The sequence below is a fragment of the Strigops habroptila genome, chromosome Z (assembly GCF_004027225.2).
Source record: "Strigops habroptila isolate Jane chromosome Z, bStrHab1.2.pri, whole genome shotgun sequence".
Lineage (NCBI taxonomy): Eukaryota > Metazoa > Chordata > Aves > Psittaciformes > Psittacidae > Strigops > Strigops habroptila.
In genome coordinates, this window is record NC_044302.2 from 93157841 (window position 1) to 94311273 (window position 1153433).

Genomic DNA, 1153433 nt, shown 5'->3' on the forward strand with positions numbered 1-1153433 from the left:
TTAATTTCCCTCAACAGAGATACTGGGCAGCAAACACCATGAGATCTGGTACAGGAAGAAAACACAGAATCTTCTCCTTAAAGCCACTGAAATAGTGTGGATTTAGGCACAGGGTGGGAGGTGGGCAGGCATTGGACAGGCGGAAAAAGAAATAGACAGGAAAAGTCAGGTTTTTGTTGATCAAAAAGGTTTGTCAATGCAGATCTGTTGGTACGTGCCACATCTCACTTGTCTGCCTACTCTGTGCATGTGGTGCTGCCCAGTTTCCAACGTGCAGTGGTTTTGGCAGCCCCCATTGGAGCTGGTGGTGGCACTGGTGGAAATAAGGGGTGGTGCAGGCAGCGTGTCTGGGCTGGCAGTGCATCCCTCTGCCCTGGAAATCCTCCTTGGCCACCACTGGTGACCAAACATAAGCAAAGCTGGTGTTCGCTTCCATCAGGCATACAAATAACACTTTCTCCATCAAAGTTAGAGGTGAGTCAATATATTATGGTACAGACCCACTAGTGGATGTCATGTATCATGAATCTGGGTGAGAGAACAGTTTTTGCTGTTCGACTGATTCTTATGGAAAGCAGATGATGTGAAATGCAGCCAAAGCTGACTGTCTCATTGGACTTTCTCATACCGTGGCCTCACTTTGTGCTGGACCAAGTTAGCTTCATTCAGCTGAGCAGATTCAGGAGTGACAGAGCTTGTGAGTTCTCCAAGTGCTCAGCTCCAAGTTTTTCAGTCTTGTTACACAGTTATGAAGTTCGGAGCAACGTCCAGGCTCCTGAAGTCTGGATTTGCCGCTTTGCTACATTTTGGCTCAGGCCCATCTCTACTGTACCCACCACGGAGAATTTTTCATTGAATGCAGTTTTAGTTCTGGATTTCTAATTAAATTTAAGGGCTGGTAAGTTTTGCTAAGAACATTTTTCTGGCTCCATTCCTAAGCATTTGGTCTATTCAACTAGTATGTGGTGTTTTGCAGATGCTATTGTATGTTATATTGCCACCCACAAGTATGAAAAAAAATGTGTGATTTAGAAAAATACTAATACATTTGAGGTCTTGTTTTTGCTTTTATGATCACACTTCAGAGCTTTTTTCAATGTTAGAGCTGTAAACTTGTGAGGCAGGTGGGAATCTCATCCTACCACTTGACTGCAAGAGCTGTGACCTTTCCAATTCATCATCAGCCTTATGACCAAACCATGGTCATGACAGTGCTGCCTGAAGTTGCTTTCTGAATTAAAACATTTCTTCCAACATCCATCAATAAGGAAAACAATTCTTTTCAGGTAGGGTTTAGTAGCTCACCTTGAAAGAACTTCACCTCATGCTAAACATTAAGCCACGTAGTGACGTGGGGCGCTTGTCTACTTTGAGACCCATGGGAGAATTAACTCAAGTTCAATTTTAAAGAGGATTAATTAAACTGCATCAGGACTCTGTTTCAACACTCGGAATTAGGATAAGTTGAAGTAAGACCCCTTTAATTAACTGAAAGAGATGAGAGACCTCTTTGACATCAAATAAAAGTGTCTGAGGAGCCGCTGGTGCGGTTTGACTAATCTGTTTTACATTATACCTTATTTAATTCAGGCTGAATGACCTGGTGTAGACAAGCCCTGAGATGTTGAGACGGGGTATGGTCTTACTGGGAATATCTGCCTTCCCAGATATTTTGTGAGAGGATAGATGTTGTGTAAGAAGCAGGCTGCTCTATAAAATGAGACAATCAATCTTGGTCTGTATGGAGCCACAGTGATGCTGTGGAGCTTTCACAGGTTGAGCAAATGCCCAGACATACTCTTAGAAAAGTCAAAATTGCAGGTCTTTCATCAAGGATGGGAAATCTCTATAGAGGAGGTAAACTGGAGATAACAGCCCCAGAATGTTTCCTCTTCTGACCAAGTTATGTCCCATATCACTTTGATTGGGTTCTCTTTATTTTTTTTTTTATATAACTTGTTTAATTTTTATTTATTTTTCAGTTTAATTGCCTGTTTTGAACATTGGGAAAAGTTTACTTTTGAGTGAAGACTCCGACTCATTTAGCTAATTAGGTACTAAGGTGATGTGTGCACTATATACACTTCTGACAGTTTCTTATGCTTATCTCTGCCATCAGATACTTGGCTGTGAAGTCTGATGTCTGCAACCTTGACAAGATTTCTGAATGGAGTTGCTGGTGTGGGATTTCTTCACCTTTTAGTTCCCATTCCAAAACACAAGAAGTTTCCTGTTTACTTTTATTTTCTCTTTCCCCCTTTCTGTTTTCTTCAAATTTGGGATCTGAGATTGGCTTTCAGCATCTTGAAGATGACGTGTGAAGCATCCATGGACATTTCTTTCTCAGAGGAGAACCAGCCAACTCACTTTTCTGGGACAGTGGGGTTCAGAGTGTGGTGAGAGTAAGGGAAGCTCATGAGATTGTTCCTTCTAGTATTGTGCCAATGCATATTTGTGTAGGATTTTCCTAATATCCAAAGTTGTTAAGTTAATGGGTTCAAGCACATGCGAGGCGTCTGAGGAGAATCCTGTGGCTTATGGAGGAGCTAGGACAAATCTTTTTTCCCTGTTGCCAGATCACGAGAGACTTCATCAGGGACTGTAGCAACAGGACAAGGGGTGATGGGTTTAAACTTAAACAGGGGAAGTTCAGGTTAGATATAAGGCAGAAGTTCTTCACTGTGAGGGTGGTGAGGCACTGGAACAGGCTGCCCAAAGATGTGGTAAATGCTCCATCCCCGGCAGTGTTCAAGGCCAGGTTGGATAGAGCCTTGGGCGACATGGTCTAGTGAGAGGTGTCCCTGCCCACTCGGGTGCACCTGAGTGTAGTGGGGTTGGAACTAGATGTCCTTTCCAACCCAAACCATTGTATGATGCTATGATTCTATGATTCCTATTGCTACTGGTACAGTGTTCTCCTGGCACAAGACTGAGCCTGGGATTGAAGGGCACATGGAAATATTCAATTTCCTCAGCTGCTGAGGAAACTTAGAGGGAACAAAGAAGCTCATAGAAGGTGGAAGCGGGGACAGGAGGCCTGGGAAGAATATAGGAACATTGTCTGGGAAGCTAGGGATGAGGTTAGGAAAGCTAAGGCCCAGTTAGAATTAAATCTGGCAAGAGATATGAAAGATAACAGGAAAGGATTCTATAGATACGTAGCAAAAAAAAGACAGACTAGGGACAATGTGGGCCCTCTCCGGAAGCTGTCGGGAGAACTGGCTACCATGGATTTGGAGAAAGCTGAGGTTCTTAATGACTTCTTTGCCTCAGTCTTCGCTGACAAATGCTCTGACCACACCACCCAAGTCTCGGAAAGCAGATGCAGGGACTGTGAGAATGAAGCCCTTAGGCCCACTGTAGGAGAGGAGCAGGTTCAAGACCATCTTAAGAACCTGAACGTGCACAAGTCCATGGACCTGATGAAATCCATCCGCGGGTCCTGAAGGAGCTGGCGAATGAAGTTGCTAAAACACTATCCATCATATTTGAAAAATCCTGGCATGCAGGTGAAGTTCCTGATGACTGGAAGAAGGGTAATGTAACCCCCATTTTCAAGAAGGGGAAGGTGGAAGACCAGGGGAACTACAGACCAGTCAGTCTCACCTCTGTGCCTGGCAAAATCTTGGAGCAGATTCTCCTGGAAAGCATGCTAAGGCACATGAAAAACAGCGAGGTGGTTGGTGACAGCCACATGGCTTCACTAAGGGGAAATCCTGCCTGACCAGTTTGGTGGCCTTCTATGATGGAGCCACGGAACTGATGGACAGGGGCAGAGCAGTTGGAGTCATCTACCTGGACTTGTGCAAAGCATTCGACACTGTCCCGCATGACATCCTTGTCTTTAAATTGGAGAGACACCAATTTGATAGATGGACCACTCGGTGGATAAAGAACTGACTCAATGGCTGCCCGCAAAGAGTTGTGGTTAACAGCTCGATGTCCAGTTGGAAAACAGTAATGAGCGGTGTTGCTCAGGGATCGGTTTTGGGACCTGTCTTGTTCAACATCTTTGTCGGCAACATGGACAGTGGGATTGATGCTCTCTCAGCAAGTTTGCCGACGACACCAAGCTGTGTGGTTCGGTTGATACGCTGGAGGGAAGGGATGCCATCCAGAGGGACCTTGACACGCTTGTGAGGTGGGCCGATGCCAACCTTATGAAGTTCAACCAAGCCAAGTGTAAGGTCCTACACCTGGGTCGGGGCAATCCCAGGCACTGCTACAGGTTGGGTGGAGAAGAGATTCAGAGCAGCCCTGCAGAGAAGGACTTGGGGGTGTTGGTTGACGAGAAGCTTAACATGAGCCGGCTTCAGTGTGCGCTTGCAGCCCAGAAAGCCAACCGTGTCCTGGGCTGCACCAAAAGAAGCGTGACCAGCAGGTCAAAGGAGCTGATCCTGCCCCTCTACTCTGCTCTTGTGAGACCTCGCTTGGAGTACTGCGTACAGTTCTGGTGTCCTCAACATAAAAAGGACATGGAGCTGTTGGAGCAAGTCCAGAGGAGGACCACGAGGATGATGAGGGGGCTGGAGCACCTCCCGTATGAAGACAGGCTGAGAGAGCTGGGGCTGTTCAGCCTGGAGAAGAGAAGGCTGCATGGAGACCACATAGCAGCCTTCCAGTATCTGACGGGGGTCTATAAGGATGCTGGGGAGGGACTCTTCGTTTGGGGCTGTAGTGGTAGGACAAGGGGTAATGGCTTGAAACTTAAACAGGGGAAGTTCAGATTGGATATAAGGCAGAAGTTCTTTACAGTGAGGGTGGTGAAGCACTGGAATAGGTTGCCCAGGGAGGTTGTGGATGCTCCATCCCTGGCGGTGTTCAAGGCCAGGTTGGACAGAGCCTTGGGCTGCATGGTTTAGTGCGAGGTGTCCCTGCCCATGGCAGGGGGGTTGGAACTAGATGGTCTTAAGGTCCTTTCCAACCCTTCCTATTCTATGATTCTATGAATGGGGCAGGTTAGCTGCAGGGGAAAACCTCCCAAGAACAGCCTGGGAATAGGTGGTTTTGCTGGTCCTGGGCAGGGAGGCTGTGGACCTTTCCTATCCCTTCACTAAAGGAACACAGCACAGAGTTTTCTGAGCTGGAAAATTAAACTATTTACATCAGGCAAAGCCAAAGCCAGAAATTCATCTGGAAGAAGGGTTCCCCATTTTACAGACTCCAACTGCATCCAAACAGGTTCACTGTGGCTTTGCTAAATGCTTTTCTGAGCCCTGACAATCTTTGGAAGAGAACCCAGTCCTCCCCGCCAGGTCCCTGAGAAGGTGAGCATCAGAGTGGGATGCAATTTCTACAACCTCTGTACAAGGCAGCTTAGCAATGGGCTCACTGGATGGTGCAAAAAGCTCCTGGTGCTCCAGTTCATGGCTCTTTCCTGAATGCCAGTCGCCCCTTTGCAGGGAATACTTTGCAAAAAGTCAAATGGGTCCAAAGAGAACATAGTAAATGCAGCTTTGCATTATCGTGGGGGTTTTTAGGGTGAATGTACTTCCCTCTCCCTGATATTAGCACTGCCTTGTGCAGAGTGTGCTCTGGGCCATACGCTTTAGGAGCAGCCTTAAAATTTTCTCTCTTCCCATCACCAGGCACATCTACCCCTGGATGAAATACCGCTGCTTGGTACATGGGGCTGTACCAAGCTAAAGCAGACATTCCATACCTCAGTGCCAGAGACATGTTCTCACAAATTAAATGGAAGCCAAAACTGTTGTTTCTGCTTTCAAATGCTAATGGTATTTTCTTTTCCTCACAGAAGCAGTTGATTGTCCAAAGCCTTCTCACATGTAGTTTGTTTTGAGGGAAGAATGAAAAGAGAGAAGGCTGGACAGGGTAAAGAGTTGAGAAGCAAGAAGAAATTTTTTGAGCTTTTGCAACTTAGTACATGGATTAATAAAGATTTAAGGTGACTATGCAAATGATGGGCTAATCTGAAGGGGTTTTATCTTGGCATGGAGCAGGAAGAACATACGGGCTAGTTATGGTCTGTATTATTCCCAATTTTGGTTGTCACAGAAGTCCTCATTAGGAAAGAGCCATTCCCAGGAGCATCAGGATGTTGGAGAGGACAGAGATGGGCTTGCTGCGTGACCTGAGAGGAGAAGCATTAGCATCTGATACGGATCACAAGATAATTCAGGCTGGGAGAGACTTCACTAACAATATGAGATTGGACCAGTTTTGTCAGGGATTTGTGCAGTTGAGTCTTGTCAGCCTCCAGGGATGGAGATGACATAGGCTCTGGGATGGATAAGGTTGTCTAGGCAGCCTTCTCCGATGATTGACAGACTTCATGGGGAAGAAGTTTTTCCTTAGATCCAGCCTGAACATCTGTTATCTCATTTTAGCTCAGACTGCCCCTAATCTGGCATCATGTGTAAAGTCTGTTGCCTCCTCTGAGTCGTTGCAGAACAAGTCAGACCAGAACAGACCACTGCAGTACTCCACTTGTCACTGGCTTCCATGTAGAGCATGACCCATTCACTGTCACACTCTAAGCCCAGCTGTTCAACCATCTTTTTACCCCTCTGGTTATTTACCATCCAGAATCTATGTCCTCGCTCGGATCCAAGAATATTGACATAAAAGGCATCTGCTGCATTCTGGCTGCTGGAGCTCAGAGTTGATAAGGGGAGATACTCAATCCAGGTGGGTAGATCTGAGCTAGCGCAGGACCACATACAAGTCCCCCAAAGCAATCCTAGATATCTGCTGGAGAAACTAGTTTTTCCGATCCCTCTGTATCCCAGGACATGGGCTGTGGGGACAACTCAGATGTTTATCACATCATCCAGCCAAAAGCTAGAAGATCCTCCTTTCTTTTAGTTAATTAGCTTCCCTAAGAGCCAGCTAAACATAATGGCTATTTTCACCACGGTTCCTTCTCCTTCCTCACACTTATTCCGTCTGTTCTCCCATGAGCAAATAAAAGGAGAAGAAATGCTCATAGGAGTCCAGATGGGGAAAGCTGGGCTGAGCCATATCTGGGTGAAGCAGTATTTATTAGGATCAGAGGGTTATGGAAAATGGAGTGCCAAAATGCTAAGAGGAAATTACAGTTGTTCCCCTCCCACCACCCCTCTTTTCTTCTTTTCTCTTCCTCTCCTGTCACTGGTTTTCCTCCTAGGCGTTGGGGTATTTTCAGAGGCAATCGTTACTGTTAATGATTTTAGCTTGTTGGCTATTATCACATTTGTGCCTGGGGACTGCAGGCAGCTATCTGGGCTCTGGCAGGCCTTGACAGCAATCAGCTCCTTCCTGCTTCGCACTAATTTTCTCTGGAGAACTCAGAAGAAAACACTTTTTTGTTCATTTTCCCCTTCTTTCCCTGTGTCCCTCCCTTCCGTCTTCTCTGCATCTGGCCTCATGTCTCCAGGAGCTCTGCCATAGGAAGAGTCCACACTGGGGAGGCTGGTGGAGAAACCTAGAGTGAGGTGTGGGGCGTTTGGATGCAACCAGGAGAGGAAGTATCTCCTGGGAAGAAGCACCCTGGCTTTTGTTATTCATGCCGTGTTTGGACCATCTCTGCATTGCTGCTGATACCCCAGCTGTTACAGAGAAAAGAAGGGATCATTGTGGTTATTTTATGAAAAGTACGTGGATCTTTTTCAGTGGCTGAAGCTTAGCGCAGAGCTTTTACAGCCTTGAGTTTAATATTCTCTTTTTTCCCTCCATCATCATTTTATATTATTCAAAGCAAATCAGACAGCCTTTGAAGAAGAGCTCAAAGCCTTTTTTCTTTCTTTTTTTTTTTCCTTTTTTTCTCTTTTTTAAAGGTGGGAAAGAGTGGGAGCCACCTGGTACATTTCCTTTCTCAATTCAGTGATTTTATTCATTGGGGAAGAGATCGCTTTGCATCTTGTTCTTTAAAAGAGTGTAAAAGGCAGGTAAGATCTGTATTTCTAAAAGTCTCCAAAGAGAGCATTTTCCTGGAAGGGTGACCAGTATATTCCTTGCACTGAATCAGCCTGGACGGTAGAATTGTGACTCCCTATGTGTGTAAAAGCTCTGGCCTGGAACCACTGTTGTACTCAGAGCTTGTGATCAAAATCATTGCTCTGAGACCCTCCAGTGGCAATCCAGACTAATCCTGCAGTCTAAGGGGCTCCAAAGACCACTGGATCATGTGAGGTTGCTGTCAGGAAACAGGTTTCCTGCTGCAAGTTGCCTTCTGGAGGGGTTTTTTGCACCAGGCAGTTGTTTGGTGAGCTCTTCCAGGGGAAGGTGTCTTTCTCTCTGAAGGAGAAGTGGCCTGGAAGCAGAGATCTCAGGTTGTAGCTTGGAAGGGGTCAAGGTAAATGGTAAATGCTCCGTCCCTGACAGTGTTCAAGGCCAGAATGGACAGAGCCTTGGGCAACATGGTCTAGGGTGAGGCGTCCCTGCCCATGGCAGGGGATTGGAATTAGATGATGTTAAGGTCCTTTCCAACCCAAACCATTCTATGGTCCTATGATTCTAAGGTGTCAAGTCCCACGTTTGTCCTAGGACCCATCAGGGTGGAGGAGGAAGTGTGGAGTTTTACTGGTTTTACAAATGTCATCCTGTTGCATAGCTCCCCACCTTTTACAGGTGATAAGAGCCCCATCACCAGAGCATGTCCTATGTGCTTTTTTAGTTGCCACTCTCCTTTTGCTCCAATTATGGGGAGTAGAGAAATCCCTGACGAAGAGTAGTGCTCCCTCCCTATCTTTTCTGTCTCTGTTTACCCCCACTCAAGGAGCTGCTGCTTGGGGCTTTCCCAGGCCTCACTGTGGTTCTGCAATGTGCTGGGGTGAAAGAACTGATGCCGCAGTGCACTGAAAATATGAACATGTAGAGATATGGAGCTTCCTCTGGCCCTTCTCTCCATGACTCAGGACCTTCCAGACCTGCCCATCTCTGCTGCTCTGACCACTCTGAAAGAAGCATAAAACAAGCCATCAACCCCAAAGGTAATGGCTTCTCTGGGCAGGTTGCCAGTCATTTAATATCTTCGCTAATCATCTAGAAGTGGAAATAAACAGCATGTTAATCAAATTTCTGGGTGAAGCTAAACAGGGAGGAGCTAGAGGGGATATTTTGGACAGAGGAAATAAAACAAAAGGATTTGGGGAGGTTGGAAAGAGAAGCAGGGAATTACAGCTTGATGTTTAGCTTGGGAGTAATTTGCCTGGAGGTGGATGTGGAGAACAAATTCAACTTCTATCTGTTATATAGCTCAGCTGTAAACTGCTGAATGTGTCCATAGGGTGACGGACAAAGGAGCACACATCTGGAATAGTGCCTTTGGCCAGGAAGGTGTTGGGAAGGCTGGCAGCAAGGTGGAGAAGAAGAAAATTTGTAAGTAATGTCATAAACCACTGCAATAAGAGGTCCGTGTCCCATATGAGTGGCCTTTGATGGAAGGCCTTTGAGTGAAAAACACTGCCAAGCCTGCTTGAAATTGCAGCACACTGGGGGTGAGTAACTTGAACAGAACAGGAACATTTAGAAGCAGCTGTACAAAACTGGGAATGCGACAGGTCAGTTCCTAATGGCAGGACCTGCTGAACTGTGGGCTGTTAGGAGAGTCGCAGTACTTCAGGCAGGAGGGTAAAGAATTTGGCTTGCTTACCTTACCTAACTGGGGGACAAGAGGGGATCCAGTGGTTCTCCATGAGTACCCTTGTGGGCAGAGGGGAGTAGAAAATTTTGTGGCAATGCTAGAGCAGAAACAAGCTGTTGTAAACAGGTCATGAGTTGAGTGAGGGACCTAGATGTAGTTTTCTAACCCTTTTGCGGTGATGGTTGGCAGCAGCCTCGTCTGGAAAAGAGAAGAAGTGAAGAAAGAGTGTGTTCTTAAAATGGCTCAGAATTAGCACTAGAAATAGTAGAGGCTGAATGGGTTCAGCAGGAGGTCCCTTGCAAGACCTATTCGGGTAGAACTTTCAGACTAGGTGTGCAAAGAGAAGATAGCCAGCAGCCCAAGGGGCAGTGTGGCAGCAGTGGAAGTACAACTACAGATGGTAAAAATCCTCAGAATTAGAATTTTCCAGTTACTTTTCTGTTGGCATTTTTGCTAGATATTGGAAGATTTTTAATATGTCAATTTCCCTTCGCATCTCTTTCCTCCTGCTTCTCCTGGCCAAAATCACCCAAAAAATCCAACCCCATATTAGTGTGAAAAGTGTAAATATTAATTTAAAATCTGTAGCCAATTCTCTGCTCTGTTCACATGAGAAGAGCCGTTGCAGGGCACCAAGACCCCTTGCCCTTGTCTAAGCTTCATCCTCACTCCACAGATTGTCTTGGGTTCATTTCATATATGGTCTGGATTACTAAAAGGATTTTCTGAGTTCCTGAATTGAACCTAAACTTTTCCTGCATCTCTGAAAAGATCCTTGGAGGAATTTGCCTGAGGGAAGGATATGAAAGCCTCAAGAGTTTGAGTCGTGGAGGTCAGTTTTCCTGCAAGGAGTTAAATCCTTGAACCAAAGCAGGTTAGATGATGGGCTGAAATTATGCAGTGAGTTTGTTGGCTTTCAGCTGGAAAGCAGCACGGATTTGTGATACAAGGAGCCTGGAAGAAGGTTGCCCTAAAATTCAGTCCTACGTATGGACTCATTGACTCCAAACTGAGGGATTTTAAGGGGCTGAAGGGCTGGCAGGGGCTTATTTTAAGAGAAAGGTTCACATAAAGTTATCAGAAGCATGTCCATGGTAGGAGGACCTGAGTGAGGCGTTTCAAGACAAAGCAGAGAGAATGATTTAGTAGTAAAGGCAGGCACGCCGCCTCTCTCATCTCTGCTCATGGCTCAGTCCTTTCCGCGTCCACCCATTTCTGCTGCTTTTGCTGCTCTCTCAAGGAGGGAAAATAAAACAAGTCATCAACCCCAGAGATAGCAGCCTCCTGGGCAAATTGCCAGTTGTTTAATATTGTTGCTAATGATCTACAAGCAGAAGTAAACAGCATGTTAATGAAATGAGTGGAGGAGGCTAAACTGGGGAGAGCTGCAAAGAGCTGGTTTAGAGAGAAAAGTAAACACAAAGGTTTGGGGAAGGCAGAAACACACTGGGAAGAACCATGACAGGATTGTTTTGGGGATGGTAAAAGGGGATATGATGATCGGGTTGCTGAAGATAAGGAGGGTAATGCAGTGCCAGGTGTTTGGGCTGCAGCAAGTGGCAGGTGAAGGCCTGTCAGTAGGAATGGAGACAGCTTTTGGTAGAGAAAGATCAGGTGTGGAGGTGGCTCATGATAAGTGTAGCCCAGCCTGTTGCCTCCTTTCCACTGTGGTGACTGCTCTTAAATTTTCCTCTGGCTCACAGGAAAGAGCCTGAATCTGAGCAGTGCATAGCAGTGCTCTAGCCTACTGAGGAGTGCCTCTCATTACAGCCTCTGCAGCAGCATAAATCACTGCTTAGAGCTCTTTTCAGTAATAACTAACCAAAAGGAAATGAACTTGCCCAATATCGTCACCTGGGATTGAATCAGGGACTCTTGAGTCTAGCCTAGTGAAGCTAGTTATGAAGATGGCAAGCTTTCTATCAGCAGATACGGGACTAACTGGTTTTATGAGACCTGCTTGTCTGGAGTGTGCATAGTGGGAGACGGAAGCTTTCTCTGGTGCCACTACCCTGAGCCAGCGGTGGGGCTGGTTTGTTACCATCTCCTTGTGTGGCCTGCAGGGATGGAGAGGTCATTTTGGATAAATTTTCCCCAAAAAACATTTCATTTCTCTTTTTTTTTTTACCCCTCCCTCCCCCTTATTTGAAATTCATTGGCTCTAATTGCAGAGGCAGTCAAACTTTGGCTGCATCTGAACTGCAGGTCTTCAAGGGGACTCACGTACTAGACAGCAAGATGAATGATTTATTATTATATTATTATTTATTCATTTAAATTCATGAATGCTTATCCAAATCTAAAATTGCCCAATTTCTTTCAGATCTGAATTTATAGATTTTCAGGCCAGATGGGACCGTTCTGATCAGCATCCTGACCTCCGGCATTGTGCAGGCCGTAGGATGCCACTTGACAATTCCCACGGCGGAGGGAAGCTTTACCACTATGTAAATCAACATTATCAAGCCCAGTGGCTTGTCTGGAATGGTCTCTAGTGAAATCTGTGAAATTGCCTGGTGGTTTGCAGCTCTGCTTCCCAGTATGCATCCCTATTCGCAGCTCTGCTTTCCTGTGTGTGTTACAGAAAATGCAGCTTCAGCAATTCTCCCCTGTCTGGAAGACTAATGTGGAGAGGGCAACCACCAGCAGGAATGGGCCAGGGGATCAGCCACCCTTCCCTACAGCCGTGGGATCCAGACTTGTTCTCATATAAATACTTCAGCAGGAAAATAGACTGGTATAAGCTCCTATAGTGCTAACATGAAAAACGTTGCTTTAGCTGTAGAAACTGTTCCAGGAGACCATGGCAGTTGAACCCACCATGCCAAGGTGAGTGCCTCTAAGCCAGGCTTGGTGGCTGATTGCTCAGGGGAAGTTTACATGACATCTGATTTGAGGACAGATAGCTGTGGGCTTTACTGTTCCAATTTCCTCCATCTCTTCAGGAAAATCCATTTCATTTTCCTGACTTTTTTCCCTGCCTGTATTGAAGTCACTGAACAGTGACACACCACTGAAACCTCAAATGGCAGTTAGCAATTTCTGTGGGTTGCCAGACTTTTGAAGGAGTTTAGGGTTTGGGGAAGAAATTGGGAAGTCACATACATGCAACCAGTGAGTAATTAAAGGCAGACTAACTTAATAAGAAACAGGCACAGAATGGGATCGAGCCTGCCCTAAAGAGTGGGATAAGCACTCTGTCTCCCAGAAGCTCATTAAAATGTGCCTGTGCATATCTCAAGGAGGGGTTAGAAATCAGGCAATTACCTCTGGCAGCAAAGAGAAGATAAAGGAAACCCCAGAGAGATTATCTCATTCTGTTTCCACAGACTTTGTGCCATTGCTGTAAACCAGCTACTTGGAAGAATTTCACTCCCCTTTCCAGTCACTGAAACATTGATTCCCTTCTGCTCTTTGCAGAAGAGCCTGGGATGAGTTTCTGTCTTCTCACCTTTACTGCCACAGGTCCTGCAGTCCTGCATAGCAGGTGGAGGCTGTGAAGTGAGTAGGAGGGTTGTGCAGGGAGACCCATTCTCCATTCAGGTAACAGTCCCATGCAGCCAGCACAATGGTTTATTAGGCTTTCGGTGAGAGGAAGCCCAAAGCTGGAGACCTGGGTTTGTACACTAAAGGCAGCACTTATAGGTAGACCATATTTATCCTCACAAGTCCATTAGTTTTTTTTTCCCATCCATCCAACTTGTATTCTTATAAATGGAAAGACACCTGTGCTACCGTGACGCAGGTTTGTAGGTTGTTCTTATATCTCCAGCTTGGGTAGGATTTGTTATCTGCCAAATTACAATAATAAGTTTAATTGTTGGTTCTTTGTGGTCTTCAGGTGACTAGAGCTGCCTTTGTGGGCTCAACAAGAAAGACGTGCCAGTCTTGCAAAATGAAGTATTGTTTTGCATATTTTAACACAGATAAAACAAAAACAAGATAGAAAATAAAGGGACTGAAGTGGTTTGCGCTGCAATCATATCTCCTGTGGCCCTTCAAAAGAACCCCAAACACTTCATTCATTCCTTAACTTGCAGAAATTCAAATATCACCTTATCCAGGATCAAAAACCAGAAACATTTCAATGGTACACAGCAGCAATTACAGATCAGAAGCATTGTGGCTTTGTTTTGCATTTCAGGTCGGTGGAATTGAAAGGAGGATGCAATCATCGGCTGGATGCTGTCCAGGATTCTGAGGCTGCATCTATACCTGTAAATTAACTGTAGCTAGGTCTGCTCTCTTCCGCAGAGGCCAGCTGGCACAGGATATCCTGCATCTGTACTATTAAATTCTCTCACTCTCCAAAAAAGGGGGGGGGAGGTTTGCATCCAAATTGCCTACTGAGAATGTGCACTAGTCTGTGCTAATTCCCAGGCTGTGTCTAGGCATCATTTGGGAAAATGCTACTTAGATTGTGCCAAGAGCATGCCAGGTAGTGTTCTAACAACTTACAATACAGAAGATCAAGTTCTAATGTCCAGGGACACTTTTGCAACTGTTCATTCTGGTGGTAAAGATGTAGTCTGGGACCCTATGTTATAGCTCTAGCAAGAATACCTCTGGGCTCTTTGTGAGTACTGATGATCAGTTTCTTGTCCTCAGGCCCCCTGTGAAGGTCGGTGCACTGCCAGGATTCTTCCCATTACCCATTGCCAACAAGTTTTTCTAATCTCCTGTTGGCAGTCACACGTATGGTTTTGCCATGGTGTGGGCAACGCAGAGGCACAGGGGACTCAGGAGAGAATCTGGTGTTGCAGAGTACTTCACAATAGCATTGGGGCCATGAGAGTTGTTGGAATTTGGTTGTTCATGTCTGCAATGTCTGTCCAGGCTGATTTACAGAGACACCAGGGCAGTGCTGAGAGTAATCCTGGGGCAAAGGGGCTGCATTGTGGCTAGGTACACCAAGCATATGGAACAGAAACTTGCACAGGCGACGGACAAAGTTCATACCATAAAGCTATCCCTTTTACAGGTTTGTGTTTGCACTTTTATGTGCTATCTCAGAAGTCTCCCATCCAAGACTGTTTCTCGTGTTACAGGAAAAGATGGCAACACGGTGCAGGGTCTGGACTGCAGTGTGCTGTGAGCTGATGACGTCTCCCAGCTCCAAAGCTGGGGTGAAATGAGGGAAGGGTCACAGGCTTGACTGTGAAAGCTGTGACAGTAGCTGTTAAAGGCTTTTTGGGAAGGAGCAGAGGGTGAACCAACCCCTAGCACCCTCCCTGACATTCCTGCACCCTGCTAATGGCAGCCGAGACGACTTTCTGCTAATGCAAATGTTCACAGCTGTACGCTGGATGTTGCTGAGTGGATAATGGCTGATGAGGTTGCCTGTAGACAGTCACTCCACTACCAGTGTGTAATTAATTGCTATGTAAAGTGCTCTGAGATGTGGTGCTGCTGAAACATTGGGTGTATAAATGCCATCCCCACACAAAAGGGAGCAACATGCAAATTCCCTCAATATATTTTTAAATACGAGCATTTTTCAGCTGTTTGCTCTTTTGTAAAATTTATTAGGCCCCCTCCTGGGAAGTGGAAGGCAGCAAGGGCAGTGTGCATGGATGACCTGGCTTCCAGGGACTCCAACTGCTCATGCTGCTTGGCCCCAGACTCTGGGGGGGTCATTTGTTTTTTCTTTTCCTATTCCTTTAACCTCCGTTTAACTTTTGTTTCCCCTTTCGCTCACATGCTTATATGGTGAGATGCTGCCTGCCTGCCTGGGGAGGGCAGCAGGGAAGGAGAATGCTTCTTTGCAAAGGGCCGAAGCTTGCAAGGGCTCCAGCCTATGTTTCCTTGTGAAACAGAGAGGTTTCTTGTCCTGCTTCCAACGGAAATGTGTTGTCCCAACTGGATACAACCCAGATAGAAGCAGTTGCAGGCCAGCTGGAGCTGGAAAGGCAGTGGGGCAGGACGGCAGCCCTGGCTGCAAAGGGCAAAGCCCTGCTTGTCTACCTGCAGGGGTATATCACCAGCTCTGAGGAAGCAGTGGGAAGGACAAACTGTCTTACGTGAGAACAAGTCTATCATGAGGTGATTGACAAGTCTCAGCAAGGTGGCCTGAAGGGAAGACAATGAAATCTTGAGTGCTAGATGTTACATGAAGAAGGCAAGATGACCCACCGCTTCCATACTGCAGAGAGGAGAGGACATCCAGAGAAAACATCATACCAGATATGAGAAGAGATATAAAGAAAAGATGAGAAGTAGTTTTCCTCAAAGCATACAATCCTGTTAGAGGATTCACCATGACAGTGAACAAGTAAAGTGTAAACAGGTTAAAAAGAAGTAGATTAATTCAGGTCCACTGCTGGCCATAGGACACAATGGTTTTGTGGCTACCACTGCTACAAGAGCTCCTAAACCTCCAGCTGTCAGAAGCTGGAATAATATGTGGGGGAGGGGGTGGATGTTCTTGCAGTTATTTCCTAGGCGTCTGTTGCTGTTAATGGATAGAAACAGGACATAGAGATTATATGGACTGGAAATCTATGGGGTTTTAATGTGCTAATATTCAATAAATTAAGCAATGGGTAGTTGACAGATCTTGGGCAGAAATTTTGAGCAGGAAATCTGTTTAATGAGCACTTTTCTGTGGTGTTCCAGAGAAGGCATAAGTCATAGCTTAGATGCAATTTAATGTTTCCATCAACGGTCTGGAAATAAATAAAAACAGTGCTGCTGGCTAAAATAGATAGATAACCTAAAGTTTGAATGAGTGCTTAATATGATTTGAGAATGTGTAGAGAGGACTCTGGGTCCACCAGTAGTCCAGGCACGTAGAGTATACTTTTTCACAGCATCAAGTTGGGAGACAGAATAGGAACCATGAGAGCAGGTTGCAGCTACAGAGTGGTGAACAGCAGAATCACAGAGCAGCTGAAGCTGGATGATAGGTGGCCCTGCCTTGGCATGGGGGTGGGACTAGATGGCCTCCAGAGGTCCCTTCCAGCCCTAATGATTCTGTGATTGATATCTCTAGAGATCCTTTACTCCAACCCCTTCTGCTCGGAATAGGGTCAACCAGAACAGGTTGCTCAGGATAATGTCCTGCTGTGCTTTGAATATTTCCAAGAATGGAGACGCCATAATCTCTCTGGACAAATCATTTCAGTGTTTTAGCACCCTTACAGTAAAAAACAAAACAAAACAAAACTTTTTCTTACTTTTAAACGGCATTTCCTGTATTTCAGTTTGTGCCTCCTGTGCTTTCACTGGCACCTCTAAGAAGAATCTGGATCTGCCTTCTTTACTTGCCCCCACCGGAGCCTTCCCTTCAACACACTGGCCAGTCTCAGCTCTTGGTCTTTCCTCACGTGTCAGATACTCCAGTTCATTCACTGTCTTTGTGGTCCTTTGCTGGACTTGCTCCAACATATCTTGTACTGTCTTATACTGGGGACCCCAGAACTGGACACAGCACTCCAGATGTGTCTCACCAGTGCAGAGCAGAGGAGAAGGATCACCTCCCTCTGCCTGCTGGCAGTGATCTACCTGAGGCAGCTCAGGAGGCTGTTGGCCTTGTTTGTGACAAGTGCACATTGCTGGCTCATGGTAGACTTGGGGTCCACCACAATCCTCAGGTCCTTCTCTGCAAAGCTGCTTTCCAGCTGGCCAGCCCCCAGTGTGCAGTGGTGTGTGTGTGAGTCCCTCTGGAAGACAATGGCTCCAAAGAAGGTTGAGAGGTCCAGAAGGAAGGTCCTTCATCTGACCTGTATTTTCAGTAAGGTGGTGGGACTAGCTAATGCCGCCTTGAAAGAGACTGATAAAACGACAGGACTAATTTTAGCTCAGTATAAAAGTCATAAGGGGACAGATAACAGAAAGCCACCTCCAGTTCTGGGACATGTGCTTCGTGCACATGAGAAATTGGAGAGGATCAGAAACCCACACAAATATGGGCTTGAGAAAGTGCTTCCAAGAGAGCAATTTGTTCAGCTCATCAACAAGCTCAAGTGGCAACTTGCTGTGTGCATGCACCTGCTACAAAAGGACTCTTAAATCTAAAAGAGAAAGAAAGGCACAAGTCAGACCAGTGCCTGCAAACTGAACACAACTAGAATAGCAGGAATCCAGGCACTTGCTTTGTTGGTCATTATCTCTGGGAACAAATTGCCAACGACCTTGGTAGAGATTTCATCTCCTGATGTCCTTGAGTCAAGACTGCGTGACTATAGGTGAACCCAACTTGCCCCATGGTTCACTGTGGTGTTGTGACCTGTGATGTCCGAGGTTGCAGGCTGGGCTTTTCTTGCTGTAGTCTTTAGCTCTGGCTAAAGTGGTCCCTGAAGTGGTAATGAGCTCAGCACATGACATATAACACTTGTCTGCTCTCCACGTAGCTGACAGGCTGTGGGTACTCTCTCACTGCATTTTAGCTTGTATAGGCCAGGATTTCAGGTAGGGTAGAGGGTGGAATTACAGGGGAGATTGGCACACAGGGTGGATGTTGGAGGCATTACTTGAAGATTGAAGAGGTGCCTTCATTGACAGGAAGGCAAGAACCCTACTGAAGGCTTCTAGAGCGCCCAAGGGGACAGATGGCTGGCTGTAGCCCTTCTGTCCCTGGGGACAGGAGAGACCAGTAGCAAGAGTCCATCATCATATTTAGGCTTTGATTGGGCTGCTGAACTTAAAAAGAAGAATCTCTGGAGTCTTTGCATAGCATAAGGGTCACTATATGGTCACTGATGGATCTCTTAACTCATGCCTCTATTGCTTAATTTTTTCTTGGGATCTCAGCTTTCGCTCACAATACCAGTATGCTCATCTAATAGCAATTGTCCTCTGTAAGGAAGACCATACACTGAATGATGACCAGACTCCAGATTTTTAGCCAAGAGTGTCTTTAAGCCAGCAAGGGCCACTACCCATTGGTACTGCTGTGGCTTCCTGCAAATGGAGCAGAAATAGAGCTGCAGAAGTATGATGTGGAGAAATCTATAGGCACAAGTGTCTTTTCCTTTTCCTGTGCTTTTACTCATCACCCACAACAGCATCTAATTCCAACCCAGTGTTAAAAAAAAAACCAACACAAAACAAACCCCTGAAAGTCAATATTTATTTTTCAGGCTCCCTCTCCCCTGCTGTTCGTCTCTGAATTTAATGCTTTTGAAAGGTGAATGATTGACGATTTACTGAAAATGAAGTTAAAATATAAATAATTCCATGATTCAGCTGCCGTATTAAGCAGGCATATAAAAAAAGCCCAGAAGACCAAGGTTGGCTTTTATTATTAACAAGGAAAAAAAATTAAATTTAAATAAATGTAATATTTATTAAAATTTCCTTTCACGCTGTTACCTGAGGTTCATAAAACTTTTGAGCTGTGTCAGCTTTGTGCTCCCCAGTACATTGAACTCCAGGGAAAACTATAAGCAAATTCTTAAGATCAATGCAAACTACTTCTCCATTACTCAAAAAAGGGAATTTTAACTATTTTTGAAGGCCCCATGACTCCACTAATCCAGATATAAAGACTTTTTTCACCTTCAAACTTCACAGTTCCAATTCCCCTTTCACCTTCTCTCCTCCCATTGCCACCCCAACACACGCAGCCCTTTACAAACTGAGGAAAGCGAATACACATATTTTAGCTCATTTTCCATCTTCCCCATGGCCAATTGGTAATTGGCATTTGCCAAAACATGGACAGAGTCGCGTCGAGCCTGCTCCTGTGCCCAGCCTGTCCCCACAGCAGTGCCAGTGCCAAGGAAAGGAGATATAAGGCTCTGCTAGGTGACGATAGCAAGAAGAGAGACCTGTTTTCCTGGGATGAAGACACTGGAGTGACAAAGCCATGTGCTGTGAGCATGACAGAGGAGAAGGGTTTGGGGATGAAGGCTCTCTTACCATTCAACTGGGATCCAGGTTTTGATTTTAAAGACAATGAAAAAATCCTGTAGGTCTTGCCTTGATATTTAGTGATAACACACTAGGAAAGAAGATACATATGAAGCAGTTTTGTCTTGAACTCAGTTGCAGATCAGCCCTGGGCTTCAAAAATCTTCCTACCTATGCCATGCAAACACATTCATGCTTCTTGAGCTTGATGGAGCATGACTGAGGTCTTCCTTAAAATGGAAAAATACAGGGAGGCTAAGAGTAGTTTTAACTGCAGATACTCAGCTTCGAGGGTATGGGACTAGAGGCTTAGACCTGTCCTTTGTCCAAATTTATCTTCAGATGTGTAGATACATAATCCTAGACTAACTGCCGTCTGAGGAAGCTTGATGACCCACATAAGAAGGAAACACACGGTTGTAACACCTTCAGCATGCACTAGCCATGCCCTGGTATGTGGTTAGGCTTGGGTGTGCTGTTCTTGGTCATGAAAGGGGTCTGGAAGGACTTGACTGTCTCTTGCCATTGTGGGAGATGAGACCTGCAGGTTACCCAAGCTCAGGCTGCATACAGGGCAGTGTGGTGGCTGTAGGACCAAACGTTAGTCATCTCTCTGGTGATAATAACAGAGCTAGAGAACTGTCCGGGCTGAGCATCCTGAATGCAGCCTACAATATAACCTGGTGCACCCTCTGGTTTGACTGGGGAGGCAGGAAAAATGCGTGGATGGAAAGGCCATCAAACTACATCCCAGGCACAGCAGAGTCTGCAGGGGTATCTAAAACAAATGTTCTGTCTCTGAGGAATTCACCTAGAATCTTGGTCCCTGCATCAAGATGTCAATACTGCCCAGAATTTGAAGGAGATTTCATGCATGGAGGCAAGTTTTGCTCCTGCTGAAGTTTCTGGGTGTGGAGAGAACTAATAGTTTGGACATTGCAAGAGTGGATTCAGAGTTAAAAACTGAGCTGTATGAGAATGTGCTTTGATGTTGATAAACGTGCCTTATGGAGGAGTTAGAAAAAAAGAAAAAGCGAGAGAAAGAAGGATGTTGAAAAGGATGATAAAGGAAGAAAAAGATGCATGGGATTTGGAAGCATTTGAAGAAACCTTTCTATAAAGCTGTGCTAGGCGCATCCCATCAAATCTCTCCTGCTGTGAGGAATTTTCATGTTACTTTGCAGATAAACTTGTTGAGAGCGCACTGTCTGCCTCCATGGTGACAGAACAGCGCCTCGCAGGAAACGGCTCTGCATCATCATTTCTCCTTCAGTTCCAGGCAGCACCTGTCACTGCAGAGCTGGGCTGTGAGCTGCAAATTAGACCCGTGTCCTCCCTGGCCTTGGGAAGCTAAGTGAAGCTGCATTTTGTTCATTTTAGGCTGACTTTGTTGGGGTTTCCTTTGGCCTTGGTTGCGCAGAGTATCTCTTGTTCATGGGGGACTTGTTGCTTTGGTCTCTGTTCCAGAAATGGTGTCCTGATAATCTTTTCAACTGCTGTTTTATGTCTCTGGTGGCTTTTAAAGGGGTAAAAGGGTAGGGAGGAAGAGGTGAGGTTGATATAAGATCGCCCAGGTCTGGAGGCAGCAAGGCAGGATGCATAAACTGATTGTCGGGCAGACGGAAGAGGCTTCCTAAGGATGGAAAGGTTAGTGCAGTTGTACTGTGTATGGTGGTCTGCTCCTTGGGGCCCCACTCCTGTTAACTTTTAACCCCCTTGAAGAAGTTTTAGGTAGAGGAGAAGGAAATCTCAAAGTTATTAAGCTCCTGGAAGTTTTGTGAAGATAAGCATATATATTCATAGAGCAAGGATGTCCCCATAACTACTACTGATGTTCACAAGTACTATCCCCGCTGTTTCCTCCTGCTAATGGATAGGGCATGGCAAGCACAGAATTCCTATAGGACAATGCGTGAAAGACACACACAAATATACACACACACACAAAAGGTCTTTGCCTTAAGTCATGGGAAATTAGTATTAGTGTTGGTTCTTCAATTCGCAGAAAATCTTGTTTTGGGTGGTTCGGCTGAGGAGGAGACACAGGAAGAGGGAAAAACGAAAGAGGGAAGGCAGGAATGTGTAACTGAAACTGATACAAGTGAGGAGAATATCTTGGACATTGGAGTAGAGAATAAGTTTTTCCTTGGAAGGGACTGACAGCTCAGGGCTTTTCCTGCTTGTTCTCAGCCCACACAGAGATACCTAATGGGTCCAGCAATCATGACAGTTCTCCATGGCCCTGCTTTACAGGGAATAAGGATGCTTGGCTTTATCTAGGAGCAGTGCAAGTCAGCTGGATGTATAACTTGGAGGAGAAGGCAGCTCACATGTCCCCAGCTGCCTATTTCCTGTTACATCCATGTCTATGTATGTCCTGACACTGCACTGCCTTGAAAGTCACAGACCCCTTCTCAATTCCATCTTTTCTTATGATCTCACTGAAGACTGTGTCAGACACCTTTGAGTTATCTGCATGGGGTCAGCCAAAGCACAGCTGGCTGGGAGACAGCTATTTGTTTTCAAACGGTGCTGCACCCTTGGATTGTTCTCCTATGCTGGCTGCTCTGTCTGTGGGATATTGCACCTTCACCCCATTACTTGTTACATTTAGCTCTTCCCAAAATGAGACCCTAGATCTGTGAGACAAAGATTGCTTATTGCACCTTTGCACAGAATCTAGCATGGGGGATGTGAGCTACAGAATTAGTTGATGATTGAAAGACAAGAAACAGCTGACAGTCCCTACTGAAATGTATTCCCTGAAAATATTTCTCATCAAAAAATGGACTTTTTCATTAAATGAGATCTTTCTATAAAACATCAGTTCTGTAGAAACTTTCCATTTTTTATTTAATAAAAGGTTGTTTACCTTTCTGGTTTTCTGTTGGCATTTTGAAAATTGTTTATGTTGTTCAGTTTAAAACAGGAAAAATCACACAAAAATGTCTAGCTGACAGAAGATTTTAACATTTTTCTTACTTTGAGTTGGAAAATAGTGAATAGGTCTCCAGTATAACACTGGGGAGGCAAAGATGAACTCACCTTCACCTAGTGAATGTCATGTGCTCAACATAAATGGATGAAACTATCAGTTCAGTAGAGTTCTGTGTGATTTTTGAGGGGATTGGTTTTGAATTTGTAGGCTCAAATACTCCTTTGGACTGCAAGACAGTTGAACTTTGCATTTCTTCTGAGTTTAAATGAGTACTCTGAAAGGAGGAAGGGGAAGGGGAAAGGGAACGGAAAAGAGGAAGGGGAAAGAGAAAGAGGAAGGGAAAGAAGAAAGTGTGTGGGGAGAAATCTATTGCTGGTTTCGTGATTGCTGTAGCTTCTTGACTTTTAAGGGATCAAGTCTTCCAGTTCTTGCAGGATAGTCCCTGAGGCCATGTTAAGTCACCCTTGCAATTACTGTCTTTAAAAAGAAAATTTGGAGTGCTTTAGAAGCAGATTCCCTTCTATTAGGGGACTGTACAGGTATGAAGCAGTGTGCTCCAGTGAGCTGGAGTTAACTCCCCATTTTTCCACCTCTGTGACTCTGCTACCAATCTCGGGTAATTTTGCTTTAGCGGCTTGGTTGCGGAGTGTTAACTTCTGCTCTGTGTGGTGAGAATACAGGGGATAGCACTGCGGACCATTGTGCTGCGCTGTCTCGCAGATATGCTTGGCTGGGAGGGACTGCAACTCTCCCCACACGTCACAAAGAAGTATTTCAGGCAAAGTCTTTATGATAAATTAGGGAATGTGGTCAGCCAGAAACAGCGGGAGCACTGTTTTATTAATCTGCGGGTGGATAACAATAAAAATGATGAAAGATCTAATCAGCTACATTATTAGCTTAGAGATTGGTGGGGCCCGGAAAGGAAAGGGATGTGTGGGTGATGTGGGTGCTGGGAACGGTTCAAACACAGCGAGAGGCAAGAGCTTTGTCTGCAAGCACTGTCAGCCAGTAAAACTGAGAGGTGAAAACATTGCTGGAGACGATACCTCCAAAAATTCAGTCTTCAGTACCCCTTTCTCATTTACGGTTTCCTTTGACAGCTTGTCACATCTGGGAGCACCCACATTTTCAGCAGCCAAGTTGCCCATCAGAGCCTGATGCTTCCTGTCTCAGATGCACCTTCCTCCAGCCCTCAGCATCTCCTGGGGCAAGGCCATGACAGGACACCAATGAGATGTTCCCTTCCTGTCTTGCAGAAGGTGGGAAGATGTTTCCTTTGTGGGCTGCATTGAGGGGTGAGCTGCTTGTTATTGGTGTGTCTTTATCTTTTCTAGCAATACCTAGGAGACTTTGCTGATAGAAATGGGGACGGAGGGCAACTCAAACCCCTTTGGCATTCAGTCTTTGCTAGTTGTACATGGTGAGTGTGATGCCTGTGGTGGTAGATAAAGGCTTCTCTGTATTCTCTGTGCCCTCTTTCAATCTAGATCCCGTTCTCTTTCTTTTGGCATAGTAAGGTAAGTAAATAAGACATAGGAAAGCTCTAAGTATGTGGATATGGAAGAACTGGAAGGCTCCAAGTCTCCATCAAAGGTTTGATTTGGCAACATCACAAAGTCCTGCAGTAAACACACCTGTATGCAAATGAATTATGGGCAGTTAAAGAGCCTCTGTTCTTCCCTTCCTCTGACATATTTTGCAATACATATTATTTGCTTACAATTCAGGCCTGTCTCATAGTCTCTGTGGTAAGAGCATCTTGAGGAAAGTCATCTCCTTTCCCAGCAATTTTCTCAGTTTCTCTTGATCATTAACATGCTGGAAACCACTTGAAAGAAACACTGCAATTTTTTAAGGGATTTTATTCATTTATTCATCAAGGTTAAGGACCCTGAAAAACTGCTGTCTACATCTTTTAGCACTTACTTCTTTCAAATCGCATATACATTATAGTCCTCAATCTGGAGTTCTCTTTTACTATGAGGTTTTCTCTGCCTGCATCTTTTGTTGCAGTCTAAATGTACAATAAACCCCTTTAAAATTAGTTATACTGCTACAGTTGTCAGGAGAACTCAAGTGATCTGATGAATTTAGTAAGAATTCCAGGCTGTGAAACAGACACAATGAAATTTTCTCCTTCAGCCTACTTGCCTCATTATTAAACCTCCAGTTTATAGTGTGCAGACAGTCGCGCACGATAATTGAGGTTGAATTGCCATTCTCATTATAAATCCCCCTTCCTCGCATGCTCATAACTTCAGCCAACACGTGGGCTGAAACTGTTCATGCTCACTTTTAGCCCACAGTAGGATATTTAACTCCATGATCTATGGGCTTTAGCTCTGCTGCCATGCTCTGCTGCCCCATATATTTCACCATAACATGAGCTTCTGGTAAGGTTAAAATACAAAAGCTGAGCATTAACAGGTCTGTCTGGCTCAGGCACTGGGCTGACATCTGTATTTTAGGTGACTAGTGAAGCCACTGCCCTTGTGGAGGCATTGGCATTTGTTAGCCAGCCATCTGCGAGAGTGTTTTTCCAAGATCCAGCCTGCCAGCTCAAGCAACAGAAGTCTTTCTGAGGCCTTGAAAAGCACCTATCCCTCCTCATTGGTTAGACAGGAAATTTAGTAATTTCCTTCATTCACTGCTCAGAATTCGGATACAGGTGAGTCCCATCAAAACCCTTTCTCTGCTTCCTGCTTCTGCACCAATGAGGTCTGCAAGTTCAGTCTGAATTTCAGAAGGGGATATAATGTTGTTGACTGAATCCACTTGGACCCCAAGAAACTCTGTTAGGCCCTTGATGCCAGGGGTGAGGACCTGTTTTTCTCTCTCTCTATGCTGTACTTGTTCTGCCTCCCCTCTACTACCAACTCTAGCACATAGAGGGAAGCACTTGGGTGCAGACTTACACTGCATGGACCAACTTGGTGTTAAATCCTCCAAGAAAGGGTCAGTTCAGATGGACAGTTCAATGCAACATCTCAGCCTGCAGCCAAGAAGAATGGCTGCATCACTCAAGGAAGATGCAAATGTCTGCAGTTTGGAGCTCAGTTCTGCTCTTTGCTACAGGTTTTGTGCATGCCACTGGATGAGGCAGCTAGAGCTATGCTGACCCAAATAGTGGTGTAGAGCTCAGGTTCAAGTGTAGGCATTGGAAGCTACATGGGGCCATTTTCACCATAACTACACTTGGAGGAATGCATACAATAGAGGAAACCATAATGTCTATAGAGAGAGATGGTGCTCCCTGTCTGATGTATTCTCCACAGGCAGAAGAAGTGTTCCCCTGCCCTAGCTTCAGCACAGTAAGTTCTCCTGAGGTGCTTCATGAAGAGGACTTGAGAGCTGAGAGTCTGCAGAAAGTCTTGCTGAGAGTTTGTGGAGAGGAGAGAGGTGTGAGTGATAAAAGAAAAACTGGTGCATATTTGTCAAGAAACCCGAGCCAAAAGGATTTATGTCAAGAGATTTTTTTTTTTTGGCAGTTATGAGAGATCACATAAAAAACAAGAAACACACATACTCTTATATTTATAATGGGCAGAAGGAGGTGGAGGGAAGAGGTTTGTGCTAAAAAGAAATTGTTGAGTTGGGAAGTATGAGGTAGAGAAATGAATGACACCCTACAGCAGACAAACTACGGGCCAAGACCGGTACTGTCTGGAGACAGCTGGCGTAGGGAGTGTTTTTGATGCATGCTGTCAGAGAGGCCATAACTGTTCACTAAATCCCTCTCTCTGCCCTCGCTGTCACGGTCCAACAGCTGCTCATGGAGTAGACAACAGCAGTGATGGAAGGTGCTGCCATTTATCCCCAGCAGTTTATTACTAGCCCTTCATTCCTGCAGCAGACAGGGAAACCTCTGCCTCCTTCTGGCAGTCTTGCATCTTGTCGATTTGCCTTGATCAGCACTACAGAACATGCCTCCACCAACCTTGATGTGTGAGGGAGCCCATGGCAGGGGCTGAGGATGCAGGAGCACGTGGCAGGACCTGTGGACACCATGGCAATGTCTGCAGAGCTCATCTGCCGGTGCCCCAAATCCCTGTTCTCCTCCAGGCATATGGCTCATCTTTCTCACACCTCTCCCCCACTTTCTTTGCATTCCAAGTGCCACTTGTAGGAGTCGAAAGTGAAGTGATGGAGCCTGAGGGAAAGGGGAAAATGCAGTCTGTGTCTCTGAAAATGTAAAAGGGACCCTCCTGCATACTTCGTTCCTCTCCTGATTCTCATCTCTGTTCCCAACTGAACTGCCGTGACCAATTGCACTGAGAATTTTGCTCCACAAGTGCAGTGGAGATGAGGAAAAAACTAAAAAGAGGAAAGGAAAGTGACTCCTATGTTACTAGCATGGGGGATTTTGTTTGACATAACCTTCATTTTGGGTGACAAGGCTTAACATGTTTATTAATGCCGTTTCCTGCATTTCAGGTCCACCCGTCAGAGCCTGTGCGATCTGGAAGCTGGGGGTGTTTCCCACATGCATATTCTGTGAGTGTGCCAGGTATCCTGGCACTGAGGCAAAGTACTTTTGGGTGCTATTTTCCTCCACTGTAATGGCAGAAGGGGCTGGGCATGAGCTCTTCAGGCTGCTCTGTATCAGTAACCTTAATAACTCCATTCAAATCCTTTTCCTAAGAAGTGCTTCTGGCAATCATGGTTCACATGTGACTAGGCAGAGTTTTAAGAAGTAGGTTGCCTGGAAAAAGGTAGCTCTGAGCTTTGCTGACAGAGTTATCCCTAGGAACTGTGCGAAGAGTTTATTCAGCCTCCAGAGCTGTTCTGAATTTGTAATGAATTTGAAAATCATGCCTCGTACCTGGTCTTCTCTAGAGAGAGTGTTTAACAACGAGTGAACTCCAGCTAACACCAGGCCCAGAAAATGAAATAGGGCATTTTGGATAAGTCCAAGTTCTCCCCTGTTCAAAACATTGTCACTAAGAAAATTCTGCTGCTCCCAAGTTTTGACCACCTGTGGGAAGTCTACACCCAAGACAACTAAGGACACACATTTTAAGCTGAGTGGTTGTTCTATTTCCAGAAAGTGGCTGGATGCTGGATTTGTGTATAAATTTATAGATGCACAGATATAAGAAACACATGAAGATAACATATGGATCTAGTAAGACAAGTCTCATGGAACTTGGTTTATCCATCTCCACCTCATCATTCTGTTCCTTGGATTCATCCTTCCTTCAGCAAACTAACCATCCTCTGTAGAAATGTGGTAGCAAACAGGCGAGCAGTGTGTTTATCTGTCTTTTGTCAGGCATAGTCACATGGTTTGCTCTGTTGACCTGAATAGTTGGTATCAATTTTTTTATTCTTGTTACTGTTCCTTCATCAGATTTTAAGCTTTGTGGTCTTTGTTCCTGCAATGAAGGGTTTTAGGCGCTCATACAGTGTGATGAGTGAGATTATGGCCATTGGAGAAGGACAAACCCTTCCTGCTGAAATACTTTTCACAAAGGAAGGTCAATCTTGATTCATCCTCCATCCCTCACATCTTTGGTAATTATTAATAAGAAAAAAAACCCCAAACTTGAGCCTGCTGGACTTAAAGGACAGTGTTCTTTGTTCCATGTGTCAGGGTCCATGTGAACTGCTGCAATACCTGACAGGAGACTCAGTTTGTGCAAACCATCCTTCCATGCTCTGACATTGGTCTTTCTCCTTCAGTGAATGCTCTTTCCCATGAAATACTGAGATATCTTGCTAGTTGGCAACTTTTCTGGAAAGTTTTACTGCTAGTGAATCAACAGTTTACTTCATTAAAAGCTTCTATATTTTGAATGTTTTTGCTCCATATGGGCTGAAAAATGTACGTTTTGCAGGCTGGAATTCAATCTTTCTTCCAGTGAGGTCTGCTAGGGAGACATGTGGGAGAGTCAGCTCCCTCCTTCCTTCCCCGCAAAGTTCAAGTAGGTCAAATGCTACCATTGATGATCTAACTTTAGCTTTACTCCTTCAAATCCCCACCAGTCTCCTGGACTCGACTTTACGAGTCCTTTCATGTCACTTCACACTGTAGTGGGAGGAAGTGAAAATTACAGGCCACAGGCAGGGTTCCAAAAAGTGCTCTCTCTCAGAAACGGGCTGGCATCTTTCCACGGGCCTTCATTGTATTTTATAGCCATACTACAGTATTTAACAGCATAATTTAGTAAGTGTCGATACTCCGTTGCAGAGTGTGGAGAAACCATATTATTCAACCTCTGGAGACGTGCACTGATTCAAATAACGCACTGTGAGGTAACATTAATGTTTTCTGGAAATGAAATTGGAGTCAGAAATGCCCTTGTTGGCCATCAGCATAAATACTGATGTCATCCTGAACAGCACGCAGAATTCAAGACCTTTTGCCCTTAAAAGGTGACTCTCTTTTATGCTTTAATTCATCTCCCAACAAATTAACAACCCCAAGTACAGACACACATTCCACTGGTTTATACCTGATATAAAGACAATTGGGTTTACCTTTACCAGCTTTTGATCAGCACTAGAACATTCATTCACTATTACTGTATATGGTTGTATCTGAATTAGTTCTTCCCATTTACAACATATATGAAATGATTAATGAAAATCAAAGTCCTTGTCATGGATTAAAAATGTATATCTTAAAGATGTCTGCAGAAGAGACAAAATCTGAGTGAAACTCTTTCTCACCCTGCCAGCTATGGTGCCTCTTCGTTCCTTGCATGCTTTAAATGCTTGGGGCAAGATAGGTCTGGCTGGGATCCTAGACTGACATCTGATTTAGAGAGTTCCAAGCATACAGAGATGGGAAAATAGTGACTCTTCCAGGCTGTCATAGAGACCATTTCATGTTTACCTCAGCTGTGCAGCCACCATCTGTATATTACCATATTATCAGGGAGGTCAGCTGTCAAATGAAGTATAAAGAGGCAACAGTTGCATCAGAAGCTGGTCAGATATCACCTCATGAAGAGATTTTTTTGTATTCTCTAGTCCAGAAAGCTGTAATAGTCCATCATAATTTCTAGCAGCTGTACCAGATTTTGTACTCAGCATAAAAAACCCCATTGAATCCATGTAATATCATTCTTCATGCTTGCAGTCACAATGTCAGGCCCTTCCTGAAGGGCTGGTGCAGTTTGATTTATGCTGTATTGATTTTTGACTTGTAGCCCGGTCTAAGCTGAAGCTTCCTCCGTGCATCAGCCAAAGGGTAGTGACAGTTCCTCAAGTCACCCTTCTCTTAGCTTAGAGATGAGTTCTTTTACCTGGACTGTGCATGCAACATGTCCTGGCTTAAATTCACAGGTAGTAAAGCTGGAGCTGGCCTGATGAGGGCAGCCAGTGATAAGCTATCCAGTGAGCATGTGGGAAATCGCCTATTCTGAAGTGGGTGGAACTGGAACTAGTATGTGGGACAGAGTAGTTCCCCAGTCTCCACTGAAATCCTTGTTCCTCTGTACACCCCAACATTCCTTTGGGTAAATCCTTTGTTCTCACCACCCTCTCTACGCACATTGGTTATCCTTGAAAAGAAACATGGTCCAGAAAGGAGCTGTAGAAAACCCTGGTAGATCTACCAGGTTCGACAATTGTGAGGACAGGGCTACATTGAGTGCCTGTCCCTCAGTGTAGGAATAATTGCAGTTGAGCAAATCCACCTGTATAGGCTTTGAAAGTTTTATTTCATGAGAATAATAAGGGACATGTCCAGAAGGCTGACCTGCTGTGGGTAGAAGGCTCGATGAGAAAACCACAGAGGTCCCTTTCCATCAGCATTGCTGTGATTTGGGCTCTATACTTGCCCTGTTGGGTAGTACAGTGGGGTGGTGTCTATATTAGGAACATACCCATAGATTTACACATATCTGCAGCAACTATAGAGCCATAGAACCATGGAACATCCCACATCGGATGGAACCTTGAAAGATCGCCTGGTTCAGCCTTTTGTGGGAAAGAGAGTCTACATGAGATTATCTAGCATCCTGTCCAATTGCATTTTGAAAATCTCCAGTGATGGTGGCTCTACCACATCCCTGGGAAGGTTGTTCCAGTAATTGATTGTACTTACAGTAAAAAATGTTTTTCTTATATCAAAAATGAAACCTTTCCTGGCATAACCTGTGCTTGTTTTCCCTCACCTTCTCCCTGTGGTTCCTTATGAAGTGAGTATGTCCACCCTTTTTGTAGCCACACTTTAAATTGGTAACATATTTCTCTATAACCTTCACCTGAAGTTGTCAAAGCAGGCAAGGTTGCGTTTTAACAAGAATAAGCTGACTGGGCAATGGACTCTCTTTTGTATTTTTAAAAATCTCCTTTATAAACCTCAGAACTAATATGAGCCAAAGGTATACGTCATTTAGCAAATGAGTAAAGTGAAGTGATGCAACCCAGAAATGGTGATGTATAACACTGCCATAAGCTAAGTACCAGTCCATATACACCTTTCAAGATGGCATGTGGTTTGGTAACTGTCCAGCCCCACCATCTGCAGAGACTGAAACTCAATTGCTGTTAACGAGAATGAAATTATGGTGATATTAGCATAATTAAAATGAGAAGAATCCTAGTTCAAGGATGATTGATGCCCATAGAAAGCTTTGGATGGAGGCAGAAAAGGTAGGTCCAAGACTGTTGGCTCAGACTTTATTTACCTGCACAATTTCTCCAGGTACAAGAGGATTGTCCTCAAAAAGAAAAAAAATGTTGAATGTGGCTCTACTGACTGGTATTACATAAATTATGCATGTTGGCAGAGCAATAGATAAGAATAGCGGAAAACACATTGTGAAAGGAACCAGAAGAATTGCTGTCATAAATCTCCCCAAACTATTCTAGTCAGAGAGAGGCTAAAAACTAAGCGGGTTAATGGGAGCATTAGGAAGAGGACTTTAGAAGAAACCCATAGTTCTGTAGGTTTGCTGACACAAGTTTTGCCCATGTGTCCACCCTCTAAGAAGAGGAGCAATGGACCGGCAGGGAAAGGAAAGGGTTGTGAAGATGTGACATTGCAGCTTAGGTTGTTCAGCTTTTGGGTTTTATTTATTATTTGAGGGAGGTTAAAAGAACTCCAGGTGTTCTCTCTAGGAAAAAAGAGATTAGAAGGCAACATTAATCAAGTTTACAACATATTCAAACAAGTAGATAAAGAAGAAAGAAAAAAGTGCTCTCAAATGTTTTTCTAATGAATGCATATTTTAGCTGAAGAATTCACAGGGGTCCACATGGCAAAAGACATGTATATATGCAAAACTAAGGTTAGAAGGCAAAGTGGGATTATTTTCAAAGCTTATAAATAATTTAACTGTTGGAAGAAAAATGCAAAGGTTTCTGTTGATCTCATTGCCAAAGGAATGACTTTAGGCCTGATAAAGTAAGGGGCTAAAGGGGTTTTCACATAGAAAAATGGCAGAGCATAGCTGTTTGTCTGCTACAACTTGTCACACCAATCATGGTTTTTATTGGGTAAAAGATGGGCATGTTGGGACAGGATATTTTGGCTCCTTTGACACACTAAAATGCCTGTATCCAATGCTAAATGACCTTTACATTGGAAAGCAATTGCAGTTTCTTGTTGACTTTTGTAAGGTGTTCACTGAGAACAGTTATAAGTGCTCCTGTTAACTTGTTTTCTGCAGAAAGAGGCCATTGCTGAATGCTTTCGAAAACCCCACTTGCAAAAACCTGGAAGGACCTTTACAAAGGACCAGTCACTGGAAAAAATTGAGAGGCAGAGTGCCTTCTTCATTTGCATTTCTAGTTACCATGAAAACTGTGCAACTTCACAGTGATGAGGACAGGTCACATAAGAGCTTCATATCTATTCTACACTCGCGATGATCCATGGCACCATCACACCTTCTCAGTCTCCACATCAGTCACTTTGTACAGTTTAGTCATTCAGCCAAATGGCTGAAGTCGTCCTGTTCCATATAATTTCTGTTCCATGTAATTTCTGTTCCTGCCAGATGACGATGACCAATAACTGCCCCTGTGGCTCATATTCCAGTTTTGTTTAAATTAACTGATTTGTATTTGTCTTTGTCTTTGAATGTACATTTCCAGACAATGAGAGAAGCTGGACTGACTGCCCTTAAATCTGCTTTCTTTGAAGCTATGGTCTCATTGCCTTAACAGTCCTCAGGACTGTTGACTGGAAGTCACTACTGTTCAGCTCAGAGAAGAGACACACAGAAACTCCATCAGTTCTCTTCAGCACACAGAACATGACCATGTGTGCACCCTCTGAGGCTGTTTCAAACAGTAGGTACAAACCATGGCTAATCTGTTTTAGTTTCCACTGCACTTGGTTTCTCTCAGTTACTGCCTTCCACATGACATTTAGTGGTTTCCATCTGTACCAAAAGTGTTTCCTAATTCAGCCAGGTGTAATGCTTGGCCATGGACCCTCATCCGTCACCTTGGGACAGGCAAGAGAAGTCTGCTTGCTTAAGCCCTGTAGGGCTAACCCCTGAGAAGTAAGATCTCACTTACTGGCCTTTTTCAGCCTGGAGAAGAGAAGGCTGTAGGGAGACCTTAGAGCAGCTCCCAGTGCCTAAAGGGGCTACAACAAACCTGGAGAGAGGATTTTGACAAGGGCCAGTAGGGACAGGACAAGGGGAATGGCTTTAACCTGACAGAGGGGAGATTTAGATCAGATATTAGGCAGAAATTCTTCCCTGTGAGGGAGGTGAGGTGCTGGCACAGGTTGCCCAGAGAAGCTATGGCTGCCCCATCCCTGGCAGTGTTCAAGGCCAGGTTGGATGAAGCTTGGAGCAACGTGCTCTAGTGGAAGGTGTCACTGCCTGTTGCAGGGATGTTGGAACTATTTGATCTTTAAGGTCCGTTCCAACCCAAACTGTTCTATGATTCTATGATTCATTTCTTGGCTCCTCTGCTAGAAGTGCAATGAAATCACCAGGCAGGCTCATGAGCAATGATACAGACCCATCTGATCTAGGATCACCAATGATTTCACATAGGAAGTCTTACTAACCTGCTGGATGGCAAGCAGCTGTCACTAGTGACCTGGTATAGAAGTAAAGCAAGGTGCAGTCAGGCCAAGTTTGTTCTTTCATCCCAGCTGCACAGACCTCTGCCCACTTTTCTTTACCACCTACAGTCACCTTTAAATCTGATGGATGAAAACCCTCCCTACAGTTTGGCATTTGGTGACATCAGCCACTTCATGGATGGAAAACTTCCCCAGTCTTCGATTCAACTAGATCTGGACTGTAAGTCTTTCAAACAAGTGTGGTGCTTTGTGTGGATTCCCTACTTCTGAGAAAATAAAACACCTCAAGTGCCCAGTATTTCACCCAAACTCAGCTCTCTTCCACCACTGCAAAAGCATGGTAGTCAAGGAAAGAAAATATTTACTTGGCAAAGCTTTAAGATCAGGCTTTAGGACTGGAAACTGAAAGGTATAAATAAGCCAGATATAGAGCAACTCCTCCTTAAACTTCAGAGCTTAATTTGCAGAGCCAGGTTGTTCTCTAGCTCTTTATCCTGTTTTGGCCTGGATGCATTGTGCAGAGCAGTCATCAGGACAGGAGTTTTGACATTCACCCACCATCCTGAGTGGGGTGCTCAGGCTGAGCAGGGAGGGCTAATGACTGGTCCCACACATAGGGCCAGCCTGCTCTTCTCTGGATGCAATGTGTCTCAGGCTAATCATGCGTTTCTTCTCATATCCAAAACTTGGCTGCTTGCTGCTTATCAGCTAGCAGAAGTGTTCACAGAGGCTCATACCAGCTTTGTCTTTGGCACTTGGGCTGTGGAAAGCAGCCCAATGCTGCACACATTTTGGATACCTGTCCCTCAGGGTTGGGAGAATATCTCTTTGTCATCAGTCCAATGGTTACCTGCCCTCAAAACAAACCAGGCAGCTCCCCAGAGCCAACTCTAGTGCACTTGTATGAGATGTGATACAAAGGGTTAGTTTGATGATTATTGTGCTAAATTAGAGGGAGAAATACTCTTCAGAGCGTGCTCTGGTTGCTACAGAAAGCAGCAATAACAGAACAGACCAAGGAGGAGTTAAAACAAGGAAACATTGGGCTGACAATTTTCATCTGTGCTTATATGCCATTGTAACAGTGGCTGGGGCTTCTATTGGCTTGGCTTAAAAAAGATATTGCTGATATCTAACACTTGATGACAGATGGTTCACCAATACTGCTAGGCCCATTGTCTCACTTAATAGCTCTTTGTTCTAGCTGAAAGAATTTAATATTTCCTTGTAGGAGTTGGTAGGAGGATCTGTGTACAATGCGCCTTTTGACAACCGTTCCAGTTTTGGAGTCTGTTCTGTAGCTCACTGAACTGGAATCGTCTCCCTTACCCTCTGGAGGAGGGACTCACAAAGGAGGCATCACAGTCATCATGCCTAATTTGTGGGTGCTTTGCTATCTGGTAGGACTCACAACACTGAATTAGGTAATTGCATTCTCTGTGCTAAGTATGGAAAAAGTGAAACACATGATCTGATGTGCCTCAAAGGGTGAGGAGAAGTTTAGGGCCTCTGTCTTTCCCAGGAGGAGAGGTGCCCATTTTTGTGATGCCATGCTGTGGCTCTCCACTGGGGAGAGTTAGCTCACCCACTCACCAGCTGCCTGCAAACTTGTGTGTTGTATCTCTTCTTTTTAACAGCTAAAAGCAATAGCTGGCACCCAGCAATTCATACACCCCAGGAGAATGTCATGAGCAGCAGACTAAGGTGTACCAAGGGGGGACTCAGTGCCCTTTTCTGCCAGCAAGGTGGCCTGTGGGCTCTATAGTGTACACCACATTCACAGAAGCATTGTTAGAAGCCTGGGTCTCCTAGGGGAGGTTACGGAGTCATTCACTCCCCATTTCCGTTTCTGTTTCCACCCTTTAAACCAAATGAGGCAGTTTGATGAGAGGAGTTGTGAATACCTCCCTGAGCTGCTCTAAGATTGTCGAATCAGGGCCACCTTCTGTGTCATGGGAGTCTCAGGGGACAAATCCTTTCTTCCAGCTGGACAAAGGAGAACCTGAACCTGTGCTCATCATATTTCATGTGAATTCATTGCACACCATGAGGCGGTAGCTTCCAGGAAAAGGGAATGCTTACCTGTACGTGTACAAAGAACCTCCTTCCCCAGCCTGTGCTTTCTTTAGGTGATCCATGCCAAGTTCAGAACTTATCAGGTAGATTGAGAATTCAGAATGATTTATGAATGCCATGGTGAGAGGATGTTTGCTCCCAATGTGTTTCTTGACACCAGAATCCGTTACATGTTTACCGGTAATAGTGCTGTACAGGGATTTTTTAAGGTTGGGTGGACAGTAATAAAAACATGTACAATACCAGTGGTGAATGCAAGTGTGCAAAGGGATAGGGCTTTGTGCAACCTGGTCTAGTAGAAAGTATCCCTGCCCATGGCAGGAGGCTTGGACTAGATGACCTTTAAAGGTGCCTTCCAACCCAAACCTTTGATGATTCTGTGTTTCTATGAGACACTTCTGTCCTTAATAAATGGAGAACAAGGGCTCTGATTTGTCGCCTTCTGAATGCTTTCTGGGTGTGTGTTTTCTCTATTGTGAATGCTTACTGTCATGAAAAGGAAGCAGTGGGATTGAAATCTGTTTTCTCAACATATTTCAATCAACAAGCAGGACAGCAGTGCTATTCCAAAAGGCATTTTCAGACTCCACAGCAGGCTGACTTGAGACTGTGGCCTATGCCTGTTTCATTGGCTCTGAAGTGGTAGGACAAGCCAGGTGGTTTCAAAAGAAGTTTGCTAAGAGACCTTCCTAGGCCACAGCATCAGCAGCTTCCTTCTCCCAGTGATGCTGTGCACAAGCTTGCACCAGCTGCTTGGGCAGTGGTTGCACCGAAGCACACAGTGATGTGTGTTTCCCCATCTACCAAGCCCCTGTGATGTTTGAGTTCTTCTTGGGAACACAAACGTGAGCACCTTGCATGCTTCTAGACCCATGCGGTGGTTGCTGCCCCAGTGTATTTGGGATCGGAGCAAATATTCTGCTGGAAACTGGAATATTCAAGGTGGAAAAGCCCTCACCTTGCTTCACAAAGACATTTCTGAATGGTATCACAATGTTAATTACATAAGGGAAAATAGGCAGAGCTCTGTGGCCTCATTCAAAGGCCAGATCACCTTTTAATAAAAGAAAGCTGTCTCATGGATGCCTGCCTGGAGTGGGGATGGGGTGGAAGTGGGAAGAGGAATTTTTTCCTCCTGTGTTTGTGCAAAGGAAGAGTGGCTCCATGGCTATGTCAGTAAACAGTGATATGAAGAAGTGACTTCAGGAAGGCATTTACAGCTTTCTTAGAGACACAAAAATGTGATTAGTGGCTGAGGTGTCTCCATGGGACTCCAGAAAGAATGACTGTAAACCATGTCATGTACTTGTACCAAAGGTTGCCCCTGGCTATTCATGGGGATGGGATTGCAGTTTACTGTAATCATACTGGTGCCAAGGAGCACTGTGGCGAAGGATGGATGTTTGACCTTTAATAAACCTTTAGTTTCATGTAATGTGATTTACCAACCTCAAATGAAAGCGAGAAGCCAACATCAGCCAGCCACTGGTTTTAGAATCTCTGTTACAGAGTGTGGTGCCTGATCTGCTGTATCCTGGTGCACATGGACAGTCAGCTGCAGGCTTTCAAGTTGGCTTGGCCTCTCTCTTCATTTTCATTACTTCAGACTGAAGCTTGCTCTTGGCTGCTTGCTTGGCCCTGCAGTACAGTCCCATGCTTTTGCTTTGCTTTACAGCACCTACAGTGTAAAGGGGTGAACTTTCTTCGGAAAGAAGCATGGAGTCTCTGTATGACAAGCAGTTAAATCTTAGAACAGGGATGGTGTGTTCATACAGCCCAGAGAAGAGTGCTTACATCAACCATGAGACCATATCTGTATTTGTGCTTCAGCTTCAACCCTATGTTGGTCCATGTCTCTACCATGAGTTTTGAGTCAAAACCAGAGTTTTGGGTATGGCAAGTAGACATCACTTATTTCAGGCAGCAGTGTGGTCACACCAGTGCTTTATTCCCCAGCACACCAGTGTAAATGAACCTCCAGTGGGCTTACAGCAGTCCCCGTCCTTTTCTGGGGACTGGACTTTGAGACATGCCCTCCCTTTGAGCCTGCAGTGTAATACATGAGGAAGTGCTGAGACAAAGGTGAGCACCTTGCATGGTCCCTCCTGTGTCACTGGTTGTCCCCACTGGTCCCCATAGCCAGGTTCCCCAACTCAGGAACCCCAGTGGTGTTTCGGCAAAGTCAAATATTTTTAGGGGTACACACCTGTGCCATAGAGGCAGCTTTAATAGTGTTTTCTGACCTCCCCTTAGAGAGCTGGTTTCTCCCCTGCACCGTATATTTTATCTTCTGTGTATTGCAGGGTACCTGAAACAAGACTCTGAAATCTTGTCTCACAGTCATCAGCCCACAGCCTCCAGCTGTGTCCCAGTGGCCAGATGGATGCCCCAGGGATGCAGCCCATCCTACTCAGACCATATGGCCGTGTCCTTGTAGATGCATCAGGATGTACCTCATAGTCCCAAATCCACAATAGACACATAGCATCTACCCCAAATGGGCTAAGGAAGGGCTCTGGGGAGCTTGAGAGTCACAAGGGAGAGTGGGGAAGGCAGCCCAAGAAATGAGGATGGAATCATGCAACGCCTTCTAATGGTACGTATGCTGTGCCACTATGGGAAATTGAGCCTTCACTATTTGTTGTGGGGTTTTCCATCTTCAGAGGGTGGTCTCCAGCTTCCCCTTTATTCTCAACCTGGCCCAGTTAGAGAATGTGTCTCTGTTCTCTTCATCCCTACAGCTCAGGGCAGAACGCTGAATGTCCTTGGGAGCAGAAAACTCTTCTTACTAGAGACCTAATCCTGATTTTCTAGCTCAGTTACATTTGAGGCTAATTCCCACATCTTTAGCCTACTCGGTACTCTCCAGAGCATCTTCTCTGCCGAAAAGCAGAGATGCTGAGAGGCAGAGACAGGATTGGTGTATGCACTTTTCTGTGTTTGCCTTTACCTTCAGATGAAAAGAAAATACTGACCATATTCCCTCCTTGTATTCATCACCTGATTCACATTTCATTTATTTCTATAGCCCTGAATAGACATTAGTAACTCATAATAGTAATAATAGGAGTTTCTACTAATAGAACTCCTTCCATCTGTGGAGTTCAAATTATGGACAAGCACCATTAGCCCCATTTAGAGATGGATTTAGCTGGTGCAACTTGTCCAAATGCAGATGTGGCTGCTAGAATCAGGAAGAAAATGCAAAGGCTTCAGTTTTCAGCCTCAGTTCAGCTCATCTGGTACAGCCATTTGGGGAGGCGGGGGGGAGAAATATAATCATTCAAAAGACAAGATGTGAGGGATGCTAAGGAAGAAATTGAACCTCATCTCTGGAGACTGCTGAATTTCACAAAGTATTCCCAAAGCAGCAAAAGGAGCAATGTCCCGAGCTTTGGCCTCTATACTTATCAGCATGAAAAAACCATGAGTGTGAAATCAAACAACAGGCTTCAAATGGGAGCTACAATGACTCTAATTTCTATGTACCATTATTTGATCTTCTAACCTACTAGGTTTAAGGTAAACCACAGTGGAATATCAAGCAGATGTTAAATGAAACAGTGTCATTAATTCAATCCAATGAGATACGTTTCATATAACAAAGGGATTTGTTCTGATACTCAAACAATGTATATTAATGAAAGAGTCGAAATAGATTCATTTTGTTCTCAAAGCAAACACATTAAGGAAAGCCATCAAGAAGTAAAGAACATGCTTTTTTTTTTTTTTTTTTTTAAACTGTGCTTTATTTAGGGCTAAGCTGGAAAGCGTCATTCAATAATTACAGAAGATTACAAGGAGTTTTAGGGAATTGAGAGTGAAAGAGCAGTTGTATGGAACTGCAGCTGCGTTACACATCTGTACTTCCTAGCTGTGGGCTCAGTCTGACCGAGTTCTTACTCATGTAGAAAACCCGCTAAATCCCCATGGGAGTTCTGACAGGAGAAGGACTCGTAAGATGAGGCCCATTAGGGAATTAAACTTAAAATTAAATTAAAATTAAATTAAAAAAAAAAAAAAGAAAGAGAAAGGAAGAAAGTCTGAGATTGAGATAAAAAATACTAAGGAAACCAATCAAGAACATTAAAATAGTAAAACCATATAAAGGATCAGAAACAATTATCACACTGCTCAATCAATGCAACAAGTGTGAGAATGATGTAAATCAAGCTTTAAGACTGTGAAAATAAATTATAATAAATATGATATACTTTAAAATATATGTGTTCTTAAATAATTCATTGTTTTTCTGAGTCAGATTTTTTAAAGCAATGTCTTATTTTTTAACTGCTCTAAAGTCATTTACCAAAGATAAATATCGTGCTTTCATTAAATAGTTTTCCTTGTTTTTTCTCTATCATTACAATTAAAAGTCCTACAAAATATGCAAATTTATTTACAGAGAAACAGAGCCAGCATCTTTATTTTTTTTAAACATCCCCCTGTTTTTTCAAAATTCCTTGTAAACAGTTTCAGAAGTTCTTCAAAGAGATTGTTTCCTTATGGTTTTTTTTTTTATTTTTTCTTTTTTATGTTTTTTTTATTATTTTTTTTTTTATTTTTATTTTTTAAGATTAAGGTTCTAGGCTAACACCTTGCCCTGAAGGTTTCTAGAGCAAATATGGAAGCTACTAAAGCATAGGATGATGGGAATTTTGCGGACAGCAGATCATGAAGACATGAAGCGTTTAGCTGTGTTTCATTGTTCAAGTTAGAACTAACGTCTGATAAAAAGACAGCTGTTTTTTTTCTTTTTTTTTTTTTTTTCCCATTTGCATTGTCTACAGAATTGAGTTTCGTTTCGTTTATTTTTTTAATAGCTGGAATGCTTGCAGTTAAAAAAGCTGCCAAAATAGCCATTTCTCTCCTCTTTCTCCTCGATAAATAACAGCATCCAACAGCAATTGGCAGAGAGTAGGAATTTATGCTCAATCTAAACTCTACAAAAATTACAGTTCTACAACATCTTTGTTTTTAGCAGTAACGCTAACTTCTATGTAGTTTTTTTTTTTGCTTTTTTTATTTTTTTTTCTTTTTATGTTGTCTAATTTTTTCTATTATATAGGTATTTTAAACTTTCTTTTTTTAAATTCTGTACAACTATTAGGATTTTAAATGGGGAGAGTTAGAAGCATTTACAAACCTTTTTTTGTTTTCCATTTAATATCAACCATCTTTCCTTTCTCTTCTCTATGCCTTTTAATGTATTTATTTATGTATTTATTTATTTACTTTTTTGCTTTTCATAGATATCCATCTTACCTGCCTTTAACAGCGCAATCCTTACGTATTATACAGAAAACCATGTGAAAGCTTCATAGACTCTAATTAATGTATAACCAAAGAACCTCCCAAAGTATCAAAGAACTATTATCTTGCCATTTTAAAAGCATTTAAGCATTATTATTATTATTTTTTTTTTTTAAATTTTTACATATTTCTTATAATCGCTCTCAAAAACTGTTTTAGGAACAGCTCAGAGAAAAGGAAAGAACTTCCATATTTTACATACAGCTACAAGTCTGCGGTAAAAAGTTTTGTCCTTTGGTCCCCATATAGCTAAGGAATGACAGATAAAGATGCTCAGTGACTGTTACCATGGGTCACACATGATAACCGCATCCTTGGTGGCAAACAGGCACTCCTTTGCCAGTATCCAGGTTTGCATCTCCTGTTTGAAGAAAGCCGCTGTGGTGATATCAGTGTCTCTTCAGAAATCCTGGTTGATCTTGTTCCTGTTCTGATTTTACTTATGTGTTTGTTTGTTTGTTTGTTTTCAAGCGCATGTCCTTCGAAGTCAGCAGATGTGATACTTTCCTTGAAGAAATGTTACAGTCTAAACAATCAAAGAGAGAATAATTCTGAAGTCTTCAGCTTGATTGATATTTGCTGATATGTCAAAGGTGTAATCCAACAGTTCCTGTTTTTTTTAACATATATATACTTTTTTTTTTTTGCTAAATGTAGCCCATTCAGCTGCTGCCCTAAAAAATGAAGAAGATCATTGCAAATTAAATCAAAAAGGGGAGGAGGAAGTAGGGAAGATGGGGGGATATTTGGGACTGGGGGAAAAAAGACCTAAAAAATGAAAACAAAATTTTAAACAAGCCTGTTCTTTTGGGCCCAATCCTGCTCCTGTTGAAAGTAATGGGTGTTTTCTTCTCCCTTCAATTGGGACAGGATGGGGCATCTGGTTCAGTGTTTTGCTTTTGGAGGCATTGGCTCTGATTCTGCTCCCACTCAAGGTCAACAGAAAGATTCCCCTTGACTTCAGTGAGAACTGGATCAAACCCAAAGTGAGCAAGGTAGTCACGATCATGATAGAGAAAAATACAATTGTTCCTGATAATAATAATGGCAATAATAAATCAAAGTAATAGTAGGGTATGTCTACTTAAATCTGTATCACTATGTACGTGCAGATAGCTGCATTTTAATTATTTTTAAGTGACACTTTACAATGCCAGATCACAATCTCGCTTGGTGAGCTTTTGTAGTGTGAAAGGCATTGACAAAGAATTGTTCTACATTTTAATGGGTGCCATCTATGACAGTGTATGAGCTTTCTGTGGAGACATAACTGCCAATAACATCTACTCCTTTGTGCATGTCAGAAAGTAGGACTTTGAACAGGCAATTTACAGGAGGTTAAATAAAAAGAAGACTGTTGGAATAAACTTTTTTTTTGCAAAAAAAAAAAAAAGTAAAGCTAACATTTCTTAAATAAAAAAGTTATTTTAAAAAAATGTAATCATGATCCGACTAGGCTTGACATTTAAGTAGGATGCTTAATCATTAAGGATTAGCTCTTATCTCTTTCTAGCAAGCAGGTTCTTCTTATACACTTGGTGATTTATTACATCAAGAAACTTAGAAACTGCAAAAGGTCCACTCTGGTGGAAAAGTGTCATGCGGAATATCAATCCATGCTGGCAGGTTTTCACACTGTTGGTTCAACAAACAGCAAACCGTACACAGCAGTCTAAACAATTACAACACCAAAAATAATAATAGAATAAAAAAATAAAAAACACTCGTCAAGGACCCTTTTTCAGTTGTAAACAAAAAGATGCATTTTGCTTTTTGATCTGTATGGGGTTTTTTCCCACTCAAAACCATCCCTCCCTCCCCCTGAACGATTAATTTTGGCTGGAGTTGCTGTAATATGGAACCTTAGAATTAGGTATTCTTGAAAAGACATACAATGAGGCTTTTCTTGGGGTTGCTTTTTTTGCATTGCTATAGTTTTCAAACTACTGTTACTATCATTACTTATCATTACTCTTTTTTTTTTTTTTTTTTTTTTTTAATTTTTAGAGAGTGATTTGAAATATCCTAAGGGGAAAAAAAATGGTGTCAATTGAAAAAGGCCCCCAATTCTCCGGAAAAAAAAAATAATCACAAGATTTTCAGTGCAAAAAAATTAACCACGCATTTTTTTCTCTCTCTTTTTTTCCAAATTATCTGTAGTTACAACAATCCCATTTTTTTCTAAATAATTAGGAATCCATCTTTTTTTTTTTCCTTCTATGTGACATCTAAAGAAGCATAAAACGCTGACGAGAAATCAAACGACAAATAAAGAAACCACTGCAAGCACCAAAAACAAAACGAAAATGAGCACAGCAAAAAATTGTGGCAGCACAAAGTCAAAAAAGGCACATGTGATCATGACTGGCCAATCATCAACTGATACAACATCCAAGAAAAATGCTTCAATCACGGCACCTGCACGAAACTTGACGGCATGTCATGCAACCAATTCTTAGCTTGTTACATGACGCCATCATGTCACACTTTCAACTTCGAGTTGATTTGAACTTACGGCCTGGGGGACTGTATTCTCCACTTTCATGTCATTACGTGAACTTTTTTCCTAGCTCAGCGCGAGACTGTGGTGGATTTGACTGGCTCTTGGTTGGTTTTGTTGGAATTTGATTGAATGACAAAAGAAGAAAAGATTTTTTATATATATATATTTATATATAGTGTGGAACAGGGGAAAGGTGGGGAAAGAAGATATATATAAAAATAATAATTAAAAAAAAAGTTACAAACACAGCATCAGTCAAAAAGATCTAATGGAAATACTTGCCATTAAACTATAGAAAATGAAAAAAGAAAAGAGCAAACCAAGCTAACTGAACAGAAAGAAACAAAAAAAAAAAAAAAAAAGGAAGAAGAAAAGAAAGAAAAGAAAAAAAAAAAAGGATGGAGGAGGCCTAGCCAGAGACACACACATAAAACACACGCTTAAATGTAGACACACGGTCAACAGTGAACAGTTATGCAGCGGCTGTTGAGGAGAGCATGCACTGAATGAATAAGCGCAGACACAGATCGTTTTGCAAAGTCTGGAAAATAAATACATTTGCTGGCAACCAGAATGCTTTTGTTAGCACCAGCCTTTCCCACACCACCCCCAGCATCCTGGGCTTTGCTGGACAGCTAGCCAAAGTCCTCCAGGAGCCTTTCCATTTCCTCGGATGGACTCCGGAGCAGGTACCGCTCTAATTCAATTACATCCCAAGTTTTAAATGGGGGAGTAATAGACCAAGAGCTGCTTTGGCTACTGACAATAGTAATAATAATAAATAAACATACAAAACAAAATAAAAAGAAAAGAAAAAAGCAACTGCTGCTTTTTGCTGCATGTCCTTTTAGCAGTTCACAGGACGACGCGCTTTGGAACACAGCAATGCTGGTATGGTGTGGGAAGCAGACTTGTAGGAGGACTTGGATGGTACGATGGTCCCTAAATCAGCGTCATTAAAAGAAGGACATTTACTCCTTTGGTGTTTGGCTCTGGCCTAATTTAAAAAATAATGGAAAAAAAAGAGAGAAAGGAAGAGGAAGAGGAAGAGGAAGAGGAAGAGGAAGAGGAAGAGGAAGAGGAAGAGGAAGAGGAAGAGGGAGGAAGAGGGAGGAAGAGGGGAAGGGAGGAGGAGGAGGAGAGGGAGGGAAAGGGGAGGTGGAAGAGAAGAGAAAGAAGAAGAGAAGATAAGAAAGGAGAGGAGAGGAGAAGATATCCAATCAAAAGTAAAAAGAAAGTGCCATGGGCTGGTTGCTGCAATCTCCAGAAACACCCTGTGCCTTTCCGACAAAGGAAAATATCCCTTTATTGGCCCAGTGAGTTTTGCCTCAGTAAATACCAAAAATCACTGCACTCAATGATACACTTAGTCAGCAGCTCTGCACCCTGTTCTTCAGGTATTGCCTTCCTTTCCCCTTGGCAGGGCTCATATCTCTCCTCCCAGCCTATTTCTGAAAAGTCACTGCACACGACTGAGATTTCGCCTTGCACTGGGGTGTTACAAGAATCCTGTTGGTAGTTCTCCTCCTGAAGTCATGCACGCTGGCTAGAGAAGATTCTTTCTCTGGCTGTCTATTGTTTTTCTATACTTTTCTTGAGGTGAAACATGCTTTCTGGCTACAGTAGTTGTGCTCAGCTGACAAAAGACAATCTATCTTCAAATAAGCCCCTGCTCTGAGCACTGGCTTCAGCTCTACACTTTTCCCACTGTTGGCTGTTGTCTTCATTGGAGCTGACTCCTTCTTGATGGCCTAGGCCCAGTGACCTGCCCTTTGATGAGTTCTAAGTGTCAACCTGAGCTTCCAGGAGTTTGAGTGAAGGCAATAGACTGGAAACCCCAAGGCAGATGTAAGGACTGGGTCTACAGTTATTTCACAAGACAAGAGGGAGAAAACTGCCTATTTGAAGATGGCCTAGGGTAGAACTTTTGTCACTTGTGTTTTTGCATACCCAAGGACAAGTAACATCAGCTGTACAAGTCCAGGCTGTGCATGAGGAAAAGGCCTGTAGCATCGCTCTTATCCCTCAGAGCTTTCTGGCTATGTCATACTATAAGAAAAAGAGCAGGTGGGGGAGGAAGGAAAGCTGGCAGCACCATCATAACAAGACTTGTCTCTTTCCTTACCTTGGCCATGCCAGGAACACGGGTTAGGCTTTAGGAGGAAAAGTGTTAACAGGCTTTGCTAAGCTGAACAGAGCAAGGAGGCAGCAGGAATGGGAGAAATCTGGCGGAATAAATAATTTCCTACTCTATCCCTAGGAAGTGGCAGCAGCACACATCTCTGGTCTGGGACTGGAATATGTCATGGTACCGGCTGCAGTGTCAGGGATGGCAGCACCATGGGCAATGGTGTATGCAAGCCCCAGGCAACTATCAACATGAGAAGTGGTTCTTTGACATAATCTTGACTGGGGAAAATATTTTCCCTTATGGGTGGAGCAGGAAGGACCAGGCTGGTCAGCCAGTCACTGCTGGCTTTGGAGAGGTTACTACCATCCCTCTGCCTGTCCTCCACACACACTCTCAGACACTGTAGATGTGACACACATACATAAATACAAACATATATGTAGAGGTGAAGGATTGGGACTTGCTGAAGCTAAAAGAACAACAACAACTAAAAAATAGAAAATGTGCTTTCACATGAAATCCACATGTGATCATCTTGTTTGCCTCACTTGGGTCTGTATTTCAAGCGTCAAAATGCAGCAGTCCTTCTAAAGCATGGGTCTACAGCACCTGCCTAGTCAGTAGAGAGGAGAAGACTCTGTGATGGCCTATAGGGACACGTCCTGCCCACACAGCTGAGTTACCTGAGTTTAGGCAAGGTTTGTAATAAACAGCAATATATATAGGTCAATTAAGCGAGTTAGATGAAACAGGATTTCAAGTACACAATCACTTATTCAGGCCTTAAACTTGGGCAGGCTTTCCTTCTGGAAGGCTACAGAGGTAAATGCATTTCTCTGTTGACTAGGCAGAGGAATTAAGATACCTATTTTATGAGGACTGCTTCATCAGTGGCCTGAAATTGAGCAGCAAGTTAGGCATCTGTGTTAGATAGGCTGAACACCAGCCAAACTCATCTGTTAAAGGAAAGCAATTCACTTTTCTGGGAATGGATATAACCTTTGGGTACTGCTGAAGTAAATTTGTGAGTAAAATTGTTAATGTTATGAAGACAAGTATATACACCCTAGTTCATGAGTGGTGTCTCAGAGATAAAGCAGGAGCATACTTCCCAAGCAGTTAGGGTTTGTGCACAAAGACAGATTAAGCAAAGCATTTTTGCTGCAGGTAATACTAAGAACTTGGTCCACTGAGTAAACCATAGCCAAATACATCTGGTAAATGCCAACACTCTTCCAAGCCAGCTTCTTCTTTGAAGCATCTAAGTGAAGCCTGAAACTACTCTCCTTGAACCTTAGATTGAGATCATGGCTTGAAGTCCTAATGATGGAATTCAAGATGCAGTCATCTCCATGTGAGCAAATTACTCTAGGCTGATTTAGGCGGAGACAGATAGAGCTTATAGGTCCCAATTCACTTGTCCTAAGAGACTGTTCTAAATGACACTGTGAACTGTGGCCAAAAGGAGCCTATGTCTCTCTTGGAGTTATAATGAGGACCTTGAGCTCTGAAGGGGATAGTTACAGTGTAGGTCTGTAACATCAGGGGAAATAAACCTCAGTCAAAACCTCAGTCAAAACCTTAGTTAGAGCAAACATGACTAGCAATGTCTTTGTAATGTGTGTTGTCAGCACAGTAGTCCTAATGCTACAAATACTTCTGCCACAAGAAAGCTTTTAACAGCAGCTTATGACCCGACTGTAAGAATCAGCTCTACAATGTGGGAGATAGTCATTGCCCATGTTTAAGCCATAGCAAGACTTACTTCCCCCAGCAGTTTTTGGCTTGGACCTGTCCTATCCAGATATAAGTGTTACCGTAAAATTTGGTAGGACTTTAACTGTGTTAAAGCCACACACATTATTGTTAGTTTAAAATTTAAGCCTACACAAGCATTCCACTTAGGAGACCATGTGCCCTAAACACTGCAAAGTTCATGGAGTGGTCAAGGGGAACAATGACTCTGCCTAGCTAAAATATGAACGGGGCTTGAATTTGTCTCTTTTACTCTCCAGAGACTAGAAAGGAAATCTAAAGGCAGTTAGTTACTTAAGCCAAGTGAGCGACCCATGGAGAGCGTCTCTACAAATGCTTTCTTTTACTGTTTCCTCATGAGTAACTGCATGCAGGATTACCTAAGAAAAGATGTTTAGTGTCAATCTCTTCATACTTTCCATCCCTACTTTCTACACACATGGTGCTGCTAAAAAGCAATAATGTCCCTTGCCACTGATTATAAGTTTTCTATATTTCTTTTCCTCCACATAAGGCTGAGTCATTGCTGAGACCTGACAGCCATAAATGTGGGGCTCTGGGGCTAGACTAGGCTGTATCACCAAGGCCGCCAGATCATTACCCAGGGATGGATTTACGAGTGGATAGAGAGGAGAATGATAGGGCAGCTTTGGTCCATTTACACCACCTGGTCTCAATCCAGACCTGTGCACGGCAAGACGGATTCTGCCCTGTCTCTTGCTGGTGCTAATGACAAACTTCCCCAGCTTCAGTGGGAGAAGGATGTCTATTCTTGTTAGCATGACAAAACCAAGCTGTTACATGGACCAAGTTTCATGTCCATCTATACAACAAACTTTTGAAAGCAAGAGGACAGGTTTTTCTGAAAACTTTATGAGCTAAGAAAGTGCAGATAATCTCCTTTGGAAGTACACAGCTCCTGTGCTCTGTGACCTTCACTATATAGTCTAGGGACTGTTAGGCTTGTGCAGCATCTTGCACACACCTCTCAGGTCATCTACCTGCTGTTAGGATATGAATGCATCTGCTAAGCTTGCAAATGCAACCAGCTACCGCTGCAGGATTGCCATGTATTTGCAAGACCACAGAATTGGCTCAACACTGCCTTCATCATGGTTGGCTACCATGTTGAACTTCTTCTTCCGCTGCACAAATCTACCACCTCCTATTTCTCAATATTTCTACTGTGTCTTTCCCCCTAGTCCTTCCTAACCAAGTCTCCACGGATCATCTTCTCTATCTCTTTTCATGTGCTGTCTTGCAGGCAAGGAACCTCCTCCTGAAAAAACTCGAAGGCCATCACTTCTTCCAGTACTAAATCAGCAACCTCTTGTGCTCTTTTCCTGTGCTGAACATTGCTCATGTGCTCACCACATATGTAGACTTTTTTACCTTTATGCAATATACTGTAGTCTCTGCTAACACACACACACGCGTGTGTGTTTGCAAGCCCATCCAAAACTGCAGTCAGGAGCCTGTCCTTCCATCTGCTGGAGTCTGTGTCCAAGCACACCTGTATCAAGGCTGTGGAGGTATTTTTCCTATGGGTGACAGATCTTTACAGCTATTGCATCTGAGGCTGATCAATATTATTAAAATTCCAACCAATGTTTTTCTCCCTTGCTTTTTTCTTGTTTCTATAGCAATTTCTCTCTCTGTTTTTTGCCTCTGCACCAACTTTCTTCCAATGCTGCATGGTTCTGCTTTCCCTCTGACTCAGCCCTCCTCTTCACCATACCCTGATACCAACCTGCCCCCATCTCCTCTTCCCTGGCTCCTGCCCGACTGCTGGGCAGGGGCGGAGGAAAGAGGCAGCCGTCTCCAGAACAGGCTCTATATCTGTGACAAACACTGCTAAGATTGTCATGGGGAGTCCAAGACCAGGAGCCCACATGTCTTAGGGTGGGAAGGACAGTGTGGTGAAGGGGGCTTTGCATTCATGCTGGGTTTAAATGAAGCCTGATCATTTACACTAGGAATCAGTACATTTACCTGGACTCTTGGGATGCTATTTTTAGGGGGGGAAAAATTAAATGAAAAAAAAAAGAATGTTTTTGTCAGATAATTTAGTTCTAACATCTGAAGGTTAAAAAGGAGACAGATTGTATATATGAATCTTTATATACATGAATATGCACACATACATATCATACATATGTATACATACAGAGGTACTATACATACATATTAACAGAGACAGTTACACATGTATAGACAGAGAAGCTACTGTGATTTAACAGGGAGATCAGAGTCCAGCATTTGGAATGCTAATGTTTTCTGGGATGTTTTTTTTAGGATGCTTGGTGACCCTGCCTCATTTTTCCTGTTTATATATTAAAGGTGATGATAAAAATTAGCTCTTAAATTGCAATGCCCTTTCTTCAAATAATCATATGACTTACTTGCTGTGCAGTGTTGTTACTAGGATTGTTCTCATTTAACTATGTTACATTAAGAGCTAGTTGAAAAATGATGATTATTTTCCTGGGGAATATTGTCATTATTTTGGCTTTCTTTCCTGTGAATATTTTAGTTAAAACCCAAAACAAATCTGGGGTGGGGGAGACGACCAGAGGAATGGATTAATTTTTGTCTTTTTTTAATCAATCTGAAACCCAGTCAATTTTTAACAGGAATTTAGTGTTTTCGAAGGCCAACATTTTTAATCAAGGCAGTTTTGTTTTTTGTGCTGTTGGCAATTTTTTTTTTTTTTTTTTTTTAATCTACTAGAATGTAAATTTGCTACAGAAACATCCAGTTTGGTCAAAATGTCATTTTTTGGTCACCCTCTCCTCCCCGAGCCATTTTGATGAAAAAATGTCTAGCATCAATAGCTGTGCCACCTCTGATTTATCTATTTTTCTAGAGCTATTAGTCTCAAGCAGCAGATGAAAAAGCACCACAGTGGAGCAGCCATTCGTGGAGAAGCCAGCCCGGACAGTCAGATTATGTCTCTGGTTCCCCTCGAGGTGTTGCTTTTACTCACCCCATCCCTGATGGTGGCAGGAGCGTGATGGGGACCACAAGGTGGTGGAGATACCCCAAAAGAGATGTGGAGGTGTGTGGTGGGAGGAAAAGCTGGGCTGGGGTGGGACAGATCCAGGATACAGAGTGGGCTGATGCAGGAGGGAGCTCTGGTCTGCCCAGCACTGGGGTTGCTGTAGGGAGTAGTGGATAAGACCTGAGGAGTCAGAGCCCTCTTCGGTGACATCCAGGATTTACTTGCTCATGCAAATATAGCTATGGCTCCCTATTGCTCTCTCAGCTGTGTTTTACCAACCAGTGCCTTTGCCGGCAAAGGAGAGTGCAATAAACTCAGGTCATTTGGTAACTAGTGTGATAGTGATGGTAAAGGTCAAACATGTGTTATGTGGCTACTTTTCTGGCAAAGGCTGTAGCCTGTTTCATTCCTGATGACCAGCTCAGTGGGTCCTATGCCCCAAGGAGCATTTGTCCTGCCTCATACAGAGTGCTCGCTCCTGCTTTTGCTGCTGGTGAACATTAGGTGGGAGAGGAAATTAAGCTTGGTGGTAGCTACCTTTCTGCACGTAATGAAAGGTTCTTTATTACAAGGGGGCCTCAAGGCGTTTTCTATCTCCTGAGCATTGTACAAACAGTTTAATTAAAAAAATATACATGGTTGAGAACCAAAACTAATTGGGAAGCTGTAAGTGAGCTTCTGTGCCCAGGATCCTCTGGTTGTGCTTTTTTCCCCTTGTAGATTGACTTGAGCTTATCAAAATGCTGATGAACCTGATGCTTCACTCTCCTGTTCTTATTGCTGAGAGTTAGATAGAGATGCCATACCCATTCCTCCCTTCCTTTTCCCCACCAGACAACAGCACCTCCCAGGATCATCTCAAGACTGCTAATGAAGCCCAGCTCATGGAATTTATCAGGTAGGGTTATGCTGCCAGTGACCTCCAAGTAAGTTGTCTGATACATCCTGCCTGGGTCTCAAGTGCCTGTCTTGAGACACTATAGCCCACAGCTGTCTGCCAGGCTGGGGATGAGGAATTTGGCTTGTAGTTGCTCACCAGGAGCAGGAAGGAGTTGTTAGGGTGATTCTGTGGGATTGCATCCAGGAAAAAGAACCAGCTCTGCTTCCAGCTGAAATCCCTGGCAGGGGTCCTCAGTGACTCCCAGTGCCAGTGGCAGGAGGCAGGGCTGGACTCTGGAGCTACCTGGCCTGCCCATAGCTGGGGTGGCGGGGTCACCTTATGCCCCATGATCATGCAAGACTTCCCAAGTGCAGCAAATACTCATTCACAGACATTACAGCCCTACATGTCAGGATGGGTACCTTGAAACATCTCCCATGAGAAGCCTTGCACTTCTGGGTCTGCTTCTATAATGGGACCATTCCCCAGGGGTGAGATTTCAACCTTCTGTGCCAAGCCTGTTCAGCACTTCCCCTACTCTCTGCACCCCTCTAAATCAGAATGCAGCCAGGAACACATACTCTCAGCTTGCAACACTCAATTACTCCTTCTGATATTTTATTTTTTTTGCCTGCAGCTTCAAATTACCTTCAAGGTGCACAGTGCAATTAGCTAAAAATATTTCCTGCTTCATTTTAATTGCACTAAAACTCTAATGTACCTCCAGTGAGGAGCAGTAAGGTGGAAATCGATGCCCCAAGTATTTCAAATTGCTTAAAGCCCAGGATGACTTAATAAGCTTACATAGTTCTATTAATTATTAAATGTTATTAATTTTTTGTTAAAAAAAAAGCCCAACACCTTCCTGAAGCCGCATTCTGTATGATGTTTCTGAAAGAAGATTCTTTTGCTAAGGAGGTGATAACTCTTTTTGAGTTTTAGAGAAGACAAGAATTCGTCCATGTAGTTGGAGCAGTTTCCATCTCTGAAGAATTCACAGCTCATGGCAAATTTTAGTATCTCAGAATTTGATTCTGAAAACACTTATGTGTGTGACTTATGTATGTGACTCATTTCACTGCTATAGCTGAGGTATTTATATGGTTCTAATTTAGAGCTAGATCACATTTTTGTTCAAAGCCTTTCTTGGTGGAAAATGCAGGTGATCAGTCAAACATTATGATTGCTTTAAAAATAATCAAAACTTTTTGTCTGAGAATTTAAAAAGAAAACCAAAACAAAATGAATTTTTTTGTTGTTGTTTTTAAAGCACTGAAAACCAGTGTGCTGATTCCTTCATTCCCATGATGGCTGGTTCATAAGATTACTTCAATATACTTCGAAAAAAGTATTGAAAATAAACCCCAAATTCCATTTGCATCCAGTGAAGTCTGATCAGTCTCTGTCCTCTGGGTTTCTGGTTCACTGTCAGCCTGTGCTTATGAAGCCTGTCCCCTTGTGCCTGCAGCTCTGCTGGCTGGATGTGCCATCATCCCCTGATCACACAGGGATGAACCCCAAAGCTGGACCCCTTCAGCTCTGCCCCTGTGCTTTGCTTTGTAACCCGTTTTAATTCCAATCAACCAGTTCACCTTAAACAACTGAGACAGTGGGTCATGCTGGTCTAGCTGACTTTAAACTCATCAGGAGGCTATCACACAAGCCGTTCAGCTGGCAGAAGTGAGGTCGTGGGGGAGACACTGACCATCTGGAAGTGGTCACTGCAGCTGATCTCTCTGCAGCTAAAAGCTGAAGTGTGGTTATGACCTTAAGCTCTAGAGGGGTGTGTGATGTCCCAGTCTCATGTTCTAGCCCCATAATTTCCTCCCGTAATGCTAATATTAATGGTCTCATTGGTTTGAGATTTAGGAAAATACTGTAGTCACCTGAGGTATTGAAATATTTTCAAACGACTGCAATAGAACTGCAGAAAGGATTAATACCTATACTCATAATTTCTAAGACTATAATATATATGATTGGGATTATATAAGTTTGGATTGTTTTATTTTGCTTTGTTTTACATTTTTAGTACCAACATGACAAAGACATTGTGAGAGGTGACCATGGATAGACTTTGGCAGTGAGAGCTTTCACTGCCCAATGTGCCTGGAGAGGCTATTCCCAGAGGTACAGCAGGTTCTCACCTCTCTTGCCTATTCTAGTCCTCAGGTCTCAAATGCCCTTGCCAACTTGGGTTGGGCTTACATGTTATAGAGATATGTTTAGGAGGAACCGAGGTGGGACTCCAGAGTTCATTTCACCCAGGCCATTGGTGAGATGTCGGATGATGCTTTCTGTGCTGCAATGAATTCAGCAAGTTTCTCACTAGTCTCATACAAAGGACAGGGTCATGTTAGCCTGAGCTTTTATACTCCTTCCTGTGCCTAAGGGCTAGAGATTTACCTCAGTGAGGAATGGTGGTGAGGGTAGAGGTGGGATTGAGTGCAGGTCTCACCCTCTTCCATAGCTGTGAATGAAGCCTGCTACGGCTTCATTCATGGAATGGTGGGGTCCACAGCAAATGTCAGAAAGATGCTGCCCATCTCTGCAACTCTCTCCCCCTCTGCTGCAGTCTCCAGATCAAGAAAAACCTTTGACTGTCTCCAGAGCAGCTCATGTCTGCAACTGGTTCTTAGACAGTTTCAAGGGAAATTGAAGGTGTTCAGCCTCTTGCCAAAGGGCACATTGAGAAGATGAGTCTCTGAAATAAACCAAACCAGCCTCTTGCTGCTGGTGTGCAAGTCCATTCACTTGCTTCCTCTGAAGCAGAACTCCAGGAAGACAGGTACTGGCTCCTCCTTCCCCATCGGAATAGAGGAGGCAGATTAGAGAGAAAGAGGGAAAAGAAATAATTTCACATCTACTCTGCCCTGAACAAGAAAAGGTTCCTGACATCAACAAACTAATCAACGCTGAAAGCTTATGAGGTCAAGGTTTCCCTTTTCCTCCATTATTCTTTTGATTTTTTTTGACTGTCTGGGACTTGAGCGCTGCCCTGGCAAGTCTATAAATATAAAAACCTTTCTTGCCTTCCTCTGGGGTACTCCAAAGACCATTTGGATACCTATGGGGAGAAGTTAAAACTAAACAAAACCAAAGCAACTCACAAAACCCAGGTTGTCCAGCTAATCTTCAAGTGCTGACCATAAATTTCTGTAAGTCAAGCCCAAGAAGCTTGTCTCTGCTCAATGGGAAATGCGGAAGGCAGCTCTCCCGCCTAAGAGCAAGCCCTCTAGATTCAGTGTTTCATGTGTAGACTTATGGCGAGGAATACTAATGCCAAGCAACGGGGTGTGATTTGTGCCTGAGGGAAGTGGCTGGGACCATCAAGGTTGAACTCTGAATGTGTGGGCTGCCTGGAACATCTCAGTGCCTATGTCTCCTGCCCTGTGCTCCACAAGATGATGCTGAGCCATTTTGGTCAGCCACCAGTCTTTTCCACTGGCACTTATAGAGTGTAAAATGCTCTTGAAGGCAAATAAGGAGTGTTTATAAATCCCCTTGGTATGGAGGGAAAATGGCAGAGGATCTGAGAATATTGACAATTGGTGCTGCATGGGTAATATCAAGTGTCCTTATCCTAAGGTGCTGCCCATGCCCTCTGCACTGCAGCACAGGGAACTTTACTCAGTGGTCTTTCCATGGCAAAGACAAGGGTGCTCCCTCCGTCTTTTATGCCCTTGGGCTCTCTGCTGGGCTCTGTGCTCCATCAATGTTCAGTTTGATTGAAAAGGGGAAAAGAAAAACGCCCCATTCCCTACCAATGTCTGACAAACAGAAATCATAACGGCAGTATAAGTTTCTCTGATGGATTCTACTTCAGCAAAATGAAATTAAGATTTCAGCAAACAAGCCCCAATTCCGTGGTAACAGTAGAACAAATGACATCTGATAATTGCTAACTTCTTTTGCTTATTCTTTGCTCTGTTCACCCCATCAGTCTCTCCAGATTATATTTTCAGCAGAGTTTAATGAACACCATTTATTAAACTAACACCAGGGTTCTGCTCTGGCCTCAGACAGATGTGCCTGCTAATATGAATCATTTTGTTAATTGGATTATTCTGATGGAGAGTGGATCCCTGCCACTCCGAGGAGCACAAACAAATGGGGAACAGCTCGCCTCCAGTTGTGACCAGCCGCTCGCTTTCATTAGGAGGCAGCTCCAGGCTCTGCAGGCAGCCTGGCAGGGTGCTGTCCCTACCGCTCCCATCAGCTGGCACTTCTGCTCCATTCGCTTTCCCCATCACGTACAGAGAGAGCCCAGATCTCAGTGTGGCCCTCAGCCTGGCTTGTGGGTGGGAAATGAGCATCACTGCTGCCCTTCCTGTGTTTGCCACATGCACAGGATTCACCTTCTCTTTTTTCATGGTGAACAGTCCTTATGCGAATGCAAATCAGAACCCCCTAACAGTGTATTCTTCCCAGCGTGCCATGTCTGACCTCCTTTTACATTGACACCTGAGAAGATGAAGACTACTTATCTGCTCATGATCCTTCTTTACTCTGATCTTCTGCAATTATTTGGGCAAAGGGACATGGATGATACACTTCTAAAGGCTTGTATTAATCAGAGAAAAGAGATAAAATCCATCTGAAATCTCCTAGACAGATATACCCTCAGTCTATCATTTGGGATTTTAGTGTTGAAAATTTTGGGTCAATCTCTGTAATACATTGTGTTCAGGCACCAGACATCCATCTATCTGTCTATCTCAATACAAATCCTACCTTCTGTGAACCATAAAACCCCTAGCAGAGTGACATTGCCACTTCTCACATCGACAGAACACACTGAGCACACATAACTTGGGGAAAAATTACAGAGGCAATTTGAAAGATCAGAAGAGAAAAAGCAGGAGATTTCTGCTCCCTGAATGTAAGTGGCCAAATCCCACAACAAGTCTTTAGCTGGCACAAATCACCATCACTCTGTTAAAGTCTGGGTTTTTTTCCCAGGTGAAATACAGACCCGGCACTTCTCCAGCTACAAGTGATCCTCAGGAAAACTTGTTTCAGAGCATTTCTGAAGGAAGAAATGATTTGCATTTTAGTCATAAGCAGCATCCTGGAGTTACTTCCAAGAGTCACTGGTGAGTGCCAGAAACCAGTCAGGATGTCTGGCTGTGCTGAAACAGAAAAGACCCCAAAGCCAACCATGGTGCCAGTCCAACGCCTTTACTAACAGCCCTTTAATATGCTCTCAACAAAACCATCTGCTGAGAAGTTAAATTCCCCATTCAGGTTTAAGTTTAAGAATGCTTCTCCAGGAATGAGGTATTCCTTTACTCTTGATTAGGGTCTGTACACCTTTGTTTGAATTGCATTACACTGGTCCTCATGGTGAACAGGAAAAAGACCTTTAAGAATTCCTGATGGGATTTTCTCTAACAAGGTCTGTACAGTTTGTACTAAATAATGCCCTTGTAAGCTAAGAGCAGAAGACAGAAAACACTCCAATAAACCCCCTACAGAAAGCACCAAATCTCTTAAGAAATGACATGTTAAAGCCCAATTTCCTAAATCAGGCATTGAGCTGCCTGCTTGCCTCCCTCTCTGAGTGCCCCGTCTGTCATATGGAGCAATGTGTGCCATGCAAGCAGAATGCACAGAGCGTAATAGAGAGCATAAGCATGGAAAACATTCACCTATCATATGTCACAGGAGACAGGATGCAACCTCTACTGATGGGTGGAGATGTTTCAAGAGAGGAGAAAAAACCCAGGATCTTATCCACAAAGACAAATTTGTAGCTGACTGCACAGCCCATGAGTTTCATTGCCTGATCATTTCTAAATCTGAGAAATGAAGGTAATGAAAACCTATTTCTTTTACAACAACCTGCTTTTTAAGACTCTGCCTTGACAACCAGGGCCCTGGTCCACAGCACATCCAAATCAACCACAAGATGTCTGTGGGCTTCAAGGGCTGGCCTCATATAGCTAGAAATCTTACAAGTAGACATCTTGTTGCTGTGAGGATGTTAGTTATGCTGCTCTGCATAGAATGAGTGCTTCAGACAAACCAGCTGCTGGATCTGTCCTAAGAGGTAAAAGGGGACATCTGAAGAGGCGTGGAGGGAGAATCTCTCTCCCAGTAATGGGAGAAATCTTCTTCTAAAGAGGATCACTTGAGTGTGCAACTGCAGCTTTCCAGGGACACAAGAGAATTTCTTCTCTTTGAAAGTCAATGTTGTATAAAAAGATTTTTAAAATAAGCCAGAATGGTGTGTTTGGAGACAGGCATGTTCATTCCCTAGTATCTCTGCTCCTAAAAGACCATCCAGAGCATTCAGAATGGTACCATTGTGTCTCCCTCTGGAATTGCAAATAATTGAAACATCTCTGCTAGGAGAATGTTTAGAGTTAAAGAAGTAGTAGTGGGCCTGAGTCTTTGGCTGTCATAAACCAATGTCACTTCACTGACTTCAGAGGAGCTGGTGATTGACACTGCCTGAGAACTTCGGCTGATCATGGTTGTGGTTAGTACCTTTCCAGGCAGAGCACTGAGTTCTCATTTAGTGTGCTTCCTGGCTGAGAAATGACTTGACTGCTGTTCTCTTTTCTCCTCTAGCTCAGCCTTCTACCCAATATTTCAAAAATGTTGGATGAACCTCAGCTAAGTGGAAAAACGAACCATTTGAAATAAAAACTGTCTTTTCTCTAGCTGCAGTCACAGGGCAGGATGAAAGGCACACGAGAAACAGCGTTTGCACCGTAAACTTTCAATTCTCTGCTACAGCTGAATCAAACACTTCAGAGACCAGAGTTTTGATATTCACTTGTATCTGGCCAAAGTTACCATACCCATGAATTATTCAAATATGCAATTATTGCATTTGATATATTACTGGGTATAACGGTGGGAATGAGAAACAGTGTTCTAGTGCAGCTGATTGTATATGCCTGCCAAACTATAAGGACATCACTTTAAGGTGATCACATTGATGGAGCACTCTGCAACCCCTTATTAAGATTCTTGCCAACTCCTGTAGCAGTTTTCCCCTGCAGAGTAAATTTCATGGAGTTTTTTAGCCTCCCTTTTCTTTATACCTACAGTGTAAGTGCCAAACGCTACCCATACAGCCTCAATTCATGGTTCTGCAGCAGATCTCAAAGGTCAGTGGCAAAAAGTTCAGATCATTTTCAGCCTACTGATCAATGATGCACAAGTGACCTGTGTCCTGTGAACCATGTGTTGGAGCTGACTTATAATGTTAACTTTATTGAGACTTTCCAGTTTCCTGCATTAACCTTCTCTGCTAATTCACTTTTCCTTAGGGCCAGAGGGCTGTGCCCTGCCTTTGGCCTATACTGTCCGTATCATCTTTATCTGGACAAAAAAGCATGCTCATGACACTGATGTTTGCTTTTGACTAACCACACCAGAGACAGATTTACCAGCTTTCAAGCATATGAAGTGGAGGGCTTTCTTAAGAAGAACATCTCTTGCCTGCAGTCCTAAGTCCTAGACCTTTATGGTCTAATACCCTGAGCTTCAAACAACTTGCCCTTTGCTCTCACCCCAAGTACTTGCATTTGCAAACTTATGACTTGCTGCTTTCCTGTCTGCTCTTTATGTGTACTGCTCTCCCCAGTGCCCCAGTATCAAAAGATTTTGCTGACTCTGCTCTTACTCTAAGGTCCTGTAGGAAAATGACCACGCTTGTTTTTAAACCTCACCCAGGATTTTCACTAGTCTCTTATGTTGTGGGTCTTTTCCCTCCCTCATTCTCTTTTTATCTATTTTATTTAGCAGAGGATTTGTTTGGTCAATGTTTGCTGCTGCTGGAACAAATGTTTTAGCTGTGAATGTCTCCTGTGTTTTTCCATCTCTTGGCTCTCATTTCAAATCATGGCTGCTTAAAAAATGTACCCTTTTTTCTTTTATTTCCTAGCTTTTCTACAAGTTGCAGTCCCTTGTGCAGTGCCCCAGCAAATCTCTGTGCTGGACGAACCTAATAAAAAAGTTCCTTCAAAGGTTTTCAGGTTACTGCAGCTGCCCATTAGTTGACACAACCAAAGTTCACAATGTTTAACTCAGAAAGGCTTTAAGTCTGACCTACTCTGGTAATTTATGTTACATGGCCCATACGAGATCCCATAGTAATCTTGTTGGTCAATTGGCTAAATATAACACTGCCACCCTCCAGTCAACCCTGGGGCTTTGGGGGTTTTGCTGTTGGAAGCCTTCAAACGTGGCACAACCATACCAAGCTCGTGGTCTCTTCACAGTAGGAACAACTCAGCAGGCTCTTTGCTGGTTGAGTCATTGCAAAAAGTTCTTGCAAGACTCTGAAAATTTACTTTAGAGCATTAGGACCAACAGCATCACAGTGGGATGAGAAATGAGAGGCTGCTTTCTTATCTATTATTTAACTCTGAAATAATTGCATTATCTAACATTTTTAAAAAATGGGGCATGGGTTTTAATGAAGAATTCATGCTCTGAAGTGAAGGAAAGTGCTATGGCATTGCATTGTGGTGCTCTATCACTCTCATGACAAATAGTGCGGATCTGTTAGTGACCTACATGGACTCATTTAGATGCAAACACAGCAATACTCCTGAAAAGCTGCCCTGCTTTGAGGAAGAACAAGTTCCAAATATTGCTGAATGGAATTCAGTCTCAGAGCAGTAATTACTGATTGTAATTTTGGAGTAAATGCAGTAATTAATTATTGTCGTTTTCCATCAGTGCATTATATTGTGTGCCAATCTTAGAATAACTACAATAATTAGCAAATGGGATTTTGCATGCTCTGGTATGGAAACTGTGTTTTATAGAACAGACATAAGAATTTTACTATAATAAAGTTATTAGTAATTTAAATGGGCAGACAGGTTAAAAATGATCAGCCATAGAAGAGGAGGGTTTCCTTGTCAGTTTTGCGAACACCTTCAGTAGTTCTGTTTCAGCCTTTCCCAGTAACATTCACTTCCATTCTTTCATGTATGAGCACAACAGCACAAAGTTTAGGCTACAAACACAGTGAAGGATGTTAAATTTAATCACAATTGTCAATGGAAATTAAAAGCAAAAGTAATCCAAAGAAAAAAAAAGTATTGGCTGAGTTGATGTTTTTCCAGTACCTAAGCAGACTTTCCCAAATGAAGCTGTGCTGATTTTGTTCTCACTTTATTCACTCATATTAAAGATTGTGCTGAAGAACTGTTTTGATGTAATTATACTAGTGCAGATTTCCATAATGTAAGCAAGTCCTAAATGATCTAAGTGATGACTAAAGCAGGGAAACGACAATAGTCTGTACAGGGGGAAGAAAAATTGGTTAGCATGTCTGTAGGAGGTATAACTACAAGAAATGGGATTAGATCCTGATAAAGGATATTTAGTGTGAATCTTAAGGCAAACAGCCTAAGAGAAAACAGTGAGATCAATGAAGCTGCAAAATAGTCTCTCACTGGAGGTAATACAAGCCTATCTGTGAGGCACAAGCAACCAAAAATTCAGTAAAAAATACTCTTTCACTAGGCTTTGCATTGAACTGATCTAAAATGACAAAAAACAACCTGAAATTTTCAGTTCACAACCTTGTTGTTTATGGGCATTTGGATTTTTGCTTGTTTGTTTTAATTTTGGCTGATCATATCTGCTTACTTTAAAATAAGGTGGTTTGGTTCTTTTCTCTTATCAGAGCACAGAAAAAGGAAAATGGAAAGTTTTTCAGTTTGGTAAACTATACATTCCAATGAAAAGAAAAGAAACCAAACATTTCCTCTGGGAAGAAAATATCACCTATTCCAGCTAGCTGCAAAGACGAGCATCTCACACCGTCTACAATAAACCACACATCAGCTCATGTTCAGGAAGCTGTGAAGGAGGAACTGAATATTGGAGTTTTGTTTTTGAGCTTTGACCTGTTATTTCCCCTGGCATTTTGGAGAAGCAGGTTGCCTGGACAATGCATTCTTTTGATGTTTTGACACTGCTCTTAGGAGCGCAGCCGAAAAAAATATATTAATGTTGACCATTTTTTGCACTCTTCTGCTTCACTTTTGCCTCACTCAGTTTTCTTCACTCACACTCACTTTGTCTCACTTAGTTTCATGCTCCCGGTTAATCCCCCACAAATTTCTCTCCATCTTCAGCTTCAAATGAAACCTCAACAGCCAAGTATCTGTCAGAGGTGGTAAATAACACTTTGCTAATGATCAATCACTACAATGAAGCCACAGAAGGAGAATGGTCAGGACTTTTTCTGCTTCTCTGTGCAATGTATTTTATCGATCTCTCAGCTGGATGCTTCTGTGCTGCTCTGTGAAGTCCTTAATACTGGAAGAGCTATGAATTACCGGGGTTACAAGGCAATATTGTCCTATCATAGCTACTACTGACTTAGCATGGATGTGGCACTGGGGAACTAACTTCAAGACTCAGTGTGCTAGAATCACGTGGATCATTGCTGCTTCCAGGAGGACAATCAGATGAGCTCATCTTTCTGCCTGTTCTGGTAGTTCTCCATGGTGCTGGCCATGCAGAGGGCTCACATGTGGCTCTTGGCAAATCTCAGAGACCCTTTCAATGTTTGACAGCAACTTTAGAGCACTTGCAATGAAAACAAAGGATTTCAAATCACTGGGGCCAAGACCGCTTGTGTCTCAAAAGGGAGATTTAGAAGTTAAAAAAAGTGCATCCAGAAAAAAAATTGAGTGAAGATCTTTCTTGGTTAGGAAATAACACTCTGGTGGATTACATCAAACTGGGTGGTGCTTGTTTTTTTTTATTAGCAGCTTCTTATTTTTGGAAAGGAATTCAATAAAACAAAGCTCTTCCTTACAAAAATCTCAATTAAGAAGTTTCTTGAGCATCCTCTTGAAGCACATGAGTAATTGCCCTTGTGTCAATATGGTTATGTACATGCTTCAAATTGGAATTAAGGACCCTGAAGAGCTGCGACCAAAGTAAAACTAGAGAAAAAACATACAGGAGTTATTGTATTTCTGCCAGTTAAGGAAGCTGCCTGCTCTCAAGCTTTGCAACAGCTATCTGTGCAGAACCCTAGCTGCCTTCTGTCCTAGTGTTTTTAGGAAAATTCTTGTTTCATTAATGACACTGTCTATCAAGTGGGCAAGTCAGAGACTTCCAGTGGTATTTTGGAGTCTGACTGGAAGTTGCACATCAGACCAGTCATGGGTGTACAATAACACCATGCTGAGTCAAGAACAACTGATCTACTTCTAAGTAAGGGTTATTACTGAGGGCTTAGATCTGTGCTGATTGCTATTGCACAGCCCTGGTGGGAAGATGACTTGTGGCAGTCATGACTAAAAATCCTCTGTCTTCTTCGAGGGTGCTTGTAGGGATGTTTCTGCACACTGGAAAGAAGATAAGCTGAAGAAAGAGATGTATCTAAGCCCTTCTGAACTTCTGGGTATGCTTCTGTCACCAAGTGTTCTCTCTGGTGTAAAGCGGTACGGTACTCCCTGTGCTAAGTCAGATCTTTCCCTGGGATAAACTCCTTCAGTGTCCTCCTGGGGTCACATGCATTTGGCCAATTCCTTTTATTATGTGCAAAAAAGCATACACAAAAAATTTTTTCTCCTGCAGAACTCTCTCCTGCTAAAAGACAGGTACAGCTTTATCTCCTGCAATGGGCTGACCAAGGTGGGAGTCCACAAGAAAAGAAGGACCTGTGATCTGCGTTTATGCCATTTCGATAGAGGCTGTACCTCTAATAAAGGCTCCTATAAGCAGAAGATGGGAGTGATCTGGTGGTAACAACTTAACTGATTTTGCTGGACAGCAAATTACTAAAATCCAAGTAAAAGCCAGAAAGACAAAAGGACTTCCTATTTAAGAGGCAACAACTGAAGACTGTTCTCCTGCTTTGCAGAAGCAAAGAAAACAAATGCCAGAAGAGAGATATGGAATTTTACTGCCTCTTTTTATAATTTACTGGTGAAAAAAAAAATCCCGAACCCCAAACAACAAATCTTATTTCTGCTACTGAGTCATCTTTTCTTATACGAAACAACCTGAGACCTCAGTATCAGCCTGATCATGAAAAGGTAGAGACAGAGCACTTCATAATGATCCATGATAATGAAAACACTGTAGACTCATACCAGTGAATCTCTAATAACACACGTGTCTACAGCTCTGCAGTTTCTTACATGACCATAAGAAGCAAGCATATCTTCAGTGATTACAGCTATGCTACGCTGTAATGTTATTGCTTGGTGCCAAACTAGGGAGACACTTCTGTTCCTTGACCTCTTTGCTTGTGTGATTGAAAATGCCCCTGATAAAGACAGTCCCTGCTGTAACAAAATTGCATACATGCATCTCCTGCTCGCCCACAGCAAAACCTGCAATAAAAAGCCAGTGTGATGAAGCAAAAAGCATTTGGATATGGAAACATATTTTGGTTTCAAGCTTCCAAAAGGCCTTGTCATGAGCAAGGAAAAGAAAAGAGGTATTTGAAGAGGGAAAATGCGTTGATAGTTTTCTTCATATAGTCACATATAAAGGAGAGTCTGAACTGTGGAAGCTGTATGTTGCACATGCACCTAATATGTTTATTGAAAGGTTTCTTAATCTGCTTCATGTTGCTTTCAGGGCAGCACTTATTCAAAGATATTTTGATCCCATTCTTTAATTCTCCATGGACAGGGTACTGCACTGAAGACTGAAACAGTACATTTCAGAAAGATACTAGAGATAACAGTGAAAAATTAGAACACTTCATAGTTCTTTCGGAAGTTTGAAGATAGGGATTTCCTGCCTGCAGCTTAGATGGGTCTAAAAGATTCTGAATCAAAATCATTGAGTCTTAGACATTACAGCTTTAACGGCCTAGGAAGGTCACCTAACCCATCTCCCTGTCACTAATTTGGGAGTGCAAACTGCTTGTTGGAATTTAGAGTCACCCTGGGTGCTGGGTTTATTGGGAAATCTTTAGTATAGAACACTTTTAACAACAGGGAGGCTTTCTGTCTCTGTAACAAAAACATGCAGTTCTGTATTTCTGTTTCTCAAATAATTTTCTAATGGAAAATCCAGCCAGTAATGGAGAATACTTCCACTTTTGGAAACATCTCCATTTTTATTATTGGGATTTCAACATAACAAGCTGCTGCTTCTAATGTTTTTGACACAGTTAAATGTATTAGAAGTTCCCTTGGAGCATCAAGCTGGCTCTTTTCCAACAACACAAAGTACATGAGTCTAACAATAAGACCCTTGTTCAGATTTGTCTATGTCATCACTCAAGCAAAGCTTCCTTGGCTTTGCTTGGGTTTTATCTACACACAGAAGTTAACACTAACTGAGGAAGAAGTGAGCATGGATCCTTCTATTAATTTCTTGGTCTTGGGAAGAAAGAAATTAGGGGTTATTTAGTTGTTGGGGAGACATATTTACACAAAGTTATTATGCTGGGATGAAACTGGATACAGACTATACTGCATGAAGAATGAGGAATGCTTTGGAACATTTGCAACACAGAGCTTTGAGACAGACACTGTCCCAGACCAGTCACCTGGGATTAAACTGCAGCTCAGTCCCATCTCTTAATTGCAGATTTTCTTCAGCCACCAGAAATGCTGTCTTTGGCTGAGTGAGGGGAATCAAGACAGCTGCTGGCTCTCCTCTAGTGACCAGGAAGACTTCCTAGAGATGCAGGATGCCCCTGGGGTGGGGAACTTGGCTCATGCCTTGTCAAGCATCCTTCCATCTCTTTTTCTAAAGAGACGCACGCACAAATGGTTCCTGGTTTATGTGTGCATGCATATTTGTGGAGCGTGGCTCTAGCCAGAGGCCTAAGTGGAAAAGGCAGAAGCTAGAGAGTCACAGAATTGAATCTTTTTTGAGGGTCTACAACACAAAGAGAGGCTACAACCATAGCTGACACCTCTTCCCCACGGAGTTACCTGTGCTAGTGCTTTGTATCCAGTGGTTCCTGCAACTCTTCAGTAGGGACGGTTAGCATCCTTTGGCCTCTTCAGCTGCACCTTCAGCCTCTTCATGCCAATTTGGAAGCCATTCATAGCCTGGATAGCAGCTTGGGCACTGGCAGGATTGTCAAAACTCACAAAACCTGTTAAAACATGAGGCAAGGCAGGGGGCTTAATGATCTGAAGGGAGCCAAGGCAAGTACATGCAACGACCACTGAGAATGAACATGGGGAAGGGGTGAGGGCAGTGGGAGGGAGGGAGTAAGCAGGGAGGAGGGTGGGCAGGAGAGTGAGGAGAGGATGGTTGCCAATGGGGGACAAAGGATAGGAGGGGTTGTTACAGATCAGTGTCCCAGGATGTAGTGCTGGTCTGAGTGCCAGTTTGGACACAAGATTATGTGAAACACAAGGATCCAAATGTTGGTGCCACAGTACCAGAACACACAAGATTTGGGTCACCTTTGAGCTGGGGTGTCAGCAAATATGATGCATGGTCTCAAGGAGCTCTGTCTTGCTCTTTTTCCCTCCATCATGACTGTGGTAAAACTCTCTACCCTCCTTCACTCACCAGCATAACCTTTCCCTTGCCTTGCAATACTTACGATGGAGGGAATCTGATACACCTACTGCTATGTCTTTATTATGGCAATATAAGTAAAATGTGAATTTAATAAGTTCTCCATTATGGTGTTCATTGGCATGAATAGTTTGATTGTTGGCCATTTAAGCACTATGAGGAGCTTTATTAACTGGCAATTTCTTCAGACTTTATGTTGACTCTGCAGCTGAGAAAGATGAACACTGCTGCTTTCCTAACATGGTTTCCATAAGTAGTTTCATAGCCTGACAGCAAATCATCCAATCAGCCATGGAGTGTACCCAGCAGTAGAAACACATATAGTGACTGAATATTGTACCTATAGGCCACCTGAAATGACATTCTTTGTCTCAATGGAAGACTTGCTTTCTGGGGATCAGAAAAGCCAAGATAGGTCAGAACGATGCAGGATGCAATGCATCCAACACATGCAGTTTTGGGAAGGGTGTTTAGTTTACTCCTTTTATGTTTGTTTTGTTTTGGTTTTTTTTCCCCCCTATGTTAGGTCCAGAAAAAGGCCTCATTTGGCCAGACTGTATATAACTTTAGCTGGAGTGGCCATGGGTCTGAGATATTAGTGAGGCAGGGGGGCATCACATTGTATAAGAATTGTCTCTTCTACCTTTGCCAGAAATGTCCCTGTATGCCAACAGTATTTCTGAGCACAAACCCTGGTAAGACTAGCCTAGACTAGCCTGCGCTCCAGACAAAGCCATCTGTTTTCCCACCCCTGCAAAGCTCTGGCAGCACAAATCAACCCTAGGAACCCAGTGTGTCTCAACAGATAGGCTGAAATGAAGAGACAGTTTGAGAGCCCTTCAAAAAGCTAATGCTGAGCATTTGCTGCCAGGTATACACCTGCTACAGACAACAGCACCGGGCATGGCTTAGAGCCTTGGGTTGTACTGTGAATGCATTCAGCAGCACCTCCTCCAGCACCTCCTCCATGATCTACTTCCTCCTAGTCTCACAGATGACACAGAGTAGCTTCCATTTGCAAAAGACGCGCATACACACCTCTCACTACTGCGTTAAAGCTGTGCTCCCTGCCTCTGGCTAATAGCATAAGTTTATGAGAAATCATAAAACTTATGGTCCTAGCCTCAAAGTGAGACAAACAGGTATACTGAGTATGTGGCTTTAAAAAGGAGGCCCATGGAATAAACAGGCCTTCCTCTTTGTCCTCTATTCTTGAAGCCAAGGCTCCAAGTAATTGGCTGTCCATGCAGCTTTCCTGCCAACAACCTGGATGAGGAAGTACCAACACTGCAGCTTGAAGACCTGAGCAAAAGTGTTGCTCGAGCCTCACAGCAGTCATCAATCTCCAGACAGAAAACTGGAGAGTTGTTGTGAGTAATGAGCTGTAGTATTATTCAATGGCAATGGATCTGCTTTTGCAATCACTTATTAGCCAGTAAGCACCTGGTAATGTTCTCAGTGTACAATTGACTAGCAGAATAATCTATTCGTCAAGAAGGTCCTACGACTTGATCTCAGCAAAGGAATAAACTAAACACCTCCGGATTTCACTTGAGTTAATTCAGTCTTTAAATACTGCTCAAAGCTTCCTTGTAAATGTTTTACTTCAGCTTCAACTTGAAATTTGCTGTCTAGCTATACCACGTCTTTCAATATAGGATGTAGTGAAAACCAGTTCTTTTTAAAATCACCTTTGGATTACAAATACTCCTTTCCAAGACCTATCAGCCACATCTATAACAGTAAACTAAAGCTGTGCCAAGGAAGTTCAGAGAAACTGGAACCTAATCATCTGTACCACTGAATTTTTAGAAAGGTCCTTGCCATAGTTTTGGCTTGTGCCTAACTCCATACAATTCCTGGACTAAGTCTAACTATTAACACAGAACAGAGGCTGCTTTCAGTAGTTGGCTTGGATGTGGACATGATATTCTGGAAAGTAAGAGAATTTAATAGTTTGGGTGTGGGCCATTCCGTGCCAGCTGGCCCCAAAGCTAGGGGAAAGTGCCAGGTATGTTTACTTTACTAATATATACATGGCTATCAAATACCAAAGCCGAGTTGGCTGCAGCTGCATAATTGCTTTTATCATGTCTATAGGGAACCTAGCTTGCCTGGGAACTTTGATTTCTATGCTTCCATTTCTACAGGTCCTGTTGCAAGGTACCTTCTACTGACTAAATGTGCACATCTAGAGTGTGTCTACATGTGCTTCTATTTGAAAGCAAGTCACCTTGGGATCCTAAAATAATGAGTGTAGGTCTAGCCAATACAGTCAGCGGAGTATGGAATACGAAGTAGCTGAGCAGCTGCTCGAGGTTTCATGCCATGCCCTCTGTGAAATATTCTAATAAATGTTGTATACACATTTTAAAAGACAAAGTGAATCCAGACTTTTCATACCAGCTCACCTTTTGGACATGTACAAGGAAGAAGTCAGTGGCAGTGCTGGGGTAATGGTTGGATGAGATGATCTTAAAGGTCTTTTCCAACCTACTTGATTCTATGGTTCTATGATTTCTTTCTTTTTTTCAGAACACTCCTAGATGTGCCTAAATGAATTAAGTTCCATTGGCTGTGTAGCAAGGACCAGTGCTGACTGCAACGGAGGCTGGCACCTAGCTTAAATCTATTGTGGGATTTAGTTGGTTCCGTAGTTGGGACTGATGTCTCAAGGCAGTAATATGTTGTTAACTGACTAATGCCTAGATAAGTCACTCCTCAAAATTATGTTAATTGCTGAATAAAACTCCTAATGAAAACCTTACCAGAAATGCTGCCAAGTATGATGGAAATCCACTTTTGCCAAGACTGGACATTTAGTCGGGTGATGAGCCCTAGTGCTGGGATGCTGCTACAATTGTACCTTTGCAAGAACCTTGCCTTTATATAAGCTCACAAAGCTAAACTCGTTTTTATCATCACTTTGCTTTCGAGATGGAATTCCAAGGCCATTTCCTCACACTGTGCAAAGCTGTAAATAATACAGCATTTTAACAAATGGGACTAATAAGAGAGATCAGAAGTGCATTTGCTTGCTATATTTCATTTGGACCAGACAACGAAGCTGGGAGTTGTACTCTGATGCTATTGGTATTAGTACCTATGGATTAGGACCAGATTTTGATTGTTTAATTTTTTTTCTCCTTAGTTGTCCTGATATCCACTGCTATACTATAAAAATCTCCACTGGCTAGATGCTGAAGTTTGGGGGGCTGGAGTGCGAGGGCTAATGTCAGTAATTGTGCATCTTTCTTGTGAGCACATCCTAGGGACAGAGCAGCTAATTCCTGTAGCTTCATTTTACCATTTAAGTTTCAGGGAGCTTGACATGCTCAGATGTTGTTGGTGCATTTGGCTCTCCACCTTCCTGCCATTTATGTGGAGCTGTATTTCATATTGTTATAGGTATTTGGATGGACTCCAAGAAGAAGAAAAGCTATTCCTTGTTCTGAGAGTTGGGATGTCACAGTGATAAGGGATAGGCAGATGGACAGACATACAAGCTGTGCTGACAATTTCATATTCCTTTCTCTTTTCAGGTCAAATACCTACTGGTATATTACATGTCTTTGTTGTCATGATATACATTATTGGCAGTTAACCATCTTTCTCCATGTCAAAGTCAGCCCTGTTAATGGTGCTATGCCGGTTTAAACATGCATGGCAAGGAACAGAATGTATGTAGTGGGAAAATAGCTTAAATACTTGCTTTCTGAATGGCTTTAATGTTTGAGTCCATGAGGATAGGGCTCAAAGCATGTTGATACTACTACAGTTACTCAAGAAGTTGTGTTTTGAACACTGCCCCTGCATTGTCATCTACGTCTTGAAGGACAAAAGAGAAAGGGAGAGGTTAAAAAGCTTGAAGCTGTTCTCGTGCATCAGTTAATTAATAATCAGAGAAATATATGTTCTGGTCTGAAGATGGTTGGTAGGAGGACAGGATATTGTGATAAATCTATTTTATGGGGGGGATGTTGGGTTTTTTTTTCTCTCCACCCCGGGATTATGTAAAAAGGCTGTTCTAATAAATGATTTATCAGAGCAGCAAAGAATGAAGAAATCTGCTAGGACTGCAGCTCTGGGTATCTAATCTTCCTGATTCTGCACAGCGTCTTCCTGAAGGGTACTGACGTTGGAGTCCATGACTTTTCCTGGCCTGTTCTTTTCCTACATGACTGTGTAAATGATTAGTGAGCAGAAACTGGGATAGCATCTTGGAGGGTGTTTTCTCCCCATTTCTTCCACAGGATGTCTTAGGCACGGGGCATGCTGAGGGAGCTGCAGGCCCTTCTCATGACACCAGCATGATCAACAATGGCTTTATATAATCAAAGTAAACTGTAACTAAGTAACTGATATTACTCCAGGGCTGTTTTTCTGTTTTCAGTCAGCTGAGATGATAAAGGAGGGAATTAGCAATCTACCTTGGAGTGAATCTGAAGACTGTTTTGCAACTGTAAACTTTCCATTCACAGTAAGTAGTGTCTCTGCGTGACCATGAATTAGTTTGTGCACTAAGTGCAGTCCTGAATGAGCACATCGTTAAGATCCCATGGATCCCTAATTGGTCTTTCTGAGTTTGCTGTTTCTCTTTGTGTGCATCAAGGAGAATTAGTGGTTAATGTGCAAAACAGCCTTTTGATGATCTGCTACCAGGTTGCAATAACATGTTGTCTCTCTTCAGCAGAAGCTTTCCTCTGGATGAAGCCCAATGCTTGATAACTACATTGAGCATTCCCCAAATCAGAAGTCAAGACCACAGTGGATGACAGGTCCAGATGCAAGCTTTTGATCCGGAGTCCTGAACTAGGGAGCAGATGGTCCTACAGCAGGTCCACTCATGTAGCTAGGCTGGACTCATGCAATGGAAAAGAAAAGAGCAACCTCAAAGAAACATTTAACTTGTCTTAAAACTAAGAAGAGTTACTTGATTCATGTTCCAGATACTTGCTGCATAAAACTACCACCTTGGAGAAGCACTTTGCAAGAGATTGCAACAGAAACAAATAGACATCAGTGCCTACTAGCTTTTTTTAGGCCAGAGATATATTTTTCTCATTCTGTCAATGTATTTGCCTGACTGCCATGAGGGATCTTTCTTGGCACTTCTTGTTCCTCCAGTTATCAAAGTCACTAGCTAAGGAGAAGGTCTCATTCTTCTGAATTTTTCCCTCTTGTCACTCAACCCATGTTCATTTCACTAGAGGGAAATGAGAATAACAGAAAAGCAAGGATCTTCCTGTCAGCCTGTGGAAGGCAAATTCCCATGTGGTGAAAGAGAACAAATGTCAGGCACAGGGGCTGGGTACTAGCACAGGAGAATTTCATGCCTCTTGCTTCCCTTGCATTTGAAATGCTGCTACCCAGGACATAAGAGGGGACCTTGGCCAGAGTACTAAGATGGAGAAAGCTGCAGAAAGCACTGGAAATTGGTTATACCAGAGGCCCTGCTCCTTTCCTTCCCCAAAATATTTGAGTTTTATTTGAGGAATTTGTTATTAATATAATTAGTTACTAATATGACTGTCCCCTTAGTGCATGGTTTCCTTGCTTTTGTTGCTAACTAGTGAAGGGTGAGATCTAGGAACATAAGGGAGGTATATTTTCCGCTGAGAGGACAATGATAAGGTGTTCAAATCACATGAGTCTTCTTTGCTCCCACCCTCATCCCCCCATCGGGACCTGGCCACCTACTCCTCAGCACTGCCCTGCTACTTCAGACCATTTCATTCCTAAGACTCCATTTACTCCATGGTTTGGGTGTTTTGTAGCCTTATCAAAGAATGGAAGTTTTCCTTTAATTGCATTGCAAGGTCTTTACCTTGCTGTGTTCTTTACATGATGTACTAGCTGCTGTCTTGCAATTTTTTAGTGCTGTAAAGAATTTCAGGATACAATCTGTATGTAAGTAGCTCTATAATGTATGCGTGCATTGGAAGGTATTGCATTGTAAGGTGATTTATGAGTACTGGAATACTCAATAAAGTAGTGTATCTGCAGATCTAGGGCATAGCAGTTCAGCTGTTTTCCAGTGTCTAATAGTGTTGTATGACTTTTTGGACTATTTAACTTCCCACCGATGTTTAATCATGTCCAGGCAAGATCCATCTATACAGTTATCCATCCATTCATCCATCTACCCATCTATCCGTCTGTCCATCCAACAATCCATCCATCTATATACCCATCCATCCCTCCATCCATCCATTTTTTTTAATGTATGAACAGTCAGTAACTGGTAACTATGCTAAACAACTATTATTAAATATTTTACATCTGTGGGATGAGATAATTAGAACCTTAGACTATTCAAAGAAATGGCTTAAAAATTTGCTGAACCATTAATGTTCATTTTAGAAATTTATGGAATATTAGAAAACCTTCGAAGTGTTCCAGAAAAAAAAAAATCTATTATTAATTTTTAAGGATGTAAACTAGATGACCTGGTAAACTGCTTTAATCTTTCACAAGCCTAAATAAAACTATGAAAATTTTGATATGAGATGATATGGCAAAGAATTAAAAGGTGTACAATTAATCCAATCACTGTGGTTTCATGGAAAATAACATCTATAAAATGAAACTGATAGCATGAAATTGCAAGTTTGGTTGATAAAGTAGGTTTTCTTAGAGTATACTTAAAATTTTCTGGAGTATTTGAACCATTCTTTATAGAAAATGAAAGCAGCCCACATCAAACTTCTTAAAAATTGGATAACAGATCACAAAAAATTTGAAAACTGTGACTAACAATTTTGAGGAATTTCTAGTGTGCTCCTCCAGGAGCATGCTGAAAGCTCTGTGCTATTCAGTTCCTCTAATATTACTCAGAATACATCAAAAGTAATTATAGGTAAAAATTGCCAATCATAGAAAAATGATGAAGAAGTAAATTATGACAGTAATGAGTCATGTAGACGCTGGTCACTGTGGAGGGTGGACTCAGTGTTCATTTTAATTCCACCAAATGCAAAACAAATTATGCACAGAAGAAATGAAGTGGGTCACTTGTAAGAAGGGGAAATCTTTGCTAGAAAACAGTGCTTCTAAGAAGAACATGGGTGTCATAATAACAGCCAAATATGAGCTCTCAGGATTATGTCAAAATAGCACAGCCTTGGGATGAAGGCAGTCTGTGGGGAATATTCTCTGTAAGTAGGAAGGTGATGTTACCTCTGAGTATGGCTGAGGAAAAATCCTTAGTGGAATTCTGCATTTAGTTCTGGTGGTTTTAAGAATTATTCAGAGCTATAAGGATAATTCTAGATCTGAAAAAGTAACGAGTTTATTGACAAGAAGGTTAAACAATCTTCTGACCATAGTCCATAGACTATAAATAATTTCTAATAGAACATATTACTTTTTTTTTTAAAATAGAAAAAGAAAAGGGCTTGATAATTTCTTCTATATGGAAGCAGACGTTTGATGAATTTAAAATGGAAATAAGACACTGAGTCTGCATTTCTTAAATAGTGAAGGTAATTAACTATTTTGGAACATCTTGTTTAGCAGTAGGGGTGGAGCACCTATCAGGTGAAATCTTGATTAAGAGATTTCCTAAAAGGGATGCTATGATTCAAGCAGAAGGTTTGAACCTGTCACATGAGCTGAGCTATCTGGCATATGTTATTTTAGAGTTCAGTCCAAAGGATCAGAACGGTCCCTTCTGATCCTGCAAATCTGTCTGTCTATTGTTCATTTCACATTTCAGATATTCGGAAAATCAATTCTTGCCTACTAATCTGGCATGGACTCCAGTAACAGTCATGATAGAAGTGACAATTGATGTTAATGCCTTATAATAAATGGCCCCAAAGTGTGGGCTGCGGACCACTGAGACAGCTGACTGCTACTCGTTCTTCATCTTGCTTCCAGCTGAGACAAACTGAACAGATGGGAAGGGGAGATTAAATGAAGAGTGAAAGTAGATGGCATGATTAACTTTCTCTAAAGGTCAGAACACCCAGTGCAGAAGGTAGCTTGATATACACAAGCATCTTCCTTATGTCACCTTCCCATCTTCCCATGCATCAAACTACTTCTATAGGTTAAGGCAGGGTGAGCTAGAGTGTGCAGAGAAGTGGTCCCTGTTATTGTGTACTGACAGTTGGAAGTTTTCCAGGTAGAGCCTCAAAGAAGCAGTATCTTCTCTGAAGAAGGTCAAAGGCTCTAGATGCTGACCCTGAATATGGTGATTCAAGCCAAGAAAGACTTTTCTTCGTATGAGTGTTATCAATCAACCAAACAATCTGTTTGGTTATAGATTTTTTTTTTGTTTTGGTTTTGGTGGGTTTTTTTGTTTGTTTGTTTGCTTGTTTGTTTGTTTTCATACAGAAATTACTGTCATGACTCACATTGAAAGTACAAGACTGAGAGTAAAGATTAGACTAGAATTTTGACAGTTTAAATTACTGTTAGGCCAGATTTAAGGTTTTGATTCATATGTACATCTGGAACCAGGGCACCTGATCAATAACAGCTTTTTCTCAAAAGATATAAAACCAGTTAACAGTCTGATATAGAAAACCACAACAGATTTCTCATCCTAAGAATGGACCTAACACTAAAAACTCATCTTTTTCCTTTAAACAGGGCTTGTTTAAAGGATGAGCAACTATTTGTCTGATTCTGTGGACCATGGCTCTGCCTGTTCTGCTAAATAAGAGTTGAAGTCATCCAATAAATAAATCTAATAAATGAAGGATCTCAGGCTTCAGCCATTCTTTGGAGACTCCATGAACCAAATATTTCACCAACATGCATACATGTGTGCTGTGGACAAGAAGCATTGTGGTTCTTCTAAAGAAAGCATAATGTTCCAACATAGATGATGGTGATGGTCTTCCTTACAAAGAACAAACTAGCCAGTGAGGAATTACTCATAGGTAAATGAATGGTATTTGGTCTTCCTTGAATGATGATTAGAACTGACGCAATTTCCTACCTGCTTTCAGAAATGAAGGGAACCCTTCTTAACTTGCTTTCTGAACCTTCCTTGTAAATATTTGATATCATCATGGGTCAATATAAGGTTTACGGGGAAAGTACATGGTTGGAAAAAGCAGATGAACTTTTGGGGATACAAGTCCATCTCTTTGCCAGTGTTAAACCAGAAGAAAAGAATGAGCTTAGTGTGTTTTTTACACAAGTTAGGAGTGGGATTGAAGTAAGTGCTCTGTTAAGGATGCACTGAGAATGCTGCTAAATCAAGATAAAGACAATTTATACATTGTTTTTGTTGAGCTGTGTAATATAAATAAGGTGAAAATAACTACTGAAGTTCCCACCAGCCATGTCGCAACCCATTTCTTATCTTAATATCTTTGCTACCAGGTTCCCTCTTGGATAACATTCAATTTGTGCTTCTTGAAAGAAGCCATGTATGAACACTTCAGCTATAGAAATGGCTGGTTGTCCTTCTTGGTCTATAAGAGACAACCATCATAAAAGATGACCTTCTTTTTGATAATACTTTATAGGGGGGGAAGTAAATTCTTTCCTGGGCTAACAAAGGAATAAACAAACAAAAAATCCACAAAACACCCCAAGGGAACTAATCATGAAGATGCACTCTGGATTGTACTGGTGACTAGTGACTATTTTTGTCAGTTCTTTCATTTCTTGCAAAGTCTCTGAAATAGATCTGCTCTTGGTGTGGCAAAGTACAGAATCTCCCCACCTTGCTCCTGATGATCATTGCGTAGATGGATGACTAACCACTTCTCCCCTTTATGTTGTGGCACAACTGATACCTCATTATGGGTAGGTTGGGGCAATCGAATAGGTATTGAAAGACTTGAAGCTTCTTCTGTGGGAAAGTCTGGAGTTCCTGTTCAGAGGACCCAGAAATAGCGATGAATAGTTTTTGGCCATGTTTTTCAAACCAATACCTAACTTTCTATAAAGGCCACTGTATGCAAACCAGCTAACAAAGCTAAATGTGAAAAGAACTTCTCATACGTGGTGAGTCATTGGGAAAGAAAAAGAAAGAGAAAATCTCCTATCTATTCCAGGAGGTTGTGAACTGACACTGAACTATGCTGGGTACCAAAAAGGAGAAAGGAAAGAGTTAGACAAATACATTTTAAGCTGGAAGGTAGCATACTGTTCCAGATCTAACCAGCTGTTACATCTGTGGTCCTTTCCGCACGAATGTTTTCAACTACCCACAATAGACAGGGAAATGAGTAGCTGACTTCTTCTGTTATCAACATCAATGGGAATGAAACACCTTCATATTACAGTGTGGGTGTTGATAAATTCCTGTGGGTCTGCCAACGGAGCAGTCAAAAGCATATCCTGAATCCTTCAGAAGAGTATTTTGAATCCTGGAGATCTCCATGAACTTCTGCAGTCCCTCAGAAGAGTCACATTTAGTTTATGTGACTTGAATCATAACACAGATTGACTAAATCTTGATCAATTTCTGGTTTCTGGACCCCCTGCCCAACGACCCATCTGAACTCTTGATCCACCCTTGGGTGCGAGGTAGGAAGATTAACTTCTGGTTTAGTTACTGAAATAGAAAGGAGTAGAAATATTGCCAGAAAAAACATTTATGAAAATGCTTTTGATTAGAAAAACTGAAGACCTGAGAAAGGCAAGGACAGGATTCTTAATTTAAAGGGATGGGGTGAAAATATGACTTGCCCCCCCAAATGTGGCTCTTGCACTGATTCTTAAAATCAAGTAGCAAAAATTCTTTTCTTATAAGCATTTTTAAAAGCCCAATAACATAATAATCCTCCTGGAGCCTGTTCAGCCATGCCAGGAGATCCACAATGACCAAGGTAAATACTTTAGAATTTCTGGAAATCCTTCTAGACAAGGATTTTAAAGGGTCATTAGAGATATATCTTTAGAAGAATCACATAATTTCACCTTTAAATGGTCAGAACACAATCAGATTTGTAGGTCATGTTGCCAAAAAGGGAGGAAACCTGTTGCCTGTGAAGTAGCCAAAGACAGTAGCAACTCTTGTATGTTAGATGCACCTCCTGCTTTTTATAACAATAAACATGCTGGGCTAAATATTCGGGCACTGGAGGTCAGCTGGTGAAAAGGTCGTAGTCCCACTAGCTCTAGGTTTTCCATGGGTTACGTCACTGAAGACATCATTAGAGATGTACTCTGGCCTGCAAGGAAGACTGACAGCACCCTGAGCTCTACCAACAAGAGCACAGCCAGTCAATTAGTGAAGTGACTACTGTTCTCTACTCAGCACTCATTAGATCACACCTGGACATCTAGTCTGGGATATCCTTTCTCCCCAGTATAGGAAACACAGTGGCAAAGTGGAGTGAGTTCATCACAGGGCCATCAGGATGGACAAGGTATGGAGCACTGTGGGAGCAAGGAGACTGAGATAGTCTCTTCACATCAGGGGAAGTTCGGGTTGGACACTAGGAAAAGGTTCTTCACTTCACTGAGAGGGTGATCAGTCCATGGAACAAACTCTCTAGGGAAATGGTCATGGCACCAAGCCTGTTAGAGTCCAAGTAGCATCTGGATTAGCATCATATGGATTAATTTCAGGTAGTACTGTGAGGAGCAGGGAGTTGGACTTGATGATTCCAACTCTAGATATTCTATGATTCACAAATTGAAATAAGATAGGTCCAGGCTGGACATAAGGAAAAATTTTTCCACCTTGAAGGCTAGCAAGCATTGAAGCAGGTTGCCCAAATTCAAACCACTTGCTCAGTCACTTTCATTGTTTTTAATAACTTGCAGACATATTTGTACTACAGAAGTATATATAGTACGTGCATAATGTACACACCTATACATATATGATATATTACAGATCAAGACTGAGGAGAGTGAAGATGATCTGAATTTAGTTGGGGATTTGAGATAGATGAAAACATATGGTTAAGCAAGGTATACCTATTTTTATGGGGATCTGCAAGTTACCATCCTGATTACGACCTTTGAAGATGCCAATATATTCTATCTGAAGATGTTAATCTCATCTGGGGATTGTTTTTTATGCTGGTGTGCTTACTTGAAAAGGAAAGATATCACATGCACCAGTACATTAAAACAATGCTAAGGTTGCAAATTGAAGCACTAGAGTTAGAAATGCAAGAAATTATGCTACCTATAAAATTTTAATTCTGTATTGTTTTGTGTATGCATTAAGGCACTGCTTCTAACTACACATTTCTGTATTTTTCTTCTTCATGGCATCCTTGTTTTAATTACTGTAGAGAATGAATAACATAACAGGGTGAGGAAAATAGCAATGTATCAGACTCATTATTCCATGTGTTGGAATGTAGACAGTAAATAAGACAAGGAAAGGATGGTTTGTAGTTGTACAACCAAATGCTGCCTTGGAGAACTGAAATTGATCCCTATTTCTACCATGACAATCACAGTTTTGCTGGGTATATCATATATCACAAAATTCCTTTAATAAGATCTTCTAGGCTTCTTTTGTACTACTAAATAAAATAGTGCAGGCTCTGAGTGCAAACTGTACGTCATGGATTGAATCTACATGACTAAACCCTCTTATCCCTCAAAAGAGACCTTATCTATACTGCTGTCTAAGGACAGTCCCTGGCTCTTGCCACTGCTGAGCCATGCCCAAGAAATGTCCACCCCTGAGTTAATTGCCATGACCCAAATAGAGCCAATGGCACACAAATGCTAAGAAGATATGGGTAGTTATGGCACAGTGTGTGAGCAGATGTGTAAGGCCTCTTTAGTTTGCCAGAGAAGATGAAGCTTTACTGTGTGTTCCTTTTTTCTTGGTGCTCAGAGCATGACCTCAGATTTCACTGGGAGAAAAGTTGCTGCCTGAACCTGCATCTGGAGCAAACATAAACATTGCATGCCCTGTGTTGTGCTGAATACTTTGAGAAAACAAGCAAACAGACTGATCAGGCTCATGGCATCTCAGATTAGTCATTCAAGATTACTAAATAGTTCTGAATATCTTTCTATGCCTCATCACCCCCTTGGTGAAATGAAGACACCATGACCACTGTGAAAATGCTGTTACTTAACTCTGTGAACCTCTCAAATGCTCTGCTGGGAAGGACGTTAGGAAAACAGATAAGGGAATAATAATAAATTTGTATTCATAGTAGGGTTTGAATATTGTGCAGGAAGGAGGGCCTGAGGCCAAGCACAGAGCTGTGAGGATCTATTGAACAGCTTCTCAGTTACTAGTTAGCTGACAGACTTCAAAATGCTGAAGAGCAGTCCTGTGCAGTGAATGAGACAGGATAGATAGATAGATAGATAGATAGATAGATAGATAGATATAAAGAAATTGAAGATGGATATATGGGAGGAGAGAGGGATGGTTGGATGGACTGATAGAGGCTCATCCATTCTACAACTTGAATTCACCTTTCTTCAGAGAGATCTTGGGGGGAAGAAAATAATACCAGAGGTAATGGGTAACTAAAACGCTGTAGTGCGTCTGCAGTCTTACAAGGACAGGATGTGGTGAGTCTGCTCTCTGCAGCTCAATCACTTTGAGTTCAGAAATGGGCCTGCCCATTGGAGGGGACATGATTTCTGACTTCTGAACAGAAACTTCTGGCCTGAATGAAAGTAGCACTAGAGACCCTCCTCTGTCACTTTTACACACCTATGTTTTTGCGTTTGAAACAATCATAGCCTTGGAACACATATAGGACCAGCTGTATATGACTCGGGTTCATCTACTCTACCTAATGTCAAACGGTTTTTAGCGGATAGCAGCAGATAGCACACTGTGCAGACACACGAGGGACCAGTCAAGTTCTTTTCCCAGGTCCCAGTGCTAATGGACTGATTTGAAGCCCAGACCATGAAGCTTTTAATCTCCTTAAAAAGTCTTTTAATTTTATTTTATTTTTCCCCCCTCTCTTTCTTCTGGCATTAACTCTGAACATCAGTCATTTCTATTAGTTACATAAATGGCCATTCCTCTTTTGAAGGTTCTTAAATGAGTGGCCACAAAGACCCCACAGTAATGAGTTTCTCTATCTAATTACCCCATAAGTAAAAACATTTAAAATGATTGCATGAGCATGCACGTGAGTAGGTATGTACAAATATACCCATGACCTGAAAATATTCTGGATGGACTCCGTCTATCACTTGTGTGGAGAGATGGATAGAACCATGATAGACACGTGGGCAGACAGATAAATAGAAGACAGATTCTGATAACATATTCTTGTCTAATAAATTGTTAAGCTACAAAAGAAAGCAGAAGTCCCTGTGTACAATGTATAGATTTTCTTTACTGCGAGCTATTGGGAAAAGACAGAGCTGTCCCTTTAATGGGAGAGCTGCAAACAGCTGTTCCTTATGCATACATGCTTGCTTGGTCTGAAAGTTTTGGTAAGTCAGTGCATAACTGACAGATTTATCTCCTCAATAAGCAGTCAACATTATAATAAAGGAAAAATGCTTTCAGTGCACCTTTGAGAGTGCATCAGAAATTAATCTAAACATCAAATTAATTATAGTTTGTAAATGAATAGTGGCTCACAGTCCTAATACTTCTCCCTCTCCTGCTCCTTCCTCTAAAGCCTCCCCCAACCAACTGCAGTGGCTGGCTGTGCTGTGCAGTGAGTTTGATGAACAACTCCTTCTCCTTTCTCACACAACTCTTTCCTTATCAGCTGGAAAGGAGTCCTATCCTTACTCTGCAGAGCTGAAGTCTCAGAGTCTGGCTGCTTTGGAGTGTGGCAGAGGGTAGCTAGCAAATAATAAACTATTGTGCCTCCTTTCCCTTTCCTATGGGAGCATTAAGCACCCCTCTAATGGTGTCCTTTTTCCCTTGCCTTACTTTGCAGCTAAACTGGACACCTCATTAATCTCGCCTTGGCTGTCTGTCTATGTCAGGTCCTTCTGAGCAGAGAGGACCACAACAAACTGGTGCTGATCTGAACTGAAACATACCAGGGGGGCAGGCATGCTTAATGCGCCTGGAAAACTGTTCCCATGTTGTCTCATCTCAGACACTCAAATTAGTGGCTTCTTCCATTACATCCTGAGTTTAGGTCCATAGCCTGTAGCTATAAGGGGATGACAATCTGACATTGTTCAGGCACCTGGAACAAAATGCATTGCCACCAGATCAAGCAAAGTAAAAAATATAGACTAATTCGATGGGCTACAGGGAGAAATGCCTAGGTAGCGACTTTTCTTAGGAAATCTGAAATCAGGTTGAGAGGAAGAAGAAGAAAAAAATCCAATTTAATCATAGTACTGGTAACAGCCACCATCCAACTCTCTCGCAAGTGCTTTCTTATAATTCCTCTATCTGGTGTCAATCTTCCTGTTTCACAAAAGAAGAATCAGAAAAGACACCCACAAAACCTTTGAGCTGATAAATAACTCTCCTTATCCATGGATCCTAAAGCCCTGTTCAATGGAGTCAGCATCCTCCTACAAGAAGGGGAACCCAACAGCTAGGCTGATCCATGATCACTCACATGAGGCTGGTGTTTCTTACCCTTTTACCACCTCAGTCCTGGACCTGCTCATTTCCCTGGATGAACTAAAGGAGAGTTTGTGGTTTTATTATTAAATGAGAAACTGCGAGCTTTGGCAGGGCATGTTGGAGGCACATTGTGAGCAGGTGCTGAACAATATTTTTCTGATGTACCTCAGGGTCTGTTGTTCCACTCCTGTGTTTTATGGAGTGCTGCCAATGCACTTTAGACCTCATCTGCAATGCCCCTGTTCCCACATCCTTCCTAGCTTTGCCGGTGTCCTAGTCCCTTGACGTTTCTTTCTTCTTTCTGTTTCAGCTTCCAGGCTGAAACTCTGTAGTTCATCATGACCTGCCTGCTGCCTTGCATCTCCCACTCCACCTTGCAGGCACCACACTGCAGTCTTGAACTGTCAGTATGTTTTTAACATGATACAAGCTCTACCCATGCCTCAGCCATTCTCCTGAGCTTCACGTCCTCCTGTGTCCAGTCCTCATTCCTCACTGCATTTCTCACCTTTAATCTCTCTCCTTGGGCTCTCCTGTTTCTTTTCATAAGCTAGGAGCCAGAAGAATTTTGGTGGGGAATAGAAATATTTAACAACTAATGTTAATTAACTACTATGTTAAAGTAATTAATTACTATGACTCTCATCAATTGTTGTTATTTTCTCTCTTTTGGCATCTTCAGTGAAAACTGGATGTTTTTCCAAATTGGGTGTCCCACCAGTAACTTTCAAGTGGACTCCATACAGGCATCTGGAATGAAACTCAATGTCCATGTTGGACCAAAAGCCAAACAATATATTTCCTTTAGGCCATATAAATATATTGTCTTAAGAAACCCTCACAGTTTGTAGTCAAAGCTAGAATACTCTGTGCTACTTTTAATGTGGGACATTTCAAAAAGGGGTGGTGTCCTGGGTTCAGCTATAGCAGTCATTTTTCTCCTGCTTAGTAGCTGGTGCAGTGCTGTGTTTTTTTAACTTTCAGCCTGGGAACAACGCTGATAACACCGATGTTTTTAGTTGTTGCTAAGTAATGTTTATTCCAACCAAGGACTTTCTCAGTCTCATGCTTTGCCAGGGAGGAGGGGAAGCCGGGAGGAAGCAGAGACAGGACACCTGACCCAAAGTAGCCAAAGAGGTATTCCATACCACAGCACGTCATGCCCAGTATATAAACCGGGGGGAGTTACCCGGAAGGCCCAGATCACTGCTCGGGTCGGGCTGGGTATCGGTCGGCGGGTGGTGAGCAATTGTATCCTCTCCCCTTGTTATTTCACTAATCGTTATTATCATTGGTAGTAGCAGTAGTGGTTCTGTGTTATACCTTAGTTGCGGGACTGCTCTTATCTCAACCCGTGGGAGTTACATTCTTCCCATTCTCCTCCCCATCCCTCCGGGAGCGGGGGGAGGAAGAAGGGGAGGGGGGAAGTGAGCGAGCGGCTGTGTGGTTCTGAGTTACCGGCTGGGCTCAAACCACGACAGTTCTTTTTGGCGCCCAACGTGGGGCTCGAAAGGTTGAGATAACGACAGATCTGACCAGAGTGTGTTTAATCATATTTGTGATAAGCATTCATTGTTACTACTCGTCACAATGGTGATTATTTGGCTCTCAGACGTGTTGCGCTTGATCTCAGAGTTTCAGCATGTTGTACCTTACTTACAGCCACTATTTGCTGTTTTAGCGTTTATCGGCTGGGGGGCCTGGGCTAAGGTTCTTGTTTCACTGTACTTCATGGTAATGACTTGTAATACAATAGACTCATTGATCATGAAACTGGTCTGGTTTGTGCTTCCAGCGTGGCCATCACCACTATACATTGGGAGGTATATAATGAAATATTTTAGCAATTGCATATCTTTTTTTTTCTCCTCGGGGGGTAAACTTACGAAGGAAGCATTCTCTTTCACCCCCCGTTCCCCCACCAGCCTATTTGCAACAGCAATTGAGAGTTCTGAAGGTTTTAGATGGCCTTTGAGTACCCTTGAAACCTGCCTGCTGATTGTGCTGGGGATCAGCATGTTGGCAAACATACGGAGTGTGTTTTACCCACGGCCATCCCGTCGTAGGAACATCCTATTTCGTTTAATGTCAAAAATTCAGCAGTATCAGGTTCGAATCTGGTCTAGGGTTAGACGACGATATAGGAGGACCACCAGGAGATTTTCCCTGAGGCTGGACAGTTATGAGTGGCAGGGTGTGTGGGATAGTATGGGCAAGTACCTAGGCCAGTGGGCCCCTCCAGTGCTTTGGAACTTCACCACTGAACAAGTGCAACATCCGGAAAAACTAGTAAAATACTTAAACGAGGTGTGCTGTCGTCCTGGTTATACCAGAGAGGGACAAATTTTGGCAACGTGCTGGGGCTTGGCCTATGCCTACAGAGCCCTGCTCAACACTATCCAGCACCTTCAAAGGGAAAAAAATGTCTCTGGATCTGATGGCAAAGCAACAGACAACGCAGCTATGCCAACTACAAGCACAGCAGCTACTCAGACCCTGACCACAACAGTCAACACAGCTACTCCAAGTACAGCAGCTACATCAACCCCAGTGACAAGCACAACAGCTACTCAAACCCTGACCACAACAGACAACGCAACTACTCCAACTTCAAATACAGCAGTTACACCAACCCCAGTGACAAGCACAACAGCTACTCAAACCCCGACAGCAACAGACAATGTGGCTACTCCAAGCACCGCAGCCACACCAACCCCAGTGACATGCACAGTAGCTATTCAAACCCCGACAGCAACAGACAATATGGCTACTCCAAGCACTGCAGCTACACCAACCCCAGTGACAAGCACAGTAGCTACTCAAACCCCGACAGCAACAGATAATGCAGCTGTTGTTGTTACTCAACTCCCAAGCACAACAGCTGCACCAACCCCAGCAATAGACATTGCAACCACTCCAATCCTAGTGGCAGACACTGCAGCCACTCCAACCACAGTGACAAACACTGCAGCTAAACCAAATGGCCAGTTTGTGACAATGTCTGTTGCCCCTGTAAGCAAAAGCAAACGAAAGGCACAAAGAGCAACCCGCGAAGCGAAGAAAGATGAAGACCCAGTGCCATTACTATATGCAACAGCACCTGAACAAGAGTTACTACTACGTGGGTCAGAGGAAGAGGAAGAAGAAGAAGAGGTCACTTCTCGACCCCGGACCTCAACTGAACTACGGAATATGCGAAAAGATTTCACCCGTCTTCCAGGGGAGCACATTGTCACCTGGTTGCTCCTGAGCTGGGACAATGGGGCCGACGGTCATGAACTAGAAGGTAGGGAAGCCAACTGGGATCACTTGCTAAGGAAGGAGGAATTGACAAAGCGATTGCAAGAGAGAAGCGAGCCCTCAGTCTTTGGAGGCGGCTCCTGGCAGCTGTGAAGGAAAGGTTTCCCTACAAAGACGATATTACGAATCGCTCAGCCAACTGGACCACGATAGAGAAAGGCATCCAGTCCCTGAGGGAATCAGCCATTATAGAGATGATCTATCGTAGGCCGGATTCCAGGAACACATCCGTAGACCCAGATGAAGTCGAATGTACACGACCCATGTGGCGGAAACTTACACGGAGTGCGCCATCATCATATGCCCACACATTGGCATCAATGACCTGGAATGACGGAGTATCACCAACAGTGGATTTCCTGATTCGTCAACTCCGAGAGTTCGAAGACAATCTCACCCCTTCCATCATTTCAGCTGTGGAAAAACTGTCCCAGGAGTTCAAACAATTGAGAGACGATTTATCCGATCTATCCAGCTCTCCACGCGTACCAACCCATGTCTCAGCTATCAACAGAAGGCACCCTACTGCTCGAGAAAGAAAATATACGAGGTACACGCCACGGGCCACCCTATGGTTTTACCTGCGGGATCATGGAGAAGACATGAGAAAGTGGGATGGAAAACCTACTTCAGCTCTGGAGCAACGGGTGCGTGAACTGAAGAGGAGAACAATGGTCAAGGATGATCCTCCCAGGAAAGCTGCTGCTCCAGTCTCTGGCGAGCAGTTTCCCAGATGGAGCGAAAGAGCTGATTTTACTCCAGCTCCTGTGATAAGGAATACTAATCCCTTTCTACAAGACAGAAGTGGAGAATTTTGTGATCACTATTAGAGGGGCCCTGCCTCCAGCCAGGTGGAGGAGAGGGATAATCGGGTTTACTGGACTGTGTGGATCAGATGGCCTGGCACATCAGTCCCACAGAAGTATAAGGCTCTAGTAGATACCGGTGCACAGTGTACTCTGATGCCATCAAGGTATCAAGGGGTGAAACCCATTTCTATTTCTGGAGTGACAGGAGGATCCCAAGCGTTAACTATGCTGGAAGCTGAAATCAGCCTGACTGGGAGGAAGCGGCAAAAGCACCCCATTGTAACTGGTCCAGGGGCTCCATGCATCCTTGGCATAGACTATCTCAGGAGAGGGTATTTCAAAGACCCAAAAGGGTATAGATGGGCTTTTGGTATCGCTGCCTTGGAGACAGAGGAAATTAAGCAGCTGTCCACCTTACCCGGTCTCTCAGAGGATCCTTCGGTTGTGGGGTTGCTGAAGGTCGAAGAACAACAAGTGCCAATTGCGACCACAACAGTGCACCGGCGGCAATATCGCACCAACCGAGCCTCCTTGATTCCCATCCATAAGCTGATCCGCAGACTGGAGAGCCAAGGAGTGATCAGCAGGACCCGCTCACCCTTTAATAGCCCCATATGGCCAGTGCAAAAGTCTAATGGAGAGTGGAGATTAACAGTAGACTATCGTGGCCTGAACGAAGTCACATCACCATTGAGTGCTGCCGTACCGGACATGTTAGAACTTCAGTATGAACTGGAGTCAAAGGCAGCCAAGTGGTATGCCACAATTGACATTGCCAATGCATTTTTCTCAATCCCTTTGGCAGCAGAATGCAGGCCACAGTTTGCTTTCACTTGGAGGGGCGTCCAGTACACTTGGAACCGACTGCCCCAGGGGTGGAAACACAGCCCTACCATCTGCCATGGATTGATCCAGACTGCACTGGAACAGGGGCAAGCTCCAGAACACCTGCAATACATTGATGACATCATCGTGTGGGGTGATACAGCGGAAGAAGTTTTTGAGAAAGGGAGGAAAATAATCCAAATCCTGCTGAAGGCCGGTTTTGCCATAAAACGGAATAAGGTCAAGGGACCTGCACAGGAGATTCAATTTTTGGGAATAAAATGGCAAGATGGACGCCGCCAGATCCCCACAGACGTGATCAACAAGATAACAGCAATGTCTCCACCAACTAACAAGAAAGAAACACAAGCTTTCTTAGGTGTTGTGGGGTTCTGGAGAATGCACATCCCAAATTACAGTCTGATTGTAAGCCCTCTCTACCACGTGACCCGGAAGAAGAATGATTTCAAATGGGGCCCTGAGCAACAACAAGCCTTTGAACAAATTAAACGAGAAATAGTTCATGCAGTAGCCCTTGGACCAGTCCGGGCCGGGCCAGATGTGAAAAATGTGCTCTATACCGCAGCTGGGGAGAATGGTCCTACCTGGAGCCTCTGGCAGAAAGCTCTAGGGGAGACTCGAGGTCGACCCCTTGGCTTTTGGAGTCGGGGATATAAAGGATCCGAGGCCAGCTACACTCCCACTGAAAAAGAGATACTGGCAGCCTATGAAGGGGTTCGAGCTGCCTCAGAAGTGATTGGAACTGAAGCGCAGCTCCTCCTGGCACCCCGGTTGCCTGTGCTGGGCTGGATGTTCAAAGGCAGGGTCTCCTCTACACATCATGCAACTGATGCTACATGGAGTAAGTGGGCCGCACTAATTACACAACGAGCTCGAATAGGAAATCCCAGTCGTCCAGGAATTCTAGAAGTCATCATGGACTGGCCAGAGGGCAAAGATTTTGGGATGTCACCAGAAGAGGAGGTGACGCGTGCTGAAGAGGCCCCACCATATAATGAACTGTCAGAGAGTGAAAAGCAATATGCCTTGTTTACTGATGGGTCCTGCCGTATTGTGGGAAAGCATCGGAGATGGAAGGCAGCTGTGTGGAGTCCCCTGCAACAAGTTGCAGAAACTGCTGAGGGAGAGGGTGAATCGAGTCAATTTGCAGAGGTGAAAGCCATCCAGCTGGCCTTGGACATTGCTGAACGAGAAAAATGGCCAGTACTTTATCTCTATACTGACTCATGGATGGTGGCAAATGCCCTGTGGGGGTGGTTGCAGCAATGGAAGCAGAGCAACTGGCAACGCAGAAGTAAACCCATCTGGGCTGCTGCATTGTGGCAAGATATCGCTGCTCGGGTGCAGAACCTGGTGGTGAAGGTACGCCACGTAGATGCTCATGTACCCAAGAGTCGGGCCACTGAGGAACACCAGAACAACCAGCAAGTGGATAAAGCTGCTAAGATTAAAGTGGCTCAGATGGACTTGGATTGGCAACATAAGGGTGAATTATTTTTAGCCCGGTGGGCCCATGACACCTCAGGCCATCAAGGCAGAGATGCAACATATAGATGGGCTCGTGATCGAGGGGTGGACTTAACGATGGACACTATTGCCCAGGTTATTCACGAATGTGAAACATGTGCTGCAATTAAGCAAGCCAAGCGGTTAAAGCCTCTCTGGTATGGAGGACGATGGCTGAAGTACAAGTATGGGGAGGCCTGGCAGATTGACTATATCACACTCCCACCAACCCGCCAGGGCAAGTGCTATGTGCTTACCATGGTGGAAGCAACCACCGGCTGGCTGGAAACATACGCTGTGTCCCATGCCACTGCCCGGAACACTATCCTGGGCCTTGAGAAACAAGTCTTGTGGCGACACGGCACCCCAGAGAGAATTGAGTCAGACAATGGGACTCATTTCCGGAACAACCTCATAGACACTTGGGCCAAAGAGCATGGCATTGAGTGGGTATACCACATCCCCTACCATGCACCAGCCTCTGGGAAAATCGAACGGTACAATGGGCTGTTAAAAACTACGCTGAGAGCAATGGGTGGTGGGACTTTCAAACACTGGGATACACATTTACCAAAAGCCACCTGATTGGTCAACAGTAGGGGATCTGCCAACAGGGCTGGCCCAGCCCAATCAGAACTTTTACGTACTGTAGAGGGGGATAAAGTTCCTGTGGTGCACATAAAGAATTTGTTGGGGAAGACAGTCTGGGTTATTCCTGCTTCAGGTAAAGGCAAACCCACTCGTGGGGTTGCTTTTGCTCAGGGACCTGGATATACTTGGTGGGTAATGCGGGAAGATGGGGAAGTCCGATGTGTACCTCAAGGGGATTTGATTTTGGGGGAAAACAGCCAATGAACTCAATTGTACGCTGTTGCCTGCTCTATAACACTTTTATAGCCCACCAGCTAGATATCTTCAGGTCACCAGCCATTGACCCTGACTTCCCTCCGATCATCACCTCAACAAAGAATGAATTTTGAGGAAACCAGACGAGCTCAGCAGTGACCAGATGAGTTTGGCGGTATCATCAGCAGGCAACAACCCAACACTATGTACCGTCCCTCCTGCCCTGAAAGACTATTACAAGAGATGGAGCCTGACATCATGGACTGGATGAGTTCAGCAATTTTACAGGGATTGGTCCATGGACTAGGGAACGATATCTTTCTCTGTGTGTGGGTGTGGGTGTATATATATGTGTATATATGGGACAGGGGTGATGGTGTGCTGAGAGATGTGGGATCTGAGCATGACGTGAATGGTATGGAATAAGGGGTGGATACTGTCCTGGGTTCAGCTATAGCAGTCATTTTTCTCCTGCTTAGTAGCTGGTGCAGTGCTGTGTTTTTTTAACTTTCAGCCTGGGAACAACGCTGATAACACCGATGTTTTTAGTTGTTGCTAAGTAATGTTTATTCCAACCAAGGACTTTCTCAGTCTCATGCTTTGCCAGGGAGGAGGGGAAGCCGGGAGGAAGCAGAGACAGGACACCTGACCCAAACTAGCCAAAGGGGTATTCCATACCACAGCACGTCATGCCCAGTATATAAACCGGGGGGAGTTACCCGGAAGGCCCAGATCACTGCTCGGGTCGGGCTGGGTATCGGTCGGCGGGTGGTGAGCAATTGTATCCTCTCCCCTTGTTATTTCACTAATCGTTATTATCATTGGTAGTAGCAGTAGTGGTTCTGTGTTATACCTTAGTTGCGGGACTGCTCTTATCTCAACCCGTGGGAGTTACATTCTTCCCATTCTCCTCCCCATCCCTCCGGGAGTGGGAGGAGGAAGAAGGGGGGAAGTGAGCGAGCGGCTGTGTGGTTCTGAGTTACCGGCTGGGCTCAAACCACGACAGGTGGTCATCCCTCTGCAGTGTGAAAGTCCATCTGGAATTCATAGAAAAGGAGAACATACAGCAGTTGTGGTTGCCCACACCTGGGCTGTCAGGCCATGTTGAGCTGAGTAGAGGGAAACCAGCTCTGTAGTAGTGTCTCTGTGGGCATAAGAGAGGTTCTTCACAGCCTCCCCATGGGGACAAGCTGAAGCTGCCACACCAATTGGTATTAGGAACAGGCATGCGCCAAGGAGACACATGTGGGGACAAAGTAGGGGCATGGAGCAGAACTGTCCTGACAGTGTCTGCTGCTCGATGGTGTGCAAGGAGCCAGCAGGTCCAGGTGCTCACTGCTCTCAGAAAGGGGTGACTGGAGGAATGAATTTCCAAGTGCACCAGTAAAGCAATTCCACCAGCTTTAATTTATCTACATCCTATTTGACACCTTGGGGTAACCATTTGGCCTCTGCTGCTCCATCCACATCCTCATTTTTCTAATTTCTGTCATGTCTTCTTAATTAATATTGCCCAAACCTACGCTTTTCTTTCTCTTCTCTGTTAAAACGTTTTCCTAGAACACATCTGTCTCTGTATTTCAATAGCTTAATGTCTTCAAATGCCTTCTTAAAATGTATCTTGTGTGATAACAGGGAGTGCTCCTGAAATTAGGACTGTATTGTAGCATCACCCTAACACAGGTAAAGTTAGCCATGGTTGAGCAGCGTGAAGAACATTCCTTTCACATTGACTACTTGCTTTAGCAGCCTTAACAGTGTCATTTTACTGGAATTTTGTGTTCTTTTTTGTTTGGGTTTTTTTGCCTTGTACACAAATGGGTCATGTTTAAATTATTTGCGTAGCTGGGAAGGGAATTATCACCAGAACTATTGAGACCAGCACATACATATATTTCACGTCCTCTGATATTTAGCATACCTACACACAGAAGAACTTACACACATGCAGTGGGAAAGTGAGGGACCCAGTGCAGGCTCTGCCTTGCACAGAGACAAGCTCCAGGGTCCTGCAGAAGTTGGTGTTCAGGCTGTGGCACACTAAGCCTGTGTGTAAGACTTCCTAAACCAGCCTCCTGTGAGAATGGGAGTCACTATCTTCAAGGAGTGTTTATGTGTAATTTTAACCCGAGTGAGACAGTGATTCCTTGCTGTGGACCTGCCATTTCACTGGGAATGGACAGCATCTTCCAGTGGGAGAAACATGCTGGCTTGCCCTGGTTTCAGCTGGGATAGAAGTTACAGGTATCAGCTGGTCATTGAGTAAAGGACTTGTGAGAAAGGAGAGAGAAAGGCAGAACAGTGAATAGCTGTGAAGATGAAATTGTTGAGTCTGAATGTGAGAGGGTGGACAAGGCAGTGCCTGAAGAGAAAGGCAAGGAGATGCTGAGATGGTTGGTGTGATGGAAGCACAGGCCATGGAGATAGACAAGGTGCTGGTGAGTGGGAAGAAGTGGGGTCTGCACTTGGCCGTGTTACAGCTGTGTCAGGATAGGGAGGGAAATAAAAGCCAGAGGTTTAAATATTGTAAAAGAAAATTCAGGATTTAGGTCTAGCCTGAATGTGCGCAGCAGAAGAAAAGTTGAAGGCAAAGAAGCCTCCCAAATTAAATGACTTTTTTCTGTGAGAAGTCAGTGTTGTTTCTCAGCCAGTCTTACTGCAGCAAGCTGTCTTGCTGTGGAAAAAAATAGACATATTTTTGAGCACTTTGACATTTTATACACGAGACTAGTGTTTGCTGTAGCTTGCATTCCTCACTGCTCCTTATCAACCAGGAGGCAGCAGCCTCTGAACTGGAAAAGTCAAAGGCTTCATGACCACAGCCTGGTTTCTTCAGCACATACAGGTGCTAGTTGTTCTCTGCGGAGCATGGACTTCAGAAACCAGGACAAAGACTTGTGGCAGATCTTACTTTCTTCCTAACACTCTGGTGGCTGCTCCTACACTATCCTGACAGTACTGGTCAAAGAAGGTAATTCTGAGCTGGAAATGCAGGGGAGAATTCAAAACCAAAGTCCTTTTTTGAGATGCTGCTGTACTGACTCACTCCATTTGGACCAGCTGCTTACAGCAGTTCAACAGTGAGACAAGATTAGCAAATGAAATACTTTCTCTTCCCGTGGAAAAAAACACGGTGACATTTTTCTCTGTAGAATTTTTGAAGTTTGTCTAAAGCAGGACTTCTTGAACAATTTCTCAACAACCTGGGGCTAGATTCTGTTATGGCAATTTACTTGGGATCTGCATAGCAGATACATTTTAAAAGGTCATATAATGGTGGAATATCTTTCTGGGGCCAGACAGAATTCTCCCCCCAGGCTACCAGTTGGAGAGCTCTAGCTGGGTTAAAAAAAAAAGTGAAACAGAATGCAAATGCTATGTTTTTACATGTTGAGATTTGGGAAATGTTTAGGCAGAAAAGGAAAGAGTTTTCTTACTTTCAAAGTTAATAAAATCCCCTATTTCCTTTAGGAAAAGGTAATTTTATTTTTTTTAAATCCACTTTCTGCACAAAAAAATTAGAATCATTGGCATTTTCAGTGGACTTTGCAAAACAAATTAAAGGCCTGATTTTCTGTAATATACTCTACATTTTTACATTGCTTTAAAGTTGAGGGTGAGCTGGGTGCAAGGGTTTGAAGAGCAGCATGACATGCTACCTGTACTTCTGCTATTTCTATCCTTCTGGAGGTGGTGCACATGGCAGCATTGTCAACATGTTTGTTGCCTACCCACAGCAGGCACTATGGGAAAGTAAGCTAAAGCCAGAGAAAACTGGGGCTTCATCCCTGGGACCCAAAACTGTCTGGACTTGGATATTTGTGTCTCTAAAGCTAACACAGGGTGACTAAGATCCGCTAGCAATCTCTAATTCCTGCTTTTGCTTGCTTGTACAGTTAAATCAACACATCCAAAGAGCACTTCTGCTTTTGGGCTGGAATATCTCACCATTAATTTTGGAGTTTACTTCTTCAAGCAAGCTGATTCGTTTCTCTCAGTAAGACTCACTGTTAAGAGAAATTTTAGCTAAGACCCCTCAGTGCTATCCTTGTGAATCCTTGTAGCCTGAAAGCCTTTGAGCTAAGAGGAGATAAGGTGAATACCTGTCCAGAAGATACTATCCTTTACTAGACTTGACTCTTAGCTCATTTCTCTATTTACCTTTGGTCTTCCCACTTGTCAATATGTGGAGAACCAGGCTTAGTAGTGCCCTAAACATTTGCGATAGGAATGGCAATTTCATTGCCAAAGGTCCAACTAGTGGTTATCCTAGAAGCATTAGCTTTCAGTCACCTAGAGCTGTGCTTCTCTGCTCATCTTATTATGAGCTTTTATGTGGTTACAGCTCTAAAAAGCAGGTGGGCTCTGGAGAGAATGAGGCTAATTCATAATGTCTCACCTGAATTTCCCATCTGCATCTTCACACCAAACTCTTTGTCCTTCATTCATCTAGTACATGAGACAGCAGCAACCCAGTGTCTACTGGCTAAGGAGAATGCTGTGTCCCCTCACACCAGGGGACAGAGTTCTTTCAATCAAAGGGGAAAATAGCCTGGCCAGACACTCTGTGGATGGGCAGGAGGAACTGTGGATGGCGAAGGGGCATGAAACACTTGGAAGTACTGTCTGACATGCACCATAGCTATCAAGGGATGAGGTACGAGTTTTGAGGGGTGAGCTGTCCAGGAGGGGAAAAGGGAAGGCAGCATGGAAGGGAAGCATAGTGTAGAGACTGAGAGTGGCTTTAAAATCAAATGAAACTCCAATGGGTCTGAACTCTGGAAGTTTGCCTGAGAGACAGAGTCCAGATTAGCTGCAAGTAACAGGAAAAGAAAAGCAATAGTTTGTCTGCTTGCACTTTTCAGGGAAGGTCTGCAAAGAGATGGTGGAGAACCAGGAATTGAACATCCCAGTGGAGGGCACATGGATGGGGGCGATCCCCTGCCCCTCAGGTGGGATGGGATCCAGTGCAGCAGGGTCCTCATGCTGCTGCACTGCCAGAGGGGACCCTTCGCAGGAACACCTTCGTAGATAGCAGGATCCTACTGAGACACCATGGACACACCACATGGCTGCTGGCTAGCTGAGCCCTCGCATTGTGGGGGTATCTCAGAGTGTCCCTAGCTGGTGGCTTACAGGCAGCTGAGGCTATGCTCTTTCCATGCTCCAGCTGGTAGAGTTGAGCCAGTACCAGAGCCAGAGTTGTGTGAGCATGGTGCAGCTTTCACGCCCAAGCCTTGTAATGTGGTCTATCAGCTGAGGCACAGGGTTAGCTCAGTCTATCTGTATCTGCTGTGGTGCTGGCTGGGGTCCAGTGGGCTACCGGCAGTCCACCAAGCAGCCATCCCCCCAGAATACTAGGTTTTCAGCTGATGTTCAGCCCTTGTCCCCTTGCAGTCTAATGCATCACAGCTGCTGGAAAGCTGCCCTCACATCTCTGTCTTCTCTTAAATCCCATGGCTTGTTTTTCATTTTGTTTAGGTACAGAAATTCCTCTTCTGCCACACGCTCCCACTGCTGACCTTGTCAGCATTTCATCCTCCAGTCCCCTCCATTTTGCTCCAGACACTTTAGTCTTTTCTGTACCCTCCCCATCTCCCCTTCCAAGAGGGGTACATTTTCCACCCCACCACTAGCAGCCTCAGCAGCTCGCTGCTGGTGACATGCCAGTCCTTCACGTCTAAGCAGTGTGTACAACTCTGAGCATGAGACACTTAGGAGAGAAAGAGGGAAGGGGGAAAGTATTGACAGGAGTAATTTGAGAGAAATCATAAAGCTTAAGCAGAAAGAAAGCAGTTTGAAAGGTAAAGTATTCAGAGAAAGCCCCTTCCTGGATGAATCTAATTGTTTTGTTATCTTTACCCACCAAAGCATTTACTTTGGTTTGTCGCCCGATCCACAAACACTTTCGAGGAGATGACATTACCGAAAGGCAGGAACATCTGCATCAGCTCAGCATCCCCAAACTCCTGGGGCAGATGGTAGATAAACAGGTTACAGCCCTCTGGTCCTATCAAGAGAAAAAGAAGACCCATGAATGGAGAGAAATAGAATATGAGAAAGTATATGGTGATTTATGTTGTCATCCCCTCTCTCTGACAGATGAGGGGTCACCTCTAGGAAGCACTGTGTAGACTCCCAGAGGAATGGACAAAACAGAAGACCAACAGCTCAGAAAGTCACCCAGAGGCTATGCTAACTTCATTAACCTTCCCAGGACAGATATCAGCATAAAACCCAGAGACAGAGGAATGCAGCTGCACATGTGGCCATGGAAAGACAGAATGAAGGAGTAAGAACTAAAAGAATGAAAGAATGCCATTCATAGTTTTTTTTTGCTCCTCACAATCTCATTTAATCTGTAGAGTTTTGGATGACACACAATAACCTTTGCTGCTTCTCAGTGTTTGCATGCAGAAGTTTCATTATCCGTCTTGTACCTGTGTAAGGACTGTGTTAACAAGTAGAAAGATACGCACAAACCCACAGGCTTCTTTTGTTCTGTAGAATTTTACATTCAACCCCCTAGCTCGACCCAGCCTGAAGACTTCCCAAATCCACACAGTTTGAGCATGTCCCCCATTCTAGAGGGTCTCAAAGAGACATTACAAATTTGAATTACTGGACAAGAGGAGTTGCCTTTTTTGCCTCAATGCTGTAACACATATTCTTACAGACTTCAGAGGGCGTGTGGAAAAATATCCTGAGACGACTCTTTAGCTGGAATATGTGGTTATGTTAAAGTACAGATTTTCAGAAAATATTTGGTGGAAATTGTATTTTGGGGCAGAAAAGGGAAAATCTGCCTCTGATCAAATAACCGAGAATGAAGCTTTTCACAGGGACTTTGATTTTTAAGCATGTTGTACTTGAGGAAAAGTCAAAAGAGAATGGGAATGTACAAGTGGTTTTGTTGACAAAAATAAACATTTAAAGCCTTTGCAGTGTCCATCAGCAGAAAACTGTTTAGTTTGAGGAGTCAAAGATTGTTTTTTTCATGGTCTTACTTTCAATGGTACTTCTGCTGCCACTCACCTCTGCACTGACCTCAACAGGTAACTCCAGCTCTGCTTTGCTCAGGGGAGTGAAGACGAAGGGGATACAATTTGTGATCCTTGATGCAAGGGTAAGAGGGCAGAAGGAAGGAGGGTTTCCTTCTTCCCCCAGCCCATGTGCCTATAACCCTGTGACCTGACTCAGCCAACTTTCCCCCATTTACATTTGGGACACAGTGTGGGGAAAGAAAGGGTGTTTTAATACTGTCATTTTCTCCATCAGGGCACAATTACGGTGTCATAACACACCAAATTACAACTTTGCCTTTCCTGTTAGGGAGAGGAGTTTGCATAGATGCTCCCACCTTTTATTAGCCATTACTCATCCCCCCGGCTGGCAGGAGAAGTACAGCGAAGTCAGGATTCTGGCAGATGCCCATTTAAACCTCATTAAAATTCCTGGGCCTCAGCGTGATTGAAGTCACAGGCTCTCCACATTTCCTTTTGGATTAATGGAAAATGAAGTCCTAATGAATATTTGCTAAGCACAATTTTCCCCACTAATTTGCTAAAAGGACTGTCACGAAGGAACAGCTGATCCTTTGCATCTTGTGCATTTCCTAGAGGTCATGAGGATGGTAACAGGGTTTCTTCCAAATGGGGGGGATAGTGGAATAATTAACTAATTAGGCACCCCGTCATCTGCTTAGCTAAATTACTTTTGAACCTCAGTGGCCCACAGTCAGGCTCCTCTATTTCATGCCAAGCTTTTCCATCCTCCTCCTCATTGTCTGCCTCTTCTTTAGCCTCCTCACAGAGTGACTACCCCTTCTCCAGTCCTTCCTGCAGTTTCTTTCTGCAAAATGTGGAGTTATTGGCATGGTAAACTAGATCTGAAACAGTCTGAAAGTGTTAAACAAACACCAACCCCCTTAGGTGTCTGTTAGAATTGAGAAAACTCTGCCCAAGAGAAGACCACAGGCCAGAATAGCAGGGGAAAATTCATTCCTTCATCTGAACATGCCCCAGAGCACTTCTCCTGTGGGATTTGAGATGCACATTATAATAGAATGGGTAAAATCTTGGCTTTGTTGCAATTAGTGGCAAAATTCCCACCGACATCACCAGAGCCAGCAGTTTGCTCTGTAAAACTGGCAAATTCTTTCAAAAATACCACCTGCATTTCCTGGGGTCTTGGATGTGTTGTGCATGAGTAGGGATTCTGCCTGCGTGTGTTGAGAACCACCTACTAAGGCATAAGGCAGACCAGGAGGCACACAACTTCATCTACACCAGGTTTAAAGGTTGGGCTCAAGGAGAGAACAACCCTTAGTTCACCTTGAGATCAGCCTTGCCTCACACTCCTCAGGGACAAAGAGAAAGAGACCAGGGAAGACGTGGAAAAGCAGAGACCATCCTCAAAGCCCAGTTCAGCTCTGAAATGTGGCTGCGAAACCCATACTGTGGCTTCCCACACCAACTCAGACGTTTAAGGCCAAACTCGCTCTGTTCCCAGTTACAGAGGGTTTTTACTAATTTCCAATGCTGAAAACTCCACCTGCTACTGAGAAACAACATGGGGTAGTTTGATTTGTTTTACCATACTCACATATGAAAATTCTGCCATTAGAATTTAACAGGCAATTTCTTGTTAAATCTATTCATCCATAACTTACCTATCACAGTTAAACTCCTTGATAAAGAGTGCACAAAACAAGATCTGTCTGCCTCAGCTCTTCTACCTTGTGGGTTGTTTTTTTTTTCCTGAGTCAAGTTAATCTGGGCATTCTGTGGAAGACTGTATGTTTATGTGTATGACAAACTCCTCATATATTCATGTATATTTTTAAGAAATTAAAGACATGAGTTGTTCATCTCAGAATGTTATGAAGAACTAACTTAGTTCTCAGTGTACATATGCAGTGAGTTTTAAAGTACTCTGTTAGGACCACTGAGGCAAGAAGAAGATAACAGCTGGTGTGGCAAAATCTTCATGAAAGACTTCTACTATCTTGCTAGAGAAAAAGGTCTTGTTTTGGACCGAGTTCAAGGCCAGGTTGGACAGCGCTTTGAGCAACCTGGTCTAGCAGAAGATGTCCCTACCTGTGGCAGGGGAGTGGAACTGGATGAGCTTTAAGGTCCCTTGCAACTGAGACCATTCTATGATCCTGTGCTTCCATGCTTATCAGAGATTGAGATACTTGGCAATTCAGGGCTGAATACAGTACTAAGATTATCTACCACATACTTTACTTTGGTTTCCAAAAGGGCTGTAAGTCAGCTCTAAATCTAACCCTCATGACACATCATGAGAAGAGTATCAAAGTTCATTTCTATGTTGACACCTACCATAGTTCTTGGTTTTATGGCTTTAAGTTATAGATATTGTTGTTCATTAATACACAAGAAGCACAAATAGCCTTGATTCAGACAAAAAAGAAACAAAAGCTTCAAAGTTTATGCCAAGTCTGTAAATTACAGGCAGACCACACTGGGTAATGGCAGAATCTGTGACTGAAGGAACAGAAGCACATAGTAGAGAACTCTGTGGTAAGACCATGTTGATTTGGCTTGCTTGGAGCTCAGCTGCTAAGTCGTTGCTCTGCCCATGCTTCTCACCTTCCAGCTCATTGTTAGTTTGAGGGAGGTTTATGTGGGATAGCTGTAAATCTATCCCTGCATGTCCTGTGTCAACATGTAAACTCCATATAACTGTGCTGACACCAGCTATCTATCATTGCATCCTCAACACCAAGAACCAGTGTCATAAGGAAAGGTTATGACCAGACTGGTCTTCCAACTGTAGTTAAAAATGTGATGCCCCATAAGGTTGCATGAAGTTAGGCTGTAGCCCTTTGGTCAGTTGCACACCTCACCTCTACACCAAATACTCAGAGGCTGGAATTTTACTGCCTCTTCTGCATCTGCTTGCTATTCAGTCCCAGCATGTTTGAGCACAGGGCAGATGGGAGACACAAGCCTGCAACACTTTATTTTAATATCTAAGTGTACTTACAGTTTCAGAAGCTATGTCAAGATGAATAATACCATTCATATTTAAAAATAGCCCTAAGTTTTGCCTGGTTGACATGGCCTGAATCAAGACTTCATCTCTATAGCTTTGATCATTTTGAATCTGTTCCACCGTATGCGCCCCGTCAGCTGCTGGCAGCTTCAGTGCTTATATGGAAGTAATGACTAATCTCTATAGGAATGTTGCAGCAGCCAAGTGGCTCTGGGCATGTTATCCAACCGGGATCTGGGAGCGGAGAATTAGCATTGTTATTAACAATGTGATCATCGATGTTATTGTTGTGGTAGGGTTGGTTCATTAACGAATCAATGTTTGTTCACATCCTTGCAAACATAAAGTACTCTTCTCAGAACTGAGCGTTATTATTATTAGAGTTCCCTCTTGCTGTGTTTTCCTGTTAAAGGTTAGAGATGCTTAAAAATCTTGGCCCTCTGTTATTAGGAATTGTAGTGCCTTAGCGATTCTCCCTTGAGCAACCAGCAGAGAAAGTCACAGCATCTAAACACTGCAGGAAAATGAAGGACACTGCGAATGGCAGCCTGCATTGGACTGGTGGTTCATCTCGTATGTCTGGTCCTCAACTATCCTTGATACCAGCTGCTTACAGGAAGAAGTGAGGAGTTATGAGACAGCTTGTCCACTGGGTGACACTCATCGTCAACCCACAGCAACACATCATGCATTGGAACACAGGGGGCTTTGGGAAATGGGTCTTCAAAGTGTTCACAGCACTCCCTTGCTTCTGATGGTTCCTGGTGCAATGCTATGCTGAGCAATGTTCTGCTCGCCATTTTGTCCTGTGCTTAATCTAACCCCAGTAAGTAATAAAAAGCAAAGTCCTTCAGCATGGGGGAAACATCTCTGTAATGATACGTTAGGTCTGTGCATCTGTTCTCACAGCAGGGACATGTACTAGAGCTAATCAGGAGCTGGAAGTTGTGTTCCCCAGGAAATTCTGACATTGGAAAAAAAATAATTCCAAATTAGATCGAAATGCTGACATTTCTAATTTTCTTACAAAATGGGATTTCTCCCCCAAAGTAGTTCTAGCCCACTAGAATATTTTAGTTTGATAGTGTAATCCTGATTCATTTCATTCTGTTACACTACATTAAAATATTAGATGTCATTATATATATAAATAACACAATATCATAGAGTATATCTGAATTAGTGGAGGATAAAAGTTGAAATGTCATTATTTAAAATGTGAGTCTCTAAGCTGAAGCACCTGACTTAAATACCTCACTTAGGCAAGCAGGGTCCTCTTGTCCAAAGGGAGCAGTGATTCTCTCAAGGATGTTTGGGACCACCTGAGTGGGTTACCTCTGAGGATCCCACTGCTCCCCACTGACTGTAAAGGGAACATCACATGGCATGGTTGCCCCCCAGAGTATTTACGTGCAGTGGGAGATTCACCTCTCCTTACATTTCATGTCTTCAGTGAAGCTATCAAGTCCTCCAGCCTAGATAACCCAGCTCCTTTTATAGTCAATGTAAAGGAATAGGTACTTTCACTACATGATTCATCTCCTCCTGATACAGAGATTTTGTTCTAAAAGGGCTGATTGGTGTTTCCAGATTATCAAAGGATGCTGAAAAGACCAGATCAGCTCCTCTAAATAGCAGGCCCTTATTCTCTAAATAGCAGGTGTCTGAAATCACGTTACTGGCTTCTAATAAAAGGCCACCAGTGCTTTGTTCCTTATTAAATTCTTTATTCCAATGAAATTACTTTTTTGTTCACATTCTTGTTGCTTCTCTTGAACACAGACCCCCACTGGACATTACTGCTGCTAGCAGGTCTTTCCATGGCCCATGCACATCAGCATGCTCCCCTCCTGGGGGACTGAGGAGATGTCTGCAGCAATTGCCCATGAGGATGTTCCTGCATACTACTGTTAGTGCCAGTGATGCTCTGTCACATATGGAAATGGGGAAAAGAGTCAGTGGACCAGGGATTCAAAGAAATTGGGTGTTTAATGGATACTTCTCTAGGTGTATGAGAAGCAGAAACAATGCGGTGGGGATGGTGTGTTGGGGCCAGAAACGAGGACAGCCCATTTACTCACCTTCTCTCTGTTGCTGTGGGATCATGGGAGGTGGCTGTGGGAAGGCTTGGCTAATCTGGCCATAAGCAGCAGGATAAGCAGCTACAGGGGAGAGAAAGGGAAAGAAGAAAGGGGAACAGGTTTCAGTGCTGGAAAGCAAGAAGCTTTCATTTTTCCTTTCAAGGAGTGTATGATGGCTTTGAAACCATCATACCAAGCTAGAGGTGGGCTTTCTCCTGCATTTTTTTTCTGTGAAGGGCAGCCTGAGATGTGGCAGAAGCACTATGGTTGTGCTCCAGGAGGTGCCACATGGCCCTGAGCGCCCACCCTCCCTTCAGTTTCACCAGCAATAACACTGGGGACAACCATACCATGTAAATGGGGGTCTCTGCTGAGATCTTTCCCAGTAGAGCTGTGTAAGCATCCCAGATGGTACCACAAACACATTCATTCATGAGCTCAGTGTGTCGATGCCCATGCTGACAGCCACGCAGAATGCATGCACACTTTTCCCTATGTAATCTCTCTTGTGCCCTGGTTAGTTCACATGCTCATAAAAACAGTTCACGCATGTGTTTTCTCCCTTACTTTAACCTTCGTATACCCACACACCATATAGGCACAGTTGCGCATACACTCTCAGACATACATTTTCTTCCATGCCCATAGAAACTTCCTCTTTCCAACACAAACACAGTGGAAACAGTGTGCAGCAATTAAACAATTTTCCCCATCTCAGCTCCCCCACCAAGCAGACAAGGGGAGCCATTCACTACCACAGATGGTAGATGATGTGCCTTGCTGCTAAAAATACAGAGTACGGGTCGCCTGTGAGCCCAGAGAGAGGGGGATAGGGGCCATGTGTGTGCAGAGGGGTTAATTAACAGCTCAAAGGGTTGAGCTGCTTCCCATCTATCAAATCTCACAAGCAATAAATGACAATAACTAAAACACTGGCAAATGAAGCCCTACATGCAGAATTAAATTAAGTTTCCAGATACAGTGCTGACATGAGATAATAGCCACTCCTCAGCGGGAGACCACGATTGCTCCAGTTACCACAGGAAATAATGACTTTGGGGTGGCAGCTTCCTTGCAACGCTGGCCATGGACACCTCAGAGGGGAGGCTGAACACAGTGGGGTCATGATCTGCACCAGGTCACTTTGGCTGGTGTCAGTCCATCAACCGCAAAGGAGCTGCTCAGCAGACAGGGTGGTGCGAGTGGAGGCTGACCTGGGAGCTGTGGAGAAAGCTGCTGAGAAGCCAGAACTATGTCTGCATAGCTCTTAACCAAGCCTCAAACTACATAGCTGGGATATGGCCAGTGCAGACGTACCCTGAAACATGGTTATATGCAGAGACACCAAACCCTGCCAGGCATAGCAGCAGTGGCTCTGCGGGGTCTGGCTGCCCACCTCACCTCCTCGTTGCAGTACTCAGGAGACCTGTTACAGAAAGTGGCCTCCAAACCAGTGGCCTGACTTGGCACTTGTGCACTGTGCTAAGCAGACCGGACCTGGTCCTGACAATGAAGCTGCACCAAGATACAGGTCAGTGGAAGCCATTCCCTGAGTGAAGAGGGGAGGTTGACTCCTTCGGGAGAGAAGGCAATGGGCTTTATGTTTGTTTCCACAAGAAGTGTGAATTTAACCTGAGTCTGAGGCCCCCAGCTTGCCCTTGTATCACCAAACACCTCCCTTCACCCCGTCCCCTCAGGTGTGTTCAGAGATTAAAGGCTTTACAGAAGAGAAAGGTTTATTGAGAGAAAGTGTTAATACTAACGACCTGCGTACTGCTGCACTCCAGCGTAGGCTTGCTGCAAGGGGTCTGCTGCAGTGGGGCTTTGTGCTGTGGAGACACAAGACAGAGAAGGAATCAAGGGGTTAAAACATGACAGGTACTCTCCTTGTCCCCTCCCTCATCAGTATGTAGTGTCAGACAGACAGGTTCAGGGGCTGAAGGTCCCAGAAGGGGAGCAGGTCGCTCACGCTACAGACAGGAGAACACAGAACCTCCCCATGATGTCCAACAGGGCTCTGGCCCCCAGCCACCAACCACCCTGTGAGACTTGGAGCAGAGGACACACAAACCCCTCCCCTCCTTTCCCAAGCTTGAATTATGGAGGCCACCTCCAATCAGGTGGATTTTTGGCATGGCAGTTAACAAACCCCAAAGAGCCCTCATCTTAAGCCAGGACTGATGCTGTGCTAGGTGCTGTGCAAACTCAGATCTCAGTGACAGCTATAGTCACATGGAACTTTCAATCAGAGCAGAAAACAAGAGGGGCATAGCAGGAGGAAGGAGAAGAGAACAAAGCAGTGGCTCCTGCCATCCCAACATCCCTTCGAAGGACTATGTTGCTGCCAGGCAGCCCCCCATGAAAAAGGAAATGCTGCTTGGAGGGGAGGAGGATGCCACTTGTCTGCTCCAGGGAGGGTGCTGTGAATCTCTGCATAAGGCATGCAGTCCCTTGCTGGCTTCAAAGCGCATTTTCTCTCTTTACAAGTGTGGCATTCCTCCCCCTTAAAAACTGTTTATTTTTGAGAAACCTTGAAGTCTAGCTTGAATACAACCAAAGCTAGTTAAGATTTTTGTTTTCCTTTTCCCCTTTGGTTGATAGGGAGAGAAAGAGAGAAACGTGTTGTATAAGCTCTCTCTTTATCGGCAGCAATAAAAAATTTAAAGCAAAGCTTGGCTGAAACTCCAGTCCAAATGTCACCTTGGCCCTAATATTTCACTTCTTGTTATAAGTTTAATTTGTATTTATTGGTGCTGCACAGTTCTACATTTATGTGTTCCCTCCGGCTTCTCACTTGTAAGATGATCCCTCAGGAGTTGCTACTTTCCCCCTTCCATCCCACCTTTTTCCTTCCTACAGGCACAGACGTGTGGCTGGAGCAAGGGCTTGGAGGATGTAAAGGTGCGGGCCTCTTGGAAGAGAATGTGATGCATTGATCTATCCAAGGAGAGACACTGGCTGTATGCAGAAATGTGGGGGAGGTTGACACATGAGTGTTACAGGACCCAAGGAACATGGACAAAGTGTTTTCTTACAGATGTAAATGCCAGCTTGAAGCTTAAGTTCGAAGACCACCATTGATCATGATGGAAGCTTGCAAGATCCTGCACTTTCCTCCCAAAATATGAGGAATGTTGGGAAGACCAAACTTTGAGGGGGAAACCCAGTTAGCTGGCTAAGGCTCAGATGCTCCTGTTCGTTAAAGCATAACTGACTCATAAGGACTTTGAGGATGGGGAAGTCACAGGAAGAAATAGGTGGGATTGCAATCTTAGGAAGCCCATGGAAGATCAGTGGAAGGTGTAGTAGAGATGCAAAGCTGTATCTTTAAAGAGTAGATACTCTAGGAAACTGGAGGAAATGCTTAGAAAATGTAAAAACCGTTTCCACTTATTCCTGCCACCTTGAAGCATCTAAGTCCTGTTCTCTTTAATCTCTTCTCAAAACTGTTTTCCCCTAAAAACAAAATGTTGAGCATATTTATTCAGAAGAAAACTGAATGGCTATGAAAATGTTAAGTGATACACCAGTTCTTGCACCCTTTTGGTAGAATGGATCATAATATCTTGAACCCTGCAAAATGACCAAGTCCTGTCAGGTAGAAGATATCTCCTGAGGAAGGTGAGGGGACATGAAGTAAAGGGAGCAAATCTTTTGAAGACAACTGTGGTTTTTCAGTCTGCAGTAAAGGAGATGATCTACTGTGTATGCCCTGAAGACAACTGCCCTTCCTTGGTTGCACTCAATAGTTTATAGAGCTAGAAGAAGAAGCTGTCTCTGCTGCTTGGGAGATACACTCACAGCATTTCTCTCCACTCCAGCTGTGGCTGGATCAGGCATACTCTTTCTCTGTCTGATATGCTGACAATTAGCAATGGCTGCCTCTTTGTTGGCACGGGAGACGTCACTGAGCAGTACCTGTCAGACTGTGGTCCTCTCCCTTATTCCCTGCCTTAGTGGGGCACACATGAGAACTGTCCTTTCTCTCAGCCATAGCTGAGTCTATGTCCTTAACAGGGCTGCTGGGCTCACTGCAGAGCTCTTCTCCTTACCCCATCTATGCATGTCTCAGCTGCCTTTGGAGCCACAGTCTGTCCATCATAACTAAGCCATTCTGCTTAGGAAATACACACTGAAAATCACCTTTAAGATTAAATATTAAAACTGGACAAGTGCTTTATTTAAAGGGTCTGGGACAACAAGCCTTTAAATGCAATCTTTTTCCTCTCCCACACAAAGCTTTTAGATTTCATTATTTTCCTGCATTTTAACAAATTGCCAGCAAGGGTAATATCTAACTGGATGTTTCTTTCTCAGGAAGCTGCCTTGTACCCTAGATTATGCTGGAAATTTCCTCCTGTCTCACAGCACATGCATGCTACTGGGAAGACTCTTCCCTGGCTTTAGACAGCTTCGCTTCAAGCTGAGAATCACTTGCTCATAGGCAAAGAACGTCAAGGTGGCTGGTCTAGCACACAAGACCCTAGCACTGACCCAACCATTCCTGCATGCTTTTGAAAAGGAGCAAGTAGAAAGCATCTCTGGGCTGTACGAATAGACAGTACAGGGAGGCAGCAACTCTGGCCTGGGGCTCCGTGTTTTACTTGTAGTCTCACACCCTACCTTGGCTGTTTGGGAAAAGCGGTTGTGGTGAGTCACCACCTGCAAGAATTGGCAGCTCTTATAAACAAAAGTGATGACCATTGCTCATGGAAGAACTCGCCTTCTGTAGCTCGAAGAGTGTGTCTCCTCAGCCAGTGAAGATGTGGTTTCAGTACAGTGGATGTGTCCATGCTGACCAACACGGCTTGTGAAGGTGCAGGGGCACAGACTTCAAGGCCAGCTGGGTACCCTGGCACTAAGCCAAGGTAGCTTGGGCAGCCATGAGCATATCTTCATGCTGCTGCTCACTCTGCTAGAATTAAACCTAGTGCAGGGCATAACCGCCTGCACTCCCAGCTGTAGTGTGGATGAAGCCAATGGCTGGTATTGATCCAGAAATCTCAAGACACAGATTAGAGGTTTGAGGAAGTTGTGGCCATGTGTTCAGCAAAGTGACAGCCCTCCTACATACTAATGACCCATGAGAAGTTCAGCAAGGGCTCAGATGTACAAGGGACTCACAATCCAGAGCCAACCTGCCCCAGGGGTTATGTGCGGCTGTAGGATGGAGCAGACTGTGTGCTAAAATTCAGTACAATGGGGAGACATGAATCATTTCTGTGTCTCCGCACAAGGACATGATGAGGGAAGGTGGCTTTATTCCTCCATATGATATACATAATCTAATAGGGTGTGCACCCCTGTGGCCTTCACGCAGATCATGCTTTGTTAAGGTAGGAGCTACCCTGTGTCAGCTACCCTTCCTCCTCATTCAGCTGGCCAGTCTTTTCTGTATTGCAAGTATTAGTTGAACATGGGCATGTGGGGCTGGGAACAGACCCCAGCTCCTCTGCATGCTGTCTGTGCCAGGGTGTAAGCCCACTGTGGCCCAGAAGTAAATAGCTGAGTACCGGCTGGTAACATCTATAGAGATACAGGAGACACTAGATGAGGGACATGAATATCATAAAGCACCTTAAAGGGGTTTTTGGACCAGAACTAGCATGTCTCTAGTTTTAACATCATGAAAAAACCATGGATGTACTGGTAACTATCTGTGAAATGTGCCTATAGGTAACATTTGAAATAACTTTCCTTGTGGTCAGACTAATGGTGATCTTATGTCCAACATACAGACATTTAAGAGATTAAACATGATGTAACGTGCACATTGAGGATCAGCTGGTGAAGTGAAAGAAGTAGAAAGGCTTCTGAGAGGCCAGAGGACAACTATCAATCACATCAGCCCTGCTGAAGTTAATGTAGCTTTGCTGCTCCACAGAAGCTGAGGATCTGGCCTTGCCAGGGCAAATAAAGGTGTACTGTGAAAACAGATGCTAATAGTAACTTCATTTGGCAGCTCAGGGCAAGAGCTTTATCCCTGGACATCACCTCTATATTAAGTCAATCATTTCCATATCTCCACGGGAAAAATCTTGCTCAGATACAATTGTCTCTTTGCAAGACAGTTCTGGCCAAGATGCCACAAGGTGACCATGGCAAGATAACCTTCCATAAACCTGGAGACATAAAACAAGCCAATGACCTACTATATGGCCATAAATATAAATCTAACGAAGGCAGCACTTATTCATTAGGCAGAAGTCAAGAAATGACTCCCTAGTCCTTCAAAGAAAGTTGATCAGTTAATGTCACTTTCCAAATTCTCTGCCTGATGCCAAAACCCAAGGATGATTTCCCAAGTCAGCATGAAATACCAGTGCTTTAAAATTAACACCAAGAAGCTTTCTTACTACTGGTATATCTCAAGATTGAAATCAAACTTTTTAAAGGGGCATTCAGCTAGTGTTAGACCTGACATTTAACTTTTGTCAGAGAATGAAAGAATGGAGGTGGCAGAATGAAGCACATTGTTAAAAAAAAATAAATTCGGTTTAAGCTGTGTTCTATAAAGAATCCCTCCTGAGACGCCTGTAACCCAGTTGCAGTCCCTGGCCAGGACAAGCTGTTATATGGGTGCTCAGGTGATAGTGGTAGTAGGGGACAGAGGGCTGTGATGGGTGGGGGTGTGAATCAGGAAGAGCTGCACTGAAGCCAATGGGGGTGGTGAGGAAAAAGGATGATGGTTACTGTCCAAGCCATTAAAAGGGGGTCTTGCAACCCTCTCAGTGGGGTATGGGACAGTGTTGGGACATGAGAAAGCCAAGGAAATCTGCTCTCTGGAATCCAAGAGGCCCAGTGCTTCTGAGAGACAAAAGCAGGGTCTGGCACATTTTCAGCCCCTAAGATCCCTGTGATTTCACTCTGGTGGAAGGAAGCAGCAAACCTTACACCTACATGATACCCTCTTTACTCCTGGCTTCTGATTGCCTATGCGTTTCCCAACAGATACGTTTTATTCTATCTATTTCATTCTATTTTGTAGCACTGCTCCCTGCAGGGGTCTACAAACACGTTATCACCCGGATCCACAGCTTTGCGCTCTGCCCCATCTATTCTTTCCTCTCACTGTCCTGGAGGTATTTTACACCTCTCCCAGGAGCTGCAGATTGGCCACTGTCACCTCTGGGAGGGTGAATGTGGTGGAGGGCAATCAGAGGCTGCGCTATTCAGTCAGCGGGGTGGGGTGGGAGGAGGATAAAATAATGATAGCAAAGAAAATCTATGTGGATGCCAGGGTTAAAATAAATAAATAACTAACTGAGTGGGAGGGCTCTATTCACCTTCTCCTTAAATCCAATTTAAATCACTTTCTACAGCCCTAATCTATATCCATAATTACATCATTTCGTACAACAAGCTTGCAAGAGGTCTTAAGAAATTTATGTAGATTAAAATTCATGGGTGCCATAGTACAGATTCCATATTATTAAGATTGATTAGGACAGCTGACGCTGTGATTAAAGAAGCCAGCGTTTACTGTTGTAATTAATTAGGTATTCAGACACAACAATAACTGCAATAACAGAAAGAATGTGCTGATCCAGCAGAAAACAGAGACTGATCCTGTGTTTTATAGTCCTGTTTCGCCATTTAGGGGCTGGACACCACTCAGTCAAAGACATGTTGTCCCACACTTTCTTTTCCCTCACATCTCAAAGGAACAAGAAATCCAGGGCATTTGTGCCCTCTACTCCATCCTGTTAGTTGGAGAAACCCTTTTGGTAGCTTTCAAGGTATTGTAGATGTTTGTGTGGGACAACTATATGGGCCTGCTATAAAATTCAGTTCATCCCTGGAAATCAGGATTATCTGTACTGTTTTCTTAATAGTCCCACCTCCAAACCCCACCCCTAATAAAGCCCCTGCTGAGATGGGTGCTGTGCAAAAACGTAACAGGAGTTGTGTCTGGGAGTGAAGGGATTCCAGTGGACAAACCAATAAAGACACAGAATACACAGAGATGCAGACTGGCAGAGGTGGCTGGCCAAGGTGACAAACTAATTCAGCAGCAGAGTCAGGACCAAACTTCTCTCCCTTTGCCTACGGCCATAAGGACATAAGTCAGGGTCAGGTTTCAAAAGCTATTAAGGCACTCTAACTCCATATTGTTGGGGAGCTTAGTTTAAGTCACCTTTAAAAATAAAGCTCAAGGTCTTAACTCACTTAGATGCTTCCGAAAACATCAGCACAGAGCCTTATTTGTGTTTACACTTTCTTCCAGATCAGAGGAGAAGATACTTTGGCTCTGGAAAGGCTCTCACAACTGCCTTAAACAACCTCATTCATTATGGCTGCAGCATGATTGTTGGAAGTACATGGCATCATTAAAGTAGCTTAGACTACAATTGAAGATGGCAACTTGCTATTATATTTTTAATGAGTGCATTCCTTCACTTATTTATTTTACCAATACAGTGTGGTTCATGGCATGTGGCAGATTGTTACAAATGGGTCAAATAAATGCTTCCTAGTCATAATGATGTTTCAGGTGCTCACTGTGAACTGCTGATACAAACTATGAATGGGAAAGCTCCTACACGGAGATTTAGGGTGGACAAACACAACATAGCCAAAGATTTCCAGTAGTAACTTAGCCTCAGGGCCACTGTAGGACCTTCTACAGAGCAGGCAGGTCACTCTTTCTGAACTCCTAATTCACCTTCTTTCTAAACTCTTCTTGTCTAAAATAGAATCATAGAATCACATAACAGTTTAGGTTGGAAGGACCTTAAGATTACTTAATTCCAACCCCCTGCTATGGGCAGGGACACCTCACACTAGATCATGTTGCCAAAGGCTCTGTCCAGCCTGGCCTTGAACACTGCCAGGGATGGGGCAGCCACAGCTTCTCTGGGCAACCTTTGCCAGTGCCTCAGCACCCTCACAGGGAAGAACACCAGGAAGCTTTGGAAGATCCTGGGGCAGACTGGTCTAGAGCAGCACCCTGCCCATCAGCAGCACTGCTAGCCAATTGAGAAGCTAATATATAAGCCTGTCATATTAGCCTACCGGCAACTCCTCCCCTACAAAATTAGCTTGTGTAATGATAATAATTACAGATGGAGTTTGAATCCTGTCTCTGCTGGCAATGAGTGAAGTTGGTTGCTGCCTGATAGCAATTTGTTGAGCCAAGGAAAATGAATTGATGGTCTCGGTTCAGTTCCTAAGACATGAGTTTCTACAGCACAGGAATTCACCCGTGGGGGACACCTTTACTGCCAATCTCAGCAGTGGCTTGAAAATATGTGGGCATAAAAGCTTGGCTGCCCATTCGTACTGACAGCTAGTCCTCACCTGAGAGGGCTGAACCCCAAGTAGGGCATGGAGTAGAGCTGGCTGTCTTGCTAGCCCAGATGTACCCACAGTGTAACCAAAGAGGAGTGGGGGAACCTCTGCTGTCTCTGTAGAGAGGACAGACAGAGCTAGTCCTGGCAGTGGTGGGCAACCACTGTGTGCCTGTGAACAGTAAAAGAGATGACATGTTTTTAATGTATTATGAGCAACTGAGGGAACTTTGCTTTTGTTTTCCTATGCAAATGCACTGAAGCACTTAGCATCCTCGAAAGCATTCCCTGTCTGAGCTTCCACGAAGCTGCCATACCACTGTTTCTGGCTCTGGTCAAACTGGACATCCCTCGGCCCAGGAGGAATGATTTTGTCTGGCAGCTGTTGGATGCTATGGGGTGTATTACTGCTCTTTTCTGCACACATTGGTGGGCAGAAGGTCACAAAGCAGCGCTCACTCTTTTCTGAGGGGTCTGCTCTGTGCCTCCTTCCAGTTCCCTCATTTCACTACTCCTTCGACAGCCAATCCCTCCTCTCTCTTGCTTGCTGCCCTTTGGTCTCTCCATTTTCTCATCTCTCCCTCCCCTTCCCTTCCCAAGGAGGCTTTATTTTTGCAGCGAGCATTTAATCCAGTCTCTCACAATGCAATCCAGTAGGGCAGAACCTGTTACTGGAGAGCAGAGTGCTGATGGTGTGAGACACAGCACAAACCAGTGCAGATGGTCTCCACTGTTATTGTGCATCACACACTGTTACGAGAGAGGTGCTGGGCAATGGGTGGGTAAGGAGCTTTGGAAGAAAAACACAATCCCTGTTACTATGGTTAGTGTGGAAATGGCAAGCACTTTTGTGCTGCTGCAAAGTGACTCACAATATCATGGCACAACAGATTATGCTTTTTGTCCCAACTATATGTTGTGACACATTGCCATGTTCAGTAGCTCTGCAAGCTGACAGACTAAAGGGCAGGCATTAATACATAAAAAGGTCAGATCTCCAAAGAGGCTTAGACTAGTGGAAGGGGAAATATTTACTCCCCTCTGCCCATGCCAAAAGGTGCACTATGAGGCATTATGTACTGGCTGAGATTGTAGAAGGTGAGAGCATGGCTTGGAAAGAGTATGCCTACAAGGAATGATTTTCTAGTGCTACTGCATGGACCCATAACCTGGCCAGAGCCACAGAAAAATCTGATTCCTTCATGGACTGAGGCTGTGATCAGAGACCTGGTGAGTGGGGACTTTCAGCCTACTCTTGCCTTTGCCTCAAAGCCGTGGATGGTTCAGCAATCAAATGTTACCATGTGTGTCCCTGCTCCAGACAATGGGAATCTTAAAAAAACAGCTCAGGGAAAGACAGAAAAAAAAGGGAACGATACTACAGAGTAAATACAATTACATGATATGGACCTTTTTTTATAGTGCAAAGACTGTGCAGTTCTGGAGTCCTTTAGATGCAGCACCAAAAATATTACAGCTAGACACAAAGGTGGACGTGTAGACAAACTGCACAATTAATGGGATTTATTTGGGTCTGAATTATGTGTATGTCATGCCTCTATAGATTTTGATAGTTCTGTTTTTGCTATTTTCAGGCAGCAAAGAACATTCTGTTACAGCATAGAATGGTGTGAGCCCACATTTGAGATTTTTGTGGAGTATGAAAGAGTATCTGAGAGCAAAATTCAGGCTTTAAACAATATATGGCAAGCCACAATCATAGCAAGACTATGGTTATGTACATAATACTGCAACACTCTTAGCCACTTTCAGAATGAGAGATATACCATAAAGTTGTTTGGAAGATGCTGACTTTGGATGGGGACTGGCACATTCTTTTCTTCTCTATAATGTTAGTACAGTTGCATGCTGAGCTTTAATATTTCATTTCTACGCTTGCATTTGGAAACACAGACATGCAGAATCACAGGGCAGTGCCAGTAACAAATGCTACAGAGGAAAGTGTGAAAAATCCCATAATGAGCAATGATGGAATAAGCTGCCCAGTGATGAAAATTTCTTTCTAACCCCAAGCAATTAGTGGCTGTCTTATATCATAAAACATAAAAGTTTGTGTCCTTCCTATGTTTTTATCCAGTCTAATATGGCTGTGGATGTTCTCATTACCCATACAAATATCTAATTTATTTTTTTTTAAATGCTGCTAAGCTCCGGGCCTCAATAAAGCTTGTAGCAAGAAGTAACGTTTGGGAGAGTGCATAAACGCTCATGAGAAGGAAGAGAATAAGACAGAGCAAACACATGATGCTCATGAGCCATACCCAAAACTGCTACAAAGGAGCTTGCTTTCAGGGTTTCATTGCTGGTGTGGACTGGCAAAAGTAAACTAAGAGGTGAGGGTATGGCTTACCACTGTTCCCTATACACCTCTGTTGCAACTTCAGATGTCATTAAGTTACAGGGAAGCTGAGCACCAAGACAGACCAATATATTTCTGAAGACACACCGAGATAAATCGAAACTTTACACAAAGCAGACTATTTGGATGTCAGCTTTACTGGCAGAAAGGGGCCTCTGCCTGCAGCAAAGTGGAGCAAGGCTGACTGTCACCTTTCAGTGTGTTGAGCTGCTGGTATTTGTGCAGGGACTTAATGTGAATTGCTGGCTGAGCAAGTCTCTCCTCAACTCAGAAAGAATCAGACTAAGGCCATTGACTTTTATATAATCATGGATGAAATACCTAACTGAAGCTTGCTTTAATTTTAGGGGGTAGTTTGAGACAGTCACAAAAGCTCAAGTTGCTAAAATTCATCTAGAATGATCATCTTTTCTCTGACATCTGCAGTAATGGATCATGGAAGATTACCTAAAAGGAGCTAGATAAACCAGGAAAAAGATAGAAATGGATGAATAAACAGGGAGATGATAGACTGGCAAACAGATAGATGGATAGTCGAACAGATTGTTATATTTATAGAACTTTAGAGACAGGGTGCTATGGTTGAGCTCCCTGAGCATAAGGGCTCTAATGTGTTCTAATGCCTCCATAAGCCTCCAAGAACTCCCCATCCCTCTAAGCTGCTACAAACATGTATATACATGCCTAACTTTTAACACAGTAGGGCACTTGATTTCAATTCTGCTTAAAGCTGAACTCATGGCTGAATGTTTACAAAGTGTATGTGGGGAGGATGATAATTATTTTTCAGTACTCTTGGTATATCTGGGCTTTGCTGCATCCACAGGGTGGCTTTTTTCAGTGACGTTGTCTGAACTGTAACCAGGCAAGACTTTTCTATCTCTATGTTGCGTGGTAATTTTCCTTGCAGCTCACAAAGTCCCCTGTGATGTTGAATCTACTGAGTTTTTAGGACTGGTGAGATTGAAAGAATTTGTTTTCTTAGGAGGTTTGTGGGCTTTTTGGCTGGGGCATCTGAGTCAATATTTGATTTCCTAACAAACTAGATCAATCTATGAGTGCCCCAGAATAAAATACTCTTTTGTCAGCTGGTGGCTAGGATCAATTAGTTACATTTACTTAAATTTTTTACTGTTATAATTGTTATTATTAGTATGAGTATGGTGATAGTAAGGAATGTCTTCCTAGCAGAAGTACAGCTTGGAGTAGAGAGCTACCTCAAATATTGAAGATGATGAAAAAATGTAGGTGTTCATTAAGGTCTTGTAGACTCCTGAGTCCTTGGTGATTACAGCAAGAGAGTGTCCATATATTTAAGTAAAGGTATAAAGGCGTCTATGTATCCTTTAACCTGCCTCATTCATTTCTGACTGCCAGGGATTGCAAAATCACTCCTTCAGTGCTGGCATCTTTTGAGCTAGTCACAGTCTATATCCCAGGATCAGTTCTCTGGTGGTGTGTCACAAAGAGGTGAAGACGAGCCCATTCTGTGGCTGTCTTAAAAGAGCTTCAGTCTCCAGACCTGGTGAGGCAACAGGGTTTGGATGCAGTGAGCATATCAGAGACCAACACGTGCTACCTGCACACTTAGTCTGAGGCATGGAGCAGTTTTGGTCAGCAGCCATGTGGATCCCCTGGACTCAACCTCTCAGAGCCATCCAGCTGCAAGGGAATCCCAGTAGGAGGTACTAATGGTGGGTGCTAGGAGATGCAAACAGGCTTAGCACAGCTTCTTCAAGGTAAGCCAAGAGCAAGAGCCTTGGGAGTGCTGCTGGGAAATATGCCAGTATGAACTAGTCAGGCCTCAGACTGAATTTTAGCTAAAGCAGAACATGCTGGGTGTCCTGGTTGTATTCACCAGACAAGTCATCCAGCAGATGAGCACTCAATTGCTTTGCATAAAAATTTTCCACCTCCAACATGCCCTTCATGCATCTCATCCAGATTTAAGTGTGTAACAACTGTTGCTGGGCAAGATATAACTACACCAATGCTAAAGAAAGTCCCAGTGGTGTGGGGTGTAATCCTTCTGAGGTGGATTATGCTAGACGAAGCCTGTAGATGTGTACAATCTCCCTGAGGCTGGTGGAGCAAGTTTTGGGCACAACACTGGTCTGACTTACCTGGGTAAGGGTGAATGCCATTAGCAAACACGGCTTCGGCGGCGGGCTGCCCATTAGCCTGCGGCGGGAGGCCAGTGAAACCATTCACCCCAATTGGAGATGGGATGCTAGGCACAGCTGGTGCAGTTATGCCAGGAGGCGTGCTTCCACCTGCAAGTGGGGAGGACACAAAACCAGAGCTTGTGAGTACTGGAAGCAAGAACTACATAGTGAAAATACACAGAAACTTCTGATAACAAATGAAAGATCTCCCAAGCTGTTGTGCAAAGAAAGGGACTTCTTGCCAATTGTTTCTCTGTTTGGAAAGCACTTAAGAAAGGCTTGCAAAACTTTCTTCAACAGAATGAAGGTTTTGCTTGGTGATCGGTCTCTCTAGGCTAGATTCACAGCTAACATCAAGCAATAAAAAGTAGAGAAATACGACCCTTCCTCCTCAACTTTCTCCCTCGAGTATTACCTGTTTAAATTGCTAAATAAGCAGAGGTTTCTTTCCTAAATATCATTTAACACCAGAAGCAAATTCTCAGTCCCATCTTTCTATAGCAATCCCTCTCAGCCTCTCTTTGGAGATGTCAGCTTTGTGGGTGTACTGATTTCCAGGACTACTCTGCATTCACTCATGAATGCACATTTCATGTATACACTCATTCTGAACTTTCTCAGCACCAGGGATTTAAAAGGTTTGGCAAGTTGATTTGTAGCCTAAAGGCAGCCAGTGGTACTTTTTTATGGTTTTGTCAATGTTTGGCCATAATTTGACTTTGTAGAGTTTTGCAGAGATCTCCCACTCAACAGGGGCAAAATTTGGGCTAGATTTCTTTCTTTAATGGAATAATACTCCTCTCCCTCTTCCCAGGCACATCCTGTGGGGGACTGCAATGCTGCTATTCAGAAGAAAAATGTAGTCTTTATGTTTTGGGTGGGATCCTGTCACCCACTAGTAGAGAATTTTTGAATTTGTAAGGGGATAATTAAATCCCTCTGCTACCTCACTGCCTGCTCCTGTGCATGTTTAAAATGACTGGACAGTCTGTGCTTCTTGCAATGTATTCAGGATGTTTTTGGGGACCAAAAATGAGTTTTGAATGAGTGTGAAATTGTTTTTCTCTTGCTAGCTGTGAGTGGGAAGTTAAACTATCTTATCTCCAGCAATGTCTCTGTGTTGGGGTATACTACTGATTGAAAGCACCATTTTTGCAGTAACCTCTTTTTTAAACCAATTGCAGAGATTTTCTTCGCCATAGCAGCATTCCATGATGGGTTAGTCCAATAACACACTTTAACGACTGCTTAAATCTGTGTTGGTGCTTTAAGAAAGCCAATACAGATGGATGAGATGTTTTAATATGTTCTGATTTGAGTAGCCCCAAAAGCAGGCAATATTTCAGCTCTTTTCCTATACCCTGAGCAGACAAGCTGCTGCTTCCCTTTTGCTTATTTAAATGGTGTTGGCCTTTAAAAATGTCCTCTGTGGAGGGAGCCAGCGATGGCAACTGGAGTCCAAAGGCAATGCTCTTAGCATATGCCATCAGCTTGCAAATCACAAAGGCTAGTTAAAATTTCAGTTGCTTTTCTAGATCCCTCCTTTATTTGCATAGACAACGTAAGTATTTTTTTTCTAAAATCACAGCAAGGGATTTGTGCTTGCTATTTTGTACATGTCTAAGGAAGTTTAGGCGTATTCATTGGAATTGTTTAATTTTCTTCTTATAAAGATCCCCCCTCGAGAGGTCAGATCTGTAGTTGGAGTAAAATTGGCATAATGCCAGTGCAGAGAACAAATGGTGGTGGTGCATGCCAGTTGTGGATTTCATCTCTGGTTTGAGGTCTCTTGCTGCAGCTACACCAGATGCAGATTTACAATATGGAGGGAGAGAGAAGATAAGGATAGAGAGACACCTAAATGAAATACATTTCTAGTCCCTCTGCTCAGTTAACAGAGTAGCAGCCCCACTTTTCACCTAGATTACACCAATGATGGGAGAAATGCAAAACTTCAACCAAACTTTCAGAGTCGTCAATTTAATTGCCTCACAATCATGGACTGTTGTGTGAGATAAACTTGACTTTTGATGGGAAACCTGACTCTTGCTCTCTAGATGCCAGCAAACAGCATACAACTTTTATGGTCTGAATTACCCACTGGGACTGCCTACTGCACTCCACTGACTGCAAGCAAACCCAGTGACTAGTTTAAACTAAATGTCTAACTTTGTGTGGTTAAACCAGGTGAGATGGATCCTGTCTCTAGTCTGTTAGGTTTGCCTGGAACCAAAACTCTTTCTTACGTACCATGGGAACTCGTGAGCCTGAATGAACTCATGGCCATGTCCCAAGGAACCCACTCTCCTAGAGGCAGGACACACAGAAAAACAGCTGGATTAGGAGGCCTGAAGATAGAAGCACAGAGGCACTGTGCTCAGCTCCAAAGCTTCTAGGACTTCTGGGTTACCAGTGTCCTTTTTCTAGCACAATTTTTCTTTTGCTTAGGAAAGATCAAAACACTTCAATTTTTTTCAATGTTCCAAACGCTTTTTCTAATGCCTGTTTTTCAGAAAACTTTGAAATGTTTCATTTTCATTCCAAGTCAGAACAAAGATATACTTCAATGACTGGAAATCCTGCTATGAAGCAGAATGATCATTTTCCATTTGGCTTTCTGAATGCTAACAAAAGCCAGCAGGAGAATTCATGTTAGGCTTCAGATATCTCCTGGCTACTCAGAAATCACTGCTAGTGTTGTAGGCTTGCTTGCTCAGACGTCATGTGAAGCATTTTCTATGCATCTTATTACAAGATTTGTGAGTGTTGTACTAATACAAGGAGTCATTTCAAAGTATAAACATTTCACCCAAGGAATAATTGTCAATGGACATTTCCACAACCCGTTACATAGGTTTTTCATGAAGGAAGGTACCCATTCAACATAAATCTGCAATAATGCCAAAGTGTGTAGACTCCATGATTGAAATCATGTCATAAGGAGACTGCAAAATCTACCACCATGAACAAGATCAAGGGATCTTATTTTCAGTAATGACCAGTCATGTATGCTTTGTAAAGCATGTAAAAACCATGAGCTGTCCTCTCCTGTATTCTGACATTCAGAGTTTAACAGTCCCCAAAAGGCACTAGGCACACCAGAAGGGGAGAAGGGTTTACACCAAAGAAGGGCTGGGATATTTTTCATGTCCTGGATATCATGGTAGGCACAGGATTTGGCTGTTGTACTAGTATTTTCACACCTATTTCATAGAACTTGCTCATTCTTAAGACATTTATATGCACAAAAGCTTGTGCTCTTTTGTGGTGGGGACATCATAAACCATCAACTGGATTCAGTTCTCCAGGCCCTGAGAACATTTGAATTCCAGGCAGTCTTTGTTTGACGTTCTCTCTGCTCTCACCAACACAAAACAAATCTAGCTAATGCAAATATGATAATCTTTCCGGCAGCGGGTTTAAAGGGTGCACATATAATTAAGCCACTTTTCTATTTGGATTTGCAGTAGCTCCACCGACTTGTTGTTTATACATTTATCGTTGTGTAAACATATATTTTGAAATGTGTGGTATGAGATTTTTGAGTCAAGTGCTTTTCCTTGGGCCTTCATAAGTTTGTGTGGAATTAAATCTGTCTTTCTTTCTCTCCCCTTTCCCCCCCTTCATATTCTAATACAAGCAAAGGAAAAGATAGATATCTGATCCAGTAGCTCCTGACATTGTTCCCAGCCACCCGTTGCAGAGATGCTAAGGGAGATTTTCTTTGGCAGATAGGTTAGCAGGACGCAGTTGGTTAGGAACAGCACCCCAGCCTGCATTGCTGTGGTGCCCTATTGCCCTGCCATGCAGTGCATCCTTACTGGCTTCTTTGAAATAGCCTTTTCCTGTTCCAGGGCTGCTGCAGAACTCTTTATGTCTGGCAGTGAAGCTGCCCCATCGTCTCTTACTGCTCTGCTCTGGAGTCCCAGATCCTGCTCTGCCAGCGCTGCCTGCACCACAGCTGGCTCAGCCAGAGCTCACTCCTCCCATGTCTTATCCCAAACCTTCGTCAAGCTCATCCGCTCCAGGCCAGATTGATGCTTTAAGGTTCACACAAAGGCATTGCTATGCCACATCTGTCTCAACACAGTCCCATCCCCAGTGCCCCTCGTAGGAACAACCTCTATCACTCCAGGGACCCTCTTATCCCAAACTGTCTCTGCTGGTTTCTTGACCTGTTCCTGCCCATATGATTTCTTTGCTCTTTAAGCCCCAGGAAAGTCAGTCCTCTTTCCATTTCAGCTTTATTCTCCGTCCACTGAATCATATACTCTGGTTCCTAGCATGGGCTTCTGTGACGCCTTGCAGCCTAGCCAGATCCTGGCCGTGCTCCACTGAATACCTGTCTCTGTTCCAGCAGCCAGAAATCCTCTCACCAAACACTTGCATTCCAGAGATCTTCCCTGAGAACCTCCTGTCCTATTTCACAGTAGGGGAAAGTCTTATGTGTCTCAATGACATAGCTCATCTTGTTATTGGTATTGCATCTCACAACAAACCTTATTTTCTTTTTGTACCAGCCTGGCTGTGACAGCACCAGAACTGACCCCTTGGATATCTTTATCACTGGGGATGTTTTGTGACTTTTGAAGGGTACTCAGAGCGAAAGGAAAGTTGTGTAAGGGGTAAGACTGAAGGGAAGGTTTATGTCTGAGAGCCTTTTCTAGTGCCTTCCCTGTCGACACCCTTTATCTTTCCCAAAAAGCCCATTGCATCTTGGTTCTGACGGGTTTCAACCCTCTTCTTCTCCTCATCCACCAGTAAGTGCCTCTCAGCACAGGGCACAGCTAGCCCAACAGCTCACTACTGGCGAGCCCTTTGTCTTTACCCTTACAACTACTTCACGATGCAGAAGCTGACCTGCAGCTGGCCCAGCCCTGGAAGAGGCAGTGACAGCCTTCCTCTGCCACTTTCCCCTTTTCCCAGATCACAAAAGGATCTGATCAGCTCCACTCCTCACTTCTGGTGGCCTTCACCAACAAGACCAACATTTCAATAGACACCTTCTGAGGGAGGACCTATCAGTTAACAGGTCTCTTCTGGGAATTTCCCACCCTTTCCCCTCTCCATCCCACTGCCCCCTTACCTGAGGTTGGTGTCATGGGAGCAGCAGCCAGCCCGTTCATGTTCAGGGCTGCCATTTGCTGCATCTGGGCTGCAGCAAAGGCTGCCATGGGGTTCAGGTAGCCGCCCTGCGCCACTGACGCCATGATCGCGGCTTGCTGCTGCATCAGCTGGAACAAAGAGAGAGAGCAGGGAAAAAACATCACGCGGTCACCGGTAAGATGGACCATGGCACCGGCACCAGCATGGGGACCAGGGCAGGGTGTGAGCCAGAATCTGTTATGAGATGTCAGCTCAGCATGCCTGCGGTACACCCCAGCCTTGGCCTTCCTTCCCGATACAGTGACTGGAGGCAAAGTGCATCTTTGCATCTTGGCATCTTTATACTCCCCATCCCCATGATGTGTTCCCCAGTGTGGAGGTCTCCCATGGGTTGGACTCAACCTCTGACTTCCTGGCACTCCCCTGAGAAAAGCACAGAAAAGACTTTATATGATCTTGAGCAGAGAGGTTTCATGGCTTCCACTGCTTGTATTAAAGCTCTGAGAAAGCACTGGGGCTGAAGATGGGATACCAGTCTATGCGGAGCGGTGGGGATAAGGAATGCCTTCTCCAGAGCAGCAAGCTTAGCTATATCTGTTGGGGAAGCCTGATTTGTTTCCATCTGTCAGTGACAAAAATAATTTTCTTGCATGTTGCTGGGAGGCCTCTAGTGGGCACTGGACAACAGCATAACCAAACCTTCTAACCAGGTTATATCACCTATTTCTAATACAACCAAGCAGAGACTCTTGGAAGAGCTGCTCAAGAGAGGGGAGCTCCCCTACTTTAGCAAGATTAATACTGCGTAGTGGGAAAATCCTTTCCCTGTGGTTTTGACATGGGATGACTTCCCGAAATATTTTTTTTTCCCCAGAAAGTGATCAAAATGCTGCCTCTTCTAGGGCAGAAAGACAGAAATAAGGAACCCAGGCTGTATTTTTTTTTTTTTGGAGCAGAAGGGTGATGAATGGTTATGTATGCTGGAAATGCTTCTTACATTAAAACCAGACTTTGTTATCATTATTTTACTCTCTGAACCTAGAACCCAAGTCAGTGCAGTTCATGTGTATAGAATGGCTGAAGCGGGCTTCTAAAATGCTGTGGTGTGAGAAGATGGTTTAGATGAAGCTGCCTCTTGTCTGTCTCCCTGGTGCTGTATGAAGACCCAAACGAAGTAAGTCTGAGTCCATATACAACCCCCACTAGTGACCAGTGGTGATCCTTAAGAGAAAGTGTGGGGGAAAGAGGAACAGCAGAGAGGGAAATCTCACTCTGTTCATTCCCCAGCCTCTGGTAATGCATGACCCAATGATAATAGTGGAGAAAGAAATTTTCTGTAGTGATTTTAGAAGCGACTTATGGTAGCGTTGGTTTAACGGTTGGACTTGATTATATCAGAGGTCTTTTCCAACCTAAATGATTCTGTGATTCTATGATTCTATGTCTTTGCTGTCTCCATAATTGTAGTACCTCTGTTTTTGTGTTTTCTGTGATTTCATTCTCTCCCATCACGAAATCATCCTCTGATGCTGTTGTTTAAGCACACAGGACACGCTTCTCAGCTTTAAACAGCCCTCAAAAGTCGTGGGAAGGAACAGACTGTTCCCTACTGTTCACTTTAATATTGAAACATTATCCAAATTAGCTGTTCGTATACATACACACTAAAACAAATCCTTGAAATCACTGTGCTTATTCTAATGCTGAAACTTTCCTTGTCAACGCTGGTGAGAAGACGAAAGTAAAGGATCCTCTGACACTGATCTGCAGTGTAACTGTGCACAAGTTGTGTAAACCTGGCTTGGTTTCTCCTGTGATCAAATAGGACACAGGATACCTGCCTCCCCACTGAGGAGTGCCTTCAGATCTACACATGGAAAGTACTGTACTAGAGCTGAGTACTATTATTTTTTGAAGCCTAATAAAGATTGGTGGCAAGGTGGTGGCTTTCCGTTTGATTGTTAATTACCCTTTTTTATTATACCCTGCATAAGACACTTTCACATTTTAATTAGTGATATCCTGTTCTTTGTAATTACTGATGGAGTGATTAGACAATCTTTTCTATTATAGCACAATGCTGATTCCCATTTAAAGAGTATATTTGTTTCTAGGCGTCATTTGAGTTTATTCTCCAGAGGAGGCACTGAGCAGGTGATTTTAGTAAGTACGCCAATGAAGTGAATGAGGAAGGGAGAATGCATCCATCTTTAACACTGGATTGACTCCAGTGTTGGGGTTTGGACTCATACCTCATTTTCTGTGCTGGGTATCTTCACCTGGGGACAGCCGAAGAAGTAACTGGCTGGTTGCATAAATGATAGCCTCTAGAAACTGTTCAGAGCTGCTGACCAAAGAAGCATCTCTCTGAGATGGACACACTTGCAAGGGCTGGGGACAGTCCAGTCTGACCTTTGCTGACTTTTCTTTGTGTTACTCCAAAGCTGACTAGAGCTGCATGAACAAACCCACTGCAAACCATGGAGTGACATACGGCTGGTCGTGTGTGTGCTGTGGTCAGTATCACTATCAGATAAGAGCCTGGAATTTGTACCACAAACCTTCTAGAGCAGGCAGGGTAATTTCTCATTTTCGTTTTGTCATTTCCCATTGCAAGATTTAGTAAACTAAATACACATGGGGTTTTACTCTGAGCTGGTCACCTATTATGGTTGGTATGACAATGGGCAAAGGATTCTAGGCCAAAACTCATCTCTCCTTTTTGTACCCTAAAGCCTGTGGGCGGGTGAATTGCAGCTTTGTTTCTTTCTATTGAGAGTATGTGGTGCTCTAAGTGATCAGTTCAGCTGCACATAGCAACACAGCCAGGTAAAATCACTCCCACCCCTACCCTCAGCAGATACTTTTGGACCTTGGTTTCCAATTGTTTAAAATAAAAGTGTTAATCTTTTTTTTTGTTTGTGTTTCACCTGTGCTGCAAAAGAAACAGGGCTCTATCTAAACAATACTGCATTGCCAGTGGTAGTACAAATGATTGTGGTGCTCCAAAGACAATCTCCATTTTGCACTAGGCAATCACTTGCAACATTATTTGTGGCTTATGCAACTTCTTCTCCTGCCTATGGATGTCTCTAAATGGTTCAGAGTTAACCCCACAACAGAAGGTGCTCCTCCTGGTTTGCAAACCAGGTAACCTGAGTGTGTGACTTCTTGTGTGTTCAGAGGGCTTATAAATTTGCGCTGGAAGATGCATGTCTGTAGAGTATATCTTGGCTACGTGTATTCTCCTTTTTGTAGTGTAATGTCATTCATGCACTTCTGCCACAGACCTTCAGAAAGAAGAACATATTTTCTCTGTCCTTATGAGAAGAACTAGATAATCCTAATCTCATGATTAGTGCTGAAGGTGCGGGGTCTGCAGCCTAAAGCCTGGTGAGTTTCAGTGAAATAGTCACTTAAAACTGCCCAAACTCCCACAGAGTCTGAATTAGGAACTTAGAAAAAAGAGGTTAAATTTAGATTCGTGTTAAAAAGCTACTGCAGTTAAAATAAGAACCTAACCTGTGATTTGGGAAATAAGGTTCAGTTGCTTCTGCTATAGCAGGCCACCCCACTTCTGTCATGCTCAGTGCTCTGAGGATATGCATTCCAAGATGACCTAGAGACCTGGAAAACCCTTTGGCATGTTGAAATGAGCTGAAGCCCTGCACCTTATGACTCAGAGAATGTACACCTCCCCACAGCCTTCAGAACCAGCCCATGGCGTAAGCCAGGGTCTTCTACTGAGCTGGAAGGAGTATAGCATCCCGTACCTGAACATAGCCTGGTACCTCAGCTAACTGGCTTTGCTTCTGTGGCTCAGAGGGGGCTCAAACCGTGCACCAAACATGTCGGGACACCTCAACTTTTGACAATACTCCTGCCACCCTTTTGCAGTCACATTTCCCATTCATGCCCTTCCTAATGGGGAAGAGAAGGGATGTCCTTCCCAGCCCAGCAGCTGATGGTCACAGCTTGGCCAAGTGCAGCAGCATCACAGGGATGAGAAGACAGGGACTTGGTCACCTTGAAAGAAGCTGACAGGACAGATCTACCTCCTTCCCCCCAGGGTGGCTCTGAGCAAATTTCCAAAAGGAAGGCAAGTCCTGCGATGGTCACCAGCCTCCCTTATAAAACCTCCAGGCATTCCCAATAAAAGTCACCCCACTCCTTCCCCAGCTCCCCCTGAAGACAAATGTCCCATCCACTCTCCTTTTACTTTGAAAGAGGCCCAGTGTATGGTCCCAGTTAATAAAGCTGTAGAAAGTGAGGCAGTGACCCCACCGGAGGCAAATCAATAGCAGCAGAGCCCCTGGGTATTGTGTTCTTTAAAATATGCCATTTGAAATGCAGATTTTCCCTGCCTGGGCTGGGGCCACAGAGCACTAATCAGAAAGGCAGCAGCCTTATTATCTCAGGCTGATCCAAGGGGATAGATAGGAGCTTTTCAGCTTCCTCAGCTGAAAGGACGTATTTCCTTTTGCGTCTCTTACTTCCTTGGCATGATATATACCTCAGTGTTTAGAGCTTTTTCCCATCCAATTTTAAAGATTCATTCCCTTTTTTCTCCAACCTGGACTTTACTATTGCTCAAATATTTAACTTCTTAGGAGACCAAGAGATGTTAACAAACTGGTTCATGCCGATGGGCAGCACCTCAAGAGCTAAAAACCTGCAGTCCCCATCCTAATGCTGGAGGACTGATGGGGCAGCTGGCGAGGTACTGGTAAGGCCATCCAAAGCATGGAAAGGGGTGGTAGTGATGGCTGGTCAGCAGAGAGAGATGGGAGGATTTATCTCACACACTTTTTTGCTACCTCAGCTTGAGGTGGCTAAACTTCAGGCAGCTCTCCCATCTGTGGATAGATAGGTACCTCCAACAGGCTGATCCACTCTATCATGGCATGGGAGATTAAGATAAAAACCAGCAAAGGGTGAAGTTTTGCAGCACAGCTGTGCCAAAGAAAGAGCTTGCTGTTACACAGCTCCCTCTCCACATCTTGCATTGTGACACTGATGAACATCAGCTCAGGAACAACAAACACCACTGTTGCATTAACCATACAGCACAAATGTGCCAGTTGTCCCCCCAGAAGTGGTCCCTATGTGGGCACTGGGAGTCTAGTGGTGTGGGGTGAGGGAATGTGAAGGTCTCGCAGAGGTGGGGCTGGTAATGGGGCAGTCGCCTCTGGCATTAGGTGGCTGTTAGATGGAGAGTCACACAATGAATGTCCTTTTCTTTCAGGAGAAATAGTTTTAAATAGAGAGACGAAGAAACTTTCTCAAAGCAAAAGCTCCTGCTAGGAATAGGACAAGGATGCTACTGCTTGTTTTCGCCAGCCCCAAAAAGAACTACATGTGAAACTGAAGAATGGGACGAAGAGAAAGGAGGATTATTTCTGATGGGGGCATTTTGAAATAGCACGATCATCACCCTTGCAGAAAGCTTACTCTGAATGAGCTGATGTCCTTCTCATTTTTTTTGTGATATTGTTGAATTACATAATGTTTTTCTTTGACTTTTCATATTCTTCATTCAGTAATAATAATAAAAGTAGTAACGATAAGAGTAATAACAGCGTCCCACACTTCCCACCTCTAATGATCACTTAGCTAACTAATCCTCATGGTATCCCAGCTATAGAAAGAGGCAAGTAAGTGACCAACCAAGCAGTAAGAGGACTCATATTTGATAAAATCACCAAATTGATGAATTTACATGTTTTGCTTAACTGGCCACTGGGAAATATAACCAAAAATACCTCCCAAGCTTTCAAAAAAACAGAAGATATTCTGTAAAAAAATCATAATGGTTCTTCAGATATTTTTTAATGTCTTCTGAGAAACAGAAATTTCTGCTTTGAAAATAATATTTAAAGTTAATATTTTTTTTAAAACTAAACAAAAGCGGGAGACGTGGATTCAGGTGTCTTAATGTTTTTCTGAAGCCTCATACACAATAGTTTGTATTTCTAAGTTCCTGAGAACTCTGGAAAAATACCAAAAGCTATGAAAAAAATAAAAGGTATAAAAAGCCCAAACCTGAGTGTTCATTATTTCTGAATTACCAGAGAGCTGACAATCAGAAATATGGTATCAGCCCTGCTGCAAAGTATTATGGCTTCAAAATAACTTTCTCTTCTGGAACGGATCAGAACAAGTGATTTGCATAACAGGCAGTATTTACCAAGTATACTGTCCCATTTTGGTCATTTAAATATAACAGCTATTATATGCAGAAGATATATTCAGTAAATTTTCCCTGATTTCATAGGGCTAGCTGAATTTTTTTAAGTATCTTTCCAAAATAATTTCACAGTACGAATTGAAAAAATATTGGAAGAAGTGGTTCTTCCCTTCAGCACTACCCCAGATTTAGCAGAAATATCCTTTCATCTCCACAGGAGCCAGGATAGGGATGCAGAGGGGGGCACCAGGGCTTTTATGGTCAGCATGGTAGTTGCTTCTGCCCGAGCTTCCCAAGGTGACCACTTAGGATGATGACTGAGAGTTTTCCTGTGCTGGATGTTCGCAGATTTGCTCCAGTTATTGTCTGCAGTTCACAAGCTGCAGCCATTTGCACTTTTTCAGTGAGGGGATTTCCTGATGGGAAAGGACTTGCTCTAGGCCAGAGAGCAAATGTTACCACTGCCTGTGTTGCCTCTGTTCTCATATATCTGTTTTCACTCACTACCTCTATGCCTGTCCCCTGCTGCAGGATGCAATCAGTCCCATGGCTGGAATGTGGCCAGGAGACCATGGCTAACACTCTCACCCCATTTTTTATGCAAACTTGATTTATGACTTTGATCTTATTTTAAATAATTTAAAAATTAAATAATTTATACAGTATCTGTCACTTTCCAAGGCTCCTTCCTTTGTTCTTGCTTTGCTCTTCTGCATTTTCCCATCTTCCCAACCCTTTTTGATCTGCGCACATTTCCTTTTCTGCATGGTGGGGCAGCAGTACTAACTACTTGCCACTTTCTTCACAGAAAGAAGACCTGCAAGAAGTTTTGCCACTGTTGCTTATTTGGGCCAGGACTATACTATCACCATTCATAATCTGGTTTGATTTTTACTGCTTGTGATTTCAGCCTTGGCCACCCCACTTCTTACCAGGATCTAAGAAAGCGTACTGCTCTGAGCTGGATGTGTGCCTCCAGGTTCGTTCTCGACTGGCAGCAAATCAAGGGTGTTGCCACTTCACATCAGTCTCCTTCTCTCCAGGCTGAGTTCAGATCTATACCTCAAGCTGGCCTTAACTGAGACTGCAGAAACAGCTATCAATAGCCAGCTGATGTACATCCACAGTAACCTGGCAACAAAAAGGTTTGGTGACCTATATATGTGTGAACCAAAATAAATAATTGCCCCATAAAAGGGGAAGTTAAATGAGTATGGGAAAATAGTGCTGAAAACTAAAAAAAACCACCCTAAACCAATCCAAAAACCCTGAAATAAATTAGTATAGGGGCTCTGGGAGCTTTAGGGAGCCATGAAACCTGACTTGCCTTGAGCTGCATACAAAAGAGCTGAGGTGGGTCTGATGTGACTTTCTGTGTCACTGAAACAGCGCACAGAGTTGGTGCCAAGCTCTGTCTGGTGTGCTTGCAGGTGGCGCATGACAAGGGGAGGCAAAACCACACACCGAGGAGAACTCCCTTTGCTTCCTGATTTCCTTTTTACCTCTGGATCTGAGGCCATATGGCTGCTGAACCCAAGGACTTGTTGCTTAGCTGATGTGATGCCATTGCTGCTCTCAAGGTTAAAGTTGCTCAAGCTGAGGTTGAGTGGCTTGGCAGCAAGCAACAGCAGGGAGTGAACTGTGACATGGCCATTTGCTGAGCTGCAAAGGAGGTAACTCAGAGAGGAGCTGGGGCCCAAAGCAGGCCTGGTGGCAACACTAACAACTATCAGTCAAACACTGATGGATGGAGACCCTTGCCACCTCTCCTCAGTGGTGCTGCTGGGTTTGCAAATCCATGGCAGCCCACCAATCTCTCAATCAGCTGCACTTTGTGGATTCCTGCTGCCACTAGTTGATGCATGGAGACCTTTTTCCAGGAGCTAATCCAGTGCTGGTGATGTGCATTATGCCTCTCTGAGGGAGAGTCAACAAGAAAATGCTGCCTATGGGACTTGGCAACCTTCTCCATGGGGGCAGACCATTAGAAACTCTCATGGGATTGCTTGGGAAATCTTATATGGAGACATTAGTAAAGCTTGGGCTGCAGTGGGATAGCTGGAAGGACAGGTTATGACTTCAAATGAGAGAACCTTGTGCCTCATGCTAATTTTGGCCTTACTACCAAGCGCTGAGGCAGTTCTTAAACTGGTGTCACAGTCATACCCCATGGAGAGACAGCACGAGAGAGAGCTGTGTCCCTGAGGGAGAGGGGAAAATAAATAAATCTGATCACCAGCTTGATTTGGACATGGAGAAATGAAACCAGGGGCTTAAACAATTCACCCAAGGTCACACAAGTTGCTGGTGGCAATGGCATCAGCTGTCATCACTGCCCTGTTCTTGATGTTTCACCTTCCCTCCTCTTGACTTGCCTTAGCTCTTCAACTTCAGTTCAGGCTGAATAAAACTGCCCCCCCTTTCTTCTCCCCCTATTGATCCCTCCATCTCCTGCTGGCATTTGCGAGGTGCCAATCACCCTGATATCTCAGAGTCAGTAGTCCGGGGTGGATTAATCGGGACCGAGAGGACGTCACAGAGCCTCGGCGCTCCCTTCCTTCTCTTTTGTGTGAGACTGTGAGATGAAGCAGATAGGGATGCTGATTGAGAGACAGCATCCGAGCATGCTCTGGGTGTACAGGCACCACACGGAAATGTGATCCCATCATTTAGACAGCTCTGAAGTCCCCAGGGTAATTGGTGTCACCAGCTTGTCATATCCAATGGGTCAAGATCTAAAACTTATTCTTTCCCCCTTATTAGCATATTTACCAAAAAAAAAAAAAAAAAAAAAAGAGGATGGGTCCAATTCTGCTTTCACAGAAATCAGTAGGAAAAATATTCATTAGTTTTCACTGTAGTGGAAGCAGACTCAGGAATTGCTTTCATTCTTCCTTCAGCACCACTCAAGCACCTACCCTCATAATGTCCTGTGTTACCCTGTGAGAAACAGGTTGAGGGAACTTTTGTGGTGTAAAGGTGCGGATTGCATCCTCTTTTATATCAGTATTAGACTAGGCTGGTAATTAGAAGAACTACTCTTGATTAAAAATGGTGCAAGAAGTTTTTGGACCAGAGCATCAGGACAGTGGTGCTTTTACCACCCCTCCAGCTGCCTGATCGCTGCCCGTCGTGTAACTCTGGAGCCACATCTCCTGCCTGACAACCTGTGTAGATATTTGTCCCAAGCTGCCTGTGGGTTGCGTCCTGCTAATTCCTTTGGTACATGGGGGCACAGATGCTGCATCCTTCTGCCAGGCTGCTGGCCACTGACCTGGGCTCAGCTGTGGTTTACCCTCTCTTATCCTCTTCCTGCAGCTTTCCCTGGCCAGGAGCACACAGCCAGGCTGGGAAGGGGACAGCTCTTCTATTATGTGAGGAGCGGAGCAGGGGACAAAGTCTTTGACTGTGAACAAAAATGAAGAGGGTAAAATGGAAGGAAATCCCAGGATTTACCTAGTAGTGAGAGAATAAAAAATGTGCAGAATAGCACCAGGAGGTGCAGCTGGGAGAAAAGTGGAAACTTCTGTGGAGGTCTATAGCATGTCTTCATGACTCTACACAGCACATGCAAGGTCGGGTTGTACCAAGCATTCAGTGAGGCACAGGACACTCAACCATGGACCTCAAGTTAAAACAGAACATATGGACATGATGGGAAATCTATGGTGCCAACACATGAGAAGAAAGAAATACGTAGGCAAGAAGGCAGAGCCCTGCAGTCAGTGCGCTGGAGGGAGTACAGCACACTGGAGTGATTCCTGGGCTGGCCCTAAGGCAAGGCATGTGGTCTCTATCATTGAGGAAGGTGTCACTCTGGAAAATGGGATTAATGGCACTTCTCTCCTGTGCACAAATCTAGCAGAGTGCAAGAGGGACACATGATGCACTGTAACTGCCTGCAAGTCTGCTCCAGAGAAGGCAGCCAAAGTCACCCAGCAGTGTTGTGTCTGCCTGCTTGCAGGGATCACCTCTAGTTTCCTCTGAAATATCTGGCAGAGAGACCAAGTTACCTGAACCTGATCTTTTCTTGCAGGTCCCTGTTAACTGTAGCCTAAGGAAAGGTAATTATGCCAGAGACATCCATTTCAGAGCTTCATCAAGAGCCCAGCTCCCTGGACAGTCACATTTTCTCAGGGGCTCAGGGTGCAGGTTTGGTATGCAAGTAGGATACCTGAAGCTAGACAGTGCTGATGTGTTTTCCAAGTGTGCTTAAAGCATACTGTTCTGGGGAGCCAGGACTGTATATGTGCATGTCTGCTTGTCTGTTTTAGTATTATCTAGCACACTTTCATGAATCTAAAGCACTTCTGCCAAGTGCTGTCATTTTATCCTGTGGCCACTCCAAAGGTAACTACAATGATGTATGGTGCAGCAGAGGCCTGGCCAAATGGAGAGCAGCCATCTCACCCATGCAGCTCAGTCTGTGTGGCCTGGTAGCAGAGGAGGACCAGAAATGTATCTGTGTCTTCACAAGCCTTCTTTGGCACCAGATGGTGCTGGCATGGAGCAGAGAACTAAGATTAGCTGAATCCAGGCCCATTTTATCCAAATCCTCAAAGGCTAACCATGTTTGGATTTGACAGCAATGGCTTATACCCCATAAGAAGCACCTTGCACAAGGATACACACGATCACAGGGTGGTTACTGCTAGAAATAGCTATTGCACCTCCGAGACTTGCCTGCAAGATGCCCTTCTTTACCCTTGATGGCGTGGCTTAGTTTGCTCCCATCATGTAACCAGTTTAAAGGAGAAATCTCTGTCTCCTCTGCTCAGTTGTTCCTCTGCTCCTGTGCTTTTGTGCAGTTCTAGGTGCTATTCATAGAATCATAGAATCATAGAATCATAGAATGGTTTGGGTTGGAAAGGACCTTAAGATCATCCATGGGCAGGGACACCTTCCACTAGACCAGGTTGCTCCAAGCCCCGTCCAACCTGGCCTTGAGCACTGCCAGGATCGAACATTCATGACTTCCTTGGACAACCTGTGCCAGTGCTTCACCATTCCTGTTCCCGTGAACATGCATAGAGCCAGTGTCTATACTTACTGCCTGTGCATAGGCACCATATGCTCCAAACTGGATCGCCATGGGGTTGAACATGCCCATTTGTCCTGCCATTTGCTGCATGCGTCTCATTGTACGCTCCTTGTCCGTATCTGCAAACTTCACCACCAGGCTGGAAGAGGCTCCCTGCAGGACAGGAAACAAAAAGAGACACACAAGGGAATTAGCTTGGTACCCACTGGCTCATGCAATCCATATGTCTAACACAGATTTAGTAGCATGGGATCCAGCTAGGGCTCAGTTTTTCCATGCGACTTCCCAGGCCTTTGCAAGAAGCTGAAAGCATCAGGAAGGAAGTAAAAGACCCTGGAGGGTGAATAACTGAGGCCAGCAGCCTGGTTCCTAGCTTCCTCCAAAATTTGAACTTCCAGGTTGTCATTAATGTTCTCTCTCTGCAAAAGTTGTTTCTTTATTCATTCAACATACAGACAACCTTCTGGACCAGCAGGTTGTCCTCATTAGAGAATCTGGACTCAGTGCAGCAAAATGTAGGAGCTATTGCTGAATAAATGTGTTAGGATTTGAGAACTGATGCAATATGTTAGCTCTGCTCATGCCAGAACCCCCTGAGCTGGATCACCCCTTCACATTGCTATGTCTTGAAACCCCGATGCCCAATGAGAAATCTGTGCCCAGCCTCAGAGACAGGATTCAGTACACTGAACAGAGTGTACATCTCATAATGAAGCAACATCTCTTCAGCACTGTTAAACTAGAGGAGGAAAAATACTACCTGATGGACCTGAGCTTCTTTTCCATAAACAGTAAGAAATAGAGGCTACCACAAAAAAGACCACACTTAATCCTAAACATTTCCAAGAAAGCTTTACAATGTTTGGGTTATGTCTGCAGCCAACACAGGTGTAGAACTACAGATGATTGTCAGACTTCAGAAGTCTGTGGAAAATATAGAGCTTTTGGGAATAAAAGAAATCTCTCTTCTCCCCCAAATGAGATGAAAGGTCAGTAACTGCAACTCTAGAATTTCTGATAGGAGGCTGAGATGGGAAGAAACAGATCTGCTTAGGAAGGAAGGCACTAGCTCCATGGGTTGGCTGATTCCCCACAGTGTGATCTCCCCAGGGAAGTGGGGTGCAAGGGAGGGGGGATCCAGCAGCAGCCCCGACAGCAGGCAGACAGTTGCCTCTGGAGCTGGGCTGCCACTGACCTGGGGAGACAGGCAGGTGAGCTGTCAGGAGACTGACAAAGAGCAGCCGAAATTACTGCGCTCCCATGGTGCGCATCCCTTTTGACACGCTGATGGAAATACAGTCAGTGGGGAAATTGCAGGCTCAGCCTCTGGCTGCGGCGGTGGAGGAGGACCAGGTCCATGCCAGAGGAGCTGGGCTGTTGTGGGGCCCTTGTTTTCCTAGCAGAGGTGAGACTGACTGAGATTGCACAAGGGGAGTGTTATTAACTGGCTTACACACACCCGTATGTATCTGTAACCAGAAAATGTCTCAGTGAAGGCAGAGTTGCTCTGCTATAAATTGGGAATAGCATAATAAACCACTGCTATGGATGTACATATATATAAGTCCAAGCTATGCATATTCGATAGCCTCTCCAGATTCTCAGTTATGAATAAAGACTTAAGGAATTAACTTGCTTAAAAAACCCACCCCAAAACAATCTAAGGCTACACAATGAACAATGTTCTGTTGGATTAGCAGGATGTTCTGTCAGGAAGTGATTTTCTTTGGCAAAGAATCTTTTTGACCCGTTTGTCTCTCTCTAATAAATCTATAACCCACTCAAACAATGTGGTGAAGAGCAAGGGGCTGATAGAAGTGCTTCAGGAAGACAAAGGGATGGAGAGATGAATGCTTTATTCAGTGGTGGAAAGCAGTCTTCAGAAGTTATTATAGGAGAAAAACAGAAAGACGGTGAGGGAAAGAAAAAAAACCTCAAACACCTAGCTAAAATTTTCCTACATTTCTGCTCAAAGCTCAGCAACTTTTCATTTTTTTTTTTTAATCACATGATGTAGTTATTGATCCTTCCCCACATCACACTCTTAATTGCAGCTCATCGACAAATGAATATTTTAATGCATACATTTCCTGCTAATTATCACCTGGACCAGTCTTTAATTAGATTTCAACACTCATTTAATTAACCCTGATCCAAGAGACTGTTTGGTAACCTGAATCTAATGATTTAAACCTATTTGCAGCTGTAGTGGAGGAAGGCACTGGTCCCCAGCAGCTTTGGCTGTTCAGAGCTGCTGTTGTGATTTGCAGAGCACAGGCTGCAGTATGGTGGGCCCAATGCGGCATGGAGGATTTTGAAACTGAATAAAGTGAGTGGGTATTCATCTCTGTAAATGGGTCTTGAGGATGTGACCTGCTCTAGTTAGTAGGATTGAAAAGTGTATATAAGTTAGTGTTTTCTTCCCTTCCTTTTTCTTTCTCTCTCTATTTGCCCTGAAAATCTTAATGACAGAGAACTGCTCCAGGAAATGGCTGTTTTCTCACACTGTTGAAAACCAAGATATTACTGTAGATGGCATCATGAAAACATGGGGGACCGCCACATGAAGCTCTTGCCCCTGGAGTGTTCTTCCCTCCTGATGTGAGTCACAGTGACTGCACAGCAGCCATTTGACCTGATGGGATCTAGGACTGCTTCTCATGAGATGTTTCTGCTGGGTTGCCTGTCACAGCAGGAGTTCAGACTTCTCTGAACACCACTGTCATATACAGAGGGCAAAAAGGCCATTAGCAAACAGAAGCAAGTTAGTGCCCACACTACAGAGAAAGAAGAGAAAAAGGATGTGTTTTCAAGAGTACTCTACAAAGAGGTGTGTATGTAAGCAGTTAAAGGTATGTATCCAGTAGAGATGTTGCATTGCACTTGCATATGAAGATTGACCTTGGAATTGATGCTTTCTGTATGTGGTTCCTCATGTGCATCCTTCTCATGTGGCCCGAAGGAAATCAGGCAGTAAACTCTATCAGATCACCTAGTGCAGGATTTTTAGCAGAGGAGCCAAAGAGTGCTGTTCATCTACAGCAGAACAAGACTGCTTTGTACTCCAGTGACTCCTACTAATCCACTGGACAGCTTTAGAAATGGCCCAGACTGGGCCAGATTTTCTATGGGGTGAAAACTGCAGGGGCCTTCATCTGGACTATTTATTGTTTCCGTAAGCAGTTAAACCATGGTGTAAATCAGCCATTGTCTGCTGACAAAGGCAATAGGTCCTGTCTGCTCAGTCATTTATTAGTAATACATAATCTCGCTCTTGCTCTCTCCGGTTGTTAGACTGGACCTTGTATTTTGCCTACCCCCAGGAGAGCTACAGTGGGTAAGTCAATAATGTTTTAAACGTACTTGGAGATTTGTGTGTTAATTCTGCGTTTTATTGAGGGAAGGACTTGTTTATTTCTCTACCCTGCAGATCCACAGTCAAAAGAGAGTATCATGAAAGTGAGCATTCCTGCTGGTGCCTCTGCAACAGGCTATTTGGAATTGGCATTTATCTCCTTTCCCAACAAATCACCTCCTTTTTCAAGTGCTTTGATATCTACTGATGAAAAGAATAATATAAGGGTTAAGTATTATTATGTTTTCCCTATTCTCTCTTGGGCCAGCAAGTCTACTTATTACAACTATCTCGCTTCCCGCCCAACTCCCATGTGCAGTAATGAATTGCTCCCCTTAGTCAGCAGAGTCACATGCTCTCTAGGCTGGCAGGGCGAGGGAAAAGATGGAGGAAAAATCACTCTGCACCACACTCACTTTGTAATCCCTAATCAGAGTCCTCTGTGGGAAAAACTAATTTCCCAGCTTGTCTTGATGTGTGAAATAAAGTCATTCTTGAAAACGGGAGCTTGACAGGTCGCTTGTGAAATTTCATATTCAACTAAAAATAAAATATCCATCCATTGATATTTCATTTAATCTTTCGCCTGGTTGTTGGGACTGTTTCCCATTAGTTATGGCCTTCCAAATGGAGTGTATACACAAATTAAGCAAAAGCTTTTCAGGAGACCAAGTAATACTGCTGGCCCCAGGGAAAGTTTTTTTCTCTAGAACAATATTCAGAGGAAAAGTTTTGTGAAGATGTTTCCTTGCTAAATATATGTCTGAATTTTCTTTTCCTGTCATCCCTGTAACTCTCCTCTGACTCTGTAGGCTACTGATCTCTACAAATTTGTAGACATCTTTTTCTTCCAAAATGGCTGAGTCTGGGCATAATTCGACAAAGCCATTGAACCATGTTTCACTTTAAGATTAGTGAATGTCCTATTGGAGGTAAGCATACAGTTAAGCACTTTACTGCAAGGGTGTCTCTGTCATACAGGTGGACTTTTATAACTTGGTTAGCTCAAATGGAGCCAGTTAAAGGTTTCGGGCCAAAAATATTTTTTAAAGAGGCTTATTATGTTAAAGGTGCAATGAATAAAGCTCTTGAGTATAGGAGATCTGAAGGTGTAAATTCTGTTAAGTACCTTCCAGAATGTCAGCCATACACGCCAGCTAAAATGCTTAAGTGGATAGGTGATGCTGGATACTTCTCATTGAGGCAATCAGACTACCTTCCTGGGTGTCACCACCTGAATGGGATTGCTTGTGTTGGAAATTTTGCCTTAGCACTCCCTTTGCAACTGTAAAGCAGAGCTAGGAGGATCCTGACCTTCGGCAAGCCATTCAGGGTAGCGTTTCCACACAGGCGTCTTTGATGTTAGGGCCTGAAAGCTAGAGGAGAATTTCTTTGCTTTGGGCTCTCTCAGATCAGGCCATTTGTTGTGATGCCTCCTAGGTCTGAAAACAAAACCAGGTATTTTTTTATGAAATGCCTGTGTAGCTCTACTGAAAATAGGGCTGCTGAATTAACCAGTGGGGGGTTGACCCCAGTCTGGGATTTCAGACGAGCAAAAAACAAACTACCGTCCAATTAAAACTGTAGAGCAGAGGGAATTTTAGCTAGGTAGAAATGTAATTATCCATATTGGAAGATGGCCAGAAGAACAGTACTAACATCCTTCTCCTTTTGTGAAATATGTTATGTTTTTCTGTACTTATGACTTCAATTTCGTGTCTCATCTGAAAGATGAGTAGAATGGCAGTCACTAGGAGCTATTTCCCCTGTACAGTCCGGAGAACTGGTTTAGACACACTTGAGATGAGAGTGGCAGAGACAGAACAGGAAAAGGAAGTATTCATCCAGGGCTGGAGTGACAGACCCTTTGATAATGCTGATCCCTTAGTAGAGGGTATTCTTCATGCAATGTCTAAGCAGAGAGAGTTGCAGTGGGTACTTCCCTTCACAAGTCTCTGGAGCTGTAATTTATTTGGAGTGGCAGTGTGATTTAGTTTTTACTTGCCCATACACTACTTAGCAGATGTCTTTCCTCTCTGAGCTAAAGTTATTGCTTTCCACAGGGCAACAGAATCATTGACTCTGGATGGCATCATGTCTAATTCTAATTAGAAAGAACTCAATATATAACCCGGGTATTAGTATGCCCCTCAAATCAAAGCTAGGTATTCAAACAACCTAAACTTCAAAGCAGAGTTCTTCAAGCAGCTCAGCATTTTCCAGCTTAGTCTATGGATGATAACAGTCCTCACAGAATCATTCGCCCTCCTTAATGTATTATGAAATTGAAAGTGGTGTTATACCAATAGACTGGAAATTCTTACCTGCTATTTAGGAATATGAAAGCAATAAATGATTCTTTTGTGTCTGTTTGGAGAAAAACTTAAAATCCGTACTTAAAAAAAAGTTATAGGTTTCCCTTATGCAGTAAGAGTAACATAGTGGAAGATAAGGTGTGTTTAGTTCTGTATTTACTAAAAATATACTTCCCCTCAAAATATTCTTACAGCAGTGAATGATGACCAATGTAATTTTACTTCTATAAATTACTATTACTCTTGAGAAAATATTTGGTAGCTGCAGCATAGAGCCCCATGAAAGCTAGTATCTGCTTGATCTCTCCTTCTAAATAGGCAAGGATGAAAATAAAAGAATTGGAACCATTTCAGAGCCATAAAGTGAATTGTCTATTGTCACAACAAGGAAACATCACAATCAGGTATGGAGCCCCTGATACTTTGGGACGCTGCTCACATGAGCTTCACTTTTCCTCAGCAGTTCATGATAAGGAGATGAACAACCTAAGATGACTTGGGAAGAAACAGATGTTGAGGAAGGGCTGGCAAGCTGGGCAGATACATTTCAACTGTGCATGTGACATAAAGGAACATTTCAGCAGCACTGCGTTCCAAACACGCTGCACATCTTGTCATCCCAGACCGCTGTCATGCTCTATGACATGGTGTAAAGTATGCTGCTTGACTGGCATAGTAAGGAGTATTTGAATTTTTGCAGCATATTTAGACTGAAGATCTCTGAGAGCTGTACAACATATTAAAGGGTCACTAACGGATAAACGATTCTGCCTGGTTTTGGTGGAGTAAGAAGCTGGTTTATGCTGAAAGATCTACCCTTACTGTAGTGACTCCAAGAAGACTGAAATGTGTCTCCTTGCTGCTAGGCGAGGCTTTCCTGTGAGTACCACACAGACCTTGGGGATGGGAAGTCAAGCACATTCATCTACCTGATTTCATTTGCCAGGGGATATCTGAGGCAAAGACATTGGTGTCTGGTAGGTTGCTTTGAATTTGTGCACTATGGGCTTTAACTGAGGGTATTCTCTGAAAGTTACTGTTTTGATCTTAATATTTGCCATTTCAAAGTTCGTTTTGACTTTTGCAAAACCCATTTGGGCAACAGCTACTGAATCACTTAATGCTGTCTGTGTTCTAGATAGGCATAGCAATCTACCAATTACTGAGGTCTTCCTGTTTTCCTTACAACATGTGTTAACAATCCAGACCACACACCTAAGGAGGGCTGGGAAGGAGAGGATTAAAGGGAAACAAGCAGAAGCATCCAGAGTGATTTAATGCTGGTCCAGAGACCACTTAAAACGAAGGGAAGATCTCACTTTGGAGCAAAATACAGATGAAATGAATAGGGGGGAAGAAAGAAACCCCTCTAAAGCAAGCAGAGCAGTAAAGACCTAATGCTGACATCTTCATTCCTCTCTGTGGTGGGAAAAGCATGTCCATGTTAGAGTGCGAGTGAGTAGTGATGCCCAGTGGAGGGTGATGCCCGCCAGTAGAGTGGAAACACTCCTGCTATGCAGGGACTGTTTTATGCCTCCCAGGCTGGAGGCTTATCAATGTCTCTAGTATCACTGAAAGGTCACTGATTGTGAATTATTTTAGTCCCTACAAGTCCTAATCTCATCCAGACGAGATGAGTGTTGAGTGCTGTGAGCCTTGCAGGGGCTGCTGCTGGCACCAGGAGTTGGGCAATGCTTGGCAATGGCACTGTCCTGCTCCCACTTTCTCCTGTCCACCTCCATGACTATTGATTTAGTTCCCAAATTCCCTTGGACCTGTAAGGAGACATTACAGTGCCAATTAAATCCTTTTGTCTAGACTGAAGCGGTGTGTCTCATAAGCAGTTATCCCTCTTATCCCATTTGGAGGTAATGAATGCTGCAGTTCAGGGGGAGCAAGGAAACCCTGGGAAGACAGCGAGTAAAGTCTGTCACATCCCAGTGGTCTCTTTGCTGTCCTGCTGGGTGCCTGTGTGGCGATGGTAATGCGGCTTGAGAAGTAAAGGGCATCTTTGGCGCCAGTATGATTCATACCCCCTGTCAGACAGCCAGGCTGCCTGGATTTCTGTTCTGGGACCCTGAGACATGTGATTTATTAGTTCATTTATACAACATGGGAAGAGGCAGGGAACATGGTCTTATGATTCTTTTAATGGAAAGAATTAAGGGAAATTGGGTAACACTGGGGAACTGCTAGCCCAAATGTTCTAGAACCTGCTGTCTTGGTGGTAGCAGTTGGGTGGGATGCCTTATGAACCTTAGTCCTCCTCCATCCAGAACCCACTGCCCAAAGGAAAACAAGTCCGGGCTATCAAGAGCCATTGGATTTTGGTGAAAGAAATGATTGCAAATTAACATCTAGGTATTGCACATCCATTGTTTCTTTCATCCCACAGAATAACACATGATCTTATAAATGGTGTTTAGGTAGCATATTCAGAAAAATCATTCATTGCTAGAAGGAGAGCTGGTTCTGCTACTGCTGAGTTATGAATGGGTTCCTAATGTATTATTTTTTAATAGAAGGATTGTATGTCCTGTGCCTTGGTCTGAGGCACAAGACACTCTGTGTGTTACACAAAGGCACTGCATGCAGTGCATGTTCTTTAGAAAGCAGAATATCAACAGTGAAGACAAAAAAAAAAAAAATGGTCTGAACTGGCATCTCTGTTCTCTTCTGTTAGTTTCTCTAACATCAACAGTGTGAAAAAAGGCCTCAGCCTTCTGCATTAACTTGAGCAGATAGACATGCCTTGACGATATTCCACTGCGCCCTAGACTTTGTGACTTCGGGCAAGTAACTTTAGGGTAAATTCAGCTGTAAGGCATGAAGGGCAATTAGATGCTGGGCTCTAATCACCTTTCACCAGGAATTACCTTTGAAAATCCTACCTTTATGTTTCTGTGATCGTGTAAAACTAAAGTCTAATGACTTTCCCACTTCCTATTTACCCTGACAGCCTGAGGGGGTCAACGACTCTCTATCTTTCTACTGACTGTCACAAGGAGGTTTTTATTAACAGAGAACTTAAACCCATGCTGGAATCTCAATGAGGGTAAATTTTGTTGGTTAATTGACAGTCTGAATTGTTGTCTGTTTAATGGTTATCTATTTGTATTACTGATTTGTCTAAGGTTCTGTTGATGTTACCTGGATATTTTGAAGACACCCATGGGAAGTGAGGTGATGGACTGATGGCTTCAAGTTTGACCTTCTCAATTCTATGTTTTCCAGATTTAATACCAACATTTAGATGCTCAAATATTCACTGATTGTTACTTCTCTAGTGGGACCAGGAACAAGAATTGCTGTGACTTTGGCTACCAACTGGATAAATATACTGACTAATTGTGTATAAGACCAGTTCATTCCCAGACATTGTATTGTTGCTTCTTTTGCTTATCTCTTGTGTCTTGTCCCTTAGACAGACACTTGGATGACCTAATTGCCACCATTTGGGGCATCTGTTCTAAACCATCAACTAGTTAAGACAGACATGTGTCTCTCTGAGCTGCTAGTCTCTCTCCATTCAATGTAAGAGAAGTATAGATGGTAAGTCTATGGGTGACCCTGAAGTTTTATACTTTGACCAACAATTTGATGTAATACAGCCAGGTCAATCCTGGCTCAATAAGCCAGTTGATTGCTTCTTCAGTTTATAAGGTGCTGAGTGTCAGAACTTTCCTATAAGAGGTTTGCAAGGTGCTTAGCACACAGCACTTCCATGTAAGATCAATAATAACCACTGAATACCACTGTTTCCAACAGTAGTAGGTTGAGAGGAAATCCCTTTCTAAGAGGGTGAAGAGCATGTTTGTGTTGAGATGAGACCTGCAAACATGAAGCTGCTGCTCCACACATCCAGCTCACAGGTTTAGTCGACTTCCTGAAGATGCGTCTTGCTGCAAGTGGAATATGCTGCAAGTTTTGAACTGGAGTCGAACTCCCCCAACTTTGTGGAAATGACAAACCCTCCTTCTGAGCACTAAAGGCTGCCATGAGCCTGAAGGGAGAAAGGGAATGTGCAGCTGGATGTGCGTGCATATTTGTGAAGAACGGAGGAGAGACAAGGAAAGTTTCTCCTATGAAAGAAATGATCTAATTTGAAGCAAGTCCCTCATGGGAAGAGCTGTGACAGAGGCTGCTCTGTTCCTGTTAATTTTCACAGTGCAGCTGTCAGCGGGTCTGTAAATAGTACTCTGCGAAGCCAACACTTCCTATCCACACATCAACCATTCAATTAACAGAAGAACAGAAGAAGGAAATAAAGTGCACCACAGCCTTCTATCACGGCTTTGATGTTTCCCAGCAATTTATGAAAGTGTACACAAATCTAATTACAAGCCCCACTGCTTCCCATTTACATGGAGCTCCTCAAGTTCAGAGCTGTTTATATCAAAATAATTGTTAAAAATACCTCAACTGATCCACGGCATTGTGGCCCCCCACTCACCGGAGCCGCAACGCTGCTCCTCCCAAGGAGTTTCTGCCGACTCAGCGCTTTGGTGCCAGCCTGCACGCGTCATAACAGCCGTTTCCCGCCGCGCCGAGAGTGAGGCGCCCAGGATACAACTTCATTATGCCCACAAAGGCCTATTTTCCTTCTTTCCTCCACCTGCTCGGAGCTCCTTCTGCAGGCTCTCACTGCTTTCCCTCCCATCCTTAATTCACCTAGATATTCCTTTGCTGTGTTGACAGGGGGTGAGAGCAGCTGCTCCACCAGCTTCTATGGTGGGACTGTGTCTGAAGGCAGCTTCGTGGTGCTTTGCAAAGTTGTAACTGCACCATAGCAATGCACAGCAATAATAACAACAGTCACAAACGGGAGCTGGGGTTGCTCCCTTTGCCAGGGTGACTGAGTATTCAAAACCAGAAACATGAGAACTGGGGTTCTGTTTGCCATTAGTTTGAAAAAGGGCCACTGCATGTGGTGTTCTGACAATGACACTTGTTTCCTGGAGCAATTTTCGATAATCTCATATTTAAGTCACTCCCATCTAGTAAAATAAACAGGTGAAAAAATTCCTCCACCTTAATTAATAGCAAAACTCTCTAATTGTATGAGAGGGTAGATATTGCATTGTATAAGGCAAGAAAAGAATCCTTTCATCTGACTATAAGCATGTTTCTCTGGGTATTTTGGTGCTATAGTTGGACTTCCAAAGAACGTGGTGGTTGGAGGCTGAAAGTCAACCTTGTTCAAACTGTTGTGTCATTCATATTCTCTTAATTAATAAAAAAAATATTAGGTACAACAATTAGAGATCTAATCAGTCTGTTGCCTAAGAACACTGAACAGTAATTGCATAATTTGATAGAGGTGGTCCCTGAACAGAGGCTTGAAGTTGATTTTGTCAATTGTGTTGATAAGAGCTGCACAGAAAAATGTTGAGATGAAAACCCCCGAGTGAACAAAGTTTTGGGTTGCAGTATTTTTTTTTCAAGTTCAGCTAAGTTGAATCTTTCTCTGAAAAGCAGACATCTGTTCAGTGCTTGTATCCAAATCTTACATTTCCCTTTCTTTTCACAAAACCAAGGATTCCATCCGAAAAGTAATTTTCATGGAAGATATTCAGCCAGGCATAGATAGACTTGGGATGTTATTGCCTAGATGCAGAAGAAATGCTGTGGTTTGACAAAGATGCTGCAGACTTCTACATAAAACAAAAGAGGACTTGGCCTGTGTGGTGCTGGAAGCCACTTTATAGAGTTCTGGAGGTCTTAATGGCCTTAAATGTCATGAATTGAAGAAAGATACAGAAAGAACATAGTGCTGACAATTAGTGTGTTAGACAAGTCAACAGTGCACCTAACAGACCAGGAGTCAGAGGACTCAGATGCGGGATGCCTGTTTTCTGAATTCCAAATTGTTTTGCTTGGGCAGCAAGCACCCAAAGTAGGATACAGCTCCCCTCACATTGGACATGAAGTTAGGTTTCCACTCTCAGCTGCACAACCAGTTCAGGTCCTTCCATACTCAGAGGGGAAGCAGATGCTTCCATGGCTCAGTCAGGCAATCTTAAACTACATGTTTGAGCTACATGTGAGGAATCACCATCAGACAAGAGGCCAAGTCAACAGCTTTAATATCTGACGTGTAGGTGGCTAATATCTGCTGGTATAGAGTCACCCTAGGTCTAGAGCTTCAGCTCGAGCTGTGGCAGCGACAAGTGCAGCAGAATTATTTCAGGGTGGCAAAGGCAATTGTAGGCTCTGAGACAGCTGCAGGAAACCAGTATTTTTAGCTTTGAAGAAGGATGGGTCCTTTTTCATTCTAAGTTGCACTTTGGATGAAGAACATTATTTTGGAACTGGCAGACCACAGGAATCTGACACCTCAAGTTAGCTAAAAAGCACACTTCTATTTGGGTTTTGGTATGACAGGTTTCAAAATATATTTCTGTAAAATAGAATTCCTCCAGAGGTATCTATTTCTCCCTATTGATTATAGCAGAAACTTAGATGACAAACACTTAGATGACAACCTCAGACACAGTTCCTTAGCTTCTGGATGTCTCAAGTCAGGTGATATGAGTCCCACCTCAGGTATTCAGTCTAATGCTGTTATGGAGATCTCCATTATAATTAATGACAGGGACAAGCATGCCCAGAAGATGATTTAGCCCATCCTAGCACAGATGGGTAAAGGGAAGAATGCACAAATATATAGAAATGTCTCTCTCTCTCCTTTTGTAGGAATGCTAGATGATGTTTAGAATAGATTACAAACTTTCAGACTGTTAAAACTAAATCAGATGAATCACACTCTTCACTTCTCACCTCTGTGCAGAAAAAGTAGATAAACAGTACCGTTCTACCCCTTCCAGGAGTCAATTCGTAACAAAAGAAATTTCGAAGTGCCACAGTGGGTGAGATAGCGAGAAAGATGCAACGGTAGTATAGTTTTTAACCCTGTGTACTTCCTGGGTACAGGATAAAGGCTACTGTGGTTTAGGAATGCATGACGATGCGTGGAGCAGAGTTTATTCTGTGTGGCTAGATGGACAAGGCCATATCTTAGATGTTTTAGATGTATTGTACAGAACAACTCTTCAACATCTGGCTGTTGCTCATCTATGAAGACATGGAGAAAAAGAGAAAACCAAGATGAAGATGATACCTACGTAGGAGCATGACTGACAGGTGGGATGATAATGTTGTCCACATTGTTTGAGAATGGAGGCAGAGGAGAGAGGAGAGGAGCTTGATCTGACAGCTAGACACCCATTAGGAGATGCTGGAAAGACAGGCCAAGGTTTTAGTTTGGGCAGGAGTCAGTCCTGCAGTAGAGAAGTTGGATCTGCAAGCTGTCACTACAGAAATTGTAGCTAAATTTGTGTTGGTGGAGAAGGCTGCTAGGGGTAAGACTTGGATGAGGAAGGGAAGAGAATGGCATGAAGAGACATGTTTATGCCCCCATGTTGATGAGGAAGAGAGGCAGGAGGTGACAGAGTAGCCAAGCTAAAAGTAAAGGCCATATAATTGTTATAAATAGATGCGAAAGTACATTATGATCTGTCATGAAGGAGGACATGGAGATCAAGTAAAACACTATCATAAAGCTGATGAGTTGATAAGCAATATGATTTAAAAGACCCCCAAAATCTCTTTGGCAGGTAGATACCGAAGGAACTTCGGGCCTGCTCAAAATAAGGGGTTTGGAGAAAGTTATATTCAAAATTAACTGATTGTGTGAAAATTGTAAGCCTGTAGAGCTGTTTGGTCAGCCCTTAGAAGGAACAAGTGCCTTACATAAAGAAGTGGTCTTGTGATGGAGGGTGGTCAGGCACCTGTCCAAGGAAAGGTTAATTAAAAAAAGAAAAACAACCCCAAAAAAACTTTCATGAAAGAAAGTTGCCTTTTGAAACTATTAGCAACATATGTTGTGTGAACAGGAAGTCACAGTAGAGCAATAATCCTGACAGCTGTGGAGAAACAGGAGTCTGCTGCAGGAACGAACGGCTCGAGACCTGACAAGAATGATGATGGATGCCCCGTTGGTAGTACACAAGGACACAGCAAGAGACGTTTAAATTGGCTGAACCACAGGAACAACTTTGAGTTGGCATCACAGCCGGACAAATGAAGCCAGTCCTAATGGTGAGAGAAATGGGAGGGGGGTCTGAAAGAAGATGGCAGCAATGCACCCCTCCTTTCCAAGGACGAGGGCTACGTCGCCATCTCACCACGAGGTGGCTGCATTTCCCTGTGAACATCCAAGCCCTGAAAGAAGCTGCACACCCTGAAGCACCATGAAAACGAGAATGGGAACGGCGATCACTTGCAGGATCTGGCCCATCTCCTGCAAAACGCCTGAGAAATTTTGAGGTCCTGTGGAGAAAAACGTGTGTTCTAAGCCTTGATCAAGTGGTGGTCATTCAACAGGTCCTCAATAGTCTGCTGAACCATGGTAACTGCCCATGTGCCGGCATGTAGCTCAGGAGAGATACATGGCAACACCAAATAACTGAGCTTATAATGAAGAGGATGAAATTAATAATTTTCTACTTGCTTCTCCTGTGAACTAAGAGTAGGCTTGTGGACTGCTGCTGAGGTTCAGCCCATTCATGGAAACTTGTCAAGCCATGGAAACTTGATTGTGAGCCTGGGATGTGTGTCTGGTAAAGAGTCAAATTGTGATATTTTTCAGATGCTCATATCTGGTTATTCATGAACATTTCTATATCAGGTATTTCAGTCAAATAAGTCAACAGTAAAAATGGTCCCATAAAAACCTGACCCATGAAATGGCCAAATTCTTCATTGTTTTGCATATTCTAAGCCCAGTCGATATCAGCAGGATGGAACAGAATCTTGCTCCCAAGATGTTGAGAGAAGAGTATTTTTTTTACTTATATAAAATGTGCTGAAAGTAGGGTGGATAAGGGCTGGGGAAGGATAAGGATATTTTGGGTACCCTATATCTAGATAAAATCTTCAACTCTCTTTGGGTTTTGTCTGTTTTACCCTGTCTTCCTGTCACCTCTGTCACAGGAATTTGCAAGATTTTTGGGACAGGGACTGGGTTTTTCTTACTCCTTTTTGTGGTATCACACCTATGGAACTCCAATTTCTGATCTGCCTTTATAGACACCATCACTTTGTGTCAAAGTCTGAAAGAAAGTCATTAAAAGTACCTCTTCGAACAGTCTCAGGAAAGATGTCCAATATATTTCACTATGGGATGTCAATGTCAAGCACAACATCTGGTTTTGTTAGAAAGAATCTTTTAGGAAGAGAATCCTAAAGGTATCGCAATGCTTCAAAAAATTGAGACCCCCATCATTAAGGAGATTTTTTCAGTACTATCACTGGTAAATATGTACCATTTTTAAACTGATTTGTCTGAGATGGGGTTCCAAAAAATGGGATCTTGATGATTTGCTACTTTTAGAAACCTTTTCCCCTGTAAAGAATTTTCCATTTTTGTCCCTGCAAAGATCTGGAGACAATCTGCCAGGCCCACTTCAATCTTATTTGGATAAATTCATGAATTTACATTAGAGTCTCTTACTGAAAGGGAGATTTTACTCTCTTAAATATTTTTTATTGAGCTTTCCTGTGTCTTTTCCAAGTTGTCAACATGCTTCTTAGTCTTTCATGATTTACACTGTGAATAATTAGTAATAAAAATAATATACTAATATAATAAACCAAACCATGTTGCACCAGATTGTCCTTCTCACTGACAGTGGCTTGTCTTACATTCCTCTGGGTCTGTGTGATGGTGTTCAAATAACTTTTTGCATAGAAAATACATCTTCATTTCTACTTTCCTGAACTATCAGGCTTGAACCGCATATTACTAGATATTTGCCATACGATCCTTCAAATGTTCCCCGGATGATGCATTAGTTAGCCTGACTGTCCTTCAAAAGTTGAATGTAGGGACCGCATTTATGTTACGCTTTTGTAGTAGCAGTAAGAGGCACCCATCACTGTGTGATTTGTTGCTAGCTGCTCTTTGCTGAACAAGCTGCTCTTTGCTGAATATATTGGCTGCCTAAGCTTCATGTAGAGGCAGGGACTCTTTGGGGAGGGAAAATATGAAGAAGATCTTAGACAAAGGTTTCTACTTCATTCATCCCTCTAAAACTTGAAAGGTTACACTTACAGCGAGTTTGACTGAATGTTTTTGGCATCTGTGAACCATATGTCATTTTTTCAAAACTGCAGGTAACAGAACACAGCACCCGTTGGTGTTCTGGACCTATGTGAAACAGTGGCGTCCTGGCCTTTCCACCGATGAGTTAAGAACACCTAAAGCCCTACATCCCTGAGCTGTTACCCATCCTTTCTGCAAGATGAATTGCAGAACACAGATAAATCAGCCCTCCTTCTCCATCAGGACACAGGGCAGCAAAGGCTGGACCAATCCTCATTGCCCGTGTCACAGAGCTACTCACCGGCATTGTCTGGCTGCCATGCAAGGCATTGATGGCTGCTTGGGCCTCTGCATGTGAAGAGTATTTCACAAATGCACACCCTGGAAGAAGAAAAAGAAAAACGTAAGAAAAGTTGCATGGGTACCATGAAAGTCCACTTACCTGAATAACCTGACCTCAGAACCGGACGATAAGGATAGTTGTGGAGAAAGTAAATGTGGTTTTGGTTATTCTTTTCTAAAGCCCAGCCATCAGCAGCCTGAGAACCTGTTAAGGCAAAGCTGCATCCAGCATTTCCACACTTTGTGTAATGGGCATTGATGGACACAAACTTAGCAAGCACATTTTGAATCCACTTATGTTTTGACCTCCACAGCTTCCCATAGCAGGTTGCTGCACAATTTTACAATTTATTGCATGAAAATGAATTTTCTTTTATTTGTACTGGACTTAATGCTGAATGCTTCTCCCTCTGGGGTTATGTGAAACAGTAAGGAAGTGTATAAAAGTTATCAGAAAGTGAAATACACTTGTTACAAACAAACACAGGCCAAATGTACAGAAGGCATTCAGGTTACTCCAGACCCGCAAGGTACCTCATCATACCACTGTCCGGTAAAGCTTCATGAGAGACTGCTCAGAGTTTATCTTGCCCCCAAACAGCTTTGGTCTGACAACGCCCGAGACAGCGTCTGATGGAGAAGCAGGGATGGGAGAGATCTGCAAGCGATGATTATCAGCTCACCACAACCAAAATTTGGATCTTAGTCTTTCATAGCTGCAGAGCCAGTGCCTATACAGGTGCTCTCCTCTGGACATTAGAGAAATATAGGCAGTGCCTCCCCAGCCTGCATTACTCCCCATGTGAGTAATCTCATACTGAACTCTTACATAAGGTTTTAGGGGAGAAAGGTGCTTTTATGAATACGTGCTAGTGTGCAGAAATGATCAACACTTCAAAGGGTCACATGCACCACTGGAGTGGGGGAAAGTATTGCTAACACTCTTAGCTACAAGCAAACTGACTCAGAGAGAGGAAGAGTAATTTCCATATGCTAAGGCGGTTTTTGGAACAGATTGGGAGAGATCTGAGAAGTTCTGGCTTCCATCCCCTTCTATTACTACTAAAGACGTTTGAGCTTTTAATCAATTTGCAAAGCCCTAGCTGTTTCCCTGAAGGGGTGCAGATCACTGCACAGGGAATGCCAGTCCTAACAATGGGACAGCTCTCCTTTATTCCCTTTGCAGACTCTTTAGAAGGTCCATACCTCCTCATGGAACCATACAGTGCGGGGTAAAAGCTGAAGCATTAGAACACCTCACTAGCAAACATGAAGAATGAGCCCCAAAGGTCCCCAGTATCATCACTGCGGGCTGATAAGTAAGACTGAAAAAAGCAGTGATAGCCCCTTCTAAAAATAAGCAGACATAGGAAATTAGCTTACAGTTAGGAGCCCTTTGCATTGCATTACACTCTCAGCACTGTGCTCAGATTGTATTTCAGGAAAAGCACAATGATTGTTGCTAATAGTTGGATCTAATTTATAAGGAGCTGAGAGGAGACAATCATGAGAAAATGAGATAGATAAACTTCAGCTGGAAACAATAGGGATCAATTATGACATAATCGCAGCCCAGCATTCCCAGGCTCCTGAGATACTGCGCCTTCCTCTTCATTAATCAGAGATAATCCAGAATTAGGGTGTTTAATTATTTGCAGATATTCTTTTGTACTTTCTGCCTCTAAAAAGAAGATGCTGATTAGCAAATATACAAAAGCTTTTCAGCTCCAGTCACCCATTGCATTTAGAGCAGGATTTTTGGCTGCAGTGTTGCTGTCATATTGAAGGCTTCACTCTCTTCAGGGGAAATTCATCCCTGTGCTGAGGAACCTGATGGATCAGTGGAGCTGGATAAAGGTGGGAATAAAAGGAGTAGAAGGCATTTATCTTTTTTAATGCCCACGATGCTAATGATATCCCTCCTACTGCTTCCTCTTACTGCTTACTGCTTCCTCTTACTGCTTCCAGTAGGTTTTGAGGTAGCAGAACGAAGGAAAATTCAGCTTTTTCTGGTGTACAGTGGCAAGTTAATAAAAGAGATCCCAACTTTTTTGGTCCTTTTGTTTGTGTGTTCAATGTGATGGCTTCTGTACACAACACCAAACGTACACAGAATCTCCTTCCTTCCCATTGTCACCAGAACTAGCTACAGGAATCATGAGCCATGGAGGGACATAAGGCATGCCACCCTCCTCAGAAAAATGATGTCTCTTTTTCAGGAGCAGATCTGACCTTTGAAGGGATTTTGACACACAGATATATAACCTGTGCTGAACAGGGAGATAGATGTGCTTAAGTTTTTTGTTTCCTTACTTCCAGAAGTAAGGAAAGGGCTGTTCTTACTGTCTTGTCAGCTTGGATGAGACTGCAGGGTCAGGGCCTAAGGTTATAATTGCAGAGGGTGCTAAGACTCCTCTTGTGGAACTTCTGGGAAAATCTTTGCTTTTTGAGTTACTGAACTAGACAACTGCTGAATAGAGGAAAAAAAAGGGGAGTTGAGGGAAGAGGCTATCCAGAGAGCAGCAATGCAGACCCTGCAGGTCCTGCTGGCCTTCTGAACTGGATTCCTTTCAGCTTCCTCACCTGAGGATTCCTTCACATAATGGTTGTGTGGGATTGAGGTCTATGGGATCTGATTTCTCTCTGGCACTTAGACAGTCTGCTTAGATATTAATTTAGGTAGAATTTCAGCCTTATGGGCTTTACCCAAAATAAGTAGCTCACAAGCCATGTGTGTCACATATTGGTTTCTAGCAGATGGAAAACATTACAGACTGGGAATAACTTTGTGGGAGTTGTGGCTTGCCTGACTGTCTTCTAAGATAAGGGCACTAGCCTTAAGTTTTCTGTTGGATTGACTGCTCCGTGTGTGTGTGTGCGTGTATGTAACTGTGTGTGTGTAAATTAGGAGCCTTACATTCTCAGTAAATAGCACCAGCAAATGGAAGCTGGTAATATTAACTCTGTCAAGGCTCACTATTGATCCAGAACAGCTCGGTGAAACGCAAGCCTGAGACTGCAGCCCGCTAGCACTAATAATTAAACTGGTTAGCAATATGGAGCTGCCACTCAGATTCAGACTTGTAATGAAATTGTTTAAGAATAAGATGAAAAAAGATAGAGCAAGTATGAATAAAACTCTGTGGGTTGGATCTACTTTGAAATCTGTTTCATACAGATCTTAGACTTTATTGCCTTTATTATTACTCTGTTTAACTCCTTTGTCATTAGATTTTGTTCCATACAATTCCAGGCGGAGGCAGACAGATATACTTTTTTGCTCTTCTCCAATTTACTGATTTGTTCAGTGAATGAAGTGTTTAACTGCCTGCCATTATGATGGTTGGAGGTCTTCTCGTCCAACCTGGCTTACCGCTTTCCAGTGAGGCAGCCCCTGTCTTTGGGTCTCATGGAATCAAAGTAGCTATACAATTGAAGGAAGGTGCTCATGTTTTATTTTCAACCATTTATATGAGGAAGGCCGAGCTTTACTGATGTATATCAAACAACTGCCCTGTAATGCTGGTGTGAAGCCTTTTTTGTCCGCCAATGATTTTATGGAACTGCAATACCTTTCTCCAGTGTATCACTGTGATTTGGATTTTTTGCCTTCCCGTTGGAAAAATATACTGGCTGATGTTGTCACATGTCAAAATATCCAGTGAGATATGAACTGCACCCGCAGAACTGGTCTCTTCTCTGGTGCTGCACATTCCAGCACAGCTTATGATATATTATACGCAAATCAATATTTAATGGACACATTATACTGTCAAGAGAGGAGGGTTTCCTATTCAAATTGAAGTTACTTTGTCTAGAGACTGACGGGAAAAAAAATGACTCTCCTATTCAAGTGAGAAGCCTCATTCTTACGCTTTGGCTTTAGCAGAGGATCCTTTGTGCTCTCCAGATAGCAACTGATGCCAAAAAGTGGAAGGAAGTAAGGCACCTAGTTTTGCCATGAAGAATTTGCATATTTCACATGGTAAATGTCTGCTGGGTGTAATATTTAAACAGACACCTATACCTTTGCAGTTGTGATTACTGGCTAGCATATGTCTATGCAAAGACCAAGTGAAGAAGGGGGAACACCTGGGGCCGGTGGGTGAGAAAGAAGCAGAGATAATGGTGGAGCCATTGAGTCAATATTTAAAATAGCAACCTTGGCTGTGTTTAAAGAAAGAGCTGCCCTGTTCAAGGGGTGGGGGAGAGCACATCTTCAGTGAAGGTAATGGCCCTGTGATCAGAGGATAGGCTCTGTCCTGTGAGCAAATAATAGCCATCAGTTTGCACATGGCAAGACATAGCTCATCAGGAGCACGTGTTTTTAAGTGCAATCAGTTTTTTCCTCTCACACAAAAGCAGACAGCAACCAGCAAAGTAATGGCCTCCCTGGGCAAATGTGACCACTCCTAATGTAAGAGATGCTTCCTGGCAGCTACACAGTGACTTTGTCACACCAGAAAATTATACCTACCCTGAGACTGGGTCTAGCTTGACAAAGCCATCACCTTACCTTTGCTGTTGCCATCGGGTCCCCGAAGGATTGTGCACTCCTCGATGTTGCCAAATGCCTCAAATAGCCTGCGCACATCATCTTCTGACTGCTGCTTATTGAGCATGCCCACAAAGAGTTTTCTATCTTCTGGAACAAAATAAAGAGATGCTTACCATATTTCAGGAGGGATATGAAAGCCAAGATGGCTCAGTATCACATGCAAAACAAACGGTGATTTCATTGAGGTGACATATTTAAGAAGCTGCTAGTCTTTTCAGGTGGCTGGCTCAAAAACCTTAATAGCATCTGACTTTCAATGAATACTTGAAAATAATTTGGCAATTTAAAAAAAGCAACCAAATAAAACCCTGAAAGATTTACTTATATATAAAATCTCTAACTGCTTCTCAAAATCTAGGCACCGAAGTCTTCCAAATCAGCTTTTTCTGATCAATTTTTGCAGTCAGCTTGCAGTGACTGAAATGACAACATTGCTCAGACTGCGATCCAAGAGAAATGTGGATAAAGATAGCATACAGAAATAAAGTCCAAATGAAAAATAACATAAGTTAGTAGCCCTCGCAATACTAAATAAGTTGAAGAAAAAAAAAAAGTGGATTTAACATAAGCTGTTTATAATCAGGATATAAATCAGGAAGCCACTGCCTGTAAATGGAGATTTGTCATTTGTACCCACTCACAGACACATACATACAAGTTTGGATGAGGGTTTTAATACACTTTTTAAGTTATTTGGAAAAAGCCAAAAGTTTTTGAAACATAAAGTAAACTTATATGATGGTTAATATCTGAGATAGCTCAAGCAGGTGGTATTTCATGTCAAAGCAAGACATGGTCTGCTAGTAGGCAATTGTATTTTGAATGAGGAAGCTCAACGTGACCCAGCGTTGTGTGCTTGCATTTCCAGAAAGCCAGCTGTATGCTGGCCTGCATTAAAAGGAGTGTGGCCAGCACGTTGAAGGAAGTGATTCTACCCTTTTGCTCTGTTCTCATGAGACATCACTTGGAGCACAGAGTGCAGTTCTGGGACCACCAACATGAGAGGGACATGGAGCTGTTGGAATGAGCCCGGAGGAGGCCAGGGAGATGAAGCAGCTCTGTTCTGGAGACAGGCTGAGAGAGATGGGCTGGTTCAGCCTGGAGAAGAGAAGGCTCCTTAAGGGGAGACCTTAGAGCAGCTCCAGCGCCTAAAGGGGCTACAAGAAACCTGGAGAGGGGCATTGGACAAGGCCCTGTAGGGACAGGACAAGGAGAATGGCTTTAACCTGGCAGAGGGGAGATGAAGATGAGCTCTTAGGCAGAAGCTCTTCCCTGTGAGGGTGCTGAGGCGCTGGCACAGGGTGCCCAGAGAAGCTGTGGCTGCCCCATCCCTGGCAGTGTTCAAGGCCAGGTTGGACGGGGCTTGGAGCAACCTGCTCTAGTGGAAGGTGTCCCTGCCCGTGGCAGGGGGTTGGAACTGGATGATCTATGATTTATATTTCAACTTACACCAATATGGGGATCTTCAGCCCAGAATGAAACGCATTCAGAAAATGTTGGTGAAAATAGACTAAACTAATGACTGATGAGCTGGTAGAAAGATCTCAGAGGGCACTGAGTGATGCTTTTAGATCAGGTTTATGTTCAGAGACTAGTACCATTACAGCAAGAAAAAAAGAAATTTATGTAGGTTACATCGTGTATGTAAACAGGACATTTGCACATGATTCATAAATGTCTTATTTATCATTCATTAAACACTATGTAAATGTGTGAACCAAGATTTTTTTTTTTAGCTTACAGAGCAGATGTAACCAATTTGAATAAATACATGTAAATAAATAAATAGTTTGATTTTTTTAAAATTTATTTATTTTTAATACACATGTCAAACTAAAGCTGAACGAAACATTGGTTTGCAACAACCTTTTTCTGGCTGACTAATTGGGTGATTTATGTCACTTTTGTTCACTGAGAAATCATTCGTGTAGGCAATCTGTCCTGCTTCAACTAGTGTTTGATCAAAATTCCCCTCTCCATGAAGCACCTGCAAATTGGAAATTACTTTATAGCCTTGGATGAGGACAATTTTTCATGTAGTGGATATTGAGTGAGGATATTAGGAGCTTTCAATCCTGCAGTCAAGTTATCCATGTGAACTTAAAGTTTACTGCCCACAGAAAACAAAGTTATGTTATGTTGCCTTCAGTTTGGCTGCTGAAATGGTAGGAAAAATAGGTTGAGGAGGATACATGTGCGTTTTGACAGGGAAAAAAAACAAGAACAGCCTTGTGATAGACACGTTAAAGCAAGAAATATGCCTACTTTATGTTGGAATTGATTAAGCAAAGTGACTTTCTGAGGTTGATGTTCCTAACACAAAGTTCAGGATTTACCGATGCGCAAAGCTCTAACTGACACTGTATACGTTATCCCCACCACAAGAGAAGGTGCTCTGGATATCTAAAAGGTTTGTTTCCTTGATGGCCAAATAGACCTTCAAAAGAGACTCTCAGAGGTGAGGTATAAGCCGTAGAGAGGCAGCCACTGAAACTGAGGGTGAGGACACAGCATCTTTCAGCCTAGGCCTAGACAAAGCCTTGGAGAAAGAGTTCAGTCCAAGCTCCAATGGTTGTCCACATATTGGAGGAAAACCCATCCAGCAAATGAGACCAGCTCTCCCGAAGAATGAGAGATATTTTAGGAATGGGGCAGAGCAGTGCGAACAAACTGGGAACACCAGCAGCAAAAGATTTTGCCTAGAAAGATTGTGTCTAGTAAATACTTCCAGGACAGAGGAAGCTGTTATATTGTACTCTATACAGTTTCCCCTGTTTCAAATAAGCTGCATGAGCAACAGCAGTCCTATAGTTGTGTAACTGTATTTTCACCAGGTTTTTTTGCTAATATAAAAGTATCATTAAAAAAAAAATCACATCCCTCCTCTGTCAGCAAAACTATCTAGTGTGGAACTGGCCTGAAACTGCCTCATCTGGTTTAGTTCATGCAAAGCTACAGCCAGGTGTTTTAGAACCTCTGCATTTTACATTCTATTTTACTTATTTTATTTTATTTTGGTTTTTTATTCCCTTTTATTGATCTCAGCAGCACACTGGGAGTAGTGATGCCTGTCTCCAGCATTGGCTGGCAGTAGATGTGGTTCTTTGTTGAGCTGCCTACAAGGTGGCAATCAGACCACCACCAGGAACAGGCTCTGCTCAGAGTGAGGACCACCTTCCCCAGGGGCTCTGATCCACCTTTTCCAAGGGAGGTGGCATGAAAGGCAGCCCCATGGCTAGACAGAGGTCAGCACTGCCTGGACATCACCTCCAGCCCTGTCTCCAAATCAGCACCCTGTCTGCCTCCTGTGCCTTGGGTTGTCAGGGGAATCGTTTGTCACATCTGCCATCTTAGAAATCTGCACAATCACACGCTCAGCTGATAATAAATGAGTCAGTTTAACAAGCTTTTTTTATTCTGAGAGGTTCTTCTAACAAAGTGCTGCAGTTACTTTCCACGTCCCAGCCCTGCCAGGGAGCTCAGCAGTGTATTTTAACAATGTTTCTCACACATTTCGGATGGGAAGAGAAAGGGAAGCATCCAGCAGCTTGGACCTTTCAGCACATTCCAGATCTTGGCTAATGAGTTTATCATCTTCTAATGGGCTTATATAAGCCTTTTACATCCTGAGTGCTCCCATACACTGCTCTTCCAGGTCCCACATTAAAAGGTGACATACCATGCACCAGGGCAAGTACTCCTGCTTTGTAAATATGTCTGAACAAGGCCATGAGATGACAGAATAAAATGAAGAGATGATGTGTTGGTGTCAGCAGCAGCCTGAGCAGTGACACTGTCCCTCAGCGTGGGGGCTGAGTGTGGTGTCCATGTAAGCCTCTTCTCCATTTTTGTTTTGCCCACACCATTATAACTTTTTCCCCACAACCTGAGTCCATCATACCTGTTTGGCCCATGGAAAAAAGCATGGGTGGATATTTCTCTGTGCTGTGGCACTCAGGAGAGGGGAGGAGGTTTTTACTGGTTCATGACAAAGCCCTCACCATGAGCTACTCACAATGAGTCTACCCCATTTTGCCATAAACAAACTATAGCAACGACAGGAGCCAGCACCTCCCCATTCCTCCTGGGAGGATAGGTAAGTAGAGAAAGACCACCACAATGGCAAAGATTTTCCTAGATGTCACCCCTTGGCAACATTTCCAATATCCCCATGAAACCAAGCTTCCCTCTTCCTGACCAGCAATGGGGGTTCGTGCCCAGCAGGAAAAGCTGTCTGCAAGGCACAGTGGTGAAGAAATGTAACTTGTCAGATAAACATACAGCATCTATAAATCTCCTTGGCTCTGTTTATACGAAGCCTCGGCACCTTCCCCAGTGCAAATAGGGGTTAAATTATTCCCTGTTCTATTTGTATTTAAATGTTATGTTTCTATGATAAGTGTAAGGCAGAGGTGTCAGATGGGCCTGGGCGAAGGAGATGGCACGCATGAAAGGTGAAATAATAGAGCATTGCAAACCAAGTGCTGAGAGGAGATGGGAAGGGGGGACATGGGAGCGAGGGGGAGAAGGGGGAGGACGAGCACTAATTAAAGGGACAGAAAGGACAATGAGATGCAGGATGTTTGACCCTCCACGGAGCAAGAGGACAAGAACAAGAATCACAGCAATTGTGAAGGGACTGGGGGAAAATTAGGGTCACTCACAGAGAGACATGACACAGGTTTGTGTTTATCCAGATAGCTCTCGTTAATGTATGTGTGTGCACGGGGATACATTTAGATAAGAGTATATAAATACACTTGTGTTCTCGTATTCGTCATGCAAAACAAAGAGGTTGAATCCTTGTACCAGGAAAGCGTAAGCCAGCTTTATCATCTAGAACATTGCATCCAAGGTCTTGGAAATAAAGAGGGACAAATCTACCACCTTTGTGGCCCAGGCTAATCAGGAGGGCAAACCAGAAGATCACTACGGTCTCTTCTAGCCACGAAACCCCTTATTCTAAAACCCATGAGCTTCTCTGTTTCATCCTGAGTTCGTCGCCAGGGCACCACACATGGATAGTGTGTGTGCTCATTCGTGCAAGAACAAAACTAGCATTTGCATATTTCTGTATGGGAACAACCATTCTTCATGGTATTCACCAGAGCAGCTCTCTGATGTTATTCGATGCCTTTGGCTTTCTAAGCATCAGGACCAGGTTGCTCTATGGCTCCGTTTCAGAAACCAGATGATAATTAATTCCATTATTTATATAGCTAATAATTATTTGTCCCTGCTGCTACTCTCCTCTTTCCCAAACATTGCTTGCACACAGAGTGAGGGACCAGCTGCAGTGCCTTGGTCCAGGCATTGGGAAAGACTTTAAGCTTATCTCCTTGGCACAGCAATAGAACAAACAAGCAGTGTAGAGATGTTTTCTGTGCAAATGTGGGTAAGAAGAAAATGCTGGCACATAAGACCAAGTAGCACGTCTACCATAGAGTGTGCAAGAGGCAGAAAGAATCTTCCTTACCCATTCTCCTAACTGGTCTTTGGCAGAGAGGGAAGAGGAGGCAGCACTGAGGGTGTCCATCGTAGAATTGTACAGAATCATGGAATGGTTTGAGTTGGGAAGGATCTTTAAAGGTCATCTAGTCCAACCCATGCTGCGATAAGCAGATCCATCTTCAATTACATCAGGCTGCTCCAAGTCCCATGCAGCCTGACCTGGAATGTTTCCAGGGACGGGGCATCTCCCAGCTCTCTGTGCAAGCCATTGGAGTGTTCATCACTGTCATGGTAAACAGTGTCCTCCTTGTATCTAGCCTGAATACAGCTTCTTTCAGTTTAACACCCTTATCCCTTGCCCTGTCATGATAGGCCCTATTAAAAGTCTATGCCCATCGTTCTTAGAAGCCCCCTCTAAGGACTGAAATGCTGCATCAAGGTCTCCTTGGAGACTTCTCCTTCTCAGGCTGAACAATCCAAACTCTCTCAGTCTTTCTTCATGCAAAGTGTTCCATTCCTCTTATTATTTTCGTGGCTCTCTTCTGGACCCTCTCCAATAGGTTAATGTCCCACAGTGTGATCAGGAATCTGCCAGAGTCACAGTGGTGGAAAAGAGCTATAAACCTGGGGTTTTTTTGGACATCATGGGCAACATATCCTTCTCAGGCCAAAGAAGATAGGAACAGCTATAGAGCAGAGGAGTGATCTGCAGATGTCCCAAACATTGTGAACATTTGTGTTAAATTCTGAATTCTAATCTGCAAGCTCTAGCTGGATCCCGTCTTGATCCAGAGTGCCCCACCACCCCCCTCGACCTATGCTAATCAGGTGGATCAATAGGCTAAAAGCAGGGCATTTCCTGGGACTTGGGCTGCATACTCCTATTGCCATTTTCACAGCAGTCCTACAGCTCCATGATGATGATTACAGCCCTTTCCACAGGGGAAGCGATTACGAATTCTGTTGTAGCTAATTGTAAATTAGCTAATTATCTTCTCCGTGGTACCTTGCTAGAAAATACATGAACCTTGTAAAATGGAGGTGTTTCAAAAATTAGGATGGGAATAAAAAACCAACAACAACCAAAAAATGCCCAGCCCACTCTGGAAACAACAGAAACCTACTGCTACCTAACTCTAAACAATGGCAACGGGGCCCTCCTTCCACCTGCACAGGCTTCTGTTTCCCCCCTTTTTCACTCCTCCTCCCCATATCAAACAATACCCACAAGGGGCTAATTCTGCTGCAGGCTTTAAAATGTTTGCTGAGTTCACCTGTTCTTTGCAGCTGGGTGTTGTGGGGCATCCCTAATCACATCTTAGCAGGAGTGATTTCTTTGTGCTGATCTCTTCCCCTCCTCCCACTTCGGTTTGGTTTTACTTAACAGATTCTTTATATCCCCTACGTTAGCAGATATGATTGCACAGCTGCTGGTCTCCAACTGCTGGAGACAGAGGCTTTGAGACACCCGGACTAGGGAGAATAGCAGCTAATCTGAACATCTGTGTGATGGGGACAAGCACAAATGAATGTAAGCCCAGGTGTGGGAGCATAATTCTCCTGCACAAAGAAGGAAGCTTCATCCCACAGGTGCGCTACTTTCCACTGTTGCATTTGAAAAACTTAGTTTGAAGGATTTCACTTACTTAATCACTTGGCTTTACTGTAAGCCTCAACTTGGACATGGATCCTGTATACAGAGTGAAAGAACACCTGTATGAGAGACAGCGGCTCTGTCTGGCTCAGTGTGCTGCCTCTGGCAATAGCCACTTGTGGATGTCTTGTGGAAAGTCTACAACAGGGGAAGTAATTTTGTTAATCCCCCCAGATATTCTCCTAGACCCCAGTGATCTGCAGTTCAGGGACTTATGGAGACTGCAGTATTGGTTTTTCTTCATATGTAATAGTTTTTAAAGTGTCTTTGGTGTAATTGTTCAGTGGTCTTTGAACCACTGAACTCACTCACTGCAGTGAGTATTTACTACATCCTGAAGCAAGACATTCTATGCATTGAGTTAGGAACCTCTGCCTTTTGTTTAATTTGAACATGCCGCAAACCATTTTCAATAGATAGGCCCTAGACCTCCTTTTAGAGAAGAGAGGAAATCACTCCTGATCCAGTTATGGAGGCGTGGACTCATGACGATAGGCAAGAGCTTGGCCAAAGTCTGTGCATTTCAGACTGGTGTTTGGGACTCCTGGGTCCCATTTCAAGCAGTGCTCTCAATATTGTGGAAGGCAAAATCACTTTTCCCTTCGAGTGGTTTGTTATTCCTTGTACCAGAGAGATGGATGACCATATAGTTACTGTTATTAAATACTTACAGTACATCTCTGCCAAAGAAAGTGGCCTCAATGGAAACATGGGCTACATAAATTAACTAGTGCAAAAGACTCAGTTTCCCCATCTGCAAAAAAGAATTATTGGTGCTTACACCAGGCAAAATTGGGCATTGCTGAGGTTCCTTGGTGTTTGCCACAAGCCAGGAATACAAAGAAAGAGCTCTGGCAGTAATCACGAAAAGAACCCAGTAGGCTGGTGGTCAAGTCTATGGCTGAACATTCTCATAATTTCTATCAGATCTGAGTGGCTGAAGCTTACCCAACTCCTTTTTTATGCAGGCGGAGTCTGTGGTGGGGTAGTAAAGGCCATGGTTTATTCTGAATGGAAAACTCTGCTTTTGCAAATGACAATGACTATAGATCTTGGAGTCATCTTCCAGGAATAAATTTTCATGTCCTGCAGTGGTGTGATCCCTAAAGACAGTGCAGTGCATATTCTCTACTTTTGGGGTCCTCATCCATACTACAGTCCTACCCTCCTGAGCAGAGACCTGCTTGACAGGGAACTGGAAGAGGTTCTTGGTCTGCATGAACTGCTAAGCCATGTCTAAAAATTGTTTGGGAGAGCAAACATGAGTAAGATGGACAATGTGCGGAACTAGGACAAAAAATGGAAGGAGATGTGGAAGGTGGTTCAAACCAGGAGGATGAATGCTGTTCAGGCTTGGCTGGCCTGGGCTCCTGTGGCAAGATCTGCTGTCTACCTGCTCTGAGGTTGAAAACCAACCTTAAACCTACAGCCTCATCTGGCCAGTTCAGATGAAAGAACACTTAGGCTTCTTCTGTGCAGACGGGTTATGGACAAAACTTGGGCAACAGGCCAAGCAAACCCTGCCATGAAAACATAGCCTAAACACTTCTTTTAACAGAAGATTCTTCTTGTACAGCTGAGAATATTATAACCCCAAGACAAATATCAGTAGTTCTGACTTGCTGAACTGTGCCGTCACAACTGTCCATTGCCAAGAGATGTTATTCCCTGTGCAGATCATAAATGACAGGTTTTATGGTGTTTGATAGCGAGCTGGGAAAACAGCACGCAACAACCCGTTTTATTAGTAGCCCTTGCTTAGGTGGTGAGAGCCATCTAAAACTTGGTGTCATGCAAAGCACAAAGACTCTGCCTGATTTGTGCCTGGCAGATCATAATTCTTCCACACTTATTCATTATCTGAAACACCCAACTGGAATATTTCTGAGAGCTATTCATGAGGCGATGCTTTTTAGGAAAAGACTCAAGAGTCAAAATCTAATCTTTCTAAATTCAGCGTATAGTCCAATCATCCACTTTCTCTTCACCATCCCTACACAATAGGAAGAATATCTGAATTCAAATCAGCCTTCCAATCATGAAAAAAACCCAACCAAAACCCAAAACCCTCTTTCCCTGGATATGAGTAGCCTGTGCTTACAGTTCCTGTTTCCCAGGAACACCCTTGGAAAGGTTCACAGGAGAAAAGCACCTAAGGAGACCCAACATCGAAGTGCAGACGTGTGAAACTGTGCTGTAACTAAACTTTGCAGGATTTTCCATGAATGCTTGGGCTTCTTCCTCCTGCAGATCTATAGATGTTTCCCTGGCCCTACTTTATGTATTTCCCAAAGAAGAAGGAGGTGAAGGAGAAGACTGTCTTGTACTATCAAATGACACCTCAAATGAACACTGAATCATACTTTTACACTTGTTTTTTTTTGGAGGCAGCTCAGATTTGAATACAACTCCTACCACCTTTGGTTCTGGGGAATTTAACACATCTTAATTCCTATGTGTAACATCCCCTTTTCACTCTGTGACCACACAAGGCTGAGGCTGAGCCTGAAGGGCCATTTGGTTTTCACGCTCATTCAGAGCAAAGCTTAGAAGCTTCTTGACAAACTCTGCAGGGTCAGTGGTGTCAAGGCTGGTATGTCAGGAAAACAAGTTTCAGTTCCTAAACTCATCTCACTGGTGACCTGTCGGGGCTTTGAAACCCTTTCCAGAAGCCTAGAAGGCCAGGACATTAATCCATGGTAGCACTCCAGCCTTGAGCACCGAGGACTATTGAAACAGCACAGGCACAGGCAGGAGGGGGGTGGGAAGGACATATTTTTTCTTGCAGGAGCTGGGACGACATTTCAGATCAAATTAAACTTCAGTTTTTAAAGACTTCAGTGGAGGTAATTGAAACACTTCCTCACAATTGCCTGAACCTAAGTGTTATCTCTCTTTTCCTCTGTATATCATCCCTTTTCCCCCAAGCCTGAGACAGCCCCGCATGGCCACAGCCTCCTTAATATTAAACACGGTGATTAAATGGGATTCGCCAAAAGACAAAGGGCTGAAAACCTGCCAATTGTTAATCCCTCTTTCACTGTGCTTAAAAATTCCATTTCCTTCATTTGAAGAAAGGGGGGTGGGGGGAAAGAGAATTATACGCCTATGTCTAATTTAAATTCTGGTGTCGCGGGTCCTGTTCCCTTCTCCCTCTCTTGACGTCTGAATATATTCCTTTATTACCATTATTACAGCTTTCTGATTGCATTAAAATTCATCCACACGCTTCTCTCCACATTCCACTTTTCTTTTGCCAGTTTTTTTGCTAATTCTCTTTTTCTCTCCCCCTTCCCTCCCCACTTTCAAATTATACAGAATGTCATTAAAGATCTCCATAAAATGCCTCAACTCCTTTCTCTCTTGCTTTTATAAACTTGCTGGTTTTCTTCCTCTCCACCCCTTGTCTACAAACAAAGAAAGTGAAGGAGAGGCAAAAGAATACAATAATAATAAACAAATCCAAGCAGCATGTCTTGTAGGTCTCAATAACACCTTTCCTACATCATGCAGCTCCGGGCCCAATGCTCACTTCAGTTATGAAGCCATATTTCACGCAGAAGTTTTGTGTATTATTTGTTTGACGCTTTTACCTGGAATGCTCAGCTAAAATCAAAAGTGGAGTGTCCCAGGCTGTATATGTAAGTGTGGAAAGAGGCAGTCCTGCCGGTAACTGTAAGCAGAAAAATAGGAAGGTTGGAATAAAAAGATGATTTCACCCTGCTTTACAGAGGAAGAGCTGAAATCTTGTGAGGATTTGTCTATGCATATGAGCAGTGGAGCTAGGCATGCAGTGGATATGCCCAGTTGCAGGTTCAAGATGTGAACTTAAATGCAATCTACAAATTTAATCCTTCAGACATCCCACTGACTGCAAGGAGACCTAAAAAGTTACATTTTTTTCACCACAGGGCAGGCCACTTAAAAAGGAGGTCTATCTTTGCTTAAAGCAGTCCCACTTTATCTAGGTGTAACTCCCAGTCTGGCAATTTTATAGATAAAAATGAAGGTAAGAATTGGACTCCTTTCCTACATGTAATACCATGTGCCTTGTTTAATCTATAAGGTGAGGGCAAGACATAGTGCCAGTGTGATGAGGCTGGGGTGACTGATCCCCCTAAACTGTCCTTTTGACTTTCCTACCCCAGCATTAGGAAAAAGTTGTTGTTGAGAAACTTCCATTAATTCTTGCCAGTTCCTCCCAGTGTCCCTAAGTAGGTTTGTTGTTGTTTCTTTTATTATTACTATTTTTGTTGCTGTCACTCTTAATTACACTGATAAAATGAAATTGCTGAAACTGGTATGAAAACATAATTTTCTTTCTATGGGAAACACTGATGTCTCAGAAAATGTGCTTCCACTTTTAATTGGAGAGGCCAAAGTTCTTGTGAAATGGAAATTCTTCAGTTGTGAAATGTTACAGGGTATTGTCTCAGAGGAATAAGAAAATGTTTGTCTTAATAACCTCAAAACATAAAATATATAAAGCAGAATGGCCGTAGTTGTCAGCCAGACCAAAGAGAGTACATTTTCGCACACTTTATGGATAACTGAAAGATGTTTCTGCTATGGGATGTTGCTGAATGTAAAAGTAATAAATTAGCTTCAAGGAGAATGAGACAGATTACTGGTGGTTCTGTCCACTTGCTGCTATTAAACATGAATATCTAGATGCAAAATATATCTAAGTCACTAAAGCTCTGTCTGCTGGAAGCCAGAGGATATTAAGGGTATTAAGGGAAGGGTCATTTTTATGAAAGCCCTGTTCTTACTCTTTCTAATGGGCACTGCTGGAGCAGAAGATGCAGGACTAGACAAACCTTTGGTCTTACCCAAAACGGAAGCTCTTATGTTCTTAGTGGTTTAATACAACACAGACTTGAAACAAAATTAATCAAAAAGATCCTGTTAAAATGACAGGTTTGTACCTCCTGAAATGAGAACTCAATGCATTAATTTTAAAAAATGTCCCCTGGCAAAAATCTCATTGAAATAGACCTGCTCCAGGGGAGCGCTTTGCCTTTTACAAAACCACACATTCAGCTAGATAACTGTTCCTTTGAAATGCTTTGGCCAGCTCAACAAATGACCCAGGAAATGAATGGGTCTGCTTCAGGATGCCACCTGGCAGGATCTGGCTTGACTTATGCACATACTCATTTAGACTGTTACCCTAAGGTAGATGGAACATTATATTCCGGTGATGCTACACCAGTGCTTGAAATAAACATCAGGGATTCATGGTTAAAGCTGAAGCTTATTGAAGTTAATGAAAAAGAATGCCATGGAGCCGTGGCAGGTTTTGGATTCGACACTGGATTTGCTGAACTACTGCTCAGTATGTCCCTACTGCTGCTGGGAATTGCGGGCTCTCCCTGATGCAGAACAACATATTACACCTGTGCCAGGGGAGGTCTGGTGAGGACAGAGCAGGACAGCAAGAGCCTGAATGGTGTCGATCACACCTATGGTGCGCTAAGGTTTGGGGGTCTGTATGCATTTCTGAGATTTGGCCTGTTTTCTTAGCCTACTTTCACCAGTCTACTGCAATAAGGAAAATCAAAATAAACCCCTATAAAATCTCCAACAAAGGCAAAACTCATCCTTGCTCTGAGTGGAAGACTTTCCTGCAAGCCTGATCCCAGGTTTTAAAACAGATGTGCAGAGCAGTGAGGGAATGCAGGAAAACTGTGACCAGACAGTGTGGCCTGAAATACCAGGAAGCAACAGCACCATTGAGGTTGGATGGGTTGCAATGAAATTTATAACCAAATAAGCACTCACAGAAGAACTTTCCTTTAGTGAAAGCAATATTCAACACCCACTTGGCTGGAAGCAAGGTGTGCTGGGCCCAGCAAGAAATTACCCATAGATGTGGTTATGTCCTGTGCCGTGGTCTGGAGCCCCTCAGGCACTTTGTCTCCCTGGATTTGGGCTAGTTTCAAACTCAGGGGAGGCCTGTTTACTCAGCACACTGAGACAAAGATCTCTCCTCTTGCTGGGGGAAGTGAAACTCCTTTGATGTCACTTAACATCCCCCTGAAACGTTTTATTGAAGATTATTTCTTCCACCCACCCACCTCCCCAACCCTCAACTCCGGCTGGCTTTAAATGCCACTGTCATTTCCATCCGCTGACAGAGCTCTTTAACTGCTGCGCCAAATGGCATTCGCTAAAACCAACTAATAGAGGGAAATGAGGTTAACCTTTAAGAAAGGTGAAAACGAGCTGGATGCTATGCCAGCAGTAAAGAATAGTTCATAAACAGCCTCCTGCTTCAGAGGCAGTTTACCCCAGGCACTGGTATTGCTGGTAGCTCTGTTTGCAGGTGGTCTCGGGGGTGAGCTTGGCCAGGAGAAGGCACAGGACCTCTCTGCTTGTACAGTTTAGTCAGCCCTTGCCTGACAGGTCTGTAGTGACAGTCCCACAACTCTGATCTTGGCTGCTGTTGTCTGAACTCACAGTAAAAATGCATTGGCTGTAGTGGATGAGTATGACATAACAGTGACTTGTACCAGCAGAGGTTTTTGCCATCATTTTCTTCCCTAGCATGCAGGAGATAGAAGTGCTCAGGGCCAAATCCTGCCTTGTCTATCTCTTTGATGAGTTCCTTCTTTCCACTGGTCTTTTTAAGTCCTTCACAGTTCAGCCCAACACTGGTATTGCTGGGTGGTCCTTCTGTTTTCCTTCAGGCTTAATGAACTTGTCACCTTGCTCATCCAAGAGTTAGATAAAATGTTGGCTTTAAACCATAACTTGGTCCTACATGTGCCATTCCCAGGCTCATACCTGAGACCCTATGCTATTTAACTCATAAAGGAGAGAGCAAAGAGGGAGAGCTCAGGAGAGAGCATGTACTTCCATAGAACAACCGCAAAAGGAGGGATATCACTTAGTTTATACAGAAGATTAACAGCAGGTGTGCCTTACAGGAAGGAACTCAACACCTTACCAGTTTGGGTACCAGAAGAAGGAGATGCAGCAGAATGCCATGATAGGAACAAGACAAATACCTCTGAAGTAAATTTCTATTGTCAGCGCTCTGCTGCATCTAATTTTAATTAGACCAGAGAGACTGAAGGATGCATATACTACCAACTATACTAACGACTGGTCAGTATAGGACTGAGCCAGTATGAAGTGGGGATGTTAGTGTCCTGTTTGGAGTCAATTTTCTCCACTCTTTTTTCTGTTTTTACAGAAGTGGACTGAAGTTGGTCCTTTGTCTTACCCTTGCACAGTGCTGACCATGCTGTTGTCTTTCTCCATGCCAAAAGTACTTGAAACAGAAAGTTGTACACCCGGACCAAATGATCAGTAAGCATAAATCTACAAAGCTTCCTGAAACAAGGTCTTTAGTAGGTATAAACGAACAACAGAGGCACACACCGCCAATGATAGAATTATTTCTCCTACCGACACAGCTACTGCCAGTTCTGTAAATATAAAAAGCAGTTACCCGTTCCTACCTGAAGTTAGTACCTGGAGAAATTCATCCCCTCATTCAAGGTAAAATCTGAGTGTCAGAAAGGCAAATTTCCAGCTGCTAAAGTTTCACTGTCCATGTGGGAAAACATAGCCCTCAGTAGGCTCTTTCCACCTCAGATTTCATCACTGCTAATAATGCTTTTTGGCTAACAATGCTTTTTGGGATCTATGGAGAAAGCAGGGCTATGCAAGCCAGATCAGAACCTGGCTCCAGTCCCTATTACTGCAACAGTACTGTAACTGTGCTAAGGGGAGTCATCTCTTCCCTTCATCAGTAGCCAGGACTCAGAGACACAGAGAGAGAGAAGAGAGCGAAGGTGCCGTTTTATAGCAAGCCTTTTCTGAGCTTGAGAGCTCACTGTGCTATTATTTCCACATTTTTTCCCTCATTTCAAGCCTTTTTTGTGTTTCATGTTTGGCCCTCGGCAGGCTGAGAGACGTGCTGACAAGTTGTAACTCTCACTCGGCTTTGCAAGGGCTTTGTTCTCTGCATGCGTGGCACAGACTCGCTTCCTCTTCTAAATGTGACAGTGAGCGATAACATTGACACAGAGAGCCAGCGCGTGGTCTCGGCATGCTCCCCATGCTAAAGACCCTCTCTAGTGATCTGTGGCATCAGTCAGGAAGCAAAGATGGGCATCACAGAGGGAAAAATAGAGTAGTGAAAACCCCTTCTTTCTCCCCAAACACCCTTAACTCTGAGCTGGTCAGAGGCACGCACGGCTTGTCATCAAAAAGGGGTTTTCAGTGATCTGGTCTCTCTCCTCTGTACTGGAGATGCCCACAGAGCTGACCCCAGGAGCTTCCCACCCCATGGCTGAACCACCGTGCCTCAGCCATTCTGCTGCTGCCCCGCAGTTATCCTGTAGATTGTGTTTTGGATGTGTGTCCTGGTGAGGGGCCAAGCCTTACTACAAGGACAACAGGCAGAGCAACTGTAGGCATCATAGTTTGCTTTGATGCACATCCTCTTGTGAGAAGGGCCTGTCTCTGACTTCTCACTTTAATGTGTTTGACACCATGTTCAAATTAGAAAAGTTTTGGAGAAAAGTTCAGCCTCTCTCCAGCTGATTAAAGTGCTCGTTAGTATATAGGCTTTTTTCCTAGAAAAGATACTTCCATAAAGACCCAAGTCTCTTGGAGGTCTCTCAGGCAAGGAAGAGCACAACTTTTTAAGCCTGACACTTGGAGCTATCTGTTTCATTTATACAGGTCTTTTCAAAATCTTTTACAGATTTTAAAAGGTGTACACCAGGAGGGAATGAGTCTACCAGAATACTCCCCCCACCAACACTACCTACTAAAAAACCATCTTTGTCCTCCAGTTTCCTTGTTTATACAGTAAGAAGTCCCATTAGATAGTTTTGCCCAACACCATGCTGGGAGCTAATGTTGACTTCCTCAGCTGTGCTAACCACTTTCTAGGTCATTGCTTAGGTACTTTTCTAGGTCGCTGCCTTATGAAATATAACTCCTCATTCTTTAGGCCTGTATTTTAACCTTATTCCTCCATGAGAGAGCTTGGATTTGGTCCTGCAGAAACATGCAGATAATGCCTCAGCCAGCCAGAGCTTGTTCAGAGTGACCTAAGTGACTCAGATGACTCTGTATCAGAGACCTGTCCTTACAATTTTCCATTTTGTGTTATCCACAGATTTTATCAGCCAGGATATTTAACTCCACATCACTCACGACAATGCTGACTAGCATCAGAGTTGGTACTGATCCATGCAGAACCCTGCTACAAATACCCTCACTCTATCACGCTTTCTCTTTGACAACTGCATTTTGAGATTTGTCCATTACCCACTCCTTAATCCATTTAATGTCTGCGCTCTTGAACGCTGTACTCAGCAGAAACTACAGGGAAGTTTCAATTCTAGAGATCCAACCTTTGCAGCTCACGATAGCTTCTACTGATAAGGAAAACACAATCAGTCAGTTTTGCCAAAGGGAAGATAGGATCTCAAAAACACATAGCCCCTCTTCTTCCTTCCCTTGCCTCCTTACCAGCTTGCACAGCAGGCCTTCACCTCTGTTGCAGCTTAGTTCTCTAACACTAACATTTAAGGAATGTTGAATTTTCCGATACAGGGGCTATGTTCTCCAAATATTTCCACAAAAGTTGGGCATCGACCTTAGTTATTTCTGTTCTTTGCTGTCAGTTATTACAGCTTATTGTTAATGCCTGGTTCATTAACAGGTTCTGTTTGCCATGCAGATGTAGACATTATCTTTGCAAATACAGTGACACAACCACTATAAGAACGACCCTGTTCTTTATCATGCCCTTGCCACTATTACGCCTGCAGGACCCTCGGATGAAATAGCCTCTATAAATTAGTCCCACAGAAGGTGAGAGATCTGGAGAGACCAGCAACTAAAGGAAAACAAAGTCACAAATCTGGAAAATGTTTCATGCAAGAGGAAACACAGGGAAGTTTTTCCTTTCCCTATCTATCTCAACATCTTTTTCCTGGAGCAAAAGTAATTGTATTGAATGCACTCAGAGATTTCCCTGCACAGTGAAGCAATGTAAAGGCAATGGGATTCTTATCATTCAGCTTCCCTGAACATTTCTCTGAGCTAGAAACAAAGCCCAGGTCCCAGTTGGGATGACATTTATTTAGCATATGTAATGTTAACCAAAAGAAAGTCAGGGAACATACACTGAACCCTCCTTTGACTCTTCCACTTTTTAACTATTGGCTTGCCCTGAATCATTTTTGGCCTGTTCCAGCCACTTTGTCCCAGAGTGAGGAAGGTCTAGCCCTAGTCTTACAGGCGTCTACTGGCCCTGTATTTTTTCAGGTAGCAGCATGCACCTTGTCTGAGTGGAAATTAGAACCCAGAGCACAGAGGCTTGAAAGATTTCGAGCAGGCTTTCCCGAATTTTAACAAAAACAATGGAAGTTTGCCCATCAATAACCCACTCATGAGTAACATACAAGTTTGTCCCTAGCTCCCCAGGTAGTGGTCTTGCACCTAAGAGAAGCCCTTTATCTCCCTATTCTGCTGTCAAATGTGAGACTAGTTCTGGGTAAATCTCTGTTTTCCTATTTTCACCTCTCCATCTGCAATCCAGGGGAATTTTGACGTTTATTGTTTTTATATCCAATTCAGAAAGTACATGCTATCAGAGAAATGATAGCAAAGCCACAATGTTGCTCTAATATATTCATTCAAATGTTGCCCAAGTAATAGTAAGTGGTGGTGTTGGCCTCAATTCAGGTTCAGTGAAACTGAGACATAGTGAAGTTAAAGAGGAACACAGCCTGGAATAGACTCTAGGAGCTGTGACTATTTGCCTTGCAGCACAACCTGGCAGAAAGCACAATCCTTTTCTTTGGATCTGGACTTTTCTACAGTGCTTTCAGAGCACTAGTCCATTATCCTGACTCCAGAGAACTCTGCAAAGGCTTCTTAAATTATATTAAAGCACAAGATTCAGAGTTCAGTTCACTCAGAAAATGCGTGTGTATGTCTGTGTGTTTGCATATGGATGCGTGCAGTGTGTGGGTGTCATTCCCTAAATATGAGGCGAAGTGACTATCACAGAGAATAGACCTTAAAAGGGATTTCTGAGATGTAAGTGAGAAACCAAAGCTGGGAAGAAAATATAAAGCAAAAATCTAATCTTCCCACCACCACTGTCAACTCAAATTAAAAATCAATTGTGTGTGTTAGAAAAACAAATCTTTAGAAATACGGGGATAAAGGACATTTGTTGTGAAAAGCTTCCCCCACTCCTGTCCCTGAGTGATAAGGAAATGAGCTGGATGCCAGGGCAACTTCAGGTTGGATTCAGGCAACAGAAACATTTTCAGGTCAAGCTTCATTTGATGTTAACTGGAGTTCCCTCGTTAACTGTCATTGGACGGTGGTGGCACTGCCATTGCTTTCCAACCCTGTGTGTCCCCACAACTTGATAGAGATGCAGACAAGTGCCCATGGGCAGGCAGCCCTTTCATGCCTTCCTCTCCAGCAAACACTGCCACCAAAATGCCACCCCAACCTTTGCTTTACGTGAGGTCCAGGTGTGTGATGGCATATCCATCCCAAGAGCCTGGCACTACTTTTCAGGGAGCAAAGTTGCAGGAGGGCTTGGGAAAGAGGAGAAACCGCTCCTTCCCCAGGAGAGCAGATGTGACCCAGGACCCTGCCAGGACTCTCCATTGCTCTTTATGGAGGAGCAGGGACCCAGGCTGGTAGTGCTGCCAACTTCTGGGGATCCGAGGTAACTGATGGTTCTAATCAGTGCTAATACAAATGAGAGACACCCAACCTAAAGGCACACTGGAAGCGTGGTGGCTGCCTAGCATATACAGAGGAAAACCAAGTGATGTATTTAAAATGCCAGAGAGAGCGTGAGAGAATATTTTTTACTTGCCTTTGGTGGAGTTGGGGTCACTGCCTCGTCTCCACTCACATCACCCAGTGAGTGCTCAGAAATCTCTGCACTGTGCCAGATCCAGCCCAGCACTGAGCACTGCCTTGGAGGTGATGAAGGTCTGGCAGGATGGAGACTACTGCTGATTTACTTCTTCGCTACTGTTTGCGCGAGCAGCAAGGTAGGAAAGGGCGGATGATTGAAAGGAGTGGGGAGAGAAGAAGAAAAAGGGAAGAAAAGATAATAAGAAAGCCCCCACTGCCCTCTGCCATTGTGCTGTTCACTAGAAGGCTCCCTACAGAATTACACTGTCATCTTGCAGGAAAGCATGTAATAACTGAAAATACAGTGTCAAAAGGAATTTTTCAGGCTTTGACAGCTCATAAATTACAGTTCGTTGACTTCTTCCTGGGTCTAGATTTAAATTAATAGGCAGGCAGATATATATTTCTTTTGCTCCTTTCTCCTGAGCAGTAGCAGTTGTGGAAGTGACGCAGTTTCTCTTGTCTCTGTCTCCCCCTTCTCTCCCTCATTCCTGCCCACCCTTACAAGCAGTCTCACCCCAGTGCAGATCAGCTTAAGCCTCCCAAAATGCAGGGTCTGGCAGAGCAGTCCTCCTGACACCTTCTCTCTCCAGCACACAAGCAGGGAAAGCAAACACAAAGAAATTCACTGTTTCTTATTCAAATGGTGTGTTTGCAAAATCAAGCCCTTTCAGATGAGATATTTGGCAAAAAATGGTCATAGGCAGTAAAGGTCAGAGATGCTCAGGTAAGTCACTGGTGGCTGCAGCATCCAAAGTGAATGCAAGCAAAACCAGGCCTGCCTTCTATATAAATCAAGATGAGATGAGGTGGCAACCGATGAATAAATGTGCACTGCCCTTTTCATGAAACTGTAGGTGCTCACCTATAGTAGAGAGTAAAGCTGGCTATGTGCATGGATGGATGGATGGATGGATGGATGGATGGATGGATGGATGGATGGATGGAGGGATGGATGGAGGGATGGATGGATGGATGGATGGATGGATGGAGGGATGGATGGATGGATGGATGGATGGATGGATGGATGGATGGATGGACAGACAGTTGAATACAACGACACACAGACTAGACAAGAGATCATAGCTCCAAAAGGTAGTCATGTTCTTAAACATGATTAGACTCTGCCTGACTGAAATCTCTCACAGATATTTCCATTTAGATGTTAGCCTGGTAAGTCTGAGAGTCTCAATGGAACAGCTACCAGCATTTTGCTGCTAGGGGAAATGATCCAGGAAGATGGAAGTTTGCACACCACCTGCAATGCTCTGGTGATCAAGAATGCTCAGCTTGGCCTTGTCTGCCCGGGTCTGGAGTTGTTTGGTGGTGCATCAAAGCACGGTAAGTAGCTGCGGTGCTGGAGAAGACCTGTTTTTCTTTTGTACAGTGATGCATTTATGAGTTTGGGGCAGGACAACCTGAGGTCTCTCTGTGCTGTTGCTCTGCAGTTACAAGGAGCTCAGCCTGCATCAGTGACGGCTGTGAAATTTCTAGGAGGATGTGTATTTGCAACACGTAGGTTGCAATGCGTCAAGTGCTTTTGGGTCCTGCAATTTGAAAAGGTCTCATGTAAAAAGAGGTTATTAATAGTATTAATGGTTCCTGCTACAAATTGTAGTCTGTAGCTGCCTAAGAAGCTAAGGTGGATACTGAGCTGCATGCTTGTCAGTTACTGTGAAAGAGCAGCCCAGGACACGTTTGTTTTTGAGAAGGCAGCAATGACTCAGAGCTGGGAGCTGAACATCTCCCCTGTTTGCCATAGTAACACAGCAAAAGGGAGCGGAATGCGCAGAGCCAGAAGGAACACGGGTCCTGGCTGCCCTTATGGAGGTGTGTGAAAGGATGAGTGCGATAATCACATATTTAAGTCATCAGAAAGGTCTTTGCACTCTCACTACCGGCTGCGTGAGCGCAGGCGCTGTAGGGCGGTCATGTCCCTCTGAGAGGGCAGCTCCTCATGAAGCACCGCAGGCTGTGCATTGAGTCACCTCCCGGACCAGCAGTCCCTGTGAGATGCTCTTTGCAGTGGGGCTGGGTGAGCATAGGAGGTGGAAAGGGGAGCGAGGAGCTCTGGGAGTCTTGCTCAAGCAGCACACAGGAAGGGCAGGAGAGCCAGCAGTGCCAGGGGTTTGCCTGTTGGGGAGGTCTCCTGTGCGGTGACGCAGGGATGTTCCTCATTGTGGGCTCTGGTGCCACGACTGCAATGATGCAGGAGGGACATAACCTATTCAGCTCAGCCAGGAGGGAAATAACCTATTTAGTGCTAAGGGCTCCTCATACTGCAGTTACCTTAAGCCCGAGCTTGACTGTTTAGAGGGAGGTGTTGTTTGGGTGTGCTGGTATATTGAATGGGGAAAGTATCATGACTAGCTGCTTAAATCTATTAGCTTTATTTCAAACTTATTTCAAGAAAATCTGTTCTGAGGAAGACACTTATTTTCAGTGCATCATTCAAAGGAGTACTGACCACTCCAGAAATGTTGATCGTATCTTATGGAGGTAGGAGGGTGGGTGATGAGTGTACATTTCAGATGACAATTTGTGCAGCAATGGATATCTGTCAGTTCCTCTCACAGCCTCACATATACCTGTATCAGCACTCTTTCAATTGAAGTTACTAGAAAAAAGTGTAAATCGGTTCCAAATAAGTAAACAAATTCTTCAGCAGAATTTCACAAACCCACTGAAGGCCCTTTTCTGTGGCTTCTAGACCACCACAGACCACAACAGTGGAAAACCACTTTCAGATAATGGATAAGACTGCCAAAAAGACTGCGCTAATGTCCAGCCTATGTCCTTTTGCCTAAATTTCAACTCACAGCTATTTCCCATCAGCTCTTGCTCCGCCCTTCACTGCGACTATCTAATCTGTTATGCCCCTACAGCCTTCTGTGCCTTACTCTGATGAATACTCACTGCAGTCCCCAGCTTTATGATTTGCAAAACAGCATTTTGCAGAGGACACAAAGGCAGAAATGGCAGAGAAATAAGGCAACCTTTCAATCCATTTATCAAAGTCCTTGAAGTTCGCATTTCAAGGAAACAATCAGAAACAGGGAGCATAAAAATTGAATGTGAAATCCAGGGCATTTTAAATAAATGGAAAGGTTAACAACAAAGCAGACTCCCCTTGATGATAATAAGAGAAAATCAGTCTTGAGACTGTTGATCCTGAATGGATCTTGTTTATTAGGAAGAGCCAATTGAATGAACTGATATAAGAAAGACACAGAAGTATAATGTTTATTCATTTCTTGTTTCTGTTTTCTTAATTGGATGTTTTGCCTTGCAAAATGCAAAAAAATAGGGCTAATATGCTGTAGCCAAGCGAGATCCATTTAATCACACTTGATGGGTCAGAGTCTACATTAAACCATGTGCTGTTGAGCTGCACATGTATTCCCTTGGCAAAGGCATCATTAGCTGGCAATGCTCATCCCGACATTGCTGAAGACCGAGCAGCATTATGAACCACCCCACCCTCGCTTGGAAATGGCATCAGTTAAAGCAACAACTAAGCAGGAACCTCACAACTGAACTTGAGAGCTCAGAAGTCATGGCCATTAATTTACTGCTGCCCATAAGACTGTCTCCTGGCTAAGGAGAAGTTGTTTTCATGATAGTTGTCTGCTATAATTATTGTCAGGCATAGAAACATTTAAATGATGAAACTCGGAAGGCGTGATTTTTGAGATGAGATCTCATCTATTTAAGGTGTTTACAGCACACGCGTCATGATTATATCTCAGCTTCAGGCTTAATGAACCAGTGAGACCTTTAAGAGGTCATATTCTCCCTTGTTTACGAAATCTGTGAGGTTTCCTTCATCTTCTTCTAGAAAGTTTGATGCAGTCTGTCCTAAGGAAAGTGGTGCTGGACAATAGGACAGCAGGACAACAGGTCCACCTTCTGCTCATTAGATGTTACAGATCCATGCTAAAATGAGGCATGGATGGAGGAAGCCCACACACATCTTCTGGACAGGGAACTTGTTAAATATGAGACAAACAACTAATTTACCCATAGGGGATTTGCAAAGGAGCCTGTAGGGAATGTGGGCTACTTCAGGAACAGCTGAGTACCAAACTCTCTCAGGCTGCGTGGGAAATCTCTGATGCTTTTCATTATTGTTCTCATGTAATACTGATCACAGTCTCAGATCTGAGTGCCACCACTTTTTTCACTGGCTCCAACGACGATCTTCAAGAGCGCCACAGCCACTTAGAATCAAGTTTCTCTTTCTCTTCATTTGGATATCCTTCTCTTAGTTTCCCCTGGTAACCTGCACCATTAGCATATTTCCCCTCCTTGCTGTCGATGTTTGAGGTTGTGTTGGCTGTGCTCAGTCCTTGCACATGTGTACTTGCAATGGCCTCAGCCAAGCATCTGAGAAATGAAAGACTGAAGGAGCCCGAGCTCCTTTTTACCCTTTGGTTTTAGGTCCTCTGGGTCAGGCCCACAGGAGACTTGGGGGTAAATTACTCTGCCTGTCTTGTGGCTAAGCAGAGGACTGCTGTGCCCAGGGCACTCAGTCTGACATTTCTCAACATCGTGAAACGTACTAATTGGGTTTTTGTGTATGTATTTTTTTATTTAATGGTCCTCTAGGACACTGAACCTGCATTATGATCAGAGGCTGATGAGACAGGGATATGGGGAATTAGGCTCAGCTGGGCATCTCTGCCAAGGGCTACAATAGCTTATTACACTCTGTACAGTATTTCCAGCAAAATGCTTTGAAATCCTAGAGCACCTTCCGTGTGAGGGACAGGGAACTCTTTACCATCAAGGAGGCAATGTGGAAAAGAAAGTGGGAAGCTTTTAACCCCTGTCAGTCAACTGTCTGCTTCTCAAATCAAGGCCAAGCAAATCTCCCCCTCTAGCTGATGGGATGCCTTTGCCATGACGTAGTCCTGACAGCTCTGCACTCACCCGGCATTGAAGTACCCTGACTGCATGTGTCTCTGTGTGTGTATGTGTGTGCATTTAAACCCAAGCTGTTCAAGCAAAATCTGGCATCACCTACTGAGCATCCTTTTGGTAACCAAATAAAAAAACCCAACACCCCCTCACCCTCAACTTGTATTAATGTCCTACTAACCCCCTACTTCCCCACCCTGCATGGCAGAACAAGTTATTTGCCTTGGCATGTAATGCAAAGGAGTTTTCTATGCTAGATTTTGTTCCACAAGGACTAGCTGTTTCTGAGACTTGGGAAGAGACAAATATCTATCGCACAGGATGAAAGCCAACTTCTAATTCAGGAAAACTGACAAGGAACTGGTTTGGTGTAAGGATATCTTAAAACTGCCTTCTGCTTCTTCTAGAGCAGTGGCACTTCAGAAAGCTAGATCAAAACCAAGCTACCAGATTCAACTTCTGTTTTCTTTATCCAGTGTTGCTTTAACTATTTCACACGATGTGTTCACCTTCACTTCTCTTCCAGAACCTAACGAAGCATCTATGATCTGATAAGGGGTTTGATTCTGTTGGAGGTGATGGCTGAGGTTGTGGCCCAGCGCAGGACTAGGCAGCAACATCAGGCTAACGTAAAACCACAAACCTGTGCACGCCATCTGGCATAAGATGCACAAACCCATAGAATTTAGTGAGGCATGAGTAAAGCAGGAAAAGGAACACTGGAAAGGAAGCAAGCAAGAGACACTGAATGTGATTGCAGTGCTCAGTCCTGCATCTCTCTTTTAGTACAGTGACAAGCGTTGTGAAGATGTCTGTGTCTGATAAAGTGCGCATACAGAGTCAGGTCAGGGAACAGCTGTTCTTTAATCCCCTTGCTTGTCTGCTGGTCCACTGATTCAGGGTCAGGCTCAGCAGAGACTGAGGGCAAGTCTTGGGCAAGAGCAGGAACTCCTGTGTCTCCCTACATTTAGTATTCTGTTGGCTGTAGAATAGGTGATACCCTCTAGCAAACTAGAAAAAACTCCTTTCTTCCAAGAAAGTAAAGAATAGGCAGTATATTTTGAAACATACTGATTTTCTGTGCTTTTTCCTCAGTTTCATAGCGAGCCCCTTTGAGTCCTGGGGTCCTTGGGGAGTAGGAGTCTACAGAGAAGCCAGGTCTTTTGAGGGAATGTGGAAGAGTGCAGAGACAACAGCTATGCAGCAGGGTGCAAGCACAGCCCAACAGTCAGGCTGAGAAATGCTCCAGTGCTGTGAGTGCAAAGATGCTCTCATATTTATTGGGAATTAATCCAGGTGAGTTGCTCATGTAACTCTTATACCATATCATCTCACCATGCACATACAAGCACAGACTTCTGCCATCTTGTAAAGGCACTGGAAAGGTTTCTGAGCATTGCAGCACCCTGGTTTTTATTGAACAGATAAGGCATGTTGCACTGGATGAAGGCAGTTTACCCCCTCTATCTTGGAGGGTCAGAACCAATTAGCATAGTCCTTCCTAGCTCCCCTGAAGGCAGGATAGGGTGTAATGTAGCTAAGGACTGATCTTGCCATGCAATATCATTGGGGGTGACACAGCTGAGCCCCTGATGAGATGTTTGCTGACATGTGTCAGGAAGGATCATGACATGCTTCCCTACGTGCCCAACTGGATTGTGGGTATGCCAAAGTAGGAAGGGGGCTTGTAACATTTTCAAATATGGCATTTAAGACAAAAAAGAGTGAGCTGAGGCAGAACTAGACAAGTTAATGTAGGATGACAACTGCCTTAAGGAAGATCAGATGACCAGAGAAAAGCAAAAGAATTCTTCTCCCAAAGACTCCAACGTAAATGTATATATGCATCCTTATATGTAAACATACATATGTACATCTGTGTGTGCATGTGCGTATAAAGGCAGATTGTCAACTGGTAGTCAATGGTAAAGGTCCATTGAAGTAGGGAAGGTATATGAAGATGTTTAAACATTTGTTACCTATTTGCTGCCTGTATGTAGGAGTTGAACACATTGACTACAAGTCATTTGTGTATATAGGTGTGTGCATGTGTAAATATTCTTTTCACTCTGTCATAGATCTTGGATAAAGAAATTTCTCAAAGGTGACTAGAGTTGGCAAAGATTAGGAAGAAAGCCTGCAAAAGTATGGATGTGGCAGCTATCTGGAGACATATTTACAAGCATCAAGAGGTGGAAGAATTGAACGATGTGACTCATAGAGCGTTGACTGCATGTAAGAGAGAGAAATTAAGAAAGAAAACTTCCACTGAATGCCTTCTTTGCATTGAATTCCTGAAACTGAAGAACTGTCTTTACAAAAAGGAGGTGAGAATACCACAGGCTGAGAACTTTAGACACAATACCACTAACATGCACAATTCTGGAAGAGCTGAAACAGGCAGAGATGAGAACTGGTTCTTTGAGTTTGATTTACAAACACTGAGATGCTTACAGACTACTCAGGATTGCAGAAGCCATCATTGTTTAGCTGTAAGAAGTGCGCACATCTGCCTGTGTCAAATAACTCAGTATTCATCCTCTTAATGAAGCCGTACTTCGGGAGTAAGATTTAAATTGCAGGTTAAAATACCCACATTTTGTATCTATAGATTGAATGTCCATTTAGGTTGCCATAGACAGTGGAGAGCGAGTTGTACAGTTAGGAGAGATCTGCATGCTATTCCATTTTCTCTGTGGTAGACATGTATTTTTGGTCAGCTGCATCAGTCTCTAGACCCAGTGCTGCACTGTCAAGGTCTGCATTGACTGCAGTGGGAACATTGGCTCCTTACCCAATAAGCCAACCTTTACTTCAGTGTAATGCTGCTTCTCCTGCCAGTGCAAGGAGTGTCTTTAAGGTCTGCAGAACAGGATTTAGCCTTTTAATATCTAAATCTGTGGAGTCCACCACTCCCACATTCCTTCACATTCAACAGAGGTATTTGTTCCTCCAAACCCTGATTCATCCTATCAACACTCTTATCTAAGAAAGGTCAGGCAAACTGCTCTGGGCAAGTGCCCATCTCTTTCAACTCAGTATGAAGTAAGTTCACATAACAACTTTAGACTTAACGGTTAATATTCAGATGGCTAAATTTAGGTGAAATCAATCCTGTCCATAGCACATAAATTAAACACATGTAACCTTCAGTCCCTAACTGTGCCTCCAGGTATGTTCTTGCTAGAAGTTGTATAGATATATATATATCACAGTTTATCTGATTGATCTGACAAACAACCAACACAGCTGGAACAGCCAATATCAAGTAAACACAGGGATTTTCTTTGTGATAAAATCTACAGAGGTATAAAAATTTCTCAAAATATGCGTCTTTCTAATGACCTGAAAGTACTGCTTGATGAAGCCGTAATCTGCTTGCACATGGAACATGAAGAGAAAAACAAGTCAAAAGGAATTGCAAAAAAACTTTTATTCGCAAAGTATTCCACTATTATCACACTATATAATTGCTATCTGCAAAACAACTTCCTTAGACAAAGGACAAAAGCATTCACAAATGTGGTGATAGCCAGCAAGACTCTCAGCTTCTGAGGTTTCTGAGACATTTTAGAGAAATACTTTGCACATATGCAGCAGGTTTCACCTGAAGTTCTCAAAGCACTTTGTAAATATATATGCGTTAATTAATCTTCACAGCAGCTCTGTGAGGTAAGCACTGTAAATATAATTATCTTGATTTTACAGATGGTGAACTTGAGACTCAGAGCACTGAAATAACTCCTGCAAGTTCGCACTGTGAATCAGCAGCACCATAGTGACTGGAATCCAGTGGTTCCACTGCCACTTCTCTTTGCTAACCCAGATGATGAAAGTCCCTTTGTTTATGGTAACAATAGACTCCACATGGAGAAGAGAACTGCTCTGGGACTTTACATTTTCCTGCTGGTAAAGCATTTTCTACCCTTTGAATGGGGGACATGATAAATGCACACAATATGTATTATTAATAAGCTCATTAGCATTTGCATCATTACCACTGGAGGAATGTTATCATAGACTTTCCCGGTTAGCAGGTGAGATCCTATCCCCAGTATTGAACATGGCCAGTTCTGGTGGCTTTTTGCTGCTTAAAAGGATGATTTCTCTAATAAGTGGTTCTTAAGAAGGCTCAGACAGCAATCACGCTTCCTGCACATCTCTCGTCTTCATTTAGTGTGACATTCTTGGTGTATCCTGTAAATAATCTGTGGTTGTCCCCACTGGGGAGAAACACAGTTTGATATAATGTCAGCCTGATCTGAAACTGGGAAAGTTGAGTTTGCCGTGAAGGGGAGGGTCTCTCAAGCACCTACATCTGAAACCTTCAACCTACTCTTACATTAATAAAAAGTCAACCTACCAGCATGTTAGTGACAGTGAACAAAAAGGGATGGGATATGGCAAACACAGGCAGTAGCCAGTGCTACCGCTTGCATATGGTGGCGGCACTTGGGCTATCAGAGCCAAGGGGCTTCTGCAGGGGCACCTGGTAGTCTCCTTTCTCCTTAAAGTAATAAAGGGACTTGTTGGGTGGGTGATGCATTTTGAAAGCATTTAAAGAGGAACAGTTTTACTGTTTTCATCTAAACTAAATTCCTTCAGATCACATGATTCTGTTCTGCTCCTTACATGGAGCCTGTCTCCATGGACTACCTCTGTTTATGGCAATCTGCACTTCAACAGTATGTCTTAATTTTCTGGCGAAGATTATCTATATTTTTATATCATAATATTATGCTCTACTGCCCTGTGATTTGAAAAGTTATTTTCATCCAGTAAGATGTCAGCAGTGTCCCTGCAGAGCTGTGCTGGATCTGAGTATCTGTCTGGGAAATCTGAAGGTTCATACTCTTTCAGACTATTCCCAGTATATTCTTGTCAAATGGTACTATACTTCACCCATTTCCCTCATTATATGGAAGCTAAACCTCCATCAAAGTGTTACTATATTCTCCTTTCTGATGTGGCAGAGAACAAAGAAAAACCATGTACCCCAAACCACCAAGAAGGTAATTGGACTTTGCAAGGGTCACCACATAGGGGCATTTTGAGCTGACACTGAAGTTCACAGCTAGTAGCCACTTAACTCCAGGAAGGCATCTCCCCTGCAGCTCATAGGCAGCTGGATGTTCCCTAAGGTCACTTCGCAGGAGACTGCAATGACCCACACACTCCCATGCAGACACTTGGCCCTTACTGAGGAAGTCAGTGGGGCAGAACCTGTGTTCCTATGTTCCCTCCTGGACATCTAACTGAGGAGACAGCAGTTTTGATATGGAGGTTAGGGTATATCCACCTTCCTTGTAAATTCTGAGGAAATTGGGTTTGTGTGTGACAAGCCCAGAGGACAGAGGGTTGTGAAAGTCATTCAAAGCCAAATCTTGCCTTGGGCTGTGGTCAGCTCCATCCTTTTGAATGTGTGCTCTCTATTCTTCCAAAGATGAAAATTCTTCTGGATTTGAATTAGTTTTGTTTCAAATCCACTTCTCAGGTATGCCTGCTGGGAGTTCCCAGCTAAGGCCAGTAGTGGATGTGTAGGCATATATGAAAGCAGGACATGTCCCTAAGCTCCTCCAGTACATCGTCCCTCTGGGGATGGCCCTTGACTGCTGGGCATCACACAGGCTTCCTGAAGACATCACATGCCATTTTTACTCATCTTTCTGGAAGAATATGCAGAGGAGGGGGTAAGAGAAAAGAGAGAGAGAAAAAGCAAAAGAAGCCTCCGAAGTCAAGTGAGAGATATCTGAAAGCTCTGTCTGAAGCACCATGTGATTCCTTCCTTTCTTTTCCTTCCCTTCTTCTCCTTGTGATTTCTTCCCTTTTCTTTTCCAGGTTTCAAAGATGCCCTGAGGTAGGTTGCCATATTTGCATAGATTTACTTGTAAAGGGAAAATTCTGCTACTGCGCGTAACCCTGTCGATTGCAACATTGCTGTGGGAACCTGGGGAGTCCACAATGAAATCAAAGAATAAAATAATAATAAAAAAAAGTGTAAAAATAGCAGACAACAAAAGCCATATTGCATTTCCCAGGAAGCCCTGAGACAAGGATGTCTCAGAGAGGAGGCGCAGGAGTAAAGCTGACACACAAACACAGCTCTTGACACGGCAGACAACCCCAGATTTGCATCCTATTCTAATCACTATCTTTGTTTGCAAATGTTATCTGCTCGTTCAGATCCTTCCAACTATCTTTCATTTTAGTGCAAATGCTGATCGTAAAAAGCAGTTTGAAGACTGAACAAGGGAAGAGGAATAGGGAAAAGAGCCACCTCATCTCCCAGCAGAAAGTGGTAACTATTCATCCCTTCTTAAAAGAAGAACAATATCCTGCCTGTGAGCTGGCATACCGTTCAGGAGGAATGGGTGCAGCCTGCGATTTGTATAACCAGCATTGCCCACCAGCTGTTAGAATCCTGACACTGCACCTGGATCACTTGCACATGACAAAGGTGCCACAGGAAAGACCTGAAAAGACCTCTTTGTCTTGTGGCAAGTGAGTCGTGAGTGAGACACCTGTGGCTGCAGGTGGCTTTAACTCTGAAGGGTGAAATTGGTTCACCTGTACACCCACCCAACCATGCCTTGAAGCCTCCCCCTGCTGCAGGGCTATTACAGTTGTTCATGCAACAAATGCTGAATTCTTGCAGTTTACAGCTCTCCCACAAAGTTTAAACCACCACTGATTTGGGATTCCACTTTGGGCAATGACATCTGGTAAACATCAGCACCCTCTGTAACTAGGACCCACGTCTCTTCTCTCTGAAGCTGCCATAATATACATCTACTCTTTAGCTGTCAGCCGTTTGGAAACTGAAAAGAGACTTCAGTGCATTATTTTGTGATTGTACAAGTCGCCAGTCTTGAGGTTCTTTGATTAACTTCTGCCTTCTCCAGGGACAAATTGTCCTGCTGAAACAATGAGAAATGCCAGTGAGGCAAAACCAGCATCTAAAACATCCCCATGAACTCAAAAACAACAGGACAACTCATGGAAGAAAAATCTATTGAAAACTACTGATACAAAGAAAGTACCTCTGGCTCAGGAAATCCCTGAGCTGCCAATTGCAGGAAGCTAGGAAAGTATTGCTCTTGTAATTTTTTCTCCTCTCTATGATTGACTACTGTAGAAGATGGGGTATGTGTGAGAATGACTGTTGATCTGACTGACTATAATTGTTCTTATGTTCTTATATTCCTATGTTCCCTTGGAAGAGTGCTTCAGTGCTGTTAGGAAGGGGGAATTACTGCAGCACCCCATGGAGAACTGTCCCCAGGAGAGGGTTTCACTATAGCACATTTGTAGCTGCCTCCTATGACTGTCCTTTCTCACATTGCCAGGAACAGGGAATGGGAGTGAGGCATCCACTTACAGGACTAAGTCAGGTGCAAGACACAGATGGTCCCCAGGATGGCACTAGTATCTGATGGGGAGGAGGAGTTGTGGAGAAGTGGAAGAAAAGAGGGTTTTCTTTCTGACCTTCTCCTCTCAACAGTTGCTCAAAAAGTTTCCATGAAGAATATTTGCAGAGAAAGCACCAGGCATTTGGACTAACACACAATATGTCACAGAAGTGCCTCCTTCCCAGAAAAAATCTGGAGGTTTATTTGTTTTTTAAAAATTAAAACTCAAAACCCAAAGGTCTTTCCAGCTGGAAGTGGAAAACAAATAACTAGTTTTATAGGAATTCTTTGGGTGCACAGGAAAAAATATCCCATTTCACAAGCAAGTCTATTTGCAGCATGTGTCAGTGAACAGGAAAGGTTGCTGCAAGATTGGAAAAGCACTTTGTTGAATCGTTAGACCACCAGCATGTTAATCTGGATTTGTACCAGAATGTGCTCAAAGGCCATCAGACAGACAGAAATTTCTCTATGCGATCACTAGTTTTTACAGTTCCTTGGTAAACAGAAATGCTATTAGAGCTAGTTAACACCACCCTCCAAATCCTACAAAAACCCTTCTTGCTTTAAAAGCCCTCAAATTGTTCAGAAGTTCTTGAGCACAGGTCACAATTAGTTTTTTCAGACACACTGGGTACAAGGATGCTACTAGAAACAAGGAACTGGCCTCTACACCCAAATCCCAGTCTTGATTGATTACAAAAACCTGAAACCTAGCATTTTAAAGAGGAGAGTGGTTTAACTAAGGAAGGTGAGCCAAAAGGTGAACAGACAGAGCTGGAGATTGTTGGGCTGATGTTGGATCAGGGAACTGCATAGATGAAACCTGACTTTTGAAGTCAATAACTAGGTACAGACTTAGCACGGTAGACAATTACGAAGATAAGACGCAGTTTTACCAATTTTACATCTATATGTCAAGCAGAACAAATGAAATCCTTGACGGTCTCTTATAGGATACCAATCCAATTTAAAGTCCATGGTACAGGGATGAGAACAGTAGACATAGGTTAAGATAAATCTTGCCATTTTGCTGTACTTTCCTAGATAATTTATTCAGTCTTTTTATTTATTTTTTCAAACTACGGAAATTTCTGTGCATGCTCCTTCAATAATAAATTTGGGCAAGCTGTCGACACAAAAATGGGGATTGACAGATTGACTCTGCCTTTTGTGATGAGCTTTTTTTACTCTGAGGAACAACATGCAATTTGCTGGTAGCCCAAAGCATTGCTAATTTGGTATTAATTTATACTAATTTGATATTAATTTACACTGAAGATGTACTCCCTTGAAAGATGCAACTGTTAGGGCAAAAGGTTAACCTTGCTGCACAGCTCAAGAAACCAAAACAGAGGCTCACAGCACAGATGAGGTCCATAGCCGAAATGCATAGGGGTATTAGAGAGAATGGGTTTGTTTCAAACTTTGCTTTGGTGTTGACTTCAAGTGGAGAGAGTTGGGAAAGAACTGCTAAGATTAGTATCACCAAAATCACTCCAGATTCAGTGCAGGAGAAAGTTATTTCCTGCCTCCGAGTTTGCTGTAACACAAGATGTAGTATAAAAGCAATACCCTAACTGCTAGCCGTCACTCTAAGGTCTTCATTAAACACAACCTTGGCCAGGCCTGTCAAAATTTTAAATTAATCAGCCAAGCTCATGTCTCCACTGGTGTAAAGTAGTATTTTGTAATATTTTTTGTTAAAATCAGGAGCTCTGCACACTAGTGTGGAGCTAGTGTGTAGAGTACTACACACTAGTAGATGCCATACTACCACTACGAAATGGCTGCTGCATTACTAGTGTGTAGCAGTTGCTGTGCTCTGCCCCAAAGGGACGGTATTTAAAGAGCAACTAGGTGTTATTTTGCAGTATACCTCCTGTGAACATTCTGTATGTCTGAGAACTTGCTGTTTCACAGTAACATTTTCTGTTCCTGTTTCAATGGTGCTTTGGAAAACCCTTTTCAACTTTTTTTTCTCCCTGTTCTTTTTGGGAAGAAGTTAGAGTCTTATTTCAATAAGAACATATAACTGCCTTCCACTTGGATGAAAAACAACTCCCATTTAGGTTATTCCAGATGAAAGTACTTTCCTTTGGGTTTCCACTTTCCCCTCAACAGCCGTTAACTCTCATTGTTATGGAAAGACGAACGGATGGAAGGGAAGGTAGGAACTATCAACTCCATATCAGCTACACTACACCAGCTGTGGTCATTTGTATGACACCAAAGCCTCCTTTTAGCATCCACCTCAAGCTGTATACTAAGTGAAGGTAAGAGGGTAGACCCTGCTGATTACAGCTATCAGCTGTAGTTTGGAAACAGTGTCCCAAGTGCCAAACGCTGGAATCTCACTTTAATGTTTAATTTCGTGTTTAATTTTTAAAATTTGATTTGATCATTACCATAAACATTAAACAATATTTCCCGTTTAAATATGAAAAGGCTGCATTATTTGATTGAAATGAGTGTTCAGATGGCTAATGTGTTTTATTATGGCCATAGAATTTTACTGTTATTTCCCCTCCAGCTGCTGCTGTTCCAGGGAACTTGAAAGGATTCAGTTTTCAATAGGACAGGCTCTATTCGATGGCACGGTGTGGTACACAAGCTTGCCAAGAAGAGTCTTCCCCAGCCTGGGGATACTTCTCCTGGTAGTTTTATAACACTGATGAGTGGCTGTTACAGTTCAATGTCCATACAGGGACCTCTGAAATGCTCTTCACAGCCTATCTTGCCCCCACCTAACATCTCTCATTTGCTATTGAAATGCCAGCTCCCATTTTTGGTTATCCTGTGATAACATCGTCTATCATTCAGTAATTGAATTTTTCAGACAAGTATCTCATTGTTTTCTCCCATGCTGCCCCTTCACGCATGGTAGGAGTTCCTCAAAGAGAGCTGCAATCCCATCTTAGGATGCGCCCTGAAATTTCTGCAAAACCTGTCCCCCTTGCTATGATGCTCACGTATGACTTTGACAATGCTGAGACCAGGACTGTGTTGAAACCACTTCCAATCTTGCTATGAAATTTGTCCCATTTTTTTTTCTCCACTCTATTTTCTGGTTTTGTCTCAATGTTCTCTTTTACTATCCTTGTGCTATAGAAAGTTTGGAGCTGGGAGTGCTTTTTGCTGGTCTCCGTAAAGGCAGTAGGAAGGCAGTCTTTCCCCATGACAAGCATTTCTCAGCACTATCTTAATTAGGGTGAGGTGGAAAACAATAATTCCATTTAGCAGAAAATGTCAAGTTTTCATACATAATTTTTGTTCTGGACCATGACCTTTAAAAAATGCTTGGGCTGACATCGTCACTCTTCCCCCCCAAACACACATGAGCACAGACATTAGGATAACACGGCAGCACAAGTGTCTCCTATGCCATTAGAGTATGGCTGATACGTTGGAGCACTTGCTGCTGCAAAAAGTCCATCCTGGACCTCAGAAACCTGCCCAGTAAAAGCTTTATCGAATCCACTATTTTTTGTCCCCAAAGTCTGAATCATGAAAAATAAACATTTTTGCCTCAAGAATTATCTCCCTCAGCACTAATTATCATGTGGATAATAAGTATTTAAGAAAGTAGCTTTCTAGCATGATGTTTCAATACATCCAGAACAAATTTTGCTGGCAGAGAATAGTGGTTAGTGGAGCTGGAAACCAGTAACCGCTCATTCTGATTAAGAAAAACGCATGTCCAACTTTGCTAGATGAAGGTATGCTCTGGTTCTTCTCAAGGATTATAATAAGGCAACAAATCCTTACTGTAAGGTCATTATGAAACTCCATCAGAACAGACGAACCCACTTCTTTTGTCAGGAAGCATAATTCTATTCTATTTCTCATCATTTACAGATGAGAAAAAGCTAGTCACATTTCTTAAAATCCAACATCTTTGTTAAAGGGAATTTTTCCATTGCTTTGACATGGAGTGAAAATAGATATTAAGGGAGGTATTCTTCTCCTCTAACTTTTGACATCTAGGAATTTACTTAAAACGAGCTAGCCAGACTCTACAGGAAATGTGGAGAGACACAGGTCAACTTCCATAAAGGAATTCATCCTCAGCTATCTTAGGAGTGAATGAATGACCCTGTGGGAGTACCCTTTTCCCCCTATTTTCTGAGATTAGTTACAGACCTCTGTCTTCTTGCAGAAGTTTGAGCTCACATGCACGTCTCATCCAATCTTGTGTTGGCTAGCCATGAAAACCACATATGTCCTTATGCAATAGGAGATGCTTGCATCAAAAAAGGACATACCTTCCTGAGCCTCTGTAGGTACTATATACTATTAATAAATAGATATGATCTATCACACAAAAGCCAACACAAGAAAACGGAAAGCTGAGACTCTAAAGATTTAAAGCAGATATCTACCTGTGGACATGCGTACTTCTAGAACAAGATGTGGTCTCTGTAATGGTTGTTACAGCACTGAGATGGTTGCCTTGCTGTGGAAGGCTGAACCAGAGAAAATCACTGCAAGTCTTTTCCAGCAGCAGGACAGAGTATATAGCCCACATGATTGTGCTGTTGCTGTCTCCTAGACAGATATTTACAATATACAGTTACATGGTGCTCCACATCGACAAAACCAGGCCTTAATTGTATTTGATAATCAAATCTGTTGCTCCACTCAGGTATTGTACAGCTGGTAATTCAGAATGAATATAACAAATGGGTTCAATTTTTTTTTAGCGCACTCCTTGTTTTTCCCCTAAACTCAATGTGAAATACCATTGGTATATATGATCCAGGAGGCATTCCCAGAACCAAGATGTTTATATTCATAAAATAATACTAGAAATGGAATTATGTTAATGGAAATCATTCCCACTTGCATTCTGAGAATATCTTCTCTTCCATCTAATGAGTAATATTTTAAAAAGGACTGATTTTACTCTTTCTTTCACCCCTCCTATCTGCTTTCTCCCTGTGACTATTACAAGGATTTTAATAGAAAGACATGCACATTGTAACACTCAGCAGCCCATGAGAATCAGTTATTATTTTTTTCAGTTGCTGGTTACCATATTATTTGGTATAATTGTTGATATCTGTCGACTAAATTATCTCACCCCAAAAGCGATCACACATGTCGAAAAATAAGAATAACAATAATAGTAAAAAAACGTCTAACAACCCTTCACAACCCAGACTCAACCTTGAGTGAAGGAAAACACAAAACAAAAGAGAAAATAATAATAATAATAATAATAAAAGGAGAACAGCCCATCTAGCTAATTCATCTGCCCAGTAAGTGAATGTGTGTGGTGGATCAGATAGGCTTGATGGCAGGTGATGGGGGTCGGGGCATTGCACACACTCTGAAAGGGTTTTGATGATTGCAATTATTCGCCCACGCTTTGACATAGCACACAATGAAAGACTACAATTAGACAACTATTATTCCTAACTGCTGATACCAACGATGTCCATACAAATGCCGCTCACTTTGTCATTGCATTATTCACACTTGAGGTGCATTTGTGTAGAAGAGTTTGTGAAGGGAGAGGAGTGGCAGTTGTTTGTATTTGTGGCATTGTATAAATTATCCAGATCTATGCACACTGTAAATCTCTGTTCAAGCACACAGTTATGTACATTGTTTCTCTGCCTCTATCTTAAGACTCGCACACATGGAGATGAAGCAGGATCCTTGAGATGGCTCTCGTCTGCTCTCAGAGCCCACAAAAGGACTTACACTGACATTTCTGGGTTTTGGATGAAGCCCTTGGTAGGTACGTGGGAGATAGGGATGCAGTTTTCAGTCCTTAGCTTGTGTCTTTTCAGGCTCTCTAATTCTCTGCACCACATTTCCCCTGCATCGCTGCGTGCTGAGCAGTGGCTTCTGGATATGGTCTTGTTACAAAGAGTTTTATTTTCTCTGCAGAAGGCTTTTAAACTGACAGAAGATTAAGACAGAAGATTTTAAAATTGATTTTAAAACTGGAATTACGATCTCTGCTCAGCAGACACAACCTAGTGCTGTTGGCAAACTCTTTAAATTGGGAGCGTGGAGACTTTCACTGATGTCAGAGCACGCTGGCCATTGTATGCCACTGGAGACTCTGGGATATAACTAAATGTGCTGAGTTATTCTGGAATCATTAATTTCTAGTAACTAATATTAATAATGCTTAATAATAAGATAAAGTAATAGCTAGCAAAAATATCCGAAGTCTACTAATCTAATTTAGGCTACAGTAGTCTGACTAAAAAAAAAGCACTCAGACAGGGGAATTAATTAAGAAAAGCTATTCCATGTTAAATGTACACTATACCTTAACCTGAATCAACATATCCGTGTAGGGAGCACTTCTGATTTATTTTACCTTCCGGTAAAGGGGATCCTAGTCAAATGTTGCCAAAAGGAGTTAAATCAGCAGTGAGACAAGGGCTCTGTGCTCTGCGTAGGAGCAGAGATGCAGGGTATGCTGGGGTTAGGTTTAGTCCTTGCTCTTGCCTTAGCTGTGTGCATAGCAGTTCTCACTGTGGATACCAGCAAGACAATCACTGCATGAGTAAAACACTTATATTTATACAGCCTAACTTAGGTAATGTGAAATCCAGAGGTAAAAGCCAGTTTGCCCCAATTTTACAATCAATCGTGTATTTAATTGATTTACTGCTGCATCATCAGGATGAAGACATCCATGCAGCCCTGCAACACACTCACACCTCCTGCCAGTAAACATTTATTCATGAACATTCTTGGACTGCATCGAGAATTCCTCCCAGGAAAGTCAGTCACAATAAAATGAAATGCAAGTGTACCCATTAATGACCAAATCATAAGGCACAAAATAATATAAAACAAGAGTAATAACCCTCTCCAGGGAATTGCATCATTGTTAACGAAGCAAGTAATCAATAGACCATTGTTTGAAAGCGTTGCTTATTGCATGACTGCTTAGATGGAGACTTGAGTGACAGCAGCAGCCTGAAAAATTGTGTCCTGAAAGTAGCTGCTCTGTGAGGGTTGTTTGAGAGTCATGAAATTTAGGAGATTTAGGTGGTCTTTTGCTGATGTTGAAAATTTGCATATCTACAGGTTTGCTTTCCTAGAAAAGGCAACACTCAGCCTTCCTTCTCTAACCCCTAAATTCCAGATAGTGATTTATCAGCAGGAAATAGCAATTTGGCTACCAAGAGCAATAAGGAACCAGTCGGCTGGGACCCTCTTGTGTTGGCACCTGCTTCCACGGGTCCTCATTGTGGTTAGAGGACACAGGCCAGGGGAAAGCAGGAAAAGCAGCAAACAGGGAGCCACGGACAGGGGTGATGGAAAGAATTGCAGCGGCTCATGCTGCTCCCAGAGTTGAGGGTGTCTCAGCCAGGGATTTCTACTGTCTCGGGAGGAGAAGGGAACAGAAGGAGAGTTGGGATAACTACACCAGCACCGTCTGTCTTTCTCTTTGTCTGCCTGCTTGCCTTTCCGCTTTTTTTTCATCAGGCTGTTTCACCCAGGGAGCCAGCTGCCAAGGTTTCCTAACACAAATGCATTTGGCCTGAGTCAAGGCAGTTCCTTGTAAACCTCCGAGGCTTTCCCTTGGGAAGCTGGAGTTGTTAATAGCACGTGTGGCTTTCCCAGCTTTCAGGGTGGTCACATCAGGTGGCAGGTGACAGGGCTTGTCACTGGTTGTAAGCAGGGAGGCCACGCATCAGAGTTCAGGGCCAGGTAGAGGTACTTTGCCTCCTGCCATCTCGTAAACTGTCCAGGCTTCCTTCAACTCCCCAGCGGGGATTCCAGCCGCAGATGTCCCCAGGACCTGACAAAGCAGTGGCAGCCCTGCTGCAGGGCAGGTGGATACACAGTGCAGTGGAGAGGGGACCTGCAGGGATGTTTTTGCATCAGGACAGGGTGGAAATAGGGAACTGGGGGTGCTCGCGTGGGCTTGCTCTGGCAACAGAGGTGGCACTCTGTATAGTAGCATCCCGTGCCACTGGTCCTGCTTCCTACTCTGGGTGTTTTCCAAAAGCCCTTTGCTTCTGCAGTTGCCAGGAGCAGAGCTCTGTGAAATACCTGTCCATCCATCTAAAAAGTAATGCACCACATTTTCAGTGCCTGCTCCCCAAGAAGGAAACTTTCAGGCTAAAATCTCCAGCACTCTAGAAACGGGTGAAATTTCATCAGCAAAAGGCTCATCCCAAGCACCCAGATCCTGCCTTGGATCCCCATCTGGAAGCCACATGTCAACACGGGCACTCATTCCCCAAACTGACCGTGTGAGACATGCTTTCCTCTCTAAGGGAACACTTTTGGCTTTCCAAGACCTGAGCACGGGAGCTCTGCACAAAGAAACTGCCTTAGCAGACCTGTACCTTGGAGCTGGAGCAGCTTATGGGCATCACAGTTTGTGCCCCAGCGTTATAGATCTTCTTTCAGAGATTAAGGTCACAGCACTAAAGCCGGGTGTGTTAGTCTTAAATACAAGAGCAGTTCCATTGGCTTTGGGGAGATGGCACAGGATTTAAACTATGCATGTGTTTAAGCACCTGGCATGTGAGCCTTTCTCTCCAGCGCACTTCTCCCTCCCCTGGGCTTAATTTCAACTCCTTCCACTTTATAGCCTGTGGTCTTTGCTGTAAATTCAAGACCCAGGGAACTGAAAAACTTGAAGTTTTTTAAAAAATACTTTCTGCTTGAAATATTGCAAGTAAAGAGCAGATGAGAATATATATCAGTTAAATGCTTTTTTAAAGGTGTATATGACATGACACGACACACTGGATTCTAAAATTAAGTACAGTAGCAAGGAACTCCCAGCTGGAATTTCCTAAAATATGGCTTTCCTCCTCTGAAACCACTTTTAATTTTAAGTGCTGACTTTTCTGACCCAGAATAAAGTTACAGGCCATGTTTACTAGCCAGCATAGAAGTAAATTGCTCCCTTATTGCATTCCAAGCATGCAAGCCACTGAAAATCAATATAATGAAGTAGGAAAGAAAGCATAAGAGCATACCCACTCATCTCTCCCCCCCCGCCTCCACATGCAGAGACAGACACATCCATAGCCCTGTCTTTCTCCTCCCCACCATGACAGGTAATGGCCCTCTCTAACCTTAGAGGCTGGCAGTGAAGAAAGATGAAGTTTGTCACATTGTTCCTGAGCAGTAAGTTGTACAGCTAGGTCACCTCCGATTCTTAGCTAGTCAGTCAAGGCTACCTTTCCAGGAGTAGCGCACAGCTGCCATTCCCCAACAAATAGTGAAATGATGAGTCCATGTCACCGCGGAAGACACCACCTAAACTGCTGGTATCCCCTTCAGTTCAGTAACACGATGGGAGATGACACGGACATGAGATGGGGCTGATGAGAGGCAGGAATCTCCATAACAGGTCTCCTTGTGGAGGCACTGAGGGACTGACCTCTGGACATTTCGGAGACACAGGGAGCCATGAAGAGGTAGAAGGTCGTGTCTAAAAACTGCTACTCCAGGGCAGGGGGCTAGAGGAAGGAGGCTGATCACTACTTGATGCCAGACCCTGAAGGCAGACAAGATGCTACAGGAGCAGCAGTGATCCAGGAGATGTCTTCCAGATGTCTGTCTTTGTTAACGCACTTCAGTGCTGAAGCAGGAGGTAGAAGAGAGGAATGAGGAAAGGAGGAATGGCTCACCTGTCAATTCTGCATCAGTTGCTAAACTTTCTGTGAAAAGTCAACACTGCTCTTAAAAGAGGTCGGATCTTGTCTTTGGTAACAAGGCTCCTTTTGATTTCTGTATGCCTTGCGGACTTGTTTGCAGGAGAAACACATGGTCTTATCTGCTGCTTTGAGGCCTGTTTAAGTGCTGCTCTTTAAACACCAAAGCAGGTGCCCAGTGCAAAAGTGATACTCCCCTCTGTCTTCCAATATCATGCTCTAACTGGGGGGTGTACTCTTCAGAACAGATTTTGTTCGCTGGAGGGGGCCTGAAAATGTTTTTGAACCATGGTGTCCTGCAGTGCAGATGTCTCAAGAACCAGACATCAGCTATGGCATTAGCAGCAATCACGAGTGCTGAAGTTAACATAAGTGGCTCTGCCATCTCAAAAGTCTAATGCAGACGAAGAAGAAGAGAAATGCAGAGCCCTGATTATTGGGCATTATGAACTGAAGACTGACCCAGGATGAAGTTTCAGCAAGATCAGCAATCCCACCCTACCCTTAGCTTCTTAGATCTGCCTTTATCTGCCCTTAAAATACATCCCAGGATGTATCTCTCAATGACGCAATCCCTGCAAGTCCTCAGCGGCCGTAGCCTTGCCTACAGCCTGACAACTTTATCACCTCCTTCCCTCCCTCCTGCTCCCTCTTACTTGTCCTTTGGTGCATGGGGTATTCAGGGTGATGGCTAGTGCCAGTGTTAATGGGAATAATACTTGGAGGCTGCTGGAGGGAATCAAGGCCTCTGTCTTCCCTGGCCATCACCGCTTTGCAAGCTCTGGCTCTCACCTTTAATGTGGAGTCAGCTTTCTTGGCACATGGAGGATTCACCCTGTGGGATACTTTGCTGACTTTTCTCTTCACCTTGACTCAGACATGCACAATAGAAATAGCAGCTGTGGACTCCTATGGTTTCAGACCCTGCCCTGTTTCAATTAGAGAACACAAGGGTTTGCAGAGGAGGCTTTCAAGGAGGATGTGTGGGTTTCCTTTTGAGTCTTAACACATAGGAAAAAAAGAGTTGCACTGAGCTGCTTTTTTCTCCTGAGCACCTCCAAGCACCTGGCAAGCAGTCAGTGGTTCTGCTACCCTCCCTTGTCTGATGGAGGGGCATAAAGTAAGCTCAAAGTGCATCATTACCTCTTCATATGGTCACAAAATGGTTGCATACCGGGAAAACCCATCCCCACATCTTTGCAGTGAGTTCTCCCAGCAAAAGGACTTGGGGACAACAGCAAGGAGTGAAGGGCACACAGAGAGGAAACGGTGTCTGAAAGGCAGTGTTTTTCACCTCAACCGTGGTAACTCCATGCAGTCTGCATCACCATTGTTGCAATGAGGAGGTCACTTCTGCGAGCAGATCAGCCCTGGGACTGGCGAGGAGGTGACCTTATGGCAGTGAAGAGGGTCACTCTGCCCTCTGGCAGATCATAGGGTCATTCTGCCAAGGTGTGCAGGAAAGCAGCATCTCTCAGTTATCCTGCTGCATACTCTAGGCAATACTTTCCTAGCCCTGGTACTTCAGGCTCCTGGAGTAGAGGTAGGGAGAAACTAATTCAGCTGTTGCAGAGGAGATGGGAAATAGCTGGAAGGGCAGCAGGTGGTGCTGACAGCTGAACACCCATTCATGGGCAAGCTCACACCACAGCATACTCAGCCGTAGGATATCCTTGTGTCCTGGAAGCTCTCTCAGAAGCACCCAGTATAACCCGAGAAGCACACCATCACCTCATCACCGCAAAAATGAAACCACTTCCATGGTTTTTCAGAGGTGCTCCTGTTCCTGAAGCAAGAGTCTCTCCATGCCCTACTCTTCCACCTCTTTCACTAGTCTGGAGGGAAATACAGCAGGTCACTTTCCACAATAAGCACATCCTTACCCAGGAGAGGGAAGAAGAGGAGAAGATGCTAAATGCAAAGATGGGGAGCTAGGGTAAACTCAGAAATTGTTTGAACAGCAGAGAGAATTAGTTTTGTATTTATTTGGTCTTCCTTCTTTCTTTTTGTCTTTAAAGAATTTATATGAAATTGCTCTTAAAAAACTCAAGCTAACATCTTCTCTGAGAAAATCACCACTCGGCCCTGGGGAAAGGATGCCTGCTCTGCAGTCTCCCAGAAGGAAAGTAACCGGCTATGAGGGGTAGTGCCTGCTAGAGGGTTGTGGCAATGATAGGGCTTAGAAACCAATCAGGATTTTCACAGCAATCTCAAGCTGTTTGAGGCCTTGCCCTCTGCTGTCATGTTCACGCTTGAGGTTTTTTTCTTTCTTGTTCAATAAATCCCCGGTTTTCTAGACCTCAGGAGCGTACCAAAGTTTGAAAGTGACCCAAGTTCAAGCTAAAGGCTCAGCAGGAGACAAATAAAGGAACCTCAAATCTATTATTAAATAAGTAAAACCTCAAGACATCCTTAGGTCTGACTTACATTTTCTGAGTCCTTGAAGTTACTAATAAACACCAAGAAAATGGCTGGATCTTTGATACTTAGCTCTGATAATACTTGGGAAAATAATCAGAAATAGACTCTTCAACATTTGGAGACTTTAGAAAATTCTCCAGCTTTCAAGTCTGGGCAAGCTTGTGTACAGGAAGGGTTCTACAAAGTCAGAATGTAATTGGGTTTGCATGACAAGGGTTTTGTAGTGGGGGGGGTTCAGGGGTGGCTTCTGTGAGAAGATGCCAGAAGCTTCCCCCATGTCAGATGGAACCAATGCCAGCCAGCTCCAAGTTGGCCAAGGCCGAGCCCGTCAGTGGTGATGGTAGCACCTCTGAGATGATAACATATTTAAGAAGGGAAAAAAGCTGCTGTGCAACTACAGCCAGAGAGAGGAGTGAGGATAGGTGAGAGCACCAGCCCTGAAGACACCAAGGTCAACGAAGAAGGAACGGAGGAGATGCTCGAGGCACTGGATCAGAGGTTCCCCTGCAGACCATGGCGCAGACAATGGTGAGGCAGGCTGTGCCCTTGCAGCCCATGGAGGTCCATGGTGGAGATAGATATCCACCTGCAGCGCATGGAGGACCCCATGCTGGAGCAGTCTGTTCCTGAAGGACTGCACCCACGGAAAGGACCCACCCTGGAGCACTCTGTTCCTGAAGGGCTGCACCCCATGAAGGGACCCAAGGCGGAGCAATTTGTTCCTGAAGGGCTGCACCCCATGGAAGAGAGCCACGCTGGAGCAGCTCATGAAGACTGCAGTCTGTGGGCAGGACTCACATTGGAGAAGTTCATGCAGGACTGTCTCCTGTGGGAGGGACCACACAGTGGAGCAGGGAAAGAGTGTGAGGACGAAGAAGAAGTAGATACAATGTGTGATGAACTGATCACAACCCCCATTCTCTGTCCCCCTGCACTGCTCAGGGGGAGATGGTAGAGAAATCAAAAGTGAAGCTGATCCTGGGAAGAAAGGAGGGGTGGAAGGGAAGTGTTTTTAAGATTTGGGTTTAATTTTCATTATCCTGCTATGATTTCCTTAGTAATAGCAATTATGAGTGATCTCTCCCTGTCCTTATCTCTACCCACGAGCCTTTCATTGCATTTTTCTACCCTCCTATCCAGTTGAGAAGGGGGAGTGATTGAGGGGCTTTAGAGGGCACCTGCTGTCCAGCCAGGGTCAACCCACCACGTAGGCCTTGATGCACGTGTTCTTTTTCATACGCTGGAGGGAAGGGATGCCATCCAGAGGGACCTTGACACACTTGTGAGGTGGGCCAATGCCAACCTCATGAAGTTTAACCAAGCCAAGTGTAAGGTGCTACACCTGGGCCGGGGCAATCCCAGGCACTGCTACAGGTTGGGTGGAGAAGAGATTCAGAGCAGCCCTGCAGAGAAGGACCTGGGGGTGTTGGTTGACGAGAAGCTTAACATGAGCTGGTTTCAGTGTGTGCTCGCGGCCCAGAAAGCCAGCCGTATCCCAGTTTGCATCAAAAGAAGTGTGACCTGCAGGTCAAAGGAGGTGATCCTGCCCCTCTACTCTGCTCTCGTGAGACCTAACTTGGAGTACTGCGTACAGTTCTGGTGTCCTCAACATAAAAAGGACATGGAGCTGTTGGAGCGAGTCCAGAGGAGGGCCACGAGGATGATAAGAGGGCTGGAGCACCTCCCGTATGAAGACAGGCTGAGAGAGTTGGGGCTGTTCAGCCTGGAGAAGAGAAGGCTGCGTGGAGACCTCATAGCAGCCTTCCAGTATCTGAAGGGGGCCTACAAGGATGCTGGGGAGGGACTCTTCCTTAGGGACTGTAGTGGTAGGACAAGGAGTAATGGCTTCAAATTTAAACAGGGGAAGTTTAGATTAGATATAAGGCAGAAGTTCTTTACAGTGAGGGTGGTGAGGCACTGGAATGGGTTGCCCAGGGAGGTTGTGGATGCTCCATCCCTGGCGGAGTTCAAGGCCAGGTTGGACAGAGCCTCAGGCCACATGGTTTAGGGCGAGGTGTCCGTGCTCATGGCAGGGGTGTTGGAACTAGATGATCTTAAGGTCCTTCCCAACCCTTACTATTCTATGATTCTATGATTCTATGATTCATATCTCAAACATGCAGTCAGTTAAAAAGAGAAACAAAGGAGTCTTAGGTAAAAAGATTGCAGCAAGGTAAGAGAGTAGCTTTTCCCCAAAACACAGCTCTATTTATTGTTATTATTTCATCTGTTGACCAGTGATTAAAACAAAAAGTTCTTCCTCATAGTCTTCAACACAGCTTTATCTTGCAATCCACTTTCTGAAATGGCCTCAATAAAATACATAGTCATGGCCATATATAACCTTGACCTACAGCTATTCAAAAACCAGCTCCTAGTCAGAATTTACTCCCTAAAAGGTAGGATAAATTTAACCAAGCAGTCATCCTGATTGAGTCTCAACACAGAACACCCATTTCACTAAAGATATCATAATGACCATGTTGTAGAGTAATCATGGCCAAATGCAAACTCTGAAAGTCCATGAAATGACTTTCAGCCTGTTGAAGTATTTTTCACATATTAATTAAGCTTTAGATCACCTGGCTTAAATCAGAATAACAGAACTACTTCAAAACTAACTTTGAAGTGTGCCTGCTGTGAGCAGGAGGCTGGACCACTCTGCCTCTAGAGGTCTATTCCAATCAAAGCAACATGATTTCATGCAAACAACACAAGACTATTGTAACTTGGAAACTCAATCGCTGAGACAAGAGTCACCGGGAGTTTCTAAGCACAGGCCACGCTATTCCTCAAGAGACTGAGTGCCAGAGTCCTGCCTTACTGTTGGCCATCCCCATCATTCAAACGCCAGACTGTGCCCCCAGCACAAGCCTGGGGACTCGAGCTGTCTCTCTGATGAACAATTGCATTACTTTCAGAGGAAGTAAAAGCATGAAGTGTTTGAAGGTCTCTCTGTCTGAGCAGATTTGCCTGACCAGCTCTGTTAGCAATTGCGCATCTCTGGCATGCCTGGGTAGTTAGATGCTCTTTAAAGATTTGCAGTGGGCAGTTTTAGCCATGCATCTTTTCATCTTTTATAGCTACGCTCCTCATGTTGGAGCCATTAGCAATATCTCCAAACTCCCTTTCAATTGTGTTTTACGGTGACTGTTCAGTGCATTGAGGTACCTTTTATGGTCGAGATGACACTTTCATTATAAGCTGCTGTTTTCAGTGGTTTGTAACTTTCCTCCCAAATTATCTTTGGGGGTTGAAATTTTCTCACACTTTCTTATTCAGAGACAAGCAGTGAATTTGTTTAGAAGTTGGAAGATAATCTCTGCGGTCATTTTTGAGTTATCAAAACTTAGGGGAAAAAAAACCAAAACCCACCAAAAAAAAAAAGATTTAATATTTTTGATCATTAAAAAGAAAAAGTCGACATGTACTTTCAGCATCCTGTAACACGAAATCATAAAGTGAATGCAGGTTCCATGAGACTCCTGTTTATTGTGATTAAATTTGGGCAGATTAAAAAATGAAACTCAATGAGGAATTGTAAACCACTCAGATACACGGCAATCCTAATAGTAAGAGATGGAAAATTTATTTATGCCTATTGGAGGTTGAAGAACCTTTTTTGCTGGCTTCAGCATTTTGAGTTTCCTGAGCTTTGTGCAGTCGGCCCTTACAACAGCATCAATAAATGTCTTTTGAATTCACAAGCCAAACAGTCATAGCCACTCAACAAATATATAGGCAAATACAGCTAAGGTATTTACCCACTGTTCTGAAGGTATTTACTCACTTCTCAGTACATGTGTGTTACAGCACACTTGATAGTTCTTGTTGATTCCCATGATAATACTTGTTGATGCCAAATATTTTCAGACTTTATTTTGGCTAAAGAATAGTAGTTACAGTCTGGGCATATGCTGCTTCCAATTGTGTTTATTTTTCTTTTCAGGGAAATAAAATGTACATTGTCTTGTTTCCTTCTCAGTGCTTAAACCTGTTCTTTGGACATATTTTTTTGTGTGGCAGTAGCTTTCATCTGAAGACCTAAACATCATCAGAGTGCGGCTGCAGGGTAAGATGGACACCTGCTTTGACGTAAAGTGAAATAATCTTCACAACAAACAGGTAGACATTATGGCTGTTGCAAATCTACCTGGGCTTCTTTTAGGTATATATCAAGAGGAACAAATATGGAGACAGATTCAGTTCAGATTATTCTCTGTGGATCTGCTCCAATGTTGGCTCCAGCAAGTGGGTCCCTTTTCATTGGCTTTAATGGCTTTCCAATCAGGCTCTAGGGTCTGATTTTATGTTCAATGATCCGGTTGTTCATGATGAGGTTTCAGCAATTTCAAAGTAACTGGAGTTGCCAAACAGTTTCAGATGTGAATGGTTCACTTCCCTCATAAATTTTGCAAAAGCAGCTCCACCTACAGGATCCCCAAAATTAGCAAGAGTTAAACAACTCCTGCAAAAGGAGCTATGAAGCCTTGCCTGAGCTTTTGAAATTTGCATTAGCCTTCTGTTAGGATTCCCCTGTGCATTTTAACTTGTGCAGGATTGTCTTAAACAGCATCTCCTCTAGACTCGCAATAGTACCTCTCTAATACAACTAAACCCAGAAATCGCCACTTTGAGTCTAACATTCTAATTCAGGAAACTCTTAGCTATAACCTGTTTGAGCAAAGAGCTTAACTACTTCACTTTAATTTTCAATATAAAGAAACCTGAGCAAACACACTCGCTTAAATATTAGGTAGAGCTGAATAGTTTCAACAGCCTGATCCAAACAGAATGCAGCAAAAATCTTTCCCCACATCAGAGGTCACAACCAAGATGACGTTTTCTCTTTAAAAGGTGAGTTACTTCATCCTGCAGTATGATATGCTGTATTTAACGCTTCATTTTAAGCTGCTTTGGCTCAAATGAATATAAATACCCAATGGTCATTCTCTTTATTAAACTGGAGCTACACAAAGGACTAATAATGTGGTTGTCTTGTTGTTCAGTCTAATTATAGCAGGGAGTGTGAGGAATCCCATGTGTCTCCTAACTTTGGATGAGAACAATTAGTCTGCAGATTTCCTCTTTTTTGGCTTTTATTATTATCATTATTGCAATTAATAAAATTCATCTTCACTGCCACAGTCTACCGAAGTGCAGACTGCAAACCAGGAGAGAAAAGGGAAATGAGCTATTCTGTCTTTTTCATGTGATTTCTGTCTTGCTTTTTTGGGTAAGATTCACTTTGTATATCATGGCAGTGATCTCAAAGGCTGTATCCTGGAGAAGCATGTTAGAACAAAATGCTCAAAAATGTTTTTGGTAACGGAGGCTGCTGTCAACATTTCTCAAGAATATGCCAAGCACAAACCTTGAAGAGAGGCCCTAGGGGATGATTTATACTATAGACTGATACAGTAAATGCAATTTGTTTTAATTAAGGTGATGGCTTATTGCATAATTTACATTGCGCTGGCTGAAATGACCACACCAGGTAGTTCTGGAGAATCACAAGCCGTTCCCATAAATTCCATTAACTGTAATACAGCAAATGTTGCAGGAAACAGTTTCATCAAGTAAATGCAACATTTCTCCTTCTCACAACTTTACACCAAAACTAATTCTGCAGTATGCCTTCAGCTTTTAGCTCCTATATATTATGAAGTATAGTGTTACACTCTCTTACCCTGATAAACTTAACAAACCTGCAAATATGATCAGCATTCAAAACACCCTGCCAAAGCAGCAACAAAAAACCTGCTGCAAAGGAGGCAAACCTATCTCTAAGCCCATCTAACTGATCATGGCCCCTAAAACTGCAGGGGATATTATGTTGATGTACTGCAGCCTACAAGCCACCAGTAATAGCATTATTTTAAAAAGTGATTGCTGTTTTTATTTGGGAGAGGGTGTCCAGCACAACCTGAGATGTCTGTGTTATTCAGAATGAGCACACCAAGCTGACAAGGTCAGCCTAATACTGACATAGTCAAACGTCTTCAGAGACAATTTTATAATATTTACTTTCTTTTCATGCTACTTTATACTTCTAAGACAAATAAAAATAGATATACTGTCCAGCATATGTATGGTACAGTATATACATAGAGACACTACAGTATTATGTATAGTATGAATAGAGCTAGAAAAAACTTAGGGATCTGGCAAAAAAGGGTGCCATTTTGTTGTTAAATATTTACCATATCAAATGAGCCACTCATTGCACTTCACTTACTCCAATACCAGAAAACTGTAAAACTCATACATTTGAAAGAAAATAACAACAAACATCTTACTACGTTAGTGAGGGAATTAAAGAAAGAAGGGAAGGAAGGAAAGAAGAAAGATCTCAGATCGGCACTGGAATTGGTGATTAAACAAAAAGATTGTATATATTTTCTCAGTAAAACAATGATAACCTAGATAGATGTGAGAATCTGATTCCTAATACCTTGTCATGGATTTAGCTCACTTAACACTAGTTCTCTAAAACTTACATGCCTATTCTGTCTATAGGCAATAGCGGTAGGTTTCCAGAACTCTATTTATGATTGGAGGATAGAGTTTTAAATTAAACAGGGTTTAATTTAACACCCATGCTGGCCAACAAAAAAATGACTTTAGATGTGACCTACTCCCAGTCTAATGCATGGGGTTTGTGGCAGAAAAAATCAGTGGGGTACATGTTGGACTGAATCACTCTTTATGAAACAAAGCCACAGAGGTTGCCACCTTGTCCAGGCACCCAGTGGCATTGCCAGCCCAACACCATCTGGCAGTGCTGCTCTATGGGCACACCTAGCAATTGCCTTCTGCCAGGCGTAACTGAACCACCCCAGAGCCAGGCCCAGGACTGTCCAGAAGACTGACAGCACTGGCAAATAGAGAGCTTGACTTCAACATACCTCTGAGTCCACATCTTTCTAAACAGAAATGTTTCAAACAAAAATCATAGGTTTGCAACACTCGTGTTCAACTTCAGTTTCCTCTTGCAACTGCCGAATGAAACAACCCTCCTTATTGTGTTGCTTTTTCCTTCAGTGCTTGCTGTATCTATTTATTTTGTTCTCTGCTGGAGGACACAGATCTTCTCTTTGTATTTGGGCAATGCCGTGATCTCAATTTGAGGAGGGAGAAGAGGCAGATCTAGGTGCTACCCAGCTACAGAGGAATGTCAACTTATAATATGTTGGTATATATGATGTGCTGTTTCCTCCCCCTCCCACTCTGCTGCCTGTGATGTGATGTTATCAGTTTGCCTCCTGTTTTTCCTTTTGGAGCACCGTAAATATAACAGCAAGCCAGAGCTGGTTTTGAGCAAAGTTCCTCACTGCATTATACATGAGTTTGGAAACAAGAGGAGTTTGTTCTGAATCCCACTTAGCCTCGTGAACTTTCACAGGTGAATTTCAGGCCTATTTGGCTGGCTAAAGCTGAAGTTTGAATTATGAAATAACAGGGGGGTGCTTTGGATCTCTTCTGCCAGGAAGACTGAGGGAGACAGCGTTTTATTTTCAGCCTTATTAAAACTTCTCTATAGAGAGGAAGTCGATCTTTTCAATTGCTCTTAATCTCCAGAGAAATCTCCCACTGATCCCTAAAATGCCGAACTTGCAATCCTGGAGCAGTTTTTAACCTGCAGTGCTGGAATGTTTCTAATGTTTCCAATACTGCTTAAATGCATCTCCCTTTGCCAATTACCCTGCTGTGGCTGGATGCTTCCAAAGCCTACTATGGTGCTCATTTGCATAAAGACAATACTTGTTGTCTACAGACTTCTGGGACCACCTGTGCCAACCTATGCAAAGTGCTGGACTCTGTGATACCAGGTATTTGATAGGGATGCTGAAGAATGAGCCTGCAACTCAATTTCAGTCTTATTTCCCAGAAATTAGACTGGGAATGTAATTTGGCTCTAGCACATCTACTTTAGACAAATGGTTTTTTTTCATGCTGCTGTCTCCAGTTTTTGAGAGACAGATTAGCCACATGTCCTACAGCAAGGTGTCATGTTTGTCTGCAAACTGTTGTCTGGACAGGAACCCTGCCCAGGCAGATGGAGGGGCATAAAGATAAAGAAGCAGCACTCCTGGGAGAGGCCGAGACCTGTGAGAAGATTTCCTGTGATGTGGATAGGATTCCTCTCCTGACTGTGAGCGGGAGAGTGGGGCTGAGGCAGCAACTCCACTGGGATGAGATGTCCCACCTGAGGGGATGGAAGTGGGAGAGGAAAGGGAGGGAGCGAGTTGTCAGTATCTGGATCAAAATTACTTTCTCGAAGACAAAAGACGACATCCAGTCCAGTAATCTGAAAGCATCAGCTGAGTTTTACCTGCAATTTTACCCTGCGCTGCTTAAAGATGATGAGCATGAGATTAACAGCCTTTGTTTTCAGATCTCAGCTGCCTCTCTTCCCTGGCCTAGAGTGATTCTTTATCTCAATTGCCAGCTTTGCATGTCATTCAGTTCAACTTAATCACAAGGATCCACAAATCAAGCGATTTCAGGCTGGGGGCTTGCCTTACAAAGCCTTTGCACATCAGCAAATAGGATTTTCTTGCATTTCCTCATGGATTTAACAAAGACATTTGCTCTCAGTTTGCAGAATTTACATAGTAAAATTTGGGCATCTCACACTGCTGTTTGCATGGGGATCCTTTTGAAGTCAGAGAGCTTGGATGGCCTGTATGAGTGAGCAAGGATTAATACTGCATATACAAGTTGCTTCCAGGCTGGAAAGCTCCTAATTTAATGACCAAGCAGTTAAACCAGATTCAGAGTCAAGATCTTCAGCTGATTCAAATTGGCGAAAATCTTGCACGCTTAAAGTTTATGTGAAGAATTATACCAACAGATAATTACATCCTAATATTAGATTATTCAATTGAGTTACTGTGAAGCATTTACCATGATTGTTTCATATATGCTCAAATCTTCATGTAAATAGCTAGCGCACCTCAGTGCACATGGTTTACCAGAACATTCAGATGTGGGAGAAAACCTGGATCTAAGAACGCTGTGAAGTTGGACTTGATTGCCTCTCAGTAGCCGTCATACAGTAAGAACACTTCAGTAAGATATGAAAACCCAAGGATACATTGATACATAGCTGGCTGAGAATTTGTGGTGTTTTTTTGTGAGTTACCACATTCAATGGAAAGGAGAACTTTCTATGAAAATTTAAATTATGTGTGATTTTGGATCAAGGAACATTGACCAATCTTAGCTTTTCAATATTGCCCTTTTTGGATCAAATGTCTGATTCTGAGTCAAAGCATAATTATAAGTGAATTCTTATTTCAAAGAAAAAAATTTTAATTTTTATCTAAAGCTTGACCTGAATTCTAAAAAGATACAAACAGGTTAAATAACTCCCAATTAAACACAAATGAATATTTAATGTAAAAGGTACATTTTGGGTTGACCCAAAATTGAATTAAAAAAAACCAAAAAAAAAAACCCAAAAAAGACAGATTCGCTCTAGAGAGCACTCTCTAATGTTCAGGGGATTCATATAATTTTAGCAGAAATAAGCAGAGAGATGTAAACCACAAAGACTTTCAGGCCTTCTGATCCAACATTATTATGTATCCAGCAGAGATCAATGCCTCAAAGAAAAGTGTAAAATCTCCTGAAATGCCCCATTAAAGGCTATACATTTGATAGCGATTAGTATATGTATGACTCGAGGTTCCACCTCTTCTCCTTGTTATTAGCTCCATCTAATGTGATGTTCCCTATAACGGCTGCTGTGATCACATGAATTTGTGCAGAATTGCACCGGAGGAAAGCAGAGAAGAGTATATATCACAAAAAGCTGTAGGTCACTTTGCTATCAATCCGGTGGATGCCCTATTCTTCTTTCAGGATTAATCACTCTTTCCTAAAAACTCAGTTCCTTCTGGGGGAGTTGTGGTAACGCTTTGCACCAGCATAACCAAGTGTTTAGAGTGGGATGCGAAGCATGATATTGCAGCCAGTTGCTGTGGTTGTGTGGTGCCGAATGGGTATGTAGGTAGGCATAACGGAGCCTTCAAATTGGAATTTGGCTCTGGAAAAGGCGTTAACTATTGCAGCCTTCCCCAAAGTGCCATGTTATCTGTAATGGCCACAGGCTTATGGTTATAGGCTGCAGGCTGTGCCAAGGAATTAGGCACTTAGCTGTTTCACTGGAGCTATGAAAACTGATTTCTACAAAGTTGGAAGCTTCATTGTTTGTAATCATCTGAGATCAAAGATAGAGAAGATGGGTTTGTTGTTGCTTCTCGGTGTCTTCAAGAGTCCTGGCATTTTATTCAGATAGGCTGATTTGTCTGCTTTTGCTGATGTGTAAATAGCTCATCAAAACTGGTACTACACTGTATAAATGAATGAAGAGGTGATACATGAATCTTCTGTCAGGATGGGAAAGCCCAGCATGTCTGAATATCACTATTCCAGCCCCAGCTCCTCTATCACAGATAGTTGATTGGGGATGGAAGAGGAGGTACAACACTTGTTTACATGGACCTATGGCAATCAAAACCTCCCTGCTCCATCCAGAGCTTTAGAAAAACAGTTGCTCACAGATCACTGGGGAAGAACTTGTTTGTTGGGAGAAGCTGTGAGAATCCCCGGACTCAGCTACCCAGGATCCATAAAAACACGAGGAAGACAATCTCAGCCCAAGCTGACTAACCCTTCAAAACAGAATCAGGCATGGGGAAAGGTGGGAACAGAGATACTTTGCAATGACTTCATTTCTGAACACACATCCCATGTTCCCTGGAGAAGGATGTCAATCTTTTTCTTCACCTTTTCCCTTGCCAAGTGCTTATTTCCCTCCTAGTGCAATAAATGTGGATGCAAAAACCTTTCATAACCGATCAAGTCTACAGACTCCATTTCATGGCTGCTGAAGTAAAAACAGTGGCATTTCTCTGCCCCAATCCCCCCGCAGAGACAGCTGAAGCCTCAGTGGTCCCATCGCACCATCAAGCTTGTCAGCATAAAACCACATCCCTCAGCGGTTTCCACTTACTCCATAACTGGAGCGAGCTGAGAAAAACTCATGTTTCCTGGTTGAGAGTGGTTTTGCCAGGCAATCTCAGCATATCTGGGATGAGCTGTCCTGAAACCAGTGCTTCCTGTTCTAAGAACACAGGTGAATTCATGGACACTACAGGAGAAGCTGCTGGCAACTACACTGAAGCTGTTACCGTAAAAGAGACATCGCACTCTGAGCCGCAGAGCAGCCTGTCATGCAGCTTTACTGCATGTTTGCTTTTCCACATCAGCTTTAAGGAAAGGCAAAATTAAACATCACACAAGATGCAAACATGGTGGCATGCTCAAACATATAGACACTGCATGCAAAAATAGCTGCATGCGCACACATACACACACATACATACATGCACATGGTCCACCTTGCCGAAGATGGTAGCAAAGACCATTTTCCTAGGCGTTTGAATACCTCCTAGTGAGAAGCCTGTTTTGTCTTTGGGAAAAGTTGCTTTTCTTTTACAAACACAGGCTATCCGTTTAAGCTGTTTTTTGAGGTGTCAAACATAAAGATGAGATGAGACGTCAATCAGGGCCCAGGGGGATGGAGAGGGGGAAACAGAGAGCCTGAAAAATGCTTCTGACGCAGGCAGCTTGTTTAAGAACAGAGCATGTTGCAGCCAGCTGAATCTTTGGAGGAAAAGATGAATTTCTACCCATTTAAACATGAATAAGGTGAGATGAAGGGAAGGGGCAAATCCATGAAGGTGAAGAGCCTCTTTTTTTTTTTTCCCTTTTCCCCAGTTGTTATGGATGATTTCAGCCTAAAGTACTGAGACTCCCAGCGAAGAAAATATCTACAGTGATTTTGATAAATAAATGAGTAGACCTTGCAGTTGCCACCTTGCAGTTGGTGAGAAAGAAGTTTACACTTCATAGTGGGGTTTTTTGTGCAGGGGGCTCAGAAGGAGCAAGGCTGGGACAGTTGTTCTACTGCTCCTGCACTATGAAGAGGGACTCAGGCATCATTTCCCACAGTTTATAAAATTGCAGTAGCCACAGAGGCTGGTCTTTCAGATAACAACTTATGGCAAATTTAGGATGGTGTATGAGGCTGCCAAGTGCTTGGAAAAGGGAAGGAAGTGGGCCATTTTGTCTTGCTGACCTCCAGTGCGGATTTCTCTCTTTCCCTGCGTTTGTGATACGATGCTATGCCCTTGGTGGTGTGCAGGCTCCCTGCATGGAGCTGTGAGCAAGCATCTTTGCAGCAGAGATACACTCCCAAACCTCAAAATATTTGTTAGTGGAGACATGTGCACACATTGCTTGCATGGATCAGGCTTGCAGGTTTTCTGGAGTGCAAGAGTTCCCTGTGGCTGCATTCACATGTTATATGAGTCAAGGCAGTTCTTGAACTTTTTCTTCCCTTCAGAATGTAGCCCCTTACTCAGAGGAACTGTTTTACCACCTACAGAATGTGGCTGCTTCTAATGGTATCAGGGAATGCACTAAAAACTTGTATTTCTGTATGGTTTTGAAGGAAAGTAAAGAAAGATATTCAATCCCATTGCACTTATGATTGGCAAAACACAATAACCCTAACTGAAGTACTGCTCGGATCACAAAGAATAGTTTGTACATGTGAAAAGAGAAGCCTTTGGAGCACTATTATTTTACTCCCCAACACTGTTTTCAGTGTTGCTCTGCAGAATTGTGCCAGGGAAGTGGTGTACAGTCATTCACCAACTCTGATTTCTACAACAGCAGTGTTTCTCCCCTGAAGCACTCCCAGTCCTGCCTTGGCCAGATTTAACACTGCTTTGCTGATGAGATGTGAACAGATCAGAATTGTCAAACTTGTCTTGGAGAAACTAAACTTTGGTGCTTCTGTCAGTCCCTGAATTAGAAACGAGCATTGCTGGATTCCCAACCCAACCTTCGTTTAAGAAATGATAAGAAGAATAGTAATGAAAAAACACCCATTCCTTAGTTTTCAGCATACTGGGCCTCTGCTCTCATCGCTTGTCCCCTGACTCCAGTTTCCAAAGCCCATTGAGATAGTACCACATCAGCACATGGGAAAGGGCGAATGAGGACAAAGACATATTCAAGTGGAGCATATATCCAGTCCTTTCATTCACTTCCACAGCATGGGGATTCCTGATGAGGACAGCTACGATCCTACAAAAGGCAGTTGTAATTCCTCTCTCCCATTCCTGCCCAACAATGAAGGGTTTGAGCCTGCTCAGCGTGAATGTGGAGCTACAGAGAACCAGACAAAAAAGACTGAGCTAAATGGAGAACACAAACACATCTCCAAGCTACACTAATGAGAACATAACTAATATGTTACATATTCCCAGCAGCACAAAGGAAACCTAAGGGAAGCACAGGCAGTCAGAGGTATTATTTCACTAGCTGTAAGCTAGTTTTATTCACACAAAGATCTATCTATCTGTGTATTTAAGTTCCTCCACTGGTTTCTTATACCCTCAGAAATGCCTTAAACTTTGAATCTGAGACTAAATTGCTTGGCTGTCTGTGCAAAGCTACATCAAAACCCAGGATCCACGGTATAGTGGGAGGGGTGAGCTTTGATTCAGTAAGGGTGTGGAGAAATTCCTGAAATCCTGCATGACCCCTTTTATTCCCTCTGAAGTTTGCTCAGTTCAGTTAGTAACTAGAGAGCTTCTGAGATGCTCCAGATTCACCAATGCTGCAAGATGAAAGGAGGGTTAGAAGGAAGGCTATCAACAAGATATACATCTAATTTTTTCCCCTTTGCAGCAAACTGTGGCAGAGGCAGCAGCAGATAAGAATGCAGATGTCCATGTCATTTGCTCCCCAGAATATCAGGGAAATGACAGGTCAACACTTGGGTTTGCAGTGATTTGCATTTCTGGGATGAGCAGGGTGACAATTTGAGGTGACATGACAGCAGGAAATGTTTGTAGCCGTATTGGCCCTTAAGAAGCTGGGGAGGGAAAAAACAATGTGACATGTCGCATTGGTCCGATGGACAGGCCCGTTCAGGGGGATATTTCCAGAAGAGGATGCTCACCCTAACATGAAAAAGATGAAGGGAAGCTTTGCTATTGGACCTGTTACAGGATTTTCTTGTTGTCTTGTTTCCTTGTTGTCTGCCCTCCTTTCCACATTAGTGCAGGCCCTTGGTGCAACAGAGTTGTACCAAAAAGCCGCTGTCACAGGACTTGCTGGCAGACACTGTGTGAGATCATTGTTCTGAGGCATGTATTTTTTTATACCCTTTCCATCCCAGAGAAGCTGATTTGCACACTGGGGTCAACTGTCTCCACCAGTGCTTTCTGCAGTAGCAATTACCTTGTGTTAAATAAAAGGTTTTAATGAGGGATGGAGGGGTGAAAGCAGCAGGGAGAGGAGTAGGACATGAGAAAGAGACAGAGAGCAGGCTTCTTTCAGCACCACTCTCACCTGTTCTCCCTTGCAGATCCTGTTGATGCTTGCTGCTGCTCTACAAACAGCCAAGTCCAGCCCATCAGGCTTTTGCATGCTCTTTTTAGAGAACGCTTGCCCTTAAACAAAGGGTCTTAAGCTGGCTGAGGGAGATGGAAAGGCTGAGTGGCATTGTCTCTCGGGCTGTGAGCAGGGAGATCAGAAAAAGAGCCAAGTTTATGCTTGTGAGAACTCCTGTCAGAATATTTCTCTAATTTCTAATTGGAACACAAGCTTTTGAGAGGGAAAAGATTAATCAAAATTGTGAAAGTTTTCCTACCAACTCTGGCCAAGGTGGAAGATACTGTCCAAATTGAATCATAAATCCCCTCAGGCCTTTTGGCTGGTTTGCTAGGCAGGTGGCTTGCTGTCCAGGAAAAAAAAAAAAGTAACACAAAAATGCCCTTACTATATAGGCTGCAAAGGCTTCCCTGCTATGTTCTTCACGTCGCGTTTAAGGGATCCCTCCTCTGCCTGGTGGAGCGTCTCCATTGACTTACAGCAGCTGGAGAGCAGATATGTGGCTTTCCCTTGCTGAAACAACCGATGTATTTCATCCCAGAGAAAATTGCCTCTGAGTACCTCATAAAGCAAAACCAGAGTGTACATAGCAGCATATTTTGAAGTCCTAACTCAAGCAAAAGCCCATGGCAGGGAAGAAAGATTTAGCTGAATGGGAATAAAGAATCTGTGTTTTGGAGGTTGGCAAGACATTTGGAATGTGCTACACAGAATGCCAGAGTGGAAAGGACTAGCAAACGTAGGGTGTTGTAACTATTATTTGAAAAAACCTGTATCTAGAAACCCCAGCTTAGCTAACAAAAACATGAGCCAAGAGTTTCACAGAGCTTAGCACTGTCAAAGTTTGGCAACTCACGGTCTAGTTCTTTCTTAAGCAGTGTTAAGCACATTTATTTAGTGATTTTAAATGGCACAGGAGATGAAGCTAATTTACCAAGTTCCCAAATCATTTAAAACATCTATTACAGAAAACAACATTAAAGACAGGAGGAAAGGAAACCAAAGCAAAAAGCCCAACTTTTTAGATTTAAGTGACTAAGAAGTCTCTCTTTGTGCTGAAAAGAGAGACTTTAAGGTGAACTACTCACTGCATAGCAAAGCGCTGAGCAATTTTGCATCTTTCTCTGTGGTTTCTCATAGGTTTTTCACTATGTCATTTTGGGACAAAGGAAAAAAGAAGTGTCTTGCCAGAGCTGACCTCCTGTGGATTAGAGTATGACTGCAGCAGAGGTCCTGCCTTGCAAACTGGGACTTCTTGAACCAGAAGAGTGGTTTGCAGGAGCAAACCATGCAGTGGTCTCACCATGTAAGGCTGTATCGGACCTCTGCTCCTAAATTTTATTGTGCCCCAAAATGACCTGTTTCCACCACTTTTATTCATAGAAACACAGAACTGTTCAGTGTCTGTCAGGGAACTGTAGAAAATGTGATAATAAAATTAATCCCACAGCTTTGCTCTGAGCTGTATTTGGTATTAGAGGTAAGAAGCAGGCACAGACAAACTTGTCAGCCTGACCAAACCCATTCTTTCTAAGCCTTCCTAGGCTACCATACACCATTCAAATACCATCCTGAATTTCATTTCCCATGACACAACCAAGTGCTGCTGGTTGTAAATTTGAAACACCATCACTGATTTCATGACAGCTGGGTTGGATTTATACGAGCCTAAACAAACTGTTCAAGGAAGAATGTATCCTTCAGAGGTAATTTTATGCTATATAAAAGCATATTTTCCATCACGTTGCCTAGTTAATTAGATAAGCGTGATAACTCTTCATGGTAGAGGGATCTGCCAGGTTCTCAGGCTGCCTCAGTGCGAGGAAGCTCAGGGACCAAGACTGTACGACTCTGCTCTCTGGAAGAGCACCTACTGCTTGGACTAGGTGGCAAAAAGCACTGGTCTAATGAAGAATTTGTGTTAACCTGAAAATGGCACGAGACTTGCATACCTAGAACTCCATTTAACTTTCAGAGGAATAGTATTCCCGAAACTTCCCCAGATATCTTTCTGGTCAGTCCCAGAAAAGGGGACAAGAGCTAAGATTTGGCTTCATCCATGTCTCTTCTTACTGTTCTGCACCACCAAGTAGTGCAGGTAAATTCGTGGGAAATATTGCAGAGGAGCCACTCTGTTACTGATCAGTCAATGTATTGATGGAGGACAGCAGTCTGCTGGGGCTGGGTGTTCACGGCATGGCTATTCCCACAGCAAGGAAGGGGAATTTGAAGCCTGTTTATTTCTGCTTTGGAAAATAAGTGGCATCTGTGCACACATGCACATGTGTATGCATGTTCTATATGCAAATGCATGCAGAAACAGCCCCGGTGTTTAGTTTGGCAGAGCCCAAAGGTGTGACTCTATTTCTGTATGTTTTTTTTTCCTCCACAATGGTGGCTTTTTCTGTGCATACTCAACAGTTATATTTTGGTCCTTTCCAGCTGGAATGAAACTTACGGTCCAAAAGCAATAAAAAAGAGAAGAGAGAGATGGGAAGAGTAAACGAGGGAAATACGAAGAGCTGGATGCCAGAGGCTGCCATCCAGAGATTTCATTTGGCTCTCTCTTTCCAAGAAAACAAGAGTGAAGCAGTGTGCCAGTGCTGGGCGTCAGATTCCTCTGGCACAGAAGAACTGGCTGCTTGGGAGAGATGTCTAGGAATGCCATGAACATCTACATAGTCCATCTCGTTTTTAGGGAAAAGTGTTGATTTAGAGTAAGAAGAACATAACTTTCTTCCTACACGTTCCCCCTGTCCTATCGCAGACTGGGACATTTAGACATGCTCAGTGGTGGTCACAGTCAGACAGCATAGACCTTTTCTGTTGCAAAATCTGTGCTTTCCATCAGTTATGGCAATACTTTGGGATTTGGCAGGTCTGGATTTAGTCTCTGGCTCTCCCAGAGATTTCTGTGGCGTGGAGCAAGCCACATTTTTTTTCAGCAATAGAGTTTTTGTGACCAGCTTTGCTTACTCTTCCTTGGATATCACCAGGATTTACTCTAGCCCTGTAGTGAAGCACGTGCATACATGCTTTCTGGGCTAGGGAAGATTTGTTCAACATCCTGTAGCCTTGAAGCTGAACTAGAAGCAGATGATTTTGGAGTAGGTTCTATTTTGGCATAACTGTTTCAGGTGGACGTTATGGTGAAGTGGACACGTAAAAGCATCTCCTTCACACCTTGAGACACCTTTCTTCCCCATCTTGGTATCACTAAATGCCAAAATTAACAAAATTCTTTCCAAAAGACCACAGTGAAACTTGGACCCAAAGGGTGGTGGTCTTCACAGATATATAAAACCTATGAAAGTTCCTTTTACTGTGAAGTCAAGCAGCTTGGTGTGCTTCATCACACTTCTCAAGCTCGTCATCCAATATGAGCTTCTGATTGCAGATAAGAAAAAATCTCTGTCTATACTTGTCTCTATCATAGAGAGAGGAAAGAGGGCAGAGAAGAGACAGATCCCAGTTCTTGAAGAGGGCAAACACAGACTGGATCTGGAGTAGGAAGTCAGGTAACAGAGGGCTATATTAAAGATTGTAATCAAGCAGGACATAGAGCATCAATGTGGTCCACTTCTGAAGGTGAAGCTGAGGGATTTCTAACATAGTCGCTTGGTAGATATGGACTATGAGTAGCCTTACAGACAACATTATCCGCTGAAGAAGTAATTGTCTGGGAATCAAGAGGTACAGATGCTGCTTCACTTTACGTCGTTTGAACTCCCTACATTTTGTTTTTCATTGGGTATAAACAGCTCCGGAACAGTCAGATGGGTGGACAAATAAAAACTTCTACTTTACTTGACTTGCTAGGTTGCATTTTATGAATATTTAGTGGCCCAACTCACCTCTGGGATGCCTATGTATATAAATGCATTTTTACCTCCGTAAAAATACACACAGAGCCTATTCTATGTGCACATCTGTATGTAAATACATATACAAAGTACAGAATGATGTTTATGCATGTTACGTACATATATATACACACACAAAAGTCCATCTGTCTATCTCCTTGAAACACTTGTATTACAAGCATAATTTTCTTCCTTACCCCTGATACAAGTCCTTTTTTTAACCTCTTCTCAAAACACCTCAAGTGCCTCATTCTAGTGCCTAATTGGCCTTATCATTAAGATTTTTTTTTAACTAATGTCTAAGCTAAATGTTTCCTTTTTAGGATTCAAGCCATTGCTTCTTGTTATGTCTCTCTCAGTGATGTCTACATAATATGGATTGATACGCTAGTCAGGGATGGTTTCAAAAGAAGCAAATAACATCCATTAAGAAACGGCAATATAGGAATGACTCATATAAAAATAACCATCTATCTGTATATATATTTATTTCTCTGTGTGTGCAGGACACACAAACCATTTCAAGTACAGAAACACACACAAATCAGACTGCTGCATTTCAAGGATTTACAATATTTAAAATCCACAGACCTGCAAGAGTATATTATCTCACTCCCTGGATATCCCAAACTACTACATGCGCATGTCCTTGCAGAAGCCCAGTAAGTTGTGGCTGACTGAAGCACAGCTTGTCTGTTGTTAACTATGCCAGTCATGTAAATTTTACAACCTTGCGATCCCTGCTTTTAGATAGCGAAATGTTAGGTGAGATAAATCCCACCCAAAACCTGTAAAGCTCTAGGTCTGAAACTCCTAATTGTTTTAATTATACAGGTTTGTGGGATCCAGTGAAAGAGGCATGGGCCCTGTTTAAGATCTCTATTTGCTGCCCTAATGCAAACCAGTATTATTAATAGTGTTAGTAATAAGCAGTACAGAATGCAAATCCCGGGAACACATGTTATCAAAGCCTGTGCAGACTTTCATAGTTGAATGTTTGTAAAGTACTTTTTGATCTTAAAAAAAAAAGTGCAAGCGAACTGACATTATTATTATGGCTTCAACTTCACTAACCATGTGTTTTTCCCTCACTTTTCTAATTATTTACACAGTAAATGATGTGCTGGTGATGGCACCAGACTTTCCTCAGGCAGGATATGATTGTGTAAATACTGAGAGTGAGCAGTAAAGGGCTAATTTTAAGATGGATAATGTGGCTATTAAGATCAGAGTTTACTTTCCATTGTAGGTGATTGGGGTGTAAAATGCAAAGAACAGAGGCAGGCTAATGTTGCTAACAGAACTTTTTCTTATTGGTGCTCAGAATGTTTAAGTACAATGATTAAACTGAAGTTATTACTATTTTTAATGAACAATTTGTTGCACAGTGATGCCCAAACCAAAAGTCTTTGATCATTACAGTAGACTCTTGCCTCTTTCTGTTCCCAAAGCCCATTAGAATAATTTAACTCGTCTCAAGTTTCAGCACAGCTTGTTGTTGCTGGAAATTAGCTACTTTGTCCAATCCAATTTCAAATTAGACAACATAATCAGAAGAGCCTCTGCCACTTCATTGGAAGGACCATACTTTCACCATCAAAACCATCTCATCATTCTTATATTCTCTGATGTTTTCTTCATTTTCAGCTTTCTCTTAATTGCCATTTGTTTGGACCTCACAGGAACACCACAGTTTGTATTTGCCCCTTCACGTTCATACAGAGTTATCATGTCTTCACTGCTTAAAGTGTTGAGTACCTCTCCTTGAATATTTTTGCTGTGCCTTTCTCTGACTTGTCTGTTCAGTTATACTTCTTTCTTTTTTTGGCCCCCAGAAGAGAAAAATCTTTTACGTACTGAGTAATATCACAGCTACACATAGCTGGACCTTTATTCTGCGTCTGCCACATGTTTACAAGAGAGCTCTTAAAATCTGGGGGAAGCTTTTTCAAAACCATTACGTTGCTTTGTGGTTCATAGCTGATGTGTTTCTGGAATGACAGAAGACAAATGGACCTCAAAGGGTGGGCCACATGAAAATGAAATAATGAGCAGTATCTTTTCCTTCTGATCTTAGACTCCTTACAGAAGTGGAAACAAGGTGCTTCTTGCATCTGACATAAGAGGGATACAAAACGAACATTCAACAAATTTCATTTCTGAAGATTACCTTGCACAATTCAGAATATGAGATCTTAACTCTGCTGCTGTAAATTGATAAAAAAGCCCTGTAAGAGCAAGCCGTACCTGCTATAATCCTCCAGTAAACACAGTTCTACTGTGCAAAAAATCCCACAAGTGAAAAGTGTGACAAAGGAACAGAACACCAGGATAAACCTACCTTTGGGCCACAGCGATACAAATGTTGCCAGGACAATAATCTTGTAGGGGAGGGGGGAAACCCTCAAACCCATGGCAGAAACAAAGGAATTTATGGGTGTCAGAAAGAACATGCAGAGCTGAGGTGCTGCAAGTCAGCATTGCTTTCATCAAGAAATTCTCATCCCCTTGATTAGGCTACTATTAAATGTTGCATTTGAGTGCTATTGAGTATATTGTGTGGTTTCTTTTGTTTCTTTATTTCTGGATGGAGACTTCGTTAGGTAATATTGGAAAAAGGGGAAAGAAAAAAAACCAAACCTGTTTCTACATCGTATTGACATATTGGGATTTCATATTGCATAGCTGAGTCATTTGTATCTGACAGGTACAACTACATGGAAGATGTTGGACTTCACAGATACATTAATTGTAAGAAATGTTTATAAATCTAGAGAGCTGCACCCGTTGACTTCTGCTCCAAGCTGAGGCAGAGTAACCACATTTTCAGAAAATGGCTTTCCTGTTTCTGTGACAAAAGAGTTTTTGGTGGAAGTCATTCACTTTTTATTGCTTGAAGAAGACAGTGCCAGGGTGAAAAATTTCAGTGTAATGGTCATGATGTTAATGAACATAAATCAAAGGGTGATTTGGCCAACTGTAGCATCTCTGGGAAGGATTTCGTTAGCTAAAGGGATGTGTTGTGCTTTCGATATCGTTTGATTCACAGGAAAAGGAAACAGGAATCAAGCTTCTTCCTTCACGGTGTGCTGAAGAGCAGGTGGTTCTGCCCTTGGCTAATAGGGATGAGTGAAGGAAGAATGATGGAGGTAACAGTGATGCCGAAAGGCGAGCTGTAACAAGAGTTGGAAACTGCCTTTGATTTTGGAAGCTTTGAATGCATGGATTTCAGTCTGTTTTGACCAGAATCAGCTGAACTGCCTCTAGTCATGGTCATCTGCCTACAAAGTGCCTAACAGAACTATTTGATGATTGGTGGGATGAAGACTTCCCTGGGCTATAATTCTATGGTTTACATTAAGTAACAATGGAAATGTAATCACTGAACTCATGTCTTTGTTCATCAGTCTGTGGAGCTTGAAGAAAAAATGGTTCAAAGCTAAACCACTTCTTAAAAGGAATAATAGGTATGAGAAAAGGGAAGGAAGGGGAATTAGTGCTATTAAACCATGCTATATATAATTTGTGTGTTTTCTCAATGACATATAATTACACACTTTCCTGGTAGGTTGGAGCTGCAGCAGGATATTTCTGATGCTTTTATTTCTATTTGAGTTATGTCAACTACATTAGTGCATATGTGCATGCACACATATACTTTCTTTTTTGTACAACCATCCATTCCTTCATCGAGTCCATAATAATTTCTGTTCCACTTCTACAAAATTTTCATGACCTGAAAACAGTCAAAACAAAGATTTTGTGAAATTAAAACCTGTGGCTGCGAGAATCAAGCTGAGTATGAAGAAAGAGAATGAAAGAATTTTAAAGTACCTTTTAAGGTCTACTAGCTAAACTACATTGTCCCTCCAGCATTCTGGCAAAATCAATGCACAAATCAGCTCTTTTCTTATTTAACTTACTGGTATATGTGGAGGTGCTTCTGTGGTCACTGGCAGCTTTCCCAGAACTAAGTTATCTGAATAAGTCCTATAGAGGCAGAGAACTGCCTCAGTATGCCACAGTGTCAGGCATGAACATAAACTAGAGGCAGGTAACAAGGACAGAAGACAGAGAGAGACAAAGAAATTGATGTTTCTCTTCTTGGTATGTAAGAATACGAATGTGAAGAAATCTCATCTTTCTCCATGACCTGATGCTAATCTCTTTTCTGAGACAGGAACAATCATTGGTGCGTAATGCTTTCAAAGTTGTGGACCTCACCTCACCTTCCCTTACCTGAACCTCATTAAACTCATTTCACAAGTAGATCTGTTCTGCATGTTGCAGTGTTCTAAAGAGGACAATTTCAGAGAGCTTTCATTAACAACGTAGTCCAGGCTGTGGGTTAAGAAGGTGGGTTAAGATTTTATGGAAGTGAGTTCTGACCTATGTCTAGGATGGGTTTGTGGGATGATGCCCATTAGTGTCAATGGACTTTGCATTATAAACGGATGAAAACCAGAAGACATTTATCCAGTGTAGGAGATACCCTGGCAAGTTGTCTTGATGGTAGCTGTCCCAAACAAGTTGAGCAGAAAAGGCAAGTCAAATGGCATGACTGAATTTACAGAGGCCAACACAGTGTGAAGTATCACAGACCATCAACAGACTGAAAGTCAAGATACCCAAGGTAGTCAAAGATCTCTTCCGGGCTCCAATATAGAACTGCTGGTATTTCTGAATGCAGTCACAAGTCCTTGCAGAGGTGATGGTTACTCCTACTTGGCAGACAAACACTTGAGAAGTTTCCCTTGTTCCTGTGGTAACTCTTTATACAACTGGACAGAGAAGAAGAAGGATTTCCCAGAGAGGGAAACAGAACATTTATAATATGTTCCTCTCCCTATTCCCATGCTCTCCAGTCAGCCCGTATGATCTCACTATCAGTGGATACCTGCAGAGATACCTGCTCGGAGGTTTCCTTGAGGTGAAGAGCAGGGGGAGGACAGATAAAAGGCAAAGAATAGATAAGAAAAACTATATCTTACAAAGTGTAGAGCTACCTTCTCAGAAAATAGAGCAGTGAGTAATATTCTGGAAACATGACTGCAAGTGCCTCAGGTGCCTCCTGAGTTGGTGGGTTTTACTGAGTGCCAAATTCCCTCTCTGGCTAGACAGTCACCTACAGGAAGCTCTTGGCTAAGACAGTGTTTCTACTGGGCAGACAGAATCAGCAATGATGAGAGGATGGTCCCACAGACTGGTAATGAAATGTCTTGCTAATGAGAGATGAGTTGGGCTGGGTACAAAGATCATTGCAAGGTGCTGCTGTATATGAGGACATCTGTCAAGTGTAGTTTACCTGCCAGAAACAAGCTATTTTAATTGGATGTGACTCAAACTTCCTCTGTCTCTACATGATATTTGTATGCTTTATGGAATAAATGCTTCTTGTTACCTTCGTTAGCATGTGTCATTGAATATATAATGTCCTGTCACTTTCACTAGTATGTTCTATTGACTATATTGCTGCTTGCAAAGCTCATGTTGAGTTAATGTACCCGATTTATTTATACAATTCATTTTGCTTTATTTCCAGAGACATGCTGTGACCATACTGTGATGCAGATCCTGTGAGAGTGACTGTAATAAATAAACCCAGTGAACAATTATCTCCCAAATACAGCTTCACTGACACAAATCAGTGGAGTATAGTTCTTCACTTACATTTAAGAGCTGGTGGTCGCATACCAAATGTGGAGTTTAACCAACAGGGAGTACAAGCAATGCATTTGTGATCAGAATTGGAGGGGCAGAAGGAAAAAACAATGAAACAGCTCCACTAGTAATAATTTGGAGGGGAAAATCTGTTTTGTGGTGTGGGTGTACTAATAAAAGCAATCTTTCTGAATGTCTATATTTTTCCCAAACTTTCTGGTGCATTAATAGATACACAGATAAATAGATAGGTGAATAAATAGAAGGATAGATAGATTATTTTTTTATATGGGATTTTTGTTTTATGGCACTTGCATTTGGAATTAAAAACACCTTGTCCTTTGGCAAGAAAAGTACACTGTTTTTTCCTTCTGTCTGCAAATCTTCTTTTTGACTATGTAACATTTCATTCTCTGTACTTTTTTTTGTTTGACTAATCTTGCAGTGAAACTGCTCTATATACCAACTGAACCAGTATCATTCAGTTAAATGAACCACAGCCCTTATTTTGAAGTAAATAAAATTGGAGAAGTTGAAGCCTTACTATGCAGTCCTCCTCCTCATTATTATTATTATTATTATCATCATTATTATTATTATTATTGTCGTTGTTGTTGTTATTAAATAATCAGCATAGTGGGGAGTCTTCCTTAATCCATGACTTAGCAGTTACTTTACATTACCCACATTAGTGTTTGTAGTTCCTCTAGGCCTCATGGTGACAACACAGCATCAGCGAGAAGACAGCAGCTTTGATTGCAAGATTGCTCCAAAGCCCTGAAAAGCTAACAAACGTCTTATCCGCTGTCATTCTTGTCACTTTGAGCTTTGAGCTCTGAGATATTTAACTCCCACTATGCTGTTCTGCCTTTGCAGAAGATCTGTTAGGAGAATGACAATATCTTCACATAGGCAACAGCTGCCACCTATGTGAGACCTACGTCACTGTTTCAAAATGGGCGAATTTCCTTTCCCCAGGTGTGGCTCCATTCATTAAGTCATGTCATGGTAAAGGAAAAGAAGAAAAGTAGGAGTAAGTCATATGAGAGGTGGGGAACCACCATACCAGGAGGAGTTTTATTCTGTTGGGGCTTATTTGGGTGATAAACTAGGCCATTGAGAGCTGAGGCTTTTTCTCACACACACTCTGAACCCACATACCCAGCGAGTGGGTCATAGCACAATGTGTCCATCTGCATCAGAGTATTCAGGGTCATGGTGCTAAAGGCAATGGTACACCCTCACAGAAATGTGAGGTAGGTCCTGGCCCTGATCGGGCTGGGAAGAGTGGACATTGAACATCAGTCAAAGCAAACCCAAGCTCTGGCCCTCAAGCTCGTGTTATCAGCCATACCATGGTTTGCTGATACTTGAGCTGCTGGCAGGAACAAAAACCCTGCTTTGCCATTGCAGTCATGCGCGGCATGTCTCCTGAAAAGCCAGTGCGTGGCCAGGCAGAGGGAGGGTAGGATTTCAACCTTCGCTCCAAGTTGCCTCGCTTTCCTGGGTTTATGTCAGGCCCTTAGCGTTATTTGAACATAGTTTTTGTGGTTTAATTTGCATAATTGATGAGATGGAAAATTATCTCGATGATTGATGGATGTTCTGCATGCACCAGAGTTTGTCACAAAATATAATGCGTCTGTAGGATGAGCCTGCTGCTCCTGACATGTTATTTCCCAACAGGGCTATAAAATTCTAACTTAACCCTGCAGGTTTTTAGGTTTCTTTTGGTTTTAATCTTTTACAATATAATGTCCAACATGGTAAACTAACACAAACACACAGCATCAACTAAAGTTGCCATCTTTCTTCATTGTACTCCAAGGACATGCAGTAGTAAAAAGAAAAAAATAGTACCACACTTGTGGAATTGATCCAAGACTTTTCTACACTTACTTTCAGTAGACTTGCACTATAGCTGTACCTATACATTTCTACCTGTTTTGTGTATGGCATATCTCTTTCAGATATCTGCATTATTAAGATTATTCTTTCGTTTTCAGTTCATTAACAATGTTTATATCACAATTCATGAGATAAGTGGACTTTACTTTAGTAATTGCTTGTTATAGGTATTTTTATGATCAAAAGAAGATGCTAAGTGCAAAAATAGTCTTTAGTAATGAACAGTGTTTCTTTCCATGGAAAACATGACCTGGTCCATGTCTGTTCAGCAAAGCACTGAGGCACGTGAGTGACTTGAAGCCTGTCTTCAAGTTGAGTGTGAAGTAACATATACTTCATGTCTTGCATGTGTTAAAGTAGGTAAGTTCTCTGTGGAGTAGAGATGGCCTTGGGACACATCCAGCTTCTTTCCTGAACAGTGAATTTGGAACGATGAAGTCTCCCCTGTCCTGTCTGGAAGTTAGTGGTCTGGCAGAGCAGGGAGTTATACAGTTTTCATACATAAGAATTATATGGTGGATGGGAGTGCTTTGTGGTGTGTGCCCTGCATAATTGTACCAGCTATCAGAACACGGTAGCAATGAGCTCCTACCTACACTAAATGGTGGACCAGTCCTTCTGGGCAGTCTAAGATGGCAGTTTGGGACTAGCCCTGACACCCCAAAACACCGTCCTTTAGGGAACACAGAAAGCGAGGCACCTTTTAGCCCTACATGTGCTGTATTCAGAGAGGATTTATGAGGAAAGAAGGGAGAGAAGGACGTGAGAAAAGATTTTTCTTGATCCTCAAATTGATCATACCCAAAGATCACGAACAACATTCCTAGGGCACTTTCAAATTATTTCAGCAGACTAAAAGCATAGGCTAAACCTAAGATTATCACAGCACAAAAGGACAGTTTTGCTGTGTCAGGTGAGTTTTCTAAACAGCTCTAGTTTTGGTATAAAAAGTACATAACTGCACTGATGTCAGAGAGGCTGTGGAAGATGATCAACACTGGCAGTCCTCCAGCCACCTAAGAAAAGGTACCAGAATAAGGGATTTACCCCAGGAACTCTTTACTGTGTCAGCTTGTTGAGCTGAACAAAAATTTGCTTCAATGGGAATTTGTTCTCTAAGCTACATATAGATGCCTCCAAACTGTGAATAGGCCTAATCTGCTTTTCTCAGTGGTTCAATTTAATACACTTTAATGCATGTTTACAAGAGGATAAAAACATGTGTGCAGTATTAAGCCTGTATGTGGTACTATGCACTTTTCCTATTGTCTAGCACACATCATTAACATTCCCTGAAGGAAAAGGATAAATCAGACCAAGAAAGAAAAAAAAAACAAACCGCATAAGAGCTGGGCAGGGCATTGACAACAATGTGTCTGTGCCCCTAGAAAAAGACTCTAAAACTGAAACTATTCAGCTTCTGAGCACTGAGGTAGAAAAATCATACAGCTACGGCCACGGTTTTTTCCAACAAGGAACTTTTCTACCTAGGAAAATAAAAGACATTCTTTCCATCCCTGGTCCATGCACGATGCTGCTCCAGTTTGAAGTGACAAAGGGTAGATTAGTTATGATCAGCTGCTACAGCTAAGGCGATAAAGAACTCCAATCAATTCCCCAGCAATCAATTTGTTACACCAAACTCTCTTTCCCTCCATCTGCAGCTGCCTGACATCCATCAGGGCCTCTTTCTCTTGCCTGCAAGTCCTGGTGAGCATCTGAAGATAGCTCAGTGGGCTGAAATGGAGATCACTTGCTTGGCGTGCTGTTGGGCAGATAGGCTGGCGGCGTTAACCCTCTGGAGCTGAGCAGCTCAGCTGCGCACTTCAAGTTTCCACGGTGATATTATATTTGACATTCAATTTGAAACCCTAAACTCCTTTAATGCAATATCTCAGCACAATGATAGTAATAAGGCAGTACCACTTGCTTTCGATTTAACTACCAAAGGCAAAGTGGAGAGGGGGAGAAAACAGCCCCAATTATGTTAACCCCTCCACTACCAGCTCAGTAGATGACTTGCTTTATAGGTACAGACTTCCTTGTTAAAATAAACAGAGAAGAAAGGCAGAGGAGTGAATTTTCAGCTAGCAGCTAAAATACTTTGTTTTGTTGTATTTTGCTCTCTGAAAGTGCCAGCGGCTGCCATTTTGCTCTGAAAATTTCAGTAAAACAGTCTGGAGGTGACACTGGTTCCCAGTAGAACCATCACCTTGTATATTTGGCAGGAAATTAAGAGTTAAAATCCTACTTTTCTTAATTCAGTGCTATAGTGGGCCCTGATGGGGTCCCTACCAAGGTCCCTCTGATGCTTCAGAAATCTGCCTCTATGGTTTTGTCATCATCCCACATCAAACTAGATTATATCAGTGCTTTAAAGGTCTCTGAGAACTTCTCCATCCAGAGAAATGGGTGGAAATCAGTTCACCAGCTCTCAATATTCCTATTTTACAAATGGGGAAACCTGTCAAAACTGAGGTCTGTTTTTGATGGAAGATGGAAAATTTTTTCACTGTTCAAGTTGAAATACTGAGTATTCACCTCTAGGGTTTCTCAAGGCTCAGATTTGGAGCTGTCAGTTCTGGAGAACTTTGAAAGACCATTTGTAGCCCAAATTTACCTCTAATCCTAAGGCACAGTAGCACTGTCACCCAGATTTTTGTCAGCTTTCCAGGCTGAGAAAATACAAAGTCTGGCTGTGTTACACCAAGTTTTGCTCAGCTCCTTCTACTGGCATTCAGCACCCATTAGACTCAGCAGATCTAAGACAGTGTGAGTCAAAACAGGGATGAGAGGGTAGGGAAGGGGTCATAAACCTAACGAATCAAGTCTGAAGGCAGTTAATATTCCTACTATACCTAGGCTTGTAAAGGTAATCTTTTTTCCTTCTGGTAACTTCATTTCTTTCTCTTCTAGTCTTTTCTCATCTCTTTTTCCCCATGTATAACGCAGTGCTTTATAAACTATCTCTTTGACCATGTTTCTAGAAGTATGATCTGCACTGTAGTGAATGGCATTAAAACTTGTCCTCTCTGCCTCTTCCCATTTTGTCCTTAGACACCAAGTGAATGTCAGAGATCTCGATTCAAAACTATTTAAAAACATTTATCCAGCTTTACACAGCAACTCTTCGGTCAAACTTTCTCTGCTTCAGGAAAGGACATGTCGCCCCTCTTGGCAAATCAATTATTCAGACGCTGTGATAGTCCGAGGCATCGTATCAGTAATAAAGTAGTGAATTATTAATCACGGCTTGTGCCATTTCGATTAGATTTGGGAAATTCAGGATTAAATTTCTGGCACCCTGTGTCTCGGATTGAGCTCAGCCCAGCTGGCCTGACAGGCATGAGCTGGCTTTGTACTTCAGAGGAGGCTCATGGATAAAAATTACTTGAAAAGCCTCAGAACTTCAATTATTATTATTAGTATTTTGGAAGGAACTGGAATGACTGAAAATAGATTTCCAATCTGCAGGGCAGTTTTCGTTTCACACAAAACTTGTGCTCAGTAATTTTTTTTCCCCTCAGTTCCTCTGAGCTCATCTGCTCGCTGCAAGAAAGACTAACTTGGCTTGAAAGACGAGGCAGTCTGGTGAGTCTGTGTGTCTGTGTACAGTATTTACAATTTCCACATTTTATCTGGGCTCTGAGGACACTCTGGGAGACTGAAATCATTAATTAGAAGCACAGGACCAGCACTCCTACTGCTCTGGCACTATCTGTTGAGGAAGGGAGAGTCTTAATGTAGGAAGTGTGAGCCTTGGCATCCAGGAGACTTTGGTTGCACCGTGCTTAGGGCCAGTATAAAAGAGTTTTGGCTTTATCCGCCCTGTCCCCAGCAGAGGGCCATCCCCTGCAGTGTCCTGCAGCATAAATTCAACCTGGCTTCATTTAACTGGTATTGTTTAGCTCTTGCCTGTGCTCGGTACATGCTACAGAGAGCCTGCTCTGAAGTGCTGATGAGCACTCCCTTCACTGGAGACAGGCTTTTTGCAAGTGTGCCAGCTACAGCAAGGGGAGCAAAAAGCAGGAATGGGAAAGGCAGCAGGAAGAGGGGAGGTTGTTCGAAGCATGTGGGGAGTGCCAGCTCCCCAACATGTGACTGGCGAAGTGTAGAGAAATTCTGGGAGGCCAGGCGAGGGCATCAGTGTTGAAGCAGTACATCTGAGCATGGTATGGGGCAATGCTGTGTGTGATAGCTTGGTACTGCAGGGTGTCACGAGGATGTGAGCTAAGAGGGACCCCAGACCTCAAACCACCTGAGAGAACTAGGGGAGGGAGCTCTGGGATGCCCCCAGCCGGAGTAGAAAATGGGCCACATAGCTGTGAAGAAAGAGCATTTCCTCTCCAGTGACTTTCATCCATGGATGTAATTTAGTTTTTCCTTGTTGCCTATAGGCATAGCAGATTTGCAGAAGTTAGTAACTTCTCCAGCAGTTAGGCTGGAAAGTTAAGTAACTTTGTCCAGGCCTTAAGGAAATCAAAGGAAAAAACCCAGGTGACCTGACCCTATGCTCACATCTTTGTCAATGTGAACTGACAGAACAGGTCTGAAATCAAGCCTGCTGGGTTTCTCTCTGTGAAGTTGGCCTTTTGCTAGATATACAACTGAGGGAAGAGCTTTTGCCAAAAACATAGTCCAATTCAAACCCTGAACAGGACTCAGAAGTGACCGAGTTGAAAACCCTTGACATGAAGGAAATAACATTTCACTTGGTACAGTTTTAATTTCATCCCTTTGCCCTAGAGCCAGAGGTTTCCGAGCAGAACAGGGACTGTGGCATGCATGTGCATTGTGGGGAGGAAAGTGTGTGGGGAGATGCTGCATGTAGTTAGTTTCTTACTCTTAGAAGCCTTCATGACTTTGGGGGAAAGGAAAAGCAAAAAAAAAAAAAAAAAAAAAGGCAAAGTTTTTAAAAGAATTTTTTTGAAAGAGGAGCTGAAAAAGACATCAAAACAGATCAAAGAAACTCATGGAAGTGGGAAAAAAAACAGAGAGAGGGGGGAAAAAAAAGATGGAAAAGCTCCTGCAGTAACATTGGATGAAAATTAAGCTTCTCAGATCTGTTTAAAAGATATTCTGTTTGATCTTTTATATCTTCTGCTCTGATTATCCAGGTTACTTTTGATGTTGCTGAGCCCTATAGAACTGATATGTAAAAATACACATACATATGTATTAATAGTGGGTACACATGCACATGCAGGCACCCTCTCATGCTGTCTTTGCTGCCTATGAATGGGAGAGATGTGGAGCCAATGAAGATGAGGCCACGTAGGAGCAAGCTTCGGTGCCCTGACCCTGTGTTGCATGTCCCATGCCATGGTATCCTGGGGAGAAAGAAAAGCTTCCTTGCTCTTTTCCCTGGCAGGACCTACTAGGAGAACCTGTCCTCTGACATGCACAGATTAAGGGTGGTGGTGGTTGGCATTTTGAGTCAGGAAGTTGTAATTTTTTGGTGGCACACCGTATCCTACTCTGTCCACCTCCCAAGCCCTTGGAAAGTCATGGACTGACAGTTGTGGTGATGTACATTCATGAAAAAAGCCTCTCAGAGACTGTCCAGAAAGACTCCCACAATCAAAAAAGTCATCTTGGATCAGTTTATGCCATTCCACAGTCCCCAGCAGAGATGTCCCACTTTGGCCTCTCCTGCTTCCCTACTGCTGCCTGTGCATGCCCACTGAGGTTAACTCCAGACTCCTCAGCACTGTAGGACAAAGTGGTATTTTTCCTGCCCTCCTCTTAAGGTATTGGGACACAGCCAGTCCTAGGATGGGTCACTGGTGCTATCATGAGGATGAGGAAGGATTTTGCACACAGCAGCAGAGACAGCCCCAGCCTGTCAAGCCAGCTGCTTTTGCTGAGGTCGGAGGAGGGAGATGTATGGAAGCTTCATTAAAATCCCCTTCTTGGCCAGGCAACGAGCCAGCTTTGCCTCAGTGCCACCACCTGCAATGTGCTTCTCATGCTGCATGGGAAACATGGCCAGTTTGGAGGCAGCAGGACCCAACACGGTGGGGATGCAATAAGACTCACATCCCCCCTTCCCAAGCCCAGGAAGTGCTGCTCCGGCCTCTGGTCCCCACCGCTGAGGCGCCCACTTGCTTCCAAACCTTTAATCTGCTTACTCTCAGGAGGCCCTGGGAGACAGGCAAAGTGGTATTAAGCTCATTTTACAGCAGGAAACACAAGTGATTTCCATACAAATAGCAAGCTGGCAGTAGAGGTGGGACCCGCACTGCGCCTACCTAGGCTCTTGCTCTGGGCAGGAGGACAGCTATCCCCTCCCACCTCCGTCTCTGTGTGCTTGCCATATCTTGCAAGGAGAGCTCTGTCCTCCCCATTCTCCCTCCTCAAGGACTAACTATTTCCACACTGCTCACGCTCCCATGAGGGCGAGCACGATGAAGCACTCCAGCATGAATTTGGGCTCCAAAACGTGCTTTCCTGCAATTTCAATACACCAACATGCTTCTAATTATTACAAATGTTTGGAGAGGAGTGTAGGCAGCTGGTATCAGTAGGCACAGTATTTTGGGTTTTCTTAGCTGGGGCTGGTACACTTGGTTGTTTCAGCCCCTGGGCGCTGACAGTCTGATCCCACCTCGCTAGCTACGGTACTCACTAGCTATGGTGTTTAGTCTCATTTCTCCTCTTCCCTACCCTCATTTGGATGTTTCCCAAGTAGATCTGTCTATTGCCACTCCCCTTCTAACATTCTCAATTTAAAGGGAAAAAAAAAAAAAGAAAAAAAGAAAAAACACAGCAAAATTATTTTAGTTTTACAGACAGCAATAAAATGATCAAAGGCTTATTTGTAGCTAACAGCGGACATACACCATTCATTGAACTAAGATGGGGAGGAGTGAAACATTTTCTTCATCTCCCTACAAATGTGTTCCTTTTAAAAAAAAATCAATGGAGGCAGATTTTTTTAATTAAAGCAGATGCTGATCCTTCCTGCCCCTGACGCTGCTACATGTTTTGTTGTTGTTGTGGCTGTTATTATCTAATCTGGGCCTTTACTTATTTATTTATTAGCCCCTGACAATAAGAGATTGGAGCTCTGATTTCCCTGCTAGACCTGGGGGAAAAGAAGGGAGATGGGGCTGTTGGAGGAGAGTGTTTTTGCTTTGTCTCCAATCTTTTTGCTACCCAGGTGAGGGTCAAACACCCCCTTCCTGGGACTTTACCCTCCTCCAGCTCTCATGATGGATACAAAGGCTAAGCCTTTCTGTCCCCTTCTCTCCGTCCTTTTTACAGATGCAAATCCCCTCTGCTCAAGCTCAAGACTGTCTCTGGGAATAAAATGTGCTCTGTGGAAATGCCTTCATTTGAAAATGTTATGGAAATCTGGAGCTGATCTGCTGAATGAATGTGTTTTCTTTCTTCTTTTGCTTTTAATATCTCTCTTTTTTTTTAATTTTTTTTAATAAAACCCACCAATTTAGGCTCTGATGAAATGACCAAGAAAACCACCTCCTAAAACTTTCGCTCTGCTTCCACACCTAGTAGATCTGAATCTCCAGTTTCCTTCCTCTCTCCTTCAAACTTTTTCAATGGCTCCAATTACATACGAGGTCAGAAGGTTCCCTATGAGGCTTTCATAATGAATGTCCTGACAAACATGTTTGCTCCAAGTGTGCTGCAGTTGGACCTAGCACTGGACTTTGTGGGACTGGACAGGACTTAGCATATGGTCCATCTCCTCTCCCTTACTGTTTCTTTCCCTGATGTCTACAATGGTCTAGTCTTTTGGTCTTCAAATCCACACAAGTGCCTAGAGGTGGGAGTTCACTAGCTGTAAATGGCTGGCAGTACCCAGCTAGTTCAGTCATCCTAAAATCTAAAGCAGAGAGCTGAAACCTCAGACAATCTAAATCAAGGATAGATTCATCCTCCATTTCAAGAGCTCTTGCTGTGAGCTCTGATCACACCATGATGGAGGGAGATGTCCTGAGCCTGCGCTCTCCTCCACTGCAGACCCTTCCTGAAGGCCATATTTAAGCCCATACAGATATCTTTTTCCTGTCTGCACTCATGGGTTATGCCTAGACTCTAGACTAAGGGCTTTTTAGACTAAAGGGTTGTATTGTCTCTCTTGACTCCTTGCCTCTTGACTTTGCAGGTGCAAAGATGACCTGCATCAGTCAAAGATACAGCCAGAGCATCTGTCTTTATTTTGTGTGTCAGTAGTACATAGGATCAGTGCTGCAGGGCCTCAGGACAAGTTTGTCCTTTCTGTCCCCCACCATGCCATTGACCAGGTGCTGCCTCACACACACCAAGCACAGCCCACTGCTGGAGGCATGGTACCTGGCTAGGTGGATCACTGGTCCCATCTGCTATGGCAAACTATACCTTTGTATGTGGAAGGAAATGGATAGTTAAAAATACCCAGGGAGTGCTTCTTCTTTTCATCTTATATGTATCCACATAGCATATATCTGTTTAAGACTTCCCAGGCTCTCCACACCCCTGACCTTCACTGATCTTAAAGGCTGAGATGGGCCAACAGGTCTTCCCCGGGTCTGTGGGTAGGTGCTGGCAGCTGTACACATGGATTGAGACATGTGTCTGAACACCTAACTGTTTACTTCACCCGCCAAATTGCACATCAACAAAATAACTTTTAAAAGTTGTTTACCAGTCTGCAAGAGTGGCTCTCCTTACCCAAAATGGAACTTTTTTCATTTTGTTATGTTTTGTTCCCTTTTCATTAAAACCAAGTAGATTAATAAAGGAAATTGAGAAAAGGGAAAAGAACAAGCTTTGTTTAAAAAATACCATGTCAGCAAAATAGTAGTTTCACATTTTCACTCAAATGAATAGATTGTTGTATCTTATTATTTGATAGGAGCATGCATGTATTTCCATTGAATGCTTAACTACATTTTTTTTCACAGTGAATAAAATATTTGACCAAAATCCTTTCTCACTTGTACTCCATAATAGCATCTTCTGTTATGTCTACAAAGAAAACTAAATATTGACTTTCAGAACCTGCACATTTAGAGACTTGCTTTTGAAAGGGTGGGATCCACTTGGAGAAACTTACATGTTTAGAACAAGGTATGCCTCCATCTAAGATAATCACCCTCAACTTTTCAGACCAGATGTAGCCAACATCTGTTGAATGTAGATAGACATCTACTTCCAGCCGAGTCACACTTCACCTAAAAAGAACTTTTTCCTCTGTGTTCTATGTTGCAAATCTTGACCAACTGGCTCATATGGAAGGACCTACATTTTAACTGGATGTCTTGGATGGGGCTAAATTTAGGGAACATTAAACCGGCCCAACTGGTTTAGAAGGGAGTTCTTTTTTTAAAGCTGCTCAGGACACTAACAGGATTACGCAGAACCTGATAGGGCTATGGTTTCCCTAAAGCTGGCTCTGCACCAGCACATAGAAATAAATGTTTCTAATTTCAGATTGAGTGCGTATGAGTAGAGGCACCAAATGTTCACAACAGTGCACGATTTGCTATTTGCAAGTGCAAATATTCACTCTGTAATGGAAACACTATTAGCTGTATCCCTTTTCTACTGAACCTTTCTTCTTTTTCTGAATATTATCAAGACCTTAAAACACACGGAAAAATTAGAAGTAGTGAGATATAAACAGCTCCCCTTCCCCCACCACCCACACTTACATAAGCACGCACATTCAAAAGAGGTAAACTATATATATGTATCTGCAAAAGATAAAATCCACTCAAAAATGCAATCTGTATCTCCGTTCCAGCTTTTGCCTTTATCAGGTGGCAAGTAAAGACTTTCACACCAGTGGAGTGTAAATTCTGTTAATAAATTCTGCTACAATATCCTTGAAAGTGTGAACCAATAAAGTGTTATACCTGGAGTTAAATTATACCCAACCTCAGTAGAACAGCAGTCACATCTTTTTGGTGGACCTGGGTTAGGGTAAGGTGTTTATAAGCATCTCGCTGTACCTTTCAAAGTGAGCTGAAGAAACATGCTGTAGTCATAGTACCTTGGGATAGATATATCTTTCACTACAGCCCCTTAAAACTATCCATGTTTGGGTGTTATCATGGGAGTAGCTGCCGTGCTATATGCATCTTTTCTCAACTGCACGGTATCGATTGACAGTGTAACAAAGTTTTTGAGTGATAGCTCTACAATGGAGAAGTTCCAGACTCCCTCTCTCTCTTCCTCTGTCAGTGGAGGGGAAAATGTCTTATCCTCAGCATTAATTGAACTCTGTGAAACCTGATTCTGCTATGGGAGACCTGTGTGTAGATTCAGACTGTCTGACAACATCTTAAATTCACTGATTGGCATTTAGTAGGTAAAATAAATAAGAGGATCAACCTGGCACTACTGTGGAGAAGTCAACAAAATCTTTGGTCTATTTGTGAAATACATGGACCAAGTCACCTGCTCTTGAGAGCCACTAAAGTTGTAGCTAACTGATTTATGCCACGAAAGGGTGAGCTTCTGTAAAGGATTAGCAGCTGAGAGAAGTCTGAACCAGAGAGTGTCTAAGAGTGGGATAACCGGAGGGACCAGAAGGCTCTGGTTTATGTCTTGCTTTGGAAAACATGTACTGACCTTATGAGTCCTAGAACCATTTTCTTCTGCATGCCTTTTTCTTCATGTGTTCTGCCTTCCTGTGGCAGTGTTTACCATGCAGCAGATGGTGTACAATGCTACATGTCTAAATCTACTTTCAAGTCAGACTTTCAGAGACTTCACCCTCAAATTGCTGGTTCTTGGCCCACAACCATGATTCTGCCTAAAGGTCTGCTTTTGCCTGTGTGAATTCCACAGGGATGGAGGTCTCAGGGCAGCTAAAAGGAGAACTACCTATATGATTATTTAGGTTAATTGGTTACACTGGGCCAGAAAATGGGCTGAGGCAATGTCCCGTGATTGTCAAAAATCTGGTTTTGCTAGCGGAGTGGACAACACTCTTCTGAACCTCATCCAGGTAGGGTTCGGGAGAAAGTACAGGCCAGAAACTGTTCCAAATCCACAGTATGGATGTGGGCACCCTTTTCTGTGATGAAGAAGAACTGAGCACTGTAAGTGTGACCATAAAACAATTTGTCCTTATGTGCAGGGAATGCACCTACAGTGATACGGGTGTAGTTCTTGCCTACATTGATATATATTTCCTGGGCACCCAACCTTTCTCTGTTTTATGGATGCAGTAGCCATATTATAAACCCCCTAAACAAAGAAGACATACCTCAGAATACTTATTATATTTTCCCTGATTTTTATATAGTTTTGCTAAACGTCTACTGCTGGCCACACCTTGAGAAAGGGTACTGGATTACATTTTTCTTTAATCAGAGGCATTGTAACAACATTTATATCCTAAAATGTCTTTGTTGTCTTTAAGGACAAAGTACTCTTGAGTTATTTTTTCAAACCTGCCCATCTCCATATATACATTCCCACTTTATCAGCCCATTCTAACCACTGCATTTCTCCCCCCTTGAAAATCAAGGGTGACTTTCAGCTCTCAGCATGATTGGAAAAAAAGTCTGGCAGAGAATAAAGCAAAGAGTTGCTTTTTCCTTTCAGAATCTGTGTGGGAGGATGAGATTGGCACAAGTTATTGGCCAAAATATCACTTATGAGCGGCAAAGCTCTTCCTAGGACAGTCTCTTTCACATCCCACTTACAATAACAGTAGCCTTGGTATTATTTTAAAAAAGAGAGCAGAGAAGGTGTGGGGGTGGGAAGGGCAGGAATTACAGCCCTTATATTAATCAGATAGAAAAGCTCTGTCTCCCACAATTCTTTCATTAGCTGGCGAGACAGGTGCCCTCTGACCTCCAGCATCACTTACTTACTTCCTTCTTAACAACTACTGCTGGCAGATGATCCCTCTTGTAGACTTCATCCATATTCAAAGAGTTGTCACATCCAACTGATGCTAAGAAGCTAATCAAGTGGAATTTTCTTTTCCTTTTCTTTCCCTTTGTGTTCCCCATTTTACTCCTCTCATGATAGAAAGATAGCTCCCCACCATGCAGTCAAATTCTTTCAAACCCTGGGAAAGGGCCAGATCCATGGAGACCATCCATTTTCTATTCTCACGTGACGATTCTGATGATTTTCCCCTTTTTATATGTCAAGCATATGACTGTTTTGTATTCCCATTAACAGCATTTAAGAATGATCAAGCACAACATGGAGCTTGACTAAGGCAGCACCACACTTGCTGTTTCAGGGAAGGCTGAAAAGTTCCCATCAAAACTTTTTTGAGATAGAAAAGTGAGTTTCCAGTGCTGTCTAGTTTTTTGGAAGAACATGGTCTTATTAAAGCAGTTGATTTTGCAGCAGATAGAAGATGAAGGGACTTGAGCTAAAATTACATTTTCCACAAAGAAGGGTAATATTTTCACTGATGTTTTAATTTTGTTTGCTTTTTTCCCCCACAGTAAGCCCACCAGCTATGCTGTGCTTCCTTCCTGCGTTCAGAGCCAGACTTGTCAATAGGGTTCTGAAGTATCCAGCAATAACTTATATGAGAATGTTTAGAATAGAATGACTTCTATAGGAATATTTTATATGCATTTGATGCATTATGTACAAAAAAGTATTTTCTGAGAGAGATCTCATGGTCATCTCTTCTAACCACATGCAAAGACTGAAGTGAGGTAATTTCGAACATTGAGGGTGAGAATGTTGAGTCTAAAACAGCGACAACGTAGGAAAACCTGACACTTACATCCTTGATGAGGAAAAAACAAACAGAAGAATAGTGAAGATACCATTTTTGCACTTTTCCATTCTGAGATTTATGGATTTCTGATCATCTGAATATTCATTTAGTGGAAAATCTGAGGCCATTGAGTTTATATACACAGTGAATCTTCATTCACAACTTCGTATCAATGGGTGTCAGTCAAACATGAGGGAACCAGAATCAAAGTCAGGAATTTCTGCTCCCGAAAACACAGCTCTCTATTTCAGTGAGAAACTCCTGAACACCTGAAATACCTTCTTTCCAACTTTTGAATGTATCATTAGTTAGAGAGAATTACTAAAATGGTCTCAGAATTTTCTGCAAAATTTTTGTAAGTTACTGACCTGAAGAATCTCTAATAAAAACCCATCATCTATAAACAATAGCCCTGTTACAATACCACTGATTTGTACAATTCAGAGGAAATGCTGACATCCTCCATTCAAGCACTATTTTCAAGCTACTGAAAATGTTGTTTTAAATCCTGATGGCATCTGTTCCTCTTCCATGAGTTAATTCAAGGGGAATAAATGTGCAAAACAAAGGAAAGAAGGAAGGCAAAGGCACACTGGTACCAGACAAACACTGCTCCCACAAATCTCCCTTATTTCCACCATCAGCTGCCAGGTTTTTTGTTGGAATGTGCAATGCATAATTTACTCCTCAAGTCTTTCCTTTCATCATCCTGTGAGTACAGATTCTTCCAAAGGCATCCTTGGTGTTACTGCCATTCCTGTCACTGGCGCAAACTGAAGCTGGCTGGTGGGTTTACTTACATGAGTGTGCACTCTGCAGGATTGCTGCTGCAACTTCTTAGCAGCCTCTGTCTTCATGACACCTCCCTCTCACTCTCTCTTGTCTAGCAATGTCTCGTCTCATGGAGACTGGAGAGCTAAGTTCATTAAAATGGAATTTGGTGGGTTATTGCACAAAATTACCTCTATTTACATCTGCTGCCTGTCACTTTCAATGCTCTATGCCTTTTATCACTTAATACTTCCACTACCTGTCCATGCCAACTTCCAGTGGGCAGCAGTTGTAAACTCAAGTTAGCATTGCTTGCTGCGTGCACTTCTTCCTACAGAAGCTGCCTTTAATGGGTTGTGTGAGCTGGTGTCTTGGCCAAGAATATTTGTTCATGGGTAAGACAGAGCTACAGCTGTGCTGATATCCAGAAATGCCAAGAATATCCGTAATTTTTTTTTCTAAGCTGAATTATATTTCCTACACTGTTATTAACTCTTTGGCTACTGCAAAATATCTTTTTTGGGGATCAGCTGGGAAGAAATAATAAAACTGAAAGTAAGCTTTTGGCTGGAATGAGCACTGAACCTGAATCTTTCACATCTCAAACTGAGCTGGGATGCAATATTTCAGCTAAAGGAGAAGTTATGAATTTTTGCTCATGGAAGACAACTTAGCAGTAAGTCAATGAGTGAGGGCTGAACAAAACTCATACCTATGAGACATTCAAGCAGTGGAGACCCAGTGCCTTCAGTTAAAAGCCATACCTGGTTCCTGGTTAGGCACTTGGCAGACTGAGTAGTCTAGCGGCCAAGTCACAGCGTACAGTGATACTGGAGTCTAGTACACACTGCTGGCTGTGCAGCATCCCCCTGGGCAAAATCTTGAAAACCAACCCATTTTCCTGTCTAACATGCCACATCCATCACTCTCATCTCTGTTTACTAGTGTGAGCAGTTCAGCAAAGATGCTGAAAGGGTGAGGAGCAGCAGAGTGCATTATTTCCACAGACCTCAGTAGGCAGCATCTAATGTCCCACATCTGCAGCAGCTCAGGCAATTACATTTTTCTTCTTGCTTGCTGTTAGCATGACACCCAAACACCTAACTAACTACCACACCAAAGCCAGGAAATCTGCCCCGCCGTGAAAATTAGGCACATACCAACATGGGACAGCTCAGATCTGGATCAGAAACAATGGCTTTAAAGGCTTCCTTACCCCAGCTTTCTTCCTGCCTTTTTGTCAGTGAATTAGCACGGCATCAAAGTGTCTGCCATCCTGATCTTTGACCATGAGCCTATTAAAATTGCATTGGAAGTTAACAATGAGGACGGAAAACAAAGATCAAATGAACAATGCATAAACAAGGCCCTTCAATTAGATATTGAAGAAAATAATATAAATATATTAGATAGCAAAATATCCTGAATTATAAAGTAGATGGGAAACTTCTTTTTTTTTCCCCACTGGGAGAAAAAAAAAAATGAAAGGAAATAAAGAGATACATAGTGTTTGATTGGCTGATGAGAATAAACTGTGGGGGTATTTATACTTCCATGCTGTTCAGGCTTAGTAATTTCATGTGTTTTTGCAAGATAACACTTAGGTCATGTGATTTCATCAACCAATCAAGCTGCCAGGCTCTTCGCTGACACTCTGTAATGAAGTGATATGGTAGGGTAGGACACAGCCACCTTATCTTTTTATAAATGCATTGAGTGGCATTTGGGATGCCTTCCTACCTTTACGGTTCATTTGCATTACACAAGGACCCTCTAAATGTTAAAGCTTTCACTTGCAGTGAAAGTTTGACGCTTCCAACGGCATTCAAAGATATCTGTCTTGGAGTGGCATAAAAATAATGATGTGCAGTTGTGTGTGCGGGGATGGGGCTGCGTACGCGTGTGCGCAACAGCCAGCTGAGAGGCTCCAGAGCTGTCTCCGGCACCAAAGCAACGTGTGGCGTCCATCCAAGTTGACAGGCCTACCCAACCTGAAATCATCTGAGTGCAGTTTCTGAAATCGTTTGAAAGTGGAGTGTCAGGAAGATGTTTGCATGGTGGCTGACATCTCCTCCCGGCGTGGTTTAATGACATCCCTCCCTTGTCATAACTCTCCTCACGCTTCACAAATAATAACAGCCATGGAAGGACTTGGCAAGACAGAGTTGGGAGCAGGAATGGGAACTGTAGGGAAGGGCTGGGAGGCAGGAAAGTGCAAATCACTGTAGACAAAACTACTTGAAAGGGCTTGAATCAGCCTAAGCATTGATACCTGGGAGGGCTGTGAGCGTTTCTTGCTTTCCACATCACTCTCCCATCTTGTTAAACAAAGGATATGGATTTACCTGCATTTGCCAATCAGCCCAAGCTAGAGTGGCAGGCAAGGATTAAATCTCTCTTGGTATGGAGGGCTGTCTATAAAGGTGCTAATTGTCTCTATGTATTTATTACCATGTGTTTCTGTGGGGTGCAAGGAGGGAAGGGGAAGCGAACATACTGCTACCTGCAAAAGTTTTCTCCTACTCCTACTGTGCTTCTGGCTTTGGTGGGGCTGTCAGGCTGGAGAGAAATTAAAATAAGCACCACAAAGCAAGAGCTAGGGAGAGTAAAGTGCTTGACTTTTAAAACAAGCCCTGCCACCTTCCTGCTCCCCCATGCTTCTGCACCTCAGTCTCCTCATTTGTAAGACTGGAAGGAGAAAGCAGTGCAAATACTGAGGGGTAAAGGTTAATCCCAGAACAGACCAAACACATCAAGATGACATGAAACATGTTACAACATTGTCACATAGCGGATGAACATGGTTCTTTTAAAATGCTTCATCAGCACTACATATTCTCAATTAAATGCAATTACAGCCAGGAAAATGATAAAGAACTAACTGACAGAGTCTATACTGATTTAATATTTCCCCCACTTCCAAAGAAAGAGACAAATCTTCCAAGTGTTTGCTAATTAGTATTGCACACTTGTCAGTGTAAGACCGGGAAACCAGCCTTCTGGCCCCATTTTGGTCAGTTCAGTGCGTGCAGGAAAGATGCTGCCTCTGGATCTCTGGCAGTGGATGCACCCAGCAGAACAAACCACATCACCCACAAAGTCTGTGTGCTGCCAGGCAGAGGAAAGACTTGTTTCTGTCAGGCGTGAAGACAGTAAGAGAGCTGAGGAGCTGGAGAACCAGGTACGCTCCTTCCCCTGTCTCCAGATGGCTGTCTCAGCTGTCTCTGCAGCCGTAAGAGGCAGTTCAGGAACTGAAAGCCTGCACCTGCTGCTGAAAGAAACATGATTTTGTAGGTGCTCGGTGTCTGAGGATTTCAATGTGCAATAAAAAGATAATTTATAGTAATCATAACAATCATGGGTGAAACCTTGAGGCCTTTAACAGTCTTTTGTGGGGCAGAACGACCATATAAGCTGATGACAAGTTTGCTGTCTCAAGGACTAAGTAAATGACTGAACTGCAGCCCAAGGACTATCTCAGTAATAATGTGGCAAAGGGAATGCAAAGACTTCTCTTGCTTTAGCTAATTCACCTGAGGAAGGGCTTTTGTATGCCCAGATTTTGTCTTCTCCCCTCCCTCCAAATGAAGCAGTCTTTAGCATGCAGTCTAATAAGAATACATGGATGAGTTTTTTGCTTATTAACTTTGTTTAAAACACAGATATGATGTTACTTTAGAGAAAACACAAAAGCTTTTTGGGCCAAATATGTCTTTGATGTAATGCATCTGAGCACAGAAGAGATCCATACTAACCACCATGTCCAGCTATGCAAGGAGTATCTGAGGCATGCATACAGCTCTCCACTACCCCTTGGCACCAGGTAAATGCAGAAATCTCCCAAGCCCCTTTTTAAAGGTCTTTCTGGAAGATGTACAGCGGGCCGGCTCCTGTGATGATGGCAGGAATCTTCTGGAGGACAGGAGCCTGCATTCCTGCTTTTGGAGTGGTGACTGACAGAGTGGTAGCCTCTCAGGCTTGCGTGTGCCCTGTCAGCCCTTCAGGAGTGTATTTACAAATTAAATGAAAGGAACAGGAGGTTTGTTCAGCTAGCATCCTTTGTTTTGCTTCTCTTGGTTTTCTAACAGATGATAAAGGATCCCAGTACATTTTCCTTGTCCAAAGGACTTAGTCCTACCACTGTGCCACCATTCCCTAGCTCTGCAGAGCAGACTCCCCTCTCCAAGGCTGTGTGTAGGCAGCTATATGGTGCATAGAGATTAGCATTTGTCCCAGTCTGCACACTGCTCTTCCAGGTTTCAGAGTTTGCAAGGAACACGTGGTCATGCCAGTGAGCAGATCTGCAAACCAAGGCAACCTCTCTTGAAGTAGGTGTCTGTGCTGGTGCAAATGCGTCCCCTGAAAACACTGGGGGTGGACATGGCACTTGGTTGCTTTACTGTGCCATGAACATGGTCCAGGTTTGAGGAGGTGTTTGTGAGAGTAATGGACAACTTGGAGACAAAAATGAAGCTTGAGGTTGCTGAGGGCTTAGATTAAAGTCTGTTTTAGTTAATAGAGCCCTTCCCTTATCCTCGTTGGAAAGAAATCTCCAAACTCTTTGCTGAGAATCTCTGGTATTCGTTTCACCAGAAATACCTGAAAACTTGGAGTAAAGGCAAGCTGAACTATGCAAGCTCTCTCTATTATCAATCGAAAGATCTAGACTCCTCACTCTGGAGGGTGACTCCTGCCCCAGACATGGAGATATAACACAAACTTCATGCCAGAAATTTATTCAGCTTTCTAGAGGAAAAATGCATAAACCAAAACATCAGTGAGAGTCTACCAGAAGCAGCACTAGTAGATACCAAAATATTCAAGTTAACTCTTGAGGTGAGATAAATAGACATAATGCAGAAAACTAGCTAAATTGTAAGTATTACTGTTAAGTGCAGAATGAAATCTAAAAGTAAGGCTTAAGTGGAGACACCTGTGAATTTCTTACATTTTATATGGCTTGGTTCCCTCAAATGTCTCCATGACCTCAGCTAAAGTTTCCTATTCACCACACAACTGCAATGGGAAGAGTAAAGTTTAACTGTATTGCCAGGGGGCATTTAAGGTAAATACTATGCAATTCTCCATATTTAACTAAGTGGGTGAGAAGGGATAACACATCCATCTTTACCAGTATTTTTAACAGAGAGGATACATAATTCCATTAGAGATATTTAGGATAAAGTACTTAGTGATTTAAGGTGAATTTTGGTAGGATGTGTGCTTTCTGTTTCTGTTTTTGGTTTCTTCTTAGTATAATATTCAAATACCCAAGCAGGGATTGCAAACAAGAAGATAGAGAAGCTCTGCATCAGAGGCATTGCACAGAAACTAGGAGCACAGTTCACGTGGTGATGTTCTCTTCCCCTCATTCCTCACACCCAGAGGGCACTGCAGTCAGTGCTCTGCATGAGCACACAGAGACTCAGCTTTACGTACACAGTCATTTCCATCAAACCTATCTTTGCTTGGTTTTGAAACAACTCTGCAGGAGGACTTTGGGAAGTACTGACCAAGGTGTCTTCCTTCCTCAGCCAGATCTGCCCAGGCACGTTGAGCCTTGTTGTGGGTTCAGTGAATCTGCTCCACACACCAGGCAAGGGAGCAATCCTTCCCACTATTGCACCATAACGTGTGTATTATTGGGTATTTCTTTTCTCCTCCCCACCCCATGCCCTGCCACCTGTGAAATTTCTAAAACTTTTTTCATTTATGAGGAAAATTAAATAAACAAATAAATAAACCCCCAGAACCCAAAGATTTCTTATTAAAGTTCTGAACATATGCTACTTAGTTAAAAAAAAGTCCAAGTGAAATTGGCTGATAAAGTAAGAATCCCACAAAGGGCTGTTCTTCCAATCATTCGGTATTTCTCCTGTAATTTCCTCAGAGATTGTGGAATGATTTTCCAGATGTCTCTGTTCCTTCCAGGTGGCGTGTTCAACATGACTTGGATCAAGGCCAATCTTATGCTTCTTCTTATACAGGGAAGATGATACTGCACAAGGTACATATCTGTACATACTTCCACATTTTTGGAAATGTAAACAGCATGTTTTCTTAAGCGTGCAAGTAGAGCACAACTCTGAGGAAGAGTTGTGTTCCTTTGTGGCTGACAAAAATGCCCTGTATGAGAAAGGTACCACCTTTTCTGATCAATAAGAAGAAAACCAAGTACAGTTCTTGGTATCGGAGCATATGTAAGGGGTCAGGAACTTGCAGTTTCCTATTGCTCTTTAATTTGACTCACATAAATCCTGCGTAGCCTCAAACTTATTTTGGTTCCTTACCAAATGCTTGCTTGCCTGTTGAACATAGGCTGGCAGCAGAAATATGCAACCACAGAGCTATGGATGTAGGGACTGATGTTTCTCCCATGGCAAGAAAACTTATGGCAAATGAAAATACCAACAGTAAGTCTGGGTCAGTATAGATCAGTCCAAAAAACATTGCATAATATGCCTGTATTCAGGATCCTGACAGTTAGGGTAAGGAGATCTGTTGGTATCTTTCCTAGAGGGCCTAATCCTGTGGTGGTTTTCTGCAGGGTGCACTGATGTTTACAGGAGCTGCAGGTGCGCAGCTGCTAGTGGGAATCTGCATCCTTCTCAGCACCTCTAACCTGTGAAAGAGAAGACGTAGCTGCAACAAACTGGACAATTCCTCAGCGGGGAAGTCAGCTCCACTTTTCACCAAATACACTTTTCACCTGGCAAATTTAACAGCTTCTCTGTAAATGAGAACTTTATTTTCTGGTACCAGCTCACAGCTCTGCATCATCAGAAAGATTAAGCCGATCAGTTCTATCAATGGTCCCTGACTGCCTGTAATGGACGGATACGGCAGTAATGTAAATGCCATGGGTGCATTTTAATACTTGTGATTTTTAAGTGATGAGGAGGATCCTCACTGGGAGGACAGACAGAGCTGGACTTAGTGTCAGAGAGAGCTGAGCAGGGCCCTTGAGCAGGGCTTTTGTTCTGCCTCCTCCCAGCACTGTTGTTAGTAGGAGCAATAATGACCTGTTGGGTTTTAAGATGGAAGAAGAAGGGAAAGCACTCTCCCACTCCTTATTGGCTCTTGTGATTTAAATGCCTCCAGCATGCCAGCATTGCAAGCCAAGTGTAAGTGATGGGCTTTGGTTCTATATTGCTTCAGTTCTACTGTTCACTATTGTGTTCCCTCAGCTTGGACTCCATGTACATGTTTTTGCCATTTTCACTCATGTTTTTTCAATTGAAGCCCAAACTTCTAACAGGCAAGTTTTTCCAGCAAAGTGCCCAGATGTTGTTGAAGAGACATTTCTCTTTCTCCAGAAAATAAGTGTGATTTTCAGAAAAACACATTAATCTTGTGCTGTCAAAAAGACCTTGATTTATTTGAAAACTTGTATCACCAACGGGAAGCCTAATACTCGTCATCCATTTGTAATGCCTAGCTATCTATCTATCCAGGAATGTTCTATAAGACAGTGAGTCTGCTACTCAGTGGGGATATTATTATCTTTCAAAGAAAATCAGGAAAATTAGGAGTGGGGTAAATTCTAGAAATTTCAAAATTTCTTTGTGCATTGGGGTCAAAGGTACAGTATTTTTTCTAAACTTCTCTAAGAACAAAACCAAGGAACAAGAAAGAACTCTTTCTTAGCTTAGGCTCACCGAGACATTTCCATCTCCACAACTATGTGAATACTAGAAGACTGTGCTATGATTTTAAGCTTTTACATATTTTACATCATCCCTATGTCAGATCCCCTGGTATCTGCTGACTCCTGGACATTGTTAATGGGCAAATGAGACCATGTCTTTATACCTGAGAGCAATGGGGAGAACACCATAGCATGTCACCTGCAACGTATAACTTCCTTAGAAGTGCTGCTGAGGGGCCAGAAAGTTTGGAGGCTGCTTTGTACCAAGTCATCAAAGAGAACACTGGAAACAGACTATATTTGTCTCTAAAAACCTGTTTTTCATTTGCACCTCAGGTTTATTTCCCCAGAGTTTGCAACAGCCGGGTTCTAATTTTGTATACATGACGATCTTTTACTGAGACAGTCACCAAGAACATGAGATTGACAATAAGTTTTTGGATGTGGGAATCAGCCACAAATTACTTTTTGAAAGTAATTTGAGCAACTCTGAGTAGCTGATAGATTCAGACCACAAACTTGAATCAAGACAACCTCCAAAACAAATACACCAGCCTGGAAGAAAAGAACCTTCTTGTACTGGAGGGATGATTGGGTCACTGAGCATAGTGGTACTCATTATAGATAGAAAAACATATCAGGAAGGATAACAAGGGAGATCTGTGGTCTAAGGAGAAGAAGGGTGTAGAGGGAAGTGCTGAGGATGCTTGAGTTATTCTAGCCTGTTGAGATCTTAAACAAAAACCAAAAGGAACTCCAGAAAGATGAGGGAAGAGAGCAGATAATGCAATGAGTTTGGCATCTCTGATCTCAGCTCAACCTGCAGTGAGTCTGAAAATTACCTCAGGGTGGAGAGCTCCAGCTGTGCTTCTGGTGCTGATGGTCAGCCTTGCCATCAGTGGAGAGAGGACAGAAAGGGCAATGGCTAGCGTTTCCATAGGTGCATTTACTTCTTAATAAAAAAGCCCCTAACCCTTCTGCCCTAAGGCAACAGTAAAAATTGCTATTTCCCTCCTGCTTCTGCAGAAAGGAAGGAGCGACCTTGTGAAAACAGACCCTTGAAGGAAATGATCTCATGCTTTGAGACCTATGGGGCCATTTGCTTTCCCAAAAGCACCCTGTGCTGACCCGATCCTGCTCGCAGCGAGAAGGATGATAACAATCTCTCCTGACTGGAGTGACGATAGACTGGCCAGCTTTGGAAAGCACTGCTGATCTTATGTACAGCTGCCCAGCAGGAGAGGGTTGTCTCTCGGCAGGACCTCAGCGGCTACATCTACATTACTCTGAAAGGGCACCATCTGGAGCAGCAGGAAACATGGCATACTCCACCTCCTGCAGACTGCCTGCCTGTGGAGAGTTTGTTTGGGCCTGCCTGGTAGCACACTAACCCTTCAGGTATCCCTGGGCATGTGAGGTCTTGTGCAGTGCAAGCGAAGTATACTTGACACACCTTAGGCCATTCTTGCAGGCTCATTATCTGCACAGAGGGTGATTTCCTGGTCTTGAGCACTCAGGGCTACCCTTAACAGCCAGTGTAGACATCTAACATCAAGTGTTTTTCAATTCCACCTGTTCACAAGCAGCTCTTCCCCTTCTTTGGACAAGAAAGTATTTTACATCTCTGTCTACCTGGGTCATTTCTCTCTCCTTCTCTCCACCCAACTATGCAAAACTGCACACAATATCAGAGAAGGAAAAGCTGATTTACCATAACAGATCAGAATGTGGGTACATTGCATAAAATATGCTGTTTGTGACAGAGAGAGCCATCCAGCCAATTTGATAACTCCACTCCCAGGAGACTAAAATACCTCCTTCATCTCAGCAGAGAGCCTGTGTATGGAAAGAACCTGAATTAAAATCTACCTTTTGCTTCAGTGCCTTCAAAACACTGCTGCCTCTCATGGGCAAAACCAGATATAATTCTAGTTTCAGTGTTCCCTCTCAGTATTGTTCAGTTTGTTATCTTGCTTTGCTGTTCCATTTACTTGTTGTGTACTCCCAACATGAAGATAATCAAAAGCTCTGGAAGAAGGGATCATCCTCCCTGCTGAGGAGTGGACCTCTGCCTGCACCCTGATGCTCCTAGGCAGCCATGTGTTTCATGTGGCTAATGGGTTCCTGGTGGTCCCCTAACCACAGCATCTGATCATTTTCCCATCTTTATCTAGCCAGCTAGCTCACACTGAGCTCTGTCTTTAAAATAGCTAATGTTAGGTAAGGTAAATAAATGTCACCCTAACTGACTGGATCAAGGAAACCCAGGTAGTCTGTGATAAAATAAACCATAGAATTTATACCAGAGGCCAATGTCCTCACCAGCCTCTGTTCATGCCCCTGAAGTGAAATAAAAATACATCAATACATTGTCCATGTCCATGGCAAAGGGTGGAATTGAATGATCTTTAAGGTCCCTTCCAACCCAAACCATCCTATAATTCTGTGATCAAAGGCTACCAAATACAAAGACACCACCTTCGACTCAGAGATCTTTGAAATACAAACCATGGGAGATGGAATGAATATTTTAGGGTAAAATCACTGCCTGATTTTATATTTTTTCTTAGGCATATACTCTTGTCCGTACTCAAAGACAGGGTGCCAGGCAAGACAGGTATTTGGGCTGCTAGCCTTGCCTTTGCTGTGTTCCTCCCTTTGTCAGACCTTGGGTTAGTTACTTAGGGACAGCTTTTTAGTGGTGACATTGTTGCCAACTTCCTTGACCAAAGTCACTTTGGAAGTCTGTAAAGTGTCTGAGAATTAATTCCAAATTGCTCAAGTGAAATTACTACACATTGGACTGTCCACCCCCTGATTCATGGCTGCTACAACTAATTCCAACTGCAGACTATCAGACTTTTTCAGGAGCTGTCTCTCATCAGTTGGTAGTGTCAAAAAAAAAAAAGAGAAAAAATAAGAAGGGGGAACACGTCAAATAAATTCAAACAATAAATAAGCCAGCTGAAATCGAGGTCTGCTCATGGATATTCAGTAAGCTGCAAAAGAATCAAAATCTGTTGGATAAATTATTCATTGCAAATTATTTGTTCATCTTGACAGTCATAAAATTATACAATACATTAAAAAAAAAAAAAGTCCAGTCACAGTATTTGGCTCCAGCCCTGTGCTACAGAGAAAACTCCACTAGGTCAGTATTTGGGATGAATGACACACTTGTACCCCCACTGATGGGATCTGAGGGTGTTTAGAACCTCCTAATGCAGCCCGGGAGATGGACTGCCACATAAGTAGACACTCATCCCCTTTGGGAGGGATGGTTTCCTTTGCTCTTAGGGGATCTAAGGATATTCCTTCACATTCCTCCCCCTACTCCAGCAGAAAAGAGAGGGTGTGGAGACCACCACTCTCACATGTCTCAGATTCACTCAAATCCAAAAGTCATACAAATCTATTTCAGCTTTGTGTCGATGGGTTCTGTTCAAAGAAGGCTTTGTTGCAACACCTCCTGCATGGACACATCTGTAGCCCTTCATGCCACCTTAATGCAGGCACTAGAGGAAGACTGTTGTGCATTGCTGTCACCCCACAGTGTTCCTATTTTGTAGGTGGATCCTTAGGTTTGTTCCAGCAGACAAAATGGAGAGCTGGAGTATGCTGCTCTACTCCTTTCTGTCTCTGTCCTCCTCTCTCAAATACACACCTGGGACCTTTTCCCTGCACAACACAATAAATCTGCCTCTACACAAGGGAGGGGCATTGAGCTATGCTGATAACTCACGGCCGGGCACACTCTTTGTGTTCACTTTGCATTGCCAAGTGTAGAGGGGTTGGACTCAGGTTGATAAGCACAGAGGCCATGTCAGCTGTCACTTTGCTGTGATTCATTCTACTTCTTATGGCCCAAACCACTGAAAACACCCTTTATTTTCAAAACAAGAAATACAGCAGAGCCCTTATCAACATCCAGCAAAGTGTACCAGAGGAGCACACACTTCAGTGCAGTGAGTCCCATACCAGGCTCTTATATCCCACATATGGGCTGAAGTGACTGGAGATGCCTTTGATTACTCTTACACACAAACATAAGTTCAAAAGCTCATACACATATATATATATGATTATGTAAATAAATATATATATCTCTGTGTGTGTGTTTACAAAGACCAGTGTGATCAGATTAGTATTAAAAAAAGCAGAAAGAAAATAGGTGCTATTACTCCATTCTATCCAGCACCTTACATACTACATTCATCACCGTGGCATTTATTTCTGTCTCAAATTTTTTCTTCTTTTTAAGGTTTGATCTGAGGCCAGGTTTTCTAATGAGTTTAGTGAAAGGATCAAAGGGTGAGAATAACCATCTGCCTTAAGAAAACAATAGTATTTCCAATAGCATGATGGTATCTGGCAGGAAAGGCAGATTGTTGGGCTTCTTAGCTACATCATAGAAGAGAAATGGGAAGAACATTAGAGAGAAGGAAACCTTATCTAACCAGGTGCCAGCAAAATTTCAAGTCTTCCCAAACACCTGCCAATTGTTTTATTTTGGCAGCAATAAAGAGAAAAAGTACATTGGAGGATAGAAGACAGGAGAGGAGAAAAGAAAAGAAAAGAAAAAAGGGAAGGGAAAGGAAAGGAAGGGAAAGGAAAGGAAGAGAAAGGAAAGGAAAAGGAAAAGGAAAAGGAAAAGGAAAAGGAAAAGGAAAAGGAAAAGGAAAAGGAAAGGAAAGGAAAAGAGAAGAGAAGAGAAGAGAAAAGAAGAAAAGAAAAGAAAAGAAAAGAAAAGAAAAGAAAAGAAAAGAAAAGAAAAAGAAAAGAAAAGAAAAGAAAAGAAAAGAAAAGGAAAGGAAAGGAAAGGAAAGGAAAAGAAAAGAAAAGAAAAGAAAAGAAAAGAAAAGAAAAGAAAGAAAAGAAAAGAAAAGAAAAGAAAAGAAAAGAAAAGAAAAGAAAAGAAAAGAAAAGAAAAGAAAAGAAAAGAAAAGAAAAGAAAAGAAAAGAAAAGAAAAGAAAAGAAAAGGAGATCCATACAGGGGCTATTGATGTGACCATAAAACTTCACATGTCCATACTATCAAGCACCCAGAAATCTCAGATGAATGTCCAGCAGCCTCAAATTCTTTTTCCAGACAGAAATGAAGGAGATTTCTAAGGGAAAATGTGTATGTGTCATCCTATCTAAAAAGGGATGACGGGGTTTCTGCTTTCTCCTTTTTGGCTGCTTTTGAAAAGACCACCAGACATCTATGCTCCTCATTAGGAGCCTCAGTCCCTTCGGAAACCTGGACCTATGTGGCCTGTGCATGAGGTGGCATCTGAGCCCATTCTCCATAATTCACAGAGTAACAGTGGAGGTTATGTCCCCAACCCTAGGCATAGGAGATGTTTTCTTTTCAACCATCTCTCTTTAAGACAATAACACTCCATGCTAGCAGACTATTTGTATTTTTTAATGTTTGTGTTGGCCTCTTCCTCCTAGGCAAGTTACAGATACAGAAGGGTAAATGAGCTAAGAAGTGATGGAGCGAAGGGGGAAACATCAAATCCACAGCCGTAGAGAACAAGCTAAGCAAAGAAGGACCTGCTCAGGCCTTTAGAGCAGCATCCTCTCCCTGGCCAGCTACTTGGCATTCCAGCAGGGTGGGTTAATCCTTTGCCTTTGATGAATCTTTAATCTTGGCACCTTGTGGCTGAAGCCGGCACTAACTAGCAGATCCTAGCGATCAAAGTGATGCACTTAAATATTTCATTTATAAATAAAAAATAATAAAATAAAAAATAAAGACTTGGCTTCATAATAGCAATAACGCAACTCCAGGGGGGTTGTTAGGGCCAATTAATCACACTCTTGGGACTGAAGAGGAGCTCCACTGCTCCTTGTAACTCTAATTGCCCTATGGGTGCAATTATCCATACCCCCCTCTTCCTTTGCCTGTCCAGCCAGATCTTATGGCTTAATTCCAGTGTAGGCTTTCTAGTTTTTAACCTCTGTTGCTCTAGGCCACCAACCTCATGATCCAGGCTGGGGATGGACAATGATAAGACTAATTCTTCTCTTGTGCATATCCACTCTGGCCAGCTGTAATGCAGGGTACTCACACCTATTTCCATGCTCACAGATTCAGGTGGCCAGAGCGGACACTCAGGGGAAACCCCATGCTGCAGAAGACAATCCACAAGCACTATCTTTTCAAATAGCCTTTGCAGCTCACTTCCACGAAAGCACATAATTCTCACCTCCTACTCAGGACCAAAAACTTCCCACAGAATCTGTAGCCTCTACTCACATCTCAGGGGCTGGATGTAAGCCATGAAATTTTGAGCATGGAAAAGAGCCTCCTCATTCCTATTTGTGATACTTCGAATGCTTGGCAAATACTAGAACTAATCCTGTTAAAGACACATACCCTTTTCTTCATTGTCTATTATTGAAGCATTTCCCAAATTGAAGCTTAGAGCTGACCCATAAAACATCTAAACCTACACATAAATGGAGGCACATGCAAAACTGCCATGGGACTGGCAGGAATAGATACTTGGGGAAAAGGAAGAAAACAGGGCAAGGATAGCATATCTAATTACTTTTTGGGGCCTATTTATATATTCTGCAGAAAGGAATTTCACCACCTGACTGAGTCCCATTAAAAATTAACTTCCCTGGATCCATTTTAAGTGTGCTGTCCAAAAATTTCTGATGGCCTCTGGTTGTTACACCAGGAGAAGCAGGGGATGACTATTCTCTGTTCATCTTCCCTGAGACTCAGTTGTACATACATCTGTCATATGCCTGTTTTATGAAAGACTAAATGTACCAGTTAGCTCCTCAAAGAGAAAATTAAGAGCTGAGTTAATCACTTTCTGTGGAACAGAAATGTGAGAATACAGGGTTCTTTTTGTTAGCAGATAGGGATGTAGAAAGAACCAAATCCTAGAAGATGAAGCCTGACATGCAAAGAGGAAATAAGGTGCCCCTATATAAGACTAATGAACTACTGGAAGTCTTTACCAAAGACTATAGAAGATAACCTGTCATGGGGTCACTAGCTACTTTAAAACAGGATTGGATGTTTTTCTAAAACATGTATTTTACTTTGACAATAGCTGTTGGACTTGAAATGGGAAATAATTCAGAGAAGTTTGAAGGCCTGTTTTATGTGTCAGGCTAGCTTAGATTGTCACATCAGTCTCTTCTGGGCTTAAAATGCATGAATTATTGAGGTCTGATACCGTGTCTCCATGTCACAGGTTGCTTTCTCTAAAAGGCTCATGTCTTTAAAGGTTCACTTGTAGCTACTTGTAATGTTCATCACCTGCTGTAGTGAAAGCCTAAGGCTTTGAATTCAGGTCTTAAAGAAAAAAAATCGAGGTCTGGATTCAGACTGTACGTGTTCTGTGGCTGATCTGAAGTTGGTCACCCTGCTATGCCTAACCAGGTGAATCGAGGGCTGCAAAAGAGAGCTGTCATACTGCAAGTTCAGAACTCTCTATTTCCTTAAAGAAACCTGGTCTGTAACAATAAAGTTTTCCTCATATTTTTATTCTTTAATATATCCTCAGCTGGTATAAAGGAACAGAGATTTCTTCAATTCAGCCAAGCTGTAGTAATATTTGAAAATATGTATCATTTCACCTCTCCATTGGTGAAACTTCTTGAGAGAAGAAAAACGAAAATTTAATTCCCATCACAAGTTCATTCCTTGCTTTCACTGCTAAGGCAACAAACGATTATTGCTGATCACACGCACATACACATAGAGCTTTGCAGAGTACCACTGCTGTTCTCCTGTAAAGACAAAGCCTTAGCTTTCATAAAAATCAGAGATCGAACTGCTTCTATGCTTTTTCCTTTCCTCCATCATTTAAGGCCTGGAAAGCTTGCTGCTTGTGTTGTAATCTTACCCAGCTACAGAATATGTGACTATGTTGCTTATTCCTCCCTTGTGTAATGTAGAACTCTATGCCTCGCGTGAGCCAGAGCCTTGTGTGAGTTATACGGCTATTATAAGTAGGACTGATGTATTACAGAATGCTGCCATAGATCCTACTGATGGCACTTGGGCTCCATTTTTTTCTCCCTGTAGTAAATTCTGCACTTTTTTGGAAGTGGACAGCTTCACAAAGATGCAAAGATCCACCACCTGGATGGGTTTGGACAAAGTTAGGGGCTTGCAGGGTTAGGTGTTAGCAGAGCACCTCACTCCTCTGCAGTGGCACTATTTACATTGACATGACCAGCCTCTGCTGATAAACTAGTGTCTTGTCCAGCCTTGAGCAGCACTGCTGCAGAGAGGTTCCCCCACATTCCCACACACTTCACACCATTGTCTGAATCGCTTTTACCATGATAATGTTTTCCCTTGTTCTGAATTTACAGTTACCTCAGCCCTTCACTACCATTCATTCTTTTCTGCTGATTGACAGATTTGCAGGTATCTGCCCTTTTTCTAGCACTCTTCTGCTCAGGAGTGAGATGTAGCATGATATTCACATAGAGTGTTTTTTTTATATAGGGTGATCTTGATAAGAGAGCCATTTTTCAGGCTGAAACATCTCTGGTCTTCACTAGATATGCATATTTCTGGGCTGTGGTGCCATTCTGCTCTCAGTTCTTTATAACAGGAAAAATTATAAAGCCCAGAATACCCATATGTAGGGGCTTCAAATCTCTATCTAAGTGTAAGTTAGGCTCTGTTCTGCTTTTCCTCTTGAAACTGTCCTCTTACAAGGGTTGGGTTTTTCTTGAATTTACAGATAGGTACTGTTGGAGGGGTGTTTGCAGATATGAAAGGTAGTTGAGTGGGCTTTTCATCCTTCCCCAGGTTTTGAAATTGTGGACAAAAGCTTAACACTGTGGCTTTGTTTATATCTATCAGTTAAACCGAGCCAAGGCATGGACCCAGTCGCTGGGCCATGGTCATACAGCTTGTTATGGACCAGACATTCTTTCCAGGAAGAAATTTAGATCCATTCAACCTGTTCTGGATGGGAGAGAATTTTAGGTAGGTGGATAAAAGCTTTAATGTGTTGCTTGCTCCTTGGGCCAGAAAATGGGCCTTGGCTGTCTTAATTTACTAGAGTAGATATATGTTTTAAGATTGCACCATGTGGTAATGATAACAGGACAGCAAAACATGAAAGTTTAAAGATAACAGTATCTTCCTCAGTCCTGCTAACAGCTCACTGTGGCTCTCCTGTATGTTACAGTTCATTTTCTTATTTCTTCCCCTATCTTCTCTCCTTCCCGAAACCCAGCTAACATGCACTATATAATTTCTTACTGGAAGCCTGGAAATGGGTTTGAAAAGAGCCCGGTTCTTTGCTTAGAGGAACTGTGGGGCTTAAATGTATTCAGCACTGCTGCTGCTCCAGCCTAACTAAATGTTCAACCGCACAGCAAGTGAGTGAAAGAGCAGTTGTAAAACCATGATGCAATCCCCGCCTGCCACATCTGATTTAGCAAAGTGGAATGGTGTATAAACAAAAAAAAAGAAAGAAAAATAAGCATAACCAGGTGCTTCTGTGTTGGATCTGAAACATTCACAATCAGAGACAGCATTGAAGCAGGGCAGCCAGCATATCCATCTTAAGCACATCAGACCAAATGGAAATCCATGGCAAACAGACACAAAAAGCCTAAATACCTCAGTATCAGTAAGAGAAACTCAGCCTGATTATGGGGAAGCCGGTAAGATACAGAACCGGGGTTGTAAATCTGATGTGTAGAGTGTGAAGAAGGCAGCTCTGACCAGTGGCTGGGATTCAGGACTGGTTTAGCTAAGTGAAACACAAGGGATTAGGAAATCCAGGTCTTCTTGAACACTGAATTTACCACTAAATGAATCAAAATATTTTTTTCCAGAGCTCCAATGTACCTGTTACTGCTAATGAAATAAATTAGAAGATGTGGGGAGGGCTCGTTGAAGGGAGAGAAATGAGAGGGAAATGAGACTGAAAAGTATTTGCATTGATGTATCTCGAAGTGATTCACCTTGGTGGTTGGGATGAAGAAACCCTCCAAGTCCAAGTGAGTGTGTAAAACACAGGGCCTCAATTAGAAATGTGCAAAGGAGCACTGGTCCAATGATTTGTACCCACTTGCACCGTATCAGGTAAAAATCTCACAAAAAATGCTAACCTCATCTGATTGCCATCATGATGTTGGGAAGCTTCTGTCACTTTGGAAGACGATTTATAGGAGGTTGGCAATGTGTCCTTCTTAGGAGTATGTTTGCTATGTTCAGGCTCAGCTTTTATCGTGACTCCTTTTGAATCTGGATATGGTTTAATTCTTAGCTGGTGTCTATTTTACATACTTTTTACCCTGAACACAACAACCTCTTTTTAATGAAGGGAGGAAAAGACAGATGTAACAGGGTAATTGATACTTCTGTGTTTGTCTTTTTGGATCCAGAAGGGAAAAGATGAGTGGTGGAGCAGAGGGAGGGTAAAAAAGAAAGAAAAGAAATCACAGCCAGTGTGTCAAACTAGCCTTTTTCTCCATCATTCTCAGACCTATCTTTTTCTCTCTTTTTCTTTATTACTAGGGACATTAAGATGAAGGCAGTGTTCTGCGTGTCACTCCTATGGCTCCTGCTTGCAGAGCATCTCTGAATGCCTCGCTGACATGACCGCGCGAAGCTTCACAGCACCCTTGTGAGACAAGTCAATATCACTAAGGATGATTGTACGTTATGATACATTTTCTAACGCTCCATCTATGTTACAATTAATCTCCAATTCCAATCCAGTATTTGGCCTTCCAAGGTACACATTTACTTTCCATCGCATGCAGTAACGATTTTCTGTCCCTGGTCCCAAATTTCCACTGGTGTAAATCTATACAGAGACTGCTCCAGCTCATTTTACACTGGCCCATCATCTCAGACTCTCTCTGATATTTGTTGTCTTGTGGTGTCTTGTTGCAGGTCATTAAGATAGATGCTTGTGGCTACCTCGGGACGGGCAGATGTCAGTGTTGGGAAGATGTGCTTCCTTATATATGGTTTGTTGCACACAGTGGGATCTTTCAAGGTGGGAAAAACTCTCTGAATGCAAAGTGCAATTGAGTGCACAGACTGTCACAACTGTTGGGTTAGAAGGCACCTAGACAGAACTCGCTTTTCTAGTGAGAAGACAGGATCACCTATATCTGTGTTGTTCTGGAGAAAAGTTTGTCTATCCTGCTCTTGCACGTCTGTGGTCCTGGAGAGGTTGTGTGAGGATTTCAGCTTTTCATTGACTTTGCTATTGTATAGTGTGTTGTTCGAAGTAGTAGATTTTACCTCGTCATAAATTTTACAAATTTTAGCAAGATTTTTTTTAAAGTAGAACCTACAATCCTGTAATGAAGTGAGCATTATACACTTATTTTTACAGCAAGTTTCAAAACATCATAATAGCTGAACCTCCATCTACCCCCATTCCTCAGCTGTTGGAGGAATAAAAAAATGGACAGATAAGGCAAGACATGATGCAAACTTGAAGAATGCCATACTTGTCTTTAAAAAACATCTCAAGATTTTGAGCAGCTTCTGTGTTTCTGTAAAACTTGACTAAATGTTGGGGATCTGGAATACTACAAGGGGAACCAGCAAAGAAATGCATGGGCAAATTTACCTGCTCGATGCACATGAGAACAGAATGTTCCAAACTGGAACAAGACAAGCTGCACAAAGTATTGTATCACAGGAGATGAATGCAGCTGTCACTTGGCTAAGAGGGCATGGACAGGGAAGAGGACACAAGTGTTCTTCTCCAGCTTTTGGCTAAATGAGTGATTTGCCCATCTAGGGTCATATCTTCAGTCTCTGGAGGAACATCGTGGCTTATACCGAGGTGCTGGGGAGCGCCTCACCTGTGTTTGAGGGGAGAACTGGGCTCTTAATTGCCTAGCACGGCTGCACGAGAAAGGTGTATGGTAATAATAATGATGCAGTAAATGAGAAAGCTGGCTATTTGAATATGACGTCCTTTGTCAGCTTTATTCCTCTTACTAATGTGACATGGCTTGGGGAGGGAAAAAATGATTAACCTTGCCATTTTTAAGCCTGAATTGCTGGGAGTTTTTCCACTGAAATTCACGTCCTTAACTACCTTTGATATTTAACAAATTCCTAGTTTTATCACCATGGAAGCCTGTTCCAGGAGGGATAAGACCTAGATGTTTGTGGGGTGAAGTAAGGAGGGAAAAGTGTAGAGCAAGCCACCATTTGGGAATTGGGTGCAAAGTAGCCTGGCACTGATTAACATCGTTAAAAGAAAGTGGGAGTGGAAGTGTACTGAAAATGAGTGAAAGAGTGGTATTGTAATCTGCTTTATTGCGTTCCCGAGAAGCTTGACTTAGCCTCATTGTCATAGCAGGATGATGTGTACCCTGTGAGTGTATAAAAATATATGAACTCCTGGGACAATATAGTTCAATCTGCTCTGCTATTACCCATCATGCTCATCTGAGCACACTACAGCTATTAGATCTGCTTGTGAAACAGCTGAGCCCATGGATGGATCTCCTGCAAACGGAGCCTGAACATACAGTTGAGACAGGGTCTGAATGTACAATATATGGCAGGAGAAAGAATGGAAATGAATGTACGATGGGGATGGCTTCACAATGGGAGGTGCAAGAGGAATGAATCTGCTCCAAATGTGGATATGTAATGGTAAAATAAATTGCCATCTATAATTCATGGTGTTTGCTTCCCCCTTCCCCTTGTCAGATAGAGCCCTCAATCAGTTTGACTTGCACAATATATTCTTCACTACGGAAAGTTGTTGATAAGCTGTCGTGTTTAACCCCAGAAGTAGCTGCATTTAAAACACAGAAACTGAGCTATGTATGTACAGAAAACCATGTCTTGTGCGCTTTCCTTTTCCAGAGGGACCAAAGTAAGGCTACCTCTGGGTGAAGAACAGCAACATCAGAGCAGCAACATCAGAGCGCCCACTGTAACATGCATACTAAGGCAAAACGGAGCAACACGCAGGAAACCAAGCTCCCTATCAAAGTGATGTTAAAGGTTAAGAATATATACTAGAAACTTACTGTTAGTATTCTTAAAGGGGTTTAATCATCCTAATAGCAATTCAATTTTAAATCAATTGGTGACTACTATTGTGTCATACCCCTACTAACGCCACTAACACTGATGCTTGGTCATCAGTGACATCATGAAGCGACTGAGTCATGTTCCTCTAATCCCATATTAAGACAGTTTTAAGAGATATGTGGGTTTTTTTCTAATGATGGCATTGCTGAGCAGTCTGAAAAATACTAAGATGTCTCATATCTGTATCTTTGTAATTCTGTCTGTAAAAAAATGTCCTGCATTCTTACTACTTCAGTTTGGAAGAGTTGTAAAATACTCCAAATGCTTTTTCTTGTCTATTCCTCGTATACTACTCTCCAGCAGAAGAGAAAAGGGGGAAAAAAAAAAGGCAAATAAAAAATCTTGTCTTGTTATTTCCTTCTCTGGGTAATTGCATTTTCCATACCTCTCCCTTCAGAGGCATTTACAGTGAGTTCTGCCTTCCAATGCTTCTATCGATTTGTAGCTCTGCAGGGTGAAAACCAGACCCTGGCAAAGCCAAAGGGAGTTTTGACTTCATTCTTTAAGAACAAATCCACTGGTGTGCTGGATCAATGCAAAGAGTCAGAGCACTGGCCTGTTAAACTGGATTTGTAACTGCTGCTCAGAGCTACAGCCATGCGGGCAGCCAACCTGTACTGCTGAATTTAGACTTTACTTTTTGACTGCCTTTTTAACAAGTGGGTAATGTGGGTAAGTAAGTGGCAGGTGAATGTCTGAGACATCCCTTTCCACTCATTCAGTTAGTTTGTGCATTGAGATTTGCCTACTTTGTTTAGCCTTACACATAGAAACCTGGTTCAGAGCCACCCAAAGATGTTGTAGGATGCCCTGCTTTGGGTCAAGTTGAGAAACTGCTGCAGTGCTGCCTAGTGGTGTGAGTGCAAGGCCATACAAAGTCTCTTAAGGACAGATGCCCACACTGCAGCAGTGCTGGACTTTGTATGGTAGAAGGTAGATTTGGCCCGAAGTGACACAACTCCCAGTATAGCCAGCAGAACTCCAGCAAGAAAATTCACAACAGAGGAGATGACAGAGCCTATTGCGTCATCTCTGAGATCACACCAAGCTTAAGAGCTGAATAAGTTGTTGACCTTGGCCTGTTTGTTGTCTATACCATCAGATCAATTAGATACAACTGTTAATAGCACAGCCTAATTACTTCCTAATTTCTTCAAGAATACCCCAAGCATAAGAATTCAATTAACTGCAACTATACAGGAAGTTTGAAGTCTGAGCTATTTGTTTATTGACATCATTTGGAATAGAATGTGAGCCCAGATGTTACATTTCTTAAAGAATCAAATTTTTAATTAATTTTAACTTATAAGCTAATGAGTAGGTTTCTCTCATAAATTCTCTGAAAATTACTTCCATTCTCCAAAAGTAAGAACACTAACTTTGATAAGGATAAGCTGCTGTTTGCTTTCTAAATGGTGAGATGGAATCCCAGCCTTCACTGCAAAGCAGAAAATTTAAAATTACCAAATAAGGCTTTATTCCTGCTTTTATTAGACTTCCTTATGCTGTATGCTCTCATCTCAAATGAAAAATATAAGGCTGTCAGCAGCTTCTAGAAAATGTATGTTATTAGGCAGTATTTTGCCAGATTTTCCTTTATCTTGTTCTTGCTCCACTTCCTGGTGGCTTGTTACTGCAGTTTAGCATTCATGACCTCTGAAGCACTTTGAGGACTGCTGAAATACAGGGCACTATCTAAAGATACCAGGGAAAGGATCTCATCCAATGTGTGTGGTGGGCTTTATTTCTAATGATCAAGACTTTTGGTTTTGGCATGAAATTTGTGGAGGTGAAGCAATAGGAGTATGAAGTAGGCAAGAGTTAGAAAGCAAATGGGTTAGTCACAGAAGCCCAGATAGTGGTAATACAAGCCCTTGCACAGGTAACATCATTGAGTGGTATCATTTCATGATGATATCACTTATTGAAGTTCCTGACAGGCAAATAAGAAAATGGGCAAATTCACCCCTCATATGATCACTGGGGAAAATCTCATTCAAGTCCAGCTGCTCTGAACACCACACTAGTTTATTCACATACACAGATATACACAGTGCAGACAGGTTATAGATACTGGTTACTTCAGTTAAGACTCAGTCAGAGTTACTATTTAGATCCCAGTCTGGGTAAATGCACCAGCACATAGAGACTGTAGCTACTGAAATGAGGATCAAAGGTTTGTGGTTACCTCCCTTTAAGCCTGGGGATGTTAAGAAGCATCTATGTGTTCCCCTTTTTGTAGTTTCACACATGGGTAGGTATTTGGGGAGGATTCTGATATTGTTAGCACTGCAGTAATAGCAGTGTAATGCAGAGGTACTAGCTTGAAAGCCTTTGATACTCTTGCCCCAGCAGAAGGTTGTGCTAGTTGAACATGCTGGAAAGTGAAGACAAAACAACTCTAATGTGAAGAGAAGGCGCTGGGATCATAGGATACGTTACCATACATCATAAATAAGAATTAAACTCCAAGACATGAGTCTACATAGCAGAGCTATCTCTAAGCATCCCTGGCTGAGTGTTGCTATTGCAGCGGCATGGATGGACGCCACTGAACTGCAGAAGGTATTACCAGCCTTTAGTCCATCCTGAGCTCAGTGTTTCTGCAGAGTTCAGCTTCCAGCAGTACCTGTGTGATGTGGTGGAGGGTGAGCTCACGTGTGCCACATAGGCTGCACCCCTGCACTGCAGGCAACAACTCAGCTTAAGCCTGACCCGTGTGGTGCTTTCAGCATATCTTCACTGTGTGACCCCAAAGTTCAAAGTTCCATGAGCCCTGTGAACAGATGTTCACATATCCAGCTTGCCAGAGGAGGCAAGAGAAAGAGGACTTGGGTACCTGACCTTACTGAATTTCTGTAACACACTTGTGAGCTCTGTAAATTCCATCCACGTACTCTTGAGACACAGTTAGAGCAAGGCACTGCTAACCTGACCACACATGGGTGACAACCCTGCTTTGAAGGCACCAGAGACCTTTGGAGGACCATTCTTACCAACCCTTCACTGATTTCCCTGCAATATTTTAGCTGATATCTCCTTGTCCTGCAAGGCAGAGGCCAGATCTGCTCTGGTTTGTGTCCATGAGCTAGCCAGTAATCCTGATGCACTGACATCCTTCAGAGAGAAGCTTGGTCCTGCACTGAGCACCTCTCGATTTCTCAGCACTGTTCAGTGCCTGGCACAACTGAGGTTCATATTTGAAGGTTAACAACCCTGTTTATCTATTTTTCTCTATTTTGCGAAATTTTGAGCATAATACCTTTGGCCATTTTTTACTCTAGTGAGGAGTGAGGAAAAAAAAAAAATCTGTTTTTTCTATTTGGAAAACTGTGAATTATGTTTGCTTGTAAGCTTTGCTACAGAAAGGGAAAGCCACCTGGCCTTTGAACCCTGACATACAGGCAATTCTCACTGAAGATGGGTTGGTATTTTCACCAGATTGCAGAAAAAGGAGGCAGGGGGAGGGGCAAAGACAAGCATTCCAAAACGTGGTCATGAAAATGCTCACAGGAAATGAATTACATCAGTAAATACACTCTAACGGCATTTGCACTTATTTAACATCCCTTTTACACATCCAGTATGGCTTAAAGGAGCCTTCATATAAACATGAATTGGGGTCGTATAGAGAGAAACAGATGAAGGAAACGGGCACAAACTCAGAGCGATGCTCTCAATTGGGATGCATTGGCGCAACTCCTAATGTATGTTAGGTAAAGATTCGGCCATAGTGAATATTCCAAAAACACAGATGCAGTCACACAGATGCACGCACTTTTCCTTAAAAATAGCAAGCTTTCGCTTGGCCCCACTTCCCATTAAAGAGGACTTGCATCCTATGAAAATTCATAAACTCTGCAGGCGTTTCCACGGCGATTTGACGGAGTAATCTCCCGTCATCTCAGCTTCTTGGTGACAATGACAAGAGGAAGATGGATTTATCAAATACACAGTGACATGTTTATGACCCTGTTTTGCATAAGCAGGAACCTGAGCCAAAGGCTGTGCAGCTTGAGATAGCAAGAGGGTTTTTATAAATATTGTGACAAGCAGAAGTGATATTTGGAAGAACATGAAAAAAAAAATTTTTCAGTTTTTTAGAGGCAGACCGCATTGTGGTAGGGTGGGGGAAGAAAGCCTTTTTCCCCACTTCTCCACAGTTCAATTTCCCTGAAAGAATGAAGGCTTAACTCTCCTGCTCACCTTGAAAAGTTTTTCTGTTAACCCTTGTCCTGCTGTGCAGGATGCCCTTTTAATAAACATGTTGTTAGAAAAGGGGACAGAGGGAAATGCTCTCCATCTTTCAGTGATACAAAAATATCACGGAAAAGCTATAGGAACACAGATGGCACCAATACTTCCATTTATAACATGCATGCAAACATGCCAGGCCCAGCTCCAGACACTCTGTTGCTTTCACCTGCATGGCTATCAGATGGGGAGCATCACCCGAGGGCCCACACACCATTTAAAGTGGTTTTACCCTATTCTTGCACTCAAAACCTTACTATTGAGATTATTACGGTCACTCCTAAACAGTGTTCAAGGCCAGGTTGGACAGGGCTTAGAGCAACATGGTCTAGTGGAAGGTGCCCCTGCCTGTGGTAGGCGTTTGGAACTAGCTGAGCTTGAAGGTCCCTTCCAACCCAAACCATTCTATGATTCTAATAGCTCACAGGGTACTACATAGGGTATCCTCTCAGTTTTCTGTGGCTGCAGAAAGTTTTTGTCCCTTTGAGGCAGAACTAGATCAGTGGTGAGGTAAAAAGGTTTTAGTGCCCAGGTTAAGCAGGGTCTTGCAGAGGCACCAGGTCTTTACCACCAAACTCTCCCATTCAATGTCCCAGGCTGGGAATTAAGAGATGGGCATAGTCTCCCTTGCTCAAACTTAGGGGCAAATGAACTGTTTTGCTGCGTGTCCCCTTAGCAGCCCTGTCTGCATGAGAAATAGAGCTGTCAAGAGATGGAGAGACAGCTTCAGCCCGAGGTCTCTGCACTGGAGGCTGTGGAGATGCTCCAGACTCAGGAGTCTGTGTTGCGCTGAGGTTTGCACAGCTGTGCCATGCCCAGGGGGAGATGCGCAGCAAAAGCAGCAGCAGGGATGAGTGATGCCGCAGAGCTGAGGGCCGAGCCATGCAGTTTTACATCCACAAGTCCCACAGCAGGGGGTATCCTGAGCATTGCCAGATACTCTTCTGGAGGCTGGCAGCGAGATAATAGAACGTTTGCGCTGTCTTTCAACTTCTCATAAAACCAGTAGGACTGGTTGAAAATGCAGTAAATGAATCACAAAGAGCTAAAGAAGGAAAACATGAGTAAGAAATGTGCTTGGATGTGTTTTTCCTCTCTGGATTCCATCGTTTTGTGATAATTTATACACCAAATTAAAAGATGAAACTTAGAGAACAACTGTGTAGAAGGAATGGTTGTGGGTACCCAGAGAGCTCATGTGCTAGACAGACTCAACCAAGACCTGCAATGCTCAATGTGAAATACAATCTTTGTTTTAAGCTTGTTTTCCTCTGATTTTTTTCTTCCTCCAGATAAATATATTAATTAAATGACCCTTCTTTAGAATTACACAGAAAAAAGAGTTCAGGAACCTTTATTGAACTGACCTGTAAAACTAGAGCAAAATCAGCTTCTCTGTTGTTCTCTCTAAATGATTTTTCCATTGCATTTCACATCTTATCAGGGACTTGTTTGGGCTTGAAGCTCTGAAGCTTTTTCTGTAGGTCAGTTCAATAAGGCACTCAAAGCTGCTTTTCTTTCAATTGATTGGGTTGCTGGGGTATGGTTTTGGGTTTTCTAGGGTTTTTTGAAAGTAAAATAATAATCCACATTCTGTCTTTTATTTCTTGTATCTTTAAAGGAAAATAAACATAATCTCATTCTTTGTCCACCACAAAAATATTCCCTTTCTTACAATGAACTCATCCCATCTCATTACTTGGTATCAAAAAAGGATTCTACAGTCTCCATTAAGACTGCAGAGTTATAAATATTGGCTCACAGTTTTGGATTCAAACAGTTATTTCACCAGATGAGAGGAATGAAACAGCACCTTCACCAGCAGTTCCACTCCTGGGTAAACTGATCCTCTCTGTATTAACAATTTATAGCCTGTTCCCCGAAAAAATTCATTTGTCTCAACTTCTCTTTTTGGTGTCATCACATCTAAGGAAGAGACGGACACATAGGTTGAGATTGGGTGGAAGGGTCAGCATGTGAAGATTTTCAGGCAGCCTAAGTTAAATAATAACCAGGGGATGGACAACACAGTGGTGGATGAGGATGACTGCACAGGTCTAACTCATGGCCCATGAGCCCTTGGGATCTTCTCTGGTTCTGGGTAGGAGTGAGTGTTCAGAGAAGTGTGGGCAGCAAGACGTTCCTCCTGTACCTCCAGCTACAGACAGTTAGTCTCCATTTGACTTCACAAACAACAGCCCACACCACAAGCTCAGAAGTGGGCTCCAGACTCTCATCTGATCCTTGATGCTATTTCCCTCTGAAAGCCTTTCTTCATTTCCACCCCTAATTAGCCCTGATCTTAAAGGAAGAACCACCAGAGCATGACATGGCTTCAGGCAGCCCTTGGCATCACCTCTGGCAGCCCCCTGGCTTTAAAGCAATGAACAGGGCTACCTGAAACCCCAAGGAACCTCTGTGACACCCACAGGGGCTTCTATGGGAGAATAAAAATCCAAGAACCCCTCAAAAACCAGCATTACACTCACACACCACAGCTCCTTCCCACAGCCCCTGTTCCAGCTTGAGGCAGCATTATGATATCCCAGGTGGCCAAATTCGAAATTGCTATAGCTCTATACAAAAGTCACCTTTCTTGCTAGGCATTAGTAAGAATTTCCTATCTCCAGTTGACTGATTACACATTTTATCTGTTACATTATATTTCTTCTTCTTCCCCCCTCCACTATCTCCCCCCTCACAGCAAACAGTTTCATGCAAACCTTCTAAGATTTCTGTGGGGAATGGTAGGCAATAGAACTCTGTTGTCTAATGGGACTTCCACCGGCATTTGGCATCCTTCCTGGCATTTCACCCTTCATATTATAATTTATAGTGTAATGTAATTTTTTTTCATATCACGCTATAACATAAATTATTGCCAGTTTGTCCTTAACACTCAAGGAGACAGTCTAGGGCTTTTCGAACCAGGAAAAAGAATGAGAGGAGGAAAGAAAGAGAGAGAAGGAGAAAAAGAGATGGAAGAAGGGATGGAGAGGAGGGAAAGAAGTGAAAGAAGGGTGGGAGGGAGGGTGGCAGGGAGCGAAGGAGAGAAGGAAGGAGGGAGGGAGAAAGGAATGAAGAAAGGAAGGAAGGAGGGAAGGAGGAAAGAAATCTATTTACAGAAGCAAAACCCTCAAAACCAAACCGTTTTTTCCAAAGGCAAGCTTACTAAATACGATAAAATAAAAAGGACAACTTTTTGTCCCAATAACTTATTAAAATGCTCTACTTCAGCCTGGAATATATCAATGAGTCCTCAGTGGATCAGACAGGAGACAGTCTGAGGAAGAGATCATCAGGCTGAAAAATAATATATCTTAAAGTTTCCTTATCTTTCTCACTAGTATGTCCCTTAAATTATTAAAAGTGAAAGACATTTTAATATCACTTGGAGGCTGTTTGTTCATTTTTGGCATCTCATTTAGCCTGGAGAATAACATTATAAAAGACAGTTTTACTGTCTATTTACTTTATTACTATATGTTATTTCTATTATGGTTGCAGTTAGAAGCCCCATTGGGTTAGGTGCTGCACAGATGCATCCCAAGGCATGAGCAGCCTTTTTAGCTAAGGAGACTGCAGGGATGTGTTCATGTACCCTCCTCTCCAAGCTGGCACTGCTCCATGGGCAAAACCATGCCCTGCAAGCAGCAATGCTGGCAGAAGTCTCCCACATTTGCATCACACTCCACTGGCTAAAGTCATAAAATCACAGAATGGTTTGGATTGGAAGGGATCTTAAAGCTCATCCAGTTCCATCCCCTGCCATGGGCAGGGGCACCTTCCACTAGAGCAGTCTGCTCAAAGCCCCATCCAACCTGGCCTTGAAACGCCCTCCTTCTGCTCACATATCCCAAGCCTTCTTTTGGAAGCTTCACTGAAGCCCCCAGAGAGAGCAGCAGAAGTGCCCTATAGTGGTCAAGCATTTGAAGACACTCTTTGGGCAAGTCTCAGACTCCAAAATAAAAGGCAGAGAGCTGCTCTCTTCCATCATTAATTGTGGGAGCACACATAAAGTGTGCTGCTATGTGCCAAGTGGACCTGCTTGTGTGCTAGCACAGATGGAGTGAAAAACTCTAGCAAGCTCCTGCTCACAGCAACCTGGGACATTCAGCACACCCAGTATAGGGAGACATCATGAGAGGAAAGGAGTTTTGGAGGAAGCCAGTGCTTGCTTCCCTGTTCTTTTAGACAGTACGTATGAAACACAAAATTCTGGGAAAATCTTTAGGCTTTTGGATCAGGATTTTTACCAGAGGACAGTTCTCCCCCTTCCCTTCCTTTATCTTCCTTTTCTTCCCTTCCCTCCCAGATTTCAGAAACTGAAGCAGAGCTGAGAGGTTACAAAACCACACAGTGCACTCCAGCTGCAATAATCGCTAGGGCTTGCACAGGATTTACACTCTGCAGTTGTAGGATTACACCTATAAACAGCTGTAAGAAGAGAAAATTAAAAGAAAATATACTTCCCCATCTCCTCATCCATCTCCTTTCTCCATGCTCCGAGATCCACACTTCCCTGGCCCAGGATCTACAACCACTCATCGCTGCCAGACTCCCAGTGATTTTCCTTCCTCTCTCCACCCTGACCTTCTACCACACCCTTGCGCAGCTACTTGAGCACAGTCTTTTCGGGCAGCACCTCACACAGGATTGCTGTTGGGCTATGATGTATGTTTGCCATTTCCCTGCATGGGTGCAGCTTGTGCAGGATGCCTGTGGTTTAGTAAAGCCAAACACTTCACTATGTGGCAATCAGCCAGATACTGAGTTTGCCAGCTTTGTGATGGGCTGCTCCAAGGTTTATACACCTTTTGCAGGATTCATTTTGTAAATATCTTTTCAAAATTGCAAGGTCCTAGGAGCTGTGCTAGAAAGCGGCATATTCATTGCTTTTTAGGGGAGAGAATATGGATACCTCCATTAGAAATAAGAACCAGAAGGGTACTCTCGTATCAACCTGAAGTTGCCTGGTGGAAGAAGCCAAAATAGTGACCCCACTGCTGGAAGCCTCTCTGCTTCCTGGAAATTCCTCATAAACTTTATCCTCTTGCTTTTTGAGAAGCGATTTAGAAATTTCATCCTTCTTTCCAATTTAACAAAGAATGCATAAAATCTGTCCCCCACTTTTACCAAATATCATATTCCTGGCCAAAACTGGTCTTCAGGCTTTGCTTGTAGCAGACCAGAGCCCATCCTCTGTTTCACAAGGAGGGAATACAGGTAGGATCCTGTTCTCATTCTACTGTTTAATCTAAGGATTTTTCTGGGTTTCACTTTCTGCCTGATTGTAGATGATGTTTGTCCATCCTAATCTTCTCTGGGGGCAGCTCATGAGAACCACAGATGTTTTCTGAGCCTGTAGGGATTCTCAGTGGAAGGACTGTGAAGTGGAGTTGCACTCCTGAGACAGAATCTATAGAAATAGACACACTTGTATTAATTACTTTACAGAAACAACACACATGCCTCAACGGATGCTCACTGCGTGGGCCCAAACAGTGCTGTTTTTCCTTCTTCCATCTCCTTACTAATATTTTTTCACTCTGTAAATCCATGTCCACATTTATTTCCTTTGCTCTGTCTTCAGACCCTGAGCAAAATTTAACTCAGTGTGTTTGCTGAGACATTTTTTGCCAGCCAGCTGAGCAGAACCACTACATTATAGAGACTCATGCCAGCCCCTCTTGGACTTAGACCACTCCCTGTGTTTTTGACGTGATGGTTTTGAGTTCAATCGATTGGTAAATTGCTAAATAGTGAGAGAAATTGCTTTCTCTCATTACTCTGCATGGCTGTGTCATTACCCTTTAATATTGCATTGTTATTGACTGATGCAGCCTGTCAAGACATGGCCAGCGGGATGTAATGCAGTGGGAGAGATGTGCAAAATATTTCATTCAAAGTTTACTCCTTTAATGGGAGGCATGTGTATGGCTGAAAGAGGGAGAGGAGGAGAAGGTGTGAAAATCCTAGCCACCAAAATGGGCAAGCCTGCTGTTCAGCTTGGCCTGGAGTTCAATCTGTGATGAATGCTGTGGTGGAGAGATGCCCCTGTTCTTTACCATAAGGACTAGATCGTATCTAAACCATTCCATTAAGATTGGCTATCCCCCAGGTTCACCCTGCCCCTGACATGCCTGTTCCTTGACATAAGACCTCTGCGACTTTTCCCTTTAAATACTATTATGGCTTGATGTAACCAGTTTGATGTTGCTCTGCCTCAAGCCAGAAAAACAAGACAGCTTCCTATTCTTGTTGAGCTTCGCAGCTCCTAGAAATTAAAATATAAAAGAAAAAAAGGATTCCTGTCTTTTCCTCCCAACCTTTTTACTGCACAAGCACTTTGAAGTTGCTTGCTACCTGCATTTGACTGCCAAGCTCTGGGTTTCCTGCTTCCATCACAAACAGAATATGACGTTGGTACTTAGAAACTTCTGCTGATAGTCCCTTCCCATTCAAGACTCTAGTTTTCTGCCTCCATGTCTGAGCAATGCACAGAAAGGAAAGACATCAAACACAATTGGGGAGATAGATAGGGGAAAAGTAAAAAACCAGCCCAAAACAACTCTACAATGGAAAGATTAAATAACAGAAAGTGACAACATGACATAAAAATAGTTATTAGTTCACCTGTCCATGCTCAAAACATATCTATGGTTGTTTATTGCCTACTAACTGTAGCCATCTCTAAATTAACCCCCAAAGGCTGGTGCCATGTGAGCATACTAGTGAACACCAGGAAAACACTGTTCACTGATCCATGGAACCTCTTGCTGCAGGGAATCACAAATACCAACAGCTCACATGGGTGCAAAAAAATTACTAGAGAAATTCTTGGGTGAAAAATCCACCCTGGAAACTAACTGCAAGGAAATGCTGAGCCTGTATCACAGGGAAAGTAGTGCAATATGCCCTCATTCTTATACTCCTAGCTGCAGATGGGTCCTGTGGATAGATGGTGCAGGGTTAGACAGCCTGGCTTGATGTGGCAGTTCTTATTTCCCTGTCTTCATGTAGAACACACATTTTGAAACAAAATATAATATTAATAAAAAGAGAAGTGTGAGAAAGAGATTTGAGCAATCACTTAAGAGAGAAAGAAACAAAGGAAAAAATGTATATTGCCAGTGGAATGGCTGTCTGCCCTACTGCTCTGTTTCCCCTCCCCCTTGCCATCTTAGCCCTCATATGGGAAAGAAGGCCCGTCAAATTAAAGATGGATAAAAACTCATTAAGAAACAACAGGCCTAGATGAAGTTGCCACTGGGATTACACTGATGGGGTGGTCTCCCTCCACCCCTTCCTTCGTTCAAAGATTACAAAACCTTTTCTCCTCCAGGGCTCTTGCCTCCATCCTGGTCCTGGCTAAATCCACTCCTGCAGGAACCCCTGGGTTTGAAGGGTCCATGTGGGTAGAGAGGAGCAGAGAGTGCGGGTTGTTTGTTATGCTTCCTTTTGTTTTTAATTAACCTCCGGTGTTTTCTTTGCCTAGAGAGTAAATCCTCTCACCCTGTTTTTTTACACATGCCTGCATTCAGACTGAAGAAAAGTTTGATATGTAAAGAGAAAACTGGAGAAAGTTAGAGGGGAAAAAATGCTTCTCCATCAAGAGGAAGAGCATTGTATGGAAAGGGAATTGCAATCTGTGTAGGCTTTACAGGCCAATCTTTGCTTATCAGTCCTGGTGTGAAGCAGGCCCAAGAGGACACCATCACTCACAGGTTGATAGTGAGCTACCAGGCTTCTGCAGCACAGGATTCCTGTAGCAAACCCTCATTTCAGGGGGTTGCACAGGAATATCTGGGATTTAAGACAGAGGTGTGAAACATAACGTGTCCCCCCCCCAAGACTTTCTTGCTTTTTATCCCACACAATCCTTAAGGATGGTGATGTTTCAACAAAACATAGGATCACAGAATCACAGAATTTGTTGAGGTTTTGGGATTGGAAGCGACCTCTGGAGATCATCCTGTCCAACCCCTTGCCAAGGCAGAGTAACCTATAGCAGGTTGCACAGGAACATGTCCAGGTTTTGAGTATCTCCAGAGATGGAGGCTCCACAGCATCTCTGGACAGCCTGTTCCAGGGCTCTGCCTCCCTCAAAGTAGGTAAGATTTTCCTCTTATTCCGATGAAACATCCTGTGTTTCAGTTTGTACCTGTTGCCCCTTGTTGCTGGCCATCACTGAAAAATCTGTCCTCATCCTTTTGACACCTGTCCTTAAGATATTTGTATGCATTGGCAAGATCCTATCTCAGTCATCTCTTCTCCAAGCTAAACAGGCCCAACTCTCTCAGCCTTTCCTCATAAGAGAGGAAAGGTGCTCCAGTCCCCTATCCATCTTTCTAGCCCTCCACTGGACTCTCTCCATGAACACCTTGTCTTTCTTGAACTCAGGAGCCCAGAACTGGACATGGCTCTCCAGACGTGGCCTCACCAGGGCTGAGCAGGGAAGGAGAACCATCTCTCTCGACTGCGGGCAACACTTTTCCAAATGCAGCCCAGTATACCATTGGTCTTCTTGGCCAGAAGGGCACATGGTTGGCTTATGGTTAACTTCTTGTCCAAGATCCTTCTCTGTAGAGCTGCTTTCCAGCAGGTCAGCCCCCAGCCTGCAGTGGTGTAATAACTGAAGCAAAGACATTCAGTAACTTTGCCTTCCCTGTATCCTTTGTCACCAGAGCACCCACCTCACTCTGCAGCAGGCTCTCATTTTCCCTTATCTTCCTTTTGCTATGGATATAATTGCAGAAGCCCTTCTTGTTGTCCTTGACACCCCCTGCCAGATTTAATTGCAAATAGCCTTCCCCCTTGCATCCCTACATACTCTGACAACATTCCTATATTTCTCCCAAATGGCCTGTCCCTTCCACATTTCATAAACTTCCTTCTTTTGTTTGAGTTTTGGCAGAAGATCCTTTTTCATCCATGCAGGTCTCCTGCCCCCTTTGTGGAGTTACCTTCTGAAATACAGGAAAAATCCAAATGCAAGTTTGTGGATGGACTAACTAGAGGTCAAGGAAAGGTAGAAGAACAGGAATAGGAAGATAACTTGATTAACTCCTAGTCTGACTGGGATTAGAGAAGAAAAAGAAATATTTCAGATACGTATTGAAGTAGAAATGTGGATGAACGGCAGGACAGGGAGAATTTTGCTAAACAGATTAATACAGGCATAGTCAAAGCCTGGAGTCGTAATTTACATTTAAACTTTTATTCTCTGCAAATTTAGATTGAAGTTATTTGAAGAAACTGATGAACAGGTTTCCCTAAAAACCTAGTATTTGTGTGGACTTGTTCAACAACAGCACAACATCACACTGCTGAGAGGTTGCTTGCTTCAGCACTCTGAACCTTTCCGTGGGTATTAATGTCCTCATCTTTTTTGGTCTCTACTTTGCTAACACTGCTGTTACATAAGGGAACATACCAAATAACAGCTTTCCTGTGAAAAGCGTTATCTTTCCAAGGGAGGGGCAACCCAGCAAAAAGCTTTCTGTCACTTTCTATAGGGACTTTGGGCTAAATTCTCAGCTCATGTAAATCATTGTAGCTCCACTGAACTTCAAGTTGATGAAGCAGCTTGAAAACACCTGGTGTTCATCTCGGAAAATCCACAGGAGATGTCGGCACACAAGCTATGTATTAAAATAATAATGGTAATAATGACAATGACATAAATGGAATTTGCTATGGGGCTGCTGGAACAGCAAGTTGAAAACACGGACAGCATAAACATTTGAATATGAGCTTCCTGTTCTGTAAACCAGACTTGGGAATTCAATGCTTTCGGTATCTTCACTGAGTAAATAACCATTCCACTGTTGTTTTAGAAACAGTGAAATTTGGAAGTAAGATGAGTTATATGATACAATAAAAATGAAACTATTTAAAATCTCCTGTAATTGAATCCCAAACTCATTCACCATGTCTGCTATGACAAATTCAATGTAAATATACGTGTAAAGTTATCACTCATGCATCTACATCATACTGAATACCTATAGAAAACAATGATGAAATGGTTGAATTTTCACTTCCCCAGACCTGGATTTCTTCCCCTTGCCCTAAATTGGGAAATCCAATCACTGTTGATGATAGCAGGATCTTTGCTACAGCTACTACAGTACAAGGTTACTCACACACCAAGCAATGCAATGAATTACCTGAAGCATGTAGATGGTTATGGTAGCCTTAAATCTTGTGAAATTGAGTACACTTCCCAGTCTTATGAAGCACTTGTAAACTATTCCTCCTATTTTTCACTTCCTTAAGGACAATTTCATGGCATCCCAAGCTCTCTGCTCTTTAGATACCAAACAGACCCTGAGGGCTATGAGATTAATAAGCTCTTCACAAAGCTTTGGGTCTGTTGCCTTTGGAAGGAGAGTGAGAGCCATAGCAAAGGGTTGGCAGGATCCTGGAGAAGCTGTCTAACTCAACTAGCGCAATGGAGGACCAGCTTCAACTGTGGTATTATTGACAGTTGCATTTCTCTCATTTTAAATCTAGCTATAGTGATGGAGACCCTCAGCCTCCCTAGACAACCCGTTCTACATCTTTTCTTTCCTCATCATTAGAAAGGATTTCTTTACAATCTTTCTCCATTCAATTTCCTGCCTCTTTCCAGTGGCAATAAGGAAGCAAACAGATCTTCAGACAAACAACAGAAACCCCGTTCTCTCACTAAAGATGTCCAATGTAACATCTGTTAAATGACTAGAGCCATGAGATGCAGACATTGATACAGGGCAGCAAGTTATCTTGAAAGGGACAAGTGGAAGGACATGTCCTTCCACTTTCTTTTCCTAAACTTTATCAGAGCCAGTCTTCGAAAATTCAATATTCATTCTGAGCTCCCTCATAATAAACTTGGTAAACCTGACATTTTTAAAACAAAACAAAACCATGCTGTTCACTTTCCCTTTTCATTCTTAATTGGCCCATCTAAAAGCAATCAAGTGTACATTTAGCTGTGGTAGAAAGAACTGCAGGAGACCTCTCCTCCAAGTGCCATTATTCAGGACTGTGCAGGAGTGTGGATATGTTTATGGAGAGTGGGAGGCACTCTGCAAATTCTCTCTCAACAGTGACAGCGGAGCAGGAGGATACCCAAGGCTGGGACCATGGGGCATGTAGGCATCACAGTGTTGGGGACTAACTGTACAGGGGAAGTCACAGACAGCTATGCCTGTGGCTTAGGCTTCCTCAATGGTGTCAGGGGAATTGAGGCATTAAAGTATAAACAGCACACTGAATAGGTAGCTGCTAAACTTGCCAAAATGAAACGCTACAGAGAAAGGGATCTCTTAAGCCCTGCGTTTCAGATACTACCCTTTGCTATTGGGTCGACATGCTGGGTTTTATTTAGGTAATGAGACACTTCTCACACAACATGCCCACCCAGACGGGGGCCCCATCTCAACCAGCTGCTCGATGGAAGGAAAGGTAAATACCAGGTTCTAAAGCAAGAGAGAAAGAGATGTGCATAATGGCTATAAGCCCCTGTCTTCCACAGTTAAAATGCAGGCCTGCTAAAGCACTTAATGTGTCTCACATTGTAATGGTGTTGGAGGCATGGCAGTCCTGGCTAGGCTGCCTGGGGCATGTGATGAAATACATCAGGTGTAGATCAAGTTAACTTTTCACAGCAGGTAATACAATTTCTAGAAATATACACACAAGTGTGTCTAGGGCAGGAATCAGATTTCAACTGTGGAGCCATACAGAACGTATAATTACATTTTGCATTTTTAATAGGCTTATTAGCATAATAATGCATTAGTCTAATAGAATATTAATGTGATGCAGAAATATTAGCATATTACAGACCCTTATTCATTAATATATTAGACCCTTATTGTATTAGTGGCACAATCTACTAGAGAAAATGTTGCTTTGTGTCTGATATTGCAATCCAAGAAAAAATTGAGATGGCAAATAGAGAGTCTCTCTGTGTCACAGCCGTGCCTGAGTCTAGGTGTTAACGCAAGAGCTGAAAAGAAAATGCTTTTGCAGACAGAAAGCAGTTGATATTTGAGCAGTTTTTCCACTTTCTCTGAAATCAACCTAAAAACTTTTCAAGCTGTTTCCACCAAAATAGGAAAAAATGCAGTGCTCTTCATCCTAAACCCTCAAGAATCTTGGAGCAGGAAGAAGCAGAGGCAGGGTGGCCTCCCTTGTGACCAGAGCTCCCCTGTGTTGACAGTACCAAAAGGTTCATCTCAGCACCTCACAATGTGGATAAGAGGCATGACTACTTGTTTATCTGATTTTCTGGCATTGGTCCACTTTCTATACTTCCCACTAGAATTGAGAAGGCTGTCCAGATAAAAGCTTGATTGAAAATGGTAGTGTCCCATGAAAGGACCTGGGAAATCCTAATTAATTAAGGCCTCCAAAACTCCTCTGTATCTTTGCTAAAACATTGTCAGATTGACATAGCCCGAGAGTCCTATCATGGATCTGTTCTTCCATCCACCCCTTAACAGGGAATGAGACCTCTGTGCTTGTGTGTTACCAATGCTTTTGTACTGGTGAAACAGAGGGCATTTTTAAGGCAGGCTCCTAGGACAACCAGAATGTCAAAACAGGATCCTTGTGATAGGGACTCAATGTCCCCATGAATGGGACTGTATAATGCAGTTGTCTGCCTAAGCTGCATACTGGGCTGCATGACCCCCATGTCCTTATGGCAAGTGAATAAACATTCTTTATAAGCTAAGGATAACAAATATCATCTAGCGACTTAATCCCATGTCTCTCATTCACAGACAGACTGACAAACAGCACTAATTCCTCTTATTAATACTCTGAGTATAGGCAGCAGCACTGATCAAGATGACTCACAGGTTGGATTATGTGCTTTTAGCAGAGTGGGAAAATGTGCTAAAACAGAAAAATGAAGAATGTCAGTAAGGCTGCACAGTTTTGAAGCCTGTTTCTATTTGACGAAATTCAGTAGAGTCCTTTCTAGAAGCAGACATTCTCCAAACTCCAGGTAGCCCACCAAGTAAGGACACAAAGAGAAGGTGAATATCATGCTTACTCTCTAGAAATCTTTTATATCCACCTGGCATCTCTGTGGCTTCAGGATTGTCTGACATTCCTTCTAAGGTGCTCAGCAAAGTAGGTATTTTAGTTTAAAAATAGTATATTAGATCCCCAATAAACGAAGCTGTAGAACTGCACTGATCGTAAGTGCAATTTTTTCTTACTTTAAAGCCAATGGGCTGTTTTCCTGAGCTTTTTAAAAATATTTTTCTTTTTTTCTTGATGCATTTAAACAGCAGCTTTTCTCTTCTTCTTGTGATCATGTTAAACGTTTAATTGCTCTTTGCATTTGCTGATGGCACAACAGAAGCCCTTGCAGTAAAAAAGATTTGTGCTAAAACTCAACTGAGTAAGAAATAAGGAAAGGGGTTATATTTTGGGTCAGTTCAAATATCTCTATTTTTTTTGAATTACATATTAATTTTCATATAAGCTGCAGAGCAGAAGTGCAATTAGTATTCAGACAATGTGAGAAAATCTTGCCTGAAGTTAACTAATGTGTACAATCCATGCAAGGGATTCAGGGAGGTTAGAGAGTGCAGATCACAGCCATAACACACCTAAGTCAGGTCCTCAGATGGTGTAAATCGGCGTCATCAATGGAACCACTCTGATTTACACCAGGTAATTATGTGCTCCACTGCTGTTTGAGATGGGCTCAAGATGACAGCATTGGGGTCATCACTAGAATACAGACTTTTTCCAAGTTCCAAACTACATTAAAGCCATCCAGTTAGACTGAGAGCTAGGAACCCAAGCAAGCCTTTTATTAGCAGGTATCAAGCTATTCAAAACCAACGTCAGCCAGTCCTAATAAGCGCTATATAAGTAATGAGAAAGCTTTGCCTCCCACTTTCCCAACAGTCCAAGGCAGATGCTTTGATCCCATTTTGAGTTAAACTGCGGCATTCAGTTAAAATAGGAAAAAATGCAGTGCCCTTAATCCTAAACCCTCAAGAATCTTGGTGCATTATGCATATGTCCAGCATAAAAGGGGTGTTGAGCACAGGAAAAACAAACTACTCTCTGGTGTGACCCATTTCATCCCAAATTAATGCTTCAAGTAGCAATTGGTACATATTTACCCTCTTACCAAGTCTGGCTCCTCATATCTGAATCTACTGCAACCGCTTAGCAGTGCTGACCTGAGTGTTTTGCTGAGTTAAGACCCTTGTCTACTGAAAAACCGAGCAAACAAATCCCCTTTGTTCCAATTCTCAAAACTCCCAAGCAATTCGAGTTGGGAGGTTTGGTCAGCAGTTTTGTGAAAGAGTCTTGACTGACAAAACCTCTCTAAACTCAGAGAATTAATGAGCTTATATTCTGTGATGGGCTGGGAAAGGAAACTAGCCAGAGAGACCCTCGATACAACTGTTAACGCTGCTTTGTTACTGTTCTTTGTTCAGTGTTTGTATAGAGCCCAGCAGACAGGGGCTCCACCGCCTTGTGGAGAGGGGCCCAGGTGATCCTGAAATACAATTAATGTATAACAGCTTCAACCAATCCATCTAATTTACTGCCTGAATTTCTCCTGGGCTTGCTTTCCCCTTTATTTTTGCCTCTTACCATGCAGAATAGCCACTCATCTTAAAAAGAAAAAAAAAAAAAAAAATAGAATGGGGGAAAAATAAAACCAAAGAATACACAAGAAATAACTTCTTTTCTGGATTCGGCCTGCTTTTTCCCTTACTGAACACTGTTTGGGGACTCTTTTATTTAACAAAATAAGATCAGCTCATCAGCACAAAAGCTGAAGTTTTCTCAGGGTCCAAGACTGCTTCCATCTACGGAATTACTTTTTAACATATTCCGAGTTAAATTATCCCCTCTGAGCCAAATGCAGATTGACAGCCAAACACCAAACAATCACATTTTGTTAATCCATTTACAGAGGTGCAAATGCCTAATCCAACACTGGTTTTCTCTGACACCACAGCAGGGTTGTGGGTTTGTTTGTTTATTTTAAACAAACGAACATATATTTTGGGAGGGAAACTCTTGTTACTTTTTAGGGGAGAAAAGAGAGATCCTAGGAACCCCACCTAGAGACTGTGTGATTTCTTGCCACCATCTCAAGACTGTTTTGCCTGTTTGTAGTTCAGAATGCAGCTTCTGTGTCAAAAACTGAAGCCTTTAGCATTTTCAAAGCCTGTCTTCCTCTCAGCCATGGTGTACATGCTGATGGAGCAAAACAAGGGCACCCAGAGTTCAGTTGCTCTTATAATTGGACCTAAACTGATTTCAGTCTAAGGTCAATTTGAAAAGGAGGCTTCAGATGCCATTCAGAAATGACAGAAGAGCCCGATGTAAGCCCTAGTATTGCAGGAATAATACAGCACTGATCTGTTAGAAATCATTGCTGGAAAGTTGCTGTCGGGATTGTCTTGCTTGCACATAGGCTATGGGTCTAGATAATTTAGGCAGACTGATAGACAGACAGATATAGGTAAGGAGGCAAAATTCCATCCTTGTCACTCAGCGATCCAATTTAACCTGATTTTCTTCTATTTAATTTTGTATGCCTTACTACAGAGGTGTCTATAACCTCATTATCTAAGCATGGGAAATATGAAATTGGACTAATCGGTAATAGAGATAAATAGTTATTCCATTCAACAGATGTGCACTTATTACTGCCTACATAACTCCCCTTGCCTATTCTTCTACTTATGCATGCATCTTTCAGTTTTTAGTGCTGTTGGAAAGGGAAAAATTCAAGGCTTAATATTTATCTGCATTTTTTTTAGGCACTTGATACACACACAGACACATACACTCAGCTCTGCAGCAAACTCAGCCTTCTTGAAAATGGTTCACTGAGCACCTCTAAAACATCAGTGTGAAGGCATTAGATCACACATGGGATACTAAAAAACTGTGCCCAATGCTGAAAATTCACCTACACTATTTACTCTGCCTTGTCCTGCACATAGAAAAGCCATTAGCCCATTGCCTGACCTTTAGAAAACAACTGGTTCCCACTGCAGTTTGAAAACACATGTACTCATGTGGGGGCTATTGCTTTTGAGGATAAATCGCAGGGCTGGGAAAAAAGAGGGAAGGTGTATGATGTGGCCCTTTTACAAATTAGCGGGTGACTTGGGTGACATAAGGCAGTGTTAGAGTGGTGGAACTGAAAATGGTGCCTTGTCCTAAGCAGAACCAATTCCCACCTTCCACTTCATCTATCTTTACAGAAAGGAAGGCTCAAAGGGATCTGCTGCCCACCCACTGTCCCAAGGACTCAGGGGCTGAGTTAATCCCATCACACTAACAGCACATAACAATATGTTGAGAGTACTTACCACATTCCTTGAAATTGAAGAAAGTTGCCATGGTTATTAGAAGCTTCTAATGATATTTGCATAGATTAACAGACTTTAATGTAATCATGGATGCTACAATCCCGGAGAAAATAATGAAGAAATCCATTACGAGGTAATAGAGTAACTAAGTCAATACAGTAATAATTTGATCCCATATTAGTAATAATTTCATCTCCTGCTGCAAGGCAATTTTAATGCACATACCATTTCTGGACAGTTTTATAAATATCACCTTTGTTTGAGATAATTAATTAGGAAAATCAAAAAATATATTGCTGGTATTTTATACAATAAATTAGTCATTAGGTTTAAACTGGCAGGCTGTAATAAAACTTATTAAGATAAATGTGCTGGGATTCTTAACACTTCAGAAAAGCTGTTCTCTATCTTAAGGCTCTTCTGGTGCAAAACTATTATCGCTGCTGGGTGGTTTCTACGTATGTTAAAACCCAATTATGAAAATCATGTTTATAACCCTGACTTGCTTAGCAATAGGAGCCGAATGCATTAGCCCATATGTGCCCCGTGGACGAGGCTATGGTGAGGGTGGGCTGCTGAGGGGTCTATTATCTCACTTCCCATCATCAATCAGAGCCCAGAATCTCCTGCAAGACTGAACCAAACTAACTTCACTTCAGAGGAACTCAGGTCCCGGTCATCCTGCTGATATTGCATTCAGAAACAGGAGAGAGGGAAACATTAATCATTAGGGGGGTAGTTACCAATTCTAGTTTTCTACTTCTGCTCTTATTTCGTGATTACTGAATAATTCTGTGTTTTCCAGAAGTGCCTGGAAACCACAACGAACTGTAGCAACATCTGTGACAAAGTGGCCACTCTAGCTCAAAGCTATTACACTTCACAGTGACCACCATTTCTAGCTTCTGAAATATTTTCTCCATGTGACTGGGGCTCTGAGAAAGGCTTCGCTATGAGTCTGGGGAGCTGTCCTAGCCAGATGGCAGAGGCTGGCTGAGACTGTCAGAACTGGATGGAGACCAGCTTCTTGCAAGGAGTGCAAATCTTGTCATCTAATGAGATGGTCTTGGCTCCCTGGAAGACTGTGCTGTGTGGCCAAAGCAAAGATTGCCATTGTGGGCTTTATAACACCACTATCCACGTATACGAGTATTAAATAATTGGATCATCTTTTCAAAGGGCATAGTTTGGGTCTTGCTTAGGCATCCCCTGAGCCAGTTTGCTGTCATCTTCCCAAGGCATTACTTGTCACTCTGGCCAAACTCGGCCCTGTCCCCACAGTTCCCCATCTAGCTGAGGTTTCCAAATCCATGTCAATTTGCATTTGGAATGGTAGTAAATGACACAAATTGATGATCCATCAAATTCTAGTCTTCTATATGGGCCAATTCTCAATGCAAAATAGGAATGTCCCCAAAACCTCATTCTCATTTATAAAAAACTCAGCAGAGAGTTCAACATTTAGCTGGGAGCAGGCCATGAGTGCTGCTCGAATCTACTATTAAGCCAATGTTGTAGCCAAGTAAACAGTCAAAAGAGAGAGAGCAAATCCCATCATTCCACCATTCAGAAAACCACTTCTGGTGTAATATCATTAGGGCAGAACAATACATTACAGAGGTAAGAAACTCGCTCTACTGTAGAAATACTCCCTTTCCTAATACACCATGGGCATCATTCTTGAAATGAAATGATAGAATCAATACTTTGTCATACTTGCTTAGCTTCTTTGGGGAGAACAAATGTTTTTCCCCACCAAGTAGCAATGCCTTTACTTTATAGATACTTTCTTATTGGCGTACAAAGCACTTTACGTATAAGTTTGGTTTAGGAATCCCATAAACTCTGGAGTGCTGGAGGCTGGAACATCAAATGGGGCAAAAAACATTGCACAAACATTTTGTTCTGGCAGTTTTTCCTAAGCATGCTGTACTGTCTAATGGCAGGGAAGGCTGTTGGACTACATGGACCTTCGGTATGACACAGGATGGCAGCAATTATATAATCATGTCACATCCTGGTGCCAATTGTCATGGTCCATTGCACTCAGTCAGGAGGCTGTATGATTTGGTTTTCAATGAGACCTTATTAGACTTGAATTTCCAGTCCCGATATTGGGATGTTAATTGGAAAGCTGTTTAAAAGTGTTGTGACATGAAGAAGGCTGCAAGGCTGCAGAGATTATTCCACTTGCTGTTACTTGCGGACACATGTCAGCCCCACTGTACTTTCTGTTCTGTCATCCCATATAAAGACAGGCTGAGAAAATTGGGGCTGTTCAGCCTGGGGAAGAGAGGGTGCATGCATACCTCATAGCATCCTTCCAGTGTCTGAAGAGTGCCTACAGGAATGCTGGAGAGGGACTCTTCATCACAGACTGCAGCGATAGGACAAGGAGTAATGGGTTTTAACATAAACAGGGAAAGTTCAGGTTAGATATAAGGAAGAAGTTCTTTACTGCAAGCATGGTGAGGCACTGGAACGGGTTGCCCAAAGAAGTAGTAAATGCTCCATCCCTGGGAGTGTTCAAGGCCAGGCTGGACACAGCCTTGAGTGACATGGTCTAGTGGGAGGTGTCCCTGCCCATGGCAGGGGGTTAGAACTAGATGATCTTAAGGTCCTTTCCAACCCAAACCATTCTGGGATTTTATGATTCTATCTCTGATTCGGTGCTTTTGAATACGCAACTTCTGCTCTCACTCATCAAAGAGGAAGGTGTGTTTTTCCAGACCAGCTTTTTGGGTCTGAGCACTTTTGGGTAAGCACTCTGAGCCTCCTAGCTATCCCTTGGAGCTATTTGGCTGATCTCTGTTGTGCCTGCTGTATGATGGATGTACCTGACGGAAGTTTTTCTCAATGTTTGTGACCAGCAAGTGATCTGGCACATCCAATATGATGTTTCAGTGATGTCTATTAGGTGTACAGTGACATCGATAGGGCTGGTACACTTCTATTCTGCTTTAATTGAGATATGGGACCATTTTTGAATTGCCACATGAACCCACTGATCTACTGAGGAGAACTGTGGCCTATTATCCCATGCCTCTTAGTAAGGCCTCCTGGCTACACAGGATGAGGTGACAAAACATTTAAGGACTGTTGGGGTGTCTACTCAATTTGGACAAGTTGGAAAAGCTCCTATGCAGTTGGCCATTTTGGGCTTATTTGGTTCATGTGAGTTTTTGCAAGCCTTGATGCTCAGACATGCTTTGCATCAGAGATCCTCAGCTCTGTGGTTGTGCTCAGCACCATTAACTCAGACAACCTCAGAGGTGAGGAGAGGAAGGAAAGGGCCTATGCATAATACCTTCAGCATCTCTTGTGGAAAACCAGCTTTACTGACAAGTGCCTCACAACTGCCATTCCCACAACTGTTCCCCTTGTCGATACGATGACCTTTCAGAGGCAGAAGCTCCTTTTTATTACTCTGTACACTGGGGTAAACCAGGCCATGCTGTGTTATCTACCCAATTTATCAACGCTATTTACTGCAGGTCCATTCCAGTGTCTGGCTTAACTCAGTGCCCAGAGACCCAGCATTGAGAGAGGAGGCGGCTGCTGAAGAGAAAGAAATGTCAATTCCAGCCTAGTCCCCTAAAGTGAAATAAAAGAAACAAAGTAAATAAGGAAGGAGAAGTAAATACAGTATCTCCAGGGTGATTACATCTATCTAGTCCAATACAGGCAAGCATGAAACCAATAGAAACACTGTCTTATCCTCTTAGTTATCTCCACACACTGAATGTCATCTCTTGGTGGCCTAAAAAGAAAGAAGCATGCCACATACATCTTTAATGAATATGACATATCTCTCACCTGCTTGTATTTCAGCAACCCCAAACTGCTGAAAAATGAGATAGGAGAGTCTGTTCTCCCTGTTTGCCCTGAGTCAGGAGGATGGCTTAAAATGTGTTTTGTCCTGATTTGTTTTTTAAGGAGTACATTGGGTAATTTTGTTTTGTTTCTGCTCTTTTATGATTTAAGCATTCAGGTTTTCCAGGAGCTCTCCACAACTTTGTGATCAAGATGTAATCTTTTATTCTTTTCAAATGAAAGTAAAACAGGTTGTCATATGCACAAATACTTGTAAAGGCTGAGGTTAATTGGAAAACACCAACTATCACGAGACACACTGTGAAATCACAATGGTGGCAATCTGCTCCCTCCGCCACGCTCAAATCATCACAGCCTTGGGCCTCCCTTTCTAACGGGTTCAAATTTGCTGAGTTGGCAAAACAGGCCATACCCCTTCCCCTGTGGTACTACCACCTGGTCTGTAGGATGTTTTGAGCCATGCGATGAAGAGAATGCTGCTCTGATACTTCTCAACATGTTTCAGCAGGTCTCTTTAACACCATGCCCTCTCTCCCTTCAACAAGGATCATGCCATGGCCATCCATATATTCTTCAAATAAGTTAATATATTTATTATATATTTCTCTGTCTTACTCGCCTGCACCCTGGATTGATATCAGTCCTTGATAGCTACAATAACTCAAGACTAAACAGGTAGCCATCAATATCTTGGATTTTGTCTTGTATTTTTAGACCAGTGGATGGTTTAGACATGGATGGTCCGTGGAGACTGTGTCAGAAAAAAAAAAAGAATTAATTTGTTTCCCTACAGTTGAAATATGGCCTTCACAAACCCCACAGCTGTGATGTATCACAATGTCTGGGCATAGTCAGAAAGCTAACTCAACTGTGTCCTCACAGATTTACAAATCAGTCAGAGCAAAATTAGGAGACCTGGCAGAGGCTGTTTTCTCAAATTATATTTGAAATGTGAAGTGAAGAGAATAGCAAGAATAAAGCATGAAAAGAAAGATGTGTATAAAGAAAAATTCAGACAGGTTCCATTGAAACTGAGGGCTCTGTTCAGGTTTCCTATTATAATTACACTTTATTGTTGCCTCTCTCTGGTGACTACATAGGAACCAGCCTTTGACAGTCCCCCTTCTAAAGCAGGCTCTCTAGTTTATTGCTCTCTTGGAGTTCAGAGCAATACTTGCCTGCTCCCGGTACCTGAACCAGACGTCTGACTGAGGCCCTAAAGAAGCAGTCTGCTTGCACATGCCTTCAAGTCAGAGCTTCATTCTAGCCGCTATGGAATACAGCAGATGACAGGAAAGGAGAAGACAGTAGAGACCAAGACCACACTCCTGTTCATCCTTGTAAATACTTCACCAGAGGAGAAAGGATTCAGGTCAAGATAACGTCTCGTGAGGGAAAGGTCCCTGTTGATCACCCCAGGTTCCTCATAACAGGAGCAACAAGCCCGGGTGCATCCAAAGACAAAATAGAAAGCATTTAAGAGGATTAGTTTGCATCAGTTTCAGAACACCCCTTACTCCTGTAATTCCTTTTGTAACTCCCTCGTTCTTTACCCTGGGGAACAGAATGCAGACCATCACTAGTGATGAGCTGTTCCAGTGTCACTGTCATTCAGCTTTTCCTAGCTCTCTCCTAAGAGTATTTTGGTCATATGGGCACTGCCAGTGTTGTGAGCTACCTTTAACACTCCTATCTGATTGGCAGTGAAGTGTGACACCACTAGCACTGAACTTTCTGCAGTGTCTGTTGAAGATAAGGGGAGGGAAAAACTTGAATAATTTATGTAGTTAGTTTAAATTAAATAATTTATATGCTAAGCATTGCAAACAGAGCTGGAGTTGATAATGAGTCCGAGAAGCACATTTTGAACTTAGTTGCAGATTCTACTGCATTGTAATTCTTGCAGGATACAGGATTTCCTAACAGCATAAAGGCCAGGGAGTGTAAACAAAGTAGTTGCTTGAAGAACAGTCTCTACAGACTCCTTCTTTACCAGTTACCACCAGATCATCTTACATTCTCTACAGCTTGTACAGTTTGAACCTCCTGAATTTGTCAAGAACTGCATGTGTTTCCACAAGCAGCAGAGAGAAGCCTGGCTCCATTGTTTGACAAATAATGGTTTGTAACTGGTGTAATCTGTAATCGGAAATCAATTAAAGAGATATCAACAGGAAAGGAAAGATAAGGGAAAACCAGGAGAAAATCAATGAACAACATAAGAGAATTGATCATTGAAAGGGTCTTTCTTAAGCCACTGAGTCCTCTCAGAGAACTCTTAGCTGCATGTCGCGTAGGCTTTGTCTTTTCTTCTTCAGGATTTTCTTGGTCTTCCTACATGAGGAAACCTTTCTCTTTAGCGGGGGGGGGGGGGGGGGTGGAATATATCTAAGCCCTCCTGCCCTCCAGGTTCGTTGAGTGGCCACTGCCTTTTACATTTATAATGCAAGTGAAATATGTTTGAGAGGTTACTCAGAGCTAAAGGAAATTGGTGCTAAACTTTGTGAATTCTTGCATGAATTCACAGCGAATATCTTCAGGAAAACTTTACAGGATGTGCCTATCCTCCTCTGGGATAGAAGCATCAAAGAGATCACTAGCACATACCTCATGAAAAATAATTTCCCACAAATCCTTACACAGTTTAAGAACCATCTTTGTCATAGTAGAATGGTTATTTGCTACTGGCTTTGTTTAACAAGACTTTTCAGGTTTTTTTCTGTTTGAATTTCTAACATCCTTAAAAACATGCTTACTGGTTTCAAAGAAACCACTAGAACAGCAGTAATGAAACCATATTACCAACTCCAGAAATTGTCTTGAGTGTCAAGATGTTTTAGGTTGATCCATGACTCCTCCCAGAGTTCTGCTGTTATGTGGGCAAATCACAGCTTTCAGTTAAAAAATACTGTTCATCATAGTATTTTGTTGTACTGTGAATAAGAAAAGCTTGAAAATGCAAACCAAATCCTGAGTCCTGAAGACTTGAATACCTCAATAGAAAGGAAATGAAGCCAGAAATCACAAATGTAACCACACAAAATGAAAAAAAAAAAAAAAATAGAAAAGAAAAAAGTAGTGTATTTTAAGCTGATCAGTGTTATGATTTTTAGGAGGTCTTACTCATCACTTTTGAACATCTATCTGCAGGTTGGCACAGTTGCAAAACTGTGAAAGGCTTTGGAGCTTTTTCTTGTAAAATGCCAAGATTTGTATCATTTTCTCTTGTCAGCTGTACAATAGTTGGGAATTCACATGCCCAGTGAAAGCAATACTGATGGTGGAACACAGAACTTGTTTCAAGGGTTTTCCAGGATCCCAAGAGAATCAAAGACAGAAGCTTAATGTGAGCAAGTCCAGAGGTCACCTTTCTCCTCAGGCTGCCAAGGAAGACAAAGGGAGCTCATGTGGAGTTTGGAAGGATCATACAAGTACAGAAGACATGGCTGTGGGAATAGCTACCTCAGACAAAGGACCTAAAAGTCCTAAAAGTTCCTAAAAGTAAGAAAGGTTTTGGGAAACTGAGGTCACCGTCTCTGGCACCAGGTTTTGCTAGCTCCCAAGATGTGCATCTTCTCATAGCTCAGTCAATACTTGTCTTCAGCAAAGCCAAAATGAGGACTGTGCATTCAGAGACGATCTCCTGCAGACCACACAAGATCTTTTCTACTGAGCTCTCTACCCTTTGCTTCAAAAACTATGTACTTCAGTACCTGAAGCAATCAATCTTCTGTTGTCTGCCACTGAGTTTTAGGATCCCACATTTGACAGGAATAGGAAGGTATTTTTTATTTTGGTAAACCCAGCATTTTTCTTTTCTGAGCAAAGTGTGGGATATGTGACAAAGAAACTTTTTACTAACCACAGACAAAAGCAGCAAAGTGAGGCTGTCTCACATCTCCTTAGTTCTGGTAACTTATACTACAAAAATAGCTCCAACTCCTCCTGGTGCTGAACTAGATGATCTCCAGAGATCACTTCCAACCCTGACCATTCTGTCATAAACTGAACCTAGCTGACCTATCTTTAGAAATTGAGGGGGAGAAGGGAGGACAGGAACTAGGTATGTTTCGCAGCATTTCCACATGTAAAGTTAGCTAGAAATAAAATTTATTATTTGAGTTAATTTCTTCTCCAATTTGCCAGCAAACATTCTCAAGAATCGGATTTACACTACTGATTAGATTTCAGCCTAGCCAAGGATGAGACAAAGCCTGGCAAAGAACAGTAGAATTACCTACATTATCATTAAGTATTTTAGGGTTTGGTTGATGTCTCTGCAGATGAAATATTGTGGTTATTAAAAGAGATAACGGAATTTGCTGTGCTGAGCTGAAAAGTGTTGGTCCCTCAATTCTGCCCAGATGATGCTTGCTGCCTTGGAAGATGGTGATCTCCTCAATTCACGCCATAATTTGCAGGGTCAATTATGCAAAGCCAGGCAGAGAGAGCAGAAGAATTATTTCCTGACCCCATGCACCACTAGTTGAGAGATTCCATTACCTTTAGCTGGTGATGCCTTTGTACCAGCTGGTGATGCTGGTAAATAAGGGCTTTTAAACTTCATTTCTAACCCACCCAGCCGATTCCTTTCTTGCCTTTCCTAATTCTTTAAAATCTCTTCACACAGTCCTTACTTTCCTCACTTGTTCTGAGGAACTAGAGGAATGAGGTTGAGTTCACCAAGTTGTATGTTTAATTCTTTTTCTTCCTTCTTACTGTATTTCTCACCACTACTAGCACCACCATCACTACCAATGCCGGTGCGTGATGTTAAAATCCTGGCTAAGCCAGCATGAAGAAGGTAGAAGAGGACAATGTGCAGCTCAGAGTCACCATGGCAGTTTTTCTTTATCAATTCCTCTCAATATTGGAAATAGTAAATGAAAAGAAATAGACAAGGAATTTAAAGGAAGCATAGAGAAGGTTCCTCTATAAAGAAGACACCTGTTTACCTAGGCAGATGGCACAATTAGCTTGCAATTACTGATCTTTTGCTAGATTCAAGAACTGCACAGGTGTGAAATATAGCTCCTTCCCTTCTCTTGAATGCATTCAGGACATGTGATTTTGTATGCTGTACAATTACAACTCTGAAGCCCCTCACTTTATAAAGAATACCCATTACTTCCCTTTCCTGGACTGCTCTTGCCCACCTTACCGGTGAGATGTAACTCAAAATGCTTTGGAAAAGAAATCTGAGAGACTTCAGGGTATTTTTTTTTCTTTAAAACAAAGACTTACATGGGAAGTCTAAACAAAGCAACCTGAATTACTCAGGTCACTGAGTTTGTTCAAGCCTCAGAACTGCATTCATTATTATAATTGCATTTAATTAGCAATAACACATCATCATAAATTATGCAACTGAAAATAAGTTGTGTTCCCTGACATTAATGTCTCAAAACCTAGTAGACAAAATGCTTTATGGAAGAGCACTGGTCAAACAAATTGAAAACACAAACACCACACCAAATACAGCAGTGTTGGTTTTTTTCTTTTATTTTTTCCCCCTCTTTCTTCAAAATTATGCACAAAACACTTAATTCTACCTTTCAAGAATGTGTTTTAGGTCAAATGTCTCCTTTTCTCTGCTAAACCCACAGATCATTTTCTCCTTTAAATGGGGGTAATTTTCTGTTGTTTGAAAAAAGATAATTGAAGGACTTCTGATGAAAGAAGAATCTTCCCACAATTCAAATAATAGTGCTGAGAGCCATTTCTTGTGAGAGCAATAGTTTAGCTGTCTCACATCCCCATCCTTCACAGGGCTGGGCTCCCCTGCTAGGCTACAAATCCCTTGGTGCCCCCCATCCACGGCATTTGCCTGAGGCACTGCGACAGCTCAGGTCTGGCTGCCTGGAAATTGAATTTCATTTTGAGAAAAGTCTAAATGTTCTTCTTCAATCAAAGATGTCAGACTAAAAAGTTTCAGCATCTCTGAAACTGATTGTGCCAAGATGGGTTTTGATATTCTGCCTTTTCATTCCAGTGCAGGATAAAACCAAATGTTGACAAAATTGTAATTGCTTAAGTCAGCTTTCCTATTTAGGTTCGTTTTGCTAAAGCAAGGCAGAAGACTGTGAGGACATTTCTACTACTACTTCATTCTTTTAAAAATTTTTAAAATAAGGTGGAATCAGTTGCCCTCTTAAAGGAATAATAGTGTTTGATTTAACTATTTTAAGTAAGACCCTGGTTAAATGGTACAGTTATCCAGGTATATGGCACCAGCTAAAAGATTAGAAAAGTGTCGGGCACATAAAATAAAGTGCTGATCTTATATACTGCTGGTTCAAATGTCTTTGATGTTTTTGATGTTTTAACTGTGTTTCAAAAAGTTTCAGATTGAACCTAAGGTTCAGATAGAATCTGAGATTAATGCCCAGTTGTAGAAAATGTATTTTCTATTCTTCTATGTAAAACCAATGTTAAAACTTGAAGTTTGCAGCAGTGTTAAAGCTCACTGATGTAAATGTATTGTGTGCTCACACCTGATCTAGATAAATTAACACTGCAGTGCTTTCTGCATAGTTCCTGTATTAAAGATTTTGGTGTCATACATATTCAATTGCCCTCTGTCAGCTGGCCTGATATAACTCATCAAATAAGTGTCCTTAGCTCTGCCACCCCTGCATGCAAAAACACCCTATGAGAAGCCCAAAAGGTGGATGGCAACTCATAAGCATTGGTAGCTGGTTAACTTTAGACTGTGTGACCACACTTCAATCCAGTGTGGTTACACTAGTACGAGTTGCACATGAAAATTAAGGTTCATTCCTGATTTTAGAGCCATGGATAAAAATACAATACTACATAACTGTGGAATGGCACCAGTTATGTTTAGTCATCTCCAAGTTAAATATAGATTTTCTCAACTGCTAATGCTGCCCAATCAAATTTTGATATCAACACTAAAGCACCTGGCTCAGTATTTGACATAACTGTAAAGAAATAATGATGCTATGCTTCACAACCTGCAAATGGCTGTTCACGGAGAGACCTCAGATACAGGCTAGCATATCCCATCTCTGACAAAGGCCAGTGGTGGATATGTATTACTAATACTGCCTGAGGATGTCTTGAAACTTAATTGATAAATTTATTGACAAGGTGCATGATGCAGAATACCATCATCATGCACCTTCTTACAGGGAAGTTGCTGAAGTGAAGCTGTCACCCTTCTACTAGCGATGGACTTGGCAACACTTATTCAGCGACTGACAGTCAGTTGCTGGGCTTTCATATTGCAGCAAGGGAAAGAAAGGCATTTTAAAACATGTTTGTGAAACAACAAAAATCAGCAAAGGATACTCAAGGGCAAACATAGCACCTGAAACTACTTGTAATTCACATTTTGTTCCTGAGGAGGTAGTGCATGTTGGCAGTGTCCCTATAACTACATTGACACCACAGAGCAAGCAGCAGCAACAGATTTTCCCTGCCAGTAAGCAAGTCAGTGACTATCCAAAGACACACCGGACTATGGCAAATGCAAACATGTTGCTTTCAGCGCCTTTTCTCAAATAGCTCACCCTTTAATAGTATTCCTTTTCAGTCCTGTGTTTCTCAGGGCACTTTGTAACTGAGCTTTTTCTGGTCTCACAACAGTCCTCACAATGACTAACCCATTTCCATGTGGAGGAATGAAAGCAGGAGGAGATCAAATGCTTGTCCTCGATGCACCTGAGACCCAGCAGCAGCAGGTGTACATCTCCAGGAGAACATTGGCTTGAATGACGGACACCTCCTTTTTTTTTAACTGCTGAAGAATAACCCCGCGTATAGCTTAAATAATGCTCCCATGCATTATCATAGGTTAGTTGATCCTGACATGTGACAGCTGCTAACTAAACAAGTAACATGGGCAATAACACAAATGAAGTCTTTTAAGACCAATCTAGGAACTGAACAATTGAAGCAAGGCCTTGTTGTATGGATGATTACATTGAGGCAGAGTGAATCAGGGGGGAGCTGCCTAAACTGGCCGAAAGCTCAGCTGACCTGTGGTGTCAACCAAAACTGTCCAGCGGTTCTTTTGAACACTTAAAGTTGATGAGGTTAATGTGCACTTAGAGTTATACTTCTGACTCACTTGCAGAAACTCATGTTTCCAAGTTACAACAAAAAACAGAGCAGCCAAAATATATCTTTCCATTTACTCCAGTGTTTTTGGAAGATGCTCAGCAAGAACAGAAGTGACCTTTTCAGAACTGCACAAAGTGACCGCCTAACAGTTCTCCTCTCACAACTCACTGAAGGTAAGTCTTGATTTTGCTTGGCAGGTATCCTCTGTTCTCTGCAGACCATATCTGAAATCACCTGAATCCATGCACAGAGGATGCAAACAGTCTGCTGCCCAATGTGGGGAGTGACAAAGCAAGGTACTCTCCTGCCCTCAACCCAAGGATAGCTATACACTGAACCCTAGTGAAGAGATGCCTTCCCATCCAGGATGAGCATTAACATGGAGAGGTTGGCTATGTGGTAACACCAAGGAGATTTTAGAACAATTTACCTATCTGTGGAGACTTTGGGCAATTCTTTCTTAGAAATGCCAAGGACTGCTTAGCTTCACCACCTCTCAAAATACCTATTAAAGAAAACAGAGACTGTAATGGAGAAGTGAGAAATGGCCATGACCCATGTACTGACTATATACTGGCAATAAGCACCAGTCTAAAGGAAGTCATGCTGTTTTGGGCAGACCTTTAGCTTCTTTTCTGCAGTAACTAGAACCCAAAATGCACCACAGACTGACTAATTTGACTCTACTTACACGTAGCAGTGGCTGTTGACCTGAATCTGCTTTCCTGGGGCCACAGCCATGGGCACTCTGGGTGCTGAGCAGCCAACATGTGCTTGAAGGAAGAGTTGCCCACCCTTCTGAGACCAAAACAGCTGTCCTGATAAAGGCAAGCATGGTATTTAGGAGCTTCTTCACCAGAGCACACCTATCAGGAATACCGAACAGGTGGCATGGTGCTCAGTGGAGAAGGGGGCTTTCACAGCCCAGTAGGAATAACTATGGTGACAGAAAAAGATATTAACCCCAAATTATACGGTTGCAGTCACAAGGGCCAAACTTCCTGTCAAAGTGCAGAACGGATGCAGAATGAGCAGCGTGCTGCTTTCATTACGAAAAGAATGTTAGTTTTCTGACTGCATATGAGGAAAAAACAGTCAAACCAAAAAAACAAACGAACAAACAAATCAAAAAATACCAGGGAAAGAAAGAGGAGAACTGGTCCAAGTGTGATGGTAAAGTGTCTCTGTCCCTAGACACATAAGCACCCAAACCTATCTTCTGAACCAAAATCCTGATGTTGGAAGCCACGCAGGCTCAGAGGAAAATAACTGTAATTTGTGTGAAGAAAGCATTTGCAGCAATTCATTATAATTCTTTGCCTGTTGTCACCCGTCTCTAAAGTCACTGGCAATGCAGTACTTGTGTGAAGTTGTTAAGGCCAAACTCTCTTTAGATTCATGGCAAGTGCCGAATGACAAGGCGAGAGCCCAGGCAGTGATAAAGTGAAGTGACATGCCATACCCCCTTCCTCTCCTGCACCCCATCACCACCATGCCACTATGGATTTTGCAAATGAGAGCCACCTCTGCTCTCCTTGCCCTGTGCTGGGCTCTGCCTGCCACACACACATCTCCTTGAAGCATACACCCAGAGGAGGGGGCAGGAGGGAGTGGAGGAAATCAAAAGAAAATGTGCTTTTCCTCACTTTCCTTCTGCAAAGATCACACAGGTTTCTCTCAGAGTTTCCAGACAGACGGCAGGCACATGAAAGACAGGTATAGGCAGGCTGGGCAGAGAGATACAGGTGGGAACATTTCAGCTATCTGAGATAAAGACACCTCTTACAAAAAATTATATATCTATACATACAAATCGATTGTTAACTTATCTATATCTAGGCTTATCCCTCAATCTATTTTAGCTGTTCATTTCAGAACCCACGAACGCTAAGAGAGACAAATCTCTCACAGCTGTACAGGCTTACAGCAAATAAAATTTGTAAGTAAAAGGTGATCACTTTAGAGATCAGGGCTCTTTTCAAAGTGCATTTCTCTGTCCCCTCCATTTTTTCTTGCATCCTCGGCCTCTACGGTTTTTCCCTTCCTCTGCCTGTCCGTTCTTTTCCTAAGCTGAGCAGAAAAATCAGCTTAAAGGATAATACTGCTCAGCTTTCAGTAGGATAACATAGCCAGCCCACAGCGAAGAGAAAACCTCAAACCCAACCAGAATGATGAAAACAAGAGGGTTATTAAAGGTCCTCCTAAAGCAACAGTTAAACTTGTGTTTGCAGATACTCACAGGCTGTTGCTCAGCAGTGAGGATCTCTGGTTCAAATCCAAAGGCTTGCCAACAGCAGGATTGTAGTGGGAAAAAAATCCTCTCCTCTCTCCTAGCCCCTTACACTGGAAAAACCATACGCTATTTTAGCAGCGTAGGGATGCTCATAGGCTCTGAGCATAACCTGTCAGAAGCCAAAGAGGAATAACCTTGCCCAAAGGATTTCCACAAGTTAAATTAACCCGCAGTCAGCTTCTGCCTACGTAAGGTTTAAAACTGCAGTAAAACATATATTGCCAAAACTTCAAAGAGATGAGCAAGGCTGTTATTTGATGGGACTAGATATTTAACCGCAGTTCACTGTGTTCTCACACACTGGGTCATGTTCATCCCTTAAGTTATCTTTCACACTACAGCAACAATGACCCATCTCACCTTCCTTTAGGCCTGGAAGAACATACAGACCTTTAGCAATATGTCTGAAAATCAGACACATTCAAAATTTTGGAAAAGCAAGGTTGCAGAAGTTTTTGCAATCATCGCCTGGGAAAGGTCTATCAGTAGCCGCCCCTCACTGTTCTCCTCGAAGGAAACACCAGTGCTATTGACTTTTCTGATCTTAGCATGGGGAGAGAGGTTTTGTCCCTCAACCAACCTGAGGCTTTCAGATGAAGCCACCCTCTTGACTGAACCAGATATGCCTGTGGGGTGTGGATGCTTCATGACAGGAATGGAGAGGGGCCCCAGGTCCCTGAGGGAGTAGGGCGCTCTTACTCCTGAAGGCAACAGGAAGTGGGTCCCTAGTTTCTGGAGAACTCAGGAGTGAGGGAACTCTGAGCAAAGCTAGGGCACCACATAAATGCACTCACTTGTTTAAATTATAATTGCCCATAACTCTTTTATTTCCTTGCATCTGATTTTTCCCTGACAAGAAATTGCTGGTCGTTTGCAGTTTTTCTTCCAGTGAAAAGCCACAATCAATCACGCTTTCTTCTGACCCTGCAGTTACAGGGAAACAGAATGACTCTGGGCTGTATGTTCAGACTCCACAGGTTGATCTGACTCTGTATTTGGTGCTCCCTCCTCCATCTCTGCCTCTGTGTTACAAAAGATCAGGACTCTCTTTTATAAAATAGTTCTGGCATTTCTATTATCACACATGCCTGAGAACAGGGATGCGATTGCACTGAATGGTGTGAAAAAAAGAAAGGAATGGGGGAAAAAAAAGAAGAAAAATCAAAGCACAGCCGAGTTGATTATTTAAAGAGCTGGGTGAAATTTGCCATCCTTTTAAGGCATCCTGGGCTCTGGAATATCACTGTGTCACTTAATGTTTGCAGTTAAGTATTTACAGATCTGTTTCCATGGCAACCGATTCTTCAAAGTTACTTTTACAATTCTGTTTTCTAAAATGTGTTTCTTTGGTTGATTGCACAGGGATATTTGGAAAGCAGCCAGGTCTAAATCATGATTTTTTTCCCATTAAGGAGAGGTCCTTTCTAATCATGTTTAGTTAGCTCTTTGATGGCTTTATCTTGATTCAAAAATGTATTTTGTTTTTTGTTAGCAGGTGGGAGAGGGAAGGGAGGAGTACACAAACAAGCATCGTGGGGTTTCAGAGAAAAGAAAAAAGTGTTGGAAATTAGGAATGTGAAATAACCTTGTCTGAGTTGATTTTATTTATCCTTCCATTGTTTAAAAGAGTGGGCCTTTAACAACAACAAAATAAATAAATAAATGCCCCAATGACAGTTTGAATGCATTTTGAGGCCACAAGAGAAGATGACTCACTTATTAATTAGTCAGGGAGACAGCAGCATGGGGAGGGATGATGAATATCAGAAGCACTGCAGAAACTTAGACAACCGAATCCAGTATGTGTGAGGGTTGGTTGTCCCCAGCTGTGTCAAGGTACCTGCATGGGGCTGGTGAAGGTTGACCCAACCAGCAAGGAGACAGCTCATGAAGCATTAGCAGGGAAACAGCCATGAGCTCTGCCACAGCTTCCTTTGAACTGTGGACAAAGTAACTTGAAATGTGTCTTTGTGAAGGCATAAAGAACCTGTGCAAGTGTTCTGAGCCTACTGACCTGTGCTCTTCTCATCACTACAGCACCATCTCCTTGTCTGTCCATCTGGGACCCAGTCCGTCCCAAGCACACAAAAGGAAGTACAAGAGCTTAATCTAGAAAGTAACACATCAGGAGCCATCTGAGCGCTTGGGATAGAAAGAGAAGGGATGTACATGTTCCCTATCATAAGGAATTGTTCCTGCCTGAAGTCAGAGATACATTTAAGCTTGTAGGATATCTGGGATATCAGGATATCTGGGAGAGAAATTAGCTTAGTAGTGATTTAGGAATGGTATAAACTTTGGACACATTTTGGAGGGAAAATCAGCTCAGATGTGCTTGTAAACCACACCATAAGTAAGGAGTCCTGCAATGCTCAGTAAGCCACTTCCCAGGCAAAGATGTCCCTGCTGATGAATAACTTTAAATAGGGAAAAGTAAAAGTATGGAGTTATTTGGCTGGACCCACTAGTTGGGGTAGCTGAAGGCAAGCCTTTAATAATCATTAATAACCCACTCTTGTTTTCCACCATGTTATAGCAGGCAGGGGCATATATCTCAAGGGAAAGGATAGGATCAGAAGACAGAGTATTAGAGAGTAATCAGAGTATTGCAGGGCATTAATCAGAAAAGACTGGTGGGGAATCTGGCATTGTTAAAGTAGATTAAATATGGATAGATAATTACAATAAGATGAGGAGGGATGGAGAGAGGGATAGCCTGATCCATATTTTCCTGTGCTCTGTGTGAGACAACATCAGACAGCCAAATCAAGGGATGAGGAGTCAAGACACCTGGTCTCTCTTTCTAGCTCTGCCACTAATTAAATATGTGACCATTCAGGCACTCTATGCCTCCACTAACCTAAACTTCCAAGATTGTTGTCAGGTTCAGTTAATTACTGTCTGCAAAGAGCTTAGAAACCTACTCGGGAAAGACGCTAGACAGGTAGTATGGTTTTAATATTATAGTTCAAAATATTATAATTGGAGAGCTGAAAAGGGGTGTGGATCTGCAAGTGAAGCAATGGAATTACAGGATAGCTTATAACATGAAGGAAAACTAAGGTAAAAAGTAATTAGAAGAATAAAGAAAGGAAAATTAAGACTCCTAGACAGGTGAGAGGCAAGGAGAATTTTGGCTGAGAAAATAAGCCATTCTTGAAACTTTTTTCCTCTTTCCTCTTGCTGCAGAAATGCTCCATTAACTCTCAGGAAGATGATTTACCATTTGCCCTTTATAGACAAAGCTGAAATAGCAGGAACTTCATAGCAAAACATATGACCCAGCTTTTGGCACACCCTGTGGCTCCAAAACTTTAATGCACATCACAGAGCCTTGGCATCTGAAAGGACATGATAAAGAGACATTGCCTCCTATGATGTTTATTAAATGGACAACAGCTATTAAGAGGAAAAGGAGAAGTTGCAGGTAGCAGATTCCTTACTTGCAGGGAATGAAGGGATTTGATTTCTCCTGATTTATTTACCCTTCAGCCTATTGGGTGAAAAAAAATCTTTGTGATGAATGACCTTGAGGACAAAGAAGCAATGAAGGATGGGCAGAGTCACCTCAAAGAAAACTCAGAAAGGAGAGTAAAAGAAGAAGAAAAGAAAAGAAAAATTAGGCATAATAACAATGGAGTTTGGCAGTGACCTATTTTATTAATTTTAGCTGGCTGGTGGGTGTTCATAGCTTCATGAAATGACATCCAGATCACAAAACCAACAGGTAATTATAGCTGCTCTTCCCAGCTCCTCTTTTTTTCCCTTGTTATTTGTTGGTTGGTCCAGCTGAGTGGCCTGTAAGTAAATGGTTGCTGTATGCAAGAGGATGATCTAACCAGCTCTGGGTAACCAGCTTTTGAGCCTTGAGGCTTAAGATCACAGTTGGAGAAGGAACAAAAAAGCTTCTTCATGCTCACAGATACAGATTTTCAGCTGCTGGAAACTAGCCCTTCCCTCCTAAAGGCAGCTGAGGCACTGGGTATGTCTGCATGGCTAAATAAAACAGGGTTAGGGAGAGTTCTCGAACACCAAGACCACTGACATAGTCTGACCACACTCACAGTAAATAGGTGTGTTATTCTGTGTGGGCTCTGCTCAGAGTAATGGGAGAGAAACCCCATATAACAGACCAAGGTTTTCAAAGCCTGAAAATGAGGGAACGTTCTAATGCCATGAGGTGTGACATAAGGATGTGTCAGCACCCATGAGCGTGGAAGCCTCCTGGAAAACAGAGCAGAGGACAGAATAGAGTAGAAGGATACAGACCTAGTAGAAATTCATTCACACTACTTTTGGGAATGGTCCTTGTCATGGCTTATGCTCTCATGTAGGAAGGCCCAAACTGCCAAAGTATGTACGAATGATTCAGCAGTGTGGAAAACTGTAGGGCAGGGCCCATGCCAACATCCTGACTGGTGTATTTATAGGTAGAGATGTAGGCATTGTTGCCTATAAAGACAGCAACCTGTTAGCCTTCAGTCGTGCAGCTGCTCTTTGCCTTACAGTCTGCTGAGAAATGTAATCCCAAAACATACTAAGATGTAGATTTTCTGGAGCTCTCTTTAACATTGTATGCTATGATTTAATGATGATACAAATAAAATTTTCTTCTTGTTTATATGGGAAATAAGTCAAAGATGAGTCAAGACAAGCTAGGTTTTCCCTCATAAACTGTAAGCTATATAACACATTCATTAGTGTTATGTAGACATCTTGGAAATAAACTTTTCTAAGCTTGCAACTCCTTAAGATTTTCTTATACAGTGTAATAAGTCTTTGTCCAGTTCTTCTGGAATGAAATGAGCCAACTTCACTAACAGTCTATTGAGTTCTCACATCTCTATTGTAAATAATTTTAGTTGCAGACATTTAATTAATGTTATAAATATATTATTTATGATGTGCTTTTGCAAACGACTAGTTGTCTCAATATACATCATGTTTTGGTTTATTGTTTTACTTTGACTTGCTGCAGTGGCCAGGTGCATTGTGGGTTCCCAAGCAATCACAGCCTATGCAATGGGGCTCTGCCTTCATATTCACTCCTTCACTGGAGAGATGGGACCTTACCATCTTCTTAGAGTTTTTAGGCATCTAACTTAAATGTAAATGGGAGCATCTGGGGTGAGTAGCATACAGATAAGATTTATCTAAGGATTAAGTGCCTAAGAGTTAGATGCCTACCCTAAGCTTGTCACTTATCCTCCCTATGTAGCCAGAAGCGAGCAGCAACATCCTAGATATCTGCCTAGGACCAGCTGGGTGACCCACACTCTTTGGCGGACCGTTTTTCTCTACTGGTGCTAAAAGAAAAGTAGCTCAGAGTTCTTCCACTGACTTGTAAATGCTAAAAATAAAGGAGATGAATCCCACCCCTGTATAATGAATAGAGACACACAGAGGACTCCAGGTTTTGCAGGATTTGCTTCAGATAGCTACAGCTAGACAGTATTAACACTCCCCTCTGTGCTCAGGCTCTGATCCATCCCTGTGGCTGTTTCCATCTTAGAAATGTGCTGTCAAGCTTGGATTTCCAAAAAGGAGCCAGACAACTGAGAAACTTTGATGGGATGAAAGTGCCCATCTGTAACAGGCTCCAGTGAAAAGTCTAGACTGAGTTTTCAGAGTAATGCCATTCCTGGAGGGGTAGGATTGCATCCAGCAGTGCAGTTTCTGTAAGGAAAAAGTTTGTTGGCTACTTTGAGTAAGTTCTCACCATGCTTTATGCATTGATTTCCATCAGAGGATCTGAAACATCTTACACAACTCACTCCAGGAGAGCTCAAAACTCGTATGATATTTAACATTGTTATGACTTGAGGCTTTCTTTTCAGATTGAGTAAACTGAGGCACATTAAATTATCAAGCAACAAGGAATGCACAGTGACCCAATAATTCATCTGACAAAATATAAAGTTACATAGATGATCCTGTGGTTAAAGTATCCATTCAAGAATTAAAAAAATAATTAAATAGATTTGTATTTTACATAGACACCCATTATAAAACAGAATACTTCATTTGATCTAATTGCATCTCTAGTTCCCCTCAAAATGCATAGAAAGTCTCACTTTGTCTTGACTAAGTAAATGTGTGTGAGTTTTTATTACAGGTTTTATTCTCTGGCTGTACAGCACCTTGCACACTGTTCCAGTTCCAGCTGATGTTATTGTTGTTGCCATTAACTGGAACAGTACATTTGCAATAAGAAATCCTTTTCCAAGACGAAAAGTATGAACCTGTGTTCAGTGCAAGTGTCCTTGATATCAAGTTTTATACATGTACAAAATGCATTGGTGTTCCTTGCATTTGTGAAAGCTGGTCTGATGTATTGCTGGAGCCTGTAAGCTCCAACACATGCAATATGTGTGTGCATTCACGTACACACTCACTCACACGCACACACAAGATAGAGTCTTCTGCCACTTTCTATCTGGCAACATATTAATCTTGTGTTTCGCATTCTCTAAAAGCTTCACCATTATAACATAATTACTGCTGAAATTGACCTTTAAAATATATTCCAAATTTCAAATGTCTTTAAACCCCTCAGTGAGCACCATTTTTCAATTTCACGTATTGTTTTGTTTTTTAGGAGAGGCGGGACAAAAGATAGGAAAGACCATTAGTAAATGAATGTCAGCATGTAACATAAGCATATATTGATGCAACAAAACCTTGCAAAAATTTACCTGGGCGTTCTTAATACCCAGTCTTCAAGCAGTTATGATTTCCCTTAAGGTAAATGAAAATGTAATAAGACTAACTAAAATGTTGCATTTGTGACTCACCCTTCCCTAAAGTAATTCAATCAATCAGTTTAGCTTCACTAATATTCAAATGTATATCTGATACTGGCAATATAAAAGCTCAAGTACTCCTCAGCCTCTAAATACATTTAAACTACCTTTATTAGAACACGCACTTTCCTAAATTTGTATTAGTACCTAAAATTGGTTGTGTTTCTAACTATCCTTAAAGGAAAACATAACCTTGCCTGCAAATGAGATACCGAACTGTGTGTGGAGGCAGATTTCTGTAACACAGCATCTAAAGCTGAAAAAGTGCATATTGCGATGCACACAGATGAACTTGTATATGCTCACATTACTTTGCAAATGAGAAAGTATAAAAGCATGTGGTACAACTTCCATGCATCAGCATTTGCATCCAGCTTCATTCCTTCCATCTCCCTAGCCCCAAGAAACAGAAGGCGTAGGGGTGGAGAAGAGGGAAGGAAACTCCTGTCTCCAGCAGGAGCTCCTCTGCTGTGGGATGCCCTGGATTTGGGTATGAAGGAAGACTGCTGCCCCTTTGGCCAGTGAAAAGCTGACATAGGTTTATTCACATGGTTCCAGCTGTGGGCTATCCTAGGAAAATCCCAGGTGGAAAAGACAGTTCATGGACCTCTCACTCTGTCTTCTCCCACACAGGGAAGCGTATGGTCTACACACAGAGACCACTTATGCGCATATGACTCTGCTCACCCTTGGAAGTACACACTCAAAGGATGCTTTGCAATCTCACGTTAAGAAAGCCCATTTGGGCTGAGATGGGAGGGAGAGGGATAAAAAGCGAAAGGGACTTGTACTCACAGAGGCCCCCAGTCTGTGAAAAACATGCTGCGCTTCAGAGGTTGCTTTGAGTGCACCACTAGTGCCAAGTGTCTGAAGCCAAGCGTAGCTCTGGCTTTACGCTCAACTTCTCAGGCCCCTTGCGGCGTCTCAGGTCCTTCCTGTTGGCAGAGCTGCCTGCATCCTCCAGCAAACTGATGGGCCTGAAGAGCAGATGAGCCGAGCTATTGCCTGCACGCTTTACAAACCTTCCCTCATGTTTTGTCCATACCCTTTCCTAACTGGCCAAGAGCAACACCCCAAAGCAATGGAAGTTCAGAGGACCAGCTCCAGCCCTCAGAGAGATGCAGGCAATGACAGGCAGGCATTACACCACTAAAGCGTGGGCTGGTGTAATAGAGCTCCCCAATAGAGGTAAAAGTGGATGGCCTCATTGAAAACACAGCATTTGTGTTCATTTACCCCAGCTGAGGATCCAGTCCATTATTTCCAATTAGGTTTGATGGAGAATTAATCCAATCTCGAGTGTCAGTTTTCTGCCCCCTGACAGATGCTTACGGCATGACGTGCGCTGTAACCTGCTGTCCCACCTTACCTTTCACTTTATGAAAAAATGCCATGCAGAGTCAAGCTCGCTAGAAATTAAGACAAATGAAAATCATCAGAAATCTCATTAGTGACCATCCAACAGCTTTGCTGAAAGGTAGAAGGTTTTTGCTTTTCCCTTGTGCACACCTGTTTTAGGTTGTGAGGTTTTTGTTATGCGTGTCATGCCCCCCCTCTTCTCCTTAGTCCCATCTATGGGGTCATGAGATAATGCAAATAAATTGCTCTGCCTTCTTTGCACAAAGGTTTGCATATTGTTCTGTTGGTAACATTTCTTGTATGCCTAATAGATGTAAAAGGGAAATATCTGTTTCTATCACAAAGTTTGTGTACTATCTAACTAGCTCACACTGCTTTAGAGTTTTTAAGCCTTCCATAAGAAGTCCTTTTGCCTGTGGATCTTTTATGTTACACTTAGGTGTCCTCATTATAAGGGCTCTACTACTTGACAAGCAATGCTTGTCTCTACAGTCGGTGATGAACACAGCATGACAGGCAATGTGTGCCTCTGTCCAAGGCACTGAATCACAATAAAATGGTAAATTACTGTCTGTCATAGCTAGAAACTGCAGTGACTAATACCCAATTCCCTATTCTACATAAGATGAGGTATGTGGAGGGGGAGGGTGCACTTGTTTGGTCATGGTGAGAAAAGCAAGTGTTACATTCCTTTTTACTGAGTCTCTGCAAATGAAAATGTACCTGGACACTGAAAATGCAAGTAAAAGAGGGATTTTAGCAGGAGGAAAAGACTGAATTGCTAGCAAATGGCATTATCGCTAGAATATTTTTGGACAGCTCAGAATTTGTTCTTGTTTGGGGATCATCAGGATACAGATATTTGCAAATGGGATTCACTCTTCTCACTCTCTGGCAAAAATACGGAATTCAGTTTTGATTAAAATGCAGTAATAATTGTGAGTTGGACTGTGTGTCAGTACTGCTCAGAAAGGCCCCCATTAGAGAAGCCTCTATTTTAAAACAAGCCATTCATCATTGGAGTATAATTTCCAGTAAATATATTGTTTGTTCAACTGTAATGCTAGAGATAATGTTTAAAATTCTTCCCTCATATCTCATTATGAAATAATTGATAGCAACATGGCCATTTCTTTTCATTTGTGAGGCTTTTTTGTTGTTGTTTTTTCTTCCCTTCTTCCTTTAAGGCAACCTCTTGAAACAATCAATATCAGCAGTTTCAAAAGTGTGGTACAATAAATAAATCTCTCAGACAATGACAGAGAACATACTTCTTGTAATATATTTACCATAAATAAAATGAGTGTGATATTCCTAAGAGCCATTTTACATGAATGCCTTCAAATTTTGTGCAAGGAGAGAAAGAAAAAGGGGGATTAGGGAAGAGAAGAGGACAAAGGAGTGTATTCAAAAAATTGCTTCATTCTCAAAATACATTAAATTTGGCTTGCTGTATGGTGCATACAGAGTAAAGTCCTCCCCCAGCAGCAGAAATACACTGTATGGTTTGGTGTTGTTTAGCTAATATTTGCCTTGATTGTCATATATGTCTGGATTCTCTGCAGCGTTTTTTAATAAGCTACATGGCTACAGCAGAGTTTGTAACTTATCTAGTGTCTCACTAAACACTTTTGTAGTCTTTTTATTGAAATATTATAATGGACCAAAATCAATAAGACCAGCTGCTTTTTACCACTGAGGTCTAGCTTTGAAGTGACTCAGCAAGAACGTACCAAATGGGTTTAAACACCAACACAGGTATGAAATGTAGTTTATATCTTGCTTGGTACAGTACAAAAATTCCTATTTTGTAATCTTTTCATCTAATTTCACACACTGAAATCTGGCACTCCATGTGATCTTGAACTTTTGGAAGAAATATCTCCTCTCCCACTCTTTCCCATTCCTCCTGGCTTTCAGTAAAACTGAAGCTCCATTGAGAATCTGGCACCCAGCTTTCTCAAGTCTAAAGCATGCACTTTGAGTATGTGCATAAGTGATTTGCTGAAGAGGAATCAGGCAGATTGTTAACCTTGCAGAGATGCCTTCTTTGACTTTGAACACAAATGCTTCAGGTGTTTACACAAAAGACCAGAAGAAGGAAGGGCAGAATTTTATGCAAGACTTGCAGTCTGCTAGGATTTGATACTGCTACTGGGACACTGTGGTATAAAGGTGGTAAAATACAGGCAGACAAGGAGAAAGTGGGCTCCTCTGAAATTTTGGATTGCTTAGATCAAAACACATCTTTGCTGGAAGTCTTGTGTTTTCCTAGTGACTTGTGCTGGTGTTATCTGAACTTCAGAACTATATTATTTAGGGAAAAAGAAGAAATAATACCTGGTAGGTGGTATATGTTTTGTTATTAATAGTAATACTTGGCACTCAGATGTCACTTTTCATCTCCAAAGCACTTTACATAATTAACTAATTCATCTTTACCATCCCTGCATGAGATGGAGCTTGTCACTGAGGCAGCACAGGAGCTCATGCATTCAGGACTGATGCTGTTCAAGAGCAATCAGGCTACCCAGATGGGACCACTTTTGGGTGAAAAATAGCTGACCTGTCCTAAGGACAAAGCTGCATTAGGACATTGTGCATGGATATGTGCTAAATGAGTATCTACTTTGAAAATATTGGCATGAGCTTTCCCAATACTTGCTCCAAAGCTTTGCATACCCATGAGGAGAGAGATGCTGTGCAGAGCCTGTCCTGGTGACTCTCCTTTCCAGGGCTGTCTCTGCATCTTGTTAACTCTCCTCTGGGTACTTGGAGGCCAGTCTCATCAATGTCTCCACATCTATAAGACCTATGTATCTATTCAGATCCATCCTCTCCCTTCAGTGGTAGATGGTAGACAGAGGGTGCTGCTTGATCTAGGCCTGTTGGCATAACCCTCATGTGAGGAAACATCATATGAAATCTGCCTTCCCTCATGTTTTGACTGGCACCAGCATTTCTAAGCAAATCACAGCAATGGCAAAGGGCACACTGGGGACTTGACTGGAGGCTCCTTGCTCAGCAACTGTATTTGCTACTGTGATTATGTTACTTCTTTCTAAATTTTTTTCCCTACGGGATGACATGGGACTCTTCATCAGAGACTGTAGTGATAGGACAATGGGCTTAAACTTAAACAGGGGAAATTCAGGTTATGTATAAGGAAGAAGTTTTTTACTGTGAGAGTGGGGAAGCACTGGAATGGGTTGCCGAAAGAAGTGGTAAATGTTCCATTCCTGGCAGTGTTCAAGGCCAAGTTGGACAGAGCCTTGGGCGACATGGTCTAGTGTGAGGTGTCCCTGGCCATGACAAGGGGTTGAAGCTAGATGATCTTAAGGTCTTTTCCAACCCAAACCATTCTACAATTCTATGATAGAACTTCAGCATAAAGACCCAATCCAAAGCACCTCGAAGTCTGCTTTTCTACCCTTTGTTCAATGGTCATATCTATGGGCCAAATACAGATACCTCCACTCTCTCTGCAAACTGCTTGGGACAACTGTTTTAATCCTGCCAAAAGTCCAGGCATGCAATGATGTCCTCAGACACAGGTCCTGACCCTGTACTAGAGATCATAACAGGCATCTCTCAGTGCCAAGCTCAGGGGAATAAACTGAGCAAATCAGTACAAGCTGGTTTGAGGGGACAACACAGGACAAAAACCCCATGCAGACACCCTGCTGTTTTCTCCTTCTTCCCAATTAATGTAGAAGGCTCTGAAAGAAATGACTTTTGCCACAGGCTCCCTGGTGTGGCAAAAAAATTAAGTTGCACGATCTTCTCGTGTGGTTAGGCATGTGTTCTGCTGAATGTGGGAAGTGATTAGCTTTTTCTTTGGTGCATAGCCATTCACACGTGCATGGGAGGTGCTCTCTGCAGACGGTGATTTGTCAGAACTTGCAATGAAAGTCAAACCCTGCAATTAGAAGGAGCGGCTGTACTTAAAAGAGAGATGTAGAACATCCCAGTGTGCGCTTGGATTTATCATATTGAAAGAACATAGTCCTCTTTCTACGCAGTTGCAGTTTTTGATAAACGGCCTATATTAGGACACCTCAAAGGTGCACTGCATCATTAATTACCAGGGTACATGCTGAAGAGGAAGTTAATAAAACTTGTCTCTTGTATGGAAGTGAGAAATCTTACTACCTGATGATTCCTGATGAAAGATGTTTCTGAAGCCACAAGTGCAACCTTGTACAGGTAATAATAGCAAAACACTCAGGGGAGTCTTTTATGTTTGAGGATGTCATCTTTCTTTTTGATATATAGGATACTAATGGCTTTTCTCTTTTTTTTTTTTTTTTTTGAGCCAAGAGCCATGGTAAAAATCAACTGACGATGTTCAGATTCAGAGAGAAAAACAGAAAAGAAAGAAAACAGAACAAAATAAAATGGGACAAATACAAGACTCTCTGGGAGGAATGCCAGCCTCTAGCTTCACTATTATTATACTGGAGAATCTTATAAAACTCTAGCCATTAATAACGGGCTGCTGCCAGATATTGATAATTTATTCAAATTGTAGGTCTGGATTTGAGGGAGCAGATGTTCCTCATGCAGACACTTTCAGAAAATGAATTCCAAAGAAACAAAATAACATTCAGTGCTATCAGTAGAGAGGAAAGGCAGTATTTTAGTGTGCAGTAAACATCTGGACTGCCTTCTATTTTTACTGCCTCTCACCCCTGGTTCTCTCCTACCTATCCACCTTACCACTGGATGATTCTGTCGCTCCTTTTCTTCACTGTCAAATAAATAAATAAATACTCTGTTTAGTCTCCTGCTTGTATGCGAATATGTCATGACCAACTTCAAATCACTTTGAACAGGAACAAAGCCTCTAAACAACCACAATAGGAAGAATAGAAATTAATTTTGATCCAGCACAAATACCTCTAGTCATTTCAATGTTTTGAGGCTGCTCTACCCAATATGGGGCTTAGTTTTACCCTCTAGCAAATTCACAGACGTTCTTCCTTTCTTCCTCTCTCTGCCTTGATAAGCTGGAGGTAGACTGAGTATTCATAACCCCAAAATCTCACTGGCACAGATGCTCCAAATTGAAGCAAGCTGTTCTATCATCTTCTCCAGTTGTTGGCTGCTCCATTTGAAACCATCCTAGACATGGTGCAACAGAATGTGCTGTGTGTCCAAAAACTGTTAAACATATTTCCTTGGGCACAGTGACAACTGTTGATGAGCACTAAACTGCAATGCTTGCTACCAGTGGTCCTGTTCTCTCCAAAAGAGAAGCCAACATCTAGGACAAAATCCAGAGGTTGTAGTGAGACCATATTGGCCAGATCTTCTCCCTAGGAGGTCACTTTGCTTTCTACAGATCTGTGTAGTTCTGCACTGCTTGGAAAGGTAAGTAGGTCCAAGACAGCCAAGGAAGCTAGGATGGTGGTCTAATTTCCAGCACTTTACAAATGACTGTACAGACTCACATTTCCAACCAGTCCCATTTTACGATTCCCTTCCATTTCCAGCTAATCTCATGCAATAATTTGTCTTCCAACCAGTCACATGTTGCCATCTGTCTCTGCTCCTGACTGATCCCAAGTTGCCATCTGCCCTTGGCCAGCCTTTTTTAGCTATACGCCGTTTGGAAAGGTACATTAACAATGATGTTCATGGGCGTCAGTCCTTCAGGCTGTGTAAACTAAGCCTCTGACTGACACCTGACTTTCACAGCATACAGGGACTGAAGGACACCCTCTTGACCCCTCCACCAGCACTCACACACACAGCTTCCCCCTTTGCATTGTTACATAAGGCTGTTTGCAAACAAAGGGAACCAAAAATGGATTAGTCCATGGAACTACAAAACAGGATGTGGGATATACCAAGGAAGGGAAAGAATAGTCACAAGCAGTTTATTTGCAAAGGGTTTGCAGATGCAGCTATGGGTCAATGCACATGCCGAATAACCCTAAGACTAATTAAGAGTCCCTGTCTTTCTTCCTTACTGCCCATTGTCTGTAATGACCGGCATCCAGGGAAGACTCCTGCATAGTAGGAGGCTAAAAGTAGTTGTGTCTTATTTCTCCCCAGTGCTTGAAGTATGAGACCTCTTCATGAAGAATTTCCACTACTTCTGAGGTTTTCTCGCTTGGAGGTCTGTTCCCTTTGTGGGAGAAACAGAGTGTAGCTGTCACTACAAAATGGGGCAAATTGTCTCCATTTTGTCTTCCATGTGTTTAGGTGAGAGCAAAACCCTCCAAGCTTCACTCTGACAATGACAGCACTTCACAGTTGCATAGTAGAAGGGGAATGGAGTTGTTAGCTCGTTTCCTATCCTTTGCAATGCTGCCTTGGCCTCCTATGCTGCATTTCCCATGCATGACATGTGGAAAAGAGTGAAAGGATCAGGGCCTAAAAAGTACCTCTTAATTTTCCTGTGCCCAGTTACCAGCTGCCACTGACTTTGCAAACTTTATCGACTACTGCTATGTCTGGTGCTAAGTACCTTCAGTCTTCATTCCAAGTAATGGGGAAAAAAACTAAGGGGCAATCAGCTAGTTCCATGATGAATGAAGCCCATGTCACTCAGAGAAAATGAATATTTCTTTGCAATAATGACCAGATGGTAGTGAGACTCAGATCCAAATTAAAACATGCATGATAAATGCCAAGAAAACACAGAAAGACAAAAACCCAACCTGGAGTGAAATCTCTCTATAAATCTTTCCCCCCCTACAACACAGGCACTTCTAATGGGAATTAAATTATTAAGAGATGTTGCAAGGAGAATACAAATGTGAGAGTCTTCCTTCTTCTTGGAACTTTTTGAAAGAGTATTTCAGCATAGCCAGCTGGCTTTTCTTCTCCATATGAGACAGCACTGGGCTGAATGTGATCTTTTCATGTAAAAGCACAGGCAAAATAATAATCCAGAGAATAAATTATACATTGGAGTTTGCATATATCAGAACACATTTTGCCTCCTGCAGAGCTGACCTATGGAACTCCTTGCTGCAAGAAATTGTTGCAGCTAAAGGTCTTCAAGGACTTAGAAATTGGGTAGTATTTACAGATAGTAATACCATTCAAAATTATACTAAACTGAACAGATGTCATTAGTGGCTTTACAATATCTTAGTTCCAGGTGGATGCTAAATATAAATTAATGGTATTAGAAAGAAACGCTCTTATGAAAAATCTAGATTTCTTCTGATGCTTTTTCACGAACTATGTGATATTTAAAATTGTTATGGTCGCGGCAAAGGACAAGAAGGACTTCTGTAGATGATCGAACATGGAATTTGCATGGGTATTTGAAGGAAGTCTGTGTTTTGGCATCTTCCTGGACGACTGCTGGGTGAACTAAACCTAGCCTTTCATTGTCCAACCAACCCTCAGAAATCTTATTTTTATCTGTTTGTTTCAGATCCTGCATGATCCCCTATGTCCCTTTCCTTCTATTTGCAAATCTCATGGTGATACAAAATGGATGGTGTCTCAGAGGGCTGGCTGGCCTCTCCCTGTTGACACTGACACCTTTCCCCAGCACTAAGTTAATGAGAAATATTAAATTACAGAGGCACATGCGCACCTTGGAAAGAAACATTGTGTTTGATCTCCCCCCACCCCAAACTGCCAAGCTCTACTTAAAACCGATAACAAATGTTCTTCCCCAGCAAGATGTGATTAGCTTTTATACCTGTGCAGATTGTACAAACACACAGGAGGCAGCTTTTAAATATCATTGATTTGCCTATTTGAAATTATTAATTTCAAATTCGGCTGGAACAACCTTTGCTAAATTACACTGTGCCAGTGGGAGTTAGAGGACCCACAAGTCTAAACTTAACTTAAGAATGGGAGGAGGGAGGGCTAAAGAAGAACTAAAAACACCCTGAACCAACTAAAAGTCCATTTAAACTCAGTAGGTTTCCAGTTAATTACATTTTCACACCTATCCTAGTAGTTACAGATGTATTTATAATGTATGCCTGCCTCAGTGGTTACTGAATACTGCATTCTCCACGGACTCTATGAGGCAGGATTTAGTTCCTATATCTAAAAGACCTTCCATTTTAATTGCAGTCACAGCCAAATACTGCCTGGGTTCAATTGTAATACTCAAACTAATTTCCTTCTCTCCCCTTTTCTCCCCCTTTTTCCTGCACTCTTCTTCCCTGTATAAAGAGAACAACCGAATGCGATATGTGGAGACATCACTGATACTGAGGATGCACCCAGAGATCCATAGGCTGTACAGTGGAACAGATCCACATGACTACTCATCAAGGCATTCCCACCACATGCTCACAACATGCCTCATCTCTCTTGTGTACTGATACACTAATTCATCCCCTCTACAGCTTCTTCCCAGAATGGAAATGCACTCTTCTCCCTCTGAAGCATTTCTTCTCCTTAACCCTGTGTGATCTGCTCTCCATGTTGTAGGTCTGACAAGAGGGGCCCTTCATCACCAAGTCACAGCTGGTGTCCTGTGGCTCTGTGGAATGAAAGTCAATTGCCCTATTTTGTGTTCTAGGAGGAAATGCATTGCCATTTGGAATGATCTTTTCCTCTCTGCTGGCTCTGAAGGGAGCCATAGGTGACTAGCTCTGTCCCAAATAAAGTTTCACAATGCTTAACCAAACCAGATGAAGCCCACCTTAAGAGGTTTGCCAGGATCATTTGAGGAGGCTGTTGCAGAGAGAAGGACTGAATGTCAGTACACCACAGGAGTAACACCAATGTTACTGAGTCCACTCTGTATCTGTGAAGAGTTCCTGCACCTTTAGGATTGAGGAACAGGAAGTGGAGACAGTTAGTTCTGCAAATCCCCTTCACTCCACCGTCTCTTTCTGTGGAATGACGTACTTTTTCTGAGCTTGTCCCCTCAGAAGGCCCAACTTTCCTGAGGAGCACTGGAGAAAAGCCTCGTTATTACACTTCTTAGCCTGTATGCATTTGGCCTCCCTCAATATCCTACATATTTATCTAGAGCCATAGGAACAACAGCTTCCCACTGGGGTAAGACTGGGACAATGTCAGCTCTGAAACACAAAGTCTTGCAGCACTGTCAAAAGTTTCTCAAGGTGTCTGTAGAAGCAGCTCCCACAAAAACTATGGCCACCACAGACTGCAGCCATCTTTCAGTTGTAGAACTAGGGATGCTTCCTCAGCTTGCTTTCCTTACTGCATGCCTCAAGGGTAGACATTGAGACAGACTTCAGAAACAAAACCAACAAAAACAAAGTGATCATGTACCTAAATTTGCCCCCCTGAGAAGAAAATGACAGAAGAGGCTGCACTGGAGACAAACTAGTCATATCACTTAATGCATGACTAGAAGGCACTCTACTATGCTGGTGTTGAGGATGGGATGAAAACCTATTTGGAACGGAACAGCACTCAAGAGATTATTCACAGCCACAGCATAAACAGTGAAAATTTACTGGACTATACAGACCACCCAAGTGTGCAGCTAAATGAGCTTCATAGTAATGGAATTGCCATAGCCCCCTGAATTGTACCTCAGTAAGGCTACCCTGCTGTTTCAAAAGCAAATTCAGACTAGATGGTAGGAGACCAGGTGATTAGAATACAAACCATAGGGAGAAGATAAACCATCTAAGTTGATAAGGATAGCGTGGACTGCTGTGACTGAGCAGAAACAGTGTGAGCATTCAAGGAGACAAACAGGTTGTGGAAATATGGCAATGTTATAGCTAAGGCTGCAGAAACACTCACCTGAAGTGATATCATACTATCTGAAAAACCAACCTGTGATTGCTGTAAAAGGCAGCTATTCATCTGGTGTCAATCAGCATAGCTCCATTGATGTCAGCCTCTTTTCTAGGTAGTGTAATGTGCTGTTTCTTTGCTAATATAATGCAATATAATTTCACACTTTTTTAAACTTCAATGGAGTTACACAGGCTTCCATCAAGTGAGGGTTTGGTTGACAACCTTGTGATGCACATTCAGAAGAAGGCAGAGTTATGATTACAGAAGCAACCTTAATCTCCTTCTCCCATGCCTGAGTGTTTGACTGCAGAGTCACAGTGTAACTGTGGTGTGGTTTGCTCCTAAAACACATCAGCCTCTTCTAACCACTTCCATTTACAGTCCTCTCCCTGCATGCTCAAAGAACCTTATGAATGCAGCCAAATGCAGCCTCTCTACCCAACTGTCACAGCTGATGTGCAGGTGGCAAAACTGATGCAGTAACGTGTTGGCTGGTCCACAGAGGTCACACAGGTTGCCTCTTTTTCTTACTGTTTTTTCACTTTCTCTCTGATTACACTTTTATCGGCAGCAGTCAGCATGAAGCCATAGCCAGCGGGTTATTGTTCCTAGAGGTAGCTCTAGAAGTTGGATAAGGACAAAACGCCATGCTTGTCTCAGTGTCCAAGGAGAGAGCTTGGGTAAGGTGTTATGCTCTGGTTGTCCCTATTGTTTTGCTACTAGTGCTCAGACTGGCACAGTGCTAGCCCTGGCCGGCTAGCACTATCACAGGCAATACCTGGGCACAATATCAGGGATACCACAAGCCAGGAACCTTTCCCAGTAGGAAGGATGGATGAAGCCATCTGGTTTTAGGGAGAAGAGTATTTCTAGACGCGTGGGCATGAGTTATGCTAGTTCACTTGTCTGCAGAGCAAGAGGGTTCTGCGGCTAGAGCAGTGGTAGCTGTTCAGATATCCCTCTCCTGGCACTAACATTAGCACAGTGATTTCACCTTTTTCTACCCAGAGCTGTTTAAGTGAGGCACCTCTACTACAACGCAAGGACAAATTCCTACAGAGTGCTTTGCAAGGGGGAAATGCCTCTTGATGCCGAGAACATCCTGCTTCTGAGTTGCTGGTCAACCAAAGGTTGAGTTTGTCCTCCCCAGTGTCAGCTCATAGCTCCTGGGTGCTGAGGCCAAGAGCAGCTGAGCAGGAAGGGCTCTCCCTCAAGGGACAAGGCTCAGCCACTCTCCCTGGCTGAGTGCTTACTCAGCAAAGGGGAGAATGGGAGGACGGAAAGGCAAAATAAACCCTACTGAGCCAAACAAAAATGTTTTCAGTTCCTGTCAGGAAAAGAAAGATTGGAAAAGACATCAAGTCAACACTCATTGATTCTCTTTTGTTATAACCATTATATAGAGCCTTCCAATTCCTTATGTTTTCCTGACTGGCAAATGCTGCCTGAGCACCTTAACCCAAAGTCTCTGGGCCACCCTCTGCCATCTTCTCTTTTAAGATTATTATTATTGTTATTTTTCTCCTCATTGTTTTTAAATCACTGTCTATATAACAGTTGTTTTTCACATTAAATAACACCAGATGAGAGCTCACCATAGTCAGAAGAATGAAACTGTCATCTCTAATTTGCCTGGCAGAAGCCGTGTTGACAGGAAGTTGTCTGTTGTTTAGAAATAAAATAATGCTCTGAGGAGAAGTGCAGAAACTTAATAGGACTTTAAAAACAACAGGAGCCATGGGGACTGCAGATGGTTCCTAGGCCTAAGGACTAAATAAACAATGATTTTATAGGCAAGAATGTAGCCTAGGGGAGATGGCCTCTAAAGAGATGTTTACACATATTGTGTCCAACATCATTAGACTACCCGGTGGGAGCACACGTTCGGCAGTTAAAGACATTTTGAAAAGGAAAAATCAGCCTCAAAAGATGCTTTAAACGAACAGGAGGTTGAAGAGCAAACTGTCTGAAGAACTTCGTGCAGCTAAATGACTCACCAAACATCTGTCTTGGGGACCAATAATTTGAAACTGATTGACTTACTGGGTGTAAAATATATAGATAAATGTAAAGGAAAAAAATAAATAAAAAACATCCAAAAGAGAAAGTAGGATTTGTTGTGGGAAAATAAGAGATGGGCTTGGTGAGGAAGGGGGGTGAGGAGGGGGCAGATTCATAAATAAGTAGTGATAAAGGCAGCAGGAATGCACTTTTCCAAAGGTCCAGAGCACACATCTCCCATTCTCTCTCTGAGGTTTCATTTGAGCCTGGCACATCCGAGTGCAGAGATTAAAAAAAAAAAAAAAAGGGCAAAAAAAGAAAGAGAAAGAGACAACCTGATATTCACTGATTGAAAAAGCAAACACGGGGACAGGCTTCGAAAGAGCTCCAACGCTGCGAGTTTGAAAATAAGGGCCTTGGAACATCAAGTGCAATCTTCTACCCAGGGCTGCTAAACCTTTTCTGCCAAACCATTTACATTTATAAGGCCTTCAATCATGTGTGGGGCTTTTTCTTTCCTTGTTTCTCTCTTTCCCGCCCCCCACCCCACCTCCTCTCTCCGTTTCTTTTCTGCAGAACACTCATTTCAGACTCTTTTGTTACACCTGTTTGCAAGTGGGTATTTTTGCAGTTAACTTCAGCTGGCCTCTTCGTATTTATGGCTTTCAAGACAGGCAGAAGGTGGGGTGTAGGGGGAGAGCCCAGCCAGGCTTTTCATAAAGAGGTATGGTAAATTCTATGCCTAGCATTTTCTGGCTGGAGGGTTTGCTGCAAAGAAAGGAATATCGACGTTGCAGCTGCTGCTGCAGAGACCTTTTTCTGCTACCGATCGAGAAGAACGGTGAAACCCTCATTGTGTTAAAGCCAGACCCTTATTTTTTAAACTTGATAGCTGTATATATAGATCTATTAGATTCCAAACATTTTCTTACACTAATTACCTGGGAACAAGCTTGCATTTCTAAAGTAACAAGTTATTTTATAACTGGAAAGATCAGAATTTTTCTTTTAGCAGCAATGTCAAAATATAACATTTTTACAATTTTCTGAGATTTCTCTCTGGATTTCTCCCCTCCCTCAGCCCTAGGTGAGAGGCACTTTTTTCAATGATCTTTCCTTTTCCTAACAATCTTAGCAACAAAAAGAACCATCCAAGCCCAGCAAAATATAATTTAGTGGAAAATTTGTGACCCTCTCACTGGACAAGGTCTGCTTTTGTTATCCAATCTTACTTTTTAGCCTTCCCCTGGAGTTGGCAGTTTAATTGATATGAACCAGGTTGACCTGGTTTTTTGCTCATTTGAAGGTACTTGGGTCATATTCTGTGTCCCTTGAAGCAGTAGAAAAATAGAAGCAGTGCTCTTGAAACTAACAGGATGCTCATCACCTTGGATTTGTAAGAGGAACACCAGATAAAGTGAATCAATAATCTATCTCAGAACAGCAAAAACATCAGAGCAAGCCCTTCCACACAACCCTCAAAGGCTCATAGTGAGTCACCATCAGCAAATGTGGATCTTGTTTATGCCTCTCACGCTATCAGGATAACACACTAGAAATAACAGTGCTATTTAGATCTCGTGTAGTGTTTGTAGGAGGGAAACAAGCTTCTCAAAGCTCTCAACAAAGGCAGTTGAAGCATCACTCTCCCCACTTTGCAGTCTGGGCAAAAGCAGGACCCTCAAGAAGAGGATGGGAGTCAAGCTGGAGACTCCTAACGAACAACTTAGTGCCCCACCACCAGCCCATAGGCCCCTCTCCTGCCCACATCACCAAAAGCATTGGTGGGACACCAAGGCACCGATGAGGAAACCAGCTTTGGCTGCAGGCACTTAGGTTGTACAGCCATTTCCAACGCTCACTTTTGAAAGCACCTGACCTGTTTCCACAAATATGCTGTTCCCAGGAGCTATCCTTAGCCACGCCAAGACAGAAAGGGTGATTCCTAACGCTGAAGGTCTAAAACATCTCTAGAGAGGGAACAAGTGGGTACTCCTGGTTCAAATGGGCATTGAGGAGCAGGCTTGGCTCTGTTCCTACCACTAGCTACCATCTCTGCATATGATCATTATTTTCCTCTCCTACACCAGTGTTTTCAAATGTGGGTCCCTGAAGTTAAACGCCCAAATCTTTATTCAGACATCAAAATAGTTGTCCTTCATCTTAAAGTTGCTAAGCAACCATTGCTCATGCAGGAGCCAATGGGATCTGCAAATGCCCAGTGGTATGTACCACCTCCAACAAGCAGGTCTCTCCTTCAGTCCCTAAGTATTGAATGGAGGATGAACTTTCTGATTTTAGTTTCTTTGTGCCTCAGTGTTCCCTTCTATGAAATGGTTATTGCACCCCATTGAGTGTGGGGATCATTCCTGCAGCACGTTTGCAAACACCTCAGGCTGCTGGGGTAAGAGAAATTGCAAGGACCAATGTGGATATTAACACCGTGTTTTAGAAGCTAGGAGACTTTGACAACACAAAGTCTCCATGTTGGTTGGCATTAGTGACTGGCAGAGGTCCCAACACAGTTTACTTTAGCAGTCATGAAAAAATTGAGATTCTGGACATCTTTCATCTCCTGAATACCCCAAACTGAAATATTTCACCCATCAGCTTCTGTGTCTAATTTGAACCAGAGCCTCCCTTTAGAAGAACATTTAACAGCAAATTTTGTCCATGGTTTCTTTTGTCCCCACACTGCTTTCAGAGATATTTGTTGAGTCTCACAACACCACCATTGAAGTAATTTCCTGCCTTTACACGTATTTCATAGGGGTAGGGGGGGGAAAATGTCTCATGGTTCAGATCAAGTGGAGCCTCAGCAGAACCAGGAGCAATGATGGAATGTAGGGATTCATAGTCTGCTCCACAGCACATCTCTGGTGGGTGGAACTCAGTCCTAAGTGGGTGAGGAGGGTGCTGTCTGGTACAAAGCAGTAGGGTGGGAAATGGTAGATAGTGTCGTCCACCATGGTCAGTGATGGGTATGAAGAAAAAGCTTTGTAGCAAGAAAGGAAAGGGGATGAGGGACATTATTAGGGATATTATTATGGCTAGGCCCAAAGAGAAATCTCAGCACTTGACCTATCTCAGATATTCCTGACCATTTCAGTGGAATTCTTATTTCCTTGTTTATTCAGGACTGTTCCCAGACTCAGAAATTTGTTGTTATTTTCTGTCTGCCTTTGCCACCTCTACCTTAGACTGGGTTTAAGTAGTGGAGGAATGTCAGATAAATGAATACACCACTATTTCAAACGCACCAGATGTAAAGGAAAAACTGGGTTTGGTGAAAGAATTGGAGGCAAATTCTTACTGTTTGCAGCCTCTGAGACAGGAGCGTTTAAGTTGCTCCAGCTTTCTGGCCTGACCCCACTCCTCCCTCCCCTCTCTTACAGAAAATAAATAAAGAGACATTCTGATGAGCAAGGACAGGAGGAAGCTGTGACATATAAAGTGGCAGTTTCTGCTAGGCTGTGCTTGCACAAACAACCCCCTGGTGCTCGTGAGGGGGGAAAAAATGCGGGATGAGAGAAAGCAGAAGCTATAAGCAGCCTGGCTATTTTCAGGTCCCGTTCCAGGCAAAACCGGTACTAAATTATTTACCAACCAATTGTGTGAAGGAATCAAATCCAGTGGCATCCACATGCGGCTCTCATAACCTACTAACTGCATTAACGCAGCTGAGGATTAAGAGAGATTTGAACCGAAGTAATGGGAAAGAAATCATGTGCTGAAGTATTTAGATGTAGTCACTTTTCATGCTGCCTTGATGCTTAGGGACTCATCTTCCCCCTTCCCTGGCAAGTGGCTGCAGCTAGTTGCTAACCATTGGTGCTGATAGCTTCCAGCTCAGCCAAGCTTCCATTTTGGAGATCGAATTTGCAGAGATGCAGCTGGGTCCAGGAGAAAAAAAAAATTAAAAAAAAAAAGAGAGAAAAACCAAAAAACCAAACCACAAGAAAATAGACAAAGAGAAAGGAAAATAAACCAGCAGTGCTTTGGGGACTATCTGAATTAGTAGCAGGGTGCTGGCAATGGGAAGAGGAAGTCTGTTAAGGGTGTCCCAAGTTTTTCCAGATGATTCCGCTAACCAGCCAACATCTTCTGCTGGATTAGTGTCTGATGGGATGAGGAAAAAAATCTTAATAGCAATAAGGCAGGGAGCTGGAGCAGTTAGTCTGTAAATGAACAGCCAGGTACTGCAGTTGTGGACAGAAAAAGTCTTCTCCTTGATTGAGGGAGGAGGTGGAGGGAAAGCATCTCATGATTTGAGGAAGAAAAAGGGGAATTGGTGACTGTCCCTAAGGTGCCCTGTGGCCTTTCACCAGTACTGAGGAGCTGCTATATCAAAGCAGGCCTATAGAGATGCAAACTTAATAGCCTATCTCCAGTACTGATAGACTATACCAGTGTTGCATGGTGAATGAGAGACCTGAGCATGGCATCTTCCACATCTTTGCTTTCTGCTCCAAAGCTCACCCATGCTGATGAAGAGCTGGGTGAGTGAGGATTCATCATAGGATGAATCAAATACAGCACAACAGCAGCCACAGAGGTGAGAATTTTTACGATGACTTATAGTGATAGAACAAGAGGGAATGGCTTTAAACTGAAAGAGGGTAGATTTAAATCAGATATAAGGAAAAAGTTCTTCCCTGTGAGGATGGTGTGGCGCTGGCACAGGTTGCCCAGAGAAGCTGTGGCTGCCCCATCCTTGGCAGTGTTCAAGGCCAGGTTGGATGGGGCTTGGAGCAACCTGGTCTAGTGGAAGGTGTCCCTGTCCACGGCAAGAACTAGATGATCTTTAAGGTGCCTTCCAACCCAAACCATTCTGTGATTCTATGATTTAGACGAATGCAGTGTTACCTTGTATCTATCCCAGCATCCCATTTATCTGTTGTTGTTGTTTTCCTTTTTTTTGGTGGGCAGGAAGAAGTCTAGACTTTGCGACCTTGGGCAACGCCTTAATGCACACTCAATGCAGAGGATTTGCAGATGGGTGGGGTGCCAGAGAAGTCTGGCTTTGAGAGTGGGCTTCACCCCATGGATCACCACTCAGACACTGCATGGAGTGGTGTTTGATAACAGTGTCACTGATGAGGGCTCTGCAGAGCCTGTAAACCAAGGACACAATCTACCTCTGCGTAGTTAAACCCTGGAAGTCATCATGCACTCAGCTCACACACGGGCCTTGTGTTACAGGGAGAGTGAAACATTAGCAAAGACATTGAGGTGACATCTTTTCTGGGAAGGTTACACTGGGATCTTTTTAAGCTCTTTTTGGACAGCCGCCACTAGAGATGGGCAGGACAAGGGAGCTCTGGTGAACTGGTTGTCTGAAGGACACCAGTTCTGAGCATGTAGACCTGCACTCTGGGGCACCTCTCATTGGGCCATGTTAACTGCAGCTTTGTAAATCTGAGCCTGAAATCTTTACTCGCTCCCAATACCCTATGTAATGTGAGATTTTTACATGGCAATCAATGGCACAGTTTCCACGGGTTGCTTTTACTTTTGCCAGTAAAAGGTGTCAGGATCAGACCTTAATGGTGGGAGAGGAAGGAGCCAAGAAATGCGTGCCAGAGTTGAAAGCTATAAAAATAGAAACTAATCTGGACTTACCCCAAATCCCATAGTAAATGAAATCCAATGGGACTTTTCACTCATTTCATCTTGCAAATGTTTCTTTTCCTCTAGCTTGTGAAAACTCTGCAAGTCAGAGCTATACATCTCCTTTGTACTTTGCGTAGAACATGAAACTGAGGCATGGGCAAAGAAGGAGAGGGACATAACTTGTTCTGGATAGCTTGTATTCAGACAGGCATCTTAACTGCAAACTTGTCTCAGGAAAATGCCAGACGAACTGGCTGAAGTCTCTAGAGCTGGTCAGTGTCAGCTGAAAACAGTACTGCCTATGGGTTGAGATAGATGCATTGTAGTAACTGGCTTTAGGGAGAGCTGTTAGAGCTGAATGCATGTACTTTTACCTAACTATTTGCAACACCAGCTATAACCACAGATTTTCCAAACACCCCAACGCCCCTCAGCAAATCCTGTTTGAAAACTATAGTCCATTTCTGTCTGTGTGAATGATTCATGCTATGGCCTTGCACATACAGACAGGGGCTCATCAATTTCTTTAAATGGTGATGGCTCTCGAATGCTTCACCTAATTTCAATGAATTTGCAAACCCCATTTTGTTTTACTTGAGCCTGTCCCCTGAGGGCTTACGTTGTGCAGTTTCTCTGAAAATGTGTATTGCCTTAGATCTGTGCTTCGTAATCAGTTAACCACATACTTAGCAGTGCTTGTCATTTGGGATTTTGGTTTGGGTTTTTTTTTTTTTTAATAGTCTTAAATCTTATCAAAACGTGAGTCCTAAATAAAAATCCTCCTGCTAACTGCCAGTCATGGAGTCATCACCGGAAAGGGCAGCTGGCGTAGGATAGTAAAGCTGAGGTCAATGCTGCTATTTGGAATGGACAGCTTTGTACTTAATAATAAAAGAACTTTAAACTCTGTTTTTTTACATCTCTTAGCATGCAGCCTGGTTCTTCTCTAGAGCTGATTCAAAACCAAACTGACCTTCTCTGGTTAATAGTAATAACATGAAATTCATGGGCCTCTCCTTAATAAAAGGAAGCATGTACTTTCAAGCAGGAGCTATTACATTCCTTTAGGCCCACACCTTCTAAAACAGGCTATAAACAAAAAACCCCAAAATATTAAAGCAGAAAATACTTGTCATATATTTAAACTGTTAATCATCTTATCAAGCTGATTAAATGAATAAAGAAAGTGGAGATTTGACCGAGCGAAAAAGGTAATAGGGATATTTTGAATTCATTCAAGAATTGGATGTGGTGCCAAACCAGAAGTCAGGTAGAGAAGGAGGTACAACTTAGTCTTTGCTTTGTATTACTTGGATCCCAGCTCACCTGTAGCTCATTGTGAACAGACATCAAATTCACAAATGACACAAGGTTTAACTCACAGTGTAAATTAACCATCTGCCTCTTATCACTGTTTGAGATGCTGCAGAATGTCCAAAGAATGGCAACAAAGCTCGAGAAGAGTCTGGAGCACAAGTCTTATGAGGAGAGGCTGAGGGACCTGGGGGTGTTTCACTTGGAGAAAAAGAGGGTGGGGGAGGACTTATGGCTCTCTGCAACTACCTGAAAAGAGGTTGTAGTGGGGAGGGATCAGTCTCTTCTCCAAAGTCACAAGCGATAGGACAAGAGGAAACGGCCTCAGGCTGCACCAGGGGAGGTTTAGGTTGGATATTAGGAACAATTTCCTCACCAAAAGGGTAGTCAAACGCTGGAACAGGCTGCCCAGGGAAGTGGTACCTTCCTGGAGGTATTTAGAAGATGTGTAGATGTGGTGCTTAGAGACATCGTTAAGTGGTGGACTTGACAATCCTAGGTTAGCAGTAGATGATCTTGATGATCTTAAAGGTCTTTTCGAATCTAAACCATTCTATGCTTCTATGATTCTATCCTAGCACGATACCACTGCAACAAAGACTGACCCTGGAAAGAAAGTCTGGATTAAACCCAGCAAGAAAGGTTCAGATATGAGTTCCCATTTCAATATTTTTGCTATTTTTGGCTCATGTCTAACCATCCTAAACACTGGCACAACTTGGAACAAGAGCCTGGAACAACCTTTACTCTTCATATTATTAAATTTCCATCTGCTGTCAGATATCACCTTTAATTTTGTTTTTACCCCTTGCACTTGAGAGTTACAGTTTGAGTAACAAAGGCTGTACAAAACAGAGATGAATCATAGAGGCAGGTTAGGGTGAACAGCTCCTGTATTACTCACAAAATCCTGAAGAACGAGATGAATTATGTGCATGCCAGTCATTGGGAGAAGATTCATTAGACCACTAGGCCTTGGTTAAAGTCACACCCTTTTAAATCACCCTGGAGAGGTTTCCTGGTGCAGAGGATAACTCACTAGAGAGAGACTGAGAAACCTGGGGTCTAGGCAGGCTCTGACATGGTCAGTAATACGACCTTGGAAAAGTCATTTTCACCTATGTGCCTTTTTCTCTGTGCTTCCCCTCTTAGCTTCTCTGTATGGCCTGGCAAAATCTGCAGATCAATAACTACTGTATCTTATTAGGTATAAATATGTCACTTGTGACCCTCAAACCACTCACAGAGAGAACCTGGAGTTGCTACCAGAAGGCAAAACCAGTGATACTGAGCCCACACATGCACAAATTGGCAGAGAAACCACACTACTAAAACATGCTTCCCATCGCAAAAACATTTCAGAATGACAATGCAGTGAGGGAATTGCACTCGTCTTATTCATGAACACCAGGATTTACTTAGTCAAGCCAAAACTAAGTGGAAAGAGGGAGGTAGGGGAATTTAGAAGAGCTGAGCCCTTACCTGCCATATGAAAGTCAAAGCTGGCCAGGTAGCTGCAGAAATTTTACAGAACTTTCAAGAAGCAACAAATACACAGGCCAGAGGCTGCATGTAAACAGCAAGCAAGATGCAAGGAGCTTATTAAGCGCTAGGTATAAACAAATACAAAATGAAATTAAAAAGAAAAAAGATCTGAGATCAATACTCTCTCAAATACCTGTCTTATCAAGCCTGGCATGTTGATTGCAGCCCAACCAAAATGACCTGCTCTAAATGATTCCCAATCCTTTTCTCCTTCATTTTTATTTTTTCATTCTTGCACTTGGATAATCTTTTATTGATATGATACACGCTTGTAAGAACAATGCTTCAGAGATAGTGGGCTTGCATCATTTCACAGACAATGTCATCTTCAGGACTTTTGCATCCTGTCTACCAAAAGTATAGAGGGACACAGGCAGGGTTTTCAAAGGAGCCTAACATGAAACCAAATTTAAGTAGGAGTTGGAAAGGCCAGGAAGGCAATTAAATTTGCTGCGCAAAGGCTGTTCGGAAGCAGGCAAGAAAGGTGGTTTTGTGCTCAGTAATGTTAATTTACATCAAGGAATGATCTGGCTTTTTGTTTATTACTTCCATTTTAACAAATGTAAAACTGAAGCTCAGAGAAATTAAATTCAGGAGGGAAAACAAAACCCTAACCCATAGCTATCTTGGAACTGAAGGGTATTAGTGAACATAATTAACCAGTGAGGGTAATTAACTATTAAGACTAAGAATGTGGCAACTTCTCCATTGCTTTGAGACTCTTCAAGGCAATTAGATATCTCTGGCTGAGCCAGAGGCTGTGGGACAGATGCGGGAGTCACTAACTGAAATTCTGCACTGTGTGAAAGGCCAGGCAGAAGTGTCAAGGGCTACTCCTGGCCTTCAAACCTCCACTGAGGAAGAGCAAAAGTTGGAAGAGCTGTCATTATTTATACCGGTCCTTTGCTTTATACTCCCAATACAAATGTTCAGACAATTATCCATACAATTGCAGCTCTATCTCTTCTCTGACTAAGGAATTACAGCTTCTGCATAGATCTGGAATTTCTGACTTTTCCATCCAAAGTTTCTCCATTAAAATAATAATAACAATAACTCCTCTCTGCTCGCCTCACGTTTGACTCTTCATCTCAAAGGAATTCACAAAGGAACGCCAAATGTATTTAATGGTATTATTTGGACAAAGTAACCAAACTGATTAAAATTAAACGTTTGCATGAACGCTTTTCATGTATCCAACAACTCATGAGCCATTACACCCTCTAATTGTACGAGTTTGGTGTGCTGGATCTTATGAGGCAACATCATTGAAAACTCATGGAGCTGAACAAGCAGAACCTGAGGTCTGAAATACTTCAAATCTATAGGATGTTCTGATTTGAGTCAAAATCACGTACACTAGCCATGTTTAGAGAAAGCCTTGTTCATCCCTTGGACACATGGATGAAAGGATGTTCAGGCAGAGATGGTTTTTATGCCCTTGAAGCAGCAATCTAAAGTCATTAATGCTATTTGATTCCAGTTAATGCCTTCCACATCTGCTGCTTGTAAGGGGTCAGAACAAATCTCTCCACTGACTTTCTCCCCTGTCACATCTTTGGACCCCATGCCCCAAATTCTCGTAATCTTGTCAGTCCCTCATGCAATTTCTTTTCCTCTTCAGCTCTCATCCCTTCTTCCTCTTTAACTTCACTATCAACATGCTCTCTCTAACTTTCCTTTAGCTCCTCATTGCTGTCCATTTCTTTCTGAGTCCTCAAAGCCTCCCTTAGTCTTTCATGCGAGGCATTTTTTGTCTTATCTGCAGCTGCTCAAGGTTTACTCCAGAGTCCACACATGTTTTTGGGATTTTTAAAAGAGGTTCTGAACCAGCACATGCATTTGAAAGCACCCACTCTATAAGCACCTCAGCCCGTTTAGCAGCCCATTACTTGCCAAATGGGATTGGTGGGCTCCCACATGTTATTTGTTGTCCTTAAGGGAAGCATTTGGGTCTGCAGCATGCAGGCAAAGGACAAACTGGTTGTCCCTTCTGAGAGGGCTGCTGGTCCAAGGGGAACAGATTTCCCTTTCTAGTCCTTTCCCATCTCTTTCAATACTTCTATCCTTGTCCTCTTTAGATGACAAAAGGAAGTGAAAAAGTCCACAAAAATATCAGAGAAACTCGGAAAGTGTCCAGGGAAAGCAGATCAAGGAAGAACCTGACAAAGGCGATGGGGTCAGTCCAGGAAACCACCCACAGTAAGAACTGAATTTGCCCAAGACACAGAGGGACAAGTCACAGAAAATATACCAAGTAATTTCTGTAGCATCAGCACATCGGTTTTTTTGCAAGAAAGGCAAATGCAGAGAGGTTGGGATCACACCTGGATCTATTGCTGGGAGTTATATATGTCCCTGTCACTGAACAGAGCTAAAATGGAATTACCAGTTTACATTACCATCCTTGCACAGTGGACTGGATAAGCTACCCAGGAGCAGGTCAAACAGGGCCCAGAAACACTGCCCAGCTCTCAAGTGTGTGCACAAAGGATAGGGCAAGAATACCAGCCTTTAAATCACTGCAGACCAAGATCATATCATCCTGCAACCATCATCCTTCCAAATATAGAAGGGGATTCACTGACAACCTCAATTTCTTATCTTTGCTGCTGACTTTACTGAGTTACACAATTGGTTTCCTGCACTGAAGAGGACTCAGATTCACAGTTTACTATGCACTGGCTGTCTCCACTTTTATGGTTTGCACTTTTACTTTATTATCTTTAATTTTCTTCTTCCAACTCTTGAGTGGGTATTAGAAAGTCAATACAAAACCTATTCCGGCCTTTTATTCTAAAATAACAGCACTAAGCTTGTTTATTTACACTGAGACAAGATGATATTTGTGACAGCCTTGTCAATAGTTCAATGACATGATGCTAACTTTTTTTCTTCAAACTCAAATGCGTTTTATTTATGTGTGTTTGTCTGTCTCTCCAGATTAACTCTTGTTTTCCAGAATCAATATCAATATTCTCCAAAGTGTTGAAAAACTGCTCAGACAACAGCTGCTGAGCAAGGCACATGGCTTTTGAATGCCTCACCCTAGGGTAGAGGTGTGCTGATACCCACGAATGAAAGGTCAGCTACCCATGCACTGAATTTACAGTTCTCAGCTTGCTTGGTGGAACAGGACCACTTGGCAGAACTTGCTTTTACCATATAACGGGCAGTAACAGGGAAATGATAGAGTACTCATGTGAAGGATCCCCAGTGTGCCCTTCTCTTTGCAAACTCAGATTGGTTTGGTCTCCTACCACAACTTTCTAGTCACCCCATTGTTCAGTGGTCCCTTTGGGAAGAGGTAAATAATTCATCCCCTCCTTGATAGAACTTGGTGCTCTGCAGCAACTTGAGAAGAAAAGCTTTGTCAATTGTGATAGCATTGTTTTTCAGTCCTACTATGGCTGGACATCTTAGGCCAAGTCCTATGCCCTTGTGTGCCTCAGTTTCCCACTTGCAAAATAGGATGGATGTGAACATTTCTTTGGTTAGTTATAGATGTTAGTTGATAAAACTGTATATATTTTCAAATTTTAAGTCTCGGAATGAAAGGTTTGATTTTTAGATGAAATGCACATCTACTTTTCCCACAAAATCAAAAAGTGAAATGTTTTATAGCAATGACAAAAACCCAAACCATTAATACTGTGTGTAATATTTTCCCTACAGAACTTGATGTTGGAGCCATCAGGACCAGAGCACTCCTTCAGCCAAGGGCCTTACCCACTGCATTGCAGCAGTAGATGTTTCTCAGGTGTAGAACTGTCACCACTGGAGTTTTTTGTTGCTCTCTTTTGGGGTTGGTGTAAGGTGCTCAGCTTGTCTAGGAATCATTGAAGAGAGAGGCAATTCCCCATGGTAAGACTGTATTTCTCCTGAGAGGCTTAATGTGGCTGAGATGCAAAGGCACCTCTTTATCTGCAAACACCAGTAAAGCACGTCCTCCAGACTGATTAGGTTAAAGGGGGCTATCTGCTTCTCCACTGCTGGCAGTGGAAGCTGGAAGAGACCTACAAGCCCACTCAGCCTGGGGCTGTTTCTAACAACTCTGGGAAGGAAAAGCTGACAGGACAGCCTGGCCAGAGGGGAATTCATTCAGATCAAAAGGTTTGACTCAGATCAAAAGCCAGAAGTGAGGCTGCTCGTCTGAACTGTGTGAAAACCTCAAGCCTGAGAAATGGATGTCTGAATTGAGAATGCCCTGTCAACTCCTATTTCTTGCCTGATATCAAGAAAGTCCCCAGCAAGTTTAGTCTCTGAGTCCCAGGCAGCTGTGAAGAGTAATAGGACATTTTCTTATGCTCTCTTTATCCTTTCTTAGATGCAGGTTATCTATGCCTTGCAAATCCAAAACAAGTGGGCTCTTTGCTTTTGATTCAGACCTGGTTACTCTCTGAGTCACCAGCTATGGCTCTGCATTTTGTTGCCACTTTGTGTGGAAAGACCATCATCTGACTATACATTCACGTAACTACACGTCTGAAAGACACAAGTGCTGACTTCCTCAAACACACAAAACCTGCTGAAGGGCTCTGCCTGCAAGGTTTTGCCAAATGTGGCCCCTATTACCTGGTCTTTCAGAACCTTTCACCAACTTTGAGATAAAATACAAAAGGGAGCTTTTGTCACCTTATAGTGCAGATCTTTGCCACTGGAAATACATTAGCTGCAATTCTACAACCACATTCTTCTTGTAGGGCCTGAGGTGGACATGTGCATTGAAGATAAGGTGGGTATTAAATAATCCAGCCATTTCTTGTAGTAAGATCTGCAATGCAAGACTCATCAGAAAGTTCTAGTGAGGTAGGCAAGGTTATAGGTCTCCCAGTAAGTCTGCTGCACCCGAAGTAGTTTGTGTTTGTGCTTCACTGACTTAGCTTCCCTGTCCCCAGTGAAGTCTTTGCCATTATAAGGTGCTGTCTATGCTTGCATGTTTGTAGAACCTGGAGCCTTGTCATCCTTTAAAGCGTGACTGTGAGAAAAGTCTGACTGCCTTTCAAAAGGCCCAAATCTGATAATTTTCATTCTTTTGTCTTATCTGCTAGTCCAAGGCATCATTTTGCCTGAAGCTTGCTCAGACCATGGACCTGCTCTCAGAACTACTGGGTTTTCTGTCCTGCGGCAAATGTTTCATATCATTGCTGTGACCTACTCCAGAAGTAGCTGCCTTTTGGTGCTGGCTACAAAACAGCAGTCTGCCAGCTTCTGTAAGGACACTGTGGAGAGAAGTCATGCAACAAGGGCAGAGGTGGGTCATGAATTATTTTTGAACTCTGATTAGGAGTAAAGTGGTGCCTGGGAATAAAAGTTAAACTGTGGAATTCAGATGTGGATGGCTGATTATTTCCCATCTTCTGCTGACCTTAAAAGTCAATAAAGCTCCCATAATGCCCTGCTTTGAGATCCCCCCTTCCTCCCTATAACAGTGTGATTAAAATACCATAGTTCAGGTCCAGTCTATTTGGATGGTGCCATGTGCCTCTTCCCCATGGATTTCTTCACTCTGGCTGTCAGCCAATCAAGGCTTCAGCAATCTGATCAGCTTCATGATTTAATGAGCCCTCATTTCGTGGGGAAGGGCACATTCCTTTATAAAAACTGGTGAGATATCACATTTCACAGGATGACCTCTACTTTCATAAGATGATGGGAGAAAATTGGTTTTGGAAATCTAGGAAGATTGCATCTTGTGAAAAAGAATCCAGAGACGAACACAGAGACCACCTTTCCATTCCAGTCCATTTAATTTTCAGGTTTTGGTTCTGATGGGGAGCTAAATATAGTTTGGATCACTAGACCAGAAGCACAAATAATTAACAATGGAAGAAACCCCTCTCCCGCTCCACTTTACTCCAGGAAACTCTCACAGCAAATGTACTATGCTCAAAGCTGAATAAAGAAATAGAGCTTGTCCTCCATGCCACTGCAGCAATCTTTGGGGTAGAGGTATACTTTTATTAACAATATCCTGCAATATTGTTCTGCTACCACTGCTCTGCCCGAAAGGCATATTTGAAGAGGCAAAATGCGATGGTCTAGACACTAAGACCTTGACCCAGAGGTGTTTTCTGGAGTCTGAAGTGCTATGTAAACCTAGAGATTTTGACATCTATGTAATTTCCAGGATCACATCCTGAATTCTTGAGGAAAATAGCAAAAAATAGTTAATGTTTATAACAAGTAGCGATTAACTTTGAGAGTTGTTTGGAGAACTTAAGGAAGATTCTCTTTCATGAGGTCATAAACTTGATGCTCTAGGCTAAATAGAGTCTGACAGGCATGTTTGTTCAGGATACATTTATTACTGAACTACCCAGGGACATCCACAGTTACTGTCATGAGTCGTCTGATGATTAAAGAGCAGAATGAGCAAAACGGAAGATTAAAGACATAGAACAAGGAGAAGCAATGTCTGTCTTCACTGAGAGTACCCAACTGACAGAAAATTTTGAGCCATTCAGGAATTTGCTTGTGTGTGTATGCTGAAACTTGCTGTACGTTTTTTAGACAGCTACTGCCCTGCTTCCACAACCTTTTATATGTATAACATACCATCAAAGGGCACAGATCTTATGCTCTACTCCCTTAGATCTTCAGAGAGCTCACTGTGCAGAATTTGGACGCTAACAGAGATGTATCAGTGCTGCTCAATCTGTGGCCCTTCGGTGATGCCTTGTAATCCCTAGTACCTACAAAATGCCTTGCATACTCCTTCCACTTTTAGTGTTCCTGGCAGAAGAAGTGGCAGAAGTACCATTAGTTTCTACAACCTGGTGTCTTTCCCCAGTATTGTCTGGATTCCAGTTTACCCTGTATGAGGTTAACCTTGTCACTGCATCACTGGGTGAAACCTCTGCAGGTATATGGTGATAATACCCGCTTTACAGTGGAAGTGCAGTGACTGACCCCAGGAGTAGATAGAGAGGGGAGAACATATCAGATTCTTTCTGAAATTGAGGACAAAAGATTTTCCGTGTGTGCCCCTGTGCCATGTGTTGGTCCACTCTCCCTGTTGCATCAGACCTGCCTAGACTTTCTTCTCCTGGGGAGCTCCCTGGAGGTGACTAACAGTGATAAAAGCTCGTTGTCATTTAAGATGTGATTTGATCTGAATGTGTATAAGGACCAGTAAGTATACCAAGCCCTATACAATCACTGCGATCTTTTCTGAATGACCAAAGAGAGAGAGAAAAATAAGAAGAAATAATATTTAGTCAGTAAAGCGTGGGGAGCATCCTGGAAAGCATGCTAAGGCACATGAAAAACAACGAGGTGGTTGGTGACAGCCAACATGACTTCACTAAGGGGAAATCCTGCCTGACCAATTTGGTGGCCGCCTATGGTGGAACCATGGAACTGATGGACAGGGGCAGAGCAGTTGACGTCATCTGCCTGGACTTGTGCAAAGCATTCAACACTGTCCCGCACAACATCCTTGTCTCTAAATTGGAGAGACATCAATTTGATAGATGGACCACTCGGTGGACAAAGACCTGGCTTGATGGCTGCACACAAAGAGTTGTGGTAAATGGCTCGATGTCCAGTTGGAAACCTGTACAAATGGTGTCCCTCAGAGGTCGGTGTTGGGACTGGTCCTGTTCAACATCTTTGTCAGCGACATGGACAGTGGGATGGAGTGCGCCCTCAGCAAGTTTGCTGATGACACCAACCTGTGTGGTTCACTTGATATGCTGGAGGGAAGGGATGCCATCCAGAGGGACCTTGACATGCTTGTGAGGTGGGCCGATGCCAACCTCATGAAGTTTATCCAAGCCAAGTGTAAGGTCCTACACCTGGGTCGGGGCAATCCCAGGCATTGCTACAGGTTAGGCGGAGAAGAGATTCAGAGCAGCCCTGTGGAGAAGGACCTGGGGGTGTTGGTTAACAAGAAGCTTAACATGAGCCGGCAGTGTGCGCTTGCAGCCCAGAAAGCCAACCGTATCCTGGGCTGCATCAAAAGAAGCGTGACCAGCAGGTCAAAGGAGGTGATCCTGCCCCTCTACTCTGCTCTTGTGAGACCTCACTTGGAGTACTGCGTACAGTTCTGGTGTCCTCAACATAAAAAGGACATGGAGCTGTTGGAGCGAGTCCAGAGGAGGGCCACGAGGATGATAAGAGGGCTGGAGCACCTCCCGTATGCAGGCAGGCTGAGAGAGTTGGGGCTGTTCAGTCTGGAGAAGAGAAGGCTGCGTGGAGACCTCATAGCAACCTTCCAGTATCTGAAGGGGGTCTATAAGGATGCTGGGGAGGGGCTCTTCCTTAGGGACTGTAGTGGTAGGACAAGGGGTAATGGTTTCAAACTTCAACAGGGGAAGTTTAGATTAGATATAAGGAAGAAGTTCTTTACAGTGAGGGTGGTGAAGCACTGGAATGGGTTGCCCAGGGAGGTTGTGGATGCTCCATTTCTGGCAGTGTTCAAGGCCAGGCTGGACAGAGCCTCGGGCCGCATGGTTTAGTGTGAGGTGTCCCTGCCCAGGGCAGGGGTGTTGGAACTAGATGATCTTAAGGTCCTTTCCAACCCTTACTATTCTATGATTCTATGATTCTATGAGAAATTAGGGGTCCCAGAAGTTTTACCTCTTGAAATGATAAGTTGACAATAGAAGAGAGACATTCTATAGGACAGCCTGCAGCTGGGACAATTCAGCACAGCTTCACCTCTTCTTCAGAAATCCTTCTCTATGTGACTAGAGAGTTCCATGTAAATACAGCCTAGAAAAAGTGTGGGGACACCCATGAAAAGGCCCATGCAGGACATAGTATACGAAGGGCCTGATAGTATAATTTTCTGCTAATATCTACCTTTTCATTTCTTCATTTCCCAAAGAATATTTTCCCCTTGTCCTCACCTAGAATGGGCCTGGAGAGCACCCTGCCTGCAAATGGGAGTGAAAGAAACAGAAGAATAAAGAAAAAATAAAATCGTTGTCCCCGAAGTGTCTTCACCTACAAACACTTTTCTTTCTGTGCATGCACAGCTACATGTACTGCAACTTTATGACTGTGCTGGGGTCCCTTGGGGAGCTTCAAACTCTCTTAATGCTTATGATCCCCAGTCAATTTCCGTCCAGAAATATCCTCCATAGAAAAGATGCGAAATAGGCAAGGAGAAAACTAATATTCATTACTCCAGGAGTTAAAGTAACATCCATTTGGATTGCACATCTGTAAAAGGCCAATAAATTGAAGGCAGTGCTCATAATTACATTGCAGGCCAGGCTGAAAAAATGATGCATTCCCCCAGAGTAATTTGCTATTGTTGTGGATTAGGAAACTTCTCCCTCCCTGCTGTTGCCAAAAGGGAAAAAAAAAATGAAAGAAGAGAAAAAAAAGATACTTCTTTTTTTGGATGTTGATGATTAAATAAAAGAACACTGAATGGCAATAGTCATTAGACCAGCAGGAGGAATAAGTAAGGAACATCATTGGTAGTTGTAAATAATGGATGCCGTTTTGAGCACAAAGCAACACATCTGGTAATTATTCTCAATTCCACTCCAATTGCTTTGATTTGGTAGTGTAAGGTGCCACAATGAATTCTGCCTTCATTTATTTATTTATTTATTTATTTATTTATTTATTTGCAATTCAGTGTTTAATTGTAAATTGTCTTGGAGGAATCAATGGGATTTATTGCTTCTGCCTTGTGAGGTGTGAAATGTTTGCCATTATTGAACAATGGATTATTTTTTAATAATCTCTGCCTAACGTCCTTTTTGCTTGTAGTAGGGTCGTTTGGCATGGGCAGAAGTTGCTCAGATACTTACACTTTTTGTCTCTCTGCTTATACTTTTTTATGGCTGCTCATTTGATATCTTATTAACATTACCTCTTTTATCAAACAGAGCATAAACAAGACTGCTCTGCTAAGGTCTCTTTATGTGACCTTCTGCCAATTACTTTTAGGCAAAAGTTTTGGAGGGATACATTTGGACCTAACCGACACGACTCCTTATCTATGGCACAGTAATAATGGGCCGTTTTTTTTCTGAATCATCTGCTGAGATTATAAACATGCCATGACTTCTCTTTTATTACAGTGCTTACAGTACTTAGCAGAACAGGGACACAGTCACAGTTGCTTTCTCCAGATGATACTGTAATTACCACATTAATTTGTATAACAACCTTCTATCCTCTGGCTGGGACACTCCTTCCCTTAAGCCACACTTATTCCTGCACTAGACTAACAGATTCTCTCTCCTTAGGACAGGACTGAGTTTGGTTGGCTTTTTATTGGAAAAGCAGAGGGGGAGAGAAAGATATATATAATATATATATTATTTTAATGAAAAAACACCGATCTTAATGAAATCACCTTTACTTTAATCAAAGAAACAATCTCCAAGCCCCAGGCCTACAGCACATTAGTTTGAACCTGATGGTAGTATCTGCGGAGAACCAGAGTCCAGGTGGTTGCAGGGACAAGTTTCCAGACTGGACTGCAGCCCCCCAGCCTTCAGTGGAGCCCAGCAAGCCACAAGAAGAGTGCCAGAAAACCAAGGGGAAAGGGAGGACCCTCCTGTTTTCTAGCGGTGAAGACGGCTTCCCTGGGGATGACTAGAAAGCTGCCTCCCTTTGAAAGCCACTCTTCTGAAGAACAGCAAAGTCACTGGAGCTGAGCACAAAGTCCCTTCTCTTCCTCTGGTGACAATCACTGTGAATTTAGCGCTGCTGTGGAATGGAGGAGGCAAGTTAATTAATACAATAAGTCGTAAAGATACAGTGCCAATGGGGAAAATATTGCTGTGTGAGCTGTCTGTGTTCATACCCTGTGCACTCCTCTTGTCACGAGACCCTAACTGTATGATTAAGAATGACAAGTGTTAACCCCCCACAGTCTGGGGGTCTCCTGGCTCTCCTGCTGCAATGGTCTCATTCCATTTTCTTTCTCAGAATTACAGCAATTAGCAACAGAAAAGACTGATTAGTTCATCTGTCCCACACTCTCACTCTTCTCCTTGGATGGAGTGAAATGAATCCCTTATATTCATGCAGTTCATTGTCCAGCCAATTTTTAAATGACTTGAACAATGAAGATGCCTTCAGAAAGCTGCTTAATTGACTAATGTCTTTCTCTCAGATTGATGAGCTCCCATACTTGAAAGAATAAAAGTTATTCGGGGAAGAGGTGAAACTGAAATGTTCCCCTTGTGAAGCATTCACCAGATGGTTTCATCAGGCATGGGTTCTCCCTCTAACCAGCAATCATATATTGTCCAGCAGTCTTTACTTTGCCTGTGGGTTATGTTTTGTATCTAGTCAACGCTTTCAGAACTGGCATGCAACACGGAAACAAATCTGGAAGTCACATTGCAGAGAATGTAAATACACAGTCCTGATGATGTTTCCTCAGCATGATTAAGGGAATTTCAGGGCTGAGTGTGGCTCAAACCCCAGACAGAGTCACACTTTCAATGTTTGTATTTTTTTTTATGAATTGCTGTACTTGAGCCTGTGGGAAGGGAAGAAGGAAAAGGAGGAGAGGCGAATGGAAGAAGAAAGGATTCAATATGTTGATACAGATCATCCAAAATCAGAGGCTCTCAGGCCCTTATTTCCTCCTTGCAGGGAAAGAATGAAGATATCTCCTATGAACAGCTGAATCAGAGGATCATCATTGTTATTTTTTTTCTTGAAGTGAATGTGCCTGTTTAAAATCTATGAAATGATAATAACTGAAGACACATAGAAAAGCTAGGTAAACTCCAAGAACCACAACCCTTTGGGAATGAATGCCGTTTTCAAGTTATATTTGTTTTTGCATTTGTTTTCCTTCTTTTTAGTTAACAGTGCTTCATACTTAAATATCCCTTGAAGGGAAAAAATATTAAAACCTACAGAACAGATGACATAAAGAAAACGACTGAAAAGAGCACCTGACTAAAATGGTTATTATTATTCACCTTGATACACACTCTCACACACACACAGACATTAATCCTTAGCAACCTCTTTACTAACAACTTCTCTTACAGTTGAGAGGGTTCCACTTCAGTTGTAAATATTTATTGCAATTTACCAATAACAGTATCAAAATTGCCCAGGAGAATCCCTTCAACTCTAACAGGCACGTGTGCACCCAGACATTCTGTAAAACTTTTGGGGTTTGAAACAAAGCTTACTGATATCCACAGTGGTGTCAACATGAGCTGTGCTGGGTGTTAGATGAGATCTTCAGGTTTGTTTTACATCCTAACTCATGAAAAAAAATAAAAAAGAATATTAAACATTGAAGCCTGATTCTGGAAAGTGGGAAAAATCCTCAGCCCCTGGTTGGAATTTTTTTATTTAGTGAATTATAGAAATGGGACAATTTGGGGAAAGAAGGGAACGAACTGTGTTTTTTACATTAAAAAAAAAGAAAAAAATGAATTAAAGATGATTACTACGATAGTTCACGCCAGAAATTCCTGTATCTAACTCATGGCTTACACCCCCAGAAGATAAGCAAGTGAGCCATCCACATCAAGAAATGTCCCTCCCAGATTCAAAGTGCTCACTGGTTCCAGAGCTTACTTGCGAGTCTGAGCAGACCCATCAAAAGCCAAGTGAGAGGAAGAATTGTTTCCAAGTGTCAGCTGATTTCATCCTTAATGAAGGAAGAGACCTGGAGATGGGCATAATCTTCAAGCGCAAAGATGCCGTTAGAGGTCATCGCATAGGAATACGAAGGCTTTGGGTCTGCAAGACAGGACCTCCACCACTTGAGTGAGAGAACAACTTCAGCAGAGCTCTTTCCAGGAGTGACAGAGTGTTCAAGCAATCTCAATAGTATTTCTTGAACATGGACTTAATGTCTAATCTGTAAAAATCTACTCTCAATTACTGTAAGGGTTAATTAATCTTGGGAAATATGTATTCCCACTAAAAACATGTGCTTGATCTGTCAGAACAGGTGTAATAAACATGGCCTGAGGGAAGCTGGTCACTGGAGTATTGCCCCTGGTTTCCTAGCTCAGCAGTGTGTTCAAAGGCTCACTGTAGGATTGGGAACAGGGAAAATGGACTTGCATGAAAGTGGAAAGAATCTCTACAAAACTCTTCCAAGCCCCCAGCCATTTTTTGCCCTGTTATTTCAGAAAGCTGTGCCAGGTACTAGACGACATAGGGATTTTGTCTGCTGTATGGGCACTGGTACCCTTATAGTTCTGTTCTTTTTCCACAGAAAGTCTCACAGGGGTTGGTGGACATTATCTTTGCAGCATATCAAAGAACAAGACAAGTAATATTACTGTTTTAACATCAGCTGAGTGCAAAGGTGGTTTTCCCTTGTGTTGGCTGCACTGCTAAATGGTAAAGGCTATAATCCGGTGGTGCTTGGCTTGGATATTGCTCTGAGGTCGTTCTCCCTCCAGTGGGGCTAAGCTAAAAGGGATAATCATAAAGTTTAGGCAACTAGAAACAGCTCCACAAACCTCTGCCCTCCTTCTCACTTGTTTCTTCAGACAGTCAGGAAGCACTAGAGATACCTGAGACAGACATTCCCCATCTAATTCCTAGCTTGATGTTTCAAGTGATTAATATGAAAGTATTAGACTTCTAGATAATTAGATATAATCAGAATAATCTAATTGAGAGGGTGGGGGTTAGTGATGGCCACAGAAAGTGGCTTACTTTCAGCAAATAAATCTTGGCTACTGCAAAAGGCCACATTGGTGGCAGCACCTGCTGCCAAGCTGCCTGCTTATGCCTGGTTCATCATTTTGCACACATCCATCTATAAAGAGGGTGGTCCATGGTGTGCAAGAGCACCATGCAGAATCCTTGCCACCAGAAATGCCCTCCTTAACACCTGGTGGAATTACTTCCCCCTCCCTTCCCTTGTCTCATCTTTTCTCCCATTTTCTGATTCCATTGATTGAGAAGGGATAGAAACCAGCTCTTTTTTTGCAGTTTCATCCTGTTGGTCTTCCATACATATAAACAACTTCTCTGGCAGGATAATGTATACTGATGCCTGCTCTAATGTACCCCACAGTAAATCAAACTGACTTTTAAGAACTTTTGTGGAGTTACTGCTTAGTCACTGCCATTTAAAAAGAAGAAAACCTGGTCCTATTCTTTTGCCTGCTTGTTACAGCTTCTAGAAATTATGGTGATATTACCTAAGAGAGAGGCAGGCAGGGAGGAAAAGAAAGAAAAGAAGGAAAAGAAGGACACGAAGGAAGGAAGGAAGGAAGGAAGGACGGAAGGAAGGAAGGAAGGAAGGAAGGAAGGAAGGAAGGAAGGAAGGAAGGAAGGAAGGAAGGAAGGAAGGAAAGGAAGGAAGGAAAGGAAGGAAAGGAAGGAAGGAAGGAAGGAAGGAAGGAAGGAAGGAAGGAAGGAAGGAAGGAAGAGGAAGAAGGAAAAGGAAAGGAAGGAAGGAAGGAAGGAAGGAAGGAAGGAAGGAAGGAAGGAAGGAGAAGGAAGGAAAGAAGAAGGAAGGAAGGAAGGAAGGAAGGAAGGAAGGAAGGAAGGAAGGAAAGGAAGGAAGGAAGGAAGGAAGGAAGGAAGGAAGGAAGGAAGGAAGGAAGGAAGGAAGGAAGGAAGGAGGAGAAGGAAGGAAGAAAAGAAAAGAAAAAAAAAGAAATAAAGAAGGTAAGAAAGAAAAGAAGTCATTCCTATTTCCCGGGGGGGGCGGGGGGGGGGGAGAATTCTAAAAAAAAAATACTTTAGCAAATTGAAAATGAACCCAATAATTTTTCTGTAAAATTGTTACTTTTAAAAAATCTAAAAAGACATAGGACCTGAACAATGCATGTGAACACACAGCCCACATAGGACCTAGTTATGTGCAAATCCACATATCCAAATTAGTGTGATTTTCTTTGAAAGGAAGAATTAAGCTGACTTTTCTTTTACGCAGAAAGCTACAAAGAGAACAAATAATATACGTATGCACTTAAAACCCCCTTGATCTAAAGAAATGAAGGGAGGAAGCGTTTTCTGATGTTCACAGAGAGAAGTAACTCTATAGCATAACATATATATTTATGGTTTCTAATTCCACTGATTCCTTGTACTTTGTAGGTAAGGTATACCAACTCTACATCAAAAATCTTTGCTAGAGAGCTTCACCTATAGATTGCCTGTAGTACATTACACCGTGTACTGTGAACACCTCCATTTGCATACCTGTGTCCAGAGGTATGCTTGGGTAATGCCCAGAGATTTGACTTTCATCCAGGAAAGCACGGGGATTTCAGAACTGCAGCTGAAACACCATCTCTCCTGAGGCTAGGTATATTGCCACACATCTGAGGCTTTGGAGGTCTGCTTTAGGATATACTTTCCTTCACTTTGTGGCAAACAGAGATGCTTTGATTAACTCAGATTTGTTTATTCCATGTGACAAACAGACAAAATTCAACACTACTAATGCAAAAGGGTTTGGAAGAAGAACTGATACAGGCTGGACCTGTAAGAAAAGAAAGAAAGATTTGTTCATACACCTTTCTTAATCCTGAAGTCTAGACAACATGAAGATGTGGTTGAATAACAGATGCCAGTTTGTGTTTGAACAGTACTTTTTATGCTGATATACCAGAACAATTTCATAAGACGGTGCTGTTTTTCTTGTTACCTTGAGGTACTCCTCACTGAAAAGCAGCCACGCCTGACATTGTGCTAGTTGTTTAACAATGCACAGGAACCTTCCCTGGTGGCTTTGGCTGGGGAGGGAAGGGAAATGCAACAAGCAGTCTTGACTTTTCTGCTGTGTGAAGCACTGTTGAAATCAGCAGAAAGAAGCTAAGAAATCTGTCTGACATCCTGTTAAAACCAAGAAGCTGTTACTACAGGAGGCCTCTTGACAGGGTATCAGAGTGCATACACTGAAACAAGTTGCTTATGGGCAGCCAAATGTGTAAACCCTCTTCCAGTGCCCCTACCCCCATGAGTTCATTGTTGTCTAATAAAAGATGGGCTTATGAGCACTAATGAGAACTCTCTGCTCTGCCTAGCTGCCGATTTTCATGAAATTTATAGGAACACAATAGCTTTGGGACCTCTTCCACCCTATCAACAATAGGTTGAATTACCCAGTAGGTTCAAAGCTCAAAGGAGGAAGCCTTGACAGATTGACTGATAGATAGGCTCAGGCACACACTTACAAACAGCTTGATTGTACAAGTCTGATTTCCTTTGGAAAGAAGGAGCAGGGGTTTTATTGGTCCCAGCCAATAGATGGTATAACTTATAGCAAATTGCCTCCTATTTCTTTCTTAAGATGTTGCTTTAATGACAACTCAATGGCAAAGTATCTTCTGGATTTTGAAGATGTCACTTTAATGCCTTCCTGGGCCAAGTGTCCTTGCTGAGCTTGAGAAGCTGTGATACCATCACTGTGAAGGTGGTACAGCTGCAAGTGTGGCGAAAGCAAAGGTCTGAAAGAGAAGGAGAGCTTTTCAGAAGCATGCCCTTCATTTTAAAGGGCAAGGCCGTGGCTTGGAGATGCTGAACAATTTCTCTGAAGCACGATTTTGTTTGTGCTGCAGGGGTATTTACTGTTCTAAGACTTCCTGGCATTTGGATGGTGTAGGTAGAACAGATTTACATAAAAAGGGAGGAGGAGAGGATCAAACCTTCAAAGGAGCTTTAAAAGGACAATATCCTAACCCACTGTCTGTTTGGGGGATTTTATTTGGACAGAGCTGTTGCTGAGCCTTTTGTGACCAGACATTTGTATGTGTTTTACTCCATGTTTGAACGGCTGCAGGCAGGAGATAATAGAACTGACAGGCTAGTGATGACAGATTCCTACAACACAGAGGATGCAGGGAGGTTTGGAATGGGGCTACATCCTCTCCAGTATGATAGCACCATCTTTCCCTTCTTTTCCTGCAATGCCAGCAGGAAGTTATTCTCCATCCACAGGGAAGATGCACATGGGTGGGAGCTAAAGTCCTGACAGGCTGGGCCCAGGGAACTCCCTTCCAAACTCCCCTCAGACTCATTCCTATGCCCTCTGATTCACTTTCTAAAACAGTTACAAAAGCCGGGAGGATCTTGCAAAGATGAGACTGGGAAAGAGGACAAAATGAATAAAGAAGGCCAGATTTAAGTAAGGCACAGAATAAGATTTAGAAGACATGACTTCTGCTCCAAGCTGTGCAATGAGGTGCTTTTCCCAAACCACAATGACTCACTGTTCCTTAGTTTCCTTGTCCATAACTGATCAAGGCAAAGAGGCTGATTTCATCAGAAAGAGGCTTTGAGAGCCACAGATGGAGCTGCAGAAGGGCTAAATATTATGTACATCACCTAGCAAAGCGGCATCCATTTTAAAGCCATCTTTCTGCCTTCTTCACTTGTTAGGTAAGGCTGAGGAGCTTTACATTGCTGGTAAAGCAACAGGGACAGGAAGGAGCTGCAGTTTCGCTTTGCACTCCATACCGTTCTTTTCTATGGTCAGGAATGGTTGTGTTACAATGGGCTTAGAATTTGAGGCATGTCCATAAGAAACAATGCCTAAGTGTGGGAAGCTACAAGAAATGGATGACAGAAAAAAGAAAAAGAAAGAAAATCCCCCAAACAGTTGGAAGCATACACACACACAGGGAGAAGCCCTTCTGCAAAATTTCTGTGCCAGTTTCTGCAGCCCTCAACCTATTCTTTTTAACACCAAGTTGCCAAAATAAACAATAGTTAGCATTTTCCGTGGTTGCTTTTTTGGCTGTAACTTTTCCTATGCTCACATCTCAGCTCTAAATACATTTTCAGGAGGAGAAACGAATGTGTGCCCTTCCTGGTAGCAGATCCACTAACTGTCTCTGCACTTCATCAGGCTGTGAAAGGCAGACTTCACACCGTGAGAAATAGTGCAGGATAAATCAGCCCATTCACTCTTTTCATTCATCTTTTGAATGTCTTTTGCATGTGTTCAGATTGTATCATGGTGTAGAAAATGCTGAAAGACTCTTCAATATTCGTTTTAATTGTTTGTTGTTACAAAGTTCTGCTTTCAGGAAGGGAACGTGATTGCTAAAGAAAATTCAAAGCAGCCAACACCAAACTGATGGCAAGAGGACATATAAGGCTCAGGTACTTGTAGGTCTTGGTCCAAAGGCCTCTGGAGTCTGAGTAGGCTTTGGAACAAATCCTAAATAGTCTCATTAAGTACGTTCTGGTTTCAGGCCTAATCTTTGCATCTCTGAAGTCTTGTGAATTTACAGAGAGTAGAGAGAAAACCTTACCCCTATTCAGGATCAGACTGCTTCTCCTGGCTGCAGAAAGTCCTGGTGACAGTGAAAGCAGTTGCTTACGTGGACTGTTAAGAGACTAGTTTATGCATTTTACCTGTCCTTTAATGAATGGAAAAAGAGATAGGAACGATCACAGAAGACAGTGCACACTACACCCTGTCGAGAAACGCTACCAAATCTGAGCATTTATGACATGCTTCTGCAGAGGTAATTGAGCATTTGGCTTGTGGACACCCAAACTGCAATTTTTCAAGGACATCAGCTGCTGAACATGACAATTTCCCTGGATTTCCATCTTTACTCTAAAAGCAAAATGTATGTGGTCTGTGTGCTCTGATGCCTCATGTGATTGCAGTGGGTTCAACCAAGGGCCATGTATTTGTTTGTGATCTGCCTGGAGCTGGTAAAGAACTATCTTCTGATATAACACCAGCAGAACTACATCCTGTACCAACATGTCTTTTCCTTTTTCTAGGGTTCAGGAGAGGACAGTCTTACTGTCCTCTTCATGTCCTCTTACTGTCCAAACTTCATGTCCTTTAGAGCAGCCCATGGGTTTCTCTGAGGCACAGTGAGGTGAGGTCAGGGTCCTGCAACCTATTTGCTGGTTTTCCTGAATTTAATGGCAGGGTCTTGAAGACAACTACTAGAAATAATGAAAACCTCAGGGTGGGATTGGCTTCAGGACTCTCCTTTCAACACTTTGCAGGCAGGAGTACCAGCTTATATAAACAAGAGTCAAGTAGGATATTTTACTCTGGCACTGCTAAATGACACCTCCTGTGAGAACTCTTTCCCATTCTGCTAATTGAAATAGCAGCAGCAGGTACATATATGCTCACTAGTGTAAACCTTTCTGCTCTACGCAGTGGGAAAGGTCTCATACAGCATACTGCCTTGCATACTTGATCTTCACTGCACCCTGAGGTATGGGGCAGTATAGATGTCCCTTGCTCCAAAGAAGCCAACAGATATGGCCAAGGTGACACAGGCTGACAGAGACAGAGCAGGCACTTTAACAGAAAGTTCAGGTTGGTCCTTTAACTTCTGGGCTGTCTTTTTCTGCTCAAAACAGAAGCAAGTGACAGAAGGAGCCCAGCAACATCCACCAGCTTAATAATAATCATTATTATGCTAGAAGACCGGATGGATAATGCAGTCCCAAAGCATGGACATGAACTAATGTCATCAGCATTGGTATAAATAGGGTGTCTGCATTTAATTAATAAATAATAGGCTGCAATGCTAATCTCCTTCTGCTAACTCTTTTCTAAAGGTACAATCTATTAATCACATGTCACTGCCAGCCTGGTCACTTCTTTTTTTAGATTCAAGACAGAAAAAAAATAGCTAGAAATAAATGGATCCTAAATACAGCAGGGCAATTGAATAGCACAGCCAGCATTATGATCCACTGCTGATTTCAATCCTTAGCTACAAGCTTTTCCCCTAAGGACGGATATAATACTTTAAAGAGAAAGTGAAGGTTTGCGATGTTGTTAAAGGTCAGCATGTTACTAATGTCTGCAAAAATGGAAGGTTTTTTTCCCCTGATTATTTGCCCATGGAAATTCTGTCACTACAATGTCTGTCGACGTGCAATAAGACCCATTTCTGTGGGCACTGGCTAAGTCAGGTGACAATTCCTTTTGAGATGGGGACAGCATAACTTTTAGAAAAGCACTGGAAATGCCTCACCTTTTTGGAAAAAGGTAAGATTAGGAATCTAGAAACTCAAGGAGAAGAAACATTTGTATTGGTATGGAAATGTGGTAAAAGGGAAACTACAGCATTGCTCATCTGGGACCATATAGAAGGAGCTGTGCAAATTGATTCTTCATGTGACTACCCGCTTTCCAGGAAGCTTCCTTCTCAGTGCTCTGAATGAGCTCCATTATGTCCATAGACACAATGAAGATTTTCACCTGTTCGGCTTTGGGATTATCACCTTGCTGTGCCTTTTCTAGGGTTTCTTTAGAAAAACCTGGAAAACTTTGCCCCAGGAAAACATTGCCCATCGTGGTTTTGTGTGCGGGAGGTGGGGGAGGCTTTTGTATTTAGGTCAAAAGCAAGTTTCCATCCAAATTATCTTGATTGGAAAATATATCCTACTATCTTCACTTGTTACACATAATTGAACCTTACTAATTGAACTGATTTTCAAAATGATTAAAAGCTTTTCAGAAAGTTCATCTCCACATTTCCAACCTGTTTGATATCAAAGTTGTGCTGAAGCCTCAAAAAAGTCGTTCTCTGGCTAAATTTTTCTATTCTTCAGTCAAATGTAAGTCAGAAGTCTCAGCACAGAACATCTAGGTGAAATTTTTCAGTCGGTTTATGCAAGAGGTTAAATGAGATCTAACAGTTCCTTCTAGATCTAAAACCTATTCATTTCCCTTTAATCTAGCCAGAAACACCAGAAGAATGGCTAGTGCTCCAGTGTTTTGGCCTTTCCTCTCAAAGTCCAAACTTCAATAAGGGAACATTACAGGCTCTGCTAAAAACCACATTGCCTGTAATACCAGGGAAGAGTGCTGGATCACGGAGAGACAGGGATAAATTCAGCTTATTGCAAACACTGGATAATATACTTGCATCGGGTTTTGAATTTCTGTTGTGCCATATGGTGTCTGACCCCTGTTTTTCTCTAGGTGCCTCTGGTCCTTTTGAAAAGTTCCCTGTAAAGACACAGTGGATATTCAGGGTCCGTTACATCCCAGTTTTCTCCAGCACCCTTGTTTCTCCCACAGTACCCACTGACCTGCCCCCCCTATAGCAAGTGGCACTGTGGCATAACAGGCTATGTCAGTGCAGTGTGTCTCTCAGGCATCAGCTGAACTTCAGGTTCCTTTCCACTAGCAAACTTGTACATCAAAAACAGCTGCTTGGCCTAAGCTGTGACCAAATTCTCCAACCAGGACCATGCGATGTGAGTGTGCAGAAAGGGAGGGTCCTTGTCAAGAAGGAGGCCATGCTATTCGCTTAAGGTCTTGCATATGCTATTCAGGATGTCACTTGCTTTGTCTCAGAGGATGTGTCCCCAAAAGGAGCTTTACTTGTAAGCCATCCTTACTGTTTTCTTGCCCCAAGTAGACTGTAACTCCACAGCCCCTGGCCTGTGGAATTTCACTCCCAGTTGTCCAACCCAGCATCTGGGAAGATGCTATACAACAGGTCTGCATACAGACACTGTATCTGGTCTCATCTTTAGAGAGTAAGTTCTTAAGAAAAAGAGGGCCACTGTCTGTTCTGTATTGTACAATGAACTTGGTGTGATGATTCATAACTGCTCTCCTAAGCACTGCCACAAGATAGATAGTAAATGATTAGATTTCTTTTCTAGGGATTGGAGAGACTGCTTTGGCTTAGTCCGATCTCTGAAGTCATTAAACTCAAACTATCTTCATTCCCCCTTGCCTGAGGTTCTGGCCTGTTTTCCCACATCTCTTCTTCACGAGCTTTTCACAGTAATATTAGTCATAGTCATTTTGGAAAAAAAAAATCCAAGAAAGCAAGTCATCCAATGCACTTTACATTGTGGCAACATAATTTCATGTTAATTGGATGGCTGCTTGGAAGTGTTGGTATTCTGTGGTTTATAATCAATGAATCTAGCCATTCATCAGTGACTCAAGAGATGGATAAAATAGAGATCTGGGGGGATTAATTACCATTCATATGGCAGTTCATGGGCAGGAAGTATTTTCCTCGCTATGAATTCCTGCATACTAGGTTTGATGCTATAAGAAAAAATCCCTCCACTAAGGCCAGTCCTAATATATTTGAGTTATTTATGGCATATTTATAACACACTTCTAATCCTGGTCACTGGGCAGTCTTGACTTGTGTTATGAAACCAACCTGTCCTGGCATGGGACATGTAACATGCTGCAATTCCCACAATCATGAACAGGCAGCATCTCCTATAGGAATGAGTCTGATTTCACTCCTGTAAAAGTGCAAGGAATCAGCCCCACAAAGGTAGCTCCAACTATTTGGAAGAACACCATTATGTGGGGAGATTTTCAAAGGGAAAATTTAGACACCCAAGGCCCATTGACTTTATGTGAGATCTGAGCAGTGAAACATATTTAACACTTTTGAACATCTCTATTTATCTAATCAAGTTACTTCTGTGGAACAAATTAGAGAACCTGAGCACTTAATAATCTTTAATGCATGTATTCTTGAAACATCAATGCTATTTTATAGAAGGAAACTGGAACATGATGTTTGGCCAATTTTATGTCTATATTCAGACAGTGAAAGGTAGTTATTAGTCACCAGATGGAAAAAAGATGAGAATAATAACCTGACCCTAAATAACCTTTTCAAGGTCAAGGAGAATATCTGTGGCAAGTAAAGAAGTTAAACCTCAGTCTTCTAAGCTGCAGTCTATTGCCTTATGTAGAACTTGCTTTACTCTGTTCAGGATCAGGCTGGAAGACTGCCCTTAAAACTGAAAAGAAAGAAACCAGTTCCTCACTAATTGAACTTAACTGTTTATCCTCCCTGGGGGAAAATGTGCAGTGCTGCCTTGAAAATTACCTCTCTACAAATGTCCTTACAAGGGCCATATCAATTTTCCATCACAGATTCCAAAGCGAGCAGGTTTTAAAGATAAAAATATATTCCTGAATTATGAAAACACATTTTAAAAATACTGGTTACACACTGTTTTTAATTTGAAGCCTTTTTGTTTGTTTGCTTTTTTTTTTTAGTACACTTACTGCCCTGAGAATGGGAGTGGTAGCAAATCCAAATACAAAAATGAAAATGGAAATTGACTTTAAAAAGGAATTAAAATTGATCAGATTATCTGTATTGCTTAGGCTGATCAGGATGCAACCCCTCCTATTCTTTCCCTGACATCATGAAGCAAACATATTAATGGAGAAAGATGCCTTCTGTTTTTAGGACAAAACTCCAGCATCTCCTACAATCCATAGGGTTTATATAGCAATTTTTATTCATAGATCTTAACTAGGGCTTCAGAAAAGTCAAGTACCATCATTCATATGATACAGATGGAAAACTGTGGCATGAAAAGGTGAAAGTTGCGATTCATCTTACCTCTCTTCAGGTGTCTAAAAGTGAGACATCTAAATCTGAGTTAATTGCCATAGGTTCATTCCAGATTCAGTGGAGAGAGAGAGAAGGGAAACTTTTGACTACCATCTATCCCACCTGTCTTAGGATGGGATTAATCACAGCTTTGAAGCAGCTATCTCCCTCCATTGTCCATAGGAAGACCCTAGGTGACTAACTTAGATTACGTGCCGAATAGTTAGGTGTTAAAGCTAGGCAAAGTGAATCCTGCCTGAAATAACATTTTAAGGGCAGTGGCATAGAAACCCTATTTAAAATTTCTTCTGTCCCTAAGTCCAACGCTCCTAAAAAGCCCAGTTTCTGGGTAAAAGTACTTGGTACAGTATACTGAGAGAGCTTAATTATTTACATGGGGATTTTCTGCCTCCCAAAGTGATTTCATATACACACCACAAAGAGTATCTAGCAAATTGGAAAATGCTGTGTATGCCATGGAGAAAAGTTTTTTTGACCTCCAGTATCTCCTGAGTCTTGAAACTTCTTGCAAGCTGTGATACTATAATCTGGGATCTCAGCAGGCAAGGGGCAAAACCCTTCTTGCTGAAATTCCCACTCAGAGAAGAGAGAGTTCAGTCTGCATCGAAACTGCAGGGCTGAGCCAGTCTTATTTTAATTTGCTCAATTGTAACCTCTGCATGCCAATGGCTGAGGTTACTGACTATAGTCCAGACATTTTGTAGCTCCTACATCACACTAAAACTCACTTTCTGGAAAGACCCTGGATTACTCCAGATTCAAAGGTCTTTGCAAACATGCAATAAACAAGAGACGGTCATGAAGAAATAGGCTGCTGAATGCTGGGCTCACTTTATACTCTGGCAATGCTTCAGGCAACAGTATAACTGTGTGAACTGTACCAGATCTGGGAACAACACTTATTTATCTGGAACCAGGGTTTAAAAGTGTTTAGGTATATGAATGACACTGATGACAGTTGGACTTAGATGAATAAAAATGCACACATCAATTACATGTGTATGTCAGATGCATGCAACTATATGTTGCCAGAAAGAACCAAAACTAAGACCTAGAGAAATGATGGCAGGCAAGGGAATAACTTTGGATACCTTATAGCACTTTTTGTTGTTAAGTATAAAACATGTTTCTTTTTATCCCAATTTTAAGTGACCTGTAACTAGTGAGTTGTCTGCCAGATGCCTCAGTTTTCTTTCATAAAATCATAGAATCAGCTAAATTGGAAAAGAACTTTTAAGATCATCAAGTCCAACTGTTCCTCCAGGACTGCCAAGTCCACCACTAAACCATGTCACTAAGGGCCTCATCTACACAGGTTTTGAACACTTTCAGGGATGGTGACTCCACCACTGCCCTGGCAGCCTGTTCCAATGCCTGATCACTCTCTCTGTGAAGAATTTTTTCCTAATATCCAATCTAAACCTCCCCTGGCACAGCTTGAGGCCATTTTCTCTTGTCTTATCACTTGTACTTGGGAGAAGAAACAGACCCCCATCTCACTACAACCTCCTCTCAGGTAGTTGTAGAGCGTAATAAGGTCTCCCCTGAGCCTTCTCTTCTCCAGACTAAACACCCCCAGTTCCCTCAGCTGTTCCTCATCAGACTTGTGCTCTAGGCCTTTCACCAGCTTTGTTGCTGTAGATTTGTGTACGTACTAATTCTTCTGTTTGTCATTCCTTCATACATCTCATTTTGCACCAGACCTCTCCTAAGACCTCTGCCTTCCTGGCACAGCAATAAGCAACAGTTTTGGCATGGGGAGAGAGTCTGGGCATCGTGCATTACAGGTCTTGCCCAGGGATTGCTTGTGCATTTTCATTAAAGCATTGGTTGGTGAGATACAGAAAAGGAATCCACACAGCAGGAGTAAGAACAACACCAAACTTCTTATACCTATCTCACTGCTGACCATATAGGGGATGCTGCTGAACCACCACTCCAAGAGCTGGGCTTGGACTGAGTCTGAGAACATTTTGATCCTTTGTGAACGTGAGACCAAACGCACAAGGAAGAATCTTGGAAAACCTCAACAAGCAAATGAAATCTGTAAGGCATGAGCCTCAGTCATCATTTATTCATCAGGCAGAAAAATGGTCTATATGTTCCCTGTCCCCCAAATGTTTCTCCGAAAGAACAGCAAAACACGCCTTCCATTTATTAAAGAAATGCCCATGTAACCATAACTACAAGTTCGTCAATAGAAAAATACATAATAAATGGCTTGCTATTTCGACTCTTTTGTGAGACAGTTCATTAGAAACTTCATTTGTCTACATGGATTGCACTTATTCAGCTATATTCTAATAAAATGCACATTGCTTCCAATAAAGGGAGTGCATTTGCTATTGATGTGCTATAAACTACTATACAGAGGGTGTTATTATATCCCTGTGTAATAACAAGCCAATTATAATGATCAGCAAAACCTTTACAATAAAGTCAATGCATGAGGAGTGATTATCATAATGCATTCTAACTGTTCAGTGCCATAAATGCTTTGCAATTAATTGTGGAGAGTATCTATAAATGTATTATTAATGCTGTATAAAAACCCATTGACAAGCAACCTTTACATTAAAAAAAATACTAGGAATGTAATGTGTCCCTGAGTTCACCTAGGAGGTTGAGCTGTATTTACAATGGCAGAATTTTTTATAGGATTGAATTTTTTGTTTCCTTTACTCTCCTTCCCCCCCTTACTTTTCCCATTTTTGCCCTGTTATTGAAAAAACTTCCAAATATTGCTCTGCAGTGTGACTTCCAGTGAAGTGGAAAAAACTTCCAAATATTGCTTTCGATCATCCACCTTGATTTTTGGTCCTGTACACATCATTTTGGGCACAGCTACAGGCTTTCACTAATGTCTTAACCCCATGACACTGATAGCCTTAGCCCTTATGACACTGACAGCCTGACATGCATGAATGCCAAAAGCATTAGTTGCAAGAAATAAGCAAATAAAAGCATATCACAACACAGGCAGGCAAGGTAGGAAGGGTGAGAAGCAGAAGGGGATTGAAGTTACATAGCTGATCAAAAGTTGCATGGTAGCAGAGAATAGAACCTCTACTGAAACCTCAAGGCGATGAGCTCCCCAGCCTCTCCCCCCGCTTTGCTCTCTACGCCACTCCTTCTTGTCAGTAAACTGATAAGTTACACATGCTTTGTGAAAAATGTTTGTGGTTTGGTTTTTTTTTCCCCCTTACTACTTGATTTTAAAAGGTTGTCCTTAGGACATATGCTAGAACACAATGTCCTGTGGATCTTTTCCAGTTCCTATTGATGGGCACACTTCCATCAATTTCAACCACAATGGAAAGGGCAGATGTGAACAAAAATTTGATGTCACTTATATTCTTTCAGCAGGGGAGGAATGGAGCACATCAGCCTTCAACAGAGTCATCCAGTATAAAACACTACACATGAGGATCTGTCGGAGACTTTTTTCTCCCTCAGAATTAAGTTTTACCAGACAGTGGAGAGCACAAATGGAGCCATCCAGGGCCACTTTGAATTATCTGATCCATTTTCATGCTGGTACAGTCTGTCTGCTTGAAAATACAGCCTTGTGAGGACTACAGGATGTCAGCTGTCAGTAGGGGTATGCAATCCTGAATTTCCACAATAAACCATGAGATTTTAGTTTCCTAATGCCTGTAATCAGGACCACAACAAGCCGCAGCTAGAAGGAGATTTCTGTGAGTACTAAATTGCTCTTTCTATATCAGGTTTGTCTTAGGGCTGAAGTAAAAACATTACTGATTTTAACAGATTTTCAGACCTGGAATAAAATCCAATGGACTGCTTCACTTTAGACCCAGTGGCTTTGAGCATTGCTGTAGAAGGGTCTGTCACAAACGATGGGGTCTAAAGCTCGGCCCTGCCTTTCAAAGACCTGAACTGAACTGAGAAAAAGGAAGAATGTCCAAATCTGTCTAAGTTTCTTGATTCTGCCCTGGACTTGCTGTGTCTCTGTTTACATGGGAAGAAGAGCAGGACATTTACGTCAGAAGGGGCCAGAACAATGCTTATGACTGGGATATCTAAGGTGGCCTTTATGGTCTTAGGCACAGCTCGTGACTAGATAGGCAGAGAGGCGAATACCCTGCAAGGCATTGACATCTCTCCCTTCCAATACTGCAGCACCTCCAACTGCCATTCCTCAGTAACCCACTCTGTCAACAACACCAAGGTTTTTTGTTGGTCCTGGCAGTTCTCCAGCCTCCAAGGCAAGAAAGTTGCCTTCCAGTTTAATATCAAGAGCTTTTTGTTAGGTTCTTTATTTTCATTTTTTCCTTTCTCTCATGAGCTCCTCTCCTCTACTAGTTGGCATTTTAAATGAATATTAAAGATATTATTTTTAAACAGTCATTCCTTCTCTTTACCCTCATACTGAGATACTGCAACTCAGCGTCAGTGTGTTTTTTAACATTGGATATGTAAATAATAAAGGAAAGATATTTAGATTTGGGTTTGGAGGTAGTTTCAATTATTTTTTAATTTCTTTTTAATTCTTCCTGCAAGAATTGTAAAAATAAGCTGATTAATCATGTTTGGGGCAAATATCAGGAAGAGGAGATGTATGAGATTTACGGAGGAGGATCTGGCATGGAGCTAGAAATCTCCTTTCAAACTACAAACGAAGATAAAGGGGGAGAGAGATGTGAGCACAGATGGAAAAAAAGAAGAATATAAGGCCCTGAGTGTGGCCTAGGGCCTCATTTGCCCAGAGTTCTTGAGTCCAGACCTCATAAGATATGAAGACAGGAGCTGATATTGTCCATCTAGTAGCCTTGCAGCTGCAGTGGTTACAACAAAGGCTGGGACATGTGAGTTGCATGACATTTGCAAGTCCTTGTCTGTGCCTTGCTGTACTCAAGTTATAAAAGATTATGGGGAGTTATATTGGGCTCATGGTGGTGCTGAAAGAGTTAATGGGGATCTGTTGATGGAAAAGCAAGCTTGGATATTTTCCCCCATCTCTGAGAAAGGACAACATTATCTGTATCCCTGGGGTGTTTGCCAGTGCCACCTGCCTTCTCCTGCTGGATGAGTGTGAGGACTGTAAATAAAAAAGAGAGGAGCAGTTGAAGACAAAGCTGTGGCAGGCTACACAAAGGTAGGTTTTATGGATTACCATATGGAAATGGGACATTCCCTCAGCCTGTTCTTTAGCTTCTGGGGTAGGAAGTCTTATAAGAAGCCCAGCAAAGGTACAAGATAGGGAACTGCTGGTAAAGTGACTTCCATGGAGCTAGATGTTGCAGGCATGCAGGCATGGCCTAACCTCCAGCAGTGCAGGAAAGGAGATGCTGAGCTCTGTCAGGATCTTCTTGCATATCCTTAACTCTCTTCTTCCTACCTTTTCATTCTGAAGGTCTGACCAACTCTACTCTTTGCATGGCACTTCCAAGGAAGAAGGAAATCATTCCATCTGGCATTGTTATGCCGGTGTGAAGCCAAACTAAGCTGAAGGCAACTAGTCTTGCTTAATTGTGGCACCTAAAGAGGCCTGGATCTGGCTAGTTCCTGGACAGGAAGCTTCCTGGGAGGTTTTGGGCATCTGCACAAGCCGCAGAGTTCTGATCAGTTAAATGGAAAGCAGCTAAATGCCAAATAGTTACTGGGATCATGGGCTGTGTTTGTCACAGTAAACCCTGCCAGCTGTAGCAGAGAGCTAGTGAGAGTTAGAAATGGCCTGGATGAAATAAGACTTTTGTCCCAAAGGAAAATATGGCTTAGAAACTGCGGAGAGGCCATTCCAGCCCTATCATCATTGCTGAACTGATGGAAGGGAATAAAAAGGAAAAGGTCATAGTGCATGAGCAAGACACCACTTTTTTTGCTGTTTACTGTAAATGAGTGCTTGGGCATTTTGCTCTGAAGCTGGAATAAACCATAACCAAGCAGATAATTTCAGAGCCTGCACATTGAGGAACGGGTAGAGAAACAATTCAACTCAGTTGAAATATGAAGTCCAAACTTTCCAGCTGCTGCTATCATGCCCCCCAAACAGCAGACAAGAAAAACCACACTGCCCATGCCTTCCCCCAAACATATGCAACAAAATTTGCTTGAAAGCACAAACACAGGCAGAAGCATTGGTAGATTTGTGAAGTCTGGCATGCAGAAAACACTGCAATGTGGTGAACTGCAGACCCTCCTGGAAAACTCTCAACACCATCTCTGCACCCTTTCAACTCTAAACCACTTTGGACTTTGCCTTGTTATTTCCTTTAGTTCAGGAACCTTCTGTATCTCTTCCATAAAATGCAGGAGGACCCCAAAACCACTATGAAATATTTCTAGGTAGAGATATTAACACTGGGCCGAGGCAACGGCCCGTGCATCTTTGCATGCTGTCCTTTATAGACCTTGTTCTGTCCTTTGAGAGGAATGTGGGAGCAATGGAGCATCTAAGCATTACTAACAGAGTGCAAGTAGATCAGCAGGAGAGTCCTTTCTTTTAAAAAATGTTACTCCCTGTACAACCTGTTTGGACCTCAGGGCTGTGTTTATCATAGGTTAACCCTGACAGCTGCAGTGAGAGTTGTCTAGTGAGAGCTAGAGATATTGTGGATAAAATAAGAAATGACTCCAAACTTTTGCCCCAAACCACAAAACAGACTTGCAATCTCTCCCTAAGTTTGCAAAACTTCAGGTCACTGATATCAGTAGACTATTTTGAGAGCTGAATATAAGACCAGGAACCAAGAAAAATCATCAACAGGATGAAAATAATACAGTTCTCAGTTTAATTGAGATTGGGCATGTTCAGAATTTAATGTGGAGCTATAGCTTACAGCCCTAAAAATATATTGGACTACCTCATCCACAGCAAAGTGGCTTCTGTGTAGTCAAGCTAAAATTTGGACAAAACAAAGGCCAATGAGAGTTTTTAAGATACCCTTAACAGAGCTAGAGTTACACTCTGACTTTTCAGAACGAAATACAGATTTGTTGCCTTTTTATCACATTCTATCAATTCCATCACTGCTAAAGTCTCTATAAAATGTCAAAGGACTCTGACCTTCTGATCAGGTATTTGAAGATTCATGAAGCAGTTTGTAGAAGGAATACCCCTATATAAGGTTTTGTAGCTTGACTATACACACACATGCACAAACAGAAACACAAAATGCAAAATTTTCCCATTAATTTAGACTGTTTCCCTAGAGAAATGTAGTGAGGATACATTCATTTCTAGTTCCTGTGAGATTAGGCAAATGTAAATAATGCCAGTTTTTATTGAAAAGGATTGCACACTTTGTCTTGCACCTAGTCCAATATTGGGATTAACAAACAAAATAATAAAACCAGCAAAAGTAATAAGTGGCACTCAGCATTTCCATTTTGTTGGGTTGAGTGTGATTTGTGTCAAGCAACATTTTGAATTCTTCCCCAAACCTGATAGTCTAAATTCTCGCTCACACACACTAAATGCTAATACACCTGTTTTCGGTGTGTAGCTGAGAATAAAGACACAGGAAAGGTTAAAGACCAGCAAAATCCAGACTCCAGACCAACAGGAAAAAATGCTGAGTGGAATCTGGTTGGGGGAGAGAGTGAAAAAATAAAAAAGGAGAACTTGCTGGAAAATTTGAAGATTTGTGTTTTAGTAAAATGCAGGTATTTGGTCCTATATAAAACACAATCTTGTTTCCTCAAGAATATTGCTCACCATTTCCAGTAAAAGCCTCCTTGTAAACTTCAGTTTGAAAAACGACTGCATTCACTGCATTATTTCTTTCATACCTTGACTCACACCAAAATTCCCCATAAGCCAGAAGATAGTATTCTAGGTGTATTCAGGGTGTATTCAGGTATTCTTATGCTGTGCAGAAGAGCTGCTTCATCTTCCAAGCCCCCCTGTTCCCTCATGTCCCATCCCAATATACAGATGGGGTATAATAAGCTACAACTTAAGTTTCTTTGTTGTTGAAGCTGACCTTTATCTTGCAGCTCTAATGAAGTCTTTTGATGTGTTCCTAAGATACACAGCCTCCTTTTTAGCATTCTGTTTGCCATTCCTGCTATAACCGGTGGGCTCACGAAGAACCTAAGTTTTCATACAATACCTCCCTTGGGTGCCAATTGTTCTTTTCTCCCATAGTTGCCCTTGAGTCATGCCATCCCAAAACATCACCAGCCTAGAAGCAGACTGTCATTGGGGAATTAGGACAATGTGTCTTTCACACCAATGAGTGCACCCGTTTGATTACTCCATTGTGATTACCACCGGTAGGAGAAATAGGGGAGTGGAGCGGATGAGGAAAGATGATGGCTCTTTGTGTTGGGGAGATAATTAGCTAAAATACAATGGCAAAGGAACCTCTGGATGTGTGTGTGATGGATACTGTGGAGTGAAACCACCATCAGAGCTCTTTGGAGTTCAAACCACCCCTCCCGAAAGCAGCTGCTCTTAGCAAAAGAGGTTGAAAACCCTTCCCAGAAAGCCAGGCATGTGTTCTCTATTAGCAATTTGCATTTTTTTTTTTAAAAAGAGTGATTGGGAGCTACATACCCTGTAGGCGCACTGAGCAAATTGGCCAGCCTAATTATTATTTTTTGGTATGTCTAATTAAATAGACAAAAGGCCCTCCCTTCACTCTCCCTGTCGGCACGAGCTTCACTGGAATGTGCATAATGTCCCTTCATTTATCCAGGCAGCTGAGCTTTTCCCTTTTCCCCTAGGAGACTGGCATTGACAACTGCTCATGGCTTACCCAATCCTACTCAGACACAGTGCCAGATCATCACACAGGGAGGGAAAGGGGGTAAATTGACCTGGTTCTGTTAAAACCCACCGACGATGCTGTATGATGTGACACGCCTTTGCTGCAACTTAGACGTGTGCCATGGCCCTTGATAGCAGAACATGCCATTGCAGAGCCCATCAAATACTTTCTGCCCAGTGTTGGCCAAATTCCCTCAAATTTACTTTACAGGAACACTGAAAGTGCAATATTTATCCTTGAGTTTTCTGGCATTTTTCCAGAACTCAGCTATTCTCCTGCTCTGCAGTTACGCAGCGCCACAGCCCTTCCTCATAGAGTCTCTGCCAATCTGCTGGTTTCACCACTCCGTAACACCAGCCTTTTAACTACAAGCTATGTACAAAGTCTTCCAATGACTTGAGTCACTGGAGAGTTTCAGCCTCACACTAACGCAGTCAGAGCCTCTGGAATCCAAAGCTTTCAACTGAAAAAAGAACACAGTTTCAGTGCCTTGCGTGTGTGAGGCATTTTACTCCTTTTAAGTAGTTGTTGCTGGAGATTTCCACTAATGCCAGTAGGAAGACAGTTTTCCTATAAATGAGGAAGAGTTTACTTCTGTGGTGGAAATTAAAGAGTTTTCACACATCTAAAAGCCACCTCATTACTAGATGACAAAATCTACGCCCACGTTTACAAGATACATAAATACTCACGTTTTTAGTGCATATATGGGCAAAGTCCTCTCTATTTTTTCCCAAAGACATAGGGATAGAGAGGAAAGAAGCACCACATCATTATATATGTGCATTTGTGTGTATATATATGTGTAAGTGTACAGATACAAGAAGAAAAGACCAGAATGGTAAAGAATGGTAATTTATCCAGGATAATGGGCCATCTCACACTTTTTCATACGAGCTCTGTGTTTGATCTAACAGGCCCCTATTAGAAAAGTACGGTGCAGTATCACCACATCAGTTCTGGTAGAAAACCTTTTACAGGAAACACCTTATCACTGGTGATCTATTGAACAGTCACTTAGCAAAGCCTTCCAAATCCACTGTGCAGGATGGAAAAGCGGAAGACCAGCTCCTGATTTTAGCTACATCTCTGCAAATCCTGAATAACTCCCTGGGAATGAGAGAAGTCTTCAGTTTCCACAACAGGTTTATCCAGATAAACTGATACAGGTGCAGAAAACTGTTACCTCAGAATTTACTTTTTCCAAAAGCAGAGCTGCTTCAGCCCAACCAGAAACAACATGATCAAAGAAAACATATCTGCTTTATCCTAACAAAATTAAACACCTCTGCAACTCAGTCCAACATAGATCAGAAAAACCCACATTGCCGTCACCATTGTTAAACTTTGTTAAGTCAGGACCTGATGCTTCACTTCTTAACGAGGCAGTTATTTGTTTCCCAGGCAATCGCTGGCACCTGCCTGCCTTTTAAAATCAAATAATAATTGAATATGAGGAAAGTGAGACGAAGTAAAGGAGATTTAATAAAGAGAATCTTTGCTGCAGAGGGAATTTCTTTGGCAGTGATTACGTTACTAATTGATCAGCACATTGCCTGAGAGAAGCCAGAGACAACAATTATACTTAGCACTGTGGCTGAAAGCAATGCAGTCAACTACCTCCTCGGCTTTCGCTGTCCGCTGGTTTCACCTGGATCGGTCTGTTCATCTGTAAGAAAGAGCAAAGAGAGACACACAATTAATGGTGGAATCAAACATTCATATACAGAGGCTTGCTTTGTTTATCTTTTTTTTAACCATGCATCATAGTTGATAACAGAATTTACACCATGACAGGGGAAAAAAACAATTAGTAAACAAGGGAGTAACCACAGAGTGCAGGCTGCTTCTTGCTCTGAAGTAAATCAGTGTCACCCCATTTACCTGACAGGTGCTTTGTTGAATCATGTTGGGAGAGAAATCTGAGTCATTTCACACAAGTCCTGAAATTTTAAACATAACTTTTTAAATTTCTAACAATTTCCTCTGGAAACACTATTGTGTCAGAGCAGAAATGCTTTATCAGGACATTGGGACCAGTGAAACATTAATTGCAAAGATATCTTGAGATTGGCATGATGAAAAGAAAATGGAAAAGTGAATTTCACCTCCACTGTTAGTTCATTAAGATAGTAACCTGTAACACAGCAGACTTCGTTTCATACTTGGGAAATGGCATTTGGGTCTGGCTTGTCCACATACTGCAGAAGTGCTGGCAATTGAGATTTTTTTTAGGGGGAGAGAGTAGGATATGAGTCAAAACTTCTCCTTCTGATGCTTTTTCAAACATCTTTCTCCTTTCTTACATCAGGACATAAGCAAGTACAAAAGCCTTGCCATTGTGATGTGAATGGGATTTCTGTTCTTTAACTTCTCTCTCTCTCACTCAACAAAAACATTGGGGACCATAATTTTCCCCAGAACTGCTCACTTCCAGGAGAGAGGACAACAGATGTTCATAATCTTCTTCACTGGTAGTGCCTAACATGGTGTGGGTATCTGATGAACAGAGGTCAGGATATACCCCCTCCTGTTAATAGCTGGAGATGCAGACTGAATCAGAACAAGCTGAGATTTTCATCTGAAAGCCTTCCCTCTCTCTTCCTACATGTCACTTAAAGCAATCCATACGCTACGCAGGCAGACTATTCAAAATACCTTTCTGTGTGTGACCACCAATGAGTGGAATAAAGTTATCTCTTAGATTTAGAAACCAACAAAAGTGCAAACAAGTATTACAAGGAGCAGGAAGTCAGAAGATGTCAGACCACAGATTGGCTGATGAATGTCACAGAGTGCCTTCAGGTGATACTTTCCCTTCCTTATTTGTGGCTAGCCCCAGTTGGGTAACAAGGCTGTTAGTTAGTTAGTTTTTCTCCCCCCCCCCCCCCCATTTATTTTTTCTTTTTTTTTTTTCTTTTTAAAAGTAATTAATAGTAGTTTAGATTTATTTTAATTGCTCTGCACACATATTTAACAATAAAAGTTGTCAGGCTGGCTGACAAGTAGTTTAAGATGATGGAGAACCTAGCAGATCTTGCTGCATTCCTATCTCAAGAGGAAAATGTACTTAGCCGTAAACTGACTACAGTTAGACTCATGCTTGGCAAAGAAGGATCAATGGTTCCAGACACTACTGAGCAATTTCTGCTCCCCTGTATGCCTGTATCATCCAACAAACTCCAGACAGCTGAAGTGCTAAAACCAACAAAGAATCTGGTACTGGGTGAACGTTGTATTAGCCACTGCTTCTGCAACTATAAAGACCTGTCACTCACACACTTATCACAAGATATTAACAGGACCAGAAGTGATATACTTAAAGGCAGCAGCATAGACATCCTGCCACAGGGCTCCTGTAACCACATGCGAGCAGCTAGCTCTTACAGGCATTTAAAGATCTGACATCACGCAGGTGAAGAGGGTAATTTATGTCATGTCCAAATGTCTAAAAAGCGTAATTTTAAGATGCTTTTAAACTTGATGTCTGAGATGACGAGGATGAGTGGTCTTCTGTAATGGTTGTTTTTCTCTGCCAGTCATAAATGTAGTCTATGCAGTTAGAGTTAGGTGACATAAACCCCATCTTGGTTCTCATATGCAGGATAAAGAAGCCAAACTACTCAGTTACTGTGCTTTAACTTTTACCAGCTACTCAATCACTGCAGTTGATTAGAGTTTACAGGAGGTTGGTGTTAATACCATTCATTTACCAAGGTCTGACTTGAGATCTGTTCACTTTTGACAGCTGCACTTACACTGCATATCATGGGTTCCTATGGTGGACACAGTGGCTAATTTAACTCCAGTGGCCAGAGGGTGGTGGTCAGAGATCCCTGGTACCCACTCCAAGACAGCTCAAACCCCAATCCTGAGCAATCACTAAGAGAAATACTCACAGTAGCCAGGAATTTATAGGAGGTATGCTGCACAGAGCCCTGACAGGCAATGTCTGGAAACCAAAATGGGTACAGCTTTGCAATGCAGAACACTCCATAAATCTACCAATGTAGGTACTGGTCGGAAGCTTGCTGAAGGCCATGAAAATCCTCACTGAACTTGAGTAAGCTTTAGATCCAGTCTTTATTAAAACTAGACAGAGTTCTTCCTACATGTAGAGTTGAATCTGGTCAGTTTACAAAAATCAGAGAAGATCATCGGGCCCATTAGTAAAACATTTGTTTGGGTGTCTTTTGGGGTTTCTTCGGTCTTTTTTTTTGGTATTGAGAAATGAGAAAAAGAAGATGATCCCCAAGAAAAGGGAAAAAATTGGGAGAGAATGAGGAATAATAGAGGAATAAGAATAATTCCTTCTAATAGAGGAAGAAAAACCTGGGGAAATTAATAAGTGAAAGGCTAGTGTAATTTAATGTACACTATGATTTATACACTTGACAATTTCTTTACAGACCAAATAGAAAGTGCTGCCTGCACAGAGCCCATAATACAAATTGAGATCATCTTGACATGAAAGACACCAATTATAGGGAGAAACACTGAGAGGAAAATAATTAAGTTTCCTCTCTCCATCTATGGAACAATTTTTTTTTTTTTTTTCTTTTAAACACAGACATTCAGGGAGCAACGAGGTGTCATGGGGAGTAGAAAAAGTCTAAGTGGGAAAATAAAATGGCAGAATGACATACGTTCCCCAGTCTGGGGAAATGCCTTCTAAGGGAGAAGGGAATTCAGGGGTTCAGGCTCACTGCTAGGAATTGTCATAGCTTTGGTATCTGTCCTGTCTTGGTGGACTCTCAGATTGTGACAGTTGGAATAAGATTTGACAGTCAGCAAATAGGATTAATACCATGGGTATCCACATGAGATCATAGGAACTACAGACTCAGCTGTGAGGTTTTATTCCTCCCTATGACTAGAAGTCTTCAGAAGAGATTTGGCTACATGAGAAAAGACTTAGATAGGCTGATCCAGCATTTGAACTGATAGATGTACTCTTTTAGGCTCTCCTCTAGGATGCGCTACACTTCTGACTACAGCAATGGTCTTCCTTTCCTCTGCCCATGGGTGGTCTTTGTGCTCTCCTTTGAAATATGATCATGGTTCCTTATTCTATATTATACCTGTTGGCTGCCACAGTGAAAAAAGTATACCGATTTACCATTAGTTAAACCAGAAAGAGTTTATCTTCCCCCTCCTATCCTTTAGGACCTGACTAAAAATTTTTATTCTCTATATATACTGTGAAGACTCCTGATATCTTGGTACCAGAGTGCTTAATAGTCATAAACCCATTGTAAATCAGGACAATATATTTATCCTCATTCATGACTCAGAATCCAGTTTGGCCACAAATTTACTCTGAAGTGCCTCACTCAACAGTGATACCATAAGAGAGGTGTGCTGAGGACCATGGAAGCACAGAGGGATTTAGGCAAGAGCCAAAAAAAAAAGTTAAATTGGGTTTCTGGTTGCTTGTGAAAGACCTAGTTTTCAAAGCAATGGCAAGCAAATGGCAAACCTGAGTTTTACTCACAGATGTGTTCCCAGTGTGGCCTCAGGTGAAGCTAGTGTCTCAGATTCCCTGTCTGTATTGGGATCTAGGGGCACTGTGTACCACTACAGCTGTGAATTGGCCCCATAACAGGAAAAGAGGTTGCATGTCCGTTTTCCACAAATGCCATAAGCACTTAGGTTCTTGGAGGAGTTAAAATGTCAGGTTCTCATTTTTCTTTGATCCTTTGTACATTCATCCCTGCTGAAAACCACCTTTACTATCACCTTTGCACACCTTGGACAACATGATCATACTTGTTACACTTCATACCCTTCATTTTGGCTTTTCCTTCCTTTTGCCTAAACCCAACCCATTCAAATAACACCAGATGTCATCCTCTCACACCAACTTGCCACTTGCCCCACCTGCCCCCACCCCAATCCTCCCTGCAAGTAGAAACACGACATCATTTTTCATGTCAAATTACAGCCACCGTGGTGCCACTGTTAAAAGACAGCGCAGGTACTCCTGTCAAAAAGGGTTTGAGTTACAAGAAGCAATGAATTACAGCAAGCCCTTTTTCAATTCTCCACAGAAATGAAATGTCAGAGCTTGCCACTGTATTTTTCTCAGCACCATCAGCTACAGGCCACTGCAGGAATTAGACAGGGGACAGACGCTTTTCTGCATTGTGATTTTTCTTTTCCTAAGGTTGTTGTTTTCTCCCCCACCAACCTTTTTCTGCTCCCTCTGGCTTTGATATTAATTTAGAGTAGGTAGAAGGATCACCTGGGAAAGAAGAGTAGGAAGCAGAGACAGCTGATTCCTCATCGTCTCCATTTTTCTTCCTCTCACTGTTCGTACTACACTTTTTTTTCTTGTCTCACTCACTTCTACATTAGTCATTAATATACCTGGTGTTTCTAGCCAGGACTAAAGCCCTACCAGGCTTGAGAATGGACAAATGCTGAAATAAATAGAAGAAGAAAGGAAAAAACAAAACAATAAAACAAAATGAAAAAGGATGGAGATGTCCTGAATAGCTTCAAGTGTGATCTGAGAAAAGAAGAATAAGTGACGATGAGACTGATGAAGATCAATGAAATGCCATTAATGGTTAGGAAGATCATGTCCGAGGCAGAAGAGAAAGGTATTGAAGATAATCTGCTGGTTGCTCTTAAGGAAGCTTAAAGAAGAAGTCACTTCAGGAGAAAAAAAATTATGCTAGAGCTTGTATGATCTTAAGACCATGGAAGATGACCACAGTGATCATCTATCTAATAATAGCCTTTCCACCCCTCCTTAGAGGGCTTAAGAAGTTTGAATACTCCCCAAGAACAGATTAGGAGGGGTGATTAAGGCTTTGTATTAAAAACTGGGAAGAAAGGTATTCTGTTGACCATGTTTCCTGACATTCCTAAAGAGTCATTTTGGCATAGTGTCAAAAGTAGGTGTTAACTTCTGGGAAGGCCTGTTTCGAGCTCCACACTGGCCTTCTGGATGAGTCTGGATATATCACTACAACTACATCTATCTCTTTCTCAGCCTTCTCATCTGCCTTTTTCTCAGCTTTCTTTTCTGTGCAATGAAGATAAAGGTACTCTGAAGGTGATTGATGAAAAAAATGTATCTAAATGCTGGTGTTAAGCAAGCAAGTAAAACAAACAAACAAACAAATATTCAAACAAACATCCAGTCATTTATATGTCTGGATTATGTAGACAGATATAATGTCAAATAACAAACTCTTCTTGCTTATAGATGTTCTGTCTCTAAATCGATGAAACACTGCTGTGACCTCACCACAAAGGATAGGATGCTGATGTGGGCTAGCGGGTCTTAGCAAGTGCTTATTGGGCACTACTGCATCTTTGTAGAAGCTGTCTAGCCGAATGGAAGAAAATCCCATCCCAGAACAACTTGCTTCCTAATGATGCCATGCAGTTCTTGGTGATCTCATGATGTAGCTCGGATGTTAGTTGGAGGTATGAATAGTTTAACAACTGCCCTGAAATTTCCAGAAAATACAGTTGCTTATTTTTCAGTGGGAGAATTTTTTCTGTTCAAAATCTCCCCTCCAAAACACTAAAGAGAAATTACATTTTAACACTTCTGACGACTTTTGGGGGATTTGCCATGCACACAATAGTAATTTCTCTGAAGTCAACACAGCTATTTTGTGAGTGCTGGCATGAATGTGTTTGTAGGATCAGGTCATAACTTTTAAAGCATTGAGCAAAACCTGCTGTGATTGAAGGCCCTAAGGAAATGCAAAGTATATTAGTGTCAAAGTTGGAAAGGCCAAGAAAATCACCTACAATTGAATTGTGTGTGTAATTGCAAAGTTCAGGTAAATCACTCTGTACCTGATTCTGAGTGACATAATTGAATTACAGTGATCTAAACTAGATAACCATAAGAGTGAATCCAAAGCAATCTCCTCTCTGAAAAAGAAAAAAAAAAAACAATCCAAAAAGCAAAGTCAGGGCCTCGGCTCAGGGAGATTTCCATGAATGTTGCAGAACCAAGAAAGCTGCTTCAAATAACTTTGCTACACAGCCAGCCTTCAGCATGTTGCCACTGTAAGGCATAGAGCAAAAACCTGTCCCCATGGAAATAGAGGTAAGTGCTGTGGTTATATGAATTGCCATGTGCTTACACATTAAACGTACTTTTGTGTGGGCAGTACAAACTGGTACAGTGTTGGATTAATGAAGGAGCAGATAGAGGAAATATTCTAGAACATTTGGTGAAAATCACATTGGCTTGCCTTGTGGGAAGCACTCACTAGTAACACATTGCATTTGAAATGACCCTATCCCAAACCTTTTCTGGGTAGCGGACTCTTAATGCTTCCCTACCACCCTCTTTCTTACCTGATGAGATGTGTGTCATAGACATGTATACAAATAGATGAGAAGACCTAAAATGGGAATGTATGAGATATGAAAAAAATCTTGAGGGGTCTGACCTTTACAAATCAGTCAATGCTCTGGTGCCTACCCCAGAGAATGATTGCTGCTGGCCATCCCTGCACTCTGAGAGTGTTTTCTATATATCATATAAAAGACATTTTAATCCATTCATCTAACTATCGATTCATCTCTCCACTTGTCTTATGCATATAGATGAACCTTAAGCTCAGTTCAGGTTCGTGTGCAGAAGCCTATGATTTCAAATCCAAAACTTTCTCCCCACAAAACAGTTTGGGCTCGAGTTGGAAGAAACAGCTGGTCTTTTTAATAGCAAAATAGAACCTTTCCAACACAACAAATCCTTTCTTTTGTGTGTGGGGAACCTGGGCTTGTAGTGGTCAACATCATGGTGCCTTTGGTTTTAAATGAAGTTAGGAAGGGTAAAGGGAGAACTCAGCCCTTGACAGGTTTGGGGTCAATAAGAGGAACAAAACACAGGATACTTGGAACAACAAAGCCTTATTTTCCAAAACAAGAGAGACAGCACTGCTTATAAATACCATTTTCAAATGCAGATCTGCATGTGAAAGAGAAAGCAGGAGATCCTCTTTAAGCTTTGGGCAGACACACAGTAAAAGTGATGTTTCACCTGCTAGACTATGCCACCACACACATTGTATGCCCTAAGGTACTGATGCCCTGACCATCCAGATGGGTATTTGTTTGCACTCATGGATCTTGCCTGGCTTGTGCACTTGAACTTTCTTTCCTGGGAAAGAAGTGTCTTGGTAGATGCTGACTTTAGCTTGGGAAATGTGTCTGAATTCCCAGACCCCCTACATATGTGAAGAGTTCCTGGACACTGACTATGCTCAAGCATGTAAAGAGTCCCAGGACTGGCCCACTGGTGATGGTAAGCAATATAAAGGGTCTATTTGTCTGTGTATCCTGATGGCAGAGGTGTAAGTTCTCAAGGGACACTCTGCTCATTAAATCTAGTTCCTTGCTGTTTCCATGAACAATCACAATGTGAAATTCTGTTCATAAACACATGATATTCTAACATAAAATTAAGTAAGTCTTTTGCTGTCCTTTCCTCCTTTCTTCAGTAATATCAGCAGGGATAAGCTTTTCTACAGTCTCACCTCTCTTCTAATTTCTCACTTGAGTTTATTTCAAGATAATTTACATCCAATTTTAAAATGTGCCCAAACCAGCTTTATCTAAAATAGTTCTTCTCTATCCTTGGCATTTTCTATTAGCCAGCTCTAAATGCATTTAGTAGAAAGAAACCACATTCTCTTTTAGCTTAGATATCATGATCCCAAACTCTTTTAGGGCAGTGCAACAGCGTAATCCACACATATGAAGATAGCCACAACCAAGATAGCCTTAAGCTACCCAGCATGGCTAATGAATAAGTGTATCCAGGTGGCAACATAGAACTTAAATGAGTGATGTGAGTATGTGCCAAGGTCCCAGATCGGTTTTGCAATGTGTGCTCAGCTTGGATGTTTGTGTTTGTAGGTTTACCTATGCCTAGATGAAATCTTGCTCGCAGACCTTGTGCCTGAATTGTCTCGCAATTGCTGTCTGCATTGGTCTGATTTGAGGTTGCCTATCCTTGCCTTCAGTAAGGCGTATGCTCAGGAGCTGCCTTGGTGAGGAAGTGTGGATAAGGGGAAAGGTGGGATGTCCTTTGTGTGTGGAGCAACTCAATGTTCTATACATGTTGGGCACACTGCACAGAGGCCAGAGGCCTCTCTAGCATGCACATAAGCGGGGCAGGCAAGCAGGCCAGAGAGGCAGATGTATTGCTCAAAGCATTATAGACATAACCCCTGCTCCCGCACTTAGAGATGAACAAATGTTCTCGTCTTTTTCTTATCCTGAGCCCATGACCTCTGGCTGTTGGCTCTTCCCTGCTGTGCTCTTCATTCTCTAGGCTTTATCTTTTCTTCTGGAGCAAGACCCAAATGCTGCCTTTGCCACTAATGGTTGCTTGGCTTGATTCTGCAGACTTTAGGCAAGGCCAAGCTCCATTGACTTCAGTGCTTTGAGAGTAAAAGGAGCTTGGCCACCATCCATCCAAGAAGATTAGACCTTCTGTGCTTGTGGATTTGTATGCCTGGCCACAAAGATAAGAACAACAGCCAGCCCTTTTACCCATGGAGAAATGCTTTCCACAGCACTGCCATTTAACAAACAACTGAGTAAGCAGTGTAAATTAACTAGCTGCTTTCACCCACTGCCAGAACCACGAAATAAAGGCTCTCTCTTTGACACAAATGTGCAGATAGCCTCAGGGCCGGAATTAAATCATAACCTCCCCAGGAACTGGGATTGGCTATCACAGGGTTAAGGTTGCAAGTGGGTTTTTCCTTGGTACTGGACTAGACCCACTCTGAGCCAGAAAGTGATTTTCCCCCAACACTGGTCCTGATTTCAAGGATGAAGTGTTCACTCGCTTCCTCCCACCCTAATTTCCTTTTTCCCAAGGGTTAAAGTCATCTGTGGGGTAAGCTTGCTGCAGTATGACAGGTTGCCTCAGTCCACTATTGAGGTTCATTACTCAGTCCTCACCCCAGGAGGACCAGACCTAAACCTGTTCCAAGCAGGACATTGTGGCATTTCTGAAGCATAGGGGCTTCCTTCTCAAAGCATCTCCCTATCAGTATACATGTGGTATGGTTGTGCTCTCCTTTCATTTCTATTAAAGAACAAACATAGTCTAATTATTTTAAGATAACCTGAAATAAGTCCCATTTGAGCAGAAAAAAGCCCAGCAGCCATGCCACCTTCTACACTGATTTCTCTAAACTCTTTTGAAATCACACCTCAAATTAGATGTGTGAAAACCTTGCTTAACGAAAAACCCGTTAGCTGTGTACCGGAAGAGGGCTGCAGTTCCTGAAGGAGCTGGCAAAATGAAAATAATGAAAAATAATTAAAAAACACCCAAACAAACCAAAACCAAAAAAACCGAGGAAAGACTCAGCGAAAGAATAAGATTGTCTTAATCTTGACAGTGCCCCTTTAAAGAAAATTTTTTGTGAAAGGACTTAGAGCATTAACTTTTTCTTCAGTCCTCTTTCAGATGTAGGAAATGCATACTGGGGGGATTTTAAGACCAGCCAGCAGCCCAAATTAGTCCTCTGTTCCTTACAGCAAAATAATAAGCACAAGCAGGAACCTTGCAAGTATTATTCTAGCTTTCAGAAAGAGATGAAAACAAAGATCTTTAGCTTCCCAAACATTTTCTGAGTTGGGAAAAACATGGAAGGCTTAGAAAAGCAAAAAACTCACCCACCTCCCCAGTCTTTCCAGATTTGAGATCCTCAGAGTCAATTCAATCCCCTATGCTATACCCTATACAGGTTTCAGCCTGTAAAGAATCAGGCCCTCTAGCACAAAAGGAGCTGTCCCTCACCCCCATCAATGTGTAACTGGTATCATCTGGTCCTATGTTTTGACAATTATCTATAAAGTAATTACCAGACTGATGAATATTGCTGATTAATTATACCATCCTTCTAAGTTGATCTGGGTACTTAAAATAAACAAACACCCTGGTTGGGTAACAAAGGTGATTTTCTGTGTTTGTTCCACACAGCAAAGGCTAGCAGTCTCATGCCGCCATGTAGGGATGTGGTTGGAGACTCCCAGGGATTCGTTTCTGATCTGTCATTCATGTGAAGCTGTTTCTTTTCTGGTCCCTGACTGCACCCTCGTTTCACCCATCCTGAATGATACATATTTCCCCTCTGCTGAGAGGTATCCAACAAGACTGGTGTCTGATACTAGTGAATCACTGATGTTTTCCTCCTCTAATTATGCCCAAACATTGTCTTTCTTTCTTTTCTGCCCTGAACAACCACTTTATTTCTTTTTTTTCTTCTTTCTTTCCTTTTTCTCTTTTTTTTTTTTTTTTGCATCAACATGTACCAAAGCATTAAACAAGACATTCCATTAATTTCTTCATCATCATAACTTAAGCCTGGGACATACCCTTTAAATATTCATTCAGCTATGAAAACTGGGCATTAAAATTTTAATAATGTCAAGCTCATTTGAACTGAGCTCCTGGGGGACTATTACGATACAATTAGAATAAATATGATGATTGATTTGGTGTAAAGGTTCACCTGTCCACATCTGTTAGTGGCCAGAAGCAGCATGCTACCTCTGGCATCACAGCCGATAGCTCCAAGTTATTTACTCCCTTCTTCCTCACCCCCATTTTTTTTTCACTTTCCTGCAGGTTTGACCCCCTGCTTACTTGTGTGTTCAGTTTGGTTAAAATTGGAAGAGGCAAACCAGAGAGGCCTCATTGAGAAGAGACAACTCATCCAACTGCATTTTCCTTCCTCCTTCCCCTTCTTGTGCTGTGGCACTTGATTAAAGGCAGAGCGTTGATCAGAGACACTAGAAGTTCAGCTATAAAGTTTCTGGTGGTATTAGCAATTAACCTTTTTACAGTGTGTGTCTGAACACCCAGGGACTGATTCTTCTGCGTGGATCAGTATGGAGCCTAAGCAGCACTGGCGCGTTTGAACCAGCATGGAGGAAAACAAGGCATGCTGCTCTCTAGCAGCGTCCTTCCAAAATCACAGTGGAGAAATATTCTCAAGATGTGACAGAGTAAAAAAAATTCAGAGAGGGAAACCAAGCAAGAAATCACACTACTTAAGAAACCTTCTGTTTCAAACACAGGATGTTCTCAAATACACAGACGGATAATTAAAAGATTTTGGTCCACTGGGTGATAAGCATATTTGAAAATTTGGGCCAGATTGTACTTTCTCTCTCTGCAGTGTGAATTGGGTGCTACATGGTGTAAATATGAAATGAGATAAATTGGAGCCGTGACCACTGAGAACAATCATGGTCTTTTTACATCATCTACTTTAAATAAATTACTTATTAATCTTTGAATTAGAGTATAATGCAAACTTCTCTGTATTTAAAGTTAGCCCTGATCTAGCCTTTCTTACTAGTACTGCCAGTATTCTAGCTTTTGAGATTTTACCCCACATATCTCTGCTTTCCTTAAATCCTCAAATTCTGGACCCAAGCAAGTTTTTAACAGGAATTTTAATTCCAAAATAAAAGAAATTCTTAGTGCTCAAGATACAGCTTAAAGAAACTGAATATGTGAAAGTAAAATCTCTGTTGTTTATATTATCATACATGATTGCCCAAGATAATGTAGGATTGATGAATCTTTACAGTAATTGGTAATTGTTAGATATATAATTTGCTTTTCATTGTTTTAAGCTGTTTCTTTCCTCTCTGTAGTTTGCTTAAAGCAAATACTAATCCTAAATCTGTTGTTTTGTTTCTCAAATTCAAATCAAGTCCAGTTCCTGTTCCTATTCATAATCTCTGCAATGTTTACTGTTAAAAACCTAGTAAAAATATACAAAGTTGTCCCAAAAAACTTTTTCTGCTAAAAACTAAAGAAAACAAAAATTCTTTTGCTAAATTTTATAGAACAAAAGCACACATACATAAATCTTTAGACAAAATCCTTACATCTAGGATCTGCTCTTAATGTCAGCAGGTGATTTTTCTGGTTCCAAATCAAGGAGGTTTAGTTTGTGTTTTTAAGGGAATTAAGGCCAGGTTGGATGGGGGTCTGAACAACCTGGTCTAGTGGAAGGTGTCCCTGCCAATGACATGGGGTGGAACCCAAAGATCACTAAGGTCCCTTCCAACCCAAACCATTCTAGTCTAATTAGATGAGCTCCTGTGATCATCCTCTTTATTTGCCATCAGACCACATAACTGAGGTGACACAGGTGAACGTGTGGGTGTATCTACCCTGAGAAGTGAAACGTAAGATTTCTTGGGTTAACACAGCTGTGAGAAATGATGGTCTTGAATTGGCACTGACTTTTGAAACTATGTCTGATTCTCAAAAGCACCCAGAAGACCAAGACAACCACAGCACGTACTAACACAGTTACCAAAAGTGCTTATGTGTAATGGGTGTAACCTACACCCATAAGATTTCTATATCACTTTGGGGTCTCCCTCCCTAGCACCTCCACCCCCCAAAAAGGAATAGAGGTTTTAAAACAAACTCAGCCTATTACACATTACAATACGGAGACAGGAAAGGGAAGTAACGGCCACTTGATGTTGATTTTCTCAGAAAGAAAGAAGCAGTTTGGAAGTCTGAAGTCTACTTACTGTAAATGCGAAGTGTGTAAAGATATGGCCTTGAACTGTTTTTCAAAGTCTATAACCTATCATGTTCTTCCCCACTTAGTTTCCTCCATGGAAAAAGGGGTTAGACAGTAATCTTTACCTTAAGGGCCCATTGTAAGGATTAATTAGATATTATGCATACAAAATTGTAAAGTTCTAAAATGCTATATAAGCTCTCAGTGTTATTATAACGTGCCCTACTCTGCATAACATATACCGCTGCGATATTACCCCTTGGTTGTTCGAGACTACAGAACTGCTGCTTCTAATTGAGTTAATGGCTTCATAGGTTGATAATTTAATAAAACAGACTGCTTAAACCAGCAAGGTTTTGATTAAATGGGGTGTGTGCAAAGGGGAATTTACATTTGTTAGAAGCTCCATAAATCCAAGGTATCAAGGCACAGATAATGCAGGTATAATAGTCAATTATAGAAGGAGGAAGGAAGGACAGAGATGGAAGCCATAGAATCATAGAATCATAGAATATCTTTAGTTGGAAGAGACCTATAAAGATCATCAAGTCCAACTCCCAACTCATCGCAAGACTTCCTAACACTAATTATTTGACTAAAAGGGTCCTCCAGACACTCCTTGAACTCCGACAGGGTTGGTGATGTGCGGAGCCTGTTACAGTGACTGATCACTTTCTCAGTGAAGAACCTTTTCTTAATGTCCAATATGAGCTTCCCTTGGCCCAGCTTCATTCCATCTCCTCATGTCCGGTTGCTGGTCACCAGAGAGGGGATCAGCTCCTCCTGCTCTGCTGAGCCCCTTGAGAAAGTTGTACACCCACGTTGTGTACTGCTGTAGTTAGATATTTTGGGTTATTCTAAGGACTGTGCACAAGTGAGCAACAACGTGCACATACAGATGGGACACTGCGCTGCTCCCACTGCTCTCACTGATTTTTTTTAGAGACAGGGAAGCTATATCATACTCCTCACCTGACTTTTGAGAAAAACTCAATTGTTTCTTTACAGCTGGTCTTACCCCTTAGTTTAGCGCTCATACTGGATGAAAATTGGAAATTTTGGGAGACATCTTATTTGCTTAATGAAAAGACTTAACTTGTACTTAAATCACAGATCTCTCATGAAATTGGCTTTCAGAACTAAGCACCTGGCCTTGCCCATGCAGAGAAACGGGCTGCTTGGAGACCTCCAGAGGGAGCTCTTGTCTGCCTAAATTTAGCCAACTAAATTATGCAGACCCAATTTCCTAGACGGAGAAATTAAGGATTTACTCCGGGAAGCCTGCTTCATTAGGTACTTAAAATGTACTCAACAGTTAGTTACTTCAGTACACAGACCTTCAGTACACCTTTGACTCCAGCAATTGCCTGTCTGTAGTGATTTTGGTCTGTGGAAGTGGCTCCAGGCACCTCTACTGCCTGCTGGAGTCAGTAAGAAAAATATGCCGTGAACTTATAAACGCAAGAGAATGAACCCTTGCATCTTGTCACTTTTCTGTGCTATAAATGCCAACTCACAGCTGCTTCATACCATGGGTCGTCATCACGGAAAGTTAAAATTGTGTTCTTGTATCATCTCTCAAGAGCTCCAATTTACCTTCGTAAATCTGAGACCAAAGCAATCCTTTCTTTTGCCCATGTGAACCTGAAAAACAAAGTAAGCCAGGCACAGCAAGTCTGGCTATTTTGTGTATAAAGAACAGCACCCACAAAGCTAATGAGAAGCTTTTATGGCTGTCTGTTGAGCACTGATATATAATCAGGAACAGGTCCAAGCTGCAAAGTTTCATCTGTCAAAAGCTGGGCAGAAACTTTCCACAATAGGGGCCAGCCACAAAATTCAGATCCTGACACAAGCACAGCCAGCTTAGGAGGGCATATGGCAGTTGTGCTAGCGGATGGGATTATATCTCATTCAGAAATCTGGCTCAATTAAACAGTTACTCACTCACATCTTTATTTGACCCAGCCAAGCTCTCCAGCCCAGACATCTGCACTTCTACAGGGCTCCATTCAGGCACAGGAAGCTGTGGGGGTTTCAGGGATGCCTGACCCTACAGATGCAACCAGACAATGGGGACCTGAGGGCAGGTGTGAGCCCTGAGCAGGGTTTCTGGAGGGACAATTAACATTCTGTGGCTCCAAAGGAGCTGATGCCAGTGCTTCCACTTCGGAGCAGAAGAGCTGGCTCAGCAGAAGTAGAAAATAGTAGAGTGGGAAGTCTGGCATAAAATCTGGATGCTTTTCCTTCTCCCTGAATATTGTGCTCCTGTTCAACGACAGGTTATTGGCCCTGGTATTTGTTAATCTCTAGCATACCTTATGGCAGGTGTCAGACTGATTGATGAAAATTGTCCTCCTCAGCCCTAAAATCTGTGAACTTTGCTGAAGTTCATGAAAGGTTTGTGCCTTCACAGAACTTTGAGTAAAGACTCAGGACAATTTGCTTGTGGCTCCAGGTGTTTTGCTTATGCCTCGCAAGAATCTTATTAGACCATCATTAGAAATGTTATTCTGATTAACACTAATTTCATACCAGGTCAAAATGCCCCTCTCCCCTGCCCTGTGATAAGCTCCACTGAGCCAGTGCTGGACAAAAGGAGTTCAAAATTCAGCTCCTCCACATGAGATGGTGTGTCTGTGTGTGTGTGTGCGTGCTTCAACTAAATCACTTATGGTCAATAATGCCAGGTTATTATAGGTCAATAACTTTCCATTATTCACTAGCCTTGCTGTGCTCCCACTGTCAGGCAGCACACCGGCAAGTCGGCTCTTGAGAAGCAAAAAGCTCATGATGGGAGCTTTGGAAAAGCAAGCACGAACACAGCTTGAGTATAGAAAAAAGAAAACAGAGTCGGGAGAGAATGTGAAAAGTTTTAGTCGCTCTCAAGAGTACCTTGGGGAACATGTGTGTGACATCCTTTCTCTTTCTCACACATGTATGCACACTCAGCCCCAAAATTCATTATTCCTGTGCTCCCAGCTGGTCAGATCTGAGGCAGTGCAGATCCCAGGGCTGCGTGACCACAGAGCTGGTCCTGGGCGAACATTATCTCTCATTAAGGTCTACAAGCTTGGGCTCAATGCCACAGTAGCCTGCAGGTTGCCTAAACTTTGTGTGTGTACAATTAATGCTCGCAGCTGCCTGCTCTGTACTGGGTATCCAAGAGAGGAGGGTATCAGGTTTTTTTCCAAGTCAGGGTGCAAATATCAATAAAGAAACAAAAATGAAGAAATCAAAAATTGCAGGACAACATGAAAATTATATTTGCCCCTGTCTCTAGTGCATTGGTACTAATGCTCTGCCCTGTGTCCCATGAGAAATGCGGTCAGGAGCCTTGGATGGCAGGCATGTATAAATAATAGTCTGTCCCCGTGGAGACTGCTGGAGGCAAAAGCCAGCCCTGTTATTTGGCAGGGACTCGTTTTTGCCCTGCAGAGGGTCTGAGCATGCTGCTCCCAACGAAAAGCTTTAACATGATGAGACAGGTTGCGGGAGTTGTGGGATGGACTCATCTCTTGCAAAGGGCAATGAGTGGAAAATGAGCTTCTGTGTGGAAAGTGGAAGCAGAGAGTAAGTCAAAGCCTGGGACAGGAGGCAAGGAAGAATAATTCTGTTTTTTCCTTGAAAGCAGGGTATCTAAGCTATCTGCCTAGAAGCCTTTTGGCTTTTGCTGAGAGGTGTGTTGACCCTATTTCCATCTGGTACTGAGGAGGTGCGTCCTCCATGAAACAGCTGGCATTGATCACACTCTGTACATGGAAAAGGACTTGGCTTTGTGGAAAAGTGTTAGGTTTTCCTGACATCTCAGGTAGTGGCCATTGCTGAGATAACAACCCAGGCAGCCTTGGCTCCCATGTCTGCACAGCTCCCATGGGCAAGGAGGAGTTAATAGGAGCTCTGAAGATCTGGTCCGTTTTGAATGTGAATAATGGAAATACTCTCCTTCAATCGTGTATTCAGTGCAGGGATGTACAGAGCTATAAAGTTAATCACTATCTGGGCCACCCCTATTTCCAGAAAAAGAACTTTAATACCTCCTTTATCCAATGAAGTACCATTGTTATACCTGCATATTATGAAGGGTTTATTAAACCGGTGATAATCTATTCAAGATAAAGTGATCTGTATGGCCAACTGAGCACAGATCAGACAGAATGATGGGAGGTTATTGTTAAAATATGCAAATTCACATCCTATTGAAATGCAAACCCTCCAGATAAGATTTTTTAATAAATCTGGTCTTTTTTCACTGCATGAAGGTAACCTAATGTTTATTGACTTCAAGACCATATAATGGAACGTAATATCTATTAGTCAGATCCTTGCCTCTCTTTTGATTACTGGAGGTACATGTTCTGGCTCCCGAAGAATTTTTGTTTTATGGTTTGGTACAAAAGAAAAGATTAAAACCCCTGAAATTAATTAACTTCTTTCTACCCAACACCCCCCTTTCTCCTCAGCTGCTGTCATTAGTTACTCAAGTAAAAGGAAGCAGTACCCGTCAGCTGAGAAACTGTCCACTATTTTCAGTGTTAGGAAAAACAGCCAGAAGGAGAAATGCTGTTAATGCAGAACAGCTCTGTACAGTGTAAGACAGAAATTAAGACTTCTGGATGCCTTCCTTGGGTTTGCTTATTACCATGCCAAGGAGAGCTGAGTAAAGTTTTACTTCACCCTTCTGTAAAGTAGGTCTATGAAATAGCTTGACCTGACTTCTGTGTGTTTCTGGGTCTAAGACTTGTTTAATGCATACATTCATTGTGATTTTATGAACTGCAGGGAACAGGTGGCTGCAGAACCAGATACAGCTTCAGATACCAAAGAAGCAGTTGAAATAAAGGTTTTTGTTTTAATGAAATTCCAATGCTGTGATAGCAAAAGTTGAGAACCCATTTCTGCTTAAAGGTCCCTTCTCCTCAAACCCTGTAAAATCTACATGCTGATGTGGATTGTTATGAAATTTGGCCTATCTGATGGAGGTGGAAGGTTTGTTTCTCATTAGAAAGCAAAGGTCGGTCAGTGCTGTGGAAGTATCCTGAAATACAGCTTCCTAGCTCCTTGGAAAAGCCCTGCCCATCTCAAATAGGCTTTTTCATATTGCTGATAGGCTCTCCCAGCTGTTTTGTGGTCAAATCAGGATAGCGATCATGTCTAAAGTGGTCTCATCCACTCAACGTTTACCCCAGCTGGATCTAGTAATCACAGAGCAGAAGCAGCGAGATAGAGCAAGGGGCTGGGCAGGGGCTGGTGTCATGGCAGGGGGTGGGGATGGCAGCTCAGCTCTCAGCATGTACAGGAAGCATTCCATAGGCAACCAAAGATGTGCAACCTGGGACATGTAAATGACTGCCTGCACTTAGTTATCTGAAGCAGCTATGCCTTTTCTGACCCATGCTGTTCTGCACAGACAGGGCTATACAACAGCCCAGGGGCACATTATTTAAGTACGGTCAAAAACCTTTATAAGACTGGTCATCTCCCTCACAGCAGGCCTTTGCTTCTGTTGCAGCTGAAGAATAGCTGAAGAAACTAAACCTTTCTGGGCAGTTCGCCTATTAGGCTGACGGGGATGTGCATAAAATATGTTGCCTGCCTGCGTGTCTGCGGTGGAAACAGCACTTCAGCACTTCCCATTCCCAGTCAGGGGATGGGAAAACCTCTGCAAAAACAGACTCTCTGCCCAGGTACCCTTTTCATCAGTCACTTCACTGGATATACCACCAGTTACAAATTAGCACGTAATCAAGATAAATCCCATAAGAAGTATATGGATAATATGCAATGCATTAAGCCTGCAAATTAAGATGGTCTGATTTAGCCCTGGCTTTAAAACTCCCAAGCTTGCATTAGGACTAATGATGAATGGATGTTAGTCCCTGGATGGACAGGAGCTCTGTCAGGACGATGTTGCCCAGCAGTGACAACACCAGTGTAGAGCAAGTGCTTTGCTTAATGTTCATTAGGCCTTCCGCACACTCCCTGTTTGGGAATGTGCTTTCCCTTGCTGTGGATGGTCACAACAGTAGCATTTCTCTGGCACCTATTGACTTAATGGTCCTGGAGTTCATTAATAAAACCTTAGGGCAGCGGCTGCTGGCATCATCTACCCACTGATCAGAGTGGGGAAACAAAGGCACATGGGGCCATATTCGGAAAAGCTGAGCTGCCCTTTGCCCAGTGCTTTACATTCACTGGCTTTAAACAGGAACCTGTACATCTCGTTGTTTAGGCATTCTCAATCACACTTGGGAGCCTCTTGTTCTTTCACTAACTAGCTGCGGGGATGTAGGTGACATTTCAGCTCTCTAAGTGTGGCCCAATGTAGCTAAAGCTCAGTGGCCTGAATTCTCCCAGCACATTAGTGGAGGAGGACAGAAAGGAAACTCCTGCTCCTCCATCTCCTGGGCTGCAGTATAGATGGTGGAGCAGATCCTTGGTGCTTTTTGCTCCAGGTACAAATACAGCTGTTGCTAATGAGTGCCCTGTTCCGTGGTGCACCCACACTTAGCTAATAATGTACCTGGAGATTCTGTTCCTGTGTGACTGAGCAGCCACAGAGCTCTAGTTAACTCTTCCTGCCTAAGTTAACTCTAGCTCTCTTCCTGCCCCAACTCCTGCAAGACCTGAAAAAAGTTTGTTATCAGGACTCCCATCTACCAGATATAGTCCAGAAATTAATCTCTATTTGAGACTGGGGAGGAAGAAAACCCCTAGCAGCTTGTTCACCCGTCAAGGGTCCTCAAGGGTTGGAGTACACCAAAGTGTGAATTCTGCAAAATGGAGGGGAGCTGCTATTTTTGGGGAGGATAGCTGTGATGGAGACTTTGAAAGAAATCAGTTTAGGTTTCACACCTGGGGGAGAATCAGGAACCTGCTACAGCCTATGAAGGGTTGAGGGGCTTTGTTCTGGCTGCAGAAGTAATTCAGGGAACAAAAATCCTTTAAAATAACAAACATGGCAACATCTGTGGTTTTAAATGTACTTTTCTTGAGATTTGCACTAGTGTGCAAGCTTGTCACAATAGGGTACTTTCCTGGATGTCATACTGCACTTATTACTGGGAACGACTATTTTCTACAGTGCGTCTCTACTTTACGGCTTTTTAAGATATGGATTCTGTCATCATATTCCCCAGAGAAGTGTTCTGGTTCATGGAGAGGCTGTTTTATATAATCTCCTGTGAAAGATTAAAGGAACGGCAGCAGGAACAACAATAATGCAACAAACTACCTCCTGAGAAAAACAACGAAGTAGTGGTACAGGCAACAAAACCTTCTCTCCCACTGCAAAGTGGCAGGCGTAACTCAGCTCACGTGGCCACACTTGTCTTTCCGTCGGAATGTTGGGCCACATTCATCCCCAAGAGCCCTGTCACCCTGTCCTGGGAGGAGCTAATATATATTACTATATCAAACGACATCAGAGTTTTTCACAAGATCCAGGTGACTTGGGATTGAACACAGAGGTTGTGACTGTACTTCTGTGTGATAAAAACAAGGCTTCAGCAAGGTTTGATGCCTGTTGAGTGTTGTGGTCCACCATCCATCTATCCTGGTGCTCTGGGCTACTGCTCAGTTCTCCTCACCTCTTCCCAGTCCACCTCACAGGAATGAAGGTTTGGGTTTGCTCAAAGACACTAAACAAGTTGAGGATACAGTAACAAGCACACTACTGATGTACAGTAAAGCCTGAATGCTATTGAGCCTGTGAGTGTATGCAGACAACAGAAATCCTGCCTGCACCAAAGTATGCCATCTCTCCCCTGCTCTTGTCCCCTCCAGTATCACTGGTCTGTTCTGCACTGCCATCCTCCCTGATGTGCCTCCATCCAGCAGCTCAGATCAGGTACCAGTGACTGGAGCTCTCTGCCAGCCAGTGCAGCTCCTGATGATACCCTTTCTTTCCTGGTCAGAAAATGTCAAATGCCACAGTTTATGACTATGATTCCTTATGCCTCCCTCTGCAACTTGCAGAGCAAACCCCAATCAAAGCAGAGATGATGGCAGGAGAGAAACTGAGGGAGAAGACCCAGTATTAATTCATAAAGCCCTACTAATGAGGGCAACAGGTTACCCTGGGGTACCTCACCCTGTAATCCAGGGTGTCAGCATGCCCCAGTCTATGTAGAAAGAGAGAGAAGCTCTGTCCAGCCAGAGATGCACAGTAATTTGGCAGGAATTGCCAAAGCCAGAGTTCTTATCATTGTGACTTTTCCCATTGCCAGACAGCTCTTTCAGCCACATATCAATAACAAGAAGGTTGGTGTGCAGCTTATGCAAGAGAGGAAAGGTGTCTTCTTTCCCTTTTCGTTTCTTTTATTTACTTCCTGTCTAAGATAAGAGACCAGTAGCTGTTAATCCGCAGGAAAGAAGAGGGCTTTGCAATGGTGGATCAGGATTAAGGTGGCTTCTTGTTAAGTTTGATAGTGACATTTTGAGCTGAAGGAACAGGGTATGGCTCTGCCATTGGGGTATGTATTTGTATTTTTGTGTGTATGTTTCTCCAGCTCAGAAGCTAGAGAAAAAGAGGCCAAGCAGGAGAGATCTGAGTGTAGTTGTACTTGACTGTAACATGGTTTTGGTTTCACTTCAAATCCAGATTAACACCATGGATTTGAAAGTTTGACCATGGACATATGAGTTAAATACTTAAGGAAAACTGTCCCAGGCAGATCAACAAGTTGAAATGCAAAATTGATGATGAAGGATGAGGAAGTGATGTAAAAACTGGAAGTGATGAAGAGCAAAACCCGAAGACCTGTGGTATAATGGAGCTGAAAGCAGGAGGTTGAAAAAAATCTCATAAAAAAAGAAATATGACAAGTGCTGTCATCGATGATTATAAGGGTTTGAACCTGTTACCTACAGCAACAAGAGCACTGGCCTTTCTCACTTGACCTGAGGAGATAATGCTGTTAGCTGAGGTTAGAGAGGGCAGGTGATGAGTTGCTGTTCAAATACCAAATAAAGATGTCCTTTTACTCCAGATAATTAAACTAAAAACATAAGCAAACAAGGCCTGAAGTTCTGGAATTGCCTGGCAAAGTCCCTGAAATCTCTAAAGTAATGCTGCTAGACCTTCTCATCTCAACAGCATCCACCCATCCTTATGAAATACCAACATCTTGGGGATATTCCATTCCCTGGTATCCATTTTAAAAAATACCAGTCTAGACACAACCAAACTACACCCACAGCTACATTCCAAAATGTCCTGTGGTACTTTATAGTACACTGAATTCCTGCATGACATTGTTGAAATGCAGCCATTTCTAGGAGGTAACGCAGATGTCATTTAACCACACACCATTCAAATGTGCAAGACAGTAAAAGCGATGGGAGAAGGTAAATTCCCTCTTTAAAGGTCAGGAGCAAATTGCTTTTAATTTCTTCTTTACCTATTTTGTTCACTTCCAATGAACATTCGAACAGTTGTGTTGTGTAACAATGAATATTCAACACTCCCCCAAATTTCCAAGACATATATATACAAATATTAAGAAAGCTGAGTGCTCCATTTTCACAGATATGTCTGCTTATTGAATCAGGAATACGAAACAACATCATATAATTTTACTGATCAGTCACAACTCACTGACACAGCCTGAAGAGTGAATATTTGTAGATCGCAATCCAAATATGTAAAAAGGGGGAGAAAATGCAACTTATAGTTAAGAATAATTACAACGGATGAATTAAAAAAAAATAAAAAATAGAGCCAGGCGTTAATTTAAAGTCTTTGGGATGAGGAAATACACGGACCAGCTATGAATAATTTTGTCCTAGAAATTAGGAACAGGATTATCTCCCATCAATAGTATGAAGTCCTAGACCAGTAGCCCCACAGGAAAGTGGCGAGCAAGGTTTAAGAACAAGTTCAAGATGGACCTCAACTAGTTCATGCAGTGGCAATGGATCAAACTTGCTGATCCAGGAACATTTTTCCCTCTTTTCATTTTACTTTTGATTTTATGCCAGTGCTACCAAATGAAGGGCACCTCCTGCAATACTGTTACTGGCTCTGAGGTTTGGCTATGAAAATGTTCACATTTGGAATTTTTCTTGATTTGAAAGTAAATGTTGAGCTTTTCTACAAATACTGGTAGATAGAAACTTCAGTTACATGTAATTATTATTAAGGTGAATCCGCACCAATGCACATGCCGCCAAAAACAAGCGATTTAGGAAAGACATTAGCAAATGTTGTTGTTGTTGTTGTTTTTTAATGACAAAAATATTGTGAGAACTGGCAGAATGGCTCAGGAGTTTCAGTTTTCAAAACCAGTTTCCAAAAACCTGGACAAAGATGTTTTGATTATCTCTTCATCTGTTCATGATACTTAGTTTTCTCATTTGAAAGTCAAATAAACCAATGTCATTTGAAATGAGAGACACTGCCTGACGCATATGAATGGGAGTCAAGGATTTCTGCGCACAGTAGTTCAGAAAACTGCCAATTTGTGTGTGTGCAAGAGTAGTCACCACCCTCTTGACAAAGCCACTGAGTCTGAATCAGGGACCTCTGGAGAGGTGGGCTCCAGCTCCACAGCTTGTCTTTAAAAGCTGGCAGATGCCAGCTGGAGGCTTTAAAAACTCATATCGTCTCAGAGCCAGAAAGGATGGGGCTCATAGCACAGAAGTTTCTGAGGCTTTCAATTTTTCACACATATTTTGGGAAGGGGCAGAGAGGAGGCTGAAGAGGAGAAGGATTCAGTAAAAAACTAGAACATGCAAATGATTTTTTTCCAGTTTCTGGCAAACATTTAGATTATTATTACAATCCACAAAGAATGATAACATTTGAAAATGCAAAACCATTATTTTTTTAGTTGAAAGATGATTTTCTTTCCTGAACTCCCCTCCCCTGGTATTTCATCAACACCCAGCCAACTTCAACTTAAATAAAACAGCAACAACAAAGGCATGCATTTCATAGTGTTTATTTTGGCTGAAAAGACGGTTTTCAAACCCATACCCACACAATTTCAATGAACTCGTTTGCCATTACTGCTCCTGTGTTTATATCTCAACCCCGGTATTGTCTTTTATACCTCAGTTTCCCTACACTGAACATCTTAATTACCTTTCCTCTTTACACGTATTAAATTAATCATTTTAAATTGCTTTAAAGATGAAGAACAGAGAGGTAATCTTGAACCCTGAATATTTACATCTATTAACTTTAGGGGTCGGGATCTCAATTTTGAAGTGTGGGAATTACACTGGATGTTGTAACTAACATTTAAAGTCCACGGATAGAGATTTGCAGTGGAGAAATAATCTAATGATCAATACAGTGCAAAACAAAAATATAAACAGATTGAGAGATAATGCCTGGTCTAAGGATTCATAAAACCTTTTTTTTAAAAAAAGAGGAGACATTAAAAAGTCAAAAAAGAAATACCACTGAGATGTTCAACAGAACTGACTGCAAGCAGAAGGCTTCTCTAAGATGTCTGGTTAGGCATGATTATTTCTGGCTGGGAGAAAAGCCCCATTAATAAGCATTTCTGCTTCCTCCCCTGGTTATGGGACACCATCGTGAAGAGAAATCATTGACAAGCCTGCCTTTTTCTAAAAGGCTTAGACAAATACATTGTCTTTCTCACCAGAGCTCCTTTCCTCACTTCTGCCTTTTTGTCTTTCTCTATTCTTGTTCCAGTTAGAAGTGAACATTTTGGCACATTAATTAAAAACAGTAATAGTTGCAACAGAAGAAAGGAGGGGTAAGGTGGGAAAGCTGAAGAGGGACGGTAACTGCGGTCCTAATTAATAGAATTGCTCTCTGTTGAAAGCTAGTCTGATGAGGACTCTTGTCCTTGAATAAATAATCTGTGTGTCTGCATATGTATATATATGTGCATATATATAGACAAATGTACGTGTAAACACAGCTACTCTGTTGCTTAGCAGCCAGTAGTGTCCTTTCATGAGAAAACAAAATATATTGTGACAAACTGCCTCAAAACCATGAAGTTCTACGAAAATAATTCTTTTCTCATAGCTATTCAGACAAGGTAGAGAGTGGCCCTGAATTAATGTCTCATCCAACGGACAAAGGCAGAACTAAGTTAATTGGATTCCCATCTGTTCCAAACATAGTCTCAGCATCACACAATAATAATAAATAATGTAGTAATCATGGCTAACAATTAATCTTTCAGTTTAGATTTTTTATAGGGTACTGAATGGATCCTAATTTCATACAAGTACAGCTTACTGTCTGGACATATCCTCTGGACAAAAAAGAAAAAAAATAATGATAGTCTGACCACACACAGTCATGTCAGATCTTAGGGAGAGCAGAGGCTGTCTACTCTAAAAGCCTTTTACGACGAACAACGAACTGGTTAGCCCAGCTACCATCTCCTGATTATATACCAATGTAATGGTAGCTTCAGTGCAGGACTTTACAGCTGTAGATGTAGTAAAGAGGGATTAAAACCTGGGCAAATTAGCCTTGTAATAAACCAGTGAGAGTTTAGAGAACTGTTATCTCATGATGCCTACTTGCAAGTCACTGCCCAATTAAGAAAACCTTTTGCTGTGTCCTGTGTGGACCTTACAATACGAAAACTTCCAAGAGCACCCAAAATCCAGCTGTGATGTAAGGGAGACCTTGTCTGCTGAAAGTAATGTCCCCAGAGCCATTGCAAATCTCCGTGACAGAGTTGGGTGTAGAACCAAGATATATCATGAACTTGTGAACTTCCCCACATATCTACTCAAATTTCTAACATCTGCAGCAGCTGGTGGCAATGAGTTGGACAACTCTGCTTTGCTATATGGAAAAGCACCTCCTTGCCTTTTTTCACTTGGTTCCTTAGCTTCGTTTGGTGCTCTCTTGTTTTAATTCACAACAAAGTCAACAGAGATATGGAAGAAAAACAAGGCTTAGCCATGAAGTTGTTACTCCACATTGATGTGAGCTCTTAAACATCTGTTACATCCCAAATCCAAAATAGCCACCCTTTAGCGGTGAGAGAAATGCTCTCTATATGTCTATAGCTGTAAACAGATGGATAGATACAAGGTGATATGTGGAGCTGGAACAACCAGTTAGTAAAGTTTATAAAGTACTTTGGGGGTCCATCTGGATGGATGGTACTTCATAAATGTAAGGCTGTTATCAGTGCCTCCTAACAGCACCCGACTATCACTCAGCGCTTTCTGGATGGACAGTTAAAGAAAACACGTAAAATATACTCCTTGGTAGATATTTCACCCAGACTCTTTTACTTGCAATAGCAGAGATCTGGGCTTTCATTTGTACAGACCATTCCCATTTGCAGTCACGGGGAAAAATCCACAATAGCTCAACTCATGAAGTTGCTGGATTTATTATGTTTGAAGAATGAGGCTTCACAGCACAGCCCTGGAAATAAATGAGTGGTTGGGGAATTTGCTAGTGGCAGGTCTCTTGCTGCAGTAGGGGACTCGATAACTAAAGGGATAGTGATGGGAGAGATATAGGTGTTTTTGCTGTGGTTTTTGTTCTGTTTTGTTTTGGTTTTTTCTCCCCTCAGGAACACTGCCCAGAATTAGATTTAAGTTGGTAATGAATGAAAAAATAAATCACCTTTTTGGTGACAAGGGAAATGCCAAATGTGAATGTTGGACATCAGCAGAAGTTGTACAAAGTGCTCATTTCCCTTGTGATCTCCCTGAAGGTCCTTGGGAGTATGGCTGGGGAAGAAACTAGAAGATATTGCTTCTGGACATGACTTGAAGATGTATGTAAAGATCCCAAGGATCTCACTGGGACTTTTCAACAAGGTTGGGACACTTTTAGCCCTCATAGCACTTCTTTGTCTAAAGGAATCTGTGCGAAGGGTGGGTGGCTGCACTCTGGAGGAAGCCTCTCCTCTGGGATCTTAATCGCCATTTAGCTGGAAACCAGGCTGCATTTTTCAGAGAAATTTAGGGTTTGAGCTCTATGGCTTTTTCTATGAAACAAACCTGGTGTCTGTGGAGAATCTTTTTCCCTCTTCAGATCCTGAACACCACAAAGATTTCAGTCTGGTGATGATGTCAGAGGAAGTGTCATTTCATTTCTCATGCTGCCATCATCCTCTTCTTTGAGATGGCTTCCCCATACATATCAAACCTCTCAGGATACTTTGTAGCCAAAATTTCCCATTATGAACTATCTTTTCCATTAAGACTAGAGACTATTGTACATCACATACTCAGTCTAATTTAGTATTACAGTTTATGGAAGAAGATATAAGCATGAGTTACCCAAATTGCTATTCACAGCGTGGTGGCCTTTTCAAAGATAAATATTTGTTTATGCATTTGCCTATTATTTGTCCATGGAATCCAAATATTCCATGGATAATTTTAAGGACCTTATATAATTGGTTTTGTCAACTTTTTTTTTTTTTTTTTTTATGAAGAAAGGGAGCATAAATTGAGCTGTTTACATTTTTACTACAGACCTAATTTCTATTTGTGTTGTTACTGATGTGGTATTTAAACCCTTGAATAACCAAGGTGAAGATAGTAACTTCTCAGGGAGGTCTGCCATAAGAGACCAGCATGAACTTGTCACTGGATTTCTAAAAACCTGTCCATGTGGCTTTCATTAGTCCTAAATTAGGGATGGAAAGGAGAAAAGCAGACCTATTCTGATAATGGGAGAGCTACAGAGTCCTGTTGGACTACTCCTGACATTTCTGAAGGTCTTTGCATTTGACAACTAGGAGACTGGATTTCAAGCAAGTAGATAGATGAACAGACAGATAATAAGTGTTACTCGTTGCATGCTGCCAAAGATAGACATAGTCAAAGTAATAAAACACAAAGGAGGTAACACAGATGTAGAACCACAGTAGCAACCACAGTCATGTAAACATTTGCAAACCACACACATAACAATAGCAGTATTTAGGTGTTGAGTAGTGTTACCAGTCAGTGCAGCACGGAGTTTGCACACCCAGGAAAGTTACACTGATTCCACAAGAACTGCAGGAGGAAGAGTGGCAGACTATATACTGGACATTTGCTGTATGAATAATTGCCTCCAAAGAGGACTGGACAAAGAGATGTGAGAGGATGTCAGGGTCAAATTATTTTTTTTTTTTTTTACTACAACAGCCAGACGGCTCTCAAATGGTTGATTTGAACAGCTCTAATTGAACAACATCATTAAAACCCAACAGCCAGTGCCCAGGGAATACTGCTGAGTTGTTACCGATGTCTTGCCAGGTGAATATGAAGGTTCATGCCATTAATGACTAGCATTTGTACTGACTGTTTTATTTCATTTCAGCACATACTCCATTTTCAAAGGACCCCCGGTATAACGATGGGGAATTGAATCAACATGCATTTTGGGCTCGTACAAGCCAGCAGCCTTTAGCTTGGTCACAGGAAGATAGAGCAGAAACCCATTCCTACATTGTCATCAGCCAGCTCTCAACATTGTTATTTCAATGACTTTCACATCGGCGTCTTTTCATCTTAATAATACTCAGCATTTGCATTGTGAAATGGATTCTGGTCTCCACTTTTAAAGGGGCAATTGCCTGCATACCATCAGTGTCACAACCTAAGTCCCACATTCAGCAGAGAGCTTCAACGCATGCTTAGTTTCAAACGTACAACCTATTCAACTCAGCCAGGCAGGAGTGTGTATTCAACCTGTAGAAGGGAGCAAGGAGGCAGCAAATGGGAAATTGGCACAACAGGGCCTGACACATCATGGTTAGCTACGTGAGGTTTGGGTTATATACACTTGGGGTGAGTGTGGAGGGATGGAGGGAGAAAGGAGGAAGCAGGCATGGCAGCAACAGGAGCAGGAAGGGAATGAAAATACATTACATGTTAAGGCAGAAAGACTGAGAAAAGTTCTCTAAAAAGACAGATTTCCCATTCAGGTTTGGGTCTTCATGATTTTTATTTTTCCTTAGGGGGTGTCATTCAAGTAGCACAGTTGGATGCTAAGGCTGTTAGCTAATAGGCGTATAGAAGTTTGGTCACTGGAGTAAGACACCAAAGAATAGGAAGGATGGAGTAAATGTCTATGTGCATGACAGTGTTCTAGCAAAGCTAACTAAAATGTGTGAAATAAGCCCTGTTTCCCAACAAGCACGTCCTAGCAACAAGTGAGATAGATACTCAAACTGGTTTGTGAATGTATCCCAGAGAGCTGAGTGCATCCTATTATACATGGAACAGCTAGTGCCACACTCACCACTGCCACTGGTGCAACCTGATTAAACTGTGTCTGTTAGCAACAAACAACAGGAGCTGTAATTGCTTCATGATTCCATTCCGACCCCTGCTGTGCACAACTTTTGTAAGTCTGGGGGACAAACAAAGCCTTCAGTGTCCTGTCTTTCCAAAAGTAACTGCTCACTTCAAGACACTTGGGAATGGATACTGACCTTGTGCCACGCAAAGGCATGGTCCCTAGTCAAGCCAGTGTAGGCTGAATGGTGATATCATCATTGATAGTTCATATGGTTTCAGAATCAAAAGTACTTCTCACTTTTCCCATGGAAAGCAAGATTAGTACTGCAGAATTAACTAGGACAGATAGGGAGGACTTCCCCCTCAGGGTTAAGAGGCAAGAAATGCCCTGCTGTGCTAGCCTGTAGCCCTTTTTCTCTTGTCAGATGCAGAGCACTGTCTTCTGAAGGGCATTTCTGGTGGGGTTGACCCATGCAGGAGGTCTGCCTCTGAGTTATGATTGTGCCCTACAGACAAACTCCCACCAAGTCAGTGCATGATAAGGCCTATGTTTGAAATACAGGAGTCAAACATGGATGCAAAGAGTCTGTAACCTACGTATGCAATAGATGGGAAAAGAGAAATGTGAGTAACACAACAGACCTCTTCAAAGTCTATCACTCATTGGGGTGAAGAAAGGAACTGAACCAAGGACAATGATCCACAGTTTAACACCCTCCCTGCTAGCTGAGGATGTGCATTTTTGAGATACCCATGCCAGGAGCTTGTTTGCAAGGTACTTCACCACTGACACCAAAAGCCCTTGGGAGTATGCTGGGTACACTTCGGAGAGCCCTGATGGTGCCTAATCTCTGCATGAATCCAGCTCTGATAAAGAGCGTTCTGGTGGCCAAAAATGCTGCACCAATTTTCAAGCAGACTACGAGCTAATCCCTAGGATCATGATTAACATGTTTGTTTTGCTCAGTTAAACAGATTCTAATGTCCAGGGCTGGGTGTAAGCATTGCTAAGAACACCGTCAGCTGTCAGCTTTGGGTTGCCTTTGGTGATCTAGATGGCCACCCGTGACTCTATAATAACCCTGAGCTACAGTGTGGAGAGGTGAGTTTCTTTCCTTTTGTTTAATTTCATTTATTTATTTATTTGTTTATTTATTCATCTGATTTTCCAGACCTAAAAGATCTCTGGTTTGCCATTGAACAGTCTTCCTAAATATAAGACCATTATTCTTTTTAATTAGTCTTCTCTTGTCCTCGGTTTAGGCAATATATTTTTCTTTTCATTGCTCATCTAAACAAATCTCCATAGCTTGGAAAAACCTTTCTTCTCAGAAAGCAATAGAAGAAAGGGAATTTGAAGAGTTGGAGAAAATAGCTCTCCTCTACTTGTCCAGATGCTGCCAGGTTCTCTAGTCAAGGTTTCCCATAAGATGAGAAGTGAAAGGAGCTTGGTTTCTTTGACATGTTTGCTTTTTGCTCTCAGAAAAACAATAAAGTCACATGAGTAGGAAATAATAAATGGTTCACTTAATAGCTTTCATGATGGGGGGGTGAGGGGTGGGAGGAGAGATGTCCTTTACACTCCCCTTTCTTCCCCAAGCAAGTAGTAGAAGAAGAAGGGATAAAGCATGAATCAGCTGTCAGGGAAAGGGCACAGCAGAGTGATATCAAGAAAACCAGACCTCAGCTAGAGATCATGAAGTGCAGAACAGGAAATTTTCTCTGGTGCTTTCTGCAGAACACCATCCTGCTACTGACATAGTCCAGATACCTCAGAAACTCTCTGTGCCCTTTGGATACCTTCCCACAACCAACCATTGGTCTGTGCTGTGCATGAGCAGTCACTAATTGCATCAGAGGAAACCTGAGCTGAGTTCAAATTGGACTTCAATGCCAGGTCCTTTCTTGTCATCTTCAGAGATCTAGGCAAGCCACCATCTCTGTCTTCTCATGGCATCTGGTAGTCACTGACATCCTTTGTGGTATTTCATTTCCTCTGTTTTTCCAGACCATCATCTCTCTTTAGGTGACAGGGTTTCTGGAGTGGGGAGCGCAATGTGTGTTCGCACCATCCTCAGCATTTTAGAACCTGAGTCACAGAAATGTCTATTTAGGGATAAGACCCCACGTTGGTGTAAACACAGAAATTATGCAAGAAGGCCAATGAAATGCACAGCTTCAGTCCTTGCTCTACACAGACTTTTTATGTGATCACGAACAAAACCTGGGCTTTAGTCTACAAGCACATAGTCACATGGCTTTTCAGCACAGCAGGGATGTCCATGTTATCTTCCTGGTAGCCTGTATATTGGCTACGATATGGGGTAAGCCAAGTGTCTTTTCAGGCAAAGAAACTCCTGCGTGGACCAGAAGACTAGTCCATAGCAGCGGTCTGCTCACCTGGATACCAGTGGCTGACACCTGTACACTGAAATTTTGAGCATAAACTCAAATAGTTCAAGCCTCCCTCTTGAGAAAGGGCAACAGTCCTATAGCAGGCAACGTCACAGAGGGGCTGCATACACTCAAATTGCAGTGTGTTGACCCCATGGTAATAAGTCAGTTAAATGAATATCTGGGTAGATAGTTTTCATTAATCAAGCATATGACTTGGAGAACAGTCATTGAAAACATCTAGACAACCCTTGAAGTGTACAGCTATTTGCACTGCATACTGCATTATCACCACATATTCAGATTGTTCTTAAGTGAACTTTAAATAAGGCATTCTCCATTTCTCATTTTCCCCCTGGTGAATTCAGCTACCAACATTGATTTCTTTTTTTTTTCTTTTTAATCTGAAAATTTGGCTATTAACTTTTCAAAATTTATGAATCTGTTTTCACTCCATTGGTAGCAGCTTCCCCCCACCTTCAACTTAGCTTGTTAAAACTCAGAGTTGATTAAATATGACACAACAGTAAAATATTACATAAGCACACAAGAAAATTTTTATTTCATTACTGGCACAAAGTGAGTCATCTTGAACATGACACTGGCTTTGGCTCCGTTTTCTCTCACTTTCTTGCTCTGGTTTTATATTTAATCACAGCTTTTTTCTCCCTCTCTCTGCGCATATGATTTTGTTTTTCAAATCCACAGCAGAATGATCCAACTTTGTTCTTATGCTATTAATTAACACCACGCTCTGGTTTCCAACATACTTAAATGATGAATAAGGTTAAATTCTAGACAACATTCTGTACATTGCCATCAATTAACAATTTTCAAGGCAGCGCTTCATTAATAAACACTGATCAGCAGAGCCCTTGTGTGGAGTGCATCGGAGCTGAGCATTTGTACAAGAGCATCTTTAATATGTGTGCTGGAGTGTGTGGTGTGGGTGAGCGTGTGCACGAGCATCTATGTATGAGTGTGTGAGAAAAGAATCAATGCAATATCTTAGGAAACTCATCAGCACATCATCTCTTTAAAGGTTAATTAAGAATTTGAGGAAGAACAGAGGGGCTGAAGCAGGGGTGATGGACATCCGTGCCTCTCCAGATCATTAAGTACTAACTAGGTTTGGAAAGTCTATTGAGCTTCCTTGGTCTCATCAAGCCATGTGATGGTCCCTGGATACCTCAGTGTGAAATGCCATCAGCACTATATCTTCCTTTATGAACAGGATGCACTTCAGTCTCAGGTGTGCCTGCTGTCTCTCACTCTGTGTGTGTATGCCTCTTTCTGTATGTGTTTGATTAAGTTATTTTATATGCTGCATAAAACCTGCGTGGAGAATACAGACTGTTTCAGAATCATGTCTAATGCATCATTTTTGCTGGAAGGCTTTCAAGTTTAAAAAAAAAAAGGTAAAAAACCCCCCCAAGAAAAGTTCCTGTAAGGAAAAAATTCAGAATGAGCAGGGCAAAAACTTGAAAACCCATATGAACCTTCTTGCTGTGCTAGAAATCCACTTAGGGAGAACTTCCAGACTGGCTTCTCATTACTTATGTTTCTTAAGCTTAAGATGGAAGTGGAAGAAGACAGGAGCTCCACAGCGAAAGTTATCATAGCAAGACCTCACCATGCAGCTTCAAAGAGACCATAATATATATTTTGTTAATTACCTCTTTCAAAACTCTTAGCAAGAATTGCTGCACAGCTAAATCCCAAAAGAAGTGATGACAGTTTTTAAGAAATGGCTTCCACAGAAGGTGATATTCTGCTTTTAACTGAATTTTCTGGCTTTTCAGTATTTCCCAGTCTACAGGGACGGGGACAGGCTTTTCTCAGAATGTTTCCTTTAAATTGAATTGGAAATACAAGTTCAGATGCTCAGCTATGGACAAGGATCCAACAAGCAATCCAATCTGCGCCTGTAAAAACCTTTGATGTGCCCAGGGACTGAGTCAGCTGTCATGCTAACATGCAAAGTAATTCAAACCAGATGCCAGTGACCAGATAGGTTTTTCTGGCAACCAGCCTTGATGGTGCTATTAGGAAAAAAGCACAGCTGTCTCTCTTATGAGGGTTCCCTGAACTCGGTAACTCAATAATATTTGTTTATTCTAGCTTTCAGGCAGTCTTAAGCTAGTGGGATGGCATAAAGCTGCTGGAAGGTAAAGGAAGAAGGGGCCTGGTAACACTTTGGCATTGTCAGTCCAAAAAAATCCATATTTGGGAATAAGTGAGAGGTATTTTCTTTATATATAAAGAGCTAACCCACACCAAGTAACACACCTATTCCCTTTTTCAGGATGGAGAAAAGAATAATATACCTTAAGATGTTAGCAGTCATTTAATAAAATGATACTGGCAAAGGTTTTCCTCTAAGCTGGGACTTTCAAAGAACACCCAGTATAAAGGAGGATGTTGACACTGGGAATAGTTGCCATTGCCTTTTGAGCCCTGCTGAACTTTGACTTGATTGCACCCGATGGAATGGAAGTTGATGGTTTGCTGGCTTAAACTGTTGCCCTGTCAATACTCTGCTATTAACATTCTGATATTAAAAGCAAGTACAGTTGCATTAGCAATGTTCCAGGGGTGAAGGAAGCAGTCTGGGAACCATCAGGATGTGGGTTCCTTAGGAAGCTTCTGGAACTGAAATCGACTGCCTCCCACTCCCACCACTACTGCCACCCAATTTATAGCAGGAGATGGCTGAATTGAGAAGCCACTGACAATGTTGCAGCCTGCACGTCTGCTCCAGAATATCAAGGACCCCTTGATAAACCCACTGCAATGCCTGGAGCACTTCATCTGTAGGCAACTTGCTCTCTTCAATATGGAGAGGATTGCCACTAATCCTGGCGCATTACTGTTCACTTGACAGAAGTCGCCTGAAACAACTTGCGTCTGTTCTTGTCCTGATTTGCTGTCGGTATTTATTAAGAGCACTGTGTTTTAAATGGCACACAATGTAGCCTGCAGATAACATCTTAAGCTTCCTGCCTATACCAACAAAAAAATAAACACCCCCTCCCGAGAAAATCTTCTCCAAACATTGTCACTCCCCGCTTTGCTCAGCCTTGTCGCTCTGCTGCCTCCTCCCCAAGAGCGCTCTGAGAGAGCAGTGATGGTAGCAAGAGGCACCTTATCTCTGGTTTTACTGATAACCATTCCTGAGCTGCTGTAAAATATAATTTTAAAACCTGGAGTGATATAAAATGAAATATTAACCACTCAAATCAGTTCTATTTTCATTACTTCAGTAGAGAAACGTATTAGACCGACAGCACCTGTGATCTTCTATTGGCTAATGAGACCTTCATGTTCCTTCCCTTTCTTGCATAACTGAACATTAACCTCCAAGGGTGTAACAGCTTCTCTGAACATTCAATCTTAACCATTTTGCTTAGAAGTAAACAAGAGTTACTGTGGAAGGTTAAATACAGTGATGGTTATATGATGTGGGCATTTATTTACCAAGAACGTGTTTGGGCTCAATAGCACTGCTTTGTCAAAATGACTGGATCTATGTAGCTTAACTTTTTAGATGATAAAGACCATAAAACATCCCCACTAATTCCTGTTTGGATTCTGATTTGTCTGGACAAGTTTGTAGAAGTACAGTAAGTCCTCTGAATTAAAAACAATGACTACTAGTATATGGCTCAGCAACATATATTTTCCAGTTTCCAGCAAGGCCCCTACAGTATTTCCAGCTGGGTTGCTTACAACCATTTTTCCTAGCTTTTGATATCTCTTGGTTTCAATATCGTCATAGACCAAGAAACGTTAACAGTTTGAGTAGCAGAAGATGGTTCTCAAGCGCACTGGCAAAGAGGATCTGCTTTTCTGTGTCTTCTACACAAGAACTGTGGTTCTTCTGCTAATTCAACTGTTACACAGAAAAATAAGTCTGGGAGGAGATGGATAATTGGTTGGGTTTTCTTAAGTAAACAGTACATTTGAGAACTTAAACGATATGCCTGTGTGCTTCTTTCACTGGTCCTGGAATATTTTCTCTTGCTAAACTGATACTGCTTTGTTAGTGGACGAAATTTCCAGACCTAGTAGGTCCTTAAAGACCTATTTGTTTTACTCTTGGATGGATAGTATGCTTAAGAATTTAGCATCAAACAAGATTTTTCTTGTTCTTTTTTGCTCCCACCACATTGATCTCAAGAAAAATTTCATCACTTATGCATGAGAAAGATGTGTGTGCATGTGTGAGGGTATGCATATGTATCAGTCTAGCATATTTTAAGTAATTTTATATACATATGTATATATATACGTATTTGTGGAGAGGACATGTATGTGTGAAGAGGGAATACTGTCATATTTGTTTCTGTTCTTTAGGCAGTGTGCAGATACAGAGCAGCGTGAGTTAAAGGTTTATATTGTGGTTAGAGTCCTAGACAGAAAAGGAGTTACTATAAAGTGTAACTCTTTCGATCTCAGTAATGTACTGGAAGACAACCAGTGGGATATCTTTCCCTCCACTTCTAAAATAAAGGGGAGGTTTGCAAAACAAGGCCCTGTACCCCCACCTAGTCCATACAGTATCTTAACTTTTGTCTGGGACAAGCAACATTATGTATGACAGACAGTAACAGTGCTTTCAAATGAAGGACATATGGCTGTCCAACACTGACACCGCAGGTGTCTGAGACTTTTAATTCAGTTTCCTTCCATAGACCTATTGCTCTCCAGTCCCTTGCAACTGCTGTCAAACTTTTCCAGAAGCAAGAAAGAGTGTAAGGACAATGTGATAGAATTACGTAAGGTAGTAGAGCCATTTATTAATCCATCAGCGAAATTAGTCCATCAGACAACAGCCGGCTTCGCAAACTAGATGTCTGGGAAACAAGCATATCTACTGTGTGTGTATACATGCGGAGTAGTGGTGGAAAGCTGTGGATGCAGGAGAGGGGACATAGAAGAGGACCAGCTATTGAGCTTTAGGGTGGAAGGTGAAGAAAATGACAGCCAGACCATGACAGGAAATAACAGGATGTCCAAAAGAGTAAAATACAATGTATGCCTCAATCCAGCCTCCTATTGGTTTTGTTTGAAAGCCTCAGTTCAAAATGGGACACAAGTTCTCTGGCATCAAAGAGCCTCATTTATCAATGTCCTTGTAGGCGTCAGTGTGATGAGATGCAGAAGAATAAAGACTCCCTTGTCCTTTATTTCTTTATCCATTTCTGCAACGAGTGCAGTACTTGGAAGATTTAAGCACTTAAAGTTACAGATAGGGATGTCCCTACCAGCACAAGGCAAAATCCTTGGTAAGAATAGCTCTGGCCCTGTGAGTGGAAGATGCCTTGTGTTACTTCTGTGCGCTGCTCACCTTTCATTGGGATGGTCCTTCTGAGAATGTGAACCTGCCTGCAGCTGAGTGTTTTGGGAGCCCTCTGTGACAATAGGAACTCTTCAGCTAGCCTGATGAATGTTCAGGGATGGAGTCATCCTAAGCAACATTTCCTCTTGGCTAGTTCTAGGTAGACAACATATAACCCTTGTGGAGTTATTTAAGGATGAAAAGGGACAGGAAGACTCTGCTTTGTCTGGCCAGCCACAGCATTTACAGAAAAAACTTTCTGTGAGCTCTGAAGACAATGACGGCTGGCTTCCTAATGGATTGTACCATGAGCCCTGACCCCATTTGGATTTTCTGGTGTCTAGTGAAGGGTGCTCTCCAGGGTATTCCCTTTTTCTGTACAAGCATGGTGCTCAGAACTGCACGTTAGAGCTTATTCCTCTGTGTCAGCCCTCAACAGCATCTTCTTTGGGAAACAGGGTAGCTGGTCTGAGAGGAAGAAGGACCTCACTTTATGTGTCTGCTCACTTCTTAAGGGATATCAGCATTGTGAGATACAGTTCTCAGACCAGGACCACCAGGGTCAAAATTTGCCATGTTACAGGTTCATAACCTGCATGGGCTATAGATCTAAATCACTGTATGCATCCACTATCTCTGAGAAGAAGGAGAGGAAGAGGAGAGGAATCATAATTGATACCTGGAAATTTAGATTATTTTTAAGGAGGAATCCACAAAAAGATTTTTCCAGTTTTTAGACAAACAGCTTTCTCCAGAAATCAGGAAATATTGAAACAATTTTAAAAACATCCTGCTAAAGATAAGTTTGTTTTGAAAGATACTTTCTATTAAGAAACGATTTTGCAAATGGTCACTTTTGACCATAGTTTTGACAGAGCTTACATAGAATTGCAAGTCCTGGATGTCAAGTGCTTCACCTTTGATGGAATGATATGAACTAAAAAGAAGTTTTCTTTGCATTTTCTAAGAATAACTGTATTTCCTTATCCTGGCTACTGGGGATGTTAAGCTGTCCTGCTTCTCCAGAGACAGGCAATGCTGCAGGGGTATATTCCCACCCATGCAACCAAAGTGCAAAACATCCTTCAAGCATTATTCAGGGAAATTGCATGTAGCATTTTGACAAGGCATGTTCTTAACGCTACAGATGAACTAACTCAACTTTACATCAGCAGTTTGTTCATCATCTCTGCAATTTTATATATATATATATTTATTGGATGAAAGGAGTCAAGATTTGGTCAGATTTGAAAATTCAGATGCTTTTTTAGTTTCCTGCATCAGAAACAAAACCCCCTCACCCGTTTTGCCTGTCTTTAGCTGAGGTGAATAGCCTGATTCAAATTTTTGTAAATACACTTCAGCTGGTCTCTGAGAGGTTCTCCGCACTGCAGAGGTATGAGTCACGTTGTTGCTTTCACTTTTACACTGGGGATACTGCTCCTGCCAGGATCTTGCCATTTACTTGGAGAACTAGTCAGCGCTCCTTTTGCATTCCAGATTGTCATCCTTCCCTTTCCTTTTCCACCCTCCCTCCACCCTCTGGAAGCTGCATCTTTTTATTGTCCTATGGAGATAGACCTTGGGTAAGTGATGTTGCCTGATGTCTGAAGGAAGGAAAACAAAACCCCAGCAAAACAAAACCTGTTCCCATTCACACCCCAAACTGTGAATATGGTCCCTTTGTGCCAGGTGCACCATCTTACTGCTGTGTTCTATCTTGCCATGATTTTTTTTGGTGAAAGCTGCCTATGCAATCTGTGAGCACTGTTGGAACAGCCCAATTTTACAAGCATAAAGTATTATGATTGCATTGATTTCCATCATAAATCATATTTTCCATCCTCTGTCTCTCTTTCCTTGCACTGACTGAATTAAGCCTTGGTGTTTTCTTTAGCTGCTGCCAGAGCCGAGGCTTGAGATGATATTAGGGTAATGATGATAAATTTTAGCCTCAAGCCAAACCATTTCCACATTACAGATAATGTTTTTTTCCAAATAAGTTCTGTTATTGGAATCCAGGATCCACCACATCTGCAGGCTCAGAGGCTGCTTCAACACAGTCTCTTTGCTGTAATGGGTTTATAGATTTGAAAATTTGCTCTAAATAAATAAATAAGAAGAGAGGAAAGAATGAATGAAGGAATGGAGAGGGCAATCAAACAGAAACAGGAGAAAACGAGAGGGAGAAAGGAGAAAGAAAGAAGATAAAAATAAGGGAAAGGAGAAATAGAACAATAGGGGGAAAGCAAATAAGGAGAAAAATGAGACAATGCACACAGCAAAGTACTAGTAATCCAGCTGCTACATGTGTGTGTGTCTCTGGGAAGGAGCAAAACTGGACCTACACACAAGCACAAGTGCCGCACAAGCATGCAGATCCACGGCTATGTGTTTCAGATTTCAGCCCTGCCATCTCATTTCATTCCCTAACATCCCATCTCAGAATAGAGATGTACAACAAACTAATGTAATATTCCTGCAAAATCTCAGCTGTGTCCACGATGGACTGGGATGAAACTGAGCTATGCCTGGCCAAATATGAATATCCGCAATATGGCCTCAGACTCAGGTAGTGTCTTACTGGTCTAAGGTTATTCTCATTTTTCTGAAACTACTGCAAAGCATCTCATCTTCCAGCTTTTGTTTGAGGGCAATTCAGTCTGTGTAATCAGGCCTGAAGGACAGTGTCCCATGCTCAGCAGAATATAGATTGTGGGCATGGTGACCTTCAGTAGAGCAGCTGAGGTAGGCCAAATCCATTACTTAGTTTTCTTCAGCCACTATAAACGGAGGCAGTTCACCATGGCATCTTGCAGAAGTAATCCTGTAGTCCTCACTGGTGTTCCATCCCTGATTGGGAGCATGGCTCAATACATCCTATGCTCCGTTTACGGCTTTTTAGCACTTATGTGCCTCTCTGCTCTGCTCTTCACATTCACCAGAACATACCTGCTTGAGTGAGTGTTACTCTACTGAATGAGTGAGGTTGCCCATGGGGGAGCACAGGCAGAAATGTCTGCTTCAGCAGCAGGCAGTCCTTGGAAATCAGGCTCGCTCAGAGCTACACCGGAGTTCTGAGGAGCTCTGATTGGGGGAATCACCTGCACACAGAGACACTCCTGTGGGAAGAAGCACACCTTGATTCCTACTCTATTTTTCTCATGGTTTGTCCTGCCAGGTGATACTTTCAAGGGAAGCTGCTTAGCATTTACCACCCTTTCTGCATGCAGAGGAAGAACAGTTTCAGATCCTTGGTTCATCTTGAGCTGTAAAATTGCATCTCATTAGCTTACACTGTGACAGTGGGCTTCATCTGAATGAAAGCAAGTATCTATCTGTGACACAGGTGTCTCCATCAGAAACAGCCATCCCAGACTCCTTTTAGAGTCAATGGATGCAAACATGCAGTCCAAGATTGCAATTGGTCTCGTCGTATCATAGACATCTAAGCAAGTCAGATGAATCCCCCACTAGCTCAAAAGGGAATCTGGGATAACTTGCTTAGATATAGCAACCTACATCTGAGACCAGATGAGCTGCAGGCAGCTGTATCTTACTTCTTTCTGGTCCAGCTGCTTACAAAGAGACTTGTGCTGTATTTGTGTGGCTTACATAAGCATCCCCAGTGTGATTCAACCTGGCAAATAATACTATTGCACAATGAAATAGGTATACTGTGCAGAAGAAATGAAGAGGTGTCTATCACAGGAAAATTAATTTAATCACAGAGCTGGAATATGAAATGAATGTGGAGAAAAACTGAGTCCCACATGGTTTGCTAAAGATATTCCTTGTTGTGCTCTAAAGGAGGCATGGTCTCACAGACAAAGGCTGACTTGGCATGACAAGCCTCTGGGCTAAATTCTCCTGGAAAAGACAGTGCAGAGCCAGTGGTTTTAAGCTCCAGAGAGATGTGGAGCCACAGCTCCCTGCACTTTGCTTCTCAGTCCTAGGCAAGTTGATGGGTCTTCAAACTTTACCCCAATAGCTCTTTGCTCTGAACCCACACAAGTATTTCAACACAGTCTAATGAGCTAAGGGGAAACATTGGACTCACAAGATTTTTATCTGATCATTCTAGCACTGCAGAGACTTTGGAGTAGTCTGGACTTTACTCTCAGTAGAACAGAAGCAAAGCTGGTGATGTTGGCTCTAAGACAAACCCTCTCCCGAGGTGTCTGGTATTTCATGCCACAGCTCCAGCAGTAGACTAAATAGGTCTGGGCACGGGTTTAGACACTGCACTGAGAGCACCCAACCAGTTTTATTGTTAGCATGATCCTTGGCATGATATTAGTTGATGCCAGCTAGTGCTCTCCCACACAATGCTTTGATAAGGGGGATAGCTCAGACTGGGAATGATTCCAGATGCAGTCTGGATGAGGCCACTTCATTTTGGGAGGAAGAGAGTTTAGCCACATGGATGAGCTTTGTTTTGTGCTGCTTGCCCTTGAGTCCAGAGAACAGGTTCTGGCCTGTTTGATTTAGCTGTCTAGCTGTTGCTTTACTAATCCTGTCTAGTTAAACCAGCTATCTATCTCCTGCAAAGTTTTTTCTTCCAGCCCCAGGTTCCAGAAAGAAACAGAGGAATATCTAATATCCTGATTCATGTTCCTTCCTCTGGAGCTCAGAGTTATTTTTCTGCTCAGCCCTAAGCCAGAAGCCCTCACTGCAACAAGCCTGGGCAATGCTGAAATACAACCTGATGCAGATGGTAGAGGCCAGCTCTGATTCTGGCCAACATATTCACAGCAGGGAGAACGGGAAAAAAAATGGACCTGCAGATAGGTAGGCAGGTGGCAGGCAGTTTATTTCACTGGCAGTGCTGGAGTGCCTACTTCACGGGATGCTAAATGCAGTAAGTGGGGAGGAGAACAAATTTAAGAGGGAAGAAGGAGGGGATGAAGCAGCCAGTGCTCTTCAAGGTACAAAGGGAACATCCTGTACTTCCAGAGCAGTCTCAGAAAAGGAAATTGCCCTGCTGCCTTTGCAGGGTCCATGTCTTTATTATTCATATCAGCCCCTAGAGAGGGGCTCTTTTGGAGGACATGAGTCATCTGGGAAAAAACAACAGCCCTACCATGTCCCTGCTGCAAGTCAGGGTTGGCACAGACAGCAGGTCTAGCCTATGAGTGCCAGATGATATGTCCTTAAAATTGGGCTAAACCATTTTACTTGCTCACTTGGAGGAACCAAATTATGATCAGTTTGACTTAATCAGACTGTCTGGCAACCCTACCAGCACCCTACGACAAAAACTACCTGATCCTGCTGCTTGAGCCAGACCCATCAGAAATCTATGCTGTCCTCTATCATTCCTCAAGGCTAACTGCTTCCTGGTAGTGCTGACTAGCCAAATTAGACCTCCACTTTGAATCTATATTCCTAGTACCAAGTCCAAAACTCTCTGAGAATGCTGCAGGATGCCAACACACAGTGCAGGGCTCAGTGATACATTTTCCTGTATCCCTTTCTATTCCACAGTTTAAAAAAACAGCAAAGGCTTTATGCATGTGCTTTCACCTGTGGAGTGCCTGCTTTTTCACGACACTCATTGCAGCAAAGGAGGGATCACAGCTGAAATGTGGAATTTAAGTGCAGTAATGCACAGCTTACAAGGCAGGACTCCTTTCAGTGAATGGATTGACCACATGGGAGATCAGCAAGATGGACAGTGCAGACAGGGAACTGTATGACAGCCGATGCTGTAGCTGTGCAAACTGAAGCAGCCAGAAAGGCAAGCAGCACTTAGGGTTTAAAGCACAAAACTATGCACCTTCAGATACCCAGAATGACCACCTGAAGGGAGTTGAGTTTGAAGCCAAGTGTCCAGAAGCTTCACATCCAAAGAAGGGCTTCTACACATTTCTCCCTCCTCTACCTCCACAAACTGACCAGAAATAAAGGCACTGCATTTCCAAATAACTGTGCAGCAACAAAGGCAGGAGTTTGATCGCCTTTCCTAGGACTTCACAGATGAGGTATCTAAGAGGACCAAGTCACTCTCACATTTACTAATAACCAGTATTGCTGCTGGCAGGGACACCACAGGGAGAAGGATTAGATAAAGCACAGAGAACAACCCCATTTTCCACCTTATAAAGGAGCATTTATAACCAAGTGCAAAAGAGACATACAGTTACTGTGGCTATACCAGACATCTTCAGTCTGCTGGGCGGTGATGGTAGGCCTGGTTTTGAATGAAAAGTAATACTAAACTAGATTCAGACTATTTAATGGATGGTATTTTATTTTATTCCCTTTGAACAGCGTTTTGGTTTATCTTGCATTTAATTTGGAGGATTGAGCAGTTTCCCAATAATCCCACAGTAGGATCTACATGAGAAATACACTTAAAAAAAACCCCAACCCAACAACAACGAAACCGTTTCTTCTGCTGCTGCTGATAACAAGGCCTATTACTTCCCAGCCTGTGTTTGGTTTCAACACTGTATAATCTCTCAGCTGCAAACAAGAGACCAAGACAGCTCTGACTAGAGCTACCCTATAAATGATTTTGTCCTTGATGTTTGTTCTCACTGGAGAGGTGCCAAACTCCCTCTCACGTGTTTAGGTACAGGTGGTAAATAGGCTTTTTGTCTGGTTCATAGGTAATTCACAGGTAGCTTGCTAGATAAAGCCATGTTTGCACCCAATGAGAAAACAGAACTGTTAAAAACCCCCTGTGTCCTGAGGTTAATGCATTGGTGTGAAGCTCATCACTTTTTTCCCCCATTTAGACACAGTGGATGACGTCACCACCTCAGGGTCTGTTCTACAGCAAAGCACCTAAAACATTGCCCAGGCAATGTTGCTTGCATAGCACACAAGGAAACACATGTATCCTTTACGGTTGCCTCGCCCAAGCACTTGCTAACATTTCCCTCTTGACCTGCCCCAAAGCTGACAAAGGCTGACAGCAGCTGGGAGCTGTTTGACTGCCCAAAATCATAGAGTCATTTGGGTTGGAAAAGACCTTCAAGATCACGAAGTCCAACTGTTAACCGAACACGGCCAAGTACAACACTAAACCATATCCCTGAGGACCACATCTACAGATCTTTTAAATATCTCCAGGAATGGTGACTCCACAACTGTCCTGAGCAGCCGGTTCCTGTGCTTCCCTGTCAGAGACGAAGTTTTTCCTAATATCCAAACTAAACCTCCCCTGGTGCAGCTTGAGGCCATTTTGTCTTGTCCTATCACTTGTTACTTGGGAGAAGAGACTGACCCCCACCTCGCTACAACCTCCTTTCAGTTAGCTGTAGATAGCGATAAGGTCTCCCCTGAGCCTCCTTTTCGAAATGAGTGAGAGTGTTTCTCTTTAAACTAATGGATATGGACTGACCATGATTAAATTTAGGTTAGAAATCAAAAGGAGATAGAGATGTGGAAAAGCCTTCCAAAACAGAACAAAGAATGGGAGTGATCTGAACAAATGCAGATGCCTATAACTAAGCCAGGCCCCTTCTACTCAATAGAGAGAATTAAGCATTGCTTACGAATCATCTCACCCTAATGAGGCATCCACTGCAGGTCAGATTGGAAAATTCTTGCAACAATCAGTTAATAAAAAATTACCTTGATGGAAACTGCGTACACTACTGCTATAAAAATTCAGATATTTTCCTTTGAAACTAATTCAGCACTTGGTTTATGTTTGGATAGTGAAGAACTGTGTCTTCCGTGTTAATTTGAATTTAAGACCTAAAGACTACAGTGTTTCTCTTCTCTTCTCTCTTTAATGAATCTATTTTCATCCAATATTCCTGTAATGAACAGAGATGAATCAAGGCGTTGGTTTAAATAAGGAAGCAGAGACTTATTCAGTATTGAGGGTTCTCTTTGTTCTCTTTTCCTCAAATTTGCCTCAAATGCCACCTTTCAAGACTCCTTTCCCCTTCAATAAAACCAACTTTCCACATGGTTATTTCTGCTAGGATTGCTGCCTCAAATCTCATAAAAAAACCATTGTTTATGTGAGGTTTCACATGCCAAAACTAATGGGAAATGGTGGGAGCTGATGGAGAGGAAAGATGGAAATTTTGTGTTCTGGGTACCTCTCTTTAACAAAAGCACAGCAACTGTTTTTCAAAAAGCCCCGGTGTGCCTTTGGCACAGGGTGGATGTATGGTACACACAGAGGTGGATCCCAGCAGTGCAACCCAGCACACACACAAGTTAACTGAGACATAAAGGGAGCCAGCACATATGTTCTTAAAGGTATTGGTACCTTTTCCAACCCAAGATGTAGTTCCGCCTTCCTGCTTTTGCTACCAGTTAAGAGGATTAAACACATTTCTGACACTACTGGGGTTTTTTTAGGGTAAGGAAGAATCTCAGATCTGGCAAGCGTACTCCCCTTTTGGTGTCCTTGTGTTGAATATAACAACAATGGACTCCAGTTCTTGCTTTTAGTTTAGAAGTGAGGGGTGAGTTTTTGAAACAGCATGAGAACTGTAATTCTGGGGTTCCTTCACCTTGATTCACAAACCACACCACAACCACATGTAGACGACCCCCAGCACAAGCCTCCTTAGGACACTAGGTTTGAACCTATAGCTGTATACTCCTGTTCAGAATTTGGCCTCATCACTCAGGTGAACAGATCCTGAAGCCAGCGTGACTTCAGATACTGAGGGATGTGATTTCTTGCCAGGTTTGTTCCCTTACATTTTTTCCCTCACTTTGTTCTGTATCTTGTGTTAACAAAGAAACCTGTGCGTGCTCTCTGGCTTGTCCAGCATTTCAGGTCTCCTACAGGTTCCCTCACAACTCTTTCATCTCTCACAACAGTGGCCAGCACGTTCTGAGTGTGGTTCCTCTTTGACTGCCGCCTGTTTTAAAACCCCCACAATAGTACTGCTCCTGCCTCATATGAGATAAAACTGAATGCCACCTTTTCCATTTTGTCTTTGGAAACAAGATCTCTCTACGCTCTGTCTCACTAAAGAGCTAAATTATCTGAACTTCTTTTAAATAGTAATAATAATCTATTTGTTATTATATCAGCTGGTACTCTAATTGACATGAAAAATGTTTCAGAGAAGTCTGCTGAGGTTAGCTGGATGCAGGTGATTTCAGAGCATTATTTGGGTCCCATCACAGTTTAAATTATTGTATGGGGAGAAAACCACCACCTACAGCCATTCTTGCCCCTGACACAGGGGGAGGTGCTCGTAACTTGCTCGTTTTCCCTTTTCCTTTTTCCCTGTCCATCTCCGTCTTCACAGGGTAATTGCCTCATTTGGGAATGAACAGACCAACCAACCGACTTCATGAGTCAAAAAGCCACAAGATGGCATTACAGAGCAGTTAAACGGGAAATTGTGCGAGAATCTGTTTTTTCCCCTTGCCGGTGGAGGAGGAATTACGAGCAGCCGAACAAACGGTGCTCGCTTTAAGAGAGGACAGGTGTTTCAGAGCAGCTTCCAACACAGTCACTGTCCCTTCTGTTGACGGTCTCACCTGGTTAACTCTTATTAACATTTCCAAGATTTCAGATGAAAGCCCCTCAGGAGGCAGAGAAGAGCATTGCCTCGTCACCTAGCCTTTGTTAGTGTTATTTTCCTCTTAATGCATTGGGTTTTTTTCCTTTTCTCCCTCATCCATAGGTGTATGTGCTTGTGTTGGTTTTGAGGGGGTGTGTGGTACATCAGTCTGTGTCCCTGGAGGTTGCAGGTATGATATAAACTACCTGTCCCACCACAGCATGTGCTGCAGATATAAGTATGTGCAGGCATGTTGTGGATTGCTGTGGGGCCTGATGGACTGAAGGAAAAGGTAAGCAAGAAAGTGTGTGGGATGGACACGCATGTATGAATAGCGTGCACGCACATAGATTACATGAACTTCTAGAGGTTTACACTGCTGAAGTACATGCGTGTGTGGTGGTATGTCTGCAGAGTGTCTGCCTGCCTGTGAAACAGCAAACACTTCTGGTGGAAAGTTGTCTTGGGAAACAGTTGTAGGTGCAGTGTGTATTGTTTCTGTTGTGCTGTGGCAAGCAACGTAGCTATCAAAGCGCATTGTGAGTGCGCGGGCATCTCTTGTGGCTTGTGGGCTCCGTGACGCAGAGTAGGATTGTGCCTGTGTGATGGTGGGGTGTGAATTATTCAGGCAAATGGTGCCTGTGTGGCCATCCTGGACATAGCCATGCTGGCTTGGCTCTGCAGTGCAGCACGCAGCATGTGTGCATCAGCATGCCTGTGGTTCATGTGTCTGTGGAGCGTGTGATTTACACATGCATGAATGCTGCGGGGGGCACATACAGCTGGTATTGGACGGTCACAGCCCACTGCAGGAGTGATACTGGGGAGGAGGAACTGTTAACATTCGGTTTGATCCTGTAGCGCTTGGCAGCATTGAGCAGGGGGGGAAATAAGGGTGAAAAAAATATCCAACCCTGTTGCTGACTTTCCCTGCAATTTGGCAGAAAATGCAGCACCCGCAGAGCTGATCACCAATACCTGACACCAAATAGCTTATTTTTGTAAACAATAGAAAGTCCCCTTTATTTCACATCTTGCACTGTTATGGGCCAGGCCAGGAAATGCATTAGGGCTGATTCCTCAGAGCATCCTGCAAATGAGACAGAGCTCAGGGTGAACACGCTTCAGAAATCAGCAATTTGAAATAAAAGCTGGGATCACCAGACCTCTCCAGTGTCTCCTTTCTCTCCCTTATAGTCAGTGAGGGCAGGTACTTTACTTGGTGGCTGCTAGTGAACAAAGGTACAAATATTGCTGGTTTATGTGCAATGCTGTTCAAGGGAACGTGTGAAGAAACTATTTCCCTTTTTATTAGACGTCATCTTAGTATTGTAATTTTTATTACTCCTACCACCGTTTTTATAATTGTTACTATTATTAAATTATTTCAATTGTTTCATAGTCAAATTGGCTAAGGGAACCTTTGATTTTTTTTTCCTTTTCCTTTTTTCTTTTTTTGCCAGCTATAAAAGATCTAATAAGTTGCCGCATTGGGGCTGCAAGGAATTGATGCCAGATTATTCCCTCTTGGATGACTTTTTCTGTGCTTTGTCCAGCTTCATTTTAATATTAGTCATCATTGTTTCATATTTAAATTGTGCTCCAATCAGGGATCATTTCAGCACTGCATTCCCTTAAACATGAATCTCCCAAAAGCTTAAAGGCAGAAAAGAGCACAGGGGTGAGGCTGCATGTGTACTGAGGTGATATCTTTCATGGCAGTCTGTGACACAGTGTTGTTCCTTTGATTTCCTCTTCATACCTCAACCTCTCTGTTTTAGAGGGCAGCTGGGCACTGGGGCTCAGCCCATGTTGACAGCTCCCTGTCCCCCACCAATCTTCCTGTGGCCCTGTGGTCTTGCCACCTTCACCTAATCCGGTTTTGGTCTTTTTAAGACATAGAAATGTTCAACCTGTAAGTCTCGTAAGTAGCTATTATTCCCTCTTTTTTTTTTTTTGTCATTTTCTTTCTTTTTCCCAATTGTCCTGTTATTTGCTGTCAATTCAAAGAGCTGATTTTGCCCAGATGAGCAGCAAAGAGATAATGCCATAAAAGGGACATAGCTTGTGTCCCCATAGAGGACCCAGCCTCTGCCACCTTTCAGTAGGACTAAGCTGTTGCGTTTAAGTAGTAACACAGACTTTTGCCCATACAGGAAACTGTAAACAATTTGGGGTGAATTTATCTTTAGTCCATACAGAAAAACAGCATGATCTGCCCGTTTGCTGTATGTCCACGTGTGCCCTGCTCTCTCGTCTTCCCACAAGCCTGCCTTGAACATCCTGTCCAATCCCAACCAGACATGATGAAGTGCCACCAGCTTCCAAAAGATTGGTTTCTGAAATGAGTCATGAGCATAGGCAGCTGAGGTTGAACAGAATAATTGTAACAATGCCCCTTTTAAGGGATGTTCACTAAGCTCTCGTGTCATAGGCATGAGGGCACTAAAGATGGGCAGGATGGGCAATGCAAAAAGCCATAGTGCACTACTGCAGATGGAGTGAATTGTTTAGTCTTTGACTCCCCAGCCCTCCCAAATGCAGAAGTATCCAGGTCCTTACACCAAATCCCAGCCTCTGCGTTTCTACTGCTATTGCTACAGTATTGCTGCTGCAGAACACAGACGTGAAGCAGAGAAACAGAGCAAAAGGGAGATGTCTGGGGAGCTGAGATCCCAGTAAAATGATTCCTTGGCATAACTAAAAGAGGAAGGCATCTCTAACACTAAGAGCCCAATGTCACGGTTATTCATGTGATATGAAGAGACAGCTCTGCACAACGCCTTAGAGAAGAAATCCCCTCTCAGGAACACTCTGAGGTCCTGATTTAGCACAGACTTAAAAATGCATTTGAGTCTTACTATCTCGAGTGACGCTTACTTCCGTGTGTACACCACAGCTTTCAAAAACTGCACCGGGCACATAACAGCTTACACCGAAAGAGAAAGCAGACGTAGGCACAACACAATTACTGAGGCTGCAGATTTAGGCTGCCTGAGAGCCTTCTCTTTAGTGGCTATCCCTTTGCTACACATGACGCGGGGAGACCTTTCTGGTAGGGTATCATCTGCTTCAGACTGAAACAGCTTAGCCATTGCGAGGATGAGACGATCATCCTTGTATGGGTGATTTTTGCTGAGTTTCTTTCTTGTCTCTAAGGTACTCAATCTTTACTCTTGGGAAAAGTTCCTTTCCACCAGACTATAAGCTACATCATAAGAGAGGGGAGACAGTTGCACCCTCTACCTCCTAATACTGTGAAATCTGTGAAAAAAAAAGATGGAAAAAAATATATGAAGCAGATGAAAGAGGAGTGAAAGGAAAGGGGTATATCTCCACAGCTCAGAGATTAGAGATCCCACCTTTGAGTGGGAAACTTAATGCATTTGCCTTTTATCCAGTGCTAATTTCATGCAAAATATATTTAGAGATCTATTAAAAAAAATAAAGTGAAATAGAAGCTGAGCTATTCTTCAAGAACATACCCTGTGTAGATGGTTGCAAAATAAGAAAGAAGTATTTTATACAACTATTATAGAAGACAGTATGATTACACAGGCAGGGAAAGATAGAAAGAGGCAGACGGGCAGAACTATAAAAGAAAAAAAACAGAGAGCTAGCTAGCTGTTAGGAAAGCTGAGTATTATGAGAAATTATTGTGTAAAGTAGTAGTCGTGTAGAACAATAGATTAAGGAGAAAGAACCCTTAGCCTGTCATTGGGAAGGAAAAGTAGCGCAAGTTCGGGATGCAGTGAAGCATCCAAAGGATGGTTGAGTGGGTTAATAATGTCACAGAGACATAATCAAATTAGTAATGCTATCTTGGTGATGTGGTCTAGTCTATCAAAGCATTTACCTGGTTACATTGTTCAAAACAATACCACTTAAGAGGCAGTGGAGTCCAAACTGTCCTTCCTATTGTGCGCTCTATGTGGGCACACGCCATCCCCTCTTACGTAAACCTCATTGAGAGGAGAGGGAGTTAATGGGGCAGAAATCGCTCCCCCTCCTCCCTGCCTCCGAGCCCAGTGCCCTGGATGCCAGCTCCCAGCAGCCTCACTGGGGCAGAGGTTTGGGGTGAGCAGCCTCGCTGGCACAGAAGTATGATGCCCTCCCCGAGACAGCTCTGTGGAACAGTGCTCACTGCAGGGAATGGCATCAGCCTCCAGGCATGGGTAAAGCCAAGGCGAGAGGAATGAGCGTCCTTGAAGTCCTTCCTAAAGGAAAAAGATCTAGCTGGGGAAAGATTAGAAGTTTTATTATGTATTCCTGCTCCCCCTGCCCCAATTCATACAAAGCAGCACAATGTCACTAAGGCTGCAACCTCCCTTTTTCTTTCCCCATTATCCTCTGTGATTCTCTGGCTCTCCACTACTGTAGGGTTTCCAGTATGAATGCAAGGTAGCCTGATGGGAAGAGACCTGAGTTAAGATAAATCTACCTAACCAGGGGAATGAGATAGGAATAATGGGATAAGGACTAGTCTTAAATGGTGTGCCAGACCAGAGACGCTGAAAGGATGAAGCAGAAGAAAATGCATAGGGAATGGATGGGAGGGATTAACACATTTCACAACATTGTATATGTCCAGTCCAGAAATTTTCATAGGAAAGGGAGAAGGGAAGACAGATCTTACAAGAACAGTGATATGTGAGAGGAGCATAGTAATATTTTTACTGTTTCAAAGAACTCATTTGAGCTGCTGCTTTGTAAGAACAAATTCTCACGTCTCACTTTATCAAAGATTAAAATGTGTTTATATAGTTATCTTCCACAGAGGTGCTGCATTTAAATACATGTATGTAGTGTATATGTGTATGTATGTGTATACAGGAAAGAAGGAATCAATAGGTATAAAGGTCTTTTCTTCAAATCCCCACAACCTAGAGAGGATTGTAAAGGCCACTGATATCTGTGTGAGAAAAGACCTGTCCCCAGCCCACTCCATCTGCTCTTTTCTTCCAGGACAGCAGGAGGAAATGCAAAGAAATGCAATTCTCCCTGTTCCACCTCAGTGAGGAAGAAGCAGCACAAAGAGTCCCTGTGTCTGTCAGCAGGACTTGGAGATGGGCATGGGGCTCTCAGGGAAGGAAATAGAAAATAAAATCAAATGAGGCTTAATCCGAAAAGCAAACGTTTGCAGGGACAAAGCCACCACAGGGATTGTCATTTCACAAATTGTATTAATCTGGGCAAATAGTGCTTCAGAAACAGTAACCATGGTGTTTATGCTCAGTTCCTCCTCCTGACTTTATCTTGCCTCCCTTGCTCCCCTTAATATGTGGCAAACCCTTATCGCTTTGCCACAAACACTTCTTCCCCAACAATGTAATCATGCAAACCTGGAATGCGTGCACAGATCTGATAGGGAAAAGAGATGACTGAAATGTGACTTTTTTCCTTTAGTTTAACAGGTAGTGGGAGAGATTAGTGGTTCAAGATCACAAAACAACTGAGCACCCAGGCCCCCATTGAGCAATTCTTGCACTTTCTAGGGGCCTTGTGCTCGTAAGTAGGTTTGCTTTTATCACGCTCTGCATCTTAGGTCCAAACGGATGTGCAAGACTGAGCAGGTAGAGGAAGGATTGGAAAACTAAACCATGTGTAAGTGAAACAGGGTAAGCAGGAAAGAGCAAGGAAATCATTATAACCAGGCTTGCAACACTTCCTATGCTCCTTTTTGGTCCAGCCAACACATTGGCCACCTGTTTGCCTTGCAAGATGCTTTGCTATAGCTGTAGTCCTTCTTTTCAAAAAGGAGATGAGAGGACAGGTTGTTTTTCTTCTGGAAGCTGATGGAATCTCTCTCCACTTGCCTATCTTAGTATTTCCCCTCATCACTTGCCATCTGGACACCTACAGATCCAAGAGTTTTTTATGTACAACTTTTGCTGTAAGGAAAAGGAGAGGATGGTGGAACTTCAGTTCTATGGATGAAGCCAGCATGGAAACAATAAAAGAAAAGCAACCTTTCTTCCTAATAAATACCGACTCAAAACAATGCTGGGAAAAGAGCTTTTTGGCTTGTTATGTTACAAAATCTACCAGATCTGCTCATGAGCTGGGGAGGTGGAAGCAATTTGGTTTTGCTTAATTTCAAAGCCACTAAAACATCATGGGTTTGAACATTTCTTTTCAATCTCTAAAGCTATTGAGTTCATGTTCTGATTAAGAGAGGCAGTGAACAAAGGAGCAGAGAGTGTGTGGGGGAAGGAGGTAAGAGTAAAAACTAACATGATGAAAAATGAGGCAGAGTGAAAAATATATTGAAACTGTGAAAAAAAAAAAAAAGAAGAAAGTGTTAGAAATGTGGAAAGAGAAAAAAGTTATAGAAGAAAAGAAAGCTATCCACTGTATCTACCTAACAGTTCCCCCTAATCTTATCTGTCATGCTAATTACCAGATTTAGGTGTTTGTACATTATGCAAAGACGAGGGTGTGTGTGAGCTCATGTGCATGACTTCTGACAATTCACACATACAACCCGCTGATTTCCCCCTTTAGCTGGAGGAAAGATTTTTTTTATTATTATTTCAACTGAATCACCGTCAGAATGAGCTGAATTACAGGAAAGACGAGGGTAGGCAGCTTTTGAGAAATCCAATAAAAAAATCCAAAGGATTCCCCAAACCCCTGAACTCCAGGAAATGTGCTAGTTCCTGTGTATTACATTGTTTCCTTCCTAACATATTAATGTCCAATATGCGGCAATATGTCATGGCATGCTCTGGTTTACCTTTGCTTGCTAAGGCTTTCATTCAGCCTGCAGTTCTGTGCAGTTTCCCACATTCCTCTAAAGTTGCACTGAGTTTGCCACCCACGTTTATCCCCCCTACACCCCAAAAATCACTAGAATTGGCTAAACTGTGCTTTAGGATGTAAATGGAGCTTAAGGAGGGGAAGGTGTGCAGAGGGCAGTTGATGCTGGCTTAGTAATGTAGTGAAGTATGCTCAAGTGACAACTACTCATCAGCAGCTAATCCAATCGCTCCTGCTAATCCAATCAGCCTGAGTAGCTAGAGTCCTTGGTCTGCAAAGGTGGACATTTTGCTCTCTGAAATATTCCTGGAAGTTAAGTGAGGAGTAAAGGCAAGAGAAGTTGGCCCAGTGCACCCAGCAGGTTCAACTCAGATGCTGGGCACATCACCTGCAAACTGGTCTTGGAGCCACATGGCAAAAGAGCGACATGACAAAAGTCAAGGCACCCCTTACAGTTTCTTGGCAATATCATAAACAAGCTTCTCAGTAGCTCACTATGAGTGCTGGGGACTGGAGGCTGGCTAGGGTAAGGAGGAGAAGAAGGAAAGGGTTAACCTACTGTTATCCCTTCCCCAGACCCCCGCAAAGCAAATTGCAATCCTGTACTGAATTCTTTCAGCAGCTGCACTGATATCATTCCACTGCACCTTCATTACCTCCTGATCTCTAAATAAGGGCCAGTTGGGCTCAGAAAACATTATGTGGTGCTGTTACAACTGATATAAACCTCCAAAGTGGCATTTTGCAGATGAAAAGAATGAGCAAAGAACGAGCAAAAACCCCGCAAAATCCTCTGCAGTTGGGTTTAAACGAGGGCTGTAACTTCTCACACATACCCAGCTCCCAGTCTACAGGAAGAGGCTGATTAATCCTGCGTTATGCTGGAATATTGCATTACTGGAAGCAAAGTAACCCCTTAATCATATTGCTGGTTATGCCAGAGGTCTGTTTTCTCTCAAGTGCATCACATTAACAACCATCCCTGGGCTACAGCACCATCCCAGGCTATTTTTCAGGTTGCAGCACTACACACAGGCTTTTTTGTTCTGGTTTTATTTTAATGACTGACTGGCTGGACTGTGGTTAACCTTTAGGTAACCACAAGCAGCAAGGAAGTTTTTCAGGGGAGAAGAAGATGGGATTTTATTACCTCCCATCCCCAAAAGAGATATCAATTTGCCAAGAAGAGCCTTGCTCCTAACCTCCCTTTGTTGTTTGCTCCAAAACTAGGGGATTGGAAGAGCTAATGCCACATGCAGGATGGGAAGTGGTGCTCTGTCTCTCTTCTACCCTGACCCGAAGAAACATAGGAATTTCGCAGGGAGGACTGCTATCTGCGCCTTCATCCCTTTTTGAAGGCACAGTTCAATCCTGATTAGGTATGTGCTAGCTGACAGGGCATCCTCCCAAACTCACACCCTCTCAGTGTAGCAAGGCTGGTCTTTAGCAAAGGGAAAACAGACTCACTGAGACCATACTCGCTTGGGAGATATGGAGCTTAGGGAGTCTGTAATTCCCCCCTAGGGCCATTACAGGAGTGTATAGGGAAAGAAAAAACAGTGTCTTGTTGACACAGTCCCTCTCTAGGAAGCCCAGGGGAGCTCATGAGAAATGCAGACATCTTCTGGGATGACACACTATGCACCTGATCTCAGTTCCCTTGCCTATAATATCCATGGAGAGACACTTCCATGTGCCAAGGAATACAAGATTTTCTTCTGATGCCACTGAAAAGTTCTTGTTCTAGGTTCAGCCCATAGCTGAGGTTCAAATTTGCACCCATGACTGATGTCCTGTGAAAGCAGGACACCCCCCTCCTTAAAAAATCCTGCCCTTCTCCTACTAGGTCCTTTTCAGAGATCCAGCAACTAATATATACTAATATATAAACACAACCAGTGTGTGGCAGCATCTTCAACCATTACAAACACATAGACAAGACCAGCAACAATAAACAATGTCCCACAAAGCATGTGACTAAGTGGAAATATCTCTGGGGATGTCTGATTACTACGCACAACCCCAGAGAGGAGGAGGTGACAGAAGGAAAAGAGCCTCTGTTTGTACAAGCCACTTTGGACTTCTCCTTTGAACAGGGCACAGGGGCACTGAGTCTTATGGCTTTTTTAATAGCAGCATCTGCTCTTGTTCCCATCCCAGCTGGATGGCATCTCTGAGTGTTTGCTGTTAGCGAGATGTGCCATGTGTCATGAGGAAGAGCATATCCTGGGCAGGGAGCACATGCACACGGCTTAGAGGCCTTTACACCACAGCAGCAGGTCCATTTGTTTGGCCTGGGCGCCTGCTTGGGGGCAGCAGCTGCATTCTCCATCTACTGTGGAATTACCAAGTGGTAAAGCCCCCAAGGGTGGATGTCATTATCAGAGTAATGTGTGTGCAAGCAAGAGTGTGGAGGGAGCGGGCTTCATGGGCAACTTTCACTTTATCTTATTTTATTTTACTTTATTTTATGTTATTTCTTCCACTGACATCTGGAAATGAGAGTCTTCTCACCCTACAGACCCTCTGAACTCAAGCCATCTGTGGGAACCATCTTTTCCTCCCCCTTTAGTGATGACCTGCCCTGCAGGAGATTGATGGTGATGGAGAGGAGGTGTAGGAAATGTCACGAGGATGTCCACATGGTCAATAGCAAATTTGCCAAAATGGGAAATTCTGCCTAGTTCAGAGGCTTATTACACAGCTCTTAATACTTTGGGAGGTGTTCACAGAGATGGAAATGCCAAAGCCACCCTTTTTATTTGCCCTGTGTTCTCCTTTTTCCATCTATGCCCTTTCACTGTGGGAACATCCAGCTGCCATTTTTAAAAGGCTTATCTTTATAGGGTAAGCAGAGGCAGATTAAGAAGTTCATCCAATCCTACCCCTTGTAATGGACTTCAGGGATAACATGGAAACCTGCAGCAGCCTCTCTCCTCTGCCCATCAGCAGCAAATTTAACTGCCCCATCTGCCACCCCAGCCCTCCAACAGAACATAGAATGGGCCAACCCTTGCAGCTAAAGGACATATCATACACAAGCTACCATATGCAGTGGCTTTTACAGGGTTTAGTGCAAAGGACTTGCATGCATGAGCAGTCCTAGTCAATCCCCAAATTTGAAGTAAAAGCTGCCAAAGAACAGGGAAGAGTTTCTGCTTTGTAAAGAAATCTTTCCCCGAGAAAGCTTACTATGAGGTTTGTAAGAGGAGCCTGCATCAATTCGAGCTGGGTGTTAATAATAAACCCAAAAAGCTACAGCATTGGCTCCCTGCCACCCACCTCGGCGAACCTGGCTGAACCCAGCAGACGCAAATACAAGTCGAACTCTGTAGGCTGGATACACAACGAGATACTGTTGTCCCATCTGTAGCAGTGTACATGCCAGTGGATATCAGCCTAACACAAGGCAAGGAGATACATGGGGAAGCGGTTGCTTTTCTCCTTCCTTCCTACTTTTTTTCTGCTCTGAGCTGGGAAGGGAGCCTGGAAGTCAGTGCCATGTCCATGGTGCTCCCAATAGACTGGCTTTGATACGGCAAACAGAAGAGGATGCTCAACATATGCTCTGCTTGTGCTACGATATAGGGACAGACGTTATGGGACTGATGTAAGCGCTACCTGCGATGGTGACACCCCAAATTGTTCACGGTGCCTTAAGACATTGATTAACAGGGCTCTCGCTGTTGAAACAGCAGGGGTGCATTTTCCACAGGAGCCCCGAGCACCCACACCAGGACCAACACTGCTGCAACAGCCAGTGGGGAATTCGTTGGACATGACCTGGTTAGTGTCTCCGAGGCCTAATTGGCATCCTCTGCAATTGGTCTTCCTTCAGCTGCCAGAAGAGAGTAAATCGTCTCCTCCTTTCACAGATGGGATGGGGGAAGGGGTGACCACCGCCTGTCTGTGTGTCGGTGTCAGGGGATGGCAACAAAGGATGTCAAGAACATGGTGCTGCCAAGGCGCTTGCATATTTGGCTTATAACCTGATGAGTACAAGGCAGGTGGCAGAGTCTATGTCATGCCCTGTGGGGAGTGGGGAGGGAAGGGAGAGAAAGGAGGAAAAAATAAGACTGGTGCAGATGGGAAGTGCCAGCTCTTCTCACTGGAACCGAGCTGTTCAATTGGGAAACCCAGCCAGAGAAACTTCAAAGGACCAGGAGGGAAAGAGCAGAGCTGGTCAGCATCAGCAAGCATCTTCTGATCCTTTTCTACAGCCTTCTTTGTTGTTGCTTTAAAGATATAATTTTTAAAGGAAAGTAAATAAACCCCCACCAAAACACAATTTAAAAAAAAATGGAAAATGAAGAAAATTTTAGAGATTTCAAATATATGTGTGACATGGCTGTGTGAGAGAGGAAGAAAGAGAGGAAGAGAGAGATGGAGATTTGGGAAAGGAAAAAAAGAAAACCACAAAAAACTTCTTGGAACAAAACACACATGAGGCAATGCCAAAAACTTGAGAAGGAGAGTGGTTACACACTAATTTAATTCTCTAAACCCCCTACTCCTGTCACTGTTTACTCACTGATAAATGTGCAGTAGCTTCAGCAAGACAGCCACATTTGCAGAAACTGACAGCTTGACTCAGAGACTATTTACCTAAAGACCATGAATATTAAAACAGGTTTCCAAAAGGGCCCTGTCTTGAAGGAGAAGATTAGCATGGGGCCTCTTGCTGACAGACTCTTCCCTCTTCACCCCTCCTTCCCCCACTCCGTGATGCATCTCTTGTGCAAACACTTGAGAAGTATCACCTAGCTGAAGAACTGAAATATTGGAGAGATGCCCTGGAGCTGTGCATTCAGCTTTAGCCTGACAGTGAGAACACCCATCCATCCAAGACAGAAGTTTGGGTTAATTTTTGGGGGCGGTTTTGTTTTTGTTTTTCCCCTTATTTTAAAAGAATTAATAATTTTTTAAAAACCCTCCACCATATATTTTGTTATTTTTTCCCTCTCCTTCTTGAAGGTGAACTGTGAACGCAGAGTCCTTTAATAGAATTGAAAAGGCAACAAAATCATGTTCCAAAATCCTGATCCTTAAATGAGTTTGGCTCTGTCCTAGGATGTTGCATGGAATTCACCAGAAATCTGGAAAAAGAATAAAGTAGAACTAAAAAGGGTGGAGCAAAGTGTGGCTGTAAAGATCAGAGGGAAGGAATATTTTCTGTAGGACGGGGAAGATGAAATGGTCTAGATACCCCAGCTGGAAAGAGACAACAGAGTGGAAATCCAATTGAGGTATGTAGAAATCATGAATGCAATGTCACAGGGATTTTTAAATGGATGGTTAACAGTCATATATTTGGTTAAAAATAAAAAAAATACTATCTGAGGATAAGTTTGAAATCAAAGTAAGAATTTTTCTTTGCTTATATATGCAACATATATTTTGCTGGAGGAACTCTTAGCCACAGAATCTTGTGGGGACCAAAATTATAAATAGATTCAAGAAAACTTCAAGAAATTAACAAAAACAGTGTAAAAAGTGCTTTTAAAGGCAATTATGCAGAAACAAAAAAAAAAGTCACAGATTGCTGGAACAGGCAAATCAGGCTTGTCCTATAGCTGTTTGGTGATGGAGTTAGAAGCAGAATTTACTTACATGTACTTTTGTTTCTCCCTATCCTTATTACCCCTTCTCTCTTCTGTGTATTAGGAGCCCTCCCTTTCTGGAGAGAAAGCCTCCACACACATAGAAACAGTTGCGCGCACATAAGGGCCGTGTGGGCATTGAGTTTAACTGCCATCATACAGCCTGGGATAGTAACACATAGCCTACCGTCTAACCCACTCTGGTCAAAGCAATAAGACCCACGTTTCTTACAATGGATGACAATGCTACAGTGTGATGCATTTGTCCTAATACAGACAGTATTGCTTATTCTTGGAAATGGGTAAATATCCTGACTCTAAAGACAATGATATCCAGCCTCTCTCTTAGGTCTGTGAACTATTCAGACAGAAGTAGGAGTTCATGAGCTTTCAGCATCTCAAGCTAGCCTAAGATGCTTTGATGTAGATGCTTAATTGGCACAAAAAGGCATAGCTCTGTTGAAGTCAGTGGAGTTATTCTGCTGTTTGTTTTTGTCCCCAGCTGAGGATCAGGTGTTTTGAATGTAAGCCTTTGGGAATGTTACTGCCAACTGCATGATGGACAAAGCTAACACAAGGACGAGCATATTTGGCTTCCAGGGAAAAAGGCTAATAGTTATCCTATTTGCACTCCCTGAGCATATCTGGACACCTTCCCCACTGCAATCAGGCAGTGCATGCCTAGAAAACCACTGTCAGTAAGGCTGCCTCTCAGCTTTGTCTTTAGCACGAAAATGGATTTCAGTAGATCAGTGCCAGAGGTTGCTTGGTCTGAAAGGCTTTGAAACCACTTCATGACCGAGCATGTGAAAGGGTTAAACCAAGATACCACCAGGCACATAGCTCTTGTTTGGCCAATATCAGTCTTCTACCACAACACCAGTCCCAGAAACAACCCTCAACTCCTTCAATATTCATGGTTCCTAGCTGCCATGAGGCTAAAGGTATACCTAGCCACAGGAAGATGAAGTCCTCTGGAGGCTACTGAAAGACACCTCTTGTCCCATGAGAATGGGATGAGGCAGGAGTCAGAGTGAATGGAATGTCCCCCACTACAGATGGAAATCCTTGATGAACACTTGTTGCAAACTGAATTTAGTATATTATTAAAGGAAGAGTTTAATTATAACCAGAGCTACCACAATGAACAGGCAAAGACGGAATACTAGGGAAGTCTCTTGGAAGCAGAAATGCACCATCAGAGTGCAGATGAAGCAAGTCACTCCAGCCTCAGAATTTGGCCCTAGGACAGAGTGGCTTCTTCTGGTTACTCTTTAGAGCCTCTCCCTCTGCAAAACCTTTTCCCACTACATGAATGTGCATCACTTTCTTTGCCCACCACAGGCATTTAGAAGATGCTGAGAGCTATGTCCTTACTGAGGATATTTTTGCATGGACAAATCAAGCCTGCTTCAGGGACAATTTTAAATAAAAACTTTAGTCCACTCTCAAAGTTTAAAGAACAAATGCTATGAAGCTTAAAAGGTGTAAGCAGTGTTTCCTGATCTCAGGATGTGTTTTCTTCTCTGGGATACCTTAGGCAGAAAAGTTTTGGATGCTTTTTGGTTTAGTGATTGTCAGAACCTTAGAGTGGGTTAATGCAGGCAAGCATCACTCCATGCCACATTTGTTTCTTAAATGCTTCTTCTAAGCGTTCCCTTTTAGATCATTGAACAGATGGGTCTTGGGTATGTCTCTCCAAAGGAGGCTGAACAGGTATGTTTTTCTGTATTGACTGATAGCTCATTGTGGACTTAATTATTTGGGGAGCTTTTATCTGTATGCTGTTTTCTCTCCATTAGATATACATATCTACACATGCAGAATTCCAGCATCTCAGTTGTATAGGCAATGTCCCCATGATTTAGGAGGGTCGTGCAGTCTTTATGAAGAAGAGCTATGCCCAGACTCCCAAAGGATAGACAAATCTCTGCCCAGGTGACTCAACCATCTCACTTGCAATGGGTGCTCCCCTATTGCATACAACATTATGCCTGTACACTGAAGTGCCACAAACTCTTTTCTGCTCACTATGCCCATGTGTTCTGTGGTAGACTGACCTACTGTGGGCCTGGGAGTGTGTGTAATCTGTGTGATGTGCAACAGAACCACTGCATGGTGGTGTCTCTCCTAGCCTGGCTCCTTGCTTGGAGGAGATCCTGTGATAGGCATTTTGCCAAGTAATAGCACAGTCTATTCCTGTTCTAGTGTGCCTTAGAAGAACAATCACACATCCTTCTGTACATTTGTGTGTTCCTCAGGCAGTTCTGCACCCCTGACACATGGCAAGACCCCATGTAGAAAACTTAATGCACTGGGAATGGAGAAACCTGAGTGATCTGCAAAGACATCAATGTACCTATCTTCTATTTAGACATTTTATGTCCAATGCAAGGAAGGAAGATTAGGGTCCTAAAGAAGAATTTAAACACATAAACATTTTCATGGGTGTAGGAGTCTGTCAAAGAACATACCTCCAAGACTCCAAGGAAATGGTTTCTGCTTTAACACCCCCAACCACGCATTCATCACCCAGTAGACATGTAGACAGTCCTCCTCTTCCCTCTCCTTTCCTTCATCTACAGCAAAACCACACTATTCAAACTTTTCCACTATCAGCAAGAGAAGCTGCCATTTACACATTTACAGAGCAGTAGACACAACACCAGTTTAATGATATAAGGAGGGAAGGAAATAAGGAGTGATCTGTATATAATGTATACACATATATTTTGAAGACTCAGCAGGAGAGACTCTGCTGTCATTTTAGTTTATTGAGAAATAGCTAAATATTAAAGAGGGCCAGGGCTGATGGAACCAGACGGAATGTTGTATCTCTGAATTTATTTGTAATCACCTGTGTCTCTGCTTCTTTTCTCATAACACCTGCAGAGACATGACATACTGCTAGCTGCCCCTGGAGTATCTTATAAAGAATGCAAGGGTTTTCCAGCGTCTAGTATTCAGGTGGTGTTGGACTGGAGCTCACGTCAATCCCCATAAGGCAGGAGAGAAGAGATCAGTTCAGACCAGGCGCTTGCAGCAGTTGCCCGGAGAAGGAACGTGTGATGGCTACTCTGCAGGAGGGATCACAGTGTCAGCTGCCGTGGTCTGACTGAGCTGTGTGACTGTAAGAGACCTCTAAATCTCCAGCTCTTGTGCCATGATCCACATTTGGTCTTTGCAGCTCATGCACTGAGACAAACCTCAGTCTCATGCCCCTTCCAAGCTCTCCACGTGCATGCACCATGTGCATTTCTTTACCTCTGTCTGCCTGCCCTTTCTTTATTCTTTCATAACAGCTCCAGATGGGTGTGATTAGCAACACATAGGTCTTACACACCTTCTGTGGGAAGGGGTTTTCAGCAAATTTCCCAAAATTGCCTTAATTTTACAGGTAGGCAGAGGGAAAATGAATAACTGAAGTCATGCAACACGCCCAATGGAAAACACAATAGGAACAGAATCCAGATTTCTTTTTTCTTAGATTTTCCCTCTACTACTAGGTAACAGTGTCCTATAATACATGCATCATTATAAAAATCAGTCACAACTGTGGGGTTGAGAAAAAGACTGAGATATTTTTTGAGATTTTTTTTTTTCCCTGGTACACATGATCTTACCAAATTATGTTTCAGTAGCTACTGACTCTGTCTTTTTATAAAAGCTATCCATGAAGGTGCATGGGAAAGACATTTCTTGCACTACAGCTGGATTGCAGACATTAGTTAGCAAAGCAAGATACTGAGTACCCCGTTGTAGTAGATGATTTTGATAAGACAAAGACTGCAGCTGGAAGAAAGGATACTCAACTTTAGACCTTAGGTTCAATTCCCAGCTCAGCCAGGTGGCTTGTCCTTGTCTCTAATTCCCCACATCTGGCCACTGAATTACTAGTTTCCTGCTTTGTCAAAGTTTTGAGGGCAGTAAGTCAGGTAATGATTGAGAGGCACTCCACAGTCTGACACGGGAAGTACAAGCACTTAGGGCAGGTAGATAAATTGTTTCTGTTCTCTGCCTGGGCGAGCATACTTTTGCAGTTGTGTGTTTCCAGTAGGAGCATTCATAATTATGAATTCAGCAAGTCACTGCACTGTGCATATTCCACAGCTGCTCATGGAGAAATCATTGTCTGTGAGAAATGCTTCTGGTTAACGTGTGTGCTGCAACAGGCATAAAAATTGAGTGCAAACTGGCCATGAACAGGCAGAACAAATTCAATTCGGGAGTCACAGGGCTGTTTTGTCCTGCACAATGGCCTGTTGTCACAGAGCTCTACGCAGGATCCAGGGACAGACATAGGAAACTTTGACTCAATTTTCAAATTATTTTTGTTTTGGTTTCCTAAAGAAGTGAGGGATTTGGGGATTATTCTGTAACATAATGTCTATTTACATTTCTCTCTCTCTTTTCTTTTCCTCTCAATAACTTTGAACCAATTGGCACAGGAGGTTTCATTTGCGGCTTGATAGATATGAAAGAAAGTAATCACAAGATGAAATGTAGGAAAATAGGCTCTGGTTTTTTTTTGCACTCTCCAAGGAAGGCATGTTTTTTAAAAACTTTCCTGGGGAAGTGATGTTTTGGAATATTGTCCTCTCTCACCATTAAAAATGTAATGAATAAATGAGGTCCTTGTTTGAAGTAATTTCTAACCTGAGACAGGTGCTATTTACCATGCTTACATAGGACAGAACTGAAATCATCCAGCCCTGCCTGTGCTGACAGTAATACCAAAATATCAAGCAAGTAGTGTCTCCAGTACTTGGCCTTAACAGATTACTCCTTTAAACTCCCATTGCTCAGACTGATGTTGAGGGGTCTTAAAAGCAACAGACTCTGAGCTCAATCTTAGGAACCACTGGCCTAAACTCATCTGGAAATCACCAGTCAGCCAGTCATATCTGCTGCTCTATTGCCTGTCAGTGAAAAGATCTGTCTGGCTACAGATACTAACTCCATGATTTAGTACCAATTTTTCAGCCATCCTCATAACTTTCTCAGGCTTTCCTGTGTTTTGTCAATCTTTAAGGCTAATATAAATAACAGTAGCCTTCATGCTGTTCTGACTTTTATAGAGGAACAGATTCAGCCATAGCCCAGTGTAAAGGATGAACACGGCCCATCTTCACCCTGTCTCTGTAAACTTTTCGCGGACAGATCGAGCCTGACCTTGCAGCAGAAACACCCAAAGGATAAATAGCCAGCATGGGACTGAGCTGTGGGCAAGACATTAGCCATTTTCAGCTTCAAGCTCATTAATTTCCATAGGTGCCTAAAAACTTTCCAACATATGGATTTTTGCACAGGTGCGCCTTGGTTTGCCACCTACCAGATAGGAGCAAACCCCACTGGTCTACTTCACAGGAGGACAGATTTCAATAATGAATTCCCATCCTGTAGTGCCTAGATACTACAGAAATGGCAGTGCTTCTTAGCACTTCTGCAGTGGTGCACTTGCATGCTTACAGACCCTCTCTTTGCTCCATAGGACAAAATTCAGCAATGACATAGCATGCTAAGCTCAGTCCTAAGCTAGAGTCAATTGATCTAATGAACTACCATTTTGCACCAGCCAGAATGCCACCTGCCTGGCTCTAGAGTAAGATGATGAGCTGTTTAAGCTGGGTGCTTCTCCACACTCCTAGGAAAACCAGTCAAGCAAGAATTCAGATTAAGAGGAGTGTGCACAAATGTTTTCTTAATAATAATTAATACATGATTAATAGGAACAAATTCTGAAAATAAATGATTATAAGATGTCTCTATAGCATGCCACCAGGATGATGGGGATAAATGATGCCGAGGCACCTGAAAGTTGAGAGCCCATTACTAAGCATTTATAAATGGGAATGCATAAAAATATTTATCCACGTCTTTCTGAAACATACTCTAATGTGTCTTCAAGCAATTTATCAGCTAAAAAGCTAATTTTCATTAATCACTTATTAATAATTAATAAAGTGTTTGTAAGTGTCACCTTAATTTAAAGTGCTTCTGACTCAAGGTGCACTTCCAGACTTTCTTTCTTGAAGGAGATCTTGACTCCCAGACCTGAGTCCTTCAGACTCAAGTGACCTTGGTACATCCTTCTTCGCCCAACACACTCTAGGCCTCCACAACTGTTAGGTTTGGAAGTGGGACTAACTCATGTTTCTGGAAATCACAGTTTGTCATTTCAGAAGGAAACTTGATCAGATCCTCTCTCCCCACTCACAAAGTTGGATGCCCAGATCTGGGAATGCAGCATTCAAATGTTTCAATTTATCATTACAGTGGAACCCTGAAGAGATCACATCTGCTAAGGCCATAAATTGGACAGGATCCCACTTCAGAAGGAGCAGGCTCAGCTCCATATTCCCATTCTTGAACAAGGGACCAATTAGGCAGGCTTATTTTCCTGCCATAAAATGAGATGTTAGCCAGTGGGAGAAGTCGCTTAAGGACAACAACAACAAAAAGTCTTTCTGATCTCTCTGTTAGAAATGGCCAGCTTAAGAAACAGCAGCTTTTCACATTCTCACTTCAGACTGTATGTCTTCTGTTCCTCCTGTTTCTTCATTCCTCCTTTCAAGTCAGTCCTTGCCCCTCTCTGCCTTTTCCCCTTCATCTTACGCATTTTATCTTTGTCTCTGTCCATTCTCTCTCTTTTATTCTCTTTACTCTTCTTTTAAATAATTTTTCCTCTTCCTCTTCTGCTCTCATTTTTTACACATGCACACATCCAGATAAGATTTAATTTTGAGCTTTACTACTGAACAAGCAATCAAAAAGGTCTTACATCTCAGAACAGAACCTGGGCAACAAAATGAACAAATTGCTCACACTGCCTTCCCTTCATAAGATTTTACAGTGAGGATCGGATCTTTCGCTTGCCAAAAACTAGATTTAGACCCCAAGAGACAGCAAGGGGTAAATCTTCAGGCTTAAAAAGTTATATTTTCTGCTTCTCCTCATAACCTTAATTTGGCTTCTTCACTAGATGGATAATGGTGTGAGATCATCCAGAGTGGAAGCAGAGAGAGGCAGACACACATCTGTCAGGGATGGTCTGTGTACATTTATCCTGCCTCCCTGCTGGGAGATGGACGAGATGACCTCTTGAGGTCCCTTCCAGATGTACTCTTCCATGAGTCCATGATTAATTGCCTTCATGATCTGCAGTTTATCTATCCAAAGAAATAAACCTTAAAATCTCCTGCAAATACATATCCCCTGGGCTATGTACATTGCTATACATTGACTGAGGATATTGCCCCTCCATTCCTGGAGTGCTGCGCCCTAATTTAGACTCCACAGAGTCTCCCTGCTGATCCCTGCAGAATTATAGCCCCTTTCACATCCTCTAATAGCAAAGGAATTAAAGAATAAAGCTGATTTATCTCAGAAGAGAAAAGAAAGGAAATTCAGACACTAAATGGGAAAAAAATTTCTACAGTCAGCTTCCACTGAAGATAGAGAACTGAACCTTGGGGGAGTATGTTGATGGCATATCCTTGTTTCCCAGTACTGCATCACCTCCACCATAAGCAAGATTAATGTATGGCTGCCTTCCTGGCACAATGAGATGTGGTGTGGCACAGAGCACTACCAACCCTGCCAGAGGGGAACCACAGGAGAGAAGCCTGTGACCCCTCCTCTTTGCAGCCAGGGAGTGTCCTTTGCTCATGCTGAAGCAACATTCATCCATGTAAGGATGAACATGGAAAAGGGCAGATGGATTTTGCCAAAGTGGGCCACAGGGAAGAGAAGTGAAAACAGTGAAAAGGAAAGGAACGATGATAATGAAGAACAGAAATCTAACATGAATGTCTTATGAAAAACAGATATGAAGGATGGGAACCTCTTACCTGTCTGAAGAGATACAATTGTGAACATCTCCATCTGAACTACTGGACATCTCCAGCTGATTTATTCCAGTTATTTATTTAACAGGTACATTTAACCCTCAAGTCATCTTTTTCTCTTCACAGGCTGTTTTGGACCAGCTCAAATGGAGATTGCTGCAGTATTGCCATTTGGCAATGTTATAACCTACCTAAAGAGAATTTAAACTGTCTTTGCTACGGCAAGGAAGGCTTGTAAGTAGCAGAGTGGGACTTTTCTGGTTTCTGGTTATACAACACCAATTTACTGAAAAGGTGCCTGGTTAATGAACACAATGCATAATAAAGATATTAAAGGCTTAATCTTCCATTTTTAGGCTGGCCAAATCTTGGCTACGAGGAGTTTATATTAGCCTACCCTTTCAGTAGTCATAACAACAATAATAAAGGAAATTAGTTTAGTATCACGTTTTCTGTCTCTTCTGAATAATCAGAATCCAAACTGAGCTAAAAATTAATAGGGGTGAGATCCAACTCACTAAACATAGATACCTACAGTAGTTGTGTATATCTGACCTAGTCACCTTCAGCCCCTTCTTAATAAGAAAAAAGATTTAGACACTTCCATGCACTTCAGCAATTAATTTCCTCCTACAGTACATATCTGAACCAGAGATCAGAGGATTGTATAAAAAAAAAAAAATCTTATTTCCACCCAGATTTATAAAGGTAGATGGAACGTCTAATTCTTAAATACCAAATTAAAAAAAAAAAAAAAAAATAAAAATTAAGACAGTATTCTCCGTTTCTACAAAGTCAAGCAGGAAAATGGCATCATCTCTACGGAATCATCTCTTAAAGGACTATAGAGACAAGATACGATTTTAAACTGAATATTTCCTGGTAATAAGAAAAACCTCAAAGTTTTAACTTTATGTTTTTAATTCAACTTCCCTGACCAATTTTTAATTACTTTTCTGTATTCCTTTGGTTTTTCCTGTCTCCTTACAACAATCTCACTGCTTGTTTCTCTACTTCCTTTTCATCTTGAATACAAAGAGCAGGTTGATCCCAGCTCTGGCCCTGAAAATGTCAGGCCGAAAATGTTACTCTTGGAGTGATCTGCATGCATTACAAAGTGACAGGTGACAGGAGCACACAACCTCGGCTAATAGATGATTAATGATGTGATGTTGGCCAGCACTGTTGACTCGTTTTCCTGCTCTTCGGGAAACTTCAAAGGCAGCTGGCATTTCTGTTGCCTTATGACAGGCTCATAGGTGAGTATAATTGTTTAGTCCATATGTGCATAGCACAGAAATAGCCATGAGCATGTTTAGGGAGCACATTTGTCTCTCTGTGTGTGTATGAGGAAATGGGAAGAATCATATGCATGAGCTCCTGTGTGTTTCTGTGTGCATATGAGCTCCTCATATACAAACTGCCTGATTTCTATGGGTTGCTGAGAGCATCATTATCCAGCTACTATATTCTGGATAAAATTCCATGGCCCATTTGGTGTTACAGTCTAAAGGAATGAAAGAAACTCACTGGAATTTTAATCTGAATGGAGAAAAATCAGTCCTAAAGTAAACAGTATGTTTGGAAGGGAGCCCAGTAACTAACAATCAGAACAGGATTAGAAATAGGTCAAAGCTGTAAAGTTGGATCTTTTCTTCACACCCCTTTATTTGTCAGCAAAATTTGGGAGGGTTTAGGTCATTATAGAGACTACGGATAGTGGCAAAATATGAGTTTAGTTTTCAATCCCACTCAGAATTCAAAGCATAGGCTCACTTTTGATGCATGCATTATCAGTCTGGAGCCCAGTTAAAGAAACATTCTAGGAGAATATCTGTAGGCAGGATCCTCCCAACACATACAGATGTCAACCTCTGGAGTTAAAATCTTTGTACTTGGTAAAGGTGAAGGAAATATCACTTCCTATTCCACATATGAAAACCTCTGACTTCTGACCTGCATTTCCAATCCCCCAGCATGCCCTATTCAGGAATCTCTTTCAAAGTTGCCTAGCACTAATGGAAAAGCAAGACAACAGAAGTTGTAGACAAGAGTTAGGGTTTGCAGTTCTGAATACGGATCAGCCAAATCATAGAATCATAAAATCATTAGAATAATTAGGGTTGGAAAGGATCTTAAGATCATCTAGTTCCAATCCCCCTGCCATAGGCAGGGGCATCTCGCACTAAAACATGTCACCCAAGACTCCATCCAACCTGGCCTTGAACACTACCAAGGATGGAGCATTCACAGCTTCCTTGGGCAGCCTGTTCCAGTGCCTCACCACCCTCACAGTAAAGAACTTCTTCCTTATATCCAGCCTAAACTTCCCTTGTTTAAGTCTGAACCCATTACCCCTTGTCCTATCACTACAGTCCCTAATGAAGAGTCCCTCCCCAGTCCCTCCTTATCCTTGTAGGCCCAAATCAGCCTTTTTTTAAACAGAAATTTGTAGATTTCTGGATAAAAATTCTGCACCTAAAGTGTGTGTGTTTTGTTTTTTATTTTCTTTATATGGAAAATAAAAAATGTGAAATTTGATCTCTCTTAAAAAATGCAAATTGCTCAAGTGGCAATATAGCATAAAGTTGCTGTAGCATAAAAGAAAGAGAGCTTAAAAAAAGACATATTTTATCTTTGTCCTTTCAATAGCTATCATTCGAAAAAACAAAATACAGACGCCAGAAGTTGAAAATATGTTCCTAAAATCAGAAACAAATGGCCAGAGGAGGCTTCGGAACAATCGTATCTTCAGTTGATTGCAAGGGGAACATACAAGAGTCACTGACCACTGATTGAGATAAATCTTCCTGCACAGAATCACATAAAATTGAATTTGAAAGGTCCTTGAGAAATCAACTGGGTTCTGGGCAAGAAACCTGTCTTAAGCGATCAATGCCCACATCTGAGCTCTGAGTGAACCCCAGCATAGGACACACTTGACAAATCATCTGGATCCAGGACAGATTTTGAGCCTGTGTGTGAGTGTCTGCCTGCGCCTGTTCACATGGTGGTTTCTCACCTCTTTAGCTTGGCCACAGAGGGGAAATAGGCTTGCTAGCTGCTCACAGCTTGAGGCAGAGGCTTCGGTGCTTCTGAAGCTATCACTTTTTCAGTTCCCCTTGCCTCACAGATCATTCAGTTTGTTAACTCAATCTAAAGACTTGCCATGTCCACTTCACCTTTCCCAGCCGTCACTAACTCTTCAATTTACACGACATCATCCACTCTAACTCAGAGGCTTCTCCAGACAGGGCAAGACATTAAGTGCCAGGACTCCAGAAAGAAGAAAGAAAGCAGGGAGAGCTTTGATCTATTTCAAACCTGCCAGCTTAAGCAGGTCTGGAGATTTGGGTGATGGCACTTGTGCTTCATGCTTTCTTAAGCTGAATTGCTTTGGAGAAAGCTAAGCTTTCTGGGTGTTGATGGAAGGAATTTGTGGGACCAGATTAGGTCAGCCTTTCTGAATCTTTCTCCTCACCCCAATTATTAGTAGTGTTTTAGAGTCATGCAAAGGAGTTTTTCAGCCCAGCCCCAGAAAGAAAGCTGGTTTGCTTTGAGCTAGCTGGCAGATGAAGACATCCCTTTGCTGCTTAGTGTGGAAGAAGCCAGATCCAGACTCACTGAGACAGTTTTTTTTACCAAAGGGAAAACTTATTCTTACTTTTGTCCTTACCATGCTTGGCTTTCCATCATAGTGAAGTCTGTGTCACCCTAGCTCCTCCTATAAGGAGCAGCAAAAACATCTCAGCACTTTAGGCTTATGACAATACCAGCTCCTAATTTGTGACATCCATGTCACAGACTTTCAGTTAACTTCATTGTATAGGTTTTATTGAAAGTCTATTGAATAACATGCATACACATGATTTTCTGTGTGAATGTGTCAAAGGGGGACGTCAAAGTGACAGAAAAAAGCAAGGTAAGAGTCAACTCACAGAAATAAATGTTTTTACTTTTTAACATTGTTATGACACATGAAAGTATATGCATTATCGTGGTAGAGATGTGGATATGTATACATGTATCGACTAAGAAATATCCTCTGTGGAATCAAGATTAGATACTTTTATGTAGCAGCCAAATGCTGTAGTAACAGTAGTTTCTTTTAAAGTGTTTCTAAGTCTGTTAGACTTAGAAAGTTTCTGGTATGCTCTTAAGACCAAAAGGTTTTCACTTCAAAAGCTTTCTGCTGCTGTGTGGATGGTCCCAAGACCAAGCTCACTCTCCTTGGCAGGCACAATTTCAAGAGTAGAAGTGGCAGTACCATGAAACAATGGAAGAAATTACAAACTCTTGAAACTTCTCACTCTTGTGAAAAGTCAGAGGTAACATCCTGAAGTTTGTCCTGTGATCTCAGTCATAACTTCACACTGTTACATCTTCTACAACCCAGCTCCAGAGAGCTTGCCAAAATGCTGCTCATTGCTTCTAGACACTCAGTGTGTGTATCCGATCAATCCATTTGATTTGTAGGTTAGGATTAAATCTTACAGTCAGACCCAATGATCTCATTGCTGCTAGTGTGAATGCAAAATACTTTGAATGAAAACAAGGGGATTGATCTAAAAGGACACAGGTAATTTAGAACAAAAGTTGGGCTTCTGTGTATTAATTAAAAAGTTAGCTGTGACCTATGGGACACATCAACTCTCTTGCAAAGGTTGTCATCTCTGCGCAGCCAGCCATTTGTTTTGCTTTCTTCCTAGAGAAACTTGATTTTCTTGATGGGCTATGCCTTTTGCTACTACATCCTCTGGGAGAGAGGTCTGGTCAGGTGATTAACATTATCTTCTCTCTTAAATATTGTATTATTAAAATCAGGCAGGTTTTTTTATGGCAGCTGACTAATTAGCCCCACGTCTCATCTCAGCTGTCAAAAATCTCTATTCATTGACAGTTTACTTTAAGTGGCTCAATTAGCATAACAAATGACTCACCAAAAGTTCTGTAGGCATCCTGTTGATTAATGTCATTTATCTTGCAAACCAGCAGTGGATGCCTGAGTTGCTTCTAACAACTGTTATAGACATTTATATACATTATATGTCACTCTCAGAGAAACAATAGAGAGAAACTTGAGAGTTATTTGCAGATATTTAATAACAGTAAAGAGCTTTCATCAGCTGCAAGATGGACGATTTCCCAATTAGGAACCAGGTAGAGGACAAGGCCAAATTTCATTGCACATCACCCTGAACACACCCACATAATAAAATAAACAGAAATTTCTAAGAGCATTTGATGGGACTGAGGAAGAAAGAGCCTGATCAGAGCCTGATCAGAAGCCTTAGCACCAGTCTTTTTGACTTTTGCCTACATCTGCGCCTGCCTTTCTGGCACAGTGGTTTCGTATATAGTACGTCTGCTCATGCTTTGCTTGCTCTGTGGTTAATGCATTAAAAAAAAAAAAAAAAGGCTGGGTTCTTCACTTCCAACTTCAAAGACTTGCCTTTGGATTTATGCTCCTAAAACTCTTCTGTGATTTTGAAAGCCTGGTGTCCTAAGCTGCCATGGCCAGAGCTGATAGCAGATCAAGGGGCACAGTACAGCAGCAGGGCAGATAATTTCCTATCAAAACAAGATCCTCGGTGAGTGACAGTGCAGCAGTAGTGGGCAAAGGGTGGAGAAGAGGTTTTTCTTTTCGCTCAGCTCTGCCATTCACCTTTGGCGTGGCCTTACTTAACCTCCTTTCTGCTATTTTTGCTGTCCACTTTGATTTTATCTGCTCTGCTTACGAGGGCTTTGCGGTCCTTCCCACAGCCACAGTCACTCCCTGAATGTTTATGCAGTGCTTTACCCTACCTGAGGTCAGGGCCTCAGAAATCCTCGTTGTTTAAAATACGTTTCACCACAGAGCAAACTCCAGGTATTCACCACTTGGGGGGGAAAACAGGTTTATTATCAGCTCCCATCAGATGGTGTCTCTGATCAGATGACAATCTTCTGAAATTTCTGCAGATAGAAGTTTTCTTCCAATGAAATAAGAGATGACCATATCTTACGCTGAAAGGCATTAGTATGGGTGCCTCTGTAACCACTATGAAAAAGTATGTGTGGGTTTCAGTTGTTTCAAAGTAATTCTCCTAGAGGAAGAAGCTTTTATCACTGAACTCTTTAATAAGGCCTCTTCCCCCCAGCCTCAGGAGGGACTGTGCAAGCTTTAAAGAAAGTACAGCAAGTGCTCTCACTACTGAAACCACTAGGAGTATATTTTATAAAGCAATATTAAAGAAATACTGAGAGCAGAATAATTTAATCAGATTCATGAAATCAAATACCCCCAAGGCAGCGATGAAGATACAACTCAACAAGTGCTGGCATTTCATTCTATAGGAAGAGGAAAATTCACCAGCTCCTTTTTTTTTTTCTTCTCTTTTTTTTCTTTTCTCCTTATAGAAGTAAAACTTGACACTAAGTAAAATTAAAGTCAAATAACCCTAGGACATGAGGACTAGTGCAAAGGCACCTTGGGCCTCCACTCAGTCACACCGCCTTGTCTCTTCTTGTTTGGGAGCTGGCAATTATTCACTAGTAGGTATTTGGAGAGAAGGTTGTCAAGTGGTTTTTTAAGTGGTATTTTTTTCCTGATCACACAATCAGTCACTGGCAAAATATTTCATCAACTTCTATCTCTTTACTTCTGTTATGTTGCCATGTATGTATTCTCTTCTAGCAAAAGGCAGCACAGCAGATCTGGATCCCAACCTGGGGTATCCTTATGTTGCAGAGAGGTGTACTGATACTATATGAGAAACAGATTGAAAAATACCCTCAGTGTGTCCTAAGTGTAAAACAATCTTTTGCAAGGAAAAAGCGTATCATTTTTGTTCTTTTATGCTGTTACTTGTACATTCAGTTGATGGCTGATGGCCTTCCTGGGGTTCATGTAGGACCAGTGTTTCTGTAATTTTATTAGTATAAGCTATGAAAATAAGGAGTAAACTGACTTTGATGGCGAACTTGTAGCGTTAACTAGGCCTTGGGAAAAACTCCTGGAGGAAGAAAAAGGCATGGTTCCTCAGCACCTACTCTGGCCCACTGAAAGACTAACTAAGCAACAACTTTGAGTGTACCTGTCCTTGAAACACCTCTGGAGAAGTCAGTTTATCCTCATTTGCCAGGCATACAATGAAGGCAGAAAGATAAATTCATACCACTTAAATTTAACCATCCATAGTTGGACATCGGGTTCATTCCAGGCATCTCCACTTGCCATATCATCAACAGGGAGTCAGGCGCCCCATGTAGTGAAACAATCTGTGCTTCAAGAAGTGGCATTCACTGCCTTACAAAGATGCCTGTCTCTCCCTATTGACTATACAAAGAGCTAAGAATAGTAGCTTAGACTGAATATCTTCCTTTTACAGAGCTAATATTAGCTGGGAAGATTCCCATCTAGCTGTCTTCTCCAAAGTAACACAAGGGAAAGCAGATAGCAGAGCAAATTATGCGTTCAGTTCACCAGGCATCCAGGTTGTGCAGGGGATCACCCTTCCTTTTCATATGGCCATCAAATCACCTCTTCAGTGAGAAGATGGGGTTGGAACATCACATGTATGCACCTGAGGTCTGGGTAAATGCAGTCCACAAGTACTAAGGTAATCTGGAAAAGCTGAGTGAGTACAGAAGAACAAAATGTTTAGGCATTGCATGATCTTGACAAGTGGCAACAGTATCCCTCAGATAGATTTTTGAAGAGTATGGAAAGAAGAGCCTTCAGTTTACGATGCATGTTTAACAGCTAAAATATAGCAGCGGTACTCTCCTGTCCTGTCTCATGGCTTCTCTTTTCAACAAGGCCATCATAAATTCTGCCTTGAGCAAAGCAGAACTGATTGGACTCAATTTATTCTTCTTTAAAATACACACACAAACACATTCACCAGGGAAAGATATAGAAGTTCCAGGAAAGAGCCGTAACTTAATTGCTATTATAGAACAGAAAGATAATTAAGTAAATGTTGGCAGGGGATAGCACTGAATAACTTTAGCAGAATGAGTTCTTCTTTGCTTTGCCCTTTACAGAAAGTATACTGCAGTCTCCAGAGACCCCACCCTAAATTGGTTTGGATAGCTTCCTTTCCCTGAAGGAAATCAGAGAGAACAGGGCTGGAAGGGAACTCCAAAGGTCAGTTTCCCTACTATAAGGCAGGATCAACTCAAGCTATGCTGATAAAGATGCATGTTTCCTCTGCTGGTGGGCAGGAGTTTTGCCTGTGTGTTGCATGGGTGTGCAGCTAACTCTTCCCATATCAGCTACCGATAACTTGGGAGGATCCAGGTAACAACTGAACCATTTTGCGCCATAGTTTGGAGCAAAGGAAAGACTTTTTAGAAATAAGTGAATAATAAGTAAGACATAAGTAGACACCCTGAAATGTAACTAGCTCCTGATTGTGCCAGAGTATCCAGAGTACAAGGGAGCACTGAGCTGCAATTACTAATTATTTCCAAGGGCAGACAAATAACAGCCCTGCTTTTTATTTGTCCCATGTGGTGATCCACTGGGTTTGTAGACTTTGGCACATTTTATCTCTCAAATTTATCATGAGTTTATAGTTCGCCAATAACTTAACAGAAGAACAAAATTCCCATATTGTAAATCTTGTAAGACGGTACTGTTTTTAACTAGAATATGAAAGAGCACATGTAAGAAGAAAAGAAAGAAAACAGAACAGTAAAATGCTAAATTGGCAAGTCTGAGTTCATTCTCATTGAGGCAGGTTGGTTTGAAATAAGATGGCTTCTCTTTGATGTCAGTGGGTTGTGGATAATACATTTCTTGTTCTTCTCTCTGAGTTCATTGAAATAATTCTATATGAAATGCTATGCATGTGTGTGTATATATATGCATCCACCTTTAAAATAATATTATTTTAAGTCAAAATCTTAGAAATAATTTATCTCACTTTCTATCATGGCAGGTTATTCACGCTTCTTGGTAATGAATCTTGTCTAAAACATATTCTGCAAGCTTTGCGTAATCATGTCACTATATTTTATAGACTACATCTTCAAGAATCATCACATGATGTGTGAAATGAAGCAAAAATTGCAGATGTCCTTAGATTTACTTTCGTACAGCAGTGCTAATTTCTCAACCTTCAGAAAGATCAACATAATCTTAAAGTTTTAAACATATCAACAAAAATATGCTTGGGGGTTGGGGAAGAGGAGCAGAGATGTACAAGTGGGCTGTTTTCGTTTAATAGGAAAGTTAGCACAAAGAAATTTAGGACTATCACCACACCTGAATTCTACAGTAGGATCAGGATGAGAAGAAATGTTTTGTGATTTCACAGTCACAGGCAGTTCCACCCTTACATGACATGTTTACTGCTGCATTTTGTATCTTAGGGTCTATTATGACAATACCTGTTCAGAAAGCCTCATTTAAAAAAATGATACTCCCCACAACACTTCTCTGTGCTTGTATGGGAAAGAGAAGACAATCAATGAGAAAAATACATCCTACTGAATCAGCAAAAAAGCAGCAGCCTTATGCTTATCCAGGGCATTGGATAAAAAGTACAAAGTATACACAGTACACACTCTAAATAGTGTATGTATTTAGCATATGATTCATTTCATCTCAGACAATCCTAACTTTAATGGTATAGCATTTAGTTTGTCCTGATCATTCATTTCATCTCAGACAATCCTAACTTTAATGGTATAGCATTTAGTTTGTCCTGATCATTCCAGCTTCTTTCATGATCACATACCTCCAAAGAAAGATGTCTTTTTTCTCAGGCATAGCTCAAGGATATAGAAACTTCCTTTTGCAATGGTCCTCTTTCTCCATTGACTATAGAAACATTCTAGACAATCAGATTAGCCTCACTACCTGACTTCCTGACATCTAAAGGTTGTATGTTGACTCCAACCCCATAAGATCCCTCGCCTCAGCCTGAAGTGGCTAAGACAACAGTGGTTGAAAAGCAGCTGAAGAAAAAGTAGATGTTTTTGTTTAAATGCAGTATTGGAGAGCATGACCTGATTATAATTTACGATTTGTATTTTAGTGCTACCAGGAAGCTTAAGCTGCATAAAGACTTTACAATGTAAGCAGAGATGATGGATAGGAAAGGATGAAAAGTTACAGGAATTCTAGCACTGAGATTAAGTGACTTCCTGAAGGTCATAACAGCTATCTTGTCCATGGAAAATAGGGGAATTGGAGCTGGATTTCCTGGAACTCAGTGCAGGGACCTAACTGCAAAACTCTTTTTCCCTCTTTAAATCCTGCTAAACTACTTAAGGTAGAACAACAGTTCCTCAAGTATGAATTGTGAACCAGAGTGTCATTAAAATACTTGCAATCATGATCAAGATCTTAAAAAAAATATATTGCATTGTGACTGGAACCCACAGTTAACTCACAAGCTTGAAAGTGAAATCAGAGTGAGAAAAGCCACCCAAATGGGAACAGCATCAGCTCCTAAGTCAGCAGCACATGTTGATTCGTATGAGTAGTTTTTCCACCTCCGTACTATGAAGCTATAGAGACAGTACAGCAATGAGGAGCTGGAGAGGAAATGGAAAGTATTGGACACAGCCTCATGTTTATTCATAGAATCACAGAACGGTTTGGGTCAGAAAGGACCTTAAGATCATCTAGTTTCACCCCCCCTGCCATGGGCAGGGATGCCTCACACTATGCCATGTCACCCAAGGCTCTGTCCAGCCTGGCCTTGAACACTGCCAGGGATGGAGCATTTACCACTTCTTTGGGCAACCTGTTCCAGTGCCTCACCACCCTCACAGTAAAGAACTTCTGCCTTATATCTAACCTAAACTTCCCCTGTTTGAGTTTAAACACATTAGCCCTTGTCTTCAGTTTACACATAGGACTACCACAGGTTTTCTGAGCTTGGGACAGACAACCAAGGGATGAACAGGACATCTATGAGTGGTCTAGGCTTCAAATAATCTGCTAGGAGATAATTACCAGCAGCAGATCTCTGTATTCGAGGCTTATCTGACATTATTCCTTATTGAAGAAGAAATGAGGAAAAAGATATGCCAAAAATATATATGATGGATCAGACAAATTGTTTCTAAATGGTACCTTAGTCAGAGATCTCTACAGGGGACCAGCAGCCAGCTGCACTACACTATAGAGTAAATGCTACTGCTTTGGAAAAGAATCAGTAGCAAATGATTTGCATTAAACATTTTTTTCTTTTTGTTGTTGTTGTTTTTGTTGCTATTTTTGGCTAACACAGAACTGCATCAGCATGTGAAATTCAGAGAGAAAGTGCCCAGTTGCTGATTTCCAGTATATTTTTTGTCTCTGTATTTAGAGATTGTACTTCCAACAGGAGAGGAGGAGGGGGGAAGTAGCAGGGTGGAGGTGGTGATAGGGAATCCAAAAAACCAAGCAACCAGAGAGATCATCCAGAGCCAGAGACAGCTTTTGTTTCCCAACATTTTTTTTCAAGCTCATGAATAAACAGAAATCTATGAATTCAGAACACCTGCGGTTAGCTAGCCTTGGAAAGGGGAGCAGAAGAGGGAGAACTAGACCTATACTGAAAGCCATTGCACTCAGGAATATGAACAGGGGAGATGGGAGTAAATGAAGCCCAGGCATGCATGGATCTCGTGATGGGCTAGAGGTGCGTACAGCATATGGTCTGTATACAGCAGGCTCTGGCCATTTTCCTGCTCTTTAGGCCACATTTGGGACTGCTGCTCTCCTGCACATGTTTGTATGGTGTGATGAAATTCATATCCAAACACTCAGGTGTACGTAGGGATGGCTCTAGCCATAAGCTTGGTCGCTTGCCCAGAGCTGCACATTGCTAGGGGCAGCAAAATGGCTTTGTTTGCCTGGTCTCATCTAGGGGGGTGTTGGGTGTGTTGGGAAGAGGTTACACTCATCCTGCAGTCACCACGCTCTGTCTGCTGACTACAAAGGTAAAGAGAAAGATCAGATTTTCAGGGCTCTGCCCCCAGCTCCACTACTTCCCTCCTGTGACAGAAGCAACCTGGCCAAACCCAGCCCCTCATCCGAGGAGTAGAAAACACCTGAATGCTTCCAAGTGTTATCTTTACAGATGTTTTTCATATACCCAGGCACACATGAAATTATCTCTAAACACAATCACCTAAACATTTATAATGATTGCTATAAGAAAAATATATACAGATATGTGTTACGTTAGCAGGCATCATGTACGTAGACATGTGTAGATTAGAAAGGCAAGCAAATACATTTAAAGACTCAAAAAACCTAAGGCAAGAAAAGACCATGGGAACAATCCAGGAGTCTTTCTGCCTTGCATTAACCAGTGTTTATTACCAAAGGAAAACTCTGTTATGCTTTGGAACATGCTGAAATCATACAGTATGGTGATAAAAACAACAAGAGCAAACAATGAAATATTTAATATCCTCTAGTGGCATTGACACAGTATTTAAGCACAGGGCAGTGCATTAACACTGTTCACTGTGCTGCTTAACTCAAGTGACTAAAATTCTGCTGTGGGAGACAAAAAATAGAGAACAGTTTTTGCTGTTTTGAGCTGAACCGAGGTTTGGACACTGTAATTGAAATATGTGGATTGATCAGTGAATTCAGAGGAGGGAGGGTTGGAGGATGAGAGAAAAAACACCCACAAGAAACAGTCAAAAGAATCGTGCCTGCTTAGAGTGCAGAAGAATTAGTAATGATATTAAAACAGTATTAGAGTACGTACACCACTTTACTCAGAAAACAGTTATCAAGAGGTTTTAACTGAAGCATGAGGTGCTTTTTGCGTGCAAAAGTTACGTGGAAGCTTTTTGCATGGAAAATATCTTAGGATAAGATAGCTTCTATCTTCTTGAGATGTCACTTTCTCTCCCACTGCCTGTGGACCAAGCCTAGCCAAAATGCCTAATTTTTTGTGTGTGATGACGAGAGCCCTTTCCAGGTGTGACAGCACTATCTGAATTACAGATGTTTCATGAACCAGTGCCATCGCTATCAGGCTACACTTTCTTTTTGTTACCTTTTCCCTGAGTATGTGCCACTTGCCACAGTTAGACAGGACACTAGGCTGTGAATCTTTAATCTGACTCAACAGGACAGTACATATGTTCTCACATAAAAAGCCCTACCAGAATATCACTGAATTTACTTTAGACCGATGTGCGCAGCATGAACATGAAACCATTTATTTGAGATCCCTTGCCCCACAGACAGTCGAATTCATATCCAGGAACAGACAGCCACATTTTAAATACTCTGCAAATTCCTGATGTTCCTGTATTCTTTTATAAAATTCATGAAAAGTTTAACTTCTTGGGTAAAACGACAATGCCCAAGTCTGATGCAGAGTCATTTCTTACCTTTTAAAATGTTCCTAGATCATACATAGGCTTTGATGCCGTACAGAGGAAACTCTGTTGGAAGTACTTGGTTGTATTTTAGATTTTTGGGGAGTTTTGTTTGTTTCGTTGGGGGGTTTTTTCACCATGAAAGTTCCAATACTCCACTTCTCCACAGTGAGATTTTTTTTGGTTACCTCTTTTTCATTGCTACATGAGAAACACATTTACAAGTTGCTAAAACCAACTAAACCTCTAGCAAAGTACTGGTTTCCTTGGCCTGCCTGAAACATACTACATGTGTGCATGAAAATGACACAGGTACAGTGATTAGCAGATCTTCTGTTCAAGCAAACCTTTCCTCTCTAGGTCTACTAGTCCTGGATGAGGGTAGTTTGTTTTTAGGTCTACGTGAGGCAGACTCAGAAGAGTATGGCATTCACTGTAGCAGAGCAATCAACTTAAAATTCAAACACACTAACTCTCAGCTGATTAAAGACTCTTTCCTCCTGAATACTCTCTTGACCACCCCACCTCATCTCCAATGTATGTACCTCAAAGGCTGTACCTCAAAACCTCTGAGTAGATCCCACTCACTCAAAGCAGGTTTGGTAAATGAGATCCAGTGCTTAGACTGCAGGTAAGCTAATTTGGTGCCATTAGCTGCAGCCAGCCCTTCATCTCCTCATTAGGAAAGAGATAAATTATGCAAAGTGTACTCTCAGTACAAGCAGGAAGAGCAGACAAAGCCATTCGAAAGAGAGAGGTGGAATAAAAAAATAGTCCGCAAAGCAGGGCAGTGTAAATGCAATGCGGCTTTGGGAAAAATGGGAGAGAATCCTCATCCTGGGTCAGCACCTTGCTGTCAATGTGTCTGGAAGGAAAGGACTTTACCTCTGTTGACCCCCACTTCACCCTGCCTAGCTGCAGTGACAGTCAAGCAAAAGCAAGGACTCTGCCTTTCTATGCTTGCCCATGGTCCAAAGGCCGCTTGCTAGTTACTCTTAACATACCTTTCATGAGAAATTGAGTTACAGAAAACTCCTGATCCCATGAGGGAAACCTTTATCTCTTATATCCCAAGTAGACCCTCCACAAGGGAGCCTCTTCCCCGACACCACTTTGTAAAGCTTGTGTTTTTTTCCTGATGGCTGTCCCTTGAAGCATAGTATCAATGTGAGTTCTTTTCTGTAGTTGTGCTTATATCATTTCCAGAAAAAAATACAGTAGGGAAGAAAATGAATGTGTGAAATATCCTACAACCACCTAAGCAAGATAAAATATACAAGGTGTGGGCATGAAAAGAAATGGTTGACATTAACTTAGATACCAGACCCCTCTCAATCCTGGCCTCTGCAGGACTGTCAATATGGTGACCAACCATTCTGGCACCCTTCTGTGCGAGAGAATTCCTGCCAGGAGCTGGGCTGGACTCACATTAATTTTCTCCTGGCCAACAAAGACTCACCAGATTGCAAAGACTGTGAACTCACAACCTTGATTTGTTTCCCCTCCAACAGCTCCCTGGAATGTTTGATTTCTCAGACTCCTCTCTGCCTTCTCCTCTTTGCCTAGAAGCCATTATGCGGGCAGATAAAGCCCTGACAACAAACCCTGGTGGCAAACTTGCCCCACTGGGGTGCAGGAGGAGCACTGGATGCTAATGTGGCTGGAGTCCATCATTCGCCTCCCCCCCCCCAGCACAGGTAGAACTGGGCTAGAAGGACGGCATATCAAAACCAGGCTACATTTAGCTGTATCCTTTCCCTCGATCACTGCATTAGCTTATGCTCATCCTATAGTTAAAACCAGATATTTATTCAATCACTACACCCTGGCAGAGATATATTGCACCAAGCCAGCACCTACAATTATTATAGTACAGAAAACCTTTGCTGTAGCACGTTCAGTGCTGCTATTTATCAGACACAGCTATTATATCCTGGCTCCCAACAAGGCTATACAATTCTGGCACCCAGGAAGACAGCAGGTGCTCTGAATTAAACCAGAACCCAAAGACTTTCTCTTCACCTTCCTCTGGCTTTCCTTAATAGTCTAGCAAGGACTGGGGCCTATCAGGAAATAAAAGGGTTGCAAGAAAGCACTATTTATCTGACACTATGTCTTGCATCACAGAATACCATGTGTAGGGGTGAGAGGGTTGCTGTGTTTTGAGGGAGGTGATGGAGTCTCTAGAAATTAGAGAAATCAAAATCCACGTGGGTTATACAGTTCCTCGAGGTGCCAAAGCCACAGTATTTAATTATAGTAGAGATTTCTTTGTGAAATGCTTATCCAATACTACCTAATACACAAGAATATTACACATTACAGTTCACCTGCCTATCCAGCCGTCAGAAAGTGTACTGATACCAATGCTGCTCCATTTATATGCAAGCCCAGGGCTCTGGACATCTGTCTGGTATCTTTGCTATATTCCTGAAACTTTATTCCATTATTCACAGCAAAATTACTTTGCCAATGATCTGCGCTTCAGATTAATTTGTTTTCATGACTTCCAACAGAACAGTATTTCAGAGGGCAATTCTTAAAGAATCCTCTCCAATTTTTGAACTTCAGGGTTGCTAGTAAACTGAAAATTTGCTTCACAAGGTATACAGATTTATTCTAACAGTTAAAAAAGGAGAGAAGGAAACGCTAGAGATTAGCTGATGGATCAGCAAAAAGGGAATGGTTTGGATACTTTCCTGGAAGCCTGCTATTCCAGAGTTCTCTCTCTCTCACTGTCACTAATATTCACACGAAATTCAAGCCTGAATCTAAGCGATTTCCCTTACGATTACTTTCCGGAAAAAAAATAAAAGAAAAAGATGCATTTTTTTGCAATCATGATTTTTCAGTAGAAGAACGTTGTCTAAATTACCTTGATCAGCCCTTGCCGTCATCTTTCCAGCTCAGAGCTGCCAGCAGCTACATGGAGTAATCTGAGCGCGTTGCCTGTGGAAAGCACCATCGCAGGGACTGCACGTGTTCAAAATGCCAGGTGCTCCATGCCTGTCAAGTCTGAATGTTTGTAGGGGCAGAAGAAAATCTGGAGAATTTCTGAGTTCTATAAGAGGGCCCAAAGGCAGAGAAGAATATATAGGAATAGTTGAATGGGGATCAATACCCAGCCAGGTACACAGGACTAGATAATAATTTTCACTGTGGACTAGATGCAGAACACTTTGGGTCCCTGCTCTCAAGGATGTTTTCCTTAAGAAGTTTTGAGGATACTTAGAGATAGACAGATTTAGCTTTGTTCTCACCAGCTTCCTGCCAATGGAGTCTTTTCAAAGTTGCTCTTGAAGGCCTTAATCTCCCAAGCCTTCTATTGGCAGGAAATGTGTCATCATCTGAAGCACCTTGTCATCATATTATGGAGCTACTGCTGACCACAGCTGCCTGATTGCTTTGTTTTTGCAACATGATGGAGGTGGCTGATGGGATTTTGTGTGATTTGTTTATTTAGGTTTGATGCTCTGAGATAGAAGTGTCATTTTGGTAGAAGAATTAAAGAAATCAGATTATGTGACAGGAAAAGAAAATAAAAATATTCTCAATAATAATAGCAATATTAATAACTAATGCAAAAAGAAGATTTTGCTTCTGGCCATCGTTGCTGATGCACGAGACACACACAGTGAGTGGATCTATTGACCTGATATTCCTGCTTACTGTGCAAGTGTTACTAATGTTAGGGTGACTATATTTAAGAGACAGCAGCCTTTAAGAGGCATCTGCTGATGGAGCTGCAGACACCACCAAAGATTCATGCTACTAACTAGGGGAGGGACCCAGACAGTGGAAATAATTTGCTTAAAAGCATGTTGATTTGGACATCACTAATCTCAGCATTGATCTCTGCCGGCATTAACTTTGCTGTTAATGCAAATAACTGAACATAAGGATGCCATTAATTGTATTGATATAATGGAAGGCATTGCCCTTGACTTCAAGGCCCCCCTCCTTGATTTAGTGCTTGCCAACGACTCAACATTTTTGTGTTCTCTGCCCCTTTCTTCTTGTCCAAAATGATGTTTCATTCCTTTTTATGTCCCTGTTATGCTTGGAACATCCTGTCTCCACGTTCTGCTCCTTCAAATGTTCTTTTCTTCCTGAAGGTCCTGCATTCACCTTCTTTCCTTTCCCCAAGTGCAATCTCACAATTTTAACACAAAGAAAGCAAGACTTCATATCCGGAACACAGCAGCAGCAGCAACACACCCAAAGAATTCAAGTCATACTTCCAGCATGGAAAATTCCCTCTGTGATTCTCTGGACCAAGAAGATTGTGAGTTGAAAGAGTGAAGGCTGAAAATGTGACTTATCTGTATGGATTTACTGAGGGCGTTACTTCAAAACAGTGTTTTTTTCCTACTGTCCATTTTCCAAACTGAATACTAATAAAAAGTGATGGCTCCAGAAGAGTTTAAAGAAGAGTTTGGGACTTGAAATCCTTCCTTAAGGAATGGATTTAGGGATTCTACATATGTAGCTTCTACAAAGGAAATTTAAGAAAAATCTGTTGTCTTTTATTATTGCCTACTAGAAGAAAAAAAAATCTGGTAGCAGAGGGCATTTTAGTTTAGGAGGTAAAGACAGAACAAAATCTCACACTAAGCAAACTAAGTCTAAAATTATAGTACAGTTTACTTTAACTGTGAACCAACTTTCTAAGTCTTAAAACGTTTAAATCAATTTTAGTTTTCTACATGGCATGTTCAAGATATGAAGCAAAAAAAAGAATTATGTATTAAGGGGAAAGCTCTTGTTTTCCCAACAGAAGTGCTAATTTAAACCAGTGACTTACCAAATACATATGTGAACCACTTTCTCTGACCCAAAGATTTTGCAGTGCCAAAAGGCGAGACACAGGAAGAGAAATACTACCGCAGATCTATCATGGGCCGCTACAGTTTTCATTGAATAGCAGAACAAGCATCAATTAACTTTGCATTTTTCTTAGCCGTTATTAATTGTTTGATTTCCTGAGGGCACCATCATGATAGAAACTGGTATTGAGTGGATCTGAAGAAATGAGGGAATGGGGAAGATGTCATATGTGTAAGAAGCTTCCTGGATCAGGAGGCCTTCAGGCTGTCTTTTTCAACCAATCACCACAGCTTAGTTTAAAACAGGGTTGCTGAGTGTTTGAAATGCTGTCAACTTTGAGATAATCAGAGGCACAGCCTCTGGAAACTAGCACATTGTGGGACTGTAAAAGGAAGCCCCTGCAGGGGAGAGTAAGAATAGTGTATGTAGCAGCATTAAATTGGCATCTATTTGTCAGAAACATCCTTTGCCACCTCTTTTCCCCAGCAAAAAAAAATTCCACTGCAAAAAACTTACTCATTCTCTGGTTCCTCAGTTACAATACAACATCTGAATTGTAATCAACAACTTTGCAGTCCAGGAATCTTTGAAGAGATGGGAAAATAAAGGTTGTTTTTTCAAGCTGAACATGAAAATACAGTGATAATAGTGGGATTATATTGGAACTACATGGCCAGTAGGAACCTTGGAAGGGGCTTGATCCATTCCAAATTCAAATCCCTTTTGGTCACTTAATCTATAAAGCTTACCAAAGAAGTATATTATTGTGAAATAGTTGAGTTTAGGATTTGCAGCTGGATTTTCATGTACAATTTTCTATCATCATACATCTGTGAATGCATCTTCAATAATTGCTTTGCACTTGCAAAGCACTTTCCTCTTTTCAAAGTAGTAGTACAAATGTTAATTTTGAATAGCAGTTCTGGATGTGGGAGATATTTATTAGCTCTCTTTTGTGGATTAGAAAACTAAGGGACAGTGCGATAACTGAGCCTAGTTAAGAAAAAAAAGTCTAAATTATTTGTCTCAAAAGAACACATAGAGTTCCAGACCTGAAACAAAGCCCTTTTATAATCAGCACTGTAAACAAAAAAAAGAAAAGAGAATTCCTGTCTCAAGTGGCTTTCATCCTAAGACAACAATGTATGGACAGGTGGTTTATTGTAAAAAATAAAAAGAGCAAAATTTTTGTTGTTCTTTCCCTTTGTTTTGGCTGTATGGTATCCATGTTGGTCTTAATCTTTCCTGATTTGGTGAAAAGGGAAGAATTTCCTGGTAAACTGAGGAAATAGGAGCACGCCCTCAGTTTAGCCTTGATTTACTTCAATGTGGCTAGTGCCACAGGCACCACTCATCACAGATTTTCTTTAAAGTAGGCTAGGAGGAATGTAGTCTGGGATGGTCCTGCCCAGCAAATCAGCAGTATCATGGTAGAATCTACCCTTTCATTAGCACATAGATTACAACATGATTTCAGTCTCTCTTAAACTAAGAAGCAAGCCAAGTCACTCAGAAGGACCAAATTTCATACTGCTTTAGCTCCACTGACTTCAAAATCCAAGACCTAACAGAGAGACCCCAGATACACCACAGATCAGTCAAATGTTAGTGATTCCACAGTTCCTAGAGGAGGAACTGATGGACGGGAACACAAAGAGGTTCATTGCATAAATCCTGTTTCTTAAGAAATTGGACTAAAATTACCTGGTTTAAAATCCAGATCAAGGGTTAACTTTGTTTGGAAATACATGCCTGAATACTAGCACATATGGCTAGGACATAGCTGTTTCTGTTACTGTTATCAAAAACAGGTTCTTATATACTACATTCAGTTCTGGTATATCAGACTGCTACGTTAAAAAATTGCTTACCCATGTACATCCAAGTAGGTAAGTAAGTAAGATTTATGGTCATTTCCACTTCAGATATGCAACCTGTTAACAGTAACTTCTAGTTTCATTCAATTACTTTATAATTGTTTTAAAGTGTTGTGTCTGAGTTGAGCCAAACTTGGCTTTTATCGTTGCCAAAAGAAAGAAAGACTGTGACATGAAATTGCAATATTAAAAGCAAAACCTCTGCCATCCATAGTGGTACTCACAATTCAGTGCTATATTTCTATGTGTAACTTAGAGCATGGTTCCACAACGGATACCTCCCCATCAGAGAGCCCTCAGAAAAAGTTTCAACTTAACTGTTTGTGAAATGATCCATTGGCAAAACAAAAGTATCAAAACCAAAAAAGAATTAAAACAACAAAAAAACACACCTCCACAACACCCAATCCTAAATATGAATGTTGCCACCAACAGATTTGATTTAAAGTTCATCCAAACAAGCAGTTTTGTTGGTAGAGATGAGAAGGACGTTAACCCCTTGTACAGCAGTGTTGAGGACAGGAGGCTCTAACACAGAGGACTGGTAATGTATGATGGTAATGTATATAACCTCTTTCTGAGAGGCCAGCAAATTATTATCTATTCTGACACACCCCCCTATCTCTCAAAATGTCACAGGGACTCCTTGATTTTCTTTTCTCACCTACCCAGGGGAAAGGTTTTAGCCTGTGATGAATTTGCACAGAATTATGGAGAAGGTGAGCATCTCTAGTGCTATCCTGGAATATCCATGCCATGCAATAGGGTCAAAACCTGCTGCAAATCCTGATGCAGCTGCAGCCTTCCAGGGCTTCCACAAATCTTACTCCCATCACTTCCATCAGAATTCCCCCCTGCATGCCCTAATATGAATCATCCTTCACAATAGGAAAGGAAGATGCTGAAATCATCTGGAGGTACCTAAATATACTGGCTTAAGGACTGGAGTTGTAGTTCTGAAACTATCCTTCCTTTGCACAAGGACAAAACATTCCAAGCTGAATAAACCATTAGGACTGCCACTAACTGTGTATTCACGGGACTCATATGGAACTCAAGTCTCCATTGTAGCTTTGAAAAATCTAACCCCAGTGTTATTCTAATGCAGCTGTTTGTCTCCTTGTGAACTTATAATGATAATAATGATAATAATGATAATAATAATGACTGACACTTATATAGTACCTTTCATTCAGGAGGATCCCAAAGTGCTTTGCAAACTGATTTGCAAACAACTGCATACCCATATTAAACACCCTGTCCCTAAGTTAATGCAATGTTAATGTTGCAAATGTGAGGCAGTAAAGACAGGAAATGCAAAGGTTACAGCTTCAGGAACAACATGTCGTGCATCTTGCTTATGAAGGTCTACCATTCACAACATCACCTAGCAAATGCTGTGCGGCAAATAATGCTTCCTGAACTGAGAGAAAGATGCTCAAAACCTTGTGCATCTGGGCATGAAGGTAATTGGGTGAACGAGGTGGAAATTTCGCTCAGTCCCCTTCCTCAGGTGCTGATGTGGAAATCTAAGTTCTCTAATTTTCTATTTTTACTTGCTGCAATTGAGAGGACAATACTAGATGTAGATGCCCAACAGTCAGAAGTAATATGGCTAATGATGCTGCAATTGGACAAGGGAGGGAATGGAAAGAATCCTGCTGACTTCAGTAAATGTTGGAACAAACGTTTGTTGAATTATCTGAACAGTAGCAAAATTTCACTCTCTCTTCCCTTGTTCTACTTATTATTGATACTATGAATTGCTCTGTTTTCACAAAGCAGAAATAATTATTTTCTTTTTCACCCCTTTATTCTTCAAACTACAGGAAGGATAATCTGTTTTTGAACCAGATCTTACATAGCAAGTTTCATCTGAAAGGCGTTTTACATCCATTTGAGCTATGTTCCTCTGTTGATAGAACAGATGAGCCCAATGCTAATGGTGCAAACGGTGCTGTTTTCAATGCACAATTAACCAGGTCAACACCGTGATGAATAAAAAATAAAGCTGGCATCAGAGAGGATCCCATGGAAGTTGAAATTAGTTGTTTAGGTGCTTATGACTCCCAAAATATCCTCATTTTTCAACTGACACTTTTTTTTCCCCACATAATATCAAATCACCTGCGTTGAAGGAGGGAAGCAGAAGAGTTTGAAGGAGAGTAATCTATGTTTCAGAGTGAATGATTTAACAAAAACAACAACTCCAAACCTTTTGACTACTCCAACCAGCTGTGAGTTGCTTTTTGGACCATGCGGACAGGGAGGGACATTTTATTTTTGCTTTTTTCTCTATTGCAAGATGGAGTGGTGAACAGGGTGAAAGTGCATATGCAAACACAATGGAAACTGACTGTATGCAAGGGCAAAACATCCACCATCTCATTGCTATAGCTTCTTAAGAGCAAATATTAAAGCTAAGTTATCTGTTAGGGCTGTCATTTCTCACAAAAAGGGGAAGTAGATTATGACTATGAAGGTCACTTAGTTGTTCTGGAATGAGTTTGGCTTAGTTTGGACTTATCTCTCTGAGCTCCCGCCATACCTTTTTTTTTCAGGGTAAACCTCCCAGTAGAGTGGGAAAAATAAGTGCAATTTTATCTATCAAGTTCCTCAAGGCTTTTCTTGCTCTGTTTTGAGAGGACATTTCCTGCCCACTCTGTGTATTTTCACATAGCGATGGCACCCAGAGGAAAAAGGGAAAGAAAAAAAAGCAAGAGTAACATATAGAATACAAATTATTTACTTTGAGGACTTCAACCTGTGTTTGCTTTAACATCCGTATTGGTTCACAAGAGTTAAAATTCACTCCCCATCACTCTTGAAGTGAAGGTAGGTGGTGGAGTTGCTTCCCAAATCTTTTGCAGTTACCCTGGGGGTGAATTTCACTTCTCGTTTCTGCACCATGAAGACTTTCATGCCACCTCAGGTAAGACTCTGTAAAGGCTGACTTTGCTCTGCTCTGGGAGAAAAGTGGTTAATTTTGGAATAAATAAAATGTCATTTTGGAATTTCTTATTAACAGTCCAGAAAAACTGCAAGGTTTACACCGCTATTAAATATAGCAAAGTCTTCTTTAAAACACTGACTGTTTGACTGGTGGGAGAAAAAAAAAGTATCAAGGCATGATTTATACCTGGCTGTACGAGTCACAGGCTCTCTATATCTTGTGTCCAAGGAATGATCGCTCATTTACAGTCTGCAGTGCCCTCAAACAGCTCATCACAGATGGCTGTTTTTGACTCTATAACATTGACACTCGTTTTGTTTGTCACCCTGCAACTTTCTTGGACTAAGCAGCCCCTTTTGGCTCCTAACCCATAGGAGGGTTTCCTTCCAGATTGAAGCATTTATAACTGATCCCTCCATTGGAGAGCTGGCTATTCAGGATGGGAATGCCATGCCCATAAGGATGACATCACTCTTTGAGGTGAAGATTTCATATCTGGATTGATAAGGTGGGAGGGTGTCTCAAATCTGAAGGCCACTTGCAAATGGGATTGAGGAATTTATTTAAAAAGATTTTATGTATATACCTGGGGCATTTTGAGACACACAAGAAAAATGCATTAGGATTAGTTTAGATGAGATGAGATTAGATTAATAAAGTATGCACATGGTAGACCAGATCAACAGTCAGTCCTAGTTCAATAGCCTGTCACAGACAGTGGTCAATATTATGTGCTTTCCCTGCAACAGGCAGAGCACCCTTCAGTGGGCAGCTACAGGGATAACATACTCATAAGGACAACGTCTTCCTAAACCCCATTAATTAGAAGTTGGTTTAGGCACTGAAGCAAGAAAGCTTTTATCCACTCTGAAGCTCTGGGATTATTATTTTTTTTTTAATCCTTACAATTGTAAGTCTGGATATTCTTGCTACCTAATAGAAGTCTAATCCCACTCTTCCCCTCCCCCCCCCCCCCCCCCCCCCCTTAAACTGCCAAAATTTTGGTTTCATAGACTAGGAACATTTTTTTATTTTTATTTGTATTTTTTAAACTGAATTGTGCTTTTTGCTTGGGCAGAACTGATATTCCCGTATGGTGTTACATACAGTTACTGCATGTAACAGCATGCAGCAGCTCTGCCCAGCCTTGAAGAAACAAGGGAAAAGAATTACTTCAGTCACTGAAATCAGAGATGACCAATTTTGTATTATCTGACTGTAATTGTTAAAGCATCCTGAAAAATGTCCTTCCATGTATTTTCACATTCCCTTTATGAAAAACATCTAGTAACTAAGCCAGCGTGGAATGAATGAGGGGACATGTGTAGCATTCTGTATTTTAGACATCTTAAGTGCATGTTTCTTGGCTGGGCTGCTGTCTTTATACCCCATTTGAATAATACAAGGTTTTACTGAGAGGAAGAGGAAGAAGTATTATCCAAGAGAATAAGGAGAGATATCAGCTCTGCCTCATTTCAAATGCCAGCCCAGTGTCTCATTTTACTGGATGAGTTGTGTAAGGTCAAGAACACAACCACAGGTCTCAGGGAGAGAGGATACTGACAATATTTTTCTGCATGAAGCTTCAAAAAGGTTTAAAGACAGAACATAATATCTTATAGGCAGTATCTTAGAACTGCCAGCCAGTGGAAGTTTTGTTAGTCTGGCCAATGTTGCCTGTTTGCATTTTCCAAAATCTTTGAAAAAGCAGAGGAGACAAAAGAAGTAACCTGAAGACAGAGTTGAGCCTACAGAGGTAAGTGAGAGTATGAGTCATTTCAACTCCCACTAGATGTTGCTCTGGCATTCTTCAATAAAAAATTGCAGCTTTCAGATGAAATGCCTTATTTTTAAACCATACTTGTACATGAAATGTTATATTTTTCCAGGTGAATGGTGAACATATTTTGAGTATACTTTAGTATTTGCCCACTGAGTCCCAACTTTAAAAGGCAGGACTTCCCCTTCTGCCATCCAATCATGACAAGGTGGACAGGATTTAATAGGTCAAATCCAAAATGGTATAGAGGTCCTGGGAGACAGCTGAAAAATCTATACCCAGAAAGTGTCTGAAGAATATGTCTCTGCTTATGTATATGCTTGCATGTTTATGTGGGGTTTTGTTTTATTTTATAACAAGATGTATTGACTAACTGGGAGTATTTTATTAAAGAGAAAAGTCTGGGTAAAGCCAGAAAACTATTCACTGCCAAAATTTACCCAGAAGTTTCTGTGTAATTGAATTTGGCCGGCTCTAGCAAGATATTTGATTTTCTATAATTGGATTGGCTAATGGGGGGAAGAGGGTGGGGAGAAGGAGGAACTGAAAAGTTATCTATCTCCCTTGACAAAATGATCCAGTGACTTGGGAAATTTCTTTGCCCTCAGGGAAAGAAGGGACGGATAAAAACATGAAAACAAAGCAAGTGATGGACTGAAGCAAGAGGTAGGGCTAGAAAGAAAGGGTTAGTCCATGGCTCTGCTACAGGCTTCTGGGATGCTTGTGGGCAAGTCACTTAATCTTCCTGTGCTTAAATTCTCCACTCTGTGCCTGTCTTATTTCATATTCTGAGTGCTTTGGAGTGCAAGTGTGTTGTGTGTTATAGTGCAATTGGATAAGAGCTGGACCTTGCTATATTACATAGCACTCTCTCATTGAATAAGCAAAAGCCAGTAAGTAAATGAGGATGTAGATAAGGGTTTCTGAAAGGCTACCACACCTTCAGCATATATCTGTTTCTACCACATTACTGTAGACGCATTGGATTAGAGGAGTTGGGACATTTATTTTGCAGCATTTAGTAATCCTGGACCTCTGCATATGCTCTGCATGCAAGTCTACTGTGTGTTTAGCACGAAGCACCCTGAGGTTTCTCTTCATCTCATTTCATATGGTGATGGATGCCATTCTGCTACCACAGGAGACACATAATACTGGATGCTTTTAGATATTTTTTAAGCAATAAGAGCAGATCTACATGATCAGAGAGTAGGTCCATCCAGCTAATGTTTCTCTCACCAGCCCTCCCCAATAGTTGGTGCATAAGGCAAATGTAGGTAAGAAAGATTATGTTTATCCTGAATACTCTCCTAAATGCTAACAATTTTCAGTTCAGGAGATTCCTGAGATACAGAATCTGTACAGAGAGTAACCAACAGATTCTCATATCCATCCTGGTCTATGCTGACCCATGAAAAACAAAGAGAGCCAACCCCATCTTATGCTATAGACGTCTGATTGACAAAACCCTCATTTTCAGTAATATGGAGCCTACACTTGTCACCACAGCAAGATCAGATAGGATGGGAGCAAGAATTCTGCAAGGGGTATAAAGACAGATATAGCTTACCTAATCTCTCCTCGCCTATGTGTAAAGTAATACTTTTATACTGGTGGTATGAATATATTATGTTTGGCAGTATTGTGGCAGTTTTTGATAACGGTGTCAAGAAATACTCTAGTGCTATCCTTATTCTTTATTAAAAATGCAGCATTTTCATTTTAAAGGATCTTAAAATGTCTAATCAATCTTCTCTAAAACATGAGACAGATTTAAAGCCAAGATGGAATAAAATTGTTGGTTCTTGGAGACAATTGTGTTTTGAAATGAGTGCTAGAGTCCTTTTTTAGTAAGTAAAGATCAGTGTTCTAAAGAAATTAAGATGATGTGTCCAAGTTGTGTGTGCGACTGTCTATGGCCCTTTCCCAATTACATTATTGTATGGTTCAGCTGAATGTACATCAGGCTAGAAAAAAAGAAAAAGCCTCAAACAATGAAACACAAGTTAGCAGTGTCACTGAGGGGAAGGGTTATGTTAGTAGTTCAGTCTTATTAGTCATCACGAATATCTTTGGCGACAAGCAAAGATTCAGCCACTGTGTGCACCTTTTTTAGATGTATGAAAAACCTAATCAACAGACACAAAGTCAAAGGAATTCCAGGTTCACACTTGCATGGCTTACAGAATAAATGCTATTTTATTTTGCAGATAGACGAGCTGTTACACTGAGGATAGTAAAATTTTTTGGAATTAAAATAGATAGAGGAGGAAAAAAGAAAAGGAACGCATACCTAAATCTTTCTTTAAGATGTAATGACAGTCTACTTCTAAGAACAACCTGTTGGGAGGGCTGATTTTATAGCCTCACAGAACCGCAGCCTAGGCTACCCTTAGTATGCTTTTTCTTGCCTGCCTGCTCTTTGCAGGAAAATGTACTCTCCACTATCAATATACATGAAGTAAACTTCCTTAATCAGTTTAAAAGCCTTTTGAAAATGTATTTTGTGGTGTCTCACTAGCTGAATCTTTTATTTATGGGCTTGTACTGGGATGGTCATTTGAATTTTTGTTGTGAGTCCGTATTTTATTATGCATTTTATTTGTTTTTTATTGAAAGATTTCTGAAGCACTAAGAAAGATGCAGGGCAAGTGATTGAATAAAAGCAAACTCATTTCAAAACCCCTTCCTGATCTTTCTGCATCTCCCCACTGCAGATATGTATACCTAGACTTCTGCCCTCTATTTCATAACACACACCACTACTTTCTTTTATTTTCATCTACGTAAACTAAAGCAATTTGTGCTGTTTCTAAAAACAACCAGCACCAGAATAGATGTGATAGAAACTTCAGTAAGTGTATTTATTTTTGAAGTAGACCTTCAGAAACAGAGGAGTCTCCTTTTTTTCCTAAAAAGTTTAGTATTTTTCTTTTCCCTATCAGGTTTTCCCTTTGTACAAGAAGTTTCATAAACAATACACTTAAATATCACTTAAAGATTTTTTTGGCAATTTTTCAATTTTAAAGATCATTTGGAGACCATTCTTTCTCCCTTCTTTTGTAAAAAGAAATCCTTAATATTGCTACCATATTTTTTTCTGTGGGGAAAATACATTTTTCCTGAAAAGAGAATGAAAGAACAGTATGTGCTGTTTTCTGATTTGCTTTTTATTTTCCTGTGCTGCTTCCCAAATACTGGCAATCCTTCAAAACAGGCTATTCCATAGACACATGAAGTCATGGCATCCAAGTCCATGAAGGTACTTCCTATTCAGATTTCTGGCCTACTTTCACTTTCCTTTGGAAAGTGGTGGAAGATAAAATCTTAAAAGAAGTCAGTGGTCTGTTCAAGAGCTTTTTGCGATTGGCTGACTATGCTGCAGGAGTAAATTGCTGCCCCATGTTCGAAAATGCCATCGGTTTTGAACAGAACATCTGCTGATAGTGTTACACTCATAGAAAGAAAAATGAAAGATGTAAATGAACACCAAGGAGAATTTTCTCAAATGAAAAGTATATAAAGTTGTAACCACCATGTGAAATCAAGAAAGCCCTTTTCTTTGGGTTCTTGAACACTCAATCAGACAGATTAAGAAGAAACACATAACAGAAAATAACTGGCAAAATCACATCCTACATCACCTAGTCTGTTCTCCCGGCTCTTTTATTTTCAGGAATATTGGGGTATCTTCTGAATGTGGCATTCCACAGCCATGTTATTGAACATCTACTCGTTAAGAGCCTCTTCACACATCTTCACATTTATTCCAGATCATCCTGCTTTGAGGCAAAATGAGTCCCTTTATGTTTATCTTTTACTTAACAGGTTAATTTAATAACCCTTAGCATGTTAAGCTATACAATATATATCCAGCTTATAAAAAGACAGCTTCATAGGAACATTTTTTTCTTTTTAGGACTCTGCTACCCACATTTCATGGATCTTTAGCACCAATGGCGTGCATGTTTGTCAACAGATTTACAGTAGTGATCTTATATATTACACAACCACATGATGAAAAGCAGAACTGGTGATTAACTGCATTAGCCACACACCTTTGACGAGGTCCCCTGCACTCTATCCACTGATTTATCACCTCTGTGTGAGAAAACCAAACCCAGGATTTAAAGAAAACAGTAGAACTGCTGACAGGTCAACCTCCAAAGTTCTCAGATACTAGTATTCTCTTCAGCATTTGTGAACAAGAGTCATATGGTGAAGTTAGGCAGATGAATTATTGCACTTCAACATCACACGATCCAGCTGGACTCAGATCAACACATACACAGTTCTTGTGGGGTTTTTTGTTTTGGTTTGGTTTAGTTTGTTTTTTGTTGTTGTTTGTTTTTAACAGGGGTAAAAATCTGCGACAGCTTGAGAGACTGAACACCCATGAAGAAAGTTGTGATGCTTACATTGTACAAAAATAAATGTTTCAGTCTGACTGAGGTAGAAATCTTTTAAGAGCATATTTCCCCTAAGTTTTTTGCATAACACTCAGATCAGGAGGAGGTTTTCATCATGTTGCTACGTAAAGGAAAGGAATGAAGAAGACACCTGGAGATTAAATATTCTTTGGAGCAAACATCCTTGACCTGGCAGGAGATGCAGGGTTGAACACTAAAATGGCAATTATACTGTCACCACACAGTCTGATGTTCTTTTGAAGAGTAGAGCGCACTCAAAAAAAGTATCTCCAACTCCTTTTGGTAAAGCTGAAGCGAGAGAAGTACCTAGGACAGGTCTACATGATTTTTCATATGCCAATGCCAATGCAAATGCACCTTCACTAAGCTCTGAGTACACAGAAACTTCAAACACCATGGATATCACAGTGCTGCAATGAGCTAAGGAGTGTTGGTGAGGCATAGCAGGTAATAATTTGGGTTTGGTGCCTCTAGGACATTTCTCTTCCAGGAGGCCAGAGCGAGTTTAGGTTTATCCAGCCAGATGTGGTCATTGTATAAGATGACTTCATCTGAGCTAGTCACTTATTATTTTCTTTATAAAGAAATCAACGAAGAGAAATGGGTGCTTCTGAGACACAATTCATTTGACTGATTTGAGATTTCAACATTAGGATGAGAGGCATCACATCATAAAAGAGTGTTCTTCTCTCTACTGACCGTAACAGAAGCTCATGCTGATTAGCTCAATGTATATAAATAAAAATCTCTGCAGCTACAGATGCTGTGTAGGATGTCTGTATAGACAGACTGTAATGGGAGTTCTAGTAAGAAAAGGTGGGACAAGGGAGTAATTAAATAAAATCTCATCTTTTCTCATTCAAAATTTAAATATAGAATATGGTAAAGTGGCTGAACAACAATCAACTGACAGAGTTAATGAGATGGGGGGAAAAACACTCCAAACAGAATGAGCACCAGGTTTGGTGTACCAGGATTCCTCTGTGTATCTTGCAAATTTACAATGTCAAATTGACATAATTTGAAGGAGATGGTGGGCATTATCCTAGGAAAAAAAAAAAAAAAGAAAAGAAAAAGCAGCACACTTGCAATTTGCATATGCATATTTATTTATTCGATATACCAGGAAATTCTGCTGTTCTCTGAGTGGCACCTTTGCATCCTACAAATTTCTCCCCATTTGCACAATTAGTGCTGGCAGATAAATGTGCTGGCTGGTGAAGCGTTCTTTTCTTTCCTCTCCCCTGCCAAGTGCACAGGTCTCAGATATCTTGTTGAAACACAAAACAGGAGCATTATCATTGACAGGTTACCCTGCAAACTTTGGATCATAATTCAGCATGAAACTATTCTCTGTGGGTCATGTAGAGTGTGGGACCTCTAATTTGTACTCTTCAGTAAGGTAGAAATATAAGCTAAAACCTGCATGAGCTAAAAGAGATATGTGAGGCCCAGAAAACACTGTTTAGGATGAGATGGACATGGTATGGATAGTGGTTAGGGCTGCGAAGTGTTCATCTAGAACATCAACACCCTAACTGCTCAATAGTCCAAAAATCAGAACTTTCGAGCTCTGCTTCCAGCTTTGACCTGTTCCATTAATTTCAATGAAAAACCTGGATTTCTCAACAGCCCCGTTTGTTAGCTGGTATAGCAGTTGAGTACTGTACTACAGCCTGTGAAGCTTAATGGTCACAAATCAATCCCTACTGCTCATTCCCAAAAGAATCAAGCACAAAACATATATGCATCTTCATATAAGACAAGTTTACCCCTCTATTCCTCTTTCTCCCACTGCAGAGCATGCCTAGAAATATGAACAAAGGAAGAATAAGCTAATGGGGACATCACCTGTGGGGGCCAGGATGTACCCCTTGGCTATTTTTCTTAGGCCACATAGACCTCTCTGGAATAAGGAAGGGATTTTCAATTGGATATCAAATTAATAAGGCACTTCTGATGCTCCATTCCTGCAGGAAGACATTAGTAATTTGTTTGTTCCAAAGGCGCCACTCATATTCACACAAAATGGCATTTAAATGTTAATCGAGTCAGGGGATGGGGAGTGCTTGCCAATCACTACGCAACTTAAGGTCAAGGTTTTTGTCTTAAAGGAGGACTCAATGTTAATTTTAAATTTAAAATTCTTGACAGATAGCAGGTTTTCAAATGCCTGCTACAATCTGGCTTGTTTGATTCATTTTAATAAGTAACTAACTCCTGGCAAAATGAAGGTTTCCCCATGTCTTCAAGGAAACGGAAGGGCAAAGAGGCACAGTGGACTAATCCTGCATCCACTACAGGGAACAGGAAGCAAAACCAATTTAGACTCCCATTCATCTCCTGGCTTCCCACACAGAGACCAAAAAGAGTAATTTACATTCCTACGAGCACTAGGCAATTATTGGAGGTTTCAGTTTAAAGCGGAAAAAAAAAGAAAGTTCTCAGTATTAAATTCAGCTTTGACTCTGTGCAGGAGGAACATTTTGTGTGCATGTCTGTGCATATGGGGTTTTTTGCTGTTTCTGTGCTTCATACTCTTTGATAGGTTTGGATGGGTTTTTTTGTTTTGTTTAGTTTCTGTTTTTTAACCTTCAGACTGTAACTTTAAAATAGCATAAGGAACCTGTGATCTTCTCTGCCTTTTTTTTTCTAAATATGTCATCCCCCAGAAAGAGCCAGAGGGCTTTGCTGTATTTACCCCTGGCTGTTGCAAGCTGGGGATAGGGCTGACATCCTTCTCAGGCAGTTCTCGCCACCATTGCACAGGTACATGACAGGCTGTCATACTTCCTAGGCAGCCTTGCAGGGGGTGATGGATTCAGATTGCCACTAACTCAAACTTGTGACCTGAGCCAGGTAGGAAGATACAAGGACTACTTGCATTGATTTCCTCACTGAGAGAAGCAAGATGGGAAGGGAATCAGAAAGGCTGTGAGTGATCAGTAAAATCAATGAGATACCAAAAGTTTTGCAGATGCATTATGAAAAGGGGATGAAGTTAAACTCTGTGTTTCTAGGATACAGTGTATGCAGTAGCAGATAAAGGAGGACACATGGACCTCTTAAATGAAAGAGGTCATAATAATGTCACTCAAAATGACTTATTTCTCTCTGTTGATGAGGTCTTCCATGCAATTAACTCAGACACATAGATTGCCAAGTTAGCTGAAATGAACTCCATGCTATTGATAGGAATAGTGGGAAAGAATTTACTTTGATCTCTTCTTAGATCAATGAAACTAACTTCTACCCTTCCCTGGTTAGAATGGACTGTCACATCTGCTCCACTGGAACATACGTTATTGGTGTACACATATGTATGTACAGAACTCATGGATCTGGATGATTAGTGCTGTCTAAGCTTTTGTGGATCAGTCTCTCTCTATTTCATTCCTCCCCTTACCCACTATAAAATAGATGAATAGCATTTCCGTGACTCACCAGAAAATTTAATGATGTTGAGATGCTCAGATTAAGCAACTACAAAATAGCTTTAGATAGAGAGTATTTGAAGAATGAAGGGCTTTGACTGGTTTTGCCCCACCTAATTAAAGATGACAAGCCTCCATCATTTGCCTTTATAGAAAATGAGAGACATGGATGAGAAATAAGCCCCTCTAGGGAGCTCTTCAGTCTAGGATCTGAATCGACCTCCAAGAATGCCAAGACTCCTCAGTTAGGTAGAATGAATCTGTACATTAAAAAATGTTATGGTGATGTCCATTATATAAATATACAGTACTCAACAGAGAGGGCTCTGAACTGTAATCTTGACCTCCACTTATTCTGATAACGTCTCACAACCGCATGACACACGTAGCTGGCTCATTCATATGCCATCACCATAGGCATGTGCCCTTTTCGAGATTACACTGGAAAACATACCTTCTTTCAATGAGTTGGCTTGCAATTGTATTGAACTGAGCTGCTGCCAATCCCCCAGGTTTCTTAAAATCTGCAGGGCATGAGAATGCTAAAATCTCCTACAACTAACAAAAATTGAGTACATGGAGTCGGAAGAAATCTCAACAAATCCACCTGAAGTCATGCAGTCCAACCTTCAAGTACTGTTCCCCCAAAATATACTGCTTAATTTGCTGTTATTTCAAAGCAACCAGAAAGCTTTGGTAGTTCTTGGCCTGTATGATGGTGCTAAGGGAGAACTTTCTATGGACATATATAGTCCCCAATTATTGGATTTTATGTATTTATTTATTGCAATTTGTTTTATTTTTCCTTACTGTGTAATTCATTCTGTACACCTTGTGCAATTTTTCATTCTCATGCCATCACATCTTTTTATGGAGTTACCTAAATTCTTCTAATCAGGAGAGAGATTGATGAAATGAGTTAACTTTGCCTTTGTTCATGAAATGAATAAGTTCAAACACACGGAAATAAATTTCCTATTGGTCCTGAATACTTTCATTTATAAGTGACAGGTCATTTACTTTTTATGCAGAGTAAATACCAGTAAGATGGTAAGATACAAAAGTATGGCACTAGTGGGTGTCACCACTGCTATCTTTTCTTCATTTCTCATTTAAAAAAACTAAAAGAATATCTCAGGAGACCAGGCTGCCAAACAATAATATAAAACTCTTTGCTTAAGGCAGTAGTAGAACAACAGCTTTGAATAAAATGAGATCAGTCCATGTTTTTCCATTCCAAGAAAAAGGAATCTATAGGCTCCATCACATTTGCTTAGTTACAGAAGCAGCTAAGTCATGTCCAGCTATTAATGTAAACTGCAAGCTAACCACTGCAAGTTACTTAAAAGAATTTCTAATTGGCATCTTCCCCAGACAAGTGTTCACATAATAATCACGTCTTTGAACAAGTCTATGTCAAGACTAGAACTAGACTCAGAACTAGAGTGGAAATTGAAAGAACTAAGTTCCTATCCTGTTTGTCAGTAACCAGCTGTAATCTTGGGAAACAAATTTCATTTTTCCCAACTTCTGCTTTTATTCTCTGACTTACTGCTTCTTAGTTTTATGGAATTGGACAGTCTTTCAGTGGAGACTATACTTGAATGAGTCCAAGTGCAGCACTTGGCACAGTGGCATCTTCATCTTGGTGGTGACCACTGGGCACTACTGATAAACAGATCCACAGTAACAGTCAAAGCAGCTCTTCTCCTAACCTCATTCCACCTTCTCTTCCTCCAGAAACAAAGAAACAAAAACCAAATCAGGAGAAATAAATGCATAAGTGAAAAAAAAACACCAAACAAAAAAAAAAACCCCAACCAACCCAAGAAAACTGTAAAAAAAAACCAAACCAAACAAAAAAACCCGTTCCTTTTTCAGATTATACTACAAGAAAAAATATTAAGAAAATTATAGGAGTTCTTCAGATAGTAAGGTCAGAGAATTTAAAATTTAAAGAGAGACAAAAAACATCAGAGTACCCTGAAAGAAGAAATTATTCTGCATCCTGACAGTTTGAGTTTCTAGACTTTGGTTTCCTGCCTTCTTTCAGTTAACCATTTCAAATCTAGGGCATTTCACTAAGTGTGGAAAAAAAAATTACTTTTCCTTTGTCTGGGGAAGCAGGAGAAGGAGTTAAAGTTAAGATGAACCGAACACATGAATGCACTGTGCCCGCTGGGGTCTGGCTGTATATTCATTATACAAGGTCAGGGTCTCACTTCCATTCCTCCTAGTGTAATTTAGGTAAAGCCACCACACAATGCCTGACCTTTCCATGGGACAAGCTCCCTGCCTCCCACCTGACATGCTGCAGTAAATTTGTGTGTAATTAAACATAGTGTTCCGACATACTGGGTCTCTGCAGCTGCCTGGCCTCCCCTCTCCAGCTGACCTTTCAGATTGAATCCAGCACAGACCACCATGGCCGGGAAATGGCTAGTGTTGGAGTGCAGCACAATAAAGCAAGGCATGTCTGCTCAGATTAAAACATGGTCCCTGCTTCCCCCTCCACTTGGGCCAGCAGAGCCTGCATTGCGCTGCATTATCCGTGTTGAATCAGGAGCAGGAGTCATGGCAGAAGAATAGAAAGGCAGCTTTGCTTCTCGGTGATGCTTCACCTACCCCTTGGGCACAAGATACATCCAGGTCCCAGCCACAGTGAGATTCCAACAGGCAAAACATCAAGTACGTGGAAAGACCAGGTCATTCTCTAAGGAGTTCCTGATCAGAACAACCATCTTTGGAAGGATTGAAGGCTCTTCACAGTAGGTCCTCACAAGGTTACACATGTTGCTGCTGGCCTGGGCTGATCTAGTCATTTACCATACAGCATAATAACTCTAGCGTATGAAGGTGAGAGGAGATGGGGATGGGCCAGATTAAGTGTCTAAGAATTAAGTGCAAGAGCCTCCTCTAGTCCATAGGAGTTCACCTAAAAAGCACGACTTCTGCTTGTAGGAAGCTATGGGAAAATATAATGATATGGTGTCCAAAGGTATATGTTTCAAAATACAGCTGCTTTGAAAAGATCCCCAAACGCAATTATAGGTCAACACCAGGCACCAAAAGACATTCTGTAGAAGTTGCAGATGCTGCTCTGAAAGGACTACAAGAGCAAGTAGCTGTTGCTACTGGACTTGGTTACAAAACTGAGAGCCAACTCACCTATATTCACCTAAATTCATCTATATCGATATTTGAACTAGTCTTCTAGTTTTACTTTGTAGTTAAAGGAGAGAAATTTAAAATTCCACACATCTGACCAGCTTAGACAGCTACCAGCTGAAACCTGGGTAGAGGTTTCAATCACTTAGATTTATAAAGATCAGTTAGAGAAATCCACCCCAACTTCTTCACTTACACTCTGACCAGTGAGCACCGTTGTAGTGATATAAGAGGATCTCGAAGGTCCTTTACAGCCCTGAAAGTCAGACTGTCTGTTCCCAGCTATATCAACCTCAGTATATTCAAGTGAAATGACCTCTTTGTGTTTCAATTTTTCTCATAAAAAAAAAAAAAGAAGACACTGTAACAATAATATGAAAAACTATGTTCCTTTAAATTACAGTAGTATATTACCACCAGCTATGACTAGCACTGTCTAGAATAATCTAAAATGTGAGAAGCCTAAAAATGAACAATTTTGAAATAACAGTTCTTCAAGCAAATGGTACTGCAAATCTGTGTACATCCCTTGGAAACATTTCTGTGCCATGACAGGCTTTTAAGACTAATATTAACTTCCTGTTAGTAGGAAACATCATTATAATGTTGGTTCTTTTCTACATCAGGAACAAAGACACCACAAGGGAAAAGGCACTGCAATATGCTTTCAGATCAGTATCCATTATTAGAAAATCTGCTGTTTATCATCATCTTCCTTCACAGATAGTCCTAACAAGGAAGTGGTGGTACCTAAGGCATCTAAATGACCTTTTCATTTGAAGTTTTTCAGATACACTATATCAAACTTCTTACTAAAATCTTATCACATAACCTTCCTTCCACATTCATTTTACACTCTGATGTTACTAATTCTCAACCCCACCTTGCTCGTGGCTCGCAATCCCATTGTCCTCTAGAATTTTCATGATAATTTCTCCATCTTTACATTCCATAGTATTCCATTGCCCAGCCAGCCAAGAAGGCTAACAGCATCCTGGCCTGTATCAGCAATAGTGTGGCAGCAGAGCCAGGGCAGGCATCATCCCCCTGTACTGGGCACTGGTGAGGCTGCACCTCAAACCCTGTGTTCAGTTCTGGGCCCCTCACTACAAAAGAGACATTGAGGTGCTGGAGTGGGTCCAGAGAAGGGCAACGGAGCTGGTGAAAGGTCTGGAGCACAAGAGTGATGAGGAACGGCTGAGGGACCTGAGGGGGTTTAGTCTGGAGAAGAGAAGGCTCAGGGGGGACCTTATAGGTCTCTACAACTACCTGAAAGGAGGTTGTAGTGAGGTGGGGATTGTTTTTTTCTCCCAAGTAATAAGTGATAGGACAAGAGAAAATGGCCTCAAGCTGCACCAGGGGAGGTTTAGATTGGATATTAGGAACAATTTCTTACCCAAAGGGTGCTCAGGTATTGGAACAGGCTGCCCAGAGCAGTAGTTGAGTCACCGTGTTCCAGGTTTGAACACCTGGAAGTGTTCAAAAACCATGTAGATGAAACTCTCAATGATATGGCTTAGTGGTGTCTTGGCAGTGCTGGAGTTGGACTTGATGATCTTAAAGGTCTTTTCCAACCTCATTGATTCTACGATTCTATGATTATTTTAAAGAGAAGTCATATTTATAGGATAGTAATTGGCAGGATCAGAAGTAAGAAAAAGAAAAATGCCTATTTTTTCTGTAGGTCATCCAGCCATTTCCCTTGCCAGTGTCTGAATGCTCCTTCCTGCGTATGTTACTTTGTTTTGCCCCATGTGTCTTCCAGTCTTAGCTACGGATTTTCCACCCTTTCCTTTGGGAGACCATGACTTGATATACTTCAATGACAGTAAGTGTTTTATTCCTGATATTTATTGTGAGTATTTCTTTGCTTAATTGTATTCTACTACTCTTAGTTATGCCCCCATGGACCATCTTACATAATTCCTTATATGATTGGCATCTTTCCCCTTCAAGTTTGTGTATTTAGCTCTTTTCCTGTTAATCAGCCTTCAAGAAATAAACAATCTTTCAGCACCTTCATCCTTGAGATATAGAGGAGATGTCTCTACCTTACCAGTTAAGGTAATTCGTCCTGTTCTGAAAATCCCAAAGATACGTAGGTAATTTCCTCTGCTTATAGACACAAAGTATAGTTAAGAGAAAATGGATAAGCTTTGCCATACAGTGAAAGAGGAACAGTGTTAGAAGAAAAATCTGAAAGAAAAGGATTTACACTAAAGTGACCAAATCCGTCTAGTAATCTTCAAACCATAACCGAGGCAATTGGCTGGTCCTGTTTCCTTGGGGGATCTTAGGAAAAGTGACCCACATTGAATTGACCCCTTTAGTAACCTTTACTTTATCCTGCATGGTTAATGATATACTGCAACACTTGCCTAAAAGATAAAATAAAACCAAAGATCAAAAGAAAATGCAGCATTTTGGAAGTATCAATGCAAAATACCTGGGCTGAATCAAGTATTTTAGCTCTTCGTGTGCTGTCCCTCTCCTGAAAATTAGCAGTTCATGAATTTCTTTTATATAGACTCAGAAAGAAGCAATTTCTTTCTGGATGAAAAATCTGTTTCCTGCCAACTTTGAGTTTTAAGTCTGTATTTTACGATTTCTAAGGATCTAAAATACAGAATTTCAATTCAATTATAGGGTGCAGATTTGGTTTCAAAGTGTATGTTAGTGCTAGACAGTGTCAACACCACCATCATACTTCTCCTTATATCACCAGGGTGCAGTGAGGATTACTTAGTTAATGTCTGTAAAGTGCTAGGAAGTGCTGTTTAAATGTTATTTTTATGAGCTTTTCAGGTTTTGGGGCTGATTTCATTTCTGTTGAAATGGTCACTAATACTTCCTTGACCTTTTGATTCAGCTGCAGCACCTTTGGCAAGAGAACTCACTTTCGAGGCTGCTGGTATTTCATACATTTGATTTACCCCTGAGACTGAAGCACACTTATTTACAATCAGAATTAAAGCATGGAATAGGGGATGTTGAGCTATTTTTCCAGCCCTGGCCAAAAATCTGCAGCATAAAAATTATCAAAAGAGAAGGCAGAAAACAAAGTGTGTCTGTCTCTAGTCCCTCTTGCCAACATCCTCCTTTTGCAGTTTTTGAAGTGGGAGGAAGAGATGTAAATCAAATCCAACAGAATGTTAGATAGAGTAGAACTGACATTTGAAGCTGCAATACCTTAAAGTCAATATCATTATCTCTGATATTTACTGTAGCATACAATGCTCAGATGAAATGGTAAAGTTCACCTATTTTTCCCATACACACTACATTGTCATATGTGCTGTTACACATATGTTACACATATGTTACACATATGCTACACATATACTCACACCAACATACACAAACACACACAGAGAAACCAGAATTAGTTTCACCTAAGCGAACAGTATGAACTTCCATCAAAGGACATCTGCTGCTCAGACTCCTCAGAAGTGCTGTGTTGGTGGGTGAGACACTTTTAAAATGCGATACAGCTTATGTACAGGTTATCTCACTCAAATGCTTTTTCCAAGCATAAATACTAGTGCTGTTTGGCATGGGTCATTAGTGGAAAAGCTTAAAATTACTAAAGACATAGTATCTGAAGGGGACAAGTTTTGGGACTTCTCAGGTGGGTGCAAGGGAACAAGAATCTCATCTGTACTTAGACATCTGCAGTTGGACAGTTGGGACTTTTTTGTTTGTAGTCAGTGGAAAGAAACAAGCAAGCCTTGGAAACAGTTGAGTTATCTGAGATGTCTATCTCAGAATGTGATGAATCATTCTCAGGAGAGCACTATTGCTCTCCATTGACCATCCAGGGAATCAGGAATAACTAGTCCCGACTTAGATGTCTCTCTTTTGGCCTTCAAGGATAGGTCAGATGGATCTCACCCCAGGTGAGCTGAAGATTATAGATCTTTAATACAAGGCAAAGGAGAGTATGGGACCAAGGACTCCTGCAATTTCTTCCTAGTTCTTTAATGAAGATCTGGAATGGTCTTCTGTAAACTTATTAAAGTGGTGTGGAATCTCATTCACTCAATTTAGGCATGGGAAACATTGAATTATTTCTAAATATATTCATAGTCTCCTACGTTAAGATGGGCTCTGCTGCAGCCTCTGAAGACTTCCAGAGAAAAAGCTTCATTAATTTAACCACTCTACCACTGCTAAGTGAACTGCTAAGGTCATTATACAATTTATGGTGGAATTGAATCTAAGGTATTTGGTCCTCATGCAAAAAATATCCTTTCAACCATATACTGAATACTATTTTATATTTGTTTAACTACCTGTTATGATCTGACATACATTCCTTAACAAAGCAAGATGAGAATGGATGTCCAAATTCCAAGCAAACTCTACGTCTGAGTCCTCTTTTCAGAGAATCAATATGTCTTTCCATTTCTTTTTCATATCTGTAAACTGCATACTATACATTGTCATCTCTCTTAATGCAAATCTTACCGTAACACCACTTGTGCCAAGCTGAGCTGTCCTACACTGAACTCAAACCTTCCTTCTGCAGCCGTGCAGAGCACAACGATCTCAGTAAGCCTCTGGTGTCTCAGACACTCACATCCTACTATTGCCTCATAAAGGACACAGCAGCTTGGAACAGTCTCTAATAGAGGTACCCGAACTCTTCGTGGTGTATCTGACTACTGCTGCTGGCAGCAGGTAAAGTGTATGTGGAAACTCCTGGACCATAGCAGGTACAGGGTTTCAAGCTCCTGCCTGTTAACCTGAAAGACAAGAATGTTGTAGGCTGAGAGCAAATTATGCTGGTGACTACAGCAAATGACTGTGACAAGAATTTTTTTTGAGCAAATAGAAATTCTAGTGCTACTTCAAGGGATGCCAGTGCTTCTAAATGCCAGAATACTCCACACTCCAAGTGCCTTTGGTTGTTTCTCATAAGAAATGAAAAAAAAAAAAAAAAAAAAAAATACAAAAGCACCCTCTCCCAGTTCTCAGTTTCATTATTTGTAAGCCCAGTGTTGTGTCCCTGAGAAATGACCACCAAGATGACGTCAGCTGTCTTTGACTTCAAAAGGAATCCTGCTCATTTTCATGCCTTTGTAATTCTACATGAATTAAACACTTAATGTGATAAAGAGATGCATTCATCTTGTATAGCATTATCTTGAGACATGAAGGTATTTCCTTTTTTCCTGTTTTCTTAATGGAAATATTCTTTCCACTATTTTGCTATTATTTGAAATTTTGGCCTTCAAGAATAAACATTGCTACTGCTACAGCACCAATCAAAGTGGAAATAGCAAAATATAGAAAGAAACAGAGAGAATAACACTGGAATGAGCAAAAAATATCCTGCAAAGCACCTTCAATTTTTTAGAGGAGATTTGAAAGGCTGTCAATTTTCTTCTGTTAACTGATTACCTCTTTGTTTCTCTAGCCACAGCAAACAATAATAATGAAGCTTTCCACTTCTTATTTCTTTACCTGAGCTTCTCAAAACTCCTCGCTAAATCTGAACTTGGCAGCCTGGCATCTGGGAAAGCTAAGTAGGCTTTGCTATGAATTCTTTTTCAGCTGCTCTTAGGATTCATTATTCAAAGACATGTGCTTGGATGGCAGGAGTTGACTTTTTATAGGACAGAGGGCCAATGATGGAGTAGGTTTGTTTTTCATGACAGGGAGAATAACAGACTCTAGTGGGAAATGGTATTTCCTGCCTTAGACACATCATCTCCAGTGAAAAGAAAATGGTGGCATCACCTTTTCTTTTTTGGTGATACCAGGGCTTACAAGATGCTTCCCCCACAGACCCTGGATCTCAGCTTTCCATTAAAACAACTTTGCTTTCTTTAAGCACATGCTGGTGCCTGGGCCCCAGTTTATTCCCTCATTTTTTTCAGATGTCTATTTATCAAACACTAACTGGTTTTCTCTAAGGGCGAGGAAGTCTTTCTCATTTCAGCTCTTGCTCTCTGAACAGCAGAGTTTCTCTTACTTTCTGCCTTGTGGACTCCCTTCAAACCACACTTGAATTTCTGTTTTTCTCTATAATAATGGGTCTACACATGGAGGTTCTGAGGGTCAATTTATGTTTTATCTATTAAGGATGCTCCACTTTCTCACTGCCCCCATCTTGCGGGAGCTGATATTTCATTCACCTGGAGTGTGACAATTTTTAGCTATTCTGGGACACTCATTCCTCGGAAGCTGTTCTGCAAAGTGTTTGTATGTTAAAGTGCAGATTAATGCTTTCCTTGTAAGAGCATTGGGTCCCTTAAATGAGATCATTCTGCTTGTACAGGCTGCAGTCTTTTTTTGCTACAGTAAGTCCATGAGGTCCAACTCCTGCCAATCCTATTGATCCACCCTGGCATCCTGAAATAACTTTACACTGGGTGGAAATCCCTGCAGGAGAAATCCCTCAGACCTCTGATAGGAGGAGGAATATAGTGTGGCCATGCAGCTCTTCTTCATGCAGCTCCCGATGGAGGTATAGGAAGTAGAACCCAAGTTACAAGCAATGGGAGGTTTGTCTAGACTTGTCCAGGAATGTTCCAGCCTAGTCCCAAGCAGTTCGACACAAAAAGATAGACAGCTTTTACCCTACACTCCTCCTTCTCTATATTATCTCTTCTTAACAGGAAAATAAGACAAAAACAAGAACCAGGGCCTTCAATTTGTGTGCTGAGACTAAAGGCCGTGCATAATACTAAATCTTTTTGGAATCACTTGCCCAAAATCTTCGACTCTCCCAAAGCCCTGTCTGCACTCCTAATCAATAAGGAGAATGAATGGGTCAATACTGCAATATACTCTGTTAGATCATCCTGTACACCTACTGTGTTAAGTTAAAAGTTTTGGATAACTCTTCCCATTCTTTTTTACTGGATGACATGTTTTACTTTGCCAAAGAAGAATGAGACACAACAACAGAAAGCTGCAGGAAGGCTCATTGCTTTCTGTTGCTAGTGAAGACCTGAACAGGAGAGAACAAAAAGGCTAATTGGCTGTTGTCTGGAGGCAGGAGAGGGCAAAGAGAGCTAAAAGACTCACCAGTGAACCACTATCTAGTTCACCACCAGATCTGGCTTAGTTAATAGTATTCTAAGTGACCTTCACATTTTGTGACTCAGTTGCCCTCCCAAAAAAAAATATCAAAGATAAACTGAGACAGTTTTGCTTCTTCAAGAAAAATAATGTTGACTTCCTTCGGAGTCTGCAGTTTGGAACTTGCTTGCTGGGCAACATAGCTGCCTCAGACCAGATCTTAGTCTTGAGGAGTATATCATCACTTCAACAGTTCTCAACACTATGAGGCCTTGACCTCAATTAAACCCATATCCTATGGAATTTAGTGGGAATAGCATGAGTGTGCTTTATATGAAATTCAATCAGACTTATAGTTTAATAAACAAATCCAGGTGATAAGGGGCTAATAAATAAGAGAATTACTGTAAGAACAAGCTGCCTTTCATAGCCAGAAAAGGGCCCTAAAACAATCTAGAATTTTAGGTTATGATAGCTACAAAAAAGGAGTTTTTTAGGTAAAAGCAAAAATGCACCTTTGACAGCATTTTATTTACTCCTTTAATTGATATTCACTCTCCTAGCTGATGCATTTTTGCATCAGAGAGGGATGATATATTACTTAGCAAACACAATGATCTAAAGTGGAGATGGAAGAGATCTACTGGGACAGATTTTCAAGCAATTTACATACACTCTTATATATACAAAATATGAGCACCGCTGCACACATAACTATACATGCAAGTCTCCATGAATGCATATGCAAATCAGGCTATTGTGCTGGGTATTATGCCCAATCAGCGTTTCAATTGGTGCAATTAACCAATTCCTAAGCAGAACTCTTGTAACTGGGCATGCAAATTAATGCAACTGCATGCAAAGCTTACACCAGCATTTGTGTGCCTAAATGTTCTGTGTATCTAGCCCATTAAATCAGGGCCTGTTTTAATTAGACTGTGTAATTCAAGCCCTACCAGATCACAATGTACCTGGAAGTCCAGTAAATAGAAACAAAAACGTATTTTTGATATGCTGTATCAATCAAAGACACCATGAACCCCCACTACTTCCCTTGGATTATGAAATCACAATCAGAGCCTATCAAACCTCAACATGGAAAAAATATTTCTCCTGATGTTCTGTCTTAATTTTTTCCTAGCTTAACTTAATCTTATTTCCTCTAGTCATCCTCCCACTCTAAACATCACCTCCCACAGAATCATAAAGTGGCTGCTGTGTTTGTTTAACTCAATTACAATATTTCTAGGAAATGAATTATGTCTGTATGAAAAAAACCCAGATCAGAGGACACAAAAGAGGGATCCGCTTCTATGGGTCTTGCTGGTGAAAACAGCCTTATTTTGACAAGTCTTGACAGTGTCCTGCTCTAGTAAAAGTAAACATTGAGTGGTACTCAGTAGACCTCGTATAATAATGCCCTATGCTTTTCCTCAGTTCTTCTCCGAGCCAGGATCAGATAGGCCCTTTTCTATGGATGAAGAAAGTAAAGCATGGAAGAGGAAATGACTTTCATGAGGTCTCACTGTAAATCAGTAACTGAGCAAGGATAAAAGTCTAGATCTCCTGAGACTGAAGCCAGCAACAAAATCCAGTGAGTGGAAGTATATTCCAAAAACAAATATCCAAAGCCCTGTTTTTTCATCTGGTAGGTTGCAGTGACATACGTACATACATACCTACCTACCTAAATAGCTTGGTAGGTCACTGCAAGCTTAGGCTGCTCCCAGAAACAGTAGGCTGATCTCTGAATTCAGTGGAGGAGCATTTAAAATAGTACAGTTCAGCCGTCTGCTGCAAAATCAGAGAGTCATTTAGATTGGAAGGGAGGGGGTCATCTGATCCAGGCTCTGAACACATATATAATTATATAAGGGTTAGGTTTATATAGTTTCATTCCTTTGAAAAATGTACTTTCTGTAAGTGTGGAATGATTATCTTATTAATGCAACTGTGCTATGACAAAAACGGAAAAACTAAAGCCTTTAAAGGTAAAAATCTTGTCTAGCTAAGCTACAAATATGAGGTTTACCTGTGGCTTTTCTTTTTATGCGTGTTGGTGCTAAACCAGCATAAACTCATGGTTAAACAGTGAGTTAACCCCATTATTACAAAACCTGCTTTAGCTAATGACTTAAAAACATTCTGCTTTATCAGACTTAACATAATATTATACTTTGCAGATCACATATCTTACACCTATACTAGAAGCACTTATTCTATGTTCAAGGTCCCCTTTGCTATATATCAAACAACACAATAATGAAGAATTATACTGAGTTGCTAAAATATTAGAAAGAGAGGAGGGAGAAACACATTTTTGCAATGTTTCGAACCTAGTGTCACTGGGATTTTTTAATGCATAAAAGGCAGAATAATTTTGCTCTAGTTCCACATTAATTCTTGCACAATATGCATTGGGGATATTATTTTTTTACAAGACATTTTAAAACCGGGCCTGAAAACAAGCAAAATCCATTACTGACTTACAGTAAATTCCTAAAGGATTCTCTGTACTTCTGTTCCTACTTCAAAATGGCTATACACACAGACACAAACAGATTCAGCAAATATGGCAGTATATTTTAAGATTCACTACCCTGAAGAAAATACGACAAGAAACAGTAGACTCTATTCAGCAAATTTAGTGTGCTTCCTTAATTTCCAAACCTCAAAAGCACAGTGGGCACTTACAGTTCATGATCATTTTTAATTCCCAGAAAATGATTTAAGATGGGAACATTTCTAACAACGACTTCCAACAAACCATTCAAACATGGCCTGTTCCTAGGTTTGAATGCTCTGGTAAGGCTTGTAGCCTTATTGACACTTCATATTTAATATGAAATAAAATTAACTCTAAAAACTATTCTTTACCTTGAAGTCATGAAATGCTAGTAGCTGAACTGCAAATCTGTGACTGTATATATTCACATATATATACACACATGCGGTAAAATACTGCAGTAATGGAAAGACAAGAGATGAATATGCCTTCCCTTACACAAAAAAGAGAAGGGAAAAATGAAAGAATAGATAGTGTTCTATTTCCTACTGTTACACACATTTGGAAGGAAAACTGGAGAGCTTACATAAATTCTGAACAGAGTGTAAAAAACATGTCTATTAAAGATATTCTTTGGGATAAACGGGTTTTGGACAAGATCCTAAGGAAAGCTGTGGCTGGAGAACTGGAAAACAAGTTAGAAGACTAATGAACGAATCTCAGACCTTCAAGACTGAGAGTGAGGAGCTGAATTTGCATATCTGAAGACCTGTATGCAAAAAAAAAAAAAAAAAAACCAACCCCCCCCATACCCTAAAAAATTAGCTAAAGAAATCACAAAAGTTTTTATTATCTGGCGACAATAGTTTTTCCCATGATGTTTGGAAGTGCTGTAATATCTAGAAAGATATGTGCAGGTGAGAATGAAATGGCACCAGCATTTAATGTCAGCACTGTCTACTTCTTACCCTGTGTGATTTGGCTGAGGTTGAGGGTTAGCCAGGTAACTGAACTTGCAGTCAGACTGCCATGTCTCTTTGCCTGTTGTCAGTAGTTGGGATAGTGAGCAGACACAACAGATACCCTATACATGCATGCATCTATAACCTCTCCCTCCATTGCACATTCCACACTAAGCCAAGGGTTTGGAGATTAGAAGCAGCAGCAGTCAATTCAAGTGGAAACAGCATAACAGAAAGATATTTTGTTGTCACAGGAAAGATTTTTTGGTCTCTCTCCTACTACTTCCCTGTAATGTTTTATTAATATATAAGAAAAATCTAAACAGCCATTGAGATTTCCCCATCAAAAGCAGGGGAGGAGGAAGACTTCAACTCAATTCTATTTTTAAAGCAAGAGAAGGAAGGGGGAATGATTTTATATTTAGACTTCCAGACAAAGAAACGGAAGATGGAGCTAGTAAAATGGTACCTTCAGAGTATGTTTTGGGTTAATGGCATGCTGATAATGCAAACTCTCGGCCTTACAAAAATAAAAGATGGCCGGCTTCTCCTATAAATTGCTGTGTCGTTTACGTACAAATGACTCCCCTCTATTTAGCCCCCTCCTCTTTTTTTCCTTTGGACTTTGCATCATCTACATCTATTCTGTCAGACAATAAACCAGCTGAACCTATCATCAGAATTTATAGGCCAACGATTTGCTCTGGTCACTAGCCTAAGGCACTGAAACACAAAGAGGTTCAGTCGGGTCTAAAGAGAAGGTAGTAGCATGTGTACATGAGCATGTGACAGGGAAAAAATAGAGAACCATTTCCAGTGATAATTCTTCTATAAACATTAGAAGATATATGTCTTCTATGTGTATGGTCATGTATATACAGCTGAATTTGGGTTTGTTGAGTAGGAAATTCTTGAATGTCCTAATTCCAACTTTCTTGAGCAATAACAAATGTGTCAGCATGTAGAAGCCAGGTTTAAGTATATAAACTGCATGCAGTTCCTGTGGGAGGTGTGTTTCCTGTGCTGCCTTGTCCAGCAGTGTCCAGGGGGTAGGAGGTTTTATTCTGGTGTCTGAAGAACGTATGGATGTGGGTTACATCTAACACAACTGTTCGCATGTTCTGACTTGCTGAAAAAATCTTTGAGGGCTGCCTGTGAGTACAAAGACTACATACTTGTCAGAAAGTCTGTATGATCATTAGCATGCGTATCTGTGTATTCAAGCACGTATTGATACACACTGACTTGTATATGGTTATGTCACATTGTGCAAGTGCGTTTTGCCTTGTTTGAAAGTCTCAGTGAGAGTGTATATATCTGCTTTTAAAAATTGCATTGCCGCAGCATATAAATATTTATATATGTAACTGTCATAAATCTGTCAGCTTGGCAAATGTATGAGTCGCCAAGGTAACTTTGGGAGATTTTTATTGAAGAACTCATAAGCTAGAGTTGAGGAATAGCTGAAAGAAATGAGAATTAATGGCTACTCAACATCACTATCATAAAGTTAGTTATCCCAAGTTTCAGAAAATGAAACAGACAGCATGTTGGTGACCACAGACACAGTTTAAGTACACCAGATTTGCTAAAAGCTTAATACTTTAACTAAAACTAAATCAGGGTATTAGGCCAGTATATTGTGTGTACTGCTGGGTAACCCTGGGCAGAGACACTTGGAAACCAAAGGCTCTTGTTCTCCTAAGATATACTAGTATTGCTTTTGGAAGAGCCAACAGGATTTTCAGGTGTTGTTCGAATGTGTGACCACTTACAAAAAAATCCTTCAAACAGAAATGTTTTTCTAATTGAAACCTCACCTGTATACAGGCAAGTAATCTTTTGTCACTTTGCAGTTATTTAGAAGCATTTGGTTATGCAGCTAGCTTTGATAAGTTTTAGTTAAAAGACTAAGTGCAGTGATTTAATATTGCAGAGATGTTATCAGAAACTAAACCCACCTTTTCCTTATGGCATGTCTACACAGGAAGGTCTTTCCAGAGTAAGCTGTGCAGTGTTTCTTCACCTGTGGGCCTCTGGCCTCTGCTGGCTCACATAAAAAGCAGTTCAGAATATAAACGTAGCATTCCCTCTAATTCCCAGTCCAGCTTCCCCTGCCTTCCCAGTTTCCCAGTGCAGACAAACCCTTCTGACATGTCCATGCACAAGGTAGTTTGCTATTGTAGGCTGAGATCATGTTATAAGTTTACCACACCTGATTGCCACTGGATTTGATTTAAAAAACAGAGATTCAAGTTCTGGTTTGGTGCCAGTGGCTGCTGGTACCTCTAAGCTCCAAGGCAGGGGTTATTTCTGGTAGTACTTTGATATAGCACTTTGATAGCATAGAGTTGTAACATATATTTAGTTCATTACTTTGCATGTACATAGTAGTTTCTTAAATGTGGGAATGCTCACAAGTCTTTATCTTCCACTGATTACTGGCTTGATAAACACTACTACTACTAATGATACTACTACTACTACTACCACTACCACAATACCCTTGTGTGTTCGGGCGGGGGAGGGGGGAAATAAGCTAGGTAAATTTTTAAAACCAAATAAAAATAAAGTTAAAATTAAAAAATGTTCTTACACTTCCAGTACACTATCCCAATAAGCACACCTTTAAAATCTGAAAGCACAGCTGGTGCTGGGTTATCTTATGGCACTTGGTTCAACAGTAAGCATACAGAGCCACAGGCCCTGTTTGGGTAGGAGAGGCATTGGTATAAATTTGGAGCATATCCTCTAGGATTTGCAAATTAGCACAGGGATGTTCAAGGCTGGGACCGTTTGCACCCTGAGAAATAGTGCAGGGACTCACCTCTCCAGAGACATTTCTGCATTTTGGGGAGATCTCTGTAATGCTGCGGATACAGCTGTCATAACATTTAAATAAAGTAGGCAACCTTTCATTTCTATATAGGTAATTAATTTCCCTTCTATTATTATTATTACTTTTATTAGGTATTCATTAGGACTCCTGTTTCATGTCTCATCTTAAGACTAAGCACTGCAGTGTCTCACAGGCAGCTTCCACTTTTTCTTTCAAGTGCTGCATCAATTTATTTATTTTTAAGTACATATCCTTCTTAATGTCTGTCTTTGGGTAGTGAAAGAAAAACCATGAAACTAAGTTTTTATCTCTCAATACACAGAGAAAGAAGCACATTTATATGATTTTAAATCTGAGGAAAAGGCTTTTGGTGGTCTGGAGAATTGTTTGCAACTAGTGAGAGCCTTCCCCATGGTAGGGAGCAGGATGAAAAACCGATAAGCTCAGGGATGTAAGAAATCTTCCTCTTTTCCTCCCAGCATGTTCCTGAATTGTAGACAGGTTCACACCCCAGGCAGTAACCTTGCCCGCAGTTCCTGATAAACCAAAACGCAGCATCAGGGACAGGTAGCAGTGGAATGCCAGAAGCCTATGGGATCATGGTGCTGCTTTCCACTTGTGCTTGCAGGGAACTAGCACCTTTCCCCCCTGCTTGGTCTGCCTGGTTGAGCAGAGCCTGACTCCTAAGGCACTCTTTTGGGATGCCTAAGCCACGCTTAGCAGTGCTAGCGAATAACTTCTAAGGCTCAAAGCAGCTTTCAGCTTGATTTCCATGTAAGTTGGTATTGATAACTATTCATCAGACCTCTACACCCCTGCCCTCCTTCCCTGGGCATAAGTGGCCTCTCATTCTTTGCATATGATGGAGATACCCTGCTTATTGGGGAGCAGAGTTGGGGAACCAAGGAGACGACACTTCCTGCCTGCACTTTTCCCATCTCACATGCAAAATACTCCTATTTCTTTATGGTGGAAAACAAAACCAACCCCCCAGCTCTCCCCCTAGGCACCCCCCCCCAAAAAAAAAAAGCTGAGGATGCAAGTTTTCAGACAGCAACTGAATAGTGCAGCACTACATCAAGTTGGATTTATGGCATCCCAGAGTGCAGGACAATTCCTTAAAACACACTCACAGTCAGGAAAGTGACTCTGTATAAAATGCCATCTGGGCTTTCCATATTTTATTCTCTCTCTCATAACGTTTCCAGGTTGAGTTTGTTAAGTCAAAACTATTTTTTTTTTCTTCCAATTCAGCTCTGGCACACTCCCCTACAGATGGGTCATGTATTATCAAGCTCTTACATCACCTTATAGGAGCAAGATTCTGCCAAAAAAGATGCAGTTTGATCATTTTCATCCTTACACCTTGTCTGCCACCTTGCAAACCTGTGGAATTCTTTCAAAAAGCAACAAGAGGCTAAATACACTGATACTCCTTTGAACCTACTTCACCTAGGAAAAGCTATTTTAAGAAAAAGGTAGACAATGAACAGAAGAATTGGATGTTTTTGCAGGTGTTTTACAGCTGAGTGACTTAAACTTGCCATTTTTAAATTTTTAATTATAAATAGGTTTCTAACAAAGTATCTAAAAGTATTTAAATCAGAAAGCTGTAAGGATCTATCACAGGTTAACTGAAATATTTATTTTATTGTGCCAAAGGAACAAAGAGCTGTTGTGCTAGGAGGGCTAAAAGATATCATTTGGGTCAATCCAAACATTTTTAAAACACATTTTCTTTGTCATAAAAATAAAACCAAGAAAACATAGCTAATTGTTCCTTGCTACTTGTAGTGCTCCAATTTGGAACCATGCGAAGGATGAGAAGGAATCAATGTTGCAGCCCAGTGGAAAAAAAATAAAAAAGAAAAAAAGTAATTTCTTAATTAAAAATTATGAATGTAACTTTTGTTGTGTATAATTCCCTACAGAATAGCTCGGATCTTCCTCACTGTGACTTCTAATATCTGCTTAGAAAGCTGGCCTCGACATCAGTACAATTATGATCTTGTTGGCTAGCTAAAGTGAAGCGAGAGGCATCTCTTTGTGCATTGAGCCTTTAATTAAGCAATAATAAATGAGATCTACCCCTAGTTCTGTGTGTCGGGCTTTGGCTTAGGAAATGTAAAGACTGAGGAGCTGTGATTCATGTTCAAATATAATGCATGGTTAGGTAACATCCAAACTGATCAGAGAGGGGAGCCAAGGTCCTGATATAATCCACCCATTCATCACTTATCAGCTCTAACCTCTTGACAATCAGGGCACCCCTCCCTCCTTTGGTAATAGGTTAATTAATTACCAATTTAGAAGTAATCTTACAAATCAGCTGTTGCCCTTGATAAGAATTAATTGCAAATACTTTTTGGGGAGGAACATATTAAATGGACCTTTCTTTAAAAGAAATTATCACCAGAAAGCAGATGAGGAGCAAGACTCCTAGAGAGGTTCCAGAGATAGGAGAATTATCTGAATCCTCTTCAGTGGGGATATGGATGACAACGGAACTCATTAATTTTATTTATTGAGGAATTACCAAGATAGTGATAAAACTGTTCTAGGATCATATACAAGCCTCCTTAGCCCACCCATGCTCAAATCCCTCTGAAACAGAAACTTCACCCACTCTTCCTTCCGGAGAGGGATTTAAATGCAACCGAACTCACATTGCACAGAAATTAGCTAAACTTTTTAATTATATTGGGTAGGATTCCTGTCACTTAAGTTTAGGTATCCGAAGGTAGATGTCTGGTTTCTCCTGTAGTCAGTGGAAATCTTTTCAGTCTATTCATACAATGAAATAAGAGTGTCCATTTCCGGGTGAGGGTGAACTCTGGCCTAAACTTCAGTGACTGTCCTGTCTACCTATTCACTGATTTTAAAATCTTGGGTCAGTTGTTCAGATGAACTCACACATATTTTAGGCAGATTACTCTTTTTGGATAGCACTCAACTTGAACCTTTTACCATATCTAAACTTTTTCTGTTGTGCTGGTGGCATTAGTCTTCCTTTAGGGCCATTAGAGGAAAACAAGTACCTTCCAGCATGTGAAGGATTCCACATTTTAGAAATCTGCTTTGGTATGAGAATTGTCTTGCAATGGACAACAGAGGTTGTTTAGAGATATAGGTGGTTATACCACATGATATCTGTATTTGCTCAGATGAATCCCAGTCTAGATAGTGTGGCTACTATCTACCTCAATGCCACAGTTTCTTTAAAGGAATAAATGTGCTAGAAGACTCTTCTCTTAGGCTATTTCATTGAGTTGAGACTGAGCTCTCATCATGAATGACCACAGGCTTAGGCTGATCTTAGTACAATATATGAAATATAAGGTAATCATGACAATATGTGATGTCAGACTGCAGTACTGAGTTCCAGAGTCAGATCTTAAAACTACAAGGCTCTTTCAGCATTCAGAGGCTTTGAAATCTTAAGATCAAACCCACCAGAAAAACAGGTACTAGCTGTAAAGAGTTCAGTGAATCTAGATCTAAGTCTTCCAGAGTTGGAAGGGTTTTTCATGAGTAGTCTTCTCTAATAAGAATTCAAACTCCCTGGACCTCCTGATGTTTATCCATTACTAGAAAAATATATGCTTCGTTTCCCATTCACATTAACATGTATAGCTGTGGCAAAGGTGCACGAGAACCAGCAGGTTTATAGATCTGTCGCCATATGAATTATCAGCAAGATGCTTCAAAGCCACTGGGGTCCGATATTTACATCTCCTGCATAGAGCCATCATGAAGTCTCTGCATTACTTGAGTCCTACCTAAGCACTCAGCTGTGCTCATATCCTCTGCTGTAAAGAGACCAACCCAAACTATTGTAACCATCAGCAATATCTGGCTTAATTTTTCAGGAAGAATTTGAAGATTGGTTCTTATTTTATGGCTGAGAGTTTGCTTATTTCTCACGATAACTTATAAGTCAGTAAATAAAAATAAGTGGCATATAACACAGTCTTAAACCTCAACATTATATTGTCTTATTGGGTAATTATTAGACTGATGATCTGATTTGTCTTCCCATCATTTATTTGATTTTTTTTTTATCAGAAAAAAATGAAAATACTTGCAAGAAAATTTGCTAAAAACCAGAAAATTTACCAACCTGTACAGAGAAAACTAGAAGGGGAAAAAAAACCTCAAACACCAAAATCCAACAACAGAATAATAAAACTCTCACTCTTATAGAGTTTAAAAATAATCACGATTCAATAATTTTAAGACAGGAAGTGCTGGTAAATGTCACTAGAAAAATACTTTTTGCTTTGAAATTGCAAAGGACTAATAAACATAAAAAGCAAATTAAACAGTTAAAAAACATAATCTTAAAATATATTCACGTGATCTAATCTGATTTTCTAAAATGTTTATTTGCCACATTTTTTTCCAAATTTTACTTTCCATCACAACTGGAACAGAAAATATTATATAAAAAGCAATAGCAAAACATCTTCTCTAATGGGAAGAAACAATTCGTGTCCAGCTCTGATGTATCAATGCCCAGTTTTGGATGTATAATTAGAACAACATCGTTCAGCCATTCTGCTGCTAATGAAGATTCTCCCTGAAGTCAGTGATAGGGGGGAACATTTCTGCCACAGACAGACCTATTTTTTGAGCTTTCCTGTCACGATGAAATTCTAAGTGGCTACAGAAAGAAGTGTAAGAAACACCACGGAGTCACAGACACCAACGGGTCTGTTACAAAAGCATTTGCTGCTAGGAATATGAACAGCATTGTTTCTATTTCTAACTTCAGCACAGTTCCTAAAACGTTTTCCCTAGAGCCATGCAAAACTGTTGTTGCAAGAAAATGAGTGGAAACTAGGTTTCTTAGGTGTTGGGTTTGGGGTTTTGTTTTTTTTTTTGTTTATTTGTTTAGTTTTGTGGGGTCTTTTTCCTGATCATCGCATGGGCCTGAGATTTGGCTCCTGTTATGTTTATCAGACTTCTGAGTTTGATAAAAAAAGAGTTGGTGTCAAATCCAAGCAAATCATTTACTGGATTTGGGGTAAGATTCAGAGTTTTTCTGTCTACAAACCTGTCCGAAACTGGAACATGGCCTCCTCCGAATGGAATCCCTAGAGATTCACAGTCCCTGCTAATCCTTCAGCCCTGCATTCCTCACCAAATAGATGTCATACATCATTTCTGAAGCTCAAACTGCAAATGGGAGCACTTCCTAAAGGCACAGTAAATGATTCCCCTGACATCTCTTTCTCATATATGGCGTTCCACCACCTATTGTCCACTCTGTATGCTTCCTTCTGCCTAGTAATACCCCCAAGAGATGGCTGATGTCCCAAAAAATAACCAGAGAATGCATCTTTAATTGGGTCCAGAAGAAACTTTATTACCCTGTAGCTAGCTTCTTTGGGTTTTTTTTATAACAAATTATCCTAATGATCTGACCCAGGACCAGATGTTAATTGCAATGGAAAGTAATCAATTTCCTTTACTGAGCATGAACTCATTTGCAAGGTTAGTCAGTGAGCAGATATGGAGTTCTTAATGAGGCAAGAACCTAGCAGACCTTCTCGGTTCCTTGTGTCGATTTCAGGTTTACTGCATTGCACCCATTTTCACTCTACCCATCTTTAGCCAGGCCACCCTATTAAAAAAGTAGCAATAAGAAAACTGCAATCTGTCTCTAATCACTTGGTAAAGGGTAGAAAAAAATAATAATGCAACAACCACAGCCATCTGAGAGCGGTAGATTCTGAGAGATAAAATCACTCTCTGTATATATATAAAAAATAAAAATAATAAATATGTAAATCACACAGGAAATTATGGCTAACGGCATGTTGTTTAATAGAGGGTATTATTATAAATATGGGAGATGCTCAAACAACAAATTAAGCCTGCAGTATTCCAAAAAAGAGCTCAGAGGACGCAACCTAAATTCTAACTTGGCTGCTGTCTTCTGTGCTTTTGTGCTTTCATCTGGATTTTATATTACCGCCAAGCACAGCTTTAAGAGAGAAAGGTTGGGCCATCCAGAGTGATAAAAATATAAAAAGGGGAGGGTGGGAGCAGAAGGAGGTACTTAATCTTCCAGTGAACTTCTCAAAAAGGTAGTTTTGTAAGAAAAAGAGCTTTCAGTACAGTTGGATGTGAAGAGAGTTTTCCATCCTGGGGAGGACAGGGGGAGGAAGGTTATCTGTTCAGCAGCCACCAGGATAGCTGTAACAGTGCAACCTCTAGTGTATTTGCACCAGTAGAGCTGAAAATTGGAGTAAACACCATAGTTGTGAACAGCAGTTTAGCCTGCCTACCTAGGGGTTGCAGTGGGGCAATTACACGCTACCGCTGCTTATGGTAAGTCTCTAGTTTACCCTGGCTCTATGAAACAAGACTTTTCCTTTTTTATTTAGGAGAGGATAACCTTCCCCTCCAGCCTGCTCTCAATTCCTAATTCTAAAACAAGTCCTGCTGCTTTTCAGCCCAATTTTTGGTGTATAAAATCCTGTATCCACATTTTGTGTGTGAAAGGGGACCATAAATTTAAGTCAGGGATTCTCACAGCCTTTGTTTTAAAATATTCAAGAATTAGCCCCACTGCATCAGGATTGAACCTCATATCTCCGTTTATCAGGGAACTTTAGATATGTAATCAAGTAGTTGTTTCTCATAGGGTAATCTTCCACAAAATCCTCCAAGGTATACCAGCTGTCAGAACAATCTCTATCCCAAGGATATATCTGGACAGGAGGAAGAAAAACATGCTAGCAGGTAAGTGATAACAATGCATAGGACCATCACTCCCTTTCAGAAGAAGGTGTCTCACATCTATAGTCCCAGCAAATCATTCTGGGAATTCACATTTTTGGGACTGGCAGTGTCACTCCTGGGAGGTGCACAACTTGGGTGAGTCCAGACATGAGGGCAATGTGCAATGGAACCAGTGGAGGCAGGTGAGCAGGAGAAATCTAAGGGAGCAAGGATTAGTTAAAGAGGAGGAGGGAAAAAATATCCATCTCCATAATACATTTTTATTCATATATATTATAGCAGCTAACTGCAAAACTGAAATCTTAGTCGTCCCCAATGGAGTTACACAAAGCACTAGTAATTTTCAGTGCATTCAGCTAGAAAGGGGTATAGGAAGGTGCATTCTGCATCTCTCTACACTAATAAACAGCAGTTCAGAAGTACAATTTCTCACTGACGAGGTCACCCCCATGTTGTGCCTATATGAGAGACCTTTTCAAAGCGCACACAACAGGTTGTTTTGCTACGTCAAGGACAGGGTTTGACGACGCCTAGTGGCTTCCCAATTTGTTTGAATATGAACCCTGGAGGTGAGGGAGGATGTGCCCGTGGCTGAGGAGGAAAACACGCTTCTCACTGTCATCTCTGCATTTTCAGGGGCAAAATCTGAGTAAAGGATTTAGCATGGGGTGGCTTCCCCACCAAATTGAGTTAATTGGGAAGGATGCTTAAGAAAGAAAATATATCATTGTTCTGGCTGAGGAGAGTACGTATGCATCAGCTCTGCTCACAGCTCTGTGTATGTCCCAGAGTTATCTCAACTCAGGCAACAGAAGCAAATGTACTTTATAAAAGTCCTTTCCTAACAGTCTTTCAAGCTCTCATCTAGCCTGTTTATACATTTAAAATGGAAACCAGATGATCAAGTGACTGTCACTGAATTTGTGAGAAGATGGGCCTGATAACTATTTGTGGTGTCAGGCAGCTGAAGAGTTTCGACCATTGTGCTTCAGATGCACTCCTGGCCACAGCCAGCCCCTGCCCACGAGTCCATCACACCCGTCTCTGCCTGCAACAGGGAAGGAGGAGCTGCCCATGGGGCTATTAGACACTGAGCTGCTTCGGCAAAATTTATAACAGCATCGTGAAGACCTCAAACCTCTTCACCTGGAGTTTGATCTTATCTACTCACAGCTCTGTGAGCCCTAAGACTGTTCATCTGCCTGTCAGACGCCAGCCCAGATATCTGCATGAGTAATCACTGCAGATCCAAAACACTGCATGTGACTTAGATGCCACTTTCTCCCTCGTTTCTCCTTTCCCCATCTCGCCTAAAATAACAATGACATGACTGTTATTTTCACTCATTCCCCAGAAGACACATCCAAAAGCACTCCCCTGTCTACTTATCACCTCTCCTTTCTCCTCAGAGTCTCTCTATGCACCAAGAAAGAAACGTTTTTTGCTGGACATTCAGCAGATATGCCCTTGCTTTTGTGAGGTTGCTTATGAAAAACGTTCCAGCAGAGGATGTGGAATGTTACCAGGGAATGCACTAAGTCATTAAAATAAAGCTGCAAAGAAACTGCAGGATATATCATGGGTTCACAACCTGTACCATGAATCCCAAGCCCCACACAAACACATTTTCTTTCTCCACAAAGGGTCAGCTTTTGACAGACTCAGACAATTTGAGTGATGTCTTATTAGCCTGGGCTCCCAGCCAGCGTATTGGAGCTTGTGGCAGGGTGCAGAGGCAAGGTGTGGGCAGTGTGGGAGGTGGGAAAGTTCAGATAGCATGGAAAGGGGGAGGTGGAAGCAGAGGCAAGAACCTGGGGTGCAGAGTGAGGATGCAGAGGATGCTCACGGAATGAGGAGGAGGGTTGTGCTAGGAGATGGGGCAACACCAAAGCGGCAGGAGCACATGGAGGAAGAGGAGATGGCAGCAAGAGAGAGACTGCTATGACACTGGGCTTAGTCACCCATTCCAATGTAGCCACCGTGCTGGTGTCCCACAAAAACAACTCCCCTGCACACGGCACTTAGCCAATTGTGCAGTGCTGTGTGTGAGGAAAAAGAAACTTCTTCCTGACCCCTGCAGGCAATCAGTTTATGCCCTGAAGCATGAGATTTGATTAGCCTCATTATCTCAGCTTACATAACTGTAAAAGTTATTAATGGTAATAAAATTATCTAGCCTGTTTTAATAATACAGCCACAGTATTTGTCTCAATGACCTCCCGTGGCTGTAAATCCCACAGGGGACTGGCACATGGCATACTGGTTCTTTTTATTTATTCTAAATTTACCAGCCATTAATTTCACCAAGTCACCCCTTGTTCTTCCATTATGGGATGGAGTGAGAAGAAGCTGATTAGGTCTCAGTGCACTTTTCCTAATGTGGAACACAAGTAGCTCCAAGTCTGATTAATAAGGTTCGAGTAGACACCACCAGGCCTTCAAGCCTTGAGATTAATCCTCTCTCCCTAGCTGTCAACTAATGTGTTCCCATGATATCATGGGACTTGGCCTGGACTGTTTAAAACTCACCATGCAGTTAAGGCGATTTAGTGTGCTAGATGTGAACTCACTGTTTATTTGAAGCCTAAACTGCAATTTTGGCTTCCCAGTATCCTCAAGTAACACAACTGTCCTGGTCTCTGCAGATAGGTCTTGCCAAGATAGCTGCAACATCACATTAGATTTCAGCCATGATGCCTTACTCCACCTCTGATGTTCTGCTTTCTGTCTCTGCTAAAGCAACCAAGCAACAGTACAAATCTCCCTCCTAGGTTTTCCCCAGCATGTACTCAGGGAGTGTTCAAGGGAGGATAAGATGGTGATGGCCACAAACTCTTCAGGTGATGCATGCTTGCTCCATACTGTGAGAGATGAAGGAAACTCCTGCCTTGTCTCATCCTATGCAGAGAAGTATCAGTTAAAGGATGAGAGAACAACCTATTTCTTGTCTTGCCTGCAGCATATTGTACTGCCTGCCTATACAATTTTTATGGAAATGCTGACAATCTGCTCCCATACCACACTTATAAATATAAAGGATTGTATTATGGGACAAGGTTAGGGATAATTCGGAGGGTAGAGGAGTAATAAAGAGTAACTACTTCACTATGCTTCTGCGTACATGCTGTACTGTGTTCTCACATAGAAACAGCTTTTTCTTTCAAGAGTAAAGATACAGTGATGTAATCCATATTCTTTGTTTTTCTAAAAAACCATAGGTTTTGCCTGCTTGTTAAAAATATCTTATGTAAACATTTGCTCATCATCCCAAATGAGGCTGTCCCTAAGTGACTAAACCAAAATGAGCCTAGTTGAAAATAAACTGTAAGGTCAACATGGAGGTTGTGCTATTGGTTGGCCTAACATAATTCACACCTTAGTTTAAATCCTTTCATTTCTTGTTTCTCCATTTTGAGAAACCATTTGTAGAGCCATTATGATCCAAGTGAAAAACTGGGGTAAAGAATTTCTCTGGTCTGTAGGAAAGAGGGTAATTCTTAAGGGACAGGGAAGCAGTAGTGGGGTGAAGGATGAATTTGCTCTATGCACCTTGATTGCAACATTTGCTCACCTATAGCACGCATACACAGGGCTCCATCACAGAAGCAGTTGCGTGCTATTCCCTCCTGAGGATACCACGGGTTTTAGCAACAAAAACTGTGCAAGATCCAGATCTGTCATAACAAGACCCCTGAGACATTCATCTACATACCCCAAGCAGTTCTGGGAGGAGGGAGCGCAGGCTCCTGCCTGAGGGCACAGCTGCTAATATTGCCATTGCACTGCTTCACTTTCACCTGTTTGACCAACAGCTCTTTAATGTTAGAGCTGAATCAAGCCAGTGTCCTCACTCCAGGCAGAAGAGTCATCCCACGTTTTGGGCCAGAGCAGTAAAAGCAGCAAGAGGCAGAGCAGTTCCCATGAACAACCTCAGCTCTCAGAGCAAAGGGCAGGTCTTGGTAAGCCTTATGGAGAGCCAGTGTCCTTCAGGCCTTCTCATGCAAATACTGCTCCTCAGTACCACCACAACAGCATAAATCTGTGTAGATAAACTCTTCACACCGAAGGCAGAGCTGAATTCCCAGTCCACGGCATTGACCTACTAGTTAAGCACTGCAGTGCCGTTTGCTGGATTCCCAATGCAAACATATGCTTTCAAACATAAATTGGGATTCTTCTAGCAGATTAAAGCTGTTTTCCTTCCCTGGAAAACAGCCTGTAAGGAAGAGAGCTAAAGGCTCGGCTGCATCACCATGCTCTGTGGCTCAAGAGGATTTAATATTCAAGTCGCTCGTCTTCCATCATCCCCTACCCCCCTTTCTCTTCTCCCCCTCTCCCCCCCTGCAGACCAACTCCACGTCTGGTGCCTTCTTCCTACCGATTTCCCTCAGGTCAGAAGAACTCTGTCATCAATCCCCCACTGAGACTTATTTCCAAAGATCAGCACTGACCCAGAAGTCACTTGGCACTGTACCACCAGAACAGCGTGTGCCGGCGCTGCTGAGAGGAGAATCTCACAGAGACCGGATGCAGGATGTCGGGCCGTCTGCTAAGCACTTGTCAGGCTCCCATATTTCAGAAAGAAGTCTTTATGCGGCTGACCTGGTGACTAGAGGATGTATTTATAAAACGACACACGCGGGCCAGGCTGGTTGGCCCAGTCGTAACACTCTGCGCTGCTGAGCAGAAGGGCCTGTGCCAGATTCCTGGTTCTCACTGCTCTCACTGAAAGATGGGAGCGGAGCGGGAGGAGGCTGTTCAAAGCTTGGAGGAAGGGATGGAAAGGGGGAAAACACTCCATGTTTGGGTTGTGCTGTGGGATGAAGGCCTCTGAGGAGGATGGGGAGAGATGCATATGAGGTACCTTCTGAATTCTGCACCTGTTTGTGGGCAGAGGGCTTCCCTGGTGTCACACGAGAGGAAGGACCTCTGTCTCAGAGCTGGTGTGAGTTAAGGATCAGGTAAAAAGGATCCTTCAGCTCAAGAGCCCTCATTAGAAACCTTACACAGCACCATGCCATCTTTCCTACTCTGCTGCTCAGTAACATGTTTCTCAGACACCTCCATCTGACAGAGAAAGTGCAAGCACAAGGGAGAAGCAACAGCACTGTCCTGCAGATATACTTGGCCAGGACAGTATCTACATGAAGGACTTGTTTGTTAGAGTAAGCCAAAAGGTAGCTTAGACTTTGTGAAAGAAAGAACAATATAACTCTATGCTACAGGTTAAAGAGGACTTTCCACCAAAACAGGCAATGCAAGGAGATACCTTGGCACGGAGGAGCTAATCCTTCTACCCAGAGCTTTCTATCCCATTGGGATTTTATCTGTGGCTTGCCGTAAGTGCTAGCCCCACCCAGCTCTTAATCCGTCAAGGCAACATGTGTCCCTGCAAAGGAGGGTGCCTTCTCCACATGACTATCAGTACTTTGCAAGCTTCCCTCCCACAATGTTTGTGGTCAGGGCCTGAATAAGCTGATACGTTTTTCACCACAGCCTAAATAAACCCGTCACTGCCTGCCCCCACAGAAGATACAGAGGTTTCCCAGATCTGGGCCATTGGATTGCACCCTGCATGCAGATGTGGGACCACTGATCCCATAATCAGAGCAGGACAGATGGAGAAAAGTGCCTTGCTTTGGATACGTAGATGCCAACCATAAGGGAGCCTCATGATGAAAAAATGATTGCAGTGGCTGTGTTCAGAAGCTATTTAGGACTGTAACTTTTCGTTGCATAAAGGGAACCCATGCCAGGCAGCATCATGCTGACTTTGCCACTGTTGGCTGGTGTTTTCGAGCAAGCAAGCACCAAACAACAGTGATGTTTATTCAACCAGTTTTGGAGGTGCAGATCTGAAATGTGAACCACAGCTTTTCACTCTGCTTGGTCAGAGTATGACGCATGCTATTATGGTTCTGTCTTCCGGAGTGAAGGAAATACATTTTTTGTGGTGATATTTCAAGTTGTCATGCTCACAGCTTTGAATTTTACATTCTCTGAATACTGTTAAATCCTCAAGGGCTTAAGCATTCAGAATAAGGGAAAAGGCCACTAATGGGAGATAGAGAAAGGATTAAAAGGAGACACAACATAGTGCACTGCTAAACACAGGCATACACAAACACACACACACACACAATCAACTCAGTCCTAGTTTGAATGGAATTACTCCAGGAAGAACAATTCCTTTCACTCCCGGAATTACTGGGTGAATTTCTCCAGCCCATGTTATGTAGGTCAAAGCAGATTATCGCAGTAGTCCTCAGGGCTTTAACATATGAATATACCCAGCTGATTGCTGAGCAGGTCTTTAGACTGGCTTGATGTAACGTGTGCTGATACTGGCCGGACACAGAGGGTGAGTGCATGCCTGAGCTGGAAGGACTGTGATTTTTCACTTATAACTCATGTTTTTCAGTGCTGAGATTCACATCCCAGTTCACTTGCCTTCCCAGCCTTCACTTTGGTTTCTGTGCAGTCTGGGAAAGGGATATGGGACTTCAGCTATCACTGCAGACCCACAGGACAGATTTTTCTTGGTAGCAGGAGTTAAAATCTCTTTTCCTAGCCTTTTCTATGGATGCCACCGGTGCTTATCTGACTCCATATAGGTCCTACACCAGAGCTGGTCAGAGCAGCTGCATGAGCTAGTTTACCTCAAGCCTGATGAATGCTGTGCTGGTGCAGCAGAGAGAGCACAAACAAGCAGCTGAGGGCAGGAAACAACATTGCCCCTTTTTGTGGCAGCTCGCCATTGGAGCTATTTACTTATATCATCAAAACCTGTCCTTTGCTGTTGTGACTTGGGAGCTCTGGTGATTTATGCAGGGCTGACTTCAGACATCACTCTCTTGTAACCCAGCTAAGTGCCTCAATAGCGACAGCACAGGAACTAGAGCCTCCTCTTTTCCCAGAGTTTCTGTAGAGGACAGCTCCGGCAGGAACCAGACCTGGCATCTGTTGCCTGTTGTGCTAGGACCCCGGGCTGTGAGCTGTAGCAGCATGGAGCAGACATGCCTTCTGCTCCACCGCCTTGTCTGTGGGGAGCAGCAGATGCTGGGGAGAGAGGGAGACAGGCACTGCTACAGATTCCTTATCATAAAACACCAGGAGCCCTGAGTCAGAGCAGGGGCCAGGTCTCGACACATTTTAATTCCCACTCTCCCAAGCATGGGTCCAGCTAATTTTCAGGGTCCTCTTCTCCCCCTCCCCACACACATAAGGGCTGAGTTATCAGGACCTCAGTATTATGGTACAGGTAAAACCAGCATTCATTCTTTGTTATGCCATCTCACCATTTCCATTTCAGGAGCTCTTGGTACCTTGGGTTGCAGCCCTTATACTCTGAGTTTAGCCCACAGGTAAATCCTCAGAGGTGGCTGTGTCTACTCTTTCTATGCCCACTGCTTTAAAAAAATATAATAAAAAGAAGGGAAAGCCAATTTATACAGGGCATTAGGCATGCAGTATGAATGAGGGTACAGGAAGAGCAGAGTGGATGGTGAATGTTTATGGAATAAGTTAACAACTGGGAATGATGTTGCATTTTCCATGCAAGCATACAGACAGATATAACATGGTCCCAACAGGGAAGAATAAATCCCTGTAGTTTGTGGCCTACTTTCAGCTTCATTAATGGAATAAAGGCCAGGAGGCATGATGTCATGAAATTAGCTTCCTAATTAAACATTGCCTTTGCTTCTCTTCCCCTCCCCTCTCTGGATGAAGTCAGTGACTTTGCTGGCTCAGACAGCTTGCTATTTGTCAAGGGTTGAAACTCCTTCTGAGCAGGGTGTTCAGACGTCTTTTCCAGCATCTCACAACAGCATGATCTGCAGTTTGAAGCCCAGAACAGGCACACTGGCTTCTGTTTTCAGGATACCTTGAAAGCCAAAGGCCTCTTTGATTCTCAGACATACCCATCTTTCAAACACCTGTCTGTGACACATTCTGCAAGAACTTCTGAAGAAGTCGGATATGTTTAGCCATTTAGGACCATAAAGCAAATTTGCCGACTGGGACATTTCAGTCATATAGTCCTTGCTCTGAATCTGTTCTTTCACCCCAACTTTTCACATGAAGAAGAATAAGAACACCAGCCACAACTTTGGACAGTACATCCCAAACTGAGTGATGAACCTGCCTTGTTAAATAGTGGGAGATTGGCTCTTTGTTATCTTGTCCTCTCCTTATTACCCCATGCCCATCACTGCTGAAGAACCAGCCTGATTGCCTGAGGAGATGGAAGCAGATTAAACAACATTTTCTTTTCTTCCTTTCTTCCTTCCTTCCTTCTCCAGGCATGTACAATAATGTTGAGGAGCTGAGTGTCTGCTTTGTGAAAAGAGACCAGAACCGGGTCATACCCACTCTCTCCAACCATGATTAAGAGCAGTGAAGAAGTAAACCCAGAGGAGACACTATGAAAGAAGGGAAGGTCTAGCCTTTTCTTCCTATTCTACTTTTGCAATCTATAATTGGTGAAGCCACCATTTTCTTCCAAAATTTGTTCTTACTGTTGGTGACTCATACACGGAAAAAAAGAAAAAGAATTTTTTCCCACATTGTACAAACTTCAGTGCTATCCTTAAAAAAATTGGTCACAGGCTTTCAAACTAATCCAAAGTTTGTGGCAGCCTGGTAGGTTCTTGTAAGGCAACATCCTTAGATCAGATCCTTAGCATACTTATAATCATAAGCAAACTAGATGTCTCCCAAGTTTCTGCACATCCATCACTGCCATGAACATGTTTCTTACTCTTTTCTGAATGTACAATATGGGGAGTGCACTGACCTTTCTCGCAGAAAATGCTCGTGTCTTTACTTTGTCCATTCAGCTAAAAATGCTGCAAATACAGTATGGCCATGAATAATAGAGAGCTCAAAAGTTGATGTTGCCAAGAATGGGGACTCAGGAAGTGGTTCAGACATATGCATGAGAACATTTAGCCCTATAATTCATCAAATGTGGATGTGTTGCTCATATTTATCATTTTTATTCCAATACCAAAGCATAATCTACTGTATTTATTAAAAAAGTAACAGCCTTCACAGCAAAGTAGTTCCCTGAAGATGTGCACACACCACCGTGAGGCTAAGATCCTGCTTCCCTTGTCTGCCTCACTCAGGTTGTGAGATGGGGATACACATGTCCTGATACTTTTGTGTGTTAGGGCTCATGATGTGAGACAAGAACATCCTGTGGAGTTTCAGATGGGACAAGGCTCTAGTTTGCTCATAGTAATCTCAAAATATAGACCTCACAGCACTGACACAGCTCCAGCTTCTAAATTATCACCTATGGGTGCACTACATCTCCTTAAATCCAATGTGTAACAATCTGGGGGTTCAGATATGAGCTGAACTGCTCTGTAAATGTGAATGCACCACTGGAGCGCGACTGATATTCAGGGACTCAAAATCCCTTTGTCTCAGCTGCCTATCCCCACTGATACTGGCAAACTGAGGCAGAAAACAAGAAAACGAAATGCACAAGGTTGTGCACAAGGAAGGGCTAAAAGGGGCTGTGTGCCAATGCTCCAAAACATGGTCTATAGCCTTAACCCCAAATCAAATATCCTATCTACCCTGCACTGCTCCTCCCCAATCCCCCTTCCTGCTCTGCCATACAACTCCCAGTGTGATACTACTACAGGGCATCCCTGTAATGTATGTTAAGTAAGTGTGTGTCTTCGGGTGCGCTTGTCTGCCATCGAGATGGAGCTATTTTCTCTCACTCGGCATCTTTTGTGCAGGTGCATGCTTTACAAACAGAAAAATCAGCACTCTGCAAAAGTGTTTCTGTTAACATTTATCACCCCTTTCCTTAGTCACCACCACAGCAGCCCTCCCCAGGGAATGGGAATGCTAATTCAAGGGAAGATATAATGCTAGTCCTTTGGGAGCTCTGGATTAGAACACCACCACGAAAGAGAGAAGGAGGAAAAAAGAGAGATACAGAAAGGAAGAAAGAGTCCTAAAGACAGAGACAGAGTTGAAGTCTTATTCACTTTTTTTGCAGCCCCATGCTTTTTAATTGTTCTGCCTGAGTAAATCCTTCCTCTGTGATCCTGTTGCTAATGAAAAAGTCCATTGCGGTCATTCTGCTGGCTTTCAGCTTATGCTTGTCCAATGGTTTCTTGGATCCCAGAGCTGTTCATATATCTGGAGTGGAGCAGCTGCAGGGCAACCTATTTCTATGATAATGTGCACACAGAGCTTTTATCTTTTTTTTGGGGGGGGGAGGGAAGAAGAGGGAGGAGAAGAGGAGAGTGATGCTTAACTGTTATCCCCTCTCTTCTCCTTCACCTCTGATCTTTCTCCTAAATATTTCTAGAGGGTCTACCCAGAGCCCCAGGTGTTACAATACAACTTCAGTTTTGATAGGCCACTGTTAGGGGCTAAGACTTTATCTATAACTAAGTTGTATAAGGCTCAGTGTTGCCACTGCAAAATCATGAGTGTACAATGGTTAATCTCTATAAAGAACTATGCTGGTAAAATGAAAATCCAAACCTATTCCAGAGTGTTTTCAAACTGCAGAAAAAACTCTGGTTTAGTAGTAAAATGATTTAATCCTCCAAGAGTTCCCATAGGTACACAGTGGTTGAAATTGAAATCTGGAGTTGCACCCTATAAAATTGTAAAATGCTAAAACATGAAACTAAATAATTCTTCAGACTCCATCCAAAACTGCCAGCATCTGTGTTTGGGGCATCTATGTATTGTAGCACCACATGGAAAACTATTATAATTGGTGTCTATGTAGTTAAATTTAGTGCTTATTTCCCTTCCACACAGGGTGGTCAAAAAGTATATTCTCTTTTCCCCTCCATTCCTCTTTCTAATGCAAGTTTTAAAAATTGTCATGAAGCAAGAAGCTGAAGTCTTCCAAAATGTCTTAGATGTCTCCAAAGACAACCACAATTTTGATAGAAAAAAATCCCAAACATTAGCCACAGTTTTCTAGTACACAATATTCCTAATTTTAGTAAGAAGTGTAGTAGAATGAGGATTGCCCTACAAAGCTAAGCAAGGCATGTAAAAATAATCATCACATCAAGACACAGAACTTTGATGTACAATCTGTAGAATTCTTTGAATCTCATCTATATGAGAAAGAAGAGATTTCCTTCAGTTTTGTGCATCAAGACTGTAGCACACAATATTTTCTTTAAAACTCTGTTAAAACCAAAGAAAGAGACCTGTGCAGGCAATGAAGAAGCAGTAATGAACTCAACTCTTCCTCTTTTACTTTTTAATATTTTCCAAACCCAAACCATCCAAACCACAAACTTTTTATAACTGTTGGCATCACATCTTCAACCTTGGCTAAGGGTGGCCAAAATACAGTCAAAAATCAAGCTGTTGCCTTTTGTTCTCCACCATGCTATAAAATGGATGGTTGCTCTATCTTCCTCTCATCCCCAACCCATAGTAATTATTTAGATGATATTATCACAGAAGGTTCAGAGAACAGAAAACTTGACTCAAACTCTCATAGATACATTGGGTGTAAAAAGACCAATGGCACTTATATTCACTGAAGGAAAGTCTGGAGATCTTACTCAAAGGCTTTTGATTTACAAGATACTGTTGACTGTTACAACAGAACTATGTAGTGATGTAGACTTTTAATTTTTTCCTGTACTTCTATATTTTGAGGCAAATACTCTCCTTGTAAACCCAGGAAAATAAAAAATTCAATGACTAACATCCTGCAACTTTGCATTTTTCTTTATCGAAAGACAATACTGTGCAGTGAAAGCTCTTGTTTAAGCAGCTGGAGACCTGAAGATTTACAATTTTAGACAGTGTAGAATAGTTTGCCAATAAGAGTAACTCTAAAGGTGAATGGAAAATTCAGTCTGAAGCTTATTCAAATCCTTCTCCTTCATTTAACTGCAGCCCAGCTAACGATCCTTAAGAGCGCTCTACCTGTCTGGTTGTTGTGGGTTATATCCTACTAATCCTTCCTCATACTGAAATAAATTGATGCTGTACCTGCAACTAAAAATAAGTGTAAGAGAACAATGAAATAAGAGGAACCTATTTGCCAAACAACCTACAATTCAGTTGTAATCTCATATATCAAGCACACTACCTTTACAGTAGTGACAGGTGTTACTCAGTCAAGCTTCTGTTGACATGTTTTGAGACAATTCCTTTCTTCAGGTTGTTTACTTGGTCCTGGAGTGCACAAGATTAGAGCCCTGCTGGTTTACACATTGTACAAGCTCCTAATAAGGAACAGTGTCTGGTCCCTAGAGGACTTAAATTAAAACAGACGTGACAGAGAATAGGAACAGTAATAAAAGCAAAGGCAAAAGTCGAAGGGCATAATTTTCAGAGAAGACAAATACTAGAAGCCTTCAGAGACCATTTCTTTTGATTGTCAGGCAGAACATAGTGGACTGTGGTGCAGACACCAATTCTGGATGAGGGGACAGGACAGCTGGGTTTGCTGCTGTGTGGACATATCTCCTGGCTCCAAATGAGCTCAGGCATTTGTACCTCAGAGCTCTCCTCTGGTGCAGACATTGCTTGGAAATCACTCTGAAGCTCTGAGGTCATTTTGCTGTTTTCGGAAGCCTTATTAAAAAACTAAGGCACAAGGTTGGCTATCAAAATCCCATCAGAACGAGGATCGGAATGGAGGTTTCCAATATGGTAGGCCAAGGTCCACATTAGAGGAGAGAGAAGTAAGAAAATCTCTATAAAATCACTGTAGTTTTTAGAAGGTAATTTTTGTCACTAAAACTATAGCTGGTGAATAGTGTGAAGTAGAGTTGAACTGCAACCTGCACTGCAGGTTTGAAGCTATATTTGTAACTCAGACAGCTTTCTCCAGGGGTCGATTTTTAATGTTCTCTATCAAAGGTGCAGAATTCACATCTAGAGTAATTATTGGAAACCAAAGATTTTTGATTTTAAATCACAAAACCCAAACAAAAATCCATCATGGATCTGACTGAGGCTGATATATTTGGCTAGTTAAAGGGCCAGGTCCTGGCACCCTAACTGAATCAGATGGCTTTGGAAAAATATCTGTGCTGTTTGCCTACTTCTGTGTGAGCCTTGAGTTGGAATGATGATGCGTCCAGAAAAGCTGCAGCTGTGTGCAAGGGGAGGAACCACTAACTCAAGCCCAGGATGGTGATTCGCAGTGAACTGAACTGGCCCATTTTCTCCTTCAGAAAACATTGGTTGACTTGATGACTCAGAGAGAAAAAAGGAAAAAAATCCCAAATAAATAATTTTTTTTAAAAGTAAAAGGAAGCTGGACCCACATCAGCTCAGCCTTTTCAAAATCCCGCCTTGGCCTCAACCTTGCCACAAGACAGAGATGAACAGAGCAGCTCCCTTTCCAGAGGGCTCTACCAGTGCATATCGCAATGGTACCAGCTGAGATGCAAATGCTTTGTAGCAGGCAGCCCTTAAGGACCTGGGAAGCCAGCCCACTGCCTTATTGAGCTATTACCTCCTATACAAACATTACATTTGCTATCCACATCCCTACCAGAGGCATGTGGTTTCATTCTGGCTTGCTAGCCACAATGGCTGCTGTTCCCCTCTCAGTCCTTCTCCTTTTTTGGGTTTCCCTGCTTCATTGTCCTTGCTACCCTCAGAAGGGATGGAATCTGAGACACTGCTACTTGAAAGCCCACTGCTGCCTACTAATCAATGCAAAACTATAGACACATGTTTCCATTTGGCCCTTATTGTCTGCTCTGGATGAGCAAAACCAGATTAGCTTTACTCCCACCAGAAACTTTAGACCTTGAGAAAGAAAAAGCATTCCTGCCTTTAGTCTAGAATTACAGCGAGTATAACTTTATACACTCATTGCAAAGCTACACTGAAGCATCATGGCTGTTTAGCTGCTGCAAGGAACACCAAATAATAATGCAGCTTGCAAATTATAATTTTCAATACAGTAGTTGCTGGCTCAGGCAAAGCAAGTAACAGAGGAAGGGGGGCAGAAAACCCAAAAGGATTCTGGGTATTTTTTTCCTTTTACCTCATTAAGCTTTGCTTCCAATTACATTTTAATGATGCTTGATGTCTTCTGTATGCTAGCATTTACTGCAGTCTCTTTAAATTTAATTGTCTTGATAATGGGTTACTCTGACACTGCAAATTAGGGGCTGAAAGAAACCTTTTGCCACATCCAGAAAAAGCTGTATGTCCACTCTGCAGCCTGTTGCTACTCAGCAGGAAATAGCAAGCTTGTGTTGTAGTGGTCCTTCTGCCTCATGGCTTCCTGCTTCCTAAATGGTGAATTCGGGATGAAGAAATCACACATGGGAAAAAACAAGAGAGAGATCTCTGGAAATTTGAATTCTGTAAGTGTGTTTGAAATCACTTTGGGGCATGGAACATAACTTCAAGAAGCTAATTTTCTTCAAATTTTGCCACCCTCATTAGGAGCTCCAATTTTTTTTTACTGTAACAAGTAGCTAAGGGGAATTTAAAGAATTATTTTTGAAGATGGACTTATGTTTTTCCAGCACCTCTCATTCTCATACAACAAGCATCTAGATAATATCCATGCAAGCTGTAAATTCACAACCTCATGTAGAAAGATGAATAAAATTAGACGCTCATCACCCACATGTTTTCACACTTACTTGGGCTGTATTTTGGATACTGCTTTCACTATCAGTTTATATGACTTACCATCATCAAAACATCTAAGCACCTAGCAACCACTGGGTCAAAACCCTTTCTAGGAATTGAACATTTTCTCCTCCCTTTTTATTCTAGGAGCACAGTAAGTGGAATGATATCTGCAGGAAAAGTACACTAGCAAGGAGAAAGAACACTTGGAGAAAGGGAAAACCAAACAGCTACAAGTCATAAGTTATTTGAGTGGTGTACTGCGATCTGGGTCAGCTTCAGGTTCTGTCAAGATCTCCCCTTCCTTAAAGTTTAAAATATTTGTTGAAAAAGCAGTTCTGAGCAAGGAGTGTTTCAAAGGACCTTTATGGATTTGGCTCTTGATTCAGAAGTTGGTTTCATTTTCCAGTTCCCGTTTGGTAATATTTTACTCTGCCAAATTATTATTTCACTAGAAGGTAGCAGTGCCTCCAAGCAGCATGAGCTCTTTGGAGGCTCAGTAGAATAAGACCCTTTTCTTGCCACAGAAACAAGCATTAACTTGTTTTATTCATTCATTAACACATCTGGTTTGCCATTATAAAAATGAACCTACAGCTTCAGCTTGATCCCAACCTTCCAAGTGTTCCTCAACACAGAACTCACAAATTGCACTGACAATGATGCCAGTATGCTCAAAAAGAGGGGAAAATAGGGCAAAGACAACAATTTCTTCACAGCTGTCATCTCCCACTGATAAGGAAGCACAGCAGTAGAATAGATAGTAGTGACGGAGTCGTTCCCATACTCCACCTCATAACAGTGTCTCTTCTGCAAAGGGAGGAACATCACTAAGACGGATACATGATTTTGGGTGGCAGGCTGGTGCAAACAATGCAGATCCTTCTCATCATGTTTACAAGAATTAACTAGTTCACTTAATGGCTTTCCCATTAAAGACAATAGTTAAATAGATTATGGAAGCTGAACTAATCTAACAACCTCTATAGCAAAGACAAACACTTATTCTCTAAGCCTGATGGATCACTTTTTCAAAAAAAAAAAAAAAAAAAAAGATTACTCTCTCCTGTCTCTCTTGTCTTTTTTTCCTGAAGGAGCTGTTCTGATGTAACAAAGGCCATCATTTCAGACAGCACTGAAGGTCATGGTTGAGGATTTGTACCTCTGAAGGAGTGGAAGGGATTACTCCAGATGTCCCTGTAGAAACAGCTCTTGTGGCTACATGCTAGAAAGGACTAGTTTATATTTACATTATGGTTCTCATCTTAAACTGATTTTTCTAGTTGTGAGTTTTATAAACTCTAATCTCTAGAAAATTAATCAACTTGATTACCTGATTTTTCTCAAACTGGGAGAAGGTCTCTGATCCACTACCCTTGCACCTCCCAGCCCTGCTTCCTTGGATGCACAATGGGGTGACTGTGAATAAAAATATGTTTATGCAAGTGTTTGAAATTTCTAAAATGGGCATGAATTTGTGCCTGAAAGTTGGCAATGTTTCGAGTGGCTCCATCTCTAAACTTTTCCAACACGTAATTTTTACCTCTATTGTTTTCATTCCAAAGCATCACTTTTGTGCTAAAACAAATATAGAAAGTAGAAAAAACCCATTCAGAGCTCACAAACCTTCTGATTTTAACCTTATAAATGAACTTGAAAAAAAATAATATCCATTACTGCCAAGATGTCTCTCTTACAAGCAAGCACTACTATTTTGGGGAAGCAGAATGTGCGGAAGGAAAATCCTGGCTGTATTCTCAGTCTTAAAATAACCCTTTATATATTTTTATTTGTTGTTTTTTTCTTTTCTTTTTTCTCCTTTTCTTTTTTCTTTTCTTTTTTTTTTTTTTTTTTTTTTTGAGGGGTTGATTTTTTATGTTTTTAAGGATCTGATTTAGGTTAAGTACAGTATAAAACCCAATCAATATCTCAAGGAAAATGTCTCACTTCAAACAACGCTCAACCTAACACATCTCCATTTGTTCAGCTTCCTTTCCATTCCAGTGCTATTTTAATGGGGTCTCCTCCCTTTTGCTCTAAAATAATCCCCTTACATCTTTAGAATCAATTTCTCAAAGGCCCCAAATGCCTTCCTGTTGCTTCTCCAAAGCCCTCGGAAATGGACTGGAAACCAGAGAGGGTCAGTCTCTCTCTCCAGAGGTTTCAAATGCCCACTGATTCAAGCAGGCATTGCTTTATTGAGGAAGACTGTTCTCCTCAGCACATTTTTATTTCTGCTTAAGTGCTACCCCAAGAAGTTACATGAAGGCACAACACTGCTTGCCTGCATCCAACCCTAAAAAAGGGGTTACGTTTCTGGCTTTGGACAAATATGACTCTAATGAATAAGGCTTTCACCTGGGCCAGGTTCAACCTTGATATATGTGTGAGAAAAGTTCAGCTGAATTCAAGAAAGTTTTGCTTTTACATCAGCTACAGAATGTGTGCTTATTTGTGCTGTCTACTCTTGTTTTGCAAAAAGCAGCTACATCCTCCTATTTACAAGTGAAGTTAAAGGATTTGGCAAAGTGCATTAAATAAATCCGTGGCAAAATTAGGACTAAACCTCCATCCTCTGTTATTGTCTTTTTCCTCTGAGTCTTGCTAGGTAATAAATTGATCTCTTACCACCAGTTGATCTAGGGCATGCATTCTCTTAATTATCGGCTGAGCTCATATTCCAGTCTAAAATAAATAAATAACTAATGAGGAAAAAGGATTCTTTCTTCAGATTCCCTTTACCTTTAGTCTCCTTTTCCTTTTCACCCTCCCATTTATCATTCAGGGAACATAAATAATTGAAAAGAATAGTACATAAAATTAATTGTAGAAAACACAGGCTTTTAAATTCTCATCTGCATGAAAAAATAAAACAGGAATGCTTGAGCACTCCATTTTGTAAAGTCACTTCCAGCAGACTTTCTGCATCTGCATAGAATTAGCCACGAGACTTAGAAGCACCATTCATCCTGTGAAGATGTTCTTATCTGACACCCATAGATCTTTATCATAGGAAAACATTAATTGAATATTTATTGACGAACACCAGAGAAAGGCGAGAAAGAGAAGCTGACTGAGTGGGGGTGGAAAGAGACAAAAAGAGGTGAAAGTGCAGTTGGAGAAGTGGGAATGAGAAGATTATACAGCTGTTCTTTTTATAGATGGTCCTGACTGGTCTCCCTCCTCCTGTATTCATGCACTGTTTGATAGCAAAGGAATAAAATTTTTGCAGTGAGTTTCTGTTCCTCGGAAAGACCTTACTCTGGCAGGACAGCAGAAATGCATGACTTTAAAAAAGGACCTGAAGACAAAAGGTACAGTACTCTCTGATGTTCCCCTCAGCATATCCAGACAGAATGGACCTGTCCTGGGCACACGATCACCACGATCACTTCCATTTGCCCTCCACACAAAGATCAGCAGAGGCAGTGAACGAGCCCACCACAGGGTGGACCAGGGTGAATCCTGAGCATCCTGTTCTATCCCGTTTTCCTAACGAAACAGGGCTTACAGAGCCATGCTGTTTATTACCTATCTCCTTGTCCCACTCTTTCTCTGCCAACATTTCTTACAGCAATTGGGCAATTTTAACCAAATTTGGCAAAGTGAGAGAAAGAAAATTCTTCGAGACAAAAAAAGACATTACTTGCCATAGATGTTTATGAAATTAGACAGCTGAGTGAAGGAAAGCTTTGTAAATCTCTTTTGAGAGAAAGTTGAAGTATGTTCGCCTCTTTATATTAGACATTGGAGAATCCACAAAAAAAAAAGATGTGATGAGAGAAAGCAGGGAGATTGGATAACACTGGAAACTAAGCTCTGTTCCTTCTGCTGCACAAAGATAAGTTATTTTTGTCACCAGCACTTAACTGCCTTCCAACCATAAATAAAGTGACATAACTGACATCTGTCAAAAATATTTTGTGCCCTTTCTCTTCTACCTCCCCCACCCGAGGGAGAAGCCTGTGTTGAGAGCAAAGATTTCAGTCTGAAGATTTTATGGTAAAAGTGTTTTGTGGGTTGCTGTAGAAGACGGACTGATGAAGGGCAGCTGGAACAAAACACTACAGGATACTCTGGAAAGAATAAAAGTAGAAAGGGAGGTAGAAACTGTGGTAAAGCAAGAATCAGGGAATAAGGGAAGGATAAGAAAGCAAGGTTTATAAGGAAATTCTGTTTGGGTCAAATAAACTGACTTCAGGATCAGTGAAGTCAGGGCTAGCATTAGGACATATGAACCTGCAGTTCTGTCACAAGCTCAGTATGGACATGTGATGTTCAATTTCTTCATCTCTCAGGACATATACCTTTCAGATAGGTGGAGATGGATTTTGGGCTGCAGTATAGGAGCACTGGGTGGTGGAGCCCAGCCACACAAATATCACTCAGAAAGAGACCTAGAACCACGATGTTCAGAAGCAATTTACGCCAATGATGGATTATTGTAAAGAGTATTGGGGTGTCATTAAAAAAGGGAAAAATGAAGGCTGAATACCTAGGGGAAGACTCATGGTGATGACATGATACAGTAGGTTCCTGAAGCAAGTGCTGAAGGCTACTTTGAGACATTAAACACCAATCCAAATAGAACACTAGAAAACACACATCAGGAGATACTCTCTGATTGTCCTCACTTCACTATGGCTGCCCTAGCAACTTTCTAACTGTAGGTGTAGAAATCCAGCTTCCTTTCCCCTTTTATTTTTTTTAGTGGAACAGCTCCCAAACTTTCTTTCAAAAGACATTGAGATTCTCAGCTGACACTCTGCTATTGACAGAAGACCTCAGGTCTGTTTGCACCTTGACTGGGAGTCAGATAATCCTGACAAAAACATTGCATAGACACGGCAGCTTTACTTTCTCCAGCAAACTCACTGATGTGTGGCCCAAGGGTGATTACGCCACTGTTGTGCTTCTCTTAAGTCTTTGTTTTTTTAGTGAAGGAATAGTGAAAAGACAGATGATGCCAACTCTGGCATGGGGTTGCCCTTCTCCCCTACTTAACTCACTTGGAGTCCTCTCTGCTTATAAGCCTCAAACTAAAGGACATGTCCCTCACAATGTTGCCATCCATGGGTTCACTTTTGCTCAAAGACTCCTAAAGGTTGCTAGGAGGAAAGATAGTCCAGTGGTTAAAGGCTAACCGAAGGCTCAAGAGATGTGGTTTTAATTTCCTCTGTGGTTTCAGGCAAGACACTTAGCCCAACATTCACATAAGAAAATGTCAAAACACTGCATTTCAACACAATCAGAGACAAAGTGTTTCGTGGTGGAAATGCCAAAGGAAAAACAAAACCAAAACAAAACCTTTCTGTTTGGAAACTGAGCTTTTCTTATCAAAATGCCTTTGTTAAAAAAAATCCAAAAACCCAAAATACCAAACCAAAAAACAACAAACCAAAAAACCAACAAACACAAACCTTTTAAATGGTGGGCAAAACCAGGGGCATTTAGAAAAACAAAACCAATAATTACATAAATTTCCATCATCTGTCCCATAAGAAGCAGGGCAAGAACAAAGCATTTTAGAATTCACAAAAATTATAAAGATTATATTTTTTTCTTTGTTTCACACAAAAATTGCATATTTTGATACAACTAAAACTGAAAGCATGTTTCTGTGCACTCCAAACTGTAATTCTGCTTTGACCATCCAACACAAAATTCAAGCTGTAACTGGGAAGGTATGAAAGAATTTGGAAGAACAAAGAAAAGAGTTGACAATGGGATAATTTCAGGTTGCTTCTTGTTTTGCAGTTGATTTTTCAATCATAGATAAACAAAAGTGAGACAGGAAAACAAATAAAATAGGAATGACAGTCTCTTTGAACGTATGTTCTTGACACAGAGATTTCTGAAATAAAAAAGACTGGTTACCAGCCATGTTATCTTCTTAAGACTAATGTGACAAGTAATTAACTGAGATGGGGAATATATCTTTAATGCGCCAGTTATGCATAAGTTGCTCTGTTTATGTATCTGTTCCTTTCCCACCACCCCCCTCTTTTTCTGACCACCAGACTACTTGCATGAGACACTTTGAAAGCCCATTGCTTGGGAAGATTTTGATCACAACTTTCCTGTGGTGGTAGAAGAACTCTGGGAGGGCATTCAGTATTTCATCCTCAAAGCATTTAAAGGAAGAAAGAGAGAGAGAAAGACGGAAAGGAGGACAGAAAGAGAGAACTAAGGAATTCAGAGGGATGCATTATTCAGCATGCTTGGAAATAACCCTTTTCACTGGCTCCACTAAGCCCAAATGCCCTGGAGGTTTTCACTATCTATCTTTTTCCAATGCAGCTCGGAAAAAAAGCTCACATCTGTCAAGATCACAGTTTCAAGAGTCCCAATTTATTCACTGAATGGGATAAAAGTGCCTGTTGGAAAAAGATTTGAAAGGGGGTGGGGGAGGGAGACTGTCCAGTTCCTGCATCTGTCTGTCTTTCTAAGTCTGTGTGCATGTGTGTGTGTATAAAACACACCAGTTCAAATATACACACAAGCAAAGCTGTCCGCATTTCTACAAGCACAGAACTGTTTGTCTTCATGCAGGGCAGTTCCGCAAATCTCACATTTGTCAAGAGCTGGGGCAGATTTACATGCATTGACCTATAGATATGCAACCTAAGCACATATGGATATGGTATAAGGAGATACAGATATATACAGGAGGCTGGGAGTGTGTGGAGAAGGAAATATAAAGGAAAAGCTTAAAAATCTTGTTGACTTTTTTTTTTAATCTCTGCCCTTCTTGATCTGCTAAATGCTGTCACAAAAACATTTATTAATATGCAAATTCTAAGTAGCAATCTGGAGCCAGTCAGGTTGTGCTAATTTGCACATTAATATCCCTCTTCTGGTTTGCCTTTGCTCTCCAATGGAGGAGAGGAGGCAGAGGAATCTCATGCTGTATCCTTTTAAAAGGCTGCCACGGCGGTGGTCCAAAGTTTCATTTGAAATGCTGATGCACATTTGAAGAGCAGAAATACAAACAGCATCTAACTCAGATGTGGAGAACAGGGCAGAGAGAAAGAATAGAGAGGGTATGAGAGAAACCACTGCCAGATGCTTTCCCCCCAAATCCCATAATTGTACCATAATTGCAGGCTGCAAAGAAGGCAGCACCATAATGAAATTGGTCTTAGAAACTGGCTTTGGAGTTCTGATTGTTTTCTCCTGTGGACTGATTTGTGTTTTCTATGCCCTGGTGGCCTCCTGGGTTGGATTTCCCTGTAGCTCACAGATGGAAGGGGGCAGGGAAAAGAAAGGAGGAAAGGAAAGGAGGGAAGAGGAAAAAGAAGAGAGGACGGGAAAGGAGAGGAAAGGAAAGGAAGGGAGAGGAAAAAGAAAAGAGGGGGGGACAAAAGAGGAGAGGAGAGGAGAGGAGAGGAGAGGAGAGGAGAGGAGAGGAGAGGAGAGGAGAGGAGAGGAGAGGAGAGGAGAGGAGAAATTATAGCAGAATGACCCCCTTTCAGCTTGGAAGAGGCATAGCTGAGGCAGGAGGTATTTGAGGTCTATAAAATTATCAGTAGCATGAAGAAACTGAATGATATACAGCAGATGATCAGTGAATGGTTGATGTCCTTTCAGCATAGAAATTAGGGACTGTCATGTGAAGTTAGGATGTAGTGGGTTCAAAATACAGAATAGGAGTTTCTTCACACACAACTTACGAAACACCTTGCTTGTAGATGTAGATACAAAATACCTGTGTAAGTTCAAAAGCTACTGGAGAATTCAAGAAAAAAAGGTCTACCCAATGCTCCTAACTACAAAGAGCTCACATCAGAAAATAGCTGAGCCTGAATTTTCTGAAAGAGTGCTGTCAGGACCTAGCAAAACATTTTTTTCTTCCTGTAATACCTTTATTTGAGCATCAATTTACAGCCAGCGTTAGAGAAGAAGCAGCTGGACGAGGCGGATTTTTGGTCTGAGTCACTCAAGCTCTTCTTAGAATGGCTGGGCTTTTGCTTAGATGAATAAATATGAGACAAAACCTGTAAGCAGTCATGAGAGCTGAACACCAGAGTAACAAAGGGGCTGACCCTGTAATTATGGGTCCATTCCTGCAACTTGCTTAAATAAATTCTGCTCCTATGTATGGTGTTTTTGCTTTTGGGGAAGGTAAGGCTGGGAAAGAGTCTTGAATTAGGTACTATATTTAAAACAGCTGAATGCTTTAGATGCTTTATACTGGCAAGGCTGGGGAATATTTAGTTTTAAGAGTATTTGTTTTTACAGGGAAACTGAAACTCTGAAGCAAGATTCTCCAACAGTCCTCCAGAATTATGTCAGACTAGGAGACGAAATAATTGTATTCTTATATATTCAGCCCTAAAACCAATAGAAGAGTGGTTTTGTGATGTGAACCTAGTCAACCATTCCTAGTGCAGATTAAATTGATTGTGATCTACATATGCTGGACTTCCTTCTCTTGAGACTGGGTTGAGACCTTCAACTTGCTCTTATCATTTGATAACAGCCACTTTAGCTCCAGACTGCCCTACGTCAAATGGAGACCAGTGACCCCGAGGTGAACAGATCATTTCCAACCAACTTGATCAATAGCCTAAGTCTATTTTGCAAAATTGTCAGGCAGATTTACAGATTTACCAGCCAGTTCACCAACTGTATGCACCCACACTTTCACTCATGATGTTGATTGTAAAGCTAATGATATTTTATTCACACACTGCAAAAAAAGAAAGAGTTCTGTTATGGGCTCAAGCCATAAAGTCCCTGTTAGTACAGGTTGTTCAGTTCCCATTACCAACTGTAATTTTCTCGCAAACTGCTGCAACGTTATCTGCCTTTACTTTCCACATATGCATAAAGATATAAATGAGAGGGGAAGAAACAGATCTACTTGTCTCATTTGTAAGTGCAGGGCAGAAATAATGAGGATGAAACACGTCTTAACTAATTTTAGCTACCTTGAATATGAAATATCTACTTTAAACTAGTTGTCCACAGTTCTCCTACTTGAAATAATGACCTCTTCTCTCCTGGAAGAGATTTATCCTGTTCTGAAACAGTTACCTGCAGTGAGTGTGCGTGTGAGAGTGGAGGCACCTTACTCATCACTGTCTGCAGAAGAAACAGAACAGCTAGTTCGTATTGCATGCATAATTTTGAGCAACCTGAAATCTGATGATATGATCATCCCTACTCCCAGGAGATAAAATGGTTGTGATCTTAATTCTAGTCTTTGGCCCATACAGAGAACCTGCACCTTCTGCCAACATTTATCTTAGTGCAAAGTCAGTGTAAAAATGCTAATAAAAAAGAAGAACAGTGCTTGCTTTTACTTAACACTATTAAAACAAGCTTGTGGAGAAGAGTACAGGACCCACTATTGCTATCACAGGGTCTGATGCAGAGATGTTTAGAGAGAGAGATGCCTTTCGTGAAAGCTAGACCCACTGACAACAATCCCAGACAGACAAGAGAAGGTGCAAGGTCAACCTGTAGGTCACTGGAAACTAAGCACTTCCAATCCATTAATTAATTACACAGCTGGAAAGAGGGGACTGTAAAAAAAAGGTGAACACAATGACATTGCTGACAAAAGGAGCCCTCTATTTCTCAGTCACAATGAGCTTCTTCCGCCCCCCTGCATCCTCCCTCCCCTGGTGCTACAGCTGCACTGATGTGACTGAGCACTTGGGCTCCCCTGTCTGCTCCCCAGCCAGTCCCGTCCTTTCCATTGTGAAGGTGACTCAGTTATTCATGTCAGTTAGGCCTGGGGTATCTCAGTCTGTACCAGGCTGCTTGGAGAGTAAACAGTACCCCACCAATGTAACACATCTTTGGGCTCCGTTGCCCAGCAGCTCTGTTTCCTGCTCTCTTGACATCTTGTACAATGAGCCCTTGGCTGGAATTGTAGGGTTGAAGACAAAAGCGTCACCACCTGCTCTGAATACTTCAAGCTAATGAAGTGAGGAGACAAGCAAGTTGAAAGCAAGGTCTTTTTTATTATTATTTTTAATTTTTTTCTTGAGTGGTGAAGAATTCAATCACTTGTTGCAGGAGATGCTGAGGCAACCAACAACAGCATCAAACTTCAGAAAAACAGGCCGAAGAAATTCACAGGTCTATCAATATCTACTGAGCACAATGACTTCAGAGCAGGAAGTCCTCACAATATTAATTTCAGGGGAAAAATCATTGCCTATTCATATATTATGTCCCTGGTCACCTAAAACTAACTGTTTTTAAAAGCAGAATAATAGGATAGATGGATCTGGTGTGATCTCACCCAGATCAGGCCTACTCTTAAGCTTGTGTGCTACAAAACCAACACCCATAGCATGCAAGACGCAATTTAGATCTGAGGTGGCACCAGCATTTGTTCTGCCCCCAAATGTTCAACTTGCCTACCAGGACCCTCCACTGTGCCCTATTGCTGCAGAACAGCCTTGCTATACATAGGGAAACTGAGGCAGAGATAAATGATGCAGAAAGATAGGAAAACCTACTTTTTCAAGGCAGAAGTCAGAGCACATCCCTTTCTGAAAAGTGTATGTCTTTCAGCTGGTACAATCTCTCTCTTCCAGTGCCAACTTCATTAGGTAGCTCAGAGTTCATGTTGAAGAGAATTGTGCAACAGATCAAACAAAACTGCATATTTCTAAGAGGGGAGCTGCAGACTCATGAGTGTTATCCTTGATCAGCGGAAGAGTAGAAAGTTGTGAACTTGTCATTTGGTAGAATGGAACCGGGGTGCAGATGGTACAACTTTAATAGTCTCCTGTCATTTGCAAAGGCTAAGAAAAGGAACAATGCCTATTACTGTCTCCTGCTTTACTCCACACTAATGGATGCTTCTGAACTAGCAGAAGTCGTTCCCATTAAATTCCTGCATTATCAGGCCATTACTTGACAGGGCAAAGATTAATCGCAAACTTTCCGGGGACCATTTATTCCATTTGCTAATCTATCTCTCCCCGTTACGCTGCTTTGGTTGTGTTGTCAATTTCTCAAGTGCCAAGGAGTTTGGACCGATCCAGTTTTCTGTCCATCCATCTGTCACACACCTGTCAATCTGGTTCGATCTGAATGCGCTGTTTGCTTTGGGAGGGAGGTGGAGGGAGGTAAGGTGGGCGGGATGCTGACTGGTGTAGGAGGCAGGAGACCGATGTTTGAAAAATAAACAGAACACAGATGAGCAGGTGGTGTTACACAGAGAATGGAGGATTCAAAGAAGCCATAGAAGTAAGACTGAAAATTCAACAACATAAATTTAACATGTCCCCTGACATTGTATCGTTAGTCTGAGAAACTATGAATGGGGTACCTCAAAACATCTGTGGATTTATAGTTAAAATTCATTTTATTGTACTGCTCGGTACAGGGCAGTGTGTGAAATGGATTGAATGGGAGAACAGATCTTTTAAGAAAATAAACTTTTAACTCGGTGGTCTAAGTCATTATTCAACTTCTTCAGAGCTTAGCAACAGGAGTGCTCAGGAAATGTAGCAGAGGGAAAGTGAATTGTACAAACACTTGAGAGAGGAGTTAATTACCCATCCTGATTTCCTTTTAATCGGTATGCATTAAGGCAGTGAGTTTGTTCGCCGTTAGCTTGGTTTTGAAGATGACGACCTTTCGTTTCTAAGCTGTTCTACTTCACCACCAGTGTACTTGTCCCGTGACTAAAAGGTATTCTCACCTCACTGGTAGATATCACAGAAGATCCTGCTGTTCAGCTCAGCTCAGAAATAACAGCCTGTGCTTTGCCATGCAGTTCATACAGATTTGTGATTTGGAAATAGTCTTGGTTCTGAATTACAATCAGGGTAAAACCCATCTAGGTTCAAGACTGATTTAATTGGACACAGTGGCCCAGATCCTTCCATGTAACTTCAGGTATTTAACTAAAATACTAAAGCTTGGAATTCAGCCACTGTAAGCTCTCACTGTAGTCAGTGGAGAAAAAAATAAGCAATTCAAATATGAAGTGGTTGTATTACCTCTGGAAATTACCCTCTCCCACCTTTAATGTACTACAGTTTTTAGACAACTGGTGTAAGTTTCTCAGGTAATTGTCTAAAACTAGGTGGGTTGAGGCTAAGCCACAAGTCCATCTGGGGTCCTGATCTCCAGGAAATAGAAAATCCTAGAGTTCAAAGGCTGCAGCACCGGTTTTAATATTCAGGACTCTCTTGACACTCTCGTTCATTCGCTCCTTCACATCAAATTTGCTAGGAAGCACATGGCAGTGATTATGTTGCTCCTCCTTCCCCATGATAATTATCTGTACTTTGAAGATAGCTTAAATCCAGTCCGAATTGGTCTTACTCATACCTTCCTTATAGCCCTTGTGCTAGAAAACCAGGGACAGCTCCCTCAACGAGGATGTCCTTGTAGAACAACATTTGGTTTAGGATCTTTAGTATGACAAAAGAAGTAAGACCTAAAGTTTGCAAAAGAGTTAAGCAACTGACAACCTCAATGAAAAGATGACAAAAAATTGCAGCTTACAAAAAACAGGTTCAAAACATTTCACAGCAACCTCCCATGAATCATGAATGATGTCTGAAATCAAAGATGCACAACAGATATGCTGATCCCAAACTCAGATGAGCTGAAACAGGTAAATACCATCTTATTACCAAGTTACAGAGCCATGGTGTGGTGTCACTCAGAAGCACCAGGGGTGGAGGACAATTTTTTGGTTTTATTTTCAAGATTTCCTCTTTCTTTATCTGCATGCAACAGTGTAGAAGACAAATTTTGATTTCTAAACTTGCCTAACAGTAAGTGACCACTACAGAGCTTATGCTTGTGAAGATCACTGTTTCAGAATTAGACCGTAAGCATCTTTGCTCCTTCCTTTTTGCCTTTTCCCCATCTTTGGAACCTAAGGTTAAAAATGAGACAAAGTGGAATGATGTTCTTAGACAAGTTTGAAAAATCAGACCTGCCAGCTCTCGCCCATCGCTGTGGAGTGCCACCTCCACTTTCATCAGCCCATATTAGAAGTTTCTCAGCTTTATTCCACTCAATCAAGAGAAAGCAGTGCAGGCAGATGGAACAGGAGAGTTGATCTAACATCTACAGAGCTAGATTGGAACAATCCTTCCAGCAAAGCCTCAGTGGAGATGGAAAATACAATAAATTAAAAGAAAAAGAGGTCATTCTTCATTCCCAGTAATAACCCTTCCTCTCACCTTTCATCACCTCTATTGCATGAAGAATCAGAGAACAATGTCACTATTTCTGTCTTCTTGCATTAGAAAACTTCTCTGTAAAATGGAGGAATGTGCAGGGGATTTTGGAATATTTTACACTTGTTAGGAATCTTATGACCATGCATTACTTGTTTGAATCAAGCTAAAAGGGACAAAGATAGCCTAGGGGAATGTTGAGGTGACTTATCTGGAGTAAAGTAGGCACAACTTCTAATGGATAGCTCTTGAGTCACTTCTACTCCTAACAATTCACATCACTTACAGCTGCATGAGGACTGTGGGATAGAAAACAACTAGATGATCATAATGCTGAAGATAGGTGCTTCAGGATGGGCCTGAGATGTCTTGAGTGAGGCCTGGAGAAACACAGCCTCACGAGAACATCAGCCTCCAAAGCTGATGATCCCAAACCATTCATCAACAAGGACATGCTCATGCTGGATATTTGGGAAAGCAAAAGGTGTAACAGTAGAAAAAACTTCAGAAATGCCGCCAGCAATAGTCTTGGTGTCAAATGCAGGTGAAGTCTGTATAGCTGCCGCCTTCCCTGCCTCCAGGCTAGCACCACGAAAGATCCTGGAAACGGCTTTCTTAACACAACATTACATCAGGGCTACCTGTCACCCTATGCTTCTTTTCGACTCTTTCCCCGTTACTCCAGCTCCTGGTCTCCCTGCTTTTCTGCCTTTAAGGCGTTGTTTTCTTTTTTCCCCAAAAATGAAACATACATCTGCTATCCCCTTAAAACTCACATCTTCCTTCCATCCAAAAGTGACATACTGTGCCTCTCAGGTTTCTTTTTAAGTACTCAATTTCCAAGCTGCTTGCTACCTTTGTTCCTAAAGCACACTCTTTTCTCCATTTATGAATCCAAGTTTGTTGTTGTTATTTTTTCAGCAGAAATGTCAAAACTTTGCACTTTAAGACAACGCAAGGGGGAAGTTGCACATTTTTCCCTGCTGAGTAAGGGAAAAGACTATGAGAGAGCTGTAATATTCATCAATGATTTAATACATGACAGGACTTTGACATTTCTACCCCAATTTTAACAAACAAATAGCATGTTAAAGCTTCTCTATGCAGCTGAAACAACGAAAGATGCATTACTACTGCATCTCCTGTACACAGGAAGAGTTAGGGGCAAAAAGTGTGTAACCATCTACTCTCATACTCAAAGGTGCTTCATGTTTATATTGTTCTGGTCAATACAATGCCAAGAGCGAACTAGATTTCTAAGGCACTGAATATCCACACAACAAATATCCAATGTAGCAACACCCCGTTTGCTTATATCAGCTAGCAAGAAGTGATGTAAACTCAAGCCCTCTGTATAGCTCCAGTATTTAGGCTTTCTGTGTGCAGCATTTCAGGTAGTAAGAGACAGCACCTTCAACTGTCTCTCAGTTGTACCTTACTACCTCTCCTGCTTTCTTCCAGTGCCAAAATGGTGTCATTGAAAACAGAGGTCAACAACTGATTGTGCAGGTGCCAAAAATGGCATGGAGTGAGCCAGAAGAGTGGGGAGATGTGGCTGTTTGAAAGACACGTTTGTGAGAGACAGGTGTCTCACGCAGCAGCAAGATATTACTGATCAGCAATGTGTGTCTTTCAGTGGCAGTCTTCTGCCTCCTGTTGGGTTTCTGCCTGTACATGTAACCTCTAATTTTGGAAATAAAATGCCTTACACTGAAAAAAAAAAAAAGAAAAAAAAAATCAACATATCGCTATTTAATGGTTGCTGATTCCATAGTTTAATTCATTAGTGAAATTTCACCTTGCTCTGAAACAATTAGCAGCACTCATATGATCAGGGACCAAGTCTCAGTTGGGAAGTAACAATTTATGGCTGAAAGCTGGAGATGAAAACTTTTGAAAGTGCCTTTCAATTGCATCTCCCCTCAGTTATGATAAACGTATATAATGATGTAAACACATATTTAGGAAAAAGAATAGTTAAGGAAGAGTGATGCCACACAAGAATCACAACCAATGGTGCTCTCTGGTGTGTGTATGCTGTATTATGTGCAGCATAGCAGACTCACATAATTGCATGTGTTGTCAGAGAAGACAAGGACTGATGTAGAAATCTAAATTAAGTCCAATTCTCTATTTGAAGAAGCATGATGCAATGTAAAGCCTTTTGTAAACTGGTCATAACTGCAGACTTGCATGAGGTACTGAAGAAAGATGTCCCATGAAGACTAAAAATCAGTGAGAAAGGAGTGAGCAACTGAACTAACAAGTGCCGTAACATGAACACATGCTGCTCCCATCCTTTTAGCTCAGCGGAGAGTTAAATGTGCATCAGGATGGCACCAATAACCTTGCCCAGACGCTCTTGTGTGCTGCGCTCCCACTGGAAACATTAGAATAGGTTCCAGCAGGGTGGGGATGAGTAAAGGGGGAGCAGGTTGCTAGTCTTCAGCGATATGCTGTTTATCCAGCTTAGCCATAAAGCAACGTAAATCAAGCATGTCATCCTACCTAATTGCATGTTCATATAGGACTTAATTGGTAATATTCCTGCAACCCAGCTCCTCAACCTTCATGTTGCATTGAGTTCCTCTCAGAGACTAATGAGCTTTATACAACAACAAACATTTAGGTCTGTTGTTCTAATTCATTAACATAATGGGCAATACAATGAGCAGTTATGATAATGAACACTAATAAGAGCTACTAGTGACACTTGTTTCTAGCAATGCCAGGGCTGTATGGTGTGCTTGTACAGTGGCAACAGTGTGACAAAAAGGGGGTACAGTCTTTCCAGGTCACCTCTCAGTAGCTACGCAGAATATCAGTTCCATATCTGTCATCTGAAAGTGACAAAACTCTATAAATAACTGCTATCTTAGATCATGAAACAGGACCAAAACATCAAAAATTTACTCTTTTTTTTTTTTTTAAATTTACAGTGGAAGAATTTGAGAAAGGAATATAGAAGACAAGGGGAAAAATGTTGTTGAGTAATTTTGTGGAATATACTGACTGTCCCAATACCTATGGATTTGGCTGCTGCCTAAAGAAATTTAAGCTGTTTTCCTGTCTGTAAATGCACTCTAGAACGAACAAGAAAGAGAAACACTAACAAGTGGAAATGTTTCGGTTTTTTTTTTTTCTTGCCACTTAGGTCAGCCATCTTTGACTATAATTAATTTTCCATGATCAGCTGACACTGTAATTAACTTCTAGGATGATCTTGTCTCAAAATGCATGTGTATGTGCACGCAAGCAGTTGCAAAAGATTTTTTAAGACTTCACTGAAGACAACTCTGGATGGCTGCAGCCTAATCCACTCTTACTACCAATCTCTCTTGGACATTGGATTATGTGTAGAATGCCACACTGCCATCAGGAAAAAAAGAAAATCATTCCCCTTCTTATTTCTCAGACAGATAAAACCAGGTAATAATAGGGACCTTACTGCGTACTATGTGATACTGATCACCTTCAGCATAAACCCATACCCACTGCTTTGTTACATTTAAGCAATGATCTAAATAAGTTCAGATGTTATACTATCCAGCCCCTTCAAAATTTATTAATCTTTGGCCTCTTCCTCCTTTATGGATGATGGGAGAAAATGCTTTAATCTAGTTAGAATGGGACAGATGCATTGTACTGCAGGTAGGGTAGAATCACACTTTGCTCTTTGCATGTCAAACCACCTTGACTTAACAGTCGCATGCTTGGGGAACCAAGGTACCATTTAACTTTTTACTTCATTGTTAAAAACGCTATCCCATTTACAGGACCTTCCCCCCCCCCTCCCCCTTTGCTCTTCTGTGAACAGAGACCTTTCATTTCTACAATCGTACTCATGTTCTCAGTGACAGACATTCAATGAGCAAAGAAATATAAGGCTACAAAAAATGCATGATTTCTGAAATTTATGGCCAGAAATTTATCACAATAGAAATATATTTTTCTAATTGAAATCTACTCTGCTGTTATGACACCAATTATTTCTTATATTCTTATATCATGATTTTATCTTCTTCTAAAAAAAAAGTCACTTGTTTCCCTGACATAGGTTGGGTTGACTGAAGAAGGAAGGGGTGAATGTGCACTCTAACAAGATAATTTTGCAATTAATTATAGGAGCAGTATTTAAATAAAATCATAAAATCATTTAGGTTGGAAAGGACCCTTATGATCATTGAGTCCAACAGTTAACAATAAAATAAAACAGAATAAAACCATGTGGAGTAAATATTAAATATCCACAAGGCTTACAAGAAAAGATCATGCAAAAAAACACCTGACAGTTTAACGTCATATTCCTGAAAAATGGATACCTCTTTGGAACAGCTTAGATCAGAAATGTATCAGAGTTTAGAGAAGGTTGAGAAACTTTTTGCTTCAGTAAATAAGAAACCCTTTCAATCAAGTCACAAATCACCATCAAAGACTTCTGGATGGTGCTGAGAACCTGTGATCTGCAGCGCCTGGAATATAAAATGTCTTGTGCTGGAGGGACATCATCTTTTATAACTCTGCCATCCCTCATAGGCTTTACATATGTCAGGAATCTGTACAATGACTCAGACTTTCCACATGCTTTTTGCCAATAAACAGTGTTTCTGTACTCATTCTGTACAGGCAATGACTTTAACTACAGTGGGAGTTAATATCTGTAAGGACATGAAATGATCACTCTGTTGACAGTCTCTTCTACACCTGTGACTCATGCATGGTGGCAATTTCACCCATATGTTTGGCTATGATATTGCCTCATTGAGAAGCAAAATGCCATTGGTAAAGTTATTTTTCACATAAAATCACCAATGTCTTTCTCGCTATGAATATCCCAGGGTTGGGGGTTAAGCCAAACTGAGGAGGTTGCTTTTTTCTTCTACAAGATTCAGAGAAGAGAGGGAAGAGTGTCTCGTCTAAGCTATCCAGATTTTAAGCCTAGCCTCTAAGCTAGTCATTTAAGCCAACAATGTAATCAATAAAAAGTGATCTGTACCTCCATGAAGGACACTCGTTCTATCCTAAAATTGATGGTGTCTTAGAAACACAGGTAAAGTTGGGTATATGACTTTCAGATAGTAAGAGGTAAACTTACTATCAGCTGCAGAGGCAGCCTGGATATGGCAGTCCAATGTTCAAAGATTCAAATATTCAATGCTCCTTTGAACTCAGATGTTGCATAAGTCATAGCATTTACGTTAGGCATCTATAGCAAGTCATCAAAACATAATCATCTTGGCCTCTTTCGTAAGCTGAAAACCTAGCTTAGTTCCCATACAAAAAGGCACCTACAGCAATGATTTTCCTGAATCTCTCTCTTTCATTCCACTATGTGTATTGTAGGAAACAACCTCTACAGGGCAGAAGATACCTCTTCACGCGATTTGCACAATGTCAATTGCACGATTTGCATGAAAACCTTCTGACAGCCATTGCCATCAAAGCATGCCATCACAGACATGGATTCATCAGTTCACGTACCACCCATTCACAAAGTCTGCTCATTTGAGGTGAGTGCTTGCCACACCTCCCTTGAAAGGGTTTTTTTCCAACCCTCTGTCAGTGTTTCTTACTGACTTGCAGCAGAAGCAAGCCTGTGATTCAAGGAGAGAGCTTATTTCGATTAATGGAGTATGAGGATGTGAAAAGACACGTTCATTTGTAACCTGGAAATTCTGAGGGGTACCTTTACCTTAGGATCAATATTGCTGGTGTCACAAGTGTCTCTGCCATCCTTCCCTCCCCTCAACAAATATACACATTTTTCTTCCTTTCAGGTCTCCTTCCTGCTTATCCCAGAAGCTTTTACAAATCTTACCCCTTCCCATCAAAGCCAACTCGTAATGGAGGTTGGTCTTGGAGAAGGGGAGAGTAGTGAGAGAAGTTGATTGTTTAGAAAGCAAAATTATTCTCTATGTTCTCCCATTAAAGCTCTTTGTTTTCCACATGGAAAAATACATTGTCCCTGAAGGAAATAATGTTATTTTATGAAAAAAAAAAAAAAAAGATAATAAGGATAGGATTCATTGGTAACTGAATTCCATCCTTGACAATCTCACCATTCGTCTACAGCTTGAATGTGAAAGATGTATTGGTGGCAGCTCACTTAATGATTTTAGAACTGGTACTGCCGGTGCCCAAAGCCAATTTGCCATTAAACAGCAGAGACTTGGAGCTTTCCACTATACAGTCTAATTTCTGGAGGGAGAGGAGATGGGAATTGGTTTCTCTGCATGTGATGAAAAGTTGATTCTCAACAGTAAAGATTAGAAAGTTTCCTGATGTATATTTTAGAGGCATTTGACATTATTCAGAGTACAAATCCATGACACACAGAAATTGAAATCTAAGCCTAACCAGGAAGTGTTAGCTGCCACAAAAGCTAGTAAGTGTTCTTTCTTTCTGTATTTGTTTATTCAGGAAAAGTGAACCCTAGAGTTAGCCCATAACAGTGTTTGTAGCTAGAAATGCTTTTTCTAGACTGCCATGCTTTAGTGACATGAGTGTTAATTAATTAAACCTTCATATGGGATGTCTCCTCTATAACTGTAAATGAATTGGGCTTGGGTATATGATTTACAAGACGTTGGACTGTTAAGACATGCTGCTCTTCTAAAAGAACCCTGACCGAAATGCCATAGTTATGTTTCTAGAAAGTAAATGCATTCATTCAGAAATTCAGAAGAACTCTAGCTCCTTCAACTGTCACTGCAGGTTTTTCAGGTGTCTCTTGCCAAATTTACTTAAAACATGGCAGCGGGGACCAGTTGGTGTCAGTCCATGTCTCCACCAGTGACAGACATAGCACGAATGCCAACTATTCTCCATCATTGCTTTTGTCTGACCTTCTACAAACAACAGGGCACTGAGTTTTCCCATTAGCTTTTATTAAGTACACTGACTTTTTAAGTTTAAATTTATCTTCCAAAAGAGCCCTCTAATCTTTTTTTTTTTTTTTTAAAAAAAGGGCAAACCACAAATTAATGGAATATATGCCACTTGCTTTTCAATAGCCAGTTGTACTCACGGCTTAAAAAAAATCCAATTGTCTAATTTCAACTTCTGATTTTTGTTTTCTGCAGCGTTTGCTCCCTTAGGTTGAAGAGTCTTTTATTGCCCAGTATTTTGTTCTTTCTGAGGGCTGGCCACATGGGTCACATGAGCTAACAAGTCAGTGCTTAATGTATTGAGTCATCACTAAGTTGTGCACATGCCTTTGCATCAGAGCTTTTACTTGGTGACTACTGTGCAGTAATACTATGGCTGGCTGAATGCTGTGCCTCACCAGGGTGGTCGTGACTTCTTCAGTGGCAAAAATGTTTGTGATCATGTAATTGTGCTCTATTCCTTCCTCTCTGTCTCCACTTCCCCTCCCACTCCTCATCTGTTTGTGCATTTGGACATGTTGTTTCCCACTTTTTTCTTTCTAAGTTGGACCTCCCTGCCACCGTCTTCTCCTCCTCTTCCTTTCCCTTACTCCCTGACCTCTCACTACTCCCAAAACCTGCTTGCCTTGCAACACCACCTCCTCAGCTCCTGCTGGTGGGGCTGGCAGTTCTGTTTCCTTCAGGAGTCAATGTTAATAATGGCAGAAAATCTCATTAACTTGGATTCTGTGACTTTGTTTTAGTGCCAGTAAGCTACATTTCAACATCAGGAACTACTGATTTAGACTACAAGCTCTGTGAGACAGGGTCTTTACTCTGCTTATGCACAGCAATGACATCTTCTTGCTGATGATGGTTCTTATGACTTCTGAGGCCTAGTAACAATTGCAATAAGTGATTTAAGTGATGATCTGTGTAAGTAATTAGATAGCTGTCTCTCCCCCTCACCTTTCCAGGACCTCTCTGCACATGATCCCTGTAGCCTTTGATCATCAAAATTAATGATCAAATTCCATACTGTCTATGAACTTGGATTAATTCAGTCTATGTCTGCCTCAGTTTCTCTTGGACTGAACCATTATAACAGTTCATGCTTCAAGTTTATGAGGACTAAAGTTGTGGTATTTCAGTCATGCTTTAGGATTGTTCAGTACAAAGGCTCAGGATAAATGCAATGTTGTTACAGAATCAGAATACTGCACAGCCTCATTATTTTCATTTCACTGATGTTTCTAACATTAATGGATTTTTTGCGTCTAAGAGCATATTTTCAATGGCCCCAAGGAAAGGCAGAGAGCAGGCTGCCACTGAGTTTCATTGGAAGATGGGAAGTCAATCACCTTTTGTCCTTTTGGAAAGATAATAAGTGTTACAAAAGGACTAGTAAACTAGCTAAAACTTTCTGGCAATAAATGAGGGATTCTTCTTTCAGGTCCGAGAAGACACAAAATCCTAACAGCAAGTGGCATAATCCCCTGTGAAATGAAATACCTGAATTTCACAAAAAAATTGTAACTACCATTTAAACATGACCATAGTAAGAAATTCACAGGTTTACCCAATCCTAAGGAACAATTTAAGTGGCAGGATGCAAACAATGGCTCAGTCATCTTTAGACCAGTCATACTCACTCCTGATTAACTTCTGGGATGTTGTGACTGGAACTCAGTCATGTGTTCTGCCTAATAACTTATTCTTAAGACCAAGCAGAAATTGCCACGGATTTATTCTAGACAGAAGCTGGGGTCGGGAAAATCAAGTTCTATGTGATTTTGAAAGAAAAAACCCTAGACCTGAGTTACTTTAACAGAAGCTGGCTCACAGGCTTTATTTGCTTTTCAAATCTCTTTACATTCATTTCTTTAATTTATTTTAGCTGTAAGAGAAAATTAACCCTTAAAAATAAATAAAGGGTTTATAACTAGATAGAGGCCTAAATTCTGTATGTAACAATTGTTTGATACTGTTTGAAGCCTTTGGCAGTCTTTGTCTGTTTTCTAGGGTAATGAGATAGATACAATTTTTACATTGTTATTTCAATAATAATAATTATCTTAATAAATTCAGATTCTGCTCATGATGTCATCCCATAATCTTTATCTAAACTGTTTGGCATAGATCATACTGTCTTTCTGGTGCTGGTCTAATTTAACATCTGTGAAATATCTGTTACAAATCACATGCAATTTTAGGATTGACAGACGACAAAAATCTGGAAATGGCTGCCATGGTCTAAAAACTTCACAGATGATACTCCCAAAGAAAATCATAACATATATCTTCAAGTATAAATGGTACTTAAATGTTAGTATTCAACAGCCAAACAGAGTAGAAATATTGACTTCAGGAATTAATCTAAAGAGGTCTGGGAGCTACTAGAGGATGATTGGGTCATCTACTACTAGCTCAATTCTAGTACCAGAGAAGGAACAGCCCAGCAATTTTTAAATTTATGCAAGATACCCAAGAAATGTATATGTTTTTTATCACCATTGCTACCCAGTTTCCCTTTACTATCCATATTTGAATTGAAATATTTTAGATATCTTCGACAGGAAGAAGAACATTTCTCCTCCATCTAGCCTTTCACCAAAACATGGGTAAATACTTTTTGCTTGAGTAAGTGGTGTTTTCTGTCTGAGGGGCAGATGTTGGAAGGCAGAGGGGGCTGATGTATCATTGAACAATGACAATTACATGAATTTCATTTAGTAGGTCATAAAGGTAATGTGCCTAATTGGAACATAAGGATAGAAGAAAGAAACAACAACAACAAATAAGAAACCCCTGTATTATCCTTTCTATTTCTTTTCCCTTTCTTTTTAAGGATAGCGTATCATTAGTCATCATGAAAGCTCTCGGTGAGAGCTGAAACAGAGGAGGGACCTTTGACACAGCTTGATCAATCCTAATTGAATAGACCAGAGGGACAGCAGCCAAAAGGAGGGGACCCATTCTTTGCTTTTGACAGCCTCGTCCTTTTTATTTTGTCAGCTGTCAGAAAACATTGGGGCACTCTCAGGGTGTATGTGAATGCTTTAAGTTGCCATCCAATTTTTTGCTACATGAAGAAGATTAGTTTAAGGCTTGAGAGGTGTCTGGTCTGCTCTGAAGACCTAACATCCTAACATTGGGGTACCTGCTGGTGCCAGTGAAATAGATGGGAGCTTTGCTAGGTGAGGCCTTGCAATTTTTCCTCAAATTAACAGAAGGTTCAGTTCCTTGTCTCATCCCGTATATCCCAATTCAAGTTGATCATCATTACCCTTTTATCATTGACCCACTGCTTTGCACGTGAGTAGGATATGAGGCAGAGAAGTCTGAGACTTAGTATTTTCCATGACATATCCTGTTTGATGATGTTTTCCACATATTTCTGCATTTCTCTTGAAAATTTAATAGTGTAAGAGAAAACATGAACTCCTAGAAAAACGGCATGAATAGGAGCAGATATTCATTGTGTTTGCACTGCTGTAAATGGGCAACATCCTTTTGACTTCTAAGAGGCTGTCCTACATGGGGCTTAGCATACCTACCACTAGACCTAAAGAAAGGAATATAGAGGTGATGGAAGAAAGGGTTGGAAAATTACTGCCTTCCTTCTTCCTGCCTTTCCATTCTTTCTCACCCAGCTGTGCTCTTATAGCATCGCTGCAGCTGAGAAAGTGGTTTCCCATGTGAAATTTTAAGCAGTAAATAAGGGAGCAGAGTAGGAAGATCTAGCATTGGTTAAAAAAGAGGAAAACGTCTTAGACTAAAGAATATCAGTGATGACCTTTGCTTCACACTCACAACAAACACTTCCATAATCAGCTCTGAGGTCCCTTTACTAGTTCTGGCTTTGCAACCTCTCCTCTTGCCTTCCATTACATGTAATTTTGGGGGATCAGCTTTGCCCCTCCTGACTATTCTTTGCATCCAAGTGCCAGAACAGCAAGGGAATTCACTGCTTTCACATTGCTTTCACCTTGATGAGGAATTCAAAATGCTGAAAATCTCAGAAACTTCATCCTGACTGGGTCTCTGTTCCAGCTGTAAAAATCCGAACAATTAAAAATGCTTGGAGGTGCTACCATCTTCTCCTCCTATGTTACTGAAGGCTCAGCCACAATTGTATCTCATTTCTTCTCACATATTTTGACAAGTTAGACAGAAGCTTCAGAAAAGTCCATACTCTTGTCACTTCCCGATCACCTCCCTTACTGCATCGTTTATAAACCACATTATCTTCTCTGCTATAAGGACTGTCTACCTCCGCATATTTGGCAGAGAAAATGCACACAAAGATCACATCTCCTCTAACCACCAACTGCATCAAGAAGACACCTTCTTCATGAGTTGTAGGGGAAGTGAAAATTGTCACACTGACAGTTCCTCTGGGCAAAGTTTGGAATTTTGTATCTATTTCAACAATGAAGGATTTGGTGAAAATTCTTTCTCAAAAGAACCCATCTCTAGGGAATTGAAGCACTGCACATCATTAATATCATTAAACCAAAAGAGCGACCACTACAGCAAAACTGGAAAAAAGAAACTCTGAAAGGAAGAATGAATAACTTAAAAAAGGTCAAAATTATCATTAACACTGTAATAACTGCAAAGGTCTTAAACAAAGCCTGAATGGCCATAGAGAGAGTTGACAGACATCCACAGGGAAAATCTGAAGCTGGGCTGTGATTGTGAAAGTTCCTGTCATATTCTAGGAAGTGTCTCAGCACTGAAAAGCCAGGTGAACTCAGCTGAACTGGAAGTATCATGTGAGTTCTGACAGGTCAAACCTAACACAGTGTAAAGAATTCACAGGAATCTGCTCTCTCATTATTCAGCTTAAGCTGAGAGATATGAATTTCACCTCATTGCACTGGTTACTCCTGTGACAGCTGAGTGGGGCTATGTGTCCAGGAAAAGCAAAATGCTGTATTCTTATACCGTGTTTCCTCTGGCAAATGTCTCCACTTCACAGGATTTTAATTTCCACCTAGAGCAAATCAGGTACCGATGCTGGCCACCAAGTTCCTTTTAGTCCCAGAAAGGGGAGAGGCCATGAGGGAGCTAGTGTAAACTATTTCCAAACACGTCTCAGTTGTAATTTAGAGAACTCAGGTCTCTGCTGAAATTAGTCCTCCAATAAATAAATAAAAAAAATGATGTGAAGCTCAGGTTTCTTTGCCTTGGTGTCTCCAACAGAACCGTTTGATTCTTCAGCTGCCCACGATTCACAGAGATGTGTTGAAAACCAATTTAAGACCCAGCATAACTGAATACTGCACCACATTCAGCCAGCTGTGGAGATTCATGCCCATGCTTCTGCCACAGGACAGATGACGAATGGCTGATGGTGTTTGGGAAGATTCTGCAACCGACAGCATATTGTCTTGATCTTGAATGTCAGAGGACAGGTCATCATACTGTTAGCAATAATGGGAATGCCTGTCTCTTATACCTTTTCCTTCTATCATGGCAAAGAGAGGTTTGATATTAGGAAAAGCAGGAGGGAAGGGAAGTGTAAGGTTTGAAGATGGGTGGTTATAAAAAATTACAAGCATAAGGTGCCAGGGTTCCTTGCAATGTTCCCTTCCAGCTTAAACAGGAAATTCAAAAGTGCAAGACAACTCTAAGTAACACATCTCACACTTGGCTTCAAGAAGAAAACTCATTTTACTCAACATAGAGATACCTTATGGAGAAAGAAGAGAGTCATCTGTGACTATTCCCATTGATGATCATCAGTGCAATGATGAAACAGTTCCTAAATGTGCAGACTGTTCCACATGGGTTGTCCGCCTGCTGCAGGAACAATGAAGTCAACCTCTACAGCCTCTAATGAACAGAAATCTAACTAGGTAATATCAGTTGTCTCTACTGACCTTGACATGAACCAAGGACATGCTGAGACATTTTCACATATGACGACATTTTCTTTCTAGACTTCAACCATATGGGATTTCCTCCCATCTTCCCTCACATTTCTCAAGTATTTGAGCATAAAAGTGTTGGCTCATACAGAAATCTCACAGTGTTTTAAAAGGCTTCTTTGTCCCTCAGCAAGGAAAAAAGTTCCTAGTTCAGATTATCAAAAAGCACAAGAAAGAGATAAACCATAAGAATAAAGTTGTGTCCTTCATACATATGGAAAGATCGCAGCACGGGGTTGAGGGCAGGACAGGGAGAGTTTTAGAAAACAGAATGAGCTGGCTGGCAAAGACACATACTGAGTGATGGATAGACAGAGAGGGGCTATAGAAAATGAGAGACCCAAACCAGCTGCTTCAGAAAGGACACAGGTTACAGGAAAACCAAAAGAAAGAACAAATATACCTTTGTGGGCAGTTTGTATTTCATTGTTTGGATCTATGATGTTCTAGAAACAACTCTAAAAATTTGGTAGAAAGTATTCCTTACTCATGTATTCTTTGAGTAATTTGATACTGAAAGTTTTATGAAACTGGTGAAGAATTACTGAGGATTTTATTGTGAGGAGAACCTTTGATAATATCAAAGTGGCCATGCCTTTAAGCTTCAGCTGAGGAGCAGTAAAATTTGGTGTAAATGAGAAACAGTTGCTTAGTTCATTATAAAATCAGATGTGCTTTTTTGAGGAAATTAATGTGGAGACAAGAGGGGGAAAAAAAAAAAAAGACAAGAGAATCACTATATGGCTCATTACAAATTTGGTTCTGTTCAAACAACCCTGACTACAGAGACATTTGAATCAGCAAATGAGACACTTAAGAGGGGACTGGTACATCTCAGTCTTGCTGGACCGTCCTAGCTCTTCATCCCTGTAGTAGTAATCAATCGAAAAGACTCATTCATATTTCACGTCTGCTTATCACAGAGACAGTTTTGTGTTGAAAGTCAGAAAGTCCTAGATAGATATGCTATTTCCAAAGCAGAAACAGAATAAGGAATGACACTCTTATCCTACAAAGCCAACAAAAAATCCCTGGGAGCAAGTTCTTGCTCCTATTGTAGCAACAGGGGATATTTTTGCAAATTTTTTGTAGTATTCCCTCCCCCTCCACCTCCTTTTGCATGTCACAAAGCTAGCTTTGTTTCACTCTATTTTAATGATAAAATTGGTGCTAGTGTACTATTTCACTCATTCAAATAAACTGGGGAAGAGTGAAATGACAGTTTTCTCCAAATGTATGTACATTTCTCTCACTCCACTTCTGCTGCTAACTGTGCAATAAAGTCCATGGGAGGAGATTCCTAACCCAGCCATCAAAACCAATACTGACAGGCTATAACTTGTAATCAAAGATTGACCTCACTCAGATTGGATAGAACTCTAGAGAGAATCTGGGAAACTACAGACTGGTGAGTCTGACTTCCGTCCCCTGGTAAGATGACAGAGACTACAATAAACAATAAAATCATAGAGAACATTAATTATATTTTCTGTTGGGAAATAGTCAGCATGGCTCCTTTAAAGGGAATCCATACCTCAGGAGCCTGCTGGAGTTCTAGCAAGGTAATTGGAAACACACAGGTAAAAGGAAAGCAAGATTCAAGAGAACATGCTTTTCAAGAGAAAAAGTCAATAGGGAATGGTCCTGGAAGAAATCCTATTCAATGCCTTTGTCCATGACTTGGAGAAAAAAAAAGCAAAGGAATATCCAACTTTGTAGATATGATAAATAAATCAAAATGCTTTCCTGTTGGCAAGAAATTGCAGACAAATCTCATAAAACTATATAAATGGTTGACAAATGAAGTCCAATGTGGATAAACTTAAGCTAATGCAGCTAAGAAAAGAATAATACCTAAACCATGACTGATAGTTCACAATGCTGAACACCAAACTGGCAGTTACAGCTCAGGTAAGAAATCTCGGCTTTGTGTTGGCAAGTGTCTGAAATCTTTGTCTCAAGGTGCAGAGAAAAAGCCAATGAGATATTAGGGGCCATCATGAAGGTGTTGATAATGAGACAGGATACATCATTTTGCCTCCCTGAAAAGGTGTGGTGCACTCACATCTTGAGCACTATGTACTTTTTTGGCTTCCCACTTTGAGATAAGCATGCTAAAGTTAGGAAAGGCACAATGAAAGGCAAATACAAGGATCAGTGTGATGAGGCAGTTGCCTCCTGAAGGGAAATGGAAAAACTGGAACAATTCAGGAATCTGAGGCAAGATATCACTGAGATTTACAAAAGGTGAAGGCACTGGATGAGCTGAATGTGGAAATGTTGTTCAACACATGCAATAAAAGAAGTAAGGGAATAATGAAAGTAGCAGTAGGTTGGTTTTAAACATACAAAAGAAAAAGCTTCTTTATGCAGTAAGTGATGAACTTCTGGAACTTGCTGCCATGGGAGATTGTGTGGAAGGACAATATCAGCTGGTTTATAAAGGGACAAGACGTTCATAGACAGTATGTAAAATGAAGACCAATAGGATGAGGCATGGGAGTACCAAAGGAAGAGTCTGCAGATAGAGGCTGGTTTTGCATGCTTTCCCTCAATAGCATCTCTTACTGCTTCTGCTGCAAACTGAACAACGAGATAGATGAACAATTAGTCTGATTCAATGGGCATTTCTTATTTTCTTACACCTATGTGCTACTTTGATGGCAGACATGACTTCCATGCCCATATTCTAAGGCAGGACCTACATGCCAGTTCTGAATCCAAAGCCATGTAGCAATAGTTGATAGTCTGAAGAAGAGAAGGCTCAGGGGGACCTGGTGAGTTTTAAAGGAGGTTTTAGTGAGGTGGAGGTCAGTCTCTTCTCCCAAGTAACAAGTGGTAGGACAAGAGGAAATGGCCTCGAGCTGCACCAGAAGTTTAGATTGGATATTAGGGAAAACTTCTTCACCGAGAGGGTGGTCAGGCGTCGGAACAGGCTGCCAAGGGCAGTGGTGGAATCACCACTCCTGGAAGTGTTCAAATACCATGTAGACGAGACCCTCAGTGACATGGTTTTTGGTGGCCTTGGCAGTGCTGGGGTAGAGGTTGGACTTGATGATCTTAAAGGTCTTTTCCAACTTAGCTGATTCTATGATTCTACAAGCTAAACAGCTATACTGAAAATTAGAGAATACGGCCCAAACTTGGGACCATACTAGTGCAACTAGATTGCATAGATGACCCAGCCTAGAGATGACTTGCACTTGGCCAGCCCAAAGCTGTGCGAGAACTAAGGTCTATCTGGAAAATATTTCATGGGTATATTTCATCACAATCTGATACCTCCAGGGTCAAAGGCCTAGTGAATATCTCCTGGGACAGAGTCAAATCCCCTGCTCCTGCAAACACCTTGTTATCTGTGGCAGAAGGAAGTTTAAGGAACTTATTTTTATGAGACTTTTAAGAAGTCATTAGGACCCATACTGGCTCCTGGCTGAGGATATATTTTGTGAAACATTAGTTCATTATTTATCTTCTCGATCTTTTATACCCCAGGAGGGCCAGTGGCACGAATATTTCAAAAGAGGCTTTGTTTATCACTCTGAACATAATATAAGAAAAAAATTGGCCTTTCTCAGAAGCAGCTGCTTCTCCTGATCCAAGAGTTTGGGATGACCTGTAGCTGTCATTTTTATAAACCTAGTCAGCAAGGGCACTGAAGTCTAAATGATACTGACTGATGCTATGCAAATAGCTTGTCTTTTGTGAAGACATTTTATCATGGCACTCATAATTTTAAGAGTGAATGTATAGATCCAAAACAGGGATTTGCCAGGGAAGTCCTAGTTACGCTGTTAGAAAAAATCTTCATTCTAAAAATAGGGTGGAATTCACAACCTATTTTTGGTAACCAGCACATGACTGGGAATGAGGAATGGGTAAAATCCTTCATGAGTCCTGGAAATAGTGAGCCCATCCTTGCTCCATTGCAGGTGTGGGGAAAGGCCTGGTTTAAGTCTGCAGAGCAGTGGACACAGTAAGTTAGGGTCTACTTAAGCTTTGTACTTTGGTGAAAGTCATCCTTGGCATGATCCCAGTGAAAGATATTCAGCAGACAACAGAATTACACATTCAGCCCATTTGGCTGTATGTAGTAACACTAATTCCCTTTTAAATCCAGAAAGGGTACAGACTCTGCCATCTGTTACTGATAACAAAAGGTCGAGTGGCCCGGGGTACCTATCCCTCAGATGGAAGCTTGCCCACAGCTGCAGTCTTGTAATCCACCGACAAGAAGAACTGCTCTGAGCTTGTGCTAGCCAAACTGTAGGTGTGTTCCCCATCACCCTTTTTTTATGAGACAACTTCATTATGAACTCCTCTCAAGGACTTAGATTGGCCACTGTTCTCCCTTTTTGCTTTTGTCTCTCCAGAAGTACAAGCTTTTAACCTGATTCATGCACCAGGAATAAGAATACCTCAAAGCCCGATGTGGTCCACATTCACAGCACTGCTAGTCCTTTACGGAAAGACACAGGTAAACCTTTGAATTCTATCATCTCTTCTCAAGAAAACAGTGAAAATATCCCCAAAAAACATTTCAAAAAAGAGCATTAAAGGGTGGGGATGAAACAATATACTTATTTTCCTATAGAATTTGTTCATCACTCCTAAGAATAAAACACAAACAGGAAGGTGCAATTAGCAGTAAATAGCACCGGGGTATCTGACTGGCTGCGTTATAGTTCCATACACAGTTTTTGAATAGTTTCTCAGAAGGATGTGAAATGCAGAGTTTGAAAGGAACTTAGGGGACTAGCTTGCTACATGCTTCTACTCTATGTATTTAAGTTCAGGAGGCAGACCAGGCTATTATGTATGCCAACTGAATGCACCACAGTTGCACCAAGAAACCCATTTCAACTCCAGCACAGCTTGTTGCTAAATCTAGTGAGGATAAAGCTTGCTATACACACTACAATTCTCATCAATAGACAGTACTAATACTTATAGTAAAAGATATTTTTAAACTGGCCATGTTCTGATGCATCCTCTCTCATATTCATTCCTCAGAACCTCAATAACGATCTGTGAGAACTCCTTTAAAACTCACCAGGCGTAAAACCATCTGCAACTGAGTTTGTCAGCAAAAAGTATCTGTAATAAATAGATAACTTCTGGGTCCCATTTTTGATGTACAATCTCTGAGATTGCCTCTGTCTGCAATGATGATAGCATCAGAGCAAAAGACACCAGGTTGTGGGAAAAAATTGGATTAACACTTTAACCCTTTAAAGGTACGGGTGATTTTATGCATGTCTTATGAACATTCTAAATTTTATTATGATAGTGTTGCTCCAGAGCCATTCATTTATCTGAAGTCTTTTAGATTTATTCCAGTGAGACCAAAAGGAAGACAAATTAAACTGACATTCAACAAATAGCCTTCCAAATATGTAAATCAAGAGATATGAATCTGAAGATATTGATAGCTACAAATTACCAGTAATTGGCTAGACGAGGGAAGAGTTTCATCCTGTTCCACTTTTTCTTTCTCAAAATCCAGAGGAAAGACATGCAATGAATCAAAAAACCTGAAAGCACCTAAATACTCATCAGTCTCTTTCATTGATACTGTGCATTATTACAGATAAGTCTTCCCAGTGTTATTTCTCACTTTGATTTAAAAAAAGGGGGGAAAAAAAAAATATGTTACAACCATTAAATTTGCCTTAAAATGGGTAAAAAAAGAAACTATAAACAAGTCTGGGTTTGACCAGTTTCCAACTCAGCTGTACAGATTGGTAAAGTTTGAACAGTTCAGTCAGAGAAGTGTTTGATTTCCTGAGTGATTTGCATTTGTGAGTGAACCAGTTGAGGTTTGGTTATCTGGTCAAAAAAAGAGATTCCTTCTTCTTGATTTCAGATACTGCTTTTCTTCCTAAAGGGTGAAATATAGAATGCATACAGGAGGTGGACCATAATCAGAGCTAGAGAGATACAGTATCTTAAAGCCCTGGAGAAGTCCTCATTTGAATTCTAATCTGAACTTCTTGGCTCAGGCCTCTGTCTGAGCCTCCTGCCTACATCCTCCTGCTTTTATTCTCTTTAGTTGTGCACTAACAACTTTAAGGCTCATGCAGCACGTAAACTGATTAAAGCAGAATTTAGGCTTCTACTCATAAATCATAAAAGGAAGTCTAAATTCTGTGTTTTAGTGGAGATTTAAATTCTTAAATGAGTTTTATAGGAGCCACATAAGACCTATTGACAATACCCCTTTATAATAAAAAGTAAATAGAAGTGACAAAGTCAAAATTCAAAATGCCACTGCTTAGTTCCCACTTGCCTGAAGACCACCAAAAATGTCTGGAGGAAATCTCAGAGGGAAACAAATGATAACATGAAATTAAATGTGTAATATTCCTTTTTCTGCTGTGTGGAGGAAAAAAAAGCACTCACAGAATGAGCTGGTACATTTGCATAACAAAGGAAATCAACAACAACAACAAATTGCCATCGTGTTCAAAGCTGATAATTGCACAGATGACAACAAGAAAGAGCCTTTCTTCTCAGCTCTCTAGGGGACGAGCCTTGTCGAGATGAGGAAAAAAGGTGGAAAGTGACCCCACTTGCTTTCATGAAAATTAGCAAGCTCAGAAAATGTCTTTGGTGCAAGGGGGTGGCCAGTGAATGGTGTGAATGCTAATGAACACAATCAGGGCAGCAGCTCAGCCAATATTCCCATCAGCTCCATCATATGATCAACAGCTGGCAGCAGACTCTTCTTCAAGCTATCCACATCCAGCCTACGAACATCCAACTCACCTTGTTAACAAAGTCTTTTTAGAGTAGAGATTTTTTAGGGACTTCTGGGTGGTTATTTTTGTTTGTTTGGTTGGTTTGTTTAAATTGTTATTTGTTTCTCTGTTGATGTATTCTTTCAGAGTTGCACTGAATCAGAATTCTTCAAGCCCTGTGACATGTTTCTGTACAGCATGGACCTAAGTAATGACCCTCAATTTTCCCAATCCTGCTATCTGGACAGCTCACCTTCTGGGATAAAGGGCAAAGTATTTGCAATCACTCCCTCCTCTGAGGTTCCCAAGCCCTAGAAGAGTTCATGCTCTGGAGAAAGAGGTACTTCTTTGAGCACCAACAGATCACCAATTGTAACTGGTTTTGTCAGCATGAAAATATGCTTTTGCTTCCTCTGCAAGATAATATGTAATTCAATTTATCTAATGACTTTCTAGAAGTACTGTGACTCCAGAAGTCTACCCAAAGTGCTGAATAGTGATAGGTTTAGTGATTTGGTTGTTTTGGGTTTTTTTTTATCCAGTTGTAGGATGTCCTTGAAAAGAGCTCTGAAACCTTTCAAAAGTATGTGACTGATGCTGAAAGTCCTAGACAGAAAGACAGGCTGTAAGAGACCAGAACCAATTGATACATCCCTATTTAACTCCCCACTTCTTCCTTACTATCAATAATGCAGCAGGCAACAAAAATGAACAAAGTCGCAGAGTCTTATTCTAGTCCTTCTTATTCTAGGACAAGCTCTAGTAGCACAAAAATAGCTCCCATTGGCAAGTCTCCATAGACTTCAAAGGTTTAAACCCCTGAAATCTGTCCTTTAACCTCATTGAAAAGATCTATAAGATTTAACAGAGTTTCAACCATCCAATTTAAGAAAAAGTCCTTTCAGAGTCTAAAGAGTTTAACACAAATAAAAAACAATTCTAGAGATATACATTATTAAAATCAGTGTATGTTCTATAAGGCAAGATAGGTGCATGTATTTTAATGCCTTTGCTACAGAAGTCAGCCACAGTTTTAATTTTCTGTCATGGTCAATAGGATTGATTAGAAAGCAAACAGCTTCTCCTTCCATCCCCCTCAATAATATAGAGAAGAAAAACACAAATGTCTAAAATCAGTCAGGTATTGTTTTGTTTTTAAATCCCCTGGGATTTTTGTATTTGGCGTCTGATGTCTAGTTTGGTTTTATCCATTCCAGAATAAATGGATGGCAGTCAGAGAGACCTTGAATAGACAGACTGTTAAGGTACTCACATGAGATCTCTGGGTTCAAGCCTCTATAGCAGAGAAAACAGAAACTTTTGCCTCAGGCTTTAACATCCTATGTACCTTAACCTGTCAGTCCTTACAGTTGGAAGAGTTTCATCTTGTCTAAATAATGAAACATTTGCAAGAAAAGGGGGTGCAGGCATGAAAGTTCTGTCATTGGGGGACTCATTTAGGAAGTCTGAAGGCGCAGATTCAAACCTTTCTTCACCAAAGGAAGAAAACAGCAGGTAAAAGGATTTCCTATCACCTAGACAAATGCAGTAAGCCACTGGGCTACATTCAATCTCTCTCATGTGGGTGGATTTATCTCTCCCCTTTTTCCTCTACCCTGTGACTAGTAAACATGAGTGATCATACAATTATTCTAAATGATAGTTAAAACATCTTGAACCCTCAAAAATCTGTCATTGGGTATAACTCTTTCTTTGCAGTCAAAATTAGGCTGTAAGAAACAACCCTGAACTGTGGTAGGAAGAGAAGGTAGCTGACCAGGAAAGGAATAAACACCTATATGGAACTGCTAATGCATCTTCTAGCTATCTGCAGACTCCTGTTTAAAAGGAGTCTCATTGTACTTTCTAAACACACTTAATTTGAAAGCAACTCTAGAAGGTCACTATAAGACAAAAGAAAATTTTATGTCTAACCGCTCCTCTAACAAGCTCAGATATTTGCCAGGTCCATCATACTCATGCCATACAGCACAGGCAGCTTTGCTTTTTTCTCTGCTTTATTGCAAACAATCAAATGAAAATGAAGTAGAGATCAGTTTCTCATGGGAGCTGGGGAGCAGTCTGAGTTATTCACTGGTTCTACACCTGTGACAAAATGAAAATATGAATCTGAATTACCTCAATGGAACCCAGGATGCAAAGTGTGTGTGTGTGCGTGGAGTTGAACACTTTGTTGTTTGTTTACTTTGGTTTTGATGGGTTACAAGAGCAAGACTTTCTTGTCTGAAGCTTGTAGAGCACCTCATGAAGATTTAATCAGATAAGTGGGTTCTTTCTCTGCTGGTCTTCCTGCCTGGCTGATGGAGTTCAAGACCTGTAGGCAATGGATGAAGCACCAGTTGGCACCTTTCTGGGTGCTGGTACCGCTAGATGCATCGTTAATGTGTTGCTCCTGCCAGGTTTCAGTTGAAGCAGCAAGTCTATGGTCTGCAGATAGATGAGTTTTTCCAACTGAGGACAGCTGGTGCACAGACTGGACTGCAAAAACAAGAGGGAAATGGGACTGCCTTGCATTGATACTGGCTGAGTGCAGCAATCTGAACCAGAGACAACTCTCACTAATGGGCTGTGGGAGTTGTACCTGGAGTGAAGATGGGGGCAGGCAGAGGAAAGGCTAGAAATGCTTTGAAGTGAGAGTCTTCAGCTTAAATCCATCACAGTGCATAATCAAGCACATATGCAAAGCCAGTCTTGAGGTGCTGCCTAGAGAACTATACAATCAGTTGTCTATAGTGCTGGTCATTAGCAAAAGTTTGACTGTTAATGCCATTAATTTTCTGTAGTGTACTTCAGTTTACTGGTATGACAAACAGAGCCGGAAGCTCCTTCGTCTTTATTTTAATCTGGTTCCTAAACAGAGACAAGAAATTTCAGACTTTGTGAAATTAATGAGGCCTGTTTGCCAATGTCTTGGTCGTGACTGGATTCTCTGATGTCTAATAAGGGATGAGATCAATTAGCTGTTCCTTCAATGAAACAACTGATGGTGCCTTTCCACCGCCACTGTACCTGTTTCAAAAATTCATGTTAGAACAGAATATATTTAAGCCTTCTTACTCCCACTGCTTAATTTATCTGAAATCAGCTCACAGTTCAAAAGTTGAAGGACAGACACAGACTGTGATCACATAGTCTTCCTTCTCCTTGAAGCCAGATTTATAATTTTAGATTAAGTCAGAGCTGCTTAGGGATATCCATGGCAGTGTGATATCATTTGTCCAGTGAGCAGATTGAGATAACAAAATCACCATGACAACTCCTCATCTGAGTTAGTTAGCCTGCCCCTCTCTGGGGGTGTGATCCCACCACGGAGTCAAACCCTGCCATGCGTATAAGGAAGTAGTCGCCTATGTTTGGATGTGTCTGGCAAACATTAAGAAGTTTCACAGTTTCACCAGTGAAGGAACTGGGTTTTAACTCTAACTGGCAGATAGGGAAATGGGGGAAAAGGGAAAGATGTGTTTTGTGAGTTGTTCAAGGAATGAAGAAGATCTGTGGCATAAAACTACCTTTACCTCTCACATATCAACTTAGTACTTCAAACGATATCCTTTATTTTAAATGTTAGTGATCTGGTACAATTCTGAAGCACTTGGAGGTTTATGTCTATGGTTTGGTATGGTTTTGTTTCCTTTGAACCAAATTAGGATCTTTCAAGTGATAGCTTACAGCAGAAGCAGGGATATTAATGTTTTCTCTTTAATTCATCCACATAACAGGACCACTTCCACCATACAAGAAGAATTTCAACTCCTGCCCTGTGTCCTCCAGTCACAAACCCAAACCCATGCCATCACTAGGTTAGTCTGCAGCAGAAGAGAGAAGGCAACCCTTTCAAATCCCATGTCCCTGCTCCTACTTAACATTGGATCTCTCCCCTTTATTTATTTCATTTCCTGTGCTCAGCGTGCGATGAACCTCTCCAGGTTCATTCATTCATTTCACCTTGGCAGCATGTCACTAAGCGGACAATCTATTGAGGACGCGATGGAAATAGTATTATGCTACTGAACTGATAATACCTGACTTTAATATCTCTTAGCAGCATCTCCATTGTGCTATGTCAGTGAAACAGATCAGACAGTGTAAGTCTCTAGTGTAAACCAAGGGGAGGGGGGAGGAAATACTTCTGCTGTCAAAATTAAACTTCTAATACATCAGCAACAGCAGGTGAAGGGACAGCAGAATTGGTAGCAAACAGATCAGCTATCTTTCAAGTAGTGCCTCTGAGCAGGTATCTAATAAACATCTGTATTTAACTCCAAGCACTTTTCCTCCCTCTTTTTTCTCCCATCTCCTTGTCTTGTCTGCTCCCACTAATACACTAGGTTGGTTATATATAGCTCATTTTAGTGACATCATAACCATTCTGTTGGTCATTATCGTGTTACTTAAACAGATTTACGGTCTGTGCGTTTGAATAAAAAAAGGACGAAAGGGGGATGTTCAAGAAGCCATGAGAAAAGATATTCAGGAAGTGTGGTTAAGTCAACCCTAAGAAGACTCTGGCTGGCTTCCCTGCCTAAATCAACTCAGTATGTCTGTCTGGTAGGTAAGACATGGGACAGGGAGTCTGTGGAAACCTGGGTATTTTTCTTGCTCCTTCCATTTTTTGGCTATCTGACCTTCAAGGATTGTTTAGGTTTTCAGTATCACTGTTTCTGCATCTTCAGCTTGCATGTGAGAGAACATCTTTGGTGTTTAATGGCTAGATGGATGTGTACATGATAAACATACTAATTTTTTGGATTCCTGAAAATTGGTATGGCAGCAGTGGAGAACTTGGTTTAACAGTTGGCTTTATTAGACCCTGATCATGGGTCAGATTTGATCCTGAATGACAATTTCATCTGCGGATGAGGATGGAATTGGATAGAGGGATATTTCTAATTCACTAAATATCCTCAGCAAGCAGTTCATCAAGGGAATCATTAACAGCATGAAATTTTAAAATGTGTATTTACAAATGATTCTATAAAGAAGATGCCTGCAAGAGCCTTTCAGCTCTTCCAGGTGAATTTCAATGGCCACATCAGCTATGGACAAAATTCAGAAAGCTTAAGAGGTCAAGTCTGAAATAAGTGGACCTCTGTTTAACTCTTCATGTCCTGGTAATGCTGGGTGACTTCCTTTTACCTCTGCACCACTCCTCAACATGCCTCTCTGGTGTTCCTCTTTGTGGGCTGATAAAAACTTACCCCTCCCACAGACATTGCTGGCTGGTGTACCACTGCCGTTTATACCTAAGATTGTAAGCTGTGAGCGTGGAAATTAAGTTCAAAGAGTTAAACCCCTGCATTTCTGTTCATAGAAACGTAGAATCATAGAATGATTTGGGTTGGAAAGGACTTTAAGATCGTCTAGTTCCAACCCCCTGCCATGGGGGTTGGAACACCTCACACTAGAGCATGTCACCCAAGGCTCTGTCCAGCCTGGCCTTGAACACTGCCAGGGGTGGAGCATTTACCACTTCTTTGGGCAACCTGTGCCAGTGCCTCACCACCCTCACAATAAAGAACTTCTTCCTTATATCTAACCTGAACTTCCCCTGTTTAAGTTTAAACCCGTTACCCCTTGTCCTATCGCTACAGACCCTGATGAAGAGTCCCTACCCAGCATCGTTGTAGGCCCCCTTCAGATACTGGAAGGCTGCTATGAGGTCTCCACGCAGCCTTCTCTTCCCCAGGCTGAACAGCCTCAACTTTCTCAGCCTGTCCTCATACGCGAGGTGCTCCAGCCCTCTTATCATCCTCGTGGCCCTCCTCTGGACTTGCTCCAACAGCTCCATGTCCTTCTTCTGTTGAGGACACCAGAACTGTACACAATACTCCAAGTGGGGTCTCACAAAAGCAGAATAGGGGCAGGATCACCTCCTTTGACCTGTTGGTCATGCTTCTTTTGATGCAGCCCAGGACACGGTTGGTTTCTGGGCTGTGAGCGCTCACTGAAGCCGGCTCATGTTAAGTTTCTTATCAACCCCCCCAGGTCCTTCTCCACAGGACTGCTCTGAATCTCTTCTCTCCCCAACCTGTGGCTGTGCCTGGGATTGCCCTGATCCAGGTGTAGGACCTTGCACTTGGCTTGGGTGAACTTCATGAGGATGGCATTGGCCCACCTCCCAAGCATGTCAAAGTCCCTCTGGATGGCATCCCTTCCCTCCAGTGTATCAACCTAACCACACAGCGTAGTGTCATCCGCAAACTCGCTGAGGGCGCTTCAATCCCACTGTCCATGCCTCATACCTTTGTCAGAGGAACAGTCAGAATGAGGTGGCCCTGTTTGCTATATTACAAACCTGGTGAAAAGTGTGAATGAGAGCTGTATTAAGGCAGAATAATTTAGTAGAGAGAAAAAGCCAAAGGAAAGAAAATAAAAAATTAAGGTTTTAATATGTTTCTGAACTTTCTGAGAGGCTGCAGACACAGCATCCTAGTTTTTGAGATCTATGAACTGATGAGTTTTACTCTTTTTCTTTTGCTGCTAAACTTCCTCATGCAGCCAAAATACAAGTGGTCCCTCGGCACTGATTTATATTATTTTTAGAGATTTGCAGGCAGCAACAGTTTTAGGCCCTTAAAGCCTAATAATATTTTTTTCTTTAAAGAAGAAAGGGAGAGAGAGAGAGAGATGTGATTCTCCATAGCAGATAGGAGCAGGAGGAGGTGACTGATAAAAGTTGGGACTGGCAGATTCAGGGCCATATCCTAATTAGATGGGAACTTGTCTTTTGCAGTGTGACTTCTGCCCTGCTAAAGCTCTCCTCAGACTAGAAAAGGGAATAAATTCAGCACCTCTTAAAGCCATCATGGTCTAAAATCTGTCCAGCTCTGTGAGTAACCTCAAATTTAGATGATCTTGACTTCAAACTCCTAAAAAACTATGTTCTGAACTATAGAAAACAGCTAATTTTAAGGATAAGTACTGGAATAAAATTCAGGACGCTCCAGTCTTATGACCATAGTAATAAGTACCAAAAATCCAGTGTTACACTGAGCAAGGCACGTAATTTAAACCGCATTCGTTGAACAGGAGTATTCTTTTGTTTGTCTTGTTTCTTCAGACAAAACAGCTTTAGAAAGGGGTATTCTCCTGACATACAAGTCTGTGATCTCAGACTCTAAAGCATGAACAGCCAGAAGCAATTCAGTACTGGCATATCTTCATCAGAACACTGGGAACAGATTCATCAGTGCAGATTCATCAGTACAGGTTTGGTCATCTACAGTATTGGCATTTACATCTGACATAGTCATCTAGGTCACCTTCACAACCCACAAGAAATAGTCAATTTTAGAGCACAATCCATTTAATTCAAATGCAGATGTCAGGAGAATCACTCTCTGGAATTGCCTGTTTCTCTCCACTGACTGTGTATAGAGTCTAGGCAATTAGGTCATGTGCGTATTCATTATACACAGTTATTGATGAACCTAAGTTATGACTCCCTGCAGAAGATACCTTCCTCAAAACATTGAGATGAGCCATGACTGGGCTTGTGGCTGGTTCTTAGCTGTGGGATATTTACTGACCTATGGAGACTCCCCTGAAAGCCCAGGTTTTGCCATGATCTGCTAGAACTCAGAGGGTTACAACAAGAATAAGATAAGTGCTGATGAAACAAGGACTAGATTTACAGACCCTTTTAGGTGACAACTTTCAATTTCTTCCATAGGATAAAGAAAAGCAACACCCACCCACCTCCAAATGTGAGTAATTCTGTTGGCAAAGGAAGCAATGAACTTTGACTTCTTGCGAAATGTTTTTTGAAGTGTGAGTGACGGTGGACATTCTCCGTGGTCTACTAAGGCATCCCTTTCAAAAAGTAGGGTAGTAAAAAACCGCACCATTTCCTCTACTCAGCAGCCTGTTTTCACAAAGCTGGTCAAAACTTCACATTTAATTGAAACTGTCCAACAAGTTCAAAGGTTACAGCTGGGGCAAGGCAGGAAGGAAGACTAACAGATACTGGGAGAAAGATTTCTTAAAAAGATGAACTAGAGAAGAAAAAAAAAATTACGAAAGGAACAGAACATAAAGAAAATCAACAATCCAGCCAGGAAACCACTCCACTGCCACAAAGGAAGCCATTTATTTACATTCGCAAGGAACCCAACTGCAGCTGGAGGTGTCTGGGCACTGCCATTCCACAGATGATGTCAGGCCTGAGGAAGATTTTTCAATTAATCTCTCTTGACCCTATGCCTTGAACCCTCATTCCTATTTTTAACAACCCCATTCTGTTGGATGACCTTGGGACCCAGTGACCAATAACACCCATTTAAGTAACTGCGGGGGTGTCAGTAAGTATGCGAGGAGAATTTGCAAGGGGCTCATTATATAGAGAGTTAGTTACCACAAAGAAGGATGTGCTCGCTCACTCTCTGTCTCTCATTCCTGCCTGTAGGCTAGTAGTCGGGGACCTTAAACAGAGACTCAGTCATGCTAAACACATGAAAGATGCTCTAAAAAAGCCATTCTGCATGTTATAGACTGTTATAGAACTTGGAGAAAAGATGAAAGGGCATATGAACATATACCAATTGAAGTCAACAATATCTTGAAGAAAACCATCAAAAATTTCATAATCCTTCTTTCTCCTAAAATGCTAGGTAGACAAGAATTGCAACTAAAATACACAAATGAAGCCCAGGTCTTGTTGTACAGCACAGTGTGGAACCTAAGCTATTCCTGTTAATCACTTTGAAAGACTAGCACAGGAAGGATATGGCTCCAACTTCATGCATGTACATGAAATGTAGAGTACAATTTTTTTTTGTGCTACAAGAGACAAAAATGCACTAACCCTCTTTGCCTCACCAATTTTACAGAATACAGTTTTGTGCCCATAAGATACATGCTTCAAAACATTCTGATAGAGATTCAGCAGTAAGCCTTGGATTTAAACTTAACTTTTATTCAGTATGAAAATACATGTTGTACCCTCACACGCATTGTAAAATTAAGAATGTGTTCTCATTCCTGTCTTCAGTACATGGCTTTGGCATGCTGAAAAATAATACTTTTTTTTTATCCTCTGTTGAATAGTGCAATGATGACAACATGGGAATGGAAACAATTTGTGCTGTGGTGCTATACAAGCCTCTCTGTACTTCTCTGTAGATGGAATGACAACTGCCTTGGTCCTCACTCTAGGTCTCAACCAGATATCCTTTCAGTAAAACTCTCTGGATCAGGGAAGGGGAATAGCAACAGATAGGGCTGGGCTTAAAGGAGAATAAATGATAACCTGGTAGGCTGAGATGGATTTGAAGATACCCACTGCAAACGAAAGGAGAATTTTCTTTGTAGTGTCCCTATTCTTGGGACTCTGGTAAGTAAGAGCTGAAGAACAGGTAAGAGGATTTATAGGAGTTTTGTGGGTGATGTTGGATTAATGCCCTTAGTCAGAAAGTAAAATCTGTCATCTTGGGTCAGACTAAAAGTCTGTAACAAAATAACCTGTCTCTGACAGCGACCTGTAACAGATGTTTGGGGAAAACATATAAAAACCATGGTAAATAATGAGTGATTTTTTCCCTGGCTGTATTCTTGTGCCTGCAATCAGCAGTTTAGAAACTTCACAGGTTTTTGTTTCTGAGGTTTTCAGAAGGTTTGCATGTAGAAAGATAAGAAATCCATTAGTAAAATCAGGCATTGCTGATTGGTATTGGTGGAAACCTTTCTCTGTCATGAGAATGAATGAAGAGTGGACAGCTTGATAATATTATTTCAAACAGGCTTAGGTTGTTCAGTAAAACCACCTTTGGCATATAGGGAGAGCATGTTGTTTTCCTCTGGGATGTCACTCAAGCTCTATGCCCATCAGATGATGCCAAAATGCATGAACCTAGCAGATTAAATGCTGAAAGTCTGGGTAGGAAGATTTCAAGGCTTTCTGAAAGTTCATAAATTATTATAAACCTGTTCATCCAGCACCTTTTGATGCTGGACAAACCCTTGTCTGTGTTATTGTCCTTGTACCACTCTAGCTGGGTCATCGACTAGCAAGGCACCCTGTCCTAGTAGCGTTACGCAAAACTGATCCTAAGCAGTGATCAAAGGAAAGCAGAAGGGCAAAGCACAACCAGAACAAAGAAGATAAGACCCACAGAAATCCATCAAATTTTAAAATGCATTGGATGCACTAGCATCTCAGAGGAGACTCAGATAAGGACGCAAGTAACTCTTCTTAAGCATTACTTTGAGGCTGAATTTTGATGCACAGCCTCACCAATTCTCCAACAGGCCTGCTCACCTCTTTCTTTGTTCAAGAGCCTTTCTCTTCTAATGGATGGATTTCATTTTGCTGAGCTTCATTTATTATTACTAAAAAATAAGAACTAAAAATCAAAATGCTGCTCTGTGGATTTCTCCACCATTCATACAAATCTCACTTGCTTCCATTTGCTCTTATCACTCTAGTTTCACCCAGGACAGACCTTTCGTATGTGTTTCCAAAACAATCTTGCCAGTGCTGTATTCAGACTTTCTTTCTATATTTTGTATTTCCTGACATTAGGCAAAACCTTCCTTTTCTCTTGTCTGGTCCGATTAGTTTCTATTGTAGCCCTTTTCCTTCCTTTCCTTTCCTTATACCTTTTAATTCCCCTTTCTCTTTAATTCATTAGCACTGTACTGGTGTTGCTTAACTATCAGGAAGTATTTTGGGACATGCTTGATTAAAAAAGATAGAGGAGATTAAATTCAGGTAGGTCTGTATTTTTATCTTGGTACTTCCCCTTTCCTTGTCGGTATAATATCTGTAATAACTGAAGTGTTTATATATTTAGCATTTTATCAATATGTTTCTTAAGTACAAATATCTTAACTTCACTGTGTTAAAACTAAGAGATAGGAACTTACATGACAGATCTAAAATGGTTTCTAAATTTATTCTTTTAAAACATACTTTAGTGTTTTAATTGGATTATTATTTATATAAGAGTCCTCGTGTTTTCTGGAAATATAAAATAAATTCATGTCAAAGTTACAAGATTTCTTTGCTGTTACGTGGAATGCCTAAAGTATTTTGGGTTTATATTTCCTTTTTTTCAAGTAGAGTTTGAGATGGTAATGGAATCAGCTGATTTACAGAGATGGAAGTTTCAGGAAAAAAAAAAGTTATATTATGAGGCTTTGGTCATTACAAGTTTAGCCCTCAAATAATCCTCATCCTCCTTAACTGAAAAAACAACTTTAATGTATTTTATTTGCATTTCATTCTGTATATGGTAAGGTGGATTTTTTCCCTCCTTAAAAATCTGCATAGTTCTTTAAACACAACTGTGAGGGAAAAACAAGTCAGTCTTCCACCTGGAGTTTTGACTCATATTCTCTTTTCTTGAAGTCATATGCCTGACTTATTTGTAAAAACTTCCAATAAACATGAATCTGATAGTCAGCCTAATATGCTGGAATCAAAAGCTATTATTGACTTTGCTATATTGATCAATGGTGGCCCAAGCCTCATAATAGATTACAGTGTTTCTCTCTGAACATGGCTTCTCAGCCATTCCCTCTCTGCATTAAGTCAATGTTCCTCTGTCAGGAAGTGTCAAAATGAGCCAGTTCAGAGCCTCTTGCTCCAGGCCTTGCCCTCCCATGGATTGGGTGCATGTTGCACTTCCACAGCCATGAAAATGCTGAGGCAGCAAGTCACTGCTTCTGTTTGGAGGTGGATTTTATGTGGTTCTTTGTCACACGTGCCTGTTTTACCTCTCTTAGCAACGCATCCACCCTCTTCCCCACAGCACATCTCACTAGCATTCGTGCACTTTTGCTTCACTGCTCCACCGTTTGTGTTGTGTCCTCATTGTATGGACTGGGAAGGGGGCGATTGGAAGGCTAATTGACTTGTCACACAGAAACCTCATAAATAAGGGAGTTTGGGGACAATTCTTTCATGTCAACAGTGAGCATATATAAAATATTGACTAGCTCCCTTCTCCTTATGTTCCTCAAACTGATCTCCCAGCTGTAAATTCCAAGACAGTCACTAGGTGGAAAATATCTCTTCATCTGCTTGAAAGGTATGGCATGATGGCTTTTCCATAAAATCAGCTTGAGCTCACAGCAACCCCAAGAAGGACTGTCTTATGCCTAGAGGTGACTTACACTTCAGCAGACCTTGTAGCCATGGAGACCTTATTGCAGCCTTTCAATACTTTATGGGGGCCTACAAGAAATCTGAAGAGGGACTTTTTACATGGACATGTAGTGACAGAACAAGGAGTAATGGTTTTAAGCTGAAAGAGGGTAAATTCAGATTAGATATTAGGAAAAATTCTTCAGGGTGGTCTGACATCAGAACAGTGGGAACCACACTGACGCCTCCAACAAGCAACACCAGCAGCCACCTGGAAGGCAGACCCTTCACTTTGGACTGCTCTGGGCTGGTATTTAGGCTGGCTAAGTTCCTAGTGGAAGAAACCTTTCATGAGGGGTACAAGGATTCAAAAAAGAATTCAAGAAATTCTCCTATTTCTACAGCTACCCCTTCTCTTGAAGACAAAAAAAAAAAAAAGCAACAACTCATGTCTTGTTGAAATATACAATTCAGAAATGTTTAAATGAAGAAGAAATGTCTATGGAAAATTTCTCCTTCTCTTCTGAACAAAAAGATGTAATCTGTACTGAACATCCAGTTACACAAAGTGCTTCAATATTATCTTTTCACAGGAAAAAATTATACATAATGTTCAAGAAAAGTGAAATGAACACTTAACTGCTGTTTTCAGTGAAACCTTATATTTTTTACAGATTATTTCCCTAAATTAGAATATTTCTCCTGGATTTAATCAGAAGAGAAGGAAAGAATAAAGAAAAGCAGAGCGGTTCAGTGGCCCACTCAAGACAGGTCATGATTCGTAAGTGATAACTAAGCAGGTCAGGAGCAAGGTATGTACAGGAGGAAAGCTAGCATTGTTCTTCCCTTAGAGTAAGCCCACAGCCAACGTTTTCAGATCTATTAATCAACAGACTTTCATTCAAACTGGGAGAAAACTAAACCATGCTGTGAAGCAAATAACGGACATCGGTATTGAAATGAAAAGGATATGGAGAACATGAGAGTTTTAGAGCAGGTGGCATCAAACCCTTCCCGAGCAAGTCAAGGGCTCGGTGTCCGCAGAGCTACTCGGCAGAAAGCTCCCCAAAGCAATCTCTTACACAGTCTTCTGTAGTATGTAAATTTATTGAAATACAGTCCCCTTCGCCTACTGGGAGATGAGCGCGCTGTGATCCGTCCTCTCAACCCACACTGACACAGGCAGCTGACATTGTGGTTTTGAAGATTTCTCTTTTGTTTTTGCTGCCAGCTCGTGGGAGGGGGGAGAGAAGGAGGAAGGGGAAAGAGGAGGGCGTAACGCGCCCGCAAGTGTGTGTAGGCAGGCCAAGAGAATCTGTGCCACCAAAACACCCAGATGGCAGGAAAAAGTCACCTTTTACTAACTGGATCCAAGGCAGATTTTTATAGTGTGTGGGCGTGAGAGAGGGCAGGGGCTGTGAGGAGGATGCAGGAAAGCAGAGCATGTAAATGCACATATGTTTGCCCCAGAAAGAGGGAGAGAAGGGCACACAGTGGATAAACAGGCTTCTATCTGCCTGTACAGTGACAGAGTTGCACAGGGGAGAGGAGCTGAGTTACGAAGACACCCTTCAGGAGCAGAAATTCAAGCACCTGATAGCTCTCCTTCACCATCCTCTGTGCACATGGGAGGTCTCCAGCTTGCCACTGCCTTTGCAAGGTATGTTACAGGACAATTTTTTTTCCCCCAGATCCCCTGAAACAGGCTTTAACAATGGTGAAAAACTGTCTGTCTTGAGCTGTACTTTCTCTATACCACTCAATGGAGGCACAGCCCATGTGCAAGTCAAGGGCCACATTCTGTGACTTCATGCTCCTGGCTGTGATGCTGAGCCCCCACCTCTTTGCAATCTGAATTCCTGCCTTTAGAAAGAAATGAGCCAACAGAAACCATTCAGACCTAGTTGTCTGGGCTCCCACTTATATATGCTAATAAATTAAACCAGACTGTGGCCTGTTCTTTGAATCCATGGGCATTAAAGCCTTACACATGTAGTTAAATTCTTTACTTTCTCCCCAGAATTGGGTGGGCTGAGTTTGTGCTATCCCCTAGACTGTACATGGGGACTGTGGCAAAGTGCTAATTAATATGGGCCCAAAATATGGCAGGGAGTGTGCTAACAGCAAAGTAGTATGGACAGACCTTTGCCACGTAATTATAGAATGGTTGAGGGTGGAAGAGACCCCATGAGACCTTGTCCAACCTCTCTGCTCAAGCGGGGTCACCTACTTGACACTGCTCCTCAAGTCTGTGCCTATAATTTACCAATGTACAGGGATGCTTGGGAAGGCCCTGACTCTTTCATTTCCACGAGTCGAATCACACTTGTAGTTTCCATTTACCTGAACTATCTGAGTTGCTGGATGGCTTGCAGCTCTTGGCACATGAACACAGCTCAGCGGGACAGGGTTGGAGCTGGTGCATCCTATTTTGGCTGGGAGTACAGGGGATACACACAAACAGTTCTCCAAAGATGCAATTAAATACCTCCAAATATCCACATTAATTGGATGCCTGAATCAGTATTGATGCTCATCCTAAAGACACTTGCAATCGTCATCATTATAGGAAGTGTAATGAAATGCATGCAAGATGGCTGAAGATCATGTCCACCTCACTTTGGTGGTGTTTCTTAAATATTTGCATTTAAGTCAGATCTCCTAAAAGACCAACAAGTATTTCCAGTGAGATCTGACCAGCCTGGAGAAGATGTAAGCCTTTTGGTGGCTGGAAAGACAAAGGATAGACAGATCATTTCAACCTCAGTAGGAGTAAGGACACAAAACTGCGCAAAAAAAATCTGATAAAGAATGATGTTAAGAGCCTTGCACAGAGACAATTCTGTGATCTTGCATGTCTAATGTCCACAAGCTATGGGTGTTGGGCGTTGTGTTTCAAGCCAGAATGGATGATTTTGGTTATTTTGGTTCCCTGATAGCAGAATTTAAATCAGTAGTTCCCTGATTGAACAAGTGTTCTCTGCATCCCTCACTCAGCAGAACAGCCCTAGCACCAAACATTGCCTCTGCAAATAGAGGTATTTTGTCCACCATCTATTTTCTGATAACTAGGCAGGAAAAGTCTGGGCTCCTTATTCTTGACTTAGCCCCAGCCACCAAAGAGTTGCCCTGCATTGTACTAGTAGGGAGGTATATAAACTCACCTCACATGCTGGGATGTGCCATGGGGAAAATCCACTGGGAATGCCTGGACAGTGAGTATCAAGACGAACCCTTTTCACATCCCTCAAGAGAAACCAAAAAGCAAATGAAAATGGGGAAAAATAATCCCCTCACGTCTCCTTCCCTGAAGAGACCTGATGCTTTAAAATTCACCAAGCAAGGTCTGTCATGTAGCAGACAGTGGGGAAAAGAGGGTGGCTGCTCTGTACGTCTTCCTCTGCTCCCCAGGCCTGCTCCAATCATCACACCTGCATGTACGATTCTGGCATTTCCATATATCTGTTTCATTGTTATGCAGATCTTTGGTATGGGGAGCTGGGTTTGTTCCCTGGCCCTCCGAGGCCCCCCTTTGCAAGGGAGGGAGCCTTGTGCACAATAAACAGCACACCACGCTGGCTATTAGTAATTCACCAACTGGCCAGTGACCAGGAACTGCTGCAAACAGCATTTCCAGCTGACTCCAAAGTTTTAATTGCTCACTCTGTGTTAAACAGAAATGCATTTCTCTGTCTAGAGATTAGGAACACCAGGCTTGACTCTCCGCTCTCCCCTCTAGTATTTTTTCCTTGACCTGGGGCAGGTTATTCCCTCCAAGAGGAGACACCCTGTTGTAGAGTTTTGCTGTGATAGCAGAAAGGGACACCAGATCATCAGCGTTAGTAATCGAGGGCATGAACCTCAACCCTCATCCCAACCTCCCATCTTGCACATGTTCCTGCTCACATTAAGTGAGAGCTGATCCCGGCTGGGTATTTCCTGCTTTCCTTATCATGAGCTGCATCTTAATGAGGGCCTGATTCAAAGCCCACTGAAGCAAACTGAGAGAATCCTCATCTCCAGGAGCTTACGATCGTGCCCATAAGGAGTCATCTTCAGCACAGCCAGCAGACCAGGTCATTAGATGTATGCATCAGTGCAGCAGTACCAACTTCCATGAAGTGAAGCCAAAGGAGGAGCTCTGCTAATGGATGAAAACAGTATTCCCTGTAACAACACAATAAAGCTGCAGCGCCTGGACTGCAAGTTCTGTCAAGCCATTCCTGTATCTGCCAGTCCCTTCCAGGAAGTTTTTTGTGCAGTTTTGATCTCAAAAGGGATCACATAAAATATATGTGAATGTCACTTGTAGAGTGCTTATTTCTTTGCTTTTGGGAAAAAAGAAAAATAAGAAAGCAACTTTTGCACTAATGTAACAAAACATGATACAGATTGCTCAAGGCAAGACTTATTTACACATGTGGATATGCAAAAGCCACACCTCTAAGCATTTCTTTTAAGGAAATATATACACAATTAACTGCCTGGTCCGACCTCCTATAGCACTGATACAAGGTGCTGAAAGTGTCACTGAGTGAGTTACTCTAGGGCCTAGACCCAAGTCTTCTGTAGGATCCCCTGTGAAGTATGACAGCATCTTATATCAGGGTGCTATCCTTCTTCAGCATTTGAGGTGTTGTCATAGGCTTGCTAAATGGACCATCGAGGAAGCTGCATTCTGAGTAGGTCCCTTCCTCCACACTGATGTGCAGGAACGCATGCTATTTTACCAGCTCATAGTGTTAAGCAAAGATGGATCACATAATGCCAAATTTTGGCAATATAGAACAGATTTCATGAAAAATGCATTTTATACTTTCCGCTTCATCCTGAACCAAAAAGCAAAAGTCACTTTTTTCCAAAATACAGGAATGGGAGATACTCTCTCCCTCTGAGATACTTTCCTGCAGACATCAAAATCTTTGACATGTGGATTTGAGATAGTCACCCCATTACAGACAATTCATTTGGAGTGAACTGTTACGGAACTCCAGGATTTAAAATGATTAAATCCTTTCACTCCCCACATAGATCACAGAAGAGGTAGAGATAATCAGCTCATATTTAAACATCTATCTTTCAGACATTTAAATAAATTCCATCCTTGAAACTCAGCTTGAGTGGAGGACCCATAGACTGCAAGTGGAAAAGGCTTCATTTGTGCTGCAGACTTCTGTAGACAATGGTACCAGTAGAAGACCCCTGATCCTCACCATGATGCAGATGAAGCTACTCTAGCCAGCTTAAGAGCTCGCTGCACTCATGGAGGGCGTCTTTGGCAATCTCTCTACCGCAAACAGATTTACTGTTGCATCTGTGTCTGCGCCAGAAAAACTTATCCTGGTTTCTGGGATGCGTAAATGCTCCTGCCATGGATGAGACTGAACTGGCATTCATAGATCTCAAGAAAAGAATGTATCACCAGAATATTTTAATCTCTCTCTGAATACACTGTCTTTTGAGTCCAGGTTCAAGCCAGGATCTCCAGCATCTGAGCTCAGCCAAAAAACACAGAATGCGTTTGACAGAAAACTGCACCCAGTTTCATGTGAAACCAGCCAGAAGAAAACAAATCACAAAAACTACAAACCAAGCAAACAAATGAAAAAAATAAGCTGACTTAAAAACTAGGAAGGAAAAATACCAAACAAAGCAAAACAGCTGTGCTGAAATAACACACAGTGTTTCTCGTTTTCATGCAGAAAGTTTCTTTCAGCAAAATAAAATAAAAACAAGAAAACAAGAAAAAAATGTGTTTGTCTGTATCCTTATTCAAGATGAATACCCAGCTTCTCTGAGTACCTCGATAAATCTTTCCATTTGGGGTTTAAACCTTGGAACCACAGGAGTATCTTTTTGCGGACAATGGCAGTGAGTGAGAGACTGCTTAGTGCAAGACTAAACTGGAGTCCCACCTCGCAGCTTTACTACCCAGATGATTTCCCCAGGCACTGATGCAAACATCTGGGTGTTTGTGTGCATGTTGACATTTATTTCTTTATTTTTTAGTGCTGTTGGGAATTGCCATGACTATTAGGTTTGTTATTTCCGCTAACCAGGCATTAAAATACCTTGAGCTGATCATGGCCTTACTGAGTTTCAACTGAAGAGCACTAGGCAGAGAGAGGATGACACAGCCTTAGGAAATAGTAAGAGAGATTAATGCAAACTGCAGTGGGAGCACAAGCAGCGCCCAGGTGTAATGCACGGAATAAACTTTTTTTTTCCCTTCCTTTCACGTTGTGGCAGATAGCCACCAGAGGGAGTCCAAGAGACCCCCAAGAACTGCAGGATAAACAGATCAGCTTTTGGTAAAATAAAGGTAATTAAACATTTTCTGCCGGGGGCTGCAGAGTTCAAACCAATGTGAGCTGCTTTAGGTCACTGCGAGATCTGCGCCACAGCAAGATTTCTCAGAAAAGCTAAATCAGACTTCATTTATGGTTCAACTTCTCCAAGAAAACAAAGGGAATAAAGAAGCAAGTAGATATTGTTAGTATTATTGTTGATGCTGAAAATGGTCTTCTCCCGGTGTGTTTCTAATTAAATAATATTATGTGTTTATAGGTCAATGGAATGGAAAAGAAGGTCGGGAGACCAAAATCTAAAGGGCAAATGGTGCCTCATCTTTATCACTATACACTTGTTCATGTGTATGGAAATACACACAGATATTTAAACACAAGTACATTAGATACTGTTCTGTCTTACTGTTTGGTACCAGAGAGAATGAGAGCACAAGAGAATGAGATTTCACACTGTCTTGCATCTCCTAGTCTGACCTCAACAATTGAAGAGGAAAACAACTCTCCTGGGGGACTTGGAAGGGGCAAAGGATGTCTCAGGCTGCTGCTTATGGCCACATCAGGTTAGAGACACACTGCCATACACAAATTTAAAACATCTCCCTCCTTATAAGACATGGCAAGAAGTAACACCGGCGGACCAAAAATATTGGCATGCCAAAAACCCTGTGATGTGCTTTTTTATAGAGCTTTTGTGGCAAAAAGTAGCCACATAAATGTCAGGGAAAACATCTTCCCCAGAATATCCTACTGCTCTTCTCTGGTCTAAGTTGGGACTGTCACCTTAATGGCCAAAATCTGAGGATCTGTCTTCAACGCTGAGCTCATGCCTAAAGTTCTCATCCCTACCTTCCCCCTAGAGCTTGTTGTCTGGAGAGCCAAAAGGTTCCTTTTTTCACCCCTCTCTTTTGTCCTACTGTAATGAAATCCTACAAGACTGAAAGGTCTGAAAACAGATGGGTTTCTGCAGAATATTGACATTTTAAGCAGGAAATGCATACATATGTGGAGGAGGAAGAGACTTATACTATTTTAGGGTAATATGGGGCAGATTGTGTTTTCAGTATCATGCCAATAGTGGTAGCTGAGCTGTGCTGTCCAAGAACATACAGCTGAAATAGATAAGGCAAGGGAAGAGTGAAACATGAGGTAAGAAATGTGACTATGGCCATAGAGTAGATTGGTGGCAGAGTACACCTTCATCCACTACACTAAACTGTCTGCTTCTTCACCATGTTTGAATTTTCCACCTGTTAATACCTCATCCATGGTTGCATTGGGCTGAATACGAAGTATCTATAGTGCTCTATGCAAGAGTTAAGGGCTGAGATACAAGAAGAGATGCACAATACTCAGGATAGTGATTTGGGAGTGGTTTGTCAAGGAAATCAGGCTGTGCTTGGAGACAAACTAATGGTTTAGGCAACACCTTGTGGACTAAAATCCTTCCAAAGTCTGTGAGGTGACTAGAAAAAGAAGCCTGACTTCTTCCTCCTGCACATGAGGAGTGTGAGATAACATTCCCTGGCAAGCTATCTGTTCTCCGGTTCAGCAGGTTAGTTGGAGTGATTACAAGCAAAGAAAGAATATTTTCAACTCAGGTATTTACAAACTGTACCTAATGAATTATTGATCAGGTGGGTAGCCCTCTGTATAGGCCTGTAGGAATTCATCTTTTCCAAGTCACATTCACAGCCCCCTGGCCTAGTAGGGACAGTGGAGATGTTTCAGCCGTTACACTAATGGGTACCCGGCTAGTGAGGCCACTGTTGCTTTTCTATTGCTTTCTCAGTGCCTGTCTGCAAACTAAACCTCATTAATTTGAGTGGAAAGCAACAGAAATGGGGAAAAAAGCCAAATAAATGCATTTGTATAGGAAAAATATTATATCCACTGTTCCAAACCAGAAAAATATTGTCCCCATTGTTGAAGTGGGTGAAGGACAAAAAAAGATTCACATTCAGGAGACCTGAGATCCTTTGTTGTCTCTGCCACTGAAACACTGAACAGGTCATTGATTGTACTACCCAATGTAGTTAACATTAAGACTGTAGTTAACCAATGTACAGCCTGTGCAGGCCTCAGCCACTGCTGTCTTCACAGACATTGGGGATGGGACCAAGAGCCTTAGCAGTCTAGAGTGCAAGTCATCCAACTAAACACAGGTATCTGCCCAAGGCCAATGCGAGTCATGCCCTAAAACTCACCATCTGTCTTTCCTACCTTTCCATTAACTATGAAGGGAGCTGAGAAGTGGAAGCCTATACTGCATGGCCCTCAAGGTAAATCAAATGAAATACCACCACTGATCAATCTGTACCCCAGTTCTCCAGCTGCAAATGATACCCAGTCTTTCAAGTTCTCGTCTATTTTGTCTCTATGGCTCTATGTAAATCCTCAGGCTTTATTGTCACCTTCATGCAGATTAACACAATGCAGTTTTATTTACACCTTTTTGTTTCAGTACTTCTTTGAGATAGAAATGTGGTCTTTGATTCCACTGTATAAAATACTGTGAGGCTCCAGTTTTCATGGCTGTCCCTTAGCCTGCACACTCAGACAGTAACAGCTTGAGCTGTTCCATGGCAGACCTTTTACCAGCACAAGGCAGACTACGGCACTGAAGTCAATGGCACTGCTTTAAATTATATGGTTGAATACCTGTTTATAATCTACACAGAAAACATTTATGCTTCATGTAACTTCAGCTTTATTTTTTTCCAAGGGAAAAGAATAACTATTTATTTATTATTATTGGTTTTTCGCATAGCTGGCAAGAAGGTTAGAGTCACTCTCTTGCTTTCTCCACCTCTCTGAGTACCAGCTGTTCTTCATGGGGGGATATATGAGCAGTTTTATACAGTTTTAATATCCACCAGAAATTACATCTCACTGCCTTTGGGACTGAACCTTTAAAATTCAATTTCAAATAAATATAATTATAAAATAAGGTAGGAAAAAAAGGGCAAGAGAGGGAAAGACAGTATCAGAATTCAGTTTCTTGCTATAAGAGCTTCAGGGCACAGCCAGTGGGCTCTGTTCTTTACCAACAGTAAGAAAAATGGCTCAGGGCTCTGAGATTAGCCTGTTGATGTTTTGGTCGCCACTCTCTGAATGAAGCCAGAGCTGGCAAAATCACATGCCGTGAAGGAAGAAGGGGAACAGGAGTTTTGCAGGGGAAGTTTTTATACCTTCCCAAAATCTTTCATAATTGCAGAAACACTAGAAAAGGAGAATGAGAACACAACATGAAACAGAGCTGAAAGGAAAAAAGGAGGACTGCTGCAGAGTTCTTCCCCCAGAAGACACCTGGCTCCAAACAAAGTAGGGTCTCAGAACATACAGCTGTAATCCTGGCAGGAAAGAAACCCCACAAGCACTAAATCCCAACCATCCCAAGGCCAAAATCTTTGCAGCTTAATTTCCCTCCAATATGACACAGATGGGATGATCTTGTTAAAATATAAGACTTGTGTAACTATGTGGACATGCTACTCCTCAGAGAGGCATGGAGTCTTATTTGCATGTGCAATGTTTCTAACAAGCCAGCATTTTTAACTGTAGAAGACTCCACATAAAATTAAGAAAGTCCTTGCTTACGGATCTCAACAGTCCTGAGCTGACAGGTGCTCCTTCTGCTCATGAAACTAAGAGAAACAAAGTGTATTTAATGTTTTCCATCAGTGATTTGTGATTTATTACTAGTATTACATAACACTGTGCTGTAACACCTCTTGGGACCCCAGTGTATGCACATCCTGAGCATAACAGCCAAGTAGACATTGCTAGAAGGAGAAACAGATGCACAGAAAATGCAGGTAGGTGAGGATAAGGTTGTAGAATAGGTCACAGGGTTTTGTGCCTTGTCCCTCAGACTGCACTGCGTACAGGGGGAACAAATGTGCTGGGACACCTATTTGAATGATTAGGATGGATTGGTTACAATTGTGGCTCATCAGTCTAGTTGGAAATAAACTGGTGCTATTGAATCCATGAGGAAATTCATGTTCATTGGAAAAATCCCTGAATCAAGAAAATACAAAGAAGTGACTTTGAGAGATGAGGAGCTACCTGCACACTCCACACTGGCAACAGATGCTCAAGGTGCTCAGCAACTTGCAAGACAGCTTTTGCATGTAGGTGCCCCATTTCATGTCCAGCCCTCCCTGCTGTGTCCTCTCTGCCTCACTTACTAGAAGAAATCTGCTCTATCCAAAAGGCCACATTAACACTTAAGAAAAGACGCACATAGGGGAGGGCATATGGCCACAGACTCTTTGGACCATGTGGAGGCTGGCCTCCAACAGCTTACTTCTGATTTTCTGAGTTAAATATAAGAGTGTATGTTCTCTGGAAATCAAGGTAAAGAACACTTTATGTGAAGAAATTTTCTTTTACTTTCGTTGGCAATTCTCAATTTTAGGCCAACCAAATGACCTATCTGTGAATGACTGAGCGTCCCTGAGGATTTCTGAGAACTCAAAAATCACGAGAAAAGAGGGAACAGGACTCACAACACAAATGGAATTACTAAGTCAGGAAATAAATTGAAAAGGCCAAACACCTCATTGGGTCAGACACCTTGTACTGTTGCTCAGAGGCCCAGGTCTTGCCTGGAGCAGATTTTGTTATAAGATCTTGTTCTGGGACCCAGCAGTCCCAGGAAACCTTTCTCCTATTCTCCAGCAATTTTTCCAGTCGCTGCTGGGACTTTGGTGGAAATTCTTGGAAACAGATTTCCTCTGCACCCTTTCCACATCACACGCCAATGACCAACTTCACTGGGTCCAATCTGCCCAGCTGGAGCAGGACATAGTCAAAAATCAGTCTGTACTTTGGGAGTCCCTTCTCTTTTAACACACTTTGCTCCCCATTTGCTCCCTTCCCAGGCCTTGTCCTCTCTTACACAACTTGTGTATCATCAGATAACCAAGTAAATATAATTTCAGAGACCTGCCCCTTTTTGCCATGCATCTGAGTAAGCACCAGGTTTGCAGTTATTTGTTTAGGCACTGAGCTGAACAAATTAGATTAACACAACACATGCAGTGAAGGAAGGAGGACATGAGGAGGGGGAGGCCCTTCTAGCAGAGAAGGGAAAGGTGCTGGAGAAGCGTTGTCGTCATGGCAATTAACCCTATCTTGGCAACGGTGTCCTTCATTCCCCCGGAAAATCTGCTAGGTAATTCCCCTTTCTTCTCCTTTATGTGCGTTGCAGAACTGGGGCAGAGCTGCACAGGATGAAAGCTGTGCTTCAGAGCTCAGAAGGTTGTGACAGTTGCATTTGCGCGAGGGGAGGTGTGTGGGAGAAGCTTCCTTCTGCTAAATTCAGTGACACACTGTTAACAAGACAATACAACAGCAGGGTTGGTTGCTGTTTTCTCTCCCCCTCTCTCTCTCTTTTTTTTACAGCCCAATGAGACCTTTCATTATATTTCAAATGTGTTTCCTTTAAAGCTGTTGTGAAGATTCCCTCCTACTGCTTCCACTGCTCTTCCTCTTCTTTCACTGCAGCTGATAAGCATCTCACTCTATCAGGTCCTGCTTTATACACGAGACACACAGCATGGGGTTGTGGCAAAACAGCTTGCTCTTCTCCCTGAGAGATGGGCATCTCACAAGAAGTCTGCTCTTACCAAGCCAACTAGTCACCCTCATCTCTAATTTCAGAGAAATTTAGCATGTTATTCACTCACAGAGTTGGTCAATAACATTTGCAAGGCAGACTCTCTCTTGGCGTAAATGAGTACAGCTCCTCTGAAGTCAAAGAACTTACTGTCAAGACCAGATTAAAGCACGCAAATGTGGGAAAAGTTCTTATCCACATTTTATAGATGGCACAGCAGATTCAGGGAAGGGCGATTCACATGGAATCACTGTCCTGAAAGCAGACAGAAATCTCATGCATTATAAACCAACGAGTCAAAACCAGAGCCTCCCTGGTATGAAGCAGCAGTGATCATCTTACAAACAGTGCTCTGGAAAGCCCTGAGCCTGGTCCATTTCCCAAGAGGAAATTAAGAAAAAGACCATAGGGAAATTTCTCTGCAAAAAGACATCTTTAGTAACAAACCCACCCAAGATCAGAAAAAGGGCAGCTGTACCAAGGTCAGTTAATCAGATTTGTCAAAAGATAACTTTGACTGTGTTCTACAACTTTGACTTGGAGCTGGCACTTTTTTTCAACTCTCTACCCCTCTAATTGAAAGGTCTGGAAGCGGTGACCTCTCACTGTTGGAGATACAGCACTGAATTGTGATTTTCTGTTTCTGAAGTAAACTCCTCCGCAAAGAGGGAAAAGGCCCCCCCAGCACATGAGAACATCTCAGCGATTCCTTTTCCACCACAGCAAAGAGTGGGCAAGTGCTTAAGTAATTGGAAAGGGGATGAATCTAATTGCAAGAAAAGCTTTACTAGATTAATCAATTTCATGTCACCTCTGATAATTCTTGAAGCAATTCCATGTAGATAATCAGGATGTATTGATAATCGAAACTAATCAAGAGGTGTGGAGAGATGGAAAAGCCTTTTTCCTCAGAATACTGTTGTTACAAAAGACAATTTTGAAAGAACGAAACAAGAATTTTCCTCCTCTTTTTTTGTTTTGTTGAATGAAAACTGTCTCCAGAAAATTTTAACGCTACAGAAAAGGATTCAAAGATATTTGTTTATCTAATCAAACTGGAAAAGTCCTATTCTTTTCCAGGATTTTCTCAGACTCTCTAGTATTTTTCAGTGGTCTTCAAACTGAAATAGGGACCTGCAGCCAGAAGGAATTAACCAGCCTATTGATCTCAACAATCAATAACATTAACAGGAAAAATTCTCTGTTTCTCAGTGGAAACTTGTAGGGGGAAGTAGTGAGCAGGGTGGCAGAAGGGTGACCTCAGAGTTAGATAAAACCTGTAAGGTGTAGTCAGTTGGGAAGCATCGAATCTTCACCCTTATAAGGTAACAATGTCAGAATGAATTTGCTCTAAGGTCAGTGAAATGGCTGGTGTTGGAGAACACTATGGGCTTTTGGACACTGACTGAGTTATGGTTCATGCCAGATTTAGGAGGGATGATGTGTGTACAAGCAATGGCAGAAAAGGCAGAGTGAAGATAACCATTTCTCAGTGCTTTCCCTGCTGCAGGTGCAAAGGAGGGTGTTAAATGGGATGCCTGTGAATACAAAGCAAAGAGTTGACTAGTTTGTCTGCCTCTTGCAGACTGAATAGTCCTCAGAGGCACTAGTATTTAAAGAGGCTTCCAACTCTTAAGTGCCACTGCAGGGGGAGGTTCCTGAACCACTATGTATATATATAGAAAATGATACTGCCTCCTCCCCAGAAAGATGCTTCCTGGCTTTCTGCTTTTGCAAGAGAAGAGATTTGACAATGAGAGGGAAGATGCATACTACAGGGCTGACATCTCCCTGATTTAACATTACCCAGCTGAGCTCATTTCACATATTCCCCAGAGCAGTGGGGAGTTTAAAAATATTTCTGGGGAAAAGCCTTCAGACGTTCAGGTTTTTTCATCTTTTTTCTTTTCTCCAGTCATTTTCCACTGCCCCACCTCAGCATTCAAATAAACCAGTTCCCTGGGAAAAAAAAAAAAATAGTGATTTTGATTTCTTTGATGTAAGCAGATATTATGATCTTTAAAATGGCCAAAAAAAAAAAAAAAAACCCGAACCAAACCAAAACTTGCTTAATGTACCAGATTTACCAGGATGTAATTCCTTTTAGCCAACTCCAGCAGAAATCCCTTTACTTTTCCATAAACCTCTAGGCTGCCAAACTCTGCTGTACTAGAGGAGAAGAGAGGGAATGTAACTGATGTTTAAGGGAGGCTTCTGGAGAGGCAGACTCCAAGGTTTTGTGTCTGCTTCTATCACAAACATGGCAACAGCACTTTTGTCAAATCTCTTCCGACAAAACTTTCAAAACCGGAGTGCTTAACCCCAGACACCTCCATAAGTCTTATGAGGTTTGAAATCATCTTAAGGCCTTTAGGGGCCCTGTGAGTGTCAAACCATGAATAAAGGCATTTATGCTATTTGTCTGTTCTCAGCTTTAGGTACCTCTGTCTTCCCTAGTTCTGAAATGAAGCTGAAAGTACATACCCCGAAAGGGCTACTGCACAGCACTGAGATGCTTGCAAGGGGCTTTGGAGGAAGTGCCAAGAGGTCTGAGAAGTCAGCTTCCCTCCCTTTCTTTGCACTCTATGGGAGTAAAGTCCACAGTGTCCAAAACAAAGTTTTTACAGGTCTTAATTTGTCCTGGATAGTCCCCAGAAAACACCATTCCAGATGTCAAAGGCCAGCTGCAAACTCCACAGCAAGAGCTGAAATCAATTTGCAGCCAAAGTAAAAAGGCCTGGATATCTGTCCCTGGCTCCTTCGCTTTCCAGCAAAGCCATGAAATGAGCTGCTGCCTTTGGTTACATGGTTAATTTCAGAAATGAAAAGACCAGTAGTAATAACTGCATCGCTGGCTACATGGTGTGGAGCTCAAGAAAGAGGATGCCGGTAGCCTTTGCAATCCAAGCTGCCATATACCCTCTCAGAAACAATTTATTTTCAGTTTTTTGAGACAATAGATAGGGCTACTTCTGGGAAGAAATTCAATCTTTAAAACGTATATTCGGGTGAGTGGGAAAGGCCTTAGATAAACAACAGTGACTACTGCTGTGGGCCAAAGAAAGGGGCCAGAGATTATAAAAACAGTGTCAAGATTTCAGGCATTCAGAGAATGGAAAAGTGAAGTAATTTTAAGTTTCTGAGGAAGAAGAGAAAACCTTTTATTTTTTCTGCAAGATAAAAATATTTCCTATTACGACATAAATAAAACCGCCCTCCAGTGGGTCTGGAAGACGGGCATTTTATTTTCCTCTCTCTCTCTCAGATTCAGAATGAAACACAAAAAGGAAACTTTGTTTTCACAGTTGACTAGAACAGTCCAAATCTTCTAACTGTGCTAAATCCAGCAAGAGCAAAGCCTGATCACCAATGGCACATCTGCTGTTTGACACAGGCTTCTCAGAGACCTCAAACACTAGGAGTCTGCTCTCCTGCTAAGTGAACTGTTACATTTCTTGTTCACTGTTCATGCCATTCCTCTGTTGTTTTAGGCTGAAGAGGACTTGTGCTTATATAGTTTAAGGAGGAAGGATAAAGTTTGGGGGATGTTTTGTTGTGTGGGGTTTTTTCTTTTCTTTTTCATTTTTGCTGAACCAGAACTTTCTGGATGATAAGATAAAAACAAGGAAAGAAGCAATATGCCTGGCATCCAGGAAGATATTACACTTAGGCATCTAATATTCCTCCAAGGTCAGTTTATCCTTGTGCTGAGCACCACAAGCAGGCTTGTACATCAAGGACATTTCCCATGATGGCATCAGGACATGGCTGGTGGATTGCACCAGCTGTGGGTTTCTATTGCTTATCCACATTATCCCTTTCATGACTGTACCTCAATGTCCCTGCAGGCAATTACACCTCAGCTGGTACTTTGTACCTCAACAGCTTTGGAGAGCTGAAATTCTACCTGCTGAGCATGGATACAGGACAAAACACAGAGTAGAGAAGCTCCCTGAGTTGACTATATGGACTTACTGTGTCCAAGAACACATTGCTTTTTAAGGTATTAACATCAAACTATATCAGTGGTGAAACATCCTCTCATTTTACAAATAAGAACCAAGCACGAAGGTGAAGGGGGACCAGATTTCCTGAATCTCAGGTTGGTACTTTAACTGCAAAACAATTTAACCCTCATGGGAGTTTTCCATGGAGAAAACCTATTGGAAACTGATTTAGAATAGCAAAACTGTAAATAAAGTCAGCTGTGATTCAAACATGTGGCACAACAGAGACAGAGCTGACCCAACCATGTTCTCCATCTCTAGCAGAAATACAGATCCAGTAGCAGACAAAATAAAAAAAAAAAATATATCTTACCACTGCCTCAGTCATCCATGGCTAGAGCTATAGACTGCATGGACCCCCTACTATGAATGCTTCTTGGACTGGCAGATGAAATATTGTGCCTCTTTAAAGGCTAGCCCAAAGAGGAGACAGCCCTGACACTCCACTGTATTTAAAATCTTCATATTTAACTCAAATTCTGGTGCAACTTACACTGTATATTTTTGGCTGATGTTAAACTGATTCATAATGTTTTGTGCCTCTCTCCTGCCTAGCAACTTTACACTAGACACATGGATGTCTTGATAACACTGGTTTGGCTTTAGCTTCTCTTCTAACCCCACTTCTCTTCTTCACTCCCAGCATCTGTGCTGATGGATGAGGATGCCTAAGAGATTTGTTTCTTTCTGTTGCATGTGGAAAGCATTAGCTAACAAAGACTATCACAGCAAACTCCCTTGCACTCTTAATTCTCTCTGTAAAATTCATTAACTACAGCTTTTTTTTTAAAGGGGTACAATAACTGTGTGGCTTATATTGGGTTAGCTCTCCTTTTCCCCACTGGAATAGCAAGCAACTAACCCCAGCCTCATGTAGGCTATGTTGGCAGCATCACACCAAGAAAACTTATGCATGGCTGGAAGAGCTTTAAATCCTACATGCAAAAGATACTACCCCAATTCTTATGACATTCATCCTTAGGATTACCAGCTGTCTGTTTAGAAACGTGATCAGAAATTAAACTGGGTGAGATGGTTTTCCAGAAGTCCAGAGACTCAAGGGTGCCCAAGGATTGGCAGATCTCAGCTGCGGTTTAAGCCAGAATTTAAATAGCTTCAGACAGTTACAACCATGGTGTGCATTGACCATCTTCAGGATGGCCAGTGCCATCCATGCTGCAAGCATTGACACTTCATCAGATATCTCGCCCATTCTTCACTAACTTCCCACTTGGAAACAAAGATTTTCCAGCCTTCCCCACTGAATTTGAAAGCTCTTTAGGGCAGTTCCCAGCTCATTCTTGATGTCTGAATAATGCTTACTGTGTTGAGGTTCTATTATTGGCATATTGTCTGCAAACCACCACATTACATTTATGAATCAAGAGACTGTCAAAAACATACACATATACTGGAACAAAAATAAATACTTTTGGGGGGATGATTTTTATCATATTATGAAATTGTGAAGAAAGAAAATAAAATCCTGTGCTGGCAGTTCTGAAGTGTTCTGAAGGAAAACTCAAGGGGTGGAGGGAAGTAAAACAGGTCCCTGCTTTCCTGCATTAGTAGTTTCTAGAGCTACTTCCCCTTTCCTTTTGTTTTTTCTACTGTAGGAGTGGGAGTGGAGAGAGAGAGTGAGAGGGGAAGAAAGTATTATAAACTGAGAGTTTAACCCCATCAGGACCTCTTTATAATGCTTGCACAGCAAAGTCTGTGGCAACAGCAATAAAAATAATGAAAGGCTTTGTCTCTTGTTGAAATGACACACCATGTTTTATAAGCATTTCAAACATGTTCATTGAAAAATTGTATTTCAACAAAAGAAAAGCAAAAGACACCTCAGCAAGGTCCACAACACTTCCATCTCACTTTGCTTTTTTATTATAAAAAGGTCTGTTAAAAAGTTGTGTTGTGGTACTTTTTCAATCCCTTCTAGCAGTGATAGTGATGATGTCTTTTTGTAATTCTTCTTCACTATGCCACTTTCTGGATAAGCCCTCCTGTTCTGTTCCCCAACTGAGAGTAAAGGCATTGCCTTTGACATAATGACTCTGGATTGGGACCAGTGTTAGTGAGGCCTGAATGTGATTCAATAAATTTTCAAGTGTGCTTTAATTTTAAGGACAACATCTCACCTTGGCTAACATTTCTGAGCTTTTTTCACCCTTCCCTTCTCCCCCTTCCCTTTCCTTTTAATATGGTTAATCTGCTCCTGGGTTTTGCTACAATAAACTCTTTAGATTAGTATTATTAATAAAACTCTACCATCCACCCCCTCATTCAATTAATCTATGCATCCTTTTTTTGTGTGAAGGTGTCTGGTGTCAACTTTGATGATTTAGTGGCCATAAAAAATAAAAATAAAATAATAAAATCACCCAATAAGCTCTTAAAAACTAAGGGGGGGGGGGAGGTGAGGAGAAGGAGGGTCTGTAGTACAAAACTATAAAAGGTTAGATTAGACTTTAGCAGAAAAGTCTCTGTGATAATTACTGTTATCTGCTGATCCATAAACTCTTCACACAAACTGCAACAGTAAACCAAAAAACTGACACTTTAATAGCAATGTGCTTTGTAGCGCGGGGACATCTCCCCTCCTCCTTCCCACATCTCTGTGCCTCCGAATGCTTCATTTCCTCACAGCCCTCTGACAGGCGGAGCTGACAACCCGGATTCCTAGCAAGCAGTGAGCAGCTAGAGGTCGGCACTAATTATTGCTAAACTTTTGCAGACTCACAGCATGATATAGTTGGGAAAGGAGGAGGAGGATGGGGTGAAATGGACCATCACTATGGTAGTTTGGGGTTTGTTTTTGGAAGGGAGAAGGGAATAAGAGAATGCCAAGAAAGTTTGGGAGAAAAGAGCTGAGCCTGTCCAAAGTGCAAGTCCCAACAAGGGTCTGCCATTTCCTGCTGACCCTCAACTGGCATAAAGTGGCACAGATTCTCTGACTTGAGCCAGTTTATATTGCCAGCTGTGCACCAGTCCCCAGTGTCTGTGGTGCAGCCCTTTCATGGCTCACAGCAGGAAGGGATCTGGCCACCGCACAGATGGAAAGGGAAAGATCCAGAAACATTGGGAAATCTTTCTGGACTTGGCTTTTGTGACACAAAATAAAGAGCAGATTTATCAATGCCAACTTAAGGATGCAGCTCTGGACAGGGAAATTGAATGCTCTGTTTCTCATGTTTGAAAATAGTTTTATGAATCTTAACTTTGTGTTGTTCCTTTAGCTTCACAAGTGTTAGACCCTTGCAGATAAGAAAGGAGGAAATGGATAAAGTGGGAGAACAATATAGCTATGGAAGAGCAAATTTATAAAAGAGGATTTGAATCAGAGAGCTGCCCTAGAGGTTGTCATGCAAAAGGTACTCACAAGTTAATGATTCTATAAAATGATTAAGAGGAAATTGCAAATTTGAATTGTCATTAAGAACTCTATGCCAAAACATCAGCTAGCATAAATCACTAAGGTCAAAAGACCTCCACTTCCTTCCACAGTCCCCATTTTTGTCTCATTTCTCAACCCATTAGAATTTAACAGCAACTATCAGCCATCCCTAAATATTTTGAACCACATAGTAAAATTTGAGAGAGATTCATATCAGGTTTCCCATGTCCTGTAAGAATAATGAAAACTTCCCTGAAAAGATCTTACTTTTTATTTTATGACATAAGGTTTACTGACTCATTTTCTATAGAACACTTAAAATTTGATAACATCCTACTCAGTTCAAAGGGAATTTATTCTGAACAACAACTTCTGCAACACTTTTATTTAAAATACCATTATATGACCCAAACAAACCAACCGATAAATTTCTAAGCTAATAACAACTGGGACAAAAACAACTTAACAACTTGGAACAAGAGATAAACATAAAATTGGCCTAAGAAATTTAATTAACATCAGTAACAAAAAATATTTAACCATTTCTTCTAAATTCAGAGACTCTAGGAATATAAGAACACCCTGTGATTTTTAGTCTGACCTTATACACGAAACATTTTTATTGAATCTCATGCAATAGTTTTTGCATCAGGTCCCTCTATTTTGTCTAAGATATGGCATATCTCAAAAAAATATCCAATTTTCATGTGAAGATGCCCTACTGATGGCAGATCTATCATGTTCCCAGGTACACCGCTCAGCAGCATCTCGTTTTGCATATTCTTTCAAACCCTTTTTTTGTTTAATCACAACCTGGAACTCCAGAATCATGTTACATAAACTGAAGGTACCTAAATCTACTTTTTTTTCATGTGGTAGCAATATTCAGGCAAACACATATGCTCAAAATTTGAAGGAACAGGTGCCCAGAAAGAAATTTCTGAGATCAGAAAGCACAGTCCTCATTCTTCCAGGAAACCATTATCCTGATCAGCAGGCTTTCTGTGAAATTCCTGCATAATATATATATATATATGCATATATTACCAGTTTGAGGCAGAGTCTTCATATACTGAAAGGGAGAATGCATTTGGAGCAGACAAAAGATTTTTGTTTATTTTTCAACTACACTGCATAATTACCCTGTGCAACAAATTGCCACAAGGCTCCACGGAAGCCAAGACCTTACTGTAATTCCAAACAGGATTAGGCATTTATATGCACAATGAGAACATCCACAGTTGCACTGTCTCGGATAAGAAATGCTAGGGAAATAACACTCATGCTCCTAGGCATAAGTCAACTGCATAGGAGCAAAGTTGAGAAGAAACTTAGTTTATTCGGTGCTTATCCCTTATGTGGATTTTAGCACTTTTTCTGTAACACCCAAAGCTGAGCGTTATCTGGAGGTAGAAACAGTCAAGCAGTTCTAGCATGATTCAATTATAGGAGTATAATTTTCAAGTGACTGCTGAACACACAAGGTCCTCTCCTCACTTGGATTGATCTTTTTCACTTGCAAAGGTATCTTGCATATTACAGATATCCATACTGTCTACAGAAAATACGAGAGAGGAAACTTGGGTGTATACACATCTGTAGGATTGAACTGAATATGATCATAATAAAATCTTTTGGATGTATTGAAACATTCATAACTATCTATCCATGAAATCAAAACATTATCAAATAGATTATATGCCCTCTCAGAGTTGTTTCTATAAAATCATGATGATTTCATTCCTATTGAGTATTGTAAGACTTTGCCATAAGAAACTGATATGTCAAGAGTACTGTTGAATTGGTCTCATTATGCTTGTGATAGGCAAAGAGTATATTTTCATCAATGGCTGATAATTCAGTTAGAGGACTATTATGAAAAAAATAAAAAATGCATAGATTTGAAGGCTGAACTATGCTGACAACCATCTAAGACTTTGCAGTCATCTTCCTTGCTGATTCTATCACCTTCTTTTCTTTGAGGACCAGCCACTAGGCTTATGCATCCGCTTGTATTTCTGTTAATGAGATAACTAATTCCTCCAGTGCAATCCAGCAACACTTATGCTTTTAGACAGGGAGATCCTAGGTTACATATCAGTAGTTTACAAGACTACTGACAAATACGTGTCCATTGTACAGGACAATAGACCACATCTATCCCATTATCCCAAGTGTTGCTACGTTGCCTTAAAGAGCTCAAGCAGAAGACTCCCCAGCAATGTCTTTTCTATCCAAACTGAATGCCATTCTAGACTTTGGCATATATTTCTGACTTTTCTGCTTGGATCTTCTAAGACTGACTTGCTTTTTCTTTACAGATTTAGGTAGGGCCCAACATCGTGCGTACGTGGCTTCCCTGAGCTCAGTGCACATCGTAAAAAAGTGAGCTGTAGCAGACAAAGCGAGAGAGAAAGCAACACAGAGCAATTTACCATTCAAGCAGCTCAGTTTTGTGCAGCCCCCAAGACTGCATTTAAAAACTCTCATTATCAGTATGCTACTTGATTACTTCTAAATTGTGAGGCTGTAACAAGGCTGGCCTTTAAAATTGCCCTCCCTTGCCCAGCTGGTACCCTACAATGCACACAAGCCTTGAATGCAACAGTCAAATCCATGTCTGCCCTCGCCATGAGCTTTCCATCACGGTAAAGTCTCATTAGTCTAGACCAAGACGTACACAACAGCACCCAGCAACCAGCAGACCCGGCTCAGAGATGAAGCAAAACAAAATCAGGGGAGGGAGGAGGAGTGGGAGGTTAAAAATATCTCAGAACCTCAGTCTCTCTCCCGGGCAACTTTCAATCCCATTTATTTATTTATTAATTAAAATCATTTAAGCCACGGAAACAATCTCTGGAGACATGGAGTCTCATTTAGACTTTTTTGCCTTTTTTTATTCCTCTCTCCCTGCCTGCTTGGAGCATCCTGGAATGATCTCTGCATGCCTCCTGGGGGTAGACGTGGCACTAGCAAAGCCAGAAGCAATTTTCAGGCTCTTGTTCGGCCATGAAAGACCCATAAGACAGAGCCTGTTTTTCTAACTTCTCTGTCTGACTACAGCCTATGATATTAGCCCTGAAGTTCTGGCTTCACTGAAGTCAATGGCAAAATAGCTACAGCTTCCCTGAAAACAAAATTATAGTCAGGGCTCCTCAGCTTCGAAGATGGCCTCAGAAACAAGAGATAAACTCTGCCCACCTTTGGCTACCCCTTGAAAAACAGTCTTGAGGTATAACAGCATTAGGATAGTGGAACTACGTCTTGGCTGAGAAATAAAATAGAAAATATAACACCTAGGTTCAAAATACAACGTGACTTCTTGACATAGAGTTGGCCCAGCAGCCACTGACAGCAGAAACGAAGGAGCCAATAAAAAGCCAAAGACCCAAGAAGCAGTCCAGTAAATGGCTTCATACATTTAGTTTGCAGCTTCCTAACTCAAAGCTATGACCCTTCTCCATGCCAGCAAACAAGGCAGGAAAACACTGACACAATAGCTCTTGATTTGGATGCTACAGTCACCCACTCCAAAACTGCATCTAGCTCTACCTCAAGTTACCAGCAAGTCTCCAAGTCCCTTATCTTAGGGAAAACGTGAGGTCTGGAAAGGGGGGGGAAATATACTCTTTCAGTGCAAACACGCTGAGCTGGAGCAGGAGGAGAGTGAGAAGGAGGGGACCCGATGGCCAAATCCAATCCTGATGTACTCTTATGGGGAAACTAAGGCATGGAAATATGTGCAGGTATTAGCTTGAAATCACTGAGAAACAAGAAATGCCACCCATAACCTTACCCCTCTTTCCAACTCTTTGTTCAGTGCCTGGACTCTAACACCACCCCACACCCTTGCTTCAGCCAGGACACATATTTATCCCTTTCTGAAAGCTATTTTGTTATGGTTTAGCTCTGTGCAGCTACGGTGAGTCCTTTTCCAGCCACAGAAATCACTGCATACCTCCGACAAAAAGCTCTGCAACGTCAAAGCGCCCTATAAAGTCCTCTCTCTGTCTCCATCTCTTTCTTGTTCTTTCCTTTCTCCCCACCCCCCTCCACAGCCGCTCACATTATTCATCATAATCATAAAACATTCATTTGCGCTTCTGACCAATTGGAAGGCCCTCGCGGGAGGCCATAAAGGGGGGGTGTCAGGGTTATAATGAATGTAAATGCCAGGTGTTTAAGCTGGATAATGTGCAATTTGCAACTCAAGCAATCTGCACAATAAGCAAACCTAACGTTATGGTACCTGATAGGGGCACGATGGCCATTCAGAGAGAATGAAACATTTTACGACCTCTATGTTGCCCTGATCTCATGATCTAATAATAGTCCAGACAAAATTAGTTCCTGCTATAATGTCTTCGAATGTTTGTGGGGAGGCGGATGAGGAGGAGGGATTGCAAGGAGTTTGAAAGGGGGATGAAAATTATATCAGGTGGCTGAGCTGAAATTTCAGAGGATCAAAGGGAATTGTGAGCTGGATGTGTTATTTAAGACAATAACCTTCTGCTGAAAGTGAGGAGGTCAAAGACGGGTCTTTCATAACTATCTTGCACACATGTATATACGCACACACAGAGCTCTTCCCCAGGATTTAACTGCTGATGAAATAAAAATAGGTTGATCCTTGTGAAAGGGTTGTTTTCTGGCAGTGCAGTGCTAGAGAGCCTGATCCCTGAATGCCTAACAGAGTGTCACCACTCAGAAATTAACTAATCTCAGGCTGGAACTAACTGCAAAGAAGAGTTATTCTCATCTTGCTCCCCTGATCCCAAAGCCAAGTTTCATTTTCATCTTTTCTTCCCTGCAAGACCAAGTCTGGCTCAGTGAGGAAAGAGGCAAGGCAGATCTCCATCCGTTCCTCTTGCCCCATCAAAGAAACCAGTGCAGCAGCTGGAAGGGGCACCCCGAGGAAAGCTTCTCCTTGTTTCTCTGCAGTCTGTGCAAAGCTCTTTAAAATGCTGTTCAGACTGTGAGGAACATTGGAAGGAAAGAGAAAGGAAAAAAAGTAATATTCCAAACAGAGAACTGAAAGCCTCAGAAAGTGTGATTGTCTGGGGAATTCATTCAGGTTTGTTGCTCTAACTCCCATGATACAAACACTTCCCTCTCATGGTACAATAGCTCCAGACAGCACTCATTGTACCCTCACAGAACTGGAGGGGAGTGCAGAGGCTAACCTGCCAGCTAGGGAGAGCTGTAGAAGCTGCAGGACTGGCTGAACTCCACCAAAACCCCCTGTTTATCCTTCCCTATTTCCACTCCTGGGCTTTGCTTTATCCACCTCAGCCCTGACTTTGCTCGTCTGGATGAGCCTCATGACATGCGAATGCGTTCCAGCACCCTGGTGCTCAGGGTCAATGATGTTACTCCATCTAACCACAGCAGCCTTGGGAACACTGGCCTTTGGACATCTCAGCTTGTGTTCAGGAAAAAAAACCAACCATGCTGCCTTAAAGGCGTCAAAATCATATCAGAAATGGTATCATGGATTGGGTTTTTTTCCCCCCTAAGTAATGTCACAGCTCAGCACAGCCTTATGAGCACCATCCAGCAAACTGGATATTCTCCAAGAGCCTACATCTATTTAATGTCATTTTATAATGTGGCTTTTTTATCATTATTATGTGAATCCAGAAGAGAAACGCTAAAGCCTGTTGGTTTTGTTTCCTTTTTCCTAAACACTTTATGATAGATTCTTCCTCTATGTCTTTTGTGTTTACTATTGAGTAGAAACATTCCTATGTGTGGCAGGCAGATAGATATCCCACCTGCCTGACAGAGCTAGATAGCTGGATTTGTTTCAGGTGTTGCAAAGGTAGGTTCACCACTATAACTGTTGAAGGAAAACTGTCATTCTGCTTTCACGAGTTTTTTGGTTTGCTTTTCAGAAAGACCACACTTTCAGGACATTTCTATTGGACTAATCTAATTTTAAAGTTACAAGTTTTTGCACCAATCCTCATTAACATTTTTAGGGTTTTAGGAGGGAAATGATGACAATTTAGCCACAAACTCTCCCCGAGAAGCTCCCATCAGAAATTTCACACATACATGAATACAATTGCCAAATTAACCGGCTTGTTTGGGGTCTTTTTGGTTGGTTGGTTTTGGTTTGGTTTGGTTTTTTTTCCTGAACCTCTGTGAAATCAGAGAAACAAGCTGAACGCAAAGAAGCATCTGCCATGGGTCTGATGTTCTTATCAGCATTACGCCACATTTTATACCCAAGGCCTCTCAAAGTTCTCTTGACCATTTGTTCTTGCTACATTTTTTGAAGTTTTGGATTAAGGCTCCCCTCATTGCAACTTTCTTGTCCTTCCAAAGTCTATAGATTTAGGTCTGAAGACTATTTCCTATGCTATATATAAGGGTCTCCATCCCAACACATCTTCCTTCCATTCCCGCCTCAGCTTCCCACAGGCCTTTCCACTGGGACTTAACCACTTTTGAGCATACAAATCCCTTAAAACCTTGAGAGGTCAGCTGCATGCCATTGCCCCCCTCTCCCCCCTTCTACTTCAGAGGTAGAAGACAGAAGATAAGACTTGAGCCATTTCATGGTCGTAGACTGACCCATGCTAATGTCCCATTTCACCTGAACCTCAGGGTGCTCTAATCCTTAGCACTTTACCACCTGAAATGTCTATCTCAGGGACTACTTAGGGGTTTAGCTAGTCTTTATGAATTTCAGATGACCTGCAAATAACAACATATACTTGCACCCAGGCATCTCTCTACTGTTCTGAAGACAAAATCCGCAGGGAGAGGCAGAATCACCAAAACTATTCATCATAAGGATTTTAAATTTGAAAGAGATGTCCGTTCTGTGCAACACAAGGTACAGACAAAAGTGGAGTTACTTCTTGTTCTTCTTCAAGCTCCATCACAAACTCTGATCATGGAGTGTCCTTCCAGGGTCAGTATCAGGTATCTAACATTGGCTGTCAAAGGAATTTAGAGACTGAACAGCAGAACATGACAAAGCTCAACAACTTCTCTCATGTTGACTTGTGTTTCAACAACATAGCCCTAAGCAGCTGACATTTTACCAGAAACAGGGATGGAAGGTAGCTTGCCTGAATTTCTGTTATAATTTCCTGGTTTGGCTTTTTAATTGCACGCATGAGGAGAAAAAAATATATCAGATCTTGGCAGGGCAAAATGCCCCTTCAGAACTAAATTCTGCGGATTTTATTTTCTGGAGCAGATGATGGTCTTTGTTTATAAGGAAAATTAGGCCAAATCCAACATTTTCACAGATGGAGGAGCCTGAATTATTTATCAGAGGTTCAGGATTTTTCTCTCTTTTTTTTTTTTTCCCCCTAACTGGTAAATAAGTCCAAAAAGGGTGATATTTATTTCAAGCCTGGGATCAACTCCACAACAGCATTTCTCTCCATTTTACTCTCTTCCCTGTTTCTCTCCCTCTCTTCTCTTGGAGATATTCCACTTGTATAAATAATTAAACATTCTTTGGGCCAAGAAAGAAGGAGGAGGAAAGAAAAAGAGACTGATTTTTTCATGTTGCAGTTGAGACATACACAGGAAAAGTTTCATATGACAGAAAACAAACAAAATGGCATAATTTAGCTAGTTCCAGCTGTTTCGACTGAGGACACGAGGAATACTGAAGTAGAGACCGATGACATAATATGTTCCCATAGAAACTTTCCTCTTAACACCTAATCATTAAAAGCCTGGTTTAAGTAATGCATTTAGAAGCTTTGCATTACTTTGTCATAAAATGTTTTCTCCCTTTATTTTCTAGTTTCTCTGTGCATTTTTCTCTTATTTTTCTGTGCTTCAAGCCTATAAAAATTATTCTCATTAACTGTATTCATATGACAATGAGTTACACTGGATCAGAGTCTGGAGGGACACAAATATCCCTGGAACTAGAATAGGGAACATGTTTATAATAGGTCTCAAATGAATTATAACAATTTTTTTTTTTTTTTTAACCTGTACCCTGTCCAAAAGCCACAGAAGTTGAAGAATACATCTGGAAGTTTGAAAGAGAAGCAACAGCAGAATGAACAAAGGAGAAAAAAAACACAAACCAACCAGGAGCTCTTACGAATCGGAGTTAATGTGATTTAACAAATACTTTGCATTGAAACCTTACACTAGCATGGAGATCTAGGTTAGAGTCTATTCAGATTACTCATGAGGAATGCTGACCAAAATCCCACAGAAAAATGTAAGCATTATCAGCTTGATTTATCCATATCATACCAGCCTAGAGGTTCTCAAACCTTCTTCTTGAATCCATGCCTAAGTATTTAACTCTGCTCTAGCAAAAAAGGAATCAACCAATCAACCAAGTAACCACCACAACTAGCATATTAATGATGCTCTCACGTATGGTCAAGACTATATCCCATTAGCAAAGATCACTTTCAGAAAGAGGCAGAACCACATAGAGCTAGCTAGAAAAAAAGAAATTATTCATGTGAAACATCTTATTTAACTTAGAACTCACTCCCTAACTGAAATGGATTATATATCCAGAAGAAAATAGTTTGAGAAAATTGTCATATTTCACTTGGTGATGCTTCTTTGGCACTTGTAAAGAGATAAAGAAATGCAGGACTTTCAGCAGTTTGAACAAAGGAAAGTTCCCTTATCTGTACCACAAGAGGGTGACAGGATAGTCCTCACGCATACACAAAAGTCCAGGCTTTGACAGCACCTCCTGTGAAACACCCAGTTACTTATTTTTAGCACAAAGCACCAGTAGTAAAGGAACAGTTGTGAGAGACTGTTACTTGAAGTTTAGCAAAGTCTTGGCACAACAACCATAAAAAAAACCATTTGATCGGTCTGCGCAAAGTCCTGCAGATGCACTCCTGTCAAAGCAGTTGAAACTAAATTGGTTTTCTCTTTGACAGGTGTTAAACCTGGGTTATGTTCCTCTGATCAGCTGACCTAATGAAGAGGTCAATTTTCATGAAATGCAGTGGTAGGATGGCCAAAGAGATGGGTCATTTTTCATTCAAGTATCTGGCTTTGGCTTTAAAAGAAATTGTCTTGCAAGAAGAGTGAGATAAATACAGAAAAGTTTAATGAATGTCCTAACCTCTTTCCCTATAAACATCAACTCCATCACACTATTATACTTTGCTTAATCTCAAGGAAATAACCTCAGAAGAAACCACAGCTATGTCTGGACTAATCACAATCGCAATACAACTAATGATATGCTTGCCTATAATTCATCAAACATCCTACTTACACTCCAGAAACTTTTTCCCATGCTCATTTCTCTGCCAAGATCTATTCACTTCCCTGCAGAACATGGAAGGGATGGCTCAGTTGGGGATGGGGGAAGCAGGCACCCCTGCAGCACCAATCTTTGCTTCTGAACGCAGAAAATTTTGAATCAAAGGAAGAGGTACAGAAAGAGACCTGAAAAGGGTAAAAGTATCATAAAGTCAAAGCATCTGTTAAGTGAGAATTGAGTGCACTGGGAGTGTAAGCAAGTCTTACAAAATGCCGAACAATCACAACTGTCATTACAGCAAAGGGGAGAGGAGTGCTTTGCAGGGATAGGTGGCAAGGGATCTTTTCCATTCAGATAACTGTGAGTTCTGTCACCCAGGGATTAGGTGCAGGCTTTGCACACTGTCGCTGAACAAGGAATTTTGCCTATTCAAATGGATTTGAGGACGTACTAATCAAATAATAATTCCATGTGAATTTCATGAATTTCTTTTTAAAGATACAAGTTCAAGTTAGGATGTTTCATTTAACAAGAAAGCTAAATGGATATTCTGAGAGCCAAACAAGTAACAATTTGAAGTTACATTCATGTATCTTACGTGAATTTGGAAAAAAAAAAAAAAAAAAAAAAAAAGCATAGCTCTTTTAAGTACCCAAATACTTTAAAATAACATATTGTAATTAAACACATATTTTTTCCAAGGATACCATGTCAGAAATAACTGAGTAGCACTCTTCTGCAAACACTTCTGGTCTAGCAGACTATACCTAAAAAACTAAATCTTTAGGAGATTTATTCTTTGAATGAAATGTCTGTGACAAACTAGGATAAAACTCAGTATGTAGCTAAAAGGCTCTTTTTACATACCATTTAACTGTCACCACTCAGTAATTGCAATTACAATTTACTGTAGCTTTACAGTCGCCAATCTAAGACCTGGGAAAAGTACTGAACAGACACCCCAAAGTAAATGATCTTTGCCCTAGTTTGCTAATAATTTAGGCATTGAAATGCTTCGATAAAGCAGACTGATGCAGTGGGCTGGGAAGACTGGTATAATGAAGAAAAAGGAATTTGCTAGGAAATCCCAAATCACAGATAGTCGCTTCATCATCAAAGGACACATGGGAAACACCTCAAAGGTATGAACTATGCAGAGGAGACCTAATGCTCTATGTTATAGATCGTATCTGAGAAGCTCCTAAAGCTTGATAAACTTTTTCTCCACATGTATAACTTAACTGGGAATCATAATTTTCAAGATAAATATAGAATTTTGGAAGAAACACAGGAAAAGAGAAGCATTCTGAACACACCAATTTCTTGTAGGCAATTTAATCTTCTCCTTCAAATGCTCACATGAAGCAGCACATGAATTGCAAAGGAAGAAACAAATGAAACCCTGTCAAAACACTACCCTACTCTGCTGGGGGGATGATGATAAAGAAAATTAGCTATAGGTGACATAAGAGCCCAGCTGGTTAGGGCACTATTGAAAATTGTTTACACACAACAATGAGGAGAGAAGAAGACTAGAATTGACAAGAACATTGTGGTGGGTTAAAGTATGCTTAGAGGGAGTTTATGACATGAATAAGATCAGCTTTGGAAATGGTGGCACCAAAATAATCCTGCTTGTAAAGCTCAGACTTCAATGTGGCTTAGCATCTTTGGTGTTCCAAGGACACTCCTGCTCCTGCCTACAGCTCAGCCAGTACACTGGAAAAGCAGTCATCTCCACTGGTCCTGTGCAGCTCTGCTTTACAACAAAGTGTGAAATCAGCATTTAGATTTGAAAACCCTGTTCCAAAGCACCTGAAATTTGTATCTGCAATTTTAATTGACTGAGAGACCCTTAAAAGGAGGGAGCTAAGCACAGCCTGCAGGTACACAATGCCTGAGAGCCAGTGTTAACAAGGACATACTTAGCTTGCCTGAAGAAACAAACAAGCACAGAATTGATAACTGTTTCATGAATGAGTGTAACACGCTGTTTCAAAAAGATGCTGTCAGAGGAAAGATACAAACAAACCAACACATGTTATTGAAGGGCAGTTGCTATTATCCGGGCTATTAGCAAATGGAAAAAAACTATTAAAGCAGAAACGGTGTTAGAAATCTCATTCACTTTTCAGCATTAACACTATTTTCTTCATCACTCTTAAGTTGGAACAGAGAAAAGGGACTAATCAATTTTCTGTCCTAGTCCTAGTACAATTTCTTAGCAGTGCCTGAAACAGTGTGGTTTTGGATTGTATACTCAGAGCTTACAAACAAGACAGACATGATCTCAACAGAGAAAAAGGGTTGTAATGGATGCGGGCAGTTTAGGAGAATGTTGGCAACAACAACAGGCTCAGTTAATTCCATCATTTCTGGGGACAATTTAAACTTTCCTATAATTTATAGTTATTTTTTATTTTTCAATTGCATTTAAAGTGTCTGAAAATGATCAGGACTCTGGTGTGTCCAAGATGGTTCACAAAAGAAAACATGCTCCCCCCCACTCACTAGCATATAGCTAGACAAGATAACTAATGAATTTGTGAAGCCAAATACCACCCCTCTCCCTAACTCCTCACTTTCATAAAGTTCTCATGTCCCACTCATGGCTCGTAAAGCAACTCTGTGGCACAGACAAAACCCAGCTTCTGAACCCTATTAATTTAGCTAAAACCTCATTGCTTATGCTCTTAGTCAACTTTAACATCCGTGGACTTTTTGAAAATAGCAGACTAGATAAGGGAAAGAGGAAGAGGTAACATGGCATTTGGGGCACAAAGAGGACAAAACCATAAATTAAAATAAGGTTTGGGAATTTTACCGACTTTTTATTTTTAAAGTTTGGAAATGCTTTTGCAGAACTTAAGTTTGTGTAAAATCATGGGTGTTTGAAGCACAGGATAAGCACTCTAAATGCAAGCCAGAGGAAAGCAATATACCCTTAGTACTATTTCCATTTAAACTGCTTAGCCACACACTCACAGACATGAAACAATTCTGCTGAGGTCCTCCTGCACTCAGGAAATTCTTCCTGGGTCACTGACCATCATTTAAAGGGCACATTTCAGCCCAGTGTCCAGTGTGAATTTTTCAAATTAGCCTTCAGCTGCTGCCTCTGCAGTACACATGATTGTGCTCAAAACCCCTGAGCTTTTCAGAAAGCCTTTATACCCATTTAACAGTCAAAACCAGTTCAAGAATATATACTTACTATATTTCACATGCTGTGCAACCACGTACACAGGCCCTATGAAAGTAAGACTCCAGCTCCCTTGAAGGCTCTTTATTAGGTTTGCATGCATTTTCAAGAGACTTGCTGTGATTCAGCCCAAGTGATGGGGGCCTGATGCAGAAGTCACCGTAATCCCATGGCCTCTATTACATCCAGAAGGTCAGGAGAAATTATGCCTTCTGTCCTCAAAAGCCTCTGAGTCCTTAATATTGAGGTAGGCATGGGAGAGCCTTTTGCGACGGTTGGTTCAGATAAACATCCTAACAGCATGATAGCGTTGGCTTAACCCCAAAGCTGTGTCAGCTGTTTCTACTGTCCAGAGACCTTAGTGTACCAGGGATGTGAAAGTCCTGCCAACATCAGAGGCATTTACTACAGAGTCCACCTCGCCATCCCTCCTTGAAACTCACCTTTGCAGTGACACTTCCAACCCACTCAACACCCATGAGACAGCCAGTGTGCTACCACTGCAACTTCCCAACCAAATCATAATCTGCTCTATATTACCTTGCTCTCCCCCTCCATCTGTTTGCTGTGGCCTCTCTCAGGCGTTCACATCTCTGAGCAGTTCGGGTCAAGGACCATCTTTCCATTTTGCATGCAGTAAGCAGTAAGTACTCCAGGTCTTTTACCTTCAAATAGGACCTCCTGCTCTCATGGCAGTGCACACTATAATAAATCACCACCAACAACAGTCCTGAGGACTGGCCCAATTATGGAACACGACTGAGTAACCCATGTCAGCTCCAAACTCCTTCAGGCTATCCACTCCTTATTGCTTGCTCACAGCACAACACGGATGCTGCAGTGACACCAGGGCAGTTTCAGAGGCAGTCTCCACCCAGAATCATGACACATGCTTTGCAGATACAGGCAGAAAACTATCCCTCATCCTGCGCCATGCCCTTGTACTTGGCCCCTTTGGACACTGCTTCCATCAGGTCAGCGCAGTCAGGACTTGAATCCTTGTTCTGTGCCAGGAATGAGTGGAAAAATCCATGAAGTTACTAACGTGGATTTAAAAATAACTTTACATGTATTTCTCCCCACTAAAAACAACAGCAGCAATAAACCCCGCTACTTTCTTATTTCACTGTCAGGTATGTGATAACCAGCAGCATCAGCTTGTGTCCCAATTTTAATTCTTCCTTTAATTAAAACAAAACAACTGTCTTTGACCATCAATGATTTAAAAAGAAAAAAAATGGTTTGCAACCTTAAAAGATAGAGTCTCTCTCCTCTACTTTTACATTTCCATCCCATGATTTTTAAACCAGCCTCGCGATTTTAATTTCCCTGATACCATTCTTGCTTTCCAAGCCAGGGTTTCAAACATGCTGCCTGGCAAACAAAGCACCAGCCCAGGTTCCATGGTGGACCTGCCAGCAAGTCATTCAGTAGCACACTTCAATCAGCCACAAAACAGGTCTCCCAGACTGCAAGGGGGCACATTGGACTTCTCAAACTCTTCTCCTGAGCAGGCATAAAACTGAGTCGTGTCCACTTGAGGGTAGGAATTCTGCAGGGTCTTTTTCACAAGCATGCCCCAGTGATCGTGAGCAAATTCTTTCAGTCTATCCCCCTGGATTCTACGCACAGGGTTATGACTATAAATATCCTAGGGACCTGGGAATTGGGGGCTGACGTAACAAGAAGGAAGCCAAAGAAAATACATTTTAACTAGCAAGGACAGTTGCTTCTCCCCTTTCTGTCACCTTGTGGGCTTTTGCAATAGAAGAGATATTTTATTTGTATTTAATAAAGCCCAGCGGTAGAGCTGCTTATGAATCAAGCCGCATCACGCATGGAGCTAGAAAAAATATATATTGGGATTTTCTAGCTCGCTAGAGTTATTAATCTGGCTCAAAGCCTGCAGTAGGATTTAATATAGTAAGTGAAATTGCAGGCCTTTGCCCCTGTCTTTTCGCTAAGACAACAACATACATACGCCATATTAGATTCCATTTTTTGTACATTTCAGATAAGGAGTGGATTAAATAATGAATGAGATTCCCATTAGCTTGAAATTTTGCTTATTTCAGGCAACCTCCTCCTCCCCCATCCCTTTTTTTTTTTTTTAATCAAAATGACTCCACGGTGGAATATTTTTGCATTGATTTGGAGGGATTGTTTTAAGTGCTCATTAAATTTGCATTTACACATCTGACAATACTTTTTTTTTTTCTGTCCCAGACACTGAACACTGCATAAAAAAAAAAGAAAAAAAAAAAAAAAGAAAAAAAGACAAAAAAAAAAAAAAGATTAAGAGAAACCCACCCTGCTTTCATCTTGAGTCGTGTGAAATATTTCTCTGGCAGAGTGTGTGAAGATCGAAAGATCTTTGGGATTCCCCATTACTTGACAAAGTCAAGTGAAAGACTCCAGTGTGGCTTTGGCGGGCATCAGATGAGGGTCACTGCAATTGATATGACATGCAGAAGACACCAGTGCTTCCCATCCTACATACTCCTATCAGACTTATATGGGATTTTCCCTTGCAAAGCACGTTCCGGTATTGTCACCAGAATAGTGACACGCTGACCTCAGGCCCCCAGGTCCACAATTACTGGCTTTCCACCACCCTACTAAGAAGATTTTCCTAATACCTGGCTGGTGTTAAGTTCAGTGAGCACTAATCTAGAGCTATGTGGTAAATTGATCCCAGTCTGGAAAGCAGTGATGCTGGCTTCAGTTTATTTACCAACTAAATGGGAAGTTTTCCAATGTTATTCTGCATACCCCTGCCACAAGAAGAAAGCCACATCCTGTGCTTGAGCTGCTTAGGAAAAAGTTCTACCAGTCAGTTTGTCTTTAGAAATGTCAGCAATAGATGACTAACAACTGGTTTGCACAACACTCAACCAGGCAACACAGTTCTTGCCTAGACAAGCTACTGCTAGAATACCAAAGCTACTTAGACTTAGACAAGAATTTTTACTCATCTCTACTTCACACATTGGGCAGATAACTTATCCTTCTCTGCACTAAGCCTTTCTCAAATAGCAAGCCAGGCTAGAAAGCAATAGTTCCCTATTGCCTAGAAACATTGGACGCCAGAATCAGCTTGCTACCATTTACCCTATTTAACTATCAAAATGCTATATAAATATTTATCATCGTTATCATACCCTTAACAAAATTCTCCTGACGTTCAGCTGAAAACTTCCTTCGCTTAATTTCCTACTACAACTTCTAGTAAATCTGCCTTTGTACCATCATAACCAGTTCATGTCCTGGCTTGGAATTTACATCTTGCAAAAATATGTAGATAAATAACACATTCCCTTCCTTCCCCTCCCCTCAGTTATCCCCTAGCCAAGCTAGATGTATTTGGTTCTTTTAATCTCTCCTCATAAGTCAACTCTTCACCCAGCCCTTCATCATTTTTGTGGCTCTTGTCTGAACTCCTTCCAATTTGTCCGCATCTTACTGGTGAGAAGATGCCAAAATGAGAAAACATGGGATGAGCTGCTTTCTACTGTAAGTATCGTAAGCCCTTTACTGACAAGGATCCTTCCATAGCCCACAGGGCAGGTATCCTGGAGGATGGTTCCTCCATCATAATATTCAGTGAAATGGTGCTCTGATACTTCATGTGAAAATGAAGTGCCTGGAAAAAATTGTTTTCTACATGAAGATTCAAAGTATTAAAACATTGATGTAACAGAGAACATATTTTCATCAATATTTGACTCAATCAAAAAAAGGTGATCTAGTGTTAGGAACAGTAATTATGAACATCCTACTTTAGGAGACAACAGGACCTATGCTCTGTTCCTACCTTCTCCCCTTAAATTCCCTTTTGGTCCAGGACCATGCAACTCAGTGACAAAAAAAAGGTCCTGAGTAGTTGCATTTGTCTGCATTTTAGGGAGTTGGAGGCTTGGCTCACTAGAGCAGATAAAGCACTGAGATCCCCAGCCAGGCGTGCAAATCCTTTCTTAGCTATTGGGATATACTGGCTTCTCTCCGGCTGCTTAAAGAACAAATGCAGTCAGCACAGTAATGACCTACCACCCAACACAATTGTATATTTTTACCATTGCAATGTTCTCAAAATATTCCTTTTGGATCAGAAAATTTCTGTGCTGGGTGCTGTACAGAGCAAACAGCCAGATGCCACTTCACACACATTCAAACCCTGTTTTAGCTCAGTGCCAATAAATGGCAGAGGTGTCTAAAAGGACAGTTTGGTTCAGCTTGAAAATCAGTGATTTCCACATGGTGCCAGCTGACTACGGTTACTGGAGTTTTATTTACAGCTGTCTGAGAGCTTTTTAATTGTGCAGGAAATAAAACACCAAAGGACACCTCCCTTCTATCCCTTTTTTTGCAGAAGAAAGATTTAGTTTACAAATCTATCCTGTAACAAATCCTTTCCACTTTTATTTTTCCACCAAAAGATATACTGGTTATTTACAAACACAATTAAATGTGGAGAGGAGGGACTGTAAATTGCAGGGAACTCAAGAGGAAGGTCTCCCAGCCAGGCCCAAATTTAAAAGCTGGATTCAGTGAGTATAAAGTGTGGCATTTCTCATACACTTTAGTGCACAATCGGTTTGCAGAAATGGAGGGAACAGGGCGAAAAGCATGGAAAGTTTGGAAAAGTCAGGACACTTGGGTTGTTTTCATATCCCAATATCTGTGTGATAATTGTAAGTCATTTACCACCTTTGGTACTCAGCTCTTCTGCACCTAAAAAGCCAGATCTTCCCTCCATAGAATTTTTGGGAGGTACATCACATGTATTGTAGTGGATAGGGTGAAAGGAAAATGAATACCCTGTGCTTCCCAGCCTCTCTCTCTTCCTCCTTGCTCAACATGGGGACTTTGTAGGGGTTCAGATGCATTCAGAGACATACACCACAGAGCAAGAAGAGGATTTATTTCTGCAGCTGGGTTAAACTTCCTGAATGGCCAGGTCCCTTTTGGGATCTGAATGTTTTTGCCCTCTCCCAGGGTATCATCATGGACTTACACCCACAGTTCACATTACTCTTTAGATCAGAAGTGCCCACACATTTAAAATGATGTCCTCCTTAGCTGAGGCATCCAAAATTGTTGTCTGGGAACTGCTGCTCGAGCATTTGTGCCATGATGGATAAAAACTTCCATAGTACACTGGCCAGCAAAGAAGCCCATTGTGCACTGTGTTGTCTTGAGTCTCAGATCTCACTCCACTGATGGGCACTGCCCAGTCCTCTCGGGCAGGCTAACTATCAAAAACAAATGTGTCATTATTTTGAAGTTAAAACCCAGAGCAACTGGGTTAACATCTATTAGTCTGAGCCAAAGAGACTCTGGGTCTGGCCAAAGCACTCCTGAGATGGCAACTACAGTAGCTGAAGCCAGTCCTTCTTAAGAGTAACACCGCAATAGCAGTTTGGAAATCCAAATCTTCTGATGGATCCACTCTTAAACTGCTGCATTCTAATTATCCATCAATTAGAAACGTCTGGCCCTGCCTTGCAGCTGAACAGATACTCCTTCAAGATCCCTTCCAGCCAGTGCACTGTACTAGTATTTTTTCTCAGTAATGACTATCTGTTACGTAAAGATGATATATAGCGCAAAAAGGGATCGACAGACATAAAGTAATTATTCTGATTTGAATGAGAGCTGAGAAAAAGGTCAGTGGGAGCAACAAGGTGAGGGGAAGCTCTTTCCTCTTCCAGATTTTGAGCAAACAGCTTCCCCGCGTTTCTTTTCCTTGCAGAAAAGAGACCCCTTTGCAAAGCTCAAAGGCAGCAGAACTCTTTTTGTAAGAAAACAGGAAACGAGTGATAAATATGGCTCAAAAGCAAAGGAGCTGAGCTGGCAACTACTTACAGATTGTTCAAAAACTGCTATTCACCCAAAAGAAAGGGATGGGAGGAGGATGGGAGTGGGTGAAGGGGGAATCCACTGAAATGAAGACAAATAGATAAAAGTAACTCTCATCTGCTTTCATTCTGTGCTCATGATAAGCTCCTGTTCCAAACTCCAGTGCCCCACACTACCAGCTTGTTTTTCACTTTAACCCCAGAAAATGCACTGCTGTCAAAACTTCCTCTGTCGCAGCACCACAGCCTTGCTGGAACATCCCGCTCACTGTGGACAAGCTTTGTTTAGCCTAAGACTAGGACAAGAAAAGTCATGGCTCCTCTGACATGCTCTGGGGGAGCTCTGGGCAGCCCCCTCTGTACCTGGGACACTCACTGTCCCTCTTTAAATGTCCCTTGCCATGGGGAAAGCAAGGAAAAGGCAAGGAGCTAGAAGAGGCTTACTCTCTGCTGTTCTCTCCTCTTTCCACACCACCTCCATGGGCGGCTGTAGCAGAAAAGATATCCTACTGACTGATCAGCCACCCTGGTGTAAAGCAGTTATGAAGACTCCAGGGCCTTAATGGGGAAGATCATCTCTCCTGCTCTGGCCTGCAAGAGCAGAGTCCACTTTTTGTGCCCTGGATGGTGAAACCAGAGAGAACACTATGTCCACTGCAGTTAAGTAGAAACTGTTCTCTCAAAAGGAGAGCAGTGGAGATGAGCCAGCCTCTATTCTTCCTGTCAGACATCTGACCCACACAGACCCTCATAACAGGTGTATCTATTGATCCTAGAAAGAAGGAAAAACTGTTCATATTAGGTCATACAATCCATGCTGTCTGGTACAGGGTTTACCACCCTTCCTTCATCTTGTCCAGAGAATATCTGCACTTTTCACACCAGTGTTGTGTTCTGAAGGGTAGGGTGACGTATGCTGCACCACAGGAACAAAAGTCATCATGACTACAAACGACACCTGGAAAAGCTGTGGGCTGGAACCATTGGATTTCGAAGGAGGCATCAGCTAAAAGCTTACAGTAAAGGGAACTGTAACCACTGTCCTGCACAAAGGTGACACAATGGCCAGGACCTTTCGTTTGAGTGATGCACAGCCTCTCATTATACCACTGATCAGTTACTTGGTAGTTGCTCATCACTGTGTTCAGCAAGTGGCAAGTCACACCCACTGAGTTCTTGTAAAAATAATTTCAGCTTGAATTTGGAAAGAAAAATATATTTAGCCCCAACACTGACAGAGGAGACTCTAAACACAGGAATTTTTAATTTTTTTTTAAAGGCAAACTGTAAAGTTCACCACAGACTTCTTTCAGGAGGTCCTTTCAACTTTCTTTCCCTCAGTTTTCCCACTCCAGCACTAGGGAAGTAACAATTTCCACTATCTCCCCAAAATCTTAGCAGCTTCAGTGCATTGAAGACTATAAACCCTAAGGAAATCTGCTACTCTTCCCATCAAGCTGCACATTTTTTCCTTTCTTAAGCAAAATGCTTCATATTTTTCAATACCTTGAAATTTTCAGATAGCTTTGCAGTACTGAAATATTTTATGATGTGAGAAGACCTCATTACCAAGTTTTTCTTGTTTTCACAAAGAAAAGACTCAGTGGAACCACAGACAGAATAAATCAGTGAAACTCTGCTGATGTCACTGTTTAAATAGTCAGATTGTTACACGCAGGGAACACTTGGCCCTTTGGATCTAATCACTGCAGTTTTCTCTTACTCTGCCTCCCTTTTGTTTTAAACACACCTTTGCAGGTCCTGCAGGGACCCTGCTTGCTGGATCCCTGGTGGAAAGTTGTCCTGCTTTTAATGAAGTGTGAAAGTAGCTTCTTCCCCTGCATGCTTCCCTGTTATTTGAAGCTCAGTCCCTAAGATCTTTTTAGATCAGACCCAAAGGAAAGTATGTCACCAGGAGGAAAATTTTTGCACACTTCAAAATACCCTATGACATTATTTTTAATCTCTGCAAAAGGGTTAATGGCTTCCCTCTTGAATTCAAGGTTCCAATGCCCATTTATAAAGGTCATCATAAATCTGCTACAGTTATCAGTTTCTCATCCCACAGCAGCTTTGTCAATCTGTTCATGGCTTCTTCCCAATGAATACTGGATCAAACTTCACTCCTTGCCTTAGTAGCACTCAGAATATCCAACAAATGAGGATGAAATAATGACAACAGTAGTGATAATCTTAACTAATGATTCTTCAAGCTCAGCACCTATTTCAGACAGCAATAAGGAGGTGTTTGTGGATGAAGGACAAGAAGGAGCACAAGTCAGCCCCTCCCAGCCAGAGCCTCTTATCGTCTGGATATAAGCAATTATAGAAATTTCTCAGAAATAGGTTATGAGGATGATAGTATCTGAGATCACCATAGATTCTTTCTCTGGAAATTTGCTTAGTACGAATTTGCCTAGTATTCTATTTATCTATTTATCTATTTATCTATTGATTTACTTCTACCTTGCACTCCAAGAATACTTTTTGATCTTCACAATGTCCTGCAACCTGTTCCACATTTTAATTATTGCCTGGACAAGATTTCTTCTTTTCAACAGAATAACTTCCGCCTTATGTTTAGATCTTAATGTCTATACTACAGACTATCCTGAAGTGGCTACTTTGATGAACGCTAGCTAACTTTTGCTCTTTTTGCCTCAGTGCATTCAAGATTGAATGTACATATCCTAGGTCTTTCAACGATACTGGTATTTTTCAGGGACACAGCATTTTCCTAAGCTAAGCGGCCCATCCTCCATATACTGGGAAAGCTTTGGAAATAGTAATTGCTTTCTCAAAGTATGAAGCCAAACTAATGAAGCTTGGCTTGCTACAGATTTGTATCTTAAGCATCCCATGCTCTCCCACCTCAATAATTCACCCTCTTCCGTAAGTTCTGCTATGTCCTAAATACTGCAAGCTCTGCAGCTAGCACAGGGTACTGTGCATGCCAGTTGCATTGGCAGGTACATGGGTGCAGATTGGACAGCTGCTGCCCTCACTGAACTCTGCCCACCATCTCCTCAGCAGGGAAATGAGTTTGTATCCCTTTTCTCTGCCAGTTTTTGCACAACTTGTGGAATGGCAATTATCGTCAAAACTTTCAGGTTTTTTAAAATGCAGTTAAAACCAATCGATAGGTTCAAAAATATCTTGGGGTGTACAGACAGAAATGGGGGTAGTATAGAAGCAGGTGAAAAAACAGATGTGGGTGGACTGTGTGACTGAATAAGCTGTGTTTTCTTTGGAAAAAAACTAAATGCATAGCTCAAATCCAAGCAAAATGAAGGTCTGCCTCACTCCATTCTTCCCACCACACCACTCCACAATTGAAGCCAGTATGAGCGTTTGCTGAATGCACTCACGTGTGCTGAAGGCTACTGAAGCTCTGCAAGAGACAGCAAGAGGGAGCAGAGCTGTAGCCTTTTCTGCAGTCTGGGGCTAGCCCCTCACACACTGCCTCTCTGAGGAGCAAATCCTTCCTCCCCCTTATGCGTCTGGTGTGTCAGATGTCCCTTCTCTACACCCACTGTTGTTTCCTACTGAAGAGGAAGAGCAGAGATGAAACTCCAATGACAGCACGTATCCTTATCACGAGGGTCCATCTAGAGTGGGCAGGGAAAGGACACATCTCCTTTCAATGTTCCCAGCTAAAGAGGATTCTCTATCAGTGTATTTCCATTTTTAATTCTTTGTGTGGGTCGGTATTTGGGTGGGTCAGTAGGGAAAAGAAGGGGTGTGAAGAATTTAATCCTGTCTGTTTGCCAAAAAGCAACACAAAATCTGCTCTAAACAGAAACAGACATATTTAAAAATAAAATGAGAGAGAAGGAAAGTAAAGAAAACTGGGGGGGATCTTTTTCACAGCTACTACTGATGTTCAAGTTGAAAGTACTGTGTGAAAAAAAAGAATCACTGTCAAGAAAGAAGATTTAAAGCTAAGATATTGAGTGGTCTCAACTCCCACCATGCCCAGTAGTAGAATCCCATAACTTGTCCCTCTCTGAGGTTCTGGTATTTGAGACATTTTTTTGAAAACAATAAAAACAGTTGATTATGGTGACTAAGATGAATCAGGAGAATCCTTGTCCTCAAACACTGAGCTGGACTATAGTAAAGAAAGCAATATTATCCCAACAGTGGTTCTGTCTGTACCCCAAATCTTCTTGTCTCTTTTCCTTCTACAGGTTTAAAGTAGCAGCTTGCATCCTTTACAGGTCTCTCCCTCCTTCTCCCACTTGCAAAATTACTGGCAGAATCAGCAGGTCCCATTTCAGATAATCTCTGTCTCTGCCCTCCTTCCTCTTAGTCTGTCTTCTCCCCTCTATCAGAAAGTGTAAAACAATGGCCCTTTAGGTCAAAATCTTTTGTTTAAATCTCTGAAAGATGAGACTCAAAATGGATTTTAAAAAGGTCAGAGATCTAAGCTTCCAATTCTCTGTGAACATGAAAAGCCTGCATCCTCTCCAAGACTTCACTGAGTGAAAAGACACAAAGATGGAAAAAAATTTACATGGAACTGCTGTTCCTGAATCTGCTTTATTATTTTCCACCTCTTCCCCCTTACAGCCTCCATATAAAGGCCACAGCAGCTACCCTCTGCAACTCACAAAAATCAATAGAGAACAGAGAAATTTGTATTCTTCCTCTCCATGCTGCACTTATTCTCTTTTTCTCTAGTGGCAATGCAAAATACCCCAGAGGTACATGTCCTTAAAGACAGCTAAAGCCGGGGGAAGGGGAGGGGGAAAGAAAAAAAAAAAAAACAAACTGAAAATAAAAGGGGGGGGGGGGGGAAGCTGGAATCATTCAACAGGGAATATATTTCACAGATTTTAAAGGGTTCGAATCACAAGTGTACCTGATTACCACAAAGTACATCACTCACTTTAGAACCAGATTTACCCACACAAACTTGGTGTTCTTTCCCTGTTTATTACTGTAAGTTATTGCTCTCTGAAATGCTGACTCATGAAACTCAGCTTATGGAAAATGTTCTATATGTTAAGGCAGCAAATCCTCACACCATCTCTGCTGCTGCAGTTTGTGTCTCTCCTACTACAAGTGTCAGCCAGGACATAAAGCAAGGGATTTGGTACTCCTTGCTTCTTATTCTTGCTTCTAACACTGACGATTTATGTGATACGGGCACAATATTCTAAATTAGACTTCCTCTTTATCTATCCAGTTGTCTATAAAATGAGAATTAAGCTTCCAGTACTCTCAAAACCAAATATTAAGACATACTGAACTGTCTGCTCAAAAAAAACCCCACCAAACAAAAATTTATAAATAATATTTTCTTCCTTAATATAAAGACTATACAGGTTAGAAATTTATTCCTGTAAAAAATGTGAAGTGGAAATTCGGTTTTTTATATAATCACCCTTGTATCAGGTGAAGTTTTATGGAAGGTCCAAATATCATCATGCAGGTGAAAAATATATAGAGTCAGAAAGGGAGAGGAGAAACAGCAAATCTGAAAGCCTGTCCTCAACAGAGGAGTTGCCAGGTCTCAACATTTAATGTTGTCAAAAGTGCTTTGGAAGAATCTCAGGAGAAGGGTGTAAAAAAGTGTACAACGATTGTTATTTGCTTTCTGAAAGCTAAATATCACATTTTAAAGGCCAGAAATGCAGGAGTCCAGAAGGGTTTAGGCACCAAGAGGATATCTCTTCCAGCCAAGCCCAGACAGACTAGAACTGGGAAGACTTACTATTTACAACTACTTTACAATTAAGCAACAGTACAAACATAATACTGCAGCTTGCCTTAACTCAATGCTAAACCTGCTGGTTCCAATTCTGCTTGGTCCTCCTGCACATACTTAACTTGGGTTTCACTGAGTTCAAAGGGATTACTCATGCATGTAATGCTATTCATACGAGTGAGTGCTCACTGGATCCAGGGAGGGGGGGAACCACCCTTTTCAAAGATTCAGAATATTCAGCAGCCTTTATTACTAATTATCACTCTGATTTACTTTTCATTTAATACCATCCTGCCTTTCTTCTTCATATTTTATAAACACGCACATAGAGATCAGCATCTGCTGATGTAGATTTCAGCAGGAGCAAACCCAACAAACTACATGAGAAAGTATTATCTCAATTTTAATTCTAGGTCAACAAAACCCATGAAGCTCTAGAAATCTCTCTAAGAGGGACCTTCTGAGTGACTTTTAGTCACCAGGGGTCTGGATTAGGTCTGGCTGGGAAATAGATTTGTCTATATACTCGAAGAGAAAGAAAGATTGAAAAATAGCATTTTAATTGGATTCAGTCTATGGGAAACATCAATTTTTCATTGAAAATCAAAGTAATTTTTTGGCTAAAACCTGACTTCTTCTCCACATTCCCCTTTTAACTTGTCAATGCTAAATCACTATTGTCAGGGAAATTTTCATAAATATGTCGCTAGGTCAAATACCTAGTTGCTCCCAAACACAACTCTGATAAAAGGTTTTTATTAATCCTTATTTGAACACAACTTACTAATAATTCTCTGCTTTCTTTTTGAGGACTTCTTTCCAATTGATGGCTTTTCTGGTAGAAGCTGAAAAAATCAGACTTGCCTCACTTACCTTGCGTGGGTGATCACCGTTTTCTCAAGCATGCCTTGTTGCTTTGTCACAGCTGCTCTATGGTCTTACACGGCTTAGGAATAGTAAAACACAGATTTTTTGGGGGAGTAAGAGGTACTGTCTGTAATGGATATTTTCAAATGAGCCTTCTTTCAGAAATATGGGAAAATGTCATTTGTGGTAAACCTGTTTGGTGCCACAGCCGGTCTGAGGAGTCCTCCGTCAGCACTCAGAATGTGATGGTGAGATGGGCCATCATATAATCGACAAGGGGTAGGCCTTCCCTGTGGAGAAGCAGTTGGGGTTACTGCCTCTTCCCAGTGTGCAATCCAGACAGATACTCCCACACATACTTTATAGGATCTTAGTTGGACAAGCATGTTTTCCACAGGAAACACCACCAAGTTTGTGCACTGAGAGCTTTCCCCTAGGAGAACTTTGCACTCTCCACTAACAGGGCAGGGAAAGGATCTCTAACGCTAAGCTATGCAAACGCCCCTTCCCAATGCTCCTTGAAAGGTGATTTGCCCCAGTCACGCAGTAAGTCAGTGAAAGCCTACGTCTTCCAAGTCCCACCCCAGTGCCTTCTTCACAGCTTTATGCTCTTCCCTCTGTTTTAGCTGATGCCCTCTAAACTGACAAGCCCAACTTCCAGAGCCCTCCTGGCCCGGTCTGTCATCCCAGCTGAAAGAAACTCCATTCAGGCTGTCCAACTTGGGCCAGCCCGAGCAAGCAGAGCTCACAGATGGTTAAATACATTTGACATTTCACTGCAGGGCCTGCAGCAGAAATCTTTGCCTGCTGTAGCTGGAGCCCCGGATAGTAGCGAATCAAGGCTCGTGGCTCCAATGCTGTGTGTGCACACTCTGCTGTGAGTTAATATTATTGGCTCGCCCCTCAATCATGCCTTTTCCAGCTAGCTGCTCCTGTCAAAGCACATCTCATTAGGCCTGAAGGCTCAATGAAATGGAAATTCATGTTTAAATTTAAAAACAACATATTGACCCTGGGAGCCAGTGATGTCTACATTTTTAATAACTTACTGAGAATAAAAGGAGTCTGTGTATGGAGGAAGGGGGAGGGCTGGGTGGCAGAAGAAAGAGGAAAAGTAGATGTGGAGAGAGAAAAAGTGGACAGGGAGAATAGCCAGGCAAGGACTCTGGTCCTCTGCACCTCCATTTTCATTTTATTTGTCCCTCTTGCTGCATGAAAAAGAGTTAAGGCTTCGCTTAAAGGGACCTTTTAGCCTCAGCAGCAGAGCATGTCCATAATCGGATACTAAAATGAGGAAGGGAGAAGAGCATTTTCTAATGCAGCCTGTAGGTATACGTACATGCATACCTGTCCACAGGCACATGTGCACACATGTGTGAACCCTGGTCCCCGAGCATCCCAGTGAGATGTGTTTTAATTGTACAGAGAAGTAGCGTGCTGCAGAGAGCGAGTAAACACAGAGCGTTTTGGAGGAGGACGTGAAGACAGCCACGCTGCATGTGACTTGCCATGTGGCACAAACCCCAGCCCCCTACGCCTCAATCCAACGTCATTCCCAGTGAGACACGCACAGCTCTCTCGCTCCTTACACCACGTCGGTTAGGTAACCCTGGGGGGGAGGCAGAGACAGCATGACTTCTCCTCTGTGATTACAGGAGGAGTAAAGCTCATTCTGCTGGGCTTCAGTGTTCTCTGTTAGCACCCAGGGAGCGGGGAAAACGGAGGTGGAGGTGGGAGATCCCCTTATTGTGTGATCACTGTGGACCCCATGGCAGTATTTTTTGAAAGCAAGCAATCTGACAACGTCATCTTGGCTGGCATCCAGCTTGGGAAATCACAGGCTGCACGGATAAACTAGCTCTGGCTTCTGTGTCTCCAGAGAGAGACAGGTCGCTGTGTTCCTGCATGGTATCAAGAATCTCCTGGTGCAAACTACATTTCAGCAGGAGGTGGAATTCAAAACTACTCATTTTTTGCAGGAGCATGGAAAGACCAATTTATCTTTTCATGAACTTTGAGATCTTTATATGGAATTGCTATAGATAAGAAACATTAACTGTCTACAAGAGAGTGATGAAATCAGTTTCAAAAGAGCTTAGTTGTTTCTCCTGTGCTCCCATCAGTTTCTCAGCACAGTATTCCTAGAGTACTGAGCAGTCCTCAGGTGGTGTCTCTGCTCTGTACCTCAGACCTGTTTCATCTGTCTATGTCTGAGGGACATGCTTGTCTGTGTACCAAGAACCTGAACAGTAGAGGACTGAAGACTTCCTGAGATAACGTTGCTGTTCAAAGATGTCCACTGCAATTCAAACTATGCTCCACACATTGTAGGCATGCGATTCCTCAGGTTTTCCTCATTTTAATGTGAGATCTCCTATACAGCTTATACCTCTGTTGCCCTGCAAATTATCCTACTTTCCTTTCTTCTAGACTGCCTGCTATTAGGCCTTGGTTCTCCGCTGCCTTTTCTATCTTCCTTCTTTGCAGCTTTTGATAATTTCCCAGGCATTTTTCATTCTGATACTGATGTTTTTTTGTTTCATACTGTTGTCATTTTCCAGATGTAGTCAAAGACTGTGTTTAGAGTTTAAGGCCAGATTTCTCTATCTCACCTCCTTGACATCACACACCACAATTTCCACTCAATTACTAAATAGCTTGTTCTTGGGTAGAGCATCTTTTCTAAGAAGGCATCCAAATCTTGATTTGAAGAGTTCAAGCAATAAAAAGTGAAGTCATGACAAAGTTCAGTTACATTCACTGATTGCAAACAAAGAGCATACCTTACTTATCATTTTTGTCTGGCTTCCTTTCACAGGAGTTAGTTCTTGGTGTCACTTTCCTTGACAAGTTGGAGAAATTTTGTTGTTCACATCATCTAAGTTATGAAACTCTTAAGCACTTTTCATCTTCTGCAAGTCTGCTCCATTTGCCTGACCTTCTCCTTTAATGGCTCACTGAGTAATTCTCCACTGCTAACACCTTTTTCCTGACATCGCAGATAATACCAAAAACCCTCACACACTGTTCCCCATCACCCAGGTGCCTTGGTGAAGTGTATTTTACATACATAAGAACCTATTGTGGCCTTTCAGACTTGTGTTTAGGGGCTGTGAACCCTCTCAGTAGACCAGATACCAGATACTTTGGAGCAACTCCAGACAGGAGCCTGCATATCTTATCAAAAGGCTAAATAAGTCCATGAAGCTCCTTCTGTATCCCACCCAATTCTGGACCCTCACTTCTAAGCAGAAAGAGAGGGAGGGGGTAGAAAATCTGCAGGGGTCGCATGTGAATGTTATTAAATAGCCTTTGGGCTTCTATTTTATTTATTTATTAAGCTTGATGAGGAGTGCAAAAAGGGATAGACGTACTTTGTTTCTCAATTTGTGTCTATTATCTATTGAAATTTGACATAATGTCTCCACAGTTTCCCTTAATATTCCACTGTATATAGAATGTGACTAGCTCCACCATCTAATGTGACAGTTTAGGAAGATTAAAAAGAAAAGCTAAACTAGCAGTAGTTGAAGATGAGGAAAAGTAGCACGTTTATGAATAATTTCAGCTGAATTCTAACAACATTGCATTCCCTGGACAGGACACATTTATTATCTTATTCACCATGACTACTGCAACATTAGTGATTTGTTACTGAGTTAATTATTAATTCGTATGAGTGAATAAGGCTCTGTCACTTAACTCTTCAGCTGGCAGTGCCCGTTATATACTGATTGTAATTTTTAACTGTTTTCTCTCCCTTTCAATCATCCTCCTTATCTTTACCCACCCTGCACAGCTGTAGTGAAACAAAATGATGCCTTCCATTTCAGAAATACATTTGATAAAAGCCACAATGACAAAATTGTGAATCTCTAATCTGCAATGCTCCTCTTCTGACACACCAGCTTTGTACCTAAATGGCCAAGGAGGCAGTCTCAGAAACTGGTTGGATAAGACTTGAAACCTGAGAAAGAAACTCTTCAAAAAGATCAATGAAATGAAGATATCTTCCCTCAAAAATTTCTTAGGTTATACCACTGAAGTTGCAGGAGCAAGACTTAAATGGTTTGATATGTTGGGTCACCAGGATACAAAGCATGCTACAACAAAACATGTAGATGGCAGATTTTATTCTCCAGCGGTGAGATACATGAACAGGTAAACTCATGGACTCAACCAAAGCCATCAACAAAAGCAGAAGCAAAGACACAAGTAATACCCATACCATCTGATCTCATGCTTGCAGCTAATACACCTCTGTGTCATAGAGAGGCAGGCAACAAATTTGAACAGCTGGATTGTAATCAAAGCTCTGTCTCTGACGTACTGACATGGGCAGTGATGGTCACATCTGAATTTTGCTACCTATCTGCCTTTAGAACAACAATACAATGAAAAAGGAACTACTAAAATCTTCACAATATTTATTACAAGCTATTGAAACTACAGTCATTACTTACTTTTTGTCATGTGCAAAGCACAGCCTACCTATCAATGGTCATTAGGTAGAAGGCAAAAATCATTTTAACAGTAACTACTGTCAATGAAATACATCATGATTAAGCTCTAAGCTGTGCTTAAACCTTATGTGTACAGTGACACAAGAATGCAAGGTCCAGGCCAGGACTAGTTGTTATCTCCTATAGTCGACTGGAGCAAGCTGTAAGCAGCTTATCTCTGCCTGATGCAGGTAAGGTGCACCTCTAACTGCATTCCTGGTCTTACAGGTCAGACTGTGTCAGCTCGGGGTGGCAATTAGCCAGTCCTTAGTGTCGACCAAAGCAATGGCTGTCATACACTGCGTGATGCAAATGTAGCCACTTGACCATTATAATGAGCAGCAACGTCCAGCCCTAAGGAAAGGAAAAGGTTGCAGTGCGCCAACAGTGTTCTTGCATCTCCCAGGAGGCTTGAGTTTGTTCATGCTCATCATTCAACAGCAGAATCTGCAGACAGTGCTACAAATGATATGCATAGTCACCAAGCACCCTGAGCCCCATACCAACATGTATGCAGAAACTTGATGATTTTGTTTGATGGAAAAGTGGGTCTCACCTCTCAAACCTTTGGAAAGGGTGAAAGGTTTTACCTTTTTTCTTTACTCTGCCCTTTTCAGTCTCTGCCAAAAAAGTTTCAGCAGGAGTAAGTCTGAAGACAAGGAAAAATAATTTGGTCTAAAACCTAAGCCAAGATCTCTCAAAGGGGCGTGGGTATGTTTATCAGAACCGGATTTTCTAGAAAAATGGTAGTTTACATATCACGCCTTTTAAACACATCAACATAAGGCGATCCTCCAAAAGTGATGACTGAAAATGAAGGGCCTTCCAATATCTGTCACAGAGGGATTTGGTCTCTGATTAGTAACATGCTGGCATCCTTCAGATTTGCAGAATTACTCAGTAACATAGATCAGTATAAAGCTTGAGACATAACACTGAAATAAAGAGAGATTTTTCCAGTACCTAAAGGGGGCTACAGGAAAGCTGGGGAGGGACATTCTACAAAGGCATGTAGTGACAGGACAAGGCATAATGGCTTCAAGATGAAAGTGGGTAGATTTAGATTAGATATTAGAAAAATATTCTTCACTATGAAGGTGGTGAGACATTGGCACAGGTTGCTCAGAGGAGCTGTGGATATCTCAGTCCTTAGAAGTGTTCAAGGCCAGGTTGAATGGGGCTTTGAGCAACCTGGCCTAGTGGAACGTGCCCCTGCCCATGGCAGGGGGTTGTAACTAGATGATCTTTAAGGTACCTTCCAACCTATACCATTCCATTATTCTATTAATTGACTTTACTGCTACCACAAATGAAGCTTTCGGGTCACATGACTCACTATCATAATGTTTCTCTCACAGTATGGTGTACATCAAGGATCAATGAGAAACAGTGCTTCAAGATTTCCTCAAGTTATGCTTTGTAGTACTTCAATGAGAGACAAAACAAACAAGATAACATTTTTAGGGATGTGATCCTACACCATGCTTACTCACAGCTGGTACCTGATGGTGTCAGGTGCTATCACCTGATAAAAAGGTGAACCACAAGAAATAACCTAAGTAAATAACCTAAATGATGACAGGTCAATTAGAGGATTGAAATTGTGTCCCATTTTGTAATCTGAAGCATTATAAGTAACACAGAAAGGATTTGTTGACATGTGTAAGAGTAAATATTTGATATTTATCTTGACATTGTCCTTTCAAGGAAAGTCAGATAGGGGAACAGAGATTACAAGGAGGATACTAATGCATTGGAAAACAAATGGTTTATGGTTAATGGCTAGGTAGCCTAGGGAGAATGCCACCAAGTCACTGTAGTTGTCAGAGAAAAGGACCAGTCATGACAGTATGACCCATTCAGTCTACTAAGAGGCGTTAAAAGGGCCTTGATTAATTACTCCGCATGGCATCAATCTTCTTTTGCAGCCACAACCAATGACTTCTGCGCCATACATCCTGCAGTCATACAAGGTAGTACACAGATTAACAATCACATGCAAACACGAATACACATTGCACTGCCTCAAAGAGTGAATTTGTTACAGTCACATGAGGAAGTCAATGGTAAAAGAAATAATGCTCAACCCTCTACAGTCTTATTTTGCCCAAAACTGGTCAAAATCTGGCTGCTGATTTTATCTTTTTTTTTTTTTTTGGTTGAAGTTTTGCCTCGCTTTGTTTCTCCACACCTGCCTCAATATTCTCCCATATTCCAGTTTTCTCTCATTTTGACAAGGAAAAATTGTTATAAGTGTTAAAAGTCATTTGCAAGAGTTTTATTCCATGCTTCAGAAACTGAAATTCACCTCTGTTTTCTAAGATTCTCATTATAATTAAAGTGACTGTGAAAGACATGCAAGGTCTCTGCATCAGCTGAGCTGGCTTGACATGGACCTCAGGAAAACAAAGCTACTCATGGAAAATGTTTGTTTATAAAAGCCTGAAAGGACAAAAAATGAAAAAAAGAAAAAAAAATCCTCCATCATTTAAGCCTGCCCATAAATCTCAGTAAGACTGCAAAGTTGCAGCTTGCTTGGTATATTTTATAGACAGAGATCTTGCTGACTTGGCTGACACTAGCTAGGAGGTGGGGGAGGCAGGAAAGTTGAGATTTGGGGTGGGTAAACATTCCCATCCATCAAGTGATTGGATTTGCAACTAAAGCTGTGAAAGCCACATCAGATTAACGTTGCCAGGGCAGGAATGATGTGAAAATCATCCGTCTTTAATGCAAGTGACAGTAAGGACAGGAAATACACACAAGGGGCCATGGCAGTTCTGGCCCCTCTGTACCTTCAGGCCAAGGTGCAGGAAAAGGCTCCGGTGCAGATCCACACCATTTCTACTACTGGAGCATTTCTTCAGCTCTTTGCACTTGGTGGGAAGCAGGGAGGGAAGGGTGGAGGACAGGATCCAACAGCCAACCCTGCAATCTCCCTTCAGCCTCACATCTCTTTTCTTCTGAGCAAGATGCCCCAGTTGTGCTGAACCGTGTGAAAAAAACCCACAGAGGTTTTTGTCCTCCACAATCTCTCGTCAAAGGAAAGAGCTGAGACTGAGGAATTTAATTCACTTTGGAACTTTGTGTCTTAATCCACAGAGCAAGGTTTTCAACCAGCTGGGAGAGGGCGACAGGAGAAGGAGGCTCTGCACCGACTCCCCGGGGAGCAAGGGGGTGGGTGGAGGGCAGAGAGGGAGGCGAGGAGCTGAGCTGTGATCAGTCACGGAGCTCCCACCCAGCCCGAGAGGAGCCAACCAGGCATTACTGCATGCCAGCCTTCAGGAATGCAAAGCAGCTTTTGCGTGTAGGTCATTTCAGGACGATAATGATAATTAAAAGGAACCCTAAAACACACTCGCGTACCAAATGATGACACGGGAAGTGGAGTCTGTGGGTGAAAAGGGAACAGGTCCAACTCCTCCCTAGTGGGCAGATGGAGGGTGCGGAGGAAACAAATTACCTTTTAAAAAAAACACATACAAGGAAAATCTATGGAAAGAATGAGGCAACTAAAGAAACCCCCAAAAAAACCAAACAGAAGAGAGGCAGCAGACTTTTGGACTGAGAGAGCAAAAGAGACAAAGAAGACCGGCTGAATAACACCCTAGGTTGCATGACTTGGGCAGTACTTCAGGGTATCTAGAAGATACCTGCATTCAGTCCTCAGTCCCTTCACACCTATGTAGCCCTGTCAGGGCAAGGACCAGGTCAGACCCTGGCACTGAAACAGACAGAAGTCCACTGGGGTGTGGGAATGTGAAATCCAATCTCATAAAAATAAGAATAGCAGAATAGGATGCACTTCACCTCCTTTCTCACCCACACCCTGACTTTTTATGTCTCCAGCTACCTAATTATCAGTGTTTCCCCTCTCTGCTTACAGCTTGGTTCTGCAGAAAAAGGACCACAGACCAAGATTTGTATGGTACTTGGAATCAGAAGCTGGCTGAGGAAACAAAGAAAGACTTTGTTCGTATGTGTGACACCTATACATACACATAAACCCATCCACAGACATACAAAACTATTCCTCTCCACCCCTGGCTTAATAAAAAGTTTGCTTCTACTTTAAGGACACAGTTCAGGAAGGGCAGCTGTTGAATCACATTTCTCCATAGAGCACGCAGCGCTGAAACTAAATGTTATCATGAAAATCCCTGTGGGCCGAAGCTGGGAAGAAAAAACAGACTCCTGACCTGCAGTTGTTAAAAATGGCTTTTTGCAGATGAATGGTAATGTGAAGCGCTATCTTACAGAGGGTAAAAAAATAACACTGGGAACTCAAACTGTGCGTACTTTTAGCACCTTGAAAAATCAAACAAAAAACACAGCACAGCCTGTAATCACTATCAGAAAGTGGTATTGGCACAGGTCTGTGGTGTGCTGCTCCTCAGACAACCTGAGAGTGATACCACAGTTAGAAATTGTATATCGCTACTCAGACCCTGATCGATCTCTACTGCAACGTGCACATGTGGCATGGTGGTCAGGCCCACAGCAAGGTGGTGATAGAGAGAAATTTAAGTAAGGCAGAGAAGGACTAGGCCTGGTTCCTCACGAGCTCCAAGTGCTCTAACTCAGCCAGCACCGAGAGAAGAGCCACAAACCTTAAAGGTCTAGATGGGTCACTGCAAATGTTTTGAAGCAGCCAACTTTATGGGTTGAAAAAGTGACATCAAGACTCGGCAGCAGCTCAGCAGTATGTTTGAAGATCATAGGTCTAGATGCTAACACAACACCCTGTAGCAGTGCTTTCTCTGGCTTCTACACCCAGGTGTAAAACACCTGCATCTTTCCTCCTTTCCATTGGTTTTCTCTACCACGAAGTTCGGATTTTTGTAATACCTACAGACAGATCATGTTCTCTCAAAACTTTGTAAATTATGAAATATAAGTGGTGCCTGCCATAAAAAAAGAAAGCCAGCTCAGTGTTACTGTAATCATTTGAAATGAGTCAAATTCAAGCAATAGCAACTATGTCTACAATTGTAAGCTGGAAACAGAACCGCTGCTTACATCAGGTGTGCTTTGCCCTTGACAATCATATCAACTCTTCCTTGATAACCTGGGGGAGAGAAGTGACCATCATCCATGGTTTTCAAAAAGAAATCAAGACCCTTGTGAGCCCAGAGAGCTATCGAGAGTCTGATCTGAATTTACTGCTGCAGACGGTGGGGAAAGTAAATGATGCTTTATGAACTCCATCATTTATTGACTCACCAACATTGTTTGCTTTTGGGGAGGCTGGTGATGCTTTTAAAACCTATTTTTCTTCACACTGTAAAGGGAGTTGCATTTGTTTGGCTGTGCTGGTCTGATGTAGCCAGCATCACCACCTCATGCTCCTTCTCCCTTGTCCAGATGCTGAAAATGATCCCTTTCACAGCTGTTTTACTTGAAGCCTTCTGATAACCCCTACAAAGACACTGCCTAGAAACCCTTTGCTTCTGCTGGTGCAAGAGCAGGCTGTTGTATATTGAGCAATAGTAACTGGGAACACCCAGAGCTATTGGGAGCGTCCAAAGAGCACAGAGCGTTCCTCTGCAGCCTGGCTGAGTACAGCCACAGAGAGCTGCAGCAGCCATCCACTTCAGCTCTTCCTACCTCAAACACTGGTCTAGCACAGTGACGTCGGTTTTCAGATCCTTTTATGACCTCAGAGAAACTGATTCACATGGGAATCACCTTCCCTAACTGCAGCCAGCTAGAAGTTAGGCTGTGGTGGGTTGACCCTGCATAGACATCAGGTGCCAACCAAAGCTGTTTTGTCACTCCCCACCTAGGCTGGACAGGGTGGGGAAAATATAACAGAAAATATAACAAAAGCTTGTGGGTTGAGATCAGGACAGGGAGAGATCACTCACCAATCACCATCATGGACAAAATAGACTTGACTTGGGGAAATTAGTGTAATTTATTACCAGTCAAATCAGAGTAGGGTAATGAGAAGTTAAACCAAATCTTAAAACACGTTTCCCCCAACCATCCCTTCTTCCCAGGATCAACTTCACTCCCGATGTCTCTCCCTCCTCCCGCCCAGCGGTGCAGGAGGATGGGGAATGGGGGTTGTGATCAGTTCATTACATGTTGTCTCTGCTGCTCCTTCCTCCTCAGAGGAAGACGACTCACACTCTTCCCCTGCTCCAGTGTGGGGTCACTCCCATAGGAGACAGTGCTCTGTGAACTTCTTCAACATGAGTCCTTCCCATGTGGGTCCCTTCCATGGGTGCAGTCCTTCAGAAAGAGACTGCTTCAGCATGGGTCGCTTCCATGGGGTCACAGCTCCTGCAGCAAACCTGCTCCAGCACGGGCTCCTCTCTCCACAGGGCCATAGGTCCTGACAGGAGCCTGCTCCAGTGTGGGCTGCCCATGGAGTCAAAGCCTCCTTTGGGCACCCCCCTGCTCCAGTGTCGGATCCTCCCTGGGCTGCAGCTGGATATCTGCTCCACCATGGACCTCCATGGTGGAGGGGGCACAGCCTGCAGGGGCACAGCCTGCCTCACCATGGTCTGCACCACAGGCTACAAAAAAAATCTCTGCTCTGCCACCTGGAGCACCTCCTCCTCCTTCAGTGACCTTGGTGTCTGCAGAGTTGTTTCTCTCATGTATTCTCACTCCTTTCTCCAGCTACAGTGATCATCACAGAGGGTTTTTTTCCCATTCTTAACTATGTTATCACAGAGGTGTCAGCCCATTGCTGATGGGCTCAGCCTTGGCCAGTGGCGGATCTGTCTTGGAGCTGGCTGCATTAGCTCTATCAGATAGAGGGGAAGCTTCTGTCAGTTTCTCACAGAAGCCACCCCTCTAGCCCCCCTACTACCAAAACCTTGCCACCTAACCCAATACATCGGCTCTGCCGTAAGGCAGTCATCTAGCTGTTCTCAGAAGTTAATAGAGACAGCCACCTCATGAGATGTTTTGCCCCAGTTTTGGATAGGATGGACTGCACTCCAAGTACTTATTCCCATAGCAGAGCAGGCTAGATGACTAGCTTAGACTAGATAACATTCCAGCTTTTAGGGAGTTAGAGCTCAAGGAGGCGAACCCTGCATCCCTTGTCTCTATGCCTCACTTCCCTACTTTGAGAGCTGCTATTCCGACACTCTTACTTCAGTGAAAATACAGCCCTGAAACAGATTCTTAGAGGTTAGGAAATAAAGGATGATAGGTGTCTACGGCAGACACAAGAAATCACTGCTAGAGCTAAAGGAAAAAGTATGATGAAAACACCCCCAAGCACTTGAAAAGCTGCCTCTGGACAAACAGGAGCAATGCGAAGGATGATTTAGTAGAGAGCCTCCAGCTACCACACCCAGTTTTCTCCTCCAACTCTTCAATGTCTGTGTGAGGCCAAATGGGGCAAAGATCTTGGGCTTGTCTTTGTTGCTGTCATACTTTCATCCAAATGAGGGTCGCTGACTATCCCCACCCAAAGCTTCTGGGCCCAAAACTTGGCTTTGTTTCCTCCAGGGCAGGGCACTAACTACTCTGACCAGTGCATGGTTTTGATCATGCAGCACAGCTTGGACTCTCCATGGCCCAAATACATAGTCAAAAGTGTTGGTCTTTGCATTATGGCCTCAAGGTATCTCCACAAGTTTTGGACTAACAAATTGTAATTTCTAGTACCTAAGTATTTAATCATTGGGTTCTTGATGTTTGTCAAATATAAAGCAGCAACCAAAGCTCCAGGAGTTGGACAATATGAAAAGCTGCTTTCTCACATGTCTGGAACAACAGAGTCAAGCTGGGGCTTGGTTTTTCTGCAGGAAGCTAAAAGATGGTCTTTTTCTTATACCAAGATGAAACATGTGGGAACTAAGCATCTTTTAAACCAGTAAAGAAAGTACTGTCAAATTAATTTCAAATCCAGCAACAAATTCAAAAGCTATTGCATGGGATGGGGAGGTGGGAAGAAGTGGAAGGAGAGGAAGGCAAAAAGAGACCTAAGGAGTACTGGAAAATGAGATGTTTATTCAGGAGGATTTCTGCATAACTGCTAAATTACCCCAGAAAGAGGCAGGGCTGGAAGAATGACTAGGAGATGAAAACCTCGGTAACAAAAGGAAACACAGTCTCAAAGTCCCCGGGCAAGCTGTGTTCCCCCCATGTATGCTTTGACTCTGAGGAAGGTGTGGGAGCAATCTTGCTGGCTCAGTGCTGAGGGACACATCTCCTGTTTAGCTCTTCATGTCCACTCCCACTTAAGCTGCCACAGAATAACCTTGTGCTCCCCACTGTGCCACTGCACAAGGGCTGGCAGGGGAAGGGGCTCAGGGATAATGAATGAAGCTCTATATTAGCCACAGAAGCACAAGACAGTCAAATGAAAGGGTAAAAGTATGGTCATGAAAGACAAACAGTCACTCCGACTGTGTGCTGGAGGTAATTACTGCTATATAAATAAACCAGAGGGAAAAAAAAATCTTTTAAAAATCTAATTACCATGCAGCACTGTGGGTTTCAACCTTGGTCAAGTACAGGCAGACCTGATTTATGCTCCATCATAAAATCCTAAGCACGAGGCTGGTCTCTCTCTCTCTTTACAATATGAGTCAGGGAATCAGCACAGGACACTTCTCAGAGAGGAGCTGCCTGATAGATGGATGTGCCCATGTCTGAGTGGGTCAGCATCTCCAACACGCCCAGGACTACATGCGTACACCACCTGCACGTATATTTATCACAGTTTTCTCTCAGCAAAATATGGCTGAATAAAAATCTCCCAAACCTCTGTTTCATTGGACTTTTAGTATTTCCCTATACCCTTAGTAATTACATTTCCTTTTGGTGTAGAGCTCTCCTCTTTCATGAAAGTCATGAAAGCATTTCTATGAAGCTCTTATAATTGTCTAGGGAAGGGAAACTGAGGTATAGAGTTAATTTATCACTGAGACTTTTGGCTCTTCCTACTCAATCAAGAGTTTTGTGCTCTGCTTTTCTGAAAACCTGTATGTGAATGCCTTACCCATCATCCCAAAACAAATAATGACCCAAACTTAGGCCTTTATTTTCTGTGCTTTTGCTTGTGGCAAGACAGATTTCATCCTAGAAGAGCAGGTAAGTAAAATGCAATAGCTAACTTTAAATGTATCGTCATTTTGAACTTGCAGAATTGCGGCACATTCAACAGCAAAGTAAATCCTAAAGCACATCTGATTCTCCTCATGTGGAACCAAGTGCTACACTCCAGCTTCTTAACTGAAGAAGCACTTCTGACAGCAATCAAGTTCAGACTGGATTTGCAGCTCCATATTCAAAGCTGTTGATATAAGTGGACAGGAAGCAGATTTCCAGTCGTGAGCAAACAGAAGATGTTTTTTCCCCATCCCCAATCAAGAGAAATCAGAATCAGTTAAGTCTATAATTTGTATGTCAGCAGACATGCTCACACACATACCTATAACAACAAATGTTAGGTAAGTGAAATATCTTGTATAAATTTCAAAATATAAAATCGTGTTAAAAAACCTGCTACTTTACTCATTTAACAAATTTCATACCTCAACATTATTTAAAATCTGAAAGCCAAGCATTCTGCTTAAAGCTATATCAAAACAATATGCTTCAATAATTTCTAAACATAGATCTGAAAGTGGTAGGACACCCTAGGGAAAAAAATAGCTCATCATGTGTTTACAGCACTTTCGGAAAATAAAGAGTGAAACCAGAATAACTATTAAACTTGAAGAAAGTTAGGAAAAAATTGCCAAAGTTCAAAAATAAGACAATTTCCGTATCATCGTTAATGAGATTTATTACCCAGCATCTGTTATCCTAACTTTAAAAAGTCAAAGCCCACTTTTAATAATTGCCTCTTGCTTTTATATGGTATCTGGCACTCGCACAGCTTCCTTGATTAAACCTCAAAGCAGGTAAGCACTGTGATTCAGAGGAAAGAGGATTCAGAGGTAAAACAAATTGCTTATAGTTTCAGAGAAATCAGTGCCAGAGCAAAGAATCAGAGACCCAAGCTTGCATCCTGTATACTAAACCACCCTGTAGCTAAAGTCTTGGCTACTATTCCCCACCATTAGGCATTATTCTCCATTGTTATTCCCCATATTCTACCCTGATGGCAGGGAATCCTCTGGAGCTGGAGTAGTTACACACAAGCAAATAGCCTCATCAGAAGAGAGACACAGTAAAGCAGGTGGGTGCTGCTGCTCATAGGGCTGGTCATGCACAATACTGCCAGAAAGAATTAATAGGTGAAAAACCTTCAGGTCTAAAGATGTTTGCAACCCGCAGAGGAATAAAATTCTTGGAGAGACTGAGTGAATTAATACACAGCTTTACCAAGTGCTGTGCTGTGGTAGCAGTGCTAGGAGTAGGGAGGAGTGAGTAACTAAGGTGCCCCACCTAGTCTCTTGTTAAAGATGTTATGGGAGAGTGTGTGGGGCAGGGAATTAACTCATCCCATCTTGTACCCACTTCTGGCAATCATCTTTTTTTGCTTGTTTTTAAGGTAAGATCTTACCCCATTTTGATGAATTTCATATTGGACAAAGCAAGCAGAAGCATTTGAGCTGAAATTTTACTATCAGTGAAAATATTAGCTGTAACAGATAGCATTCCTGTAGCAGCAATTCTTGAAATGTTTATCAAAACCATGACCCATGCTTCTAAATTTTATCCAACCTTCCTGCAACCCTTTCAATCAAGGAAAATGTAAGCAGAGAGTTCAAACTGTCTACAGATCCACATACATTATATTAAAAAGTAAAAAAAAGGGGACATTAAAACATTTCCACACAAAGAAAAAGACAGTGCTCTAAAAACAACAGGAATAGCTCTTGGAAACAGCTCTTGTTTCTTGAATAAATACTTTGCAGTTTACAGCTTTCCATAAAGAAAAGATATTTTCTTTTTTCCGTCTTTCTTCAAGCTACACACAAACTTTATGTTGTAAAACAACAAGGAGTGTGATAAGCCCAAGAATGGGCTGCTTGTATGTGTGCCTGAATATATGCATTTTTAGACTAGGTTTAAGAAAAATGCATAAAGTCATAGAATGGTTTGGGACCTTAAAGACCACCTAGTTCCAACCCTCCTGCCACGGGCAGGGACACCTTCCACAAAGCCCCATCCAACATGGCCTTGAACACTTGCAGGGACAGGGCAGCTGCAACTTCCCTAGGCAACCTGTTCCACTGTCTCATCACTTCATTTGCCAGTTTCCTCAGTACCTGAGGATGTACCTCATCAGGTCCCATGGACTTGTGCACCTTCAGGTTCCTTAGATGATCTCAAACCTGATCTTCTCCTACGGCGCAAGAAGATCATTCATTCCCCCAGGCCCTGCCTTTGCCTTCTGTGACTTTAGCAGTGTGGCTGGAGCACTTGCCAGTAAAGACTGAGGCAAAAAAGTCATTGAGTACCGTGGCCTTCTCCATACCCTGCATAACCAGGTCTCCCATTTCATGCCAGAAAGGGCTCGCATTTTCCCTTGTTTTCATTTTGTCACCAATGTACCTGCAGAAGCTTTTATTGTTGCTGTTGACGTCCCTGGCCAGATTTAATTCTGTCAGGGCTTTAGCTTTCCTAACCTGATCTCTGGCTGCTGAAACAATTTCTCTGTATTCCTCCCAGGCTGCTTGTCCTTGCTTCAACCCTCTGTAGGCTTCCTTTTTGCATTTGAGTTTGTCCAGGAGTTCCTTGCTCATCTGTGCAAGCCTCCTGGCTTTTCTTTCTGATTTCCTTTTTGTCAGGATACATTCCTGAACTCAGAGGAGGTGATCCTTGAATATTAATCAGCTTTCCTGGGCCCCTCTTCCCTCCAGGACTTTCATCCCATGGTATTCCACCAAGCACATATAACTCAGGAGGTCAAAGTCTGCTCTCCTGAAGTCCAGGGTAGTGAGCTCACCATACACCCACCGCACTGTCCTAAGGATCAAGAACTCCACCATTTTATGGCCACTGCAGCCAAGGCTGTCCTCAAGCTTCAGATTCCACACCAGCCCTTCCCTGTTGGTGAGGACAAGGTCCAGTGTAGCTCCTCTCCTTGTTTGCTCCTCTGTCACTTAGAAAGGGAAGTTATCATCAGCGCATTCCAGGAACCTTCCTGATTGCTTATGTCCTGCTGCATCGTCCCTACAACAGATATCAGGGTGGTTGAAGTCCTCCACGGGAACCAGGGCTTGTGAACATGAGGTCGCTCCTATCTGTCTATGGGGCTTCATCTGCTTGTGCTGCACACGGAGACTGTCCCTGCTCTAAACATTTCCATACATGCCCACAGTTCAAGGAGTCCATGAGAGGCATACCTTGGAGCATCATAGATGAAAGAAACCCATGGAAGGCAGAACTGAAGGAACATCAAGAGAAACTTAGATCATTCTCATCAAACTTAAGCACATATTTTTTCTTACTCTGTTCTCCACTTGCACGTTCCTCTTTCTTCTGCATTGGACTGTGGTCTCCACACTCAAAGGTGTCTCTAGTTTTTGCAGCGTTCACAGTTCACTGAACTTTTCCCAGACAATCCTTTTTGCTTGCCAATAATGATTTAATTTAGGAAAAAAAAAAAATTATTTATGTTAACACTGCGGGAAGGGTTATTATTTCTTTAAAAATGAAATAAATTTACAGAAGCTGATTTTGAGGAAGACAGGCAGTTGTCAGCTCAGAACAGAATATCCCAGTGGTCACACATGACTAACAACTCTCTTATCAGGGTGATCTCTCTCTATAGACTAGCCAATGAACAGTTTTATTGACTCCTGTCTGGTTCAGCTGTCCTTAGGCAACCTTCCCGCAACTTGTCACAACATGAGAATCATCTGGTAAAGAAAGTGCAGTGTGAAATTTGGAAAAGTTCAAAAGAACATCAGAGATTTTCATTTGTTCTTTTGAGGAAATAGGATGTGACACACTTATAAATGGTCCTTTAGGTTCCTGAAGTGCCTAACCAATAGAGTAAGGGCAAAATGATTAGCTCCTGCTTTACTATCGAGAGTAAGTGATAAGGTGTTGAAGTCTTGCAGGCAGAATATCCATGTGAACAATAGAAATTGCTCAGTAAAAGGCAATCTCTAAAGAGAAATGTACACTTCCAGGGACCTAATCTAGGGCAAACAAGGCTATGTATTTAATATCCAAGCTATTACTACTATTCTGTTATAACATGTAACTTATCCTGTGGTGCAGTTTTCCCATCCTGGAAACAGGGTTAAAGTATTTTTGTTTAAAACGCACAGTAAAGTTATGTGGACACAATCCGCTACAATTTGCTGAGAACTGTAGTTGAATTTCTAGAAAGAAAAAAAAAAAATCCCCAACAACCTTTATTCTGACTCTTAAATATCTTTATATGTCTTAAATATCTTTAAATGCACTGAACTCAACAAAGACTATCATTCTTGTTTCTTTTACCACCACAATAATGTATATTTTTAAAGAAAAATTAAATTTAATATAGTACTTCCTGGCATATGCCTCCAATGTTACACAGAATTAATAATATAGGTTCTGAATTGCAAAACAGGGAAATAAATTCTAAATAAAAGCATAATTAAAAATGTAAAAGGACAGAATTAGTCTATGAGAATTCTACTACAAGAGCAGGAGAACTGGTCCAAATCCCAGATAGAAACCTGACCGTTGAACCGCAAAGCAAAACTCAAATTTTTCAAACCATAAAATGAATCCTAGTTTAGTAGATGGTGTTTCTGCACATGGCAGGGGGGTTGGAAGTAGATGATCTTTAAGATCACTTCCAACTCAAACCATTCTATGATTCTATGAATATATTTATTCCAGACTTTATAGGCTACAACGAGGATCAGGACAAAATGTGCACTACTAAGTCTGCCATCTTTCCCTAACAAAAGATAGGAAGAATAGTTAGGAAGTGGTTCACTTGTACAGTAGCAGAGGAAAACACCAAGCTACATAGCTAACTTCATCAGAGGACTATACTTAAATAGTAACTGGGATGCAGCAGAATCAGGTAGTTTAACAGCAGTGTCTTAGGGGGTAAAGCCTTCATCACTCCCTAACACAGTTTAAAAACACCTTGCTCTGAAAGCCAGCAGAACTTAGCTATATGATATGGGCTTTAAATCTGCCCCTAAGTTCCTTCTGGCAAGGGACCTCCAACCCCCATGATGGCGTCCCAGCGTTGCATTGGCAGCACACCCTGCTCATCATGAGAGATTTACAGTTGGGTGAGACTAAAGAGGCTGGGTGAGGGCAGCTGCACAGCAGAATATTTATCGTGCATCACTTAGGAGATGCAGAATATTGCTTGGACACTTTAATAGATGCATCAGTGTTAACTGATTTGCTCTGAGGCACCATATGCTAATCAAATGGTGTGCAATGCATAATGTCGCATTAATGTCGTAATAAAGGAAATCTCGATGTGTTCCATAATGTCTTTATGATTACCTTTAATTTTAGATAGCTAGTGAAGGAATGTGTGTTCAATACCTGGATCTGCTGTCTAATTACCTAGGATACAACAAGAACCAAATGTACAATAAAAGGCCAGGGTTTTTATTGGAGATCACTGGTGACAACATAAACCATAAATAAGTCTTACAATCTGCACAAGCCTGAAACACCATGGTCTGATCGGTGTGTGAGATTGTTTTGGGTGTATTTTGATTTCTTTTCATCTTTAGTTACCAACCTGAAAAAAGAAAATATGTAAACACAGACGGATATAGCTTCAAAGCTGCTCCCAGGAGGATTAAATACATGGGTCCAACAGATGTTTTACATTTGCTTCTACAAATAAACACACAGTTCTGTCATTCAATTCAAGCCACCCCTCATGCTTACGACAGTCTTTCAGGTAAAGTCACCTTAAGCCTGCTCATCTTTTTCATAAATGCTTGTATTAGTTCCTTTCTTAGCACACACACACACAAATACACCTGCCACTTTGAATTAGCTTCTGAGAGTTTTAAACAATACACAGAATAATCTCTTATTAACAGCATTTGGGTTTCAGGTTTTTTCGTTTATGTAATTTGCCTAATCCTCAATGTATTTTGTATAGGAGAATGGTAACTATTTCCCCTTTATAACATAAGAAACTGAGGCACAGAGTCACAATAACCTGATTTGTGTTACAGTGCATTGAAGGTGGGGTTAGGTGTCAGGTCTCACAACTTCTAAATCAGCATCTGAGTAAATAATGGAGTGCCTCACATCAAATAGCATGTGCTAGAAGAAAATTTTGGTTGTGTTGTGCCAGGTAGGAGAGGGATTAGGAGTCTTGCACAACAGAGGAATTAATTTAAAGTTGTATCCCTGTTATCAAGATTTTCACCCAAAATCTGGTGCTTCTGCACAAATGCACAAATCACCTTTTTATCCTTCTTTTGTAGCACAGTCTTTTAAACCAGGACTCCAGAGGACAGGTTTTGCAACTGAGGTGGTGAGGTTGAGAACAGAACATCACTGAAAATTTATGCAGGAGTGTTCCCAACCAGACCTGCTCGATGGTGACACTGAGCCACTCAGACAGGCTCCAGGGTGTCTCCCCCCCAGATATGTTCAACAGGTGTACATGGACAGATCATTTCAAGCTAGGGTTGATTAAGCTGAGATCAGGATCTGGCCAGCATGACTGAAATGGAAAGGAAGGATAGGAAAGAGTGAATTCTGGATCTCTGAGTTAGTCTGCTACACTAGTATATATCAGGGAAAAGACTCTGCAGGTCAATGGAGTCACACCAGGGTACAAGTAGTATAAAACCAGATGAAAACCAGGCCCAGGAATTAGAGCAGCAATGCTGCCTAGGCCCTAAGAGACAGCCAGAAACCCTTTGATAGAGCAAAATCCTGATATGCTGCAAGAAACAACTTGCAAGTGTCTTTCCTACTGGCATCATTAATGCATTCCCCAAAGCAGAAATCAGAAGGCTCTTTCCAGAGAAGCAAAGCTGTAGAAAGAGGCTCCCTGTCTAATGACACCAGTGAATGTTTTGCCTGACGTTGAGACAGAGAAATTGGCTCCTGCTGACTTGGTATCAACACAGGCTTGAACTGACCTGAAATTCATGGTCAGGATGGATGCGAGGAAGAGCAAGAAGGGGTGAGAAGGAGCCATTTAAGTATTGGGCCAACTAGACAGTGGTTTTACAATTTATGATCCCTTCTAGCCCCTTGACGTTCTGGAACATGGGACTCACTTTCATTATAATCTGTTATTCTGACTTCTGCATTTATGGAAAATGTGGAGGAGAATAAAATCAAATATCTCTGGGAACAGTCTCAGCCTCAGACAAGGAAGGAAACTCTGCACTTAGGCTGAAAGTCAAGTTTTCATCTGTTACAGGATTTTAAATCTGGACTTTGTTTCCGGCCCTGCTCAAAAAGCATAATGCTGTTACTATGTAGAGAAGATTTCCTTCTCCTCCTTCTTTTCTTCAAGTTTCAGGTCTCAAATCAGTGTTGCTGTTTCCAAAGCTAGTGAACAAAGCTGTGTGGAATCCCAGAAGATCAGGTGAACCGAAAGGAAAGATTAACATCCAATCATTAATCGTCTTCACAACCTTTACAGACTGAGACAGCACAGCAACCTTAAACAACACCCTTAATATCTTTGCTGGACAGTTCCACATGATGATAGCCTTCTGCAGCTCTTTTTCTGTGTATTGAAACTTACTATTCCCAATAGCAGCTGTAAACCATCCAAATACAGAAGTTAGCTGATTCTATAGAAGCACATCTAACTTCTATGCTACAGAGACCAACAGTCTGTTTCTCTGTCATCGTTATTTTTTTCTAGTCCTTAACTCTACCCTTATGTTTAATGATTCTGTTTTCCCTCATCTGACTAACATAACTTGTACAATTTGCATGGGGTGCTCTGATTCTTGACCTCTGTGCACTTCCTCAGTGCTGGATACTAAGATATTGGTTTATCATCTAAGTCAGATGGATGTTCAAGAAGGAATGTGTCACTCTAGTACACCTGAACTCCTCAATGTTAACACTGGCCAGTGAGTGATTTTGAAATAACCTGGAGATAATCAACATCAAGAGGAGACAATAGAAATGAAAGATCCTGGAAGAAACTAGAAACACAAACAGACAGGGAAGAGGGATTATAAAAATATTCAGAGTGTTACGACTCGTTTAAATTTTTTTCGTGATACAGCACTGAAAAAACACTGGCTGATCTAGATACAGCAGTTTCTGTATATCTTGCAAATATTGCTGCACCAGAGTGAAAAATTAAAATAGCACTTCAGCCCAACTCCAGATGAAACTTAAGCTGAACCTGAATATTTCTGGGTTTGCCTAACTTGTATTTCTAATGCTGTTTGTTCTACATCAGCAAGCCCTGGTTTCTACAGGGAATGTTTGAACTTAGGTCCTAATCCATGAGAACACATAAGAGTGGGAATTGTAAATTTAAAGCCTTTTATTTTATTTTTCATTGCCTGGTAGTTCCATAGCTCTAAGCATTGTGGCTTCCACAGAGGGTAATAGTTCATTGCCAACAGCATACCTAATTAATTCCTCCTTGCCTGTTCCAGGTGGCTTCCTCGCCCTCAATCCAGCTGACCTGTTGCTTCTCAAGATAGGCTAAATTAATAACAATGAAACTAAGGAAGATGTGAATTATTTAATTCCAGAAAGTATCGAAGCTTACATGAGCCTAACATTGACTAGACCAGAAGGATCAGTCCATGCCCTTGGGATTGTTTTTCTGGGCTCCTTCCTGTCTTCTCATCAAAATCAATGGGTATTTAGCCTGGTCTTCAGTGGGTGACCTTTTGATTCTCAAGAGGTATAGAACACTTAGCATTTACTCTGTGTAGCGTCTTTCTTGAGAAGGGCTCAAAATATCTCTCTATATCAAGTCTCACAATATCCTCAAGGGGAAGGTAAGCATTATCCTCATTTAATTAATGCATTGCCAAAGGCTAAAATAAAACTAAAAGAGACTGATCTTTCAAGGTACACAGCTTGCTCCTATTCTGGTGAAGTTGGTGGGCAAGATGAATACGCTGAGCACCAATCAGGATTAGCCTCCAAGACAAAGTCAGTTTTTGAATTAGAAATTCAGGTCCAGCATGCTTCATCCAATGTTTTAATCAAAATTAAGCCTTCATCCACTGCTGCATGAAGACCCAAATGATAAAACTAACAAGATATATTTTAAATTAATTTGTTTGTGGAGGTGACTATGTACACAAGCTAACCAATCCTGAAGTGAGTTGCAGAAGCACATAAACCAATAAGGCTCCTTTCTCCTGCCAATCAGCATAGCACAGCAAACATGAAGGCCCTCTAGGAAGCCATCAACCTTCAAAGGACTTCGGATTCCATTCCTGCACTGGCCAGAGCTTGGCATATGGCCCTGGGGTAAGTCACCACTCTCAGATCCTCTCTTCAACTCCAATCAGTTACCATCACTTTGACAGTAAAGATGAGTATCTTACTATCAGCATTGTGCTGCCTAAAAGCAAGTAAGAGGGAAGAGGAAGTGAGACACAGACAAGCTAAGTAATCTCTAAAGTCATGTAGGATGTATGCTGTAGCCAGTGATTTCAACAGAGTTGACACAAATCTTTGTGGGATTAGAGTTCTTTCTATTGGACTGCAAGGGAAGTAGAAAAATGTAAACTTCCCTCTGCCTATTCTCATCTGACATCTACAATTTCCCTCTTCCTTTTTGGTCACGAAGCTGCTGATTTTTACTACATCCTAAAGTGCTTTCAGGCTTTCTCTGTATTTGAAGCAGAGTTGATGGCTTGATTGAGACTAATAACAAACATGTCAGCAAGCAAATCCCTAAATTAGCTAAAGAATACTGTTACATGCATGATTGTAGGGAAAAAAAGAAGCAATGAGGAGAAAGAAAACTTCAGTATGGTACAGACCAAAAGTCAAATGCCCAGAGTTCCACTGAAACCCAGCATCATTTTTTCTGCATAGCATCTGTAAAACAGAATTAAGTTAGCATGTCACTGAAAATAGAATCTCTTCTTTAGGGGATAATGCCTACCATCATCTCAGAGCAATTTTCTGCTCCATATTTGAAGAACTCCCAAGTTTCTACAATAGGCAGTCTAATTGCAAACATTTGGTGTTAATGCTTGATGACTAGAAGCACAGAAAAACCAAGGTGTATTTCAAAGCAGTATATGTACTTTCTTTGCTTCAGGGCCAGGATAAGACATCCATTAGAAGGTGATGAGCTAACTGCAATCTTCTTGGAAGTTTTTATGACTGTACCAGTCTTGAAAGAGGTGTTGCTAAATGCACCTCAAATAGGCCCAGGTGCAAGACCAAGCCACATATAAGTAATCTGGCAGAGTCAAAGTGGGGAGCAAGGATTTCAGGATCTGAAGCAAAATAAACAGGGCAATGAAGAGGAGGGACAACCCAGTAAGTCAATTGCTAGTCATAAAACTACTGAGCATGGTGTATGCTGTAGGTGATTGCTATCAACTAGTTTTACTGAACTAGCCTGAATTTCTTCAGCACAGCCCTGAAAATATTCATGGTGGAGAAAGTGTATGAAAAAATCCTAAAGATGTCAGGTTAATTAATGCCAAAAAGTTTCTTCAAAACCTGATTCTCCAGTTGTGTGTTTCTTGTTTTTCTGATCACAACTTCTGTTGCCGGTAAAATACAAGTTCTGTTACAACAAAGTTCAGCTGTGAGAACTTGCATGTTCTGCAGAATATTTATGAAAATTTAAAATTCAAAGTTTCTGGAATATTTTTTTTAATTGAAGCAATAAAAAAGATCTTGGTAATGAAAGCTATTAAAACAAACACGAATAAAATATGTTTATGTTTTGACAAAGGTTTTTTTCTGTTTTTTTCTTTTTTGACCTGAAATTCCATGATCAGGTTGCCATATTAGTACATGTTTAATACATAGAGCTTATAAAAGAAAAGGACTAATGCAAATATTCTGACAGAGCACTTTCCTTGATTATTAATTAGGTATTCCTTAGTGCGTGCTCCAACCAAGTGCCACTACTATACACCTATAAACAACCCAACCCATAAAAATTCAACACTAGCTTCTAGTTATGTATTGATACTTACTATTTTCGTTATTATATTAGACATTTCCCATGCTCCAGGTATTTTACAGCTTTTAGGATAGTTAATGCAATTTAAATATATATAGTGACTGTACTGAGTTCTTATTTGGGAAAGGAACTGTAATCTATCAGCAGAAAGGCTAATTACAGTTTATCCCATTGATTTATTTCTCCCTAAACCTCCCCTCCCAATTTTTTGTAAGTATTACAAACCTTAGGTTGTAATTTTGATATATGCTGCTAGATAGATTAAATATCAACTAATTCTCATATAAAAATGGTAGTTTGATCAATATGGCTAAAAGCTTCATTCCTCACATATGTATTTCTCAGTTTTAGAGCTATCAATTTTAATCTCATATGCTGGGATTAGGTAATAAATGGGCCAGGAATTCAGATCCACAGAATTCAACAAAACCTTCCATTCTGCAGGCAGAAAAGAACAGTTTTCCCTCTTTGGCATGAGAAAGATGGACTGGATAACCTCAGCAGGTTCTGTCCAAGGCTGCATTCTACTCTTCTGTGATAGAGTTGCTTTCCTCACTCTCCTTCTGCTCCCTCTCTAACATAACCTCCTAGAAAAAGATGAGATAGAAAACACCCAAACTGAATTAGAAAAGGCAATTTCTGAAATTATTTGTTTCCCAGACTGGAAACACAAGAGAAGGCAGTGGAAAAACCACCAGGGTTTGCCGGCACGTTCTGCAAGGAGCAGAGCAAATCTGTTTTGCCCTTCCTGTACAATACAAATGAGTTTCTTGCCGAAGTGAGTCATTTCATTTCCCAGATAGCCCCTATGTCCTTCTTATGAAGGAGGGCACAAGAGAGAAGGGAAAAAACAATAAATGAAAATCACTTGGACTCAGCAGCAATGGGTGTGATGTGGGAACCTGATTAGAATGTCATAATGTAGCCCTGATATAGGAAGCTATACAGAATACAGTAAGCAGCCTACAAAGCCTCTGCTTTCAAATGACATTTATTGTCACCCTAAAAAACAAAAAAGAGAAAAAAAGAAAAGAAAAGAAAAAAAAGACAGCCAAGCAACAGAGCTGGTGCTGGATCTCTAAAAGGTTTTCTACAATAACTTTGAAGAAGGTCATGTGAAGAAGAGAGAAAACTGAAGCCCTTTCCCTCCACAGAGGAAAATAAATGGGTGACACTATGCTAATGAAGACAATTCACTCCCAGAATGAGTCATTCAGCAGCAGCAAGGTCTCTGTCCTGCCTGTTGATTCATATTCTTTTCCCTCTAGCATCCAGAAGTCGTCCTAAAAGGGTTGTCTGGGTGACCTAACCACTAACAAGTTTGGGTTTGATTTTGTTATTTATTTGGTATTAGCATAGTGTCACCCCCAGGAGATTTTCCGTTCAGTGATGGAATATCCTCTGGGTTATCTGCCGTGGGGTGGGACACAGCGAAGCTTGAAGCAAGACATGATGCCAGAAGAACTACAGCAGAAACAAGACATGAGCTGGCAGCATGTCTCTTGGTGGGAAGGTCAGCTTGGCCTCCACCTTGCAGTGCAAAAATTAAGATAGGATTTTTCTTCCGCTTGAAATCTCATTGTTGCTGTATGCATAATTCCTAACAGTTCTATTTCTCTGCTTTGACACACAGGAGCTTTTGAACAGATCAGCCTCTTGGATGCGACAGCTCAGATCTGAACTAGCACAGTGATAGGATATAGGTCCAATTATGTAAAGCTTCCTTGAGCAAAATTGTTTAAAAATCAAAATAAAATGAAGATGTCCACAATGCTTGTTGTAACAAGAGTATCAGCTGCACAAGGACTCTACATCTGACCCGACTGACTGCAGTGGAAAAAATTACAAACATTGTCCTTCAGAACTAGAGCACTTTATTTTCATTCAATGACAACTATGATGGTCTTTTTAAGCAGCAAGCAAAAATTAAAGTACTATTTTTAAGTGTGTATTTTTTAAATTTATCACTTTATGGAGATATTACTAACCAGATAGCTGGTATAAACTGTCATATTTCTACTGACTGAAGGCAGCTGAATCAATACTTCAAACTAGGTTCGATATTTGAAGGCAGCAGTAAGGAAGGTGGTGTAATCCACTGTTATATATTAGATAACATATCAATCCTAAATTGCACATTACAGAAGAACCTTTAGTTAGAGGGATTTTTCTGCTAAAGATAGCTGTTCTTTGCTGAATGGTAAATATTCTTTGTACTAAGTCATTTAGTCCAAGTTTTCTCTGGTGTTGTACAATGCAGAATTTGTCTCCTGCATCTATCACATTGCCAATAACACTCAATAAAACATCAAATTAATTATGAAAAAGTATTTAAGATCAAAATCTTTGATTGCCTGTAATGAGATGTCCAATGATGCTAATCGCAGAAAAAGTGTCTATTTAGAACTAATCATCAGAAACACATTTCAATGTGAAATAACCAATGACCGGTATGACAAAATAATAAAAAAAAAAAGATCAATTGCACATATATTAAACAAGGGCTTTTGTACATTAAATATTCATTTTATGCTTCATATTAACACCTATAACTTAGTAAATAAATTTTAATATTTGTTGGGATTTCCTAACTTTCAACAATGATGTTTTGAAAAGAAAAATCTATTCAGAGAACTTTTTGAAAAGGTGACTTTCAGTTCTGTAATTCAGATGAGTACTTTTCCTCCAAGTTGTAAGAACACTGATAAAAAGAAATACATCTTCAGGTTTTACTCCTTTTGTTTTAAAAGGTTGATTTTCTATAAGCCAGGGCCCCAATTCTGTATTCCATGAAATTAAAGGTAAAACTCCCATTCACTTCAACAGGAGCAAAAGAGGGACTCAAATTCATGATCTTTTCCCTGTCCGGACAGGCTGATGCTATATTGCTTGGACAGAGAACTGAGGGACAAAGAGGCACTCGGACTCGTGTGAGATGATTTCCCACCTTTTGCTATACCAGTGAGAATCCCAAGTAACTAAACAAAAGCTCAGCTGTGCTACATTAGGTTTACCAAGTCTCAGTGGCAGCAGTTCCTGGCTCTGATATTACATATGAAGCCACTGGCAAAGACACCTCATTTGGGATGGGCAGAGACTAGGTGAGCTTTGGAAACTTCCCTCTTCCCTCATATATGAACAACAGAGGCTGTGCTTGCCTGTAGCTGCTGCAGTAGCAACCCATGGATCACACTCCCTTATATCATCATTAGCCTGAAACAATATGTGATTCACACTTCAATTTACCAGTAAGGATTGAATAGATGGCTCTGTTGAAGGCAGCTATGTCCTGGCAGCTCTGCTGCAGCAGCGGTAAAGGGTATCATGCGCTCAAGTTGGATCAGCATATCTGTTCTCTGCAGACGTTTAGGATGCAAGAGGGCCAGAAAAGCTAATTTTTTTGTTTGGATGGGGATTGCTTGAGAAGGACACATTAGGTGCATGGGACCTCACTGGACTGTGTTCAAGTTAAATATACAAGTTTGTCCCCTTTATTGGTAGGTGCATCATGTCTCCACAAGTTCGCTCATTCACAGCTTTGAGTGGGCTCCTTGGCCATCATCCTACACCTCTGTGCAAAATTAGGTGCAGGTGTCACCCTCCACTACAGAGCCAGCTCCTGTGGGAAACAGTCTTGCAACTACTCTCAAGTCAGCAACAGAGCCCCCATTTATTTAAAAAGGAGGGAAAGCATTCTATATAAAGCTCTAGCAGTACTTTTCTGTACCAGTAAATAGCTCGTTCCTACTCTCCATCTCATGGAGCCCTGACGGTTTTGAGGAAAGCTACAGTGACCTGCCCTGGTAGAAATGCTTGCATAAAGTCCTGGTTTGAAACCACTTTGTGACGTTTGCTAGGTCAAACTGGACATCCAGGTGAAAAGTGTGAAATTCTGTCTGTAATCAGTGTAATCAGTTCTTTTACTCATCTCTCTCTGTGGCATTCTTTTTTAGTTTATTATTTATTTTAATAATATTGCATCTCTAAAAGAGCAGATTGCTGGGAATTATGCAAGTAGGTGCACAAATGGTAGAACTAATGAATACTAATTTTCCCAGCCTTCCTTCTAGTTTGGATTCTCTGGTTTCAAGATAATGTGCTTAATCTCAACTGAGACTTTTCACTCAGCGGGAATTAGGCTTTCCCTCCTCTATCCACTGTCTTATTTTCATTAAATTTGTAGGAACTGAATACCTTTGAGAAGGCTTTGTCCAAGCTCAACTTGGTCACTCAGTTCAACAGAGCTACAATACAAAGTTTAAAACTTGTGTTCTTAGAAATCCAGGTTTAAGAAAGAATCAAAATGTATTCTGCTGATTTCAAAGATGTAGCTTGTTGACCTACATACTACTAATAATATCAGCTCTCATTTTATTCACTTGATTAAAAAATTAGCAATATAAAAAGCAAATAGATTAAAACCATGGCAAGAAAAATGGATAATAAGTTCAAACAAAAAAGCTGTTTAACTGGTTGACTGGTTAAACTACATTGCATTGTCAGATCTTGAATCCTGACGCTGAAGTCTTCTGTCTCTTAAGCCCTCTCTTGTGTATTTGTCCACTTTTTTCATTATGGTACATGCTGATCTTCTAGGTCTGGCATACTTTCTAAACATCTTTGAAGTGTTGAGCTTTGGTTGCAACCACTGGCAGTGTTATAGGTAACCATGGCTATTTCTGCCCTCAATTGTGAAATGCTAGGAAACAGTACCAGGAGTGCAGACACAGCAATAGGGAAACTAACGGCATCACTAAAGCAAGGAGATCTGAGTTCTGGCTAGGATGAAAAAGACTCTGTATGCCTAAGATGGAAATCGAGCTCTTTTCAAGGCAGAAAAGCCTCTGGCCATACACAGTGAGTTAAAAGTACTGACCTGCCACACCAGAGTTTAACTTGTGGAAGGAAGCTCATTCCCAGTTTCGATACTGGGGAAGCACTGAGCCTGTGGGTGTTTCACAAAAACTGGAAACAAAAAATGTTGTTTCTAACATAGCACATGGAGAAATAAAAATTTCCTGTACCTGTCTTCTTTTGGTAAAACTCTTCAAGGAAAACACTCTTTTTCTGTGAGGTCTAACAAATACAACAGCAGCCTCAAAAATTATGTTTTGTCGCTTTCTGTGACATCTCCTGTCTGCTCAATTATCCAGTGACCCAAGGGACCGAGCTTAGACTGGTCTTGTTAAATGCTCATGGTCAAAGACAACGCTTTTATTCACAGGTTGTCGAACGGCAAAGTTTCTGTTGAGACAGAGGCCACCTAGTGCTTAAAAGAGTATGATATTCTGCAAGATGGACTCCCTAATACCAGGCTGAGGTCCCCTAGGTAGTGTGGGAATAGCAGCAGCTGGCAATTAAAAGGAAAGAAAAAATAAAAATATTATTTTAGACCCTTCTGTTGAAACAAAATTATTTATTTTGATTCAACCAGAAATCTAAAGTATTGACTTACTGGGAAGTCAAACTTACTCTTGTAATTTTAACCCATTTAAAAGATGAAAAAGAATGTTTCTGAGAAGAAAATGACAAAATTAACTTTTTCAGTTTGCAATCATTTTGTTACCTTCAAAGTGCAGCTTTCTATCACATTTCATATCTTGTTATTACCCAGAATAGTTAATAAAGTTTGACCCAAATTAGTTAAGCCCACACACACTTGTTGAGCTAAAGATTTAGCAGAAATGTCCAGCTCTGCCCTTAAATCACTGGGAAATGGTTTCAAAAAGTTTCAAAATCTTGGCCTTATCATTAGTTTTCTGTAAAAAATTTGAGGAAATTTATTGTTCATCATATGTTAGCTTGTCCAGCCCTCTGGCTCATTCTGGAACCCCACTATGCAAGCACACTCGCAATCCCTGAACAGTTTACAATTTGATTTCAAGATACAAAAGCAGAAGATAAACAGGAAGGAAAAATAATGAGACAATGGCAGAAGAGGAGACATCGTGGCTTACAAAGCCACAAGCACAACAGATCACAACATCTAAGCAATACAGGCAGTTTCAACTCCTGCCAATAAGGCCTTTGAAAATAGGCATCTGTTTCTAGATTTTGCAAATTCTGGAAAATACACAAAGTATTGTGCATCATAAGAGCAAAGGTACAAGGTTTAATTACCTTGTAAGCAGGTAGTCTTCTTACCCCACCATCCCTTGTATGCTGCAAAGAGAGTAGCCCATTTGTGTTGGGCATCTAATTCTTGTGTCTGTAAATGCCTTAGGGACCTTTAGTTCTTCATATCAGTTCTCTGTCACACCTAAACTGTGTTCCTGCACTAGATGGTATGAATCCCTAAATATGTACGTTAGTGTAAAAAAGACATTTCTCTTTAAGGGAAAACTAAGCTACTTCACACTCTGCCAGAATGACCATATTGCTAGGAGGGGCAGAACAGATGAAGGTCAAAAATTTGCCCAAAGCTAGCACAGCTGATGTACCTAAGCATGTGTAGCCAGCAGCACAGTAGGCAGTGGCTACCACGATGTCCAGGCACAGGATAGACACAGAACATGTAAATTCATGCACTTGTTTTTTATACATTAAATAACATTTCTAGACAACTTATTAACTCGTTACTTTACTTGTTAGTTACACTATGCTCCTGTAAGCAGTTGACAAATTTATTTACAGTTCTTCTTTAAAGGTATCTTTTTCACCTATGCCTGCCTTTGTTTTTTTTAAGTCCATGCAACTGCTATCAGAGGTGAGGAGCAAATTTCTAATCAACACATTTAATCACACTGTCTCTTCAGAGAGGCCACTGTAGTGTTCACATAACCACATTTGTCTGGGTTCCTGGAAATTACTTGGAAAAACATTGGTGTGCAGCTGCAGAAGTGTTGCGGGGTGAACAGGGAAAAGAGGTGCTCCAACCTCTTTCTTGGCTCCAGCATTTCTCCCTCCATTTACAAAATGCAGAGGATCCAATTAGCATCATTGAGTTGGGTTTCCAGAGCTATTGATGTGGCTCTGCATGGAGCTCTTTACCCAGGTAGAGAAGCAGCATATTGAACCCAAAATACAACCCATACTACTAACTTTTATATTGGATTGGCTAACTGGTGTTGGAGAGAGTGAAGTCACCATCACTGTTGCTTAGAATTTGTCATGTGGGCCCATCAAATCTCTATGTTGGAGATTTCAATGGGCAAAACCGACGGCAACTGAAAGAGGCACCAACTGCAAAATTTATCTCATTAACTTCAGGCTTGTAAGTAACCTGTCCTTCAGAAACACCTCTACAGATTTCATTGGCTGCAGAGTGAAGGAGATTAGCTCCTAACTTAGCACTTCAGCAAGAGTGAATCAGAGACCAGCAGTCAAAGATGACTATATACACATGACTATATCGCCGGTTCTCTTCACAGTTGTACTGCTGGTTATTTGTGAACAAACCTTCTTTTACCCTGCTTCTCTTCCATCCCTCCCCTCCTTCTCTAGACTGGAAAGCTCTAAAAGGCAAAGGACATCTGTGTGCATTTGTGAGACACTAAACCCTGTAGTGTCCCAACATTCACTGGGGCCTGCAGCAGTTATTGGCACATAACTTTACAATCTGAATTACTGCATTACCATCAGAGCTCATTTTGACAAGGCAACGGTAGACATTAAAAAAAAACCACCCCTCGAATTAGATGATTCTAATGGAAGTACTATCTTTTACATCTGAGTAGAATATTAATGTAGAATTGGAAACAGTATCTTAGTATTAGGAGTCCAGTCCCTAAGTTCACTATATATTGAATGAACAGAGGCTGGCATAGCCAGGTGGCAATTCAAATCCTAGGTAGGCAGAATTGACCCCTGGAAGTGTCTGTGAATATTAACAGTTCCTCTCAACAATTTGGAAAGCACATCTTAATTTACACTGAAACCTCTAGTGGATTTCTTTCCTTTCCCACCTGCCTCACAAAATGTTAACATAGAAGACACCAAACCAGACCCCCCCAAAAAAAAAAACCTCCAAAAGATTTGCTTTAACCTTTTTCTTTTTGGAGCTGTCTATGCAACAGATTGTTTTAACCCATTTGGTTGCACTTTCTGGACTAAAACAGCATTGCAAAGTAACATCTCATAATTCTAGATTTCAAGTAATAGATCAAAAAACATTTAGGTGCCACATAGTACAACAAAACGGCAAATTCTGCATTCACTGATACAAATGTCAAAGGTCTCATTCTTTTGCAGGTTTCATCTTTAAATGGTAGGGCCACTACACCAGTATCATCAGATTTGGACTACTGTAGATGATGGAGAGAAAAAAAACAACATGAAATGAAGTTTCTCTTCAACCGATTATCATTTTTCCCTGCTTCCACAGAGCATAACAGTTGAAGAGGGGAAACCTGGACATAGGCCTATTCATATGAACAGCTGCTCCTGCTAATTACCTGTCGGTTTCTAAACTCCTCATCAGAAGGCAAGGGAACAGCATTCCCACCACTGGAACTATTAAAAGATCATCTGTTTCTATCATCAGACCAGAAATGGAGAATCACCCCACCAGGATGCTTAGTAAGGAAATTTAGGAGAGAACTATAGCAGACAAGGATTCATTTATCTCAAACTCTGCCACTGTGTTTCTGTCTGAGACCTTTTCTATTCTCACCTGCAATGGTGGGAGATTCTGCTCGGAGAATACCAGGAGCGAGCTCTGCCTAGGGGCTGCACATCCGTGGGTAACATAGAAAGGCAACAAAGGAGGACTATACATGAATGACCAGAGACATGAAAAAATGAGATGGGAGTAACACTCTCTAAGAGAGGAACACAGTTCTAAGTTGGAAACTTGCCTGGAGATCTTTATCACTAGTCTTTTCATGTGAGTTTCAGACTGAGAAGGAAAATCCCAGGCCAGTTACTTTCATGGGACATTCATAGTTCTTTGAAGCCTCTGCCATAACTGTTGGTGGGTGCCAAGTATCCAGGGAGATAAGAGTAGAAACGCAAGGCAAAATACAAGACCACTGTCATTTCAAAAACTTGAAGAAGAAAATCTATTGGGTCCAAATAGATAATTCCCCAGGACATTCTCATCAGAAAACGAGGGGAGCTGTTCAAATCTTCCGATAGCATATTGATGAGGAAAAAAGTGGGGTCTGGATCCACTGAAAGTAATAAAAGAATTCCTGCTAACAACAGTGAGGTTTGGGGCAGCTGCTCACTAGGCACTTGCACCAATGACTTAAGACCCTATGTTAGGTAACAATTTAATGTGCCGACAAAAGTCCGAGGGATTTAAGGAGATACTTCAGTATCTACTTCATCTTCTGGCTCAGACTTTGGAATATATCCAGTCTCATCCAGTTTATGTAAAGAGCAGACATCATGAAAAATGTTATCAGTTCAGTAAAAGCTTAGTATTAGCCACTGTTTAAAGCCCACAACACTTTTGTTCATTATCAATATATAATATCAAATCTGACAGAGGAGAAGGTTGGTGGATACTGTATAGAGTATGGATTTTTCATGCTGACAACAGTTAATTTCTCCCACAAATGAAACGCCTTTCATATTATTTTGTCAGGGAAATACCACTTGCCATCAAGTAAGGTCTTTTGGCAGTGTAATTTATACATACTTTTTACCCATCTGTTAACATTAAGGCTTTCTGTTGTTTCGGAGATGCAGGGTTTTTTATAGCCTCTTCCAATTCTCCTTGAAAATTGAAAGGGATTAGGTTAGGATTAGGTTAGTGTTTTAAGTGAAAAGTCACAAAGATGGATGAAGATACTTTCAAAGAGATAATACACTGGAGATTCCTCGCTACTAGTTGTCCCTGGGTGGGAGGATTTTCCATATTTAATGTTTTTAAACCTCTATATGGTTTATCGTAATTTTTTTGCTGCTTCTGTCGAAGTAAACTGGTCGAGCTATCACTTAGCTTCATTTCCTGAGACCTGACCAAGGGTCAGCAATTACCTTGAACTGATATCTGACATTAGCAAATAGACAATCTCTTCTTGTTTCCCTCTTGGTGAATCAGCAGTCCCCATGCTAATTGTGTAGACAGATTTTGCTAAAGCAGAGGAAGGGGAATTCCAGGTTGACAAATAGGTCCCTGAAGAAATGCACCTGTCAGTTACAGGAGAACCTACATGGCACCGCAGAGGCAAAAGCAACAGGATGGATCCATGCCACTGAAAGTGGTATTCACAGGGTCATGGCGAGAGCGAGTTATGCTGATGCACACAGGTTACAGGGGCCGCACACAACCGATAAGTATTATCCACCACAGACCCCAGAAAGAAAAAACAAAGCAATGCTTTGTTTCAAAGCACAGCTGTGCAGAAACAGGAGATGAACTGGTCAACTGACCTTTTGCTCCTTTTGTTGTTTCTTGCTGTATTGTTATCAAACACATATATACCATGAACATCCTAATACCCTCTAGCTCCCTGTAACCCAAAAACACTCCTCCACTTAGTTGTCCCAGAGAAAAATACTCAACCTTCTAAGACTTGCTACCCTTCCACAATATTTCTTTTAGAAATATTTCAGAAAAAGGCTCTCCACCACCACCACCACCACTATCTCTCCTAATAGGGTCATTGCTTTCACTCCCATAGTGAACACAAAACAACTCTTCGGCTAGATCCTAAACCAGAATCAACTACAGCATTTGAGGTTTTAGTCTTGCAAGCAGGAAATCTGGAACTGCTACACCATTCAGTGTGAGAAGAGAAATACAAATACCATCTTTGTGACCTGTTGTGGGAAAAGTGATTCTAAAAGAAGTAGAACATATGGAAACAAAGTCAGAAGATTGGGGATGGGAAGAAAGTGGCTGGGTCATGGGTTGAGAGGTCTCTCTTTTCTCTTCCTCCTTGCTCTCAATAATCTCCTTTCTCTCTGCCACACCAGGGCAAGCCCAGGGACCTGGCTACACTCAAATGATTTCACCCTATATTGGGAGCTGCAGCAGGAAAGGTACAAAATTGCTCTGCTCAGAAATCTCCATTAAGTCCCTAGTTCTGTTGCAGCTCTGGTCACTGTAGCACTTTGCTAGGGAAAATGAGTATCACAATGAGCTGGGGAGACCTCCCTGACATCTTCTTCTCCCCACAGAACAGAAGCCCAGCCTGTACAGTGCCACAACTAGGACATGGCAGAATAAGGCAGAGTGAATCGCAAAATTAACGGTGCCAATATTGCTATTATCACATTACTACAGGCTGCACACCCTTTTGAATTACAAGATCAGCCTCGGATCAGCCTTCTCAAAGAAGTCATGGAAAAGCAGGGAATATATGTCTCACTGGCTGTCAACTTGTGCTCTTCTCTAAAGCAGAGTTTAATTTTTGCTTTTAAAGAAGGGGAAAAAAATTAATGGGAAGCTAGCATTTCTGTTTTAATAATGAAATATACATCAATCTAATTTTACTCATCAAGAACAGAGAGTCTTTAAGAGTGCCCTGAATTTCCAGTATTCAGGTGGCCGCTGATGCCCAAATTAGCTCTGTTTCACAGCTGTTATTAGTAGTGCTTTGTTCCTGCTTCACAACTAACAAAACAGTTTTATATTAACATAGGGACCTAAATAGATTTGTCCATTAAACGCTAGTACATTAGACCCAAGGTGTCCCTTACAAGTATCCCAGTGGAGTTTTCTAAACAATCTTGGCTAGAGCAACCTTGGGAGGCGAGCTTACTGAGAAACATCACTATTAAGAATAACCCTTCCAGGGCTGAATCCAGGGTCTAATGAAGAGCTGTTCTGGAAGTGTGACTAGAGCTGCACCATTCTAGTGGGAAGAGGGAAAATTAAATTGTTAGAAGTAACAAAGAAAAACAAAAAATGTCAGCAAGGGTTGATGCGATCAAAGATTCAGATTCAAAATCCATTACACTGAGTAAGATCTCCCCCTCCCTCCCCCACATTGACAATTATATTGCAAGAGCAACAAAAGTATATTCTTGACAGGTCAAAATAAGATTTTTATCTCTAGAGGGGAAAGACTTGTTAATTTCTTGGTGGGCTGGGCAAAGCAATGAGACTCATATTGTTGTAATTATTCAGTGCACTTCGGTAAAGTGTTAAATCTCCAGGTACTTTACCTATTGGCTACATTTTTTTGTGTTTCTAGCAAAGCTATTTAATGTCTCATCTTCTCAGAGGAAAGAAATCTGAATGGAATTAAAGAGGCATGATCACAGCTAGCAAAATGAGCAGAGACAGAGAGAAAAAATTAAAGCTCTGATAGTTCAGACTGCCCAGGAACATCGGTGGAAAAATGTTTTCTGCACTGTCAATTTGTCCTTATTTAGGTAGATTCTCTATCCTGATCAAAGCCATTTTTCACCACTTTGGTTGTGCCAGTGAGTAGATACTGGCTGTATCAGACCAAAAACGTTCTCTAGAAAGAGATGCTCTTTCAAGATGGTATTTACCTAGAAGTAGTGCAGGCACATAAACATACCCAGCCTAAGTACAAACATGAATGTACATAATTTCTGCTCACAATTCTATTTAGAAAAGCAGCCACTAGTAGTTTTGGTTCCTGATAAGTTGCACTAGGATCAAGGACTTTGTCACTCCGTCTCTGATCCCAGTTCTCCTTCTTCCTGAGAAAGCTGTACTGTTACAACCAGGGAGTATAGGCTGGACAAAGAAAAGAAAGCTGGAAGTCACCATCACTGTCTCCCTACTCTTTGCTCCAGGGAACAAGCCTGATGCAATCCCCTTTTACTCTGACTGTGACCTGCTGTGGCCAATTGTGGAAGGATGGGAGCCTTATGGAAGGTCTGGGACCAGTAGAACCAGTTGTTTGGGAAGCCTGATGGGCAAGGGGACCATGCTGCAGCAATATCTCTGTTCCACCATTTCCTGGACATGTGCAAGAGAGGGGCCACAAGGAGATGAATTCAGATTCCCTCCCTCCAAAGCTACTGCTAGGCTACAGAGGATAAATGTATCACATTAGGTGACACCACTAAATGGCAATCTGAAACTTCTAGCAAATGTCTGAAAAATTCTCTAAGTCCCAATTAAGGAATTTGCTCATCCCCAAATTATTATTTTTTTTAGTTTATTGAAAATGCCAAGATGATTGTGCTGTGGGACAAGACAAAATGCTTTTCCTTTAATATTTTATTTTCTCTTTTTTTTCTCCTTTCTTCTTTTTTCTTGCTCAGTGCTATTCATAAAGCATTACTACCTAGGGACAGGTTGCAAGGGGTCCAAATGTGATGATAGTTTCCATATCACTACTTCAGACTAGGAGAGGCCAAGGGGGAACGTACTTCCTACCAAGCTTAATATTTTCAAGGAACAATGCCCGTTACAAACCCACAGTGCCGCCGGGCCCCAAATTCTCCTTTTATTAAGAATCAGTCAATGCAGCTCCACCTTGGGAAAAACAAGTCTCCAAGCCTCAGCCACGAGTCTTTCTCAGAAAAGGGCGCTCTTGCCGTGCCTTTCTGGTTCCCTCCTTTGGCCTCACTGCAGCAGACCAGGATGTTAATTGGAAAAGCAAGGCTAATTAAAACCAGAGAAGCAAGAGAAACTGTGCGGGAGCAGAGGGGGAAAGGGAAAAAAAAGGAAAGGTAAATCCAAGCACATAATAAGAACATTTCTGCCCTGCTGTTCCTAGGAGGGATCTCATAACAGTGGTGCAACAGCCCAGAGGCTACAAGGAAAAAAATTAAGCTACTGTGTATAACAATGAAAACATCAAACCCTTTGTGTACCATCAAAATGGAAACCAAGAAATAAAGTTAAGATGCTAAACATGTGTTTGAAGAGCACTGAAGCATGCAGCATGTATTTGACTTCCACCTTCTGGGGAATGCAGGGAGGCATGACTGAGGTCTATTAAATCCAGTGATGGCCGAATGCTCTGCAGGTGCATACAGCTCCAGTCAGAGCACAGACCCTGAAGTTCAGACACACAGATTTTGAAGGGTCATGCCACCAGGCAAACACACTGCCTCCTTTTCATCTGGAAAGAAGTATCCATCTTAAAGTGCTATAAACTTTCTCAGTGAAGGTGTTTAGAGATGCTAAGTGTGCTCATCCTTCAACTAGACACTTTTGCCTCTCACTCTGGGACCACCCACCACAGCAGGGAAGTGCATTTGCATGTAAGGAAGTCATATAAGACCTGAAGTTTGTAAAGAAACCTTTCCTCACAAATGTGACATCCCAGTTCCTCATAGCTTTTAAAACACTGGTGTATCCTCTTTGATTAAAAAAGACTTTTTTTGTGCTTAACTTCTTCAAGAATGCTAACTCTTGGGTAGTGTAAGAACTTTTCTTTTTTGTCCAGCAAGTCAAAGGGACAGAAAGAGGCCATGAGGGGGCCAAGACCAACTAGTTTCCCTCCTTGCACATCCTCTCCTCCCTTTCCTGCCAGGTAGTTGCAGATCCCCAAGTGCCCCCAGTGCTGTTAATCTCTTTGCTGACTCCATACAGAGCTCACTGTGTTTCCTGCAGTTCACTGGATTCTTCATGTCTCGCCTGCACACATGAAAGAAGAGCTTGTGGTAGCAAATACGGACAAGGTCATATTCCAGACCACTTTTAGTTCAGCAGCCCAGAGGTGACTGCCTCCTTCAGTAGTACAGCTTGAGACTCATTTTAAGGCCATTCAGACACAAGGAGATTTAAAATTCCTAACTCCAAAGTCCACAGAAATATATTCCAGTCTTTTAATAAACATGAAGGAAAGACTGGTTTTGCCCTCCTAGACCACTTTCATTTCAGCTGAGAAAGAGACCTGAATATTCAAAACACATACAAAATACCAAAATGAAAACGTAATGTATAGTTCACTTTCCTCCCCTCCTCTTAAGCTAACTTTTGTTATTAGCTTAAAAAATTACATCATTAATTGCCTGCGAAGAACACGATTCACAAGATGTTTAGCTACTGGGGGTAGGAAGGAAAATTAAAAAAAAGAGAGAAAGAGAAAGCAAAATGTATTGAGAGCTTGAACGCTATTTTGCATAGCCACACACTTGATGGTGGGAGGATACATTAACTTTTAGTATTTGTGTCCTATCCTGTCTCCCTGCTACAGTCAAATCACCCTTCCCAAACCTACTTCATCAGCTTAGAAAGGGTTCCTGTTTCTAAGGCATTTTGACCTCACTCCCTTTGCTTCCTCATCAGGATCACAGTAAGTGTGATAGGACCTTAAGGACAAGGAACGGAAAATAAATAAAAGCAGGCAAGGACAATTGCAGAGCGGCCAGTGTTAATGTCACTGTATAAAGGGTCTGTCAGCATTTCCATTAGAAACTCCTATTTTCAAAGGTTTATAACTTGGCCATAAAAATTCACTCTGAGCAGCAGCTGGAAACTTGGCAAACAAAATCTCACTCAGCTTCCATTGATTTTTCTTTTTCTTTCTTTCTCCCTGTTCCCCATCCTCCTTCATCCTCTGGCTTCCCTTCCCCTCCCCCCCCCCCCACCCCTTCTTTTCTCCTTCTTCTAGACAGTAAGTTTGGGTTGATTTAATCAAAGGAGTGCAGGCATCCTGCCCCACATGATCAGATGCGTTAACACTGCTCACATTTTACTTTTTCTGTTTCCTACTGCTTTGTTTATAGGTCCTGCAACACTTTGGGGGTTTTGCTTTTCTTCCAGATATCTGGAATAACACATTCTGTAAAATTTTCGGGACAGAAGTCTACTTTGGGCTGACTGCAAGTACCATGTGCCAATAAATCAAAACTCCACCACTTCTTTGAAGAGAAATTATTCACTAAAAAGAGAGACACACATCATTAAAGTGCATGTTGCAGTCAGTCCTTTGTGGCATTGAAGCCCAGTCAAAAATGTCAGGATAGCTCACTTAAAAATAGGAAATGCTGTGTCTCCTGGTCTATGCTGGTTTTCACCCACCAAATCTTTTCTTCTGTCACATGAAGGGCTCATCTACATGGGATGTTTAAGTGAATATGACAGCGGCCATCTTGGCTGACACTTGAGACTAAACTGGAGACTCTAAGCATAACACTGTGCAACTTGAATTAAATTGCCAAGGCGAATGGACCAGGCACGGAGAGGGGACGCATAACATATGCTGAACAGTGGGAAGGCAGCTCTGTAGGTGTAAGGAGTAACTTGAATTAAATGCAGTTTGCCTTGGTATAAGCCACTACCCCCACAGCGGCTCTGAGTATTCACAAATAAAGACAGGGAGAGGAAGGAGGAAAAGGAAGTAGGTGCATCAGTATCATTGGACAGAGAGATTTAAAAAGAAATGAAGATAGGTTTTGAAGGTGATGCCAAGCAAATAAACATCGTGAAAGCAGAGCAAGGAGACTGAAAAACGAGGCATAAAAGGCTCAGAGTTCAGGTTCAGAAACATCCTGGTGTTTGAGAGGCTTCTCTGAACTGCCTAAGTCAGCAAAAAGGAGATGACGATTGGAGAGGCAGTAGCCTCTAGCATGAGATTTTCCATTCCAGTTTGCATTGGCAAGAGTATAAACTCATACACAAAGCATAATCAAAGGTTTACAAAACAAGGAGCTAAAAAAGACAAAATAACGATGGTCTGAATTTTAGGTCATCGCACACTGGGAGGTGTGTGGGATTATATTCATGCCTGCACACTGGGTGTTGAATCCTACTGAAGGCTTCTTTTCTTTCCCACCATGTGTCACGGTAGAATTCAAGCTGGACAAAATGAGGTGACAAGACCAAAATAGCCACGGTGTGTATTATGGAACCCCTGAAATATTCAGTACACTCTTTCTATTTTTGCATTAATCTAAGCAAAATAAACAATTACATTAGAAGGGCATAAGGAAATTACATCAGTACGGAAGTACCCTCTTTATATAATGATCTCCTTTTTCAGACTCTGCACATAGAATCATCTTTAGGGTGAGACATCTCCCTCTGCTTCCTGTTTTGCTCATACTAAACTGCCTAAGAAGAAATGTAGGGTAGTATCTTGGGCTTCCTCTAAGTATTTTATATTTCTGCATCAGTTAAACATGAGAATTGAGTTTAGATTTGCAGAGTTTAGTTTTGAATCCAAAATTCATATTCAGGGTTTTTTTAATCTAAATTTCATACAATCATGTTTGGTCAATGACCTAAAATGTAAGCCTACTTGCACAGTGGCTTAGAGTTTGTCCAATAGAACATATGAGCTCATCTAACTGAAACTTGTATGTCTCAATTACCTTATATGAAACTGATAACAGTACCTATCTATCCTTTGCAAGAAATGCTAGAAAAATTGGTACTTTAAAGAGAATAAAAAGTCAGTATCAAATTAATCAAGACAAATTTAGTTAGAAATCTTACACTTACATTTCTTTCAGATATGTAAGCTCAGCAAATGCTTGTTTTCCCCAATTAGAGTAGTGGTGTCCCCTAGCAGTGAAAGAAAGGGTAAGCAAATAAAATGTCAGGAGAGAATTGGGGCTGCAAGGAAGCTCACAGAGAAAAGAAGGAGCACAGTAATTAGGAGAAGGACTTAGGGAAACAGTTACACCATCCCATGGAGTAAGAGATCAAGTGGAAAGGAGAGTAACCAGGAGAGACTTTGTTTCTGATGTTTTTAATTGATGCAATGCATGGCTGATGCCTGAAGATTTGCTACCAGTTTTGTTATTCTAATTAGCGAAATGTACAGACAGGCAAACCAACATCAAAACCCTGATCCATTGCGGCAGACCTCAGGCAGCTTCAGCAACAACTGAGGAGATGCGTAAAGCACTGTGACACCAAACACCTACACACTGAAAAAAAGAGATTTATGGGCTAGCATGCAAGACTGGCAGGGGGGCTGTCCGTTACTGCAGGACGGAGACACCTTTGGTGAGCTGTAGGTGCAGCAGCAGCAAAGTAAGGCTGAGCATTAAAAGCACAGACACAGGGCTAATAGCTAAAGCCTGCGCTTGAGGGGGGTGAGGGGGTTTGCTTCCCCTCCGCTTTTTTCTTGACAGAGGTTCATGAATACGTTTGATATGGAGATGTAGATTTATATCAGTTAAGATAGGCTAAGTAAAGTTACTGGATAAGAGAGGCTAAGGAGGTGTATGGTTAGGGATTAGAGTGCAATGATAAATGATAATATGCTTTCGTAATTAAAGCAAACCTTATGTTAAAAAGGACTGGAGCCTGATTGACTGGTACATAGAGGTTTGGGTCTATTTACAGTCCAAAGGCACATTTAAACTGCTGAATCTCCCAGCTCCAAGTAGGTCCTTTGACTGTGTGATGAGCATGTTTTTCATTTTCTTCCTGACTTCTTTCCTTATTCAGGACACATCCTTGTTTCTGAATGGATGAGGTTTTTCTTTGTGATTTCTATCCGGAAGTTAAGCTTGGAAAATGTGACCTAGTTGTGCAAATATTTGACCTCTCTATCACTTGCACATCCCATCCTCACCTTCCTCTGTCTCCTCACACAAACTGCCAGTGAAACACCTTCATGATTGTGTCATCTCTTGTGGGGCAGGACAAGGGTGGTAAAAACCAAAAATTGCACACAAAAAGTAGTGTTGCTGATGTTTTCCTCTAAGGGTATTTGCTTTACAATTCACAAAATGGCTACCCAGCTATAAAAACATCAGTGAGGGATTAAGTGTATCATACATGTCTATCAAGACAAAATAAACTTGGATATAACTGGGTATATCCCAGTCCCAAATAAATGACTCAAAGATTGCAGCTATGTAGGAAGCTAGTCTTGGTATATGATCCCAATTGCCAGTTTATTATTTCTTCTGCTTCCATTCAGAGGTGGATTTTCTGGTCTAATAAAGCATATGCCAACTTGAAATTAGGAATTGGTGTTATTCAGATGTAAAAGCTGGAGCTGAAAATTATTCTTTATATCTTGAGTTTGGAATTATTTTAACAAAAACTAACCCTGTTTCCATAATCAGTTTTTGGTTTTGTTGTTTGTTTGGGTTATTTGAGTTTTTTTTGGGGGGGCAGTACGTTGATTATACACACAGAAATAAAACAAATCACTCTAACAGTGATCTCCACCCTTCACAGAAATTTCCTGCCCCATGTCACCCTAACCTTCCCACCATTCTATTTTTTCTTTTTTTTTTTTCCTAATAATTCCAGGAAATTCCATTGTTTGTTTGTTTGGTTTTTTTCTCCAATACTTCGCATAAATACCAGGAAATGCTGAACATATTTATTTCTAAGGAATCCTTTACACTATTGCTAGAGGTGTATAATGGCATTTGGGTGGTTTTATTTTCTTTGGATTCAGGCTAACTTATGGCATACTATTCTCAAATTTACCTTGTAGCTTTAGCTAGACTCTTATTAGCGCTCAGTGTAGGATACCTGCACCCAGAATGCGGGCACTGTTGTATACAAGCCTGAACACATACCAAGTTACCTGTGCCTGTTACATATGCACATGTACTCAACACATTCTCAGTGCATTGTTAAGCATCTTTTAATCAGAGTCCCTAATTTATTCTTTGCAGTCTTATGATCACCCGAAAATATCTTCCTATAGAAAGAATGGTTTGCCTGACATGATCACTTACAGTGGAAACAGGAACCAAGGAGACCAGTAGAGAGTGCAGGATTGAGATAACTAATTTCAGGCAAAGCGATTCCAGGTGACTTGCTTTTCAGCAGCCAAGCAGTCTGAAACAGAGCTGCAGAGAATTATCTGAGACCTCTGAGAACTGTGTCCTAGACACGGGACCTTATGGCCATAATCACACATTGCTGGTTTATCTGCTTGCATCCTGCATCTACCCTGTCCCCAGGCAAAAAACATTCAGGGAAGTAACCCCATTCACTTACTCAGGGGAAATTTTGCATTCCCAAAAATGCAGATCACAATGAGATTCCTTCCCAAACCAGAAAGTTCACAGGGTCCCTTGGCACCTGTAATTTTATACACACAAAGGGAAAGAGCAGGAGAACACAGCTGTATTCACCAGCACAGATTATTATAATTTCAAATAAATAAATTAAAAAAAAAAAAAACAAAACACCACCCAAAAAACCAAACAACCCAAAGGCCAGCCAAACAGTCTCTGGACATCCACATTTCTATGGTTTATGGCAGGTGCAAACCTAGAGGCCATGGAAAAAATGTTTAGCTTTTAGAAGACATGTCCACAGCTTACTGTCTTTTGAATAACACTGTTGCCTTCATTACACTGCATTTATTTTGTGAATCATATTTCCCAAGAGCAGTTCTTCATTTTGAACTCCTCATGTTTCTGCTTTTTCCACAAATGGGAGGCTTAAGCCCTTGAGCATTTTTTCTTACCAAAACAAGAGTCATCTGTGGAAGTTTATACAGAAATCAGATGAGAATGATATTATGATGGTTTCTGTGCTTCACTGCATTACTACAGGCAAACTAACTAACTAACAAAGAGTTAAACTCCTTTTCTAGAAATGATGTGTAGCTAAACTTGTGTGGGAGTCTAGTATATTCACAGCCTCACACAAGTTGTGTGTGGTATCTCACAAAACCCCACGTTCTTTAACAGTCAAACTTGCAGCAAATGTGTTTACTTTAAGCACAACCAACTAAGCCAAAGCATTATTAAGTGATATTTCTATAACCCACATGGACACAATGAAAGATCTTCACACCGTCCAAGCAGACACAATGCAACTTCTTCAATAAACAGAGAAAACCAGTTAGTTCAAAAGAGCTGACAGCAAATGTTATCTGCTCTGAAGAGTTCTCAGAAGGTTCCTGTCCCTGTTTCCTACCAAGGGACATCAGCCACAGGTTGGCACCTATATTTGAGTCATCTGAGTATCTATTCACCCAGCTCCCATTCCCTGTGGAGTCCAGTGAGCTGACTATCTGCAGCAATTTATGAGCACTCCTGCCCACTGCACCAAGGACCCTGCCTCTTTACCAGGCAGAGCAGCACTGACTTTGCTTTGAGATGCAGCAGGTCCACATCCAGCCTCAATATGTGATACTCCAAGGAGCACTGTGTCAAGACCCACTACAGTACATGCTTACTATTCTGAGTCCAGAAGCAATGTGTGTGTGAGGATGGCTGCTTGCAGGAAAAGTAACCTAAAGGTTAAGTGACTTATTTCAGAACTCGATGCATTTGCAAGAGACATTTAACGCTAGGAAACAGTTCTTAGTTCCTCCTTAATAGGAAGAAAAATTAGTCTCCATCAGTAACCTCAAAAGATGCTGGACAGTCTAACCCTGGAGGAGAGGTTCCTTTTCTGGCTATGGATGTTTTTGTCCACACTTCATTAAAATGGGTGGTTGTGAAACAAAAGGCAGTAGAGAAGCTACGATGCTTCAACATTCTTCAGAATAGCAAGGGCTTTGCAAATTACAGTATCCAACTCAATTAATATGGACGTACACAGGGACAGCAATCTAGGTGTGGGTTTATGTACAGGTAGATAGGTGCAGATATCCTTACAGTACACTTCCATATAGATATATCTTTATCTATGTATGTATGTATAAAATCTTCAAGACAGATAAAATGCACACAGCTGTTAGCAGCTGAAGCAGGTCTTAATTACGCTCAGGTTGTCATGGTAATGTCTGACAAGCTTTGGCTTCCTAGATGGGAACGTTTGCCCTCTTGGAGTTTCAGCATACCAAGAGAGAGGTTCTAAGGAAAATTAGAATAAAACACACAACTTTCCCTGGCCTTTGAGTCTTCCTGCCAAGGCAAAAGGACTGGAAAACAGTATTGCTCCACAGGACTAACACATCAGAACAAGGCAAGAGTAAAATGATAGAAGAATTCAAAGGATGTTGGCACTTAAAATTCTTGTTTTCTGAGAACTAGAATCCAGCCTAAGATCTCGAAGGATTATCATCATTATTTTTTAAGATATGTAAGGCATCGTTAACATCAATATGTCTGATACACAAAATCATCAGAGGTAATGTGAGCTTTTATTGCTATTATTCAAGTAAGAAGACTGATGGGAGAAACATGTTACCTATTTCACACATCATCTTGTATCAAACCAGTGAGACAAACAGTGAAGGAACTTAGGTCTGTTCTAACTACAAGTCCATATTCTCTGCTTAAGGGCAGCTGGTTTAATATGCATTCATCTATGTCTCACAGCTTTTCTGAATAAATTCTGCCATTCATTGGAATAGCATTAGAAAGCATTCAGAACTAGGAAAGAAAAAATAACCCCAAAACCAAGTAGTTACGGATCTGATTCAGGAAAAGACAAGAAGCCATTTGGACTCTTTATTTCAGCAGCAGATTGCTAAGAAAATTCTAAATAGTAAGGACAAAACCCTTTGGAGCAGAGACCTAGAAAGGAAGTCACAAAACAAAACTCTTGCCTTTCCCTGTGTCAGAATCAAATAATTCTTTGTTTTCCCTTCAAATACTTTGCAAACATGATTATTCCTATGAATAAGATGTTCAACAAGCTTCCCCTTCCTTCCTTCCCATGTCTTAAAAATGAAAAAAATAACCCAAACATGAGAAAATCACATATCCAAAGCATCACACACTAAGACTACTTTAATTCCTGTGGATCACATACACATTTTCCTGAATAGATGGCAAAAATCAGCACCATGGTGTGCCACGCCAGTGGTAAGCATCCAGCTGCTGAGAGTAGTTTCAATACACTTAGGAAGCACAGAATGCGAGTCGATGAGCTGAACTTTGACTTCAAGTTTGAATTAGTCAACCTAGCCTTCTCTTACAGGCAATAAAGATGAAGAGGCACAAAGGGAATGTGTCTCTGAAGGTGTCTGTCTCTTACCTGGTTATAAAATCGGCACCCAGAAGAGCTCACTTGGGCATGGACTTTCAGATATTGGAGATTGGGCAAGATCAGTGTCCTACAACAGCTCTACAAAAGCCTACAAACATACCACAAGTGAGCATGTCAATGGCAGTTCTGCTTAAATCATGTTAATGTGGCTCAACAGCCTTACTTCGCTCTTGCACAAAAGGATGCTAGTGATGCAGAATTCATGTGTTTGTACAGCAGGCCTCCAAAAACTACTGTAATACATCTAAGAAAGAAGAACTGAAAATCCTAATGAAAGCAAATTTGCATACAAATGAAAGTTATTTTTGTATACACTATTCCCCCACCTCCAGTTTCATTCTCTTCTCAGAACCTCAAGGATGCATAAGACACAAGGAATTACTGCTGGACAGAAACATTGTTTCCATTTCCCACAAGGAGAAGAAACAACAAAATTTCTCACAAAACATACTTAGCTATCTCTATGCATTGATGAGTTTATGTAAAAGGAGGACAAAAAGACTCATCTTTTTTTTTTTTTTTTTTCTTGTAGCTTAAAGAAGGGGATGAATATTGAAGCAGAAATCAGAAAAAGCATAATCTTTCTGGGCCTCTCCTCAAATTTCAGAGGTCACAATGCTCCAAAAGGTTTTATTGCAAGGTGACATTTTAATATTAAAACCTCTCTTTAAAATAAAAAACAAAAAAAAGAAAAAAGTTATTATTCTTTTTTACTGAGCACTGAATGTGTGTTATTTTGTCTCTGAAGACTTCTCACATATTAACTTAGAGCTTTTTGCATCATCCGTTCCTAGGAACCTATGTTTCTAACTTCCACTCCTCTCTCTCCTCCACCCCCTCCCCTTAAATTTTATTATTATTTTTTTCGTTCATTTCATAAGCTCTCAGCTTTTTAATATGAGAGCCTTTTATTTCTATAAAACTGCAGCTGCTTTCATTTAGTTTTATGGATTTAATGTATTTAGAGGTTCCAAGAGAAGCTTGGAGCTGGCAGTATTATCCAGACGTTTGCTGCTTAGTGCCTTTTCTAATGACAAGACTTATCTGATTCAGAACATTTCATATCTGTAGCAAAATTAATTCTCTCTCCCTTTGTCTTTAGGCCTCAAGATTTAATTTGTTCAGGGGATTCTTTCAAGCACTTTTTTTTTTTTTTTCCCCCCTTTGCAGATACCCTGATGACTTACTTCCAATGCTGAAGTTGTTCTTCCTGCTGGCATTTGAGCCTGAACCATTTGCAACTTGGTACTTATGTGCCTTGACATCACCACAGTATTTGAGCTGCTTTCAGTATTTAATGTATTTTGCCCTCTTGCTCTGTAATGTAGAGGTTGCTATTCTCACCCTTTTACACACACGGAAATGAAGCAAAGAGGGAACTAGAGCTCATATCTACAATTGATCCATATTGATTTCAATATGAGCTACACATCTAAAATACTCTCCTGAACGTAACCCGAAGTGATTTGCTCAAGGTCAAACAGGAAGTTTGCTGAAAGAGTAGAAATGAACCTGGTCACAGTATTTAAGGTCACCATCCTTTCTACCAAAATACATCCCAATCTGTGGTATGGTTTCCTGGTGGCATTGTGTATAGCAAACCAAAGAAACACATCCATCAGAGAAAACTGGTCAATGAACGGTTGAAACTTTTTTGGAGATTGACCTCAGTATTGGGAAACCCAGTAAGACGAGTTATGTAATATAAAGAAGCTCTGAAAATGAAACTAAAACTGTTCCGTGCTGGTTGCAGGTGGACGGCACATGAGGCAGCCTATCAGCATTCACAAAAACCCAGGTTCTTTTCATGAGTTTGAACATTAGACAAGTATATTCATGTAAGACTACTTCGTTCTCCCATCAGAGAAACCCAAGGACATCAGCGGGATGCTAAGACATGTACCAAGACTTTGCAATTACTGAAACACCATTTTAGTTATCACTTGCTATTAGTCTGTCACCTCTGTAGCACAGGAAAAAACTGCACCTGTTCAGAAGCACAGTTATTATCCATATCTATTTTCTCTATTTCATCTCTCTACTTTTTGTCCTCTGCAATAACTCCTGAGGACCTCTAGAAGCCCTCATACTAGCCTTCCTCTTCACCCCATCTATTAACCTGATCAGCAATGAAAAAGTTCATTGCAATATTCATCCATCATTTTTAGGCTTTATGGTTAATATCCTTTAATACATTTATGGGGAATTCACGCCTTGCAGAAGTACCATTTCTAATCACCTGAGACAGTTCACTGTCTGTCTTGGTTAAACTCTTCCTGCATTATTCTTGCAATATTAAGAACTAGACTCGTGATAATGGAGATTCCTTATGAACAGTTCTCAAGATATTTCACCCACCCTACTAAAAAATAAATAAAATCGCCATATGCACTTTTAAACATTATTGGTTTTGCAATCTAAGCCTGAAAATGTGTATATTAAAAATTGACAATAAAAGCAGTTGTAATTAGATCTGAATTTAAATTTCTGAAGTTATGAAATGTTTGCAACGACAATATTCAGGAAAATAAATCAACCCTAGAAACAGACAATAAACTTTCTTCAAAATTATAAAAAAATTTCTTTCTGTCTTTCAAGTAAGCTACTTGTATCTCCTCCTATTCAGGAAAAGTAAAACCATAACAGGATTTGAATTTGGGAGTGGTTGTGACAGGGACTGGCGCTAGAGGTCAAAAGAGAGAAAACAACAAAAACAGTAAAAGAAATTTCTGTGCTGCCTTTCCCCTTCTTCCTCTCAAATCTTAGATGGAAAAATAAACTTTAAAGTACTAAGAACAGAATTCTGGCTGAGAAGGAAATACGTTCTCATGTTTTTGTTTCCATTTGTTTAAAGATCTGGAGGTTAAAAACCTCAACCCCCCAATACGTTGAATCGTTATCATCTCTACCCCTTTAAAAGCTTATGTTTCAACAAAATGAAGAGGAAAAGATTTAATACTTTGCTGAAGAACAAAACCACAAAAAATACCTTCAGGTATACATACCATAAGGAAGCTGAAGGGCACCCCTCTAACTCTATTATATGCATTCCCCTGAACCTACTTTCAAGACTCTTGATGGAAAAATTCATAAAATGGTTGTATGCTATCAGATGATAGAGGCAGGCCAGTTATAAGCGCATGTGGCAGCACCCCTGAAACAGGAGAAAAGGCTACAGAGAAGTATGAGGCTGGCTCTGTATTTCCCATCTGAGTCCCTCAAGACTATTAAATATGTGTGTTAAATGCCTCACTGACCACTGAAGAAAGATTGTGCTAGGCACTGCACAGAGGCAGACAGCATCTTTTAGAGCTTACAACCCAAAGAGGTAAGATGGCAAAAAGAGGTGAGAGCAAGTGGCTTTTCCAGGATCACAGCCAAAAGGTCAAGCAAAGGATGAAGTGGAAACAAAAGCCAACTTATCAGCCCAAGGAAGTCCTTGAGTAAGTTGTAGAGAGAGAAAGTGTCTCTCTAGCTGCTCGCTCCACACATTGGCACCTTCCCTGATTGCACATATTTGGGGAGAACTTGCAAGGGGAAGTACTTCCCCTGGTACTCTGGGGACATGATCAGCAGAGGACTGTTCTCCAGTTTCAGGATGAAATAGATGCATCCTCCCTGGAAACCCACCTGGCTAACACAACTGTCACTTTTTGGGCCAGTGCAGGGTCCAGAGGACAGGGAGGTTTTTTCCTATAGGGAGAAGGCAATACTGATGGTAATAGAGGGGGTCACAGCAGCGAGTATTCATGCACTTTGCAGTTCCCCGGCAACTCTGCAAACACATTCTTCCTTGTTTAACTCCCCAAAAAAGCTGCACACATAGCTGGACTCCATACGCTCCATTTCATATCTCTTCTCTTATAAACCTTTATTAAGGCTTTATGTTACACAACTATCACCGATACAAAACTATTGCATTTAGGCTTCCAGGCGACTGAGTGCATTAAAACTCCTTGCGTAGAATGGCAGGAACCAATTCCTCATTTTTACTGGCTGGGAACTGAACCTTAATAGGCCACAGAGCACAAAACTCATAAACCACTGGAGTAAGGGGAGGAGGGGAGAGGGGGAATGAGGAGGGAGGAGGGGGAGAAGTTTGTTGCTGAGGTTATGAAATTATAACAGAAGAAAACAAAAGATGTGAAGCAGGGCGCAGTGAGGAATTCTCTCCATGCATGGCAGAGTTAACCTTGCCACTGATGTCCAGCAGCTGGAGGGGAAACAAATAAAGTGGGACCATGCTCTTAACAAAAGAAAGCATTGCTCCTTGACACTGGAATAACAGCAACCTTCATCTCCAGCCCTTGCGCTCCTCGGGAGAGGCTAGGGATTGCTGGCTCAGGCATGAGTTGCCTTTGCCTAGCAACCAGTGCAAAGTCCGTCTGTTGGCTTGGCCTACAGTCACTTCATCCTGCCTTTCCCCCCTTCTCCATGCACAGTGCGAGGTCTCCAAGCTCATTTGTCAGACTTCAGCTTCATCCACCTTTAAGCCCGTTGGAAGAATGTGCTGCTCCCATACCAACTGCAGGTAGCACAATGGTTTGCACCTTTAGGTAGTTCATCCCATCCCCCTTCATCTTATTTTGCTTTCGCAGCCCCTCATTGGGAAGCTTTCAGAGGGGGGACCACCTGGTTTGAGAAGATACTTAAGCCAACACATTCACCTAGGAGGCAGTGCTGGACACTCCTGAAAGCACACACATCTCTTTCTGCCTGTCTGTGACATTAAAATGTCTGTTTCTGCTGATGGAAACACATTCTGAGTAAAAGAATGTTTTAAATGCAAGGACAAAGCAAAAAGAAGTGCAGTTAGAATCTACTGTCTAAGAAGGACTGCTCTCCCCAGTATATATCAGGTACTGTAAATGCAGAAACTTCAGCAGACTGGAGAGAAAAAGTTAGATATAGAACTCTGAACACTCCTCAGTTAAATTAAATTCTGCAGACATTTATTGTGATGCTGAAAGTTACTGGCGGGATCCCTCCATGCTGTGTCACTCTGACCTGAACCACAACAGGCTGGGGATGATACTGCTTCCTGGCATAGTGAGAAATCCTTTCACTCCCTTGTCCAAGAAAGGAGCTTATTAAGAAATCAAACAAGCCAAAACGCACAAGACAAGCCCAGTAAACACAATTGTGCTCCAGTCAGCATCAGAAAAGCTGGCTGGTCTCCAGAAGTTAGTCCCTGCATCAGGATTGCTTCAAATCAGAATAAAAGATAATCACCCATTTCAGGCACCAGAGGGATGTTTACTTAGTGTGTTCTGACTTTGAAAACGGGAAATTACAAGAAATATGGCACCAGTTACCTTCCAGAGCTTAAAGTTGTCATAATGCCATTCTTCTAATTACAAATTAGACTCTTAAGAGCAAGAACCAAAAGGAGCATGATTCCAGGTAAGAGAAGTGTGTATCAGGTAAGCTTACTTCCCTGGTATCACATCGCAGCTCACCATCAGGAATCCTCTCCCCTCACCACCAGGCTCCTCTTTCAAAGCATCTTTAAAACTTACAGGAAATAATTTTAAATTACAAAATCTGTGTGGACAGAAGAAGAACATCTGAAACTAAGGAGAGATTTTTGTTGTTGTGTGATTTGGGTTTTTTTCCCCTCCCCTCTAGAAATATGTTTAATTTGAAAATAAGATGCCTTTTAGTTCTGGAAGGGAAGATTTAGCAATACAGGGAGGTTGCTATACAGGTTAGTGCCTGGGATACACCAGGCCCTGGGAAATTACACCCACAACCCAGTCTGGTGGCCAGCCTAAACACAGTGCTACAAGATGCTGAATTGAGCCATGCTAACCCTGGGCCAGCATTGGCAGGGGTGAGACAGACAGTCGTTCTCACCCTAATGGGTTGCTAGAGCAGCACCAAATTTTCTCATCAAAAAGCTTTTTTCTATAAAAAGGTAGAAGGGATGTTAGTTGTTGGGGTTTTTTTACATTTTTAATGTTATCAAATTCAATTGAAATGAGCTACTTTGTCATCATGGCTTGTTATCGATTGCAAACTGAACATTCTCGGCAAAACTGGGATGAGCAAGAGTAAATCTTACATAAAAAGCACAGTTCTATTGATCACAGCAGCCGCCACTGGCCCTCCACTGAAGCAACAACCGGTTACTTTAATAAAAATGTAATCCTCCAGTAGAGAGGAACCTATCTACCTTCCAATCCACTCTGCACCATACTCTTCCAAATGCTCTTGAGAGAGAAAGCAGACCAGTCCATCCCCCTGATAAAACACTGTTACTGTGCGGTGACACCACCACACTTGATTTAAGTGCATCTGGCATTTTCAGGTGTAATGCCTGGAGCAATAATACTAAAAACCCAGAACAACCCTAGTTACGCCCTCTGGGAGTTGTGTGTGTGTGAACTAAGTAACTTACAGAGTTCCTATTTCCATAGTATCAATCCCTTTACATTCTGTAATGTATTTATCCTGCTACTACCCACGGCAAGGAGAGGTCAGTTCTGTTCCTCTTGCTTTCCCAACACTTACTTAACATCTTTATTTTCACCTGAATCTTGGCATGGGAATAGGGCTACAAGGCTTGGTTGTGGGTCATGTGGGAAGACACTGCTGTGGCTGAGAGCTGACTTTGACACCAGTTACAGGTCAGACTCCAGGCTTTGCTGGAAACCATTTGGTGAAACCAAGTGTGACAATTGTAGCAGGTGTCGGGACTTCTATCTCCATCTCTACTGCTAGGAAATTAAATCCGGCTCCACAGATGCTGTTGTACACACTTCTCTTACACCACCCATACTTTTAGGCTCAAAGTGGGGAAAACGAGGCCCAGAGCCTCCTGCTCTCATGCTGAACCCCATAAGATGTCCCTTTTCCTGTCTTTCTTCTCCTTTTCCAGTGTTAGGCTGAGACCTAGGAGTTTCTGCATCAAAAGATGCCTGAGGAGGAACTGTGGCAACCCACTGCCATTTGCCATCCTTCTCACACTCCCTACAACCCTGCCTTTATGCTCACTGGGCCCATTTCAAATCAAGGATCAGGACAGCAGGCACACATATGGTTTCAAGCTTGCTTTTCTGCACAGAACTGGGCAGTTCAGGTTCAGTATGTAGAAGAGGTTCAGGAGATTACTGGGGGTGCATGGAAACAAAGAGTCAGATTTTGATCTTACATAGACCGAGCAAGCAGGGAGGCCCACGGACCAATGAAAGTTCATAGGGACATTGTGATTGTGCAAGGACATAGATGGAGCAAGGGAAATATTTGCCCTGCAATCATAACTTAAAAACAAGCCTGATTCCCTTCTCCTGGTGTCACCCAGGAGCACTTCCTACCAAAGAGGTGGAGCCACTGCTCCAGAGGAAAAGGGATGAGGAAAAAGAGTAGAAACAGGGATTCAATTCCCTTCTGTCACAAGCTGGACCCTCACACAGCAAAAGACACATGTAGCTCCTGTGTGGCCATGCAACGCTGGGGACTACAGGGCCTCTGCTCAGCAAGCTGAGGAGTTAATAGAAGCAAAACAAATCCCCCTTATTTGCCTCAGGGTTAAGGGTCACTGTAAGTAAATCATTAATTAACACGCTGGAGCCTCAGTGCTATTGACAGGGTTTTGTGTACACAGTGGGACTGTGGCACCCCCTGCAATTAAGCAGGCAGTGAACTTTCCTTCTCCTGCTGTCTCCTGCTTGGCTTAAGCAGGCTCACTTACTCCCTGTCCTCACTGGAGGCTACTTTCTGTTCTTCCTGTCAGCATGGGATACCAGCCGCCCCCACACTCATGCTTCTCGCCTGCCCAGCAGAGCTCTCTTCAGAAACCAAGACTCCTCATTTTGTTGCTTTCCAACTTCATACAGCATCTGCTCCTTTAAAAAGCTCACTGGCTATACGTCCATCAACATATGCATTTGTTTGACTTCCCTGCACAGGTAAAGCTGCATCTATAGCCTCTAAAGAGCTCACAGATGCTTAGTGGTAACTTACTAAACTTCAGACACTACAGTGTCTTGGAGGGTAAAAAGATATTCTTCTCCTCTTAGACCACTGATTTTCAGAAAAAAATGAGATCTTAATACCTTACTAATGGCACCTGGAGTTTTGTTTGGTTTTGATTTTTTTCTGATTCTCATCAAAACAGGTCTATTGACAGCCTGATTTCTATGCCAGTTGGGAAATTGCCACATAAAGAACAGCCGTTTCAGAGACTCCACAGTCACAGATCCTTTTAACAATCAGGCCCAACAGTGTCAGAGGAGCTCATGAGAAATTGGTTTCACATTTTTCTTTGCAGAGGAGTCTGCTTTCTTTTGTTTGCTTTGGGTTTCGAAAAAGTCTTGGCCTGCTGTCTGAAGGTCTGAGGTTGATAACAAAGACCAACTGCCTCCGAGCTACATCGTGCTGAGATCAATGCTTCTTTTGAAGCTGAACTTTGAGTCCCAGGGAACTTCAGCTGGAAATCCGAGATCAGGGTTCATCATTCCCAAACTCAGAATTAAATATCCCGCCAGTGTTATGTGATGGGACAGCCCATGGCCTGCCAGTTCCCAAAATACAAATCAGAGGCTGTCCTGGCAAAATCCTGCTGTGTATTTGTGTGGTCACTAATCAAAAACAGTTACAGATGCTTAACAATTACAGATTCTTAAACACTTTTGAAATAAAAGCAACTGGACAGGCACCTTCTTCTACTCAACAAATCATATTAGTTTAATGTTGTCTTAAAATCTTTGACATACGTTTCAACTGAGATAAGAATGAGATGATAAACATGACCTTAATACAGTAAGACCTCAGAGAATCCCTCCCCCTTCTCCATGAACCCATACAAATTATGACCATATTAATCTGATTGCCACAACAGTTTGTCCCTCACAGCTTTTATTTATTTTAGGAAATTCAGGTAGGTGCCCAGTCATTTCTTAATTGTACCATTGGAATATTGCTACTTTGGGGAAACAGTACAGTAAAAACCCTCTGGTATAAAGCTGACTATCTTTCCACAGCACTTTCTAGAGGGAGAACAAAAACAGAGTCTGTGCAAAGCCCCTTTTCTCCCTGTCAGTTGCAGGCACTGGAAGGTCTGACGAAAACTGGGAGGGGGAGAACTTGGATGAGCATCTCCAGAAGCTATGCTAGAGCTTTGCACAGATTTTGAGGTACCTCAGCTATGACAGACTAGCATGTCCTCAAGAATTTAGATAGCTCACAAGTCTGCCTCATTTCAAAGCTTAAATGCTAAGATGCCAGTAATTTTAAAGGTGCCTCCAGTGCATTAGAAACAACTGAAATTTCAAGCATGCTGATGGAACTAACCTGTTCCAAACTATGCCTCCCTACCCCTTCTTTATACCCAGGTACTCTCTTTTTGCACTTGCAAATTGTTGCCAGAAATAGTAATTTTCACTTGTATACTCTTAGAGATCTTCCACATGCTGGCAAAATTTCTCTATGCAGTGCTCTTGTGGATCATCCATCCTGGTATTTCTGGCCAACAGTGCAGAAGTTGAGGGAATCAATACTTTCCTCCTTCTTCAGAGTATTCCACTGGTATTTGCCGTCTTTGTCTTTTAGCATCCAGTTCACAGCCCTTTCACTAGTTACATGAAAATGCCACCCCTGTACAGTTTCTGAAGCCAATGGATGTTAAAAGCAGAAAGCTGCTAGCAGCCAAATTAACAGCACGTAATTAGTCTGATGCATAAACCTCTTAAAAAAGTACCGGGCATTTGGTGTCAAGATTAGACAATTAACTTTGTCAGAGCACAGGAGAATGCGCTGAAGCGCTTACATTTGCAACATAGTATTAAGTCTGCAATTCTCACTGGGGCTCATGTGAGTAAATACTCTAGGTCAAAGCCTTGACAGCCTTATTTAGATTTTGCTCACTTAGTGCAGGCTCTGCTCAAGTAAAGACTACATATAACCCAAGGAGAGACTTTAGAGTTTGGCTCTGTGTTTTGACAGCCTATAAAAGACCGGCTGGAGTGTATGCAGGATCAGCAAAAGTAAGTCCTTCCACATACACATCTTGCCTGAAACCAGTGCTGTTTTACACGCTAGCCAAAACATGACTGTTCAGTGCAGCATATTCTGCAGTGCCCCAGCCAGCCAAGCTTTAAAAATATCCCAAACTGGGGAAGGGCTTCTGCCAATTCCCTTTATGTTGAGATGTGGCATCAACAGAGTGATCCATCAACAATTCCTATCTATGATCAAATGGGCTACTTCCCTGGGGAGTGGCGTACCCAAGGAGATTAGCACCTGTCTCTCTCTCCTGTTTATCACTGGCAGGTGCTTAAGTGAAGCAAGATACCAGCTCTGCTAAAGGGAACAAAGCTCCCAAAAGATAAGATGGATGTGCCAAGGCCACTGAGCGAATGCTCGCTCAGGAAACAGAGGAAATGAGTCTCCATCTGTTTCACAAAGGTGGCTTTGTGAACTGATAGAAGGAACATGGTAATTCGTTAATATGGTGAGTACTAAGAGTCAATGTACAGTTGCAAGGAGAAAGCCTTTTGCAGCACAAACAAAAGAAATTTACTGGCCTTGCAAAATCTTGGGTACCTGGGTAACTCTTTAGTGTTAGGAGCAGACAGGCAGTGGCTAGCTCTGTTCAAGCTAATCCCAGAGCTGAAAGATCAAGGATCCCAGAGCAGAGGCATGGATGTGAGCCTACTCTGATCTAGAGGCAGTCTGGTCATATTCGCACAGCTCCTGAGCTAGCAAGCTCCCATTCTTCCCCAATAGCATCCCATGCAGCCCAACTCTGTCAGCTTCATAGCTGGATCTCTGTATCATATTCTATTTTGCAACCACCTGGTTTAAATACCACATAGTAAAACACCTTTTGTAAGTAGAATTTCTTTTGCAGAAGTCTCTTCAGGACTGAAGACCTCAGGTGTGTGGAAGCAAGAAAACAGGGTGAGAACTTTGCCACCAGGCTTGCTGTTTCATTAAATCATGTAAAAGCTAGAAGGGGATATTGTCATCACTATGTAAGGAATAGAGGAGAAAAAATATCCCCATGCTTTCAGTTTTGTTTAAATGTTATCTAGACATCTGTAGGAGCACATGTTTCTTCTCTTCAAATTACTGGGCATATAGCATCAGAGCAGCACAAAGGTTGCACTCCTTCAACTCAAAGCAGAAATTTTGTGCTGTGATGCTGCTTCTTGCACCATTGGAGCCTCAAAGTTTTCACAATTCAGATGCTTTGCAAGAGTTTTAACTCAAAAGCACTAAAAGACTTGCTTGCCATAAGAACTGGAATGCCTGTGTGCAAGTTGACACCACAGCATGTTGGTGTCTAATCTCTTTGTAGAATATGGATAATACTTTAACATAGTAAAAGTAGATGTCATTTGGCTTGCTCAGTTTAAGGAAAAATTAGTTCCTTGTGAATTTATTTAATGTAAATAAGCGCTCTATTTATCTTTGTCTTTAATAAATTCATACATTAATAGGAAATTCTTTATACAAGAAGACCCACTGAGCTATATCATCTCATTTTAAGAGATTTCCTGTTGGTAGAAAACAAAGCAGCCACCTGCAAAGGCCTAGTGCTCAAAAGGATTTAAATAAACACAGATAATTAGATCAGTTAACCTTGCAAATTAAAACAAGCACATTGTATTATCTCCAGTTTATCGTAAAAGAAAATATGAAGTTGCCTCAGATAAATAGTTTAATACAAACAGTGAAGAGCTTATACAAGCAGCATAATGTTGTATTTTCTGAGTGTGTGGGCTAATAGGATGAAAACCCACTTTCTGACTAGCTTCATTTTAGAGAACTGGCTGCTGGTTTACACGAGAACAGAGGATCAGATTTAATTCACAAGCCATGTTGTCCAAGCAGTTTCACCTAACATCGCTCAGACAGCTTAAGCCATTGGTCCTGGGTCACTATTCAAGAGAAAAGAATAGATGGGATCACCAGCACATTCAACTGCTGCTCTCCAAATGCTGTAAAAGAAAGCCAAATGTTTAACCTTCATAAGGCTGAAGTTAGGGCAAATGAGTCACACCCACAGTCACAAAATGCCACTTTATGACTCAGGCATCCACTTTCTTTTTGTAAAGTAATAATTGCAGTTGGGGTGAACTCCCTTACACAACCAGAAAGCTTGGTGTTGCTCATTAGACACACTACAGAGAAAGAAGTCCAGATTGAGAGTTGTTCTAGCAGCTGGGTGACACCAATTATCCATTAGCATCAGTGTGCCAGCTTGGATCACAGTAGGTCACCCACGAGCAAAGTTTTTTTTGTGGTCAGCAGCTTGGGTGTGCAGCACACAGGCTGCACCAACAATTGCCTATCAGTGTCAGTGTGCTAGAAATTATCTGTGTCACCAGCCATGGCTAGGGCTGGCCCAAAAAGTGCTCCATTTAACAGACATTTCAAGGCTTTGAAGTGTATTTCTCCCCTGTGAAAAGACCAAGATTTTAAGAAATATGACTGCATATTATCCAGTGATTAGATGTAATTTTAGAAAAGAGTTTTCAACTGTTTCTAGAGCAGGTTTACTTATTGTTTTCTAATCCCAAATGCCATCAAAACAGGATAGACAGAACATGTTGGTCAAAATACTGCCCTGGATCTGAGAAAAATAAGAAATATGCTGAAAGCAATATTGCTTCAGAAAATATTTCAGTGCTTTCCAGGAGAAGGTTTGTTTGTTTATCTTTTCATCATCTCTGATTGTAAGATTTGGCAGCACCTTACATTTTAAACAGGAAAGGAAATAGCTGCAATCTTAGCAGTGAACTGGACTGCACTACAGATCCTGAACTCAGGCCACTTGCTGCTCACTGCTGGAACGTATAGATGTTTGGTCCTGTGGCTAGGAGCTGCTGTTCTCTGGCAGACCTGTCACTGCTGCGGATGACACCTGTTTTCATGACCAAAACTTCTAACTCCTCAAAAATGCTTTGGAAAAAACAACTTTAAATGACAGATTTAATGCTCTTCTGGTGTTTGTTTTGTTTTGTTGTTTGTTTGTGGGTTTGTGTGTGTGTGTGTTGGTTTGGTATTTTTTTTTTTGTTTGATGGTTGGTTTGTTGGGTTTTTTGTTTTTTAATTTGTTGGGGTGGGTGTGCATATATATACACACGCATATATACGTATATATATACATATATATCCTATTCTGAGCCGGGTTAGCAGATCTACAGAGAAATAAGCTGTTGCTCTGAATAAAATAAACATTTAGAGTGATCACTTTGTGCTCTATCACCTAATCTGATTTACCATGTCACATATGCCACTAAGATTTGTAAAGATATTACTAAAGCCATAACAGAAATGGGTACTCACACAAGTAGACTTCAGAAAAGTAGCCTGAAAATTTAATATATCACAGGGATGAACTGATATATTTTTTGTTCTGGGTGCATTTAGGTTGCACACCAAACATATGCTGGAATCTCAGTTTGATCTTCAGGTTCATTTCTGTATAGATAATGAAATTCCTATGCCAAGGCTTGTTTACTGGCTGCCCTTGGTTACCAAGTTGTTCTGGTTAGCCTAGCAAACAAGCCCAAATTTGCATCTGCTTCTCTGCAGATAAATCCCCTGGGCTGGCACAGGAGACAGTTATGGCACTGGGAGCACACCCCTTAATGCCACAGGCTGTACTATGCATTCCTGTAAAGAAACACAGGGTGCTTGGTTACTAGGGCTATTACTACTCTACCTCTTACTGAAACTTGAACAAGTGAGAGGAAAAAAAAGAAAACAACATGAAAAACCACAGAACACAACACTAAGATGAAAAAAAAGTAAGTAAATAAATAAAAGCACCAGAAAATAATTTGGCTGCTGTAATGTTAGGGAATGGATCTTCTCTCATTTATTTTAAACGTCTGCTTTTTGCTGCAGATCCAATACACTCGAGTTTCATTTCAGAAAGTAAAGCTGCTAAGCAGCTACCAAATGACCTTTGCCTCTCAGATGAGTATTTATGGCAGGCAACACATACATCAACAACAACAAAAAGTTTCCCCAGTAACGAAAGTGTTTCTGCCAGAATGTACCTTTTACAAGCTTGCAAGATGTACCAAGAGTATAATAATCAGATTAAAATCACATCAAACTATGTTGGGAAGTCAAGGTGAAGGCCTTTGGATTGTTCTCATGAATAGCCCTATCCAGACCTATCAGGTGATGATAAATTCAGGTTTTTGCTTGGTTGGTGTTTTTCAAATTTGTTTTAAGGCCTTACAGTATTTAAGAGCCAAGAGGTGGGAAAACAGCTGGTGTTTTAGCAGTTCTTGCTGGTATCCAACAATAGTGAAATGGTCAAAAAGCTCTTAAGATTTCTCCTGTGCAGATCTCATAATAAATACTTTCTGTGCCTCTTTACAAAAGACCTTAAGAGCTCTTTCTTCCTTTCACAGGTGGAAGCTAAAGCCTCAGAGAGGCAAAGTGATTTGCCCAATTTAATTTATATTTCTAATAGTAAACCTAGGAACAAACTTGAACCTCAAGGCCCGGGATGGGATTATATTTCCTTCCAGGATCATGGGGACCGAAATTAGCAGATTGGTTTACTGCTTCTATTTACCACAGAACAGGAATAGTCAGAGTTCTAAGTTGCTAAGAACAGGGAGAAATACTGAACTCCAGTGCTTGATCTCCAGTGCTTGATGTCCATCTCCATGAAGTGCATGCCTGAAAGTCTGTCTTGAATCTTTCATTTTCAGATGGCATACAGCAGCCTGTGAATAGGTGCTTGAAATGGATACTGCGTCCATGTTGCTCCCTGCTTTCCCCTCCCAGCAGAAGGCCACCTGGGAAATGCAGACAAGCATTGACAAAAGAAATGCTGTCATCTGTCAAGGTGGATTATCAAGTGTGAGAACAGGAGTTCAAAGCATTAATGTCTGCTCTGTAGATGTAAAAATAGCAAAAGCCTACCCAGGTGCCTGCAATACCTGAGGTGAGCAGCATCTAGCCGGTCTACCCACAGGTGAGCATCTAAACTACAAAGCCCTACCCAGCTTACAGCAGCAATGCCACAGTCACCTATGCATCTCTGTGAGGTACATGGAGGCAGTATTCTTGCTTTCAGACTCAGATCAACCAGGTTTGTATAAATCAGCAGTTTGAAAAGCTTCAACCACCCAACTAATTATGCACAAAGCCGGTTTGGGAACATTCAGGTGAGACTGCAAAACCAATGGGCAGTAATGTCATTCACCCTTTCCACTCAAGCCCAACAAAGGACAGCTGTCCATAGCCTGTAGGATCACACATCAGGGCTCTCTAGGGTATGAGAGAGTCAGTGAACCATGGGAAAATGCTGATGCTCAATACATCCAGGAAACTGTAGGACAGACTTGAGTATCTATAAGGATGCCTATAATTTACTTTGCCCTCTCTGGCCTTTAGCAGCCAAACCAGCTAGTCTAGAGTTAAAGTGCTGAATCCCAGGGAGAGAGGTTTTGAGAGGGGGAAGAGTAATATCTGGATAAAAAGGCTGGGATCAGTGAGCTCGCACGAAAACACTGCAATCCCAGAACATCACACCCACTTCATCTTAATCTAAAAGTCAAATCACATGACTGCATTTTCCAGTTTAACTTGCATGTCTGCCACCACCAAGCCAGCTTCTGAGAATTCACCTACTCACTGCACAACTCTCACCAGCTTCCCAGCATAAGAAAAACAGCTTCCTTGGAAATAGAAGAGCGCTATCATTAGTAAGACTTGAAGAAATATCACCAATCCCTGTTCTGCTTCCTCCAATGTGTACTTTGAATGGACTCAAAGCTCACACAGAGGGATTTATTATGCCATTGACTTAGATCTACTTCCAGGAAATCCAGAAGTAACCAGTTTTTTCACTGGTTCCAATGGGAGCAAAACAAAACAGATACTGAACATATGTTTAAGAAAAAACCTACCCACCTATTGCCAGAAAATCCAATCTACTTCATCCCTCCCTCAGTACTAAGTTGTGTTCTATGCACAGAATTGACTAATCTGCAGAAAGATATTGAAATTAGCAACAGAAAAGCCTGAAAAGCCTCCTCAGTGTCTTCCCTCTGGAAAAGAAAAACTGTGCTTTAATTCCAAACTTCAGAAAGCCTCTACTTCTTCTACACAACTGCTTAATCTCGTGAACCCCTGAAATGACATCAAACAGATGCCACATGGAGAGGCGACCTCTTGTAGACAAGTGAGTGCTTGTTGTGGAGGCACAAGTGAGTCAGCAGTGAGCAGATATACTACACGTACACACAGGCCATATGCTACTGGATGCATCTGCTTTCTGTAGTAGATCTTACAGGCTCCAACATGTTCATGGAGCTCCCCACCTACCCCAGAAAGAAGTGGTTCCTTGCATCATTAGGGCTGTACCCAAGGCTGATCTCACTACGACACCAAACAGAGGGATCTTAGCCCTCAACCACCCCAAAGCCTGGATGAACAGCAGGGACCAGTGCCAAGCATTATGAAACAGCCCAGCATCCTAAACTTACTTTTATATAAGAATATTGGCAGCTAGTGAAAGAGATGCCTCAGCAACCTCAGCTGTGCAGAGCAGTTTTAGACCTGACCAGTGGAAAGATTTGCCTGTGGTGATGAATAAGCATGTGGTGGCAAGTTGTCAGTGCTTCCTGTGCTAGCCCTTTAAGGACTATGCTGAGCTGGTTGACACAATCTGGTCATAATCTAGAGAGTTTAAATATAACAGGACTTTACCAATCTCTTCCTCCTAGAGTCTTCCCCTTCCCCACTGGAAGATGTTTCAGCACTTCTTGATGTATTCCAGTTTAGTGAGTGTCCCCCTTTTAAATAACTTTTAATTTTTTTTCTTTTCATAAATTTAAATCTTAATCAGAATTACACCAGTATTTTAATTTAAATGAAGCTGTTTTCATTACATGAAATTGCTCCAGTGTACTTTTGAAGGAGGTTTCTATAATGCTCATTTTCATAGAGAATCTGAAAAACTATTCATGCATTCCTTTAAAAAAAGTAAATTTTTAACTCCATTTAACCATACCAGCTTTCATATTTCTCATGAAACTGTTTTCCTAGATTTTGTGTTTAATGTGTTTCTTTGAGAGCAGGCGAGGAGGTGAGGGCATGATCCAGAGGTGTCTAGTCGTCTGTAGAATGGATTTAAAAATATGTTAAAATTTGAATAAACTTACTGAAGTTTACATCAACTCACTTTATGTCTCCTAAGTAGTACACACATTTCTTCATATTAAAGTGCGTATATATACGCTAGCATTTGTTTTGTGTAAGCATGTCATGCCTCGGTGAAGTTCAGACTTTCAGTCAAGAATGTAAATTCGTAAATATTTTAACAATTTTTATTCTGTGCTGCTGCATGTCTGGCTTACCACATCAGCTACCTGTAATGATCAGTGGGGATATTTTCTTGTGAAAGAAACTTAGACCCTAGTGTAGTTTACTTTGCAAGACACATGAGGAAAGAATTTGAATGAATTAACTGTGGGAGAGAAAGGCTCGCTGGTCTCTTTCTTCAAGTATATGCTGATTAGAAAGCTTTCTCCTGAATGTCTCATCTGAACTAATAAACAAAACAACTCTTCAAAGTGGGGATAAGTACCTCCTCACATCAGAAAAGACAAAAAAAAAATACACTTTATGTAGCGTGGAAATTAACAGCTATTTACCCTGCATGCACTCTAGAAGAGCAGCGATAAGGGCAAGCTAGCAAGTGTGCGATCCCATAATGAATGATCACAGACTTAAATGGATTCATGACTTTTACTTCCCGATAACCACTTTTTCAGAGGATATCATCCAATTTTTTTCTTATCTTCTGAGGACCTGTGTGCCAACTACTTGTACCCCAAGAAGAGTGGATGCTCAAAATTAGAGAAGAAATACCAGCTAGAAGTGAAACTAAGAGTCTTCTGGCAAATAAACAGACTCTGATGAAGTGGGCATCAAGGGAGGATTTCTAATTTTCTTCTTGAAAGCACTATGTTTCATCTGTATGCCACTTAAAAGTAAGTGCTTCTTTCCATCCCTATGTAAGAGGATGAACAAGAACAGTACCAAACCCAGTAACACTATGAGTAAACAGTAAGATCCCTGAACTTAATTATTAAAAAGAGCTTTTTTATTAGTTGATTTTTTAATAATAGAATGTGAATTATGGGATATGAGGATTATTTGTTCAGAAATATTAATCAGCAATTATTCTCCCTAGCAAAAATATATATTTTTCTTGCATTAATGTGGAAAGGGATATTACTTATTGTTTACACTCCTCACTTTTGCATTTTCCTGACTGTATGAAGTGGAAAAGTAAAAATGTTGGGTTTTTTTTTACCAAGGTCCAAGCAGAACTGTCTTTTGAAAATAACTTTTGAAATATTTTTGTCAAATGTTCTGAAAAATAAAATACAACAAAACCTCAAGTTGAACAGCAAATAGTGTTTTCAGAGTACTGGAAATTAATGTGAACTTCTACTAATGGGATTTGAAAAATTATTATTTGCATTCAATTTTTAGTGTCTATGCCACTTAAATTTTCAGAAAGCTTTTCAGAAGAGACCCAAGAGAGAGAATACAAAAGATGCAAGCTAGTCAGAAAGCTGTACATTAATACTTATATTTTCAATGCATCTCCTTTGAAGGTTTGCTTGAAGCTGTATGAAGAAAAGACTCATAGGAAATAGTTGCCCATAGTAATTAGTATCCTGTATTGAAGGCCATTTATCCACCTTTCAAGACATATTCTGCACCTACCTATCACTTCAAACAACAAAGCTCTTATATTGAACGGCTATTTGAACAACAAGAATCTTACAGGGAAGACCACAGATAAAACCACCATTAGAATGATGTAACAAACAGGTGAGTTTCTCACTCCTCCTTTTCTTGCTTTTTACATTAAATACATTTGTCCTCTACTAGAGTTCTCTATGTTCTACCTGATACAAAAAAGTGTACAGTATGGGTAATCTAGCTCTCTCTCCAAAGTGTCAAGAAAGCTGTTCTCCCTTTTCTTTCAGCCAAACTGAGCCTTTTTTTCCTCCCCTTCCCCTCCTTCTGAAGAATTGAAGGGGAAGGGCAGAAGAGAGTTTCCTTGTGAAATCAAAAGCTACCTTTGAATCAAGTCTGATAGACTGCTGAAAATGCAGCACTGAAACGTGTTTCTGTCAGTGAAAGACCTTGTTTGTAACCACGAGGATTGCATGCAGCATATTGTTTGATCCTGGGAGGACTTTGATCTTATACTAACACCTGGGATATGTCGAAGAATGTCACTAGGCTTTGGAAAAAGAAGGGAGAAGAGAGAAAGAGGAGGAAGAAAAGTGCAGGTGTGCAACACTAAGCAGGTGACTTTGAATTCTTAATGCACTGGTCAAGTGAAAATGGGCTTTTGACAGGGGAAAGCAGGTGTCATACCTCTGAAAGGAATTTGATTTCACCACCCACCCCAGAAAATACCGTTCAGAAACAGGAAAGATTTGTTGAAAGCATATCGAAGCAGATCTGGCCATGGAATTTGAAGCAAATAATTCCTTTACCTATATGGCCTGACTTCAAAGCCTTTTGTGAGGCATGAGTGAAATGAAATTCAATGGTCTCTCTTCCTTATTTCCACTTGTCTCACTAAAAGTGAATGAGGCTTGTCTAAGGTTCAGTGAAGAAAGTGTTCTTGAGGGCTAGAAACAGATGTTGATATACAAAAAGGTAAGCACATCAGAACCCCTGGGCCACTATGCTGCTATGGGCGCTGATCCAGAATTGCTAAGGGAAGATGTATGAGGCAGTTGAGGCCAAGACCAATTCCTATATGTCTACAGGTCAGAGGTGGCCACAGGTCTATGACAGAACATTCTCTGGTGTAGGTGGATATCACACAGATGTGACAGGAATCTCAGTGCTAAGACAATGTAGACCTATTCTACATACAGGCAAGTGCCTAAAGTTTGTGCACTTATGAGCAGTGTGGGAGACCTTCAGCAGACAGCACTGGTTGTCTTCCCAACAACCTAGGACCATCTCTTGTATATGCCAACGTGTCATTCCCTCATCTCTACCCAGGACATTGTTCATTCACAAAAAACTCATCACGCAATCTCCCCATGAAGTAATAGAACCCCCCCTTAAATTTCCCCTTGACAAGAGCACTACTTCCTTCCTTCCTGCAATCCTCACCCAGTTAGAAGAAAAGGACTCATACAATCAAGCAAGACAAAAAGAGTGTTCCATGTTTTCCCTGTGCTCATTGATGCTGGAAGTAACTTTGAGGAGCTTTGTTCCGTGCTAATCATCTTCTCTTTCTGTGCGCTTACGTGAGGTGTGGTGGAACGTGATAGGCACATTGTATTATGTCTTACAGAGAAGCAGGGAGAAGTGAGAAATGCTTAATACATTGCAGAAGTTCAGTACAGTGACAATAGTCTCTATTATTCTTGACATGACCCTAATACAAGCATGGGTCTGTTTGTAGGATGCCTCTTTATATTGAAAAGTGTATCTGACCCAAAATTTATTACAGATGTCAAGTACAGTATGTACAAGTACTGCATGAGCCCAATAGAAATTTTCCTTTCTTAAAAAGAAAAAAGAAAAAAAAACCAACCCCACAATAGTAAGAATGTCATTCTGCCTGTATTTATTTTCAGGTCAGTCATGAGAAAGAGGAAAGAGACAGACCTTTTCTGAAAGGCAAGCATCATCCTCAGCCATCACCTTATATTGGAAGAAAGCTTTTTCCTCCCAACAGTTATCACGCTTTGTCAGCATCACAGGAATGTCTAGGACACTGTAGTCAAAAACAGGAGCTGTCACTGCTAAACACTGTACGGAAACATACACGCATATCAAAGGAAAAATCCTACTACAGAGAACTCTAAATGTCTACTAATCAAAGATGTAATAGTGGGGGAAGGTTAATTAGCTCCATTTTGGAGGTAGGATATCAAGGCAAAAGTGCATTCATAGGCAAGTAGAGTCTAGATTTCTGGGTTCTGTTTCAGCCCTCAAACCCACACTTCTCTACACTTTCTCATAGCCTCACTTTCCCACCTAAAGGAAGACAAAAGAGTTTATCTTTTGGAAGACCAGTTTTGAGATAGACGACTGAGGAGCTGCCAATCTCTTAATGAAATCTGAAATCAGCTACAGTAAACTCCCAGTCTGTATGCCTGTTTAGCTCTTGTTACAGCATGTTGAAACCCTATATCTTCTTCAAATCAATGAGGTCTGATATTTTGCCTTGAAGATGTATGCAAAAATCTCATCCACTCAAAAAACCCCCTTAGTATTTCAGGCAAATTGCTTGGTAGTTTCTATAAAAACAGAGGGGAGAAGAAAAAGGTCTTGTCTTCACATAGCCAAGAATCAGGCTATGAGTAGGAAACTTAATTCAGGTGGACAGAGGAAAGCCAATGTGTGTTCACTTCTTAGTTTGAACTAGGTAAGGCAGGGATTTGTATCAGGAAAGCTTCGTATGTCAAGCAAATGTCATGCCTGCCCGTTTGGGTTGATTTCTGCTTTTCTGGCCTTTTTGTTTGAAAAAGAATTTTCTAACAGATCCAAAAACTCGGTCTGAAATAAATGCATGGCCAAACCCACCAGGATCCCTCAAATGGAAAGGTCTTGAATTGACATTTTCTAGAAAAAATACTTTTGTTAAAAAGAAAAAAATAAATCAAATATAAGGCTCTAGCAAGAGTCTCATGCATCGTCAAGTAAGTGTGCTGTCTAGGATAGGACAAAGTGGGAGAAAAAAAGATAAAAAAAATAAAAGGAGGAATCAGATCATGAGATGGCAGAGACTAGTAGACCTCTGAGTCAAGACAACAATGCCGTTTTTGTCTAGGTGTGCAGAATTAGTGTCTAAACACAGCATTTGGGAAGCTTAAGTGTTGCATGTAAGTGTTATAATTGCAAGTGTGAGAGAAGCAGACTCACTCTTAAGATTTCTTAAGGAGCAATCAGGGTTAGGTGATTTTTTTTCTTCAGTCAAAAGAGAAATGGACTGTTCATTCTGGAAATGTGCCTTTCCTTACAGGTTTAAAAGTAATTTTATAACAGACAAATTGATGTCTATGGTAGCTCCTGCTCCAGGTTCAGAAGAGTGAATCCAGGTTTTAGGAAGTGGATGAAATAGTGATTTTAGTTTACATGATAGATAGTATGGACCTAGCGTTTTAGGATTTATGTCTATCACTCATCTGGCCCCTGCTTCAGATGCTAACCCCACATACAGAAAAGAAGGTTTATTTACGTGGAACAAAAAGAAAGTTGGAGCACAGCTTCTACAAAAGCTGATAGTGGACACAAAGAAAAGGAATGGGTATGCAAGCAAATGGAAGTAGCTACACATTGATTTGATCTGCAACTAGATGATTGTGCAGCCACTCTATACTGAATAAAGCTGGTTGCTAACTGTTGCTTTAACTGTAACTATATTGAAGAAAATGTTCCATACCTACAGTCTTTATGGAGAGAAAAGACTCCAACTGTCTTCCCCAATTACCAGAGTTTTGATGAAGGTTTTCTGGGGAGCTGTTTTGTGCATGTATGCATGTGCACAGCCTAGCAGAAAGAGAATGACAGAAAAGAGAAATATTTCTAGAGAAACAAAATTAAAAAGATAATTTTCTCTGATGGCGTAAATGATTCCATTTTTAAACTTTTTCTTCCCTTTTTTTTTTTTTTTCAGCAGTGTTGAGTCCACCTGCTGCAGATCTGATTTTATCTCAGTTGATTTAAGTGCTTTAAAAATGAGGTGAGGAAAAAAGGTTCATTCACTTTGATTAAAAGGACATTAGGCTAGATTTCAAAAAACTACAGGGTAGAATGTCATCTTAGTCTAAGTTCAAGGTTAGAGCTGGTATTAAAAGGTGAAGCAAATGAAATCAAGAGGGTTGCTGTTAAACTTGGCTCTTACAACAGTGTCGGCTTCTGTTCAGAACTCTCTTGGCCTCTGGACAAGATACTGCAATTCAATAACAGCTAGCAGAGACTTTCTAGGACTCTCAAGGATGTTTTCCAAGGTATAAATGGAGAGACCTCCAGTGGCTCTGATCTGTATCACCAGGCCACCACGGATAGGTGCAAGACTTAAAGCAACATCCCAGGACTAGTCCTGGCTGACTGGAAGGGTTATGAATAACCATAACAATGATTATAAAGATAATTTTGCATATCAGAGCAAAAGAATGAGGAGCAAAGAGGATAAATGTAACTCTTAATCTTCAGCTATCTGCATGGAAAGTATGATTAATAACTACAGAGGCTTACCATAACCTTGTCAGATAACGAGTGAGGTGGCCTTCTCCAAGCCCTGATTATCCTCTTCTAATAGGCTTCATTTATTGGGTAAACTAATAACCAAGGCATAAGCACTGCACACTCCAGGGTCTGCAGGAAAAACACTGGCCCCAAATGTGATTAAGTTGGTGAAGATTGCCCAGCAACAGTGTGTTGCTTGAGCAGGGGGAAGGACTAGGAGGAGGGGAGGAGAAGCAAAGAAATGAAGCAGAAAGTAACAGCAATCTGCCTTTTAGCATAGATCTGCTGATATAAATCTACTGCCTTTCAACTGGGATTGCTATGAATTTTCAGCTGGAATTGGTGAAAATTCCAGCTGAAAATTCTTGGTGCCAGAATAAGTCCCTAAGGTGCTAATACCACGAAAAAAAGGCATTGGTAATGAGGGGATCTGATTGCAATGCTATCCATTATGCCAGCAGCAATGCCAGATCTGGAGAGTAACTCAATTTGTCAGCCAGAGTTTCAGTGCTGGAAAGCAAAGAGGCGCTCAAAAAAAGCTGGATTCCCCAAAGTGAATGAGTTCAGCAACACAACCATGGCCCAGGGAAAAAAAAAAAAAAAGGGAAAAAATGACCTTCCAGCTCCCCTGGCTGTGTCTCTAAAGTGCAAGCACAGCTGAAGGGAGGCAGCTTTTACAGGACATCTAAAGAAAGAGGATAAGATTCTCATTTGAGCTGCGCTGATGTAAAGAAGCTTAAACTCTGCAAGAGTCCATGGAGTTACTCTGAATTTACACCCAGCAGAAAAGAATACAGAATGAGAGCTCCCCCTCCACTGGAAAGCATATTTCTTAGCTGCACAATGAGCATCACATTAGATTATCCAAACTGAAACAATTGTAAATACCCAATTTATCTGGACCCATTTGTGCTGTCTGCTTAATTGTTGTACTTCACTCAACAAGGACAATGAAATTAGTTTGGACAGGCTCACTTTAGAGGTATTACCACTGTGCTATGGCAGCTTGGGTTCAGAGTGCTGATGGAAAAGGTTTAAGGCTTAATAGAATAAAAATGAAAGAGAAATACATAGCAATATAGATAAATTTTGGACCTCCGCTGGGACACAAGACACTGTCTTTGAAGGGAGTCACATCTTTTTTTTTACTCTTTGTAATGTATCCACATTTGTAGAGCCGAGTTTCCAAAGAACATACAGAGCCCACAAATGTATGCATTTTCTTAGGATCTCCTCAGCAGCAGTCTGCTTGTTGGATGCTAGTAACATGTTGTGCGTAGCCACTCCAGGAGTGTCTTAACCTCTCCCTTCCCAGGTGAAAATGTATGTAATATCAAGTGATATGAAGGTGCAGCAGTAGAAAAAATAATAAGCTGGGAGCAGCAGGCTACTACCACCAAAACAGATAGCCTGCAATGTTCACCCCTCTGCATGCACCCCACCTCCCTTCTCCTGCACAGGATAAGCATGGGCACAGAAATCAATCCCTAGTCGTTCCCCAGTTGCTCTAAGGAGGAACAGGCAAGAGAACACCACATGAACAACCCTCTCCTGGCTGCCTTGTTTCTCTTGGGCAATATGAATATACGCTGAAAAGCTCACATGCACCAAACCTCATAATTTCAAGAAACATCAGATTTACAACAAGCCAACTCTGCTGTCTATGTATGTGCAGTGTCAAAGAATGTGAAAAGGATCTCTCTGTTTGTCTAGAAAACGTAATCTCCTAGGCAGAAGTAGTTGGGAAGCACTGTGTTCTTCCTTTGCAGCTGTAATCTCAACTCCTTTCACCAGGCAGGCATTATGTGAATACAGCCTAATGTTTCCAGCAAATCTACAAAGGAGATAAGAGATGGCAAGGACAGACATGCAGAATGAGATGGAACAGAGGAGAAAAGAAGGAGAAAATGCTATTTGGCCAGACATGAGGTACTAGTGTGACTTTATTGAGAAAGGACACCAGAAAGTAATGCAAAAGACAGAAGCAGTGTCTCAGATGTTTACCAAGGAAGATCTTGACAGTAAACCAGCCACAAATAAAAAGACCCAGAACAATCTGATTCCAGTTTTACCACCCTGGAAACAAAATACTATTCCACTGATCAAAGCTGTAAATGAAATCAGAAACTGCTGCCAGCATGTCTTATAAGTTACATATTTACCATGCAAAGTCACTATAGTAGCACAGAAATGACTGATCCATTCACAGAACAAGAGAAAAATAAATTCACTCCATCTGTTTGAAAGAGAAACCTGAGCTTGGAACAGATTAGTTATAGCTGGACAAGACTTGCTCTGCCAAAACTTACCTACAAAACCAGTGATCAGAACAGTCAATTTTTGCAACATTCTAAAGAAAATATGTACTAGAAGGAAGCAGAAACTTTGAGGACTGTAGTTTACCATAGATAAGGGGAAAGGAAGGAAATAACTTCATTCTAGGATTCATTTGATGTTGAAAATGTATGCATATCAAGGTCAAAATACGGTTCAGAACTCAAAGAACTTTAAAAGCACATTTTTTTAAGAAGAATTGCATTTTAAAAAGATAAGTTTTGTTGGTTTTTTTAAAGGGTGATGTGATGGGAAGGAGTGGGGAGAAAAAGTGTGGGAAACAAGATAGAAGAAGTTCCCATTAAAGAGAAAAATAGGAAATGCACATTTCTTCTTTGAAAAATAGGTTAGGCTTAATTTTGTCCTTGTACTTACAGAAACTAATCAGAGAGATTTGACACTGCTGGGAACTGGCCAACTGCAGCAACTCATACATGCAGTGCCACTGTAAGTTTCTCACTGCAGCTACTCAACAGAGCAAAGTCACTTCGGATACCTACTTCCCTCAACTGGTACTGCAATCTCATGGTCAGTCATTCCCCACCACTCTCCCCCTGCCAAAATAAAAGTGCAGCAGAAGCAAAGTGCAGAATCTAAATGGATTACATCATGTCAGGTCATATCAAAAGTTATTCAAAAGTGTAGAAATGGGACAGTTTTTGCCACTCCCAAAAGCATTCCAGCTCAGCTAGTTGTTTAGAAGATATTCTTAACTTCAATCACAGTTTTAAGTTTAATGCACGGATCATGCCTTCAGACTATTTAATAGAGGATACACAGCCTTTTTTTTTTTAGTAGACGTCTATATTGTACAAAGAAACACAGGGAAATGGCAGCTTACACCAATGTAAGCTATGAGTAGTATATTGCCATTTGTAAACCTATGGTATAGGTTGGCATATTGCCACAGATGGAAGTCCAAATCATATAATTATACAGCATCTTCATCTAAGTGCTCTATTGAAAGCTTACATTGCATTACAGATTAGAATCAGCACATGCTTCTCCATAACTACATAATGGAAATACGGAAAGTTGGTGTGTAAGGAAAGGTTAGTCTATGAACAAGGAGCCCCGCACTAGGTAATGTCACCCGTAGTACTGAACAGATGAAAAGCAAATTGCCTGTTAAAGGGTGGCTATTCATCTCTTCCTCTATGTCTCTGTGTCTGAAAACAAGGGATGAGAAGTGAAGGATTGCTGCTTGCAAATTATTTCTGAGTGTATCCTATCACTTGAATCAGTAGGGTGATGCAACTGGAAAGCCCACTGTTTAGGATTTGTTAGAACCTAACGGCTAACACAGTTGAAACACCAAGACACCAACCATCTTTAATTGCTACAGTTTGGAGCTGGGACCTCTCTCTAGTAAAAACCCAGTGGGAGTTACTGAATGGCCCAGCAGGCGTCAAGGATGCTCAGCGTTTTATGAGATCAGATATGCGAATGCAAAAATTCTTGGTAGAAATACGTTTCCTCATTTAGAGCTATGGTACTGTTCACGATGACATCATTTCAGCAGTGACAAATATAGCTGAGTCTGCTCTTTCCTTCGCCATATAAATCCCTCGACCTCAATCAGATCACTGCTGATTTACACTTGTGTAAATGAAGTCAGAATCAAACCCACAAATGTAGGCCAGAGTAAGCATTACTCACAGACAAGAGACAACCCTTCAGAGGAAGGAAAAAAGATCATTTTCATGCAAATATCCTTAATAATAAGGAACAAGAGATAGAAATAAGAGCATGAATGAAATGCAATCAAGAACTGCTCCAAGATCAGATTTGTTTCTAACTTTATGATGCTGCATCAGCTGCTCTTAAAGTAGCTTAAGCCCAAAATTTGACCTACCTGAAACTTGTTATATATAATTTTTCATCAGGGATCTGTGAGCTAACTTAGTCCCTAGGCTTGGCTTTGAAGGTAGCTGAAGGTGCTCAGCTACTTGCAGGATCTGAAAAGATTTGATTGCTGTGTTCTATGAAAATAGAAACTTTTTTTTTTTCTGAGATCCAGCTTTGCCCTCAAATTGTTACACATTATCTATTTATTTATGCATAAACAGTGGCATTATGGTTTGGAGAATAGGGGCCCTTTGATGGGAGGTAAGCTTGACTAGCCTATGGGAGTTTACTGCTATGCATATAAATGAGGCCATACATACAAATATGCGGAACAGACAAGTGAAAATATACAGCATCTCTTTAAAATGAAATACTTTGATTGCTCCAATCACAAGAAGTTGTAAAACTACCCTGAAGAATTAACAGCCTCAGTACATGCTAACTACATCCATCATAAATTCGTCTTTAGTTTCTGTTATCATATCACTGTCTCCTGGGACTCCCAGTCCTGTCATCATTTGCCCTTTATAATTTATTCAGCTTGTACTTGCCTGAATCCTTTCTACTTATCATTCATCTTTACAGTTGTACATAAAATTAGATTGATCCTCCTATGGCAGAGACGTCAGACAGAAAAGTTGTCATTGAATAACAAATAAAGCAAATGAAGGTCCAGCAAAAGCTTTTGTTGAATATCTTGGAAACCATCCTTTGACAGCCAAAAGGTGTCAAATTAGAAATACAAGACAATGCTACTTTTATAATTTTTTTTTTGCTCACTATTTTTCAATTACCACCAAATCTCAAACACAACTGAGAAGCCTTGTTCCCATTTTACATGTCAGGCTAAGCCTGGTTAGCCACCACAGTGTGATGAATACACCAGCCTCAGCTGATGTAACAGCATGCATCCAACACACTGGTGCTTTCAGAATGCTTGTACAGTTTCCTTTTCCTCTAAAGCCCTTTGGACTGGGTGACAGAGAGAGAGATTTTACTTTGTATTTTAGAGGCTGCTGTATAGGGATACAGAAACCAATCTTTAACTACTGAAATGGAACTTTAATGTTTACCAAGCAGATAGGACCCAGGTGTTTCATCTCCTCTGGTGAACTGAGCAGCACTGTGAAACTACAACAGATTTTAAAAAATGGAAAGTGCGTATAGTTCCCTCTCCCCCTTTTGTCTCCTCCTTTCCACAAAGCAAGATCCAAAAGTCCTTTTGCTGGCTGGTCAGTCAGGAGGAGGAAACAATGGGTGAAAAAAAAAACTAAAAATCTTTTAACCATGACATTGACACCCAAAGATTCTAAAGCACTGGAGATTTTCTACACGACTGGTTTTTGCAAGTCTCTCACCTCAAATCCGGTTTTGTTGCTTTTCATCTTCATTTTTAACTTCAGAAAACAGACATGTTTCTCCCAAGAGAACAATTAAATGTGTTTTCTTTCAAAATCTAAAGGGCATGGTGAGCAGGCTGTGTGTTCAGCAGGCTACTTTAATCAATGGAACCCATCCAGCCTGCCAGTGCTGACCAAATTGCAATTTACATTGGTAGAGAATACTTTTGAAATGGGAAGGTGTGGAATATAATACCATTTTTGGAATAACATAGTATGCAGGGTGTTGTGTGGTTTAATGGTTTTCTAACAAGCTTTTTGAAAAAGCTTTGAAATATTAAAAAAACCCAATAAGACTGTAAATTACAGCAATATCTGCTTGAACAGAGAAAGCCATGCTATGTATCAGGACTTCTGAAGTCCACATAATGCATCTCATCTAAGCTTTATTGAAAGGATTCAAGAGGGGCTAGATTTTGCAAGGCACTTTATCTACCCCCTAGCCCTCTATGCTCAGGTGTCTTTTCTCAAAAATACAAAAGAATTTGAGCCAGATGACATTGAATACCTCTTTTTTTTTTTTTTTTTTTTAGCTAAACACAATTTTAGCTTCATTAGAGAGACTTTTTTGTTTGTTTAAAACTGGTTTTAATATGAGTTTTATGAGCTCACCTATCTTCTAATGTTAAAGAAGCATATTTTTGCATATGATGAATAAAGTAGAATGCATTTTTTTCTACATGGCAGAAGAGACAAAAGATCTCAGAACAGTTAGGAAGAAAACTAATTATGTTACAGGCTGGGAAATTTAGCATACCAGTAGTACCACTCTCCATTTCAAGAGAAATAGATACAGGAAAAAAATGCAGTCTATTTCTCAGCCTGAGTAAGCCCCACAGATTGCTGAGGTTAACAGTTTCTTAGCTGCTTAATTTCATAGTTATTCTTTGCAAGTCTTACCGGGAGGTTTTAACATTATGCAAAGAGGCAGTGCCTCCACCAAGTACACATGGACTATTCACTCCCATTGCCTGAGAGAGCCACAAAGAACTAGAGGAAAGAAATGTTGCTGTGCTTATCATACATGAGCTCAGTTTATTTGTGCTATAAATAAAAGTAGATCTTGATAGCGTAATTACATTTCTCAGCATTATCCTCTGCCATTTGCTTCAGAAAGGAAAAAGAAAAGGGAGAAAAAGTTGGCTTCACTCTAATTTGTAATCAAAATGACTACACTTAAAACATAATTTTATTTCTCTGATTTCATTTCCTGTGCAGCTTTGTGGGGTAAATAGATAATATTATACTAAATCTGCAGGCAGATAATTCTCACATCCCCTGCACTGTCATTGTCTAGATCACTTTGCCCGCCCTCCCTGTGCTTTCCCCAAGACCATGGGCTGCGTTTTTGTACTGCATTTTATCACTGAGACATATATCAGCATCAGAAATCCCAAGAGTGAATCAACTTTTACTTTTTCTGCTTTCTCTCTCCTACTCCCCCAAATTCCACTTTCTTTCCTAATTTGCTTTTTGTAATGTTGGAGATACAGAGGGGGAAAAAAAAATATATATATATATAAAAAAATAAAGTAGTGATGGTTTCCCACTATAAAGGATTAGTGCAGATTATGGTGAACAGTGTTAATTATAGTTGGAGAACGAGAATAGTGCATCTCTCCAATCTGTTCTTGATTTCCCCCGTGTCTGTCTGTCTGGTAATAAGCCTCCTTTAATCTGGCAGTCCCCTTGGTGAAATCACCACCACGGACAGCAATATTGATTGCTTCTGAGAAACCATCACAGCTGCTCAACCAAATTACCTTTGATATGTGACCTTTAATGTAATTACTGCAACATCAAAGCATTTCTATAAATTATTAAAGAACTAATATACTTCATCATCCAGCTATTCTATTATATGTAAGATAAACAATCACAAGTAAACGCTAGAATTTGAATTGTCTGACACTCGCAAAGTGCTCTTTACACATACATACACACCCTGCTACGTCAGCATTCTGTTTTAGGCAAGACAATTTCAAACTGTCAAAAACAGCCTAATTCATTTAGATTAAGAGGATTTGACTAATAATTTTATGTTTTACATTCCATTCTAGTTGCTTCAAAACATCTATCATGATTCCTTCCCGCCCAGAACCAAAGTGCTGTAAAGACTTTATTAATCAACACATACCTGCTTGGAAGTCTTTTGATTATTCCACAAGATGACTTTATGTCCCACATATAACATAGAAATATGTGAAACATATTTCTGTCATCTTACAAAGCACATCCAGAAAGTAATTACTGTAAAATATGTGCATGTAGCCACTCCACTGAAAACAAAGTGATAGATACCTAAGAGGCAAGGCGTCTGAATCTGGACACAAGCTCCTCGTGCCTCACCATTTCCATACATTAGCATTCATGTGCATATTATTAAAAATGATTCAATTCTGTGTTTTATAATACAAAGAACACAAACAGCAATATTGCAAGAGCAGGCAAATACACAGTTATTGGGGGATGGGAAAGAAGTGTCTTGATTCAATAGCTCACTGTAGTACTATTTTCTTTTTTCTTATACCAGGCTTGTTAATTATTTTTGATATCTCCTCAGTAGCGCTGTTTGTGTCACAGTCAGTACAGGGTCAAGAGAAGGTGTTATATATGTGTCATTTGTGAACTCATGCGAATGAGGACTTAGACCCCTGACCTTATGAGTCCTTTTTATTTTATGGTGATGAACTATGCTTGATATTGTTGGTGCATGTTATCAAGAAGAGTCAGTTAAGTCATAAATAATTCTCTGCTACTCACATAGAAACCATAAAACAGTATGCAGGCATAATAGTTTATCAAGAGACAAGGCTGGTTTCCTTAAATAAACTACAGTGACATCATTCAGAAGATGAGTTCAGAAACTTGGCAGAAAGCTCTATGCAGAGCTGGATTGCTGGTGGAAAGTAAACCTTTATCCTGAGACAAACAGGACTGGAAATAAAAAGGATGGAAGAAGTTGGTGCTTGGAACACTAAAAATCCTGGTTGCTATTTTAGACAGAGGATTCACCATTCCCATTTCAATCAGTTCTTGATGTGTTACCTCAAAGTGTAAAACAAAACAAAAAAGCCTTTTGAAGTTATCATGGTCATTATGAGCTATATGTGATGGAAATTACATAAGCCAAGGAAGAAAACTTTTGCCTGTAGTCTAGAATCAGTCAGTATAACCTCTGAAGGAAATCTTGATCCTAATGGAAAAGCTGGTTGGATTTAGCCATGGTCCAAGACACCAGTTTTGACTTCAAGAGTTCGGGTATTTGAAAATGCAGACTAAGATTCAGAACTGTGGACATATAGAAAAGTTATTAAAAAAATGAAAAGAAATCCTAAATCATAATTTGCCCTCCCTTCCCAACTCTGAGTCCTCAGTCTCATTGGCCCCCTGTCTTCTTGAATATATTCCCATCGTACAACTTCAGGATGAGATTTTAACCTCAAACAGAAGATATGAGCTCCATATGAAAGTGAGTGGTCTGGCTCCTAATGAGGATAGTAAGTAGTCTTCGTGAAAACAATTGGAATTCCTGTTAGTATCTCTTGAATACAGAATGCACTGTTCATCACAAGCATATACCTAGTTTTGACAAGTACATATTTAATTTGAAGCAGATTTCAGAAAATTTCAGGTAAAATGTTATCTGAAACATCCTTACTCAAAATATTTTTAATTCATGTACATTCAGTCCTATCATTCAGAAGATAGAGAAGTAAAAAGAAAACATCCCCTGTTGGCGGGAGGGAGAAGAAAGCAAAAAAAAAAAAAACCCTAAACCTGAACAAGAACCAAATCACTTTCAGTCTGCGGTTAACGAGTTTCTAGAAAAAAATGATTCAGAGGGAGTTGTCAGCTGACAGAAATGTATTTTTAGGGAATGAAGTATGTAGATATTTACATAAGGTATGGCCTTTAAACCAGAGATAGATGTAGATGAGCAAGTGCGTGGGCATCTCCATACTGGCAAGGTGGCATAGAGATAGGTAAATAGATCCAAGATGATGGAAACAAGCAGAGCAGAATCAACACTTTCTTCAGCAACACAGAGCTACTGATGTGTCTTATATTTAGTGGAAAGGTAGGTTATGTGAACACAGAACTTAGTCAATTAAAACCAACAAATAAAGGCAGACTTGTGGAACAATTTCCTCCCAGTTTAGATGCAGCATGGAACCCTCAGGATCGTGTTGATTATTTGGTTCTTGATCGCTAACTTCTGCGTTACTGTGGAACCCTGTTCTAGCCACAGGATTACTGCACTCAGCTGTTTCCAACCCATGTACCCTGGTTGAATTTAAATAGTCTCTATGTTCCCTCCTCCAGGTTACTGCTAAACTGGAAACCCATCACAGCACGGCAGGTCCTCCCCACAAAATACTGATTCTATTTTTAGTTCTGCTTGTGTTGTCTGAACCTTAGATCTTGCTCATGTGAATAATTTTCCTCATTATCTTGTGTTCGTCTCTCCTCTCTCTCTTTTCTCCTTGTCTCACCGCCTTTCCAATCTGCTACAGCTGCTTGAATACTAAAGTAACTGAGTCAAACCACTTTGTCATCAGGAATATGTTTTCATTCTGTGATAACTCAATAATGTTAGAGATTGTTTCTTGCTTTCTTGCTGCCACGCCTTACTTCAGAGAAGAAAAATAGTCAGAGGTAGCAGTTGGTGAGCACTTCTAATATTTCGTTTTAGCAGTCAGAATCCTAAAAAAGGCATTCCTCAGCTGAGTAAGGCTGAATCCAGCCCATAACCAGGTAATTACTGTTTTCCTTACTCCTGATAAGAACAAAAAGCTTTTTGTTTTGTGCATGGAAACTATTTGGGTGATTTGGTGGTATCTTGATTTTATTAGCACAACGAAAATAATGAATCATCCAAGCAATTGAAGACAGTATGCTTTCAAACCGAAGAGGAGAACTCCATATGTAACCCATCTTATTTATTAAAAAAAAAAAAAAAGTTATCAGTCTGGACTCACCCCCGGCAGAGTCTTCTGTTCATGCAGGGCACTCTGGGCCTTTAGAGCAGATTCCCTTTCGCAGTACGTTAGGAAGGCACAGCCTGTAAACAAAAGGCAAATCCTCAGTAAGAGCATTGCTTCAGAGAGGATCTGTTTAAAATTGAGACACACAGCAAACCACTTTTCTGTCATCATCCCACTCCCAGTTAATCAATCATAAAAATATCTCCTTAGTAGGTTAGTAGTGAAGAGTCAAGAAGTGAAGCTATCATTACTGATGAAAAGTAGAGCAACACTGTGGCTCCAAGTGCTTATTTTTGTCTGAATAAATGCTTAAATGTCAGATACAGAGAGTTGTATGGGATTAGAGGTACCAAAGAGCCCACATGGTGCAAGGTAGGGCATGATATTCCAGTCTTGCTCCAGCAACAGTACTGGGAACATGCCCTTTACTGCCATATCATGGTGAAGGTCTCACGTCCTTCTTTCGAGCCAAATACTTCAAAATATTTCAAAAGTATTTGGTACAAAATTTGGTACTTTGAAAGGCATACAAGGACTTGGGATTCCTTACTGCAGTGGCCTACGCCTATTGTTTAACCTGACTTGCACACACAAATAGTCTCCCTGTTTGTGTTGTACCAGAAGGCCACCATCTCACACTCACTGCTGCAAGGTCTCATGGGCTTCCAGCCACACAAAAAATACAATCACAGCAAAACCCAATCAATCAATCTAAAACATCCACGATGTTTACAGATCATTAGAACTTCAGAGAAGCTCCAACAGATCATGTATTTGATTCTTCCCAAAAATTGTCTTGCCAACTACAAAGGCTAAAGCCTCATCATAGTAGGCAAGAGCCAAAAACCCTGCTCTAACTTCTCTCTCCACCTCCATGCTTGCCTTCTGGTAAAGCTGATCAATGTTGAGATATGTTATACTAATTGCATGTGTGTCTGATGTGATCAGATAATTCCTTCTTACTGCAATATACTGAAAACCTGCCAGTTCCTGCAGCAAAAGAAGTGCTTGTTATGCAGAGGACATTTTCTCTGAAGCTACTATGGAATGTTGCAACCTCGCCAGCTCCTTGAAATGGAGGTATCACATCTTTCAAGGTTCATGCAGTATGTCCATCAAACTGTGGGCATCTTCCAAGAGCAGCACAAGTACAGAGAGACTGCCAAAGAAGCAAATGTGTCCCATATACTCATCTTGACTCACCCACCTTCTCCCCATGAATATAAAATGTATGCAACAGGCGAGTAAACAGTAGACTATGAACTTTTTTAGCTCTGATCGCCACTACAATTCAATGTTCACTATTTTATCCAAGCTGGTTCTTTATACAATATTATTGTTTTCTTCTTTACAATGTTTTTAACAGATTAACATACACAAGAGACTAGGGAGATCATTTTTTCTATAAATATATATGTTTACTTTTTTTTTCTTAAAGATTGTCTTGTGGAAATCACCCTACTCCTACTTCTCTCACAATGAAGCCACAAGATGGATGACTTCCGATTTGGCATGGAAAAAACTCCTGGGTTTTGCCTTATTTCTTACCCTATATCGCTTTCTGAAGGCTTGTTCCTTTCAGTTTATTCAAGCCAACCACATATATTACCTCTGAATAACTGAGACTCAGAAGCAGAAGATGACAGCCAAAGAATGAGACAGAACAACAACAAAATTTTGCATACTCTAATTGGAATTATTTAGATTTGTTCCTCTCTAAATAGATGAGTTTTCGGTTAGCCTGCATCTATGAGAAAAGAGGAAGAAACTGGCAGAGAGTTTATAGCTAGTAGAAGTAATGGATTGAAAAGGATCCTTAAAAGTCACCCATAGTTTGATAATCAAATGGGAAACTATGCTTAAATTTAATTTCAGTGCTAAATCACAGGCTGAAAGCTCTCTGTTGACTAGACACAATAAGAAATTCTCCCTTTAGTAGCAGACGTGGAGCAGCTGATACAGTCTAATTAGGCGCATCATAGTACACTGTTATAGAGATAAACTATGCAGTGTAAAGCTCCCATAATGATAGCTATATTTTTCTCCTCGTTGTGACGGCAGTGACAACAGTTCAGGGTAACAATGTCCTGCAACTCCTACTATACCACAACTGTAATTCAGACTGAGTAGACAGAAGACTACTCCTCTCTGAGGGAGCAAAGTTTCCATCCAAGATGCACATGAAGTGTTTGTGGGGGATGTTCTCATCAGGGAGATTTCCCTGTTAAGTCGTATTTGTGAAAGTGGTTGAAGTACCAAACTCCCAGAAACAGAACATAGTCGAATGCATCCTAACATCACTGGTTTCCCAAACAAAGTGTTAAGGATAGAAAGACTTTGGAATGGAAAAGAGGAAATCTAGTCTCTTATATAGTCAAAGAAAAAACGTTTTTCAGGGACAAAAAATGTCTTATGGAGATTTTTTTTTTCATTGTCATTCATATATCATGCACATGAATCATACTCTGCCCCACTCTTCTTGGGCAAAAAGCAATTTGTTTAGAAAAAAAATGCCTTATTTACTTTAAGTAAATCCTGATTGCTTAGAGACAGTAAGAAGTTCCATCCCAGCAGTTTCCAGCTCAATTAAAGTAGATTAATGTGCATAATGGCCTCAAACCTGAACTTGAAAAGACCGGTTCATGTGGTTTTTTTTTGTCTTTCCTTTACTTATCACAAGATTACTCTATAAGGAACAAACCCAACACAATCATAGGAGTATTTTTCAAAAACATTAACATGTGGATTGCGGTAAAATAATGTACATTATTCCATCCAGCAAGAATTTTCATATTTCAGCTTCCTGTGATTAGAATAAAAGGTAATAAGACTTCTTGCCCCTCCCTGAAACACCAAAATATTTTCTCTGTCCTTTGTATTGTGATGTTTAATGAAATGGCAACTGTAACACCTCTTTCAGCTGTTACTTTCCCTAGGCTACTTCTTTCACTGTGCATCCATATGACCCCTACAAAGGATTCCTCCTTACTGGAGAATGTTGTTTAAAGAACAGAACACTGAACACTCAGGTTAACTCTACAGGACTAAACAACCAAGTCTTGAAATACTGGGTACAAAGCATCTATATTGGGGCTTACAGAGAAAAAAAATCAAAGCGGGGGGAAAAATTTTGGGGTGATTTGTTGGTTTGGTTTTTTGTTTTTGGGTGGGGATTTGGTTTTGGTTTGGTTTTTTTTTTTTTTTTTTTGATTTTATTTTGATTTCCCAGGTGGAAAACAATTTCAGAACAATCGATTTTCCCCACTGAAACATTTACTTTTGTACAGAACCGCTTATTTCACTGAAAAAAAGCAAAAACTCACTTGCTATTAGCTGCTTGGGCTGGAAGTGAATCTGACTTCTGGGTGAAAGGCTTCATATTCCGTTACAAATCATTTGCACCATCCAGCCCCAATGAAAAGTCTAAGTTTAACAGTATAATGAATATTACTGAACACATCTCTTAAGGAAAGATAAAGTGAAGGCAATGCATTATTTCTGTCATCTACTTGTATGGGCAATGACTGAGTGAGTGCAGTGCTTGAGAATTATAACTGAATTTGAACAAAAATATCTAATTGACTAATTATTGATAATGAAGGATTTGCTCCTAGTTGCTCCTAATTTCAATTCAATTTCTCAAAAACATGCCAAGTTTTCCAGACGTGTGTCAATCAACTAAAAGATGCTTTGTTTAGATTGTGTCTTTCCAGCTGTTCGTTTGCTACCAGTGGACACTTCTTTGGGCTGACGTATAAACATCTGGAAACTCCCAGATGGCAATTAACTCTCAACCTATTGAACTGCAGTCTCTTAGAAACATGAGGATGTATCAAGTGGTCTCCTGGGAAACAAGGTTCTTAAAGAGAAGGGGGAAACAAAAACAATAACTTGAGATAGAAATTAAAAAAAAAAAAAAAAGCTCTATTTTAATTTTACCTCAAGGGAATTCAACAACATAAATAGTAGTTGCACAGAATATAGAACGATAATGATCTTGCTTATGGCAACTTCAACCCCACAGCAAGTGTCCTGAAGATTTTTGCCGAAGTTTAAGACGCAAAACAGTCAGTGGACATACTTTGACCTGAACAGAATAATTCTGGAAACCAAGAACCAGCCCAGGTTGCAGAAGGCAAAAGCAGACACTTGGAGAATAAAGATCCACCTGCTGTAGACCATCAGGTTCAAGATCATTTAAGGAACCTAAAGATGCAGAAGTCCATGGGACATGATCAGGTGTATCCACAGGTCTTGAGGGAAATGGCAGATGAAGTGACTAAGCTACTATCTATTATATTTCAAAAGTCTTGGCAGTCCTGTGATGTTCCTACTGACCAGAAAAAGGGAAACCAAACCCAAATTTTTAAAAAGAGAAAGAAGGAAGACCCATGGAACTGCAGGTCAGTCACTCTCACATTGGTGCCTGCCAAGATCATAGAGCAGATCCTCCTGGAAACTATGTTAAAGCACATGGACAATAAGGAGGTGATTGATCATAGCCAACATGGCTTCACAAAGGGCAAATCATGCCTGACAAATTTGGTGTTCTTTTAAGACAGGGTTACAGCACTGGTGGGTAAGGGACGAGTGGCTGATGTCAACTACCTGGACTTGCTCAAAGCAGTTGACACTGTCCTGCACAACATCCTTGTCTCTAAACTGGAGAGACATGGATTTGACGTCTCCTGGGCTGCATCAAATGAAGCATGAGATCCCACATGGGGTAGTGCATCCAGTCTAATGAAAATATACTTACAGACTGCAAGAGGCTTTGGGGAAGGGGCCCTTCATCTTTGTAGGCCTATGTTTACTTTTTGGCATTATAAGGGAAAATGAAAGATTTTCTTAGGTGCTTTAAGGCTGTTGGACGAAAGCCAACAGTTAAAGCAGATTCTGAGCTCAGGGGTGTAAATCCAGTCAAGGGGAGAGGTTACATGTAACTCAATGGAACTATGCAATTACACCAATGTAAAATTAGGTTCATGATTTGACCCATAATCTATTGCCTCTTTCAGAAGAATCCGTGGCTCAGACACTGAACTCAGCTCAATTGATGATAATCCAAAACAGTTAGGCAACCCTAGGCTTTGAGAAGTCTGGCCTAAGTGGTCTTAAGCCAGTTTTTGATTAAAAACCAAGATTTTCAGGGTTTGGTTTGGTTTGGTTTTGGTGGGTTTTTTTGGCTTTGCTTCTTTGAGTCAATTAGCATCACACTTCCAGTTACAATAATATGCACTGACTTTAACAGTGAGGTTTCCTAAATTGGCCTATGTTGTTTCATGTTAGACTCCTGTATAACACATGAACTGATGAATTTCTGTGAAAAATTACACAAGAAAGAACAAAGAGATCAATTCATAGTGCCTGCTACGGTAGAACCTTTTCCCTTATACCGCCTTTAATGGACCTAACTTCCCAAAAGCCCAAGGCAGAGAAGATAAGGGCTTTACTCCAACAGCACGCTATACAGTTCTAGAAAGCAAACTGCAGTTCAAGCACAACTACCCAGACCTTTGTGATGTATACAGAAAATGAAGTAATGTAATAATATTGCGTACCTTAGACTATATGCTAACAGTCATGCTTCAACTTAAGAATAGCTACAGTCTTGTAGAGGAGCTGCTTTCAGAGCAAAAAAACCCTTACAAGTCTGGAAACAGGAACTCTAAATTGGTCACAGGTCTGAGCATTTCATTTAGTGATGCTTCACTCTCTCCATGCCCTAATTACGTTTAAAGCGTTTAGACCCAGGTGTACCAGTTGTCTATGATGGACCAGAGATGTCTCCCACATCATCCAGGCAGTAGATTTGTGTTTAAGACAACTCTTTCTCTGAAAATAAAATTGTTATTTCCTTCAAGATTCAGGGATCTGTTACGCAGAAGAAGATTGTAGCACTTACAAAAACTCATGCCTTAAAATCAGCATCTCAGATTACATCTCCCAGCTAGGATTTCAAAGTGAAAAATAAATCTTTTTTTGCTTTGACTATCCTAGCTCCGCATGTCTGGTTTTGAAACAATTCTCATTTGCTCTGTCCACAGTGGACTGCCCAAGGTTTAGTCACTTGAGGGTTTCAGAGATTGAACTGATTTTTCTTGAGGGGGACACAATCAATAAAGACTTTTGGAACTGGAAATGTTTTATCCAATTTCTTCATCTGCTTCTCTTTCAGTGATTAACTACCTTCTGACAAAAGTTAACATCTTTGCTGGTAAAGAACATTCATTTGGATAGAACTTTCTTTTTCTTCATCTCCCCTGCTGCAAAACTACTGAACACTAACCGTTTAAAGAAAAAGATAGAAATAAAAATCTTTCCAGATATCAGCTTCCCTGTCAATTATATTGCAAGGCAGATTAACATCCGAAATGCCCTGCTGTGTGGAATGCTAATTTTCTTTTTCCTCTTATGTTATTTTCTATTAACTATTATGATGCTGTCATTTTCTTACTGTAGGTAACTTGACGGGATCTGTATGTAAAAGTATACACAAAGTACACTTATATAAACCCATGAATCAAAATTTAAAAAAAAAAAAAAAAATTTAACAGTCCAAATCTGGAAATGCAGAAGATAACTGTATTTACAGAATATTTGCTCACTTTTAATGAGTTTATGATATTTCAAAATGAGACATGGATATGCACAATCCAAACCAGCATCCTTTCTCAGACTAGGCAGTGCTTAATTACATTTTGCAGTGCCCAGGCAGACAGCAGAGAGACTTGAGTAACAGCATATATAAACATTTCAATAAAACGCAGACAATAGTTTCATCTTGACTTTTGATAACATGGAGGTTTTTAATGAAAACAACAGTTTTAAAAAGCCAAAATTTCTCATAGGAAGTTTCAGTGAAATATTTCACCAAGAAGTGTTTCTCGGCCACATAGCAAAATTTCTGACCAGAGCCTATAACAAGAGAAGCTTACTCCACAACAGCCACTAGTCCAGACTCTAATCTGAATCAAGCAAACAGGATCTTGAGCTCAGGGATTCTATGTATCAGAGCAGAGTGCATTGTCACTGGCAGACCCCTGAGGGGCTATCTCTATTCCTTTTCAAGTAAGTCCACAGCTACCTTGCTTCCATCCCACTGCAGAACTGGAAAGCTGTTCATTTCTTTAACTTTCTTCCCCAGCATAAGGGAACAGTTTCTGGCTCCTACCCACACAATTATAAGTTTCCCCTGTGGTCCTGAAAGTTCCTTGCAACTTGCTTTGAACCATCTTTTGCCAACCGGTACACTCAAGGTACGAAATGAAGCATTGATTTGACATAGCATATACCAGGTCCTGTTTTCCCATAATTGCTAACATTTTAGCTTTAAATTTCATCCTGAAATTTCTGAGGTACTTTTGATCTTCTGAGCCCATCAACCCAAGATTCACAGCTCAAGTTTCTGTGAGTCTAGCCATCCAGAATATTTTGCTTCCCAGAACAGATGTCTAATTTCCATACACACAGCAAACCATCAGTAAATAGACTCCCAACCAGAGAAATAAAGTGGATTACTGGTCAAGGTAGTTGTCTACCAAAGAGAGTGCTGGTGTGTCTAATAGGGCCTGCAAATATTTGGTGCTTTGAATTACAGTAGAAAACTTATTTTTAAACAGACCAGCCTCACTTTAGATTCTCATTTGTTACCCAATAACTGTGCATTCCATGTTGTAAGGCGAGATGCGTACCCTCAGGCCCTATCCATCACACAACTGGGAAATGGTTTTGATTTTAAAGTACAAAAAGGATGACTTAAAAGTGAAACTCATGTTCAAGTGGTTTTCCAGACCAAGCAACAGTGTTCCCATTATTTCAAAACTCAGTCACTGATGAGAAAGTCATGGCCCAACTCTAAGGATCACCAAGTGAGAATAAGTAGGTTCCAGCTTCCACTCAGTAAGAAAACATCAAGCTTAAGTTAAAATCCTGATTACCTCTAGGCTTGGCTCACTTCAACCCATCTATTACGGCAAAGAAAAATCCAACATATTTGTGTTATCCATTTTATATTGTAGTCTCTGGGAAAAAAAAATATAAAAAAAAAAAATCATGCAATCTTCAGGATTTCTTTTTTCCACTATGGTGATAAACAAACTAAATATGGAAAGTTGGGATTTTTCTTTGCCTTGTGATCCACTTGTGAAATTCAGGAATATAACCAGAAACAATCCTGCTATTGAAACACTTTCACTTGATTCAGACAGCTGTGGGTTAAACCTCTTTAAAGTACATGCATTAATTAGAGTCTGTACCTGCTGTTCTGGGTCCTGCCTTTCAAGTTATTTCTATTGTTAGCAGCGTATGAATAACTCAGTGGATTTTCTAAAACACTTGCCAGCTTCAGAAACTTTTCCCCCTCTTCTTAGTTTTATTTTGGATCCACTTCTTTTGGGGAGACTTCATAAATTCTCAACTAGTCTTCAGAGGTTATGCTACTGCTAAAAAACATTCACTTTGAATGCCTTTGAATATTAGCAAAATAAAACTAAAGCAAAACCATCTCTAAACAAAGAAGACTGTTCTGCCACATACAACATTTCCCAAGCCTTTTTTTCCCTGCATCCACACAGGGTTGTTTTGCTTTTTGTTTGTTTGCGTTTGGTTTGGGTTTTTTTTTTTTACTACTCAATATCTTTCACCACGGTGAGGAACAGACATTTCTTGGAAAACATCATCAACACTGTATGCAGAAAATGTGTTTGTGCTTAAAAACATAAGAAAAGTTGGTATTTTCACCCTTAAAAAGGTGTCAGGACCATGCAGTGAACATCTTGTTGATAGCACCATCAAATGATCAGTTATTTACACTTTCATTTGAGGAATGTGCAAGTCATCTGTTCTAAATACAAACTTGTATGCACTCCAAACAGCCTCGTATTCTTTCTTCTCTGAGACAGAGCACCTGTGTCAATATAGTCTCCTGACATTTCCAGCTGAAGGGTCAAAGCGAAAGACACTAAAGCAACCGCAGGAAAGATCTATTATTGGACGACTTTTAGCTCGTTCAGAAACAGACTGCTGTAATTATCTTTCTAGAGCTATTGTTCTTACCAAGTTTGCCAGCCCATGGTTTTGAATCTGAACGCCTTGAATTGGAGAGTGGAACCTTTAAGACACCTTTCAAAATCAACCTCAATACCTTTCTGTTGCTTAGGATCAAGTTTTTCTCCTTGCCTCCTATGCAGGAACTGTAAACGGGACAACATTAAAATCTCTTTGATAAGTTCCACAGGTTTTTGTTAAGTTTAAATTCAGGTTAGTGCATCTGAAGCCACCTTATGACTTTTATACTACAAATCAAATCCAAACCCACGAAAAATGTATTTCCCGATTCCAGCTGATATAGAAATGAAAACCTTTAAACAGGAGCTGTTCCTGCAAGATGATCATCCCAAGACTGACTAGAAGTCTCCAGAAACCTGTAAGAGTCACAGTATTAACCAGAGAAAATTCTACAGTACCATCTAACTTCATGAGATTTTTGGAGATAAATTTCATCTGTCAGAACAATTAACATCCAGGCTCCCATAAACAGATGCTGTTTTCCACATGTCTTGACTTTAAATAGTTTCTTGTATCCTCCAACTGATGTTAGGAACAAACACATATTGTCTCATGTCCTGTTTCTTTCTCCTTACCTTTCTTTCTCAATTTGACTTGTCTGTTAACTACAAGCAGTAGAAGAGCATGAAGTAGGATCAAGTTCTTTCTTGTACAAGCAGACAAAGATGAAGCAATCTCCTTAACCAACAGACTTCTACCTACTTAGGGGCAAGAACATACTGTGTGTCTTGTGCACATAAGAGAAAAAAGCAAGGTGAAATGAGGTGCTCTGAGAGTATGGCAGGAGAAAGATAACAAAGGCTTCTCAAAGGTCCTGTCTGTTACAACACTAAGGAAGAGAGACAGGTCCCAAGAACAAGGGCCTCCACTGCTTCTCTGGCAAAATGCTTTAAGCTGAGCTGTTGTTGCATTGTATAAACTTGCTTTAAGAGGCTGACTGAGGCGTAAATGGTTTAGGAATAAAACAAGTTGTGCAAAGGCTGGAAGAAGTTTTAACTGAGTGTCTAAAGCCTTGAACCAAAACCTCTTAAGACTCTACCCAGAATTATGAACACCTAGCAGTCTGCTTTTTTAAACATCGACAAATTCCTGCATACACTCACAAATACTTTATGTCCCAAGTAGATTTTCTCCAAGAAGGAAAACAGGAAACACTATTGACCTTCACATCCAGGTGCACTTTCCTATCCACTATTGTGGACTGAGTTGCCGGGTAAGAAGTTAGGAAACAATGGTATGTGAATTTACATCTAAACCTTCCAATTTTTACAAAAGGTATAGCAATGTAATTTGAGGTGAAAAAGCAACAGTGAAATTAATTACAAGATCTGTGTCATTTACAAAGCTTCAGTGCACTGGGTTTAAAAGGGCTCTTGTCTGTGTGAAGTGAAGGAAGTACAATTTCCCGATGAGCAGAGAACACAAGTTAAAATGTGTAGTAATCACTACCAGAGAGATATTTTGATCACTTTTTTTTTGTTGTTGATCAACTTCAAAATTAGTGAACACTGTGTATATTGTAATTGTTTCAGTTAAACATTTGAAATGGCTCCGAGCAGAAGTTTTTGCTTTGAGAACTGAATTCATATTAGATTCAAAGCACTGAGGACTGGCAGGAGGAATGTGCATGATAAACGTCAGTTGCATCAAGATGGAAGAGCTATCTAGCAAAGTAGAAGATCCGATCTTAAATCTAAAGAGCTCAGCAATGAAGATTTCACACATAAAGACGAATGGAGATTAAATCACAATCAGTATCAAAGGATGCTGAGCCCCTTAATAATTTGGCCAGTCACCTGAATCCCTGCTGGGGAGGGTTAGCTATGCCTAGCACCTTGCATGATTCAGGTCTTAAAATACAGGTAGAGAATAGCTACAGAGGTAAATGTCGGAATGTTTAACAAAACATATGAAGCTGGAAGGCAGTAATGTCAAAACACACTTTCAGATGATAGTGGACAATTCCACATACAATAGTGTATATGGTACTTCCAAATCAAAGACACTTCCTTTCTTCAGTGTCAATAGAAAATCCACATCTAAAGTGATCCTGTCAGCTATGATCACCTGAAGTAGTTCGGAAACACGTAGAGGGGGAAAAAAGGAAAAGATGTAATTCAAAGATGAGAAATTCTTAATGGGTTGGAAGGACTGGCTTAAGAGGGAATACTAAGAGAACTAAATATGTACAGTTTTGGTAAATAATGACTCAGGAGGATAGATAGTAACCAGCTACCAGCCTTGAAGGTGTAAATACAAAGTATGGAAAAAGGTTGTTCAGGGTGATACCAGAGGATAATAATTAGGTGTAAGACCGTAAAATTCAACAACAGAACATTTAGGCTAAGCACCAGGAATGCTTCCTAACTGCTGGGAATATCCGTGTTTGCTCCCCACACTGAGCTCTCAAGGCGGTTTTTTTTCCATCTGACCTGTCAAAAATCTATTTAATTGAATTTTTATTTGAGTTTATACACGAATGTCATTCATGACCACATAACCTAAGGTTTTTCACATCCTACAAGTTCAGGGACAGTAGTGGTATAATCACCTAAAAATGGTTGAGGGGTACCTATGTGTGTGTGCTGGCGGCGGGGCAGTATAAAAGACAGGGAGAGAAGAGGCAGAAAGAAGAGTTAAATCCACACAGGGAGGGAGGGGTACCTTTCAGTACAAACTTTTAACTCAGCAATTTTCTAACATCTTTCATGTTGCTGCTCCATCTGACAGCTTTTTGTTTCCCTATTCCATTGTGAGGCATAAGGAGTGAGAAATGCTTGCAACCTTAGAACAAAATCACGACCACAGATCCTTATGAGATTTAGGACAATTGCAAGTTATAAGATGGAAGTTTATGACCCTACAGAAGGTAAAAGTAAACATTACTAACTGTCTCTCTCACCCACTAGAGCAAATCAGCCCTTCATGGAATTTTTATTACTCAAGTCACTCAAAAGCATAAACAAAAGTTAATACTGATCCAAGAGCAAATGCATTCAGAGGACCACTATTTCCCTGCCACACCCCATTTCTAACATTAATAATTCTATCCAACAGTTTAACACATTGTCTAACCCAAGAGAAAGCCCATTCTTTTAAGAAGCCAGTTTTAGTAACTTTCCTTGGTGAAAACAAATCAGAACATCAATTGACAGGGATAGAAAGTTGTATTAAAATGCAATCCATCCATGGCCAGCCAGGCAATTGCCTACAGTTTTTAAGGGGTTAGACTGAGCTGAGCAGACAGTCTGACACCAAGTTTTTCTGAGTGTTGTATTTTTTTTAATTTTATAAAGAGTAATTTCTGGGGAAAAAAATTAAAGTAATTTATAAAAAGCAATTATAATTCTACTATTATTTTTAAACATTTAGTATGACATCTTGCTTGATATTTGTGTCTTCACTGATTTAATATAGGTGAGAGAAGCTCTAAACCAACAATGAACATAAAGGCATGTCTGCATCAACACTGTAACAGCAAGCAGTTCCCAATGGGGAAGTATTCAGACCATAGTGCAGTTTCCTCAAAAGAGACTGGTAGAAGCCATTTTGCCCAAGACGTTAAAGATGTATGAAAGAAACTTTCTAGGATACCTCCTGAATACAGTGGTCTACCAAAATTTTCCCTGCTACCAGTCTATGAATCACTGGCTAGCGGATGCCTGGAAACAAACACATATTAATGATGTGGTTTCAGTTTATTTTTTTTTTCCATCAGGAAAGCTAAAAATAGTGAAACAGCTGCTGAGCATCTCTAGGAGGCTGAAACTCACTGGAGAATCCCTGCTGATGTCAGAAAGTAGGAGAGTAGAGTTTAATGAGTTTAAAAAAACCCAACAAGAGACAGCGTTGTCTTCAAAAGGAGTGGATTAGAACATTACATAAGGGTGACAGTACTAGGTCAGACAAAGTCCATCTCATACAATACCCCATCTCCAACTATGGCCAGAAGCAGATGTCCCAAAAAGGGTATAAAAGGCATGCGTATGTGTCCTCCAGGAATCCTCAGTCTCCAGCCTTGTGGCTCACGCACTTCTGGGCCAAATGCCATCTCTGTGTATACAGTAATTTCTTTTGAAACTGAATCTCTCATTTCCCACAGCCATCTACTGCATTTCTAACATTTCAGTTGTTTATCCTGTAAACAGATTTAAGGAGGTTTGTGTTTTGTGAAGTTTTTGTTGATTTGCCCTTTTTTTTTTTTTTTTTTTTTAAAATGATCTCTAGTGAATAAGTTTTCCAGGAAATGTAGTAGACTCCTGCCCAGCAAACTGCGGTCTTGAAAGCATGCACCATAAGAGCTTGCTTCCAGGACCACCTATAATCTGATCTCACTGAGCAGCCCAAAAGGTGGATCAAGAGGTCACAGCTTTAGAATTGCGACCCACAGGGCTCCCAGCATCTTACCCACCCATTTACAGACAGCCAGAGAATCTTTCAAGACCCAAGTAGATCAGCTGGCAGAAGCTTTAAGTTGAAACATTGGTTGAATACTTTGGTTCCAGTAAATCAACGTTGCTTAATATGGAGATAATTTATCACATGAATTTTTCTCCAGTTTTACCTCTGCTGATAAACCAAATTTCTCATGATAATACCTACTGCATGATAATAAGAGAATATCCACAGGAATACTAAGTAATATTCCCCCAACCCTGAGTAAAAAAAAAGATTCTATATACTTCTTTCCCTGCCCCCTCCACCCTCCCCCCCTCCCCGCTATAAAAATCTCTGCAAGGTCCTTACATTTTTATGAGTGAAAAGACAAGATTTTTCAGTTGTGGTGGTGTTTTTACTGTGGGATGTTTGGTGGGTTTTTTTGTTGTTTTGTTTTTTTAAATGCAAATCAGAATTCAGGAAACATTAGAATTTAAATTGCCCCTATAGCAAGGCTACATTAATATATGTATGCCTTAGAAGAGTTGTCAGTTATGTGATTACAAACTATTTTTCCATTCTCTGTACTCTAGGTTCTGTCACTGGACTGCCTTTGTTGTGTACTTGTACAAATCCTAGCAGATCAGCATCCTTATAAAAATAAATGCATGCAGCCACATTCTCAAGTATAACTGAAGTAATTCACTGCCTGAATGGAAACTTGTGATATGCTCACCATGTGATTTAATTGAAACAGATTAGGTTTATCAGTATATGCAGAATGTTATCCTATAGCTAAGAAGACAGGATTCCTTACCTTGAGAAAGGGGCAAAAAAGTGAAAAGTAGAAAACTCTTATCCCAGGTACTATTGAACAGCCTCAATACTGGATGTCTCCAAATGGCCCATCTCTTCCTCCCAACCCGACATACATACAACCCTTCTTCACACCACTTAGACTTCACTCATACACTATTTTGGGGATCTTTCCCTCTCCTGTCTTTGCAAAGATGCATTACCAAGGGTGTATCTTGTTAAATTTTCATACTTAAAGATGATGAGGACATGTTTTGTAGATGTTTGCTTCAGATTTAAGTGTCTTAGAAAGTTTAACAGCTAAATGGACAAAACATAGCATCTATAGCTCATGCAATATCAATATATTGCTTTGATATCCATACACTATCATGTAGTACAGCAGTGTGATAACATGACATTTGGTGATTCACGCTCAAGCCTGTCCAGCTGAAGAGCATTCTTCAGTGACAACCCATTGACACACTGGACTGGGGGCTGATCTTTATAGATGACAACTGTGTTACTCTACCTCTTGTCATTGCCCTCCATGGAATACAGCCAGGTATCCACAAAGTCTCTCATCTGCTCTGCATTACCATGTCTAAGACTTTCACAGTTCTTGAGCAAATGCCCTGCAGCCATACCACCACCCCTTTGGCCACAATTCCTGCAGAACTCATGAAACAATGTCCTCAGAAGAACTCCAGTTGTAAAGGCTTTACTTGCAGCTCATATCCCACACCAGAAAGAACTACACGACATGGGTCTTTTCTCTCACATATGGTTTTGCACAGTATGTTACTTTATGATTGAGGGGGCAAGCCAGAGCAACTTGTATTTACTCTTTCTTCTGGTTTTGGTCAGTATTCAAGATTGACATAGGTCTTTACAACTTAGAGACTGCTTGGAAAAGTAGCAAGTCAGCGGTCATTCAGTAAGCATTACATGACAGGACATGTTATGTCACTTTGAAATGCATGTCCAGGGGTGTCACTATTCCAAACTGGTCATTTAAGATCTCATTTAAGGTCTCATAACATCCCTTCCTTGACATGCGAAAAGAAAATGACAGTGGCTTCATCTCAGTGCGCTGCTCTAATCCTGCCTCCAGCAGTTAGAAACAAAGCCTGTGCCAAGAGGAATATTCAAAATCAGGGAAAAGAGTGTCACTGCCATTTACACAGCCACTAGGTCTCAGCACAAATAGGGTACCATTCCCCACACCTGTGTTCCAAGAGGTGGAATACAAAACCTGGAGCCAGAGACATATTACCAAGTTTGTGTTTTAGAACTAAGAGCTTGTTCTGTCTGTCCAGCAAAATGAAATAAAGCTCAGCATAGATAAGATTGTTAGCTACATACCCACAGTAAACATGAAGAAGAGAAGAAGCAGCATTTAAAATAAAGGACAATGCTGCACAAGGACAAATAAGTATAAATTGACCATGAATAAATTTGATTTGGGAATTAGAAAAAGGTTTCTAACCATCAGAGGAATGATGCTTTGGAACTGCTTTCCAACAAGGATAGTGAGAGCAAACGACCTGATTAGTTTAAAGATGAGGCTCGATAAACTTAAGAAAGGGATTATGTGATGCAGTTTTCTACAATAGTAGGGACAGCTCCTGATGAGCCAGGATTTCCCCCCAATGCTGTGTTCTAGGCCACATCCTGTCAACTTAAATTCTCAGTTGCAGTGCAGTGATCTACCATCACTGCATCACAGAGACTACCCTGTTCTAAAAGAGAACTGGCTTCTGTTTTCCAAAAAGCATAGGTTTCAACTTACAGTGAAAGGGAACATGTCCTCCTGGGCTGAAAATGCAAGAAAAAAAAAGAGGGGAGGAAGACACTTAAAAATCTTTGTAGAAAGAACAGAATGAGAAACTTAACAATTTGTCATTGAAATAAGGTGGGGAAAAAATGGAAAGGTTATTTCTGTTGGAAACTTGGGCAAAGTAATCCATTATTTAAAAAAATAGTCATATAAGCAGAAAACCACTTTGATATTTAATAAAAATCAGTCCATATATTTGTAATTTCTGTTGCAAGAGATGGCATATCTAGATAAGCATATTAGTCATGCAAACCATATTTTCTGTTCAACTCTACAAATTGAAAGCAGCAGTCTTGGCTACATAGCATAGTAGGTGAATCATTGAACTATCAATTCATACCAATTACCATGAAATGGAGCTTGGGAGGTCAGTTCATCCAACCAGCTACCGGAACGCACAGCATACATAAACCATTTAACATCTTTTTGTTCAATGCATTCCTAGAAGCCCTCAGGAAAATAATAATAATAATAATAATAATAATAAATCTATATTTTTGAATCATAATGAAATATACATTGGCTCAGTCTGAATCCTATTGAGCATTAGGGTGTCAGGTGGAGAAGATTCAGAACATAACCATTCCTTCTTTTTCAATAGAAACCCTTTACGCTGTACTTCTGCAAAGTTAAAGCTGTCCCAGTATTGCCCCAACAGTAGTCTTGATATTAGCCATTATTTTTCCTTAAGATAACTGATAAGGCTTTCAGGTAGGATCAGGAAAGTCTTGATATGCAAAGCAGTTTCACACTGCAAGGAAAATTATTTTCTGACAAGATATAAACCAAGTACCTCTGGACTCTTGAGAGATCTTCAGGGTGTCTAAGATTCACGAAACAATTCACAAGGGTTTTTTCTGACCACTCCAATACCCAAATATTTCCTAAATTAGATCACTGCAATCATGGCTATTTAACCCATAGGGCCACTTCTATCATTATCACAAGGAAACCGGGCTGCATAAACATGGTCCAGGGTGTCAGTTCTCATCTCAGCCTTCACCTAGCATAACATGTCCTCTATACAAAAACACAGTAGCTGACGAGTACAGTGTCTTAAACATCCTAAATCATAGGGGTTTCTGGCCATTTTGCAAGAGTATTCTGCAATTTTAATTCCTCTTCTGAACCACTGCTACAGAAAAGGGAGAAATCACTATCCCCATTTCACAGATGTTGAAAGAATGCTTAAAAAGAAGCAGAAAAATCCTGACTACCTTTACCCACCTATGCATATAGAGTACTTAGTAGGTCAGGGCTGTTTATCCTAGATACCAAGTTTGCTAGTACCAGTATTTTGCCTCTTTCAGCTTTTCCCAACTTGTCCATAGTGAATTTTACCTTCTTTCAACTCAGTCCATAAAGAGATTTGGGATCTTTTCTGGAATGGAAGATGTTCTACAGCTACAAGCTGTTATAGCAACCAGCCTGCCTACTGCTCTCCTGGGCACCTGCATTATGCAGAGCTTGGTATTCTCATTCCTTGCTTCAGGATTTGGTGTGACACTGCTGAAACAGAGCAGACTAGAGATAGGATATTCAAGAGATAAAAACCCTTGAGTAGCTTCAAAAACTTAACTTTTCCAAAGTTTTTAGGAAGGGGAGTTTTGAAGCCAAAAGAACTTCAGATGTGTTGGGGAGAAGCACAGACAGTAGGAAGGATGTAAAGTAGAATGATCTAGTGGCAGGCACTAATGTCTCCCCTGCTTTGTTTTTACACAGTATTAAAGAAGAATGGGTTCCTCTGCAAAACCTGCCCTCCGTCTCACTTTCAGGATCTCATTTAGCAGATCAACCACGCCCCTCTGATTTTGTCCTGTGGAAAAAGGCTGATAATTCCAAATACTTAATGGTTCTTCAACATTTAAACCCCTTCATGAAGGGCAAACAGCTCCTTTCTTCCCTACCACTGCAATGTCAAAGTCTTTTTGTAGCTCCCTCTTACCTCTGCCACACAATACTCTTGAGGTCTACTTTAAAGATGAGCCTGCTCTGGAATCACACCACCTCAGCTCCTTTTCTCCCCTTCCTTCCCCCGCCACAACCCCCAACCTTGCAGGGTCAGAATAACATATATTCTGAAGCACACTTACAAAGATGCTTAAATGTATGTGTAATGGCTCATCATTCTGTATCTTTAAGACATGAACAATAAATGTCAGAATCTTCTTCAAATTCTCCTAACTCACTTAGGAATCACTTTCTCAAATCACTCTGGAAACTTCACTCAATGTTTTATTCCTTTACTTATGCCCTTTTAAAAGCTGCCAAGTTGCATCTTTAAAGATTGGGCTTTATTCCACCAATCTTGTGAACACAAGCCATTTGTGACTCAACTCCCTTAGGCATGGAAGAGTCAAAGAATAAAAACGTACACTAACCCAGACAATTTCAGGGCGGTTAGCTGAGAATAGGGAAAGAGGGAGAAGCAGGTGCAAGGCCAAAACTATGACATTATATCTGAAAGAAAAGTCCCAAATTTGAAGTTAAAGGATCTTTGTTCAGGATCAAAAGACTGTGATGAGTGGGTTTGTCCAAGGCAGGAGGCAGAAGGACCAGAAAATCTCTAAACAAAGATTCATTTTAGTGTGAGTTGTTCTTCTGTGTTAGTAACCTACTGCTGGACCTGTAAGTCCACAATGGTGGGACAAAGAATAATTCCTGTTTTCACCTCTGAGCTTGATTTGTGCTGAAATCTTACTGTTCAGTTTAAAGCAGCTGAAGGACCATTCCAAGAAAGTTCTAGAAAAGAAATAAGTGGAGTCCAACCCATTCCCAGTCTTATGATTTTATGCCAATGACATGAAGCATCAAGTAGACTTCTGGAATATTTAAGTTACTGCTCAGTGGCATTCTATGCAGTTCAAGACTGTTCCTGTGCACTTAAATTTAGGCATTTCAGACTAACTCCCACTGAAATCAGTGAAGATACAAGGATCTTAGGTCACTGAAACTATGGTGTTGCTTTTACGATGTCTGGGGCAGCAAAAGATTGATGGCCAATTCCTTCCCTGCCCACTTTTTACCCTTCCATGTTCTTGCTTGGGGCTTTGGCTCCTGATGTCCACTGACAGAGACTTGCTTTAGGACAGGTTGCTTACAGATCCCATCTGCTTTGCAGCAGCAGATGTCAGGCTCTTTCAGGAATCATTTGGCAGCACCTTCTCCACTGTTTGGTGTAGATCAACTAGCATGGCTGCAGGAAACATTAAATAACAGAAAGAGACAGGCCAGACACAGCAAACTGGTCTTTCCATGGCACAGGTAAATATGCACTTTGAACACAAGGCCTTTATTCCCTCTTTTTTCTCCCCTCTGTCCCTTAGATCAAGCACACCACAGGCTTGCACATGCCTTATATTGATGGCCAGCAGGTTGTGACTTGAGTGCGGGCTTAAATCCAACTTCCTTACACAGTGTAGAGGTACCCTGAGGCATTTGAGGAAAAGCTACAGTAAGACAAATTCTGTTGCTTCCAGCACAGAATACAGACAAAGCAACAGCGGATCTGGATGGAGAGCAGTTGGCCTTGTTACAGAGTGTGGGGAGTGAGAACAAAACTAGGCTCTGGGCCTGCCCAAAGTTTGGCTGTAGTCCTCTGTGGCTTTATTCCTGCTGCAGCTACAAATGTGTGAGCCTACAATTTAGTAATAATATACTTCTTGACTGACCTTTTCTGGCAAGTTAATGACAGGAGAGAGTAATAAGGACATGCTTTTTAATATAACGTCAGTCAATAATAGTATACAACTAATAGACTTAGACATCATATATTCAATAATTGTTTTTACTTAAAGCCCTTACAGTTTGCCCACTGAGACACAGCGTGTCAGCAGCAGTTGCTGCCTTACTGATAGGCACCGGCGAGACATTTATTCATACCTTTCTGGCTAGTTTACCTTCTCTCGGAGCATCCATCATGCATGTATCTAAGCACTGAGATATACATTCGTTTATATATACACACATTTTGGCTCAGCTGTCACAGAAGCTGGGATCATTATATGTTTCTCAATAGAAAGCTAGCTCCCCTGCAAGTACACCCATGTATTTCACTTCACTGCACGAGGAGCTTATTTATATTTTCTAATACCTAGAAATCCCACCCAGAAGCAGTACTTTCTTCATGTTAAGACGCATATGCATACCTGGGACCACATTCAGATAGGTTGAACACAAAGCTTTTTGTTATATCTGTGTGTGTCTCAATTGCTTTTCAGAGGACTAAATAAAATACTGAAGGGGAGACAGTGAATAACAAGCACTTGAGACTCTAAAAGGATTGAGTTAAATGAGATATGACCTAGACTGTGACCAAAGAGTTGAAGGATCCCTGCACCAGGTCCTGTAATGCGACAAGAGAAACAGGATGCCTCACCCAAAGTCACTCATCAGGGAACAGCACTCAGATTTTCTGTCACCCACCACTGATCCATAGTACCCCTCAGCTATTATTACCACTTAAGCATCAATCTTTTCAGAGAACAAAGAACAAATTACCAGGGGTTCAGTTAGAACTGAGATACCTAGAATGACAACAATTAACTTTTTTTTTTCATAAGAGTATTATTAATATTCTTCTTTTTGGTAGGGGGCAGGAAAGGCACATTAATAGTTAGTTATTTAGATAGTAGCTGCCCTAGGGTTAAATTGCTAAAAACACCCTTCTTGCTTGTTATCCTTATTTTGTCATAAGGATTAAGTTCATCTCATTTTACATGAGAAAGATGAATGACCCAGTCCACTGGCAAGGTCTAAATTGCAGCCCTTTGCATGCTGAAGTCTTCCACCACTTACTCTTGTCACAAACAGCACCCTGCAATCCATTTAGTTTCATTTACAGCAGATTAATTTCTCTCTGACCTTTTGGCTCTGCTGTCAAACAAGCCTGAGACAGACAAGAGTTTAGGAACAGCAAGTGCATTTGATGATGTCAATCACTGGACCTCAGGGATATTCTTAACTTCTTATGTGCCAGTACACCATAAACAAAACCTGTCTCCTGGATGCCAGTGTCCACACCAATTGTGGGTTCTAAACAAGTCTTACACAGCACCCACAGCTGCCCATAAATGAAAATGCAAGACAAATATTTTACCTATTTTAAACTTCTTTTTCAAATCTCACTCCACTTCTCTGACAATTAGATTTATTTTCTTTAGGTTAAGTTTTAAAGGCAAATTCCTTAACATAAGGATCATATTGTTCAAATTGCTACTCCAGCAGTTTTATTGCCTTATTGCCCTTTGCATACCATTACCCAATGGGCCTTACAGCATCATTACTTTGCTTTCAGGACTCCATGTCTAAGAAAAAGAGCAAGTTATAGTCACCCTGCATAAGGAGAACAACTAACTGCTGCCTGTTGTATTCTCCAGTAGAAAGGTCTCCCTCTCATTCACCTCCATCAGGAGTAAATTCAACTGAATGCCCATCCAGAACAGAAATTTTGTCCGAAAGAGGGGGAAGACAGTTTTTCTTTCCAAGGCACAAGGATTGCATATGGTTGGAAGCTAGGAACTACTTTCATCCATCTTCCTTCCAGAAGGAGAAGAAAGCATTCCCATCAACTGTCAGAGCTCTACTCGTCGTTGGACTTCCTCGAGACATAAAGTAAAGCCGAAAGGGAAGTCAGTTGAATTACAAGACGTGGTTGGGCTTATCTGCAATACTTTGCTCCCAACTCAGCAGAGCTCAAGAGCATGATGGGAGTTGGACTCCTCACTATTTCCAGGGCACTACCTGGCAGAATGGCAGGATTTCTCATGTCACCTAGTCTCAGTGCCAGTCTCTTCCTGCAGCACTACACAAGTCCTTAGTCTTTCTCTCTCTCCTCCATGAATTTTTCATGGGGACTTCAAGGTTTACTGCAGCAAGTTAGACATTTCCATTAAAGAGAACACCCTGAGTGGAATCAGAAACATCTTTTCAGTCTCCGTTCAGGAAGTCCTTCTGCAGAGTTGGCAATTGCTTGTGGAAAATTATTTTCCAGAGCACATCCAGACCCTCTTCCTGTAGCCATATGCTAAAAATCACGCTTCATAGTCTGAAAGGCCCAAAACGATTTGAAGGTCTGTCATTTTTCCTTTCTCACAACTGTAAAAATTCTTAAAATAAGTTCCCCATTACCAAAAGAACTTAGATTTTTCAAAAGCAAGCAATAAAAGGAAATTTACAGAACTGAGTCATTTCTGCCAGCATATTTCTTGAAAATAATGATCTCCCTCCTCCAGCAGATCCACTTCTTCTTCCAGAAAAAAAAAAATAATAAAAAGTGTATTCATGTAGATAATTCTCTCATAGTTCATTTTTAACTATTAATTGTTACACATGGGACTAAAAACAAACATGCAGCAACAAGAGAAATTTCTGTCATTAATCTATTACAGTAAGCACTCCTGCATCACTTTACACTAAGCAATGTCTTTGGCTAGTTTTTCCTTTTCTCTTTCATTTACACAACTATCTTAGAATTAATTTTGTTTAGTAGCTAGTACAATGGGGCCACTGATTTCAGATAGTGCTCTACTACATCAAATGATAAGTTAAAACATTAAAAAAATCCAAACACAGAAGCACATTTTCCTAAATCCCTCTTTTTTCAGAACACCCAATTACATTGGATTTCAAGAAACATTAGGAACTTTCATTGGAGATTATGTCTTCAACTCAAGAGAAGCCTGACCAGAGGTGGAAAAAAGTTATTTCAAACTCTGTCAACACTTCTCTAACTTTGTATGTCAGGTTTCTGTGTGCGTGAGAGAAGCTTTAAGTGTTTCGATCTCCTTAGACAAAAGGACCTGCAAGAATCTGCAGTGATTATTATTAGCAGTACTGTGTAATGTTGTATGCCTGAATTTATATGCATGACACTCCAGACATAGAAATGTGAGCAGAAACACAAATACTCAACATTCTACAAAACCACTAATGCTTAGCATTTACATAGTGCCTTTTAGTTAAGGATTTTGAAAAACTCTCCAAAGCTAAAGGAAGCATCAGAGTATAAATACCACAGGTCGAAAGAGGAGCAAATTCTGTGTTAAGTGTTAGGTCATACTCAGCCATCTGATGGATACGGTTGTGTCCACACCAGTCCACCATCCACCACCTTCTCTAACAGGGAGTTCTTGTTTCTTCAGATGTGTGAGGATAAGAACAGACAAGGGTGAGTGCTTAAAGAGGTCACCAAAAGTTTAACCATTTCATGCTCTTCTGATCAACATGAATATTTTTGTCCTCCTCCCCTACCCACTTTATTCTTACATCCCCAACCTGCCAAATTCACTAAAAGGTATCTTATAAAATCAATTTAAAAATTGAAGCATGCTCTTTTTCCAAGGCCATGAAGAAATTGAAAAAGAAGTTAATTTGGCACATTGATGTGTGCCTTCTCTCCATGCTCCCCCCACTCCTTACACAGATCTTCTAAAAGCAGCAGATGCACAAGTGCCATAATGCAACATGGGAATTTGCTCTGGGGAAGTTGTTTTATTTTTAAATGGCAGAATACATTGGAGGGTAAAAGCTTGCCCACATCCCCACTGCACGCTTGTCTCTTACTGTTATCCTGGGGCTTTTGCAGCTTAGTTTATAAAAGCATTTAATTTTTTTGACCTCCTGAGTTGGGGCTTCCTCTTGATGGCTACTTTTCAGACATGGGTGCTCTCCCATGGTGCCAAGCCTAGAGGACACTTATGGGAGCAGAACTGTAGAAGGCAAAAATTTAATTTCAAGTAGCTTGGTAAAAGACAGTTGAGAGTTTTCTCAGTTTGATTGCTTGAAAGATCGATCCTCTTCTCTCCCCACCTCCAGATGAACAAACATGCTACAGAAGCTATCTATATCAAAGTTATAAAGTTTGTTATCACACGTTAGATACACTACATTTCCACAATAAGAAGAGGTTGCGCAGCTCCTCCAACATTCTCTCCTACAGTTAAGAACTGGACAGTTAAAATGAGGTTTTACTGCTCCACAGGCCTGTTAATCTGGAATTCAAATCCAGGTCTCCCAATTCTTTCCCCACCCCAAAAAAAAAATCCAACATGCAAGCAGAAACAAGTGTCCTGGTTTACACCTAGGAGTTTCATGAATTACCTCTAACCTTTGCAGTGGCCTCCTATGTCTCATACAGGACATTTGCAGAGAGCAAAGTAAAGATGGCTTGGTTGCTTCTTCAGAGGAAATCTAGAACCTCCCTACAGTCTATAAAAGCTGTTACCTGAATCCTGTGCACTCACCATTGCTTTCATATATACCCCTCTGTGTCACTACAAAACTACTCCAGCCCCAGAGAAACAGCTTTCTCTGAGTATTGCATAGTTGTTCAGGAGACAGTGTCAAGTCCTAAATAATGGTACCCTGTCTTGCACTTAGATCTCTTCTGACTTATTTTCAAAGAATGGATATTGGTTTCTGAATAGTGGCAGATTCTGTAATTATGTACATTTAAATATGAAGGGGGAATCAAGAGCAATTTTAAGGGCATGTGGATCTGGTCTTCTGCCAAAGTGCATTATTCTATAATGAACTCTTCCTTTTAAGCCACTTTGCAGACACTTTGGTCTGAACCCAATATCAATAATATAGGTTAAATTTCACATGCTTAACAATATTTAACCCTGGGGCCTCTTCTAGGGCCGTTAAGCACCAGACAGTACACCAGCCCAGGGTACTGGGGTAGGAGGTGAAAGCTGTGAAGGCAGCCCACCGATGGGTAACTAAAAAGAGAAAGGAAAACTTTGACCTATGCTATACAAGTTCAGCATTGAAAACAGTAAAGCAGACCTTCTCTTTCAGGATGTTTGTAGTCACGTTTAAATAGTCAATCATTCATCACTTACAGCAAGAATGTTAAATGCAGAAAGCAGCAGAATGCAAATTGAAATGGCTAATCCTTTTTAGCATGATCCATTAACAACAAAATATTAAAGGTGAATGGGAGAATGAAAAGAGAATTCATGGGCGAGTGCATTGGCCTTTTGCCTCTGAGGAAAGGTCTGTACTCAAAGCTTCATTAGGTTACAAGCATAAGTGGGTCACACAGGCCTAACAGACATTTGTCCATATCACGGAACCTGTGACAGTCTGCAAGTAAAATCTAAAGCCTCAGATAAAACCAAGGTTATGAGAGGACCCTGTTCAAGTCTGTGCATTCCCCAAGCTGTGTGTGGTATGGAGCACGCTGCTTTGTTTCTTTAGCTCTGCCTCCTGTCTGCAAGGGAATAGTAACTCCTGTGCATCTCTCCATTGTGCGGGAAGGATTAGCAAGTTAAATGAAGTGCTTGGGGATTGTCATTATGGGGGAAGGGAGGGGATATTACAAGTGGAAATAACACTATCTAAAATACTAATGTCACTGTGTATGAAAACTGGGACGTAGCAGCTGAGCTGGAGAGTAAAGTAGCATGAAAGGATGGAGCTTAGGACGCAGTTTTACACTTTTACTGTGTTTTCATTTAAAATCCTAACAGAAAAGATTAAAACCCTACAGAACAGTATGATGTCAGAGGCAAAGCAGCTTAAAAAGTACTCTATGATCTCCAAACCCTTAAAACAAATCAAAAGATCAACTGTCCCATTTTAGCCAGAATACTGAAAGACTAAAGGACTAGCTCTGAAGGTGGGCATTATAACCTTTCTGTACTTAAGCTTAATCTATTAAAATTGAACGCTGACATTGCTGCAGATGTTCTCTGCAGGGCTAGGGGTTTCCTGCTAAAATAATGTTTTCAATTGTTTCTTGAGATACTAGAGTTCTAAAGAAGCAGAAAGCATTATCAGAGTAATATATCAGAATAGGGCGTGAGGGGGCTTTTTGAGGCTTTGAGTTTATTCCTCTGCAACACTACTTGCTCAACATCTAAGAGAACTTACTCCAAGATCTTGTTGGCTGTTCATGCTTTGGGTACCTTCCACACCATCACCACTTTCGCTTCTGAAATCTGTGTTCTGAAGCCATTTCTTTCTAGGCAGTGCTCCAGAACATAGCATTTCTACTGGGAAATGACGACTGCAAACAAACATAGCATCTACTTAGCAACAGAAAGAAAAAGAAAGAGAAGTAGGTTTTCTTTCACTTTTTATAAAAGGCGCAATAATATCTTGCCTGAAGAGTACTGTAAGTGCTTCTCATAAAATATCATAAAACAATACAGTCCTGTAAAACCAAACAACATGTCAAAGCCCTATTTATTCCTTTCATTAACCTGATCTAATCCCAAGAAGTTTCTAATGGAACATGCATTGAATTGATGAGTCTTCCTCCAGCCCCTCAATTCACGCAGAAGAGATGGAACCAATATAAATATATCTATACTTTACACTCAGTCTTAATTTGTTCAAATCTTGGAAGAGCTTAAAAACCCACTAGTGCCTCATGGAAAACTGACAAATATTCTATTTAGAGAGATTTTGGCTGCTTATGCCGTTGTTTTTGCTGTGGTGTTCCCTTCCCCTGCAGCAAGGGCTCATTCACGCTGGGGACACCAGTGTTTCATTGACATTTGCTGAGGAAAGGCCCTGCTACCCAGCACAAACCACCCCCTTGCTAGGGGGGAACTGTTCCCTACAGCCCTCCATCACTGTATAAGTAGTCAGATAAACTAAACTTCCCCTTTTCAACACCTACTCACACACCAAACAAAAAAAAAAAAAAAAAAAAGACAAAAACAAACCCCGTGTTTTTTCCTAAGAGAAATCTATTTATAATGTTCACTATAACAGCTTTTCCTCTGTTTAGTTTCATCCCCAATTCTTTATGAACCCCAATTCAGAACCCACCTCCCAGTAACTAGATTTTTTCAAAGGTCTTGCTGCATAATGTCGGAAGGAAGAAGGAAGACAGGATGTGATCACTGGAAGGGAACTGTCCATTGAGGAAAAAAGCCCTCAGATTTTAAACAATTATCTTTGAGATGCCTTTGGTTGTTGGAAAAGAAATGGATGCATGTGATCTAGCTCAACCTGGGAATAACAAGAAAACATGCTGCACTTGGTATCTTTATCTCTACCAGAAAGCAAACGTTAGCAAGGGTGTTGCTCTGTGGAAGGCAGCAAGAGTATATAAGCAGATGGTGTTTGAGCATTTAACCACCACAATCCAAGCATGACTTGGCAATGAATATACTAGAGGCCTTGTTTACCCTAGAGCTTTGGACAGAGCAGCTGCTACTCCAGTTCTGGTAGAAATTTTCAAGCACAGGTATGCTTGGCGCGGGGCAGGGATCACTACTCTAGATGGGCAAAAGGCATTGTCTCAAATTCAGAAGTACACTCAGTACACAAGCTCTCCCGACACTCTCCATTGCTGGTCTGCATATTGAATCCTAACCAGAATAGCTGATTTGCATCTGTGAAATAAGAAATATTTGGCTCACACAAGCTCATTCAACCAGTACTTGAGGGACTGTCCTCTCAGCAACCAGAAATGTAAATGTGTTTTAACTGCCCAGCTGTAAATTTCATCCTACTCACACCTTCCTCACACATTTCTTCTCCACTATCTGCATGAGGCTGAGAAGGCGATCTTCAACAGAAGCCTATCTTCTCTTCTGTCCATGATGAAAATAGCCATGGATGTTTGGAAATGCTACTCACACATACCTGAAGATGGGAAGAGAGCAAAATGGTCTGTACAGAAATAGAAATTAGGGGAATAACCAATAACTCCACATTCTCAGGCAAGATCATTAATCTCTGAATGAATTGCCAGTGATTTAGTCTAAGCCTATTTCAACAGAACCCAGCAGAACTCTGTTTCTCTGCTGAAAAGCCCACACTTTGGTTGGATCCCAAATATCCCCTATTTCTTAAGCAGCCAACCAAACATAAGGAAGTACAAAAACAAATCCAAATTGCCTTAACGTCACATTGCCTGCAGTACAATGGCGAGGTGATCCCTCGCCTCCCATTACCCACCCCAATAATTCTTTTATATGGAGTGTGAAATAATTAGAAGCAGCAAAAATAATTTAGGAAACAAGAAGAAACTAATTGTATAAGCTTGTTTAGGGAAAACACAAAGGACAAAACCAAACCTGGTAGAGATGCTGACAGATACAGTACCAGTATATTAAAGCCCACACATGTATTAATAATAAGCTAACTAATGGTCCCTTGCACAATACACAATGAATTTACTACACAGCAGCCTGCTGGTGTGGTGCTGTGTGGCTCCACACCACAGAGAAGATCACAGTTTGTGAAGCAGGAGACTTTAATATTGTGTCCAGTCCAATGACTTTACACTGTGTTTAGGGAGAGAACAAGGTTTCAGAATGCAGCTCTGGGAACCCAAAAATCTCCAAGCCAGCAATGTTGCTGATTACATCCTCCGGATCCAGGCAAGTTGCAATATACCTTAGTGCCCACCTCCCCAAAGTGTTAGACCCACATACCAGTAAATAGTATTATTCCACAGCAGCACTGCTCAGGCCTTTAACCAATGCTGTGGCTCAATCTTCAGGGGTTAAACTCATCTTTTCTGCTTCAAAATACAGGCCTTCTCAACTGAGCTAAACTATGGTTTTAATTGACAATACAAGTCAATGGAAACATTTGTTCAGATCTAAGGTTGTTCTTCTTTCCATAGAGCATCCTGGCAATACAGAGGTTATCTCAGCTTGCTAAATGGGGAAACCAAGGTATGATATTAACTGGAAAAACTCACTGAAAATCACACAAGAGGTTAAGGTTGTGGGGAGGTGAATCCATAACTGCTGCATCTATATCCTAACTTAACAGCTAAAAGTTCTTAAAAAACTGGGGAGAAAGTCAGAGTCTTATGTTGAATAGTCTGTACCTAACTGCTAAGCTTAAAGCCTGCTTGACTGGGCCAACAAACCTTGATCTCTGGCAACATAAACTCTTTTTGAAAGCAGGTCATCTGTAGGCCGGACCATATTTTGACTTCAAGACAAACATTTTCACTCTTTTTAACATTGTTCTGTATCATGCCTATTTCTGTCTGGAACAAATGGATTCAAGATGTGGATTTACAGATGTAAACAGGGGTCTAAACTGGCCGCAACCATTCTGGAAGACACTATTTTCTAGGGTAAACTCTACCCCATGAAGAAGTTCTAGTTAGAGCCTTGAGCTGCACCCAAACAAAAAAACCCAAAACAACAATAACAAAAAATCCCCATATACAATCCTATAAAACAGTTTTGGCTTTATTTTAGAAGAAACAGCATATGGAGCACTTGTCTGGCAAAAAATAATCAGCTCAAACAGCTAGCTTTTTAGGGGTCTAGTCCTATGTCTTTTAAACTCAACCAATGCTATAATTGCTGTCTATACAACCCAGCCTAAATCTGCTTGCCTGTTGTTTCCTCCAGCAGCTAAACTTCACTGGCTGAGCTTACACTGTATCCTGAGCTTTAGCTGTTAAAAAAAGCCCTGTGTTCTTTGAGCCACTATCTGAAAGAAACTAGCCAAGTACACTTGATCCTCCAGAATTACCTTTCCTGATCGTAAGCTTCCTAGCTCAACACACTGGTTTAGAAAAAATGTGCTAACATACTTCAAAAGCCCTTTCCAATGTTTGAGTGAAAGGCATTCACTCAGGCATGCTACCCAGAGTCTTCTACCACCTCCGCGAGTTGCTGCATCTTTCTCCAGCATCAACTGCAGCTGCTGGGCAGCACTGCTGTTTGTTTACCCATCTACTGCACACCACTCCAGCAGCAGCTGAATATCAGTGCCAAGGCTAAAGGTTTCCTCTGTGCATACACACAGTCTCATAAAACACTTCAGGATCAAAGGTGCCAGTGAAACACAAGGGTATTATAAAAGAACAGAGTTTCCTCACAGCCAGCTTGTCAACTAATTACAGTTGTGTGCTTTGCTGAGAAGCTCTGAAAGGTATCAAGAGCAAAACCCCATGGCATCATCTGACATTGACAATGCTGTAGCCGGGAGTGCTGCCATTTTTTATGCTTTCAGGACTGGCTTTGAACTGGACGTGAACTTGCATAGATATGTGCCTGATGCAGAAGTCAAGTGCACCAGTGCAGTGATCCACCACACTTTCCATCACTTCACACTTAACTGCATGCCAAGCCTTCATAAATTACACGTGCTGCTTTCCAGTCTGCCTCTGACAAGAGCACAGTCGACCTCGGTGTCACTTGTGCCAGCGACAGAGAGGACAGGCAGAAGCTTGGATGAAGGACTGCTTGGCTGAGCTTTTCCTTCTGAAGGAGCCATCACAAACTCACTTCTTTCTGCCTTGCCCTCCCTGAAAAGCTGCAGGTAATCTGCAGCATGGATGATGGTGTAGACCTTGACAAGAAAATGATTTGTCTGAGGTTACCTGGGAAAAGTCCAGGACAAAGCCAGAAGCAGAACATGGATACATGAATTTCAGAGCACCATCTGAGGCTATAATGGTCTTCTCTTGAAAAAAGACTGGTATTTCAGCACCAGATGTTCTTTGATCCTGCCTAGTGGTACGCACCTGTATAACACATCCAAGCAAGTGACTGCATGGGTTAACCAAGGAAAGGAAACCAAGAGCGCTACGTTTTCCAGCTTCTTATTCTAAGTGCTCTAACATCACATCTCCATTTCTTTGCCCTCTGTACAAGAATCATCAGGGGTTGAGGGGTATTCACTCCCCTTCCTTCCTCACAATCATTTAAAAAGTGATTGTTCTGACTTTTAACAGGTAGCTTATGAAAGGAATTAAATGACGTGATTCCCTGCAATAGCAGGGGGGCAAACTCACTGACCCAGGGGATTCTTTCTAGGGCTGTGTCAGCCTATGACTAACATCAATAAAAATGATTTCATCCCAGCTTTTACATGTAGGCAGGAGAGCAAACAACAAATTAATGAGAACAAGAAGCTCTGAAAAGCTGGAGGGAGGGTGGTGGAAGAGAATGGCAAAGCACACGTGCAATGTTCTGTGCAGGGGAAGCGTTCAACTTGGACTCAAATATGACTTACGAGACTTTTCATTTCCACCCCTACTCCCACGTACCTGAAGGGAATAGAATTTAAGTGTCCCAGCTCTGGCTTTGTAAGTGATCTGACAAATTGTTTTGTGTGCTGCTGCCACAGTCACACAAAATAGGTAAAATATTTCATTTCGGAAAGGAAAACATTTACATGAGGACTTGACCTTTAACTCAATGTCAGGAGCTCCCCAGGTGGAAGGCGAGACTGATGGGAGCTTCAGCAGAGTCTAGAAACCTCCTGGAGTAATTACTGTCTCCATGGCAACAAAACACTGACATGGGAAGAGGGGGAATGGAAGGAGGGGGTTACAAACCTAAAAAACACAAGGGTTCCTACCCACATACAACTTCTATTCATTAAAGAAGCTCGAGTCACTCTCATGGAATGACAAGGGCTTAGACAGCCCAGATGGGCTTCTCACTCGGCTGAATGAGGGCCCTAGTATGGGTGTGCCTTCAGAGTATCACCCTGTGAGGCAGAACCCCAGGAGAGACAAAGGATGAGAGCAGCCTCCACCTCTGCTCATTGCTCAGCTTTCTGCTGAGCCCCTCATACAAAGGGTGAAGAAGAACAAATGCAGAGAACCTGCTACCAGCTCTAGAAACCTCAGTTCACCTGCAAGTGGAGCTACAAAGCAGCCAAAAAGCCTGGAGACAAAATGGTACAAGTTTTTAATCAGAACTACTCAAAAGCATTCCATTTAGAGGAGAAGATTAAAAAAAAAAAAAACCCACACAGAAGAAAAAGCTAGAAAAAACAGACTTCCTTTAAAGAGTACTGCTGGCCTGCTCTTGTCATTGCATACCAATCAAGTAGACTGACTGAATTTTGGATGCTTCAGTGTAAAATTAGTTTCTGGTCAGGAATTTCCACAGGACAGAGGGATTCAGCAAATCACCAAGACAGGAAGCAGAACTAAATCCTCTCAAAACCAAGGAAGTGCACACACCAGTGACCATCTTCACAATCACAGAATAGTTGAGGTTGGAAGAGACCTCTGGATGGGTGTCAGGTGAACTTCACAGACCACTTTTTCCCTGTTTATGAGGGGTGGAATTGCATCGCATGAAGACTTCAACTGCTAGCTTCTAACAAAAAGCATCTTGTTCAAAATCACCAGGAGATCTTGTCAAAAATGACCAAGATCTTCCCTCTCTTTGGTCTGTATCAGCTCACTCAAAACATGGTGAGGTGTCGTAGGGTCTGCTCTAACTCCAAAGACATCTCTATTTCAGAAATGTCATCTGCTACAGACACAATGCTATGTTGATGTCTTGTGTGACACTGTGTACCCCAGTCCCAACTCAGATTTCTTGCTAATGGCTGGAAGTGCTTTGAGGGGAGAAAAGAAGGCAGAGAGGCAAGAACAACAATTTTGCTTCCTGATTTTTGTACAGAGAAGATAATATTTTTCATCTTGGTGCCAAGCAACAAATGTTTCCTCCTCTTCCATTCAAGGTTTGCATTTTAAGTCATTTTCTCCTCTTTACTCTCTTCTCCCCCTCTTCCCCCCCACCCCAATTTACTTACAAAAGCTGTTCCATTCAGTTTAATTGGAACAGATGGAAATATAGAAAGCTCCTTTTAAAAATATAAATAAATTATATACACACACACTTATATTATGATCTGGAGAAGGGAAAAAAAAAACATCAGAATCTCTGAGCAGAGAATATGAAGAGCTAGTACTCATTGTTCTGATTCTGAACTCTAATTTTAGATGTGTTTACAAATGTGTGCCTCAAAAAAATTACAGAAAGTGCTGCACCATAATATATGGGTTTGCTTCTATTACAGCTAATGTTTTTTGCTAGAAGCTAGCAGTTGAAATCTTCATGCAAAGCAATGCCACCCCTTAGAAACTGGGAAGAAGTGGTCTATGAAGTTCACCAAACACTTCCCCACACACATACACTTTCCCTCTCCATGTAAACAACTTATCTTGTTTTCCCACCACCCCCTCTTTTGACCCTGCTACATTTTACTTTTCCTACAATTATACATTTTGCATCCGAATTTAGTGGTTCTGACAAGTGACAGCTACTGCATTGACAGCCTGAGAGAATGACATCCTGTTTATCCAGAAAAGGGGTATAGGAATCTGTAGCTCTCTACTTACCTGCCACGTTAATCCTACCGTGTTCTTGGAAAGGATTTTTCCTAGGTGAATCTAAAAGCACTTAAGTATGTCCGTATCTTTAATCCATTTGCCAATGAGAAGACAGAGGCTTGGAGGAGCATGAAGTGACGCGGCCAAGGTCAACAAAAAGAAGCCTAGCAAAGCTGTGCATGCAATTCACCTCCCTTAGGGTCAACCTTCTATCCGAGTTGTTCACCCATCCTGCGTTTCCTTCAGATTTTACCCACAGCCAAAGTGCATTCTGAGGTCAGATGAATACACCACGGACAAGGCAAACCACAGAAACCACTGAAGCTGTCAAAGGCTTCTTCATGTTGTCCCGCTGCTCACCATAAGTAGCAAGATACATACTCCCACTCATTTCCCGTAGGCTATTAAGGCAACAATTAATAGTACTACTGCCATCATGAATAACCCCAATTTTTTATATTGCCTCTTTTTCAGGCATGAGAATTTGCAGGCAAAATAGAAGTCTGAAAAGTCTACTTGTGTATCTCCTCCCACCGCCACTGAGACCTCCGAGCAAGAACATAACACCGGAGAGATGCTACCAATCTGCTAAGGGACAGAAAACTAGAGTGGAAGGCTGTATTTCTCTCACACCAAGAAGTTCAGATGAGCTGATTTTAATTTACTTTTTAATTCAATAGCAAGAACAGTACGATTAACAGTGCTCTTTATTTATCAGTCCTGTTGATCACCAACTCTCTTTGTTCTTATGTAACCACAGTAAAACCTCAAAGTACTGTCCAGAAAGCAGAAAGATGAGAAGGAGTGGGGGAGGGAAAGGGGGGAAGAGGTCAAGATCTAGTCCTGTTTGGGATATTTTGTTCACGTTTTTTTCACCCTTTACCTACACTGTACTACAAAAGAGCAGAAGATTTCCCAAAACCTGCAACTGAAAAAAGCTGAACTTTTTGTTAGCCTTCTCTCAGTGAACATTTTTCCAACTGCAGATCTTCAAAAGGAAGATGAGGTCTGAGGTGTAGACTAGCTAAGAGACATAACGCCAGCTCAGGCTAGCAAGACTCCTAGGCTAAAACTTGAGTTTTCTCCAGATGACCCAGACAGCGTCCGGATGGACGTCTGCCTCACCTTTGAAACTTACATTGAGACTGTCACGGGCTGCCAAGATTTGTACTAGAACTTTGTTGAAGATGGATCAGAGGTGATCTGGATGAGCAAGGAAGCAGAGGTGCATGGATCATCTGAGGGTGCAGAGGGGCAAAAGAAAGATACATGTTAGCTGCACACAGTCAACAAAATCAGACTTCATTGTTCCACCACACATCACCCTCTGTCTCCAAAGGAAATAACTTTCTCCCCGAACCTCTCAAGCAGGATGTTTCACCCTTTGCTATAAAAAACAGTACAAACAAAACAAAATACATTATGACTGATTTATCCCCTCCCTTCCAGTCCTTTATAAAAAACTCAGAAATATTTCTATCATTTCTAGACCTCTCCCTTGGGCTTTCTGTCACTTTCTGTGAGTTCACATCATTAGGTCATTTCCTGGCTAAGGGAGATCAGAAGAATCGACGTACATTGACATCCCCTTGATGCCCTTCTAAACCAACCCTCTCCCTCCTTTGAGATGTGCTAGTCAAATATGGCACAATAAGATCAACGCCATGCTGCCTGCTGATGTGGAACATGCAAGTTCAGTTCCCAGCTTCACCACAAGCTTCCTAGGTGGCAGGTGGGTTTTATTTTCCCCCTCTGTAAAGCAACCATTGTGTTTCATTACCCCACATGGAATTCTGGAGGATAAAACCCTGACTATGTTTCAGCAGCTCAGTTTCAAACCTGGTAGAAATTTTTTATCACAAATACTTTGGAACTGCGGGAAGGGACCTATTTTGCCCCCTCCGCCTGCCCATGATAGGGTAGTTGGTGGTGGGTTTGTGAAAGTCACCCCTGGACCAATTTATTCAACTAAAAAAGACCAGAACCATTTAAAGAGATGCATACCAGCACTTCTTTTTTTGGTCAGCTCCCTAAGACAGGTAAAGGCCACCCTAAAGCCTGTCTCTCTTTAGAGATATCTGGAGACAGGCATTCCACTCCACTAACAAATAGCACTGTGGAACTAAGATCAGAAAAGTTTTCCTCTAAATAGGTAGGGCTCATGAAAACAAGAGTTGCAAAGAACCAGGTGAATGACTAAAGAAGACAAAAAGGAGTGTGATTTAATACAGAAACAGATCATTTTAATCAGACAGACAATTTAAAGATGCATTTTGTCTTTTCTTCTTTATTGGTAATGAACATAAATCACAAAGGTAACAAAATCCTAAGATCTACCCCTCCCCCCAGTTACCTGCCCATGAGCTCTGAAAGAACAGAAAGCATGAAAGAAATTTTGGCATGTTTTATTTTGGACCAGCAGGCAGCAGTTTGTACTGATAGATGTATTTTTGAGAGCATACAGCTGCCTTATTCACTAATTAAGGCTTCTGAGAGTGTAATGAAAAACTCTGTGATTTCAGTGCATGGCAAACGGCCAGCACAATTTGTTCAGATACACAAAAGAGATTTGAGTTGCAGATTATCTGGGTATGGGTAGGGTGAGTTTCATGCAGGTGTGCAGCAAAGGCAAGGGAAAGGGGGCTGGCACCATATTCCCAGCACACTTGCAAATCCTACCATTGGAATTTCTTCCAGAGACAAAACCCCAAAAAGCACTGGTGAAATTTACTTCTTCTTCCCAAAGGTGACCCAGACAGGCTAACAAAAAGTTCAGCTTTTTTCAGTTGCAGGTTTTGGGAAATCTTATGCTCTTTTGTAGTACAGTGTAGGTAAAGGGTGAAAAAAACGTGAACAAAATATCCCAACAACCTTTGGGATAACAACCCTTACCTGAGCAGCAGACAGTATATGCCAGAAGTACCTGATAACTAGATGGAGTGTGTTACATTTTTGTTGAAAGTGGTAAATTTGCAAGCTAGTGTAACTTTTATAATACAGCAAAAAGCATATTCAAGTACAGGACAGGATTCCTGCTTTCCATTCTTTCTCTTGATGTGTATTAGCTGGTGTGAAAGTCCCCAACCATTAAAGATCTTTTGTTCCTGCTCCCAAAGGGAAGAGAAAGACCTCTTTCCTGTTGAGAAAGGGGCCACCCAGAAAACAGTTTAGACTTCCTCAAAATTGAGGAGTGCACATGCAACACAATTCAGACAAAACAGTCTCAGACAATGGCTGGTGTATGAATACATCTGTGAGCAAAGTTGGAATTTCAACAGTCAAAGAAACAGAGCCCAGGCAAGATGGCAAGACTAGGAACCCCAAGAATTGCTGACAGGCTAAAACCGTACTAACTGAACAACAGCATCTATCACGGAACTTCATTGCAGTATATCACCCTGACCACACTGGCAGCAGCCCAGAGCTAGCAGAGAGTGTGAAAGATGCACACTATCAAATTTACATACATCAAGCGGACAACAATATGACCAAAATTAAAAAGCTACTAATATGTAAGCAATCTGCCAAATTGAAGTTTTGGACTCTTTGGATATCCAACTCCATGTCTGTATCTATTATACTACGAACATATTCTCTATGACTATCAACAGCTAGAACATACAAGGTTTGCTTTCCTCAGTATTTGGAAGAAAGCCTCACTCTTTATCCCAGTGCTCCACAAATAGCACTTTTCCTGCCAATTTCTCTGCACTAAAATCCAGATTATATCCCAACCTTCAGTCAGAAGCCATCAGCTTTCAGATATTAAGGAGAATACTGATCCATGGAGACAAAACATGTTAGAGAACCAGAGCCCTCTCATTGATGGAGATGAACATATTTTTGGAGCTAAACCCCAGTTTCAGGCACAATTTTGACAGTCTGATCAGTTCAAGGAAATGTCATCACTAAAAACATGCAGGATCTTTAAGGGAAGGCATTCTTAATAGGCAAGGGAATACACAACTTCTTACAAATTCATTTAAGTTTAGCAACCAGGAGAGCAACAATGCTGCCATAATCTACATTTTTAGTTACACAGTTTTATAACTCATTGGCAGTCATTAAAGTTTTTAGAAATTATGCTGTACTTCCCGAGAATGAATTGTCAACAAGATTTTTTCTTTTTTTTTTAAATGGAGTTTGGGAGACAACAGCATTATCAAATATTGGACACCCCTGTTTAAGCATTCCAAATTCCCTTTTTCATGAAGCACCTTTCACTTTTAACATCGCTGCAGGGAGCAGCTATGTTTTGTTCATAAGTTTTTATTATTTCTAAAACACGACGTAATTTTTGTTTGGTTTTCAAGAAGTTCTTTTTTCTTAGTTGCCTTTCAAAATAATTATTTGTTACTTTAAGAAAATCTCATCAGAACTTGCAATGCATTTGATTCCTACTTTTTTTCCCCTCAGAATATAATTTACTGTTTTCCTGCCCGCCCTAGCTCACAGTGAAATCAGTCAGCTGTCCCATGCCTCAACAAATCACAGCAATTAGCAGCAAACACCACCATAGCATAAACATTTCTAAAGACTGTCCACGAAACGTGTCCAGAGACAACATTCAGAACGCATGTATCAAGAAGCTCTTAACACACCAGTCATGGAAAACCTAATTAATCTGATTCAAAACAAACACAGTAGCCAAACACTAAGTGACATTAAGTGGTCTCCAAAAGACTTCTACAAAAACAAAGTGAACCTTTGACATGGTCAGTGAAACAGTACTGCAGTTCAGAGAGGGAGGGAGGTTTGGGGTGTGGATTGGGGCCAACTACGGTGTGCAGAGAATAAAACAAGCAGGAGAGCAGCTCCTGTTCAAAACACTGAGCTCCATACAATCCTGGTCTAGGTGCATCTTACCATGACATATTATGGGAACTAGAAATCAATGCTCCTACTAAAATAGTGGCATGATTTTTCAGAATTGCTAAGCACAGAGACAGCCCCATTGATTTCAGTGGGATCTGCTGTGTTTTTGGTACCTGTGAAAGCTAGGCCACACACTTAGGAGTCTATATATAGAATTAAAAGTCTAACTTAAGGCACCTACTTAAAATAAGTTACAGAAATTTCAACCTCCATTCCTGGAAGTACTATCTTTTCTCAAAGAGGTGAAGCCCACAAGGGATCAACATTTCCCCTGGCATTTCAAATCCTACTGCCCTTCTCAAAAGAGTAGCATTCAATCTGCTTCTGTGGCTATAAAAACTCCTGAAAGCTATCACGTGCCTATCTGTGTTTAGGCTGAACCAGTGCTTCATGGTTATGAAGAAATGATGAAAGAAAAGCCCCTGCCTGTATTACTGAAAAAGGTGGCAATATTGTGACGATGGTCAACAACAAATTCTTCAGTCCGTTATTCTGGTCAGGCCATGTGTCCTTAGCTACTAGCCCCAACATGATTAACAAACTATTATGCACCACTCCAGAGATGCATTTCCTTTCTTAAAAAAAGAAAATGAAAAAACTAAAAAAATCCAGTTTATAAGTAAGAATGTCAGGTCACCTTGAAAACATCAGAAAAGAATATAATGCTAGCAGCTTTACATGATTTAGAGATGTTAACTAGTGACTTTACCAATATGCACAGCTTCTGTAGTGTGTTAGGTGCTTAAAAAAGTTTATGACATTGCCTGTTTTTAAACATGATAATATATGAGAATATTACCTCTGAACAACTACCACGCTTCATTTGACAGAACAGGTCATAACGAGCCTTCACTTTACACCTTTGAAGCTTTGAATCAAGAGTATGATTTTTGTCCATTTCTGCACTAAAGCTGCTGAAATTGAGGTCCCTTTTCTCTCCTCACCACAGAGCCTACATTTTTCCCACAGCCCTAAAAAACGTGAATACTCTTAAATCAAGGACATATGTCGTTCTAACACCTACTATTAAGATGTTACAACACTGAAGTATGAAAGGATTTAATATATTGCTGCAGTTGCCACACTGATGAACTAAGGGTTTATACAAGTCCAGTATTCTTCAGCAGTCAGTTTTTTATTACTGAAACAGGGCAAAGAAAAAGAGCACTAAATATACTGCCTTGCCCAACATCACTTCTGGGTCTTGGAGAACATTTGCCATTCACCGTTATGGTTTTAGTTTTTACTTGACTAGAATAAACCTGGAGACAGAGATTCCTCTTAACTCCCTTTAGAGGCACAGCTGAGACTCTTGGAACAGAGCGTGATGGCTCAAAGTTATTTATGCAGCCAGTAAATGCAGAGAGAGGGGTCTCAGGAGGGCTCTTTAGAACCACAGCCTGCTGCATCAGACCCAGTGTCCATTTATCCCAGTATCCTATCTCTGGCAGTGGTCAGTAATAGCTATTAAGTGAAAAGGCACAAGAACACAACAAATATGTATGTTCTATCCCTAGTATACTCTCTTAACTTCTGCTATCTGCACCTCAAAGACTTGCTGACCTCAAAGTAACAACATTAGACTAAAAAACCCCCAAACTGTTGAATGGAGCTTTCTGAACATTTGCCTACTCACTTTGAGTTGAGGAACTTCTGCCAACTCCATCACACTGCAAGGAGCTCATCAGTGCATAGGCAATGATGTAGAAACTGCTGCCATAATATCACTGCTTCAAGATCTTAGAAGAATGCTCTTATGCCACTGCAAAATACAAGTAGGGAACTCCAGCCTTTGGAAGCAGAGGTAGAAATGCCACAGAACTAAGACCAAACTACTTATTGAGCACTCAGACAACTCAATAATGGAGAATCACAATGTGCACTTCTAATAAGAGAAACCATCAACATTATTTTTGTTTTGCTAGTGAAAGGCTGACAAGCTGCCTTGCTTCAACTTGCAGAAGACTTAGGAAACGAGACTTCTTACCCTCAGTTCAGCTGTGTAATCCCCAGTCCAGGCCTCTTCTGTCAGGCCTACAGCAACTATTTATGAGGAGCAAAGACACTGCTGTATGCTGGAAAGGTTTCTGTGAGGCTTCCTGGGAAACACTTTGAGATACTGAAAAGTTATTTTCAAGTGGGTTCTCTAAACAATACATTTACCTTTATAAACTCAGATTAAAAACCTGAAATTATTATAGGGTTAAAAAAAAACCACAAAGGACTTTCAGAAAAAGTTGTTTGACAAATCATTTTTTCACAGTCAGCAAACACAGAGTTTTACCACTCATCAAAAGGCTTGTTGTGAGTCAGCCAGAGACCTCCTGCATGCTGCTTACAATTCCCGGGATCCCATGAAAAACGCTTTCAGGTCCTACCTTTTTGTTCCCAAACTGATACACTGACCCAATAATCAGGTATCATGTTGTCTGTTTAGCTTGTGCCATCAATACATTGCTATTTAAGTTGCATTATCACCAAGATATGTTTGGTACAACATCCACAGGGATTGTATTAGAGAAGACTTAATTATTTGCTAGCAAAATGCAGGGCTATTCAATCTGCCCCATGCTAGTCAACAAGAGGCCATGAAACATGACTCTATCTCACCCCATATCTGCATTGCTCTCCTTTGACAGCTTTAGGGACCATACCTGATCATTGTCCTCTGGACTCCAGTACTGGCTGCAACTGCAGTGGACTGCAGAAAACACAGGATTTGTAAGTGCAGAGCTCAGTTTGAAAAGATATCACAGAGGTGCTCGATGTCCTCACCCTCGACTAAAACATAGGATGAGTTGAAAAATCAGTGATGCCCAGTGTAATTAATAAACAGTGCTTTAGGCCAGAGTGAAGGAGGAGAGCAAATAGCACTAGCAGATGGCAAACACTTAAAAAGCAGAATTCAGAGGGGAGAAAAAAAGTAGTGTTTTAAATCAACTCTGAGTGAGCAGTGTCCAACTGAAAAAAGGGAAAACTGGAGTCTCAGGACCAACTACCTCTGCATAGATCTTCCAGCCAGGCCCAGTTATGAGGGAGAACACTATTTTGTTATGTTTTGCATGAGTTTCTTATTACCATGTCCTTTCAAAGCCTCCCAGACAGAGAAAAATATCTCCCACCATCAGTCTCCACCAAAGATGATGTGGTTGCTGGGACACTCACAGTTGCAGATACCTACTACAGAGAGGTAAAAAGACAAATCCATTCTGCATGTGCGACCGTGGTTTGTGGCTCAGCCACTTCCAGCATTCTGCTGGCAGCCTGGATATTACCTCTAAGATAAATGAATAAGAGTTTAGGTCTTATTGAATTACTGTTTATTGAACTTTATAAATTCCAATTAACAGACCCCTGAGCAATAAGAGACATGTAGTGTGCTCTTCATTTTATAGTGCAATTATTACTGAGTTTATCCTCAGCTGAACAAGAGGTATTAACGGATAAAACATGGGAAAGAAGACATACTAATAGATAAAAGCAGATATTGGAGACAAGGAGATAAACAGATACAACTAGGAGAAAATGCACAAGGCAAGAAAGAGCACGTGTGTTTGGCTGATTAGGTTATTTCGTTGCTTATACTACTATGCAGGAGGCCTGCAGGAAATAGATGAGACAGGTACGTAGAGGAGTAAGTGTCCTAAATATGCAAGCAGGAGAAAAGAGGTAGGGAGAAGGGAAGAGGGAAAAAAAAATAAAAAAAAAAAAAGAAGAAGAGGTAAACAGCAGTTAAAATAGGACAGAATTTGGAATTTATTTTTTTTACGGTTGCTCTAGAGGCATGAACATGTTGAGAAAGATCTCCTTCTTCAGCATTTTGCCAACATGCAGAGAAAGTTGTGCTAGAGAAGCTATTTAAAAGAAGGAAACATGCTCAGGGTGTTCATCCATTAATTACTCTACAATTACTATACAAATAAGATGCAATTCAATCCCTCCACCTCCACCTCAGTATCACAGAGAAACGAAGCTGCTAACACAGGATCTGTGGAAACTCAGCTCCATTAAAACCAGGATGAAAGGAAGGTGCTTTAAAAGCACGGCAGCTACAGTTCTTTCAGGCCAACCTTGTCTTCCTCCCCACTCCAACCTGCCTTTTTTTTTTTTTTTTAATTTATTGAGCCTGTGCATACTGTCTTTTTCAGAGATAAGAGGACTATGTATGTGTATAAACTCCAGCAGCAACTACGTCGATCCTGTCCTCATCGCAAGGGTTTCTTGGTACTTTCATGTGCTAAATATAAGAGCTCCCCTACCTGTTTGCTGCAGGTATTATGAAATGGAAAAAAGAAAGAGATTCACATCATCTTCATTTCATGTTTGAAATTGCACATGAAGATTTTCTGCTGGTTGAAATATTAGCATGGTAGTTTCCACTTTGTTCTCCTCCATCCCACCATGGTGTCAGTGCCCACATGCCCTCTATGAATTTAGTTACTCCTCAGAGAACCTGTAGCTTAGAAGGTAACGCTAAAGGTGGGTGGTGGGTGTTTTGCTTCCTAAAGCCCCAAATACAGGTAGCGTCAAAACAAGGATCCAAACAAAAGATTATTTCTAATGTTGGACGGCATCCTCTCTGACCATATAAAATTCAACCCAGCAACACTAAACCACACTGAATACATGGTTTCATCAGCAGGCTTAATTCTCCTCCCTATGAACTGATGTCAAGGGAGATGAGGGTCAGGGAGATGACCAGACATGCTACACAATCACTAACAAGTTAAAATAAGATCAAGTGGCTACACCTAGTTGTGCATACTTGTGATAAAAGATAGCCACGTCCCGGCGAAGTTACGGCCTGAACATAAGGCTTGCAAAGAAAGGGCAAGATGACAGAGCTGCACACAAGGAGGAACACCATTGTTAAGGTATTTAACTTTTATCACATGTGTGACACAGCTTAAAACTGGTCCTAGATCAGTTCACACAAAAGTTATTTCTTCTAGTCATACAGGAGTTGCAAGGGAAAGCTGGCAACGATCTTGTTCAGACCCCTTGCTCAAAGGAAAACAGATTTAGTTGTTGCAACCTGGTCCGAGTTTTGTTTTCTCCTAAAAGTCCTGCAAGTGAACTTCATGGGATCTGCTAGTATCAACTAAGTAGGTAACAGACCACAGCAGCAAATACCCCATGTACCAGTAAAAGATGCAAACCTCGGTCCTTCTCTCTGAATACTATCTGGAAACTTCTGCCCAAAGGAGGTGTAAGAAGGTTGACTTGGTAATGATTTGAATGACTGAACCTTTTTTAACACAAGAAAAAAGATATGAAAAAAAAGACAAGGCCTATAAATGTTTTTTAAAGCCTTCCTCCAAATATCAGGGTGATTTTCCATAATACAGCAACAATCAAGTTTAAGAAACTTGATGGCCTCAGACCTGTTTTTACAGCTCCCATCTCTGCAGCTACCTCTGGCCGTACCAATCACAGGAGTTACTTACACTTCTTCACTACTTTTCTGCATTTTCTTCCTCTTTAGTTTCTTGGAAGCTGTAATTCCCCTCCCCTTTAAAGCTATTAAGTAGCAAGTGGAAGTACAATATTTCTCCAAGAGCAACTTTTGTTGAAGAAATACAATCTACTCATGCATACACTGACACAACAGAAGACCATTAAAGCAGCTGCAAACTCTTCTTCAGGTTAGAGGTCACATAACGCCTCAACAGTAACATGAAAGCCAGCAAACAAGCCCAGGTCATTGAGAGTTAATCTACTCAAAGAACTTAATGTATCTAAGAAAGTAATGCAAACCAATAATGGCCAAGTCCCTGTCTACTTCCTGCACCACCTCCCAAGCCCCCCGATCCTGCCATAGATCATACAGAATGGATTACATTAATTTTCTATAGACTATATCAACTTGAGTGACATGTCCTTAAGGGTTAGGTGATTGATATCCACAATGAAGTCTTATAATCTAAAATCATATTAATATTAATATTAAAGATTTTCTGTCCTTTATGTGCATCATTAAATTCTGAGTATAAGGTGAAATTGACAACATACATTTTGACAGCTTATCTATAATAAATATGCAAATCTTGATACCAGCATGTCATCATAGACTTTGCTGCTCCTCAAAATATCAGAGAGATCCTTTCTTTATATGACATTTACAGTGAAAGACCAGATATAAAGCATTTTGTATGACTGAGATTTTCACCGGTTTAGTCTTCAAGCACGATGATAGGTGCTTCATATTCTATAGCACCAGCATCATCCCTCCTTCCTGTCTCCTCTTCATGACACCGTGGTGGAGGAAAAAAGTTAAAGCAGTTCCACTCTTTCTTTGCTCTTCTTTCAGAAAACGAATTTAAAAATACCCCATACTCTCTGAAGGAATCCTAGCAACGCCTTCCTTTAGGCTCACATGTACTGCCAGAGGAGATAGTTCAACAGGAGGGTTGGATTTGAAAAGGGAGAGGAATTAAATGAGTTAATAGAAAGGATGCCCCTTGTCCTTAAACTTGTGAGGGCGCTTCAGACCTGTGCAGTGTCACCCCACTCAAATACACAGCATAGAGAATTTAGAAGCCCAGCCTTGACGAAAGCAGTATTTTGAACCAGTACCCTGCATGTTCCTGTCCAATAGTCTCACAATCCCAACACACAGATACCCATTCCATCATATAAGCCAGTACACAGCATCTCATGCTTCTGTATTCACAGAAGTTTAGAAGTCTGGCAACTAGATCTTTCTTCATTTCCACCCAGTTGCTTGCTAGGACTCTGCACATTCACTCCAGTGCTGCCATACAACACCTGCAGGGAAGGGATCCAAACCAACTGTCCTGTGCTAACTTTAATGCATTTTGGAGCCCTTAGCCCTTTCCTACCTTTACCCTCCTTATCAGAGGCTGCTGTGGCTGAAAGGGTGCTTGTTATGTGAAATTGCTGTGACTAGCACGACAAACATTTATTTTTGATTGGGAATTTGAAGCATAACTAATCTAAGCAACTAATCACAATTTTTACACTACCTTGAGAGAGAATATGTACATGTCCATGTGCACATAAAACTGCTCTCATTATCTCCTTCTAAATTAGTCCTCACATCTTCTTGCCAGTAGAAAAAGAAAAGAAATACAAAGAGATTTTCAATGATGACAATAATTCGTAAGAAACCTGAGGCTATGAAATATATTGTTTCAAGGTCTGTTGTAACCATTTATTTCTGACAAGGAGAGGGCACAGGTAGAATAGGAACAAAAAGATCAAAAAACACTGATCCATCGTTACCTCTGTTATCTTCTGGCCAAAGTCTGACACTGCCTGTGAAAGATGAGATATGAACAGAACAACATGAAAGCCTGAAATGTACAGTAGGAGCTTTTCTGTAGAGTCCATATGTGTACATGGACAGTTGTGCTGAACAGGAGGTGGTAATGCAAGATAGCTTACCCGACACTCATTGGAGGATTAAATGCTGAGGCTTTACTATATGGAAAAGGCATGAACCCCAGCAGTTTGAACAAAATAACCCTCTTCATCCTCAGGCAAGACAGAAGATTTAGACTTTGCTCAGGTGTTGAAACCTTCAGGGTCCTTTATTCTCAAGAAAAAGAGTTGGGATTGGCCAGCGAAGACCAGCCTCATTTTCCATAGATTTTTCAGTGCAGCCTTCCAACCACCACTACACCTTCCTCTAAAGTCACAGGAACCTATATTTAAAAACCATGTAGTTTTACTTAACAGCATCTTCCCTCTCATTACAGGCTTACATAGAGAGTTCTAGTGCTTCAGAAACTCTACTTTCCAGTGTGGCTAGGTTGTTTGGAGCCTGCAAGTGAAATCCTGCTGTCAGAGAAGGAAATCTGTGTCAAATAAGGCATCTTCCAAGTCATCCTGTCAGTAGCCAGCCTCTGCTCACAGCCACACCACACAGCAGCTGCAAACCACGAGATGTGGTTGAGGGCTGCCGCCTTGCCTGCCATCTAGGAACCAAAGCAGGAACTTCCTAAGCTAAGAGGTGCAGCTCCAAAACCTGGGCTGTAAAGAAGGTGAGCTCTAACAACAAAGGGCTGCAATGTCTGCAAGCTACAGAGACACATATCAACACGACATGTTGCCAATGCTGACGTCAAGACAGGTTGTGTCTTCAGAGAAGGAAGGGGCAAATAAAGGAGTTTTCATTTCTTCTTCCCCTGCACCATTCTCACAATTAACACTCAGCTCTTGTGTTGCATTCATCTCTGGCTAATCCTCCCCTGCTTTATTTTTTGTGTTGACTTGACACTCCTTAATCCCTGAGTCAGCTCCTATTTCTTGCTAAACCAAAGGTAAATTATACCAAGTCCATCCAGCAGTGTTAAAGCCAGCAGGATTTATAATGCAAAGCACCTGCTAAAAATACCCAGGCAAGCATACCAACTGCAAGAGTTTTTCTCAGTGCCAGAGACAAACATGTCACACCCAGAAAATGAAAAGCAATACAGAGGTAAAGCAATGCAGCCTGTAGGAGACCAGGTCTCCACGGTGCACCCAGGGCCTACTGGAGGAGAAGGCAAGGAAAGGAGAACTTCCTTCTCGGCCTCTGTTTATGCAATGATTACTCATACTCCCTTCCCCTGGTACTATGGTAGTGCCACCTCTCATGTGAGCATCATCCACATCACCTGCCACACCACGCCTGCGTGTGGTTGCTTTCTGTCATGCACGTATTCCTCCTCACTCGCAGGGACTCCACACAGAGGCGTTTCATCTCATCCAGGGCACTGCCTGTGCGTACTCCCTCATCCTCGGCTCGTGCATGCTCCGTCAGTACCATGCTCCTGCAGTCTATTTTTGCCTCTGTCCCCATTTCTATCACCATCTCCTTGTCCAACACCTTGCCTGACTCTGCCTCCCGCACTTGCACACACTGATGTGTTCCCCCTGCATCCGTGCCCCAGGTGCTGCACAATCTAAGCTTCCTCTCCCTTCCTCCTGCATGCCGACATCAGTCTCTCTTTCAAGCCTGCAAGAGCCCATGTGCCAGGCAGGAAGACATTTTCTTGAGTCATCCACATTATCAGCAAAGTGCATCCAGATCTGAACAGCCCTGTCAGCTCTTGAGAAACGAAACAATAGCAAGTATCTGGTGAATTTCATGGTTATCAACACTCCTAATCAGGCAGATGAACTGGGAAAAAAAGCATTCATTACTCTGAACTAATGATTCCTTAACATCTTTGCTTTTTGAGACTCGACTAGCTTCAGTTTCCCTGTTTTTATTTTCAAACAAATTGAAAACCCAGCCCTTTTTGTCAGGAATTTCTGCAATACCCCAAGAGCCTGAGGTCTCATTCCTTCCTCCCCCTCCTCTGGCTTATGTTTGCGGAGCATCATCATCGTTATGTAATGATGTTTCTGTCGAGCTGGCAGAATTGCATTGTAAAGCGCATTAACCTGGCGATAACGGATCACTTACATTTTTTATCATGATCTATTGCCGAGTTAGCACACCGGGCCACTTCCAATAGCTCCACACGCTCGATAAATTAGTGTGCTGGCCTAGAACCCGTGATGGAATATTGTTTGGATTTCTGGTGGCTCTGCAACTAATCGTATTTTTCCCCATCTGTTTGCTTTGCTTTGACTCAGGGCTGTCAAGGGAGGGGGAGTGTAGGGGATGAGAGAATAAGAGATCTGTCTGTGTAAGATTTATCCCTTGGCACTAATTGTCTCACTCACTCCCTCATTAGGACTTCTCTCATCAACTCATTCGTGGCTGACGGCCTCCAGCTCTGCCTGATCCAAGCAAGGTGCTGAGCCCTTCCTTTCTGTTTGTAGGGAGGCAAAGTTTTCCCATGGCTGCTAGTAGTTTCTGCAAGCAGATCAGCTCAGAAGCCCTACACCTCTGAAGCTGTCTCAGCCAACCCTGTAACAGCATTCTCCAAAGTTTTGACTTTGTACTGATCTCATTCACAAAAAAATCAAACTATCAAGCATGTCTCAAAGCCAAGGGAGAAATTAAACTGCTTATGTCACCAACAGCAAATCCCATCTGACTTCTAGATCCTCACCCAAAGTAGAAATGATAATGTTTTTTGAACTCAGTAGGTTTCTGTGAGGGCAACAACAGTGGAGATCCTTTACAGGTCCCTGCACAGCAACGGTAAGACCAAGAGTTGAATGCCTGTAGTCATTGCAACTAACCTTTCAGGCCAAAGAAAGGAGGTAAATACTGCTATATCCTCTTTGCTCATAGTTTCTTCAGTGGACACACCTATCACAACCAATACACAGGGGGGTTTTGCTTTCATTTTCATTAAAGCCTTGTTTATTTTTCTTGCACTTCAACAATTGGAGGCAAAAATTAATTGTATTGCCGCTATTTACATAGGGCCTACAAAGCCAGATTGTGGCATTAGGTATCTCTCTGCATAGTCCATTGAGAGCTGCCCCGTTATTACTGCAAGCTAAGCAGGTCACTAGAGAGACCTAGAGGTCCCAATTCTGGAAACTTATGCACGTAATCCTTATGCTGCTGCTGACCACAACAAGTTTATTTGTGTACTTAAAGTTAAAAAACTTCATGAAGTGCTTGCAGGATCGGAGTCCTATTTCCCTGGATGGTAGTTCTGCTGCTGGTAAATAAGTGCCAGGAAATAGAGCAGAGACATGCTGGTTTGTGCATCCCCAGGCACATGGAAGGCAGAAGCAAACTCTAATATTTACCAACCTGAAAAAACTGTAAAAATCTGGAGTTTCCAGCTTCTCTGACAGTACTAGCAGCAGAAGAGTGAAATAAATTAAATAATCATGCCATAAATACTAATTAATTGCCATTAAAAAGTACTCAAATCGTTTAAAAGAAAAATGCAGCCATTAATCAGAATAGCTCAGGTACCTAAATAAATATTTACTGTTATGCGTGCATATTTAATCTACCTACCCATCAAAGACTAATGTTCTGTTCCTTGCCAGTGAGGCTTATTAACATCCTAGAGGGATAAAACAGTGCCCCAGAACTGTGCAGGAATAGGACATAGGGATTTAAGAGCAACACAGTTGCACAGGTTAAAGCATAAGCCTGGAAATGTGGTCCTATATATAGACTTACATGCAGGAATAGCCTCATCTTATTACTTGTGTTTAAACTAACAGCTCTAGGCCCTAATACACAGACTCATTGTCCCAGGCAAGCCCTTCTTAATGGATAGATCCAATCCTGGAGAGCTCCTAAGCCCACACATCAAAGTCTTCTCAAGATCAGGATTTAACATATTGTATTAATGAGAATTACTTTCAAGCAACTGTGCAAGAACAGGTCTATCTATAGGTTTCAGAAAACAAACAACCCTCCATGTTTGAAGTCTGCTCAGAGATGATTTGTTAGGGAGGTGGGTTGGAACAATTTTCAGGAGAAAAAAATTCAGCTAAGAAAGGAAAACAGAACTTCTAAGCTTTAAAGAAGGGGAGAAAAAAAAGACATAACTAGCTTTGTTTGAGAACACTCAATCCAACTCAAAGCTCACAAACAAGAATTAAGGATACTCACCATCTGGAGCAAAGAGATTTAGCAGTCTACTGCCTACTGCAAAATGGACCCTTTAGGGCCTTTGCAATGCGTCTGCCCCTCATTTTAAAGGGTCATCCCCCCAAAAAGCAGACTAGAAAATGCTCTCATTGAAGGGAAACTTCAACAAGATACAGCCTGGGGGAAAGAAATTGTAAAAAGAAAGGACATTGGGGGCTTGTTTAGATGCTATTATGTGATGCTGCTGGGGTTGTCCTGAACTCGTGTGCTTCTGCTTTTTGAGTAAATTGCTTTTCCAAGTGTCTTTAGGGAAAATTAAATATAAACAATTAATAAGTGTTGTAAATATTACTTTAAAGTGTTCTCAGTAGGATTTTGTTATTATTTCTAATAAAATAAATGAAAGGGAAAGGTTTCATTTATATTTTCTTTTTTCCATGATTAGGCTTTGCTAAAAATGGTGTGGGGGGTGTTATTTTGGTTTGGTTTTGTTTTGGTTTTTTTTCCCCCCAATGAAATACAACTAGATACTTCAGTAGTGATAATACTAAGAAACATTCAAAGAACAAGAAAGTCTGTTAAGCTTAAAAATAGAGGTTACTGCAATAGCTTTTTTGGTACAGTTTTCTAAAACTTCTGCTAACTTCTTAAGTAGAAAGAGTTAAAGAGTTGTAAGCAAGTAGGGGCTAGTCAAGGAACCAGCCTTTTTAAACACTACTGCCAATAAAATAACAATGGTTTTTCCACTTGATAACTTTCCTGATGTCCTGTTTGCTTCTGTTGAAACTGAATTTCACAGCTTATGCATTCCTTAATAATTAGAAGAGTCACTATCCAATAGTTCTAACTTACCAAGGGAAGCTCCTATTCTTCCTGAAAGAAAAAAGTTAGAAAACTATATTCTAGGTAGCATGTAAGATATACAAACATAAACTTACATTCATAAATGAAGAAACAGAAAGTACTTACTTCTTCATGACTAAGAGCTAAATACAAAACCAGAGTCAGGTGCGTATCTCCAAAAGGATTTCAACAACAGCTCTACTATCTAAATAACTTTAGAGATGCAACTCTACATAACATTCACGCAGAACAGCTCTAGAGAGAACCAGCTCAGGAAAAACAAAACAGCCTTGTAACCAACACCTCAGCTGCATGAGATCTCTGTAGGTTCATTGACTTTGGTAAAGTAATGCTAATTTACACCAGCTGGAATTCTGCATGACAAATGCAGTGAGTGGGAATCAGGTCTGATTTTGCAACGAGCTCCTGTCCCCAGGTGAAATCATTTCAGCCTGGGAAGCTGTCTGGGAGAGAGGAGCTTTTCAAAGAAGCCTGACAAAGTCCAGCTTTACTTCTGAGCAAAACAGGTGCATTCCCTGTAAGAAACTTTTTTTGCCCTAACCCTGTACTGCTGCCCCTTCTTTGAGTAATCCTGATAGGGAGAAATTTTCAGGAAATATCTAGGTGGGCTTTAGGGGAAACAGTAGAAGGTGCTTGAGTAGCAAAGACACCAATTGCCCGGCTGATACCTTCCCAGAAGTAAGATGAGGTTATCAGGAGAGAAAGGGAAAGAGAAAAAGAAAGGGAAACAAAAAGAGAAACGGAAAGAGAAAGGGAAAGGGAAAATGGAGTTGACTGTAAACATTGTGTATACCCGGCTTGGAGGGAGAGGCCTATGCAGGAGTTTAGTGTTAAGGAGCATGGATATGAAATATATGTTGACAGCATGTGGATAATGTCTTCTAAGGTGTTTATTTTGTGACTGCATAAAACTGATATTCCCTGTTCTGGGGTTGCTGTGGTGGCAGTGGAGGGTATCAGTGCTGTTTTGACACAGAGGGAGGAAAGAAGATTCTTTTGTCACTCACCTTTCAGTAGTGTTGAAGTCTCTCCTGCTTTTCACTCATGACATTGTGGTTTTGTCACTTTGTTTTCCAAACAGCATATGTACTGCCTTGCCTTGTGGCTCTGAGCTGCAGTGTTACAGCCAAAACGGGGAGCAGAACATGGAAATGGCTCCATGTAGTTCAGATGTAGTCTGGGACTTGCACATGCAAAGATGGAGCAGGTGTGACATGTCACTATAACTGCATGGGGTCTCTTGCATGAGCAGTCCAGTGTGTGTGTCTGTCTGAAATCCTGAAATACCAAGTCAACCTTCCAGCTGTGGAAGAGGATAAAGCAAACTTTGTGACTCTGTGCAGAAGGGGGATAAACTAACCTTTGTGACTCTGGCATCCCTCTGGGGAGAATAGTCCTCCTAGGCTGGCTCAGCAGGAGGACCTTAATGTGAGCAGTTTAGATTTATTGTAAAACTCTGTAAGTTTTAAGATGATAAGTGTGGTTTTTGCCAATTTGTTCTTAGGATTTATTGTTTTTCTCTTTTACTTTAAGTGTAAAGCAGCTTCAAATCAATGTTTTAGAAAACAGCACCTTGATTCTCTGTCCTTGATCCCAGACTGTTTTTCTCTGCAAAGCAGCAATGTTTTTTTCCATCAACTGTTAGAGAAACTAAAACGTTTGTGTTTCCATGACCTAGCCTGTTTTTTAGTGCTACTGAGATTTTAACAGAAAATCCTTAAAAAACCCAGTGCCCTAAATGTGTTAGATGAACATTTGTCTCACCTATGTATGTGGAGAGAGAATGCTTTTGGCTGGGGATCTCAGGCGTAGAGGAGGGCAGGCAGCTGACCTGGGTGTGCTAAGCATAGCTAGGGGATGCTAGTGTTGGGTCTCTAGACCAATACAGGTGAGTGAATACCCCACCAACTATGTGGCAGTGATTTGATGTGGCAGCTACTACTGTTCCCAAAGCAAAAAGTGTGCACCAAAAAAAATCGAGGTGGTGCTTTGGATGCTGCATTAGCAGATGATAAAGATATTTTGTGGCTTCTTGTATCTTAATTCTGGACCAGACAGAGTTTGAGAGAAGGATGTTCTCATAAGGACATTTATGCAGCTCAGAAGAGACCTCAGATCTGGGCCCTGTTCCAAAATATGGATTTGTTAGAGAAGGCGTATTTATGCTGATGGAATGGGTACTTCTGGGGTTGAGTAGAAACTGAGCAGGGCATTTGAGGCTGGGACATAAGAACCACAAATTATGGTCTAGCCACTTTTGTTTATTTATTTATTTATTTGTGGCTGTAGCTTCAGCTTTTTGCTATATCTCGAGCCTTCTTACGCAAAGGGGAACTGAAGCAGTTTTTACTTTCTAGGGGCAAGATAAGAATATAGGTTGTGAGATGTTCCTACATGATGATGATGGAAAGTGTATAAGAATATAAAACTGCTGACCTCACTGATGGCACAGTGCATGGTGCAGCATAAGGAACGCTGGGCTGATGGTCAAAAAGCTTAGGTTCATTTTTTCTCTTAGCTGCTGAGTTGCTGCATGGCCTTGAGCGTATGACTTCGTCTCTTCTCTTTCTTTTGGCTTGCACTTTTGTTAAAGCATGAACAGCACCCTGCACTGTAGGGCATTGATGGCAGCTGAGCTTTCCAAACGCAACCATATTGCATAAGGCAAACTTATGAATTATTTCTATTGGTTGTCTGATAGAAAACAAATTTATTCTTACTCTTGTAGTAGAATATCATTACTATTGCAAGGAAATGGAGTTTCTCCTAGCTGTGCAAAGCTGGTGACAGAACTAGGGAGCTTTGAACTTGCCATGAATTTGCTAATGCATGGATAGTCACTGACTGGCAAGTAGAATTTTCCTTCATGCTTGTTTGTGGGTGAAATGTGTTCCTCTCTGTTTAGGCTTATATAGCTACTTAAGCTGAAGCGGATGTAGAGGGCTTAAAGATTGCACAGGTATGCAATTGCTCTCTATCAAGGAATTCAAGCTTTTAATTTCCTATCTGCTCTTAGTTTTCCTTTAAGATGTGATGATGAAGTTGGAATCTCTTCAAATCATCTGCAGTTCCGAGCTAGAATGAGATTTGGTGTGAAGAGTTCAATAAAATTGATATCAATGGAGCATCACCTCTGTACAGTAGTGTCCTGAATCAGACACTGTGAATTTAGTTCAATGACTCTTGGCTTAGTATCAGTTGACTGGAAGTCACATACTGTTTCCTACTTGCTGTAAGGACAGAAAGACCAAAAGGCCTGCATCCCTTTGCATACCAGCTTCTTTTCCAACGCTAGACAGAGGCACTCATTTAGACCCAGACCTCACTAATCATATCTTAAACCCACTGACTAGATTAACTCTGTGCATGTGGAAAACTAAAAAAGATTTCTGGATTGCTCAGAGGAAGTTCAAAGTACTGCATACCCTTGCAGATTACCAGAAACTGTTCTGTGGTGGGGGATCAAGACAGCTTGAGGCGGACAACCTGCCTGCCAGCTGGTGTTACTCTCTTCTGCATGGAAAGAGAGTGTATTTATAGCTTAGTTTTCAGAAGATGAGGCCTATATGATGGTGGTGACACTGCCTCTGACTCTCCACTCCAATTATTTCCGAACCTATTATCCAACCTCAGATAAATTGACTAGGTCAAAAATCCAAGTGACTGAACTGGAAGAAATTTTATGAAAATGTGTCTCTGGGTAAAGAGATATTAAAATTAAATATTCTCTAGACAGAAACCACATGCATGGCTCAACCATATTAGCTGAAAGAACTCAAGTTCTATCGGTCAAAAAAGCCTTTCAGGTTTTCTGGGTTTCCCAGTACATTTAGCTGTCTCTTCTGTTGAAGGAATGTTATTAGTGAAACATTTCATACCAAGAGCACCAAGAAATAAGCCAGGAGCCAGTTTGGTGCTCCTTGGTGACTCCATTGACAAGTTGACACAGCCAGCCCTGCTTTCTACCGGGACCCTGCTTTTCCATACTGCATACTTAAGAGCCAATTTAACACCTCTGTAGATTAGATCAGTCATGGGCAGGGATTGTGATTGGGTGATTTGAGACAGCCAGCATGGCTTCAACAAGGGCAAGTCCTGATTGACGAACCTAGTGGCCTTCTAGGATCGAGTAACTACATCAATGGACAAAGTAAGGGCTACGGATGTTGTCTATCTGGACATCTATAAAGCCTTTGGCACAGTCCCCCACAACACTCTTCTCTCTAAATTTGAGAGATATGGATTTGATGGGTGGACTGTTTGGTGGATGAGGAATTGGCTTGGATGGTCACATCCAGAGGGTAGTGATCCATGGCTCAGTGTCTGGATGGACAACAGTGACAAGTGGCATCCCCCATGGGTACATGCCCTGACCAGTACTGTTTAATATCTTCATCAATGACATGGATAGTGGGATTGAGTGTGCCATCAGTAAGTTTGCAGATGACACCAAGCTGAGTTGTGCAGTTGACATGCCTGAGGGACAGGAAGCTATACAGAGGGACTTGGACAAGCTTGAGAAGTGGGCCTCCTTTGAGAAACTCATGAGATTCAACAAAGCCAAGTGCAAGGTCTTGCACCTGGGTCAGGGCAACCCCTGGTATCAACACAGTGAAGGGATTGAGAGTACCCCTGAGGAGAAGGACTTGGAGGTACTGGTGGATGGTGCATGAAAGATTGGACATGAGCCGGCAATGTGCTCTTGAAGCCCAGAAAGACAATCGTATTTTGGGCTGCATCCAAAGGAGCTTGGCCAGCATGTCAAGAGAAGTCATTCTGCCCCTCTACTCTGCTTTGGTGAGACCCCACCTGGAATACTGCATCCAGCTCTGGAGTCCTCAGTACAGGAAAGATATGAACATGTCGGAGAGGGTCCAGAGAAGGGCCACAGAAATGATCAGAGTGATGGAACACCTCTGCTATGAAGAAAGCTAAGAGAATTGGGGTTGTTCAGCCTGGAGAAGAGAAGGCTCTGGGGACACCTTATTACTGCCTTTCAGTTCTTAAAATAAACCTATAAGAAGGATGGGGAGAGACTTGTTAGCAGGGCCTGATGTGGTAGGATGAGAGGTGATGGTTTTAGACTAAAACAGGGGAGATTCAGGCTGGATGTGAGGAAAAGGTTCTTCACAGTAAGGGTGGTAAAATCCTGGCACAGGTTGCCCAGAGAAGTGGTGGATGCACCATCCCTGGAGACATTCAAGGACAGGCTGGATTTGGTTCTGGACAACCTGATCTAGTTGAAGATGTCCCTGCTCGTTGCTGCAGGGTTGCACTAGATGAGTTTTGAAGGTGCCTTACAACCCAAACTATTCTATGATTCCATGACTGTCTACGACATGGTCTGCTATGTGTTCTTACAATGCTTCAACTCATTCTGTTTCAAGTACCTCTTACCACAGCAAAAGTCATGGTCTCACTCTTAACTTAGGCCTTTCTGGGAAGGGATGCACTGGTGGCCAGATGAAGTTATACATCAGTTTGGAGAGACCAGCATGGATTTAACCTACAGAAACAAAAAAAACGCCCTATGGCTTGTATTCTCCCACTGAGTATATAAATGTTTTACTATTTCCCCCTGCCTAGCACAAGCCCTGCTTTTATTTCCTTCACTTTCCCATGGCTATTGTTTTGAATTCTTTTTCTGGCTCCATATTACCACATGAAGCTTCAATGTCCATGGCAGAGCAGTTCATCCTGACGGACTCTCTAAAAATGCAAAGGCAGCAGCTGCAGCAGTCTGCCTCTGATCGGAGGTTCCTTAAATTGTTCTATCTGACTTGGTCCAAGCTCATGAAGTTCCTTGGATGTTTGATGAATCAATACCTTGTATACCATGCTAGGAAACAAGCACTGAACTTGTTAGGAAAATGTGCAGCAGCTGGAATGTGCCTTCCTCGTCAGGGATGCATCTCCATAAAAAGATGACTTGCGGCAATTACGTTAGCGGATATCTTTTAAGCTGATTTCTTCAGGAAATGTGGCTTTCTTCAAGTACCTATTCGGTCTGCCTGCCTAGGGGTGGCCCTCTCTATTTGTCTATGTAACCCTGAAATTCACTGGGCAAATTCAACACAATATGATGGAGAGGAGAGGTCTCAGAGGCTATTATAAACTTCGTTAATGGGATGACTGATAGTGAAATCACTGAAGAAGAGGCTGCTAAGCTCACCCTTTAGTACACATTAGGGAATCTACGTGGAGAGTGAGACATCAGAAGCGAAGCGTCACCAGCTTTCTCTGCTCTCCAAACAACTTGTCTTTAGCTCTGCTGGACCTGAGTGAGACAGGGGAAGGACGGATTTAATTCCCCCACCCTGGCAAAGGAATATGTTTAGCCTCTGACATCATTATAGATGAATCCCTCCAGGGATATTAAAGATGGAAAGCATAGTTCAATCTTGGTGGCGTCATGTCCAGAGGGCCAGTGGGAGAAATCCTCCTTGCCTAGTTAGGCTTAAAGGGAAACTTAACACGAGGAGGATGACTAAAGTGCATTTAGAGCAAGTGATTTATGTAAAACTATAACCTTTATAAAATAGGATTAAGTGCCAATGTGCTTACATTTGGATGGGGAACGCTTGTTATTTGCCCTGCAAGAGTTATGGCCAATAGGTCTCTGCAAACGGAGACTGAGGAAGAGACAGAAAGTCTCAGTTGCTTTTTCTTTTTCCCTTTGCTCCTGCTCCCCTCCTTCTTTCATTAAAGCTACACATCATACGAAGTGGCACCAGTCTCAGAGAGTCTCTGACAAAACCATTGCATGGAGCCTCAGGACAGAACTTGCTGCAGTTCATGTTCTCTCCCTCTGCCCTTCCTCTCTCTGCCGTTTGCTTTCTGAGCGTACATCCAATAAGTCAGATGAAACCTAATCTTGTTTGCTCTGTCTCTAATTCTCTCTTCCTTTCTCTATTCTCCTTTTCTCTTGCTGCTCTGCTTCCTTGTCCCTTCTCTGCCCTCCAGCTTCAAGCTGTGTTTTATGTTGCTCTAGAACAGCAGCACTTTTTGGGCTTACCTTTATTCTTTCCTGTTGCTGGCCTTCTTCCTTAGTTGCGGATCAATAAGTGCAAACAGTGGGCAAGGGAACATCAGTGGGATAAAAATGAATTGACACAGTTCAGTCCCTATTTTATGTCTCTTGAATTGTTGAATGGGCTGATTTTACAGCAGAGGTTTGCTTGGAGCAGAGGGAGCAATTCTGCCTTTTGGCTCTGAGGCCCACAGATATTGGGTGCTTCTGCTTAGAGACCCAAATGCTGTCTTAAAGATGAATGCCTTGCCCTGGAGGTACAGACTGTCAAGTGAAATGATGCTGTGTTCTGTGATGATTAGTAGGGAACCAATATTACCAGGCTTCATTTGCCACCACCTCTCTGTTCACATAACACAGTCCTGGGTACTTTGGGATATCCTTTGGGTTCTTTTTCAGGTTCTAGCTATCTGTAAAAATCTGTAAAACAAGAGACCTGCTCCTGCAGCCTGAACTTGGCTCTCTAAAAAGATGAACTATCATTATCTTTCATTTTTTATTGTTTCTTGCTTTGGGTTTTTTATTTGGTTGGTTTTGGGTTTGTTGGGGGTTTTATATTTACTGTGGGTTTTGTTGTTGTTGGTTTTATTTAACAAAATTATCATATAATTAGCAGACAGGGTGTGCTATAATCACTGAGCTGGGAACTCTGGCTTGTACCTTTATTTCTATGCAAAAACTTTCTCCTTTTTGATGTCTTCAAGTGTGGAAAATGGAAAACATTATCCATATGAAATGATGGAAGAGGGAAGATGAAACAACTTAAAAATAACTCCTGTCCAATGAAATTTAACTCCAGTAATTTCTTGGTTTTAGGAAAATCTTTCCCTTCTTACCCTGGTGGGAGAGCATAATTATTGGTAGACTTTGCTTTTGAGATCCACTACTGCAAACTTGGAAGGAAATTGTGAGTGTAAATCAGTCTGGGGCTCTGATCCATCCATTCTCTTCTCTTTTTGAGTGCCGATTGCTATGTTTTCCTCCCTATGAAATGGGAATTAGAATCATGGAAATGCAAGGCCTGTAAAGCTTATTCTTATCACACTCCAGTTTTCTTCTGGTATTATTGCAATGACTTCCATGTTTTTTGCTCCTGGTATATGTCGTGATTTATGAAGATAAGGGTTGGTGCAATAAAGTTCCTCAATATCAGTGAGAATAATTAATTTCCAGTCTGAGCCCTAACATGACATGTGCCAGTTATTGATGAATGAATATTAAAAGGGGCAGAGGCTTTGCTCAATTTGAATTCTTGCTCCTCCAAACCTTTTCAATATACTCTCAACATTATCTATGAGCTGTAATGTTGCATTTCTCCAATAAGGCCTTTCTCAGATCTTCAATCGTGACTCAGTGTAATCTCTCTCTCAAATGGTTACCTGCAGCTGTCACTATTAGAAGCATTGATCTGCTCTCAAGACAAAACATGAAAACACTTCCAGGACCTTGTTTTCTTAGATTTCCTCCTGCTCTTGGCTAAGAGGACCAGGCTCTCACACTGTTTCTTCCAGTGATGCTGCTCTACTGCTGGAGCAAAAAGCACTGCATTGAGCAGGGAGCCAGGATAGCACCAAGACAACCGAACATCCTCCTTCCAACACCCCAGACATCCCAAATCAGTTTGATTACAGTTTTGCTTGAAAGCTGCTGGGTCCCTTTGAGCTTAAATGGTTGTCATGTTTTACAGATGGATTATTCCAAATCCTGAGGGAGGGGAAAAAATTAACAAGGAGGATAAAGTAGAAAACCACTGTTGCAACAATCACTTGCTTCAGCTACCCGATGGCTGCTGTTGTGTAATGCAATCCCCATATACGATGCATTACCGACTTCCAATATGTGGTAATATTTACATTAACATTAGGACACCATCAAGCCTTTACTTATCCACATACTTAAAATTGTTATCTGTATATGACCCCCAGAGATGATATATCTAATTGTCAGCAGTGACCTGATGATAATAGCAGCACAATTTAGTTACAATATACAATATCATTAATCATCCAAATGTAGCATAAACAGAATGGACCATTTGCTAAGGTCTTGCCGGGGGTGGGAGAAAGGTTCCTCACTTATAACAGCTGTATATGCTGGAGGCTTCCCTTGGGAAAGGGGCTGGCAGGATGGGGGGGTAGATCTTCCATTGAAATCAGAATCACCTTCAAGGGTGGTACATGCCTCTATTTATTAGCATTATGCTACATATGCTAATGGCAGACTGTACACTATTTCTGAGCATTAACATCTGCTCAAAGCAACAGACTTTCACTTACAGAAACTGATTTAAACTCAGTGAAGCAGATAAACACAGAAATCTAAGCAGGTGGCTGCAACTGAAGGAAGAAATCTCAATTCCTGCACTCAACCAATGAACTTCACTAAAACCATAATTAATATTCAGATAACTATATTCTGATACATAGAATAAACAAGATCATTTAAAGGATGCAAATGTCTACCTGGGACGAGGGGAGGTAGAAGCTCAGGTTTGGAATACAGAGTGGTTTGAATAGAAATCCAAAGCACTCCTTAATTCATACTGCTGCCTTTGATGTTGGCCTGAGCCAGAAAACACAAATAGCAATAAATATTATTGCATCATTCACAGACACAAAATGGGAATTAAACTTTTAAATAAGCAGTTCGTGGAAGGTAATGATAGAAATGATCTTTCCTGGTAGGATGTTAGATGGTATAAAGATTCTGTTACAGAAGTGCTGGTAAATTTAGTCACTACTTTTAATACACCAACTTTTCATTTGAGAAATGTTGTACAGGCATGATAAAAATATGAACAAAAGAAATCCCTTTCTGTTCTCTCCAGTCACACCTGCTCAAGTTTTGTTCTGACTACTGATAACTGGTTCCAAATGAAGGGCTCACCAGTGTTTCATCCACAGGATAATTTTGCAAAAGCAAAAGTTCCAATTTCTCTCAAACTCCAGAATCATCTGAAAGGTTGGATGGACTTTAAATCTATTTTATCTGAGCCTGAAGCTTGAAGTGAAATGTTAAACAGGCTGAATTTTACATGGATTCAGCTTTTATTAGAGGCATTTGATTCTGTTCCAGATGTACCATTTCTCCAAAGAATTATGCAACTGTTCTTTTTCTTCTACTAGGGGTATATATCCTTACAGCTAGTCCTAAAAAGCATATTCAAACTTTGTGGGCACCAGCTAGACCTCTGGACTGGTATTTCTTCTTGAGTGCTTCCAAAAGACTCTGCTCAAGGCTTTATTGTGCCCTCTGAATTACTTTTCTCCTCTCTTTTGACCAGATGCATGGGCTTAGGTGGAAAACGTAGTGCACATACCGTACCAAGTTTTTATGAATTGTGGATCTGATCCACACAATGACGAAATACCTCATTGTAGTTCATTACATGAACAAATGAACAGCATCAGGCTTTGGAAATCCCTTGGGCTGGAAATGGAGAGAGGCTGGAAGAATGTTTGAGGGATGTATTGTATACACTTGCCCTGATCTTACTGTTCTCTGACCATGTGTTTATGGCCACTGCTGGGTTCAGAACAGCTTCACATGCTCCATACCTGTGAATCAGTATGGCTGTACTTACATTCTTCAGAAAGCGACATCATTCTTTCCTTTTTCTTTCTGTCTCCTTAGCATCTTTAATGGTGAAAAGCTTTTCTAAGCAACCCTCAAAGACGTAAGTTTTGTTTATAAATCTGGAAACTGTGTTCATTGCAGTTCACGAGTAGGTGAATGGGAATGCATAGCAAGAGAAGCAAAATTTAAGGATAATTTTGACCTGACCCTCAAAATAAGTGAATGTACCATGTGCATACTCAAAGAACCAATTTGCTATTCTTTTTTTGGTATTGCTATCTCTTCCAGTTTCTACAAGCCTGTGTGCTTTGCTGTGCTTCCTCACAACCAGTTCCAGAATGTGTGAGAATATATGAAAATCTCAACTTTTTTTTTTTTTTTTTTTAGGTACATTTCCAGCCTGTGTGTTAACTGAGAAAATCTGAATCTTAAAGATTGAAATATTGCAAAACAACAATTAGAAATCTCAGAATGTACCAAATTGAGCTAAAATGATTTAATATGTTTTGGCTTAAGATTTTTAATCCAACATTATAATTTTAGAGTTTGTCTTCCATTTTTCTGAATGCATCAGAGCTAGCAATAAAGCTCTATTAACCTTTAAACTCCAATTTCTTTTTTCCTTTGAAATCAAAAGTAGCAATTTCATGGCATTCCAAACTCTAATAGCAACTCCCTCTTCTGTGTACACTGGGAATCACAGGGTAGCACTATGCTATCCCGTTCTTTTGGGAGGATATTGGGTACCCAAGAGACCTATATTACTGTGAAGATATTACTCCTGCTGATCCACGCTCCTGCATTTTACTTGCCCAAGTACAGGTCTCCCTATTGTCTCTCTATGGATTCTGGATACTGGAGTCTGCTAGGCACTTTTTATGTTACACATTATCAGAAATCAGATGACAAACTCTGCTACACCTATACAATCCATTTGACCTGAGTGAGGCTGCACCCCGTTAAGTACTTCATCATATTCTCAACAAAGTCAATAATAAAGCTCCTACTGGCTTCAACTGTGAAAGATCAGGGCCAAACTGGGGGTAGAATGAATGATGTTATTATTACTTTAAAATTATAAACTTCTGTATGTTCCCAAATTTGTGGGTATTTAAAATGACTGTTAGAGGCATGCACGACTTTTTGAAATTCTATTCAAAAGGATTTGTTACTTCAGAATATTAACAATCTTTAGGATTTTTCAGATGAAATTATTAGGCTGTTGTAGCTTTTTCTTTTCTTCCCCCCCCCACCCCTCTTTGTGTTTTATTGTATGCACGCGAAAGATTTCATTGAATGCTTTAGAGGGGTGCGAAAAGATCTGCCTGAAAAAGTGTTCTGTATAAAATCACAAGGGGGACATGAAAAGAATGCCTACCAATCTGTTAAAAAAAATAAAATCGCCCAAGTGTGTGGTATCAATTTCCAGGGAAGAAAAAAAGGGTGTTTTCAAGAGCCCTAATGCAGTCCTAAGTAAGTCTTTGCTGCCAGTTTAAAAGAAGAATTTGTCTGAAGAAAAGCAAAGTAAAAGCAGCCACCAAAAAAGGAGCATGCCTGAAAAATCGAACTTTCTTTACACAGCATATTTGCAGCTGTTGCTAGACCATGTTGCAAAATGCGACGCAGTTACAGCCATCTTTTCCCCCTTGATTTCTCCTGCCTTTCCTGTGTGTGTATTAAATGCCTGGCTGTTATCCACTCAGCGCAGTGGGGTCACTAAAGATTGGATGATATTCTTTTAGCCAGCCATGACTGAGTGAAATACAGCACCTATGCTTAGAGACAGGGCCCTGGGTCTGCACCATGTTATTTATCCAACCATCGGGAGACAGAAACTCCTCTTGCCTCCAACAGGAACAACCATGGGGTTAAAGTAGAAGGTGTGGAGATGTTCTCAGGATGGACGACTGCTGGTGTAGAAGACAGTAAAATGTGTATAATGGGTGGACTGACTGCAGCTAAGCCATCCTACTGCCTGAAATATGAAATATGTGGGTTGCTCTGTGCCCGGGGTACCCCCTTGGGTACTGGGAATGCTGCTGCTTTCCTCCTCTTCGCAAGCGAGAGGTATAAGGTTTGCAAAGCAGTCAGAAATCTCAGTTTGAGCAGTAGGACAGCTGTACGAAGATGTATAGTTATTATAGACATATATATAGCAAATAAACCCGACTGGAACCAGGACATCAAAAGACTGATGTTCTCTCCCAAGTATTCATCCTTTAAGTACTGTGTCTTTCTTTCTTTCTTGTTTTGTTGACTGCCTATTAGTGTGCTAATCTCTTGGGGGAGATTACTGAACAAATAGCTGTTGGACAAAAATAACGACAGGGAAGGAAAGCATGAAAAAAATGTAAGAAATGGAGGAGGTTGCCAGTGATGGCAAAAGCAGAGGCATATGAAATCATTCACTGGCTTAAAAGTGAAGGTGGACAGAACACCTAATTTCCGTATGGGTCGAAGGGAAAGGGAAAGGGAAACCAGCTGCACACAGACAGGACTCAGCACCCTTGCAGGATGTGTCCATGCCTTCCTCAAAAGGTGTAAAACCACATCCTATATGAGACTGGTAGCCAGCTGTGTCCAATTCCTCTCTTCATTGTTCCTGCAGGGGCCACGGTTGCCGTCCTGTGAATACTTGAGATTAAAACAATGACTTTCTGAGCTAAACAGCCTGAGCGGGAGCTGGCAGCTGTGACAGACTCACATCCTCCATGGATCTGACGTGGACGGGGTGCATGCAGTATGCCCCAAGCCGTGGGTGGTGCTGGCTACCAGTGGGGACCTCCACCAGCCCTGAGCTTGACATCTGCAGCCCCTGCTGCTACCCAGCCCTGGCCCCACTGGCAGCATGGCTCAATGCAAGGCAGGGCCCTAACTGATTTTCCAGCTAACTAGTTCAGAAAACAAATCTATCGTCCACGTTATGTGTGCCACAAATATTGTTGCTTCCTGGGAGGAGCTATTTATCTATATTTGCCTAGGATTGCTTTTGAACTGGACATTGTACCCATTTCCATGCAATGATTAACACCGATGGCAAAGCAAACAACAGGAAATAGCTTGGAGTGAGCTGTTGGTTTTTTGTGGTTTTATTTAGGTTGGTTTTTTTTAAAGAAGAAAAAAATCCCTGTGGTCTGATAACACTACAGTCAAGGGAAGGCATTCTGTAATCTGGGAACAGTCCTATATATAGCAATATAACTGAGTGCCTCTGGGGAGCTGAAGCACTTATAAATATCACGTATTAGATGGAGGCAGAGTACAGCACTCTCTCTCTTCATAGGGAGGTGGCTGTTTCTACTGGTTCTTGTGCAGCTTGGAGTAATATACCCGTACTCCAGGGTGCTGCATTAAGAGAAGAAACCCTTTTTGCTTGTGTTCTGGCCTCTTTGGCTCTTTGCTAATTTCTTCTCTATTTTGTCTACTTTTTGTTTAGTTTGGAGAGACTGAGAGCAGACCGTTAGCTTGATGACTAGACTTGCACGATTTTTTTGTGAGCTGATATTTGTAGAGGAAAAATAGCTTAGCAGGAAGGAAAGCTGTTCTCAGATTTAAAGGAAATTTGGCAAGTTGTTTCAAGCAGGACATAAAAAGGATAAAGTCAAAACATTTTATTTTATTATCTAAAGAAAAAAAAAAGTTTATCTGAGGGAATAATTTCTCTTCTTAAATAGCCAGGACTTCATTTCATTGTTATTTTTTAACAGTAGTGTAGAAGATGCCCCAACATGAAGGTGTTCAAAAGCAAAATACCTTGAGATTATCTTTTTTATTTATAAATTAAAACAAATTAATTTTGAGCTTAACCTAAACTTCTTTATTTTTCTTCCTTTTTCTTTCCCCCTATCCCCGCCACGGTAAAAAATATCCCAAACCCCCCAAGCCAGACTACATTATCTGTTTGCAGGTCTGTAGCTCTTATTTCTCCCTCGAGCTACAGTCCCTGGCTCTCACTGCCACCTCCATCACTGATGTGCCCTATGTCCTTGGTCAAGTCATCAGATGTCTCACTAAAGATTTATTTCTCCACAAGTGCATGTGCAGCACCTTGAACAGAGGGGGCTGGTTTTGGTAGTGACCTGAAGGTGTCACTACTACACAATGAATACTGGTACCCTCCACGTCCTGTTCTTCAGCAGCAGGGTGGCTGCACTGCAGTTACAATGAATTTGCAAAAAATTGAAATAGGTATCACAAAGTACAGCTTTAGAACTTAGAAGACACCAATATATTGACCCATCTGTGTCGATGTTTATTTCTCAGCAGCTGCATTACATTGGCATGTAAGACCCTATCTGGCTTCCATTAAAATCTGTGATAAACTCCTATTGACTTAAATGGTTCAGGATAGAACCCTAAATCTTTAATGTAGTCGTGTACATATCTCTTTTTTTAGATGATGTAACCACCACCATGTAAAAATACATCTATTATATGCACTTTGTTCAAATATCTGTAAACATGACAGTAATCACTGTTTCATATGTTATGCTGTATATCAACAAGTTATTTCTACTTAGTGAGGATGGAAAAAAAAAAAGTTCTTAAAAAGTTCTTTCCCAGAAATGCAAATGTTCCTCCGTATAGAAATTCCCAGCTAAGACTGTCTATAAATATTAATTCTTCATAACATATACCAAGGCTGTCTCACACTAGGAATTTCACTCTGAGATATTCAATCCTTATGCAGCCACTGAATGCAAATATTCCTTGGTGCCTATACATTCCCGCATTAACAGTACCAGTTGGGTTAAAATAAGGCTGGCACTTACACCAAATGCTGTCACCAGGGATGCCAGATCCTTTTCAACCTCACTGCAGCCTGATCCTGCATTTAAGATGAGGTTATGGACAGTTTTACTCGCAGTAATCAGCAGCTGCTCCTGAAGTGCCTTCCTCGCTGCCACCCCACAGCTTTATTTCCACCCAGCGGCAGTGAGGAGGTCTTCTGGGCTGCAATAGCTTCCAGGCTTGGTGGGGAAAGTGTGTCACACTGATGCCTAAATGTCCCTTCTGCCTGCCTTCACAGGGCCAAATCCTCAGTGGGTGGAAAATCAAGAGCTTCACCCGTCCACCTGCCGAGGGTTTGGTCATCTTGAAACAAAAGAACAGAGGAAAACACTTTCCCCACACATATTTGCAGCCTTTTTTATGCACTGCCAGATCCCCCTATTTCCCTGTTCCATCCTGTTTGTGTACATCTGCAACTCCTCATCCCTCAAAAGATAAGGGTGAAGGGCTGCAGAGGCATCCATCGTGTGAAGATACATGGGTAAAACAGCCCCCCCTCTCCTAGACCTGTTATCTCCCCATCACTCCTGCTGGAGTGGCCCACATCCAAGGACATCCCTCCCTCCTGCCTTTTCTCAGGTAAGGGTAAAGAGAGCTGGAAGGGCAAGAAGGGATCTGGTGGAAGACATCCCAGGGTGGCTGTCACATTTGCTGGGTTAATTAGCCAAGACCAAAAGCCGTCTCCGCAGCTGCCGCCGAGCCCCTCCTCACCCCTGGCTCTTGCCCGGGCACCTGGAGCGGTCGGGCCTCTGAGATGGCTGCCAGCCATGTTGCCGAATAACGTCTCAGCGTCTCCTCACACTTCCCCCGTCTGCCAGTATCCATCTGCTGTCTCTCGTCCCCTGTTCGGCATCCCAGCGCCTTGAGGCAGGAGGTGTCTTTTTGTCCCCCATCTGTGCAGTACCCTGCACTGAGGGGCTCTTGGCCACAACGAAGGTGATACAGGGACACCCCTAGCCCAGAATCACGGCAACGCCAAGATATAACCATGCAGCATGAAGGAGGGGGATGCATTTAATGCAGAGAGGAGGCAGAACTGCCCTGCCTCTATTTGCTTTCTTTACACCATCATGTGGATTTTCTTTCACCCTAAGAAGAGGTATGGGCTCATCCTGGGTATTGGGGTGCACCCCAAAATCTGGCTCACAGTACAAGACAGGAAAGAAACAGACCAGCAGAAATGGAGCCGATTCCACTGTCAGTGGTGTCTTTAGCCCTGGTCCACAGTGGGGTTTGGAAGACAGGAGTTAATGGGCATTAATCCTGCAGCCTTGTTAAAGCAATGTCTAAATCGCTTATACATATTAAACACGCACAGCCTTTGCTGCCCGAGCCTGTTACTGCCTTTCAGCTAATGCCTCTAGAGAAGGTCCTAACCAGACGAAGACAGAAAACAAAATAAAACTTTAGTTTGGAGAGGGATGGTTAGGGGTACAGATTACACCTCAAGTGACCCTGACGCTCTTTTAACTGGCAGGTTTCCTATCATCCTGGCAGGTAAATGCACAGAAACCACAGCTACAGTAGAGTGACTCATGGTCCTCTAGAAAACTCTCCCTGCATGCTCCAAATCCTCACTTCAACCCCGCAGTATCAGAGAGGAGCAAGCAGGCTTGTAGGAGATGCCTGAACTTAAACCATCAACTTCAGTATAATTTTTTGGGTAGGCTTTAAACCTGTTCCATGAATAGAATAAGCTGTATCGGCTTCCCCCACCCAATCCAGCTATATAACTGCATCTAAACTAGTTATTAATCAGGATAACTGTGATTATTTTGGAGTCTATAACACATATGTTCAGCTGCTGAAATGTCTTCTGGCCCTGGTGACTTTGCAGTGGCTTTCACAAGGTTTGTATCTGGCCCCTGCTGTTGTTCTGTAGCTGTGTCTCTGATTATATGAATGTTAGTGTCTGGGGAAGTGAAATCAAAAAGGTCCCCATCTGTCCTGATTCTGAAAGACACTGGCCTGATCCTTCCCTGCCATTCACTGTGAGTAACACTACCCTCTCAGCCTGTCCCAGGCAATAAGGAATTGCATGTGAGGAGTAAAGGTGGAAGAGGAGGATGTCAGACAGCCCCTCCTGGAAAGATTTATAAATGTACCATAACTGACTTCACAGGCTTAGTACCTTGGAGAGTAATTGAAAGAGATGTTCCATATTGATCTTTTCAGAAAGTTCAGTTTGTCTAATCTATCCCCTCCCTAGAGCCAGGTGAAAAATGTTTGAACTTGTAGTGCTGGAGTTGGATTCTGCTCTCTGTCACCTGGGTGTAAACCGGGGGAGGCAACTCCATAGGTCGTGTCAGTTTCCATGGTGTAAGGGAGAACAGAAGCCAACCGCAAGTGCAAAGTGGTGTGTCTGTAGCTGGACTTGGTTTGGAGAAAACTGGTTTTGTCACTGCAGGTTTCCAGTGATTTTATGGGATGGGTATTATGCATCCATGTTGCAATGTGAATGCCAGGGATTTGCATGAAACATGGAGAGGAAAGATGATTTTGTGATTAAGAAATCAGACTGGGACTTGTGTAATCTGTGTTTAATTCCCAACCCTGCTGTAGACTGCTGCTCTGCCCTTGGATAAGTCATTTATGCTCAGATCCATAAAGCTATTTAGGTATCTAACACCCATTGATTTCAATGGGAGCTGGGCTCCAAGTGCCTTTAAGGATCTGAGTCTTAATCTCAGTGCAACTCAGGGTTAGGAACCAAACCTATAAGATCACTATCTGGTACTTCCTTTCTTCTACTGGATGTGTGCTTCTTTGGGTCCATTTGAAATATGTTAGGTCTGCATGTGCTGATTCAGCATCTAACACAGTGGGATCCTGATCTCAGCTGTTGCTGGAAAAATAGAATATAAATGTGATCACAATTACAGAAAAAAATAATAAAAACATTGAGAGCTAAACTGATAGAAAATAATCTAAGGACTTTGATATTACAATCTGTTTTCTAATGTTCTCTTGTGCTTTAAAAAGTACTAGCAAACCCCATGTCTTCTGCTGTGTATTTATCTCCAGTGGCCTTCTAAATTATTCAGCCCTTCTAGAGACCCTTCTTCAAAATATCTCAGTTATTTTACAGCTGTGAATTAGGCTTCGCATCCTACCCTTCCAGACATGAGGTTATTGCTTCATTTATTTTGCAATTCAGGAAACTGAGTCACAGAACTTTGACCCCCAGAAGATACATAAGTAAGTACTTAGGTCTTGAAACAGTAAAACATCCTTGTAAATGGTACCGTGGAAGAGACCTGCAGTTCTCTTATTTCAGTCAGAGGTACAAGTATCCCAATGTCAATCAGGTCTATGGGGATGCGAGCGCCAGTTCCACTCTTCTGGTTACTAAACCACTCTTTTCTGTCACCACTTCCCACTCCTCACTAGGTTTGTTATTCTCATAAAAGTATTCTTCACTCTAAGGTTGTCCCTCTCCCTTAGTAAGAGCAGGCAATGTGTGGTCCTTCATACGATTTTATGCCAGCAGGAACATAAACCCAAACAACCACAGAGAACACACTGTTTTGAGGATTGTGGAGTCTTTATGAATAAGAAGCTGCTTAAAACTTGTACCAGATACACCATCAGGTGTATGGGAGTGTTTGTACAGCATAAGACCTGCAGGTACATCCTTTGTTAATACCTATCAGGGAGAGATGGAGAAATGACAGAGAGTTTTCTCTATTTTTATTACTCTGAGCTATCCCACACTGCGCAGGAGATGTGGGAAATTCCCTGCCTGCAGTCAATGGTTGGGGTTAATAGGGAATCAGGCATAGCTGTGTGTTATCACACTTGAACATTAAAAGCCAACCTGAAAATCTAAGCCTTTTTCCAGAAAGGGTAAAACTGCCGTTGATGAGCACTGGATTCTTCTTGTCTGTGGCATGTTTTCCCTGGAAATAGTGGCTATCCTTGATATCCCTGCACTTTTTAAAAGTGCAGGTTCCTAAGCTTGCTGCACTGCCCTCTTGCTCTTTGGATTTCAATATCCCCAAAAGCCAGATCGTCTCTGAGGTTTCACTGCACAGAGACAAACCATGCTGACTGGGGAGTACTGACGATGAACGAGTAACCAGAGACATCCGGTGCTTCCTGGCTGTAATGGTTCATATCATCCTAAAAGAACAAAAGGGGGCTGTTATGGCTTTGTTTTGAAACAACTTTTTGGTATACAGCAATTAATTAATTTCCTGAATGAAAAGGAGTCTTGGAATGCCTGGTGGTGCTGAAGTACACCTAAGACTTTCTTAACCAGGATGAAATGGGGAGAATCACGCCAGGAGGAAGCCATTATTCTTATTATATCCAGGAAAATGGGAGCAGTTCCACCTGGCGTTTAATTCATGTGAGTGTTGCTGATGGGTTTAAAGGTCTTCTGGTTTTCTCATGCGTGGGGAAAAAACAACAAGCAATGATAAAGCTCTCAGAATAAATTAAAAGACCTTCTTTCCTCTACTCAGTTGCCCTCTCTGTCACATCCCTCGCTCTCACTTCTTCCTTTCTCCCCTATAAAAAATAATAAGCTCAAAACAAATGAGTGAAAAACCGGCATCTTACCAAAGCATCTTTGTGGAAAGGTTTAATTTCCTACCCTGCTGTGTTTTTGTGTGTGTGTATATTTTTACTTTTCTCCAAAGAAGGGAAGGAAATAAAGAAAAAAGCAATGGAAGAAAAAATAAAGAGAATCAAGAACTTGACAGCCAATAGGAAGAAGGGATGTCTAGGAAGATAGAAAAGAGTGGCCTGATCCTGCCCACATATCCATGAGTGTTTTTTCCTTGCACCTAAAGTATCAGTCACCCCTACAACGATCTTGAGAGTGGTGTAAAATATAATGCAGGTGGTGTTTACATCAGAAATGAAGTTTGTCATTCCTACACCCTCCCTTCCAACTCGGAGCATCTTTGTATGAAGCACCAGCAGCCTCATGAGACAAACGATGGGAGCACACAAGGGGCTTGTAATTTATGACAACTGGCAGGAGAGTCTTTTTCGGCCTCTGCTTATTGAGGAGGCAAGTGGGGCTGACTGGCATCCCTGACCATACAGCATGCGAGTTGGAGTGCCACGGGCCCTCCAAGAAGGAAAAGCCAGGATGCTCTCTTGCAAGATCTGAGCACCAGGCGACCGTGTGCGGCAGAACAGATAGGAAAGAGCCACAACGTGGCAGCATTGTATCTGGTGTGCGGGAGAGACAGCGGGAGTCAAGCTAGGCTGACCTTGGTCCTGCCTACATCCAATCCGAGCTGATTTATTAGGAGAGGGTCAGTACTGAAGGAGACACAAGAGAAGTAAAGTTTACTCGCAGGTACTGGTGCCTCAGTTACTGCCCCTCTCTGAAGAAGAGGAAAAAGAAACAAAGAATTGGGGTGGCTTGGTTATTAGTCACAAGAAATGGCTGAATGCCGCTGAACAAGAATCTGGCAAAATGCTGCCTGTTAGGAAGTATTTGTTAATACAGTATGTGCAAGTCCAACAAGGTCTGATATCTGATACTTCAAGTGAATGCCAATTTGTTAACTTTCTGGAAGATCTCAAAGTTCTTCATGGGCAAGTTTTATTTATCCAGTTTTGTAGAGCAAAGATCAGAAACACAGTGCCAACAAGTTAAATACCTTGATTTTTTTAAATCAGTCCTTAATTTAGAGCCCTGCTTGAAACACCAATTGCAAGTAGGGACCCCCCTCCACAAAGCATGTACACATCAAGCGTACAAAACAAGTAGGTACTAAAAAAAGTGACAGCCAGTTTTAATTTTTCTCTAGAAATGACTTGCTCAGCGTCTGCAGAGTAAACTAACAGCTGAGCTAGGAAAAAAAACCCCATCTCTTCTAACTCCCAGCTTTCAACAACACCGTAATGGTGTGTTAAAAGACTTGATAGGGCTGTGAATCAAAGGCTGTCCTCGTGGCAGGACCCAACAAGGTGGGTGGTTTTCCTGGGCTCACCCCAGCAGCTCACCTGAGACAGAGAGGGAATGAATCACCAAGACAGGCCACTTGCTGGCCAGGTTCATTTTGTCTGTAGCTCCTCAGAAGGAGTTCTGAACCTCTCTTTTTCTCTACCCCTTAGAGAGTGAATGGCTCCCTCCAAGAAAAAAGTAAAGAAGAGAAAACACATTTGGACTGTGTAATTTCAGCATGAAGCTGACATAAAAATAAGGGCTTCAGCATCTGGTTTTGGTGAGGGAGGGGAAGGGGGAAGAATTGGGGAGGGACGTGCTAAGGATATAACAGTTTGCTGTTACCTGAAATATTGTTTAATGTTTTACTTAAAAATGCTGACAGTTTCTGCACATCGGTATCTACGATACAAGCAGCTTGCTGGCACATTGATAAAGTATTAAGACGAGCGCAGATTGGGCACAATGCAAAGAGAAAAGAGCTCTTTGCAGCTGAATTCAAGCAACATGCACAAAGTAACTGTTACCTGGCAAAGGATCGTTTTGATGCCGAAGTCTTTTGTTTTGATTCAGATCAAAGGAAGGCCAGGTGGTTTAGGGCTGGCACTCCAAGCTGCGTGGCTAACTTATCTGTGCCATTCAAGCAGGCATCACATTGTCTGCGTGTAACTAGAGAAAGATCTGAAACACATGAGGAAGGGATGGGGAGACAAGGGGGAAAAGCAACACCAATTCCATATTGGGGAGAGGTGCAGTCTCAAGTCCTGCAGAAGTAGATTGAAATAACTGTCTTTTTTCTTTACAAAAGTCCAGGTGCAATGTCCTCCTGCTGTTCTCAGTCTGGAAGGTCTCACTCCAGATCCAGATCTCAGTTTGTCTCTGCTCTTAGGAAGCTCTGATTCCCTTGCTGGGATACCCTCTGGGTACTTACAGCTAGAGTAACACCACCTTGTCATAGAAAACATTATCCCAGTAGACACTGGAGCATGGGCACAGTCGTACTGATGTAAAAATGCCAGATGCCAGCACGTTTTTACTTTCCTTCTGCTATTCATGTGTGCCTGTGTGAATTAATATGTATATGTATTTATGTATGTATGTATTTATATGTATTTATACATGGCCATTTCTATATAGGTATTGTAATGCCTCTAATAGAAGTTTTGTCATCCCGATTATGCTGCTGCAGTTAAAACAGTGCAGTTGTTCTCATTCAACAGACCTAAACACAATCCTGCAAAGTGTTAAGCCCTGTCAGTTCCTGCTGGCTTCAAGGGAACCTCAAAGCTTCTTTTGAGAGGGTCTCAGCAACTGTTTCTGCACCCTGAAGGAGAACTGGGCCCCAGGTTAATGAAAAGTAGGGCAGCCTTATACTATCAGCTGTCTGAGAGGGTGCCTGGCATTTTGAGGAAGAATGACAGAGACAATTCAAGTCAATGAGCAACCTCAACATAGTGAAGGTGCATGTAAAAGTACAGGCAGAAGCCAGACACAGCTGCTCTGAAATGATGGTCTTTTGACATTCCCTGCCTCAGTTTCTCTTCATTGTTGAGGTGGAAGACGATGCTGTCTCACTGCAAATCAACACGATAAAGATGTTGCAGTCAAGATTTCTGACGTGCTGCTAAATGACCTGCCAGCTCTAAAGTGCGAATATCTTTTTTGTGTTGCATCGGAGTCAAATAGATCGGCTTTTCTGCTGCCCCTGCTGGAGCTGTCACAGAAACAAGTTGTGCGGTGTACAATCCCAGCCCAACCCATGCACACTGCAAAGGAAAAAAGGCAACTCTGACTCTTTCTCTTTCCTTCCTTTTTCCCACCAGACTGGGCCAAATCCTGATCTTCTTTATATTGCAGTACTCCTGGAATAAATCCACAGGAGTCAGTTCCTCTAGATTTACATGGCTATAACTGAGAGCAGAATTCGTCACCACATCTTCATTGATGGCTCCTAAGCAGGGAAAAATACTAAAGCCTCCTTTATCTTGACAGCACAAGATGGCTCAATAAATGTAAAGCGTGTGTTATATAACAGTAAAATAATCTATGGTATTGAGGGCTCACAGATCCTGAAAGTCTTTTCCACTTGCAAGGAGGGGGGGAATTAAATAAGGAGAAAAATATATATTGAATAAAGTGCTTGTTGCAGAATATTTTTTTTTAAATACTGAACTGTGAAACCTAAAGTAGGGCAATACCCTCCCTTTCAACAATACTTTGACTTCCTACAGTCAGCAGATGCAATATGCATAGGATTCAGAAAGATCCCATTAAAATTCATTAAACCGTGTTTCCAGCTATTTAGTAAATTTTGAAGAAAAGAAACCTATTGCCTCTTCTGCTCCATATGATGGCCTCTTTGAATGTAATTAACCCTTCATTCATGGGTCTTTCTATCCAACTAATCTCCCACCCCGTGCCTTCCGATGCATTTTTAATACCACAGCTAATACAGCCACCTAAAATCCTCCAGCAGTCACCATGCAATAGAGCTCTCTGCACAGGCAAGGTACTGTAAATCTCCATAAACAGTGCTTAGATGAACAGCAAATTCAGATAAGTGATGTGTTCTTTTTCATGCCTTCCAGTTACAGATGGGGGATGCTCTTCATCCTTCAAGGCAGAATTTTATCCGGGAATGATGTTGGTTTCATACTTGCCCAGGGGGTTTAGCCTGGGTTTGGGGAAGCTAAGTAAGAAGCAGTGTAAGGAGGGGCAAGAGGGCATAGATAAGCAGCGAAACAATAAAGAGATACCTAGTAATACACATGCAAAAACCTCTGAATTTAAAAAGCAAAACAATAATGGATCCAGAAAAATCAAGATATGTTATACAAAGTGTGAACTTTATCTGTCTAAAGTGTAAAACTCTGGTCTCTTTATTACATGGTTGACAGAGACTCAGAACCCAATCTGGTCTCGTCCTGAGTGCGATAAGCTGTGACCAATTTCAGATCGGAGCTCCTATTTACGGAGGTGCTAAGCGGAGAGGGGGATTATATCATGCAAAACAGAAGCAACCAAAAATATTCTTGTTCCCCCCTTCCTCTTTTCCCATCTGATAAATGGTTTGTCAAAACAGGGAGTGAAGCTGGAGGGGCCAAGGAAAAGGGTTTGGTATAAAAAAAGAAGATGGAACATATGAACTGAAAATGTTCCGTCTTTCTCTCTGCTTGAAGAAAATCCCGTTCCCAGGCCAAAATTGATCAAAGTCTGTCCATAATGAGAAAAAAACCAAAAACATCAGGAAGGAAATATTTGGAACATAGAAAGGGTCTCAGCCTGAACCACACTGCAAAGTGTTCAAGGTATATGGTGTTTCATGATTTCAGTGTTCAGTCACAGCTATGAAGGAGTGTTATTTCTGAGTCAAAGAATTATGCTTTTCACTTGGCTTCTATAAACCTCTACACTTAATTATTTCATTTGAACTGCAGATTACCACAGATCCAGCAAAGCGTTTAAGCACCTGCTCAACTTTAAGAACCTATTGCGTTCTGGGAGGCTTTCCACAGTATGAATTAAGTGCACACTTTGCTGGATGGACGGCTCTATACTGTAACTATATTTCATCTGGAAGAGATACAGGCCCTTCCCTGAGGGGTTTTGCTCCTGTTTAGTACGTTGGTCTAAAATTTGTCCATGAATGCTTGTGCCTTTTTTATTGAAGATTCTGTCGTATTTGATTCAACTCTGGCACAGTGTTTGTGATCAGTCTTGGACAACTCGGAAAGGTCTAATCCTGGCACTGCAGGACAGGACATAAGCATTACAGTTTGTGTATCAGACATAAGTATTACCCTAAGCCACTGAGAAGCCAATCTGAAGTCTCAATGCCATTGCCTTGCTCTGCCAAATCAGGGTATTTTCAATAAAAATCACAGTGATTCTGTTTAAGATGCGCAAGACATCTGTACAGAGAATGAGAATTTCAAAGTACGGCACAAGTCATACTTTTTGGGGAAGTATTATTGTCATTGTTCTTCCAGAGCTGGAAAGGGAATAGAAAAACATGTGTAAGAGCTCAACTCTGCAAAATTTGCAGACCTGAGTGGCAGGCTAAGTGCTACACAGCAAGCTGTGGAAAAATATCAGCAATCAAAAGCCAAAAATCTGGTCTCCGAGCTTCCTGTTCAAAGACATGAGATGCACTATCCTCCTACCCAAGAAAGAGTAGCAAGTATGCAGTAAAAATTTAGAGGTTAAACATCCGCATAGGGGGATATGTTAGCTGCTCCGCACTCCGCTGCCACTGGGCATGTTGCCTGTAATGCCATGGAAATGCGTATATAAGTTAACAGTAAAGTTGCGAGATGCGTATGGATTCGTCCTTTTTAATTGTTTCCATGATTTAAGCATTAGGCATCAGGAAATTAATCTGGGCAATAGTCAAGACAATCTGCACAAAGCTGGGTCCAATGTTGCTAAAACAAGCTGGCTGAAATGAAAAAGTGCAGCTGTGACTCTTTCCCTGATACCAACACACACACACACAAACACACACACGCACATAAAAATGGCCCTGATTATTATTCTTATTATTTATGGACACAGATGAAAAGCCAAAGGGGGCATGCTAATGCACACAGATGCTGATTAGCTGGAGATTATATTGATGATGTAATAAAAATTCACTTTGTCTCTTAAGCTGCACCAGGACAATCAAAGAGAGATTAGATAAAAATCAGAGAGAATGAATAATAGAAGGGAGAAGTAACATCGTAAAACAGAACTCCCTGCAAAATGTTCTACCTTTGAGTGCCCCCAGTCAGAGTAAATAAGGACTGGAGGGTGTAAGTACAGCCCAAATGTACGTAGGAAGGAGGCAGATGTGGCTTTGTACATTTATTACTTATCAGAAAGCAGCCAGATACGCGCATCTACCTGCACGGGGTTTGCAAATACGCACATCTACATGCGCGCACCTTCCTAACTGTTGAACAGATGATGAAAGGGAGCAAGAGAGAGAAAGCATTGTATTTGGAGAGGGACAGATGGACAGAGAAAGCATATGGGGTGAACGCTTAGAAGCGCACGGGAAATTATCTGAGTGAGAAAGATGTGAACTTGCAGGGAAAAACAACTCAGTGTCGACTTGACAGGGTAAGAGAGACGCATACAAACCCCCACATGCACATGTATTTACCTAGGCATACACCATTACAGGTCCCTGTCTGAAAAAAGTATCTCTCCAGTCACAAAAAAATCCCAATGAGAGAGAGATGGGAGAAAACTTTCTCCTCTTCGAGTGCTTGCTTGAAAAAGAGCAGAACTCCTGCACGTCCAGCATTGGTTTAAGTTTACTGACCATGTTTAATATTTGATTAAACCTTTGGCATAGCTGACTATCCTGATCTGAATAGATGATCCAATGCTTTCCATGGTAGTAAGGCCAAGCATAAGTAATAGCTGTCCCCTGTCTACTGCTGCCTTACACACATGAGTAGAATTTTGCTGCATGTAAAAACCTGCTACCTGCTTCTGGATTGTTTTCGGCTGCTAGGTATTTTCAGCTGTGCTTTATGAAATAAAACAAAAAACCCCAAAATGCTTCTCTCAGACATGGAGGGGTCTGCAATTTATTTGTAGCTAAGGGAAAAATCTCTTCCTTCCAAAGTCTTCCCTGGCTTAAGAATTTTACCTGTTCTTCTTGCTGTACTTTTCACCTGTGGCTTGCATTATTACTTGCTAAATACATCAGAAAATGCTCATCAGCTTGCTCGGCAGCTTGGGAATGTTTGTGTGGTTGCCTTCACACACACGTACACACACATACACGCAGCAATTTTATAAATAAATCACAGTCACAGGGGTGAGAAGAGGGCATGTGATGCTTAGTAAGGGAGCAGAACAGCAAAAAAGAATGGATATCTCCAGGGTCAGAAAACAGGGGCTGTCAGAGTTTCTCTGCGCCTCTTCATGCTTGTGAGATGGCCACTGCTGCTGATCACAGAAGGTGAGAGAAGGGAACACCAGGTCAGGCTGCTCTTCCCCTGGCCACCTAGGTGAGGAAATGTCTGATCCCCCAACACAGACAAAGAACAGGCCTAAATAATCAGCCTACATGCTGTACACCTCAAATGAGACAAGGCTTGCCGGGAGAGGTAATATCTTTTATTAGACCAACTGATACAGTTGGAAAAAAATAGACAAGCTTTCAGGCACACAAGGAAGTCTGTCATTTTTTTTTTCCAGCTATATCAGCTTGACTAATAAAAGATATTACCTCTCCTTACAAATGTTGTCTCATTTATAACCTTAGACCATCACCACTAAAGCTACAGCATAACTTCTACCTTAAATACACACAAAGCTCTTTGCAAAGCTTGATTTCATAAATTCCTCTTTACACACAGCAAACTGAGGAAGAGCAAGGTCTAGGAACAGGATCTAGTGAGACACTTAAGGTTAGTAAGAGGGCTAGGCTAAAAACAGGCCTCTAATCCCTTCCTACCTACCTCTGAATGAAGAAGACTCTGGTGCTGCACTACATCAAAGGCTTATTTTGCCTTCTTGCTTTAATTTGGGGTTGCTAGAAAAGGGTGCTGGAGCTGAGGGTAGCTATGTTTCAAAACAGCAGGGAAAAATATTTTTGCAAGAAACTGAACTGCAGTCCCAGAAGGGGCTGCAAGGAATAGTTTAGAATAAGATCACGATTTTAAGAATTCAAAGGAAAACGTATGCAGGATTTTTGTTCAGGTGTGAGATATCTGTTGCTGATTTAATGAAACAAAAAAAGAAAAAGTGCTTTTGCCTTGGCAAAATTATAGACTTACTGCACTGTTTATTTTTTTTTTTTTTAATCTTTGAAAGAGGACATTGTGCTTTGAACCTCTAAATAAAAAAAACCCAAACACCTTTACTGTCTACTCGCTCAGTAGTTTATGTACAGAAATACATATGTGTATCTCCATGTGCGTGTACACTTTTTGAGTGTGGGTCTTTCTGCTGCTACCCATGGTTTTTTCCTTTTCGAAAATACTTGCCTACTATGGCCCTTCTTTTCCCCAAACCCTGTTCAGGGAAGAACTGAGAAAGGAGAGGAGACATAGTTAACATGGTATAAAACAATCAGAGTGGTGACTCACGACATGAACCAGTGAAGTGTTCTCTACAGGGGTGACAGCCAGTGACTGCATGAGGGCAAAACATTGGTGCAGAGCTGAACCGAGGGAAGAGGAGTGTAAGCAGCAAAGGCAAGAGTGGGAAAACAGGTCTGTAGCAGCAGAGATTGGAAAATAAATGTCTATGAGCACAGGTAGGATGAGAAAGATATTCTGAGAAACGGGCGGTGAGCCTGGAGCGGCACTTGAGGAAGGGACCTAACCCTGGGGATGGATCTGAGCCTATGGTCCATGCACCCATGCCTACACCAGCAACTAGAGGAGGCTTAGGAAAAGAATATGAGAAGCTGGTCTTGGCAAACCCAGCCAGCAAAAGCCCATGTGCAGCACTTGTAAAACCAACACAAGGGCCAGGGATGGAGAACCGAGCCTGCAAGTGAGCCACTCACCAGCAACTGGACCAGTGTTTTTTGCCGGGTAGTGTGGAGCATGGTCGCTGCACTCACTGATGGCTCAACTGTTAGGAATTAAGCAGCTGCTGCCAGAAGTCCTATCCTGGGACCAGTGTAGTGGAGAAGACAGGGGAAAGACATACTTATTGTGCAGCTTCTTTTATGAATAAACTCATAAAATGTAATTCTAGCAGCGCCTTTTTGGCCTTTTTCAATGAGCCAGTCAGTAACAAACTATCATTTAACACCACAAAGCAGCCATTATATAGGAGAATAGATTGAGACTAATACAGAACACATTCCCCTTCAATCAAGAACCCAACATTCCTTCCTCAATTTCCACATCCCCCCCCCCCCCCCCCACTATCTGCAAACACTGTCAGTAAAGTTGAGTAAATATATAAATAATTAAACAAACAAATACTTTTGCTGCTGCCCCCAGGCCTTTGAAACTGAGACTTAGTTGGATTTCAGGCAATCAAACAGCATCACGTTCACACACTCACACTGCACGCTCGCTTCCTCTCCACCTTTGACAGAATATCATTGACTTGAGTGCACTGTGATGATTTCAAACAGACTAGGGGTTAGATAATCAACACATGCACACTTCAGATCCTTCATTTATTTCATAAAACACATCAGCTCAGATGGGGTAGAAACACAAAAATAAACAAAAAACCCACCCCATCTACGTTGTTATTGATAAACTAACTAAAGCTGCAACAGAAATAATTAAAAAACCTGGGGAGCCTGATTCATTTGCTTGTCAGATCTTTAAGGTAGGAGATGTCCTGAAACCCTCCTTTTAAATGAAAGGGTTTCTAAATTAATTTTGTTGTGGCTGGATACTTGAGGTCACTGAAATCTCATTTATTGCCCACAACAAGCTACCTCTTGGGTAGCAGCAGTGAAAACTCCCTTCTAGTCTACCTTGCTCTGCCAAAGTCAGGGACGTTAATGTCCCTGCTTAAGGATTCACATGGTGTCTGCCTGTTGTTTGTGAGGCTAGGTCAGAGTCTAACTATTGACTTCAGAGAGTGTTGGGTTGGTCCTTAGTATAAATGGACAGCAATTGCCAATTGCATCTGCCCATACGAAAGGCAGAAGTACACTTGTCTAGAGGGAACTTGTTCTTTTTACTGACCCAGTGAAGGCAGATCCCTTCAGCTTGATACGAACTGTATTGCAAACAAGAGGTTTGGGGCAGGCCCTGGGAGAAGAAAGGTGGCATGCAGCCCTTCATCAAATCCTTGAGCTTTGCAGCTCCCTCAGTTGCCATAACAATGAAGAGTATATATGTGATTCACTAAAAGAAGAAGAAAAAAAATCAGGATCCTAAATCAGTGAATGATGATATTCCTGTAGACAGAGAAATTACAAAGGCTGAATCCTACTCACACAAAAAAACTGACAAAATTGCCGTTGGCCCTTTCTTAGCAAAGCAGGGACAAATATGTATTTACAAGTGAAATGAGCAAAGCTAATTTTCCACCTCCACACCGCGTGTTTTTTGAAAGTGTTTTTTCCTGATCTGCACTGGAAGAGGCCCTGATGTAACACATTTGTCATCAGAGATGCACCAAAACCTTTACTGAAAAAAAAAGAAACATCAAATTTATGTCATTAACTTCTCCTTAAAAAAAAAAAAAAAAAAAAAAAAGAAAAAGAGAGAGAGAGAAAAATCAAATAAAATAAAATAGAGAAATCCAACTGGCCTAATATTGCAGATGCAGAAATGAAAGATCAATAGCACACTGGAACCAATGGGAATCTTTCCACTGATGCAACAGGTTTCAGATCAGGCCTGAAGGCACCGAGCTTAAGTGACTTCACCAGAGAGTGTTGGTGAGTAATTATCCATACCGTGATTAGAACCCAGGCGTCCTCACTGCCTGCCCTCACCCACCAGATAATGCCCTTCCTTTGAAAGAAGCTACAGACACAGGCAGCAATTCAAAAGGGGTAGATCTGAGTTGTATTAGCCACTAGCAAATAACCCAGAAGAAGAAAGGCAATGCTTGCTTTTCTTGTTTATTTGTTTGGTTAACTTGGTGTTAACTTTTACTAACTTATAGCAGAATGTAAAACTTAGCACCACTCTATCACCCTTATCTCCTTCAAGATCTTTAGTGTGTATTTCCTTCCAGTGTTTCTATGGGTTGGCTTTCATTTTTTCTTTTTTCTTTTCTGTCCATGACTAAACTTAGTGTTAAATCTTTTGTAAGACACTCTTTTCATTGGTATCACAATTGGCTGGGCCCAGACTCTTACAAATAAACATGCAGCAATGGTGTGCCTTTGAAAACTTTGCCAAAGGATTTTTGTTGGTTGTCTTGCCCATTCCTCACTTCCACTCCTACTTTTCTCATTTATTGCCAGTATCTGGAATGAGATTTCTTTTCCTTAAAGGGGAAAAAAAAAAATCTATAATAATAAAAAAAAAAAGATAGGAAGAAGAAACACAGAGCAAAAAAATTACCAGATTCCCTCCAAATGCACAAAACAGAACAAAACCAGCAGAACAGCATAACTAAATAACAATATATCTTTACAAAAGAGGATGAAAAATTGCATCCTCAACCATGCATTATTGGAGATGGGTTACAATCAAATAAATTGCTTTTAAAAGCAATTAAAATCTCACAAAAGAAACACACTTCCCCTGTAAACTGAAAAAAAGGCGTAATGAAATGCAAACCATCTTGAAACTACCATACGGAAACTGGAATGAGACACTTCAAGCTGAATGGTATAGCAGGAGTGAACTAGCATACCTAGATAAGGCAGCCTATTGCTGAAGAGAGAGTAGTTAGGGAATTCAGAACCAAGCAGGTCTGTGTATCTGGATTTAGATGAATAACAACCTTAAAGCAGTCACATTCATATTATCAGTCGTTCCTGCCTCAAGGAGTAGTATCTTGCAGAACTGTCCATAACTTAGGGCCCAATCCAAACACTGCTGCAGGCAAGGTAGAGTTTTCCTGAAGACTTCAGCAGGCTTTGGAGCACGTCTGTAGCTCCCCTGCAGAGCCCTTTCCCGTCAATTATAGATGATACATATCATAGAATATAGTTACTTTCACCACTTCACATTCTCCACCCTCTTCCCCCCCTTTTCTTAAATGTTGCTAAAGGTGTGAAAAAATAAAATCTATCAAGCACTTTCATTACACTGCTGTGTTGAAAAAGAGCTCTCTGGGATTAATCCTGTTCTGACGAGGGCTGAACTGGTTGACCAAAATGGTCTTGGCTGCTCTGAGTAACTCAGGCCCCTGGCTTCTCTGCAGCTGCCAGGCAAAGACACGATCCTAGAGAAAGAGGTATCTTGCTTCTGTCTGGGTCAGGTGAAATAATGGGCAAGAAACAGAGTCCTGCCTGTAAGAGGAAAGAAAACTGAGTTTTCTCTGGGTTAGTATTCACAGAGGTGCAAGCCAGTTTAATCTACTCAACAAAGGTACCTCCCTTTCTCCCCCGCTGCCACCCGTGCACCATTTCAAAGAAGTGCACCTTTACCTTATTATATTATTAGAATCAATCAATATTATTAATATTACATGTGGGCAATTCTGTAAATTCTCCATAGTTCTCCTCCCTGCCTGTCAACAGCAGGTACATTATACAGTCTCTGGTTAGGTTGGTCAACCAGGCTACCGATAGTCTTAATAAGCAATATCTATATTATGACCTTTGCTCACAGAACTGAATCTCTCCTATAAGGTTGTCAGATTCCTTAAAGAAGTATTGATAAGCTCATTATTGTATTGCTATATATAATTTTAGGTGTGATTTTCACTCACCCTCAAGCATCTAGTAACTGAATACTTTTTTTTCCCTCCTAAAGCACTGGCCCTTTTACAATTGATCAAATAGCGATTTGGAGAATTATAGAGAGGAAACATAATCAAGGGATTTCTACAAGCACACTGTGATATATCTTTTGATCTTCTGACAACCTTCATCCCTCTGGATCCTAGGAAGGAAGCACTGTTTTATAGGGATATTATTAGGCTGATACTGCTTTATACATCTACCTGCAAGAAGCTACCGAATCCAACGAAGATATTTGTGTGCATTTGCAGTGAGTGATGCATATTATGTGATGGAAATCTACCCTTAGGGATCAAAAAGGAGAGGAACTATGTGCAAATGTAAGTCTGCCCTTTCGATACATGTGTGCGTACACACTCTCTGTGTACTGTATACACAGGCATTTGAATTAGAAACAGGCCAAATATGCAGTCAGATCTCATCATACCAACTCTGTCTGCAAAGCTCCATTTTTATTCTGTTTGAAGAAGCTTCATGTCCAGAGTTATCTGCCCCAGCACACTGGAAAGTCAGCCTGGTTGCCTCTAAAATATTTTGGAGACTCAGACACAGTGTACAAATAAATCAGAGGTGGATTAATTAAGTGTGACTGTATCATTAAATTAGTATAATGAACAAACAACTATGTATCATATTAAACTCTGCATATAATTCCAGGAATAGCCTGTTAAGTCACCTGCCACTTTTACACAAGAGTATGATCTCTGTACTGTCTTTTAGAAAGGAATTATTTAGAGACCTATATCAGCATGTTTACCTTTTCATTAATATGCATATATAATAAATGGTTTCATGTGTGTGTGATACACAAATGTGGTAGGCACACTTCTACCTCTGTGTATGCTCTTTTCATGTAAAAGTTCATTCTCTGCTGCATCTATCATGTAAACAATGTGTTTTTATGTTTTTCAGATTTAAATAAAGGAATTACAGACCTCAGCCATGTAAAGGAGAAAGAATAGCCTATGTTACAAACTGTGTCTGCATTGTACTGTGGTCTATCGAACCGTAAGCAACTTTCTGGCATTAAAATACTTTTGGAGAACTAACAATGAAGGCCCCTTTCACTGGCAAATGTATATCCCTGGAGGCATCAACATTGCCAAAAAAAAGACATCTATGAAATAGTTAACGTTAAACAATGATTGTCCATGTTCAACAAAGGAGGGAGAAATTAACAGATAAGGGTGAGGTAGATCGAAATCTGCATGCCTCACTGGCTGAGCTGTCGGATATTTCTAATGCATCTGAAGGGTTTGTTACTAAGAACCTGTTAAGTATCTTTAAACCTTTGATCTGTAGCCAGTCTCAACAAAGGTGACAATTAATTAAAGGAGAGTACATTGCAATAAAGTTACATTGTGGTCAGTTTATATATACTGTCCAAAGCTGGTTCACAGAAGTCACTGTCAATTAAAGTCTTCTTGGAGTCCAGTTCATTATCAATCTTTCCCCCTTGCCTTGGTCAATATTTTTGGCTGCTTCTGCTTGACAAACTTAACACAATGTCTATATCTATATGTCTTCCCATTCATTTGCATGGAATAGATGGCTGTATATGATTTATTTTTAGCTACTACGTATGGTCAGGCACTTTATTTGAGAGGTTTAGAGCTCTCATCCATCTTTATTTTAAGGAGCGACAATAATAAGCCCTCTCTTCCTTCAAGGGGATGTCAGTTGAATATAATAAATGCACATTAAAAGATGTGTTCACCTGTGTGTGCATTCAGACTGTGGCTCAGAGTGACAAAAGCAAACAAACACAATATCTGTGGTGACATCCTGACTCCAGCCCACACCAAGCGGTGCAGCGCAGACAGAGTGATTCAATAGATCCTGCAATCTCCAAAATGCGATGATGAATCTTGAGGAGGTATGAGGAGAGAGAGGTCCCTATAATATAAATAACCCAGCTCAGTCAGTGAAGCTACAGTAGAAGAAAAGCCACAACTTTAACTCAACATGGTTATTATTTTTCCTTTTTTTTCACTGTGGATTTTAATACGTACAGGTCAGTCTGCCATGACAAACCCCAGCAACAGTCATACTGGCATCGGTGGAGCAGTTAAGTGAGTGAGAAATGAGGCAGAGGTCAGGCTTTTATCGGTTCCTCAGCTTTGTTTTAGTTTTAGTTTCACCTACAGAAAAAAAGCTAAGTTAAGGGACAAGCCAGCAAGGGCAGAAGCTGGTAGCGTTAACTGCAAGTGTCATGATTTGCTATGTAAATCCACAATTCAGAATTTTAAAGAGAATGTGAAACACTGCGTAACTACAAGCCTGCACCAGGATTTCCAAGCACAAAACCACTGAAGCGATGGCAAAAATCTCACTGACTTCTGCCCAGCAAGCACGCAACAAGCGTTCACTCCCTAAGTAAAGATGATGTTGGGATTAGCGAAACACCAGCCTATTTGTTAAGGCTAGGATTCAACCTAGCTCACTTAACACCTCACCTGCTTAGTGCAAACTCTTACGGGGCAGAAATGAGGCAGCACTTGACGGACAGGTCATATTAAGCTCTGCAGTCTTCTGCTTAATGGAATATTATTTTAAGGCTATTGCCAATATCTACAGGAGTCTTTGGGCATCTGATGCTTTTTCTCTGTTTTAAATGCAGGTAAGCAGCTCAACAGCCTCGATTATCTCCCCCACTTTTTCTCCCTTGGAACCATTAATGCCTGTAGCATAAACCTGCCTCGGTTCACACTTGATTGACGGGAGGGACAGTAACAGCTCCTTTAGTGTCGTTATGGTCTGTCGGGTCAGTGCGGCTGGTATGCACACACACAGGGTATGAATGATAAAAACCACCCTGTTGTCCTGCTGAAAAATGTGGCTGCGTATTTCCAGCTCTTAAGGCTAAGGGATGCCCTCCTTGATCATCCAGCCCCTTCTGCCTCTTGCTCTTGACCACCGTGAATAGAGAGTCCTCTGCCCGCCCTCCTTGACAGGTACAATCCACTTTTCGGTTGAGCACAAGACACTTTCTGCAACCTTACTCACTCTTTACCTAGGCAAAATTTCCAGATACTCTCGGACAACTTCCTTCAAAAGACTATTCCATCAGCTGCCTGGCTTTTATTATACTATGTGATTTGAATCCCCTGCTAAAGAAAGCTCTGTCTGTGGCACTGGCCACTGGCCGATGAGCGATACAGGACCAGATGAACCATGCTTTTCATCCAAGGCGACAAGGATTCTCAATTTTTCCCCCTACTTCAGTGCTGACGTTCACGATCTCTTCCGGCTGAATACAGGAAAAAAAATGTATATGTATAAAACAAAACTAAACTGTTCCCTGTTTCTGTTGTTATACTTCATAAATTAGCAAGTCCCTTTAATTAAACCCTTGGTTTGGCCAGGTAAATACTATGAAGTCTGGTTGTTAATGCTGTTTTGTTTTTTTTTTTTTAAGAAAAAAGAAGTACCTTTTTCTGATTCCCTAAAATGTCTGAAGGCACCCGTATGTGTAGATATTGAGGGACAAAAATGATCATAATCCATAAATGTGTAGAAAATATGTCTATCCTGAAGAAAGGCAAGAGAAGAAACAAAAGCTCTAGAAACACAAACTTTAATTTCTTTCTTTCCTCCACATTATGTAACTTTAAAGCAAATCCATTCTTGTAAGGATGATTAGCTGATGTGGTAGTAGGGCTAGCTGAAGAACAGCTTTCAGTGCAAAACTTAACAGCCAAGCAAGAGATCCCAGAAAATTGGAGTTTGTATTGGAAATGCTGACACAACCGTAACAACAGCATCATAACTGGATGCAGCTGCTTTTAGAAACCAGAATCCCTGTCCAGACCCCTGAAAAAAGAGTTAACATACAGCATTCTAATTTATGAAGCAATCCGGTCTATCTGTTTGATATTATCAAAACACATGCATACTCATCTGTATGGGATATTATAATGTACAGAGGGTTGCTTTTTTCCTCTCTCTTCCATCAAGTTATCCAATTGCGTTTTGATTGTTTTAAGGGGTTGTTCTTTAGACCTAAGGCATAAAGCCTCCTCTGTTTTATTCCAGTTTATTTGTGCATTTACCTCCCTAAAACTTGTTTGGTTTACTACCATACTAAATGCTGTATGTGTTGCTTTCAACCAGGCAAGCCTTATGTTTCAATTATGGAGGAGTTTATTCAGCACCTGTATTGCGTTGTGCTTCTTTTCAACTGAATTTCCATTTCCCAAAGGCTATATGCATGAATATGTGTACATCTCTTTTTCTGTATGTATACACACATACAAATCTATACATTTATACATATGTACAAATATATCATCTTAACTGAATGCTCATTTTCATTACACCTTTGAATTTCTAAGACATCCAAAACCTTCATAAACATCTTTAGACTTAACAAGGTTTTCATGTTTCTATCATCTATCTTTGTAACCAAACACAATGGAATATAATGAATGGAAGCCTTGATTACCTACCCCTGAGGTGTCTTAAATTTAAAAATTATTTATACTTTTAGAAGGTAAAGCAGCAAAAGAACTAAACTATTCTTTTCATACTGCATTTTTCTAGCTGCATTGAATGCTTATTGAGTGAGGTTCGGGTCAGGTAGAAACACCATCCTAACCACCGGGCTGCAGTAGTGTATTTCAAGGAGGTTTGGGGGTTTTTGTGCTTTCCTCACCCCTGAATAAGGGTTGAAAAAATGTTGTAGATCTCCGGTCTATGGAAGAGTCTTGCTTTCCCACTGCACACTGTCTATCTCCACTCTTTAAGTGCACTCACACGCGTGTGTTTCAGTAAATCTCAGTTAAGTGTGGAATGCTGATTTCTTCTGACTTCCTAAATAGAATATTATGGAGACCTGTGTGTTTTAAATTAAAACACATTTTAGGCCTTGGGTACAAGCAAGCTTCGATAGAAAAGGCTGTTTAAACCTACGGGGACAGTCCTATATTTAGATTACATTAATTCATAAATATTATACTAAATACCACTTAAATTGGCCTTAAATGACTTCAAAGATAATGCATTATAATATGGCTGTCCTGAGAGCACTAACCTTTATGTCTCCCAGTAACTCAGCCTTTAAGCATACTCCACTGCTAGATAAGAAGGGAGGAAGTTATGAATGAATGGCTTGCTAAATGGTTCAAGTGTGATTAGTGCATGTGTGTGTGAGTGTGTATGTGTGAGCGTGTGGGTGGGTCAGCTCAGCCCCAGTAGATTTCTACCCGTAGATCTCAGTACACAGCCTCTTCCCAACCCTACAGCAAAGTATCACAGCAGAAGCTTGTTCCTGCCCCATGTGGAGAGAAGTGAGGACAGGGGAAATATGCAGCAGCAATCCTTGTGCCATGAAAGCTTGTTTTGTTGGGGTTCTGGCAAGCCTTTCCCACCTTCCCTCACATGCTGCTTCCCCCATACCTTTTTCTCTTTTCATATGCCTGCAGGAGAATCCTGCTCCCCTGCCTCTTCCTTAGTGCCTGGCCTGTTATCAGCTGGGGCTGCTGGTGAGATAACCTGGGACTTCACTCTCCTTTTGCCATAGTGTTTCTGGGAGGGTGCATAGTCATGTACTTTATCTTCAGGTTCTTAATTTTCAATTTCCCCCTGCTATACAGGAGCACCAGAGTATCTCTTCATAATATTTTCAGGAATACACACACTGTGCTCTCCTTTCAAAGTATTTACACCTGAAATTACTCTGGTTGCTACGTTTTACTTTAAACTAATTCCTGTCTCTTGCCTCCTCCCAACACAAACCCACCTTCTCCCTCTCCACACCCAAGGTTTGATCTCCGTACACTTAAACAAACTACAGCTCAGTATTAACCCTTCAGGGTATACCTCTACCACAACCTCCTTCCCTGTATTAGGAAGGAAATCAACTCAGAGTGATGGATCAATTAATGTATAAGCATTATGCATCACTTATGGAAAGTATCTTGGGGTTTTGTATTGCCAACCTACCCCTGAGAGCCAAGTTGGACTATCTTTATACAATTCTTCACCCATGCCTGCAAAACAAAGCCATAATGAGGAGATCTGAGTGAATACTAAGCTTCACATGGCTGTATTTAGAGAAGGAAAAAGAAAAAATAGATTAAAAATGAAATAAAATGAAAAAAATATTAAAACAAAAGCCAAACACAATCTTCATCCTTCAAAGCCCCATCATGCTTTTTGACTTAATAGTAATTAATCACTACTGGCAAGAAAGTAATTTTTTTGCAGGTAGCCAGAGGCACATTTTGATCAGGATTAGCTAATAAATCAGCGGCATCGCTAGAAAGGAGTTCAAACTCTTCTCGGATGTACTAAATAAAACCGATCTCTGAAACGCTGCCAACTCGGTGTCTATTGAAGCTTCACTCAAACCCTAACCTGCAAAATAACAATCATCATCATCATTTTTCCTTCCAAAGTCCAAAACTTCTAGGAGGTTAAAAATTACTGTTTCTTTCAAGATGAACTCGTGCTGTTTGGTTTGATGAAGTGACAAGATTTCCCACCTGGCTTTTTTCCTAGGTTGCTACTTTAGAACAGAAATGAAATGAAGGGGAATGAAGTTAGGATCTTGCTTAATTTAGGAATATGTGTTAAACACATCCAAGCAAGATAAATGATCCCTCACTCTTCCTCTCTCCCCCGCTTCCTGAGTTTGTCTATGTGAATGCAGGCATACAGTAAAAGCAAACTGAACTGGAAGAGGAAGAATTCACATCTATGAACTAGAAATTAAAGTTAGCGCATAGATTGATTAATTACAGGTTTAAGATAGAGCATAACAAAAAAAATAAAATCTCGCCAAGAAATCAAAATAACCTCCCCACATCACAAAAATCTTTTATCAAAGTGTTAGCTCAAAGATATCCTTTGCACTATGTTGAGTGATTCTCTTTAGTGTAGCTTTTACTGTTGTTATTTTTGGTTTACAGAAACCTTGGATAATTTTCACAAACACATGCGCGCACACACAAGCTCAGTGCCTACTCTCACTATGCCTCGTATATTAGACAAAACCTCTCAGGACCTTTACTTCCCTGTGCTTTTTTCTATTATTTTTATTGTTATTAATAATTATTACATTATGGATATCATGTTTAAATGATGCCCATCAGACCTTTATGTGGCTTCTAGGAAGCTGGTCTGAGATGAAAACATGGTTATAAAGGGCTACACTGATCAATGTAAATATGAGAAGGGTGTTTAGAGCGACCGGCAAGCAAAGAAGGAAGAAATATCCTGTAACTTAGACTGAGTCCCCAGTCCCCGAGCCCTGAACATTTTCTCTAGCCTATATGAAACTGGTACTTTGCACCGTCAGGGTATATTTTCATTCGCATTTCCTGAAGCTGGAAAAGAGGAGGGGAGCAATTGGGAAGGAGGAAGAGATGCCAGCTAAACATGCTTTAAGTTCAAGATTTACAACTCGCCAAGGCATCTGGAAAGCTGGGAAGCCAGTAATGCCATTACCCGTGACCCTCCCTGCCAGGAGTCCACGAAGCTGGAGTAGACACTGTTACTGAATTTCTCCCGTAAGAGATGCAACTTCCACTCCCTGCATGGTCTACTGTAAAATCCTTTCTCCTCCCGCCCTAAATCTGGAGTCACACCCCAATCACTTCTGATCCGATCTTTTTCTTTTTAGTTTTCTTTCTTTTTTTTTTTTTTTTTTAGTAACTACATATTTAATGACACAAACACACACACATATATACAGAACCTGAGTTAATAAAGTGGCTTGCTTCACTCCTGGGTCCCTCCTGCTCCTAAGCGGGGCTACCATGCAAATTATCTTCAACTTCCTCTCTGCGAGTCCTACTTTCCTAGCCGAGGATCCAAGCATCTCTCCCCCACTACACACACCCTCCTCCACCCCCAAAACGTAGCATCCTCTAATCTGAAATGCACCTCCGGAAAACCTAAACTAAGCAGAGCAAGGAGCAGGCAGGGGATGGAGTGAGCGAGGCATCTCATGGGGAGTTATGTCTCCACTGCCTTTAAAGAAAATCTTAAAAGTTCCCGGGATGGACTTTAGGCACATTAAAGTAGTGCTTGGAATATGCCTGCTTGGAGACTTCTCTCCTCTGGAACTAAACTGCCACCTGTCCCTCCTGGCTCACCCTCTCCAACACACACACACCAGTCACGATTTTGTACACACACCCCCGCCCCGTTTGAGATAGGCTTTTTTATTGTTGTTTAAATCCCTGTTCCCATACTGAACAAAACCAAAATTAAATACTCCCCGCATCTCCGGAGCAAGTCACTCTCTTCTGCTTTTGGCTTTGGAGTGGACTACAAATAATAATTGTAACAGCAGTAAAAACAAAATGAAAAAAAAAAGAAAAAAAAAAAAAAAAAGAAAAAGGGAAGGTGCCGGTGCCTGATACACAACAGTTGTAAAATAGGGGCTTCCTAGCTCAGCGCAAACACACGGACACACACACGGACACGCACACACCCCTGGGTGGGAAATGTGCGGCTCCCACGGATAAAGAAAGAAATCCTGATCCCGGTTTTCAGCACCACCGGCGGGCGGACAGCTCCCCGCCAGCCCGGCTGCCGCTCTCTGCTTGCCCGGGCGCCCGGTGCCCGCGGGCAGCTGCACCTCACCTCCCAAAAAAGGGAGGAAAATGGTAGAAATACTGATAAATGACCCAAACTGAGCTGACTTGCTTCCCTGCATCTCTCTCTTCTCTTTCCAGGAAGGTTTAGTATTTCTTTCCCTGCCCCTGTGGCTTGCCGCCTCCGCCCCCGGGCCAATCGAAAATGGAATAAAATGAAATGAAATCGAAAGGAAAGAGAGAAAGAGAGACCCGGAGAGGAGAGGGAGCCTGCCTTCCTCTCCCGGTCTCTCCCAGGAAAGTTCAGGAGGTAACTCACCTTTGTGCATGCCAGTGAACCTGTCCTTCAGCACTGTCAGTTCATAGATCTTCCCGAACTCCTCGAAGAGCGGTTTGAGGTCTTTCTCGTCCAGGTTACGGGGGATTTGCCCAATAAAGAGCTTAATGGCATCGTGGTCCTTCATTGGGATGGTGGATGGGTTTCCGGGACTATGGTTTAATCCGTTCATATGCCCGTTGGTGCTGGGGTTGCTGTGATTGCTACTCAGGCTGGTATTGTCTGGTTGTCCGTTTGCTAACGTGGCCATCTTTATATACATAGAGAAAATCTTCTTTCCTTTTTTTCCCCCTCTTCTTTTCTCTCTCCCTCCCTCTCTCTCCCTCTCTCTCTCTCCCTCTCTCTCGCTCTCTTGCTCCCTCTCCCTCTTTCACACACACTCTCTCTCTCACACACACACTCCTCCCTCTCCGTCTCTCTCTCTCTCTCTCTGGGTCTGATCTGATTTTTTTTTTTTTACATTGAAGATCTGTGTCCTTTCCGTTTAAACAGGCTGGATCGGTTCAAATTCCCAGCCAGACTAGGGGGTGGGGTGTGAGTGTGTGGATGTGTGTGTGTGCGGGGAAGGGAGGCTGGGGGTGGGGGATCGCTTTTGCCTCTACTCTGGCTAAACCCCCTCCTCCCATCCAACCACCCCCCTGTCTGTCTGCCCGGCAGAAGCTTAATGGTATCTTCCAACACAGCCCCTGGCTATAAATAGCACTAGGCGCATGGCTCTTTGAGAGACAGTCAATTTCTATTGTGCCAAGTGAGCAAAGGGGAACGGTTGCGTTTTTAGGACCAATGATGATGATTATTTTTTTTTCTTTTTCCTTTCCAAGCCCTCCGATCAGTCGCTGTCGTTATAATTTCAGTGATCATCGTGAAACCTGCCTTTTTATTTGAGAAGGGAGAAAAAAAAATAACAAAACCCAAGGTGTTCTGACTTCTTCCTATTATGATGATGTCTCTTACTTATTATTTACTCCTATTACGATTTCTCAATTGATAATAAAAGCAGTTCAGACACGGACGAATCCTCGGGCTCAGAGGTTGCTTTTGCTGTTGTTGTTGTGGTTGTGATGTTACAAGCTCTCTTTACTATATTTGTTCTTGTTACATCTAAAAATAAATGCATGCTCTTTAAGCTTTTCTCTTTTTAATTGTGCCGATTATGATGATGACATCAAGCTAGGAAAAGCGCAAACTGTATTATTGTAGCTCTTTAGAGGGAGACGAAAAATACTGAGATGAGTATTGTTAATTTTCATGCTGCCGATATTTATTTTATGTACGATCAGTGCGGGCGTTATCTCCTATACTAGCTGCGGGGGGGGGGGGAGGGGGGCGGGGTGTGTGGGAAAAGGATTGATTAGATAAGATATTCCTGCCCAATTTTCAAGCCATCAGGATATTCTGTCTCTCTGATGGAAACACAAATTGTATTTTGTAGTCATCAGGGATCGGGAGTTGCTTGTCCGAACAATGCTCTCTAGACAAAGTGTACTGTATGGTGGAAATGAAATCAGCTCTCCTTTCACAGCATCTGGGGGTGGGGAGGGCAGAGAGATTCGGATTAAGGACACAACTCCCGTTTATCCCCCAAATAATAATAACGGTAAGCCGGACAGTAACAAAACAAGGCTCTGCGTGTGCTCGGAGCAATTTTTCTTTCTTTTTTTTTTCCCCTGGTTTTTTTTTTTCCCCTCCCCTTTTCCCTGCTTCCCGTGCAAGCTGTGCGGGGATGAAGCTCGGAGAAACACCAGCAGGCGAGCTCCGAACAGCTTGCGAGTTACCTGGTCTGAACCCTTGCCTCAACTCCGGCCCCGGTCGGGTTGCAGCTGTTCGGTCCCCTTCTATCCCCTGCACCCGGGGGTGCTGGCAGTCTCCCCGTCGGGGCTCACAGCCATTGTTCCCGGCGCCGCCGGCTTACCCCTGAGGCGGAGGCAGCGGCGGCCCCAGGGAGCGGGAGTGGAGGGGGCCACTGGGGAGCGGGCTGGGAGCGGGACCCCCACGGCCGCCCGTCCCCAGGGAGCGAACGGGCAGGGCGCCGGTAACACGTGTGACTGTAAACGGAAGGGGCAACCGTGGAGGAGGGAGGTAATCAGCTTAAATTTGCAACGTTCCTGCATGTTTCATTGACCGGAATTTATTTTTATTTCTGTTCTAAAAACAAACAAAACAGAAAAAAATAAAAAAAACCCCAAGCCACCCAACCAAACAAAAAACCCTACCACAACACCTTTGCAGCAATTTTCACTTTATTTGGGTTTCTTTTTAATAACAGAGCAGCAAAGCAGTGTCCGCTCCTCTCAAAAAAATAAATATTTTAACAAATCATTATTAAAAAATGAGCGCGGCGCTGGTGCCTCCGCTGTTACAACTACTCCGCTGACTGCGAGTCCTCCAGCGCCTTAAACGAGCGCCCCTGCCAGGGGAGCAGCGCGGAAGGGACCGATCCCGGCGGTGCGGAGGGGTTTGGAGCGCTGCGCCCCTCCCCTGGGCTACCCACGGCCCCGCGGGGGGAGCGTGGCGGGCGGGGACACGAGCACGACCCCACAGAGTCTCCCCGCTGACGGACCCCCTTTTCCCCTTCTCTTCCCCTTCTCTTCCCCTTCTCCCGGGACCCTCACCTGGGGGCACACCCGAGCAAAGTCCCTTTTTAACGGCTCTTGGAATAAATCTCTTTGGCCGGTAATGGGGAGGCAGCTGCTGTCAGACGCCAAACGCCGGGCTGGTGGCAGGCACCGCTCATTGTCTACTATCTGACCAGGCGTGCTATTTATTGGGGTCTAAGGGGGCAAACTGTCTGTCTTCCCTTCCCGGGCACGCACTTAGAACGTTTGAAGGCTAAAGACACGGGGATCTGGCAGCCCAGAAGCTGAGGGGAGGGTAAACCCCTCATACAGCCCCTCTCCCGAATTCCCAGCCCCGTGACTTACCTGCTTTCAAATCCTGCCTGGTGCCTCGGACTGTGATAAAAGAATGACAACAACAACAAAACCCGCATGAAACAAAATCTTCCAGTACCCCCCCACCCTGAACCAGGACATCACAAATCTTGATGCCCACTCTTTCCGAGCCTTAAAACCTCACACAGCTCACCGAGACACGACTTGTTAGACCTTTTTTAAAGACGGAATATCCGCTATACTGAAAAGTGAAACAGTACCCAGCACTGATCCATCGCAGGGATAGCTCTGTTAACACCTTGTCCACGAGCAGGCCACTCTGCCTTCAATCACTGCTTATCCCAAATGTAAAGCCAATTAAAAGAGCAGGGCAGTGAAAAGAGTCATTTTGCGGCTCAGCGAGGCTGTCCCTTTTGTAACAACATATATTTTTTAAAACTTTGAGCTGGTCCATGCCCCATTTCCACAGAGCTGTTAAGTATAGTAATTCAGAAATGGATGCTGTTCAAGTACAGCCCCCTGGTGCACAGGCACAGCTGTGAGGGGTGGCAGGATGAAATAACACGGACACAAATATTGCTACAAGGGCTCTGAGATGAACACAGCTGCTGCTGCGGATGGAAATAAGCTATACCCCATAAGCACCTTTACACATGTACAAGGGGCTGTGCTGGATTTTAAACAGATACAGGCAAAAGGAGGAGTGAAACTGTTGTCTAGAAAACAGTCTTTGCTGAACAGTTCCCAAGTGAGAAATGTTCCCAGCGTAATCACACCGGGTCCAGTTCAGCAAACCGTAGGCAGGGCAGTACACAGTTTTGTAAGAAAAAGGTCTTTTATAACAGGCTTCAGTTTCTAGCAGAGAGTAAAAATTATTTATCTGCTTGGAACCAAAATAAAGCCCTTCAATTTTTTTCTTCTTCTTCTTTTTTTTTTTTTTTTTTTTTTTTTGTGTCTACTTGCAGGGAAAAAACTACCCCCTCCCGAGCCCATTTATAACCCCGTTTACTCCTGCTGCTCACTCTGGTCAGTGCCATTTTTTGGGAACACAAACGCTATTTATTTTGGGGTAGATTGCCAGCAATTTTTACCTCCTCGGAAGAAATGCTACTCCAAATCGGCACAGCTGGAGAAATGCACTATTACCCCTGGGCCAGGAGCAGACAGATGCAGCAGGACTAGCCACAGGTACACACACACCTCGTGTGAGAGAGGGCTTGCAGACCAGGCTTTGGCTTTTAATGCGCCTTTCAAAGGGCTTGATTGATTGCTGTTAATCCTGTGAACAACTTCAGTGTTGTTAACAGGACTGCCAGCATTAGTAAAGGTACTGCATGCATTAGTATGCTCCTCGTCCCTATGACGTCAATAGACAGCTTCCCAATGACTTCCAGGAGGGCTGGATCAGGCCCTCGCTAGCAGCAAGTTTTTAATGAACACTGCTTGGTGCAGGGAAGGGGGGCACAGTGATACATCAGTCCTGACTACCTTCATTCTCCAGGAAACGAGCAAGCCAAGAAGAAAGGCAGGAATAGGCCGAAAGGTTGCTGGAGGGGGATTCTTCTGCTGAACTTCAAAACCCCGGGCTCATGGCACACAGAACCATCATTCGCTGAAGGATATAGAATAAATGGCAGGCAAGTTTTGTTCCAAATAAATAAACAATATGTGTGATTTTTGTATTTAAATAGTAATTTATCCTTTTTACATCTAGGTAGCTCTGTCAGCCCATATACTTCCAGATTCTCTGCTAGCTTATTTTATCGAGGTTTTTCCAAATAAAACATGAGACTGTTAATAGCAAAGATATACGTTCTGATCACAATTCGAAGATACAGCTCTCAGCTATTATTAAAGGGCCTGATATTGCTAAGTCTTCTAACTCAGATGGGATTGTTTACATCAGCTTGTTAGTCTTTATAGGGTGTGCTGACAGGATCAGGACCTATTAGATACGTAATAACAAAATAATTGAGAGCTGCATGTGGGCCTTCAATACATCTAACAAAAAGAGGGGGACCATCATCTGCTGAACTTCGGGTAAGAACCTAAACATCAGGGGATGGGCCCAATCCTGAAAACCTTAATCTGCATTGTTGTTAATCAATCTGCTGTGGTCAGAGGGGTTATTCATCTGAGGAAGGATTACTCATGTGAACATTTGCAAGATTGGTCCCTGAATTAATGCATGAATCAGTGTGGGTTGGGTTTTCTTTTTTCTTTATTTTTTTCCCTCTGCTTTAGTTAGAATCAAGAAGGTTGATTGAGGAGAGAAATGAAAAACTATTTGTATCCAAAGGAGCTTAGTACAGGATTGTAGTCAATATAGGCAACAAAAGGTATCACTGTAATAAAAAGGGATCTTTGTTTATGGAGGCCTTTTGTTATTTAAGTAGCGCTGGTGAGTTCCAGGTGGCAAAGTGAAGGCTGCATAGGTCCCAGGGGTTAATAGAGGACAGGAAAATAGGAGAAAGTCTGTATGCATGTTTTTGCATGCATGTTTAGACACAGGATTTGTGCAGACACATACATACACATCATTACATTCTACCCAATGGATTTTGCTATTTAAACAGAGCTCTCCAGAACGTTCTTATTACCCATGCTGTGAGAGCTGTAAATATGTTGCATTAGTCCTTTGAAAAGAATATCAAGTTTATTATCTCCCCATCCCTTTTCCATAATACATATGTCCCTGTACATAATGAGTAATGAAAGCAGGCAAGCTTGTATTGCAGGGACAATAATGCTTCATGTTAATATGATCCTTTTCATCATCAAATCATTGTGCAATCATTAACAAATTAATGCTCACAGCGCCCCTGTGAGGAAGGGAGATTTCAATTTAATAGGATCGGGTAGCACCATCAATTACAAAGGTTGCCTGAGACGTCCTATAGTAAAATCCTGTTCAGCTTTAATAAACCGCACATATTTTGGCTGAAACTCTGAGTCGGGTGTCTATGTTCAGTTTAAATTCTTTAATCATTTCTGGAAAATTTCAGCCGGAGCTGGTTGTCCTTCCCTGAAAACCACCCAGAGGAGAACTCGTCTGGTTTGAATTAAGTCGAATGAGATGTTTTGTAAAGCTCTCCTGTCCCCATCTTTACAGCATGATACTGAAAGCTGACAGGAGATGAAGCTCTTTCTCAAGTCTTTTTGCTATCTTGGGGAAAATCTGTCCCAAAATGTCCAATTAAAAGCCTTGGGAAAATGGCAATTTTTACATGCTCACTAGAGATGCAGATTTCCAAAACCAGATTTCCCAGTGAGTTGGCTCTCATGGGGCATGCTCCAGCAGAGGCAAGAGTTATTCCTGTCACAGCACTGGCCTGGGACAGGCCAGTAAAAATTGGAGTCTGGATACCTGAGACAAAAGCAGGGAGTTGTGTCTTCCCTGTGTTTTCGGGACATCCACAGTGAGACTAGAGCAGAAACTAAAAACAGATAGCTGGGGGAAATTCAGGAAAGCTGGAAAGACAAATGGGGTTGGAGTACACTGGAGTGGATTGAAAAGAAATACAAATGGGGGACAGCCTGGGCTTCATACTCAAAGGTAGTATCTGTACTAGCAAATGAGCCAGGGCCAGAGCATAGGTTTAAGAAATTTATTAACTGCCTTAATTTTAATTGCCCCATACCAAACTCCCAGGCACCTTCTGAGTGCAGTTTGGAGGTAGTCACAGGCCAGTAGCGTGTTCCCAATAGGCACTAGAGACAAGGTAAGGGGTTTTTTGGGTAAAGAGGGTTTAGCCTTATCAGTATGCAGTGTCATGCCATTTAGACCCAGGATTAAAGAATTCTCCAGCTATTTATTTGTATTAACCCAGTTAGCCACGGAGTGCTTGGGAGGAAAGGTTGTACCAAGATGGCAGCAGTTTGCTTCTCAGAAAGAAAATTCTGGGAAAAACTGAGAGAAATGGGAAGGGAGATAAATCTAATGCTGAACCATCTGTGGTAGAATAACAGGGGAAAGGGAGAGATTAATATACAGAATGTAATGTAAGAAAATACTGGAAAATAAACTGGGAAAGCATAGTTGATCTGAGAGCTTGTGAGGCTGGTAAACTCCGGGGCAGGATATTGGAAAGCTAAGTCAGGAAAAAGAGCCAAAAAGTGAAGCTGGATACATGACTGGAACTGGAAGGGGGAATACAGAGTGGGAATGAGTGGATCTGAAACAGGGGTGAGTTAAAAGAACAAGAGGTCTTGCCTGGAGGAGAATGTTTGCCCCACAAAGCCCATTCTCCTGTGTGCTTGAAAGGGGAGGCAGAATCCCTCAGTCCTCTGCAGTCAACAAACAGCATTGCCCATGCCATCTACACTGTCAGTGATCATGTGATTAAATGCTGAATTAGAATGCATCTGTACAACAAAGGAAAATCCAGGTTGTGCATGTAACCTCAATTCTGGGGGCTCTTAATATTTAAGTGCTTGTCTTTGCAACTAGAATAATTTCCTTTTCATCAGGGCTTGTGTGCAGGTTTGTGTGTGTGTCTGTGCTTGCATATATGTGTGTTCACAATTATATGCATAAATTAAGATGATGAACATGAGGCAAAGAGCTGCAAGAAAATGAAAACCAATTTTTTTTTTTTTTTTTTTTTTTTGTGTGTGTGTGTGTGTGTATAACTCCAGTTTGTGATTTGGGGACTTTAACTTAATTTAGGTTAAAGATGGATTTTAAAGCAGCTTTTGGGCAGTGTTTTCTTCCCAGAACTCTGGTCACAGTCAGTTCATGTTTTTGAAAATCGGGCCTACCTCTGAAAATGACTTTAAGCAGCTAATTCATATTTGGGCACTCAGCTGCTTGCTGAACTTTAGAGAGAACCAAGCAGGGAGATGAGGTGTGTGACCTTAGCTTCCCGAGTCAATGGTCACTTTTCAAGAGGTGCTTTACAGCCCCAGGGGAAACAACGACAAAGTCAGTGCTCAGATTCAGAACACCCTGATATCCTGTGACATGTTTTACTTCTGAAGGTATGCCCAGTCTCATTTTGAATGACGTATGTTGTAAGTACAGTCTCAATATTGGCTTTGTTTGCATGAATGAATACTTATTTTACAAAACCCATGCTTGCTCCTATTTTATTCTCCAAGTAGCTGGAGGGAGTGTCAGTCAGGGTCCAGCATCAACGCTGCTGATTTCATGTACGTCATTCTAATGCAGATTCATGGCTGATGACTAAGTGTTGACAGCATGTGTGTGTGGGGGTTGTGTTTGTGCACACATGTATGTATGCATCCACACATCTGCATGTATGGAAATACTGTAGAGAGGAGGGTACTTTACAGACAAATGCACAAAAATGCTCCTCCTCAGCTTTCTGTTAGAATTTTATAGTATTCTTAGAGAAAATACTATTTTTTTCCTTATTTTGTATTACCTCTCTCTGTCTGTCTTCTTTCTGACTATTTTACTCTCTATCTCTCTCTCTCTATATATATAAATCTATCAGTTCTTGGCTGTCTGATAGATGATATCTCTACCTGCATTAATTGTACTGGTGTTGCAAATATTCTCAGTTTCTTAACGGTCAATTTTCTAAATCCATCCTAGAATTTATGAATGTAATAAACTTTAGATCTGGTCTTATGCCTTTTTAAACTTTTATTTTGTACTATTTTTGTTTCTTACTGTCCAGGATAGTAAATCACCTATACCGTGTTCTGTCTTATAAAGGCTAGACATGCAGATGGAGGCTGTAAAGGAAATAAGCAAGGATATACAAACTGTTCAGGGCTTCAACAGCAAAGAGAGAGACTACTCATGCTTTTAGTTAACTGTTATCCAACCCAGCATTAATAAGCTTATGGAACAAAACCAAGAGATTGACTGACCGCTGTGTGTGCGTATAAGTGTATATTGTCTAGGAAAGCATAGGATCTTGGTCACTTCAAAATGATTTTTCTACCTGGAAGCTGTTTTCATCTCAGCATCTCAGGAAAACTACTTGTTGTATGTACCTCCCCATGATCTTAAAGTAACAGTTACAGCACAAGTGATAGCATAGTACGAAATTCAAACTCCATTCTTTCTGTTGACTGCAATAGCGAGGTGAAGAGGTCTTTCCCTGTATTTCCAGTTGGTGGGCTGTGCTGGGCCTGAATTAGAACAGACAGTTTTTCATCCTTTGTGCTGTCTGCATGTACCCATTGAATTTAGGAGCCCCAGCTACCTCTGTAGCTGATACTGAAAAATAGGTATTATCAAGGGCTGTTCATCCTCCAGACCTTTAGTTGAAGAGCAAAATGTAGATTTGAATTCTGAAAGCTGAAGTGTGAGATCTCTAGGATGGAGCAGGCAAGAAATATACTCGGAGAAGGCCAAAGAGGGACTTTTCAGTCTCCAAATATTTTTCTCACCTGCTTCTTCCTAGAGAAGGAGAAGGAGAAAAATTAAGAAGGAATGAGGGAAAAGGGAAGGAACGCAAATGTGAAGAGAAAACTATCTCACAGGGAAAGCAGAAGGCAAAAGAACTACAGTTTCCTGGAAGAAGTGGAAATATCTTGGTAAGGAAATGGGTGGGGATAAGAAATCCAGACATTATCAGAAAAGAACTGGGTAGGTAAGGAAATTGAGGCCTTTCTGAGGAAGTTCTGAACAGACACTTAAGGAAACCAGATGCAGCAGCTTGGAGGGGTAAAGACATAAAGAGGCTGAGCATAAGGCGAAATAACAAAAAGGGCATAGGCTTTTCCGGAGTCCAGGATGGAATAAGAGGTCTCTGAATCTTGCCATACTTCCGCAGTATTCAAATTCATCTAGGAGTCTTACACAATGTTCCAGCTCCACCCACAGTGGCTCCTCATGGAGACCTTCTATCACTATCAGCTCTCACGTTATGACAAGAAATATGTCTAAAGATGTTATGACTTTTGCAAATGAAGGCAAATGAACTACTGGTATCCAAAGTAGGATCAGCTGAAAACTCAGAGTCAAAACTGGAAAGTTCCTGTCCTGTTGTTCTGCTTCCATGAATTGGCTTTTGCTGTACTTGTGCTGGTGCACAGCCAGAGAGGCACTAAGAAGAGACCTAGGAGAGCCCTGTTAAGTCCCAGATTGACAATTGCTTTCCAGGGGCAATTGATTTTGAACAGAAAAGGCCTGGTCTTCTTCCCAGTCTGTGCAGAGGAAAGGAAATATTATCTTTCTTCTTGGTTTTAGCTGCAGGAAATTTCCAACTGACTAGCCAAAGGGGTGCATGGCGTCTGTTTGCTTGCAAAGCAACTTGAACAGAAGCAAGACCCCACAGAACAGGACAAGAAGGTGAGGATGTACCATTCTTTCATCAGAGAGAGAAGTGCATAACAAGTAGAAGCTATGTGTACTATTACTATTGCCTATGAAATCAGCGGGGAGAGAGGCTCCCTTAGCAATGCACCTGAGAGAGAAATCTGATCTTTTAAAGATCCGGGATCAGGTCATGGCGAAATCAGCTACTTAAAGATTTTACATGGCTGAAAACATGTAATGAGATTACACACCTGCACAATATATTCAGTATCCTTGGGGTTCAGTTTTTATGAAATAGAACTTTTTTAGCAAAGAAGTGTCGATCTCTAGGTGATATTTTTTCCATTCACACAGCTGAATCAGTTGAACTTCTGTAACTCCATATGGCCTGTGAGCCTCAGGCCTGAGCAACATGTGGTCCAACAACATGTAGTACAATCAAGCTGTAAGAGCCTGAAAGCTTGATTGTCTTCCACAGTCATCTCAAGAGGTCACATTAAGGCAAGAGCCTTGCTGATGGCTTGTGCGTTTCTATTGCAGAAAGGGGCCTGGTCTTGGTTTTAGAACGCATAAAAGTTTATGCTTTACTGAAGATTTAGGTACAATTTTTGGTAACTGTATTCTGAAGGGAATTTGCTTCCCGAGGGAGCAAGCTGTCCAAAGGCCATCAGCTCTGTCTTTGCCTCTCCTAAGCTTTACAGAAAACCTAGATCAGGTTTCACAGCCCGTTTTAATCTGAAATCAAGAGCCTTTTCAAGCAAATGTGAATTCTGTCTCAATGATTGCTATAAAATACCTTTGTCTATATTGGGTAAGGATTTGCTTTTTCTTGTCAAACAATTCAGTAAGAAAACTTTCTGTTGTTCAATTGCTCTATTCCATTTGTCATGAAAATAGCCACGATGTGAGGGGAAAACCTCTGCCTAAGCACATAGGACCCAAAGCCACCATAGCCCCAGCATGCACCTTGGTTTCAGAATACTAAGATTCATCTCAAGTGTTTCTAAGCATTGGAAGTTGCAAGAAATTCTTTATTGTTACCCCTCAAATATACACTTCAAATATATAAGTATACATTTTTAAAGAACTGTTTCAGCTGTCATACTCCCTTTCCCTTCTTCCAAAGCACTCAACTTGGTCTGCAGCAGGTTATATACCAAATCATCGCCAGTTATCGCATTTCATCGATTTTACTATACTTGCTGTAGAGCATATTGAAGGTTTGAAAATCAGAACTCAATAATGTCCAGTGAGCTTGTGAGGGCAATATGCCTTCTGATAAACCAATTCATCAGCTGAACAGTCTCAACATGCTACCTAATATTGACCTTAATATTTTGGGACATTTCTGCCACACACAGCTTTCAATGGTTTTAATTTCTGTTGTGACATTAGTAAGATCACATTTTTCTCATAGTTAAGCCTGTGTAAACTGGAAGACACTGTTATCAATGGATTTACATGTGAGTTGGAGCCATTCTGAGTACAGAACAGCTTCTAGTCCCAACAATGTTTCTTTGTCCCTGAGCTCATATTCAGGACCGTATCAAGGCTCCTGTGCCATGGTTTCCATGGAAAGAAAAGTGAAACATGCAGTCTGGATGGAAACTAATGTGTGTTTTTTCAGATCTGTCTGGTTTGGGCAATCAGGGAATTGGAACAATAATGATTTAGCAACAACAACAACAGCAAAAGTATGTGCTTGTCAGTTTGGACACGGTCTTTATATATATAGGCCTAATCTGAACCATAAGTGATCAGTAGACTTTCCAAGGTTTCTCACGTTTGCATTGTGCTGGAAGTGAAGGGTGTGAATGATAAAAACTGAGTTTCACTTCTGAATCTAATGCTGCTCTCAGTAGGGACATCATGTATCTATGCTGATCTCCAGTTTCCCATTTGTACTGAGTAATGGACTCAGTAATGGAGAGTCGTTATGTGGTTTTAATATTGAGAAATTTAGATTTTGGTTTATACAAGACCCCAGAAAAGAGAAGGTAAGCCTCTAGCTGAATCTCTGGATGACATTTTCATTCTTGACTAATCAAAATTAGCCAGTGGAGATGCTTTTGTCTATTCAGAAGAACACAGAATGTAACATGGCAAGACTCTCAACTAGTCACTAACTCAAGGGAACTAAATCACTTCAGTCCTAAGTTCATAAGTGGTCCATGAGCTCACAAAGGAAAGGTCACTGTAGTGCATAAATACCATGGGACACATAAGAGCTTCCCTGGACACAATAATTTCCTGGGAGATAATTTGCATGATGATGGACTGAGGTGCCTGGGAATCTTAGCAACAATGAGACATTGTTCTGAACACGACTCAATGCTTGTAGATACAATGAAGGCAAAGGGCTGAATGTAATGCTGTTGTTGGCCCTTATCCAGTTTTTTGATTGAAGAACAGTCAGGAATCCATTACACACTCAGTCAGCCACGGACCAAGATGGAGGAAAAGAAAGAAAAGTCAGAAACGCATTGTGCAACAGGAGGGCTTGGACATGATAATCGCAGGGTTTCTTAAAGAGGGTGAAAGGTATGACACTCTTGAAACCATCTTCTCAGAGGCTGTCCAGAGGGAAGTTCAGCATCCCTTGGCAACAAGGAAACAGAAGAATATAGAGTTAATAATGTTCCAAAGGCCAGCATTCTCCTGCTGAAACAGGTTCTAATATAGAAGGCTACACGTGAGCTATTTTTATGCCTACAATGACTGCTGTGTTTGCCTCCACTCCTGACACCACTCTCATTGTACTGTATGTAAAGCACTTTAGGACACATTGGCTATGAAAGCAAGTTCAATTTGTGAAACCAAATTCTATTCTATCCTCAGTCACTGCACACTGAGCTGGGTCAGCTATGCATTTATTTAGCTTTCTTTTTTTTTTTTTTTTAAAGAATTTACGGCTCCTGCCTGCCTTCAGAGTTACTGGGGAAGCACACACATGATTTTATATAAGTCATACAGATATTATGTTTTTATGTGTAAAAATATATACACGTTTACACACACAGACTCTGTAGAAATGACTCATAATGAAAAGCAAGTGACAGGGGAGAAAAATATCAGTTCATGCCTTCCTTTGCTTGGAATTTTCTATTGCTTTTCTGCTGAATGATGTTCCTGTACTATCTACATAATAAGTACCCTCTTTCTTCAGATAATTAAAGAGATGCTGCCCATATCCAGCTAAAATTATATATTTATACATAGCGACCTTCTATTAATAAACATGTGAGATTGTTACAACTGAACAAAACCTCACAAGTCTTCATTATTTCCCTCCACTTAGGCTCTTTATTATCCTTCTCCTCGTGCATTTAGCACTGATGAGAGATGCCAGAGAAACAGTCTCAGTAAAAGGACAAGGCCATACAGCTTGTTGTCTCACAACTGGAGTCTGATGATTTGGACTGTCTCCTTCGTTCTGATCTCTGGCGTGGCTGTAGGCCACTTTGCTTTGTGTTTCATGAGCTCTAAAATGGGAATAACATTATTTTCCCCTTACCTGTATCCCACACACAGAGTCTTTCAAGAAAACTTAATAGAAGAACAATGCCTTTCTCAAGGACAAATACTTGCCCATGGATCACCACTAATTGTCACCAGACTGTGGTCCTATGTCCCCTCCTCCCCCAGGGTATGAAAAAATCTCCATCTGAATGTGGTGGCTCAGTTTTGCAATCTTCCCTGTAACATTAGAACCAGAGGAAGTTATATTAGATCCACAGATTCAGCTAGAAAAAAACCCCCACAAATCAACCACCAAACCCCCAAACTGGAAAACTCACTTGCATGAGCTTGAAGGCGGCCTTGAAAAAAATCTGATGAGTGAGGACGCATCTATTGTCTGGTTTCTGTTTTGTCTTGTTGTCCTTAGCAATATGGCTGGATTAATAAGAAATGATTTATCTGTTTTATACTCCAACTCACCTTATTCTTGTGCTTAAATCATCCCTTACAAAAACAGTAGCACCATAATGTATTGCAGCTCTGGAAGAAGAAACAAGCAATACTTACCTCTGTAAAACAGTCTATGAGAAAATTAACTTTTCCTTTCTGAACCTCCAAAATGACAAACACGTAGAAAACATATGTTGTAGCCTGCCATCTTCTCTCTGCTCTAAGGAAGCTGACATTAGCTTTCCTTGCTCCAGAACCAGTGGACTCAGGCGACCCACAAGGAAGAATTGCTTTTGCAGAGCTGAAGAAGGAAACTCTGCTTTGGGTTTCTCATTAAAAGAATACAGGAACAGTGTCCTTATATACATCCCCTACTTTCAACATGACTGTGGTCAAGAAAAAATGCAGATAATGAAGCATGGCCAGTTCAAATTTATTCAATATGGTGTTTACTTGTTTCCCACAGCCTGGAGTAAAAGGATTTGCTCCACTTCTGCCTTTCCTGCTCAGCATTCATCATTTCATCTTATCTTCCTCTCCCCTGCTAAGGTGTAAGTTGATTTTGGTTTGATGTTTTTCTTTCATTTTTCTCTGTTTTGTTAAGTCTGTTTACAATCATTCATTCCTTCTTCTCTTTCTCCTCTCTTGTAATCTTGGGCCCCAAAGTTCAGTTTTCTGAAGGCTTAAATTCATGTCCCTTTTTTTATTATTTTAACTTGTTTGGTAGCCAAAACCCATTTCAATTCACATTTGACTTCCACAATCAATCCTGTTATGTCTGCCCAGTTGCCTGCCTTCTCATTCACTGTCATTATCAGCTATATCCTATTTACCCTAATCTAGTTATGTAGTCTTTTTATCAGCTTATCTTACCAGCCCCCACCTAAGCAAAAGTCCTTTGGATCCACTAGCAGGCAAAGGCATTCTTGTCCTATTTGGAGTGGATAATTTAAAAACTCAAAGTGTTTGACAAGGCAGTTCTGAAAGAAAACTTTGAAAACATTCACGCAAAATAGCTCAGGACAGTGATTCTCCCCAGAGGCCAGGTAGACCAAGCGATTCTACCCAAGCCATGAAACAAGCATTCACTTGGGAATAAGATCTCTGAGACTTTGCTCCACTCACAGCCAACAAAATACTCCATTCCTCCCACTACTGGCAGCAGTATATTTCTATACTTGCTACTTCCTAGCCTCTCCCAGACTCTTCCAGGTATTCACTGATGAAAAACACTCTCTTGGCAGAGAGCATTTTGGCAAACTACACACTCTATCCCTATTTCCAATGAATAATGTTTCTCATTCACCCTCATCCACTATTATGTGCATCTGAGCTTGGACTAGAATTTTGTACTAAACTATTGCTTCTGAATATCCAAAAGGAACATATTAAAATGTTTAAATTTGGTATGCAAAAGACCACCTTTCACATGTCAGGGTCTTCGGAAAATCTTCTCAGCAGTTCTCTGTGTTGAATCAATAGCTCGTAAGTGTGTTAAATGGCAGTGAAATATTAGACATGTCTTTCTCAGATGAGATGTAAAACTGTGGTCCTAAGTGGCCAGACTTTTTTAAGAACAGTATCCATTTAACAACAGCTAGCAACTAGGCAAGGTTTTAGATCTGGAAGTGAAGGGGAATTCTCTCCTGTATTGATAATGTAGCATTAATAAATCGAGTGTCAATGTGATTACTCTGTTTGGACTTTGGGTAGGACAAGCTGTGGATTTTCAATAAGTGTCAGTAAGCAGGACTGGATTTGAAATCTTGTTTGAAGAAAGACACCTGCAAGATCACAATATTCTTCATGATCTCAGCAGAGCCCTGCTTGGTAAGTGGCATGAACTGGAAAAGGAAAGAGGTCTTTTACTGACTCATCCCCATTTCCTGACTCACTCAGGTTTCCCTTGCAGGTCTCCAATTAAGCATTATTCTAAAGTTGCATTACTGGCAATGCCATAATTAAAACTGAGTTGTGATACCTGATAATGTAAATTTCTCCTGCATTACAGTTTAGCGATTGAATTCTTTCTCCAATTTTTGGCTCAAATTAACGAAAAGAAAAATACATTTTCTAATGTATGTTTTCTCTTCCACATTAAAATACACTGATGTTTTTAACGAGAAAAATCTTTAAAGACAACTTAGCTGAAACTGTGAATATAAATTTTTTTTTTCCAGATATTTTTCAGCACCCCCATTAATTTAATACAATCTCTCCATGCTTTCTATTTCACTCTCTGACTCATCTTTAAGATTTCTCAGTCATCTGCTATGCAGTGGGAGCCGAAATAATCAGCAAAAAAGTTGGGCTCTTGTCTCTCTTTTTCTTTTCTTCCCTAATGTCATAACTGAATCAAGATACACTAACAAAAAATGAGGGGCTTGACAAAAATATATTAAAAAAAAAAAAAGATTACAAATAAGCTGCAGTGTTAAAATAAATGAATGCAGCAGAATCAAATTAAAAATAATATCGTTTTTCAACATTTGGCTCTTGTGGAGGCAACCAATTCTAACAACGTAAGAAGGGACAATTCAACAGCTACTGTCTAGGAGATGGAGAGACAATTTGCTCCTTAAGCACGTCTGTTTCTGTTGCCCATATGTCAGGGAAGAAATATAGCATCTCTTCCCTTCACAGGAACGTTGGTAGGATAAATACTTTGAGGACTGAGAGACATTCAGGTCCAGACTCATCCCACTTAACTATGACACCTGTTTGAGGAAACCAAGAGGAAGTTTGTTTATTCAAGGATATATAAAGTTGAGACAGAAGGACGGACATCTGCAGAAGGCAATTCCGCCTGCTGGAGATGTGAGTCACCTTCAGGAACTGTTTATCATTTTCTGTTGAACCCATAACAACTAAGTATTTAGGAAAGGATGCAGCTACCTGATCAAATGTATCCAGTGTTCTCTCAAGTGTCCAACAGAAATGGAAACCTGTGCTTGGGGCAGATAGATATGACACAGGATTTCCAGGACAGAGTGGGGCGTCCCACAGCTTTTTCCATGATGGGGGATGTCTATGTTGGAACAACTGAATTTTGCTCAAAGTGGTTAGCACAGGTAAATAAATTTGGCCTCCAGGACAACTCCAGTGAAAGCCACTTAGGAGGTAAAACGGGAATCTCTATTAGATAGAAAGACAGCCAGTTGAAGACTTCTGCCAAGAGAATATCGTGGCTATGTTGAAAAATGTGTTGAGCCTCAAACGTACCTTTCCTGTTCTGTTTCCCCTCTTCTTTCAGGTTTTATTTTCACCTAAAATGTTTGCTAACTGTAAGTTTAGCTAAGAATAAAGGCAAGTAAAAGATGAAATTGGTAACACAATAGTACACTACATATGATTTTTAATGGGGTGTTAGAGAAGAAACATTTCCCAACTAGCCTTGAAGGAAGTGTTTTCTGTACCTTTGTTCTCAGACTGATAGCTGCTCTGTGTGTAGCTTAAGGGACAGGAATAGCTTTGTCCCTAAGATGGTTTTACTGTGCTGGTGAAAGCATGAGTAATCTTAGAGCTCTGTTAAGAGGTAGCAAAGATATCATGTAGAAAAACATAGATCATCACTGGAAATGCCACGGAGGTGTTCCTTATAAATGTTTCCTGAGCCTGTCATTCATCATCTTAGTCTCCCTCTAGATGTATACATTGCTCTACCCTCTGAACATCCCCCTCATCTCAGATGGTTGCAGGTCTTACGATATTTAAATTAATATGTTAGTTTCTGCAAGCTCCCTGTAAAGTCGGTGGAGGGAGACAGAAAACCCCAGCCAGTGGTTCAGCCAGATCTAAAGTGGGCTGAATTCCTCTCCTGTGGTGCTGTCTTCATCAGCCTAGAACACCTCTGCGCCCAACTTACTTACCCTAGCACAGTTACAGCGATGCAGGCCACAGTGGCTTACAAAAAAATACATTTAGAAACCCTAGCTAATTCCTTTCCGTCCAGCGGAGATACAACCCCGGTGTACAATTTAATTCCCTCACCATATCACTGGCTTCTTTCTCCACCTCTCAGTTCCAAAGCCTTGCCTCTGTTTTGCTGTATCTGAAACATTATCAGCTTTCTTCTCTGTTCTCTTGATTATTCCTTCCAACCTTGCTAATAGCTGAACAGCTTACCACTGTACTGTAGCACAGTATATAATAACCTGCAATTATTGTCCATTTAGGCTTTCCCCTGGGTCTGCTTTATTCCTGCCACCAGTGGACCTGTACACTGCTTTTCTGCTGATCTTACTACCAGATTCATTGCTGCTGAGAGGAAAAAAAAAAATCACTGATGATCTAACAACCCGTCTGTTGTTCTTATATTTTTTTTTTTTCCCTTCCAGTTCCTTGGCCTGCTGTAGAGACTTTATGAAAATTGCTTTATAATAGGCCATCCTCAGCTGTTGCATCCTGTTCTGTACTGGATCACTCCGTAAGTATTTGCTGCTGTGTTCTGTACAGCAGCTACATTTATGCATTACCTGGAAGTCAATCTGCGCAATAGCTCAGCTGTGTTTTCACCCTCTTTGACCTGGCTCCTCCACCCTCTTTTCTGTTCTGGAGAGCCAAGGAAGGTAGAATCCTCACTTGGTTGTTACAGTTTATTGCCTTTAATTTTCATTAGGAAGGAGGAAATTATTAAACTTGGTCTGACCTATTTCTTTGGTTATGCACATGAAATTTACTCTATCTAGAGAGCTTCTATCTCTTGTCTTTCTTCTCGGTCTTGGGTTATGCTCCAGTCCTGGGTTAGGTGGGCTGGTAAACCTTTCCTCCAGTAAAACTTCTGGACCCAAATGTAATGAATTTCTCAAGGCAAAGTCAAGTGGCAGTTATGTGATTTATAAGGTGAAGGGTTATCAGTCGGAGTAAGATTTCTAAACAATTCAGAGGATACAGCATATATTATAGAGGCACACTGTTGTTACATCCACTTCTTTCCTCTTTTTTCTTTTTTTTTTTTTTAATGTGTTTTATTTGTTTGTTTTTCCAATATGAAAGTTATTAATTCCACCATCTTTGAATTTATCCAGAGTTTATTCCAGTAGACATTACAGTCAGTATTCTGTGCACTGTCAATGCAGGACCACAAATATGCTGTTCAAAGGGTTAAATATATACAGCTGCTCATTTAAACAAAACTAACCTCTGCTGCAAATCAGTTCTATAAACATGTATGTACCCTTCTTTAGTTCTCCCAAAGCACACTTATGACTGGTTAATGGGCATGATCATCCATGTCTAGATTCAGTCAGTTCAGAGGTGGCTTCACTGCTGAATTGAGCAGAGGCAAGGAGTGAACTTTGATCTTTTGTTCACAGCCCCACACTGCTGCTTCACTACCCTGCTGTGTCCCATCTGTGTCCCACAGGCTTCTTGGGGGTACTTGGACCTTCTTTCCAGGAGGCTGTTTGTGCTACCCTCTAGTGGCTAAAGAATACAGCCAAATTAAGAGCACATACCAATTTTTATGCAAAGGTGATCATGGATTTTTTTTCTTTTGACAACATGAAATCAAAGCAAATCATTTTGGAAAGTGGAAAAAAACCCACCCAACAAATAAATCTGTTTAAAGTTAAAGGTTGAGAGTGAAATGGAACTTCTAAAATATGAGTGTCTTCTAAGTATATGTAATTGGCATAATACAAAACCTCGATGAAATGGAAGGTGATTTTGGAGTCTATGCAGGGACTCAGAGTATTTTAAATATACCAGAGATTTCTTGTGTGAACAGAAGGCAATAGTTTAATGTTCCCACTCAACCTCAGTAAAATATGACAGAAATACTGAGTTTCCCCCACTATTTGTCTCTTGTCAACTATAAACTTGCAACAGAAACTCTCCTACACTGTTCATGTAGCTCAGTGAAGTTCTTCTCTTGGCTGAACCCTACTACAAAAGTGAAAGTAATAAATAATATTTGATGAATTACAAGGCTGGAGAAGGTGAGGTAAGATGGAACTCACCGATGGAGATCTGCTGGCCAAAGGCAGATGTCTGAGAGCTGTGGGGGAGCATGAGACAGGGTTTCCAAGCTTATTGAGCCATCAGCGGTGCAGAATACAACTGTAGAACTCATGTAGGTCAAGTGAGAAAATTCAGGGAAAGATAAGGAAAGGTAAAGGGATAGCAGAGCTAACTGACCACTGACGTCAAATGGGCAAAAGATGTGAGGCTCTGAGTGCTGTGGAGTCCCAGCTGGCACTGAGATTTAACATTTATAAGAAAGTAACACGATGTACCTCTCCTTCTTAGAGCTCACCAACAATTCTTTCAAACGTCCATTTAGAAATGGGCCTATTCTGACTCCTAGAAAGTCATAGATTTTTTTAAAGAAAATTGGCTCAACAAGAAACGTGCAAAATGCTGGGGGACAGAATCAGCAGACACCATTTTCTTTCAGTCTTGCTTTTCAAACCAGTGGAAACAACTTTTGGCAGAAGACCTGTTTCAATCCCATACTTGAAACAGGGATTGTATGGCTCTAGTAATGTTGCTGGGAGCTGTGGAAGAAATGTTCCCATATACCTACAGCTGGATTAAAGTCTTCTCAAAAACCTGAAGGCCCTTTAGCAAAGGGTTTCAGAAATCTCAGAGGTCTCCTCTGTTCATCTACAATGAGGAAATTTAATTACTAGTTTTTTGGATGTTCAGATGGTTCTAATTGCTTTCAAAACACTAGTGACACTTGTGTTTCACTTGGGGTAATACCAAACTACTTTTGAAATGACAAAGGAGCAGCTTAGATGGAAGTTAAGACCATTAGTTCGACATAGAAAATCCCCAAATTTTTTAAACTTGTTTAGGTAGTGTGAGGCATCACCTAATTTATTATGTGGTGGTTCATAATAATCTTCCAGTAATGATTCTTGGCATATTTCTTCTGCTGGGCATTTTAAAGAGGGTTGCCATTTTGATTGTGCTGTGCTACTGGAGGCCTATCTTCTATGGGGTTATTTTAGTCTCATGAAATAGTAACCCTTCATTCGAAGGGCTTGATGCAGCAGGCAAAAATCAAAGAAAGACATTCATAAAAAACTCATGAGTTTGGCACATAAAGGATAAGACAACAGCTGAGACTTCTGAATTGAAAGCTTAGTGGGTAGATCACAGTTGCTTAGTGTTTGTCTTCAAAGCTGTAGTCCCAGGAAGGAGGGCAGGCAACCTAGATATTAAGTGAGAGATCAGATTAACCCTGACATTTCTAGGTCAAGGGAAGAACTGAGGTCATGTCTTTCCCATGCCCACCAAAGTCACATCTGTGCTGATCAGTGCCCATGGAAGTAGTGATACAAAATTCAGAAGGGCAAATGGTGCGGCTACTGTTCAAAATGCAACATGTTAACAATTACTCATGTTTTCACTCACTACATCACTGTGTATGTTCTACCCTGTCTCTCTAAAGCAATCTTATAAATCATTGAAGAGAGTGGTTCTATTTTTGCCTCAAATATCCTAACCTTGAAACCTTATGAATATTTCCCAAATTAGGTCTCCAGTTTACTAGATCATTTTATTACTTGGAACTGTCTGTTTTATTTTTTTGCTGGTCCTTACTTTGGAGAACAATAGCTTGGAGGCAGAACCATCAAGCAACTAGCTACTATTTGATCAAGCACGGTCATCCTTTCTGGCTTCTGGAATACGCTTGTCTCCTGGGTTTTTATGTTATGGAGAGTTTCTGCTTAAGAAGAAACAAAAAGTTGACTTTGTTTAGTAACACATGGGAGCTAACTTACAGTTATACTGTTGTGAATGTAGAACAATGAAATAATCTATTCCTTTGTCCTTCTAAGGCAGATTTTCTGCCTGTCTCAGGCCTGATAGTTGTTCACTGTGTTTTAAAGAACCTTGAGCAAAGGAGATGTTACACACTTTCTGAAGAGTTTACTCAGCAGTTTAACTATTCTCCATCAGAACTTTATCCTGGTGCCTAATTTAAATCTTTTTTGCTGTAACTGAAGTCTGTGCTTTCTTTTCCTACCTACAATGAGTCTGAAGAATAATTCATCACATTTGTCTTGGCAGATTTCGAACTAATGAACCGTTACGTTGCTTCTCACTAGTCTTCTATTTCTTAGACAAACTGCACGAGTTCATTCAATCTTTCTTTTGAAGACAAACAAGACAGGTATATCTTAAATATGTGATAACATATTTATGTCCATGGTCCTGTTTCTAATACTTTATTTTGTTCTTTTCACATTAAGATAATTTTTTTTTTTTTTTTTTTTTTTTGTTAATGCCTGTTTCATTTATCAAGGTAAATAGAAATAATTTTTTATTTGGCCTTGATTGACTATAACTCTGTATGCATGTCACCCTTTACCATCCAACCATAGTATTTAGAGATCGTGCTACAGCATATGTAGTGATGGGTCTTTCTGTAACTTCAGTACTAGCAGATGCAAGGACTTTAGGAGCTGTGTTTTATTACCTGCGTATAATAACTCTAGGTTGCAGCGCAATAACTGTAGCTTTTCCTGAACAGAAATGCAGAATAAGAACCCAAGCTATCGCACCCAGTAAGTGAGGACGTTGCTGCATTCTCTTAAAAAGCATTGAGCCCTGCCACTTTATTTCTAGGTCTTACAGAGCTGAGAAAAATTATTGACCATGGCGCTGATGTATAGCGAGTTTTTGGGACAACACTGCCATGGACATATTACACAGAAACTCTGTTCAGCTGTCTTCTGTGCTACCTGTGTTACTGTGGGTAGGTTGTTATGTTTTCTGTTGTCTAAATTTGTTCTCCGTTGAACATGGAGAAAAAGGTTTCTTGATCTCATAAGGATAAAATAATTTAAAACTGCATAATGGTACTAAAAAAATGATAAGATGCATAAGTACCATTACAGTAAGAACAATCACTCTGCTCTGTAGCAATCTGCGAAGCAGTGGCACCTGTCAGATTATACACAAAGATCTAGATATATGAAAGCAGAGGAATACATTACAATGACTATCCCTTTCACTATTTAACTCAGAAACAAATGTATTTGCTCTAGGAACAAATCATTATATGTATGAAAATACATGCCAGTTTACCTTAAATGAGATTACACATACATGTTAATTTTACAACGAATTTATACTGTACACATTTCTTATTTTGTAGAGAGAGTACTTTTAGGTATCAAAATCAGGATGATAAACAAACTAAAAAACTGGATTCTTATTGTAACACCACTTTAAATATCCATTTCTTGATAACTAACATGACTCATACATTTGTCTATTTTGTGGTCAATGTGGAAGTCTCAGAGCTTTCAATAGGTAGGATTTTTAAACCATGCGATTTGTAAACTATGCAAACGACAGCAATTTGTGACTTTAAATGTTCCTTAAGTGGAGAGCTTGGCATTTTGTAAAGCAGATAATAGTCCCAGATAATGGATACTTACAGATTAGGTGTTGTCTGATCTTGTCACCTCTAAAAAGTAGGTCATTTCCTCCCAGATAAGCAGCTCTGGTTGCTGCTTCCTCCTAAGGCTTATGGCACTTCCCATTAACAAGGCCCTCAATCCAGCTTCTTACAACTTTGGGTGCTTGCTTGTCTTGGAATAAAACCCCAACAAACCAACCAAATCCCGAAAAATTTAAAGCACTAGCTTTTCTGGAGAACAAGACTAGAGAAGAATACATTACTTGTATTACTGGTACTATTCTGCTAGTTAAACTCTGAAGTTCTGATAAGCTGCAGTAAAGATTCAAGATCTCAGAGGACAGCCTTTGGTTTAGAGACACCCCTGTTGCTGTGCCCAGGACCTGAATGATGTACAGGCCTCTAAAATTCACAAGCTTACTGAGCTCTTACAGATATCTTAAATTTCAACTGAGAAATTCAATTTCAGCTCCAACTGCAGTTCAGCATTTTGGGCTGTGATGCTTACTACTTCCATACCTGAATGCAATGTTTTTCCTGTGCTTTCCCTGGTATTCCTCAGGTGGGTCTTGCTGGAGAAGATGAGGAAATTGCTTAGTGCAAATGTGGGAAATAGATTTGGCTTGAGAATGGTGGAATCAGCTCAGGACAAGGAATTTTTAAGGAAGGAGGTAGAGAGAAGGAGAAGTAGTGAAAAAGAGGTAAAAAGAAACTGCAATTAGGTACTGACAGGAGGGAAAGAGAGGAAATATTGAAAATGGACTGGACAGTTGAACGAAATAGGAAGATGGATCTAATTAAAAAAATGTCCTACACTCCATGTAGGAGTGTGGGACAGGAAGACAAGCAAGATCTGAGGATGGATGCTATGCTGGGGACAGAAACCATTGAGGGCAGAGAATATATGCAAGGAGGGCAACTATTTTCACTGTTGAAACTGCTGAGTCTTTAGTGACAGATTAATTCACTACAGTTGAATTTTGAACATGGTAAATGCAGTATAAAGTAAGTCATGCTGAAAGGTAAAATACCGGCCATCTCCATGCACTATATGTGATTTAAACTTTAATATCGCAGTGCCTCAGTTTCTCACTATGTCGGATGTGCAATCAAAACACTGAAGAGCTGTAAACTAAATCCTATCCATGCACTGAAAACTAAAACAATTTTAAACAAAAAAAAAAACAAACCAAACTTCTTAAAAGGAGAAAAGTTTTTTGGTTTTGGTTTTGCTTTTGGTTTTGTTTTTCCCAATTAAGATGTTTTATGAAAATAATGACCTTTTAAATTTGTTATTAAAATAACTTTTTAGTATGTTGTTTTTTTAAATTCCCCAAGAGAAATACATTTAAGTTAAAAATACACCTCCGTCCTTTGCACAAGTATTTAATTATATAAAAAACTCCAGTTTTCAGTTCTACTTATATGTATGCTGCCTGTTTTCCTTAGAGTCATGTGAGAGGAGCTAGAAATAAAACCTAAGTCTGTGAAGCTGCTTTGTTACAAGCCAGAAAGCTGCCAGCACGGTTCTTCTTGATGTAATGGGAATGGTGGTTTTTCTGAGATGAACATTTGCAGCATCTAAACTCACTTCCCCAAGCAACCATCAGATGGTAGCAATGCTTGTTTGCTGTCTACCATGGACTAGATTTAAACTGGGATGCAGAAATCAAGGCTGTTATCACCAACCCCTGCAGACACCCAGTCGCCTTTCGAGTGTGCTCTGATGTTAGCATTTCGGAGGACACGAAAGCTGCAGATCTGAGTGTTAATGCTGAGGTAGACACTATGTAAAGCAGTCTGATATTATATGCACAGAGTTGTAGCCAATAGCCACATGCATGAGGGAACAGATGAAACCCAAGGGAAATGCAGATGTCCTGTCCCTGGTTTTGTTCTCTAGATTTTGGTTTGCTGCAAGGAAGGACTTCTAAGGGGTGAGGAAATAAAATTAGTGAGAAAATTAACTTGGGACCTTGAAACTAACTGTAGTAGAAACTTTCAGGGAAATCGATCCAATGTCGCAGAAGGGTGATAGAGCTGACTCCTGTAGCATGTAGGAGTCCTTGGTGAAGTGATAAAAAGCTTTCTTATTGAAGGCCTCTCCTAAGGTCACTGAAAACAGCTCTCTACTATGGGTACTCTTAGTTGGGCATCATCCTTGAAGCTGAGGACAGGATTCAATGCCCTGAATTTTAGATGGCAAACAGACAGCTACACTTGATTTCCCATCTGCATTCTCTGTGCAAGCTGTGGGAAGACAGGCACCTCAAGAGAGAGAATAAACTTTTCCCAGGCTTAGGTTCCCAACTTGAGGTGTGACAAAGCAGCCTGTGAAAGTGGCTGTTTCTCTTTACTAACCAGAAATGGATCCTGTTTGACCTGCTTAGATTTCGGTTTATTCTAATATAAACAACTAAGGTGATATAAATCAATCTTAGTGAATGCCATTGAAAGGCACAGTTCCCAAAACTTACTCTGCTTTCCTGTCTTGGCCACAAAATAAGAGTAACTTTATATGTACATATATCTATATAAAAAACCACAAATGACATGTAGTCCCGAATATCTGTAACCATCATATTCAGTTTATTAACAATTTTAAATTAATTGTTTTCTATCTAGTTGCTTAAATTGTCAAGTTTCTCCTGAGATTTCAGTGCTACCAGGACTTTAATCAGGAATCACAAAGTGTGTTTGTTCACTACTGTTATTTTTGCCAGTTTTCTGTTATGTCTAGGACTGAATCCCTCCACATGTGACATTGCTGCTGCGAGATACCTGATCCAGATGCCGTGGGAGAGCTGCCTTTTTGGGTTCACCTTGCTTTGCTGCGTTGTGCTCGTGTGATGCCCTCTTTGGCAAGATAAAAAGGATTTGTTTCCCCTCTGGCCGCTGTCCCTTTGTCTGCAAATGTCTCCTGCTCAGTTTTCCCAAGGTCACTGAGGTGAACAGCTCCGGTGCCAACATGATCACAGCAGAGCACTCCAGCATGATGCACAGTGGGAGAATCAGCAACAGAGGCTTCAGTGTGGTGTACAGGGGGTTCCCAAACCAGGGGAACCTTAGGGTGAGCCAAAAGAGCTGCCAGGAGTCCATGGCTTGTGCCATTGAGGCTGATGGGAGCAGGAGAAATGGCAGTCAGGACCCTCCACACAAAGAAGAAGCTCTTGGGGAACACCAATGATCAGGAGTGCTGGCAACAGGGTGGTCAAACAGGGCATGGTGCATCAGCCAGGGCCTGGCTTGGCAATTGTATGGAAAGGCATGCAGGAAGGGCACTGTAGCCTGGCCAACTTGACCACGAAAACAACGGTATCGCCTAGACAGAAAGCCATGGACCCTCTAAGCTATGCACCCATCTCGCAGCTGCCCAAACAGAGCTCTGGTGAGAACACGCTGCCACGCTAGTGCCAGTCTGTAGGGTCTGCCCCGCTCTTGCAGAGGTATCAGATGGCAGCAGCGAGCAAACCTGTGGGAGATGTGGCCAGGTAGAGGATCTCGTCCACCTGGTGACAAAGGGGCAGGTGGAGGTGAATAGGTAGGGAGAACGAGAGAGAATACTTCAAATCACCACTTGCCTTCACTGAGACAGCCCCAATAGGCAGACAGGATGCATGATATGGATTCTCTGTCCTCTCTCCACATGGCTGAACACAGTGACTTAAGGGATAGGAACAATGGCAATAAGTTCCTGCTCACTGCAGCAGAGGCATCTCCTCTGTGAGTATCCTACCTGCCCAGGTGCCCAGGCTCTGCAAGTGCAACCAAATGAAGTCAATGATTCATCTAGCACAGAGGTGTTGCCGAGGTTAAGTTGGCCTATGCCCTGTGACAAAACTGCTTCCATAAAGAAAAAAAGACAGTTCGTTGTCATAGGAGACTCATTTCGGAAGGAAACAGAAGGCCCAATATGCAGACTGGAACTACTTAGGGAATTATTCTGCCTCCCTGAGACCCAAGCTGAAGATGTGAAGAGAAGGCTTCCTATCCTGGGACAGCCCTCAGATTATGATCCACTATTGAATTTTCAGATAGCCAGCAGCAAAGTTGCAATAAGAAGCCCGAGGGCTCTCAAGAGAGTCACCAGGGCCTTGAGACAACTGATTAGGGATCAGGAGCTTAAGTAGTGTTCTCTTCTATTCTTACAGTTACAGGGAATGCTGAGGGAAGAAGTAGGAAGAGTCAACAGATCAATATCTGGCTCTGAGCCTGATGTCACCAGCAGAACTTTGGTTTGTTAGATCATGGGTCAGTTCACATGACTCCAGGCCTGCTTGCAACAGACGGGGTACACCTGCCTCAAAAGGGGAAAAGGATCTTTACACAGGAGTTAGTAGGGCTCACTGAAAGAGCTTTAAATTAGGTTTGAAGGGGAAAAGGGGTAAAACCAGTCTCACTAGAGATAAACCTGGGAGAAACATGCAGATATGTGAGGGATGGTGTACTAATGAGGTCCTTCAAGCTGCTGTCTCAGGGGAGGTAGGGGATGGAGATCCATGTGGCAGCAAAGATGCAAGGGATATTGATGCGTTAGAAACCATGGAAGCACCTGAGAATGGTCACACAGGTATTAAGACTTCTTCCCTCAAAAACGTGATGGGATCAATAGGCCAACTGAAGTGTAGCTACACCAATGTATGCAGCATGGGCAACAAACAGGAGGAGCTGGAAGCCATTGCACAGCAGGAAAACAATGACATATTTCCCATCATGGGAACACCTGGGGGTATTGGTTGGCAGCCAGCTGAACATGAGGCAGCCAAAAACGCCAAGAGCATCCTGGCTTGTATCAGAAATAGCCAGCAGGACCAGGGCAGCAATCATCCCCCTGCACTGGGCACTGGTGAAGCCGCACCTCAAATCCTGTGTTCAGTTCTGGGCCCCTCACTACAAGAGAAACATTGAGGTGCTGGAGTGGGACTGGAGAAGGGCAATGGAGCTGGTGAAGGGTCTGGAGCACAGGTGAGATGAGGAATGGCTGAGGGACCTGCAGGGGTTTAGGCTGAGAAGAGAAGGCTCGAGGGGGACCTTATCGCTCTCTGCAACTACCTAAAAGGAGGCTGTAGTGAGGTGGGGTCGGTCTCTTCTCCCACGTAATGAGTGATAGGACAAGAGGAAACGGCTTCAGGTTGCACCAGAGAAGGTTTAGACTGGATATTAGAAAAAATTTCTTCACGGAGAGGGTTGTCATATATTGGAACAGGCTGTCCAAGGAAGTGGTTGAGTCTCCATCTCTGGAGGTATTTAAAAGACGTGTAGACACTGTGCTTAGGGACATAGTTTAAAGGTGCACTTGGCAGTGCTAGGTTAATGGCTGGATTTGATGACCTTAAAGTTGTTTTCCAAATTAACAATTCTATGCTTCTAAGGTGGCAACTTCATTAAACCCCAGGATGGACACCTGGGGTATGTTTGCTGGTTTGAGACACTATTTCAGTTACCTACTAAACTATAGTCCAGTGTAGACTTCTTGATGGCAGGTATACTGTATTTAACAAAAATAAATTTGGCATGCCTGATTACCTGTTTAGCCATGGTGTCTCCTAGTAAGCTCTCAGGGAAGTGAGAATAATATTCTAGAACAAGTACATTTTTTTCCCTGTCAGCATAATCAGACCTATGTCGGCTTTGCTCCAGAGAGCCTTTTTTTTTTCTCCTGAGTCATTGACATTGGATTTTTTCTTACTTGATCTGGGCTTATATTTTTGGCATGTATAGCAAGTCTTGACAACTTCTTAAATGTCAATTTATATTTGTCTAGCTTTTTTTTTTTTTAATAGGTCTTTGAATGTTTTCTTAGATATTTTCAATTCTTAACTGACCTTAGTACCTCCCTAGAATTGGTTATGATGTCTAGGTGCAGCCATGAACTGGAGAGAATGGAAAGTGGTCTGCGTTGGTTACTTTTATCCTGCATGCTCACCACCAGGAAGCTCAGCCCTCTTGGTCACTCTGGTGGTTTTTCTTCAGGACAGGAATATTATGTTGTGGCTTCCTAAATGTCCAGGTTCTCTTTTTGAGTTGTTGTTTTATCATGTACATTGTGCAGGCATTTTTCTTGTGCTAAAGAATAAGATCAGAGAAAACCTCTCATTGTGCTTTGCTGTTACAGTAGATGTTCCAGAAAGAGTGAATGAAGTTTTAGCTGTCTGCAAAGTTTGGTTTTAGCTTGCAAATCATACTAAAACCAAAAAACGTATTGTTAGCACAGTGGTGGGAGGCCATGAAATTATTACATGTGGCTTACGGTCAAGATGGAAAGTAGCTGTGTGTTATAACTAAGTACCTGTTATTTACTACATCTATGTGCAAAGACTACAGCCTTACTCTCTATATAAGTGCATCACTGTGATGAACCCTGTGTTGTTCTCCTTTGGTTTTCACCATGCTGTTAAAGATCATTAGTGGTGCCTTCCATGAGCAACTGTGTTCTACACTTACTGTAAAAGCACCTTATGAAATGGGACCTTTTAAACAAACGTGTTGTGTCTGCGGTTCTTTACTGAGATATGCATCACATTTACCTCCAAGGGGCATCTCTTCTTGTCACTGGTTTGGACAGTTAGACTGGTGGCTACTTTTATATTCCTTTTTCTTTTGCAACAGGATGACTAGTGGTGACTTATGTGAGTAACTTAAACACCATCTTGAATTAAACAATGTATTTGTTTTTGTGTTCACAATCTTTTGAGACTGCCCAAAACATTTAGTTATGCTGTTGTAGTGTCCCATCCCAGAGCTATCACTGTCAGCTATGCTCACTTCTCTGTTGTTCACAATGTGGCTTGTGTGTAGTGAGCTGGGTTAGGTATTGAAACCAACCTAAAGGCAGAATGTGGGAATAATGCCTCCAAAAAGATATTGAGAATGTGCAGAAATGTGTGTGATTTTTTTTTTTTTTTTTGTAGAAGCACATGCCAAAGTTCTGATTCTCCAGCAGAAAATATTTAGCCTTGACCCTAACTGCTGTTATTTTTCTCTTTAAGCATAGGAGGAGGCATTTTCTTTTTGCATGTCTCTTTAGCACCTATAAAAAGGAAACATTTCATTCTTCCCAGTATGCCCATATGGCCCTTTACTCACTGGAGCAGTCTCATGGCAACAAGGCTACCTCATCTTTTCCTTTAGCTTATTCTTTAATAAACAGCTCTATTCCCTCAGAGCTGTAGTGGCCATGAAGTTCAGCTATGTCCTAGGAACTTCTCTGTCCCTCCATACGTTTTCAACATTGTTTCAGTCACCTACTTTTGTGCTGTATATACATTCTTGATGACTTTAAGATATTGTTGAATTTTGATCCCATTAATGAAGGGTTTTTTTGATTGAATGGTTAGGGTTTCCCCCTGTGGATATGACAATTGCTATGTATCAGGGATTTCTGCTAAATGATAAAACTTTAACTTGTGTGACTTCACGGAAAGCAGAAAACTTTGAAGAAAAGATGAAGCAATGTCTGCTTTTTACTGTTTGGGGTTTTTTTGTTCGGTTTGGTTTGACTTATTTTTTTTCTTCTTGATTGTTGCAAGTGTTTACATGGGAAAAAAGAAATAGTTCACACAGGTATATACCAATAATAGGAAGTAAAAATCTTACAAGTCCTTTTGGTTAACCATACATATAAGCCCCTGTTAATTCTTCCCTCTCAGCAATATAGAAATTCAGAAATACTAATTTATACATAGGCAAACTGCAAACTTAATTATGGCTCTGTGGCGTTATTGCATAACCTGTTATTGCAGGCTTTATCGCATAGCTTTATTGCATCTCCTGAAGCTGGAGAGTTTCTCCCCATGATTGCTCTACCTGGATCAAACACCTAGGGCTGAACCACCACACTTTCTGAAAGTTGAACCAGCTTTGAACTTGTTGCTGACATCAAAGGCAGGTGCTGATGATTCGTTCAATGTTTCTCCTCTTGTGGCAGTGACATGGCTTATGGCATGATGTGGGTTTGAAAACCCCAGCTGTATCTCTGAGCATGAGATGTTATGAGTCTAAGCAAACTTGTGGAAATGGTATTCTTTTTAAGACAAGAATAGCACCAGCTGATATATATCAAGGCCTCTATTTTAGCCAATTTTTCTGTTGTAGATAGAACGATGACTAACATTTCTTTCTTGATGGAGAACAAAATAGGGTGGATAACACATCGTGAAAAGTTAAATCAAAGGCATCTGTGATTACTGAAAGACAGCATTCATTAGTAGGGAAAGACATTGGGAATCTGGGAGCACTTAGATTTTAGTGCTTCAGTTTAAATGTCAAGCTTCAATGTAACATTTTTCTGAATCTATAGAATTTAGGTTCAGAATCTTAAAAAAAAAAAACCAAAACACCAAAAGACAAGAAAAAGATTTCTAAAACTTTCTGATTCCTGTGTTAAGGGTCTTATTTAACCTTCACTGGTTATCCATTGTAGATGGGAGAATATTCCCATTCTAAGTGGAGGGTTGATGCACATGTGAAAAGCAAGGCTGCTTCTCCCTTGAGACAATATATTTGTCCAAGGAAAGCTGTAGAGACATCGAAAGAGGTGATTCATGGCTTGAAGAACTTGAAAGCTACTCAGATTTTTTTTTTCTTTTATTCAAATAAGAATGAGAATAATACAATGTAGAAATTTACAATTTAGAAACACTAAGAACATTCCCTCTCGAGTAAAATAACTCAGCTGTTTGTGTGGAGAAAGAGAAAGAGATCACATCACCTTCACTGTTGGTAAGACTTATCCGCGGTTTCAAAAGATAGTGTATTTGGAGGAAGAAGAGGAAAGAGGAAGTCCTGAAGAAGGAAAATATGATGGGCAAAGAATATCCATTGGCATCTGTCAAACCAGGGCACCTTTCTGTCAGTCCTGCAAGCTTGTGGATTATAACAAGTCAGATTTCTCCATTATATTGGACATACTTGATTTTAACCAAGCAAGATTCTCAGATGCCTTGAACTGATTCTGTGGTAAACATAGGCAAACCTAAATAGCTGCTTTATTATAGTTTATTGTGTAAATGTTGTTTCATAATAAATCATTGTACTCTTTAGAAACAAGCTTGAAACAAGTGCATAAATATTAAATGGCCTCAGGAATAAAGACATTTTTAGCAGAATTATTGAGTGTGGTTTCTTAAGTCCATTGGGTAATCCAAAATCCCCATAGTCATTTAAGGACCAACATTGTACTGCCATTTATAGTAACGCAAATCCAGTGTAACTTTGTTGAAGTCGATAGAGTTATTTGAAATTAACATAAAAAAATATGAGTTTGGCCTATGAAATATAAACAACATAATTGCCTGAAATTCTGTCCATTAGGATAAAGGAATAAAAATTCTATACCTCTGCAGAAATAGGAAGTGATCTGTATTATGTGTGTAAATTTAGGCAAAAAAGATTATACTGATTTCACTCATGTAATAAAGCTCTTATACCCTAATCAAAAACCTTGAAGCAGAAGTTATTAATTTAAAGAAAAATTGCTATTCTACATTTTAAGAATTCCAGCAGAAAAAGAAAAGGACTAGCTCTGTGGCTTTTTCAAAATAGATGTTTTCAGACCAGTTTTGTTGTTTGCAGGCCTCTCAGGAGGAGGTGGTAGAAAAAATGAACAGTTCCTGTTTCGTCAGTTTCTGATAATCTGTAGACTTTCCACATCACTAGGGACAGTCTTTTGGGAATGTCCATGCTGTGCCTCAGTTACTCAAAGCTTAAACCCCACTTGCACAGGTTTTCCTTGTCAATACTCTTATATATACTTATAAGATACAGTTTGTCTGTATGCGATGAGCATGTGGATGTGGGAGACAGCTGAGTCCCTGAGAGACATGTATATTCAAGGCATCCATCTGCAGTAACACCAGTCATGTTATAGTCCAGTTAGCATAAGGGAAGAACCATAGAACTGAGGGTCCTCAGTGTAGCCTGCAAGAGTGCCTCTCGGGACTCCCTAAAGTGCAAAATACTGAGTTTTCCGCTCAGAGTGGAGCTGGCTACTGATAGCGAACAGACAGTAAGCAGTGTGACCTGATCCTGTATGGAGTTAATGGTCAGGGGCTGTGGCAGTGGAGAGGCATCCTGAGACCCAACTCCTGGGCAGAAAATGGGAGATCATTTTTGCTCTTCTGCCACGCTGTGGGGATGTTGTAAAAAGCAACGCACTGGTGAAGGAAAGCGCATACTCAACGGTGGTATTTCAGTTCCTGCTGGAAAGTGGAGAGAAAGGAAAGGGATGCATGTGGAGAAACAACACCCTCCACTTAGTGCATTTACCTGTAGACTCATAAGTAGTTAATGCCCAATTCAGCCCACTAAGTCTATACTACAGAATTTGGATGCCTTTGCCCGTAATCATGGACCTTGTTCGAGGTAAAAACAAGGACCCAAGGTCCTGTGGGTGGACTTATCGAGCACAGGGGACACCATTGCTGAAACCTCTCGTGCTAGGACACGTCTACTGACTTACTCTCTGCCCTGCTAGCCATCAGCAACAGACTCAGTCGCAACTACAGGGGACAGGGGACAACTTCAGGACATTGTGTCATATATTTGAGTGCTTGATTTATGAAACTAAACAAAGCTGGAACAACTTGTCCATAGGAAAACTCCTTGTGCTTCAGCTAGGAGACATGCTTTTAAATGCAACCTCAATACAAATACAATTTGTACTGTATTCAATAATGTTTCCAAAGGATTGTCAACTTCTGTCTGCAGGTACCTTTTCTTCCAACATTCTCTCCCCTCCCCCAATAACCATATAAAATAGATACGTATTACAGAAAATGTGTATAGTTTTGCTTCTATTATAGTCACGATCAAAAGATTATGATATATTGAAATATTTGCTCTGTACAAATACATCTGTTATCAGAGGGTTCCTTAACGTAAATGGTGTATTTTCTATAATGTGCTCCATCTAATGAATGGTTTGGTGAAGGCATGAGAACAGAGCTATGTGGGGAGAATGCAGTAATTTCTCTGTAACGTGCAGGAATTCTGAATACAAGTAAATGCATGGCAAATTTTATTGCTTCTAAATCTGAATAATTGTATTTCTGAGCTGTGCATCTGGGTAGATAATAAAGCCACAAAACAACTTAATGAAACATATAAAAAAATCAAATGACATTACTAAATATTATAATATGCAGAAAATATATTTTGCATATTGTCACCTAATCTTTCATCCACATACTAACAAATAATGCAACCATAATTGAAAGTCTTATTATCCATCTACGTAAATTGAGACCAAATTTACCTTGTTTCCTTTTCTTTGTGCGTGTGTGTGTGTAAACATAAAAGTGAGATTGATATTATTGCTTTATGTTTATGGTACATATTTTCCATAATAACTAAGGTGACCAACATAAGTCTTTTCTCCATTCAAATCAGTCCTCAATTCATATTGTGATTATATTACCTAGCCAAGTACTTATAAGAGGTAAGACCTGAATAAGTGGCCTTCATCGTTTCCTCTCTTTGATGCATAATTCTGCAGGAATGAAAACTGGAATACTATAAAGAATGTGGGAGCCCTCATATATAAATTTGGTGTCTGAAGTTCACAGAGATGAGGTGCCCTCACCATCCATTATAGTCAAAGGACAGATATGGGTAACTCAGAGGGCAGTACTGCTGACTCATTCTCGAAGCCTATTTTAAGGTGAGGTGAACTGCCTGTTTGGAGGTATGTTTCTTTCCTTTAATTCTTAAGGAATTCTAAGCTTAAATTTAGATCTCTAACTTTTAGAGGGCCATGTAAGGAAACAAGAATCTCATCTAAAGTGGTTAAAATACTCACAGGCTCCAGGAGGGAGGGATCTCTTTTGTTCTTGCAACGATTCTAGCACTTCGTCACTGATTTATTCTGCTCTGCCATGGAAGAGGTCACTGCAGACTTCCAGCTGGTTGTAATGTCTGGATTTAAAGGACAGCAATCTGAAGTGTCTGCTGCAAAATGTCTTTTGCAAAGGTGAGCTTGTATCATCAAAGGCCACACAAACAGAAGGAAAAAGACTGAATTTTCCAGAGTTTGGTAGTGCTGTTCCAGCTTTACTCAAGACAGCTGTCTCTCCTGTCCTTCCTTGTGGCGTGTTGGCCCAGACTTTGACATGCTTACATGGAGAGCAGTGTCCCATATCACCAGATGCCTAGGTGAAGTCAGTGCAGGAAACTGGGCCAGGTTAAAGTGGGTAAGACTCTGCCTTGTTTCAAGAATATATTACCATCTGCTTTTTGATAATTACCACCTATATTAACAGAGAAGGATTACTACATCCATCCCATCTATCCCTTTGCTGTTAAAAGGAAATCTGTTCTGTGTTGTATTCTTTACTCTGCTTTCTTACACATATCAGGTCAAGTTTAGAGTCTTGAAACTTACTTTATAAATTCTGGAAAGGTAAACTGGGAACTAATAAACACCCTGGGCCCACTAGTGGAAACACCTCTCTTTGTGAAAGAAGAAACTGTCCTCAGTGAAGACATAAACTTGTATTGCAAAGTGTTTCTTGTACTGGAGACAGGACTTTTTTTTTAGAAACCACACTGTGATTGTGGAACAAATTTCTGTAGTGAAAAAGAACTGTTGTATATATCATAACACTTTCCACTCTGGGTATCAAGTGCACTTCCGGATTTCTTCTGCTGTTCTTACAAACAACTCACACTGCCTTGATATAAGTAGTAAGTTAAAAGATTAGAATTTTCTTATCAGAAGAGACAGTAAGAAAGACTCAGACATAACTAATCCTGGTGACCACATTCCTTGAGGTACTACTGAAATGAGCAAAAAATGCTTTGGGGGGAATATAAGTATAAATATGCTGAAAAATAGAGATTAGGAATTGCCACATAGAGATTTGCTACAGTGAAATAGTGAGCAGAATAATCAATGCATACAAAAATGTTCTGCTTTCTTGATTTAAGAATCAAATGCCTCTAGACAGGTTTTTCCTCTTATTCATACCAGGGTAATTTATTGTACTTCACAGAATGCGGAAAGAAACTTGGCCCTTAATCTGTGAAAGGGATTTTTCAGAATGAGGAATTTGATTTGATGTCAAAGAATATGAATTGGTTCTTTCTATTCTGTAGTTAATTGTTTCTCCTTCCTTCCCTCCTTTCCTCACTCCTTTCTTCACTCCTTTCCTCATTCCTTTCCTCACTCCTTTCCTCACTCCTTTCCTCACTCCTTTCCTCACTCCTTTCCTCACTCCTTTCCTTTCCTTTCCTTTCCTTTCCTTTCCTTTCCTTTCCTTTCCTTTCCTTTCCTTTCCTTTCCTTTCCTTTCCTTTCCTTTCCTTTCCTTTCCTTTCCTTTCCTTTCCTTTCCTTTCCTTTCCTTTCCTTTCCTTTCCTTTCCTTTCCTTTCCTTTCCTTTCCTTTCCTTTCCTTTCCTTTCCTTTCCTTTTCCTTCCTTCCTTCCACCCTCCCTTCCTCCCTTCCTCCCTTCCTCCCTTCTTCTTTCTTTTACTCTTTCTTTTCTTCCTTTTCTGTCTTCCTTCCTTCAAACCAAGATTTTTCCAAAAATCTATTGAAGATTTATGTAGACAGCCACTATATAAATCAGAACTAAAATTCTGGTAAAAGAGTCACGATTAAATCTTTGAATGTTAAATGAAGGAAGTTATATTGTCCAGTATGTCTAACAGAAGATTTATGCTTCAGATATTTGGTTTATATATGATTTATGATGTCATATAATCTTGAAAAAATAAAACTCCAGCAAGTCAAGATGTGGAATGAATAGCTGTCTACTTCCTAAAAAAAGAAGATATTAAAAAATTAAGTTCAACCCATTATAACTCATTAATTCTAAATTGAGCTCTTTATTTGAACATATACTAACAGTTTTGGGAGGTTTTTTAGTATTTCAAAGTATTAAAACTCTCCATCAAAATATAAAGCATATATAAATGATATACTTTACTTATTCTTTATCCAGTATAAACATGGGGCACCGTGTGCCTAAAATAAATCTCCTTGTAATTTCCATTTGTCATGGTATTGAAGGTTAAATTTTTTTTTTTTTTTTTTTTTTTTTTTGATTAAAGTAATACGAGGTTTTCAGCGGGGTCCAAATTACAGGTTTTTATAGAAAAGGTACATTTGGAGGTGAAACATAATTGTCAAGTTCAGTCCTAAATTCAAATTGAATGCTTTTCTGAAGGTCTGAAAGACAAGATTTTGCTGTTACGTTTTCAAAAACTTAAGTACCGAGCTTCCCCTTCCATATTCTCCTCTGCCCAGATGTGAGCATTTTTAGATGTTTAAGTAGAAACAGATCCATTTAGAAAACCTTTTGTATAATTGTAAAAACTGTGTTTGTAGCTCAGGTAAATGGACACTAAATTTAATTCAGAATTAATATGTAAGTTTGATACGCTTGCTATTTTCTATAATTAGCTAAATCTAATCCATCTTTCACTAAGCCATAAAATTTGAGAAATATATTCTAGCGGATATTAAACAGGGGCTATCAAAGTGATCAGAACTTGTTAAAGAGATGTGATTTCTCTGTTTCAAAGTGATTTATAAATGGAGCGTGGGGAAGAAAAGTGGAAAAACCAGATTTTTTTCCCCCTCTAGTTTTTATGTAATTCTAAATTTTCCTAACAGTGCATTAAAAGTATCATTTAACCTACTAGATGTGAAGCGTTAAACATCTCCATAAGATGTCTTAAATGCAAACAACAAAATATTCGAAAATTGGAAATAAGGAAGTGAAATAGATTGTAAACCTGTATTTAAACTGATTTTCCAATTTCAGTGTCCCATTATGCAGAAGCATAAAACAAAACAAGATAGGAGATCAGATTCTTCATTAAAAAATTGAGAACCAAATTACTCACCCTGGTGCCACTATCTGGAAAAGGGGAAGGTTGCAGACAACTTGGGGGATTCGTATAGGAAGCAGTTATGCCTATCTTTTCCTGTTCATAGGGTAGAGTGAAAGCTTTGTGTTTCTTGTTCTTGTTATATAGCTTCATGGAATCAGAAAAAGGGTGAGATTCTGTGATCTAAGGTGGAATTTATCCAGACAAGGAAAAATCTTTTTTTTAGATACTCAGCTTTATTTTCATGTTCTTCCCCTTTAATGTTAAATGAGTCACAGGATCTACAACCTACCCACCCTTTAAAACTGTTGATGCTTCCTTCTGGTTCCTGAGATAGCCAGCAGTGATTACAATTGTTTGATATTTCAGGCAGAGGTGTGGGGTGGAAATGTTGTAGCTTATTGGTAAGCAAAGTAGGCAGCACTGGTCTCACTGGTAGCAGGAAGATGAGTGGCTTAGCATCAGAGATTACACACTTGGAAGAAATAAAAAAAAATCAGGAAAAATATAAATAAAAAAGAGTGCAAAGTTTTATTGTCAAGCGCGGCTGTCACTTCATGAAACCAGAGTCATATATAAGATATATGTGACATACTAATAGGAAGTAATTTACCCAAGGATGTTTTTGTGCCTTGAAGTGCCTTCAACATTTCTGCTTTGAAAACTTTGCAAGTGTGTATACATCAGAGCAGTTACCGAGGCGCTGAAGTTTCCAATTTGTGCACAATGTGACTTTTATAATGCTATTAAACTCATTTCATGGAAAGCGGTGTGCAAAAAACAATGATACATGAGAGCTCAAGGAGGCTGCTGAGTGGAGTAGAAGGCTGGAGTGAGGAGAAAGCTTTTATAAAGTCACTTTGAGCATGCACCTCCGCTCCAGAAACCTTCTGTTTTTTCACATTGGAAATTATCTCCTGCACTTTGGGCTGAGCTTCATGTTTGTGCTGGTTTTGGCTGGGGTAGAGTTAATTGTCTTCATCGTAGCTAGTACTGGGCTATGTTTTGGATTTGTGCTGGAAACAGTTGTTTCTTGTTGCTGAGCAGTGCTTTACACACAGTCAAGCTCTTTTCTGCTCCTTACTCTACCCTACTAGCAAGTAGGCTGGGGTGTGCAAAGAATTGGGAGTGAACACAGCCAGGACAGCTGACCCCAGTTAACTCAGGGCATATCCATACCATATGATGTTATGCTCAGCATATAGAGCTGGGGAAAGAAGAAGGAAGTGGAGGACATTCAGAGTAATGGCATTTGTCTTCACAAGTAACTGTTATGTGTGAGGGAGCCCTGCTGCCCTGGAGATGTTTGAACACTTGCCTAATGATGGGAATGAATTCCTTGTTTTGTTTGGCTTGCATGCACAGCTTTTGCTTTACCTATTAAACTGTCTTTGTCTAAACCCAGGAGTTTTGTCACTTTTACTCTCCTGATTCTCTCCTTCCAACCCACCAGGAAGGGGAGTGAGTGAGAGGTTGTGCAGTGCTCAGGTCCCGGCTGGGGTTAAACCACGACAATGTAGCTTGCATTCTTCACTCCCTTTGTATAATAAATTACATGCTTTTTTTTTACTCTCTCTTTAAAGTAAATTTAGTGTTGATGAGATGCAGCAGACTGACAACCTTGATAATTGAACTCATGTATTTATCTTTAGCATGAGGCAGTGACAGCCCAAGATTCCCTCCTGTCCCATGAGTTCTGACTTGAAGGGATGGCCTCAGATGAGGACACAGTATCTGTAACTTTACTAGTTAAGCAATCATCAATAAAATCTCACCATTTTCCAGCTGAAGTGTGACCTTTTTCTCCCTTACTTCTGCCTTGCCCACCTGCCCTGCTCTTTTATCTTTTGCATCTAGACTGTAAATTCAGGGGGATTTTTCTAACCCATGTGAACAGTAACATACCCCTGGAACCCAGTTCTGGGCACAAGGATTTAATGGTGTTTATTGCAATACAGGTAAAGCCAACAATTATCCAACTGAAAATAACACCTCTCCTTGTTGTTGCATGCTGAGACAGTTCTGAGCAATCCTTTCACCCCATGGGAGCCAAACTGAGGGCACCAAATGCATTTCTTAAGGAAAAGCTGTGAGATGGTGATAGAACTGGGGAGAAAGGACACACAGATTTCCCTGTGTGATATGAAAGTCTAAAACTGTGATTTTATTTTTTTTTGTCTATTCATAAAATACAAACAAACCTGGAGAACAAGCAAATAAACCTCTTACTGCAAAGTAAAAATTCCTGGAGGGAAAAAAACAAAAGGGGAGGTAAAGGTCAGTCGAAATATGTTTCTGTGATAAATTCAGAGCATTTCATTTAGACTAAGACTACATATGACTTTTTTAATGTATGAAACCAATGATTTTTTAAGCTGTTTTGGAATTTTAAATGCAGTATCCCATGTGGAAAGTATTCCTATGGAATACTTTGTCATCATTGTTGTGTTTTATTTGTTTTCCTCCTTACATGAAATTTGCTTGAAACTAGCACATTTTTAGCCATTTAGAAAGATGATATTTTCATCACCAAACAGATATTCTGACAGCATTGCTTTGAACAGCTTTAAATGGCAGTGGCTCTGGCTCTGAAACACTCTGCCCAATTTAAGGCATCTAAACTATAAGTGCAGTTACTGTGGAATTCAGTTGTAAATTGAGAGAAAGAAAGACTCCTCCAAAAAACAATTGAGGACCTTCAGATCTGACTCTCCAGTCTCCTCTGATCACGCTGGCAGAAATGAAGCTACAGTAATACAAAGCTGTAATTACCACACATACATTCATCAGATCTGGTATACAAATGGAGCCCATGTGTACTCCACAACTACCGCTGTTTTCGCGAGCCAGGTGAAGACCAACAAAGATATGGCTGCACAAATCACAGTGAAGGCTCTAGACTACTTGGTCAGCATGGCCCTTTGTTTTAAGAAGACTTAAGACAGACAGCCCTTAGTCATGGACTTAAATATGCTGGATGTACTCAGGCTGAAATTCAGTATCTAGGAACAAGTAAACCCAAATACAGCTGGGTTTAGATGTAGGAATATCTGTTTAGTTAGGAAAAAAACATATTCTTGGCTCTGTCCTCTTTCTCCACTGGCAGAGCTGATGTAGCTCTGCAGCAAAAAAATGGTCTTGTATTAAAGTGAGGAAAAATCAGTGGAAGACGGTGACTCATGATAACCTAAACTTACTCCTGAGATCCTGCAATTAACAAATTACTTTGTCCATAGCTCCTTCCTCCTTAAGACACAGCTTGGGTCTTTGGGATATGGACATGGAAATCTCTATATATGAGCTCCAGTCCCTATTTCTGCTCCCCTCCGCTTCAATTTTTTTAATAGTATTCAGGGAGAGTCATACTTTTTATTTTTCACATGACATCAAGGCATCATATTAAATACAGGATTTGGGACTTGGCAAATCAACAAGCACATTGTACTCCTATGGAGACAAAAGGTAACTGAACGGTTCAGCCAGCCGACATACAGGCAAAATTAATGCCCCAGTGTAAGAGGATTGCTGGCTCTATTGTTGGGCCCACAACAGGAACCAACTTATTGCAACATTAATTTCACTTTTCACATGGAAGTTATTTAAGGGAGAAGACTAACAAGCAAACAGTGCCCACAGTTTAATCCTATTGTCACTCTGATAGATTTATATTTGCTGCTGAGTTGTAGGAGTGGAATGGGGCTGCTTTGTTATTATTTCAACTGTATTTGTTGGGGGAAAAAAAACAATTCCAGGATTATGAAAACATGGCTTCTGCTACTTTTAGATAGTCAGGAACTGCTGTTCTCTTAGTGTAGGTATGACTAAAATTATATTTTAGTGATGCAGAAATTCTTCACTCATGGATGCTAGAAATATTTTTAGTTGTAATTAAGACTTGTGAAATGTCTCTTTTTTTGGCCACATCTGTTCTTATGACTTCACCTCATTTCTCATTTGCCTTTTTTTAATATGTACAGCAACAGCCAAAGCAGTACCTGGGGCCAAGTGTAGTAATTATTCAAGGTAGTGCAGTTTCCTACTCTCCGCATCTTGGAAATATCTGTAGAAGTTCACTTATAGGTGTATATTTTCTCTGTAACCCCAGGGTGTGACAGTAGTTAGTTTTGCAGTTATAGGCAACTACTTTACTGATATTGAACAATAGCACACATCTCCAGTAGACTAGCCTTTCAAATATTTAGTTGTCCAGGTTTTTATTAGGTTTCACAGCCTCTAATGAGGCTCTAATTAACATCTTAGCACAAACATGTTTAACCTTACATGCACAGAAAGGCAGACACATCTTTGGATTATCAAGCAGATGTACTGTAGATTCATTTTAGCCAAATCTTCAGCTGATGTTGATCATTGTAATCCCCTAAGTAAGTGTCCCAGCAATTTACATAAGAAAACTAGACCTGTAACTTTTATGGCTTTCTTGAAAGTGGTTGCTCTTCTTCAAGGCATTCATGATCAGGGTAAATAATACAGGAGGAAGTCAGGGATTCTCCTTTTTGTGTTGAAATAAAAAATTCTAGGTATTTTACAGGTAGTGACTAGTTCTTATGGTCTGCAATTCCAGACATATTTAATTTTGGAAAAAAACCCAAAACCCACAAATATTTTGGGGTGAAAATGATGTCTTTTTTTTTCCCAGAAATGCTTATAGTTTTGTTTGTTGCTTTGTTGGGTTTTTTTTAATTTGCTGATACCCATTACCTGCAAATGTATACTCAACATTTTTATCTTAATTATGCTTAAGGGGAAAAAATAGAAAAGAAAAAAAACAACAACCCCACAACACTTATAATTGCTTGTGAACGGTATTCACTTATTTTTCAGCCAGTTTTAACTGAAAAAAATATTTTTGCTGACAGGCAACTGACTTAAAGCAAAATCTTTCTTCCTCGAGGCACATTCAAATGCTGTCTTCCTCTCCTTTTTATTTGACTTCATCAGACTAACATTTTATGGCACCATGCTCTTCCTAATGCTCCTCATTATGTCTTTTTATTATGTATATGGTTTTTTTCTCATGTATTCATATTATATTTTTTGCTGCTCAATACTTTATTCCATACAGATGGAACACATGCAAGGGCCTGTCAGCCTGACAGTCTTTCCCAGTCTTCTTTAAAAATAATCTCTTTAAGTATTTCTTGATCCAGATCTCTGCCTTATGCTCTTTTGAGCAAGGAACATATCATTTTTAAGTACAAAGAGTTCTTTTCTACAATTAGTAAAAGCATTTTCAAGGGTAGAAATTTGATACACAGTTCTCAAAAAAGCTAAAAAATATGCAAAATACCAACCAGAACTGTTTGCATAATCCTTGTGGTAGCATAAAGTTTTTGTACTCCCTAAATACATTCTTTCACATAGATTTGAAGCACATCTATTGGAAGTGTCAACTTGTACCATTTTAAGTCCTGTGGAAGGTCTCCAATCTCCTCTTATAACCTGTTCCTGAACTTTAGCAGCCATCATCTTCCACCCCACCTCTGGAATCTTTCATCAGAAATTACTGCAGATCCCAGATCAATGGCTCATTTGCACTTAATATAACTACTGCTATTTACAAATTAGGAATTTGGAATTCATTTCACCTGATTTTAGTTATCTGTAGGGTGTCTACATACAAGCTGGTTTTCTGAACTGTAGTTGCTGACACTGTGGATCTCCGTAAAGGGATTTCTCTAATCAAATACTGTTCCTAATTCAGGCAGAGCTTGATTATTCTCCAGAATATATTGGCTGCACCTGAAAGGGTTCCTAAGCATTAGGCTCATATTGCAGGTCAGAAGACACTTGGAAGTAGTGTATCTTATCTGTCAGCCCAGCGTGGGTGTCTTGGATAGCCATTTGCCAATGCATTTAACTGAGCTGTGTCCCAAATATCCAGAATTTTCTGAGATGCCTTGGTTCCCTCTGGACTGAGCAAGGAGAGACAGCTGGGAAGAATTGGTTTTGGGAGGTGCGCATTGCTCACCCGTTGCTGTAATTTCATACCTAATTTTCAAGACAGCTGAAGTGATGCTCTGTGAAACCCACCTTTGGTTGCATATACAGGATGATGTCAACTTTTTAGTAGTACTTTTAAAGAAACACATCCTTCTGTCATGCCTTGAAAGTGAATCTTAGTCTGCTTTGGTTTGGAAGGTCGTTTCCAGCCTTGATTTGTAGAGGATCTAGGGCAGTTGCCTATTTACTTATTTCAATGTTCCTTTACCTGAGCAGTGGATAATAATTTCACAGGGATTTTATTATTTATTGTTAAAACTGATACATCACTGGTTGTATATGGACATATATAGAATCACATTGTGTTTGATGCTGTAAAAATAAATCGAATGGTACAATTTCTATTCCATGGAATTTGCAGCCTGAGAGAAAATACGTAACAAAAGTGTCCTAATGTAGAGGTGAGGGTAAGGAGGAACAAAATTAATCCTGCAGAATCCATAGCCAGTCAGCAGTAGCAATTATAAGTCATTACCAGATATTTTTCAGTGCTTTAACGTGTTTGGATGACAGTCTCTAGACAGGCTAATGCCAGTGTAAGTGATCATATAGGGGATGAGTTCTTGTAAGCAGACTTGCTCTATTTGGGAGTATAAATGTTTCTGTTATGCAAAAAAACCCCAACCAAATACATTTGCTTTGATATCTTTGGAACAGAATTCAATTTATAGTTAGTAAAAGTCATTGTTATGGAAATTAATTACTTTTTACATTTAATGTGCAACAGTTCAGCAAACATGTTATGAACCTATTTTGATTTTATTTTTAAATGAAACATATTTTGCAGTGCTTATAGTAAGTTGGGTCTGGTGGATTTGATTAGAGAAAAAATATATCGTGACTGTAGAAACAGATTAACTGTGCAGGAGAGGCAATATATGTTAGACTAAAGCAAACAAACAAGACATATACAGAAGCGTAGACCGATTTAGCACACAACCTTCTCTCTAGAACAGCGTGATGTTGTCACGTGCTAGGCACTAAGGCACCCATGCTACCAGTGAAGTTATCCTAGACAACTCACCTATGCAGACCAAGACTGTGACCTAAAACCACAACTGAAGTAAGTATAATCAGCTTAGGCACCTGTTTAAGAACAGGATCATATTTGCATGCTGTCCTAACTAGAACATGAAGTCTAACTGCTCTAGGATCATCTGTACTACACAAACTTTAATTTGTATCCTATATTCCATAAGTGAAGTATCCAGCTAAATGAAAAATGTGCATGACTGATGTGGGGAAAAAGCAGATTTAGGACTGGTACAAAACGCAGCCTAAACTTTCCAGTTTGGATTGCTGAGCTGGTTCTCTCTTGCAGGAAGTTTCTGCTGCATGAAGATGCAGCCATTCCTCTACTTGGCTCACTGTCCAAAGACAGCTGCACATACTGACAATGTAATGCATATTTGTTAAAATTAAATTTTTTTCTTTTTTTTTTTACAACACCTTGTATTAGTATAACCAGTCACACTAAGCTCATATACTACCTTTATAGGGCAAAAAATAATAGGCAAGTGGGGTTTATTTCATTGAACTTCTAGTGTCTACAGTGCGAGCTTCTCCATCTGAACTACTAAACAGGTGGTATACTCAATAGAGAGCAGTTTGCTGAGGATGGGATCAGTTTCTCATATTTCAGATGTTAGAAACATCCTGTAGGTGCCTATACACTGACAGTGTAGTGAGGTCCTATGACCTACAGAGATGTAGGTATCTGCCTGTCAGTGGATAGTTCCCACATTCATTTCTATTAAATCTCTATGCAATACATGATATGTGATAAAACCCTTGACTGAGAAGGTTTATATTTGTTTAATTACCATCAACATATAAATATGTTGGTCAACTAAAGCTGTTTCAGGAGGAGTAGTTCTGGTAAAGGCTGCTGCCTTGTATCTTGCCTGGGGTGGATTCCCTGGTGTTTAATGAAAGGTGGTGTTATTAAGTTTTCACTTGCAGTGCCTCCTTCTTGCATTTGGGTCTACAATTTCTTCAAATGTGTAGAAACTTAGCATTTTTTGTTTCTATCCCTTTGGCAAAATTGGTTGAATTTGGCTGATGGATTCAAAAACTACTGAAATGGAGATTGAAAATCTGACACACTTTGTGGTCATAAGCATTGGATTTCCTTAGAAAATTGCTGAAAACCTACAGCTATCCCCCAAGTTGCCCAAAAATGTAAGAATAGTTTGAAGCCTACAAATCATGATACTGTTTTATTAACTTGTGTGTTCTATCTATTTTTCTATCCTGCTCCCTAAATCTATTGTCTGCTTTGCTTGTTAAAAGTGAACCATTTAAATAGGCAAAACTGGGAATGGATGGCCTTTCAGTCTTGCCTATAGTAATGGAATACCTCTCTTCATTGTTCTTTGGGTGTTATAATACTGTATCTAATAAATAATAGTGATAAACTGCAAACACCATGGAAAGTTGCATTGATTATAATATTAATTCAAGAGCAAACAAGATAGATTTTTTTCTTTAATTCAGAGAGAACAAAACAGAACATAGAAATTAAACATAAACAGAGTTGGGATCTGCAATTCATTTTTCTTGTGTACTATGAAATTTGGCCTAGTTAAGTTTCAAAAATGCTAATGAGGACATAAATTAGGTAGCAATTTTCCAAGGCAATATCTCATTGTGTTTGTAATTTTTTACTTTTATCTATATTTATCCTTGTTAACACCTTTTTTTCTGGCCCCTCAATTTCATTGATTTTCTTTTTCCTCTCTTTCTATATTTGCTTCTTTGTTTGGTGTGATTGCATACCATGCAAATGTTTCCCAGAAATGAATATCTACACTTCATAGAAAAGAAAAAGGACAAAAGCAGGAAATAACCCACTTTGAGGGTCCTGTACTTTATTCTTTTCTCACTGTAAGCTGAATAAGCACATCACTCATAGAGGATTTCCAAAAAGCTCTTAACATTTGACTAGATATATTCACACTAGAGTCAATGGTAGTTCATTGATGCCAGTGGGATCAGACTTATGCCAGCAGTAATCACTTTTGAAAATTCCATCTTTAATCTCCAACAATTTCTATTGACCTTTGTGAGAAGCTTCTCTGGAAGGAAACTTTAACTGTAATGAAACTTGAAAACAAGAGGCAAATTAAGATATTTTTTTCTTAAGGCCAAGCTATATACTCGTAAGTTTAAATATAACTAACTCTCCTGTGTGTTTTTTTGATTCCAGTGAGAGACATCATATTCACCATCATAAGAAAAAGTTTAAGAGTAAATTATTGCATGACATGAAAGGTATATGGCTCAATGCAATGTCATGGCACTATAATTCCCTTAAGTTTTGCTCTTGGCAACATATTTAGCACATGGACATCTGTCTGGGTAGAGGAAAGACAACCCACTTGCATCAGAAAAATTAATCTGCAATGCAATTTCTTTCAGTTCCGCAGGATTGTCACCATTAAGAAGTCAATTTTCAAACCCCGTATGGTGACTTTGAGAATGGCATTCGAGAACCTGCTGATATAAAACCTATCATTATCAGGTCAATCATTTCCCAAAGCAGTGACAGATATTCAACATTATTTTCAGAGATAAATGAATAGTCTTCATCGCAGGTCCTCTCCTTGTTGGCAATTTCAGTAAAGAGGCCAAGAGGTGAATAGCCTGCAGAACTTGTTCTCTTTTTTTCATGCCTGGGGTTGACTTTTTTAAGTTAAAGACCTTTTGGAGAAAGTTTGCCCTCTCATAGCCTTTTTGCAAAAATTGGCCATGTATGTGAATTTCGAGCAACCAGCAACACCCATTGCTAAAGGGCAGGAGCTAACCAGGGAAAGGTCATTTCAATTCGCAAAGGGCTTTGATATTTCAGAATAGCTGACTTTGTTATGAAGTGAAGGAGAACCTCACATTTCAAATTCTTTGCGTAAAAGAAAAAATGTCATGGTCCTCAGCAGACCCACCAGAAGAGCCGTCCTGAAGGTATTAATACTGGAAGCTCTTGGGAGAGTGGATGTACAGAGCTTCCACAAGTTTTCTGTTTCTCTTATCCTACACATTAAAATGGGTAGCCACTTTGATGAGTAGCAAGATAAGGAGGGGCAAAGGTATTTAGGAACTGAAGCTCTGATGATTCCAAGCTTTCATGTTCTCTTCCATGTAAAGAGGCAGAGTGGGATACCAGCAATCCCCATAGCCAACTATCGGAGAAAAAGGACACAGGCATTGGCCAAAGAGAAGACAACTTTTTTTAATGGAACCCAGTCGTAGACTCCAAGACAACTCTGTCAACGTTCAACAGCTGTCATAAGACATTTGTATTTCTATGAATCATCACCTCCTGAGGGAATAAGATTCCTTGGGGAATTTCCAATGAGCAATAATGAGGATACAGCACTTCCAGAGGTTAGGCTTTTTTAAAACTTATTGCTATTCCATGTTAGATGCCTACAGAAATTTAGGGGCAACCTGAGGTACACAGACGCAGCTTTAACTAGGTTTTCCATCTGTATTCATTCTTTAGTTTGTTTTTCACATTATTTTACTAACACATACAATAGACATTGATTGTCAAATATGAGGTAGATTCAGACAATGGGTTTTAGTTTTTTTTTTTTCAGAACTGGGAAGCAAGTGTGGCTCCCTGCTATGTAACTGGGAATAGATAGAAAAATCTTTCTAAAAATACGGCTTTATAAAAGTTTCTTCAACAGAGTGATAGACCTCTAAGACATAGGAAGAAAAAAAAAAAGAAAAATACATACATGAGGAAACATGGAGTTTAGTTGTTTTTATATTTCTGTTTAGATTATACCCTCTTACATGTCCATCAGCCAACACATCAATTTGATTTTTACGCAACTCCAGGCAGACTAAGCCTTTTATTTTATTTTTTAGAAAGCCTCATTCCTTTGGAATGAAACAGGTCCATGTAAGTTCCACATGTAAACTAGATCATCCCCTGCCTGAAACCTTCTGTGGAGGCCTCTCTGCAGCTGTTCTATCCTTCTGACAAAGCCCAGATACTCATGAGTTGAGGATGGCCCTTTTTTCCACTTTGCTGAGGTTTTTCCCTACTAGCACAAGACTTCCTGCCTTCCCTTCTATGCTAATTGCCTGCAACAAGACCTCATTCCCTAAAAGAATGTGCCTGTTTCCTGCTAAGCACATCTTTACAATTCTTGTTCTAAATAAACATCATCCATCACATAACTATGTGATTTATACTTTTCACCTAGGAAGGTGTGCTGATCCAGGCATCAAACACAGACTAAGCTCCCTTAGGGAATGAATTCACCCTTATGAATCTTCCTCTTCCAGCAATATTTCTCATTAGAATCAATGTTTCCTTTTTCTCCTTTATTCTTTCCCACATTTTACTTTCACCCCCCCCTTCCTCTCATGTCTCAAGTACTTTTACTTTGCTCTTCCTATGTTAAAAAAAATGCTTTACTACAGGCAACCTTTCAATTAAATTTTTAAGTAAAATGACTGTATTAGGCAAAAGTTTGTGTAGTTGCCAATAAAATGTCAGATAATATTGAACGCAGGCTTGGACTAACCTTGCAACCCAATAAGTTATTATGTGCAAATGTTACAACTTGATTTTGAAGAGAATACACATGTATGATGAAGCCATTTTATGGCTAAGCTGAGTGATTGATTACAGCATTCTGATCCATCTCGACAAGATAAACTCATATAAAAGAATCTGCTGATATTTAAGACTTGACAATTTATTATCCAAAGACTACTGTAAAAATGATTTTATAATTCCCTTCATTTGAGTGGGGTTTTTTTTAAAGTAATAAAACATATTTTCCAGAGTAACTGACTATGATCAGAAACTCTTCTTGCTAGCTAGCAGTAAATTCTAGGAAGAAATAAAAATGAAACAAAACAAATATTACAAACTGCTTCTCGAAGCTGTTGTATGAAAGGTAGTAAAACGGGAACTTGTTTTTCTGTTAAAATTTTAAGCCTTTTATTATGCTTAAAATCTTGTTATGAGCTAAAGGGAAATGTAGAAAATATGTGAAGTCAAGCATTTATTTTTAATAAAATCGAAGTCTTAATAGTGCAACTAGACAAACATTCTTAGTTCAGATTTATTTATTACAGAAAAAGAAATTGAAGAATACTTTTACAAAGAAAAAAATCTGGGTGATACAGCAAAACAATTAAAATTGGTATACACATAGTAGTACCTATGCCTTTTAAGAGTGTTATGATCCCCCTTTCGCTATCCCTCTGAATCCGATTCCAGCAGTCTTTCTCAAGCAAGGGAATATTTGGACCAGGTCATCAGTGTTTCAAGTTCCCCAACAGGAAAAGGGTGATATTTATGGGATTTCCTCCTCCTCCTTTTTGCAGGAATTGGCATGAGCTATTTTTATATTTGCTATCGTCCTTATACACCTTGATCTTTATTCCCTGTTTGCAGCTTCATATTACATCCCAATTTGCTATACACAGTGTGTTCTACATATGTTAGATATCTAGTCTTTGTTGTCTTTGTTACTCCTTAACCTGATTTCACCCAGCTGCAATTCGTCATTTCTTTCACCGCTGGTGACCTGTATATAGTCTCAGAGTCCAGAACTAGACTGTAGCGCGGGATCCATTTCTGTAACTTATCCTGCTAAAAGTTAAACCCAATCTTTGTCTGAGGAGAGTGAGTGAGAGAGAGAAAGATCCAATGGATCAAAAAAGAGCCAAAATTGTACTGACTGAATTACATGCCAAAGATTCTTGTCTTTCTTACTTCTTTCTTTTGGCACCAAAATACACCAGATATAGAGGGAGCTTATACTTCTTACTTTAGTTCAATGTTTACCACATAACAGCATGGCTTCCCATCAATCCCCTGTGCTTTCATTGTGGTAATATGGATCCCAGACTACTAAGAAAATATGAGAAGTTTTTCTGAAAACTATTGCTACAGTTAACACAATCTGTCCCTCTCATCTTCAATATTATGAAGTTTCTTGCATTGACCTCAGATTAGAATCATAGAATCATAGAATCATAGAATCGTAAGGGTTGGAAAGGACCTTAAGATCATCTAGTTCCAACCCCCCTGCCATGGGCAGGGACACCTTGCCCTAAACCATGTGGCTCAAGGCTCTGTCCAACCTGGCCTTGAACACCGCCAGGGATGGAGCATCCACAACCTCCCTGGGCAACCCATTCCAGTGCTTCACCACCCTTACTGTAAAGAACTTCTTCCTTATATCTAATCTAAACTTCCTCTGTTTAAGTTTGAACCCATTACCCCTTGTCCTACCACTACAGTCCCTAAGGAAGAGTCCCTCCCCAGCATCCTTGTAGACCCCCTTCAGATACTGGAAGGCTGCTATGAGGTCTCCACGCAGCCTTCTCTTCTCCAGGCTGAACAGCCCCAACTTTCTCAGCCTGTCTTCATATGGGAGGTGCTCCAGCCCTCTTATCATCCTCGTGGCCCTCCTCTGGACTCGCTCCAACAGCTCCATGTCCTTTTTATGTTGAGGACACCAGAACTGTACGCAGTACTCCAAGTGGGGTCTCACAAGAGCAGAGTAGAGGGAGATTCTACTGTTTCAATTTAGTTGAAGAGAAAGCAATACCACCAACTCTTCAACCTAAAGAAATTCTCTGGAAAGCTCTTGTTGGCTTCCCCAAGAACTGGCTTATTATGTATTTATTGCTGCATTTAGGCTTTCTGGATTTCAGACAAATATTACCTAAACTGACTGTAGTGATCTGGAAAACAATTGTTTTGGTGACATGGTTGCAGGAGTAAGCCAAATTTCTACCACTGGGACTTTTTGCTTCTATCACTCTTATTTATGTTTACTCTCATTAATCCAATGAAACATATTGCTCTAGAAACAATTAGAGCCAGAAGGCTTTGTGTCTCTGCTCTAACTCATTTTCTCTCCCTAACCTTGGGCAAGATTTTTAATCATTTTTTCCTTCCATCTCTAATACGTAAAATGGGGAAACTCATGTAGCCTAATATCAAAGAGAACAAATTTCAAGATTCTGGAACCATCTAACTACCACATGAATAATGATCTGCATATATTCCCTAGACATATAAATAATAGTAATAAATGTTGTAATAGGTAATAATGCATTTGCTTGCTGTGCCTATTCTTTCAAATGGAGTACAACCAGAAGAACAGCAATAATTGGTATGAGTAATCAACCATCACAACAATGAAAGTTTCAACCGAAAATGAATTCCAGATGCCAAATGAAAAATAGTGTAATAAATGGATAATATTAACCTAAAGGTGCAAAAAGAAATGAATTCTGTTTCATCAACAATTTCTGAGATGATGTTTAACTTTTTTCTGAACTGGATAAAATATACAAAAAATCAGGAAAAAAAAATTTTCTTCTCAAAATACTTTAACAAAACAATGAAGTTCCATCTTTATTAAAGTCATTAAAAACTTGTCGATATATTAAAATCTAAGACAAAATGTTACAGTAACATAAAAGTCACATTACAATACAAATATCAAGGTTATGTTATACAAATACTGAAAAGAGACATTACAGTGCCATCAGAATCATTCCCATATTACTTTAAATTGAATTGTAAATTAAATCAATCTTATTTCCTAAAGCTTTTCAATTTCAGTGGAACCCTGTACCCTCACTTTATACAATTTGTCAACATATTTCTGACCACATGCAGTCATAACACATGCTTAATATATCCTGTTTCTGCCAGCTACAGAAGCTAAGATTTTACTTCTTCTGACATTATTACGTGTGGATGAGAGGTATCAAGTTAGAGGCCCTATGCCTGCTCTCTTACTGAACAGACAGACCAGATCTCTCTGTCTTGATTTTAAGCGGAATTTAGACAATCTAGTCTCCTAATTTAAAAACTTGTTTAGTCTTCAAGCTTTGGTAAGAAGAATATATGATCCTTATCTCATCTTTTAAAGATTTCTGCTGATCTATTTTAGTGTTGGGTCAGTACTAAAGGTCATCAATTGAGCTGCTGAGAGTGTTAACATGGAACTCTTGGCTTATTTGGAATGCTGTCAAGACTAGAGTGGTTTTGTGCAGGTCAAGAGCTTTTTGATCCTATTGACTGTTAACAATGAAAGTGGAGGCACTTCTGCATTTTCCCACCAGCTGGGCACTAAGTGCCTGGGGAACAGCTTTGCAGAAAAAGACCTGGGGGTCCCTGGTAGACACTAAGTTGAACATGACCCAGCAAACACCCTTGTGAAAGTGATGGCTAACCACATACTGGGCTACATTAGCAAGTGCATTGACAGCAGGTTGCTGGAGGTGATTATTATATTCCATTCAACACTAATGAAATCTGGAGTACCGCATCTCCCCTGTATGAGAAAGATATTGGAAACCTTAAACTTGTCCAGCAGAGAACTACCAAGATGTATGGGTGCCAAGATCATAAGACATACAAGGTGAAACTGAGAGACCTGGGTTTCTTCAGTCTTGAGGAAAGCAAAATAGGTAAATGTTATTAAATACATGTTAGGTAGCTAAAGAGGCAGTGGAGCCAGGCTTTTTTTGGAGGTAGGCACAGAAAGGACAAGAGGTAATGAACACAGTTTATGGAAAGTGAATTTCTGACTAGAAATTAGGAAAAAAAGAAAAATCTCACAATCAGAGTAGTCAGACATTAAAGCAGAGGTCCAGACCAGATGGGAAATCTCCATTTCTGGAGATACCCAAAACTTGGCAGAACAAGCGCTGAAGCCAAATGATATAACTTTTAAAGGATTTCGTTACAACTGAGATTACGTTATGATTCTCTGGCCTTAGGCTGGAGTTCAGAAATCAGGTTATCTGGCCCCACGGGTATTCCTCAAAAATCTAATTGCAGGTGCTCTACTGAAAACCATAATAACCACAAAAATAACTATAAGCACCATATGGTTAAATTCTGTCCATATCAGAATAAAATTAATGCAAAAGTCAAATAAATAATATGAAAGAAAAAATAAGTAATGAAACAGCTTTTCATTAAAACAAACAAACAAACAAAAAACAAAACCAAGCTAATGAACAAACCAACCCCTCAGAAAGAAAATTTTAAATATTACATAAGGAAATAAACCCTCAACCTATGTGATTTACAGTTTAATCCTTAAATGAGCTAATTTGTAAATAACCCAGTCGAGCCTTTAAAAAATTCCTAGAAAACACAAGTGAAAAAAAGACTTAGAAGGCAAATATTTTTCAAAATATCTGGATGACATCTGAAAACAAAACCAAAAAAACCAAATCGAAATTACTAACGTTTCTCACCTATTTAGGGGCACAATCAGGAAGACAATTTGTGTTTCTTGTCTGAGATCACATTCCTATTTCCTATCCAGCAATTCAGCTTCTCTCTAATGTCTAGCTTACAGGAGTTGAGGGCAAGTCTCTCTGCTGCTTCATAGCCATGCGGCCTGTAAAGGATATTTCAGCTGATCATTTATCTCTTAAGGCAGACTGTAAAAGAAAAAAGAACCCAAATCAGAAGGAAATTTCTTTTTACATTTTTTGACTGGGGAAAGGGAAAATCTCTGGGAATTTATGGATTTCAGGCCCAGGAAAGAACACAAAAGGGTTGTGTTTTGCTTCAGAATTATGTGACTTTTGTCAGATGACTTTGAATTGTTTCTGCACTTCTAGGGGGTGCTGTATTCAGTGGGACTTTTTGGTTGCTAAGCTCTACTGCTTGTATAACATTTGCTGACATAGATTCATATTCCAGCAGTTCAAAAATATTCTGAGATATATACACATATTCACAATAACAAACTGCAGCTTGCAAGACAGAGTGGGAAGCAAGGTAAATGATCAACATTGCCACTTAGTGAGCAGTACTCCCCTAGGTCTCAGTGTCCAGAGTTTCCATTAAAAAGTTGTGAAATGCCCTAATTGTTTAATTTGTGCTCTCATTATGTCACTACAGCTCTTCCCCCCTCCCCTCTGCAGTATGACTTTGTGGCAAGGTTTTATACAGGAAGGGCAATAGATCTCAACAACTGTGTCCTGCTTATCTTCTCAACTGTTCGTCTGTTTAGTATCTCAGAGCCAAAAGGACAGGAGTACACACAGAAAAGCCTGTTCCTAAGAAATTAAGAGCATCCAGTTGTGTGAACAGATGTGAAGGTCAGTGCCTTCTGACGTGCTCTGGGTTTTATATGAAGATGAAGTAGGAACTAATATTTACCCTATCCATATATCACAACCTATAAAGGCTGAAAGACTAAGACTGGCAGGTGGTCTTTGATCCCATGCAGAACTTCAACTCTATCCATTTAAATGATGCTTTTAGCTGGGATGAGGGCAGCTTTTTTTACAGTTTCAGGGGACTTGGTAAGCCTCTTGGAGATACAGACTTTCATTTGTATTGCAGGTGCCTGCCCTGCCTTGCCTTCATCCTAGGACCAGAAAAATCCGTAACTGCACCTCCCCTGCTATCATAAGTACTCACAGCCAAGGAACTTGTTTTAAGACGTAGTTTCCAGCCTCTCAGTTCTATCAGAACCATATTGGACTTTCCTAATCTGATGGGCAGGATCCCTCGGCACCTCTCAGATTCTCATTAGAATCATAGAATCATAGAATCGTAAGGGTTGGAAAGGACCTTAAGATCATCTAGTTCCAACCCCCCTGCCATGGGCAGGGACACCTTGCCCTAAACCATGTGGCTCAAGGCTCTGTCCAACCTGGCCTTGAACACCGCCAGGGATGGAGCATCCACAACCTCCCTGGGCAACCCATTCCAGTGCTTCACCACCCTCACTGTAAAGAACTTCTTCCTTATATCTAATCTAAACTTCCTCTGTTTAAGTTTGAATCCATTACCCCTTGTCCTACCACTACAGTCCCTAAGGAAGAGTCCCTCCTTAGGAAAGAGTGAACCTGTCATATAGCTTCATGGACATTCACCACATCCATACTTCAACTAATATTGTCTTCCCTGTGAATGATACCACTTTATCATGGCTGTCTGAAGACAGAACTTTTTACTTCCCAGGGAGGCAGTTATAAAGACAGGCTCTTAGTCTTTTCTGGCCTGGAAGGGGAAGGATCAACAAATGCTGCATTTACTAGGAATATGAGACAGAATATCTTCAAGGCAGTAAAGGCATTTAACATGCTCATCTGTCACTAGAATTTGACTGTCACAACAGGGGCAAATTTTTAAGTCTAGGGATTTTAGGAAAACCCTGACTGTCAAGAGGTGTAATTAATGTCCCAGGCTGGGTAAAGAAAGGTGTGTCAAGTTATTAGTTCTGATCAAAACAGAAAAAATGAATACAATACTAATTCTACCCTGTAGTCCACATGGCACACTGTGAAAGAGAAATGTATAAACTAAAAGGAAGGAAAAATGGCCCCAATGCATTTAGGTGTCCTGTGGCAAAGAGCCCAGGGTGAAGAAAGTGAATGTCTTCAAAAGTATGTCACTATAGAAATACTTTTCACAGTAGTTGAGAGCATGCATAGTGCTAGGCAACACGGTAAATAGGATTCATGAAGATTAATCAATGGGTACACATCTTTATCCAAACCTATTACTTTAAATTCCTTTTATAATTAAGAGAAAGAGAGATCAGTATATCCAAAGGATGGTTCGTGCAATCCAAAACCAGGGAGCTAGTAGATCAGCTGGATTGCCATCTGGGCATGCCACCTTTCCTTCAATGATTGTGCAAGCCTAAACTGACCTGTACATATAAGTTCAGATGCCTAAATGTAAGTGATAAAAACCACACCAATGTGACTGTCACAATAACACCAGTCATTTAACTTAATGACAGAGTGAAACAGTCAAAGAGTGTAATACAACAGCCATAATTCTGGTCATTTTATAAAACGTCTGAAAATTTCAGTTATTTCATGAAATGACTGCTTTCACCATCTGACTGTAACATACAGCTAGAATTAGAAATGAACAAGCTGTAACCACATTCTTAGTTACTGCATTTGTATCTCAGCACAGTTGTTCTCTCACTGTGACTAAATCCTTACGTAGGATCTTATCAGGAAACTTTTCTATCACAGTTTCTCTTTAGCAGGTAACAGTTTTTGCTGTTGTTCTTTTTTCCCCCTATTGTTACCAAAATAGTAATGATTATAAACAACACTTTAAAAGCATTCCATGTGAGGGATGGCTGTGCTGCAGTATGTCATTCTGAACTCTACCGTATTTGTTTATGGTGAAGTTTTTTATATTAATGTTTCCATTGCTTATCACAGACACTGGCATTATAAGTGTTTAAGTCAACTCAGCTCGGTTATTTATTAGGGTGGGTTTCACTGTTATTTCCTTGAGTAAAATCCTGTCCCGATTCAATGAAACTGGCTTATTCCTGCCAATCACTGCTGCTTGATTGTCTTTATCCATCACACGATTCAGTCCATCAGCATGAAATAAATTAATAATACAATGGATTCCTTTTAATTAATAATTATGCTTTGCACACAAGCAGCTTGTTAGGATTATGTGCACAGATTAAAAAAACAAAAAAAAAAACCCCAAAAAATGTAGATCAATTAGAAAACAATCTAACACCTAAATATCCAGTCACATGTGAAATTTCAGGTGTCAGAAACCTCGACCCTTGAATTCTAAGTTCAACATTCTGGGCTATTCTGATTCTTGATATTCCATACAGTTTCCTGAAATACACCTTCTGTTTAAGGCCTTGACATTTGCTGATGAATGTTAACTAGTCCAAGGCAGTGTTTACAAGAAGTTGTGTTTCCTTGTCTTCCTTGGCAACTTTCCTGTGTGCCAGTCGCTATTCTTCAATAGTGAACACCTCAGGTGGCAGCAGTGAGATGATGGCTTTTTTATCTGATCCTTTACCTGTAAGCTGCCTTCCCTAGGCTACTCTTGAATATGCATTTTTAACTCAGGTTCTTTCCTTGAGTGCCTCCCAACAGAGAAGATTTTGCATCAGGGTCTTCTCTGTTATAAGCAGAAATAAGCTGAACTCAGTGGAGCTGGACTGCTTCATAGCAGCTGGTGGTTTGGCCACTCGTTATTACTTCTTCATATAGCAAACTCACATATGTAACTGGGACTAATTCCTTGTTTAGTGGTTACTTGGATGCATTGACACTAAAATGTTGTAACAGGCTGCAGCTTAGAAGTAAAAAACCCAAAACAAAACAAAAGGGGTTAGGAATGAGTTTGTATCTATTAGAAAAAAGAGGGACAGAGAAAGCTAACACTTAGCCAAGCCCTGTCTAGAGACAAAATTATATTCTTTACCCTCTACTTAACTTCTTATCAGATGGAAAAAAAAATTCCAGTCCAACTTAGGTGTGAGCAGTTGAATTTGATAATGACCAAACAGAATTCCATTAAATGAGGGGGTCAAATGCAGTTTCACTTTCAGTTTTCATGTAAAAACAAATGAGTCTTGGATTTTGTAGGATTATTTGCAAATTTATTTTTTTTTTTCCAAAGCTATATGTATATTCTTTAAATGTAGATGGGCTTGCTTGTCCTTTTCCTTCCTTTATTTTTTTTTTTTTTTGTCTTCATCATGAAAAGTTGTGTTAAAAACTCTACTTTGACTAGAGAGTTTAAACAAAAATAAAGTGTTACTGTGGTCCATGGTATGTCTTATTATAGGGAAAAAAACAACTACCAAAACGCGTGCATTGTTTGACAGCTAATCCTAACAAATAGACAGACCCGTGTAACTAATTGATTTTTCACTTGGCTGGTAGACCCAAAAACATTTTTCTTCTCTTCACTGAAGAAAAACACAAAAAACTTGTGAGAGAAACAAAAGACCAATTTGTTTTGTTTTCATATTTCTTAATTTGTTTGAAATTACTAAGGGAGCTTTTAAAAAATGAAAGTTTCATTTTTCTTTGAAAATACAGGAAGGAAATAATGTGATTTTGCCCATTTTGGAGGCACAAAATTATTTTCGTTCATTATGATTCAGTGTGTAAATAGTTCTTGTACCACAGCATCCCAGTCCATGGGCTGACATCCTATCCTGTCCCCAGGGTCCTGGCTGGTCATCCTGGGCCTGTGCCTGACACTGACTGCTTTGTCTGAGCCTGATTCTTCCCCACACCCATAAGCTTAGTCTAACTCTGTCACCATGGACCAGATAAATCATGGTGAAGAAAAGAAAAGAAGCTGTTATGTGATTTTATAGGATAGAATCATAGAATGGTTAGGGTCGGAAGGGACCTTAAAGCTCATCTAGTTCCAACCCACCTTCCACTAGACCAGGTTGCTCAAAGCCCCATCCAACCTGGCCTTGAGCAGCTCCAGGAATGGGGCAGCCACAGCTTTTCTGGGCACCCTGTGCCAGTGCCTCACCACCCTCACAGGGAAGAATTTTTTCCCAATATCTAATCTAAATCTTATAATGGTATACAGTGGGCTAACTGATCACAACATGGCCAAGATGCTGACTTCATCTTCAGAAAACATCTACATATGTGTACGATACAAGGATAGTATTATAGAATCCTAGAATCATAGAATGGTTAGGGTTGGAAAGCACCTTAAGATCACCTAATTCCAATTCCCTGCCATGGACAGGGACACCTCATACTAAACCATGTCACCCAAGGCTCTGTCCAACCTTGAACACTGCCAGGGATGGAACATTTACCACTTCTTTGGGCAACCTGTGCCTCAACACCCTCACAGTAAAGAACTTCTTCCTTATACCTAACCTGAAATTCCCTTGTTTTAGTTTAAACCCATTTCCTCTTGTCCTATCGCTACAGTCCCAGATGAAGAGCCCCTTTTCCAGCATCTTTGTATTACCAGTACTAGTATTTATATCATTTTAATTAAAGAAGTGATTAAGATCTTTGCTGGGTAAAGAATTTAGGAAAATAAATCTTGTGGATTTAAAAAAAAATCTAGTATAATCAAATACTAATGAGCACAAACTGATAGAAAGTCATACTGAAAGCTCAGCAGAAGAATCTAGTAGTATACTCAAATACTAATGAGCCCAGACTGATAAAAAGTCATACTGAAAGCTCAGCAGAAGAAGAGGTTTCTGGTATATCAAAAGACATGGTAGTTAAGTTTACTATTTTCTGAAGAAAGAAGTATTAAAAGAACAAATAAACACAATTTCTCCATGAAAGACTGCTTTTAGAGCACAAAAACCTACTAGTTCATAGGGCATGTGTCATTACTTGCCAAGATCAGCAGTAACTGTTTTAATTTTATCCGTAAAAAATACTTCAGAAAAGTAATTGAAAATGTGGGGAAGTAACAGAAAGAGAAGAAAATGAGTACAATATTGATTTTTTTAAAGAAAAAAATAAAAGAATGATCATGGTAGTTATCACTTCCTAGGCCTGGCTAAAACTGCGCTAAAATAATGGATCAAGTACTACAAAATAATAATTAGGGAACTTCTAGATAATTTTATGAGCCCACTAAGCAGTGTGGGCTTATCAAAACAAAATGCTAGAGAGTCTCATAGCTTGAATCCTCACTGCATTGCACCTAATGTAGCATTCACTATCTATGCCAAGATAGAGAAAACTAGATTTGCACCACTAGTAAGTCAAGAGTTTTCTCTGAATAACCTATAAAACCATTCACAGGAGGTGTCCTGAAGCTGTGGACTTACATCAAAATTCGTCTGCTGTGCATTTTGATAAAGCAGTTGAACATGCATTTATTGAAACAGAAATGTGTGTCCAGATATCTGAAGAGTGTGTTTGTTCAGATGCTAATGAAAAATGACTTGGGTTCTTAGTATGAAAATGGAGATTTTTTCAAGTCCTGAGAACAGCCAGGAGATGATAAGAATGTTTCACAGACTTTTTAAATTTTCACCACAATGTTGTTTTGCTCTCACCAAGAAATTAATTTAGAGTGTATTTCTTTGGGACACTGCCATAGCCCTTGTAACATTACTGCATGCCACTACAGTAAACAGTGAGTCATATTGCAGGTATATGACTGTATAGGAACTAGATTTTGGAGGGACTTTTGCTGTCCACCTTAACTGAGAATGTCATCAGTCAACTTGAGTCTTTGCCTGAAGATGTAAACCCATGCTGGCAAAAAAGATGCCTGTACAACTAGGCCTTCCCCAACCCACCTCCACAGCCAAGTGACATCAAACTTTTGTAGCTTTTTCATCCTCAGAGAGTACTTAATTATTGGGGTTGGCAAGAAGCAGTCCAGGCTAAAATGAGACCTTCATAAAGAAAAAAAAACCAATTTTCACTTAAACGGCACCTTAAACCTCAAGAATTGGAAAGCTTTACAGATATTGAACAAGTCATCCTTAATAATGTAAACTTCTCAGCTGAGTAATTCTACTGAGGTTGACAAAATTACTTTCAGGAGTAAGTGCTGCCTCCTGAAATAAAAATGATCAGGATTGGGCCTCCACTTTTATCATCCTGCTCTGAACTACAGAAGTTTTATCAAGGGTCTTTATTATCAAAATCTCACAAATGGGGAAACTAAGCCATCAAGAATTGATTTATTAAAGGTCATAGAATAAATCCTGGTTGCAGAAGCTAGATGAAATGATATCTAGCCCTGTTCTTAAAACATGATTAAAATTTTCCATTGTAAGTAATTTGCGTTCATGCAAAGATTGTTAGAAATATACTAATAAGTAAATAAATAAATAACTGTATGTATAGATATATTTGATATTAGGGTTTCCAAAGTAGAGACTTCTTTACTGCTTTACCTCCATCCACACTAGCTGGCTAGCAGTGGAATGTACTTTGTTGAAAAAACTTTTTTATTAAGATGTTCTCTGTGCCTATGTGTTTGTAGGTAAGAAAGAAAAGGGTAATCATTTATTTTTCAATTAATTTTCAAGGTCATAAGAAACTCCGCATTGATGGTTACCTGCAATTTAGCATGTGATGGGCCTATGCAGGAAATGGATTGTGAGCTGGATGGTAAACGACCAACTGTTAACAGTAAAGTATTTGGTCTAAGACAGACTGAAAGTGAAAATTATTTTTTCATTAACATTAATAGCCATTTAGCTTGAAGATCTGGCAACAAAGGGTCCAAAGGAAGGAGGTCATAGAGAGTAGGAGACATTTTGGTTTTGAGTTTCTGAACTTCAAAGTCAAAATAAATAGAAATAGAAAGATCTACAAAGACATCCTGCTAAATCTCGTTCCCCTTTTCGAGGTACATGTCAGCTATGATTCCTATAAAGCATTTGGGATCTTTATGGTTGTACAGAAAAATAAATAAGAATAAATATGTTTCAGAAGACTTTGACCAGAAGTGTGTTACACTATATTCTTAGCTGCAAAGATACATGTTTCTTCTTGAGGCAAAAACAACCAAACAAACCAACGAAAGAATTTCTATCCCCCTCCACTTAAAGCAGGGGCAAAAGAGAGCTTGAAAAAGTTTATCAAAGGACCAGTCTTTGGTGTAAATTGCTAACTGCTGATTTACACTAGTTGAAAGACACAGTTAGACATAAAGAAGGATGAAAAAAGCCATAATGATAATGAGTTTCTACATAGATCTCAAAGCTATTTCCTAAGCTTTGTTCTTTGGAAAGAACCTGGCACAGTCTGGGGTCTGCAATAACCTAAAAAAGAAATACGAAAGGATCAGTTCTGTAGAGGCACAATGACTTGCCATGCAACGTATGGAAGATGGAGGAGCCTTAGTAGAAATGTTGATCACTTAGATGGTTAGGAAAGAAAATCAATAACATATCCCTAAGTCATATTATGATGTGCCAATGCTGATATTATTGCGAATCAACATGTAATACCGTAGCATTAAGTTTTAGCTTGTAGGCTCCTTAAGGAAGCTTTAGGTTGTAAGCTCTTTGGGACTTAGCAGTAAGTTACTTCTCTGTTACATGCATAAGCCAGTGCACTGGAGCTTGCCGAAGGCCTGGGGCTTTTCAGCAGTAGCACAGCACAAAAAGTTTTGTTGTGACATCTTTAACCCCATTCGAGACAATTATGAGTTTTAGGTAAGACAGGTTTCATTGTCTGCTGTACTAATGCAGTTCTTAGCCAGCACTCAGAATATAATAATAAAATACAATCAATGACTACAATATTCTGTTCTGCACTTGCAAGCATGAATCCTGGGAGATGTTAGATAAGCTGCCAAGAATCTCAGGGGATGGCAAAGTTGTTCTGGTCTTTGTACTGTTCTGATAATCTAACTGAAATCTTATACTGATTTTCACCATTGCTTTTAAGGTGAAAACCTTAAAGATTCTTCCATTTTTAATCTTCCACTAATTTTGGCTCTGTCAGAGTGGCTGTATGAAACGATAGGTGCTGGAGGGTGTTGAGACAGAATCTCCATATTTTTCCACTGATCCAGACTGACAATACTCTTCTTTATTCTTCATTAAAAAGTCTGATAAGACTGCACTGTGTGTTGTAACAGCGTGACATCCAATGAAAGGTCAATCTTTTCTCTAAATTCTGTATAAATTTTGTCATGACAGAGTAAAACTGCATATGATCAAGCGTACTAATCTCATGTCTTTCACCTATTTGGTTTATCCAAAATAGAGCAGAATTATTTTGCCACATAGACAAGACCCTCTGTACAAATATTTTTGAACATGAAAACAACCTCAAGACAAACTCTTTTTACTTGGGTCTGGTGATGTTTTCTCCCTCTAAAGGATACTGGGATTTGAACTTCATTGATAAGTAGAAAAGACACAGGATGGAAAAGGGGAAATTTGTGGAATCAGAATTCCCCTCTGTAGGTATTAAAGTGAATAAAAAAGTATCTGACAATGAAGCACACTTGATTTGATATTCACCTTAAATACTTACCTCATGACCTTGGAAGCATCTCTTAGAGCCATAGGAATTTAGACATGTCCCAGAAAAACATCCCATGCTGGCTCCCTGTAAAAAATCACTGAATGTCAGAATCATAGAATCATGTCACCCAAGGCTCCATCCAACCTGGCCTTGAACACTGCCAAGGGATGGAGCATTCACAACTTCCTTGGGCAATGTATTCCAGTGCCTCACCACCCTCACAAGAAAGAACTTCTTCCTTACATCTAATCTAAACTTCCTCTGTTTAAGTTTGAACCCATTACCCCTTGTCCTACCACTACAGTCCCTAAGGAAGAGTCCTTTCCCAGCATCCTTATAGACCCCCTTCAGATACTGGAAGGCTGCTATAAGGTCTCCACGCAGCCTTCTCTTCTCCAGGCTGAACAGCCTCAACTTTCTCAGCCTGTCTTCATACAGGTGGTGCTCCAGCCCTCTTATCATCCTTGTGGCCCTCCTCTGGACTTGCTCCAACAGCTTCATGTCCTTTTTATGTTGAGGACACCAGAACCGTGCACAATCTCCAAGTGAGGTCTCATGAGAGCAGAGTAGAGGGGCAGGATCACCTCCTTTGACCTGCTGGTCATGTTTTTTTTGATGCAGCCCAGGATACGGTTGGCTTTCTGGGCTGCGAGCGCACACTGTTGGCTCATATTCAGTTTCTCACCAACCAACACTCCCAAGTTCTTCTCTGCAGGGCTGCTCTGAATCTCTACTCTGCCCAACCTGTAGCTGTGCCTGGGGTTGCCCTGACCCAGGTGTAGGACCTTGCACTTGGCTTGGTTGAACTTCATGAGGTTGGCATTGGCCCACCTCACAAGCAACAACAACTAAATTATTATTTTTCAAACTAAGTCCATATATAGTATCAGAATTACTAGGGAAGCACTCGGTAGTTATTGCTGATTCAGAAAGAAAAGCAAGTGTAACATGCTGTAAAACTGTGTGTTGAAATTAGGGTGTGCATGGATTTGCTTTTATGCTTAGCATGCTAAGGGACTTTGTAGTTAGGGCAGAGTAAAATCCTATGTGAATTATTAGCCTACATCACATCAGCCAACCTTTTCTTGATTGACTGGGTTTCTGAGCCTGCAGCAAAGCAAACAACAGCATTTTCCCGTATTCTGATTTCCCCTTGCTTTTACAAATGAATATATGAGGTTGAGGACATGCATCCTAGTGAAACCTCTTGGTGCCTAATAATGGATGTTTCTACACACAGGCAAGTGGTATCATATTATTCTCTACATCCTCTGTGCAGGGAGAGGGGAAAGTTAGACTATCAGGAAAAAATGGTTGTATTCATTATTTCTTGGCCTTAGGAAAATGTGTCCATCAATCCATCAAAAATGAATTTTATTCTGTAATATTAACGTTTAAGGCTATGCTCTTCTGGTATATTGATTCTCCATTGGCAGAAGGACTCTGAAATGGAAACAATTTTAGAAATGCAGTTTTCAGTTTGCTTAATATTGTATGCTCCTGTTATGAAAGAAAATGGCTTTTCCTTCACTGTTCTCTCTTTCTGTACTATATACATTTGTCACAGAAAAGTGGGCCAAGTTTATCTCTTATACAAGTCCAAGGATCTCTGTGAAATTTCCACAACCAGTTTGTTTCTTAAATAATTAAATCTCACAATGTCCTTACTTATAAATATTGCACTAAAATCCTGGCCTGAAGTTACGATTACAATCAGGATTTCTTTTTTATTTTTCATTGAACCCACACACACAGGGCAAAAATTGAGTCAGGACATTGGTTAAACATACGCTTAACTTGGACTGTGCCCATAAGAATGGGAGCTACTTATAAAGGGTGGAGTTAAACATGTGCTGAAAGCTTTCCATCACTTGTATAAATGGCGGATGTTTGGGCAATGGAAAGGTGAATCTTCAACTGCTTTGGAATCAAAATCTTGTATTCGAATGAGCGCTGGGGATGAGTGTCAGAGACTGTTATGGAAATAAGTGGTGCAGTCTTGGACAAGGTTTGGGGGAACTAAATTCCAGACCTCTAAAGTTGAGGTTGGAATTGGAATGGCAGCTAAAATTTCCTCATGTCTCTATTTCTGGTGCCTCTATATGGTGGCTAACATACATGAATGCTTCCACTACCAGTACTTCTAGTGTTTGACGTGGTTTGAAATCTGTTTTTCCCTGTTGCGGAACAGAAGGTTTAGGTCTCCAGCTCTGTCAGTTTGACACCTCTTGACAGCACAGACCTCCCTCTTTGGCACTGTGTTTCGTAGCTTTTCTGTCAAATGTCTCCTGCTTTCTGAAGAAAGAAATCACTTAATTCATTATGGCTGAAATGCTGTCCTCTACAGATAGCCAGCATATGATCAGTGCAACCCTAGGGCACTGTCTGCCAGGATCTAACACAGAGCTTTCAAAGAGGACTTGGGAGACATTTTAGAGGTAATGGAGCTTGTTCTGGACCACTGCCTACAAGAGAACTTCAGTGCAGGGAAAGAAAATGCGCATGAAATAATATCACAGATTTCCTCCAATATGTCGTTATTTATATACAGCTACTGATAACCCACAGAAGGTCTCTAAGCATTGCTTACCATAGAAGATCGTGTAAACAGGAATACTTGATAGACAGCTGTCCTCTTGAGCCAATAAAATGAACAAATGTAGCTTGTGTATAAACTCTGCTAAAATGAGATCTAAATGGCATTAAAAGAAAAAAGAGAAGAAGGCCTATTTATAAACTCTCTTCCACACTCAATAGAAGTCTGCAGGCTAAAAGTGTGAAAAGCCTTCCACCATACGGGTTTGCAAAACACATGGAAAAATAAAGATGTGTGTGTTTACAGAAAATATCCCAAACTCTCAGGCTGCTCTCAGCGCCCAGGCGATGATCACAGTTGATGGGTTCCATGGTGTCGCTGTACGACTCATTATGTCAAGCATCCATCTTGGCTCAAAGATTTCATACATCTCTGCCTGCATATCACTGCTGTGATTAATTCTGTAATTCACAGGAGGAGGAAGTGTCATGTAGACAAGGCAATAAAAGTTAGGTGGAAAGAAAACTGCTTCCAGCACTTCAGCAGCGCTGTAGGAAAACATGATTCTTTACATCCATCTACTAATTGTGGTCAGCACCAAATACATATCTCTGAACAATGACTCCAAGATGTAATCGTGCAGTTTTGAAACAACAGTGTCACACAACTTCCCAATTTCTCCATCTCAGTCACCAGATGGATCATAGTACACAGCAGCTCGTTAAATTCTAGGCTTTAAGTCATGTAGTGATGGGGTGACTGAGATTAGACACTGAGCTGCCTGAAGTCCATTCCTTTATGCTTGGTCTGGAGCTCACATAACAGTTTAAGGTGACTTCTATTACAAGGGTGACCCATGTTTCCATGTAATTTTTTTAATTAATTACAATTGTCATTATTTTAGAATATAGATTGACCATATCTAAGTTAGAGGCACAATTGGGGAAAGGCAGAGCAACAGAAGAGATGCCAAGTAAAATAGACACTGATTTACAGCAAAGGACCTGGGGGTTTAGAAACAAAAAACGTTCTCATTCATGACAGAAAGACAGTGACCTTCTTCAGTATCAGGACTGTGTAATAATCATTGTCTCCCAAACAAGTTTACTATGGCTTCTTTCTAATGCAGGTTTTGTTATGGACTGTTCTCCCCTTAACAAAGATATGTTACAATGAAGATAGATGTCTTATTGGGACAGCTCTCAAAGAACCGATTTAGCCAATGTTAATGAACAGTAATGCCTAATGCTTAATCAGGGGAGTATTACAGGGGGAAAACCAATGCAGCAGAGATGTGTACTTAACGTATGCCAAGTGATTAAGTGGTGATTAACCAGGGGTTGAAATTCTGGGCTCTGGACTTTTAATAAAGTGTCAAATAAAGATTAAAAGGAAAAAGAAAGAGTAGTCAAAGAAGAAACTCAGTACTTCTGTTTTATTACTGTCTTTTTACTCAGTGAAGGGGTTTTTTAAATCCTATTGCATTTGTACTCTCACAAAAAATTTTGTAATAGAGATGGACATTCAGGATGCAATATTCAAATGTACTTAATGGATTTGAAAACCTGACTGTTATCAGGTTATTTTCCACGTTACCTAGCTTTGCAATGCATTAAATGGAATCCTAGCTATTTACAGTCTCACTATTAAATATAAATAAATATCTTTGTTACATCTTAGCTACATTAAAACTCCACTGCAAAGCACTTAGTAGCTTCACAAACCACTGATCACATTCTGCAGATTTTATCCAGCTTGGATAACAATTACTTGGGAAAGTAGCATTACTGAAGTCAATGGACAGAAGCATTGATGCTACCGTGCCATGGATGTGGGTTGTGGAATCAAAACCTGTGGTAGCCAAACTACTTTACTGACTCCAGAGTACTTATTAACATGCAGCAGAAGTTCTCAAGGAGGTTCTACTCTCCAGAGCTAATGATTCATGCCAGTTATTATCATCATGCTTCGAGTGTTATTCAACTGCAGTCCATCTCATCAGATGCAAAGGATGTCATTTCTGGATAGCGCCACATGATAAGTTTTAACTCCTCTTTTGGACAGGGAGAAGTGGTAGGTACCTACAACCACTATGTGGGAGTAAAAGTTCCTCTTCAGGAAAAGCTAGCAATGAGAAGTGATAAATTAACTTCATGTTTTTCCTCAACCTCAGGACTGCACATTCATGGAGGCTTGAAGAATCAGGCCCCAGCTACCCTCTGTTGGCATAGTGCTTGGTGTTACTGTGTGAAGGTGGCAAATTGCTACTTAATGGTCCATGCGCAGCTGCTTCACGGTGTTTCCCAAGTGTTTCACTGCAAAGGGAGATGATGGGTATTAAGCATCTTCTCCCAAGTAATGATTCCTAGCATGGGAATGCTAGGGTGATGCGTTTACCCTTGTCGTGCCAAGCGTACTCTGAAGGAAACACCAGCTGCAACTGAGGTTGTACAGTGAGTTGGACAAATAATTAAAGGTTGCCTTAATGAACTGATTCTTTATCTTACAGTATTTCAGAAGAAAAAACAAAGAAACAATCAAATTAAAAACTCCAACAAAATTAAAAGATACAGAAAAAAATTGATAGCTTTATCAGCTAGACTTTAAATTACTGTGATCGCTTTGCCAATACTTAGTTTCTGCAAATAGACTGTTGCTTATATCTTCACTGCTCTTACTGCAGCTGAGGACTGACTTTTAAGGGATTTGGACTGCCATAATGAACATCAACTGAAGTGAAAGTAGCTCAACACTGTTCAACGTCAGGCTATTATAAAATTACTATGTCATAGCTGATGATGCCTAAGTCATTTCCCAGACAGCATGACACTGCAAATACCTGTGCGTTTAACCTAGTGGTAGTTATATATAGAAATATTCTTTGACTGAGGGGGGGGAAAAAATCAATCCAGGTAGCATATTTTTATGCTGTTTGTTTGTCTGCAAATTCACAACAGTCTACACTGCAAGTTTTTCCAGTAACACTTGTTAATTTTCACGAGTGTAAAGAGCATATGACTATAAACACTCTTATCATGAACTGAAGTAGATACCTTTTGAAGCTCTGATACAGAGTCTCTACTTATTCTACCGTGTTCTTTGCTTCATCTAGCTGAAAAATGGATGCTTTCTCAAACATGAAGAATCCTACCTGTATTTTATTTCTTACATTGAATTTACTTCTTGTTTCAAAACCCTTGGGATCGTGGAAGGGTTCAACTTACCCACAGTTTGAAAAGTGAAGAATTTGCCCCTACTACTAATGAAAAGAAATGCCACAGTGGGGCTCTGCCAGCTGTGGTTCAAGCTAAGCCTATGATTTTTGTAGAAAGTGTTGAATGAAAAGCATTGTTTATCATGATCTTGAGGGTCCTCTTCAAACTTTTGAACATCCACACATGTCTATATATCTTCTTTTCTGTCATCCTCTGGATCAAACAGATTCCAGAATCCATTCACTGGAACTCACAGAAATCACTTTTTTAAAAGTTTTTTTAGGTAAATTATTGACCAGTCTGCCTCTAATAGAAGATCAAAAGGAAAACAGATAAACACAGACATTGCCACCAAGAAAATGGTAATTGCTTATCCATAAATTCTCTAAAAAAATGTGTCTTCCTCTCAGCTGCTATATCCATTTTTCTATCCTTTGCAACTGCAGTCCTGTAAACTTTCTTTTGATGAAAGCTTGCTCGGCTTGTCTCGACTGCTTTGTTTCTAAAGCTGAGAATATACCCGTAACATGTGAAGAAGTGCTGAAATTAGAGAAGAAACCCATAAACTTTCCTGAACATAGCACTAATATGAAGAATGTCACCTTTACCTACTCATGTTGCCAATGGTTGTTTCTCCTCTTTTCCAATGCATTGTTCTCACAAGACCGAGAATTTAACAAAAGAAAACATTGCCTTTTCAAGTCTTCAGTATTCTCTCTGATCTTAATGTTGGACAGTTTGGGAGGTTATATTCATGTTCTCCCATTGGAAATAGGTTTTTGAAAAACTTCTCTGTGTTGAATTGCTTATTAAAATCATGTAAATTAGTCAGAGGTGAAACCTGTGGCCACTGACAGAAACATACCTTTTGTTTCATCTCCCATTGCCACTGCCTGGCCTGCAGTGCTGGGCACCACTATCAGGAGAGACTTGTTTGGATAAGCAGATGCCATAATGCAACGGTCATAGCCCATTTACAAATCCAACAGAGGCAGCTTAACATAACAATAATAATGAAAAAAATCAAGCATAAAATAATGGGAAAATATGTGTATTGTTTGCTCTGTTTGACATCATAAAAAAGGTGCACACTTGGGATGTTTATGCCCCAGATTGTTATTTTCTGATAATGTACCTGGTTAAAGTAAAGTTTTCCCTCTGGATGCATATATAACACTTAGATAAGAACAATTCACAAAATCCTATTATAGTGCTGCTGTACACAAACACATTTTCGGATGCTTCAGATAATATCGGGTACATATATACAAGAGGAAAAGGTATTTCTAGGAATATCATTATTGGTGGCATATCTGTTTAAGTTTCCATATGCACTGGTGACTCTTTTTTTGAGGCAGACACTAAAAACATCAAAAAAACCATTTTATTTTGTTTTGTTTTGTTTAAATGACAGTATTTTTTTAAACAAACAAACAAAGAAACAGAAAGTTTTAGTATTCTTCCTCCCACTAGTTACCATGATTCCTTTCTTCTCCCCAGAAACAAAATAATCACCTTTAGATCTCCAAGGTACTCTGTTAGTTTTAGTATATGTTTAATTCCCTCCAGGAGGAAGAATGCATGAGAATTTTAAACTGTCAGGAAACATAAAATGTAACTTTTTCTTGCCTTTTAATAGATATTTAAATAAGTAAAATATCTAGATTTCACACTCTGAGAGACACTGTTTATTGCTGTTGCACCACCCTAAAGGTTTTTTCCAATTTCTTACCTAGCCCTGGGGAAACCAGTACGTGCATTGTTAAACCACTGCTTCTGTGTTTCTATAGACCTGTACTATAATGTCTATATCTGCCATGCACTTCTTTCATTACCCCATGAAAACAGTTTAATATATGTTTGTCATCAAGACATGGGGGTAGTCTTGAGGAAATTTTTGGGTTTGCCTCTGGTTTCCATTTAGTACACCATTTCTCTCCTTGCGTTTTAGTTTTCGCAGCCGTACTAATGAATTTGAAACCGGTACCAAAGGGCATTGAGATACACAAGCCTATAATAGAATTCTAGAGGGGGAGTGCAATCACTGCTGATCCTTGAATATCTATCTATAAATAGCAATGGAACATATTCTTAGCAGAATTTAGTCTGGGTGTTTAGTAGTTTGGGGGAAAATTTTAAGATACTTCTGTAATTGTTTTAAATCTCTTATGTTTAAAATAGATTTTAAAATATCTGGGTGTGTATTTTACTAAAATATTCAGGCTATACAAATATTCAAGCTAATTCAAAATAGTCCACACTGGTCCTATTTTTTCCATTCAAGAATTGGCTGTACATGTTAAAGGAAATAGATAATACCACAGGCTATAGAACATCCAGCATTATATGAAGTATAAAAATCAGCTTTTAGAATTAAAACATGTTTTAGCTTTCACTCTCTTCAGCTATACTTGGCAACGTATTTATAAACATTGAATATTTTATAGCACCTACGGAAGAAAACACTTTCAATAAGAAAATCATTAACATCTTTTTAGTAGATTTAAACTAGAGTTTAAACTAGAAATTATACAAGTATTACATTTTGTGCTTTGTATAGAGTATTCTATAAAAACCTGTAATTGGAAAGTTGTAAATGCAATGCAGTTGTAAAGCTAGGAACCATTTGGTCAAGAATCAAGCAACTAACATGAATGTCTCTTCAAAGAACAAGACTCCTTGTACTAGACTTCCAGCTGGTATAGACATTATCATAATCTCACAAAAACAGATTTTATAAAATATGCTTTAGAAAGAATCCTGATTTTCAAAAATGTGAAGAACAAAAAATAATGTAGGGGTATGTTAACAGAATATATCACAAACAGCTCTCGTTCTACACTCTAAAAAACTTCTTGTTGAAATCAAATCAAAACTTCCTGATGATTTCTTATTGACTGTGTTTTCTTTTGAAAGTGCTCTAAGCTTTTCAACTTGAAGAAACATATATTTATGACTCAAAAAGGCTCTAGAGAAGGTGATTACTTCTGTACTAGTCATGTTTTCTCTTAATCTTCTAGATACTTTTTTGTTTTGATCTCCTGATAACCTTGAAAAAGTAAAATTCTTCTGAGATATCTATCTGTAAATATTATATTTTAGTTTGTACACGATATGAGCCTTATATGTAGCAGAAACTGATGCAATCATTGTAAAATAAAAATGGGATTCATTTTACCACATTTTAGTACCTTGCAGAAACTGAACTAAACCAGAACTAAGCTAGCCTCATAGGCTCCCCCTGCAGTGATACAGGAAGAGTGATACTTTCATCGCTTATGATTGTCATTTATGATGTGTGCCACATAAAAGAAGCCAACCAAAGTACAATCTTCTGCAATTACTTCTCTGACAAAGAGGACATCTTAACTGACCTATTTGAATGAGATACAAAATTTACACAGTTGGAGACGAGATGTACCTTCCAGCAGGTCAAGGAGAAGGTTGCTATCTTCACAGGATTCTTTCTGAGGGGAGATTGTGTCCAGCTACCTTAAACACCTAAATTTACATAGACATTATCCTTTTCTGACATTCTTCAAAGGCTTCTCTCTTTTTCTTAAATAGAGAAATGTGAGTCTGTTCATTGTGTTGATCAGGAGGCTAACAAATTTAGGAACATGTAAAGTTTATTGCATCATCTTTACTTATAAAGCTTACAGTATCCTTACATGGCCCTATGGACAAAAATGGACTGTAGTTGTGGATTTTGACTAGTTATTAACAGAAAACCTTTGGAATATAAGACTATATACCATCATATAGAATCATAAAATCACAGAATGGTTTGGGTTGTAAAGGACCTTAAGATCATCTAATCCCAACTACCCTGCCATGGGTGGCGACACCTCCTACTAGACCAGGTTGCTCAAGGAGCTGTCCAGCCTGGTCTTGAACATTTCCAGGGATGGAGCATTCACAACTTCCTTGGGCAACCTGTTCCAGTGCCTCACCACCCCCACAGTAAAGAATTTCTTCCTTATATCTAACCTAAATCTAACCTGGTTCAGTGTGAATCCATTACACCTGTCCTACCACCTGATAAAAAGTTCTCTCCTGCATCCTTGTAGGCCCCCTTCAGATACTGGAAGGCTGCTATGAGGTCTCCACACAGCTTCTTTTTTCCAGGCTGGGCAGCCCCAACTTTCTCAGCCTGTCTCTACACGGGAGGTGCTCCAGCCCCCGATCATCCTCATGGCCCTACTCTGAACTTGCTCCAACAACTCCATGTCTTTCTTATGTTAGGGACACCAGAACTGTATGCAATACTCGACGTGGGGTCTCACAAGAGCAGAGGGGGAGAATCACCTCAATTGATTGATCACGCTTCTTTTGATGCAGCCCAGCACATGGCTGATTTCTGGGCTGCGAGCGCACACTGAAGCTGGCTCATGTTCAGTTTCTTGTCGACCAACACCCCCAAGCCCTTCTCCACAGGGCTGCCCCGAATGTCTTCTCCGCCCAACCTGCAGTTGTGCCTGGGATTGCTCTGACCCAGGTGTAGGACGTTGCACTTGGCTTGGTTGAACTTCACATTTGTGTTGGCCACATCTCTAGCATGTCAAGGTCCCTCTGCATGGCATTCCCTCCCTCCAGCGTGTTGACCACACTACACAGCTTGGTGTCATCGGCAAACTTGCTGAGGGCACGCTCAATCCCACTGTCCATGTTGCTGACAAACATGCTGAACAGGCTCAGCCCCAACACCAACCTCTGAGGGACGCCATTCACCACTGGTCTCCATGTGGTATATAAAGTATCAAATGAAGCCTTCAGTAAGACTGTGTATTTGTTGTTTAACAGTGAATGTACTAATAAAGGTATATCTATGCTGAAGATTAGGCTGATGAGAGCTTGTTATGCTTATTGTTGGGGCATAGTAGAAGTGTGTTGTAAAACTACACCACTGAATAAAGTTCAGCATTCCATCCTCATACTGCTTATTCATTTAGGCTTAGTCATTTTTAACCAAATTCTTACATGCTCTAATCAAATAAGCAGGAAAGCTGAATCGCTGAATCGTTCTTCTTGCTTGCAACTTACGTTATAGCTATAACCTTTCATATGAGTTGGAAAAAAAAGGAAAAAAAAGAAAAAAAGGGAATCTAAAGCTTGTACCCAGAGGTTACTAAGGAAAACAGCAATATTTTTTTTTTCCTGGTCATTCAATTTGGAAAGCCTTCCTAAAACCCAACTCTTAAAAAGACTTTTCTGAGAAGTGAAAGACTGTTCTCTTGCTATTCTATAAAAGCGAAGTTCATTGCAATTTACTTGAAGCAGAATTTCATATTGCATTAAGCTTTATGAAACTAAATGGCCCAAATAAATGCAAAAAGTTAAAACCTTGCTTTGAAAGGAACTCTAAGTCATTCTTACCAAGAACATATATATACAAAAGCCAGTTAGAAGTGTATTACACATGCACTAAATTGACTGCATAGTCCTGAACTACATTTCTAAGGCCATGAAGGTGTTAAGGAGGGGTTGAGAAAAGCTAATTTTGAATCCAGCCAAGCCTGAAAGAGATGCAAGTTTTTCCTTGCCTAAAGTAAGACAGAAGGTTATAAAATCCTCTGAATTAAAGAGGCAGCTCTCCTTCTGCTCAGCTTTATAGTATGGCCAAGAGCTCTTCCAGTTCACTCCTGGGAGTTTGAAGTAACCAGAGGCCTAAGAAGGACTGACAACAAAAGGCAATAAAACTCAACATGAAAGAGCAGTATCCAATAACTCAGCATTATTCCTACCATGTGGTGACATCACTCAGATGACATTAGAAGAAGGTATGTGCAGCTGGGAAGCTTTGCCACAGAACTTAATTTAAATTCTCTTTGAATAATTTTACAAGGATGTTGAAATGTTATTGTCATGTAAACAGCTGAGGGCTTCTATTCTTGAACGCCAGCTTTTTATAATATATATTCCTGGAGAGGACAATGAAGTTAAAATTTGATAAACAAAGATAAGTAATGGGATTTAATACAGATTTAAGGTTCTTGATATTCATTGATTTGCCTGTCTCAAGACAACTGCTTGACTGGCTTCTTTTGATTAACTGACTTAAAGGCTTCCTTTGGTTTCACAGGATTTATTTAAGATTAGTCACATTTTCCCACTTATAAATTGCTTAGGTTCTCCACGACATACCAAATAGGATTCACCAACCCTTTAATGAATTTTGCCAATCTACAAAATTATTTTAATTACCTGTGATACAGTATTACTTGTCTGCTACTAATTTTGATAATAGAGTACTTGGTTCCCACAAGAGTCAGCTGACTCTCCAACATGTAATATCTTTCAAAACCCCTTTAAAGAGAAATATGCAGGAAACTGAAATAATCACTGTTTGTGTGATGTTTTGCTTTTAATTTAGGTCCCCTTTTCTGAGAATAAAATGATCATAGCAAAGAATCATCCATATATTCTTTCTTTTGTCTTTAATGATGACATGACAAAGAAGCCAGTTCAAGCGACTAAATGAAGGGAATCAACACTGATTCACCATCCAGAGAAGAGAGTCGGAAATTAAGATTTAGCTTCTACCTCTTATAATTTCTTCAGATTATAAGAGCCTGTAAGTTTTTAAATAAAATGAAATGGCACTCAATAACCTAAAATAACCCCTTCTAACCTCACAGTATTATTAGCAATCAAGGGTACTTCATGGCCATCTTTAATTTGATTGTTAGTCCTTGTTAAACAGGAGCAATTTTTATCAGCGATTTCTTCTCAGTTTGAGAAATGGGGATCTACAAACCACCATGTGTGACATAACATCAAGCAAATTGGAAGGAACTGTAATCAAGAACAGAACTGGCAGACAAGTAGATGGATATAATGTAATGTGAAAGAAGCAACACAAGTTTTATAGGAGGTAGTTATCCCTTACAAAATTGATTAGAGTGTTTTTAAAGAGTCAACAAGCATATGGATAAAAGCACACTTGGATTTTCAGTAAGTTCCTTACTAAAGGCTTTGCAAAGAAACTGTTTCTTGGGAACAGGTTGCCCAGAGAAGTGGTTGAGTGACCATCCCTGGAGGTATCTAAAAGATGTGGTGCCTAGTGACATGGTAGACTTGGCAGTGCTAGGTTAATGGTTTGACTCAATGATCTTAAAGGTCTTTCCCAACCTAAACAATTCTATGATTCTGTAAAAAAATGTGAGCAATATAGAGAATGGAAAATGAGCATGAATGGTCAGTGTTTTTCACAGTATGGACCTAGAGGGAAGGAATTTTTATGGACAAGAAAGAGATTCAAACTTTTACTACGCATCAGAAACATAACTTAAGTAGATATTAAATACACTTGCAGTGTCTGCAAAGCGCTCATGCGCGTGTAAGTCAGTCATGCAAACACACACGTACATGTCCATATAAAATATGATGGTCACATACCTTCCTTTTCTGCAGGAATGTTCATACTACATATATAAGAATAATATCTATCTATTGAAGTAGTCACCTGCTGGGTGTCTCTGTGCATGCATCTATTTATATTGGGGCTACCAAGAAAAGTTTCATTTCCTAACTTCAGCAAACTCTGAGCTGCTTAAAGAAAGGATTCACTGGATAGAGAACCCCAGCTTCTGCTAGTGGGAGAAAAGGGTGCTCCTTTTTTTTTCCTTCCTGGATTATGAGTGACACGCAGGAGAAATCTGCAATGAGCCAGATTGCAATCTCCCTCCCACCAAGCAAAGCCAGAGCTGACAGACCAAAGCCAGCCACATCATTCCCTGTGTACAGCAGCTGAGCCCAGAGCAGACCCTTGCCACACAGAGTCTGATGAGAACTTGCCACCGCAGAGCTTCTGGAATAGGAGATTACAGTCATATGACTTAAACTCTGAAAGTTTCTGACATTTAATAACAGTAAGTAAGAGTTCGGATTGGCGGCTGAATCAATAACCCCTTGCAGTTATTGATCAGAAACTACTGCCCTGCCAATCACGGGGCACAGCTGACCTTACAAAAGCTGATCTCTGCTTCTAGCACTGTCCCTGTACCACCTCCTTATGACTTATATGTTTCAGAAGTGCTTAAAAAGATGTGCACATGCTTTCATCAAGATCTGCTCCTGACAGGGAGCTGCCGGGACACTCAGCAGTGGCTGGCTGCTGCAGTTTACTTGGATATGGAAAAATCTTCAAAGGCCCAAAAGGCAGGGCCACTGGAGAGGCACTCCTTCCCCCATGGACCGATCGACCTCTCAATCTGCCACCTTTCAGCTGCCAAACTAGAGCAGCTGTCCCTTCTCCCCAGACTGAGAATGCACGATCCTTTCTCTCCCACATGAAAATGCTTGAGGCACCCTTTGCAGACCAGAAAACTTCACCAAAAATCACATACCATAGGATGAAGCTTCTTTGCCATCCCTCCTTACTGATTACTGCTAGGCAGGCAAATTTAGGGTTAAACTTCTCCACTATCCTTCCCCACTGATCACCAATGGGGCGACATCACTGGGTTCCTCAGGACAGCACTAAACTATGACCTGTGGATGGGGGGCACTTATGTGGGTATGCAAAAGGTACTTAGGTGGAGAAATGACCCACTGCAGAGTTCAGATGGGCACCAGGGTAATATTTTTCACCAATGGATCTCTAACGGCTTCCCTAAGGAAGGCTTTAGACTTTATTTCCTATCTGAGATGCAGCAGTGGCAGTAAAGTTACTATCTGACAATGGTTAAAAAAGCCTATACTACTAATAGTAGTATATTTTTTTAAAAAAATACTTCTACTAAATAACAACAACAATAATAAAAATAATAATAGTAATGTAATAATGACAACAGCATAAGCTATCAATTAGTGGAGCATTACAATACGATATTTTACAAAAGTAGTCTTCTTTCCAAAGAAAACATTGAATCTTCATTCACTAAGAATAAGTCTCTGGAACAAGCTTCCCTCCTCCCCCCCCAACTATTATATCAACAAACATAAACATCTTAGTCCACAAATCTTTCTCTTGGACTGTGTCTGCCATGGTCAGATGTGTTCAGAGAGTCTTTTACCTGAGTATCTCCCCTCTTAGCATGTAGAAACTCTAAGGTGTGATAGGAAAGGTAGTTTAACAAGACAATTTAGCCAATGAAGGAGAATGAACACATGAAGCATCCCATAAAACCTGTGAAACCTCTGACTTCCATGAAACATCCAGGAAACATTCTAAATAAAAATTTTTCAGAGCTCTATCTTAAAAGAGTCATAAAAGACTATCTAAAGAAAAAAAAAAAAGAAAAAGAGCAAAGCAAACCCACAAGAGCGTGTAATCCATTTTTTCTTACCAGCTGCAGCAGTACTAAAGGGAACTTGCCATCTCCACCACTTCTTTCACTGTCACCTGCCAAATGGGTCCCAGTCGATTAGTGGGGAGTTTTAAAAGATTCACAAGCCAGTGTTCAGAGTCTTCCTACTACTAAATAGTACACTTTATCTTCTCTGCCTTGTGCCAGGCCCATGAAAGGCATGCTACAGCATTTCACATCCTCCTTCACACAATGCATCTCTACAGCCTGATTTAATACCTGGCCCTCAAGGAGAATTAATAGGTATTTAACTTTTTGGACTAACAATGAATAAGTATTTTTAGGCTTGAAGATATCTATAGATCTGGATTTTAGTCTTTAGAGACATTAATGTCACATAAGGGTTCAGATGTTAAAAGAAAATTTGATTAAACTTTAAATTAAGAAATATCTGCAGAAGCAGGTGTCTGTGGAAAGCAGGAGAGAAAGGAACAACACTGGCTATCTTGCCTTCCCTTGAGACAGCTCCCCTCTGAGCTGAACCTTCTCAGATGGGACCCGTATGCAGTGCACTTCCTTCAGCAGGAAGCTGAGAGCAGTAGGAGCTGGAGGATGCTGTAATGTTCAATCAGCTAATGAAAATTAGGTCTGCTGATGTACAGACAAGCTGAGCATGTTACTGACTGAGTGCAGCAAGACTTAGTTATGGATGAGGAAAAGTCACTATGTTTGCCTCCACTATATGCTGCCCAATTACGGCCAGTCATTATGTTTATCCCAATTCAGCACCATGTTTCACCTGCCCCTGGCAGTGAGTATGACATGCAGCAGAAGCTCCTAGCAGAGAGGAGAGGCCGATAAGGGTTTAAAAACCTATTTGATGGGGAACATCTTGCTGGTATCTTGTTGGACTAGATGACTTTTAAAGGTCCCTTCCAACCCAAACCATTCTATGATTCTGTGAGCTCGTCAGCCTAAACCAGAATCTTGATGTCCCCTATCAGATACAGTCAACATGGGGAAAACCAAGGTGTAAGTTGTCAATCACCTGAAGGCTCTTCCATCATAGAACCATAACATCATAGAATAGTTAGGGTTGGAAAGGATCTTAAGATCACCTAGTTCCAACCCCCCTACCATGGGCGGGGACACCTCACACTAAACCATGTCTCCCAAGGCTCCATCCAACCTGGCCTTAAACACTGCCAGGGATGGACCATCCACATCCTCCTTGGGCAACACATTCCAGTGCCTCACCACCCTCACAGTAAAGAACTTCTTCCTGATATCTAACCTAAACTTACCCTGTTTAAGTTTGAACCCATTACCCCTTGTCCTACTGCTACAGCCCCTGATGAAGAGTCCCTCTCCAGCATCCTTATCGGCCCCCTTCAGATACTGAAAGGCTGCTATGAGGTCTCCACGCATAACACATTTTAAATGAAAGAAAGGCTGAACTTAACTTACACTCAAGACCTGAGACTTCAGTGTAGCCAACCCAACATAACTATTTTGCCATTTCTGTGTACCGTAATAGGCAAATATTAAGGTAAGATGTCTGTCCACGTAATAACTTATTAAATAGGGACAGGGCCTACCATGTAGGGTTTCCATTTTTCTCAATTATTTTCTCAGTCCCTAGGGCACAGAATATATTCACCATGAACACCAGGCACCTCACCTATCTCGGATTACCCTATGCTAGTGCACGCTTTGCAGAAGGAAAATTCATTGCTTCAAATCACTTCAAAAAGACTGAAAATTAGAAAGTTAGTTACTATATTCCTGTGTGAACACTTTCTTTTCTGCGCTTCTGGATAAAAGAGACCTTTCTCTAGCACGCAAATTTGGAAATGCTTTGAAGATGTTAATTGAATGTGACTTAGATGTGAAACAGACAGCCAGCTGTTTAGTATCCCCAGGACCTGGACATTTTGGGCCAAGTGTAGGAACACACATAGTCAACCAGTGACTCTTTATATTAGCAAACTTGATCCTGCCGAGAGCTCCAAGATCTCCAGGACTGACAGAAGAGTTTCCAAAGTTAAATGTTTTCACTTTTCTGCCAAAAATAGCAATAGGTACTAACATAATTTTTGTTTGTTACACTCCTTTTAGTGCAGTGACTCATGTGGCACCAAGGACAGATGTTTCCTCCACTGAGCTTGCCTGGTGATAAGGGTGTTTTTGTCTTGGGTGGTAGCTGAGGGATTGAGTCCACTCTGGATGAAGAAAACATGGCGTTTCCCACTGCCCATGTGAATGCACCAAACAAAAAGTTTTTTCATCGTGTACAGGAAGGATGTTATGGAGTCATGTTATTTTGGTTGCAGTTTTAGAATTAGACAACTAAATTCCTTGTAAGCCCTACAGGGCATGCCCAAACATGTTAATGGTGCTGGCTATTACTTCCTTGGAAACGTACTGGCCCATGATGAAATCTGTGTACTTTGGTATGGTCTCTCAACCAAACCATTCTATTTGCATGATTTACCCTTGAAAAGAAAATAGAAAGGATTCCTAAACAGGAGGGGTTTTCACTGAACCTCACTGAAACAAGAGGAAAGTCTCAGGATCCAAAAGATGATCAAGACTGTAAGTGGGCCATAAATGTTGTCCATACTAAACCTTCTGCTGACATGTGCTCCTTGTTGCGTCACCTGTGCTAAGGAAATGTAGCCAGCATGTGCATGCCTTTCCTTATGCTGTGAATCTACCTTAATTTTTTTTGTGAAAACACACCCTCAGCTGTTCTGCTCCTCAGCACCCCATCTGCAGAGATGGAGATGACAACACTTTCGCATCTCAGAGAGCTTGATAGTGAAGGCCTTCGTGATTTCAGCAGATGGTGCCTTGGAATTTAGGGGAGGATATCAGCTGGTAATCTGGATTTAGAGAGCTGCACACGCTTCATTTCATGCATCACATTGGGACAAACCTCCTGGTGCCTGTTCCTCAGGTTGGGAGCTTGCCCAGGGGAGAGCCCTGTAGGTACTTCGTTTCACAGAGTGGCTATTTCAATTTTAGCCCCTTTCCTGCACATGGACGAATGTCTTAATTTCACAAATAATGGTAGAATGCGTCTAAGGCAAGACAATTTAGATGGATAGATTTTGGCTGATGTTTAAGAACTGCAATAAATAATCTCCTCCTCACCCACACCTGTCCCAGAAATTTACATACCTTTGTGCATATTTTATAACAAACCCTAATAAAGAAATAATCCAAAATGACACCTGTTAAAAAAAAGAATAACCCCAAAATTTAGGTTATTGAAATATGAGTGTAATATAGAAAAGATAGCAGTGCTGATATTAGTGACCTATCTGTCTCCTGGTGTACTTAAAGAAGTCTCTCGCGTATTTTATTTTATTTTTTATTTGAAGCTGTATCATTAGCTCTAAAAGATCTTACTGGGAAGGACGAGGAAAAAGATCAGAGTTTTTAAAAGCCAAATTCTGCTATACTTTTTTTTTTTTCACTTAAGAAAAAAAAAGATTTTTCATAAACATTTTTTCCCCTCTGGCTGGAATATAAGGACAGTGTATTAAATTCCTGCCCCCAATTCCACAAAAGGAAGACCCAGCTGCATTTACATAATAATGTCCCTACTGTGCTTTTGACAGATGGGTTTCATCGACACAGACATACTGTTAGGGGCTTAGCAATAGATTAAAAAAACAACAACAATACAGTGTAACATAATAAAAGCGTATTGTAATGTACATCATAACTTTTGGCCAAGGTTAAATATCCAGGTGGTGTATGAAAGTCATATTCCATTAGACAAAATAGATGTCACGCTGCAAAGCATTAAAGATGAGTTGACTGAGCCATTTGTTTTTATTTATATTACATTATATTTTCCTTGATTCTATTTATGCAGCAGGTAAAAAAAAAAACCAAAACGAAAGAAGAAATCCTTCAGTCCCCATTTCTCACCTACACCACTGCACCACAGAGTTATTGACAGTGTTTCCATGTGATGCTGCCATGGTGCAGGGTGCTGTACAAAGCCATCTACCTGCCGCAGTTGCAGCACTCCCATGTAGATACACCCGAACAGGCTGTAAGCTCTTACATGGTTAGCAAACTTGCCACAGCAGTATTGAGCTCACCGAGCAACAACCTAGTCTGCCAGTACAGCTCTGTCCACACCACTTTGGATATGTCTGCAGTGAGAGCTGGTTCATGCTCTGCTCTGCTTGCTATTTCAGAGGCCAGAAAGAAGTCCACGCTGCCTCTCACTAGCTGGCTGCCATGAGATCCCAGCTGTCCCCCTTCCTTGCTATCTGACCTAAGCCTCACAGAATAAACTGCTTTGTAATATAGGGACTCTTGGAAGAGATATCCAGGTGAATTTATCAGCCTGGGATATGTATTCCTATCACGGATGTACTATCCATTGCAGTGCTCACTCTGGATTAATTTACTGGTCGGTCCTGTGCACTGTCCCCTCCTCATAACACCTCTGCAGCTGCCTATAGTCCTCAGGAGATTGTCAAAAAGACTCTGAAGAGAAGAGAGAGCAGCATGTGTCTTATTTTTATTGTTGTTGGTTCTTTCCCCTCTCCCCCTCCTCCCAGCTCCAGCAAATTTGTGCTTTTCTTCAGTAATGGTTTTGTGAACCTTCACAATAAAAGTCATCTACCAAAGAGACAGAGCAGTTTTCTCTGCATGTCTCCCTGAAAGGTACTCTTGGTTGCAAGAGCTTTGCAACCTCTCTTTAATGTCAAGTTATATGGTTTTGGGGGCTTTCCCAACTTCATCAATCCCCCTGACGGCACAGACACTTTGAGTGGAGAGGTGAGGACAGAGCTGATAAACTGCAGCCTCCTCCAGTACTGGACTCTGTCCAATGAGGCAGTAATGCTCTCCCCAGGAAGCGGTTTATGCTCTGCATAAAAATATTTTCCCACCAGGAGGTGGTAGCCAAGATGCACACAGGGACGGGAGCCACAAGGCGTCAAGTGAGGCTGACCTTGCTGGTGACACCATCCTTTCTTTAACACCCAGAGATGAGGAAATGGCCCCCTCGAGTTGTTCCCCCTGTTGTCATGGCAACACACAGCTGAGGGTCTCATCCTGCCTTGGAGTCACTATTGTGATACTTTATGAAGCCCAAAAATGTAGGAAGAACTGTAGTGGCAATCACAGAGAGAAGCCATTCACTAGAGAGGAAGGGTAAAGGGAAAGAAATGACAAGTCTAACAATTTGGGAAGCAAACGTTTAAACAATAGTTAAACCGATCAGTATCTGCCCATTAAGCTAGACACAGCATGACACATGTAAAGGTAGTTCTTATGTGAAAGAGCTCACAACCAAAATGAAAAAACTTGTGTTAGGAGAAAGAAAATGAATTTCTCTGCTCCACACAGAGGAAGCAAAGATGGACTCAGTTGACTCCCCTGTTTACATTTGTGTCTGCAAAAGAGTGAGGAAATGAATCCCACATCACCCATAACGTAAAAGTGGTGTGTTCTTGCTTTTATCCCACTTCCCATGAACTCTAGAAATGAGCCTGGGATAGTAAGAGGTTTTATCCAGGCAATCTGCTGTTCCTCTTTCTTCTTTTGTTCACAACAGACAGAGAGAGACCTGTAGGTACCTGTCCAGTAAAACATATAATTGGGATGGATATTCACACAATGAAGTAGACACTACATTTTATTTTCCCTTCTTTACCTTGTGTTATAAAGTATAAGAGGTAACAAAACTCTTTTGCTCTTTTCAGCACCAAATTCTATGCTGCCATAGCACCAGGATTGTGTCAGAACCACAACTTGATTTATTTTTCATTCTGGAAGGAGACCCTTTTCCTGACATCATATTCCTGACCTTGACTTCTGATATTCAAAACCATATATGCACACAGGACTGCATTTTGCAAGGGGCTAACATAGCTCTAATCCAAATTACTCTTTATTTATGAATAAAAGTACATTACATGTACCAGAAGGAAGGGGGTTTTGTTTGTTTTTATTTCTTGATCACATTCTGAAGAGGTCATATGTGAAACACAGCTGTGAGAAAAAAATTTTTCTCTCTGTTTTTTATCAGCCTTCCTCCTCATTTATTCTTATAAGGTTATACAGCTATCTGCTTTTAATTTCCTATTTAAAGCATATCTCCAACTTGCAAATATATATATATATTTTTTTTTTTTTCTGATTTAAGTCAAGTTTTAGTCTCCAATTAATGAGGAAAATGCATTGAACACCAATGCCCTGTTGCAGGGTTGTTGAGAAAGTGAAATCCAATTATATTCTGGTCTTTACGCTTGCTGGAGATATTTAGAACTTACTTTTACTCAGAGCCTCAATACAAGGTAAACCAAGACATCATGTTTTTGTTTTGAGAAGCTGCATCAGTTTTCACTGCCTGAAGAATGTGTTAGTGGTCTAGCATTTGTCCGCACAGGCCTGCAAATGGGGAGGAAGAGGGAGGAGATCATTTCTGTGATGTGTTCAGTTTAAAAAGGGAAAACTAAGTCCAGTCATCTGAGGACAGTGATGCAAAACTTCCTGATAAATCCTCTTCCTTGACAGTTATGTGACGCTGGGATTAGCAGCAGGGAAGGATCTAGCCATTCTGATTAACGCGTGGCTCAAACTTGCAGGTAAATCTCTTATGAAGTTACATGTAGTTATTCTATCCAACAAGAAATGGAAAGAAATTCAGCAATATCTAAGAAGTACTCATTGTTTCCAAAAGGAAAGAAAACAGCTTTTGTTTCAGTATCTAAACTCTGACGTGCAGTGGGTAAAAAGAAAGTCATCCATGCAGATAAGAAGATCCTCAGATGCTGCTGCAGGGCTAACTCAATTGCTTTCCTCCTGTGTTTGCTAAAATTGGTACCTCATGTGCAAAAGCTATGATAAACAAATTGCGGTATCATTCCAAATGCACTGTCATCATCATCATCATCACAGGCCTCCTCCTGGCCACTACAAGATGAAGGCCTGACCTTAAAAATGGCACCCCTGGCTCGGACCAAATGTGACCATTTTTGTCCCCGCCATCTGTCTATTCATCTTGGTGTCAGGCAGCCCTGGCTCTGCTCACTGCCCATCCACTATGAATAGACGAGTCCCTGAAAATGAGCTTCACTTAAATGGAGGGAGTTGATACCAGCCTCAGGAAAGTATTTCGCACATCGCAGTGGGAAAGGGACGTTGTTTTCGTTCAGATTTGGGTTTTATTTCTTGCTGTGCTTATAAGAAAGGAAATTTTCTTCCTTGGGGGTAATGCAGGATTGAGTTCATTGTGTGGGTAGATAGTTAAGGGACAACAGAATGTTCCAGGATGTGATCCAAGCAGAATGGGCCAGCATGGGGCAAGGATTGGAGATAATGGTGAGAAGAGAAAATGGGTGTCTTTTTTCTGAGGTAAATACTCAGAAGTAAGTCCATAGGGAAGATAATAAGTCACTGGAAGGCATTTGGGATTTGTTTTGAAAATTGTCTGATTAAACCATGTTCCTCATGCAGCTCGTAAAAACACTGAGCTTTTTTCTCACAATAGATTTTACCTCCCGGGAATTAATGAAAATTTAGAGACTAGCAATTCCAGAGAGGGAGGAAATAAAGACCAGTTATCAAGATGCAAAAAGACCTGAATTGATGCCTCTGTTCTGCCATGAGCATTTTTTATAAATCTGGACAAAATAACTCAGCCTTTCTGCCCAAAGTTTCAGAAGTAGAGACCTGTGAAATGGATGTAACAACACTTACTTACATTTCTGGAGCTTGGAAAGGGCTCAAAACCCAGAAGAATATAATATAGAGTCATCACTTTTCTACTGACATCCAGGTCAATTTAATAGTAGGGTGTGCTACTGAGGCCCCAGATTTTACCATAAGCTCACACTGGTTTCTGTTTCTACCAGGACTGCGATTGGGCATAATGTGTTGTTTGACCATATGATAATGACCCTGTTAATCTCTTCTGTCCTTGATGCACAGAGCAGTGCTGTGGCCGTATTCTCTGAAAAAGTGTATTTGATGGAGGAGACAGGAAAAAAATGGCAAGTGTTAGGCAGGTTGGGGACAGCATTTTTTGGGAGGCATATGAGGCAACCAAGGGAAAAACATTGGTGGGATAGGAATGGGGGAGGAGAGAAGGCTGTAGTACAGAGAGTAGACTGGAGGACTGACAAAGTGAGCTGTGGGTCCTGGACAGGAGCGAGGAGTATAGCTCAGACAAGAGTGTAATTTTGTGCTGCTTGGTTGCTTCTCCAGATGGAGACTTTTGAGGCCAGGCGTCACTGACAGTTTGCCCGTAAGTGGTGTGCCAGTATCTGAGATATTTATTAGGTCGGCACTTTTAATCCCTCGCTTACATGAGCACTTGTGTAATTGTTCATTGACAATTGTTTAAAAGTCATAAATAACATTTAACGGTGGTAAGATGATCAGCTTTTTGTTTTGCCTCTAAGTATCACTAATGAAGGGGACAAAGCCAGAGGAATACAAAACAGGTGTTACATTGGTACAAAAATACTGGCATTTTGCTTTCAGTGTGATTATTATAATTTCGGCAACAATTGTGTCTAGACAGCTCAGATGGGACTGAGGTCTGTTGGTGACCACTTATGGAGCAAAACAGACTGCCTGGAAGAGCTGGTCATGTAAATGGACAGGGCAAAGGAAAGGTGGGAGGAGAAAAAAGAAATGCAGAGGAGAGATTTGTTCCAGGAGGTACAGCAGGTCTCTGGCCAAGAGAGGAGAAATAATGAAATCTCCTGATTACTAAACTGCTATTTAATCTACTTCCACAGACTTCTGGCATTGGGCTGAAGCATGACTGTCTAGGGTACTAGGAAAAAAATCAGGACTGCATTATGGGTTGAAGACATATTTCCTCAACTGCATTGTGCAGCCCCATGCAGACACTCAGACAGACCACTTCCTTTCTTTAGGATCTGGTGGAGGGTAAGTTTGGATGGTCATCATGTCAGAGGTAAGGTCTGGGGAAAATTATATGCTTTATATGGGAATACAGGGCACAAGAATGGCACGAGGGGCCTGATTAAAACGGGAAGACAAATTCTGCAGCCCTGGACAGTTCCAATGAAAAAGGTTATTTCCCTGGTCTGGTCTGGTTGCACTTTACCAAGGTGAGATGCCAGTTCCTGTCTGAATTTAAAATTATTTTCTCTTTTGAAGAACATTAATGTTAATGTTGAATGATTAATCAGAGCCACAGTGTGCAGCATCTGGGGTCTTTATTGGGCAACTGGATTGCCACAGAAAACATGACATTCTCTAAGAACAGCCCAAATTCATGCATACAGCTGCCATTCATGCAGCCCAGGGATACTCCCAGATGAACACTGTTTTGGAGCTCCCATTCTTCAACAAGTGAAGCTCTCCCCTTTCTTTGTCCAGATTCCATCATGAGATCTTTCCACCACAACCCAGTCAAGGAATATTTCTCATAGCAGTAGTCTGGTGAGACAGAACTGGTTACTGTGTGCAGTCGGTATTTGATAGCTCAGACCACCTGAATGTTGGCCTGAGAGTCTTCATGTGGTGACTGGATCTAGAGGTCTGGCATTATGGATAATATCCCCTGATACCATTTGTGTGCCTTTACTGCCCGTTTGAGGCTTTGGATATGTGTGGCTAGGAAACTACAAATTTTAATATGTGGATCTGGGAAGGAAAGGTCACAAAGCTGGTAAATCCAAGTGTAGAATTCAGAAAGAAATGGAAACATCGCCTTAGTGAGGAACTGTGGTCTTGCTGCAAGCCAGTGTACAGCATTTTAGCATGACACATTACCTAGATTTAGCTGGCAGCTTGTCACTGTGGGACCTTGTGCTGCTTTTCTGTCGTGACTAATGAGCGTCTGTGGCCAAGTGGGCTCCTTGCACGGCTACTAGAGAGGAAAGAGAAAGATTATATCAGAGTTTATGGGGTTGAATAAAGCGCTTGAGTATATAGGCTCACTTTTTCCTCCTGTTGTTGCTCCAGATTTCATTTTACCTTATAAAGGAGAAAATACAACAGCAAAGAAGTGAAATTCATTGATGTGTCTGGGCTGCACAGATGGGATAATGCTGAAACTTTGACAGATTGCACCAGAGGTGAGCAAGCATGGGGAGGTATCTCATGGCCTTGGTGCAGGCAAGAGATCCCAGGGATAGATTTTAGGTCTTGGTATGCATGACCTAAACAAGCTACTTCAAGGCCCAGCTTTCCCTTGCATGACTACACAGATATTGTCTATGCTGATGAAGTAGAAAGGAAGGGTTTCAAATCAAAGCTGATCTCTAGGAGTGTGTGTACTTGGCCCAAAGATTGTCTTGGTGATGGGGGGGCTTGACTTTGAGATCTCAATTCAAATAATAATAATGAGGGTGGAAAAAAGTCCATTTTATTGAGGGAAACACACAGTTTAGATTTTGGTTTTTTTAGTATTGTAGAAATTTGCTTCACAACTTTTTTTCCTTTCTGCCAGGATTAAAAAAATTACTCTCAATGCAATAAGAACAAGGTGTTCTAATTAAATAGATTTGTTTACATCTCATAGCATGAAAAATTAATTCATTCTGATATACTGTAGGTTCTTGCACTATATCTTTTCCACTTCATGTAAAATTACCTGGGTTAAGTAGTATTTTATTTAAGAATATTTTAAAAGTGGCTTTGATTAAAGAAAAACTCATTTAAGTTCCAAAGTGTTTATTCCTAAAATAATAGTTTCACTTCAGGGTGCAAGAAGATGGGAGGGGGAGAGCAGAAGCAGTGCTATATCTATCACAGTATTTCCTCCCAGTTTTATTGCATTGCAAAGGTCCCTACCTTTACTAGTTTCGAGAACTCATAGCCTGTGGCTAGAACACATTTTTATTAAGTGAAGGTTAAAGTCAGGGCCAAAGCAGATCCACTGTAATATGCTTACAAACATAATATCCTGACCCAGACCTGTGCCGTAGTATCAGCTCCAAAACAGAAGCAAAGACAATGCTTCCTGATTGTAACTATGTTCCTACCAGTGTAAAGACTTCTGCACATTCTCCACCCAAACAAAACTGGAGCATCCTTAAAGGTGCTTCAACAGGAAGTGCATGGCAGATAAACACTGCAGGTAACATGGAATCCAGCTGCAAAAACAAAGAAATAAAAGTAAATCTCAGCAACTCACATGGTAGGCTTGGCCATCAGATAATCTTCTGTAGTTATAGAGAACAAGGCTGGATGAAGCTGCTGCAAGGAAGAATAATATCCTAATGAATTTATTCCTCGGGTTGTCAAAGTGTTATCCACAATGAGATAAACAGGAACTTTTACTACCATTTACACAAATTTCAGTTCAGGGACAGGTAGATTGCCTCTGAGAGAAGCAGAACCCCAGGGTCCAGCCCATCCTTGAATGAGAAAGACAGCAATGTCTGCATACAGCATAAATCAAGCATCAGCTTTCGGTTTATTATAGTCCAATCTATGTGGGTTATAAGTGGTGAAAATGGTGGACTAAGTATGGGTAAATATCAGACTGTTCAGGATTCTCTAAAAGAAATTCCCCCTGTAGAAACTCGAGAGTAGGTGCATTTCCTGAGACCAACCAATGGCATTGCAACAATACAATGAGGCTCAGAAACCTCAGGAAGTAACTGCTGCACCATCCTTTCATTGGTGGCACTGGATATGACCACAGTAGGCGTCCGCGTTCATCCTGAAACTGAGCTTGGAAACTGGTGGCAGTTCTTGGACACAGGCTGAGGACTGTGTCAGTATGTATCCCCAGTCGTCAGAGGTACACAGCCACTATGACAGCCATAGGAGCACATCTATGTGAAGACAAGAATATTGAGAACAGAACCTGTGATGGCTAGGTATAAAGACAATCTAGGATGGAATGGAGATCTGTGTCATATTCCTCTTCTCTGTAGACTGAATGATCACGGTAATTTTTAGTGTTCTAAATGCACGAATGTGTATCTATGGATGGCATTTTTAACAGTTTTTTTCTAAGCCCTGATGCCTAAATGAAATTGAAAACTGTGCTAACTTCCAAAGTTCTTTTTTTGAGGGGTAAGAAAATTGTTTTTACAAGTTCTCACTCTGCTCCAGCTCTCTGGCAGCCAGAGTTACAGGAGATGTGGGGATGCTAAGCAACTTGGGCTTGTGCCTCCGTAGCAGCTGGAGCTGTAGGGAGTCTGGGAGCTGGGCAGGAGGTGGGTGCTCAGCCCCTGGCCCCCTTCCTGCTGCAAGGCTCCTGCTTTTGTCAATTGCCTGTCTGTGCACCGAAAGTTAAATTGACAAGAACCTTCTGGGGGGAGGATAAAGGGAACAGCCAGGGAAAATCACTGGCATCTCTCCAAACCCAAAAAAGAATTAAAAAAAAAAAAAAAAGTTTAAAAAACCCCCTCAAAATTGACACTGACATTGAAAATTTCCACAGAAATTTCATTTGGATGAAGACAGCATACTCAACCATGAAATCTTTGAAATGGGCAAGGGAAGAAAATTAATCATGCAGAACTCTCGCAAGATCCTGATAGTCTCAGTGAAATGTCCGCATCACCTTTCAGGATAATGATCAGCACTTTCCAAGAGACACTTACCACCTTCTGAGAATTTTGCCTTCAGTTTGTTGCAACTTAGAAATAAGGCACACAGAGGGTAAGAGCTCCAGGGAAGAGTAATTTTCACCTTTCTGGTGCTTACAGCATGATGAAAAACTTTCCTCTGTGCTTTTGAATTAATTCCTCAAAAGTTCCAATGCCTGCACACCCATTTGTTTCCTCATTGTTTTTATTAAACAAGAAAGGAGAGCTTTATTACTGTTCAAATGAAAGCATCACCAGAAGATAGATACTTCCCAGATTCTTATTAATCTCTAAGACTTATGAGGCTGTCTAAGTTCCATAGAAATTAACATACTCTACAGATTTCTTCCAGCAAGTCACTGAGTCCTTACTAACCTATCTAGAGAACGAAGGGAAACCAAAAAAGCAAAACCAAAGGAGAATAAATCTGTATTATTAGGAGGTTGTTGCAAGTCAAAATGTGCATGTGCATTCATGTCTTTGTCTACAGACACGGGGCAAGGCTCTGTGTTGTGGTGTATCACCTACAACACCATTATAGTAATTTGCTATAAACTGTGGTTGTATAGATGGAACTGTGTGCCACAAAGGAGAAGTCATAATAATAATTAAAGTACAGTTGGATTTGCAATTCAAAATAATTTAAGACTAATCTCCCAAACTGCTACTCTGCAAATTAATGTGGTAGGGCATTAAATGTATTCTTTTCCCTGCTTTTCCCTGTAAGATTACCTGCGCCTAACTGCAGGCACACTTAATGCCTGTATTGTAGCAGTATTTAATATCCCTAACAGAGACCACAGTCTCATAGCAGTAGCTACAACACATGGGACAGACCCTACCCCAAACGTAACAGTCAAGAAAGAACCCAAAGGCAGAGCAGATAGGTGAAATTACTTAATTATCCAGGTCAGAGGCTGAATACCCAGTTGACTACTTAAACCAGAGCATTCTACATCTAACACCTAAAAAAAACAGAAAGAGAGAGAGAAGCACAAACAGCACAGCAGGCCCTATCCTAAGCCAGGATTAACAATTAGGGCAGGAGAGACTTATGGCACTGGCAATATTCTTAATATCTTCTGCTCTTTTCCAGTGGCAAATTCCATGGTTTGTAGCTTTTAGGTTCTTGTGTTGCAGGCATCCGGTTAGTTAGATAAGAATGTTGTGTGATGCTGGGAAGGTTTTAGTACTCTTCTTACTTATTCCCATTGAAGTAGAGGTTTTGTTAACTTTTGTGAAGTGGCTTGTCCTGAAACAAGAGGAGACTGAAGTACACATTCCTCATGGTTCTCCTGAAGCCTGTGCTCCTTGATTATTATGTTCCCGTTGACGCTTGGGTTCGCAGAAGACCTCACCCACTCTACCAACTCTTGAGTATGTATCATGTATTCACTGCAAGTCAATATTGTTTAGCCAGTGAATGTGAAACAGAGAATAGGAAAATTAAAGAGTGCTGATTGCTGAATACCTTGATCCTGGCACAACAGCAGCAGCTCACTGAATCATGCAAGGTGTGTCTGGACTCTCAGGGGCTGTGAATTGGCGTAGACAGCTATGTTACTGATGCTGATCACCAGTGGATTCAGTCTTGTGGTCAAAATGCAAAGACTTAATGTCCTGGGTTCAGCTGTAACAAAAAATGGTTACTTTCATTTTAACTAACTCACTGGTAATGAAAACAAATTTGAGCAAGCCTGAAGACTGCAACAAATAGGAAGGAATATCAAATGAAGGCTTTCTGTCTATGGTGACCCTGATAAAACCTGTGACTGGGTGGAATGTAGTAGCTTAGGTTAGCATTCATTGTCTATAAGGGATGCCTGATGGGATCAGGGGTATGGAACAGCAAAAAAAAAAGAACCTGACCTAACATCATCAAAGAACAACATATAACATACAGGAGAAAGGACAAGAGGGCCTGGGGTCTCCTGAGATGGTATGAAAATCATACCTTGCGTATTCACAATCTATATCACTGCTTATTTGTAACATGCTGAGATATTTCAGCACACTTTAGTTTTTCATAGTAAAGTCACACTGACAATAATGCCACACATTGGGTGACTTGTGACAGTGTGTGTTACTATTTGTTCCTTGAAGTGTCATGGTAGGTTGGAATATCTATCTGAATATTGGTTGTGCAGACTTCCTCCCTCAACTTGGCTAAGTACCAGACAGTCTGCACATGTGTTCTCACAGCCATCTTCCTTGCCTGGTGAGTAACAGAAGACCACAAGTGATGTACATCAGTTGCCTTCTACTTGCCCCAGATCAGGAGAGCACATAAACAGTTATAAAAATGAGGCGATCTGCAGCAACTTAGAATCAGGTAAACCTACAGCTTCAGAGTTTAACTGAACTTTTTCAGCTGAAAATCTTAATCCCTTGTAACTGATTTAAAATTCTTCCTGAAGAAATGAGACACAACTCTTTGGTTGACCTCTGTTTTGTGATTTGATTGGGGTATTTTTCTGGTTTTGGTTTGGGTTTTTTTGGTGGTTTTTTTTTTTCTTTTTTGGGTTTTTGTTTTTTTGGTTTTTTGTCTTTTTCCTTCCTACCCCTCTTCCCTACTCTCTTTGATTTTGGGTTGCTGAGGTTGGCATTTGCAGTGTTCGTTCCTTAACAAAAAAATTCCAATGTATACGTACTGTGTTTCTCATTTATGCTTCCCCACTACCCAATTAACGTCACACTAAATTGTATACCTGCAATGGATTTAATTCCAGACCACTGAGCTGTCATTTTTAACCCTCTGCATGTGTCTCTACAATATTTATGAGAATCTGTACTTAAACAAGTAATGAGAGATTTCTATAGGTTTTTTACAATTCATTTTGTTATAAGAAAGAATATATTCCTCCACTGAAATCTGTGGATGGTTCCAAACACGTATAGAAGGATTTTGATATCTATTCAGTTCTCAAGGTTTTAGAATAGTTTTCCAAATCCTAATTATGCTGCTATGGAATGAAAATGGATGGATCTATGGCTAGAGTTAAGCAGAGATCTGGGCTCATTTCCAAGCTCCATTGAACTCTTCTCAGATGACCTTGAGCAAAGCACTTGAAATGTGGTCCAGAGCGTTTATTTCAGTGTCCAAATGGGGCTTTGAATGAACTTAAAACCTTAAATTCCAGGAAGCTGTTTTCAAGGGATTGTCTAAGCTTAGAAATACACAAATCTCACTGCAAATTTGTGTGGTGTCTGAGCTCAGAAAGTACAGGACAGTCATGAGCTGCTTGCTCTGAGGCATTACAGTGCAGTCAGGCCCATCACATACATAGACTTCATCAAACAATTTCTAAACATGAAATGCATCGCAACACTCTGTTATTCAAGGTACACTTTAAAATGTAGTTGTTGTCCATATCAAGGGGAAAAAAAAAAACACCACACAAATTTAGGCCCTCATCTAATTGGGACAAACTGGTTTGTGCCTGTGTTTTCTGAAGAGTTCTGTCTGCAGCCTTGAAGTTTATCACTTGGAATGAAACCTAGAGGGTTCAGCATCATTGTGCTTTCAAGAACTGGGCATGTGAATGGACTGTCCTCTCAATAACATTTTTAACATCTTGGAGAGAGACCTTTTGTCTCCCTCCTGGTAGGGTGAAACTATCTCATACTTCAAGTGATGAATGGGGATCTCACTCCAATGCAAAGCGTGAGCCATTTTTATAGTGCAGGCTTATCCTAAATAAAGTCTACAGGTGGTAGGTAACTCTTGAACAGTTCCCACAGAGCCTCTGACATGAGAATCAGGAGCTTTTCCTACTCAACAACCAGCACAGAATCAATGAAATAGACTTTTGGCCATTATGATGTGAAAGTGAGTACTCTGAGTCTTGCTTTTAAACTTTGTAGCTACATCTCCAAAGATATTTCTATATGATGATTTCAAAAGGAAGTAGGAGGTTAAATACCTTTTTTGGTTTGGCCCTCTCCGTCTCAGTTTCTTTCATGTAGAATGGAAACAGATGTACTTTCACTAAATTCTACAGCTGTTGAAATAGAAAATATGTGACACCACCAATTTCCAGAGGACTTTTTTCTAGGGGGAGATACAATTTACCTCAAATTAAGCAAGAATGAATATTTTCAGTTCTCACACAACCTTTCAAAGACTTTGCCACTTTCATCTTATCTTATCCCATGTATGTTCTGCTTTCTGCACATTTTTTAGTATTCATGTGGTGGTTTAGGCCTTTCAATTTCACCAGACTTATCTGTAGCTTGTAATCAATCCTTCATATCTCCTTTATTTAATAAGAAAACAAATTATCAAAAAACCCCAAATCACCACCACCAACAAACAAACCAAAACCAAACCAAATCAACCAACCAACCAACATACGAAATAAAACAAAACCTAAAAGCATTAGCAAGCATTTTCAACAAGACAAAGTCCACACAGGCAACCATAAAGAGCTGAAAATTACATTTACTTAACCTCTATGTCAGATCAGCCAAAGCAGACCTAAGTCAGATGCTGTTGCTCAAGCTTACCAGTATTTCTAAGTGTTGGCATGAATCTCTGGTGGTAAGGTTACCCAAATCCTCAGCCAAGTCTGGTCAGTACTGTTAGCCAGATGGAACAAGCAAGCCACCATTGCTACTTATTCTGGAGCTCTCTCTTAATACTTCTGTCAGTTAGCCACCACTGATGAGGAAACAGAGCAATCCACATTTTGAAGTTTTGATTGGTATTTCATGACCATTCAGAATGACAAAGCAAATCTCCCTGTACATGAAACTGCTGTTTTTTCAAGGAAGCCCAGGAACTGCTCCTGATTTTTTTATAATTCTTCAATTCATCAAAGTTCTGGACAGAAAAAAGCAGTATGGTCATCTACCTTTTCTAACTAAAGGCAGATGAAAGCACAAGAAAGGGTCAAAAATGGTGCAAAGGTTCTGTAGTTTTCAATTAATATATCCTAATTAGGAATCTAAAAGTTAGTGGTGTGATTTGGCTCAGGGATTAAGACATCTAATTTTAGATGTCCACATGTGAGATAACTGCCCAAATTCCCATTATAGAGAGTAGAGGCCTAGTCAATACAATTGGTAGTTTAGAAAGAGATGAAGCAAATGTCTATATCTGGTCAACCAATAGCTCTTCAAGCTTAAACACCTAGCATGTATGTAAATACCTAAATTTAGGCATATAGTAGCTGGAGTCAGTTGCCCAAAAACAGAAATCTGACAACACTTGAAGTCTCCTTGCATTTCAGAGACATCCACACAGAGCTGGCCTATGTGGCACAGGACTTTAAGAACGCCTACTTTTTTGCGTTAGCCATGGGAGTCCATATGTCATGCCTTATCACAGTTCAAGTGACAATAATTGCCCTTTTGTGGTCTACTGAAAAAGTCTCCCAGGCACTGAGCTTAGCCTGGATGGGTCATAGGACTTTCTGCTGCCCATGCACAAATATCTAGTGCCACTTGAGATGTTCTAGACCTTCATAGACAGCTAAAAAGGGCTGGCAGATAGGATCATAGGATCAGAGGGATGCTGCACCCAGAAGCTAGATTTTGGCCAGAGTAGCCCAGGGCCTATGTTTAAGCAATTGAATTGAGCTCTAAGTGTTAAAGTAATCACCTGAGGCTTCTTTTCATAGTCAGTGGAGCAAAATACAGAGAGAAGTTCATGCCATTCTAAGAGAAAGGTCAAAGCCAGGCAGACAAACTGCCCTCCAGGTTTTACTCAGCTCTGTTTCCAGTTTGGGAGAAGGAGTTGATAAAAATGCAGGTTGCATGGGAGTCAATGTAGTATTCTAAGCAGCCAGGACACATCAGACTTCTAACAAAATACTCAGATATACCATATGCATTTATACTGTCACTATATGTGTTTCAAACTTTATTACCAACAACTGACTGAAGAGACTGACACACAATGTGTATTACAAACATCTATATTGGGATGAAATCCCTGGCAACAATGCCCATCAGTATAAAACAAACCACCGCATCTTGCAGTCCTGAATAAGATCCAGTGCATAGACAGCATATGACAAATTTGCCGACAGCTTGTTTATGACCAACAGACCATTTTTTTCTGTGTTTGCTTTACAAGCTAATGTGGTTATACTGCATGGATCTTTTCTCCCAGAACGATCCCAAAGCATTTTGTAAATTGAAAAGATGCAAAGAGGCTGGAGATGGGGGGTTGGAGGTGGAGGAAGGAAAATAAGAGGTTTAAACTCTGCTAGGAAAATGAAGCGCTTTTCTCTGGGTTAGGAGCTTGTAAGTTAAAACTGGTAAAGGACATGGGTAGCAAATATCAACTGTGAGCAACATCAGAAAGTTAGTTCTTCTCAGATACAATGTGGGATCTTTTAGTAATATGAAGTGGTACAGACTGGAAGAGTAGGGCCAGAGACATTTCATAGAATCATAGAATCATAGAATAGTAAGGGTTGGAAAGGACCTTAAGATCACATACTTCCAACCCCCCTGCCATGGGCAGGGACATCTTGCCCTAAACAACGTGGTCCAAGGCTCTGTCCAATCTGGCCTTGAACTCCGCCAGGGATGGAGCATCCACAACCTCCCTGGGCAACCCATTCCAGTGCTTCACCACCCTCACTGTAAAGAACTTCTTCCTTTTATCTAATCTAAACTTCCTCTGTTTAAGTTTGACGCCATTACCCCTTGTCCTACCACTACAGTCCCTAAGGAAGAGTCCTTCCCCAGCATCCTTATAGACCCCCTTCAGATACTGGAAGGCTGCTATGAGGTCTCCATGCAGCCTTCTCTTCTCCAGGCTGAACAGTCCCAACTCTCTCAGCCTGTCTTCATACGGGAGGTGCTCCAACCCTCTTATCATCCTCGTGGCCCTCCTCTGGACTCGCTCCAACAGCTCCATGTCCTTTTTATGTTGAGGACACCAGAACTGTATGCAGTAGTCCAAGTGAGGTCTCACAAGAGCAGAGTAGAGGGGCAGGATCACCTCCTTTGACCTGCTGGTCATGCTTCTTTTGATGCAGCCCAGGATACGGTTGGCTTTCTGGGCTGCAAGCGCACACTGAAGCCGGCTCATGCTAAGCTTCTCATCAACCAACACCCCCAAGTTCTTCTCTGCAGGGCTGCTCTAATCTCTTCTCCACCCAACCTGTAGCAGTGCCTGGGATTGCCCCGACCGAGGTGTAGGACCTTACACTTGGCTTGGTTAAACTTCATAAGGTTGGCATTGGCCCACCTCACAAGCGTGTCAAGGTCCCTCTGGATGGCATCCCTTCCCTCCAGCGTATCATTTGCTATATTTGATTTTCCCTTTGATTTCCCCCTAAGCACAAGGTCTTATTCTCACTGCACCTTTGGTCCAGTATGGCTACTGGAGGGAAAAGAAAAAAAAGCCTAGAAAACATTTTTACACTTGCTGCTAAAGGCATGTGCAGAGGCAATCATATGCCTTATGCAGTTCACCAGAGGCTGGGGAGAGTTTTTTCGTCATTTACATGTGGTGTATAATGAAATACAGTTTAGGTTTTGCTATGCAGATTCATACTTTCAGCCTGGAAATCACAGTGCAAGTCCCATTCCCCCATATTAGCTAAACTAAGAGACATCGCCAGGGTTGCAGCTGAGTATATTTCAGTCTATGTCATAGATTGTTCCTTAAATTTCACCTGCCTCGTTACTGTTTTTACAGGTACTAAATTTAATAAATGCTTAGAATAAGCAAATTCCCTTTTTCTTTGAGGTTTGAGTGGTCTGTACATCGATATTACTACACCAAAAGCTCTTGCAGCTGCTTTCAGAACACTGCTAGGCATGGTCTTTCAGATTCAACAAATGAAGCAAGAAAACCTCTTTCTGCAATAAAAATAACAACGGATCAGAGATCTAACATCCTGAGAGACAGATGCATGAGAGGCTAAAGGGAGAAGCTGGCTGGCCAAGGGAGTTCCTTTGCTGCAAACCCAGGACCAAAGGGTTGTATATGCAGCCCATGTGGCTGGAGACTGGTCAAAATCAAACTGGATGCAGAGCAAAATCAGAAACATGGTTAAGAGTTTATAGAGACGCAAGCAGGGTTTTAGAAGTACTGCACATACACTGACTGCCTGCAGGAAAATGAGGGGTTTTTTTTTTTGATACAAGATTTTCACTGAAGGATTTCTGCCGCTGTGTTCTCATCCTACTAGACAAAACCATCTGAAACCAGACCAGAACACAGAAGGACATGAAGTTCTTGTAAGTCTACTGTCTTGATTGATAGCACTGAGGCAACTGCTGCAGAAACAGGAACTCATGGGGGGAAAGAAAAGCTCTCCTGTTCCCAGATAAGATTGTGCAGGGTCTAAATTAAAATAAATAGTTCCCAAAAGGGGCATCAATGTGAAGGTGGTGCAATAGCCTTACTCTAGCAACCAAGACCATGACCAGGGTCTGCACTTCAGCTCACCCTGAAAATTCACTTCCTCCATGATCACCCGTTTGGCATCTCCTTTGCCCAGAGGACAGACAGCTTTGCCCACAGCCTCTCACCATGCACGCCCTTTACAAAGACACCAGCTCTTCTTTCTGCTCAGTTCCCGCTCAGTGCCTTGTGCTGCAGCAGGAAATGTTATTGCACTGGTGACATTTCCATGTACAGGTTGACATTTCTCTTTGGAAGGAGCTACTCACTTTACAGTCCGTTTTATTTATTGTTACTCTGTCTCATGGGCCACCATGGAGGTTATTTTAACATAGCTGTAATTAAGGATCTATGATGATAAGGTCCTCTAAGTAGGGATCTGCTATTTTTATTCAAGTGTAAAAATTACATACAGCCACAGGGACTATGTAAACCATAAATATAGACATGGTTGTGATTCAGAGCTCAGCAACAGTGGTGTAAATCACAGTAAAAGCTCTGTATTTAAGAGAGTCTTACTGCTGTAAATTAGAAATAACTTTATATAGTATTAAGCATTTTATACATACAAATTTTGAAAGAGTGTGCTGAGAAAGATCCATTGTATGGTTTTTTTAAAGACGGATACAGATGCTTTAAGGTCACATTCGCAGTCAGTCTGGTAAAGAACCAGTTTTTTGTTAAATCTAGGTCAAGTAGTATTTTTGATGAACATAATCAGTAACTGATGGGTAAAAGAGTAAGAATACCCAGGATTCTTTATTTGTTTTTTACTTGAAGGTTGAAATAGCAAACTACAGATCTGGAAAGGAGGAAAAGGTATCAGCGTGAAGCTGTTTTCATTATCTTCATTCATTTTCATTCACATATACATACACAAAATGAAAAGAACCACAAACTGAAGACTGAAGAAAATATTAATATAAAAAAATTAAACTTTTTCTTTCATTTGAAGAAGCAGTAGGAAGAAAAGGATTAATCTTCAGAAGGAATTACAGAAAATGATATTTTGGAAATGGAAAGCCATAATGTTTCATTCTCAAATATGTCAAAATATGGTATCATGATAAAACTGACACTAAAACTTTATTTTTATTCACATGGCTTTTTTTTTTCTTTCTTTTTTTTTTGTAAAACCAAAATAAAATAAAAAAAGGAGGTGAAAGTAACAAGTGAAATACTAAGAGGAAATTACCTCAAGTTCACCAGGGAAGGTTTAGATTCAATATTAGGAAAAAATTCTTTTTAATTTTCTTCTAAAAAGGGTTGTCAAGCATTGGAACAGGTTGCCCAGGGAAGTAGTGGAGTCACCATCTCTGGAGATATTTAAAAGATATGTAGATGTGACACTCAAGGACGTAGTTTAGTGGTGGACTTGGCATTGTTAGGTTTATGGTTGGACTCCATGATGTTAAAGGTCTTTTCCAACCTAACCATTTCTATGATTCTATAGAAAATTTTTTTACTTGCCTTAGATATTCCTTGTAAATCCATATTATTCAGTAATTGTTCAGAAAAACAATTATGCTATGAAGCAGTATAAGAGACAGAGTACTGGACTGAAAGGTTTAGAGCCTTTAATATTCAAATTATGGTGTTCACATGTAACATTTTTGATCACTTAGTGGGTCTCGATTAACATATTCAGTTTGAAAAAAGAAGTGATCCATTACATATTGCAATTATATAGCTACTATTAGAATCATAAAAATATTAGTTGGAAGACATCTTTTGAAGTCTCTGTCAGGCTGCCCATTTGATGTAGGACAGCTGCCAGCATTGTATTAGGTCAGGCATGTCTTTATCTGTCTAGTCATGAAAGCATCCAGGGATGGAGACTCCTTCAGTTTCCTGGGTGATTTGCTCAGTCCAGACCGAACTGCCCAAGCTGCACTTTGAAGGTGTTTGGCTGGTTATAATGTCTGCTACTGACAAGAAATACTCATCTTTGTAAAAGAAACTTTGTCAAACCATTATAATTCATTTATTTTCTTAATATTTTCCAATATTTTTAAAATGAAATTTAATGTTAACAGAATTAGTTCCACAATCCCCTGTATAGACTGTTCTTTGATGCTCTTGAGTTCCGCACAGTGAATGATGTGTTAAAATAAAAGAAATAAAAAATAAAATATTAATACTAATATTAGTTTCCATTATTTGATGGGAAAACTTTCTATTATTTGATGGGAAAGCATGTAGAATAGAACATTCTAGGCAAATTTTGAAGTGTATATGGTTTCATCATCTTCTCTTTGGGGCAATTCAAAGGGGTTTTCATCAGAGTTTTGCAGCAGAGGTAATTGCAGGCAGACATTCTCAGACTAAACCAGTTGTTCATTTTTCAGGAATACATTGAGTGAACCTTACTCCTCGGAAAATTTACCCCCTGAGGGGCTTATAAAGTGAATCGAGCTAGCAACAAGGCGAAACAGATTCATGTGTTTTCCAGTGCTACTGAAAATCCGAGACATTCAAGCAAAACCGAATAAAAAAATGTTGGTAACATTTATCACCCTTTACATTTTTTTTCATCTCTTCAGTCAAAGCTTTAGTCTTTTAAGAATATATTCTTGAGTCTCCACATCACACAAAGACTTTTACAAAAGTAAAGCTTGTAATAGTAAATTCTTATTGAAAACCTGATCCAAACCCTTTTATATTAAAGGTTTGTTCCTGTAGAAATTGCTGACCTTTGGATAAGGTCTAACAATAGTAAATTCTACTTCAGCTGTAAAGTCTTTGGTGCCACCATTGCATTATATGTTTGGTCTGGGTATAGTTCAGAGGAGACTGAGACCAAACTGAGGACTCCAGATGTAATCATCATATTCCCAGCATGATCTGGTGTTTACTGTTTCTTTATAACCCTGACATCTATTCTTTCCAACGGCCTACCACAAGTACTGGGGAAAAATGGGCATTATTTATCTTAAAAGGCCATTCTGTAAACAGAATCTTTTCTAATGCAGGGAAAAAGAGGTCAGGTTCATTTACTCTTTGCTTGTCCACAAATCTGAAATGTAATTAATGCTACCATTCATTGAAATGGTAGCCATAAACAGTGAACACTTCAAAAATAACTGATTAAACAGGTGGACTAAATAAAGAAAAACACTGAATGAATTTTGAAGCAACTTTCAAATGTGAGCGCATTTCTTCTTTAAATTTGCATAAGGAAATACATGCAAATTTATAGTATGTATTTGTTTATTTCTACTTCTTTATAGTTTCGTTTTTAAAAAAAAAAAACCCAAACAACCCAGATCTTCTGGAAGATGCAGTATAGTGTTAACTCTGAAAATATCAAATTCAGATAGTAAGGCGGGGGATGTGCTTAAAGAAAAATAAATAAATAAAAAAAAGCACATACTACTAATAAATAAATTCTGAAATGGCCTGAACTAAAGCCAAACAATGTTTTCCCACTTTTGATTACATTAATCAAAATAATCCTATTGATTCCTTCTGCACATTTCACTTCTTTGTTATAAGAACCTGCTGTTTTCCACTTCCAGTTGCAGGATCTCTGGAGTAAAGGACTTTTCCCAAAAGATAGGTATGTATTATTCCACATATATGGACTTTGGTTTTTATTTGGCATGGTAAATACCCTCATCACCATCATTGTCTTAAGAAAACACAAAGATAATAACCACCTGGAAATAATAAAAGGAGGAAACATTACATAGAATAACTGCAGCAACTGCAAAATCTCACAAGGTGCAGCCCGTCACAAATCACTAGTTTTAAAGGGACTGCAGCTGTGATTCATTTACTGACACTGAACAGTTGTGATGGATGAGTTCTCTATATCATTTTTGTTGAAGTTCTCCTCAGCTCCTGGTTAATCTTGTGTCCTAGTTTCAGCTGGGATAGGACACCTCACATCTGGCATAGTCTGTAGGTCATCATCCTCTCTGATAACTTCAATGCCCAGTATATATTTTAGCTTCTGTGAAGTGTCTGCTTGTAAAGAGAAATGCATCAGGTATTATAGCATATTAAAACTCATTCCACACTTGTGCATGGGTCTATACAGGTTTCCTGTAGAATAAGTCTTTGAGAAAATGGCCGTAGTCTTTTTATTCAGAATACTGGATTTCACAAATCCAAAACTCTAATAACACAGCTAACATTTTATTCATCCAGTCAAGCTTTCATAAAGGAAGCAGTTCTATCTGTTAGTCTCAATGAATGTTAAGAAATGTTCACCTGTAACACTTTCAATTCCTAGCTTCTTTGTGTTTTGTCTCCCATTTTTCTCTGAATTTATTTTTTAAAGAAAAGGACATACAAAATAAAACAAATAAAAAAACTCAGAGAAGAGGTCTAGAACTCAATTTCTTATTTAATGCCAGATATATTTATGAATTTTTTTTTCAAAGTAGAATATTTGCTCTAAAAATTAGCCAGCTGAGCTCTGTGAACTGTAAACCCTGAAACAAAATTTCTGATGCTGTACCAGGAGAAAGATATGTTAATCTTGTATCTCTTCAGGGGTACAAAACATCTCCTCATTTGCAAGAAAGGGTAGGGTGCATTCTGTAGGGTGCTTCACAGACAAAATAGACAAGCTGCATTTCCTTGTGCCAACTGGAAAGCACAAAAGTGAGGCTACTGAGACTGCAGCAGTAATAAAGGGGCCAGATTCATTAGCTCGGAGTCATCACTGTGCTAACTATGTTCACCCAGATTTTGGTCATCTCAGTGCATGCCAGGAGAGATCTCCTACCCATCTGTACCATCTCAGCCATGCACAAACCTGTGCTGAGCTATGTCTTTTCCTTAGAAATAAAACTTTAGCCAAAACACATCTGAAAAAATGTCTTTTCTGATTTTGAAGATATCAAGTGATGGAGAAACTCTGTTTCCCTCAGTAGTTTCTGCTGCTGGTTAATCATCTCCATTGTGCCTAATTTCTAATTTGAATTTGTCTGGCTTCAGCTCCCAGCCATTAGTTCTTGATGTGCCTTTCCCCACTAGATTAAAGAGCCCATTAATACCCAACGTTCTTCCTCTGTGAAGGTACTGATACGCTGTACTGCAGTCACCTCTCAGTCTTCATTTTAATAGGCTAAACAGATTGAGCTCTTTAAGTCTCTCTCTGTGAAGCATTTTCTCTGGACCTGAAATAATTTCCATGGCTCTTTTCTGTACCCAGCTCATTTTTTTTAATAAACTCCTTATTTATATTCATGCAGATGCCACAATTATATTCTACTATCTGTCCTACGAACACTGAATGCTGAAATAAAATATTTACTTCACTTCTTCCCCCCTTCTTCCCTGTTTATGCAGCCCAGGATTACACAAGCTTTTCTTCTACCAGTGCCACTCTTAAAACTGTCATCACACTCATCTTTTTCAAAGTCTCCAGTTTCCAACATCCTGTGATTGATTCTGTGTCTGGGGTGCACATGTTGTTCCCATATATACAGTTGCATTTAGAGAACCAAACACAGCAAAACTAAGTATCACAGGTTGCAGAGACCAGTTTACCAAGCAACCCAGATGCCCTTGTATAGCTGCTTGGATATTGTTAATATTTACCCTTCTACCAGCTAATGGAAGGATAAATACTGTGTCATCTGTGCATTTTATCAGTAATGATTTTATACTTCTGTCTAGTTCCCTGTTTAAAATGTTGATGAGCATTAAGCCATTCTCTAAACTCCTATTATTCATTGGTGATTCTCCAATGATAACATTTTTTTTTTCCACAGCTGTCAGTTAACCAGTTCTCAGGCTAGTAGAAATTGCTGTATGTGCTTTATTGATACTTGAAAGCACACATTTTTAATCAAAATAGTATGCTGAAATAAGAAATACTATAACATATAGCATAGTAGTAGAATTACTTTTACCAGGCAACTTGTAAGCACCTCCAAACATAACAAGTTTGGTTTATGGGACCTTTTTTCCATAAAATTATTATTATTATTACTATTATTATTATTATTGGTTTTGATTATATTCTCTCACTTTAATTTTCTATTTGCTGAGTGTCTTGTAAAATTTTCCACTGTCTTACCCAGAAGTGACAACTAACCTTTTTCCCCTCCGAAAAAACCTACTACAAATTCACATTAACAGGACGATTGGCACTTACAGCCCACGCTCAGGTTCTTGAGATGAGAATTTCAACCCCCTGATTTGTAAATGTCTATGCCTAGAAATAATATTTCTCTATCTTTGTTAGTTACTACTGGACTGAAAAGTACTTCATTGACCTCATCTGATACAAGTGCTTCATATTGCCTCTTTCAAATACGAAAGCTAACTTTCTATAGAAAATGCCTCTTTTTGTGCATCCTTATTACCATTTTATCTATTACCACTTAATAATGGAAATTATTAAATGGAAACCATTTAATAATGGAGTCCACTCTTAGGATGTCTTTTGCTCTTACTATGCTTGAAAAATTCTCGTTTTTATTGTTCTGAGCCCCACAAGCAACATAATTTTTCCTTGAGGCCTTTATGAATTTTCTGTATATTTTAACTTCTATTCCAGACCAACCAAAATACTCACAATTGAGATATTCAGTTAATATACTGCTAGTGTCAGCTGTAACTAGTTCAGACTTGTTCATTCCTACAAGCACTGGGAATGTCTCCAGGACTGAGCCATTCCAGATATATTCTTCCAAACTTTTCAATTGCTAATATACCACTTTGAATAAATATTCTAATGTGTAACAAAGTAGGGGTTTTGACTATGACGCTTCTATAGCGTAAAATATGTTCTGAAATGACAAAAATACATGGATATCTTATGATTACCAGTCCTTTTTTGATTTCTATTTTTGACCAACCTTTCATGTTATATCCGGCAAATTTTCCTACTTGAAACAACAAATACAAAAGATTTAGAGAATTAACATTTTCTGATGGGGTGTAGTGGGCTTAGAATTACTGGAAACAGCCATTTGTACGGCTATCTGGAAACCTATAACTGATCTGCTCATGGCATTTTGAAGAAATCAGCCTTTGTTTCTGTCACAGATACTAAGTCAATTTGGTTAAATAGGAAACATCTTCAGATTCCTACATGATCCTCACTCATCATTGCTGCTTCCCTTAAGGTTCATTAAGAAATACTATAAAAAGGGACTATTGGCATTAGCTGTCAGCCCAAGACCAGAGACAACTCTGTTCATTGCATGAACATTGTACGGATAATATGTTGAAGATACAGCCATTTGCACAAGAATTTGATCCCTCTTATTATTAACACAATATCTTTACCTAAAATTGGAATTCAGCAAATCAAAGCCTCTCCTGTGTTACTTGTTCTTGGACCTGGGCATTTAAGATGTTTGAAATGTCTTTATTTTGCTGTGGTAATTTCTTATTTTTCTTTCTTTGTTGCAGCAAAACATTCATCTTTTTGACAAAGACAGGAGAAGGTAAAATATGAAAGTACTGAAAAACCTACACCTAATGCTCAAACTTGCACAAAATCACATAAATAGTAGTCTGAATAGGCATTAATTATAACTCTTTTAAATGTTTGCATGGCACATTTCTTCTTTCTCTATGTGAGTACATGTGCATATTTATATGTATCTGCATGTATTTGTATACATACACACAAAAATATATACATGCATATAAACATATACAAAATGAATATGCATCAATCTGATATATCTCTTCTTCTTTCCCTCTTTCCGCATAAACTATTAAGCAAGTTTAACTTTTCTTAGTTAAGATTATCTTTATTAATACTTGCATGTATATTCAGCCATGAGTAGACACATATCTGTTTTCCTGAATGAATGTTTATCAGTTATGCTCCTTAGATTGCTCAGGGAAGACTGTAAAACCTGGGTCTCTTCCAAACTGTCCTGATCCATATGAAAGGCTGTCTGAGAGACCACAAGAACATGGTCCACATTGACAAAGCAACAAGTGAAAAGATATGCAATGGGTGCTGGGAGAGCAGGTACAGGATGTATGTGTCATTTTATCTTACAGTCTCTCTTGACACTTTTTTTTTTTTTTCACATTGTGACCTTAAAATGGTTGAACTTTTATGGAAAAAACTATGCAAAGTGGGATTTTTCATCACAGATCATGTGATAAATGGGATGCCTCTCAGGAACATAAACCTGTGCTGGTGCATCCTGATGCAGAGTCGGTGTTGATGCTAACATGTCATTTTCCCAAATGCTTCAGAGTCCTTTGGGCTTGCCATGAAGGAAAGGATTTATCTTCTAATCTCAGAACCACTTTTCTCTGTCTGGATTAGCCATGAGCAGGAAAGTCATTAACATTTATGAACTGGGGATTAATAACACTCCAGAGCGTATTATGTGGTCTGTTTATCCCTCGCCCAGCCCCTTAACTTACATCTGAGACACAAAGAAAAAAATTGGTAGCACAAGCCCATACTCACTTGGAAACTTAACTTAATCACAAAATAGCTGAGGTTGGAAGGGATCTCTAGAGATTGCCCAGTCCAAGCCCCAGGATCAAATAAGGGTCACCTATAGCAAGTTTCTTAGAACCATGTCTAGAGGGATTTTGAGTATGTCCATGAATGGAAATTACTCAACATCTCTGGGCAACTTACTGCAGTGTTTCATCACCCTCACAGTTAAAAAGTTTTTTCTTCTGTTTAAATGAAATTTCCTGTATTTTCATTTGTGTCTATTGCCTATCACGGTGGACTTGCTGAGGGTGTGTTGTCCCATCAGTAAATTAGTACAGATTTTAAACTGTACTGACTCTTGGCATACACTGCTAATAACTGGCCTTCATGGGCTTTGCAAATCACAAACCCTTTAAGACAGCAATTAGGCAGTTTTCAGACCACCCCACTATTGATTTAACCAGCTCATATTTCATCTGCTTGTCAATGGGAGACAGTGTCATAAGCCTTACTACAGTCAAGAGAAACAAGGTCGGCAGCTCTTCCCTCATCCACCAAGCTAGTCTATCTATCTTCTCTCCATTGCTGTATCCCATGGGACTCTTCAAAGCAGGTCCCTGAACATGGATATCAAGTCAAAGTCTGTTGACCTGATGTCCAGGCTCATGATCCTGCTGTTTGCTTTGTTACCTCCTCTCACAATCCTGAACTCCACCATCTCAATCTACCCCCGACCTTGTCTAAGCATAGTATTATTCCTCATCTAGTGTTTACATCTCTCTAATTGAAGAGTCAATCATAGAAACAATGAATGACAAGTACTGATCTTTCCAACTACTGCTGGACCTCTTCTGAGATACTATTGCAGAAATTATTATGAGCTTGATCCAGAGGACATGGAGGTCAACAAGAAGATTTTCAGATTTTATGCTCTACAGATTATATTTGATGACCATTTTTTCAACATAAAAAGTAGAGAACATCCAGTTTAATCAGTAAAAGGCAAATGCAAATCTAACAAATGAAAGGTATTCTTCTGATTGTAAAGCCAAAAAGCTTGATGAGTTGTTGAACTCCTTACTGCAGGAACATTTGGAGATTAAATATCTCTACAGGTTCATAAAAAGCCCTTCAGGAAAGAAAAGCCATCAATGCTAACACATAAAAAGGCCACTCCTCTCTTAGAAATCTCTTCACTGGAAATTGCATTTAGTAGTAGAGATTGAAAGATTATTCTCACAAACTGTTACTTTTTTAATTACCTGGGCATCCACCAATTGTCAATATTAGAGAGACAATCATCATTTTGATGTATTCCAATATGCCAAAATACTGTTACAGAGTCCTGATGTAAGCTTCTAAAGTGCATAGGGCAAAATATCTGAAATGCATGGGAGATTTGCCATTGGTTTTGATTGAGCTGGGATTCAGCTCTCACTAATTCATTTTAGGAAGACTCTCATATTTTGACATTATAAACCAAAGATCAACCCACTATGACACTGTGGAACAAATTCACAGTGTTTCCTACCTCTTGAAAGGACCTGCTGTTCTAAAAAGAATGGGGTGCTTTCTCTCTTATCATTAATGATGGGAGAGATGCACCTCCCTCATCATTGAAATATGAACTTATCAACAGAATGCAAAGGGAAAAAGTACTACTCCTTACATGAAAATGCCAAGAGTAAATACAATGTGAGAAGTTTAATCATGGTGTCTATGTATGCAAAATAAAAAAAAGAAATAATCCCATCCTGATGTGTTTCGTTGGTTTTCTCATCAGTGTTTCTCTTATACAAGTAATTTTTAGGTCCAGATTAATTTCTGGTGCAAGACAATGAAAAGCTCTGCATCAACAGGAGGGATAGATTTGTTGGGTAATCTATTTTCATTCTAGTCAATGATAAGCCCAGCACTTTACTCACTGTTTTTCTTTGTGAGTTAATAAGCAGAAATGAATTTCCCCTTTGTATTTTAATTCTTTTTTTGTGTATGTGTTTGGTTTTTTTCTTTTTTTTTTTTTTTATTCTCCATGGGCTGAGGCAAAGGTGTCATTACCAAGAAAAAGTTCAAAACCAGCTTAAACCAAAATAAAAAAAAAAAGAAAAGAAGAAAGTGTGTTTCTCATTTTATTAAGCAAGATTTTACAGGTAATTATTTTTCTGTATTGTTGGACAGGTTGTTGGAATTATTAGTAGCCAGGAGAAAACATGTAATTCTAATGATGTAAATCACAACTGGATAGAGGAAGAGAAAGAGGAGACAAAAGGGCAGAAAGGAGAAGAGAAAAAAGACAGTGACAACAAAAGTAATGTACCATACCTTTCATTGTGGTGAATCATACATATATACTTTTATTAACTAATATAGACTAGTTTCTGGTCCTATTTACTATCGTGTGAATCCAAAATCAATGCAGAGCAATTTTGTACTACTACAACTGAGGTCAGAATTAGGATTATGTGGGAGGAGTGAATGATACATTTCGTCTTGTACACTGGGACACTTTCTGATTCTGCCTGCTTTGTTGGCTGAGGATAGGAGTGACATTTTCATTTGTATTTAATATGTACTAAACGGTAAAGCTAAATCTCACTGAGGTTTCTGAAACTGACTTTGTTACCTGGCAATTCACGCAGTTGTCATCTGGCATTTTACATTTTTAATGGCAGGGTAACAGCAGTCTGATTTCTGTTATATAGCACCAAGCAGAGTGTGGGGTTTGGCTGAGAAGAACAGCACTGGGTACTTATGGTACATGCAACACAAAGCTTGTTGAGAAGAATTATAACAAGAAAAGAACCAAAATAAAATATCCAGAACCCTTCTAGTCCTATATTACCATTAAAATAAAATCTTTCTTACTTTCATCTATTCTTTGCATTTCTGTGCTGCAGAAACAGAATATATATGTGGCAGAAGGATGCTGAGCTTCCTCTCACCAAAACTTCATCCTATTCTAAGACTCATGAGATAAATCATTTGATGACACCTATTTTTCTCCATGGATCACAGAGGCAGTCTAGATGCTTTCTTAGAACTATTAATGTCTAAGAGTAGACGACATGAGCCCCACCTCACATATCTATAAAATTGTCCACTCATGTCGTGACCAAATCTACTTTTAAAAGTGGAGCCTGGCTGCAGATGTATTTCTGTTTCACAGGAAATTACATTATTTCCATAATTTTCACTTAACTCCATAATAATAATAGAACAAACGTGAAATTTACTTGGAAAAGAGAGTCTGAAATAAAATAATAATGATTTTTATTCGAAACTTGCTTTTTCAAAGAAAGCAAAATGATTCACTGCAATACTCATGGTTGATTTTATACACTACAAGCAGCTTTAAAATGATACAAAAAAGGTTGTACTGAAATGGAAGCATCCGAACATTCTGCTCCATTACAAGCTCATCAGAACAATCTTCTCAGAATTCTTCATAATGAAATTTTTTTAGAATTGATAGATTTTCACACAAGCATGCAGTTTTGACAAGCATTCTGTGAAAGAAAGAAGAAAAGGTTGGTAGAGGACATCCTGTTAGCTTGATTTAAAAGTCTTCGTGTTATATTAAAAGAAAAACAAAATAAAGCAACCCCCATCAAAAAAATAGCTAATCAGCTCACTTGTGTTCTCTCTAGAGATTTATCTACTTTGGTTCTACATAAAGATGTAAGTATTTTCTACCTAAAGGATATTTTTTCATTCAAGGATCTTTAACTTGCATGCAAACTTTTATTCCTAAAGCAGCTCCAAAGGGTAGTCTAATATACCTGTTCTTATTTCTCCTCTTCCATGCGAAGATATAGAGATTTGAAATTATTTGCAAAAATGAAACTGGAGTTTAAGCAGAATCCAGATTGAGGTATCGCCACATTAGAAACCATTAAACACTGCTCCCTCTCTTTTAAAATAAAAAAAAAAAAAGAAAATTCATCTTTTGCGGATAAATGTTACAGCTTAGCAATGTGCAATTTGAAGGGAGAGGTTGCTCTATCATATTGAAGAATCAAAGAAACAATTATAGAAAAAAAATTAGTGGAACATCACACTTTTGCTTCTCCTGCATAAATAATGCAACCCAATGACAATTAGCATTTGGAGAGTGGTTTCTTGTCATATCAAGTGCCACTTCAGAAGCCAAATGATATAGACAAATCCCTATTACAATGGAAACCACATTGGGACAAAGGAAAATATTTCGCTTCACTAGGTAAAATCCTGTATTTAAAGGCCAGCTACAAAAGAGACAATGATCTTTGCTCCTGGACACCTACTAGCCATTAGTGGGAAAGTTCCTCTGAAAACATACACATGCACTTACAACTTCGGCTCTAATGAGGGCTTTGCTGTTTGATGACGACACATCTGGCATGCTTTCAGAACTCTGCAGTCCCAATTATAAAGCTGTCCAGCTGGAAAACCCATTACAGATCTAGGCTGCCAGGCCTTCCAAATGAGATTGAAGAAAAAAAATGAAGAGGCAAGGGAAAGGGGTTAAAGTTGAAGAAAAAAAAAGAAAGAAAAGAAAGGAAAGTAAGGCTTCATTTGGGGGGGGAAAAAAAAAAAAGAAAAAATAATAAAAGGTAAAATACCTTTAAAGAAAAGTTGTTCCTAGAGTCCCCTGTAATGTAACAGCACTAATTTGTGCCTTCAAAGATCTAAAGAGCCTGCTAGCTGCAGGTGGCAAAGAGGTTACTTCTGGCATGGACTGTGGGCATCAGATAACGTAACAGAGAAAACTTCTGTCCCCCATGGAAAAGTTAATGAGATAAACTCTTTTAGGATTGCCTAAAAGAGTTCCTTCAACCTCACTCCATCCACATCTCATTCTTGCAGCCAAACAAAAAGTGTCTTGTTGAGTTTAATTGGCCAACCAATGCTTTGATAACTGGGTTTTTTTCCTTGCCCTTGGGGTTACTCAGTGCAGCAGAATTAGGCCAACTTGTTGAAACATGAAGGTAAACTTTCATCCTTTTTTTTTTTTTTGTTTTGGAGGCTGTATGCATTTTAACTGCTATTGAAAATCTAGGTTTGATAATACATTTCCATAAATAGCAAAACTTTAAAATCTGTCACCTTTCCCAGTGTGAAGTCCCATCATTCCTAGCAAGGTCCAAAGAGTCTCCAAGGCAGCTTTAAGCAAAGTAGACGCAGATTGAGAAGTGGTACATTTGTTTCTTGATGCCATATCATCTACTTTATGTGTGTAAAAGACACTGTTTCAGTCTTACATGACTTAACTATTACATCCACGATGCATTAAAACTTGCAAGCTGTGGAGTCAAAACAGGGGGGTGACTGCATTGTGTAGAGTTGTGCCAAGATACCCTTCTTGTAGGATATGCATGAAACAATAGTGTCTGAACAGAAAAACTGTACAAAGTAACTGTTCAGAAAATTTATTCCACATTCCAGAGGCTATGATACTGGTCTCTGTCACAGAACAATAAAAAATTAGATATATAAAGTTAGGAGTCCACATAACATTAAATATTGGTCTCATGAAGAACTGTTATCTCAGTATTGTCCTTTAGTACACTGACCATTGGGACAGTTGGTCTTCCCACTACTATTTGTGTCTGTAGCTTGAGCTCAAAGCATATAAACTGATTAAAAAGGTCTGAATTCAGGACATGCACACAAAGGATGGGTTTCAGGACATTTGGTCCTGACTCCATCTTTTCTTTTCAACCAGTGTGTCTTTTCAATAGCTTGGTTTGAGAGAACAAAATGTTCTTGGATGCTTCCTAACATGGGAACTGCAAGATCCTGGCCTCAGTCCACGCTTGCATGTAGTCTATATGTAAAATAGAAAATGAGGATTAGAAACTAGCTTTTCCCAGCAGAGAGCTATAGGTGTCATTGTGTAAGCCTCAGAAACTGAAGCAAGTTCTCTGATGTACCAGCCTTGTGATGATAAGACAATCTTTCTTGTTCAAGTAACACTCCAAGTGAAATGCAGAGCTGTCTCGATTATCTGCAGCTCCTTTCACAAACTCTGCTTTTCCCTAGCCTTTGTGAGTCATTCCCCTCCTTGTTCTGTACATCTACAGACAGAAGGGATTATTTTACCCCTTTACCCACCTCTATTGTCATTTATCCAAGCCATTCACTCCTCTGTCAATGGGGTCAAGGGAAATCACCCCTCAGTGTGGGAGGCCTGGGAGTTTAATCTCTCCTCTTTTTCACCTCTTAGGATAATGTGAAAAAATTTTCCTTGAGAAAACATGTCTATGCAGCATCAGCATCAAAAAACCATTTTCTTGTTTTCCCTAATGACTTTATCAGACACACAGCAACACAATGAAAGATGTTGTTGTTATTCCTTTTTCTTTCCTTGATCTTTATGTTTTCATGGAAACATCATTAGTGAGGATAATAGTTGTGCCAGAATATATTCAACACATGGGCCTGACACTCTCATTGTAATGTATCACCAAGAAGACCTTTTTCTTCTTCTTTTTAAGTTCCCCAGCATTCATCAAAATCTCTTTCAGAGGCAGAAGTCCTGAGTTACCCTTCTTTCCATCTTTTAGAAGGGAGAATGCGAGAGACTTTACCTTTACCTTCCCATTGGTATTTGTGTAGGCTGGTAGCACTTGAAACATCAGAAACTTGAATTCAGTTTCTTGCTCTTTCTCCAACCTGCTTTGTGAATTCTTTTCTCCCTGGAGAAAAGCTGTGCTGAATACCAGTATCATGAAGCACAATCTTCCTCCAAGTGCTGGCAGAAACCTCTACTACAACTAAAAATGACATGAACCAACAGCCAAAAATGCAAACAAACAAATTAATATCCCTCCAGTTCCACTACCTGCTTGTCTTGCTATCTGTCCTGGTGCAAATCTTTTTGCACTCAGGAGTGGTGATTACAGTATGTCAATCTAAGTCCCATCTTTTCTAAAGTAACAAAATCCATATCTAGATACACTTTGCTGAGGGGTGCCACTGCCTTTCCTATGCTACCTAGCAGATGCTGAAGAAAGCAGTACTTTAGCCTCACTTAACAACCATTTTTCAGGGAATTACATACCAATTTTAGCCTTCTGTGTCTCCATTTCTCTGTGAGATGTTAGCAAGGAATGCCTACAGGAAAATCAATAGCCAAAGCAGACAACTGAGCTCATCCGTGAGGCAGAGATGGCCCATGTCTTCAAGAGTTTAGAGGCCTGTTAGGCAGTGGAAACAGTATATAAGGACATACTGTTACACATGGAGCAGACTCAGGAGGAACTTAGTTGCCTGACTTCCAGTGCAACACTGCTTTTGTGAATAGCACTTAGGGCATGTCTTTAGAGAGTGAACTTCCATTAGTTGGTATTCAGAAGCTGTGTAACTTAAACTTTATGTGAGAAAGTCCAAACAGATAAGCTTTACTTTTCAGGCCTTGCTAGCTTGCAGTCAGTTTTATGCTGTTGCTCAGCAAAGTGGTTTTATTGCTTTTTGGATTGACATGCAGGAAGGAAGCAGATACAAGTCTCTGCCATCAACTGCTGTATCATCTTCCCAGCTGCAGACCCACTCTGATCTCTGAGGGCACCCACTCAGCCATCCTCCTTGGTATATTCTGGTGAGCAAGTATACATGGAACGGCTCACAGTCATCTGAGGTTGTTGCAGAAGGTCTCTATTTCCTTTATTTTACAGACTAGTTTGCACAGAATTATGTATTTTGGGGGGTGTTACTTGCTCAAAGGAAAAGGCTAGAAATACACATTATTTTTTGAACACTTTCTTTGGCTGGTCTCGTAAGACGAGAGTGCTGAAAGTCTTCCCCTCAGCAGTGAGCCTTTCTCTCTGTATATCACTGGAATCCCCTGTTCATAGTTCATCTCGAAAAGAGTGAACTGCTCTGCCTGACTTCATAGCTCTCGGGTCCCAGCTGAGATCTATTCATGAGATGCTCTACAGTACAAATCAAGGGACCCTTAGGGCGCTGTATAAATTCATAACAAGGAATAATCCATTCTCAGCGTTGCATGCAACAGCACTTTAAAAGAAAAAAAAAAAAGAAAACACAGTAGAAAACATGGGGGAAGGCAGAACCACAGCAGAATGCTGTTACAGAAACAGCACATCCTGCGCCCAGCTCTGTCAGGGTGCCTGAGCACTACGCAGCACAGGCAGGAGCTGGACAGTTCCCTTCACAGAAGGGGAATGGAGGTACTGAAGGGCTGAAGCTGGAATCCATCCACCTCATCTGAGGGTATGTCCATGTAACGAGTGTGATTGTCCTAGGTTTCCATTAGAGATAATGGTGAGACTTCAGGGTCCAGCCAAAATCTGAAGCATGTTCCAGAGATTTCTCTCTCTGTCTCTTTTCGTTTTTTGAGGAAATAGAGTACTTAATCACCTAAAGAAGATAAATATCTAAAATTAAACAGAATGAGGTAGGCCCAAGGGCATTATGCAAAATTAAAAAGAAAAACTATGGTAAGCCTAAAATTATGCACAGTTTATCAGTCTCTGGAATAGACTCTAATTCATGTTTTGTTTTGCAGACATTTGACTCCTCCTGCCTTTCTCCTCTTCTGTGTTATAACAGAGAAATCATAAAACCCAGTAATGTAACTGGATCCTGGGACATATCAAGGTGACTGGAAAGTTGCCTTGTGTAAAGGAATCCTGAAGCACAGGTAGAGCTCATACAGATACCTGTCTCAGATATTGGAAACAATTGATTTTCACTGAGGGATGGTTAAGAAATGCTGCTCCTTCCACTGTGTGTGTCTCATTAAACAGTCCTTGTATGCTGAAGTTGTCCAGAATAAACAGGACTAGCTCAGAGGCTCTTCTAACCTGCTCCTGCAGCCAAAAGACTTTTGTGATAAGCCACACGCTAGTGAATCTGCCTGAAACAGAAAAACTCCATGTCCTTGCTCTTTCACTAATGTTTAGTGCAGCACTGTTGATGTGTTACATCTCTGACCATAGCAGGTAGAAAAACCGTTCATGGACTAAGACTGTGTAACACTAAGTGCTAATTCATACTTCAAAATATGGAACATTTTGTTTGTGTGTGCTTAAAATGTCTCACAGCTTTGGTTTATTAAGCAGTCTATATCCAAACTGTCTCAATTGTCTTTATCTGATCTGAACTGAATTTTGGCAGTTTAATGACAGTACTACCTCATGAGATTTCCATGAGTTTTGAAATTTATCTATGAACGTAAACTTTAAAAGTTTCCTTATGTTTTACCATTATTTCTTTTTTCAGTTCTAACAGAGGATGTGTGGGGAGAAAAAAAAGACAAAAAGTTGACCTAATGAATTTGAACCACCCAAAACATCTCAAAACTAACTGAATCCATAAGACAAGAAGAAAAAAACACAATCAAGCAAACAAAATAACATTAAAAAAAATATTAAAAATTGCCAGCCAGTAATCTTCAAATTATTATGAGATCAAATTTAAAATAATAAACTTTTTTTTTTCTTGTTTAAAAAGAGTAATTTCTAGAGTTCTTATTTTCTACACAACACACTACTCTAAAAGCGGTGTAGCTCCTAAGAGATAAGGAGCATTCGGTATAAGCAAACAGGTTACAGGAGGCACTGGCAAAATATTTACGGGAATCAGCACCCAAGACCTCATCAAAAGTCCACTGAAGTCAATGGAAAAACTCTGTTAACTTCAGTGGGCTTTGCATTAGGCTTTGAGTTCTAGTGCTTTGACAAGGCTGCAGGGAAAGGATGAAAAAGACAGGAATAATAAAGAATAAAGCAGTACTGTGGTGAATGATGTAGACTCTGATAGCAAGAAATAGCAAAGAACTTGAGCTGTAGCAGCCAGCAGGACTGTGAGGTGACTGCAGAACTGTGTGTGTGAGTTCACACAACATCCATTCACACCATTTCTCAAACACTCACTTTTTTGAGCAGTAAATTCACTCAGCTTTTTTATTTTTTTATATATATATTAATTTTTTTTTAGGAAAAGAAAAGCATGCTGTTGAATATTGGTGACTCCGGGATGCTGAGTGGGAAGGTAATGATTTATAATACATTATAGGAGTGGGCATGATAAAAGTCTGCAAAAAGATTCTATTGCTCTGCAGCCTCTGGTCTCCGCATAACTTAAGCAACAAGGTGCCTCTTGCAGACTGCATGGTTTTAACCTGAAGCTATTACCAGCATTTGAGATAACATATTGTTTAATGCTTCTAACTTCAACATGAATCATTCAGAGGAATGAGGGGAGGAGGGGAAAGACTGAGGGGAGGGAAAGAGAAGGACTCTTGTAAGAATTATTAGAAGTGTAAGCTGCAGGATCTGATGATAAGGCAGAAAGAGCTGCTGAGCCATCTGTGAAGGGAAGGTAGAAGTTACGTGACAGCTCTTGGGGATGTGTGAGCACACCTACCAGGCTGGGAGATGAGGAGCATACAGTGGCTTGCCCCTGGGCTTTGCTCTCTGTCAAACGGTATTTGAACACTTGCCCAATGGTGTCTCTTTTGAAGCCATTATTTTCTTACAGCAACGACGACTTCTGATGTCATTGTAGCACTGGAGCCTTTACCCCATGGTGGGTCCATCTCCAGGGTGAATCTCTTATTGCTGCCATCAGTCTGGGTCACATTAGAGCAGAACATTTGTCTCACCTTTCATACCATGTCTCTGGGATTAGAGAGCCTTTGGGGCCTTGCAGCGCTTTTCAGGACTGAGCTGAGACCTCAGGGATCACAGGCAGGTAAAGTCTTGGGGCAGACTATTTACATGCAATTCCTACATCTCTACAGGTTTTTCTAAATCCCTATAGGGCCAAAAATAAAGTCAGTTGCCTCAGTCAAAACTTCATGCCTAGCACTCTGGGAAGATCTCTGAGCAAGAAGCATTGTCTCTCCGGCTTTTCTTGGTCTCACTTTCACGGTCTTTTGTTTTATTTCTTTCTGTTTCAAGAGCACTATAGATTGCAACTCTTGCTACTCTCTTTACCTACAGGGAAGCCTCCATCTTACATATTCCTAACCTGTCAAGTACTCTACTTTCAGGGCTTTGACACAATCCAGCTGTTATACTGCAAAGAACAGCTTGTTTTCTGTTTTTGCTGAGCCTGAAGGATATTTTTTTGGCCAAAACATTAGCTTTAATACATCAATACCTTTAATGAAATTTATATCTGCATCCAAAATTCACTGTGGTGGCCTTTCAGCCTTTCAGCCAGGTGTTGGCAGCCTTATGCTGTTGACTATTTGTTTGAAATTCAAGCTTATAAAAGAGTGTTTCTACCTATTAAGGTGACATGAATTAAATATTCCCTTGGAGCTTACTTGTGTATAACCAAGAAAATGTATTTTTTTTCCTGAAGACAGGAGAAAAAAGCAGCAGCAGGTAGTTGGGTATCAGACATTACAGTCTTTCTCTTCTTGATCTTATTTGTGGCTTCAGAATGGAAGAGAAGACTAACATTTTTTTTCATCCTGAATCAAGGTGATTTTACACAATTGACTCATTGATCTTAAATTACAGTGCAGAGGAACCCTTGAAACCAAAAAATCTATTTTCAGACTGACTTATGTGCAGATAAAGCTTGCATATAGGATGTTTCTGTTCATTTTGCAACTCCTAAATTTAGGAGTGTGAATACTGAGCCTTAATTGTCACTTATCCTCTCTTGGACTGAACAAAATATTACTTTGGGTAGCCAGTCTCATGAAGAAATATTTTTCTGGGTTAGGAGAAGGAAATACAACTTCCTTTCTGTCATTATTTCTCCCTCCATTTCTGTAATGATATTTTCAAGGGGAAAAAAAGCATCAAAGTTTGGAACACAGGCTCATTTTAGCTCCATTATGATTGTTATTATTACTACCAGTAGTACTACTTAGCTTTTTATAGCACTTTTCTTGTATATTTCTTAGAGAACTTCATAAAACAAGGAAATGTTCTTATCCTGGCTTTCCTGAGGCAGTGAAACACACAGAAAAATGAAATAATTTGCAACAGTTAAAATGGAGGTTAGTAGTATGGCTGGAAATAGGTCTGATGACAAATGGTTCAATGATCAACATGGTAGAATAGCAGTTTCCAGGGTAAGTTTGCCAAATGTCTGGAAAAGTGCCCTATTTTGTACTGGGAGTTGTTCTTTAAGCCAGAATGCTCTGTTCCAGGTGAAAAGAAAGAATATGGGGCAATGGATGAAGGGAAAGTGTTATATTAACAGGTGGGAAGTGAAAACACTGCACCTCAGGAAAAGATGAAAGTGGTTGAAGAAATTAAGTCAGACACAAACACAAAAATCTGTGAAGCACCCATTCTAGGTCATGCTACCTCTTACTATAAACAGGAATCCAGTCCTAGTTTTTTGAAGGTGGGAAAAAATATTCACACATAACTCTTCAGCCCCTTTATAGACACATAAACAGTCTTTTTAATTAGGCTGAAACCAGGATTTTCTCTAAGCATATTTCAAGCCCTGAATCTCTGGTTCCTTTTTCAATCCCAGATATGGTTAAAAAAAAAATAAAAAGGGGGTAAAAAAATGAAAAAGGAATACCTCTGCACACTGCCAACTCCATTGGTATCAGTCACATATGCTTACAAGGATTACAGTGCGGTAATGAGCTTCTGTACTAATGGTACATCTTTTAATAACTGCTATCTGCACTTCCAGTTGTAAGTGATAAGTGGGGCTATACTGTTAATGACAAAATGCCTCACCTTTCCCCTGCCCCTACTCTGATACTTCATCTTTCTCTGAATTCCTCTGTTGAAGGTTGGAGAGGAATTAGAGTTAATTCTGAAGCCCTTGCCTGAAACCTGATGATGTTGTATGTGGCCGGTGTCTGCTAGCTGATCACAGGACTCAGCTTCTGCTCTCTTGGGTCCCTCTGGACTGTGGCGTTGGGCACTTACACTGGAACGTGGTGAGGATGCTCAAATGAAAAACAGTGACATGCTTTCTTTCTTGGCAGCAACTGATAATAGCAGGGAAGAATAAAATGTAATAATAAGAATAATAGTCTTGTTTCAGAGGCAGAGAGAGCTGTGAAAGGACAGGAGGATCAGAGGATAGGAGTTAGGCAAAATGGCTCCAGCTTTCTGCTCTATCTTCCAGTGTGATGTTGGCCAAGACATTTATTTCTTCAACGTCCCTGCTAAAGCAAGGCTAACAGCATTTCTCCATCTCACATGAAGAGAAGGGGAATGGGGATACAATCACTGAGTGAATGTTAGGTCATTACTTATTGTGATGGAGATGTAAAATTACGAAACTTTGTTGCTCTGGAGCTTTTTAAGAAGAGGCTAGACAGTGTCAGCACCAGACTGCATTGCTTATCCTTGCTTGGGTGCAGCTAGGTCTGTGTTCCGTGATGCTGTAGCTGAAGCTACAACTTTGTTTAAGCTTTAACTTCCCCCTTTCAGCACCTTTTCTTTTTCCTTCTCTTTTTCTTCTGAGACATTTAATTTCCATGTAGCTTCATGGCGGAGAAGAGGAAGAGCCAGTTCACATTACAGGCTTGCTTTGTCTCTGTTCATCTAGAGGTAGCCCTCTCTGACAGCACAGTCAGGATTGAGCCAGGATCTCTGGAGTCTCAGCCTGACTTGTATCTCCTCTCCTATCACAGTCTTTAGTCTGCACCCATACAATCTGAGTGACCCTGTTTTTTTTATTCCCAATCTCTCTTGAGTAGAGGAACATTTCTATTCAAGGCTCACAGGTCAAAGAGATGCTGGAGTGTTGCTGAGACCATCTTTGAGCAATGTCTGGGGCTCTGGTCTGGCTCAGGCTCAGCACAGCTCCACAGTCCCAGTAAACTTGGTTTGCAGCATAGCAAATTGCACGAAATGAGAGCAAAAATGCAATTACAAATAAGAAAGGATTTGGCTTCTACACAGAGTTGTTAATGGTAAGAAGAAAACTAAAACTTTCTGGAAAGGAATTTTCATGGGTACCAAGTAGAGATGTCACCTATATTTGTACCAATTGAGCAGTTCATCTTCTCACCATGCTTCATAATCAAGGAAAAGGAAAGCATTAGTAAACACCCTTTATTATTTAAGTAAGTAAGTGATACATAAAGCTGGCCAGAAAATGGAATTTTCAGACAGATCCCAAGTCTTAAACACTCTTTTATTTTTTTTTTAGTTTTAATTTAGAACAAAATGTAGTCTGGAATTTTACGCAAAAGAGAATATTTGCAGAGGGAAATGTCAGAAGCACAGTAAACACAGCTATCACTACCACCTGGAACAGTTTAGAAAAATTTCCATGGAGAATTTTATCAAAATTAGTACATTCCAGAAACATTATGGTTTTGCTTAAATGGCATTTTCAAGCAGAAAAAAGTTATATAAAAATAGTTTGAGCAGTTGTATGGCTTATTCTATTGTACTGTTTTTTCAGTAAACCCATTTGCTTGGATTTTTAAAACTAGAAATAGGAGAAAATCACTAGACAATGTAAATGTGGGTAATAATCCTACCCTGCAAGAGAAATGGAATATTTTAATAATGTTAGGTCCTTATGGTCTCTGTCTGCTAAGATTATGTGGTAATAATATTTTTTTGATGCAGAAACAAGCACAGAGTCCTTACACTACAAAATGTCATGGAGGAGAATCAATGCCATATGATTTGAATGCAAGATCTGAAAAAAAATTTATGATGCCCCCCTACAAATATTTATAAACATACTTGCTCCAAGTCTGTCAAAACATTTTGTTTAAACATATATAATTTTGTTTATGTGTACATTTATTTATTTTCACATGAAATAATTTTGTTTGTTGAACTGTATTTGGAGATGTTAAATTTAAATATTCCATCAAGATGTTCAAACACAACCTGCAATGCTCAAAGTTTCTCCTTATGTACTTCAAGAAAAAATTTCCAGCAGTATTTCATACAGATGTACATGCAAAACATACAAACAGACACGGACAGAGTATTTCTATACAAGTAACAATCAGTTTTAAATGTTTTTTTCTGATCAGTTCCACTGAAGAGCTAGAGGGCAAGAAAAGTTTCATGAGAAGAGGGTGAGCATGTAGTGTTATTTCTCTAGAATATTCCCCAAGGATTTCTTGTTTCAGGCAGTTCCTGGTCCATAGGCTCTATCTTTGGGCACAATAACTCTTAATGGATTTTTTTGTCTCACTCCATCTCTTTTTTAAACCAATAGGAATTTTAATATACACAATATCCTGTGGTGAGGAGTTCCAAGAAGTACTTCCTTTTGTTCATTTATAAATTCCCATCTGCTAGTTTCATTTTATGCCTTAGTTCATATTTTGAAAGATCCAGTGAACAATGTTTTCATAGACCAGTATCATATGATCTCTCAGTCATCTCTTTTTTAGGCTTCAGAGTTTCATGCATGGATGCTATTCTATACCTGTGATCTTTCTTGCTGTCTCTTTTCTACATCTTCTCTGGTTCTCTTACTCGTTGTAAGAGATGAGGAAAAGTAGAACTTCGCACAGCATTATGTGCAGGGGCACTGCAGACTTGCAATGCTTTTCTCTGTCTTACATTCCTAAATTTAACTACAGTTGAGCTGGTATTTTCTTAGCACCTATCTTTTATTATCCCAAGACCTCATTTCTAAATAGTTCCGAGCCCATTATGGCATAAAGTGAAGATTTCTGTTGCTATGTTCAAGAGTGAAACTTGTTCTTTATGTGAGGAAGAAGGAAAATAAGGGACAAGAAGTTCTAGGATATACTAATACCTCCAGATAATAATCCTAGGCAAGAGGTTCAGGTTGAAGATACTCACTAAAAGCTGCTATATACAAGAACGGCTGAGTGAGCTGATAAATGATGACCAGCCTGATGCAAGGGTATAAATCGTCAGAGAATAAAATATGAGTAAAAGGTTAAAAAAGGAATTAAAGAAAGATTAGCATTGTTTGGAATCATATGTCTAGAAAGCAGTCTGCTAAAGGAGAGCACAATGGTGGAAAAGCATTCAACATAAAGTCTGCTTACCCAGGAAAAAAGAAGAAACTGAGGCAAAAAAAGTGCCCAGAGCTAAAAACTGTCATCTTTGCTGCAGAACTAGCAGTTCATTTCACAACTTTCAAGACTATGTCTTGGTATTACAAGCTTTCAAAGCTCCAGCTGAAAACAATTGCTATTAATAACCCCTCTGCTTTGCAATTTGAAAGCAGCAGGTACAACAGTGAGACACCTATAATCCCCGTGTTAGACAGCAGCAGAACAGCACTCAGCCAACCATGGAGGAGAATCCTATAAAAATACCCAAATCCATCTCTTCATGATGGATGGTCTTTGTAGAAGCACTAAAGTGTATTCCCTTTAGTACCAGTGCCTATTGATGCTGAGCTACTAAGTAATCTGAGGGAAACTAGGAAGCGATCGCCATGATAAAAAATAAAATGGATTGGGGATAAAGTTGGAATTTCGTCAAAACCATAATGATCAGAACAATATTGCCTGAGAAATGGAGAGCTTTATATCTGTCAACATGTCAGTGTTTGGACAGGAAACCAAAGCCTTGGAGATTGGTGTCAGAAGAGTGATCTTTTTCTTCCATAAGCACCATACATGTACCAACATGAAATACAAATGCAACCTTGCTGACTAGAATTCATGACAAGTAGCTCCTGTGAGAACAGTCTGAAACCAGTAAGACTGCTTAGATATTCCTGGAAGACTTCTCATATTCACTAAGCATTTACTAAGCCTTTTCTCATTACATACATTCTACTAACTTGTAGGACGCTTTTTCTGAACAATTCAGGATTTATTTCTGAGTTTCGAATTGAGCCAAATCCTATATACCTTGTGTGAACTAACGAGAAGGAATCATTACACTGAGAGAATGACTCACAAGATTAAAGGCAGCAGATAGGATCAAGCCCTACATAAGTAATAATATTATAAAATTCTAATAACATTAGTGGGTCTAAAGCCAATTGAAAGAAGAATTAAAAAAACCCAAACCAAACCAACAAAGAAAGAAAAAGAAATCAGGAAAGATGTCTTGACACTGTGATTTTGAGAAAGAAGAACCATCAGCAGAGTCACATATGAAAAAGTTGACTTACTGGGACTTGTCAGCTGGGGGCCACCATATTTCTGAACACTATGGGCACAGGGATGAATGTCCACGGAGAGCATCAGCCATTCTGGAAGATTAATAGAGTGATGCCAGGAAAGAAAACTGGACTGAAACCTATTTCCTCTCTGCATGTGTGTTAGGGGTGTTAGGGATTCAAAGCATAAAACCAAAAAATAGGTGAGATTGCAAAGCACCTCTGGAGTTCCTTTAGTTTGATCCTCAGCTCAGAGCAGGTTCATCTTGAGCAGTTTGCGCAGGACCTTGTCTATTAGGGATTGCAGCATCTTCAAGGATGGAGATGTTATAATCTCTCTGGGCAACTTGTTGTAGTGTTCTACCACCCTCACAGTTAAAAGGTTTATTCTTGTGTTTAACTAGAATTTCGTGTGTTTCCATTTGTGCCCATTGCCTCTTGTCCTGTCATTGGACCTTCTTTACCCTCCTAAGGTGTTTATTCAAATTGATATAAGATCCCCCCAAGCCTTTCTTTCTCCAGTCTGAACAGTCCTGGCTCTTTCAGCTTTTCTTCATATGCCAGATGCCTCAGACCCCTCATCATCTCTGTAGCCCTTTGCCGGACTTGCTGCAGTATGCTCATGTCTCTGTACTGGGGAGCTCAGAACTGGACCTAGCTCTCCAGATGTGATCCTGCTTCCTTTTTCTGTACTAGAACCACATTAGGTCTCTGAACAGGAAAAAAAGCTATAGAGAAAGATTTTATAGGATTTTATCAGGATGTTTTAAAATAATGCGATAGAACCACTGCGAAGAGATTGACAGAGAATAAGAAAGTGAAAGCCGTATGAACAACTCTTACATCAACAAGGGGAAAGAGCGTCCACTTTCTGTTAAAATGATTTTGGAAAGAAGTTGCTTGAAAAGACATTTCTGAGGATTCCAGGTTTTTGAAGTCTGCAGAGAAACATTCATGAACAGTAAGCCCAGAGTTCAGCTGGTCTGAACTTACCATTTTCCACAGAGGGCTCCAGTGCCTCTGGCTGGAGTATTGTCTGGCTATACTCTAAAAATGACCCTTACAGGGTAGCCTTAGCACCTTCACTAGTTTAAAAAGCTTTTGGGGGTTGGGAAGATTTCTCTAGGCTAAAATGTATCTCAGTTTGTGAGCTGAATAGATCTCCCCCCGCCACAATGCTTTGAAATCTCTAGGTTTTTGTTATCTGTGGCCTGGGCAGTGCAAGTACTTTTCACCCCTGAAGACCATTTCAGACACTTTGTTTGTGCACAAATAGTTCAATACTTGGGAAAGAAAAACTTGGCATGGAGATCATCTGCAGTGTAGAGCAAGAGAAAAGCTTCTTAAGCAAAGGAATAGAAGGACTAAAAATAACAAAAACGGAAATATGAAGTCTGCAGGGCAGGATAGCCTGTTTCTCCTAAGGATGCCATGATTTAAAGGATGAGGCACACACTCAGACAAAATTAATTCCAAGAATTATAGTAAGTATTTTCCAACTACCATCTTTGAGGGATTAAGAAAGAATATTTTCTTGGGGACATGTTATTCAGTAACCTGTAACGGCCTGTTTCATTTGTGTTTGGTTTTAATCTTCGGTTAGTTGGTTTGTTTTTTCTTTTCAGTCTTGTGTTGGTGCTTTTGTTTTTCCTTTGAGGCACACTGCGTTTGTTATGGGACACCGGACACTGAACCTATTAACTCTTGTTATGATCCAGCAGGATGAGCCTTGTGTTTCTCTTTTATACATGATCTTTTTTTTTTTTTTTTTTTTTTGTTCATATGAATGATTCAAATAAACCCAATGCATGGAAAAACGTGTACAATGAATGATCTGTACTCTGCAGATGGAACAAGGCATATTTTCAGAGCTGGATTCAGTTCATCTAGCCTTTTCACATTTAAATGCCATCTCTAAGATGACTCACCTCAGTTATGCCAGTACTCAGTAGAGGGATGTGGGCAGTGGTCTATAGGTTCAGTCGTTGACAGTGGTGTCAACCTAGATTGAATCTGTTATTGCTCTTCCCCTGTTCCTTCCATTGATATCATCACTGCTTAAATGATTAGCACAGACTAAATCATTAGTGACATGAAATCCACCCTAAAACTTACGTAAGTGTATAACTAGGAATGACTTCGTAATGGAGGGTAATAAGAAATCTAGCTGTTTTCTGCAATGCCCAAAAGTGAGAGGAAAGGTAAATAAGCACCAGGCAGGAAGAAGAAATTATTGGGTTAAAGGGTAATGTTGGCACAAGAATGTATGAGATTAATTTTTAATGAGTAAATGTGGGATGAAAACAGAAAGAAAATTCCTAACCTAAAACCCAGTTATTTTAATTGATGTTCAGAATATGGGTCTTCCAGCTTTGTAATATGAGAGTCAGGAAAAGAAAACCTAATTCTCTTTTAATTCGATATATAATACAAGCAATTTTCTCACATAGTACTTGCATTTTGTGATCAGAAAGTCCACGCTTTCCTGTGGCATGGCTAGCGCAAGCAGAATTTGATTCATATAAAGTCATTTCAATATCTTTCACACATCTTACAGGGATTAATCCTTTTTTTCTTCATTAGTGTGAATATTCATTACATATTACTTTTATTTCACTGTTTAAATGTTTAACTGCAACAAAGTCAGGCAGAATACCACACTATATTAACTGAAGTAAAATTTTTCATTAAAATTTTAAAAAGTTTAAATTAAGTTAGTGAGAACTTTAGCATTCAAAATCAGAAGCCTCACTCTGTATAAGCCATCAGGGCTGCCAAGCCAATGGGAAGCTCCACACTTTCAAATACAGAGATTTGGATAACTGTCCTACTCTATGCTACCTGGCAATTGCCTGTGAGTGTCTCCAAGCCTGCAGGGGGAAGATTTAATGAAAATAAGAAAATCAGGTTGCAGATTCATTTGGGCTTGTATGACTCAAAGGATCGTGGGTTATGTCTTACTGTCCTTCTTGAGAAATAAGCTCTATCAGGAAAGTTCTGCACTGAACTGCAAGGTAAAATGGAGATATGAAGGCATGTTTCACATGCCTCAAATTGGTTAAAAATAGATTTACATTTGGTTCTATGTATCAGTGTAGAAATTTTACATGATATAATATGAAGAAATTAGATCAAGAGAAGGTCTGAGCAAACAATTTTGCTTTGTGATGTGAATGTTAAAGTCACTGGGGAAAACAAAATTCCTAATTCCCTGATTTTTACACATACAAATTTTATAGCTCTACGGTTGCACTACTTTGAATTTGTTATGATTTGGTGGTGGATTTTTATAGTGTTTTCAGCTGCTATTAGTTTTAGAACAGAGTTTGAATGCTCAGTACACAATCCTTTTTCACTGTAGAAACCATAGCAAGATCAGTCTGTGTAACTATCATGTACAGGAAATTAGGATAGAGTTCTCATAATTCGTGGGCTTGCATACCAATCTCCAATTTCTGGAACACAGACAACATTTCCCTCCCTCAGAGCTGAAGATAAAAGCCTGTGAGTGATTCTGAGGTGTTAAAATATGAGGGAAACAAGGACCGGATAAGAATCTTGGTAGATAGGATAGACAGAAATAAACAGTAAACCTGCATAAGATTTCAAGCAATAACCTAATCAATAAACATATGGGCAAATGAAAATGCAAATGAGCCACAAAGATATAAACGTTCAGGAAGAAAGAAAGATTTCTGTAATACTTACCTGTATTGCATTGACTTCAAGTAGCCCGTAAGTGGAACTGACGGTATTACAAACACAATAAGCACTTCTAGACAAACTGGAATAACAATCACTTCAGGAGCCTGGAAGCATTCACAATTCTGCTGTTGTCAACTCTTTCAGTGGCTTTAATTTTCAATGGTAAGCACAACTCCTATATAGTGTTGTCAAAACCACAATGAAGTTATGTCATTGAATATTAAAGTGCTGGCCTGCGGAATGCCAAACACAGAGATCTGAATTTCATGCTCTCTACTAAACATCAAGACAAATATGTCTAATTTCATAAAAACCTCACCAGCCCAGAAAGGCTGACAATCAGGCCCACTGCTACCGCTTCACCAGCTGAAACAGGAGTTTTTTCTGTAAAAAAGCTGTTCCCAGGAGGCCAGAGGAGGTTAGGATGGGGGTAGGATTCATGGATGTAGCATGAGATCAAAGCATAAAGAGGTCAAGTACTAAAACTTCAATTCATCACTAAACAGAAAATGCACATTTGTATATGAAAATGTTCTCCTGTGCTGTTTAAAAGAGGTTGGGAAGAGATTTAAGAAGTACTTAAGGAATTCAGGATATTTACCCAAAATGATAAGAGTTTCATTTGCTGTAGTTTTCCTGATTCCAGCCTTGATCTGTGAGCCATGGTGGTGATTTGCTCAATGGGAGGAGCAACACACTTGTGCTCCTCACTAAAACCCAGAGGGTTGCTGCCTCCCTCATCCTTTATCCCAGTGTTAGTTTATGCTCCCAGGTATATTCAGAGTCTCTGTCTTTCCCTGTCTTCCCATGTCTTCATGAGAGTAGAGATAGCCTGTGGTAATCTTTAGGGAGCCTGTAGTTTCTCTGTTAAATCTGCTTAAGTGAGATATGTGTTTTCCCCTTTGGGGTAGGTTTTATTCTGTGAGCTATATTACAAACAGTAGTGAAGGGCTGTGACCACTGGAAAGACTTGGGGAGCCATATGTACATGGACTTCATGGTAATCTCTAGACTAGAAACGTCGTTTTCTTCTGGGTTTTTTTCTAAAAATGAGTGTTTTGACCTTGAAAGTAAAATTTTGTACCAGCTTCTGTTGGATGAAATACATCTATTCAAGGAATTGATGTCTAAAGCTTACCAATTATACTCAGATGCTCAAAATAGTCTGGACACTGATATTCTGGACAGAATGAGTTCCACACTGAAGTATTCCTGGCAGGCAACAAAACAGAGAAAATTAACTGCTCAGTGTTACTTGGTCTACAGTTTATAGACAGCACTGTGGAAAGAAGTTGTCAAGTGGGTTTGTGCTCTGTGACCTCTCCAATCTGAGACTGACCAAAATCCATCAAACTCTTCAGCTAGGTATCCTAAAGCTTTGAAAATTAAAAATCATTAATTACCCTGACTGTTGTTTTAATACCTAAAAAAGAATCAACAATTATAATAATTAATGGGATTTTGTGAGGGGTTTTTTTTCATAGAGTACAAAAAGATTATCAGAAACACCACATTTCTTCCAGAGTTAACTGGTTTCAAGATACTTCCCTCTGATTATTTTATTTCCTTGGGGGGACATCTTTATGCTCACAGAAATATTTTGGATGCTCTGTTTTACCAGTGCTTATGCCCTCTGAGAGCTTGCATTATTAATAATACTAATTATTGCAATTATTTATTATTAGATGAGGGATGATAAAGCTTCCAGCAATTCACAAAGCACAAAGAGGATGTAAGCTGTATCTTGCAGGGGTTGTGGTTGAACTTTCAGACCCCTGTGTAGTGAGAAGCTCCTCAGGAGCAGCTGTTAAATGGACATGTAAAATAAATAAACAAAGACCTCATACATCACTGGACTTCCTGCTCAAAAGGTCACACCACAGGGGTTGATAGAAAAAAAATGTATAGTAGATGATACATTAATCCAGAATACAGATCAGTGTCTGGAGAGCTGGATTAACATCTGATAATTTCATGAGGTATATTTTAGTTTTCAATAGCAAATGTCCTTTATCTCTTCTGCAGGACAGAGAAATGCCTGATCATAAAGATGCAAGTATACTGAATGAATAACCATAGCTCACAGTGTGCACTGTTATGCAAGTATTCTGAGCTAGAGTAAGGAGAGATTCTATATCTGCAGATCATAGAATCATAGAATAGTAAGGGTTGGAAAGGACCTTAAGATCATATACTTCCAACCCCCCTGCCATGGGCAGGGACACCTTGCCTTAAACCACGTGGTCCAAGGCTCTGTCTAACCTGGCCTTGAACACCGCCAGGGATGCAGCATCCACAACCTCCCTGGGCAACCCATTCCAGTGCTTCACTACCCTCACTGTAAAGAACTTCTTCCTTATATCTAATCTAAACTTCCCCTGTTTAAGTTTGACGCCATTACCCCTTGTCCTACTACTACAGTCCCTAAGGAAGAGTCCCTCCCCAGCATGTTTATAGAACCCCTTCAGATACTGGAAGGCTGCTATGAGGTCTCCACGCAGCCTTCTCTTCTCCAGGCTGAACAGCCTCAACTCTCTCAGCCTGTCTTCATACGGGAGGTGCTCCAGCCCTCTTACCATCCTCGTGGCCCTCCTCTGGACTCGCTCCAACAGCTCCATGTCCTTTTTATGTTGAGGACACCAGAACTGTATGCAGTAGTCCAAGTGAGGTCTCACAAGAGCAGAGTAGAGGGGCAGGGTCACCTCCTTCGACCTGCTGGTCACGCTTCTTTTGATGCAGCCCAGGATACGGTTGGCTTTCTGGGCTGCAAGCGCACACTGCCGGCTCGTGTTAAGCTTCTCGTCAACCAACACCCCCAAGTTTTTCTCTGCAGGGCTGCTCTGAGTCTCTTCTCCACCCAACCTGTAGCAGTGCCTGGGATTGCGCCGACCCAGGTGCAGGACCTTACACTTGGCTTGGCTGAACTTCCTGAGGTTGGCATCGGCCCACCTCACAAGCATGTCAAAGCCCCTCTGGATGGCATCCCTTCCCTCCAGCCTATCAACTGAATCACACAGCTTGGTGTCATTGGCAAACTTGCTGAGGGCGCACTCAATCCCACTGTCCATGTCGCTGACAAAGATGTTGAACAGGACCCGTCCCAACACCGATCCCTGAGAGACACCACTCGTTACAGGTTTCCAACTAGACATCGAGCCATTTACCACAACTCTTTGCTTGTGGCCATTGAGTCAGTTTTTTATCCACCGAGTGGTCCATCTATCAAATTGATGTCTCTCCAATTTAGAGACAAGGATGTCATGCGGGACAGTGTCAAACGCTTTGCACAAGTCCACGTAGCTGACGTCAACTGCTCTGCCCCTGTCCACCAGTTCCGTGGCTCCACCATAGAAGGCCACCAAATTGGTCAGGCAGGATTTCCCCTTAGTGAAGCCATGTTGGCTGTCACCAACCACCTCGTTGTTTTTCATGTGCCTTAGCATGTTTTCCAGGAGAAACTGTTCCAAGATTTTGCCAGGCACAGAGGTGAGGCTGACTGGTCTGTAGTTCCCTGGGTCTTCCATCTTCCCCTTCTTGAAAATGGGGGTTATATTACCCTTCTTCCAGTCATCGGGAACTTCACCTGACTGCCAGGATTTTTCAAACATGATGGACAGTGGTTTAGCAACTTCATTCGCGAGCTCCTTCAGGACCCGTGGATGGATTTCATCAGGTCCCATGGACTTGTGCACGTGCAGGTTCTTAAGATGGTCTCGAACCTGATCCTCTCCTACAGTGGGCCTAAGGTCTTCATTTTCACAGTCCCTGCATTTGCTTTCCAAGACTTTTGTGGTGTGGTCAGAGCATTTGCTGGTGAAGACTGAGGCAAAGAAGTCATTAAAAACCTCAGCCTTCTCCAAATCCATGGTAGCCAGTTCTCCTGATAGCTTCCAGAGAGGGACCACGTTGTCCCTAGTCTGTCTTTTATTTGCTACGTATCTATAGAATCCTTTCCTGTTATCTTTTACATCCCTTGCCAAACTTAATGCTAGCTGGGCCTTAGCTTTCCTAACCTGATCCCTAGCTTCCCGGGCAATGCTCCTATATTCTTCCCAGGATGCCTGTCCTCGCTTCCACCTTCTATAAGCTTCTTTTTTCCCTCTAAGTTTCCTCAGCAGCTCCTTGTCCATCCATGGAGATCTCCTGGCCCTCCTGCTGCACTTTCTTCTAGTCGGGATGCAACACTCTTGAGCACGTAGCAGGTGATCCTTGAGTATCAACCAGAAGTCTTGGGGTTCCCTGCCCTCTAGGACTGTATCCCATGAAACCTTACTAAGGAGGTTCCTGAAGAGGCCAAAGTCTGCTTTCTTGAAGTCCAGGGCAGTGAGCTTGCTGCATGTTCTTCTCACTGTCCTGAGGATCTCAAACTCAACCATCTCGTGATCAGTAGAGCCAAGGCTGCCCTGGAGCGTCACATTTCCAACCAGTCCCTCCCTGTTGGTGAGCACGTGGTCAAGCATGGCACCTCTCCTTGTCGCCTCCTCTATTGCTTGAAAGAGGAAGTTGTCTTCCACACAATCGAGGAACCTCCTGGATTGCTTGTGCCGGGCCGTACCGTCCCTCCAACAGATGTCAGGATGGTTGAAGTCCCCATGAGGACAAGGGCCTGCGAGCGTGAGGCTGCTCCTATCTGTCTGTAGAGGGCTTCACCCACAGAGTCCTCTTGATCAGGCGGCCTGTAACAGATCCCCACCGTAATGTCCCCCATTGCTGTTTTCCCTTTGATCCTGACCCACAAACACTCTGTTACCTCATCACCCGTCCCCAGAGTTCCATACTCTCTAGCCTATCACTGACACAGATAGCAACGCTCCCTCCCCATCTGCCTGGCCTGTCTTTTCTAAACAGCCTGTAACCTTCCATTCCAACACTCCAGTCATAGGAGCCATCCCACCATGTTTCTGTGATACCAATGACATCATATTCCTGTAGGCTTGCACACATCTCTAATTCCTCTGGCTTGTTCCCCATACTACGGGCGTTTGTATAGAGGCACACAAGCCGAGCTCCAAAAGCAGCCGACACAATGGCTGGGGCAGCTGGAACATCTCTACATCACTCCAAGCACTTATTACAGGTGCTGGCAACTGACCAGGAGTGTTGGGATGGATCAATGCTCCCCTTCCCCAACACATCTAGTTTAAAGCTTTCTTGACCAGCCTGGCAAGCCTCCTACCAAAACAGCTCTTCCCCTTCTTTGTCAGACCAGCTCCACCAGCCTCCAGTAGATCTGGCCTCCCAAATGAAGCCCCATGTTCTAAACAGCCAAACCCCTGACTATGGCACCAGCATTCTAACCATTTATTAACCTGCCAAATGCGCCTAGCTTTTTTAAGGTCCTCCCTTTTGTCCTGGAGAATCGATGAAAAAACTATCTGAGCTCCAGAGCCCCTAACCACCTCTCCCAGGGCTCTGTAGTCCTTCTTAATGTTCTCCAGGCTACTGCTATCTATATCTCTAGCACCCACATGGACCACTAGAAGGGGGTAATAGTCAGCAGGACTTGCTAGAGCAGGCAGCCTCTCAGCCACATCCCTGATCCGAGCCCCTGGCAGGCAACACACTTCCCTCAAGACTGGATCAGGCCGGCAGATGGGTGCCTCTGTGCCTTTCAAAGTAGAGTCCCCTACTACTATGACCTGCTGCTTTTTCCTGGAGGCACCAGTAGTGATCCTCTTTACTGGTGCATCAGCAGGATGCTCATTAGGTGTGGTAGGTGCTTTCTCGTTAGCCCCCTGCAGAACTGCGAAGAGGTTCTGGGTGGGGACATCAGATTTAGGAGGAAGTCCCTTGTCATTAATTGTCCTCTTCCTCCTTTTTTTGTTAGTTTTTCTCATAACTAATTCCCAGCTTCCTGGGTTGCTGCCCTCCTTCTTTCCTATGTGAGCAATGCTGGACGTTTGCGGCCCCTGTACAGTTTGGGCCTGGAGCAAGCAGCCCAGCTTCCTCTCAGCTTCCGTGGCATCTTTTAGCTCACCAACAGCTGACTGCAGCTCAGCCACCTGCTGCAGGAGGACCCCCACCAGGGCGCACCGAGAGCAGCCCTGTCCATTGTGCACCCTCGCCTCAAGAGACCAGTCGAGGCACTTTCTACACTCCGAGGTCTGCGCTGCAGCCTCCCCTCTCATCGGCTCTGTCTGGGTGCCTACGCTGGCCACCGCCAGGGCAGAGCTCCCAGAGCGGGCCCTGGTGCTGAGGCGAGTGCTCACCATCCCGCTCTCTGCGTGCTCGCCCTGCCTGCGTGAACTGCCGCGCCACGCCCTGACTGAAGTGCCACGCCCTGTTCGTCGCCCTCCTGATCACTCGCGCTCCCTGGGATGGGTTTTTCCCCACTGAGGGCTGGTGCCGTCACTCCTGGCGCCGCCCCCTGTAAGTCACTGCTCGCGTGAGCTGAGCTGCCGGCTCCTGGGCAAGTCCTGTCGAGGACTTGAGGCTGCCTCGGTCGCTCTTGCTGCTCCGAACTGAAGCTCCTGGACGCTGTGCTTCTCCCTGCTCCAGTGTTAAAGGAGTCCTCTCTGGAGATACCTCGGCAATTGCAGATGCAGAATCAGAGCTCACAAGCCAGAAGGAAAGACTGACTTCAGATATCAAACAACTTAGAGTAATAACCCAAGATCTTGCAAGGTCATAACATAGTCTGACCAGCACAACAGGCTGTCCTAGTCAAAAAGAAAATTTCACATCTTAGACTTGCAACAAAGCCTTTTGTTGTTATAGAGGATAGAGAAGGCTCAAAAATGAAGGATGGTGCTTTAAGAAAAATTATCTTCAGGGATTTTGATGTTTAAGGAGAGAGCATGCTTTCTGGAAAGCTGGGCCACTACATCTTCTGTATCTTTTTAAAGGACAACTGTTTTTTTTCCTGTAACTTGAAAGTTGAGGCCTCTAACTCATTAAGTGGTGAAACAAGAGCTTAAGCAGATCTAGACATACTTGTAAGTCTCTATATTTATTTTTCTAATTCTTCCTTCTGCTTGTTAAGCAGATATCTGTTCATAACTATAGAACTCTGATTAGATAATTTGAAAGAAAATGTATTAGTGTTCAGGCAGAATTGGAAAGCACAGGCAGTTGATATAGATCAAACATTGTGTCTTCAGCTAGGTCTAAAGCTGAAGAAACACGACTTGCCTTCTGGAAACTACAGAACACATACAGTACTTCTAAGCAAAGCATGTAAGGAGACCAGAGAGAGAAAACAGACAAAATAATCTCTGTAACTATGACAGTGACATTAGTGACTTACAGAAGCTTTTAGGTATTATTACTCCCTTCAGAGGGCCCGTGTGCTTCCCCTGTTCTTTTATTTCTGACACATGCATTCCTACCCAAACACACAGCAAGAGATTTCTACATCTATCTGAAACATATTCTATGGAATAAAGAACAACAGATGTACAACTGGAAATGGATCCAATTCGAAAGGCTGCTTCTGAGCAATATCTGACTTGGGAACCTTTTTTTTTTATTATTTCTAATTAAACCAATCCAGAAACAGAGGATTATTATTTTTTTCCAAGTGGACCTACACCCCCACCCCTGTACGCTGAAGAAGGAGTCCTACTTTAAACTCCAAATGATTTAATGCCAGCAGAATATGTATTAGATACAATCACAGAAAAATCACATTTAAAAGGGTCTTAAGAGTATGTGTAATCCATGTAGTTCTTTCCCCAAGGCAGGATCAACTACTTCAGCCATTTGCAAGAGAAGATTGTCTATCTCTTGCTCTCAGTAATGACCAGTGATGCATTACAAACCATGTATTACAAACCCAAGCCCAAAAAGTAGTGGTGAATGATGTCACATATAGTTGGCAACTGATCACTAGTGGCATCCCTCAGGGCTTGGTATTGGGACTAGTCTTGTTTAGTATCTTCATTGATGATCTGGATGAGGGGATCGAGTGCACCCTCAGTAAGTAAGTTTGAAGATGACACCAAGTTGGGTGGGAGTGTTGATCTGTGGAAGGATAGGAAGCTCTGCAGGGTGATCTGGACAGGCTGGATCCATGGGCTGTGGCCAGTGGTATGAGTTTCCACAAGGCGAAGTGCTGGGTACTGCACTTGGACCCCCTACAACCCTCCAAGCTTGCAAAAAGAGTGGCTGGAATGCTGTGCATGGAAAAGGACCTGGGGGTGCTGACTGATGGAGCTGAACATGAGCAGCTTGTGCCTAGGCAGACAAGAAGCCGACAGCATCCTGGCCTGTATCAGCAACAGTGTGGCAGCAGGGCCAGGGCAGTGATCATCCCCCTGTACTCAGCACTGGTGAGGCTGCACCTCAAATCCTGTGTTCAGTTCTGGGCCCCTCACTACAAGAGAGATACTGAGCTGCTGGAGTGGGTCCAGAGACGGGCAACGGAGCTGATGAAGGGTCTGGAGCACAAGTGTGATGAGGAATGGCTGAGGGACCTGTGGGGATTTAGTCTGGAGACGGGAAGGCTCAGGGGGGACCTTATCGCTCCTTACAGCTACCTGAAAGGAGGAGGGAGCTAGGAGGTGGCTGGCCTGTTCTCCCAACAAGTAAGAAGCAACAAGTGATAGTACAAGAGGTAATGGCCTCAAGCTGCGCCAGTGGAGGTTTAGATTGGATATTAGGAAAAATTTCCTCTCAGAGAGGCTAATCAGGCATTGGAACAGACTGCCCAGGGCACTGGTGGAGTCACTGTCCCTGAAACTGTTCAAAAAACATGTAGATGAGGCCCTTACTGACATGGTTCAGTGGTGGACTTGGCAGTGCCTGGTTAATGGTTGGACTTGATGATCTTAAAGGTCTTTTCCAAGCTAGTTGATTCTATAATTCTATATGGTTCTATACCTACATATAGAACCATAGAATTGTAGAATCACAGAATAGTTCAGGTTCCAAGGGGCCTTCAAAGGTCATCTAGCCCAACCCCTCCTGCAGTGAGCAGGGACATCTTCAATGAGTTGCCCAAAATCAAACCCAGCCTGTCCTTGAATGTCTCAAGGGATAGTACATCCACCATCTCTCTGGGCAACCTGTGCCAGGATTTTACCACCCACATTGTAAAATATTTCTTCTTCGTGTCCAGCCTGAATCTCTCCTCATTTGGTTTAAAACCATCACCCCTCATCTTATTGCAACCGGCCCTGATAAAAAGTCTCTCCTCATCTTTCTTATAGGCCCCTTCTAGGTACTGAAAGGCCACATTAAGGTCTCCCTGGAGTCTTCTCTGGACTGAACAACCCCAACTCTCTCAGCCTTTCCTCATGAGGTGTTCCATCCCTCTGATCATTTTTGTTGCCATCCTCTAGTTCCACTCCAACAGATTCATGTCTTTCCTGTACTGAGGACTTCAGAGCTGGATGCAGTACTTGGGGTCTCACCAGAGCAGAGCAGAGGAGGAGGAGAATCACCTACTTTCAGCTTCATCAGGATCTGGAGAGTACAAGTCAGATTAAAGTTTCACCTGCTGACACTGTGCAAACTCATAAGCAGCAGTTCCAGATTCAAGCAACTTTCAGTCTCAGTACAGAAAGCAGCCAAAAGAAAGAGAAATAATATGTCATCAGACTTATTTTATATGAAATTTCTAAATTTTTAGCATTAGCCTAATCTATCTGTTCTTAAGGCTAATAGTAAAACTCCAGCTGACCACAAATGCAGTAAACAAACTTGTACAAAGAATATATAGAAAAGAAAAAAGTCCATACAGGGCTTTTGTATAACCCAGGTATCTGACATTTCAGAATGGTGACAAAGACTTCTATACTTAGCACTTAAGTTTTATCTCACTGCACATTTACAAAAGAAATTTTTGTCTTGAAAAATAAATAATAATTAAATAAAGTATAGCACATGATGGAGTTTTCCCAACACAGCATGCAGCTGTGGAGCTAAACAAGCTTATCCACATTCCCTGAGCGATGGTTTGCGTTTTGACATTGACTAACTCATCCATGCTCAGGGCACAAGCACTCAGACAATCTCCATCACCAGTTTCCCATTAGAAATCTTGATCTCTGCTGAAACAAGCTCAATTCCCTTCATTATTTCCCAGCCGACAGACAGCTTGAGAGGGAGGATATTACAAGTGTCAGTCTCTTTGCCTCCGGACAGGCCATGGATGACACAAGAAAGAGAGAAACAAACAAATAAAAAATATCTCTGTTTATGTGGCAACTTTTTAATGTGTTTGCCGTACTGCTATGCATCATTCGTTCTCCCAAAACTAGTTTACCAGGATTACATTCTCAGAAAACCTTTAGCAAAAGTGTTCTCTCTGCCTTTTTTCTCTGATTTTTTGCTAGGCTTTTGTTATTTCACTGGGAGAAGCAGCTGGTAATCCATCTTGAAGAGCTACTTTTTTATTAGAAGGAGTCATAGATATCTTCTATTTAGTAATTGTGTAAAATCCAACAAATATTTTTTGAGAAGGGATGGTGTTTTCTACTAAACAGGAGAAAGAACAGTAAGATGAGTCTTAATGTATATTTTTCCATAACTATCTTCAGAAGGATAAATTTATCTATATTAATACTTGCATTATTTTGGAAATGGGAGGTCAAGAGTGGGGTCTGTAAGTTAATGAGAACTGTGATAGCTCCATTAACTGCAGTAGAGGTATGGTGCTCTGTGCTAAGACTTAGCCATAAACATAGTGAAAGAGAGTCTCTGATCTGAACAACTTATTTTTTGAAGTCAGAAAAGAAAGTTGAGAAAAAACATGAAAAGCAAAGAGTGTTTTCCACTCATCATAATCATTATTGGTCATTTGAGGATACAAGCTGGTTCTGAACATATATGGAACAATTCCCTTGTTCTCTGCTCTCGCCCTTGCGTGTGTTGTGGGTATAACTCACTTTTATGTGTGGAGGTACTCCAGAACTTTCCTTAGTCAAAAGCATTACTAGACTCTTTGGTTATGTTAATACAAGTAAATTAAACATTTATTGGTCCATTTCTTCATACTGAATCTGAATGTCATGAAATACCCTTCATCCATGCTATAATACTTTTGTAACTATTAAACAAGATTGTAACTGCCCATTAAGAATGGTCCCTGACCCCTACCAGATGCCCGAAACATCCTAAGGAATAGTTTTGGAGACTGATAACAGTCATAATCCAAAATCATATCAGGAACTGTTCTATTTAGTAGCATCAATAATCATGTTCTAGTGCCTGTGAATGTTCCTAGACAGTGTTTTATTCATTAACATCATAGCAATTCCCTATCTGTCCCCTCAGGGAAGCTACGTGACGGCCAGTAAAAGCATCAGCACGCATGCATATTTTATTAAATGCATATGAATAAGACCATCTGAGAAGAAAGGTAATGAAAGACTGGTAGGGTGGGGATGTGACTAAGGTAGTTATCACCTTGTACTACTAAGATAGTATTCCGTAGCCTCTGGAATATGAAAATATTAGTATGGACCACATTAAAAATTAAAACACTTTCCGTTAGCTGTTGACTTTCACCATTTTGATGAAAGTTTTCATTAAAAAATTAATATTTTTGAATATATTAAAACTCCTCTAATAACAGGGAACAGAATCAAAACATCAACATTTTGGCACTAAAAGAGGGAGGAGAAAAAAGAAATACGGAATCATTGATAAGAAAAATGTTGCAGAATAAAAGAAGTCAGGGAAACCGAAGGGAGGATGTGTGTAATGTCTCAAGAAATCTAGTAATGACCTGCTAGAGGATGGAGGAGAAGGAGGTGTGTTTTGCTTTATTGTGTATTTCTGTAGAGTGCAGTAAAAGAAAATTCTACCATCTGTCATCTTCAAGAAATTGGCATGCTATGATATTGGACAGGTTTGTTCATACTTCCAATCTGCTGCTCGTTCATTTCTGCTGAACAGTTTTGTCCTCCACTTCTCCCACGTAATTTTTTATTTTTATCACTATTATTGTTGTTATTATTAGTATTAATTATTCTTATTATTATTTGGAAGTTGCATCATGTTCCATTTTTTCTATAGCTTCTATAGTTTGAATTCTTCAAGATAAAATAAAACACAATGAAGTTAATTAAAATAATAGTAATAAAAAGAACAATCTACCAAAAAAACTTAGACTGCTTCCATTACCATTTTGATTTTTCCAGATGTCATTTAACTATACTTTTCAAGGTGATTAGGCTTCCTCAACACACTGTTTGGATACAGTATTAAATTAAATGTGTCATAATGAACATTAATACAACATTAATTTTTATTTATATTAAAATCCATGAGGCAATATATATTAAATGTATGTAAGTAGGATATATCTCCTATTAGGGAAAGTATATTTCTTCAGGATATGGCAGGAAAACATTGCTGTCAGAAGTTACAATTGCAAATCCAAAACAGATGATTCCCATGCTATATGTCACAGCTCTAGACGTGGGATCTACTAAACCTAGCTGGCCCAGCTAGGTGACGTGGATATCAATTCTCAGCTGATCTCACATACTGGGAGAGCCCTGCCTCCATTTTATGCTCCAAAGGGAGTACACTAAAAAAGAAGAGCTTATTATTTCTCACTGACAAGCTGGAGGACTTAGACAACCATTCCAGGTTAGAGGCCAACCTTTTAGGTTGTAAAGGTTAGAGCAGGCAAATCTATTCCTAAGCCACATCAGAAGTGCCAGGTTCCTAAATCTACTACGTCAGGGATTTGAAAGGGGAAAGCTTGAATACTGTGGCCTCATATTCCAAGATACAGATTCAATTTCTTTGATTTAGCTGATGGATAGCAGCAAAACACCTACCTGGAATTGTGCAAAGCATTTGACACTGTCCCACACGACATCCTTCTCTCTAAACTGGAGAGACATGAACTTGATGGATGGACCACCCAGTGGATAAAGAATTGGCTGGATGGCCGCATGCGGTCAACGGCTCAGAGTCCATGTAGAGACAGGTGACGAGTGGTGTCTCTCAGGGGTTGGTGTTGGGACAGATCCTGTTCAACATCTTTGTCAGCTACATGGACAGTGGGATTGATGCACCCTCAGCAAATTTGACAACGACACTAACCTGTGTGGTTCGGTTGATGTGCTGGGAGGAAGGGATGCCATCCAGAGGGACCTGGACATACTTGAGAGGTGGCCAATGCCAACCTCATGAAGTTCAACCAAGCCAAGTGCAAGGTCCTACACCTGGGTCGGGGCAATCCCAGGCACAGCTACAGGTTGGGTGGAGAAGAGATTCAGAGCAGCCCTGCGGAGAAGGACTTGGGGGTGTTGGTCACTGAGAAACTTAAGATGAATTGGCTTCAATGTGCACTTGCAGCCCAGAAACCAACCATGTGCTGGGCTGCATCACCAGCAGGTCGAGGGAGGTGATCCTGCCCCTCTACTCTGCTCTTGTAAGACCCGACGTGGAGCACTGTATTCAGTTCTGATGTCCTCAACATGAGAAGGACAAGGAGCTGTTGGAGCAAGTCCAGAGGAGGCCATGAGGATGATCAGGGGACTGGAGCACAGGCTGAGAACGTTGGGGCTGTTCAGCCTGGAGAAGAGAAGCTGTGTGGAGACCTCATAGCAGCCTTCCAGTATCTGAAGGAGGCCTACAAGAATGCTAGAGAGGGACTTTTCATCAGGGACTGTAGTGATAGGACAAGGGGTGATGGGTTCAAGATGAAACAGGGGAAGTTTAGATTAGATATAAGGCAGAAGCTCTTTACTGTGGGGGTGGTGAGGCACTGGGACAGGTTGCCTAGGGAAATGGTGAATGCTCCAATCCCTGGCGGTGTTCAAGGCCAGGTTGGGCAGGGCCTTGGGCAACACATTCTAGTGTCAGATGTCCCTGCCTATGGTAGGGTGGTTGGAACTCAATGATCATAAGGTCCTTTCCAACCCTAACTATTCTATGATTCTACGTTCTATGATTTCCTTCAAACATCACAATAGGTTCTGAATAGAAAAAAAAGGTCTTGAATAAGTGAAAAAAAACCCCAAACAACAAAACCAAACCAAACACCCCCCCCCCCAAAAAAAATACCCCACACTTTTAATTCCTGCAGCTATGAAAGTTTTTCTTAGAATTCATCTCCTACTTCATATTCCAGATTTCTAATGATTGGTACATCTTCATATTTCAATTACAACTTAACTAAAAAGCCAACCTTAAGAATATCCATGTGGCTTTCAGCAGAAATTTTAAAATAAATGCATGGTTTCAAGGTGAATGAAGTTGTTTTGAAGAAAAACCATATGGAAGTAGAAAAAGATTTAAATTCTCAGTTGCTGAATGCAGCAGGTCCACATGATACACAAATGTATTTGAAGCAGATTACCAAAAGAGCATTTCATTGGTGTTTCAATAAAATAGGTTTTCAGCATTATAAAATTTATTTATGGGCTAGATTTCTTACTCATACAAATTGGGGTAGTTATACCTTCTGGCAAACTGAAATTATTATAATTATATAAATAAATTAGGATTAATTTTTTTGGGAGGTGGATGTTTGTTCACATTAGGGAATGTTTTATGTGGTTTTCTTTCAACCTGAAGGGAAAGGATAAAGATTTGGAATTACAAAGGAAGGCAAAGAAAAGCTAGAAAAAGATTCATTTACCTGAAGCAGCAGATAGACCTGCAAGGAAAAACTGAAGACTAGAAACATTGAGAGTGGTGATATCTCAAAGGAGTTGCACTAGACTTAGAGCAGTGAGTCTCATAGCAGTTTGGCCCACGGCCTGGAAAAGAGTCTTCTTACTGTCTGTCAATGTTCAAACGAATATTCTTCAAACTTAGTACTCTTTTTATAGTGTCTTCCATCTGGGGATCTGTAACATCAAGGTGTAAGAGAGATCAAAATTTGGCCAAGTGGTTTATAATTCAGGGAAAAGTGCTTCCAGTTTAGTGACATATGCAATGTAATCAATAAATAACAATATTTACAACATCTGTGAAAAGAATTGCCGTAGTAATTAAGATATAAGTAGACACATTTCTCATATGTCAGGTTTAACAGGTCAATTGTACCAGTATTAATGATTGAAAGTAACTTTATTTGGTGGGGGGGAGGGGGAAAAACCAGAAAGTGACATTTGTGGAATTTCCAGGAGAAGTAACAGTTCTAGAAATTGAATCCAGTGAAAATTAATACAAAGCAGAAGAACAAAGGAAAAACACAGACTAAGAAAAGACAAGGGCAAACTTCTTGATTTGCCATAATGTCCCTGTAAAAAATCTGTCTCCAGATCCTTTGCATGATACAGTGCAATATTTGACCCACCAATGAAAGTACAGAAGCTCTGCCCACTGTCTCTGGAAAATTTTGATTATCTCAAATGACCTGATCCTCAAGTTATTGTGTGAGCTTCAACTGATACTATCTTTCAGGTTTGAGTGATGGAAAAAATTGAGACAGGCCAACTCCTCTCCAAGGACCTCTAAAATTAGCCCTTTGTTCCATCTCCTTTCCCTAATTAACCAAAAAACACTGAAGACAAGAAACAGAAGACAAAAAATAACAGAACTGCTTTGGCCCCCGGCAAACTTCCTGGGGAAAAGTTCCGGACTTCAAGATCTGCTGCTGAGTTTGATGCTCATCTCATAAGAAGCGTAGACCAACCAACCAATCAACCAAGAGATGCTTCAAAACGCTCCACAGACATTCATACAAATGCTGTCTCATGATTTGCAGCTGATGGTCAGAGAAGGTAAACAAACTAAATTATTCATTAGGCAAGGGTGGAGAAAAAAGTAAAGGGAAAAATCCTTCCTTGTCCATTCAGGTAGTGAGAAGAAACCATGAAGCATGGAATTAGCATATACCAGGAGACAACTGCCATACCTTCCGCCAGTATTGTTTTTCTCATCAAAACCGCTTTGTTTTTCTGACTGTGACAATACTTGGTTGGCCTTTTCTTACATTCTCATCTGCTTCCAGTTATCTAGTCATTAGCTGTCAAACTCACTGTCATGAGCCACTACCATGCAATTTTTTGGTTCACTGTGGGTCAAAGATAACAAATATTTTTGATTGCACCTTATTTTCTTGGTGTCTTGGAGGGGGGAAAAACAAACAGTTAATCTATTTCATTTTACCGATCACCATCAAGAGTTCCAGATGGGTAATTTTGTGTCGTTACTCTGTCCCCATCTCATAAAGTTTCATTTACTGCCTTTTTAAACAAATGATGACTCCAAATCTATTTGTCACACAATAGCTCTCAAACATGCTAAACAATAACTATTACTATTCTTGGCTTGTTTGATCCAAATGGCATTTGCAGACATTATTCCTCCCCTCTCCTTGATATGACTGGAATAGAAACCTTTAAATAAATAAAACAAAACCCAGAGCAAACCTCAAAAACAATAAGCCAACCTCCAAGCCCTGGAAAATAATCACAAAACCAGTGGCTGTTACCGTTGTAAGTGGGGAAATCCAATTATGAGATGTCAATATTGTTCTCCTTTCAATTGCTTCAAAAAGATTCATATGTGTGTAATTTTTAGGTTGATTTTGTTGGCCTTGTCAAAAAGAAACAGAAATTATACAGCTGAAAGAGGGTTTAACCCCCCAAATTCTTCCTGTACGTAAACATACAAACACGCACACACATATAAACACACACATAAAAACATATAAACACACACGCACAAACACTAACGCGCACACAGAGTGATCGATATCAATTTTCAAATGTACTATTGATTTCAGTAGCCCTTAATTTCAAGACAAACAATAGTTTCTTTTGTAATTTCCTTGCTGCTGATATAACTGCCATCATTGCTGACCTGCATGTTGTCAAATAATATTGATTGGGTATGAAATGAAGCAAGAAGGGGCTAGCAGCAAGGTCTGTGATGGGAGAATAGAAGAATATGTGTCCCTTCTCATTAACTAACGGAATAAACAGAAGGGATGCAACAACTTTATAGTCAAGTAGCTGAGAGGGCTGGTCCTCAGGCTGGGCTTTGGCTGGGCTGGGCTTTGCACCCTCTGCACAAACTGTTCTCCCTCTCCGTACCTCTGTGTCCTCCACTTCCCATGGTGAGTTCTCCTATCTGTTCAGATTGTAAACTTGTGAGAAGCCATTTTCCTCTTGAATTCATTAAATGTATTTCTCAATTAATCCAGAAAAGAAGGATGTATTTATGACTAAACCACCACTGGTGACTCCAGAGCCCCAGGTTTTCTCTCTTTTTTACCAGTGTTTGATGAACCCAGAAGCATGCTTCCAGATGGCATGTTCCCTTTGCACGAACTTCATTCTCCGAGGTGAGGCTACAAATTCTTTCTCCGTCTTTTCCATTAAACTGTACAGTTTCTATGATACAGTATAGTGGTTGAGGCACTCCATACAGCTCTTACAGGGCCCTGTCCTTGAGCTTCTGGAGGCTGCTATAACTGTAGCAAGTGTCATAACTGTAGGTGCACAGCCTACAGACCAGACAGCTCCTACAGGTGGGCAGCTCTAGGACTAGACTTCAGAGCTAATTCAGGTGACTGGAGCATTCACCAGGATTGTCAGATCCTTAGATTTACTTTGCAGGACTCCATCCAGTATTTTGTGCTTTTTAAATCAATATTAAATCCAAACTATCTTCATAATCACATATAAACTTGGAGTTACAGATATTTGAAAGAAGCCCCTGGCTCTCACACAGAAAGGAGAATATTCATTCACTTGTCTGGACGGCAAGCTGACTGGTGTAATTGTATTCTACCAGCTCAGATTTCTCCTGCAGTATCTGTTGGCTTTGAAATCATTCTTAGCTTCCTATCCTGAGCTGCTTTGTAGTATTGCTGTATGTTTTAAATCATCTGAATCAGCCATGTATCTGCAGTGATGGTACCATATGTGACTCATGCATTAGTGCACATACCTTAATCCAATTAATCTTCTTCCGAGGAAACAGCAAAAATAAGATCTTATGACTACATGTTATCCAGAACATTTTGTCCTAAAACATTTTAATATGTCTTTATAAGCTATATGTATACATACAAACACATACATATAGTATTGTATATACATACATAGTGAGAGAGAAAAGAAAGGCCAGTAATGCAATGTTTGGATCCAAATGTGGGTCATAGCTGTAAAAGATCCAGCTTCAGGGTATACTGATACACTGTGCACTTATTTACACTAAGAGTTCACTTAACTGACTTCCTTAAGATTCAGGAGAATTTAGATGCAATATACCAGGTTAATCTAGAGCATAGATATGAGCCTATGGGTAAAATCTTAGGCTTCTTTGGAATCAATGTAGAAATTCCCAAAGGACAGAAAACTTTCTGTCTAGGAATCATTCCCTTCGGCATGACAGTGCACCCCTCACTGAAGTGGGAAGCAGCTGCAAAGCTTTAATGAATGAAAAAGAATGTAATATCTAGCTAAAACTAGAGTGGGAATTATAAGTAGGCAAATCAACCAGCAGTTACTCAAGTTTAAATCTATTGAGGATGCTGGGGTTAATGACTAGTTTATGCACTACATTTCCTTCCTTTAATATTATTTTAATATTGTTGTATTTTGTTTTAATTACATTCAATCTTCGTTTTTCTGTTACTTTATAGAGGAATCACATTTGTGCTTGCTAGCTTGGAAAAAAAGCAAGGAGCAAATGTCAAAGTTACACCACCACATGGGATCTAAAGCTTGGTTTAATTCTAGTTAAGACAGATCTAAATTAAAACAACTTTCGTTTCCCCGTGGACCCCTTTTTTAAAGATGACAGGTCCCTGAGTGTACATGTTTGTGAGACTAAATGTGTTACTGAAGAATCACGAACACAGCCCAAAAGAGAAGTAGAGAAAAGGAACAGTGAGGCGTAACGGATTATTTCAGATACTAAATCTTGGTTTAAATTTCCCACCCTTTTGAAATGCATCTGTCTGTCTTGTTCTGTGTGAGGATGCCTTTTACCTTTCAGTCTGATTTGGACAATAACAAAGTAATTATAATGGAAAATGATGATATGCATCGAAAGAAACTATTATGGAAGCAATCGGCAGAAATCTCTAAACCATGTGTTCTGGTGTATGAAAAAGGAAAGCTTAATTTGTTTCAAAAAAATCAGTACTATATTCTGAAGGATTTACTTATTTAGTGATAGGCAAAGTGCAAAATATTCTAGAGAGCCACAGAGATGAAAAATCTCAAGTATTAGATCTTGGTTTCTAGCTGCTAAAAAAGACTGTTCAAATTTTGTTACATTTTTAGAAATGCGTGCCAGCAAGAACAAAATGGTTAAATAAATAAAGAAAAGATAAAGTAGATGTGAATGCAACTGTGAGCATGAAGTTGTTCAAATCTCTAGAAAAAACTGACATCTTGGGAAAGAATACTCTATGAACATATTCATTCTCCCCTACCCCTTAACTTCACATGGTCAATGAGTGGCATTCCCTCACAGTTTTATCACTAGAATGTAATTCTGGCCAGCTCAGCCTGTCAACAATGAACAATATAAAATCATTTCTCTATAGAAATAAATCACTTGCTGTTTATAATTTCTTTTCTGTTTTTGTGGATAAAATGGGGCTATTAAAATACCTTCTGTGGACCAACATAAGAATGGGGGAAGACTCTTCATTGTAGACAAAGCACAGAGTGTAGGCAAAATTGCCATCATACAAAGAACTACAGAATGCAAAAGCTGCAATAAAGTGAATGCAAAAGAACCTTTGATTTTCCAGTGCCTGATCTGTCAAATGGATCTGTGGTGAAAGTGATATTTTAAAGTTCAGGTGTGGAGCTCTTTAACTGTAAGCGTGTAAGTATACTGTGTGTAAGCTCAGTAAACAGGTAAAAACATAATGATTGTTGTATTGAAGGTTTGAGAAGTAGTTGTCATCACTGACTAATATATAAGAAGATTGGGAATATCTGGTTCAGTGATCATTCTTAGATAGTATCTTCTTTTCATAAAAATGTTTCCAATTTCTCATTCCAAATGTTTCCAGTTTTCTTATGAAAATTCAAAAGTGTAAAGGTGTGTGTGGTTGATCAACCATCTTTTCTGAAAGTTAAATCCTCAAGCTCATTATCACAGGAAAGCACTCCTCTATCCCACTGTAGTCCTTCCTACCACCCACAGCTTGCTAATTCTTGCCTTTTTCTATCCACTTCTCAAGCACTCGTGGCTCTATCAAGGGAACCACAGAGGTCAGAACACCTCTTTAGTACCACCCAGCATAAGTTCTGTGTCATGAAGCAAAGAAATAGAAGATAAAACTTGGATTTTTCTAACTGATATTGTTTTGAGCCAGGACGTCCCACATTTTGGTTGATCCAAGTTTATTTGGTTTCATACACCCATGTTAGCATCTTTGTAACGGTCTGGCATACCACAAGAAGAGATGGGTGAGTACAACTGCCTTTATCTCCTTGTTCGTTCCCAGAATTGGGTAGGATAATATTGTACAAACTATAAACAAGGACAGGAGCCTGTTTTACTAAATAGTAAGCTATACGTCATCACAAAACAAAACAAACAAAACAAACAAACAAAAAAAAAGGACCAAACAAGCAAACAAAAAAAACCCAAAACCCCAAACACGTAAACAAAAAAAACCACAAAAACAAAATCAAAACAACCAACCAGTAGATTCATAAGGATAATGATTGTCACATCAATAGATAATTCAGGACAAGGACTCAGAGGATATTTGATAGATCACAGAAGAAGAAATAGACCTAGCTGTCTATAACCACTTGGATCTTTGGGTGATCCTTCGCTGATCATACCAGGAGATCTCAGGCTCTAGGACTCTTTGCAAATAATTCTAGCTTTATGAAGGGCTCTAGAACTTCAAAGGGTACAATCACTGAAGTGATGAGCGCAACAGGTCATAATATTTAGGTGAAACTGCAGCATACCTTGAGGGGGTACAGGCTTTAAAAAGCTTAAATGAGCACATGAAGAAATATCATAGAATCATGGAAGGGTTTGGGTTGGAAGGATCTTTACAGACCATCTAATTTCAACCCCATTGACATGGGCAGGGACACCTTCTGCTACTTTCAAAACCCCATCCATCCTGGCCTTGAACACTTCCAGGTATGGGGCAGATGAATATTTGAGTTCATGTTCTCAGTGCAGAATGCATGTAAACTAGTCAGCAGATTTAAAGTTACCCTTCTCAGGAAGACAGATGCCTAATTCTGTGTTGTCAGAATGATTGCCACCTTCTATTTGGCATTCATCGTTGCAAATGCTCTTTCAAGTCTAGCTGACTTCATAACTGTAAGTTTGCTGTCACCTCAGTAGCTGGATCACTGTTTAGCTTCCCTGTGTTTATAGTGATTTAAATCCAGACCTCCTCAGTTGTGGATGACTGCACTAGCTTCAAGACAATACATTGTTTCATGCATGGAAATATTATATTTGTGCCCAGAATTTCTCAGAGATATTTGTGAATGGGCTGAGAAAATCCAATGATCTGAGAAAGCTTCAGGCGAGTCTCTTCATTTTATTTAGTCTGGCAAAAAAGATATTAATGAAATTCCCTGGATAAACAGTAGTCCCACTGCCCCTTTACGTACCTTCTTAGCCCTTTCAATATTTAAAGAAAATCTGCACAAATCAGGGACTGTAGCAATAGGACAAGGGGTAATGGCTTTATACTAAACCAGGGGAAGTTCAGGTTGAATATAAGGCAGAAATTCTCTACTGTGAGGGTGGTGAGGCACTGGAACAGGTTGTCCAAAGACGTGGTAAAAGCTCTGTCCATGGCAGTGTTCAAGGCCAGGTTGGACAGAGCTTTGGGCAACATGGTCTAGGGTGAAGTGTCCCTGCCCATGGCAGAGGGTTGGAACTAAATGATCTTAAGGTCCTTTCCAACCCTAACCATTCTATGACTCTATGATTAGGCTATTTCAGGCACAGGACTTGAAGTCAAGCCTGTTCAGAGTATCCAAAGCCACGCAGCTGGGCTTTAGTCATAAGAGATAGCATAGGACAGATCCTTAACTTATGGGCCTAAGTGTTGTATTACTGAATTCAGACCCAGGTGACTTAAGTGATAACTGGGCGAAGACTAATCACAAAATCCTTTCTTTAATCTAACTCTGCATCAACCAGCTGACCATTGAGCGCTAGAGGCTCTTACCCAGTTGTCTCTTAGACAAGAGCAAATATATCAGTTGCCTGCAACCTGCTTGCTGCTCTGGAAGGGAGCCAGGGTGGGATAGAGGAAGAGCAAATGATCCAGCTACTAAGTAATGGTGTCTTTTGCTCTGGATAAATTGGAAGGCTGTGCAGAGGCCGTAGGGAAAGATAATGCTTCCCTGTACCCCAGTCTTCCCGCCTGTCTCTAGATTTCTTAGTTATAGTCCTTCCTCTCATTTTCCACATCCCCCATACTTGTTGGCAGGTCTAGTCTGCAAGAAAATAAACTGTAAATGCCTTAGAGTTTGTTTTTGTTGTTGTTGTTTTGCTTTGCTGTTGCTTTCCTCCCTCCCTCAAGTCCCCAAAGAAACATCAAAGTACAAAGGAAAGAAAGCAATACTGAGAATAAAAGTGAAAGCCAAACAAAAAGACAGAGGGAAAAAAAAGAAAAAAAAAGAAAAGAATAAAAGAAGCTTGAGATGGCCCTTCAGAACTTTCTTCAAGGGGGTTAGGCTTCCTTCAGAGAAAGTTTAGATACATGTTTGTTTGCATTTTCAAATTGGGGCTCTTTGTGCACATTCAGAGGAGAACAAAAGCAATGCAAATTTCAGGGGAGGTGTTTAGTGCAGCAGGCTGCTGGCAGGGCCACCTGGCTACTGCAAGCAGCCCATTGCCTGCTGTGCTCACCTGCTTAAATACGAACAACAAGGGGGAAGGCAGCAATGTATCAATTAAACATTACGAGCGTCTGAGCAGAGAGATGGATTGTTTTCAGAACACAAAGCAGGCAGTCACATATCTTGGCTTCTGTTCCTGGCTGCTTAAGCCTCTGAATGTTAACCCATATTAACATGTCTGACCTCTCTCCCCACCCTTTCCATACGAGGACATGACTGAGGCACATAAAGGAAACAACATTCATTTCCAAAAGTGAGGAATAGAGACCTAATACTAGACCAGAAGCAGGCTTGAGTTGACTGCAGCTCAAGGCCAGAATCTGTCACCTTTCATTTACAGAGTCTCCACCCAAACTATGAGGTCATTTGCACCAAGTAGAAGACACACACACACAAAACAAGTCTTAGAGAGTGCAAATTAAACAATCCAACAGTTGCTGAGCATCCTGCCTTTGCTGCCTTTGCTGTGTTGCAAGGGAAACCTGTGCCGAACCCAGGAACAAACTAATCAGTCTGAACTGGAAGACTTTACCTGGCTAGTCTTAAAAATAATAACATACTGGATCAGAGTTAAGATCCATCAGCCCCACATTCTGAGTGCTGCAATAATGGGTACCTAGAGTTAAGTGTAAGAAAAAAGTAAGTATATATATGTGTGTGGTTTTCTTCTGTATAGTCTCCTAGCATCCTGAATGTAAAGTTTTTTTCCATATATTTAGTAACTTTTAATTGATTTATTTTCTATGAACTTGTTTTTCCTTGATTGTATGTGAATTTCTGACTTCCATGACACCCTATTGCAAGGAGCAATCCCATTTAACTATTCTGATTATGCAGCTTGACCAAGCTGTCATAGAGTCATAGAATCATAGAACCATAAAATAGTAAGGGTTGGAAAGGACCTTAAGATCATCTACTTCCAACCCCCCTGCCATGGGCAGGGACACCTTGCCTTAAACCACGTGGTCCAAGGCTCTGTCTAACCTGGCCTTGAACACCGCCAGGGATGCAGCATCCACAACCTCCCTGGGCAACCCATTCCAGTGCTTCACCACCCTCACTGTAAAGAACTTCTTCCTTATATCTAATCTAAACTTCCCCTGTTTAAGTTTGATGCCATTACCCCTTGTCCTACTACTACAGTCCCTAAGGAAGAGTCCCTCCCCAGCATGCTTATAGACCCCCTTCAGATACTGGAAGGCTGCTATGAGGTCTCCATGCAGCCTTCTCTTCTCCAGGCTGAACAGTCCCAACTCTCTCAGCCTGTCTTCATACGGGAGGTGCTCCAACCCTCTTATCATCCTCGTGGCCCTCCTCTGGACTCGCTCCAACAGCTCCATGTCCTTTTTATGTTGAGGACACCAGAACTGTATGCAGTAGTCCAAGTGAGGTCTCACAAGAGCAGAGTAGAGGGGCAGGATCACCTCCTTCGACCTGCTGGTCACGCTTCTTTTGATGCAGCCCAGGATACGGTTGGCTTTCTGGGCTGCAAGCGCACACTGCCGGCTCGTGTTAAGCTTCTCGTCAGCCAACACCCCCAAGTTCTTCTCTGCAGGGCTGCTCTGAATCTCTTCTCCACCCAACCTGTAGCAGTGCCTGGGATTGCCCCGACCCAGGTGTAGGACCTTACACTTGGCTTGGTTAAACTTCATGAGGTTGGCATCGGCCCACCTCACAAGTGTGTCAAGGTCCCTCTGGATGGCATCCCTTCCCTCCAGCGTATCAACCGAACCACACAGCTTGGTGTCGTTGGCAAACTTGCTGAGGGCGCACTCAATCCCACTGTCCATGTCGCTGACAAAGATGTTGAACAGGACTGGTCCCAACACCGATCCCTGAGGGACACCACTCGTTACAGGTTTCCAACTGGACATCGAGCCATTTACCACAACTCTTTGCTTGTGGCCATTGAGTCAGTTTTTTATCCACCGAGTGGTCCATCTATCAAATTGATGTCTCTCCAATTTAGAGACAAGGATGTCATGTGGGACAGTGTCAAACGCTTTGCACAAGTCCATGTAGCTGACGTCAACTGCTCTGCCCCTGTCCATCAGTTCCGTGGCTCCACCATAGAAGGCCACCAAATTGGTCAGGCAGGATTTCCCCTTAGTGAAGCCATGTTGGCTGTCACCAACCACCTCGTTGTTTTTCATGTGCCTTAGCATGTTTTCCAGGAGAAACTGTTCCAAGATTTTGCCAGGCACAGAGGTGAGGCTGACTGGTCTGTAGTTCCCTGGGTCTTCCATCTTCCCCTTCTTGAAAATGGGGGTTATATTACCCTTCTTCCAGTCATCGGGAACTTCACCTGACTGCCAGGATTTTTCAAATATGATGGACAGTGGTTTAGCAACTTCATTCGCGAGCTCCTTCAGGACCCGTGGATGGATTTCATCAGGTCCCATGGACTTGTGCACGTGCAGTTCTTAAGATGGTCTCGAACCTGATCCTCTCCTACAGTGGGCCTAAGGTCTTCATTTTCACAGTCCCTGCATTTGCTTTCCAAGACTTTTGTGGTGTGGTCAGAGCATTTGCTGGTGAAGACTGAGGCAAAGAAGTCATTAAAAACCTCAGCCTTCTCCAAATCCATGGTAGCCAGTTCTCCTGATAGCTTCCAGAGAGGGACCACGTTGTCCCTAGTCTGTCTTTTATTTGCTACGTATCTATAGAATCCTTTCCTGTTATCTTTTACATCCCTTGCCAAACTTAATTCTAGCTGGGCCTTAGCTTTCCTAACCTGATCCCTAGCTTCCCGGGCAATGCTCCTATATTCTTCCCAGGACGCCTGTCCTCGCTTCCACCTTCTATAAGCTTCTTTTTTCCCTCTAAGTTTCCTCAGCAGCTCCTTGTCCATCCATGGAGATCTCCTGGCCCTCCTGCTGCACTTTCTTCTAGTCGGGATGCAACACTCTTGAGCACGCAGCAGGTGATCCTTGAATATCAACCAGCAGTCTTGGGCTTCCCTGCCCTCTAGGACAATATGTTAGTCATGTTAGATGACACATAGATAAACCTGTAATTGGCTAATGCAAACACTTAAGGTAGTTCATTCTTCCACCATATTCATATTGTCACATACACCAGGTTTTGAAAAATCTGCTTATGGGAGGTTGCTACAAGTTGTGGCACATTCAGGCTTAGAAAGAGGATAATCTGGAAAGTCTAAAGCAAAGAAAGCTCGTAGACAGTGATCTGGGTGGTTGGTTGCTTGCAGTTGTATGCAGTGCTACTCAGACGGTGGGAAACTTGCATTCACCTACACAGATTCACCCTCATGCTTGGCAGTCATTATGGCAGATGGCTTAGTGTTCTTAATTTCCCCAAATCCTTTCAGTTCTTACTAGTACCTTAATTTCATACCAGCCTCATTCTGGTTTGAATTTCAAGAGATTTAAACTGGAACATTTTTGCCTCTTCAGCTGGGCCATTTAAAATACGTGCTGATAGTTCAAATTTGCAGATAATTTACTCACCCAATATTTCTAAGACCTAATTACCTGTGTGTATAAAATGGTGAAATCTCATTATATTTTCTTTAAAAAATCCACCATGCATTTCATTACATTATCCAATTACTGCTGTGCTTGTACAGTACTATGTTACTGCCCGATCACAGGCTATTTACTGTACAGATGTGTTACTTTAATTAAAAAAAATGCAACTAGTCATACAAAGCAATGTTTATTCAGAACAAAATTCTCAGGTACTGGCCACTGATTCTGGCTTTAGTTTAACCAGTGAAGGGTGAAGTCAAGATTTGTTTTTGTAGAAAGATTGGGCTTTCAGTTTCCATAATCTTTGTAGGAGCAGTAATTGCTTGGAGTTTCTTCAAATCAAATCGAACGGTCTAAAGCTGGATAAAAGATTTGTGCTCTCAGTTAAGATAAAGTATTTAAAATTGTCATTCATTTTTTTTTTATTTGCAGTGGTGAAATCAGATGAAGCCAGGATGAACGGAAACATGAAGCAGAGACATCCGAACAGAGAAGACAAAAAACAATTGGAAAGGAAAAAAGTTGGCCAAGGATTCTCGCCATGTCAGTTACATTGGAGATGGACCTCAGTTCTCTAGAAGTCCAGAGCAGTGTTATACCCCCTTTACCAAGCTAAAAACTTACAATAATCACATGGGACCATCTTATCAACCGGGAAAAAAATACTGTTGACTTCAGAGAGGATCCTCTGTTTTAAAACAGCTGAGAAATTGGACAATTAAATGTATTTTCAAAGAAAAAACATAAGACATTTTTAAAGGGATTTATTAACATTGAACAGTGCCACTTCTTTTCTGCTTTCAGGCAGGTATCTTGGTCTTACAGCTAGTCTTCTGCTGAAGGAGAACTCCATGACTCCATGGAGTTCAGCTTGTATTATGCATTGATATTATACAATCCCACTTTCAGGAACTTCAACTCACCTCCCTGAGTGCAATTCAGCGTTGTTAGAAAAGTTATGACAGAAAAAAACCCTTCCTGATCTCTTTGCCACAGCTCCCCACAAAGGAACTGCAGCAAAGTCTAAGAATGATGCAGCATTTCTAAAAAGAGAAACTTGCCGCTACTCCAGTGATATTGGCAACTCTTGAGGCTGTGTGTGAGTGCCATCTGCTGACCCCTGCCATGGGAAAACAAAACAAAACCCACTGGTCTCACTGTTCTTTTGGGTCTGCAAATGCTCTCCACCACATTGAGAGCAAATCCCCATAATGTAATACTTTCCTTAAGGCAGTTGCTTTCCCAGTTATTCCCACTTACAGTCTTCCCCTAAGACCTCACAACTGTACAATCATGCATCTACTCTATGTTGCAATTGCTTTTTAATCTAAAAGATTACTCCAACACACAACCTCTGCTTGCTGTCTTGACATGAGTCTGAAGATTTCTTTAACTCTTATGAACATAATGTCTCCTAGAGCTTCCTGCAGCTACGACTTACCTTCCTATACCACCTCCTATCTGATATGGAATAAAAATTAATACAGTAGGACACCAAAATCTATGCATCCTTTAAATTTTGTTTATATATGAATGATGTTACAGTAATAAATGTATCAACCTGGTCAATCAATACTACTCTGTATGTCTTACGTTTGACACAGGTTGCTCATGTGATGTTGGGCTTCTCACTGAATCAGGTCTCCGTCTATAAAAGGGGATAAGAATATTTCCTCTATTTGCTTGATCTGAGTGGATTGTGAGCTTAAGGCAGGCACTGTTTCTTTTTATGCATTTTCTACAGAATTTGCCACAGCATGTTCCCTCTGGCATTGTCAGGAATGCACAGCTGCAGTACATACGAAAATACAGTAACATTAATTTAAAACTCTTTTGAGGATTCACATAATGCTGGTTTTGGATTTCCCTTTTTTTATTTTTTTATTTTTTTTATTTTGAAAGACTTCTTCACAGGGCAAATTTCACTCAGAAAGAACAAGAGAGGCTAAATTAAAACAGAAGACCATCGGTAGAAATTCGACCATTCCAAGGAACTCTAATGATATCTATACACATGATCTAGCTACTGTGGTACAGGACTGGCAAATCAGGAAAATCAGAAGAATTGTCCTAACTTACAGAATGGTAGCATCCCATCTTGCTCACAGACTTAACATGTTAGAGAAAATATTCCTTCTTCAGATTATCTTAATTTTTGGATCATCCAGATTCTTCCCCAGAAAACTTAGGGTGCGAACCAGAGCAAGGATTTGCTAGCCTTGTTCCAAAAGCAGGAGTTGAAGGCCAGAGAGCTGAAAGCACATGTCCAAGATTGCAAATACAGTCATGCTGCCAAGAATGGGAATTGAACCCAGACCTTTCCCGGATTACACTGTAAAGAGACACACACACATTCTGAGCCAGAGGTATTTACATCTGTTCGTCCTCTAATACCATGTGATTGTGTTTGCACAGGGCTGAGCCCAGGTGAATAGGCTGTGCTTCTTGGCTGGGCTTGAAGACTCAGGCATGCTGACACATGATGTGTATTTAGAAAGGTCTTACTTCACCCAGAATATGCACAGCAAGCGCGCTTGCTGCAGCACTCAGTGTACAGCATCAGCACATCCCAACTCTTAAACTTTGGTCACAAGAAAGCTTTTAATAATCTGCTTCTTTAAGGTAGAAGAGGAAATTGAATAACATCTTTCTTCCTAAAAGCCACAGAGCAAAGTAAGAAAAACAAAAAAACAATCCTCCCTCCTCTCCACCTCCAAACAGCAACAAATTCCCACCTCTGTAGGCACCACATTTCCAGTCTTTAAATAAACAGCAACAGCAAGGCCAACCTTTCTATCTCCTGTATGTAAGAGGAGAAACATTCTGGCTTTGCCACATGTCCTATAATTATGGGTCAAACCTCTGTTCACAGGGGTATCGATCTGCTGCTAGCTGAGTTTAACTCATTATGTATTCCTTCATTGTTTCCTATGCAAATTAAGTTAATGAGAATTAGGAACATAATGGAGCCCATTCACCGTTCTAGTTGGTGGAAAATGGGTTTGACTACCAATTTTCCATTACAGCTGTTTTGTAATTACTCTGGAGCACTCTGCATTCTAATGGAGATCCTGAGCTGATCTGACAGTCGCTTAGCTTTTTATTTCCGCCGCCCCTCTTCCTTTCTCCCATTTTCTCCTTCCCAGAAAAACGTAAGATTTTTTCCATTAAAGCTCTGGAGTTTGATTTCTACTGCAGTAAAAAACAAAACAAACCAAAACAAAAACCAAAAAAACCCACTAGAACAAAATCCCTTTTTTTTTTTCTTTTTTTTCTTTTTTTTCTTTTCCCCCACTGGAATACCTTGTCCTTTTCTTTTCCCAGAACTATGACTTGGGGATTGCTCTGATTATAATGCTGAGGTTAGTTTGCCTTGGAAAAAAAACAAAGGAAAATTAAACCAAAAGTGTCATGGGTTTTATTCTTTTTCACCCTGGTTTCTGAAGGAAATGAGGCTTATCATGGTCAAAAGCATGTGTGCCTCTGCCTATTTGTCTGTCTGTCTCACTTTACACACTGATTAGTTCATTTCAATCAAATTTAGTGGAGGATTGGAGGTGTCAAGGATATTAAATTACTACGAGCTTCAGAAAAGAGACATCTGAGTAGCAGAGAAACTCTCTCTGCGCATGTCCATTAAAGGGAGCTTGCGGTGTGAGCCCACTCTCATTAGACAAGAAAGAACCCGCACAGAAGAACTGTGTTTTGAACATCTCAGCCACAGGAACAGGGTTTGCATCTTCTTTGACATGGCACAGTCTCGCCACAATACACAAAACCACCTGAAAAACCCAGGCTTCATTAGTTGTGCTGATCACTGAATGAGTTGGTTTTAAGCAATTGAGTCTAAAGGTACATTTAATGCTACAAAAGAAGTTCAAGTCTTCAAGCCTTGGAAACTACTCAGCTATTTCTCTATAGAATGTATATTATCAATCATGTTAATTACAACAGTGCCTATAGGCCAATCAGGTGTAGGGTTCCACTGTGCAATTAGGTACTGAATAAACACCGAGTAGTAGCTGGTCCTGGCCCTGGAGAGCTTCTTAGTCTTACCAGACAAGACACATATGAGGATGAGGAGAGGTTGGAAAATGTAGAGTCAGATGTCGAAGTGGTGGTGTGCCCATCATAACTATATCTCATCTGTGTTGAGGATGAAGGTAACTACCCTCAACTCAGGTCCTTCCCTTCATCAGAAAGGGCACTACTATGTTGGAAACATTCTGCATATTGGACAGTGAAGTTCCTTTCACTTTTCTGCTTCAGAAGAGAATGGCTGTGATACGATCATGAAATAAAATGAATAAAATTCTGAAGAATGATATAATAAAATACCTTCATATAGTTCTTCCATGAAGAAATGGAAGTTACTAACACCAAAAATATTTTTGCTATTAATAATAAACATAATTTATAAGGCCAAGGATCATAAGAGATTTTGGCATGGTCTAACAAGCTGCGGTTCTCAGAACAACAGAGATTCTTGCTTTTGTACAGTTCTTATGAATTGCCATTTTGGGCTTCACCTCAGCTCCGCGGCTCGCTTGGAGGTCAATAAGGTAACTTGAAGGATTAACAGCTACTAATTCAGGATTCACAGGCCACCTTGCAAAGAACAAGCCCAGATTTTTTAGAGTGTTTACCATTCCTGACTCTTTTTGAAAAGCTGGACACATTGAATTCCACATGGTTTCATTTCTGACTCCAGTTAGTGCAAGAAACATTCATAACAAACTTGTTTGTAGTGAACAGAAAAATTCCAAACCTTTCTTAATGAGAGTAGGATAAGACTGAGGAGGGTCAAGAAAGGCCAACAGCTACATGGAAGGAGGCAACAGGAATGCAGCTGGATACATCTATACAAGACCAAATGCACACAAAGTGCGTTACACCATTTGGATTACGAGCCAGGTTTAATTGAAATGCACAAACCAAAAGGTCAAATTCATGTAAAATTTAAAGGCCATTTTTATTATTTGACATGGAACAAATTGTAACTTTATATTGCTTTTAGATGCAATTTTGTTTAATGAAATTAGATTAAGCTAAAATAAAACACGCCCTTTAAAGTGTTAAAATGAAATATTAGAACTTATTATGGGTGGAAAGAGATTTTGATTTCTCTAATAAATACCAAGGAAAATATTTGGTGGAAAGTACAGCCAACTAATTTGCATTAATACAAATGAGAACTATTAAGTTTAGCTGATTAGCATATTCATATGTTCTGTAGGCACCACATATTCAAAATAGACTCTGATTACTAAGCTAAAGTACTACATTTAAAAGCAGAACCTTTGAAACTCAGAATGCACCATTCATTATATTTGGAACAAGATGCAAAAGGAAGGCTTTTAAGAAGAAAACTAAGTGGATCGCTTTTTTTTTTTTTTTTTTTTGATTCACAAAAAGCTCAGTTTAGAGAACTTTAGAAATGTTAAAAATGAAGTAATGCCAACTGTTTGGGGAATGTTTCATTTTAAGTGGAAAAACAAAATGAAAAGAACATTATCAGGTGAAAAGAAAATCACAAATACAGTAGAGACATGGCCTCTTATCGACATGGCATCTGGACATTAAGAGATTTTATCCTGATAAGCTTTTAAGATTATGGGAAAATTATTATCCTTGCTTTCATATGAGAGCCAAGGTAAATGCTAACGCAGGGTAAACTGCCTAAATCCACAGAGGACAATTGAGCTCAGATAGAATTCAAATACTCTTTTTTTTTTTTTTTTTCTTTCTTTACATCTGCAATTTATGCCTTATTTTATATCTTCCTCTCACTAGACCTTTTCTTCCATTTATCATAACATGCATCACTCAGTCTAGCAAACCACTGCAGCACATCTTTTCAACTATCTGAACTAGCAGGACTATCTGAATAGTTCCACTGACTTCACTAAAACTAGTTATGTTTAATGATCTCACACATCCTAATAGTTTCATGTATCACAGTGTGAAATATTGACAATTTCAATCCATCAATTACCCTTCTAATTTGATCTTTGGCAAGCATAATATGTGGAAAAAAAAAATTCTTTTCACACTTTGGATATTTTAGCTTAGGTGGTTTCTATTTATCTTATGTTTGACTATCTATTTCCTTCCAGCAGTTGGAGGATTTAAAGACCCCACCATCCTTCCCCTGTCATGAGGAAAGAGAGGGGGAAAGTCACTGCTGTGATCTATCCAGACCCTTAAGGAAAAGGACAGAGGGGAAAACTACTAGTTTCTTTCTTTCATTTTTCCTCTAATCACACCTAATACTAGTGTTGAGCTGGGGTGGTTATTTAAAAACAGCCATGCAAATTCCTTGAAAAGCATGGGATGCTGATGTTATGTTCTTTGCTTTAAATTTTCCTTGGAAAGGACTGAATACTTATCCTGGGCTTTTATCAGTGAAAATATTTTATAAATTAATAAGAAGTTTTAGGTACCATGACAGACCTTTCCAATTAAGCATGTAGAACTTAAGAATAGGAAGGTCTATTCAATAGTGAGCTTGTCATACTGACATACCAGTCACAAGCTGGAATTGACTGCCCTGATGAAATCCTAGCATTGTTTTAAACCTGTGATTTTCGTGGGAGCTTGGGAGCTTTTTTCCTTTCTTTTTTGTTATTATTTTATAAGGCAATCATTTCAGCATTCAATTCCCCATCATCACCAGTTTTTGTTTGTTTGTTTTTGATTAACAAGGAAAGTGAAAACAATTTTCACAAGGCTACTATGGGTGCATTCAGCCACTGAACTGAGATATACCATCAGAGATTTAACCCTCAGACCTGTATTTTTGTCTCCCTCTTTACAGTAGTTATATTCAAATCTGGCAGTTTCTAGCCGAAAGATTAGACCTCCAGCTGTCATAGAAAATTTAACTCTAATAGGATCTTAGGCAAAAATAACAACAGCAACAGCAACAAATGATCCACTAGTGAATTTTCATGGTTCCGCTTCTCTGCCCAACATTTCTGGAAACTGGATAAACTGCTTATACAGAATGTAAAAGTGAATCACTGAAAAGTGCTTCAGAGGAGTCCTTCTTGGGCAAATCCTATCCCAGATAAGGGAATAAGAATTCACACTAAGAGAATTTCAATGAAAACCATAATACCAAGACATATCCAACATAGCAGTTGATGCTAAGTCTCCCAGTGGAAAAAAAAAAAAAAAAAAAATCCATTGGTAAACGTATATTAGACTGTATGTAGCTAAAAACAACCTACAAAGATGCATATAATAAACAAATTAGGCAAAATAAAAGGGATCTGAATGTATATTGATCCAGTTCTCATAACATTTGAACATATCAGTCACAGATACACCCATCTTCACATCTCACAGGTATTATCATCCTTATTTTGCTTACACTGAGGCACAGAAAAACATCTCGTATTCAGGCCTCAGGGCTTGAACTGTGCTTTCTTCCTTTCAGTAGAATTAAAACTGTCATTATCAGCACAGATTTATCTGAAATACAAGGAAAAGTCCAAACCTTGGAAACTAGAAGAAACTAAGTATTTAGAGTAACGTTTTGCCGTGAAGACCTCAATGGGAATTGTAGGTGTGCGGCATCTTTGAGGTTTTAATCTACCATTTTCAAAACAGGCAGAATGAAGCTTATTTTCTCTTGTCCTCCCTCACCCAGACTGTTCTTTGTTAAGAACGCTATATTCAAAGCAAAAGATAGTTTTGGATTTCATAGTCAAAAAGTGTAACTTGAATTCTTGAGCTAATTGAACTAAATGAATGGTTTTCCCTGGACTTTACTGGGATCAAAACTTGTCATTTTTGGTTTCCGTTAATGAGATACCACATATATACACTGCCAGCAATTCTGGCAAGAATTAAAGTGAAAAAAAGAGCAAATGGTCAGACTATTCTTTTCAAGCTTACACTCTGAAGGCTGCTAGGGAACTTTTCTTTCCCTGCCTTACTACTACAGATTTTCTTGCTCCTTTCTCTAAATAATCAACCATTCATCAAAGAAGGAAGAATCCAGATGAAGAAAGACAGATCTATTATGGCATCCTTTACAAAAGCCCATAAACTTTCTGTTTTCAATTCTTTCTTGTACAGAATAAGACACACCTATGTGTGACCATATTTTAAACAAACTGCACCTAGAATTCTTCATTAATTTTCAGCACTTTCCAGGCACAGTACAAAGTGTTTCCCAGGAGAAGCTAAAGAGGTCTAAAGATTCAGATCAAAGCCAAAAAACTCTTTTTGTCAGGGGGTAAAAAATATAAAGGAAAAGTGCATTTGGAAATATAATTTCAGCGGAGCCCCTGGGAAAGAAAACATTTTTTGTATGTTCTTTTTCCGTTTTCTAGGGGCTTTTAAAGGGAAAATAAATCATAATAAAGGATTTTGAGAAATTATTTGGAACACGATGCAAAGACCTGCTGAATGGAGAATATGATTGTAAGAAAGAAATTGGCACTTTGAAGTAAATTGGCATTGGACCGAGAAGCTAGGAGAGTTTTTGTCTTATATAGCACTAGTATACTTTCTGAGCAAGAGGAATACTATGAATTGCCTTTAAAGGCTATACTGGAGGAGTGTAATTTTGTATTGCAGCAGATGTGATGCCAGTGGACAAAATCACACTGATTCTTCAAGAGGGAAGCTGTCTAGACTGAGCCCATTGGAATGCTTCACTGATTAAAACAGTAGGGCCAGGCTGAGTTGTAAGGGGGTTTGTTGTCCAAGGATCTGTCTCATGTGTGGGAAAGGCAAAGTGAGACTACATACCATTTCCAACAGCATCTTGTTGCTATTTTCTACAAGTATTGTTCATGAAGAATGATAGTGTATTTCAAGTATTATTAAAGATTTTGCTTCCCTTCCTTATGTGAACTGGAAAAAGCAAAGTGCTCCTCTGACTGCCATTACTACTACTATTCCATCTTTCTTCTTCCAGCTGAGTAAATATTCCTCCCACCACATCCTTTGTGATTAGTGTTACCTTGTGATTAGGAAGGGAAGACTGGAGCTTCACTGGGAATCAGGCTTTCATTTTAATCTAGCCATTAGCAACACTGTCCATCATTATTCCTTTGCTGGGAATCTTTAGGATATGAGAGAAATACAGTATTCCTGGCATCTGTCACCCTCTGTTAGATATTCGCCTATACAAAGTCAGGATTGAATTGATTACCAGTGGTATGACCTGGTTCTGTTAATATTTTTATTTTTCTGCAGCCAGAAGCTTTCAAAGAAATCTCTAGCATTAACGTTTGAGTAACACCCTTGAGCAATGACAACATTTGGACTTTGGGCTGAAATGAGACAAAATTAAGAATAGGACCATAAAGCCACAATCTGTAGCTGTAGGGCAGATTAGTCCTCCTCTCTTAGGCTAAGGCCTATTCCCTGTCACATTCAAGAGTACAAGAATATACTAAATGAAACCACCAAAAAGCAATATAAATTAGTACTGTATGCCCTTTGTCTGTAGAAATCCATTGAAAGCCAGGAACTGAACAGTCTGTCCCTAGGTCCATGAGATTCATGTCTTTGAGAAACAGCATGTAAAATACCTCACATAATGTCCTCCAGGGAAACATTTAAGTGCCCAAATCTATTTTCTGCCTAGGGCTGCTTGGAAGCATTAAATAACATTCCTTCAGTTTTGGGGGCTTTAAAGAACTTCCAGTTTTTTACTTTCTAAAACTCAGCAAGACAGATGTACCAAACTGTTGTTTCATAATGGTATCCAACTTTCCTTGTCCTTGGCAAGAAAATTCCTTCTTTTCCCTCAAAATAGTATTAACTGCAACATCTCCTATCCAGAAGTTGTACTGCTTATAGTTGGTCATCTCTCCAATAAAAGTGAAAGTTGATTTTACTATAGTAAGTCCGAACTTATTTTTAAGTCACACAGGCAAGAGAAGCTTAAACAAAAAAGAAAAAAAAAATTATCTAATTTACCAGGAGATTGCCACGTAGTTTTGGATCTTGTCAGCAATTAGAAATGGAGGTGCATCAGCACAACTGTGGAAGTATTGATCCACTTTGTATGTCTGTGGTACTCAAGAAGTCGTGCAGCTTAAACTAGGCCAAACCTTCAGCTAGGGGAAGCTGTCATAAATGTAATGGAAAAAATAGGACCACCCTTGTTTACATCAGTGAAAGGTCTGGCTCATGATAAATGCAGAGAAAAATCTGAACAGAAATTTCAAGTATTTGCGGTATTTACATACGTATAGCTGTACACCTAGACACTGCTTATAGAGTTTATCAAGTCAAGCACTCAAGTATTAGTAAACATCAAAAATAAGGTTTCCAGGGCTATTTGCCTTTCCTCTCATTGTGGCTGTTGATATTATTAAGCCACTTTTAATTACATGAAGACATGTTGTTCACTCCATGGGTGTCCTGCCTCATTCAACACTCAGGTTGAATAGGTCTCATTTTGTACGTAATGATCCTGTATGTGCTTTCCCACTGTTGATTACCAACCATGGGATTCACCTCACCTCCTTACAGAGATCCCACCAGAAGATATATGTATCTAAGATAGCTGCTCCAGGCTTCCTCTCTAAACAGAGGGAAGAAAGAGGCATTTTAAGAGCTGACCCATTTTAAATGTGTCTTTTAAAGTGAAATAAATCACCCCCTAAGGAGAAGTGCTTCTCTCCCTTGACTATAAAGAGACTTTGACTAGCTTAGATAAAGCCCTCTGCACTATTGATGCATCCCAGTGCATGTGACCCTGGCTGTTATCTAGCACATAGTCTCTAAACCCTGTTCCAAACAAAGAAAGATTATCAGCACTGTGGGTAATCTGGTGGTCCCTGTAACATCAGCTGAGTGATTCCTGTAACATATTAACACAGTAAGCAAGAGGGTTCCAACCACCCAGCTTCCAGCACTCGTGTTTGCTAGCAGAGTATTAAGCCTATCTAACTTCATGCCATCAATAAACAACAGAAGGAGAGAGTCTTATCCAAAGAACAGTTCTCCACTGACTCATGATAGAGGGTATGGGGATGTATTCTGCGCTTAAAGTTGAGTGAACTGAATAACTCCTTCACCCAGGACTTCCTTTTGTAGACTACTTCACATAACATTTTACATGCTGAGTGCACAGTCCCTCTTTCCTTTCATTACTGCTGTGACCCAGCACACACCTTCACAAATCACAGCCCAGGGTCTGAAGTCAGGCACCAGAAAATGAGGAAGAAGCTATTAACGACCAGACCTGAGAAGCTCAGATCTTCATTTGCAGCACACACAAGGAATAATCCTGATCTCCAAAAAGGGTCAGATTCGTGTCTTTTAACTCCACACATCCTTTTACAGCAGATGAGGATGTTATACTCCACAATCTTGTCTAACCACCAGGATAAATCCATCCTTTTGAACGAAATGAAGGAGAGATTCTTAAGGCCTCAAACCTAAGAGAAATTCGCTCCTTCAGCCTTGTTATGACATCTGTGCAGACTTTCTTAAGCTAAAAAAAAAAAGAAAAAAAAAATTGAAAAAAGAATGCCAGCTTCCCTTCTTAATCTGTCAGGTATGGCATAACCGTATCTGTGGCCACTGCAATTCTGCTGACCTGCTGGAGAGATCCACCCTGTGTATATGTGCATATACATATATATATGTTTTTGCCAGTGGACCTCCATTCTCCTCAGCCAGAGAAGGGAGCAGGATGAGGCTGTTGGTGCTGTCTGTGTTTGAGTGAGTGCTCTGTTTGCCTGTGACCTATGTGGCTAGTCATATATGTATATATTTATTTTTATGTGCTGTATGCATGTGCTCTGTATGCGTGTGGTCACTGGAAATACATGCTCATCCTTGCTACTGGTTGGGCCAGTACATGAGAAGCTGTAGCAGCCTTGCCTCTCTTGGGCTGTTGGATCCAGCGTGATTTTTCTCTAACACTTATAACTAACTGAATAAAAATCTACTAATAAAACATATATAAGAATGGTAATGTTAGGTATTGGTACCAAATACTTTCAAAACAATGTAACAGAAATCACTCTCTTAAATCTCTGGTGAAAAATGGGAAGAAAATAACCTCCCTGAAGACTACTTTTCATAAGCTAGTCAAGACTTTTCATTGAGTAGTGTGCATTGGCAAAAGTCTAGAGTAGTTTCTTTCATGTCTTGTGAATTCTTACACAGTCCAGATAAGATCAATGAAGCTTCTTGTTACAGGCATCACTACCTAGTGTCCTGTGAAGGTCTTTGTATATGGAAACAAAATAGTACAAACCATTAGATTAAAGGTGGAGTAATCTAGCAATTAAAAAAATATTGTTAATTTGACGCTGGTTGTTCACAGAAAAGTGAGAGGAAATATTGATATATTTGTATGTATGTGTCTTGTTTCTCTAAAGATACAGTGATGCCAGTTTTCCTTTGGAGGTGTCAGATTCTCCAACTGATGGGTAGTTTTAAACTGACTGGAACTACCCTGATTTTAAAACTTGAAATTTTTATCTGAGTCAGGAGGAAGATGGGAGAGTTCATTAAATTATTAATAATCTCTCTCTTAGATAAATATACTTAGAAAGCTTTGGAAAGAAAACAATTTTTGATTATTTATCAAATCAGATAAGATGTTTTGATTAACCTGTTTTGTTTTTCTTATGCACTAGCATTGTATTGTGACATTTACCAGGACTTCCCATTGTGCAGCAAGTATTATGTAGCTTTCACCATGTCAAGTGACTGCTTCCTTTGCTTCAGCTGCGAAGACACCTCCATCTCAGATTGGATGGTACCTGGTTCCTTCCTTCATGTTGGAAACAATAATAATTAACACACCCACTTCCTCACATATATCTCTGGCTGGGCTAATGAATGACTTGAAAAGCATAGTCACACCACTGTACTGCATTCTTTGGGTCATATGCATTCTAATGCTTTTCTATTGGTAACTATGGATGGGAAAAGATACCTGGTGCATGCCAAACTAACAGGAAAATAAGAAAAGAAACCCTGTCAAGCTCTGTTATGTCAGAGCTGCAGCTTTAACCAGGGCTGACCAATGGTCCCTGAGGTCACACTGTTCTGCTCCAGCTCTGATAACAACCGGGAATCAAGCAAATGAAGGCTTTCCAGGAAAGAGACATTAAGTACAGGGGAATAAGAAGACATTGAAGAATGTTTTGAACTCTTAACTCCCATGCAGGCACTGTGGATTTAACTCACCGAGGAAACCTGTAACAGAAAATACAAGCCCCCACTAAGGAGTATTTAACAAGAGCAGCAGAGAAATAGGTAAAGACACTTCTTCAGTGAGGGATAAGCTCAACCTCATCACTGACTTGAATTTATTTAGTTATGGCTGCAGATTATACTTACAAGTTCTCTCTTTCATCATAAGGACAGGACATTTTTTTAGTTCTTAGAAAATAAGAAACCACCTTTCTTTTCTCTTTTTACCAATTGTGTAATAATAGGCAAAGAATAACCCAAAGCAATGTAGCAAGTATTTGAGGAATCCTGAAAAAGACTTTAAAGTTCTCCATGCATTTCAATTTTCCTTACTCTCTATTGTTGCCATCAACAAGAATGTTGTCTAAAGCAGGGGTGGAGATCAAATAAGCGTTTTTCCCTTTGCAATGTGCTTCACAAGCATTCACCATTATGAATTACTTTCAGAAATGAATGGTTATCTCAGGAGACTTTATTCACCCCTTATGTGTTGTTGAAGACCCTACTCCATTTGTTGTGCAGCCTGTGGCACAAAAACAAAAGAGCAGAGTAGACAGGAAGATTTCTAATAAAACATTTCCCAATTTGAAATAGTTAATCTGCCAAAAAAAATCAACATTCACTGTGGGGATCTGAGGAACTTTATTTAGTGTACAGACTGGCTTTCCTATCTGTTTTCCCACAATTTGTAAATTTAGTTTTTTATTTCCACTTTAAACAAATTTCTTCTTTTGAGACATTTGGGAATTCATTGGGATTTTATCCTTTTGGTTAATTCTACAATTAATGGTGTGTTTGATCATTTAAGAGCCTGCAGTCTAAGAAACTCATTATTGTTAGTAGTGATTGGATGTTACATCCTGATATGGACTAATGCATTTAGATTTCTTGAGTAAAATGAGTTTAGTGTTACCGCGCATCTCTCAGGATTTTCTATGTACCATGGGAAACAGAGACGACAGGAAGTCAAGGGACCAGCTGATCCTCTGAGTCTTTCTGCCTGCCACTGTTGACATACCTGTGACTAATGAACACCTGTACATCCAACAGTTTTCCTTTTAAATCTGTTGACATTCTTGACCTTCCTGTTCTGGTTGAATTATGTTTGGATAAATAGATGTATACATAAATGGGCTGGCAGAGAGTTGAAAATCTTTGGAATGCATTTTGATTTCTTTTGCTGATGATCTATTGAATATACCTGATGCATTCTATGTGTTCATTGACTTTTCTATTTGTTTCATACTTGCACTCATTTTTACTGATCACCATCCTGCCTTTTGTAATGTCAAGATATAATGAAAAATCTTCCACCAACAAAGGTGTCCTTTGAAATTTCTTCCAGCTTTTTTTTTTTTTTTTTTTGAATCTGTGCCTGTTGCTTTTTGATGAAGTTTCAAATGCACAGCACACAGTCATAGCTCAGGATTTGGCAACTGTCTTTTTTTGCTCTTCTTTAATTGGATTTTTTTTTCTTAGTTATTTTAGTCAAATTGCCAAAATTGTGTAGAACATTTATTAAGGATATTCATAATATTGTTATTATCTGACTAATAGGAAACTAACAACTGGTGAAGTTACTCTACTAATGAAAAATGTAAATGTGACTCTTGCTCAGTTATTTTGTTATCCCAATACTGACCAGAAAAATGTATTTACTTAAGAAAGGCAGTGTGACTTTGCAGTGCATTTGTGTCAAAACAGCTTATCTGAAACAGAAGCTCCTTATACAATTTAAAGGCTTCTTCGAGTGTTTTCTAAGTAAGTCAGTCCACTGTTTTGCTTTTTTCTTATTCATCTTTGCTTTTCCTCAATTTTTTTTTTGTTTGTTTTATGTTTTTATTGTTTGAACATAAAGGACAAAAGGACCCTGGAGGTCAGACTTAAAAGTGGTGTTTTCTCACCTTCACACACTGCTCTGTAGTGGAGGAAGAGACTTAGAGCAGCTTTCCAGAGAGGAAGGGAAGACTTTCACCAATATTTCTACATCCCTTCTATCAAGAAAAAAAAAAAGAAAAGAAAAAAAAAGGTTTGATTCAATCAAACAGCTGTGAATTAACATTAGAAACCTGGTATGAATTTAAGCCATCAAAAAATTCATAAATAAGGACTCCTGTAAAACAGAGGTACCTTGCTGGGAAATTTCCTCTCTAAAAAGGGACACCTACATGAAAGCAGATTGCAAGTGCCTGCCCTGCTATAGGGAAGGCATCCCAAGCAGAAACAAGAAACAAAATTTTTCCTGAATGGCACCCTCAGTAACAATCCCAGAAGCTGCGAAAAATAGCAGTGATCTGAAAGGTCTTATCCCCCCATCCTGCACTGGCATGAATCAGGACTACGGATTCCAGTGGATTTTCCTGCAGGCAAACGCTCTATTCAGTCAGAGTAAGGCATTTGTCTTAAAAGACATGTTTACCACAGGTTATTGGGTGTTGTACATGAATTACTGGGTGAAGTTCCCCTGGCTGTACTCTGCAAATTGATTGCTAACTCCTGCAATTTCAGTTCATTTCTCATGATAATTTTTCTCTTTAAACACCTACTTTCTGGAAGTATGTGTTTTGAAAAATATCTGGGTTTATGCCTGTCTTTTCCTAAGTAATCTGTAGACTGTGTGGCCTCAAAATTAAATTTATGGACATGACATCAGAAGGATCCTAAAAACACCCCAAATCAACCAAAAAGAACCAAGAAAGTGTTTGTCAGCATACTGTCACAATTTTCAACCTGTTTCATGATTTGCTAGGAGGAAGGACTGAAGTTTGATATTCATATTCCTGAATCTAGGAACAGTGTGGGTAAGCTCAACATCTAATGGCCTCAAAATCTGTACACATAGAATATATCTTTACAAATAAACTTCCAAATAGAATGTCAATAAAAATGAATGCCTGAGTGAAAAAGTTTGTCTTGTTCACACTGTGCCTGTTCAATGAATAGAGAAAGAATAACAGGCTCTGTGGTGTCAATCTAATATCTTTTTTTACTAGCACTAATTAATTTTGAACACAGAGAAAAAGATATTTCAGTTAAAGAAAAAAAGAAAAGCTTGAGAGAGCCTGCCTAAATCTGATTAACTTTCCTTTGTAATTAAATTGCTAAGAAGCGACCTAAAGTGCAGTTAGGTAGGCATACATTTAATTACTACCTGATAAATAAATATTCTGAATCAGAATCTGACTTCTTGGTAGAGGAATAGCAGAGCTGGGCAAAGTGGTTAAAACAATGAAGGAGACCGGGGACCTTCCCTGTGGCTGATTGATAGAAACTAAAGGGACTGTCTTCTTCCATATCCTTCAGGATGGCACACACCTCCAGAAACTGGGAAAGAAGATGTTTCCACCACAATGGTTACATACTTGGGCTACAGATTATGCTGTCACAACATGCAGAGAAGAACTGTGCTTGTGAGACTCAGTCCTGTCCCAGGCACTCAGAACAAGCTAGGCTTGGTATCCTCGAGTATAGCTTTGAAGAACAAGTTCTGTTTTCTCCAAATTCACCAGGGACAATGACAATACATATTGTCATTAAGAATGAAACCATTTGTTTTAAATGGAGGAAAAAAGGAGCTGACTGGTCCCCAGAACATTTTTAATTTTTTTTCTTTTTTTTTTTCAGAAAATAAAATGAACTTTCTGATTTGTAAAATTTTGCTTTATTTGATCTCTACTCCAGTTAAAACAGTAACATTTTGAATTGTGTCATCTACTCGGAAACGGAGAACTCAGTCCCATTTCCCATTGCAAATGCAGTCGCAGAAGTGCTGGAAAGATTCTCATTCTTTAAATCAGTGCAGTGTTTTTTCACCAATATAATTCTTATATGATCTTGGCAGTTCAAAGGGTGCTTGCTCTGGTTTTGTTGCTTTCATAACAGATTGAAGAAATGTTTGAAGAAATGCTTATGCTTGAGCCTCACAAGGCTGAATTGGAAGTTGACTCTACATTTTGAATGGAGCTTTGAAGAAGGTAAAAAGCAATGTGAGTTCACTCCAGCCTTCAATTATACTGCTGATAAGATGTTAATGAAGAGAAGCGCTGAACAGAGTCTGAAAAGAAGTTATAATCAGGTCTTGTAATTAAAATTGTCAACAAATTGGCAAGGACTTTTAGCGACTTGTACTAACACTGCTAGAAAACTGGAGCTTGGAGTGCCTGTGCGTACACTAAGGCCACTAGCTGAAGCATTGCCCCCTTTCAGGATGACCTTTTCCTTGGGAAATTTCCCATACATAGGGTCAAGCTAGAAGTGTTGTTAACCTAAAGCATTACATCTACATCAGGACAACTGCATCTGTTTTTTGAAAGTATGTGAAGTCATGCAAGCACAGAGTGGTGCTTTCCCTCTTTGCTTTCCCTAGTAATATGCAGTTTCAGGACTCACTGGTTAAGACTTTGTGGAGGTATCCAAGCTTCTAAAACTTCTGGATACCTTTAAGCCTACAAAGGAACTGATCTTTCTCTGGTCTAAAATACCTGCATGTATGTTGTATTTATATAAGCACCTCCATATCTCAGTCTACCCATACAAAGCTTATTATATACACAGCTCACTTTGGCAAACAGAAGACCTGATGTGCAACATCAACGTGTACATGTAGGATAAATTTCATTCGTGCAAAGGTAGCAGAGGGAATCTCAAAGTCTTTTAGAGGCTCTTTAAAATAGTGCAATTCAATAAAAAAATCTATAGTGATTTATTTGCAACACTGGTCCAATCCAGGGAGACTGTGGAATTAGTACATTTCACAAGGAATTGGACTGCATTTGGTTAGAATGCAAGGCCATGACTATAGAGATTTGGTTGCCTGGCTGCAGCTTTTCTGAACCAGGTCATGCCTTCTTAGTATAATGTTATATTTTTTTCCTTCTATCGTTACATCAAAAGTTCATGGAAAATCATTAACAGCAGTTTCACAGCCTTCAAAAGGTATCACCCCTTTTATTCCACTGTAGAGAAAACACATTCTGTAACTCTCAGCCTTTCATCCCCAAGTATTTGCCACTTAAAAACAAGTTTGAAAGCAACTTAAATGTACAACACATCATATATTTATAAGCTAGGAGCAGAAATCAAACACCTTAGGCTTGAGGGAAGGCTGGAAATAGCCCACATCTATGTCTATAGATAGACCCTTTTTTGTATGTCATATAACCTCTGAGTCTAAAAGATTCTAGCATGAGATGAGAAATAACTCCTTGCTTTTGAATAGGACAAATGCAACATGATGTGATTAAAAGGATGATTATAATATTTATGTCCCAAAACATTAATAAGCTGGCATTACAAATGTTCCCTGGTAACTGGTTTTGACATCAGCATTATTAAATGTTAATCAAGGAGAAGGAATCACTAGATAAACATTAAGCAATAGCGATCATGGAGTGTTTGTAAACACTAGAAGGAACAATGTGTTCTCACATGCGGCTAGGACTGGAATCTGCACCATATTTTTTATTATTGTTTCTACTTCACTGCCTCTCTGACTGACTTGCATTCTGGGATCTTTTTCTTCTAATTTTGGTTGGGGAAAGTGGAAGAGAGAATTGGCTTTTCTGCTTAAATTTGGTTTTGTCTTAGAATGAAATAAAAACATTACTAGTAAGATTTGTGAGGCTTAGAAGTTTGTAATAATTTCTTGAAAAATTTTTAAGACCTTCTTTAATGGCATCACATATTAGCCCTGCTAGAGATAGAGAATGAAAAGGGATGGAAGAGTGTTCTGAATAAGGATTTTTTTCTGTTTTTTCATCTTATCATTTATGAAACTCAACCTGAACTTGGAATAAGTGTTTTCAAAGTTTGAGTTCACAAAACTGTTATTTAAAAAAACATCCCAACACTTTCCATTTACCTAGTAAAAATGTGTGTTTTTTCAGCATTAAAGTTAGGTAAGTAAGAAAAAAAAAAAAAAAAAATTAAAAGGAGGGAAAAAGAAAAAATAAATGGAATGGCCCATGCTGAAAAGAGATTGAAGATTGACTTTACAGAAGAGATCTTTTTTCCTCTGTACTGCTAGTGTCTTCTCCAGGCTTAAACATTTTACAGCCTATGAAAGAACAGCCATACATATCATAGAATCATAGGATAGTTAGGGTTGGAAACGATCTTAAGATCACCTAGTTCCAACTCCCCTGCCATGGGCAGGGACACCTCACACTAGGCCATGTCTTCCAAGGCTCTGTCCAGCCTGTCCTTGAACACTGCCAGGGATGAAGCATTCACCACTCCCCTGGGCAGCCACTTCTCTTCCAGTGTCTCACCACCCTCACAGTAAAGAACTACTTCTTTGTATCTAACCTGTGTTTCAAAGCTTGTCAGTAGGTGTCAAGACCCACAGGACAAGTGCATTTTAATACACCCCATTAGACATACAGATAAAGGTACATATTTCTGCTTCCCGCTCTCACCTATTCTCTGAGCTGCACAGCTTGACACAGTGACGTGTGTTGAGTTGTCACTCAGCTCTCCCAGACAAAGGCTTGATAACATACAGTCAACAAAACCAAAAATACGTATTTTGTATTTCAGAGTGCATAACTGCATAATGTAAACCCATTCATTTTAGAATATGTAATATGAATCTGTTACAGCAAAGAGGAAGCCAAGCCTTCCGTGCACCATTCCCACTTCATTTTTCAGTGCTGTCTGTTCCTACTAGCCAGACACTTGGAGTTTGTGTCTGTCTCTTATTTAAAGCAACTGACTCAGTTTCGGAACCTGAGTCCTCTGAGGCGGCACTCCAGGGAAGGACTATATCCATGCTTAGGCACAAGGGAAAAGTTGTCTTGATGCAGTCAATGCCATGAACACAGGGAATTGATGACTTGGCATTCAAGTGCCGAGTCATCAATCATAAAGAATCAATCTTCACTCCCTGAGGAGCTGGCCCAGGCAAACATAATTCTGTCTCACTGCCACAGACCTGATAGCTCTTGTCCCATTTGTAGGGAGTGTATTTGTTCTTATTTTAACATTGATTCACTTGGCATTCAGGAGTATTTTCCAGATTCCCAGAAAATGTCACCTAATTCATCCTCTCTAAAACGGCTGGTGATACTTTTATATTAGAGTATCCTAATACTTGTTTTCTCAGTAGTATATTACACTCTAACAAAACTGAATTGAAAACAAGACCCTGTTGGTTCCCATATTACCTTGTGTGCACATGATTTGAGAAAGGAGAATGGTAGACACACAAGGAGGGCTTTTAAAAGCTTTTGAGTGCTTTTAATTCAGTCAGGCTTTCTGTGTCTGTCAGCAGGAAGGTTAATCAGTAAGCCTTATTATTTGTATTCCAGTGGCAAGTCAAAGGCATAATTCTGGACTAAGACACCATTGGAATCAGGACCTGTATTAACCATAGAATGAATGCTGGATTCTACCTGCTTAAAGCTTATACGCTAACTCAGGAGGTTACATTCCTCTCCTCAAATGTGGGTTTCCACTTGGCCTGAACTGATCTAACATTGTGCTAAAGGCCAAAAGGTCTGTCTCAACCATCCCCTGCTCCTGACTGTGATCTCCTGCTGCTACCTTACATAAATTCCAGAAATCATGCAACCATGTAGTGAGATGGTGCATGAAGTTCAATGCTCCAGCTGAAAATGAATTCAGAAAAAACACAACTAAATGTTTGATTTCCAGTCAGAGAAGCAAACTAATGAGACTCACTTTGTAGTCATCAATGGGCTAAATCTGACATGGAGCCAGGATGAGTGGCCTCATGAAAGGAAGGATGGCTGACTTCTTTCAGGCACAGCCTGCATTAGATCGCAAAACAACAATGCACACACTTGAGTTACTGCGTAATCAAGACGGGCAAATTCCTGTGTTTAGATTCAGGTTGTGTAAGAGGATGTGGGAGGGATGAGAGGTCTTGACAATTTCAAACACTGACGGAAGTACAAAGCAGTGTAAATTTTTTTAGATGGTCATCCAAAGTATTCTTTCCTCCACTTACTGGACAGTTGGCCAGATGTTTAATCCTTCTCCTTATTTCTTGAATTTCTTCCATTTTCCGCAAACTGAAAAATATTTTTTTTTTTCTTTTTATTTTTTTAAATATATTTAAATGAATAACGTAGAATAAGTCAAATCAATAATAATCAGTTTGAGCATCTAAGCATTGGAAAGAACCCAGATTCTGTTACTGTCATTTCTCAGGGCAAGACACACTGAAGAGAAGCTAGGATCTCTCTTTTTTGGGGTGGGGGGAGAGATGGGAGGATTAAAGAGATCATACTCACTCTAGATGAAATTCATCTAAGAGTATAATGGCAGCAACTTAGGCCTCAAAATTTAACTGAAGTGGGACTTTCATAGTCCGGAAAAATTGTGTGGGCTGTTCATATAACTCTGAAATTCCCTTCTCACAGATAAACTGGGGTAATGATGGTGAATTCGCACCTTGTTACTCTGACGCTAAATTCCTGATCTACTGAGAATTTGATCATCACGTTTCACTTGCCTGGAAAAAATTTTGTTCCAACTGCTTTGCTGATCTGGAATAAATAATTAGTAATACCAGAATTTAATGAAATTTTCTCACTTATATTTACAGACACAAGAGTTTCAAAATACATTTATATAAAGTTTGGGCAAGTCTCTATACTGAATCTCCAAACCACCGGAGTTTTGTTCATTCTAAGCTTTAATGCTCGGGAAAGTGACCAATGAGGCATAAAGCAAATCTTATTGCTTCATCAGATGGTGAGTGCAATTTATGATCTACTGACAAACCCAGCAGAGAATGCTGAAATATTGTGGTCACGGCTAATAAAATAGCAGGTACAGTCTGCAGATAGGGCAAAGACTAATCTCAGCTTCATGCACTAATCTTCGCTGAAGCCAGTGGGAGTAACCTTGGCCTCAGTTCAGCAAAATATTTAAGCACATACTGAAGTCCAGAACTGTGGATAGAGTGACTAGAGGCTACAAGTGAAAGAAAGTAGGAGCAAACTCTCAGTGTAACTGGACAACTTGGCCCATTTCACTCCTTTTACTAAGCTCCATAGTAAGCGCTCTTAAACATTGTTTAAGTCTCCTTGTAAGATTTTTTTTTCGGATTTCAAATGTTGTTAAGTATATTTTTCAAATTAAGTTTTTCCATTTAAATGAATTAAATTTTTATAGAATGCTTGTCCAACAGAACTGGGACAGTGATTATAACCAAGTGATCAGCAGGTTGTGCTGGCCAAGCAAACGCACATTAGATCTGTAAAAAGTGATTTAATTAGCCAGCAAGTTTCCAGGAAACCCAGGCAGTCATTCACAGTCCTTGCAATAACAGAGATGCAGACTCTTGCTGAGACAATGAGGGACCTGCTTGCATGATGAATCCATGATTATCTTTCTTCCACACATTTCTGCTTGTCCTTCTCACCTAACTTAGGAGAGCTCTTTTCAGAGAGAATTTCAAGGGCTGTTTTATTTGTTAGGAGACAAGGAGGCACTAATAAATTCCTCTGTGTGAGGTATTTAATTACATAATAATGTGTACACTAATCAAGGTAAATGTGTTTGTGAAAACACCTTGATATGGGAACAGTTAATCACCCAAGGCATTGCTTCTTAACACACCTTGGAAGTTAACTTAATTAAATTAATTAGAACAATGAAAAAATGAACTGTTTATTGGTCTACAATGGCCTGAAGCGAGTGCTTTTCCACCAATGCTAGGAAATCTCCCAGACTGCAAGTAATTTTTTTCTGAGCCTCTGGTTCTTGCATTCATGGCAACTTGTGAGGAGCCTGGAACTGGTGACATTTTCCCCTACAGCCTTAACATCTGAACTCTTTGTCTGCAGCAACCAGGTGACTCATACTCAGAAGTACTGTACCTGCTGCCAAGACCCAGTAAATGAACTCATCTGTGAGCTGATCTGTGCAGCTATGTGCTAGTTAGAAAAGAACAGTTAATACGCAGGGGATATGCTTGCTCACAACCAAAAGCCAACAGAGACGTGTGGAAAGATACCTTATTATCTCTAGTAAGCTTTGCATTGGATCTCATTATCCATTATCACTTTCTACCTCCAAATACTGCATCTAATACAGCCATTTGCTATCTTGTTTTTCTGGTGGATCCAGCTAATGAATACAATTATGTTTTCCCCTGTGGCTTCAGCAAATTCTTTATGACCACAACTTTTGACAGACATATAGCTGGTCTATAGGAACATGGCTGTGTGTCTGGTCATACACAAAACTGTTGTTAGCTGTACGTGGACATCAGGGCTGACTTAAGCTGTAGATTCATATATAATTTAAGATGCTGTTGTTGTCCAGGATAATGTTGATGTGGAAAAAACCAGACACACTCTTCTAAGCCTTTCTTTCCTGCTCCCTTGTCTTCCTCTCCTTCCTCTTACTTTTCTCCTCTGGAGAAAACATTCCTATAGTGCTATGGAGAGACAAATCTACTGGATGAAATGTATGTATTTTGCTTGCCTACCTTAAACCAAAAAAACTCCTTGACTTGATTCTTAGTGTGGCCACACAAAGATTTGTTTTAGCACAGGATGGGGAGGATATGCTGCAGGAGATGGAAGGAGAGGCTGGGTGAGCATGCAGTAGGTCTTTCTTATGAAAGCAGTAGCTTATGCTGACTTAAATCATGTACGAAATCAATGCTGTGATGATGTAAGTGATGTAAGTTGAGTGAAGTAAGCAAGTGTTGGAAGTACCCCAGACGAATGGTTGTATACAGCTTTTAGCCATGCACTGACCTTTTGGAAGTGACCTATATCACTCTCTCTATGACACCCGGGGAAGCTGGTCAGAGACAGAAAGGCCCATGGACACTTGAGGACTCTGACTCCTACCTGTCATCTGCTCTCAGATCTTTTTCTTAGAAGGAGAGAAAGGGCTTCATTGCCACCAGATGGAATTAGTCTTTGAAGTAAAAGAATAGACCTTCTTTCTTTATCATGCTCTCCTGTTTGTGCCTGTAAAAGGGAAGATGTACTTTCTGAGTGGATTAGTTTTAAAGAAATGTGGGTAAATTATCACTAATACTAAAGGAATAATACTCTTAGGCCTGGACTTTCTATTAATTTTGCAAACATTGAACGAAGCAACGGGCTTTGCTCCAAGCTGATACTCTTGGGTCAGCTAAGATGCGTAGATGCTTGGTAAACATGGGACTGGCTCCTGGATTTGCCAGTCTGAAGAGCAGAACATGACTGTGCCCTCAAAGGTCCAAATCAGTGGTCTTTCAAATCTGATGGTGCTTCTACACAGGACATGAATGGCAGCTTCCACTCCTCCACAAAACCTCTGTTTTTTATAGTTCCTAGGAGTTTAGTAGCTGGTGCAACTGCCTATTCAGTGTATTCTTCCCAAACTGATTTCTTCAAGCTGTGCATCTAAGAACATATGCAGATGCACAACTGGACCCAGAAACAGCTCTCTGTGCCAGTGCGGCTTTGCATCCCAATCCACGTGTTCTGCTGCTCAGCTTTGCAATTTAAATGCAGGCATGTGTTCATACAACCAGATTAGTCCCAGCTCTGGAGCCAATCAGCAGCTTCAGGCTCCCTTCATCACACACTAAGGTGAGTACTGATGAGCCCTGTGATACAGAGAGCTTGGTTTACTGACCTGGAGTGTGCTAGTGGCTGAGTCAAAGGTGAAAAAAAACCCCACAAAACCTGCCTGTGAAAATAGTGATGGTATTTTCAAAACCAATTAATGATTTTGATAGACAGTTTCTTCCTAGATAGCAGTTGTTTCTGCCAATTATTCTTTGGTTATCAGGACCTTTGAAGGCATCTCTAACCACTTTAAGAAATAAGGATTGTGAAGAAATGAACTGCAGGTAAACTTCTGGCCGTCATTTTTCTAACCATGCAAATTAATCTCTCACTACACTACATCCCTTCTACACTTCCCTCACCTATATGATCCAGTCTGCCTCATTGTCACAGTTGAAACACAGCATATGAAAAGATGGAAAAAGAAGGCATTCCTTGAAAGCATGGCAACAGTGTTCTCTGCTTGTGTTTCCTAATTATGCTTTTTCCAAAATCTCTATTCTCTTCTGCTAACAGGTTTTATGTGCATTTTTTATCTATATAGGTGTCAGTTGTTCTCACTTTATTTTCTTGTTCTTTTTTTTTTTCTGTATGTATGTTTTGTTATCTTAGAATATTTTTGTTAGTTTCTGTGCATATGCAAACACATTTATAATTTTCCTGGGACTCTTTCATCAGAACCTATTATCCCAAACCTATGTTGTTGCTATGTAACAAAGCCATGTTGCTGTTTCAACATCTTTTTTTTTTTCTGCTTTGTCTCTGTGCTTCTTTCAATTCTTAATTCTCCCTCTCTCTTTCTCCCAGACATTTGTGTCTTCCTTCCTCTCCCCTGAAGAAGACCAAAGGGGATACACACCATACACATGTGCGTGCATACACACACATGCAAACACAAACACAAAGAAACACTGGGGGAAAAATACTCTTCAATTCCTCCCATCCTGTTTGGTGACTTATTTATTTATTTTCAAGGTCTCTCCTAGAGCTGAGAAATAAGACACGAAAAGGCATGTGTTATACTGAGATAACACATACCTTTGGGGAAGTGTGAAACACAAGGCAAAGAGGAGCACCTTCAGTGGCCCTAATGAGAGTTATCTTGTGGTAACATACACCTAGATGTGTCCCATTATGGCTGTGAAGGATGGGGATGGAGGAAGTGGAAGTAAAAGGAATCCTAAAACTTAGATTCCTTTTATCGTTATTATTTTTTTAAGTTAGTCTGCAGCATGTCCTTCTGTCATTAAAAGGAGAGTAGGATTCCAGCTAGTAATCCTTTGGGAAGCCCATTATAATCTGAAATACTACATGCGGAGATGATAAAGCCAGAAGGGACACTCACCGTGGATAGTTCCATATCACAACTTATTAAATGTCACTGAGTTACTCAGCACTGGATTCAATGTATTTGATTACACATCTTCCCAAAAGGCATCCGTATTACTTCTGGAGAAATCAAAACACAGGGAATCTATTACTTACTTGGATAATTTGTTCCAATAGTTTATGACCCTTACTATTTAAAAGTTGTCCTTTCATCCAAATTTGATTGTCTGCCAATTTGAATGTGTCCAATTGTTTACACTTCTGTCATATTGCATTAGATTAAACTACATATCCTACCTTGTCTTACCTATCATACCTTGTAATCATAGAATCATAGAATCATAGAATCATAGAATTTTGGGTTGGAAAGGACCTTAAGATCATGGCCTGGTGTTCATTTTAGAAAATTAAGTAAATGAAGTTATTTTAATACTTCATTAAGAACATCTTTGAATTCTTATGATAATCTTTAAGACTTCTTTATCCATTGCTTTATGTCAGTACCTTCATTTCTCAGGATTGTCATGACTCTTAACTTCACCAGTACCATCTGCAGAAAATACCATTATTTCCCAATCCCTATTTCTCATTCTGCAGCACTGAATAAAGTTTACATAGGCATATTACAAGTATGTTTATAAAAAATCAGCGTGGGAATCCATAATAGTTTTTAAAAGTGTTTAGGATCTTCTTTCTAAAGAAGGCAAAGCGGTTTTGGACCTTCCTTTTCAAGGTATGGCCTTGGCTTATGTCGCAATGCAACTTATTTCTATATGGCTGCCATTTTTTGAGACAGCCAGATGATTTCCCTGTCCCCATCATCACTTACCAGCCTGTCAATCTTTGCACCATCTGCAGATTTTAGCTGTAATGATTTCTTATTTACTTATTGACAAAAATATTGAATAATGCTCCACCAATTACCAAGCCACATTAGAAACAGGTCCCTCCTAAATCCTGGGATCACACAACATTAAGTAAAGTACTTCATTTTCAAATCTGACTGTTAGCCAGTTCTTAATCCATTTAGCATATGTTTTATTCATATTGTATGGTGATTGATAATTTTTAAATTAGACTGTTTTTCAATACTAAATTATATCTAAAAAAAAGACAGGATGAGAAGAGTTGACTGAACGGCCCTTTCAGTCAACCAGAAAAAAAAACAAGCAACCCAAACCAAACAACGAAAAATCAACCTAAAGTGTTTCATCTACATTTATTTGTTTTAACAAATGTCTTTTCTTCTGAAAAAAATCAAGGTTTTGAAGGGACTGGAACTTCTCAGAGGATTTGGAATGCAGGCAAAAGATAAGAGAAGTTTGCTCTGGTCCTTTCTTTGGTATATAAACTCACCTGATGCCACATGCAAAATCTTTGTAAGTGTGATCTTATAAAAACCTATTTTTCTATGATGTGACCTGAGTGAACCGAATTAAGTATTTGTTGTAGTCAATTGTTCGCAATACCCTGTAGAACAAAATCCTTAGATTAATAGATTTTAAAGCCAGAAGCGAACATTATGATTGTGTGCTGTGACCTCTTGCATAGCACCCATCATGGAATCTTAGCCAGTAATTCTTGGCTCAAGCTCAGTATCTTGTGACGTAATAGCCTATTACTACAGCAAGTGTTGGGCTTCTTTGGTGCTACCTACATGAAAGTCAACTGCTTTCAGCATCAGTTTGGAGGTAACAAGGGGATGGTTATGGAAATGGCTGTGAAATAACATATTTTAGCATTTCTTTTTTAAGGAAAGGTAGAGTATTTCATATTCCTGAAATATATATATACACATATATATACATATACACATATATATATTACATAGAATTATGGAATTATAGAACAGACCAGTTTGAAAGGGACCTCCAAAGAACATCTGGTTCCACTTTTTGTGTGAAAGGGAGCCTAGATAAGATTATCCAACATCATGCCCAATTGCATCTTTAAAACCTTCAGTAATGGGGACCCTACCACATCCCTGGGGAGTTAACTACCATGAATGGTTGCTTTCACTGCAAAAAATTTCTTTCTTATATCAAGATGAAACTACCCTTGGCGCAACTTGTTCCCACTGCCCTTTGTCTTCTTCATGTAGGTAGTTGTGAAGAGAAAACCTCCATCCTCTATGTAGCTACCCTTTAAGCACAGGAATAAAGTGATGTCTCCCTTGAGCCTTCTCTTTAGGGTGAAAATACCTAACTCTTTGTGTCTTCCCTCACAGGGCAGCTTTTTCAGTCCTTTTGACCTTTCTCTGTGGCCCTCGTTTGGACCCTCTCTAGTCTGTCCATATCTTTTTTGAGCCATGGAGACCAAAACTGGACCGGGGCAGACTTAGAAGTCCGGAGTAGAATGGGGTGATATATCTCTATATCTGTTAGTAATAGACCTGCAGATGCAGCTCAGGATTTGATTGGCCTTTGTTGCTGCTGCAGGGCACTGCTGACTTACATTCAGCTTGTCTACCAGGACCCACGGATCAGTTCCAGCAAGGTTGCTTCCCAGCCACACAGATCCTAACCTTTTGGGGCTTTTTGGTAATGTCAGCCCAAGACAATTAAGTTTTTTGAGTAAGTCATGTCTTACATTTCTTTCATATTTCTTTTTTTTATCTTCTACATCACAGTTCCTGTGTTCTAGAGAGATAGCATGCTTCATGCTCTAGATGTCTGAAATGCTTGAGGACTTGATATGGCTGGTCAAGGCATGTTTACCTTGACAATTTAGTCTGGATGAGGAGTGTGTTTCTGAAGTGGCCTTCTGGGTCTTAATTACTGCCCTTTGCGCAGAGCAAGTTTGGAGTGTGTGAACTAGATCTTTTTTGGACAAAACTGATCCCAGTGATGAAATTTAATGCAACAGTTAATGTGCTCCTGTAGCTTGTGTTTGTGAGACAAGCCTAGGGCTAGTCTGAATTTAAAAAGTCCAAAAGGTGTATAGAGCGGATACTGATCCTCAGCAACAGTTGATTCTGCATGTCTCCTGAAGTTGCATCATTCTGCCTGCTAATGTGAATGCATCCTTAGATATCTCCACATCACCCCACCCTGTGCAATGGCTCTGAGGCTGAGCACACTGCTTTGCAAACAGTGAGAGGCAGCCCCAATCCGGAAGCGCTCCATTAGCTTTATCTATAAGACAATAGGCTTTGCTGGTCTCAGCCTGCACTGGGAGGAACTTGCTTTGAAGTCAGCCACAGAGCATGGTTTATCTACAGTCTGAATAATTATCTCATCAATAAATAAAAGCTGAATTCTTTGCTGTGGTACCTTTGTATCCTCAGCTCTTCAATGTCTTTACCTTTGATGTGTCACAAACAGGAAGCTGGGTACTTCCATTTATCTCACACGTGAGGGCACGCATCTGGAGAGTGTGAAGTTGTTCTTCCAGATTGAAATCTGATTGCACTGACTAAGAGCGTCCTGGGGTACTCAGAAACTTGTTTCTAATACCTGCTTTTTACATTAAAGAGAAAGATGAAAGGTTAAGAGTCTTAAAATGTAGAAAAAAATAGGATTTTCAGTCTCGCAGTTTCTTAAAGCCACGATTTCAAATGGTCAGTGAGCATGTTTCTTGACTCTGTTTCTTAGGATATTGGGATATACATCAAGCTAACATCCCAGTTGGTAGTCCCAAGAGTTCATATGCAGGTCATCTAGGCATGACTGGACATACTAGATATACTAGAGGCTAAGAAGGCATAGATGGAAATTTTGATGCTGTGACAAATGTGCTTTTTGAGGGAGCCAAGGCTTTGAGCATTCAATGGGACTGACGAACCTTGTGTAGCATACAGATAACTGCTAGCAATTTTTGGGTGCCCTTTTCTCAAGGATGATGAACTTGTAATTGCTTCACAGAGAAACATTTAGATCTCATATATTCCTTTTTTAGTTCTTCACTTGATTCTCAGGGTGCTGGTCAAGATGGCAGCCTTTGCAAATATGAACAGAGGGAAAACACAGTAGGGATGTAATGAAGTGAATTCTTCAGCATGTAACAGGAACAGATTTTTATACCAGTCCTGCCAAGGTCTCTCCCCATGAATGACATGCACAGCACTAACTTGTATTCCCAGGAACCTAATACTTAAATTCTTTTGAAGACACTACTGGAAACAAGAGATGCTAAGGGGTTGTCATTCTACTCACTAGTAATTCCATATCCATTATTATCTTCAAATGCCCCTTTTAGAACTTTGCTGATCCCATTGAATATTCTGGGTAGCTGAGTTTTCAAAACATATTCATTCCCAGTAGAGCTCTATGCTCTGTTGATTGGCTGCCTCCTTTCCTGATCACGCTGTGAACTTTAGTGGATGAAATTTTATACATAATCACGCTACATTCTTTGCTGATTGAGCCGCCTATTATCACTGTTTATATAGCTATTACATTCTGCATTTGCCAGTCCAGTTTCAAGCTTGTTTTTCCCCTAATATATTATGCAAAATAAACTGAACAGGAATTACAGTATTTCCAACCTGCTGTGTCTTCAGAAACTAAGATAGCAACATGCTTAGGTTTTCTTTCAAATAGTAGGATAAACGCTTCTCCAAAGATTGAAGCTGCTGGCTATGGAAAGCTTGTGCCACTTACTATATGCAAAATAGGGAGATTTACAAAGAAACTGATTGCATCTTTATTTGCTTTATCAAAGAATCTAAAACCATAGCTGAAACTATAGAAAATGCACTTTAGTGGTCTTAAAACAAATGATATCCCCAACAGATTTGTCGACAGCTTAGCACATAAGCCCAGGCTGCTGAAGCAAAAAGCATCTGGAAATTCTACTGCTCGAATATGCACCTTAATAAGGGAAAGATTCAAAAGTTCAATGCCTGAATTGTACAGCTTGGTCAGCGGAGTTTTGCAGCTGAACAAGCGTTGTCTGTGCAGCTGGCTTTGCCAAAAATAAATAAATAAGGGGAATGAATAAACCAGAGCTGAAAAATATGAATCTTCCCTAATAATAAAATATGCAAAAATGATAGTAAACTCTCTCCTTTATTAAATTAAATTATGCATCTCAATCAGCAAAGTGTGCAACAACTGCACTCAAGAAGGGCGTCACTAAATCAGGGGAAGATACAGCCCAATCAGGAAAATTTAACAACTTGATCATTAAATTAGGCAACACTACCAGAACCAAGGTAAATAAAAAGGAGATAAACTGTGAAGGCTGATCTTTGCAGGCTACAACAGTGAGAGGGAGACTGAAAGACACCATTGGATAATAAACAGGGCAGTCTCCCAGGGGACCAGACCTTTAGGCGGTGTAAATGATTATTGCTTTAATGAAGTCGCTGGAGCTGTGTCTTCTTCTAAAGTAAATACCTGGTACAACAACTGTGTTGTGACTCTCCCTTTATAGAATGTTAGTTGCTCTGTACACTGATGATACTGCTACCTACACCCGTCAGGAGACTGCTGCGATAGGCACTCTAATGGTAAGCGAGGTAGTGAAGCTTACTTACGTAAGTACGTATGTACTTCTTACTTATATAGCAGTGGGGTTTTTTGTGTATTTCCCCAAACAATATTCTGTAAAAAAAAATAAAATAAAAAAGGTAAAAAGTGTCAGATGTACAAAATTACTTGTAAAAATCTTTCACCACCGCTATGTGCAGCCTTCATGCACAAATGTTTTCCTCCAGCCTTGAAACAAATCAGTCTGCAGGACAGTTCAGTGTAGTGTTATAAACATCTACAGGGGGCTAAACGGTGCACAGGGAAAGAACTGAATAGAAAGAAAAAGGCAGTGACTTTGAGGTGGTGATTCCTGGACATGAACAGAAAGTTTGTTATTGATATGAATTGGAGAAGGGACAGTCCAGACAGACCTTGCTAATAATTTTTTACCCTCTTTAATCAGAAAACCTGTTCTAGGATGTTGTGTCTAGATGGTGGTCCTTGAATATTGCAAAGAGAAAATCAGAAAAAGAGATAAGATGGTATCAGGCCTTGTATTACAGGAGAGGTTTACAGGCGGTGTTATCAATAAATATACCAACTTTTACTGCTAATTTCTAAGGTAGATCTGACCTGTTAACGATGCCTGCAAAGTGAACATGATCCTGGACCATAAGAGGCAGCCACTGTTGCAGAGATTTTGCAGTCTACTAGACAAATCAGATGAAAGGATTAAAAGATACGAAGGGATTACATGGCCAAATCAAGGAACAAGTGGAAGACAGTACCAAAGCTGGTGAATAACATTGTTGCTACCTGGTCACAAACTTTCATAGTCCAGTAACGCAGGACTCACTAGATTGCCTTTCACTAACCTATGTCAGTTGACTGTCAGTCATCACTGATGGCATCCTGTCCATCTGTGAGGACTGGGAGCCTGAATATTTACCCAGGGCCTCTGGTGGGTGCATACTAGATTTTCCAGCCTGTGTCAATATGTCATTGCTATTATCTTTACCTGTTTCAAGTAGGTCAAAGGCAGTCTGCTCTAAACTCATGTCTCCATTTTGTTGACTAGACGTATGTTTAGTCAAATCCTTAAGGAAAGCTGCCACTAATACAGTGTATGGAGGAGCTGAAGTTACTGAGCATTACAGGTGTTTATTTAACCTTGGCATACAAGGGAAAACTATAATGATTTGTTTTGTACGTGAAGCCCCAGAGAGGATTATGCTGCCTGTCTACTGTCTGCATGTGAGGTGTATGAGAAAGGCAACTTAAAAGCTGCAGCCAATTTCTGTGCTTCATCAGGATCAAACATTTCCATTAAAATACTAAGTTTTAAATATTAACATTAGTCTGAAATAATTATAAAATAATGCTCCCTGCGGCTATTATATCTTTAAGTGAGATGAGGTAATTTCTGCTGTTAGTGTTCTCAGCAGTATTTTTCCAGCTTTCTTCTTTAAGAATTCCTTTCAATAAATTCAGTGCTCTTGAAAATCAGATACTAATTAAAACAGCCCAAGGAGGCAGGTGCTAGAGAACACTAAAACACAGACATGCATAAAAATGTGCTCACACACATACACACACATATATATACATGAAATGAATGTCCATACACACACAGGCATGCAGAAGCTTTCCTGAGAATTTTTCGTCTTGATGGTCTCATTGCATGTCATATTTTACAGGTCATGGGGCCATAAGGGAAATGCATGCAGAATCTAAATTCAGCTGCTGAAAACTGGCAGACATCTGAAGGACGTAGTTTCAGGAACTGACAGAGGAGTTTAGCAGCCTTTGAGAGGTAAAATGTCCTTCCATCTTGTGCATGTTTCCTACTGTAAATTACCATTCTGCTTCCACTACAGTCTATAGACAGTGAAATATCCAGCACCTGTGGGGCAGGGCTGTGTGCCCAGGAGACATTGATTCACCCAACTTGCAGGCATGTGCCTCAGAACCACCAACTTCAATAAGAACTGACCACTTGTTCTCAGCTCTTATTGAAGCCAATGGCTCTGAAGCACATGCCTGCGTGCTCTGCGGAGATAAAACTGCTATCATGTTCCGAAGTTGATGTGGATACAAGCACACAGACCCCTTAAAATGACTTAGAAATCCCACAAAACATAGACACACACATTTCACCACTTTATCATGCCTTGAAAATCAAGGCATCAGGAAAAAAAAACCCAACAGCTTCTCTCTAACATTGGATAATGGATGAAAAGACAAAATATATATGATATGACACAGTTTTGCCTGAAATTATTCCTTATGGAGCATTTGACCTTTGCTTAACAGGGCAACCACTTGTTATGATAAGATTTGGAAGGTTGTTTTTTCATTCACTTACTTATTGGTGGGCATCATTATTTATTTGTGAAAGCGTCACACGAGGGACATAGAGGATAAGGGAACATTTGCCCTTTTTCTTGATAAAATAAGAGGGAAGCATATATATACATTTGGGGAAGGATACTTAAAAAATGTAAAATATTTCATTAAACAGAAACTTACCCCAGCTGTTCATTTCAATTTTATACCTTACAGAAAGGAACAACTATGCTGCTGATAGCTGTTCAAGGCAGCTGGTGTCTTATTTGAGGTTGTTAGTTGCAAATGGACCTTCATATATGCCCATGTACTGGGCAGATTTTGTAAGTCCTCCTCGGGCTGGCTCTCAGCATTGGAAACATCTGCAGACTTTTATAACTCCTGGCTCACTGCAGCAACTTAGTCCTTTGCAACCATGAATCAAACAGCCACATTACATTATCATTAGTGCCAGGAGAGAGGGTGTAATTCATTTCGCAAAATGTAAATGTGTATATATGAGATGGTCTGTTCAGGGCTTCCTTACAGTCAATGGACAGAAATACATTTAGATCATGTAGATATATAGAATTGTGCTTTTTAAAAAGATTGATTTCTTTAAACAAATGAAAAAATACCCCCCACAACAGCTGCTTTGGAAGGGAAGGGTCAGAGTTAATTTTTCAACCAAAACTCTTTGTGAGGAATACAAATTAATTATGTTCCCCCTAAGCATCCTCCCTCCTACCCCTCCCCTATACACACGCTAAAGCTTTCTTGTAATAAGGGAAAATCTCTCATATTAAGGGAAGATTGTGATGAACGTTTTGACCAGCTGTGTTGTGTATCACCTGACCAGTTTATATCCTGATATAACAGGCAGAAGCTCTGCCATTGTTTCAGGGCTGAGCATTTCTTATTAGAAGATGTTTTAGTCTATGTAAAACATTTGTCTGCATGTCATAAAAATCCACTGAATTTACTAGTCCTACATGCTCCTAAAGGCAAGCTTTTGGTTTCAAGATTCCTCTGATTAAGAGTTTCTGGAACTTAGGTATGTAAGAGTGTTGACTTTTCTAGTAAAAAATAATTGTAACTAACCACCCAACTATACATTAGCTTTCTGAGTCCCCACAAGGGGGCTGAATCCTTGTTGGTCACTTTCTCGAATAGCAACTTTTGGGTACTTAACGTTTGCAACTTGATAATGTAATCTTAGCATAATATGTGTACAATTTTAATGGTGTCCTCTGCATTCATGAGCTGTACATTTAGAAGGGCTTTTTTTTTAAAGAGATATTTCCCTGAACAGGAATTTATTACAGTACCTCAGAAGCTGTTTCTCAGAAATACAGAGCAATTTTAAAAAAGACTAATTTTTCACATTAATTATTGTTTGACCATGTCCTTCCAATATGAAAAAGGGGTTATTTTTTCACGTCACTTAACTTCGAACTGTCTTTTGAAAATATTACTTTTAAAAAGCAAGTATGCAATTTCTTTAAAATATGTTGTTAAGATATTTCTTTAATGAGAATCTGCATGTAAAATTTGTACTGTGTGTTACTATCATTATATATCTACTTGGACAAGTGAACAGAAATAGAAAATGGAATTTTTCTGTAAGCTGACAAAAAGCACGTATGTTTCCAGGTGCAGAGTATTTAACTGTATTAATCTGCAGCTGTGTAATTCATTGCCAAGCCAAACAGGCAGTCTTACAGTCATTGATAATTAATCTTGCAATTTCATTGTAAATCTCTATATTTAGTGTTCCACTTTCTCTATGACTTAATGCTATATTTTCTTCTCTAGAACATTCCCCGTGTAAATAGTACTTTTCACCAAAGTACTTTACTCTGGTGTATAAATAATAACATAGTATCGTAAGATCATAAAAACAATAACATCACAAGATGTTAAGGACTGGATTTATCTCACCTACCTTTAGTTTCCTAAAAGTAGGTACTTGGTCTAAACTAGATAGCTAGGCTCTCTTTATTTACTCAGTGGAGAGAAATGGGCACCCTCAGAGACTGATTTGTCCTGCCTGTGTCAGACATCTGGCTTAAGTTGGGACAAATCACTATTTGGAGTTGTCTGTTTTTCTCTGCCGACTGCAGAGAGACTCTAGGTGATTATTTTAGGCCATTCACCTTTCAGACAGCGAAGGTTAGTTGAGATGAATCCTACCTCTAATTGTGGAAACCCAGATGGCAGGGGAGATGGGGGGAAAAAAAAAAAGAAGATGAAACAAGAAAAACAAAATAAAAAAGTTAAAATGTCTCTTACATTTATTTAAGAAAAAACATGTATTTAAAATCAGTGCATAACGTTCTGTGCTCATCACGTAAAAGCCACAGCAAAAAAAAACCAGTTCTTCATGTGTGTGGATATGTGTAAAGGGACTAAGGAGTTTAACACATGCTTATACTTCCGAAATAGCTTTTGGATTGGACCCAAACTAAATTTAGTCTGGCCCAAACACCTGTTTAAGGCTGTGATGACACTGCCATATGGTAGGTCAGTTGCTTCACACATGCAGACATGATCAGGTTTATTTGATCAGTTCAAGTAATAATAACCAGGACATCTACCCAGGACCCAGAGCAAGTTTTTGGTGCACGAAATCCATAAGATTCACAGCTATGCTTCCCTCAGGTAGCTAGCCTACAGCTATCTTGGGCTACCTGCCCATGATGTAGTAGCATCTTGCTTTGAGGAAATACCAGAGGGCTGCCTCATGCTGCCACAAATTTTGTTAACACTGGGTGCAAAAAATTAACCTTCCACTCCTCCAGCCTCTCCTCTACCTACATCCCAATGTACTGCTCTATCAATACTCACATTGTGGTACTTGGTTAATCTCACATGCATGTTCATAAAACCTGAATAGGAAGAATAAGTAGATCACAGTTTACAGGCTTTGGGGTTTCCTTTGTACTATTTTGGTTCTTTTACCAAGCACAAAGGAACCAGAGCGTGATGTCACACTCCCACACTAGATGGCTATGTCAGGAACCAGAGGATGTTATAAACCAAAAAAAAGAGATCAAAGCACTTGGCCTTTACAGAAAAAGAGTGGATTCAGCTATGTTTTTAAGAAAAATAAGATAATTAGAAATCTTCTTCCTCTTGGACCACAATTACATAGTAAGCACAATTATAAAACTATGTAAAAATAGGGAAAACTACTTAACACCATTTAATTCAGGATTTGGAAGTAATTTGCATTTCACAGACTGAAAAAAGGCCCCAAAGACAACTCTAAGCTGGGGTACGTTTTTATTGGTATTTTTATAAAGCTCTAAAAAAGAGCGAAAATAACCTGTAGTGAAATATATTTACAATAGTGTAATTTTATTTTTTGCCTTGAAAATATGGATATCTAAACAATGAAACAAAAACCCTTATGATGTCAGCAACATTTTTTTTTATTTGAAGAAATAAAAACAGATTAAAGCAGATTTTTAACAACTATTCCATCTGTAGAATACCTACTAATTTCAAACTGCTGTGAATGGATCCCAATGACTGTGCATAACCCTTGAGACTCTGTTGTTGCATGTTCACCTGAATTCACATTGGCTGCTATGTGTGACTGTGATACCGCTATGATGCACATTGCCTGCATTTTACCTGTATTTTCAGTGTTAATTTTAATAGCAAAACATCAGTTCCTTTCAAATCAAAGGGAGATTTGCCACTGATTCTTTCTGCTTTCAGTCTTCCGAACGGAAGCTTACCCGTCAGACTTCTCAACTTAAGGTTCCCTTTGTTTCACCAGAGGGTGGAAATCCTCATGGCTTTTTCTAATTTGCTGAGGACCAGACAATTTGGTCATCATTCATTGGGAAAAATGTATAAATTTCCACCTGAGCTAGTCATCTACACTCTTTTGTATTCAATGGACAGAAAGAGAAACTCTTAGGCCACTGCTCATTTCATCCTGAAGTAACTGTCTAAAATTTCTCAGGTGAACCATACCCTAAAATTCTAAAATTGCCTGTTTTTCTCTAATTCACTCTAAAAGCCTCTAGAGCACATGGATCAGTGTTTGTTTACCAGTTTCAGATAACTATAATTACATTCAGTGAGTCCTACCTCTTCTGTTGTCTCAGCCGCTGCTTTCTGAGATGACTTGTCTCTTTTCCCAGTCCCGTTTCACCTCTGCCTGTCATCAAACGTGATTGAAAGTTTCTTTGCTTTGGTTGTTCTTGTCTAACACAGTACTGATAAATATGCATAGGTATAGCTTTTTGTACAAGAATACCATGATTTCAACATTTTGGTCTAGACTAAGTTTGACTTAGCCACCTAAAAGGCTAAGAATTAAAAATAAACCTCTACTGGGGAGAGTTACTGGTAAATTGTAAGTCTGCTCCCTGATGAGGCATTATCTTTATCTATACTATACAGATATAGATATATTCTATCTATCTATTTATCTATCTATCTATCTATCTATTTATCTATCATCTATCTCATTACCTACACCATAAATAATATGTAAGTATAAATATTTAGATACACACTATATATTATGTATATTTATATTTACATATAATATAAACATAGTATAATAGACAATATAGAATATTATGTATTGCATGTATAGGTATATGAAATATAAATATTTTATATATATAGTAGGGCTGTATGAAAGAAATGTAACTTAATAAGCAAAACAGCTGGTGCTAAGCACTTCGTGGCCACACTATAGATATTTCAAAAGCATTTGCTTGGGACTAGCTCTAGTCTGAACCCACAGACTGTGGTCCCATTAGCAGATGTAGCGCGTCTGAAGAACTGCTGGTATATATCTTCTGGTTTAATTTAATCTAAAAGAAATACAGTTTGCATGCTCCAAGACTGCTACATAATGCAAACCAAGGCATGGTAAATGAAGGCAATTGGGAAATTTGCTTCAGAAGCACACTTCTAGTCCAAAGTAAAACACTGATGTAGATGCATCCACTAATAAGTGTGATTAGGGCTTATTACTATACAAGCTGTGTGCAGTTACCTGCAGTCAAGAAGACAGATTTTACAGATGTATTTAACAATGTAAAGGCTATAACCTTATTGGTGAAATATTTTCTATATTTTCTTATTCTGTCCATAATAAAAAGTACATTTATGTAATCATGTAATCTGGAGTGTTTGTCCCTTGAAGTTATGTTATTGTATTGTCAGGAAACAAATCTTTTTCTTATAGAAATCTGATTACATGTTTGAGTTATTGACCTTTTCTATTTTTTTTAACTTTTTTTTTTTTTTTTAAGAAGATGCTCATTAAGATCTTTTGTCTACAAAACAAGTATGTTTTCCTATGCCATAGAGCAACCAAATCCTAATTGCTGGCTTCATTATACAGAAAAGTAGAAGTGTAACAATCAAGAGCCTTATTACACATACATAATTGGGTTTCATTCAACTTATGAAAACATAAACTGTCTTAAATACACTTGCAGAAAACGTTACATCATCAAAACAACACTTTGCTTATACAAAAGTAATTGTGTTTAAAGAAACCAAACATATGTTACGTATACAAAGGAAAAAACACAACAAAACAGAATTCTAATGTGATTCAGAAGTTTTAGCAATTCTCAGATCTTCAAGAGTTGTTTTGTTTTGGCTTTTAAATTACTCTGACACCAAATAAAGGTCGGTTAAAGCAATTAAACATACTTCAGTTGCTTTTGGACAAAGCCATTTGAACAAGATCTCATTTGATACAGAAGATAGGATTCATTCAGAAGTTTGCAAGGTAGACATCTGCAGCTGAGTTTATTGTCTAACTTTATTGTCCATCTTAGTAACTGGAGATAAGCTTTTACTGAATGTGTTTCATTTCATTCTAACACAGATTTAAAAAAAAACAAAACACAACCCAAACAACAAGAAGCCAAACTAATAACAAATAAGCCATTTCCTAAAATGCCTACACTTTCCTATGCAGTCACATGTAGATATTTGCATTGTAGAAGTCTCAAGCTAGATTAAATCAATCCACCTTCTATTAGTCCTCAACATGGATTATTAATAGGGTTTGATCTGGGACCTTGAGTCAAAATAAAAGGTGAAATTATATTGCTGGACTCTTTTAGTAAGAAGAGGCATTGTGTGTATTGTGAGCTTTTGTCAGCTCATCCTCTAATATTCAATGTCTCTGCTTCGGAGGCTCAATGAGAGTCAATCACTTTGTCAGCTAAGATGGTTGCCTTCAAACACACTTTTTCCACTTCAAACCTTGATGTAGGACACAGTCTCTGGTCATTTATCATGATATGCTGTGGCAGGCCTTGTTAACACAGGGATATAACTTGAGTCCAAGCTTGCTGTTTTTGTTTGAACACAATTGGGTTTTCCCTTCTGGAACTTCTGAGTGAAGCAGGTAGGAAATCTCTTGCAAGAGAGTTTTCTTCTTGCTGGTGTGTTTCATAGAATCAACTAGGTTGGAAAAGACCTTTAAGATCATGAAGTCCAACCTTTAAGTTTCTTATAGTTTCTTCATTATAACAATGGGAATGAACCTTCAAGTATGAGATAGCCCAGCTGATTTAGAAGGGAACAGTGCAACACCCTAGACAAAAGTCCATCTTCCTATAGACCAGTGCATGATTAGGGGAGCCAGATACCCAAGTTTCACTACGTTACAGTATATTCCCCCCATTAAGTGTATATGCATATATATGCATTTAATATGTTATATTCAATACTATTTTATCTATTGAATTATATTTGAATTCAATATTATATATTGAATATATATTTTTATATATGTTCAAATACTATTTTAGGGTGCTATCCTTGTTTGAGATATCAGTGTATATTGAGTAAACACATGGAAAGAGTCAGCTCTCCAAAAGAAGTAGTCAGACTCTGAAGAGGATATCATGAATTGCGATGAATGGACTTAGGCAACAGTTCATAATACAACCATAGCAAGGAACAAATATCCTGGTTCCTAGTTCAGAGCTTTATCCAAGAGATCACAATTCTAATTCAATCGAATATCAATTAATCTAATCATTGGGTAGTAAGTTCCATACTACACCTTTTAGTAATCCTTAGCAATAAGTAATTAGTTCAGTATAAGCATCTGACATTTTCTCCTGACCATTAATAAAGAACAGTGCAGCTATTCATTCCAGTCAGTAGCACTTTGACTGTCTTCTCCCAGAAATAAATGGTGAGAGCAGGAAATAACATAAAGATTTTTTTTTTTTTTTTTTCTCGGGACTTGTAGTGTCTCCTTTGCCTTATCTATCAACTCTTTTGCTAGTAATTGTAATGTGCCCTATTGTGACATCTTTGCTTGGTTCCACATGTTTTATACATCAGTTCCTCTAACATTCAAGCAGACTTTATAGAGAACTATTCAGAGACTGATATATGTGCACTATTAATTGTATATATTATATATAGTATATGAAGCAAGAGGGAGAAAGAGAGAATCTGATTACTCTAGGGCATCGGCTCCTTTCAACCAATAATAATTTAACATCTCTATTAACTACCTTTTGATGTTCTCTGTAGAGGGTATATACTGTTTTATGTACAGGATGCATAATAAATTCCTATGAGATTATGCTGCAATTGAGTAGAAAGTCTATAATGCATAAGTGATGGAGCTGCGAAGCAGCTGGGAAGGATTTTCCCTTCAAAATAAGGTCACGTATTTATATCTCATAGGGCAACATGATGGGTGCTGAGGAGCAAGAGGCACCAAGCTGCACTTTCTGATGTGCTAAGCCTTTCTGTGTACTCACTGCCACTTGAAAATTAGGTGATATATGATATGAAGAAGATGAGGAAGAAAAAGCCATAACCTTCTGGAACTCCAACCAAGGATTTGGGGTGACTTTCTTGAGAATAGAGAAAAGAGAGGATGGGATTAATCTCAGCTATCATTAGCTAAATGAGACATCTCTTCTCAAGGAGGCAAACACTTTTAGTCACCTGAATTAAGTGAGATTGTTTAACCCTGAGAGGTGCCCACTGTGCTGCAGGCACTCTCCTCCTCGGTGCCAGAGGGAGCCTAGGGAACTGTCAGAGACTACATGCCTATCTCTTGCATCGATCAGGTTGGCAGTAGGGCATCCAGCTCACTGCTTAAAAAAACCAGATTCTACATCCCAGTTGTATCTCCAGTTTTCTGAGAATTCAGTGTACGTTTTAAATCATTGTAGCAAAGAGACTCTGTGGTATAACAGGTAGTGTATCTGCTTGAGTGGGCAGGGAGCCATGTGCCAGCCCGTGTTGGCATATAGCAGATCAGGGACTTGAGACTGATTTTAGCAACTCTATAAAGGTGATGCATTGAACCATCTATGCAAGCAGCTGTCACTCAGTGTTGCAGACCTTATCTTCGTCCAGCCTGAAGTTCTGCTGAAGTGATATGTTCCCATAGCAAGCTTTGGTTTGGGCAAATCAGTGTCTTCAATTTCAGAGAAATGTCAACTGTCTCAACTGGCTAATTCTGTTCTGAAGGTCTTCGCTCTCTATCAGTTTGATAACAATCTTGTTTAACATGTGCATTGCTTAAATTTGGAAATAGGGTCACAAAATATTGTGCTTTCTTAGAGCAGCTGCACATTAGAGATCAAACAGTCTGATATTCTTAGCTATAAATATCATAACAAAATTTATTTTACTTTATTCATAGAGTCTTGAAAGTTGTCAGGTAGGAGTAAGGCTGAGAAAAATGTCAGGTTTAATTTTTTTTTTTTTTTTCTGGAAATATCTGTTCATCATAACTAAAGTTGTCTGTAAGAAAAGGATTCATTCCAAACACAGTAGTGCTATGGCATTTTATATATAACATCTATGTGTTTGTCAAAAGACCCACATATGAGTCTGTGTCTGTGTCCACAGTAAGGCATATAAATGTATAACATGCACACATTCACATGTGCTTGAGAGAGGGAAACAGGATCTGTAGGAATTCATATGTGTGTAGGGACTCCAGAAATAATATATTTTTCTCTTATTCACAGAAATCTGTAAAGATTTGAATGCATGAATGAAATCTCTTTCAAATATAACTGTTACGTAAAACTGAGGAAGAGATTTCACATGCACATGATTTCTTGAGAAATATAGGATGTTTCTATTTCCTCCCACATCTTCCTCACACAAATTAGAGGTGGAGAAATAATACAGTTTGTCCAAATAATAGGCAAAAAGTAAAATATCTAAACATGACGAAAGATTCCTGAAGGACAAGACTGAATGAGAAGTTCCCATCTCCCTGTGTCTCTCATCTAAAACTGGGGAAAAAGGAGGCCCTTAAAATGAGCAAAGAAACACACAAAGGCTTTTCAATTCTGATATAAGTTTTAGCTGAATTCATACTAGAGTTATGTACAAATTAAAAAAAGCAATCTCAGTGTGAGGCAGCTTAAAAACCAAACAGTGTGTCAGCAAACCTGTTTCTTTGTAGGGTAAGTGCTTTCTCTCAGGAAAGATGGAAAGCTTATTTTCAGTTCTTCAATTGTTTGTGGCTTATTGAGTTTCAACAATCTCTGCATAGTTATATCAAATTCCTCAGGAAAGCCTCTGCTTCTTCTTAGTCCTGGCGGAGTCTATATACCCTGTCCGTCTCCAGACCCCACCTGTCTTAATTCTTCCTCTAAATGGTTTTCTGACAAGGCTAGCCTGCCCTCTAGAAGCTTTTCCATATGAATACAATAAATCAGATTTCAGGAATAAGTTATTTCCCTTCTATGTACCACCATAACAGATAAAACTAGGCAAATGGAAGCTTTGTTCCCTGTTGTGTAGATATCTTTTAAAAGAATTTGAGCCACAGAATGCTGCAAGATGACAACACAGAATTGTCTGTGCTACTCAGTAGGTTTTAAGTTTTCACTGAGAAGTCAACAAACAACAAAGGACACTAGTGACAAAAATATTTTCTGGGAAGTGTAAACAACACTAAAAAAAAACCCATTAAAAAAACTAAAAGGGAAAAGATATTAAAAACCAGTAGGAGAAGAAAATTAGTATAAATCCCTAAATAAATAAAAAATCAACTTTTGCTTCAAAAAAGGTTATCATTTATTTTTTAAACAGCTCTTATGGTGGTGCGCCTGGTTCCTTTCTAATTTTGACTAGTCAACTATAATAAGCATGACTGTATTGTGAGCAGTAGTATTTTAAAATATAAAACCTGTGTAATACAAAAGGCAACTGGCTCAGTAGCACAAGACTAATGCAAGCATAGCACCTTATTTCTTGTTGTCTCATGTTATGCATTCAGTTCATTACCTTGTTGGTTCAGAGGCTTTTTAACTTTGCATGCATGTGAATATGGGTGTGTGTCAGTGTGTCTCTGCACACCTATATGAGAATGCATGCACGTGTTATACATGCATGTGATGTGATGTGCTGTGATGTGACTACCAGTTTGGAGTCTTTGGGATCAGAGTGGCACAGAATAGAAAAAACAGAAAAGACAAAGACATTGCTCTGGCATGAGGGAAAGCTCTGGCTTTCAATGTGTCAGGACTGAGTCACCCACCATTGAACCTCTTACCCCCCTGCCTCTTCAAAATCCTCCTGCAGGTAAAGACACTGCTGTAGAGTGGCATTCACCTGCTAAAAATGCTTACATTTATGGAGAGTGACTGGCTGAGAGGAAAGTAATGAAATGTGATATTTCACATAATGGTGCAGTGCAGAAATCATGCAGAGTGATTGTCAAGTGTCAACATTCAGTGAATAAGACCAACTTGAAATGGAAGATGAAGTCACTAAATTATTTTTGCCCTGCACTGAATATCCAGACCGAGGCTGGCCTCGTCATGGCCTCAGATCTCCAGTTACATTTCACAGCTATGCTTGTGTCACTATTGCTTGCCCTTAGCTTTTCAAAGCTCTATATTTTAAAGGCTCAGACAACAAAACCCACTGCAAGAAAATACTGACAAGCTATTAACCCATAACTAAGGATAGGCTGTGAGCAATACTTTAAAGAACACATTTTTTCCTCTTCATATTCTGTTCTGTGCTGCTTCTCCTCTGAGATGCATATGGGTTTTCTATAGATTTTGGACTGAAATACTCTAAATTTTTGGTTTTTCTTTGCTCTAAAAGTTGTGATTTTGAGCAAGTTGCATTCTTGACTCTTATGCTTTAACTTCTTTGTCTTTTAAAGGAATGAATGATGTCAGGGTCATTGGCAAGGGAAGTTTGATAAAGGCTGGAAGACTCAAGTGCACGTGTTGCTAAAATACAGCTTTCGGGTTCCCCTAGCTGTCACGTATTTCTTTATAGAAGTTGCTGGATAGTAGTTATGAACTCGCTTCACATCATGAGTGTGGTTATTATGATTATTTGGAGAAAAAGAAGAACATGAACAATTCCCTGAAGTGGCTGTCAGTGCAGGCTTGATCCTGTTTTTTCACTGCCTGCATTTTACTTTTGTTCCTCTTCTGGTTCAATTCCTCCATCTTATACACCTCAGAATACCTTCTATTCTTTCTGAGGAAGAAAATGTCTCCTTTTTCGATGGCTGTATCTTTACACTTTCTTTCTTTCTTTTTTTTTTTCCTTTTTTCTCTTTTGAGTGCTTACAGCTAAATCTACCTCACTTCAGATTCTTACACCCCTCCCTATAAAATTGTGTTACTCTTCTGCTAGTACGCAGATACTCCCTATTCTTTACCATTTCTGCTCACACGTTATGACTTTTCTATCCCTGATACCCTCTCAGGTCTTAGCATCCACAGCCATTGCTTTTGCTTTCCAGGACTATTTTTTGCATCTTTTGCTTCAATTGATGGTTTCACTTCTATTGTTGCTGTTTTCTCCTTTATTTCAGAATGAGAAGTGAATCTCACCTGAGCCCTGAGGGTTTCTCCTGCACTCCTGGGGATACTGTTTAGTCACTGACATTTTCCCTCCTAAGAGTTGTCACTGTGATTGCTTGTATGTGGCATCTTTTCAGCATGAGAAAACCTGCCTAGTAAGTGACATTTGCCTTTGACCTTTTTGTGACTCCTCTACCTACTATGCGACAATTGTACCTTCCTTAAGATAGGAGAATTCACAGTTTTCATGCTGCCTCTCTCTTATATTTAGGTGATTACAGTGGCCAAGTTTTCCTTATTGAATGAGAGATGCAAAGGAACATTGTTTTGGATGAGCTCAGAGCAACCGGGTATCATTTTAGTTCTTTGGAACTGGGTGAAGCAAGAAGCTTTTGTGTTGAGCTGGAACACTGCAATTGATTTATCCTGAAAGGAGGTCCATTTTACTCAAGCGAAATATTCTTCAAAAGCTATACTATAACTATAATGGAATAGAATATAAATATAATATAAATATAATATAAATATAATGGAATTGTTTACTAAAGGGATTCTGTAAAATGACTGGGAATTGATTTTATGGTCTAAGAATATCCCCTCTAACCATGTGTGAAATCCAGAGAATGAGCTCATGGCCCATGTTTTGCTTATAGATGATATCTATCATGTTATGCCTAGCTCAGTCCTTCTCAATCTGTGCTCCATGAAGTATCAAGACATAATATGCAGAATGATTGCAGGAAATCATCTTAGCTTCTCATTTACTTAGCCTATCTAGAAGGTCAAATCTCCAAGTCAGGTATCTTCATCCTATATCTGCATGACAACTTTCTTGAAGAATATGGAACTTCTACTAAGATGTGTCAGATTCATCTACCTTACTAATTTTATGTCTAAGAGATCTGTGATAGAGCTGAGACCAAACTGGGCAGTCTATAAAGCATAGCGTGATTAGCCCAGCTGACACACTGGTTGGATATGTGGACAGTTTCCATTTTGGCATTTACTTATTCTGAGCTAGTCTCTCTGGAACATCTGAAACACTGCTCAGATACCAAGAGTGGAGCAATAGATGGTGATTGATAGTTTTCACTTTGCTTGCATAGCGTATCTAGCTCCCCTCATTCACAACCCATTTAGGTAAGTTGCTTTTTACATTTTAACAATTCAGCAGAGACTAAAGTTGAGCTCATGCCATTACCAAGCTTGCAACAAAAAATGTCTTTGTTCTGAATTGTCAGAGGTTCTTTTCTATCTCCTGTTGCTTCCTCACAATCTCCTATTGCTTCCTCACAATATGGAGATGCATTCAAATCTGTCAGCCTTGTTTTATTTTCAAAGTAAAGTCAAGATGCCTAAGAAATTCTAGAAAAGCCAAGTTTAAAGGGATAAGAAAAGCTACAGCAAACTTTCATGGAGAACAATATAGATAGACTGTCACAGTATAGTCATTCATGATCTCATGGGAAGAGTAGGAGAGAGAAATGGAAATGTTCTTGTTCTTGAGATTAGAATATCCAAGAAATTATCAATATGCCAGACTAGCAGAGTAAGAGGCAGAACAGCACATGTTTACACAGACCAAAAAAGCCTGGGGAAAAAGAAAAAAAGGTAAAAAATCCCCACAACACTGATCATGGGCAGATTTGTAGTCATTCTGACGTTGTTAGTGATTACTGCCATGCAGTCTTTTGGAATGGCTGCATCCCTTAACAGGGAATAACATATTAGCACTGTTGGGGTAAGGCCTTCTGACATGTGCTTTTGCAGAAATGTTTGAATAAACAAATAGTGTAATAGTTGGAACTGCTTTATTCAGTTTTAATTTGCATCTCAGATACACAGATCATCTTGACAGGCCTAAGCAAATGCACAAAAGCCACCTCTTTAATTTTTTTCTCTCAAGGATTTCATTACAGCTATATGTATCTATGCCAGCCTAGTGGCTAACAGATCACATGAAGAAAAGACCTCATTCCATCCTAAATCCTGCTTTTCACCCACGCCGATCCAAATGCACAAGCATATCTGGCTGGCTATCCTGTAGTACAGTAATAAGAAAATGATGGATATTTTTCTCCTAATTTTGCCATTGATAGGAGGCAAATATAGTCAAGTTAAAAAGTATTAAGAAAAGCTGTTAGAAGAACAAGAAACAGCTTGTTTCTGTTTTCCGCAGAAAGCCTAGTTTAAATCAAAATAATGCAGCCACAGTTTCAGTAATCTTTCCCTTAAACACTTGGCTCTATATACGCAGGCATCAGATACTGTTTTTCTGGATATGAGTCTGGATGAACAGAAATGTTAGGTTTCCTTACAGAGCAATTCATTTCACTTCCTCTTGCCTCCCCTTGTTTCTGAAGAAATGGGGAGAATGTAATACAAATAATTTTTTATTAATTTTTTTAATAATAGCCCCTGATAAAACTGGGTTCAGGATTCTGCAGAGGTCTCTGGTTTGTATAAGACTACAAAGGGCAGCAACGGTGCAGGGAACCTAACTGAAACATGCTGTTTGAAAATGCCGATTTTCCCTAACTGATTGACATTTTGTTACTGCGAAACAAATGAAGAAAATTTTGCTTTGCTTTTCGCTAGGGACCTGCTTTGTATTTAAAATATTACCTGAATTAACAACTCCCCTCTGCCACACACACGCACACCCATGCCTTCATGGCAGCTTTGCTCCCAGGTTTCACCTTTAAAAGCTTGCTTGCAGCAAAGCTTCAGAGTGACCTGTGAACCATACCAAAAGTCTCTGAAGCCCTGGGGCAGAAGGGTTAACAACAGATGACAAAGTGCAACCGTCACTGCTATAACTAACCCTTCATGCCATACTTTCTAATAGGCTTTTGCACTTTCAAATTGCTCCATTCTCAACCTGAAAGCAACAGCTACTGATCCTGGGGCGAGAGCAAGTAAAAAATAAATGACAACTTGATTTAGCTGGGATGGCCTGTCACAAACAGACTGGTGATTTGTTGTTTTCTGCAGTTGTTTAGTACACTGTAGCCAAGCTAGGTACAGTCGTTTGTATGGGAATGGCTGGCAGCATTTGTTTCCATACTGAGAAGGCTCTTCAGAAAGGTTTCTGAGTTTGCAATCTGTATTTATAACACGCACTGAACTGGTGCAAGTGCTGACTTTTCCACCTGGTGAGACCTCCATGCCACAGGTTTTGACATGTGAAGCTCCCTGTGCTATTCCTTCCATGCAGGCACAGAAGTGTACTCCCATGTGGCCCATCTCCACCTCCGTACTAGCACCTTTTAGTAAAAGGGTTTGTTCACAATCCTGTGTGCATTCAGCGTGATATTGATCTACTCACCTGCCCACTCCCACTCAGCCCCACACCTCAGAAAGACGGAAATAACAGGATTGGGTTGACCTAGTATCCAGCTTGGCTGGTATGTTGTATCTGAGAGTGGCCAAAAGTGAATGTCTAGGGAATATTATAGGAACAGGAGAACTATATTTAATGTTTTCTCAAATACTCTCCCAGAGTGTACCAAGACTTCTTCAAAAGTTTCATAGTCTCCAACATTCTGAGGAATTCCTTATCCACATATATGGCCTTTAAATGATGGCCTTTAATGAATATTTTCTATAATTAGCCTAATGAGTCTTTTCAATTTGTCGCATCTCTTTGTCTTTGTACCCTCTTTCAGTGAGTAGTACCATAGCTTCATTACATGCTATTGAAAGGACACAACCTGCTAACATGCCCATGTCTTGCCACCTGTCTGTCACTCACCCCTTCATCCTAATTTTGTGTTTGTTCTCTGTTTCTTCAACAGTCCTGAATGGAGGTGAAAGAAAAAGGCCCTTCTAATTTCTATAAATGTCTAAGCACACAAGCTTTACATTTAAAATATTTGTCATCCCAAAGCATATCATCATTCATCATCTCAAAATTTATTACCTGGCTGTCTCATTTTCCTGTTTGTTTGTCTCTGGTTGCACTGATCTTAGCATTCATAACAGAGGCCCAGACTCGAGGTATACAGTTTTCTGTTTCAGCAGAACCAAGGAAAAACTTTGAGTTTCCAGGTGGAAAACTTTGAGTTTTCAGTTGCAACTTAAATGGGCTGAACCACATTATCAGGGGAGACAAAGCACATTTAGCTTTTTGACTGACCTTTATAAATTCCATTAATCTTTGATGTGCAGAATGATTTTGATATTAATCTCTGAAGTTTTTCCATGTTTACATTTAAGTGAAAGACATAAGTGACAATGTTACAAGCTCCTTTAATGCTGAATCACTCATATTTAGAAAAGACCTAATGGTTCATGGACACTCCTCAAGTTGATTCATCACCTGTGGTAAGCAGGCTTTTAAATTAGATGCCTTAGCTGCTAAAGTTAACCATGATGAAACCAGGCTTACATCATTAACTATGCTAGAGACCTCCCAGAAGCAATTTCTTTACTTTGCAGTTGAGTGCAAAAATGCCCTGAAGCCCAAGCTTCTTGCTTTGATTATTTTCCATAGACATTTACAAATAAATGAAAGTTGTGCAATAGGTGAGCGTGGCTAGACATGAGGGCTTGTAGTGTATCTAAATGTTATGTAGTTTTCTTAAATTGCAACATCTGCATCAGGGACAGGCTTTGATTCCACTTTAGTACAATTCCTGGCACTGTACAGCCTTAACCCATGACTACAGTATAGTCATTACCATGCTACAAATACTAATTTTTAGTAGTAGTAAACAATATATTTAAAGTCAGGAGACAAATCTAACCAACAGTAGAGATGTGCAATGCCAAAGTGGCATTAGGAACCAGTCATCTGAAAAATAAATCTGTTTGAAAAGGTCATATTATGATGCTCTGACTTTACTGATTAGAAATTCTATAGGCCAGAAACATAATTTTATTCAAGACGCCAGTAATAATTAGTGATATAGAAGTCTAATTATTTGTTGCTCTTTCCTTCAGAAATTCCATTTCAGTCATTCAGAAAGCCTTTGTTTATTTATTGCTAACTAGTGTAAAAACCCCAATTTATACCATGAAATTAAAAAGTGGTATTGGTAGGAGCTGCCTTCATGCTGCAACTCAAATCAAGGAGGGGAAAAGAAAGAAGGAACATAGTGCTGCTGTTTGTTAATTAATAATAAGGCAGCCAAGCATAGCAGAACACTAAACGCACTCTACTACAGCTGAGATGTAAGTCTCCTTTTTTTCTTACTATCTATATTTCAATTATTTCTAAAAACCCCTGACTGGTTTGAGGTTGCCATTATACAGGTACAGAATTGATGCATGTCCTTGAAGAACGCCAGTCTGAATATAGTCAAACATAGAAAGAACTAAGCCTGTGAAGCAACTTGTCCATTAACACCCAACAATAAAAGAAAAGAAATAAATCTGTCCCCTTTCATTTAATCTAGGATGGAAGCCAGTGGATCCCATGCCCTCCTGTGCAAAATTTTAAGTCAGTTTTTTTGACTCGTGTTTCCTCTGTTTCTCAAATGTTATTGTTTTATGCTAGACTTAACACTTTTTAAAGAATCCTCATCTTTATTACTGATCTAGTGTTTTGTTTTAAGCCATTTACTGTAGGTTATAATTTTCAATTATTCAATATTAGAAAATATTAAAATTATCTGAAGCCAACAATATAGATGACAGATTAGCAAAATGAGAGTAAAACTTCAGGAAGTATATGGCCTGCTTGTTTTTAGTCATAATAATATAAAATAAGGTGGCTGCTTTTTTAAAATAAGAATTTCTCAGAGCTGAGAAATGGGCTAGAAAATTTCTGTGGGCTGTGATCAGAAAGCATGCTTGAAGGCAAACCATCTTTTGCCTTCTGTTCAGTAAGATAATTTTGTACTAGCAACAGTTACACATATTTTAAGACAGTTTGTTAAACGTTGAAATTATGATAGTTTAGACTTCGTAAAAAAAATATTTTTCTTCATGATAAGAATTTTTAATATATTTTAAAGTTTTTGGGTTTGAAATGGTGTTTCTTTGACACTGACCCCTGTTCACACTATGGTTCATGTAGAAGAGACCATGTAAATGTCCTAAAACCTTCCTTGAAATTTATTTCTCAAGTACACATTAATATGATTTTTTTCCTCTGTAACAGATTGACCACTTCTGAGTAATCTTCAAGGTAAAGCTTAAATTTTGAATCTGAACATGTTTTTTTTCTTGCCATTGATTATCCATATGATCAGTCACTTCACAGAAGTCTTGAAGCTGTTGCATACGATTTCTTCATCTCTTAGTTGTACTGCATTGTTCTCTAATTAACCATCAGGATTTTGTGTAAGTGTTTTGTGTTTTGGCTGGGGCTTTCTTGTTTGTATGTTTGTTTTATAGTGTATTTATCTCTTCCTCAAAAAATCCAATTTCTCTTTGCCTGGTTCTTTGAATTTTTAGACTATACCTGGAAATTACTGTCAGTTTGATTTGACCCTTTGTAAACTTCCGAAAATTTTTAATGCCCTCAAATGCTTTGATTTTTCGTTTTTTTTTTTTTTTTTGGGGGGGGGGGGTTTGTTTGTTTGTTTGTTTGTTGTGGGTTTTTTTTTGTTGTTGTTTTGTTTTTTGTGTTTTTTTTTTTTTTTTTTTTTTTTTACTTTCTGTCCGTGATTAGAAACAAAATGCTCTGATACAAAATCATAAACGTTAGTACACACAACTAATACAAAGTCTCAGCTACGTATGGACTCACTTTTTTTTAAATTAAGAACCCTGGTTTTGCTGGAGATCAGTTGTTATTGAAACGGAAAAGGGTCCTTTATTTATTCATAAGGTTGCATTCTGCAGGGGTTTTTTGCCCTTAAACATTTGCGCATAACTATTTCTCACACTGCTTTAAAAATAAAAAATTAAAAAAAACCCTGAAGTAAAAAAACCCTTTAAGTTTTGATTTCCTTTCACTGAATTTTAAGTGGTCAAATTAGAACAGTTACCTTTGTTACTTGTTCTGGTAAAAATGAACAAAGACTATCCACCAGCTGCTGGTCCCTCAAGTCTCAGGTGTTCTAGGAGAGTCTATGGCGCTGCTTTTCCTCTTCTATTGACTGCAGAGAAACCTAACAGGCTGAAGTTCCTAATTTGGAACTACTTAATATGTCACCTCTGCTAAATACCTCTAAATGTGCATGACATTTACTTTTCACCTTGAACCAACAGATCTGGATATAATTTTTGGACATCCTTTGAATATTTTATGGACTAGGGAAAAAAATTTATAATTCTTTGACACGTAACTTAAGTTCATAACATAATCAAAAGTACAGATGCTGAATATCCCAGTGCCAAGTATAATTTGACTTAATTAGACAAGCAATCTAGTAAAGAATGAAATGGCACATGATAAAAGGTGTGATTTATAAATCTCATGTTCTCCCCACAAGAATTTTTTGAGACAATATGGAAGCAAATGTTTTCAGTTTTGGTTTTAGTGATTTTTTTTTTTCTGTTTTGTGTCCATTTGTACTTATTTGTTTACCTTTCCATAGAAAAATGTCAACTGACTGTTATGGCTATTTGAAACTCCCAGCTAAACAAAGCATCACATTTCCTAATCATCTGCTTAGGAAAAAAAAAAAAAAAGTATTAAAAAAAGATGGATCTACTGACCGCGGATACTCCTAATCTGATGATTAAAATACTCTAACAATAAGAAAAAAAGAATCTGGAATAGTATTTTAAGAATACAAGGAATGGAAGTGAAAAATTGACTGATAAATAAAAGTGTAGATTGGTTTATAAGGTGTAATTGCATTTGGTATCAGAGGACAGGATTTGTCAGCTCAGATATTCTCTCTTCTTTATGCTTCGTTCTCCTGTTCTTCACACAACACTTTAAATAAAGCTCTTTTTATCAGTGATCATAAGCAAGAAATTGAAGAAAGTCCACCTATTTGGATCATATGCATATATTGCAGTTTCTGGTTATATTTATTGATTTTTGAATGCCTGCTTCCATACTGTCTTGAGCCACCTTTCATCTACATTTTTGCAAAACAACTGATAACTCTAGTATATCTATGAACAAAAGTTTGAATATGGTTCATTTTTGGCAGGGTTCTGCTTCAGCTCATTTCATAAGCAGACTATCATGTAAACGTTGTAACTAGAAATGGATGACGAAAATTCAGTGAGGTCCTTGCTAGAAAAAGTCTCTCTTACAAGAACGCCTAGAAAATGTAAGTTATAAGAAAATATGAGCAACCATAGATGTGGACACATCTTGATCAACAACATGTAGAAGCAGAATATGATAAAAACAGTGCTGTGTATCTTACTCATTACATATGTAGAGACACCATAACTAACATGAGTAGTCTAAAAGTGTGAAAATCATCAAGAATGATGTTTGAGGGTTGTTTAAGTAATTTTACCTGAATATTATCTGATGAGTTAAGGCAGAAAATAATGAAAAGTAGAAATTCTTTCTTTCTTTCTTCAAGCATCTCTTGAAATGCAAGGAGGTACATTGTAGTCGGAGGACTCCAGGGCCATAAAGTCAGTTATTTCATCATTCTGCCTCCATTGTCTTACCGTACACCTTTATGGAGATACAAAAATGACTCTGCTAGCTCTGGACTTTGCAAGGTCAATCTTCATTTCAGCTAACTCCTTAAAGTGCTATTGTCAACTCCAGAGCCCAAGTCAGATCAGCTAAGTACAGGTGACGGCTCTACAGGAGAGAGTAAATGCCTTTCCCCATTCCCCTTCCACCCTTCAGTCTACAATGAACCTAAGGAACCGCAGGAACAAGCCATGGATCAGTAAATTGGCAGAGCTCAGAGATCATTCATCCAGTCAATCTTAAGAGCATTTCATTCTTGGATTTGTGGATGCTGTGCAAAAGGATGCTTAGAAAAATCTAGGATAGGGTAGTTATTAAAGGAGATTAAAGGGTATTATTGAGTGCTTCAGCAAGTTATAATTAAAAAAAAAAAAGAGGGAGAGAGGAAGAAAGAGAGAGAGATTGAGAGAGAGAGGGAGAGTAGGCTAATTTTTCCAGTCAGTGAAGTTTCAAGGATGAAAAGGCTAGTTTTGCTTTGTTACTGGCTTCAATATTAATTATACAGTATTTTTTCCACTTAACAAAAAGAATCAGCTCCTTCAATCCAAATTCCCTAGTTAATTTCTTTAAGGTAATAATGCACACATAAGACACAGACTCAATGTTTTTGCCAATTAGAGGTGTGCCAGCCTAGCACACTTGCAGAAAATTTAGCCTCCTCCGAAAATTGAGTGCCTCATGACACATAGACAGTCCAGGTATGAATACTATCTTCCTAAAAGGAAAAGGTAATTCAGCATTTGCTCCAATCATACAAAGAGCTCTACAGGGAAGTATCTTTGTGTCTCTTCATCTGCAGGAAGAACTGGATGAATTTCATGGTGTTAGGCAGAACATTAGACCAGATAACGTGATGGTTACACGTGCCATTAAAAAACTGTGTCTGTCAGTCTATATATTGATCTAGTCTTTTGAGCATTCAGTCTCATTATTACATCAGATTGCCCTCAAACTAAGATATTTAAATCCAGAAAGCATTATTATAAAGCCAATCACAAACATGCACTACAAAGAAAGGAAAATAAATTGGAAAGCGGAATGAAGGGTTGGGGTTTTTTTGTTTGTGGTTTTTTGTTGTTTGTGTTGTTTTTGTTGGGTTTTTTTGCTTGTTTTTTATAAAAAAAAAAATAATTAAAAATCTTTGGTCTAATAATACTTACCTTGTTTTGTTGCTTTTATCCTAGGCAAGAAGCCAAAAGGCAAGACTTGGCTTCTATGGTCAGCTGAAATCTGGAAGTGTTTTGTTCTTCTAGAAGATACTTCTTTTTTTTTAAGTTCTGTCTTCAGAGTTTGTTTCAGTTTCCAAATAAATGATGCAGTATCATCTGTTTTTGAGATTCCTGGGTTTCTAGACTCAGGACTAGGACCCCACCTTATCTAAAGATGAAGTTATTCTCATAGACATTAACATTCTCAACACACCCTCATTTTTCATATGCAGTGTCTTACCAATGGCATGCAGTTGGTTAACATTGTTGACCATGCTGAAACATCATAGCCATAGCTAATTCATCCCCTTGTATTCAGACCACATTCAAGATTCAATTAAAATCTTCTCAGCATGTGCTGCATCTTTTACTTATCAACACTAACGACCTAGTCCTGAAACCTCCATTATACTGTGTAGTTCTTTTTGCTTCACGGAGCTGTGCTACACAGAACCTGACATAGCCAGAGCTTGTAAAGTCCCTTCATGTCCTTAGATTCCAGACCTGCAAGGTCACTTCATCAAACCAAAGCTCATTAAAAAGAAGGAAGGAAGGTGATCTACCATTCTGACCTCGGATATTGTAGTTGAAAAAGCCCTTTGCCATTTATATTTCAACTTTCAATGAGTATATGACTCAGTACTGGAAGGATTTGTAGCTGACACTCCATAGAAGCTGCTCTCAAATTTTGACAAATCCCATCTTGAGCCAAAAAGAGAAACAGATATTGATCCTAAGTGTACCTAATTCATCTCTGCACTTGTAATCCCAAAAGAAAATGGCTTCTATGACCAGAGGGCGTTCAATATTTTTTCCATCTTGTAAAATAAACAGCAGTTATTTTGGTGTGTCTTCATGCATCAGGAGCAACATTGTAAGTAAACAAAGCACTGATTTTTTCCCTCTCCTCTTTCCTGAGCAGAGTTATAAGAACTGCTGGGCCTTTGATTGGACTAATTAAATAGTAACAAATAATTTAGACTGATGAAAATCTGGAGGCCACAGCATCACATCTGAGATCTGTGGCTCTGAAAGGAAGCTCTGTTCCTTTATCAGATAGCTGTATTTCAACAGAGATCATGTAATAAATCATGAGGAAATTCATTTCACCACAGTGATCTAGCCTCAGTAGCGGTGAGGTGGCACTAGCATTTGTAGGAGAGCTGAGAGTGATGATTCATGGAGAGACAAGATGTTGAGCTGTCAATCACATTCATGTAAATTTGGAGAAATTCTTTTGATTTTACTGGTGTTTCTTAACATATAGCCTAAGGTGAGGATCTAGCCCATGATTTCACTTGTTATTGCTTTTATCAGCATGTCATAACACAAAAACCGACTGCAAAATATAAATGGTTTAGAAGTTCTGCCTTCAAAGTCACTTGTGACAAAAGCTGGATAGGAAGCAACCAAGCATTCCAGCTGACAAATATTTTCAGTTTCTAAAGCACACTCAAGTAGAAGGACCCAAACATGCATGAAGTCCTCGTCTGATGTGGGAGAAATAGTCTGTTTTGGGAAATAACCAGACCAGGCATTTGAACCTAATTGTCCCATCATTATTGGGATATTGAATTTTATGGGGCAGCTGGGAATCTTTCCTGACACAGCTAAGATTCCCTAAACATGCTGATTTTCTGTGAAAAGTTTTCATTTCAATGAATCAGTCTTTTCTGACAGCAATGACAACAAATGCTGAAAAATTTCCCATCAACTCCAATAATCACGCAAGGGACCATCTGGCTGCAAAAGACTGGTGAGCAGGGCAGAGTATTTTATAAACAGGTGAGAGGCATTAAGCGCAACTCAGCAGGTTTTTGACACTTTTAAGCAAGAGATTGTTACAGGAGGGAGAAAATGAGGAATCTAGCCTACACTTCAGATTTTTAAGGGCAATGTTATCTTAGAAATAAGGGTAACAGAGTGTACTTCTGTGTATATGGATGATTATTGAGAAGGGATATTACACACATAAACACACAATTTTTCCCCTGTTCCAGACCTGGTTTCAGTTTGCCTTTTTTTTTTCCCCCTCCTCAGTGACATATAAAAAGGTTATGTTGAAATCAATGGAGGTTTCTGTCTGCAGAACAAAGGTGCATCTCAGTAAGACTGCAACCACAGCGCAATCAAGCCGTTCCCAAGGATGTTGCCTATCAGTAGTGACATAATCAAATTAGAGAGATGACAGGTAGGAAGCAAGATTTGGTGCTTTATTAGCTCATCCAGAAGCCATTCACTTTGAAGTAGCAGTAGAGATCTAACCCATGGGACCCAATGGAATTACTGGATCACAGTAAAAATGAGTGTAATTGTCCATCTTTGTCTCCCAGAACAAATTTCAGCTCAGAGGAAAGGAAGGTGAAATCCTGGGTGCCCACATGTAGGCAAGTGAAGGTTTAAATTCAAGCAGTAGTCTGTAGCTTCTTTCGGAAATACCAAATGCCTTCTGAAGGTAGCAAATGCACAAATATTATCAGCTAAATGATGTCAGAACAGGAAAAGTTCATCCTGTGAATTGAACAATATTTTAGTTTGAAAGCGAAAGATTTAGTTACATGATTTTTGCAGCTTTTATTCCAGTGTCTGAGTACCCAATCTGTATTGAATGGATGTGTTCTGGAAAGAGAAGGTAAACCTGGGTATTAGCTGTATATGGTAACACAATGCATAATTTCAGATATGAGAAAAACATACTTTTAAACCAGTTTTCTTCCAAGTTTTTTCCAACAGTGAAAATAAACACAACTTCAGGCTGGGCAGAGGCTGGAATGAGAGCAGCCCTGAGGAGAAAGACCTGGGGGTGTTGATCAACGAGAAGCTCAACATAAACCGGCAGTGTGTGTTTGCAGCCCAGAAACCAAACGTACACTGGACTGTATCAAAAGGAGCATGACCAGCAGGTCGAGGCAGATGATTCTCCCCCTCTAATCCCTTCTTGTGAGACGCCACCTGCAGTACTGCGTTCAGGTTTGGGGCCCCCAAACCAAGAGGGATGTGGACCTGTTGGAGTGAGTCCAGAGGAAGCCTATGAAGATGATCAGAGAGCTGGAACACCTCTGCTATGAGGGCTGGCTGAGAGAGTTGGTCTTGCTCAGCCTGGGGAAGAGAAGGCTCCAGGGAGACCATAAAGCAGCCTTCCAGTACCTAAAGGGGCCTACAAGAAAGCTGGAGAGGGGCTTTTTATAAGAGCAAGTAGTGACAGGAAAAGGGAGAATGGCTTTATACTGAAAGAGTGTAGATTTAGATTAGATATTAGAAATTCTTCACTATGAGGGTGACGAGAGACTGGAACAGGTTGCACAGAGAAGTTTGTGGCTGCCCGATCCCTGGCAGTGTTCAAGGGCAGGTTGAATGCGGTTTGGAGCAACCTGGTCTAGTGGAAGATGTCCCTTTGAACCCAAACCATTCTACCATTCTATATGATTCTATGATTCTATGTCTTGTGGTCAGAAAGATTTTTTTTTTTTGTTTTAATTTTTGTTTGGCAATATGTTACTGTTACAAGCAACCTCTAAAATGTGGGCAGCAGGTAAACTCTGCTTTTCTTCATAATGAAGAAAATGCAAAGTACATGTAAATTGGATGTTTTGGGGAGAAAAAAGAAACAACACTGGATTTTCTTTTTAAAGAGAATTCATATATAAAATTATGTCTTATATTTTTCATATTTTCAAAGATTTTTATTGGTTTATTGCTTATGGCAAGATTGCTGATGACTATGCACATGTAAGCAAAAAAACCAGGATTGAATTTCTGTGGTTTCTCATAAGTAGCTGTCAGAAACACCCAGTTACTTCCTCAGACAGAGTATCACATAGCTTGGCTGAAGCTATCAAAGTTCTGCTGCAGAACAGCTTATAAATGATCTGGAATTAATACTGGACAATAAACAAGTGAAATTACTCAACCACATTTGCAGACTCATATTGCAGGGATAGAAGAATCCAGAAATAGGTGGGACTGTAAAGACGATTGTTAGAAAACAGGCATCATAATGATGGTGTGTAACATTCAAGTCATTTAGGTATTCTGATCATTGGGTGAAGCAATGTGAAATCTGTGACATAGAAATGAACCATAATGCTAACATTTATTTACTTTCTTTGCTATGACTAATTTCCCATATAAATAAATAAATAAATAAATAAATAAATAAAGCCATCTGGCAAACTTGCAGAGTATTGGACATAAACATTAATGGCAGTGCTTTTGCACTTGCATATCACTTTTAATCTAAGGTTCTTAAAATGATCCACATTAATTAAGCCTTACGACTCTTTGTTGAGGTCTATAAAAAAGGCAGATAATACTTGCCAACACTCTGAATGGTAGGAAGTTAAATCAATGGCTCTAAGATTCTCAGATAGTTTTATGAAGGTGAGTTGGCTCAGACTGTATACACTTAGAGATTTGCATCAAAATTCTAGCAAACAAAAGCATGAATTTCCCTATTTCTTTTTTTTTTCTTTCTTTTTTTTTTTTTAATGACTGCTTCCAAATTAGCTGTTCCTTAATTTCTGGGACTGTTTTCTATATCAGATAATGGAAAGATGAGATGCCATCGATCCTGCAGGATTCTTCATTTTGAACATGAGCAGGTTACAGTTTTCATTATCCATGGGTGGAAAAAAAAAAAAAAAAATCAGAAATTGTAAAAATGAAGAACCTGCCCAGACTGTCTAACCAAATACTGAGGAGTACACTCACAAAGGCCTGGATTCATTGTTCCCTAAGCCCCTGAGTGGTTATAACAATACAAAATATTCCACGATGTTAAAAGCAGGAGTTCAATTTCTACAGAGGTTAATTCAGCCTTCCTCTGAGCTCAGTTAACTGTGGAAGGGACTTACCTCTCTTCATGGACTACACAGGACTTCACAACCCAGCAGGATTAATCCAAGTCTAAGTGTCTATATGTGGCTGACTCCTTCATATGACGTTACCATAAGACAACTAGCTTGAGAGGGTATATATCTAATTGAAAATGACTTGAGTGATGGTCAAAATAAGAGTCCTGTAAACAGAAACTTAGTTTGATTGAGTAGAATTTATCTAGAAAGATGACAGTAGCCTTAAAATCCCAAGATGTTAACCTGGCTCCTCAGTTTCCGGTAAGAAATTTTATCAATTTTTGTAGAGCCAAGATTTCACCCCATTTGTTAGTGAAGACTCTCATTTGAAACAGACCTGGGGCACCTGAGGTCTTCGGCCCATGTCAAGCAATTGTTACATTGCACACCAGCAGTTTATTTTATAGGTTTTCTTTCTTCCCTTTTCTACTGTGGGGTTTTGGAAAACTGCTGACCTTTCTCTTTTCTGAGCACATTGAATATGAGATAGTACTTTTACTTCAATACAGAATTTGCTGTAATACTTGACCAAATTCTCTATTTTTATTAAGCCCATTGTTTGTTGACTTTACTTGACTTTGTTTCACGTACATGCAGGGACACACCATGCTTAGATATTGGATGTAAATACATATAAGGTATCTTCTCCTATATATAAGTTTATTAATATAGATTATATTATTCATTACTATTTCTTCCAGATGACTAGAGAGGTATCAAGAGTATTCTTTCCTGTAGTAGGAACAATAATACATTGTCGATAGAAAGATACCTTTTTAAGATGAAAAAGCCATTCAATGACAAGAACAATAGATTTCACAGGAAACTATGTAACAGGAAAGAAGCATTGCATTGTTTGGAACACCTGTGGTTAATTATCATAGCTGAATACATTAAAATCAGTTTCCAGCCTCATATATCTTCATAGACTCTTTGGCGATATTAAGCGATAAAGGCTTAATAATCAAAAGTACTGAGTTAGCAAATGTTTTCTAATTTTAATAACTTCTTGTTGTAATTACCAAGTCTTGGAGTGAAATGATTTAATTAGAAAGTAATCAAGAAGTGTCTACTGTTAATTGAAGAAATTATAAAAGGTCTACATTTTTAATATATTTCTTGGGTAATAAAATTAAAGTCTATGATAATTATTTTATAAACCATGCTGATAAGAAAAGTTTGATACCAAAATGAGATATTGTGTATAATAATTCCCATAGCTGCATTTGCCTTTGGCAGGTATAACCCAAAGCAGGGGTTCTTTGGACTTATCCTTCATCTGTCATTTCGCATCTTAGCGTACTTAAGGAATGTACATTCATGCTCACAGCTCCTATGAGAATAGCAATAATTATCATTATACCTATTTTCTCCACTAATAAAGTGAGGTTAAGTGCATCAGGATAAATGGTTATTTATAGGTTAGATATTGAAAATTTCTATCTAATCTTGTTTTGATAGAAAACTAGATTTACAATTAATCTGGTTTTTAAAAGAAATTGACATGATTCTCTTTTCATAAGCATTTTAACATTTCAGAAATGAAAAAGGTACATTTCAATGAAAAAAGCAGATATTAATACTTAAAAAACATTTAGCTAAAGCTCCCAAAATTTGAATTTAGAAAAAGTCTGCAGACAACCTAGTAGGATTTATGGTTCATATTCTTCAGCTTTTCATTATTCTCTGCCAACTGAGTACTGAAAATAGATGGTATTTCCCAAAATCCTCCATGGGTATGCATTCCCATGCTGAATGACGTTCAGCAAGTGGGGTGTCAAAAATACTGAATGTGTCATAGGGATAAAACCTTTTTTTTCCTGACTACTGCTATTTCTGTTAAACATTCCAAGACACTGATCATCCAATTTAAAACTTCTGTGGTGAAGTGCTATTCCCTCTTGGGTGTCTGTTAAAGTTAATTTGTCAATGCACAAGAAGCATAGGATAAAAATCTTCTAACACAGGTTTGTCAGAATAGACATGGTGTATGTAGGTTTCTGAAAAGGTTCTACACTTGCATGAAAATCTTGTACTTTGACAAATACATGCTATTAAAAAAAGATGTTCCACATGAAAGGGAAAAATGACCTGCTTGCAGGAAAAGTGGCAGAGCTAAGAGCACACACAGAAATATTTTCCAAACTGCAATAGAAATAATTGGAGAAAAGACATACATTCTTAAAAATGAGAAATGAACTCATTTATGCATGAGATTGTCATTATTGGTTTACATATTTTAGTTATTTCTCCTGAAAAGCTCATCTGGTCAATAACAAAACCAACATCGCTATTCCTTTGGATGCTTTAACCCTGAAGGACTTTTCAGACTGCCAGCGAATGCTGTCATATGACACACATGGTGAGCACCCACTAGTGGGATGGAAAGTGGCATCTCTATAGCTGAACGAAATTCAAATGATCTGTCTGACTAACAAGACTGCAAGATGTTGAAGTAGTGATTGACAAACTGTCAGTCACTTCAGACCAGGTTCACAAATGCACGTACATTTTCATTCTTAATTTACGCATGCTGTTAGTACAATTGTAGGTGCAAATAAAACACACAACAAAAGAGTACTAAGAGCTAGAAACACCTGATTCACATATGTATGTGAATTCTTTTGTCAATTGAGTATTTGGTATGCACCCATACCTTTTTCTAGTTTCGTAAACCTTTAAAAAGCCCAGCCAACCAACCAACCAGAAATACCCAAAACATTTAACTTCTCTAGAAATGTTCAGATCAAGCTCAGTGTAAATGCTTCGACCATAAAGAATAGCTGGTTTGTTTCTGTTCAGCCTTAGACAGAAGATATCACCTTGACATAAGACATCTATTTAGAGTTAATGTCTGGTTGGTGATAATGCTCTCTAGGTGTTCACCAGGCCATTAGCTCCTCCCAGCTCTTCACCAATCCCCAGAAGTTACTTTTGGCCTTGATCGTTATGGCTTAAACACATACATTTTGAAAACTTCAGAGGTTACTTTTCATTTGCCTGCCACCTAAATTCATTTTTCAGAGACACTATCAGCAAAGGAGATATGAGTCAGTGTTTTCACTGTAAAAGAAAAAAAGAAAAACCTTGCTTTGTGGCATCTTTTATATGAAGAAGAGAAAGAATAATGATATGTTAGTTCTTAAGGTTACCTTGCAAGAGGGAGTTTTCTGGATGACTTCTTTTACAGAATGGAAAGGTCTATTTTACAAAAAGAAGCAAAAAAAAAAGGGGGGGGGGGGGAGTGGAGGAGTTGATAAACTTTTGCATCCTTTAGGATAACAAAAAGGGGAACATTACAAAGACCGTTCCCAACTGGGCATGGATTTATAAGTTACACAGAGTACTCTTATTTACTGAAATGCAGAAGTATATGCATGAGAAATTCCCAGCTGCTGACATTTTGTGAGCTTTTAATAGTACCATTAGTCAATATATCAGTATGCAGCATATCATATTGACTACAGCTGATGTTTATAGTGGAAAGCTATTGACTTATGGGATGAAAAAGTGGATATAATTCAGCTTCAGGCATTATTGCCCACTGGAGGTTACTTTTTCATTTACAGGGACAATAATTTGCCCTGTAAACTGAAAACTCTAGGCTCGCTATATATTTTACTATGCACTTTAATAAGACTTTTTTGCCCTAAATGTGCTTTACACAGAAGCTAGAACTTCAGCAGTAGTGTATCCTATGTTACCATAGCTGATAAAAAACCAAACCAAAACCAAACAAAAAACCAAACAACAAACAAACTTGAGTAACTCACTAAAATATCTTAATTTTAGAAATAGTCAATAACACATTTAGATATAGATTCAGAGGGATACCGCCTACATACCTATTATACTGTACAACATTGCCAGCAGTCTTGAGGTTGCACTTTAAATCTTATATTGACTACTACTTACCTATGCATCCTCAATAAGGAATCAGGGTCCTTGGTATAGGATTTATCTTGGCTAACTTTGCCTGTTCCAGTCAGCCAAAGAGGTTGTGCAGTCCTCATCCTCAAAGGTTTCCTTGGAAACCCTAAGAAAGAAACCTGGTTCGACTTTACTTTGAAAAGAATTCATAAAGATGGCCACTTGAGATCCCTTTCAACCTGAATTCAGAAAATCACAGAATCATTAGGGTTGGAAGGGACTGCTGGACATCATCTAATCCAGCTCCCCTGCTAAGGCAGGGCCACCTAGAGCAGGTTACACAGGAATATGTCCAGGCAGGTTTTAAATGTATCCAGAGAGGGAGACTCCATAACTCCCTTGGACAGCCTGTTCCAGTGCTCTGCCAGCCTCAATGTGAAGAAGTTCTTTCTTATGTCTAGGTGAAACTTCTTGTGTTTTAGATTATGGCTGTTGTTCTTTGTTCTGTCACTGGGCACCATTGGAAAGAGTCTGGCACTATCAAGCACGACATCCTTGTCTCTAAATTGGGGAGACATCAATTAGACAGATGGGCCACCCGGTGGATAAAGAACTGGCTGGATGGCCACACGCAAAGAGTTGTGGTCAACGGCTCAATGTCCAGTTGGAAAACTGTAATGAGTGGTGTCCCTCAGGGATCGGTGTTGGGACCTGTCTTGTTTAACATCTTTGTCAGTGACATGGACAGTGGGATTGAGTGTGCCCTCAGCAGGTTTGCCGATGACACTATGCTGTGTAATTCTGTTGATACAGTGGAGGGAAGGGGTGCCATCCAGAGGGACCTTGACACGCTTCTGAGGTAAGCCAGTGTCAACCTGATGAAGTTTAACCAAGCCAAGTGCAAGGTCTTACACCTGGGTCGGGGCAATCCCAGGCACAGCTACAGGTTGGGTGGAGAAGAGATTCAGAGCAGCCCTGCAGAGAAGGACTTGGGGGTGTTGATTGATGAGAAACTTAACATGAGCCAGCAGTGTGCACTCGCAGCCTAGAAAGCAAACTGTATCCTGGGCTGCACCAAAAGAAGCATGACCAGCAGGTCAAAGGAGGTGATTCTGCCCCTCTACTCCGCTCTCGTGAGATCCCATGTGGAGTATTGTGTACAGTTCTGGTGTCCTCAACATAAAAAGGACATGGAGCTGTTGGAGCAAGTCCAGAGGAGGGCCACGAGGATGATAAGGGGCCTGGAGCACCTCCCGTATGAAGACAGGCTGAGAAAGTTGGGGCTGTTCAGCCTGGAGAAGAGAAGGCTGCTTGAAGACCTCATAGCAGCCTTCCAATATCTGAATGGGGCCTATAGGGATGCTGGGGAGGGACTCTTCATCAGGGACTGTAGTAGTAGGACAAGCGGTAATGGCTTCAAACTTAAACAGAGGAAGTTTAGATTAGATATAAGGAAGAAGTTCTTTACAGTGAGGGTGGTGAGGCACTGGAACACACTGCCCAAGGAAGTTCTGAATGCTCCATCCCTGGCAGTGTTCAAGGCCAGGTTGGACAGAGCCTTGGGCAACATGGTTTAGTGTGATGTTTCTCTGCCCATGGCAGCGGTGTTGGAAGTGGATGATCTTAAGGTCCTTTCCAACCCTAACTATTCTATGATTCTATGATTCTATCTTCTTGGCACCCGCCTTTGACTTATTCATATACATTACTCGGATACTCTCTGAGTCCTCTCTTCTCTATAATACATAGGCCCAGTTCCTGCAATCTCTCCTCATAAGAGAAATGCTCCAGACCCCCGATCATCCTTCTGGCCCTCCTCTGGACCCTCTCCAGGATCTCCTTGTCTTTCTTGTACTGAGGAGCCCAGAACTGGGCACAATTCTTCCATATCAACCCAGACCATTCTGTGATTCTATGAGCCTACAAACTCAATTACTCTAAAAGTTTATACAGGCGCTTCCTGTTTTCAGTGGACACATACTGACAGTTACAGAATTTAGGTCACATCAGCAAAAGATAAATGTCTGTTACAAGAGGAAAGAAATGCTCTCTGGGTCACAGTAGAGGGAACCCAGAAAAGTAGCCTGGATTAGGTAATTAAGAGATAGCCAAAAATGGTGATGTGACAAGGCACATCCCCTTGACTACACAGACTACTGGTTAGCTGAGGAGCACATGATTACTCCAAGATTTTTTGTTTGTATGGCGCTCACTCATCCGTGATCACAACATTGATCCTTGATCCTTGATCACATCCTTGATCTGCATTAATGATGTAGAATGATATCATAATAGGTAATTGCGTAGAATAAGAAGTACCATATGCATTGACTGATGAACTAACGGACTGGATCCTATAATTTTAGTGAAAGATCAGCTTGCTAACCACAAGACACATACACTTCAGCTGACAATAGATCTTGATAAAATAGAAAAAAAATCAGAATTAGCTTGTCAATAGCAGAAATGAGTCAATAGCAGAACAACTACTATCCACTTCTAATCATAATAATGGCACAATAGACAATATTCATTATCCACCAGTCAAATCTTGGTGTGAAAAAAAGCAGTACTAGATCAAGGATAATATACAATAACAGTAACAATAATAGTAAAAGCAAGAGCAGCAGCAAACCCAAAAAACATCATGTCCTAAAATTAAGTGACATAAATCAATGAGTGTTTTCTTATGTCAATTCACATTAAGACACACAGTACAAGACATAACAACCCTGAGTATCCTAACACAAAGTGACATCCTGGTTTTAGTTTATGAATTATAATTTAAGACTTGATTTTTTTTCGTCCACTAGATAGTTACTTGCTATGTTACTGAACATAATATGTTCAGGGATTTTCTTCAGGTTTCCAGGTAAGATATTCACGTAAGTCCTACAAGAAAGCAGTTCTCGTCTTGCCTTTTTTTGGTAGCATTCATCCCAACAGTGATGCTGTGTAACAGGACTAAATAATTTCAGTCACAGTTCGACAGCTTAATGATGACTTCTTTTAGGGAGGAAAGTCTTTTGAACTAGAGCATAAGATTGAAGAGTTTTGGGAACTTAGATAAGTTAGGTTTTCCTCTTTGTGGAATTCTAGTGTTATTTTCCTGCTATAGAAATTATTTCTTCCACTACCTGTTTGGCTTTTGATTAGCAGTGACAGCATTACAGGGTGAGTCAAGATGGTGATGTGTTAGCCATGTAAGATTCCATCACTCAAAGGTAGGTATCTACATTGTGGGTGTCATATGTGAGCTGACTATCTGAGATCCTACTATGGTCAAAGGGGATTATGGTCAATATGGACACCTCACTCTAAAATAGACAGTCACATTTATTTCATTTTTCAGCCAAGTGGCTTTCTAGATTTTTCAGTGCATTGACTGAATTTCTATTGGCTGTGATGAGAACCAACATCCTATTATTAACATATGTACGCTTCTTGATCTGGAACTGAAATCCATCCTTACTACTCAATCTTGTTGGCTAGACATCTAAATGCATAATGTCATTTGAGATGTTGCAGTGTATCTAAAAGATTTGTGTGGGATTGGCAGATGTAACACAATCCATAGGTAGGTAAAATCCTTCTGTTCTTTTGGAGTAGCAACAAAAAGGGACACCCAAGGGCATCTCAAATGACTCTAGATAATTATGTCTAGGTAATTTTACTTTATTCTTAGTGTCTAATTTATGACAATCATTAAGGGTATATCTATACCAAGAAATTAAATGGGACCAGGAACATTTCTGGTCACAGGGGTCAAGCAGCAAAATATATTTGGTTCTATGATGGTTAATTCTCTAAGCTTCCAAAAAAAGTGAGTGCACTGGGAGTAGTTATTGGGAGTGGGTAGTTCTAATTCCTAAAATGCTCCCAGGTGTTCGCAGTGTGTTAGCTGTCATGAACCAAAACTGGACCAGAGAAAGTCCTAATATCTCACTGATATGGTCAGACATGCTTGAGAGTCCTTCTGGGCATAATTTCTTTTAACAATCATAGCTTAAAAGCCTAGGAATCTAGCCATGTGTAGGCATTAACAGATAAGCATTTCTAGGTTAGACAACTGAAATGGTAAAAATTCTCATCTCCCATCTCCCCACTTCTATACTGCACCCCAGCATATCCAAAATAATTTCAGCCCTCTGAGATAACATACCTCTAGATGTGTCAAGTTCTACCAGATTGATTTTTCTCTCTTTCTCCTGAAGTAATTGTCATTTAGTCCTGGAGTTGAGATATTGTAATAGGTTTATATGGGTTTGGTATTTTATTCATTCCTCTCTACGTCTCTGTTTTTCTCTTTTTAGTCAGAGACAGAGTATAATAGAATTGCCACTGCCAAAACCCTCACTCCACTGGAGTGGAAACCATTCATTTGTCGTCTCAATTTTAAGATTCCTGATTCCAAATGCAAGGGTATTCTCCATGGACATAATGGGACATTTAGCAATTCATTCATTTTCTTCACATGCTACTTATTTAGACACTCAGCAGTTGGCAGCTTTGATGTGAGTGGTGGAAATTATAAAGACATTACGTATCATAAAAATATAAATGAAAGAAAACATAGGCCCTGTTTTATATTAGACTAAATTGACTAGTGTCATACTCAGGATATTTTGTTTTATAAATTATAATTGTTAGAGGAGGTGTTCCCTTCAGTGAAACACTACCTGTCTGTTTCATATATAACACCAGCTCTACACTTTTTCTCCTGTATAGAAATTGCTGTTCAAGATTTAGATGCAAAGAAGTAAATGTTTGAACTCAAATAGTACACATATAAATAGAATAGAGTATGCTTATGTTTGAGATCTTAAACATAATTAAGGTCTCTGAGTGTCAGTGAAGGAAAACAAACAATATTTTATGGAGAGAGTGGTAAAACTCAGCTGGAGAAGTAGGGTATGATTGTTCAGAAATATGTATTTAGAAGGGCGAGAAAAAAAGAAAGGTAATTTTTCATGCTGCTGTTCTGTCCTATTTTCTGGCCATTTGTGGTGGGTTGAACCTAGACAGCAACTAAGCACCCACACAGCTGTTCACTCACTCCTACGACTGTAGTGGGACAGGGAAGAAAATAGGAAGGGCAAGAGCAAGAAAACTCATAGATTGAGATAAAGACACTTTAATAAATGAAGAAAAGAGGGGAATAAACCCCAACCACGTGTGATATAAAGGCAATCAACCACCACCTCCCACAAACACACCAATTCCCTGCATGTCTCTGAGCAACAGTGACCTTGGAAGACACTTTCCCCCCCATTTCAATTTTTAATTTTGGAGCATGACATTGCATATCTCTTTGGTCAATCCAGGTCAACTGTCCTGCCTCTTCCCCCTCTCAACTTTTTTCCCACCCCTAGCATACTTGCTGTAGCAGGGCAAAGTGAGAAACAGAAAACCTTGATGCTATGTAAGCACTGTTCATCAATAAACAAATCATTAGTGGTTTATCAACACTGTTTTCATCACAAATCCACAACACAGCATCATACGGATGCCCATGAAGAAAAGTAAACTCCATTCCTGCAGGACTCAGTACACTGTTGTAAGTGCTGGTGTCAAAACAGTGACGTATTTTGACTACAGAGCACATATACAGAAAGACAAAACTGACCTGTTCACTTTGGGGGGGGAACCTCTAAATGTTTAAAGTAGGTCTTGCATACTTCAATTCAAACAAAATGGCACATTAAACCAAGGATCATGATGGGATCAAGATTTCTATAACCATTCAGCCACCCTAGACCCAGTAAGAATGACACAAGTAAGGCTGGGTATGCCTTTTCCTTCATGCACATTCTGATTTGGTTCTAATGGAATTCCTCTTCACTACACTTTTTTTTTCTTTTTTTTTTTTTCCCCCTTTTTCTATTAATTTTCTTCTAACACTTTTATTTTCCTCTAAGTTTCTCACTGGAAGCTCAAAGAGGTTTTGGAATCTCAGTCATTTTAGGTATTTAAAACTTTGCCAGACAAGACGCTGAGCAACCTGGTCTAAGTTGGTATGGCTTTGAGCAGTGGTTTGGAGCAAGGGACTACTAGAGGTCCCCTCCAACCTATACCAAATAGTTCTGCTCTGTGGTTCCAGGTCAGTCCAGCCTGGACTAGTGCCAGCAATCCCGTACACAGCTGCCACCATTTCATCCACATTATTTTGTAATATCTAGAAATAATCTGTCAACAAGTGAGTATCCTATCTCTTGATGTTCTCACTGCATCTCAATTCTGTGACTCTGACCTAGTGGCAATTACTGTGGGAAAACAGAGTCAAATAGCAAAGTGTATTAATACTCATGCAGGTGCCTGATTTTTGCTATGGTATCGAATAACAGCAGTGAACCTTGCAGTGACACTGCCTCCAGTTGCGAATTTTGGGAAGTATTGAACAAATTTGACACCTACTAAATTTGCTTAATGGAATGTTACCTTCTGAGAATGACACCTAAGGTACCAGTCAGGCAGGATAGTAAATATTATTTTTGAGTTTGTGAAACTTCTGTGTACTCCAAATTTACTTATGTGCTTGAGCATGCTGTTGAAACCTAAAGAAGCAAATCTAGAAGAATTTTTTAGCATATTCTTCTTATTATAGAAATCTCTAAGATCTTTAGATTTTCTGCAGTAATAAGCACAGGCTACCAAAAAGACGCTTTCTTCACATTACTTTGGTATCACAAATAAATGTAGAGCTTTTCCAAGGGCTGAGTTATATCTTTCAAGTAACAATGACATACAACAAAATACTTTTCAAAACAGCTTGTTTAGTTTTTTGTGGCCTTAACGGTTTCCATATTTATTTCATTTTAAAGTTTTAATATGTATAGGTTTTCTGCCCAAAATCAGAAGATTGGAGGTTGTATTCAACTCACCCCTCCAAAAGGGTGGCCTTTACCCATCTGAAGGTTTAACATCTAGTGCACACCTGTCTTCTAGACTTTGAGTACAGCTAATGACTGGGATGCACATTCTGAGAGATGACTTGTTCTATCAGTCTTAGGATGGGACGAGTTTTCTGCTTCCTTTCCACTTCCAAAATAATACTGATTTATTGTCTGAAGACAGAATAATTAACTGCTCCAGCTGAAAAATTTCCTTGCAAATATCTTGATTATATAAAATTTTTCATAAAAGTGAATATTTTCAGCTAAAAATATCACCTATTCATAGAGATACTTTTTACTCCAAACCCTAAACAAACCCATTCTATAATGTTATTTTAATTCCTATAGGCATTGTTGTTTGGATGCTACATACTTTCAGGTTTTTTTATTCTGCCCTCAGCTTGAAGACATTCTTGCAATAACGTGAATGTCATGATGCACTGGTTCTTCTCACAAAAAAGGGCTATGATATGTCTCATTTATTTTGGCATGTGAAGAATAGTGGATTATAGAGTTCTGACAACATAATTCATTTAAATGCATTAATTAACTAAATACATTGTATTGTCTGACCAAAGCAGTTTAAACTTTATTATATTATTAACTTTATTATGCCCGTAGTATGGGGAACAAGCCAGAGGAATTAGAGATGTGTGCAAGGCTACGGGAATATGATGTCATTGGTATCACAGAAACATGGTGAGATGGCTCCTATGACTGGAGTGTTGGAATGGAAGGTTACAGGCTGTTTAGAAAAGACAGGCCAGGCAGATGGGGAGGGGGCATTGCTATCTATGCCAGCGATAGGCTAGAGAGTATGGAACTCTGGGGACGGGTGATGAGGTAACAGAGTGCTTGTGGGTCAGGATCAAAGGGAAAACAGCAATGTGGGACATTACGGTGGGGATCTGTTACAGGCCGCCTGATCAAGAGGACTCTGAGAATGAAGCGCTCTACAGACAGATAGGAGCAGCCTCACGCTCGCAGGCCCTTGTCCTCATGGGGACTTCAACCATCCTGACATCTATTGGAGGGACGGTACGGCCCGGCACAAGCAATCCAGGAGGTTCCTCGATTGTGTGGAAGACAACTTCCTCTTTCAAGCGATAGAGGAGGCGACAAGGAGAGGTGCCATGCTTGATCTCGTGCTCACCAACAGGGAGGGACTGGTTGGAAATGTGACGCTCCAGGGCAGCCTTGGCTCTACTGATCACGAGATGGTTGAGTTTGAGATCCTCAGGACAGTGAGAAGAGCATGCAGCAAGCTCATTGCCCTGGACTTCAAGAAAGCAGACTTTGGCCTCTTCAGGAACCTCCTTAGTAAGGTTTCATGGGATACAGTCCTAGAGGGCAGGGGGCCCAAGACTGCTGGTTGATATTCAAGGATCACCTGCTACGTGCTCAAGAGTGTTGCATCCCGACTAGAAGAAAGTGCAGCAGGAGGGCCAGGAGACCTCCATGGATGGACAAGGAGCTGCTGAGGAAACTTAGAGGGAAAAAAGAAGCTTATAGAAGGTGGAAGCGAGGACAGGCGTCCTGGGAAGTATATAGGAGCATTGCCTGGGAAGCTAGGGACCAGGTTAGGAAAGCTAAGGCCCAGCTAGCATTAAGTTTGGCAAGGGATGTAAAAGATAACAGGAAAGGATTCTATAGGTACATAGCAAATAAAAGACAGACTAGGGACAACGTGGTCCCTCTCTGGAAGCTATCAGGAGAACTGGCTACCATGGATTTGGAGAAGGCTGAGGTTTTTAATGACTTCTTTGCCTCAGTCTTCACCAGCAAATGCTCTGACCTCACCACAAAAGTCTTGGAAAGCAAATGCAGGGACTGTGAAAATGAAGACCTTAGGCCCACTGTAGGAGAGGATCAGGTTCGAGACCATCTTAAGAACCTGAACGTGCACAAGTCCATGGGACCTGATGAAATCCATCCACGGGTCCTGAAGGAGCTGGCGAATGAAGTTGCTAAACTACTGTCCATCATATTTGAAAAATCCTGGCAGTCAGGTGAAGTTCCCGATGACTGGAAGAAGGTTAATATAACCCCCATTTTCAAGAAGGGGAAGATGGAAGACCCAGGGAACTACAGACCAGTCAGCCTCACCTCTGTGCCTGGCAAAATCTTGGAACAGTTTCTCCTGGAAAGCATGCTAAGGCACATGAAAAACAACGAGGTGATTGGTGACAGCCAACATGGCTTCACTAAGGGGAAATCCTGCCTGACCAATTTGGTGGCCTTCTATGGTGTCCATTCTTCCTTCACGGAACTGATGGACAGGGGCAGAGCAGTTGACGTCATCTACCTGGACTTGTGCAAAGCGTTTGACACTGTCCAGCATGACGTCCTTGTCTCTAAATTGGAGAGACATCAATTTGATAGATGGACCACTCAGTGGACAAAAAACTGGCTTGATGGCCGCACGCAAAGAGTTGTGGTAAATGGCTCGATGTCCAGTTGGAAACCTGTAACGAGAGGTGTCCCTCAGGGATCAGTGTTGGGACAGGTCCTGTTCAACATCTTTGTCGGCGACATGGGCAGTGGGATTGAGTGCGCCCTCAGCAAGTTTGCCGACGACACCAAGCTGTGTGGTTCGGTTGATATGCTGGAGGGGAGGGATGCCATCCAGAGAGACCTTGACACACTCGTGAGGTGGGCCGATGCCACCCTCATGAAGTTTAACCAAGCTAAGCGTAAGGTCCTACACCTGGGTCGGGGCAATCCCAGGCACAGCTACAGGTTGGGCGGAGAAGAGATTCAGAGCAGCCCTGCAGAGAAGGACTTGGGGGTGTTGGTTGACGAGAAGCTTGGCATGAGCCGGCAGTGTGCGCTTGCAGCCCAGAAAGCCAACCGTATCCTGGGCTGCATCAAAAGAAGTGTGACCAGCAGGTCGAAGGAGGTGATCCTGCCCCTCTGCTCTGCTCTTGTGAGACCTCACTTGGACTACTGCATACAGTTCTGGTGTCCTCAACATAAAAAGGACATGGAGCTGTTGGAGCGAGTCCAGAGGAGGGCCACGAGGATGGTAAGAGGGCTGGAGCACCTCCCGTATGAAGACAGGCTGAGAGAGTTGAGGCTGTTCAGCCTGGAGAAGAGAAGGCTGCGTGGAGACCTCATAGCAGCCTTCCAGTATCTGAAGGGGGTCTAGAAGGATGGTGGGGTGGGGCTCTTCCTTAGGGACTGTAGTGGTAGGACAAGGGGTAATGGCTTCAAACTTAAACAGGCGAAGTTTAGATTAGATATAAGGAAGAAGTTCTTTACAGTGAGGGTGGTGAAGCACTGGAATGGGTTGCCCAGGGAGGTTGTGGATGCTCCATCCCTGGCGGTGTTCAAGGCCAGGTTAGACAGAGCCTTGGACCACGTTGCTTAGGGTAAGGTGTCCCTGCCCATGGCAGGGGGGTTGGAACTAGATGACCTTAAGGTCCTTTCCAACCCTAACTATTCTATGATTCTATGATTCTATGTTGTCAGTATTCAGCACACACAAAAGGTTAAAAAGAATCTTATGTAGATTATTACTTCTCATCAAACAGTGTAGAAGTTGAAACTCTGAATGACGAGTTTCCTACTATCCATTGTTAATGAACTTTTGGTTTAAAATAGATTTTTTAGATGAAGTTTCTTTACAAGAAGGCGCATGGCAAATGTATAGTCCAAAAAAGAGAAAAAAAAAAAGATGGCTCTCAGACTTCAAGAGATAATGTATATATTATAAGTTCTTTTACGGATTTTCACTCACAAGCAAGCAAATCACTCATCTTAAAATTACCTCTGTGAGAGTCCCTGCCAATCATGAATCAAACTTAAATCCACCATAAGTTTTTGAAGATTCAGATATGGATAGTTGATTGTCTCTTTTCCCCAAATTTTTGTAGTGATGTCAGCTGGAATTTATTGAAGCAGGTTTTGTGTTTGTTTGGTTTTTATCCTCTACCACTTCATTATATTTGAATTCAGGAAGTATTATTCTCTTGACAGAATTAGGCTGAACTGGTAAAATGTATGGTTGAAATACATTTGAACAATGATGGGTTTATATTTATTCTACTTTTCCACAATGTTGTTTGAATATTCTAATTTCCCTTGACAACTAAAGTATATATTTGCTATTGAAGCCTGATCATTTTTTGCCTTAATTTTCATCTCTTTCACTTCATATATATTGCTGTCTTGCTAATGAGTCTTGAACAACTTCAAGACTGCTTCTTTTATCAGGCTTTCAATGTCCAACACAATTTTGCTATATCTATAAATTTTTTTGCTTCTATTGTTCATCAGTGGTTCTTTTTTCCTTACTGATTTTATTGTTATCCTTTTTCACAAGGATAGCCTAGCAATATTTTATTCAAGTTTAACTTTTGTTTGAGATAGATAGAACTTTTCAGTAGTTTTCGTATGTTGGGAAAGGGAAATGTACAGGCCTTCTTTATATTCATGTTCTGGATCTGTTCCACACAGCTGACTTCTCTGCCTAATTTCCTTTTGTCCTTTATCACTGAAAACCTTAGTTACAGACCTAATTTTATCCTTTCATTTAATTTGAATAGAATCAACTTAAAATCATTCTACCCAGGGTTAATTTTCATGCCTGGCTTATCTTCTTGACTTACCACCATCAAATCTTACAGTGGGATCAGAAATCTTTCAACTCTGGCATGTGACAAACCTGTACGTATCTAAGACTGACACGTTATCACAATGAAATTAAACTGAAGAAGAGGTATGGCCAATACAATTTTGATTTTCCACAGTGCAAAGAATGTTTCTACAAGTATAAAAAAGAATAAGCTGCTCTAGCCAGGATTAGTATGAGAGAAGGCTAATTGGTCTTTCACCTTATTTTTGCCGTCTTTCCTTCAGGAATTAGGTTAAGCCTTGGTATATGTTTCGTCAGGGAATCACGGAGATCATACTTTGTCTCTCTGTCTATCATTCAGACACTTCCTCTAATGTTGACTTGATTTTTATAAGCCTCACAACTCATCATGCAGTTCCTTTTAGTCAAAATAGGTATATAATTTATGGTACCAAAGGCAGCAGTTAGAGTAATAGAATGCAAGGCATAAGACAGTAACATGATTGCTAAATCTCTATTAAGTTTCCTGATTTTCCACCTTTCACCCATGCCAAGTCTCACCTTACCTATGAGATTTTTGCAAATTTAAATTACAAAGGTGCTAATTAGGTGTTTATGAGTCTGACCTCAGACACATAAAGCATTCTGGGTAGAACTGAGATTGCCTACTATGAAGTAATATAACCCAAAGTCAGGACCTGGTCCTTTAAAATAAAGCTCTACTCAATGACAAAATAGAACTGCTGTAGGAAAATGTCGGTTACTCAGCAAAATTCAAATGAGGCAGAGGGACCAACTCTTTTCTTCCAGTTCCAGCTAGAAATCTTCAAGGATATTGTAAAATTGACTATCATTGTGATATCTGAACACTCCATAATTCATAGAATTTCCTGTTAGCCTAAATGCCATGAGAAGTCATTATACTAATTTAGAATGGGATTAATATCATACAGCTTCAAAGACTACAACATCTGCAGCTGGGATCATAGTGCTTTCAATTCAACACAATACACAAGCATTTTTAGGCAATGGTTCTCTGGCCCTACTTAGAAGTTCACGTTAGGATAAATTGAGTTATGCCCTAGAAACACCGATTTCTAATTTTCAGTATAAGATGGACTAAAGGTAAGATTACCTATAGACACACATGCTTGTTCTGGCTACTCTTATCCTTATGCTCCCTTTACAATCTATCATGGAGTGAATAGCTATGTGAAGGTGTTAGTCTTTCTCTAACGAATATGCCAAAACCTCTTTTTACATAACCATCTTAGACAAAAATGCCCAATTTCCAGTTGATATTAAAGTAAGTTAATTGTATTTTAACTTTTAACTGCCCTTCAGATAAAAACAAGACTTCTATGAAGAATTCCAGTTTTACTTCTAGGATCTATGCTTTATAGTACATTCTATAAAAAACCCAAAGAATTTATTTCCATATTTGGAAGTGCCAGATGATGAAAAACCTACTATAGTTCTTGACCAGTCATTCTACTGTTTTTTATAATTTTTGCTAATAATGGATATTTCTTTTTGGAATCAGTTTGCAAAGTTTCAATTCCTGACCACTGGATCTTTTCAATCTTTTTCTTCTAAAACTAAAGAAACTTCTATCATCACATTTTTATTCTTTCAGTGGATATTTATAGACCGTGTCTAGTTATGCCTTTATCTTCCTTTTGAAAATTAAATAGAGCATGGAGTACTTCATTGCACAGTGTTTGCAAACCTGTAATAATTCCTACGGAACTCTTCTGAACCCTTTCCAATATTTTTCAATGTATTTCCTCAGTTGCGGGTACCAAGACTGGACAGTTTTCCTATAATGGTTATATCAATGCCAAGTACAAACTAATAAAAAAATTCCTTTCTCCTATTTGATATATTTTCATTTATATGTTTTAGGATTATATTGGTCCTCTGCAACATAACATATCATTGGATCGCATATGCTTCTGATGAGCTACGACTGATTCTCATTTTCTCCTTCAAGTCTTTTACAAGATCACAGCTTCTCAAGATAGAATTTTCCATCCAGTAAATGTAACTTTGATTTTCTGATCTTGGGGCAGAAAGGCAGCTGACTGAGGTCAGTCTAATTCTGTTCTATGCCATTTGCTGCTAGATCAGAATCTGAGCAAGGATTTTATTTCAAGAACTTGTTATATGAGCTTGATAAAGTACTTTGCTTAAATTTACTTCAGGAATTAAAACCAACCTTAATGTGGTCCTAAAATCATTCCTCCTGAACATCTAAACTATATGTTCAACTTTTATCTTCAGGAGCCATCCATGATAATCTTGGAAACTTTGCTTCACTTCTGAGTATGCTGGTCCTATTCCCATATTTGTCTAGTTCTTCCCTGTCCGAACTATTCTTGTGACCTTCATATTCACAACAAACTTTGAAAGCAGAGAGTCCTTCATGTGGGTGAGGCTGGTTTCATTGTAAATTGGTTGGGAAAGGGTAAGTCCTTACTGTGGGACTGGGAAGAGTAGTTCATGTGGCTCCAATCTTTTGAAAGCAACTGTAGATTCAGTTTTATGTATATAGATTTACATGGTATCTCTCTAAGCTTCAAATTTTTAATGATGATATATTGCCATTTCACAACATAATTGCAAGGTTAAATCAGTCACAAGTAGTGACTAAGGAAGGATTCACAGTGATCTGAACCAGGAATTACCTCCAAGTACCTCCAAATGCAGCTGCTTTAACAGATTTACAGCTTTCTGAAAATTATATGCATGCTTCTTCCTCCATTTTAAACAGAAAGCGCTTGAAGGAGATACTACGGTTTCCAGAGATGTGGATGCTAATTCACATCTTATTGGCAACTACTTAATGTTATCAGATGTACTAGGTGAATCTTAATAATGGATTAATGAAGACAGCATGTTTCTTCCTGCTTTTATTATTGCTGCATTAGACTTTCAATGCATCATGTTTTTTTTTAACTTCAGTCTCCCCTTAGCTCATGAGGGGAGACTGAATAAAAAAATCACAATCCAGAACCAAGAACATCAGAATGGTATTTTCCCACCAACTCCTGAAAAAGTATGACCTTAGCTTTCCATGGCAGTTTTCTCTCTTGTCATCCAGAAATCCTAGACTTTTCCTTCATTTGTTACTGATTCTCAGAAAATCCTAATAATTATTCAACAAAACTTAGTCTCCCTAAAGAATGCTGCTATTTCCTCCTCTTTTCTAGTCCATTTTAGTGCTTTTGTCTCTACACTACTAGATCTCTCTCCAAAAGACAAGCCTTTTTTTCCCTGTAATCTCCACTTTTCCTCTTTGTAGACTTTATGATCAGTCTCTGAATGTGCCGGACTTCTCCTAGTTTGGTTGGCAGCTCTTGTATGCACCGCAGTGCTATGAGAACAATATTAAATCAAGATAGGTAGAAACAGGAACCTGGTCTGAAGGGGTTGAAGCACTCCTCCTTCTAGCAGCCGCTTTTCTCACTTGCTCAGAACTGTGCTCTAACCCTCCAGTCATACCCACTGCATACTCCACCTCTTTCCACTGTTTTGTTTCAAGTGACATTTTATAGCAGGGAGACACCAATTTTGACAAGGTCATGACTCACATGATTTCATATTGCCTTGTACTGGCTGGCAGGACTGGACACATCTTTTCACTTTTCCTAGAAGTGCGTCAGAGCAGGAAGCTCTTGCCCACAGAATACATGGAGGCTGACATTTTCTGACATCATACCACCATGTGTTTTCATACTGTGCCATGGTTGCCATGTCTTTAAAATGCAATAGTCCCATGATCTCAGTGGACATTTGATTGGCTGCCTGCTTCCTTTGGACCATGAAGTGATCATGTATAAAAATAAATACATTTACGCATATATGTGTTTGTATGTGTGTGTCTGCTAATATGCACATATACATTTACACTTTATATATATATATGTTCATATTTGTGTTTATATACCCGGCATGTGTAAATATATATATATAAACATATGTAAATTAAATATAGATGAGTAAAAGTGTAGCAATATAATGCATAAAACATTCTTTAATAAAAGCTAGTGAAATTAATGATTAAAGTTTAAGTGTGAATAGAAAGTAATTATTGAAAAGTAAAAGGCAGGTTTAGGACCCAGAATTTTACAAGTTCACAAACAAAGCCTGACATGTTTGGGATGGGGAGTTCACAGGGTGGATGTCATTTGGCAAAGGGGGAATGAACATACTGGAAAGTGCCTGAAAGCTACAGACCTGCCCTAGAAGGTGGCCAAGGCTGATGTGTGCTTCCTCATCCAGGGGTGAATGCACAAAGGCAGTCAAACTTGGTGGCTATATAATAGTTTTCTAAACACACAATAATGTTAAGTTCATCCTAAAAGCATTAAACACATTATGCAACTGTACCTGGTCATTGCTCTAAAATGCAAAATATATTCTGAAATGGCTAGAACTTTCAAAACAATTTTTAGCAGGTGGTACATGGCTTCAGAAATTACAGACCAAGAAAAAAGTAATTTGTAAACTGTCTTTTAAAGAAGCTGTTATAGCAACATAAATTTCACCATTTTGTTACTAATATTTAAAACTGTTAAGAAGAATTCCCATATTCAGCTGACCTGTGCTGCTATAGAATCATAGAATTGTTTAGGTTGGAAAAGACCTTTAAGTTCATGAAGTCCAACCATTAAGCTAGCACTGTCAAGTCCACCTCTAGACCATGTTCTTAAGCACCACATCTACCCTTTTTTTAAGCACCTCCAGGGATGGTGACTCCACCACTTCCCTGGGCAGTCTGTTCTAGTGTATGACAACCCTTGTGGTGAAGAAATTTTTTCTAATATTCAATTTAAACCTCCCCTGGTGCATTCAGGCCATTTCCTCTCATCCTCTCACTTGTTACTTGGGAGAAAAGACTGATACCCACAATGCCTCTATGTGACCTCTGCAGCTCCTTCAAGATCCATCACTTCCAAAACACAATACATTTCTCCTATCAATCATAACTATATACAGAAGACTGTCCTATGAGACTATTTCTGCGTTTGCTGGAACAGTTTATACTGACTATTTCCAATTTTTTTATTTGCAGTTCCTACAGACCTGGCCAGCCTAGACTGGGATAGACAAGGAGACCTAAATATAGCTCAGGAGAGAGATTTCAGGGGGCATTCTGGTGGTGTTTGGAGAAGCAGCTGACAGCATGGAGCTCTTGGAATATGATTTCCCACACGACCCAGTGTAACCCTGCAACCCTGACCCTGGGGCTGAAGAGACCAGGCTGCTGGGCTGGGTTCCAGGGTAAAGCTGGAGGCAACTGGAGGGAAGCTCACTAAGCAATTCTTAAGGGTACTGGCAGTCCTCCTGCCTCTCTGCCTGTAAATATATGGTGCATGATCTGCCTTGTGAGACACAGAACAACACACTGCAAAGGGGAGATAAAGCGGCACAAACACTGAGCATACTTCAGGGTCCTGTGAAAGTGTTTTTGAGAGATTTTCCCCAAAAGAACTTGCTTGGTCCTTATCTTGCTGGGTGGCAGACAGGGCTGAAGCTGTGGGAAAGACACTTGGCAGCTCTGGAGAGGAAAGGGGCATTGAAGGGATGTGTTTCTCAACATGCTCAGAGTGTGGGACGCAGGCACTTATTAGCGTATAGGCCAGAAGGTGAGAGAGGCTGGGGAAGGCCATCACTGTGTACTGGAGGTCAGAATGCCTCTCCACACAGCTTGGGTCACTAACTTTGTGGCCCGCCCTTTGTGTTCCACATCATGTCCTGCTTTTGCCCAGATGTCCTCCATGTGGTATTCCTGCACCATGCTCCCAGAAGACCCCACATGCTAACCCCAGAGAACTCCTTCCCTAGTCTTGGTGATTTGGTGTGTGTATCTCTCTAGCTTTTAATGGATTAGGTCTGGAAGATGACAGGTCTACATGACTTGTCCTTGCTGAAGTAAATGGCAGTGTACCAGGAGCTGATATCTCATCCCGAGCTTCTGTTCAGGCGCTGGTATTGGCTTAGCCTTTTGCCAGTCCACAGGTCCCTGTTAATATTTATTTGTTCAATGATCTGACAAGATTTTGTATTAATCATTATGGAGGATATTTCTTTCACCTGATTTTAGGCATCTAGCTAATTTATCTACCTATTTATTTATTTTTCTATCCATTGATTTATTCGGTTATAGATTCGTTTATGATTATAAGAATAAAAAAGAAAAGTGTGATTGGTTCTATTTTAGGTACAGACCTATCTTCGGATGGGATGGATCACCCTGTGGAAGTATTTCTTCACAGCTGGTCTGATGCAGGAGGTCACTTCTTGTCACAGCAAAGAAAACTGTTGTGAGGCATCATGACATTTAATTGAGAGATTTTTAAGTTTGGCTTGAGTATCTTGCATCAATGGCACATCATCACCTTCCCCCACAAAGTTATCAGTGTAAGCTTTGTACTGTTACCAAAACTCTGCATATTGCTGGTCTGCTTTTGAGACTCTTATTTCTTGATATGAGGTTTCCATGTTGCCCAAGCTTAACTGCTTGAATACCATCTTTGGTATACTGTGTAGAACAATTCAACCCCATGGTCTGTCTGAGTAATGCTGCATCACTCATTTGCTTGCCTCCCACTGTGGTTCAGCTCTCACCATCAGTTTCAAAAAAGCACACAGCACGACATGCTTTTCCACATTCGCTTAGACTGCAGTGGTCAAGCTGAACAGTGAAAAGCATGTGCCAGTTCTTTTCTGGCATTTGGATCTCATTGACTGCCAGACCCTGTAAAAAAAATAATCTCCCAATTGAAGACAATTTGTGGTGGAATATGGTGATGGGGTAATAGTTCAAACAGCTTCTTTCAGCGTCAAAGTTTTCCATTGTCAAAGTTACTGATTATAAGCTCAGCTAGTGTAGGAGGCTTTTTTTTCCCTCTCCAAGCTACAGGACATTGAGTTTCATAATTGTTTACAGTCAAATGCCTATGCAATAGTTAATTGCTTTCTGTAAGCTGCTTGGTGAGTAGAGCAAGAGGAATGGTTTGATGAGTAGAGCTAGCGTCCAAAACAGTGTAGAGTTTACAGCAATAGAATCCCTGCTGATAAGAAACAAACACAACTGCTTCTGTGTCATTGTTTTTTTGGCTGCAACAGGCAAGTTTTGGGAAAGTTATTGTCTCCTAGCAGGTGGTGTAACGGGCAAGCAGAATGTGCTAGTTCACCAGCATCTCATCTCCAAACCCCAGCTCAAATTCTGGCTCTAGTCGCTCTTCAAAATGACTTTAGTACATCCCCATTAATGCTCATTTCAATGCCTCAGTGGCTGGCAAAGTTTGCTTCAGTTTGTTGCAGCGGAACCAAAAAGGAGTCTCGGAATAACTATCTGCTGACAAAGGTGAGACTAAGACAGAGACCAAAGAGCAAATTTTGCTTATAAAAAAAACTTATGCAAGGGTACAGTCCTGATATGGCACAGAGTTATAAACCAGAACTTAAATGTGTTTTGTCTCCAATATGACTTCCAGAAAGAGCAGAATGCTTTACAGCTTGATCAGAAAGGTCTTTCTTAATTACAAACAAACATAAAAAACCCACCCCAAAATAATTCTCTCTCCTTTTTACTGTAGCACAGAGCTGTAGGGAATGTTTTGGAAGATCAGGGGATTAGCTATGCTATTACGTACCCTAAAATCTGAATTTCTTTAAGGGATTTTTTTATGCTTGCTTTTTTTGAAGAATCTTGTAATTTACAAAGGGACCAAGGAAGAAAACCAAAATAAATTAAAGAAAACTTAGGTGTAAAATAACTCCTAAGGTACTTTTTAATGGCAAGTTAATACAGACAGGTAGTTAATATGTCACTATTTCTAGAGTAAAAGATATTTAAATACATTATATCTCTTGCTGGTGCTTAGCTAGATAATAGGACCATTTTTTTAAACACTTGTACATGTTATTAGCATTAAGTAATTAGGTAGTTCCATTATTTTTATAAATATATCATTATTTAGTTCCATAGCTTTAAGCATATTACTTGTTTCATTACAATGTTAACTAAATCCAAAGAAGTAATGGACTCAAGAAACACAAGATATTACGTCCTTTCAGGAACCGAATTTTTCCATTCCATGCTCATTTTATAAAAATCTAATCTTAGATGGTTTGGGTAAATCAATAATACGGTTTGTAGAAGTTAAAAACTAAAAGATTGTTATAGATTTTTAGAAAATACTATTTTGTCTTACTTTTTTTTTACTTGTTGAAGAAAAAAGTGATAGTAATATTTAAACCCCCCCCAACATTTTTCAACAATTTCTCTTATTCTGGATGATAGAAGAATTAAAAAGAAATGCTGGACAAAGTTCTGAAAAGGAATGGAAATTACTTGGAGCAAAAATCAGTTGCCAGAAATATGGATGTCTAATGCCCTTGAATTTATTTTCCAGCAGTAGCTGAATGAAGGTGGGATAATTTATGATATCTAAAACAAGTGATCAGTGTTTGGGAAACTGAATCAATCACAGTCCTAAGATCTGTGACTTTGAAGTGATTTGGGCACCAAATGTCTGTGCTGAAATCAAAGGGAACAAAGCAGTTTGAAGACTGTAAAGATTTGGCTAAGAAGCTTACATTTCATAATTTTAACTGATATTTGACCCATACAATTATAAGTAAGTTAGTTATATAAATGCAGTGAAAATCTAGTAGCAGGAATTTTGATTTAATTGTTCACAGGACAGTTTTTGTCACATGAAAGACTAACACCATCACCCCCCAAAAAGACTAACAGAACTGGTATAACTTCATATACGTTATATACACTTTTTTTTCCCCCATCTTTTTTTGTTTTAATTGGGGACATCTCTATTTTGTAGACCACAGATATAGTGTGTAAATTAATTTTTTATGTACTTAAACATTTTGAGCTGCAAGTCATTATTGCAGTGATTTATGGCAGTTGCTCTATTGCCAATCTTAACACAGTATTTTTCTTATTACTTCATTGTTCTAGTAGTGTTTTAGCCATTAATTTCTTAGTTCTGAAAATAGGAAACAGGAGATTTCTATTACAGATGCTAGGCTAATTAGTTCAGAGTCTGTCTAACGGGGACTATTAAAAATGCAAATCAGAAGTGATCAAATAGTGCAAAGTTTTGTCCTGACAGAATATATTAATAATTTTCTGCCAAAATGAATACATAAAATGATGGAAGCGAATCAGGCTTTAGATGGCACCCCCAACTATAAAGGGGAGAGCAGAAAAATAAAATGGATGAAAACCAAATACCTTGTGATATTTAAATTTGGACATAGCTATAAAAATACACTTTGGAGGAAAAGGGGGGTGAGTGGTGAATCCTGTGCTGACTTTATGGTGAAAGATAAAGAACAAAAGTAAGGCAGTGTTTGTCTGTGATCTAAGATGGTTCATAAAACATCAAAAGGGTGGGCCATAAAAGTGCAAATCATTGCATTATATAAACACATGTACATGCATGTAAGCAAGGTAACAAACAAGGTGCTATGTGGGAACAATAATCAAATATTCACAATTTAGCCTATTTTTATTTATTTGTAAGAAAACCATTCTACTAACTCTGCATAAGTTATCTCATGTGCATTTAGAACAAGTGGTCTTTGAATTTAAAAAAAAAAAAGTTGAAAAATCTGGCATAAATTACCTAAAAAGTGGACCTAGAACTTTCATGATGCAGTGAATATACTTCAGTGTCTCAAGAAACCAGTAGGAAGGAACAGAAGTTAACTGTATGGGAGGCAAATCTTATTTGTAATTCAAATTAACAAATACTAGTATAATTTTATTCACCTTAGGCAACATTATACACATGAGGACCTTTGTGGACTGCAGTGTTTTAATCAACTTAGACAATAGGCTTGCTACAATTTGCACATTATGAATTGTTCAGAAAAGAATCAGTATCTGTCAGATGTCAAGGAAATTTCCTTATTATGTATTTCAGGGATACTTTTCCTTAAACAGAAGATATTCCTAAATTAGAAGCACGTCACTGCAGAAAGAATGAAAGGCTCTGGAAACAGACTAGGACTGAAGTAGGACTAGCCTGGTGGAAAACCTCCTCAAAGAAAGAGGTAGGACTGCTAACAGGTAGAAGGGACCTTTGCAGTAATATGGGACTATTCATATTCTTACTTTGGTGAGATTTATCTCACCTTTGCTGTCAACTTCGCCTAGGTCTTCTTGCTTTGTTTTTCCGTTACTGAGATGCCTTTTTATTGACACCCATGTTATTTTTAGGAAAGAAGTTTTGACATCTTTGCATTCTCTTCCTTTCCGTTCTGCTCCACATAAATCCCAGTCTAATGCTTTACTGATCAGTGGTCCTTTATTTGTTCCTTATTATTGTTCCCACTGATCAGACAGCCTTACTGATTTTCTTCTACTATTGCTACAGTGGGATTTTTATTTACATGGTTGTCATACAGTGAATCCTCAGGGCCAAATTCGTGCCCATTAGCAAGCTGACTTGCTCTATCTAAAAAAGGCATTTGGTGTCCTACCTGTCTTCTAAATAAGCCTCTTGCTGTCTGTAGCTCCTGTTGAAATAGTCCTTCTCTGTGGTGATTAGAGCCTAGACTGAACATTTGCTAAGGAGGTCCAAGACAAACTTCTTTACGCACAGGGTAAGTCATGCATAAGATTGGATCCCAAAGGCAGCAGTACGATCTGCAATAGTTTATATACAAGTTAAACAAACATCCAGAGGGGAAAGGCTTTACAGGGTATAAACATGAGTAGATAACTAGGCTCATGACTGTCTTTCCTTGCAAAATGTTACTCTTCAGCTGTGGTCATGAGCTAAGTGACTTTGTCTTCAAGACTTTTCCTTGAGCATTAGTGCCTCTGGATTATTTGGTAACTTCTGTTGAAACGAAAGGAACAGGATCTGGTAGTTTGGGTGGAAAGGTCTATAATAAGCAAGCTGTTCCCTCTGGAAATCACAAATGCTTTTCTAACTCCAAAAGGGCATATGGTGGCTTTAACAGGGGACATGACCTGCATTCACTTAAGAATGTTCACCATACCATCATCTTTCTCTCAATTCTTGTTAAAGCTCTTCTATTGTTTACATTTCTCTAGGTATATGCACATATATAAGGAAATGTGCTGAATAATTTGATAGTAATGTAACTAAGACACTTATTTCAGGAAGGAAACAGTTCAGAGCAAGTTGAAAAGAAACGCAAAACCTCAATGCCCACATTTCCTATCCTCTGGGTTACCCCAGAAAAAAAAGCTTTTGCTTTCTCTGGTTTTAATCACGAGCCCCAGTGGGAAGCTGAGAAAACTTCTGTGACAAAAGTTTCCTCTACACTGCCATATCTTCATGAAAAGTTTCAGTTTTGATGATTCATCATTTTCACACACGCACAAAAAAACACATTGTGTTGAAAGATTTCTGACCAACCCTAGTAATGAATCCATCTGCTGCAGTCAGTGAACACAATTACGAGACAAATCACCCATCTTCAACAGTAAAGCTGAGAATAGAGCTCTGGGTTTTTTCTGCTTAAAAAAAAAAAAAAGAAAAGAGAAAAAAAAAGGCACAGACTATTATCTTTTGATCTTAAGGAGCTTTTTACTATCCTCTATTAGCAGATAACTTATTCTACTCTCCTAGACATGGCCCAGCTGCAAGAGATAGACATGATCTTATACCCACACACAGATGCACACAGAGAAAAAGGGAGAGGGAATCTGTGTATGTCCTTTGCCTACTCTGTGATCATTAAAAATCTGATAACTCTTCTGTTCAAAAACGAAGGTTAGACCCCACCTGCTAGTCATTCTGCCCGGGTATCTGCTAAACACTGTCTTCTTTATTCTCAGTAGTATGGCTAGATAGCTGTTATATACCTGCTGTGCTCTGCAGAAGAGATGGCTGCATACGAATGGGCAGTGAATTGCTCTTCCTTTGTGCCTGGTCTACCTTACAATGCGTCAGTGTGAAAGCCCATTGCTTCTGAAAATGATAAGAAAGTAAAGAATGTTATTGAAAGATCAAACCTGAGGCCAGATTTTGCCTGAAGACTAAACTGCTTTATGAGCAAAACACTGAGGTTCAGGTAATCGATGTTCAATGTCCATTTCTACCTCAGATTTCTTTCAGCCCACCGGGGACACCATTTAATTTAGCTGTTTGCTGTAAAACAAAGATTGTGCTCATTCTGCCTCTACCCTCCAGCCTCTCCCTGGTCTTCTCTACTTACACTGTAAGATCTTCAAGTCAGGGAATTTAATGTGTTTGTACAGCACCTCGCACATGGGGACCCCTGGGGTCTCCCACCTGGGGCTTCTACACATCACAAAAACCACACAGCAACCGTTTGGAAAAGAGACTTTAAACACAGAAGTTTGCATTGCTTGCACCAGCGTAGATAGAGTTAACCCCTTCCAATACCCTTCTCTTTCCATTCCAAAAATACAGATATTCCACTGACCATACCTGACATTTGGGGATGGTGAGTAAACCAGGTAAAAAAAGAAGAGAAATAATCACAAGGCAGATACCACCTGCCTGGAGTTCTCTGTGGGAATGAGTGATCTGACAATTATAGACTCCAGGTGCCCTGAGAAATCGTCTTTCCAAACTGCTGCCAGGGGGAAAAAGACTAGTTCTGATCTGATATCTAGACAGTCTAAGAGTTATTTTTGTCCTTGAAGCCTAATAGTGGGTTATTGGTAATTATAGGAAAAAAAATAACCTAGAAAAAAGGTGGGATGCTTTTTTTTTAACTTCCCTATCTATTCCAATCTACAGAAATGTTGTGGGATTCCTATTCCATGAAGCACCGCTTTAAGGAGACTTTACCCCTATTATTTTTTCTTATTAAAAGATGCCTGTTCTGTGAGATGCTCTTTTTACTTTTCAATCTTAATGTTTATGTTATTGTTGCAATTTCTCTTTAAACTCCTGCAGAAAGCTGCTGCAACACTGCCCAGAGAAATAAACCCCATTTCACACTGCAGTGCATTGCTATTTGAGGGGGTGAGGAGATATACCTGTTGTTAAAGAGGAACCCAAAAACGAAAGCCCAGAGAAGATGGCAGGAGAAGAAGAAGAACTGAAAGGGGGAAAATTGAAAAGGGAGTGAAAGGAGGTGGGGAGGGAGGAGAAAGAAAAAGAGGAAGAAAAATAATAGAGATGAGAGTGGGAGGACTGGATTACAAATGTCTCACACAAACTTGGGATGCCTCAGAGAAGCCTTTCTATATAATACCTCACAATTCTATTTAATTTTATTTAGGGGTGGCTCTAAGTGCAGCCTAGAAGGAGGCTATTTAAGAATCCCAAAGGCTCCTACTGGCAATTCAAACTAACTGGAGCAGGCACCATCCATCTGGGTCCTTTGCTGGACAGCAAGGGGGAGGAGGAGACTGCAAATGACAAACAACAAAAATCCCACAACTTGCATTTCTTTATTAGGCTTTCAGGACAGACCACTAAAAGTCACAGGTATCCTAAATCCATCAACACATCTGGAAATGCAAGGGAAGAGGCAGAAAGGATAGGTACGGGTCTGAGAGAGGAGGTGTAGACCTTTATGGCAAGGCTTCTTGCTGGAAAGTCTGAACTGAGATATTTGATTTACATGGGAAAAACAAGCCTATTTATCATTGCATAAGACCCTTTATACCATATGTTTCAAAGGAAAAGTGGGAAGGGAGAAAGAGAGTAATAGGACAGGGAAAAGGAATGTGAAAGAAGGCTGAAGCAGAAGAGTAGGAGGCTATGGAACTTGAAGGCTGTGGAGAGCCTGGATTTGAAGCAGGCAGCAGAGCACTCCAGCAATGAAATCTGGTCTCCAGCCTGATTCAGTTGCAGAGATGTTGCAGTTATTTACTGAGCTGCCTGGCATTGTTTTGAACTATCTGAGAAACCAGTAGCATTCAGGACAAATCACATCTAATTTTCTGTACAAATTGCTGAACTATCAGACCCAGCAAATGTGTTTATTAAAAATCAGAGGCATAGGCATGGGTCACATCTTTGTGGCACCAGATAATCAGAAAGACTAAGCCCACTAATAGGGACAAATTGTGTTTGATTTTTCATGCTGGAAAGGTAACCAATAAGGGCTCCTTCCTCCTTGCTTTCACTGTCCTGAAGTTTGTGTGGCCCAGAAGGAGGTGCTTGCCTAATCCAGTGCTATTGATTAATTGGGGACCTCAGTCATTGACCCACATTCATGATTATGATTGAGTAAACATTTCTCTCAATTTGTAACTCATGATGTTTCCTAGCAATGAAAAAGTAACTACAGAGAACTAAGTAAGTTCATGGTAGAACTGTGTGAATAGCTATGATTCTTCAGAAACTCTCTTCCACTTTGCAGTCCATATTCAAGAGTCCTTGATGTGTTGGAGGAATAAGGACAGGTGATGAGAAGCATTCTGGAATTTATAGAGGTGTTTAGGTGACTGGCTGATGTTGAAAAACATGCAAAGCTGCTGAAAGCAGCTCTTCTATTATCCAGCTAACCTGTCTCATTTCTTCTGTAAAAAGGGACTGGAAAGAGATTTGTTAATTTGTTCATCTATTGTTAGAGGTCATCTTATTTTGGAATTTAAAATTTTAACAAATCTATTACTACTAGCAAACACTCTAGGACTTGCTGTTGAGCTTAAACTAAAATATTTTAGTTTAAGGGGTGCACAGGGTGTAAACAAAATTTTCTCTCCCATAAAAAGTAGATGAATAGTTTGTCATTTAATACAAGGACAGTCTTCTATGATAGATTTTAAGGAAATCATCAAATCCTGAGTTGTGAGGAATCCACCTGACAGCTATGCTAAGGCTCATGGAAAACAGAGAGGTGATTCGTGTCAGCCTACATGGCTTCATGAAGGACAAACCATGCCTGACATTTGGTGGACTTCTGCAAAGGGGTTACAGCATTGGTGGATAAGAAAAGAGTGACTGATGTCATCTACCTGGACTTGTGCATAGCATTTGATACTGTCCCTCATAATATCCTTTTATGGCGAGACATGAATTTCTTGGGTGGACCACTTGGTACATGAGGAATTAGATGGATGGTTGCATTCGGAGAGTTGTGCTCAACAGCTTGATGTTTAGTTGGAGACCAGTGATGAAAAGCACCCCTCAGGGATCAGAGGTCTGGAACACCTCCCATATGAGGGCAGGCTGAGAGAGTTGGGACGTTTAGCATTGAGAAGAGAAGGCTCCAGAAAGACTTTACAGAAATCTTCCAGTAATTAAGTAAGGCCTACAGGAAAAATGCAGAAGGACTCATTATCAGAGAGTGTAGTGATAGGATAGAGAATAGCAGTTTTAAATTGAAATAAGGTAGATATAAATTAGATATTAGGAAGAAGTTCTTTACTGTGAGGGTGGTGAGGCACTGAAACATGTTGCTCAGAGAAGTTGTGGCTGAACCATCCTTTGAAGTGTTCAAGACCAGGTTGAACAGGGCTTTGAGCAACCTTGTCCAGTGGAAGGTGTCTCTTCCCACAGCAGCAGGGCTGGAACTAGATAAACTTTAAGGTCCCTTCCAGCCATTCTACGCTTCTATGATTTTATGATCTCTCTTAATTTGTCTATGTACAGAAATTTAAGTTATATCTAAACAGAATATTACATAGGAAAAAAAACCCCATTTAGCATTAAATGAGCCTCTATAGTAAAAACTAAACCAATAATTAGGAATAAATAAATATTTTTCAAATCAGAAAGGAAGCCATAAAGAACTCATTCATCCTGACACTTAGTGTCCTAGATGATTGGAGACTCAAGTTGAAAGTGATCACGTATGCCTAATCAATGAACTGAACCTTGGTTACTGACCTAGACTGAGAATTGTAATTTGATTGGAAATTAATCAGCCTGCATAGGCTTCTGCCACTCTGTTAAGACCTAGTTTGAACAGATCATCTCATCCAGAGTCTTGTTCCATTGAGAACTGGTCTCTTTTGTGCTAGCAACCTATCATAGTGAAAGTTCTCAATCTTTTAATGATGTATTTCTAGCTGTGAAATGTATTTTTCAAGTAAAATCAGTTAAGTGTTAGACAATGGCATTTGGAATGGAAAATGCGTGGACAGAATTTTCAGGTTGAATAGAAAGAATATTTTTTGAACAGACTGAAAACTCTGAAAGGATAATTTGTAGAAAAAGTGAGGAGGTAAATCCAAGGTGAATCATAAAAACTATAGCTTTAATGAAGAAAATAAAAAGAGTAGAGGTTTTTTTTTAAAGTTTCATCTCCACCTTGTTATATAGGGACAAACTTGCAACTGGGAATGCAATTCTTCCCTCTAGTATGGTGCCAAATAATTATATGGATCACAGTATAATTACGTACATTCAAGGTTCTCCTAAAAAGCTTTTTTTATTTAGAATTGTAAAGCCTATGCTTTTGATTCTAAAAGGTCTTTGTTTCAATCCCCACTTATGTAATAGCTGCCATCTTGGCTGACATTTAAGGTTTGAATCAGATGTAGCCAAGCTGAAAGTGTAAACAGTTGTAGTTTGAGCACAAGTTCCAGGGTTCTTTTGTTGGGGCTGGAATAGGCTCAGAGCATCTGCAGATTGAGCACTCAAGGAGGCCTGTAGCACATAGTCTCAGTTGTACTATGAGAACATTAATTCTGCTTGATCATGGTTTAACACACTATAGACATTCATAGCTCCATTTGATTCACACAGATTTAAGAAAAGTATAAAAATTGTTTCAGAAAATCAGAGGGATTATCAGCTCCTTTTTTTCTTACAGCAATTGCTTGTAGGGCAAATTCATCCCCCAAATAATATTCTGAGAACTTAATATCTGGTGCAAAATATTAAACTAAAAGCCAAAGGTGGATAGAGATGTGAAATTTGCCCATGGTTGTGATGCAAATGATGGATAATCAATGAATGTGCTGCTTTTGCAAAAATATGAATCATCTTTGCAATGTTTCGCGATCAACTCTTTAAAGCAATGATGATCACTTATGTGCTTGTGTGCTCTGATGAAATTCAAAGGCTTGAGTACTCAGCAATTCTGTGGCATTTGCTAGGAACTCATGACCTGTATATTGAAAACACAGCAGGCATCAGTCTGTAAATGAGTAAAATTTCCAAATCTACATCACTTTCTAGAATTTCTGCATAGCAAAAAAGGGTACTTATATAGATTTGCACAAATCTTTCTCAACCAAGAAAATCAAGGGCAGCATTTCTTTGTTGGCAAGCATTCCAGGTTTAGCTTCTGAGGAAAGACTGAAAGCATCATCACAAAGAAGCTGAAAAGATATAGGGAAAGTAAGATGGGTACAAAAATGACCAATATACCTGAAACTAAATATAGTGAAAAATAGCAGTGAGGCTTATTTGCACCACAATATTTTTTCTATGAGATATTTTCGTGGAAGAGATAGTAGAATTAATTAGGTCTGAATGTAAATATACAAAGAACCTGAAAAAAGAATTGTTTCAAATAATATTTGGACCTGGCTTCTGACCATATTCTTATTCAAAGAATTTTAATTCTTATTTTTGCCCATGTGAAAAAAAAAACCCAACTTGTAAATATTTTTGGTCATAATACAATGTTCTCATTATCCATTTTGATCTCCCACAGAACTTAGAGTACTGAAGTGACCTGCAAAAGCTGACACAAGCATTTTTTCTCTACTGGAGTTCATTGTGGTCACTGTTTGAAATGCGGCTACTCTGACGACTGAATGCAAGAACACGTGCATGTATCAGAAGAAAATACTTTGAAGAGAGAAGTGTCCCAGGAAGGTCCCCTTTGGCAGACAGTCATATAAGGTAAGTCAGTAGTGCAATTTTTCTGCTAGAAACTTCAGACAAGCAAAAGTCTGTTTTTTTCCAGGATTTATTAATAACTTTTTATAATCTGCTTCTTTAAAATACTCTATCCTATTCTAGACATGAAAAATCTTTTTTTTCCAGGACATATTATGAATAACCATATTATGTACCTGGGAATGACAACATCAATGCTTAAGACACTCTGTATTGCCCATTTATCTGATGCATCTTTGGCCAGAAACACGGCCTGCCATGCAGCCTGGTTTTCTGTAATATGGTAAGAAGTGATGTAAAGACAAAAGTATAAGATTTCAGTTGTTATTTGCAAGAAACACTTTTCAGTAAATTCAAGGTCATAATTTAGGCAGGAACACTAATCACACATCTTGTCCAGCCTGTTTGGTTACAAGTCTGCTCCTTGACTTGGTTTTGTCTTAGGTTGTCTACCACTTCTCAGATCAAGGTCTGCCATGCAATTTACCATAAACATCAGATACCTATAAAATGAGAAAATGAAGGTGACAAAATGTACTAAATGTTTTACTGGAAGGTTCTCAGGCACAGCTGTGATAATGATATGAGAAATTCAAGTAAACAGAAAACAACCAGTATTCTGGATTTGGTAGATTTCTGGTGTGCTGTCAAATTAAATTTCATATGTTTATGGCCATCATTCCTAGTCAAAGACTTACACCAGAATTTTGTCTCACCTTTATCTATGATATAATTCATGAGGCTTTACTGATACATAGGATTTGAAGTAAATTGGCTGGTAGAAATAAGTATCATTTCCACAGCATAATGACACATGTGGTTCTCAATGACAACAATATTATAACTAATGTACTAGCAAACTGTACAAGACCTAACCATGATGCTTTTCATTTTCCAGGTGTCTGAACTCAGCTAGATTCATAAATCATGAATGTTGGACTCTGGAGGGTTTCTTGGTAACTCTGTCATGTAATGATGCTTGGCAAGGTTAATTTTCTTTTTTAAAGATCCACATTTTAGACAGGAAACCAGTAGCATTCAAAGTCACGTAGTATTTATCATGATGTTGACTACTATGAAGAGAACTGAAGCCACATTTGGTTGTGGTGGCTATCATGGATCAATTCATGACCTCAAAGTTTCTACATGTTTTCATTAAGCTCACCAGGTGTAAGGGGTTTTATACGTGCATGAGGCTTAGGATGGTTGTACAAAATGCACGCTAATCTGTCAGTTGAATGTATGAGGCAAATGAGTTTAAAAAAGCCATGGTTTTTGAATGTCAACATGCTTATTCTTCATAAGGTGAGCTCCTCATTTTTTTTTCCTCTTTTACCTGTATTCATCTGGACACAGATCACACCACATAAAATCTAGTTGAATATTTTTCACAATCAGCTAAGGTCAATATAAACAAGAATTCCCTTCATTTCTTGACCTTAAGACTGTATGAGAATAAGTTGTACGCTTATCCAAGTCTGTAAACAATTGTTAGTAGAATACTCATGTTGTGCAGTATCTCCTGCCAGTATACATTGCTTCTGATAGCCATATTTCGGCATCCTGAATGGTCTGCAGAAGAACAAATAGAAGTCCCTGGCCTGCATGGCCACAGACTGCAAATAAGGAACACATTGCCCTAGAAAAGTCTGGAAGTGGCAATCTTTCAATGATATCTCTGGAATAATTATCATCCCTGCATGAAATCAGGGATGATAATTATTAATTATTTATCATCCATCCCTGAAAATTATTAAACAAAGGCCTTTCTAGCCTGATACTTGTTTTCTGAAAGTAACCAACAAACCCAGTATAAATGGAAAGATCATAAAAGACAGGACAAGTATTATTAATTCCCTGCTGTAATGCTTCAGCTTCTATCATTATTCTGACAAACTTCCCAAGCTGACTAACTTAATAGTCACTAATGACTCTATCCCTCACAAACGTGTTCCATACTTATTTGGCTTTAGCTACCACAATATCATATGGCAACAAAATTCATACTCTAATGACGTGCTTCTTTTTGTTTTCATTAGGCTTCATAATTATTTCATTGGTTCATCTCTACATTGTGAAAAATACTGAATTGTTATTTCCTGGTTGCCTACATGATAATATTCGCATCCTCCCTTCATTCTCTCTTTTGTTCTTTCAGCTGGCACATATATAAATTTTAAAAGAACTTTACACACAAATATCTTCCTCTAGAAGATTTTACAAAGAAACATTGGCAGAGTCTGGGCTTTTAACAGATTAAGATAGCATTTTTCAGAGAGACATTAATTCTCTATCAATTCTGTAGGCCTGCTGTTTTTCTCAAATGGGGTATGCTCTTTATAAGTCTGTGAATGATAGTTTCCCTAAGTGGGTATTCTAAAGCCACTGATTCTGGATATATGTCTCAAATTATATGATCTCATCATGCCAAAACAGTTCTCTTGAATAAAAGATTCTAGTCCAGAGGATATTGCAATAGTGAAAGCAGTCATTATGCTGTATAAATTTGTTATATTGTACTCCAAAATAATCACATTGGCCCCTTTCACATTCTTGCATAAGCAAGTATTGATCACAACTTTGCAACCCAAATGATATAAATCATCACCTCCTTTTATGACTACCTTACATGAAAGACACTTGGATTTCAGAAAAAATAGCCTCTCTCCTACATCTTTTCTGGCTTACTCCCATTATGCTATTCTGATTTTACTGATGAAAAGTAATCCTATGAGGATAGGAGGCTGAAAGAAACATATTTTTTTCCAGCCTTAAGAGAAGGCTAAGAGGAGAACTGTAGCCTAGGTCATCTACAACTAACTAGAGGGAGGTTGTAGACAAAATGAAGCCAGGCTCTTCTTGGACGTGCACAGTGGAAGGATGAGAGGCAGTGGACACAAGCTGGAGCATGGGAAATTCTGACTAGATGTAAGGACAATATTTCCCCCACCACCACCCTCAATAAGAAATGCCCACAGGTCTTTACCCTTAGAGATATTCAAACTTTGACAAGCAGTTTCTTGAGTAGTATTCTTTATTTGGACTTGCTTTGTGCTGACCTGCTCAAGTCAGTTCCAAACTCTATGATTATGTTATTTTATGATTGTGCATATCTCCCTGATGCAACTTCTGCCCACAGCTGAGCTGTAAATGAGTTCCACATATTCATATGTAACAGCAGGTGGTGATAGTTTCTTATGGTTGAGGAATAATAATTTATATAATGCACAACAGACTGCTTCTTACAAAAAAAGTAAAAGGAATCAAGATGATGCAGTCTTCTCATTACATCTGGGAGAAAAACATAAACATGGGTAATTAGAGTTTAACACAGGTTTCCAAAGAAATCCAACAAGTAACGAAGGGATTTGAGGGAAGAGCAGCTCATTTTATTCAAATGAGTGAGTTAAGGCACAGAGAAGGATAGCTCAGAGTAGTCTTGACATAAATAGTTAACATGAAATCTCCTTTAATCTAAGTAGCCGAATTTACTGCAGCAGGTTATATAATTCTGGATTTGTAGAACCCCTGAATGGCTAACACTTACAACAGGGTGTCAGATGTGTTCTTGTAAGGGACCATGATTTGGAAAGGTACTTTGTGGAAAAGAGTTGCAGAGTCTAAGAGTTCTGCCAGTACAATACTGCAAAAGGCCGAAAAGGGAGCACAAAATGAGATTGCAAAGAGAATGGTTTCTAGAACAAAAACAATAACACAATGGGAGGAATGAAAGAGGAATGGAACAGAAAATGAGATAATAAATTTTTAGTTGATATCTTACATGAGAGAAAAAGAAAAAGAGAGTAACTCCTTTATGAAAACTGTAAAATAGTTTTTCACTCCATGGTTTTGGAGATCACACAGTAGATTGTGGAGTCAAGGTCAGTGAATGGCCCTGGAGCCAGCCTGTGATATCAGGTGTTCCTGCATATAGGATCCCATTACTGTTTATAATGATATTTGTGGCCATATTATTGGTAATCTACCTTCTAGGGGTAAAATTATCTGATGAATATCCTCTTTGTTTCTTGTCTTCAGGTCTCGTCTTCCAATCAACTGTATGTATTCTCAATTCAGAACAGCTACTTAGGAATGATATTACTTGCTAGATGTGAACATTTTTGGAGGGATCTATAGGTGAAAGAGAGGAGTAATATAAACATTTTTCAACTAAAATTCTGCCCCTTTCTCAGACAGGAGGCTAAGGCTCCTGAAAAAAAAAGGCACATGTCTGACCCTATTAAAAGCCTGACACATCACATGTTCCAACCTTTTCTGGATTTTGTTCCCCCCTATACCAGAGTGATATATGCCACTCCTATAAATATATTGCTATTACCTTCATAATGTTTTGGATCTTGGAAACTTTTAATAAAGTCATGCAAGGCTCACAGTTTAAAAGCAATAACTGACAATTATCCACTTAGGGGGTTAGAAAACTGCCTTGAGAATGTAAAGTATGCTACCAATCATATCTTTATTATTTAATGGAGAGCTACTGTAATTTACTTGGTGCAACTGTCATGTAATGGGCCACAGTAAATTCACTTGAGAAAAGACGACCGAAGGCAGGATATATTCCACTACAATAGCTCTGAGGGTCCTAAGTTTATATTATCCTGTAATGCTAAAGGGGTTTTTCAACTCATTTTCCTTTCCAAAGTCTAAATTTTACAGACTGAATAAACCATGACTTGTAAATTCACTATGACAAACAAGAAGGCAAGTGTACGTACTTGAAATATAGATTTAATAAATATTTCTCTTATACAGGGAAACTGCTGATATGTGTATAGCCTACTGGTGTCCTGTCATGGACCTTTCACAAAGTGTGAGTGCTAATGTGCCATTATTTTTGGTAAGACTTCTGACAACTTATTTTGTTACCTTTTTTCAGTATTGTGTTTGCCTGACATACAAAAACATGCAGAAGTCAATGTTCATGAGAATAGTGGGGAGATAGATACACCTCAGAATCAAAAGATTGTGTGCAGGTTAAATTCAATGTTGGAGGAAAGGTTGAAATGTTTCTTGTATTAACCAATCCCTTTAGTAATGTCTAGTTCCAAAGTTTCCTCAACTTATTCATGCTCAGGTCCACTTGTACATTCTAATTACTAATGCAAGAATAAAACTTTGGACTGCTGAAGTTCTGCCAGCTCACTTTACATGTCTGTCTATGTAGATCCGAGCCCAGAACCTCAATCTTTGAGGAATTTAATAAAGTGAGAAAAGAAAATACTGCTCGTTCTTCTTCTGAGACTGTAAGCTTTCAGCTAAACTACTCAATAATATAACATCTTTTTAATTCAGTGTGTGATTTGTGCTTATATTATCATGCATTATTATTACACAATTAATCATAGTGATGATAGTGAAGGAAGATAGAGAACAGAAGAAGTTCTGAATGGAGCTGTTCCAAAGTATTATTTGTATATTAGAATTTTTTTTATTATTATTATCTTATCAAAGCATTTCAGTAAAAAATATCTTCAACATTTATTTTTATTTGAAAAAACAATAAGATCATAATAAAATCCAATATAGTGTTACTTTTGGGTTGCTAGTTACACATTAAAAATTTTGGCCAAGATGGGAATTGTTCTAAAGGCAGGAAAGGGAAAAAAGAAAGAAGTAATTCATTCTTCCCAGTAGTAAAAAAGCTTTGGCAATGTATTTGTTTCTATAAATAATCTTGTCATTTTGCCACAGATGCAGGAGAGCTCTGTTTATGGACCAATTTTATAAATAGGGCTGGAAACCAAATTTCTACCATTTTCTGTGTTTCTATTTGACATAAATCAACATTACTCTTCTGCATACATTCCATTATAAATGCAGTCCTTTCACAATTTACTCTTTAGTAATGGGTAAGACTTTGTACAAAAGAATGCAGTTTGCCTTATTCTCATTTCATGCTAATTTTGGTCAAATTCTACCTCAGACCAGTATCTGCCTGTAAAGAACTTACCACATTCTGGGTTTAATGTGCAGTTCAAAATGCACCAGTGATTGCCTGTATATCAGAGCTGGAATATTTTAAAAGCTACCCTATTCTAATTATTAATATGAAAAATTCTTTACCTGACTTGACTCTACAGAGCAATGATTGCAGAAGAGGTTACCATTAATGTGAGATACAACAAGGGCTAATCAGGAACAAGTGAAACAATGTGTCAGCTTACAAAACCAATGGTGATTTACCATGAGGATGCTATTGAATATCCATTTTCATCACCTTTCTGGTGTGGAAAAAAAACAACACACAAAATATGTTGTCTTATTAAGCACGCAAGCTTAAATATGTTGTCTTACTAAACACCCCAACCACACATTTGTACAAAGAAATCTATTTGCTGGAAAAAAAAGTCACTTAAAACCCGGAAGTCTTACAATACTATTTGTGTAGCATGAAGGACACTTATCTTATTCACAAGACCATTTTTTTTTTCCTCCGGAATGTAGACATTAAAGATATTACAATTTCCAATCTACTTGCAGTGTAATTGATTCTTTGATGTCTATTTTCTGTGTTACAAACATTAAACAACTTGTCTGCAGGTCAGTGATGATTTTAATTTTAGTGGGATTTTTTTTTTCTATGTAATTGATGAAAGTTTTCAGTTATTTATTTATTTTCTTGAAAGTACAGTGTATGACCTAAAATCCTATGTTCACTATAAAGGAGTAAGAATTTGAAGACACCTGACTTGGATAGGCTACTCTGTGCTTTCCCTACATCAGAAAGATATAGAAAAATTGCAGACACGTATGCATAAAACCATTGATAAACTAAACCAATAAAAATATAAAGATTTTTAGAAGGAAAGATTAGTTTAGATAAACAACATTTTTTCATATTCTATGAAAAATATTGAAATATTCCCTGTCCTGAGTAATATTAAGAAGTCAGCATTTCGAAAGCACTTTTCTGAATTTAAAACATGCAGACAAAAAGGTCTTGTGTCTATCAAACTATTTAAACATTAACGTTTTGTCTTGACCTTCAGTTCTTTTCAGTAATACTTCACTTAATTTTTGACTAAAAGCAATTTCTTATCTGGGAGAAAGAATTTTTTCAGTTTTGCAATATCAAAATGGGACATTTGAAAGATTTGTTTTAAAAAATGTAATTAACCAAGAAATTTCATCTGAATCCTAGGAGTTCTTTATGAAAAAGTGAAAAGGAGAATGAAATGAAGGGCAGAAAGTTTAAACACTAGTTCCTTTTTTTTTTTTCTTTGGGGACTGCTTCTGGATATCTAGATAGGAAAAAACCATTTTTGTTTGTTTATTTGTTTGTTTTGTTTTGTTTTAATCCTGAAATGAGAAATATCAAATACATCATTATTAGAGTATGTATTTTCTAAAGAAGATAATTGTGTGATAGCATATCTAAAGCAAATTTAGTAAGCAAAAGTTATGGGTTTAAAGGTATAAAGTGTTAATATTTATTTGGTGGTGAAAGTATCTTCAAAGGGAAAACGTCAGATATCCTTTTCTTTCAGGTTTATCAAACAAACTGGATAGTTCCTGTAGAATTCAAAGGAGAAAATAGTATTTTGGCTGATATCAGGAAGCTGTTGCTCTGGACAGTATCAAGGACAAATTCTTTCATTCCTGAAAGCCTGGTTAGGCTATTCTCATGACTGAAGTACTAAGTCACTCTAAATATTTTGCTTAGGCAGTCTGAAGGTTATCTGAAGGTTAGTGCTAAATAAGACAGGATTACATTCAGTAAAATTTTTGTCATTTTGACTTCAATTTCATTTCTTTTTTCAGTCTATTTGGTTGTCTGGTATTCCATTGTGGAACTTGGAAGATGTGCTAGGACTTGGGTTTAGTCATTAGAAACTACCCCTTTGACTCCCTGAAAGTCAAATCCAACATCTTTAGAATCATGTAAGTAAAGTGACAAGCTAATGAAAACCAAGAAGAACCTATAATGATGCACTAAACTGCCAAATTAAAGTGATGTTACAGAATTCCTTTAATATGATATGCGGAAAAGAAAATCGTGCTGTCATGTAGGCTTCAAACTTAGATATTTGTGCTGCTGCTGATCCAAGTCTTGAAAATGTCTAACAGTTACTAATAATGTTCAAGCAGAAGAGCTATTGAAACCAACAGCTCCTGGATTTCAGGACAATTAATGGAGGGATAGTAGTGAATCCTGGCGTGAACTAAATATTGCCTAGGTACCAGTGTTTTCCCCCATCAGATAAAACAGGACATGTAGTTAGAATATATGGAATGTAAATAGCGTGGCTTCTGAGAATATCTGGTTAGTGCCTGCTCTGCGTAGAAGATTAGAATGAGAAACAGAAGTAACACATTAAACACCCAGATATGCAAATCCTAACAAACAGGAGTAAAGGAGACACTACCACCAACCAACAGCTCTCAGGTCACAGATTTAATGATGGACAGTTGAAGGGACTGCTCTAAGCCCTGAGAAAGTTCAGCTGGAACCATCAGCAAGTGATAAGAAGAGAGAAACAAGATTATCATGAGTTTCAGGGGAAAGTGCAAATTTACCGTGGGGCGTTTGAAAAGGCTTGTGATATTGCATAAAACTTGTTTAGAGAACAGGTAAAAGGTAGGCAAAGGGAATGAGCATGCTGGATCAGAAAGAAAACATGGAAAATTAACAAGGTGGGGGATAACAGATGTCATCTAAAGAAGGTACAGATCAGTGTGCTCTTGCCTAGCCAATCCCTTTGCCTGATAAACAGTCTGGTCTTCTTAGTATCTTCTTATCCAACTCTACTAATACCTGATTTCCTTAGTGAGAATGCTTGCTGTTTTGTGTGTGAAGATAGTAAATCATGTGGTGGAGTAGCTAGAATAGTAAGAGTTCTGGGAGCCAGATACTGGAGAGACCAGGAATCTGAGTTAGCCACAGTTCTCTCTGAAAGCAATGGCAGGGATCTCTTTGTGTTTGAGTTGTCATGGGTACAAAATCTGATTGATAGAAACATTGAGCCTGATTAGGCAGCATGCACAAACAGGATTAAGCTGTTTGTGCTATTCATGTTTGAGTGAGTGCTGTTTATGTATATATGGTGCTTGTAAGTATGCTGTCCTTTTGTTTGTGTTGATTAGTTCATGTTTGATCACATGCACACTCAGCCTTGCTCCTGACGTATGGCAGCGGCCTGTAGCAGGCTAGGAGGGAGTCTTTCTGTGGGAATATTGGTTCCCAGAACATTTGGATTCCCTTTAACATTAACTGCAAATGCATAACAAAGTTAGCATCATGCAAGGTTGCTAATTCACAACAGCCATGTTACCATTCTTCTGTGCTTCACATTAGCCAAGGCAGAGAATTGCGCAGGTATTCTGCAGGTATCACAGTTTCTGTTCTGAAGTTCTCCAGCTGACGTTTTGCCTTGTGGGTATAGCCACGACTTCCAGACCACAGAAGATTATGTGGCTTTTCCAAGCCTGCTGTGTGGCATGTGGACACAGTTCAAGCTGCATGTAAAGCCTTGCGCCTAAACCACTTGACCAGGTGCATCAGACCTACTGAAGATTAGGGCCAATGTACCATATTGCCTGATAAACTTGCTTCCTTTTGGTCTCTTCATTAGAAGTATGAAAACATGGTGAGTGGCTTTCTAAGGTTAGGAAGCAAATTGATAATCTTTCTTCCTTTTGGTCTCTTCATTAGAAGTATGACAACATGGTGAGTGGATTTCTAAGGTTAGGAAGCAAATGGATTATGAACTGGAGTTTTGTCTACCAACAATTTTTAATATGTAATCTTGTCATGAGTGAACTGAAGTCATTAATAATACAGTAAGCAAAATGTGCTACAGTTAACCTTAAATTATAACTTACAAAGAGCGTTCTTGCAGTTTCTGCTATGATTTATGGGCTCAGTTTATTCTATGCAAATTCATGCACAGTTTCTAATAAGAGGGAGGAGGAAAGATAAAAGAGCCCTGAATATTTTATGAGCTTTTTCCACTTACCTTAATTTAGAAATATGAAGCTGAATATGTAAGTAGAGAATAATTACCTATTACTAATCTCCCACGTAGTTTATCTATTTCAGCCCTGAACATCCTGAGCAATGCAAAACATAACTGTTTTACTACCTATACCACTGTAAATATGATAATTAGGTATACTTCAGTGCTAGTTTTTGCTGATACATGGGAAGATAGATACTGTAATATAACCAGGCAGTGCTTCGCTATTGTTTTATATCCCTTTTAAAAATAATATACCTGCTGTTCAGTATTTCACTCATTGGACACAGTAAAGTTAACTTTTAAGAGGATGATGCCCTAGATAAGTTCCTTGAGCATGTTTTTCCAGATGCAATCCTTAAATTTTAGAAATGGCGTAACAAATTTGGGATTACCATAGAAATACATGCAAACAGCTACAGCAGAACTCAGCATTCTTTGCTTTGTAGAACAAGTTCTTGAGTACTCAGTACTCAGTTGAGACCTTGATTCATAAAAGCACTTGAGCACCTATATCATGTTAGACAACTGGTTACAACAGAACAATATGCAAGCAATCTAGCTTTAAAAGAGCAGCGTGCAATCCGTCTTCCATTCTGTTCCTCCCGTTCCTGAGCTACTTGGGTAGCTTCTGATCAATTGATCAATTCTGAAATTTAACCAGAAAATTTACGAACCTTGAGGTTCCATATCAGGTATGCCAACATCTTCACTCAAATCAGTGTCTCTTTGGAGGACAGTCCCAAAGTTCACTTACAAAAATCTGAAGGAATTTAAAGTTTTCTTTCATTGTTATTGATTAAGACTAATAAGAACCTAGATGGAGGGGTCCACTGATGGTATTTCAAAACTCCCAGCAGAGAAAACCACTGATGATTTTATTCAATGAATAAATCCACTCTTGATTCAAAGAATTCCCATTTTCCAAGGAACCTGACAGTAAAGATTCCCTTAGTTCATACGTTTTGTTTTTTTTTACATCACCATCGATAGAAGAACACTTCAGTTAATCACCTGTATTATTGCTAGGAAGGAAGAAAGAAATGAAGGAAAGAGTGGGGTGGGAGAGAATCCTGATTTATCCAAACCCACAATGAACCAGCTTTATATTGAATCGTATTTTTCATTAGTTGCCAAACAAGCCAAAATGTTTTTCTGTTATCTCCACTTCTAGCTATCACATTAAATTAAGATCAAATCACAAATGGCAAATAGACATCCTCCAGTCAGGGAAAAAAATGATTTGTTTTCCTGTAAATCACAACCACATGTTGCATTATCATTCCCCTCTCCAAACAATTTGCTACTCACTGTTTTTCATGCACTTTCACTTCTAAAGCATACTAACACCAAGAGCTATCTCCCAGGTGAAATTTAGGAATGCAGTAATTTTTATCTTTTCTGGAATCTTGAAAGACCACTAGCTGTCCTTTCTGGTTTAAGTCTCATCGCCTTAGGTAGTTTGCCACATCTAGCTCAAAATATTTTGTGATGTTTTCTGATGTTCAGACCTCGCCTAAACCCTCATAGGATCCTCAAGCTGGATTTTTTCTTGCTGCTTCTATCTCTGAATCTGGAGCCAGAACTGTTTCTCTAAACACGGCTTCTAAGCCATGGCTGCTAAGCTGCCTTCACTCAAATGACAATCAGGAAAGTCTTGATCAGAACCAATGTTATTTTATTTGGGGAAAAGCAGGAACCCCCAGTTTGGAACTGCACTTTCTGTGACATGTCCAAAAACTGGGACCTATATATCACCACAAATGTTAAGACTATCAGATGTCCTGATGTATAAGCATGGTTCGGTCAATGAAAATGTAGTGTTGGCTTTTCAGAATACCATCCCTCTTGCTCTTGATGCATCTGTTCTGACTATCTTTTGTCTGAGGATATTTCAGATTCAGTCTTAAGTGAAATCTGAAGGGGGAAAATAACCTAACAAAATCAAAACTGTAAGGTTATTCTATGCTCAGAGTTCACTGGGATCCTTCTAGAAGATTTTTGTTGAGTGATGGCTATAGCCGGTTAGTGATTGGCAGCTTTTCCCTGTGGCAAATTGATGTTTCACTGGAAAGCTTACCAGTTATTGAAATTTTCCAGTGAAAACAAAACCCAAACAGTCATCCTGGATATTTTATTTGTGCCTTAACTGGAGGGTGAAAAAAACAACAACAGAAAAAATTAGCCTCTGGCTCCTCAGTGACATGCAAAGGCTATTTCTTTTCCCACTGGGGAGCAGCAAAAGTGGCTTAGAGTGAAGAAACCCAACTTCCTTGACTTCATCTCCCTTCTCAGGCCTTATGAGAGTGCCCCTGCAAGGTATTAGATGCTCTTTTTCCCAGCAGACTCTAGTCACAGCTGAATAACAATTCCTTCCATCTGACTTTTGGCAGCTAACTGAGCTACCTAAATTATCAACATGCTTGCCCTCTGGCTTTTACTATAGTTGGTGAAAAGAAATAATCATCTCTAGATATTAGATTCCCATGGCCTACTTTTAACTCCTAAAGCAAAAAATGATATTCGTTTATTTTATAATTTTAACTTAATGGTATAATTAGCATAATGAAAATCAATACAGAATTTGAAAATAGATTCCTAATTCTTAACTTTTCTATAAGGTGTGTAATTACATTTGTGCAAAATGACCAATGAGTCATTCCGATTGAAACAACAGCAATACAGTGGCACGAACAGTGGCATACTTTGTGAACTCCGTGAAAGACTTCTGAAATAATGACCTTTATCACAGCACATGCTTTTCTGAAAGCTACAAAAGCTTTAAGATATATATCAGTTCATTTACTCTCAGCTGTCCTAGAGACTGTCCCTGTGTTCAAGAACATTTGCCCTGTAACATCCCAGAGTTTTCACCTTTTTTTCCAAAATTCCCAGACATGTAGAAATGCTTGAAATTGCTACAGAGCTCCTGAAAGCATCTAACGTATTATACTTTTTGGATAACCACAGCCTGGAATTGGTAGCTTTAGCTGCAGACTGCTGTGAATACTCACTGCAGAAACTTTGGTTAAAACAGATTGTGAGGTCTAGAGTCAGGAGAAAAGTTGAGAAAAATGTTGTTCTAAGACACCCATATGATGAAGAGCTACATAGAGCAAATAGAGGTTCTAAGTTTTATCTATGCTATTGGTATCGGTTACTGTCATGGTCTCCCTGATATGCTCCTGAGTTGTGTCTGGAAGAACGCTAGGTCTCATGGGCCAAGTACCAGGGAGCATGTTGACAGCTGACCTGAAAGGCCAATCATGAGGGAGTATTCACACCTTGTGGGACTTATTAATACAGAGCTAGTCTAAGCAGCTCAGGGGCTGAACTTTCTGGGCAGAAAACCTTGTCTATCTCCTTTCCCAAAGATTTTTCATTAAAGAACAAATTCAAAAGGTCTTAGTTTGCATGGAATGGAAAACATATTTGGAAATCAGGGCAAATATATGTACGTATGATTACATGTATGTTGTCACTGATGGCTTTTAGACTATGTCTTGCAAATGAAGTTGCCAGCTCTTGCTACTTCTCAGGCTCGGTTCCCAGAGGTGGTAATAAAGCAGAAGTTGGTAAGCAAAAGTGAAGCACACGAGGCACTAGGAACTTCACTGGAGATTGAAAGGACTGTCATTTCTGACTAGAGAGGAGCCAGAATCCTGCAGGATCAGATCCATCAGTCACAGGAAGAGAGGTGGGTGAAGACCTCAACTTACTGCATTGATTGCCAATGACTAGAGAAAGAACAAACAGGCGGATTAGCCCCAGTTTTATGGTGAAAAATTAATATAACCTGAATCCTTGGATGAATGGAACGTAGTGAATGTCTCTCTCTTTGTCTTGCACACTATCATGCATGTATACACTCCTTCACCTTTTTTCTTTTTCCTTCCTAAGATGTAACTGCTCTGGGAGAAGGAAGATTGCATTTCTTCAACAACTGCATTGTTTATAAGAAGCTGTCAGTATTGATCAGTGGTTAAGATCAGCAGAAAGAAAACAGTTTACACTTTCCATTTTAAATGTGTGTGTAGACTAAACAATCTAACAACCAGTTCTGGACAACAGCTCCCTCTCACTAACATTTCCTTTTTTTCCTCGGGATTGAGTGCACCTTTAATAAATTTGCAGATGACACCAAGTTCGGTGGGAGTGTTGATCTGTTGGAGGGTAGGAGGCTCTGCAGAGATATATGGACAGGCTGCATCCATGGGATGCATCCAATGGTATGATGTTCAACAAGGAAAAGTACTGGGTCCTGCATTGGGCCACATCAACCCCATGGAATTCTTTGGGCTTGGGGAAGGGTGGCTGGAAAGATGCTCATCAGAAAAGGACCTGGGGATGCTGATTGATGGCTACTGAACATGAGCCATCAAGATGAGCTCAGCATGAGACAGTGTGCCAAGGTAGCCAGGAAGGCCAACAGCATCCCGGTGCATACCAGCAATAGTGTGGCCAGCAGGGCCAGAGAAGTGATCTTGCCTCTGTACTGGGCACTGGTGAGGCTGCACCTTGAATCCTGTGTTCAGTTCTGGGCTCCTCACTACAAGAGAGACATTGAGATGCGCGCATGGGTCCAGAGCAGGGCAGCAGAGCTGGTGGAGGGTCTGGAGCACAGGTGTGATGAGGAATGGCTGAGGGACCTGCAGGGGTTTAGTCTGGAGATGAGAAGGCTCAGGGGTGACCTTATAGCTTTCTACAAGTACCTGAAAGTAGGATGGGGTGAGGAGGTTGCTGGTCTCTTCTCCCAAGTAACAAGTGATAGAATAAGAGGAAACAGCTTCAAGCTGTGCCAGTGGAGGTTTAAATTGGATATTAGGAAAAATTTCTTCACAGACAGGGCAGTCAGGCATTGGACCAGGCTGTCCAGGGAAGTGGTGGAATCACCATCCCTGGAGGTGCTTAAAAAAAGGGTAGATGTGGTGCTTAAAGACATGATTTAGAGGTGGACTTGGCAGTGCTGGCGTAACGGTTGGACTTGATGATCTTAAAGGTCTTTTCCAACCTTATTGATTCTATCATTCTCTTCATACACGGCTCAGTACTATACATGTCCCAAAGGAAATTCAGAACTGGATCTCCAAATCATAGTGAGTTGTAGCCCCTTCAATTTCTCGCTGCTTCCCTAGACTTACGATTATATCTCTGCAGTAATAATAATAATAAAACACAAATTATTTTTGCCTTAAATGTTTGTCCTATGTGAAATGAGGACAACAGTAGGAGCATAATGTACATGTTCATAGAACATATGTATGAAGTAGAAATTAAATTTTTTTTGTCTTGTTTTGGTTTGTTGGTGTTTTTTTCTGGTGAAGACAAAGGGAGTAATACTTGTTTCATTTCCCTTCATTTAAAAACAAACCTTTTTTGCTGTTACTTTTTTTTAATTCACTTTGGAGAAGTTAGATGAACAAAATTTTGGTCAAATATAAATAGTTTTATAACACCTTGATCGGAAAGATCTTCCGGGGAAAAACTATTCCAAAATGGTATTTCTTATTTTTTTTTTTTTTTAGTCTTTCCTCCAAACTTAGTTCTTTACCTCAGTCTCAGGACATAGTATGGAAAGGAGATTTTCTGACATGTTGGTATTCTCATCTAAAGTAAATTAATCACTAATGCTGAAATACCAACCAAAGATCATACGTTTAAGAAATGTAAACTTCATTTAACCTACATATAACTTCTAGAGCACCAAATTTTGCAGAACAGTGTTTGAATGCTCAATTGAATTTGCATGCATGAAAGCTAGTGTATACCACAGGGAGTCCATCTTTTTGATTTTCCTGGCTTATTCTTATTACAACTGATCTAAAATTGGAACTTTTTGAATGACTGAATGCTTTGGAAAGCATTGAACATAAATGTGGCTAATGAAAAAATTTGCTAGCCATAGCAATTCCAAACTCAGATAGAATTCAAGGGAATAATTAATCTGTTTATTCTCCATAGTTTTTTTTTTTTGAGTAGGTTAGTGTAAAACGAATGAAAAGAAAGCAGTTTTTAAAACCAAATGGGTGCAACAAGCAGGGTTCATATATGAATTTCTGTGGGAATTAAAATAAAAAGGTTAAAATGCCACTGGCGTGTTTCACGAACATCAAAAAAGATCCTTTAATTTTCCCAAATACATACAGAGGATAGGGGGAAGAAACAAAAAACCAAATCTGCTTTAGACAAAACCACTGCTAGGAGGGAAATGAGAATGCCAGGTAAATTGTGGGTATAGGTAGTACCTGTTAACCAGTCAAGCTGTTTGATAGTACTACTCTGTAGACCCAAGGGGTGAATTGGTAACACAAGAAAGAAGGGTTAGCAATACCATCTAGGGCTTTTATGAAGCTTACTATCGATCACAAACCTTTGTTGTTGAGCAAAAAGGTAAAGGAATACCTAGATAAATTGGAATTGACAAAGCTAGGCAACCTAGAGAGAGAAATCTCTGGAGTCGTCTGTAGTCAAAGAAGAGATATTGAAAGTGATACAATCAATGTAGCACAGGAAGACTCTGGGGAAAAATGACTGTACCCATCAAGTAACCATAGTTGGAGGCATGTGGCTGGTATCAGTTTGTTTTGGATGATGTGCTAACTGAAGCTTCTATCTTTTCTACATTTCATGCTGTAATTTCAGGATTACTTTGGGATCAAAAGGACACCATCAATAACTTACACAATTCTACAATCCCTTTCAGTTTGGGGGCATCCATCACTATTCTAAGCATTAGGAAATTCAACTTGGCTGAACAAATAAAGAGATCCTAGCTGTACAAGAGTACTGCCATTGAACCATGGTAACAGAGACATGTTTTAGGAGCAGAATGAAACCATTCCTCCTCTTCATACAGCCATCTCTTTCCCTTAGTCACAGATAGATATCCATTTTCCCACCTAAAAGACTCAGTTACACACTTAAAATTAACTGAGAAGAATACAAACCTGTATTCATATAAACATTGATCTATTAAAATTAACTGTCCTAACCTCAGTTCACCCTGCCACAGCTCCCAGCCAATCTGATTTTCGTAGACATTACTAAGTGTTTACAAAGAAGAATTACTGCCATTGAAAGATTCAATGGGCAAGATGAACCTTCAGGGTTTTTTTGTTTGGTTGAATGGTTTTGGTTTTGTTCTTGTTTTCTCTGGAATGGAGAAGGCAGCATTATTTGAAAATTTTTCTTTCGCAATGCTATGACAGGCAAGCCAAGACCCTTAACGCTTTCAAGGACTATGCACATATGTCTCTGAGTCCAGATTAGTTATCTGTATCTATGTGAGGATTCACCCATGTCAGTCCAAAGGCAAGGATGAAGGCACTGGGAATTGGTACAATTGAAGGACAATACACAGATCTGTGTATAACTTTGAAAGGTACAAAATTATAGCTTCATTGGAAGAACTGCAATGCCTAGAGTCTGCAATGCCTAGAATGGCCCTTAGGGCTTAAAACCCTGCTGTATCAAACAATACAGGCTCAGTATGTGAGTATAAGGACCATAACATTGAAGGATTTACATATTTAATTTCCTGCCGCCGACCAAGCTGCAGTTATTTAAGCACTTGTTTGCTTTATCCAGGGCCTTTTGCCTATGCTGTTTTTAGCACCAATGATGATACACTAAAACCTTTTGTTTGTGGGGTACCAAATAAGAACTTATCTCCTAATAGCAGCAGTTTTGCTATGTTTATGTTGTGCTTCTGTACATGAGGACTGGCATGTCTTTGCTGATTTAAATTCTCCTGAATACAAGCCTTCCAGAGCTGTAAATAGAGACGGGTTAAGACCAGATATTCCACGTCAGATGAAGTTGCTTTCTTGTTTATTGTTGTTCAGTTACAATCAAATTATTGATGTTCTCAACATTGCTGGGGCTGCTGCATGATGCAAGCCACATGAGTGAGATAGCGGGAGACAAAGAAGAGAAAAATAATAATGTAGAGAAAAATAGAGCTCTTAGCACTTACATACACAATCATAGGGGAAATAACGCCAGAATGGTGCAGCAAAACTGTGCTTATTTTTTCCTCTTTCTCTTTTTTCATGCATGATTTGAAAATCCTTTGCATGGGAGAGGAGAATAAATAAAGTTAAACTTTCTCAGGAATGTCAAAGTGCAGCTTTTTTCCCTTAAGCGCATAAAATATTAAGAATACTCAGCAAAAACCAATAGGGATGCTGCTTAGATAAGAAGATGAAAAATTAATTTTAATGCACAGAGGACTAAATAATACACTTATTTCACAACCTCAATCAATTTTAATATTTTAGTCTTTAAAAGTAGTGTTTCTCAAATAATACTTTAAAAGTTGCTTGTGTCTCTTTTTACTAACACTCTAAGTTGTTCTATTTCTCTCTTTGTCTCTCTTGTTCTTATTCTTTCTTCCAATACATACAGCCTTAGGTGCATTTTCTTCTTGGTAACTATCAGTATAGGTTGATTAATGGTTTCTTCTCTTTCATAGTGTGGTATTTCTTCTCTACTCCTCTCACATGTAAGAATAAAGGTTTCTTGCAAATAAACAGAGGCCAAATTCAGTGCACTGAAAACACTCATCTGCAACAACAGCCCAGCAGTGGAAGATTGCATAGGCATAGTCAGAGTACCTCTCAATTAATTACTTTGAAAAAGTAATCCCTAGTAACCAAGGTTTCAGTGCAGGCTGTAAAAATGCATCCAGGAACTCAAGTGAATAAATGTATTTAGGCCAAACATCCCCATGACTTTGTGACTGTATTACCATTACTGCCTGAATTATGTAGTTTAAACCTATCTTATATATAGCTGCATGAGTGAGTTGCCGCATTAAAATACAGTCTATACATGCTTGTAGAGGAAATTCTTATCTTTCAATTAAAACAGAAACAAAAGCAAAGAAGATACGAGAGGAAATTGATTTATACAGTGGTAATCATGTCCAGAAATGGCCTTAGGAAAAAGGAAAAGCAGCTGCAAAAATAAATTTAAAAGCTACAAACTCTGTGCTGATTTCTAGGTGGATCCCTAAAAATCAAGAAATCTTCTTTTACTCCTAGCACTGCTTCTATTGGGTGCCTCAGAAAAAGAACTTATTATAGTCATTAACTGCTCAGCTATCAGTGAAAAATGTTGTCTGCCTTATGCCTCCATTTAGGCATTTATCTCCACCACCACATACCTGACTCATTTTGTAACAGAGCTAGTGACAGGCAAGCAATTTCCTCTGCATTTCCCCCATAATTTTATTTGAAAGCAGCACAGATTTAAGTTGATGTGAAGAGAAAACTCTCTGAAACTATGTTCATCTTAGATAAAGAAATACTCTCTTTATTTGTGCCTAATAATCTTAGACATAACTGGATAATATCTAAACAGAGCACTGCACATTAGAAAAATGTCCATGTGTGCTATAGACAAATATGTCAGCCTTTACCAATAGCATTTTACTCTTCATTATACTAGATTTCTTAATTATCACACCATCCTAGCACTTAGAGAAAGAAAAGATTGACTAAATACTATCTGTAACGTTATGACATATAGGGCTGGTATTTTATATCGGTTTATTTTGTTTTACTTATTTTTTAAAAAAAGCTTCATTCACAACAGCTCATGAATCTGAACTAATATTCAATCAGAGAGGGATTTAGGAAAATACTAATATTTCTGATTATGTGTAACTTTTTTTAAAAATATAGCAGTACGGGTGACTATGATCACTTCTACAGGAAACAGCTCTTGCATGTACAAAGTGTAGAACAAGTCAAAGTACCCTACAATAGCATCAAACGGTAGCTCCCAAACATAATCTGGTCTTCCATTATTTCCTTCTCCTTCTTGACACATTCTCACCAAAATAGGAAGAGTCCATTTACAAGTGCCATTAAACAGTTTTTTATTTAATTAAATGTTTAACAGGAAATGATGTTTCTGGAATTTCACAAACTATTCTACCAAATAATTCTTTTGTATACTAGTAAATTTTTTATTACAATAAAGTCCTTTTATATTTTCCAGCACTTCAACAGTTTCTTACATTCTTTTTTAATTTCTACTTGTATACTTTTTTATTTATTTATTTATTTATTTTATTTTTTTTTTTTTCTCCTGGTATTACAGTGTCTGAGCCTGTTAGTGACATTCTAAGAACAATCCTCTTAATGAGGCAGCTGTTTATGAAACAGAGCTCTCTGAAGTGTTAGTATCATATGAATTCTGGTAAAAATGTATCTCTGTTCCAGGGAGCCTAGTTCAGACACATCCAAGATGGATATGTAAGAAATCAGGCTAAATTGTTGTGATGAAAAATGTTTGTTTGCTTGTATGTTTTTCCCTTGAAAAATAAGTTTTCATTATATTCAAACCTGTATGTAGGGACTGTCCATTTTGACGATCTTTCTGATTTTGGAAAGCAATAATTTGGAACAGAATAAAATGTTTCTTTTAAAATCTCAGTTCATACCTAACCATTTCCTTTTAAATCGGCATTTGAATTAAAGTAGAATTTGAGTGGCATTTCAATTTATGATGCCAATTTGATACAAAATTTATGCTTCGCATCAACTTTTCAAAATGAAACATTTCATTTCAAATCAACGTTTTGATATCATGTTTCATTTTAACCTGTCAAAACATTTTGTTTTAATTGAAAATAAAATAAAGCTACTTCACTCTTTTGTATCCATTTCTTTCTGAATCTTAGCTTTTTATCATTCTAATCTGATGTATTTGTCAAAAACAGTTGTAATATAATTTTCAAACACACATAAATGATATTGTAACTAATACAATTTATTCTTAAAATTAAATAAATGAAGTTATAAAATTTTGAAGAGAAACTTGGAATGTACAAAAGCCACCTTTGCATAACTACATCACTTCCTAAATTAATATTTCATTTCCCTTTGATGAATACTGAATAAATGGGACAGATTTATAAACATGGTGTACACTTCGCAATGAATTGGCTTTTAGATGCCAGCATGATTTTGAAGTACCATGAAAAAATCCTTTAAAATCTTTGTAAAATAAGAAATTTTAAAAATAAATATAATTATTATAATGTAGTGAATTATTTGCATAATTTATAAACCATAAACAGGTAAATATTTAGGATTGAATTAGAAGCAAAGAGGGTTTTAGTATTAGTATTATTTATGTACATATTGCAGTCTGAATGATATTACAATTGGTATTTTTTTAAATCCCCTCGAATTCTACTTACAGTTTGAACTGTGTTTTTTAGAAATATGGAAAAGACTTTTTTCTTTTTTTTAAACATAAGTTTTCATTGTTATTTTCCAATTTTTAATTAACTTTTTTAAAAGCAGCTTCATGTAAGAGTTCCCCAACTAAATAAACACACCTTGAAAAAAACAAATCAAGAAGAAAACAATTTTTTTCAAACATACTTTTCTGAGCAGAGGCAGTAGGGATTATTTTTGTTATTAGCCAAACCAATTTTCTCATTTTCTAATAGCAGTGTCTCTAAAATAGGATTAACTATAGGTTGCAGTACCATTTGCCAACTAGAACTGGAGAAATTAGATATCATAAAGCACAGAAAAATGAAAACAAAATAACCCTTACTCCTATTCATCCTTTTTTCCAATTGCTTTGATTGCATTCTTCATAAAAGGGCCTAATACTGCCCTACACATGTATTGTGGACAATATTTTGCACATGAACTATTGTAATTGATAACCAAATGTTGCCCAGATAAAACCCAAGCCTATTAAAATATTTACAAATCTTAGCTGAAATAAATATGTGTAATAGACTTTATCCTATTGTGACAGCCATTTTGAGAAGCTCTTTTCTATTTGCACAATGAATTAAAACAATTATTGTTCATTCTACTGTAAGTCTCAGAGGCTCCATTATGTTACATAGTCTAGAAGGACACATAAAAATATAGAACTCGTCCTGAAAATTTTATGGTTTGCATAAGGGGGGGGGGAGGGGGGAAAGGGAAAGAAAAAAAGAAAAGAAAAAAAGAAAAGATAGGAAAAATTAAGGCCAATGAAATATGTACAAGTAGTGAAGTGATATTCTCACAGTTGCATAGATCTTTGGAACCACAAAGGAGAAAATGGAGGTTTGTTTCCCCAGTACAGTCTTCAGGTCCAAGACCACAGATCAGTATTTAAGGATAAATTAAGAAATGAGATTTCATTAATATTTTCTTCATTTTTCAACTAGAGAGGGTGGGTTACTTACCAGTCCTGGTGGGGTGGGTGATATTGAGCACATGTTGTTGACTCTGGTACTCACCTTTGCTAGTCCTGTGAACAGGTTTAGCACTCCAAATAAACCAATCTATAGATCCCAGCTTGAGAGCAAGGTGAAATACACACAGGATGAGGACACTGTTCATTCCTAGTACAGGAATGAACAGACTTGACTGTCTAAACCTACCCTAGAGACTTCTATTTGCTCTGCCAAAACTTTTTGCATGTGTAACCACAGTGCCTATGTTAGGAGATAGTTGTTGTAGACTATCTGTTCAACAAATGCAGAAAGACATCACAGGATGGCAATTAAACCCTCTAGAAGGTCCCATTTGCTACAATAAAATGTCAGTCCTGGCTTCTAAAACTGCATGTGACATCTAGAGACTGAGATGCAAACAGGATCACTACAAGTAAGTCTATTAACAGCTGGAATGACTCTAGTCTGGAATAATTTAATATCGTTGAAAGCAGTGGTAGGTCTCCACTGATACCAACGTAAGCTGGATTTTGTCTTCTATTAAAAAGAAAATGCTTTTGTATTTCTGCACATATACATTTAAAATGAATACTGGGCATTTCTCACACACAACATTTCTGTTGATATTGAAACATACAGAAGGATGTAAGCTGAACTCTTTCAATAAACTCAAAATATGACATTAAAGGTTTGGGAGGATTTTAAGAGTTTTTCATGTTATTCACTAAAAGAAAAGTTAAACAGAAAAAGAATCACTTTGCCTTAATCAAAACAGAGCTTTCAGTTTGGCTAGAGACGAAGTATTTTTGAAACTAATTGCAGGAAAATTTTTTCAAATAATTTCTTTCCTAGTCTGGAACAAGTAGAAATATAAGAAGATGGTGATATTTCTTACAAAGAACATATTCTCATTTTACCTCAGTCTTGTCTTCCAGATGTATGCATCTTTTTTTTTTATTCTGATAGTATTCCAGGCCAGTATTTTCAATCTGTGTTTCTTTACAGTATAAAGCAACTACTGAATTAAGTCTAGGAAGATTTTATACAAGCTATATGCACAAACCACTGTGCTCCTCACTTCTTTGTTCCTTCTAGCCCTCCTTCTGCCTCCATGTAATTTGCTACTCTTGTAGCCTCTTATGAAACCTGCCAAATGCTAATTTTTAGTAGCAGTTCTCTAAATTAGTCACATACAGGTAGTCAGTTCTCTTTCCCCCAGAATTTCACCAAAGGGGAAAAAACTAAATAAAAAGAGATAGTTTCATATAGCCTTTTTTTTTTTTTTTTGCTTCTTTTGTACTTTTCTATCTCTTATTTTCATGCTGCTTATTTTGACTGGCAAGAGAGAAACATTCTACAATTACTGTATTCTTTAAATTACGTCTTTTTTATTTTGACTGATACAAATTTCAGTATGTTCTTCAAGACAGAATGGAAGAATTACTTATTTATTTATATGTTTGTTTGTTGGTTTTTTTGTTTATTTATTATTTTATAAAATGGAGCTTGAGAAGGTCAGTGCATTCAATTACAGCTAGGTTCTATGGACAGGGCATCATTACTGGAGTTTTTACTGCAATCCAACTGTCAGCTCCTGAGTATAATTTCCTCCTTTCTGCTGCATGCAAAGAATTCTTGGAGATAGACGGATATTTTAAAAACATTATTTTCTTTACATATACTGCAGAAATCAGCCTCTACAGCCTTCTCGCAGTCCCCAGTGAAGATGTTGAGCTCTCTCTTTCTGCCCCATTCAACTTCTAATAGGGTGTGCCCCACTAAATATCACGTGATAGAAGTGGGCTCCCACAGCTGACTGGATTAAATCAGACACGATAATCTCTGACTGCAGCACTGCAGTTTGCTTCTGATGATCTTTATTTAGCACACAACACAAAAAAAACGAGTGATGTGCTTTGTTGATATAGCCTTGTAAATAGTGCAAGAGTTGGGAGGAAAAAATTAAAATTTCTTTCTCAAAGAAGATTTACCTTCTGTTGGGAGAAAAATCCCAGTTGTTCTTCAGAGTGAGTTTGCGGTTCCAGACAAAGATACGCAAGCTCAGTTGTCTACATGGAAGGCAGGTTTCTAAGCTTTTGTTAGAGTACCTGGAAGGTCTAGTCAAGACACGCATCAATTGCATTTAACTACACAGGTGTATCCTCTAGCATTTGAGATGTGTTAGAGTATCAGAGCCATCCACATGGGACTGGTAGATATGACGTGGGATTATGGGATACCCTTGGCTTTCCAGACCATTAGCTGGAGACTAGATAAGGGTGTCTTCAGATGTCTTAGTTGTTTCTATGCCCTATACTCTAAAAGGTGACTCAATTTCCACTGAATGTATTATTTATAGCTCCTCTGAAAACTCTAGCTCATGTGTAGGCACTTATGCAGTATCTTAGTGTGGTTTAAGCTGTGAATTGAATCTTGACCCTGTAAAAGAAGCATGTCATGTTTATAATCACTATGGAATTTACACGTTTCAATGGTCAATCAAAGCGAAGACTAAAAGAATATTTCTCTGGAGGTGATGTTCTTTAAGAAGTTGTCTAGATAAATTGGTTTTATCTTAGCAAATTTATGAGATGCCTACATTTCAGAAAGATGATTACAGGTGGTGGTGGCTGGGGAAAAAACAACTAAACAGAAACTTGTTAGTTCAGAGATGGTTTCCATTACCATCTGAGTGTGTGCTAGCTGACTGTGAAGCATGTGCCAAGACCAGTGAATACAGCAGGTCAGGTTCTGAAATGAAGCTGAGGCCATTTTTGGCTAGAGTCCCATTTAAATCAAGCCGAGCTGAACTGGAACATAGATAACTTAGCATCTGGTGGTGGTTTATGGCAGTAGGTCTCACACAGCTTGCAGATCTCCAAAGAACAGGAAGGCTATGCATTGGGTTGAAGGGATTAAGCACAAAAATAGAGTGTTCCACCAGCTAAATCTCTGTTGCTAAGGAGATATTTCACTGCTGACCTCTACAAGTGTGCCAGTGCTCCCCTTCTTTCCAGTGTCATCTTATTTTTTAAAGATGTTGGTGCTGAAGTTTTTCAGCGTTGTGTCTTAATGCCATCTTTATCAGAGACACAACAGAAAATAAGACAACCTATGTGGCCATTCTTATAGTGATAGTTTGTAACCCAAAGTTACAACCTTATACAGCTTTTTCCTAAGCATTTTCTTATCTACTATTCTTTATTCCTCCTATCTTTTTTAGGTATCATGCAAGTTAATTGATGGTCAATGGCCTAGAGAACTCATTATATGGATTATGAGACTGTACATTGGATAGGACAAAAGAATTAATCATTTCTCTACCGGTATCAACTCCTTACATTTATAGTGTTTGCCATCAAATAATATTATGCTGGACAAGAGACTTCTTACCTTCTCCAACCAACCTATTTAAAAGAAATAATTAAACATGTAAGAAACATGTTAAATCACTGAATTTCCACTATTCACTAATGTAGTATGAACTATCCATGCAAATAGATATTTGGGCAAATTGGCTGCTGGTCCAGCTTCATTGGCTTTAATCAGTAAAGAACTCAGCTGAGGTTTCCCAAGGGAAGATGCTGGATTTTAAAATGATGCTGTATTTGAGTTTGGCCAAGAAGCCATGATGAATTAAATCTATATTCAAACATATTGAAGATTTTCTCTGTTCTTCATATGTCTGTGCATTTCAGGCCATTTCCCTTAAAAATATGAATTAAAGCAGAATATTTTTATTTCCCTATTTCCACACCCTGAATTCATGAAAATATCCAATTTTTAATACTTAAATTATGACCATTTGGAGTGAGATGCCCAGTAACAAGAAAGCATTATGTTGGGATGAAGGAATGTGAAATATAAAACCTCCTTCCCTTTCCCAATGAATGAACAAAAAACCTTACTGTGCTTCTCACTTCCTTCCCAAGCCCCCCCAAAGAAAACGAAACAAAACAAAAACCTCTTAATATATAGGGAGAATTTTCCCTCACTAATGATATTCAATTGTTCTAAAAAGAAAAAAATGTTACTAAGTATAATGAGATGCCAAATACAAAAAAGCCATGCTGCTCATCTCTAAGCCCTTCTGTTCCTTGAAGTGAAAACTCATTTTAAGAAGATTATGCTGCATATATTAGAAGATGGGCTGATATTCTGCATTCGTACTCTACTGGGGCTTTGGCAATAAAAAAGAGAGAGGAAGAGAAGGAAAATAACAAAGCTAAAAAACAACATTTGTTCCTATTTACCTAATATATTAACATGAAGCATAAGTCTCTTTTCATTCATTTAGGCTTGAATATATATAAAATCTGATGGATTCTTTAGTTGAAAAGGAGTCATATAGTTTTTTTGATTAGCAAGGAAGCTACAGAGAGGAATTAGGTGGTATTTGAATGAATTCCAAATTCAACATGGGCTACACAAATTTTCCAGTTTCAGGGAAACAAAAACTGAAAAAAATTCTTTTGATTAGAGAAGAAGGGCTCAGATTCCCCACAAAATACTTCCAGAGTTGTAAAAATGTAAGAAGGTTTAATTCCTTTACTGCATGAGGGGCAGGGAATATATCTCCAAAGAATGAGTAGCTGAATGTGAGCTCCTGAATGAATTTGTAATGAACAAAACCTTTTCAATTCACACCCAAGGAAGATATCACTGGGGTTGGTGTTAAAAATTTAAATAATAAATTGTGTGACTGTTCTACACCTTAGTTATCTCTTAATAATATTTTTTGCCATGGGAATTGACTATAAATTTTTAATCTAATAATTTAAGGTAGAAAACTGTATAAGTAAGATTTTTGGTTAATTTTTGAATGTTTATTGTGTCAGTTTAGGACTATGTTTAGTTGTCTGTAGTTGCAAATGCCAGTCTTGTTTTATCCAGATCTCTTTCCCAGACCCATCTAATTTATTTTTCCAGAAGAATTAATACAAAATTATGTTACTGACCTCATGTTATATTGAACTCGTATTAAGGTCCTGCTGTGAGTGAAGGGTTGGGCCAGATGACCTCCCACCCCTCTAACATAAATTATTCTGCTTTGGCAGTTATTTTACTTAAAGACTTGTCACCTGTTTTATTTGATTTCGTTTCATTATTTCTTTTCCTTTCATTTCATTAGCGTCAGTAGCAGTGTTCTGGGAAGAAATAAGGGCCTGATCCTGAATAATTACATTTTGAATGATTTTTGCATTGTGCATGAGAGGAATTAATTTGAGTAGCAACTGGACAAAAATAAATTGGACATTTTTTCTATATTACATTTTCCACATTTTGTAAAATTAAAACATAGCTTAACGCTTTGTTTCTCCCAAAGAAAAAGATTCCCTATAATAAATTCACATACACACACACACCTTTACATATATGTATGGGTTTTTTAAAATATATATCATAGAATCATAGAATGGTTAGGGTTGGAAAGGACCTTATATACTGTATATATGTATATATATATACACATACAGACAGATGCATACATGCACACAGCCTGAGCAAACACATTTTAGGTGCAAAGAAGTTATATATTTATATAGTTATATATATAAAAAATCAAGTACTTAAAGGCTTTAGGGTCCAATTTAATTTTGATTTGCATCTTTCATGCTTAAAAGTCTCATTTTAATTGAAATACAGGGATTTAGACTGCTGATTACAAGGCTACCACCGAAAATTAAATTTAGACTCCTACATTATTTATGAATTTTGAAAAACAAAACAAAACCAAACCCTTCAATCCTTTAAAATGTGCATATGTTTATGTAAGTTAAAAATATTTCAGATGAAGCTCTTCCATTATTAAACATAAGTGCTTTGACTATACCTGGTTAATGAAAATAGAAGGGAAAAATAAAAGTATTTTACATTTTAAATTGGTCAAAATACATTGATTTTTAAAGAAAAGTAGTAAATTCAGTTTTCTAACTATTAAGAAATTAATTGCAATTAGTGTTCTGTTTATAATGTATTGAGACAAGACAGAATATATGTATATATTTGTTTTTGCTGAGTGACTTCTGTCCATGGTACTCCTCTACACACTCCAAATCTATAGTGTCAGGGCTAAAGCTTGAAACGCAGTTCATGAAAGTTGAGCAGTCTGGAAAACATATGGTCCATCTAATGTTTTATGCATACCTATAGGTCGATAATATAATTTATCATTACAGCATGCTGGCATGTAGACAGAGCCCGAGAGAGGACCACAGGGCTATAAGCCGAAGGGAAGTACAAACAAATGACAGTATAGCACTGCAGTACATCTATTTGGTAGCAATTATCAGCTTGTGAGTAACTACTGGAAAAGCTGCGGAAGAAATGACCCAATGACCACCGGTGATGCTTAAAGACCTCTGCAAGTTGTGTGGAATAATACTGGAAGAAATTTGCTAGCTATGGGACAACATAAATTATTCTGAACTAAGTATTAGCAAAAAACCCTCCAAAACTGTTTCAAAGCTTGCATGTGTTACTTCAATGACATTACACAACGTCAAGAAATGTTTTAAAATTAACACAAGAAACGAGTGGTCCAAATTAATGAGACTTTGTTGAGTATTTTGTTTATTTATGGTTTCCACCTCAAATTTTAATGAGATAAATCAGTTGATGTTTTCCCATGGAAGTAAGAATAAAAACGTTCAGGCTGCTTTACCTAATGTGCCACACATATGAAGGAATGAATTGTTGCAAAAGCCCCTGCAGAAAAATAGTGTATCCACCTCTTGCAAACATTACTGCACCCAAAGGCTAAATTGCACTGAGTGTTAGCTATACTAATCACAATTCAGGGCTGGGCTCAGGTTTTTCTGGAAGGTTGGGAGGAAGAAGAAATGCCTTCCAGTGCCTTACCCACTCTTTGATTACAGATGTCTGAGAAGCTGCATTCTGAAAACCAGGCTCTAAGGAATTTGGAAGAGAAGCGGGAAGACATAAGTAAAGTAAGTAAACTGAACAGTGGAGGAGGAGTTACAGGAGGTCACACAATGGGTTGGCATCAGACCTCAATGGTTTAGTAATTACTTTCCCACAAGCATTCCTCTGAACCATGGCTTTGCAAATGTTACTTCACAGAGTGCCCTTAGGTGTTCTCCAGAGGCAGTTCCAAAATGGAAAGCTCAAGATCGTTTTTTTGAGCTGACATTCCCTGCTTACTGCATCCCAGCTTGTTACCCCTTAAGAGAAGCATGAGATGTTATTTTAGGTTTCTCTTGGTCAGGTATTTCCTCAGCAGGACTGTGACTGCAATTTCTTATGCAGAAGAATTCACATTTGAAGGAGAGTTTGCAAAAACTGAGTTGCTGGAAAAATTCAAGATTCAAGCAATCTAGAAGTCTTTCCTTTGGGCGGGTCCAAATAGATTCAAATGAGAGGTTATAACATGAAAATTACATTTATATACTTAGAATAGGTTCGTTTTGTTAAAGTTACATTGGTCATGACAGTGTGCAGTCTGGCTGTCACACACAAGATATGAGAATAAGCTAACACCCATCTTGAGAAAAACAATTGTTTGCCTTGGTCTTCCAGTCTATATGATCTATCCTAGTGAGCTGGATTTCTGCATAACTGAAGAAGGGATTAGTTCTGATGTTACCACAACAAGAGGATGGTTCTTGTCTTACTTTCATGCTGACCGAATTTGTGTTTGCCTTACTTTCACCATCTTATGTGTTTAAACAGTAAGACTTTGCCTGAGGTTCAAATTTGGCTGAGGTGTGGGTCAGAGTTATCTTTGATTCTTTAAATGACTTGCAATGACTGCAAAAACCAAATTTAGGTACTTCAATTAAGTGCCTAAATTAGGATGGCATGAATCTACTCCTTAAAGATTGTGATTGTCCCTTGAAGAGTGGCAAGCACAATGAAAAGGGCTGAATAAAACTGTAATACAAAATAATATCTAATAGTAAGCTGCATAACGATTAGTGAAGTTGTTCATTACAAATCAAGCCAAGTGACATCTCTCAGCCACGAAGCTTGATTTATTTCCTTTTTCCTGGCACGGCTTATGGCATGTGTTAGCACTGTTATCCATGCATTATAAATATTTATTTATGTATTTATATTTTATGCTTTTACAGGCCAGTAAAAACAAATAACTGAACAAGTTTACAGGCAGTTAATTTGGTGTTTAATGGAAATAATAGTCTGCAAATGTCCTGCTTTGTGAGAACACTGAGCTGAGCTTCTCAAGGGAACCATTTATAGCAACTGAGTTTTTTTCCTTCTGGGTGCTGTGAACCCAGTCTTTGAGTCCCTTTTTTATTCTTTGTAAAACAATGAAAGCAGCAAAATTCTGTCAATGATACTGAAAGTTCTCAGCAACTCTTCCTTTCAAGGATGCAGTTGTTGTATCATGGTAAAAAAATTAAATGACAGCAGTTTGTTATCATGATCTTCGATGTAGTAATTCAGGTTTTGTTCTGATATAACATAATATTAATTAAAATTTTCATTTAAAAATACTCCAGTTATTATGACATTAAAAACTTAGAAATTTTCCTTTACTTTCCCCCTTTTCTAAAAGAAATGTTACAGAGAAAGAAAGGGAAGAAGAGGAAAAATTTAAAAAAAAAAAAAAAAGAGGAATGCAAATACAGAAAAGAGAGCGTACTTCCAGAAAATATAAGCTGAAGAAATGTCAGTGTTGATTCGTTTCTTTGATCTCTTTAGTTGTGGTTTGCAGAAAATAAGAACATTAGGGAACATTAGATTTTATATGGAAAACAATAAAAAATTTTTAAAATAACCAAACAAAAACCCCAACCATGTTCAACATTTACATACACAAAAAAATAGTAATTTTTGTACCCAGGGTCTCATTTGGTCTCACTGTCTCCTTATTACAATTTCATCACCACAAAGGGTTTTACTTCACTGAAAGATCACATTTAACAGGAGGTAGCTTTCTGTTTAACTTAGAGCAAAAATCAGCTATACAGCATGGCAAGAGAGGCATGGCTGAGGAGAGGGGATGGCTGGGAACAAGAGCATTGTGGGTTCCTGCTTTTGCTGGAGGCAAAGTGTCTTGTTTAAGCCTTGACCAGGCTCAGTAAATCAAGGCAGAAAAAAAAAAGAAAAAACCCAATCTTTTTCTCATTTCTGTTTTGAGGAGTATAAATGATCATTAAGTCCCCTGTGAGGGAAACCTGTGCAGCAAGTTTCTAGCCACTACAGTCATCAACTTGTCCCACAGTGAGCAATTTTATCATAAGTCTTCATCAGCAAAGCCTTTTATTTCCTTGAGTAAGCTTTTTGTTGTTCTTGTCTTTGGGTTGTTTTGGTTTAGCTGTTTTGGGTTTGGATTTTTTTAGTTTTTGTGTGCTTGGTTTTGGTTTTGGTTTTGGTTTTTTTTTTTTCTTTCTTGTGGGTTGTTATTTTAAAGATAAAGGCTAAATTTATTTATTTTGTATAGTAATAAAAGAGGAAGAGCAGCCCCATTGAACAGCCCATTACTATGTCCCATTTCCTTTAAGTAGTTCAGAATTTAGCTTTCATTTTGATGGTGGCTTAACAGCACTTGATTAAGTAAAGGAAAGTAAACTAATTACAAAGGAAATGCAGCTCTGCAAAACTTAAGAAAAAAATAATTTTTGTTTCAGGGTTCAGTTAATATACATTCATTTATCATCTTTAGAAGAGATGTACAGGGCAATGATGAATAATCCCTGGTTTCCAATCAAGGAATGCAAATTATCCTTCCCTTTCTATTTTTCCCCTTCTCTTTTTCTTCTCTTTTTTTCTATTTATTTTTTTCCCCCAATGAATAATGCATGCTAGTAAATTTGACGGGGAAAAAAAAAGTGGTGCCAAAAATCTGGCAGGCTGTAATGACAAGCAAGAAATGTAAAGTGGTATGTTACCAAAAAAGCCTCTAAAAAGAAGTTAAATGCTGCATTTCCTTCAGTCACAATTACATCATCAATCTTGAATTTAGGATAAAGTCTACAAAGTACTGCAAAGTATGAGCCAGAGAAAGAATGGGAGGGGAAAAGTGCTCTAAGGCAATTAAAAAAGATAAAATCCAACTCCTATTTTTGGAGGGTTTTGGTTTGATTTGTTTGGTTTTGTTTTGTATCAGGACCCAGTACCCAAAGAGAGAAACCTACACTCTTGGTGCATCATAGAGATCTTAAGTTGGCTGAACTGGTTGAGGTCCCAGCCTTCCTCCGGCATGGATTGAAGGAGTTTCAATTGATTGGGTTTTGCCTTAGACCGTGTCTTTAAAAACTTAAACTTACATGGCTGAATTTAGGTTACACTTTCATCCTGCTGTCACACACATGATTCAGCTCTAATGAAAACAGCTGAATAATCACAGTTTAAACATAGCACAAGAAGGTCTCAGTGAAAGATGTATAACTATGCATGTACACAAAGAAAGAACTATATAGCAAGGTCTCATTCATTTCACTGAAATGTTGAAACTCAGTGAAGTCTTATTCCTCTTCAGAGCCTGCTACTTATATCTGAGCTCTTGACTTTAAACCCCAGTACTGGCATTTCATAAAGTGCATAGAGAAAACATCTTTTGGTTTTCTCTTTTCTTTCTCCCTTTTTTTTTTTTTCCCCTCTTGCTCTGGTTTCTTATTGTATTTCCCCCAGCTGCTTAAAATCTTATGAAAGCTTTAGACAACAGTGCCTGTGCCTGTTACTGTTGCAGTTAGTGTTTGAATCCAAACTTATGTTCTATAATGAAAACATATTACCTCTAAGTTTATCCACAAACTCATTAGACTGAAGGCTATCTCCATCTGTGTTCTCTAAATGACAGGAGAACTTTGACAAATAGATTAGAGGAACCAGATTGCAGCTTTTTAAACACTGATTATTAAATATAGCATAGCAACCTGCAATCACTTTTATTTTTTCTTTTTCTAAACTCAGACTTATTTTGAAGGGCCCTGATTTAAAGTCCTAAGGATCTCAGTTCCTCTGTGTCATTTTCTATGTGAATGAGCCTTTCTGAGTTTCGTTTACCTGAGACAGTTGAGCAAAAATGTTATAGTACTCGAGAAAATCATTTACCTTGTCTTTTCTTAAAACAAAGATGTAATTTGAAACCCTTAAAGAAAAAAATAGATTCAGGATGTAGTCACATGAAATCCTTGAAATTTTAATGCTTTTTTTTTTTTTTTGTCTTTTTAATATAGGCTCTTAGCTGTCTCAAAACTCAAGTTTTGAGTTTTGATTTTGAATCAGTAAAATAAATTAATAATACCAAATGAAAGGACAGGGGAAAAAAATTGGCCAAAAGATTGCATGAAAAACTGAATGCTTAGCTTAATGATAATAATAAGTTGACCTAAATATCTTGTGTGTGCATATCTCATTTTTCTTACAAAGCAGAAAGACAAAGAAAGTCTGTCTATCGCATCTCAGTCTACACTGATTCTCCTTTAGAGATTTCTGTTTTGAGTGTTGAGGTTTTTTTTTTGTTTGAGGGTGTAACTTTCACCAAACCCCCCTTGTATTTTAAGAATTATAATTGAACCACTTTTTTCACTTAAAAATAATTTTCTGCTAAAAAAAACCCAACCCAAAACAACAAACTTCTGTTTTTCTGAGAAATTGGGGTGATTTATTACTTATCTTTGAAATCTACATATAATTTGCTTCCAGTCACTCAGAAAAGTGTTTGTGATGAGGAATATGACAACCCATAAAAATATAAAAAGTCAACCATAGCTGCAACAGCAGGGTTACATAGAGAAATTATTGGGAAAAAAACCCCCAAACAATTTCCTAAAAAATATATACATAAAAAGCTTTGTTGAAGTGTTTTGGTCATCCAGACAGTACCAAAAAATGTTGCTTCTCAGTTTTGAGTACTTAGAGATAATTGTGGGCACATTTCATAGTAGTTAAGCATACGGGAAGAGGTTTAAAGAAAATGGGCTGCTAAATCAGATTGGATTTCAAAAGGATTTGGATCACTACACTTCTGTAGATTTCTGTAACTTTCAGAGCTCTTACTACAGATCTATGAACACGTCAGACTGTTGTATAGGCATTTGCATTTTAAAACCAAAACCATCTCAGCAATTACTAGAAGCATTCTTCCTGCTGGAATGTTCCAGCACCAGACCTAGAAAGTAACTGTATCTTACTCCCTATTCTCCTTCCTGATAGCCACCAGCACTGCTAGAAGAGATATCACAGTTTATGAGTTCTTTACAGTTTACTGGAATAATTTCCAGTTCCACTGCTGAAGGACTATTCTTTCAGTAGTGAACAGATGGTTTGAGTTTCTTCTGATGACCAAGTTACACCCACTTTTTTATATACAAGTGCACATTCAGGGCATAATCATTAAGATGTTTGTTTCTAAACACATGCTGTTTCCAAAACTATGTTTTCTTCTCGTTTTGGTAACAAGATTGAAATTATAATTTTAATTCTTTTGACTTGCACATTGTGTTGCTACTGCTATTTAATTCTTTTCGTCTCCCTCTTTTCTATCCCCAAGACCGCCACAAACCCCTGGCAACTATTTCGTATGTAAAAAAATATTTAATGAATGGATAAAGGCCCAGGTAAGATTAAAGACAGCAAAAATGTTGTTTGGCATACCTTTAAAAAATCAAGAACTCGAGGCAGGATAGGACCTCTCATTGTGTTAGAAGCCAAAATATATTTATTGTCCAGATGTAATCTCAGTTTTATTGCCCAGATCACAGGTCATTGGTTAGCAGATGCTGGGCAGGGAATCTAGCCGGTCAGCTAATAGCCTCCCCACTGCTGAAATTAACTAACAGTCAAAAGGTTTAATAGCCAAAGGTCACAATAGGCTGTTTGAAGAGTCAGTAGGAATCCAACTGATAAATTATCTTCTTCTGTTCTGGGAGAAATGCTGTCTCACCTCCCTCCGTGATATAAAATGAGAATTAGAAAAGTAAACTCTTACTCCAGGCCAAAAAGTTGATTTTCACAGCTTGCTAACATCTTCCAAGGAGTGCACTTCCTGTCCTAAACTCTTGCCTGTGTTGTTGCTGCCAATTCTGAAACCAAACCTGATAAAATTAGTAAGAGGAGCAAAGTCACTGATTAATGTATTAAAAGCGAGTGGAGATTTTGGTGTTTATGTTTTGTAAAAGGATTTGAGAATATCAAACAGAAGATACCATACATGCATGTAGAACCCTTGCAATACTCAATTTTATGTTTGCGTTTCAGTTATTTTCCTAATCTATCACAACAGAGTTAGCAAAACTTACTGGAGTTAGGATTAAAGTCCTCAAAAATACTATGAATTTACCATAAAATTATACCAACCCATCAGTCTCAAGCCTAATTGCTAGAGGCACATAGATATATATTTTGTCACATCCCTGTTAGTTTCATCATTCCCATCTAAAATGCCAAGAAAATAGCAATATGCAGTCTTGATAAGTTGCTACTGTTTTCAGTAAAAAATTCCCATTAGTGAGCAATGAATGATTCAAGCTTATTAAAATTAACTTTTTTTATCTTTAACTTTTCCCTGAAGTAGGTGTCCTGGATTCATCTATAGCAGTCATTTTTCTCCTTCTTAGTAGGTGCAGTGCTGGTTTTTTAACTTTCAGCCTGGGAATAACGCTGATAACACCGATGTTTTCAGTTGTTGCTAAGTAATGTTTACTCCGACCAAAGACTTTCTCAGTCTCATGCTTTGCCAGGGAGGAGGGGAAGCCGGGAGGAAGCAGAGACAGGACACCTGACCCAAACTAGCCAAAGGGGTATTCCATACCACAGCACGTCATGCCCAGTATATAAACCAGGGGGAGTTACTCGGAAGGCCCAGATCACTGCTCAGGTTGGGCTGGGTATCGGTCGGCAGGTGGTGAGCAATTGTATCCTCTCTCCTTGTTATTTCGCTAATCATTATCATCATTGGTGGTAGCAGTAGTGGTTTTGTATTATACCTTAGTTACTGGACTGCTCTTATCTCAACCCGTGAGAGTTATATTCTTCCGATTCTCCTCTCCATCCCTCCGGAGTGGGGGAGGAAGAAGGTGGGGGAGTGAGCAAGCGGCTGCGTGGTTCCAAGTTATTGGCTGGGCTCAAACCGCGACAGCAGGCAAATGCTTTTTTTGCATAGCCTTAAACGTGCACAGCCTTATGAAACATTGAGGTCTGAAACAGGTATTAACATTATGAAGCAATTTTGAGCAGTGAGGAGAGGGAGAAAACTTTACTTTCCCTTTATTAACATCATCCTTATGTGCTCCTTTATTCATATATGGAAGACTTGCCAGGCCATTTCAAGTCTTTCCATCATTCATATCATAGGTCTTTATCCACGCTTTATAGGAAAGGTCTGAAGTGATAGAGGATTCAGGCCATGATAGTAATGTTAGTGGAGAGGTGCACCAGGTCCCATTATGCTTACTCTACTCTAATGTTTCATAGAATTATAGAATAGTAAGGGTTGGAAAGGACCTTAAGATCATCTAGTTCCAACCCCTCTGCCATGGGCAGGGACACCTTGCCCTAAGCAACGTGGTCCAAGGCTCTGTCCAACCTGGCCTTGAACACCGCCAGGGATGCAGCATCCACAACCTCCCTGGGCAACCCATTCCAGTGCTTCACCACCCTCACTGTAAAGAACTTCTTCCTTATAACTAATCTAAACTTCCCCTGTTTAATTTTGACGCCATTACCCCTTGTCCTACCACTACAGTCCCTAAGGAAGAGTCCCTCCCCAGCATCCTTCTAGACCCCCTTCAGATACTGGAAGGCTGCTATGAGGTCTCCACGCAGCCTTCTCTTCTCCAGGCTAAACAGCCCCAACTCTCTCAGCGTGCCTTCATACAGGAGGTGCTCCAGCCCTCTTACCATCCTCGTGGCCCTCCTCTGGACTCGCTCCAACAGCTCCATGTCCTTTTATGTTGAGGACACCAGAACTGTATGCAGTACTCCAAGTGATGTCTCACAAGAGCAGAGCAGAGGGGCAGGATCACCTCCTTCGACCTGCTGGTCATGCTTCCTTTGATGCAGCCCAGGATACGGTTGGCTTTCTGGGCTGCAAGCGCACACTGCCGGCTCATGTTAAGCTTCTCGTCAACCAACACCCCCAAGTTCTTCTCTGCAGGGCTGCTCTGAATCTCTTCTCCACCCAACCTGTAGCTGTGCCTGGGATTGCCCTGACCCAGGTGTAGGACCTTACGCTTAGCTTGGTTAAACTTCATAATGTTGGCATCGGCCCACCTCACAAGTGTGTCAAGGTCCCTCTGGATGTCATCCCTTCCCTCCAGCGTATCAACCGAACCACACAGCTTGGTGTCATCGGCAAACTTGCTGAGGGCGCACTCAATCCCACTGTCCATGTCGCTGACAAAGATGTTGAACAGGACCCGTCCCAACACCGATCCCTGAGGGACACCACTCATTACGGGTTTCCAACTGGACATCGAGCCATTTACCACAACTCTTTGCGTGCAGCCATTGAGCCAGTTTTTTATCCACTGAGTGGTCCATCTGTCAAATTGATGTCTTTCCAATTTAGAGACAAGGATGTCATGCAGGACAGTGTCAAACGCTTTGCACAAGTCCAGGTAGCTGACGTCAACTGCTCTGCCCCTGTCCATCAGTTCCGTGGCTCCACCATAGAAGGCCACCAAATTGGTCAGGCAGGATTTCCCCTTAGTGAAGCCATGTTGGCTGTCACCAACCACCTTGTTGTTTTTCATGTGCCTTAGCATGCTTTCCAGGAGAATCTGCTCCAAGATTTTGCCAGGCACAGAGGTGAGGCTGACTGGCCTGTAGTTCTCTTGGTCTTCTCTTTTCCCCCTCTTGAAAATCGGGGTTATATTACCCTTCTTCCAGTCATCGGGAACTTCACCTGACTGCCAGGATTTTTCAAACATGATGGACAGTGATTTAGCAACTTCATTCACCAGCTCCCTCAGGACCCGTGGATGGATTTCATCAGGTCCCATGGACTTGGGCACGTTCGGGTTCTTAGGATGGTCTCGAACCTGATCCTCTCCTACAGTGGGCCTAAGGTCTTCATTTTCACAGTCCTGCATTTGCTTTCCAAGACTTTTGTGGTGTGGTCAGAGCATTTGCTGGTGAAGATGGAGGCAAAGAAGTCATTAAAAACCTCAGCCTTCTCTAAATCCATGGTAGCCAGTTCTCCTGATAGCTTCCAGAGAGGGCCTACATTGTCCCTAGTCTGTCTTTTATTTGCTATGTATCTATAGAATCCTTTCCTCTTATCTTTTACATCCCTTGCCAAACTTAATTCTAGCTGGGCCTTAGCTTTTCTAACCTGGTCCCTAGCTTCCCAGGCAATGCTCCTTTATTCTTCCCAGGACGCCTGTCCTCACTTCCACCTTCTATAAGCTTCTTTTTTCCCTCTAAGTTTCCTCAGCAGCTTCTTGGCCATCCATGGGGGTCTCATCCATGGAGGTTTGTCCTAGGCTTGAGCTTTATTTGCAGACTAACTCAACTCTCATCAGTTATGTCCATACTTCCAACAGGGAGAAGAGTTTACATCTAGATACTCAGCATCTGGGTTGAATCTTGTGCCTAAATTTTTCTGTCTATCTGGCTGACTTCTAGATGTGAGTCAGCTCATTGTTAGTGTGAAGTATGGATGGGTATGGTATAAAGAAGGTAAGCCTGAGTGCCAAGAAAACATAAAAACAGAGCTACACTCTGTGCATGTGAACATGATTAAGTAACAAGAGGGGACTTGCACAGCCAACTTTTAATGATGGCCCAAATTCAGTCACTGAGATTTAATTTTAAAGAACAAAAACCTTGCCTGCTTGGAGAAATTTCATTCATAGCGTGTAGGATCACAGCTTATTCTGTACTTTTCAACATTTTCTCATATCCCTGTGCTGCACTCAGACTAAAATAATCATCTTCTTTTCATTTTGTTTTCATGCCTTGACTCAAGGACTCTGAGGGAAATGAAATAACATGCGGACCTCTGGACCAGTGCTACAAACTCACATGTAAAGAAGAGCATGACCATCACTGCAAAAGAAATACGAAATTTTGTGATAAACAGAAAAGCCCTTAACAAAGCACAATGAACTCAACACACCCATTTGAGCATGCAGGAGACTTGTGCAGAGAGCGCTGGACTAGAAAAGAAATAAAAAACAGCTACAGGACAAGGCTTGTGATATTGTAGCAAAGTACTGTCAAAAATCTGAAGTTTTCAAAGTGTCGAGAAAAGCAAGTGAGTTCAAAAAGAGAGTGAGTCGTTGATCCTCATGAACTGCAGCCTACAATTGAAAATAAGTCCTTTTTCTTAAATTTTACTTGATATGCATGGCTTCAAGTTTGCTATCCAAGCAATTCATGTCACTGAAATACACCTGACACATACAAGTTAGAAGAAAAATTGTAATTTGCTGTGAAAGAAGACTGGGAAAGAAGAAAGAGAAGGGATGTAAAAAGAAATAATTAGGAAGCTATGTTTCTCATGGAACAATTTGGATTACTAGATGGGGCTTATTTGTCCAAACATAGATGAACTGCTCAATAAACACTTTTAAGAGTGATTAGCTCACTTATATATCAAAGCTAGATTAATATAAATCAATCTCTGGAAATGTCTGTTTCTCTCTATACTGGACTCTCATGAAGGAAGCCTTAGGTAACAAGATCAGACCTAGGCCTCTAAATTTTAGACAAGTGAAGTTAGAGGATATAGATCACATCCTTACTTATTTGTGGCAAACTAATCCTCAAATGATACAGCTCAAAGAGACATCTAAAACCCACAAAGGTAATAATATACTCAGGGGTATGGGGGTTACTCTATTAAAAAGACAAAAATATTGAATGATTTTGCTGCTTGACAGAGTACCTATTAATTAGTTACCATTATAGATATTGATTTGATAAGCATAAATCCCAGAGAAACTGTTGGTTCTTGGGGTGCAAATGAGCAAAGTTACTTGTTGCAAACATTCTGTGAATTTTTATAAGATTTGGGTGATGTGTCCTCAGTTTCCCATTTAGGCAACAGCTTTGCCTACAGAAACGTTGTGAAATACTTCAGAAATGGGTAATATGTAGAACTCTCAGGCAGGTAAAGAACTATTCCACATTTAGAGACTTTCTTTGAACTTACACAGTGATTTTGATGCAAGCTTTTGAGATGAACATTATATTAGTATCCCTTTAAAACCGTTCTTTTTTCTAGTCAGCATTTTTCCTCTTTTAGTCCCACACTTCCCTTGGCCAATTACATTAATGTGTGTTTGTCAATACTGAATTTCATTTGCTGCATAACAGCTCAGAGCTTGGCAAATCTTGCTGAATTTTCCTTGCCTCTTAAGTCTGAGATCTTGCGTCTCCCCAGCTTTGTGCTGTCAGCAAAACTTAACGGTCTCTTGATCTAGGGCAATTACAGAGAGAAGCAATAGCAGATGCAGGAAGCTTAACAAGAGACGGATGTTGTACTATCATTGTGGTCTCAAATCCTGCATTAGAATCAGGGTTGTCAAATTGGTTCAAATTAAATTGACATGGTGGTAGAGTAGGTATCACACAGTTTTTATAAATCTGAGTCTTTCTTGGCTCTAATGCCTCAAAAGGAGACAAGGAGAAGGAGACAAAGACGTGCAGAGGCAGCAGAAGGCAGCAAGAGTGAATGGGGAAAGGGAATGAATAGGGAGAAATGAAAAGGCTCTAACAGGCTACTTACAACTTCTGTGGATTGTTGTCAGACTATGATTGATGAAGACATGTGCAGTTCAGAACACAGGAAATGCATACATCGTGATTCAATATCTTTTTCTATTCCCAAGGTAGAGAATGAACAGCCTAGAGCTTATAAAAGATGAAACTTGGTACCATATCACTCATCATTTCACCATCAGACCACCCTGTGGAATGTAGAACCTTGACTTGAGAGCATCTGGAGCACTTTACTGGAAAGAGGGAGCTTCTAAGTGAAGAAGAAATTTTATCAAGGTCTCTCATATCTTGAGTGATTCTTTTGGGTTATTATGTTGTTATAAAACTGGCGATCTCTAACTATACTTGAATACTTTGAGAGAGCTGATTCTTATAGCATTCAATAGACTTTATAAGAGTACTTTTAACACATCAAACTCTTCAAAGGACTTGTGGAAAGGATATTTCTTCTATCAGGTAGGCCACTGTAAATAGCTTTGTGGGGTGAGGAAGGTGTGGGAGGATGTCTGCTCCATAGGTTGGCCCTCCAAGGGGGGAAAAAAAGAGCTGTAATTGTTAACAATTGCCATTACATGCCTCCCAAAGTATAGAGGTGATGGCAATGCTGAGAGCGCATACCAGATCAGTTTAATGATCAATAATTCTATCGTATCACAAGCCATTATCATAAAGTACAAAGAAATGAGAACCTTAGCCCAGGCCCCAAAACCGATAAACACTGAAACGATTAGTTTTAGTGTTTAGCCAAATGCTGGCTGCAAGTAAGTTGTGACATAACAAAACCCTGACACCAAGCGTAACAACTCTGAGAGCAAATAAATCAACATTGTGACAAGTGACTATTAATACAAGACAATGAATGCTTATCCCAAATACGATTAGACACACTCTGCTCAGATCTGTCGTTATATCAACCCACGTTGGGCTGCAAAAAGAACTGTCATGGTTTAAGCCCGGCTGGTAACTCAGGACCGCTCGCTCACCTCTTCCCTTTCCCCCCACCTGTGAGCAGGATGGGGAGGAGAATCAAAAGAATATAAACCCCACGGATTGAGATAACGGTCCAATATCTAAAGTATAATATAAAACTACCACTACCACTACTACTACTACTACTAATAGTAACGATAATGGAAATAACAAAGGGAGAGAATATAAAACTAAAAAGGGAAAGGGAAAAAAAACCCAATAAACACAAGTGATGCACAATATAGTTGCTCACCACCCTCCGACTGATAAGAAGGAGAAAAGTGACTGTTACAGCTGACAAAGGTAAAGGGCCTGTCAGACTGGTACATTTCTGGGCACATGCAGTGAGAGAACTCTGATCCCTCGAATAAGCCTGATGAAGTGTAGGCTGTTCACTAAGTTATTCAAATTAGGAAGATAGTTACCTTGAAGTCCAGACAAATAAATATTTCCAGAATATGAAACAGACATAATGAGACAGCATAACTAGCTCAACAAAGGAAAATGTAAAGTCTTGTACTTGGGGAAAAATAACCCTCAGTACCAATATACATTGGCCAGTTGGCTGGAAAGCAGACCTGGCAAAGAAGGACCTAGGGATTTGGTGGACCAGATGTTGACTATGAGCCAGCAGTAGGCCCTTGCAGCAAAGGTGGCCAACAACAGCCTGGACTGTATTAGAAAGAACATTGCCGGCAGGTTGAAGGAAGTGGTTTTTCCCCTCTAGTTAGCACTGCTGTGAGGCTCTGCAGTATAAGAGAGATATGGACATTCTGGATCAACTCCAGCAAAGTGCCACAGAAATGATGAAGATGTTGGTGTTAAGCTGTCCACAGAGAAAATACTTGTGTAAGTTTCCATAGTAGTCAACAGATATTGATCAAAATACAGGTAGTCCAGAAAGCTACGTATTTAGCTGCAAAGCACACATTTAAATACTGTAAGGTGAATGGCTCCCTTTATTATGTTTGTAATTTACCAGTTTGACTCAGCTATCTAAAATGAAACCTCTATTCTCGTTTGAGATTCTGAAAGAGTATGAAACATCCACATGGGTATGGCAGGACTACACAATGCCTATAACCCTCTGAACTGGAATTCGGAAGCCAGAAGAAATTATACGTGAAAGATAACAGGAAAGGCTTCTATAGGTATGTCGCAAATAAAAGGCAGACTAGGGACAACGCGGGCCCTCTCCGGAAGCTGTCGGGAGAACTGGCTACCCTGGATTTGGAGAAAGCTGAGGTTCTTAATGACTTCTTTGCCTCAGTCTTCACCAGCAAATGCTCTGACCACACCACAAAAGTCTTGGAAAGCAAATGCAGGGACTGTGAAAATGAAGACCTTAGGCCCACTGTAGGAGAGGATCAGGTTCGAGACCATCCTAAGAACCCGAACATGCCCAAGTCCATGGGACCTGATGAAATCCATCCACGGGTCCTGAAGGAGCTGGCGAATGAAGTTGCTAAATCACTGTCCATCATGTTTGAAAAATCCTGGCAGTCAGGTGAAGTTCCCGATGACTGGAAGAAGGGTAATATAACCCCGATTTTCAAGAGGGGGAAAAGAGAAGACCAAGAGAACTACAGGCCAGTCAGCCTCACCTCTGTGCCTGGCAAAATCTTGGAGCAGATTCTCCTGGAAAGCATGCTAAGGCACATGAAAAACAACAAGGTGGTTGGTGACAGCCACATGGCTTCACTAAGGGGAAATCCTGCCTGACCAATTTGGTGGCCTTCTATGACGGGGCTACAGAACTGGTGGATAGGGGCAGAGCAGTTGGCATCATCTACCTGGACTTGTGCAAAGCATTTGACACTGTCCCGCACGACATCCTTGTCTCTAAATTGGAGAGACATCAATTTGATAGATGGACCACCCGGTGGAAAAAGAACTGGCTGGGTGGCCGCACGCAGAGTTGTGGTCAACGGCTCAATGTCCAGTTGGAAAACTGTAACGAGTGGTGTCCCTCAGGGATCGTTGTTGGGACCTGTCTTGTTCAACATCTTTGTTGGTGACCTGGACAGTGGGATTGATGCGCACTCAGCAGGTTTGCTGACGACGCCAAGCTGTGTGATTCGGTTGATACGCTGGAGGGAAGAGATGCCATCCAGAGGGACCTGAACATGCTTGTAAGGTGAGCCAATGTCAACCTTATGAAGTTTAACAAAGCCAAGTGTAAGGTCCTACACCTGGGTCAGGGCAATCCCAGGCACAGCTACAGGTTGGGCGGAGAAGAGATTCAGAGCAGCCCTGCAGAGGAGGACTTGAGGGTGTTGGTTGATGAGAAACTTAACATGAGCCGGCTTCAGTGTGCGCTTGCAGCCTAGAAAGCCAACCGTATCCTGGGCTGCATCAAAAGAAGCATGACCAGCAGGTCAAAGGAGGTGATCCTGCCCCTCTATTCTGCTCTCGTGAGATCCCACGTGGAGTATGGTGTACTGCTCTGGTGTCCTCAACATAAAAAGGACATGGAGCTGTCGGAGCAATTCCAGAGTAGGGCCACAAGGATGATAAGGGGGCTGGAGCACCTCCTGTACAAAGACAGGCTGAGCGAGTTGGTGCTGTTCAGCATGGAGAAGCAAGGCCAGGTTGGACAGAGATGTGGGCAACGTGGTTCAGTGCGAGGTGTCCCTGCCCATGGCAGGAGGGTTGGAACTGGATGATCTTAAGGTGCTTTCCAACCCTCACTATTCTATGATTCTATGTTTCTATGATTATTTAAAACATCTTGAATGCATTAGACACCTCTTTTAAACAGCTCTATTAAATCTCCGGTTTCGTTAAATCTGGCATTTAGAAACCTGGTTCAAAGATATACCTTTTCATCTAAATATCTACATTTTGGTTTTCAGTCCATGAGCTGAATCCCACCCCATATACCAAGATGAATTAGATTTCAGCCGGGATACAGTGGAATGAGTGTGTGCAGGAGCAACAATTCCCAGATAAGAACATGCATTTCTGCTAAAATAATATAAGAACAGGAAAGGCAATACAAACAGACAACCACCTTACCCCATGTTCTGCACAAGAATTCCATTTTCTGTTTATCCTTTGGTTAGCTGGGAAGTAATTTACTCATTCCTAATGTTCTACGACCTTCCCCAGGATCCAGTGGTCCTTCAGTAAAGGTCAAGGTACTGACCCTGCCTATGGCTTTTAGTTTCTGAACTCTACTCATCCTCCCTGTCCAACAGCTGGAAACAAATGGCTTGCTCATGAACCAAGGTATTCGAGGCTACACCTTGTGTTTTAGAGTAGAAATGAAGCTGTGGTTCCCTGACAAGACTATAGTGTTGGCAAATCACCTAAATCCCACATTTTGAATTACCTTCATGTGTGAAGCATTGCTGTTAAGGGGCAGCTGTGTACAGTCTGGCTTCACTTTTTGAAGAAAGAATTAAATCAGAAACCTTTTCAGCTTAAAAGAATATTAAACCATTAAGGTCATTATCATGAGATGGACTTTGGTTTCATCTCCATCTGTCTCCTTCAAAACCCAAGTCTTTTCCATAAGGACTTATTGAAGTTACTATAGATTGAGTGCCAAGCACACAATATTTATCTTTTTAATAGACTTAGTCAGGCCATTTTATTTCATTTTCTGTATGTTTCACTGCAAATTGATTATTTCACCACCATCGCTCACCTGTTCTTTCCCCTCTGCGTCTGACCTTCTCAGCTTCTAGGCCGCATTACAGTTACAATCATTTCATCCAAAGGTTTACATAAGATTGAGATTATAATATCTTAATCACCTATCCAAAATATTTAAGAAAGTGGTACACGCACAGAGATACAGACAGACACATGCAAACAGATCATATTCATGCATCATAGCTGTGTTTTGGTACCCTACAGAAGAGAATCTGTTACTTAAATGTAAGTCCTTTTGCAGTTATGCTCTGCTTTCTACCAGATTCCTGAATACTGACATCAGAATAAATTTAACAGTAATGCACTGAAATGATCCCTCTTTTGTGTGTGGCTCTTATGAAAGAACACATATAATTGGAGCTATTTTAAAATACTAACAAGTCCCATCTCAGGGACAGTTGGTTTTGCCTGTTGTTTTGCAAAGACTGGAAAACCAGTCTGTGTGTCTGTAAGGTTTTTAAAGTCTTTCTAATAGTATTTTGTTTAAAGTAAATTATTATTTTTTATTTTAAGAACTGTAGGCATTAGGAATAGTAAAAAATTCTAATTTTTTTACTCCAACCCCAAACCAGAAAGAAACCTTTATAGAAAATGCTTATTCATACTACTGAAGAACAAAGTTGTTGGACAAAGAAAGTCGATGCTGAAAAAGTAAAATGGAGAAGTTAGAAAAAGGAGTGTAGTCACAATGGAAGACACAGAGCACTGCATAAAGGAAATGATCAGCTGAAATCTATACTGTGAAAATATTTGGTTGGCTTGTATGATTCTCCCAGAGAATGTTGGGATATTCTCCCGCAGACGTTTCATTGTGCAGATATTTAAAACTAGATTAGGAAAAGCAACAGGAAAAGAAGTGCAGTGAAAAATAATGCACAAAATGGATGAGATTGGCATTGAAATACATGAACTGGTTCAATGTTCTTTATTAAATATTAAATATTCGATTCTTATGATCCTAACATACCCTATAATTCTTTATAACTTTTTTGTATTTTTTAAGAAATTATCAAGTGGAATAAATAATAGGAATGTGGATTTAATTAAAATCTATAAGCATATGATACCTTTTGGATATTTAACTAAGAATTATTAAACCAATACTCTGATGAGTTCATGTCCAGATTGTGACATAGTTCACTGGTGTCAAACACCTTTATATCGCATGTTTTATAAAAATACATATATATGTACAAAATGCAATAAAGGACTTATTTCACCTGTCCCCTTCACATTATCTTCCTCCACATTACAAATTCTTGCAACTTCCACCTCAGCAAATTTTTTGGTTTTTCATGCCTTCATGCCATCTCTAGGCTTCTAGAGATGGCATAGTCTCTGCCCCCTGAAAAATAAATGTACACCAGGTACCATCAAATGGAAGCAACTCCAGACAGAACACTGAAGCATAAATGATTCTTTCTAGTTAGGGAATTGTGATTTGTGTGCATATGTGGGTGTGCGGACTGTATACGGTGGTATGCGAAAGCTGAAGACTAAGGAGAAGAAATAAGACTGTGCTTGAAAATCAAAATTACAACCTCACCAAATGCAAAACATTTTTGTTTTGTTTTGCAGAAAGAGAACAGAATTTTAAGCAGGTTGGTAGATAACATCAGCTCATTAGCAGTTCTATTACAGCTTACACTGGTTTGTTTTCTCTGAGCACAAGAAAACCCAAGCGATATGTTTGTGTGTATGTGCCAGCGTATGGAAGGAAGTAAATTAGACTGACATAGCACAAGCTATTTTAGGACAGTGTGAAAATTTAAATGCACCCTTCAAGAAAACTTGAGGTGAAGGGAGGAATACTACTGAAGCTGATTTCGCAAAATGTCGATATTTCAGGTAGACCCATGCCTTGTGAAAGACTTCTACTGCCTCAAACTGACCCTAATTTCTTCCTATTTTAAAACCATGCTGTCCAATGTCAAGAAAAGTTCCAGACAAAGGGAAGCCAAGGCCTTACTCCTGCAGCCTGACACATTACAATCAAGGTCAAGAGGGCAAGGCAAACTAGAACAATGGAAATAATATGGAATCAATTTTTTTGCATTTATAAACAAAAATATACTACAACTGGTTTTGTAGTGGAGTTTTTTTGTTTGGTTGGTTTTTGGTTTTTGGGGTGTTCTTTCAGATTTCCTTAAATGAAGTGGAGTAGGCACAGGAACAAATTAGAGATATTACAGTACCAGAGAGAAAAAAAATCCCTTCCTACTTTAAGACTAAAAGTTTCATTTTTGCTAATAGATGTTATCATGAAAGGTTCAAGAACTATGTTTGCGTAAGATCTTATTGCTATTTTCGCTGTGATAATAGGCCAATATGTATCAGCTTAACAAAATGAAGACAGAAAAACAGCTGCATGCAAATCTTTAAGCAAGATCACTGGGAGACAGAGAATTGATTGTGGATGACAGAAATGTGAATGGGTCTTGAAAGATTTTAGTGGGATACCAGAAGGAAGAAGCAGTAACATTTCAGTGAGGTTCAAATTAAGATGAAAAACATAAGATAACATGTAACTTTTACTCATTTATTTGTTTTCAATTTATGTGTATTTATTTCAATTTATGTGGGTTTGTTTACAAACTTTAAAAAATATCTTTCTTCAAAAGCTATTCCCATTCTGAATTTTACAAATTTGTATAGCTGTGTGGAGCCTAATCAGAGTCATCACACTTGGATCAATGCATGTCACAGTAGCACAAGTAATTTTTCAGTGAGATCGCCTTGACTTAAATTTTGTTTGTAAGAGTAGTATTTCGTTTGGTTTGGTATAATAATTAAAGGCATGGCTTTTATTGCTCAATGTATATTTTTTTCAAAAAGTATTTTAGTACCTTGTTCATATTGAGTAAACAGAACCTGAAGCTAAATTTAGTTTATTGACTGTGGTTCATAAAAGCAACATCTACTCACTGTGAGAAAGTAAGACAACCTAAAATTTTAGGTACAGATACTTTAAAGTAGGCTGAATATGCCCCTGCATCCATTTAACCACCAATGTAGTCTTGGCTACTAGGTGTTTCATACTGAATATAGACACCAGAATGAGTTTCTATGATCGGACTAATGCTCTTAATTACCTTTTAAGGTTTTTTTGTAGTTTTTAATCACTGGTGTGAAGGATACAAGGCAATAAAACACTGTCTGGCTGTTTCACACTGTTGAGGGCCCAGGAAGATTTTCACCTCCTGACTCCTAAGACACCAGCACAGATATGGGCAAGCAGATTAACTATCTTCTGATTAGAATAGAGGAGAACCCTCAGCACTTCTAAAATGAGATAACTATACTAGCTTTGGTAGAATGACACTATCCAAAATTGACATAAAAGCATTAGCAATAGGTGCTTTCTTGCTAAAAGGAGCTATTGGCATATTGTATAATCTCCTTTCATGCTTTGAAGCAGATAGAGGGACATTAGAGACAAAGAGTCATTAGAGGACTTCATCTAGTTTAGGTGGTGAGATACATCTCAATAGGTGCATTGCATTTGGTCTGAAATATCCTTTAACCAAACCAAAGCATCTGTAATTCATGCCACTGAGGCAAAGAATCAGGGCTTTAGTTACAGTTTCGAAGCTAAAGGACACATCATTTGATCTGCAACATATGTCTGTCCTTTTGGATGCTAAAAGCTCATGTGAGTGCATGAGGAAGACTGCACAGGTTTAAAGAAATAAAATTGAAAAAAGAAAAAAAGAGACAAGACAAATAAAAAAGGGAAAATATAAAAAAAAAAAGAAAAGAAAAAGAAAATTAAAAAAAAAAACACCAAAAAGGGAAAAAAGACAATAAAAGATAAATTAATAAAAAAAAGAAAAAATAAAAAAAGAGGTGGTTATTAATGTACTCTTTCTTAGGAACTACCTGAGCTTAAAGTATTTGGAAGCTAAAGAAATCTTGAAAGAAATCATGTTCACTTGCATAGGTTAACATAGAGAAGTCAAGCGCACCATAGTGGTGACCCTAGTCATTTGTTTATGGATTGTGTTGAATGGACGATTCTGGACAAAATTAAAATTAGTTCTTAAAAAGTACATTTCCTTCAGTTATCATGTGCATAAGTGTCATCCAATAATAGGAAATTTATATTGGTCTAGACAATTTCAAAATAAAAAATTCCTAATTTTTCTGTGAATTGCAAGTAGAGTTATGGATAGTTCAGACTTCGGTTTGGTGAAGTAATTTACTATTACTCACTTATCACCGAAATGTTGCTAAAACAGGGTATATTTGCAGCATTTCATAGCAACTATGTGCAAGAATTTGGTCTAGGTCTCAGTTCCAGTAGAACCAACATGGAACATCTGCCTATCCGGGTTCATTTCTCTAGATTGGCTGTTATCTACTGGTAGTGAAAGACAAGTTCCCCAGAGTATTTCAGAAAGTGGAAAAAAGTAATCAAACAAACACTGGGAAGCAGTCAAGTCACCACAGTGACCTAACTCCTGTTACACAGAAGTCCACTATTCTGTAATTTACCGCTAACTGTATTACATGGTATGGACACCACTTCGCTCCCTCACCAGTGCAAACATACAGAAAGACTAGAGCAAATAAAAAGCAAACTTAAGATGGTATGCATTGAGTCAAACCCCCATAAAAATTGAAGCATTTGGAAACCTTAACAAAAAAGAGTATTTGTTGCACTCCTGCTTGATAAAAGCTATTCCAAAACTTTTGCAATCAGAGGCTGATCCATATATGAATGAACATAACGACAGGGGAAAAGGAGTTGATGTGCATAAAGGTATCAGTATGCTGTCATCTTTTATATATCAGAAGAAAGTTCTCTTTCCCAATAACAGGTATTGAAACAGTCTGAATGCTTTGGCATGCTCCACAATGAACTTTAATCCTATGATTTCTGGTGCTAAGGTATTATTTTCACTTCAAAGAATTGTTTTGAGTTGGTAAGAAAATACTCAATATTTCTCATAACTTGTGCTTTTTAAGATGAAAACTGTGTGGAGGAACTTGTAAATGTTTTAAACTAACATCAGCAAAAGTGAGGTGGGGAGGCGGAAATCAAGGAAAGCTGGGCTTTAGGGAAAATTAAATAAGGCTCTGGAGGTTGTGGGAATCAAGACAAGGAAGTGATTATGGGAGAAAGAATTTTTGGTAAATTTTCCTACTTATTGTTTATATGCACATTGCATCCTGTTTTGTTGCTGAAACACTACTATGTATTTGTTTGGGTTTTGCTTTTTTTTTTCCAGAGAGAAAAGGGATAGTCATAAAAATATGGGTAGGTACTTTGCATGAGTTGCATTACATAAATTCATATGTTTCATTTCTGCAGAAACACGGCCTTGAATGGATCCCAGAGGGTCCAGTAATCCTAATTTCCTGGGATTCTGAACACACTAAAATCCCCTTCCTAACTCCCATCCCATACCACTCTGATTCTATTTTCCCACAGAATCATTTGCAATTTCCTATTTAAAATCAATGTCTATATTCATCTAATTTTTACCAAGAAATCTTACTCAGAGATAACCAGAGAAGTCTCCTTCATTTCAGTGGATCTTCATGGGCTTATGTCATCCAGAGTTCTGACTCTTGAACCCTCAGTGTCAAAGAGGATAATTTTCCTCTACAGATTGTGTACAACAGCAAAGTTAGATCCCTTAATCCAGTGGCCTTGAAAATCCACTAATGATACAGATAATGAAAGTACTATCTTCAAGAAGTGTTCAGGTGTTATTTTTCTGTCAAATACCTGTTATTGACAGTAACTCCTGAACCTGAATTTTTCCTTCTTTCTTTCTCTTCCTCCATTATATCTATGTTCGTGCATCCCTGTGCATATATCCACCCTTGAACATATTTTTGACATGCAGAAACACTGCTTTAAACCTAATCAAAAATTCATCTTTCCTGACTAAGTATTAACTGAGATATTGTCTGTATATTTTCACAGTTAGTTTAATTCTGTAGTATAAAACTGTGGCTATAAAATAGTCCAACTCACCAGCTTTGAACTGAGATTGTAATTGAGCAGAGAGACTGGTGAAATGGAATTACACCAATTTTACATCAGAATATCTGAGTTTAATCTTCTGATTAAAATTTGAAGTTGATAGCATACAGATGACTCTGGTATAACAACCAAACTATTTGTTTGATATTTCTGCAGTGTCAAAATGCAGGTAAACATGAATGTTCTGTTTTTTTCCCAGAAATATAACCTTTTAAAAAAGACAAAGCAACTAAAAAAGTCTGGAGGTCTTCCCTCCAGACTTCAGAGACAACAGTCATATTTGTCAGTGCTTGCACACAAACACAACCTGTGACCTGAATACTTACGCACATCAAGGTAGCTAAAATAAATCAGACTGGAGATCTGCCCAGCTCAGTTTACTGTCTCTAACAAAGGTGTAAAGCAAATGTCTCGAGGGTAAAAGATCAGGACAAGTAGATGAAGAAAAGGAAAGTGCCTTCAAATCCTTTCTGAGCTCCTCACCATTTTGGGGTTCAAGAGATTCCTGAACTGGGGCAGTGCCTCAGTGTTCAGTAATCTGAGAAGGATTTCTCTGCCAGGAACTTTCCCATCCTCCCTTGAAATGTTTACCTTGTTGGTATTTAACATTCAAAACAGCTGTGACAAAGAATAAAGCGCTTTTGTGCTGCTAAGGTGGTCAGCATCATAGGAAACAGGCAAATCTGGAAGCTCAAGAAATTTGAATATCCAAAAGCAGAGCTACAGGTTAAGCCTCTCCTGTGTCTGGTTGCAGACATAGCAAAGAGGAAGACATATGCTTGTATGTTACACTGCATACAGAAACAAGGAGTTCATATTCTAGCCACAGACTAGCAATTCTCAAGCCTTCTCTTAAAATAAGAGAAGTGGAGAAGTAAAGCCAGTGACTCTGAGAAAAATGGCACAGATTATCCTCTGCTAAAAAGCAGTGGCATTCACTTAAATTCGTGAGTAATCAAGCTTACCTCAGATGGATATTTGGTTCAGCAATGGCACTTCAAACTGTTTTAGTCTAGTGTAGATGCTACGCTCAGAGAGCATAACACAGGCATCAGCTTCTTCATGGACATCACAGCTCATATCCAAAGACAGTAGTGGAAGTAAATAGCATTTTTATAACATAACTCATTCAAGCAATTTCAGACACCTAATGCAAAGTTAGCAAATCACCTCCTAGGAGTGTCTATTTCCCTCCATTGAATACAAAGGAGTCTTGAGTGGTGAGCTCAGCAGCAAACAAAATTTGCCCAGCAGTAGGTGTTTTTGTCTTTCAGTGATGACAAAACTGAAACATAGTAAAGTTTAACTAAGTAGGCACACTGCTGGAACACAAGCCGCATTGGCAAAGCACCTCTACTACACTCCCTCATGCTGGAGAGCACTGCACACAGTGTTGCACAAGTCTCATGCTTCTCTGAGACAAGAAAGATCTGGAAAGAACCTGCCTAAATATATGTTTTCTTTTGTTTATTCTATTTTTAACTCTTCTTTCAAGAATGGCGCTATGAGTTGCTCTTTCCATTAACATCGGGAAACAAGCATCAGTTTTAATAGAGCTTGGCGTGTTTAATAGCCAATGTAAACTATGCCTTCACATTGATTATATGCACTTTGGACAACTTTCAGTAAGGACTTTATGGGGGGAATAACATGCTTTTCACTTTTCTCAGTGTGATGCAGTTACATCCTGTAGGGCTTTGTATAATATGTGCACGTTGGAACACATTTGGCTTCCTTGACAATGATATATTTTGGGCTGGAAGAAATATGAACCACTGCATGACTCATTTTAACTCTGTATACTGGGTTTATTTCAACCTTTATAAACTTTATATAGCCAAGCCCAAAATTAGCTGTAAAATGCCAGCATGATCTTTTTTTTTTTTTTTTCTATCACTTACAGTAATTTGAGCTCTGAGTGGGTCCAAAATTTATTGGCTAGAAGTAACTGGTCTGCCTTCACGGATAATAAACTCTTGTATTGCTTGAGAAGATAAAGTTTGTTTATTTGATATTTTCCTTCACTGGAATAAAAAAAAAAAAAAAGAAAAGTATTCAGCTTTTTTATCAAGTTTTAATTGCAGGTCTCAGTCCTGCTGCTGCTGGATAGGTGTATCTGTCAAAGAATTCTGTTGAATCTATCGGTTGTAACAGAACAACCAGAAATTCAGCATGCATGCACACACAGCTCTCAACATGTCACCAGACCTGAGAGTCAAGTTTCCAAGAGCTTGTAACATGCCTACTTTGACTTAAATCTACTATCAAAGTCAGGGCAGTCTGAAGAGTGAGTGGAATAGCTGTTAGGATGTGCTTTGCCCTTTTCTGGATCTCCACCAAGAGCTCTTGATTATAAAGAATAAAGTTCACTGGGCATAAACAGCAAACACAAGTCGCAGTGAAAGGAAGAGACCTTATGGAAAGCTTTATGTAGTGCTCATATTGTTCATGGTGCTGTTAACTTCTTTCCTGCTATGTAATTCTTTTAAGAACTCAAAGTTATGATCCGAGTGGTAATGACAGAGGAAGAGAGTAGGAGAGAGATCATATGGCTTTAGAGGCATACTAATACTGCAGAATTGTCAAGATTTATTTATTTTTCTACAAAAGTCTTAGTAATGTAAAATAGTTATAAGTTGTGATAACAGTTGCCTGAGTTTATAGAGAGACTGAGTGCTTTCCTGTTGTCTTGTGGATCAGCAAATTTGCACTCCACCAAACACATCTCTCTCTCTGTATGTAAATATATAGAACTATAAAGATAGAAGATCATATGTCTGTGGTTCAGATGCCGAGTGATTCAGATGCATGGCAACATTGAAATTGTACTGAGCAGTTCCAGTCTCCCCAGTTTAGGCTGCTGAGTAACTCTAAAGCTGAAGAATATGTAGACAGGCATGATAGCTAATGCAAGAAGTTGGACTGTTCTTCATGATTTATGTAGCATAAGGCAGAGTGGACATTGAAGGAAGTGTTAAACGGAAAGCCATCAAGAGTAAAGAAATGTCTTTTGAGAAAAGATTTATAGAATAACCCAGTGGATGGACCTTGGCCAATTGTAATCTGCGCATGAGGCCAAGGCAGGGGGGAAAGGGACTGAAAATCAACACTAGAGTAATTTACCTGATAATAGAAAATTAAAGAACTGGAGATGCAAGCAGCAGCCTGCAAAATTCATGCAGATTTGGATCTGCTGTATAACTAGCCACAATAGTTAAACAAAAAAAAAGAAGAAAAAATTAAAAAGCGAATTACATCAAATTAGAGAAAGATTTCTGTAATATACAATAAAATGGCAGAGTTTTTATAAAAAGGGAGGCTTAGATAGTGGGGAGAAATTTAAAAAGCTAGCAAAGTACTCATAATCTGAACAGTAAAAAGTTTTGATATGATTAGACAAGCATCTGTGACTTTACAATCAGTACAGGTTGTCGTGCGATAATGAAATAAAATTGATGTACAATATGCTTGCACAGAACAAAACTACTATACAAACATATACTTCAGGGATGGGTTTGAATGACACTCAAAAGAATGCAGTGGTAAGGGAAGGATTTGGAGTTTTGTGCCCTGCATACATCTTTAATTATATTCTAAAGATGAAATGAACCAACATCTTATCCTTTTTGGGGCAATGTATATGAAAGCTAAGCTTCTCTGGAAATTAGGTCAACATAGTATAATACTACTGGCTTTGTCTGTCATTGAGACAGGTTCTTCCCATGGGATGAACTTAAGTTCTGATTTGTGAAAGCTTCTGGCCAGAGGAACTGCTGTAATTTTTTTCTTGTGCTGTCATCCAATTTCCTACCAAAGAGAAAAGATATAACATTCTTTAATAGAAATAGGACTTGATCAGGATTGAATCCAGGAACCAGGACTACATGAGGCACTTAAGACTAATCTGCCCTGGAATGTAATCACAAAAATATACACTTATATTTTCAGTTCCTACTTGAAGTAGCAGGGTATTGGTGCCTTCACTGTATACTTCCAACATAGGTTACCAAGGACTTTGGGCACTGTAACTTCTATTATACAACAGCACTGATGTTTATTTTCATTCAAGTGAACATTTGATTTAGAATGCTTTTAAGGGCACTCTTTTGCTGTGACCAGAGATTCCTGACCACAGCTCCTGGGCCATTGAAGGCTGTAGGCTGTAGTTTGAAGACAAGTGAATTAGGAGAATAAACTAGCTTTCCTAAGGCCCTAAAATCTGTGACTGAATGAAAGACAAAAATCTGCAGTAATCATTTTAAAATCTGTGCCACTTTTCCCTTTTCTTCTGTTTTTGTCCTATTGCGTTAAAGCTGAGAACTGTATTTTTATTTTTCTGCTGAGCAAACTCAGTATGTCTGTCTGATTCTGCTCATTGCTCTATGGTTTCTATTGTGATTGGTGAAAAAATAATATTGCAAGTATGCTTTGAATTAATATATGTTTGTAAAGAGCTGATTCATAGGCAATACACTTACTTAGAAATATGCTAAAGAGTCTCTGGGTTTTGTAGAGCATCTTATATCTGTGTTGTCTTTTGAGCATCTGAGTACTTGAATAATCTAATACTAACACCTGGCCTCAAGTCCAGGTACAATAAGGATACATACTCAAACACGGTTAATTACAGCAGGTTAAAAGTTTACTACATTTTTGGCTTTTCTTTTTTTCTTCTTTTTTTTTTTTTTTTTGGAATTGGAGCAGGTGAGGGCTAAATGCATGTATTCTCCACCATTATTTAAGCCAGCTGAAACTTAATCCCATAGTCTCAGGCTACCTTATATACACAGTTTAATGATGTACTTATTTCCCGTTTTTTTCTTGATCAAGTTCCCACTTAAGCAGAAGCACAGTGCAAACTTGGAAGAGAAAAACTGACATAGGCAAAGAGAAATAAGAACAAATTTGACCTCTTGAAATTAATTACCTTCCTATTTTCTCTTCATCCCCCCCCCATCATCATGATAGGCATACTTTCTATCTATAATGTTATTAGACAAAGGACAAACAGAAAAATACAATAAATGAGCAGAATTCTGAACATTAACCTAGTGTCCATTAGAGCTATTATGAGACCCAGCATAGCATGGCCACAGGCAGTTTGCGCAAAGTGGAAGTGTTGGTTAGAGAAATGAAATCTAATTTTCTCCCCACTCTGTCTCTTTCTTTCTTTCCTCAATTTTTTAACTACCTGTTACTAAGACGACAAAGTAAAAGGGGTGAGGGATACTTGAATTTGAAAGACAGCTGGTTCAAGCTGACAGAAATAAGCTGTAGCTGAAGTTTACCCTTGCTTGTTATAATGACTTCTAGAAGTTACAACTGAGTAGTATTTAGAAGTTACAACTAAATATATTTGAGTTTTGTGCTACGATTTATACATGCATTCAGTTTAAAATAGAAATGACTGTACACCATTTAGCATGGGGCTAGGATAGCTGCTGATCAAATTTTGGAGCACCTTGAAGGATGGTGTACTGCAGAGACCAGATCTGGTCTTGAGGAGATCCTTTATGATTAACAGGGGTCAGAAAGAACAAGTTTCATTTTCTCCAGAGTTAAAGACAGGGAGGAATACTGGAATTTCAACAGTGTAAGATGTAATGCACTAGGTAAAATAAATAAATTCTCTAGTCTCAGTTTCTGGAGAAAATTAACCACCTTCATACTATGATCAAAACTATACCTTAATTCAAAACTGAGAGTTATTTTAATGGGAAGAAAGACTGACAAATTTTCAATGTGTAAGAAAGTCACTGGTTACATTTCCCCTGTGACAGTGATAACAAAATAAGTTATTTTCTAGATATGGCTGTTTTTCTACTGCGTTTCCTTACCTGGATTTGTCTGTTTCATATGCCTTTCAGACAAACATTCTTTTTACCTGTAACACCACTGTAACTCTTCATGTTTATTCCCTATGAAGAATAATCATTCAGTTTTCTTTTAGGAAACTGTAATCAGAATTTTGATAACTAATGCTGCTCTCATAGAAGCACTTTTCACAGAGTTGGCCACTACCAACTGACAGTCAGAAGGCAAAACAACTGCTCATTTATCTGCCAGGAGTTTCTCATTGAAAGTTTTCTGTTACATATTTAATCAAATCAAGACCTTTCACTTGGGACTGTGGTTAGTCCTTCTTTTCCAATTATAATATTTTGTAGCCTTCTGTAGTAAATTAGGGAGTTGGCTGTCTCCTCTTCTGTACTGGTCTCATACGTTTCCACTCATAAAATTTACCAGAACTCCACTTTTCATCATCACTAAAATAATTGACGGAGGGTAGAAAGGACAAATAATTAAAACAAATGCAAAAGAATTACCTACAGTAACTATCTTTCAATACTTCAATTAATCTATCTAAAATATTCTTCTAGTTATCAACCTATCAGCCTATATATCTATAATATATATTTATCCATCAGCCTAAATATCTATATTATATGTATATCCATCAGCCTATATATCTATATTAACTTTCACTTTAGAATAGATGAGATGAAAGAATACATCCCATCAAAATTGAAAGTCCAGTCAGTAACTTCAGATAAAAACCTCAGATACTCCACTTATGCAAATAGGCAGTTAAATAAGATTTATTTCCATTGTAAAAACATCAACAAAAGAGTATGGATGTTGCCAACTTAAGAAGCCAGTATTCAGCCTCACTAGATACATTCAACTACTTTCAAGTAAAGGCCTTCATTTCACATTCAGGATGGTATTTAAATAGAGAAAAAAAGAGAGAGAAATTTTTTTTTCTGTTGTAAGTTGTGTGATGTAGTTACTAAATGTAACAAATTCTTTTTTGTTACATTTCTTTTCTCTAGAAATAGAAGAAAGAAAAAATTATGCACAGTAACATAGTGGACATTTCCTAAATTGTAATCAACAGGACTAAACAATCAAGAAACCATATGAAATTTGTTTCATTCTATTTCCATATATCTCCTGGCAGTTGTGACTTTTTATTATAGCTTTTTTATTTTTTATCTATATGATATTTTCTTTCAGATATTTTTGGCTTGGCTCAAAGTATTATATTGATCAGCCTGTGGACTTATCTGATTGTCGTTCAGACCACAGTCCTCTGTTTAATTAATAGTGCAAGTAAAGAAAAAGAAAAGGTACTACCAGTTGTACTGTGTGCCACATCCAAACAATTGGATCAACTTTCTGTTCACAAATAAAGCAAGAATATAAGAAGCAGACACATACAGAAGACACATACAGACTGATCTGCATTTTGATATGCTCTTGTAGTTTCCCTCTATCAATATGTAGAATCCTCATGACTCTCAAGTTCGTATGAGATCATAGTCAGTGATGGGACCTAGCATCTATAAGCTTGTCCTATCTACTTCTGATTTATAATTTACAATTTTGGATGTATCATGACATTTTCACAGTGATTTTCACAATAAAATATCTTGTATGAGAAAGTTTTTGTGCTACCTGACTATTTTTCTGGACACCTTTTATTATTTTTCATGTGGGGAATAATCTTCCTGATTTCAATTTCTTTACCATTTAGGACTATACATGAATGGTAAAGAACAAACATATGCCCTTCCATTTGTCCAGACTTCAGCCTGAAGATTCCCACATGGTTTCATACCTCCTCATCTGAAAAGTCCCTCAGGCATTCTACCATCTTCACCTCCCTTTTCTTAGCGAGAGCAATGAAAGATATCCTTACTTGGGAATGATGTTTTAGCAATAGTGACTTGTAGAGAAGGACTTGAAAATTTTCCAGTATGGTGCTCCCATCTGAGTCTTTCACACTTGTTCTTTTAATTGTGGGCAAGTGAGTCCTGTCTGTAACTTTTTTTTAATTTCCCTACACATAGTAATACATTTTTTTGATGTTGATTTTGTTGTTGTTGTTGTTGTTTTGCTTTTTCCTAGAAAGAAGTTTGGGACTTTGAAAACAGGCCATAAATTCAGTCTCTGTAGGCTTTATCTGAGGTACAATCAGAAATTACAACTTTCATTTCAATTGAGTCTGATAGAAAGAGGACAATATATATTTCCATGTGTAATGGACTAACTGCTCATTATTACCAAAAGTTAGTTGGACTGGTCAATTAATTTTGCTTCTATTTATATCTAGATAACTTTTTTATAGGATTAAAATAATTATTTTACCTAAGAGTGGGATATGCCGATTTGCCACCTCTGTTACAAGTGAAAAGTCTGAAACTCATTGGTTTTTTTATTATTTCCTTTCCGTTTACGACCACTTCTACCACTCTTACTTTAAAGCAGGCAGAGCATAATATCTGTACAGATCAGTGCATAGCGAGTGTATTGCAAGATTTTTGCAGGACACTTAAAGCCAGTCTCCTTTGGCTAATTTGCAAATACAGTTTTTGATTTAAAATACAAGGCTGGCATACTCCACCCTGGGAGAAAACTTACAACAGCCTCCAGAAGTGAGTTAGGAGAAGAAGCCTCAGATGTATTAGAGACAAAGGTTAAATTCTAGGGCACTAATTTGTTGAAAAGGTGAAGGTAACTAACTAAAGAAAAAAAATTAACACACCAGATCTGCAATGTCTTTCTTCCTTACTGAATATTACCGGGTAAGTTACAGATCTCAAGAAGAACAAATGCCATAAAACTAAGCAAGTTAGTTTCACTTGTGAAATGTGGGTGCGGAGTTATTGTAAAGGTAAGCATGCATATTTTTGACATGTTAAGATATTTCTACATGAAATATCAATTTTAATTTAATAACTTGAGAATATTAATGATAGAGAAATACTTTAAAAAGCCAGATAACTTCTTTTGGTTAATTTATCATTCCTTTGCTTCCCTAATATTTCTCACAGATTTAATGGCCCAGTTTCTGGTGTAAATCAGCATAGCTCTATGTCAACTAACTAAGTAGATAATGTTAACACAGTATTTATTTTATTCATAAGTATACATGAGATCAAACTTACCTGAGAGTTGAAGGTCAACAGTCAAAATTCTGACAGAACACAGAAAGGATGTGGCTGCATAGGATGAAGTGGACAAGGCCTCCATACTAGCCCATGAATTTAATGGCCCATGCTTAAAACCTACTGCTTTCCAGACATGGGTATGTGAACAATATTCCAGTGCACACTTCAGTGTCCCAGCAGAAACAGGGAACAATGAGCCTTCAAATCTGAAAAGCTTGGTTTTTACTGCTTCATAAAAAAGTCATCTCTCTCAGTGATACAGAAGTAAGCTATCTGCCCATAAGATATCTGCCTGAACTTAGGCAGCTATAAATTAAATGTCTAAGTTTGAATTAGACCCTTTCAGCAATTTTTAAAGTCAACAGAGAGACAGAGATGTTTGCATAGCAGCTGAGCCATACTGCTGGAAATTCTCATCCCAGAAGTTGGTCTGAAGATTTCTTCCCTTTTTTCTCGATGGTCTCAAAACTTCTTTCCCTTCTCTTTCCTTTCTATCTTGACTAAAGATGATTGGGTTTTTTTTTCTTTTCTTATGCTTGACATACTCTCTTTGTTCCTTCCCTCCGTGCTGCAGGATGACCCACTAAGATTCCAGAGACAAAAAGGTCCTCTTGCCTACTTCATGTTTTGCCAGCTGTACCACAGTCTTCTGAATTATAGGGAAAGGTGCTTGAATGAAAAGATTGAATGAAAAGAAGAATGAAGTCTTCTTTTGCATGTCACTCTCTTAAAAAAAGGATGTATATGTGTGTATTTGCAGAATTATATTAACAACAGACATGACTTACCATATCCAGTCAAAAACTGCAGTTTTTTATGGATACTTATTCTAGAGGCCCTACATGGCTCCTCAAAGCAGGGGAAATTTCCAATCAATTTTGGAATTTTGGCGGACATGACAAACCAATTTGGTCAATCAATATTTAGACTGTTACTAAATCATATTAACAGAAACACTACAGCTTAAACTACTTTCAAGTCTGCAAAACTCTTGTAATAAAGTCAAGTGTAAAAAAGTATCTGAAATCATAGGAGTTTAAATGCTGATTTTAGAAGGGACTGTGACAACTTATCTATCACATGGCTGCGTAACCTTAACTTCTTTAATTACCCAATTACTTTTAAAAATACGTCTTTACTTCTGCTTGGACTTCCTATCTTTTTTGGATTTGAATAGCTAAGAGGCTTATCAGCCTTTCAGGCAGCTTCCTATGGCAGTGGAAGAAAAACAGTGACATTGAAAGCTGGTCCCCTTTCAGACCTGCACCACTACAGTTAATCTCTATCTCAAGCAGGGTAAGTTCACAACCTGCTTATTACCAGAGTAAAACCTCATGTATAGAGAAATTTTAAGCCTATATCATTCAATTATTTATATGTTTTTCCACATTTTAAGCAGTTTTGCCTGCAAGCATGGTGTATATAAGAGGTATGGATATGTGTGTAGGCTCAGACCAATAATCAATTTACCAAAGTTTAACAAGTTAACACATCCTGTATTTCTGCTTATGTAAGTCCTTAGCAAAGGTGAGATAATGAAAGGGCTTAAAGGTAACTTTCATTACGATTCATCTGTTACAGGCTCATAATGTGCACACTGAACAAAACTAAATCTCAGCTGATGCTCGGTTATCTGATGAGCTGCAGGGACTTGACTGTGTTTACACTCTGAGAATGGCAAAAGTATCCATCAAGGCAAGGTTTCTATGCAAATGCAAAAGGAACAGCACCAGAGAACAAGAATTGACCAGAAATACTTAGCAGCCCTCACGTCAGTTTGAAGAGTAATAATGTTAAAAATGTAAAGCATGACAACAGTAAAAACTTTGCTAAGGAGGTTAAGAACCAAGAAAAAAGCCCTCTTCTTTTTGCTTTCTTCACATCTCTGCCCCCAGCATTCCTTTTTAGCCAAATATTACAACTTGTTTTTGGCAGCAGAAGAATTTAACTAATAGGAAGGCAGAATATTAGTGCTATGTTATTCTGATTTCAGTCCATCAGTGATGATGATAAAATATAGAATACCAAAGTTTTCAGTAAGCAGAAGTCCCAGTCTCTAATACATACTTACTCTTATTGATGACACTGGTTTATGCAATAATAAAAGTACAAACATATGCACACACCTTTTGCAAATAAGAAAAATCATTCGTTGCCTTCTATGTGCTTTCACAGCAATTCAAATGTCATAACAGATAATGGGAAAACAAAGTGTTTGCATTTCATGAATGACCTTGGAAAAGTTGCCAGATTTGTCTATATTGTAGTTCTAACATTGGCAGGAAACATCATCCTTCTATAAGCATTTGTGAGATCCTCCAATTATGTGAAAGATAACAGGAAGAGCTCTTCAGTATAAGGGAGATACAGACATACTGGATCAACTCCAGCAAAGTGCCACAGAAATGATGAAGATGTTGGTGTTAAGCTGTCCACAGAGAAAATACTTGTGTAAGTTTCCATAGTAGTCAACAGATATTGATCAAAATACAGGTAGTCCAGAAAGCTACGTATTTAGCTGCAAAGCACACATTTAAATACTGTAAGGTGAATGGCTCCCTTTATTATGTTTGTAATTTACCAGTTTGACTCAGCTATCTAAAATGAAACCTCTATTCTCGTTTGAGATTCTGAAAGAGTATGAAACATCCACATGGGTATGGCAGGACTACACAATGCCTATAACCCTCTGAACTGGAATTCGGAAGCCAGAAGAAATTATACGTGAAAGATAACAGGAAAGGCTTCTATAGGTATGTCGCAAATAAAAGGCAGACTAGGGACAACGCGGGCCCTCTCCGGAAGCTGTCGGGAGAACTGGCTACCCTGGATTTGGAGAAAGCTGAGGTTCTTAATGACTTCTTTGCCTCAGTCTTCACCAGCAAATGACCAGACCACACCACCCAAGTCTTAGAAGGCAGATGCAGGGACTGTGAAAATGAAGACCTTAGGCCCACTGTAGGAGAGGATCAGGTTCGAGACCATCCTAAGAACCCGAACATGCCCAAGTCCATGGGACCTGATGAAATCCATCCACGGGTCCTGAGGGAGCTGGCGAATGAAGTTGCTAAATCACTGTCCATCATGTTTGAAAAATCCTGGCAGTCAGGTGAAGTTCCCGATGACTGGAAGAAGGGTAATATAACCCCGATTTTCAAGAGGGGGAAAAGAGAAGACCAAGAGAACTACAGGCCAGTCAGCCTCACCTCTGTGCCTGGCAAAATCTTGGAACAGTTTCTCCTGGAAAGCATGCTAAGGCACATGAAAAACAACAAGGTGGTTGGTGACAGCCACATGGCTTCACTAAGGGGAAATCCTGCCTGACCAATTTGGTGGCCTTCTATGACGGGGCTACAGAACTGGTGGATAGGGGCAGAGCAGTTGGCATCATCTACCTGGACTTGTGCAAAGCATTTGACACTGTCCCGCACGACATCCTTGTCTCTAAATTGGAGAGACATCAATTTGATAGATGGACCACCCGGTGGAAAAAGAACTGGCTGGGTGGCCGCACGCAGAGTTGTGGTCAACGGCTCAATGTCCAGTTGGAAAACTGTAACGAGTGGTGTCCCTCAGGGATCGTTGTTGGGACCTGTCTTGTTCAACATCTTTGTTGGTGACCTGGACAGTGGGATTGATGCGCACTCAGCAGGTTTGCCGACGACGCCAAGCTGTGTGGTTCGGTTCATACGCTGGAGGGAAGAGATGCCATCCAGAGGGACCTGAACATGCTTGTAAGGTGAGCCAATGTCAACCTTATGAAGTTTAACAAAGCCAAGTGTAAGGTCCTACACCTGGGTCAGGGCAATCCCAGGCACAGCTACAGGTTGGGCGGAGAAGAGATTCAGAGCAGCCCTGCAGAGAAGGACTTGAGGGTGTTGGTTGATGAGAAACTTAACATGAGCCGGCTTCAGTGTGCGCTTGCAGCCTAGAAAGCCAACCGTATCCTGGGCTGCATCAAAAGAAGCATGACCAGCAGGTCAAAGGAGGTGATCCTGCCCTCTATTCTGCTCTCGTGAGATCTCACGTGGAGTATGGTGTACTGCTCTGGTGTCCTCAACATAAAAAGGACATGGAGCTGTCGGAGCAATTCCAGAGTAGGGCCACAAGGATGATAAGGGGGCTGGAGCACCTCCTGTACAAAGACAGGCTGAGCGAGTTGGTGCTGTTCAGCATGGAGAAGAGAAGGCTGAGTGGAGACCTCATAGCAGCCTTCCACTATCTGTAGAGGGCCTACAGGGGTGCTGGAGAGGGACTCTTCATCAGGGACTGTAGCAGTAGGACAAGGGGTAATGGGTTCAAACTTAGACAGGGGAATTTTAGGTTAGATATAAGGAAGAAGTTCTTTATTGTGAGGGTGGCGAGACACAGGAATGCACTGCTCAAGGAAGTTCTGAATGCTCCATGCCTGGCGGTGTTGAAGGCCAGGTTGGACAGAGCCTTGGGCAACATGGTTTAGTGTGACGTTTCTCTGCCCATGGCAGGGGTGTTGGAAGTGGATGATCCTTTCCAACCCTACCTATTCCATGATTTTGTGATTCTATCAATTCTCTCTGGAATGAAAGAGAAAAGACTTTATTAATTTTACTTCAGTTTTAATATTACAAAGTGGTTAAGTTGATATATTATTGTAAGCATGCATTTTTTAATCTAAAAAAAAAATATTTTGACCCAATGTTTTTTGCCCAGTTCAGAAAACTATTTCATTTCATATTTAATTCTACTTTATATAAGAAAGTTAAATCTAAAGTAAATATACTACATATAGGTACATAGTAGTTTGAATGAAAAATTATTATAAACAGACTTTTTTATGTTAAAAATTTTCAATGTCAATATCTGAGTGCTTTTAGGTGTTAAGCTGGGAAATTATTTTTGAGAAGAGGCTCTGATCTACCCTCTACCTATAAATGGGGTTAATTTTAGCTGTATGTTCTTTTTGTAGTTTCTCCACATGAGCTTTGATACTATAGAGAAGTAGGTATGCATTTCTTCTTTGACTTATAAGCAGATCTTCTGTCACATTGAGATCAGTGTGGTATTTGCTATATATTCATATTTGCAGGACATTATATGCCTTCGAAGGACCAAAATGTAAAAAATAATGATATTAAAAAAAAAAAGAAAAGAAAAAACCCCCCAAAACATTGGCATGAGAATCAGCCAATCCAAGACACTGCTCATATTTTGCCTATATTAATGGAAATTTTACCCAAAATATTGACAGCAGCTTTAGGTGAGATCCTGAGTCTTGGTATTCATCCTGAGTTACCTACTGATATACAGCCTCGAGCAGGATGGTTGGGTGGATCACGGTTGAAACACTGCCACTGTCCATCCAGTCTGTCTCAGTGGGGATCTCTCCTTGCTCTTGACATAATTGATAAGGGAATTTTGCTCATTTCATCCAACTCAGATGTCACTACTGGTGCAGGCATTTTCCCAAAAGGCTTATGAATATAACTTGCCTGTTGTATTCACATGCCAAATGTTGGATCCACCAGAGAGTCAAAGGACAGATAGGCTGCCTGCTCTGGTGATGTAATCGTTGCTTCTGCTATTACTTTCCACAGGTAGAATGGAGATGATACACTTTCTTGCAGCTCAGACTTAAACGCAGGTGCAATGGGAGTTATGATACATAAGTTACGGCCTAGCTAGTGCATCTCATGGTCTGCAAGGTGCTCCTGTGTCTGTCTAGTGCAATACAGATCTGTCTAGGATGGAGCAACATACACACAGCCAGACTTTGCTTATCCTACTATAGACTAAGCCCAGCATCTTTTATATACCTGTAGTTATGACTTACAGAATTCTGTGGGAGAGTAAAGCACTGGAATTCCTTAGGGCAAGTACTGTTTTCTATTTGTGGGGTTTTTATTTTATTTTATTTTGGTTTGTTTTATTTTGTTTTATTTATTTTTTATTTTTTGTTTTATTTATTTAATTTTGTTATAAAACAGCTTAATCAATTAACTCAAGCAGGTAGTAGAAACTGAGACTCCTGTTTATGGGGAAACTTTTGAGATTTATTTTGGTCATTTGTAAGTAGTGTTAACATCTATGCTTTGAAGGAGGAAGAAATGAAAAATAACTTGATGTGCTTTTTTTGGGGTGTGGTGAGTCAAAATTTCCTTTCTTTTCCAGGGTTTCTACAAAGCACAAAAGTGCCTGGATTGTCTTATTTATAATGTTTTCTGTGCATCTGTGTGAAAGTAAATGGATTATTCCATATGAATTCCAAATAAAATATATGACTAAAGTAAATTTTTCTTATGGATATTGATTGTATTGACTGAAACCTTGTCCTTACAAATTCCCTTGTTTGTATAATATAAGTGTTCTAACTTGGCTGAAAAAAGAAGACGTGCATAATGAATTTTGGCATTGCCTATTTTACTTAACAATGAACCGAAAAACTTTTATTCTTCAGAGGTTTGTGTTCTGATTCCCAATACAGTGGTGGAAGTGGGGGGATACTGTTTATCTTTTTCTTTCCTTTTTTTTTTTTTTTTTAATTAATAGTAAGACTTAGTATAATCCTGGGCTGTTTTCTTTTTTTTTTTTTTTTGTAGTTTGTCTCTACAATCCTGTCTGCGTTTTTGCATTCAAACTGCAATATGAAAGGTTGAACAATTGATGAAGCCTGTTCCCTTTCCTCAGAAGTCTTCAGAAACTGTATTTCTGATTTCACTGACATCTAAACTAACAAAGAAAACCTCTATTATCCCCCCCCCTTTTTTTTTGTTTTGAGAACTTTGCTAAATAACGATTGTCCTATGCTGATTAAGCTCAGTGGAATTTGTTGTTAACTATATAGAAGGACAAAATGCAGTGCAAAAGAAACTAAACCCCAAAATGCCATAGTCTGCATTCTCATGGGCTAAAGTTAAATTACTCCCACAGTACTCAGCTGAGGTGTTGGCGTATTTTTTAGGATTTTTTCTCTTGCTGCAATCACCTGTCTTCATGACATACAAGGTTATATATCTCCTCACAGGAGAGCTTAGTTACAAGCATAGTCATAAGAAGACAGTAATGGCCATTTACAATCTTCAGCACCTGCAAGGCTGCCTGTCTGCCTCTCAGTAGACTCCACAGAGTAGCTGTTCCTAACTCAGGTCCTTAGGCAGCCAAATGAAGACAAATGGAAAGACAAGTGGAAAGAATTTGGACCAGCGTTCCCAGCAAATACTCAGGAATTGGCTGCTAGCTCACAAGACATATCCCTAGTCTGGAGAGAGAGAGGAAGCAGAACTAACGTTAAGAAGCTTATGTGAGGTTCTACACCAACCAGCAGATCATGCTCAGTAGGTAAAACATTTATTATAATAGAGCAATAGGTACAACATCTGGTTCACTACAAGGCTCTGCAAGTAGAAAGCCAGTTTTCAGAAGAGTTAGTTTATGTAGACATGGAAGCTCTGTGTGGACCATGGGAAAAAAAGGTAACAAGTCATCTAACTTAACTCTTCAAAGTCAATTTAATTTAGTAGCAAGTTAATACATGTTGATGATAATTGAATATGTTGTGTTCACTATCAGTAGAGATGAGAGTTGAGGTGGTATAGGGGATTTAACCTAAAAGTTTTAATCTGATTTATTTATGATTCTCTAGTTTTCAACTTCTAGTATTAAATGGGAAGTTTTAGGAGTAACAATGACCAAGCTATGATTGGTCAGGTTCAAACTTCACTCTATTTCAATGTACTTTTTCATCTCCAGTTTACAATACGCAATAGTTCCCAATGTTCCGAACCTCACTGTCTCTCATTGTTCTGTAATTATACAGAATAAGAAACTTCTTCGCATTTTACTGTCTACAGAGACAACAGGCAGAGAATGCAAAGGACTGACTGACCCTACACTGTAGCTGATGAGTAGGTGTAGGAGAAGCATTTCACACAAACCCCTACCATCTCCTAGTCACATGGCAGACTCACAATCTGCAGGCTGCATAGCTGGGCAGGCATGAGCTGGGCACAACTTGCTGAACTAACTCAAGCTTGTAAATTTGCACATATTCAAGTTCTCTCTGAGGCCATACAAACATAGATGTATATACATATGTGCTCATGCATACAAATGTGTTCTGTTCATTTTGTCTTAAAGAGCTTGTCTTCAACAAATAGTTATGGAGATCCACTTTTTATCCTACTCCATACTGGGAGCCTAAAGCACCTGGCAAGTAACTGAGTTCACTAGGATCAAAAATCTCTGGCAGAATCAATGAGGTAAACCCAGGTATCTTCAGTCAAAGTTTTTTGCTGCCACAAAGTTTTTTTTTTGCCTTTGCACACATCAGTTTTGTAACAATGATGGTGGTTTTAATATTTGAAGCCCCCTATTTGACACCCAAATGTTTCAAAGACAGTTCATCCCTATGCCGTGGGTAGGTATCTATTCTGTGCTTTAGTTTACTGGTCTACAAAATGGGAATAGGCTGACTCTGGCCCTAACTCTAGGAAAATTTTTGTCAAATCCATTGACTGCATAAAAAGGTAAGAATTTGGCCCTGTGCTGACAGTCAGTAAGCTGGAGTGCAAATGTTCTACATGTGCTATTTGACCTCTACAGTTGAGGATTTAAAACTTTAATTATAGGAACGAGAAGATGAGAACAGATTCTGAGTTAGCTACCTTTTTTGAATAGATATTCAGACTCCAGCGGGAATAGTGATTTGCAGGCTCATTGAGGGAGAAAAAGGATGTCCTTTCTTTCATAGGTGTACGGGAGGAGGAACAAAAGGGGGCCTTGATACTGTTCCATTAAAATAAATCACTTCTCAATCCAGGCGAGAACTTGTATCAGAATATTTGATTATTGAAACTTTACCAACAAGAGCAAATCAGAGACGGCATTTGATTACGCAGGGCTAGATCCTGCTAAGCTTCCCTCAGAGGTGTCTTGCTGAATTCAAGAGCAGATCAGTATGCAGAAAGTTACCTGGATAAGGCTGTTAGACGGTGGAGTCTAGGAAAGAGAGAGCTGTGTTGTTTCTTTGTTCTGGTGAGAGTTGGCAGTGGACATATTACAGGAGTACTAATCATATAGCCTGACCTCCAGCTGCCATTGAAAACAGTGAAAAACATTTCTCTTTGACGTCAGCATAGACAAGACAGGATAGTTAAAGTTAATTAATTAATTACTTCCTAAAAAATACTTTGAGATCTGCTGATACAGAGATCCTACATAATGGTAAAGTTGCATCTTAATCCACAGAGGTCTTTAGAGAGCTATCATTCAGCAATGCCACAATAGAATCATTATAATTTAGTAAAACTGATTGTTTCCTTTCATTAAGGCAGAGCGATATTTTTAGGGTTTAAATTCTCTAATCAACAACAGAAGTAGTATTGCAGGAACAGAGGAGGGAATGAAACTAGTGAAAAAAAAATTAGTTGATGGGTCTGTCTAGAAAGAAGATGTGACATAAATATGCTGAAATAGTCAAATACTTTGCTGAGGCATTCTCTTAAATTTGTGAGTGTGTGTGTGTGTAATATCCTTACTTGATCAGTAGGATATTTCTTTCTGGAATTGAGCTACATATGATGCAGATTTGGAAAAAAAGTGTACATTAAAACCAAAATATTTCAAAAGATAAAGTCTTTTCTTCCTTACTTGATTGGGTTTTTTGGTAATGTTAGAAGAGAAAAATAACTTTGAGTACCACAAAATAATGTTCCACTTCTTACTAACCCACCTACATTTTAAAAGTTAACTAGTATTTCTTCACATATATTTATATGCATGCCCTTGCACTTATACATATTCTCAGAGCTTTAGTTTCTGTGTCATTTTCAGACTCATAGAGATAAATTATCGCAAAGCACCCCTAAAAATAAACTTACAAGCCTGATTATATATAATTTTTTTTAAGATATAAAGTTAAAATTCTTGCTCCAAATGATTATTAGCAGTAACAAATGGCTTGTCTGCATTGTCTTTTAGCTATAGATTGCATTACATCTTATAAGCAGTCATTTAGTTTTGTAACTCCCTGACAACGTAGTACTATATTACTATTCCCATTTTATAGATGAGAAGAACCAAGGCAGTACAATTAAACAAGTCACCCAAAGTTATACAAGGTCTGGGGCAGAGCCAGGAATAGAATCAAAGTCTCTTGAGTCCCTGACCTTCATATTAAACACAAGATCATCCTCCCTCTGTTTCTAGTTAGAGCATTCAATTCACCCCATCTGGTGTGCATGTGTAATTTGTACCAGAGGGGTAATTCATCCCTAGAGGAGGACAGGCGGGGCTTGCAAGGGATGTCAGCTGTGAGCTCAAGATTTGCATAGCCTGTACAGTCAATGAAACGAGAATGTCTCACAAGGAGCATCTCTGGCAAACACGTTAAAGGGGGCAATGGAAAATTCAGTTCAGACCACTCCAAGCTTTTAGACAGCGATTTTCCTCAACTGTTTTCTTCCTTCGATTGCACAGCTAAAAACGAAGTTTATCCCTCAATAACTTCAGACTTCATGTACTACCTTGAAACTGTCATTTGGTGTTTGGGACAGGTGATCATTTAACATCTTCTTCTTAACCCTGCAGGGGACAGGCTATTGATGGTGAGTGTGTGCTGATAGAACCAATCCTTTACACGGCCTTCATATGCTTAATTAGCCAGTGTAGAACGAATGCCTCTCAGCTATTAGTGTCATCATTCAAGCTCAGGAGCATTCCTTCTAAAGGAGTACTAAAGGTTGGAAGGAAAGAATTGTAATAACATTAAGAAGAACTTTAAGTTATATATATGTGTGTGCATGCACATACATATACCAAAAACATATACACAAAAACATCCATATTGTTTGGAAATTATATAAAAGTTCTCACTTCATGTTTTAGGAAAACTTCTCTGGGAACTGAGGAATTGTTTGCTAGTTAATTGACAACTTAATTCATTATTGTTTCTTTTCATGGCACTAATTAGGACACAAACTTGATCTAATGTGGTAGGTTGTCCTGGGAAGATTTCCAGCCAGATGGCTCAAACTCAGAAGCTTCAAATTAGGATAAGAATCCCAACTTTTTGATGTTTATCTAAAAGGAAGTATTAAACTTGTCCAGGTTCATCTATAGCTAAAAGTTAAAAGAAAGCATTCATAGAAGACGGACCTGTCCACTGTGAATCTGAAACATTTCAGCTTCATCATTTTCAAAATATCACAAAAAAAGGAGATTTGTTCTGCTCTCTCATCAGTTCACTGATAATGTAATCCTGCTGTCATCAAAAGCTTTCCTCCAGATTTCTGTCACTGTATGGAAGTGGGAAGAGAATCAGGCTCAGTGTCTGTGCTTAGAGCAAAAAACAAGATAATTTGATTTGTTGTTTGGCATTAAGACAAGCAAAGTGTCACTCACGTAAGTCCATAAGTTTTATGGTAATACTGGGCCATTTCCTGCTGAGGTTGAAGTCAATGAGTGTTTTCCACATGAGTTCAGCAGTCAACAGGCTCATATTTTCTTTAATATTTTTGTTTCCCAGGGGAGCAAACCACTGCTGGTGACTTCCCCTAAGGGGCCTAATCAAGCAAACCGCTACTGACAACGTGCTTTCCCAAGCTTGGCGCCTAGCAGCTCAGAGCAGGAAGTGAGAGTGGCTGGAGAACAGAGGAGTCTCCTCTCACCTGTGTGAGATGCCAAGTCCTCGTCCCTCTTGCAAGCCTGCCATGCCATCCGCTTGATCCAGATGTGTGGAGAGGGGACTAAATATGCCTTCAGCCTCCTTCAATACCTTGGCAGAGACTTTAGTCTGTTATTCCACCCCAACCAAGATCACCTCTGAAAGGGGCATCTTGGAGACAATACTTTTGAGGGCCAATACAGGTGGAAACTGTGTGTTCACCCCTTTTCCTTTCCCATTCCCAGCCTTTCCCTGCATCAATAGCTTTGCAGAGATCTGCAGAAACCGTTGCCCAGCACAGATTTCTTCAGACGAAATGGAGCTACTCACATGAGTAAAACTGAGCTGGATTAGGCCCAAATTTAGTATTAAATCCTTGCAGTTCCAGAACCGCAGCTTTAACAAGGCTTATTTGAGATGAAGGCACATTTTTCAGTGCTCTTAACAGCAGCAAGATTCTTATTATACAACATTTAAAAGCAATAATTTCTGCAGATTTAACCTCATAGACTTTCTAATACAATAAAATTAAATTAAAAAAACCCTGCAAGCAGCAGATATAACCCCTTCATGTGCAATTAACAAATTTTAAATAGAAACCTTAATATTAACATTATTCTTTATGCCTCAATGAGTGGAATATTATTTAAATTGATATGACATAAGAGAATATAAATAATTCCTAAGTGTAGATCTAAACTAGAATTTCAGACCATATTGAAATGGCAAAACATTATCAATTCCCTATTTCCCAATCTATCATTCATTACAAGCCTGATAACACATTTTTTTCGAAGAGATTAAATTAACATTAGAGTGCGGATAAACATTATAAATAAATACAAAAAGCTATTCCGAATATTTGGCGTAACACAAAACAAATGCCTATGTTCCACCAAATTTCATCACCTCTCTGGTAGCTGAGAAAGTGTTGCAAGCAGACACATAAGTTGAGAGTAAACTGCTGCTCTCTTCACAGCAATAAAAATGTTACCATATTAAAATAGGGAAATTTAATTTAATTAAGGACAATTCATTATTCCAAATAAACCTATAGTTCATAATAGAGAGAATTACAATTGTAATTTTTATTAAAGAAAACTGAAAATCTTCTCTGTGTTTCTTTGTACAAGCTAGACAAAATATTGGTTTTCTCTCCATAAGTTATAAGAGTAAACATATAAAATCATGACTGTCTATGACGAAAAGAATCCCTATGATCGATATCTATTTTTTATCAAAGCAGTAAGGTTAGACTAAGAAGATCAGATGTATTGCTGTCGAAGTAATTTCTTTTTACTGACTACTTGTCTTCACAGTTTTAGGACTTTGGGGCCTTGTTTTTTTGGTTTGGTTTGGTTTTTGGGGGTTCTTTTTGGTTATTTTTTTTTTTCTACTAGGTACTTCATCAAGAAATATACAGCTATAATAATAATAATAATGAATGTTATTTGTGTGTGTGTGTAATGGCAACATATTCAGCAAGTACCAGACCTGCGTCATTTTTATGCAGACTCACTTCGGCCCACAAGTGTTTTAGATCCTTTGAGGTGAGTAGTTTTGGGTGCAAATCCAGCAATCCTTTGCCAAAATTCCCTGTAAATTCAGTAGGATCTGGCCTTTGCAAAGTGACGTTTTACTGCTTTGTCTTAGTAAGAGATAGGAAACAAATGACAAGGGTCAGGCACTACCTGAAACTTGCTTTCTTCAAGATGCTTAATAAGGAAGCTTATCTGAGTAAGGAAAGCAGTACCTTGCTTAAAGCTTCTCCGTTTGTTTCCACAGTGATCTTCAGAAAGCCAGAACACAACTCCCTTCCTAATACCATCAGGGCAGAGTAACTAACCCATGGTACATTTCAAGATTACTCGATATATACAGTTACGAAATACACACAGCTTAACATTCTCTCTGATATGTGAACCTCACTTTCTCCACACCCTCAATCCAAGGTTAGAGTTCTGCCCATTCCACTTTTAAGGTTGGAATGAGCAAAATCAGTCCCCTGTTTTATATTATTTTTTAGTGAAAAATACATTTTCCAAATTCTTCAAAACCTGAATCATCTGATATTGGCTGAACCCGGTTCACAACATGAGAAGGAATGTGAAGAAGTGCTCGCAACAGATTGTGCCTCACCGATGGTGCTGAATGATATGTTGTTTGATATGATGGACAGCTTGGGTACATGCTTCACCCCTGTGACAGTCAGTAAGGCCAGGCACGCACAGAGATGCTTATATGCCTAACAATTACATTGCAAATTACCTGTGCCTTAAACTCTTCATGAAATTCTAAATGCCTGTAATTCCAAGACCTTGCCATTATAAATTCTTACAGGCCCTATGGCCGAGTCTTCACCAAGTGTAAGTTGCCAGAACACTAATGAAGTTGATAGAGCTATACAGAATGGACAGAGATAGTGCCTCTCGGAACCTGTGAGTTCAAATAGCTAAGAAGAAAAGAAATAAATGCCAAAAAGAATAGGTAGGTTAACACAGGACTTTGGTGATTAACAGAATGTTGAGGGTCTCATATGTAGAGAGAGGAAAGGAGGGAGGGAAGAAGGCCCAGGACTGGGAGTCCCAAGAACCTGGACTTCTTTCTGGCTGTTCTTACTTTAGTAGGAGAGTTAAAAAGCAAAACAAAACAAAGCACACAACACTTGCCTCAGTTTAGTTTCTCCATGAGCTTAATCACAAACGAAAGATACCTTAATATTCACATTCCATAGGTTGAAAGAGGCAGAGAAATTCATAGAAGAAGAATCCATTTTCAGTTATAAAGCTTCATAAGAAGGCAGGTACTTTACAAAAATAAGGAGAAAATAATTTTATTTTTAATATATATCAAGACTTGCAGGCTTCCCAATCTCTCTGTCAAAATAGAGCTGTTCTGCATAGAGCACTTCTCAGTGCTACTAGTAGTTTTTTAAAGTTTCTGTGGCAAGAGAGTAATGGAAAAAATAACAAAAATATCCTAGAACCAACACGAACTCTGTTCTTTCTGCAGCTAAGAGTGGAATGGCAAAAAAGAGGAAGTGCTTCCAGACGTACAAACTAATCAACCACATACTCTGAAGCATAAGATTTGATTAACCTTAGTGTGTGCAGACAAAAAAGCTCTCTGAAGGCAACTTTATTTTCCTTTTCTTCTTCTTTCCTTAGAAGTGATAGGGCCAGGTTTTCAGTCTAGTTCTGGTCACTATTCCCTATTCTGTATGATCAAGTATACAGTCTTTGTAATGACAGCTACTATACACACAGCTCTTTGAGAGTATAAAATAACTCACCAAACCAGTCCAGTCGTGTTAAGGACAGGAACAGTTCTTTCTGTTGACCAGGATGAGATTATTAGAAATGAGTGTTAGGGATTCTAAAATATGTTACCAGCCCCGTAGTATATTTGGCAATTTACATACCTCAAATATAAGGAAATTCATAAGCTAAACTATTAGATGTTTGAAGGCAGGCAATGGAATTGTGTTTGGCCTCATACAATGTTTGAAAAACTGAGACAGTCGCGCTTGGCTGTCTGTAACCACGATCACACCAAAGTACATCAGCAGGGAAGCAAGCTGCTTGCAATTTTAACTCATCAGCAAAAACCGAATATGGTAAAACAAAAATGGTTCCAAATTCCTGTCTTCTATTTCTCCTTTCTCCAAGTTAACAGCAACATTGCCCAAAACTGTGCCAGACCCAAAAGCCAGCAGCATTATCCTTCAGCTGTGCTGAAGCAGGAAGGTTAGCTTTGTTTTTACTCCAAAGCTGGTGTAACATAACTGGCCAATGTCTGGTTATGCACTTTCATGGTTTGACTTTGCCCTAAAGAAAGAAATTCAGACTTCTGTGGATTTGCCTCTTGTAGTCTTAAGGGAGTCTCTTAGTTGGCTTCTGTTGTACTGAGTGGATAATACTAAGTGATCATTTAATAAAATATTGAAATGTAAATACTTAGGCACAGTTAGTCACTCAGATTTCCTGAATAATCATCACCATGAAGGGAATGAACACAGCTCTACACATAAAACATTCAAGGGAAAAGCCATCAGAAAAGGTTTCTTTTTTTCAACCTCATGCAAATTAGTTTCTTAGCTCTGTAGGGAGGAAGCACAACCAGCCCTGCAGTCTGTGGGAGAAGAATAATACTCCTAAGTCCTAAACAATACCTCCCTGTGATATTGGCTGGACTGGTAGATCTAGTTCAGAATTTGAAAGAAATGTGGGAGGAAGTAGATGGAAATGTTACCTAAAAAGATTTCTAGGCTGGTGGATAAAGCCCATGTCACTTTATCCCAAGCTGTTTGTGGGAGATTGTTAATATCGGCTGTCCCTAGTTCTGCACTTAGTACATTTTGCTATGAAAGCTAACATCCCTGTAATGAAGACCTAGCAGCGTATTTTACACATGCACACCACACCATCCCCCTAAAAATGGGTTAGCTGGGTTGTCAGACTGTTCTTACAAAACTTTTGGAACATGAAATGGTGCAAAAAAACCATGACCATTTCTACAGGCTTTCCTTTGTTAAGGACTTTTTTCTTTTCATAGTTCCCACAACATACTTTTGCCCACTGTGATGTTTCTGCTATTGGAGCCATCACTGCATCTGGCATGTCTCCTCTTGGCTTAGTCCACTGCTCCATACCAGGTCCTCTTTGTCTTTTAGCACATGGCACCCTTTTCTAATGCCCTTGCGTCAGGGTCTCTGTCTGTCCCTTATTCTCTACTCTCACTCTCATTTTCTTCTATTTTCCCCCTCAAGCAAGGATGCTCTGTGCTTGCCACTCAGTTGGCTTCAAATCTTGATTCCCTCATTCCTATTTTCCTCACTTGTCCTTCTTCACAGGGAACATGTACATATCAGCCATTACCATTTCACCTCTCTGGGGAAAACAGAAATTTCTCTCTGCTAAGTTTTTCAATCCTCACATTACCAATCCATATTGACCCTAAACTGTTTCATGTTTGCATTCTTATTTTTATTCCAGTCCCCATCACAATTTTTATTCATTTTCAAGCTCTGTAAGAAATAATTGACAATTTTAGACAAGGATAGGAAGAAGACTAAAATTGAGTTTGTAAGTGCTCACAAGAAAAATGGAAATAGATTATTCTTCTATTTAACAAACACAGGACTGACAATATACCACTTGAGGAGTAACAAATTTTAAGAAAAACAAACAAAGAAAGAAACAAAACCTCATTCAAAATAAAATGGTGGTGGCAGTGGTAAACTCTATAGTGCTGGCAATTCGAAAATATATTGTTTCCTTCTTTTTATTTCCTCCTCCTCCTTCACCTCTCCTTTCTTCTTCTCCTTCTTTTTTGTCTTCTCCTTCTTTTTTGTTTAATATCCATTCTAATTACATGAAGAATTAACTCAAAGTTTCGTGAGCTGATTCTATGTTCTGTTGAAGATTGTGTTGCATGACTACAGTAGCCTGCTTACACTATAAACTATGTAAAGGTTTATAACAGAGGGTGATTTTAATGACTGCCATGGATGGTTTCTTTAACTATTACAAGTCTGTTGAGTCTGGCCATCCTACTGAAGTGATGTGAGACTTTTTGTGTCCTTTATCCAAATTACAGCTTTTCCCCAAAGCCTATTGGCAGGCCTGATCAAGTGGAAAAAAAACCTTGAAATGGAGCAGACTTCTCTTTCCCTTTTTTACTAATAATGGTATCTTGTTTTCTAAGATAACCCATGTAACCAAAACAGTGGGAAAACTTAATTAATAGGTAAATTTCTGTTCATATTTATTTTTATGAATATTTTATTAATGCTAATTAACATTAGATTTCAACATTGCTTAGGAACCTCAGTCTTACGTTAGGATCAGATGCATATACGTCTAAAGTACAGTACATGGTTCAGCCCATCAGGCTCTTTTTGTATGCTAACCCACTGAAGCAAAAGACACATTTATCCATAACTATGAGAAATTTGAGGAGTAGGTGGAAGAAAATCCTTTCATTTGGAGTAAGAAGGGTAATTTCCTGATAGGTAGCTCCATTAGGATTAAAAAAAGTTGGACAAACAATACTATGAAACTCTTCTCATCTAGAGAGCTTAAAACTGAGATGGAACAAGCCCAGAGGAACAGCCTAGGGGAAGAAGTCCACCCTGATGAGGGACTGGGAGAAACTTAAAAATTATAAACTACAGGGTTAAGTACTCTCAGTGATAGCATGGGTCATTTCTGACATTCTATTTTATCAAGTAGAGAATAGAAACCTTTGTTAAAGAAATTTTACTTCTCTGCATTTGCTTACCATTCCTACTCACTAGGAGGATTATTATCTTTCAAACTAGATCAGTCTTACAGCACTCCTGCTAAGCTTTCAGTCTGCCTACAAAGGTCCTCCTCAGTTTTATCATTGTAGCTTCTGCTTTCCATTCAAAAGTGTCTTCAATGACTTGGCTTCAGTGACTAGGCAATTTTTTAAACCTGTAACATGCTGGTTTCTTTGTAGTCTGTTGGGGATTTACTGAGATCCAAAGGCTCTAGAAACAAAGCATCCATACATGAATGGGTATGATTGATCTAGGTTTTGTCAAATGCTCAGAAACAGGTATTCCCTTTGCTTCAAAGACCAATGACAAATAACTGTCCAATTTATTAAGGTTTCTTGGACATTGTAATTTTTTTATTCCTCTGGCATGGATATTTTTGAAGTTGATGGGAGTATAGGATATCAGACAAAGCAAATAATTTGGGGTTTTAAAGGAACCCAAAGAACATTGATCTTTATTTATTTTATGGTTACTTTCTAACCTATTTTGAAACTGATCACTAGACAAATCTCACGGTTTTTTTGTGTCTTACAGTGTTAAGGGTTTTGCTTGAAGTCTAAACTTAAAAATTATACCACTTATCAATAACGGACGGAGAGTAATCTCTAACACAGAAAACACAGCTAGAAGTTATGTTGAAAAACCAGGTAGTCCATCCGCGAGGACTCAAGTCTACTTCCTCAAGAAAAGACCAATTCTATCCACATCATTCTTCACAAATGTTAATAATTTCTTGAAGACCTCCAGTGATGAAAAGCCTACAGCTTTCTTACACTAATAATCCCAGAACTTCACTATTGTTGTCTCAGGGATTTCTCTTCTTCCTTTTCTTTTTCATAAAGTGTCTCTGTCCTCTTGTTTTCTCTCTGTGATAAACAGATAATTTCCTTCCTTTTCAGAGTTTAAAAATACAGGTAAAAGTTTACTACTTCTGAGTGTCTTCTGTGCTATGACTTAGTGCTTGTATCTTCATACAAAATGAAGCCAAAAGGGCTGTAAACAAGAATCACTTCAGAAATTGCTTTCTAATTCAAATGAATATTCAGAGTCCTCTCCTGTTTCAACCAGATTTTTCTGCAAAAAATATTTTTGTTTAGGAAAGATGTAATATAAAACCCACATTTTCCTGTTTCTTCTCCTTTTCCAGATTTTTCATACAATAAACAAAACCTCCCAAATAAATAATTAACAAAAAATGACTTATTTATACTCAGAAATGCTTGGCTACCAGATGGTCCAGAGTATATCTTCATATAATAGGATCTCGAATACGGTTTTAACTTTGTGGGAACAAACAGCAGAATATTAACAAAATGTCAATTAGTTTAATTTAGTCTCACATCTATTGAATATATATATAGGCATCTACATGGTTTTAATTTCATTTTGGGATTCCAGCTGCTATTGAAGGCAGAAAACTTCTAAATAAGTAAATTAAAAAAATTGCATAGAAAAATAAATATGTCAAGAGATGGAAAGAAATAATTTTAAATGAAGCTGACAAGATTCTTCACTGGGAATGTAAGATCTTTTTGTGCATCTGCATTGTTAATGTCCTTGATTGTTTTCTTTCTGACACTAAACTGTCTTACCTTAATTTGCAATACATTTCATTATCAGCACAATCCCAAAATATTCCCAAAGTCAGTGCTTCTTCCCTTCCACACACTCCTTGTTTTCAGAATCTCAAAGTTTTTTGATGCATGGGTAGATTTTTTGTATAATTTATGCAAGTTTATTTTCCTCAGACTTTGTTGACTCTTCTGTGATCCATTCTTATATCCTAAATTGAAAGTCACTGTTTTACATATTTTCCTGAGTTATATTTGTGTTAAAGGCATCTCAAAGAAAAATAACTAATATAATAAACTTACTGTGATTTAGCCACAAGATTGTATTTGACCCTCGCTCAAATACAGGTTATCTGAAGGGTCAGGCTGAGAATGGATGATAAGAAAAATATGTGAAACTGAAATTTAACTTCAGCTGTTGTACTTGATCTGGCTGGGATAGAAATAACTTTCTTCACACCAGCCTGCATGGTTCTGTGTTTTGGATTTGTAACTAAAACAGTGTTGGTAACACACCAATGTTTCTGCTCTTGCTGAACAGTGTTTGCTGTGTCAAGGTTTTCTCTGTTTCTCACTCTGACCCTTTGCAGTGAGTAGGCTGAAGGTAGGCAAGAAGTTGGGAGAGACACAGCTGGGACAGCTGACTCCAAGCAAAGGGGTTTTCCCCATCCTATAACATCATGCCTAGAATGAAAACTCGAGTGTGTGTGTGGTTTGTCTTCAAAGTCCACTGTTGCTTGGAGACTGACAGGATATCAGTCTGACTGTGGGAGGTGGCAATTACCTTTGTATCACTTGAGTTTTCCCCTCTTTCCTTCTCTTGAACCATGAATTTTCTAGCTTTTGCTACTCTTATTATCTCCCCCATCTCTCTCTCTGGAGAGAGGAGTGAGCAAGAATCTAGGTGGGTGCTTAGTTGCTGGCCATGGTCCAACCACCATAGGTGTTCACCGGTTGCAGTAAGTTGCTGCAAAATCCGGCTGGGAAGCAAGTTAGTGCTTGATGGTTAGACAGTGTTGAGCTCAATGCCATTGAAGAATTACTGTATGTAGAGTTCATTGGTCTATATTTACCTACAGCATAGAATTGAGTTATATATACTGATTGCTAAGACCCTTTTGTTTTCTGACACATGCTGGCTGTCTTAAATCTGCAGCTTGTGATCCACCTTGCTCCTCGGAAGAATAAAGATGGTGATTCTAGATGCAGAGCTAAGCTGTTATATGTTAGGGTCCATGAATGCCTATTCTGATCAGAGGGCATGGTGCATGCATGGGTCTCGTTTTAGGGTCTGAGATAATCTAGGATTCATTCCGCTCAAGTTCCAAAACTTATGCTGAGGTGCCACGCTTTCACTGTGGTGAGAAAAATTACTGTGTCACTGGTGATTAAACTCTGAATTAAGAATAAACTCAGACATATGCTTAAATTACAATGTAGTCTTAACCTTGAATTTAAAACTAGATATGTCTACACAGATAGATGACAGAAGTGGCTGCATTAAAGAAATCCCCCTAAAACAGTTATTCAGGATTACTTAATTTTCTATCTATCTCTGCTGCTGCATGAGGTTCAAGCCACGTACTTCTCTGAAAGTTCATCAGAGAGCATCCACAACTGTGTCCTATGTAGGAAAACTTCCACATTTCAACTGAAAGTGCTGTGCCATAAAAATCTAACCTCCTGTCCTTGTAGTACTAGATGTTAGAGTTATGTAGATAGCTCTCTCTTTCCAGGCTCCATCTTCTTTTATTTTCACCCTTTTCTGTGAGGACAAAATACACAATTTCACACTCTCTGGCTATAGTAATTTCCTTTAGGGAAGGATGAATTACTAGGGTGAACACTACCATTGCAGCTACCATTGCATTATCTGAGGCAAAAGCATGCCCAGTACATAGGCAGATGTTAAGAGAAGGGACCTCGGTCCCTTCCTTCCCTCCAGTTCTTTCCTGAGAAGAAATCCTTTCTTGTCTTTCAGGCACACTGTGCTTTTTGAACACCAGGCTGCTCCATATAGGTTTGTTGGTTTTGTTTTTTTTTAACTTGAAACTCATATATTACCTCTATATAAAACTTATATGCTCGTAGTCTTATTAAAGCCTATGTTCCAAGACCCAGGTATTTGCAGTGCTGCATTGCACTGGAAATGCTGATATCATTTAAATCCTGTGTTGTCAGGGGATAGATTTGTTTATTTCTATGATCTAGATACTGCATATAACCCAGAAGCACCTGCAGCCACACTGGCTGCAGAGAGGTAGATTAACGTTATCTCTGACATGTGGATCTTGGAGGTTTGTTTCAGTTATTATTTTGTAAGATGTTCCAACAGAGAACAGAACCTGTTTGCACTCAGGGCTGTATAAGCATGCAGCAAGGGTTGGTACTGAAAAGTCTACAACATAAATAGACATCAGAGTGGGGAGGGAAATCTTGCTCAGAGACTAGCCTAAAGTCACACTTCAGGGAAGATCTGCGAATAGTATCTTGGTCTCCTGATTCCCTCAAGTCTGTTGTTTTATTCACTAGGCCATGTTGTATCCCTCCGTTCAATTCCCTTCTCCTTTATTCTACTGGATAAAATTCATCAGCATGGGTCCCTATATGCAAATAGACATTTGATTAAGGGGGAAAAATCCCACAAAAAACAGTCCTCTGGAAAAACACTCCTTCTAAAACATCCCTTTGTTACAGTGATCTTGGAATGATGTAGCAGCAGTGCTCATGATTTTGGGATATTTGTACAGGAAATTTGAATATATTTTTATTTGTGATCTTTGAAAGAGTGGCAAGTGTTATATTACATACAATAAGCTTCACCTGTATTGTATACGTGTGCATTTTTACTAGGAACGTGTTATCTGTGGGATAAAGGAAAAGAATGGCATTAGGGTAGGAGGAAAATTAAGATAATTGTCTTTCAATAGTGCTCATTATTTCTTTTAAATCCAGAGCAAAATAAATTCAAAAAATTTCTCTTAAGTTTAACACTAATTGACATGGTATCTCCAGACATGTTGTGGTATTGCTCTTAAATTCTGCTGGAAATATTAATTTTTTATTTATTTATTTATATTAATTTTTCAAAACAAGATGAAGGTTCAGAAAGCCTTAAGTGAAATTTCTGGGTCACATGACACATGCGTGACTACCGGGCATTCCTCATAACTCCCATGTTTTTTCTGTTTATTTAGTGATTTACATAAGTGTAAATAAAAATCATAGAATCATAGGATGGTCAGGGTTGGAAAGAACCATGCTGCAGAGAGGGATATAGCAAAATAAAGAAACCCTAACAAAATTCCCTTTGAAAAGATTTTTTTTTTTTTTTTTTTCAAAAAAATCTTTGCCTAATTGAATTCGCCATCCTAACTGAACTTTCATAGAAAATGAAGTATTTCTTGGGTAATAGTCCAATTCAGATTCAAAGACTGAAATTTAAGTTTCTATATTATAGATGTCTATACCTGTCCTAGTTATTTAGACCCAATAAAATCGTAGAATCATAGCATGGTTAGGGTTGGAAAGGACCTTAAGATCATCCACTTCCAATACCCCTGCCATGGGTGGGGATGCCTCAGACTAGATCATATTGCCCAAGGCTCTGTCCAACCTGGCCTTGAACACCGCCAGGCATGGAGCATTCAGAACATCCTTGAGCAGTGCATTCCTGTGTCTCACCACCCTCACAATAAAGAACTTCTTCCTTATATCTAACCTAAAATTCCCCTGTCTAAGTTTGAACCCATTACCCCTTGTCCTACTGCTACAGTCGCTGATGAAGAGTCCCTCTCCAGCATCCCCGTAGGTCCCCTTCAGATACTGGAAGGCTGCTATGAGGTCTCCACGCAGCCTTCTCTTCTCCAGGCTGAATAGCCCCAGCTTTCGCAGCCTGTCTTTATACACAGGAGGTGCTCCAGGCCCCCAGTCATCCTCATGGCCTCCTCTGGACTTGCTCCAACAGCTCCATGTCCTTATTTGAGGACACCAGAACCGTACACAGTGCTCCACGTGGGGTCTCACAAGAGCAGAGTATAGGGGCAGGATCACCTCCTTTGACCTGCTGGTCACGCTCCTTTTGACGCAGCCTAGGACATGGTTGGTTTCTGGGCTCAAGCGCACGCTGAAGCCAAGTCATGTTCAGGTTCTCTTCGACCAACACCCCCAAGTCCTTCTCTGAATCTCTTATCTGCCCAACTGGTAGCTGTGCCTTGGATATTGCTCTGACCCAGGTGTAGGACCTTGCACTTCGCATTGTTGAACTTCGTGAGGTTGGCATTGGCCCACGTCTCAAGCATGTCAAGGTCCCTCTGGATGGCATCCCTTCCCTAAAATCACATTAATGCACAGGTTGTTTCATAAACCCAGGATCTTGTACAGTAATGAGCACAGAGGGCTGTAAATCACTCTTCTTGGATACTCATCACTAGAAAAAGCTTTGTTGGAGATTTTGCAGAGCATGTTTAAGGTTGTGCTTTGAATAAGCACAATAAAATCAAGATTCCTTTGTGTCATTTTCCTTGAGTTTGTCTGAATTCTGTGTAAGCAGAAGCCTGAATGTCAGTAGAGCCACTTCAGATTGTTGCCTCTAAAGCACTTTCCTAGCAGGTGATGAGCACACCTGTGAGAAGGGCTGTGCTGTGATCACTGCTAGTAATGAGCTTCTTTTCCCTTTGACCCAAGTCCCATGATTTGCAAGAGAGGGTCCATAAACCCCATTGAATGCTACATCCCCAAACTGAGTTTGAATGGTTTATCTGAGAGAGGACCGTTACGAGGTATCAGGAGTGAAATCTTTCTATGGGCTCAGGGATGTAAGTGTGAGAAAAATACTACAGTTGGTTACTCATGTGGGAAAAGCTACCTATTGATCAGAAAGATGATTTCACACCTAGGTAATTTGATATCTGAGTTCAGTTCTGCATCTTCCCACAGAGTAGTTGTGTTACTTAGGACAAGTCAGCTTCCCAATTGTATGGCATCTCTGTTCCCCCTGTTGCGCAATAGGGAATAACTACTCCTTCCCTCTTTTGCTTAAACAGCAAGTTCTGCAGGCAAGACAGGATTCTTTATTATGCATATGAACAACATCTGGCCTGGTGTGCCAGGTGTACAAATCATTTATTTATGTAATTAGTTAAAACGTGAGCTAAACAGTGATAACAAATCCATGTAGACAGTCTTCGTCCAGGATGAATATAAGGTAAGTAGAGTAAACTTTCTTTTAAAAGCTTAGTGTGTATTACCTCATATTTGCTACAGGCTAAATACACATGAGTTGTCCTTTACACAGCTAACTAGAATGGTCCTAGTAAAGGAAGGTGTGTTCAGTGTTGGTTGTACTGTACTTGATTTTGCAGGATAATTAAGGCTCCTCAGCCTTGCTTAAACAATGTCTCTTATTGCCCCTGGAATACTTCAGGAATAAGAAAATTGCAGGGAACTCAGTTTTTCCAGAGAAGCTTTTGCTCTTTGATCTTAAATGTTGACAAAATAAGCAGAAATTTGGAGAAATAGGAACAGACAATCAACAACTACTTTTGATGCATGGGTAAATGGATTTGTGTTCATTTATCTTCTGATCTAGAGCAAAGTCAAGCAAGTTATCTCAAACCATCTGTGCTTTGCATTAACTTGTTTGTCTTCAAATTAGAATGGGACAGAATAGATAAACTTTTACATCCAGTTGCAGTGCTCACCTAAGATCTAGCAACTGAAAACATAATTTTCCAGAGATTGTGGTGCCTGCTGTCTTTCAGCTCAGAGATGTGTGTGCTACAAACACACAATCTACAATTTGATCTAACAAAACTAGTTAGATCAAGGGCCAGGCAAAGCCCAGAAAAAAGGAAAGTATGGAGAACTACAGTTTTTCAGATAATTAATAGAATAAGGAAGCATATTATATCAGATATCTCTGCATCAAATCCCAGTCTGAAGTAGACGATGTAAATCTTGATAAGCACACTAAATATTACTAGATTCACACTAGCAAAATGGTTAATTGTGTAACATCAACTACAAGTGCTTAGCAGGATCAGTAAATACTTATTTTCATTCTAATAATGCAATAATAACAGATTCTTGCTGTGTGTATAATTTCTTCCTCTTTATCTTCTCTAAGTCAGATTAAGTACACTTTTAATAAAATTAAATCACTATTTTTCACTGGTACTTCCTCCTCCCCATGTGGATTAAGCTGTAAGGTGGTGTGTTTTGGGTTTTTTTCCCTTGTATCTTTCCTTTTTTTTTAATTTTAGTTGTTCTGACTTTGTCAACTGACATTAAGCAGGACTGGCTCTTCTTTATCTCTTTACTGACAAATCTGTGTTAATAACATCAATACTATATTAAACGTGAACTATGGGAATAATTTGTTATCACACTGAAATTAGTAATGTCACATATCACATGGCGAGTTGTAGGGTATGGGAAGTACAACTACTATTAGCTTGGGTTATTATTACCTTATTATGGCCATTTATATAGGCTGCAATTCTGGGAATTTAAAGGTCATTTTGATTTATTCAGTTTAGTTTGTTGTGTGTTTAGAAAACTAATTAAAGAACGAACAACATGGTTATATCATTCTTAATGGCAGATATGTGCAAAGAGGCTACTCATTCTGAAACCCAACAGAATAATGAACATTGTTATAATTTTCAACATTCAACATTACTTCCTCTCAAAATTGATAATTTTTCCCTTGCATTAAAATGATTTCATGCAATTTTGCTCTTAATATTTTGAAAGGGTTGTCCTATGAATACTTCCCCCCAGGCCTGGAAGACTAAATGATCTCTACTTAGTTTGAGCTTTCAGAAAAATTACAAAAATAAATAAATATGGAGAAAAATAATCATTTCTGAAATAACCTTTAATCCCCATGACTGACCTACAATTTGTTCACAAATTAATGACTGTCATTGTTTAATGTTTCCACAAAGCTTACACTGTGATGGCAATTCCCCTGCAATGTCTAGTCAATGAAGTACCTAAACTTACTCTCAAAAATGTACTGGGGTGCCTTTAGCTTCAAGAGTCTTGAGCACCTGTAAAATTGTAAGCCAGGTTTAACCATTTCATTGAGTAAGGAAAGATGGACCACAGTCAACAATGTTGTTTAACATGGCTGTGGTTTGAAGCCTGCTGGACAGTGACAAATACTGACCCACACAAAGCACAGGGCATGGCTATGTAGCATATTCATGCAGAGGTAAATGAAAAGGATTGCAGAGACATGAAAGTTACGGGAGAGATTTCTATTTAATAAGTACATAATTCCTAAAGAAATTAGTGTAGCCATGACAAGAAAATTATCATTGTGATTTTACATTAAAAAATGTCATTTTCCTTTTGGCCACTAACGGCAAAATGTTGCTGTTTCTCCAGTTTGAGTCTTATGTTACAATGCTTTACTCCTAACTCTTTTCACAGGATCAAGGTCAATGTCACATAAACACTGCTTTCTTTACCACATTGTCATTAATATGAAGGATTCCTATCTGAAAGGAGCCAAATGGAAAAGTTTATTAATCCTGTACTTTCTTAAGAAGTAGCATTTCTGACAATACCAAGTAACATTTTTATTTTGTGATTTTATATTATTTAAAACTGAGTATAGAATTTGGAATATTCTCGAAGGCTGTAGGACCCTGTGGAATTCAAAGGTCATGTACCTTTTTCAAAAAGAAAAAGTAAAAAATAATAATTCAAGATCCTATTTTTTTCTTTCTGAAAAATAATAATAAAAATATAGCGATAGATTTTTTGGTTATCCCCCCGTTGATTCAATTCTGCTTCAATTTAACCATAAGGGGTCTTCTAGAATCATAGATATTGAGGCTGCAAATGATCTGTCATGTCAATGCAATCCATCTCCCTGCAAATGTACAGTCAATATCCAATATGAGCACATTACACAACACCTGATGTAAACTCAGTCAACTACTTGTATGAACTTCCATCCACTTCTGGGAAGGGAGAAACAAAGGCAGCTGCTAGGGTGAGAGATATGGAATATGTGGCAAAGATCGCAAGTCAGCTTTTCATCCAGATGGAATTACAAGAGACTAGTGAGCACCTAACTCTGTTTTACTTTTGTCAGAACCATAGAACCTGTTGCTAACATGAGTAATTAATTATTCAATGTCTTATCTAGAAGGTGATGTTTCTTCAAAGCTCAAGATTCTGGTGCTGGTGCTACACACATTTGTCAGAGGAGAAGTGGATGCCACTTGTGTGTCACCAGCAGCATTTCTCACAAAGTTGGGAGATGTCACAGTAGCTGTTACTCAAAAACTTACCGTCCCAGCTTACCCAGGGGGAACTGACAAGGTTATCACCAGAGGCAGGTTTCTAGAGGCCCCAGCTGGCTAAAGAAATGAGACTATGTGGACATTAATATACCAAGAGACAGCTACCTGCTGGAAGCACTTGCCTGGAAGAGGTGCAGGGACTGAGGGTAATGTCCGTATAAATATAACTCTCTCCTTGTCTCATCTCAGGAAGTTTTGAGTCCATCCCAAATCTGCAGTAGCTGGGATCTGAAAGATAACAACAGGATCATCCTTTTGTATTGTGCTTTCAATAAATTCTCCATTTGAAAACTTGTTAACCCTGGCTGTTGTGTCTATGTCGGCTTATATGCAAGACTTCTGCCAGCAAATCAATCCTTACATTGTAATGGCACTCACTTGACAAGATATATTTGGCTTGCACTACCGTTATTTGTTTTGTGTGCAGCGTCACATAGGTATGTGATGTTTAAAAAATCCAAACAGAGGAGCTAGTTGGTATGCACAAGGGATGGAGAGACCAGGCTGTACAACGGGGTGGAAGAGTGGGGAAGAACTGAATTGCCCTTAGTGGTCTGTAATATCCTAAAGATACCCGATGCTGGTTTAAAACAAAAACAGAGATGGTCACATCTGAGGTCACTGTATCTTTCATAAATACCACTCCTCATTTTGTTCTTTGATGATGTGCCTTTGGTTTTATTCATTCAGCCGCATTCTCCTCTTTTTCGTTAATGAGATCCTCTAGGTTTCCCAAATGGGTTAGGGAGCAGACTGCATGCTTTGAGAAATACGGGGAAGAGGATTTGACTGCTGACTAGGTAACACCTCAGGGCACTGCTCTAGAAAATGCTATGTGCTCAAGCTTTCCTGACACAGGAGGCACCAAACCTCAGATATTTCTCTGAAGCACTGTCTCTCCAATGCTTCTTGCTTGATCTGCCAAGTGGAGCAAATATAAGTGGAGAAACTTCCTATCTGGAAAAGGGAAGCCCACCACCAATCTAGTTCAGCCCCAAGCTGGCAGAGCAGATGAATACTACTATATCTTTCTGTTCCCTCAGTTCAAATGCTGCCTCTGGATGTGTCATAGAGGAACAGCAGAGGTTTTGCAGCAGTCCAGTGTCAAATGGTTGAAGAGGTCTGAAGACATGCTCCTTTCTCCTTTCCCAGTCTAGAACCACGACAGTGGGAGAGGAACCTTTAAGCAGGATTTAATTTAGTTTAATACTTTATTTTATTTTATTTTATTTTATTTTATTTTATTTTATTTTTTTATTGGTTTTTTTTTTTTTTTAATTTTATTTTAACATGAATCCTGGCATGAAAATGTATTGTGAAGCTGTGCTCTGTTTCTTAAATCTGAAGGATATTTTTTTGTGGAGCAAGTTAGTGCAGAACTCCAGAAATACTTAGGGTGGACTTGGGCTTTTTCATGCACCAAAAGACTTTGAAGTGCAGAAAAATATTAGGTGAGATGTGGAAACAGTAACAAATTCTTATTTACCTACAAATGTTTTCTTAAATAGCAGCAGCGAAGTGGAGCATACAACTTGAAACTCTTTCCTATCAAAACTTTTGGGCTAGCCATTCTGCCTAGGCATGAGAAATTCTGAGCTGTCCTTGCTTCTGTTTACATGCCACTGCAATATTAGTAAAATTCTTTCTTGGAATACTGGTATAAGGCCTGCTCCTTACGAGGTGCCCTTGCTGGAAATAGGTCTTTTGCTCTTTTTCTTTTTTTTTTGCACAAATTTAGAAAGAAAAGAAAAAAGAAAAAAACCCAAACAAACAAACAACCCCCTCTCCCCAGACAAAAATAGATGTTAGAACAAAGGCTAGAATTGGTGGAACAAGACTACCTTTAGGAAAGAATATCCAGAATGACACAAATAAGATGTGCAGTCAAAGGGCAGAATCTCTTCTCCAGTCCTCTGCACTGACCATGATGTATTTCATTCCTGACATGAAGCTCTGGAATATATCAGTTGCCCCCTGCACTTTTAGTACACAGGCCTGATTACTTTTCTGCACCAGAACCGGAGTTCATACCTCTGACCATAGCTGAATGATACCAGATGATCATGCAGGACACCAGGGCTGTTTCTCTGATGCTTTAAATTACACCTCCAGATATGCTTACAATTTCCTTTTTTTTTTTTTTCTTCAAACAATGCCTTCAATACGAGTTGACCAAGCCCAAACTAACTTCAAGCTATGGGTTACCTGGCTGTTTTACAGTGAAATTACACTTTAAACAGCACTGCAGAACAGCTAATAAGCTGTGCTAATGCATCTCCACCTCATCCAGGAAGCTCAGAGGACAGAGAGGGTAAGCTCCCATCTGTCTGCAAAAGACTGTATAGACTTCCATGGAGTCATGAGCTGGACTTTGTTAATGTGTAATGAAATTAATTAAAACCTCTCCCTTCCCCCAATATTGGTTAAATATTATGACTCACCTGATTGTCTTCTGAGCATAATAAAACTTGCCAGGTTTGGAGGAGGGGCAGATGCGGAGGAAGGAGGGGATGTGAGATGTTTCTTCCGCTTTGTATCTTTTTGGCTTTTCAGTGCAAAGTCACATTCTGTCATGTTACATACACACCAAAATATTTAGAAACACACAGGGCAAAGATCAGCTTACAAGCATGAGTTCATGAACTCTGCCAGAGCACAGATCTCTCTGCCAGAGCAGCACATCATCCCAGAGGCAAGTCAAATGAAAACAGTCAGAATAATACACTCAGGTAGCAGAAAAGGCAATTGTACAGCTAGGACCGATCTTGAACAGAGATACATTTTGGCATGTACTGAGACCTTGACAAAAGGAAGTCTCCAAGGTTACCAGCAGAGTTGACTAATTTTTTTTATCTACCTTTTTTTAATTTTTTTAAAGGAGAAGGAGTGTTTAATTATCAGTTCTAAAGCAAACGGTGGTTCGGCAAAATGTCAAATCTCCAGCTGAGACGCCACCAGTTTGTGCTTGGGATTGTGTGCCAGGCGGCTATATGGACAGGCGAAGACCTCCGACTGTTCACTGAATGAATTTTCACTCGTGCCTCACGACAGTGATTGAAAGCGAAGGCTGCTGTTGGAGCCCTCAGGCTGTCTTAAGAAATCCATCCCTCGCCATGCTAGATCCTTGATGAGTGTAACTCCAGCTTCAAGAGAGACTGGGTGAAGTGGGAGGAATTTAACCCTTCTGGTCCCTGGAAGCAAAGCATTATTGTTGGTTTTGGCTAATACCCAAAGTAAAAAAAAAAAAGAAAAAAAAAAAGGAAAGGAAAGAGAATAACAAAACAAGAAGAGACCCAGAAATATTCTTTTATTTATTTATTTATTTATTTATTCCCCCCCAATAAGACATAAAAGACATCAGCAGAGAATCTGTTGTAAGGTAGTCTTTTTTTTAAGTTTAAGGCACGACTTCTCTGATTTCATTTCAATAACAGAACAAAAAAGAAGGAGAAAAACAATCCTGTGAATTTGGCACGGAGAGTTAACTACAGTCTTTGCTGAAGGAAGACAAGTCAGACTAGATATAGATTGGTGTAAATCTATCTTACAGCTCACTATGGTAGTGGTGCTTGAACTATTTGTACTCACTGAGCATCAAATTTATGTGATCCGCTGACAATACAGCTCTGATTGTCAAACAGCGAGTTTGAGTTAAATAGCATGCCACAAGGTTAATGTATGTTCTAATAGAAGCACCTGACAGCCAGATCATACTGAGGTATAAATGGGTGCTGTCCTATTAGTGCCACACCAGTCCATTTTTTGCAGGAATGTAGCCCATGAAATGTAGTAAAAGTGTTTGTTAATCGCAAGCAGTGTTTTGACTTGCTTTTTTCACACTGTGTAGCATTTCTCCTAGAACATAGTCCTTTACGTTATGTTTTGAATACTGGGAGTGAATTGCTATGCGATCTAAATGAGACTGCAGTCTATCATGTCAACCAGCTAATGCTGTAAGTTGTTCTTTTTGTTGTGGTTTGGTTTGGGGTTTTTGGTTTTCTTTTTTGTTCTCCCCTCTCTGTATTCTCTTGCCTCATATTTCAGGGGCCATATTTTGATTCAAGAGTTGTACATCATGTAGCACAGTGGGGTTCTGATGCATCACTTGGAAATATTACAGTAATGGCACTAACAGCTGCACACAAAGCAAGAAAGTCACTGCCACTGCAGACCACAGGCATGTCAGGTAGGAAACAAACAAACAAAAAAACAAAAAAAGAGTGAAACATTAAGCAATAATTTCCCAGTTAGTAAAAAAAAAAAAAAAAGTTCATTAGCAAAACATACTTAAAAAAGAAAAAAAAAAATATACATATCTGTCTCATCATTGCTAAAGCTGATCAAAACCACCATTAATTATCAATTTTATTGAAATTTTTCCCCATAATATCATTCTCTTTTAAATCAAACTGCATAAAGTCATTTTCCATTGTCCCTTTGATTTTTAGTAAAAATGTTTCATATAATCTAAACCCAAAATACAAGTAATAATATACCTTTTTTGAAACAAACAAACAAACGAAAAAAGGAACAGGAAAACAAGTTAATTTGCTGTGTATTGTTTTGATCTTTAGATTTCATTAAATTTCAAAAAAGTTCATATTTTTTTAAAATATAGATTTTTTTGTCTCCTTTCCCCAATAGAAAACAGGAAAAGTTGTATAAAAGTGAACATTTTCACTCAAAGGACAAGTTTTCTAGGCAAATAGCCCTTCAGTATAACACCAAACCATCTCCACTTGCTTCATCGAGTGATGGATACAATGCTAATTAATATTCTTGCAACATGTGAGGCTTAAACTACTCCCCACTGAAATTAATGAAATGCCAACTATTGACTCGAGTGCATGCTGGATTGGTCCCTAAAACAGTCTGGTGAAAACAAGAGGGAATCTATCCTTGGTTTCTGACTTGAACATCCCTGAAATCACTGAAAACTCTGACATCAACCTCAGCCTCTGGACCAGCAGTTTCTGCTCACACATTAAAAGCAATTAGCTTCACCAAACTAAAGCAACTTGTGCAGATGGGAAGGACAAACATTGATGCTGTTATCCAGTGGTGGAAGACTGTCTTCAAATGCATAAAACCACTGAACCTTCCTCTTTGACATGAAGGTTCATCTACAGTTCTTCCCTCCTCTGCCTCAATAGACATGGCCAGGACAATAAGGAGACAAAAGGTTCATCCTCCTGAAGCAATGCAGGAAACATCTGATCCCCCTCCCACATCCCAGTCTCCTGTAAAGGACACAGCTGTAGTGCTGTCACTCCCCCGAGGGTGCTTATCTTCCATGAACCCATGCAGTGGTTTCTGGTCTCTACCACAGAATTGCCTCAGTTTCCCATCTCAATTGCAAAAATACCTTAAAATTTCAATCTAATAAGTTTAAATTTTCCATTTCCAATTGTAACAAACACGTACAGGCTTAGGCACCAAAGTCCTCCTCTCAGAAGCATCCTGTGATCCCCATGTGCACCACTCCCACTCAGGGACCCCCACAGTCCATGCAGCACAGCCTGTGGGATAGGAGATGAACTCTGTCAGGAATGGAGATTTTAGGCTCCTGGAGAATGTCATAGCCAGTGAGAGCTCGGAAGAGAGGTGTGTGATATAACACCTCTTGCCTCCTTTAAAAGAAGTGAATCATATGCATTCAACTCAAAGAAGTGATGTATGAGACTGCCCCTGATGAGGGGTCCTTACTACCGGATACCAGATGATTGAAGGCAGCTACCTGCAGTCTTGATCAGGAGTCTGAGCTCGACATATGGCCAAGACTTTCTGACAAACCCCAGTATTCAGTGTGGGTTTTTTTCTCTTTTCTCACCTGTTCACTTTTCTTTGTGAAAACACTCTTTGAGGTGCATTTTACTTTTATTTCATCATACAGAACGGCTGAGATGCCCTAGAGGTCCAATAGTCTACTCTTTGAGGCAAAGACTGTTAAGTTACCTCCTCTTTTTCTCCAGCACCTTCCACGTTAAGTGATTTAAATGGCAAGTAAAAAGACACTCTTATCAGGACACAAGTCATCTGAATTTGTTTAAGGACATAATATGCATGATAACTTCAGCTGATACTTTCCACTGTTTTTCCCTCCATTGCTGTCAAATATGAAAGGCTCATTCTTGCATAAATCACACCAGAATATCTCTTTCAAAAGTTTTCTTTGGTATTTTTGTTGGAGAAACTAATTCATCTGTTTAAAAAAAAAAAAAAAATGGGACGAGAAGGAACCAGTAAATTCATTGTGGATATTGATTTCTACTCTTAGGAAATCGGGCTATTTTCATTACAACATGTGCCTCTGTATTTGCTGTCTCTGACTGTCAGAACTGCCACACCATCAAGGACATGGAAAGGAATACCTCATACAGAGAAGTGCTTTGGCTCATGAGTAAAATTCAGTGTGTGAATTTTCTACTGCTGAAAACAGTATTTTACAATGTTGAAACATGAAATGAAAAAACACTGATGCAAAGTCTGCTTCCATGCTTACTGTGAATATAGCGAAGCATCTTGTCTAGTTGAATTGGTACATAAATGCGTCATAGGTTTATACACATGGTTGCTGCTGGAAGTTACAGAAAAGCAAGGTGAGATGGCAGGAAACTATATAAGCATGCTCTGAGCTCAAGTTTATAAGGCCTTTATAGGAGTACAATAGCTAAGATGGTTTCTTTTCTCCTAGTTTAGAGATGGCCTGTGCCCTCTGGCTCAAGTATGATTTCCCAGGTATAATGAAGAAATATCGCTAGGAGTAGTCCTGCAAAATGTAAACTCCAGTTATGTGTTTACTCACATCAACAACATTATTCCTACAAATAGGCTTAGATGACACAAGTACGGTCTAACCCTAGTATAAAGACTTTGGGAATGTTCATTTAACTGAGTTTTGTCACTGCAGATTTTTAGAATCCTGTACAAAGGTCAGAGAAATGGAATTTGGAAAATGAAGACACACAGTTTGTTCCTCAGCCTTCCTAAGCTGGCCCTACAGTGCTCATTTTGGAGAAAGCATGTCTAAAAACTGCAGTAGAAGTTTGGAACTGCAATGTCTTAAGTAAAATGGAGCCCTGTCCTAGCCGCTTATGAGAGACACTTTTGCTTCTGATAGGACAGCAGAAGTATTTCAGTTAGCTCATGTAAGGTTTTTTGAAGATTCCATGATAAATAAGTGGCACTGTTGTACATGACAAGCTATTAGAAAGTGAAGACTGTTACATCCAGTCCAGAAGTTCTCATCTTGTTAGTTGTGCCTGCACACAACACATTTTTCTTCAGAAAGTTTAATCTGGAACATGGAGAAGGAATTGTATCAGACAAAGCATTAGACACACTGATGAAACCCTCACTGCTAACTTTGCATTTGTTAGTTTGGGGCCGCTCTTTTTCTTCTGGCCCTTGCCTTCCCCATCTACTTGGCTCAGCAGTTATTCAGCATGGAAAAAGAGTCTGAAAGTAAAGATGAATACTCTACCCTGATGAAGAAAATGAGAGAGCAATGTTTAGTTTCTCTCTGTCATCTCTCATTTTTACTTTGGACACCTCCAAGAATAGTCTAACTCCATATTTTTATAATTTCCTATAAGATAGTCAAAGACACACACAAAAATATCCTCTTAGTCTTCTCTCCAGGCTGAACAAACTCATCTCCATCAGCCTCTCTGTGCTCAATTTGTTCTCCAGATCCTTGACCATCTTGAGGTACTCAAGCCTCTTGTGTCCTGGGGAGAGGAGTACTCCAGACGTGTCTCACCACTGCCAAGCAGAGGGGAAGGATCACCTCCTTCAACCTGCCAGCAATGCTCTGCCTAACGCAGCCCAGGAGCCTGCCGGTCTTTGCTGCAAGGGCATGTTTTTGTCTTACATTCAAATGGCTGATCAGGACCACCCTAGGTCCTTGTCTTGCAAAGCTGCTTCGTATCCCCCACTCAAATAAAACAGCTATTATAATAGGAAAAGCATACAGACAACTCTAATTAGCAAAGTTATATCAATATTTCCTTTCCCAGTCAGGAAGCTAGACACATTGAGAGCAGTACAGCAGGGGAGAGATGCAGCCCTCCTCCCTCTGGGGAATCAGGGGCTGGGACTGCCAGCAAGAGCAGCATGGCTGCCTCCTGTGTTTGGTTTCCATAAGTGGAAGGAAGTGTTTGCTGATCTGCTGTGCCTGTGTTTAAACTGACTTTAAGAGTCTAATTGCCTGGTGTTTTCTGGAGTGTATTTGCTTGCTGTCTTGACTTGGTTTGGACTGGAGTGTGTTTGTTCTGAGCAATTGTGGAGTTTGTTTGCTTTAAGGGAAAGTGGGGATTTATCTAGACTGAAACTTGTGGTGTGCCTGTGCCAGCTGCTTCAGACACAGAGTTTCTCTTCCCTTGGGCCACCATTTTCTCTGGAGCTTTGTCCTTATTTTTCCTCTGTGCAAGCAGGGGTATCTCTTGCAGAAAGGGGTCACCACTTCTTTCCCTGTTTGAGATCCATTTCAAAAGGAGTTCTTCAGGAAGGAAGAAGAAAATTCCATTTAAGATCATTTCTAAACAACTCCTTGGTATTCTTCCAAAACAACAAACTGGATCCATTATTTTTTTGTTTTTAAACACAAGCACAGTACCTCTAAAACTGAACAGCCACAAATTTATTTCCTGGTAGGAATATGCAAATTAGAACTGGTAAACAGAATATTTAGGATTAATTATATATAGCCGAAAGGTTTATATTGACAACTAGCCTGCCATTGGTAACGAAGACCTTAGTTTTTGACAAGCAAATTTCCTTATTAAAAAACCCCCAACGAAACAAAAAACAACCAAACAAAAAACCACAAACAACAAAACCACACACTAAAACTCAGAACCCAACAAAACCTGGACAGAAAAGAGAGAAAAATTGATTGACACGAAGATAAAGAAGAAGAAGAAAAAAAAATCACTGCTTCTATTTGCTCTTGTGATCAGCAGTAACATGCCAGGGAATTTTCAAAATAATAGAAATCACAGTAAAACGGAATAAGAAACCAAAGACATTTTTATTGTTATGGGTGTAACCTTAGCCCTATGACTTCTCCACAGTGAGAATTTTCCACTGTTTTTTTCAGGATCAGAGGAAACAAGCATTAGTTGCTTCAGTGTAGCTTTTTTATTTCAATTGTTTGTTTGCTGAATTGCATTGTGAGTGATTAGACAGGAATACATTAAGCAAAGCATAGACCAAGGAGGCAAAAGAGGAGCCCTAAACTTTCCTACAGAGATTATTATAGGAAGGGAGCTCTGAAGCATCATCTGCAGTTCGGTGAGTGAGGAAAGATTTTTTCAATGAGACGAATCCCCAGTGTCCCCTTGAAAGGGCTGGGAGGAAGGGATCCCTAAAAGGTAAAGACAGCTGAAACTGTTTATGTGTCTTATGTGCTTACAAAAGAATACGCAATTACATGTTTATTTGCAATTTGTCAGTCAGCCGCTAGATGTCTCTGATTATTGCACACGGTTTCAGGCCACTTCAGTCTCGTAAACAAAGGAGACAAAAGTGGATTTAAAGAGGTGTAGGAGGCTTTTCATGTAATTCTCGACTTATATTTTCTGCGTTAAATAAATATACTCCTTTTAAAATGCCCATGACCCTATGTATTACAGCAATATAATTTTTTTTCATACATACAAACTTCCTTTTATCACAAAAGATCCAGGTGTGTTTCTCCTCCTTCTTCTGACTTTCAAATTGAGTAAATAAGCATTTTTTGATTCTTTACACTAAATGAAAACAATTTTAAGACTCCACATGGCAGCTATTGTATTAGTTTAACAGGATACAGCACTGCGTTGTCACAAAACCGTGATATTTTACACGTCTCAGTTAATGAATGAAACGTCTTTAGATAAATACTAATTATATTCACTGAAAATGCCAAAGTAGTTTTCATGATTGTGCAATAAGCAGTGGAGAACGACATACTGGCCAAATTCAGTTGAGGTCATAGAATGCATCACCCATCCAAAATCTCCTGGAGCTTTTGATTGAAAAGATTATATACAACATTTTTTTCCTAAATGGAGTATATGGTGTTATAGACCAAGCCTTTCCAGCCCTGAGTGCTGATGATAAGAAAAAAACACTTATACACACATGAATGCAGATCTATAAGTTTACTTTTTGTGTTAGTGTACAAATATAAGGGTCAACTCTTCACTGGCTTTTACTTGCAAAACCATGAATAGTGAGTTTCAAACTGTGTATAAAATGGAATTACTCTGGACCTGAGCTAGATACAGCCATATAATCTAAAACAAGAGGGAAACCTAAACAGTGTACTGAATATAATGGCATGTTTACTTCAGGAGCTATTCAATCTGTAGCTGTCTTTTTGTGTTCCCTATGGTTCCAAACAGGAAGCAATATCTGGAAAAGAAAGGAGACAGGCTTGGCACTTTGTAAAAACCTACAGGCTTAGCTGTTTACTTTTCTAAAAAAATTCCCTCCAGAGAAGAAAGAACCATAGTCTGACAACCCAAGTGCCACCTCCAATTTCGCCAATTCCTTAATAGTGTTCTGGAGTGGGTTAAAGCCTCTGGGATATGTTAAATATATCACTTCATCATGATAATGATCATTTGAAAGGTTTATTCATTGCCATTGTTGGCAACAAATTTTTCGCTGTGCTGTGCCAACCACATTGAAGGAAGGCATCTTCTATTCCACGTTGTGATTAAGTGTGCTGAGATGTCAAACTAGAAGAGGACTTCCTGGTAGAGAGCAAAAGTGATAGAAATAGGAACTGAGATTCTCAGGGAGATAAATGTGTAGGAGAGATTTATTGATGAAGCATAGATAGTGCTAAGAGTAGAAGTTAAAATAGCAGAAAATGAGGTTCAAGGGAGTAAATTGAGAGAAAAGATTTGTACTACAGGGAGAAGCAGCAAATGGAAAGTATGTAGCCATGATAAAAGAACATGAAAAACATGGGCAAGAAACTGACATGTGAGGCTGTAAACATCTCCTGGTCTTCCCGTGTGGGTAACCCATTTTAGCAATCTACCTGCAGTGTCATTGCTGGAAATGAAATCTGGTATTTATGGCTTTGAAATGCAGTGGGCCACATGTACTGCTACTGTAATCCCACTGGTGTCACCACAGACTGTGAAGTTCCTCTGGGAAGAGCACACTTGGATGTTACACCTGCAGTTAATAAACCTCAGCACGTCTCAGCCCCTCTACCCTGATCAAAGGCAGTGGTTCATGACAAACCAGACAGAACAGCTGGCTTGAGGCTTCTGTCGCTGCTCTTAGGAAGAAGCTCACCAGCAAGCTTGGCTCCATTGCTTAGCTAGTGTAATTCTTATTCTGTTCCTTAGTTTACATGTACCACAGGTATGACCCAGAGCAGTAAATACTTAGCTTTAACAGCCTTTGCTCTAGTTACTTAGCTCAATGATAATTATTTATAGTGGTTTTAAATTCAGAGTGTCAGTAGCATAAATGATTACGTTCTCTTGGATGTGTCTACATATAAGTTTTGTAACAAAATTGTAATGAGTTCTGATGGAGAAAGTCTCAGCTAATTCTGTGCTATTGAAAGGCAATAATTCAGTGCAGAAACAGAGGCATCAGATGGGAAAGGTATCATCTAAATTGTAAACATAAAAAGGATTGTCTCTTACAAGAGTAAAGCCAGATGGATAGACTGCAGTTTGCGTTACAAGAGCATTAACTTGATGTAACTATTTCTGCATTGGTGAAGCTGGAACCAGAGCTCATTGTGGCTCAAGCAGACGCTAGATCTCATTCAAACCCAGGGCATGATTTTTACCACTCTCTCAGTTTAATACTGACCACAATATTACAGCTCTAAAGATAGTATAATTAAAACCAAATTACTCAAGGTACCTAGGTCACAGATTTCAAACTAGTGCAGTACTGCAGTAGCTAGCAGGGCAACATGATTTATCCTGATCCAGTGGAATTAGGATTAGGTGCCTGCCCTTTGTAGTGGAAGCACAGTCCAGAGCAGATATTACACCTGCAAAGAAAACTGAAGTACCTCCAGGTCACAGATTAATAAAACATTAACTACCTGAAAACTGCTAAGGATGGGGGTCCACCCAACCAGGACTTGAATACCTTAGTCATTGCTATAGGCAGGCAAGTGAGGCACCACCACTTTCGTTTCAAAGTCAGAACGGGGAAAACCTATTTATTCAGAAGTCGACCAGAGTAGGCTTCAGTCCCTTCTGTTGTAGTGGCTAGGCTTGCACAAATCCATCCTCCTCAGATAATACTTTCAAAACAAATCCTACCTATATGCAGAAGTCCACCCTATCATTCAATAGGCTATATCTGGCTTGAAAATATTTAACAGATGGATAAATTCTTGACTATTCTTAGTTAAGCCAAGGTAAGTGGGAGAAAGATTAAAACTAAACATGGTAACAATGTCATCCACCCAGGAATAATATATCTTGTCAGCAACTGAGTGCAATAGATTGAGTCTTAAGTTCTGTTCTCCATGATCCCGAGGCATGTAAGTTACGCAGAAAAAAATTAAGACAAGAAGGTAACCTTCTATCCCCTGGCCTTTGCAATAATAATGTTAAAGGTCCCTCTATTCGTATCTTGACCAGTGAATTCCTTCAAATTATGCTGTTTTTCTAGGCTGGCCAACGCTGTCAGACAAACCACATTCAAAGCCAAGTGCAAAACTCAACTCTACCTCAATAATTTCTTCACATAAGTACCTGTAGAGAAACAGCCACAGCCACAGCTCAGCAAATCAAGCAATTTCCCTCCTCTGGGAAAGAAGAAAAAGAAAAAGATTATAGCTGTCCTGTCTAATCTGAAATATTTGAGACATATTGAATTACTGCACTGATGAGACCTATGATTTCCACGAGAAAATGAGACATGTAGGCTCCCTCTGGGAAGGTGTTTGAGTTTAACAGAAACATGCATGTTCCCCCAGGCTGGGATGTGACTGGCAATGTACCATCGATCCCTGAACTGACTGATTTCTTATCCTGCTTGCCATGCACAGTGTTATCACCGAAGAAGCTGCTCCGCATTTAAAGCAAGAAGCCACTGCAGACCAGCTCTGCTGGGGGGTCACGAGTGTATCTGATATCCTAGATGCCATATTTGAGGAAAGGAGAGAAGACTAATGCCTTTCAGAAAGTTCCATCTGTTTATGCTGTACTCATTTCAACATTTTTTGTGGGGTCCATCAATCCTATGCTCTCTTCCAGATATTTATCGGTCATGAAGAGAAGTCAGATGACGGGCTGTTCCATCCCAAATTCCTTCTCCATCCCCTCTTTACTCTCTGTATCCTCCACATTAAGGAATAAGTGAAATTTTTACTCCTCAATCCAAACAATAAAGCCTAAACTGATGTCCAGGTGAACCATCAGGGATAGTTTGACAACCTTCTGCATTAAGAAGACATAAAGAACAGCAAATTAAAACATACTGGACAACCTGAAGTATTGCACAGTGATACATGTCTCACGTCTGAGCTGGTACCTCAGCATTTCAGGCTTTGCTGAAGTGCTCTGCTCTGATAGACCCATCTCAGATATTCACTAACATCATTTGTCACCTCCTTTCCTCCTCCAGCAGCGTAACCCTGATTAGCCTTTAATGCTGAATCACTGGACAGTCTATCCTGGAATTTGGGATGAAATGAATGAAAAAGATCAGCAACTGAAAAAAAAAAAAAAGCACATAGTCAAACCAAAGTACTGTTAGATATCTTTTACAGTTATATACATTACCTCTGATGCAGAGCACAAAACTGGAATAAAGAAGTTCCAGTATAACTGTTATATCACCATTTAATGCCAGTCAATACACTCCATGTCTCTCCCTGTCAGATTCCTTATTAAAAGGAAAATCAAAACCCCAAAACAAGAGAGGTCATACATCTCAAATTCCATTATTGAAATTATTTGTAAAATGTTGTAACATCTATTGACTACATTTTATTAGAGTTTGGTAGGTTAGTAACAGTCAATGTATGAACTCCATATTTTCATCTGAAAACCTACAGACAATGGGTTAAAGGTGGAAAGAAAACACTCTAGAGGAATGAACAAATGGTGAGAGAGACAAACAATGGATGGATAAGTAGAAGGAACTGATTTTCAACACTGGAAGCAAATAGTGTGTTCGCTTTAATTTCAGGCTAACAAAAATGGATGTTTATGGGTTAAAAAAAAGATATAAAGCACAAAATGTAGGAACCTGTCTTCCAGTCCATTCTTCAGGTGATCGATGACTTTGTAAATGTCACATAACTTTTTCCCTTCCATATGAAAAAGGAAAGAATCTGATCAATTCCTCCCCACTACCCCCACTTCCCCAGGCAACTTCTGCAACCGATGCAAAGCATAGCATTCAGTGTCAAAGCCTGTTACATGCTGCTATCTCCTAATAATATTAAAATGAAAATGAAAGTAGCTCCCGAACAATCTTTAAATCAATCCTAATGTGATCAAATTGAATATCTCCTTCTTTCTGTTCTTCCTCTCTTATCCCTTCCCTGCCTTTTGAGCGTTTACTATAGCATTTTGTCTGCAGCCATGGATTCAATTGTCACATTGCTGATTGGTGTCCAGTTTCTCAAGTTTGGCATAATTGTTCCTTTCAAAGGCTTGCTGTACCTATCTTTCTAATGAGATTTTTTTTTTTTTTTTTTTCCTGACCTGGAGCTGCAGCATGCTTTTGCTGTAATTGTGTAATTGAACTGACCATAAGAAGGTAAGAACTTGTACAGAGAAAGGGAAGAAAGTAACTTCTGCCTCTTCTGGCCTAAAGATATTTTCCAGACCTTGTCTATGTATAGCTACCCTCAGTGCTTACCAGAACTGTTCCTTCTGCATACTTCCTGGTTTTTGATGCTGTTATGAAATAGCCAGAATAAAAGTGTCCTTTGACAATTTTCAGAATTCCTATCTGCACTTGGCTTGTTCTGGAAAAAGAAAGGCATTTGAAGAAAGCTGAAGAAGTGTATAAAATAGTTACCACATAGCCTTTTTCTTTTTTTTGCCTTCCATATAAAAGAACCTAATAACCGATTTTTTATGATCAGACATTGTGAAGTAGACGAAATTCTTTTTTAACGCATCAGTCATTATAGCCTGGAAAGACTGATTTTATGGTATGCAAGCGAAAACTCCAAAGTCCTGGCCAAGGGTTGGCTGATTATAAGAACATTCTTGCAACAAGAAGTTAGAACAGTTCTGTTAGAAGGGGAAGAGGGAATTGGTAGTGCTGGTTTTAATTATTAATATAGCTTACTTTGCACAGATGAAAAAAATATTGAGTATTGGATCCCAAAATATCACATAAAATGAGCAATCAGCCCTTAAAAACTCCTTTCAGTGGAATTCCAGAGAGGTCATGGTTCATACCTATCATTATTAACTAGTTTTAACAAGGACCTGGGGAAAAAAAAAAATAAGCAGAAAATCATTACGGAGAGTATTTTCAGATGACAAATTTGGGTATAGCAGTAAATAATGAGCAAAATAGATGACTGACTTAAACCTCTCTAGATTGCTTGGTAAGCTGGGTGTAAGCAAACAATTGGGACCAAGTGTGCTATTACAAATCCAGGGAAGAAAAAGAATTAAAGCTGACTATACAAACAAAAGGATAATGCAAGGAGGTAGTGACCCAATTTTTAAACATGACTATAAGTGCTGCTTTTCCAGATTCCCTTTGTAAAATCTTTTTCACATCAGAGTTCAGACATAATTTTTTCCTATGTGTCCCCATACAAATTCAGTATTGCATTTGATTTGACTTGGCAGTGGTAAAACACATGCAGAGACTTGATTAGTTTGTAAGTATCTACGTAAAGAAGATTGTGGACAAAGTTGTTGCAGTGTTCAAAGGCTGGTTGTTAAAGCTACAGAAATTCAAACTGAAAATAAAGCATAGATTTAAACAGTAAGATGATTAACTACAGGAGCTATTTACCAAAGATGATGATAGATTTTACATCTCTGGGTGTTCTTAAAACAGGTTTGCATTTCTTTCCCTACTTCAAACATAGATTTTGGACTCAGGGTAGGAATTAAAATAAGGAACTCCCCGGGCTTAATTTGTGGAAATAGGTTTTCCTTTATACAGAGAGCTAAAGAAATTACATTGTCAGCAATGCCTTGTTTGGCTCAAGATTTAACCAACTGGAAAAGTGACTGTGAGGCATTCACCCACATGTATTTTACACCAAGCCCAATTCAGCTAATTCTGTGGACATGGCCCAGAGGACTAAGGGATGCACTATTAATTGTCAATCCGCGTTTAAGGTAACACCTATTTTCCCCGATACACTCAATCTTTTCAACTCAGTCCTGAATTTGGCACTGCTTCAAGCTATTTATTATGATTTAGAAATAAATCCTCAAGTCTCATGACACAGCTGTTTTTGTCACAATAAACACCTGAGCACAACATGTTCGTGTTGCGAAGCTTGATAGGTTAATTGAGCTTCACAATGCTTGCAATGGGGTTTGAGATGCTTGGATAAAAGTGATAAATATTAGGTGAAATTACTGTTAATATTCTTTAAAACCTTTCAGGTACGGTATCATCCAGTCAGATATCCTGAGAACATTAGCAGAGTATTAGTCCAAGACATACATCAACACCTTTCTCTCCTCAACCTTCTTTTCTATTAGAACAGAGATTTTACTTTTTTTTTTTATAGATTCAGCACTGAATCATTAGGGCTGGAATAGAGACCATAGTAGGTGGCATATCTTGTGCTTGTGCTTCACAGCAAGACTGAATTCATTTTCCTTCAGCCATTACTGTTAGACTGATTATAAGTCTGCCCTTGAAAGCTTCTAAGTGAAAGTGGTTTTGTGACCTCCCTTAGCAGTTTGTTCCATGGCTCTAGCTATCCTAATAGTTATAAAGTTTTTCTTAATCATTAACTTAAATTTCCCCTTTGTTGCAGCTTCATCCCATTACTTCTTGTTCTGACCTTGGTGACTAATTAGAATAATTGGCCCCTGACCTCCTGCTATTATTCTTTATGTGTTTGGAAGAGAGATGGGTGTAGACCAGAAAATGTGGAACCATATCCTAATGCCCTGGCAACCTCAGGAAAGCATACAGCCTTGGGACTTCTCTTTGACCTACAGCAAGGTTAAAAGCCACATGTAAAAATTAAAACAGAAGTCCACCTTTAAAGAAGCTCCCTTGTACTAGAGCTACTATGTAGGTTGATCAAATTGACCATCTCAGCAAGCCAAAATGGGCTTGCTGAACTGAACTGAACTTACCAAGCCACAACTACTTGGTTACTCAAGTCACATCTTCCTTTACTCAGGCACAGAGGTAACAGTGAGACATTAGAAGCTTAGGGTAGTACACAGATTTCCACCAGAGGAACTTGCCTGGAATTCACTGCTACAGTACCTGAACACTGCCAAATATCAGCAATCTATACAAGAAGGGTGGGATTTGTCACCATCCTTGTTTTATGGAGGAAGAACAGAGAAAATCAGGTTAGATGCTCAAAGATATTTTAGAATATATTTTTGTTTGTTTTAGTAGAGAAACTGAACCCATGACTCTCCCCAAGATATATTTTTTTATGTTAATCACACCCTTCTCCTTTGTCTGAAACTTAGCTATTGAATTTAGGAGCCAGCATCTTCTCCATTGTCACAGGTGTAGGTTGTTTTTTATTGGACTCCTTAATTTCTGAGATTAAAGTTTGTTCAGATTCAAAATATTAGTCTTTTCTATGGCAGTCTTTTGTCTGGGTAGTAACAACTGACTATTTAAAAGAGTCATTTTTAGTAGTTTTACACATTTACTATATCTGTTTTCTTACTAGGGTAGATCTTGGAAGAGTCAGAAGAGACCATTTCTACCCCACAGAGTTTATAATTTCTGTTCCATTTAACTGGCATGTACTTAACACTGTTTTCCAATGCAAGGAGCTGAATTTATACCCAAAAGATACTCATGACCCTGGGATCATAGAAACTTCGACAATCTCCTGTTGCAGAGCATTAGTATGTCATGTACCCTCAGTTGTCCCATCCAGAAAATACAATGATTTTAGAGGAAAATGAACTTCTATCTTCTTATTGGATTAGCACCCAATAGTTAGATCAGCCACTAACATTGCCTAAAGTTGCCTTGAAAAGCTGTAGAAATTAGGTCTTGTTAATAAGACTTACAATGCTATTCATAAAAAATTTTACGTTATCTACTAATGTGTTTTTCAGAAATTAATAAAATTATTTTGTAGCTATTGTATACTTTTGGTTTCTATTATACTCTGTGGCAAGGATTTACATAAGATTGTTATATTACTCATGGACAAAAATATATATTTACTCCAGTGTTATTGTTTGCTCTGTTTTTGTACTGAGGGGAAGAATAATAGTTTTCTTTATACCTTTCTGTAGCAGTTTCATTTTAAAGACCTCTGATGCTTCCCCTTATCTGTGGATAAATAATATTGTGTTTGGCTGTACTTCTCTGCCACAGCATTAACATTGTTGGTGTCAGTGAAATCTATAACTCGTTGATTTCAAGAGGACTATATGGGAGCAGACATTTCTTGATCTTCTAAATGGTGAAGAAAAATGATGTGTAGAACAGAACACACAAATTCAGTGGCTAAACTCACAAGTAATGTGTAAAGAAATTGAATAAGACTTCCTTATCTTCTGCTCCATTAACATACTTGCCTGGGATTGCACAGCAACAGCATATTGAAGTCTTGGTCCTAAATTAGGTAGGTAGATAAGTAAATTTTACCGGTGGGACTGGATTTCATGTCCTGCTTGACAGTTGTAACAGAAGGTAACTTCTGAGTTACAGCACCTTAGCATTCATGGCATGTCACAAAATATTAACACCCTTGAGTATGATTAAGTGACACATCATAATAATTTCTCATGTGCCTTGAGGTAAGTCAGAAGTCAGTGCTGGCCTCATTTGATGACCTCAGCTCCCACCAAACATGAAAAAAAACGACACTGTTTGCAAGCTGAGCCAACCTGTCACTAAGACATCCAATGAAAGACTTCTCCAGTAATAATTAAAATGCAATGGAAATAGCCTTATCAAAAGTAAGGAAGAATTATGTAGCTATCCACAGAATTCTTCTTTGTGCAGTACACATTGTTTTGAAATGCATTGTTAGGGTTTACACACAGGTCATTTAACTTGGGGATGGAAGAGGGGAATGTAGATTCAAAAGGTCTGAATTCCCCTTTACTGATGGTCATTGTCTTATCATGGGAAAGAGGTTGTCAAACTGACCTATGATTATGCAAACACATTTACTGTGATTTGAAATAGACCTAACAAGAGAGAGATTCTTTTTTTCTCTTTTTCTTTATTCGCAGTACTCTTTAGGGTTCTTAAGATGTATTTAATGAAGTAAAATAAAATTCTGAAAATGTTACTTACAAGTCCAATATTTATAAAAAGAATACCAGTCTTTTTTTTTCTTTTTTTAATGAAAATAATGATTTTTGCTTGCCAAAACCACAGCTATTTTTACCTGTTCATTTCCTGATCATTGAAAAAGACTGCAGGTTTATGGATTTTTTTCCATAATGTACTGCAGACAGCAATTCTGAAGAAGATTTTTGATGAAGAGTAAAATAAAATATCTATTATTCAAAAGCAGTCATACGAAAATGCAGACTTTCCCAACAAGCTTTTATCTCTATTCATTTGAAACCTTCAAAGGGAGGTATCAAACAGACTTAAGAGTGTATTTTTTATCATTTACATTAGTTACTTTGCAATTCCATATTTCATTATTCTATGCAGCTTGTATCAGGTGTCCTGAGATTCTTTCTCTTTGTATTATAGAGCGTCTTAATCACAGTTCATCTAAGGTAGAGGATCACTTAGCTTTTCTTCAGAGGATTGCAGCTGAGATCCACATCTCCCAGGAGACCATCTGTGGTACAAGGTAAGTGACTCCCAGGCGGATGTCACACATTTACATCATTTAGTATTTTCAGAAATATTTGGTAGCTTGTGAGGGCGAACTAAAAAATAAAAAAAAAAAGGAAAATAACCCCTCCTCAAGATTCATTAATGTCCTTTTTGAATTGCTCTGCAGGACTATGAAGCTGTAATGGAGAACCATGACCATGGAAGAGACAGTACTGTCTCTACTGTCTCTAATGCCATGCACATGTATTTATATAAGCTTGGTTCAAGGTTCATTTATTTAGGCAAAGTGGACTGTATTCCTGTCTCTCCAAGGCAAACAGCACTTCCAAGATCTACAAATGTATAGTCTCTGATTAACAGTTTAATAGCATGACATATTTTAATCTGAAGACTAGGTAGAGGCGGTTAAAGATTGCATATAAAGAGATGGCCACACATAGAGAGCCCTCCAGGGGGAATTTCTATCATCCCAAAGTAGGAAGAGCAAAAAATTTAATGTTCCACTTCTAGAAATGTCCCTAGTGCCAACCTAAAGTGAGTAAGGGTGTGAAAGTTTGAGACAGGGAGTGTAAAACACACTGAGTTCATACAAAAATAATATGCATTAAAAAAAAAAATAATTTGTATTGCTATTTTCACTGAGAGTCTTCCATTACCATATTCGGTCTCCACACTAACCCCTAAGACATTACTAGTCGTATACTATGGTATGGGTTAGAGATGTTCTCTCTGAACACTGCAAAAAAAGAGGAGAAAGAAAAAGTCTGCCAGAGGAACATCAAATTACACCTATTGTTCAGGAGTGCAATTGTCATTGCTGGTTCTACCAAGCAGTCTTAATTCCAATGCCTCTGTGGTACATATACACTCCTAGCTTATTTTTGTACCACTTTCCTAGAAGGCAGCAAAGTACTATGACGCTTTTGATAAAAAGAAACTCAAAACAGAGAGAGTAAGTAGATTAGTCACGATCATACAGAAGGTATGTGGCGAAACAGGAACTCATATGAGGATCCCACTATCACAGCATTGCTCATCTAACTACCTCTATTTACTGAAACTTCAGACAGACAGGAACCAACCAAGTAAACTAGAGACACAGTGTATTAAGAGGAGTCTGCACGGGCTCAAGCCAACGAAATCAATTACTTAAACTGTTGAAAGCAGATGGATAAGTATAGGTAAAATCTTTGCATCAATTATTAACTCCTTTTAGGTTTTTATTTCATCAGTAGAATGGAGGGGGAAAAAGGTTTCTATATTAGGAGTGATCAGAAATTTTTTTTTCCAAGAAAAGCTGTAACAGGTCTTCATCAATTATAAACCAAGAAAGACAGGATCAAGAAGAACACTTGGCAGATTGGTTTTTTAATTGTTCTGCCCCCTCTCCTTTGGTTCTTCCTTCACTCTTTTTGCTCTTTTGTTTCTTCCTCAACCAGGAGCAGTTTTGGCACAGCAAATGCGCACTTGATGTATAGCACTGGTTCATGGTTAGACAATTTTGGCAGCTACTGTCTTCAGGTTTTTTGGATTGGGGCAGGAAGAAAGGAAGGGGGCTGTCTAGGCTCTATGTGGGTATAGGACATTGTGTTTCTGTGGCCTTTTGCTTCTGAGTGAATAGTCCTGTGTCCAGCCTGGAACCATCAAAGTCACAAGTGCAAAGAGACCATCCAGTATTGAGATTAAATGACAGATGTTAATATTATCCAGGCAAAGGCAATGAAAAAAAATGTCTTTCAAGGTCTATCAGTAAGTTCCCTTCAGTCTGCTGGCACCATGACTGCTAAGGAACTGGTTTGCTCTTTCTCAGTCCAAACTTCCCTTTTCTTCTTCTTCTCCTTTCTTTCTTTTATTTTCCTTCTAGATTCCCAATTTTTCTTTTGTATCTTCTACTTCTTTGTTCCTCTTCTCTGTGGACCCCACTGCTGATATCAGATTTCTTTTGGGTTTCTCAGTTTCATTTTCACTTTCTAAAGCTCATAATTTCTTTTGATGACCAGCATTCATCCTTCTAATAATTCAGCTATAAAGAAAGAAAATATGTAAAGAGAATAACTAATAACTTCCCCTGTTAATGTTTCAGTCTGCAACAGGAGCTGACATTCTTATGAGGGCTTGGTAACAAGTTTTGGAGAATCCTGTAAGGCACCTGCCATAGAAATTAACAGGAGAGACCCTAATCACAAAGAAAGAAAAGCAAATTTTTCCCTGGGCTGGTGACAGCCCCTTAATTAATATCTTCTTTTCTTCTCAAAGGCACAACAGGAAAAGCCTACAGATGGGAAAAGAGGACGCAAGGATTGATGTTCAAATATCATGAAAATGGACCAGATCCTCAGCTGGCATAAATCAACACAAACCCACAGGAATCAGTGCAGCAATGCCAATTTACATCAAGTAAAGACCTGGACCAACAAACCTATCATGTTCTGTATACAGGGGTGAGTGGGGAGGAGGGATATACTATGAATTAGTGTCTGGTCAAATAGGCATTGAAATAGAATCACATCTCCTGCTTGTTGCAGAGGGCTAACTGTGTAAAATGTTTCCTTTGAATAAAAAGCATATCCCTGGGGACTCCCTAACCCCTTTGGTCCTGCTCCTGTGAGGGGAACGATGGCCAGTGTAGAACCACAAATGCTTGCCCAAAGGTTCAAAGGAGATAGAGGCATTGATTCCACATTACACAGAGGGGGCCAATAAGAAGTAGCTGTTTAAATATAAAAGAAATAACCTTCCTGCAAGGGCTTTTCCTCACACATACTCACTCTTTGCCCTGAAAACCCTACCCAGAGAATGTTGTGAGCTGGCGCTCAGTGTGTGGTATCTAGTTTACCATCCACACTGTTGTTAACCTACATCTCTCCAGTACTTGAGTATTTTGTGATGATTAAATGAAATTACTTCATCTGTTTCTTCACCTTTGGTGTTTAAAGGATGGTTTGGGGTTTGCTTGTGTTTTTGAGCTATGTGATGTGAAGTGTCACATCTCTGAGCTGCTGTTGAAAAACAAATAAACAAGTATATCCACCACTTTCTTTCCAGTGGCGTTTTTCTAATATTTATTCTTTCTCACTTTCCATCCCCCATAGCAATACAGCTAAGAGGAAAGTGGGAAGCAGGAAAAAAGACGACTGAGAGAAAGCATACTGGAAGAAAGCACAAAGGGTTTTTTCCCATTTGAAGAGGAAAAATCTCAATTAAAAATATCACAGAAAAACCAAGCAACACAATCTGAAGGTAAGATGAATAGGAAGTTTTGTTTGGCTCTCAATGTTCTAGGTTGACATTTGTTTTTCAAAAGCAAATGCCAATGGCTTAAAAGAAGACTTTGGGTAACTCTCAGATATCATCAATGATGTCATGCAATATTGGCCTCTCTATAATTTGCTGGAAAATTCCTTTCCTTTCCTTTCCTTTCCTTTCCTTTCCTTTCCTTTCCTTTCCTTTCCTTTCCTTTCCTTTCCTTTCCTTTCCTTTCCTTTCCTTTCCTTTCCTTTCCTTTCCTTCCTTTCCTTTCCTTTCCTTTCCTTTCCTTTCCTTTCCTTTCCTTTCCTTTCCTTTCCTTTCCTTTCCTTTCCTTTCCTTTCCTTTCCTTTCCTTTCCTTTCCTTTCCTTTCCCTTTCCTTTCCTTTCCTTTCCCTTTCCTTTCCTTTCCTTCCCTTTCCTTTCCTTTCCCTAATGCACTTTAAACTTCAGTACAGGTAAAGGAATACAGTGCATATTAGCCAAAACTAAATAGCAGCTGGTCGTCAGAGATGACACAGAGACAGTTACTTCCCCATGGCAATTTTTATGTTAAGTGAGCAATTCCTCACTTAACATAAAAAAAAAAGACTGGAAAAGAAAGTATCAGATGTAATGGCAGAAGATTGAAAAGTAATAAACATGAAGTGGCAAAATTACATTCAGACTCCAAATGAAAAGTTTCTGTTTATCTCTGGAAAACTCATAGGTAATGCTTCTAATTTTGTCACTGACAGAAGTTGAGAAATTAGCAAGGTTCAAAAATGAAGAGTATCAAACCATCAAAGCAGGGAAATTGTGTCACAATCAGACCAGCACAGCAAACAAGCACAGACAACCATATTTAGCAGGTCACAAGGATCTTTAGCAATTTAATTGAGAAAACAATGAAGGAAAGTAAGGAATTGACCTTAGTGACCAAGAAAGTCCTCTCCAGTTTTATATCTTTAATGAATAAAAAGCTGCTTTTTTTGACGTAGTTTGCGGTAAATCTTTCAATGTCTATATTTAACAAGCAAATTCAGACAGACCTACCTGGAATGAGAATTTTACCATGTAAATACTGACACTTGGTTTTCCTTCAGAGCCATCTCAGGGATGAAAAGAACCCAACCTGCCTGCCTACACTAGCTCTCTACAATACAGACAGAACCCCAGATATCAATCCTGTGCAAAGACATTGAAAAGATAACTCCTCTTACCCAAACAATTCATGAGGATATGCATGGAAAGGAATAGAGTGAGTCTGGATCTTGCTTAACTCCAGAGAAGAAAAGGAATAAGATGTTAAGTTTTTTCCTGTTTATTGACTTGAACACATGCACAGGCTTGACTTCTGAACATAGGAAGACTGGAGTCACAGAAAAAAGTTTGATAGTTCCTCTCTTTCACCAGGTTATGGTTGTATTTATCCTCCCTCACTTCTGCCTTTCTTTTCTCTTTTTTCTTAGCCCTATTTTCAGGCCTTTTCTGGCTGTCTGGCTCTTTCCTATTACTTCTATTTCTGTTTCTGTCCCTTCACCCTTTTCTTCCCACCCCTTCTCTGCACAGCTGCGAACAAATTCACGCTCCACTTTCCCTATTACTGCTATATTCTTATTCAGACTACTGTGAATTTTTCCATTTTCCACCCACATAGTCCAGTTCTGGGATTTATCTCATGTGTGACCTGTATTGGGGCGTTGTCTCCCATTGTTTCGGCTGCTTCTAAACGAAGGGCCTTTTAATTGTTCCCTCATTTAGCTCCAAGAGGAGGTGGCTGCTAAGCACACCCACCTCCCTGAGGTTTCCCCCAGCATAATGAAGATATTTTGTTATTTTATTCAAATTTAAAATGCAAAGCTAAACCTATTTGGGCAGATGAAACACCAAGGAAGGGATGAAATATCAATCATTAAAAAAGGACAAAGAAAGCAAGAGAAAATGACTACTGAATAGAAACAAAAATGTAAAGATAAATGCAGATTTAAGATACAAAGATATTCTAAAAGGTCCCCAAGGAGACATACAGGACTTTATTCAGAAGAAGGAAATCTTATCAGGGGATATAGTATATAAATATTGAAAAGCTCCCTAACAGGTTAGCCACACTGCTAGATGTCAGCACGTTCTTTTCAAGATCCAACTTGCAGCAAATTGGCTGTGAAAGGAAGGTGGAAAAAAAAAGAAGAAAGAGGAAGAAAGGAAGGAGAAAGGCTTGACAGAAGGCCTTCAACCCCCTTTTTTTTCTCCTCATTGAGCCATACTGCATATAAATGCACTTAAATATCTCTGAAATGCCTTGCTCATACAATCCCCTACAACTTCTGTCTTGGGCTATGATTTTCTCAGAAACCTGCCTCTTTCAATTCTGGAAGAGAGGAAAAAAAAGTACTCTCCCTGCCAATAACACCTCTGTGAAATCTCCTCAAAGGACAGCACTTCTTGTACCTATGCTTTTCCTCCACAAGCTGCCATCTGCTGTAATGCATCTCTATTTAAAGATTTAGAGTCATGTGACTTAAATCCACATAAGTGTTGATTGTACATGATTGCCTTTATTGATTCTTCCTGGGACACAGCTTGCCTATATCCAACTTCATATATAGTTTTACGCTGGACTTTTCTTCCACTGTCTCTCTAATACTTTCTTTTCCAATCCTTCTATTTTTATGATTATTCTTTTTACTGTGGTAGTGGTTGGGAATTTCAGGCAGTTGGAAAAAGTTCTGTTTTGCTGTATGTGCAACAAGTGTTTCTCCGAAAAATTCAAAGAATACTTCTGTCTTGCTTTGAAGAGTACCTTACATCGTAATAAAAGCCAATAAATATTAAAAAAAAAAAAACAAAAAACCAAACAAAAAACAAACAAAACAAACCAGCATGATTAATCTAAAATTAGTGGGAAAATAGAAATTATTCTTGTGAGAAAAAGTGAACTTATTAAAGGGAAGGGAAGTTTAAAACAAGTATTTCTGTGATTTTGGTGAGGGTAAGTAAGAATCATAGGTCTTTTTTTTTCAGATCATTAGATTGCAGTAGAAAACAGATATCAATGTTTTTTTCTACCTATTTTTTGCCAGACTACTTCCAGAATGAGGGGGTCTTTTGGCTGTCTCTTATGGTTCTTAATTGAGACATTTATACAGTGGTTTGAGGCTTTTCATGAAGTTTCTTTTTCTGATCAGCAGAATATACCAACAACTACCCAGTTTTTTCTCTGCTTTACTTTTGTAACAAATTCAGTGGTGGAACTACTTTCAGCATTATCTCTACTTTAGATATCCTTATATGGAGCTGAATTTTAATATACAAACTAATGTTCAGCTTCCTTCAAATTTTCTTAAAACTAAAAACTGACTTGTACTTCCTCCACTGTTTATAATTTACATCCTTTTTCCATGCATGGATTCAACAGGTATCCTGGGTGCCAGAGCAGCCCTGATCAAATCAGCGTGTAACTCATATGCTTAGAATTAGGCACCTGGTTACAGTGTCTGCCTAGTGAGCAGCTGAGTGAAATGGCTTGTCAACATCCCCAGAACAAATCTCCAGATTTATTTCCAAAATAGTTGCTAATGCTTACAAAATATAATTTTCCTGTATTCAGTCAGGAGGGAGTGTGACTCCTCCTGGGTAGGATTTGACTTTAGAAAATAAATCGACACTTCAGAGAAAAGATCCGGAATGTTTCCTGCTTTTTTTTTATACTCTTTTTTTTCCTCCCCTTCTCCCTCCTTTCTGTTCCTTAAATGATGGACTTGAGCTCAGATCATTTGCAAGACTTTTGGATACAGATCAGCAACTATACACAGAAAGTATGAATCTTGAATCTTCCATTTCACACTCTGCCTGAACAGGGTAATAGCTTGAAGTGCTGTCAGGACCTTCATCTGCAAGAAATGATGAGAGTAGCAAACTTTCTGTGATTACACAGCTGGGGAATAGGCCACAGGATCTTTGGATGACTGAACCAGGGAGAACTGAAAAAGCATTTGATTTTTACTGATGCTTACATGTCTGCCCACTGGAGCTGATACATTAAAGGAAGGATTTTGTATTCCTTCTCTGGACAGGAGAGAGATGAGAAGATAAGGTACGAGGCTGAAATTCAGATAATCTGGGGTATGACATTGTTATAGGCTGTTTAGTAGTCTAGTTTGAAGATGGGTTGAAGATGGGGTGAAAATGGGGTTTGAACCTGGTGGTAGTTGTGGAGGGGTGGGGAGAGGGAAAGAAAAAGGAATGATAACAACCTGTGACTCACAGGTTTATCGGATAGAATATGTCTTGGAGGGCTGTCCAGGAGCTGGGGGAAATGCATATTTACATATTCCTTCTCTGTCTGGGAATCCTCCCAAAATCTTGGAAGTCAGTATATTTTGTCTTTTGCACTAAAAGATTGGATAGAGATTTTTGCTCACTGTTTTGTTATAGATTAAATTTAAAGAAAATCAAACATCTCTGATATCAGAGTGAAGAGATCCTGTGGAGTTTAATTCAGAAGACAATTGACGCATGGAGCTCAAGCTGATTGTCTCTGGAAAGATGCTTTTTCCCCCAGATTTTTTCAGCCAACACTAATGAAATATATTTTTCGTGTAGGTAGCATAAAATCATATATCAGCTAGCTAACGAGAAAAAAAAAGAGGTTATCTTAAGGAATAGTCAGCTCAACATGTCTGCTGCAGCAACTACAAATAGGATTTTTATTTTATCTTTAAAGTGGGAGAAAAACATTAACATTTAAGTAAGTTGGTTTCAAGAGGAGCCTCTGAATCAAATCTCTTTGGCTCGTCATCACATTAAGAATGGGATTCAGAAAGCAATCTTGGATGCACCAGGCCCAGCAGAGTACTTGTGAGCTAATTCATTATGGGTGGATTTTCCCTTTTTTTTTTTCCTGTTGTAATTTAGAAGAATGCAATTAAAACTGAACTTGATAATTAATTCTGAACCGGTAAGAACCAGTTTCAGTGATTATGACTATAATGCTATGTAGCCATTGATATAAATATTCATGAGGTTTCATTGTTTTATGTTTTTTTCTGAAACACACAGCTTATCCAAAGAAGTAATGTTAAAGTACTATTATTTAACATTATCATGTAAATAAGACTCAACAGAGAAAGACAAAAATATATGTGCAGTAAAATGTAACATACATATTCCCTAAATATGTTTATGGGTATTCATTTGGGCTTTTAAATAGGTGTGCTGTATTCTGCATTATGTAATTCTCTATATTATGTACAGAGATTGCATAGCTAGATTATTAGGCAGTCTTTTGGATACATAAAGTTACAACATATGAAACTGTTGCACTCACAAGCACATGTGCATATATTCCCATAATCTCCATCATCCATAAATACAATGGAGAACTCAAAAGGGCCAAACAAGTTTGAATCTCAATCTGAGTATTACCTGGTGACTGAACTTCATAGAAATCGACTTATCCTATCACTAAAGTCAATCAACATATAAACCTAACCATGTGTAGTTGACGACAGTAAGAAAATGGCCTGTCTCAGTCTATTCTTGGCTCAAGACATTCATCATATCTGGCTCCAGAACAAAATCCCTTTTAAACATGGAATCTTCAAAAATCCCAGAAAAATAAAAAATAAGCTGACAAATGTTGCCTGAAGGAAACAATAGAGCTAGAGGAAAGCTCAATAGGTGGCTCAATTGAAACAGGCCAGGAAATAAGAGAAAAGAAAAATAAACTGCAAAGAAGTTTTATATTCAGTATACTGTTTGAAATTTGTATTCATTTTTGGGTTTTTTTTTTAATTAAAGTGGAGATATAGTGGCTTAAACATGGCTCCATGTCGTATCAGAGACCTAAGGAAGCTGGCCATAGCATAAGCCCTCCAGTCAGTAAACGCAATATTCAAATTGGAACAAGATTTAAATCTCCTGCACTGGTATGTTCAGTTCATTTATTGTGAGGCGCTGAAAAGTCAGATTCAGTATTATGTGATTAAGGTACATCTGTCTCAGCACAAGCAGTAACCATATTTCTTTAAGTTCAGCAGGTGTTTTGCAAAGAATCTAAAGGATTTTGCACAAAATTAGTGCCTATAATAAAGTGCCAGTGATGAAGAGACAGCTCTTTATATCACTGATATATTATAGTTTCATTCTAATAAATGTCATTGCTAAATATTTCAAAACCTAAAACAGGTTTGCTGACTGAACTGTTTTGCAAGCATATTTGCTATGCCTTATTGCAAAGATGTTCTTTTATAGACATACAGTTTAGAAATTTTATTTGACACTGCTGACTACTAAATTGGCAGCTTTTCAACTTTGTTAGGCTCGTGCAACACAATTGAGATAAAAGGTAAAATGCATAACTTCTGCATTAATTCTTGCTTACTGTGTCATGAGAATCCTCAAGATGTGTTAATTGAGCCTAGAGTATGTGAAACAAATGATAACACCCTCCCCCTCACACCTTGAGATCCTCTCTCCTCTTCCTCTCTCTCTCACTCTCACTGTTCAGTCTGCACTATGCCTACTGTTACGATATATGACTTGCACTGAGACATGTGAATTTCCACAAAGAAAACAAGTCTTTGGTATACTCTGCTTCTTGTGAGGGCGTTTGAGAGAAAAGAAGTGACCTTTCCAGATTTCTAGTTCTCATTTCTTGCATTTACTACTGGGGATTACTCTAGACTATGATTTTAAGCATGTAAATATACAGCTTCTTCACTCATCAGAGTCAAGAATACACCCATGCAGATACAATCATGTCTAATTTTGAGTAGCAGAGACTCATAAAGTTCTCATATAAGCTTGTAAAAGGTTCAGAATTTAACAGTGATTTGTCTTTATTTAAAGCCAGATTTGTAGTATGAATGTACATTTTCATTACTGATTTTTAAATAGAAATTTAAAAAAAAATTCTTTAAACATAATTATCAATAAGGTTTTTTATCCTTTCAGTAAAAGAAGGGATCTACAAGGATGCTGGGGAGGGACTCCTCCTTAGGGACTGTAGTGGTAGGACAAGGGGTAATGGGTTCAAACTTAAACAGAGGAAGTTTAGATTAGATATAAGGAAGAAGTTCTTTACAGTGAGGGTGGTGAAGCACTGGAATGGGTTGCCCAGGGAGGTTGTGGATGCTCCATCCCTGGCGGTGTTCAAGGCCAGGTTGGACAGAGCCTTGAGCCACGTGGTTTAGGGCAAGGTGTCCCTGCCCATGGCAGGGGGGTTGGAAGTATATGATCTTAAGGTCCTTTCCAACCCTTACGATTCTATGATTCTATGATTCTATCAGCAAAGAAACAGGCACAAATTCTCTAAATTTCATGAAAGAATAAGGTTTTGGGAAAGACAAATAAAGGATATGTTTTCTGTGAGGTTTTTTTGTTGCCACCCCCCCTTTCTGGAATCCTGGAGCAAAATTTTATGATAGTTTTTTTCAGTTATTTGTGACCTAGTTTTCCAGAAATGTCCAAAAACCTGTAGAAGATTGGGACTCTGTGATGATGAGTATAAAACTGGAAAATTAAACATTAAGTGGAAGGTTCTGCTTCCGCTTGAATTCCTTTTCTGTAGCTCTTATTGAAAATTATTTTCTTTTCTTACTATTTTTTTTGGAGGGGAAGCAGGAGCTTTATTGACTCTCTTTTGTCTCCTATAAAGTGCTAGAATAGGCAAATTAAGCCCAGCAGATTCAAGGAAAGGTCACTTAAGCTACTTCTATAGCTTTTAATTTTAATTGACATACAAATACAATTTAACAACTTGTCCAATCTTTTATTTAATCTATGAGAGAACAGCAAGAAAAAATATAATTTCTGGGTGGGAAATGTAACCTGCAAACAAAAAACAACAACAACAAGAGGAAACTGCAGCTCAAAGCTCGAGACTTTTATGTTAAGATATGCATCAAACACTTCCTTGAATCTTATTTAGCTCATCATTAATTTGCTGTCTGAGCAACTTGCATCTAGACATCCAGATTCAACTGACGTAATATAAAATATCTGGGGTATTTTAACCAGGGATGCAACTACTTTAGATTCTTCCCACTATCACTATCACTGGAGAGAAATAAATGCTTTTCAGTTCCTGGGTGAGCCAGTCCACCCTCCAGAGACACCTATTTCTCCCCATCAATTATGGAGGGATCCCACTGTGGTTGTGCGTCTAACTTTGGCATCTTAGTTAGATTCCTATAGGTAGGTATGACAAATTCAAGCCAAAATCAATAGCAATAGCAAAATCTATGTTGGTCTTCTAGAACGAAAAATTTCACAGTCTCTCCCTCTCTGCTCCCCTCATCTGATAACCATGTAAACGGGGAGGCTTCCTTCACTGTGCTCTTTCTGTGGAGCACTCCAGCTGTTTCTGCCAAAACCAAGGAGAAACTGCCCAGTGTAGCTCCAGAAATAACCTCTGTAACATGTCCATAGGGTGCAGCTCCCTCTGCAGAGAGCCTTTTGGGGTTTGATGGACCAGCTGTGCAATGAATAGTGACTGATGGACAAGACTAGAGAAATCCTGTGTACATTTTATGGTGTTGCTGTGAATGTTTGCCTGGAATATACTTTGAAAAGAATTTTTCTGCTGTGACCCTGAACTGCTGCACAAGAAGTATCTTGCATACCCACTTGGCTACCAGGGTTTCATTAAAATACAAAATAATGAACACCAGGAAACCTTGAATTTATTGAAGTTTTTTTAAGAACATAAGTAAGCAAGGTGAAACATAATGCCTGACAAAGCCAGTTGTAAGTTCTGTCCTCAGAAATGTCTATTTTTCCAAAATACTTTAATCACATTTTTAAATACACTGTTGAAAGTGATAAACGTTTTTACCTAGAGCATATATTTATGGAAGAGCAAAATAATGCAATCATTAAAAAAAAATGAAAGTTCTACTTCAGCATTTTTGTCTGTTACGAAGTAGGTCTTTTCTTTTTTATTTTTAAAGAGTTTGCAACAGTATTTTCAGTGAATGACACTTTCTTAGCAGGGAAAAACAAAGAAAAACACAATGAAACAAAATGTTGAGGAGGTTTCCATCCTTACCATCTACCTAATTGTTCTGCCTTGATGAAAGTTTAACAATGGGATTTGATAGCCTCAAATCTTCCTCTTTTTTTTTTTTTTTCCTTTTTCTTTTCTTAATAGAAAGGAAAAATATGCGATGATGAGTTTTATGTAGGAAAAATACACCCCATTTGTACTTAATACTCTGGCAAGGAAATGTATGAAATACAAAACCCAAAGCTATAAAAAAAAAAAAAAAAGGAAATGTATTAGAATTAATGCTTGTGCCAATGCTGTGAAAGAAAGAATATATGAATCTCATGATTTCCACACCTGTTCATAATGCAATGTGTCAGGCAAACATGAGATAGGTAGATGATTTTCTCTCTGTAAGGCCAGAGTTGGCAGTTTAGCAGAATCTTTCACCTCGTTTTCAGTAGCATACCTCAGGAAATATGTTCCCCATCTGTAGACATTTTGGAAGAAGAAATTATTGGTGAGCTTAGAAGTATGTCTTTGAGGTGAGATAGCACTGTCAAGTCCTACAAAAGATGGAAATAAACCCTTCTTCCTGTTATGACAGACAGGGTAAAAAGTTGCACGTTGAAGCTGCTGCAAGGGAGGTATCAACTATGAGTTAAGAAACTTTTCCAGTTGTGAGGCTAGTTAGGGGACAGAATATAGTTTTAAAAAGAAATTGTGGGATTTCTAACTTAGAAAGACTTTCAGAATAATCTAGACAACTGTTGGCTCAAAACAATTGGTGTAGTGTCAGATTTGGCACATGCTTGGGGCATAGGGTCAGCCTGTCTGACCCCTTGACATCTTTGAGCCATGTTCTTCTGTGATCCTATGTGGAACCATTTGGGGATAAAGGTGCAAAGGTGAGCATTGATAGTAAGAACTCAATTTCCATCTCTTCACAGACTTTGTGTATCTTGCAGCAGTTATTTTTCAAGTTTTCATATCTCAGCTTCATAAAATAATACAAATTACCTGGTTTATCAGGCCATAAAGATGCTGATGAAATAGAATCTGAGAGGGTGCCCAGTATACTGGTGACTGAAGCTGTAGAAGACACAGGAAAGATTAAATAGTGACAATTATAATGACCTACTCAGCCTGAAAACAGGCTGTATTTACCTACTCATAAACAGATCTAGCTGTGAAAAGGAATATTGTCAATCCTGGTTTACAGATAAGAAATTATAAGTTCTTAAAAAAAAAAAAAGGTGTTAAAAAGAAAACAACACTCAGAAAAGGGATTTTGGGAATATATTTAAATATTTGTGGTGGGTTAATTTAAATGAACTCTTTAATTACATCAATGAAACAAATGGAATAAGAGAATCATAGAATGGTTTGGATTGGAAGAGACCTTAAAGATCTTCTATTTCCAACTCTCCTGCCATGGACAAGGACACCTTCCACTAGACCAGGTTGCTTCAAGCCCCGTCCAACTAGGCCTTGAACACTGCCAGGGATGGGGCAGCCACAGCTTCTCTGAGCAACCTATTCCAGTGCTTCTACTCACTCACTACCCTCAACTGACTGGATAAAACAGATAAATAGAATAGATTTTGATGCCAGTGGTTATATTTCACTCATTTCAAAGGGCAAATAACTGTAATTGTATAATTATCTCTTTCTTTGACCAAGAACTTAATTAAAAATCCCTGATTTATCCCTTAATCTCTTTTATGAGAGTTAGGGTCCATTGGCAAGCTGTTTGAAATACTCGTAGTCATTATAACCTGTGTTTTATTCCTGAAAATGTTGCACTTGCATCCCTTTCATAGCCTCTTGAGTCTGGCAACTAAAAGGCACCTGGCATTGAAGTTCAGAGCTTGAATGCATCCTGTACGTCTTAGTCAATAATCATGAGAAAAGGGTAAGGGCGATGTATGAATGATCTAGAGTTTGTTTTGGAACAAAAGTGTATTTATGTTGTTATTTTAGTGCATCAGCTTTTTTTCTTCGGGGTTTTTTTTTTTGGATTTTTTTTGGTTGGTCGGGTTTTTGAGATATGAATTCTCTGTTATTTATGGAATGTTGGCTACATAAAGGACATAAGAAATTTTAATGAATCAGGATTCCAAAAACCAGGAAAAAACAAAACAAAACCAAAAACAACAACAAAAACCCCAACAAACTAAAAATGGACCCTTTCCATGTTATCACAGATACAGGGATATTCATTATTTAACAGTAAATAATGTAACCCAGACATCGAGTCACCACATTAGGATGAAGTAGTGACTCCACTACCAAAGTGCAACTAGTGCTTCATTATAAACCTAATTCTGAATCACTTCTCCTACCCCTTCTCCACAAACATCTATAGGAAATGACTTGCTGATAGCTTGCTTCTATTTTAAAACTATTTTACAAGTTTTGAAACCAGGGAAGGTTTTCTTTATTTTGCTAACTTTTATTTTAATCAAACAAGTTCAATCAGAAACACAAGAGAGGAGTCTGATGCATTTTCCCCATTAGGAAGATGTCTCCTAATGTTTATGGAGTGAACTTCAGTGATCAAAAATGACCCTATCCTATGTCAGCAAATGGATTACATTTAGGTGTCAGCAAGAAAATACAGTGACCTTTTTTCAAGAAAAGGGTCTAAATGGGTCTACACTTCCTGTGGAATAACAAATTTTTAGAAAAATCTGAAACTGCTGCACACTGCCAAGCTCATAAACATCAGTCTGCAGAGATCTGTTACTTTCTTGCAGCCACAGATAATGACAGCAACTGTATTTAAGCTCTGAAGGGATATTAGTGGGTCATAAAAACAAAATGAACACAAAGACAGCTCTACCAAGCCAGACCATGCATTTATCCTGTCTCCAGCACCAGTCAACAGTAGATGGCTGATAAAGCATACGAGAATGTGTCATTCATTGAATGGCATTTTACCATAATATTCTTCTGGTATCCAGGATTTCTTTTAATTTTTTTTTGAGAGAAGTGGTATCTTTGTATTTAGTACCCTAAAAAATATTATTCTTTCAAAAATTCCTTTGTGTTTTGAAATCATGTAAACTTTGAACATTCATTAATTCTTTTTAAAAGCATTTTATGTGAAGAAAAATTCTCAATTTTGTGTTATGCAAAATATGATTGAGAATTTAATTAACAGAGTGATGAATTGGAAGAGACTATGAGAAATTGTTTTCTATTCACCTTTTCCATATCACCCTTGGTTTTCTTTAGTCTGTCTTGTATGTACACATATAAGCTTCGCTACTTATGTTAATTTACTCTAATTTACAGTTTATCATTCAGGCTAATAAATAAATAAATAAATAACTATTTTCTTTGAACTTTCAGAGATGCTGGACACTTGCCTGCCTTAAACACTATTCGAAATGTCATCCCTAAAGATAACACTGACCCAAAAAATCCTCACTATAGTGAGACAATTGAAACCCCATGAGAGAGCTAAGTTTGTGAATTTCATTTAGAAGCAGACCTAGAGAGAAACAGGAGATAGAAATCACATAATGCTTCATGATTTAAAAATGGTGAAAAAAAATCCCAAAACATGCTTAAACATCTCAACCAGAGAGATTGTATTGAAGAGCAAATGCTTTTCAATTACAAGTGCATATTCCCTTTTCTTTTCAGAGGAACTCTTCAGTTTTATATTTAAATGTATAGATGGCTCAGCATTATGTTTTTATTGTATGGTTTACTTGTGCCTGAAGTCATGCCTTTCTAGGTCCTATGCCCATTTACAAACGCCTGGTTAGATGAGGGCAGCAACATAATGTTCTGGGTAGGGCTTCATAAACAGAAGCTACAACCATTTAATTAAAAACATTTGCACTAATTTAGACAAAAGTTCTCTTGTCTTTGGCAGTGGTCAGTGCTGGGGCAGTGTTTATCAGAACATAAATGAGCAGATAGACAGAAACACATACGGGCATTCACAGAGGGTCAGAGGTATGGATGTACGTGTATGTGTATCATGATCACTAACCTGAGACACCTCTAGCTGCTGACAGAGACAACTTGGATCCAGAGCCTGGCTATTGCTTAATATTACTATATGACATTAAGTGCTCTTTAATAAATAATGTCAATCCCTTCCCTATTAATTCCCTCCCTTTTCTGAAGTTGTACAAGGATGAATTTTTCTCAGATTTAGTTTTTAGTTTTGTGCTGCTCTTTTCTTTTTAATTTTCCTTTCAAGTGCTGCAGGCTGCCCATCGTCTCCTATTGCATTATGCACTGCATCTAGCACCATGGAAATGTGGTATTATCAGGGGATTCTAGACATTACTGAAACACAAATTATGGTAATTACAGTATTGCAGTTGCTCAGCTGGTATTTTAGTTTAGATCCAAAAAAGTTCCCCATTTCTTTCCTCACACCCTATTTCCATCTTTATAGATTTGTAGTTGAAAAGAAGAGAGAAAAACAATAAAAAGCCCTTGTGATTGTTTTCTGGAGGGAACAATACTTTTATAAATCGCCCTTGAAGCAATACCTCATTTTGTAATAAGTTTTCCTTTCTCTGACAGTGCTCCTTGGAAGGGGCCACACATCTTCCAAGGAGTGGGGAGAGAGGTTGCAGGGGAAAGAGCGAAAGGAAGGCAGAGGAAGGGAGGATGATAGCTTTGTAACTAAAAATGATACCCTGAAATCCTTAAAAAAAATATTCTATGCCCTCAAGTGCCCACTGCAGGTAAGACACTCACAGCCTTGAGTAGTGAAACAGCCATCATCTTCTGCAGCAGACACCTTTCAGGGGGCACCAGCTATGTCAGTGATTTCAGCATTATTCATGTAAGGAGGCAAAATTAAATTCCTCAGCTACTGACAGTGCAGAGTAGCGGCCGGTGTTTACCTGCCATTGTTCAAGCATAGGGTGATAGCAAGGCTGCAGCTGCTTGGCTCCCACTTAAACAAACCTCCTAACCAGCCACCATGGAGCATCTTTCGTTCTGTTCCCATGGCAACACCTCTATCCTCTGGTGCCCATGGTGTCTCTAATGCTTTCAACTAGTTGGATTCCTTGGCACCTGCCTTCAGTGCCAGGTCTTGTCAAACCTTATTAGACTGAGAATCCATTTCGTCTGCACTAGTGGGAAAAGAAACCAGACAAATTTAGTTCACCTGAGATCTCTTTCAAATCCCAGTAAAGTCAATTTCTCAAGTTTCCAGCTAAGAGCTGAACTTGCTTAAGGCAAAGATGTGCATGTGCACACACAAAATACACAAAATCTCCTTCCATCACATGCACTGTCTTTTCCTCCTTCTGCAGAGTACACATGTATGGTCACACTCCTTTGTGCTTACAGACTAATACAGATTCTTCTACTTTTATTTGTGACAGAAAACCCCCTAAAAGATGGGGGGTTATGTATAAGCAAACTGTCAAACACAAAACACTTGGCCCTCAGGTTGCATGCATTATCTCATCACATATATATACTAGCACATATGTAGTTATAGGAACTACCTATCCCTCTGCTACACTAACACATAGACATTTTCTCTGTTTTACAAGTGTTGATGTGACTGACACATGCAGATTCACAATACCACACACTTAGTCTTTTCACACACTCACTCTTCTACACTTACTATAGCTCCTATAAAGTCATTACATTTGTCTAAATACAGATAAAACATCAGTTTAACAGAGAAGCCAAATGCACATTTCTAACCAATATGTATGTTTACTGAGTAGGAGGAATAATGTTGTAAGTATGATTATATCCCGTGCTCATAACCCTCGTATCTGAGTTCCTACATACATTTAAGCATATCAATATGCAGGAATGACCTATATGCTGGTACCTGCATTGCATTTTTGATGGGCATATTTTGCTGGTTAGGGCAATATCTGTCTTTACTTTGGTTCCCAAGCTGACTTTTTCAATCACCATAAAGTTCAGATTTTGTATTTAAGTGTTTAAGAGAGACACACTGTTACTCTGGCCTCCATCTGTATTTAATGTTGTGGACTGATAACTTTGTTTAGTCAAGTCTGAACAAGATCTGTCTAATGGTGTCTAATCTGAATAAGTCATCTAAGTTCTTTCTACTGAGACAGAAAGGAAAAGACTTATAGAAGATGATTCAGTACACTAAACTTCCCCTTAAATATCTTCTTTTTAAAAGAACTTAGATGATTGTATACTTTGCTAAGCATATAAGTTATATAGCTAAAAATTAACCTGGGGCAAAAAGGTATGCATTCAAATCCTATTTTGTTGAAGACTTTCCTGTCTTTTGAAGCTGTATTTATTACTACATGTTTATGTTCCACAATTCAGAGTACATTTAGTTTGAATTATCTCCAGCTTCTAGAGAATGTTGAAATCTAAGCGTTGCTCCTAACTCTAGCAATATGCTGGGCACTAGCTTCTGGAGTCATGTAGTTCCAGAACACTTTTTCATGGAAACATCTGTCTTTATCAAACTTTCATGACATGCAGACCTGTTTTCTTAGCTATGTTCTTAAGTAGGATTCACAGGAGCAAAGAGCACAGGTATGAGAAGAAAAAAATAATTTTTAATTTAAAGGCCATTGCATTCTCTTCTGCACTCGAGGGTATGGTAGATGATTCAGTCATGAAGACCAACCTGTATAGATATTCTTGTTTCACTAGTCCCTAAAAGAGTAGTGATATCTAAAATGCCTGCCTAATCCTAATGAACTGTGCTGTGGGGAAGGCACACAGGAAAGATGTCAGACTGCCTACCTTGTAATTTTTCTCATGTGTCGGTTTTCTGTAAGTTCATGCTTACCACTGGACATGGTTAAAAATAATTTTATTCTACCTACAGTAAAAGTTAAAGGAAGATTTTAGTATTTGATGAGCTGGTTGCAGAATCAAATTGATAATCACACTGATTGCACAACATTAGTAAGGCCTGTTGTCCATAATGTCTTTTACTTACCAAGGAATGATTCAATCTCCTTCATAATGCCTTTGCCAGAAACCAGATTGCTTGGTGGAATGTCACTGAGCACAGGATACGAGCTCCATCCACAAAGCTTCTGTAAAGTCTTCTGCTAAGTCACACTGGATAGACTTGGTTTTGGAGGCTGAAAACAGCCTGTGGCTTAAAATCGTGTTTTATACAATAGATTTCAGGACAAGTTAACAACTGCTACAAGGGCCATAAAGATGATCAGTGGGCTGGAGCACCTCTCCTGTGGAGGCAGACTGAGGAAGCTGGGGTTTTTCAGCCTGGAGAAGAGAAGGCTCTAGAGAGACCTTAACACAGCCTTCCAATACCTAAAAGGGCCAACAAGAAAGCTGGAGAGGGGCTTTTTACGAGGGCTTGTGGGGATTGAACAAGGGGGAATAGCTTTAAACTGAAAGAGGGTAGGTTTAGATTAGATATTAGGTAAAAAATCTTCCCCGTGGGAGTGATGAGGCTCTTGTAAATGTTGCCCAGAGAAGCTGTGGCTGCCCCATCCCTGGCAGTGTTCAAGGCCTGGTTGTATGGGGCTTGAAGCAACCTGGTCTAGTGGAAGGTGTCGTTGTGTGTGGCAGGGGTTTGGAATTAGATAACTGTCCTGGGTTCAGCTATAGCAGTCATTTTTCTCCAGCCAGGTGGAGGAGAGGGATAATCGGGTTTACTGGACTGTGTGGATCAGATGGCCTGGCACATCAGTCCCACAGAAGTATAAGGCTCTAGTAGATACCGGTGCACAGTGTACTCTGATGCCATCAAGGTATCAAGGGGTGAAATCCATTTCTATTTCTGGAGTGACAGGAGGATCCCAAGCGTTAACTATGCTGGAAGCTGAAATCAGCCTGACTGGGAGGAAGTGGCAAAAGCACCCCATTGTAACTGGTCCAGGGGCTCCATGCATCCTTGGCATAGACTATCTCAGGAGAGGGTATTTCAAAGACCCAAAAGGGTATAGATGGGCTTTTGGTATCGCTGCCTTGGAGACAGAGGAAATTAAGCAGCTGTCCACCTTACCCGGTCTCTCAGAGGATCCTTCTGTTGTGGGGTTGCTGAAGGTCGAAGAACAACAAGTGCCAATTGCGACCACAACAGTGCACCGGCGGCAATATCGCACCAACCGAGACTCCTTGATTCCCATCCATAAGCTGATCCGCAGACTGGAGAGCCAAGGAGTGATCAGCAGGACCCGCTCACCCTTTAATAGCCCCATATGGCCAGTGCAAAAGTCTAATGGAGAGTGGAGATTAACAGTAGACTATCGTGGCCTGAACGAAGTCACACCACCATTGTGTGCTGCCGTACCGGACATGTTAGAACTTCAGTATGAACTGGAGTCAAAGGCAGCCAAGTGGTATGCCACAATTGACATTGCCAATGCATTTTTCTCAATCCCTTTGGCAGCAGAATGCAGGCCACAGTTTGCTTTCACTTGGAGGGGCGTCCAGTACACTTGGAACCGACTGCCCCAGGGGTGGAAACACAGCCCTACCATCTGCCATGGATTGATCCAGACTGCACTGGAACAGGGGCAAGCTCCAGAACACCTGCAATACATTGATGACATCATCGTGTGGGGTGACACAGCGGAAGAAGTTTTTGAGAAAGGGAGGAAAATAATCCAAATCCTGCTGAAGGCCGGTTTTGCCATAAAACGGAATAAGGTCAAGGGACCTGCACAGGAGATTCAATTTTTGGGAATAAAATGGCCAGTACTTTATCTCTATACTGACTCATGGATGGTGGCAAATGCCCTGTGGGGGTGGTTGCAGCAATGGAAGCAGAGCAACTGGCAACGCAGAAGTAAACCCATCTGGGCTGCTGCATTGTGGCAAGATATCGCTGCTCGGGTGCAGAACCTGGTGGTGAAGGTACGCCACGTAGATGCTCATGTACCCAAGAGTCGGGCCACTGAGGAACACCAGAATAACCAGCAAGTGGATAAAGCTGCTAAGATTAAAGTGGCTCAGATGGACTTGGATTGGCAACATAAGGGTGAATTATTTTTAGCCCGGTGGGCCCATGACACCTCAGGCCATTAAGGCAGAGATGCAACATATAGATGGGCTCGTGATCGAGGGGTGGACTTAACGATGGACACTATTGCCCAGGTTATTCACGAATGTGAAACATGTGCTGCAATTAAGCAAGCCAAGCGGTTAAAGCCTCTCTGGTATGGAGGACGATGGCTGAAGTACGAGTATGGGGAGGCCTGGCAGATTGACTATATCACACTCCCACCAACCCGCCAGGGCAAGCGCTATGTGCTTACCATGGTGGAAGCAACCACCGGCTGGCTGGAAACATACGTTGTGTCCCACGCCACTGCCCGGAACACTATCCTGGGCCTTGAGAAACAAGTCTTGTGGCGACACGGCCCCCCAGAGAGAATTGAGTCAGACAATGGGACTCATTTCCGGAACAACCTCATAGACACTTGGGCCAAAGAGCATGGCATTGAGTGGGTATACCACATCCCCTACCATGCACCAGCCTCTGGGAAAATCGAACGGTACAATGGGCTGTTAAAAACTACACTGAGAGCAATGGGTGGTGGGACTTTCAAACACTGGGATACACATTTACCAAAAGCCACCTGGTTGGTCAACAGTAGGGGATCTGCCAACAGGGCTGGCCCAGCCCAATCAGAACTTTTACGTACTGTAGAGGGGGATAAAGTTCCTGTGGTGCACATAAAGAATTTGTTGGGGAAGACAGTCTGGGTTATTCCTGCTTCAGGTAAAGGCAAACCCACTCGTGGGGTTGCTTTTGCTCAGGGACCTGGATATACTTGGTGCGTAATGCGGGAAGATGGGGAAGTCCAATGTGTACCTCAAGGGGATTTGATTTGGGGGGAAAACAGCCAATGAACTCAATTGTACGCTGTTGCCTGCTCTATAACACTTTTATAGCCCACCAGCTAGATATCTTCAGGTCACCAGCCATTGACCCTGACTTCCCTCCGATCATCACCTCAACAAAGAATGAATTTTGAGGAAACCAGACGAGCTCAGCAGTGACCAGATGAGTTTGGCGGTATCATCAGCAGGCAACAACCCAACACTATGTACCGTCCCTCCTGCCCTGAAAGACTATTACAAGAGATGGAACCTGACATCATGGACTGGATGAGTTCAGCAATTTTACAGGGATTGGTCCATGGACTAGGGAACGATATCTTTCTCTGTGTGTGGGTGTGGGTGTATATATATGTGTATATATGGGACAGGGGTGATGGTGTGCTGAGAGATGTGGGATCTGAGCATGACGTGAATGGTATGGAATAAGGGGTGGATACTGTCCTGGGTTCAGCTATAGCAGTCATTTTTCTCCTGCTTAGTAGCTGGTGCAGTGCTGTGTTTTTTAACTTTCAGCCTGGGAACAACGCTGATAACACCGATGTTTTTAGTTGTTGCTAAGTAATGTTTATTCCAACCAAGGACTTTCTCAGTCTCATGCTTTGCCAGGGAGGAGGGGAAGCCGGGAGGAAGCAGAGACAGGACACCTGACCCAAACTAGCCAAAGGGGTATTCCATACCACAGCACGTCATGCCCAGTATATAAACCGGGGGGAGTTACCCGGAAGGCCCAGATCACTGCTCGGGTCGGGCTGGGTATCGGTCGGCGGGTGGTGAGCAATTGTATCCTCTCCCCTTGTTATTTCACTAATCGTTATTATCATTGGTGGTAGCAGTAGTGGTTTTATGTTATACCTTAGTTGCGGGACTGCTCTTATCTCAACCCGTGGGAGTTGCATTCTTCCCATTCTCCTCCCCATCCCTCCGGGAGCGGGGGGAGGAAGAAGGGGGGGGGGGGGGAGTGAGCGAGCGGCTGTGTGGTTCTGAGTTACCGGCTGGGCTCAAACCACGACAATAACCTTTAATGTCCCTTCCAACCCAAACCATTGTATTATTCTATGATTCTGCCAAAATCATGCTTTTCCAAACCATATTGTGGGCACTACACACCACAAAGCCCTGCTTACCTGCATCACAACTCTAAGTAGGAGTTCCTGACATACAACTCTTTTTCCTCTCAAGTCTGAGTAACAAAAAAATGCCCTTCTATTTTCTATTTCACTCATAACTTTAGCAGAATGCACATTAGTTGAATTTCAAACTTACCTAATGAAAAATAATCATCAAAGAAAGCTGGTGAACCTGTTTAGTTACAGAACTCAGTGGCTATGTAAATGTCTTAGCTTTGGCTATTTGTTTGATTCTTATACTCTAATTGAAAGGCTTGGTTTCTCCCGTCTCTCTGGTGCGTCCTAAGACAATCTACAGTTCAGCTTTTCTAGTTGAATCAGTTATGTAGTTTAAAGATATTTACATAAAAATCACAGTAGTATCACTCAATTCAATTTCTCCTTTAGAATTCATAGCACATAAGCATAACAGGAACTTAATTAAGTGTAGGGTATTTTTATTGTTTCTCACAGACAGTCTGGGATAGCTTTTGTTTTTCAAGGCTTCTCATTGGGTAACCATGTGTCTGGCAGCCTCGAACTAATCCAGAGGTCTCAAAAATTTTAAGCTTCTAGTTTTAGGCTATCCATTTTAGGAGGGTGATGTATTGATTTCTAAAGTGGAAGAGTCCTTTCTGCAGGAAGTGATGAAACTCTTTGTCTTCAAACCAATGCATACACTTTTTCTACTATTTTTTTGAAACTCATATTTTCTTCCAAAATGGAGTCATGAGTTTGAGACAGCATTGGTTTACTCCTTGTTCTTGTGTGCAGCCAGAAAAAGAGATTTTCCTAATCATATTCCGTTTCACAATCTCAGTCTCATCTGTGCATCAAGATAACCTGAGACCATGACATTCTTATGTTAGCTGAGTTTAGAGGTGATGTTCTTTTCATCAGAAAAGTTTTAATCACTGGAGAGGAGGGGCTCTGTATCTCCTTCACAAATAGTTTGGGCAGAAAGATGGACAACCTTGATAAATGAAAATTCAACTTTGCAAAAATTCATCTGCTGTAATTTGTACATGCACTTGCTAATTCCATTCAAAGCTCTGGCAGCGATGTTACAGAAGCTTCAATGCATTTAACTAACCTAAATTGTAAATTTCACATTCAAGACTTCAACTGAAACAATAACATATTATACTAAAGTTTAGAATCCAGAAATGTTAACAGGAAAACAAAGATTGTCTAATGAAATTCTTTTATTTTTTTGATGTTTTTTGGGGGGTTTTGTTATCCACTGTTTCTAAAACCCAGTTAGTATAGGTATAAACCTGCAATATTTCTTCACTTTGCCTTTAATTTTTTTGTCATTTTGAAACCTGAAAAAATAATTATTCCTTCTCCTTAGGCCATTTTGCAGTTTGTATTTTTCTTCTTGCTCATTTTCCTCTGACACACAGCAGAAGGGCTGTGGATGCAATGACATATAGGGTTAGTACTAGTTTTAGCTACAGGCTTCTCCACTATCTGGGAATAAGTGGTTTCTATCATAATCCTCAAAACACTTACATTTAAGCATGTGGAGCAAGTGAAACAGCTGATTGAGTGCTGGTAGTGTGACTCGTAGATGTTGGTTCATGCTGTTTTGTGATCCTGGTAGGATAGGTTTCTATGTACTTCAAAACTGCAAAGTTGGTATGGCCTTTCCTTAACTAAAAGAGGTATAGCCCTTCCTGGATATGGAAGCCCACTGAAGGTATTCCAGAACTGGATCTTCATTAGCAATCTTATTTTGAAAAGAAACACTGCACCATCAAATGAACACAGCAGCTTTGCTTCTGGACCCAGTCTTAGGAAACTTTATGGGTTCTTGTCCTATGTCAAGACACCTGAGAAACCCACTGAGTTTTATCTCAACAATTTTTGTTCTGTTTCACACTGTCTGATGCAGATATGTTAATGTAATTTATATAAAATAATGTAATTAATATAAAAGGCATTTCAATAGGGTTTTTGCCTTGATTGTACCCTCTAAGATCAAATGCTACAAAGTCTGAACTGTTCTTATTCCTTGAACTGAAGTCACATGGATATATTCTCTGATACATTTCACTCAAATGTGGGCTGGAGCAGTACTTTAATATAAAAAAGTAAGGATCCAGGTGGTATTGGAGATGGATGTTTCACACAGCAATCAATCACCCCTAGAGATCTCTTCCTTCATTAGTGACTCCATTGGCTTTACCTAGAAACCCTTCATTGCATAAATATCCCATAAAATAATTTGGACCTCTGAGATGCACAAGGAATACATAACTTCTCATATTAATTTGCCTCTAGGTAGTAAAACAAAAATGGGGAGAAAAGGAGAATTATAAAGAAACACTTGTTAAATCCACATGAAAGCACACAGTCGGTCAGGACAAGATTTTAAAATTGTTTTCTGTTACTTTCCTTCTGTAGAAGTGAGGAGTGTATACTAGGCTCTGTCCACAGCAAACTGATAGGGGAAGAGACCTTCAGAGACGCTTTAGCTCACATATCTTAGGAGGGGGTGTTTTTATGGCAAATAGAGAGAGCCTATTTGTGACCAACTTGGACTCAACCTCTAGCATTTACACAGTTAAGTAGGTGAAATGAAACATAATTGACTCCCTTGGTTCACCTAGAGTAGGTATATACCACCATATGTATGAATTAATTTCTTATTCCATTTCTTTTCTATATGTATTTGGTGGTGGGCATTACAAAAGAATAGTGTTACACACTTGAAAAGGGAATTTGTCACTGGCATTTGAAAATTTATATTCCTGCCCAAATCTGGGTATCTCTTTATCATAAGTTGAGGGCATGCTTACTTCTTTGATTGTTAGTAACACTTATTAAAAGATATTACATTAGGATTCTTTAATGAAGCATGTTTCTCTGTAGATAATAAAAATAATAATGATTGTTATTACTACTTTTATGATCTTTACTATTACCATTAGTTCTATTATAATTTTAATTTTAACATTCACACTGCAGAAACAAGAATTAAAACATGAAGTTGAATAATAGCAATAATCATTGTCAAAATAATAACAATGATCATTGTATATCATAATAACAAAGCTAGGAACAACCACTGACAGTAATAATTAAAATAATCATACTACTCTAAAACTTAGAGCTGAACCAAGGTGGTACCGAACAAACCGTCTCTTCTCCAATCCTGAAAGATCTGTGTGCTAAATGTTTGTAAGTGTTAATGTTCATCAGGGGAAATACTTGAAACCAGAAGACAAACAAGTGAGCCTTGGCAAGAAGTTTTTGGACACAAGTCATCAAAGTTAGGGAAATTTGCTTAGTTCTTTGCTAGCAATGATCACAATTTGTTATCCAAATTTCCAAGGTCTGGGTCAGCCATATGAAAGAAACAGATCACCAAGATTTTAAGACACTTTGGTATCCATCAAGATGGATGTCATAGTACAAATGCAGTGTATCGTTACTATTATTATTTCTGCACATTACAAATAATGTTTGCCTAGAAAATTTTGTGAAAGAGACTGACACTGGTACAATCACTGATGTTCTCTGTAACAGGAAAAACAATTAGTTTTCAGTCATTTGCCTTCCTAGGAGTGATACATGTGAAATTATATCCCCTATTTTTCAATGGTGAGAATTTCTGTTGCAAGACTTTCAGACAATAAGGGTAGATCAACTCCCCTTACTTGCTGTCTGCGCCACTGATTTTGGAAGCTATAATCACACTGCAAGCGTCTAGGTTTGAAAGGATTCTCTGATGATTTTCCAAAGCCCCTGCTGGTGTTCTGGGGAGTCAAATATGCAAAACTCTGTGAGAAGCCTCGGGGAATACTGGTGATAATGTGACCTGGATGTCTTTGTAGAAGACTGCCTTGAGCACATCCAGGAATAAGGCATCTTGAAAGAATTATTTTGTAAAATTTTTTGTCTTATGTTGCATAGGAGGTCAGATTGCATGCTTATTAAGGACTTTTTGAACCTTAACAAAATATCTCTCTAGCTGTTTATCTGTGGTCCCCAACAACAAGAAATGTCAGGAGGATATTTTCAGAGAGAAAGCATACACACAGTTATGGTGGAAGAAACATGTACCTATTTCCAATAAGCACACAAAGTTTAACTACTTACATGAAGTATGTCTGGAATCTAGACCTCTCGGTAGTTCACAGAGTTTCTGTGCTCTGGTGGAAATATTATTGCTGATCTTTAGAACTGTTAGCATTATCTAAGTCCATTTATAGATGAGGTAGTTTTCCTTGCCCCTCTCATACAACTGAGAATCCAGGAGAGATGGAACAAGGTGAAAAAGCCTCATAAACCTCAGTTAGAGTTCCTTTGTAAAACATGGTGTCTAAGGCTGAACTAATCATCCTAGACTCTCCTTCTAAACACTTTATAGAAAAAATTACCTGGCCACATTTTAGTATGTGGGGGTGGAAGTGGAGTATTGTGTAGGACTTCTTCCCTATGAACAAAAATATTATAATTGTTAAGCAGAGAAGCAACAATCCTGATGATTTAGAAGTTCTGTATTCAGAGGAAAAACAACAAAGACTTCTCTAGAAAGGTAGTGTTGTTTCTTCATTTGATCTTTGAATAAATTTTTTGTCCTGAAGGTATTTTCTGGGTATAATATGTTAGCATAAAAGTACCAGATAGATCAAAAGAAGACATTTACATTCATATTCAGATGTTACCCGAGCCAAAGGCAGGTCTTTACAGGTCTCTAATAAATCCTACAGTAAAAATAATACTGGGGAAGCAGAAGGGGGAAATCCCTAAAGACACTGTGAGACCTTGCACTTAGGTCATGTTTCAGTATTTTTGGATGTTACTTGCTGGATGTTCTGAGAATTGGCAGGTAAATACTCCAGTGATTAGTTAGGTTAGTCACAGTTTTGTTTATAGCAACACTTTCAGTTAACTTAAAGGAAATCCAAACACTGAAAAGGCCATAACTTCTTTATAGCTATCTATATAAAAAGCTAGGAATTTATTGTTAATGTAATTAGAAATCATAACAGTCTTATAATTATTAATTTACGTGTAATTATTACAGAAAAAGAATACTTTTGTGCAGAAAAAGTTTCACCAACAATGACAACAGAGATACAATGTTATAAACCACACAGGTTTTAATTCTTTTCATGGTGTTATGTTAATTCTTCTACTTTTTCTTATGGCTCTGAGGTAGCTGACTTCATTCACTTGTAATGGGGTGTTAGGATGAGTTGTCAGGATCAGAAGTCCTTTGTTGTTATTACCGTCATCTATATAAAACTAAGGGTTTATCACGAAACTCAATTAAAAAAAAACCCTAAACACTGAAAATTGTACTCAGTTCTAAAGACTAAAACTCTGTACATCTTACTGGCCTTAGCGGAATTCACTCTGGTGTATTGGAAAGGGGAGCAGATTTTCTAACAAAAGTCTAATCATACATGGTTAATTTGTTTAGAGTGTCTTAGGCACTCTACAGCCACCTATCCTTCACGTAGATTAAGCCAGCTATTCGGTGTTGAGACAAATATTCAGGCCGGGTTTCTGCTTCAAAGAGCTTACTGTCTAAGTTTAGATACATGACATGGAAATGAGAAGTGACAAGCGAACAAAAGAAACAGCAAGGGAAAGAGGGAGCACAAAAAGATGCGGTTTACAGAATTATCATAGAGTTTCTCAAAGGCATGTTTTGTCTCACCTAAATTTAGTCATTAAAGTAATAAATCTAGTATTAGCAAATAGAAGACTGTTTCCACATGTGGTCAATGGAGCTAACTGGATGCTTCCAGAAAATGGTTTAATTTAGAAATTTGTTTTAAAGTAGATGAATGACTTTCTGGATGTAACAACCCCACTCCTCCAACAATTGAAAAACCTTGGCTTGTCCTTCTCACCTAGCTTTCAGTCTGTGATATTTTACATGGCAAATCTTTTGTAAGAAGACCATATGGCTAGTTAAGAAAAGATGATAAAGTAACAAAGCAATGATAAGGAATTACGTTCATGAAAGATCATGGAGCTTCTTCTTGTCTTATACACCATTTTAAAAGTGTTTCAAAGGGCATAGATCAATCTCATTCTGCTGTCTTGATATACTTAAGTTTAGGACCCTGTCAGCAGTGGTTTTTCTACTGTGAGATCTATCTTGCTTCAGAACAGTGTTCAGAGAGGAAATTGTCACCCAGGCTCAGGCCTTTCCTTTGTCACATTGCATAGGCAGTGTGCCTCGTGCCTCTGAGTAGCTGTATAACAATGTAACAAAGTCATTTAATAAAAAGATAAAGCAAGTCTTTTATCCTAAACACATTAATGCCCAGTGGTAAACAGCCCCAGAGACCCGGAACAATGTGTTTTTCCAGACTTTACAGCACACAACAACTGCAAGTTTTGTGTACACCAGCTGAAGTTTACATATTGTTCTGCTCTTACAAGCTAAAATATGTAGGAGTGGCATTACAGGAAATCTTTAAATTAAGCCTCTGTATGAATCTGCATTGAATCAAATCTGATTCCAGGGGCTGGGAAGAAAAAAGAAAAAAATGTGACAGATGCCAAAAATGAAATTTCAGTTGTACTCCTAGACCATGTGTTAAAAGTAATTACTGGTTTAGTGTATGGAAATGTTTTCCTTTGTATAGATATTTTGACATGAAAAAAATCTTGTTTTCATCAGGGAGTCTGCTAGATCAGTTATGATTAGGAAGAAAAGCATTAGTAGCCTATTCAGACTCTGCAGCCCTTAAAAACCAGGTATCATACAAGTAACTCAGAAGTCTTGGCTGAGATACAAGCTTCTTTCTATTGACTGTGTAAGGAGTGCAGACACTTTTAGGCTCCTGAACACTGCATAGGAAGATACTCAATGCCTGGGTGTGTCAGAACCAGAGAGTGAATTAAGTCTTACCTGTGGACACTGCTATCTTTTCAGCATATCTATTCAGAAGGCTACATCTCTTTCCAAAGTTGTATGCCTATTGTGGGCTAAAGAAGATGACTGAATTTAAGCAGTCTGGATATAGTCTGTAGTGACTTTAGAATGGAGGAATGTCTTCCAGCATAAGGTTTTGATCTGTGGCTAAAACACCTTTCCTCTGTAAATGTCACCATTCCTTAGTCTGTAAATATCACCTACATCATGTGTAAGAGTAGGTTTTAAAACAGACAGATTTAATGCCCCTTTCTAACGCAGGGAGCTCATTATCATCTAAAGGATGACATCTCCTTTTTTTTCTTTTTTAGTTTTTCTTTATGCTGCAATGAAAAATGCAGGTATAAAGCAATACTCTGCCAACAGACTTTATGCATCATATGTAGATAAATAAAAAATAATTGTTGAAAAATATTTTACTTGCATGCACAGAATTCAAAATGAAACCTGTCCCCTCAATCTTATGTGTTCAAATTAAACAGGAGAGATTTAGTTTGAATATAAGGGAGAAATATGCTGATATATCAACTTGAAAACCTCAAAATTCTTTTGAAGTTTGTTTTCTGCAAATTCTTTTTGTTAAAGACAGAATTTCTATGGGCTTCCATTCTTTGATTTATTAGATAAATTTTACAAATTTTAGGCTGCTAGAGGTTATGTATTTGACCCATTTGGTGAGGTACTCAGTTATAAATAAATAAATAAATAAATAAATAAATATTCTTCTTATTGCTATGGCATGCAAGAAAAACACTTGAAATTTGGAAAAAAGCCTGTCTGCACAGATAACTCCTGAATGTTTATTTCTATTCAGAAATAGAATTTCTACCTCCAGCTCTGCCAACATCTATTTTCTGAACTTGAGTTCTTTTCTTCACCATGACTCAATTTTCTCTTTTGTAAAACAGGAATAAGTATACTAGCTCTGGTTATCCAGAAGATGTAATTACAACTTAATGAAAACTGACAGAATTTCCAGTTTCAGCTGCATATGGTTTGAAAGGAGAACTGAAATTGTTAATTTCTTATCAGGAAAAGAATCTGGTTTAGATAGTTACAACGCATTTGAAACATTTCAATTGATTGCTTAAAATTTGGATTGTGATGTAGTGTGTTATGGAATGGTATTGTATAGTGTTACGCAATATTAAAACACAGAAAAGGAAAGCCATTTCAGAAGAAAGAGCTAAAAAGAAAAAAGTACCTCATTTCAAACCATGTCAAAATGTACTATTTTGTATTCTGAGAGCTTTTTTTACATATTCTATGATTTTTTTCTGAACAATATTATATTGAATCTGACCCAATTTTGCAAAGTGTTTAATTTTTGAGTGAACTGTGCATACCTGATGGGAATATGGTTTCGTCAAAAACTTTTCTACTTCCTTGAAAAATAATGTGAAATCTAAGAGTGAAAAGTGCTATAAAAAGACCAAGAATTACTACATTGGGTCTGACTCCAACCAGACTGAAGAAGGATGACAGCTCAGATAACTTCTTCATCTCCCTTACAACATCTATGAAAGTACCAAGACTGTCAAGTACCTGTCTGAAGGAAGGGTGTGAAGATACAGTCTTGAATCCTGCATCTATTGGTACAGAAGAAACATGTGAGCAGCATAAGTAATAGAACCTTGTTCACTATAGCTTTATGTTTCATGACTGGGCTGTCTGATATTTCGTAAAGTATGACCATTGATTGTAGTATTTCCTGATGCTGGGTTTTATTGCTATGGGTTGCAAGAAAACTAATTGAAATATGGAAAAGCATTTCATAGCTCTTCTTTCTGATAAGAGCTCTAGTGTGACTATTAAGGCTAGATTTCATGATCTTAACCCCCAGACGATGGTGTAAATTTGTAAGATGTCTTTTCTTTTTTTTCGATCGTTGTTTTCATGGAACATGTCAGAGTACAATAGTAAATATTTTCTCTATTAGTTGCACACAAAACTGAATAATGGGTTCACAAACTGTTGAAGTGCTGACACATAAAGAAACAAACATGCACACGTTGACATAAAGAATGTTATTTTATCAGGTTCATTTACTTAGAAAACCAGGCTGAAATATACACAAAGAAACTATTCTACATGCTAATCAAGTCTGATAGATGGAAACATGAATTTTCCAAGATCTAATATGTGAGTTGAACCAAGCCATAGACTAAACTAATACTCAGAGTAAGGTTGAAAGAATAAAACTTTCCCAGTTTAAGTTACATGAGAAATGCCTGTGTGTGATTGGAAAAAGGAGTATTTGGATCCATACTTGAGTGAGAGCCTAAGTCATCTGCAGTAAAGTCATCGCCTGAGTGCTCAAAGTAAACACTTGACTCTGCCAGAATAGGATGTGTATTCTAGGAAGCCAACGTGTAACCTCACAGGGTGAAGCATCATGAAAAATCCACTAGTTATGAACAAGTAACACTAGCAAGAAAAAAACAACAAGGGACCTCATCCCTCCTGCTTCAGGGCATGAATTGTTTAAGAAAGATGAAAGGCATTTTCACCCCTTTTCCCCTGAAGTGTAATACTGAACAATTGGTTCTTCTGGCTGCATGTCAGACTCTGTTGTTCTCAAGTATCAAACACTGACCATCATTGACAAGAAGGCAGTAGGAGAGTGGGACCCTTGAGTGCTAATTCTTGTTTGCACACAAAAGCAAGGCATGTAGGCAGATGGATGCCTCAAAGCTGGGAAAAAGCTACATGGCTGCTTCTGTGAACTAGAGGTTGAGGCACTTATATCCCTGTGTCTCCAGGTTAAATAGAGTTTTGTCATCTTCAGCCTCTGAAGTGATTAAATTTGTCCCAATATCATTACAAAATGGAATTCGCAGCAATCCATGAAGCCACACTAGCCTGGGGGTGGTTTCAGCAGATACAGTGATACAACTCTAATAACAAGGGCTGAGAATGACATGTCACAATTACTGCTGGTGCTCCTGTTGATTTACATCAATACAACAGTTCCATGGCAGCCATCATTCAATTTTATGCTGATTTCCTGGAAAGTATTTCTGGTTATGTAAATGTTATCAAGGCTTTGGGATGTGCTGGTGGGTTACAGAGAAAGATTCATCGTTTTGTAAAGGCAATAACGCACTGAAATTGGACATTAAAAGAAGGTTTTGACAATCAGCCTTCAAATAGGAGAAGTGAAAAATAGAAAAGAATGACAAAAAACCTAAACACTTCTAAAGGAAAAGTAAACCTACTTTAAAAAGATTGTGTAATAATTTATTTATAGTGAGAAGAGATGGTACTGAATGATTCTATGAGCCTTCTTCAAGTCTCTGTGTTTCTGAGAAGAAAGACATACCACACTTTCATTTCAGCTTTGTTGAAGCGGGTCAGTCATAAACTGACCCTCTTACTTCTTAATTTCCTCTCTTTTTGATGATGTGCAGTATTAGAAATTGAGCTTATCCGCTGTGGTTTGGTTTGGGGTTTTTTTGTTTGTTTTTGGGGGTTTTTTGTTGGTTTTTTTTTTTTTTCCCTTTTTTATGTATGTCCCAAATCATAAAATCCATCATATTTAGTGTCAAAACTTTCAGTCAAAACTTTTTTGATGCAATTCACAGCCAAGTTTATAGTGAATCTGAAGTGAGGTTTAGCTAATCTTTTTACTTAGGTAGGAACAGAACAAATGCTGATTTCATTTCTCCAACTGAAGGCAAACACCCATCCAGTCATTGCAGCAGCTAAGAAAGAGGTAAAGGTTGTGTTGATAGAGATGAAGATTGTGGTTGGTATCCATGTCTAGAGACAATGATTCTAAAGTTCCAATCAAAATGTATTTACTGTTGACAAAGAAAGAAAACAAATGAACATGAAGACTAAAAGGCATAAGTTCTTTATTTCCAACATTTGAATAAAAAACAAGCAATATTTTATTTTTTCCTACCTACCTCTTTTTCTATTCTGTTTCTTCACTCATTTGAAAAAAGATGCTTCCCGTCTGTTAATCGCTAGACTCACTTTATGAGTGCAACATACAAGACAGTGAAAAAATCTTTTAGATATCACAGATATTTTATGTCATATTCTGAAGAACAGAATCAAATGTGACCTTTGAAATGGTTGGAGAATTCATTACATAGAAGCCATTTTTCTTTATGTGAAATAGCTGGAAAACCCCACCTTTCTCACAGGAAGTAAATATTCACTGTGCAGATTTAAGTGAAATGATCCTTCTTCTGGAAAACCAAATACAGTTCCAGATTGGCCAAGACACAGAATTGCAGACTTGACAATTGAAATTGTTCCTTAGCATAGAAACACCAATCTATAATATTTAATTTTATTTTATAATCCAACCTGTATCACTTAACAACCTTCTTACTGTCTCTCACCCCCAGCTCTGAATTTAAACTTAGTTGGGAGAAGTGTTACAAAAACACTTCAGCTGTAAGATTCTTCCTAAGACCTCATGTAACCTCTCAAGTCCAATGTTATAACTGTGTGAGCACTTACAGATATTTTTCCTCTTTGCAGCTTTCTTGACCTGACATAAAGGTTGACAGGCCTGGTGACATAATGACTATTATTTCCAGTAGTTTCTAAACAATACCATTTTTATGCCCTTCTGCTTTCAATAAAATTATGGGTTTCTTTATTTTTTATAAAACAATGGCTTTCAGCTCCCATGTTATATTTCCTGGGCAAATTTCTGATAAGACTGCCATGACTTGCTATTCATGCAATTATCGTTGTTGACGTCAATAGAATGTTGAGGTCTCCATTCATGGTGTCATTTCTGAGGACACAGTTATAAACACTATCTTGTAATTAAGCTGCCTGTGTGAACCAAGTAAATAAATAAATAAAAATACAAATACTATGAAATAAAATAAGATGTTAATTCAAAATACATCCAGATAAATAAGAGCAATTTTTATAGAAAAGCCCTGGTGAGAGATCAGCTGTGAATGTGAATGAGGAGCTGATAAATTCTCATTACCTGCTTGAGGCTGACAACTGAAATGACCTGCTAGGCATCCACTGGAAATTCAATCAGGTACCTGCAAATAGCAGACATCCCCTGCAAAAATCCAACATGTGTAGGGTTTCACTTAGTGTTTAGGTGTTCCATCCCTGTGCAGTCAGGAGTAGCGGAGGCCTGTCAAGATTTCAAGCTTGTCTAAGGCACAAGGAAACTTTAAACGGCTTGCTTTATCCTTTTTCCTCCCTACTTCATCCTACTGTGAGGTTTGTGTGTCTTTGCTATTTTTTGCTTACTAGCTTTTTTTATATACTTATACTAATTGTGATCAATTGTTAATAAGATTACATACCTTAGTTTCATACTACTTGGACAAGCATGAGAAGTGGGCCCATGAGAACCTCATGAGATTCAACAAGCCCAAATGCAAGGTCCTGCACCCGGGTCAGGGCAACACCCGTTATCAATACAGGCTGGGGGATGAAGGGATTGAGAGTACCCCTGAGGAGTACTGGTGAATGGTGGATGAAAGATTGGACATGAGCCTGCGATGTATGCTTGCAGCTCAGATGGACAATCTGGGCAAAGTATCTTGGGCTGCACCCAAAGGAGTGTGGCCAGCAGGTCAAGGGAGGTGATTCTGCCCCTCTACCCTGCTCTGGTGAGATGAGACCCCACCCAGAATACTGCATCCAGCTCTGTAGTCCCCAGTACCAGAAAGACATGGACCTGCTGGAGAGGGTCCAGAGAAAGGACACAAAAATGATGAGAGTGATGAAATACCTCTCCTATGAGAAAAGACTGAGAGAGTTGAGGTTGTTCAGCCTGTAGAAGACTCCAGGGAGACCTTAATGCGGCCTTTCAGTACTCTAAAAGGGGCCTGTAAGAAAGATGGGGAGAGACTTTTTATCAGGGCCTGTTACAGTAAGACGAAGGGTGATGGTTTTAGGCTAAAAGAGGGGAGATTCAGGCTGAACATGAAGAAGAAATTCTTTTACAATGAGGGTGGTAAAATCCTGGCACAGGTTACCCAGAGAGGTGGTGGATGAGCCATCCCTGGACATGTTCAAAGCCAGGCTGGATGTGGTTCTGGGCAACCTGATATATTTGAGGATGTCCCTGCTCATTGCAGGGGAGTTGGACTAGTTGGCCTTTGAAGGTCCCTTCCAACCCAAACTATTCTATGATTCTATGATTCTATGACAACAGGGGTCTGAATTCTGTGATAGAGATCCTTTTCCACCATGTGTTTTCTTATGAGTTATTATTATTAATGATATATACCATTGCAACAAACAAACAAACATGAAACCCAAATATCTCCTTGATAGAGTGGATATATGCTTACATATTCTGAAGTAGCTGATACACTCAGAAATTTTGCAAGTGACACATATCCAAATGTACACAATTAACAACACTGCAGTACATTCCACTTGATTAAATCAACTATATATAGCAGTACCCTGAGTTCACTAAGGCAAACAAAATGATGGTTATGATTTTTATTTGCATTTTCTGCTCCAGATCCTTACTCTTCAACATACCTTAATAATTTAGTTGAACAACAGATTTGTCTGCATAAGACTGTTCTCTTCTACTAAGTAGTCATTAGGCTGCCTGCCCTGATGACTATGATGCAGTTGTAGAATTCAAGGAACCTGGGTTTTATTCTGTCATTAATGCAATACACAATTTTTGAACAAGTCATTCTCTTGCAGTGAGAACTTGCATAACTTTGGGTTATTCTGTGATGTAGGTGAATGACAGCTGTCATGTACATTCAACCGCTATTACCCTTGGAAAATGCTGGTCTAGCCAGATTAATAATTGCAACTATATATTTAAAAATGTATATTTGCATTTAAAGGTAATAATTCATAACCTCAAATCCTTTTTTTCTTGATTTCAGTGTGAATAATGTCTTATTTGGAAAATTAAAAAAAAGAAAAAGAAAAAAAAGAAAAAAAAGAAAAGAACACAGAAAAAAATTCCCTAGGGTAGTTTGAAGCAAAGCAAAAAGTAGTGCTAAGGTCAAGGAGTCTGGCTGCACTCTCATCCATCAGATAAAATGAATAATCCGTAACATTACCAACTACAGATATGCAGAAATTTTGATTTTTTTGGACAGAGTTCTCACCCTTCTTTTTATATAACAAACATGTAGATCCCTATGTAATCGCAAATAAATATTTTGTATTTTGGTTTCTGTGGCTTCTCCGGAAGACTTTAATGTTCTCTTTCCTCTCAGACCTTTTTTCCCAACATCATTGTCCAGGTTGAATGCAATTTACTATGGGATTACACACTTGTCATTCTCAGAAGTGGTCTAATCATGCTACAGCAGAAGGTTTTAATACTGCTACAATACTACCTGAGTCATAGTTTCCATACCGTAACATCCCAAATGGTCATAAATAATAAAGATCCTTCTCAGACCAGGATTTTGTAAATAACTTAGAGCCTTTGACTGATTATTTTTCTTACTGGGGAAGATGGGGCTCTTTAAAACAGGTTTGTGATATTGAGAGAGCAAGTGCTTATTTTCAGACAACCTACACTTGTAGGCAGAATGGAGGCTGTCCGCATTGCTACTACTGCCAAGCTCCTATGTCTTTAACTTTACAAGATAGGATTATTTCACACATTAACTAAAACAAACAAGACAGTCCAAAAATGCAGGACAAGTTGGGATCCATTTAGTTTTGTTTTTCTCCAGACTTAGTAGGTTCATGTGCTGCCTACGTTAATGAAGAATCTAAAAATTTCTGTTGAGTGAACTGGAAAAGTGATAAGGCTTGGCACAAAATTTAATTCTTTTAAAGGATCTGTTCCACGGAGGGTCCCAGTCTTTGTCTGAACTCAAGTTTCTCTCACATGAATGTAAAAGAGACAGCAAACCCAAAAAGAGAACAAAAAAGCCCTCAGAACTTTATCTGATCTAGAATCACTAAAGTCACATGAATCATTCCAGCAACTTGATCAGATTCATATCAGAAGTTCAGGCAAAGTGAAATGCTTTCAAATAATTCTCCTAACTCTCAAAAGAAAGGACATTTTTCTGGCTCAAACTGTGATAGAAGAGTGACAATAAAATTGAGATCCTAAAAGCCTAACTGGAAAGACAAGAGCACCTGTTTCAGTCCCCACAGCAAAAATGAAAGGAAATTGTAATATCAAGAGATGACATATTTGAAGGTTGTATTTTTCTTAGTTCATTTCCATGAAGTTGGACTCACCCTCCCTGACAAGGTCTGAAGAAGATGTAGTTTATGAGGGTGGTTCAAGTGTTATAAAGAAACTGCAAGTTGAGGACGTGAGAGGTTAGGTGCCCTTGAGGAGCGGATGGGCTTGAGTGCTCGGCAAGGATTTATGTTATTAAATTGAATTATTCTTATTAGCACTTGTACAACATAGGGAATGGATGAGCAAAAGAATAGAAAAAACTACAGATGAGCATAAGTGAAATTAAACTGCAAAGCAGAAAATATCTCAAGGAAACTACTAGCACTTTGCAATTATCAATATATGTAATATGCACTTCAGGAAAGACAGAAAGAAAACACCAGCATGTCAGATAATTTTGATGCCTCCTTCAAACTCTGCCTTAATATCAGTTAAAAATTGGTGCTGGTCCACCAAACTACACAGTAGCCTCCCTTACCACAAATGCCTCCTTAACCCCTTGTGGCTACACTCTGTGTCCCATTCAACATTGTTTAACAAGTCTGCAGGCACTTGCTGATATAGGTTAATAGTGGTAGACAGTTCATGGAGATAGATAACACTACATCTAGACTTTTGTAGATCAATAGGTAGGTAGACAGATAGATAGATAGATATACAGACAGACAGACAGACATGCACACACCTCTGTGTGTCTTTGAGGGCATATGTGTGTGTATACATGTATACATATATATCTGTGTTTGAGTGTGTATTTGAGCACATAGGAGGAAATATATATATGTTTAGGAAAAAACACCTCTGTCTGGATTTGTTATGGGATAAATACAGTCTATTAAATAGCAAACCCACTGTTTCTATCAGAAACAAAGTCATGAAATAAGACATTACATCTTTACTTGTCATTTCCCTCCTTTTTTACTCCACAATTTGAGCTGTTTGGCCTGTGATTCATATCTTTTTGATGGTTTTTATCACTTATGTTTCAGATGAAGAAGAATTAGAAAAAGGGATCTACCATTCACAATGGCTTTGATGAACTTTGCTATCAGGTACACCAGAAGATGATATTTCACATTGTGTGTTATGGGAGTGGAACATAGGGTAGTGTTGATGGGGTAGCAATGAAAAGAGAAGCATGTGCAATCAGTATGTCGCTATGTAACATAGGTAGTGACAGTTGTAGTTGAAAGATAATGACATATCTAATACAGAAATATGCCTATTTCTCCCAACCTGCCGTTGCCCTTAAGGTGGGCTTTTGCAGACTTTTCTTACCCAACCTTTAGGATTTAGTTTGGACTTAAAATCATACTAAACATAACCTTCCTTTCTGGAACTGGCTCACATTTGGCAAAAACAAAGAACATAAAGCTTAAGTTCTTTGCGTTCATGCGGAGTGTATTGATGTACAATTGTTACACAAACTTGTACAGGTTAACATACAGGTAAGTTCTGGGAACAAATATTCATACAGTTTCCTAAAAGTATGATGAATATTTGTTGTGGTTTAACCCCAGCTGGCAGCTAAACACCACACAGCCACTCACTCACTCCCCTGCAATGGGATGGGGAAGAGAATCAGAAGAGCACACTGAGAAACCTCATGGGTTGAGATGCAGACAGTTTAATAGGTAAAGCAAAAGACATGCACACTAGCAAAACAAGGAATGCATTCACCACTTCCCATCAGCAGGCAGGTATTCAAATATCTCCAGAAAAGCAAGGCTGTACTATGCATAATGTTCATTTGGGAAGACAAACAATCACTCCAAACACCCCCACTTCCTTCTCTTCCCCTAGCTTTTATTGCTGAGCACACCACCACATGGTATGGGATATCCCTTGGTTCAGTTGGGTTAGGCTGTTTCAGCTGTGTCCCCTCCCAATTTCTTCCACCCCCCTTAGCATCCTTGGTGGGGGGGTAAGGTGACGAACAGGAAAGGACTTGGTTCTGTGTATTCACTGCTCAGCAACAATGAAAATATCCTTGAAGTATCAACACTGTCCTCAGCACAAATCCAAAACATAGCCCCATACCAGTTACTATGAAGAAAATAAACTCTACCACAGCCAAAAACAGGGCAACGTACCATTACCAGAATGCAAGAAACATTTAGGTGATGAATGAGTACTGACACTGATCATGATATAGAACTAAACCTATTCTGGATACCTCATGTTTATACTAAGTATTTAGATGGCAAGCTCTTCCATAATTTTGGCCAGCTTTCTCTTCACTGATCCTCATAATGGCTCTTTGGTAAGAGCATATAGTAAAGAATAATGTCTCATCTTTGTCTTAGCTCATGTTCGCACTGTGTCTTTTTTATGGTGTTCCCCAAAAATGTTGGTGCTTTATCTTTCCAAAACATGTTTGTCAAAAGTCAAAGGGATGATTAGAGCAAAGTGCCATTCTGCATCACTGTTAGGCATGGACTTTCAACCTTGACCCAAGGTGCTTTCACCCTTAACTTGCCAATAAGTGGGTGGAAGCCTTAGCGTTGTGCACAGCATCAGATCATTCCACAGCAGTAGCAGAGCTGACAGCCCTGTATGCATCAGGTCCTCCATGCCATAATAAGGGTGACAGTTTTAGAACAGCATGTACTTCTGTTGGCTAAATATGTCAGAAACCTAAAAGGAAATTGCCACAAAAAAACCCTTCCCTGTTTTAAGTTGAAAGCACTTGGAAAAAAAAAAAAAAAAAGGAAAAAAGGTATTGATAAAACTACGCTGCTTGAACTGACAATGCCAGATGGGTCAAAATTCAGGACAAGGGACAGACAGCGAATGCAAAAAGAGGGATGGCAGGTAAATGAGAATGATAGAACTCCCATTAAAGCTAATTGGATACCAGTCCATGGTGTGCTTGGCTTATTTAGCCCAACCTAAGTCTTTTCCAAAGGGAAAGTTCACACTGTGGAAAATCAAAGCCAGAACACCAATTGTCCCCAAGTGCTTTCCAAAGTTTGAGAGTCCATTTATCACAGCCCACTCTTTCTCTGTGCACACTCGTATGTTCATGAATTAATGCAGGCCTACATATGAAAATCAATGTTTCTCACACATATAAACACCATGGATCTGAATCAATCTCTCAAAGCCAAAGAGGGTTAAATATTTAAACAAGCTATGTATTGAAATGCATTTTTAATGCCACGAAGTCATTCTGATGAAAGATTACTCAAGAGCCTTCATTACAGAGTTTAGAGACTAATGTGGTATTATTGGAACAGATGGCACAGCTGTGTGCAGCCTCAGCCTCCGCCCTCCCCCCAGGGGTAAATCCAAGTGCCACTCCTGTGCAAAGTCATCCACTGTCAGCCAATGGACTGAGTGGATGGATGACTGTATCTAGCTTGCACATACATTATAGCCAGCATGGCTAAAGTCTTTGAGAATGGGCTCTTTAAAGAGAGCGGCACCTTCTGTAATCTCTTGTTTCCTACATGCAGCAGAAACTGGGGAGGGGAACAGGGAAATAATGTCATGAGCATTAAGAATGAACTCGTTGTACTGCTCTGTGACTTAATTGCTAGGATTATGTGGTATCATTATATCAACTGCAATTGTCTCCATTAATTTCAAGTTGGCATCTCTCCCACCCCCAACCCGCCATTCTTTCTTCCGTTCCCTTTGCTGAGTGAGAGAATGAGGGTGTTGGGAGAGTGGCAAAGAGAGGTGAGAACCATGCGGACACATTTTGATGATTATTAATTAAAAAAGACAAAGGAAGAACCAGGCAAGTGTGAAGTCAGGGTCTGTGCTGTGGCAGTCCAAGAAAAGATTAGCTGCATGGCTATTAACACTGTCACAGCTGCGACGAGGAGGAGCCTCACACTTCAGGAGAGTGCTTCTGGAAAGTACTTCTCTTGCATTGAGTTTTCTGTTGGATACAGGTACAAAGAATGTCTGCGATTAAGGCCCTAGCTTCTAGATTTATACAAGAAGATCAAATTCATCACATTTCTTTTAGCCTATATTTGCAATATTGCATACAAACAGAGTGCACAAAGCCTCAAAATGCCTCTCTCTGGTCTTGCACTGATGCAGTTTAAATAGCTTCTGTGGAAAGATTTCTAGTTTATGTGTGCACCTCTTTATCTATCTAGCAAATAGGCTGAGTTTTCTGAAAGATTAATACTAGAGCTACTCAACAACATTCACGTCTGTTACATGGTGTTTGGGAACAGAAACCATACTCCAGGTTGAAGGAGAAGTGTGTTTGAGCAACATCTGCTGCGGAACCATCAGCCTGGCAGACTCCATCAAAGCATCCTCCTGCAGATTTAAGCATCTTCTGTGAGCTGAAGTACCTACCCGGATACTGAATACCCAGGATGGAATTAACATGGTAAATTTTACTTCCAGAAGCTAGAAGTAGGGATACAGAGCATTTAGTGATGCCTATTATGTTCTGCAGTTCCTTCAGTGGTTTCCTTTTTGATCTTCAAAATACCTCTTCCCTTATTTAAACAGCCTTTCTATTACTCTGGTGATTTTCTTTCAGTATCCAAGTCTTTTTCTGAGTAAAAGTGGCAAGGACGGAATTCAATATTCTAGGGGAGATCACATAAGTGACTTGTATAACAACATTAGCTCTTCCTTACCACTACTACAGAAAATTCATTTCACATCTGTTAGGACTGCATTTACTTTTTCCATAGCCACATAGATACTTCAAAGTCAAGCTGTAATCAAGTAAGACAAGCAAGTTTTCTCTTCCTTTGGACTTTGCCAAATAAGTAAATTCCTGGCTTTTTGTAGTTTTATTTTTTTCATCCTTCAGCATGCAACCTCTTATCCACTGTTATTTCTATTACTTCAGTTTCTAAGGCCATTTCTCTCTTTTTGGGTAGTAAATAGTGACTTTTTTGCTTTGGAATTCCCTCTTCATTTTGCGTCACTAGGATATGTCTTTACCCTGTTGACAATTTTAAGCACAATTATCAAACAAAGCAGCAAACACAAAATCAATCCTTGCTCTGCTGAAATTCTTAAATTAAGATTTCAGTAATATCAGACAAGTAAGTAAAGCATCAAATGAGGCCCAGAGAAAGGAAACTACATTATAATAAGAAAAACGATTTGCCTAATTTAAATTCCATACATGTCTAAGCAGTTGTAAATAGCACCAGATTTAAGAATCCAATGTAGGTAGATTTATATCAGCAGCTTAGGTTGCCAATTGTAAAGTAACACGGTTATTTGTGGTAAATACCTAAAATTTGTATTCTTTGTGCACTCAAATTACTAGGTAATGTTGCTTAACTTTCACTTCACCAAAGAAAGTTATGTCAACTCACTTTTCATTTGGAACAGGCTAAGAATATACGAACAAACAGCTACTTTGCTCAGCTGACGAGCAATAACTCCTCAAACTGCCACAGCTCTATTGATCTCTAAACAATACTAGATGGCAATGATTTGTAGCCATCACAGAAAAGGTAGAGTTTTAAGTGGGGATTTATAAAATGGGACAGAGATGGCAATGTAGATTTTGAATTTCAGTATTCCACAGCAGTGAATATTTGATCTCAGGAAGGATAGTATTTATAGGGAAAAAATAAACCAAAACAACAATAAAATTGAAACTATTTATTGTATGTTTAAGGAATATTTCAAGCTTTTTGAAGCACAGGAATTTGCAAAACAGATTAGAAACAAGGTTTTTGTAGTCCTGCTTTGGACAAATCTAACATTTTCCATTAAGATAAGTTTGCAGCATTGATCCTGGAGTTACCCAAAGAGATATATTCTCACTCGCCAATGTAAACTCACAGCATGTTAAATGAGAACCTAATCCAACTATTACATAGGTCTACTTTAATTTTTCCACTTGTTTTGTTTGGTTTGGTTTTAAATCAATGGCATTTCCTACAAATCCCAAGGCAATAATAATAATAAGGGAAATTAAAGGTAATGGAAGGATGGGACTAAGATATAGCACTCAGAGCTGTGTTGATCATCAGATATTTTCATGGCCTTAACAATTGCTGCAATTTATGTTGAACTGAACTGCCAGACAGATATGGAAACAAGTTTAGAAGGTTCTACTTTGCTAAAAGAACTTCTACTAACAGGGTAAGATACCACTAGAAATTTTCATGTGTCTTGAAGCATCTTTGCAAAGCCAAGCAATTCTGTACCATGATTTACATGCTTTACTTTCACAGATACTGTTAGTATTCCTTATTTTTCCTGATATTCTCACGAAAACAAGCATCCATGGCTACATAACATGCTGTAAAAAGTCTATTTCAGTAGCTGGTAATGCTCTCAGCAGGCCGGCTCTGAGCCAATTCTAACCTAAAAGCTCCTCTCTGCAATAGCTTGGTTCCTAGAATATTAGGTATTACCTTGGTACTGCAGTATGTTAATGAAACTACACAGCTTCTGTAACTGTGACGGTTTATGTCTTTTAAGTTTTGAGTACAGGCTCTGTTCATGGAGACATGCACCCACGTTTATGGAACTACTCCAAACTACCCTTTATTTCCAGAAGTGCTCTCTTCAAATTTCTACTTTATTTGTGTGGCTTCCATTCCATTTACAAGACTGAAAGCATTAGTATAAAGAAGCTGCCAAGCAGAAACCCCTTTTTGGCTGGAAAGGTAATGGAATTTTGCTTTGTTATTTTACCAGAAGTAGGGGATGATTAGTACTAATTACAGCTTGAGACACTGAGAGAAATTTGGAGTAAAAATACAAGATGTCCTTTAAAAATAACTATTTCAGTAATAACGTTATTTGTCTTGAAGCAAACAAACAGAAAAGACTTTCTATTTACTGAACTTTTTTTTTTTGTATTGTCATTTCATAATATACTTGAATTTCATAGAAAATGATTAATATTTGACACTGTTCTGACAGTTGGGGTTCAAGCTTACCAATAATTTCAGAAAGAATTGTACAGTATTGAGCAGACAGCAGAGAGAAACATAGAAATGCTAAAAATTGTGACCATACATATTTATCTATTTAGGAAGGAACTATAAAAAAATAAGCTCATTTTTATAATGATTATTGAGGGAGGTAGTCAGACACATATTTGCCCCCCTGACACTCTCAGTGATTGACCCATAAGATATTTACCTTATTTTATTACTCCTGTATGTGATATTGGCAGTATTCTGCTAAACTGAAAAATATTTACCCTGCAGTGTAAATAACAGAGGAGCAGACACTAGTCTTTAAAACAGCAGTGGCATCTCTGCTCACAGTATGGAGGTCTGAGCTGCTACAGGTGTACAATAAAGAGACATGACTGAATTCTAAAATTGCTACAGATGTGCTATAGAAGCATATAGGAGTTTACGTCTGAGTCTTGTGGGGACGTTCTGTCCACACACAAAAAGTCTATGAACAGCAGCCACAAAGGACAGGTATTTGAACTTTATTAAGGAAGACAGAGCTATTAAGCTGGAAGTGCCCTAATGGACACAATTGCAGCTGTGCTTCTCTGTGGAATGAGCAGAACTGTCTCACAAAGGGAGATGGCTGGTTATTGCTCATTCAGAAGGACATTTCAGTTAAAACTCATACACTTTGAAAACAGTGTAGCTTTGGAAGTATATGTGTAATTTTTCTAATACATTATTAGACTTTTTAAAACAAAATGATCAAAGCAGGCGTCTTCATCTCATTGGCAGCTGAAGACAAAATTCATTCTTTCCCATTCAATACCTTTAAGTTGAGTTGTATAAAAAAGGAGACCCTAAAATTATAATCTTTTCACCATCTATGTGTTCTTCCCCACTACAGCCTCTCCCCCACTCCTATCCCATTTTCTTCGTTGCTGCTGTAAT

General features: G+C 40.7%; 1 protein-coding gene across 21 annotated transcripts; it reads right to left on the reverse strand.

The window, feature by feature from the left end:
- Positions 1 to 40205: 40205 nt before the first annotated feature.
- Positions 40206 to 751506, reverse strand: CELF4 (CUGBP Elav-like family member 4). Of its 21 annotated transcripts, none has more exons than XR_003995165.1 (15): positions 750592 to 750871; positions 658708 to 658790; positions 351597 to 351645; positions 151204 to 151332; positions 146647 to 146726; positions 130580 to 130723; positions 119323 to 119470; positions 116487 to 116543; positions 114195 to 114344; positions 102165 to 102230; positions 100402 to 100482; positions 94179 to 94310; positions 64930 to 65096; positions 43280 to 43367; positions 40206 to 41438 (listed from the first exon to the last, which is right to left on the reverse strand). XR_003995165.1 is itself a non-coding variant. In XM_032919650.1 (14 exons), the coding sequence occupies exons 1-13, from the start codon at positions 750869 to 750871 to the stop codon at positions 64969 to 64971; spliced, it is 1476 nt and encodes a 491-aa protein (XP_032775541.1). In that variant the 3' UTR covers positions 40206 to 41290; positions 64930 to 64968. The 21 variants fall into 21 exon arrangements, 18 of the variants coding, with proteins under 18 accessions (XP_032775541.1, XP_030368757.1, XP_030368747.1 ...); XR_003995164.1 differs by having other exon boundaries at positions 94167 to 94310; XM_032919650.1 differs by lacking the exon at positions 43280 to 43367 and having other exon boundaries at positions 40206 to 41290; positions 94227 to 94310; positions 102168 to 102230.
- Between the last annotated feature and the right edge of the window lie 401927 nt (positions 751507 to 1153433).

Bases quoted from the DNA above. Each gene is read 5' to 3' on its own strand.
- CELF4 (XM_030512887.1), bottom strand. From the start codon at position 750,871: ATGTATATAAAGATGGCCACGTTAGCAAACGGACAACCAGACAATACC. The intron at 151,333-351,596 runs GTAGTTGACTGC...ATTTTGTTCCAG, and splicing joins GGACAGCGAAAGCCGAGGAG to AAGATAGAAAACTCTTTGTG. The intron at 146,727-151,203 runs GTAAGGTGATGG...TTCTTCTTCCAG, and splicing joins ACCCGATGGCAACAGCAAAG to GGTGTGCATTTGTGAAATAC.